Raw genomic sequence first — 1,153,433 nt, 5'->3', positions numbered from 1 at the left:
CAGCTTTGAACTCCATGCTTAGAAGCCTTGCCTTGGTACAAGTTCCTCTAGCAAAGAAGAAACCACTGTCCTTGGAGTTGGAGAACACTGGTCAGATCTAGAGAGGCTGTGAGCCTGAGGGTGAGTGGGCTTGCCCCAGACTATCAAAGTGGGGAACCCACCATCTATCCTTATTGCACCCCATTTTCTTTCTTATTTTTCCCTCCAGTATTTCCAAACAAGCTGCACACCAGAATCAGTGAAGGCACTTTTTAAAAACACAGATTCCTGACCCTACTCCACTCTTGATGAATTAAATCCTTGGATTTAATTAATTGCTGAACCCAATCCTTGGATTGGGTAGAATTTGCTTTTTAAACAAATCTCTCAAAAAAAAAATTTATGTCAAATTAGAGAACTTTTGGGTAGTAGAAAGAGCATAGGCCGATAAAACAAACAAACAAAAAATTATGTCAAGTTAGAGAACTATTGGATAGTAGAAAGAGCACAGGCCAATAAACCAAGATCTGAAATTCAGTACTGCCACTTAATTAACATAATGAACCCTGAGGGACCTGGGTTAATTTCTTCTTTATGACCCAGTTTCCTGACCAGTAAAATGGAACAATTCCCGGTGTTGTTATAGACTTGGAATACAGTATGCAAAATACCCAGCACTAAGCCACTACCATAATCTTTTTCCACTTCCATTAAAAGATGGCTCCCAGGAAAACATCTTATATTTTATAATCTGCTTCAAATTTAAGTTGAATTTCTCCAGGACAGTTGTTTTATGGGTATCTCTCTAGCTGCAGAAAGAAGAGCTTTGTTCACTAATTTTAAAACTTCAAGAATCATGTTGTAATTATGAAAGACACATTTTAGCCAAGGGGATGAACCTATGAGACCCCTTCCCTGGAGAGACAAAGTCAATAACAACCTCAATTACTAGAGGCAAGAGAGAGAAATCTGGTAAAAAGAATGAGAAAGATCCTACTACACTGACTTGTGTGTTCCACATCTTTTCAAAGTACAAAATATTCAATTAACAGTCACACAAATGAAGCAAGAAGGTTCCGTTAGGCATCAGAGCACTGAAGAGCAAGGAAGACCTTCCTGGGAGGGGAGCGCTCAGGAAGCACAGGTCTCAAATAGCTCACAGGAGTCTGATCTTAGACAGTGTTTACCATGAGTTTGCCAACCCTTGACCACCTTAGCATTCAGAGTTGCCTTCAGCCCAGGTTCTCGCGTAAAAGAGAGGTCGGCTGAATATCCACATGCCACCTGTCCCTAGATGTTCCACTGGCAGGATGCAACCAGAAAACACTTGAACCCAAACTTGGATAGAAAGGAGTTCTATCCAAGACAAAAGGTGACATCAACCCATTTTAGTTTCCAAGAACATCCTCAGGGAATGAGAAACCACCCAAGAGGGCCAAGTGAGTACTAGCAGCAGCACAACTACAGCCACCAGTGGCCTAGCAGAGGCTCAGATACACCTCTCCCTGACAAGGGACCATGATTTTGGCAGCAGGTTACCCTGTAGTTGAAGTGACCCTGCTCATGCACAACATGATAGGAACTATTAACAGGATGTTTTGGGAAAGAAGGCAGGAATCAAGCCAGAAAAACCAAAAGAACATTCTACTTCCGTAATAATGTATCAAAGTGTTACTCACTCAATCATGTTCAACTCTTTGCAACCCCATGGACAGTAGCCCACCAGGCTCCTCTGTCCATGGGATTCTCCAGCAAGAATACTGGAATGGATAGCCACTCCCTTCTCCAGGAGATCTTCCCAACCCAGATGAACCCACGTTTCCCACATTGTGGGCAGATTCCTTGCTGAGCCACCAGGGAAGCCCCATAAGAATATACGGGCCCTGGCATAACCTTCCTTAACATTGCCTTCTCTACACTTTCTAATGTATCTGCCTTTCCTCGTATCTTCCCTTCTTCCTCTCCTCTCTTAGAGGATGAGATGTCACCTAACCTGAGAGTTTTGCATCGTTCCACTCTGATGCCTCCTGTCTCCTGGATGACCACATAGCACTCTGTTCCGGATGACCACATGCCATCCTCTTCTGGAAGATGTTAGCCGATCCTCTGCTGGGCAACCACATACCACACTCTCCTGAATGACCATACCACCCTGTCCTAAATGATGGCAGAAAAACTGACTCTTATTTTTGCACCTTCCTTATTAGCTTGTCTTCCTCTATATTCCCCTTAAATGTTGGTTTCTCGGAATCCAGCGTGTGCCCTTTAACCTCTTTATTGCACCTTCTCTCCTTGGACAATCTCATCCACACCCAAGGGCCTCCATCACCACCTTCATGTCACAACCTGACAGATCAATATAAGAGTTTCCAAATTTAGTTTAAGGTCCTGACTCAGATCTCAACTGTCCCCTGGTCTCTCATTTAGGACTGAAAGAAAATGACCTGAGCTACAAGAAGGAGCTTACAGTAGGATGTTCCTCAGAAGACCTTTTACCTAGGAAGTCATTCTGAGCACACTTCCTGTTTTCCTATTCAAACCACTCCCCCTTCCCAATTTCATGGCTGCTGAAGCAATACAGGATGTGGTACAAAGGAATCTGGCACCTAGATTTGAATCCCATTTCCACATGTATCTAATCTCTCCAACTCTTAGTTTCATATCTGTGTTGAGGGATTCATAATAATAGTCACATCATCAGGAACATAAATGAGATGATGCCTATAAAGTGTTAGCACAGTGCCCAGCATTTAGAAAGAGCTCAGTTAGCTATTAGTATATGTCTGTGGTTATTATGCAAAAGTGGTTGTTCCCATTCTTCTATCTCAAGATGGGGAAAAAAATGTTTTTAATGCTTTCTAAGTCCTTTAACCCTTTCCTGCCCCACAGCTACAGATAATCCAAATGGTAGATGTCATGTCATGAGGCTGCTGGTGGAAAAGCCTCTTTGAAGAAAATGGGCTTTTTTTCTCTCTCTCTCTCGAGTTCCCTGGTCTTTTCTGGTGGCTCAGACAGTAAAGAATCTGCCTGTAATGCAGAACACCTGGGTTCGATCCCTGGGTCAGCAAAATCCCCTGGAGAAGGAAATGGCAAACCACTCCAGTATTCTTGCCTGGAAAATCCCATGGGCAGAGGAGCCTGGCAGGCTACAGTCCATGGGACCACAAAGAGTCAGAAACGACTGAGCAACTAACATCTTCATCTAAGTGTAAGATCATCCTATCGACCAGGTTGAGTTCATTTATGCTGAGCACCCTCCAATCCAGGGAAAAGCTGAGAGAGAAGATGCATGTCTGATTTCAAACCACAAGGAATAAAAGAGATGAACATCAAGCAGTCAGGAAAACAGGATGCCAAGTACAGGAAGCATTTTTTTTTAACATAAGAATTAATTTTGTCAAATTTGCTCTGCTTTCAAATTCCATCTTTTGCCCTGTAATTAAAATTCTTCTGGTCTCACTCCCGTTCAAAAATGGTGAGAAAGAGCATGCTTGAGATCCTATGAGAGACGAGAGACTGAAGAGACAAATTCTTGACCAATTAAAACAATTCTGTTGCTTATATCCCTTTCCCTTGAAAAAAATTCTAAAAAATCTTCCTGCAGCTTTATTCTATGTGGTTTCCTTGGTGTTGTGTGTTTGTTCTCATTACCATTGGGCATATACTTTCCTCCCTGCTGAAATCCCAGCTCTAATTTTTCTTTAGAAAGCAACACTTAGTTCACTGGAGCCCACTGTTTATGAGGGTGCACAGACCCAGATGAATCACAGAAGCAGGCAGATTGCACAAATATAAATCCTCTGCACTGTGTCCACACCCACACCAACCTTCTCACATGGCCTCTCTTCCCAGAATCCCTTCCTGGATTACCTCATCCATACCCAAAGTATAATTACTGCATTCAGGCACTAGAGACAGTTAACAATGCAAGGAGGAGTGTAGCAAACAACCTTCTGATTCCTAGAATCTAGACCCAACACAAAGGCAAAAGAAATTTTCTAGAATGTAAAGGTATCTATGGGCTTCCCAGGTGGCACAGTGGTAAAGAATCCACCTGTCAATGCAGGAGACACGGGAGATGCAAGTTCGATCTCTGGGTCAGGAAGATCCCCTGTAGTAGGAAATGGCAACCCATTCCAGTATTCTTTCCTGGAAAATCCCATGGACAGAGGAGCCTGGCGGGCTACAATCCATGGGGTTGCAAAGAAGGACATGACTGAGCAACTAACACACACTGCATGGCCACCCCGGGTCCAGCCGTACCACTGATAAGAGCCTTTGTTTGGACTGCACTGCCCTTCAACATCTCCTTCTGCCCAGCACCATTCTCATCACTTCTAATGATAAACAGCCTGAGTGCAAAGCTCCATCTCAGTATCTGTTTGCCATGGAGCATGATTTAAAATGATAGTTCAGACAGGCTAACATTTCAAAGCGCAGTGAGTCCAGTATTCCAGAAACTTCACCAAGACTTGAAGCCTTTCTTAAGAGCCGTGGAAATATCATGGAGCAGTCTATGGTATTCCACAGCCAGCTTGTCTCTTGGCTCCACAATAAGATGGATATGCAAGTAGGGCTCTGGGGAATGAAAAGAGCTGGGATTGGAGCCAACACATCTTGGGCTCAGTTCCAGTTCTTCTTCTGTGTACCCTTAAGCAGGTTTTTAGAGCAGTGCTTCTCAAATGAGCAGCGGTGAAAGACCTTTTTCATTTTCAATCTATCACAAACCAACTATATTTTTTATATCACACTCTATATATTTCATATATATCACAAACTATGTTTTTATAAAGCACAATAAAATAAATTACAACTCTCCACTCCCTAAGTGTCGGCTGCCCATAGTGACTTCCTTCAAAAGAGTACATGGAAGGGGATGTGGGAAGACGCTTCACAGTAGAGAACACTGACAGTCACCACCTCAGCCACATGACCAAGCTCAACATAAACAGTAATAAGTCACGTTGATCATATATAGCCTTGATATGATGTGATGAAAATGCCGTTCACCTCTCTGGTATACCTCCCTAAAACCCACACGCTCAGTTGAATCATGAGAACGTATCAGAGAAATCCCAATCAAAGGACACTCCACGAAATTTCTGACCACTACTCCTCAAAGCTGGCAAAGTCACCAAAACCAACAAATGTCTGAGAAAACTGTCACAACCAAGAGGAGCTTAAGGAGACATGACAACAAAAGGTAATGTGGGATCTTAGATGGGATCCTGGGATAGAAAAGGGATATTAGGTTTAAAACTGAGGAAGTATAAATAAAATATGAACTTTAGTTAATTATGTGTCAATATGAGTTTGTTAATTGTAATGAATGTACCATACTAATGTAATATATTAAACATATGGGAAATTTGGACAGAGGATATGAAAACCCTCTGTACTATCTTCTCAATATTTCTGTAAGTTTAAAATTGTTATAAAAATAACCTTATCATAAAAAATAAAATGAATTAAATATACATGAATTTTTAAAGAGATATACATAATATAAGCCTAGTTTTTTAAATTATCAGTCTCAATCGACTTAAAATTCTTCTGTCAAATTATTATAAAAGTTTCTAAATGCTTCTTTTTTCCATTTTTCTTTATTTTTGAGGTATGGTCAACTTATAATTTAAATTAATATCAGCTGTACAATGTAACCCAAAATTTTTATAGATTATACTCCATATGTAAAGTTTAAAAAAAAAAAACAACAGAGTGGGAGAATTATGCAAAAAAAAAAATAAATAAAGTTATTATAAAATATCGGCTATACTGCTGTACAATATATCCTTTTACCTTATGTATTTTAACAAAATGCTTCTTACTTTCGCTTCTGTACCCATAGTAACACCAACCAGTAGTAAGTGGTTCTCAGATGGGCACCAGTATGCCCATTTATTCTTATCAGTAAAATGAGGGTGTGAGATCAGAAGATCCAATTTCCCATCCATGGTCCTTCTGTAGATAGCCCCTGCAATGCTATGATAAGTCATCACCTTCTGCCAAAAACAGCAGATTCACAGAACCAGATGCCCAGAACCAAGCCCTTTCTCCATGACAATGGCACAAGGTACTCATTGTCCAGTTTTGCAAACAACTGTTCTCTCCCAGATTCCCTCATGGTTCAGATGGTAAAGCGTCTGCCTACAATGCAGGAGACCAGGGTTCAATCCCTGGGTCAGGAAGATCCCCTAGAGAAGGAAATGGCAACCCACTTCAGTACTCTTGCCTGAAAAATCCCATGGACAGAGGAGCCTGGTAGGCTACAGTCCATAGGGTCACAAAGAGTTGGACATGACTGAGCAACTTGTCAATGTCAATGTTCTCTCCCAAAGCCTCCCAAATGCAAGCAGAACAAAGGGTACTGTCTCCAGGCTTCTTTTTTTCCTAATCCAGAACTAGAAAAGGAAGAAATAAAACATATTAAGTAATATTAAATTAAATAATAATAACATACTAAATAATAAAAGTAATGCCACATGTTCAGGCTGCCACAGATGGTCCTCAAGCCAGGGTAAGAAGGTGTTCCTTTTCTTTCCTCTCATTCAGAAGCCCTAAGAAATGGAGAGAAGCCTCTTGTGCCAGGGGATTAATGGAGTCATGAACCAGCTGTAATTGGCCAGGAACCAGAAGACTGTCAGCAGACCATGAATTGTCATAGTTCAGACAGGACACAGTATGAAAGAAGACACAGCACAGATGTGGAAGTCGGTAAAGTGAGTGCAAGTCAGACCTTCCAATGAGCAAGAAGGAGGGGGTAAAAATGGCAGTTGAAAAACAGATGGTAGCAACCTGTCCCTTTAAATAGGTTTCTGAGATGTGAATGGAAGATTTTAAAACAACCGAGGAAGATAATTAATGCATCTTAGAGGGCCATAAATGACTCAGTTACTAGTGAGTCTTGGAATACCTAGAGTTGATGCCCATGAGGGAAGCCCCAGGAAACAGGGAGCATACACAGCAAAAGCCAATAGGGTTTCGTGTCCGTGGCTTAACGCAGCCAAAGTGGTTCACTGTAGCTCAGCAGTGAGACCACGGCTTCCGGTGTTTTTCAGAAATCAGGCTCCTCCCAACGTAATGGCTCTAGCACCTTAAACACATACTAGTTCATGGCAATAGGGAGACTGGAGATAGAAAAAGCCGACCCATTCCTGCTTGCCTTGGCCTAGAAGTGACAACACCAGTGTTGCTGAAATCTCATGGGCAAGAACTAGTCACATGACCTCGATAGATACAGGAGGACCAGGAAACACAATCTGACCATGTGCCCAGGACAAAGAAACAGGTTTGGCGAGCATGGGGCCAGTTGCCAAGAGTAATCACATGAAGAACTCACAGAAAGCTGCCCAAACATGTTGGTCTTCAATAGTTTTACATGTCTCAGATAATAACATCCTAGAAAACAGGGGCAGTGTCTGGACAACCTTCTTATTAGCACTTGAGTCAGTGCCTCATCTGTTAAAACTTATTCATAGGATTAAAAATGTGCAGAATTTGATTGCCTTTATTCAAAGCCAGATTCTGTTACTTGCCTCCTATGCAAGGTTATATATCCTCTTGGAACCTCAGTTTCCTCACTTGTAAAATAAGACTATTGGTACTTGTCTCACAGGACTATGAAGTTTAAATGAGATAATTCTTATAAAACATCCAGCATAGAGCCCAGCACAAGATTTCTTGACCTTTGTTAAATAATTCCTATATTCCAGGGAATACAGGGGCTTTCCATTAATAAACTAACAATGCTCACAGCAACACTAGGCAGGAACTTTCTCCACTGTATATACTGATAAACAGTCCAGAGTTGACCCATCCAAAGTCATACAACTAATAAGTGGAAAAGCTAGAATTGGCACTTTAGGCATTCTGGCTCCAGAACTCAATCTCTCCACTATCACCTCCCGCCTCTCAATAAATATTCCCTATTGTTATTGTTATCTTAACATGTTTGCGGGTGTATAATTGAGCTACTGCACATATTTCAGATGTACAATATGATAAGTTATGACATATTATACACCTGTGAAACTGTCCCCACAACCAAGGAATGGACATATCCATCACCCCCAAGAGCTTCCTGAAGCCCCTTGGTAATCCTTTCCTCCCATCACTACTTCCCATGTTTCTGGGTAACTACCTATCTGCTTTCTGTGACTATGGATCAGTCTGAGTTTTCCAGATTTTTATACAAATAGAATTATACAGTATGGATTCATTTTTATCTGTTACTTCAAATTTCATTCATGACGTTGCATGTATCAATAGTTCATTCCTTTCTATTGCTAAGCATTCCCATTGTATAGTAGATACACCATAATTTGTCCATTCATCTACTGATGGACATTTCAGTTGACTTTTGTGTTTTACTCTTATAATAAAGCTGCTATGATTAATCATGTACAAGTATTTATATAGACAAATACTTTCATTTCTCTTCAGTAAATTTCCAGGAGTAAAATGGCTGGTCATATGGTAGGTATATCTTAGCTTTTAAACAAACTGCCAAACTATTTTTCAAAATGGTTGTACAATTTACATATTCACCATCAGTGTAAGAAGGCTCCCAGTTGCTCCACATCCTCAACTTGCCATGGTCAGTCTTTATTCTATTAATAATTGGTGTGTAACAGTATCTCATGACGGTTTTAGTTTGCTCAGAACAAATCTTGGTATTGAGCATTTTTAGTATATGCATTTGCCATCTGTATGTTTTCTCTGGTAAAGTGTCAGTTCAAACCTTTTGCTTATTTTTAATTGGACTGCTTTTTCTCTTACTACTTTATGTATTGTTTGCAAATCTTTTATGAGATATGTGATTTGTAAATATTTTCTTCCAATAGCTAAACTTTTTATTCTCCTCACAGTCTTTTTATAAAGAGTAGAGGTTCTTAATTTTGGTGAAGTCCAATTTTTATGTTTTTATTTTATGGATCATGCTTTTGATATGAAATTTAAGAAGTTTTTGCCTACTATCAGATCACTATGGTTTTCTTTTATGTTTCCTTCTAGAAATTCTATTCTTTTAGATTTTACATTTAAGTCTATGATCCTTTTTTGGTCGGTATGTGTTGCAAGATTCAGATCAAAGATTTTTTTTTCTTTTTTTGCACATGGATATCCAATTGTTCCAGCAGCAATTGTTGAAAAGGCTACCCTTTTTCTACCGAATCCTGTGCATCTTTATCAAAAATCAATGGACCATATACACGTGGATTTGTTTTTCCACTATATCCTTTGACACATTTGTCCATCTTGACACCATTACCACTCTATCCAGATCATAGTAGCTTTATAGTAAGTCTTGGAATTAGATAATGTGAGTCCTCCAACTTTGTTCTTTTGCAAAGTTGTTTGACTATTCTGAGTCTCTTGCATTTCTATATGAATTTTAGAATCAGCTTCTTTAATTTATGCTTAAAATAAGTCTGCTTTGAATATATAGATAAATTTTGGGAAAATTAACAACTTAAAAATACTGAGTCTCCCATTCCAGGAATTCAATATATATATCCACATTTTCTTAGGTCCTCCCTAATTTCTCTTAGCAAGATTTAGTTGTTTATAGTATATAAATATTGCTATTAGTAAAAACTTCTCTTATACCCATATTATTTCTCTATCTAGATTATATCTAAGAGAATCACATTTCTCTTGAGTCTTCACTGAACTTCCACTTCCTCATCTGCAAAGAGGGAATTTTTAAAAGTCTACTTCACAGTTGGACATAAAATCACATCTGTAAATCACCCAGTATCTGTGCCTGCTGCTGAATCCTACTGGTCTGATTATAGAGTTGTTAACTTTTATTTAATAACAGGATAAAGAGGAAATTAGAAGAGTTGTCAGGATGAGGCCACAAAGTGTGGATGCAAAGCAAAAGACATCTAAACTGATAAGATAGAGACTAAAGAAAGAGCCAAAGACCACAGTAGGTGCTACACACGAATTACCCCAAGACTCAGATAACTAAATGAGGTGCTGTTATGACAGCATTAACACTCATGGCTACCCAGAAAACGCATAGTAAGAAATCTGCTGTGTGCACATACATTAAGAGATTAACTGGTGATGTTCCAGTTAAGGAATAGAACTTAGAAGGGATTAGATAGTCGGCCAGAGAAGAACCCTGAGTGTTTAGCACTGTACATTCTCTGCATATCTGGGCAGGTTATAACCTTCACCAAGCCCTGGTAAGAACTGAACAAAGCTGGACCTGGCATGCTTTTAAAATATCTGAACCTCTATCTGGGCAAGAAAGGCCACACCACAACCACAGGAAAGAGGGTTCCACCTACCCAGAGTGGGCACTCGATAGTGGAACACCTGCCATAATGCTAAGTGCATGTAACCGCAAATACAGTTTTGACTGACCAATCTTTTTCTGAGAATAAACACATTTACAATTAGGGTCCTAAAATGTTGACTGATTGGTGGGTGTGGAGAGAGTATATTTCTTAATCAAGGTAATTAGCACTTGCACTCACAACAAATAAACCAGAATCTTAGAAGCTTAGCACAATAAAGGTTGCGTTGATATGTATTGGTAGGCCTCTTTCAACTAATTGCTGCACAGTCTCTAGCATGTGGCCTCCAAAGTTGCCACACCAAGGCGAGAGCACCATGGAGGAGATACACTGGCTCTTAACTGCTTCACCTCAGAAGATCCACCCACAGTCCATGGAGCAGAACTAATCACACAGCCCAGTCACATGGCCCATGACTAACTGCAAAGATGACTGGGCAATACAGGGGAGCAAGCAATGTAGTGAACATTTACTATATTCATGCACATAAAGCCAGTTCTTTCTCCCACTCCACTCCCTTTCTCCCCTCCAGAACTGGTAGGGAAGTAGGTAGATAAACTATTTAAGCAAGGGGTCTGTTTTGAGGTGTGTTAAGTGGCAGCATGAAAAAAGAGATGGAAATCAGGTCATAGTGATGAGGAAGATGGATCAGTATCTATGGAAGGGATTTCAAAGTAGAATTCTCAATGACAATATTCCTTACCCAAATATCCACAACCAAAAAGCTCTGAAATGTTTCTGTGTTCCAAATGTGTAACAAAGGGGTGAAATCAGAGAGACCCCATTTGATATCACTGCAAATGTCCTTCCCTTCCCCAAAATTCTGGGCTCTGAGAGTTGAAGGTTTCAGCCCTTGAAGAGTACATTCATGTCAGGAGACAAATAGCAGGAGTCCCACTGAACTAACAGTTCTGACTACTGAAAGGCACTGTGGCCTCCGAGAGCCCAGCAGCGCAAAGGAAGACAGTAGTCAGCATATTGTCTTATTATTATATCTCCACGGGATCTGCAGTTACATTCTCTTTTTCATTCCTGATATTGGTAATTTGTGTTCTTTTTTTCTTAATCACTCTAGCTATGGGTCTATCTATTTTCTTTATCTTTTCAAAAGTTAACTTTAATCTGTCTTTAAAGTGCGTCTCTTTATGCACTTTATGAAACCAACATAGCTTCATCGATTGCTTAATCAGTTCCATCTTTTTACTGAATGGGGATTTAATTTGCTCTATCTTTCTAAATTTCTAAGGTACCTTGTACTAAATCACTTCAATCATGTCTGACTCTTTGTAACCCTATGGACTATAGCCTTCTAGGCTTCTCGGTCCAGGGGGATTCTCCAGACAAGAATACTGGAGTGGGTTGCCATTTCCTCCTCCAGGGGATTTTCCCAACCCAGGGATCGAACCAGAGTCTCTTACATCTCCTGCATTGGCAGGCAGGTTCTTTACAACTAGTGCCACCTGCTGCTGCTGCTGCTGAGTCGCTTCAGTCGTGTCCGACTCTGTTCGACCCCATAGACGGCAGCCCACCAGGCTCCCCCATCCCTGGGATTCTCCAGGCAAGAATACTGGAGTGGGTTGCCATTTCCTTCTCCAGTGCATGAAGGTGAAAAGTGAAAGTGAAGTCACTCAGTCCTGTCTGACTCTGAGCGACCCCATGGACTGCAGCCTACCGGGCTCCTCCGTCCGTGGGATTTTCTAGGCAAGAGAACTGGAGTGGGGTGCCATCGCCTTCTCCATATCCTAGATCATTAATTTATAAGTTTCTTCTTTTCTAATACAGGCCCTTATAGATATAAAATTTCCCCGAGTTATTGTTAGAACAGCTGCTTTAAAATCTATGTCTGATAATTCTAATATCTGAGTTGCCTCAGGATTGATCTATATTGATTATATTTTCTCAATATATTAGAGAATAGGTCAAGAACTTCATTTTTGTTCTTTGTGTGTCAAGTAACTTTGGATGGCTGGAGAAGAAAGTGGCAACCCACTCTAGTATTCTTGCCTGGAAAATCCCATGGACAGAGGAGACTGGCGGGCTATAGTCCAAGGGGTCACAAAGAGACGCACACGACTGAGCGACTAAGCACAGCACAACTTTGGACAGGATCCTGGGCACTGTGGATAACTGCTCATGAGAACTCTGAATTCTATTATACATCTCCCAAAGAGTATGATATCTTTCTTTCAGCAGTACTGCCAAAAAAAAAGTATCCTGTTTCTTGGGCAATATCTCATATCTTGAGTTTAGTTCATTGACCTTTTCTGAGCTGCTTGTAGTCTGACACATACATTCATGGTTCAAGGATCAGCCAGGAATTGGGGAAGTTTTTACACAAAATTGGGGGCTCTCCTCTCTGACTCTCCTTTTGGAGATTCCCCCCTCACTTTTCAATGTCTGTAGCTGCTCTCAACACTTTTTCCTAGTTCTTTAGGTCAGAAAACCTATGGACATTGTCCACAGACAATTCTTAAGCTAAAAAAAAAAAAATGATAAGGGAAGGAATTCCTTGTTTTGTCCTTTCATCGAATGTCAACCACCCTTCATAATCTCCTTGCATTAGTTCACGTTCCAGGGCCTTCAGGTAGTTCTTTGCATTTTTCATCTGAGGTCAGTCTGGTAGCAACTTAGCTATCCCAGGAGTCAAAATCAGCATGTATTTTAACAAACAACAATTAGGCATAAGACACCTAAGTGTGGGAATTAACTTCTGGTGTTAATTTTTTCACAAGAAGATCTAGAGGAATGAAAGAACACGAGACAGCTTGGAAGTGAAGAGTAAACATTTCTAAATGCGGAGAAAATACAGAAGGGGAGGCAGACAACATAATTTTTGCATCACCATTGATTCAACCACACCTGACCAAAGGGATAGAGGTTATTGGTTAACATGTTTGGAAAACCGTGAGGCCGTGCTCCATACCTTCTGCTTACCCAGATCCACTTTCCACTCTTCTCCACCTGCTCTCTGCCCTGGGGGCCGACCTCTTTGGACCACATTAAGAGCTCCCTTCCCTTCCGGCTTCCATTTGGATTCTGCCAGTGTGAGTCCCTGCAAGAGATCAAAGCAAGGGAAAAATGTGAGGTCAGGAAATCTTTTTCCCAGGATCTCTCCCTGGTAGGTTTCTGTGGCTTGACTGCATCCCTCCACCAAAGGCTGCAGTTCTTGCCAGGTGGCTTTCTCCAAAATCTCCAGGCTCTGATAAACACTCCCTCTGCTTGCCTCTTCAAACCTAGCATAGGTAATGGCGCCCCACTGGGGTACCGAGAGGTCCCTTGTCCCTTGGTACTTTTTCTAAATCCAGCACACACCTTTGTAAACAGTTCTTTTATTAAACTCTTCCCAGCATGAATGCACCATCTGTTTCCTGCCAAGCTCCTGACGAATAGAGCACTCCCAGAAAAAAATGACTTTAACAGGTCTTAGAAACAGACGATGGTAAAGTACCAGCCTACAAGTTGTCAAACAGGGAAGGAGACCTTCACTACATCTAAAATAAGTAACCCATAAATTTTACTCACATGCATTGTCTAATTTAATGCTAACAACACTCTGATTTCAAAGGTATTGACATCATTTCCATTAAAAGTGAGAATACTAAGACTCTAAAGAAATGGGGTCACTGGATTCCCTGATTTTCTTTAGACTATAATTCCTATCATCTTCCCCTTACACCCTGACCCTTACCATTCAGATAACACATACACACCAGCAATGCTGAAATTCAGAGTTCTCTAATTTTGAGGGCAGGGAGGACATTTTTAAAGTCCTTGAAGTCCAGGGAAAGGAGGTGGAGAAATAGCACATAACAATTTCAGGTAGTTTGGAGTTTATCAGTTTGTTAGTTTAGTAGTCAGAGACTCCTCTTTCATTTATTTAAAAGAAATTATGATTTAATATTGGAGCTGCAATGTATACAGCACCCTTAAATATGTCTTAAACATTGTCCCATGGCTCCCCAAGAGTTCCCAAATTTCAGCTGTGAAAGTCATGATATAGACTAAGAGTTAGAAGAATAGATTGAGATCTCGGGCTCTGGGGACAGTCAGATCCGAGTTTCCAGTACAATTCTTCCTAGTAGCTGTGTCCTAGGCAAGTTGCTTAACTTTTCTGATTCCCAGTTTTCTCATCTGTAAAAGGCAAGTAATAATGGTACCCACATCATAATGTTAAATTAATTAAATAAGCTAAGGCACTGTAGTATTTAATACAGGGCCTGGCTCACTATAATCATTTAATAAAACATGGCTAATAATACCCAGATTCAAATTCACAATAAAGATTTATTTTGCCACAACATGGCATATAAATATTAAAGGTTAAAAACAAACTTAGACACATACTAACACTCCCTAATTAGAAACTCAAAAAGAAAATGAAAAAATAAGCCTTAAGTGTATCTAACATTGTTCCCACTTACATTTCAATAAAAAAAGAGAGAGAAAGAGAGAGACTCTAGAAGTCGCCGGACTTCTAAATAAGCCTGTCATTTCCTAAAGTAAATGCAATGTACCACTGGGTATAAAATGTAACAGAAAGCTGTGTGTTCAATTTATTTTATAGTTTCTTACTTATTGTTTTCCATTTCCTGTTTCAAAAGCTATAAACTTCCCTTAAGCTTCAGCTATTAATAAAATTATTATTGTCATTGAATTACCTGACTTCATACTATAGAGTCTGGACTGGAGGCTACTCCTTCCCACAGCAAACTGCAAACTGGGGCTGTGCAGTTTGCTCCATTTTTTTTTTCTTCTTTTATTATCCAATTGTACTTTTTTCTCTTTTACTATCTAATTGTCAAGTGCATTTTACTTTTTAATTAATTTTATTGGAATATAGTTGCTTTACAATGTTGTGTTAGTTTCTGCTATACAGCAAAGTGAATACATTATACATATACATGCATGCACAGTCACTCAGTTGGATCCAACTGTTTGTGATCCCATGGACAGTAGCCTGCCAAACTCCTTTGTCCATGGGATTTTTCAGCCAAGAATACTGGAGTGGGTTGCCATTTCCTCCTCCAGGGTATCTTCTTGACCCAGGGATTGAACCTGAGTCTCTTGCATCTCCCGCATTGGCAGGCGAATTTCGTCACTTGGGAAACCCCTATGCATATATAGATAACCAGTCTTTTTTATATTTCTTTCCCATTTAGGTCACCACAGAGCACCGTGTTCCCTGTGCTATGTATATATGTCAGTCCCAATCTCCTACCTCATCCCACCCTTACTCCCTCCCTCTTGGTAATCACAAGCTTGTTTCCTACATCTGTGGCAGCCTGCTTGTGTATATGGTTACGACCTTGCCATGTGACATAGATGAGTTCTTTCTGTAGATAAAATTGTTCTAATGAGCAATTCTGGATCCAGATTTTGATCATGGAAGGCCTGTTATATATTTGGGGGGATTGATTAACTTACCAGAAACGGGAATATTTTAATATGGATTTGGTCATCTTCCACAGAAAGACCAGAAATTCCTCCCTTATAAAGGCTTTTTAACCTTTTAAATATTTTATCCCAAAATTCTATAAAGTGTTCAGGAGAAGGGCATGAGCAAGGTCAGGATCACTGAGCCTGATCTCCAAGCTCTGCCCATGGAGAGTTTCAGAAAAACCTACCCTGAGTTGTTGGCTGTCAAGAGTCAAGGCACAAGCAAACCTTCCTGGGGGACATCATCTTGCAGAGTTGAGTTCAAAGCCAAAGACTTGTCTGTTCCACAGTTAGGACCTAGTTAATGTGTGCGAGAGTCAGATATAACTGAGTGACTTTCACACATCACTCACAATGTCTCACACACTTTCATTGACATGATCACAAAATTAATATTTTAATCAAATATCTGGTTGGACCAACTGGACCATTTGGTGCACTCTCTTGGGATGGCCTCCTGGGTCCATGAAATGAGTGGGTGTGGGGGGCTGCAGCGATGCAGAGATGGGTTGAATCTAGACATCTTCCTCTTGCACCCTGAGAGGCACAAAATGCCAGGCACAAGAACCATTCTGTCAACAAGAAAGACAGGGACTGCCAGGCTATAGGGGAAATGCCCCCACACAGAGCTGGCAAGGGGATTACATTGGAACAATGCCAGTGGCCTTGGGAGCTATAAATGGGTCCCACCAGGAAGAGACCCTTTACTCTGGAGTGAGCTCTGCCTACCAGGCAGTAGAGGCAAATGCTCAAAATACTATTAAAGTACTGAAATGGAAAATATATACATACATATATCTGGTTGGGTTTTTTGTTTGGTTGGTTTTCTGAGTTGATTTTTTTCTTTCTTTCCTCCATTTTTTTCCCTTCGCCTTCTTCATAATCAATTTCTGTTCTGAAAAATCAAAAAGTAGGTACTTTTGTGTATTGGGGTATAGTGTGCAATATGGCTGAAACCCTTCAATTTATCTATCCTAATCCAAACCCCCCACTTCCCTCCCCTTGGGTGCCCCAGACAAGCACAAACTTCTGATTTATGCTACGGCCTTTCAGACAGACAGCAAGATCCCACAACTCAAGATTCTGTACACTTGTGACTGTTTGTTTGTGTCCATCATAAACAGGTATCATCTAAACGGCAATGACTTCTGGCATCCCCGAACTGGGACCAAAAAAGTTTATACATCTCTGGGTAAGAAAGTATTGGGTTTCTAACTTAAAATGTTATAAGAACTCAGTGACTCTGAAGACAGATATTTAATCTTTCCTTGCAGTACAACTAACTGGCTGATTAGATGGACAAGACTCCTCACATTACTGATATAAAAGTCACTAAATTGTCTGTCTTCAGCTAAAAAGGAAAAAAAAAATGAATTTCAGTTTTCAGTAACCCAAAATAGCACATCACTGTGGCTACTATTATCTTAGGTATTTCAACCACTGGTTAGGGTATCATTAAAAATTGGAAGCTACTGAACTCAGAGGTGCTGCCTCAGGCTCTGTGAACCATCAACCTTCCTGCCAGGAAGTCTGGATATCATGCAAAGTAGCTGGAAAGCAGGCTACCTGTTGCAAGGTGGTGAGTCAATTGCGTCACTCGCCTTCGCCCCACCCACCACAATCTGCATATCAGCAGATGGAATGAACACAGTGCCAGCTGCCACTGCTGAAATGGCTACAAATGTCTCCATCATCAGACACGTCCCTGGCCCTGGCTGCCGGAAGATGGTCAGGAGAGGCCAGGTGGGACTGCTTCCATCCTGAGGCAGTATCCTTCAGTTCTCCAAACACAGGAGGCTCTTTCAGCTTCGGCTTTCATTTGCCTGGAAAACCACCACTGGAGACTGGAAAAATCAAAAGTTCGCAGCAATGATAAGCGCACTGAGAAGCAGCCGACTTCCTGAGCCTTGAAAGGAAAGGTCACTGGAAGATATTTTTTCTCACCGCTGTCTGTGTTTTCTTAGGCCCAGCTGTAATTCAAAGCCAGTCTCTCCCCGTCTTAGGTACTCAGGCCTTTTGGTGACGGAGAGCAGGCAGCTGCAGAAAATGTGCGGCTGTGGGAAAAGGATACGAAACCCTCAGGAAGGTGTGTAATATTTTTGTTGAATCAATCATGATTTTGCAAGGGGAAAAAAGGACACACATAAAAGTCCGTTTAATGTTGGGCAAAAAAGGGAGGAAAAAAAAAAAAAGAGCTTTCTGTGTTTAATGCAAACTCACTTCAAGGGAGCTGTAGATCAAATTACCAGCCTGTGACATGTGGAGATGGGCTGGGCAGACTAACAGTAACTCAAATACCAGCGCTTCTAGACCATTCCTGAGCCCATAAACTATACAGAAAATGATGCTAGTTGCTGAATTATTTTCAGTTGTAACAGCTGCTATAACAACTCAGAGAATTTTAATATGCATATACAGGCCTAGTGAGTAACCACTTCAAATATTCTGTGATGGGGAGTCTATCTTTCCTTTCAGTCCTTTTAGCTATGGGTAGTAGTAGAGCTGCTTTGAGGGATCCAAAAGAACAAGGGAGCATGTTCAAGGGGCTGACACAAGGAATAGAATCAGAACCAGAATTCTAAGTGGAGGATTCACAGGAGGGGAAAATGTATCTTTGAACAATAAACATATACCCTTGCATTACTTTTATAATTTTAAAATATACAAACAGTTCATGAAGTTCAGTATCAAAAAACAATTGAATCAAAAAATGGGCAGAATATCTAGATAGATATTTCCCCAGAGAAGACATACAGATGGCCAAAAAGCACATGAAAAGATGCTCAACATCATTAACTATTAGAGAACTGCAAATCAAAATTACAATGAGGTATCACCTCATACCAATCAGCATGGTCATCATCAAAAAGTCTACAAACAATAAATGCTGAAATGAGTATGGAGAAAAGGAAATCCTCCTACTTTGCTGGTGGGAATGTAAGTTGGTACAGCTACTACGGAAAACAGTATGGAGATTCCTCAGAAAACTAAAAATAGAATTAACATATGATCCAGCAATCCCACTCCTGAGAATATACAGACAAAACGATAATTCAAAAAGATACATGCACCCCTATGTTCACAGCAGCACTGTTCACAATAACCAAGACATGGAAATGACCTACATGTCCATCAACAGATGAATGAACAAGATCAGATCAGATCAGATCAGATCAGTCGCTCAGTTGTGTCCGACTCTTTGCAACCCCATGAATCACAGCATGCCAGGCCTCCCTGTCCATCACCAACTCCCAGAGTTCACTCAGACTCATGTCCATCGAGTCAGTGATGCCATCCAGCCATCTCATCTTCTGTCATCCCCTTCTCCTATTGCCCCCAATCCCTCCCAGCATCAGGGTCTTTTCCAATGAGTCAGCTCTTCGCATGGCCAAAGTACTGGAGTTTCAGCTTTAGCATCATTCCTTCCAAAGAACACCCAGGACTGATCTCCTTTAGAATGGACTGGTTGGATCTCCTTGCAGTCCAAGGGACTCTCAAGAGTCTTCTCCAACACCACAGTTCAAAAGCATCAATTCTTCAGTGCTCAGCCTTCTTCACAGTCCAACTCTCACATCCATACATGACCACTGGAAAAACCATAGCCTTGACTAGACAGACCTTTGTTGGCAAAGTAATGTCTCTGCTTTTGAATATGCTATCTAGGTTGGTCATAACTTTCCTTCCAAGGAGTAAGCGTCTTTTAATTTCATGGCTGCAGTCACCATCTGCAGTGATTTTGGAGCCCAGAAAAATAAAGTCTGACACTATTTCCACTGTTTCCCCATCTATTTCCCATGAAGCGATGGGACCGGATGCCATGATCTTCATTTTCTGAATGTTGAGCTTTAAGCCAACTTTTTCACTCTCCACTTTCACCTTCATCAAGAGGCTTTTTAGTTCCTCTTCACTTTCTGCCATAAGGGTGGTGTCATCTGCATATCTGAGGTTATTGATATTTCTCCCGGCAATCTTGATTCCAGCTTGTGTTTCTTCCAGTCCAGCGTTTCTCATGATGTACTCTGCATATAAGTTAAATAAAGAGGGTGACAATATACAGCCTTGACGTACTCCTTTTCCTATTTGGAACCAGTCTGTTGTTCCATGTCCAGTTCTAACTGTTGCTTCCTGACCTGCATACAAATTTCTCAAGAGGCAGATCAGGTGGTCTGGTATTCCCATCTCTTTCAGAATTTTCCACAGTTTATTGTGATCCACACAGTCAAAGGCTTTGGCATAGTCAATAAAGCAGAAATAGAACAAGAAGATACAGCAGTTATATACAATGGAGTATTACTCTGTTATCTGTCAGTTCAGTTCAGTCACTCAGTCATGTCCAACTCTTTGCGACCCCATGGACTGCAGTACACTAGGCTTCCCTGTCCACCACTAACTCCCAGAGTTTACTCAAATTCATGTCTATTGAGTTGGTGATGCCATCCAACCATCTCATCCTCTGTTGACCCCTTCTCCTCCCGCCTTCAATCTTTCCCAGCATCAGGGTCTTTTCCAATGAGTCAGTTCTTTGCATCAGGTGGCCAAAGTATTAGTTTCAGCTCCAGCATCAGTCCTTCCAAAGAATATTCAGGACTGATCTCCTTTAGGATGGACTGGCTGGATCTCCTTGCAGGCCAAGGGACTCTCAAGAGTCTTCTCCAACACCACAGTTCAAAAGCATCAATTCTTCTGTGCTCAGCTTTCTTTATAGTCCAGCTCTCACATCCATACATGACTACTGGAAAAACCACAGCTTTGACTAGACACACCTTTGTTGGCAGAGAAATGTCTCTACCTTTTATATGCTATCTAGGTTGGTCATAGCTTTTCTTCCAAGGAACAAGCATCTTTTAATTTCATGGTTGTAGTCACCATCTTCAGTGATTTTGGAGCCCAAAAAGACAAAGTCTGTCACTATTTCCACTGTTTCCCCATATATTTGCCATGAAGTGATGGGACCAGATGCAATAATCTTAGCTTTCTGAATGTTGAGTTTTAAGCCAGCTTTTTCACTTTCCTCTCTCACTTTCATCAAGAGGCTCTTTAGTTCTTCTTCACTTTCTGCCATAAGGGTAGTGTCATCTGCACATCTGAGGTTATTTATATTTCTCCTGGAAATGTTGATTCCAGCTTGTGCTTAATCCAGCCCAGCATTTCTCATGATGTACTCTGCATAGAAGTTAAATAAGCAGGGTGACAATGTACAGCCTTGACGTACTCCTTTCCCTATTTGGAACCAGTCTGTTGTTCCATGTCCAGTTCTAACTGTTGCTTCCTGACCTGCATACAAATTTCTCAGGAGGCAGGTCAGGTGATCTGGTATTCCCATCTCTTTCAGAATTTTCCACAGTTTGTTGTGATCCACACAGTCAAAGGCTTTGGTGTAGTCAATAAAGAAGAAGTAGATGTTTTTCTGGAACTCTCTCACTTTTTCAATGATCCAGCAGATGTTGGCAATTTGATCTCTGGTTCCTCTGCCTTTTCTAAATCCAGCTTGAACATATGGAAGTTCATGGTTCATGTACTGTGGAACCCTGGCTTGGAGAATTTTGAACATTACTTTACAATTGTGTGGTAGTTTGAGCATTTTTTGGCATTGCCTTTCTTTGGGATTAGAATGAAAACTGACTTTTTCCAGCCACTGCTGAGTTTTCCAAATTTGCTGGCATATTAAGTGCAGCACTTTCACAGAATCATCTTTTAGGATTTGAAAAAGCTCAACTGAAATTCCATCACCTCCACTAGCTTTGTTCGTAGTAATGCTTCCTAAGACCCACTTGACTTCGCATTCCAGGATGTCTGGCTCTAGGTGAGTGATCATACCATCATGATTATCTGGGTCATGCAGATCTTTTTTGTACAGTTCTTCTGTGTATTCTTGCCACCTCTTCTTAATATCTTCTGCTTCTGTTAGGTCCATAGCATTTCTGTCCTTTATTGTGCCCATCTTTGCATGAAATGTTCCCTTGGTATCTCTAATTTTCTTGAGAAAGAATAAAATAATGCCATTTGCAGTACCATGGATGCAACTAGAAATTATCATACTAAGTGAAGTCAGTCAGAGAAAGACAAATATGATACAACTTATATGTGGAATCTAAAATATCACACCAATGAACCTATCTACAAGACAGAAACAGACTCATAGATGTAGAGAACAGACTTGTGGCCGTTCTGAAGGAGAGAGAGGGATTGACTTGGAGTTTAGAGTTGGCAGACACAAGCCATTACATTTACAACGGATAAACAACAAGGTATAGCAAGGGCCGACCCCTGGGTCAGGAAGGTCCCCTGGGGAAGGAAATGGCAATTCACTCCACTATTCTTGCCTGGGAAATCCCATGGAGAGAGGAGCCTGGTGGGCTACAGTCCATGGGGTCGCAAACAGTTGGACAGGACTTAGTGACTAAACAATAACAACAATGTAGAGCACAGGGAACTATACATAATACCCTGTGACAAACCATAATGGGAAATAAGATAAAAAAGAATGTCTGTATGTGTATAACTGAGTCACTTTGTTGTACATCAGAGACTGGCACAACACTGTAAATCAACCATAATTTTAAAAAAAAAAAAGAGAGAATAAAACAAAAAAGAGAGAGAAAAAATAAGGGAGTGTGGCCCCAGTTAATGATATTTAAGATTAACCAATAAGTTTCCAGAAAAAATCTACTTCATGCCACAGTCTTATATTAGCTGTGTTTGGGGCAAATAAAGGAAAAGAGATGATACGCAGTATGGAGGAAGGCCACGCAAACATAAGAATGCTCCTCGTGAAGTAGGAGAGACCATGGAGCTAAGTGACAGCAAAGACATGGTTGCAGTATGAGTCCCCATGCTTCCATCCTCACAAAAAACCCTCTTGGGAATACTGGGTGAGGTTCTGATCTTTCTATCACATATGAGAGTAGGACTCTTGTCTTTTTACTTAATCAAAGAGCACTCTCTCCAACCCTTTTCTTCCTCAAGTCTTTTGCCCAAGGAAAGAGCGAGTGAATAAATAAATGTATGAAAAATGCAGTTTATTCTCAACGGCATGGACCGAGTTGGTCAGGGAGAACATACATAGCTAAAAATGGTAATCCACAAAAGCCAATGTACACATTTTAATAGGTAGCCTCAAACTTCTCAAAGTTTTCTTAAGTTCCTACAATAGAGACAAACAGGCAGGAAAAACAGCTATCCCTTCAGCCTGCCTTTGCCTTTGCCTGTAAGAACTGCCAAGAAACAGCAAAATTCCCCAAATGCCCTTTGCTGGGGTCCAGCCCTGGCTGATCCAGTGTAGTCGAAGGGGAGACAGCGTCAGCGACTTAATTTAAACATTCATTAAAGATATAAAGAGTAATAGAATGAGGATAGCTCAGCAGGAAAATTCAGTGGAGAAAAGAGGCTGAGTAGCTTGGTTTACGCGGGAAACCAATAAAATTTCAAGACAAGAAGCTTGCACCACTTACGTAGGCCGCAGGCGTCCTTCCATTCTCCCAAAGGAGAGGAGACATTGAGGCCTCCCCGGTCGGATTTTAGAAGCCCAGGCATAATTAGTAAGCATGGCGGGCTCCGCGCTCCAGACGGAGACTCAGCCAGAGTTTGAGAGAGAGAGAGAGATGGGGAGACCAGTATTTCGAGGAACTGATCCCAATTCTTTATTTTCCATGGTCTACTTTTATACACTGAGATGTTATGCAAAAGTCACGTGGGGTCAGCAGTCCTAACTTTTATCAAAGTCAGGTGCTTCATACAAATGTATACAGAGGTCTTAGGGGTGTTACATCATCTTCTGGCCAGGGGGGCCTTCTGACAATTTATGACCCTCTCCTTGTCACAGTGGTCAGTCAACCAGAACACTTATTTCTCCAGGGGTGATTATTTTTGAAACAGACGCCACCTTCCGAAGGTACCAGATACAGTTACATTCCTATAGGGTGAGGGTGTAGTGGGTTTTAATTAAGGAAGGAATTTACTTAGCCTAAGGTCTAATGTGATTAATATAAAAAGTTAATACTTATTTCTTCTATATATTCATTAATGTGTGTAAGGGCAGGGGATGTGGTGACTTAGCAGTAAGCATTGGCTCAACAAATGAAAAACCCTTCACCAATACAATTTCTAATCAGCCCATTATACTTATACTAATAATTTTCTAACTTCTCTAAAGAACCTGTTTTTAGAAGGTTTAAAGCATCTCGTGCCTCTCATGGTTGGGAGGCTGTGAGCAATCACATGTGGCTGGACAAGCCTGTCAGGCAGGCTAGAGAACCTTCAGAGGAGTTTGTAGGTTGAAACACTCCTATCACGCCCAGGAATTATTACTAACTGGAGCTCTAGGTTAACTCCTTCTCCGAAAGAGGTGGTGGGGGACAGCCCCCCATAAAGTCAGAGGTGTAGGTGAGAGCACAAAGTAGTAAAGTAGGCAGGCTCTGGTTATGGGGGTAGATGCTCGAGGATTTCCAGGGGGACTCCTGAGGCTCGATCCTGCCTTTGCGTATGTCGAGCCTCCTTCCTCATGACCTTTGCCACGGGCAGAGTGCCTCACGCTGGCCCCCAACAGCCCTTTTGATCACCAAGAGCACAGAAAGAGTCTCAGCCCATAAACAGGAGTCTCAGTCCCTGTTCCCCCAAAACACTTAAGATGAAAAGTTACAGAATAAAAAGCAGCACTGATGTTTCTATTCCCCTCTGTTACTGTCTCACGGAGTATTTGTCACAACCATCTTTGATTGTTGACTAGGGCCACAGGTGGTTGACCCTAGCTAGTATATCCCGGGGCTTCCCTGGTGACTATATTAGGAATGTAATCAGAGTTGTTATTGTCTTTAAACACACTTGAGCAATGAGAGATTATATGAACCATAAGCATCCGTGTAATACCAAGCAGCAAGTTGTGGGCATTCTTTGGGTTTATGCTCTTAATTTTCTTGCCACTAATGGGCTCCTTGAACTTCGTGGGTCTTTCATTTCCCAGTGGAAAGCAAATCTTGCAAGGCTTGAGTTTAATTTGCTGCTACTGCTGCCTCCCATAGGCTGGATAGGATGCAAACAAATAAACAAAAAACATATCGGGCTCATTTTTCTTCCCCTCTACTGCTCAATAGACAATTCAATCGAGGGAGATCCAAGGCAGAAAAAGAAAGGGGAGATTGAGGCAGTATTCTGACACAAAATGGCCAGGGCCAGCACTGACAAACTTAGGACAAGCAATTTTGAGGCAGAAGCAGTGAAAAACTCCCAGAGAGAAGCCACAGAAAAGAGAGACTGACTGTCAGAGACTGTTGGTTTGATATGCACAAATTTTCTGGAAGGTAATCTGTCCCTAAGAATCAAACTCCTCAAAAAGGTGCTTACACTTTGATCCAATAACTCCAGTTCTAAAACTTCACCTGAGAGATAATCACACATGTGTGCAAAAATTTAGCTACAAAGTTGTTTATCACAGAAGTACTTATAGTGGTGAAAAACGTAAGCAACCAAAATGTCCAACACTGGTGATTAATTATACACACAATAGAAATATAGTTTAATCATTAAATTTGTTGAGATAAAATGGGAAAGGTATTTACAACAATTAAGCAAAAATAACTCACAAAATTGCATAACAGGGTACTCCCACTTCTGTAAAAAGAGAGAGTGCTACATGGATATACATCAAAATTTAATAGTGATTATCCAAGTGGGGGGATTACCAGTAATTTTTATTTTCTGCTTTGTGCTTAATTGAGTTTTTAATTTTTCTATGCATCAATTTTGCTGGGAGAAATAAAACTATTTTTATAGGAAAAAAGTAGCCTTTGGAATAAAGCAGAAGAGCACATTGGACTTTTTTAGGATGGAAGGTGCAGAGTGGTCAGTTTACTTCAAATTAGGATGGAATTTCTTATGAGAATGCACTGGATAACGAGGAGGCTTACAAACAGTGGAAGTCACAGGAAACAGGTCCAGGACTATCTTGAGGAGCCCAGGAAAGGGCACATCCCAGTCTAGCCAAAGCAATTGAAAGGTCCCACGTTGCTGTAGGGGTGAGGTTACTCACCAAAAATAATTCAGTTAATTAAGATGCCTTTACATTCATCATAAATTACTTGGTTAATTAAGATCTTCATTAGAGGAATTACCATGAAAATATTTGACAAGCCTAGATTCATTTCTACCATAAAAATCAGGAGTATTTACAAATTAGTAAAATAAAAGAAGCTTTCAATTACTAAGGTTCTCTTCGTGTGGGTGGCCAGTCGCTCAGTCATGTCTGACTCTTTGGGATCCCATGGACTATAGCCGCCAGGCTCCTCTGTCCATGGAATTTTCCAGGCAAGAATACTGCAGTGGATTGCCATTTCCTCCTCCAGGGGATCTTCCCAACTCAGGGATTGAACCCACATCTACTGCATTGTAGGTGGATGTTTTTACCCATGAGCCACCAGGAGAAATTCTTAATCAAACAAATAAATAATCAACCTTGGAAATACACTTGTAAACATAATGTAATGCAATGCATGAGTTTGCTGACTCTTCTGCCCCCGTGGATGGTCCATAATATTATTTAAGATTGAGAGTGATTTGAGTGGCCGAGGTCTACAGTTAGAAAGGAATGCAAAGGAACAGACTCATGAACAGCAGGTCACTTTGGTACAATTCTGAAGTGGTTGGCAGCTGGCTGCTTTGTGCTGTAGGTTGTTTTTGTCTGTTTGTGTGTTCACACCAGCTCACCATGACTTTGGCCTGGACTCTGTGCTGCCCCAACTCAAATCCTTCTGACTCAGCTCAGTCCCAGGTTTCTCTGGAAACTATGGTCATCAGAGTCACTGTGGTTAGAACATTTACGGTGTGCTGAGAAAAAAGGGCATGGAAATCTAAGACAAGTAAAATGCCTGCTGCTTGCTTTACTATTTTTGTTTTGGTTTTTATATTCTTTAAGCAAAGCCCTTCTACCCTTATATAAGTAGATGAAGCTTAAAGAGCCTGTTTAGTAACTCAACCAAAGGTGACTGCTCACATCACTTTTTACGTGCAAGGATTTTAAGGTCGGGAGGGAAAGGTACAGAAAGGAAGGAAAGAAAAGAAATGGAGTAGTAATAGAGCCAAATCAATATCAACTCAAAGACTTCCAATGGTGACATAATATTATAATTAAAGTATCTGATTGTCTTTTACCTATAAAAACAAAAATTTCATACAACTCAATCTAATAATTAAAAATAGCCACTGTTACTGCATGCTTACTGTACCCTAGCACTATACACAGTTTATGCACAGTTTGCCCATTACAGCCTTTTATTTTTATTACACTTCATTTGTAGTTCATAAATTTAAAAGTTCTGAACACTCAAAGTGTTTTCTAAGTCCAGAGCAAACTGACTCAGCAGCAACAACTGACATAACCTAATGTGAGGCAGCTTATAGTCTTCAACCCATTTGGTACACATTGCATTACAGAAATATTAATGCATTTCATGAAAGAACAGCTCCCCAGACCCTCTCAGGGTCCATATACAAATGGTATGTTTACTTTGGGCTCCCCAGGTAGTACAGTGGTAAAGAACCCACCTGCCAATGCAGGAGACACAGGAGACGCAAGTTGGATCCTGGGTAGAGAAGATCCCCTGGAGGAAGAAATGGCAACCCATTCCAATATTCTTGTCTGGAAAATCCCATGGACAGAGGAGCCTGATGGACCACAGTCCATAGCATCACAAACAGTCAGACACGACTGAGCGACTGAGCATGCATGCCCGTTTATCCTATAACTTTTATAGAATATTAAATATACTAAACTCTGAAACTCATCTGGTTCCAAGAATTTTATATTTTTTCTCCCTGTTTTATGGATAAGGAAACTGAGATCTATTTGTCTTCGGGCAGTTATCCTGGTATTTCATTTGAGGTCTTTGAGACTTTGCTTTTTTGTTTACTTTTTTCTCTACCCTATTTCAGTTCATATCAATATATGCACTAATAAGAGTTTAGCAAGTTCTCCTACAGAAAAGTTTTTAAAGACATCTTTTTTCCCCTAAACGGAAAGTGCTGACATTCTCAGAAAATTTTTTGAACCCAGATGAACTTGTTTTTAATTCCCCCACCCTTCATTTTCAGATTACTCAGTGTATTTAATGCTACCCTTCCTCAATTCCACCCAAAGCTCACGTGGCGATGTTAAGGGCATTGGTTAAGGACCCGTCGAGGAGTCTGAGTGGGCCCGAGACGCTGCTGAGCACTCTGACATGTGTGGTTAGAGTGTCTACACGAAGATTACCCACACTGGGCTCCAGTGCTTCAATCGCAACCCCAGAATGAGTTCTTGGTCACTCTGTGGTCTAAACTCTGAAAAACGCGAGTATTTTATCCTACACTGCATTTCATAAACAATGATTTGATACATTGAAGAAACCATAAATATTATTTATCTTACCATAGGCCTCAGAATGTCCAAATACCACAGCTAATTAGGGCTCAATAATAGAGTCAATAAGCCAAAGCCTGTTTTTCTGGTTGATCATAACAAGCAGAGCAATAGCCATTACTTTCTAATTTGTAACTCCTGTGTTTGATGGTTCTGAGTGGGAAGGACGCAGCATCACTTGTCCTATAGGAGGCCTTGCCACCATCTAAAGTCAGCACTAAGCTACATCTGTTGTCATTTATGACACTTTTTCCATTTGTTGAAGCACAGTATTTGTTATAACCATAAGAGTACATTCAAATACAGATGGAGCTTTTGGTAGAAAATAGAAACGTACTTTTTTTCCTTCCAATCAGCAAAAAGAAAAAAAAAAAAAAAAGGATCTGGTTAAAAGAAACTAATGAGAATTTCTTGTTCAATTGTTCTCTGCCCAGCAGCTGGGCCTGTGAAGAACTTAGCTGATATGATGCATATAAAAATAGACACTTTAAAGTACTGGTAATACACACTAGACAGGGATCAAGACCATCCCCATGGAAAAGAAATGCAAAAAAGCAAAATGGCTGTTTGGGGAGGCCTTACAAATAGCTGTGAAAAGAAGAGAAGCAAAAAGCAAAGGAGAAAAGGAAAGATATAAGCATCTGAATGCAGAGTTCCAAAGAATAGCAAGGAGAGATAAGAAAGCCTTCCTCAGCGATCAATGCAAAGAAACAGGGGAAAACAACAGAATGGGAAAGACTAGAGATCTCGTCAAGAAAATTAGAGATACCAAGGGAACATTTCATGCAAAGACGGGATCGATAAAGGACAGAAATGGTATGGACCTAACAGAAACTGAAGATATTAAGAAGAGGTGGCAAGAATACACAGAAGACCTGTACAAAAAAGATCTTCACAACCAAGATAATCATGATGGTGTGATCACTCACCTAGAGCCAGACATCCTGGAATGTGAAGTCAAGTGGGCCTTAGAAAGCATCACTACGAACAAAGCTAGTGGAGGTGATGGAATTCCAGTTGAGCTATTTCAAATCCTGAAAGTTGATGCTGTGAAAGTGCCAGCAAATTTGGAAAAGGTCAATTTTCATTCCAATCCCAAAGAAAGGCAATGCCAAAGAATGCTCAAACTACTGCACAATTGCACTCATTTCACACGCTAGTAAAGTAATGCTCAAAATTCTCCAAGCCAGGCTTCAGCAATACGTGAACCGTGAACTTCCAGATGTTCAAGCTGGTTTTAGAAAAGGCAGAAGAACCAGAGATCAAATTGCCAACATCTGCTGGATCATCGAAAAAGCGAGAGAGTTCCAAAAAAACATCTATTTCTGCTTTATTGACTATGCCAAAGCCTTTGACTGTGTGGATCACAATAAACTGTGGAAAATTCTGAAAGAGATGGGAATACCAGACCACCTGATCTGCCGCTTGAGAAACCTATATGCAGGTCAGGAAGCAACAGTTAGAATTGGACATGGAACAACAGACTGGTTCCAAATAGGAAAAGGAGTACGTCAAGGCTGTATATTGTCACCCTGCTTATTTAACTTATATGCAGAGTACATCATGAGAAACTCTGGGCTGGAAGAAGCACAAGCTGGAATCAAGATTGCCGGGAGAAATACCAAAAACCTCAGATATGCAGATGACACCACCCTTACGGCAGAAAGTGAAGAGGAACTAAAAAGCCTCTTGATGAAAATGAAAGAGGAGGGTGAAAACGTTGGCTTAAAGCTCAACATTCAGAAAAGTAAGATCATGGCATCTGGTCCCATCACTTCATGGGAAATAGATGGGGAAACAGTGGAAACAGTTTCAGACTTTATTTTTCTGGGCTCCAAAATCACTGCAGATGGTGACTGCAGCCATGAAATTAAGAGATGCTTCCTCCTTGGAAGGAAAGTTATGACCAACCTAGATAGCATATTCAAAAGCAGAGACATTACTTTGCCAACAAAGGTCCATCTAGTCAAGGATATGGTTTTTCCAGTAATCATGTATGGATGTGAAAGTTGGACAGTGAAGAAAGCTGAGCGCTGAAGAATCGATGCTTTTGAACTGTGGTGTTGGAGAAGACTCTTTAGAGTCCCTTGGACTGCAAGGAGATCCAACCAGTCCATTCTAAAGGAGATCAGTCCTGGGTGTTCTTTGGAAGGAATGATGCTAAAGCTGAAACTCCAGTACTTTGGCCACCTCATGTGAAGAGTTGACTCATTGGAAAAGACTCTGATGCTGGGAGGGATTACGGGCAGGAGGAGAAGGGGACAACAGAGGATGAGATGGCTGGATAGCATCACCAACTCGATGGATGTGAGTTTGAGTGAACTCCGGGAGTTGGTGATGGACAGGGAGGCCTGGCATGCTGCAATTCATGGCATCGCCAAGAGTCGGACACAACTGAGTGACTGAACTGAACTGAATACACACTAGTATATTTCACCATTTCAGAGTAGCCCACTTGAAATCTTTTACTCAAAGCCCACTAAACCAAGGTTTCACAACCTCAGCACCATAAATTTTGGAGGGTAGATAATTCTTTGTTATGGGGGATGTCCTTGTGCATTGTAAGATGTTAGCAACATTCCTGGCTGATACCCATTAAATGCAGTAGCATCTCCTTTCCAGTCACAATAACCAAAAATGTCTCCAGATCCTGGGGAGGCAAAGTCATCCCCAGCTGAGAACCTTGACACTCTTCCATTCCTTGCATGTGACACATCTTATTATTTCCGAGGAGGTGAGTTTCTAACATTCAAAACCTTGCTCTAAAACAATTACATACAGATGTGTACACCCGTATTTTTTAATAAATAGGGCATTTGTTTTAAACTATAATATGTTATTTACACCATTCTAGTCTTCCATTTTTTACTTAATTACATAGCTTGGAGATCATTGCATAAAGGGCCACCTAATTATTTTTAATATTAGTTATAAATGATGATGTTATATTGTTAATTAATTACAAAGCTACGTTATAATATTAGCTGTTTAGTATTTCCTTGAATGGATGTGCCATAATTTCTTCAAAATCCCCTAGCAAACAACATTTAGTTTTTTTCCAATCTTCTGCTACTGAAACAGTGCTTCTTAAACTTGTGTAAATCACTAGACCATCCAGGCATTCTCCTGCCTTGAGGCCTTGACTCTGGCTGTTCCCATCTTCCTAAAATGCCCTTTCCTGAGATATACACATGGCTAACTCCCTCATCTCCTGAATTCATGATGGTTGGCTAGACTGCAATTACAAACAAACCTCAAAATCTCAGTGGTTTAAACACATAAAATTTCTATGTAGACTGTTCATAAAGATGGCATTCTTTCAAGTGGTAGCCAAAGAGTTGGGGCTGCTTCATCTTAGGGTTCTGCAATCATCATTTGAGCCTTCTGCAGTTGCCACAGCAGGGAATAAAAGAGGGTGTCATTTACCAACTCTCAAGTATTTCTGCCCAAATCATCCCCAGTCATCATCAACAGTCCATTGATCAAAATTAGTCCCAGGGCGCTGCCTAATTGCAGGGGGCTGGGAAACATAGGGAAGCACAATATTCTGTAGTCACTAAATATCTCTGCTGGATCTCCTTCAAGTTGTTGATCACAAGTCTCCTCAATGAAGCCAGCCCAAACCATACATTTGAAATTGCAACCCAAGAGTGGCCAATAATGCAGAATAGGAAGACCCAGAGGTTACCTCCTCCCATGGGCACACCAAAATTACAACCGTTTACAGAGAAACTATTAATGGAAAAAAACCACAAGACTAACAGCAAAGGACCAACCCTATCAACCAGTTGCAGGCAGCCTCCATACAAGGCAGGGCCTGGCAACCAACCAAGTGGAGCATCATCCACACCTACCAGACTGCCCACAGTAGGCAGCCTGCTACAACAGAAGGACCCATGCAGCCCACATGGAGTGCACCCCTATCATATACAGCTCTGGTGATGAGAGAGGGGTCCACCGCTGGGACACAGAAGACATCTCCTACAAAAGGCCACTTCTCCAAGGAAACACAGAAGACATCTACAAAAGGCCACTTCTCTCAGGAAACATAACTAACTTCCCAAATACACAGAAATAGAAATAGCAAATTAGGCCAAATGAGAGGACAAAGGAATATGTTCCAAACAGAAGAACTAAAAGAAGTGGAGACAGGCAATTTATCTGAGTTCTAGATAATGAATGTAAATATGTTTAAAGAACCGAGGAGAGGAATGAATGTACAGAGTAGGAAGTCAGAATTTTTTAACAAGCAAAAAATATAAAGAACAAAACAGAAGTGAAGAATACAATAACTGAAATAAAAAATAAACTAGAAGGGATCAACAGTAGATTACGTGATAAAGAGAAACAAATCAGCAAGCTGGAAGACTGAGTAGTGGAAATCACTGAAGCTGAAAATAAAAAAGAATAAAAAGAAATGAGAACCATTTAAGAACCTCTGAGACAACATAAAGCATAATAACATTCTCATTTTAGGGGGTCCCAGAAGGAGACGAGAGAGAGAGAAAGAGGGAGAGAACATATTGGAGACCATAATAGCTGAAAACTTCTTTAACCTTGAAAAGGAAACAGATATCAACAAGTTACATACAAGGGAACTCCTATAAGGATATCAGCTGATTTTTCAGCAGACACTCTGAAGGCCAGAAGGAAATGGCACAATACATTTAAAGTGATGAAAGGGAAGAGTGGGATTAACATATACACACTACTATAGTAAAATAGATAAGTAATAAGAACCTACTGTATAGCATAGGGAACTCAATACTCTGTAACAACCTATAAGGGAATAGAATTTAAAAAAGAACAGATATATGTGTATGTATAACTGATTCACTGGGCTGTACAACAGAAATTAACCCAGCATTGTAAATCAACTATACTCCAAAAAAATTAATTTAAAATAAATAAAGTAATGAAAAAGAAAAACCTACAACCAAGAATACTCTTCCCAGCAAGGCTTTCACTCAGATTTAATGGAGAGAACAAAAGTTTTACAGACAAGTAAAAGCGGAAAGAGTTCAGCACCACCAAACCAGTTTTACAAGAAATGTTAAAGGGACTTGTCTAAGTGAAAAAGAAAAGGACACAACTAGAAACATGAATATTATAAAAGGAAAAATTTCACTGGTAAAGACAAACACACAGTAAAGGTAGTGAAACAACCATGTATAAAGCTAGTAGGAAGGTTGAAAGGCAAAAGGAACAAAATCATCTATATCCACATTAGACAGTTGAGACATAAAACAAAAAGATGTAAAATATCATGTCAAGAACGGTAAAAATGCGAGGAGGGGAGTAAAAAGTCAGAGTCGTTAAAATGCATTTGGACTTAAGAGATCAGCAACTTAAAATAATCACGTATATATAGATTGCTATATATAAACCCCATGGTAACCACAGACCAAAAACCTATAATAAATACACACACACAAAAAGAGAAATGAATCCAAACATAGCACTAAAGATAGTCATCAAATCACAAGGGAAGACACTGAAAGAAGAAGGAACAAAAAAGAACTACACAAAAGAACCCAAAAACAACTTAAAAAATGGTAACAGTACACATCTATCAATAATCAATGTAAATGGACTAAATGCTCCAGTCAAAAGACACAGAGCAGCTGAATGGATACAAAAGACTTACACATATGCTGCCTATATATATATATACACACACACATATAAATATATATACACACATATGTATAAAGAATGAAATTTATACTCAGCAATAGGGAAAAATGAAATCTTGCCATTTGTTGGACTAGAGGATATTATGGACTACAGGGTATTATGTTAAGTGAAATAAGTCAGACAGAGAAAGACAAATATTGTATGATTTTACTTATATGTGGAATCTAAGAATATAAAACAAATGAACAAACTTAATGGAACAGAAACAGACTCAAGAGAAAAAAATGAGGTGGCTGTCAGAGGGGAGGAGGTCAGGAGAAGGAAAGGATTAGGCGAAAGAGACAAAGAGGCACAGACTTCCAGTTGCAAAATAAATGAGTCATGGGTATGAAATGTACAGTGTGAGGAAAAAGTCAACAACTATATAATAGCTTTGTGTGGTAACATATTGCAATTAGACTTGCAGTGAGCAATTTGAAATATATAGAAATATCAAATTACTATGTTGTATAACAGGAACTAACACAGTGTCATAGGACAATTATACTTCAAAAACAAACTCGTATAAAAAGACATTAGATATGTGGCTATCAGTTTGCTATGATCCACAGAGTCAAAGGCTTTAGGGTCATCACTGAAGCTAAGACAGGTGTTTGGAGGTGTTGGTGGGAGGGAAAACTGGATGAAGGCAATCAAAAGGCACAAAATTCCAATTATAAGATAAATAAGTGCTAGGCATGTAATGTACAACATGAGAAATATAATTAACACTGCTATTTGATATATATATGGATATATATACATGCTCGATGATATATGGATGATATATCAGTTCAGTCACTCAATCGTGTCCGACTCCTTGTGACCCCAAGGACGGCAGCACACCAGGTCTCCCTGTCCACCTCCAACTCCCGAAGTTTACTCAAACTCATGTCCATTGAGTTGGTGATGCCATCCAACCATTTCATCCTCTGTCAGCCTCTTTTCCTCCTGGCCTTCAATCTTTCCCAGCATCAGGCTCTTTTCCAATAAGTCAGTTCTTCACATCAGATGGCCAAAGTATTAAGAGCTTCAGCTCTAGCATCAGTCCTTCCAATGAATATTCAGGACTGATTTCCTCTAGGATTGACTGGTTGGATCTCCTCACTGTCCAAGGGACTCTCAAGAGTCTTCTCCAATACCACAGTTCAAAAGCATCAATTCTTTGGTGCTCAGCTTTCTTTATAGTCCAACTCTCACATCCATACATGATTACTGGAAAACCATAGCTTTGACTAGATGGACCTTTGTTGGCAAAGTAATGTTTCTGCTTTTTAATATGCTATCTAGGTTGGTCATTACTTTCCTTCCAACAAGCAAGCATCTTTTAATTTCATGGCTGCGGTCACCATCTGCAGTGATTCTGGAGCCCCAAAAGATAGTCTGTCACTGTTTCCCCATCTCTTTGCCAAGAAGTGATGGGACCAAATGCCATAATCTTAGTTTTCTGAATGTTGAATTTTAAGCCAATTTTTTCACTCTCCTCTTTCACTTTCATCAAGAGGCTCTTTAGTTCTTCTTCGCTTTCTGCCATAAGGGTGGTGTCATCTGCATATCTGAGGTTATTGATATTTCTCCCAGAAATCTTGATTACAGCTTGTGCTTCATCCAGCCCAGCATTTCTCATGATGTATTCTGCATATAAGTTAAATAAGCAGGATGACAATATACAGCTTTGACATACCCCTTTCCCGATTTGGAACCAGTCTGTTGTTCCATGTCCAGTTCTAACTGTTGCTTCCTGACCTGCATATAGGTTTCCCAAGAGGCAGGTCAGGTGGTCTGGTATTCCCATTTCTTTCAGAATTTTCCACAGTTTGTTGTGGTCCACACAGTCAAAGACTTTGGCATAGTCAATAAAGCGGAAGTAGATGTTTTTCTGGAACACTCTTGCTTTTTCGATGATGCAGCGGATGTTGGCAATTTGATCTCTGTTTCCTTTTCCTTTTCTAAATCCAGTTTGAACATCTGGAAGTTCACAGTTCACATACTGTTGAAGCCTGGCTTGGAGAATTTTGAGCATTACTTTGCTAGCGTGTGAGATGAGTACAATTATGCAGTAGTTTGAACATTCTTTGGCATGGCCTTTCTTTGGGATTGGAATGAAAACTGACCTTTTCCTGTCTATGGCCACTGCTAAGTTTTCCAAATTTGCTGGCATATTAAGTGCAGCACTTTCACAGAATCATCTTTTAGGATTTGAAAAAGCTCAACTGAAATTCCATCACCTCCACCAGCTTTGTTCATAGTGATGCTTCCTAAGGCCCACTTGACTTCACATTCCAGGATGTCTGGCTCTAGGTGAGTGATCATACCATCATGATTATCTGGGTCATGAAGATCTTTTTTGTACAGTTCTTCTGTGTATTCTTGCCACCTCTTCTTAATATCTTCTGCTTCTGTTAGGTCCATAGCATTTCTGTCCTTTATTGTGCCCATCTTTGAATGAAATGTTCCCTTGGTATCTCTAATTTTCTTGAAGAAATCTCTAGGCTTTCCCATTCTACTGTTTTCCTCTGTTTCTTTGCATTGATCACTGAGGAAGACTTTCTTATCTCTCCTTGCTATACTTATATGCTGATATATATATATATACACACTCTATGATATACACAATGGAAACAGTGACAGACTATTTTCTTGGGCTCCAAAATCACTGCAGCTGGTGACTTCAGCCATGAAATTAAAAGAAACTTGCTCCTTGAAAGAAAAGCTATGACGAACCTAGACAGCATATTAAGAAGCAGAGACATTACTTTGCCAACAAAGATCCATCTAGTCAAAGCTATGGTTTTTCCAGTGGTCATGTACAGATGTGAGAGTTGGACCATAAAGAAGGCTGAGCACTGAAGAATTGATGCTTTTGAACTATGGTGTTGGAGAAGACTCTTGAGAGTACCTTGGACCTCAAGGAGATCAAACCAGTCAATCCTACAGGGAATCAATCCTTAATATTCATTGGAAGGACTGATGCTGAAGCTGAAGCTCCAATACTTTGGCCACCTAATGTGAAAAGCTGACTCATTAGAAAAGACCCTGATGCTGGGAAAGTTTGAAGACGGGAGGAGAAGGGGACTACAGAGGATGAAATGGTTGGATGGCATCACCGACTCAATGGTCCTGAGTTTGAGCAAGCTCCAGGAGATGGTGAAGGACAGGAAAGCCTTGTGTGCTGCAGTCCATGGGCTCGCAGAGAATCAGACACAACTGAGTGACTGAACAACAACAATGATATATATGAAAGCTGTTAAGGGAGTAAATCCTAAGGGTTTTCATCACAAAGAAAAAAAAAGTTTCTTGCTATTTCTTTTGTATCTATATGAGATGATGTGCGTTCCCTAAACTTACTGTGATAATCACTTCATGATGCATGTAGGTTAAATCAGGTACACCTAAAACTTACACAATGCTAAATGGCAGTTATACCTCAACAAAACTGGAAGAAAAAAAATAAATTGCAACCCATACCCACCTCCAGCACACGAAATCTCCTTTATCTTGCTCTTTGTCCAAAACACCTATCATTTTCTATGTATTTTATCATGTATTTATTTTGTCTACTATAGATTGTCTTTCTCCCCTTATTAGAATATAATTTCCACTAGGGCAGGGATCTTTGTTTTATGCATAGTGTATCCCAAGCAGCCAGAACAGACACTAGCACATAAATTACTTATTAAGTGAATTAACAAATGTCACACATATATATCTATTGAAAAGTTTCCTAAAGTTAGAATTGCTGAGTCAAAGAGCATTGGCATTAAAATTTTCCACAGATATTGTTAAGTTGTTCTTCAGGTGGCTTTATTAACTTACATCCCCATCAACAATGTACAAAGCTATCTGTTTCCTCAAACACCAAATATGTTGTCAGACTTTTTGTTCTTGGCAAATTGGGTACGTGAAAAAATGATACTATCATAATTTTATTTTTTATATTTCACAGTATCAGTAAAGTTAAGTGTATCTTCATGTTACAGAGCCATTTGTTCTTATTTTTCTGTGAACTACCTATTCGTGTTCTTTGCCAATTCCTTGGGGCTGCTAACCCTTTAATTATTGATATATACATATATTTACATATACTATATGTCTATATAAAATAATATAAGCACCCTGGAAACGTTTGTCAGTTTCTTATAAAAGTAAACATGTTTTGCCATATAATCCAGCAATTGCGCTCCTGGACAGCCAGGCTTATGTTCGCATAAAATCCGCACATTAATTGTTTGTAACAGCTTTATTTGTAATCACCAAAAATGAAAACAACCTAGATGTCTTTCCATGGGTGAATGATTTTCACCCTAAAAACTACGGCACATCTATACCATGGACTACTACTCAGGAATGAAAAGGAACACACTGTTGCTACATGCAACAGCCTGAATGAACAAATCTCGGGAGAACCGAGTGAGTAAAAGAAGCCAAACCCAAAAGGTGACAGTATGATTCCATGTAAGGGACATTCACTAAATGACAACGTGAGAGAAATGAAGAACAGATTAGTGGTTACCTGGGCTCTGAGTTGGGAAAAGTGGGGCAAGAGGGAGGTAGATGTGAGTATGAAACAATAACATGAGAGTCCCTTGTGGTGCTGAGATTGCTCTGTGTCTTGATCCTGGTCGTATATACACAAAACACAAAATGTGTGGTAATACTCTATGTTAGTAAACACACACACAATACAAACTCGTAAGATATTTAAAAATAAGACAGAACAAAATTAAAACCCTGGCGATTTTAGACACATAGGTACCTTGTACTACCATGTAAGATCAAAGTAGTAATGCCTCCTCTACATCTTACATTGCAAATACATTTGCCAGCTTGCTGTTTGTCTTATAACTTTGTGGTGTTTTAATGACAAAAAAGTTATTTTTGTCTGCTTATTTTATTAATCTTTCCTTGAGCAGCTTTAGATGTTTCTGCCAGGCTTAGAAAGGCCTTTCTGTGTTAAATTGTTTTAAAATATTACCATGTTTTCCTGTAGCACTTTTATGACATCAGTTGTCATATATTTAAATCTTGAATGCATCTGATGCACAAAATGAAGCAGGGTTGTGACTGTACGCAGTGTGTGTATACGTATGTGTGTGTATATGTGTTAACAAATGGCTACTCAATTATCTTATTGTTATTTATACAATAAACAACCATTGCCCATCAGATATAATGTACATCTTTATAATATACTACATTCTTACCACATAAGTATCAAACATTTCCAGACTTACTCTCTGTTCTGTATCACTAATTTATTTATTCATAGAACCAACATCCTAATGTCTAAATTATTATAATTTTATGTAATGCTTTAATGTTTAATAGCTCTCTTCCCTTCTCTTTGTACTTCTTTTTCAGAATTTTCAGAATATTTTAATATGAACTTTAAAATCTAGTCCTTGCCACTAAAAAAAAATTTTTCAAGAAAGGGAGAGGACAATCAGCAGCATCAATTTATACTATTTTCATAATTAATAATCCCAGGATTTACTGAGATCATGTTAAATTTAGAGAATACCTGCTCTACTACCTACCAGCTTAGGCAAATTACTTACTCTGCTGGGTAGTCTCAGTTTCTTTATCAGTAAAAATGAAGACAATGATAGTGACCATCACAGGGCTTTGGGATAATACATTACAGAGCACTGAGCACTGTGTCTGGCATAAAAGTGTTCAGTGGGTGTTTGTGGTTATTAGTCCTCCTTGTTTCCAGGGGCTTTTGTAAATCTCTTCACCTGAAAACCTTCCCGCACAAATTGTTGCTTGCCTATTTGGCTGTGAACACACAAGGACAGGAACCACGTTTCATTCCCCTTTCACACTGTTTAGAATGTAGTCCCTGCTGTGTTCCCTCATGGACTCTCACCTCTCCATCACAGCTCTTTTCAATCTCTGCTCCTTCCCAGTGGCTTCATATCTATCCTGATGTTCCATGTTGCCCTCTCACTGTTCAGACCCCCTCTCTTGCCTGCATCTGACCTGCTTAAATTGGTCTTTGAAGCTCACAGCTTCAAAAACCCTTCCATCCCCTCATCCTACTCCCTCCTTCTCTGCCCAATCAAGTCTATTCCCTGAGTTGAGGATCCCAGTTGACTTTCCTGGCTACATAGTCACAAATGATGTGATGGTGCTTAGGTCCAATGCTGTAATCCACAAGCAGCTTAAATCAAATGTATTTCTGATTGATAAAATGTACCTACCAATCTTCTGAAGTCATCTTATTTTTTCTATTAGAATATAATTGCTTCACAATATTTTATTAGTTTCTACTACACAATGAAACAGAGAAGGCAATGGCACCCCACTCCAGTACTCTTGCCTGGAAAATCCCATGGACGGAGGAGCTGGTAGTCTGCAGTCCATGAGGTCACTAAGAGTCGGACACGACTGAACGACTTCACTTTCACTTTTCACTTTCATGCATTGGAGAAGGAAATGGCAACCCAATCCATTGTTCTTGCCTGGAGAATCCCAGGGACGGGGGAGCCCGGTGGGCTGCCGTCTATGGGGTCGCACAGAGTCGGACACGACTGAAGTGACTTAGCAGCAGCACACAATGAAATCAATCAGTGATATGTATATATTTAGCTAAAACTCTTGTAGCTAAAATTCTTGAGCTCCAACTGACCTGCCACCCAACCCACCTACTAATTCCTTTTTACTCCTCATCCTCTTTAAGTACTTTTTCTGGAAGTTGAAATGCATTCCGTCATATATCTTTCTCTTCCTCTTTTCAAGGAGATCGTTACCACTTGCCTGAAGGGTTTTTGATGAGCACTCCAATTAAAACTATAGAAGGGAAACTCTTCAACTCTTAGGGAGCTGTATGCTTAAAGTCCAGTTCTAACAAAAAGATAAGCTTGGGTTTTGCAGGTTAAGACACTTCCCCGGGTTCCTGATATCCAGATATAGCTTCTAAAGTGGGACAGCATTCAGAGGCTTCCGGAATTGTTAATATTTTTCCGGATCCAAGCCAGAGTCCAAAGTTGAGATGCCTACCTCTGTCCTCAAATACTGCAGCCCCCACAGTAATTCCTGCTGACAGAGCTACTCCTGTGGAGGACCCAGCTCTATTCTGCAAGCCATCTTCACAAATTTTATTTTCCAACTCCCTTGTTGTGTCATAAGAGAGGAATTTCAGGGAGGGGAGTGACAGCAGTGTCAGTGTCTTAAGCTCACACCTTACCTCACTTCCTGGTCACATCTGAATAACTCACTGCAGGAAAGAAATGCCTTGGCTCTCAGGAGTACGATATGGAGTTCCTTACTCTCCATCCCCCAGTTCTCCTTCTCATGGGTGAGCCTCTCTCCAACATCATGTCCTCCACGCTCCTCACCTCACACCTCAGTTCCTAGAACAGCCTCCTCACTGCCTTTCCGCCGTCCTTCCCACGTGACTCCATCCCACACACAGCTGTCAGAATCATCTTCCAAGAAACCCAATTACATCATAAAACGAACTGAATTACTCCTGCTCCTCTCTCCCTCCCAACACTCCAGGCTCAGTCTGAGTTCCATCTCCTCCCTGAAATGGTGGCCTCATCCCTTGCTCTTCAAAGCTCCCATAACCAGGACTGATATTCCTGGTCACAGGCTGTTCACTCCTAGAGTATGCTCTGATTGGGTCCCATCCCTTCTCAGCCCTTCTGATACCTGTGCAGTAGCATTCGTGTCTATAGCATTTATTGCTTCTATCATTCAGCTGGATACTTTATCATAAACTGTATACTGTTATTATTTAACTATTCACAATGGGCATACATTTTGACTGTTTTACTAGATTATGTACTCCCTGAGGGGAATCACTCTTTCTAGCTCAATCACCATGAACTAGCCCAGAGGCACATGCAAAAGTGGCCCTTAGAGAACACTTGCTGAAGGAGTCAGTGGATGAGGTAAATAATTAACAGTAAAAACACTGCCCCTATCCATCATCATGTCGCCTAGCAGTTTTAGATCCCCTTGCCCTGCCGAAGGGGCTTCCTAGGTGGCTCAGATGGTAAAGTATCTGCCTGCAATGTGGTAGACTTGGGTTCAATCCATGGGTCAGTAAGATCCCCTGGAGAAGGGAATGGCAACCCACTCCAGTATTCTTGCCTGGAGAATCCCATGACAGAGGAGCCTGGCGGGCTACAGTCCATGGGGTCGCAAAGAGTCGGACACGATTGAGCAGCCTAGGGCTACCCAGCCTGCCAAGTCACTTCACCTCTGTTCCTATATAAAGTTTATAATCTTAACTGCTCTTAAGTGTACAGTGCAGTAGTATTAAGAGTATTTACATTGTGGTGCAACCAGCCATGCACAGAACTCATTTCATCTTCACCACCTGAAACTCTGTACCCACCACTCCCCTTTCTCTCTTCCCTCCATCCCCTGGCAACTACCATTCTACCTTCAGTCCCTGTGGATTTGACCACTCTAGACACCTCATATAAGGGGAATGATGAGTTTGAGTGAACTCTAGGAGTTGGTGATAGACAGGGAGCCCTGGTGTGCTGCAATTCATGAGGTCACAAAGAGTCGGACACAACTGAGTGACTGAACTGAACTGACTATGTCTTTCTGTGACTGGTCTATTTCACTTAGCATAATATCTTCAAGGTACATCCATGTTGTAGCTTGTGTCAGAATTTCCTTCCTTTTTTAAGCTAAATAGTATTCCATTGAATACATAGACTACATTTTGTTTATCCAGTCGTGCATCAATGGACAACACATGAGGTGCTTCTACCTTTGGGCTATTGTGACTAATGCTGCTATGAACATGGCTGCACAAATATCATTTTGAGATCCTTCTTTCAATTCTTTTGGGTACGTACCCAGAAGCAGAATTGCTGAATCATATGCTAATTGAAAAGATATGTATTTCCAGGTAATATATAAAAGGAAAACTCACACATGGGGAGTTTTTGGGGTGGTTAACACCAATGCTATGGTTATATGGTTATGGTTATATATGGTTAACACCAGGCTTTGGTCATTTGGGGCTTCCCTTGTGGCTCAGCTGGTAAAGAATCCACCTGCAATGCGGGAGACCTGGGTTTGATCCCTGGGTTGGGAAGATCCCCTGGAGAAAGGAAACGCTACCCACTCCAGTATTCTGGCCTAGAGAATTCCATGGACAGTATAGTCCATGGGTGGCAAAGAGTCGGACACGACTGAGCAACTTCCACAATTCAATATATATCTTTTCCATTTGTTTGCTTGTTTATCCATCTTCTCTACCAGAAATGTGAGCTCCAAGTGAGCAAGATCCTTATCTGTCTTGTTTACTCGAAGGCCCAGAACTAACTGAAGGCCCAGAACTAACACAATAAAGGCTTCAATAAATATTTTTGAGTGAACAAATTCTTCGTTACTGTTATTGATAGTTACTAATCACCTTCTATAAGCACTGCACTCACTACTGCCCATCCTGATATAAATATGACATACTTTCTTCTCTCACAGTTTAAGTGGGAGATGGTTTATAAGCAAATCATTAAATACGGTGTGAGTTGCAGAATAAATAAGTATGTAAAAATAATACATAGAAAGAAGTTATTCTAAGGTTTTGAAGGTTAACTGGAATTTCCCTAGAAGAAAAAGAAGGAAATGACATTGTATGTTTAGAGGATAGCAGGCTAATGCCACCAAGGCAGGACACATAAGGATGTACTGTGGAAACGACAATTAATTTTGTGAAGCTAGATGTAAATTAAAGGGAGAGGATGGCAGGAGAGGAGACTAGCGCAGGGACAGATCATAGAGGCTTATCAAAACATCTGGCTTCTATTTGATCCACAGGCAGTCAGAGCTACCAAAAGGCTGTACACAGAAAGGGACATGGGGAGATCATCATTTTAGAGAGTGGACATGGCTCTGGTGTAGTAGGAAGCTGGCCAGGAGAATCAGAGCTTCCTGGAGCCCCCAGCATGGGCATGGAACCAAGCAAGCTGCATTCACATTTACAAAGGCTGTAATGGGCTGCTAGACTGGCACTGGATCCAAATTTGCACTAATTCACACATTCAGAGTCTGAATCTCTGTTCTAGCACTTTAAAAGGAATTTCGTCAGGGTTCTAGTCATTCGGGTTTTAGAACAGCTACTTGGGTTAGGACAGTTATATTTGACGCAGAATAATTAGCCATTGGATTCTTGGTTTTCACATTCTACATCCCAAATTCCTTTTTATCTATGTCATTAGGCTACCCTATACTTTTGTTGGCCGACTCGTAATAAAGAGGGTGTCTATTAAGCTGGGGCTAGTTCATGTGATTCGAATGAGTATATTCTGTGTGGTTGGAGGAGAATTGGCCACTTGAGCCCAGATTGCAGACTGCCTTCTCTTGGGTCCAGACTGCATGTGTGTGTCTGTGCGTTCTGTCACTCAAGCACGTCCAAATCTGTGCGACCCCAGGGACTGCAGCACGCCAGACTCCCCTGTCCTTCACTGTCCCTCGTGTCCAGAATGCACAGGGGGAAAACAAAGTCACTTTAAATAGTTTGAGGATTCACATGATGACACCCTGAAATCAGCTTAAAATTTGCCTCCTCTAGTAACTCAGTCTCCACGGGGCCTCTGTCCTTCCGACACGTCATCCTTACTCTACATAGATCCACCATCAGGTCCCATGTTGCCTAAGAACACAACGTATTCTACACTGTAGCAGTTTCTTAGGGCAGCTGGAACAAAGTGCCACAAACCAAGTGACTTAAAACAACAGAAATGTACTGTCTACAGTTCTGGAGGCTGACCCCAAAGTGTCACCAGGGCCACATTACTGAAAAATGTGGTTTTTCACATTACTGCTGAAACCTGCAGGTAAGAAATTTTGTTTGTGTCTCTCCTGGCTTCTGGTGGTTTTCGGGCAATTGTTGGCAGTTTGGCTTGTTGTTGCTGTTGTTGTTTAGTCGCTCAGTTGTGTCAACGTCTTTGCGACCCCATGGACTGCAGCCCACGAGGCTCCTCTCTCTGTCCATGGAATTTCCCAGGCAAGAATCCTGGAGCAGGTTGCCATTTTCCTCCTCTGGGGTTGGTGGCGGGGGGCAGTCTTCCCAACCAGGGATCGAACTCACATCTCCACATCTCCAAAACTGAAGGCAGATTCTTTACCGCTGAGCCACAGGCAACTGTGTAACTCCAACCTCTGCCTCCATTGTTACGTGGCATCCTCCATGTGTATCTCTGTTTTCATGCAGCCAGAAAGGCACAGTCACATTGGATTTGGAGGTTACTCTACTCCAGTGTCACTCCATCTTAACTAATTAATCTGCAGTGACCTTATTTCCAAATAAGATCACATTCTGAGGTACTGGGGGATAGGATTCCAAAATATCTTTGGGGGGAGAGGAGGGGACACAATTCACTTCTAACACTGCCTCTTCCCTTGGCTGCTGACCTACAGTGTTTAGTCCAGAGCTGAGAATGTGACAGTGAACGCTATTTACCAATGTGAATTAAGTCACCAGGACATCTGCCCATCTGCAAAATAGCACGGTAGCACTGTGACTACTTTGTGCCAACACACCAAACAGCTTTGCTTTCAAGATGACTAAGGAAAATGCTGAGTGGGATTTGATCAAAGTTGTGGTCATCCTGACTGTTTAAAAAAATTGCAGTGAGAATGTTTCAGGGTCACTTCTGACATGAATGCAACATTGAACCTTAACAAAATATAGATTTGTGGGGATGTCCTTACGTGAGTCTGTGCTGCCATGTCATTTTAGGCCATTCAAAAGCAGAGTATGACTTTCAATCATGGCATCACCATAATTAGTCATGGCAACATTTCCTTCAAGTTGCCCTTGAGGGCTGTAGAATCTCAGGCTGCCACCACTGCAATTAGACTAACAGCTGGCAAAAGAGCCAAATGAGGGAGGTGGGGGAGAATTATACTACCAAATCAAATATGGGTTTGTTTTGAATTAAGCATTCAAACTTCTGGTAGAGAAATCTGCTCTGATTACACCCTGCCATTTTTATAAGTAAAATATGTTAAAAGACAAATATATATTGAAGACCCTTTCAGCCTTTAACAGATGTCAGAATTCTTTCTCAATAAATAGGGTCTTTCCGTGGGATCCATTGGACTCAATGATTGAGGGTGCTGACTTTGTGACAGAGAAGGGTCCCTGAGAGCAACCAGGAAGACAAGGTTTGTGTGCCCCTCATTTCATTCCGTCCAAGCAAACAGTTGGCAAAAGGAGACATTTCCTATTGCCTGGGCAACGTTTTAATCACTGTTTAAATATTTGCCATCCTGTCTTTGTTTTGGTTAGAATTGCAGAGTTAATGCAATACAGATTTGTACCTTCTGCTGAGTGAAATATAGATTTCATCTTATGAACTAGAGCTATGTTCATTGGAAATAGCTTCCCCCGCCCTACCTCCGCTACCTGTCTTTCATTTTATGCATCAGATTAATCATTTTATATCTGCACAACGCCTTCAGGTTAGCAACAAATTGCCACATTAAGTCTCAGCAAACCTGGCCCTACGTATGACTCGTTGCAAAATGTAAGGACCTCAAGTCAATCTCTCTGAGTACCAGCCCAGAAAAATATGAGTCCCAGGCAAGAGCCACACCATCTGATGGACATTCTGGGATCAAGGTAAAATGAGTTTCTGGCCTCAGGATAGTTTCTGATGGACAATTGGTTTGTGCCAAGGACTCTTTTTACTAACGAAGCGCCATAAAGTTTCAGCTGGCTCCAGGCTAACCTGGCCCCCGTGTAACTTGATTTCTTCAAACCTCACTAGCCAGGGTGTTCTTAAAGGGGCAAATTAACAGTAATAACTCAAATTTCACTGGTTCCTGCTCCCAGCTGCTGATGGAGGGCCCCTGGCTCCATTTTTATTTTTGGCAGAATATCGAGTAAAAGTACCCTTTCTGTTTTAACATACAGTCAACTCTCTCTAGGCAACTCTTTATAAATCCAGTGGGAGCTGGACAAAAAGGGGTATGAATGACTGACATCATACTCACCCCTCCTCTTCTTTGATAACCTAGATTCAGTTCTTGGGTGAAATTCATTTGTCTGGCTCCTTCTCCCTTCAGGATCAGCACCCTCTCAAATGTCTCCTCAATCCTAACCAGAGAAGAGGCTCTTCCACAAGAACTGTCAGACATGCTGGATTCCCAGCTTTGAATCTCACTCAGACTCTACCTGGGACCCCACCAGACCAGAATAACCACTTACTTCTCTGGGAAAAACTTGATGGAAATTGAAAGGTTTGGGGTTTCTTATTCCAACAGTTGCAGACAGTAATTACTACCAAATCTTTTGCAAAAGAATACTAGAAAAATTAGATTAAAAGTATAAAAAAAATATGTTTGATGGCATTAGGAAGTTAAAATGATGGCAATTAATTATCAGGACAGAACCCAGGAGAAAGCACAAGATAGAAGATGAAAGAGGAGAGCCCTACAACAGTGCCAGTTTACTGCCATGGCATGGTTTCCAGGCCCTGACAGAAGAAGCAGGATGTAGTCTAACAGACTCCCTATGGTGAAGAGATGCAGCTAAGAGTTTCCAAAGACCAACATGGCTAAAGTTGGCTGGCTAGTAGGAGAAGAAAGAGCTGCAGGGCAAGAAAACTGGACATCCACAGCGAGTCCCCCTTGAGGATTCAGCAGAATACTAATCAGTGCGTACATGGGAAGAAACTAGCAGAGGCCAGAGAATCACAAAGAACAGTTCCTGGAGCTCATGAAAGGACAGGAAAAGTAGTCCCCCCACCAGACTGAAAAACCTCATAATTCACAGAGAACTGAATAATCAGAAAGTTCTTGCTTCAGTGTGTGTTAGTTGCTCAGTTGTGTCCGACTCTTTGTGACCCCAAGGACTGTAGCCCGCCAGACTCCTCTGTCCATGAAATTCTCCAGGCAAGAATACTGGAGTGGGCAGCCATTCCCTTCTCCAGGGGATCTTCCCGACCCAGGGATCGAGCCCAGGTCTCCTGCATTGCAGGCAGATTCTTTACCATCTGAGCCTTCAGGGAAGCCCTTCTTGCCGCAGTAGTGGGAAACAATAGCCCCCAGACTAAGCAGTTTTTCACTCCCACCTCACAAATATTAAAGGTAAGATTTCAAAGGATCAAACAATTCTTAAGTAACTTAACTACATCTAAGCCTGGAACAGAGTTCAAGATATTTATAAGAATAAAAATAACCAGAACTCAACAGATGAGTTCTACATGAATATGTAGAATTTATAAAGCTGTCACTCTATCAAAAATTACTGGACATGCAAAGAAACAGGAAAATATTGAGAGAAAAAATCAACCAATCAAAACCAACCCAAAACACACAGATGTTAAAATTAACAGACAAGAGCATTTTAAAAGATATTTTAATTGTATTCCATATATTCAGAATGTTGAGAGGGGGTAAAATATTACCAAAAAAAAAAAAAAGACTCAAACCAAACTTCTAGAGATGAAAACACCACTGTAGGGAAGAAACAGCAGAAAAGACATTGCAGGACAAAAAAAAATCACTAAAATAAGTAAAACACAAAGAGGAAAAAGACTAAAACACAATTAACAGAGTGTTAGCTATAGTACAACTTCAAACAGTCTAATATACCTGTACAATATAAAATTGGAGTCCCCACTACATTCAGAGATTTCAAACCCTCTCTTAATAATTGATTGAATAATTATAGAGAAAATCAGTAAGGATATAGAAATTTGAAAAATACTATCAACCATCTTGATCTAACTGATATTTATGGAACACTCCATTCAATAACAGAAAATACACTTTTTCTTCAGCCTCACACTGACCATTACCAAGATAAACCATATTCCTGGCTATAAAAGAAGTCTCACACTGATGTATAGAACAGTCTTATGGACTCTGTTGGAGAGGGAGAAGGTGGGAAGATTTGGGAGAACGGCATTGAAACTTGTATAATATCTTGTATGAAACGAGTTGCCAGTCCAGGTTTGATGCACGATACTGGATGCTTGGGGCTGGTGCACTGGGACGACCCAGAGGGATGGTATGGGGAGGGAGGAGGGAGGAGGGTTCAGGATGGGGAACACATGTATACCTGTGGCGGATTCATTTCGATATTTGGCAAAACTAATACAATATTGTAAAGTTTAAAAACAAAATAAAATAAAAATATCAAAAAAAAAAAAAAAACAGAAGTCTCAATACATTTAAAAAGATGCAGGTCATACAAAATATGTTCTTTGACCACCATGGAATTAAATTAGAAATCAATAGAAGAATTCTCTCTGGAAAAATCTCCAAAATATTTAGAAACTAAATAAAGTGCTTTTAAATAACCCATAAATCAAAACATAATCAAAAGGGAAATTAGAAGGTACACTAAATGAATGAAAATGAATATGAATATGCAATATATCAAAATCTGTGAGACACTCCTAAAGCAACAATTTAAAGGAAAATATATAGTTCTAATGCCTACATTAAAAAGGGAACCAAATCAATAGCATAAAGCTTCCAATTAAAGAAACTAGCAAAGTAAACAAGTAAAAAAAAAAAAAATCAGAGGAGAAATCAATGAAATAGTAAAAAGAAAAATATAGAGAAAATTAATGAAACCAAAAGAAGGCAAAAAATTGTCATGAAATTGACAAACCTCTACCAAGATTAGTAAGAAAAAAAGAGAAGATTCTTTTTATGATTATCATCAAGGAGAGAAGCAAAATCATTATTGATTCTACAGATATTAAAAGGAAAAGAACAAAATATTGTTAAAAACCTTATGACAATAAATCTGATAACTTAAGTGAAATGGAAAAATCCCTTGAAAGACACAAATTACCACAACTCACACAAAATAAATAGGTTACTTAGTCCTTTATTTCTAAAAATGTTAAATTCATAGTTAAAACTCTTCCTACAAAGACAATTCCAGACCCAAAGACTTCAGCAGTGAAAGTGAAAGTCACTCGGTAATGTCCAGCTCTTTGTGACCCCATGGACTATACAGTCAATGGAATTCTCCAGGCCAGAATATTGCATTGGGTAGCCTTTCCTTTCTCCAGGGGATCTTCCCAATCCAGGGATCAAACCCAGGTCTCCCGCATTGCAGGCAGATTCTTTACCAACTGAGCCACAAGGGAAGCCCAAGAATACTGACAGGGTAGCCTATGCCTTCTCCAGAGGATCTTCCCAACCCAGGAATCCAATCAGGGTCTTCTGCATTGCTGGCAAATTCTTTACCAACTGAGCTATGAGAGAACTAAACATATAAGGGAGAAACAATACAATTTTTACACAAACTCTTCCAGAAGATTAAAGAGGAGGAACTATTTTCCAATTCATTCTGCAAGGCTATCATTACACTAGTAACAAAAAAACTAAAGACACTACAAGAAAAGAAAACTACAGTCCAATATTTCTCATAAATATATATGCAAAAATTCAAAACACAATTTTAGCAAATCAGATTCAACAATATATAAAAATGATAAGACATCATAACCAAGTGCAATTTGTCCCAGGGATGCAAGGCTGATTTAACCTTCAAAAATCAATCAACTTAATTCACAATATTAACAAACAAAAAGAAAAGCCATTTGTCACTTCAATATATGTATAAAAAGGATATGCCAAAATCCAACCTACATTCTGATTTAAAAAAAAAAAAAAAAAACTTAGCAAACTAGGAATAGAAGGGAACTTCTTCAAATGGACAAAGGATATCTACAAAAAAAAAAAACCTAGAGTCAACATCACACTTCCTCTAACATCAAGAACAAGACAAAAATGTCTATTTTTACTGCTTTTATTCAACACTATAATGAAGGATATAACCAGTACAATAAGGTAAGAAATAAAAATTAGATATATAAATATTAGAAAGTAAGAAGTAAAAGGAAGAAGATGACATGATTATCTGTGTGGAAAATCTGATGGAATATACAAAGAAGCTACTAAAAAGAACTAAAAAGTGAGCTAACACAGCAAGGTTGTGGCATTATAATACAATGTACAAAAAATAATTGTATTTCTACATACAAGCAATAAACAATCAATATAAATTTAAAAAAAACACCATGCATAACAACATCAAAAAATACAGAATACTTAGGAAAATAAGAAAATATTACTGACAGAATTTAAGATCAAAATAAATGAAGAGCTGTATCTTGTTCATGGATTGGATGAGAATATTAAAGGGAGAAAAAAAATCATCTGAGAAGCCAGCTCTATGGAACATACCTCCCTGAATTCCTTAACAGAAAAGTTAAACAGCAGACCAACAAACTGCTAGATTACGATCCCCCATTTTGGAGAAAACCGCAAATCCCCATCCTTAGATTTAACCTTTTTTGGAAGCCCACTCCATGACCACACTATTAAAATATGTCAAATGGAAGAAAAGTAGGTGGATTTGTAAACATATATCAAGATCAGATCAGATCAGATCAGTTCAGTCGCTCAGTCGTGTCCAACTCTTTGCGACCCCATGAATCGCAGCACGCCAGGCCTCCCTGTCCATCACCAACTCCCGGAGGTCACTCAGACTCACGTCCATCGAGTCAGTGATGCCATCCAGCCATCTCATCCTCTGTCGTCCCCTTCTCCTCTTGCCCCCAATCCCTCCTAGCATCAGAGTCTTTTCCAGTGAGTCAACTCTTCGCATGAGGTGGCCAAAGTATTGGAGTTTCAGCTTTAGCATCTTTCCTTCCAAAGAAATCCCAGGGCTGATCTCCTTCAGAATGAACTGGTTGGATCTCCTTGCAGTCCAAGGGACTCTCAAGAGTCTTCTCCAATACCACAGTTCAAAAGCATCAATTCTTCGGCGCTCAGCCTTCTTCACAGTCCAACTCTCACATCCATACATGACCACAGGAAAAACCATAGCCTTGACTAGACGAACCTTTGTTGGCAAAGTAATGTCTCTGCTTTTGAATATGCTATCTAGGTTGGTCATAACTTTCCTTCCAAGGAGTAAGCGTCTTTTAATTTCATGGCTGCAGTCACCATTTGTAGTGATTTTGGAGCCCAGAAAAATAAAGTCTGACACTGTTTCCACTGTTTCCCCATCTATTTCCCATGAGGTGATGGGACCGGATGCCATGATCTTCGTTTTCTGAATGTTGAGCTTTAAGCCAACTTTTTCACTTTCCACTTTTACTTTCATCAAGAGGCTTTTGAGTTCCTCTTCACTTTCTGCCATAAGGGTGGTGTCATCTGCACATCTGAGGTTATTGATATTTTTCCCGGCAATCTTGATTCCAGCTTGTGCTTCCTCCAGTCCAGTGTTTCTCATGATGTACTCTGCATATAAGTTAAATAAACAGGGTGACAATATACAGCCTTGACGTACTCCTTTTCCTATTTGGAACCAGTCTGTTGTTCCATGTCCAGTTCTAACTGTTGCTTCCTGAACTACATGTTTTGTACACTTTGGATCACTGAAACTTAATGTTTTATCTATAGATTGCTTTTGTGTTCACGGTTTATTTCAGTCAGCAAATTTTTTATTGATTTCAACAGATCAACTCATCAAGCAGTTCCCCAGTGCCTGTGCATGCCAGACTCTGCTCTAGACACAGGAAACAAAGATGAAGGTGTCATATTGAGACATGAGTGCCCCAGCATTCACGGAGCCAAACCCTGTGGTGACAACTGTGGCTAAATGAGGACCTCCTGAGGTGGTCCTGGTGGGAACTTCTCATCAGATCACAAACTCAAAGGAACTTGTCGGGGGCGGGGGGCGGGGCAGGTCAGTAAATGCACGTGCACACGTTGTCAGAAGTCCCTCAGCTGGCTTCTAGACAGGGTGCATGTACTAGGTGTGCTCAGTTGCCAGTCATGTCCGACTCCTTGCAACCCCATGGCCCGCCAGGCTCCTCTGTCTATGGGATTTCCCAGGCAAGAATACTGGAGTGGGATGCCATTTCCTTCTCCAGGAGACCTTCCCAGCCCAGGGATCGAACCCACATATCCTGCTTTGCAGGGGGATTCTTAACCCTGAGCCACTGGAGAAAGTCAAAGTGAAAGTGAAGTCCCTCAGTTGTGTCCGACTCTTTGCGACCCCATGGACGGTTGCCTACTAGGCTTCTCCGTCCATGCGATTTTCCACGCAAGAGTACTGGAGTGGGTTGCCATTTCCTTCTCCAGAGTATCTTCCCCACCCAGGGATTGAACCCAGGTCTCCCGCATTGTAGGCAAATGCTTTACCGTCTGAGCCACTGGAGAAGCCCCAAAAAAACCAATACCTATCATCAGCTATATATGTGTTTATAATCCTGCAGGCTGCAGGCACTGATAGCTCCAGCAGGAACTTCTTCCCTTCTGAACCAGAGTCCCAGGACTAATGATAAATATGGGGCTACAGTTCTCTCTCAGGGTCAGACCGAGAGGAGATGGCAGAGTTTCAGTGAAAAATCTGCTGATGTGAGTGTGCCGATCACACACTTTGATGGATGTGCACGTGCACATCAGCCTTTTAGGGATAGGTTCCCTCTCTTCTATACCTCCAGCTACCAGCATCATCCCAAGTCTGCATCAAACTGATGGTGGTGCTGCTGCAGAGCATGGCATGAACCTAATCCAAGCAAAATACTCCAAGAGGGAGGTAGGGAGTGGAAGGCTTTCCCCCTGGGGTGCAGGAGTTAATGAAACAGTGGAGTCAAACGCTATGCAGTCAACCTCTGATCCCAGACTGGGAGGAAGTATGCCCCTGTAGTGACTCAGCAATCCCATCCTGAGGACAAGTACTCAGCACACAGACGGCAGGGCGTGCTCATCAATGAGACCACTAGTTTGCAGGATTGGTGGTTTATGTCATCACCAGAGTAATGACACTATGAGAAAACTACCTAGGTTGATACTGTCAGCCTTTCCTCTCCAACTGCAAAAGCAGACATCTCTCAATCTCCTCAGAAACAGAAAGAAAGCATCCCCGCCCCAAGAACACCCAGTAGTGCATATGGGAATGATACAAGGCTCAGCTTCTCCAGGGCTCTTCATTACACCCCGCCCATGCCCTCCCACCTGAATAGGCAAACACCTACCTCTACTTTCATCCCCAAATTAGACTACAGCCCAATCGCCCATGTGAAGCATCTCACTGCTAGGAAAGTAGAGTTCCTGCAGTTCTCTCAGGCTTTACCTTCTTATTCTCCAGAAGCTTGCAGGGAGCAGGAAACTGGGAGAGCTCAATACCTCGGGAGTACTTACTTGCAGGGAAGGGAGCGAACATGGGCACGTATAAAGCATACGCACATATAAACTGTGTGCCTGTAAAACCGTCATGCTGTTAGAAGAGACCAAGTCAGAATTTGGGCACAAAACACGAATTTTTAAACCTCACTTATTTTCATTAGGTTTCTGGGCTTTTCTTTATTCCTTTTTTCTCTATTTTCTTCTCTAAATGAACCAAGAAAGAATGGCATTGAAAATGTGTTTGTAAAGAGGCTTCTCTAATATTTGCACCTCCTTGGAGATGAAGCAGGAGAAGGAAGGAAGTTGGCTTACTTCATACCAGACCTTTAAAAAGTCCAATATCTTCGTACGTCATGAGCAGATGTGAACGGTAATGGTGCCAGCATCCTGGACTAAGATACCACAAGTTTCCTCTGATGCAGTCAATCTCCCACCCCACCCCCACCCTCAACTAAAACAGACCTGAAACTCAGAAAGCCTAATTATCCCTGCGTTTAAAATTTTATTGGCAAGTCATCCAGGGGCTTTATTTCCTTCCTCAAAAAAAAAAAAAAAAAAAAGCCTCTGATTTTATTTTGTGAAAAAATAAAGTATCTTTTCAGCATCCCTGTAGTCTGTAGATGACTCCCAAACCAAATTGAGGCAGTCATTACCATTGGAAAACAGCACTGTGACGCCTGTAAGGGTGAATTCACGTCTTTCTTTCCCTTCAATATGAAATGAAGATAAATAGTGGCAGTGGCATTGTATTGGCTTGTTTAAACACTAGGCTCTCCTCTTAAAAATACTATGTTACTATGAAATATTTCTGACGTGATTTTAAACCCCAGTGCATACCCTGCTAGCTCTGAACACCAGAAGGTACTGTTGACTGCCAAGAGCCATTAATCAGAAGAAGAAATGGATGCACAGGGCTGAAAATGCTGTGGGGATTCTGCTTCTCTGCAGACAGGCTCCCCTCCTCTGCCTCATTTCAGTCCAGGTCCCATCTGAGGACACAGAACCCCAAACAGAACACATTAACTTCCCTGCGATGGTGGGAGCCATGGGGAAATAGCAGGGCTCAGGGAGACCCTGTAGCATTCTGAATCCACACTGACATAACTGCGTGTCACCACAGCCTGCGGCTAACAGTGGAAGGGCAGAAAGGGGCATAACCTGCGCTTACACTGGTCTAAGACTGGGCAAGCTCCGGGGACGCTCCCAGGCTGTGTGCCGTGGCTCAGAGGCATCGTGTCCCTCTCAGCACTTGGGGCACGTGCACAGCCACACCACTGTGGTTGAGGTAGACACCCACCCAACAAGCCCAGGCTGCTTTCCTGACAACTCTTTATTCTTTCATGACATCTGAAAGGCAGAGCAAAGGAAATGGTCTTAGAAGGTAAACAGGCTACTTTCATTTACAGGCTTGACACTTTAGAACAGTCTGAATTATTTCAAGGTCTTAGATTTAATTTGTGCCATCAGTAACCAAACATATTCAAGAGTTAGTGGGTGTAATGAACTGAAAACTAAGACAAACACACTATCAGCATTCAGACCACTTAGAGGGTGCAGAAGAGAGAGCAGTTAGAAAAATAACCAACCGGAATACAGTCAGACCATCCTTCCAACCTTTGCATTTTATACCTGGGGTAGGGCACGGGGAGAGGTGATGTTGGCTTTCGGTTTTTTGCTTGCAAAAGCACATTTCAGTTTTCGAGCCAGGCTGTGCCAGTTAGTGACATAATGTCCACACGGTAATATGATATGGTAAGCACAAACACGGCGCACAGACCAGACTGCGGCCTGGGAAAGACAGGCTCTGTCCATATATCAACGGGAATGGCCTGGAACTCAGGGAGTGAGCATTTTGAAGCAATCGCACATGAATTCACCTTCAGGAGATTAGAGGCTGATGTCACCAGGAGAGTGAAGTCATCAGAAATGACCTAAACTGATGGGACGTTGCCAGAACAAAGCCGCACTGTGCAGACACACAGCTTAACTCCTTCTAGGCTTAAGAGTTCCCCTCCAAAGAGGTGGGTTTTTTTGTTGTTTTTTTGGTGAATGCGAGGAGCTTTCAACAGAGACACATAGCCAGTATGACTTTCACTCTCTTTAGCATTAGCTGGTGTTACTTGATGAAAGAGGTTTGAAAATAAATAGGTCCCACTAACCAAATGTCCTAGAGGTAAGCCTCCATCTTTTCATCCCAGAGTTCTACCGTTTATGTATAGATCCCCAGGGGAAGAGGACTAGCAGGCTCTCAATAAATAGCAACTGAATTGGAGGGAGTAGATTGCTAGCAATAGCAGGATCCCAGAGTGGAATAGTTGGGCCCCCAGAATGGTAGTTTGACAACACTACAACAAAACCATCCCTCTAAAAAACAGCTGGCTGCTTGAGTTTGTAGTTCTCAGAGGAGTCCTCCATTAACCAGTGAGTAATGAGCTGCTGGGCCATCCCTGCCTACCTGGAGTTGCCTAGCATCCAGACGCCATCCTCTTCCGCTTGTGACCTTCATGCTTGAAACCCAGTGCCACGTGCTTATTTCACTCCCTTCTGATATCACCTCTTGGTTACTAGAGATGTCATAAGCCCAATTATACCTTAAGTAATAGCAACATAACTTTAAAAGTTAAGAGTTAATCAGACATAGGAAATAAGGTTACACAAATGAATCGCCTCCTAGGCAGTGGTTATATTAACAATGAATCATCAAAACAGGCTAGAGAATATCCTGCCGGAGGACTCAGAGGCAGGAAGTTGAACCTGGCCTTCACTTGGGGATGAGCCTAGCTTTTAGAATCTAGAATCCATAATAAAATGGGATGGAGTGGACAAAAGCACCTTACAGGCATAAAGGTACTCACTAAAGGATATTTTGATTTCATGATGGTCCTCTACAAAGCAGGGATAAAGAAGCAAAATCAAAAGGTATGCCCTGAATGAGTAGGCAAACTGGGAGGCTGGCTACCCACATGGAGTGGTGGAAGTTACGCACAGAAAGCCTCCTGTCCCTAACCCTCCCTCTCCTTCCTAATGCCTGCCATATGCCTAAAAACCAAACAGCCTGCCTTAAGTCTGTGCGTTTCACATTCTTCTCATTACTACCCACATAAAGAATACAAATTTTATAGCACTTTTCAGTACTGTCTCCTACATGAACAATTGAAACAAAAATTTTGCAAAACCAATACTTTCCCTGTTGCCTAAGAAGTGCTCTAATATCTTCTACTCTGTTTAATTCTACTTCTTTTTTCAGTTCTGGTTTGATTCATGAATTTAACTTCAACAACCACTAATGGGTCAAAGTTCACAATTTGAATAATACTGAAATTTAAAGCCATTTGGGGACGTAACAGATAAATATGAATTAAGGTGTTCAAGGTGAAAAATAGGATCCTTAGGAAGGAAACCCCACAATGCTTTAAGGCAAAGTAGAAGGCTGGGATCACTACATGAATTATCTTGGGCTCCCAGTGGACACCCTCATCAGAGCCTATCAATCTTCTGATTACATACCTCCTCTATCAGTCAGTCAGTTCAGTCGCTCAGTTGTGTCCCACTCTTTGAGACCCCATGGACTGCAGCATGCCAGGCCTCCCTGTCCATCACCAACTCCCAGAGTCCACCCAAATCCATATCCATCGAATCAGTGATGCCATCCAACTATCTCATCTTCTGTCGTCCCCTTCTCCTCCTGCCATCAATCTTTTCCAGCATCAGGGTCTTTTCAAATGAGTCAGCTCTTTGCATCAGGTGGCCAAAGTACTGGAGTTTCAGCTTCAGCATCAGTCCTTCCAATGAATATTCAGGACTGATCTCCTTTAGGATGGACTGGTTGGATCTCCTTGCAGTCCAAGGGACTCTCAAGAGTCTTCTCCAACACCACAGTTCAAAAGCATCAATTCTCTGGCACTCAGGTTTCTTTATAGTCCAACTCTAACATACATACATGACTACTGGAAAAACCATAGCTTTGACTAGACAGACCTTTGTTGTCTCTAATTTTTAATATGCTGTCTAGGTTGGTCATAACTTTTCTTCCAAGGAACAAGCATCTTTTAATTTCACGACTGCAGTCACCATCTGCAGTGATTTTTGAGCCCCAAAAAACAAAGTCTGTCACTGTTTCCACTGTTTCCCCATCTATTTTCCATAAAGTGATGGGACCAGATGCCATGATCCTCATTTTCTGAATGTTGAGTTTTAAGCCAACTTTTTCACTCTCCTTTTTCACTTTCATCAGGAGGCTCTTTAGTTCTTCACTTTCTGCCATAAGGGTGGTGTCATCTGCAAATCTGAGGTTATTGACATCGCTCCCAGCAATCTTGATTCCAGCTTGTGCTTCATCCAGCCCAGCATTTCACAAGAAGTATTCTGCATATAAGTTAAATAAGCAAGGTTACAATATACAGCCTTGATATATTCCTTTCCTGATTTGGAACCAGTCTGTTGTTCCATGTCCAGTTTTAACTATTGGTTCTTGAACTTCAGCATTTCTCAGGAGGTAGGTCAGGTGGTCTGGTATTCCCATCTTCCATCTCTTTCAGAATTTTCCACATTTGTTGTGATCCACACAGTCAAAGGCTTTGGCATAGTCAATAAAGCAAAAGTAGATGTTTTTCTGGAATTCTCTTGCTTTTTCAATTATCCAACTCCTCTTTCACCCATTCCCAAACTTATCCACAATCACAGAAAGATAACACACCCTCCTGGATAGAACCTATCGGAAATCATTGGGCATTATTTAGCTTAAACCACTTCAAACCAGTGAACTAAAGATCAAAGAGATAATGGCAAATGAATGGACTGAAACCATTATGAAGCTGAGACTGAAGTGGGCCCCAGTTTTCTGGATATGAGTCAAATAACACAGAGGTGAGGACATTCTTGCATCTACTTGATAGTAAATGGAAAAATTAGTTCTACTTTTTCACTTTAAAGTATCTTTGACCAGTCATCAGCACAGTTGGCTTTGGAAGCTAGAGTTGGCTTTCAAGGCCATTGAAACAGGTGGAAGCACCATGAAATTTACGCTGACTCAGTTTTGGACTATTGTAAACACTAATGCAACCAAACATTTTAGACACTGGGTCAATTTTTAAAATACAGTAAATATTTACTGAGCTCTTACTAAGCTGGACAGTATGAAAAATCTGGGGAGTCTTTAACCTGGTTGAATAATCTAGGTGTTTGAACTAACAGAACTGAGTGCTGTGATCGTGCTTATTGTCATAGCTCTGAACCTGAACAATGGTCAAGACAGCACCATTTGTGGGTTTCTTAAATACTGTTCAACATTCACTGCACTGCAACCAAATGTTACTATACATCCTTTAGATGTCCTTTACTAAAATATCAATAACTTTCAAACATTCAAATCAATGTCAGAATAATGCATTCTGCCAAAGGAAGCAATTCAGGTATCTTTAAAAGGGGACCCAAATTGGTCAGTTTCACTTTCTGCTTCCACTGAGACTACTTTCCTATGTAATTGCCTTAAAACCTAAAATTAGTGATAAATTTAACCTAGTTTTAAAATTAAAACCCAGGTTTGTTTGCCTTTTTTTTTTTTTTTCTGAAGTATTGCACCAGCCAGCAGGAGAGGTAGTATGCAGGCCCATCCCTAACAGTGTTAGATCCCAGCAAGAACACACATGGAGACCAGGTCCGGGGCACCCTTTTCTTTGCTCTGAGCTGCACCTGAGGAACTCTGATCACATGCATGTGCAGGCTCTGACCCCTCTCATTCCACCTTCAAATGTAGCCATTCTTCAGAACGAAGTATGTGCACACCAGGCTAGACATAGAAGTCTAGGTGCTGGTCTAGAAGTGGGTTGTCAGGGTAAGAGTGAGGGGTTGGTCAGAGGTGGATAGAACAGGCCTGGAGTCCAGGGAAGGAGCCCTGGGTGCTCAACACCTAAGGGAGGAAGGAGGAGCAATCACTGTGCTAATATTAATACATTCAAATTAACACATTCACTGTGCTACTAACTGCACATGCGACATCCATGGCCAGTTAATGAAACTCCATCATGACATCAACAGAGCAAGCATGAAGGTATACCTAGCCCTAACTCAGAAACCAAATTCTAGTGTATTCACTCTTAGAAAACAAATAAAAGTAAAACCAGATCTGTTTTTACCCAACTAGCATTTTTACTTTTTGTTTAAAAAAAGCTAATATTTCTCATATACTCATTTTTTTTAAACAAGACATTTCAGTTTGGAACCCATTTTAATCTAAGCCTGCTTTGAGCAAGTTCATAATCTTCACCTGACATTCTCTTTTGCTGCCGAGGTATCCTGCCCGTCTGCAGGGGGCAGGGCACGGGGAAATGCAGAGAAAGCATATATTTTTCAGCAGGTCCATATGTGAGATGAGCACGGGAAGAAGTCAGGCACTATTTAAGCTCATGTCTCCCGATGTCAGCTGGTATATCATAATAGCTTGTCTGTTAAGAGTGTCAAGTAACCCGTAGGAAAGAAAACATTTCTCCAACACCTGTAAGTCCACTCCAGGGGGCAGATATGGCATCCTCTCCCACCAGGGGCCACTGCAAAGTTAAAGTCAACAATTAAGAACAGCTGCAGCCTTGCAACCAGCTGCCCTTGCTAACCCCCTTGGAGGGAGGAGAGGGAAAGTTCTAAGAGTGGTAATCAGCAGAGGAGACTGAAATTACTCTTTCTTTGCATTACTTTCTCTTGTAAAATGTGTTGAAACTGCCCCTGTATACTGAAGGGAGTCGCAAGGCTGCTTTTCAATTTACCAAATGCCCTGTAGTATTTCCAAGCCTTATAGACTCTGGTGATATCTAAGAATCCATTTCACAGAGTTGGAGCTCACAGCTTCAAATTGCTGCAGGAGAAGATTCAAATATGCAAGGAAATTCTTTTGCATTTGAATAAGTTCCTTTGGGAAGAAATCACAAAAAAGTGCCATTCAGTCACAAGCTGTGGGACCTCTCAAGAGCTAAGAAGGGCCCAACAGTAAGGGTCCAATATAATTGATAAAATTATATGTTTGGTAAATTCTCTCAAAGGATTCGACTTGCCCACAAGGCAGAAAAGAAGAGCCATAACCAGGTGATGGGAAGGTTAAAAGGATGAATAGTGGTTCACAGGTATCTTGGGAGAATGAATGAAAGGACAAAAAGAACTTCAGAATTATTCTAGATTAATGCAACTAAAAAATCATCAGAGAAAATGAAAACCATCTGAGAAAACTGTTTGATACTGATGGCTTTTTCTTGAGGACTAGCTCCCTGAGGAAACGGCAAGAAAACTATCAGCTAGACCACTTACAGTAAAGAGGGAGAAAAGAATCAGAAAAACAGGTTATTTAGAACATTCTCCTCTTCTTCTAGGTCTTCCCGGCTGCAAAATGGTGAACCAAGACTATTTCATGTGCTTTCTCATCTCTCAGTCTTGACCAGAGTGAAAACCTGTTTCAGGCTGCATGTCTCCCACCCTCTGCCTGTAGTCTTTCTGCTAATGGGGATGTTCAACACATAAACCCAGGATCTGCTCAATTTTTATTGAGCTTCTCCATTTCACTTTTAAGTAAATTAGGTCATCTTATCAGCACAAATTGTGATTTAGAGAGAAGACAGAAGAATAAATCAGGTTTGAAAGTCCTTTTGCTGTGGATATCACATGCCTGTCTGGGCAATGTTTTGGTGAGCTTAGTGTTTGGTGCTTTCTTATGCTTGCCCACGCTAGGGCTTGATAGTGTAAAAAAATCAAAATAAAACTACTACAAAAAGTTGATTCTGAGATGTCTGATATCTTGCTTGTCTGATGCCCAGATTGTCTGTTTTTCACACAAAAGTGTTCTCATCTGTAAATCTATCAACAAGTCAGAGGACACCTGTCCTCTTTGTTTCGCTCTGTCGCTGCATTCCACATGTCTGGTACAGATGATTCTGCACCTGAGAAGTCAACCTATTCGAAAAGTTTTTGTTCAAATTTTTAAGAAAGCTAATGGCACCTAATCAAGAAGACTCAGTCGAACTTAAGAAAATAATTCAGGAATCACTCAGTTCTAATATTATAGACTTCTGAAGACTTCCAATATACTTTATCCCTTCTCTTTTGATTCACCATTACTTCACTTTTTTCCTAAAGTAATTCATGGCAACAGATGTCAACCAGTTTGGATTTCTATATTTCACAAAAGTAGGCGGCATCCAGCACTCTCTTTAATTTCCAGCAAAAGCTTATTAAGGTTTTGAGAGTGCCAGGAGACTGTGCCTTGCAGATCTCCAACCATAGGAATATCATAACCAAGGTCCCTATCTGCTGCACCCTGATACGGACTGTAACCTCTGTACCAAGGCCACACTTGCCACAGGCTGCTCCCAGCCAATCACAGGGTATGGCAGGCAGTCCTGTTCTGGGGAAACAGGCTCCTCTGGTAGCCAACGCTGGCTCAAGGATTCCACAGTGGCTCTGCTGAACCTTTATTAGGCTGCACGATGGTCAAGGTCACTTCTACCCAACCTTCCTTCCTTCTCTCTTTCATCTGTGGTTAGACTTGCATCATAGTCTGATGGCTCTGCCAGCTCCCGCTCCATTTTCTCTCATACAGGCATTCCCCCTAATCAAAGCCTTGCACAAATTCCCCTAATAAAAATCCTTGCACCATCCCGGTATCTGCTTCTCAGAGAAACCAGACTAATGCAGCTTGATTTTTCATTCTCAGTCCCTTTCAACAAATATAGGAAAGCTAGGGTCTTAGTATACAAACGGAGGCTCCTTCATCTCTGTACAGTCTAGAAGAAATAGATAAAAGTATGGTACTCAAGAGCAGAAGATCTCACTAGAAGAGTTGCTAGGCTCTTCACTCCTGTTCAGTCTAGTTCAATCTAACAGACAAGGGAATAATAGGAACCAGCAATTCCCCGAGTTGTGGCAATGTGATTCCAGCTGGGACAGCAAAAGCCATGGAACTCTGTTCATTTGATAATTGGAGAAGGTATCACTTCCTCTCTTCTTTCTTCATCTCCAATAATTTTGGAAGAATTAGCAACTAAGAATTTGCTAGCTGCCTATACAATGTCCATTCTCTCCTTTTTTCTTATGAGGAAAATCTCAATTTTATTCAGAGTACAGTATGTCCATATACATTTTCCAGTCACTCTTGCTGCTAGAGATGGTTATATGATGTAGTTCTAGCTAATGAGATGTAAAGAGAAGTCACTAGTTGGCTCTTACAGGAAACTTCTTTAAAAGAAAGTCAACTGGGACTTGCCTGGTAGCGCAGTGGATAAGAATCTGCCTGCCAATACAGGAGATATGGGTTTGATCCCTGGTCCTGGAAGATTCCACACGCTTCAGACAACTAGGCCCCTGTGCCACAACTACTAAGCCCGCACTCTAGAGCCCACGAGCCACAATTACTCAGCCTGCGTGCTTCAACTAGTGAAGCCCACGGGCCTAGAGGCTGTGCTATGAGACAAGAGAAGTCACTGCAAAGAGAAGAGCCAGCACGGCCAAAAATAAAAATAAATAAATAAAAAGTCAACTAAAGGGTTTTGCATATGGAAGATGATAAATTGATTCTAAAATGTAGATAGCTTCTCCAACAAACTCACAGCTAACATCATACTCAATGGTGAAAGATTTGAAAGCTTTCCCTCTAAAATCAGGAACAAGACAAGGGTGCCCACTCTCACTATTATTCAACATATTAATATTACTGGAAATGCTAGCTTTAAAATTAGGCAAGACAAAGAAATAAAAGGCATCTAAATCAGAAAGGAAGAAGTAAAATGGTCATAATTTGCAGATGATATAATCTTATATATAAAAAATCCTAAAGACTCAACCAAAAAACTGTTAGAACTAACGAATAAATTCAATAAACTTATAGTATATAAAATCAACATACAGAAATAAGTCAGTGCATTTTCTATGCACTAACAACAAAACATCTTAAAAAATACAGAAAACTATCCCATTCACAATAGCACCAAAACAATAAAATACTTAGGAATAAATTTAATCAAGGAAGTGAAAGATCATACAAAGAAAACTATAAGACTCTAATGAAAGAAATTAAAGCAGACACAAACAAATGAAAGATATTCTATGTTCATGGATTTGAAGAATTAATTGTTAAAATGTCCATACTTACCCAAAAGAGGAGACTTCCCAGCTGGAGCTACTGGTGAAACCCACCTGACAATGCAGGAGACATAAGAGACAAGAGTTCAATCCCAGGCTTGGGAAGATCCCCTGGAGGAGGAAATGGCAACCCACTCTAGTATTCTTGCCTGGAGAATCCCACAGACAGAGGAGCCTGGAAGGCTACAGTCCATGGGGTCACAAAGAGTCAGACATGACTGAAGCAACTTAGCATGCACACCCAAAGCAACCTATAGATTCTATGTAAGTTCTATCAAAATTCCAATGGCAATTTTCACAGAAGTGGAAAAAACAATCCTAAAATGTGTACAGAAACACAAAAGATCCTGAAGAGCCAAAGCAACTCTGAGAAAGAAGAACAAAGCTGGAAGCTGAAACAGGCAAAGAGTTCAGACATCAGTATAATACTATAAATGTATATGAATCATGCAAAGAAAATAAGTAACTTAGGGTTTCCCAAGTGGCGTTAGTAGTAAAGAACCTGCCTGCCAATGCAGGAGACATAAGAGATGTGGGTTCGATCCCTGGGTTGGGAAGATCCCCTGGAGGAGGGCACAGCAACCCACTCCAGTATTCTTGCCTGGAGAATTCCATGGAGAGAGGAGCCTGACCCAGTCCATAGGGTCGCGCAGAGGCAGACACAACTGAAGTGACTTAGCACACACATGCATGCACACGTGAGTCTGCCTACTAGCAGTGGGGTGTATAGCTGAAATGCTGTAATACAAATCCAAATGACCAATGGCTTATATATGGTAAGGACCCAACCCCACTTACGTTGCTGCTCCACCATCCCCAGGATGCTGCCTTAATCGGCATGGTCCAGGATGGCTCGCCATTACTACTCTGCATTCAAGCAGCAGGGTGGAGGGATGACGGCAAAAGGACACATCTCTCCCTTTAAAAGCACAACCAGGGGTTGTACATGTCACTTCTGATCACATCCAATTTGCCAGAACTTGGTCAAGAACATTAGCAAGAAATGTTAGTAGTGGTTAGCTGAGTAGCCGTGATCTCACTTAAAAATGCAATTGCTATAAAAGAAGAGGAAAAGTGGAAACGGGAGAGATCGTGACTAGCAGTCCTGCTGCTACATGGAGTAAATACATTTCTACATCCATTTCATCTACCAAGAATCTACATACTACAAGAAGCAAATTTCTTATTTTGTCAAAACAGATTTCTTATAAGTAAGTATAATTTGAAAAACAACTTAATTTTTTTAATGTTAAACTAATTCTGGCCTCACCATATTTTCCAATTCTCAAAGAATTCTGTTCAAAGTTCACCTTTCCTGCTAAGCTCCCCAGATGAAAATACACCTGGTTCCAATTGCTCTAATTACTTCCCCAATTTCACCAACAGCACATATCTGTCTGTGTGCAGCACTAAGTGACTATGCATATGTGTAGACATTTTTTATTGAGCTTGAATGTATTTTTCTGTGATGAGGTAGAAATAATATGGCTTTTGAAGTCTGGCACTCATTGACTCAAATCCCAACTCTGTGGCTAAGTGGCTACATGACCTTGCTACAAACCCCCCACACATACTGATACCTTTGGTCTCAAAAGAGGAGTCTGCTCTGGTTCAACCTGTTTCTTGACCCCATCCCTCCCACTTACTCCAACAATTATCCTCCCTGTGCCTTCAGTCTCTCTTTCCCCACTAACTTCTTCCCTTTATCATATATACAAGCTCCTCTCCCGCTAATTTTTTCAAAACTCGCTCTCATCACTGTATCCTCTTCTAGATAACCCTTCTCTGTCACTTCACCACATGGTTTCTTAAAAGTCTATGTCCCATTCCTTGCCTGCTGGCCGTCCCTATGCTGATTTCATTCCTAAGAACAAAACGACTCTGTCATTACAAACAGCCCTGTGGTTGCTGGTGCTGCTCCTAAGTCATTTCAGTCGTGTCCGACTCTGTGCGACCCCATACACGGCAGCCCACCAGGCTCCCCCGTCCCTGGGATTCTCCAGGCAAGAATACTGGAGTGGGTTGCCGTTTCCTTCTCCAATGCATGAAAGTGAAAAGGGAAAGTGAAGTCACTCAGTCATGTCCGACGCCTAGCAACCCCATGGACTGCAGCCTACCAGGCTCCTCCATCCATGGGATTTGCCAAGCAAGAGTACTGGAGTGGGGTGCCATTGCCTTCTCCAACAAACAGCCCTGACTACTTCCAAAAGCCAATCTAATCGTCCGTTTTCTGCAGTCTTCAACACAGTTGACTATTTCTTCATTAACAGAATTTTTCCCCCGTTGGTTTTCACAACCTCATCCCCTCAGATCTCTGCCTCTCTAGGCTTTCCTTCTGAGCTCCTTCATGAATTCCTCTTCCTCTATTATTTGTCAAAGGTTGGTTTCCTCAGGAGCTATCTTTGGTCACCTTTTCTTCTCACTCTCCACTTTCCCTATGGATGCTTATTCATGCATTTGGCTTTTGTAAATTCCACACCATTTTTTCTAGCCCAGACTCTACTGATCTTTAGGCCATTCCAGTTTCCTTGGGTCTGAAGGATTTCTTGAGACTTGGGACTTTAAGATTGAGAAAGTCTCAGGCAAACCACAATGAGTCAGTTGGCCTAGAAACTCAAAGCACCTACCAGACATTTCTACTTTAATGTCCTACAGGCACCACAAATTGAATATGTTCATTCCTGATAGCACTGTCACATCCCACCCAAACCCACTCACCTTTCTGTTTTAACCTTTTGAAATCAGACTTTTTAATGGATTTTTTTTTTTTACTGAATGAAAGATTTCTTAAATTCTATAGTGCTTTACAACTTCCAAAGTTTCACACACATGATTTCATATAATACCAAAATAACTCTTTTTTATCCTCCCCTGGTATTGCCCCTCCTCCCTCCCCTCTGGTAACCGTTATTTTGTTCTCTATATCTGTAAGTCTGCTTCTTTTTTGTTTTATTCATTAGTTTGTTGTTGTTTTTTTTTTTTGCTTCTACATATAAGTAATATTATATAGTACTTATCTTTCTCTGACTTAACTTCACTGAGCAGAATGCCTTCCAGATCCATCCATGTTGCTGCAAATGGCAAAATGTCATTCTTTTGTATGGCTGACTTATCTACCATATCTTCCTTATTCATTCATCTCAAACCTGCTCACCTTTTATTCACTTCCTTGGTGAATGATGCCTAAATACAAACAGCTCCCTCAGCCACTGTGTCCACTAGTCACTAAAACCTGAACAGAACTGCAATGTACCTTTGTTGCCTCTGCCTTTCTCAGCTCTTACTTGAACTATCATTACTACATCCTAACCTCCCTACTCCCAGCCTTGTACACCAATCTATGTAGGCATCAAAGTGATTTTTCTAGAGTCAAAATTCAACCAAGTTACTCCCCTGCTTTGCTGAAGGCTCCCATAAGTTCACCCTCCTTTCAGAGGACTCCTACTAGTTCCACACGATCTAACCCCCACCTGTGTCTCCAAAAATTCTTCTTCTGATCCCTGCTCCCACCCCTTGTAATATCCCTACATCAGATACTGCCTCTTTGCACTTTCCTGAGAAAAGGAGTGCTGTTTCTCATACCCATGACTTTGCTCATGCTGTCTTCTCCACTTGAAGTGTCCCTTCCTGCTACCCACCCAGCTCTTACTGATCCTTCCAAGCTTGTCTCATGTGTCTTCCTCCATGAGAAGCCATCCCTGTATCTAGAATTTACCTCTATCATACCTCTTAACACATGAAAATGCAATTACAGTTGTATTTAGATCTGTTTTACTTGCGAGGCTGAGTATAAAATTCTTGAGAGCAGGAACTGTGTATATTCATTTTGAATTCAGTGTTTGGAACACAATCAGAACTAAAATATATTTTTAGTTGACTGACAACTCTCTGGGTCTAGATCCCCATTTCTAAGAGCTCAGATGTTATACTTCTTTTGAAGGGTATATTGTGGGGATTAACACACAGGAAAGTACCTATCACTCTTCCCTCATGTTTCTCTTCCCCTTTTCTGTTAAACTGAGACCTGTATTTTCTATATGCTTTATGTCCATGGGTAAAACCTAGACAGCATATTAAAAAGCAGAGACATTACTTTGCCAACAAAGGTCTGTCTAGTCAAAGCTATAGTTTTTCCAGTGGTCATGTATGGATGTGACACTTGGACTATAAAGCTGAGTGCCGAAGAATTGATGCTTTGGAACTGTGGTGTTGGAGAAGACTCTTGAGAGTGCCTTGGACTGCAAGGGGGTTCAACCAGTCAATCCTAAAGGAAATCAGTCCTGAATATTCATTGGAAGGACTGATGCTGAAGCTGAAGCTCCAATACTTTGACACCTGATGTGAAGAACTGACTCATTGGAAAAGACCCTGATGCTGGGAAAGATCGAAGACAGGAGGAAAAGGGGACAACAAAGGATGAGATGGTTGGATGGCATCACCAACTCAATGGACATGAGTTTGAGTAAGGTCTGGGAGTTGGTGATGGACAGGGAATCCTGGTGTGCTGCAGTCCATGGGGTCTCAAAGAGTCAGACAGGAATGAGTGACTGAACTGAACTGAAAGCCTGGTAGATATTTCTAGGTGACTGACACGCTGGTTTGGATCTGGGAGTGAGGTAAAGGCTTTATTCCTCCTTGGATTATTTCAAGAAGTCAATTTAGGGGTTAATCAATATTTATATCAGTATTGATTCCCAGCAACAATAGGTCATCTCTACATAAAGTTAGCAAGTATATATGATGTCATGCTGTTCAACCAGGTTTACATTCATGGAAGAACAATCTTGTTTTAAAATAATTCTTGATAGGGATTGCATTGAATCTATAAATTGCTTTGGGTAGCATACTCATTTTCACTATATTGATTCTTCCAATCCATGAACATGGTATATTTCTCCATCTATTAGTGTCCTCTTTGATTTCTTTCACCAGTGTTTTATAGTTTTCTGTATATAGGTCTTTAGTTTCTTTAGGTAGATATATTCCTAAGTATTTTATTCTTTTCGTTGCAATGGTGAATGGAATTGTTTCCTTAATTTCTCTATTTTCTCATTATTAGTGTATAGGAATGCAAGGGATTTCTGTGTGTTGATCTTATATCCTGCAATTTTACTATATTCATTGATTAGTTCTAGTAATTTTCTGGTGGAGTCTTTAAGGTTTTCTATGTACAGGATCATGTCATCTTCAAACAGTGAGAACATTATACAGAGTGAAGCCAGAAAGAAAAACACCAATACAGTGTACTAACACATATATGTGGAATTTAGAAAGATGGTAACAATAACCCTGTATAAGAGACAGCAAAAGAGACACTGATGTATAGAACAGTCTTTTGGACTCTGTGGGAGAGGGAGAGGGTGGGATGATTTGGGAGAATGGCATTGAAACATGAATAATATATATGAAACGAGTCACGAGTCCAGGTTCGATGCACGATACTGGATGCTTGGGGCTGGTGCACTGGGACGACCCAGAGGGATGGTACGGGGAGGGAGGAGGGAGGAGGGTTCAGGATGGGGAACATGTGTATACGGGTGGCAGATCCATGTTGATATATGGCAAAACCAATACAATATTTTAAAGTTAAAAAAATAAAATATAAAATTTAAAAAAAATAAAATAATTCTCATTGGTGCACCATATACATTGCAATTATTACCATCGAATGTTCAATAAAGATAACTGAGATTAAGTATTTGAAAAGAGAGTGTTAGACCATTTCACACCCACCAGATGTCCCCATCAGGGGGCAAAATTTTTCAATGGGATTGCCAGATGTCAGCAAAGATGTGACCTGATGGAGGTGTTCATGCCCTGCCAGTGGAAGCACAACTTGGGAGAGCACAATTTTAGAAAATAATTGAACACTACCTAGAAACTTGCAAACACCCTGTAATCAAATAACTCCACTGTATGTAGATACTGTGTACAAACTCCTGCATGTGTGTACCAGGAAACGTGCACAAAAGTTCGGAACAGCAGAGTGTGTAGAAGAAAGAAAGAGAGAGGGAGAAAGGTACGGGAGGGAGAGGAAAGAAAGGAGGAAGGAATAAAGGAAGGAAGGGAATAAAGGAGGAAACCCAAGGCCCATAAATGGGAGTGAAACACTTTTACGATGATGGAAATGGATTAACTATAGTGATGTGCTTAACATAAATTAATCCCAAAACTTAAAGTCTGGAGGAAAAAATAAATCAGTGAAATTTCACCTACATAAAGTTTAAAAATCACACCAAAACTAAACAATACCTTGTTTAGAGATCTACACATATGATAAAGAAAAGCAAAGGAATAATGTAAACAAATTTTCAGTTCAAGATAGAGTGAAGGAGCACCCAAGAGGGGCACTGAAGGCTTTCAAATGTTGGAGTAATGTTGAGTCTCTTAGATTGTATGGGTAGTATGTGGCTTCTTATTCTATTTTCGTGTTACTATTATATATTATTGTTCTTCAAACTGGACATGTAAGCTATACTCTTTTCTGTATGTAAGATTTACTTTGAATTTTTTAAGTACTTTTTTAAGGAGAGACTAAGAAACTTTTTCATGATCATGCTAAGAACAAATGGAGCCACAACTGGAACCCAAGTCTGTCTGACCATAAATTTTGTGGTGTTTCTACCACCTCACATACATACTGGCTCCCAAAATGGTGCATTCATATACAAGTTGCACATCCTTAGCTCGAATGTCTATGGAAGGATAATTGGATAAACAAAGTGTAATCTAGCCTTAAGAGGGAAGAAAATTCTATCACATTCTGCAACCTTGAGGACATTATGCCAAGTAAAATAAGCCAGTTACAAAAAGACAAACACTACATGACTCCACTTATACAAGGTACCTAGAGTAGTCAAGTCTATACAGACAGAAAGTAGAATGGTGGTTGCCAGGGACTAGAAGAAGGCAGAATGGGTTTTTTTTTTTTTAATCATTATTGTTTAATGGTATAGTTTCAGTTTTACAAGGATGAAAAGAGTTCTCAGGATGAATGATGATAATGATGATGTAAGTGTGAATGTACTTAATGCCACAAAACTGTACAGTTAAAAATTATTAAAAGGGTAATTCTGTGTTACATGCATTTTAACCACATTTAAAAAAAAAAGTTGTCTGTTCTTCTCTGAATATTAATCAAGGCGAGTAGAATTTAGTGGCAGGGCACAGAAAAAAAGTGATTTTCTAAATCTCAAGACATGGCCTAATCATGCACTGTTGACCTGTTATCCCGGCTGCACCATCGCCTGAGTTTCTGGGCCATGGACTCCTGGAAAGTTGGTCTATCCACGAAGGCAACTGCCATTTCAGGTTTGCCCCTGGCTTCATCCCCTTGGTGATGGAATGGAAGGTAGAGTGGCTGCCAAATGGCAGATGAATGAAAGGGCAAGATCTGAGGTCGAGAGAAACAAGAAATAAAGGAGGAGTAGGTGCCGCTGAAGCAAGCCTGGAGCTCAGGGATCTGTGGGCCTCATCACTCCAGCCCATCAGCCTCCAGCCACAGGATAAGAGGCATAAGAACAGAAAGATATGAGGCATCAGAGGAGGAAATGAGAAACAGAAATCAGCACCTGCAACACTCGAGCAAGAGAACCAGCGTTTGCCACAAAGCTAAGCTGTGAGCCTGAACACATCTCTAGAAAGAATGATTCGGCTCACTTAAAATTTGGCAACTCACACTGGACAGAAACACAACACAATGCACAAGCAGACATACACAGACATATTCCAAAACGGGATGTTGAGAGACACAGTTTCATCATCTGGATAATCTGTCTACACAATATCAAGAAGCCAGAATCTAGATGACTGACTCAGTGCTTTGTGTCTGACTTTTTGCATCTGCTGGCCCAGCCTCAGAAGTCCAAGTACAGGCTAAACTCTTATTCCATGGCATGAAATCGACCACATATTTATCTTAAGAATTATCACAGCCAGTAGACAGCATATATATTAAACTAACATTTAGAGATGAAACATCACTGGGCTAACAATGCTCTTAAGCACTCATGAAGCATCTGATGAGTGAGGATGCTTAGGATCCCATCTTCTGTTAATCCTCTAGGAGAAAGGGAGCTATTAAATGATCTCTTGTCCATGAGGAGAAACTGAGGCACAAAGAGGTGCAGGGACTGGTCAGGACACCATGCAAAAGTCTCATTGCAGAGCTATGATGAAGTCTCCTGCTGCCCCAAGCTCGGGGATGGGCTTGGTTGGTTAGGTTGAGGGACCTCTCTGAGCCAGTCACAGAAGACCCACAGAACTCTGGCTCCTGACCTTCCCCACTCAGGTGTAATCTGAAATACCCAGTACATGTTTCACAGGCATCTTCAAAGGTCCTTTGCACACCAGCTCCCCCTAGTCTAAACGTCCCCCAAATGACCAGATCCTCTAAGCCTCATTCAAAGAGGTATATTAACCTACTTCCAAGTGGTCTGGACTATGCTGACTCCTATTTCCACTCCAGCACAGACCAAAAACACCAGATTCAGCCTCAGAAAAAAAAAATCAGCCTTACAAGAGTCCCAGGATGCAGTTTCATGTCTTCTACTAACTCCAAATTCACCTTATCATTCCCATCTCTCAACTCATGTACCTTCAGATTCCAGAGTTAGTACAGGAGAGTACACACCTAGACAGCCTGTATTTTCAAGTGACACACTCAGGGCTGTGTTGAAAGGGAACTGGTCCATGTGAGCGTGTGTAAATGGGGAAAACAGGAGTTAGTAATAGTCATTAGTCCTGCTATTTTTTCTGTTTACCACGTTAGCTCCTCTTGGGTAGTTCTCAGTTGTGAGTGTTTGGCAAAGGCCCAATGCCGAATCTTTACCGTCAGTCATATCAGGATGAAACTTCCTCCATAGGCAATCTCCTCACTGAATATCTATGCTTTGGAGAAAACCTCAAAGAACAACAGAAAGTGACAGAAAACTTCAGGTGATGCTAAGCATCTCTAAAACATATTAGTGTGCCAGATCCATACAGATCATTAGTTAACCAGTCCTTCAAATCCACAACAAGGAGTCATAGATGTTCTCAATATCCAGCTTGCAACTGCTATCCTGAAAAGGTCTCTAAAATTAAAGAAAACAATTTTAAACATAAAATGTCAAGAAAAACAGGAATGGAATGCCACATGGCTGTCCAGGTGCCAGCAGCCCCACCATGTACTGGGGTTACTGGTATTCTGACTATGGTTTTCATCACGCTTCTCACAGTCCTGTGCATTCCCTTAATTGTTTACCAACATGGCTACATCCCAGCTGTATAAGGCTGCATGCACCAGAACTGTATCTCCAGAAAGCTGAGGGCTGCCTTGTTTCCATCACCACAGAGAAGTGACTCAAAGAGGAAGCTATTTAGCTGTGTGGTCCTCCTATCCAGGATAGCACTGGACACCTTCTTAATAATAGCCCAAAGCATGAATCACTAAAAGCAAATTCTCTTGATCAAAGGCCACAAATCTCAGGTTTGCAAGAACGCCATTCTGCTTTTCCATCTCAAACTCCAGTTCACAAATGGCAGAACACATAATCTAGTCAATTCCAGATAAATAAAACCTTCAGGGTTTTCTCAGTCATTGCAAGTTTTGTTAAGTCAGCTCCAGATTTCCTCCTCTACTCTCCTTCTCCCCTGGACTGACCTCAGTTCTAGGGTGTTTACAGAATGTCTTTGTGCCAGTGTTGGGGATAGAGGTGTTTTGGGTGTGGGATTCTCCTCTCTCCTCCCCGGGATACCTGAGTTGGTTAGTCGCATCTGGTTTCCGTGTGTGAACATCTTCCCAGGCTGGGACTATGAACTGTCTATATCCCCACATTGTCCTTGACTGCAGGACCAGTACTACCTTCAGCTGCAAAGACCTCTAGGCAGAATCCTAAGACCCATTCAGTGCCACTGGCCCTCCTGCTTTCTGGTGCTATTTAGTTTCTTCCTTCCTCTTTCCCTCAGCCAACTTCCACACCTTCCATGGAACATGGGAAAACTCAGTTCTTCTGAGAGTAAGAGAAAACCACATGGGCAGCTGTGGCCTCCTCTCTGACGGTACCCAGTGAAGCCATCGTGACTCTCACTCCCACTCCCGGCAGCATGGGGAACCTGTAGGAGGAAGCCTCCTCCCAGCTTTCAAGGAGAATGAGGCACACGCTGTCCTCTTGCACATGAACTTCTCCATGTGTTGTATTCTACAGAGAGAGACGGCGGGGCAAGACACACAGTCCATTCTCAGAAACCCCACCACTGCTGCTGCTAAGTCGCTTCAGTCATGTCTGACTCTGTGCAACCCCATAGACGGCAGCCCACCAGGCTCCCCCGTCCTTGGGATTCTCCAGGCAAGAACACTGGAGTGGGTTGCCATTTCCTTCTCCAGGGGATTTTCCCAACCCGGGGATCAAACTCATGTCTCCTGCATTGGCAGGTGGATTCTTTACCGCTGAGCCACCAGGGATGCCCATATCATAAATTTTACCTCCCTAACTTATTATAATTCCATAGATTGATACTTTAATTCCCATTTTGTATGTGAAGATGTCTAGATTGTTAAAAAGGGCTCCGTGTGATACTAGGTAATTTACTTACCTTCTATATGCCCCAGTTACCTCATCTGTAAATTAGGATAAACCTAGGACTATAATAATTAGGTCACTACTTATAAGCAACTACAGAGTTCCGGGGACAACAGTGAAGTAGAAAGAGCAGTGCTGAACAGGACATTAGGCAAACTGGCCACTAATTCTCTGTAAACCATGAACACATCACCTTAGCTCTCTTTAGCAGAATGGGCTTCCATTCTGCCATTTGTAAAACAAGCATGTTGAACTTGTCATTGTTTTTGTCTAGTCGCTAAGTTGTGTCCGACTCTTCTGTGACCCCATGGACTGTAGCCCACCAGGTTCCTTCTGTTCATGGGATTTCCCAGATGAGAATACTGGAGTGGGTTGTCATTTCCTTCTCCACGGGATCTTCCTGACCCAGAGATCCAACCCACATCTTCTGCATTGGCAGGCAGGTTCTTTACTACTGAGCAACCAGGGAAGCCCATCTCACGATACACTATCTCACAAATTTCACATCCCTAATTTCTTATCATTCCATAGACTGATATTTTAATTCCCATTTTGAACTAGATGATTGCTAAACAATCTTCTGTCTCAGAAATTCATCATTCCTGAGTTCATCCTATATATCAACTCCATGCCAGATTCCATGCGATGGGACAGTTACCAAGATGCCTAATTTCCCTTGCTGTCTCAGTTCTCAAATGGGGCCTAGTCTCTCTGCTCATCAGAATAACAATTTGATAGGATACGTTAAGCAGTGAAGCATGAAGTAGGGATGCTACCTAGACAGCACCCCCATGATCATTTTCACCAGAAAAAGCAGGACAGCACAATCAGAATGGCGTGAGTCAAACAATAAAGCCCCCAGGAAAGAGATGACAGGCAACGGGGCAGGGGATGATCTCCAATGAGAAGCTTTCACAGGGGGCAGACCCTGGAGGTTCACCATGAGTTTGCACCATTTAAGATTTGCTTTAGTTTGCAGGTTCTATTTTTGCCAACATCACCATGTCATACTGAAGGAGTTACAACTATTAAAGTCACAAGTTGACTCTGAGATCTGGAAAGAAGAAAAGGGAGAGATGAAACTGTCTTCACTCTGCAGAGCTTCCCAGTGGCAGTAATAGACAACGGATGGATGAGTTTGGGGGGAGAGAGACAGGTCAGAGCCTAGGAGAGACAGTCAAGAAGGAAGTGCCCAGCGAGCCGAGCTGTTCACTTGGGAATGCTCTATCCTCACTGCACTCTGCTCCCAGCTCCCAGCCGTGGGCAGTTCCGAAAATGGAGCGCGAGTGACGCCCCCCCTTGTGCTCCCACAGCACTTAGCACATACCTTTACTGCACCACTTCAAATGCTAGCTGACCACAGTCTGCCTCCTGCACCAGCCTCCTGAGGGTCCCCAGTGCCTGCCCTGTGCCTCAAGCCCAGCAGGTCCTCAGTAATGTTTATTTTACCAATGAAGGCAGCAATTAATTCCAGCAGAGAGGGAGGAGGACTGGGTAAAGTTCCACAGAGCTTTTAGTCTATGAACAGGATCTTTTTTTTTTTTTAATAAAGATTTTTCCAAATGAGAAAGCAGGCACACTGGTGCTGAAAACAGAGAAAAATTAAAAGAGAGAGAGGATAAGGCTAGTGTGAAGAAAGATAGGTCTTCTCAGGAGGGTCAGGGGCAGTTGGTAACCAAGACAGAGAACACAGTTAGGACAAGGGAAGTTTGAGGAGCTCCTGGACACCCAGGAGAAGATATCCCAAAGGGGGCTGGCTGTGTGGGTGTGGGACTGAAGGCAGGAATGTGGATAACCCACAGACAACATGTGGAGGAAGAAAGGATAAGAGCCAAGGAGATGGCTCTGAAGACAGCTACATTTTAGGAACTGGGGAAAGTCAGCATTAAGGGAATAAGAAAGCACATACACAGAGAGAAGGTAAAATAGATGGGCTTACTGGCAAAGCCATGAGGGAAGAGAGTTTCCAGAAGTCAAAGAACATGGGCAGCTGAACTGTGGTTTCAGATTTAGCCCAAGCACTTCAGCAAGTGGCTCTTACTTCAAATCCCAGAAGCAGCTCTGCTTCAGTGGTTCCAGGCCATCAGGGTCCCACCTCGCCCCTGACAGTTTTCATGGAGACTGAGCAAATCCACTTTAACACCAATGAATGGCCTTGTGTTCCAGACTTATCGCAAAAGACTTGAAGTTCTCAGAACTGGTGTCTTCGGGGGGGAAAGGGTGGGGAAGTGAGGCCTCTTCTAATGCATGATAAAGGAAATGCAGGAGAATGTTCCCAGTGTTGGCCTGAGGTGAGGGGTAGTTATTTTCCCATCTGTAAACCTCTGTGAAACAATCCGGGACTGTCCTTCCTTAAAGAGCTGAGCCTGCTGGCAGTGGTCGCCACCGAGGAGCACAGGTGTGGTTGAAAAGCGATACTGACAGGCCTTGCCGTGCATGCATGTGCAGAGGCTGGGTGTTTGTTTAAACACTGCAGCTGCTGCTCACCGATCCTGAAGCTGTTTCTAGCTATTAGAATCCTGGATTTTTTTTTTTTTTGGTAATGTCTTTAGCTCCACAAGACCCATCCCAATTCTGTTTGCTACATAATGCGTATTTGTGTTTCACAAAAGTGCTTGAATTTTGCAAATGTTTTGCATGGCTCCAAGGATTAAGTTGGTCTGCCCCAATACTTTCTCAGAAACTCACCCAGAGGTGTCACCTAAGTTTGTACCTTAAATGATTCCTTAGATCCATCCAGAATTCAGACTGGAGAGTTGACACAAGCCCCTGTCTGCCAACTAGTGCCTGAAAATCCTAAGTACAAATTCTTTGAGTTGGAGCTCTGTTCTCTGGGACAAAGAAATGCCCTTGGGCTTCTGGCTTAGAAACTAGAGACCATTCAAAAAACCTTCCACCAAAATCGCTTACGTGAACAAAGAAAATATGAAATAAGAAAAACTGTCCATGCAGTAATGTGGAACCTTAGAAATTACAGCACTCTGGATTCCAATGCAAAATTAAACAATCCTCCTTAATACACAGCAGGCGACCAGCATCTGTGTTTATTTCACTTCAGTGCTTCAGGCTCTGGAGTGGGTCTTAGGTCCCGTGCTACCTGAGACCACTTTGCTTCCACATTGCCACGGAAAACATTTGTACTGACTTCCTTCTACCTATGTGTTTGCCTCTGCCTGCTCCCAGCTGATCCAGTTTGTTTGTGGGTCCAGGAAGCGGTCATTTGTTGACTAGGGGCAAACCAGTGAGTCTTTTCTTCTAGGAGCCACTGCACTTTGTGTCAGGGGGACTCAGTTTTCCATGAAATGAAATCTCAGAGTGGGAGCCACTTTTTCCAGCAACACCAACATTTGGTTGTCAATTCAGTACCTTTAGTCTTTTTATCTAATCCCAAAAAGGATCTTTTGTATCTTACTTAAGTGAGGCTATGCACTACTGGGTAGCTTCCATGTCTTGAACATTGGTCCTTCATAGTATAAGTAAAGAGAAATAAACCTGGACATATGAAAATATTCTAAAGCATACAGATGAGAAGAAAGACCAGTGTTCAAAGTTTGGGGTTATAAATAATTATTTCATTCTTGTGATAAGACAGCTTTTTTGGGGTTAAGTTTTGTTTCTTTAAGGTATCTTTCAATAGAATGAAAAAAACAGAATGTTTACATTTGGAGTAAAATGCAAAGCAAATGGTATATACAGCATAAGTCAGAATAAAAGGGAAATATAGAAACAAAAAGTATAAATCAAACCACCCAAAAGAAAATTTAGTTTAAAAGATATGGGAACAAATGTAAATGGATCAAATGGCTGTACAAAAAAAACGCTTTCAGACTAGATAAATAACAACAAGCTATCTATAAGAGAGTTCACATCTTATTTTTTAAGATTGGCAAGGTAAGCAAATGCAAGATGGAATTCAAAACAAATTACATTAAATTTTAAAGGAAGCAAAAATTGTAAAGGGATAATAATAATATTATGGATAATATCTTGCAGTAGAAATCTTTTATATATCAAAGAATAAAACACCAATATATACAGCTAATTCTAAATTCAGAGATACCAGTACCAGCCAGTACCAGACACCAGTACACCACAGAATAACCCTGGGATATTGACATCATTGATGGCCTCATTTTATAGGTAAGGAAATAGACTTAGGAAAGTTAAATGATTTTCTCAAGGTCATACAAAATAATAAGTAGAGGAGTTCAGAACCCATTATCAGATCTTCTGACCAGAAATCCCACTTACTATACCACCAGTTTCATGTCATCCACTAACACTTTGTGCTTTTGTGTTTTCGCCTGTCCAGTCAGTGTGGCGGGCGTTAGCGGAGTTCAAAAAATGGTGGCTCTCTCCTTTCGGACACAATTTGCACACCTGCACACTGGATTGAGTGTGGCTGTGTGTAGCCAGCGACGTTCCAGACGATGACTACAACAAAGGCACAGAGCAAGATCCCCATCTCCCCAGGAAGGACTGGCAGTTTGAGAGAAAAGCCAACCTTTATTACTTTTGGCCACTAAGCTTGGAGGGTTGTTTGTTATTTCAGCATGGATTAAAGCCCATCCCAACTAATTCATCATTAATAAAATTTTTCTCTACGATGGTGTCAAGGACAAAGACTAGCAGCATTCCACAGCGAAGCATTTCAGAGGCCAAAAGCCACTGATCAGTAATTTCTGGCTTCAGCCATTTAACCAATTACTAATCTACCTTACTGTATAATACAATCACGTAGACCACAAGGCTATCAAAAGAAACCTCCCATCAAAGATTTACTGAAATCCAAAGATACGACATCTGCTGCATCGTCATTATTTGTCAGAGGAACAATAACGCAAAAATAAAAAAGGATGATGGGACTTCCCTGGTGGTCCAGGAGTTAAGAATCCACCTGCCAATGCAAGGGACATGAATTTGATCCCTGATCCAGGAAGATCCCAGATCTTTAGTTGCTGCAGAGCAACTAAACCCATGAGCCACAACTACTGAGCCCAAGTGCTGCAATTACCGAAGTTCACGTGCCTAGAGCCCATGCACAAGAGAAGCCACCACAATGAGAAGCCCCCTGCCCGGTGACTGGAGAGTAGCCCCCACTAGCCACAACTGGAAAAAGCCTGCTCGCAGCAACGAAGACCCAGCACAGCCAAAAATGAAAAAAAAATTTTTTTTGTTTTAAGGAAAAATGTTTTTAAAAAGAAAATATGGTTTTTAAAAGAAAATGATATTCATGTGGAATGACTTCTTTATCAAAATCCACACAGGTTACCGGTAACCCCTGCTTCCTTTCCTAAATGTTCACAACCTCTTCTTTTTTTTTTTTTCTCAAAAACCTGTCCTATGAGCTTGAGGAAGGTAACATTTGATCTGAATGTTAAAACACAAATACAATTTTTACAGTCAGAAATTAAGAGGAAAGGACATTTCAGGTTGGACGACAGAAAGAACAAAATTGAGGGCTAACCAAAGTGCACACTGACAGTTAACCATCCCTTTGCTTCTATTTCAGACCAGGAAGCAGAGGTAGAAAAAGTGACTTCACAATAAATACAGATTTTCATTCTGTGCAGAGTTTCAGAAACAAAAAGTGACAGGACTGAGAAAATTTCGTATTTAAGCCTTCGGCAACCTGAAACAACTAACATAAACTTTGTCATTTTAAATTTACCTAGAAGAATTTTAAATTCATTAAGAATTAGATATTAACCTACATCTTAAGACTGCTTCTTAAAAATAACTCATAAATTTTCAGTAACAACAGCTAAAACTCCTTAAGATTGCTTGCATGCTAAGTCGCTTTAGTCATGTCCGACTCTTTGTGACGCTATGGACTGTAGCCTACCAGGCTCCTCTGTCCATGGGATTCTCCAGGCAAGAATACTGGAGTGGGTTGCCATGCCCTCCTCCAGGGAGGAGGAATCCCAACCCAGGGGTCAAACCTGTGTCTCTTACGTCTCCTGCATTGGCAGGCGGGTTCTTTAACACTAGCACACCTGGGAAGCACAGGGAGATAAATAACAGGCTTTTAAAAGCTTTCCATTTGAGGAATGAATTCTCTCTGCTCAATATTTTTTCCTAAAGTAAATTCATTTCCCATGCACTTGGTGACTCTACTCAGAAACTTCATGACAAAAAATAATAGAAAGCATCTGCAGAGCAATTACAGGCTCTCGTTGACTCACAAGGAGCCACCACACCTCCCCTTCATGCTGTTATCCCTGAGATCAGAGGTCTCCTGTCTAATACATAAAGCTGGAAATTTCCAAATAATCTAAGAAAACACTAAAACTGCTTCAGACAGTTTTTTTTTCATTATTTATGATGCAATCCATGATAAGATGGGAATTTTCTTAGGGTCGCATGATAAGCTTCATGTAAGCAAGACGCAGCTAATGGCTTGAGGAGTGGAATTCCGGTGCTTCCTGAAGAGGAATCTTAAGTACAATCTCCCCTTGACAGGGTTAAGCTGCTTATAGATTCCTTTGATAAGACCGGAAAGCAGAAAGTAGAATGTAGATCCAATTCTTCAGCTATGGTTTTTCCAGTCATTATGTATGGATGTGAGAGTTGGACCATAAAGAAGGCTGAGTGCCAAAGATTGATGCTTTTGACCTGTGGTGTTAGAGAAGACTCTTGAGAGTCCCTTAGACTGCAAGGAGATCCAATCAGTCACTCTTAAAGAAAATCAACCCAGAATATTCACTGGAAGGACTGATGCTGAAGCTAAAGCTGAAGCTCCAATACTTTGGCCACAGGATGCAAAGAGCAGACTCATTAGAAAAGACCCTGATGCTGGGAAAGAGTGAAGGCAGGAGAAGAAGGGGAAGACAAAGGATCAGATGGTTGGATGGCATCACTGACTCAGTGGACATGAGTTTGAGCAAGCTCCGGGAGATGGTGAAGGACAGGGAAGTCTGGTTTTCTGCAGTCCCTGGGGTCACAAAGAGTCAGACACAACTGAGCTACTGAACAACAACAGACCCAATTCTAATGCTTCAAGACAAAAATGACAGAAAATAGTAAATTAAATAACAAAGAGCAAGGCTCTCCCAAAATGCAAGGCATCCTTCAGTTTGTCTGCCCCCAGTGAAGACTAAAATGACAGAAAGCTAAACTGTTTCAGTATGTAATTAGCCACAGAGCTAGGCAAGCATTTTCAAACTGACTGAACCAAACCCCAAATTTTACCAAAATTGCCAACGAATTTGAACCACAGTTTTTAGTTTTTTGTTTTTTTTTAATTTCTGATAGCTGTATTTAGTTTACTACATGGCCATCATTTCTGAGCATGTCTTCATTTTGGTTTTTGGTCACAAGACAGCAGGATGTAATGATGATGCCAACGATAAGACACACTGAAGAAGTAAGAGGGCTTGCTTCTGCTGTCAGTTAAACAAGCCTCACCTTTCGCATCAGAAACCTATTCCATTCTGCTGACCAAGCAGCAGGCAGGAGCTCCATTCTGACATTTCTTAAGTCCCCTCTAGCTCGAATTTTATTGGAGAAGGCAATGGCACCCCACTCCAGTACTCTTGCCTGGAAAATCCCATGGATGGAGGAGTCTGATAGGCTGCAGTCCATGGGGTAGCTAAGAGTTGGACATGACTGAGCGACTTCACTTTCACTTTTCACTTTCATGCATTGGAGAAGGAAATGGCAACCCACTCCAGTGTTCTTGCCTGGAGAATCCCAGGGATGGCGGAGCCTGGTGGGCTGCCATCTATGGGGTTGCACAGAGTCAGACACGACTAAAGCGACTTAGCAGCAGCAGCAGCAGCAACAGCTCAAATTTTATAACAGGAAGTAAAAATCCTAGAAAAGTACAAGTTCCTGTTTTCACATTTCTCAGGCTACTTTGGAGTTTTGAAACACTAAGCTGATGTTCAAGCGGGTTTTAGAAAAGGGAGAGGAACTAGAGATCAAATTGCCAACATCTGCTGAATCATCAAAAAAGCAAGAGAGTTCCAGAAGAACATCTATTTCTGCTTTATTGACTATGCCAAAGCCTTTGACTGTGGGAATCACAACAAACTCTGGAAAATTCTTCAAGAGATGGGAATACCAGATCACCTGACCTGCCTCTTGAAAAACCTATAGGGAGGTCAGGAAGCAACAGTTAGAACTGGACATGGAACACTAGACTGGTTCCAAATAGGAAAAGGAGTATGTCAAGGCTGTATATTGTCACCCTGCTTATTTAATTTATATGCAGAGTACATCACGAGAAATGCTGGGCTGGATGAAGCAAAAGCTGGAGTCAAGATTGCTGGGAAAAATATCAATAACCTCAGATATGCAGATAACACCACCCTTATGGCAGAAAGTGAACAAGAACTAAAGAGCCTCTTGATGAAAGTGAAAGAGGAGAGTGAAAAAGTTGGCTTAAAATTCAACATTCAGAAAACTAAGATCATGGCATCTGGTCCCATCACTTCATGGGAAATAGATGAGGAAACAGTGGCTGACTTTATTTGGGGGGCTCCAAAATCACTGCAGATGGTGACTGCAGCCATGAAATTAAGAGACTCCTACTCCTTGGAAGGAAAGTTATGAGCAACCTAAACAGCATATTGAAAAGCAGAGACATTACTTTGCCAATAAAGGTCCATCTAGTCAAGGCTATGGTTTTTCCAGTAGTCATGTATAGATGTGAGAGATGGACTATAAAGAAAGCTGAGTGCCAAAGAATTGATGCTTTTGAACTGTAGTGTTGGAGAAGACTCTTGAGAGTCCCTTGGCCTGCAAGGAGATCCAACCAGTCCATCCTATAGGAGATCAGTCCTGGGTGTTCACTGAAAGGACTGATGTTGAAGCTGAAACTCCAATACTTTGGCCACCTGATGTGAAGAGCTAACTCATTGGAAAAGACCCTGATGCTGGGAAAGATTGAAGCCAGGAGGAGAAGGGGACAACAACAGAGGATGAGATGGTTGGATGGCATCTCCAACTCAATGGACATGAGTTTGGATAAACTCCAGGAGTTGGTGATGGACAGGGAGGACTGGCATGCTGTGGTCCATGGGGTCACAAAGAGTTGGACATGACTGAACAACTGAACTGAAGCTGATACCTAAAGCTATGAGAATAGAGAATTTTTAAAGCTGTAAGAGACTTTAAAAATTATCTAGTCCACCTTAATAGGCAAAAGAGCTGTACTCTGAAATCTATAAGAAACACTGATGAAAGAAATCAAAGATGGCACAAAGTGATAGAAAGATACACTGTGTTCTTAGATTGAAATAATCAATATTGTCACAATGATTACACTGCCCAAGGCAATTTACAGATTCAATGTGATCTCTATCAAATTGGCATTTTTCACAGATCTAAAACAAAAAAAATTTTTTTAATTTGTATGGAATCACAAAAGACCCTGAATAGCTAAAGCAATCTTGAGAAAGAAAAACAGAGCTGGAGGAATCAGGCTGTCTGACTTCAGACTATAATTAAAAACTACAATAATCAAAACAGTATAGTACTGGCACAAAAACAGAAATATAGATCAATGGAACAAGATAGAAAGTCCAGAAAGTACAGAAAGTACAGAAAGTCCAGAAAGTACAGAAAGCACTTATAATGATAAAGAAGTAGAAACTCTCAGAGGAAAACTAACTATTAAAGACGGCAATGCTGGTGTCAGAGCCAAGGTCCTCATTCCCAAACTGGAAAGTATTTCCTCTATGCTGTACTGCCATTTTTGTCCACAATTAAAACCCATAAAAGCCCAGAGGTGGAGTGGACAAATCTTACCATTTAAATATTTCTTGACTCTCTCTGATGCTGGAAGGGATTGGGGGCAGAAGGAGAAGGGGACGACAGAGGATGAGATGTCTGGATAGCATCACTGACTCGATGGACGTGAGTCTGGGTGAACTCCGGGAGTCGGTGATGGACAGAGAGGCCTGGCCTGCTGCGATTCATGGGGTCGCAAAGAGTTGGACACGACTGAGCGACTGAACTGAACTGAACTGAACTGAACTGACTCTCTCTAGCCCAAACAACACTACCGTCCCCATTTCTTAAATATCATTGATAAAGGTAACATTTTCTTTCCTAAGGTTGTCCAGATTCAAATCTTATCCTCCCAATCCTCTTCTCTGCTGTTTAGAGTAAACAGAATAATTTACCTGAATTTCTCATTGTCAGTTTATTCAGTGTTCCTGTCATGCTTAAAACCTGGTGATTATTTTCCATCTTTTATCATCCTTCTCCCTGTTGTTTGACTGGGTAATACTTCCTCCTCTTTCAAGAGGTGGCTTGACTAATGTCTACTGAGATCAAACTATTAGCCAAACATGAAGTAAACAAACCTTATATTCAGAAGTGCCATGTTAGGCACTGCATGAGTTTGCTGAAATATCTTATGAGCCCCACAATGAAAATTCACCAAGATCAAAAACACATAGACAAAATGGTATCTGATTAATAAGATAAGACTTTCCAAGCATAAAAGCAATAGAAACCATGAAGAAAAAATAAGTAAATCTAACTACCTGAAAATTAGAAAACTTCTGTAAGCAAAACAACTTGAAAAATTTTCCACAGGACAAAAGATTGGTATCCTTAATAAATAAAAAACTCTTACCAAGCAATAAGAAAAACACTAAAAACCACAGTAAAGGAATGAATAAAGAACATGAACCAAGATTCATAAAAGATGTATAGATGGCTAAAAAACAGTTCTAAAAATTAACCCCATTGCTGCTGCGGCTGCTGCTAAGTCGCTTCAGTCGTGTCCAACTCTGTGCGACCCCATAGATGGCAGCCCACCAGGCTCCGCCATCCCTGCGATTCTCCAGGCAAGAACACTGGAGTGGGTTGCCATTTCCTTCTCCAATGCATGAAAGTAAAAAGTGAAAGTGAAGTCGCTCAGTCGTGCCCGACCCTCAGCGACCCCATGGACTGCAGCCTTCCAGGCTCCTCCGTCCATGGGATTTTCCAGGCAAGAGTACTGGAGTGGGGTGCCATTGCCTTCTCCTAACCCCATTAGTAGGCTAAAATAGCAAATTAAAATAAAATATTTTTCAACTATTTATAACAATGATCATATTCAGTGATGATAAGTGTAATTAGTAATAATAATCACTCTCGTATTTTGCTAATGGAACTAGATTTATATTATCTATCTGTAAAGCATCACAGACCTTATAATTTAACTCTTTTGACTGTGGTTTGCTTTCTGTCTCAAAATCTAGCCTGAGAAAACCATCATAAATTACAGAGAACTGTACTTCATAGTATTATTTATGGTAGCAAAATGAGATATATTATTGTGTACAATAAAGAAATAAAAAAATAAATTATGATATAAACATAGGACACAATGCAGTAAATAAATGGCATGAGAAATGCTTACAATTCAATGAAAAATCTCTTTTAAATTGAACTGAAAAAAATTTTTGCAATATGATCCAAATTATATTTTAAACATATGTATGTCTAGAAAAAGGACTATAAAGATACATATCAAAATGTTGGACCTCCCTGATGGTACAGTGGATAAAAATCTGCCCGCCAATGCACAGGACAGAGGTTCAATCCCTGGTTCAGGAAGATTCCACATGCTGCAGAGCAATTAAGCCCGCGCACCACAACTACTGAGAACTGCACTGCCTAGGGCCCATGAGCCACGGCTACTAAGCCTGCGTGCTGCAGTCATGGAGCCCGTGCACCTACAGCCTGTGCTCCACGGCAAGAGAGGCCTCTGCAAAAAGAAACCCATGCACCACACCTAGAGAGTAGCCTCTGCTCTCCACAGCTAGCGAAAGCCCACGCACAGAAATGAAGAACCAGTGCGACCAAAAATAAAATAAATAGATAAATTATTTTTTTAAGTGTTAACACTGATTATTTCCGGGGAATTTTTATTTTTCTCTTTGTACTTTTTATGATTTTCCAAAGACTCTTTGACAACTTTACACTGCTTTTATAATCAAGGAAAAGAAAGTGAAAGTGACTCAGTCGTGTCTGACTCTTTGCCACCCCATGGACTATACAGTGCACGGAATTCTCCAGGCCAGAATACTGGAGTGGATAGCCTTTCGCTTCTCCAGAGGATCTTCCCAACCCAGGGTTTGAACCCAGGTCTCCTGCATTGCAAGCAGATTCTTTACCAGCTGAACCACAGGGAAGCCCAAGCATACTAGAGTGGATAGTCTATGCCTTCTCCAGCATATCTTCCCCACCTAGGAATCGAACCGGGGTCTCCTGCATTGCAGGCAGATTCTTTACCAACTGAGCTATGAGGGAAGCCCCTAATCAGGGAAAGATACTAGTTTAAAAAAAAAATTAAATGTATATAAAATTTACATATATATATACACACACACACACGCAGAGATATATTTTTTCTGTGTGTTTGTGTTTAAAACTAGTTCAGTGCAGTAGTCCATTTACAAACTATATAATTAATCATTTTTTTAGCCAGGATATTCCTTTTAATTCCTCATAAAAGTATCTAGGCTTCCTGACATTTGTAAGAAAATAGGGTACAGCAATCCCACCACTGGTTAATCCTTCAAACAAAAAATTAAGTCTTCTCTAACAGCACCATAAACGTCTTCAGTCACTCAGTTCAGTCACTCAGTTGTCTCCGACTCTTTGTGACCCCATGGACTGCAGCACGCCAGGCTTCCCTGTCCTTCAGTCACAGTTTCACAATATTTTGTGTAGTTATTTGATTAAAATCCATCTTCCCTACTAGACTAGAGAATTCCAGGAGAGCAAGGGCTACCTACGTTCTTAATCACTAGCATGTGATCTGAGGTGGTATGCCTGGCTACATATGAGGTACTCAATAATTGGTTTTTAATTGATTATGAAAGACACAGGGGGAATAAAATCAAGGCTATCAAAGGCCATGGAGTCTCTAAAAGAATGTGACACTTGCCAGGAAAGCTCTTAGTTCTCTCACATCCAACTTCCATGTTGTCACAGTCACCACCCAGAAGGAAATCCTAGGAAATATGGAAATCCAATTTGTCTTCTCTTTTTCTCAAATTTATTCTCAGTGAAAGTCCTTTTCACAAAGACAGATTCCTTCTAGATATTCTACCTAATTAGAGCCATGGACAGATAACCATCATTGACACTTGGCAAGATGCCTCCAGGAGGCTTCTGAACCCATAAATAGGCTCTTACTCTCTTAGAATGAAATCCTAGTTGACAAAATGATGAGTTAGGGAAGGTCTTTGTGGGCCATGTGCATGCCAAGTCGCTTCAGTCATGTCCAGCTCTTTGCAACTCTGTGGACTGTATAGCCTGCTAGGCTCCTCTGTCCATGAGATTCTCCAAGCAAGAATACCAGAGCGGTTGCCATGCCCTCCTCCAGGGGATCTTCCCAACCCAGGGATCAAACCTGCATTGCTTATGTCTCTCTGCCATAGGCCTTCTGACAACCCTCGGGCTATATTTCTCACAGCCAGCAAGACCTGCTCTGATCGTCTTAAGTGAGAAAAAGTAAGAGACTAAAATAAAGAGACACGCCAGTGCTTATTAGTCAGTCTCCCATCCCAACCCATCCTCTCCTAGAGGTCCTCATCTCTGAAATTTCACTTTATTTCTGCTTCTATTTAACTATGGTGATGATGGCACTCAATTCATTTAATTTGTCCAAGTCTTAATTTCTCAACTTCAAAATATGGGTCTGGGTAAATGCAGCCACTGATAGCTAAAAGAGTATCGCAAATTGGGCCACTGGAAATGAGAAAAGAGAATGCGTTGGGAGGTTCATCTGGGTTTCTCAATTCAACAGTTCCCTCAGGGCAAGTGAACAATTAGACCAAGAGAATAGTAAAGAAAAAAGATGTTGTTTTACTGTTTCTGAGACTTACAAGCAAAGACTGAACTGATAAACAAACATTTCTGCTTGTTTATAAGGATTGCATGATGAGAATAAATTCTATACAAAGAATGAGTGAATAAAGAGAAAAATGAAGATTTTTCCAATGCACCAAATGATGGCTAACTTCCCGTGAGCCTCCAAAGTGTGAGACTTATTGATACTATCTGAAGTTTATATTCAAGACAAAAAAATATTATCTAAAGTTTTATGAATCCTCTCTTGCTCTCAATTTGCAAAACACAAAACAACCACCACAAAACATTCACTGTTGCATAATAGTCTTTGCAAGTAGAAGGGGTGCTGACTCAGCCTTCAAAGAAATCTGGTTTTCAATCTGGCTCAGACACTAGACAGTGATGTGACATTGGCCAAGTCTCTGCCATCTCTCGAAAGGAGAATGATGGCAGCCACCTCAAAAGAGACACACAGTAAATTATCCTGAACACCAGACACACAATAAATGGTCAGTATGCAGATCTAAGCAAGAATAAAGCCATATAACACAACATTTATTAATAGAGACTGACTGCATTATACATAGGGCTTCCCTGGGGGCTCAGATGGTAAAGAATCTGCCTGCAATGTGGGAGACCCGGGTTCAACCTGGGTCAAGAAGATCCCCTGGAGAAGGGCATGGCAACCCCCTCCAGTGTTCCTGCCTGGAGAATCCTGCGGACAGAGAAGCCTAGTGGGCTACAGTCCATGGGGTCTCAAAGAGTGGGACACGACTAAGAGACTAACACTTTCTTTTCACGAAGTATGTATAGACCTTAATTTAGATCATTTCCTTTTCTTGAATCTGAATTTTAGTGAATCTCCTTGCTTGCAGCAACATCTTCTCATTTCACTTCACATCATGACTGAGAAGTAGCAAAGGAATACATTTTGAAGTTGAGAAATTAAAATTTAGACAAATCAAATGAATCATCTGTCATCATCACCATAGCTAGAAAGAACCAGAAATAAAGTGAAATTCCATGAGTTCAGAGTATTTTAAGTACTTTACTCTTTCCCCCAAGTAGCATGGTTTCTAGATAAATAAATCTGAGCTACCCACTGGACAAACACAGTCAACTAAACAATTAACTTTAGGAAAGGTTCTCAAAACAGATGATAGAGACATAAAAGCCATGTGCAACAGGATGTCTAGCAAGAGCACCCCTGCTGTTTGTAGTAAAGGAAATATGTATTGGAAAGCCAGCCAGCTCAGCAAAGAGCAACAGATAGTAAGATCATAAGTGAGGTGGGAGAGCAGTACATGGAACTTCCAGATAGAGGAATTACTTCATTTATAACCAAAAAGGATGTTGTAAGAATATATGTGTCAAAAAGGACAAAGATGCTCCAGTGACTCTAAAATAATATTTTAAGTTGAAATAACATTTTTAGATTAATGCCACATCTGATACAACTCAGTGAAGCAAGATGAGGAATTGCTCATCAGTAATTTCTAAATGCTTTGAAAACCAAAAGTTTATTTCCTAAGTTTGGCACAAAAACCTCATATGGTGAGCTAACATGAGGTTCCACATCAGATTAGCAGTATTACCCTAGACCCTGACTGCGGAACTATGTAATATAGCCAGCATATTATCTCTATAATATCTACAAAAGTTTTAATTCTTTTTAAAAAAATTTTATTGGGGTAACTGATTTATAACATGTAAGATTCACATGTACAACATTATATTTCTACTTCTGTATACCCTACAACATGCTCACCACCAAAAATTTTTTTCCATGCACCATCCATCATAAGTTGAATTCTTAAATATATGTGGCTCCAAAAGTTTCAGACAAGAACTTGAAGACCTGTGTTATTATCTTCATTTTAAAACTGGGAAGTGGTTCAATCTCAAATTAACTTTTATGCTGCTTTGTGTGTAATAATAATCTCTAAGTAAGAACACTCAAAATTATTTAGTAGAGAATCCTGCTAAGCAGAGAATCCATATGACTGTCATTTTAAAAAATCCTCATGTACCTGAAAAGAAACCCAGGATATGTCTATAAAACAAGAGCAATTAGTTCAAAAAGGAACTAAATCATGCATAGAGTTCCCAAGGTTACATCTTAATGACTGTAACATGACTGCTAAAGAAAATGTTTTTATCAAACTGTGTTGTTAAAACCATTGAGTTCTGATGTAAGAGGAAGATTTCAGCCAAGTCATCTGAGTGGTGTTCATAAAGACATCCCAGACCATTTGCCTCTATTTTCATCTCTGTCGTGATGTGTGTCCTGGGACAGGCCAAGGACTTCAGACCTCTCCTCTCTTGGATAACTGCCTGGAGACCAGGCTTGAGAAGAAAACAGAAGAGTTACATCCTGAAAACAGCAACATAAAAAGATCAAACAAAGCCACAAAATTCCTCTGTTTGAGGAAGATTTTTTAAAAGAGTTATGAGGCTTCTGGGTGGGGCTTGGGTGAGTTCAGAGTTTGTGTGTCTGAATTGTTTGGGGTTGTCACAGAGAGGTGGAGAAGGGGCAGGCTCCTGGGGGTCTGCTGAAAGTCATCTGCTTCAGATCAAATGACTGGCTCAGAACTAATCCCTAAGAGGACCAAACCTGAAAGCACAACGTATGAGTGCATTTAGGGGGCAGGGAGGCGAGAGGAGACAAGGAAGGGATGGAGAAAGCATTACACCCTGAGCCCGCCTCTCCAGAGTTTCCCTGCTTCTTCATAAGCTAAAGATAAGCCCTGCCGGGAATCCTTCCTGCTTTCTACCTCCCAGTAACGAACCCTCCCTAAGACACCAAAAACAATATTGCCTCTGCCTGGAACATCTTCCCTCCTCTTCATCACTCAGCTCGACTCATCCTCCTGGCCTCAGTCAACAGTCTCTCTCTGTAGGAAGCCATCCTTAACATACCCTCCGACATGCCCCTGCACTATACTAGATCTTCTCCTCTATAATCCACAGCTCCTTATATCCTCCATCAGAGTACTTTGCTTTGTTATAATTGCTTTTTCTCCTCTGCCATCCCTGTTAGATAGAACCTCCTTGAGGGCAGGGGCTGCATTTATCTTGTCACTATGATATTTACAGCACCTACTATAATGGTCAGTCCACAGTATGCGTTCCATAAATGCCTATTAAATAAATGAATGAATCAATTAATAAATTGGGGTTTGGTGTGCATTTAACAAAGCTCCAAAACTGCAAAAGTTGAACCAGTTGGAGTCTCTCAGGTACTGGTAAGATAGAATGGACTATATAATACATGGCACCTAGAACTTCAAGAATCAGAGTGCTTCTTCCACTGCAAATGAGGAAGAAACACGGAGGAGCAGCAGGAATATGCCTGGTGTGTTCCAGAGCAATGATGAACCTAACTTACCTTCAACAGAAGGTCTGTGTGAAGGAGTAAAAGGAGGAAATGCTGGCATGAAAGTAAGGCTCAGTCCCAGAGCATGGTAGTTATGAAGCGAAGATGTCTGAACTTTGTCCCATGGTTAGTAGAGAACCGAGAAGTGTATTTGACCTGGTAATAAAATGTAGAGATGAACTACAGGGGGACTGATGGGCAGAATGAGGGCTAATTAGGAGACAGTTTAGTCATAAGACAATGAGACCATGAGAATCTGGACTGCAAAGATGAGAATGAAAAAAAGAAAATATTAAGAAGTATCCAGAACTTCTCTGGTGATCCAGTGGTAAAGAATCATCTGGGGGCCTTGTTCACTGAAACTTGGTCTCCCCATGTCGCTCTCTCTCTCAAATTCTGGCTGAGTCTCCATCTGGAGCGCGGAATCCGCCATGCTTCCTAATTTTGCCTGGGCTTCTAAAATCCGACCAGGGAGGCCTTAGTAAAAAAAAAAAAAAAAAGAATCATCTGCCAATGCAGGGAGCAGGGGTTCGATCCCTGGTCCAGGAGGGTTCCACATACCAGGGGGCAGTTAAGCCCATGCACCACCACTACTGAAGCTTCAGTGCTCTAGAGCCTCTGATCCACAACAAGAGAAGCCACCTCAATGAGAAGCCTCCACACTGCATGGAAGAGCAGCCCCTGCTCACTGCAACTAGAAAAAGCCTGCACATAGCAACGAAGACCCAGGGCAGACATAAATAAGTGCCATTAAAGAAGCATCCAGACTGAGTGATTAACTGAGTATGCCTAAGAAAAACAGCACAGTCTAATCAGGAAGTTAGTTTGAAAAAAAGATTACAAGGAATAATAATGATTTCAGCTCTCACTTGCTGAGTGTGTACCACATGCCAAGGGCCTTATATTTAACTTTCACAATAACTCTCTTGGGTAATATTCTGTGTTGTACCCATGAAAAAATTTTAAGTATTTTTTAAAGCCTGTTGCAATCACATAGGCTAGTAGTTTTCAAACCATAACATCTTCTAGTACTGCCTCACTGGGCTAAGGGGGGTTGCTCCAAGATCCCTTCCCTCACCTTCAGTCAAAGAAGCTCCTCTTCACTTGCCTTACCTAACAATTCTCTATGTAGGAGTTCATCTCTATAAGCTTTCTCTAAAAAAAGAAGTTTGGTAACTACAAAGCTAGGCAATAGCAGTTGTGCATGCTAAGTCACTTCAGTCGTGTCTGACTCTGAAACCCCATGGACTGCAGCCCACCAGGCTCCTCTGTCCACGGGATTCTCCAGGCAAGAATACTGGAGTGGGTTACCATGCCCTTCTCCAGGGGATCTCCTTGACCCAGGGACTGAACCCACATCTCTTATGTCTCCTGCATTGGCAAGTGGGTTCTTTGCCACCTGGGAAGCCCACAACAGCAGTTAGGAACATATAAATCAGAGGGAGAGACATTTCACTTGCATCAATTGAATTTGGTATTACTGAAAGAGGAAGAAAGGGGTGGAGGATGATCTTATGTCTTGGGCTTAGAACCTCCCAACTGGGCAGTAGGGAACTTTACTGAGAGCAAGTAACAGGAGAAAAACATTTAGGAAAGAGAATCCCTTTGGTTTGAATTGGGCTGATTTTAAGAGACCTCTTGGAAAACTCCTGGAGTAGGAAAAGGCAACCCACTTCAATATTTTTGCCTGGAAAATTCCATGTACAGAAAAGCCTGGCAGGCTACAGTCCACAGGGTTGCAAAAGAGTCAGACGTGACTGAGCTACTGAGCACGCAGAGGATAATTCCATGAAGATAATCAATTGGAAACACAGGTCTGGATCAGCATATTGATGATAGTGAAGCCATGGAGTTGGATAAGATCACCAAGGAAAAGAGGGAAGGAGAAAAAGAGAAAGGACCAATAATAGAACCCTAAGGAAAACTAACATTTCATTCATTCCTCCAACAAGTATTTATTATCTACAATGAATTTGTAAATAGAAAGAGAGAAAAGATAGTAAAAGATACAAAAAAGAGAGAAGAGTAATAAGAGAAACAGTGAGTAAGTCACAAAGAAACAAAGAAATAATTTCCATGATAGTGTGGTAAGCAGAGCCAAATATGACAGAGTTCAAACAGGACAAGATTAGAAAAAGAGGGGGTGACAATTTGAAAGTCACAAGTGACCCCTGAGATAAGAAATGCCACTTCTCTTTAACGAGTATTTTCTGAACATCTCTGAAGTGCCAGACACTGGGTCAGCCTCTGGCATTTAATGACGAGCACAATCACACAGGTTCCCGCCTTCATGGAGTTTATATATTAGTGAGGGAGAAAAGACATTAATCAAACAATGACACAAACTATATGTAAAATGGAAATTATGATAAGAGCCAAGGAAAAGACACATGGCAGGCCTTAGAAGTCTACAGCAGAAGAATTGGATCTTGCCTGGGAAGGTTTCCCTACTGAAATGATGCTTGTCAGGAAAGGTTTCCATATAGAAGTAAACTAAGATGGCAGAGATGAGGAAAGAGGAAAGAGCTCATGTAAGGCCGTTTACTAGAAGGAAGCACAAGATGTGTTTAAGGGGTTGAAACTCCAGCGTGTCTACAGTATAGAGAGAAAGAGCAAGCAAGAGGCAAGAAGGCAGAGGCATGCAGAAGCCAGGCTGTGTAGGGCTTGGAGGCCACATTGAACAGTTTTTTCCTTACGATATCCTAAGAGGAATAGTTAAGAGCCAACTCATTGGAAAGGACCCTGATGCTGGGCAAGATTAAAGGCAAAAGGAGAAGGGGATGGCAGAGAAGGAGGTGGTTAGGTAGTACCACCAATTGTATTTGAGCAAACTCTGGGAGATACTGAAGGACAGGGAAGCCTGGTGTGCTGCAGTCCATGGGGTCGCAAAGAGTCGGACATGACTTAGCGACTGAACACCAACAACAAAGAGTAACAGTGGCCCCTGAAGTGTTTACGCACTGGGGGACAGGGAGGAAGGCATGGCAGGGTCGATCCAGGTAGAGTGATTGCAGATGTAACAGAAGCACGAGAGCCAAACAAATTTCGGAGTGATGCAAGAGGATCAGCCAGAATAAGAGTAAGGGGCAAGGATAATTTTGGAAAGGATGCCTCGTCCTGAGAGATAGGAAGGCAGAGCTTAAGATGTGAGGAAATGACCTTACTTCAAAGTAAAGAGGACATTTTGTTGAAAAGCTGAAATTTTTATTTCTCTGCTAAGAATGAATAAAACATGAAAATAAGGTGGGGGTACAGTGTCTGCTACAGAGAAGACTGCAGTCAAAATTTATTGGATGTTAATGAACGTAAAGGTTTGGAACAGCTGCTGTGGCAAAGCCAAAAGGGATCCAGCCAGAATGACTCTAAGGATTGCCTAGCAACCCACGGCCCCACTTCGCTAGCTCTGCTTAGCGTGCACCATCCATGCCTAGAGGGTAAAATGTGCAGGCTTCAAAATACCATAAACTTGGAAGCACTGTGGACACCTGCACTAAGAAAATCTGAATCGTGGCATCATATTGCTTTTAAAATGCTCAAAATTAGGGGGAAGGTCTTTAACGTGCTTGATTACCACCTCACAAGGGAAACGCAGGTCATCCTGAGATTGGTGTGATTAGTCATAGGTGGTCTGAATATTTTGGAAGTAATTATTGCTGCTGGCATTTTCTAAAGAAGCATAAATTATGACTAAATCGCTCCTGTTTATATGCATTGCCGCTTCTTCCCACAGCTTTCATCAACAAATAGCAATCAGAGCAATATGGCTAAGAAGTAGTAGCTGAGCCTTGTTTCTAACATTAGCCAAGCCAGGCTTCCAACTGCTGTCTTATCTCGTCTCTCCCCCAAGTTACAGAGGCTAAGAGGTAAATGGCTGCTCCCCTGGAGACCAAATTTGGAAATAACAGTACACGATACAGTTTTGATCACTGAGAGGAACAGGTGCGATGTTTTAATCTTTTGTAGCACCGTAGAGATCAGCAGTCCTGAATATTCATTGGAAGGACTGATGTTGAAGCTGAAGCTCCAATACTTTGGCCACCTGATGTGAAGAACTGACTCCTTGGAAAAGACCCTGATGCTGGAAAAGACTGAAGGCAGGAGGAGAAGGGGACGACAGAGGATGAGATGGTTGGATGGCATCACCCACTCGATGGACATGAGTTTGAGCAAGCTCCGGGAGTTGGTGATGGACAGGGAAGCCTGGCGTGCTGCAGTCCACGGGGTCGCAGAGTCAGACACGACTAAGTAAGTCACTGAACTGAACTGAGAGGTAGGGATTTTACCAGTGTTTTAAACAGGGAGCATCATTCCCGATACTGATGCATTGAGGCATGGGAAAAAAATATTAGAACTTGATTTTTAATTTATTTTTTAACACAAAGAATTAAGCTTTACTGGTGTTAAATTTACTATACAAATCAACACTAGTATTTACTTAGTCTGAACTATCAGATGCCGCATGTTGCCCCAAGGAAGGGGAGGAGTTGGGAGAGTTTGGCTGTGGTGTTGTCTTTCATTGTGCCTAATTAAGTAGATGGGTGAGCAACCTCAGAAGATGCGATTTTGTTAGCCTGTCCGGTCTCTCCTAATTGACTTACTGATTCAGTGCAATTTAAATCAAAATTCAATTTTTTAAATAGCTGGTAGCCAACTTTTCTGAAGAATCTAATTCTTAAATTCATATGGAAAATGCAAAGTATTTCAACCAGCTAAAGCAACTTTGAAAAAGAAGTGTTGGAGGAATTCCATTCTTTAGTTTCAAGATTTATTATAAAGTCACAGTTATCAACACAGTGTGGTATCAACATAAAGACATGCAGATAAATCAATGAACAGATAAATCACTGGAGAGTCTAGAAATAGACCCACACATACATAAACAATTATGAACAAAAACTATAAAAGTAAATTAGTGGAGTAATAATGATAGTCTCTTCCCACAAATGATCCTATACAATTTGATATCCAAATACAAAAACATAAATTTTATCTATACTTTGCATCATATACAAAAATTAACTCAAAATGAAACACAAACCTAAAATAAAAATGTAAAACCTAAAACATTTCTACTAGAAATCAGTGGAAAAAACCTTTGTGACACTAGGTTAGGCAAAGATTTTTTAAATATAACAAAAAATGCACAATCCATAAAGAAAAAAAAATTACAAAACATTAAAGTTTTAAAACTTCTGCTCTTGAAAGACTCTGAAATGGATGAAAAGATAAACTATAAACTGAAAGAGAATATTTATAAATCACATCTGATAAATAATATATAAAGAACTCTATAATAAAAAAACAAAAATCCCAATTTAAAAATGGGCAGGGACTTCCCTAGTGGTCCAGTGGTTAAGACTCAGGCCTCCACTGTAGGGGCGCAGGTTCGATCCCTGGTCAGGGAACTAAGATTCCACATGCCATATGGTGCATCGCAGCATGGCCACAAAAATAATGGGCAAAAGATTTGAACAAACACTTCACAAAATAAGATATACAATTAGCAAATAGGCATATGTAAAGATGTTCAGCAACTTGAGTCTTTGGCAAAATGCAAATTAAAGCTGCACTCTGTCACACTTATTAGAATGGCTAAAATTTTAAAAAACTGACCATACCCAGGGTTGGCAAGGAAGTGAAGCTACCAGAACTGTCATAAACTGTTGGTGTGAATGTAAAATAGTGCAATCACTCTATAAAACAGTTTGGCAATTTCTTAAAAGTTAAACACACCCTTACATAAACATATCCAACAATTCTACTCATAGGTATTTGCCCAGAGTGGGAAAAAAGTATATGTCCACACAGTGTTGCTGTTGTTGTTTGGTTGGTAAGTCCTGTCCGACTCTTTGCGACCCCACGGAGAGTAGCATGCCAGGCTTCCCTGTCCTTCACTATCTCCCAGAGTTTGCTCAGATTCATGTCCATTGAGTCAGTGATGCTCTCTAACTATCTTATTCTCTGTCACCCCCTTCTCCTTTTGCCTTCAATATTTCCCAGCATCAGGTCTTTTCTTCGCATCAAGTGGCCAAAGTACTGGAGCTTTAGCTTCAGCATCAGTCCTTCCAATGAGTATTCAGAGTTGATTTCCTTTAGAATTTGCTGGTTTGATCTCTTCGCAGTCCAAGGGACTCTCAAGAGTCTTCTCCAACACCACAGTTCCAAAGCATCAATTCTTTGGTGCTCAGCTTTCTTTATAGTCCAACTCTCACACCCATATATGACTACTGGAAAAACTATAGCCTTGACTAGATGGACCTTTGTCAGCAAAGTAATGTCTCTGCTTTTTAATATGCTGTCTAGGTTGGTCATAACTTTTCTTCCAAGGAACAAGTGTCTTTTAATTTCATGACTGCAGTCACCATCTACAGAAAACAAAGTTTCTCACTGTTTCCACTGTTTCCCCATCCATTTGCCATGAAGTCATGGGACCGGATGCCATGATTAGTTCTCTGAATGCTGAGTTTTAAGCCAACTTTGGCATGCACCTCTTTCACTTTCATCAAAAGGCTCTTTAGTTCTTCACTTTCTGCCATAATGGTGGTGTCATCTGCATATCTGAGGTTATTGATATTTCTCCCAGCAATCTTGACTCCAGCTTTTGCTTCATCCAGTCTGGCATTTCGCATGATGTATTCTGCATATAAGTTAAATAAGCAGGGTGACAATATACAGCCTTTTCCTATTTAGAACCAGTCTGTTGTTCCATGTCCAGTTCTAACTATTGCTTCCTGACCTGCATACAGATTTTTCAGGAGGCAGGTCAGGTGGTCTGGTATTCCTATCTCTTGAAGAATTTTCTACAGTTTGTTGTGATCCACACAGTCAAAGGCTTTGGCATAGTCAATAAAGCAGAAGTAGATGATTTTCTGGAACTCTCTTGCTTTTTTGATGACCCAGTGGATGTTGGCAATTTGATCTCTGGTTCCTCTGCCTTTTCTAAATCCAGCTTGAATGTCTGGAAATTCACGGTTCACATACTGTTGAATCCCTGAACAACCATCGACAGGAGAATGTTGGATCCCACCAAGGGCCAAGGAGAAGTCCCAGCAAGATGGTAGGAGGGGTGAAATTGCGTTTAGAATCAAACCCCATACCCAGCCAGAGACGCTCAGAAGGCTTAAATAAAACATTATGCATACCAAGAGATGCCACAGAGACTGAGCCAGACCTGCCTTTGAGTGTCTGAGTGTCTGCTGCAGAGGTACAGGTCAGCAGTGGCCTGCCGCAGGGGTAGGGGCTCTAGGTGCAGCAGACCTAGGTATGTAAGCCCTCTTGGAGGACGTTGCCATTAACCCCACTATAGAGCCACCAGAACTTACACCGGACTGGGGAAACAGACTCCTGGAGGGCACAAACAAAACCTTGTGCAAACCAGGACCCAGGAGAAAGGAGCAGTGCCCCGACAAGAGACCCACCCAGACTTGCCCAGAGTGTCCAGGAGTCTCCGGCAGAGGTGTGGGTCGGCGGTGGCCTGCTGCAGGGTAGGGGCCACTGAGTACAACAGTGGGTGCACTGGACCTTTTGAAGGAGGTCGCCATTATCTTCACTACCTCCACCATAGTTTGGACTCAGGTCAAACAACAGGAAGGGAACACAGCCCCACCCATTAAAAGAAAATTGGATTAAAGATTTATGAAGCATGGCCTCACCTATCAGAACAAGACCCAGTTTCCCCCAGGTCAACCTCTGCAATCAGGAAGCTTCCATAAACCTCTTATCCTTATCCATCAGAGGGCAGATAGAATGAAAACCACAATCAAAGAAAATGAATCAAACTGATCACATGGACCACAGCCTTGTCTAACTCAATGAAACTATGAGCCATGCCATGTAGCACCATCCAAGGCGGATGGGTCATGATGGAGAGTTCTGACAAAACATGGTCCACTGGAGAAGGGAATGGCAAACCACTTCAGTATTCTTGCCTAGAGAATCCCATAAACAGTATGAAAAACATACACTATAGCTATGTGCAATTTATTGTATGTTATTTATATTTCAAAAAAGATGTTAAAAGAAATTATATCCTGTCCAACAAAAAATTATCTGTAGATTCAATAAAATGTCATGAATGCTACCTCACCCACTACAGTACTTAGACAGGTATGAGGGATCATCTAGTAACCTTGCAAAGATTCCAGTTATATATGTAAAATGAAAATAACACCTCACTGAAGAATGATGAAAATTATTAACTAGTATTGACTGGGATCACTGGAAGTGCTAACTGTCCTGCAAACTGCTTCATTTTTAGTTATAAAATATGGCAGTTACTTTAGGTCATTAGATCTAACTAAGCATCACTGACTCGATGGACGTGAGTCTGAGTGAACTCCAGGAGTTGGTGATGGACAGGGAGGCCTGGCGTGCTGCTATTCATGGGGTCGCAAAGAGTCGGACACGACTGAGCGACTGAACTGAACTGAAGCATTAATTATCCATTTAATTCCAGGTATAGAATTGTTTATTCATAGTTTAAATTTCTTATCCTTTCACAATAGAGACCTCATCTGCAGAATGTTTTTCCCATTTTATCTATTTTTTATTGCTCAAATACCCTGCCCTTAACAAACAAGTTAAATGCTACTATTTCTGAACAGTCATTTTTGTACATAAAAACACGTCTTAGACATTTTACACATCCCACCCTTATCCTATGAATGTGTACTCACAGAAAGTTTTGGAATAAAAATGAGACTATTCAGAGGTTTGCTTTGGTTTTAAAAACTAATATTAAATGTGTTAAATTTATTAACATTACCAACCAAATAAACACTAGGCATGGACTAATGATGAGGATGTGTTGTGAGCCAGGGATTCCAGTTGACCCAATTCTGAGTACCTGATATTCATTTGATTAAAAAAAAATACATAAACCTCATTGTTCCCTAAACTTTTAAGTTTAGTTTACAAATATTTCTATATTTGGAACTCTAACAAATTCTAGCAGTCACTTTTAAGAACTTTTAGGTGATACTGACTCTAATGTTCAAATGTTTTAATATACCCAATTTACTTTTTAAAGTACTTCAATTATATTTAGCCAACAAATTATCCCATGAACTTTAAATAATTCTTATATCTTGATAAATTAAATTTATGAATATAGTGAACCTTCAGTTCAGTTCAGTTGCTCAGTCATGTCCGACTCTTTGCAACCCCATGGACTGCGGCAGGCCAGGCTTCCCTGGCCATCACCAACTCCCGGAGCTTGCTCAAACTCATGTCCATTGCATCAGTGATGCCATCCAACCATCTCATCCTCTGTCATCCCCTTCTCCTCCCTTCTTCAATCTTTCCCAACATCAGGGTCTTTTCCAGGGAGTCAGTTCTTCGTATCAGATGGCCAAAGAATTTGAGTTTCAGCTTCAGCATCAGTCCTTCCAGTGAATATTCAGGACTGATTTCCTTTAGGATGGACTGGTTTGATCTTCTTGCTGTCCAAGGGATTCTCAAGAGTCTTCTCTAACACCATAGTTCAAAAGCATCAATTCTTGGGTACTCAGTTTAGTGAACTTTATCACTCAGAAATAATGAACCTTAATTTCTCTTAAATATTCTAATAGTATAAAGTAAAAATTTCATATTAAAAATCACAGCTCAAAATCAGCTATTCAAAGATGTAAGATCTGTGTCTTGGGTCACTTTTTTTAACATATGAACTTGTGATTGTTCAGCACCATTTGTTGAAAAGGTAATAGCTTTTATCCTCTGAATTGCCTTAACTCCTTTGTCAGAGAGCAGTTGACTATATTTGTGAGGGCCTGTTCTGAGTTCCCTACTTTGTTCTGTATCTATCCTTTTGCCAGTATCATGATGTCTTGTCTTGACTATTGCAACAGTACAATAAACCTTGAAATCAGATAGTGTAAGTCATCCAATTTTGTTCTTCTTCAGTAGTATGCTTACTATGCTTAGTTTTTTGCCTTTCCAAATAAATTTTAGAATCAATTTGTTGATGCCCACAAAACAGCTTGCTGAGAATTTTTGCTTACATTTTGTTGAGGACTTTTACATCTAAGTTCATCAGAAATATTGGTATGTAGTTTTCTTTTCTTGTAATGTCATCACCTGGATTTAGTATCAGGGTAATGCTGCTTTCATAAAATGAATTAGGAAGTGTTTCCTATGCTTCTATCTTTCTAGAAAAGATTATGGAGAATTGGTATCATTTCTTCCCTAAATATTTGGTAGAATTCACTAGGTCTGGTTGCTTTCTTTTTTGGAAGGTTATTAATTACTAATTCAATTTTTTAGTAAATATAGGACTATTTAGGTTATCTGTCTCTCCTTTCGTGAGTCCGGATAGTATCTTTCAAATAACTGGTTTTCATTTCTTCTGAGGTATCAAATTTGTAGGTATACTGTTGTTCATAGTATTCCTTTATTATCCTTTTAATGTCCAAGAGATGGCCATGTATGATAGATAAACATATTTTTCATTTAAAGAACCTTGAAGCACTCCTATATACTTTTCATATGTTTCCTATATCTTAGGACCATATAACTTGAACAGATGTTAAAATGATACCCCTTTGAAGTCTAGATATATCTCATTGATCTGTCCGCCTTGTTCAATTCCCAAGGTCATTTCCCCAAAAGAGTTAGGAGGTGTCTGAGTAGTCTTATAGTTTGTTTAAGCAATTTTGGCCTAAACAAGCAATAGGTCAGCCTTGTTATTCCAACTAAAAATTGTTAATTGAGTAACTGAGAAAGACTTGTGATTTGTAAAGATAAATCTTACTCTAATTACGTATACTATAGAATATTTAAGAGTACTTAGGAATCAGCATATTTAGAAGTTCTTTTATAGATTTATAAACATTACTTAAATCTTCAGAAAAGTTTTGTTGTCAGACAACTAATGTACTTATAAAACTCAAAATATTTAATTTTAAAAATAAATAAAGTGAATTTAAGTTTGCAAATTAAAACCTTATTCAAGGCATCTTATGAGTAATTATTAAAATTTATTGAAAAAGAGTGATAAGATCTATAAGCTAAAAAAGGGAGCCCTCTGACACTGTTGGTGAGAATGCAAACTAATACAGCCACTATGGAGACAGTATGGAGATTCCTTAAAAAGCTGGAACTAGAACTGCCATATGACCCAGCAATGCCACTGCTGGGCATACGCACCGAGGAAACCAGAATTGAAAGAGACATATGTACCCCACTGTTCATCACAGGACTGTTTACAATAGCCAGGACATGGAAGCAACCTAGATGTCCATCAGCAGACAAACGGATAAGAAAGCTGTGGTACAGTGGAATATTACTCAGCTATTAAAAAGAAGGCATTTGAATCAGTTCTAATGAGGTGGATGAAACTGGAGCCTATTAAACAGAGTGAAGTAAGTCAGAAAGAAAAACACCAATACAGTATATTAATGCATATATATGCAATTTAGAAAGATGGTAACGATGACCCTATATGCGAGACAGCAAAAGAGACACAGATATAAAGAACAGACTTTTGGACTCTGAGGGAGAAGGCAAGGGTGGGATGATTTGAGAGAGTAGCATTGAGACATGTATATTACCATATGTGAAATAGATCACTAGTCCAAGTTCAATCCATGAAACAGGGCACTCAAAGCTGGTGCACTGGGACAACCCTGAGGGACAGGATGGGGAGGGAGGTGAGAGGGGGGTTCAGGATGAGGGACACATGTACACCCATGGCTGATTCATGTTAATGTAAGGCAAAAACCACTACAATATTATAAAGTAATTAGCCTCCAAATAAAATAATTCTGTAAAAACGCTAAATTTTAAAAGTAAACCAAGAACCAGGTTTTCAAATGAAACTTTAAAAATTAAATATTAGTTTTAAAACCAAAGTCAGTCCCTTTAATTGCCTTTTATGGGAAACAACCACCTTGGAGGTGACCAAAACTCACATCTCGTGGATCTAGCATTTTGGGGTCAGAGAGTTTGCAAGTAGAAAAAGTCAAGGCAGTACAGAAGAGTATGTTTCACAAGTGCTTGATGGGAGTTGATTCTTGTCAAAGTGCCATCCCTGAAGATAACCTATAACCAAGAGTTAAAGTAGCTTAGTGCTCAAAAAGACAAGCCAACTCTATACTCCATGCTTTTACTCTTCAAAGGCTGAAAATGAATGAGGAGGAGGAAATGCAATATGGGTTCAGAAGAGAGTGGCCCTGTTTCTTAATTGTGTGCTTTAAAATGCCTGAAGGAATACTGTACTTGTTAGCACAGGAAGCTGAAGGTGTGCACTTTCAGCAAGATCAGAAACATATTTGGGGGCTTTAAAATAGAACCTAAGACATTTCAACAGCTTAACAGACCATTAACCAGTGCCTCCAAGTGTGTCTAACAATCATAGTAGCAGCTAGAGATGCCAGCAGGCACAAAGCTCAACCACAGACTCATTCTCCAGAGAGCCAAAAATGGGCTCTTCCCTTTTAGACCTCATATGACTGATATTTGTCAAGCTCTTTAACCTTTTGGATGAAAAGTACCACACAGGGACAGACTACTTTCTCATGATCCCAGACAGTTCTTTATAAATAACATAGTTACATTTACTAGCAGTAAACAAAATGCACAAGGAAGAGAACCAACATTTGTCAAGCACATGTTATGCGCCAGGTATTATTTCAGCCAATCCCTGTGAGGTAAATAGTATTAGCCCCATTTAACTGGATACTGGAAACTGAAGCTTAGAAATTTTTAATAATTTATCCAAGGTCATGAGGCAGAAAGTGTGTCAAGACTTGAATTTCCTATGTGCCTGTTCTAATCGATACTTCAACACCATCCAACAGAAATACAGTGCAAGCCACAAATGTGAGCCACACGTATACTTTTAAATTTCCTTGTAGCCACATTTAAAAAGTAAGAGGTAAGATGAAACAGATGAAATTAATTATAATCACATATTTTAGTTATCCCAGTAGACCCAAAATACAATTTGAGATATAAATCAATGTAAAAACTACTAATGAGATAGTTCACATTCCTTTTTTCATACTAAGTCCCCAAAACCCAATGGGCTCTTCTAGCTCATCTCAATTTGGACTAGCCGCACGTCAAGAACTAACAGCCCATGTGGCTAGTGGCTACCATATTGCACAACACAGATCTATAACCTCTAGGTCACCCTACCATAGTGTTGTACATCACTGGATTAGAACCAGCTGTCCTACACCTGCAATAAAACTGAAAAGAAAAATGCTACAGATTAAAAGTCAAATTACTAGAAAACTACACATCTTTCTGGTCAAAGGACAAATAAAAAAGGAAGTCATTCATCAGCTGCAATCCTCTGTACAACAATCATAAATGCACCAACTGCACTGAGCTATTTACTTCAGTGGGACTGGAAACAAATGATCTAAAACTCATAAATCCACACATTCAGAAAGTGTAGACTGCCAGAGAGGATAGTAAACCCAAATGAGTCCTATATGAATTCTAGGCTGTTCTTTTTTAATCGGTTTTAGAGGAATCCCCCACAAATTATACAGTCCTACAGGAATTTCATGCGTCCTCCCACCATCCACTCTAAAGAAACTCCCTCAAGGGGCTTAGTCCGGGTTAAGGAATTTCCTTTATTTATTTTCCATTTCCTTCTTGTTGTAACTGTAGTTTTATCCATCCTGCTTCCACCACCCCACCCCACCCCACCCCACCCCACCCCCACTTCCTTTCCTCTCTTTTCTAGTTGGTCTCCCAGATTCTTAAACCTGCACTAGGTTTTTTGTTCTATTTTGCTTTGTGTTTTAACCTGAATCATATTGTTTTGCTGCTGCTTTTCACTGATTGCCTGTCATGTGCATCATGTTCCCCCCCAGCCTGGAGGGAAAAGAGAAAACCTTTCCAGCAACCATCACCAGGGCTGCTCCGGCCGCCACCTGAAAGGAGCAAGGGATGGAGGGATGGTGGAGACTTCCGCAGCACGCAGTCCCTGGTGGGGGACAGGAGTCAGGTGGGATGTGTCCAGCTGCCAGTGCAGGCCTTCAATGAAATAAAAGAAATCTTAATTGTAAAACTCATTTACTTTGGTTGTTCTGGATTGTGTTTATAAAACAAAACCAGCTTAATTTTTTCAGAAATAATACAAAAAAGTAAAAAGAAGAAAGTAAAAAGGCACCTGAGATTCCACCAGCAGAAAGAACCACTGCTGGCATTTTCTTTTTTAAAAATCTCCACTTCGTTTTTAACCCACAGAAAGTTAGTCAGCTGCCTCCTACCCCCACCCTAGGGTGAGAGGGGGAAGAAAGTAGTTCTGACTTAGGTGTGAAATGATATAACTAATGTTTGTCTGAAATGAGTACAAAACTTGAATGAGCTATACCTCACTCAAGTTGCTAGCAATCTTTGTCTGAATATTTGTCCTTCTGAACCTAGTTATGGGATAATAATAACACCCATCATTTACTGAAAACTAGCCATGTAACAGGCATTAAACTGCATGCTGGCCATACGTTTTCCCATTTTAGTTTGTGCCACAGCTCCATGAGTTATGAAGTACTTTTCTCCACTACACAGGTGGGGAAACTGAGACTCAGAGAGGTTAGGCCAGCTACTAAGTGACAAGAGTTAGGGTTTGAACTTAATCCTGCCTGGTTCTAAAGGCTGTTCTTTTTGCGATAGCCAAGTGCCAGAGTTAAGGTCATCATAAAACCATGCCATCCCAAGTTGAGTGTTTATTGTTTGTAAAGAAAAAGTAATTTATTAAATTTTCCTTTACCAATTTTAGAAACTCAAATTTGGGCCTAAGAACTTGAAGTCCAGTAATGAGGTAATTTACTTCAGGCAGAAAGATTCCTAAAATTTCCACCATACAATTCTCCAGCAGAAGGGTTTCCTCACTGCAGGAACCCCACAGTCTAGTAACTTTGAAATGGAAGCACATACCCACCAGCCAATTGCCATCCCTTTCAGGGCCAGGAAAACTCTGAATTCCAGTTGCCAGGCATTTTCTACAAAAATCAAGAGGAGTCTCAAAAAAAAAAAAAAAAAAAAAAAAACCCAGCTAGTGGGAGAAACATTTTGTTTTTGATCAACAATTATCTGTCACTGTAATGGCCATGTGGCTTAAGCTATTTTTCCAAGGGCAGAATTGAGGATGGAGTGAATTAAGAAATTCACATTTGCTATCCACGATCTCTATCTCCATGCACCCTAACAACTACTTTGATTTACAAAAACTTTAGAGCAAAATCTGTTCATAACATAAAGAAAAGACATAAGGAACTCTTGGCAAGGAGTTAAGCTGAGGGATTCAGACACTAGCCAGCCCCCTGAAAACTTGATGACAAGACAGGTAGTCAATGACTAATGTGACACGCTCTTCTTTAAAATCACTGTTTCCCAACATTGTCATGTTATGGCGCTCGGAGAAAATGGCACAATGGTGAAACTGCAGGAGACCTGAAGGGAAATCCTTTCAGTTTCCTTATATTATGTATTTATGACTTTAAAATAAAGTAAAAGTATTCGGGAAGATAGTAAGTATTAAAATACTTAAAATTTCCAAATAAGATCTTTGCAGATTTTTAATACAAAATCTGTTTGCTCCTTTGAATGTAACTTTTTCATATAAGATTTTATTAATAAGTTAACTATATGTGCTTTCTGACACAGGCTTTTTAAACCATGATATCTTCAGAATTCTTGGTCACCGTCAAAGAGAAACTGCACCATCAGGTGATTAAATTTTTTAACATTTTATAATCATTCAAAAATGTATAAGCACTAAAGCTATTTCAGTGAACCTAAGCTCTTCCTCTTATTTTAAATTAAAAGGTCTGCTTAGTATGTGTTTCAAAACCAACAAAACTTGTTCATATCAAGAATTTCAAAATGATGATGAAATTCTAATTTTCAGAAAGTACCTAACCTGTTGGTGCAGTTCTTCTGAGGATAGTACAAATGCCACCAAAAGCACATAAACAGGTCTACTGACAGCTCTAGGCAGATTTACGGTGGCCATCCGGAGCTATACCTTCTACCAAGGGGACTAAACCAGACCAACAATTCCTTACTTTAATCCATTCACACCACAACCACTGGTAACTTCTATCCTAGGTGAAGATTACATACCCACACAGACCTATTTTCCAAAGTTCATTCTCTGTTTTTCTTCACTATACATGTTATATTGGCCTGACCAGAAAGTTAGTTTGGGTTTCCATAAGCTGTTATGGAAAACTTGAATGAACTCTTTGCCAACCCAATAGTTCCTATAGTCAAAACAGCCTTTCTCTCTTTGCTTACCTGGTACCATCCCTTAACTCTCACTGCCTGGATGTTCCATTTCACTGAGCTCTATTTACAGAGGGCACACTTAAATTTGCCTTCATACCTCACAAGAATCACAAAGAGATTTCAAAATGAAACTCCCCTAAAGGATTTCAAACACTAATTTAAAATAGTCTCAATTAAATGCAACTTTTTTAAAGCTTTTATACTTTACTTTTTAAGAGTTTTTAATAGTCCTATGGGGACTTTCACTTACATCATCTTCATATCCATAGGATGATGCTTTAAAGAGACCGCGTATTACTTTTCCCATTTACACGAGAAACTGATACAGAGAGACTTAAGAAACTGGCCCACAATCACTGTACTTGTAAACAGTGAACTAGGAACTCCTGACTCATAAGCCATTGCTCTTCTTTGTCACATAACTTATCTACTTGAAGTTAACTACTCACGCCCTGCAGGCTCCCAAGAAGCAGAAGGTTATAGTATAAACCAGCAGTCCCCAACCTTTCTGGCACCAGAGACCAATTAGGCAGAAGACAATTTTTCTATGGACAGAGTTGGGGGAGGATGGTTTGGGGATAATTCAAGAACATTTCATTTATTGTTCACTTTATTTCTATTATTTCTACATGAGGTCTACCTCAGATCAACAGGCATTAGATCCCAGAGGCTGGCAACCTCTGGTATAAAGAGTAGCTGTTACCTTTGTGTCTGCAGGGTCAGGGTCTGAAGTCACTGGCCCAAACCAGACAGACTTCAAGGGTGCTCAGGACTGTCTAGGAGGGATCCTGCTAAAAAAAGGTCTGGATCCAGGGCAGAGTGAAAAAAAATCATCCCCTTCCATTTCCTCAGCTCTTTTCCAGCTCCTGTTTCTCCACTCCTCAGCCTTATCACAATCCTGCATTTTCCTTTGTCCCGTGAGTATGAAATTAAAATAAACTTGATCGAAAGCAACTGCATAGACAAAAGGAAACCACAAAGGACAAGAGTCTACATGTGAGGGAAACCAGGACAATCCATCTATGCCTCCAGAAGGTTAAAAAAGAGAGAGAGAGTGTGGTTTCCATGCCGCTGAGCCAGAGCCTTTAATTTGCTGACAGGGCTACCTCCTTTACCCTAACTTCCTCCAGCATCTGTTACTTGATGGACCTCCATCATGGACAGTGCTGTACTCCAGGGATGACTATGCTGCCGGCTTTCTCTGTATGGCCAAAATGGCTCTGCATGCTCAGGAGGTGTTAAACTCTTAGTATGGGGAGCCAAGCACTCTCATAATTTGGATGGATGCAACAGCTATGCGACCATATGATTCTAGTATAGCGTTTCCTATGCATCATTGAAAATATGGCAAAATGTCAGCATAAAGACTACAGGCTAAAGCTTAGTTCATTCCCAGCTGTCTCTTAGCAGACATAACCTGCTTCTCAGAAAGGACAGCACTGTATAATCATCCAGTTAGAATCTGTCTCTCTAAATGGTTAATTGCCATTGCCTCACATTCCTCTATAATTTTTGCTTTAGTAAATTTCTTTGGCAATTTTTGCCTCCATGAATTTTTTTCCTCATGTGGATATCCTCCTTCTGTGAGGTAAGAAAGGAAAGAAACGCCCTATTGAGTAGCCTCTTGCCTTCAGCTGCCTTCTCAGCTCTAGCTCTTGCCAATCTCTCTTTATGCCCTTCGCACCCTGAACTTCTAGCTGAACCCCTCAAGAACTTATAAATCAAGACTGCTGTCAAAGTTGTTTATACTGCATTACTATTTAAATCCTTCTATATACAAATCAAAATGAAATTACACTACTATTTCAATTTAACATTTCCTAATGAAGGGTTGATGGTTGTTACTTCACATGAAAACCCAACTCTGTAAGCCATTTATAATTAATTCAAGTAACTCAATTGTTGCAAGAGTTTGCCTTGGTTTTTCCATTTTGGCAATATAAGAATGCTTCACAACTTCATCATATGGGTCAGCTGCAAATCTCAGAGATCCTTTAGCCATGAACATTAAAGATGGTAGTAAAAATCTTTTTACAAAAATATGTAATGTTTTACAACAAAAATTTCTGGAGCAATAAAGATGGTGACTATCTAAGAGGTAAAAGGTAATGATGTGGTTTGATACCTCTGACCCAGCGATATGTCAAAATAGTCTAAGTGAGTCTTTTCATTTTTTTAGTCCTTTAAACTTCTTTTTAATGAGTTGTTTTCAGTTTTGTACTTCTTAAACTGAGAAACCTATTAACTCAGGAATAAGTCAGGCAAAATGTGTTAAATGTTAGCAAGTTTTTGCATGGCTATTTTTTCTGATTCCAAAGTCAAATTCCCATAGTCCTTGAACAGTACTTTATACTCAACTCAGCTTTCAGTAGGATTAGGAGAAGGAAATGGCAACCCACTCCAGTGTTCTTGCCTGGAGAATCCCAGGGATGGCGGAGCCTAGTGGGCTGCCGTCTATGGGGTTGCACAGAGTCGGACACGACTGAAGCAACTTAGCAGCAGCAGCAGCAGCAGGCATAGGTGACCTTTCCTTCCCCTCTGAAGCACTTTTCTCTCTTGACTTCTCTGACCATACATTCCCCTGGATATCTTTCAACCCCATTCGATGTTTCTTCTCAGCTTCCTTTGCTGGCTCCACCTCATTTTTTCCCACCTTGAAATTATTGGTGTTACTCAGAGCTCAATCCTAGAATTTCTTTATCTCATGCATTCCTAAGGTAAACACATCCACTCCTGAGACCTTTAGGCTATTTCCTACTTGAAATCCAATACTGTATCTCTGGCTTAGACATCTTCTCTAACTCAACGTCTGCACTTGGATATGTTACAGAAAGCTTAATGTAACATGAGAGATATAAAAAAGCTAAAATTCAAGTGTTAAGTTTAGACTCAAGAACTGTCTAGAAGGGCGACATATTTCTATTTATCCTTTGCTATAATATCTCTCCAAGAGCTTTTTAAAAAAAATCCACTGAGGTCTATTGAAATACAATAAACCACACATAGTTACTGTGTATAAACTGATTAGTGTTGACAAATACACCATAAAGCAATCACTGCAAAGATAATATTTTATCACCCTAGAAGTTTTACCCCGTCTTTTGTAATCCCTCCCTCTCTCCACTCTTTTTCCAGGCAACCATTGATTTACTTTCTGTCACTATAAATTATTTACATTTCCCAGAATTCTATATAAATGAACTCATACAGAATACACTCTTCTGTGCTTAGATTCTTTCACTCACCATAATGGTTTTTTATTGACATATAGTTTATTTACAATATTATATCAGTTTCAGGTGTACAGCATAGTGATTCAGTATTTTTATAGACTATACTCCAGTTAAAGTTACTATAAAAATGGCTGTATTTCCCTGTGCTATTCAACATAAACTTTTGCTTATTTGTTTTATACACAGCAGTTTCTATTTCTTAATGCCCTACCCCAACCTTGCCTCTCTCTCTTTCCTTCTCCCCACTGATAACCGCAAGTTTGTTTTCTATGTGCCATGCTGTGCCAAGTCACTTCAGTCATGTTTGACTCCTTGTGACCCTATGGACTGTAGCCTGCCAGGCTCCTCTGTCCATGGGATTCTCTAAGCAAGAATACTGGAGTGGGTTGTCATGCCCTCCTCCAGGAGATCTTCCCGACCCAGGGATCGAAGCCACATCTTCTGCGATGGCAGGCAGATTCTGTACCACTAGTGCCACCTGAAAAGCTCTTGTTCCCTATATTTTCATCATAATGATTTTGAAATTCATCCATGTTGCTGTGTGTATTCACAGTTCATTCCTTTTTATTGCTGAGTAGTATTCCCTGGTAGCTCAGCTGGTAAAGAATCCACCTGCAATGCAGGGGACCCTGGTTTGATTCCTGGGTGAGGAATATCCCCTGGAGAAGGGATAGGCTACCAACTCCAGTATTCTTGGGCTTCCCTGGTGAGAAGAATCCACCTGCAATGCAGGAGACTGGGTTCAATTCCTGGGTTGGGAAGATCCCTGGAGGAGGGTATGGCAACCTACTCCAGTATTCTTGCCTGGAGAATCCCCATGGACAGAGGAGTCTGGTGGGTTACAGTCCATGGAATCGCAAAGAACTGGACACAATTGAGCAACTAAGCACATCATACAGTATTCCCCTGTACTATATATACCACAGTTTCTTTTTCCATTCTCCTGTTGTGTTCATTTGGGTTGTTTTTATTTTTGTTTGTTATGTATAAAGCTGCTATGATCATTTATGTATAAATCTTTGTACAGACTTAAGCTGCTACTTTTTTTTCTCTTGAGTAAACACCAAGATTGGAATGACCAGATCATACAGTAGTCATATACCTACAATCTTTAAGAAACTGCTGGTTCCAATTCCAGATGGCAACATAAGAGGTTCCTGAACTCACCTCCTCCCATGGACACAATGAATCTATAGTCAAATAGGGAAGAATAATCTCTGAAAGAAATTCAGAAACAGGCTGAGGGACTCCTACACATTGGGTGGGCAAGAAAAACCGCATAATGAAATGAGTAGGAGAAGCTGATACACAATCTTGCCATAAACCCCAATCCTGACAGGGCATCACACAACTGAGAGGGAACTCACAACTCCCACTTTCTTCCTGAGGCATGAAGAGCTTGGACTCCCGTATCTGGAGCCCCAGCTTTTAAGACTTCCTGAGAGAAGGACATTCAAAACATTTCGCTTTGAAAGTCAACAACTTGCATCCATTAGACACATAAGACTATTAGCAAATTCAGTGACCGTTCTTAAAGGGCTCACACAGACTCACCATGGCTATCCCCGCAGGACCCAACACAGAGGCAGCACACAAAGCCTCACACGGTCTTTTTGTAAAAGAGGTCTATTTGCTTATCTTAAAAGCTATAACCTTGGACTGACCTGATGGTCCAGTAATTGAAGATCTGCCTGCCAATGCCAGGGACACAAGTTTGATCCCTGGTCTAGGATGATCCACATGCCACGGGGCAACAAATCCTGTGTGCCACAGCTACTAAATCCGCTCTCTGGAGCCTCTGCTCGGCAACAAAAGAAGTCACAACAGTGAGAGGCCTGCATAACACAACTAGAGAAAGCCCACACCGCAATGAAGACCTAGTGCAGCCAAAAATTAAAAAAAAAAAATTTTTTTCTAATTTTTAAGAAAGTTGTAGCCTTGTGATTAAAATTATGTCTAAGGACCCTGACTGCAATAATCTCCAAAGACCACAGAGGACAGCAGGCATCATCTTCCCATTCTCACTCTGCCTCACTCCAGGTCACTGATATCTCCTGGAAAAGAGCTGGTGTGCAGGACTTGGAGTTCTAGGAGTTTTATGGTTTCAGGTCTTACATTTAAGTCTCCATGCTAGAGTTTTCCCTCAGTCTCCAGCCCCCAAGGGTTCCTTTTCCTGACTTCTCTAGCTAGAAGGACTGGTTTTTCATTAAGATTTTATCTGCCCCTAGTGCCATAACAGTACCCACCACTGGTATAAAGCTGTAAGAAAGAAGGGGGGAGGGGACTCTCACCACCACTCGGTGACTAATCCAAGTGTCCCCCTCCCCCAACAATCTGTCGGCTGAGATTTAGTTTTCGGAGTCCTCAAACAGAGTGGGGTTTTTTGCCTTTTTTTTTTTTTTGGTTTTGGTTCATTTGTTTGTATTTTGTTCAGTGTTTACAGTTGTATGTAATGAGTCAGGAAGATGGCTGTACTGAGAGATGACTTACTACATGCTGGAACCAAATTCCTTGGTTTAGCTTAATAGGCTGAAAACTGGGGCCATTTCTCTGCCATCCCAGTTATTTAAATTGAAAAATTCCAACAGGGACTTGGGCACGTACATGTGCTTGCATGTATATGTGTGTGTGCATGTGTGATAAGCACTTGATCTGCATATGCACTAGTATAAATTCTTATCTCATAGTATATATTCTTATCTCTAATTTCAAGGCTTAAATAAGATAATGGCAATAAAGTGCCCAGTACAGTGTCTAGTAAATTGCAAACATAGGTAAATATTAGGTCCTTTTACTGCTACTGACTATAAAGTACACTGAACTGCAATGACCAGTGTTTTCAAACAAAAATAACTATCATGGAAAGTTAGGTTACTTAGACATGTAATTGGCATCTAATGATTACAGACACTGTTTCTCTTTCTGTTCTTTATCATATGCTACCTTGTCATTCTCTTTTGTTTACTCTTTCTCTTTGTTGACAATAATCAGTTATGTCATTGGGCTGACAATGAAGTCATGCACACCTATAGTATCAACTAAAGAAGAGCCTGTTTCCACAGTTCTGGCCCATCCTAAAGACTCAAGTCAGTCCTCTGCCTGCTTTGCATCATTATCACATACAATGGAATTGCCTGAAAGGAAAACACAAAGAAAACAACTAACTTCTAGATCCAAACTCACTTCAAAGTGAAGAAGTTCTCCACATGTAGCTGTGAATACCAAGGTGCAGCCCCTGAGTGGCACACAATATTCCATGACAATTAAGAAAAGATTACTGCAACACAGTCTCCAAAAAGGGGACCCGAAGGAAATGGAAGAGAGATGGAATGGGGGAAAAGTAAAGAAAGACTGAGTGAGAGAAAGAGAGAAACTAAAGCTTCCCTGTTTCCTAAAAGTGTAGGAAGAATACTAGTCAAAATATAATCATTCAAATCCTTTTTAGTCTTGCAGCTGTAACAATATGACCCAGTCCCACAGAAGTCAAAGCCATTTGCCATAAATAGAGGTGTCCCATCACCCCCAGGTCATGCACAGAACAGCTTTTCTGAGGCCCCTATTTCTGGTACTCCGCAAGCAAAAAAATAAAGAGCGTTTTTAAATGGAGAGTTGAAATGCAGTCTGCACAGAATTTAAACCCCTCTGATTACCCTCTAAATATAACCATATCCACCAGCTTTTCTAGTGGCCTGGGTTAGACAAGTATGGACCCCATAACCTACCCTCCTCAGCCTATTTCATCCATTTTTTCAATAAAAGCAATTCGAAAACACTGACCAGGGGAAAATCTGTTTCCATAGATAGCTCTGCTCCGTTCTAAAGCTCTAAGCCAGCTCACTGCCTGCTTTGCATCATGGTCACACATAAGGAAACAGCCTGAATGGAAACCATGAGAAAAACAATAACCTTCTAAATCCAATCTCACTTCAAAATGAAGAAGTTCCCCATATGCAACCAACTACAGAGCTGACATCTTTTCATGCAGCTCAGTTTTCCAATTGGGCCAAATGTTTGGAGCTTCCAGACTATGGGCCCATAGGGGCAGACCTCTAAAAGAATCATTTTGCAGATAACAAGGTCTATTTTTGGTCTGTAATCAATCAGAAACTGGAGGAAAGCAGGCCTATGTGATTACTGATTGCCAAGTGTCATAGAGCAGGTCCACACCAACTGTGAGTCCATATAAATGTGATCCTCACTCTGATGTCATAAAGGTCAAATGTAACTAAAGACAGAATAGAGGAGGATGTTCAGAGCACATATGCAAGTATTTTTTAAAAAGAAGTGAATTACACTATTGAAGCATTTTGTTGGCTTCTTTATTTCATTTTGTTGCAAGTCAGTAATAGAAAAAGAAAATTTAAGAACGTTTAAAAAAACACCTTCTTGGAAATTTTTATTATTCCTGGATAGCGTTATAGAAAAATCATGCTTGGGATATCACATTTAGTCACTGCTCTGCTCAAGCACTCTGCCAAGTATGTTTATAGTAACTTCTTTCAGTTTCACAAACACTGTGAAGTTAATCTCCATTTTAGAGATGAGAAAACTGAGAATCAGAGATAGTAAGTGACTTGATCAAAGTCACAAAGCAAATAAGTAGTAGAACTGGGATTCTAACTGGATCTCTCTGACTGCAAACGTCCTTACATTTCTACTGTGGCTAATGTAGAAGCAGCTGAGTGCTGGCCCTGGTTATTCATTCACTAACTCACTGAGTGACCATGGACAAGTTCCCCTATTTCTCTGGGACTTGTTTTCCTCATATGAAAATGGTGGCTCCCAAGGCTCCCTTCTGTACTACCTCATATGCCCCCACTGCACGGGACTTCCCAACCCTTCCACTACCAAGGACCTTCTCATCTTTCTTACATTTTTCCTCTTGGAAGACATCTTTAGAATGATGAGTCTACCCAAATTTGTATCTCTTAAGGAATAACGGATTTATTTTTCCCACTGTTATTAACAAATTTTTTTAAAATTTTAAAAATTAAAAAATTTTTTTAAACTATGTATTAGTTAGGGTCCAGTGAGGAAAATAGAAAACACGAGGTATTCTAAAACAGAGAAGATCCGACAGGAGGCATTTATTGCACAGATGATAGGAGAGCTGAAGGAGAATCCAGGAAATGGTTCTCAGAACACAGAAAGAGCAGGAAGTCACTGCCATTCTATGGTTGATGAAACAATGAGAGGGGATGTTGTTGTTAAAACAGTCCAAAGCTGTGACCATCTAGCAGCAACCAGAACCACAGTGGAGGCTGCCTAGTGAGATGGAACTATAGACAGAGGGACTATCCAGTGGAAGCTAGAGCCACTGAGAAAACACAACCCATGAAGGAGACAGCGCCCAAGGCAGAGCAGAAAGGAAAGATCCCTTTCTGTTTCGGGATCTTTCAGGTTTCACCCCCTCTTCCACCCTCCAGACTTTCTTTGATGTCTACCATTGGCTGAACCTAGGGGCTTCCCTGGTAGCTCAGTTGGTAAAGAATCTGCCTGCAATGCAGGAGACCCTGGTTCAATCCCTGGGTTGGGAAGATCCCGTGGAGAAGGGAAAGGCTACCCACTCTAGTATTCTGGCCTGGAGAATTCCATGGACTGTATAGTCCATGGGGTCGCAAAGAGTTGGACACCACTGCGTGACTTTCACCTTCACTTTACTCATAAAGTAAGTTTGCAAGTAAACCTGGGAACTATAATTCCCTTTGATACAGAGCAGAGCAAGGAAAAGTGGACAATGAATTTGAATGAAAGCAGGTAAATGATCCACATTACCCCCCATTTAACTGGTAATCAGAGCTTCTGATCAGTATTTAACAACAAAGTAACCCAAGGGACTAGATAGAACTCTGGCCAAAAGCAAAGGAACTTTACATCTTATTTAGCCCACGATGTGTTGCCTCAGATTAAATGTACACTCTCCATTTGGCTCCCTAAAATAGTTTTGATATCTCTTGGAACCTTCACATGACCAGGGACACCAGTTTGGGAATCATAATTTACATTTCACCAGAATGTGATTCTTATAAAATGGTGAGATCTAGACTCAAAAAACAGTGAGAGGGGAAACTGCTTCCTATATCTAACTCTGCCTGAAGTGACTTCCTTTTCTTTGCATCTCAAATTTTCAGTTCACAAATGAGTAGTCAAAAATTACTACTAATCTCTAGAATTAAAAATCATTATGAAATCATTACTGATCTCCAGAGTTACTAAATGAAATTATGTAGCAGAGCTCTAAATTTACTCACACCACACCCAGAAAATGTACCATATTTCTGAGTCTAAAATGTACTTTTTATGCATTTTAACATCCTAAAATTGAGATATGCCATTCCATAACCTTCCATGGGCTTTCCTGGTGGCTCAGACACTAAAGAATCAGCCTGTAATGAAGGAGACCCAGGTTTGAACCCTGGGTCAGGAAGATCCACTGGAAAAGGAAATCAGTTCAGTGCTCATGTCCGACTCTTTGTGACCCCATGGACTGCAGCACGCCGTGGACTGCAGCATGGAAAAGGAAATGGTTACCCACTATTCTTGCCTGGGGAATTCCATGGACAGAGAAGACTGGCGGGCTACAGTCTGTGGGGTCACAAAGAGTCAGACATGACTGAGCAACTAACGTTTTCACTTTTTCATAGTGAAAAAGTGACCTGCCACGGTAGCTGTGATGGTCAGTTTTATGTATCAACTTGGCTAGGCTACAACCATCAGGCATTCATTCAAACACTAATCTAGGTGTTACTATAAGGTATTTTATAGATGTGATTAAATAATCAGTTGACGTTTTTGTAAACTTTTTAAAAAATAAATTCATTTGTATCTTTTTTAACTTTTTATTTTATATTGGAATATAGTTGATTAACAATGCTGTTAGTTTCAGGTACATAATCAAATGCTTCAGTTATATATATAGGTATCTAGATATATATAGGTGTATATATATATATAGGTATATAGATATACATACATGTATCTATTCTTTTTCAAATTCCTTGCTGAAACTCCAATACTTTGGCCACCTGATGCGAAGAGCTGACTCATTTGAAAAGACATTGATGCTGGGAAGGATTGAGGGCAGGAGGAGAAGGGGACGACAGAGGATGAGATGGTTGGATGGCATCACCGACTCAATGGACATGAGTTTGAGTGGACTCCGGGAGTTGGTGATGCACAGGGAGGCCTGGTGTGCTGAGGTTCATGGGGTCACAAAGAGTTGGACACGACTGAGCGACTGAACTGAACTGAACTGAACCTGTGCTCTACAGCAGGTCCTTGTTGGTTATCCAATTTTAATATAGCAGTGTGTACGTGTCAATTCCAAACTCTCTATCTCTTCCCCCAACCCTTCTCCCTGATAACCATAAGTTCGTTCTCTAAGACTGTGAACCAGTTTCTGTTTTGTAAAAATAAAATTAGAATATTATTTAACACCTTAAACAAAAAATAAGCTCAAAATGAATTGAAGACCTAAATGTGAGGCTACATATCATAAAACTCATAGAGGAAAACATAGGGAGAACACTCTTTGACATAAATCATGGCAGTATCTTTTTTGATCCGTCTCCCAGAGTAATGGAAAAAATAAACAAATGGGACCTAATTAAACTCAAAAGCTTTTACACAGCAAAGGAAACCATAATCAAAACGAAAAGACAACCTACAGCATGAAAGAAAACATTTGCAAACGATGTGACTGAAAAGGGATTAGTCTCCAAAATTTACAAACAGCTCATGTGGCTCAATATTATCAAAACAAACAACCCAATCAAAAAATGGGCAGGTCTAAATAGACACTTCTCCAAAGAAGACATACAGATGGCCAAGAGGCACATGAAAAGATGTTCAACATCGCTAATTATTAAAGAAATGCAAATCAAAACTACATTGAGATATCACCTCACACCAGTCAGAATGGCTGTCATCAAAAAAATCCATTAACAATAAATTCAGAAGAGCATGTGGAGAGAAGGGAACCCTCCTATACTGTTGGTGGGACTGTAAATTGGTTCAGCCACTATGGAAAACATCATGAAGATTTCTTAGAAAACTAAAAATAGAGCTACCATATGACCCTGCAATCTCACACTGTTTACAATAGCCAAGACATGAAGGCAACCTGAATGTCCAACAACAGAGGAATGGATAAAAAAGATTTTATATATATATATATATATATATATATATATATACAAACATAATGGAATATTATTTGGGCATTAAAAAAGAATGAAATAATGCCATTTGCAGCAACATAGATGGATGTAGAGATGGTCATATGAGTGAAGTAAGACAGAGAAAGTGAAATATTGTATGATATCACTTATTTGTGGAATCTAAAGAAATGATACAAATGAACTTATTTATAAAATCAGTTGACTTTAAGTAAAGATTATCCTAGATAATCTGGGTGGGACTGATTCAATCTCTTAACAATATCTCCTACTAGTTCTGTTTCTCCAGTTGAATGCTTACTGACATAATAGTTTTATTTTTTTATAATTCATAAAATAATGGTTCTTCTATTAATCAATAGCTTTGATAAAATATAGGAATTCCTACTTTCTTTCCATAACCCATATGATCATCCTCATAAGCCCCTAAACTCTAAGCCTGGGGAAAAAATTAAAGGACTTTCCAACTGGCAAACGATCTGATGCAACAATTACTGCAGTTCCTTTAATAAGTGCTTAATCTATTTGGGTAGAATCTCCTCTCCTTCCTTATTCTCCAACCCAAGATGATGGCTGGTTCATATATGATGATGTGATAGAGAAGGAGAGGGGATCCTCAGTGCCATATGGGGTCATCTGGATTCTAAAGAGTGGCTGGACTAAGCTTCTCCATGAACTGGTGACCACAGAAGTACAAAAGAGTCTGCCTGGTCATGTGAGGTCACATGCTGGCACTCACTGCTGGAGCCCATGGTTTACGGTATTTATCCTCTTCTTTAAGTTCCCATCAAATATGAACCCCTGTCCCATATTAGGGCCTCTGTTAGTTCACCAGGACCCTCAGCATCTCTACCTCCTCTCCCTGGGCATAAAGTAACTTAAAAGGCCCAGGGTATCCAGAATAAAGGCTTAGTTCTCAACACCACTTGGGTTTACTCATATGCCACACTGGCCACGGTACCAACCCCACACCTGCAACTTTCCTGCAGGGCTCAGCCTTCAGTATACTAGTCCAAAAGAGCAAAGGTTTCTTTGGATCCCTTATTCCAATATGAATGACACTTTCTAAAGCCCCTCCGCTTCCCTATCCTGTGTTGGACCCTTAAAGAAGAAAAACAAAGACCCTGACAACTGACTTTAAGCCTCCCAGTCTGGAAGAGCAAACTTTGTGTGTTGTTCTCTACTTCATATCTTCCTTCTACTCAAGGACAGCAAGGTCCCTGGATCAACCTACAGAGATAGCACAGGAATCTTCTAAACACTTCAGGAAGAAACTAAATGATCTGAGTACTCCAAATCATATTCTTGATAAGCTCCAGATATTTAGAAAAGCCTCTTTCACTGGTCAACTGAGTTTATCTCAATAAGTAGTGATGTGTGTGTGTTAGGTCACTGCAGAAAGAAAGTGAAAGTCGCTCAGTCATGTTCGACTCTTTGAGACCCCATGGACTGTACAGGGGGACAGATTCTCCAGGGCAGAATACTGGAGTACTGGGTAGCCATTCTCTTCTCCAGGGGATCTTCCCAACCCAGGTCTCCTGCACTGCAGGTGGATTCTTTACCAGCTGAGCTACAAGGCAAGCCCAGGTCACTGTAGGAAACCCCCCAAATATCAAGATTTATAAAAGATGGAAATACACCTGGAAAAAATTTTAGTATATCATCTACATTACAAATGCTTTTGTCACCATTAGGATCAAGAGTCTACATGCCACAGATGAACACAATACCCATAAATCCATTAAACAAATCCATTAAATCAGAAAGACTTGGATTGACTGAGTGAGTTTTACTGAGTCAGTAATGGGTAACACACAGAGCAGCAAATCCAGGTCTTGCCACTTAAACATCTGAGCCCTGCCACCTCCTCTGCAAAACCCTTTACTGCAATGTGAAAATGCTTTATAAATTTCACAGTGCTATGTGCATACAAGGTATTAGTATTACTCTTTTTGAAAGCATTAAAATCCTTGTTTCACTAGTTTTTAAAATGATATTACTCAGATTAAGTTCTTAAGTACTACTGGTCTATAGCCAGTTTTCCCAACTAAAGAAACCCATGGTCTCATTATGCTGTAACATAAGGTATTAGAGCAGCACTACTGTTATTGTTCGTAGAGTCAAAGCTATGGTTTTTCCAGTAGTCATGTATGGATGTGAGAGCTAGACCATAAAGAAGGCTGAGTGCTGAAGAACTGATGCTCTCAACTATAGTGTTGTAGAAAATTCTTGAGAATCCCTTGGACAGCAAGGAGATCAAACCAGTCAATCCTAAAAGAAATCAACCCTGAATGTTCATGGGAAGGGCTGATGCTAAAGCTGAAACTCCAATACTTTGGCCACGTGATGCAAAGAGTCAACTCACTGGAAAAGACCCTGATGCTGGGAAAGATTGAGGGCAGGAAAAGAATGGAGGCGACAGAGGACTAGATGGTTGGATGGCATCACTGACTCAATGAACATGAGTTTGAGCAAACTCTGGGAGACAATGAAGGACAGGGAAGCCTGGTGTGCTGTAGTGCATGGGGTCACAGAGTCAGACAGGACAGAGCAACTGAACAACAATATTGTTATTGTTACTATTAGTACTAGTATCTAAATGAAATATGTTTCTTGTTTCAGCTAGGCATCTTGATATTTCTTCTTCCTTTTTCTGTTTATTTCCTAATAATCTGAGAAGGATTGAACATATTTTTTAACCAAATTTTATGCAGTGTCACAGGACAATAATTCTATCTAATTTGTTCAGTTTGCCATTTGAATTAAAACGTGTATTGCCTCATTTTTCAAATACTGCCGATATTCTATGGTTTTCAAGAATTTCAGCAAAATCTGGTAAATACAAAGAAATTACAGAAATTCAGATTGTCCTGAATGTTGACTGTAGGTTACAGGACACCTAGTGGCTTGTAGTATTAGGAGAAGTCACATACTTCCTGAACTTGATGATGCTGACAAAGCCCAGAAGAGTTAGCTGATAAGAGCAAAAGCTGCCTCCAGTCAAACAAAGTGGTGCCTGTGTCACTGCAACTCTTAAGAGCAAACAAATCCTAGACTCCAAATTAAATTCATTTGTCTGCATTCTCTGAACAACCATCACCAGCTACACTTAACGTGTGCTTTTAAAAAATGTTTGCTTTGTAATGTTAGCTCACACCACACCCACAAGGGCTGGGAGCTGCCTTTCTGAATCTAAGACAGGACCCTTTGCTACGACTGCTAAGGACTGTGGTTGTGAAATGCTCAGGCCTGTCTAACACCAGCTTTCATCTGAGTTTGCATCCAGGGTGGTTACTGTAACTGTAACAGTGGCTTGGAGCACCCCCTACCCCACCCCCCACCAAGACAACCCCCCCACCCCACCCCTGGCTCATCACAGCAGGTGGGTTTAATTACTTTTCTGACCAACTAGATAAGAGAAATACTTCATTTGGGTTCTCTATAGAGTGCTTTATTTGGTAATTGGTCTTAGAATAGAGGAGGAAAAAAATATTTTTTGGCAGGAGCTAGGACCTCCAGACAAAATTTCTAGGAGTCCTGTGTTTAAATAAAGAGGGTGCCAGCAAGGCCTTGATGCAGCCTATTTTGACCATTCTAGCAGTCAGTGGCTCCAGGGGCCTGCATGGGGACGCTTGTCAGTCTGTTAAATTGTCATCTTTGAGGACAGCTGATTTTTGGAGATGAAAAAAGGTCACATGGAGCCAAGTCCACTAAACTAGAACTTTGGGGTTAAAAAAAAGCTCCACTGAAAATAGAACATTCTCCTGTGTGGTTCGCTCACTGGATTTAAAAACCATTCAAAGGTAGAAGTTTAAAAATGTATCCCGGCACTAAACTCAGAGTAGGCAACCAAAAAATATTTTATTGTCCTAGCAACTCAAAAAATGAGACATCATCAGACTAAGTACGTAATCTTTCAAGGTTATTGATTTAAAGAGCAATACTGATTTGAATAGATAAATTCTGGAAATCTTAGTTTTTAAAAAAGTTTGATGATTTTACAATCTCATTGTCTCCATGCCCAGAGGAAAATAAAAACTCTTAGAAAGTACTTTCTAGACCTTCAGACATGGGCACTGTCTCATCCTGCTTTTGGTCTACACATACTATCAATAGTTGGTCACCTGGGGAGCATCATTCAGAAGACCAGATCATAAAAAGACTTAGCAACCATATGGGAAGGACAATCCTAAAGGATTTCATTACCAACTTTGGATTACCATTATTAAAGGAGTACCATTATCAACTTTGACTGAAAGTTCCATAGGTGTCGACAAAGTGTCACGGTTACCAAAAAAGTCAATGCAGTCTCAGGCTTCAGGAATCAAAATACAGTGTTTAGCTTAATGTTTGCCAGGGGCCTGCTCAAATTTGTACTGCTAAGGGAGACTGGAGTGATCTGATCACTTCCAGAAAAACTGAAGAACAACAGAATAAAGCGACAGGCATGAAGAGGGGACATAGAATCCTAAAAAAATGAAGAACAACTGCCAGGTTTAAGGAAACTTCACCTGGAAAGGAGAAGTGCTGTGGGACTCGATGATCCACCTACATCTACAAAGACTTATTGCATCTTCCTCTTCATCAAGAGGAGGAATTAGGACCGTAGACAGGAGTTATAGGAAAGTAGATGTGGATTAGTATAGAACTTTATGAAAATTAAAATGGTCCCAAAATGAAATGAGCTGCTGCCTAATGAGATAAAAAGGGGCCATTATCAAGAGGTGTTTAGGTAGAAAAGACATGACTATTTGTCAAAAATATTATAAAAGGATTTTTGCACCACAAATGAACAGATGATTGTCCGGGAAGACATCTGAGCAAGTTTACCAATTCTCATAGCTCTTAATTCTAAATATTATCTGTGATCCTTACTGCATATGCTATATGTATGTACATACTTTACATGGGCAGTGGATTTCTCTACACTCATTAAAAATACTGTGACCTTACCACTGAGAGGAAAAAATAATGTTACTCATTTCCTGACATAACTGCTATTAACCACTTATCATTATGAAACTTTCTTGCATTTTTTCAGTTCAATCTTACTACTAGCTAGGAAGTCTAACTGAAATACTTGCTAACTTGAGTGCTTAATATTCATAAGTGGCCAGCAAACACTTACTTAGCACATTTACGTGTATGGCATTGCATTCAACACCTGCAAGAATGATAAGGCACAGTCTCTTCCCATATGGTTTCTACAGTCTAAAAGATCAAATTACGTCTGAACAAAAAATTTAATATATTCAGTAGTGAGCAAGAAGCCACAGAACCTATAGAAGGAGCCGATGGTTTAAGGGAAGACTTTCTGGAGAGAATGATGGCTTGTCCAGTAAAAGTGAGCCAAGCAGATGAAAATGGGAAGGGTATGCCAGAGAGAAGGTTTGTCGTGAAATGCAAAGCAGCACAACGAGAAAGGATCACAAGTGCGTGAAAGGTCAAGTGTAAAGCAGGGCAGGGCAGGACATCAGGCTGTGGAGACAAAGAGAAGGAATGCACAAAGGGTTCATATCCTATTACTTAGGAGCTTGGAGACCAGCCACAGCAGGACCATAACCATGGCGGCAACGAGTTGAGATCTGCATGTGAGGCAGAACAGCCGTGGGGTCGCTGAGAGTCGGACACGACTGAGGGACTTCACTTTCACTTTTCACTTTCATGCATTGGAGAAGGAAATGGCAACCCACTCCAGTGTTCTTGCCTGGAGAATCCCAGGGACAGGGGAGCCTGGTGGGCTGCCGTCTATGGGGTCGCACAGAGTCGGACACAACTGAAGCGACTTAGCAGCAGCAGCAGCAGTCCAGCTATAATGACAAAGAAAGCAAACTTAAAATGTGTAAATGAGAAAACTCATTTGAAAGATGATTTATTCACACATAGTGTTGAAGGTTTAATTTTGAAATCCCACTAGATTAAATCCTAGGTTAAATATAGTTAACACCCTAGGTTAAACCCACACAAAAGCACAGATACAACACAATGGTGGTAAAAGCAACTGCTCACATGGCTCTTTCTATGATCCACCTCTCCCTCTACTTCCCACTCCCAGGAACAGGAGAGTCAACCAAACATAGCTCTTTCTTATTCAGCTTTTTCAGAAATACATCTGGAAACCACCATTCATCATCATCTTTGTCCTAATAAGCTGAAAAGCAGAAATATAAACCTGCCCTTGAAGAAATAAATGGGGGAGATCTTTCCTTTTTATTACTGATGAAAAGTCACCTTTAGCTTTTTTTCATATCACCATGGACTGGTGTAAAGGAGAAACCTAAAATCCAAGTTACATTCAGAGATGACTGTTCTCACCACTGATCATTCTTTTGAGGCCAGAATGAGAAAATGATGATCTTTACAAACCTTAAAGTTCATCTCTGGGAGTCTCTGAGAGCAACCTGGCTTTACCTGGTGAGGTGCCCCACCTGAGATGGGACAAATAACATTCCTGATCTGCTCTTATTTCTTCAAAATGAAAATCTCCTGTTCAGTGTATACACCACAACTCTTTTATCCTCCTGTCTCCATACTTGAACACCCAGTATTGGTGACAGAGAGTCCCTTTTCCAGCACCTCTTCTAACACAGGTGTAATCTCCCATAAAAGTAAAGGAATGTTAACAGTAACATTCTAACAGTTTGGTTTAGAGTAGCTCAGTCTCACCATCCACACTGCATTTTTCAAATGTGTGCATGTGTGAAAAAAACTATTTCTTTTTTCAAAAGCAAAAACTAACTTCTACTTCCTTATAATTATAAAACAAAGCCACAAAAAAAACTAAACAGGAAAAAAAATTCAGCAGCTTGGAGTGCTGGAGTTTTGCAACAATTTGCAAATGCTTCATGCATCTTACCAAAGACGTCTCACAGTCAAAAGTGGTCAAGAAGAAAACCATTATATGGCCATCAGGTAAAGAAAGATGCTTCTTCCTTTTTTTAATCTCTAATCCCCAAATTCTGTTATTTTCCACAGAAAAGTTTAATAACATGGAGCTATGAGAAGTCCTAAAATTTTGCTACTCTATTTATCCAACCTAAAGAAGGGAAGGAACAGGGGTTCTGAAATGGAGAAGCTGGGGAAAAGGTTAGCTCAAAACAGTGCAGGAAAAACCAGTGGACATGGTAAGTGATCCTTTCTGGGTGAATGACCCCAGTGAATCTAGCATCCCTCATGGCCCCCGATTGTGTACAGCTGCTGTTGGCAATGCCTGGGTTTCTATGATTTGTGCTTTTACTTACCTTTCCTTGGTTCTGCCCTGCCTTCTCCAGAAAATTGCAACGGTGGGTTTTGTAACTTCAACTTCTTCTGAAACTACAAACAACTAATAAAGTGCTCGCCACATATGGGGCACATGAACAAGGCCAACTGTCTTGACGACAAAGTGAACTAAAGCGGAACTTGCCACTAAACGTGGAAATTCCCTGGAGGAGAACCAGTCTGAGGCTCCATCCACGGAGTTCAAGTCTGATGCCTTCTGAAGACATGTATACTTTCACTGCAAATGAATACCATCCCCCTGTGAACAATGGATTTCACAGTTCACTGAAACAGTGAACAATGTTTGAGTTACAGCTAACATTTTAAAACTTTACCAAAACTTGAAACTTACATGGTAAGTCATTTAGGTCTCAATACAAAAGTCACTTCCTCAGAGAGGCCTGTTCAAACTACCAAGCTAAAGCCACGTTTAATGACTCTACCTTATAATCCAATTTTTAACCTTCTGCTTAGTACTTATCTGTACCTGAAATTATCACACTTACTTATGGTTTACTAGCTTAACACATATTCATTTATCAGCTTACTGTCTATCTCCACTCACTAGAGTGTACAAGATCAGGAATGCTGTCCTTCTCTGCTTTATCCCCAGCCTCTAGAACAGGGTCCCACATATAGTATGTACTGATTAATCTTTGTTGAATCTCAAATATTGGTTACACCTCTTCCTGTTTGGTGTATAGGCTTGCTCTGGATGGGTTTTTTTAAACTTAGAGAACACATAGACATTAAAATTAAATACAGATTGGAGACCACTTGGGACATGAGCATAGTAAAACAAATAGTTCCATTAGATGAATGCTTGGGTGAAACCGTTTTCTCAGAAAATATCCATTAATCATTTAAAAGATAGTTTATTGGAAAATACGCAGCTAAAAAATAAATGTGAAGTAGTTTTTTGAGAGCTGCTGGCATGGATAACAGATTCCTAGGCTATAGGAAACAGGTACATCATGCAGCAGGACACTTAACCCTTGACTGGGACTAGTTACATGATCTGTGGTGCCCAGTGCAGAATAAAAATCCAGAGTGACACGTTCAAAAAGAAATAAGAACTTAAACATGGCAACAGCAGAGCTGTAAAACAAATTCAGGGCCCTTCCGAATGTGGGGCCCTGTGTCCCCTGCCCATGAACTGGACCTGCTCCTTCTTCATCCACAGTAATAAAATGGGCCAAGCAGGGTGGTAGAGACGCTAATCAGAACGGCAGCTTTCTGAAGTTGTATGTAACCGGAGACCAGAGACTTCTTGGCTCATCATTCACGTATGTGTGGATGTGTGGGGGTGTGAGAGACAGAGAGAGAGAGAGAGCTGCACTCATGCAAGAGCAAACTGCCATTCCATTACCTAGTAGTAAGCAACTGTCACCAGAGAGTGAGAATCTGGTCAGGAAGAAGGACTCGCGGAGAATACGATGTGTCTATGCACAGAGGAGGGGAGACTGGGAGAAACCAGGGAAACCAACCAACCTCCAGGAGCAAAAAGATGTGTCATGGAAAAAGGGGAAGTTGCCCCAAACTGGAATAAAGTAATTATGGTCTACTTTCTAATTTTCCCAAAAGCCACTTTTGCTCACTTCCAACCTCGTAAGAGCCAATATATTTATTTCCCTTGAGATTTATTTTTTAATTGGAGGACAACTGCTTCACGACGTTGTGCTGGTTTGTCATACAACATGAATCAGCGTAAGTATACATATATACCTCCCTCTTGAGCCTTCCTCCCGCCCCTCAGCCCACTCTGCTAGTTCATCACAGAGCACCGAGCTGAGATCCCTGTGTTATACAGCAGCTTCCCACGAGCGATCTATTTCACACGTGGTAGTGGATATATTCCAACATTACTCTCTCAGTTCGCCCCACCCTCTCCTTTCCCTGCTTGGTCCACAAGTTCATTCTCTATGTCTGTGTCTCTATTTCTGCTCTGAAAATAGGTTCATAAGTACCATTTTTCTAGATCTGAGTTTTATTTATGCTATAAAACGTACCAAGTGATGGTTAAAGGGGACATCAGGCCCAGTAGTGTGATGCTGGTAGATGCTTTTTTAAGAAAAGAACATTGTCCTTCACCTCCCCCACTCCAGTTCCCCCTGCTCATGGCCCACAGATCTCATCTGGAAAACTGAAGTGAGTCTGTGAGGGTCTCCAGCTAGGGTCCTGCTGCAGGTGGGTGGCAGGGGTTGGGGACACTTCTCCTGGCTCCCACCTGCTGGTCAGGGCCTTGAAGAATTTGCCTTGCCTTGAGTTCCACCACGACCTATTCAGTGCTCAGATTCTGCTCTGAGCATGTGTAAAGGGGAGAAGTCAACCCTTCCAGATCTTTCTCTCAAGTTATTTTATCATGGACTAGTGTGTGCTCTTAAAAAAAAAAGAAAGAAAGAAAAAAAAAAAGGATCTTTCCTACCAGGAAAAATAATTATAGTTCAGAACGAGATAGCTGAGCTTTTCAAGGGCCTGCTGCTACTGCTGCTGCTGCTGGTAATTCACTTCAGTCATGTCCGACTCTGTGTGACCCCATAGACAGCAGCCCACCAGGCTCCCCTGTCCCTGGGATTCTCCAGGCAAGAACGCTGGAGTGGGTTGCCATTTCCTTCTCCAATGCATGAAAGTGAAAAGTGAAAGTGAAGTCACTCAGTCATGTCCAACCCTCAGTGACCCCATGGACTGCAGCCTTCCAGGCCTACACATACCAATTTTAAGATCCATCTCTGACCAAGCAGCTTCAACCTTGCAGAACCTCTCCTAGGGCAAGGAGGGGCTCCAGGGCCCCCTTAGGAGTTTTGGTTGATCCTATGCTGGGGGATCAAAGAATGTTCAAACTGCATTCATTTCATATGCTAGTAATGCTCAAAATTCTCCAAGCCAGGCTTCAACAGTACATGAACTGTGAACTTCCAGATGTTCAAGATGGATTTAGAAAAGGAAGAGGAACCAGAGATCAAATTGCCAACATCCGCTGGATCATAGAAAAAGCAAGAGTTCCAGAAAAACATCTACTTCTGCTTTATTAACTATGCCAAAGCCTTTGACTGTGTGGATCACAACAAACTGTGGAAAATTCTTCAAGAGATGGGAATATCAGACCATCTGACCTGCCTTCTGAGAAATCTGTATACAGGTCAAGAAGCAACAGTTAGAACTGGACATGGAGCAACACACTGGTTCCAAATCTGGAAAGGAGTATATCAAGGCTGTATATTGTCACCCTGCTTATTTAACTTATATGCAGAGAACATCATGAGAAATGCCAGACTGGATGAAGCACAAGCTGGAATCAAGATTGCCAGAAATATCAATAACTTCAGCTATGCAGATAACACCACCCTTATGGCAGAAAGCAAAGAAGAACTAAAGAGCCTCTTGATGAAAGTGAAAGAGGAGAGTGAAAAAGTTGGCTTAAAATTCAACATTCAGAAAACTGAATCATGGCATCTGGTCCCATCACTTCTTGGCAAATAAATGGGGAAACAGTGGAAACAGTGAGAGACTTTATTTTGGGGGGCTCCAAAATCACTGTAGATGGTAACTGCAGCCATGAAATTAAAAGACGCTTACTCCTTGGAAGAAAAGTTATGACCAACCTAAACAACATATTAAAAAGCAGAGACATTACTTTGCCAACAAAGGTCAGTCTAGTCAAAGCTATGGTTTTTCCAGTAGTCATGTATGGATGTGAAAGTTGGACTATAAAGAAAGCTGAATGCCAAATAATTGATGCTTTTGAACTGTGGTGTTGGAGAAGACTCTTGAGAATCCCCTGGATTGCAAGGAGATCCAACCAGTCCATCCTAAAGGAGATCAGTCCTGAATATTCATTCATTGGAAGGACTGATGCTGAAGCTGAAACTCTAATACTTTGGCCATCTGATGCAAAGAACTGACTCATTTGAAAAGACCCTGATGCCAGAAAGATTGAGGGCGGGAGGAGAAGGGGACGACAGAGGATGAGATGGTTGGATGGCATCACCGACTCAACGTACACGAGTTTGAGCAAGCTCCAGGAGCTGGTGATGGACAAGGAAGCCTGGCGTGCTTCAGTCCATAGGGTCTCAAAGAGTCAGACACGACTGAGCGACTGAACTGAGCTGAACTGAACTGATGCTGGGGGGGTTGGGGGAAGAAGCACAGTTTTGGTCTTTCAGGTCATAGAAATCAAAATCACCCCAACCTAATGAGTACACAGAAATTTTAGGGCCAGGGAGGAAGTGGAATATCTATAAGCATATAATTGAATGATACAGTTCAGTAGAATAGATTCACAGCTAGTTATAAACAAGCATAATCCAAGTGTTAATTAATTACTTGTTATCAACCTGGAAGAATGTCTCTAACAGAGTACTACAGGCCTCTGTCTTTAAATCTGTTCTTTAATTTACAGGAAAAGTTAGCAGCCCATTTATCAGATCTACAGATGACCCAGAAATGAGCAGAATAACTAATATGTTAAAATACAGAATCAATATTCAATTGTATCACAACTAGTGAAATGTTAAGCTAAAACAAACTTAAGAATTACTGTAAAGACCCTTTCAGTTCCTAAAAAGTAAATTTCAAAATTGAAGAGTATTACCAGAAGTTCAGTTTGAATAATCTAAAAATTCTAGCTAACCAGAAGTTTTTTAAAATGCAGTTAATATGACGTGCCTACCCTAAAAGAGTAGGGGTGGGGAGATTCTGAGACTGCATTAATAAATAAATTCACAAAAGCCCAGATCACAAGATAAAATAATCCTACTTTGTCTTCATTGAGCATATCCTCAAGCGGGTTGCAATACTTATTTTGTGCAATATTATGATTTTAAAGAATGTAACAACACTTGCATATGGCCCACCACTACAAGGCTTATAGTGCAAAGCCAGAACTAAGACCCAGCTATACCTAGACCACCAATTTTCCCCACCATATTATACCTCTTGCAAGCCATATTTGGTGCCTCAGTGGTAAAGAACCTACCTGCCGACGCAGGAGTACCAGAGACACAGGTTCGGTTCCTGGGTTGGGAAGATCCCCTGGAGAAGGAAATGGCAACCTATTCCATATTCTTGCCTGGGAAATTTCATGGACAGAGAAGCCTGGCAGGCTATAGTCCATGGGGTCACAAAAGAGTCAGGCATGACTGAAGCAAATGAGTTGTTGTTGTATCTAGGATTAGAATGTGTTCAAGAACATAATTTGTATTCACAAATTTTCTCCAGCAATTTGACCCATATAGAAAAGAATGGCTTTGGAGAATCCAAATAGGATTTAAGAATGCAGTAAATGGCAACCCACTCCAGTATTCTTGCCTGGAAAATCCCATGGACAGAGGATTATGATAGGCTACAGTCCATGGGGTCCCAAAGAGCCGGACACGACTGAGCAACTTCACTTTCACTTTCAACTTATGCAATACTCATATAATCAGTTTGCAAGGCATTTATGGAATTCATACCAGGTGCTTGGCATCGTGGGGTGGGGGATGGGGGTGCTGACACTACTTAATAAGACCATTCCTCCCGCTCTTGTCATTCACAGTTCGATGGAGGAGACAACAGTGTTGATAACTGAATTCTTATTATCCGTCATAATATATCAATAGTTGTAACTAGAAGGTACCTACTATGGTCTGAATGTCTGTGTTCCCACCCCCAAAATTCATATGTTGACAACCTAATAACCATGGTGACAGTATTAGGAGGTGAGACCTTGGGGAGGTGATTGCATTGGGCATAGGGGTTAGCAGGGAGACCTCACAACTGGGATTAGCACCCTTTAAAAGAGGCCCCAGAGACCTAGCTCACCCCCTCCCCTATGTGAAGACACAAAATTTCTGTAACCTGGGCCCTCACTCAGCCATGTTACCATCATGATTTCAGACTTTTAGCCTCCAGAACCATGAGAAATTTTCGTCGTTTATAAGCCAAGCGATTTGTGATATTTTGTTATAGCAGCCTGAACAGACGAAGAAGCAGTAAAATGACAGCAGGTATCGAGACTAAGAGAGCCAAAGAGGCTTCAGAGAAGAAGGGATATCCTACTTATCTTTATATCAGACCCCGGAGGGGGTCCTGTGTTATGTCAGCAAACTAGCTCTGCACTTCTGTGGAAAGAACGTGAAAAGGAGGCAAGCCTTGCTGAGGTGCACTTACAACATGACTCAAGTCGTTACCAAACAGGATACAAAGAGGGTAGAACCATATGTAAGAATGACAGAATCATTTAAAATAAATCTCACATAACAAAGGGATAAAGTAAAGAGTCAACTTCAGCATCCACCCTACAAAGTTCTTCAAACATGAAGACTCCAGAAATGCACTGACAACACCGCATACTAGGGAAAGAAATGTGAGGAAAAGCGTACCTTTCGCTTTCATTTTCGTTCTTTCTCTCAAAAACCGTCTGGTTATGCCTCCAGGCACTGTCTCCACCAGAATAAACTCCCCTCAAACTGGCTGGCTTTGGTCCATTGTTGTCTTATTCTTTTTCAGATACAAATGTCACCGGGGTACCTTACCCACTGAGGTCCCCGGGGAAAAAATAAGATAGAATTAACTTCCACTTGCCTATAGGGTACTGAGTGTAGAGGTCTTGTACCCAGCACTTCAGACCAGAGTTACTAGTGCAAGATGGCTGTGCCCACACCTCAGCTGGGCCGTTGCAAGCTGCACAGGACCCCACGATTCAAGATGGCGGCAGCGGCCATGTACAGAGATGGTGACTGCGTCACTCAAAGTGGCGGTGGCAGCCGTGTACAGACTCGGTGACTGGACCTGGAGCGGCAGCAGCACAGCTGCACAGCTGCACCCAGTCCCACAAAAAGTTTGCTTCCTCCGCTGCTGACGAGACCCTATAAGGCAGTCCTGTCCGTGGGAAGAGCGTGTGCTCTGGAGTGCAAGCTCGCACCTCTCCATTCTTTGACCAAATAAGCTTTTCTTGCTTCTGAGCAGAATACTGTCTCATTCAATTGCCTCGAGTCACACCGAATAGAAGGACTTTTGTTGGGGCCAAACTCAGAAAGATAGGTAACACTGAAGCAGTAGTTTTTATCTTTTAAACAGACTATGGGCTGCATGCTTGCTAAGTCTTTTCAGTCGTGTCCGTCTCTTTGTGATGCTATGGACTGTATGTAGCCCACCAGGCTCCTCTGTCTCTCCAGGCAAGAATACTGGAGTAGGTTGCCATGCCCTCCTCCAGGGGATCATCCTGACCCAGGTATCGAACCCACGTCTGTTATGCCTCCTGCCCTGGTGGCATGTTCCTTACCATTGAGCTATCTGGGAAGACCAAACAAACTACATCTTGCTGAAATTTTCCCTGTGCTGTCAAAATGACTCCCACTATATTTCAAAAGGAATATTACGTGAAGCACACTGTTTGTTCTAGGGTATTTTCTCTTACAGGGCTTCCCAGGTGGTACTAGTGGTAAAGAATCCGTCTGCCAATACAGGAGACACAAGAGACAGGGGTTCGATTCTGGGTCGGGAAGACCCCTGGAGAAGGTAATGGCAACCTACTCCAGTATTCTTGCCTCGGTAAATTCCACGGACAGAGGAGCCTGATGGCTACAGTCCATGGGGTCACAAAGAGTCAGACATGAGTGACTGAGCACATTCCTTCTCTCTTATGTGTGAGGAACGGTGAAGTACCCATGTTTAACTTCTTGAGAGTATCATCGGGAGGCTCTTGCTTGGAAGGTACTGATTACTGCTGGTTAGGAAGAGGGTTTTGTATTTTGGAGGCTCTTGTTTTCTTGCGTAGGGTCTGAGATGTGGAGGTAAGAGAGGGCTACACGTTGACAGTAACCAGATAACTTCAGAATACTCAGTGTTTGACCTGCAAGTTCAGCCTAGTTCAGCCCCTCTGGTGCCTCCTGCCTGGGCATGAGAGAGGCAATCACATTGAGAGTCTCTCCCCTCACTTCCCTTGTGGCTGGGCTTCCCTTGTAGCTCACCTGGTAAAGAATCCACCTGCAGTGCAGGACACCTGGGTTCGATCCCTGGGTTGGGAAAATTCCCTGGAGAAGGGAAAGGCTACCCACTCCAGTATTCTGGCCTGGAGAATTCCATGGACTGTATAGTCCATGGGGTCACAAAGAGTTGGACACGACTGAGCAACTTTCACTTCACTTTCACCCCTCACTTCTTTTCCTATTATAGTATTAGTATCCTTCCTCTTCTTCTGTGAAATGTTCCTCAAACCCTGCTCTGAAACTAGTTTTTCTTTCTGTCAAGTTCCCATTTCACTCAGCTATTACAGCCCTTATCTCATTCATTTGTCTATTACAGTTAAATGTTTCTACATCTGTCTCCACCACTTCTTAGGAGTAAGAACTGTTATAATTCATCTCTGATTTTTTTCTGTGTTGGCATGGAACACAGTGCTTTACAGTTAGTAACTCTTTGGTAGGTTGAATTCTATTAACTTCCATCTTTGCATGAAACAGACAATCTGATCAATTTATTTTCAGCAACATGTAAACAGACTGCTTTAACTTTCCACTAAACTTCATCCTTAAGTTTTCAGTGTCATGCCCTAAGTTCTTGTATATGTGCTATCAATCTAAGAAGATTACAGGGTGACTAAAAGTGTAGCCCACACATTAGTGCAGCTCACACTTCTGTCCTAGGTCGTCCCAGACAGTTTCTTTTCTCATTTTTCCCTCAGTGATCTTACATATGTCCACAACATCAACTACCACTCAGAGACCAGTGACTCCCAAATCTCACACCTCTGGCCCTCAAGCTTCAAAACTATACCTCTAATTATCCATCCACATATTCATCTGAATGTCTCACAGATAACTCAAATTCAACATGACAACCATTCCCTTAAAAAATCACACCAGTTTCTTGGGGCCAGCAGATGATAACTACCATGTGTGGTCTGAAGGATGCTAAAAGCCTCTACACTTCGCCTAACATTTCTACTATAAGAGCTATTCCTTTGGATCAAGGTATGAGATTCTCATAGCTCTCCACTGAAAGCAATGTAGTATATAAATTAATGCGATCATTTTGCTATGACTCCCCTTATTTGTGATGCAAGAAAAGAACAAATTCTCATGACCTTATTTTACCTTCTAATGAGATAAGACTGATGGCAAGCTATAAAAGAGAAAACAACATGTGTTTGGTCCCATATTTTGTTTAAACCTAGAGAGGGCCCATTTTATTTCCTTGGTAAATTTATAATTGATGCTTTTGAACTGTGATGTTGGAGAAGACTCTTGAAAGTCCCTTGGACTGCAAGGAGATCAAACCAGTCCATCCTAAAGGAAATCAGTCCTGAATATTCATTGGAAGGACTGATGCTGAAGCTGAAACTCCAATACTTTGGCCACCTGATGTGCAGAACTGACTCACTGGAAAAGACCCTGATGTTGGTAAATATTGAAGGCAGGAGGAGAAGGGGACGTCAGGGGATAAGATGGTTGGATGGCATCACCAACACGATGAATATGAGTTTGAGCAAGCTTTGGAAGTTGGTGATGGGCAGGGAAGCCTGGTATGCTGCAGTCCATGGAGTCACAAAGAGTCAGACACAACGGAGAAACTGAACTGAACTGAAATTTATAAGATGGACTTTCCCAATGACACAAGCAGTAAAGAATCCATCTGCAATGCAGGAGGTGCAGGTTCAGTCCCTGGGTGGGGAAGATCCCCTGAAAGAGGAAATGGCAACCCACTCTAGTATTCTTGCCTAGAAAATCCCATGGACAGAGAAACCTGGGGGGCTACAGTTCATAGGGTCACCAAGAGTCAGACACAATTGAAGTGACTTCGCACACACACACACGTGATCTAAGACCTTTGTGCATGTGGGGTGTGGTCTTACCTCCCAGCCTGTGGTTTCACCATGGATCCCCAGGAGTTTTCCCTGGAGGCTTGAGGTAGGCAGGTGTCTGACCAGGACACACTGAGTGCTCAGGGTTAATGTGTCCTCAGGCCAGCTCCCAGCTATAGCCTCATGAAAGAACTATAGAAGGGTATTCCAGGCTGACAGTGGTGTCCAAGCCTTTGCTGGTCAAGTTCCCTCCTAGTTTGAGTGGAGAGAAAACCCTCACACAAGTGGCAGCTTTGATCTTCCAGATCCCAGAAGGTCATTTCTTCTTTCCACTTTTCCCTACCCTGGTTGGGACTGAATAATATATGCAGACGTGTAACTCAAAGCTACTGGAGAAAAAGTCAATGTCTATAAATAAAACCATATTTATCCTTGATTTTCATGAAGTTATACTCTCATAAAATAAACATTTTGTACCTAAAGACATATAGTTAAATAATATGACAAACCATTTGAAACTGTATATTTAAACAAAACATCTTGACAAAACATGAATAATGATAAAAAAAAAAAAAACTGGCACCATTCAAATGTATCAAACCATTCTTAGATAAAGTCCACAGAACAGACAGTGAATATTGGTTAATAACCTTTTAATGTCAGTTTTCATCTCATCCTAACAAAAACAGGCCCATTTCAAGCTCTAAACATAGCTGTCACTGTTCCTTCTGGGGAATGTTTGATTTATACAATAGGTAGATCTAAATTGTGTGTTTCATAGCTCATGTTAGGGCTCTTACAGTTCTCCATGTGTTTATTTAGCAACTTTTGTCCATTTTTCATGGAGAAATTTGTACCATTGTGCACACAACTTAAATAGTTATTGCCTTGTCTTAATTATGACTAAGAATGAGAAGGGCAAAACTTTTCCCAGAACGAGATTTTTTTTTAATGTGAGATCATTCAGGCTGTCCTAATTTTGTAATATCTTTCAGCAGCTGTAATTTTTTTTTTTTTTTCAGTTTTAAACCATTCGGTGGAAAACACTAATTGCTAACGTATTTTCAATCCACGACTGCCTGTGCTTACAGTCCTCTTTTGCAACTGTTGTTCATGACCAAGCCTCACACCTCAGGGCCTCCTACCCACCTCTGCTAATAAATAAAGCAAATTTTTTATAATTTAATAAGAAACAAATTGAAAAAAGAACTATTAGGAAGCTTTCATTGTTTATTTCAAACCCTGGTTATAATCGAAAGGTTAACTTAAATTCTCAGGCCACAAGCTGATGGGAAAATAAAGGCGATGAAAGGCATGTGTTTTATGTACTGTCATTTGGAATGTTTAAAGCCTGAGAGCTCTAAATGGGGAATTCGGTACTCATCTGCCCATCAGGACTGAGGATCCAGTCTTGAGGCATTAATCAGGGAAGGCTGTGGAAGTGAACCTTATTACCTTACTCAAATAGAAATCCCTTTGAAGGCAATGAAGACATGCCAGGCAGAGAATCTTTACAGAAGTGTGGGCTACAGAAGCATCTGGGAACCAAACAATTGCACCTCTCTCCAGATGTGCCAAATAACCATTTTCTTTAGAAAAAGAAATTTCTAATCTCATTGCTTTTCTTCCACCACTGTGCCCACTTCCAAGATAAAATGCCTACCGAGCTTCCTCTGCTAAAACTTGAGGACAAAAGTGGGAGTCATCTGGATTGATAAACTATCAGGCTTAAATCGCTTTCAGAGAAAATCTTACTCCTTTGCTCTAGGGGGACCCTTATCTAGACTTTTCAGGAATTCATTCTGATTAAAGGGTGATTGAAGCAAGATAAATCTTGGGAGGCTGCATAGTTTTCTATCACCACAAAGATAATGGTGAAAAAATATCTGAGCATGTTATAAATCAACTAGAATAAATTAATGGTTCCTCTGACATGCTCAAAAGAAACGTGTGCTTGTCATAAATGTAATTAAATAATTCAGTGGAAAAGTTAAATGCTGAAACAATTACCCACATGGTTTAAAGCATTATGAAAATATTATGGAAAAGAGAAATGGGAACTGTTATTAATAGAACATGGGGATTTTTGTGTCTTTGGCCTTTTTTCCTGCTCCTTCTCTCTTAATGAAAGGAAAGAGACAATACTATTTATGCAGTACTTCATATGTGCCACTAAGTATATTCATGCTCATCATCTCTCTTGATTATGATAACAGCCTTGCAAGTTCATCCGACAGATAAGGTAAAGTAACTGAAGCTTGAAGATTACAGGTAACTTGCCCCAAACCACATAGACAACCAGCAGGTGAGTTAGCACTCCAGTTAAAGTTCGTGCAACCACAAAATACCAAACTCTTTCACTTCTATCACTCAGGGTCTCACCCCAGCCCTCTGTGCCACACTGTCTCTTTGCAGAAGCCAAAGACTTCAACCCTCACCACTTCCATGCTGCTCTGTCCACTGCTCAGCCTACAGCAAGTCAGGACAAGTAGATTCCTCTTCCTGGCCCAGTGACTATACCCTTGACTTTTATTAAATGTGTCATCTGTAGGCAGAACATATGAAAAGTAATAATTAAAAGAAAACAAGAGGCAACTAATGCATTTGGGGCTCTCTCTCAGAGCCTACAGAAATCTGCCTATTAATATAAGTCCCTAGTGGTGAGAAGGTACTGGGAGGGCAGCCAACAGTAAGTGGGAGTGGGTGTGGGAAAAATGCAAAAGAAAGAAGGAAAGTTGCTAAAAATGACTGGCCATATGTAGCGAATTATAAATTCTCTGGCTGCAAAAATAATTTCTGCAAGTCCAGGGCCTCTTAAGGGAGCACACCTCGGATACACGGCAAGAGCCAGTGAGTAGAAGTCAGTGGATGTCCAGACAGAGCCACCCAACTATACTAAGATATGCACCTTCCCAATGACCCATGTGGCTGAGAACAGCGGAGGATCTGGAGACTGACAGCCTGGTGTTAACAGAGATAATAAAGACACTGTCTCAGGGCCATCCCAATCCCAGCTCAGCTTCAGCCTATGAAAAAGCCGACACCCTAACATAATTCAGACTTTGGAGGTTTCTGAAAATGTACAAAAAGATTTCATTAACCTTTCACTCAGCATTACGGTCATCAAGGAGCACAGACTTAGTGAAGGGAATTTCTGCGTTCTGAGTAATAAGGAGCAACTTATGCAAGAGCATGCACCGTTGGTACCTCTCCCCTAAGAATGCTTTCTGCAAAGTAAAAGCCAAGGATGGTTTGGGTGGCTTGAAAATCGCTTATCCACAAACTACTTCCTCCATTCTCCTAAACAGCCTGAAATTCCCATATCACATTCTCCTTTGGAATAAAACTCTCAAAAGATCCCTTTGAAGATGTAAATGTTATCTTGGAAAAGTAAACCAAAGAACTAGTGCCATCGATAAACACCACAAGTCAAAAAGTTTTATTAGAATGGCTCACATACTAAGCAGGGGAGAGACACAGGAATGAGAGTAAAAGACACCACCACGACCCCAAGAGCAAATCAAGTTGGGTTGGTTTAGTGGCTAAGTCATGTCCGACTCTTTGTGACCCTGTGGACTGTAGCCTGCCAGACTCCTCTGTCCGTGGAATTCTCTTGGTTAAGACTACTGGTGTGGGTTGTCATTTCCTTCTCCAGGGGATCTTCCTGATCCAGGGATCAAACCCAGTCTCCTGCATTGCAGGCAGATTCTTTACTGACTGAGCTCCAGGGGACCTAGTGCAGCCCTGTTGTCGTGTATGTGTTGTCTTGGTACCAGTTTTATTGAGATATAATTCACATACCATACAAGTCAGTCATCTAAATTGTACAATTCAATGATTTTTAACATATTCACAAAGTTGTGCAACCAACCAAACCACAACCAGTTTTAGAATATTTTCATCACCAAAAAAAAAAAAAAAAACACATGTACCTTTCAACTATCACACTCTTATTCTCCCATTCCCTCCCCAGCCATAAGCAACCAGTAATCTACTTTCTGTCTCTATAAATTAGAAAATTCTGGATATTTCATACAAATGGAACCATACAATATGTGGTCTTTTGTATCTGGCTTCTTTCACTTAACACAATGTTTTCAAGATTCATCTATGTTGTAGCATGTGTCAGTACTTCATATGTTTTTTCTTTTTCTTTTTCATTGAAGTATAATTGACATGATATTTTATCCCTCAGCTTTTTTCTGTATTTATCTATTTTAGATTTTTTGTCTGTGGCTTGAGGTTCATATATAACATATCAGTTCAGTTCAGTTCAGTCGCTCAGTCGTGTCTGACTCTTTGCGACCCCATGAATTGCAGCACGCCAGGCCTCCCTGTCCATCACCAATTCCCAGAGTTCACTCAGACTCACGTCCATCAAGTCAGTGATGCCATCAGCCATCTCATCCTCTGTCGTCCCCTTCTCCTCCTGCCCCCAATCCCTCCCAGCATCAGAGTCTTTTCCAATGAGTCAGTTCTTTGAATGAGGTGGCCAAAGTACTGGAGTTTCAGCTTTAGCATCATTCCTTCCAATAACACCCAGGACTGATCTCCTTTAGAATGGACTCGTTGGATCTCCTTGCAGTCCAAGGGACTCTCAACAGTCTTCTCCAACACCACAGTTCAAAAGCATCAATTCTTCGGTGCTCAGCCTTCTTCACAGTCCAACTCTCACATCCATACGTGACTACTGGAAAAACCATAGCTTTGACTAGACGGACCTTTGTTGGCAAAGTAATGTCTCTGCTTTTCAATATGCTATCTAGGTTGGTCATAACTTTTCTTTCAAGGAGTAAGCGTCTTTTAATTTCATGGCTGCAGTCACCATCTGCAGTGGTTTTGGAGCCCAGAAAAATAAAGTCTGCCACTGTGTCCACTGTTTCCCCATCCATTTCCCATGAAGTGATGGGACCAGATGCCATGATCTTACTTTTCTGAATGTTGAGCTTTAAGCCAACTTTTTCACTCTCCTCTTTCACTTTCATCAAGAGGCTTTTGAGTTCCTCTTCACTTCCTGCCATAAGGGTGGTGTCATCTGCATATTTTGGTATTTCTCCCGGCAATCTTGATTCCAGCTTGTGCTTCGTCCAGCCCAGCGTTTCTCATGATGTACTCTGCATAGAAGTTAAATAAGCAGGGTGACAATATACAGCCTTGATGTACTCCTTTTCCTATTTGGAACCAGTCTGGTGTTCCATGTCCAGTTCTAACTGTTGCTTCCTGACCTGCATATAGGTTTCTCAAGAGGCAGGTCAGGTGGTCTGGTATTCCCATCTCTCCAAGAATTTTCCACAGTTTATTGTGATCCACACAGTCAAAGGCTTTGGCATAGTCAATAAAGCAGAAATAGATGTTTTTCTAGAACTCTTGCTTTTTCTATGATCCAGCAGATGTTGGCAATTTGATCTCTGGTTCCTCTGCCTTTTCTAAAACCAGCTTGAACATCTGGAAGTTCATGGTTCACGTATTACTGAAGCCTGGCTTGGAGAATTTTGAGCATTACTTTACTAGCGTGTGAGATGAGTGCAATTGTGCAGTAGTTTGAGCATTCTTTGTCATTGCTTTCTTTGGGATTGGAATGAAAACTGACCTTTTCCAGTCCTGTGGCCACTGCTGAGTTTTCCAAATTTGCTGGCATATTGAGTGCAGCATTTTCACAGCATCATCTTTCAGGATTTGAAATAGCTCAACTGGAATTCCATCACCTCCACTAGCTTTGTTCATAGTGATGCTTTCTAAGGCCCACTTGACTTCACATTCCAGGATGTCTGGCTCTAGGTCAGTGATCACACCATCATGATTATCTTGGTCATGAAGATCTTTTTTATACAGTTCTTCCGTGTATTCTTGCCACCTCTTCTTAATATCATCTGCTTCTGTTAGGTCCATACCATTTCTGTCCTTTATCGAGCCCATCTTTGCATGAAATGTTCCCTTGGTATCTCTAATTTTCTTGAAGAGATCTCTAGTCTTTCCCATTCTGTTGTTTTCCTCTATTTCTTTGCATTGATCGCTGAGGAAGGCTTTCTTATCTCTTCTTGCTATTCTTTGGAACTCTGCATTCAGATGTTTATATCTTTCCTTGTCGCCTTTGTTTTTCGCTTCTCTTCTTTTCACAGCTATTTGTAAGGCCATGTTTACATATTATATGTATAATTATAAAATTATTTTAAATTGATAATCTCTTAAATCTGAGTGATTTTAATAATCCTGCATTTTTATGCACTCCCTCCATGTTTACTATGTTTAACATCATAATTTACATATTTTTGCTTTATGTATCTCTTAACTATTTACTATTGATAAAGATGATTTTACTACTTCTGTTTTTTAATCCTTCTATTAGCTTTATAAGTGGGTGATCTACTATCTTTATTGTATGTTTGCCTTTACCAGTGATATTTTTTCTTTTGTACTTTTCATATTTCTAGTTATGGTGTTTTTTGCTTAGAGAAGTCCCTTTAACATTTGTTGTAAATCAGGTTTAGGGTACTGAACTCTTTTAGCTTTTGCTTGTCTGTAAAACTCTTTATATCTCCTTCAAATATGAACAACAGCCTTGACTAGTAGAATATTTTTGGTTGTAGGGTTTTGGTTTTGCTTTTATCACTTTAAACCTTCTGGCCCATAAGCTATCTGCTGAAAAGTCACCTGATAGCCTTATGGGAGTTCCTTGTATGTAATTAGTTGCTTTTCTCTTCCTGTTTTTAAGACTCTTTAATTTTTGCCATTTTAATCATAATGTGTCTTGGTGTGATCCTCCTCAGGTTCTTCTTGTTTGGAACTGTCTCTGCTTCCTGGACCTGGATGTCTGTTTTCTTTCCCAGTTAGGGAAGTTCTCAGTTACTTTTTCTTCAAATCAGTTCTCTGCCCCTTTCTCTTTCTCTTCTCCTTCTGGGACCCCTATAATGCAAGTGTTAGTATACCTGCTGTTAATGAGGTCTCTTAAACTATCCTCATTTTTAAAAATTCTGTCTTTTTTTCTGTTCAGCTTCAGTGATTTCCTCAACCCTGTTTTCCAGTTTGCAAAGAAGCTCCTCTACATCATCTACTCTACTGCTGATTCCCTCTAGTATATTGAGTTATTGTATTTTTGAGCTTTGTTTGGCCCTTCCCTATATTTTCTAACTCTTTGTTAAACTTCTTACTGTGTTCATTCATTCTTTTCCCAAGTACATTGAACATCTTTACAAACACTTTGAATTCTTTATCAGATAGATCACTTATCTCCACTTCACTTAGTTGTTCTTCTTCGTTCTTCTTTTGTTTCTTTATTTGAAACATTATCTTTGCTCCTCGTTTTGCTCAGTTCCCTGTTTATTTCTGTGTATTAGGTAGGTATGTGTCAGGTAGGTTGGTTGCATTTCTCATCTGGAGAAGTAGCCTTCTGTAGAAGATATCCTCTGGGACCCAGTAGCATACTCTCTTCTGGTCAACAGAGCCATATTCTCTGAGACTGAGCTGTATGGGGCCCTCTGTTGCGGTGCAGCTGATGACTATGAGCGTGTTGGTAGGTAGGACTGACCCTCAGACAATTAGCTGCCCAGCCCTGCTACCCCTGGTGTCTGCCAGCCTCTTGGCAGGTGAGACTGTGTCCTGGGGTGGCTGACTGCATGGCCTGAGGGGTCCCAGGCTGGTGCTGTCCCACTGGTGGGCAGAACTAGGTCCTGAAGTGGCTGCCAACCATATATCTCTACATGCAAACATGCTACCTACTATGTAGCATAGTGGAAAGCACACTGGGATGGGAGGTGGGGGCTCTGGGTCCTAGTGGTGACCTGTCCCTACTGGCAGAGCTCTGAGGCCCTCAGGGCCTGTGCAGTGAAGGATGCTGAGTGGGGCGCTCTCTGAGGACCACTCCAGATACCTGGGTCTACATCTGGAAGGATTTACTAAAGGGCATTTTGTCATCTTTCTCCTTCCTCTCCAGAAATCTTTTTCACCTAAAGTATATGTCTACTGACATATGTAAACTAGATAGCCAATGGGAATTTGCTGTATGACTCAGGGAACTCAAACCAGGGCTCTGTGACAACCTAGAGGGGTGGGATGGGGTGGGAGGGAGGTTCAAGAGGGAGGGGACATATGTATACCTATGGCTGATCCATGTTGATGTATGGCAGAGACCAACACAATATTGTGATTATCCTTCAATTAAAATTTTTAAGATTTTAAATAAATAAAAAATAAAGCATGTGTCTAAAATGCAGAGCAGAGACAAGAGGTGATGATACATTTTGCATCGGGAAATACTGTGAAAAGAGAGCTGAACAGACGTTGGGGGCATCATAAAATGTGGAGCCACTTTCTGACTTGAAATCATTCACAAACAGATCTGTCTGACCACAATAAAAGGTCTCATCTCTTTGAACCTACAACTATCTCCTTTCCTTCCCCTCTTTGTAATTATCAGCCCAAGTATAAGTTGATTGCGGTTGTACTGCTGCATGGGAATGTGGTTGATAAGCCTGTCAATGAATGAGCTTGGGTATCTTTTCCCACACCAGGCAAGATGTTGAAAATGCTGAACAGCCAGAACAGGCTCACAGTTAACATCACAGACACAGGCTGGCCTGCCTCGCAGGTGTGTCCCAGCTGGGTGTCAGCTGTGCCCTGCTTCCACTCATAGCCCTGTTCAGAAGGAGGGGTACCCAGCGATGCAGTCAGGTGGTACTGGGCCTGTCATTCTTGGCCCTGGTGACCCCAGCACTTCCTAGTGACAGGATCCACTTGTAAAGTGCTATAATCAGCAAGATGGGCGACTTGAATAGGAGACCAAAGCCTCTTTTTAAATATATGGCCTGCGGGGACTTCCCTGGTAGTCTAGTGCCTGAGACGCTACACTCCCAACACAGAGGGCTCAGGTTCAACCTCGGTCAGAGAACTAGATCCTACATGCCGCAACTAACAGTTTGCATGTCATAACTAAGACCTGGTGCAGCCAAATAAGCAATTTTTTAAAAAAAGATCCTTTAAAATAATGGCCTATACCTATCTATCTATTTACCTATCCATTCATCCATCCTCTCTCTAGTACTAAAAGATTATTATTTTAAATTATTAAAATAATAATAAGTGCCCACAAAACAAACAAAAGCTAGATTCATTAACAATATTCTGTAACTACACAGGTTCCCATTCATCCCACTGTCTTCACCCACCTGAAATAACTATCATTCTTAGTTCCATATTCAATACTCCCTTGTTTTCCTTTCATGTAGTTGCATTGCTTTATACTCTTCACAAAAAATCATATTTCTATTTTGGTTACTTTGGATACTATTATAAACACATCATGTTATTTGTTCTCTTTTGAAACTTTTCTAGCTAAACATTACAATGCTAAGCTTCACCATATTGTTTTACTGAAGGCTATTTTTAAAGTGACCTCCATCTTATAATAAAAATTAACTCATTTGGGGAAAAAAAATTCAAGAAAGAAAGTAAAACATATCATAACCCTGTATTTCTTTTGGTTTTTGCCTTTCCTATGTACATATATTTTTCCTCACAAAATAGGGATCGTGTTGCATAAACAGTAGACAATCAAGTAAATGGGTAAGTACAAATTTTGGGAAGTGCTGCTGCTACTGCTAAGTCACTTCAGTCGTGTCCGACTCTGTGTGACCCCATAGACGGCAGCCCACCAGGCTCCCCCGTCCCTGGGATCCTCCAGGCAAGAACACTGGAGTGGGTTGCCATTTCCTTCTCCAATGCATCAAAGTGAAAGGTGAAAGTGAAGTCGCTCAGTCGTGTCCGACTCTTCGTGACCCCATGGACTGCAGCCTACTAGGCTCCTCCGTCCATGGGATTTTCCAGGCAAGAGTACTGGAATGAGTTGCCATTGCCTTCTCCTTGTAAGTGCAATAAAGGAAAAAAACAGAGTATACTTTTTTTTTTTTCCAAGTGTTAGTCACTCAGTCGTGTCCGACTGTCTGTGACCCCATGGACTGTAGGCCACCAGGCTCCTCTGTCCATGGAATTCTCCAGGCAAGAATACTGGAGTGGGTTGCCATTTCCTTCTCCATTTCACTTCAAAGCAGTATTTTATTAAGTAAGACGTGTATGAAAGCCCACTGGGAATGCAACTACACCGAGGTTGGCACCAACATAAAAAAGAATGAGAAGAAGAGAGGCTCCCATCGCCAAACCAACTGGCGGCAGGAACCAGGTGAGTGGCGACTTCCTGCAGGCTTGCACACTCACCCTTGTTATTTTTTGTTGGAGGACTTTAAGCTGCCAGCCGGACACCCAGAGAATACTTTTTTCTGTGTAATAATAATGGGATATAAACCACTGAATTGTATACTTTTACAGGTGAATTTTATAACATGTATTATATCTGAACAAAGTTATCTTTCTATAATAAAGTCAAAGGACAGATGAGCAAACTAAGGTAGATAAGAAAATGTTCTAGTATACACTGTGCAGAAAGAGAGGTTGGAAAATAATTTGGCAAGTCAATTTAATACTTGAAATATATGTGATTTGTTGGTATACACACTGTTCAGAGACCTTAACAACTTGCTTTAACAACATGTTATGTTATACCATTTGTTCTTGGCATTATTTTAAAAACTGTCTTCTTTAAATATTTTAAAAATTGCCACACCAGAAGTCTAGAATACCATCTAGCAACATTTCATAAATAAATCATATTTGTAACCCAAGCAAACAGAAGAATAAACTATGTGAATTTTTCTCAGATTTTATCCTGAAAAACCAATTTTGATAAATCATTTTAGAATCAGATAAAGTTTGAGAAACTTATATTTTGATCAACTAAGAAATTAACAGGCGTCTTATAATGACAGTAAAATCACTTTTGCTACTATGTGGTGGTGGTTTAGTTACTAAATCATGTCCAACTCTTGAGACCCCATGGACTGTAGCCTGCCAAGCTCCTCTGCCCATGATATTTCCCAGGCAAGAATACTGGAGTGGGTGGCTACTTTCTTCTCCAGGGGATCTTCCCAATCCAGGGATCGAAGCCATGTCTCCAGCACTGCAGGCAAATTCTTTACTGACTGAGCCACCAGGAAAGCCCCTTTGTACTATACTTAAATATAACCAGGAGCCCTAAAGGGTTTATGTGAAGTACTCACCCCAGGATGTCTATGAAGTGAGTAATTTCATCATCATTTTACAGGTAAGGGCCCTAAGCCCTAGGAGGCAAACAGTTTGCAACAGTAAATCATTCGCAGCTAGAATGTCAGTACATTACTGCTGGTTTATAGGTGTCCACACAGTACAAGCTACAGATTTAGTAAGTATCAAGTTCAATGAATCAATACACACAGCCCAGTTGGATAATTCAAGTTTATCACCATCTGTAACCTGACCAAATGTATGCAGTTTGGCAGAAAAAGTACAGTTGGTGGAGGTCAGTACAATTATATTAGTCAAGGCTCTTTCCACTGCAGGTATAAAATACCATTAAACCAGCACTTTTAAAAGGAAACTATATTGGAATCCCATAATTAGAAAGTCCAGGGGCAATCAGACCAGATCAGTCACTCAGTCGTGTCCAACTCTTTGCGACCCCATGAATCGCAGCACGCCAGGCCTCCCTGTCCATCACCAACTCCTGGAGTTCACTCAGACTCACGTCCATCGAGTCAGTGATGCCATCCAGCCATTTCATCCTCTGTCGTCCCCTTCTCCTCCTGCCCCCAATCCCTCCCAGCATCAGAGTCTTTTCCAGTGAGTCAGCTCTTCGCATGAGGTGGCCAAAGTACTGGAGTTTCAGCTTCAGCATCATTCCTTCCAAAGAAATCCCAGGGCTGATCTCCTTCAGAATGGGCTGGTTGGATCTCCTTGCAGTCCAGGGGACTCTTAAGAGTCTTCTCCAACACCACAGTTCAAAAGCATCAATTCTTCGGCGCTCAGCCTTCTTCACAGTCCAACTCTCACATCCATACATGACCACAGGAAAAACCATAGTCTTGACTAGACGAAACTTTGTTGGCAAAGTAATGTCTCTGCTTTTGAATATGCTATCTAGGTTGGTCATAACTTTCCTTCCAAGGAGTAAGCGTCTTTTAATTTCATGGCTGCAGTCACCATCTGCAGTGATTTTGTAACCCAGAAAAATAAAGTCTGACTGTTTCCACTGTTTCCCCATCTATTTCCCACGAAGTGGTGGGACCGGATGCCATGATCTTTGTTTTCTGAATGTTGAGCTTTAAGCCAACTTTTTCACTCTCCACTTTCACTTTCATCAAGAGGCTTTTTAGTTCCTCTTCACTTTCTGCCATAAGGGTGGTGTCATCTGTGTATCTGAGGTTATTGATATTTCTCCTGGCAATCTTGATTCCAGCTTGTGTTTCTTCCAGTCCAGTGTTTCTCATGATGTACTCTGCATATAAGTTAAATAAACAGGGTGACAATATACAGCCTTGACGAACTCCTTTTCCTATTTGGAACCAGTCTGTTGTTCCATGTCCAGTTCTAACTGTTGCTTCCTGACCTGCATACAAATTTCTCAAGAGGCAGATCAGGTGGTCTGGTATTCCCATCTCTTTCAGAACACAATACTAAGATACAAATAATATCACTGGGAATCTGCCTCTATTCCTCCATCCCTTAGCCCTGCTTCTTTTGTGTTGACTCTCAATCTGTCTCTTCCTAGGAGTAGCAAAGAGGACCATTTGGCAGCCCCCCAGAAAGACTGTACCTCTTCCTAGCCAGCTCTAGCAAGAGCTCCAGAACAAACTCAGACAGGGGGACTGACTCAGTCCCTCTGAGCCATTACTACAGCCAGGTGAATGGAGTTCTTTGATGGCCCAGGCCTGGGTCGTGGGCCCACTTCTGGATCCAGAGGTTGGAGTCAGCCCCATCAGAACCTCAAAGCCCACGAATCATGAAGGAATGGTGACCACAGAGATATTAGGCAGACAAACAGCTTGCTGACCACAGTGACTACACCCCATGGTTTACTACTCTGGCAATAAAGACTGCAGCCTCAGGCCTGGGAAATGTATCAAGTGCCACGCTTCTACAATATGGACAGTGCTATTCATCTGAGATTTAAGATGGTTAGTCTCGAGTCATAGCCAGAGGGCAAGTTTAGGGAAAGCCTGCAGGGGCCACCTAGGCTTTAAATTTAGATGAGAAAAGTCTGGGGTGGGATACATCTGAGTGCTACAGTCTTGACTCCTCATTTAGCATCTGTGTCAGCATATGCATGTGCTGGCATTCTGCGCCGGGTATCAGCACAACTCTGCTACAGCTTCCTGACATGGGATGCAAAGCTGTGAAATTCAATGAAACAGACTAACATCTTGGAAGCATTCATATTCTTTTGATGTACATGTGAAAACATTAAGATGAAACATCTCTGGATATCTTTTTGGTAACAATGTCATATGAAGGACCAAGATTTATGCAGGCTTAAGAACTAGTTGATAGTCTTAACATTTTATATAGATTTCTCTGGGTTTTATATTATTTGTTTTCTTATTATATCACCAGCAATCTAAAGCCAAAAAAATAAAATTCATGTCAACAATTATGTTTCTTTGAAAATACAGTTCAGAAAATAACTGTGTTTATTTATTTTTTTTTTTTAATTTTTTATTCCTTTATTTCTCATGTGTTCCCCATCCTGAACCCTCCTCCCTCCTCCCTCCCCATACCATCCCTCTGGGTCGTCCCAGTGCACCAGCCCCAAGCATCCAGCATCGTGCATTGAACCTGGACTGGCATCTCGTTTCATACATGACATTTCACATGTTTCAATGCCATTCTCCCAAATCTTCCCACCCTCTCCCTCTCCCACAGAGTTGTAGCATATAATCCAGTATTTCGTGTAATACCCCTGTTATAAACAAGGTACCTTTGGAAATAAATATTCTAGAAAATCAGAATATCTCTGGCTAGCACATGCAATACCCATGCGGTGCCTCCATAGCTAGAATTTTCATGCTCACACAAGGAAAAATGTACTGCTATTCATCAGTGAACAGTGTAATACCATGACAGATTTGAATACCTAACCCCTCTAGTGGGAGAGAAGGCTATGATGAGGGAGAGGGGTTTCACTTTGAGCCTAAGCTGTTTCTATGGCTAGAATTCAGGGTGGGGGTCTTGTCTGAAGAGTAAGTGGAACAACTCAACTAGAAGGCATCAATTTAAGGAACTGATATGAGCAATCAGTAGAAAATAACTCACTCTGAAGTGGAAACATTTGCATGAGCTTGGCCTTACATTAGTGCTCCATCTTAGGCCCCAACCCACATCCCCACCCCAACTCCAGTCTTAGCAGGCACAGCATGGTGTCAGCCTAGCAATAAAAAGCTGGGAGGGAGAAACACAAATAAAATCTCTGTAAAAGGGTTTCTGTTTAAAATGATAGACTGGTTCAAGAGGAAGGGGACATATGTATTCCTATGCTTGATTCATGTTGATGTATGGCAGAAACCATCACAATATTGTAAAGCAATTATCCTCTAATTAAAATTTAATTAATTAATTAAAAAATAATGATGGGCTGGACTCCCGCTGTTCCATCCCCAAACTTTACCAAAATATCCATTAAAAGGCATAAGCCCTTAAAGATAGGTGTGAAGATGGGAGAGGTGATAACAGCAGCAAAATCTGGAAGCTATAAAGCTGATGAAAAAAATGGTAATGACATCACAGAACAAAGACAGCTGAATTCTAAACTGGCAATTTGGAGAAAGCCAGAAGCAACACAATTTATACCTCCAAATCCCCAAAAGGCTTGGGCATCTCTGGAAATAGGGACAAAGGACAGGCTAAAAGTAGGTTTCTTTAAAAGTCTTCAGATCCCCCAGGGTCCCTCAAGAGGACAAAGGTTTATTCTCTAGAAAGAGTCAAACAAGTCTCTGGATTTCGAGGCAACAGGCACCAGTGAGGGTGGGTGTGCTGTACTGACACAGGAAGATGAAGTAAAAGCAGGAAGATGCTGAGATTCCCAGGCTCTTCTCTCATTCAACTCCCTTAACACTAGCAGTGAGGTTTATACCCTCTGACAGGAGCTTGGAGCTGGAGGGCATAAGCCGGCCCAAGAGAAAAATACCTAAAGTTATTCACATCAGAAATTCACCCTATAAACAGCCCAGCCAGATCGCCTTCAAGTGAGGCGCACGCATACACACACACACACACACACACACACACACACACACACGGGTTTCCAATCTGTTGCTGGTGCCCCATTTTTGCATATAAGTAGGCAATTAAACGGAGAAGGCAATCTGCAGCATCCCACTCCAGTACTCTTGCCTGGAAAATCCCATGGACGGAGGAGCCTGGTAGGCTGCAGTACATGGGGTCGCTAAGAGTCGGACACGACTGAGCGACTTCACTTTCTCTTTTCACTTTCACGCATTGGAGAAGGAAATGGCAACCCACTCCAGTGTTCTTGCCTGGAGAATCCCAGGAACGGGGAAGCCTGGTGGGCTGCCATCTATGGGGTCACACAGAGTCGGACATGACTGAAGTGACTTAGCATAGGCAATTAAAGAGATGAAATATTAGAGGAGAACTTCCATTATGAAAGACAAATACAAAACAAACAGAAAGAAAAGCATACTCTGGGGGAAACAGAACATGGAGGGAAAAGAAAGCTTAAAAAAATTATCAGTAATAACTTAAGAGAGATACAAGAGACGACTGCACTTATTTTAATTATTTAATTATTTTAAAAACTTGAATTTTAATGTAGTCAAAGAACAAAATAAAGCCTTAGAAATTTTTAAAAATGTGATAGCAGACATGAAAAACTCACTAAAAGGGCTAGAAGTTAAACTTCAAGAAATTTCTTGGAAAGTACAACTGAAAAACAAAGATGAAAAATAGGAAAGGGAACATATGAAAAGGTATTTATAAATATAGCAATACATATAAATATTTAAATACTTCAGTATATAAAATACCAAATATATCACTGAACACATATGTAAATATACATATGAAACATCTCTTCTGACTCCACACACCAAGAAATGTGTGGGATGTGTATGCATATATATATGTCGCTCAGTCGCTCAGTCGTGTCCGACTCTTTGCGACCCCATGAATCGCAGCACGCCAGGCCTTCCTGTCCATCACAAACTCCCGGAGTTCACTCAGACTCACGTCCATCGAGTCAGTGATGCCATCCAGCCATCTCATCCTCTGTTGTCCCCTTCTCCTCCTGCCCCCAATCCCTCCCAGCATCAGAGTCTTTTCCAATGAGTCAGCTCTTCGCATGAGGTGGCCAAAGTACTGGAGTTTCAGCTTCAGCATCATTCCTTCCAAAGAAATCCCAGGGCTGATCTCCTTCAGAATGGGCTGGTTGGATCTCCTTGCAGTCCAGGGGACTCTTAAGAGTCTTCTCCAACACCACAGTTCAAAAGCATCAATTCTTCGGCGCTCAGCCTTCTTCACAGTCCAACTCTCACATCCATACATGACCACAGGAAAAACCATAGCCTTGACTAGACAAACCTTTGTTGGCAAAGTAATGTCTCTGCTTTTTAATATGCTATCTAGGTTGGTCATAACTTTCCTTCCAAGGAGTAAGCGTCTTTTAATTTCATGGCTGCAGTCACCATCTGCAGTGATTTTGGAGCCCAGAAAAATAAAGTCTGACTGTTTCCACTGTTTCCCCATCTGTTTCCCATGAAGTGGTGGGACCGGATGCCATGATCTTTGTTTTCTGAATGTTGAGCTTTAAGCCAACTTTTTCACTCTCCACTTTCACTTTCATCAAGAGGCTTTTGAGTTCCTCTTCACTTTCTGCCATAAGGGTGGTGTCATCTGCATATCTGAGGTTATTGATATTTCTCTCGGCAATCTTATACAGATATATAAATATGTATGTGAATATATATATGCATATATATATATATAGATATGTATACAGATCTCCCTCAAATTATGATGGGGTTGTTCAGTCACTAAATCGTATCCAACTCTTTGCAATCCCATGAACTGCATGATGGGGTTACATCCTAATAAACCTACCATACGGTGAAAATATCATAAGTCAAATGGATTTAATATACCTAACCCACCAACGGACATGACTGAGCCACTGAACTGAACTGAACCCACCAAACATCTAAGCTTAGCTGTGCTGTGCTTAGTTGGTCAGTCGTGTCCAACTCTTTGCAACCCCATGGACTGTAACCCACCAGGCTTCTCTGTTCATGGGGATTCTCCAGGCAAGAATACTGGAGTGGGTTGCCATTTCCAAGGGCTTCCCTGGTGGCTCAGATGGTAACGCGTCTGCCTGTAATGTGGAAGACAAGTGTTCAATCCCTGGGTCAGGAAGATCCCCTGGAGAAGGAAGTGGCAACCCACTCCAGTAATCTTGCCTGGAAAATTCCATGGACAGAGGAGCCTGGTAGGCTACAGTCTATGAGGTTGCAAAGAGTCGGACACGACTGAGCAACTTCACTTTCTTTCTTTCTTTGCCATTTCCTTCTCCGGGGGATTTTCCCAACCCAGGGATCGAAACCAGGTCTCCCACATTGCAGACAGATTCTTTACCAGCTGAGCTACCAGGGAAGCCCCCAAGCTTAGCTAGCCTACGTTAGATGTGCTCAGAGCACTTATGTTAGCCTAGAGCTGGGCAAAATCATCTTATACAAAGCCTGTATTATAATAAAGTGTTGAATACTTCATGTAATTTATTGGATACTGTACTGAAAGTAAAAAACAGAATGATTGTTCGGTTACAGGATGGCTGTATGTGTATAGGTTGTTTGCCCTCATGATCACGTGAGGACTGGGGGCTGTGGCTCACTGCCCCTGCCCAGCATCATGAGAGGATACCATACCACATATCAATAGCCAGGGAAAAAATCAAAATTCAAAAATTTCTACTGAATGCATATCAATTTCACACCCTTAATAACATCAAAAAATCATATGTTGACCCATTTCAAGTCAGGTACCATAGATCAAATCATCTACATATTGCTCTGTTCGTGGGGATTCTCCAGGTAAGAATACTGGAATGGGTTGCCATGTCCTCCTCCAGGGGATCTTCCCAACCCAGGGATCGAACCCAGGTCTCCTGCATTGCAGGCAGATTCTTCACCAGCTGAGCTACCCAGGGGGCCCTTAGATACTGCAAGCGCCACAGAAAATCATACAATTTCTTCCTCTAAACAGCTAACCAAACACGCTGCACCAAATGGACACGGTAGAGAGGGAAAAGAGAGGTACTACAAAGGATGTGAAGGTGGAAGCAACTGCCACCTAAGGACTGTCATCGAATCCTCTGGAAATCTTGACGGTGATGGCAGAGAAACTGAAGAATCAACAAAAATGGCTGAAGTAATCCTCTATTTGGTGACCACCCTGGGTCACAGTTTAGGGGTTGACTATGAACTTCAGGAGGGCAAGAATGCTGCCTACTTGGGAGTCTTTACTGAGAGCATTTCCAGCCCCTGTGTCAAGGAAGCTGAAACTGCACCAGGCCACTCAGAAGATAAAAACATATAGTGAGGAGGTGGTTCCCCTCCACTCACACAGGGGTCAGGTGTTAATGATAGCACATAGCTTGAAGAGTTGAGAAATGTGTATCAGTATTATTCTCTAGCACAGTTCCAGGGAATTCTGCAGGAGGCACAGACCAGAATACGAGAGCAATCAAGGAAGGATAGCTCCTGGGTCTGCAGTGGTGAACCCCAACCTGAAGGATCAAAGTTCAAGGCACAGGCCAGGTGAGCCTTCCACCCACTCATTCCTACCAGCACCACAGCAGGCATTTACACCCTGCAAGTGTGGTTTAAATGAACATCAAGGACAGACACAACATATATCTCTATAAGGTTTATAAGACAATCCATCCTTGTATCTGAATCCCAGTGCATGTAACCAAAAATAATTTCAAGATAATGCAAAATCATGAATGACATCCTTAGAACCCATTTATACTTCACCTCCTTCCTTCTCCATTTTCTTCACATATTAAACTGCTTCCAAGCTTCTCTCCCCAATACATAACCCCAAATGCTCTTTTGGCACCTTGTCCACAGGTGCTCCTTGGACAGTTCACCTTCCTTCCCCCAGGCCTACTCAGGAAGGGAGACAAGTTTAAAAACTACAAGTGTTCTTCAGAGGGGGGCAGGAGAGGGTGGGACAATTGGAGAGAGATGCATGGAAACACACACACTACCATATGTAAAATAGATAGCCAGTGGGAATACGCTATGTGATTCCGGGATCTCAAACGGTTACTCTGTGACAACCTAGAAGAGGGAGACGGGTGGGAGATAGGAGCGAGGTTCTGAGGTTCCAGAGGGAGGGGACACACGTATTCCTACCATTGATTCATGCTGATGTATGGCAGAAACCAACACAATATTGTAAAACCATTATCCTTCAATTAAAAAAATAATTTTTTAAAAAACTACAAGTGTTCTTATATTAATAATCTTTATTCTATCATGTCCTAAGAAGGAAACATGAAAGACATTAGCTAAAGTGTTCTTCTAAATGTGTATGTGTGTGTGTGTGTGTGTGTGTGTGTGTGTGTGTAATACAAGAGAGATTCAAACGAACCTGAAGATAGGTGATGTTGTTGGGTATACCTGTACTCTATAAACTGGACTGAGGAAGAGAAATTGTGAAGAATGAATAGTGTGTAATTCATAACCTGGTCAAGTCTACTCACACAGACAGCTACAATACTGCTGTCAGCACAAAGAATAAATATATTCAACATCAATAAATTGAAGCTGAAGTTAAAAGGGAACTTGCAAAATCAAAAATCCTGTCATTTGGGATACATTTCCTCCAGGAATTGAAAGCCAACTTTGGGGACAGCCCACAGAGGGAACAGATGGCTAGAGATATGACCACAGGCTCATACTGGCTACTTCAAGCTTGCCATGAAAAACTTAGAGAAGAAAAACCATAATAAAAAGGACTGGGTTTATTACATTTCACTTGTAGTTCTTTTGTTTTGGTGACGTTTTCCTTCCTTTAACTTGACCACACAAATAACATGTGGTTTTGTTTATCGTGTTGTGAAAGGAAAGAAAACTGGAGCAGAGGTGCAAAGCAGAGAGGGCAGTGGTGTGAGATACTGCTGCCCTGCATCAGCATGAAGTCAGCCCCCAGGAATACATGCAGCCCATTAAAGACACAGCCTCCATGAAAGGGACACTCTCCACTTGTTATTAAATGGTCTTTTCCAAGTTGTCTGCAATACTCAAGTGTCACTTTTAAAATCACTTTTTTCCTTCCTCTTTCTTTTTTATATTTTAAATTATGAAAGCATAATAACACATTGACAGGAGGCTTGGAAAATACAGAACAAAGTTACATAGAATTCCACTATATATTACAATTTTTTTAAGTAGATAAAGATTTTTAGTTGGAGTTTAAATATCATCACTTCCAATTTTTTTAAATATTGAATGGGCCCTCCTTCTTTGCTTCTTGAACTTCTCAACATTGTATGTATGCAACACTGCTTAAAAATCCCTTGTTTCAAACGTGCAGGTCAGTGAATTCCCTGATGACAAAATCAGCATTTGAAAGACTTTAAATGGTTGTGTGACACTGTTTAGAGGTATCATTGGGTACCTGGGTTCAGCTGACTGACAGCACGCCTGTCACTGACTTAGCAGACTAAGGCTTCGTGCCCAGAAACTCTTGCAATACTTGACATCTGACCATTCAAAGAGAGAATACAAGAGCAGCAGGTGGTAAAAGTGGTAGTGAGAAGAATAAGAGTCCATCATGCTGGTGGTTGTGGTATTTTCTTTGAAAGGATACTACTTCGCTCTTGAGAGATTTTCACTCCAAAAATAAAGAATGCAAATAGGAACACACAGTCCAGAATGATGGAAATGTTCAGGGACTGAAAACTAAATATAGGTTGACTTTTATTCTATTGGGCCTATTGTCAAAGCACTCCTCAAGATAAGACTGATCTCTCTCTCTCATTAGCTTCCCAGTTGCTCTCAAAGAGTCAGAAAGGGGCCCGACCCCAAAGCTTTTCTAAACAATAATTTGTTGCAAACTGAGGGTGAGCTAACCGGCAGGACTGCCTCCAGTGAGCCTATAGGTGAAATAAAAGATTCTGTTGGGTCTTCCCTGGTCTTCCAATGGCTAAGACTCTGCAGGAGGCCCAGGTTCGATCCCTGGTCAGGGAACTAAATTCCACATGCTGCAACTGAAAGATCCCCATGCTGCAACAAAGATCAAAGATCCTGTGTGCCACAACTAAGACTCAGCACAGTCAAATAAATAAATACTAAAAAGAAAATAAGATTCTGTTGACTCTTACTCTCCTTTTGAACAACAAAACAATAGCCTCCTTAGCTTGAACTTTTTATGTCACATTACCATGTTTATATATTCTTTATTTTTCCAGGTCGTCAGTTCTTTGTGTGTGCAGAGTTATATTAGAAGAGGGAATATATGTTCACTCTTTGATATGGTTTGGCTGTACTCAGTGGTGAATATACTGAGTTCACAAGTTTTGTGTGAATGAGAGTAACATTCAGGGTCACAGCTATGCTAGTCCGGTTCAGTGTGTGCTCTGCTGCTGCTGCTGCTGCTAACTCGCTTCAGTCGTGTCCGACTCTGCGTGACCCCAGAGACGGCAGCTCACCAGGCTCCTCCATCTATGGGATTTCCCAGGCTCTTTGAGACCCCATGGACTGCAGCCCACCAGGCTCCTCCATCCATGGGATTTCCCAGGCTCTTTGAGACCCCATGGACTGTAGCCCACCAGGCTCCTCTGTCCATGGGATTCTCCAGGCAAGAATACTGGAGCAGGTTGCCATTTCTTCCTCCAAGGGATCTTCCCGACCCAGGGATTGAGCCCGTGTCTCCTGTGTCTCCTGCACTGCAGGCATATTTTTTACCCACTGAGTCATCAGGGAAGTCGATACTATAGCAATGCTGTATAAGGTTAACACATGTTAGAGCTGGCAGATACATGCATTATGAAGAAGCCAGTGATTAGCGCCAGGCTGCCTGCTTGAAAAAGCTGTGGCTAGCATATTTTCCTCCAGTGAATTACATCACAACATGCACTGAATTTTGACAACTGGCTATCTCAAGACTACTCAAGATATCTCAAGACTATCTCAATGGTTTGAACAGCAAAACCATTTTTTTCTATAAGAGGTTCTTTCATTTCTTGGGAAATGTCTCTGAAAATGGACTTTAAAGACCCTTTACTGAATCTGCATAAATCTTAATTCTTGGGGCTCTGTCTAAAGAGCATTCTGGAGGGCAGCTCCACGCTGTACTTCAGAGAACAGATCCTTGGTCAGAGGCCATACATACAAACCTGGAGAACAAGAGAAAGAGGGGGCCTGCCAGTCCCAATAACTGTGTCCTAAAGCCTCTGAGGGTTTCCCAGGTGGCTCAGTGGTAAAGAATCCACCTGCCAATGTGGGAGATGTGGATTTGATCCCTGGGTCAGGAAGATCCCCTGAAGAAGGAAATAGCAACCCAATTCAGTATTCTTGCTTGGGAAATGGACAGAGGAGCCTGGTGGGTTTACAGTCCATGGGATTGCAAAGAGTTGGACATGACTGAACAACTGAGCACACACACACAAAGCCACTGAGCTCTCTAGACTCTTCCATCTAACTAATTTCCACATAGAGAACAATGCTTCTACATGTGTTTCTTTTGAAGAGGCTGAGAAACATCATAAGCTGCAAGTGATCAGAAGATAGATACCCCTTCAAAGGGCAATGGATAGACTGGGCAAGAGTGGTCGGATATATTTAAACAAAAGAGTTTAAGGAATATGCTCCTTACATCAGGGAGGACCTTCCAAAAGTCGTGTGTGGTCTGCACCATGTTTTCCCAATTTATTAGTAATGCTCAAATATAACAGTAGAATCAACTCAGTGTGTGTGCTGGAAATTCCAGCCCCTTTTCCAAAAACACTCACTTGTCGTCACCTCAGACACTGCCATTGCAATCAGTGTCGTGCTCCAGACGATAAAACGGCAGAGGACGAGGAAGAAGAAAAACTACTGCTCAGAAACCTAACCACTACCAACACCAACATCTCCAAATTAGGGTTCTTGCAAAGTTACCCAGCTCCCTCTGGGGTGAATCACTCCAGTTTGGGACTCATCTGCATGTCTGGGTGAGGACATTTTTCAAATGTCATGTCATAGGACACATCAGCTGTCTACGTTTCTTCACCTCCCACTCACTCCCCCAATTCATTCCAGTCTGGCCTTACTACCCCACCAAAACAGCTTTCACAAAGGCCACCGAGACCTGAGATGACCATGTGTCCACTCCTCATCTCACTAGGCTTCTCAGCAGCGTCTGACCTTAGTGACCACTCCTCCCTTGAAGGCTTCTCTTCCTTTGGTTTCTCTGACATCACTCTCTGGATTTTCGTCTCAGTTCTTTGCTGCTCCTTTCTCTCCCTCTCACTCTCTCTCTCTCTCTCTCTCTCTCTCTCTCTCTCTCTCTCTCTCGATAGCTCCTCCTTCTCTGCCTGGCCTTTAAATTTTGAAGTAATTCAATATTTGATCCTCAAAGCTAAACTTCCTTCTCGCTCCATATTCCCTCAATAGGTCATCCATGGCCATCATGGTGCACAATTCCAGGAGACACTAGGCACACCACTGTCTGTGTAACTGGCTCACCCTCAATCTGTACAATGCATGGCTTGTGTGGCCAAAAGGGCAGTTTCTATCCACTCCTGTGGCTTTAATTACCATATACATTAGACCTTTACCTGGGGCTTCCCTGGTGGCTCAGCTGATGAAGAACCTGCCTGCAATGCAGGAGACCTGGGTTCAATCCCTGAGTTGGGAAGATGCCCTAGAGAAGGAAATGGCTCCATTCCAGTATTCTTGCCTGGAGAATTTCATGGACAGAGGAGCCTGGCAGGCTACAGTCCTTAGGGTTGCAAAGAGTCAAACATGACTGGCTCCCATCAAGTTGTACAGTATATGGCTTGTGTGGACGTAAGAGCAGTTCTATCCCCTCCTGTGACTTTAATTACCATATGTACATTACAGACTGCAAAATGTTTATCTCAGACCTGGCAACACTGAAACTTAAACCCACATATACAACTGACTACTTGAAACCCACTTGTTTATCTCACAAGCACTTCACATAGCGTATCAGAAACGAACCCATGCTCTTCCTGGACAAGTCTGTTCCTCCCTCAGCGTTCCTTGTCTTGGTGAATGGGCCCAGCATCCACCCAGTTGCCCATTCTAGAGCCCAGAGGGCATCTTGTCACTTCCCTCTCTGGCACCATAAACAAATGATCTATTTGCATGTGTGTTTGTGATCTGTCTCCCTCCACTACAATGTAAGTCCTGTGAAAGTTGAGATCTCTTTCATTCACCATTATGCTTCCAGAGCTAGAGGTATGTCTGGAATAAATATTTGTCTAGTGAAATAATAAAGTCCTATTGACTTTACCTGCTGTCTGTTTAAAGTCATCTCCATAACTACCAAGTAGTCTTGCCCAGGTTGCTCCCTAAAGCACCCCTTCTTTTATTTTAGTTAATGCCTGTTTATCTTTCAGATCTCAACTCAATATCACTTCCTCAGGGAACTTCCTCTGATGTACCAGCCTGGGCCAGACCCCCTTTAGATTCTGTCATAGCTTTTCTTACTTAACACTTCTTTCCCTCTCTTTTCTCCATGACATTTTTATCTTTTGTACAATCTCTATCAAAGGCATTCTTCACTTTTCCATTCCCTGAAAACTGTTCCTTAATTCACCGCCCCGCAAAAAAGTGCCAAATCCCAGGTATTAAGCTGGGTGCTGAAAATACTAACAGAGGAAGTCTGAATAAGCAGTTCAGAAAAGGGTAAGAGATGAAGACATACAAAAAAAAAAAAAAATATATATATATATATATATATAAAATACATTATGTGGGGCTTCCTAGGAGGCATAGTGGTAAAGAATCCACTGCCAGTGCAGGAGACATCAGAGATGTGGGTTCAATCCCTGAGTCAGGAAGATCCCCTGGAGGAGGAAATGGCAACCAGCTCCAGTATTTTTGCCAGGAAAATCCCATGGACAGAGGAGCCTGGCAGGCTACAATCCCTAGGGTTGCAAAGAGTTGGACACAACTGAGTGGCTTAGCACACAATACATTATGTAATATCTGCAAATACAGAGATATATACAAAGTAGAGAAAAAAATGGTGATTAATCCTATACAGGTGAGGGTGGCCAGAGACACCTCATTGAGAAGGTTCCGCAAAGATCTTTCACCCTACTTCCTCAAAGACTATTCCTATATTTACAGGATTCATGCATACTGCTTAAGTTTTCAACATTTTCTCTTAACCCAGCTCTCAGGGTCAGCTCCAGGCATTTCCCTGGACTCTGCTTCCCCTCTCTTCATGCTTGGCGAACTCATCTCCTTCATTCAGCCTCAGATTGAACCCTTCTTCGTCTTCTGACTCTCACTGTGGCCTGCGCCTCCCCTTTCAGAATACTTATACACGTGTAACTATTTCATAATGGTATGCCTTGTTTTATGTGGATCCCCCAGGGCTTCACATCATGCCTAATACATAGAAGGTCCTCAAAGCCAGTATTTATTGAATCAAATTGCTATTAATATATCTGTGCCCTCCACATACTTCTGTTGCTACAACCATCACATATATTGTAAGTAATTTGTTTTCATGTCTGTCTGCTTCCTTTTATAGTAAGTCTCTTCCAGGAAATCATGAAGTATTAAATTTTTAATTCCTAGAGACTAGCACATTTCCATGGCCCTCAATAAATATGGAAAGAAGTGAGGGAGGGAGGGAAATCAAACTGGTTGTCATTTATACAATTCCAGTAAAGTCTTAATAATAACAAACCTTTATGTCTGTAGGGAATCACAACAAACACTGTAAAAGCGAGGGGTCAAGCTCTCAGTGTTTGAAGACTCAAAGACTTCAGAAATAACTCCCAATTTTCTGAAAGGGTTGTGAGTCAGCATGTTTGCCAGTACCAACAGCATTCGGATTGCCCTCCTTGCAAAGAAGAAAAGGAAGACCTACTGAGCACCTCCTATGTGCCAGAGCTTTGCATACAGCATAGGTGATTCAGCAACAGCCTAGCTGACTATTAAGTTGCTATTAGGTACCATGCATGGGACCTGGCAATCAGAGATTTGTTATTATCCACTTAAAAAATTTGACTTCTATATACTCAGTATATTGTAGTAACCTATAATGGAAAGGAATCTTAAAAAGAAATACATATAGTTGATTTACAATGCTGTTATATACATATATAGATGATATGATACAATCACCTTGCTGTACACCTAAAAGTAACACAACATTGTAAATCAACTATATTTCAATTTAAAAAAATTTTTAAATATGACTCCTAGAACTGAGCACAATATTTCTGTTGTGTTCTGACCAATTCAGCTTAGGATACTCTATCTCTATTACTTCAGCCTGGGGTTCCACTAGAGCATTTCACAGCTACAGCCTTTGGGTTACCTATAATAGTGCTTGTGGTTACTTAACTCATCTCTAAGGTCTTTCCAACTGAAATAACCTCAAGTCAGGTTTTCCACAGCTTGGATTGAGTCAGTTGATTTCAAAATCTAAATTTGGTACTTTACACTTTTTGCTTTACATTAATTTCACCATCTCTCGAGTCTACCAAAAATGTTTAATTCTTGGGGAGGATGGGATGAATTGAGAGACTAACATGGAAACATATACATTACCATGTATAAAATAGACAGCCAGTGGAAATTTGCTCAGTTTGAGCTCAGGGAGCCCAGGGAGCTCAAACTGGTACTCTGTGACAACCTAGAGGGGTGAGTTGGGGTGGGAGGTGGAAGGAAGGTTCAAGAGGGAGGGGCCAAAAGTATACCTATGGATGATTCATGTTGATGTATGGCAGAAACCAACACAATATTGTAAAGCAATTATCCTCCAATTTAAAATAAATAATTTTTTAATGCTTTTTTTTTTTTTTTAATGCTTAATTCTTGATTCTGTCATCAAACATATACGAGTGGCAGCCTGAGATCACATCACAAAGCAAACTCCAATAGATAGCTTACCTTCTCTAAATGGGGCTGCAAAGTTGAACAATTCCAGAAACCTCATTCATATCACAGTCTACATGAGTGGTATCATCTGAAGCCATTCAGTGGCCCAAGCTCAGGATCTGCCTTTGTGCCTCTGTAAAATCAATGGGTTCGGCCAAAACTTCCTTCTATGCTTTGGGCTTACTTACATTTTTGATAAACGTTTCTTCTCTGCTTTAATTCTATTTAATGATAAAATGACCGCCTAGAAGCAAAATGCCGAGGAACATGTATGTACCCAGGTCTCATTTTGCATTCTTGGGAGGTTAAGCTAAGTAGGTCAACAGTCATCCCTCACTTCCTTTACAGCACCATAGGCCTTCAAGAGTGTGGAAGAGAGCAAATTGCCACTTCCTTGTCACACTGAGCAAAGACCTCATGAGCTACAACATGAAACATATATTCTGAAAATCCCTTAAAGAAAAACACTGACAATCTTATTAACCAAGAGAAAAAAATAATCGATCTGAAAGTTACTGATATTTGGGATTGTGATCTATTATGGGCCTTTCTCTTTTGGTTCTGCTAGGCAAACACCCATAATCATGAAACACGAATGGATGTTCCTGGAAAGACAGGGAATTGCCATGCACCAGAATGCTGGTAGAAGATGAAACCAATAGTGCTCTATTTCTCTAAGTTACTAATTATGTTTCCTGAAAATATTGGTAGTAAATTAGTAAATGGCTCAATAAAAGGAAATAAGATAAATGTGCTGTTATATATAAAAGTCAAAAAGCAGCATGTAAAAAAGTTCTACCTGCAATGGGAAAGGGCCTAGTGAGTTCAAGGACTAAAGGAAACCAAAGTGGGAGGACCACAGAAGTCAAGCAGAAGAGCTACGGGAGTTAAACCAAGACGGACCAGATCTCACATGTTTATAGCCCATGTTAAGGATCTTGGGCTTTATCACAAGTGTGACTGAATACCTTTGTCCAACAGTAGAAAATCGGGCTAGTAAATTATGTTATAGCAACACCACAAAATGGGGCTTCCCTGGTGGCTCAGCAGTAAAGAATCCGCCTGCCAATGCAGGAAGATCCTCTGGAAAAGGAAATAGCAACCCACTCCAGTATTCTTGCCTGTAGAATCCCACGGATAGAGGCGCCTGGAGGGCTACAGTCCATGGAGTCACAGAGTCAGATACGACTGAGCACTAAACAACAACACAGAATACGACCCATCGTTGATTTCCAAAGTGTGTTCCAAACACTTATTTGTGGAACAGACATTTATTTTATTGTGTATTTTTTTAAGTTTTCATGTTAAAATTAACATGAAGAAAATGTGCCATATTATCCTTTTTTTTTTTATTAAAGCCTCTGACAATATTATAGCCTTTGGGAAATCCTACAGTAAAAGAATGTGTTTACTTTTACAACTTACCAAACTTATTGGCTCTCAGAGATATTTTCTTTTCCCCAAGTTACATCATTGAGAATCTAGAGATTTTAGCTAGTTAAAGTTTTCTAGCTAAAGAAAATAGCATTTGTAAAAATATCTCTTGGTAAATATTGCTATATATCCATTTTAAATGTCCAGATATAGACAATCTTCAGACAAACAAAAAACATCCCACAATTGCAACTGCCTGAAAATAAGAATGTATGTGAAGGTAACATGAAACAATTAAAATATCTGTTGCTTACAATGACAGATATTACAGTGATCTTATTTCTCTACTATGTTTTTCTTTAATTTGGATACTAAATCATTTTTTCAATTAAAAATTGAAAAGTAGTAAAAAATTAATGACAGCCATATTTTTTACTGTATTTGAAGCTTTGCCAACTCAATCAATTCACAGACTGCTGCACAAATTTCACTTCATTAGTGTGTCTAGAGACTATGCAAGCTGCATTTTATGATGGAGAAAAATCAATCATCATAATAACAGTTATATTCCCCTTGCTAGTAGGTTAATATAATTAACATCTCTTAGTTGGATGCATTAATTTAAATAAAAGCAAAACTTGATTCATGCCATGTTTAACTACAGACATCCTTCATAGGATTCATAAAATCCTCTCAACTTACCTTTCAATCCTGTGACTACCCAGAAAGCCATTTGAAAAAGTACTTCATATACACAAATCAGGATCGTTTTGTAACTTTGGTTTTGGGGCCAGAAATGAAATCCTATGTATTCATTCCTTCCTTCATTCATTCAACAAACATTTATGGAAAGCATTAGGCTATGCCTAAGAATATAAAACTTGAAAAGACAAGTCCTTATCTACAATGAATTCTCAATAAGTGATACAGTCATGCAAAAAACTGTCAGTCCAGTTCAGTTCAGTCACTCAGCCATGTTCAGCTCTTTGAGACCCCATGGACTGCAGCACGCCAGGCTTCCCTGTCCATCACCAACTCCTGGAGCCTACTCAAACTCCTGTCCATTGAATCGGTGATGCCATCCAACTATCTCATCCTCTGTTGTCCCCTTCTCCTCCCACCCTCAATCATTCCCAGCATCAGGGCCTTTTCAAATGAGTTAGTTCTTCACATCAGGTGGTCCAAGTATTGGAGTTTTGGCTTCCATATCAGTCCTTCCAATGAATATTCAGGACTGATTTCCTTTAGGATGGACGAGTTGGATCTCCTTGCAGTCCAAGGGACTTTCAAGAGTCTTCTCCAACACCACAGTTCAAAAGCATCAATTCTTCTGCATTCAGCTTTCTTTATAGTCCAACTCTCACATCCATACATGACTACTGGAAAAACCATAGCTTTGACTTGATGGACCTTTGTTGGCAAAGTAATGTCTCTGCTTTTGAATATGCTGTCTAGGTTGGTCATAACTTTCCTTCCAAGGAGTAAGTGTCTTCTAATTTCATGGCTGCAGTCACCATCTGCAGTGATTTTGGAGCCCAAAAAAATAAAGTCTGACACTGTTTCCACTGTTTCCCCATCTATTTGCCAAGAATTGATGGGACCAGATGCCATGATCTTAGTTTTCTGAATGCTGAATTTTAAGCCAACTTTTTCACTCTCCTCTTTCACTTTTTTTTTTTTTTTCTCTTTCACTTTCATCAAGAGGCTCTTTAGTTCTTCGATTTCTACCAAAAGGGTGGTGTCATCTGCATATCTGAGGTTATCGATACTTCTCCTGGCAATTTTGATTCCTGCTTGTGCTTCATCCAGTCCAGCATTTCTCATGATGTACTCTGCATATAAGTTAAAAAAGCAGGGTGAAAATATACAGCCTTGACATACTCCTTTCCCGATTTGGAACCAGTCTATTGTTCCATAGAGAATAAAGACTGTAATTTTGGTATGTATTGGCATAATGCTAATATAAAGGAGAGAAAACTAGTTCTTCCCAGAATAGGGAGAGAAGGTCAGAAAGGCTTCAAAGAGGATGAGATGTTTAAGCCACATCTTCAAAGGTGTGAGCATGAGTTTGCCAGGCAGGTTGGGCTGGGAACATTCTAGGCAAAGAAGCGAGTATACAAAGCATGGATGTGGGATTCAGTGCAAGAACGAAGTAGGACATAGTAAGAGGGCAAGGGAAGCCTGTCCTGGATCCATCAAATAAGATACAGACTAACAAATGACTGCGGGCTTGGCGTTTAGATGGCAGCACCTACTTCAAAGCAAGAGGGGGAACCTAGGGGTAGCGAATTAAGAAGCACAGACTATTATGTATCAAATAAGCTACAAGGATATATTGTACAACACAGGGAATATTGTCAATATTTTATGATAATTATAAATGGAGTATAACCTTTAATATTTGTGAATCACTATATTCTACACCTATAACTTATATAGTACTGTATTAACTATACTTCAATAAAAACTAAAAATTAAACATTGAAAAAAAAAAGCAAGAGCAGGTTCAGAGAACCAAGGAGAAGGGTCCAAACTGCAATCAATTGAAGAGTGAAAAAAGGTGTCAAGAAGCACACTCAGCAGATCCACTTAAACGTGGGGTAACTTATCTCATGTAGTAACCAGGTGCTTCTGGTGGGATTATGTAGTGCATTAAAAATTTTAAGATGTATTTGTAACTCCAGACTTCTAACATGTGGCACTGACAGAATCTAATGTATAGATGACCCTCAAGAATTCAAGCAGTTCATCCCCTTACTTCTTTATAAACAATAACACTTCATGACAGATTGTAGAGAAACATTGATACCCTCCAATGAAAATGCTATGTAAATATAAAGGGTGATTTGGTAAATCCACTTCAAGTACAGAGACTCCTAAAGCGCATGGCAGAGAAATGTGTGATTGGAGATCTTTGATGAAACAAAGAGACGAGTGGTGCTATTCACAGGGATCCTACACTTCGAATGTTTTCAGCACTTGGTTAAAGGTTGCAGAACACCTTGCAAGTATGTTTACTCTCGTATGAAGAGAATAATCTGTGCTCACATTCAAAGAAAGATAAATAGGTGACATGATAAAATGCAAGAACTGCAAGGGACCTTAAGCATCATCCAGGCATCATCTTCATTCTATGGAAGAAGAAACAGAGTCAGGAGGTTAAGTAGGTTGCCCACAGTTCACACAGTGAGTCAGAGTTGAAACCAAGACTGCAACCCAAGATCCCCGCGCTAGCAGTCAGGTGCATTTGTTTTTACTGTGCCCTCCTGGCCCGTGCCAAAGGCCAAAACTAACTCAGAAACAGAACTAAGCGAGTTAAAAGTTAAGAGTCAACAATAAAGTGATCCTACTACCCCTGGGCCTATAACTGAGCCTGCATTTTAGAGTGAACAGGGGAAGGGAGAGTCTCTGTGAACTCCTGCTACATGCCAGTCACTTTGCTGACCACTTGCATACACACAAAACACAAGATGCAGAAGTATTTTCTCATCATTCCATAGTCAGTGAGTCAAGAAATATTTCCTGCAGGCTTTTTGTGCCAAGGACAGTCCCAGGCCCTAGAGATCACATCACTGAACACGACAGTGTCCCTTCCTTCCTATTATTACATTCTAGTTGGAGGAGACAGAAAATAAACAGTCAACTAATGACTACACTAGAAAGTATTAAGTGCTAGACAGAGAAATGAAAATGAAATGATGCAAAAAAGAAGGGAAGTGGAAGAGTGGGTACTACCTTACCTAATCAGGTCTTTTCCTTCCTGGATGATAAGAAGGACTTGAAACCAGCAGTCAGGCATGAACCTTCACACAAGAAGATGTAAAGATGGCCTAGAACCTAATGTCTAGGGATAAAATCAAGTCAGAAGTCAGGGCGGGGCAGATGGACGTAGAGATTATCGAACTGAGTGAAGTGAGACAGACAGAGGAGAAATATCAAATGACATTCCTTCTGTGTGGAATCTAAGAAGAAATGATACAAATGAACTTACAAAACAGACTCACAGACTTAGAGAAGGAATTTAAGTTTGGTAGGTAGAAGGATGGGGGGAAGGGAGAGTTAGGGAGTTTGGAATGGACATGTGCACACTGCTGTATTTAGAATGGGTAACCAATAAGGACCTACTGTATAGCACAGGGGAATCTGCTCAATGTTATGTGGCAATCAGGATGGGAGGGGAGTCTGGGGGAGAATGGATACATATATATGTATGGCTAAGTCCCTTCCCTGTTCACCTGAAACTATCACAACATTGTTAGTGGGGTATACCCCAATACACAATAAAAAGTTTATTAAAAAATCACATCAGGGCGGGACATGTGTGTGGAGGCACATGTCTGTTCAAATACAGCAACAGTAGTAGAAGAGAATGGGCTGAGGACAGCTCAAAAGAATTTTCTGTAACAGTTCATTGCTGTTTCCTGTGACTTTTACTGGGCTGAGCAACTTAATATGCAATGGTATTCATCCTATGGCCTCCCTTCCTCAAGACTTTTAATATCTAATGCCCCCCTTTCTCTCCATAATACTCCTTTCCTCTTTTAACTGGATAAAACTGTTTCATAACTGATGGGTTGAAGGTGACAGAGAATGACTATCAAGATCCCCATCTCCAAGACCAGAGAGAGAGAGAGTGGTGGAAATGCAAGTCTAATGAGCACTGCAGTAAGCATAAGCAGATTGAACCCTAAGTCAGTGCAATACCTTCAGGATTTCTTAAGGGAAAACAGCAATGAGATGTTGGGACTAACTGGAAGCCTCTGACACTGACAGAGCTGGAAGCAACACGAAGCTCAAAAAGTCAATCTGCTTTGGGAATGTTAAAAGGAAACACTTGCTTGGAAAGAATTTTTAAGTGTGAAAAAGGAAGACTATTTTCGGTGGAATTTGTGAGCAGTGAGCCTGACCACACACTGAGGGCTGAGAGAAGACGTATCACTGAGGGAACCATGGTCCAGCTCCCAGCAGTTGTCGTGCCCAGCACCCCACTGAGGAATCATGTGCTGTGATTAACGTGTGCAGCGTGCCAAGTGACTCCACTGGGAGTGAACTGGACTCTCGAATCCAACCTCTGCCTTATTTCCATGCTTCCTTCTCCTCACCCCAACATCCTCTGTGTTTCTTCATTCTGTGCTGTGTACCCTGTAAGAACCACACACCTAAGATTTAACTGTTTCATAAATCACTTCCTCATTCTCCACTGTGTAAAAACAAGTTCACACAGAACATTCCACTCCAGTGAGAGGGTTCCAATTGAGTCCACTAGACCATACTTCCTGTAACACATGCCTAAGACCAAATTAAACTCCACAAAGCTAAAGGACTTCACACCTCGAGTGAGCCTACCTCCTCCATGTCTGGGCCAGTTGGGGTGTGTTTTATGACATCTGTCCCTACTCTTAGTGTCTGGATGGACACTCAATCTTTAATTTGCCTTGTTAGTGTGATATTCAGGAACATTTTGGATCCCAGGAGTAAAAGAGTATCATTGTTCTGATTTATCTTCCTGGATAGCTTTTTTTTTCTACCACTGCCTCAAGCACCAGTGGATCCTAAAAAGTACCTTCCTCACAATCAACATGCATTAAAAAATGTCCAGTCATCCCCCAAATTCCATCATCAAGCTACATTCGTGAAGATGAGGTAACAGTGGTATAAGCACCCTACAACTGAGGTACAAGAGGCTGACTCCCAAGACCGGGGAAGCAAAAACACACCCACTAGCTGCTTAGAGTTAGAAAGCCTTCCTAGTCTGAAACCTCCATTTTTCTATCTCCTGATTTGCTAATCCAGAAAGCCAAAATTCTCCTCTGCTTCTCAGTGAAAGGTCCTAATATATTGCATATGACCATGACCCTTGGAATGGGTCATTTTCTACTTAAAGCTACTTTAGTAGCAGCTTTCCCGTCATAATATCTCAAATGTGAAGCTTCTCTGTCCTTCAAAGATACTAGAGACGTAAATTTAGAAATGATTTTTACAGAGTGATAATAACAATAGATATCTCCTACTGATAATTCCTCACCAGGGTGAAGGACAAAAACTTTCAGATTAGACTTACAGTGTTTAATACAAACTACTATGTATAAAATAAGTAAGCTACAAGTATGTATTTTTAAATGCAGGAAATATAGCCAATATTTTATAATAATTCTAAATAAAGTATAATTTATGAAAATACTGAATCACTATGTTGCACCTGAAATTAATATAATATTGTAAACCAACTATAATTTAAAATAGATGTTAATATATTCTTTAGGTATAAACATGATATTTCAGGTAATCACTGAAAATTGTCTCAGTTCAACCTTTTCCACTGCAATAAAGGAAATTTTAAGCTAGTGAGCTATACAGAAGACAAAATATGACATAATATAATATAATAACCACCTAAAATATATATAAATATATAAATAATATCTATAGCCTAAAGGTTTAAAGCTTAAGATATCATATAAATCTTTAAAAATTTTTTTAGCTCACCTTATAATCTAATTTTCTCATTCCAGATCTCCTGGATCAAAGATATGGAATGAAGAACCATGATTTTACATGACTACATATAATATTTTGTAACACACATGTAATAAATTGCATGTTTTGTTTTATTAAATATAATGACCTACTGCACAAACTTCATGGATATACAGTCAATCCTCATCTCTCACGGATTCCATATTTGCAAATTCTTCTACTTGCTAAACTTTCTTTGTAAGCCCAAAAGCAATACAGCACGTTCATAGTTGTCTGAAGACACGAGAAGCAGTGAAAATTTTGTATTGCCTGACGCACACATTCCCAGCGGGGGTCAAACAAGGTCACGCCCTGCTTTCTTGTTTCAGTTCTTATGGTATAAACGAGTGCCCTTTTCAAGGTCAGCTAAGTGCCAGGTTTTCACATCGTTGTGCTTTTTATTGGTAATTTTGCTGTGTAACATGGCCCCAAACATAGAGCTGAAGTCCCCTCTAGTGTTTCTAAGTGCAGGAAGGCTGTGATGCAGCTCCCAGGCGACAGATCTGTGTTAGATAAGTTGTTCACACCTCAGTTATAGTGCTGATGGCTGTGAGTTCAATGCTAATGAATATAGTAAATAAGGCCTCTAAACACAAACACAGCTAAAACAAGATTTTGTATTGATTGATGACAAAAATGTTGTGACCACAGACAGGTAGGAACCAAACCCCATGTTTCCCCTAAAAGCAATGGTTTAGTATTCACTAATTCAGCATTCAAAGTGACTTTACAGAACAGAACTCCCATGAATAACAAGGATCAACTGTATTGCATTTAAAATAAGTCCGTGTGTTACCAAAAATGCTCTCCAAAGTTTCCATGCTTCCCACCTTGAAAACTCAAGGATGGTGACTATGGAGTTCTCTTTCCACAGACCCTATCTAAGAACTATTAAAATGGGTCTCTTTACACTGCTATGATAATGCTTCCCAAGGGGCAAGAGGCTAGGAGGAAAATCCTGACCAATAACCCTGGGGGCCTGAACAAAGTTTCCTACAAAGGGAAGTCCTCTCAACAGAGCTATCACAAGGAACCATGGGCAGCTCCCAGAGGCCGTATCCCACGTAAAGTCACGTGAGCACTCAGGTGTATGTTCCATGGCCAGGTTATTACACCTGAATGGGGCAAAACGAGAAGGGACAGCCAAGAGAACTGACAGGGCTGGGGCGTGATCTGGGCAGAGGTCCAAAGGGAAGACTTCGTCAGGGCCAGGAGTCTCCTGAGACCTTAGAGGAGGGGATGGTGACCTCTGGCCTGAAGAAAAGGGAGCTGCTAAAGTGCTGAAACAGGGAGTGGACAACGCAGACAGATACCTGAGTAACCTCCAAGGGAGGCAGACGAATCACCTCCAAGGTCCCTTTCAGCCCCTCGGGTGTATGATGACAGGGTAATGATAAGAAAGAACTGTGCCAGCTGACAGATCAGCTCTGTCAATTTTTATCTAAATTCTTGCTTGCCATCAGAATCCTTAAAAGAGAAACAAATGTCCTTTGGGGAACACAGTTTCCCCAGTCTCTAGTAGTACTGTAGCATATATTAAAAACGTTGCATATGTTTTAAAGTATAAAATGTCTTTTTTACTTTCTTAAGCTGTAACAAAAAAAAAAAAAAGTTTTTTTAATGCCTGGTTCTGTCCAATTATTACACCAGTCTAGTCTCTTTTTTCAAATTACTTCCCTGGTGGCTCAGACAGTAAAGAATTTGCCTTCAGTGTGGGAGATCCAGGTTCGATCTCTGGGTCAGGAAGATGTCCTGGAGAATTTCATGGACAGAGGAGCCTGGCGGGGTCGCAAAGAGTCAACTAACACTTTCACTTTCAGTCTCTTTTTTTACATTTTATTATAAACTCAATCAAACAAAAAGTAGAGAGGCTCATCTAATAGATCCTTGTGTACCCATCACCTAGCTTCAATTATTTTCAACATTTTAGCCCAGCTTTTTAATCTTATTTGACTAACAGAGCTTTCATATATTTTCTCACTCAGCAAGTATTTACTGAGCAGCTGCCATGTCAGGCACTTTTCAGGTCCTGGAGCTACATGAGTGAAAAGAAGAAAACAGGCAAAAAGTACCTGCTGTGTCAAGAGCTTACATCCTAGTCAGACGAATAGTAGCAGCTAATTTTACTGAGAGTGACAGGCCATCACTGTTTTGGACATTTTTCAAGTATTTCATTTAATCCCCACAGGAATCCAATGACATAGGTGCTTTTGTTATCCTCTTTTGCTGAGGAGGAAACTGTAGCATAAAAGGTTAGGTAATTTGCCCAAGGTCACACAGGCACCAAACATAGCTGGGGCTGAGATCGGCTCTAGAGTCTGTGCTCTTAACCACCACGCCTACAGCTTCTCCATGCCTCAGCAGGCCCTGCTCTTCCAAAGGTCACTTCTCCGTAGAATCCTGGGCTTCTCTGACGTCTTCAGTATAACGAAAACTACAAGAACAACGCAGATGTGTGCTTCATAACCTTTTTTCCTCATTCATGTTGACTTGGTGGAATCTTTGGATTAACAAAACTGTGGCCATCTGTCCTTTGTTCATTCTGCTTCCTCTTAAAAGAGATGTCTTTTGTAGATTCCAATTCAAATATTATAGCAAGCTAAAATACTTTATTTTCTATATTTTCTATCCTAATATTAAGAATAACTAACATTTATTGAGTCTTTGTGAGAGCCAGGCATTGGGCTGAGTTCCTTAGGTCCCTTCATATGGCCCTCATAACAACTCTACAAGATAAATATCATTATCCTTATGCTACAGGTGAAGAAATGGAGGCACAAACAGATTGTATAACCTACCCGAGTTCTCATGACTAGAAAGAGGCAGAACCAGAACGTGACTTTAGCCCACATTCTTAAATACACTACTCCACCTCTACCTTAGAGGAATTCTCTATACTATAAAATCTGAACTCTTCTGATGGTTCAGCAAAATATTTTACATGTATCATATAATACTATTCTTCAAAACAAAAATTTTCAGCTTTTTATTGTACCACCCTACATTTCAAATTGCATTTAAAACTCTAGTTAGTTCTCCAAAGGGTCCTGGGAGTATTAATATTCTGATTAATTAGCTCATTCTATTTTATCATTCAAGACTGGGGTAAACCAACAGAACAGGGTTTTATGACTAAGCCAAGCTCTCATATTAAAGGTATCTGTAGAGATAGCAAAGAGACCCAGAAATAGGATAGAAATCACATATGAAGGAAAATATTCAATAAGGCGGGCCCTATTTCAAGCCATAAATCACCAAATAAAAAACAGTAGAATAGTTGCTGTGCTCAGTTGTGTCCAACTCTTTACGACCCCATGGACCATAGCCTGCCAGTCTCCTCTATCCGTGGAATTTTCCTGGGAAGAATACTGGAGTGGGTTGTCATTTCCTTCTCCAGGGGATCTTCCCAACCCAGGGTTTGAACCCAAGTCTCTTGCGTCTCCTGCATTGCAGATGGATTCTTTACCACTGAGCCACTGGGGAAGCCCAGAGTGCTTGTTGACTTTGGTTCAATTCATTAGTTTTTAAGTCATGTGCAAATAAATCAGACTCTGCTTTTAAAAAGTAGTCCTGAAATCCAACAGCAAGCTATTTGTTACTAGCAAGGTGGAGTTGCTTAAAATGTTTCACTGAGTAACAGAAACCTCCCTAACCTCCACTAAGATTAAATGCATCTATTGGATGCTCTTATACTTCTCTACATGTCTAGCGGATCTATACACATCTTGCTGCTGCTGCTGCTAAGTCGCTTCAGTCGTGTCCGACTCTGTGCGACCCCACAGACAGCAGCCCATGAGGCTCCCCCATCCTTGGGATTCTCTAGGCAAGAACACTGGAGTGGGTTGCCATTTCCTCCTCCAATGCATGAAAGTGAAAAGTGAAAGTGAAGTCACTCAGTCGTGTCCGACTCTTAGCGACCCCATGGACTGCAGCCTACCAGGCTCCTCAGTCCATGGGATTTTCCAGGCAAGAGTACTGGAGTGGGGTGCCACTGTCTTCTCCGATACACATCTTATCATATAGTAATAATTTGTCTACATGCTTTCCCAAGAAAACTATAAGATCCATGAAGATAACTATTTCTGGATCGTGTTCACTGTCATATTTCTAATGCATAGCATGGAGCCACAGTAATGAAAGATAGATAAAAAATTTCATTGAAAAGAGTGAATGAGGGAGGGAGGGAGGGAGTGAGTGAGTGAGTGAATGAATCAAACAGGCACTCTCGTACTAGAGAGGAAATGAGGGCTATCTAATTCATTCTGGCACCAGCTTTTCTCAGGCCACAAGGAAATTCAAGTACACACTTGTTCTATACACTCAATCAGAATTTCCCACACCCAGGAGTTCTCACTAATGTTCTATGATCCTCTCCTTTTTCCTTTCTTCTTTCTAGTTTTTGTCTTGAGTTCATCTGCTTTAGTTTTAAAATATCTGTTTTATCTATACCACCTTAATTCTTCTTTATAAGTTAGTCGCTCAGTCAGGCCTGACTCTCTGCAACCCTATGGACTATAGCCTGCCAGGCTCCTCCGTCCATGGGATTCTCCAGGCAAGACTACTGGAGTAGGTTGCCATTCCCTTCTCCAGGGGATCTTCCGAACCCCAGGGATTGAACTCAGGTCTCCCGCACTACAGGCAGATTCTTTACTGTCTGAGCTAACAGGGAAGCCCTAAGTTAATAAATAGACTATAAATACTGCACATTAACTTATGATTTGCCTACTAGAGAATTCCTATGCATAAAGAAATGTTCCAAATTCTTATTTCTGGCTAAATACCAGTGTATTATTTTTACTTTCCCAGAAAATTACCTTTAAGCTATAGAATTTTTCACATATGCTTAGATGATTTGCACACTGATGACTTGGGAATTACACTGACTCTCAGTTAACTATTTTCTACCTAAAATTAAATTTTGCAGCTACCCCAAAATGTTTGGAAATTCAATGCTCCCAAGGACTTTGCAATTCAAGTCATAACACAAAGGTTTAACATTTATAGAGTCTCTCTCTAATTTTCCAGACCCACTTTTTATAAATGGAGTGAAAAAAGAGGAAAGGAAGAGAAAAGCTGATGGAATGCTGTCAGAATCACACTTTCCTGACATTTCTCGACGTTACCGGCAACTCCTTTTCATTCCTTTCAGCGTAGTCATGGGATTCTGAAGTTCAGTTGTAGCAAAGCTGTAGAGAGGGCTCTGGGCTGGAGTCACATCTCCCCCGTCAGTGACTCTGCCTGGCCCAGGTTCAGGTAGAAACCTCCCTCACAGCCAGGAAATGAAAACTCACCTGGCTCAGGTGCTATTACTCCAGCCATCTCTAGCTGACACTGGTCCTTTGGACCATGAATCTATAATATCTGTCATTCCTGCTATTTTGCAGGTTGCCAGCAATAGGCTCATCAACTGGGGCCCAGGTCTGAACACAAACCTATGAACAAGGTCATTTGACTCTGAGGATGTCACACAGTGAATGGGTGATGTGCTCAGAATCTGAGACTGGGGTCCTAATCCCAGTTTTACCACTAACTTGTTGTATGACAAAAGGTGCGTTCCTTTACCCCTCAGGACTCTGGTTTCCTCCCTTGTAGGGAAAGAATACCTACCCTGCCAACTTTGCCCATACATTGTGAAAACACGTCAGCAGATGACTTGGTGCTCTGAAAAGTTAGAGAACCTTAAAAATGAGCACATTAGAATGTGGTACCCTCCAACATCATCTCTCTTCACCTCATTTGGGATTTCTCTTGCTGATCCCCCAAAACCAACCCCAAAGAAGCCGTCTTAGACCATGAAGGACAAAGCCTTTCTCTTCAGCACCAATTCTGTGACCTCCCAGGGTGTAAATGGGAAGGAGAAAAATCCCCTACTATGTTAGTGGCCTATTCCTCCTCCTTTTCCTCCCTGCCAACAAAAAGAAAAATAGTAATAACTACAACTGTTACTATTTAGCCTTACACCACGCATTTGGCTCGCATTGTCTCATTTGATAGCCACAAAACCCACTTTAATAAGAGTCAGTAGCCCCATTTTAAGTACTAGTATCATTTCACCAATTACTGATCATTTATCAGTAACTATCAGCAGCCCCATTTCAGTGATGAGACAGAAAATGAGCTTAAATAACTAGCCCCACTGAAATATCTTCAGGACTTCCCAATCCCAGTGTTGGGGAAGAAGAAATCCCTTCAGGTCAGAACTTCAGGAGTTGTGGCACACCGATCAGAAAGATCATCTTTGTTTGAGGACTGGAAGATTAGTATTTCTGAATCATACTTTCAGCCTCCCTTCAGGGAACATCTATGAAAATAAGGTAGCTCCAGAGTTCTCCCAAGTCACTCTCAGAGTAGAGAGCCCTGGATTCCAAAACAAAAGGACCTGGTGCGATTGAAAATGAGAAGGGGCACAGGAGAAAGACGCCCGTCCCAGGGAGCGCAAACAAGCTTTCCCTCCACCACCAGGCACATTTACAAGTGACCACGAAAATTGTGATTTAACGGTCCAGCATGTGGTATAAAATGTCAGCAACTTTCACAGTTTTGAAAACTGGTGCAAATAGAGAAGCAGAGAAAGAAGTCTGCTCTTTACACCCACACAAGTACTGTACACTTGATTTGAGCGCCCCAAAAATTCCCCTAAGCATTTTTATCGTTACGTATCATTTGTATCACTCCACAGTTTAGTCAGCCAAACCATATCCTTTTCCAGCTTTAGATAAATTGCCTTTTGACAAACTGCACACAGACAAAATATCACGAAGTCCCCAAGTTGTAATCTTTACCCTGTTTTTCTACCGAGATGAGTAAGATTTTCCTATTTAGTTTAAGTACATAAGCACCAGATGCATATAACAGGCGAGCATCATCCTTAGCATGTTTACTCACGCTTCTCTGCTGTGTATCTGAGTTTTATCACTACTCTTCCCAGATTATGGTACCTGCGAAATGTAATATAGAAAATTACTGTACAAGGATATATTGGTTTGAAAAAAGAAGTGGTCACTCGACTTTCCTAACTCTCCATTATGATGGATAAAGCTTTAGCTGTATTTGGGGGGAAAAAGTGGAAATTATCAAAAAGTGCAAGATGCTTTGTCACTTTCACCAAATTTATCATCAATATCTAAATAAACCTCTTAATATACTATAGAGAAGCCAAACTTTATAAGCCACTACAAAATGTTTAAGCATAATTCATCTTTGCCAGAGTCAAATAAAAGCTCACCTTGCAGCTGCTGTAACAAGGCTATGTTTATTTTGAAGAGAATACAGTAACTAATACTTTATTCATCCAGCTAACATTAAACTTACGTTCAATGGCCATCCAAGAAAATACTTTAGATTAGATAAAGAAAAAATGCACACAGTTCCCAGTGGCACTAAGCCTTTTAAGATCATTAACACATCAAAAAGGCCTTTGTCTATAAATACGTGGATGCAGCACTTTGCCAGGCTAATGAAACTGTTGTGCTATTCAACACACACACCACACACAAATATACATACTTGGAAAGACTAGCAACCATTAGTCGAATTAACCAGTGATTACTCCAAGAAGAGCAGTAGAAACATAATTCTGATACCTGGTGTACATGGCAAGATCTCAGTATTTATGGTCACGGATACTGATGGGTATATAGGCTTCTCCTGTGGCTCAAATGGTAAAGAATCCACCTGTAATGCAGGAGACCTGGGTTTGATTCCTAGGTTGGGAAGATCCCCTGGAGAAGGGAATGGCTACCCACTCCAGTGTTCTTGCCTGGAGAATCACATGGACAGAGGAGCTGGGCAGGCTACAGTCCATGGGGTGGCCACGAGTCAGACACGACTGAGTGACTAATACAACTGATGGGTATTTAACCCTCATGTAAATTTCTTACATGAGAATTGTAAAAATATTGGGCTCTGAAAATAAGTTAGAGGCAACACTGTTGAACATTTTTAACATCTCAGTTTTGTTTTGATGTTTTTTTCCTAAATGTCCTACTTGAAATTAATATACTACACCTTGAAATTAGTGTTACACAAGTTGGCGCATTTATATTCACATTCTAAAGTATACGAGTTTTACTTTCAGTTTTTACCTAATGAAACGTGTTTCTTCATCAGTACACATTAATTCACACAATCCTCTACAAAGCTAAGTGCTTTCAAGATGATTGTACTCTATATTTGTAGAGCACCTCAGAGTTTTCGATCACTTTCATGCACTTTATCTCATTTAACAGCGAATAACTACCACAGGAGAGATGCACAGCTTCACTGGCCCGTCTTTACCAAGGAAACAAGCTCAGAGCAGTCAGTGTCTGCGCCGATATCACAGAACTAGCTAGTGACACAACTAGAACTGGAATCCAGGCCGCCTGGGTTTTCCTTCGACATGCCACCCACACATAGCACAACAAAATTACAACCATAAAACTCATCATGCAGAAACTATTTCCACTATGCCTTCGTTCGTTCAACAGAATCTATTTACTACCTACATGTGCCAGACACTGAACTAGAAAGATAGATAAAAGCTCAACACCACTGCAAGCTTTTCCAGAAGTTTTGTCTGACTCTTTTCCTTCTTCTTCTTGCCAGGGTAGCCTGGGTTTTCCCCCCTTAAACTGTCCAAAATAAACATGGCAATGGCTAAAAGCCACAGCATGCAATTGTGGGCACTGTGATAAAGGCATCTACAAGTCCATGTGAGGGAGCGTTTCTGAGACCTTTCTCGAATTTTCAGTCTCCTGAACACTTTGGGGTAAAGCAGGGAGCCATGACTCTGTGCTGCTTGAAAACTATGATTCTGTGCCAGAGGAACATGCTATGTTTAAGGTCCCACTGATTTTTGTCCCCATCATATCTATGGCGCGATCACCGAGGTGAGTTGGTAACCTCCTTCTAGCGACTATCTACCACTCTAGCTGCATGTGGTTCACTGAATCCCCCACCCACTCACCTCGGTCTGCACATCTAACCAGGATTCTTTAGGGAGGTGCTTTCTGGAGACCTGAGAGAACCATAATTTCTTCTACAAAATTTCTCCTTCTTGTAATGCTATCATTCAAGTTTTATTCTTTTTCATTAAACATGCTTCTCACCATTCAGTCTGTTTTTCAAATGTGAGTGCTGCCAGAAGAATGACTGCGGGAAGTTTCTATAGCCTTAATGTGAATTTGATGACTATGAGCTTTCTAGAAAGGTGGGAGGAACTGGCAATCACACGTAACTGGGGTCCTGAGAAAGGAGCTGCATAGAACATTTAGAGGCAGGGAGGAGAAAAACAAGGGAAGGACACAGCTCCCCACCAGTTGTGCCAAAAGGAGCTCTGAAATAAGAGGTGTATCACTGGCTCCTGAAGACATTAGAGCCATAGGGCAGTTTTTCTGCCTTTGGTCTTTTTTTAATAAAAATTAATTTTTAATGTAAAAATAGAACTCTGGTTTCTAAGGAGAAAATGGATAAATTATTTTGAGTATGAAATTTTCCAGCTGCCTCCAAAAATTTCTACTCAAGCACATCACCAAATCATCAAATAAATCATCATCCCCCAAAACCTCCCCAAACACTTCCTGATAAATGGTCAGTTTTTCTACAAATCCACCATTTATTCTAAGATAGTGGGAACCTCTTTGATACACTCTGTCTTTTTACCCATATCTAATCTATCACTGAATGCTGACCCATGTCTCTCTCCAAACGAAGCAATTTGTTTTATCCCGTTGACTCCATTCCTTCCCATTGCACCCCTGGATTACAGCAGTGACCTGGGGACTGGATTACCTGCCTGGAGTCCAGTGGTTCTCTACTTTGGTTTAAGCCTAGAGAAAGGTTTAAAATACAAAGCCTGAGGTTCACTCACAGAGATTCTGATGTGATTGGTCTGTGGTAAACCTGGGCATTAGAGGGTTTTGTTTGTTTTTCTTTATTGTGATAAAATAAACTTAATATAAAATTTACTATTTTAATTACTTGTAAGTGTATAGTTCAATAATGTTAAGTATATTTAGACTGTGCAACCAATCTTCAGAATTCTTTTCATCTTACAAAACTAAAATTCACTACCTTATTAAACCATAACTCCCCATTCTCCCCTCTTCTAGCCTGTGGCAATCACCATTCTACTTTCAATGTACCTCATATAAAAGGAATCACACAGTATTTATCTTTTTGTGACTGGCTTGTTTCATTCAGCAAGATGTCCTTGAGGTTCATCAAGCTGTAAGCTGACTAATGTTCTAGGATATGCTCCTCTGTCCACGGGATTTCCCAGGCAAAAACACTGCAGTGGGTTGCCATTTCCTCCTCCCGGGGATCTTCCCGACACACGTCTCTTACATCTTCTGCCTTCGCAGGCAGGTTCTTTACCACTAGCACCACATGGGAAGCCCATGTCTAGCCTATCTTTTGGTAATCCACTCATCCATTGATGGACACTTAGATTTGTCTCCCACTCTTGGCTATTATGACTAATGCTGCTAACTGTGCAAATCTGTCACTGGCAAAGCCCATTAACCATTCCCAGAAAATAAAAAGAGAATCTGGGTGACTAATAAAGTCGAACCTTTCTTTCCTTTGTGCTTAGTCTAGTTTCACTTGCTCGTAGGTCGCCACGTGCAGAGGACTTAAACTTGCCAGTTCAGAAGAGAGTTCCTAAGGCAAAATGGCTGCACCCACACCTCAGCTGGGCGGGCCCGCGCAGAAACGACTCAGGACAGTGCAATCCAAGATGGCGGTGGTGTGCCGTGTGCAGAGATGCTGCCCCCGGCACTGGATCCAGAGCCCAGAGCAGCGCCTGCCTCGCGAGAAGTCCCACCCTTCCCCACCGACGAGACTCGATAAAGCAGCCTGGCCCACAGTCTGGCAGGGAAAGCATGTTCTCTAGAGTACAAACTTGTACCCCTCCATTCTTGGCTCAGAGAATCAAGCTTTCCTTTGCTTCTGAATCATATGCAAATGCTATACCATTTTATATGAGGGACTTGAACACATGAGGATTTAATACCCTCAGGGGTCCTGGACCAATGCACAGTACTGAGACACACATACACAGAGACATGCGTGTGTGTGTGTGTGTGTGTGTGTGTGTGTGTGTGTGTATCAACTATTACACATATATCAAATTCTAAAATTTTTCCAAGACATTGTCTTCTTATTTGAGGGGTCTCCTTGCCAGGACCCATAGCCATGTTGACCGTGTCATCTGGGTCACTCAACACTGTCCATCCGTCTGGCAAAGACTAGGATTGGGTCCAGAGCCAACTCAAATAAAAGCCTGTGTCACATTTCCTGCCCCCGCCCACGCCAACATACCCAGCAGGGTCTGAGAGCAGGACATTACAATCCAGTCCGAATGCTTTACACCATTTAGTGACAGTACATCACTAGATCCCATGGGGCGGAGGCACTGTGCTCTCACGTATTTATAGACAAGGGAGCTGAAACCCAGTCTAAAGTCACACGACAAGCCAGTGTTTCAGCCTTCTGTCCTTCCTGAGACAACTGCTCTTATCCACGGCTCTCCTAGCATGCATCCCCCCAGCTCTTGCTCTCTTGGTAATCTAAGCCCTAAAGGAAATGGGAGCCCCAAACCCTCTTCCCAGGACACTTGTCATCCAGAGAAGAAGAAAGGATGCACATAATGAAAACAGACAGGAACACAAATTGTTTTAAATATGTAACCATATACAAAACCAGCTGCAGCTGGTGCACAGGGCTGTGGGCGGCTGATGGAGGAAGGGGTGGAGCTGCTCAGGAAGAGGTGGGCTCTGAGCAGAAGAGGGTGAAGGGACAGGGAGAGAGGGCCGTTGCAAGAAAAATGGCTGTCATGTAGGAAAGTTCCAAAGTTTGAGAACATGGAGAAAAAAGGTCTGGGAGTCAGAAGGGGCCATCTTACCAGAAAACATGATAATACAGGAAAATACAGGCAATTGACAAATTTACAAATCTATGAATGAACTTGTAGGTTTGTTTTTTTGTGTTTTTTTTTTTTTTTTCTAGAGGCAACCAGATGCCAAGGACACAGCAGCTTCCCTCGGGAGTGTACTGGGCCTCAGTTCCCCTATGAGCTCTGCACACCCACCCTCACTACCTCATTTTCTCCTAGAATAACCTGTAGTGAGGCCATAATTTGAAGAAATGCTTCAGTGTAGTAAAGAATAGGGTAATGATAGGAAGGATCTGAAAACTGCCAGAACAACCTTACATGAAAGAGAATTTTGATTGATTCAAATATCTTAATAGGGCAAGAAAGCAGGTCACTTCAAAGGCATCATTACCTCTCTTGTAACTCTCCACTAACATTCTGAAAGACCAGATGAAGTTCTCAACAGGACCCTGCACCTCCCCTTCCTAAAATTCTTCCCATTTGTAGCTGTTTGTTTTCTGACTATCTTGCTACTAGATAGTAAGTTCTTCCAGGGTAAGAACCACATCTGTCTTCTTCTCATTCAAATCCCCAGGAGGTTCCACAAAACTGGCTTATCATAAGTGCTCCATAAATATTTGTTAATTGTCTTCCTGGGGAACTGTGGAAATCTGAGTAAGTTACACCCCCTCTTTGAGCCTCAGTTTCCTCATTTATCAACTCACAGGTTTAAATTAGCTCTACAGTAAAAAAAAAAAAAAAAAAAAAATCTAACCATGCTTGTGGTTGGCATTTCCCAAAAGGAAATGGGCTGCGATGAGGCATACCCAATGCAGGGCAGAACCAGAGGTCCTATCTCAACCTCCACTGTGTATCCCTGGTCCCCAACACTGATCTCAAGGGGCAACCTAAGGTGGGAGCTGGAGAAAAGGCTGAGGATGTGTAAGGGGGCAAGATTCGATGGGAAATGACTGGCCTGGAGTTTCAAAGACCTGGTTCTAGTCTCACTTGTGACTCAGAGAAAGTCACTGTGGGCTTCCCATTTGCTAATCCGTAAAATAACTGGGTAGGCACCAAGGAAAGTTCCCTTCAAATCAAAAATCTTTTTTTTTTCCTCTTCAAAGCCAAAGGTTGCTCAGCCAGAGCTGGGCTCACCAACATTATTGCTTATATTCCCCTGATCTGTGGTCCTTCAGATCTGCACAGTTTCTTAGGTGTATGGATGGGAGACTGAATCAACAAAAAGGAAAGAGATTCAGTTTCCCCTAACCTAAGCCATATCAGGCTACTGGGGGGGAAAAAATGTAAAGGCTATCGGTAGGAAAATTTGGAGCATCAGTGTAATCCCTCCCCAAGTTAGAATAACTGCATTTTTTTCAGTTTCTGCATCTGTGCTGTCACTGGGGAGTTAGCTGGCTGTGTCTGTGTTTTAACATCTGTCAGCTAAATCAGAGACTTAACTGCAAAAATCGTGGGGCTCAGAAGCACCATGTGGTTTGACACTCCCTGGATGACACAAGGTCAAGAAAGCAATAAATGAATTGCCATGAGACCCAATATAACATTTTCATCAGTAACACAGCCCTTGTTCCAAAAAGCCTTTGCTCCAAAAAGAAAGCACTTGTACCCATTTTCCCCAGAACCATATTTGGACATTTCAAAGGAGCAAACCATAACAAACTAGAAGCATCTGGGGCAAACAACTGGCTTTCTATTTAAAGAGTGTCGTGTCTCTCAACATAACAGGACTGACATTGCCCATCAGAACCTACTCCAGGTATGAATAGTATCGCCTTGAAGCAAGATAGTGATACATGTGCTTTGCCATCTGCTAAACAAAATCCGAGCCGTGTGGGCATCTATTCATGTAGAACTGCTTCCTAAGTTCTATCGCTTTAACCAAAGGTTTCTCTTTGAACATCCTTTGTTTTGCAGATAAAGAAACTGATCCAGGTGGTAGTGAAGTGATAGGCAAGCTCAAACAGCCTGATTTATACTAACACCAGAATTCGAAATTACAGAATTCTCAAGATTTCATAGAAAAATTGAGTTACCAAATCACTCTGTCCTGCACAAAGCACAGTGTGGTATCAGTGTTTCAGAAGACCAGGTAGCCCACCAGCACGTCCACAGAACGTGTCTTTCACTGGGGCTGGGGAGCATCTCCTCCCCTAAAGGGGTCCAAATTTTTAGTACCTACTAATTCCAAGCAAGATTTCTCAACTACAGTTGTGGTCATTGAAGCCCTGTGGAAAGAACAGTCCATGAATTTCTATACTGCCTTTCCACTTAGCTTTTTTTTCAAATTAATGTTTGCTTAAATGAGAGTTTCTGAGCCCCTTTGCTTTTCACAAGTTTTGAACTCCACACCCAACAGCCACATGCAGCGGAAGGCCTCATCTGAACCCTTGTCTGTACTAACCAGATGCATGAATGCTTTCTTGCGCTTCCCTTAGACAGCAGCTGAAGCTCATTTGATATGTAACTGTTAAGATTTAGTTCTTACTACGGTACATCCACCATTGTAAGTTCTTTACATGAAATACCTCATTTAATCCTCAAAACAACCTTTTGAATTAAGTACCATTTTGTCATCCCATTTTACAAATATGGAAACCAGAGGCACAGAGAAGTTCACTCATTATTGACTAGGGGATTTTGGCAGAAACTAATGCCTCTGTCCATGGGATTCTCCAGGCAAGAATACTGGAGTGGGTTGCCATGCCCTCCTCCAGGGGATCTTCCTGACCCAGGGATTGAACCTGCGTCTCTTATGACTCCTGCATTGGCAGGCAGGCTCTTTACCACTAGCACCACCTGGGAAACCCACAACTTAGCACACACTTGCAACACCTGTGGCCAGCGATTTTTCTCTTGGCCAGCCAAAAACAATTCTGTTATTTCACTAACACTTTGCAGATTATTACATTCAATAACTAATCCTGAAATACCTGAAAAATCTTCTGATTTTCATGAAACATTGTCTTCAGTCCACTCTTCTGTAGAAGCAAAGGAGCATGCTTCAGCATCGTGAATTTCATTTTCACTTTCCATATCAGAATGCATCACTAACGTTTTTTGTCTTTTTCGTGGTCTAATATTCACATTGTCTGAATAAGAACTATATTCTGAAAACCTATCATCTTCTGAGCTACTCGTATATATGTCACTCAAGCAGTCAGAGAAAGTATCTGCTTAAAATTCACCCAAAAATTCTTCTCCACTCAAAATTTCATGATGCATCATTTTTGAAAATTTTATGTCTATAATATATGCAAGGTTGGAACCAAAACCTAATGGAGCAAACTGTGAATGATAATGACAATCATTAACTGTATATGGAACTTTTGACCAATTTTAAGCACTGCACAGTCATTTTAACTGTATCACTCCCTAGAAACACAGATTCATCTCCAGTCAATAATTACCAGATAACAAATGACACACTAATACATCCCCAGTCAATAATGTGTTAGTCAAAGCTAAGTAACCCAACAAGCTAATAACTGATGGAGTCAGGATTTGAACTCAGGCTTTTCTCTGCACTAGTAAGCAAGCTTCATGAGAACAGAGACTCTGCTTTATTCACTGCTATAGTCTCAGCCATCTCCATAGTACTTGGGATATAGCATATGCTCAATAAATATTTATTGAATGACTACACCAAACATCCTCCACAAACCAAGAGAATGACCCAGCATCACAAGCACCAGCTTGAACCAAGAGAAATTTGCTTAGAGCAGCATTTTGGACAAAAATTCTTCATGCAACCCCTGGGCTTTGTGTAAAGAATGCAAAGCCCATTGTGAGTGTCTGAGAAAATCTGGGAGAAAGCCATCTGACCTATTTTGTTCAAGCTGCTCTCCAAGCCCCCCTTCTCCTCGGCCACCCTGATTTGGTCACTGCTGAAACTGGGTCAGTGTCGAAACACCACAGTCAGCTTACGACGCTTTCACCATTAAAGTTTACTCTATCATCTGCACATTAAAGAAAAAAACTACCACACCAAATCACAATGCCAGAACCTCCTTTAGGTCTGGCTACAGACTCGTGTTAAGACACAGACTTAGAGTTTGCCTCTAGTGTATCACAAAATAACCCTTCCAGAAACGGATGGAAGCCTGCGAGGCCTCCAACTCCTCCACTCCCCAGCCCTCATCGGAGGGCCACCTAGCTCCTGTCCTCTGCTGTTCTCCCAGGCTCCTTCCTAAATTAAAATTTTGGATTACCCGGACTCTAATGCCTATTTAAAATAAAACCTAAATTACTACCTTATGTTTGGGGCAAGTCAACACTCTGTCTGGCATCTCTCATTTCTGTGTGAGATTCAAACAAACCCACCAGCACAAGTGGAAAATTGGTCTTGCATCACATACACTGTTGGGATCACCACATTTGGAATTCTAGGTTTATTCTCCCACAGAGTCAAATTTAGCCGAACCCTCGAGAACAGCTCCGTGCACTCTGACATTAAAAGTAATATTTGCTAAAAAGCGTGGGGGGTTTGCAGGCAACTTGAGCTGCAGCAAGAGGCATGTTATTACTGACTTAACTCCTACATGGCTTCCATCTTAGTCATCAGGCACATGGCTGGGTTTCACAACCTCCCCCTTTGTTTCACTCCAACCTCAGAGGACCCAGGTAGGTTTTATGCAGTTGGTGTTTTGTTTTGTGACAGCCAAAGAGTAAGCCATAACAGTTATAGTATTTTTAAAAGGAAATCTCACCAAAGGAAAGACATAACATATATACGCAAGTATGCTTTGAATGAATGGAAGTGATGGTGGTTGCCCCAGAGTAACCTGGACTGAACAAGGAAGTAGCCATCTTTAAAATATTATGTGATTTAAAACCAAATTTTAAAGCTAAATTTGGTTCCCAGTGGGAATTATTTATCCCTCATGCTGCTAGTTTTCACTGTTCAACCAGACAGGCAGATGTCATTGTGAAAGATAATCTCTCTTCTAAAGACTGAACCACATTCAGATGGCCTCAAGGAAAACTTAGACTCATTTTAAAGATAAATGAGCTATGACTTCCCTGGTGGTCCAGTGGCTAAGACTTCACACTCCCAATGCAAGGGACCTGGTTCGATCCCTGGTCAGGGAACTAAATCTCACATGCCCCAGCTAAGAGTTCCCATGCTTATCCTAAAGACTGAAGAATCTGAGAGCTGCCACTAAGACCCAGCACATCCAAATAAATACATATAATAATAACTAAATAAATTATGAAAAATAAAAATAAATTTCTAAAAACCCAGGACATTTTTGGAAATTGTACACTCTCTAGCAACTTTGTGGGAATTTTTATACAAGCAGTGTTTTATGAGTTATATAAAATGTTATAAAATAGAAAAAAAAATTGTTTCCTATCTTTGATATTACTCTGATTTTTAACCCTCCCTCATGTTTCTTTCTAATGGAGATATAATTGACACACAATCCATCCTCTCTTGTTTTTAAAAATCAAACTGGACAAACTGGGCAAAAACTTTAGATGGTAAATGTGATCATAATTGGAAAAACTCTGAGAGACTTTGATTCATGTGGAATAATGGATGAACTCTCAGCTCTATCAGAAAGCTATCTGTCAGGGAACATCATTATTCCCCTTCAAATTATCCCAACCCAAATTATTCAGTTCTTATCACCAAGAACCAAAAAAAAAAAAAGGATGCACACAATTTGAAGGAAAATCAATAAACATCGGTTTCTGTCACCATCGCTGCTTTTCACAAGCAGCACTTGCCCCTTGTAGCTCATCGGTGCTCGGAAGAGAGTTAAAACCAACCACTGGCGATTCTATTCTAGTTTTTGCATGCCACTTCTCGACACTCTGCCCAGTCTTTCTTTGATATTAAGAACAATGTTTACAATGTGATAACAACACAGTCCCTGTGCAAATGGAACCAACAGCCATAAAAGCCACCACCCAGGACCGTCTCTGTCTAATGTGCTTTACAGTGAGCGTCCCCCTGGGATAAAGGCGCCCGGTGCTTGGGGAGGGAACTATGGTGCAAGTGTCCACTGACCTGCAGCTGAACTTACCACTTGCTGTCTTTCTCTTATAATCTAAATCTGGAAATGCCCTGTCTGGTCAGCAGTGCACTACAAGTCATTCAGCAAAATGCTCCAGCTGCCATAAAAGCGTGCCTGTGTGTTAGAAAACGAACTTGTAAAATATAGTCTAAGGATTGTGTGAAGGCCGTTATTTCAGACAGCCAAAATGCTTCTGCCAAGACACCTTTGTAATGCAACCCGGCGGCAGCTGTGGGTATTGTAGACGCTGTGGGTGTGAGTCTGTCTGCAGTCACAGCTGACCCTGCCCCGGGGCCTGTCTTGTCACTGAACACCCTCGCTGGGACCGGGTCCCCAAGCTGTCTCACTGGGCGCTGACCCCATCGGCTGGGCCAGGCCTGCCTCAGCAAGTTCCTTTCACATCAGCACTCTCTTCAGTCTAACTTCGTAAGACACATCACGACTCCCCAAACCACTGGCAAAGTGGAAAACAGACACAAATCATATGTGACAAATTTCATAATTTGATAAGGAACAAGCCAACTTTTTGAAAAACACTGTTGTGTCTATTTTGAAAGAATAATTGTGCCTTAAAAAAAAAAAAACAAGCATTTCATTATTCTATCTGGACTTCTGGTTTTTCAGATCAGAACAGTGGTTTTCCTTTTTCCTTGTGTTGTTAGTCTGTTGCTTTGTCTTTTGCTTTTTAACAAACACGTGGTGTTGATATCTTTTAGTAAAACTGTATTTGTGTTTTTTGTATGTATAAATTATGTTCTTTATCACTGCATAATCTTCTCGTTGATTCCACCTCCCAGTTTTTTCTCAGCTTGATTCACTGTTCCTGACCACAGTCTCCCTCTCTGAGCCCCTGTATTAGCCTCCTCCCCAGCCTACCCACTCCACTGTTGCTCCCCCATCCATTCTGTGCACTGCAAAGAGAATTATTTTTTGAATCCACTTCTGACCAAAACACCTCCAGGCTTAAAAACTTTCAGTGACTTCCTAATGGCCCCTTCCTACTTCTCCAGCTTAATCGTACATCAATCTTCTCCCTCCACCCTGGCACCTGCGCCCACACCTCAGGATTACAGAGGTCTTCTTTCAGTTCCTCCCAAGTCCTGTGCCCTTCAGACACCTGCCAATGCCATTCCCTCTGCCAGAAATGCCCCTCCCACCTCTTCACCCCCAAGGACTCCCCCTGATCCCTCCTTGCAGCTAAGATGCACTCCCTCTATATTTGTCAACGGGGTGAGATCCTGCTACCTGCTCTCAAAGCACCCTGTCCATCATGCTTATAATCACAATGTACGTAATTACCATGTGCAACTAGCTTCTAATATGTGGTTTTGTGCCTGTGTTCACTTTGGTCTCCCCCAGATGCCTGAAATAATACCTCAGCAAATACCTGCCATATGGTGAGTGCATCACCTTTACACGCTATGATAGCAGCTCATAAGAACAACTAGAGTCACTTCCCTAGTGGCTCAGTGGTAAAGAATTTGCCTGCAATGCAGAAGACATGGGTTCAATCCCTGGGTTGAGAAGATCCCCTAGAGAAGGGAATGGCAATCCACTCCAGTATTCTTGCCTGATAATCCCATGGACAGAGGAGCCTGGCAGGGTACAGCCCATGGAGTCCCAAGAGGTAGACACAACCCAGCAAGGAAACCACCACCACCACGAAAGTTGCACAGAAGGCAGGGGAGGGGCGGCTCTGAGAAGGTGGCTTTCCACTGATGGGAACAGTCTTCCCTCGGTGTTTCTGTCTCCCTGGAAGTCTGGAAGTTCTGTCTCCCTGGAGTCTGCGAACAGATGATTAATTCAAGTCTGGCTGAGAAGGTGGCTGGTGAAACTTATAGCCCAAAATTCAGTTGGCCAAACTGCACAGGAAATCACATTTCTAAATTTAGAAGGACCTCCAGATTTTATTTATCTCTAGGAGTTAATGTCTAATAATCCAATAGGCTCTGAATTACATTTTTCTCCTATTACTTACTTTTTTCCTTGACTTACTTTTTATTTTCAAATACTTTAGATTATTGTGACATTAATACAGTGAATTTTCATACACCCCACACCCAGTTTCTTCTATTACTAGCATCTTCTCTACAATGGGATATTTTTCACAATTAATGAGCCAACATTGATATATTATTATTAACAAAGACCACACTTCCACTCAAACTTCCTCAGTTTTCCTGTTATGTCCTTTGTCTAACTCTAAACACATTATATTTAGTAGCAGATATCCTTAGACTCTTATTGCTATGACAGTTTCTCAGCCTTGTTTTTGATGACCTTGACAATTTTGAGGATTACTGAACAGTATTTTGTATTCTGTTCTTCAAATTGCATTTTCTTAAATTGAGATATAATTCACAAACTATAAAATCCATGCTTTCAAAGAGTACAATTCAGTGGTTTTAGTACATTCACAAAGTTGTACAACCATCACCACTATCTAAATCCAAAACATTTTCACCACCCTAAAAAAAAAAATCTATCACTCATTAGACATTATCTCTAATTTTCCCTCCCCCTCCCCCACAGTCACAGCCAACCACTAATCCAGCTTCTGTCTCTATGGATTTGCTGTTCTGGACATTTCTTCATACCGTGTACCGTGCTGAAATTTTTCTTTACTTTCTCTGAAAGTCTCTGAACAACACTTTACTGAGGCTGAACCTCATCCTGATTTCCAAAAAGATTTTCAGAAAAAGAATTTACCAGTCTCCCATTGCTCTAAAATAAAGTGGACTCTTTGTAACTGGACTATGTTTCATTTTAGAACAAAAATACCTGGATTCATGGCCTAGGACAGAGTTCATGCCATTATTCTGTTAATAGATATGAACTCCTAGTTACTCAAATAGACTCTCTAATCTCACAACACTTTCTATGTCTCTTAACATGTTACACTCATGTTAAACTGAAAAAATCCTTACATGGACAAGAGAGGCTGTTCCGACAGACACCCACTTCATATGGCATTGATTAATAGTTTGGCTCTATCTAGAGCACATGCGGAGAAGGCAATGGCACCCCACTCCAGTACTCTCCCAGGGACGGGGTAGCCTGGTGGGCTGCCGTCTATGTGGTCGCACAGAGTCGGACACGACTGAAGCAACTTAGCAGCAGCAGTAGAGCACATTCGGATCTCCAGGGTATTTGAATACTCCATTACCTGTGGTGCTCAGTGACAAAAGAGGAGCCAAAATGTTTGCTCCTCATTCCTGAAAGAAGTTCTCCCTGGTGGCTCAGATGGTAAAGAATCTGCCTGCAATGCAGGAGGCTTGGGTTCAGTCCCTGGGTCAGGAAGATCCCCTGAAGAAGAGAATGTCTACCCACTCCAGTTTTTGTGCCTGGAGAATCCCATGGACAGAGGAGCCTGGTGGAATACTGTCCGTGGGGTAGCAAAGAGTCAGACACGACTGAGTAACTAACATTTTCTCAACAGAGGCCTGATGAATCACATACCACACCACTGAGAGATGCAATATGGCTTAAGCTATAATCAACTCCCAGGAAAAGCAATTCCATGTTTCCCATAGAGGAGATAAGGACACAGGAATCGGACCGTTTCTTCCAAGGGGCCTTGAAAGAGCTACTGCTTCGGAGCTCCGGCAGTATTCAGAGGCTGGAGTACAGCTGGCCTTAGTCACCATTCAGAGCCAAACAAGAGGAAATGAGTCTAAACCTCATCAAAAGAAATCTAGGTTAGACAAAAGGAAAAATCTGTGAAGACTGTTAGCAGGATACAATGCCCAAGTGTCCAGCATTTTTTAAATTAGTCAACTGTCCTCACCAGTGGCTGTGACTAATTAAAAATCGTGTCACCACATTCAGAAATGCAAACTGGCTGTAGCAACAATCAACTACAAGAATACAACACTATGCCTCATGAACTGATATAAAAATCTTGTTCAACCCAGAAAGTGTTCCTGGGATATTTCTATATGATGTGAGAATTCAAGAATTTAGTTTTAAGTGACTACTGAAATAAACTCTGTGACATAAGCTACATGAAGATAAATAAACTGGGGGGGGGGGGGGGCGGGGAGGGGAGGAAGGGGGGAAGGGGCTGCGGGGGGGGGGGGGGGTAAGTGTGTTTATTCAAAATTGGAGAAAAGCTACATAATTCACTATATATCAAGCCTGAACTTGGAAAGATCCATCATATACCAATCATGTGGTAACCAGTTTTTGCAAAACACTGGCTAACTTCCAATCAGTAATAAGGAATCTTTGAATTCAAAAGTGCACATTGTTCCTTGGCTAAAAATAGTAAAAAATCTCAGTCCTTATCATCTCTAATTTAATGCACTTCCTGCCACCAACAAAAACTTACTGAATACCTATTATGTGTCTAGTTTTTGATAAACATCAAACTGAAAATTTTAATATGAACAAAAAGATGTTTTAAACCGTTTAAAAAAAAACCGTTTAGCATGTTTGGAAAATCACATTATACATTTTTGACAAGATGTAATTTAGTCTGTATTTTTTTTCCTTCTCACACGTAGTAGCTATATTTCCTCAAATCTCTGAGACCTCTATAGAATTTATTTTCAAGTGCTAAAGATTTTAAGCACAGATTTCAGAACTGTGAGACAAGTTTACAGAAACAAACCCAGGAATACCACAGCAATTGTGCTCCTTGCCCCCGACGCCCTCTGAGTTCACAGCCCCCACCACCACCACCCCTCTCCACCCCCGCCCCTGGGGACGTCTGGAGCTCCAGTCTGGGAAAGCAATGCGCCTCCTGCACATCCTCTCCCAGGGTCTCTGCCTAGGCCCGCGTCCACGAGCAGAAATGCTGACTCATAGCCTCGGCGGCCGGCTAGCAGCTCTCACTTCCCCAGCCCTGCTAGGCGGGACCAGGGAGCGCAGCGCAGCGAGCGGTGGGTGTGGAGGCGTGGAGGGCTGTGGGAAGAGTGTCTGGCGGGCGCTGGGAGCTACAGCCAAGACCTGGAGTCCCGGGATCAGAATGCTGGGCTGATCCAGGGAATCGCAGAAAAGGAAGAAGAAAAAAAGAAAGGAAATAAAAGGTCAAGAGGACAGAGAAGGCCAAGGCAGAAAATGAGGAGAAAAAAAATAGAAGTGCCTAGGGTCAAGCGGTCGAGAATGGGCTGCCCACCCTTTTCCTGGGTTCGCTCTTCTTCCCCTGGCCCTCCCCCCAGCTGGGGGCCTCGAGGCAGGATGTGTCCTTGTCCCTGGGGGCAGCCAGCCAGCAGAATGTCTCCGTGCTTTGAGCTGACTTAACAAATAATCTTTGGCCAGACACCTATTTGGGTGTATTTGATTGCTCACTAGGCTCCCTTCCAAAAGGGCCACAAGGAGAAATTTTAATGGAAGCTATTTGCTCCAAAAGGGGATTCCCAGCTGGCTCGGTGGTAAAGAATCCGCCTGCCAATGTAGAAGACATCAGTTCAGTCCCTGGGAGGGAAGATCCCCTGAAGAAAGGAATGGCAATCCACTCCAATATGACAACCCACTTGCCTGGGAAATCCCAAGGACAGAGGATCCTGGTGGACTACAGTACGTGGGATTTCAAAGAGTTGGACAACTGAGCGACTGAGCACCCACTCTCGCACTTGCCCAAGAAGATAGTCCAAGCTCTCTCTTGTCCACCATATTCAGTGGTAAACTACTGCTCTGCACTGGATAATACCTCACTGATGATAATCTATGATTTTGTGTACTTTAGGACCCTGAAGGCCATATGTCATCACCCCAGAAACTTAATTAGTGCTAACAATAAAAGAAACACTCTTTTTTATTCCCAAAAGCAGTTGTATAATTCTAGTTGTAAGTTCTAGAATAGGCAAAACCAATCTATGATAGGAAAAAATCAGGACCATTGTTGCCTTAGGGATTTGGGCATGGGGATGGACTGGGGAGGAGCATGGAAGGAACTTTCTGGAATGATAATGTTCTATATTTTAGTAGTGATCTGGATTACACAGCTATATGCATTTATCAAAACTTTTCCAGTGGGTATGTACAGTTTATTGCAAAAAGGAAAAAAATCATAGAAAATATTTAACTCTAGCTGAAGACATGTATGCTAAAGTGCATACGTGTCTTCAACTGGACATGAAGGACAACAAAAGAGAGTGATTAAAAAGTCATCATATGAATTAACAAACAGTAACAAATAGCTTTTATTTTATCACATGCACAAGCTAACTTTTGTTAATGCAAAATAAACTTTATCAGCTGATACATGGGAAAAGCACGCACAGAAGTATTTAGGGCATCAACCTATGGATAAATATTCTCGGGAACTGCTAGGAAATGTTCTTCATAGGGTGATAGAAAAGCTCCCCTACAGTTCTTGTTGTGTGTATCTCTGTGCGATATATCCACATTACCAATCCCTTTAGATGATAAGAACCAGCAATTTTAAAACTAACTTGAAGTAGACAGATGGAAAGGTACATGTTGAGTGGGCTGAGAAACTCTTGTTGAACATCAACAATATGGTCTTTATTTATGACTGGCTTCCCTTCTCAAGATTTTGAGGTGTTTCCAATAAAAATGCATGTGATCATTGATAAAACTAAATAAAAAGAAGAGCATAAGGACTAAACACAAGTAGTGGTTTTAGACCAACAAAAAGAAAAACACAAATGCACAACATAGGAGCCTAGGATAATAGCTACAGCAGAGCTTCATATTTGTCTCTGAGCCACCAAGAAAAGTAAGGATCGGTTATATTTTTATCTTCTAATCCAACATTCAGCACAATGCTCTAAAGCGATTCTGTCATCTGAGACTCTTCCAGGTGGTGCGGTGATGTCCCCGACAGTCAGCTCAACACCACTCCCACCCCAAATGTACTAAGTGATTTTCTACACCTAGTTATTGTAGTCAGCTCAACACCACTCCCACCCCAAATGTACTAAGTGATTTTCTACACCTAGTTATTGTCGTATTCTTACATTTTATTATTTTTTATAATAAAAATAGTGCTGTAAAGTGTAAATATTATTATACACTGCACGGCTTGCAGGATTTTAGTTCCTCGACCAGGGACTGAACCCCTGACCTTAGCAATGATAGCACTGAGTCCTAACCACTGACCACCAGGAAATTCCCACATTCTTCAGTTTTAAAAATCTGCAACATAAGAAAATAGTTATTCCCAAAGGAAGGACTTCTTTCTAGTAAAGGGAATTCCAGGTAATAAAGTATATATCACCTCCAAAGGTGATGGAATAGATAGAAGTAGATAAGACAGAAGTAAATAAAATAAGGTTTTATGTCATAGTCTATGCCCTATATGAGCACCAAAGAATTGATGCTTTTGAGCTGTGGTGTTGGAGAAGACTCTTGAGAGTCCCTTGGACTGCAAAGAGATCCAACCAGTCCATCCTAAAGGAGATCAGTCCTGGGTGTTCATTGGAAGGACTGATGCTGAAGCTGAAACTCCAATACTTTGGCTACCTGATGCGAAGAACTGAGTCCTTGGAAAAGACCCTGATTCTGGGAAAGATTGAAGGCGGGAGGAGAAGGGGATGACAGAGGATGAGATGGTTGGATGGCATCACCAACTCAATTAGTCACACCCTCTCCTTCCCACACTATGTGAACAAGTCTGTTCTCTATGTCTGTGTCAGCCCTGGAGGAATTCTTTCAGAGAGTTCTGTGAGACAACAGCACTGTATCCTTTTGGTAAACTTCCTATTTTTCTAGGATAATATTTAATGAATATAATTTTATAAGAAGCTTAGAAAATACATTCCAAGAATGGAAATTTCCATTGGTTTGGCTTGATTCAAGCACAGAATTTGTAGCATCTAGAGGAAAAGATGAATTCTAAACAATCTCCCATAAATACCACTTTTCTCAGCCAAGCTTTGATGAAGGTGATGAACAGCAGACAATTTGAGTTGGCATGCTCTTGCAGGGTCTGGAATGCTCTTCTCTGAGTTGATCCATATGCTTCAGAAACCTCACAAGCAGATGGTGAGGTGTTGATGTTTTTGAAAATGGGGTAGACTTTTCTCTGGGCTCATCCAGATGAGCTCAGACTCATGAGGTTAATCAAGGTCAGCAAACTAGGGAAGATCAGAGCTCATCAGGTAGAATGGGTTTTAAATAGTTTTAGTAGCAATAAGCAGTCATTGAGCTTTGATCAAATATAAGGCTTTTGATCAAAAGTGTGAAGGTTTATAATATCAGAATCTAAAGGAGGCCAGTTGTGCAAGAACTATGGAGTTGGGAAAAGCAAAACTTTCAGATGTTAAGTGACCATCCTGAGCATCCAAAGGCAGTTTTCATAGTTTTCATATTAATTCATTGTTATTTAAGTATGTACTGTTGTTGTTGTTATTGTTTAGTCACTAAGTCATGTCCAACTGTTCTGTGACCCCATGGACTGTAGCCCGCCAGGCTCCTCTGTCCATGTAATTTCCTAGGCAAGAATACTGGAATGGGTTACCATTGCCTTCTCCAGGGGACCTTCCTGACCAAGGGATTGAATCCACATCTCCTGCATTGCAGGCAGAGTCTTTACCTCTGAGCCACCAGAGAAGCCCAAAGTATGCATACTTATTGCAAAAAATTCAGAAAATATAGAATAGTATTTTAATAGAAGGTAATTAATAACTTGGGCTTCCCTGGTGGCTCAGTGGTTAAGAACCTGCCTGCCAATTCAGGAGACACCGGTTTGATCTCTGGGATAGAAAGATCCCCTGGAGAAAGAAATGGCAACCCACTCCAATATTCTTGCCTGGGAAATCCCATGGACAGAGGAACCTGGCGGGCTACAGTCCATGGGGTTGCAAAAGAGTCAGACACAACTTAGTGACGAAACAACAACAATTAATAACTCAATCTCTCAGGATAATCACTATTAATATTTTGCTATATATCCTTCTATACGTTTAACTAGGCTTAAGAAAAAATCTCTCAACTATATATTATAAATATGTATCAATGCCAATAGATTCTACCTCATCTCTTCAACTACGTAATATTCCAGTAAATGGACAGACCACCATAATGTATTCAATTGGTCTCCTACTCATGCATGTATGTGTGCATGTTAAGTCATATCTGACCCTTTTGTGACCCCCACGGACTGTAACCCACCAGGCTCCTCTATCCATGGGATTTTCCAGGCAAGAATCTTGGAGTGGGTTGCCGTTTCCTTCTCCAGGGGATCTTCCTGACACAGGAATCGAACCCATGTCTCCTTTATCTCCTGCATTGTCAGGCAGATTTTTTTACCACTAAGCCAACCTCAGTTTAGTTCAGTTCAGTTGCTGACTCTTTGAGACCCCATGGACTGCAGCATGCCAGGCTTCCCTGTCCATCACCAGCTGGGAAGTGACAATAAAATCATGTTGTTCTAAACCACCCAGTCTGTGGCACTTTGTTATAGCAGCTCTAGAAAACTAATAAACCTCTCTACCCACCTTTAACACCAGAAAGCATAAAGTGTGAAACACTAAAAAATAAAAGGATTTGATTTCTCAAATCCTGCTCCTCTTCGGTGATATAAAATAGTAATAAACCACAAAAATTAAGTTGTAACATCAGATACTTGATTAGGGTCCCAGAAAGAAACACTGCCCCACCCCCTGCCCACCCATTAGAGAATTAAATAACTTACTCTCAGAGCTAGTAAGTGAAAGATCTGAGGTCTGACCCAGGCCTGTTCTAAAATAGTCATTCCATCCTGTACAGTCCTGGGCAAGCTCTCATCTCTCTTCTGAACCCTAATCCATCTCCTTGTTACCTCTCTTTGGCCCTCAGATACCCAAGGCCCACATGCCACCTCTGGTCCCAGCCCCCACTGCACTCAACCCAAACCACCCCTCCTCTAGGGAACTGTATTCCAAAATGCACCTTCTTTGCTCCCCCTCACTCCCCAAATAAAACTCCTAGGCCTTCAGAATCAGACCTCCGCTAGATTTTCAGAAAAAAAGCCGTCTGAATATCTAAAGCAATTTATAAAGCATGTACTTAAAGTGTACACCTGCCTGAGGAGTCTGTAAACCAAAGAATCTCTATTTGGCAGAAAGAGTGGGGCAAATAACTTCCAGAAGGTGCATTTTGGGTTTTACATGATGACTCTGGGCAACTTCTCTTACTCCTCCCAAACCCCCTTCTCAAACTGTCTGAATGCTGGTCAGGGATATAGAAAGTATTAACCAGTCTCCCAGAGTCCTTCCTCAATTCCATTCATCTGTTTATACTTTGTTAAAATGCACAGGTCCCTGAGAAATGTACAGCTCAGGGCAGCTGGCCTCTCCTGAGAGCCGCTGAGGATTGCGGGGAACCAGAGTGGCAATATCCCAGGTCAGAAACAACAAAATTCTGTAAAGCAATTATCCTTCAATTAAAACATAAATAAATTTAAAAACTTATTCCAGGTCACAGATGGGGGAGAGATGCCTGCCCCGCCATCTTGCCCACACAGAAATAAACACTTCCTAAGAGCTTTGCCCCTAAAGTGCCTTTGAGATGTCATGGAAACAGCGTCTTTACTAAGCACTTTCGCTAGCCGTTTCACTACCCTCAGCACTTTTTAGGCATTAACTCATTTTGTCTTTACAACAATCCTAAGAAGTGAGTGCCTCTACCCTTCTTTCATAAATAAAAAACCAGGGGCACCAAAATGCAAAAAGAAAGTGAAAGTGACACAGCTTAGTCACTAAGTCGTGTCCAACTCCTTATTGACCCCGTGGACTGTAGCCCACTGGGCTCCTCTGTCCATGGGACTCTCCAGGCAAGAACACTGGAGTGGGTTGCCACTTCCTTCTCCACCAAAATGCAAAACTAGTATCCAAACCGAGGCAGGCTGACCCCACAGGCTCCTGCTCTAACCACTGTTCTACACAGAGAAATCATGTATGTGATGTGGATTATTATTATTTCAGCAGAAATGAATAGTAGTAAATTTAAAAATCTGCCAGGCCATTTGAGATCCAGCAAATGTTCCCACTTAAGATGCTCAAATCAGACATCAACAGCTCTAATGGGCCAGCCTTGCAGAGCCACCTGAGGATCCCACAGGTCCTGTTTGAATGATGCCTGGGAATGACAACCAAAGGCCTGCCCCGGGAACCAAGTTGAAGTAACTAAGCAAGTCTGAAAGCATGTCTCTGGCCTGAGGACTCAGGCTATTCCTTGCGGGTCAGTTTCCAACGGCGCCTTCTGAATGTATTTCGCTGGAGACGGCTGAGCGGAGACCCCAGCACAGCCACCCCTTCATCATGGAACTGAGAGGCCTCTCTCCTGCCTGCCCACCTCTGGAGCATTCCACAGCGGCAGTCCAAACAGCTTGTCCAGACTGTCACACTAAGGGAATTTATTTTCAAACAGAACAGAAAAAAAGAAGAGGAGATCCCAAAAGTCTGCTCTCCTTCCAAGATTTAAAAGGCCTGATGCAAGAAAGTAAAGATAACAAATTTCGAAGTGTGGGATTCTAGTGAGTATAATGCCTCCAGTAGTTCATTTTACCATCAATTCTTTTTTTATTTATTTTTAATTGAAGGATAATTGCTTTACAGTGCTGTGTTGGTTTCTGCCGTACATCAACATGAATCAACCATAGTATACATAAGTCCCCTCCCTCTTGAAGCTCCCTCCCACCTCCCACCCCATCCCATCCCTCTAGGCTTTCACAGAGACTCAGTTTGAGTTCACAGAGTCATACAGCAAGTTCCCACTGGCTATCTGTTTTACATGTGGTAGTGTATACATAAATTCTTAATCTGCCTTGTCTTTTCACTGCGATAAGGAAGAAGTATGGGTTTCCCAGCGGGTGCTTGGGGTAAAGAACCCACCTGCCAATGCAGGAGATGTAAGAGACGCGGGTTCAACCCCTGGATTGGGAAGGTCCCCTGGAGCAGGAAGTGGCAACCCATTCCAGTATTCTTGCTTGGAGAATCCCATAGACAGAGGAGGCTGGTGGGCTAGAGTCATAGGGTGGAACAGGATCAGACACGACTGAAGAGACTTAGCACGCGTGCAAAGAGAGAAGTATAGTGTATCAGTGCCTGACTGTAACAAAACTGTAGCCAAATCAAAGGATGGCTCTATCAAACTGGTTTGGATTTCAGAATATCAATCTGAGCTTGTGATGGCTTTCAATTTCAATTTTATGGGCAGCTCTAAGAATTTCACACACACGTGCGCGTGTGCACACATGCTTCTCTTACAGAGTGATCCTAGCGATGAGAAACAACACACGGCATGCACAGTGAAGTGAATGCCAGGACAGGGTCTGCTCAGCTTTTGAGGGAGCGTCTGAGAGCTGCCCTAGTTCTCGAAGTTGTGCTCAGCCAAGCCCACCGAATCCCAAGGGAGAAGGGACTGATGGGTTGCCCACTTCTAGAGCCCACAAGCCTCCTGCAGACAAAAAGACCCAGGTCTACCCCTCCCCCAGGAAGGAAGTATCTGCCAACAAGCTGATGAGCTGAAGTGTGTAACATACAAAAAGGGATGAGGGGGTGGTCCAGTGGTTAAGACTCCATGCTTCCACTGCATGGGGCATAGGTTCCATCCCTGGGGAGGAAGCTAAAAACCCATATGCTGGTGCAGACTGAAAAAAAAAAGGAGGAGAGTGAGGTAGCAGACTCTCCTCCTCCAGAGGATGGGAGGAGGAGGAGGATCCAGTGGGAGCAAGAAAGGAGAGCAGGAAGGAGGGACGCTGCATTCAAGACGAGCGGTGTGTGTTCTCCAAAAAAAAAACAACATTCGTGGGGAATGACATAATGAGTATGTTGGATCAAGTCACAGCCTTTGCCTCTTTTTCTATATTGAGCAGGTAAATCAACCTATCAAATCCATAATTGTCCTGGGTGGATTCTGCCTGAGGAAGGTGGTCCTAGAGAAAGTGGGTAGTGGTCACCGTGTCGTCATTCAGGGTCCTTCATCCATGGCAAAGACTGACCTGACTCCTCCTGTGAAGGAGAGCTGGAGACCTGCCTCCTAGCTGCAGGGGCAGGCAGTGGGGGAAACTTTAGTCCTGCAGGAGCCAAGATACCCCACACCCAGGAGTAAGAGGCAGCAAGACTGCACTTGTGGATGTTCACCATCTACAAGAGTTTGAAAATGAACAACCCAGAGAGAGAAGGGTGGGGCCCCTGCCACCGGGAGTTACACTGCTAACTCCTACGTTTGTTCTCTTGCCTCTCTGTCTGCTCCTCTGCAGCAAAGAGCTCTGAAGTCCTTAAAACAAAAATGGTATTGGCCAATTCACAGAGACGGAAAGTAGGGTGGTGGTGGCCAAGGACTGGGAGAATGGGGAATGAGAAAGTTTTTAATGGGTATAGAGTCTCAGTTTTGCAAGATGAAAAGAGTTCTGGAGATGATGGTAGGTGATGGTAACACAACAGTGTGAATATGCTTCATACCCTGGGACTAGACACATAAACATGGCTGAGATGCTGAATTTTAAAGACATCCCTGATGGTCCAGAGGTTAAGAATCTGCCTTGCAAGGCAGAGGATGAGGTTGGGGAACTAAGATCCCACATTCTACAGGTCAACTAAGCCCTCTCGCTGCAACGAAAGATCCTGCATGATGCAACTGAAACCTGATGCAACAAAATAAACATATTTTTTTAACTGAATTTTTTAAATGGTAAATTTTATGTTATGTGTGTTTTACCACAAGTTTTAAAAATTAATATTATTTGCTGAGCTTCAGGGACTTCCCCTGTGGCTCAGTGGTAAAGAAACCGCTTGCAATACAGGAGACACAGGAGACGTGGGTTTGATCCTAGTCAGGAAGATTCCCTAGAGAAGGAAATGGCAACCCATTCCAGTATTCTTGCCTGGGAAATCCCATGGATGGAGGAGACTGGCCGATTACAGTCCATGGGGCCACAAAGAGTCGGCCACAACTGAAGTGACTGAGCATTTATTGTTTGTAGATTTTCTTCATGATAGCCATTCTGACTGGTGTGAGGTGATACCTCATTGTAGTTTTGATTTGCCTTTCTCTATTAATGAGGGATGTTGAGCATCTTTTCACGTATTTGTTGGCTGTCTGTATGTCTTCTTCAGAGAAATTTCTATTTAGGTCTTCTGCCCATTTTTTGATTGGGTTGTTTGTTTTTTTGATATTGCACTTCATGAGCTGTTTGTATATTTTAGAGATTAGTCCCATGTCAGTTGCTTCGTTTGCAAATATTTTCTCCCATTCTGAGGGTTGTCTTTTCATCTTATTTATAGTTTTCTTTGCTGTGCAAAAGCTTTTAAGTTTCATTAGGTCCCATTTGTTTATTTTTGTTTTTATTTTTGTTATTCCAGGAGGTGGATGAAAAAAGATGTTGCTGTGATTTATGTCAAAGAGTTTTCTTCCTAGGTTTTCCTCCAGGACCTTTATAGTGTCCAGTCTTACATTTAGGTCTTTCATCTATTTTGAGTTTATTCTTGTGTATGGTTGTTAGGGAGTGCTCTAATTTCATTCTTTTACATGTAGCTGTCCAGTTTTCCCAGCACCACTTATGGAAGGGCCTTGTCTTTTCCAAACCACTGCTGTTCTATCTTTCCTCAAGGCACTCTTCCTTTGAAGCATGTGCTATCCATCGTGTAATGCCATCTTTTTCCACCCACTCCCCCAGTGGGCCTGAAGGTCTTGGCATCTGGCTCCAAGTCTTTCTCGCCTCTGGACCCCTGCCAGCATCCGAGTAACTTCAGTGTTCTCCTTGATGACTCGGCCAATCCGACTTCCCAGATAGTGAGTGGGAATTACTCTACCAGTAATTTCACATCGTTATCTATAACTCTCACAGCAAACCAAAAGCTCAGCTATAGCACCCTTATTTGGAGACAGCAGGGGCTGGGATTCTAAACCATGCTGGTCAGACTCCCAAGTTCACGCTCACCTCTGCATCAGATCAAGAGACGTCATACTACCCTGCATCAGAATGCACCTAAAATGTAAGCCTAAAAACCCTGCTCCCTGCTGTACACTCTTCCCTCACCCCCTCTCCCACTAAATCTCTTTCTCCGCCTCACCAGACACCCAGCCCCTCAACCCTTCCTTGGCTCCCAGTTAATCAGCCCTGCCTGACACCTCTCCCTCCATCCCTGTGGCCAGAGAAAACGCCAGGAACACCCCTCGTGAGCCTGTTTCTTTGGCCCAGTGCCCATGTTATAAGCCCTCTCCCTTTGATCACCAGACTACTGATTAAATTAGCAAAATCCGCTAGGCCTACAATTGTAAGCAATGTTATGGTGGTGATATAAGTGCCAGTTTGAACTTTCAAAAAGTGTGCTAGATTGGTTGGGACCAAGTAGAGAGAAAACAGCTGATGGCAGGTGGCAACTGATAAGAACCATGGCTACTGCCAGCTAGCCCCATAAACCAAAGGGCCTGTGGTTCTGCCTGGGGCTCTTGGCCTAGCAAGAGCACTGTCACCATGAAGTCACTCCTGGCATCTACTAAAAGACATGATATCTCCGTCCATCCTTGAGACAGTGACTCAGCACTCTACGGGTCCCACGGGCGGCTGGAAGAGATCCTCACTTCCCTTACCACCCGTCAACATATACCCACCACTATTGACTCAGATGGCAAAGAACCTGCCTGCAATGCAGGAGACCCAAGTTCAATCCCTGGGTCAGGAAGACCCCCTGGAGAAGGGAATGGCAACCCACTCCAGTATCCTTGCCTGGAGAATTCCATGGACAGAAGAGCCTAGCAAGCTACAGTCCATGGGGTCTCGAAGAGCTAGACGCAACTTAGCTAGTGACACACACAGAATGATAAAACGTACTCTTGAGTAAACACCTCCCTTCCATCTTCTCCGGGACCAAATTTTGTAGGGAAAGGTGAGAAGTGAATTAAGTGGACTTTGGTTGTTTAATGTGAAAACATATTTATGCCTGTGTATTCTTTGTCTTTAAGCATATCAAAAATGCAAAGTGGGCTTCCCTGGTGGCTCAGTGGTAAAGAATCCACTTGTCAGTGTAGGAGACACGGGTTCAATCTCTGATCCGGGAGGATCCCACATGCCGAGGAGCAACTGGGCTGCTCTGCCAAAACTACTGAGCCTGTACTTTAGAGTCCACGCTCGGCATCAAGAGAAGACACCACAATGACAAACCTGCACACATCAATTAGAGAGTTGTCTAGTTGTCTAGTTGTCCTGTCTTGCTGCAACCAGAGAAAAGCCCGTGCAGCACCGAAGACCCAGCACAGCCAAAAATAAAATTAATTAGTTAATTAATTTTAAAAAATTTAATGTAAAAGTATATGAGACATATCCATGACAAGTCCTGAACTCTTGGTCATCAATAATACAGACAGTAATACTTGGCAATCACATCAACAATGTCCTCATCAACATTTCTGTTCTCTTGCCCTGTTATCCTGACCTGTTTCCTCTCGATGACAGTCCCCTTAGAACTGATTTCCAGTTCTAAGTTTTTTGGTACTACTAGAGAGAATCTCAAAACCCTGTTGATTACCTAAGGTATAAATTCAAGAGCTCAGCTCTCCCCTAAATATATCCCTCTATTGTCTTTCCCTATAGCAGCACTTCCAAACCCTTCCAGGTTCTTTGAGCCCCTATCCTAACCCTAGCCAGTAACTTCCAAATGAAAGAGTCATCCAAAACGTCCATGCATTTCACCTTTCCAGTTTTATTTCCACTCATCTTCCCCACTTCTTTCTTGTCCAAAAAGAAAAGTACCCTACTCCTTTCTACACCCAATGACTCCTGCATTTTTATTCCATCCTCATTTTCCTCTTCTAGGATGCTTCATCAGTTACTGAGTTTTTTCCACCCAACCCATCAATCAATAACACCAGGCTTCCCTCTATTCCACCTACCCCTCAAACCACTACCCTGCGTGTCCTTTCATTCACCACCAAGTCTATTTGTGGTCCGCGGGCCCTCAGCTGCCTCAACTCCCATTCATTTCATACTTCCTGTAATTTAGTTCCCAGTCCTACTTCTATATTGAAGTTTCTCTAGCAAAAGTAAAAAAATTCCTATTTGTCAAACCCAGTCTTCAGTTCTCATCCAGCTCTCCTTTCTGGAGTTACAGCACGGCTGTGAGGCAATACCACGTGGAATTAATAGCAGGAATCCTGGAGTCAGTGGTCTGGGTGTGGCCAGTTTCCACGTGGTTACAACTTGAGTTGAAGTATTCAACTTATTTGCACATCAATTTCCTCATCCCTAAAATGGAGAATGTGCTAATAGTAGCTCCTAGCATTTAAGGCTTATTAGCTAGCTTAGTCAATGAGGAGGTGCAATCTGAGATAGTGAAAAGCCAGATTGGGAATCAGGGGAACAGGGATTTGATCCCAACTCTAGAATCTTTGTAATAACAAGATCTCTGGGTCTCATTTTTTAAATAAACTGGGTGATCGTGAAAGTGCTTTCTGGCCCTAAACATTTCTATGAGACATTAAACAGTTTGGCAATAATTTGAGAAAATGTACAAATGAGTACTAAATGAACAACACATGTAATAAGGGGTTCAGGGAAAGGGAAGAATACTGTGAGCAGGATAGTTGAACGTTAAATGGGCAAACTTCAGTGGACCCCAAGAGACAGGGAGGGTTTTGATCGATGTGAAAGAGGAGGGAAGGTTCTGAGTTTGAGAAGCAAAACAAAGGTATGCAGTGATTTTAGGCACACCAAGAAGACCGCCCTGTCAAAACTAACTTCCCCATGACTTGTCTATGTGTCTGTGTGTTCAATTGCCCAGTCATATCCAACTCTTCGATAAGTTCTGGATGTTAATGGTTAATGGTCTGAAGTTATTGTTAAACCACAAATAAACTGTTGTTTATAACTGGTAAAAATGAAAGTGACCTATATCCTGGAGCCACTTAAGGCAACTTGTAGAAGAATAATTAATTAGGGATGTACACCAAGATAGGCTTCCCAGGTAGCACTAGTGGTAAACCCACCTGCCAATGCAAGAGACATAGAAGAGCGGGTTCGATCCCTGGGTTGGGAAGATCCCCTGGAGGAGGGCATGGCGACCCACTCCAGCATTCTTGCCTATTCTGGTCCATGAGAGAATCCCATGGAAAGCAGAGCCTGACGTGTTACAGTCCATGGGGTTGCACAGAGTCAGACTGACTGAAGCGACTTAACACACACATACACCAAGGTATTAGTTGTGGTTGTCTCTAGACAGTGGTTGCAAGTGACTTTTATTATGCTTATCTGTGTTTTCTAAAATGCACATGAGGGACCACCCTGGTGACACAGTGGCTAAGAATCTGTGCTCCCCATGCAGGGTTAGATCCCTGGTCAGGGAACCAGATCCCACGTGCCACAGCTAAAGCTCCTGCACGTGCTTTGTTGCTCAGTCATGTCTGACTCTTTGGCACCCATGGACTGCAGCCTGCCAGACTCGTCTGTCCAAGGGGATTCTCCGGGCAAGAATACTGGCATGGGTTGCCATTTCCTTCTCCATAAAGATCCTGCACGCTGCAGCTAAAAGATCCCACATGCTTCAACAAAGATTGAATATTCTGCATGCTGAAACTAAGACCTAAGGCAGGCAAATAAATAAATTCTTTAAAAGGAACGTGAATTGTCGTTTATAACCAATATGAACAAGAGCACATTTAAGTTTTTAAATGCAATTAAGGAGGTTGTGACATCTTAAACCAAATTAGCAAAGGAAGTGACTGCTTGACAGATGACTGGGACTCAGTTGAAGTCACAGAGATGCCGGGGCACTGAAAGAATTGTTGCAAGTGGGGACAGTGAAGCACTGGCAACAGTCATTGCCTAGAGCCTAATTTGTCCCTGCAACAGTATATTGCAACCTCTTAAAGCCCATTTTATTTTTGTTACACCCACTTTTATTTCTGATACCCAAAAATATTCAACAATTTTATTAATTACAACAGATCTCTGGGAATTCCCTGGTGGTCCAGGGTTAGGACTCTGCACTTCCAGTGCAGGGGCCCAGGGTTCAATTCCTGGTCAGGGAACTAAGATCTTACAGGCTGTGCAACACAGCCAAAAAAAAAAAATCTCTTTTCAAGTAGTGATACACAAAGGGTAATACAGCTACTCAGCATTTTTCGGTGCTTTTTCAGTGACAAATGCCTGTCAGGTATTCCTCACCTCAGTCCTTATTCTCAGATTTGTGATTACCTTAGAGAAGTTAACAGAGAAGGCAATCGCACCCCACTCCAGTACTCTTGCCTGGAAAATCCCATGGATGGAGGAGTCTGGCGGCCTGCAGACCATGGGGTCGTGAAGAGTCAGACACGACTGAGCGACTTCACTTTCACCTTTCACTTTCATGCATTGGAGAAGGAAATGGCAACCCACTCCACTGTTCTTGCCTGGAGAATCCCAGGGACAGGGGAGCCTGGTGGGCTGCTGTCTATGAGGTCGCACAAACTCGGACATGACTGAAGCAACTTAGCAGCAGCAGCAGCAGAGAAGTTAATGGAGTTCTGAAGAGTAAAGTTTTGGGCAAGACAACTCATAAGAATAAGCATGATGAGGATCATTTTTTATATATTAAGTTGTTGTATTTTTAGTTCATTCTCTCCTATAAATCAGATTTTCTGCAGCCTTTCCACCATTATGCCCTCAGAGAAGGGGAAAAAGCAACTCCACAGAAAGGAGGGAATGACTTAGAAATATTTCCTCCCAGTCAACAGGGGAAATTAAACTTTCCAGTAAATCGTGACTTCAAAATAAGAGACATAAGCAGAGAAACAAGTGTGGCCTGGTTCCTTTGCCTTGGGCCCACATCTCAAAGTAAGAGGTCGTTAGGTAAAAGCTGAGGGAAAAGTCCAAAGTTGAGGGGTTCCTGCCCCCACTTCCTACTGGGGCTCCAAGAAACCTCATCCCAGAATAATTTCCTTATCAGTATAGAGGAGTCTCAATGGGGAGCTGGGAGGGGAAATGGTATGATTAGAAAGAGATCTGTGGGAATTCCCTGGCAGTCCAATGGTTAGGACTCTGCACTTCCATTGCAGGGGGCTCAGGTTCAATCCCTGGGTGGGGGGCTAAGATCCCACATGCCACGTGGCATGGCCAAAAGTAGAAAGAGAAAAAGAAGACAAAGGTCTGAGGTAGCACCCCAAAGTCTTCCTCAGCTCCCTTATGAATAGAAAGGATCCAGAAATTCCCATGTTACCCATGGAGGGCTTCCTGATGAATTTCCATGGAGGTTGCCAGGATAGCAGTAGAAAGATCCTGTGACCAAGGACCGCAGAACAAACCACCCAGTGTGGGAATAAATAAGAATCCCAACAGACCTCAGGAGCATGTGTGGTGTCAGCAAGACATTAGGTGAGTCAGGTGATCTAAAGAACAACCATGAAGGCCGGACCAGACTTCGGGAGAGGCCCAGGCTCATCAGAAGCTGATACCAGCAGATAGTCAGTGACCCACAGAGGTGACACTGACGTACGGAAAGGAGGCAACACAAAGGCCTAAGCCTCAGCACAGACCTGGAGGCCACTTACCACCAGTGATGCTCTAATACATTAAATATTTACAACAGACTCTCCAGAGAGGAAAAGCCCTGGTTTGTGGTATTTAGAGATATCCTTGGTGTAAAGACTGCCACCAAAGAAGATTTCATCTTTGCACCATCGAACATAGAGTTGGGAAGAGATGAGGTTCATAGAAGCATACAATTTTATAGTATTTCCACTTACAGATACAATTCATAGAACTTCAATAGCATAGATAACAGTAAAATATAGTCAAAAATTAGGAAGTGGTGAATTCTGAGTATTACTTTTCTTGTCAGTATTATTTCTTTCACGGTAACTTTGTGCAACTTAGCTATTATTGAATATTGTATTTAAAAACTGACTTGCAAAATTCCCCAAAATTAATCAGTTCTGGTAAGCTGATGCAAGCCAGCTAGAGCATGCCTCTGCTTAAGAAACCCTACCCATTTTTTTCCAGATTTCATCTTGGAGAGCCATACAGGTAGAGGAAGAAAAATCAAACCACTGGGTCATCTACCCCAAATAAATTAAATTATCATTAATTAATAAGTGTCAGTATCTACTATCACCTCCACCACCATCATTTCCAACCTGAAAGCTGGGGAAGAAGATGAAATCAGTTATAAAAAATTAAATAAACTATATTTTCTTTTCATATCTCCATTTAAGTGTGTGTCAATTAAAAATTTTGTACCCATTGAAAAGATGCTCAACATCACTCATTGTCAGAGAAATGCAAATCAAAACCATAATGAGGTACCATCTCACACCGGTCAGAATGGCTGCCATCCAAAAGTCTACAAGCAATAAATGCTGGAGAGGGTGTGGAGAAAAGAGAACCCTCTTACACTGTTGGTGGGAACACAAACTAGTACAGCCATATGGAGAAGAGTATGGAGAAAGCCACTACAATATTATAAAGTAATTAGCCTCCAATTAACATAAATAAATTTGTATTAAAACATTTTTTTAAATAAAAATAAGTGGATCCAGAGGATCTTCCTGACCCAGGGATGGAACCCTGGTCTCCCGCATTGTGAGGAGACACTTCACCGTCTGAGCCACCAGGGAAGCCCATAGTGCAAACTTAAAAAAAAAGTCTACAAACAATAAATGCTGGAGAGGGTGAGGAGAAAAGGGAGCCCTCTTACACCGTTGGTGGGAATGCAAACTTGTACTGCCTCTATGGAGAACAGTGTGGCTGCTGAGGCTGCTAAGTCGCTTCAGTCGTGTCCGACTCTGTGCGACCCCATAGACGGCAGCCCACTAGGCTCCTCTGTCCCTGGGATTCTCCAGGCAAGAATACTGGAGTGGGTTGCCATTTCCTTCTCCAATGCATGAAAGTGAAAAGTGAAAGTGAAAAGTGAAAGTGAAAAGTGAAAGTGAAGTCGCTCCGTCATGTCCGACTCCTAGTAACCTCATGGACTGCAGCCTACCAGGCTCCTCCATCCATGGGATTTTCCAGGCAAGAGTACTGGAGTGGGGTGCCATTGCCTTCTCCGAAACAGTGTGGAGATTCCTTAAAAAACTGGAAATAGGACTGCCATATGACCCAGCAATCTCACTGCTGGGCATACACACTGAGGAAACCAGAATTGAAAGAGACATGTGTACCCCAATGTTCATCACAGCACTGTTTACAATAGCCAGGACATGGAAGCAACCCAGATGTCCATCAGCAAACCAATGGATAAGAAAGCTGTGGTACATATACACAATGGAATATTACTCAGCCATTAAAAAGAAGGCATTTGAATCAGTTCTAATGAGGTGGATGAACTGGAGCCTATTATACAGAGTGAAGTAAGCCGGAAAGAAAAACACCAATACAGTATACTAATGCATATATATGGAATTTAGAAAGATGGTAACAATAACCCTGTATGCGAGACAGCAAAAAGAGACACAGATGTATAGAACAGTCTTTTGGACTCTGTGGGAGAAGGCGAGGGTGGGATGATTTGAGAGAATAGCATTGAAATATGTATATTATCATATGTGAAACAGATCGCCAGTCCAGGTTCGATGCATGAGACAGAGTGCTCAGGGCTGGTGCACTGGGATGACCCTGAGGGATGGGCTGGGGACGGAGGTGGGAGGGGGGTTCAGGATGGGGACACATGGACACCCATGGCTGATTCATGTCAATGTATGGCAAAACCACTACAATATTGTAAAGTAATTAGCCTCCAATTAAAATACATTAATTAATTTTTAAAAAATTTTGTACCCAGTAATGGAAGGCAATGACAGTAGCTTCTGTGGGTGTAGGTTTATCATTCTCACATAACAGAGTCGGGCCTGCTTGTACTCCATGGTCACAGAATAGCTGCACCAGCCCCATGCAATACACTTCCAGTCAAGTCCAGATAAAGGGGAAAAAAGCCCAGCAATTTCTGTATGCTTTTATCAGGAGCACAAAAACGTTCCCCAGAATCTGCCTTCTCTTGCCCCTCCCCACTCACTTCCTCTCAGTGGACTTCTGTTACTTGAGTCTTGCTGTTCTGAACTAGGTTACTCAGCCACCTCTACTGCACAAGGAGACTGGGAAAGATACCTTAATTAGCCGAGACCAGTCAGGATCCACTGCCCGGGGTTGGGCATGCTGCTGTCAATAAGGAAAAAAATCAGGGTTCTGTTAGTAAGGAAAAAGGGGGTAATGTAGAACAGGCCAGCTGAAAGCAAGTAGGGCATAACATTAGTCAGTATTTCTAACCCCGATATACACAGCAAAGTGGAAGAACAATTTTAAAGGGGAAGGAGCCAAGATTTGGCATTTTTTCCCCAGAGTTTAAGATGGAAATGCAGGAAGAGCCTGGCAGTATTAGTATCTAATCAGAGACTGTGAAACGTGAAAGTAATAATCACTCAGTTGTGTCCGACTCTTTGTGACCCAGGCTCCTCTGTCCATGGAATTCTCCAGTCAAGAACACTGGAGTGGGTTGCCATTTCCTTCTCCAGGGGATCTTCACGACCCAGGGATCAAACCTGGGTCTCCTGCATTGCAGGCAGATTCTTAACTATCTGAACCACCAGGTAATCAGAGGTTATTAGGGGTGCAAACAGAAGGGAGGCTTGGAGGGTTTAGCCACCCAAGTACTGGTCCCCCTCAGATTCCTAAAGGAAAACCACTTCCTTTTAGCAGGAAATGGGGTAAAGACACTGAAGTTCAATGTTAAAGAGGCTTCCCCATCAGGGAGAAGTAGGAATAATAGACTCTTGTTGCTTAATAGTTTAGGATGCTCAGAGCTTTTACCAAGCAGTGCCTTCCACGGACCTGAGTCCCACTTGTTCTCTGCTGAGTACAGACTTCAGGTGTCACTCACAAAGCCAGGGAGAGCAGCAGGGCTGAGAAGGAAAGTGAAAAGATCCTTTCTCCCCTGCTTCTGATGAACCTCTAGACTCACAAAGGTTAATTGCTCAAAGGGTTGGGGCTTATTCCTTGGGAAAGGAGCTAAATGACTAAATATCTGTGGGTGCTGAGTCACACAGCCCATCAGCAAATGGAGCCTGCCCTACTGTGACTGGCTGCATGACCATCGCTGGCCAACTGCAGGAATCACACTAGATCCAGGAAAAAAGCAAGTCACAGATGCGCAGGACAGGATCTAGAGTAGGTGAAAGATTAACTCCTATGTTAAATTAAAAGTTCCACATTTTCTGATACAAAATGTAGGCCCTTTAGTTGAACAAACTGAATAAATGCAACAAATTTCAAGCAAAAAACATCTGAGACTCATCGGGCCACACTCCAAAAATTACACATGTGCATTAAGTTCCTTCTTCTAGTGTAGCATAGCCAATGCTTTCCCCTCTCATATAGTATTAACTTGTTTAAAGAACACGTATACAACAGCATTTTTAATTTTCCGTGTTTCTCAATCATAGTTCCCTCCCTGAAATCTTTATTTGTGGGAAGGAAAAAAAAAAGTTTCTGCCTCTTTAAACAAGTACTCAGACCTGAAAATGCTAGCTAATTTCATTTTCTTGATACAGTGTGTCTGTGATCAGAACTGAGTCATACCAAAAATACTTCAACAAGATTTGACCTTTTACTTAAACCCCACATTGAGATAATCTACTTAAAATCGTTATCAATAAGACCTTTGTTTTTAAAAGCACATTTAAAATAAATCACTTTTTTAAAGGAGAAAACTGTTTTCAATTAAGTTCTTTACAGGCAAACAGCTTGAAAGTTATGTTTGCTCTTTTATTTTCTTTATATATAAATTATGCCCAAGAGTGCCATGATAATAGTACTACACAAACTATGCTTTACCTTTGTATTTACTTCTTGTCAAAATAAACTCTACAGATTAATTTGTTTTTAGAGTGCTTTATGACCAGCAAGCCCCAGGGTAAAAACAATGCAAGCCACCACCATTTTTTACTATGAATGAGCAAAACCAAGTCCAGTTATATGAGCATAATTAATTTTTAATTCCTTCTGACAAACAGTTTTCTTGCAGTAGAAAAATTTTATTCAACTATAACAATGTTTCATTATTTAGAAAACTTTGGAAGACAGACTTTTTTGCTTGAGTGCCTGAGCAAAGTAATATTGTGATACCTAAATAAGGCTAATTACTAGGATTGGTTTCCTGTATGTTTTAGTCACCTAATTCTTTTGTCATCAAACTCCTGTTGCTCCTCAAAATGCTGGGAACTTACTAGAGAGATACACACCCTAAAAATTATCCATTCCAAAATAGATATTTCTCAAATTTCCTAATTTTCTCCCTTTGGCTTCGACCTCTACTCCATCCATGTTTAAAGGCTGCTTATTAGTGGCAGATTTTACATTTCCCTTAGTGATTTACTATTAACGTTCTACAGGAGTAAAATTATGACCTGAGCAAGCACAAGTCTGGAAAAGAAAATAATCTAGGAATGAAATAATTATATTTACTTATTTTACATATAAATTTAATCCAAATCTGTGTGTGTGTGTGTGTGTGTGTGTGTACACGCAGTCAAGTTCAACTCTTTGCGATCCCAGGTACTGTATTCCACTAGGCTCCTCTGCCCATGGAATTTTCCAGGCAAGCACACTGGAGTGGGTTGCCGTTTTTTTCTCCAGGGGGTCTTTCTGACCCAGGGATTGAACCTGTGTCGGCTGCATTGGCAGGCAGATTCTTCTACACGCCACCTGGGAAGCTCCTTAAAAACAAAAAAGCACTCTAAAAACAAATTAATTTGTACAGTTTATTTTGACAAGATGTAAATACAAAGTGAATATAATGCTCCCACTCCAGTATTCTTGCCTGGAGAATTCCAAGGGCAGAGGAGCCTGGCGGGATACAGCCTATGGGGTCGCAAAGAGTTGGACATCACTGAGCGACTAACACTGTCGATCCAAATCACTATAAAATGATTCTGCTTCTAAAGTTACTTCTTAAGTTAGCTATGGGGTTAAGCGCAGGATTTTTTGAAAATTGGACATCATCAGGTATTTCTTGGATTTCTCCTCTTTTACCCCTCCCACCATGGCCTAGGTAAGGAAGCACAGGGTGAGGCCCCAGAGTCCAGAGTGTAGCTGGAAGAGGTGTTTATTTCAAGGATTTAGAAATGAGGAGAATTAGAGAATAGTCAAGAAGAGAAAGAAGCTGAAAATCTCATCAACCAAAAGGGGCAAGCACAGAGCTAGAAATGAAAGACAATGGTCAAGTTTGAGACTCTGAATGAGTACAAAGAACAGCCCAGGAGAAGATCTGGAGCAATAAGCTGCACTTGTACCAGCCACAAACCACCACGAGGAAGGGACATGGTGAGAAAGGGATTGGGTGTGACCAAGAAGTCTGGTTGGAAGACACAAAGGGCAGCAATAAGAATGAACACAGACTCTAGTAAAGCCAACAGTTCTCATGAGTCTTTCTTTTGGGCCAGGTGAAAGTGAAAGTCTCTCAGTCAGGTCCAACTCTTTGTGACCCCCATGGACTATACGGTCCATGGAATTCTCCAGGCCAGAATACTGGAGCGGGTGGCCATTCCCTTCTCTAGAGGCTCTTCCCAACCCAGGGATCAAACCCAGGTCTCCCACATTGCAGGCAGATTCTTTACCAGCTGAGCCACCAGGAAAGCCCACTGGTCCAAAGATCTCTGAGATTTACCACAAAGATAACAACATTACAGCATATTTTGCCTCCCAGTTAATTGGACTAAGAAAGTTAGGAGCTATATTTCCACCCCTCTTTTGAAGCCACCTCTGAAAGAAAGAGCCCCATACCCAGAAAGCCTGTCCTACCCGAAAGGTATTTCCCTGCACTGTGGCCCGAATAACTCCACCAGTCTGTTGACAGACTTGTCTCTCAGAAAAATTCTCAGATGAAGAAAGCTGACAATACAAAACCCAAAAGGCATCATACTGAGGTGAGTCAGCTTAAGCAGGTTTCTCTGAGACAACACAAGTTAGATGAATCAAATGGGGAAAAAAACCACAGGCTTTCTTTAAGCTATCATTCAGGCAGAAACTCGGGTCTAACTATTCCTTTTGAGGTGGGTAAACCATTTAGAGACTTTATGGAGTGGATATAGCACCTTCTATGGTGAAAAAGAACATCATCTTTTCATAGAACAGAGAAAGAACTATCATTTTCTGATGTCAAGGACAGCAATATATGTACCCTAAATTGTTACATGGAGTGGAAGAAAAGATATCTCTGGATCAATACAACCCTTTGAGAAAAACACATGAGATAAATAATTTTATTACAACTTTCCCATGCCTTTCCTTTTACTGAACTCTAAAAACATGATCATATCCATCAAGGGGGGTTTCCCTTGTAGTTCAGTTGGTAAAGAATCTGCCTACAGTGCAGAGACCCAGGTTCGATCCCTGGGTTGGGAAGATCCCCTGGAGAAGGAAATGGCAACCCACTCCAGTATCCTTGCCTGGAAAATCTCATGGACACAGGAGCCTGGTGGGCTGCAGTCCATGGGGTCTCTAAGAGTCAGGCACGACTGAGCGACTAACACTTACTTACTTACTTATCCATCAAGGGATACCCATACATGAAAGTGTGAAAGTTGCTCAATTGTGCCCAGCTCTTTGCAACCCTATGGACTGCGGCCTGCCAGGCTCCTCTGTTGTATGGAATTCTCTAGGCAAGAATACTGGATTGCATTGTCATGCTCTTCTCCAGGGGATATTCATGACCCAGGGACCAAAACTGGGTCTCTGCATTGTAGGCATATCCTTTACCATCTGAGCCCCATGCATGTACATGAATGGAAATTGAATTGTAAATTATATACTCCTACAGTCTTGTAAATACTATTATGGATAAATTTATATGTCAACTTGACTCAGCTCCAGAGTACCCAGATATTTGATCAAACATTATTCTGAGTGTGTTTGTAAAGGTGTTTGTGGATGAGATTAACCTTTGAACGGATAGCCCGAGTAAAGCAGATTGCACTCACTACTGTGGGTGGGCCCCCATCCAATCAGTTGAAGGCCAGGATAGAACAAAAGGGATGAGTAGGAGAGAATTTCCTCTGCCTGACTGCCTACAAGCTGAGATATCAATTTTCTCCTCTCTCCAGACTTGAACTGAGACATCATCACAAGCCTGCCAGCCTTCAAACTAAAACTACATTATCAGCTCTCCTGGGTCTTCAGTTTGCACACCCATCCTGAAGATCTTGGAATTTGTAAGCCTCTACAGTCACCTGAGCCAAATACATACATATATATATATATATATATATATATATATATATATATCACATCCTGTTTCTTTGGAGAACCCTAATACAGATGCTTCTATAAATTTTATAGCAAACTTGTATAAAAAATAAAGATATATCAAGTAGCCTTAGCTGTTTTCCTCTCCCCTGGACCCATAGCCATATATTCTGTTCTGGCTCAAAGAATGGGAGTAGAAGTCACACCCAGACCTAAAAGGCACTAGCCACTGCCCCCACCACCACCATCGTATTTAGAGCTGCCACATTCAGTCTAAACCTACCACTTCATGGGCTTCCCTGGTGGAACAGTGGTAAAGTATCCTCCTGCAATGCAGGAGACACAGGCGATGCAGCTTCAGTCCCTGGGTCAGGAAGATCCCCTGGAGGAGGGCATGACAACCTACTCCAGTATTCTTGCCTGGAGAATCCCATGGACAGAGGAGCCTAGAGGGCTACAGTCCATGGGGTCGCAGAGTCAGACATACTGAAGCAACTGAGCACGCACACATGCTACCACTTCATATGACTTTTGGGAGGCAGGCCGTTTTAAACAACATAATTTCTAAAGACAGAACAAGAAAGGAAGTGAGGAGTGCTGCTTCGAGCCCACTGTCTGGTATATACTGTAACTAGAACTGTACACCTCCCCTTGTAGTGGCCCCACTGATTTAATGAAAGAGTGAAGGCAGGTTGATCTGGTTTGCAGGGTCTTAGAAGACTTGACTGAACACATTATATCAACTTAAGAACAAGCAATGTGTCTCAAGCCAAGGTCAAAGAGTAAATGAGAGCAAAACATTCAAAATGATATGAAATTTTCATTCACCAGAATTCTGGGGCAAGGGTAGCTTATGTTCACAAGGAAACCCACCAGAGCTAGAGAGTACACATTCTAGAGGAAATGAGTGTGTGGTGTGGGAGAGCACACCCAAAAGTGCACTCCGCATGGAACAAGAGAGATTTTCACCATTGTCTTGAGTGAGAAGCTGGTGGAAGGAAAAAGGTGCAAAAGGAAATTTTAGGAAGCTTTCTGTATGATTTCACTATGTGAAACTGCTATATTGATATATTTTAAAAATAAACCTTAAGGTAAATATTTACATTATTGTTCAAGGTTTCTTGAGTTACCTTTTGTTGAAGGTTGTACTTACAAGAGATTAGAGCTATGCAAGGAAGCCTGGCTTTATGTGAGTTTCATTTAGACAAAGCCCATCTTCAGATTTCAACGTATTTCCCAAGCCCCTGTCAGGGAAGACCTTTCCTTTTATTATAACAACTGATGATCCATGATAAAGAGAACATGAAAAGATAGAACTCTGGTGAGATCTTAGCTTATTTTTAAGACTTTTAGTGTCTTGTGGCATAAGCATTCATCAATCAACTCTAAAAAAGCAACGTGGAGCTTGTCCGATATTTTAACTCGGGGCATGGCTCTAAGTTTCCTCCATAATGTACCAGATCAACAGTAAGGTTCTATAGACTCTATACAGCACATGTAGAGAAGGCAACAAATACCAGCTCCAACTATATTCTCATCACCTAGGAAGACTAGAAAATATTTTACATTAAAAAGGGAACACAGGGGCTTCCCTGGTAGCTCAGTGGTAAAGAATCTGCCTGCCAATGCAGGAGACACAGGTTTGATCCCTGATTTGGCAAGATCCCATGTGCCATGGAGCAACTAAGACCAAGTACCACAACTACTGAAGCTGCACTCCAGAGCCCAGGAGCCACAGCTGCTGAGCCCTTGTGCTGCAGCTACATGGCACAAGGAACCTCTAGGAAGCTTGCAGCCCTAGAGCTCATGCTCCTCAACGAGAGAAGCCACCGCACTGAGAAGCCCACTCACCGCAACAAGAGAGTAGCCCCTGCTCACCACAACTACAGAAAGGCCTGTGCACAGCCAAAAGATAAATACACAAAAATTATTTAGAAAAAAAGAAAAGGAATACAGCATGTTACCAGCCTGAATTATATCACAAAAGGCACCAGAAAGAGAAACCAGACGTTACTATAGTGTAATATCTTAGGGGACAGATTCTAAAATCAGCTGCTGCTGCTAAGTCGCTTCAGTCGTGTCCGACTCTGTGCAACCCCATAGATGACAGCCCACCAGGCTCCCCCATCCCTGGGATTCTCCAGGCAAGAACACAGGAGTGGGTTGCCATTTCCTTCTCCAATGTATGAAAGTGAAAAGTGAAAGTGAAGTCGCTCAGTCGTGTCCAACTCTAAAATCAGCACTTAGGGTTAAAATTACATAGGATCAGAATGACCCTAGAAAATCCCTAAGGAGGGCACCATGTAAGGAACACACAGTCCCTCAGTTCAGGCCAACACACCCGGATTTTCCTCCAAAGGTAAAACAGATGACCACGGTTTTGGTTAAAATCAGAGACCCGGCTTCTGTTTAGAGACTATATGGTAACAACAATATGTTATATCAATCAATATCAAAACCCCACTCAACAGGAGGAAAAATTCATAGCACGAGCAGCACACGGGAACTAAGACAACTGAGGGAAGGGCAGGCTGTCTTCAGTCATCTCCTGCATGTCCCAAGGCAAGCACTCACTGCGTGGAGGAGGGAGCAAAATTTTCTAAGTATAATTCTATTTGTTTAAACTAAACATACAGTTGATATGATTCCAATCTATTCAGAAGAGAAAACATAGTGGGAAAGAAGACACATCAAAGTGGACTTGACCCTAATTAAAGCACTGAATTTGACCCGACAGCTGAAGACTCAGCGTCACTCACACTAAGTTTGCATGAATGTTTAGTCTCGCCAGCAAATACACTTTTTTGAAATCCAAAAGATACCGAAGTTTCTTTGAATTCTCAGAATTATCCTGAAGGTGGAGAAAAGAGAAACCACCTCCAGAGTAGACCCTGGCCCAGAAGAGTTTAAGAGAAGTCACGCTCTGTTTTCCACTAACTTAACAGAGTTGTGGCCCCATGAAAACCAGCCATGACGCAACATGACAGACACAAAGCATGTTCTAAAAAGCTGAGAAGCAAGAGAAGAACACTTCCCAGTCCCAGAGTCACCGGCATGCGAGTTATCCAAAGATCGCCGGAATAAGATGTACTGTGAACACAGCTGATTTTAAACCCCCTGGGTTACAAAGCATGAGAAGCCCATCTCGGATATTCTATGAAAGCCCTGTGGCCACTGATGACCATCCCACCTACCCAAGCATCTGGACAGGAAAGGCTAAGCTACAGCCAGTTGTCTATGTCTGCATTTGAGAGAAGCTGCATAGGGATCTGATTCTTTTTTAAGTTATGTTAATAGTTTAATCATCATCATCATCGTTATTACAATTACCACTAATTATCTCTTTATTCCCACTGTCCACCACAAAGCCCAGTATGCAGTAGACTCAATCAAATAGAACTGTGGTTAACATATTAACTATGATTCGTCCAGAACTCTGCTGTCCAATACAATAGCCACTGGCTATATGTGGCTATTGAGCACTTAAGACTGTGTCTAGTCAAAATTAAAATGTTCTGTAAGTTTAAAATACACATCTGAGGTTGAAGACTTAGTATAGAAAACAGAAAGCAAAATATCTTATAAATAATATTTTATATTGATTACGTGTTTAAATGATATTATTTTGAATCTTTCAGGATAAATAAAATGAATTCTTTTTTTTTTTTTAACTTTACAATATTGTATTGGTTTTGCCAAATATCGAAATGAATCCGCCACAGGTATACATGTGTTCCCCATCCTGAACCCTCCTCCCTCCTCCCTCCCCCTACCATCCCTCTGGGTCGTCCCAGTGCACTAGCCCCAAGCATCCAGTATCGTGCATCGAACCTGGACTGGTGACTCGTTTCATGCATGATAGTATACATGTTTCAATGCCATAAAATGAATTCTTAAAAACAATTTTGCCTGTTTATTTTCACTTTTCAAAATGAGATTGCAGTAGAACTACCATATAATCCAGAAATTCCACCTCTGGGTATTTACCTTAAGAAAACAAAAACACTAATTGAGAAAGATATAGGAATTTCCTGGCTGTCCAGTGGTTAGGACTTGTGTTTTCACTGCCAAGGGCCCAGATTCAATCCTAGCAGATCTGATTCTGAAGTACCCTCATTTTTGTGTCCTTTAATTACCATCAGTCAAGTCCAGCCTAAGAATTCGATTCCCAAACCAGTCCTTGTCTCTTCCCCTGGGATAGAGAAGAAAAGGCAGGGCAACGATGGGACCAGCAGTGATGAGGGCGCAAGGGATGAAGAATTAGGGTCTGAGAAGATAAACAGAAGTGGAGGCTGCCACTAGAGAGGCTGAGCCAGCAGTAGCATGACTGCTGCCCTCGGCTGCCCCAAGCTATCCATTCAGCAAACACTGGTTGAGCGTCTATTGTGTGCACAGTACCCTGCCATGCATTTCTCATGTTTGACTGTCTTAAGAGGGGATTGTTTTCAGTGTCTTTTTTATTGACGCCTCCAGTTTACTGGCTAAGTAAGCAATGACCTTCCCTTTCCTTACGGCAGGCCACAGTTCTCACCCCACCTTTATGCAGTCAGGCTCCTGACCCCAGAGGCAATGAAAAGAGGCCAGACACAGCTGTAAGCCAGGGGAATTGCCTCCAATATGGTTGGAGCTTCGAAATCAAAGCAGGGACTGGGTTCACGAAGTGTTCAGTGGTAAAACAACGCTTCATTTTCACTGCAGATCCCTGGAGGAACATATTTAGCACAGAAATTTGAGAACACTTGGATTATTCACTAGAGCTCAAAAAGGGAAGCCAATGAGGGTAATTTACAGTATTACAAGAGATTTTCAAGTTCAGAGATCAAGGATGGAGTCTATAAGATTGCAACACAAGTTAACATAAAGCAAGGGTTGTATGCGGTGAGGCTGACAGAGGATCCACTTCATCTTCTGAGGGAAGAAAGATGCCTGCAATCCAGTTGCCATTTCTCAAAAAGACCGTTTCCTGCCTGCAGTTCAGGAATTGAAGAAACCGTTGTTCCTAAGCCACAGAATTCATCTTTTCCTTGATCTAGCATAAATGTGCCCATCTGTGACAATGCACTTTTGGGCAATTAGAAAACAAGATCAAAGACAAGGAAATCCCAGTCACTGTCTTCTGAAAGCTCTCCTCAAGACTGAGACCATGGTCTTTGCTCTCCTTGACACTGTTTATTGATTTTTCTTTCTTTTCTGTTAAAAACTATAATTATTAAAAGAAAAATAAAGTAACCATGAGCATTGATAAGCTATTGTCCCGATGTACTTGTACCTGCATGAGACAAAGCTGAAAGCAGATAATTTAAAATACATTATTGACTAGAGATGAATTAATATGTCTTTTGCTACCTGAACATTTTTGACCAGAGATGTATCAATATGTTTTTAGAGAGTGATATAATTAACATCACCATGAGCAGTTGTTAGAGTTTAAAATTGATCAAAGATTCATTATACAATTCATTATTGTCGTTATCATTTACATTTTGCTCCATTAGGTTTTTATTCCAACCTTGCATATATTATAAACATAAGATTTTCAAAAATGACGCACCACAAAATTTTGAGTAAAGAAGACTTTTTCAGTGAATTTTATGCAGATACTTTCTCTGCTTGACATATATACTAGTATCTCAGAAGATGACAGTTCTTCAAAATATAGTTCTGATTCAGACAATATGAATACTAGGCCAACAAAAAGATAAAAAACCTTAGCGACTGATTCTGATACACGAGGTGAAAATGAAACTCACAGTGTTGGAGGATGCTCCTTTGCTTTTATAGACGAGTGGATTGAGGACAATATTTCACAAAAGTTAGGAAACTTGACAGGTATGTCAGGTGTAACTATGGTATGTAATAACCCTCAAAGTGTTGGGCTCCCAGGTGGCACTAGTGGTAAAGAACCCGCCTGCTAACGCAGGCGACGTAAGAGACATGGGTTTGATCCCTGGATCAGGAAGATCCCCTGGAGGACGGCATGACAACCCACTCCAGTATTCTTGCCTGGAGAGGAGGACAGAGGAAACTGGGGGGGGGGCGGCTACAATTCATAGGGTCGCAAAGAGCTGGACACAACTGAAGCAACTTAGCACACATGCACACAACTCGTAAAGTGTTAGTGAAATAATAGAATTAATTTCTGGCCAGCCAACATAAAAATCACTGGCCACAGGCATTAGTGTCTGCAAAAATCCCCCAGTCAGTAATGAGTTAAAAGCTTCTAGACAGGGACTGCAAGAAAGGGAGAATAGAAAGCAGAATCCAACTCCTTTCTTACCTCAGTAAATGTTTTGGTCCAAAACCATCCCTCTCAGTTAGTCTGGTTATTTATCTCATTAAATGAAGCAATAAGCCACAGTAAAACCATCAAGCACAGCATAAAATAACTTATCAGTATTATTACTCCCTGGCCTTGAATCTAAAGAGGAAGAATAACTTAACGGTGCTAATACTGAGAAACAAAGAACTGCCAGCTGTCTAACTAGAACCTATAGTTTATTTACCATCCGATTACAGCAGAGGAAAAAGACATCGTAAGCCCAGTCCAAAAGCCTAAAACAGAGAGTTTGAGGTAAAGAGAAAAGGAGCTTTGGGATAAGAGATGAGAGGATTCCAACCCCTTAAATATGGATTTCCGTGGAAAAGACAAAGGAAATATAAAAACAGAGCAGCCGGTATCAGAGTGGGAAGGACGGGGAAGTAGGGAGGAAGCGTCCACTGTGAGAACTGCTGAGGAATGTCTGAGGGACACACGTCCAAGGTGCCAGATCTGCACCCTAACTCCCATGCCGGCACACAACTCCTTCCACACACACATCCAGAAGTAAGCAGAGGCGACCCTGGCGGAACACCATGAGCACATCCTTTGAGGAGGGCCAGGGCAGCCAGAGGGCAGGCAGACACATGAAGCGAGTCTGCCTCAGAGGGGGCCGGGGTGCTTGGTGGAGGAGCGCAGGTCCTGGCAGACATGGTCGGTATGAAAAAATTTCCTCTGCCCAGAGATAACGTGGCCAGTTGTGACAGCCTAAGACCCTGCCTCTTTGTCACCCTCCACGCTTGGATGCTGGGTCTCTGTGTAAATTTACATCCAACAAAGGTTTCCTGTTCCTATTATTTGAACAGGAAGGATTTGTGCATCTGAACCAGAAGGAAATTCACCAATTCTGTACAGTTCTACTGTACACAAATTCTACCAATTTCTGACAGATCCCTCCTCAGCTCTTACTTTATTATAAGCTAGTAAGGTGGCTCAGACGGTAAAGCATCTGCCTACAATGCGGGAGACCCGGGTTCCATCCCTGGGTCGGGAAGATCCCCTGGAGAAGGAAATGGCAATCCCCTCCAGTATTCTTGCCTGGAGAATCCCATGGATAGAGGAGCCTGGTGGGCTGCAGTCCACCAGACATGACTGAGCGAATACTCTTTAAGCACACACACACCATTGTCTACGTGTGTGTTAGTTGCTCAGTTGTGTCCGACTCTTTTGCAGCCCCATGGACTACAGCCTGCCAGGCTCTGTCCATGGAATTCTTCAGGCAAGAATACTGGAGTGGATTGCCATTCCCTTCTCCACACCATTGTCTATAAGAATAAACAAATAGGGACTTCCCTGGCAGTCCAGTGGTTATGACCTCTCCTTTCAGTGCAGGGGGTACAGGTTCAATCCCTGGTAGGGGAGCTAAGGCCCCACATGCCTCAAGGTCAGAAAACCAAAACATATAACAGAAGCAGTAGTATAACAATTTCAATGAATTTGTTAAAAATGGTCCACATTAAAAAAAATAAGGGAGAAGGCAATGGCAACCCACTCCAGTACTCTTGCCTGGCAAATCCCATGGACGGAGGAGCAAAAAAATAATAACAGAATAAACACAGTAAAAGTCCTTCTAGCCAACCTGCCCTAAAGACTATATATTTAACAGGCATGAAAGTCCTATACATACAAAAGACATAGAGCTCTACGTCCTCGGGAAAACATACAGGCGGACACCACAGCATCTTTAGTTCTCACAAGCCTGCAGGTTTCTTCTCCTACCAATTTCATGGTAGGCTTTCCAAGTATCAATTGGTAGTGAAGTTGTGCCATTTGTACTTACTATGATGATATAATTCAATTAAATATTGTATGAGCTGGTGAAATATGAGTAGAGAGTTACATCTGAAAAAGCAAATCAAGTTACTTTAAATAATCAATAAAGATGAGTTTCTAAGAAAATCTGCTCTTAAATTGGCTGTGAGTGATACAACTATCAATGGCAGAGAAGTAGCATAAAAGTACACAAGGACTCTGCACTCATCACATCACAAGTATCTTCAAGTTCTTGCTCCTATTTAAAGAAACTGAAATCAGAAATCATAAGTAATTCATTTTGAGTATGATTTATGTAAGAGAGATGATATGAATAATTAGCAGGCCCATTTTCAAAGAAAATGCCTTGACCTTATACTAAAAGGTTGGCTAACTGAATGTATAGGGCTATATTTTAGTTTAAAAGATGCGTCTGCATCATTTTCTGAAGTCAGTTCCATGAGGAGAGACACCAGGTCTATTTTGTTTACTGTTGCATTGACAGCACTTATCTCAGGGGCCAACATATATCAAACATTCAAAAAATATTTGCTTCATAAATAAGTGTTGAAGATGAATATTCTACGTCTAATATTCTATCTATAGGTCAGGACCCAGGTAGGGGAGAGCAGTGGATATAGGCTGTGAAAACTGCACCTGATTCTGTCTGTAAGAAGGAATTCATCGAAGACGTCTGAGCAGTTGAGTAACATGACTGAAGTAAGGAGTAGGAAGATTAACCTGTCTGCAATTAGTAGGATATGTTAAAACAATCTAAATGTCCTGTCCGTTGATGGATGAATGGATAAACAAAATGTAGTTATATACATAAAATCTGTGTGCATGTGTTCAGTCATGTCCAACTGTTTGCCACCCAAGACTATAGTCCACCAGGCTCTTCTGTCCATGGAATTTTCCAGGCAAGAATACTGGAGTGGGTTGCCATTTCCTTCTCCAATATACATACAATGGAATATTACTAAACCTTTATAAAGAAGGAAATTCTGACACATGCTACAACATAGATGAACCTTGAAAACATTATATAAGTCAAACAAGCCAGGCACAAAAGGAGAATGGATATACTAGGAGTTTGCATTTTTCCACATGACTGGAGCAAAACATTTGACATGTACAAGATTAGAGTTAGAGTGGTTACCAGACAGAATATGATGAGGAGACATGGCAACTCTGATAAAGAGTTGGGACTTGGCACTAGTGTTTGAATGAGTCTAACTAAAATGTTCACAGTCATTCATGGAGTTAAAAAAAAAAAGAGGAGAAACTGATGACAAGATGATCCAAGAGGCTGATTTATAAACAAAGGGTTTAACAAAAAGAAAACGTCAAAGTTTTCAGCCTGGGACTGGAAAGATGATGGTACCATTAAGAGAAAAGATAGGACCAACAGAAAGAAGTAGTTTAGAAGTTAAAATGATTTCCCTCTTTACACACAAAGTTGGAGGTGAGAAAAGAAAAAAAGCAAGATGGGAAAGTCCAGTAAATAGTTAGAGATTTCAGTAAGAGATTTAAGTAAGTGATACAAAAAAAAGACAGCTAGTTCAGTCTACCAAAGGATGCTGAGGACATCGCCCTCACTACGTAGTGGCTGGTGAATTAATAATGACCTCCAGGTAAAAGACCCATATGGGTACAGCGAACATACTGCCTCCTTTGCCAAAGACTGATCACTACCACAGAAACAAGCTATTGAAAGGTTATGAAAAAACAACAATGCATACATCCCCTGGTCTAAAATCAAGCACATTCTATTTAGATTATAATATGCTGAAATAATTTTTTGAAGGAATTGCTGTGCTGTGCAAGCCGTGTCCAGCTCTTTGAAGGAAATAGCTATTTTATTTAGTTTCCTTTCTCTATCAATTTTGGCAGGGAATCTTTGCATTAAGCTTCTGGCATAGCAGAAAGAGAGGAATCCTTGTAGTCAGACTGACCTGGGTTCAGTATCTCTGCCATGTACTGTCAGTGAGAAGCTAAAGTAAATGACCACCCCATATCACCCCATCCAAATTCAGGTTCTCATCTGGATGTCCTGTCAGGGTTGGGGGTACTGTGGGTAAAATGTGTAGCACGTACTATTTAAACAGTTCATAGTTATTTTAATGAAATATCCCCATTGTCTATACATCTTCTAGAATAAAGAAGATGAGGGTCTGAGTTTGAATGTGCCAATGCCAAAAAAACTTTGGGTAGTGGAACATGAACTTGGCATCCTCTGGGCCAAGGAGATGTTCAGATTTGATGTTTATTTGGTTCTTCTTGTGATTGTTTTGGGAGGTTTGGGGAAAATGGGTGTCAAAAACATGAGAAGGTGTTTGAGAAATAATTTTTGAGACAGATTTCCTTGGGTGGACTAATAGAACCAAAGGAAAAACTTTAGAATCTATACTCTCAACTTTTCAATCCAGTTTTCTGAATTACTCATCTGAGATTTCTTAGTCTAACAGCAACATACATTCTAGCACCATAATGTATGAAGGATTGTCAGTATCCTATTCTTTGGCATTATTATTATTCACCTAGCCATTCAACAAACAGGTACTGATACAGAATTAGAGTAGCAGGAATGCAAAGAGGAATGCCACGTTTCCCGTGCCTTGGAAGAACCCAGAGTCTAGAGCGGAAAAATAGAACAGATGAAGCATTGCTCCTGTCCAGACATTAATACTCTTACCAAGGCTCCTGGTGTAAGTCTCCTGATAAAAAAGCCCACTTGTAGAGTCTACCGTAGCTTTTAGAAAAATTTGGTCTTATTATCAGTTGATAATAGCAAACTATTACAACCAATTACTATATCCTTGGTTAACCGATGCATATGTAATAATTATAATTATCACTTTCAGTGTATGGAGAAAGATGGGTGGTAGCAGTTAGCAAGAAAGGAAAGAATGAGGAATGAGCCGTCAAGTTACCAAATAATTCTGAAGCTCCGCTCTACTTAAACATGTATTCTTCAAACAGAATTCTTTGAAGAACCGAGAATCGACAATACTACACAGCCGCTCCAGCAGGAATTGTTGCGACTTTTACTATCTATGCATTTCAATCGACATGTTAAAAAGGACCAACTCATTCTGCTCACTATTATTTCATAACTATACCCTTTTTTCCCCAGATATCATGCCAGCTCCTTAAGGATAAGAATTATGTCTTACTTTCCCTTTGAGACTCCTATGAGCCTAGAGTAGGTTTGAATAAATGCTTGCTTAACCTAATTAAAATAAATTATGTATGTGCCTTGAAATCCTGTGTCGGTTTCATTATATTGTAGAACACTGCCAAATTAGTAATTAAACATGCCACCCTTGGTTAGTACCAGATGATTTCTCTTCGTTGTTTTTGAATATCCAAAGTGCTCCTTTTCTCTCTTATAGCCAGTTCCTACAACTTTGGAATTTACAGTATTTTCATATTTCCATAATGACACCTGCTGGTAGGAGAAGAACGGATGAACTGCAGGAATTTTATTCAACTAGCTGTAGCCAGTCATGCTGCAGTCTGAAGTAACTAACATTCCTGAACATACAAAGAGTAGAGCTCAGTGACTTCAAATACTCAAGCACTAAAAATTTGACAATATAAGGTAAGTACTATTTCTTTTCCAACCAGAATTAAAACTTATCCCAGTAACCTCAGCTCAAAGCAAAACTGCTGCAATCGAGAGTAGTTATTATTAAGGGCCTTAAAATTATCAATTAACTTCTGTTCCATAGTCAAAATTTAAAATATGGCTGTCTGAAACAATCATTCTTTTAAATTTTTCTGTTGTTTTATATGAGTAATTAATAGATCAAGGTTTAAGTGGCCCAGAAGACAACGAATGGGGCATTTGTCTCTGGTAACCTGCATGTCTTGTCAGTTGACAGAGCAAACCCAGCAACCTCTGGACACACTGCTGGAAGCTTAGCATTAGCCCCAGGTCTCCTACAAAACCCAATAAAGAGATATGGCTGCATGGTCCTATCTTCTGATCAGGGCCACGGTGATGTCTGCTCACGCCCGCAGTCCTCCGCACACCCTTGCCACAAGGTGTACATGGATAAATATTCTTAAACAAGTGTGTGTCTGTCTGTGTGTGTTTAGCAGCCAAATAGACTAGATCCCAGGTAGATCTCACCCAGACACCATGTCAACCAGATTAAGTGGGTTGACTTTGACAACCTGAGTGAGTTTATTTCACTCAGTAGTTCAGAAAACAGGAAAATTAACCAAGATTGTCTCAAACAAATTTGGATAAGCTATATGCACCCAGCTTTCTTTAATATGCAGAGGGTAAACAAATAATCCATTAGAACATATATTACATAGACTCTTTCTTACTTGACCAACAATTCCTCTTCATTAGAAATCAGTCATGTATGACAGTTACAGGGGGACAGAGGTAATCTCAAAAAACAAGTTTCCTTTCTAACTGCCAGCAGGTTAGAGTCCATACTGCTTTTCACTCAGCTGAGAGTCTACTTGTGATTTTTTGGTCTTTACAAGTATGCTAATTTCTCAGACGACCCTGGACTTGCTTATGTAAGAAAAGATGGTTTCTTTTACACCAAGAAGGAAGAGCTTATCAGCAAAATGTGTAAAGTAGACCAATTTTGATTTCCCATTTGAAAAATATTCCCCTTCTTCAAAAATATCATGCCAAGAGACATAATATTCATGCTTATTAATCAAAAGCTGCAGTTTTTTTTATTTTTTCAAAAAGGGAAACCCTTTGGGCACTTTAAAAGTCTTTGTTTTTAATTCTACTGTATATAGATTATAAATCGATCCGATAGATACTATGAACAGCTACTATGTTAGCCCTGGTAGGAACTGCAAAAAAAAAAAAAGGTATTCTTGGATCTTGCCCTTGAAGAAAACAGTTCATGGTCCAGCATGACAGACATTAGTCAGTCTGCTCTGCGGGCTGACCGGTACCCTGACAGCAAGTCAGGATTCAGCAAACTTTGTGTTTCCACTTCTCACTCCCACCACCCAGAGACTGTCTGCATGTATGTGGCTGAAGCAAACCTATCAGGAGGGTTGTGCTGTTTGTTCCAGGGCACACCCCAGAAAAAAGCTATTTGATCATGAGGACACCCCGCAAACTGCAAATCCCAGTTCCCAGATTCGTATATCTCACGAGAACCTAACACATGGTTTGGGGCTTCGCTTATCAATATTTTTTGATTGACAGATGAAGTTTTTAAGAAAAACTTCAGTGATTCAGAATCATTTAATCCTTGAGCCATATCAAACAAATATGAGAAAGAGTGTGTGAGTGTGCAAGAGTGTGGTATGTGTGTGTATGGTGTGTGTATGTGTGTGTGTCAGACACACTGAATTGGAACTTTCAGCCCAATACTCTTCACAACTGATGAAAGCACTTCATTCTTTGCTTATACTCAGAGAAAATATTGTTGTGATTCATTTTGTCTCAGGCTTGTTAAAGACAGGAATCACAGGGGAAACCCCAGAACTCTTTTTAATATCCTTATATCAAAATTCATTTTGAAAAGACAAAATATTTCCTCCCCTGAGTCCCTGACCTCAGATAAACCCATGAACCATTCCAGAGAGAGAGAGGGAAAAAGGGGAAATGAGATTTATTGAGTGCTGATCACATGCCCCACACTGTGTTAAGTATTCTTTGAAGTCTTACAACCATCTTGTGAAGAAGGATCATCCAAACATTACAGCTGAGGAAACTGAAGTTCAGAGAGGCTAAGAAACTTGCTGAAGCCACGAGCTTGTAGGTGGTAGAATCAAAGTTTCTCCTTCTATTTCAGCATGGAGCCCCCCGCCACCCCCACCCCCGCGCCACACACACACACACACACACGTACTCCCAGATCCCACTGAACACACACACATAGGAGTGAAGGGATGGAGCAGAGTGGATCCAGGCTCTACAGGGCCTAAAGCTCATACGAACGTTGTGATCCTGTCAACTCCAAACTGACACTTGCCATCTACCTCAACAAGGGGTAAACCATGCTGCTGCAGCTGCAGATCCACAACACCCCCTGCAAGGAGTTCAGGGTGCAGAGAAGAAATGAGGCATTCTGTCCTCAGGGAAGGGGGAGGAGGGACTGGCAGGACAGGTCTTCAGATAGTCGGATATTTTCCGGAGCTGATTTTATGAGCTCAGTTCTTGTGTCTCCTCCCAGAAAAACACTAAAATCCTTCATGGTGATGACTGCTCCCTCATGACTAGCAGAAACCTTCTGAAAAAAAAAAAATGTGTCTGATTTCATGGGCTCCCCCTTCACCAAAATCACATATATACTGACCGTCTCCCCTGCCTCTTTGTAGCAGTTTCTCAGAGCCATCTGAGGTGCTGTCTCCTAGGCTGCAGTCCTTCTTTTGCCCCAAATAAAACTTAACTCTCACATTGTGCATTTTTTAAGTTGACACCCTCTTTAAGGAAAATAAAATACAAGATTCAATACAAAAATGAATTATGGAGAATGAGTAATTACACGTTACAATTTTTTAAGCTTTTTTTTTCCACATGGACCATTTTTAAGTCTGTATTGAATTTGTTACAATATTGCTTCTGTTTTATGTTTTATTTTTTTGGCCACAAGGCAAATGGAATCTTAACTCCCCAACCAGGGATCCAACCCACACCCCCTGTGCTGGAAGGCAAAGTGCCAACCACCAGTCATCCCACCAGGGAAGTCCCTACAATTCTTTTAAACAATGACAAGTACCACAAATAATTTCTTTCAATTTCCACTTTTGGATTTCAAGACACATACATCTTTCTGGTCACATCTGAATTTTTGTATGAACAATAATACTGGCAAAAAATACAAAACTAATCTGAAATTAAGACAGACACAAGAACAATTCTAACGTTTCTACATCGCATTGAGTTATGTAACAGAAAAATTGAATTCCTCTTATGCCACGTACTGTGGCTTGTGTGTGAGATGTGTGCGATGAATGTGTGTGAGAGTTTTGTCACCTGAACACTAGTTTCTCAGAGTGTTTCTCTTGCTTTGGTGGCAGTTTTGTGCATCTTTCCCCACAGAAACCAAGTTTTGTTGGGACAAGATGCAATAGATACAAGAAGATGAGACCCAGAGTAGGATGCAGGAAACATGCACCTTCTCCCACAGACATTCTTGCTGTACTGCCTACAGCCTGCGCCCTACAAGCACAAGTGTTCTAACAAAATCTATTCCACACTATTCATACACACAGTGAGTTCATAACTGGATACTCAACATAATCAACTATTTTCCAGACAAGAGAACATCAATCTTCTTCTCACAACTTTTTGTCTGCTGAAGGTAAGAATTTTCCGCAACTGAACTCAAACCTTGCTTCCAACCTTCTTTTCCCTCCACGTGCCCCTGTACTTCCTGTGATGACTGCTGGAGGACTGGCTCATAGCCTTAGGACCTCTGGTGCTCACCTTGGCTCCCCATCCATGCTGGTGAGCATCCAAGGTGGTAGGAGTATTCATAGAAGCCTTTCCTCACCTAAAGTAAAATAAAGTGAGATCACTCAGTCGTGACCTTTGCGACCCCATGGACTGTAGCTTATCAGGCTCCTCCACCCATGGGATTTTCCAGGCAAGAGTACTGGAATGGGCTGCCATTTCCTTCTCTAGAGGATCTTCCCGACCCAGGGATCGAACCTGGGTCTCCTGCATTGTAGGCAGATGCTTTCCCTGAGCCACCAGGGAAGTCCCATCTAGTTCCTCACCTAGTTGGTTATAAAAGGGACTGAAAACTACATAAAACTATCCCACTAAATGATCAATACTTGGATCCCCAATTCAACTTCCTCTTAGCCAGATCCAAAATACACCCATCACTCAGATGGCAGCTGACAAATGGTGACAGAGAGGAAGTCAGAGTGGAAAGAGAAGGTGATCTTGAGTAACTGCATTTAAAACATCTTGCTTTGCAGGCTTCGCTGGTGGCTCAGTGGTAGAGAATCTGCCTGTCAATACAAGCAGGAGACGTGGGCTCAATCCCTGGTCCGAGAAGATCTCACATGCCACAGAGCAACTAAGCCCGTGCATCACAACCACTGAGGCTATACTCTACAGCCCGGGAGCTGCAATACTGAACCATCATGTCACAAATACTCACGCCTTAGAGCCCATTCTCTGCAACAGGAGATGCCACTGAAACAAGAAGCCCACACACCACAACCAGAGAGTAGCCCAAGCAGCAACGAAGACCCAGCACAGCCAAAAAGAAATAAATACTTTTTTTTTAATCTTGCTTTTGCAAAACTTAGAAACACACATAATCCTGTGGACACACTGGTAGCAGCTTTTACAGAGCTTTCATTATTTGATTGCTGGAGCCTGGCCGCTGGTATGAAATAGACCGTATTGTAGAAAAACAGAGTTGGAAGAGAAGCAATCCAAAGATAGGACATTGATGAGTCTAACAAAGCCTCTGGGTGTCTCTATACACCTGTAAGACTTGGTTCAAAGTAGACGACAAGTAAGGAAAGAAGAGTAAAGGTCCAGCAATCGTCCATGCTTCAGTGATTTTAACTCATCATTGACCAGAGAAATGTTTGCAAAAAGTAATGCCTGTGGTTGGCAATTTTTATTTTGGTCAGTCAAAAATTAATTATGTTATTTCTCTAACACTTTGTGGGTTATTCCATTCAATAGTACTTGTACACCTGACACACCTCTAAAGCCTTCTAACCTTTCTGAAATGTCGTCTTCCATCCACTCTTCTGTAGAAGCAAGGAAGCATTCTCCAGCACATGCATTTCACTTTCACTTCTGTATCAGAATCCATCACTGGGGTTTTTTATCTTTTTGTTGGTCTAATAGTCACATCATCTGAATCAGAACAATATTCTGAAGAACTATCATCTTCTGAGACATTCTGACACATGTCACTTGGACAATCAGAGAAAGTATTTGCATAAAATTCACCGAATTCTTCACTCAAAATTTTGCAATGTGTTATCTTTGAAACCTTTTATGTTTATAATACACACAGAGTTGGAACAAAAACCTAACGAAGCCAAATGTGAATGATAATGACAATCACACATTGTATAATGAACTCTTGACCAATTTTAAGCTCTAACAACTTCTCATGGTGGTATTAATTGTATCACTCTCTAAAAACACATTGACACAATGGAATATTACTCAGCCATTAAAAAGAATACATTTGAATCAGTTCTAATGAGGTGGATGAAACTGGAGCCTATTATACAGAGTGAAGTAAGCCAGAAAGAAAAACACCAATACAGTATACTAACGCATATATATGGAATTTAGAAAGATGGTAACGATAACCCTGTATGCGAGACAGCAAAAGAGACACAGATGTATAGAACAGTCTTTTGGACTCTGTGGGAGAAGGCGAGGGTGGGATGGTTTGGGAGAATGGCATTGAAACATGTATAATATCATATGTGAAACGAAACGCCAGTCCAGGTTCAATGCATGATACAGAATGCTTGGGGCTGGTGCACTGGGATGACCCAGAAGGATGGGATGGGGAGGGAGGTGGGAGGGGGGTTCAGGATGGGGAACACGTGTACACCCGTGGCGGATCCATGTTGATATATGGCAAAACCAATACAATATTGTAAAGTAATTAGCCTCCAATTAAAATAAATAAATTTATATTTAAAAAATTATAAAATAAAAACATATTGATACATCTCTGGTCAATAATGGAAGCATAGTCAGCCAGTGAGATTGAGAATCCTCCCTAAATGTTGCCTCCACACTCCACTTTTAAAAAACTTCAGGCCAATATGGTACAGTTCAATAATTAAGATTACCTTTTTGGCCTTTTTTTCTCCCAGAGTGGTAGTTTCTTATCTTCCTCACATGCGTGTAAGGATCACTTTGTAGAAACCTTAGCAGGACTATTGTCTCACACATTATTTTTAAGAGTCTGCTAGAGGACTTCCCTGGTGGTCCAGAGGTTAATAATCCACCTACCAACACAGAAAACATGGGTTCGATCCCTGGTCCAGGAAGATCCCACATGCTGTGGAACATCTAAGCCTGTGTGCCACAACTACTGAGCCCCTGCTCTAGAGCCTGGGAGCCACAACGAGAGAAGCCACCGAAATGAGAAGCCCAGGCACTGGTAGGTACACCCCAGTGAAGACCAGCCCCTGCTCGCAGCAACTAGAGAAAGCCCGTGCGTAGCTATGAAGAGCCAGTGCAGCCCCAAATAAACAATTCATTAAATTGCTCACAAATGTGTATACATATACATATATATATGTATAAATATATATAGAGAGAAAGACAGAGAGTCTGCTACAGACTGAAAGTTTGTGGTTGTTGTCTTTTTCCCCCTCTTGTCAGCTTATCAAAGCTTACATGTCTAGTTTCAGGGGAGGCAAATCGGTTTCCATCAGATTGGAAAAAACAAACATGATCCCTCACAAAAAGTGTCAAGTCCTTTTATTCCATTTGGTATTGTGTGAAGAGCTGATCCTTCAAAGGGAAATATCCATTAATTCCAGCTCCTAATGACACACAAAACTGACCCCACAGGACTTGAGGGCTTCATTTGTATGTCTTATATAAACAATGCCTCCCTCCCCTCCTGTTGCTACCTGAATTTGGTGTGATGGCCTACGGAGCTTGGGAATGCCTCTCTTCCCACAGATATTCTGCACGCAAATCTCACAGTCTTGCAGACTTCTCCTAACCGCCATAACCCAAACGCCTAATGCAAGCTTTTCTCACAGTTGTGAAATTGAAAAAAAAACAAAACAACAACAACTTGCCATGCTTGCTTAGGACTCTACAACAGAATCACATCACACTTCCTCTTGCCATAATGCTGGTTCACAAAAGAAAGGGAACACAAAATGTAGTTCCTGTCTACTGTCAACCAGAAACACACATACATGCTTCATGCATACCCTTTTGAGGAAATACTGTTATCCATATTTTTTAGATAAGGAAACTGAGGCTCAGAGAGATTAGAACATTTTCTCCAAGATCTTGTAGCTGTGAAGCAGCTGCGGGAGTATTCAAACAAAAGCTATCTGACATCTTTTTCTCTTAATTTTTTGTTTATTTTTGGCTGCACTGGGTCTTTGACACTGCCCAGTCTTCCTTCAGTTGTGACAAATGGGGGCTACTCTTCATTGCAGGGTGTGAGCTTTAGTAGTTGTGGCACATGAGCTTGGTTGCTCTGTGTCATGCGGGATCCTCCCAGGCCAGGGATCAAACCTGTGTCTCCTGCGTCAGCAGGCAGATTCTCAACCACTGGACCACTAGGGAAGTCCAGCATCTGACATCTTGTGAAGTGGTACCTACAGCGTGGGGAGACCATGGGCTCTGGGCTTAGCTCATGGCTCTGCACAGAACAGCAGTGTGACCTGCTGTCTCAGTGAGACAGAGACGGTGCCTCTTTGCTTGTCATAAAATAGGGGTAAGAATAGCACCCACCCAGGTTGAATGGTGGAGGATGGAAAAGGCCAGCACTTCAAAGATATCCAGTAACTTTGCTACTTTCTCTCCTCAACTTTCTTGGAAGCAGAGGCAACACCTTTTTTTCTTATCTTGCATGCACCCAGCCCTTAGTAATTACGTGTGAAAATGACTCCTGTCACGTCTAGTGCTTTTTGGCATTTTCCAAGGCCACGCTGGTATCCCCATGCTCCAAATATTAAAACTCTCATTTTAATAGACTGATTGGATGAAACACCTCACGTGACAATGCGAATAAAGTATGAAATGGATGTGAGAAGCATTTTGCAATTTATTGAACTATCAGTTCCAAAATCTTTTTAATTTTTTTAAAAAATTTACTTGTATTTTTACTTTTTGGCCACCATCATGCAGTAGGGATGAACCTGAGCCCCCTGTAGTGGAAACGCAGAGTCTTAATCACTGAACTGCTAGGGAAGTTCCCAGCATCTCTTTCTCGTTAAAAAATATATTTTAACCCAGAGGAATGTAATAATCAAGTTGTCACACATTCTGAGCAGCATCAGGCCCCTACAATAGGCATGAATGGCTAGTAAGTGAGAATTACATCCAATCCAGTGCTGCCCAGCTTCTATGGTTTTAAATCAGCTAGCTGCTCAGACACTAACCTAAGAACATGAATGCTGAAGCTAGCCTCTAGCCATAAATAAAGGCTGCACCAGTGTGAGAAATAGGATTGGGCCTGCAAAGACACATTTTGGCAAGAATTGGTCCACTTCTCCCCATTTCTACTCCAAATAGCCTAGTCTAAGCTACCATTATCGTTAGCCTGGAATTCTGTAATAGCTTCTCAGAGGAGCTTCTCCTCATCCTGCCCTTTCATCGATTCTCATACTGCAGCCGTAACTTTTAAATACCAAATCAGACTCTGTCAGTCTCCAAGTCTCCCACAGTTCTTAGAATCAAAACTAAACCCTTTTGTTAGTTTGGAGAACAGTATGGAGGTTCCTTTAAAAACTAAAAATAGAGCTACCATATGACCCTGTAATCCCACTCTGGGCATATATCTAGGGGGGAAAAAAAAAAATCATGATCCAAAAAGATACATGCACCCCAGTGTTCACTGCAGCACTATTTACAACAGCCAAGATACGGAAGCAACCTAAGTGTCCATCACAGAGGAGTGGATAAAGAAGACGTGGTACATACATGCAATGGAGCATTACTCTGCCATTAAAAAGGATGAAATACTGACATTTGTAACAACATGGATGGACCTAGAGATTGTCATACTGAGTGACATAAGTCAGACAGAGGAGAAATATTGAATGACATCCCTCATATGCGGAATCTAAAAAGAAATGAAAGAAAACTAAATCCTTCATTATGACCTATAAGGCCTAATGAGATCTGGCTTCTACTTATCTTTTTATTCAGTGAATGAAAGAATGTGTAAGATATAGCAATGCACCATTTATCTAGCACGAAGTTCAGAATGTCTTGTATATGATAGGTGACTTCATTGCTCTCAATTAAACTTGATGGAAGCGGGGCACTTCCCTGGTACCTCAGACGGTAAAGCGTCTGCCTGCAATGCGGGAGACCCGGGTTCGATCCCTGGGTCAGGACAATCTCCTGGAGAAGGAAATGGCAACCCACTCCAGTATTCATGCCTGGAAAGTCTTATGGACAGAGGAGGTTGTTGGGCTACAGTCCATGTGACCATAAAGAGTTGGACACGACTGAGCGACTTCACTTTCACTTTCAAACTTTATGGAAGTCCATTGTTCCATGTCTGATTCTAAATGTTGCTTCCGGCTTAGACAGAGAAAATGGCATGTAGAGAGCCATGAAGAGTTGGGAAAGAGAAACTAGGAATCTAGGGAAAAGTAGATACAACCACTAGGAGGAAGAGAGAAAAAGAAATCAGTGAAATGATAAAGAATGGGGCAGGGAGGTGAGAGAAGGGAGGAAGTAAGGGGGAAGCCATATGTGGCTCTTGTCTCTCCCTGCCTGAAACAGCTGCTTAACTGGAAAAAACAGAAATTAAAGTAAGTCCCTGTGACCTCAGACAGACCTGTGCATCCAGGAATGATCTGCAGTACCTAGAAGAGCATATATGTGTACTCAGTTCTCTGGGCTGGTGGACAGAAAGAAAGAGCTACTGTTGGTTAATATTCCACCATCACTACCTTCATCTGCATTTCTGAAAATGATTTTCCTGTCACTCCCCAAATTTCCATAGACATTGACTCACAAGAGCAACAGTGCATGAGCAAAGAAGTAAGAGATGAGCAAGCCTTCTTCCATTCTTCTCATCCCCTCTCTCATAGGGCTTGAGTCACTAAATGAGAGGAACAGACTATAGGTATATTAGCTATTTAAATAATCCCACTGTTCCTTTCTCTAAACTACTAAATCATTAGGAATATATGTATTACATGTTGTTGTTGTTTAGTTGCTCAGTCATGTCCAACTCTTTTGCTACTCCATGGACTGTAAGCCGCCACTCTCCTCTGTCCATGAGATTTCCCAGGCAAGAATACTGGAGTGGGTTGCTATTTCCTTCTCCAGGGGATCTTCCTAACCCAAGGATCAAATCTGCATCTCCTGCATTGGCAGGCAGATTCTTTACCACTGAGCCAACCTGGGTTTCCCCATATGTATCATATACTATCTTATTATTTCCCTGATTCAAGGATGCCTTGTCTCTAATACCAAATGGTCTTACCCAAATGTGGAATCTAAGGAAAACAGAAAAAAAAAAAACAAAAAAAAACAAGCTTACAGATTTAGAGAACAAATTAGTGGTAGCCAGAGGTGGAGTATGGTGGAGTGAATGAAATAGATGAGGAGGATAAAAAATACAAACTTGCAGTTATAAAATAAATGTCATTAGAATATAATAAATAGCATTGAGACTATAATTAATAACACTGTGTCACATATTTGAAAGCTGCAAAGAGCATAAAAGTTTTCAATATAAGAAAAAACAATTTTGTAACTACATATGGTAACAGAGGGGCTTCCTTGATGGCTCAGCAGTAAAGAATTCGCCTGCAGTGCAGGAGATGCAGGTTCGATCCCTGGGTCTGGAAGATCCCCAGAAGAGAGCATGGCAACTCACTCCAGTACTACTACTGGGAAAAATCCCATGGACAGAAGAGCCTGATAGGCTACCATCCATGGGGTTGTAAAGAGTTGGACATGACTGAAAAGTGACTGAGCACGATGGTGACAGATGTTGACGAGAATTACTGTGATGATCATTTGCAATAAATACAAAATAAATACAAATATATAATCATTATGTTGTACACCTGAAACTAACATAATGTTGTTTGTCAATTGTACCTCAATGCTCTTAAATAATAAAAATAAAACAACCCATCTTTTGAAAAAGTGGGCAAAAATTTTGAATAGACACATTACAAAAAAAATAAATAAAAGATACCTTTTCTCTCAATAAATTATAAGTTCCTTGAGGTATTCTCTTCATTTCTATGGTATTCACCATAGCACTCAGCACACAGTGTCAGAAACACAGCAAACATTCAAGAAAAAATCATTGCACTAAAATGTCATTTAGTGTTCTGTTGTCTTTAAAAATCTTCTCTCAAGAACATAAGAATTTACAGTCTGACATTTGAGAAAAAAAATTAAGAATTACAGCTAAAATGTCAACAGTAATTCCAATAAATCAATGCACTCAACTTTTCTGGAAAAAAAAAAAAAATCAAAAAACAATCTGTATAGCTGGTCTACCACAGCAAAATACATTCTGATACCCCATTATGTGAGCAGTACTAATAATAGCTCATCCCGTTGCCATGTAAACACTGAAGAGCTAGCCCATCAATAAATGTGCTGGAAATGCTGATCCAAGTCTAAAAATATCACTTCCTTTTCTCTTCAAGAAGCAATTTTCCAGGTTTATACAAATACCCAAGGAGGATACTTAGGGCATTCCGTGCTCCTGTAGAGTCATAAACTCTTGTAGATTCATTAACGACATCTCCCAAGCTCTTCTCACTCTTGTCAGGACTGGACTGGGTTGTCACTGTCACTGCTGATCTACTTAATTCTCAAAAATGCAGCAGAATCTATGGCTGCAATGACTGACCGCTTGTTCCCCTTGGACCTGTGGCAGAAATCATTAAATGATGGAATGCCTTCCCCTGAGTCTGGACTTGGCTTCAGAACTTCTCCTTGAGCCAGCACCCCAACCCAAGCAACCTCAATCAAGCAGAGTAAAGACTTGAGATGCCTTTTCCCACACACAGGCAAAGGTCTTCTAATCTCCCATGAAGAGCTATTGTAAAGACCAAATTCCAAAAACATATAGTAAAAATGGAAAATAGAGTTTAAAAAGAGATTTTTAAAAAAACAAAGAAAAACAAAAATAAAAGCATAAAAAACAAACTTTAAAAATTGAAAGAATAATAGTAAAAAGAGCAACAGAAAAAGAAACAAAAAATAATAGTAATAACATTAATAATGTCTTCCTGATGTTCAGCTATCAATGTCCTTGCCCCCACAGTGAGTCATAGCCAATCCCTGCGAAGTGGCGATGGCATGAATGGGGATATTGGGATTGACATATATACACTATTCAGTTCAGTTCAGTTGCTCAGTCATGTCTGCCTCTTTGCAACCCCATGAGCTGCAGCACCCCAGGCCTCCCTGTCCAACACCAACTCCCGGAGCCTACGCAAACTCATGTCCATTGAGTAGGCTATGCCATCCAACCATCTCATCCTCTGTTGTCCCTTTCTCCTCCTGCCCTCAATCTTTCCCAGCATCAGGGTCTTTGCAAATGAGTCAGCTCTTCGCATCAGGTGGCCAAAGTACTAGAGTTTCAGCTTCAACATCAGACCATCCAGTGAACACCCAGGACTGATCTCCTTTAGGATGGACTGGTTGGATCTCCTTTCAGTCCAAGGGACTTTCAAGAGTCTTATCCAACACCACAGTTCAAAAGCATCAATTCTTCCGTGCTCAGCCTTCTTCACAGTCCAACTCTCACATCCATACATGACTACTGGAAAAACCATAGCCTTGACTAGACAGACCTTTGTCGGCAAAGTAATGTCTCTTCTTTTTAATATGCTGTCTAGGTTGGTCATAACTTTCCTTCCAAGGAGTAAGTGTCTTCTAATTTCATGGCTGCAATCACCATCTGCAGTGATTTTGGAGCCCAAAAAAATAAAGTCTGACACTGTTTCCACTGTTTCCCCACCTATTTCCCATGAAGTGATGGGACCGGATGCCATGATCTTAGTTTTCTGAATGTTGAGCTTTAAGCCACATCTATAAGTAAATAAGTGAAAGTCACTCAGTTGTATCTGACTCTGCAACCCCACGGACTGTACAGTCCATGGAATTCTCCAGACCAGAATACTGCAGTGGGTAACCTTTCCCTTCTCCAAGGGATGTTCCCAACCCAGGGATCGAACCCAGGTCTCCCACATTGCAGGCAGATTCTTTACCAGCTGAGCCACAAAGGAAGCCCAAGAATTCTGGAGTGGGTAGCATATCCCTTCTCCAGCAGATCTTCCTGACTGACCCAGGAATCGAACCGGGGTCTCTTGCATTGCAGGAAAATTTTTTACCAACTGAGCTCTCAGGGAAGCTCAATTATCTATAAGTTGATAACTAATGAGAACCTACTGTATAGCACAGGGACCTCTACATAATGTTCTGTGATGACCTAAATGGGAAGGAAATTCAAAAAAGAGAATGCATATGTATATACATATAGCTGATTCACTTCGTTGTACAGCAAGAAACTAATGCATTGTAAAGCAACCTCAATTAGAAAAAAAGATTTTCTTTTCTGGAAAAATTAAAAAACAAACAAAAAGACCAAACTTCAATTCAGGTTGTAAAATAGGTTGCATTTGTCTTCAGGGATCTTTAACCTCCTTATCAGATTTACTCCATTGTTTCTGTCATCCTCTACCCCAACAAAGCCCCCACATCTAGCACGTGTATGCTAAATCAAGCTGCCAAATTTCCGTGCTTTGTGCTTACCCCTGGCCTCCCTTCCACAAACGTTATTATATTCTCAGGACCTTTATTCCTCCAACTTCTTTTCTATTAACACCTGGATATCTATCATCCTACTCCTCCCGGACCTTTCTTTCTTAGTTCCATAGATAACTGCTTAGTTAGTCAGACAAAATCACCTCAGTTAGTGTGCTAACACTACAAAGGGTTAGTTTGAGTTTTAGCAGGGTTCTTCTTGGAAATAATGCCCTGGGATGGGGTATTTTTAGAGCTTGGTGTTAACTAATGGGGCAGGTTTTAGAGCTTAGTGTTAACTGGCTGGAAGAGAAATTTGGGGGCCTGCTCCCTCTCATTCCTCTTTGATTTTCTGAGTGCACTCAAGAACCGTTTGTCAATCAGTCACTGCCCTTGGTCTTTTCTAGATCTATTTCAGCAAGTCAACTTAACCACTGCATAAGTACATAGCCCATGATAGGATATATAATACTAGGTAGCTATTAAAAATCATGCTCTAGCACTGAATTTGTTTAAACAGTAAACATTTGTTAAATTACTAATGTGCCAGCTATTGTGTGAGACTGTAGGAATAAAAAAGTGGATACAATACACTGCTCTCCAAGGAGGCAATCACTCATGAAAAGAAACTACAATGAAACAGTATTGATTATGATCCATGTTCTAACTAGTTATAATTTTGGCACAGAGGAGAAACTGATTCAGGGAGGGTGGTATGTCAGGGAGGTCTGAGCAGAAGTGATGATTCTTACAGGTACATATGTGCATGCTAAGTCACTTCAGTAGTGTCCAACTCTTTGCGCCCCTATGAACTGTAGTCTGCCAGACTCCTCTGTCCATATGATTCTCCAGGCAAGAATACTAGAGTGGGTTGCCATGCCCTCCTCCAGGGGATCTCCCCCATCCAAGGATCAAACCTGAGTCTCTTGTGTCTCCTGCATTGGCAGGCGAATTCTTACCACTAGTGCCACCTGGGAAGCCCCAGGTCTTACCTGTAACTCTACTCTATCCTCTGTAATGACCTATATGGGAAAAGAATCTAAAAAAGAGTGGTCTTATGTATATGTATAACTGATTCACTTTGCTATACAGTAGGAATATAACACTGTAAATTAACTATACTCCAATAAAAAACAAATTTTTAAGAACCCAACCCAGGAAACATGTAAAAATTCCTAAGAAAACTTTAAGTGATTGGAAATTTTAAAAAGCACTTGATTTCTGTGGGCCTTTGGGCATGCGCTACCTAGAAGACTGCTAGCACCTTCCCCCATCCTCTCAAATTTTAAATCCTGTCTCTATAAGCATCAACCTGCCAGAAGCTGAATAAATTAGCTATCCAATACCACTTAGAGTAAGTGGCTTAATGTTTTCACCAGATCTGAACAGGCCTAGACAACAAGGAGTGGGTAAGGATGAGCATGTATTTTCATTTCTTTCATAAGCCTTATTCTCTGTGGACTGGTTGTTTCTAAAACTACACAGAGAAAGCTTTAACTGCATGAGTAATTTTTGTTTTGTGGTATATTATTCTTCACTTTCAATCATGCGACTCAAAACTGACTTACAGGATTACAAGAGAGTAGTATAAAGTTTCTAATAGAATTCAATGGCTCTTAAGGAAAAACATGAACACCATCAACTGCCGTTATCCTGTGCAATGGCAGAAAACTGTCAAGCCCAATTATGTGAAAACGCCAGAGAACTGTTCAGACAAGCTCCTCACCAAGCCTTGCCATTGCTCATACGATGCAGGATGCTTAAGATCAAAACTTTAATGATGTTACATTGGTTTTCTGAATATAAAACAGCTTTTCAAGTCAGTTCAAGGTAGCATTCTCTGCCCTGGTACATGTATTAGGATAAACATTCTAATAGTTACTCCTAGAAGGAAGATCATAGAAGCTACTTTCCAATCAAGATCTGTACATTTCAGGTGAAGCTGGAGAAAATTTTTGAGGTAAATTCACTAACAAAGAGTGATTTGAAAATGCAAAATATTTGAGACACACACGTGTATCCCCAGCTATCCATCCTGTTTTATTAAATGTAAATCCATTTCTTTGTATACTTGTTCAATTGAAATTTAGGAAAACTATTAGATTAATATTTGGCACATAGTAAATGCATCAAAAAATGTTTGATAAATGAATGACTTTTTACACATTCTAAAGAGTTCCAATAGATGTAGAAAATTCACACATGGAACCATATCTCATTTTCCTCAAAAATGTTATTACTACTCTTCCGTGTTAATTACTCTCCTTAAGGAAGTTTCTCTTTTTGAAGTGTTTTAAGGCATTTATCTTCCCAGAAATGAATTAAATATTAGTTAAGCATCTGCACACTTATAGTATTTAGGTATAGCATCTATTTTTTCCCTATTTTACAGGTTTCCTAAAATGTAGCCTGCCAGTGTTAAATCATTAGCAGACAAGGATAAAAACTCACAAGTTTTGTGCTTTAGTTTATCTCATAGTCTGCTTCACAGCCCAACCAGGTCTCATAATGAAAACCCCCCTCAGCCAGTGCCTCCAGCACTTAACTTTTCAAATACAAATGATTTGGCCAATATCACTATGATTTAGAAATGTTTTCCTCCCTGTTGGTCTCAGCCATGATCTCCTCTGGATATAGTTCAATTAGATGCCTTTTCACTTTTTTCACAAGCAGCCTGTTTTTGTAAAAGTTTGAAAAACTTTGAAAAAGTACTATAAAACGTTTTCACTGTCAATAGGAAAAAAAAAAATGGATTGCTGGAGGCAGACACAGCTCCCCGTAGAGCTAACCTTTTGATCCTGGAATCCTTTCATGCACTTAAGTCTTCTCTAGAGTCAATGGGAGTGTTGTGTATGCAAGGGCTGCAGGATCAAGTTCAGTCTCTTCTTTAGTACTCTGTAGCCAAGTGGGGTAGCCAGCTGAATCTGGTTTAGTTAAAAAAAAAAAGAAACTTTCCTGATGCTTTGAAGTTTTTTGGGCGGTGTAATAATATCAGGATTTGTAGGAGGTTATTTTGCATAATCCTTAATAAGATATTCTTATGGCTTCAAAAAGTTAGTGGGATAAGAGATGCAAGATGAAGTATTTTTTTTTTAAGTTTTCTGTAGAAATGACCCAAATGCATTTCAGGAAGATGTATAAAGTATAAGACTGTCCAACTGTGTGTCTAGGCAGGAATGCACCTAAAACCATTCCTGAAAAGATGGATTTCTACCCTCTTTTTAAAAGAAAGAGATATAATATCCCTCAAAAAGTCTCCATGAAGTAGAATGGTGGTTGCCAGGAGTCAGGGGAAAGGGAGAATGGGAAGTTTTTGTTTAGTGGGTACAGGGTTTCAATTTTACGAGATGAAAAGAGTTCTGGAGATGGATGGTGGTGACAACCACACAACAATGTGAATGTATTTAATGCCACTGACTTAACGCACTTAAAATAGTTAAAATAGTAAATTGTATGTTATGCATATTTTAATGACAATTTTAAAATATATTTAAAATTTAAAACTGACTCAATGGACACGATTTTGAGCAAACTCTGGAAGATAGTGAAGGACAGGGAAGCCTGGCCTGCTGCAGTTCATGGGGTCCCAAAGAGTCGGAACACCACTTAGCAACTGAACAACAGCAAACACTTATACAATTTAGAATCAGGAAAATTGGAACTCTGTTAACTGGACAGTTCCTCCATAGTTTGCATTCACTTGTTCATTTTTTTCCTTTTAACTAAGTGCAAAATACTCTGATGAGCAAAAGCAGTTTGCTGGAGGATTCTACTATGTGTAATGGATTAAGTATCCCTGTGACTAATGCAGTTATTTGAATTGAAACAAAGCACTCTTTCCTTTAATCCTTATCACCCTAAACCCACAAGTACTCACTGATGAGGATGTTTTTCCAAGCAAGGCGAGAGGGCTGAGCAAGGTGTGCCAAGTGGAAAAGGGAGCTGAAGAAGAGGGAAGTACAGGGGCACGTCCCAAGCTGCAAAATCTCTCTGCTGGAAGTGAGTTCACTCTATTATTACCAAGAAACCGAGCTTCATTTTCTGGCATGTTGGTCTGGAAAATTAAGAAATTAAACTAACCCCACTGGACATAACCTACCTACTGTTTTTAAAAACAAGCACTTTATCATCACTCTGTGGAAGGGTACTAAAACCCTTGTGATTTATTCATATTGGGAATTCAGCAGCAACTTCAGTCTGAAAAAAAAAAATAGCCTCACTCAAAAAGTGATTGTCTCAACACTATATATGAAATTAGGAGGGAGTTTCTCTCTAATTAAATACACACACACACACATTACAGAACCCTGATGATAAAGCTGAAAAAAACAAACAGAAGAAAAGTAAATTTTTTTCAGCAGTTGGAAATAAAGTGTTATTTTAATATGCATAAATAAGAAACTGATTTTTCCCCACTTTTTTGGAACCCAGATATTAAACAACATAATCTTTGCTCCAGATGACTACTGTCTCTTTAATAAATTCTTAAAACTTCAATTGTGGTCCTCAAAAAGACACTACATTAAGAAGTAAAATCTCCAAATTCTCTTCTTTGCTATCTCTGACAAATGAGGACTATGGGTCTATATGTTCACTTACCAGTATACCTGACTAAAGAAAGTATTTTGTCACCTGTTTGGGATACAGTTTAGGATTATAAAATTAGATGACTTCAGCAGAATAAAACAGGTCTCTCTCTTTCAAGAAAAACCACTGGACAAAGAACACACAATGAATAATGGCCAATAATTATGCAAAGACATATTCATATTCAGTTTTGCTTGTGATGTAAGCTGTGCAAATAAATCCAGTAGAGCAATTTTTCTATCAAGACGGCAAATTTTAAAAGACTGACAATCAGAGCATAGGGGAGAATGTGTGAAAACAGATACCTTTGTGTACTATTGATGATGGTATCAGTTCAGGTCAGTTCAGTCGCTCAGTCGTGTCCGACTCTTTGTGACCCCATGAATCACAGCACGCCAGGCCTCCCTGTCCATCACCAACTTGAACAACTTGAGCATAAATTTAGTGACTCAGCAAGTTTATCACTATCAAACTGTAAAATATTTCCATCTTTTGACCCAGCAATTCTAAGCAATTTGACCCGCTTCTAAGAAGTTTCTTTAAACAGATCATTGTACATGGGAACAAAGATGATACAAAAAGATATTCATTGCAGTGTAATTTACTATAGTGAAAAATTGGAAATAAACCATGTCTATTAACAGGAGATTGGTTAGGACTGCTCTGGCGATCCAGTGGTTAAGACTCTGTACTTCCAATGCAGGGGGCATGGGTTCAGTCCCTAGCTGGGGAAAACTAAGATTTCATGTGCTGAGTGGCATGGCCAAAATAATAATAATAATAAAAATTAAAATTAAAAAACAGGAGATTGGTTAAATAAATTATTGTTCATCCATTCAACAACTATTGGTTAAGGGCCTATTGAATGCCAGGCAGCATTCTATACACATTATATACATAAGACATCCAGTAAAATAATGATGAGATCTGTAGTTATTAGTATAGGAAAAGATTACAAAGCAGTTTTTTGGTATTATTTCATTTATGTAAAAGGGCATGTAAAAGTACATATTTATATGTGAACATAAGTATATTGAGAAACATCTGTAAGGATGATCACGAATGTGTTACCATACTACCAGCATTATCTCGGGGTCTTTTTTGTTGTTAACCTCCATACTTTCCTATACTGTTTGAATATTTTCTAACAAAGCTACTTTATTTTTATAATCTAAAAATATTAGGAGTATATTCATTTTGAAAGGATCAAAAGAGAACCACCGGTACAATTTAATCATATTAATATGCAGAAGAAAATACCAGACAGCCACAGAATTCCAGAATCCAGCTGCAGTCCTAAGAAGTAAGATGAAAAAGCAGATGCTTGCCCACAAGGATGAGGTAAATAGGGATGAAGCACAAGGGGTCCATAGAACTCAAATGCACAATGCAGCTGAATGTACTCTACTAAACTAGAAATCCAGGCCAGCAAAGTCCCCAAAGACTATAAAGCCTAAAAACTAGTAACAATAAACATATCATACACAGGGCTTTTATATAACTTGCATGTTATTTGTGTTGAAACGATGGTCCTTTAGCAGTTTATAATACTGCTTTTTAACTTGATATATCATTCTTTTTTCCTTTAAAAGTGATCTCTCATGAACCCTCCCCTTCCCTTTAATCCTCCAAAACAGTGTTTAGGCTGGGCAGGTAGGAAATATATATCTTAATTAAAAAGCTAAAATATTCTTGCCTTTACCTGCCTTTTCAGTATCTTAGACAAAGTATCAATGTATATCAACAATGCAGCCATATTCCAAAATAATTCCTTTTTACCTTCATGAGCAGAATCAACAGGATGTGAATCATAAAAACAGATAGAGAAACCATAACACAGAATAATATACCAGAACTCCTGCTAGAAATTCTCCCATGAATCTACTGCATCTGAATATATGAATAGCAGGCCATATGAATAAAAGGACAGGAACATATGAGCCCGTCAGATCTATTAACTGTTAGGGACCAACATTCACAGATATCTCATGTTATATGCATATTGCAGTTACTTAAAAGTCTGGGCTTCTCTTGTGAGGTGTTCTAAGTATTCAACTTGGGATTTTTTTGTTATTGTTATGTTGCTTTTTACTCTTACTGGGTTACTTTGCATTTTTATACCTTGTACTACACATGCATCATAAAACACCAGCTTTCTGAAACCTGTATAAAACTTCTGCTCCAGGTCTTTAAGATGGAATCAAATCCCAACAGTAAGCAAATACCTTGCCTTCACAGTTTTTACGATAAAAATTGAAAACGAAACTTGAAGACGTTTAGTTCAAACAAAACAAACAAGCAAGTACTATAGTCTGGTGTTCTGGGCCAACTCTGAGTTCTGAACAGCAAGCTTTCTTGACCACAAAGAAGTCTTAAGAATAAGTGTATGTGTGCACAGGTGTCAAATGCTACCATGAACCCAGAAGATGTATCTAACAGTCTAGCTCTGCTCAAAAACTGTATCAAGATAACCCACCAGCAAGTTTTGAAGAACTGAAAAAGTATTCTGTAACATATGACCTTTCCAATTAGAGAGAGGGCACATACGGACTACTGACCAAACCCAAGCTTCTGGCTGTCGCTGTTAGCAAAGCTGAAAGACTTGCCGACTTAACTAAGTTACCTGGGCTGGAGGCATCAAGCTTTCTCTGACTTCTTGCCCTTACTTCCTCATTTGTTATATTCTTTAGATGAAAAAAATCCAACTTTAAGCAGCCTGCTGGTGTTCCTGAATAAATCAGGTTTTATAGACCTAAATCGGAGAAGGCGATGGCACTCCACTCCAGTACTCTTGCCTGGAAAATCCCATGGACAGAGGAGCCTGGTGGGCTGCAGTCCATGGGATTGCTAAGAGTTGGACACAACTGTTCGACTTCACTTTCATTTTTCACTTTCATGCATTGGAGAAGGAAATGGCAACCCACTCCAGTGTTCTTGCCTGGAGAATCCCAGGGACGGGGGAGCCTGGTGGGCTGCCGTCTATGGGGTAGCACAAAGTTGGACACGACTGAAGTGACTTAGCAGCAGCATAGACCTAAATATCTTGCAAGAACAAAGAAAATTCAGCAAGCCCTAAGACTATTAGGCTGACCGATTAAATTTTTTTGGATGCTGACCATGTTAATATGAATAGGTCTGGTTACCCTTATCGGGGAGAGAAAGGAAAGAGTTCAGGTTTCTGGACTTTATATTGACAGTTCCAAGCTAGGCAGTGGGGTGGGAAATTGAGCACAAGTCCCGCCTTGCCTGCCAAAGCATGTCCATCTGCAGTTGCTTCTTTATGAATCTTTGTGAATGGGGCATTAAAGGCAATGACTAAAAGAGAAAGAATAGTTCGTGTTCATTAGTCTGATGCTGCACGGTAAAATGTTACTTTCATTTTCTTTAAAGACATTTTTGTAAAATGATGTCAGAAGGAAAGTTTAAAACACAGTTTTAATCTCAAAACTTCTTAAAACAGTTGAAAGAGAGAAATCTCTAGGCTAAAAATGCAGTGGTATAATCTTTCATCTGAAGTGTTCAGTTTACATTTGATTGTGTATGTGTGCACGTGTGTGTGGTCGTAATCAGTTATTAGTATTGATTCAATCTCTTATTGTAATTCTATAGCAATAACTGTGTTTGAAGCAACCAAGAATATTTTATTAGCCAGTATACAAAATTTTAGTACTTAAAACTGAATAAATATTGTCAAATCTCTTAAGTTGTGTCTAAATGATAAAATAAATTTTTAAAAATAGAAAAATTCAATTCAGTAAAAGTATCATCCTAGCAGTTTGGTTAAAAATAGCACACTGAGTTATTTTGGCTAATGTGATTTTACTTAAATTCTTATGGTAATATGTGTAGTATTTACTACTGTCATGGCAATGCAATTTAGGGATTATTAATAAGCTTAGAAAAACTCTTCCACAGTTTTAAATGAGATAGCCACTCCAAGATTTCAAGCAAGCCTACAAATCTAAAATTCTAATAAGTTTATTAACAAGAACTACATGGAACGCTTCTTTGGAGACACACACATATTTCTGTATTTCAAAAATTTTAAGAAAGAAGCAGTTTTAATGAACACACAGAAATTATATTGCAGAGGAAAAAATAGTATTTGAGGCAAAGAAAGAGAGAAGAAAGGAAGGAAAGAAAAAAAGAAGTTACAAGGGTCCCTCACACTTCATAGACTTTTCCCTTATTCACTCAGAATTCTTTGAAGGGGGCTAATGTATATTTTTGCCTGTGACAAGGCAGCATTCTTTACCTCCTTCCACTCCTGGCCCAATCACTACTTCCCACCAAGTAATAATTAGATACCAAGAAAATCAAGCCTGTGGCAGTGTGAACACTGGCTCAGCATCCGCTAAAACAGTTGAAGGCAAGAGCTAACCTGGCACTCTTCCATACCTTGTCAGACTGAGGTCCAGCTGGCTTGGTGTAGGGACCAGCAAGGGGCAGATCATCTGGTTGATTCTCCAGGGCCCTAGGCAAAACTCCACCTCTTTAAACCATTCCTCCCACACCAGTTTCTGACTTATTTGCAAACATCTCCAGAAAGAGATTTCACGGTAATCCATTCCAATGCTTAGCAAACCTCACTTTAGGGAAATGCTTCCCTGTGTTCAACCTAGCTCCCCTCTGCTGAAGTTAGAGACCTTTTCCTTTTGTTCTCCTCTTAGCAGCAAAGAGAACAGCTGGTCACCAGTTTCCATACAATAACCCTTCATATGCCCGAAAAGTTTTATTAAGCCACCCACAAGTTTTTCTCTTCTAAGCAAAAATAATCCTGGCTCCTTTAACCCTCATATAGTCCTATTTTGTCAAACTTTTGATTAATTTCTTCTTTCATCTGTATTCTCTTCCTTCTATAACTTATACAATAAATTCCTAGAAAACAGAAAGTGAAATCTGATAACATATACATACTGTGTGTGCTGTGCTTAGTCGCTCAGTCGTGTCTGACTCTTTGCAACCCCATGGACTGTAGCCCACCAGGCTCCTCTGTCCATGGGGATTCTCCAGGCAAGAACACTGGAGTGGGTTGCCATTTCCTTCTTCAATGCATGAAAGTGAAAAGTGAAAGTGAAGTCGCTCAGTCGTGTCCTACTCTTAGCGACCCCATGGACTGCAGCCTACCAGGCTCCTCCGTCCATGGGGTTTTCCAGGCAAGAGTACTGGAGTGGGGTGCCATTGCCTTCTCCAGAGTTACACACTACTATATATAAAAGATTGAAGACAGAAGGAGAAGGGGGCAACAGAGGATGAGATGGTTGGATGGCATCATCGACTCAATGGACATGAGTTTAAGCAAATTCCAGGAGATAATAAAGGACAGGGAAGCCTGGTGTGCCACAGTCCATGTGGTCACAAAGAGTCACACACGACTGAATGACTGAACAGCAACAAATATATAAAAGTTAATTAATAAGAACCTACTGTATAACCCAAGGAATTCTATTCAGTGCTCTATCTATAATGATCTCTATGGGAAAAGAATCTAAAAAAGAATTGAGATATATATATATATGTGTGTGTATATATATATATGTATGTGTATATATATGTATGTATAACTGATTCACTTTGCTGCACAGCAAAAACTAACACAACATTGTAAATAAATAGTACTTCAACAAAAAAGTAATTAAAAAGTAAATAAGAAATAAAAATGAAATCTGAAAAGTTGAGTCCATTAAAGTGGACTGAGGAGTGAGTTTGAGGATTGTAAAACAAGGTGTGGGGATGGTCAGAAGGGGTGACAGACAGAAAACTGGAGAAAGATACTGAAATGTAATTCCTAAAGCCAAGATAGTCTTAGAAATGTCTTAGTCATTCTAAATTTTCCACCAATATTTTTTAAATAAACATATAAATGTTCCACAATTGCTTATAGAGTCACTGCACTTTCAAGACTAGCATTGGATAACTTTTCATTCATGTTGCAAGTTTTGTGAATGTCAGTCTTGGCCAACACTTGGAAAACATGCTGTCTGAGGCACCCTTCCACACCATGCTAGACTGCAATTAAACAGCTAGATAATATCGGCTGTCCAAAAGAATGCCAATCTCCAGTAACTCATCAGCTAGTAAATGCTGAATGCAAATGTTAAATCACACACTGAAATGCATGGTTTGACTCTATCCCAATCTTTCATCAAGACAGATAGCATGATTGATGCCTGACATGATCATTCCTTGTCCTAAGGTGGTCGATGTGCCTTGCAATTTTGATCTAAATCCCAGATGGCAGAAAATGTGAAACTGTTTCTTAGAGCACCCTGGGTGTGTCTCAGAGAACGTGCCATACTTAGTACCCCGAGAGTTCTCTTTACAAGTCTTTTTCTCAATTTTTATTAAATAAGAATACAGTAAATGCATTCAAGTATACAAAGTTAACCTTTTTATTCTTGATTATGACAGGATACTTAAAAAAAGAAAAGCAGTTTTTGAAAAATTGAAAATGAAACCTGCCTTACTTTGTGGCCTCAATAAAGTGAAATAAGGAGCTTCCCTGATGGCTCAGTGGTAGAGTCTGCCTGCCAGTGCAGGGGACATGGGTTTGAGCCCTGATCCAGGAAGATCCCACATGCCGTGGAGCAATTAAATCTGTGCACCACAACCACTGAGCCTGTGCTCTAGAGCCTGGGAGCCACAACTATGGAGCCCACGCACTGCAACTACTGGAGCCTGTGTGCCTCGAGCCCCGTCCTCAGCAATAAGAAAACCCACTGCAATGAGAAGCTCACTCACTGCAGCTAGAGAGTAGCCCCCGCTCTCCACAACTAGAGAAAAGCCCTCTCAGCAACAAAGACCCAGAATAGCCAGAAATAAAAATAAATAAAATTATTAAAAAAAAATAAAGTGAAATACAGATTATGTACACTTTGTCAAGATGCTGCTTCTATCATGCCAGTTTTGACAAAGTGTGGTGTTCTGCACGTTCTTGTTTCTCAAATATCACATTTCTGCCTCAGAACTGTTTTTTTCTTAAGGTGTAATTTTTCCCAAAATAAACGTGGTTCCATTTGTATTCCCCAACTGTAAATCCAATTCTGTTCTCAAGAATCAGTAAGGCAGGGCACTTTAATAGTTGTATGCACACTCCTGCATCCATCAGTGAATTGTGTATGTGAAAGTGTTTTTGGAATGTGTCTTTAATTTACCATACTGTTGTGTGGACACGTTGGTCGGTCACTGGTTGAGAAGGTATTGAGCTACTCCTCAAAAACAAATTGTTGCCATCTGTAAAATAAGTGACTAAAGATATTAGTTCAACAATGAAATTCAGGAATTCAAAATCTTTGAGGCAGAGATACTTTTAATATGCAAATTTGGCTTTTTCCCCCCTCCCCGCTTCCAATCTCAGCATGCTGAAGAAGGATCAAACAGCAATAACTGCAAAGATGAGTTCATACCTCCCTCGGGGAAGCCAGCGGTGAAGTTCTCAAGAGGCCAGCGCATCTGCAAGGCATGCAGAGCCCAGGGGTGCCAGAAGTAGGGTGGGCTCCTTCAACGTGTGCCTTCCGGTCAGACCCCCCTGACTCCCACCGCTGTGAGTTTAAGGGAGTAGCACAGGAGCTGACACATAGTCAGAGTCAAGAAATCTGCACATGTATACCTGTGATGGATTCATTTTGATATTTGGCAAAACTAATACAATTATGTAAAGTTTAAAAATAAAATAAAATTAAAAAAAAAAAAGAAATCTTTGCTGAATAAATGAATGAAAAAATAAAGTCACAGATTCTAAGCTATATCTCACTGGTACCAATATTTTACTATAGTGGAGAAACTCAGGCAAAGAAGAAGAAAAGGCCTGTCTGTATGGGCAAAACTGAACTTGGTGGTTAGGGGTTTTCTTTTCCCACTTGTATTTTGACCACCGAAATTAGTGAAGATACCATGGAGTGTTAGGACCCTAAACTGAATTGCTCATTCACATGTTATTTATTAGCTGCCTATCCTGTTATGGGGGCTTCCCTGGTAGCTCAGCTGGTAAAGAATCCGCCTGCAATGCAGGAGACCCAGGTTCAATTCGCGGGTTGGAAGATCCCCTGGAGAAGGGATAGGCTACCCACTCCAGTCTTCTTGGGCTTCACTGGTGGCTCAGACAGTAAAGAAACCACCTGCGATGCGGGAGACCTGGATTCGATCCCTGGGTTGGGAAGATCCCCTGGAGAAGGGAACAGCTACCCACTCCAGTATTCTTGACTGAAGAATCCCCATGGACAGAGGTGCCTGGCAGGCACAGTGCATTGGGTGGAAAACAGTTGTACACAACTGAGCAACTAAGCACAGCACAGCGCAGCACGTCCTGTCATGAGCTACGTTACCTGTCCAGAGTTATGCGGGTTATTTAATTCCTCCAGGGCCAGGAGTCAAACACAAGTATCCTGGCTTAGGGTTGAACCTGCTCCCCATTACACCACGACCTCAATTCCTTTGTGACTAGTTACTGCATTCCATTGTCATAAACAGAACCCCCATGGAAGAGTGCTATATTAAAATGTTGGCTGTGTTTCAAAACATTGCCCATTTGGGAGCTCTCTTTTCTAGGAAAAAGGCATAGCAATAACTCCAGTGTATCTCCAGTCACAAAATCTAAAGACCAGGAAAATATTCAACTAAAATGTAATGCATTTTTTTAAAGACTGAATGAAATTGTGGTTTGCAACTAATGGTTACAGCTTGCTAAAACTTAAGTGCTAACGTGTGTTGTTTAATGCAAATAAAATATGGTTACCTTTACTGTTAATATTTTTAAAAGGCTTTGGATCTTGGTAATTTTTAACTCCAATGTATTTAAATTGCTATTCATTACACCGGCTCTCCATTGGTCCCCTGGCCCTCCAACAATGACCCTTCCTCTAGGATAAAGTGCCCTGTCCTCCAGTCTTGGACTCTCTTTCCCTTCTACTGACAAAGATTTTTAGAAGCTCAATCAAACCAGAATCTAGTTCTAAAATATGAATGACAATGTCCTTTAACAGGTTTCATTTCCAAAGGACTTTATATTTTAATAGAAGAGGAAACCTAAGCCAGCCAATTTCAAAATTTAAAAGAAGAAATATATAAATTATTAATCTATGAGTCCTTCATACTAAATAAAAATAGAAATATAGCATAGTAAAACTTAAAATTCCCAAGCGTCTTTTACAAAGTCTCAACAGAAGAATCAAAGATGATCAAGACACCAGAGATTTTGAATTGCTTTTTTTTTTCCTATACTTTTTGTTAACTGACACTTTTTATTTTATTTGGCTGCACCACAAGGCATACGGGATCTTAGTACCCCGACCAGGGATCGAACCAGCATCCCCTGCATTGGAAGCACAGTCTCAACAGCTGGACCGCCAGGGACGTCCCTTTTTTTCTTTTACTTTGAAAAGAATGTCCTGAACTAAAATTGAGGTAAAAAATGGCATAGTGATGATGAAATATTTGCTTTAAATTTTGACAGGTTCTGAATTGGAAATGGACAAAGCTTCTCATATATGGTTTTCAGGAATATAAACCAAAATGATCTTTCTGTAGGAAAACTGTCAACAAGTGCCAAAAATCACAGGGCCTTCCTGGTGGCTCAGACATTAAAGACTCTGCCTGCAATGTGGGAGACCCAGGTTCAATCCCTGGGTTGGGAAGATTCCCTGGAGAAGGGAATGGAACCCACTCCAATACTCTTGCCTAAAGAATCCCATGATTAGAGGAGCCTGGCAAGCTACAGTCCATGCGGTGGCAAAGAGTCAGATACACTGAGTGACTAACACAAATCAAAATGACCTTTCTGTAGGAAAACTGTCAATAAGTACCAAAAATCACATTTGACCCAGTCATTTTACATCTAGGAATTCATTCTAGGGAAATAATCAAAGATGACCCCAAAATTTGGGTATAAGATATTTATGCAACACTTTTAAAAGCAAGATAAAATAATTTAAAATCAACCACAATGTCCATCAATAGGAGACTGATTAAATAAAATTGGTCAACCCCATGGATGGAATCACTGTGAAGTCACTGTGGTAGGGTAATTCTGGCTATACATACTCTAGAAAATATCCACCCCGTTGACCATTTTGAAATGTATAGAAATACTGAATCACTATGTTGCATACAGGAATTAGCATAGTGTTGGAGATCAATTATATTCCAAAAACAAACAAACTCACAGAAAAAAAGAGACCAGATTTGTGGTTACCAGAGGCGAGCATAAGGGGAAGAGAGCCTGGATGAAAGTGATCCAAGGGCACAAACCCTAGTCATAAATATACACTAGGATGTAGTATACAACATGATAATTAACACTGCTTATGTTACATACAAAAGTGATTAATAGAGTAAATCCTGAGAGTTCTCATATCTCAAGGAAATCTTTCCTATTCCTTTACTTTTGCATCTATATGAGATGATAGCTATGCACTAAACTTACTGTGAAGATCATTTCACAATGCATGTAAGTCAAATCATTATGCTGTATACCTTAAACTTTTACAGTGCTGTGTGTCAATTATACTTCAATAAAGCTGGAAGAAAAAAATAAAGAAACCATGCACCCATGATGCTGCCAGAAAACTCACAAAGTGTAAAGTGGCTTGAGTGAAATGACCTTATTCAGAAAAAACTCACATACACATACATTTATATACTTACATTTTTTAATGACCATAAGAATATACCCCAAGCTTTAAATAGAGTTACCTCCAGGGAATATGATGGAGACAAAGTGAGACGGCAGTGTGTGAAGAGAGTTTAATTTTCTGCTTTATGAAACTAGTTATTGCTTAAATCTTTATATCTGGCAAATATCTGTTTTATAGTTCAAACATGAAAATAAACAGATTTCAAAAATTATGTTTCAGAATAAGGACATGGGAAGCAACTCACAATGTTTTCTCAAGTGAAAAAAACACAAAACAGCATAACCAATGTAAAAATACTTTATAAACTTTGTAAAAATAAATCATATATGGCATAGAATGTAAGAGAAATAAAAAGAGCCGAAGGAATGAAAATATATCAAAATATTATTGGTTAGTTCTGAGTAGTGATATTAAGATTCTTTTTTTTTATTTTTCTGAATTTCATAAATGTTCTGCAATGAACACAGCATAACAGAAAAAAGTAAATGTTATTCTTAATACATTAAAATTTTTTTCAAACTGTCAGTTCAATAAGTTAATGGTATTTGCTTTTCTAATGCTAAGATGTATACACTCTGCCAACACTGACACTCACTTTAAAAGCTAAAGCAGTGCTATTCTGAAGCTTGAGATGTCAAATTTCTACAGATAAGCATCCTTGTAGCTCACTACAATGTGCTTGTTCTAATAAAGACATAAAATATTAGACAAAAGAAGTGACCTTACGTGGCTGACCGACATGCAGCTAGCGTAGCTGAGGTCCAAAGAGTTAAAGTGGTTTTCCAAAAGCTCAAATCTTTTTGTTTAATGGAAGGACTGAGACGAGAATTGATTCTCCCAGTCCAGTGTTTTTCCATGACATGAGACTGCTATGTTTTTGGATGAGAATCACTAAAACCACAACAAAAATAGCACTTTAAGAAATATACAGCAAAAGGGCAAATGTGTACGTAGTTTCAGGGAGAACTGTTAAATCCAGCAAAACTCCACGTTCCATTCTCAAAATGCCATTGGCCTTTCTGAGAATTCTATCTAGGAAAAAAAAAAAAAAAAAGATTAGATCGGACCTAGAAGAATACTTAAAGGAAACTTGATTTTTATTTTAATAGTAACACAAGTCAAAGCTTAAATGAAAACATCTGGTTTCACTTTCTTTACTGATTATGATAGCTAGAGATTCTGAGACATCAAGCATGACTCTGTCATTTATTTGATATGCAAATAAAGTTCTTGGCTTGAGTGTAAATCTCATACTTTCAGTTGTGCCCCTTGTAGCTAATTATTTTTTATATCCCCCCTTGGGTCCAAAAAAGTTAGAGGTAGAGTTAGTCATTAAGAAATGCATCCTTCCCACAAAATGCCTACAGGCACTATTCCCCCCTACCAAAAAAAAAGTAGACTTTAATTAATTAGAATCCAGATCACTGGGATAACTGCCAATTCTACTTTTTTCCCACCCTTCCACAAAGGTTGTGACCCAGATCTCAGGAGGAAAGGCCAAATTTGGGGGCAGAGGGTAGAGACAGGGAAGAGGCAACCACATGCCAGAGGCATCAGATTATACCACAGCGAGGAAACAAGTCACTCGTTAGGAGCCGAGTACCGTGCTAAATGAGGGTCAAAGATTACCAGGTTCAGATGAGAAACTTGGGGTTGTTCCCAAAGGGATCAGACCCCCGGAACTGTTCTCACACTGCCTGGCTCTCACCAAACACCCTCTACACATACACACACAAGAGAACAAACAAAAACATCCAAAACTATCAGCCCTCTCATTAACCAGATAGGTTTGGGCACTTTCACCCGGCTAGTGAAAACCTTGCTTTGGTTCTGTGTATCACAACACAAAATGAGTAATTCTGGATCTCAGTGATGAACTACTACTTTTGGGACTTGTTGCAACACATCCTCATACTTCGAGAGCCTTAGGCCTATCTTTTTCTCCTAGTTGGGATCTGTGCCTATATTCACTGACAGTCACAGGGTACAAGAGTATGACTGTGCATTCATTCACATCAGGCAACATGACATTTCAGAAAATGGGGGCCTAGAAGGGCCCTCTTCCTCAGTTTCTATTTCACCAGACCTAGATATAAAATGGATAATTCCATCTGAACCAGAAAGAGACACTGAGAAGAAAACCCAGATAATAGAGTACAAATACCTTTCCATAGTCAGTCACAGTCTCACTTCACAATACTCCTCAATTTAGTGTAAAGGAGGAAATGGCCAAAATATTCCTTTATTTATTTAAGCAAACAGATACTAAAACAATGGGGGGAAAGAAATGACCCACAAATCACAATTATTATTTAACTTTTAAAAAATAAACTAACCAGTTCATGTAGCTAGAATTTTAAAAAATATGTCCTTCAACCTCCTTTTATGAGATAAGGGCAAATGAATAGTATTTCAACTGGCAACAGGATATTATAATAGGCAACTGCCAGCTTATACCAACTAAATTTGTATGTATTAAGCCCAGTCCCCACATTTCCATGTCTGATGCTGCACAATAGCAACTGTTGCTTATAACCCATTGAAATTCACAGTAATAACTGTGATGTGCTAAAATGGCTACTAAATAAATCAACTAGATTAAATCCTATTAGTATCATCATGCTGCTTGAGAGAACCCATATTTTTTCTCAGATTTTAATTGATCATAAACTGGCAAGCCACATACGATAACAAAGTCCTATTAGTTTAAAATAGCCCCGTCCTGAACATTTAAAACCACACTGACTTAACCTACTACGAATATGACAAGTAAAACAGAAAAGAGACCAAACCACACTGACAAACCAGGAAGCTCTATTCACTGCACTGTCTCATCATCTAATATTACACGCTGAAATATTTAAGAATGTCCCGACTTTTACATCTGTCCAGATCTCATATCCGTAAATAGACATAAACTATTTTCCAAGTGCAGAAATCAAGCTAGTTTCCTTTATTCTAGCTTCCTGAGAATTCTGACCACTACTCCCCACCTCCCTCGACTACTCATACATTTTCACCACTTGAGACATTGCAGGGTGAGGGAAAGAGAAAGAAAGAGAAGTCTCATGACTTCTGAAATTGGAAAGAGGAATTAAGTTCTAAAAAGGAGAAAGAGAGTGGCAGTTTTGCTTAATTCAAGGATTGAGTAGAATATTGTTGTTTAATTATTTTTCAAAAGATACACTCCAGTGTAACAGATAACTGAAATAATTACTTTTTTATTTCAATGACAGTACTTTTCATTTCTAAGATTTATAATCAATTCTATTTTGTATTTACCTATTTTTTTTCATTTTTGTCTGGTGTCGATTAATAATTTGTTGGTGTTTAAAAATGGGGAAAACAAGATACACTCTTTTTGGCCATCTCTTTATTTGATTTATAAGAAATGAAACTGTAATGTAATGAAACTTGACCACACAAAAATCACTTTGCTTCACATACCTGACAACATCCTACCCCCCTTACCCCCCAAATCATAGCTCGAGTGATAGAACCTCCTTTGTACTCCTAAGTATGAAGCAAACTAAATGTTAAAATGAAGAGTCTAACACGGTGGAACTGGGAAAAACACAAAGTGGAAATCTATCCCGCTTGCAAAACTAAGTAAAGTATATGTTAAGGAAATGGGTAATTCAGGGAACCAGAGTATTTAAATAAATTCCCAGATGTTTGTGCTACTGTCTGAACATTTTAAAAAGGAAAGAGCTTTTCATGACTTCACGACTCCTCTCATTCTGAAGATGATTTCAAAGGCCCCAGCATTCAGCAGAGAAAGTCTGTTCTCAGAGCCGTCAGGTTCCTGCTGCGTCTCGGGAACCACGAAGTTTCCAAGAACCCACAGAGAAAGCTCAGGCCTGAAAAATGTCTAATTTTGACCTCCCAATCCCCAGGTCTGTGTTTATATAATTCACGATTAAGGTGGATTTATGAAGCTCAGATAAAGTCACATTTCATATTTCCCCAATCGATATTTCAAAACAAAACAGTACTTTTAACATTACCTGCATGGACAGGACAGTCATAAATCCTCACACCTTCCCCTGCACCTCACATGCCTCCACTGGGAAGCTTTAACTACCTCTGGCATGCCAATGGATGTGGTTAAAAATCAAGCAGAAAACGCCCAAGTGTGCACACTCAGCTACATGATGTTCACTGTCTAAGACTGAAAAAATTTTTTCTCAAACAATTTTCACCCAATTGAGCTTGCCTTTCTTGCCTGTAAATTGCAATACTGCCAAGTTACAAGTTAAAGGTTCTGCCAATTTTTCAGTTTTGCAAGCAAAAAAAAGAAAGTCAGTGTACTTTCCCTAAATGGGTAATGTGTGTATATTGAGTTAACACTTGGTTATAGCAGTATACCACAACTACATATGGAAATCTTGTTCAAATTTTCCAAAATAACACACACACACACACCACTTTTGTGTACAGATCATTAAAAAAAAGTCAAACCCAGACTGAACTGAGAGGACTGGGAAAGATATTGTTTGTAAGCTGTAAGTGATAATATCCACTGCCATCATTGATGCAATTTAGGCAGAACAATTTACCACCCTCCTAGAGCTTTATTCTAATGTGACTCATATCACACATGTGGTCAAATGACTAGTTTCAACCTCCACACAAACAAATTTAACTTCTAGAGAAGTCCCCAAAGCAAATTCACAGCCAAAGACAGACTCAGTTCAGAAGTGGTGGTGGTCATGGTGGAAGAAGTTCTTCTGGGGTAATGTCCCATTTAAGCCCAAGCATGAAGCTCTGAAATCAAGATGAAAACACTCAGAACACCCTGCAGGCATGAGGCAGCAGCCAGAGCCAGGTAATCAGCCTTCCTCAGACAATGCTGCATTTTAAGAAAAAGCAAAATATTGAGATAGATTTTTAACTGTAAATATCTGAAAAATATCTATACTACATCCAGAGCTTTAATACCCTCCCTTTCTTCCCAAAGTTAGGAGAGTGGTGTGCTCACTATCAAATAACCAGTACAGACCATAAATAGCCAGACTGTCATTATAGGGTGAGTAGCAAGAACTTGCATCCATTGTCAGCAGGAGTCCAACCATTCCGGGGGGTCAAAAGCCTTATAAAATATGCATTCCTTAAATACTGAGACACAGACACACAAAGATTAAAGGATACTCAGTGTCACGCTCTTCAGACTAGTGAAAAAATGGAAAGCAATCCAAATGTTCAACAATAAGAAATTAGTTTGATAAAATGTGATACTTTCTTCCATAGATTATAATGTAGAAATTTTAAAATGATGTTATAGAAGAATACTTAATGACATAGGAAAATATTCATGTACATTATTTAATGATAAAAGCAAGTTTAAGATACATTAGGATGTGATCCTAATTTAAGAAAAAAGACTACTGTATAGGGCTTCCCTGGTGGCTCAGTGGTAAAGGGTCAGCTGCCAATGGAGGAGACATGGGTTTGAATCCTGGTCCAAGAAGACCCCACATGCTGTGGAGCGGTCAAGTCCGTGCGTCACAACTACTAAACCTGTTCTCTAGAGCCCATGAGCCCCAAGTACTGAGCCCATGGGCCCCAACTACTGCAACCCAGGCACCCTAGAGCCCCTGCTCAGCAACAAGAGAAGCCACTGCAATGAGAAGACTGTGCACCACAACTAGAGAAAAGCCCACACAGCAACAAAGACCCAGCAGGGTCAAAAATAAATTAATTTAAAAAAATGTTTAAAGACTACTGTATAAAGATACGCTTAGAATGATAGATACCAATAATAGCATTATCTCTGGGTAATGACAGGAAAAAGTGATTTTTTATTTCCTTCTTTGTGCTTTACTGTATTTTCCAAACTTTTTACAGTGAAAATATATTATTTTCATCATCAGATAAAAAACAAATTTTATTTTTAAACTTAATCACGTGAGATTCTTACAGAGAAACGGTCTCCTTTTCCTTTCTGTCCTGCTACTGCCACCGTTGTATACAAAGCAGCCTGCATTCGGCCAGGTTTCCTGACTTCACCTGGTTCTTTTCATGACTAAGTCAAGTGGGAACAGTCCTAGAGGAAATTAGACTGTAAAAACCAAATGCTTCATAAATTCATGTTCAAAGAAGGCAAGCGGGACCATTACGTGGCCAAAAGAATTTTGCAGATGAAAATGAGCCACTACATGGATTATTTACTTTAGTCTTTACTGATTAAAAAAAAAAAAAATTAGCAAGATTTGCATTTCTCAATTACATTTTGAAACAGAAATGATGACATTTTACTCATTTATTCACTCAGTCATTGTCTTAGTCCATTTGGGACTGACACAGCAGCATACCAAATGCTGGGTAATTATAAACACAAGAAATGTATTTCTCACTGTTTTGGAGACTGGGAAGTTCAAGGTCTTGGTGCCAGCAGAGTCAGTGTCTGGTGTAGGTCAGCTTTTTGGCTCATAGACAGAAGTCTTTTGACTGTAGCCTTGCCTGATGGAAGGAGCAAGGAAACTCTCTGGGGTCTCTTTTACAAGGGTACTAACCCCATTCATGAGGGCTCCACCCTCATAATATCATCTCCTAAAGACCCCATCTCCAAAATACCCATACATTGGTGTGGGGTTAGGTTTCAACAGAGGAATATGACAGAGAGGATACATTTAGTCCATAGGAGTCATCAAACACTGTGCACTTATGTGCCCACACAGTGCCAGGGCTTGGAACACAAGCCCAGTCCTTGGCTTATGTCCCTCACAAGCTGCTGAATTCACAGCTGCACTTGCGGTTTTCAGAGAACCCACCTCTTCCTCACCCATCCTTTTCTTCAACCACAGCAGTTCTTTATACGTCAGCCTCCCATTACAGTTTCATTGGAATAAAAAGATTCCTTGACCTAAAAAAAAATAAAAGAGCATTTGGAACTCTCTACTCTTATTTAATCAACTAGATGGAGTTGAGTGGCATCCACTCACAAATTTTAAATGAACTCACGGGTAAAACTATCAGCCAAAATGTTCCCCAATATAATGTGTTATAATTGTATGTCATCATCATCATCTGTTTTGAAAATTTCCTGTCAAACTTTCCTATGCTTTAGCACACTGAATTCCCTAAGTGGGTTTGAATTCTTAACTTTTGATGGTAAGGTATAACCACATCCCAGTTAGGCACTGGGGGACTATTTTCCTTTAGGGCACTTTGACTGTAATCAAGTGGTCTAGTTATTTTCTCCAAATTCTGGTCTAGAACTAGAATAAGAGCTATTGGAGAATTTGTTTAAAATGAAGCGTCAGGCCCCACTTCCAGAAAATCTGGTTCTACAAAAGTGAGTGGGATTTTATGTTTTTAATGAGCCATTTCAGTATTCTTGCCTAGAGAATTCCATGGACAGAGGAGCCTGGTGGGCTACAGTGCATGGAGTCACAGAGTAGCACATGACTGAGCAACTAACACTTTCACTTTCACTTTTCAATTAGCGGCCCAGGTGTCTTCTAGATTGACAAACACTTTGGGGAGACAAAGGTTCTAGCCTTGGTGAGGGAGGTGCAGAATATTGTTAGATCTCAAGAGACCTTGGGCCTCTCTTCTAGCACATTTTCATAATCTACTGCTTATATATTCTCTCTCACCCACTAGATTTGAAGCCCCTTTCTGAAAAGTAACTTGCCGCAGTTTCTGTGTCTACAGGCTCAAGGCAATTGTCTATGTCCAATAAATGTTTGGCATTACAGTAATTAATAAAACAAAGAACAGCAATAATTCATCAGATTCTGATCCTATTAGGCTAGAAGCTTTTTTTTCCCATCAATAGACTATTAATAATAAACTTGCTATTAGAGTTTCTATTTTTCTCTTGTGAGAGTCAATTAAGCTTAACAATTAGGATTAGCTTTAAGAAAAAAAAAAAAATTCTTACAGTGCTTTTGAGTTTTAAGAGTACTCCATGAAGTAAACAGGATAAGAATAGTTATCCAGCTGTTTTAGTTGAGGACACAGGCCAAGGAGGGATAAAATGACTAGCAAGTACTCACAATTTTTAGTATTTGCACAGTCAAAAATGCAGTGTGTTTTAGTGAAAATACATACTCTTCATTGCTGTGTTTGAACTGGAGCTCTGCCATTCACTAGCTGTGTAATCCTGAACAAATTATTTAAATTTTCTGAGCCTCTATTTTTTGTGCAGATACACTACACACAGGGGCAAAGAGCAGGCTTGTCTGAAGGAGTAACTATGTCTAGGAGAGTGCTGGGCGCATCAACCCAGGGAGAGTGACCTAGAAACTACTAACTGGGGAACAAAAAGAGAGTTTCCATTTAAATACAAGATAGAAGACTATACATATGTGTTTCTCTGTATAATAAAACAAAGTTAATACATCAGCATCTCTTTATTCTGAAATTTTTCCAGCAAACAAAGATGGTAAAAACAAATTAATCACATGTGTGAATTCAATCTGTATGAAACATTCCTACATATTGTAATCTCCTTAATTTTTATATTGGCAACCCTGTAATAATTAATAGATACTATAAGTTCACCCAACCCTATTTTTTTCCACAGGGATTGAAAGCCCTCAGATGTGAATTCTCTTAATATGATTTTCTTTTCAAGGCTCATCACCTTCCGGGTTGGAAAAAGACCTCATGAGAAGAGTAAACAGAACACAGACTTGAAGTTAGGTAGCTCTGCAACTTACTTGCCAAGTGACCTTGCATAATAAACTCACTAGGCCTCAGTTTCCTAATCTATATAATGGAAATATAAACACCTACTTCATGGAGTTGTTATGTGGGTTAGAAAAGGCAATGTATGTGACGTGCCTATGAAACACAGTAGGCACTCAAAAAGACCGTGATGCTGGGAAAGATTGAGGGCAGGAGAAGGTGACGACAGAGGATGAGATGGTTGGATGGCATCACCGACTCAATGGACATGAGTTTGGGTAAACTCTGGGAGTTGGTGATGGACAGGGAGGTCTGGCATGCTGAAGTCTATGGGGTTGCAAAGAGTCGGACACGACTGAGCAACTGAACTGAACTGAACCTGCCCCTGCCAAAATGCTATGAAAGGATTCAGTAGCTCCAATTAAAGGTACAACATCTAGGTATTTTCATAATTAAGCACGGGAACATTAATGTAACATTTCTTAAACTCTAGTTAGTTGCAAGACTTTTCCTTTGTCCCTCTAGAGCAGAGTCATTAGCTTCGAGCGGTCCTGAGACTCCCAAATGTCAGGAAGGCGCCAACATTTTCTGAGAGGAAAAGGACTGTGTCAATCCATGAAAGCTTTCTCTTTCCTATGAATATTATCCAAATTTCTCCATGGGACTTCTCTGAACTACTCCAAGCTAACTGCCCCCACTCCATGATCTGGTTTCTGAGAGTTTAAAGCCTGCCCTGTCTGCTGCCCTTTATATATCAGAGATGCAGAACAGCTTGTATTTATTTCTCTGTATCTTCCATTGGATTGAAAATTCATGTGGTTAGAACAGTGTCTTCCTCACTATTTTAGGGTTCACCTCAAATATAAATTTTCTAACTGCAATATTGTCACAAAATTTTATATTAGATGAGTTCTCTTAAAATCAGTTTTTAAGGGGAATTCCTTGGAGGTCCAGTGGTTAAAACTCAAAGGCCCAGGTTCAATCTTTGGTCGGGTAACTAAGATCTCACAAGCTTCAAGGCATGATCAAAAACAATTTTTAAAAAATTTTAGTTTTAGGGGCTTTTTCTTTTCAAGGTCTGAAATATTAACTATGCGGCAGAATAGGCATAGATATGTTTTATTTATCTATATATGCACTTATATTGGGCTTCCCTGAAGGCTCAGATGGTAAAGAATCTGCCTGCAATGCAAGAGACCCAGGTTCAATCCCTGAGTGGGGAAGATCCCCTGGAGGAGGAAATGGCAACACACTCCAGTATTCTTGCCTGTAGAATCCCATGGACTGAGGAGCCTGGCAGGCTATGGTCCATGGGACCACAAAGACTTGGCCGTGACCCAGCAATTAACAGTTGCACTTTCACTTGCCTCAGCAGATGGTAGCACAGAATACCAGGCCCCTTAATAAAATAGAAGTGAATCTTTCAAATCTTAACACCAGAAGGGAAATGTAGAGGGCATCTGATCTAAAGCAGCACCAAGGCCTCCGAAGCATCATTTCCTGTGCCACCACCAGGAGGGCCCAATGATGCACTGCTCTCCCTTTAAACTCCTCTCTTGGGTCCAGGCTAATCACCCACCCAGTCCTCTTCTCTCTATGTTCCAGAAATGTTGAATTTCTTGTTGCTGTTGTTCAGTCACTCAGTTGTGTTAGACTCTTTTGTGACCCAATGGACAGTGAAGCCTGTCAGGCTCCTCTGTCCATGGGATTTTCCAGGCAAGAATACTGGAGTGGGTTGCCATTTCTTTTTTCTGAATTTCTTACAAACAGCCCTAAATCGTCCTGCTCCCTTCATCATATATGCGCCCACGTGTCCCTTTTCACAGCATATTTTAATTGCCTATTTTTTCTCTATATAGAGAAAATTGGATGGTAAGCCCTGTGAGGACAGGAACTGTCCTATTCATTATCCCATTCCTGCTCCAGGCATATAGTAGGCTCTCAATAACTATCTGTTTAAACGAATGACATCCTTTTGGCAAGATTTTCAGAAACACTTGACTAAAGAGTAAACAGAAAACAAATGGGAAGGGATTAAAATACAAGAAACAGCAGGAAAACAGAGATTTGCCATCCTGGTTTGGTCTCTGGGATCTGGGGCCTCGCCCCACCCACCTTTAGACTGGGCATATCCACCTTGTCTTCCTAGTCCAAGCAGCAAAGCTCCACAGGCCTCTTTTTCTCTGGGAGGAGGCTGCCCTTACCACCCCCAGCCCTCCACACACAGCTCAGGCCCTCCCCCTCCTCGCCCTGCCTCCCTGCTGTCTTCCAGGTAGGCCTCTCACTCGCATCAGACATCTGGCAGAGAAGCCCACTCCCCGCACAGTGCCAGTACCGGACCTCCCCAGCAGGCCCAGCAGCGTGTGGGACACACAAGGCCCCAAGAAGGAGGCACAGACCTAACGGGGCGAAGCGTGAACAGGCCTGTGGCCAGCTCACGTGTGGTTAAAGAGGAACAGCTCAAAATCACTTCTACAGGCAAAAAAACTTAGAGGATCCTAAGAAATCAGTCGGCCTGGAGTTCACCGCAGATCTGGGAAACTTGTGTCATTCTTTTTTGGTGGAAGCAGAAACCTGACTCTAAACTAACCCCTGCCCAGCGGCCACTGGGGCCTGGAAATACCCCTGTGAATTCTCCGCGTCTAGGCCGGGGCTTGGGGGTTCCCTGCCATCCGGCCATCTGCAGGGGCCTCCCTGAGAACCAGGTCGGCCGCGACTGGACGACCTGCGGCCAGACTGCGGCCCGCACCCCGAAAGCAGAGGCCGCCGCGTCGCCCGGGCTGGGAGCGCCTCGGGGTCGCTCGGGCCATGCCCGGCGTGGCCGCTGCAAACCCTGACGCTCCTGCGACCCTCACCCAGAACGCCTCCGCTTACCCTCCGGACCCGTGGGAACAGAGAGCGCCTCTCCGCCCCTCTTTCTCCTCCCCTCCAGACTGGCCTGCGCCTCGAAGTTCGAGAAGCGGTTCCCCCTGCGCGCCTCTCACTCCAGGCCGAGCTAGGAAGCGCCTCCGACTTTGCCGCGGCGCCGGAGCCCGCGTGGGCTGCCCTCGGCCGCCGCTGCTCTGTGACCCCGGCTCCGCGCGCGACGCCGTCCCCGCTGCCCCGCGCCCCTCAGTGCGAGGCCCGGCCGGGACCCCGGGGGTCCTGGGAGCCCTGGCCCGCCCGACCCCATGACCCTCCAAACCAGAGAGCCCTGGAGTTATTCCGGGCCGCGGGGGTGGTGGAGCATGAGGGCTCCATTCACGTCTCGGTTTGCAACAGTAAGGACCTGTCCACCCCAGCGAAGGCCAGCCAGTGACCCCGCCGGCCCTTCAGGCGCGGCGTCCAGTTTGCGCGAAGTCCAGTAACCATCAACTGCTACGTTCTGGGAAGGATTTTGAGTAGGTGCGGGGCTGAGCCCCAGACAGCAGCTCCGGGCCGGACTACAAATCTTTTTTATCCGATCTGACCTGGATCCGTGGCTCTGAACTTAACGTGACCTCGGCGGCTCGCCTTGGGCTCTGCACGAGCGGGAACCCCGGTGCAAGGGAGGGGCTTGCAGACCACTGGAGGACAAGTAGGGGAGTATTTGTATGGTGGGCTTCCGTACGGGGTATTTTTCTAGAACGAGATGTATAGATCTCAAAAGTAAAGACCTGGTCCCGAAGCACGACCGCGCTCCTAGGTCTCTCCACAAATCGCCCCTAGCGCTCGTCAGAAGAGGAGACTGGTGCCCCAAGTTTTCCTCCAGCGCGGCGCGTTGAACTTGGGCGCAGCGCTGCAGAAGCGCACGCTGTGCCCACGCGCTCACCTCGGCGCGAGCCACGGACCAATTCGGCGCCCAGGTTCTCCGGCTCCGCCGACGGGGCAGCCCGGCTCCAGGAGGCTGAGACCTGCCACAGACATCAAGGTCACCCGTCGTGACCCCCCTCGTCGTCATGTAGGAGAAAGGGCCAAAGAGCTGCTCGGGACACTTTTTAAAAATACTTAACAATTTGAAAGATGAGCCTGAAAGCGGTGACTAACGTGCGGGAATTCTCTGTTGTTTAAAGAGCAGTGCAAACTTGCTAGGAAACTCACTACGACGTGACTGTTTACTCCGGGCGAATGGGCCCCAAAGGAAATATGCCCGGACCAGATGACCGGGCGAGATCCCCAACGCCAGCCGCTCCCGGCGACTCTCCTCCCGAGAGTCAGACACCCGGGAGGGACGTGCGGGCAGGTGGGTTTCCTTCGCCCGTGAGTGCTACAGCCTTCTTTTCTATTTTCTCATTTTATTTTTTTAAATTAAAAAGAGAGAGAGAGCGCACAAGTCTTAAAAGTGGATAGCCGAGCAGCGTCCGGTAAAATTTGCGCTATGAAAAATATGAGGTCTAGATAGATTAGTGTGTGGGTGAAGGCTGCTCTAGCAGAAACGCGAGAAATGAGCAGGAGCCCACAATTTTCGTTTTTACTGTAGAAATCGGTAAACGAAATCGAATGGTAATGGTTTGCCTATTACGGCCACTGAGAAAGTTCGAAATAATTTAATGTTTCGGATTTATACGTATGTAATCACTATACTTTTTATTTTGTCTAGCTATTTCCATTAAGTTTTAATAAGCTGTTAAAGTTCCCTGGGTAAATTTTGTGAGGGTTTTTTTTTTTTTTTTTTTTTTTTGAGTGAGTGGAGATTTCATGAACCAGAAGCGAAGTTTGAGCATAATTTCCTTAGCCACTGGGAAGTCTGTATCTCCTGCCAAAATTTCCAAGGATGTGGAGAAGAAAAGAAGACGAAATACTCATTGAGTACCTACTATGCGCAGACACCCTGGTAGAACTGGCTTTACAAATTTTATTTCATAGTAATAATTGTTGATCACTAGGTGCTCTTTTCAAAAAGACCAAACCCTTTCTTCTGCATCCAAGACCTCAAGTGGACAGCTACCATAATTTTATTTTATTCGCAAGAATTTCGTTTTTATTACTTCCTTCTTCGAAGTGACATTATTGCCAAGGTTAATGGAGAGATCCATGTTTAATGATATTAAAAGTCTGTTGGTTTAACTGATTACAGCGTTTAGTGCTAATCCTGTGGGGGAGGGGGGAGTAAAGGTGAGTCAGCACTCACCGAATTTCTCCTAACTCTTTAGGTCCGTGTAAAAATAAAGAAATCTTTATTATGTTTGGCAGGAGAGGGAACTTGTAACTAGGAAGAGAGCGCCGTCACTGAAAGCAATGGGAGGTGGCGAGGGAAACATGCAAACCAACATTTTTCCGTCTCTGTGGATCAAAGGAACCGAAAACATGACTCGTTTTGTAAGGACGACGCAAACACTGTGGCTTATACTGACCATTGACAGAGGCTGAGTTAGACTAGAGGCTTCGTGTGTTACAAAGGATATGATGAAGTTGAGTATCAGGAGCTTTAAAAAAGAGAGAGAGAGAGAGAGAACCGAGTTGACAACCAGATGAAGTGGGAAAGAAGGGGAGGAGAATACACCCAGGAGCCTGAGCAGGCAGGTAAATCATCAAAAATTCAGTTCCTGCAACTAATGAAAAAACCAATCTCACTGTACTCCAGGGGAAATGGTTCGCTGACGCAAGGCTCGATGGTGAGTCTATTTGTCGTGCTTCTTTTCCGGACTATCAAAAAAAGTTATTTCGAGATTCAGCCAAATGTTTTGACTGGGAGACTGAAAACGGGACGAGGAGTTTCCTGCCGTTACGTCCGAGCCCGCAGCTGGGCCCAGCGCCGAGCGCGCCCCGAGCCGCGCGCCTGCCGCCCCGGGCGGGTCAGAAAGGGCACTCCCCGCTGCCCTAGGAAGAAGCGAGCCCGAAGTCAGCCGGCGGGGGCTGCTCGGTTTCCCCGCGGACCTAAACTGCAGCCTTCCTCCGGAGGAACGCTCCTCTAGTTTTGTTCTGGAAGGGGAAATGGGCTCAGCTCTTGGAGAGCTCTCAGGATTCCTTGTCGCTGGACAAACCTGGAAACTTTGGGAAGTACTATACTGAGCTTCTCCGGTTCCTGAGTCCCTTTCTATCTTCGTTTCCAGGGCTAAAGGGCCGCTTGCGGAGGAGGGGTGCTTCTTTAGTTTTATTTTTTTTTCCACGTAGACTGGAGAAGCGCCGCCGCCCGCTCCGAAGGCGACTTGCCGACCTCAGCGCCCTGGGCTCGCGCGGCGCACCGCCCGCCCCTCCGCGCCCGCCCGGCCCCGCTCGCGGAGTGCGCGCGAGGGGGAGTATCGTCTCCTCGGGCTGGAGCTCGGTGCCAGGACGCTTTCCTGACATAACCCTGCCCCAGGGCGGGCCAAGACGGGCACTAACCATTGCTTAGCTTCCCTACTGCCGCTCAGGTCCCCACTACGACCGGCAACTGCCTTGAAACCCACCCCCAGTGGCAGACACTCTGGCCTCACACCTCCCCTTGGTCCCCGCTTTCCCGGCCCTTTCCGGGGATCCCACACCCTCACCCCATTTCTCCCGCCCGTCGGGGGCGAACACTGGCACCTCTCCTCGCGCGCATTCCGCCGCGCCATTTTAACCCCTTCGACGTTTCCGCTGCGGAGGGGGCGGAAACGGAGGAAACCCATCCTCCCCACCTCACCCCACCCCGCCCCACCCGCGCGGGCCCTCGCCTAAGGCAGCCCGGAGGGGATTGTGAAACAACCCGGTGGCGGGCGGGGGTGGGGGACACGCTACCTCCGGGCTCTCCAAATTTTGGCAAAATCTCGGGAACACTGGTGCTCCCCCAGGACAGTTTTCTTCGCTTCGCGGCAAGCGCGAGGTATCCGAGTTTCTCGGCACCAACGGCGAAGAGCCTCTCCCTTTCCCCAGCCCCTTTAAGGACATCTGATCTTCAGTCTCTTAACTTTCTCCTCGGGTCTAACAGCTTCGTCAGCCGCGGAGAGCGACCCCAGGCGAAGCCGGAAAGGGAGAAAGCCAGGGTGTGGGGCTCATCCAAACCCGGGCGCCCCGAGGTTGGCTGAGGCCCTGCGGGCCGAGGCCCCGCGGGCTCTTGAGCAGGAGGAAGCCCCGGGGGATCTGCGCGGGGCACGTTGCCGCGCCTGAAACAGGCGTTCCCTTTTCCAGATCATATTCCCCATAAAATCTAAAGCCAGATGCATCGCTTGGGCAAGTTCCCATTTCACCGCGAAAAGCACGGATTTGTTTCCAAACTGGACTCCAAATCGAGGTTTCTGGTGCGGGTTCCAGTGGCCTGCGCAAGGTTGGGGTTTCGATGCCTCAAGGGACTGCCCGGGCGAATAACGTTTTAGATACTCTACCCCAGGCAAAGCATCATTTGCGAATGCGGCGATTTAATTTTAAAAAAAGGCGGGTGGGGGTGGTGCGAAGTAAACACAACTACGGGCTTTCAAAGCCGTGTGTGTACTTTTTAAGTGAGGTGGAGTATATAAAAGATCAATTTCATCTATAGACGCCCAGTTTAGCAAGATAACCTGATGGAATCTCTGTTTCACAGAAATAAGTTACAAGGGGGGAAACTTGCAAGAAAGTGAGAACAGTGGCCACATATGAAACCAAAGGGCGAGCATGGTGAAAGCAGGCATTTTAATCACCCTGTTGAGTCAAAAAATAGCTTTTGCTGAGTTGGCTTTTTTTTTTTTTTTTTTTTTTTTAAGAAATAGACTCCTTCCCAAAGTAATAGCCTACGGGTCTATTTCACCTGCAAGTTTCCTCTCATTGTATAAAGAAATTCGGGTGGAGTGGGCCATGTTTTTCACAGAACTTTCTGGTATTTGCAGTTGTGGTGAACAGGAAAGGAATAAAAACGAACATAATTAGTCTGGGATTGACTACTGCCTATTACCGGCATAACATCAGCAGGAAATTAAGACTGCCTTCCCGAGGTTCGCTTATAATAATTCAATTTTGCATCTTTTAAAAGTATAGCCGTTTTTTAGTCCTTTGGTGAAATGAATAACCAGCGATGCAGGACCTAAACAATGCACACAAGCACACAATTCCAAGTCTACTTATTTAAGGAGTGAAAAGGTGCGGCGCGAAATTGCCCCTGCACGGGTTGAGGTGTCACGGCTGTGGGCTGCGCCGTGTATTAGGTGCCAGTGAGAGAAAGCACAGACCCAAACTACTCACACAGAAAACTGTTTCCACGTTTGACTCATTTAGGATCAAATGGTATTTTTAACACTTGCCAAAACCCACAGCTATTGCGACAAGAAAGGTGCCAGGCAAGAATGAAGTTAGTTGTTTATTAGGGCAAGGTGGGGCTTTTCGCGCTTTTGGCTACATAAGTGTACCCGAGTGACAGGGTGAGCATCTTGCAGGCCACTGTCCCCGTGTTGGTTCATTGCAAGGGAAGGTAGGGGGAACGGGACGCCTTTTAGCAGATCAGACTCTGGCTGTCACCCGTGAGGGGTGGTGGTGGGGGGTGGGGGGTGGTTAACTTCACTTCGTAAAGATACTCATCCTCTTCTTAACTGAAGAAGTCTGAGGCCGCGAAGGCCGCCCACAGAGGCCGCGCCTTGTCCAAATCTGCTCAGGCCGCCTTTGTCCCCGCAGTGACTACCGAGAGGGAGGGGGGCGGGCGCGGAGGTTGTCACCAAAGTTTCCTCAAGTCTTTATACGGCCGAGAACTCTGGGTTTTGCGGGTAAGCAAGCTGCCTATCCAATCTGAATGGAGCGACAATTCCGTGGGCCTCCGGTCCCCGGAGGCCTCCGCGCGCCCTCGCCCGCCCCGGCCTCTCCCCTGGATCAATCGCCAGGGGCCAAAGCTCGCCCCCGCGCCACACTCCTGGGCCTCTGGGTCCCCTCCGCTCGGTCCCAATAAGTCTCGAATTTCAACCCAAGACCCAGGCCAAACTTTCCCTTCGGGGCTGGTATATTCTCACACGCGGACGCCTTTCCCAGGGGGAGGAGGAGCGATGGCGCTCCGGGCAGCTCCCGGGGACCCTGCGGGGACCACCCGCCACCCGGTTTCCACGCAGCCCCCGTGCCCACCCTTGCCTCCCGACCCCAGACCTTGACCTCCCACGGCCGTGCTCAGGGAAGCCGCCGCGACTGATGCGCCCCGGGTGCTTTCGTTTTGCTTTCACTCCCTTCTCTCCGCAGCTGGGACGACTGCGGAAGAACAAAATGGGGGTGGAAAACTCGTGTCCTGACAAAAGTGATGGGGACACCGCTGTTCCGTCCCAGGCTGGGCGGGGAGAGGGGAAGGTTCAGGCTGAGGCCTGGGTACCCGTGTCCCTTGCATGGGCGAAAAGGGCCAGGAGGCCCTGGCTTGTTTTTTTCGTGTAAAGAAACGTGATTTGTAGATACTGAAGCAACAAAGTTGGCGCGGAAACGAATTCGCCTGCTTAGGAGGACTGTGTCTTGCAGATACAGACGAATAGGCAGGGTAGAAAGGCCGGAAGAGGGGCGGCCGGAGCCTTTCACTAAATTGGAAGGAAACCGAGAGAGAAGGTTCGAGAGCCGGGATCCGGCTCCCACCCCAAGCTCTGAGTACCATCAGGTGTGAGGGGGCACTAACGCCCCGTCCCATTTGCTGCTCGTCCACTCAGCTCTGCGCTTTGGAAAAACCCAGCAACCACTGCACAGGCTCGCTTCACTTTATCTCGCCTCTCTCTTTATGGTGAGCAAAGCACATGTATCCTGAACTGATTAACTCATGGCCTAAGGTCTCCCGCTTTAAAAAAAAAAAAAAAAGCCAAACCTGGAAAGATTTCTCAAATAGAGACAAACTTGTTGCTGCCCCGAGTGGCCCGTGCGAAAGCTCTCCTAGGTTTGCACGCGCCCAGCGCAGGGCCGGGAAGTGCCGCTGCCGGGCGAGGGCCGGGGCAGAGTCCCGCCCTCCTCCCCCGGCGGCCTGCACTTGAGCCGGAACGAGGGTGAGTGCGAGGGAACAGTCTCTCCAAACTCCTTAGAAAAGAACTCTTGCAGACTGTTTACCACACTGTCCAGCTGCCCGGAAAGGTCCGACGCGTTTCCTGCACTCGTCCCAGCTCAGTTCGAACTTTTCTCCACCCGTGATCTGAAGGCTAAATTATTTTTATTCCGACTCTGAAAAGTTAAACTAAGATCTAAATAAATCACTAAGGGAAATGACCGGAAGCTGCGAAGGTAAATTACACTCAAACCAGCTACTTGCACTTGTTTTTTTTTTTTTTTTAAATAAGGCCTTCCTCTAGTATTGACCGCCCTCCTTGTTTACATCTAGTTCAGGAACAGAAGCTTTAGGCCAGCAAGGGAGCTCAGTTTCATTTCGGGGCGTATGGCGGGGCCTATCACTTCGTCATGAGGTTTGAGAAGAAAGTTCGAATGTTTTTTGTCACAGATCTAACTTCCAGTAACTCCTCAGAAACTCCAGTACCCTCACGGCGGCTCAGATCTGCAAAACTCCTCGGTCCGCAGATGTCCGGGAGGCAGTTAACTTGAGCTCGCGCGACGCCCTGCTGCACCTGCGGAGGAGGCAGGGCGTCTCCGCGCGTCTCGGAACGGCCGCACCGTACTTCCCGCGCTCCGCCCGCCAGCCTTCGGGCGGCCGCCAGCCACCCCGGCTTCCCTCGGTCACCCGCCCGCAGCCGATCGTGCGGGGGAGAAAAAGGGAAAGGGGGACTGGCATCCCCTCGTCTGGGGAAGCGGCAGCGCGAGGGCCCAGTCAGGCCCCCGGCTCGCAGCGAGGCCCGAACGCGCGCACACTCGGCGACCAGGGCGGTGGCGCTCCAGAGAACGGGCGGGGTGGTGGTGGCGGGGAGGTTTGAGGAGGGCGGAAGCGCCGATGGCTGGCGAGCACTCTTGAGAGTCGCGGACCCCGGGTTTCCCCGGGTGACTAGGGTGCGGGTGCCCACGCTGTGCGCGACGCCTGGGTCACTGGCTGGAGCCCACGAGCCAGGCGCACAGCTGAGCTAGGCGGCCGCCGCCACGGAGCCTGGTGGGCGGCGCGGAGCCCCGGGGAGCTGGTTTTCCCGGGCGGGCACGTGACGGGGTTGGCAGCGCTCTGGCCCGGGCAGGGAGGAGGGGGAGGCGGCGAGCGGGAGGCCGGGGGCGGGCGGGCGGCTGGCGCGCTGTGTACTTAGGTCGTGTGCTGGGGCTTTTCTCTCCCAGGAGCCGGCTGGAGGAGGGGAGGGGGGAGGGGCCACCGCTCCGCCTTCTCCTTTTCGCAATGTTGACGCAATCTATAAATAGTGGAACAAAAGGACCAACTTCCTCGGAGCTTTGCTGAAACTGCACAAAAAAATCGAGCTGGGGGGTTCCCTGATCCCTGGCGATGGGGCGGGGAGCGCGGCGCCCGGGGGAGGGGGCGGGCGCGGCAGCGCGGGCCCGGCCGAGGGGGGACACCTGGCTGAGGCATTGCCGCCGCCGCCGCCGCCGCCTCTCCGCGCGAACCCAGGGCTCCGGTCCCTGCGCGGGCTCGAGAGCTCGCCCGGATCGGGGGGTCTTCCTCCTCCGCCGTTGACAGGTCAGTCCGCACCGCCCCTTTCTACACTGGGTTTTCTCTTCCCTCCCCCAAGCCTCTACTTTTAGAAGGGAATAAAGGGGGAAAAAATTAGAGCGAGGCGCAGCAGTGACAGCCACCCAATCTGGAAGCCCAGCAGTGCACGGCGGGGTGGCCGAGGGGCTCCGGAGACAGTCAGCGCCTGGCCCCCCTAGTCGTACAGCCGGTGGCCGCGCCGCGGCCGGAGACGAAGCCAGGACTAGCTTGCGCCGCCCAGGCGGCGAGGAGTGGAGGCGGGAGCGCCGCGGGGGCGCGGGCGGGCGAGCGAGCGAGCGATCGACGGCGGGCTCCCTGCTGCAGCTCCTGCCTGGGATACCGAACCCCCAGGGACGACGGGCCAAGACCAGGGGGCTCTGAGCCCAGCTCGCCCCCTCGGACCTCGGACCTAGCGTCCCCACCTCGTCCCGCGCAGCTGCCATGGGAGGGCTGAGCGGAGAAGCGCTGTCGCCGCACGCCACCGCACACCCCTGGCTCCGGTGCCCACGCGACCCGCCGCGCCGGCGATTGAGGGGAGGGGGGGCGAGGTGAGGACAGAAGGCAACGCTTTCCTCCGGGGCGCCCGGACCCGAGCGCGAGCGCCCGCCGCGCCGCCGTGGCGGTTACACTGGGCGCGGGGGAGGGGGCGGAGCTGGCGCTGTTGACAGCCGCGCTGGAGCGGGGAGGGCGAAAGCTGGGGAGAAGCGAGTGGGGGAGGGAGCGCGCGGTCGCGCGCGCGGGGTTCGGCTGGGATTGGGGGGGTCACGTGATGGGCAGACGCCCCCGCTACAGGCTGACAGTAGGGGTGACGTCACCATCCCCTGACTGCAGGGGGTGGCACTTCCGTTCCCCCCCACCAGCCCCCGAAGCGGCGGCTGCAGCCATTTCGAAGTGTGGGAGTGGGCGGGCGGGAGACGGGCGGAGGGGGTTTTCGTTGCCACCCCAGCTCCTGACTGCGTCCCCAGCTGCCCGGAGCCCCCGGCCCGGGCCCAGAGCGGTGGCTGAGGCCGCCCTCCCCCGACGCGCCCCATTGTGTGAGCGGGCGGGCCGGCACCGCGCGGAGGCTGGTGCCGGCCCCCTGCGGCTCCCAGCTCCGGAGGGGGCGGGGACGGCCCCGGACGGTCAAGGCCAAGTCTTGCCGCGTCCCGAGAGCGCCCGGCGCGCTCCTGAGGTCCGACTCTGAACTCCAGGCTGGGACATAGGCTGCCGTGCCCGCGTTCTCCGACAGCCAGGTGTTTGGGGACCCCGCTCAGCGGCGCAAGCCTAGCGTCCAGCCTTGCGGGTGTGTGACAGGCGTTTGTCACCGTTCTGGAGGACTCGATTCCAGCAGTCGTTATAAAGCTATTTGGGGAAACTCCGGGTTTTGGTGACTCAGCGCGGTAAGCGCTATTTATAAGTTGATGCGTTAGTAGCAGGGAAATACACTTCGCTCAGATCCGTCCACCCGAGGAGGGAAAAGAGCTCTTGTTTCGAGGCAGCAATTAAGGCTTTACTTTTTCTGAACGAGTAAAAGGGTTGACTTTGAAAAGCCTGTGCTGTGAGAGAAAGCAGACCTCACAAGTACACAGTGTATCTCAAAAAGTAGGAGCGTCTTCCTGGGTAGATGGAGAATTTTAAGGACACTTCACGATGTGTTAGACCTTTTGGGGGGGCGGTGATGTTGCGTGAACCAAGGAGAAACAATTCAGATAAATGACCCAGCAATCCTAGTAGATGGCAGAATATCAGAACTGTTTATTAATTTCAGTATTTGTTAAATACACCATTTGTGGCTGGGCATAAGATAAAGGAAAATGGGATGATGCTGAAAATTCCTGTAGGAAATTCTCTTAACAGGAAGGTGTCTGTTGTATTTATCATCAAAACTCTGGGACAAATATAAATTACATGTTTGCTACCCAATCTCTCTCTCCTAAGAAAGCACTACAAAAGTGTATACTACAGCCTGGAATGATTGTTCAGTGTAAGTGCTGCACAAACAATTTTATTAGTCACTGCTTGTTTTACAGGTTTTACTTCACGGTTTTATTTTCTTCCCACCTTCACCCCAGTTTGGAAATCCAAGAGGTAGATGCTAAGAGAAAGAGCAGTTGCTAGCCTGGCTTCAGGAAGGCAGGAATTCACACCCAGCTTGCTTGGCCTGAATAGCTTTCTGTAGGTAGCTGACCTGAGGTGCTTCTTAAAAGAAAGAAGACAGTTTCCTGGATGGGCAGAAGTTAGACCAGCTAAGGAAAGAGTTTTCCCAAGCTGAATAAGCAAAGTAGCAGGTACAAAGGCCTGTAGTGAACAACTACAGCCAAGTAAGAATGGGTGGGCTGTGAAAAGGGAGAGAAGGGAGGCTGGACGAAAGGCCAGGTCACACAAGACTTTGTAGTCCAAGCTGGGGAGTTTGGAATGTAGCTTGAGACTTACAAGTTTTTAGCTTTTGGGGGCACGCATACCCTTTTGATGGAAAAGGCAATGGCACCCTACTCCAGCACTCTTGCCTGGAAAATCTCATGGACTGAGGAGACTGGTGGGCCGCAGTCCATGGGGTCGCTAAGAGTCCGACACGACTGAGCGACTTCACTTTCACTTTTCACTTTCATGCATTGGAGAGGAAATGGCAACCCACTCCAGTGTTCTTGCCTGGAGAATCCCAGGGATGGGGGAGCTTTGTGGGCTGCCGTCTATGGGGTCGCACAGAGTGGGATACGACTGAAGCGACTTAGCAGCAGCAGCAGCAGCAGCAGCAGCATACCCTTTTGAGAACCTAGGGAAAGCAATCTGGTCTCTCTCCAGAGTAAAAAGCACCTACAGACCTCAACTACAATTCAGCATACAATCTCAAGTGTTTACTCTGTGTGTAAATGATTGGGCCTCAGGATTTAAACCTACAGAAAAGGGAAAACCATAAAAGGATTTTGTTTTTTTAATGGAGATGCATGGTCAGGTATGAAAAGAATACAGGTCCTTGAAAAAAATTACACCAGTTGGGGTCCTGGAGACAGGAAGATGGAAAACAAAATAGCCTGTGATCTAAGAATCAACTAGGACCACTGCTGTATACCCAGTGGCAGTGGGGATAGGAGAGGCGTTCAAGAAAGCTAATTTGAAAGAGTTGGTGGAATGGGAAAGTGACTGACAGATCAAGGGATCCCCATTCTGGTTTGGGCTGTGGACTGGGAGAAATGGGCCTCTGGTGCAGGAGGAAGAACTCTGTTTTGCTTCCTTGAAAAGGAATGAAAAGCTGTGGCTGAAAATCCACTGAAAAGGCTGTGTACCCTTCCAGCGAAAAAGCACCTTCCCAAAGATTTGAATTCAGAAGGGACATGAGGGCAGGAGAGGATAAAATCTTGCTTTCCTCTCTTTTTAAAAACTGTGGATAGCCAGAGAAGAAGAAAAGGAGAGATAGATGGAATCAAGCTTTGTTTTTGCCCTGCTCAACCACTAGACCTTCAAAGAAAGAGACATGAGCTAGAATGAATTCCCATAAGGGTGGTATTTGTTTCTCATGGCCCTTCGAAACCACACTTAATCATACACAGTGAGTACCCAGAAGTGCTTAAGATCTCAGTCTGGCTAGGGAAACAACAAAAAGTGAGGGGGAAGGTTTCCCAGTTGTCACAGCTAACCTGAGCTAGAGATTTAATGGAAGCAGGAACTCAGATACAAAACAAACCACCCCCAGAACGTAATGGTTTTAAAAACAACACTTGCTCATGAATATGCAGTTACGGGTAGGGCTCTGTAAGACAGCTTGTTTCTAGTCCACAGGGAGTCAGCTGGGGCAGCTCATAGGCTAAAGGCTTGCATCATCTGAAGGCGTGTTCACTTTCCCATCTAGCAATCCCTGGTCACAGATGGCTAGGATCTTAGCTAGGGCTTTCAGCCAGAACACCTGCACATGGCCACTCCCTGTGGTCTGGGCTTCCTCACAGCATGGCTCTGGGCTCCAAGGGTCCCAAGTCAGAGCCAAGTGAAGCTGTAGAACCTAATCCTAGAAGTGCTATCCATCACATTCTGTTCATCTGAGGCGTAGCACTTAAGCCATACAGATTCTAGGAGAATCAGACTCTGCCTTTTACTGGGAAGAGCGTCAAAGAATTTGCCATGTGTTTAAAATCACCACACATTTTAACTTCAGATAAACAGATTTAAACAATACGTTGAATATAAAAACTCTTTAAACATATCAAATAAATATCCTTTTTTGATATTAGAATGGAATATAAAAATCCAAGTATTTCATCATTACAGCAAAGCTAACTGAGAGCCAGTCTGAGTGGGCAATCTCATAATCTTCCCCCCTTTTTCTCCTGCATGACCATTCCCCTCCCCTCCAGGTCAGGCCTCCATATACAGACTCCTGTCTCTGCAAAGCTAGGTAGGACACTCCCAGTGGCTGCACTTTTCAAAGAGATGATCAGGTCCTAAAAGTTTTCCACTGCCTCCTTAAACTGTCCCTGACTGGACATTACTGGCTCATTGGCAAGACCATCAGTGACTTCTCAAAGTTTAAAAGCAAAATGCTATGGAGATTATTCCATTAAGTAATTTTATAATAAATTCATGTTATATAATTAAGACAGAATGACAGTTCTTAAAAAGGGTTATACATTTTTAGATATCAAGATCTTTTTTACTTGGGCTTGTTGATTCATAAAACTCAGTATAATTCTAAAGCGATGGTTGAGGTTTTAGGTATAAGAATCTGCATGTTTCCTTGAAGTGACAGAAAACTTGATTATGACCATACAAAATTGGAATAGCTCCTTTCACTTTTACAATGCCTACTGCCTGAACTGCATGACATACTGTTATTTGGTTGGTAAAGGAGCTTAAGAGTTCTCTAAGGAACTGAAAATACCTTTCTCTATTTGATCAAGATAAAATAGTCTTTTCTTATAACCTGGTATCTTTTTAAATTCTCCCAAAGCTGATATTATTACAGTTTATATACCTTTGATGTTCTCATAGAAAACCTCATGACTTAGAGAAGGAATAGTGCTTAGGCTGTTTTAATAATTCATACTCTCCTAAGGGGTGTGCTCTATACATTTAGGTAATTTTGCATAATTATTTATAGTTCTATTGGGTCAAAATCACACTGTGAATTCATGATGTACAGATTTTAAAATAAGCACATTTAGGTAATGAGCAAATATACATTTATGATTGCTTTGTGTTATATTTCATAATTTTTGAAGTAGCAAGCACTTTTAAAAAGTAAAATAATCAATATCTTTGTTTTTAAACTTCCTTATATGGCAATGATAAAAAAAAAATTGACAGTGTTCACATTAAACTAATAGACTTTGTTATCAGGCTCCAAACTGTTCCTAATTCTCAGTGACTTCATAGCTACCATGGAGGCAGCCCAAAGGAGCTTAAGTAAACACTTTAAAATTACGTAATGCAGTTCCGAAGGAGGAACAACCCCAGCCAAACTGTGCCATATAGTTTTACAGATGCAATTTTGCTGTTTGCCAGAATGCTTATTAACCTATCTACAGAATGACTTCATAGCAAAGATAACAAGTAAGGAAGCTGGAAGTGAGCCAGTCTGTTTCTAGGCCTCTTGAATGAAGGCAGGGTTGTGGAAATTATTTCAAAGTAGTTATCCAGAGAATGTTTTTCTTAACCGTATAGACTAAGTATTTCGAAGCATTCTGAAAAGTTCTATAGTAAAAATGGCACCTTAAGCAATAAATTCAATATGATTTCCATAAATAAAATACAAGTTTTTATTTTACAACATAATACAAGATGTTGCTGGTTGATAGTAATATTGCTCTACTACTACATTAAGAATTGAAGACTACATGTGTCTCTTCCCTCTTGGACCTCCCTCCACTCTACCCCTACCTCCAATCCCAGCCATCTAGGTCATCACAGAGCATTGTTTTGTGGTCAGAATATGGCCTGTACAATTTCTCCTTTCTTGTACTGTGTTGAACTTCCTTTATGCCCAAGAAATAATTAATTGCATATATATTTAATGGAAATGTAAAAAGAAGCAGTATTCTCCATTTCTATAATGGAAAATCAATTTATATACCTATTAAGCTTCTTAAATGATCATAATAAAACTTTCCTGTTTCTAAAAAAAAAAAAATACAATCTTTTTATTAAGTAAAATAATTTGGATCCTTTTTTATGTTCTTTTTTCCTCACCTTTCTGTGTGTTCAAAATATAATTTATCTTAAATGCTGCCAAAGCCAATAACAAAATATATTTTCTTCAATATCTTGGCAAGGCTCTATAAAGAACTGTAAGTCCCTAAAATGGTAAAGTTATTAATATGAGTGTATGAGCAAAATGCAACTTTATCTAAATTACAGAAAGAGTCTTTCCATCAGATTGGCAGAGACTGAAAATAAGTGCTAATAACTGTTACTAAGAATGTAATTTACACACCCATCTATTACTATATTACCTTTCTGGAGTCAAAAATGTCTAAATCTTTGATACAGTAGTTTCACTTACAGGAACCAATCCTGAAAAAACAAAAAATCATATGAAATCGAAGATTTATATATGCTTATGACAGTATCTCTAGATGGGAGACCATCTGAATATTCAATAGTAAAGGAGTGATAAACCAAGGTACATCAATCTAATGGCATTTTTGTAACCACTAAAATACTGAATACCACAGAAAAATGCTAATGTTTAATTTAATGTACAGATAAATCTTTTAGGTTATAAAACTATTTCTCCTCAAGGGTTGGGGGAAAATATACCAAAGTATAGTATGTAATTATGGTAATTTTTACCATTTTTTTTTTGCATTTTCTAAAATGAGCATATATTTTAACCATCAGAAAAAAATCATTAAAAGATTTCTTCCCAAATACATAAATCAAATGACACATATTTACATTCTTATAACACGAAGATATTTAATAGTCATACAACAGTTACTTTTTACATGCATCTTTTTATTTTGCATATATATAACAACATCTGCCAGTGAATGATCTCTGTTTCTAAAACTATATCAGATAAGATATAAGCAAATAGTATTATTTGAAGCGTATAACTTGAGGAGTAATGTTTGGTGGAAAAGTTTATTTGGGGAGAACTTTGGATAGTCAAAATCCATCTGGAAAGCCATAATGGCTGGACCAATTTTATATCATAACTTTTATAACAATATTTTTTATTTTCAATTGTGGTAAAAAAATACAGTTAAACACATAACGTAAAATTTACCATCTTAACAATTTAAAAATGTACAGTTCAGTAGTATTAAGTGTATTTGCAGTGTTGTATATAATAGTATTTTAAGGATAGTGTTTCTATTGGTTTCATAAAAACAATACATGTTCTTTTATAAATAATTCAAACAATACAGAAAGTTACAGGAAGATTTTTAAATCTCTTCAGATCCCAGACTTTACCATCAGTATTAAGTGATCATCATGGCAGGCATATTTCTATGCACTTATACAAATAAATAATCTTATTTAAGATGAGAATGTGTACACTTTTAAAATATTTTAAATATTAAATTTAAACTTATTTGAATATGGTAGTACTATGATAAACTGAAGGAACTGCTGAACTTCCAGAAAATTTGTTTCTTTGCAACAAGAGATCTTATTTCCTAAAATATCCAGTTTAAAAAATTAAGAGTTTGGAGACTTTTTTATCTGTATGTTTTCAATTTAGAGACACAAGTTGACTGCTGTGAAAAAATGTATTATTTTGGTCATTATTTTAAGTGAAGGTTTTAATGTTTCTGTTTTGTAACTTTAACTTCCTTTGGTCATTTGGTCATGACCTCTATTTTAAAATCCAGTGGTCACAACACACCTCAATTCTTATTTCCTACTTACTAATTTTGATTCATCACTTATCTGCTCTTCAATAAGTAGTTTTGTTCTTTTTCCTACCAGGGATTCATGGATGCTGTATTTGCCTTTCTCAGTCGATTTCCGAATGACACTTATTTAGATATCATAGTTTGGGGTCTTGCTGGCTTTGCCTTAAAACTGCAAACATTTTTGCTTTGAATATTGCTTAGAGGAAGTCTAAGGCCAGCATGATTTCCTCCCTCTTACATGTTACTTAGTTTTCTAGCCTAGAGGTCTGAAGTTCTTCCTTCATTCTTCATTGTTAATAGCTTAACCAGTATATATCTTGATAACGAATATTTATGTCCCTTTTTCTTTGAATATGTTATTCTGCATATTCAGTTCTTTCATAATTTTGTGGAAATTCTCTTCTGTTAATCTTTAAGTGGTTTTTCTGATTCACTTGTTGCATTATGTACTCAGGGAGTGGAATCCAGCCATATTGTGTTGTCTTTGTCTCAGTTGCATACTATCTTCTTTGCAATTACCTTGGTCCACTTTTCTTCTGCATTTTCACTGCAATTCACTATTAAATTCATTTGTCAACTGGAATGTATTGAGTGCCAGCACCAGTGGTAAATGAGATCACATCCCATCCTTAGTATGAAGCAATGGAGCTTTTACTTGAGAATAGGGAAGGGAGAAATAAATATAACAAAATCAGGTAATGATCATAATAAGAAACCCAAGTAAGGAAAGGGAGGGTTGTGGGCAGGAATCATGCATTTTAGATAATGCAGTGAGAGCAGGTCTCTCTGAGATGACACTTGAGAATAAACGTGAATGAAGCAAGGCAGTGAGCTAGGCAAAGACCTGGGCAATGCAGAGGCAGAGAAGAGCAAGTGCAAAGGCCCCATGGAAATGCAGAGTGTTCAAGACAGAATGATAAGAGCCAGATGAGAAATCAGAAACTGGTGAGAGATCAGAGAATCACACTAGGTCACAAAAGAGGCCGGAGGCCTGAGAGAGGAGGCTGAATTTTGTTCTGTGACAAGGAGAGGGGGACCATATGTGCTTTAGAGCAGGCATCCCAAACCTCTGGGATCTAATGCCTGATGATCTGAGGTGGAGTTGATGTAGTAATAATAGAAATAAAGTGCACAGTAAATGTAATAAACTTGAATCATCCCCAAACCACCCCTCACCCCTGGTCTGTGGAAAAATCATCTTCCACAAAACTGGTCCCTGACGCAAAAAAAGTTGGGGATCACTGCTTTAGAGGAGGCACTCTGGCCTTTTGCTAAGTATTTCAACAACAGTAAATTGAGCATAAAAAATTGATCAAGTGTTGTCTAACCGAAAAAGGAAAAGGGGAGCACTAAGATAAGAGAGTAATAACTTCAGGAAGTCATCTAGTCCTGGATTAACCGAGGAAGACCTGAAGTTACTAGAACCCAGCTTCCCAGTTGGTGCTAAGGTAAAGAACCCACCTGTCTACACAAGAGACGTTAGAGATGCGGATTTGATCCCTAGGTCGGGAAAAGCCCATGGAGAAGGACATGGAAACTCAATCCAGTATTCTTGCCTGGAGAATCCCCATGGACAGAGGAGGCTGGAGGGGGAACAGTCCATAGGGTCGCACAGAGTCAGCCACGACTAAAGCGACTTAGCTCGAGCATGAATGCACAGGAACCAGAAGCAGGGACTCACAGAGCTGGAACCCTGGCCTGGGGTAGGAGGTGTTGCCCACTTACTAGTAGCTCTGAGAGGCTACGCTGAGGCTGCTTCCAGGAGAGTGGAAGATGGTTGAAATTTGGGGCTAACTGCTGCTGTCAGGTGAAGGTCTACAGTGGGCAATGCCGGCAGGTATGGAGAGTCAACGAGGAGGAGCACATTCTTTTTCTGTCTTCTTACTTTTAGTCTTTTATCTAATGCCTCTTACAGACTATAGCAAGAATTCAGCTGAAAAAAGTAAAAATGTAGCTTGCAGAGGCCCAGCCACAGCAGCACAAAGCAGAGTAGGGAAGGGTTTATTGCTAAAAGTTAACAGTCTAATAACTGGAACAGAGAGAAATTCAGGATGACCTCTAGGTTTCTGTCTTGAGCAACTGGATGAAAATAACGCCATTTATTGACATGGGGAAAACTCAGGGAGAAGTAAACTGAGAGGAAAAAGAAAATCAATGTTTGGGTATGTTATTGCCAATTTACTATGTAAATACAAACGAATGCAAAATTTATCATTTTCCCCAAATCTATTTCCTTTAGCCAGACTATTCAGATCTCTCATTCATTAATCTTTGTATTCCTTTGCTTTTGTTTTTTAATTTCTTCAGTTTTTGACTGGAGGATAATTGCTTTACAATGTTATGTTGGTTTCTGCTGTATAACAACATGAATCAGCTGTTAAGTATACATACATCCCCTCCCTCTTGAGCCTCCCTCCCACCCCCACCCCCATACCCTCCACCCCCACGCACCCCTCATCACAGAGCACCAAGCTGATATTTCCCACAAGCTACCTATTCTACACATGGTAGTTATATATGTCAAGGCTACTCTCAATTCATCCCACCCTCTCCTTCCCCACCCCGTGTCCACAAGCCCATTCTCTACTTCTAACATGTTTGTTTTGAATGAATTAATTTTGAGGTCCTTATTAGATATATGAGTGGAGTTCCTGGGAAGGGAGTTGGATATGAGTTTGGAGCTCAACAAAGGTATTAAGGATAGAATACAAATTTAAGGAGTCCTAAAAACACAGACAAACAACATTTTAAAACCAGAAAAACTGAATAAGATGACTCAGGGAGGGGCAGGGAATGAAAATTGATAAAGAAAAAAAGAGGGGTGAGGAATATGCATGCCTGGGAGTCCCAAACATTTGGGAAGAAGAACATGATCTGGCAAGAAGGTGATTGGTGATCTCAACAAGAGCAGTTTAGGTGGAGCTATGGACACAATAATCTAATTAGAATGGATTGAAGAGATTATATACAGTGAGGAAGTGGAAACTGCAAGTACAAACAACCTTTTAAAAGTCTACTATAAGGCACAGCAGAAAAAAATGGGCTCCTACTCACCATGAAAGCAGAGGGGGATATGAGATCTAGGGTGATAGTATTTTTAGAAGGGGAAGTAGTATAGTATGTTTGGAAGTGGTGGTTTAGTCGCTAAATTGTGTCTGACTCTTGGACCCGCCAGGCTCCTCTGTCCATGGGATTTCCCAGGCAGGAATACTGGAATGCGTTGCCATTTCCTTCTCCAGGGCATCTTCCTGACAAGGATCGAACCTGTGTCTCCTGCATTGCAGGTGGATTCTTTACCGCGGAGCCACCAGGGAAGTACTGATTGGAATAATCAAATAGAGAGAGAGAAACTGAGGATGCAGAAAATGGAGGGGATAGTCACGGGACACAATCCTTGACTGTGTAAGAACGGGTGGGCTTCAGGACACTAGTGGAGGGGCTTGCCTTACTTAAGAGCAGGGCTCGCTAACCCTTTACAGAAGACAGTTTATTTGAGTACAGATGAAGGCAGGTCGATAGGTACAGTGTGGGAAAGATGAGTTTATCTTGTGAGAGCGTCTATTTATCAATAAAATCAGAGTTTGAAGTGAGGAGCAGGGAAATGTGGGAGACGTAGGAGAGAGGAGAGGAGGCACCATCATCTTGATGAACTGACTAGAGGATGTGCTCCAGCTGCCAGTCTGTTTTTGGTGATTCTGATTTCCAACCATGCTTATTTCATTTCTTGCTGTTCCAAATTTATTTATTTTGAAATGACAGTATTACTTTGGCCTTCATTGGCTTAGGTAGCAGACATTTTCTTTTTCTTGCTACTTCTGGTAATGCTTTTAAAGGAGTTTTTATTGTTCTTTCTTTTGCACAAACTGTTTTGTCAGGTATTTGGGGAGGAAGATTTTGTGATCTGCCTTCACTCCCCCATCTTTATCCGAAAGTCTAGAATGTTTTTAAGTAGACTGCACTTCATGTTTTTTCAATTCACCCTATATATAGTAATGTGACATAAGAAATCATAGTAATATTATATATTGTATTATTATAATAGCCACTGTTTACTGAATGCCTGTGTGCCCTGTACTATACTGGGCATTTACATACATGATTTCTAAACCATAACAACCCTACAAGGTAGGTATTGTCGCCAGTTATTTCCACAAGAAACCTTTTTTACTGGTGGTGTCAGATCACAGAATCTTACTTAAAACTCATAGCTAGCCAGTATAAACAAGGTAAGAACCAATTTTTCTCCCTTTGTGTCTGTAAAAAATTAGCACTTAAGAGGCTGTTCTTTTTGAAGTACAAAATAATACTTTGCAAAAGCGCACCACACAAACTAAGGGAGATTTTATGGACAGCTTTTTGACACCAGACTATATCATTAATCTCTTGGTGGGAGAGTTGCTAACTGACAGATTCAAGGAACTTGGTAAATCAATTGAGGTGTCCCTTCTCTAACCATATCATCAGCAAACATACTGAGAGCCTGCTATGTTGAAATAACTAGTAAATTATACTAAACCACTATAATTTTACAAGTTATAGGATATGTATCAGTGTTTGTTTTGGAAACTCCATTATTTGGATTTAAGTAATATCAAACTTTTCTTCTGGCAACAATATTTATACTCATGTGATGATACTGAAAACATATCACTGGGACATAAACATATCTATGCCAAGTAATAGGTTTCTTTTTCTGATTATAAAAGTAGTACAAGTAAATAAAAATTTGAAATTATGTTTAAAGAAAAAATATTTTTCTTTATTTTAGGAAAATATAGATAAAATAACCAATAATTCCTTTATTTAAAGGTAACTGACTTACAGTTGACATATTTCCATGAAGTTTTTTAAGCATATGAAGTTTAAACTTTTTTCCTCAGTCGCTGACTTTTTTCATAAAAATTTATCAGAAATGCTTCCTCAAGTCATTTAAAACTCTTAAAATTTTCAATGGCTGCATAAAGATCCTTATGTGGAGTAGGGTTTCGTTAGGTGGTCACTTACACTATTTTCCTTACTTATAAACAATGTTGCTGTGAACTTTTTATGCATAAATATATTTTAGCATTTCAGATTATATCTTAAATTAAGATCAATTCTTAGAAATAGACTACATGGCCAACATTTTTAGGCTTCTTCATCTATAAAAATTTTGCTGTTAAAAAAAAATCTCTTAATTCTCTACATACATATATATTGAAAATAAGCCTGAGGGAAAAATGTATGAGGCCTACCTTTTAAAATCGAGATTAATATTTAAATTTAGGCTCAGTGTTTTTGTTTTGCTTTGTTTTTAATATCTTACCTTTAAGGAAAAATCCACTCTTCAAAATATTATTTACTTCTTTTCATCAGGTTTAAAATTTACACAATTTGAGATAGGAGTTTAAATATTTACTTTTTTCAGCCTAATGCTTCTATTTTTCAAGGTATTACCGTTTCTTTTTTCCTATTTCCAAATATGTTCTCCCAGCAGTGTTGCCTCCAGACTCATCAGTTCAGTCTCACATTTGACATTGACATTGACATTGACAAGTTGCTCAGTCATGTCCGACTCTTTGCGACCCTATTGACTATAGCCTACCAGGCTCCTCTGTCCATGGGATTCTCCAGGCAAGAACACTGGAGTGGGTTGCCATTTCCTTCTCCAGGGGATCTTCCTGACCCAGGGATTGAACCAGGGTCTCCTGCATGTACACCACTAATTCATGGTATAAGTGTACACATGCATCTGTAGATAAAAACCTAAATAAAATTACAGATCATGGTCATTCTCAAATCTAGCAAATTTGGCACAAGAGTTTAAGAGTACCAAAATTAATATTATAAAACAGTTCAAAGGTATTAGACTGAAATGCAGAGCTATAAATGGGGCACATTCACCCAATTCTAAAATTAATTTACAGTGGTGAAGGAATCACAAAATTTGGAAAAACCTCCAGAAGAAATCAAAGTAAATAAGGAGTACTACTTTTTAGTACTACCATTTATTAATTCACTTGACTAATTAAAGATGTTCAATACTTACTGAACATCTTTTATATGTCAAACAGTTGCTAGGAGGGAGCAAAAAGATACAGGCCTGCCTTCCTGGAAGATATATCCTAGTGGAAGAGACAGGCAAAAGCAAATGAACAAATAAGTAAAGGTCGTAAGTTGTAATCTAGTCGCTTCTGTTTCTCAGTATTATTCCTGTAAGACAAAGAAGTGATCTGAGTTTCTACCCCCCAAAATTTTTAAAGCAGTACTAAGTTAAAAAATTGAAGATTTAGAATTATTAAGAAATGGATCTCTACAGATATTTTATGACTCTTGTTTATGATTCATCTTATTTAAAATATTTTAGATATTTTATGACTCATTCCCTTGTACCCTACACACTCCCTTGCCAAAAGTATCTAGTCTGACTCTACCTCAGTTGTAGCATATTACAGTAGAAGGTGTGTGTATGTGCTCAGTCACTTAGTTGTGTCTGACTCTTTGTGACCCCATGGACTGTAGCCTGCAAGGTTTCTCTGTCCATGGAATTTTCTAGGCAAGAATACTGGAGTGGGCTGCCATTTCCTTCTCCAGGGGAATATTCCCAACTCAGGGATCAAACCCACGTCTCCTGCATCGGCAGGTGGATTCTTTACCACTGAGCCACCTTTAAAAATGTGCCAAATTTGGGGAGCAAGGAAACCCAGGTTTTAGCAAGTAGCAATGCTGATACTGAGATCTTTGGTAAGATGTTTAATTTTCTGGTGTCAGTTTCCTTTGCAAAATGATGAATTTTGACTAAATGATGGCTAAAATCCCTTTTGACTTTAAAATTCATTGTCTATGCATCTGTCCTTAAAACCTTTCTTCTGTTATGCTCCTATTTATACTGGGGATGGGGGAGGAAATAGCATGAAGAATACAGAGGTTGGAAAGAATAAGATTGATTCCTGTTTGATAGCAATAAAGAATCTATCTATAGTTTATAATGATCATTTCCCCATGTTATTTAATTTTTTAAAAACATGTTTATAACATCTGCACGACATTCCAACAAATGGATATACCAAAATTTATTTATGTATGCCTTCGTTTTAAAAATTGTTTTCCTAATTTCTGCAATTATCTAAAGATATTTAAAATCCATACTTTACTGGTACTCAAGAGTATGGCCAGCTCTCACTCTGTCTTGTTCCTTTTGCAGAAAATAAAGTTACTGTGATTCCTTCTCATCTACTCCAGCCTATACATGGCTTTCTCTTAACATAAAAACTCCACTTCAGACAACGATCTACAGCCTGTCCTTTCTCCTTTCTAAAACAGCATCACCCCTGAGTGAAGGCCGTATTTCTGCAGCTCTCCCAAAGAAAAAGAATGTGAATTAAAGCCAATTCTGTGCCTGCATCAAGTCTGGATAATGTGTATTTTTAGTTTTAATGAAAGCTTAGATCCATGAGATTAAAATCCCTACCAGCAGACAAACAGGTAAAGATTCATTTTTGTCAGCTATAACAAAAACATGATTTAGCACTAAGTCACATATGACTTAGTTAACTCTGGCAAAAGTTAACTGTGACTTGGGTGATTGGCCATAATCCTGAACTTGTTAAAGCATTAATTGTTATGTTGAAACATTAGAATGTAAGTATACAATTTGAAGTAAAACTTAAATTTTTAGCTGCTAAATTCAGCAAACAACTGCACAATCTGCTATTTAGGGTTGCTTTTTTTTTATAATATGGTATATATTATTTCAATAAATGTCAAATTCTGCACTGCTTTGATACTTCATCCACAGAGTAAAGGAATCAGAGAGGTGACAGAGTGCTTTATAATTACTCCAAAAAATATCCTGAGTGAGTTAAAAATCTTTCCAATTTAATAGTTTTTGTTTGGGAAAAGAGTAGAACCTCTGTTGTACCTCTTGGATTGTGAATTGCCACAAGTTAAACACCTTTTTTATAATTTTAAGTTACTTTTAAGCACCTATATAGTATCAGTTTGGAATCTGAAAGAATACTCACATTAACAATTATTTCTACCAATAGCTATGGACATTGTAGTTACAGATAGTAGAATTTTAGTGAAGGGATCTTTGGGGTCATATAATCCAGCTCTCATCTTACAGATAAGGAAAATGAAGCCCAGAAAAGTTTTTATAATTCGTAACAGTAAGCTTGGCGAGCAGAGGGAAAGAAGGCTCCTAACACACTCTTTTGGCCTAATGCATGCCAGAGGGTAACAGGTTATAAGAAAGTCTGTAGTTAGCTACAGTTGAACAACTCTAGGAAAAAGACCTGCTTTGGTTCCTAAATACACATTTTCCCCTTAAGATTCTTACTGGATGATCCATTCCACCTTAATTTATTACCACAAACACAAAAGGGAAGTGTCTTTACACAAATTAATGCGCCTACAAAATAAAACCCAAGAGAGAAGCTGGAGTTAGTTTGGCAGAGCTACCGGGTTACACAATGTCTGGGGAGGACCTTTATACATATCCATATGTATACATACTGTAGCCTCTTAATTGTGCTTAAGGAAATGGCACTGACATACATTGTGGGTGTCAACGTTGCCCGCAAGAGTTGTACATCACACATGGACACTGCAAATATAAGTTTTGTATATTGAATTAATTAAGGAAGGCTAATTGCCAAAACAGATCATCAACACCAAAATATATCATGGCTCAAGGACATTTCTTGCTAAAATAAACAAGCACTACAGTAATTACTTTTCAAGGTCTTTCCATACCGTCGCTTTCAGAATCAAAGTTCCAAGGTCACCCTAAGGGTCTTTTCTCTTTCAGCCTGTAGGAAAGTGAGTTTTTTAGGGGAGAGTCTTCCCAGGTGACACCAGTGGTAAAGAATCTGCCTGCCAGTGCAGGAGATACAGGAGACGTGCGTTCAATCCCTGGGTCGGGAAGATCCCCTGGAGTAGGAGGTGGCAACCCACTCTAGTATTCTTGCCTGGAAAATTCCATGGACAAGGAGCCTGGAAGGCTACAGTACATGGGGTTGCAAAGAGTTGGACCATGACTAAAGCACACATGCGTGCGCAAGCACACACACACACTCCAAGTAGACCATGACTAAAGCACACATGCGTGCACAAGCACGCACCCGCACACACACACACACACACACACACACACACACACTCCAAGTAGTACATGTTAACTTCCATTCTCATTCTATTGGCTGTAACTTAAGTCACATGTCCACAGCTAACTGCAAGGGAGGCTGGAGATAGACTTATGTGTATGGCCCAGAAGTGAGAGCATGGATTTTGATACTAGTTAACAGTCACTGCCCACTTGGGTGCTCACTCTCTCCACATATATACATACACAAATTCTAAAGTCGTCACCAAAATTAAATTAACTCATATAATTATGCTTCAAATAGAATAAGTTAGTAGTGGAAGAAAAGGCCTTCTACTTAAGAATTAGATTCATCTCTACCCTTTCCCTCCTTCAGTTCAGTTCAGTCGCTCAGTTGTGTCCAACTCTTTGCGACCCCATAGACTGCAGTACGCCAGGCCTCCCTGTCCATCACCAACTCCTGGAGTTCACTCAAACTCATGTCAGTGATGCCATCCAACCATCTCATCCTCTGACATCCCCTTCTCCTCCGGCCTTCAATCTTTCCTAGCATCAGGGTCTTTTCCAATGAGTCAGTACTTCCCATCAGGTAGCCAAAGTATTGAAGTTTCAGCTTCAATATCAGTCCTTCCAAAGAATATTCAGGACTGATTTCCTTTAGGATGGACTGGTTGAATCTCCTTGCTGTCCAAGGGACTCTCAAGAGTCTTCTCCAACACCACAGTTCAAAAGCATCAATTCTTCAGCGCTCAGCTTTCTTCACAGTCCAACTCTCACATCCATACATGACCACTGGAAAAACCATAGCCTTGACTAGACAGGCCTTGGTTGGCAAAGTAATGCCTCTGCTTTTGAATATGCTATCTAGGTTGGTCATAACTTTCCTTCCAAGGAGCAAGCGTCTTTTCATTTCATGGCTGCAGTCACCATCTGCAGTGATTTTGGAGCCCCCAAAAATAAAGTCTGTCACTGTTTGCACTGTTTCCCCATCTGTTTGCCATGAAGTGATGGGACCAGATGCCATGATCTTAGTTTTCTGAATATTGAGTATTAAGTCAACTTTTTCACTCTCCTCTTTCAGTTTCATCAAGAGGCTCTTTAGTTTTTCTTCACTTTCTGCCATAAGGGTGGTGTCATTTGCATATCTGAGGTTATTGATGTTTCTCCCAGCAATCTTGATTCCAGCTTGTGCTTCATCCAGCCAGCATTTCTCATGATGTACTCTGCATAGAAGTTAAATAAGCAGGGTGACAATATACAGCTTTGATGTACTCCTTTTCCTATTTGGGACCAGTCTGTTGTTCCATGTCCAGTTCTAACTGTTGCTTCCTGACCTGCATACAGGTTTCTCAAGAGGCAGGTCCCTCCTTCAGGCAGAACTAATTGTTAATTAATGCATAACAACAGTCAACTGAAATCTCAAAATGAGGGAAAAAAGCAAATGTTTGCAAGAATTACCTTTTTTATACATCTATATGTATCAAGACATATATATGTATGAGATATAGAAGGAGGTTGGCTTGGTTTCGTTATCCCATCACCTACTCAAATTCAGGACTAAGACTTACAACTGGGCTGTTTGTTTTAAAGGCACAAAGCCATCAAGTTCCCTTTTAATTATGAATAAATGATGTCTGAAGATATTCAGCTTTTTTTACACAACACAGATAGTAATTCTATAAATAGTAAATTTAGTGTGTGTTTTTTTTTTTTTTTTGAGTAAGTTGCCATTTTAATCCTCAAAACTGTTCCCAGTTAGTTTTTCACAGAAGCACTGCCTGGCTGCACTTCTGAAATCATAAACAGGAAGTATGATATGTAAATGTCAGTAAAACTAAAACTCAATCCTATGGTTTGATATTTTTCTTCCTTTCATATTACCACGTTAATGTCTGATTTTATGTGTATTGTACTTAGACCAATTACATGAAGGCAAACAGTAATTCATTACCTGATCAGTTTTATTTGGCAACCTAACTGTTTTGGGGGGCATGGAAAAAACACGTGGAATAACCTAAATGTTGTTCATTTTCATGGAGGAGGGAATGGAAATGACCGGAAAACTGCTGTTGATTTTGCATTGTTAGAAACTGCTTTCATGCATAGGTTGCACAACTTTATTGTTGCCAGAAGACAGTGTAGATGCAGGAGGAGGCCAGAGAGTGAATGAGTCTTTAAATACTTGAAAACCTATTACAGAAAGCATTTTTACAGTGTGCACCATCTTATTCCGATCTTCAGTAACTCCTTGAATGTGTTTCCCTACATTAATTCTGTTGTGACACAACTAAGGAGTTGTTTAAGTAGTGCAAAAATTCAGGATATTATCTCTGACTTCCCTATGAAGAAACTATGGTTCTTTCTATAGTTAGTATTTTCTCTGTAACACTATTTCAGTGTGTCTGCTACCTGAACTTTTCTATGGAAATTCCAAGAAAAAGATTAAAATTGACCAGTCCAGTTTGTGTATTACCTTAAATATTTCTGGAGAAATGTTACCAACATATAAATGCTGCTGTAAGTCTAAAATGTTTTTCTTTAGGAAACCATTCCTGACCTTGTTCTTAAACCGAATACTGAAGGAATGAATTTACTCAAAGTCACACAATATATGAGAGAGAAAAAAAAAAAAACCAGAACCTATGTATCTAAACTTCCTTTCAAGGCAGATCACACAGACCTAGAGAATATGTTTCACAAGGAGGCAGCCTGCCTACCTACTGAGGGTCTACCTTTCTGCAGCACACGAGGCCCTGCTGAATTGCACATATGGTATTTGACACTTGAGGCATTATCTTCTAGTTGAAAATACAACATACATAGAATAGATACAGGAATATGTGAAATGTAACATAATAAGAATACACTAATCAAGTACAAGCTACAAATAATTGCTATGGGGATGTGGAAAAAGAAGTAACTTAAAACTAGATGGCTAATGGACAGAAGTTTAGTGGAATCAGAAAATCTTACATAGATGTTTTGAAAGTGCTGATGGGTTTGGATTCCCAGAGAGAAAAAATAACCATTCATTTACTCATCAAATACCATATTTACAAAGTGCTTCCTGTATGTTATATGCTAGGCACTGTTCAAGGCACTAGAGATGCAACACTACACAAAACTGCTACAGAGCAGGACCAGGCAGGTCATCTCACAGACATGATGGGAACAAGAACACAAATATGAGAGTAGCGAGAAATTAAATACTGGGTCTGAAATACTCAAGTAAAAAGTGTTAGTCACTCAGTCATATCCGACTCTTTGCAACTCCATGGATTATAGCTGGCCAGGCTCCTCTGTCCATGAAATTTTCCGTGTAAGTATACTGGAATGGGTTGCCATGCCCTTCTCCAGGGGATCTCCCCAACCCAGGGATCAAACTCAGTCTCCGGCACTGCAGGCAGATTCTTTACCATCTGAGCCACCTATGTGCTTAAAGTCTCCAGCACTGCAGGCAGATTCTTTACCATCTGAGCCACCTATGTGCTTAAAAAAAGTGAAGTTGCTCAGTAGTGTCCGACTCTGTGACCTCATGGACTGTAGCCTACTAGGCTCCTCCGTCCATGGAATTTTCCAGGCAAGAATACTGGAGTGGGTTGCCATTTTCTTCTCCAGGGGATCTTCCCGACCCAGGGATTGAACCCAGGTCTCCCGCATTGCTGGCACACGCTTTACCATCTGCGCCACCTGGGAAGCCCAAGTATTTATGTGCTTAAATACTAGGATGTTTCTAAATGGGAGAAAGATGTTTGGTGCGCCTTGAACTCCTTTTGTCATTATGGTCAGAACGAACTGCTTTCCCTTCTCAGTTGGTCAGCTCTCTTAGCCTCTTAGATATAACTTTATTACAACCAGAATAACACAAGTCAAATAACTACTACCTACATAAAGATTCCCAGCTGAAGTGTGCAGACAGCAAAAAGGGAAAGAATGGCTAGTGGAAGTTCAATTTTATGGCTCCTTTTATCTTTCCAGTGGTTACTATCATATATTATCAGTCTCTTGCCAGAAACATCTCCCACTTGGTGTTTGTCTGAGTTGTGATTCAATTCCTGAAGGTTCTGCTCTCCTCCTTTCAGGTAGAAACGCTGAAAGGAGACTCCATGTAAATTCCTTTTTGCTACTGATACTTAAACAGGTTTTCTTTATTCATCCAGCAATACTTCTTTACAGACTGTTTGATGGAAAGTATTCTGTGTTTTATGTAAGCTAGTGGGGAAGAGGATAAGATGGGATGGGGGACTAGGGAGACTACAAGAGGCTGCAATACAAGAGGCTACAATATAAATGACAATTAAGAGCTTGGATTAAATGGGCAATTTTCAAAATGCAAAGGAACGTATTAAGTACCAATGTAGAGAAGTACTAGAAGAACTAACAAGTGTAGCAACTGTTTACCTATGGGAAGTAAAGAAAGAAAGACAAGGGTGCCCACTTTCACCATTACTATTCAACATAGTTTTGGAAGTTTTGGCCACAGCAATCAGAGCAGAAAAAGAAATAAAAGGAATCCAAATTGGAAAAGAAGAAGTAAAACTCTCACTATTTGCAGATGACATGATCCTCTACATAGAAAACCCTAAAGATTCCACCAGAAAATTACTAGAAATAATCAATGACTATAGTAAAGTTGCAGGATATAAAATCAACACACAGAAATCCCTTGCATTCCTATACACTAATAATGAGAAAACAGAAAGAGAAATGAAGGAAACAATTCCATTCACCATTGCAACGGAAAGAATAAAATACTTAGGAATATATCTACCTAAAGAAACTAAAGACCTATATATAGAAAACTATAAAACACTGGTGAAAGAAATCAAAGAGGACACTAATAGATGGAGAAATATACCATGTTCATGGATTGGAAGAATCAATATAGTGAAAATGAGTATACTACCCAAAGCAATTTATAGATTCAACACAATCCCTATCAAGCTACCAACAGTATTCTTCACAGAGCTAGAACAAATAATTTCACAATTTGTATGGAAAAACAAAAAACCTTGAATAGCCAAAGCGATCTTGAGAAAGAAGAATGGAACTGGAGGAATCAACCTACCTGACTTCAGGCTCTACTACAAAGCCACAGTTATCAAGACAGTATGGTACTGGCACAAAGACAGAAATACAGATCAATGGAATAAAATAGAAAGCCCAGAGATAAATCCACGCACATATGGACACCTTATCTTTGACAAAGGAGGCAAGAATATACAATGGATTAAAGACAATCTCTTTAACAAGTGGTGCTGGGAAATCTGGTCAACCACTTGTAAAAGGATGAAACTAGACCACTTTCTAACACCATACACAAAAATAAATTCAAAATGGATTAAAGATCTAAATGTAAGACCAGAAACTATAAAACTCCTAGAGGAGAACATAGGCAAAACACTCTCTGACATACATCACAGCAGGATCCTCTATGACCCACCTCCCAGAATATCGGAAATAAAAGCAAAAATAAACAAATGGGACCTAATTAACCTTAAAAGCTTCTGCACATCAAAGGAAACTATTAGCAAGGTGAAAAGACAGCCTTCAGAATGGGAGAAAATAATAGCAAATGAAGCAACTGACAAACAACTAATCTCAAAAATATACAAGTTACTCCTATAGCTCAACTCCAGAAAAATAAATGACCCAATCAAAAAATGGGCCAAAGAACTAAATAGACACTTCTCCAAAGAAGACATACAGATGGCTAACAAACACATGAAAAGATGCTCAACATCACTCATTATCAGAGAAATGCAAATCAAAACCACTATGAGGTACCATTTCACACCAGTCAGAATGGCTGCGATCCAAAAGTCTACAAATAATAAATGCTGGAGAGGGTGTGGAGAAAAGGGAACCCTCTTACACTGTTGGTGGGAATGCAAACTAGTACAGCCACTATGGAGAACAGTGTGGAGATTCCTTAAAAAACTGGAAATAGAACTGCCTTGTGATCCAGCAATCCCACTGCTGGGCATACACACTGAGGAAACCAGAAGGGAGAGACACATGTACCCCAATGTTCATCACAGCACTGTTTATAATAGCCAGGACATGGAAGCAACCTAGATGTCCATCAGCAGATGAATGGATAAGAAAGCTGTGGTACATATACACAATGGAGTATTACTCAGCCATTAAAAAGAATACATTTGAATCAGTTCTAATGAGGTGGATGAAACTGGAGCCTATTATACAGAGTGAAGTAAGCCAGAAGGTAAAACATAAATACAGTATACTAACGCATATATATGGAATTTAGAAAGATGGTAACAATAACCTGGTGTACGGGACAGCAAAAGAGACACTGATGTATAGAACAGTCTTATGGACTCTGTGGGAGAGGGAGAGGGTGGGAAGATTTGGAAGAGTGACATTGAAACATGTAGAATATCATGTAAGAAACGAGTTGCCAGTCCAGGTTCGATGCACGATACTGGATGCTTGGGGCTGGTGCACTGGGACGACCCAGAGGGATGGTGTGGGGAGGGAGGAGGGAGGAGGGTTCAGGATGGGGAACACATGTATGCCTGTGGCGGATTCATTTTGATATTTGGCAAAACTAATACAATTATGTAAAGTTTAAAAATAAAATAAAATTTAAAAAAAATTTAAAAATAAAAAAAAAAAAGAAAGAAAGACATAACCTAAGATCGCAAGTTTGAAGGTTCCAAAATATGTGTTATCACCAACAATAGCCAAGAAATTTGGAAAAAATAGCTTGAAGGAAAAAATGAAACTAATGTCAGATCTAAGCAGGATATCACTAGAAGACAGAGGACTCAAGCTTTCCTGATAACCTATTGGGCCTGTTGATGTACATGTGAAAATCAGTATTATATAAAAAACAGATTGAAACCCTATGGGCTAAAAAGGGAATGCAATAAACAACATCAAATGGCTGTGTATGATGAGGTAGCAATTTCAAAAGAAGTAACCCGGCTTTGGAATCTTTCCTTCAGGTCAAAGATGCCCTTTACCAAACATTCTCTCCTTTTTAGCAGACCCCTTAGTGAGTGAGAATAATAAACTTAATGAATAAAATTAAAAGACTTTGTTTCCCTGGATTATCTGTAGATAGTAAGTAGGCAGAGCTAGGATTTAAGTCCAGATCTGTTTGATTCCAATGCTACTTTTCTTAACTAATAATCTACTTTGCCTCCAAAAGTTATCTAAAAACAATACATAAACAAACAAATAAAAATTGTTTGGCTATCCTAGATCTTTTGCATTTCTATATGAATTAATTTTAGAATAAGCTTAACTTTTAAGCCTACTAGAATTTTGATTTGAATTGTATTGAACCTTTAGATCAATTTGAGAACAGACATATTAATATAAACCAATGAGTCAGGTAAATCTCTCCAGTTACTTAAGTCATCTTTAATTCTTCTTAGCGCTGTTTGCTCTTTTCAGTTTTTAGGACTTTAGTGCTTTTTTTCAGATTTATTCATAAGAACTTATTTTTTATGCTACTGTAAATGCTGTGTATTTTTCACATTTCCATTTTCAATTGTTTGGTGCTAGAATGTGGAAATATAAATGATTATTATATACTGATTTTATATCCCACTGTCTTGCTAAACTCAAGTTATCCTAGTAGCTCTTCATCAGTTCCACCAAGTGGAAGAGATGCATGATTTATTGTTGTTTAGTTGCTCAGTCTGACTCTTTGTGACCCTATGGACTGCAGCCTGTCACGCTCCTCTGGCCATGGGATTTCCCAGGCAAGAATACTGGAGAAGGTTGCCATTCCCTTCTCCAGATCTTCCCAACTGAAGGATCAAACCCGCATCTCCTGCATTGCAGGCAGATTCTTTACCACTGAACCACCTGGGAATCCTCCTAGATGGATGATTATATCAGTTTTATTTCCTCTTTTCCAATCTAATTTTTTTTTTCCTTCCTGATTATACTGGTCAGAACTTCCAATACTGAGTAAAAGTGGTAAGGGCAGAAGTCCTTGTATTGTTCCTGATCTCAGGGAGAAAGCATGCCATCTTTCGTCAGTAGATATAAGGTTATTTCACGTTTTGTGTAGATACCTTTTATCTGACTGAAGAAATATCCTTGCATTCCAAGTTTGCTGAGTTTTTAAAAATCAGGAATGAATACTGGGTTTTGTCACACGTTTTTTCTGCATCTATTAAGATGATCAGTTTTTCTTTTTTAGTTTAAAATGGTGAATTATACTCATTGATTTTTGAATGTTAAAACCAATCCTACATTCTTGAGATAAACCCAATAATAATACTATCCTTCTTATATATGGTTGGATTTTATTTGATGAAATTTTGTATAGGATTTTTCAATTTATGTGTATGAGGAAGACTGGCCTGAGTTTTCTTGTTATGTCTTCATAGTGTTTGAGTATCAGGGTAATGCTGGCCTCCAAGAACAAGTTTGGAAGTATTCTCTCCTCTTCACTTTTCTGTAAGAGTTTATGTGTAACTGGTATTATTTTTCTTTTCCTAAATGTTTTGGAAGGATTTGTCAGTGAAGCCCTATGCACCAGTTTTCTTTGTAGGAATGTATATATATAAAGTGAAAAGTGAGTAAAGTGAAGTCGCTCAGTCGTGTCCAACTCTTTGCGACTCTGTGGACTATAGCCCCCAGGCTCCTCCATCCATGGAATTTTCTAGGCAAGAGTACTGGAGTGGGTTGCCATTTCCTTCTCCAGTATATAAATTATTTATTTATTTGGCTGCATCAGGTTCAGTAGTTGTGGTGTGGGCTTAGTTGCTCTGAGGCGTGCGGGATCTGACTTCCCCACTAGGGACTGGACCTCTGTCCTCTGCATTGCAAGTGGATTCTACCACTGGACTACCAGGGGAGTCCCTGTAGGAATATTTTAAACTAATAATTCAACAGAAAAATTACAATTCAGGTTATCTATTTCTTCTATTATATCTATTTCTTCTTGAGTAAGCTTGGTAATTTGTAATCTTTCAAGGACTTTGGCCATTTCATCTAAATTGCTATTGTTGTTTGCCTAAAGTTGTTCATAATATTCCCTTATTATCCTTTAAGTACCTGTAGAATTTGTAATGATGTCACCTCTCTTATTCCCAATTACCAATCTTCCTGATATGTGTCTTATCTTTTTTTTTTTTCCCCGACCAGTCTGGCTAAAGGTTTATCAGTTTTACTGACCTCAACGAACCAAGCTTTCATCACACAGATATTCTCAATTGATTTTTGTTTTCCATTTCATTGATTTCCACTTCAATCTAATTTATTTCGTGATTTTTTTTTTTTTGCTTCTTTGTGTTTAATTTGCTCTTCTTAAGTTGAGGTCATTGCTTTGAGGGTTTCTTTTTTTGGTATACTCTAATACAGGCATTTCATTTATTCAGAATTCGATAATGTATTTTTATTCTCCTTCAGTTCAAAACACTTTCTGATTTCACTTTTGAGTCCTTTAATCAATAGATTATATTTGTTTCAAAATATTAGGGATTTTCCAGTTAGCTTTCTGTTACTGATTTCTTATTTAATTCCTTTGTGGCCATAATATACTTTGCATGATTTGGCTACTTTAAAATATACTGGGACATATTTTATGACCTAAAACAGAGATCAGAAAACTTTTTCTGTAAAGGGTCAGGAAGTAAATATTCTAACCTTTGCAGGCCAAAAACTCTGTCAAAATTTTTTTGTTTTTCCAAGAAACCTTTCAAAATATGAAAACCATTCTTAGTTCACAGGGCAATATAAAACCAAGCTAGATTTGGCAGTACGGCTGATAGTTTGCTGACCCCGGGCCTAGAATATGCTCACTCTGGGTAAACGTTTCATGTATACTTGAAAGGGAACGTGTATTCTGCTATTTTAAGTGGAATGTTCTAGGAAGTCAATTAGGTAATATTGCTGGATAGTGTTATTTAAGTTTATTACATCCTTGTTAGGCTTCAACTTTTTCAAGCAATTATTAAAAGAGGCATACTGAAATCTCTGACTATAATCGTAGATTTTTCTTTTTCTCCTTGCAGTTCTATCAGTTTTTGCTTCATATATTGTGAACCAACTGTTATTTAGGGAATAAACATTTAGGATTGTTATGTATTCCTGATTAACTGGCCCATTTATTATCATGAAATGACACTCATTATCTCTTGTAATATTTTTCACTTTGAAATCTTACTTCTTTTGCTATGTTAATCTGGCCACACCAGTTTTCTTTTGACTAATGTCAGCATCAGCATGGTATTTTCCATCCTTTCATTCTTAACATTGTTTTGTATATAAAGTGTTTTGCTTTTATCCAATCTGATAATCTTTGCCTTTTAATGAGGATTTTTAGATCACTTACATTTAATGTGATGATTGATATGCTTAGATTTAAGTCTATCATCTTGCTGTTTTCTGTTTGTTCTATTTACCCTATGTTCCATTTGTTTATTGTTCCTTTTTTCCTTTTTCTGCCTTTTTTCAGATTGAATTCTTATGGTTCCATTTTTTCTCATTTGTTGGCTTACTATCTAATATTGTTTTATTATTCTACTGGTTGTTTTAGGGTTTATAGTCTGTATATATAACTTATCAGTCTACTTCCAAGTGATATTACACTACTATATGTACAGCAAATATCATACTTTTATTTTTCCCTTCCTGGACTTTATGCTATTATTGTTTTCATATATTTCACTTGTGCATGTTGTAACCCCCATAATGTATTATTTTTTTTAAAACAATTGATTATCTTAAAAGAGAAGTAAATAGAAAAAAATCTTACGTAGTTACCTTTTCCAGTGCTCATCATCCCTTTGTGTAAATCTGTATTTTCACCTGGTATCATTTCTCTTCTGTCTGAAGGACTTCTTTAACATTTCTTGTAGTGTAGTCTGTTGAAATTTCACTCTGTGAATTTTCAGTTTCTGTAACACTCTCAGTTTCAATGTGGGTAAACATTAATTAATCGATTCCCTGCCATATACTACTATAAATAGCCTTGGCTAAACTGTAGGAGAAAGAACTGAAAACGAATGTATTGTACAACCATGAAATAGCCTAGAACCTTGCCTGTACAAGTCCAGCTTTGGGCAATTGGAACTTTAAGTATTCCAGGGTTTTAAAAGTTGAATAAACTTGGATCATCTTCTAAAATATCTATTTTACTCAGAGATTTTGAAAAAAATTATAAGCATTATATTTATATTAACCATAGGACTATTATGGTATATAATGTACTTTCATTTTAAATTTAAGACACAGTGCAAAACTAAAGAAAATTTAAAAAAAAAAAAAAGAAAATTCTATCTTGGGACCCAGATTTTGGGGCAGGTATTCACTCTTCTCTGCTATTAACCAAACTTTTGTGGAAAAGTCTGAGGAGCAGTGACTTTGATATTATTCGTGATTTTTTAAAACCTTTCCTAAAACTGGATGCTGTCAACAAATGTAGGTTATTCATAGAGATTTTTATTTAATTTGAATATGTATTTCTAAATTGACCACTATATCCTGTTATTCAGCTCATGAATCATTTCTTATTGTACTCATAAAAAGTATACTTGATTCCAAGTTTTTAAAACACCCATCACTATTCCCATGAAGGAGAACTTTTACTTACCAGTTCTCACTTTGGCTGGTCAGTGTGCCTGCATCAATCAGAACCTGCAACATTGTCCAATTTTCTGATTCCAGTCCAGGATAGAGTAAGAATGCACATAAACAAGCCTGTTAGAAATAGGCCTAAAATAAAGATAGAAAAAGTGTTAGTCGCTCAGTCACGTCTGACTCTTTGAGACCCCATGGACTGTAGCCCACCAGGCTCCTCAGTCCATGAAATTCTCCAAGCAAGAATACTGGAGTGGATAATCATTCCCATCTCCAGGGGATCTTCCCAATTCAGGGATCAAACCCTGGTCTCCTGTATTGCAGGCAGATTCTTTACCATCTGAGCCACCAGGGAAGCCCAAAAATAAAAAGGCTCATTATGAAGACCTACCAGAAAATCCAATTCTAAGATTGCATTCTAAGTAAATAAGTCAAAAATTTAATTATTTTATTGTTCCTTTTAGCAGTAGAGAAAAATTCGCAGGAATCAATAAAGACTCCCAAATAAGAAACTGCTTATTTTACAACCTAATATTCTATAACAGAATACTTATTCAGTCATTAAAGTATATTATAGTTGAATACCTTTTCCTCAGAAATACATATGAACAAAAAACAGGTGTGAAAATTTATTCACTCCAGGTACTCCCTTAACACCTGCTTTTTACCTTTTATAATCTCAATTCTCAACTATTCCATTTTCCTTCAAACCACAATCTTTCACGTACCTTCACATCATTTCCTATCCAGCCTAGATTCCCAGGCTCATCAATCTCTCCTGCTTATAACCTTGCTCCCTCTCCCATTCTTTATAGCATGTATTATATTTTTACTCAAGCTCACCTATGTGTTTATCTTTTTTGTATCCTTTATCAAAAAAAAAAAAAAAATCAAAAGTATCAGCCATGAATCTCCATTTCAGTCCCACAATTTAAGTTACACATGTAACCATCTTTGCCTCCTCTCTAATCTCAGAGGAAGAAGTATTCTTCCTTTTCTTTTCCAGCTCAGTTCCTCTACTTACACCCTTGATCCCGTTTCAGTATTGAATATTTCCTCATCTCTTAAGGTCTTGCTTTACCTTTATCCCTCCTATTTTTTTTAATCCCTTCTCTTTTTAATCTCTCCTCTCTGCTGTCTCTTCCTCACATTTTATAAATATGTTAAACTCTTTTCACTGTAGAATCTCCTCCATCTTTTAACTTCCTCCCTACAACTATCATTCTTTAATTCTATTCTGAATAAGAGATGAAAAGTTTTGGAAATTCCCTGGCAGTCCAGTGGTTAAGACTCAGCGCTTTCACTGCTGGGTCCCTGGGTTTGATCGCTGCTCAAGGAACTAAGATTCCTCAAGCTGCATGGCGTGACCAAAAAAAAAAGAGAGAGAGAGAGCTGAGGAGACTTGGAATAATATAAATTTAATATAACCTCTCTCAATTTTAATATACTTTTAAACTCAACACAAACAGAATTCTGCCTCCATCAGTACACTGAATGTGCACTGCAAACATTCTGGCAAACAATACTAATAACAAAACTGCCGTCTTGTTTTTCAGTTTATTCCACTCGTGTTTACTGTCTGACCCTCCTGACTTCTTTCCTTCTGAATCTGCTCGCCCATCGGCTTCACAAGCACAGCTCAGTTGGTGCTCCCTTCCCTTCCTCTGCTATTTCTTATCGGTTCTTTATCTTCCTCCTCTTAATTTGTCCATTTATAATGCTGGTTCTCATTTCCTCTCCATAAATTCCATCTCTGTGAGCAATGGCATCCCCTGATTTTAACTATCACCTATTTAATGATATCTGCCTTCAGCCAGGCCTTTCTCCTCAGCCTGAGACACACAGATGCCGAGCTCCCTAGTGAACTTCTCTAAGTGGATACCCCACTGGCATTTAATCTTCCATATTCAGTATGTCTTCACTGAGTTTCTCATCTCCCTCCCCTTTCCTAGTTTTCCATTTCACACTTTTACATATATACACATACATAGAAGCCCCATTCCTCCTCCATTTGTCTCTATTCCAGTAAAACTGTACTGTACAAACAAGTTGGGGACTAGGGAGTCGTTCAAGACTCTTATATCTATTCCAGGCATAACATCCCAGCACAAAATCTCATTATTTCCCTCCATGGCTATAAAACTACACAAAAATACTTCCATTTATTTAAAAAATAAAATAAAAGCACATTTTCTAACACTCCCTCTAGTATTTACACTATGGAACAACAATCATGTTATCTTAGTAGCAAACCATGAAGGTTTTATGTTGTTATTTAGTCACTAAGCCATATCCTTATCCTGGTGGGCTGCCGTCTATGGGGTCGCACAGAGTCAGACACGACTGAAGTGACTTAGCAGCAGTAGCAGCAGCAAGCCATATCCAACTCTTTGTGACCCCATGGACTGTAGCCCACCAGGCTTCTCTGTCCATGGGATTTCCCAGGCAAGAACAATGGAGTAGGTTGCAATTTCCTTCTCCAGGGGATCTTCCCAACCCAGGAATCAAACCCAGGTCTCCGACATTGGCAGGCAGATTCTTTACCACTGAGCCATCAGGGAAGCTCTATGAATGTTTATATAGAAATATATATAGCTGGCACTACTTCCAGAAAGCCTTGTTAATACCCCTGTACCTAATGGTAGTTAGCACACAGCAGTTATTGCTTAACTCTCTGTTCATTTTTGAATAAAGTAAATGTGACATATTTGAAGTTATCTATAGTAATGATTAAGCTGCATTTTACACAGTTCAATAAATGACAGGACTCATATACTATTTTATAATTAGGGAGGAAATGTTCAAAAGTAAGTTCCCAGATCCAGTTTTAAGGGCAAATAAAAGTTATACATAAAGTATCTTTACATCAAGTAATTTAGAAGAAGCTTTGAACTTTATTATAATTAACAAAGCAAAGAAGAACTAAAAAGCCTCTTGATGAAAATGAAAGAGGAGATTGAAAAAGCGGGCTTAAAACTCAACATTCAGAAAACTAAGATCATGGCATCCGGTCCCATCACTTCATGGCAAATAGATGGGGAAACAGTGGGAACAGTGACAGACTTTATTTTGGGGGGCTCCAAAATCACTGCAGATGGTGACTGCAGCCATGAAATTAAAAGACACTTGCTCCTTGGAAGAAAAGCTATGACCAACCTAGACAGCATATTGAAAAGGAGAGACATTACTTTGCCAACAAAGGTCCGTCTAGTTAAAGCTATGGTTTTTCCAGTAGTCATGTATGGATGTGAGAGTTGGACTATAAAGAAAACTGAGCACCAAAGAATTGATGCTTTTGAACTGTGGTGTTGGAGAAGACTCTTGAGAGTCCCTTGGACTGCAAAGAGATCCAAGCAGTCCATCCTAAAGGCAATCAGTCCTGAATATTCATTGGAAAGACTGATGCTGAAGCTAAAGCTCCAATTCTTTGGCCACCTGATATGAAGAACTGGCTCATTGGAAAAGACCCTGATGCTGGGAAAGATTGAAGGCAGGAGGAAAAGGGGACAAGAGAGGGTGAGATGGCTGGATGGCATCACCAACTCGATGGACATGAGTTTGAGCAAGCTCCGGGAGTTGGTGATGGACGGGGAGGCCTGGTGTGCTGCGATTCATGGGGTCACAAAGAGTCAGGCACGACTGAGTGACTGAACTGAAACTGATATGTGCTAACATTTTTCACATCTAAGGATTAAACTTTAGGAATCTCAATTTTATATAATAGGAAAGGAAACTGAGTATAAGTAGAGATAGATGAAAGGACCGTTAGATTTAGCTACATGCTATAAGAATTTCTTGTCAGGAAAAGGTTTCCTATCTACTATACTCTATCAGTGGTTTTGCAGTTTATCAGAAGTACTGCAGTTAAGTCACACCAGTTTGGGGTTGTTTTGCCAACAGCATAAACATCTAATTGTAAAAACCTCGTGTTTATAAAAATACATTTTCCAAAAGGGGAAAAAAGTTCTTTGGTTAAGTATATGTGTACTACTTCTCTACATGGAACACTGACATGAATTTAATCTTCTGTTTCACTTCAAACATTATTTTTCTTTAAGGGTTTCTTTAAAATTAGCTATGTGGTCTGTATATACCATCCAAGTTCACTGGGTCAAAAGTTAACAGTATGGGGTCATCAAGTAAATTAAATGTTAACAGCAAAAATTAAAGGACTTAAATTAAAAACATAGGGCCTAATCCTATGATGAAGAAAAGTAAGGAAAAAGTGTTCCCATAAGAGCCATAAACTGTTCACCTATTTAAAATAAATTACTTCTTCAGAGCTGCCTTAAAAAGTTAATTTGTTTAAAACACGTAAGCATTTCTTTGCCAAAAGAGAACATGAGGCATTTTATTCTCCTTATTTCCCTATATATTTCTTCTATAAGAAATAATTTTTTACATATTAATAATAGAAATGTAGTATGAAGCCGAACTGGTCACATGGCCTCAGTCATATCTCCTAGAGCTCAGAGAGTTCTAATTTGACTTCTGTTTACTAGAAATGAGTAAGAAATGAATGTCAATAGATTCTTGTCCCCCTCAACTTCTAGGAAAAGGTTCTTCCCAAGTCAAGAAAGCCTCTGAGAAAGCCATGAAATTTTTTTACTCATCGTAAAGTTTACTTATCGTGTGTGCCTACTCAGTCGTGTCTGACTCTTTGCGACCCCATGGACTGTAGCCCACCAGGTTCCTCTGTCCATGGGATTTTCCAGACAAAAATACTGAAATAGGTTGCTGTTTCCTCCTCCAGGGAATCTTCCTGATCCAGGGATTAAACCCACATCTCCTGTGTCTCCTGCAGTTTCTTTACCACTTCACTCAATGTGAAGTTTATTTATTAAATCTCTTCAATTTTTCTTTGACACAGAGTCAAGAATATACCCATTTTTATTATTTACCAGTCCTTTGTATTATTTAAACTGTTCCTCAAATACACACATTTTAATGGCTAGACAAAAAGTTTACCAACCCCTGTATATTTCAGGCCATATATGGTATAAGATCTACCATTTGGGGTGTCACTTTTTAAGATGGGCTCTGTTAAACTGGAGAATAACCAGAAAAGGAAACCAAGAGTATGAAGTGTTTAAAATCATAAGCCACTAAAGAAACTAAGGATGTTTGGAGAGTAGAGGTTCAGTTGTCCTCATGGTTGAAAACACTAATGGTCGTACTTAAGGGGTTATCACATATAGATGGGAGTGAATTTGTTCTCAGCAGCTCCAGGGGGCAATTACAAATAGGTGTGCTTTAACTAATAAAAGTCTATGATTCCAAACATGAATAGGCTAACTTTCCTTTACTATGAAAATTTAAATTATTTTAAAACAATATTTCAGAACACTATATTTAATATATCATCTGAGGTCAACACTTTCACACTAATTATTTAGAAGGTAGATAACTGAAACAAATGGGTTTATCCCTTTCCAAGTATCCTTATTGTAATGGGTTGGGAGCAGGGTAATTCATACTTCTTTAATAAATATTACCACTAATGACTGTCAGTTCAGTTGCTTAGTCGTGTCCGACTCTTTGCGACCCCATGAATTGCAGCATGCCAGCCCTTCCTGTCCATCACCAACTCCCGGAGTTTACTCAAACTCATGTCCATCGAGTCAGTGATGCCATCCAGCCATCTCATCCTCTGTCGTCCCCTTCTCCTCCTGCCCCCAATCCCTCCCAGCATCAGGGTCTTGTCCAATGAGTCAACTCTTCACATGAGGTGGCCAAAGTATTGGAGTTTCAGCTTTAGCATCATTCCTTCAATGAACACCCAGGACTGATCTCCTTTAGAATGGACTGGTTGGATCTCCTTGCAGTCCAAGGGACTCTCAAGAGTCTTCTCCAACACCACAGTTCAAAAGCATCAATTCTTCGGCGCTCAACTTTCTTCACAGTCCAACTCTCATATCCGTACATGACCACTGGAAAAACCATAGCCTTGACTAGACAGACCTTTGTTAGAAAAGTAATGTCTCTGCTTTTGAATATGCTGTCTAAGTTGGTCATAATTTTCCTTCCAAGGAGTAAGCGTCTTTTAATTTCATGGCTTCAGTCACCATCTGCAGTGACTTTGGAGCCCAAAAAAATAAAGTCTGAAACTGTTTCTACTGTTTCCCCATCTATTTCCCATAAAGTGATGGGACCAGATGCCATGATCTTCGTTTTCTGAATGTTGAGCTTTAAGCCAACTTTTTCACTCTCCTCTTTCACTTTCATCAAGAGGCTCTTTATTTCTTCTTCACTTTCTGCCATAAGGGTGGTGTCATCTGCATATCTGAGGTTATCGATATTTCTCCAGGCAATCTTGATTCCAGCTTGTGCTTCATCCAGCCAGCATTTCTCATGATGTACTCTGCATATAAGTTAAATAGCAGGGTGACAATATACAGCCTTGACATACTCCTTTTCCTATTTGGAACCAGTCTGTTGTTCCATGTCCAGTTCTAACTATTGCTTTCTGACCTGCATATAGGTTTCTCAAGAGGCAGGTCAGGTGGTCTAGTATTCCCATCTCTCCAAGAATTTTCCACAGTTTATTGTGATCCACACAGTCAAAGGCTTTGAATAGTCAATAAAGCAGAAATAGATGTTTTTCTGGAATTCTCTTGCTTTTTCAATGATCCAGTGGATGTTGGCAATTTGATCTTTGGTTCCTCTGCCTTTTCTAAAACCAGCTTGAACATCTGGAAGTTCACAGTTCATGTACTGCTGAAGCCTGGCTTGGAGAATTTTAAGCATTACTTTACTAGCGTGTGAGATGAGTCCAAGTGTGTGGTAGTTTGAGCATTCTTTGGCATTGCCTTTCTTTGGGATTAGAATGAAAACTGACCTTTTCCAGTCCTGTGGCCACTGCTGAGTTTTCCAAATTTGCTGGCATATTGAGTCCAGCACTTTCACAGCATCGTCTTTCAGGATTTGAAATAGCTCAACTGGGATTCCATCACCTTCACTAGCTTTGTTCGTAGTGATGCTTTCTAAGGCCCACTTGACTTCACATTCCAGGATGTCTGGCTCTAGGTGAGTGATCACACCATAGTGATTATCTGGGTCATGAAGATCCTTTTTGTACAGTTCTTCCATGTATTCTTGCCACCTCTTCTTAATATCTTCTGCTTCTGTTAGATCCATACCACTTCTGTATGGACATGCCATTCCTTTATCGAGCCCATCTTTGCATGAAATGTTCCCTTGGTATCTCTAATTTTCTTGAATGAATTTTAATTCAGTCCTACAATCTGCGGCCAAGAATACAGAAGCAAAACAATTTCTCATGTAGGGAAAAATCCTAACAGAATCAGAGTTGAAAATATGTATGCATCTGTCCTAAGCCACTTTCAGAAACTAGGGCTCAAAACCATGCAAAGCAAATTTCCCCAAACAGAAGTATATCTCCTGATCCATGTGTAAATTTTCTCCCATATAACTAACATGGATATACTCTAAAAAGAAACTACTCTAAAAGTAGTTTCTGTTTTTTTTTTTTTTTTTTGCCTTTGATGACTTTTAAAGGGTCCTCCCCAAATATTTATGTATAATAAAGTACTTATAAACTGATACCTAATTAACTAAAGCATATACTTATGAACCATTTAAGTACCTTCTGAGGAGGACTGTATCATTGTTTAATCAATTTAGTTACAGGGAAAGACTATCAAAGTTACTTCACAGAACAAAAATATTATCAATATCTGAAATAAAAAACATACTTGCATTTTAAAAAGGGAATGTAAATGGGTGAATATGTGGGAAGAACTCATCACATTGCCAACAAATTTCAGTGAATGTTGTACAGGTTTATGACTGGAGAACTAGATGCTATATCTAATGAAACAGCTGTTGTCCATTTTGAGGTCTGACACTTCACAGACCTAAAAAAAAGACAAACAGTACTTTCAATGAATTCGTTAAAAAAGTACAGAAAATTACCTAGATTTGGTATTTTTACCAATATATACAGTATTTTTATCAATGTATGTATATATACAAATATATATACACTCATCTGATTAGAGGCTTAATTTAAAATTTCCAGGTAAATATTAAATTTGAAAAATTAAAAGCTAATAGTAGAAACTAAATAGCCATGGATAGATATATGACACAGATAAGAAACATTTTCAAAGTAGCCATTATTGTTAAGCCTTATTCTCTTTTCTTTTTTTTATGAACTTTTTATTTTGTATTGAAGTATAGCCAGTTAACAGTGCTGTGACAGTTTTAAGTCAACAGTGAAAGGACTCAGCCATACAGATACATTTATCCATTCTCCCCCACCGCACCCCATCCAGGCTGCCACATAACATTGAGCCGAGTTCCATGTGCTATACAATAAACCTTATTCTTTTTGCCTTATTATAATTCTTCTAGTTTACTAGTTATAATATTCCTAACATTTTTTAGGGAAAAATTCCTAAGCATAGCTATTTTTAGCATGTTTTAAATATATGATAATCATCAAGTACAAAACAGTCTTAGAACACTTTGTCCATAAGAGTTACTCAAAAAACATCAATTTATTTCAATTAGAAAACAGACTTCAGGATGGACATGTGCACACTACTATATTTAAAATGGATAACCAACGACAACCCACTGTATAGCACAGGGAACTCTACTCAACTCTGCTATGTTTATGGCAGCATAGATGGGAGGGGAGTTTGGGGAAGGATGGATCGTGTATGGCTGAGTCCCTTCACTGTTCACCTGAACTATCACAGCACTGTTAATTGGCTATACCCCAATACAAAATAAAAGGTTAAAAATAAAAATAAATTTAAAATAGAGCTTTTACAATCAATATAGAACAAATATTTAATATTTTATATCCTTACCATTTTAACTCACAGATTAGAAGAAGACACAGAACATAAGAGAGTAAAAAAAAAAGGTAATTCTCAATTTGTTCAGGTGGCAGAATAATTGGTGCTAAGTACCATTCATTCCCACTAATCTTTATTAGGAGACACAAGAGACCTGGGTTCAATCCCTGGATCAGGAAGATCCCCTGGAGTTGGAAATAGCAACCCACTCCAGTATTCCTGCCTGAAAGAAATCCATGGACAGAGGAGCCTGGCGGGCCACCATCCATGGGTTTGCAGAGTTGGACACGACTGAGTGAGTAAGCAGAACTGTGCTGCAGACACAGACAAGGACATGGTCTAGGCTGTCACGAAATTCTCAGAACCAGGAACTACATCTCCACGTGTGCATACTCACTACCACAGCCACATATCAACACACGCAAAGTCACTGTTTACATATAGCATTCAATATTTTCCTATTTGCTGCTTTAACAATTACCATAAATTTAGTGGCTTAAAACAACAGAAATGTATTATTTTTACAGTTTCAGAAGTCAGAAGTCCCAAATGGGTCTCAGTGGGCTAAAATCAAGGTGTAGATAGAGCCTCTAAGGAAGAAATTTGGAGCCTCTCTGGAGCCTCTAAGGAAGAATCTGTTTTCTTGGCTTTTCCAGCTTCTAGAGGTTGCCTTCATCCCTTGGCTTGTGGCCTGCTGCTATCTTCAAAGCCAGCAATGGCTGCTTGAGTCTCTCCCATCTTACCACTCTGACACTGACTATTCTGCTTCCCTCTTCCACATCTAGAAAAACTGTGGAATTATATTGGGTCTACTCAGATAATTCAGGATAATCTATTTTTAGGTCATGTGAGTAGCAACCTTAATTCTGTCTGCAACTTGAATACCCCTTGCCACATAACAACATATTCACAGATTCTAGGGATTAAGATGTGGACTTCTTTTGGAGAACTAGTATCCTGCCAACCATATAAATGAACCATTTTCCTCTGCTTTTCTTCAGGAACTCCATCGACCATCATCTAACTCTAATAAAATTACATGCAAACAGTTCACACGTGCACACAATTCCAGAGACGGGGGGCCCTGCAATTATAAACATATTCTGAACGTTTAAGAATCACTGGACTAGCTCATAGAATATCCATGTTCCAGAGAAGGATCGTTTGATAGTATCAAAATGCCAAATTTTAGACTGGCATTTTAACGTGTATATTTTTAACTTTGATCAGAAAACCTTGATATGGGTTGAAAGTTTTTTCTTGTATTTCCCCTCTATGTATTTTTTAAAAGTAGTTCTAATCATCCTAACTACACCTCTACATCTTGCACTTATAAACAGTTTTCCAGTTGGTATGCATCATTTTGTGATGATGCTAATAGTAAATCCAGTCATTTCCCCACAATTTACTTAATAATCTTACTACTATTGGACATTCCAACCCAATCCTCCCTTTCTGCTACTTAGTACTATATTTAATATTCTTGGCATCTTCCTATATAGATCTTTTCCCATAGTTCAGATTTATTTCATCTAGATTCCTGAAATTCGAATTTCTGGCAGGAAGATGAATATTTCTATCACCCTTTTTATTATTGCTAAATTACTTTTCAAAAGGCCTGCTTTAACTTACATTGCCACCAGCCTTTCCTCACTCATACCATCAATATGAGGGGTTTTTTAAATGGCTTTTGTGCACTGAAAAGAATATTCAGAGGTCATTTAAATTCTTATCAAAGTTATGAATTAAAAAACTTAGTTCTTCCTTGACTTTTAAATTCAACTTGAAGCTCTGGTTAGTCTTTGTAAATTTTACCAGCAATCACTTTCAAGGAGGCTTTTAAAGGTCTCTTAAATATTTAGCTTTTAGAATTTTATAACTTCTATAACTTCTGCTTTCCTTAAGTACTTAAAGCTGGATTAATAAACAAAACCTCTCCAAGAACTTATTTAAAAAAGAAAAACAAGAAAAACCTGTATTTATTTTTCTTCTTTCGCTGTGTATTTGTTAACCGTTCTGTTTTTCTTTAGACCTCTTATTAACCCTTTATCTGCTTTATATGTTAAAAAATATTTTTTGATTTGTCATGTGTCTTTACCATTTATAGCAAAATTTTTCCTGTGTATATACATTTTTTGTGTAGCTAACAATGTTCTCCAAGATTCTGTGTTGAACCTTTCTATCATTCTACATACCTCCTGCAGTGATCTCATTCAATCCCACAGTTTAAACTACCATCTACAACTACAATTAGTCAAGTTGTAGTAAATAGATAAAATACTAGTAAATCTACAGATAAGAGCGCACACCAGAACTTCCCCTAAAGTTCCAGACTTCCAAATCAAAACACCAATCCTAATATCCAGTTATCTCTCCAGAGGATGAGAGGATTGTACTTAACCCAGAGGCATATAAAAATCAACATTTCACACGTCAAAATCCATCAAACCTGTTCTGTTTTTTCCTATCTCAGGAAATGGTACACCAGAAACCAAGAAGCCCTACTACCATGCTTCCTTCTCTCTCCTCCATATACAAAGGCTCCTAAACCTCTCGAGTCTTAGCTTCAACTTTCTCCATCCTAGCTTACTCTGCTTTACCATATGGGCATTGAATTTACTGGTCCTTTTGGCACAGGACATTAACATATGCTCCTTTTTTTCCAATTTTTTGGCCTACCTAATTCCTAAGTCTCAGTTTAACTGTCCCTCCTTTGAAAGTGTTAGTTGCTCAGTTGTGTCTGACTCTTTGAAACCCCATGGACTGTAGCCCACCAGGCTTCTCTGTCCATGGGATTCTCCAGGCAAGAATACTGGAGTGGGTTGCCATTCCCTTCTCCAGGGGATCTTCCTGACCCAGGGATCAAACCCCAGTCTCCTGCATTGCAGGCAGATTCTTAACCATCTGAGCCACCAGGGAAGCCCCCCCCCCCACCCTGCCCACTTAGAAAGGCCTTATAACTCCAGTGTTAAGTCCCCATTGTGTATGCTTTCATAGCATCCTATATTTTTCATGGCATCCTGTACTTATCACAATGGTAATTTGTGTGATTATTAACGTAATCCTCTTTTCTCTTAGTAGACTACACCACAGAGAGAGGAACTGTGGCTGTTTTTCTCACCCCTAGATGCTCAGGACCTTAAATAATACATAACACAGTGTTAAGTCGCTCAGTCGTGTCTGACTCTTTGTGACCCCATGGACTATTGCCCACCAGGCTCCTCTATTCATGGAATTCTCCAGGCAAGAACACTGGAGTGGGTGGCCATTCCCTTCTCCAGGGCATCTTCACGACACAGGGTCAAACCCGGGTCTCCTGCACTACAGGTGGATTCTTTCCTGACTGAGCCACCAGGAAAGCCCTACATAACAAGAATAGATGCTAAACACTTACCTGTAAATAGTTACACATTAAAACTGGAGAAGTAAATCCAGTTTTGTTTATACTTCATTTCACCATCATTTCTAATCTGTGCTTCAAGTACTTTTTATCTCTTGCCTGGATACTACTGATACCATAGCCTCTGTAGGACTTTCTATCACTGCTCTTGCACTTTCTAATCTGTTCTCCAGTACCCTTGTTAAAGTGAATTTCTAAAATATAAATGTGATATTACCTATTGGTTTCAGATTTTTCAGTTGCATCAATATAAAAGTGACATGTAAGGAATGGTGCTGCTGCTGCTAAGTCGCTTCAGTCGTGTCCGACTCTGTGCGACCCCAGAGATGGCAGCCCACCAGGTTCCCCCGTCCCTGGGATTCTCCAGGCAAGAACACAGGAGTGGGTTGCGATTTCCTTCTCCAATGCATGAAAGGGAAAAGTGAAAGTGAAGTCGCTCAGTCGTGTCCGTCTCTAGCAACCCCATGGACTGCAGCCCACCAGGCTCCTCCTTCCATGGGATTTTCCAAGCAAGAGTACTGGAGTGGGGTACCATTGCCTTCTCCGGTAAGGAATGGTAGAATCTACTAAATGATAATGTAGCAGAGAAATTCAGAATGAGACTGTAAAACTAACATAGTAACTCAGATGCTTCTTACATGTTAAGTGGAAAAAGACAAAACTATTTCACATTGTGACCTTATAAAATTATATTTATAGACATTTATTAAGGGAACATGAAAATTGCATGTGAATTGTGATTTGACTTTATTCAGAACTTTATAAATTGCTATATCTTCTCAGTTATAATAAATTTAAAATTAAGCCCATGTTATTAACAGATACATATATTAGTATATGCATATTTTAATGTGCATATACACATATATATTTCCTAACTCTGTCTCCTAAAAGGTCCAAGAAGCAGCAATGAACCTAACCTTGGTCTCTAAGACCATCTTCACTTAGAGGAAACAGGGTTATTTAGAGAAAAAGCTAACTCCAGGGTTATGGCAGGAGCTAGAATTGAAACATCTTACTATACCGGAAAGCAAGTAAGTATTCCCAGAAAATGATGTAGGCACACCACAAAGGCATGCTGCTGCTGCTGCTGCTAAGTCATTTCAGTCGCGTCTGACTCTGTGTGACCCCAGAGACGGCAGCCCACCAGGCTCCCCCGTCCCTGGGATTCTCCAGGCAAGAACACTGGAGTGGGTTGCCATTTCCTTCTCCAATGCATGAAAGGGAAAAGTGAAAGTGAAGTCGCTCAGTAGTGTCCAACCCTCAGTGACCCCATGGATTGCAGCCTACCAGGTTCCTCTGTCCATGGGATTCTCTAGGCAGGAATACTGGAGTGGGGTGCCATTGCCTTCTCCGCCACAAAGGCATAGGACCCAGAATAAAGGTGCTCCCACTAGCTGAATCTAGGACAATTCAAACACCAAAACTAATTAAATACAGACTTTAAAATAGAGGTGAAAGGTCATGATGTGTGTGACTTACCTTGAAATGGTTCAGAAAAAAATGTACAAAATATACACATACAAATATAGATAGAACACAAGGAAACAAAATACAGAAGTGGAAAAACACAGGAATTCATAAGTTAATTGCAGATAATAAACAGAGGAGAAGAAAGGGCCCTCTGTTTGCAGTAGAATGCTGTGGACTGACTGGTCAATATCAAAGGACTTAACAGATTTGTTGAATCATCTTACAACCATCATTGTAAAACTATATTGGCAGTAACATATCCTAAATTTAAATGGGAACTTTGATGAGTAAGATGTATCTTCAAGTATTTTCCGACAGATTGCTTATTTGCCAGGAAGAAAAAAAAAAAACCCAATAAACCAAACATTGGAAAATTCTAGCCACATAAAGACCAGATAATCAAAATAAACATCATCAGTGAGGGACATATGGCTATCACATGCTTCCAGAAGTGGTACTCAGAAGGACGCAATATCACCTGTGCCATAGTCTAGTTAAGAATGCAAAACCTCAATTTAACTTAATGAGGATGCATCAGACAAAAACAAAATAAGGAATGTTCTCTCTAAAAGGAGGGTGGAGGGAGAAACTATATTCTTTAAGAATGTCAAAGTCATAAAAGATAAAGAAAGGCTGTGAGAGTGTTCCAGTAAAAGAAGCTAGAATCAAGACCCACTAAATGTAGTACCTGACCTCAGATTGGCTCCTATATTGAAGGCGGAAGTGCTACAAGGACCAACCTACAAAATGCCTGTATCAATGGTAGATTGAAGTATTTTTTCAATGTAAATTTATGAAGTTGATAGGAAACACAAGTATTTAGGGATCAAGGGCCAAGATGTACGTAACTTAACCTCAAATGGTTCAGAAAAAAATTGCATATAAAGAAACATATATATTTGGAGAGAGACAGAGAATTTGCAAAAGAGAAGTAAATGATACCAGTGTTCTCTGAACTATTTCTATTTTTGCAACTTTTTGTAAATTTGAAATCATTTCCAAGTAAAAAAAGTTTTTTTAAAAAAATTAAGTCCACCTCAGAAAAACAAGACCAACAGGAAAATAAAAGCTATTTATGTAGCTTTTACATCTGTGCAATTTGCATCTATGCAAATTGTTTTTAAAACACCACCAGAGTATACTGAGTTTTCAGTTTACTGTTCACAGTGTTTTAAGAGGCTTCATTCTTCCTTAAAAGATGAACAGACCTGTAACTTTCACAGTTTATCTAAATAAGCTAATATGTTGAAGCCAACATTCCATCAGTTGCAGCTTAGGCTTAAGAAACAGCAGGAGAGAAAAAAAAAAAAAGCATTGAAATTACAAGACCTCTGCTCTCCACACTACCCATATTTACCATTCATTTGCTGGTGATTGCATGGCAGTTTCCAAAGTAAAACCTCAAATTTTAAATTATGACTTCAGTTTTATGACAAGTCAACAAGAGTACGCAGAGAAACAAACTAGGTGGGTGAAAAGGGGTGGGCGTAGGTTGGCTAACTCTTCACTGTATTGAAGATGAAAGAAAGCTGCAAACTTCCGCCCCAATTGAGTCCCTAAATAATTGAGTCCATTCTTCTCATCAAGTGTATCACTGTGTGAAGTATTAAAGTTCAAGGAAGGTGTTCTTAACTAGTTTTTTACCTGTGAATCTGAAGATCTGAAGTAAAAGTGCTTTTTTTTTGCTTTCAAGTTCAGTTCGGGAATTTGCACCCCCTTGTGGTCAAACATAAAATTATTCATTTTCAAAACCATTTTTTTTTTTCCCCGTTTGGTTTTTTTTTGTTCAGGCGTAAGAACCAAGTTACTTGATTTTGTTTTCTCCCATGTTAGTGAATCAAGAAACTTTAATGAAGGATTTTAAAATCCTTTTTTGTTAAATAGGATCTGAAACAAACAGGACTTAATTCTTCTAAAAGTGACCTCTATATAAACTTTAGTCTGTGCAAAATGGAGACAATAATTACACCTACCTCATGAGTTACTATGAAGATTCAAGGAGAAAATGGATATACATGCTTAGCTGACAAACAGTACCTAGTAGGTACTCAATAAATGTTGTTATTTATTAATATCAGCACTTTAGAATTCTCCTGACAGAATAAATCTTAAAAGTGGATGGACTGGATAAAAATTGTACCAATTCATGATGTTCTAGTACAGTCTTGCAAATGAGTTCCCCCAAATATACCACGTATCCAGACTGCAGCTAGTTGATTCTCTCCACAGGTATATTGTTAAATTACAAACAATATGTATTTATCTCTAGATGATATAAATTTGGATGGTTTTTATAGAGTGGCCTGATTTTTCCCCTTTTCTCCCTTTAATAATTAGAGCAGTAAAACTATTCCATTTTCATAGGTTACTCTTATGGAATGGCAAAACAAATTAACATCTTTATTCATCTGACAGAAATTATCACTCCATTTGGCAAAAATAATTTGCCTGGCTGATTTATCATTTTAAGAGGCTCTTGAACACAAATGCTAATTCCTAATGGCCCTAACTGTAATCTGGTCTTTGAAACACCTCTAAAGAAACCATCTTCAAAGATTAGTGTTAAAGACTGACCCACAACAATAGCTAACATTTACTAATATACCATGCACTGTTCAAATACCTTTAATATATTAGCTCATTCACATCCTTAAAACAACTGGATGAAGTATTAGCATTAATCCTTTTACAAAAGATCAAATGGAGAAAAAAGTAACTCTTGTAGGGTCACAAACCTAGTAAATAACAGATGAACTCCAACCCAAGCAGTTTGGTTCCAGAGTTCATTCACTTAACCAGTGCACAAAAAGTACCATAGAGATGTAAGTCACATACTATGCAGCCATGATACTACTTGATGATGTCAAATTATTAAATTATTAAAATCCATTTCTCTTCTGATTGTACCTCAGTAACGCAAACCATGCTACCTTCTCCCATTTCCTTCCTTCTTAGTACTTGAGGCATTTTCACACTCGTCTAATTTTAACTCTCACAATGATGTATGTCTTTGTATACTCAAAACATTTATGATTCATCACAAGTTGTTTTACAATAAAAACTAGGAAAAGGTGTAACAATGCCCCAGATTTTTAACTGTTGGATTCTTTAGAGAATTCATAATAACTTGGGATCAGGAAAAAAGCAACCAGTTTTAAAATAATCTTAAAATGTAATCATTTAAGATCAAAGGGAGTCTTTTTTTTTAATCTTAACTAGCCTGGCAACAGGTGAAATAATTCTCTCAAGCAAATGAATAGTTAAAAGGTTTTTAAAGAAGGTATTTAATATTGACAGCTTATCATCTTTTACCGTCCTACCACAGTGCCCAGTTTTTTTGACATTGGATAGATCTGCCGAGGTCTTGTGCTTCTGTTTAGTAGTTTTAAGACTTTGAGGAGAGTTTCTTAATCTGAATCTCAGGTATCCTCTTGTGTAAAATAAAGATAATGCCTACTTCACAGAGCTGTTGTGGGCAATAAACATGATCATTCCGTAAAGCGTTTAGTTAGCACCATGGCAGCCCAGAGTAGTCAATACAATGTATCTAGTTGTTATTACTTTACCAATGCGTGGCACAATAGAAACCCATCTTTGCTAGATTAAGCTCTCTTACCAACCTTTGAAAAAAAAAATCCCACTAAGTGATCCCCAAAACTGCCCATAACCCATTCACCTTTCCAAACTCCGGCAGAATGCTTAAGAACGAGAAGACAGTCAGAGACTAGATTCAATCAAATGTTGCACAGCAAGGTAGAGAATGACCCGGCCTCCAGAATCTGACAGATGCGGGCGGACTCGTTCACGTGCTTGCTACCTGTGCTACCTTAGGGAAATTACTTAAACTCTTTGGGCCTTGGTTTCCTGGTCTGCAAACGGAAAATAATAACAGTACCTACCTCACAAAGTTGTTTTGAGGCTTAAGTGCGATAGCTCCCGTAAAGCGATGACTTACAGCAAGAGCTCTGCAAACAGGCGGGGCTGCTCTAAAGTACACGTGTATCCATACACACGCTCCCAGACACATTCCGTTGTTAGGAGTTTAGACCCTGGCAATAAGCTGTTTCTCTTTTCACCTAAGCTGTACCCCTGTTTGTTTTCGTCGAACAGTAGAATAAATGTCTACCGACTGATAATGTCACCTATGGACCCTCAGGCCCACAGTCCCCACGGCCCCTCCAGCCCCGCGGCTGAGCACAGGAGCTGCACGCACGCGCAGGAAAAGAGGTAGGACTACCGCGGCTGAGGAAGCGAAGGGAGATCGGCGAACACGCGAGGATTCTGCGCATGTTCAAGGCGAGCGGGTAGGAGTAGGAGTTTGCGCATGAGCAGAAGTGTCGGGAAAGCTAGCGTAGTGGGGGTTAGGAGGCGGTATTGACAGCTGTGGAAGTAGCCCGCGTTCCCGGCATGCCCCGGGGCGGCGGGGTTGGCTCTAACGAATTTGAATGAGGAGCCTCAGCGCTTTCGGCGCCATTTTCGAGTGATGCCTGATCTCATCAATCTAGCGGGAGAGACGGAGTAACCTGTCCGAGACTACAGCGCCTTTAAGACTCGGCCGAAAAATCACTAAAAAAATCCCAAAAATTTACTTAGAGCAAAGGGCACTTGGCGGAGCCTCGTCAGGGTTGGCGCAGCGGGTAAGAGCCTGTAGAAGTAGCAGAGCGGGACTCGGGAGGTGGCAGTGGTGGGACCGGCAGGCGGTGGGGGGTGCAGGGAGTGGGGCAGTGGGTCCCCTTCATTTTAATCGCAAAAAAAAAAAGTGCAAGGAGATAGGGTTGGGGGGTAATTGGGTTGTCTGAGTGGGCGGCGGCGGGCGGGATGTGGCGGGAGCGCGGAGAGTCGCGGGCGTGGGGGGAGGGGAGCTGCAGTTTGAGCGGGACGCGGACGCGCTGCGGCTCAGCGGCCGCCGCCCAGCGGATCTGTCAGCGGGACCCCCCGCCCGGGGCCGGGGCCGCGGCGCGGTGGGGCTCGGCCGGCCGCGGCTCCTTGACAGGCGGAGGGGGACGGGCGCCCCCTCCCCCGCCGTGGGCGAACCGAGCCGTCTTTTATCGCAGTTTCCCCGGCCCGCGGCGGCCGTCTTCCCGTGACAAGAAACTTGAGGTCGGGGGAAAATTGAGGACCCGGCGTAGCGGGTGCCTCCGGTCCGACACGCGGACAGTCCTCCCCGCGGGACCCAGCCGTGTGTATTGTCGTCTCTGACGCCAAAGCGGGAGATGCCCTCGCGATGTGAGTCTGTCTACGCCGCCCTCCGGCTCCGCGCCCCTGGGTCCCGGCAGAGGTAGCACTGACCCGGGTCTGGCTTTTCCAATTTGGGCAAGATGGGGCGGGGGCAGGCTTTTGAGGTTTTAGCGGGCTCCTAGGAAAGATGCTGGACTTTCGCTTTTTGCTCGGGATTTTGGTCGTTTGCTCTCACGGTGTCGTCCTTTCTTGGGGGGCGGGGGGGGGCGGGGGAGTGTTCTTGGGTGAGATGAAAGATGGGGCTTCGACCTTGCGATTTCCTTCTCCCAGCCGCACGTTTCTTAGAAGACTTTTTCCTTCTCCAGCCTTTGAAACATGTCGCAAGGGGAAAAAGGCAATCTTTGAAACTGTTGATGTTTTCCTCCCGAAAAGTCTTTCCCCGGAGAACTTAACGGTAATTTTGCAATCCCCACCTTTTCTTGGGAGCGCTCTTGACTTCGAGGCGGAGGGGAAAGGGCTGTTATTTGCCTTTCCCTTTAGTGATTTTTTCCTCCTCGTAGTTTCTACCAATTTTTGCTCGACTGCACTTGAATGATTTGAGCCAGTGACGGCTTTAACTTTAATACTTTATAGGTAGATAATGGCCTTTGTAAAATTCCTCATTAAAAATGTACTGGATCTTAAATCCTTTTCTGCGCTGAAGGCACCCTAGATTAACCCTTTGCTGGTGTGATGTATTGCGTATGGGGCGCGCGACTCTGGGTTGCGAATATGCAGGAGTTGATTTTTGCAGCAGCTATTCAATTGTTCGAAAAAGAGGAATAACGCTTTCAGTCACACACTTCTTAGGACTGCCTGCCTAAAGTTTACCTCCCCCACCCCGCCCCTGGAATTGATGTAACGATTGATTGAGTTCTTATTTCTGTGAAGATTGGGGGACCCGCCCTCACTTAGAATCTTTCCCCGAAGAGAATAGGAGAGCGCAATGTGATGTTTTTCAAATGGTGTCTAACGGAGCTCCCAAAACACCGAACTTGTTACCCCCTGATTGGCTGGAAGGAAGCGGGACTGGGGGGTTTGAATGTTGAACACTAGATTATAATTCTTGACTTTCCAAAAAATTACACTTTTAGAAAACCACGTAATGAAACGTTAAGACGAGGAATTCAAAAGCTGGTGTGTAGTATTTTTTTCGTCCATAAAGGATTTTCGAGTGATTTTTAAATGTATATTAAAAGTAAAACCTAGAGAAGACAATTTTCGCAAAATTGTAATTCTGCTGGCTGAGATTACAGGACTTTTATATATTTGCCCCTGTTCTCTATTGGTTAAAAACTGAGTTTGGGTGTTTTTTTTGTTCCTCTGACAGAAAATTTTCATCTTAAGCTACATGTATTTGTCAGATGCAGATTACGGAAGAATTGTTTCTTTTATTTCCATGAAAAGAAACTTTAATTTTCTTAATGTTAAGAACAAGCTTTTCCACATTTCCCACAGAAATTGAATACATTTTTTAAACGTTTCACAGATAATTTTAAATATATAGGTTTTGCTAATTTAGCCATTGCAATTGACTTAAAACCTTATTTACAAGAAATATATGTTGCTTAATTTAGGCAATACAACAGGTAAGTAGCACAGGTGCAGTGTGTATGATTTCATTCGTAAATTCATTATGAAGAAATGTATAGCATACAACACTGTGGATGTGTTGTATTTGATTTTCAGTTGATTTTTATTTGATGTTGCTTGAGACAACCGTCAGTGTATTTCTACTTATTACAAAGCTTGTCATTCCGTTTAATTGTATCTTGATAAAAGGCGGGTGTGGTTTACAAAGAAAATCAGTTAACTCACTGATAAACAAGATAGCCATAGATGGGTTTTGAAATATTTTTTAATAGAAATTTATACTTTTTATGAATAGTAATTGAAATTTTGAAACTTAAAGAGTTTGTATTCTCACATTAGGTCAAATATACATTGTTAGAAAATATTCAGATGAAAAGATCCTAGGACTTTTTTTATAAGTCTCTGTAAATCTATAAATATAATTTATGTTAATAAGTGGAATAGCTGAATTTATAAATCATACTATTTTATATTGCCTTCAACACAGGGATTAGAACGACACAACCTATGTTCATTACTTTTTTTCAGAGCTGTTTATTTTGAATCATCTGTTGAAAATTTCATGAGATGCTAATTATCCTCTCTAAAATTTGCTTTAATGAAATTGTATGAAACTCTATTTCTATTTTTAATGTAATTTTACCTAAAATACCAGAGTCAGTAGGTTTTGCTGTTTTAGGTTTTGAGCTTTAATTTTCATTCAAATTGTTACGTGACTTGTAGAGTTTTGAGGGTGGGGTGGGGAAAGACTTTATAAATTCCGCCAGGCTGGTTAAATTTAACCATACTGTTTTGGTTTATGGGGTTTTTTGTTTGTTTTAGGAGGTGATAGGTGCGGGATTGTTACATTTAATACATCTTGAAAAGAAGTGAAGAGATTCCTTTATTGTAAATACTACACTGAAGCTTGAGAACACACTAGCACCTAAATAAAATCCACAGCATTCACAGTATTTTCCCATTTACGTGGTGCTAGTAAGAGGAAGATTTTGGTTTTAGGCTTGTGGGCATGTAGATAGTAGTTTCAACAGATGTATATTAAGTATATTAACTATATTTCTCTGCAAAAATGGACAGTTCTAATTTATTTTTTACTGTAAGGACTAGAAAAGTCTTACATTACCACAGGAAAACAATGGTGAGGAAAAGTGTTGATATGTCATTCAGCTCTTTTTAAAGCTATGTTTGCATGTTTTGGGGCAGAGGGAACTAGAGAAGGCAAGGTCTTCCTGGTAGCATTGATCTTCATTTGTTTGCCCTTCATTCTGTTTTATAAAAGTCCAGTTTTAGACTTTGTGTTAATGCTGATAAGTTGTCTTAGTTGTACATTTACAAAATGTAGCCTCAGGTGTTTGTGTAACACAGCTTTTTTCCTAATCAAATTAATAACCACTTTTAATGTTCATCTAGAGCTAAGGATGAAAATTTCAAAATAGCTTTCATATTCTGGAGCCCTTCTTTCATCATGCTTTGTATACTGCGTTTTTGTTTGTTTTTGGTTTTGTGGAGACATACATATTTTTATCTTTATGTAAAGCAATATGTAGTAACTGTTCAGAATGTCACAAAATAACTTCAATCAGAAATACTAGTCAGTTGATTTGGTTTACAAAAAGAAAAAGAATGCCCAGTGACTATATTAGATATTTCTTCTACATGATACATAAGCTTTCTCCAGTTAAAAATATCAGTATAAACTTACACACGATTTTGAAATTTTAGTCTATAAAAAATTTGTCTACTCTAAAATACTGGCCTAAAATTGACTGTCCTTTTTTTTTCCTTTTGTTAAATGAAGCTTGAGTAATCGTCACTGATTTCTCTTTAACCCTTTTTTAGAAGAAACAGAGTATGTGTCTGATTATAACTAGAAAACACCATCTTAGAAAGAATTGTCAGAGTATTACTATACATGTAGTTTTACTTTGTTTTAATTCAGCAAACTTAGAAACACTATGTGCCAGGCAACAATTTTGGCATGTTGTTAAAATTCAGACTATGACTTTCTGAGATTTGGTAGCCTCAAATCCCTTAAGACCAAAGGAAATCAATAATTAACTACCACTTTTCTTTCAAATAAGTGTCAAAATGAGATTAAGCCACTTTTGCATTTTTTACAAGTGACAGTACTAGAACTTTAAAATCATTATTAATATTAACAGAAGTAAATCAGTTGTAGAGTATCACATTACTAATATGTGTTTATGGATTTTTCTTATTAATTGCATGAACAAATGACTCTAGAACCTTCCTAAGAACACTGCTTTCTGGTAGGGAAATGATTTTCTCTTGCCTTTTTTTTTCTTTGCCTGTTTTAAAGATACTTTAAAGCATCTTTCTTTTAGAAGGATAAGTTTAAAGTAGTAGAATTGATATTAAATAGATATGTGAATTTTAGTCAATATTTTTAATCAAATTCTGAGACATTAAATACACTTTTGTTTAATCCTGTCCCATTTCACTAAAGAGTCTTTGTACTGGAAAGACTTGCAGGTTCAAAGTGTAAAAAGCTGTGTTTTGTAATAGATTTGAATTTTACTATTTCAAGATTTTTTAACATCTTTTTTATCATAAACATTTGGTTTAATATTTGTCTTCTGTCTGAACCTCTTTGTACTTTATTATTTAGTATTTTTTCTTTCCCTGCTATTTAAAATCTTAACATTTGGCATGGAATACATATTGGCTTCTTCTATTATTCTGTGATTTTTAAAATTAAGATAGCTTCATTTTCTATATATTCATATATAGAAAACTGTATCTTTTGAGGAACACTATGTAGAAATTATTCTAGTATTTTTAAATGTCATGGTTTCAGGATTAGTGTTTGCAAGTTATATATGTGTGTTTTTTGTCATTAAACAATCAGATATTTGGCTTCAGAGGATTAAAGGATTGTTTTATTTTAAATAAAAGTGGAAAACTCAGTGTTGTGGTTCACATATATGTATTATAAGCCTTTAGTAATTAACTAATATTTTTATACAGTTGATCATCACTAAGTTATTAAGATTCAGGTAAAACAAATGAAAACACCCTTACATACATATAGTTACACCACCTCTACTTAGACACATTAAACAAAACAGTAGCTCAGCATTCATCTACTTATTACTTACAAATATTTTAATATGTCTTAAAAGTAAATGCTAAATTTTCTTCTGTTAGATTGTAACATCTTAAAACATTTGGAAATAGCAGTGTTATTATTCAGTCAGGCTTGACAAAAGACTAAAGTTAAAAATAGTGGTAATTTCTGTCATTAAAACATAATTTGGGAAGAAAAGTAGTTAAAATTTTGTCTCTATCACTTGAAAACTTTTTAAACTGTGTGGATTTTATGAGTTTAAGAAGCATAGACAAACTGTATTTCTATTTTCTTTATGGAGTCTTCTTGACCAGTCCCCTAACAACTACCTACATAAATACACACACTCATCTACACTGCTTTCAAAATGAATGCCCTAAAGAGAAATGAAAGCAGAAACATATTAATCTGATTTGTTTGAAGAGGCTTCGGATGATAAAGCATATCACAGGTGTTTCTAATCAAGATATTTCTATTTTTAAAACGTTATTGTCAAGTTAGGGTTTCTTTGAACATAGGCAAAATTGGGGTTGTTTTGAAGATCTTACCTCTGTGTTCAGGGATCAACTGTGAAACTGCAGGAGGCGGAAATCTGTTGAGTGTCTTCATGCTATAATACATGACATTTTTATTGCAGGTTTTGACCTTTAGGAGAGAGCCAGTTCTGGAGAACAAGCTAACTTCTTTGATTGAACATATAATGCATTGGAACATAATAGGAGATTAAGGTACACTAATGAATTTTAAAAGCATACAATTTTATATTCAATATAATTGAGCTAGACAGTTTGTAAAGCTAGAACTTTTTGCTAAGCTAAAATCAATAAAGATTTATTAATAGATAGAAATCATCCAGTGAAGTGGCCACAGTTGAGTTCTCTTGATTTATTAAAACTTCAGGTTTTTTTAATGTATATATAATTAATGTTCTTATCATTTGGTCTTTAGTCCAACTCCAAGTGAATTTACTTATTCTAAAAATGAATGTATATATATTTTTTCTTTTTTCTTCCTAAGGTTATTATGACATTGTTATATGTAAAAGACTTAAATAGTGGATTTTTCATATTATAAAATGGTAGATTTAAATCAGATGGAATTTGGTGCTTTGCTTTGCTCTTTGACAGGTATAGTAGTAGATGGAGCTGCAAAATCAGATAATGAGAATATTTTAAGAGATTTGAAGTATTCCAAGTACTGTCCTAACCAAAAGTGGCAATTTGGTTGAAACTGAAAAACCCACTTTCCTAAGCAGAAACTAGCCTCTTACTCATAGGACTCTGAGTAAAATACTTAAATTGTTCATATCAAAAGTTGCAAACGGTTTAAAAATAAACTGTAGGATTCCAAAACTTCCAGTGACTTCTTGTCTTTACCTCCAAAATACTTTATCACAGATAAAATGATTTATACTTTTCTAGCATGTTTATTTGCTTTGAAAGAAGATTTATTTTATAGTTTTAACTGAAATTTTCAGATACTTAGCTAATAAAATTTTGGCTGTCTTCTGAATTGTAGTCTGGTGTAGTGATAACTCATTGAACAGTATTACAGTGTATTCTTTGGTTAATTTTTGAGTAGTAAAGTATTACATGAAAAATTATTAGCCATAATGTTTTTTAAAATGCTATTTGCTAAATAAAGTGAGGTTTACTAAAAAAAAATTACACACTAATTTTTTTTTTAATTTTTTCACCTAAAAAATGCTTGCTTTATGTATTTAAGATACAGGAAATTACAAAGTAAGAAAAGTGTAATTTAGTCTTAAGAGTGAAGTGTATTTATCATATGGTCCTAGAACTGTTTTTATCTTTAAAAAGTGTTTTTTAAAAAATGTTTTAAGTATATTATCAGATGTGTGTTTTAAAATGTTTGAACATTGAGATACATATCAAAATAAAAAATCAGATATTTCTGTTTCATTTGATAATCCAGGAATGTGAATCTGTTAACAGTTATCTTTAAGTAAAATGTTAAAATTTGATAGAAATCAGTTTGATATAAAAGTGAAGTTCAGATATTGGTGTCATTGTACTGTAAAGTGGTTGCTTGAGATAAATACAAGATGCAGAAAGTCTTTATAACTTTACTTTGAGAATGTGAATTTTTAAAAAGCAGCTTAATTTGGATAGAATGAAAATGACTACAGTTTTTTCCCCTTTAACTTAACCAGTGTATTCTAGGTGAGAGAATATGAAAATGAAAAGTAAAAAATACAATTTCTGGGGAAGAGTGAAAAAATATAATTATCTAAGAGGGAAAAAAAATCCAAGTTCAGCTTATCACCTTCAATCAAGATATCTTTATACACAGCCTTAAAGGGGGGAAGAGAGACAGCTTTTGAGTTTATATTGTGAAAAAGATGTAAATCCACACAGTTATTCCTAATTTAGAGAATTTATGATTTGTGATCTCTGAAATTGTCAAAACTTACTGTTTGGATACAAGTATTCAGAATTAGAAAACTGTCCCATCTATATAGCTTATAAACTTCCAAATTTTTAGCTTAGTTAAGAATATCTAAAAGAATTGTGCAGATATTAACCGTTTTATTTGGTCAGTTCTTCAGAGTAAGAAACTTTAACATAATTAGTAGTGTGTGTTACTTTAGGAGACAGGTTAATAAGGGCTTTTACTGCTGTATGTGATTGGCTATCCCTTAACTACCCCTGAAAGGACATTTTGTAAGAATTTTGGCTGTTTTAAATTTACAAACCTGGTTATCTATCTAAACCTTAACATGTAGTTCTTTATAACAAGATAAGATGAAAAGGATTTATCCTGTTATATTTTTTCAGTGATTTGTCTTATTTGTGAAATATTTATATTTTTGGTTAAATGCATTTTCAGGATTAAATAACGTTTATTTTAAGGAAAATCCTTAGCTTTTCATAAAATACAGTTATACTGTCAGTGTTCTAGTTTTATTGAAAGAGTTATCCTTAGGGGAAAAGAATATTTGGATAAACTAGAATAGAGGCAATTTAACGTATCTACATATGAAGGGACTTGAAATTATTCATTATTTGTTACTGATGTATAATGCTGGTATATAAGGATAACTTATATTTTAAAAAGTTTGTCAGCTGTAACCATTTTCTTTGAGGTCTACCATGTTGCCAAGGATTCATTAAAGAGTAGATAGAATTTCTTAATGAAAAAATTTTTAATGTTTATTTGAAGTAGTTTTTGTACATGTGTGTATGTTTTCTTTTTTGACTAGTAAATAGATCCTTAATCTGTTTATTTTCTTCATATAGACCTAATGTATCAGAATTGTATTTTCTGATGAGTATTTTCAAAAAGCACTGTTTAATTAATGTCTGGACTTAATTTTTTTTTAATAGCATTTTGAAGTAAAATTTCAGTTCTCAGCACCACAAACCACTTTTTATATTTCATTAACATATGTGATTTGGCTTAGTTTTACTTTCCTATTTTCATGGTTAGAGTCACTTGGAAGAGAAAAATGCAGCCTGATTCAAATGTAGTTACTAAGACTGATTGGGTAATAGTTTTTTTAATTTATTACTGTTTCTAAATGTCTTAATTTTTAAAAATTGTTAATATTGCTGTTATTCTTTTTTATTGAAAGCTTTCATACTAAACAAATATATTTAATAATTTTGTTATCCTGTGATCCTCAGAATTTTTTAAAATTAATTTTGTTATTAATATTGAGCTGCTGCTAAGTGGAAAAATTACTTTTTCTCTTTTGATAAAAATTAAGATTGAGGTTTTTAATAAAGTATCCAAATTGTAACTATTACTTTATCTTATACTTTTATTTTAATCTCACACCTAGCCTTCTTGACTAGCTATTTAAACTTACCAGCCCATTCTTGCATCTAAAAAATTTACAAATGTCCTAATTTTTCTGACTTAAGTATTTTTCAGAATCAGAAATACTTAAGATGTTAAAGAATAAAATTTTTTTTTAAATTTAAAATTATGAGTCCGTAAATAGAATCACATTTAAGTTTAAAGATAATTTGACAGAACAAATATTTCTGTTAGTCATCAATTGATATTATGTACTTACTAAGTTTTTAGCTTTGTATTACACATTCAAAGGTTAATTACATGTGGAAAGTTTTTTTAATAATTGGAGTTTTTGTAAAAGCTTCTGGGGTAAAATCTTACTTGCTAATAGTATCTGATGTCAAACATATGATGCTGATTAGATATGTGGAACCTGGGAGACTGGAGCTCTTTATAGGCATAATATAATTTCATCTCTTGATTAAAGTTTAGATACTTTCTTATATTCTAGAATAACGGGTAGGGGAGATATTCTTTATGAATTCACCCTGAAGCTTGTTCACACTCTTCTGAGAATTTTGATAATTAAGCAGTTAAATCTAAACTAGGAACTGAAGTGTCATTAAGGAAAAAAATTAATGATGTATGTAGATACATTACAGGTTCCCTTTCTAATCAAAACACCGATTTTGTCTTTAATTCTCTCTCCATCCCACTTTTTAAAGAAAAAATTGCTTCTTACTAATATTATCATGTAGTGATACAGGCAGACCTGCTAGATAGGTTGAGCTGAACCAGTTTTTCCTTCTGTGTGCTAAGTTGCATGTGCTTTTCTCAGCTTGCTGCTTCAGTAGCAGCAACAGTGAATAAGTATCACCAACAGCCCTTGTTCTTGCTCTTCACAGTTTGGAGCAGGGACTGGGAGATTGCTGCTGCTTGTCAGCTGTTGTACAGAATAGCATCAATATGTAATAATGGTGGCCAATGGAGCCTGCACCCACCAGCTTTTACAGACGATGTGGGAAGGGCCCAACTATCAGTGAAACCCATATATAGTAAAATGAATACATTCTTTGACAAAAAGGTATTTTCTTCCCAAAACAACTTAAATAGAACAGTTAGAGGCTTATAGTTCTCAAGACATTGTATTTTACTATTTACTCTGGTTTTATTTTATTTTATTCAGTTATTTACATGTGTTTGAATGGAAAACTGTCTTGATTCTGAAAGTATTTATGGTATGTTTCATGCTTTTCACTTTTAAGCTGGTAAGCTAGAATAAATTATTAATGGTTGTTGATAACCCAAGTTAGGTAATACACTGAGGAAAGAAAAGTTGACTGTGGTGTCATAGGAGTGTTTATTTCACTCTGGGACCATATTCTAAGCCCATAATGCCTATATTTTATAGCCCAGTCTAAACAAGGCCAATTTTTTTTTTTATTTCACTGTAACTAAAAAGAACAACAAACTGTACTGCTTGGGCATTGTGTATACAGACAAGGTGGGCTACAGGTGGAAGCCCATAAATCTTTACTTTTTTGTATTAGTAAAATAATGTCTTATATCTGAAATTAGTATTTGGGAAGTTAAGATAATTCTCAATCTTTTGGAAATAAGACTGTAATTTCAAGTAGTATAGAAGAGTTGTTTTTACTTTTAATTATTTGAATTTGCAAATGTACATAATCTAAATGCTGTGTATATATTTTTCTCTTTTGTTTCCAAATTCCAGTAGGTTGTAGCTAAAGGGAAGTGAATATTGGATTTCTATTAAAGTTCAGATTTCACTTGTAACATTCTTGGAAAACTTATAAATGAAGGTTTTAGCATATAAGCCTAGTGCCCCAGTTCTTAAAGTCCAACATTTACATAGCATTCATTCTTTTGAAAAGATAATCATGGGGTGTCTTTTTGTTTGGTTGGTTGATTTTTGTTTTTTTTTTCCCCCTAATACTACAGTGTTTCATTAATATGCTGATGTAATTTAACAGATAACATTAATTACTGTTACCTATCCTTAACCAAAAAAGTGTGTTACATAATGTTTTATATTGGAAACATCTTGTTATTACTGCTAATTACTGTGTAAAGTGTCTGTGGACTACCTATACCAGAATAACCTAGAATAAAGCATTTTTCCAGATGTGTTGAACCAGAATCTGTGGAGCTGGACTTAGGGATCTGTGTTTTTTTTCAAGTGCTAAGTGAGATGTTTTGTCGGGGTTTTTGTTTTGTTTTGTTTTCAGAAGTATCACATGTGAGAACACTGCCCAAAATTATTTAGGGGAGGATTCTTCACACCAATGAGCCATTTACATTATCTGCTTTTTTTTTTTCCCTCTAAGCTCAAAAACTAATTAATGAATCTTATCATTTCTTACACAGTAGCTCTAAATCAAGTCTTGGTATTTCTTCCATTGTTAGATTATTCTTTCATATCATGAAAACTTTATTTTTGTTCAAGTACCTTGGGCCAAATTTTAAGTTTGTTTGTTGGTATATTTAGTATACTTCTATTTAACCCGTACTTGATGAAAACAGAAGGAATTGATCACTTGAATTTTTTAAATTTCCATTTAGGTAGTACCTGTTTATCTTAAATGTACTTCTAAATATGTATTGGAGAAAATTCAGAAAGGGAACCTTTCATATGCTGCTTGTGGGAGCATTTGGCAACACCCTGCTAAAGGATGAAAATATACATAGGTTTTAGCTCAACACTTTCATTGCTACATGTTTTATATAAACTCAGACATTTGTAGTAAAGGCTTATTTATTTTTACTTTTAATAGGAAAAAATTGAAAGCAATGTAAATGTTAAGCAACAGAGAATGGCAAATTGTGACATAGTCATGTGATGAAAAATGTTTGTTATCCAGCTATTAAAATGAGAGCCATGTGGATCACCACAGATGAATGTCTTCTAATACTTGAATTTGTAGTAATAGTGTAAAAGGATGCATAGGAATTAAATACCAAATTCAGGATTATGATTATGTCTTAGAGAGGGAATGGGATCCAAGGTATGGGACAAAAGGGACTCAGCTATATGTAAAGTCTTTTATTAAAAAAAATAAAAGCAAAGTAAGCGTGACCAAATATTAGAATTCAATACAGCTTCATTGGAAGGCCAAGGGTGGGATATGGGGATTCATTTTACTATTCTGCTGACTTTTCTGTGGATTTGAAGTATTTATTTTTCAGATAAGTTTTTACTATGTACAGTCATGTTTGGTGAAGATTCTCTATAGTAAGATGTACAATTGGAATTCTGCATTAAGAACATGGATTTGGGTTTATTGTATTCTGTGTCTTGTAAGTGTTTAACAGTTGGTGTATAAACTACAACTTATAACCATGGCCCACAGAAATCAAACATTCTAACCAACTTAAGCTGCTAGGATATTTTAAAATTCTTTTATTTTTAAAGATGAGCTCTACTGTTTCCTTTCTTTGCCTGCTGGCATTTAATCTTCCTACTCTTATAACTAAAGGACGACCATGGAAACAGTTTCTCTTTTTTTATCACTACTCTTTCATTTACTCTTTAATTCAAGCAATTTCATGACTCTGTTTTCTTTGGTTTTGACCATAGATCATAGCAGACTGTTTTCAGAAATTTCTTCATGCATCTTAAGCTCCAACTTAAGCTTAGTATTTATAGTGTATTACAGTAGAATTCTTGGAATTGGGTAATATATGGATTTGTACTTTTCATGTGTATGTGTGTGAGAAAAAGAGATTGTTAAGTGTGGAGGTATGGTACTGAATTTATCTTAAAATATCTGCAATTATATGATGTCCTCCAGAAGCCTCAGTGTATTCCAAGTTAGACATTAAAGTATGAGTTTTAGTTACATTTACAGATTCAACTTTTAAACTTCAAGAGGGTAATAGTAATAGAGAAATGAATTTTAAAAATTAGTGATAGTACTCTGAAATGAAATACTAATATATAAATGCTGCTAGGTATTTCTAACCTGTATTTGTCCTGTGCTACATAAGGACTGAAAAACGATGATTGTCAACTTGCTGAAAATTTTCTAACTTACATAATATGATCAAAGTTTTTTGAGGCTTTCTTGGTTTTTTTTTCCTAGGTTATTAATAAAATGAAGACCATAGTATAACAAGCCCCCTACTTAGCCCTGCAGTTCTTACCTTGTAAGTATTAACTGACTGCCCTCCTACCATTGCTATAAAAAAGTTACTGTTTGGCATTATGCTTTGGTTTATTTCTGAATTTTTTCCTACTGTCCTAGAATGATAACTTTCTAACTTTTTCTGGCCCCCAACATGTTGAAGTTTGATACTAACTTTCTCCATTTTAGAGCACAAATAATGCCATTGCCTTGGGTAAGTTTTCTGTCTTGGAAAGGATTTTACAGCTCGGCCCTCCCATCTCTATATCTGAGAATCATAATTTTAAACCCTTTTCCTTCAAAGGAACTTACAAATAAGTAGTAGTTTACTTATTGTCATCATTATTCAGGTTTACTAACAGTTATTTTGTGGTTTTAGAAATTGGAATGTCCTCTCCACCTGAGAGTTATTTTCATTTATCTTACATTTCACTAGATTATACTTCTGACTTCTTGTGACGTGCTTAAAATTTAGCTGTTAAACTTCAAGAGGTGGGAAAAACAGGAAGGCAATCCCTTTTCCTTCCTTTTATATATACACATGTGCACCTCCTTCTTAGAATAAGAAACATTTTTACCTTGATTCATTTTACTTTTGGGAAACTTACAAATGCTAAGGGAATAATTCTAATAGATTAGCTAAAATTAATATCATATCCCTAGAAAAACTGTTGAAAACAAGGTTATGATAAATGCCCAATATACTTATTTCCTTAAATTTGAGACACTGAAATCAGTTACCAAAAAGGTTAGTTATCATGTATTCCTTCAGTTAATTTTACATTTGTAAACAAAAAATTCAAGTGCTCCTGGTTTTTTTTTTCTTGATATTGAGGGATGGCCCTATTTAAATGAAAACTAGTGCTTCAGATGCTTCTCTTACATTACCTCATACCATTGCATTAATGACCCAGTAAATAACGTGTATGTGTCAAGGAGTGACTTTTTATCATAGATCAGGCATTGAACTCAGTAAGTAGTTTTAGGGTGGGAATGAATTAAATATTGAAAATATAATAATAAGCCAGTTTGAAGAGTAGTAGCCAAATGCCATAGATCACTTCTTTTTCTAATTTTTTCCTTTTATATTTTTGTTTCTGGAAAACTAGAATGGAAACCGTTGCAAATCCCCAAAGAATCCTATATAATCCAGGCTTGGGTTTCATAATTGGTCCCTTGGAAGCCAGCTCAGCTTTTTCTTCAACTTAACTCTTAGGAAAAGAAATCTTTTCAATTGGTATTGCACTCTTACTGTAGACTGGAGGGCAGTACACTTTTCAAAAGGCAGTAGATAGCATTTAATTTCCAGTAGATTTGTAAGTACTGATGATGTCACATTCTTAAGCTCATTTCATCTGTTTTATTTATTTCTAAGCAAGCAGCTTTTCTTGGATACTCTCCAGCCTCTTTTAAAACACAGGTCATTTGCTATATTTCATAGTTGGAATGCTTTCTCTTGTTTCTTTAGGTAATATGCCTGGAGTTCCCTTTAGTCTTAGATACTAAAATAGTGATGTTTCCAATTAAGCTATACCCAGAAAAATAGGCCCATAGTGACAGTGGTCATTGATTCTTCATGGTGGTGTGTGTATTCCTTCTCTCTCTCATGTTTATTTTAATGCCATTGTTTCTTTAAGATATTTTTTTTAACTATTTACTTGTGGAACATAGATGTTCCAGAAGTTATGGAATAGTATTGTTTCATATGTTTGATACTGTAAAAAATGATAGTGTTTTGGATTCATTTCTACAAGTTGAGTAGAGATTAAATATTTTTCAAGTTTGGTTTTCAGTTTTAAACTCTTAAACTTCTGTTGCTTAACATAAAATATTCAGAAATAGTCACACTTCGTCCTACTTTTTTCCTTTCTTGAGCTATGTTTTTGATTTTTATATATTTCTGTTTTGTGAATTTAAAATAATATATCATTTGGTGCAAAATAAAATAGCATCTTTAGGTTCATTGTCAGCAGTTAATATTATTGCTTCTGTCTCTTTAATCTACCACAAAAAATTTTGACCTTGACTTCGTAAATTAGGAAGATCTCCTGGAGTAGGAAATGGCAACCCACTCCAGTAATCTTGCCTGAAGAAATCCCATGGACAGAGTAGCCTGGCAGACTACAGTCCACGGGGTCACAAAAGAGTCGGACACAACTTAGCAACTAAACAACAACAAATACCACTCATGAGGAAATTTTAATTATCTTGAATAATTTTGCAATGTGAATATTTCTGGGAGATGTGTGCCAAAAGAGGAAAAAAACAAATTGCTCTTTTGGCACTTGGATTAGTAAAGGATATTATAATCTGAAGCAGAAAATGTTATAGGGTGCTAGGTACTGTCAGAATTTGGTGGTGAAGAAAGATTTGCAAACTTAATAATATCATCAACTGATATTTAGTAAACATCAAATCTAAACTTTTAAAGCTATATATATTGTTTTATAATTTGTGAACAGAGATAGTTCATGATATGTAACAGCCATTTTCCAGCATTGTTCAAATAACTTTTTGAGAAGCAGACAATGCTTAACCAAATACCAGGTGTTCCTGTTCTCAAATTTTGTTTATTTGACATATATATGTTTAAGAGAATGGGTTAAATTTGAGCTTTAATGACTAAGGCAATGCTGTGTTTTTTATCTCGCTAGAATTATAGCTAAAATTTGAATTTTAACGCCAAAACTATAGAAAGGGAGTAAATACATTGTTCTCCCACCCTGAACAACTTCTCAGCTCAAGATGGATGACTCAAAGAAGAATAATAGAAAACATACTATTTATGAACTGACTTTGGATGTTTTCTTAGGAAATGAAGGCAAGGCCGAATTTAATAGCACCAGCCTTGATTTAAGTAAGAAATAAGTACACAAATCTAATGAACTCTATTAGTATAATAGCTAAAATATTAGCATAATAGGGATTTCAAGTTCTAAGCATAAATATAGTAGGTAACATCCCAGACTGTTCTCTGCAGTTTTACCATTTGCCTATTTGTCTGAAATTTGAGTCTACAAAATTACCTCTCTGTAAAAATAGGAATAAGTTGAATGCAGATTGACATAATCGTATATCCAGTTGTCTGCAATCACACCTGACTTTTTGCCTAGACTGTCAGTTGTACTCTTCCTGTTACTTCCGATAAATTTATTAAAATTGCTTTCAGTTTTATTTTCCTTAATTTGGTTCTACAAGTTGTTTCTTATGCCTCTGGAGTTTGGTGCTCTATAGTCAGAACTTAAAATTGGCAGTTTGTCCTCCAAATCCTTAATAAGACAGGTTAGTAAAATGCAGTGAATTTTTTTATAAGTCAGTTTTTAAATTGATCTGTATTCATCTTACTTTAGCCCTCAGAATATTAGAATTAGAACCATAATAAATAGACTTCTTCCTTAGTGTTATAAATTGTATTTATATCTGTAATAACTCTGTGATAATAGAAAATAAAAGTCTTGTAAGGGAGCAGGTTTCAGTTTAGCATATAACTTAATTTGGGGCCCTGATTTGTCTTCTAAAAATAGTTTTTGTATTTTGAGCTAAACATTCCCACGTCCTTACACTGGTTCTCACAATATGAATTCTGATCTGCCACATTTGGGCAGTATTTCTTTAAAAATACTGTCTATAGAACTGAACCCAGCATACTCAGTGTGGTTTGAGGTACAAAATACAGTATGTGTCTTATGAATAGGATACTTAAATTATGTATCCTGATTCCACTTTCTGTTTGTCACAGTACTGTTGGTTCATGTTGAATTGTAGGCCACTAAATCCCTAAGTCTGCCAGAAGTGTATTTCAAATCCTACTGTAAATTTGGATTCAGCAGGTTTTTGTTGAATACTTGTTCACTTCTCGATGTGCTCATTAAAGTTTAAGATTTTAGAGTCTTAACACCAGGTTCATGAAGTAGCCATTAATAGGTCCGTTTTACAAAGAGGAAACTGAGGCTTTGTGTACTAAAATATTTTATCCAAGATCTTGACTTATAAGGGACAGAGCCAGAGTTCCATTTTGAGTCTTCTGGCTCCACATTGACCGTTCTATTTAGTTGCTGCCTCAGTAAATTACTTCTAACTTTATCAATGAAATTGCTCATTTCATTGATAAAGTTAGAAATGTAGAAATTGACCAGTGACTTCTACTGCAGGATGATTTAAGAGTTTAGGAGATATGTTTAGAACTTTTTAATATCTTTGTTAAATACAATAATGCTTTATGTAAAAACTATATGAATTGAATTTAGAGCAGTGTCAGAAAGTAAATGTACCTAAGCAAAAATATTAATGAAAACAAAATATGAGAGGTGAGGGGGGAAAAATCATTAACTTATGTTAAAATACATAATTTTTGTTCTTTTGAAATTCTTGTTGTCTGTTATCTAATATTAAAAGAAAGCTAATTTAAGTTATGTAAATATTTCCATTTACTCAGATTCATTTTCAGATTGACTTAAGCGAGACATTTATTTTACCTCACCTTTCAAAATGACTTTTTTTTCTTAGAAGATCGTAAGAATGAAAAGTTGATACCTCAAAAGCCAGTAGAGATACTTAAGAGCCTGCAGGCCAGAATACAAACAACCAGACTTGGAACTGAGAACTATTGTGTAAAGATTAAAGGACAAGAACTGACTGGTTCTGTTTCCTGAATTTTTTAGATTTTTTTTGGTTCTAAGTTTAGTCATCAGAGTTCCTTTCGTAACTGCTTGGTGAGGATGTAGGCACTATGATGTTTCCAATGGCCTGGGATATAGGAGTGGAGGAATGGCATGGTTTGTACCAGCAAGCATTGCCACATAGCTAGTCTTAATTTGCAAGGAGGATAAGTATGAAATAATGAAACCAGTTATCTGCTCAGCACAGTATTCAGTCCTGGGAGTAATTGTCTGGATTTAAAACTTATTATAAATGGATAGTTCAGTTCTTCAGAGAGGCTGAAGAATCCACTAGAGAAGATAGACTTAAGTTGTCCTTAAATGTATGAATAAATGGAAGGGGGTTTAATAAGTATTTTAGCCTCCGTTAGTAGGTTTGATGAAGATTCAAAGAGCAGGTAGGAATATTCTCCTTAGTGGGAGAAAGAACTGGAAAATAATTTATTACAAGCATCTGAGTTCTCCCGGGAGCCTTCACATAGTGGGAAAGGATAGTCACTACTCAGATGATGAGTAATTGTGTTTTTTCCACTTTCTACTCAACTGGTGACCACAGTAGCATCAGGCTTGATTGGTCTTTTGTCTACTCAAATAGTTTGTATGCTTCTCTACTTATAGGGACCCCTTTCCCCTAAGTATATAGGCACCATACCTAGAACACACTAACAAAATTATTAATAACCTCTTACTGTAATGATACCTAGCTTAAAATTTCTGGTTATTTCAAAAATATCCACATAAGGCATTTGGTTGTCACGGCTCTTAAAAGAAATGTTTTAACTTGAATTGTGGAGTGTTTTCATTGGTGAAAAATAGGAAACACTGGAGAGGGCCTGGTTATACATTGACACTAGGCAGAAAAATGGGAGAAGGCAGTGGCACCCCACTCCAGTACTGTTTCCTGGAAAATCCCATGGATGGAGGAGCCTGGTAGGCTGCAGTCCATGGGATCACTAAGAGTTGGACACGACTGAGCGACTTCACTTTCACTTTCCACTTTCATGCATTGGAGAAGGAAATGGCAACCCACTCCAGTGTTCTTGCCTGGAGAATCCCATGGACGGAGAAGCCTGGTAGGCTGCAGTCCATGGGGTTGCACAGAGTTGGACATGACTTTGGCAGCAGCAGCAGGCAGAAAAGTACACACTCCACTTGGGAAACCACAGATACATTCTTGAATGTATGAGTTTTAAGAAGTTGTGTTAGGTAACCAAAGACAGAAAGTCAGGCTGAAATACAGTTGTAGATATCTTGTACCTAGACCTCATTTTAAGGTATGAAATTATGAATGGCAAAGAAATTGATGAACTATAATCTCAAAGAAAGAGCCAGTTAGTTTTATTGACCAACTGAATAGATTGACAGAGGATAAAAAAAAAGAATAGTAATGGGTAAATATTCATAATTTGAATGTAAAAGAGTAATGAAAGAAAGTTAAGATAAACAGCATATTTATTTGTGTTCTCATCAAACTTTTTATATTGCATTCTTTGGCTGACATGGTATATTTATAATTCATATCTAGGGAGTAGAGAGAAGTCAATCAAAAATTAAAAACTATTTAAGAAACTAAGGATATATAAGTATATAAGGATACTATTGTTAGTATAATGATAAAAATGATAATATTTTGAGAATACTATATATATGGGGCTTCCCAGGTAGTGCTAGTGGTAAAGAACCTGCCTGCCAGTGCAGGAGACATAAGAGACACAGGTTCAATCCCTGGATCAGGAAGATCTGAAGGAGAGCATGGCAACCCACCCCAGGATTCTTGTCTGGAGAATTCCATGGACAGAGAAGCCTGCAGGGCTACAGTCCATAGGGTTGCAAAGAGTCGGACATGACTGAAGCGATTTAGCGTGCATGCACTATATGTATATATGTGTACTTATATATATATATAGTTCTTGTATAAATACGTATATCTCCTGACTTTTTTGGAATAAATTATTTAGATTGAAATCCACTTCATACACAGTTTGTAGGTAATCATTAATTTCTTCATCGGAAAAAGGTGGCAACAGTACAACTTTATATTCACTTAAACTGAGTTTTCTTTGGATTATAAAACAGGCTTTCTGGATTATATTGAAGCAATATCTAAATATTGCTTCATTTCAAACCTGTTCTCAACACTGAATTTTAAATGTATCTTATCTAGTTAATAAAATCTTTGTTTTTAAGCATTTGTATCCAAAAAAAACAAGAAAAGCAAATTTTAATCTGTTGTCTGTGAATTTTATTTTCTCCAGGTATAATCTATATATCATACCACTTGTGTAGTATTCCACTGTCCTGAGCAGGAGAGTCAGTCTGTGCCCCAGGGGCTAAGTATCACCAGCTCCTTAGAGGTTTATATGCATAATCTGAAGCATACTTGAAGTAATTACTATTATAAATTGTGTTAATGCCAGATTAAAAGTAGAACTATTTGAAAAATCTGAAGTATTTTAGTGACACATAAAGAATATATATAAACAACAAAGTAATATAAATATTTCCATGACACGTATTAGCATCTGAATGTCCCTAACATGTGACAATAGAACCCAAAAGTAGGCAATTATTATAAATGGAAAGGAAAAAATCAGAGCTTATCAGCCTAAGAGATTATTGTTGCTGTTGAACACAAGTAAAGAGAAATGTACCTTCCCCTGCTGGAATTGCTTCACTGGAATCTTTCACTTTATTAATATGTTTAAATAAAGGATTTCCATCTTTTTCTGGCATGTGGAAAGAAATGTTTTCTAATATTTTAAGTTTTTCAGGCTTTCAAATAGAAAGCTGTGGTTTTTAATTATCTCAGAATTAAAAATAGATAGGAAAAGATCGTGTTTATTAAAACATCAGTGATAAAATTGCAGTATTTTCACAGAAAAGTAGTAATGTTAAGAGGTGAAATTGAGAGAAATTGCAGAGTTGGTTTGCTGATAGGAATGATCCAATAGAGAAAAAAATTAAAGATGTAAGGGAAAGTGCTACAGGAATATCTTTAAGTTATCAACAGAGGATAAAATCTATGAAAGGGGCAGGATTGGTTGTATGAACAGTGATTGTTCATCCATAATACAAACAAGAAAGAGTTACATGGGCACAGGCACATATATGTGTATTGCTGTGGTGGAAATTGGCAGAAATTCTCTTCTGATAGTTCCTGTTTTCTGAATGAAAGTGAGGATGAAAGGGAGATGTTGGAGGTTTGAAGGGAGAGACAAGACACCTGTCTGATGTTTTTTTAGAAGAACGAAAGGACCAAGATTACCAGATATCTGTGAACCAATTTTAGGTATAAAGAATTTAGAAAGTAAAATTATTTCTGTTCACAGATGACATGATATATGTAGAAAAACCTTGATCCTAACACACACACACACACACACACACACACGCACACAAACCTGTTGTAATAAGCAAAATCAGCATTCAAAAATCAGTTGCATTGCTATGCACTAACAATGAATAATCCAGAAAGGAAATTAAGAAAACAGTTCCATTTACAATAACATCAAAAAGAATAAAATGCTTAGGAATAAAATTAACCCCGATGATGAAAGATTGGTATACTGAGAACTATATAACATTGCTAAAAGAAATTTAAAAGATACAAATAAATGAAAAGATATCCCATATTCATATATTGGGAGTCTTAATTTTGTTAAGATGAAATACTATCCAAAGTGATCTACAGATTCAGTGCCATGTGTATCAAAATCTCAATGACATTCTTTGCAGAAGGGGAATAGCCAAAATTTTGGAAAAAAAGAACAATGTTGACGCTCTCAGAGTTCCTGATTTCAAAACTTGATATAAAGCTATGGTAACCAAGCAGTATGGTACTGCTGTAAAGTCAGACATACAGACCAGTTGGAATAAACTAGAGAAACCCCTAAAAGTAAACTAGAGGCCCCAGACTCCTTGTACATATATGTTCAGGTGATTTTCAACAAATGTGCTGAGACCTTGTGGAAAAGGGCAGTCTTTTCAACAAATGGTTTTGGCAAAACTGGATACCCAAAAGAAAAATTAGATACCTCACATTATATACAAAAATTAACTTAAAATGGGTCAAAGACTAAATGTTATTAGAACTAAAACAATAAAACTCTTAGAAGAAAACGGGGAAAGCTTCATGACATTGGACCTGTATTTCTTGGATGTGACACCAAAAGCACAGGTCTTATGCAAAAGCTAAATTGGGCTTTCATCAAAATTTAGAACTTCTGTGTGTTAAAAGATACTGTCTATAGAGTGAAAAGGCAACTGACAAAATAGAAAATATTTGCAAGTCATGTGGCTGATAAGGGTTAAATATCCAGAATATATCAAGAGCTTCTGCAACCAAAAAGATAAACAAAAACCTCAGTTAAAAAATGAACAACAGACGTGAAGAGACATGTGTTGGCAAAGATGTAGAGAAATTGGAACTTTTGTACAGTGCTGATGAAAGTGTAAAATGGTACAGCACTATGGAAGACAGTATGGCAGGTCCTTAAAAAATAAGAATTGCTATATGATCCAGTAATATATAATGGGGTATACACCCAACAGAATTGAAATCAGAACTCAGATATTTATATACCATGTTCATAGCAGCATTTATCGTAATAACCAGAAGATAAAGCAAATATCCATAGATTCAGTTCAGTTCAGTCACTCAGTCGTGTCCGACTCTTTGTGACCCCATAAATCGCAGCACGCCAGGCCTCCCTGTCCATCACCAACTCCCACAGTTCACTCAGATTCACGTCCATCGAGTCGGTGATGCCATCCAGCCATCTCATCCTCTGTCGTCCCCTTCTCCTCCTGCCCCCAGTCCCTCCCAGCATCAAAGTCTCTTCCAACGAGTCAACTCTTCTCATGAGGTGGCCAAAGTACTGGAGTTTCAGCTTCAGCATCATTCCCTCCAAAGAAATCCCAGGGCTGATCTCCTTCAGAATGGACTGGTTGGATCTCCTTGCAGTCCAAGGGACTCTCAAGAGTCTTCTCCAACACCACAGTTCAAAAGCATCAATTCTTCAGTGCTCAGCTTTCTTCACAGTCCAACTCTCACATCCATACATGACTACTGGAAAAACCATAGCCTTGACTAGACAGACTTATATTGGCAAAGTAATGTCTCTGCTTTTGAATATGCTATCTAGGTTGGTCACAACTTTCCTTCCAAGGAGTAAGTGTCTTAATTTCATGGCTTCAGTCAGCATCTGCAGTGATTTTGGAGCCCAGAAAAATAAAGTCTGACACTGTTTCCACTGTTGCCCCATCTATTTCCCAGATTAGTGGATAAATAAACTGTAGCATTTACCCAATTGAATCTACTCAGCCATAAGAAGGACATAAAGTCCTTATAAAGGACATATGCAATATGGATGAACCTTGTCAGACAGTAAAGGACAAATACTGTATGATTCCTTTTATACAGAGTACCTAGAATAGGCAAATTCAGAGAGACAAAAAGCAGTGGTAGTTTCCAGGGGCTGAGGTAATAGAGAAGTGAGCAGTCTTCAGTGGGTACAGTTTCAATTGGTTCTGGATGAAAAGGTTCTGGAGATGGATGATGTGATGGTTGCACAACAAAGTATTGTATTGTACTTAATGCCACAGAAGTAAAATGGTAGAATTTATATTTAAAAGTAATTTTTAAAAATGATAAGTGAAGACATTGTAACTTAAGTTTTTTAAAAGGTTCATAAAACTGTTTACAATTTGCAGTATTCACACTTACATTTTTCAAGTTTGGCACACCTGGCTTAGTTTCAAATACATAGTTTTAGGGGAATTCCCTGGCAGTCTAGGGGTTAGGACTCTGTGCTGTCACTGCTGAGGCCCCAGGTTCACTCCCTGAACTAAGATCTCATAAGCCATGTGCAGGCCAGAAAGAAGAAATTAGCTACATATACTTTTAATGGGAAAAGATTCACAAAAAATGTGAAATATGTGATGGTTATGCTTTGTATATACAATTATATATTATTGGGGAGGGGCACATTTCAAGTGCATATCACCTGTCCAGAATAGATGTAGTATGGCTTTAGCATAGACATTTTAGTGATTAGAAAACTGGAATAAAAGAAGTTGCCAGACCTTGAGCTAGAGTTTTGGTAGTTTTATGATATCTTTCTGAGAGAAGTAATTTCATATGTATGTGGAAACTGTTTAGGAGTATACTTCCTTATCTGGTGAAGAGTGAGAACCAGAGAATAGGAAAATCAACAACCACAGGTTTCCTGTTTTATTTCTCATCTCTGGATACAAAATGAACTTGTTTTTCCAAGACTTCATTTATTAAAGTTATTTCCTATATAAAATGTTATCCAGCTCTAACAGGATAACTAATAGATAAATATTCAAGGTAAAATAATATTTGAGTTTTTTAAAACAAATTGAAAGAAAGTTAGTTTTAGGCCTCCTATGTATTTTTACTGTATTTATTACTAAAATATTTCACATGATCTCCTTTTTTCTCTTTAAAAGTATATTTGCATTTGACTAGCTTAAGTTTATTGAAGCTTAGCTTTTGTGTGTCATTTCTTATTTTTCCTTTGACATGAAATCTTACCTACTTGATGAAGATGTCGTTTGAGAGGTGTACTGCAAGGAGTTAAATGCTGTTTGTAAATAATGCTTTTACAAAGGTAAAGACCAAATTTTATGAATTCGCTTCTGTTTATAAAAGAAAAATATAACTTCATATATTTTAATGCATTCAAAAATTTGACTATTTAACTGTATTGACTTATTAGTAAGTTGACACAGGAAAAAAAATGATTTTCTGTTTCTCAATTATACATCTTTGTGTTCCTAACTTACAGCAGTGTTCTTCGCATGTATTTGGCTTTCCTTAAATATTCAGTGTAGGAATAAGTTTTATTATGCTGCTCAAAAGCGTCCAAGAAATAACTATTTATATCTGCTATGTTAATATTAGAATCTTTAAACATGGCTTTTTCAATGTATTTATCCTCTTTTTCTGAAAGAAAAATTTTTTCGTATCTTTAGGTGCTCATGTGTTTAAAAAAAACAAAACCTTGGAGTAAAGTAGCAGCACATAATGGTTTGTGGATTTTGAAAAGGTGCAGGCCATATTGTGCTGCCTCAAAAATACAAGGATCTGATCTTCTGAAGAAAATATATTTCTTTTTATTCATAGCTTTTATGATAGCAATGTCAGCAGTGCCTTAGCAGCACGTAAATATTGGTGTTAAGATTCTAAAATTATCTCCAGTATTAACTGTGCTGCTGAAGTAAGGTTGGCCATACTCTACAGTCATATTTCAGCATATATTAATATTACCAATGTATTTTCAGCTTTATTGATAATTAATTTTCAGTATTATAGTCTTGTTATATTTCATATGATTGAATAAAAATAAGTTAGTACTTTTAGATGTGTATTAAAAGTGTTGTGTAATTTAATAATTGTGTTGAATGCCATCAAGAGTTTATTGAAAGCTCATACAGATTCAAATAAATTTGTTTTAATGTATATTTATATTCAGTTTAAATATTTTTATATTTAAATATTTTTACTTCAGAACAGAAATACTACTTTTCCCTTTCTCTACTTAAGTGAAATTAAGACATTTGCTTATCTCACAGATAAATATATATTGTAAAAAACACATTTTGAACAGAACTTAGAGGATAATTTTTAGTAATATATATTCTGTTATAAGGGAAAGGGGAAAGTATCCAAATATGTGAATTAAATTCCTGAAATCCTATGTTTCAAAGATGCACTTAATCATAACTTTAAAGGTAGGAAAGACCTTACAAATGACCAGTATATTTGTTGGATAGCTCAAGAAACGGAAACTCAAGTAATTTGCTACACTTGCAGATTAAGATATTAAACCTGTGTCTTCTGACTTTATACTGTCATATTGGTTTTTTCTTGTTTTTACTAAAAAATTTTGTTTATCCTTAACCACAGATTCTTATTTGTAAGTAAAATAAAAAACATGAAGGCCTTGTTTGGTCTTTTAATATCTAGTATTTAACTTTAGCATAAGACCTACAAAAATTATTATAGTTACTAATTTTATAGATGCAAACAATCAAAATTTTAATTAAGATTTGAAGGAAAATGTTTTCTTTACCTTGTTCCTTATTTGTTGATGTTTAATAAGTCATTAAACTAAAAACTGATGTTCAGGATAAGAAGAGTGTGTTTGTGTAGGTACCATACTCCTGGTCTTATTTTCTACAAAGAAATATCTCACTCCTTTAAATTGTAACCCAGCAGAAAATCTATAAAATACAAGCAGTTCTTAGAAAATCATTTCAATTTTAATTGTCTATTTTGGAAACCCTTAAAGTATTTCAGATGTAACTTAAGGAATTGTGTTTGAGCATCTTCTGTTTAAATTGTAATTTCAAGGTAAAGAAAATTACTTATTATAAGAGTTCTCATTTTTAAGAAAAGTCTCACTTTTTCTCAGCAAAAATTTCCCCCAGAATAAAGAAGTAATACACTACATTGGCTAGAATCAAATGCCAGCTTTTACATGAAGTAATACTGCCTTAGGGCTTTTAAAAATCATTCACCAAGCTTTTAACCTGTTTCCTTTATTTCATCTCAGCCATTTCATGAAAGACTGTTACAAATATACAATTTTTGGTTCCATTAAAAATATTTCAGGAACTAATATGTAGATACTTAGAAATATTTATTGAATGAGTTGCAGAGTTGTTCTGTAACCCCTGGAATTAGATTTCTATTTTGATTTTATTTTCCTTAATGTATTTGAAGTCAGATTTTAGAAAATTGTATTTTGTCTAATCTGCCTTCTAAATGCATTTTACTTTTACTAAGTAAACCTTTATATCTAGGTGCTCAAGATGTGAAAAAGGATCATTTGGGGCTAAATAAAAACTTGAATCCTGAGAATGGATTAAAGAAAAAATTGAAATATTGGGAGAGTAAGAAAGTATAGAAAAACTGTTGCATTGAAATTTATTATAACAGTATGCAGCTCCTTTCCAGTCTCTTAATAGAGAACAGGAAATAGCCTGTCGATACCTAATGAAACACTCATTTAGGTAACTCAACAGGACTTAAAGTCTTATTTATAAGGGTTAATATACTTCCATCTTTGTGTAATTTTGAAATACGAAGAGCAAATGGTAAAATGAAAGTTATACCCTTTCATGTTAGTCTTAATATGGCCATTTATTTTGCAGAGAAGAAATAGTTATATATGGGTGTATATTAAGATTTCATTTTTTCTGTCTTCTTTGGGAAAAAATTCTAATCTTTTTTATTCAAGTTTAAGTTGATGCCAAATAATTCCAGTATTGAGCATCTTAAATCTGTTACTTGGATTATGGATTGAGTTTGGCGCTAACTCAGAGGACTACAGGCAAGTATTCAGGAGATAGCCAGAGGGATATTTTAGTAGGTGAACAATTTATTTCACATACTGTGTTCAAATTCAGGTATCTTAAAATCACATATATGTAACATAGAATTGAAAATTTGATCATAGACTAAATATCATATTTAACAGTAAAGATTTTCTTCAATTAGTTGTGTGTCCTTTTAATTGTTAGAATTAGAAGTGTTTTTAAACCACCAAGTATCATTAGTGGTATCCTTGGTTAGTCATAACTGGATTAAAAGGATTATACTTTAATAAACTTTGACCTCTAAGTGTTTTTATGTATTTAGAAGTTGACATTCTAAATCATTTTTTTTTTCCTTTTGCAGGTGGATATTACTAGCCCTTATTCATGGAAAAAGTTTTATGCTAAGTGTTGTTTTTCATTGAGTATTAGCAAAAAGGAGAAAAATTAATATCCTAATCTTTTGAGATTAGATTTGGCTGTAGTAAGTAATATTTAGACCAATTATTGGGTTGGCCAGAAAGTTCGTTCGGTTTTTTCCATACGCTGCCTCTAGTAGCACTTAGTTGTCTTTAAACTTCATTTGAAACAACTTCCCTAGATTGTATTGTATACAATTGTCATATCAGAGTGCATTTGAAAAGAAACTTAATCAAAATTGGCAAATTTTTGTGTAGCTATTTTAATATTGAAGATGGAAGAAAACATTTTCAGCATATTGTGCTTATTTCAAAAAAGGTAAAAATGCAACTGAAACACAAAGATTTGTGCAGTGTGTGGAGAAAGTGCTGAGGCTGATTGAATGTGTTAAAAGTTTGTGAAGTGTCATGCTGTAGATTTTCTCACTGGATGATGCTCCATGTTCAGGTAGACCAGTTAAAGTTGATAGTGATCAAATTGGGAACAATCAGTGTTATACCACGCAGGAGATAGCCAACATCCTGAAAATATCCAAATCAAGCGTTGAAAATCATTAGCACCAGCTTGGTTATGCTAATCATTTTGATGTTTGAGTTCCACATAAGTTGAGAGAAAAATCTGCTTGACTGTATTTCGACATGTGCGATTCTCTACTGAAACATAACGAAAACTGTTTTTAAAACAAATTGTGATGAGTGATTAAAAAGTGAATACCATACAATAATGTGGAATGTAAGAGATCGTGGGACAAGTGAAATGAACCATCACCAACCACACCAAAGGCCAGTCTTCATCCAGAGGTGATGTGTATATGGTGGGATTGGATGGGAGTCCTCTATTATGAGCTCCTTCCAGAAAACCAAACAGTTAATTCAAGATACTGTTGCTAGTTAAACCAACCGAAAGCAGCACTCAACGAAAAATGTCCAGAATTAGTCAACAGAAAATGCATAATTTTTCATGAGGATACTGCAAGACTGCATGTTTCTTTGATGACCAGGCAAAAACTGTTGCAGTTTGGCTGGAAGGTTTTGATTTATCTGCTGTGTTCACCAGACATTGCACCTTTTTGTTTTCCATTTAAAGTTTTTACAAAATTCTCTTAATAAAATTTCAGTTCCCTGAAAGGCTATGAAAGACAGCTGGAACAGATCTTTGCTGAAAAAGATAAAAAAAACTGGGGAAGAGGAAATTATGAAGTTGCCTGAAAAATGGCAGAAGGTAGTGGAACAAAATGAGGAATACATTGTTCAGTAAAGTTCTTGGAGAAATGAAAGATGAGTCGTTTTACTTTGAAACCAAAGGAACTTTTTTGGCCAACCCAAACACTTGCATGTCTGGAAGACCATCATCAGTACATTTCCAGCTAAACATTTTTATTTTCTTACCTCTTATCAGGGATTTCTTATTTTTGTTTGAGCTCCTTTAATGGAGAATTAATTTCTCCAGTAGAATTTAAGAATTTATGTTCTTACCTGGTTTATTTATAAAATGTATCCCAGAGATTTCTGATATCTTTTTTTTTTTTTAGGCTATTTGCAGTGAAAAAAATGTTGGCAAAATAAATAAGTTTAAACTTGCTATGTTAAAATTACTGTGCAGTGTGATAAATTAGTTGATGAGTTTTTGTTTGTATTATACTGAAACTAAATTCAACATTTATAACTTCTATATGGGTCTGTTTCTTGATTATTAATACATGGGATTCATATAAAAATACTTGAATAATACATTTATATTAGCATATTGATGAGTATAGGTTCCCCTTAATTCTGTTTAACTTCAATAATCTGATACTATATTCTTATTATAAGAATATATTACTTATTAATAAGAATTATATTATTATATTCTTATGATTACGTTCATGTTTTGCAAAAATGTAAACTGCCTAGAGAACCTTGTTTATGCTATAGGGTTAGATTTTGAGACACTAAATGTTCTTCAATTTAATTAACTTGTTACTAAAGTTATTCTGTATATCATTTTATAATTTAACCGCTTAGCATTAATTAATCTTTAGGAAGTAGTAGAAATTTTAAAATCACTCCAAAGTTTTCTTATTTCCACATCTCATTATTTTATAATCTTTAGAAATGCTTATATTTATGAAAGTAATATTTTCAGAGATAGTAATTCTTACAGCACCACTAAAACTTTTTTTTTCCCTTTGGACTTTAATACATATGCTAGTAAACTATAGGATAATTTTTTGGTTTTGTTTTTGTTTTTTAAGTTTTCATGTGATCACTTAAATGCCATTTTAGCGTGAAACAACAAAGCGTTGCCCTATAGTTAGAAGTAGAGAAAGAGTAGGTACATCGTTTCTTAAGATAATTTGTACATTTTCACATAGTCTGTGCAGATTTTTATATTGTATTTCCATAAATGTCTTCTGTCTTATGTTTAACAAAGAGCATTAAATAGATTTGAAGCATTTATATAGAGAGGACTACAAATTTTATTACAGGCACTGAGGATCAGCACTGAACAAAGCAGATAAATTCCAGCCCTTATAGAGCTTACAATTTGGGGAGTGAGGCATGAGTGATAGAATACATAAAAAACTGATAGGTGCTAATATGTGGTATGTCAGGTGGTGGTAAGTTCTATGAAGAAAAATAAAGCAAGGGGAGTGGGAGGAATGGGTTAAACAGGTTTGGAAGGCAGGAAGGCAGATGTGTTTTTCAATAGTGTGGTCAGAAAATTCCTCACAAAGATAACATTTGAATGAAGACCTAAAAACTAAAGGAGCAAACCTCTAGGTTTCTGGGAGAAGAGCCTTTCAAGCAGATGAAATAACACCTACAGAGACCTTGAGGCCGAAACGTTTTTGGTGTTTACTAAAAAGAGCGGCAAGAAGGTTTGGATGGCTATGATCAACTATACAAGAGAGAATAATAGCTCATAAATTAAAGTTTCTAGGAGCCAAATTTTACGGCTATTTAAGCTCTTAGCTTAACATACAGATTTAATTTTCCTTCCTTCTTTAAAACTACCTTGAGGGTTATGTGAGCCTCAGCCTATTTGACCTTCGTAGATAAGAGTATTTTCTTTAGATCTGACTCAGAACCTCCATCTGAGACCATTTAGAATGTAAAATGTTTAAATGGTTGGTTAATAGGTATACGTGTGATGATCAGGTTTTTATGAACTGTGTTTTTTGTTTTTACTTGCTCAGTTTAGCCTAGTCAAAGCTTAGCTAAATGAGTAAATGACATATTTGTAATTTACTTAAACGAACCAAAATTGATTCCTCCATTCTAGTAATTGCCCCCATTCTTCTCACTTATTCCAATTCTGTTAGCATTTTAGCTAAGGACTTACTTGCCTGAAAGTGTTCATCCCCTATGGTATGTCCCACTAATTTAATCTTCCTAATGCACTGCTTTTGCATATAGGATAAAATTCAGACTTATTGTACCTCATAATCTTGCCCTAACCTTCTTGAAGTTTTTCCCTTTTTTTCAAGCAAACTAGTCCTGCTCCATCTGTTTTTCTGTCTCTAATTTCAGTGCTCTTATTTATGCCGTTTCACCACCCCAATTCTTCCCCAATTTATTCCTGTACAGTTTTTAAATGCACTATGCTGAATGTTCCATGAGTTTAATAGTTTGGCATTATCCCTCCTTCCCATGTTACAAAAAATTTATCCCTGTAGCTCTTAACCTTTTTCTCTCACTTAACAAAGAAATACAGCATTTCTATCATTAATTTCACCTCATTTATTCATGTATATATACCTTTTATAAATGTACTGACAATATGAAGAAAAATATTTAAACTTAAGAAACAAAGTGAAAAAAATTTAAACTTAAAAAGCAGGTAGACTAAGACATCCAGAATTTCAGAACACCCAAAGTTCAAATATTAATTTTATGCTGACAAATGATACAGCTGATTTTTTTCTCAGTTATATGAAAATATATATACTACATACAGTGTGGACTAGTCATATTTCTAGGATTTTAGCACACTAAAAGAATTCTTAAAAGTATGGATTCTCTATTTCACTTTGCTAATATGGTAAGCGCTGTTGATAGAGCCATTTAAGAAGTAGTCCATGTGTTTGTTGTAGTATTGTTTATAATATTAGAGGATTGGAAGAGTTTTTAAAGTGTCCAGTAATAAACTGATTAACATGCTGAGTGGAATACTGTGCAGCTATTTAAAATAATGTAATGAGTATTTAATGAGCTAGAAACTTCCTGGTTATGTGAAAAACGTTACCACATAGTATGAATCATTAGAAGAATACATATGCTAAAATGTTACTACTGGTGTATTATGGTGTGAGGTAAATCTTGTTTTTTTATATTATAAATAAACATGTATGATTTGGGGGGTGGTATTGGGAAAAGATTCTTGAAAAATCAAAATACTTGAAGCAGCCTTACCACTTAATCACCTGCTTTGGAAGTCCATAAATGGAAAACCTAAGTTCTTATGGGTTCAGGAACTTAAGAAGTGATAATGAAGAATTAACTATTTGGGGAAGAACTAAACAGGTAATTTCAAATATCAAATAAGTTTAAAATCTGCCTCGGGGGAGCAGTCTACTCTGTTTCTTGAAAAGCTTTGCTGTCATTTCTCCCGTCTTCAAGCCCCCAAAACCTGAAAAGGTAAGTATAAGAAAAGGAGTGGCTTTTAATTTTGGAACTATATTAATAAACTAAAGAAAAACAAATCTGGTTTATAGAGATTTAATAGCACAGCGAAACTGACTCTGATCTTAAAAGGATTTTGTCTTTTAAAAAGTTTTTAGCTTTTTCCCACCATAGAACTAATGTATAGGCATAGAAACCTCAAAAAAGGCAAAAAATTCTGTTTAAAAATTATATTTTTATCATCCAGTGAGAATTACTATTATTAACAGTATGTTATTTCCTTCTAAATGTATAGTTGGATTAGCAAATTTATTTCCTAATTTGTAACTATGCCAGGAGCTGGAAAGAACATCACGCTCTAGAAGAGAGACGAGATAATGCTGCTGGCTCAGAAAGTTTTTCTTGACGTTTATCTAAAATACAGTTGACCCCCAAACAATGTGGGTTTGAACTGTGGGAGTCTTTATTTTTCTCAATAAATACATGCTACAGTATTGCACGATCTACAGTTGTTCTTATCTGAGGATGCAGAACATAGGTGTAGAGGCCAACTAGAGTTACGCAAGTGGCACTAGTGGTGGAGAACCTGCCTGCCGGTGCCGGAGGCGTGAGAGACGTGGGTTTGATCCCTGAGTCAGGAAGGTCTCCTGGAGAGGGGCATGGCAACAACACTCCAGTATTCTTGCTTGGAAAATCCCACGGACTGAGAGGGGAGCTTGGTGGGCTACAGTCCATGGGGTTGCAAAGAGTCAGACACGACGAGTGGCTTAGCACACGAGCACGTACATGGATTTTCAGCTACAAGGTGGGTCAGCTTCCCTAACCCCCTTGTTGATCAAGAGTCAACTATATAGGTAAAAACCACCAATCTTATCATCTCTTCCATAATATTTTACTGTAAAAATGCTTAAGTTTTTGAACTTCCTCAAGATACTTGAGGAGAAAATGCATCTTGTTTGCCATCTGGCTTCCTCTTCCACACCTGCCTGTCATCCCCAGTACCTTTCCATTGTTTGAGAGCCTTTCTGAGACAGGGGAGGTCATTGAAGGATTTTAATTGGGAGAGAGAAATAATTACTGAAAATTGTACTGTTCAAGATTTGCTGAAGAAAGTCTAAGACCAGTATAGTAATTAAATCCTGTGCTGTTTATACCCCAATTATTACATCAAATTTACCAAAAAGCTGAGCTGGTGTTCTAAAATTATGGGATTCACATTCAGTATTCAAAAAACACTTAAGAAATTTGGATTGAAACATGACTGGTTATCAGAATGTAAACATGACACGATATAAATTCATAATGTATGACCTGTTACAGCAACCCGTTTAGAGAGCAAAAATTGTCTCAGTCTGTTTTTCTCACATTTCAGTATTTTATAATTTAAAACTCTTAAAAGTAGTTTAGATTTAGAATATGACAATTTAGCTAATCAATTAAACTTGGAAGTTTAAAATCTGACTGAGAGGAGGGGTGTTTGTCTCCAGAACTCACCTGCTACAGGTGTCAAGTTAGACCCTCTGTTGTGCTAGTTTTGTCACCGCTTTAGTTGGCATTGTATCCTTGAAAAAAGGGAAAGCACCCAAAAATGCTCAAGTTCATCATAAGCCCTCAGGCCAGTTTTTAAAATACAACTCTTTAGGTGTATTTAGTTATAAAACTCAAGGAATTTGGATTTTTAAAAAGTTGACTAAATTTCCACGTAGTTATACTCTTCAGAAAACATTCGTGATGAGTTTACTTCTCTATTTCTCAAGATATTAAATTCTTAAGACAGTAATAAAGGGAATTGCAGACGTTTTGGGGGGTAACCAAATTAGTATGATTTGGAATTTAGGTAAAAGTCCAACAAGTTTCAAAACTAGCATGAAAATTCATTTATTTAGGCTTATAATTTATTGCTATATGCTAATAAACATTTGTTCCCCCAAACCACTGTTGATTTAAAGTCTTGGTGCGTGTGGCTTGCGTAGGCCTCATGCAGAGGTAGCAAATGTCCTAAGGGGTTTTTGAAGGTATTGAGAAGCTTGCTTGAAGAAGAACAATATTGAGACCTTTTTATTCTGTATTGCAAAATACAGAAGGGCAAAACTGAGGAGATGGAGTTTCAAGGGGGTGCAAATGTAAGCTCCTAAGTAAGGATTTTCTACCAACTATTGAAGTGTACATTATGGAAATGGACTGCTTTACCAGAGACCCCAAGAGGGATGAAATTGGAGGGAGGAGTAGGATTTCAACATAACATTTGAGATGAAGAAAACCAGTACATCAGCTTGAACAAACGTGCCTTTAAGAGCACATGTGCTGACTATCTTTGACTAAAGGACCCTAGGGAAATTTCTGGATTCTTTTTAGGACAGTTTTTACTGAAAACCGTTATCTTAACTGAGTATATAAGAAAAGTTGAAGATCAAGGTTTAGAGAAATGTGTCTCACTTGTCTTAAAACTATGAAAATGTTAACAATGAGCTACTAAAGTTGGAATATAAATTTTAAATACTAAAAACAAGTTGGCATTTGTTTTCAAGAAATACTTTATCAAGGCTGTTGAATAAATCCAATATAGAACTGGATCATTAAGTTTTCATTTTCCTCTTAAAACTTCAAAGGAGAATAAAGTTGAAGACGTTGGATAAACAAGAAGGGGCCAATTCTAGAGAAATTCTTAAATCACAGTTTTGAGAGGGCAGTTAACTCATAGTGTCAATGGAACATTCTTTGATGTTTATTTTCTAGGGTGCTTGGATTTTTCATAAGACTGCAGAGCCATAACTTGGGCTTAGAATCACTGCTTTTGGAATTCTTTATATGTAGCTTAAACTGGAGATTTTACAACCTTACCAGACACATAGGTGCTCAGTTATTAAGTGGAGTGTTCCTAGGAAGATCAGTCTCACTCTGAAATCGGCACTGGATTCAGTTGTCATCTGTCATCAAACATACAGGAAACAATTCTGTAGTATAGTTGCTAGTCTTTTGAGCCCACATCATAGTTGAGGCTTGAGTAAATAGTGCTATGAATTGGCTGAGATGATTTTTACAACATCTTTTAATGCTGGCTTCTTAGTTTTTACAATTCAATTAGCTTTCAGACTACTATGGTTCTCTTCCAAATTTATAGAGAGATTCTTCATAGAGAGTTAATACAATAAGTAACATCAGCCCGTGCACACTTGTTAATGCTTATTTGTCCCTCTGGGAAATAGGCCAGTAAATTTTTATCTTGAGTGGTTATTTTAGTAAAAGTAATCCAAATCAAATCAAAACATTGAAATATCTATCCCCTTGGGTTGTAGATATGATTTCTTTTTAACTGCATATGGAAACCACTCAAGCTTTAGGTGCTAATAGTGACAGAAATTACTGACACATTGTTTTTATCCTTTGCCAGAAACTTTTACATTTAAAAATCCTTTCAATTCTCATACACCACCTAATGGAGGAGATATATTGTTTCTCCCATGCTGTAAGGAAGCTGAGTCACAGGGAAATAGATTGCCTGCTGCTGCTAAGTCGCTTTAGTCATGTCCGACTTTGTGCAACCCCATAGACGGCAGCCCACCAGGCCCCACCGTCCCTGGGATTCTCCAGGCAAGAACACGAGTGGGTTGCCATTTCCTTCTCCAATGCATGAAAGTGAAAAGGGAAAGTGAAGTTGCTCAGTTGTGTACAACTCCTAGCAACCCCATGGACTGCAGCCTACCAGGCTCTGTCCATGGGATTTGCCAGGCAAGAGTACTGGAGTGGGGTCCCACTGCCTTCTCCAAGTAGATTGCCTACTGTCACAGAACTAGTTAAAGGGGGAGTCAGAATTGAAGTTCTGTTTGATTGCAGAGCTCATACTTAATGAACTACAACCTCTGTCCTATAGTTAACAAGAGATAGAGGAGACAAAGTGGAAGTTAAGCCCTAAAAGGCTCAAAATGACAGTTACACTTTCTGAAGAATGTTAAGATAGATTTGTATGTGGAAGTACTATACTAAGCACAAATTAACTTCTAAAGTACTCCATGATACTGCTACTATCACACTGCAAGGACACATTCTCTGAGAGTGGTGTTCTGGTAACCCTGGACCTGGGTTTTTGTGTGTCAGCCCTTAATAGCAGTGTCCAGCTCTGAGAAAACTGCCCCACCTAACTGTCCACAGCAAGTCTGCAAATCTATAGGTCATATTTGGTTGTACTGCTATTAAGGCATCCTAGCATCAAACAGCATTGTTATCTCACTTCATGTGTCTCTTGAGAAGCTAATCAAAATCTAAGAGAAAATAGAACTTTTGTAACTAGAAGGCTGCAGAAAAATTATACATTTAAATTGTAAACTTATTTTGCAGATTACCCTAAGCTGTGAAACATACCATTTTCTTTGTATTTCATGTCAATTTAAAGGGCTTCTGGCCGGCTTTATCATCATTAACTTCATTCTGTCCTATAGAGCAATTCTAGGCAGTATCACAGGTTCTCACTGAGCCTTCGGAAATACTCTGGGGTATTGTCTCTGAAGGGCGACCTCCTTCCACCCTCTTCACATACACACACACAAAATTAACAACTCCCTTTTCTATTGTCATCCCTATAGCCATTTCATTATTGCTTATGTTACATCATATTGTGATTATTTCCCTTATTTCTCTGATTAGCCTATAAGCCTAATAGGCTTGAGCCCAGACTATCTTAGCCCATTTAGTGAGCCCATAATCTCATGGAGCACTCAATATCATGTTAATTCCCTTCATAATTGTTGAATGCATTGATAGCAATAATGCATTGATACCAATATTAGGATGACTACTCAAAACAACTGGCTTGTTAGATAGCCAGAAGTTAGATCCTTTCAGTAGAATTTTCCTAAGATCAATTAGATCAAATGTATTTCCAGATCACCAGTATCACAGTTTCATTGAAGGATCACAGAGAAAGAGAAATGAGAAACATGAAATAGTTCTTCCCAGCTAATAAGTTTTATATTTTATACATAAAGTAAGTCTGTGAAGGCTCTTTATCTCTTACTGAGATGATGCATTAGTTAAGGCATAAAGAATTTCACAGAGTGTGTTTTGTCTTCTAGGTAATAAACTTTGACAGTATACCTGATGTAAGTCTTAGGAAAACTGTGTGGTAGGTTGAAGTGGCTTCTGAGATATTCTTCCTGAAGTGTTAAAGCATTATGGAGGTCAGGAATTCCAGTTAGCTCTGTTTCCATCTCAAGATTTGGGGTTTTATAAAATATTAAGTAATTTTAAAAGTATTAAAATTATTTGATGGCTATTTTCCCCACTTTATCATTCACCTGACTGACCCTACGCTCCATTGCTTAAGACAGCCAAATCCAAATCAACCTTGCTTACACCAATGAAGTTATATTAGCTTGTATGTAAGAATTCAACCATAACAACTATTTATGACTGTCTCTGTTTCTCATCAAGAAACAGTTTTCACTTTCATCTTTGCCACTGAGGTCATAGGGTGTGACCTTTTTTCCTAGCACTGTCTTCGTGTTCTTTTCTTGCTGATCTCCCAGACTCTAACTTTAACCAGCTTCCTGAACACACAGTACTCAGCCTCTAAATGCTGCCTGCCTAAATTCATGGCATTCAGCTGCTTGACCCTGAATTGGGAAATCATCTGACTTCTGGACTCTACTTTCATTTGGAGGACCCAAATATATTCCCAAATTAACTGAAGTTCTAGCCTTATAATACTCTGCTTGCTCTCAGATTGATTTTGCATAATGGTCTCTCACTCTTCATGGTTAAAATGCCTTCCAAACTAGGCATGACCTACCAAATATTTGGGTGTTTTATAATTAACAGACCTGTTCATCGATAATATTCCTGATAGGTCTGCACTCTGAGATTTATTTTTAAGATTTTTCTAAAATTAATTGCTCACTGCCAATAATACCCTCATTTTTAAATAAGGAAAAAGCCTAAGATACTGTTGCATTAGTTTAGGATTTTGACATCAAGATTCTAAATACAACACATGGCAACCGTCAGTTACCTTTAAATAGATAACTGCTCAATGGGATTTATCCAGAGACCTGCGAAAGGAAGCATGGAAATGATGAAATCAGCATATAACCTTGTCTTCAATCTAGTATGAAAATTCCTTATTTTGGCAAAGTTTGCTTTTCATCTTGTTTCATTTCCTGTCTTAGTATGATAACCTTTTTATATGAAACTGCTATTTTAAATTTTTGTAGTTTTCATTTGTTCATGTGTAGAAATGTGTAATTTTATTATTTGTGATATCTGATGAATTTCAAGTAACAATTTCCTTATGCATATAAGAACTTTAAAATTAAACTGAAAACATACCTGACATGGAGTAGATTTCCCATAAACATTTAAATTAATATTGAATCAATCTGATTTGTTTAACATGGTGGTAAGTCAGAATTTTTAGAATTCTGTTATCAACAGTCTTACAACTTTACAACCTCTGTTTTCGAAATGTTTACTTTTAATATTCAGTAGTTTTGTATTTAATTTCTCATAGTTGAAAATATGAAACTTCTAGAAACAAAATTTTTCTAGAGTAAATCTTTTTAGACTATGTGTTTGGTTCTGTTACTGGCTCCTAAGGAAAAGAAATTGCAATAATCTAAGTCTTTCTAAAAAGAAATAATTCAGGATTAGGATTCCTATAAGAATTAAGAATAAAAAAAAAAAGAATTAAGAATAATGTAGAAAATCAAGAAATAAGTTAGGGGTGAAAATGTCCATTAGATTAATTTGATGATTCTAGACATGAGAATCTGTAAGTTATTTTCTCTCATTTTGTCCTCATTTTTAAGTCTCAAACAATGAAACTTCTATCACTTGAATCTCATTCAGTAATGTATGTAGCGCTATTTATTCATTCAAGTTATTTTGTTCAGAGGCATTTGCCTCTGATACTAGTCTCTTCAGTATCATCAAAATGAATTTGATTTAGATGATAATTAAGCATGTAGGAGAAACATAAGTTTTCCCACTGATTTGAAGATCATGAAATGAAGCAGAACAAAAAGTTATAATTTAGTATAATAAAGTTCCTATTTGTGAATGTTGTCCTAAAGAAGTGTTTAGTATCGCTTGGTTATTTTGCCAGGGGAATGACAATGTAAACAGAAGCTTAAACTGTCCTATCCTAGAGAAGTTAAATGTGGTCATATTCAAATACTTAAAAATTGGCTTGGCTTAAAGTTGTGTGACCTTAAGTAAATTGCTCTCTTCAAGTCTCACTGTAAATTTTAAGTAAAAGGTCTGTCTTGTCCTAAATTTTTATAATCCTAGGACAGAGTCAGTCTACAATGTATTTATTTTATAAATAATTCTGTACACTGACATGTTACTCATTAATCTTGCAGACTTAGGTAGAAACCTCAGTTATCACCTTAGAATTTTGGATATTATATATTTACCTTTTCCATTCTAGAAAAAATTTTAGATTTTTTCCCCCACACTTTTGTCAGATTGTATCCTTGACTATATGAAACATAGCCAACAGAAAGAAAAACAGCTCCATGGAAACTTGGAGAAGGAGAGGCACACACTCATTCTTATTTTTAAAAAATAAGAAAAAATTTTAATGTTTATCAGATATAGCATTTAATTGAATTAATGGGACAATATGAAAGTACTGGATATTTATTCAACTGGCGTTTACAATGACCTTAAACCTTGTTTGAATATTTTGTAAAGCAGTAATAAAAATTATAAAATTTCAGTATATTTTGTCTTAAGCAATATGCTGAATGTTAAATTTTATGTAAGGATCAAGTCATATAAAATATTATAATAGGTATAGAAGTTTCAAGAGTAGTATTTAATGTGTTTTAAGCCATAATGTCCAAAGGGTGTTTGGTTATAATTTTTCTTAAAGTTGACTTTTTTCTTGAAGTAGAGTTCAAGAGACAAATTCAGGTGGATTCAATTTGAAGAATTCCAGTTTCCTTTAAGCAAAATTTCACTTTATTTCAAACTAAAAATTACATTGTATTTGTAATTTGACAACACACTTGAAATGTGTACAGTCTAAAGGATTCAAATTTCAAACCTTTCGATTTAATCTATTGGCTGTAAGCAAGGCCACAACCAAGTATTAATACTTGTAAATCTCCTATTGCAAGAAATTGTATCAGAAGGAATTGGATTATCAAGAATGGCTGCTATGTTTTGTTTTGTTCTGGGCTGTGTGGCATGAAGGATCTTATTTCCCCAATCAGGGAACCCATGGATCGAACCCGTGCCGCCTTGCAGTGGAAGCGCAGAGTCAAAAGCACTGGACCACCAGGGAAATCCCAAGAATGGCGACTGGTTTTGATCATGGTTATGTACATAATATGTGTATGTATGTTATATACCTTACCAAAGTAGAGCAGGACAGTTTTATTCATATGCAAATCTATTTTTGAATAGTGTAAAAATCTGACGTGATAATTTGAGGTCTATGCTGCTGCTGCTGTTAAGTCGCTTCAGTCGTGTCCGACTCTGCGACCCCATAGACAGCAGCCCACCAGGCTCCCCTGTCCTTGGGATTCTGCAGGCAAGAACACTGGCGTGGGTTGCCATTTCCTTCTCCAGTGCAGGAAAGTAAAAAGTGAAAATGAAGTCACTCAGGTGCTCAACTCATAGCGACCCCATGGACTGCAGCCTACCAGGCTCCTCCGTCCATGGGATTTTGCAGGCAAGAGTACTGGAGTGGTCTGCCATTGCCTTCTCCGTGAGGTCTATAAATAAGAGTGAATATAATTTCATCCCATCAAAAAGCTATTAAAATAATTCTTAAAATGCCTTAAAAGTTTTCTGTTTACATTTTTCAAGTGAGATGATCTTTTATTATTAAAGACCTATTCTATGCCCAGTACTTCACAATAGTCTAAAAAAGATGGTCACTGTCTGCAAAGAACTTTTAGCCTAGCTGGTAATATTGTACTGACTTACAGGAAACAACTAGAGAAGAGTGGAGTGTAAAGTCTGTCTTACGAACTTGAAGTGCGCAGTAGAACCTCAAAGAAAATGTGGATCTAGACAACGGAAAAGACTTCTTAGAGGAGGTGGAAAATAAGCTCCTATCTATTGAAAAATAGATAGGATTAACTCAATGAAATGAAAGAATTGGAGACTTAGTGCAGAAAACATGAAGAAAGTCATGATCAGGTAAGGAAGAGTAGTTGCAGTTTTAAAACAGATTGGTTCTTGGGGAGATGGTAGGGAAATAAGTGTACATGTTTGAGATTGTTTTCCTTCCTCTGCATAATGTGCCCTAATTTCTAATTGAAGAAAAAGAGAGTATTCAGATTGCCTGCAGTCTCTTGAAAAATAAAAATGTGATCTGAAGGAAAATAAAACATGAGTTGTAAGAAATATTAGAAGGAAGCCTAGGCTTAAGTTAGATCGGATTACCCTAAACATTGGGCAGTCTAGGCCTTTAACTCAGCAAATCAAATGAGAAATCTTGAGAGGAAGAGGTTGCATGGCCAAAAGCCTACTGTCAGGGATACTTTTTGCCCAGTTGAGATTGACCTTACCACTACAGAAATGATTATGAGTTAATACTGTAGTACTGTTGTTAAGCCAAATAAAAACATTACTCCTTTTCCAAACCTCTAATTTTCATCCACCCTTAGCTCAAATTATTTACTCTTAGGATGTGCTTTCCCTCATCTTTCGCTATCTAAATATTTTTAGGGTATCTAGCCCCTGCATGAAATTTTCCCAGTTCACTTTTCTCCTCATACAGAAATATTGTTTCTCTCTTTTTTGCTCCTATACCTGCCCTAGAACAATTAATACATCCTTCTTTATGGGTAGAGGGTTTTATTTTTTTTTAAACACATTAGCACAGATTAGTTTATTTGGCACCTCTCCCAGGTAACATCCTAACCCAGTTAAAATGCCTAAGAAGTGATTCTAATGAAATCTGATCATGGGACGGTCCATCTATTTTATTTTTCATTATATACTCTGCAAGATGCTTGATAAATGCCAATTGATTGCTGAAAATCAGTAGTAATTTGGAGACAGTATGTTCTGGAAAGGCTGAATACCAGCTACATAAATATAAAAATGCCCAGGCTCTTACCTGGTAATTTAGAAGTTCTCCATCTTTAATTGTTTCACATATCAGAGCTCCTCTGTTCTATGCTGCCTATTAACATTCAAGCATTAATTAACTACCTTGAAGAAATTTCCTTTTAAAATTTTAAAGCCAGAAACCTATGCATAGGGGAATGAATAGTTGGAAAGCCTATGAAACTTTGAGGCTATTAGTGATCTAGCTGATCATCTAAAACTTTCCAAGAAAGTATAATTTAACCGTATCCTATTGGCTTTTATTTGTTGTCTCTGAGGAGATGGACTTCCCTGGTGGCTCAGCTGGTAAAGAATCCTCCTGCAATGCAGGAGACCTGGGTTCCATCCCTGGGTTGGGAAGATCCCCTGAAGAAGGGAACAGCTACCCACTCCAGTATTCTGGCCTGGAGAATTCCAGGGACTAGTCCATGGGGTTGCAAAGAGTCAGACACGACTGAGCGGCTTTCACTTCACTGAGGAGATGAGGCTCTCCCAGTGGCTCAGCAGTAAAGAATCCTCCTGTAATGCATGAGATGCGAGTTTGATCCCTGGGTCAGGAAGACCCCCTGGAGACGGAAATGGCAACCCACTCCAGTATTCTTGCCTGGGAAATCCCATGGACAGAGAAGCCTGGCGAACTACAGTCCGTGGGGCCTTAAAAGAGTAGGACACAAAACTGAGCCACTAAGCACACGTGCACACCCTGAGGAGACGGGAGATGCAAGTAGAATGAAAAGTCCTTACGTTAAAAGATACTTCTCAGAAAAAAAAATTCCGAGAGCCAGCATTACTATAATCACAAAAATAACTATTGAACATCTGCTACAATGCTTTAAAGTGATTAGAGTTAATGGTATGCTTCTGAATCCCTCTGCTTACTAGAGCTACTTTATTGACTGAAATGGGTTTTCTTATAAACTTTCTTGGACAATTTTATAAAAGACTATCCAAGTCACTTGAAAAAAGCTTTCAGAAATAAAATAAAAAATTGTGGATCAAATATGGAACTTGTTTGTTTTCTGCTAGGACATTTAAGTTATAATGTGATAAGGATTTATTTTTATGTACCCTTAGAGCTTTTATATAAAACCTATAGGACATTTTTGTCTGATTTCCAAAACCTATATATAAATTACATTTTTTTTGAAAAGTCTAATGTTGCTTTTGGGTTTGATTTGGCTTTGAGGGAGGTTGACATATTTACCAGACATATTTAGCCAGCAGTCAGGAATTCAACCAGCAATTAAATAATGATTCCCATGGTGAAGCAGTTTCCCCTTTATACTGATTTGCATTATGACCTGTTTTCTAGGCACTTATTTTGACATCACCACTGCCCCCATCAAAAAAAAAAAAAAAAATCGTATCTTGTGTACCTAGACCATGTGGAGAAAGGACTGAGACCAGAAGCAGAAAACAGACATTGTCCATACAGAGCAAAGTGCCAGACAACAGCTCGTTCTAGTAAAAGGCAATAAAGGCCACATGTGATGATCTCCTCAGTTCAAAACTGTAAGTAACTAGGGAATTGCAGGGGCATTAGACAGATGTCTCTGCTGACTCAGTAAAAAATGTCTTCATTTTGTAATTTGTGGCCTGTACGCTTGTAAATTAAGATGCTTTGAGTTGTCAAGTACTGGACTTTTCTGGTTTGTGGGTAAGATCCTAAGCCAAAATAGAATGCAGTATTCCCCCAAAAGTAACTTGGGACCTTTGCCTTAACACCCAAGGCAAAGGTCACATGAATTTAGATAACTAGGTTAGAACTAAGTCATTGGGCCTTGGCCTAGATATTAGGCAAATTAGGGGACTTTAGTCTTGATAGAGCAAGGAATAGGGAGATGTTATGGCCTCTTGAAACCAAAATAATAAAAACATAAAATAATGGAATTTTTAGAAATTAAATCCAGCTCTACTGTATACAGAAGGATTCTAAGAAAGTCTGTTGGCAACAAAACTGGGCATGTGACTACTGTGGTGATCTAGGAGTGAAGAAAACCTGAACAGAATACTGACAATGAAAATGGAGATAAGAGAATAAATTTAAGATATTTCAAAAGAAAAAAATTGCACAACATCGTAATGAGTTGAATAAAAGTGGGTGTCAAAAGTAACGTTTTCTGTCCTGGAAGACAACGATAGTATCACTGAAAGAAGAGAGTTAAGAAAAATTAATTTGAGAAGGAAAGACGTTGAGTCCCATTTTTGTAATATTGAATTTAAAATGATATCCAGGCATTCTTTTGGAATTGCTTTGATTAAAAGTCACTGAATATACAGAACTAGAATTCTGTGTAAAAGTCTGGCTGGAGAGGCAGTGTCAGTTACCCATTCAAAGCTGATACGGGTAGACAAGCTAACTAAAGATCTTTATTAAAGACAATATATCCCTTTCTTTTAAAAAGAAATACATAAACACCTACATTTATGTAAAAAAAATATTTGGGTATGTAGTCTTAAATAAACATTTCCAAAATGAAATTAAAACCTTTTTTTTCTTCGAGTGTCATATCTCAAGCTTCTGCCTTTAGGAAAATTCCTACACTTGTATCAGTTATGAAAGTCAATAACTAAAATGTGTTCATATTCTTGAACCTTCCCTTTGCTTCTATTTACTAAACAAAATCTTTCCCACTGTTACACTGAAGGAATGAAATTGAGAGCTTAAAGTGTAAACAATTCAGTCAGTTAAAACTGTAAAATTGACATAACTTTAATTTCTCAAATGGAAAAGCATGTAATTAAATTGTGGGAAATGTGCTGGTCTCCAATTTCAAGAAACAGTGCAGCACAAAGGCCTGGCATTCTGGCTGAAGAATTGTAATAATAAACAGAAATTTGAAAACCAGGAAGACGAGTTTTCCAAGACAGCAACTGTGGCATTTCAAAAGAGATATAACAAGAAATTCCAGAAGATGGTCAAAATAGGTTTAGATAATTGAGATTCCTTATTTAAATACTTGTTTTTGATGGAGAAAAACAGTTAAGAGGAGATTAAGCTAAGAGGTCGAAAACATTTTCTCCTTTCACCCTAAATTGGGTTTGCTTCTGAAGAAAAGCGTTAGCCAAAATAATCAAATAGAGATTCAATACTGCTTAAATTGTACCCAGAAATTTAAAAAGTGACCAAGCAAAAAAATTTTTTTAATTAACTGAAAGTAGTAATCTGGTTTTCTAGAAGTTAGACCTTGCTTTATAGGATTCCTATTTAGAAAGTCAAAGTGTCTTGATTGGTTTCCCAAGTAATTACATGCCCATCATGAGACAGAAATATATTACTCTACATTTTAAATTTCTAATATATTCTACTTTAATGATATGTAAGGAAACCTAAAGTATTAACATGTGCTTCCAAAATAGCCTTTTAAAAACTCAGTAATATGTCTTCTGAATATACTAGAATCTTTTAGACCCTTTTACCTAAATCTTTGAACCATTTGATTAATCCAAATTCAATGAACCTATGTCTTCAAGTCAAGTTATCCAGAACTGGGAACATTTGTTTCTATGTTTCCATCCTAGTTACATCTGACTTACATGCCAGGTCTGATGACTTCTACTATCTTTTCATGACTTCTAAATTATGGAGGTAAGTCAAGATTTAATATTGACTGTAGTCATGTAACATTCATTCTGAACTTGTATTCCTTTAATATTTATTTAATTACTAAGCATTCTTGTAGCATTACACTTTCATTAGCATATTATGGTATATCCTAGTTTGGCTTGGCTATTTTAAATGCATAATTTTGCATAACTTTCAACTACTTAGTATTTCTATATACATCTATATATATCTATATACATCTCGATTTTTGTGTGGTTACCCATATAAACTTCTCATAGACAAATACCATGGGTTTCTTTCTGTAGTCTTTAACTTGAATCAACTCATTCAGACTCTTCATGTAAAATATCACTTGTCTTTGAATCTACGGTAATTCTTGTTTTTCCAAGTGAATGTTTACTGAGACTATAGTGTTCCAAATTTTTCACTTGAGTTCAGTAAGAGTGTTAGATGTCTATCACTGCTGTTCAGTTGCCAAGTCGTGTACAAGTCTTTGCAACCCCATGGACTTTTGTTAGATGCCTCCTGTACAGTATTACAAACCTCTGTCCATTGTTCTTCAGGGACTCTGTTCACTGGATCTAATCCCCTGAATCTATCCATCACCTCCACTGTATATTCACCTCCACTGTTTGGCACTGTGGGGGAACATAAAGACCAGTATGAAGCACAATCCCAGTCCTCATCTTAAAAGAATTCATGGAACTGCAGACATTGCAACCAGACTTTCTTGGGGCGTTTTTACAAGAAGGGTAAGATAAACCTCTCCTATTTGGCTTCCAACTTGGGAACCCAAAGATACTCACATTCTTACCAGAGTGTGAAATGAGAAAAGTAACATGAAATACAAACACTTGGTAGTTGGTGTGTTTTACTCAACTGGCAGAGTAAAAAAAAGCCACTTTAAAACAATGATTTCTGGATTTGAGGTGTTGGTGTGAAACCTGAAGGTACAGAAAACTCTGTGATTAAGTCTTAGGCATATTTCAGTTTGGGGAATTAAGTCCTATTTATTCTGCTGTATTTTGTTGCTTATTTATTGTGTGTCATGCTTAATACTCATTTCCCATTCACCATGTAAGGGGTTAGCTTTTTATCTATTAAAATATTTGAGGGGTTGGATTGACCTCATTGCTTAGATAAATATTAAGGCATTTTCTAAGCTTAATAATTTTGAGATGATGAGTCTTTTGGTGAAATTTGTACAAAACTTTTTATCTCTAATAGATCCAATAGAAGACCTAACAATTCAAAAAGTGTAGTTCAGGGACAGAGCTGGTGAGCAATTATGTTTTTATGATATTGTTGATATTCCAGAAATTAAGTAACTTATAGTAATATATTTTCATCTCATCTCTTTACTTCTTAAACTTTTGCTTAAAACACTAAGTTTGATGTTACACTGGTGTTTTCCATGGGTTCAATAGCTCCAGGAAGGTAATAAAATTTCCCAAATTTCCTTTTAAAAATTTCCTCTTACTGCCTTCTGCATTGCTTAATGTGCTGTTACAGAGTAAACTTCCCCAACACAGAAGAAAAATAACAGTAGAATATGGGATATTTAAAAGTCTTAGCAAGTCTTTTATTATTTCACCAAGGTCTCTGGTAATGTGACCATTTCTGTTGTTCATGATAGAAAACCAATACAAAGATGTATATAACTGAGCTGATATTTGTTAGATATAAACAGCATACAAGACAAATTAGAAACAGCTTACAATTCCCTAAGTCATATATTTCTCAAACTGCTTTCCCTTGACCACTTATATTACTTCAGACTCCTGATTTCAGGTATATTTTGAAGTGAAAGTCACTCAGTCATATCCAACTCTTTGTGATGCCATGGACTTTACAGTCCATAGAATTCTCCAGGCCAGAATACTAGAGTGGGTAGCGTATCGCTTCTCCAAGGGATCTTCCCAACCCAGGGATTGAACCCAAGTCTCCCACATTGCAGGCAGATTCTTTACCAACTGAGCCACAAGGGAAGCCCAAGAATACTGGAGTGGGTAGCTTACCCCTTCTCCAGTGGATCTTCCCAACCCAGGAATCGAAGCAGGGTCTCCTGCATTGCGGGTGGATTCTTTACCAACTGAGCTATTAGGGAAGCAGTTCAAATTAAGTTTGACTTTAACATAACTCAGAATTCTTTGCAATTATGACTTGTATGTTAAATTCAAGAATAAAATTCAACACTAGAGCTCCTTTTCAGAAAATCTTTTTAGGAAGAACTTCCAGCCACTTAAAAGTTTACATTGTTGAGATTCAAGAATAAGCTAAAATCCTTAGTGCCTTATCAGAAACGAAACTTTAGGTGATAGAAAGAGGCTGAAACAAACGTAAGTGGGAGAATGAGGGAAGCCCAACTAGATGGACAAACCATGCTTGGTGATGATTCTTCCCTATGTATCTGAGATGGACGATTACGAGTCTGTGATTTGATCACCAGAGTTTTCAGTTTGGTTGACCAACACAAACTTCTGCCATTATTTTCTTATAATTTCTTATGATTTTCTTATGATCAGTTCAGTCAAGAAGTTAAGTGATACCCATATGAATAAGTTAAAGTCTTCTATTTCCCCTAAATCAGGCAAGAGTTTGAATTTGTGGTGCATCTAACACATCCCTGTTTGCTTCCAACCGTGTGCCTGCCCCCCTTTCTAAAACAAGACCCAGTTTTTTGTGCATGTTGATGTCTTACTCATCATGCCCCACTCTTTGTTGGAGTGAAGACAAGAGACTTACTGAGATAATCTTGACAGACATGGCTCCAGATATCATCTTTAAAATATTTACTAAAATAAACTCAATCCACTCTGAAAGTACACTTTTCCTAGTCAATAATATATAATTTTTAAATTTTGATAATTTATCTCATTCTAAAAACCGCCGGATTGTGAACCCATGTCTTTTGAGGAACTATTTAATTAAAAGCCTAAGTTAATTTAAACTCATCGTCAATGTTATGACTTGTACTTGTAGTAAGCTCTAGAAGGGAAGACCTTGTTTTGCTCCTTGCAGTATCCTCAGTGTCTGGAAGAGTATTTAGCATACAATGTCAATAAATATTTTCTGACTGAATTAATTAAATATATGTATATTACATGTTTCCATGGGTAATGTTTCTGTTCAGTTCAGTTCAGTAGCTCAATCGTGTCCAACTCGTTGCGACCCCATGAATTGCAGCACGCCAGGCCTCCCTGTCCATCACCAACTCCCGGAGTTCACTCAGACTCACGTCCATCGAGTCGGTGATGCTATCCAGCCATCTCATCCTCTGTTGTCCCCTTCTCCTGCTGCCCCCAATCCCTCCCAGCATCAGAGTCTTTTCCAGTGAGTCAACTCTTCGCATCAAGTGGCCAAAGTTTGGAATTTCAGCTAAAGAGAACATTTTATTTCTCATCTCAAGCTAGTTTCTACAAGTTTAATGACTAAGAACACATTAATAGCAATTTAAACATTTCCTGTCTTATTCTTTGCCAATCTGTAGTCACAGTATTTTTGCTTCACTATTCTTTTAACCAGTTATCAGTCTTTAATAATCTTCTCAGCAAAGCACTATAGAAAATTAAACAGTGTTACATATATAGCCATGCCAACTTTACTCAGCTAGTTAAATCACACACTCCCCAAAACTTAGCAGAATGGAAATATTGTACTCTAGAATATGCTAGTGAGAAAACCAGACCAGACATATCCCCAAAACTAAGATGGCAGACTAAAACAACTAAGTTGACTTTTCTGCGGTAAAGAGAAGAATACTACCAAAAACAAAACACTCATTCATAAGGCTTTTTTTTTTTCTTATTTGGGTCATTATTTTCAGTTGCTAACTTTAACATTACTGGTCTTGAAGTATTTTTCTCTTTTCCATTATACATAACCTCTTGAGGTACTACTAGGAGACTTCTGAAAAGATCTTTCTTCCCTATAGTTTAGTACACAAATCTATAAATAATTACTAGAAATTTCTGGAATGTAATTCCTTTGCTAAGTGTAAGGATTTCACAGGAAAGATGGTAGGGTAAAATTTGGATCAGTATGAGATAATAGGCCATCCTATGCCAAAGCAGTCCCCTAACCCTGGTATCTACACATAATCTTTCAGGCATGGCTTTTCTTCCCTTTTTAAAAAAGACCTACCTGATCTGGTGAAAAGTAAGTCTTCCTCCTACATTTAAACCACATTCACTTAGTTCTTTCTCCACAGGTGACCATATCTTTGCTGAAAATTCCTGAATATATATATATATGTATATTTTTCTACAAATGGAAACTACATACTGTACATAAAGTAGAAATATATTTTTTTACTTTATACATTGTCTTACACCTTGATTTTCAACTTATAAATGTTTGATAATCCTTCCTTCTTAGTTTATAAATTGCTGTCTCATTCATTTTAAAGGCTGCACAGTATTTCACTGTGGCCCATAATTTATCCATTGTCTATTGATGAACTCTGAGTTTATTTCTGATTTTTGCTGTTATGATGATACAGTTTCTCACTTGAATATAAGTTCATTAAGAATAAGGATTTTTGTTTTACCCTTGTTTTAAATCTGAAAACTTAGTGTCCAGCAAATGTTTAACAGATGTTTTTGAATGAATGAGTTTGTACTTTTTAAAATGGTGCTCAACTTCCACTCAACATTTTTTAACCCTTTTATGTGCAAAGTACTTGGTGCTCTATTTTTTATTATTTTTTTTTTTAGTGTTTAAATTATGAAAGTATGACACATTTACAGGAGACTTAGAAAAAGAACAAGTTACATATCAGTTCAGTTCAGTTCAGTTGCTCAGTCGTGTCCTACTCTCTGCAACCCCATGAACTGCAGCACGCCAGACTTCCCTGTCCTTCACCAACTCCCAGAGCTTGCTCAAGCTCATGTCCATTGAGTCGGTGATGCCATCCAACTATCTCACCCTCTGTCGTCCCCATCTCCTTCTGCCTTCAATCTTTCCCAGCATCAGGGTCTATTCCAATGAGTTAGTTCTTCGCATCAGGTGGCCAAAGTATTGGAGTTTCAGCTTCAGCATCAGTCATTCCAATGAATATTCAGGACTGAATTCCTTTAGCATGGACTGGTTGGATCTCCTTGCAGTCCAAGGGACTCTCAAGAGTCTTCTCCAACACCACAGTTCAAAAGCATCAGTTCTTCAGTGCTTAGCTTTCTTTATAGTCCAACTCTCACATCCATACATGACTACTGGAAAAACCATAGCTTGGACTAGATGGACCTTTGTTGGTAAAGTAATGTCTCTGCTTTTTAATATGCTGTCTAGGTTGGTCATAGCTTTTCTTCCAATGAGCAAGCATCTTTTAATTTCATGGCTGCAATCACCATCTGAGTGAAAAAGTCTGTCACTGTTTCCATTGTTTCCCTCTATTTGCCATGAAGTGATAGGACTGGATGCCATGATTTCAGTTTTCTGAATGTTGAGTTTTAAGCCAGCTTTTTCACTCTCCTCTTTCACTTTCATCAAGAGGCTCTTTAGTTCTTTGCTTTCTGCTGTAAGAGTGGTGTCATCTGCGTATCTGAGGTTATTGATATTTCTCCCAGCAGTCTTGATTCCAGCTTGTGCTTCATCCAGCCTGGCATTTCACATGATGTACTCTGCATAGAAGTTAAATAAGCAGGGTGACAATATACAGCCTTGACGTACTCCTTTCCCGATTTGGAACTGCCTCTGTTGTTCCATGTCCAGTTCTAACTGTTGCTTCTTGACCTGCATGAAGATTTTTCAGGAGGCAGGTAAAGTGGTCTGGTGTCCCATCTCTTTAAGAATTTTCCAAAGTTACATATAGTTCCACTATATGTTATAATTATTCTTTTAAGTAGATAATTAAGATTTTTAGTTGGAGCTTCAGTATCAAACTCTCAAAAATTAATAGAATGAACAGACAGAAAAGTAGAAGGATATAGTAGACCTGAGAAATACTATGAACCAATTCAACATAATTAAGATTTATACAATTTTCACACAACAGCAGGATACAAATTCTATTCAAGTTCCCATAGACTATAAACCAGGAGACACTGGAACATATTCAGGGACATAAAACAAGGTACAAAAATTTAATGGTCTAAAAGTATTGAAATCATACAGAGTCTGTTCTCTTACCACTGAAGAATTATGTTAGAAATCTATATCAAGGGGGGTTCCATGGTGTAATGGTGAGCACTCTGGACTCTGAATCTAGTGATCCGAGTTCAAAAAATCTCAGTGGGACCTTTCCGCCTCGTTAGAAATCTATATCAAAAGATATTTGAAAATAACCCTCATATTTTCAAGTGTAATGTAACAATTACCGAGAGATCTTTGACTTAGCCATTGAAAGCCTCAATAAAGTTAAAAGACTGAAAAAACACAGAAGGTGATTGCACAGAAGAAAGCATTTAAATGAGAAATTAATAGCAAAATGAGTAACTAATATCAAAGATACTTTGATAACTCCATGTGTTTGGAAAATAAATGTCCACTTTTAAAGGATGAGTGTATCTAAGAAGCCATAACAAGGAAAATTGGAAAATATGTGTGACAGAATAAAAATGAAAAGAGAATTTGTTGCATGCAACTGAAGCTGCTCAATGCAACTAAATACAATGTGGAATCTTGAATAAGGAATGAAAACAAATAATGAACATTAGCATAAAATTGTGAAATTTAAACAAAATCTGTACTTTAGTTAATAATACTGTATCACATGTTAATTTCCTGGGTGTTTTATACAACATAGTATTTCTCTATATTCTCAGAATTGAATTAGAAGTTTCAAGCCTCATTCAAAAAAATTTCTTAAAGCACTAACATAGTAAGCTTTCTAGGCTTTTAGCAGTAGTACTAGATGCCACAATAAATGGAACTATCTAACCTTTGAGTGAATATAAATTAGGAACCTAGCATTCTATTCATACTTATTCAAACAATTGGAACCAATATGTCATAAACTTTTTAGCCAGGCAAAAATTCCTAAGTTTTCTAAAATATGTATATTATATATATTATATAATGTATGTATATTTTATATATATATATACAAAAGAGCTTTTCTACTATACTTGATAAAGGCTTGAGAAAGAATAAGAGATGGAGAAGTTAGAAAACATGAACTAAATTATATGGGAGCACTGAAATAGAAAAAGTGAAACACACTAGATAAAAGATCATATAGTTGTTTTTAAACATGGCTGCTCATTAGAATCACATCTAGAGCTTTAGGGGAAAAAAAACAATACCTGGGCATTTGTATTTTTTTTTTTAATTCCAAGATAATTCTAATGTGCATCTGGATTTTAAAAAATGATTACAGGTTTTTCTATTAGATGGTAGTTTTAGTGAGATAGAATTCTACTATTTCCTGTTGACCAATCATGATACAGTGGTATTAAGATGAGTAATAGTTACATAATCACAATAGTAAAAGATGTTTATCAGTTTTCAATCAATAACCAGACAAAAAATTAAAATAATTGCAATTGGAAGCCATAATGGAAGCATGATAAACCTAACAATATAAAATAATTACAAACAATTTAGCGAGTAAGTAGAGTGATGTGATAACTGAAGGTGCATACATGCACCTGTTTTCATCCACCCAGCCAGTCTGTGTCTTTTGGTTGGTACATTTATTCCATTTACATTAAGGTAATTATATATATGGATGATTTTATTACCATTTTCTTAATTGTTATGTTTATTTTTTGTAGGTCTTTCCCTTCTCTTGTGTTTCCTGCCTACAGAAGTTCCTTTAGCATTTGTTGTAAAGCTGGTTCGGTGGTGCTGAATTTTCTTAACTTTTGAATGTCTGGAAAGCTTTTGATTTCTCCATCAAATCTGAATAAGAATCTTGATGGGTAGAGTATTCTTGGTTGTAGGTTCTTCCTTTTCATCACTTTAAATATATCATGCCATTTCCTTCTGTCTTGTAGAGTTTCTTTCAAGAAATCAGCTTATAACCTTATAAACTTCCCTTGTATATTATCATTTTTCCTTTGTTGCTTTTAATATTTTATCTTAGTCTTTAATTGTTTTCAGTTTGATTATTACGTGTCTCATTGTGTTTCTCTTTGGGTTTATCCTGCCTAGGACTCTCTGTGCTTCTTGGACTTGGTTGACTATTTCCTTTCCCATGTTAGGGACATTTTCAGCTATTATTTCTTCAAATATTTTATCAAGTCCTTTCTCTCTCTCTTCTATTTCTGGGACTCCTACAGTGTGAATGTTGGTACATTTTATGTGGTCCCAGAGGACTGTTAGACTGTCTTCAGTTTTTTTTCATTCTGTTTTCTATATTCTGTTTTGCGGCAGTGATTTCCACCATTCTGTCTTCCAGGTCACTTGTCTGTTGTGCTGCCTCAGTTATTCTGCTCTTGATTCCTTCTAGTATATTGTTCATCTCTGTTTGTTTTTTAGTTCCTCTACGAACTAAAAAAGTTCCTCTAGGTCTTTGGTAATGGAGAAGGAAATGGCAACCCACTCCAGTGTTCTTGCCTGGAGAATCCCATGGACGGGGGAGCCTGGTGGGCTGCTATCTATGGGGTCACACAGAGTCGGACACAACTGAAGCGACTTAGCAGCAGCAGGTCTTTGGTAAACATTCTTGCATCTTCTCCATTCTATTTTTGAGATCCTGGATCATCTTCACCATCATCATTCTGAATTCTTTTTCTGGAAGGTTGTCTATCTCTACTTCATTTAGTTGTTTTTCTGGGGTTTTATCTTGTGTCTTCATCTGGGACATAACCCTCTGCCTTTTCATTTTGATTAACCCTCTGTGATATGATTTTTGTTTTGGCTGGCTGCAGGATTATAGTTCTTCCTACTTCTTTTGTCTGACCTCCAGAGGATTAGGCTAACAGGCTCGTGTAAGCTTCCTGATGGGAGGGACTAGCAGTGGGAAAAACTAGGTCTTGCTCTGGTGGGCAGGGTGTGCTCAGTAAAACTGTAATCTGATTGTCTGCTGGGTCTGTGCTCCCTCCCTATTAGTTGTTTAGTCTGAGGAGACCCAGCCCTGGAGTCTACAGGCTCTATTGTAGAGTTAATGGTGACCTCCAAGAGGGCTCAGGCCAGGGGCAGCACTTCCAAGGACTGCTGCTGCCAGTGCCCCAGTCCCTGTGGTGAGCCACTGCCAACCCACACCTCCACAGGAGACCCTCCAACACTAGCAGGTAGGTCTGCTCGGTCTCCTGTGGGGTCACTGCTCCTTTCTCCGTGGGCCCCGGTGCATGCAAGATTTTGTGCATGTCCTCCAAGAGTGGAGTCTCTGTTTCCACAGTCCTGTGGAAATCTTGTGACCAAATCCCACTGGCCTGCAAAGTCAGATTCCATGGGGATTCCTAGGCATTTCGCTGGATCCCCAGGCTGGGAAGCTTGATGTAGGGTTCAGAACCTTCACAACAGTGGGAGAGCTTATTTGGTATTATTGTTACCCACTTTGTGAGTTGCCCACTCAGAGGACTATGGGATTTGATTTGATTTTGATTGCATCCCTCCTGTCTCATTGTGGCTTCTCCTTTGTCTTTGGATGGGGGCTATGTGTTTTGGTGGGTTCCAGTGTCCTCCTGTTGATGGCTGTTCAACAGCTAGTTACAATTTTAGTGCTCTTATAGGAGGAGATAAGTGCACATTCTTCTACTCTGCCATCTTAAATCAATCCCCTCTCTTTATTCTCTTTCATTTAATGATTTCCTTTCTAGATGTTTATCCTAATATTTTAAATGACATATATATATGAGGATTCCTACAAAAGGACTCATTAAATCAAAGTAATATATGAACATTGAATGTTAGTATTAATAGAAGTTATATTCAAAAGCTTTCCACCAGAGTAGGTGGTAATTGTTAACAAAGGTATTTCTTTGTTTAGCACCAAGTGTTTAGCACAATGCTTTTACACATAGTAGAATTAAAACTGAGTGGATCAAGCTCACATTCAAGTGAGAAAAATTTGTTTTTATGATGGCATGTAAGTCTATACAGAGAAAAGGGCTGCTTTCTACACCTAGGAAAAGAGGAAAACAGGCCTCCAAGAAGAGGTGCAATTGAAAGTGGGTCACCCATCTTCCATCATTATCATCACTGATAGTTATAGAGTGACTTCCATGTGCCAGGTAATGTGCTGAGTATTTTACATTATCTCCTTTAATTTTCACATATCCTGTAAGGGAGATATTATCCTATCAGTTCAGTTCAGTTCAGTTCAGTTCAGTCGCTCAGTCATGTCCAACTCTTTGCGACACCATGAATCGTAGCATGCCAGGCTTCCCTGTCCATCACCAATTCCCGAAGTTCACCCACACTCACGTCAATCAAGTCGGTGATGCCATCCAGCCATCTCATCCTCTGTCATCCCCTTTTCCTCCTGCCCTTAATCCCTCCCAGTATCAGAGTCTTTTCCAATGAGTCAACTCTTCGCATGAGGTAGCCAAAGTACTGGAGTTTCAGCTTTAGCATCATTCCTTCCAAAGAAATCCCAGGGCTGATCTCCTTCAGAATGGACTGGTTGGATCTCCTTGCAGTCCAAGGGACTCTCAAGAGTCTTCTCCAACACCACACTTCAAAAGCATCAATTCTTCGGCGCTCAGCTTTCTTCACAGTCGAACTCTCACATCCATACATGACCACTGGAAAAACCATAGCCTTGACTAGACAAACCTTTGTTGGCAAAGTAATGTCTCTGCTTTTGAATATGCTGTCTAAGTTGGTCATAATTTTCCTTCCAAGGAGTAAGCATCTTTTAATTTCATGGCTGCAGTCACCATCTGCAGTGATTTTGGAGCCCAAAAAAATAAAGTCTGACACTGTTTGCACTGTTTCCCCATCTATTTCCCATGAAGTGATGGGACCGGATGCCATGATCTTCGTTTTCTGAATGTTGAGCTTTAAGCCAACCTTTTCACTCTTCTCTTTCACTTTCATCAAGAGGCTTTTTAGTTCCTCTTCACTTTCTGCCATAAAGGTGGTATCATCTGCATATCTGAGGCTATTGATATTTCTCCCAGCAATCTTGATTCCAGCTTGTGCTTCTTCCAGCCCAGCGTTTCTCATGATGTACTCTGCATATAAGTTAAATAAGCAGGGTGACAGTATACAGCCTTGATGTACTCCTTTTCCTATTTGGAACCAGTATGTTGTTCCATGTCCAGTTCTAACTGTTGCTTCTTGACCTGCATATAGGTTTCTCAAGAGGCAGGTCAGGTGGTCTGGTATTCCCATCTCTTTCAGAATTTTCCACAGTTTATTGTGATCCACACAGTCAAAGGCTTTGGCATAACAGAAATCAATGTTTTTCTGGAATTCTCTTGCTTTTTCTATGATCTAACGGATGTTGGCAATTTGATCTCTGGTTCCTCTCCCTTTTCTAAAACCAAGGATATTTATTTATTATCCTCATTTGATAGATAAAAAAAAGCTGAGGCACAGAGAGTGACTTGCCCAAGCCATGTAGCTAGTAAGTGACTTAGTTGGGATTAGACATCAAGCAGTCTAGTCCAGCGTTCTGGTCTGTTCCCACCCAGCCATCTGCCCCAGACTCAGCGCCTCCATGCCCATGTGCCCCAAGTGTGACATGGAGGTATACTTTGGTGAGTGGGTGACCTCCCTGGGGAAGGACTGGCATCAGCCTTGCCTGAAGTGTGAGAATGTGGAAAGACACTGACCTTGGGGGAGTCATGCAGAACATGAAGGCAAGCCCTTTGGCAACCACCCCTGCTACACAACCATGTTTGGACCCAAAGGCTTTAGGCACAGTGGAGCTAAGAGCCACTCTTTCAAGTAGACCCAGGTTTTGAAGATCGTATCTTCAACTGCCTGCTGGGCTGGTGCCCTCCAGGCTGATAGCAGGCCTTCCCCACAGGCACCTGGGGCTCCCCTGCAGACCCTCATCCCCTCAGTAAACCCAGATATTTGGGAGGGGGGAAAGACATCAAGCAGTCTGATTCCATAGCCCCATTTTTTTTTTTTTTTGCTACATTGGGTCTTCATTGGTGCACATGGGCTTTCTCTAGTTGCAGTGAGTGTGGGCTACTCTCTACTTGTGGTGTACAGGCTTCCCATTATGGAACGTAGGCTCTGTAGTTGTGCTGCGTGGGCTTAGTTGCTCTATGACATATGGGATCTTCCGGAACCAGGGATCAAACCCATGTCCCCTGCATTGGCAGGCGAATTCTTAACCACTGGACCACCAGGGAAGTCCCTCAATAGCCCCTTCTTGAATGCTTTATGTGTTCATGAAGAAGAGAAAGGGAAAAGAGGCACTGACGGTAGAAAGAACATACACCAGAGCACCAACTGCACCGTGTTGTTTAGAGAGGAGCAGGTAGTCAGTGTGGCTTGAGCATTAAGGTACGCTTGCCCAAAGATGGCATGGTGGAAGGCCAGAAAGATAGACTGAGCACATATTTGACTAACATATGTTCCCTATATATGGAATTTCCAAACAGGAAGATGGCTATTGCTCTGGCATGAGGGTAGTCTCTGATTTCAGTGTTTTGTTCATGGCAAGAGCATCAGGCTTTTTTATCCTTTCGAAACTATAGCATTCAGTTCTGTCTTCAGAGGATACTGTTCTGGTGCCGACCAGATGGAAGCCTTCCATCAGTAAAGTGTCAATCAGTAAGCCAAGAACATTAGTTCCGTTGGCCAGTTTTCGGTTATCAGGTTTTATGGAGATATACCTAGGACACACAAAAATGTTCAGTTACGAAATATCCCTTTAATAACTAGCAAAACTAAATATATAAGTTTGATTTATAACTTCAAATAAAGGCATAATACCACTTTTATCAGGTTTTTTTAAAGACTTCATTTATAAATCTAAGCCAGTAATTTCAGGCTACTGAAAACAGAGACCCTACTGTAATCTCCAAAGTCATTTTAATTCCACATTTAGGAATATAGCTAACACTGATGAAGTCTCACTACGCAATTATTTCCTGGAGCAAACAATTACATCAAACAATTAAATTAGCTTTTGATTGTTATATAATTTAACTATTTCCAGTTTTTCTTTTTGACTTGCTAAATATTGTTTAGTTTAATTAATTGATTCAATCATTTTGATGAATACTTGATCCTTTTACAGTTTCCCCCTAGATTTAATTTTACTCATTATCAGCACTGACATTACAAATTTTCTCCTGTGACTTTCTGTTATCGAAAGCATTTTTTCAGGTGAGGTTTTGCAGATATTAAATGTCAAGATTTTATTGTCAATTTTTCTTAATAACTATCCATAGTTGAAGAGCAAAACAAAGGATCTAAAAGGACTCTAAAGTGACAAAACTTCCTATTTCCTAGAAAATTCAATAAAATCAATACACATAAATCAAGAAAAAATATATACCTTAACTTTCAGATTGTGCTGTGCTTAGTTGCTCAGTCATGTCTGACTCATTGTGACCCCATGGACTATAGCCTGCCAGGCTCCTCTGTCCATGGGGATTCTCCAGGCAAGAATTCTGGAGTGGGTTGCCATGACCTCCTCCAGGGAATCGTCCCAACCCAGGAATCAAACTGGGTCTCGTGCACTGCAGGCAGATTCTTTAGCATCTAAGCCACCAGGGAAGATTTCTTTAATAATGTCAACATAATAATACGTTGCTTTAATAATGTCAACATAACATATCCACAAAGATACAGCTATATTGCCCCTTATCTACCGTCCAGGATGTTTTTTATGTCTTTGTGTCCTCCCACATGACATGAGTCTGAACAAGCTCCAGGAGTTGGTGATGGACAGGGAAGCCTGGCATGCTGCAGTCCATGGGTTCACAAAGAGTAGGACACGACTGAGCAACTGAACTGTCCTCCCACCATTTGTTTATGAAATGTGGGGGGGAAAAAAAAGGCTAACTTAAATTAGTTCCAGGCTGCCACCTAAACTGTCTGTGGTTTTATGGGATAAAAAGAGCCTTGGGGACACCGCTAGCCTCCTTTTAATTATGATTGATAGACTGGTTACTGTAGTTCACATTTAGAAACTCGTTCTAGACAAAGAAAAGAATTCAATAATAAAACGTAAGAATTATGAAACTACAAAGTACATACCCAAAAAATGTTTATGTTTAATACAGCAAATTTTTAACATTAGTAAATGATTTCATCTACCCACAAGCCCCAGATCTTGATTGTAGAGCCTAGAAACATTTGTCAAAGAAAAAATGTTACAGAACATCTGACAAAATTAAGATGCAAGTAGTATTGTTGTTCAGTTTCTAAGTTGTGCCCAACTCTTTTGCAACCCCATGGACTGTAGCCCTCCAGGCTCCTCAGTCCATGGGATTTTCCAAACAAGAATACTGGAGTGGGTTGCCATTTCCTTCTCCAGGGGATCTTCCTGACCCAGGGATCGAACTCACGTCCCCTGAATTGGTAGGCGGGTTTATCACTGAGCCAAGTGGAATGTACTTGCAAGAAATCACTGGGCCTAAATATCAGATTCCCTAAGATGCCAAGTTGAGAAATGGAAGATTTCAAGGCACAAGAAAAAGAGAAAAGAAACTAATGAGAAATGGAAAATCAAAACTTCTTTTAAAAACTTAAAAGGCAACTACGCGTCTCCATTTGAGCTAGTTTAAAAAGGAAAAGACAGACAGAATATGCTACCAAAACTCTAGAGTCCTGTGACCATAACTTGAGCTTGATAATGTGGTATCATGAATGGCCCTCTGCAAGATGCATGCCAAATATTTTTAGTACTATGAACTTAAGAGATAATAACTGAGCAACTTGCTAGGTTACCAAGACCTCAAAGTGATAAATCATATTAGTAGAACATAACTGAACAGCTGGATGATATATCAGGCTCTGAGGAGCCATTCAGGCTTACTTCTCCACTTTTCACCTTCAAAAAGAACGTCTGAATGGACATATTCAGACCAAGGAGTGAGCAGGAAATAAAAATGATTGCCAGCTAAGTGGGATATACCTAAGGTGGGCCTCTTAAGACCAAGAATTTTCATCCGATGACGTAAACTCCCAATAATGTCACCAGATTTGGGTTATCTCGGTTCGGTTCGGTTCAGTTCAGTTCAGTCAGTTGTGTCCAACTCTTTGCGACCCCATGGACTGCAGCACTGCAGCCAGGGGTCCCCGTCCATCACCAACGGCTGGAGCTTGCTCAAACTCATGTGCGAGTCAGTGATGCCATTTAACCATCTCATCCTCTGTTGTCCCCTTCTCCTCCTGCCTTCAATCCTGGGTTATCTACCTCTACTTTGAAATTGTAGTTACAGAAAAAAAAATCACAAACTACTTATCAGCTGAAAAAATTCTAAACTTCAAACACTGAAAAGAATACCAAATATGGTGATGCATTTAAAAATCTAATTTTAAAAATCGCTTCTAGTTTTAGAGTTATCTATTTTGGAATTTAAGTATAATGCCATTCTCTTATTAAGATGAAAAAAATCTGATTTGTAAAACAAACACTAAACGAGAAGGGAAACTACTGTCACTGTACACACACAAATATCCCAACTTGAGTTTGTTTTTCAAGATTACAAAAAGATTACATTTCAAGATTACATTTTCTCCAAATGTGTAGTTTTTAAAGATCATTTAGTATTTCCAGCATATCTTCTTACTTTGCATGTTTCTTCTTGAAATCAATTATACCATTTTTCCTTATGTTTTTAACTTTTTAGAAAGGGATCCCCAAAGATCTTAATCACACAAATTTTTAAATAAAAACTGGTAATTCCCCTTTTGTTTATTTTAGTGTCCTACCAATTGTGCACAGAGCTATCTTAAAACATTTTGAGGTGAAGATAGCGTCTTAGGTTTTCTCCACAATCAGCATGTTAATTTAACTGGATCCCTTTCCCCAAAATGACATTTCATGAAAAATAGATTATAAAGTGTGAAAACTTAAGAACTGTCATACTGCCCAGGGTTTTTAAGCTGGTATGCAGGACCCTGGGGTATGTTGTGGGAGAGGTAAACGTTCATTCCTGGTGTCTACTGCAAAAGTTAATATCCCAAAATATCTACCTTTACCCCCAAAAAAGTATATTTTATTTAAATACTATCAGTAAAGAACATATACAGACTTTTTCCCCCTCCTGAAAATTCAAGCCAGCTTTCACAGTTAGTAAAATAATAGTGGGACCACATTAAGACATTTTTAAGGGGGAAAAGACGTGTCCGTGACAGTAGAGTGAAAATCAGCCTGAGGGTCCAGCCAAGAATAACAGGGGGAGAAAGTGAATAACTGACTCAGAAGCAACTATCCTTAATATACTGACAGCCTATCCCAATATTTTGAGTTGTGCAAGAGTGCCAATGATGTAACAGGAGACCAGATTTGCCATGGGATATATCTGCCTTAATGGTGTTTAAGAAATAAAGTGAAATGGAGAAAAATTAGTAGCCAAATCAGAACGGCTGAAAGAACAAATATACATAGAGTGTAAGGAAATCAAGACAAACTGTTGAGCCTTTACTATACGCCAGCAACCAAAAGAAACCCGTAGGATAGAAAAAGGCATCTCATTCCATGGGGGTGGAACATAATCTATGAAAATTATTTCCTCCTACAACTTGAATGACCATAGACCCAGTTTTCCCTGAACTACTTTGATTTATTCCTGTTGTCCCATGTAATAACAATTCTTTCTTTCACTCTGAAAAGTACCCCAATCTGGACAATAATTATCTGGTCATTCCACCCAACTCTACTGATTCCCTCCCCCACTCCAAAAAAAATTATTTTCAGTCATCATTTTTTCTAAGAAAATTCAGGCATGAGAAAATTTCAGTTTTGAGGAGAAACATTAGGAACTGCTATAGAACAGAGGCTTCAAAGTACAAAATACCTGATTCTTGTTTGGTTGTCAGTAGTGCTGTCAGAGCCGCATTGGAAAACCAGGTCATGGTAAGATGGTCTTTGTGGAGGCAGTGGAAGTAAGGTCATCTGAGGGAAAGAGTTACTACTTGAGGCTGGTGCGGAAGGTTGTTCTATAAACACTGTAATCCTCCCAGTTAGCATCTCAATTGTTTTGCTGCAAGAGCCAAACACCCTGAAGAAAGCCTGAGTATTTCGGCTTAGGAAATGTACCTCCACAAGAGCAGGTCTTGGCTGTAACTTGTGTTCTTGGTTTAAGAGGTCCACCAGAGGATTGAGTTCATAGAATAGAGCCTCTCTCTGAAGTCTAAGATGGTCTGAAAAGTCAGTGGGTAGTAGAAGTTGCTGAGTTCTCAAAAAATCTAAGATGAAACTAAATAAAACACCATCTCTGTCCACAAAAATCTGGCCATCAACCATCTTGAATTCTTTGTCTCTGCCATCTAACATTCTCATCAACCGAGAGCCAGGAAACTGCTGTAAGGTGGAAGACCGTGTGGTGAATACCTTCCCTCCCACGTTCAAAGTGACCAGTTCCTGACCACTCATTCTTCTCTTGCTTCCAAGTGAAGGCCACAAACCATCAGACACAGCCTTAGGAACCTGTAAATCAACCTTAACCACAATGTTAGTTATATATGATTAAGAAATCCAGGGGAGGGGAAAATAACAGAAACAGAGACCTAAATTTCCAGGTAACTACTGTTAAAGCAAATAGTGTGTCCATAGCCGTGTTTACAAATTTGAGAGTTGCTTGGGAACCTGCAGTATACAAAGTGAAAAAGCAACAGATGAGAAACTGGATAGTTCAAGGAAACTGCCAATAGGCCTGAGAACAGGGGACAGTTACAGTATCCCATCTAAAAAGAAAAATCCTTCATAAAAACCTCTTATAAATATGTATTCAAATATATTCTGGAACCAGAAAACCATTCAGCCTCTCCACACCGCGTATCTACTCGAGTCCTCATGGCAGAGACACTTTCTAGAGAAACATCTTAATTTCTTACGACCCCTGTAGAAATTTAGTGGCTAAATTCTAGATTGACCGTTGGGGATGAGGCAGTCATTACCTCAATCAGCAGCTGAAGGTGACTCCTCTTCTCATAACTGCAAAGATTCTTCTGTACTTGAAATTTAGTTGCCACCTTTTTTGCCCATCCCTGCTTGTATTACCTCCTCTTAACCAAATTAATGTACTGGGGTGAACACCCTCTGGGCTGTCAAGGAATGTCTTGCCCCTTGACAGAAATAAGTTTGACTGAAAGAGGTTCTAAGTCACTTCCTGTTTTCATCTGAAGCCTAAACAAGGTGAGAAAAATTACGTATTTTTCTTCTGTGGGAGATAGGGCATCTTTACCTCATGTGAGCAGCCAGGGTAGTACTAGTGTTGAGCTGGTTTACTTTGTACTTTGTAATAGCTGATAGACTGCTTCATCTACTGTCAAGTGAGTCTCACTGAAGTTCTTTAAACAAGTGGACTGGTTGGTTGTACAGTTGCCATTATATTTTGGAACAACACTTAGTTGCCAGTAAAAAGGAGGTCTTCCCACTTCCTGCTTTTGCCATGTGTTCTTTTTAACCCATGCCTTGTCTTACACAGTCACTAACACTTCTGTAGTTTACCACCAAATTCCTTTGGTGATAAATTTACAAAACCTAAAAGCAGATAAAAGGCAAACTGAAATAAATCTCCACCCTCCTAAAAATGTCAGCTTAGCATAAGAAAATGCCAGTTTTTGTTTACATGAGATTTACATTGTATTGAAAAAGGAAATCAACCATCTGCAGAAAAAGCTGCAAATTCAATCCATCTTATCTTATTCCTTTTTTAAAGAATGTTCACTCTCAAAAAACAAAAAAGAGTTGTTTTACAAGAGCAGTCTTTATTACATGCTTAAAAACAATCATTACACTACCTCATCAATACAGTATTAAATCATGTACTCTCTTACCCCCTCCTTTCATAGCACAAACATAACCGATACTGGGGATAGGATGCTAATTTCAAAAGCACCTTAAAAAGGAAGGAGGGCTGGAGACTAAACTATTAAATTTCACTTTTATCTTTATGCTACCTAATTTCAACATGTATAAGACATTATTTTTGAAAGGAATATTTTTAGAGGGCGATATCTGACTGGAATTTTAACCAAATCTGAACTACCACTCTATTCTAACAAATCTCTAACAAAAGACACAGAACTATGTACTTGAAACAGATTTTATAATAGTTTATATTTGCACACAAATTCTGCCACATTGTTCAGCACCACCAAAGTAAAACTCTTCAATCTTTCACTGAAAATGAAAAGCCCATCTGTCAACTGTTCCCAGTAAAAAACTGATTGTTCTACAAAATCAGCTGATCTAGTCAGGTAGGAGCTAAAGTTTGAAAGATTATCTTTCCAAGTTGCGATTTCATCAAATAGAGACCATTCTAAGAACATGGTGGGACTGAAGAAAATGAGAAGGCCAAGCAGAATGACCACCACAAATAACGGATAAAGTCTCCAGGGAATCTTGCTAATGAACGTGCCAGTATCTTGAGGCAAGGAAAGTTTATCCACGTCCACTAGTTTTATGTCTTCCCACTGACTGGTATCAAAGTTCTTCATCAAAGGGCTTGAGGGCAAATTTGAGGGAGGCAAAGGAGTTTCCTTGATGACTTTTATTTTCTCCCTGAACTCCTGCATCTGCTGCAGAAATATGATGGGTTCTGACACATCTTTGAAAGCCTCAGCAATGTTAAAGGCCATTCGCTGTTCCTGCAAGATGGTGTTGAGTTTGTTGATCTCTGGGTCATAGGCCTGCATCACTGCAAGTTTCATGGTCTCAAAGTCAGACAGGATTTCATTCTTCTTCTGATCTAACGTGTATTGTAACTTCTCAAAAAACTCCTTCACTTTATCCGAATCTTTAGTCAGCAACTGTAGAGACTTCCTTTTGCTAGTTTCCAAGGTATCCAAGCGAGAAAGGGCATCTCCCCGACGCCAGGTCTCAAAGCTCTGGAAGAGGGACTCAAAGGCGTCCCTTTCCTGAGCGTAGGCATCTTCGATAGAACAGAAGACGTGCTTGGTGTGCTCACCCCGAGTCGCACAGATGCCACAGATCAGCTGCATGTCAGTCAGGCAGAAAATGTTGAGAGGCTGTCCCAAGTGTCCTTTGCACACTGGCATTTTGGGAGAGACCTTAATCTTGTTATACTTTTCCACAATACCCTTCAGGGAGTAATTAACCTGCAGGCTGTTGACTCCCGTCGCTGAAGTTTCCTTCCGGCACGTGGGGCACTTAAATGGAGAGGATCTCCACAGGGAATTCCGCACATTCCCCTCTAAGATCCCTTCTAAGCACTTTTTGCAAAAGTTGTGTGAGCAAGGCAAAACTCGGGGATCATCAAACAGACTGCAACAGATTGGGCACGTGAGGTCTTCTTCAAGCAGCTCCATCACATCTCCTACCAGAGAGAGAGAAACATTTTATTTTACGCTGGGAATCCCCTCCATTTGGACTATGAAATAATTAGAAGAAACTATCTTCACAGCCATTAAAAAATGCTCCTGTCACAGAAATAACTGGTCAAGCAAAGAAAATAAGAGAAATTTGGGACGGGAATGCACACCAAAGCAGATTTCATCTGCTGGGACTAGAACACACTCCTTATCAGTGGGGCTCCCTGCACACAAGGCCTTTGTGTGGGCTTTCCAACAACAGGCATTGGCTGAGACAGGGCGAGGACTGGGACAACTGCAAGTTGAGCCAGCAGGGCCCAAATGCTTGTTTTAAAACAGAGCTGACTACTAGCTGTCAGAAACAAAGCCACTCAGTGTCTGAGCAGAATGAGCTCTTTAGTCTGGGCCCACAATTATAAAATGGTATGCTATTTAAAGAAAGAAGCAGAGATATAAATCCAAGCATGTTCTCTCACAGAGACTTTTATTAAAAACTGGCACATTTTCCTATTTCAAAGGCAAGATTACAATTATTAAAATCAGGGGTAAAAACATAAAATGAGAGAGCTGCAATTCATTCTTCCCTAGAGAACTAAATGGATATTTTTTAAAACCACTGGGACAGTAATCAAAGCTGTCTGCACTGTCTGGAGCAATCAGTTCTCAAGGTGCAGTGGGGAGAAACCTGGGCGACCCTAAGGCTCTTCCAGGGCACCTGTGAGGACAATACTATTTTTATAGTAATACTGAGATGCTATTTACCTTTGGCACAGTGTTGACACTGCACTGTTAAAAAAGCAACGGTAAGCAGACACAGCTGTGGCCTTAGCAAGAACCAAACAAGACCACAGGTAGCCCCAAACTGGATTCCTAATGTATTCTTCACCACCACACACCCACAGCTGGGGCAAAGGTGAGGGCAGCCAGTTTCAGTTTAGAATGTTCTTGATGAAACGGTAAAAATTATGCATTGTACTAAATCTTAATTCTTCTGTACATGTCTTTGTAAATCTTTCATGTAACAAAATATGAAGTAACCACAAAGTATTTCTATTGCATACCAGCAGATACTGTCTGAAGCAAAAGCAATTAGGCAATTTAGCCACAAGCTAATCAGCTGCTTTTTCCAGGGAACGCCATTTTTATACTTGAAACAATGAATGACAAACTGTGGTGTGGAGACTATCTGGCAGACATTTTTCTGAAAACAAACAAAATGAGCCCATCACTTCAAGGGAAACAAATGACAGTTTCTCGCCAATGATAAAAAGTTGAATTTTTAAGTGAAAACTGGATTTTGGCAAACATAGTTGCCACTTAAGAGCTTGACAGTTTACCATTAATTAAAGACTTTTCCAATGAAACAAGTGGTAATATTAACATGCGTATTGTTTTACGACAGAGATCTTTGTATAATGAAATATGTCACTGTTTGGAGATCTACTGGAGAAGGAAACGGCAACCCACTCCACTGTTCTTGCCTAGAGAATCCTGTGGATGGAGGAGCCTGGTGGGCTGCTGTCCATAGGGTCGCACAGAGTCAACACAACTGAAGCTACTTAGCGTGCGTGCGTGCATTGGAGATCTACATTACACAGCGAATTAACTGGTTCAAATCACCAATGCATGTTACAGGTCATGCCTGGGTAAAAGATCAAAAGACCAATATGTTAAAAAAAATATGATTTCAGATTTCATACTTCAACCAACTATTAACAAACTACCACTTGTTGAGTTTTGGTATAGTATCAAAGAAGAGTGATAGTTTTCCGAAAAGGGCATTAAAATATTCCTCCTTTCACCAACTACGTATCTGTCCCAAGCCAAATTGGATTTTCTTTGTATATTTCAACCAAAATAACTGATTGTAATAGATGTAATGCAGAGATACAGAAAAGATTCCTGTTGTTGTCTACTAAATGGCGATTCTTGACAGAGATCTCTAAATATGTAAACCAAGGCCACCCTTCTCACAATTGTTCTGAAAAGTTATTTTTCACAAATTACTTATGTTAACATGTGATAGGCTTATCGTCATTTTAAATGAATTACCTTAAATTTTTTTCTCAGTTTTAATTTCAAATACACATGTAAATAAAAGTTCTTGGGAGCCTCAGCTTTCAAGTGTAAAGGGGTCCTGAGACCAAAATATTTGAGACCTTTGAACTAGAGAATACTAATTCTCATTTCAAGTTTATTCTTTTAAAATGTATATTTTAAAACTTTTATCCCTAAAGTTTTAGAAACAAAAATAGCACTAAATATGTCCCCATTCAGTTCACTAAGATAAATATATCCTTCAGTATTTATCACATTACCACCAAAGTAATATACAATTTATGAATAATAAATAAATAAAATAGGGTCTACTAATTTCTATGTCAAGGAACCAGAGATCAAATTGCCAACATCCACTGGATCATGGAAAAAGCAAGAGTTACAGAAAAACATTTATTTCTGCTTTATTGACTATGCCAAAGCCTTTGACTGTGTGGATCACAATAAACTGTGGAAAATTCTGAAAGAGATGGGAATACCAGACCACCTGATCTGCCTCTTGAGAAATCTGTATGCAGGTCAGGAAGCAACAGTTAGAACTGGACATGGAACAACAGACTGGTTCCAGATAGGAAAAGGAGTACGTCAAGGCTGTATATTGTCACCCTGTTTATTTAACTTATATGCAGAGTACATCATGAGAAACGCTGGACTGGAAGAAACACAAGCTGGAATCAAGACTGCTGGGAGAAATATCAATAACCTCAGATATGCAGATGACACCACCCTTATGGCAGAAAGTGAAGAGGAACTAAAAAGCCTCTTGATGAAGGTGAAAGTGGAAAGTGAAAAAGTTGGCTTAAAGCTCAACGTTCAGAAAACGAAGATCATGGCATCCGGTCCCATCACTTCATGGGAAATAGATGGGGAAACAGTGCAAACAGTGTCAGACTTTATTTTTTTGGGCTCCAAAATCACAGCAGATGGTGATTGCAGCCATAAAATTAAAAGACGCTTACTCCTTGGAAGGAAAGTTATGACCAACCTAGACAGCATATTCAAAAGCAGAGACATTACTTTGCCAACAAAGGTTCGTCTAGTCAAGGCTATGGTTTTTCCAGTGGTCATGTATGGATGTGACAGTTGGACTGTGAAGAAGGCTGAGCACTGAAGAATTGATGCTTTTGAACTGTGGTGTTGGAGAAGACTCTTGAGAGTCCCTTGGACTGCAAGGAGATCCAACCAGTCCATTCTAAAGGAGATCAGCCCTGGGATTTTTTTGGAAGGAATGATGCTAAAGCTGAAACTCCAGTACTTTGGCCACCTCATGCGAAGAGTTGACTCATTGGAAAAGACTCTGATGCTGGGAGGGATTGGGGGCAGGAGGAGAAGGGGATGACAGAGGATGAGATAAGCATCACTGACTCCATGGACTTGAGTCTGGGTGAACTCCAGGAGTTGGTGATGGACAGGGAGGCCTGGCGTGCTGCGATTCATGGGGTCGCAAAGAGTCGGACACGACTGAGCGGCTGATCTGATCTGATCTGATCTGATTCTCTATGTCATCTTATAACCAAAAGTAAGTAAACACTTTTGACAGTAATTTTAAGAATCACAATTGGACCTACAATGTAGAAGACTTAAAAGATAAGCTGAACTTGCAGGACTAATTGGTTTATGGTCTTCGGTTATAAGAGATATTTGTATAATACATATATATGTGGAACTGGGGCTTCCTTGGTGGCTCAATGGTTTGATCTCGGTCGGGAAGATCCCCTGGAGAAGGAAATGGCAACCCACTCCAGTATTCTTGCCTGTGAAATCCAATGGATAGAGGTGCCTGGTGGGCTACAGTCCATGGGGTCGCAGAGTCAGACACGACTTAGCAACTAAACAACAATGTAGAACTAAAGTAGAGTATTCTGTCAAAATGTAGTGTTACATGGCAAAAATGGTGATGAGCTTATTTTTCTGAAAAATCTTTTGTGACATGACAAATCAAATAATCTTCGAAAAGCACTGGAAAGAGAATGGCTTCAGAGACTGAGGTCAGTGTGCTAAAAGGTTATCAAGCAGTTATAAAACACTCTCTTTAGAGCAAAGAAAGAAAACTTTTCATGACCCTCCACCACTAGTCCTGGTTCCATCACCTCCCCTGCTCTCTAACATGTTTCACCTAGAATTATATTTTGGAGTACGCAGTAGAAACAGGAAAGTAGCGGCGGCAGCATTCAATAAAGTAAACCTAATTTACTCTTCCTTGCCAGGTTAATATTTCCAGAGAATCCTATCTAAGCATGTTAAATAACTAAAAGGAAGAACAAAGGATACCAAGTTTTGTCATGAGAAGGAGAAAAAGGGACCCAAGACAAAGAAACTTCCAAGTATGATCAAAAAGAAAAAAGGAAAATGTCACACAAAGGAAAATTTAGAAATAATAGTCATCCCAAAGCCATAATCAATTTACAGCTCTTAAAATGAACCAGAGAAAAACGTTATTTGGAAAGTCCCTTTTCTAAAAAAATTGCATCAAAACCATAGTAGAACCTGTTATTTCACTTTTAGTGATACAACTTATAAATTTTAGTTCATAATTTAAAGATTTTCATTTTAATCCACATTAAAACAATTTTATTTTCTTAGCTTTATACTCAAAACCTTATGTCAAAACTCTGTGAGCAATTCCCTAGCTGACTTTTAGAGGAAACTGAGATATATTAGCCTAACAACCCAAGAAACCATGGCAAGTTTGTTGCCTTTAAAGTTTTAAAGGAAAACAATAAGGTTTTTAGCCTAACTAAGAGAAGGGTATGCTTCACAGTAAAGGAACTTACAGCTTCTTTTCTTAAAAGTGTGCTAACACATAAAAATCTAAATAAATCACCTGAGCTTACTTCTTTGACAAAACTAAAATATACATCCCCTTTTTAGGGGGACAAATATAGATGTTAAGAAACTTTATTATGTGAACAAAATTTTTGTTCACCAGTCATAAAATTTCAACTTAACCAATCTCAAACTAAGTATATAAAGGCAAACAAGTTTTCCAAGATTCATTTCTTCTTTTGAATTAAAAACTTCCCAAGTTGTTTATTTTGGCTGCTCCACACAGCTTGTGGGATCTTAGTTCCCTGACTAGGAATTGAACCTGGGCCTGTAGTAAGGAAATCGCAGAGTCCTAATCATCACACTGCCAAGGAATTCCTAAAAATCTCCCAAGTTCTATACCAACAAAGAAAGTAGCTGAGTATATAACTAGTTACCTACCACCTCCTCTGGTTTTCAACTTCATTTGTCTACTATATTTATACTTTAAAATATATTTTTTAATTTATGGAGAATAAAACTCCTTTTTGTACATAATTCTTTGAGTTTTGACAAATGCAGTTGTATAACACCACCACAGATTTATTTTTAAGCAAACTTTCAAAATATCCACTCAAGGAAGACTATAAAAACTGTTTGATCAATACTACCTTGAGTAGGTATACATTAATAGCAACAAGAGTCTTTAATACACCAACCAGAATACTTTTAAAAGATAGAAAAGCTAACAGTTACAAGCTTCCCTGATGGCTCAGACAGTAAAGAATTTGCCTGCAATGTAGGAAACCCAGGTTCGATCCCTGGGTTGGGAAGATCCCCTGGAGAAGGGAATGGGTACCCACTCCAGCACTCTTGCCTGGAGAATCCCATGGACAGAGGAGCCTGGCAGCTACAGTCCATGAGGTCGCAGAGTCGGACACGGCTTTAGACTAACACAACCCAAGGGAAAGGAGTCATAAAACACAATTAAAGTTGACTTCTCCCTCCTGGAAGCCTTTTTGTTTTTATATGCTCAACTCAAAATGATTATAAATGAAGAGGTGTTCATTTTATTCACTCTTAAAAGGTAATTTTAATAAAACCTTTTAATTAAAAGAACCTTTCCTATTAAATCTTGGCACTTCATTAGTTGACAACAATATAAAGTTCAAAATAATAGCCATGATTTTTTCCCCAAATCCCATTAGAGAATAAAAAGATTATAACTTGTATCTTAGAAATTTAAACCTGATTTCCATCCTGCTTTGATCTTTGAATTCAGAGATTTCAAAGCAGTATCTAAATACCTAACAAGTAACTAGATAGAAAATACTGAAACTCACTTCACAGACAAAACTAAATTATGTGAACTCTACTAAACAGCCAATCATCAATCAACCTTATTTTGGAACAAAGTATAGAATAAAAGAGCTCACCTTTTAAAAACTTATGTCCTCTAATCCCACTAGTTAATTTTATTTTCAAATAGTATACTGATAATTTAGTAAGAGATCCACTAAATGGTTTCTTGAAACTTACTGAAGATGTATTAACAATAATTGAGTCTAGGTGGAGGATGTAAGGATATCTATTGTAGTGTACTTTTAATTTTCAGTATATTTGAAAATTTTCACAAAAGTTGGAAAAAAAAACTCAACAGTGAGACCAGTTATAAGAAAATCATATTGTGCTAAAAAGGTAAAACTTTAGAAATACTAGCTGACTATGATAAGCCTCATAAAGAGCTTAATCTGCTGTAATATTTTTTTATCTTTTATAAAATTAAAAGTATCTTATTGGAAATCTCTGGATCCAGGCCTATGAGTAGACTGACATACTCATTTTTGCTCTCAATCTATGACCCTGGACAAACCACTTACACATGTTAAACTGTGTAAAACCTCATTGAAAAACTGTTTTGAAAGTTATCTAATATATGAAAACTATTTACCAAGTTGTTTTTTTTTTAAGTACTCTTTCAGTATGTTATTAACACTTCATTCTGGCTTTTAGAGACTGTGCCAAAACATGATCCAAACAGGATAATGTGAGATTAAGAAAAAAACAAAATTTCTGATAACTTAAAAAAGGAATATGAAAATTAATATACCAAGTATAGTATCTAAAATAGCTTATCTAATTGTTACATGGCCCTTGCAAACACCGTATAATTTACCTTTGTGTCCATATAAGACATACCTTTTCTGGCACTGTCCTAGAACAAGTGGCAGTAATAAGTAAATAAGTAATAATAAGTAAAATTTCCCCCACAGTATTTCTAATAGGATTCCTGATTAGAGCAAAATAAACCTAGTACAGAAAGTCTAGCAGCTTAGAAGCCCTGCCTACTCACAATGTTCACAAGTTTTTGGACTAAGATGACATCTCAAAACCCAAAAACTAGGTCATTACCTTCATAGTCCAGACAAATTTGGAAAAAATTAGTTTTTTCCTTTCCTTCATTCTCTTCTCTATGCCACTCTTTTTCCTTGACTCCTTTGTTTATTCTTCTTTTATCTCATCTTCCCCATTCTACTTCAAGGAACATAATCTTTTTGATTTCCTCTTATTCCCTCCTTATCTCACACCTTCTCTCTCTTATGTGATAGTCACCCAAGGTATTATTCTGTAATCCTGTTAATCAGTAACATTAAATCAATAGTTCTAGGACTATGAGCTAGATCAGGTATCACTATCCTATTTATAAACAACTATTTAGAAATCTATGAGGCCATCTAATGGTATGGAATCCCAGTCTCTCCCACCCAGATGAAATCAATTAGAATAAAATGAGGGTCTGAATTTCAAGGAAACATAATATATGGCCTAAATTATTCTCCTAGTCTGGTACCAACCAGATTCAGATTATTTATCTTTACCTGTTAAGAGTTAAAATTAACTTAAATTGGACTACCAACAAAGGTTTTATGAACCAGATGTGTCTGGTTTCTTTTCTCCCAAATAAATGTAAAGAGGTTTAAATGAAGGTGAAAAAATTTTAGAACAAATCTTTCGCAACAACAAACTTGGCAATCACTAGCCTAAATTATTATCCCCACCTGATTGGTATCTACTAAAAGTTTTCATTATCTAGCCCTGCATTTGAGGTTAATGCCAGCTTTCAGAAAAGTACTGTCAACTCAGTACACAGCAAGCTAGATCTGGTAAGTGAAATCACGTAGTGTTTAATACTGCGCCAAGAGAAAAAGGTTATTTTGTGGCTAACTGATCAGTACTACCTACCAATAAAATTGGTCTGAACCAAGTTCCCTTTGTTCAGTGTAGAATTACATACACATTTTATTCTAAGTAAAACTCATCTAGAAAATATTTCAAATAGAAAGCTGATTATGCTAAACTTTAAGCAATTTCCAGGTTGGCTATATTCTATCCACTATGCTGACACTCCGCCCTCCTATTCAGTATATGCACATATTCAGGGGAAAAAAGAAAGAGCTCCTCTGGGAATTTTAAAGGGTTGGCCAGGCTATTGCCAAATAGGATACACTTGTGCTTATTCCACAGGAAAGACAATGATTTAAACTACTGGCAAAAATTTTCAGTTCCACTCTTCCTTAGAAATGTATCTACACCTATAATGCAAATGAATTAGAAAGCATCCACATTAAGGGAATCTGCTTGGATTCCCTCAAGGGCTTAACTGGAGTGTAACTATTCTCTATGTCAAAGGACACCTATTTTTGGTTAACTGTTAGGGGTGCTATTCCTCTAGTACCTAAGAGTTTCAAGGCAAGGTAATGACAGTAGCAGTGTCTTTCATGAATACAAAAATGGATAATCCAACGATCTAATGCTGTTTTAAAAGATGAAATATTAAGTAAAAAATCAGTTCCTGCCCTAAATTCCAAAATATAGCACATTTACAGAGGTATTATCATACAAGATGTGATAAATGCCTTACAAAAGGACATAGAAAGCTGACACCATACTAATGTTGGAGAGGTTATCCATACAAGTGGATTTTGTTTTTCTAAAATTGTAATTTGTGATTACAGAAAATTCAGGAAATATAGGAAAAAAATTACCCATGGTCATATTGCCAAGAAATAACCATTATTATTATTTTGGTGTATTTCGTCTAACATTATTTTGGCATATTTCTTCCAATCTTGTGTGTGTATGCACACCATATTTTAACAGAACTGGTAGCATAACACAACTTTGTGTCCACTTTTTCCACTTATTTTATTACCTGCATTTCCCCTATTGTTCCCCTATTCTTTTAAAAGATGATCATCTATCTTATGGATATGCTATTTCCTACTGTTTAATTTGGGGGGATTATAACATTTTAATGAACAATGTAGCAAAGTCTTAGTCCAACACTCTAATTATTTCCTTAGATGGTTCCTTTAAGTGTATTGTCAGGTGAGTCAAAGAGTAGAAACATTCTCAAGGCTCCTGAAAAAACTGCCAAGTTTCCCTCTAGAAAAGAGTACACCACTTTCTGCACTCTGACCAATGATGTATGATGGTGCTCCACCTCTCCAAGTAGTTCCTGACCTTACAACAGAACCATACTTTTATAGAACTTAGTTAAAAAAAAAAACAAAAACAAAAAGAAGAAAAAGGCATACTTTACCATACCTACCTAAGTTTAAAGTATAAAACAGTTTATGGCAGTTAATATTAGTATGTGTCTGCATATCACCAATACATAGTATACAGTGCTAAAAGTTATGGGATAAGAATAAAACAAATACTGGGCTTAAAAACATCTTGGCAGTCATTTAGCTAAACACCTAACTTTACAAGTGAAAACAGAGCCCCACCCAACCCTGCAACTGTACACAGCAAGCAAGGCATAGGACCTGAGTTGCCCAATTATGAGACGTTAGCACTATCCGAAAAGTGGGTCAAGAATTCAGGATCCTCACTCATTAAATGGAGACATCTAATCATGAGTTCTCTAAATCCCTTCTAAAATGCTATAATTTTTACAAAGTAGATTGTAACAGATTCTCCAGTGAAGAAGGGTAAAGAGCACTGAAACTGCATCTAACTACCTAGTTTTCCAAGCACTAGTTCTCCCCTTCATGGAATCAGGATTTTTACAATACCTACCTCATGTTCTTGGAAAGATTAAGTAACGTGTGACAATCTTGTAAACTATTGACCTACATCAGTGTAAGGTGATTTAATTAACATATGTGTGTATAGATACTGTAAAAACTATAACTACACATTTAGTGTTATGTTAGAGCATGAGTGTATTAACCAAGAAAAGTCTAAGACAGTTGGACTCTTTTGAACTATAATTTTAAGGGAGGGCAAAGTGTTACATAGCATAGTAGGTGCAAAGCACCGTTGATGGAGATGGGCATACCTGTGGGCATAGCTGAACAGCTGTGGCAGAAGTTAGGGCCAGGTAACCAATACATGTAGAGAATAAAAATAACCTGGTGTTACAGAAAGACTTGCCAGAGAGGCTTAGTATGTCAGCTGGTGCAAAAAAAAAAAAAGACTATTTTTAGGGAAAGACAGGAGAGTATGAAGAAATAGATCTTCTTACTGTTCAAGACATAAGTATAACCAATTAATCAACAACTCCATCAAGTTCTACCAGAGGGACTGGCTATGTAAAAAAAATTCTGCTTTTAAAATACCTATTATATAAAGGTCTCTAGGGTCAGAAAACTCAAGCCCTATCGTACAAACCCAAGCAGTGACACAGGAAGTGGAAAAAAAAAAAAAAACAACCCTATTTAAAAGCAAAAGTGGTTGTAGCCTCTTTTCCTTTACAATACAAATCTTTGAATTATGTTTCAAATAACTGTCATATAAAGTGTCTAAGTATTTAATCTATTTTTCTGGGTTTTGACAAAATATGAAAAGAACAAAGACCATTTATGAGGATGGGAACACATACACTCAACAGAGTTCGATTTTGAAAGGTTCTGGGCCTGAAGACATTGGGTGCTTTTCTGCTTAATGTAGGGAAAAGTATTGTAGTTTACCTCTGTCAATGCAAGCCAGGAGTATTGGTCAGGTTACTGTTTCCCAAGGCAAAGCAATCAGGTTTTGGTTTGTTTTTTCTTCAGATCGTGACTGGTAATCAAAACGAGGCTACTGCAGAGAAAGAACAAAGAAAGAAGAGTGTTATGCATTTATCTGCACAGGATCCTTAGTCTTGACCCTCACTTTTTTTTTCAATCATCCCCAACAAATAAAGCCAGCCGGCAAGGACCTGGTGAAAAAGCCATGAGCCTGGGATAGCCTGGCGATCTTTTGTGCTAAGGAGCTTCACGGCTAGGGCGCCCTCCCCCGGCACCAGGCAGCCTCCCCACGTTCAGTGCCAGAGGGTGGTGGTCGCGCGCTCCGACTCTGGTTCATGGTCGCCTCTTCTTTTGTAGGCGATCCCGAGGAGCCTGCGGTGAAGCCAGGAGCGCTTGGTAGCGGAGCAGGTTTCCTGGAGTCCGGCCACACTGGCCCGGCCCCCGGCCGCCCACCCGCACGCCGTTCCCCCCACCTCCGGTAACCGGGCCCGGCTGCTCTCCGCGAAGACCAGAGCGCAGACCGAGCTCTCCGCCAGCCCCCACGCACGCAGGTGCCCGCCCAGCCAGGGCAAGTCCCCACCCCGCTTCCCCAGGAGAAGCCGGCCAGCGCGTACTTATCTCGGACCTCCGGGGCCGGTGGAGGGGAGCCTCCGGGAGCCGCGCAGTGGCCAGTCCTCCGGCCGCGGGTACCGCGCGTTTACGAGGCGGGAACGGCTGCAAAATGGACTCGCGGCGCCGACGGGCCCCGCCCCGACGCCCTCCTTCCCCAGGCACTTCGGTCCGCCTCCCCCGCCGAGCCGCGCCTTTGTTCCGCCTTCCGCGGCTCGCTTTTCCCCCGGGGAGGGAGGCCGCGGGTGAGGGCAGGCGGGAGCCCTTCCGGTATCTCCAACCGCCGCCTGCAACCGCCTCCGCGTGCGGCGCGGGGCCGAGGGGCGGGCTCCCGGCGGCGCGCTCCTCTCGCTTCATCAGGGCTGCGCGCGCCCGCGGAGCGCCGTGCCCAGGGCGCCGGGCCGGGGACGCGGAGCGCGCGGACCCGCGGGCTGGGCCCGGGCCGAGCGCGGGCGACGGGAGGCGGCGTGGTCCCCGGTGGAGCCGCCTGGGAAGGAAGCCGGCGCACAACGAGAAGGTTGGGTTTGGATTGTTGTACTTTTTTTTTTGTTCGTTGCATTTTTAGGAACAAAAAAAAAAGCCCAACCCTTCACACCGCTTCATCTGCATCTCTCACGACCAGAAGCTCGCCTCAGCGGCTTGGGGGAAACTGAGACGGCTGTCCGCCTGCACCCCACATCCCGGGGTGGGTGGGACGGGCACTTGCGCTGAGACCAAAGCCAGGGCTGTAGCCAAGGGCTCCAGCCAGAGCACAGTCAAAATACTTAACTATTGCCGCCCCCGTCCTCCCCATCTATTTCTTTGCAGGCTTTAGGCTGAACACGAGGGACCCAATTCAAGGTTTCTTTTTAGAGAAAACACCACTGTCCTTTCTTTCCTTTGGAGAGAAAGAACTTAAATACAATTAGCCGCTAGTCTGACTCAGTATTCTGACGTCCAGCCCCCTGTATAGGGACATTGTCTAATAGCAAAGGCGTTAAGCACTTTCAAACGATCAATTACAAGATTACAAATGTGAAAGAATGGCTTCTCCCAAACTCGCAGCCTTGAGGGATGTAAAAGCATGGACAAAAAAAATCACAGAATATCCCCTGGGGTTGAGTTTGTCTGTGCACTGGAAGTCTGTGCTTTGGAAGTAGAATTCCTGGAGAAAAGGGTTGGTGCTTGGGCCCAGTAACTAACACTGCTTACTTAGCTCAATCGCTATAAAAAGCTCCTCCCCACTCCAAAATGTCCAGTTCCTGACCATGCTTAGGTCCCATAAAACCCAGTTTTGTGTGTATCTGTTAAACCCAATTTTGCCTTTGAAGAATATGTTGCCGTCAAATATAGTCACAATCTGAAAGTTGAGAAATATGATTTATTCAGTGGGAATTTTTAGGACTTCAAGCCTGGGAGACAGCATCTCAAGTGACCCTGAAAGAACTGCTGGGGGTGGGGGAGGGTAGGGAGGTCAAGTTATAGAAATTTGCAACAAGGGGCAGGTAGTCTGAACATCAGAAGAATTGTTGTGAATTAAAGAAAACCAAGGAATTTAGTGTTTTCTACATACCAAAAGATGCAAGCGTCTGGGCTCACTGAAATCATTCTTTTCATATGCATCTCAGCTATCTGGGGCCATATCCTGTTTTTTCTCAGTGCTCACCATAGGGAACAGCTGCAGCCCAATGACTGCCCTGCAGCAGGTATTATTTTCCTTCCTGGTTGCCCTGGATGGCTGGAATCACTGATAACTGTGACATCCTTGTTTATTGATATGGCAGGAAATACTCCATTTCTCAAAGAGTTCCTATATTTATGGCATTTTGTCTTCATAAGAACACTGTGGAATGGCTATTGTGATCTGCAACCTATAGATGAGGAAGCAGATGAAGTGATAATTCCAAGACAAAAAACAGGCAGAATTGAGTCTCTGAAGTCATATTCCAGGTACACAGTCTTTCTATAGCAAGGTAACTGTCAGTACGAAAACTGCATCCCAGTCTCCTACTAAATAAGTGTTATTTTAAAAACCCCTGTTTCTATAAACATTTTCAATTACCCTAATATTAAAATGATAAAAGAGTGAAAAGTTATTAATTCATAAATCAGAAATGATCCTTATGTAATTATATGATACTCATGTGTATCTGGTTGGTGGTGGTGATTTAGTCGTTAAGTCATCTCTGACTCTTGCGACCCCATGGACTGTAGCCCACCAAGCTCCTCTGTCCTTGGGATTCTCCAGGCAAGAATATTAGAGTGGGTTGCCATTTCCTTCTCCAGGGGATCTTTCCCACCCAGGAATCGAACCTGGATCTCCTGATTGCAAGCAGATTCTTTACCAACTGAGCTGTGAGGTAATCTCTCTGGTTAGTGGTAGATATTAATAAATAAACTTCTGGCCAAGTAAATGAACACATTGGTTAAATCTGTGTAGAAATGCTTGATTGTCTTAAAAATTAACTACTATGAAAGCATTGTGTATTAAACTCTCAAGTGTAGAAAAATAGGGAAGGAAGAATAACCTATTTTCCCTCCCATGGTCCTAATTTTGTAAAATAGACAGGCAATCACTACATGTAGTACTACTAGAAAAAGAGAATTACTGTTGGATTAAAACCTGCATACACAGCACCATCTTTCCTGGAAGAGTACAATGTAACTAGATCCCACTGGAGATAGCACTAAGGGATTGTCAAAATGCTTGTCACACTGGAATTTCCTTCTATTGACTGTTTTTCAAATAATAGACTAAGCTTAAGATTGGAATTCTTATGTTAGCATAGCAGTAAGATAGAGTCTTATGTAGGTTGATCTTTCATGAAGAAAAAGTATTTTTACAGGTAGAATTCCTTTCTGGGTTTTTTTTTTAGTATTTTTATTTATATTTACTTTTTGGATTTTCGTTGCTGCATGGGCTTTCTCTCGTTGCAGTTGAGTGGGAGCTACTCTCTAGTTGCGGTGTGCAGGCCTGCAGTGGCTTCTCTTGCTGTGGAGCTGGGGCTGTAGGCACACGGGCTCGGTAGTTGTGGTGCATGGGACTGGGTGCCCTGCAGCACGTGCAGTCTTCCCAGACCAGGGCTCAAACCCATGTCTCCTGCATTGGCACGTGGATTCTTAACCGCTGGACCACCGGAGAAGTCCCTAGAGTTTCTAATGTTATATATTTGAAATATATAAATAGTCTTATTTTTTGTGATTTATTTCATGCTGTTGCTTTTGTCCTGAGCCTTGGCGAAGTTAAAATTCACCAGCATTCCTTACACCTTTCAAGACATGTGATCAGATGTTAGATAACAAAAGGGACAGCACCAAATTTGGTGTACACGAAAGTGTAAACTGTCAAGAGCTGGGAACATCTAACAGTTAAGACTGGAGCAGTTATGTGCAGGCGAGGGGCGCTGGTGAGCCTCCTTGGATATACTGGAACATTTCATTACTATTCTATCCTTCCCTTCCCAACAGCCACCGAAGTCATGAATGCAAGCCCCAACATTCCCCAGCAAGAATTCCTGGCAATACAAGGCACTGACATTGCAAGGTGTAGCAAAAAGAGCAGTGACTTTGGAATCAGTTCTGCATCCAAACTCGAGCTCTGCCATATACAAGTTATTCAAATTACTAAGCATCTCTAAGCCTCAGTTTTCTCTTCTGTAAAATGGGGGTCACATTTCACTTGATTGGGAAAATTAGACAATGTACAAAGCAACCAGCATGGTATCTGACATATAAGAGGTGCTTAATAAACAGCTGCTACTGCCATATGGAAGAAGAAAACCATGCCAGTTTTGAATAACAGTTACTTTGGATTTGTGAGCGTCAAGCACAGCAATCTTAAACAGAGGTAAACTACCTATACAGTAGAGGAAAGTAAAGCATTAGTTGCTCAGTCGTGTCCGACTCTGAGGAAGCTGGCACCATAATTTCTGCTTTTTTACACCCAGTCCAGGATGGCCTTTTAAAGGCACAGATCTTTCTACTGTATCTTCTTCCTTGTGCTTAGGGAAAGGAGAAGAAAAAGAAAAAAAAATACCACTTAATGAAAGGAAGACTTTGCAGTGTTTTTTAAAGCTTTACAATTTCAGTGAAATTGTTGGAACATCCAAAACATTCCATTAAAAGGAAAAAAAAATCTACCTGTAAACATACATTTATCACCAGAGACAGAAACTTACCTAAGACTTGGGTGAAATTAAAGGAATTAGTCCTTGGTTGGAAGAGAATTCCAGGCTCCATGTATTTCAATTGCACAGTGAAGATGGTTTATTAAATGGAGCAAACACCAAGACCAGTTAGCTTTGGGAGAGAATGAGAGATACTTAAGCAACAGTAAACTTAGCTTGTAGTTGTGCCATTTCTTTAGATGGAAAGATAATTTATAAGAATAAAGTAAAATGTCAGAGGTAATTAAGATGATATTAACATTTATGGGCTTCCCTGGTAGCTCAATTGGTCAAGAATCTGCCTGCAATACAGGAGACCCCGGTTTGATTCCTGGGTCGGGAAGATCCACTGCAGAGGGGATAAGCTACCCACTCCAATATTCTTCGGCTTCCCTGGTGACTCAGCTAGTAAAAAACCTGCCCGCAATGTGGGAGACCTGGGTTCGATCCCTGGTCAGGAAGACCCTGGAGAAAGGAAAGGCTACCCACTCCAGTATTCTGGCCTAGAGAATTCCATGGACTGTATAGTCCATGGGGTTGTAAAGAGTCAGAAAGTGAGCAACTTTCACTTTATAATTTTATACTCAGGACTGTGCTGGGCACCAAAGGCAATAAATGAGGAATTTCCCGTTGGTTGAAGACACAAGTCTTAAAAGCATGAACTAGTATAGTAATAGTGGCTGCTTAGGAGCCGATGTAAGTGGTGAAAACAAGATCAGAGGAAGGCCTGGAAGCATCATAAAGATTTCAGAGGGGAGGTGGGAGTCCAACAGAACCTTTAAAGATCACAGGATTTGAAGATGAGAAAGAGGAAGAGCATTAGAGGTAAGGAACACTTCAGGGTGGGAATGAACTTCACTGATACTAAGTCAGTGAGGGGCATGGCTTAGTTTGGGGGAAAAAAAAATTCTGAGGCCAAATTGTGGAATCTTCTGATGTCAGAGTTGAACTTCATTCTGTAGGAAACGGGAAGCCGCTGGATAATAGTATATGGCACTAACAAGATGAAAACAGAATTGTAGGAAGACCCATCTGATAACAGGAGCCAAGACCTAAGGTAGAAGAAGTTTCCTTTATTTTAATACTTTTGAGGTTATTGAAAATTATAGATTTTTTAAAAATGCAGTTAGGTACAACTGAGTGACTAAACAACAATAACAATGTATATGAAAGTACAACATATGTTAAAAAAAAAAAAGGCAAGTACAACATGTGTGCCTAGGTTAAATCCCATTGAACCATTTAATTTCAAATATATTGCTTATTAAAGTTCTCAACTTGTAAATAAAATGGAAGAAGAATTAACCATGACAAATATCCTCCTAAAGTCCTCTGAGGGGAAATTATATGTGTATATATATATATATATATTTATATGTCAATTCTATATAATTTATCTTACTGTAATGACCTTAACTATATTGTATGACTAATGTTAGTATATTGTAAATATTAATTACACTTTAGAGTATTCCACATTAGAGCTTTAAAAATCATTACTTTGAAGCATAATGCTCTATTTTGATATTTTAATAATGATTACATTCAATTATGTTAATTTTTTATAAATTTAATTCCCATACATGTAGAATTTTTTTCTTGATAAAGAGTTATTTTAGGGGGGCCTTAAGAAATGATTCATTCAGGTAAATATTTGCAGTTTTTAAGAGAACTTGATTTGCAGAAACTGTTCAGTTTGGAATTTTTGTGTTGAGTTCATTAATCATCATGTGCTCTAGTTTTCTCTTGAAAATGTCAGTTATAATAAGAAATAGGAAACTACTCTCACTCTGTTCTATGAGACATTTTTAGAATATGTCTTCCACAAATAAGGGTACAATAGCTTTATATTATAGTTTTAAATAACTGGTAGATTTCTATAGTTCCAACACACTTTCTTTATCTCAAGTAAAGGCAGTAGTACATCTCACAGAACTTTGGCTCTGAAGATCTAAATTTATCAGGTACCTACCTATATAGCACTGCATGAGAAATACATGCTTCTGTTTTTTAATGAGTCCAGTTGAGTCTCTCTGATATCAAAGCATGTAGTAATAAATGCCTTGTCAAAAATGTATTTATCTTATTGGTTTCCCTAGTGGCTCAGTGGTAAAGAATCCACCTGTCAATGCAGGAGACAGGGGCTCGAGCCCTGAATCGGAAAGATCCCACATGCCATGGAACAACTAAGCCCGTGTGCCACAACTACTGAGCCTGTGCTCTGGAGCCCGGGAGCCACAGCTGCTGAAGCCCACGTGCTCTAGAGCCTGTGCTCTGCCGCAAGAGAAGCCACCGTAACAAGAAGCCCGTGCACCACAGCTAGAGAGAAGCCCACGCAGCAACGAAGACCCAGCATGGCCAAAAATAAACAAATAAAATCATTAAAAAATATATATATACACATATTTATCTTATAATGGTCTTGTTGTTTACAACACTATCCTGGTTGTGGCTAGAATGTGGCCAGGTCTCCAGGAGCTTGCGCTGGATCTAAAGCAGCCCACACTCCTCCCAGTCACGGCAAAAGACACAGACAGTCCAGAAGACGCATGAGACTTGTCAAACAGTAGGAGCCCAGGGTGGGCATTTGGGGAAGGTCACTGACCTCTGGGTTGTGAAATTGAACGGACAGTTTTTTCAGTTCTCATTTGCTTTGGTCTCTTGGCAGTTCTCACTGACTCTTCCTTAAAAAGCCCTCTTTCCCTGGCCTTTAGTAACATCATGTTCACACCCAGTTTTTCTTTTTCCAACTCCTGCTGGGTTGTCCTTTTGTATCCAGAATGTAAGTTCTAGAATCCTTTGAACATTCAGGTTCAGGACACTCTCCAGACTTCAGCTATCACCTAATGACTCTCACGTTCCCTGCCAAGCAGAGATCACAAACCGATAACCCTCAGTCTCATCTTCTTAAGTTTATATACACTTTAGGGAGGTGTGGCCCTTTTTCCTCTTCCACAGTCCTCCTCTCTGCAAGCGTTTGAGTTAGCCCTTGTGTTGCTCAAGGTTCCTTCTGTTCTTCCAGATTCACAGTTCCCACTCCCCCAGTTCCTTGTCTCCCTAACAAATGCCCCTCGCTGGGCCCCACATTCCTCCTCCTTGTCCTCATCCTTCAAGCACAGCACAATTGACACATCCCAGGTTAGGTCTCCAAGATTTTCCAGGCCAATGTCAGATCCCTCTTTTTTTTTAATCAAATTAACTTATTTTTGGCTGCACGGGGTCTTCATTGGGGCACATGGGCTTTCTCTTAGTTGCAGCAAGCAAGCGTTACTCTCCATTGCAGAATGGGGGTTCCTTCACAAGAAAAGCCACCGCGATGAGAACCCCAGCACCGCAACTAGAGAGTAGCCCTCGCAGCAACGAAGACCCAGCATAGCCAACATTTTTAAAAACAAAAATTTTTTAAGTTGTATCACAATATACAAGGATGCATATTTTTAAATATAACATGTCAATCATAGAAATACATGCTGTCAACTGCTAGTTGGGGATGAAACTTTCCAATCTGTCTTCCTCCTTTCCCCAGGAAGGGGTTATGATGAGGGGTGAGAGCTGAGACACTTGAGAGGCCTTGCCTGGCCTGGAATCCAGAATCTTCTAATCACCAGCAGTGGCACATTTAACAAATCACTTATTCTGGTCTTCAATTTCCTCATATGTAAGACAGAGGTAATCACAGTCCCTATTTCATAAAGTCATTTGAGTGTAAATTAAGGCCATGCCTGGGAAGCACTTGGCTAGTATGGAGAAGCACAGTGCCCAGATGTGTTCAGTTAGCGTTTATCATCATTGTTGTCATCTTTATTATTGCAGATATGAATCTAGACATCTCTGTCTCTTCCTATAATGAAAGTGTTACATATAACCAGGGCCACCTCAGAGTAGGGGAGGCTGACGGGTTTTCTGCACTCTCCCATTGGTGTGCCGATGAACAGTTAACATTCAGCTTTGGGCAAGGATAGGGGGTGGAGAGCCATACTTTATACTCTCTGCCATCTTCCATGTTGTAAATTCTCCCACCATGGCTGATTTCAAGCTGTCAATGTGAGTTCAGTGAACTCACATTGGGAAGAGTTATCAGAATTGGGAAGAGTTATCAGAAGAGTTGGGGAGAGTTATCAGAATCAGTTCTCAAGTCCTATGAGCCTGCTTCAATACACCCAACAGAGAATTTATCATCTTTTCTGCTGCCTCTTCGTTCACTGCTGAAACTAGGATCTGATCCATCTCAGGCAGAGGACTAGACATACCTATCTGATGGGCTCCTGCAGAGGTAAGAATTTATTTATGCCTGGAAGATAGAGGAAGTCTTCAGATCTGAAACCCAAGCAGGGCTCAGACCCAGCTTACCAGGGTGCTCATAGCAAATGACACTTTCTCATTTGTGATGTTCCCTTTGTCCCTGGGAGATCTTGCGTGTGAGTGTGGGTGTGGCCACAGTCTAGGGTAATATACTGTTGTCTTTGGTCATGTGGCCATAATGCCTTCTTAAGAGCATCAGCACCTTACTTATTTTTTTTCTTTATTATTTACTTTTATTTTTAGCTGTGCTAGGTCTTCATTGTTGCTAGCGGGCTTTTGCTAGTTGTGGCAAGTGGGGGCTATTCTCTAGTAGTGCTGTGTGGGCTTCTCATTGCAGTGGCTTCTCTTCTTGCAGAGCATGGCTCTAGAGTGCAGGCTCAGAAAAGTTTAGTTGCCCCAAAGCATATGGGATCTTCCCAGACCAGGGATTAAACCCATGTCCTCTGCATGACAGGTGCATTCTTAACCACTGGATCACCAAGAAGTCCCACCTTACCTATTTTTAAGTTGTAGTATTTTGCATTGCACTCTTTCTATTGATACTTAAGATGTTCAGGTAATCATTTTATCATCTTTCCACAGTTTTATAGATACCTTCTGATGGCTGCATAATTCCATTAATACACCTAACTGTTGAGTTTATGAAAGGAAAAAGAACCAGGAGGCAAAAACCAAGAAAAGGAACATAGATGGAAGAAAAAAAAAAAAGAATCTCAAGAACTGAGTATATTCATAACTCTTGACAAGAAAAGTAAGTTGAGCTCTGGAAAATAACCGTCAAATCTTACAATTAGGTTTCTAATGCTTTCAGGAAAAGAAGGTTCACCTCTGGATGAGGGGCAGAGGTGGGTAGGAAGAGAGTAAAGTGCCTTACCTTGTGTAGAAGGCGCAGTGGAGAAACCGAGGCTGGAGTGGTTCACTGACCTGCTGAGGGCCACACAGAGCAGATCGCCCAGCCAGGCTTCACCCCACCATATTCTGGAGTGAATGACAATTAAGGAAGTACATACAGGAGGTATGAACGATTCTTTCTGGAAGCAGGATGGGGAAAGAAGAGAAAGAGCAATAACTAAATAGAGTATAGGGACACGGAATCACTGCTTTTTAATAATAAATGTAGGGCTCACTGGGGCTTCCCAGGTGGCGCTAGTGGTAAAGAACCTGCCTGCCAATTCTGGAGATATAAGAGACATGGGTTTGATTCCTGGGTTGGGAAGATCCCTTGGAGGAGGGCATGGCAACCCATTTCAGTATTCTAGCCTGGAAAATTACATGGATGGAGGAGCCTGGCAGGCTACAGTCCGTAGGGTCACACAGAATCAGAGACCACTGAAGTGACTTAGCACACACAGCATGCATAGTGCTCACTTCCTCCTAAGTTGCATTGAAAAAGATCCCAGTGAGGGCAGGGCCAGAAGCAGACAGACCACAGAACCCTAAACCCTGTCCTGGAGATGTGTCTATATTGGAAGTCTCACCCTGATTGTCTTTGCTCCATCAGAGCCTCCTCAGATTCATCCCTCCTTTGATAGCTGAGGCCCAGACGTGAGATGACAAAAGGCATTTCTTAATATCTCGTGGCACAACCAAGTCAAAGCCAGAAAGCTTAAATGGCTTTTCTCAAGGCAAGAGCAATGTTTCCTGACCTTGCCGGTCACAGAAACTGTCCCAGACTCTCATTTAAATATACAGAATGTCAAGAGATTTGGATTCGGGTCTATGTTGGTGGAGGATGGGAGCGGGAGCTGAAAGTAAAGTCAGTTATCCTTAAATTCGGCAGTTTTGGGTATCACTGTACTGGCAAGTAACAAAGAGAAATAAACACAGTGGCATAAATCCCCATGGTTCGGCTCACAAGAAAAGGCTTACTCATAACCATGCTGGGGGTCCTCACCCTGTCTCTGTGGTCTGATGCTACCTTGGCACATGCTGGCTTAATCTCCAGCCCAATCTGGGCACAACAGGGAGGTTCGTTGCCAAAATTATAAAGTGGCAGGAGAGGAGGGAAATGGGGCTTCTTCTGTTCCTAATCTTTCGAACTGACTATTCGTTCCTAACCAGCACACCAATCCAGACAAGGCCCGTCCTTACCTACCTTGGGTCTCCCTGGTTGCTCAGCAGGTGAAGAATCTGCCTGCAGAGCAGAAGACCCGGGTTCCATCCCTGGGTTGGGAAGATCCCCTGGAGAAGGAAATGGCAACCCACTCCAGTATTCTTGCCTGGAGAATACCTTGGACAGAGGAGCCCAGAAGGCTACAGGACATGGGGTGATAAAGAGTTGGACATGACTGGGCAACTAATATCGCCTACCTCATCCCCTTCTTCTCTGTCCCTCCAGCAGGCACTGGTGGTGGCAGCCATCCCCTCCTACAGGCTTCTCAGTCTTCGGGAGGGTGACCTGGGAGAGTCCCAACCTACTCCTAAGAGCCCAGAGTTCTCTCAGGTTTGGTGTCCGCTTTTATATTCAAAAGGGCCCCAGTGTGGATGATAAATTCCTTGTTCATGCTGCCTGTGAACAGAGCAAGAACAAAAACACAAGTGCATGAAAGCAAGAAGGAGTCTGCTAACAGTTTACAATGACTTCCATTTATCAAGCAAATCACTCAGTCATCTCAATTAATCTTCACAGCCACCCCATGAGGGAGCTCTGGGCACAGGGGTTTTTGCAGATGAGGAAAGTAACAGGGTTAAATGACTTGACCGGGGTCACCCAACTAGGAAGAGCAGAACTGGATTCAAACATCTATCTGTGCGACCCCAGCTTATGCTCTAAAAGGGGACTGCCTGCCTCCTCAGGCCATGTGGACACCAACCCACCGATTTCTGAATGTGTTAAGAAACAGAACTTTACCCAGAAAGTTGGTCGGTTGGTTTCAACATTAAAGGAGCTCTCTCAAGTTTCCTATTTTTCATCTTACATTTGCAAGTAGAAATCTATTTCTGCAGCTGTGTGTATAATTCAGCTCTTGTTTCTGTAACCTAATTTGAGAGAACACGTCCAAAAGCAGCAATGACATCTACCAAAGCACAGTTTGACTCAAGTGGATCCAACCAATTTGCAAATGGAAAATAACACTGAAGAATAAGTTTTACATCACAAATGTGGCTGCTTCAAGTCATCCTTCGTGAAACTAAAGATGTAAGTGTAACCCAGAAAATGATTCAAAATCTTTGCTTTACATATGCATAGTTTAGTCTTCTAAACCAGTTGCTCTCCCAGAAAAGACAACTTAAAGTTGCACCCTTTGCTTTCACCACCAGATTGTCTGCAGTCTCCCTTTCTTTTTTCCTTTTAAAAAAATGGGTATTTTTTTCATTTTTAATTCCAAAGCACTGCCTTTTAAAATATACACGTATATATGTATTTTTTGCCTGCACCAGGTCAGAGTTGTGGCATATGGGATCTTGTTCCCAGACCAAGGATCAAACCCAGGCCCCCTGCATGGGGAGCTCCAAGTCTTAGCCACTGAGCCACCAGGGAAGTCCCAGCAAAAGCATTGCTTTAATGCATTTTCTTTGAAAAAAACAGACAAACTTCGATCAATACCCCAATTTCAGACCTGTACATTGTACATTGTTACTGGCTTGTTTTAGTCCTTCTGTTTTTCTATCCACTATCTGCTAGCCTACATATTTATTTTTTTCTTTTAATTGAAGTTTGGTTGAGTTACAATATTATGTTAGCTTTAGGTGTACAGCACAGTGTTTCGGTATTTTTGCAGATTATGCTCCGTATAGGTTATTACAAGATAATGCTTATCGTCCTACATATTTCCTTGATTATTGCAAGCTCTGGACAGAAACAATTCGCCCAGCATTTAGAATAGTGCCTGGCACGTACGTAGTGAGTGCCAAGTCTCTTCAGTCACGTCTGACTCTTTGTGACACTATGGACGGTAACCCGCTAGACTCCTCTGTCCAAGGGATTCTCCAGGCAAGAATACTGGAGTGGTTTGCTATGCCCCTCTACAGGTGATCTTCCTGACTCAGGGATCGAACCCATGTCTCTTGTGCCTCCTGCATTGCAGCCTGATTCCTTACTGTTGAGCAACCAGGGAAGCCCTCAATAATTCTTTGTTAAATGAATGAAGGCTTTGCTCATGGCAACCAGGAACCAGATCATGTAGGGCCTTGTAAGTCCTCCACTTTATCTTAAATGTGAAGGAAAGTCGTTGGAGAGTATGTGGTCTGACTTACAGTTTTAAAAAATTACTCTAGGACTTCCCTGGCGGTCCAATGGTTAAGACTTTGAGCTTCCAATGCAGAGGGCATGGGTTAGTCCCTGGTTGGGGAGCTGGAGAACTAAGATCCCGAATGCCATGGGCTGTGGCCAAAAAATAAAAATAAAATTAATTAATTAAAAAGACCATGCTGGCTGTAGTGTGGAAGAAAGATTATATCAGGGGTAAGAGTGACCTGGGGGCAGTTAGAGGCTAATGCAACATCCAAGCAAGAAAGATAATGAGGACTTGAGTTAGGGTGAAAAAAAGGTCAGATTTTTAGATATATTTTGGTGTTACAGATGGCAGAACTTGTTAATAATGAGCGTCTGGGAGAGGGAAGAGGAATTGAGGATAACATCTACGTTTTTGGTCTCAATACTTATTCTTCTTGAGCCTGTTTCCTCTTCGGTAGTATGAGGATAATTAGAGCATCTCTCTGTTGGGATTATTGTGAGAAAGAATAGAGGACCTTGATGGCTCACACAGCACATGGTAAACCCTCAGTAAATGTTAGCTCTTCTGTTGCCTTAAAGATAAGCATTTCCTAGGATTGCAAAAATATGCACCCCACAGAGACTGAGGGAAAACAAAATTGTTTTGTAGAGTGTACCCGCCCCTCCCAAGGGACAGATATTTATTTAACAGAATACTTAGCATCAGTATTGGAATGGTTTACTTGTGCACAGATTCCTAGAAGAATTCCTCACATCTCAAACGGCTCACAATTCTCCTTTAAGTAGTGCTGTCCATTTAACATTTAGCAGAAAGAGTAAATAAAAGGTGAAATTACAAACCTCTGCTGATTAAAAAATCAATCAAAATATAACAAAAAGTACATCTGAAATAATAGTGATTAAAAAAAAACAAACTATTTGCTGCATTTTAATACATCAGAAACTAAAATACCACACTGTCCGGTTCAGCACAGGACGCCTGGCAACCCTCTTTGTCAGTTGTAACTTTCTGCAAAGCCAACAACCAACTCTTTTTGGCTGCATTGGCCTGTCCTTATTTCCCCCTGGAAAACTGTTTTAAACTTAGCACAGATAACATTTTGCCTCTATTACAATTAGCAGCTTCTCTCAACGGGTCACCTGGCTTGGCAAGTGCTTGTGTGGGGTGACCCAGTATCTTCTTTCAAAGCCTCCCAGTGGTGGCTTCCAGGTAACATGTGAAGAGATATCTGTGGGGAATTTAGGGGTTCCTTCATGCTCCTCAGGGACTTTCCTGCTGGCATCTTCTTCTGCCTCAGCAGATCTCCCTGATTATTGGTTATCTGAGCCCTCCACCCAACTAGAGACCAGCCTTTCTTCTTCGCAGACAGCCTCTCAGCCCTGCCCCCTCACAGCCAAGGCCTTTCAGGGACCCTTTTCTCTTCCTGAAGACCTCCACTCAGTCCTCTCCTCAGGTGAGACCCTAGGACATTTCTTCCATGTTTTCCTGCTTTATTGACTACTATTTATTTATTGGCGTACCAAAGCCTTTAACTGTGTTGATCACAACAAACTGTGGCAAATTTTTAAAGAGATGGAAATACCAGACCACCTTATCTGCCTCCTGAGAAACCTGTATGCAGGTCAGGAAGCAAGAGTTAGAACTGGACATGGAACAACACACTGGTTCCAAATCGGGAAAGGAGGACGTCAAGGCTGTATATTGTCACCCTGCTTATTTAACTTATATGCACAGTACATCATGCGAAATGCCGGTCTGGATGAAGCACAAGCTGGAATCAAGACTGCTGGGAGAAATATCAATAACCTCAGATATGCAAATGATACCACCCTTATGGCAGAAAACGAAGAGGAATTAAAGAGCCTCTTGTTGAAGGTGAAAGAGGAGACTGAAAAAGGTGGCTTAAAACTCAGCATTCAGAAAACTAAGATCATGGCATCCAGTCCTATCACTTCCTGGCAAACAGATGGGGAAACAATGGAAACAGTGACAGACTTTATTTTTTTGGGTTCCAAAATCACTGCAGATGGTGACTGCAGCCATGAAATTAAAAGATGCTTGCTCCTTGGAAGGAAAGTTATGACCATTCTCGACAGTATATTAAAAAGCAGAGACATTACTTTGCCAACAAAGGTCCATCTAGTCCAAGCTATGGTTTTTCCAGTAGTCGTGTATGGATGTGAGAGTCAGGCTATAAAGAAAGCTGAGCGCTAAAGAATTGATGCTTTTGAACTGTGGTGTTGGAGAAGACTCTTGAGAGTCCCTTGGACTGCAAGGAGATCCAAGCAGTCCATCCTAAAGGAAATCAGTCCTGAATATTCACTGGAAGGACTGATGCTGAAGCTGAAACTCCAATACTTTGGTCACCTGATGTGAAAACTGATTCATTGGAAAAGACCGTGATGCTGGGGAAGATTGAAGGCAGGAGAAGGGGTGACAGAGGATGAGATGGTTGGATGTCATCACCGACTTGATGGACATGGGTTTGAGCAAGCTCCGGGAGTTGGTGATGGACAGGGAAACCTGGCATGCTGCGGTCCGTGGGGTCACAAAGTCAGACACGACTGAGCAACTGAACTGAACTGTTTTCTTGCTATCCTTCTACCCAAGTAGGGGGAGCTGCCTCTTCTGCACTCTTGGAGCTGCTTTGATCTGTCCAGCGACAGCCCCTGAGAGCTGGGCCTGACTGCCCCAACTTGGGCTTCAGCTGGATCCTAGTGGCCTCTCACGGGGCAGGGACCCCCCTACTTCTACTGGCTGACCCTGGAGTCCAGATGTCCCACGTGGCCTGGACAGACTATCCTTGATCATCTTTCCTGCCAGCCACTCCCTGCAGCCCCCACAGACAAGCCGAATACAACAGTGGCTGGCTCAGATAGAGACACTCAGGAACAGGGGAGGAAGCTGATGAAGAATCAGCTCCAGAAAGAAAGTTGTGGTTCCTCTGAAACAGCAGACTACAAGGGGGCAGTTACATTTAAAGTCCTCCAAGCACATGATTCTCCGAAGATCTGGGCATTTGAATTTGGGGTTTCTGTTTTGGGGTTTTTTTGTTGTTTGTTTGCTTTTTTAGCCGCGGCACACGGCATGTGGAATTTTAGTTTACCTGACCAGGGATGGAACCTGCGCCCCTGACAGTGGAAGCCCGAAGTCCTAACCACTGAACCACCAGGGAATTCCTGGGGTTGTTTTTTAATTTTCCAAAATGAGAAAAAAAAGATTGTCAGATGACTTTTCTGCACCCTGGAAACCAGAGCCTCACCTGGAATCATAATGTAAAGCTTCAGACTCAATCTGGTGGACAGGTTCATGATAGATTTCCCCTAAAAAAGATATTATTAAAGGCCAACTTCAAACCTTTTAAAAAGTACCTATGAAATGTGATCTACATTCATGATTAAGATAGTGTTTTCAAAATTTTATGAATTTTATTTAACAATTATTATAGTACTTTTTTATGTACCAAGTATGATCCTAAGAGCTTTACAAAATTAACCTATTTAATCCTTAAACTAATGAAACATTTACTATTATTAACCTCATTTATAGGTGAGAAAATTAAGTCACAAAGAGGTTAAGTAACTTGCACAAGGTCATACAGCTAATAAGTGACAGAACCAAGAATTCAAACCCAGTGACCCTGTATGCTGAGGTCACTAGGCTATGCTGCCTCTATTAAGGGCCTGAAAAATAGATAGATAGGAAGATGTGCTGTGCTGTGCTGTGCTTAGTCACTCAGTCACGTCTGACTCTTTGTGACCCCGTGAACTGTAGCCTGCTAGGCTCCTCTGTCCAGGGGATGTCCCAAGAAAGAACACTGGAGTGGGTTACCCTGTCCTCCTCCAGGGGACTGAACCCAGGTCTCCTGCATTGCAGGCAGAGATGGATAGGTTTTTAATATATATTTATCATATATAAAATATATACTGTGTGCTCAGTAGCTCAGTCGTGTCCGACTCTTTGCAACCCCATGGACTGTAACCCACCAGGCTACTCTGTTCATGGAAGTTTCCAATGGAATGGGTTGCCATTTCCTACTCCAGGGGATCTTCCTGACCCAGGGATCGAACGCACATCTGCATTGGCAGGCAGATTCTTTACCACTGAGACACCTGGGAAGCCCCATAAAATATATACTATATGAATATATTTTTGTGTATAAATGTTATATTTTATATAGGTACATGTGTGTGTGTGTGTGTGTATGTGTGTGTGTATGAGAGAGAGCAGGATTGTAAGTGCAGTTTTCCAAATGGCCCTCTTTTGGGGTGTTTTCAAAGCATGGCTAAAACCCAGAAAACTTCTATATAATTTTTCTGTAGCTACATCCTCTTGAGGAGACTAGGGGACTGGATTCGTAAACGTTGGCTTCTCCTCTGACAAATGAGGTGGCTAAATCAGAAGAACTAGTTCGTCAAGTGAGTGTAAGAAGCGTCCAAATGCAAAATTATTCAAATTTCCTAGAAGGCTGACCAGGTAATTTTCCTCTTTAGATCTGACTCTGGGAGGTGTCCTGACTCAGTATTTCGGTAAGCTAACTCTGGACACACTTCCAGATGACACCACCCTTATGGCAGAAAGTGAAGAGGAACTAAAAAGCCTCTTGATGAAAGTGAAAGAGGAGAGTGAAAAAGTTGGCTTAAAGCTCAACATTCAGAAAAGTAAGATCATGGCATCTGGTCCCATCACTTCGTGGGAAATAGATAGGGAAACAGTGGAAACAGTGTCAGACTTTATTTTGGGGGGCTCCAAAATCACTGCTGATGGTGATTGCAGCCATGAAATTATAAGACGCTTACTCCTTGGAAGGAAAGTTATGACCAACCTAGATAGCATATTCAAAAGCAGAGACATTACTTTGCCAACCAAGGTCCATCTAGTCAAGGCTATGGTTTTTCCAGTGGTCATGTATGGATGTGAGAGTTGGACTGTGAAGAAGGCTGAGCGCTGAAGAATTGATGCTTTTGAACTGTGGTGTTGGAGAAGACTCTTGACAAGAGTCCCTTGGACTGCAAGGAGATCCAACCAGTCCATTCTGAAGGAGATCAGCCCTGGGATTTCTTTGGAAGGAATGATGCTAAAGCTGAAACTCCAGTACTTTGGCCACCTCATGTGAAGAGTTGACTCACTGAAAAGATTCTGATGCTGGGAGGGATTGGGGGCAGGAGGAGAAGGGGACGACAGAGGATGAGACGCCTGGATGGCATCACCGACTTGATGGACGTGAGTTTGAGTGAACTCTGGGAGTTCGTGATGGACAGGGAGGCCTGGTGTGCTGCAATTCATGGGGTTGCAAAGAGTCGGACACGACTGAGCGACTGAACTGAACTGAACTCCGGACTATTCTTGTGCCTTTTGGACTAAATATAATGCGAGTTTGTTCTGCTCAATAGTTCATATTCTAATACTTATGTGCAGGTTTAAGTTTAAATTTCTAGGGTCTCACGCCTCCGGATTCACCAAAAAGGTAACGCTCGAGTAAACAAGTGGGGCGTTCTAGCTACTGGTGCAACTGCGCCCCCTGCCGGCACTGGGCCGGCAAGCCGGCCTCATCAGGCGGCCTCTCCCGCTTCCCCCAGCACAGCGCATACTTTAGCCGTTCCCCTCTTTTGCAGCTTTCCAACCAAGCCAAACTGGCTTAGCGCTGCCCCGAGCTAAGCACAAGTGCACTTAGCGCTGAGCATCTAAGGTAAATCAAAGCCTCGCAGCCTTAAAGTATCACGGTCTATCGGGGCACACCCGAAGCAGCCCATTAGAATGCAGCTGCAGCCAGCCTCCTGCCCCATACGATCGCAACCACAAGTGGCACGCCAGAGCCTGAACCAAACAGCATAGTACAATGCCCTTTTGTTAGAAAGGAGGACTATGACTCACCCCATCATTTTCTGTGTGCGCAGAAACCACGGCCTGCACAGGAGCGACCAGGCCGATTGGTCGGTGCTTCGCTGAAGCCCCAGGTTACCTGGAAGCTGTCCCATAGCGAGCTCTCTAGGGTGGGCGCCAGAGGGACTGCACAGAAAACTCACGATTAAGGTTAACAGGGGCCAGGAGGAGATCTATGCATTCGGATATTAAATTAATAAGTAACAAGTGCATTAAAAATATGTGACCAAGACTTCTGATGCATTAATAACAAGATGCTAGCTTAGCTTCCCAACTAGACTTTGTTGGATTTTTTAAAAACAGAATTTTATCTGTTTGTGTTTTTCAAACTAGGCCAAGAGGCCTCCTCAATTTCTAAAACACAAAAATTCTTTCTGTTCCTCTTCTAAAACCAAATCAGACTCTGGACACACCCAGGAGCTCACTGTGTCTTTTAGTTAACTCTCTGTCGCCTTTCACTTGAGAGAAAGTTCTGCCGGTAACAAAACCTGCTATACTAGCCAAGAGGGAAAAGGACTTGAAGGAAGAGGAAGAACATGTTTTTAATAATTGTTCTCAAATCATATGAGGATAAAAAGTAAAAGAAGTCGAGAAATATGCCACTCCATGCAGGAGTCACTCTGGACAAGTGTTTCCAAGCTATGGCCTATAGGTCAGCCATCATGGCAACCAAAGGAGAATGTAATTACAAATGAGGACCTGTGAGGAGTGTCTAAGACGGTTCCCACAAAGGGTACAGTGGAGAAAAAAAAATCTGTGCAAACGAAGAAAGGCAACACTGGAAACTCATGAGAGCAGAGAAGAAGAAAAAGGTGAGAAGGGAGAGAGAATGAGGTGGGAAGCAGAGAGAAGGTGTGAGTGTGGGTAGCCACGGGCAGGGTGCATCAGGGTGAACATCTCACATTTATAATTTAATGTAAGTAATGCGTGGCTTTGTAAAACAGCAGGCAAGAAAAGAAGAACTTCAGTGTTCTCATACACATAGAGTAAATATGTGAAAATGCAGACAGTGCAGAAGAGTATAATGTAGAAGTGAAAGTCTCTCCCCCACCAACAAACAGCTGTTAATGGTGGAGCAGAGGTGCAAGGGGTGGGGACAGGCAGGAGGCCAGGCAGCCCTGAGACAGCAGCTAGAGGCCAGCTCTGGACATTGTGGTTTAAACCGAAGGTTTTCAGCTAATGGCTTCACAGGAAGCCCTTACACAGGATTCCCCCACCCCTAAAAATCCTCGCCTATTTCTCAGCAAATGTGAGAACTGTGGCCAAAAACAACAGCCACCTCCCTATTTGATTTAATCAGAAAAAAACCAAACACAACACCTCTATTTTTATGCATGCCTGAAACGTTAAGAATGTACCTGTAGCAAATTTGAACAGAGAGCATTAAGCTTTGTTATGTACTTAAACTGAGAGAAGGTGTGTATGCCGCTAAGTCACTTCAGTCGTGTCCGACTCTGTGCGACCCCATAGACGGCGGCCCACCAGGCTTCCCCGTCCCTGGGATTCTCCAGGCAAGAAAACTGGAGTGGGCTGCCATTTCCTTCTCCAATGCATGAAAGGGAAAAGTGAAAGTGAAGTCGCTCAGTCGTGTCCGACTCTTAGCGACCCCATGGACTGCAGCCTACCAGGCTCCTCCGTCCATGGGATTTTCCAGGCAAGAGTACTGGAGTGGGGTGCCATTGCCTTCTCCAGAAGGTGTGTATGACAAATATACAAATGTCACTCTCAGGACCTGGGTCAGGTGGTGTGTGGTAGTTAAAAGCTGACCAATTATGTCATATTTATATCTCTGTCCTCTGTCCTAGTTCATAGGAGGTGACAGTGGGAATGAAGATGAGGCTGGAGAGGAGGAGGTGGTGGAGCCATGTCTTATGCCTGGTGATAAATGAAAATGCTGAATTTCCACAGGTATGTTAGGATTTCACACATCCCATAGAGAGGTTAAGATAGCATTTTCTCATATAGTGTTAACATAAAATAGTTAATCCTGAAGAACAATTAACATATTACCTATTAAATAATAATAATGCTATTTATGTAATAAATAATGAATAATATTATATTATTATTATATGTATATTATATATATGTACATATATAATATATATATACATATACATATATGTATATTATATTATATATATACATATATATAATATGTAATAAATCATGAATAATAGATATTTATCAGAAACAGTCTCCTTTATACAGCTATAACTAGTTGTTATTTTAATAATAATCCTTTATATAATAATTCTTTATGAATTATTAAAGTACCAGTTTGACCTTTACCTGGAATATCTAGCAAAGTTAGGACTTGAATAGTCCTCACTGTATTGTACATACTGTATCTCTATATAGTTTCTGGGGCTTCCCCGATGGCTCCCCCAATTGTAGGCGGATGGTAAAGAATCTTCTACAGTGCAGGAGACATAGGAGACACGAGTTAGATAAGAAGATCCCCTGGCGGAGGAAATGGCATCCCACTCCTGTGTTCCTTGCCTGAGTAATCCCACGGACAGAGGAACCTGGTGGGCTACAGTCAATGGAGTCACAGAGAGTCAGGCCCAACTGAGCACATGGCACATAGTTTGTTAGTTGGTTGATTTATAACCTGCTTTGTTGAACAGGAGATTTAAGATTGCCCAGTGCCTTTCACATCAGACATGCTAAAGAGTCTCCAACTGCACGCTGTTAGGCTGTATAGAACTATATATATCACCAATGCAATGAACACTAACTTGGGCAAACTCCGGGAAATGGTGAGGAACAGGGAAGCCTGGCACGCTGCAGTCCATGGGGTTGCAAAGAGTCGGACATGACTGGGTGACTGAACAACCACAAGTATATACAAAAAATATATGCCAATTAGAGTGATCATAATGTTAGATGACTATATTTGAATACTATTAAATACTAAAACACATGGTAACTGAAATGGTTTCTCTCTCTCTATCACACACACACACACACACACACACACACACACACACATTGTTTTTAACCCCATAGCTTTTCTGAACAAAAACAGAAGAAAAATGCAGAAAATATAAAGCCAAGCTGGAGTAGGTCCTATGCAGTGAGCTCTTTGGGGTCCCTAGCAGAGACATACATCCCAGTCTGTTCACAGTCATCCAGAGTAAGACAGCTCAACAGGGACGTGAAGACTTGAGAAGATTTAGTCTTCTCAGCGTCGTCCTTTCAAAGAGCTATCATCAGACTCCTTTTGATTCTAAAGAGAAAAGGATAATAACACTGTTCTTCTTAGGGAGCTAATTCTCTCTGACTGAAGTAGTCAAACCACATAGCTCTTTCTGTTTATTTACAGTGTTGTAATTGTATAACAGGATAGAAGTACCAATGCATTCAATAGATAGAATACTCTTTATTTAAAATAGGGAAGGATTTCCTAGAGGAAGCATAAAATTAAGAATGTTATGATAATTTTGTAAACTATCCAGGTGTAATTACCATCCAATAAAAATAAAATATTTCATAATACTCTTAGTTTTCACTAGATATTGGTTTATAAGTCATGGTTCTATTGTTTACCTTGTCACAATAAAGTCCTTAAAACCAATATTCTTTATTTGTTGATATGTACTAAGTGGAAATCTTTATAATCCTGGGATTTTATGTGCAAAAAGCTGCCCAGGTAGGCCCCAGCTCCGGGTGTGCAGTACGTACAGGCTGCAGGAGCATCCTTGTGATCCAGGGGCCTATGTTGGCTGGACCTTTCTCAAGGGACCCAGAAATAACACAGCTAAAAGTGGAGAAACAGAAGCTAAGATCTCAGCTGATATGGGCCTTGCATGAGGTCAGAGGACAAGTAGTCATCAGTAAGAGAACAGTAGTGATTAGAACTGGAAGTTGAGAAAAAGAACAAGGCTTTATGAGGGCTAAATCAGCTAAAACAGTTCAAAACTAAGGCTCTGAAGGACAAAGAGTGTAAGAATATTCCCCATCCCCTGTTTTTAGTCACTGGTTTAGGGGATGATTTAGGGGGTTCCCAGGTGGTGCTAGTGGTGAAGAACCTGCCTGCCAATGCAGGAGACATGAGAGATTCGAGTTCAATTCCTGGGTCGGAAATATCCCTGGAGAAGGGCAGGGCAACCCACTCCAGTATTCTTGCCGGGAGAATCCCACGGACAGAGAAGCCTGAGGGGCTAGAGTCCATAGGGTTGCAAAGAGTAAGACATGACTAAAGTGACTTAGTGCACATGCAAGCATTACTGATTTAAATTTACACTGAGAAATTCATGGCCACAAGCAACCAAAATGATGGTGATGATGGTGGTGGCGGCATGATTGGTGTATTTTCTCCCTGTGTTCCAGACGTGTGATGCAACAGCTCTTCATCAAGAGTTGGTTGCTTGTCCGGTTTGATTGAGAAATCACTGTCACAAGCATCAGAAAAACTCAAATAGTGCATTCTTTCCACGGCCTACATGGGAAGTAGAAGGTAGCCCGATGCACAAGGAATCCAGTGGCATAAGATGATGACAGTTTAAGGGTCCACCTCTCTGTTGGAGTATCTTACTCCCCTACAGCATCTGCTTTAGAGCTGGATTTGCCACTGGGACCAGAAATGCTGGCTGTTAGTCCTTTGGGATCTAAAGCTGAAAAAGGGAGAATCAAGGGGACTAGGAATTGTTTCTGCATTCTAGGGAATGTGGAAGATTTTGCAGTTTCTTTTTTGTAAATTGGAGATACGACACCACCACCACCATCACCCGGCCCTCCCCCCTCCCCCCACCAAAAACAAAAACAGAAACTCCTAGGCTCTAGGAGTGGAGTCTTGTAGCACTCAATGGATAATGTGGTCCTGTCAGTTTTAGCCTCAGCCAGAGATGAAGGAACTAGCATTTCTGATAGAATTAAGAGATCGAAGATACTGTTTACTGAAAATAAGCCATGGATGGAGGATTCAGGGAAACAGGGACAAAACTGTATCCTCTACCTAACAGGGCCGGGTTCACAGAAGGTGAAGATAAGCATTTGAAAACGAATAAACAAATAGATAAACCAGAAAATCAAAATACAGGTAACTAATTTTAAGTAATAAAAACCCTGAGAGATCAGAATCCAGGAAATTAGATTCCGTCTAAAAGGCTATCGAGCCCGGAAATCAGAATACAGGTCTAATCATTACAGTGGCTTCTTTTGTGTTTCCTGCTGAACTAGGATGGCATGAAATTTATAGATTTTTTTCCCCAAAACATTTTATTATGAAAATTCACAAATTTACAGCAAAGTTGAGAGAATTTTATAGTGAATACTGTGTAATTACCACCTGGATTCTACCATTAATATTTTACTATACATGGGTTTTTTCAGTTCAGTTCAGTCACTGAGTCATGTCTGACTTCTACCCCAGGGACTACAGCACACAGGCCTCCCTGTCCATCACCAACTCCCGGAGTTTACTCAAACTCATGTCCATTGAGTCGGTGATGCCATCCAGCCATCTAATCCTCTGTCGTCCTCTTCTGCCTCCAGTTTTTCCCAGCATCAGGGTCTTTTCAGTTCAGTCAGTTCTTCGCGTCAGGTGGCCAAAGTATTGGAATTTCAGCTTCAGCATCAGTCCTTCCAATGAATATTCAGGACTGAATTCCTTTAGCATGGACTGGTTGGATCTCCTTGCAGTCCAAGAGACTCTCAAGAGTCATCTCCAACACCACAGTTCAAAAGCATCAATTCTTCAGTGCTCAGCTTTCTTCATAGTCCAACTCTCACATGACTACTGGAAAAACCATAACTTGGACTAGATGGACCTTTGTTAGCAAAGTAATGTCTCTGCTTTTCAATATGCTGTCTAGGTTGGTCATAACTTTCCTTCCAAGGAGCAAGCGTCTTTTCATTTCATGGCTGCAGTCACCATCTGCAGTGATTTTGGAGCCCAAAAAATAAAGTCTGTCATTGTTTCCACTGTTTCCCTATGTATTTGCCATGAAGTGATGGGACCAGATGCCATGATCTTAGTTTTCTGAATGTTAAGTTTTAAGCCAACTTTTTCACTCTCCTCTTTCACTTTCATCAAGAGGCTCTTTAGGTCTTCTTCACTTTTAAAATTTTTATTCATTCATTTATGTATTTTTGGTTGTGCTGGATCTTCATTGCTGTGCACAGGCTTTTCTCTAGTTGTTGAAAGTGCTCTCTAGTTGAGGTGCTTGGGCTTCTCACTGCAGTGGCTTCCCTTGTTGCAGGGCTTGGGCTCTAGGGCTTGGGCTTAGTAGTTGTGGTGCACTGTTTACTTGCCCCTTGGCATGTGGAATCTTCTCAGACCAGGGATTGAACTATGTCCCTCACGTTCACAGACAGATTCTTAACCACTGGACCACCAGGGAAGTCCTGCATGCGGTTTGCATGCATGCTAAGTCACTATAGTTGTGTCCAACTCTGTGCAACCCTAAGGACTGTAGCCCACCAGGCTCCTCTGTCCATGAGATTTCCCAGGCAAGAATACTGGAGTGGGCTGCCATTTCCTTCTCCAGAGGATCTTCCTGACTCAGGGATCAAACCCGTGTATCTTTATATGCATTGGCAGGTGGGTTCTTTACCACTAGTGCCACCTGGGAAGCCCAATATAATCTCTGCTGCTGCTGCTGCTGCTAAGTCATGGCAGTCGTGTCCGACTCTGTGCGACCCCATAGACGGCAGCCCACCAGGCTTCCCGTCCCTGGGATTCTCCAGGCAAGAACACTAGAGTGGGTTGCCATTTCCTTCTCCAATGCATGAAAGGGAAAAGTGAAAGTGAAGTTGCTCAGTCGTTTCTGACTCTACGTGACCCCATGGACTGCAGCCTACCAGGCTTCTCCGTCCATGGGATTTTCCAGGCATGAGTGCTGGAGTGGGGTGCCATTGCCTTCTCCGAATATAATCTCTATATACCCTCAAATGCTGAAAGATAACACTGGAAGAACACCTGCTTTAGAAGCAAATAGTCCTAATATCTAGTTCTAGCACTTACTAGTTATGCTTTTGCTTAAGTTACTTAATCTTTCTGAACCTCCATTTCCAGATCTTATAAATGCAGATCATAATTTTTACAGTGATGTTATGAGGCTTAAAAACAGATGAGAAACATTGGTGTCTTGGTGATTAGTATTAACTCACATCCAATTGCATTAACCAGAATAGTTTACATTTTTTATTTTCATGTGAATTTCTTAGATGAACATCATATATGCATATGTATAGTAAATATATTCATATATGAAAAATCTTAGTTGGCTATTATTTCAAAATGGCTAATATATAAAAGATATGGTAATATTCAGTTGATTATTTGAAGTTGTGTTCCTAACTTTGCTCACAAATAAAATACCCATTGTGCCAATATGCCTTTCTAGTGAAGCAAAAAAACCATCACGTACATTTTACAGGAAATATTGATAAAGTTAGCAAATTATATAATATTTCTAATATTTAAAGGAATGTTGTTATAAAGCCATCATACTCTGATTGGAATTAGAATAAATCTTCTAATTAAAAGGACAAAAGTCTTGTTGTCCTTTATAGAATGGCACAATCACAAAATGTGATTGTTTGAGCCACATAATGTTGGAGAAGAATTTATTTCTTTATCATTGCTTATTTCATTAAGCAATGATACAGTTTTGATATAAACCATTAAGGTAGTAAGAGATGTCAAAAATCACCTTTGTGATGAATTATAGTAAATATATTATAAGCAATATAGTCAATATATTATGGCAATATATTATTATTACATAATAATATGTACATAATTACATAATGTATGTATAATAATATACACATAAAATATGTATATATGTACACAATATACATCTATCACATAATTATTACATATATTACATATATAATACAATTATATATGTAATTATATAATAAATACAATTATTACATATATTACATAATATACATATATTACATAATAATATATTGACTATATTATATAATATATTAATATATTATTATAAGGGGCTTCTCTAGTAGCTCAGATGGTAAAGCATCTTCCTTCAATGCAGGAGACCTGGGTTTGATCCCTGGGTTGGGAAGATCCGTGAAGAAAGAAACAGCAACCCACTCCAGTATTCTTGCCTGGAGAATCCCATGAACAGAGGGGCCTGGGAAGCTACAGTCCATGGAGTCCCAAAGAGTTAGACACGACAGACTGACTAACACTTCACTTTACTTCACTATATTATAAGCATATGAAAGTAACCTATGTGATTATGAAGTTTTACTGACTATATATAGAAAAAGAAATGTCATTTAAAAATTATTAACAATAGATATATAGGGATTATCAAATGGTGGAACCCTTAAAAATCATTTCATAGAAAAAGTATATCCTTTTGCAATGTTATTGTGTATGCAGCATATAACATACTAAGCTACTTTGATCAGCAATCAAAGCAGAATTTATAGCTAACCTAAAATGTAACACTGGCTCCTTCAAGTAATTCATTCCAGTGTTTATCAACAAAGCTTATTAGCCAAAAATCCCAGTGAAAGAGTCCATAAATCAATGAATGTGGCCGTCAATGCTGAGAGATTTCTTGAACAGATACAAAAGACACTCACCGAAAAGGAAAAAATTGATAAATTGGATCTAATTATAATTAAGAACTTCATCAAAAGACACCACTAAAAAACGAAAAAAGAAAAAAAGCCGCAGACTGGAAGATGTTACTGATGCAAGTTCACAAGTGGTGTGCCCAGTGCACAGCGAGGCCAAACAAACCCAAAATGTTAGAGTTTGGAGCAGAGAAAGTTTTATTGCAGGGCCATGCAAGAAAAACACGTGGCTCGTGCTTATAACCCCCCAGACTCCCCTGGTTTGGGGGGAGAAGCTTACATGGGCAAAACTTGGGGTGAGGGCTGCTGGGTATGAGACTTTCTTCTGATTGGTTGGTGATGAGGTAACAGGGTGGTGCTCTAGTAATCTGGTACTCTCCCTGAAGTTGCCAACCTCCACTGGGTGGGGATTTTGGTTCGGGTAGAACTCAAAGATATTGTTACCTATACCTCTTGAGGAGGCACCAGGGTCTTGCACTATAATTTTCCAATTGTTCCTCCTTTGTTTCTACATCCCCTTACTTCCCTGATTAGCAACTGTTTGAATCTGCTCTTTGGTATTCAGGAAGGTCTAGGAGACAGAAGCCCTTTTCCTGCAAATAAGAAAACAGGGGACATAGAAAGGCTTTTGTGCGCAGGAGGGCCCCACAAGGGTCCTGCTTGCTTTCAAGATACTCATAATATCTTATATCTGACAGAAGACTTTTATCCAGAATATATTTAAAAACTCTTACAAATTAATAATGAATAAAAAACAATTCAGTTGTTTAAAAAAGGCAGACTTAAATAGGCACTTCATGCTCAAGACAACCTGCTTTATCTTCCACAGAAGAGAAGGGGATTAAGGTACACATCTTCTAGGTTGAAAAAAAAGTAAAAGTGTTAATTGCTCAGTCATTTCTAACTCATAGTGACCCCATGGACTGTAGCCTGCCAGGCTCCTCTATCCATGGGATTCTCCAGGCAAGAATACCGGAGTGAATTGCCATTCGCTTCTCCAGGGGATCTTCCCAATCCAGGGATTGAACCCTGGTCTCCTGCATCGCAGGCAGGTTCTTTACCATTTGAGCCACCAGGGAATCCAGGTTGAAAGATTTTGGTAAATCACATTTTTTTTATTCCCTGGCATCTTATTTATATAGCACATGCTATTGTTGTTTTTTTTTTCCTTCCTTTTTAATATTAAAAAATTGTTCTGCTTTATCCCCTAGTATTCATATTTTCCTGTACTTTTATGAAATACTTTTTTTTTTCTTTTTTATAAGTCTGAAATTATTTCAAAATAATAAGTTTTTAAGGAATGGCCTGGTTGGACTTTTTTTTTACCTAATTTAAATTATTTTTCAATTAGTTTTTCAATTAGTTGCTTGCTCAAAATGAAATACCTTTATTTTACCCCATTTTATTTTCCCTTCCTATGTCAGATCTCTTATATTTCCCATCTGCATCCTGGCTTAAGTGTCTTAGAAATTTAAAGTACTAAATGTCCTTTTCTTTGGGCCATTTAGAGACATCCTATGAAGGACACTGCTGGAAAATATTCAGTGGTGCTGCTGACAGCAAAGCTGCAAGATGACTAGTGTCCGTGTGTTGCAAGTGAAAGTTTCTCCGTGTTATTTGTCTTGTTTTTGGTTGTTGGATATAGGTAATACACCTTATAATTCAGCAAACCCAGATGGGACGAGTGCAACTAATGCCAGGTTCATTTAAACATCAACTTCTGAGGTAAGGAAGAGAAGGAAGTAAATGAAAACAGGGTATTGACTCTTAAATGTGACACCCTAGGGAGGCTGTTTGCATAGTGGTTAAGAACACAGACCAGATTTGCCTGCATTTGAATCTAACTTCCTTTATTGACTATGTGACTCTGGGCACATTTCTTATCTTTTCTTTGCCTCAGTTTTCTCATCTTTAAAGTTGGAGGACAGTTTGACCTCATGGGGTTATTACAAGGATTAATTTAGTTTATTAAAAGTACTTAGAACATTGCCTGGCAATAGTAAACACCACATAAATGTCAGTTACTATCACTCAAAATTATAATAATGAATAGATGAAGGCTCCAGAAACATTTTTAGTTTTTAGAAGTCTGAGGTTTTTTTTTTTTTGTAGTGTTTTTGATTTTTAAAAGATCACCAATGGGGCTTGGATTACTCCAAGAAAAAAAAAGTATGGCTTAATACACTGATAAATGAGTTTTTAAGAGAGAAACCATTTTGTATGACCCAGTACAAGGAGTAAAGTTGACTCACAGGAGATGTCTGGCTGGCATGAAAACCATTAAAGAAAATCCTGAGCACGATGTTGACCTCAACTCAGAAACACATGCTTTACATTATCATCCTATCACTTCTTGAGCTCCTGGCATGTGTCGCTGAAACAGACAGACTTGTTTTTGTAATTTTTTTCAAGTAGTCATTCTCTGTTATTGCTTTTGATTTAGATAAACGACCTTCTAACTAACTATTGGGAAACCTTTTGTAGACTTTATTTGTGATGGTTATGTAAAGTGATAGCTGCGAAAGACTGTCAAAATCTCTCCTAACAGTGTGCTTTTCCAAAAGAAAGGCCAATTTCTTTGAAAGTAATAATGAAAGGATAATAGAATCCCAGATATAAGAAGGAATAAGGTCTGTGAGCTCATGGATGGCATTCATCTCCCAAGACAGGAAAGTCTGTCTCAGGAGCTAACCGGTTTTGCTTGCTTCATACCACTGAGTACACTTGAGTAGCTACAACGGGAGCAAAGTACACTGGGCAGTGCCCCAGCAAATGACTTTTCTTGCCAGGAAAGACTAGGGCAATTCTGCCTCTACAGTAAAGGCTGATTCACAGCTGTATAAGAGTCTGGCTTTTCACTGAAGATGTGACTACCTTGAATGGCCTGAATGTTCATTATATGTTCAGTATATGTACTACTTTTAATAGGGCTTCCCCGGTGGTTCAGCAGTACAGAATTGGCCTGCAATGCTAGAGACACAGGAGACGTGGGTTCCATGCCCTGGGCTGGGAAGATCCCCTGGAGGAGGGCATGGCTACCCGCTCCAGTATTCTTGCCTGGAGGATCCCATGGACAGAGGAGCCTGGTGAACTACAGTCCACAGCATCGCAAAGAGCTGGAGATGACTGAGCACGCATGCACGCACGCACTACTTTTAATAATATTTCTGAATATTTTACCTTATAACAACTCATTTTATTTTATTGTCTAAACACATGAGTTATGGCTGCTTATGGCCAATTCAGAGATTAATGAAACATACAAAAATAAAGTGCACACCTGCCTTTCGAACTGAGAGCACATTTTAGAGGATTGTAGCCTTAATTGCAAGAGTCAGAACTTCAGAATTTGAAGCAGCATGATCTGGTGGAGCAAATACAGGCTTAGGAGTCAAACTGATGGGCTTTGAATCCCACCTTATTTATTTCCTAGTCATCTGTGTCTACCCAAATTATTTAACTCCTCCAAGCCTATTGCTTCATCTGGAAAGTAGAGGCAATATTCACTCTCAAAGGTTTCAATAATTCAATTAGATATACATGTGAAAGAGTGCCTGCCTCACACAGAGACAGAAAATTTTTGTCTCTGCAACATTCTTTTCAACTCCCCACTCCTTCCCAATGGGAAAAAACTAGAACACTAACACTTCTCAGAATATTGGTCAAAGTTTTCAGTAAAAGAAAATTTCACATGTAAAGTGACTACCAAGAAAATAGTTTATAGGCAGTGAGGGGTTCAATCATCATCTTGATTATTAATCCTACCATAATAAATCTCCAAGTACAAAGTGCTCAGTTGCTTCAGTTGTGTCTGACTCTTTTCGACTGTGTGGACTCTGGCCCTTCAGGCTCCTCTGTCCACAGGATTCTCCAGGCAAGAATACTGGAGTGGTTTGCAATGCCCTTCATAAGTGTTATAATGAAAACACCATTTGTATAAACATCAGAGACACAGGCCCCTGAAAATTTTCTCCATTAAGGATATTTGTACTCAGGTCACCAAAATGTTGTGTAGAGGAACCCATTACATTGTAAGAGGGTATTCTGCGTCGGAGTTTCCAGGACTTGAAGCCTAGGGAAGCCTTCAGGAAGGAAACCTTGTTTGGGAACAGAGGTTTGAGCCAGATTAATTTCAGGTTAATTCTAGATAGTCATCCCACACCATCTCCAGACGCCAAGTGGGATCTGAAGATGGAAAATAGATCGGGGCAGGTGATCTACGTAAGCACGAAGATGACGGGTAATCACCAAGGGAGATTCCTGTGTGGAAACAGGAAAGAACAAGCGGTAGAAACTGAGTACTTCCCTCGGAGGCCCCGCATTCTTCCCACTACCTCCAGGTTCCCATCACACTCATCAGAACCCCATGCCCACGAGGAGGATGAGCTTGGAAGAGGCAGGTCAAGGATCGCCCTCCCACCCTGCCCAAGGGGTCCCTCCCAGAGTAGCCTCCTGAGCGACTGCGACCGCGCGGCACCCGAAAGTCACGACGAAAAGCTCATCTCTGTACCTAAAATGCAGCAGGACCAACGACTCAGAGCGCAGGATGTATATTCACAATGCAATCATTAACAGCCATTAATCCTGGGCCCTGTGCATCGGTTTAGGATTTGAGAACACTCTTCAGAAACCAGTCACGGTATGGAGGGTGGGGGTGGGGGCGCGTCAGAGGCTCTCGGGTGGAGGCATAGTTTTCTCAGTCCTGGGTGCGCGGGGACAAGCTTGGGGCTCTTCTAAATCGGCTCCCGTTCCCCAGCCAGATTTGCCTCTGTCAGCTCATCTCTAAAGATAATGTTTAAGGTGAGGAGAGCACAATTTTAAAGATACAGCACCCCAGGACCCCTTAGCGTACAGTGAAATCGGCCAAGCTCACGCATCCCTCAGTTATCAGGACACACAAGCTGGCTTTGCAAAGGAAAAAAATCCTACGCGCCAGCGCGCGCAGTCCCGCTGTCCTCCGCCAGGCCGCCACCCGCTTCGCCACGCCACGCTACGCCACGCCCCTAGCCCCGCCCCCGCCGTAGCCCCGCCCCCAGAGCTCCGCCCCGCCCCGCACGCTGGTCTTCCGTATCTTCCGCCCAGGCAGGCTTCCTTTCATCCTGCGCTGCGCCCGCCCGGCCTGGGGCGTCGCGGTACCCGCCTCCGCGCTGCGCACACACCTCCCCCATCCCCGCCGCACCTACTCCGGCGCTCGGGCGCGGGCGGGAGGCGGAGCGGAGGGGTCGGGGGCGGTGTCGCCTCAGCCCAGGAGCTGCAGGCAGCGGCAGCGGCGCCGGAGGTCCCCGAGATATGGCCGCCTCGGTGTTTTGCTGCCTGCGGTGCTGCAGAGATGGCGGGACGGGCCACATCCCTCTGAAGGAGATGCCGGCCGTGCAGCTGGACACGCAGCACATGGGTAAGGGCCCTCCCTTCCCCAGACCCAACGGCCCACCCCTGGTCGGGCGCGGCGGGTCGGGGGCAGCCGGGGGCGTCTCGAGGAGCCCCGCACGCGGCCGGGCCCCTGCGGGCTCCGGGCGTCGTCCCCTGCCCCTCGCCCTGCGACGCTGCCGAAGACCCGGGTCGGCGTCGCGGATCTCCTCCGGACTCCGGCCGACCGCACCTTGGCCTGGTGTATTCAAGCAGCCCGGTCCGCTCCTGTCTTGAGGAGATACGGGCGTCTGGACCTTACCGTTCCCACAGGAATCTCTGGGGCGCCTCCTCCCGAGACTCGTCAGACGTCCCCGGCGTGGGGCGCGGGGGCGACTCGGTTCTCCTATCCCGCCGTCGAGCTTCAGTCAAATACGCACATGTTGAGAACACTTAGCTGTCCTGGCTCCTTCCTCTGCCCTGACAGCTTTCTATTCGCTCGTCAATTATCGGTTGTTTGCTCTCACCTCCTAAAGTCAAGACGAGGCAAGTTGCAAAAGCCTAAAGTCACAGCTTAGCTCAGGACATGTCATTTCAACAAAAACCTCCCCTGTGCGGCTCCTCCTGAGTCATGCTTAGAGGTGGTGTAATTTCACCTGGCTGGCTTCTTCCTAGCAGGTCAGGCTATTGCAGAAATAGCGTGTTGCTTCTTCCCATCTATGGTTTTTCCTTTGAATTTCAAATGAGCCTATAGCTTCTCCTTCTATAACATTCTCCTCTTCCCCTCTATAGCCTCTCGCCACCTTATTATTTCTTTTTTAGACTTGTCCCATGTAGTTCCATGCTTCTGGAGTGTGTTTCTAGGGGATGACATTTCCCACTGTAATTATTTCAAAGTACTGTCTTTTTGCCGAATTATTCTCTTCTAAATATACATCTGCACTTTTAGTTTTCCCCATATCTCTCTTTGACTAAAGGACAGTGCATTGAAATAACAAAGGGAATTCTTAAATATTTGTAGCAAAACCCTCTCCTGCCCAGATTCTTTATACTCTGAAAATACTCTGCTCATTATATTTTTCTTTTTTTCACTTTCTATAGCATGTACTAAATAACAAATGTGATAATTGTTTACCACTTTGTATGTGGGTTTTTACTTTTCATTCTTAGATCTCCCAAGTGTAATATAGAACCCCAATACATAACTATGTATGTAGGTGTATGTATATCTCCTTGAATTATTTCTTATTCATCATCACTTATAGACAGAGGTCCAAATTCTGTGATTTCTCTCAGGAAATGTTTCCATTTCATGTATTCATTCACTCAACTGATATTTATTGAGTGACTGTCAGATGCAGGCATTGTTTTATATGCTGCTGCTGCTGCTGCTAAGTCGCTTCAGTCGTGTCCGACTCTGTGCGACCCCAGAGACGGCAGCCCACCAGGCTCCCCCGTCCCTGGGATTCTCCAGGCAAGAACACTGGAGTGGGTTGCGTTTCGTTCTCCAATGCATGAAAGTGAAAAGTGAAAGTGAAGTCACTCAGTCATGTCCGACTCTTAGCGACCCCATGGACTGCAGCCTACCAGGCTCCTCCGTCCATGGGATTCTCCAGGCAAGAGTACCGGAGTTGGGTGCCATTGCCTTCTCCGGCAATGTGCTAGGAACACAGTAAAGAAAAATCACACATAGTTTCTTTCGGGAGGTTATGATCAGCTTTAGTTCTTTCTGTCTCTTCTTCCAAACTCCTGAATTACTACAATCTACTCTTTAAAGTATGACTTCCCTGGTGGCTCAGTTGGTAAAGAATCTGCCTACAATTCGGGAGACCCGGGTTCCATCCCTGGGTCGGGAAAATCCCCTGGAGAAGGAAATGGCAACCCACTCCGTATTCTTGCCTGGAGAATCCCATGGATAGAGGAGCCTGGTGGGCTGCAGTTCATGGGGTCACAAAGAGTCGGACACAACTGAGCGAATACTCTTTTAAGTATTTGTTTTCTCTGGTCTCTTCTCCACAGAGAGCTGGTCACTGGTACTCGTTCCACTATGTTCTCCTTTTTCCAAAGCTGCCCCGCATCTTTCAGTAGAGTAATATCATCCCCTAATTTTCTTCCTGCGTGGAAACTTTTTCTTAACCTGTCTTCCAAAAACTTCAAATTCTTCAATCACAGAAAAAGCCTGATTTTAGAAAACAAATAAGAGGAGAGGCTTATCAAGTTAGGAGTAGGTTTCAAGCATGAATTGATCTTAAGTTGAAATATGAGAAGCCCACTGAGTGAATATGCATGTATTTGGATATGTGAAAGGTTAATATGATTGCTTTTTTTTTTTTAAGTCTCTGTGTTTCATATGCAAATAAGTGTTGTCTCTTTCAAAGTTGTCACTTATATTGGTAATGCTACATCACCTAAAGTGATTTGAAATTCCTCTTGGAATTTTCTGTGATGTAGTTTTTATAAATATCTTCTTTTTTACCACAGCCTCCATATTTAATTGTGATTTGGTTTTTTAGAAATACAGAACTTCCCTGGTGGCTTGGGTGATAAAGAATCTGCCTGCAATGTGGGAGACCCGTGTTTGATCCCTGGGTCAGGAAGATCCCCTGGAGAAGGAAATGGCAGCCCACTCCAGTATTCTGGCCCCGAGAATCCTATGGACACAGGAGCATTGTGGGCTACAGTCTGTGGGGTTACAAAGAGTTGGACATGACTGAGTGACTAATACTTTTTAGAAATGAATGTCTTCCAAGGTAGCTTCCTTGAAAGGGATGTTATTCATTTAGAAATGTCTAATGCTTTTTAAAAAATACTCTTTGGCTATGTTTATATATTTTCTGACTGTACTCATTTTCCTTGACTCTCTAAACAGTCTTGATAATAAAACTGTACAAATCACACAGATCCAAATATAGGATATCTTTGTACTTAAAAAAGAGAAATAGAATAGGCCTGAAATAATTCCCTAATGATTCACAAGCACTGTAGAATGTTCTCTGAATATATCCATCTTTATGTATAGAACATCTCAGTACCTAGCAGAATGCCTTGGAGATAAGAAATGATATTGAAGTAAGAACATAATAGCGTATTCAGATTTGGTTGTTTGGGTTCAACTCAGAGTTATATGTAAGAACCATAAAGTATTGCTGGGTTTAAAAAAATACCATGTATTTTCATAATTCTTGAAGTGTTTTTTCACTTAGGGTGCTTTCAGTTACAAGCAGTAAAACCTACAACTCAAAAATTGTTGAAAAATGAAGGCAATTCATCGGTTTGTGTAAATTTAAAAAGTAAAACGCAGCACTAGCTTCAGAAAAGACTCAGTGCTGCCAAGGACTGGACTCCTTTTATCTCTTTCCCCCATCAGCTGTTGCTTATTCGTGAAGGCTGGCGTCCATGACAACTTGCAGCCTCTCCCTGTACTATCGGCTTCCTCATGCGAATCCAGCAAAAGCGATAAAATCTTTATCCCTTCATTCTCTCTGCAAGTCTTGAGACTATCTCTGATGGTAGTGCTTAGGTCACATAACCGTTTTTCACTCAGTCACTGTGGCCAAGAAATGTGGAATGCACTGATTGACTTACCCCAGGTCAAAGCTGTAGCCCTGAAGCCAGAGATTGAGTCAGCTTCCTTGGAACTGTTTTGATCTCCAGAGAGAAGTTCGTTGGGAAAGAGAAAACAGATGCTACATGTCCCCGACAAGTACTTAGCAGAGCATATTCATTCATTTCCGTATCAGTTATTTGTCGAGCGTCTGCTGGATGCCAAGCACTCCATGGTCTTTGCTATTAAGGAGGAGCTGGGCCCTGGTTGCTCACCAGCAACTGCTGGAGATCTGTGAGGCAGCTAGATGTAAATTATGTATAAAGACACTGTCCCAGAATTTGCAGTTTAGCATTTTGTAATTAGGGAAAAAAAAGGATGCTAATGAATTTTTAATAATCATATAATAGGATCTTGTGGACTTCCCCAATGGCTCCGTGGGTAAAGAATCCAATTACAATGCAGGAAACCCAGGACAAGCAAGTTCAATCCCTGGGTCGGGAAGATCCCCTGGAGGTGGAAGTAGCCACCCATTCCATTATTGTTGTTCCATATATAGAAAATTATATAGACAGAGGAATCTGATGGGCTACAGTCCCTGGGACTGAGCATGGACATAGTGCAATACAAAGGATCTTCGTTTTACCTTCTATAAGAGTGTCTTTAATCAGCCCATTTAGAATTGTGGTAAAGTCTTGAAAATGTGGTATTTCTCATGTGTATTTGTCCCAAATAATTTTTTGTTCAAGTATCAATTCAACGGTGAGTTGAGGGACCTGCCTCTCTGTTAGTACATTTGTTACTATTTTCTAGTTTTATTTTACCCCCTCTGGAAAGAGGAGTTCCCTACAGTTCCCCTAACCAGATCTGCTTGGTTTGTAAACTTATTAGCAGAAGAGTTATACTGATTACAGATCTTGGGAGTCTGTCATGGGATAGTTATGGGATATTTCTTACAGATAAGCATTTTGTTAAATTTCTTCATATTCTCTGATATGCTTTCCTAAATCAGTGTTTGGAAAAGAATTGGTATTGGAGTCACATGATCAAGAGATTGTTTTTCTCACTCTCATCTATCAAATGTTATCTGAACTAAACTAAGATTTTCCATGAGAATAAAATGCATTTAATGATGTTGAAACCTTGTTTACGTCTTTTCAATGTGATTAACAGCAACTATTTTACAGATATTTTTAAGATCCTAAAATTGGCATTTTTCCATGTCAGCTATTTCAAAAACATAGATGTATGTTTCTTTCCATGGTTCATTACTCTTCAGTTCTTACTTGACCAATGCACTTGCATAAGACCTTGTACATACATTCATTCAGCTTTTATCAGGTTGTTTTTTTTTGGATTGAACTGAAAATTGTACTGATTGCCCAGCTTCTTTTAAGTGTTTCTGTTTTTATTTAAATCAAGAAATTTATGCCGTCATCAAATTGATTCACTGGCTAAAATGGAAGAAAGTCTACTTCAGGGAGTTCCCTGGTGGCCTAGTGGTTAGGACTGTGGGCTTTCACTGAGGTGGACCCAGGGTTCAGGGAACTGAGATCCTACAAGCCGCACAGCACAGCCAAAAACAAAAACAAAGTCTATTTCTACCTTAAAAGTGTTTAAAATATTCAGTATGTATATAAAAAAAATTCAGTATAATACAAAATTACTGTTTATTTGAAACTAATTAAACAAAATTTATAGCCACAAATTAATATTAAATATAAATGTTCTCCCAGAAAAAAGTGAATTAAATATTTTAAATAATTTATCATTATTTCATATTTCAAAGTATATATAGCCTTCCTATTTTTTGGAGACTAAGAGTTAAAAGTGAAACAGAAATTAACCTTGAGGGACTTCCTTAGTAGTCCAGGGGTTAGGAGCCTACCCTGCAACGCAGGGGACACAGGTTCCATCCCTGGTCAGGGAACTAAGATCCCACACGCCATGGAGCAACTAAGCCCGTGGGCTGCAACTAGAGAGTCTGGGCTGCAGTGAAACATCCCACATGACGCAATGAAGATCTGTTGTGCCACAGCCGAGACTCAATACAGCCAAATAAGTAAACAGTAAATCAATAAATATCTTTTAAAACTTAACCTTGATTGTTGGGTAAGAGAATACAAAACTTTACACAGTGTCTGTATTTTTTGTTTAGGAACTGATGTTGTCATTGTAAAAAATGGAAGACGAATATGTGGAACGGGAGGTTGTTTAGCCAGTGCACCTTTACATCAAAACAAAAGCTACTTCGAATTCAAAATCCAATCCACAGGTTGGTATAATGGTACTTGACTGTTAATACTCTGAATGTGAGGAGGAATCTTCAATATACGGAAAAGATTAATGAGGTCATTAAAAAAAAACAACTCTTACTTAAAGCCATTTTCACTCACATCTTCTTGTGAGATCCTGGTTTCATTAGTTAATTTAGTTATATTAAGTTCAGTTTTCTCATCTATAAAATGGATTACAGGAGCTGCCCTTCCTGCTTCATAGGAGCTGTATGCATGAAAGTGTCTTAACAGCAGTATGTACTGGTTCCATTTAACACACAAGCATTATTACTAATATGGTTAATTAGCGGGAGCTAGATGAACCATTTCATTTGGTCAAGCATGTAAGGTGTAGACTTTTGCTGTTTTATCTTAGGATAAAATTAATCTTATGATCCTAAGTTTTTCTCTTAACTCTTGTTAAGATTCCCTGATTCAGTGTCTTCTGAAGCGATTGGCCGATTTAGAATTTTGGTAGAAGTCTAAAGTCTCTTTAAAATTTTTTAAATACGTACACCTGAAGCTAACACAATACTGTAAATCAACTATGCTTCAATTAAAATTTAAAAAAAAATTTAAATTATGAAGTTTCTTGTATGGCAGTTCTACGTGAGTATTATAATAGTTATTATTAGTTAACTTGTGGCAGTTTTGAATATGGGGAAATTTTTTAAGGCTTTATTAGAAAGAAACCTGTAGTAAAATATGGCATGAGTAATATAGGTACAGAACAGTGAAACTAGAGTGGAGTAAATTAATTCTGCTCTTAAATGAAAAAACATAAAATATTCCTCTGGGACTTGTTTTTTAAATTGTTTTAAATACTGATTTTTCTTAAGTGTGTAAAATAAATATAAATCTGTCCTCCATTCCATTCTTTTGTAAGTTAACTCACTGGCTGCAAAATGTCTCTGGTTACCGTAATTTTCTCAAGTATAACATACCTTTTCTCAAGAGAAGTGAATATTTCCTTGAGCCTTAAATGTAATACAGATTTCTTTGTGGATTTTCTGTAAAGGATGCTATCCTCAAAGATATTTCTACAATAGTGTGTTGGAGTTTGAGGCTTTGATCCCTCAAGGAAAGCTTCAGGCAGTGTGCCACAGGGTGTCATCATGCACAGTTCCTCAGGAGGAAGAGGACACTGTAACCCTGTCTAGAGCTGTTGTCACGTGAAATTAGTATCATCCCCTACTGGCACTCTTGTCTCACCTTGGAGGATAAATTATAGAATCAGATTATTTAGGAGGCCAGGACAGTGAAGTCCAGACATGCAGCTTTCTGATGGCCTCACTCAATCCAGGAAAATGGATTGACAACATGGTCTTCAAGCATTCTTTAGAATTTCCCCTGATTTTGATAAAAACCAAGAAGGAAACAGTTTGAGATGTAATCAGGAGTTTACATATTCTGTTAGACTGAAAAGAAGAGAGCTGGTCTCTTTAAAAGTCAACTTAGACCAAACGGTTTTAAACTCATGGACTTAAGGTATTGGATAAGAAAATGATTTTACATTTTATCATTAATTTTCTCTTCTCCATAGTATTGACCAGGTCATATACATTATTGGTCACGTATTACAGATGCAAAAACTAAAGAAGTAATTTCCTGCTTCTCAGAGGTGGTGCTTGAAATAGAAGCCGAGGCTATTTAAATTCAATGTGTGGCTTTTTAGTAATATTTTGGGGGAATAATAATAATAGTCATGACAATAGCTAGCATCTTTTTAAAAAATACTTCCTCTGTGCTTTACTTATCCATTAAAAAAAAATACAGTGTTCCAGTTATTTTACTTGGATGATCTTGCTGTATCTTCTGATAACTTTAAGAGGCAAGTACTATTAGACTCGGAGAAGGCAATGGCACCCCACTCCAGTACTCTTGCCTGGAAAATCCCATGGGCGGAGGAGCCTGGTGGGCTGCAGTCCATGGGGTCGCCAAGAGTCGGACATGACTGAGTGACTTCACTTTCACTTTTCACTTTCATGCATTGGAGAAGGAAATGGCAACCCACTCCAGTGTTCTTGCCTGGAGAATCCCAGGGACAGCGGAGCCTGGTGGGCTGCCGTCTGTGGGGTCTCACAGAGTTGGACACGACTGAAGCGACTTAGCAGCAGCAGCAGCAGCACTGTTAGACTCCATAGTTTGCAGGTGAGGAAACAGAGGTTACGTAACTTGCCCAAGATGACATAGCACAAGCAGGATTTAAACCAGGCAGTACAACTCCAGAGCCCACTTTTATCTCCCAGGCTGTACTACATCTGAAGAGATGTAGTACATCATTTGCAAACTACTTGAAGAAAAAATTTTTTTAAGATTAACAAAAAATAATTTAGTGATCATATGCCACTTTCTTTATAAACAATTTACACTGTCTTTTAAAACAACAACTTTCATATTTGTATTCTTCAGATTTGGGGAGCATTTAAATTATTATATTTTTCAGGAATCTGGGGTATTGGCGTTGCAACTCAGAAAGTTAACTTGAATCAGATCCCCCTTGGCCGAGATGTACACAGTCTGGTGATGAGAAATGATGGAGCCCTATACCACAACAATGAGGAGAAAAACAGACTGCCAGCAAACAGCCTTCCACAGGAGGGAGACGTGGTGGTGAGTTTCCTCGTGGACTTGTTTTCCACCGTGAATTATTCAACCTGAACTGCTTTTAGTATTTCTAGTTTCGCCTGGGAGTTTGTGGTCCAAATTCCAGAGCACGGGGATTGGATCTAATGAGGTAGTTCATTTTCCAAAGAGCCCTTGATGTCAATGCTGCTGTCTTACATAACTGCCTTCTTTCTAGAGCTGCACTGGCCAGGAAAATCACCACCAACCCTTATTTCCATTTAGGAGAGTTTATGACTGGTTGGCTGCCAGTCAACATCTCCTGCCACTCTCACATAAAAGAAACCTTGGCCCACAATTTTAAAAGAACGCTGACCCTTACGTTAGAAAAGATTAGGTATTTTTGCAGCTGGAGATCTCTTAGAGAAGACATTTATTACTTAATTTGTTAGGAACTTCTGTTAAAGAATTACCGCATTTTTATCAGGAGTGTTGGTCCTTGTTAAACTTAACCTGGTTAAACTTCCTTCACTTTCAGAACTCTTTCAAGAACTGGCTCAAAATCCTAAGGGTTGATTGTGGAAAAGTTTTTTTTTTGGAAAGCAGGGGATAGAAGGAGTTACATAGTATGAAGGCTTCTCGGTTTTTATTCCCAACTAGATATATTCAAGTCTTTGCCAAAGCCATCCTATTGAAAATGTAATCCAGAGATCCCTTTCTGTCTTTTTCAGATACTTCTCACAGTGTTTTCCAAGAACCTTATACATTGAATTCAGGCCATTAGCTGTTGAGAACAGAGTTCTTGGGTCTCCTTTAGCAAGAGTGTCCTTATACACAGAGCCTTGGGTTCCTTGCTCTTATACCAAGTTGAAAGGAATCTAAAGAATGAGAGTTTCTAATACTTGATAACAGACAAGGTAAATCCAGGTTACTGAATTAAAGAAGTATACACTATTTGGAAGAAGATGAAAAATAATGAGGAAATGAAAGCTTTTGACTATGATCTTTCTTCTCTTCAGTTTAAAAAAAAAATTGTGAAGAACAGTTTTTAAATAGGTAAATTATAGAAAGTGTTTTTTTCCCCCCCAAATTAACTAAAGAAAACAAGGAAACCAAAGACATCAACCGTTTTTAAAATCTGCTTTTCCTCGTTCTTCCTTTTAAATAGTTGGTTCTGCATATATAGATCATTGCCAGATGCCCGTAATGTGGAACACCCTATTCAAGGGGTTATTTCATGAAAGAGAATCTTGAAGTCAGGTTGATGCTGTCAGCCTGCTTATACTAAAAAATGAAATTCAAACATAAAGGATAATCCGGGTAACTCCCTGGTGGGTAGGACTGTGCTTCCACTGCAGAGGCCCCGGGTTCCGTCCTTGGTCAGGGAACTGAGATCCCGTGTACTGCATGGTGAGACCAAAAAAAGAAGAAAGGATAATCAGTAACAAAAGGTTTTCTTTGTTGATGTACTGACTTGTACTGTGTGTTGTTATTTCCTTCCTATCTCGTTCCTTAAGATGATTGGCACTTCATATCGACAGACTTAAGAATGTCATTTTTAGTCTGTCAGCATTATTAAATTAGACTTTGAGTTTTTATGCCCATTCTGATAAAAGGAGGGCTCAAAAAGATGAAAGATGAGCAGAATCCTGAAAAGTAAAGCAGTATCCCACGCTAATGGCTGTATCTTCCTAGTTTAAACACTTGCAAACAAATTTCACCAAATTGCTGACAATAGCGTAGGAAAGCTGGAATGAATTATGACAGTAAAAACATTCTCATATGTGTAGAATTTCAATCATATACCATTCTCTGAGGAAAAATCAAGAAAAATAAGCTTTCAACATCCAACCAAATGATGATGTTTCTGTAATAACCATACAGGATCAGCAGGGCCTACTGCAGCACCAAGGAGGCACACCTGAGACAGCCTATGCTCATTTTTACCTTTTGTATATAGTTTTGAAAAGTACAGATTACATTTTTAAGTTGCAGTTTTCAGTTTAATTTCAGAGAAGGCGAAATAGGTGGTACTATTGTTATCATTTTACAGACCAGAAGTTAAGTAATTGCTTATTCAGAGTGACCCCAGGATTACAGTCTAATTTCAGAGTCTGTTCACCAAACCTGCAAATACTGATAAATCCTTAGAACACATCGGGTTTTTGGTATCATTATGAGAGAATCAAACCTAACATCTAGAACAGATAAAAGGGCAGATTAAGGGAATTCCCTGACAGTCCCGTGGTTAGTACTCTGTGCTTCCGCTGCAGGGGGCACTGGTTCAGCCCTGGTCAGAGAACTAACATCCCGCGGTGTGGTTTCTCACATCCTTCCTCACGTCTTTCTTTGGTATTGTCTAGTTGGTTTGGTCTAGTCGCTCAGTCGTGTCCAGTTCTTTGTGACCCCGTGGGCTATAGCCTGCCAGGCTCCTGTGTCCATGGGATTTTCCAGGCAAGAAGACTGGAGCAGGTTTCGATCTCCTTCTCCAGGGGATCTTTGATACTGGGTATTGGGTATTGTCCCCTGGAGAAGGGAAAGGCTACTCACTCCAGGATTCTGGCCTGGAGAATTCCATGGACTGTATAGTCCATTTGGGGTCGCAAAGGGTCGCACACGACGGAGCGACGTTCACTCACTCACTCACTCATGGGGTATTGATGCTGGAGGGTGGGGTTGAGAACTTGCAATAGGTTATGCTGCCACCAGGTGGGGAAGGTGCCCAGATCATAACCTGTTAGTCTGAGCTGCTGGATTTCCAGTAAAGAGGGTAACATGCTGCTTTTTATGTAATCAGGTTTTTAAAATGAAAACAGGTTTCTTCACTAAAAAGCGAATCCTGGCGATCACTTTATTATTTAAAGTATTTAAAGTATTATTTAAGGTATTTATTATTTAAAGTATTATTTACATATTTATATTTAAATACATACACTGAAATAAAGCAAAAGCAGTTTTATTTATCTTTCTCAGTGTTTAGTCTAACCCTGGCTTTGCTAAGATTTGAGGAGAATCTTTTATAGCACTTAACCTGTTGACTTATCTGGGCCTTTGCTGTCTTAACTGGAAAGTGAAGGATTTAAGACTAGATCATCTGTAAGGTCTTTTTCTATCTATAAAAGCTTTTAGGTTCATATAATTTATCCACAGTCAGAAATCCTTCAAGTGGTTGCTTCTTGATCTATGATGATTTCTCTATTGAAAGGTCTCTGTTGTCATTCTTGAAAGGAAAGCTCTCCGTCTTCAGCTAGTAAATACTGTACAGAGTTTTAAAGAGAGTTTTAAAAGTGTAAAAGTCTTAAAAGCTTTGAATTGCATGGCAATTAAGAATAAGTTTTCCAAAGCCATACTGCATCAGTTTAAATTCCAGCTCTGCCACTTCCTAACTGTGCAACCTTAAATAAGTTATTTAACTTCTCCTATGCTTTAGCTTGGAGAAGACAATGGCACCCCACTCCAGAACTCTTGCCTAGAAAATCCCATGGACGGAGGAGCCTGGTGGGCTGCAGTCCATGGGGTCCTGAAGAGTTGGACACGACTGAGCGACTTCACTTTCACTTTTCACTTTCATGCATTGGAGAAGGAAATGGCAACCCACTCCAGTGTTCTTCCCTGGAGAATCCCAAGGATGGGGGAGCCTGGTGGGCTGCCGTCTATGGGGCTGCACAGAGTCGGACATGACTGAAGCGACTTAGCAGCATGCTTTAGCTGCTGTAAAGTGGAGATAATAAAAATACCTAGGATTAAATGAGTAAATATGAAGTGTCTAGGGTTTGGTACATAATACAGGTTGTTTTCCAGAATGTCAATAATAATAATTGTAATTTTGTACCATTAATAATATACAAAGTAATATATTTTTATTTTGCTGTCTTTTTAAAGTCTTTTGAGCTGTTTTTCTGTTTTCCACTTGATACTAATTATCAGTTACATGCAGTTGTAAATACCCACCTTACCTTAGTAATACATTTTACATATTTGAAACCAAGGTAAAGAGATAGAGAAATATATTATTTCTTTTTGAAAATAAATTGTATAAAGACAGTTCATCACAACTGAAAACAATGATAGGTAATAATCCCTAATGGTGAAAACTTCACTGTTTCCCCCCTTTGTTATCAAATTCTACATAAAGCAGTGTTTTCTATGTGAGTTTAAAAGGTCTCTCTGTTTACAGTATATAGTACTTATATCATCTTAATATTCAGAATATAAAACCCAGATTATCTGAATAAAATACTAGGATTTAGTTTGACCCCTCGAATGTGGACTCATGGGATTTTACTTTCCCCTCCCCCCACATAATCACCATTACTGTTTTTTTCTAGCTCAATTCAAATAGATTTCTACCAGATTGTAAACCCTTAATAAAATCTGTTATGGGAAAAAAAATCTGTTGTGATCTTTTGCTTAGTTTTTTGTTTCCATGCTCCCCAGTTAGTGCCTTCTGACTGTTCAGGTTTTTATGGAACATACATATTTTTCCTCTTTTTAATATTTACTTTGCTTTCTAGGGTATTACATATGACCATGTAGAATTAAATGTATATTTGAATGGAAAAAACATGCATTGTCCAGCATCAGGTATACGAGGGACAGTGTATCCAGTTGTTTATGGTAAGTGAAAATATTTCTAAACATTATTAAATGTATGTTAACTTTTGCTTGGCATTTAACTTTGTAACTATCATTCAGAAGGCTGGACAAATTAATAAGGACCTTTGTATATGGAGTATACTCAGTAGGTTATCACAATCCCTCTTTGCAGGACTAAGGAAAGTTTTTACTTCCTTTGTATTAAAAAAATCAACTTGCTAAATACAATGATTATTCTTAAATATGCAATAGCCATATTCCCTTTTAGATCATTTAATCTTATATTCCAGAAAGTTTTAAAAACTTTACAGAATTTTCAAAAAGGTATTCCTGCTAATTGTTAGAAAGCGTTAGATGAACAGAAAATGTAATTGTAAAGAATATTTTGAAAGTAGAGATGGGAATTCCGTGTAGATTGAACATTGGTTACCTTTACAAAATCGCCTAAATGTTAAAACTCTCCTACTTTCAAAAGAAGTAAAAAATGAAGAAGAGAGTGATAAAGGCACTGTACTTATGTATGTTTCCTATAAAGAGAGACACCTTATTTTTTAGGGATACATATAAAATATTTTAGAATAAAATGATATAATGTCTGGCATATGCCTCAAAACAATATAAGGAGGGGAGGTGAAGAACAGAGGACTGACTGTAGGGAGGAGATGAAACCTGTCTGGCTATTAGCCGACAATTGTTTGAAGTTAAGTAATGGATACATGAGGGTTCATTATTCTGTTCTGGTTACTTCCACATGTTTGGAATTTTCTGTAATAAAGGTAACTGAGTAGAGTCATCTCTAAGTAACCCTGTTCTTGGAGGTATACTTGTACAGAAACTATACTTACACATACATGGCTTAGTTCAGTTCAGTTCAGTTGCTCAGTCATGTCCGACTCTTTGCAACCCCATGAATCACAGCATGCCAGGCCTCCCTGTCCATCACCAACTCCCGGAGTTCACTCAGACTCATGTCCATCGAGTCAGTGATGCCATCCAGCCATCTCATCCTCTGTCGTCCCCTTCTCCTCCTGCCCCCAATCCCTCCCAGCATCAGAGTCTTTTCCAATGAGTCATCTCTTCGCATGAGGTGGCCAAAGTACTGGAGTTTCAGCTTTAGCATCATTCCTTCCAAAGAAATCCCAGGGCTGATCTCCTTCAGAATGGACTAGTTGGATCTCCTTGCAGTCCAAGGGACTCTCAAGAGTCTTCGTTACTCCATTACTTAACTTCAAACAATTGTCAGCTAATAGCCAGACAGGTTTCCTCTCCTCCCTACAGTCAGTCCTGTTTTTCACCTCCCCTCCTTATATTGTTTTGAGGCAAATGCCAGACATTATACCATTTTATTCTAAAATATTTTATATGTATCCCTAAAAAATAAGATGTCTCTCTTTATAGGAAACGTACATAAGTACAGTGCCTTTATCACTCTCTTCTTCATTTTTTATGTTATCAACTTTAAATCAACAAGTGTATGATTTTTCTGCCTGTGGTATTAGTGGATTGTAAACCATTTTCTCATTTAAATTACTTTAAATAATTAAGAATTTGAGCCATAAGAAAAACTAATGGTTAACTTTTTTATAGTAACTTACCAGAAAAGTAACAGACTTTGTTCAGAGTGGCAGAAAAGTATACAGTAGCAAATATAAATATTTAATAATTTGATATAACAACCAAAGCCTGTGCTTTAAAGTTTTCATTTATCTTCTTTTTCCCTAAATACTACTTTTCAGTCCTTCTAACTTCTTTATCTTTGCATGAAAGGTGAATTTTTAAACTTGATATAAGTTAGTTTGCTTGCAATAATTGATAACCCTAAAAGTAATGTCTTTATTTACTTAAATGGAAATGGTAGCTTAATATTTGAAACAGTTTAGTCTGAGAAATAAATATCAGTAAAATTTTAGACTGAGTTACACAAATGAAGATAGCAAATGAGATTTTTATTCTAAATTGTTTCTTTGATTTGGCATTATTTTTAATGCAGTGAAGTTTATGTAGTAATATATTTTATAAATTGAAATTGATAGCCAGATACTATCAAAGATAAAAATAAAATTCAAATTCCCTTGAGTGAGTGAATGAAGTCACTCAGTCGTGTCCAACTCTTTGGGACCCGATAGACTGTAGCCTACCAGGGTCCTCCATCCATGGGATTTTCCAGGCAATAGTACTGGAATGGGTTGCCATTTCTTTCTCCAGGGGATCTTCCTGACCCAGGGATCGAACCTGGGTCTCCTGCACTGCAGACAGACGCTTTACCCTCTGAGCCATCAGAGAAGTCCCAAATTCCCTTACCCTTTGCCTTCTATCCTATACTGAATCCTAATTCTTTCCACTTGTTCATACTGTCAGTCCTTATATTCAACCTGTGGAGAGACAAAACTGAGTAACAGTGAAGAAAAGTTTGTTCATAGTTAGGACTTCCAGCTTCATCTAAGTTCTCTGTGTTTTTTACATCTCTGCACCTTCTAGACTTTCATCGTTCTTGAGTTCCCTGTTCATTTTCTGTAGATCCCTCTTCCACTTTATAGAGAAACAGTCCATCATGGTGAACTCCAGCTTCCCTCCCCCACCTCTTAAAGGTTTTCTCTTCCCATCTTGTCTCCTTCCCATACCATTTTAGAGGAAGTGGTGCCCTTCATGTTTAAAAAACTCAGTCTAGATTTCAAACTTCCCAATTCTGGGACTTTATTGTCAGTTATTTTGTCTGTATCTCATGTCATCAACCTCGTTCTTCAATGCCTGTGAGCATTCTAAATCATTCTTATTCCAATATACTCTCCCTTAAACTTGTACCCCTCACCAGGCCTGCGTTTACCCTTCTCCATATGCCTGCATTTCCTGTAAAAGAGCTTTTGTCTCTGTTTATATTGTATCGTCAACTACTGTGGCTGCCTTACACCACTTCACTGAAACCACCTCTGTTAAAAATTACTAGTGATGTCATGAATGTCGCATCTAGTGCTTAACTTTTTTCCTGCATTGATAATGAAATATAAATTATTTAGTAATGTGTGTTAAACATATATACGCAACTTAACAAATAACTGTAAAGTGAAACCCACATCATCACTATACTCAAGATAATGAACATACTTGTCACCCCTAAGTTTCCTCCTGCCCCCTTGCCATGCATTCTGCTCCCCTCTCCCCACCCTACCCCCTTGTAGTCACTGTCTGCTTTCTGTCACTACAGATTATCTTACGTTTTTAGAGTATTGTATAAATCATACAATTTGTATTTTTTTAATCTAGCTTCTTTTACTCAGTGTAATTAAGACTCATCCATGTTGTAACATGTACCAAGAATTCATTGATTTTTATTACCAAGTAGTATAGTTCATTGTGTGGATACATCAGAATTGATTTTTCCCTTCTCCTATTATTGGATATTTAAGTTGTTTCTAGTTTTTGGCCATTACAAATAAAGCTGCTGTGAATATTCATGTATAAGCCTTTGTGTAGATATATGCATTCATTTCTCTTGGATAAGTACTGATTTAAAAAAAGGAAAACAAAAAAACATATAGAAGCTGAATAAGGCCTGCAGGCTAATTAACAGTATTGTGTCAGTGTTAGTTTCCTGGTTTGGACATTGTACTGTAGTTGTGTGAGATGTTACCACTAGGGGAAGCTGGACGAAGGTTACCCAGGAATTTTTGTATTGTTTTTGCTACTCTTTGTGAATCTATCCTTTTTTAATAAAATATTTTTTAAGAAGTAAATTATCTTAATGTATAAAATTGAGAAAATACAGGTAGGTAAATAAGGAAAAACTCAAATTACCTATATTTATATCATCTAGAAATAATCATCGGAGAAGGCACTGGCACCCCACTCCAGTACTTTTGCCTGGAAAATCTCATGGATAGAGGAGCCTGGAAGGCTGCAGTCCATGGGGTCGCTAAGAGTTGGACACGACTGAAGCGACTTCACTTTCACTTTTCCCTTTCATGCATTGGAGAAGGAAATGGCAACCCACTCCAGTGTTCTTGCCTGGAGAATCCCGGGGACGGGGGAGCCTGATTGGCTGCCGTCTATGGGGGTCGCACAGAGTCGGACACGACTGAAGCGACTTAGCAGTAGCAGCAGCAGAAATAATCATAATAATATTTTGATGTATTTCCGTTCAGTGTTCTTGACAGATTTTATTCTTCACTGTGGCTGTTTTTAACCAGTAAGATCATGTTTTGTAACCTGGATAGCAGATGTGTTTCTTCTTCTTGTGTGTTAATTTTATGGCATTATGGAAACAGTTTATAAGTATTACTCATTCAGTTTAAGGTGTTTGCTTCTAATTTATTTTCTTTCTTTTTCTGTCTCTAGTTGATGACAGTGCAATTTTGGATTGCCAGTTCAGTGAATTTTATCATACTCCTCCACCTGGTTTTGAAAAGATATTATTTGAACAGCAGATCTTCTGAATGTATTTGTTTTTGAAACTTGTATTTCTGCACTGTTAAAAGTGTTTACCATTTAATAAAGCTTTACCTGACGTATAAATGAAAATATATTCTTAAAAATATGCTTGTTAATATTGTCTAAGGAACCAGTGTATACACTATACCACCCTGAAGTTGTGATTTAAAATACTTAGGTTTTGTGATATGAAATCAGCATTTGGGGTGGTTTATTTAACTCTTATTTAAATAAATATAACTTTGGGTTTAATTAACAATATTAAATGGAAATATGTGTATAGATATTTAAAAGGGAGTCTTTCTTAGTGTAAAATATTTGTATTGATAGAGACCAGTTGGGTGGGTTTTGTGGTCATTCTGATGTTCAGACCTTATTAACTGTTTTAAGTCTGCAGTCCAATAATTTTGTGTCTCAGTGTCTTTTTTATATAGAGTATAACAAAGTGACAAATTTATATTTATATTATTGGCAACTTCAGTTTTGGCAATTTATTTACTGTAAAATGTACCACTTTAAAAATGTTAATTGCTTGTTTTGTTTGTATGCCGTTGTTTTTAATTTCCTTTGTGAAAGGAGATAAATGTGGTAGTAATTATTGGAGCATTTTGTTGAAGACCATCATGCTGTGTTACTTCAATACCTGCGTAAGTGGTGGTTGACTGGTGACCGTGTACACAGCAGACGTTTAGAATAGTATGATGCCTTCAATTTAAATGGAAATGAGGTTATTCTTTTAAGGATTTTAATTTAAATGTGCATTTTTCTGTAAGGAATAATAAAATAATAGTAATTAAGGACTATTCAGTACTATATTAAATACATGTTCTTCCTGTTTTGTTTAATTATACTGTAAATTCACTTTGCCCTTGATTATTCAGAAGTTCAGAAGTAAGTGAATCCTCTCCATGACCCTAACTGAGCCTTTGCTTAGTTTTCAGGAAGAATTGCTATCCTTTAAATACTACCCTACAAAACTGAACAAATCACTGTCCATATCTTTGGGACAGTCTCCTTTCCAGATAGGCCAGGACAAGGATACATACATTTCACTCATTTATCACATGAAGCAGTATGTCATACCAGAAAAACATGGCTTAAGAATCAAAGGAGACCTGAATTGTAGTTTTGCCACCGGGTCCCATTATCTCTTCAGGCAATTTCCTCAGTTTCTCTGGATGCAGATTCCGCATTTATAAAAGGGATAGTCAGACCCTATTGGTAAGATTCTGTAACTGGTTAAAATTCATATGCCAAACACCCTCGTCATCATCTGCACGTGATGAGGCAGCGTCTTTGTTGACTGCACTCAGTGGTTTTCACAGTGGGGCCCTTAGACCAGCAGCGTCAGCCTTACCTGACAACTTGGTAGACGTGCACACTCAGGCCCCCCCAAACCCATGGAATCAGAAACTGCTGGGGACGCACGAAGGAATCTGTTGGAACAAGCCCTTGAGGTGATTCTGATCCACGCTAAAGATTGAGAACCACTGCTCAGGAGAGAATTCTTCGAGAATGATTGCCTACTATAAATTTTCTAAGGATTTAAGACTATTGTTGACACATAGACAAGAGAGTCCTGCATGATATTTATTTATTGTTTATTTGATAGATAAAAGTAGAACAATTGTTTTTAAAACATAGATATATTTGAGTAACATATTTACATAAATCCCAGATTTAACTCTGTAGATACACAGAATTGAACTAACTTTATTATTTATGTATTTTTGGCTTTCTGACCTTGTAATTTTAATTAGTAAAGAACATGGTTATTTCAGAAAGAGATTTAATATAACTACTGCTTGCTTTCTTTATAATGTTACCTACCTCCGAATTATTTTTTTAAGAGCTAACCTTTTTTTTTTTAATGATCGTGTTCTTTTCTCAAGACTATCTTTGCTACCTCTAATCACACTGAATAGATAACAGTACTAAAATCAGTATATGAATTACATCCATGACAACAGTTTGATGAAGTCTAGATGTGCTTTTAACCTCTAGCTATCTAATTTCTCATAGGAAAATTACCTGTAACCTCAGTCTTACCTTGAGAAAAACATCAGATTCCTAAAGGGGCATCCTACAAAATATTTGAGCAGTAGTCCGCACTGTCATGGTCATCAAAATCAAGGGAAAAATAAAGTCAATGTAATGTGCACACCAGGAACAGAAAAGGATGTTAGGTAAAAACTAAGGAAATCTAAATACATCATGCACTTTAGTTAATAATGTATCACTATGTTTATTGTAATAGATGAACCATAAAAATGTAAGATGTTATTAACGGGGGAAATTGGAAGAGGGGACATATGGGAACTCTGTACTATTGTCTCAATTTTTCTGTGAATATAAACTGTTCCAAAAAATAAAGTGTATTTAAAAACCTACATTCAGCTAGAAGAAAATTAAAGGCTTTCTTGAAGACAATAGAACATTAGTATGGTATATACTTACAGCACAAGTATTCAGTGATAGCTAAATATACACATAGATGGGACATAAAACATCCTTGTATTTTAACACACAAAAAAACCTGCATTTGTTCCTGGCTGAAGAAGCTGTCCATTGTCTTGATTCTGTTTTTCACAGAAATCCACTTGTTCACACTGATGTAGCTTTTTATACTCACATTGAAAATTAGTCAGTGATTTATTATCCATGTTATTTTTTCAGTGATTTAAACATTGCAAGGGACTTGTAATGGCATATATGTGAAACAATGAACATCTCATAAATAAGTTTACAGTATTAAAAACCAGAAAAAGATACTGGCTTTTAACTGCTGTCAGCTCACTGGTTGAGATTATTTGAATATATTTCCCACTTGGATTACAAGCTATTATCATTTAAGAATGATACAAAATATACTTTAAGGCTTTTAAAAATCATTAACAAAATCAGAAACATGTATGATAGTGTTGCTCACGTCTTTATTTTTTCTTTTAACTGCATATTTACTTAATGTCAGTCTAGGTATGGACCAGCAAAAGCATAGCTGAAAATGTGAGTGCAGTCTTACACTATTCTTGATAAGCTACATTAAATTAATAATTTCTTCTGATAATGTAAAAACACTAGATACTGTAAGAAGAAAATTTATAATCAAAACTGTGGGAACTTTCCTGTACATAGTACTCATAGTGAAAGTGAAAGTCGCTCAGTCATGTCCCACTCTTTGCAACCCCTGGAGAATCACATGGATGGAGGAGCCTGGTGGGCTGCAGTCCAGGGGGTCGAGAAGAGTCGGACATGACTGAGCGACTTCGCTTTCACTTTTCACTTTCATGCATTGGAGAAGGCAATGGCAACCCACTCCAGTGTTCTTGCCTGGAGAATCCCAGGGACGGGGGAGCCTGGTGGGCTCACTTCACGACTGAAGTGACTTAGCAGCAGCAGCAGCAGACTCTACAGTCCATGGAATTTTCCAGGCCAGAATACTGGACTGGGTAGCCTTTCCCTTCTCCAGGGGATTTTCCCAACCCAGGGATCGAACCCAGGTCTTCTGCATTGCAGGAAGATTCTTTACCAGCTGAGCCATAAGGGAGGCATAGTACTCATAAGTGGAATGTAATTAACTACCACTTATATTAATTTGCAATATTTATGCAATCTGATAGAGAAATACTTTGGAGCTAAATGGGCTGTTCTCATGAATGAGTGGAAATAGAATCAATTAATTGTCATCCAGTAGGATATGAATAGGAGAAGGCAATGGCACCCCACTCCAGTACTCTTGCCTGGAAAATCCCATGGACGGAGGAGCCTGGTAGGCTGCAGTCCATGGGGTCGCTAAGAGTCGGACGCGACTGAGCAACTTCGCTTTCACTTTTCAGTTTCATGCATTGGAGAAGGAAATGGCAACCCACTCCAGTGTTCTTGCCTGGAGAATCCCAGGGACGTCAGAGCCTGGTGGGCTGCCGTCTGGGGGGTCGCACAGAGTCAGACACGACTGAAGCGACTTAGCAGCAGCCAGCAGCAGCAGGATATGAATATCCTTCAACTTGTTCTTTTAAAAAAACCAGGACCAAATTATTGAAATAATCAATATAAACAGCAATGTTAGATATAATTAGCAATATAAATGAATCACATACCATCCAAGATTTCTATAGAAATTTGAAGGAAAAACTGTCCCAGTATTGGCTGAAATGCATCATCTGTAAGTCCATAGGAATCATTACAATGTAGTCATTCAAATTGAATCATTTATGTGTTGTGTTTCATAAATACTCAAAGGCAATATTCTGTGCCCTCAAGGAACTCTGCTAATTGTAATTCATTCATAAGTATGGCTCTACAATACCCAAGATGTACTAGTAAAATTTTTCCCGTAGAGCCATACTGATGAATGAATCATTTCTTGTATCATATTTATGAATGAATTACAATTGTATGTATAATATGATCCACAGTCCAGTAGGTGGGACCTCGCTCTTTCACTGCTGGGGCCTGGGGTTCAATCCTGTCAGGGAACAAAAATACATTCCTCAAGTGTGGCATCGCCAAAAAACAAAACCCCAAAGGCTTATGCATAGGAAAAAATATATACTATACACCAAAATGGGAATAAGATTACAGGGAACTAAGTCTTTCACTGCAAATTTATCTGATAATTTTTTTTTTTTTTACAATTAACATACTATTTGGGAAAAAAAATAATTTTAAATAAGAGAAAAGTGACTCTGGAGGAAGCTCTGTGCACTAGAGAACAGGGGATTTTACATTCACACTGAAAAAATCTAAAAGGCTACAGTAAAATCACAACTCAAGTACAGGATATAATGTGTTTCATGACAGTTCATCTTAAAAGATGCAGAAAGTCTAGTTGATGCCATGCCTGGCACCACTATAGACCGGGTCCCCAGGCCCATGGAAATAAGTGAGCAGGGAGCCACATGCGGCGTAGACCAGTTCCAGCAGACACTGCACTTGAAATCAAGGACAGGGAGAAGCCAGTGAAGGCCACCGGACTGCTGAGCGGCTGCTTAATTAATCCATGCATCCATGAATGAATGGTCATTGAGGATGTTGGTAATGTTGGAAGACTATATTTAATCCACTGAGCTATTGAAACCAAAATGACTTGTGAAATAGTAGTCATTTGAAGGAGACTAGAAATAAAGCCCCCCAAAATCTAGAGTCACATGTGTCATTCTCACACATGTATTTCAGCAGACAATCATAGATGTGTTTCAGATATCTGATGGTTCATCTCTTTAAATAATGGGTAAATTTGTTTTCTGTTGTCCTGCAGGCAGAGTTATTAGAAGGTAGAGGGAAGCAAATTTCCATTTAAGATGGAAAAGAACTTGCCTATTTAGTTGACTATTGAAACTGCTGCCTTGCAAAGAAATGAACTTCTGGTCCCCGGAATTGTTTTAACCGGTGTTTTTAAGATGTAAGTTTTGTCTTTATTCAGGTATGGTGAGCAGGGGACTACTGCCAGTGAAAAAAAGATAGTTTGTTACTGTTCCGAAGAGGAGAGGGCACGCCATGCCACACAGGGACCCACAGGTAGGCAGAAGGAGCATGGGGAGGTGTGGGCATCAGCCCGTGTGGTTCCCATGGGCAAGGCAGGGTAAGCACACTCAGGATTGTGTGCTGTGTGTGCTCAGTCGCTCAGTTGTGTCCAACTCTGTGTGACTCTCCAGGCTCCTCTGTCCATGGGATTCTCCAAGCAAGAGTACTGGAGTGGGTTGCCAATTTCCTTCTCCAGAGAATCTTCCTGACCCAGGGATCGAACCTGCATCTCCTGTGTCTCTTGCATTGCAGGTGGATTCTTTACCCACTGAGCCATCGGGGATTGGCTAGTGTGAAGAATTTCAGCAGGCTCTAGGGTATAGGGGCTGTCCCAGCTGTCTGGTACCTGGCCCTGGGGTGAGTAGGACAAGGGAATATTGATTGACATGAATGTAAGAACCAGTTGGGAAAGTGGGGCTCTGGACTGGTTGGCTTGCAAATGAAAGGCAGACTCCTGGGGTGAGTTGTTTGCTGTCTCCAGGAATTAACTAACCCTGGGTGAAGCAGTCCCTCCTCTGACAGTAAGGCTCCAGGAAAGAATCAGGAATACAGAAATAAGAAAATATAATTAATACAGAGGCTAGAGGATTATCCCAGAGACCTCATAAATATGGCTCCTCCTGGGTTAGAGACCAAATGAAATGCTTTCTAAAACTCTGTGATTCTGATTCACTCAGACTATTGCTGAGTCTCCAGACAAGTTAAACTGAAAGCAAGAAAATAGGAGATGTGGAATCTCCAGGGATCATGTAAGGATTCGTCACATTAAAATTTATGTTAATTCTGGAAAGCGGTGCTGCTGTGTGCTCAGTTGCTCAGTCAGTCATGTCCAACTGTGACTCCCATAGACTATAACCCTCCACTCTCCTGTGTCCATGGAATTCTCCAGGCAAGAATACTGGAGTGGGTTGCCATTTCCAACTCCAGGAGCTCTTCCTGACCCAGAGATCAAACCTGCGTCTCCTGCGTCTACTGCATTGGCAGGCAGGTATCTTACCACTGAGCCACCTGGGAAGCCCACCCCTAACAGTAGAGGCATCCTGTTTGTCTTGGATGATTAAGTGCTTCCATTACTTCGGCCACTCTGAGATCCAGTATCCTCAATAGAATCGGAGAGACTGTATCAGTGGTGGTATCTTTTACTGACTTACCAAGGGGAGCAACCACAGAGCTCTCCTTTGAGAGAACTGGCAGGGGCTCCACTCATGAAAGCATTCATTCAATGCTTTCGAGAAGCAGATGCGCTCTGGGCCTTGTCATGGAGCAGGACTGAACAGCAATGTGATGAGAACAGTGAAGAAATATTTTGTACCATCTTCTGGGCTCTGTTGACAGTTGAGTAACTTTTCCCTAATATTATGGGCTGTTTAGATGTTGTAGACTTTTTAGAGCATGGCAGAAGATTACAGAAAGATATTAGGATATTTCTTGAATCAAAGCCTCAGGAGGGCCAGATCTTCAGCTGCCTTTATCCATGTCTTTTCTTTTTAAGATTCTGTCATCATTATGCCATGTTTCCCATCCTCAGTCTTGGGTCTCCCCATTCACATTCTAGAAAAACAAGCCAGTTTCTCTTCTGTTTTATCAGTTTTCCTGGAGCCTCCACTGACCAAAGCCAAATTCAGTTTCAGATTCAAAGGCATGCTTTTAACTGGCCTGCTTAGCAAGTATTTTGAAGAGCAAAGAACTTTCACATCAGTTTCCACAAATACATCCAACATCATGCAATAAGCTGGGAACAGTGCTTGGGGAATTACCCAGTGGTATGTATAAACCTGAACAGGCTGTACTCACAAGGAAAAATATGTGATTTATCTAAGCATAGTAAATACTTCAGAGCTTAGATATCAGAAAAGGAATGTCTCATGTAAACAGTAGCAGTGGCTATCCCTATAGCAAAATTTCTAAGCATGAGAATACATCAGATTTTTCTAAAGAACATTTGCTTAGTCATAGAAGAGGGAAAAATTTTGAAAAACATATTGCCCTTTTTTTTCTCATGTCCTTTTCTTTACCATAAAATTACTGTGCACTGAATTTCAAGACCAAGGCCATATCATTAAAGCTGTCGAATTTTGCAAATTCATACCATGACAGTTTGGTGTTCCTCTCCTGGCAGACTTCTCTCTGGCCAGGGATGGAACCCAGGAACGCTGCACTGGCGCCCTTAGCCACTGGACCACCACGGAAGTCCCAGCCACGCCTTTAGAGGAAAAATGTAGTCTTCCATGCAGTCAGGTGAAACAGAAATGTGCTCTGTTAACTCCGTCTTCACTTTTGCCTACAGAATGTGGGGCACTTGAAGTGCCTGGCACATATCGTTTTTAAACCAGCTCCGTCATTTCAAAAGCAGACGGTAGGAATATTTGCCGAGAAGCACATACCTGAAACATTGCGTTTTGATCCCTGAGCGGTGAAGATTCCGTTTGCCTGCTCTCTTCCACTTGGATTTGGGGCCTTATCCCTGTTGTACCCCCTGATTAATACTTGTTTTCTCAGGGTTGTGGTTTCATGGCTTTTGGATGTCACTTCTTCCCAAGTGACTTGCTCTCCCTGCATCTCTAAGAGGATCCCAGCAACTTATGCCCTTCCTTTTTCCTTTTCCCATCTACTAAGTGGCTCAGACGGTAAAGAATCTACCTGCAACGCAGGAGACCCAGGTTCGATCCCTTGGTCCCGAAGATTCCCTGGAGAAGGAAATAGCAACCCACTCCAGTATTCCTGCCTGGAGAATTTCATAGAGGAGCCTGGTGGGCCACAGTCCTTGGAATTGCAAAGAGTCGGACACGACTGAACAACTGTGACTTAAGTTAACTGCGCTTTAACTCGTTGGTCTTTCAGTCCCTGGATTCCTTGGTTTCAGTCAGTGGAGCTTCCAACCAAATTGGCACACTAACTCCCAAGCAAGCCAACCTGCATGCTAGTCATAGAGTTAACTTGGAAATACTGTTCTAACTTCCAGACCTTTATGAAAATGAAAGTGAGTTAGACACTCCTGTAGATAAACCATCTTTATTTTGATTAGTATTTTGCTGGTATATCCTTTTGCATTCATTTACATATAGCCTTTGCATTTTCCTTATGCTTTAGGTTCATCTGTTGTTAACAGCACATACTTGGATTTTTTAAAAAATCCAATGGTCAGTCAGTCTTTTTCTTAAACTGATTAATTTAGTTCATGTACATTTGCTGTAATTATTTATATATTTGGACCTGCTTCTGTGATCTTAGTATTTTATTTCAGTCTGACTCACTTTTTCTGTACTTCCTGTTAACCCTTTCTTTAATAAGTATATATTCCCCCTGGTGACTCAGATGGTAGAGAATCTGCCTGCCATGTAGGAGACCCAGGATCCATCTCTGGATCAGGAAAATCCCCTGGAGAAGGGAATGGCAACCCATTCCAGAATTCTTGCCTACAGAATCCCATGGACAGAGGATCCTGGCGGGCTACAGTCCACGGGAATGCAAAGAGTTGGACACAACTGAGCGACTAACACTTTCACACCCCTAATAAAAGCAAGGCTTTACTATACACTCATATCTCTTCATCTCTAACCCCAGACCTATATTACGTTGCTCTGTGTGTGCATGCTAATTTGCTTCAGTTGTGTTGGACTCTTTTGTGACCTCGTGGACTGTAGCCCACCAGGCTCCTCTGTCCATGGGATTTCCCAGGCAAGAATATTGGAGTGAGTTGCCATTTCCTTCTCCAGGGGATCTTCCCCACCCAGGGACCGAACTCGTGTCTCCTGCAGGTTACACTGGTACATTGGCAGGAGGGTTCTTTACCACTAGCACCACCTGGGAAATCTACATAGTGTTACTACCTACACTTTAATGCCAGTTTATGGGAAATATATATTCTTTTTTTCGGAGAAGGCAATGGCACCCCACTCCAGTACTCTTGCCTGGAAAATCCCATGGATGGAGGAGCCTGGTGGGCTGCAGTCCATGGGGTCGTGAAGAGTCAGACACGACTGAGTGACTTCACTTTCACTTTTCACTTTCATGCATTGGAGAAGGAAATGGCAACCCACTCCAGCGTTCTTGCCTGGAGAATCCCAGGGACGGTAGAGCCTGGTGGGCTGCTGTCTCTGGGGTTGCACAGAGTCGGACATGACTGAAGCAACTTAGCAGCAGCAGCAGCAGCAGCTATTCTTTTAAGTCAAACAAATTTTACCTGTATCTCTTGCAGCACCTACAAGATTTTCTCCCCACTTATTTTAAGCTCTTTGTCCAAAACAGTTTCCAGTGTAGTCTTTTTGTGAAAGAGGCTGGTTCTAATTTCTGTCCCCTCAATATTTTGAAAATACCACTCCACTATTTTCTCTCTCTCTTTCTCTCTCTCTCTTTTTTTGGGGGGGGCATGTGGGACTTTTCCCTGACCAGGGATTGAAACCATGCCCCCTGCAGTGGAAGCTCAGAGTCCTCACCACTGGACTACCAGGGAATTCCCTCCACTATTTTCTTAATCAGTTGTTGCTATTGAAAAATTTGATGCCATCTGACTTCTCTTTTTGAGATATTCTCTTTCCCTCTGCCGTACTTTAGAATTTTCTCTGCTTCTTTGAAATTCTTAATTTTACTGTAAAATATCCTGGTGTGGAATTTTTTCATTATTTCTCCTCTATAACTCTTTCAATCTTTCATCATTTATAAGTTACAAAAAATTATCTCAATTTCTCCTCGAACACTTCTTCCTCTTCATTTTATTTTTCCTCTCTTTCTAGGACTCTTCTCAGTCACATGATAGTATTCAATACTTCTACTTCTATCTTCCAAATAACCTAGCTTTTAAAAAATATTTTATATCTCTTTGTAAAATAAAATTTAAAATATTTTATATCTCTTTCCTCCTTCCTTCTGAAAGATTTCCTTCACCTGGTCTTCCAAGTTGCTAATTTGTTCTGCAGCCCTATCCATTCTGTTATTCATCCACCTGATGTGTTCTTTTCAACTATTATTGATATATTTTTCACATCTAAGATTTCTTATGTTTGTTTTCTTGTTTTTGTTTATATTGCCATATATTCTTTTATCTTTTTTGAAGGACAGTTTTGCTGGATATGGCTTCCCCAGTAGCTCAGATGGTGAAGAATCTGCCTGCGATGCAAAAGACCCATGTTTGATCCCTGGGTCGGGAAGATCCTCTGGAGAATGAAATGAAAACCCACTCTAGTATTCTTGCCTGGAGAATTCCATGGACAGAGGAGCTTGGCGGGCTACAGGCCATGGGGATCCAAAGAGTCAGACATGATTGATAGACTAACACTACAACTACTACTAATCCAATATGACTGGTGTTTTTAAAAAAGAGGAAATTGGGGGACAGACATGCATACTGAATGAAGACAGTCATCTACAAGCCAAAGAGAAAGGCCTGGAAAAGATCCCTCCCTCAGGGCCCTCTCAGGAAGAACCAACTCCATCTTATTTCAGACTTCTGTCCTCCAGAATTGTGAGATGATACATTTCTGTTGTTTAAACCACCCAGTCTGGGGTTTTTTGTTATAGGAGTCTTAACAAATGGCCTCCCTGGTGGCTCAGTGGTAAAGAATCCACCTGCCAATGCAGGAGACACGTTCGATCCCTGGGAAGATCCCCTGGAGGAGGAAATGGCAACCCACTCCAGTATTCTTGTTTGGGGAATGCCATGGACAGAGAAGCCTGGTAGGCTACTGTCCATGGTTTCATAAACAGTTGGACATGACTGAGTGACTCAACAACAACAACAGATTAACACAAATCTCAACTTCGGCATGTTTCAACTGTGCAAATACCTTCTTTTAGGGTGCTTCAATTGCCTCACCCGAAAAACAGAGGATAAACCTTCCCTCGCAGGGCTGCTGAGAAGTTTAAACAAGATAAGGCTAAGTGAAGAGCACCCAGTTCCCACACTGGAACAGAGTAAATGCTCGGTAAATATTACTTGAGTCTTTCCTTCTTGAACAAACCAAGTATTTCTTTCAGTTTACCCGACTGTGGTCAGCTCAGCAGCCGGGGGATGCAGCCTGGTACCATCGAAAGAATCCGCTCGAAGCCCTTGGAAAACACAGAAAAAGGCTTTGACAGCTTTGGGCGGCCCCTCTTCACCCTGTGCCTTTGGCCAGGGGTGCCCCTAAGGTTTCTATTTCGCCCTGTGCAGGAAGAAACCTGTTCCGGAGGACGGCCTCTAGGGGGCGCGCTGTCTTCAGAGCTCGAGCCTGGACTGGCCCCTCGAGCGAGGCAAGGTGGCTCTGAGGCCTCGCGGAAGGCGCGTCCCCCTTCCTCCCCGCGCAGTTTGCTCTCAGTAACTCCGGGAACCGGAAACCCCCTCACTTTCCAGCCCTTCGATGAGCGCGCACTGATGCCCCGTGTGCTATATCCCTTACTCTGGACAAACCTGTCTTACAGCTAAGTTAATGCTCAGAGAGGTTAAGTAACTGGCCGAAAGTCACGCAGCCAGCGGACTAGAACCCATCTCTTCCCGACTCCAAAAGCAGCAAAACATCTTTGTGGCCCAAGAAGCGCCAAGTGTTCAGTTCTCCAAAGGGAGCCAGGTGAGTTGCAGACCTAATCATGGACCCACCAAAAGACCCCAGGGACAAGAGAACCAAAACAGCCTTTATTAACACTGTCCTTTTCTCCTTGGAGCTTGCTGTTGCTTCTGAAGCCCTGTGTCTCTGCCTCTCTCTCTACCTCTCCAGTGGTGATTTTTTTTTTTTTAAGCTGCCCTGACTCATTCTGAAAGTGAAGTCATTGGAGGTTAATTCCTTTTCCTTCTTTTCTCCTCAGATGGTTGATTTTCACAGCCACTCCAAACGAGTGTTCAGGACAGTGTAGGAGCAAATGTTTTAACTGTTTATTGCCTCCACTGAAGGAGTCAGGACACATTAAAAAACAGCAGTAGTGACTGCATGTAATTGATGGCTGATGTCTACACTGCTGGGCAACAGCAGGGTTTTTCCTCTGAGACATAGTCTCCCGTGCCAGAAAAAATAACCAGTGTAACATGATGTTCCTTGACACTGAATTTGTACTCCGAGTCTGTCCAGGTGATATTCTCCAGCTCCTTCGGGCAATTGTTCGTTCACCCACCCACCCATCCATCCTGCCAACAGTTGGGAGCCCAAAGCACGCACACCACGGAGCCCTGAACCTTGACTGTATCTGCCTACAGGACCATTGTGATCCAGCAGAGCAGCGCTCACGGGAGAACTGACACCAAGCCCATATTCAGAAAACACTCTTTAATGAAGGCCATGCTCATGCAAAAGATGTCAGTTCTTTCTGGACTTTTTGTTGTCTGGTCTTGTGTCAGTTCTTTTTTTAAGAGTATAGGAGTGGGACTTCCCCGGTGGTTCGGTGGTTAAGAATCGGCCTTGCAGTGCAGGGGACGGAGATTCAATCCCTGGTTGTGGAACTAAGATCCCACGTCCCATGTGCCTTGGGAGCAACTAAGCCCGTGCACCGTAACTAGAGAGTCTGTGGGCTGCAAAGAAAGATCTATCATGAAGCAAGGAAGATCCCGAGTGATCCAACTAAGACCCAATACAGTCAAATAAATAAACAAATTTTTTTTTTTTTTTTTTAAAGTATAGGAATGAAGAGAGGAGCAGCTGGGAGGCTGGAATTCTGTTTCTCTCTGTTACACTCACCAGTCCCAATGTGGTCTTGTGGACAAAGCCCTGGCTTTTTGTGTTTGTAAAGCAAGGAACACAGGCTCCTTTCTAACTCTGCTAGACTCTCATGTCACAGACTGGCATCATCAACTGCCGCAGCCTCCAAACAACTTTAGTATCTCTTCTGCCCACAGCAGAGTTCACAAGCCTAATGCTCTCTGTGTGCAAGAGGTACTGCATCTCAGTGAACCCCTGGAAAACAGACTCCTGGGCCAAGACAGCCTGCCTGCCCCCCATCCTTTACTATGCATTTATTCTGTAGGTTAGTGGACTCAGGGAGGCCAACCTGCCTCGGAGGCCCTCCCCAGGCTCTTGTTCAAACATGCCACCATCAATATCTAAGTAAAAGTGATTGGGTGTCATGGAGAGCAAAGACACTTAGAAGGTGCTTGAAGGTCATAACAGAAGAGCAGAAAGTCTTCAGAACAATCCTGGTGCCTTGGAATCTTGACACATAGATACCAAAATGTCAATTGAAGGGAGGTAGAGGCTGGAGCTCACAGAGGTGAGGTAACTTGCTGAAAAGTGACTAGAACCCAGGGACCTAACTCCTCTGGATTCCAAACTCAGTGCTGTCTCTATCAGGCCACCAACTATGAGTGTGAAATACTGACACTTAGCCAGACCGTTGGAGCTTCCCTGGTGGCTCAGCAGTAAAGAATCTCCTGCAATGCAGGAGACCCCAGTTTGATCCCTGGGTCAGAAAGATCTCCTGGAGGAGGGCATGGCAACCCACCCTAGTATTCTTGCCTGGAGAACCCCCATGGACAGAGGAGCATGGCGGGTTGCAGTCCAGGGAGTCACAAAGAGTTGGACATGACTGAAGCAACCAAGCAGCTGCAGCAGCAGCAGCCAGACTGTTAGAGAGCCACGGATGACACGTCACATGACTCCCGTCCCATGGGGCCCTGTGCAGCAATCCTGCATGAAGGCATCTCCAACTTCCTGCTGAGAACTACTGTGGTTTTTACCCACAACTTTACTTCCCACCAAAACCTCCCCAGAACACATTTGCCCTGTGTCACGGCCAGACCTGAACTTTTGATCTCACCAGCAAATTGGCTTCTCCACCCTTGCCTTTCTTGTGCAGAAGACTCCAGCTATGCTTTCCTTTCTCCCAGAAACCTGCCCCCTCAAACACACATCCCATACTCTGTCCTGGTCCTTCCTCTACCAAAATACGGCTCCATCCTCTCTCTCTCCACTGCCCTAATCAAATCACCATGTTCTTTAGTCTGATTTCAACTGACATCTAATCACTGGGAGAGTTTACATTAAAACTCAGGTTGCAGGGCTCCCAACCCTAGAGTTTCTGATTCAGGGGCCCAAGAATGTGCATTTTCATAAGTTTTTGGTGAAGCTGAAGCTCCTGGAGTCCACTCTTTGACAAACTGAGCCTCCTTCCAGTCTTCTCTGTATAGCAGTCCGAGAAGTCTTTGTGTGAAAATCACTCAGTCGTGTCCGACTCTTTGAGACCCCATGGAGTATACTGTCCATGGTATTCTCCAGGCCAGAATACTGGAGCGTGTAGCCTTTCCATTCTCCAGGGGATCTTCCCACAACCCAGGGATCGAACCCAGGTCTCCCACATTGTGGGCAGATTCTTTACCAGCTGAGTCACAAGGAAAACCCAAGAATACTGGAGTGGGTAGCCTATCCCTTCTCCAGTGGATCTTCCCGACCCAGGAATCGAACTGGGGTCTCCTGCATTGCAGGTGGATTCTTTAAAAACTGAGCTATGCAAAATCTCATTTGGATCATGTCACTTTCTTTGCTCTGTTAGTCTGGTCAGGCCACTGTAACAAAATACCATAGACTGGGTCACTTATAAACAAAAAAATTATTTCTGACAGTTCTCAAGACTGAGAAATTCAAGAACAAGGTGCCTAGACACAGATTCTGTGTCTAGTAAAGGCCCACTCCCTTTTCTCTTACCCTCTGTCTTTTCTCTTACTCTCATGTGTGGAAAGGCCAAGGGAGCTCTTTTATAAGGGCTCCAATCCCGTTTAGGATGTTTCAGATGACTCAGTGGTAAAGAACCTGCCTGCCGATGCAGGAAATTCGGGTTCGATACCTGGGTCAGGAAGATCCCGTGGAGAATGGAATGGCGACCCATTCCAGTATTCTTGCCTGGGAAATCTCATGGACAGAGGAATCTGGCGGGCTACAGTCCATGGGATCACAAAAAGTCGGACACGACTTGGCAACTAAACAACAACAATCCCATTCATGAGAGTGAAGCCTCATCACCTTCTGAGGGCCCCAGCCCTGAATACTGCCACATTAAGGGTTAGGATTTCCACATATGAATCTAGGGGGGACACAAACATTTGGTCTATATAGCACTTGAAACTCCAGTACTTTGGCTGCCTGATGTGAAGAGCTGACTCAATGTAAAAGACCTTGATGCTGGGAAAGATTGAGGGCAGGAGGAGAAGGGGGCAACAGAGGATGAGAGAGTTGGATGGCATCACTGACTCGATGGACACGAGTTTGAGCAAACTCTGGGAGATAGTGAAGGACAGAAAGCCTGGTACACTGCAGCCTATGGGGTCACAAAGAGTCAAACACAAGTTGGCCACTAAACAACAACAAACTGGTCTAAAATCCTTCATGGTTTTCATCACGCTTAGGAGAGGGAATTATGTCTGTATTGTGTCCCTGGCCAGCTGCTGGCACAAGTTCCTTCAGAGTCCATGCCACCAGACTAAACCCCTGGCGCCCTCCAGTTGCCTTCACGTTCAGCCCCCTTGTTCCTTAAGAACTTGAGTACTGAACTCACCATCTTCATCTTCACCAACCCCTTCCGTCACTATTTAGGGAACTTTGGCCTCTATGTTCCTGACCTCCTTACCTCGAGTGGTCTATAACTTTCCACCCTGGTGGACCTTGTCGTCAAATGTAAGTCTCGATTTGAAGCCCCCGCTTCTTGAGCACCTTTTCCTCTCCTTCTCGCTTATTAGTTCTAATGCTCCCATCCCAGCGATTCTCTGACGTCATCAAGGCCCCTGACACTGGCCTTACCATTTTTTCATCCCCATCATAGCTTAGTTTTTCATGTCCTTCCTGACTCAGCTTTGGGTAAATGGCGTATTTTTTAAGAGCACTTCCTCATAAATACCACTAATGCTCGGCTATCCCCTGCTCTATCCCTGTAGCCAAGCAGCCAGAAGAGAACACTAGCTGGGGTGAGTGTTCTCACTTTAATTCCTGGCCACAGACCCCATCACACTGCCCACAAGTCCGATCTATTTCCCTTCCTGGATCAACAGCACAGACATCACTTTTGCACATGCAGAAGCTCAGGCCCCACCCAGACCTCCTGAATTAGGATGATCTAAACTTTAACAGGAGAAGGCAATGGCACCCCACTCCAGTACTCTTGCCTGGAAAATCCCACAGACGGAGGAGCCTGGTAGGCTGCAGTCCATGGGGTCGCTGGGAGTCGGACACGACTGAGCGACTTCACCTTTCACTTTTCAGTTTCATGCATTGGAGAAGGAAATGGCACCCCACTCCAGTGTTCTTGCCTGGAGAATCCCAGGGACAGGGGAGCCTGGTGGGCTGCCGTCTATGGGGTCGCACAGGGTCGGACACGACTGAATCGACTTAGCAGCAGCAGCAGCACTTTAACAATGTCCCCAGGTGATTCATTTCTGCATCAAATGTTCAGAAGCACTGCCCTGGTGGTTTGTTTTCTGAAATTCATTCATCATCTTTCTCTTTCTCCTCAAACCTCCTGAACCCCAGTGGCCCATCACTCAGCTCACAGTCCACTGAGAATGCTGGACGCAGTCGTATGAATTCAGCTGTCCATCACATCCTCAACCTGCTTCCATCTGTAGGGTCCCAGCTCTGTAGGGGGACTTCCCTGGTGGTTCAGATGGTAAAGCATCTGTCTACAAAGCGGGAGACCGGGTTCAATTGCTGGGTCGGGTGGCCTCCAGATTTCATCCCTTTCGCTCCCGTATCCCTGAATCATGAGATGCGTGTGCTATGTCACTTCAGTCGTGTCCGTGGACTGAAGCGACCCCGTGGACTGTAGCCCGCCAGGCTCCTCTGTCCATGGAATTCTCCAGGCAAGAATACTGGAGTGGGTTGCCATTTCCTCCTCCAGGGGATCTTCCCGACCCAGGGATGGAACCTGCATCTCTTACATCTCCTGCTTTGGCAGGCAGGCTCTAGTGCCACCCAGGAAGCCCGCTCCTTGGCTACTGGACATGTTCTCATCCTGTGGTCCCACATCCTGCTCCTACCGCCCACCTCTTAGCTTCCCAGCAAATCTCTCAGATTCCCTTTCCTGCTACGTTCTCATGGCTCACTCGTTCTCTTCACTTAGGTCTTTGCTCAGCCACCCTTTATAAAATCTCTCTCTCACACACATTTTAATTATTTTTATAATGTTTATCTCCGCTGGCTGTGTTCTCTGTTTCTTTACTGTCTGTCTCCCCATACTGGAATCTCAGCTCCAGGGCATGGGGTCTTTTTCTGTTTTGTCTGTGGCCGCATCCCAGGACCTGACAGTCACTTGTATTGCATAAATGAGTAGGAGCTAGGCTGGAGTGTCGCACACCAGAAAGAGACAGGCTACCAAGAAGGGCCCTGGAAGCCCAAGACCTCAGGGACCCCTTCATTTGACAAGAGGTGATGGGACAAATAATATGTCATTTTCCGCTCTTCATTGCTTTCTTAGGACTGATTTGTTGCAAGGATATAGAAATGTACTTGTCATCTCCAGTGAAAAGGAGGGAGACAGATGTTATAAGATAAGCAGAGTCTCACTGAATCCCAGAGGAGAATTCAGAGGGGCCTCAACTGGTGGAAGGTCAGCAGGTGGTCCCAGTAAGTCTCCCCTCCCTATATTCCCGTCCTGGTGCACGGTCCTCCTACACCAACCAGGCCTGACGTGTAAGGAACGAACAGGATCGTGGAAACAGCGGTCTATGTGTGTGGCTTCTGAAGTTAGATCATAAAAGACACTGTTTTAGGTCACTCGCCCCAGGGGAAGCCAGCTGCTGTCTCCCGAGGACACTCAGGAGTTCCCGGGGAGTGGGGGCTGGAGGGTCAGTCCACACGAGGAACCTAGGCCACAGCTGGTGCTACTCAACAACCTCCAGAGCAGCCCTTGGAAGCGAACCCTCCAGTCCTCCCCGAGCCTCTGTCTCTGCCACTCCCTTCTCTGCTGTCTCGCTTTCTGTGGGTAAATGCCCACAGAAATGTTTAAACCAGTCTCCCTCTTATCTCTGCAGGTGAGCCTTCTTCCTGCTTACCTTGTGACATACAAATGGCAAAAAAAAAAAATAGTTGCCAGTTGTTGGTCTACTCCATGAATAGGCCAGCTTTTACTCTAAAGGGCCAGGTGGTTAAATAATCAGACTTTGCAGATCCTGTTGCTTCTGTTACAACTATTTAACTCAACTCCACATCTGTAGCGCAGAAGCAACCATGGACAATACCTAAGTGAATGTGTGTGGCCATGTGCTGATAAATTTTATTTACAAAGTCAGGGGCAGTGAGCTGGATTTGACTGGAGAGTTGTGGTCTGCCAACTTCCAGTCTTCAGGACATCACCGTTCCAGGGCCCAATACCATCTGATGGGCTAAGCCTGAGGCTGGTATCCCCTGTGTGTGAATCAGTTTTGGCCGAATGGCAACAGTGAGACCAGATGAGTTAAGGGAGGAACAGATTTTCTAAGAAAGAAATGGTGCTGATCAGCAAATAATGTGCATCTTTTAGCACAATCACATTCAGTCAGTTCATTAACTGACCATCTGCATCGTGCTGAGCACCTTTGATTGGATATGGGAATATGAGTGACACATGCCCCACAATAGGAGCTATTATGTATCTCATGCTTCAAAGCGCCAGGCTGGCCATTAAGTACTTTATACATGTTGTCTCATATAACCCTCAAAGCAAAAATGTGAGGAAGTTAAAGCTCAGAGACATTAAGTAACTTATTTAAGGCCATACAGTAACAAGGGAGCCAAGCTGCCCTTGACTGTAGAAGCCAGAGCTCTTAACCATTATGACTTGGGCTGTTCAATGCTGCCTCTCAAGTTCCTTGAATTCTTGCCCTCTGAGAAGAGCTCGTAGTTGCCTTGGACTTTTTCTTCTTTTTTGGTAAATTCTCTATTTTTTTGCAAATTAGTTTTGAATCCTTTGGGCTGTTAATAAAACCAATTATGTAATCATGCCCTCAATTGTTAATAGAGTGACTCTACAATTAAAAGTGACGTAGAAGGGGGCCCTGTTAGTTGGGCAGAGCCTGCACCTGGCCAACTTCCTGGCATGTGGGATTTGTGGGTCACTTGCAGACTGGCAGTCCTTGTGGCCTGCAGCTGCCGTGGCGTCTCACAAAGGCCCGTTTAGGAGCTTTGTTGAGGAGGCTGGGGATCCCGCCCCAGTTCATTTCTCATTGTCTCCCTAAACTCTCAAAAATTGCAACATGAATAGACATTCTAATAGTTCACTTGCATTATTTTTCAGCGAATTAGAAAGCAAATTGCAGTGAACTAAATATGTAATTTCCCAGAAGAGGCTCCCTTATTCTTTCAATCATGGAACATTTACATTTTTTTTTTTAGCTGCTTTTTCAAGGAGCCAGTTAGCCATATTAGAATTAAAATCTTAGAGATTTACATCGTTGTTTTCCTATTTAAGTTCCAAATCCTCATTAATAATATCTACTAAGAAAAAATATCCCAGAACACTGTTATATTTGTAATAATAGCATTTTTGTTTCATAATTCTGAAGTTACAGATCAACGTGTGTGTGTCAGTCGTGTCCAACTCTTTGCAACCCCATGAACTGTAGCCTACCAGACTCCTTTGTCCATGGGATTCTCCAGGCAAGAATACTGGAGTGGGTTGCATATCTTCCTCCAGGGGATCTTCCCAACCCAGAGATCGAACCTGAATCGCCTGAATTACAGATGGACTGTTTACTGCTTGAGCCATCAGGGAAACCCCTGCAAATCAATAAAGAATTATACTATATCATTTAACTTTTTTTTTTAAGATTTGACCGTGTAATTGTGGTTCTGTTTCAAAAACTAGAGGTTTTGTCTTGTAGACACTGGTAGATTGAAAAACCTGGTGGGGCTTCCCCAGTGGTCCTGTGCACTTCCACTGCGGGGGGCACAAGGTTGATCCCTGGTTGGGTAAATAAGATCCCACATGCTGCATGGTGAGGCCAAAAACCAAAAAGCGCCAAAACACCAAGTCTTCTCTGGAGTAAGAACATTCCCCCAGAGCCTTAAAAGTTATCTCTCCTTGTATAAACGAGGTCCTAAACTCAATAAAATAATAATAATTGGGGAAAAAAGTGCTATGCTAAGTTGCTTCAGTCGTGTCCAACTCTGTGCGACCCCATGGACTGTAGCCCACCAGGCTCCTCTGTCCATGGGACTCTCAAGGCAAGAATACTTGAATGCTTTGCCATGCCCTCCTCCTGGGGATCTTCCCCAACCCAGGGATCGAACCCATGTCTCTTAAGTCTCTGGCATTAGCAGGCAGGTTCTTTAGCAGTAGCGGCACCTGGAAACCTCCCCCACCTTACACCCTCTTAAAATGCTGCCATTGCCACAGAAGGAAGCCAAAGTTTTGAAAGGTAAGCGGTTACATGGAGAGAGAATCCCAGCTGACAGCCAGCACCAAGTCCCCTGACAGTGAGGCATCTTAGGTTAGACCTGCCCACCACACTCAAGCTACTTGATGCCCTTGGCTGTATGAATCACTTGGGGGAAACAGAAGAATCACACAGCTGAGCTCAGCCTAAATTGCAAAAGTAAGAGCAAATAAATTGTTGTTGTAAGCGACTATGTTTTGGGGTAGCTTGTTATAAATGGATACAAGCAAACGTGTGTGTGTGTGTGTGTGTTAAGTTGCTGCAGTCGTATCTGACTCTTTGTGACCCTATGGACTGTAGCCCTTGGAATTTCTCCCTCCATGGGATTCTCCAGGCGGTACTGGAGTGGGTTACCATGCCCTTCTCCAGGGGATCTTCCTGCCCCAGGGATTGAATCCACATCTTTTAGGTTTCCTGCATTGGCAGGTGAGTTCTTTACCCCTAGCACCATAGCAGACACACTGAAATATTTATGGATAAAATGACATATCATCTTGGATTGACTTAAAAATAATCTGGTGGTAGAGAGAAGTTGGTGAAGGTATAGTTGAAGACTAGCTGTGAATTAATAATTGTTGAAGCTAGATAATAGATGTTTAGGGGAATTCACTGCTTTATTCTCTCTCCCTTTAAAATTTAGAAAATATTTGGATATGTTTGAAATTTCCCTGATAAAAATTTTTTTAAAGTAAGTCAGTTTTTAATACTTCAAACCAAATAGAAAATTACCTATGTAGTACATTATAACTTAAACTAATTTATTTTAAGTCTTGGGCTCACCTGCATTGGGAACGTGGAGTCTTAACCACTGGACTGCCAGGGAGGTTCCCTAAACTTAAACTTTAATGTTGAATATTAGAAGACTTCATGTCAGATTTCATAAAAAAAAAAAAAGTAGGATCAAAACCAAAGAAATTAGGCTAAGAGGAATATAAGGTGCAAAGAAAGGGCAGGAAACTTAAGCTGTCGGTTCTTGTCATCAGAGGCTGAATGGGCGCTGTAAATGTGCATGGCTGCCATGTTTTTTAAGCCTTTATTGAATTTGTTAGGGCTTCCCAGGTAGCTCAAATGGTAAAGAACCTGCCTGCAGTGTGGGAGACCTGGGTTCAGTTGCTGGGCTGGGAAGATCCTCTGGAGAAGGACATGGCAACCCACTCCAGTATTCTTGCCTGGAGAATCTGATAGACAGAGGAGCCTGGCAGACTACAGTCCATGGGGTCTCAAAGAGTTGGACAGGACTGAGTGACTAATGCTTCACTTGAATTTGTTACAATATTGCTTCTGTCTTATGTTTTGGTTTTTGGGCCCATGTGTGATCTTAGTTCCAGACCAGGGATCAAACCTGCACCCCCTGCCTCAGAAGGCGAAGTCCCAACCACTGGACCACCAGGGGAGTCATGGCTTCCAAGTTTTACAAGTAAATGTTAAGAAAGAAGCATTGATGCAAACTATTTTGCAGTCACCTGTGTGTCACACTCTATGCTGAGAACTGGAGTTGTATCAGAGGGCTCACCCCAACCTTCCTTATCTGCCCTTGGACACACTGTAATTTCTTTTTGTGAGAAACTCAGTGCCCAGGGTCTAGTCAGGTGCACACACAAGTGAGGTGGCTACAAGGCGAGGGCTGTGGAAAAGCGGACTTTCTTCAGTCTTCTTTACTTTCACTATTTATCTTCTCTATGCCTTATATGCCCCTCATTTTCTGCATTGCTGTTTTCTTTGGTATTTAGTTGTTTCTTAAACGGAAACATTTAAACTCCTTTCTCATTTCATTTGTGTATATTTTTCAGCTATTTGCTTTATAGTTGCCATGGCGATTACATTTGACATCCTGAAGTTATAACACTTTAATTTGAATTTATGCCAGTTTAACTCCAACAACATTTAAAAAAACTCTGCTGCTTTCCATCTTCATCCCACCGCCTTTTGGTTGTTGATGTCACAGAATTTATACATTGTGGTGGTGGTGTTCATTCACTCAGTCTCATGTCTGACTCTCTGCCACCCCATGAACTGCAGGACACCAGGTTTCCCTGTACCCCAGAGTTTGTTCAAACTCATGATCGTTGAGTCAGTGATGGCATCCAACCATCTCATCCTCTGTCACCCCCTTCCCCCTCTTGTTTTCAATCTTTCCCAGCATCAGGGTCTTTTCCAATGAGTCGGTTCTTTGCGTCAGGTGGTCAAAGTATTGGAGCTTCATCTTCAGCATCAGTCCTCCCAGTGAATATTCAGGGTTGATTTCCTTTAGGATTGGCTGGTTTGATCTCCTTGCTGTCCAGGGGACTCTTCATTCTGTAGCTGACCATGATGTAATTATTTAATATTTCTGGTTATTTAATATAACATTCATGTCATAGTCAGAGTTTAATTTTAACAATTCTCCTCTAAGGACTGTTGGCTTGTAATCTTGAAACCATGCATATTTACTGCATTTGTTAAGATATTTGTGGTAAAGAATGTGCTTCACTTAAAATTATCAACACCATGGTTTCTCTAGAAGGTTGAATTTGTTTACCAGCTTCGTCATGAATATCTGCTGAGTAGTCCTTACTGATTTAGTTCCAGTGTAAGTTCAACAGAAAGCTTTTGTAATTAGATAGGCGAAGTATCTCAGAGTATCCTTCTTGTCTGCAAAGGGAATTTTGCAGCAGCAAAAGTAAAGTAAGTCAGTGGTTCTAATAGTTATTGTTAAAGCACAAATCAAACTCAGATCCATCTACATCAGTGTAGATAGTTTGTGTGAGATTGCTCAAGAAGGGTGAAGAATGAGAGGAAAAGAAGGCCTTGAGCAGAGCATGAGGAACAGAACCTGCGAAAAATCTATTAGAGACCTCTGTGCCTGCCTCAAATCCTCGTGGCCCATCCTTTCTTATAAAATTCAGTCATTTCTGCGGCAAACAGTCAGGCACATAGGTCCCAACAGCCCCTCCCCTCGGCTGCCAGTTGAATCTTTGGATTTCTATGGGGATGGAGGTGAGGACTGCCACCACCCATGGCATGCCTGTGGGTACCCACTGAGCCAACCAGATCTGTGTGAAAACTTGGAGGTACAAGGAGTTACCCATCTTTAGGCAAACTTGGAGCCTCTGGAGGCAGCCTGACAGTTCTGAGGTCCATTCTCCCTAGCAAGTCGGCCTCCCCAGCGGGGCCAACTCCCAGTTGTCTACAGCAGTGACTGGCTTGACAGCCACTCTCTCCCAAACCCCACTCTCATTCCTTGGGGCCACTTTATTTTTTTAAGAATTTATTTATATATATATATATTTATTTTTATCTTTGGCTGTGCTGGGTCTTTCCTGCTGTGCCCTGGCTTTCTCTAGTTGCAGCAGATGGCGGCTACTCTCTAGGTGAGGCGCTTGGGCTTCTCATTGCGATGGCTTCTTTTGCCATGGAACACAGGATCGAGGGCACGCCGGCTTCAGTACTTGTGAGGCATGGGCTTAGTTGCGCCCATGGCATGTGGAATTTTCCTGGACCAGAGATTGAACCAGTGTCCCCTGCATCGCAAGACAGATTCTTAACCACTGGACCACCAGCAAAGGGAAGCCCCCTCCTTGGGGCCACTTTACAAAAAAAAATTACATGTGTATCTGTCTCAGGGTCCAAATAGGTTAAGTAGAAAGCACCGTGTATTCTATTCTAATGCATATTTATTTATTTTGATGGCACCACAGGGCATGTGGGATCTTAGTTCCCCAAACAGGGATAGAATCCGTGCCCCCTGCAGTGGAAGTCTTAACCACTGGACTGCCAGAGACGTCCCACTACTGTGTTTTTTAAACAGAAAAAATTTATTCAGAGAAATGGTTTCATGCATGATAGAAGAAGCTGAGAAGCCCACAGGGGTCGAGGAGAGGGCAACAGAGAGACTGCAGTCTGAAGACATTGACACCTCTGGGCAGGAGACACAAAGTACTGAGATGATGGCAGCGGGGTCTAGAAGACAGAGCATCACAATGGGCCTGTCCAGCAGGAGCTGGGGCCCTAGAGGATGTACCTTTGCTGCCAGAGGTGCTGCCCTCCACTTGCAGCAGGCAGAAGCTGGCTGAGCTAGGAGCCAAGGAAATGCAGCCTTCAGGGGTCAGCTCACTGCAGCAGAGAGAAGAGCAGGGGTAGGCAAAAAGGGGAGGCAGGACAGACCGATTTGGACTGCCACAAAGGAACTGGCAAGGAAAGTCAGCAAAAGAGCCTGAGACTGAATGGCCAGGGAAGCCTAAATTGCTCCAGTTTCTTTTTTTTTTTAATGTGCTTTGTAAGATTAAAAGAATCTTCCCATATGTTTCTTGCTGCCAGCTGAGGAGGCCTGGGAGCCACAACAGTCCAGTGATGGTGAGCATATCGAGTGCCTAGGTCTTGGTCTATAGTATGTATGTAGCATTCTTCAATAAGAAGTAGGGCTCCTCAGAGAAATGGCTGATTCTTGGACTCAAGCAAGAGCTATACAAGGTGAACCTGGAGCATGTTGTAGGGCTGGAAAGTAAAGTGTCAAAACAAACCTGGGACTTCACTGGTGGTCCAGTGGTTAAGACTTTGGGCTTGCAACACAGGGGGCCCATGTTCAGTCCCTGGCCAGAGAACTGAGATCCCGCAGGCCATGTGGCATTGCCGAAAGATTAAAAAGAAAACAACACACACACACACACAACAAAATAAAACAAACTGCATGATGGTGTGGGTATGTGAAAGGGACAAAGGAGTCAAATGAAAGAGCCTCTAGGGACTTCCCAGGCGGTCCAGTGGCTAAACATCTGTCTTTTAATGCAGGGACACAGGTTGAATCCCTTATCAGGGAACTAAGATCCCACGTGCTGCAGGCGACTCAGCGTATGGACCACCACAACTACTAAGTCTGCGTGTCACAACTAAGACCCCGTGTGGCCAAATAAATAAATAGATCCTTTCTTAAAAAGTAGACTTCCCTGGAGGCTCAGACGGGAAAAGCATCTGCCTACAATGCCGGAGACCCGGGTTCGATCCCTGGGTTGGGAAGATCCTCTGGAAAAGGAAATGGCAACCCACTCCAGTATTCTTGCCTGGAAAATCCCATGGATGGAGGAGCCTAGCAGGCTACAGTCCATGGGGTTGCAAAGAGTCAGACAGGACTGAGCGACTTCACTCACTAATGGCCAAAGTTGGAGCATTTGAGCAACAAAATAAAGTGGCACTGGATTATAACCCAAAGTATAAAATAAATATCCAGGAGTCTGTACTGATGTAAATATGTGATTGAGTAAATAGACACGGGAGTGGAGAGACACATCTCCCATGCGGAGAATTCCCCCAAAATTAAGTAGATACTCAGCCCTCCAGGAGGTGGAGCTTAACTCCCACTCCTTCAAAGTGTGCTCAACTCTGACTTTCTTCCAAAGGGTGCAGTGTGAGAAGGGTAGGGGCTGGGGGGATGAGCACCTTTAGAATGGAGAAACCTGGCAAACACTGCCTTCACCAGGTGATCAAGGTCAACATCAACGGGGATAAATCCCATTGAGAGTCTGTATGCTTGGTATGGCGTGATGAGAAGGACACTTGATCTCTCAGTCTTCTTCCCCAAAACCCATAACTCCTGTCTAATCAGAAAAAAAAAAAAAAATTCGATGAATCACAATTGAGGGACATCCTACACAAGAGCTGACCAGCACTGCTTAACAGTCAAGGTCATTCAGGTCAAAGAAAGTATGGGAAACTGTCACAGCCAAAAGAAGCCCAGAGAAATGTGGCAACTACGTGTAATGTCAGATCTTGGAATAGAAGAAAGGACATAAGGTAAAAACAAAGGAAAATTGGAATGCCGTATGGACTTTAGTTAATGATAATGAATCAGTATTGGTTCATTAGTTGTGATAAAATGCCATATTAATGTTAGATGTGAATAGTCAGGAACACTAAGCACAGGTCATGTGGGAGCTCTTTGTACTATTTTTAGATATTTCTGTAAATCGAAACAGTTCCAAAATTTAAAAATTAAAAATAAGGCCCGCCTAAGTGTAAAACTGTGTATCAGTTGGTTCTGCAGGTGTTAATTGAATGCCTTGTCTCGGCAGACCAGGGCTGTAGGATCTGATAACATAACAGATTCCTTCCCTCAGTAAACACACAGTCTGGTATGATGCAGGTTAGGCTAAGTCCTGTCTTTGCAACCCCATGGACTGCAGCACACCAGGCTTCCTGGTCCTTCACCATCTCCCGGAGTTTGCTCAAGCTCATGTCCATTGAGTCAGTGATGCCATCCAACCATCTCATCCTCTGTTGCCCCCTTCTCCTCCTACCCTCAGTCTTTCTGAGCATTTCTCAATCTTTCCCTATGCATTTCTCAAGTCTTATTTGGGTAACAATTTTTTCTTCTTCTGATTCAATCTCTCCTTCCTCTAAATTGTTTTATATTTCTATTATTTTATGCCTTCTATGTATTTCTGTATTGTTTTATGCCTTCTATGTATTTCTATTATTATTTGATACATACCAAATTTAATATATATGAAATTTGATATATATATATATATATATATAAATTTTGGTATATTCCAAACAACATATATATATTATTTGGTATATACCAAACAATATATCTATTTTTTGGTATATTGTATATATTGGTATATATCCCAAATCATCTGTCTATTATTTGGTGCATATGTGTGAGCTCAGTCGATTCAGTTGTGTCTGACTTTTTACTGCCCCATGGACTGTAGCCTGTCAGCCTCCTCTGTCTGTGGGATTCTCCAGGCAGGAATACTGGACTGGATTGCCATGCCTACCTCCAAGGGGATCTTTGCCACCCAGGGATCGAATCCTAGTCTCCTGCATGGCAGGCAGATTGTTTACCACTGAGCCATCTGGAATTCCCTATTATTTGGTATATATGTATTATTGGTATACACCAATATTTATCTATTATTATTTGGTATATACCAAATTTGATATATAAACTCCAGAGAGAGACTTTCCAAGCATGAGGAAACTCCCCACAGTATAGGAAGGGAGCAGGAAGGAACACAAAGAAGCAGAGGCAACCCAAAACAGAAACAATAGGAAACTCAGTTATGCCAACTGCTGCCAAGGAGAAAAAAATCAGGGATTAGTGGATATAATTTGGACAGATTGCAAAAGAACCCAAGACTGGGAGGCAGAGGCTTTAATGATTTGAGTGAGGACTTATTCTCCTGAACACTAAGTTCAAATAATGATGATGGTGAAATCGATGATATAAGACTTAGCTTATTGGGTTACATCTATTTGAATCACCATCTTTATTTTTCTCCTCATTAGTTTTCAGTTTAGATTATTGGAAACTCACTTTACTTTGAAAAGTGTCCCTTTTGCAGGGGGGGAGATACCCAAAAAGCGACAGAATATGAAGCCCCATGAGGCTTGGCATATCTTTGTATCTGCAGTGCCTGGCTTAATACTCAGCTGTCTTGGTTCAACCCTAATCCTTTTGACCCTTTTTCCTCAATCATATTTTGCTGCCTGCTCTTCCATCTACTAAGTTAGGAGTCAGAATTGATGGAAGAGATACACAGAAATGTGGGAAAATCTGTACAACACTCCGGTAATATATTTGAAAATGTAGAGGAAATTCATGACTTCCTAGTAAAATATAAGTTACCAAAATTGATCCAAAAAAAGAAGAAAATCTAAACCAGTCAATACTCACAGAAGAGAGTAAAAGAGTGATTTCAATCTAACCTTTGAAAAAGCAGTGGGCTCAGGAGATCTGGGTCCTATCTACCCTTTAATACAGAGTTATTGCCAAGTAGCCAGTGATGTTACTGGCCTGCAGTTACTGGAACCAGTTACTGGAATGTTACTGAAAGAGTCTTCTGAGGATACCCAGGGATGACTATTTCACAGAGAAAAAAGCTAAAAGTCTCAAACATTTTATGAATTGATCATAATCTTAAAATACAATCAAGATACCCACCCCTCCCTCCTGAAAAAAATAAAAAGAAGAAAGGAAGAGGAGAATTCTCGGTGCAAGAGACCCAGCAGGGAACATGGCAGAGACGGTATAGTAGACTGTGTTCTAGAAGAGGGGGACTGACTGTAGCATACAAGCAAAGCACTGACAGACACTGAGAAGTTTAACTGGAGCAACGCGGTGGAGAGTTCCAGGGGTGAGGGCGAATCTGCTTCAACTGCTATTAATGTATATTTTTTTAATCCTCTGCAAATCTGCACCCTTTTCCCCCCAATCAACCCACAGTTTAGCACTTCCTTCTCAGATTGTCTCTGAAGCCCTTTTGTTACCAGAAAGTTGGGTTTACCTCTTGATGGATATTGAGCCGATAGACACAACCAAGCCAAAGAGTGGGAGAAGGAAGGACTTATGGTTACCTGCAGCAAATAAGGCTTCCCGGTGGTACTAGTGGTAAAGAACCTGCCTGCCAATGCAGGAGACAGAAGAGATTTGGGTTTGATCCCTGGGTCGGGAAGATCCCCTGGAATTAGAAATGGCAACCCGCTCTAGTATTCTTGCCTGGAGAATCCCTGGACAGAGCCTGGCAGGCTCCACCCCGTAAGGCTGCAAAGAGTCAGACATGACTGAAGTGACTTAGCAAATAAGAACCCTTTCCCAAAGCAATGTCTCCCCAACAGCAACACTGAGGAGGTTTTAAACTAAGGGTATATGCATATTCATAAGTGGGCTTGAGCAAAGGACTTCACCTGGTGGCTCAGATGGTAAGGAATCCGCCTGCCAATGCAGGAGACCTGGGTTCGATCCATGGGTTAGGAAGAGCCCCTGGAGAAGGAAATGGCAACCCACTCCAGTATTCTTGCCTGGAGAATCCCATGGACAGAGGAGCCTTTGTGTCCATGGAATTGCAAAGAGTAGGACATGACTGAGTGACTAAGCAGGCAGGCAGACACATGCATATTCGTCATGCGGATTGAGCAAAGAAGAATTCAGCACAGAATTGGAGCAAAAAGGTTGACAGAGTCTACGCGTGAGTTGATTGAAGTCCAAAGGGTCAACATCATCATTCTGTCCTCCATCTGGGTTCAGTTCAGTCCATCTGGGTGGGGGGCCTTAAATCCGGCAGAATTTAAAGGTATATTGTTATGCATATTCCTTGAGGAACAGGACACTGCCCCAGGGCTGCCCGATTGTTTCTTGACTGCTTCTCCCTTCTTTGTACCTCCCCTCTCCTAAGATGATTAATTACTGAGACCTGTTCAAGGGCAAGCTTTGTGGCCAGGCTTAGATCCCAAAATGGCTTTATGTCAAGAAAGCCATTCCTGGTTCTCTTTCTTCAAGGATCCTCTCATCTATCTCTTACACTAGAGCACAAGACTGCTTTAGCCCTCTTCCTATCACATGATAATTGCACAAAAATGGCTAAGTTCCACAAAGGCTCTCATCTGACCCTAACTATAGCACTGAAGTAGCCGTTAGTGTTTCCTGTTACCAAGGAAGACACCGGTTCAATTTGCCCAGGGCCGTTGAACTAAATAATGGTGGAGATGAGATGCTAACCTGGGTCTTTCCTACTCAGTAACTCCAGGTCCCTAGAAACGCTGTTGATAGGAGGGGTAAAGTGAAGAACAAGCCATGAGCCACCAGTGATTTGGCTTCAGCTAGTACCTTTCCCGCCTTTTCTCTTGATCTTTCTCCATTCAAAGCTCATGGCCATTTTGGTTTTAACACGATTAAAGCAATTCTAGAATGAACTACCAGAAAGTAGCAACTGAGAGAGGTTGCTTTCCAGAGTAAGATTTTATTAGGATTAAATCCCAAATTCAGGCAGACCTGACACTGTGGTTTATTCATTTCGCAGAGAAGGGAGCAAGCTCCTCTCTGTTTCCTGCTCCTCACCAAGAAGGCAAGAATTGGAAACGAGATGTTGCAGAGGTGGGGACCCAAAGCCTCCAGCCCCTCACTTTGCTGGGCTCTGATCCCCTGTGCCATCTCCCCAGCCCTCTCAAGAAGACAGGCAACCTTTGTTGAAGATTTGCATGGTGATGCCACAGCCCTCCAAGACTGCAGCGGAGACTCCTTGGACCGCCTCCAGAACTGGAGGTAAGTGCCCTGGGCATTCTAAACCAGCACATTCTCACTTCCATAATGGTGTCACAGCTAGGATGTAATTCCTAAGTGTCAGGGAACTTAAGTACTTCACAAATTCTTTCAAGCGCGATTGTCTCTAGGTGTCTATTGACACTTTTTCCAGTCTCTTTCTCCCAAGCCCGCCCCTGGCTTTAAAACCTTCCCTAGATCAATGTATCCCTCTGAAAGCCTTCCTACCTTCGATTCTCATCTGCAAGTCCTCCCGGGAAGGCCAAGATCAATCAATCAATTGGATAGCATTGATTTTCTAAGTGCTTTCTTTAGTTTTTTTTTTTTTAATTAATTTTTGAATAGATGATTCATGTACATTCCAATAACTGCAAAACAACAATAAGGTATGTAGGGAAATGCATGTTTCTTTTCTCTCTCTGTACCAATCTGTCACAGATTCAGAAACGTTCTGTGCCCTTCTTTTTCTTTCTTTTTTTTCCTGTTGTTGTTCAGTTGCTCAGACGTGTCCCTTGCCACCAGGCAAGGCTTCCCTGTCCTCCACCACCTCCTGGAGCTTGCTCAAACTCCTGCCCGTCGAGTCAGTGATGCCATCCAACCATCTCATCCTCTGTCGTCTCCTTCTCCATCCTTCCAGCATCAGGGTCTTTTCCAACGAGTAGGCTCTTCCCATCAGGTGACCAAAGTATTGGAGCTTCAGCTTCAGCATCAGTCCTTTCAATGAATATTCAGGGCTGATTTCCTTTAGGATTGAAGTGGTAACATAATGAATACTCTGTTTTTCACCTCAAATGCCTAGGGGACAGGTCCAAATCCATTCAGGTAGATTTGTCTAAAGGAATTTGTGGCTGGAAAACATTGTATTTTATGGATGAACTTGTTACCAAACAAAGTTCATGTGCCCAGGATACAGTGAGGTCAAACAGACTGAATTATGAGAGTTTGGAGAAAGGTTTATTGCAGGGCTAAGCAAGGAGAACAAGTGGCTCATGCTCAAAAACCTTGAACTCCCTGATGGTTTTCGGGGAAAGGTTTTTATCAGCAGATTTTGGGGTGAGGGCTGCAGGGTGTGTGGCTTTGTTCTAATTGGCTAGTGGTGACGTAAGAGGGCGGTGCACATTTTTGATGGTAAGAGGCTCAAGGAGATAGCTCTGGTGAAGGGACAGGCTGTCCTTTATTTGACATGAAACTTCATTAGGCTTGAAAGCAGAGACATTACTTTGCCAACAAAGGTCTGTCTAGTCAAAGCTATGGTTTTTCCAGTAGTCATGTATGGATGTGAGAGTTGGACTATAAAGAAAGCTGAGCGCTAAAGAATTGATGCTTTTGAACTGTGGTGTTGGAAAAGACTCTTGAGAGTCCCTTGGACTGCAAGAAGATCCAACCAGTCCATCCTAAAGGAAATCAGTCCTGAATATTCATTGGAAGGACTGATGCTGAAGCTGAAATTCCAATACTTTGGCCACGTGATGTGAAGAACTGACTCATTGGTAAAGACCCTGATGCTGGGAAAGATTGAAGGTGGGAGAAGAAGGGGACGACAGAGAATGAGATGGTTGGATGGTGTTACCGACTCAATGGACATGAGTTTAAGTAAACTCAGGGAGTTGGTGATGGACAGGGAGGCCTGGCCTGCTGCAGTCCATGGGATCTCAAAGAGTCAGACACATCTGAGCGACTGAACAAAACTGAACCGAATGGTCCCCTTGCCCACCTCTTTATTTCTGGAGCCTACAGGCACTTAGGCCCAAGAAAACAGGCCAGGTGGGGAACTGGAGGTGTTCCACTAAAGGAGAGATTTGTCTCAATCTTTCCCTTATTGCTCAGTTGGTAAACAATCTGCCTGCAATTCAGGAGATCCTGGTTTGATTCCTGGGTTGGCAAGATCCCCTGGAGAGGGATAGGCTACCCACTCCAGTATTCTGGCCTAAAGAATTCCATGGACTGTATAGTCCATGGGGTCGCAAAGAGTCGGACACAACTGAGCAACTTTCACCCTCACCCTAACCTGTATTAAAGTGATCATTGTTTTCAATTATTATGAATTCACTTTAATTGACCTTTTTGTGCCCCGAGGAGAAGCTGAGGCAGTCAAAGTTGGGGAAAAGTGGGGTCGAATGAAGATGCGAGGGGGAAGTCTCCTAGGTAGGAAGGCTGACGGTTCTGACATGAAGGACAATAAGAAAGTGGGGAGAAGTGGATATGAGGTAGATTCCACCTAGAATGACTAGGGCCCCAGCCCCACAGTTACTGCCACACCCCCACTTTAAGGCAGCCCATTCCCCTGCACCTGTCAGCTCTGAAGCCACCCTTCTTGCCCTTGACACCCAAGTGAGGGGGCTGCCCTGGAGTGATATTTCCTAGGAATGAAAAACACTTCCCTAACCCTGCCTAAGGGAATGCTCTGGTTTCCATGCTGAGATGGCCTGAGTGTTGCCCTGAAGATCAGAGACACAAAGCTGCATGCCCCGCATTCCGGCCCAAGGAATATTGGGGCCATATTGTTTGCCCCTCATCCAGTAAATTGCACCTGGAGAAACCTTTATTGTTTATGATTTACTTCAAGATAAATCTCCCTGGGGACTGGTGTGTGTGTGTGTGTGTGTGTGTGTGTGTGTGGTGGTTTTGATTTCTCCTCTAGGCATGGCTAGTTACTCTCTTTAATCCACTGGTCATCCTACTTGGAGCTTTCTCAGTGGCTCAGTGGTAATGAATCCACCCGCAATGCAGGAGACACGGATTCAATCCCTGGGTCGGGAAGATCCCCTGGAGTAGGAAATGGCAACCACTCCAGCACTCTTGCCTGGAAAATCCCATGGACAGAGGAGCCTGGTAGGCTATAGTCTATGGGGTCGCAAAGAATCAGACACGACTGAACGACTTCACTCACTCCAGTATTCTTGCCTGGAGATCCCATGGACAGAGGAGCCTGGCGAGCTACAGTCCATGGAGTCGCAGAGTCAGCCATGACTGACGTGACTGAGCACACATCCTACTGGACCTATCCTACTTCCTTTTAAGGCAGTTGCTCACCCTGTCCTCCTTGAAACACTTTCTTTTCTGTTTTTAATGTACTGAAGGAAATCCACATTATGTTTGGAGCTCTTTCCTTTATAATTGTACTTATCTAGTTGTTTCTGGCTGTGTTGGGCCTTCATTGCTACTCCGGGCTTTTCTCTAGTTGCGGCAGGCGGGGAGCTGCTCTGTGGTTGTGGCGCTCTCAGGCTTCTCGCTGTGGTGGCTTCTCTTATTGCAGAGCACAGGCTCTAGGGTGCATGGGCTTCAGTAGTTGCGGCTCCCGGGCTCTAGAGCACTGGCTTAATAGATGTGGTGCACGAGCTTGGTTGCTCCACAGCTTGTGGGATCTTCCCAGAGCAGGGATCAAACTCCTGTCGTCCTGCATTGGCAGGTAGATTCTTTACTACTGAGCCACTAGAGAAGCCTGGAACACTTTCAGGACCACACATTCTCTGCAGTTTCTGGCCGTCTGCCAGGGCACTCCTGGACCTTAAAGCACCGAAGGATCATTCCTCAACCTTCATCCCCCATCTGCCTCATCTCTTCGTGTTGTCTCAGGGCTTTAAGTACCGTCTCTGTACCGAGGACTCCCACATTTATCTATCCAAGCAGGACCTCTCCTCTGAACTTGAAACCCTTCTATCTAATTGCCCACTTGACAGCTCCAGTATCTTATTGGCTGTCAACACCAACAGGATTTGTCCCTCAAAGCTTGCTTCTCTGGTTTTCTCCCCTATTTTAGTAAATGGCAATGCCACTCTGAAAGTTTTGGTTTGTACCAAAAAAAAAACCCCAAACAAAACCAAAAATGATACAACCCTGGAGAGTCATCCTTGACTCCTGTCTTTCGTATAACCTGTCTCACTCAGCTTATAAACCACAGTCCTTCCAGTGGCCCATGAGTCTGACAAGTGTGTGACTAAATTAGTCCTGTTTCCAGGGCTATTTGATTGGAAAATAATGGGGTAGGGTGAGCTTATATTCCCCACAAAAATCTAATTTTTGGAGTCTACAGATGTTTTCCAGAGGCATCCAATAATTGAAAGACTAGATGGCTTAGGTCGGTCACAATAGGCTTATTTCCCCTCAGTTCATTTCTTCAACAACTATTTACTAAGCAGCTACTCACAGCCAGACCCTGCTCTAGATGCCACCGATACATCTCTGAACAAAACAGAACTCTGTTTCTCGATAAAGGACAGAAATGGTATGGACCTAACAGAAGCAGAAGATATTAAGAAGAGGTGGCAAAAATACACAGAAGAACTGTACAAAATGATCTTCACGACCCAGATAATCACGATAGTGTGATCACCAACCTAGAGCCAGACATCCTGGAATGTGAAGTCAAGTGGGCCTTAGAAAGCATCACTACGAACAAAGCTAGTGGAGGTGATGGAATTCCAGTTGAGCTATTCCAAATCCTGAAAGATGATGCTGTGAAAGTGCTGCACTCAATATGCCAGCAAATTTGGAAAACTCAGCAGTGGCCACAGGACTGGAAAAGGTCAGTTTTAATTCCAATCCCAAAGAAAGGCAATGCCAAAGAATGCTCAAACTACTGCACAATTGCACTCATCTCACATGCTAGTAAAGTAATGCTCAAAATTCTCCAAGCCAGGCTTCAGCAATACGTGAACCGTGAACTTCCAGATGTTCAAGCTGGTTTTAGAAAAGGCAGAGGAACCAGAGATCAAATTGCCAACATCCGCTGGATCATCGAAAAAGACAGAGAGAGAGTTCTAGAAAAACATCTATTTCTGCTTTATTGACTATGCCAAAGCCTTTGACTGTGTGGATCACAATAAACTGTGGAAAATTCTGAAAGAGATGGGAATACCAGACTACCTGACCTGCCTCTTGAGAAACCTATATGTAGGTCAGGAAGCAACAGTTAGAACTGGACATGAAACAACAGACGGGTTCCAAATAGGAAAAGGAGTACGCCAAGGCTGTATATTGTCACCCTGCTTATTTAACTTCTATGCAGAGTACATCATGAGAAACGCTGGACTGGAAGAAACACAGGCTGGAATCAAGATTGCCAGGAGAAATATCAATAACCTCAGATATGCAGATGACACCACCCTTATGGCAGAAAGTGAAGAGGAACTAAAGAGCCCCTTGATGAAAGTGAAAGAGGAGAGTGAAAAAGTTGGCTTAAAAGCTCAACATTCGGAAAACGAAGATCATGGCATCTGGTCCCATCACGTCATGGGAAATAGATGGGGAAACAGTGGAAACAGTGTCAGACTTTATTTTTCTGGGCTCCAAAATCACTGCAGATGGTGACTGCAGCCATGAAATTAAAAGATGCTTACTCCTTCGAAGGAAAGTTATGTCCAATCTAGACAGCATATTCAAAAGCAGAGACATTACTTTGCCAACAAAGGTCCATCTAGTCAAGCCTATGGTTTTTCCTGTGGTCATGTATGGATGTGAGAGTTGGACTGTGAAGAAGGCTGAGCGCCAAAGAATTGATGCTTTTGAACTGTGGTATTGAAGACTCTTGAGAGTCCCTTGGACTGCAAGGAGATCCAACCAGTCCATTCTGAAAGAGATCAGCCCTGGGATTTCTTTGGAAGGAATGATGCTAAAGCTGAAACTCCAGTACTTTGGCCACCTCATGTGAAGAGTTGACTCATTGGAAAAGAGTCTGATGCTGGGAGGGATTGGGGGCAGGAGGAGAAGGGGACGACAGAGGATGAGATGGCTGGATGGCATCACTGACTTGATGGACGTGAGTCTGGGTGAACTCCGGGAGTTGGTGATGGACAGGGAGGCCTGGCGTGCTGCGATTCATGGGGTCGCAAAGAGTCGGACACGACTGAGCGACTGAACTGAACTGAACTGATGTATAAAATAGTTAACTAATGCGAACCTACAAAAAACAGACAAAAGTCTCTGCCCTCTTGAAACATGCATTCTAGTGAGTAAACAGACAGCAGATAAAATATCAACTAAATTACATAGAATTAGTCAGCACGTCCTGGGAGAAAACTCAGGCAGGGAGAAATGTGGAGAATACTGGGGAGGGCAGGGGTTCCGTGTCCCATGTTGGATGAGGTGTTCAGAGATGGCCTCACCGAGTAGGTGACATTTGAATAAAGGCCTGATGGACATGAGGAGTGAGCAGCGGTGTTTGGAAGAGTGAGTGACAAGCGTGGGAAACACCGAAGGCAAAGAAAGGGCCCTCGGCAGGAGGTTCTCTGTTCTTTTTAGCGGAGGCAGGTGTGCCAGGAGTGAAGTGAACCGGGGCAGTAGGAGGAGATGAGAGCAGAAGCGGGGCCTGTCTGGCTCTGGCCATGGAAAGACCCACTCATACGGCAATCCCAGGAGCAGGAAACACTCCATCACCTGGCATGTGGCCACTCAACTGTGGTCACTAAAGGGAAGCAGGGCTTCTGTGGGTCATCACTGATTCCAGATCTGGGGCAAGAAATGAGCATTTTGTCCTTCTAGAAAGCAAGGAGGCTTTCAGAGATGACAGTTTGTTGTTCTTCAGTCTCTCAGTCATGCCCGGCTCTTTGGACCCTGTGGCACGGCAGGCTCCTCCGTCTATGTGATTCTCCTGGCAAGAATACTGGAGTGCGTTGCCATTTCCCTTTCCAGGGGGTCTTCCCAAACCCAGGGATTGAACCCTGAATCTCCTGCATTGCAGATAGATGCTTTACTGCTGAGCCACTGGGGAAGCCCTTAGAGATGACTGGGTTGTATCCAAAAGACTCAGGTCAGGAGCCAGTGAAGTTAAAGAGACTCTCAGCATTCAAAGATGGAATAATTTGAGCATCTCCAATGGATTGAGATTCATCAAATATATTAAAATTTGTGAGTTTATAATTATACCAGGAGAAAAAAAAACCTCCTCATAGGTCACCTTTACAGGTTGCTAAGGAACCGACTCATCACTCTGAACGCCGGTTTAAAAAGGGAAAGCTGAGCATTTGCCTAGTTTTTTCTATATGAACTATATCTCAGGATAGCTGAATTGTTGTTGAGGAAAAGTTCTTGTTTCAGAAGCTTTCCAGCTAGTAGATGAAGGAGGAATGCTGGGATTAGAATACCGTACGTCCCTAATCGCCAATGAGATAACAGATGTAAGCAATGATCATCAGTGCCTGTTAAAAACTCGCAGGGGAAAAGCTTATGGGGCACTTTTAAATGGACGGATCAAGCTGGCAGTGCCTGGATTCACTCGCCAATCCTAGTATCACAAAAGATGAGACAAGCAGACACCACGTGATGCTGATGCGACGCAGTCGGAGGTTCACAGCACCAGCTATAGAGTATCCTTGTCAAAAAATGGACCCTGAGATAGTTATGGACTTTGGGAAGGTCATGTACACACTGCCATATTTAAAATGTGTAACCAGCAAGGACCTACTGTGTAGCACAGGGAACTCTGCTCAGTGTTGTGTGCCAGTGGGAATGGGAGGGGGCTCTAGGGGAGAAAGCATACCTGTGTATGTATGGCTGAGTCTCTTCACTGTTCCTGTGAAACTACCACAGCGTTATTAATCGGCTCTACCCCAGTACAAAATAAACAGTTTAAAGTTTGGGGGAAAAAGAAAGGGACCCTGATCTAGTCACGATGTAACCAATACTTTTCAGGAAATGCAGGGCTTAGGGAAACACGTTGAATGTTGCCACAGGGATGCAGTCAGCAAAATGCAGAATGTAGGTAACTGCAAAGTATCCCAGTTTTCCCAACAAATAAAAGGAAAGAAGAAAAGAAGGCAGGACAGTTTATTTAAGTGACAAGAGACGTAGAGGATTTTTTTTTTTTGATCTTTTTTTTTTTTAATTTCTATTTACTGCTATTTCATTGAAATGCTTTTTTTTTCAAGTAAGCTGTTTTTTTTTTTTTTTTCCATGTGCGCTTAAGAAAAAGGTGAAATTCATTGTTTTGGGATGAAATGTCCTATAGCTATCAATTAGGTCTAACTGGTCTATTGTATCGTATAAAGTTTGTGTTTCTTTGTTAATTTTCTGTTTAGTTGATCTATCCATAGGTGTGAGTGGGGTATTAAAGTCTCCCACTTTTATTATGTTATTGTTAATTTCTCCTTTCATACTTGTTAGCATTTGTCTTACATACTGCGGTGCTCCCATGTTGGGTGCATATATATTTATAATTGTTATATCTTCTTCTTGGATTGATCCTTTGATCATTATGTAGTGACCTTCTTTGTCTCTTTTCACAGCCTTTGTTTTAAAGTCTAATTTATCTGATACGAGTATTGTGACTCCTGCTTTCTTTTGGTCCCTATTTGCATGGAAAATCTTTTTCCAGCCCTTCACTTTCAGTCTGTATGTGTCCCCTGTTTTGAGGTGGGTCTCTTGTAGACAACATATGTAGGGGTCTTGTTTTTGTATCCATTCAGCCAGTCTTTGTCTTTTGGTTGGGGCATTCAACCCATTTACGTTTAAGGTAATTACTGATAAGTATGTTCCCGTTGCCATTTACTTTATTGTTTTGGGTTCGAGTTTATACACCATTTTTGTGTTTCCTGTCTAGAGAATATCCTTTAGTATTTGTTGGAGAGCTGGTTTGGTGGTGCAGAATTCTCTCAGCTTTTGCTTGTCTGAAAAGCTTTTGATTTCTCCTTCATAGTTAAATGAGATCCTTGCTGGGTACAATAATCTGGGCTGTAGGTTATTTTCTTTCATCATTTTAAGTATGTCTTGCCACTCCCTCCTAGCTTGAAGAGTTTCTATTGAAAGATCAGCTGTTATCCTTATGGGAATTCCCTTGTGTGTTATTTGTTGTTTTTCCCTTGCTGCTTTTAATATTTGTTCTTTGTGTTTGATCTTTGTTAATTTGATTAATATGTGTCTTGGGGTGTTTCTCCTTGGGTTTATCCTGTTTGGGACTCTCTGGGTTTCTTGGACTTGGGTGATTATTTCCTTCCCCATTTTAGGGAAGTTTTCAACTATTATCTCCTCAAGTATTTTCTCATGGTCTTTCTTTTTGTCTTCTTCTTCTGGAACCCCTATGATTCGAATGTTGTAGCGTTTAATATTGTCCTGGAGGTCTCTGAGATTGTCCCGTAGAGGATATTTAAACTGACTGCAATGTATGGACCATAAAATACTAATTTTAAAAAGCTGTTAAAAAATAATGAGAAATTTCGAGTATCTGAACACTGATTGAATATTTGATAACATTAAGGCTTTTTAAGGTATGATGATGACATTATGGTTATGATTTTTTTAACATTTACGTGTTTATTTGGCCGCACCAGGTCCTAGTTCTGTCTTCACTGTGGTAGGCGGGATCTTTAACGGCAGCATGTGAGGTCTAGTTCCCCGACCAGGGATCAAACCCCGGCCGCTTGCATTGGGAGTGTGGAGTCTTAGCCATTGGACCACCGAGAAAATCCCAACGGTTATGATTTTTTCTGAGTCCTTATCTTTTAGAGACACACTACTAAAATATGTGTGGATAATATGATGTGAAATCTGGGACTAATTTCAAAATAATCCAGTTAGATATAGGAAAGTAGGATTTCCACATGTAAATAATTGTTGAGGCTTGGCAGTGATCCATTACATTATTTTCTCGGTTTTGTATTGTTTGAAAATGTTCCATAATACAAAGTAGAAAAGGAAGGGGGGATCATGTACAGAGGAGTCATAAAGAAAGACTTTCCATGACACATGGGGATAATAATCCCTATTTTCTAACTGCAGTGCCAGCACGTAAGTCATCCTCCAGAATTTATTATTGTTTAGTCGCTCAATTGTGTCTGACTCTTTGCAACCCCGTGGACTGTTGCCCACCAGGCTCCTCTGTCCATGGGATTCTCCAGGCAAGAATACTGGAGTGGGTTGCCATTTCCTACTCCAGGGAATCTTCCCAACCCAGGGATGGAACCATGTATCTTACGTCTCCTGCATTGGCAGGCAGGTTCTTTACCACTATCACCACCTGGGAAGCACAATTGAGCTTTAGTAAACGTTAAGTAATATTAAAAGCAAATGAACAACAACAACAACAAAAACCAAACAGCATTACTTTTCTCCTGGAATTAAAAAAAAAAAAAAGTTTTGACCAAACCTCCAGAAATGTTCCTTAAGCAAAATATTTTAGTTTTCCCACCCTGTATGTGTGCTTTCATGCTGAGTCGCCTTAATCCTATCTGACTCTGTACACCCCTGTGGACTGTCGCCCACCAGGCTCCTCTCTCCGTGGGGTTTCCCAGGCAAGAATGGAGTGGGTTTCCATTTCCTCCTCCAGGGGATCTTCCCAACCCAGGGATCGAACCCTCATCTCTTACATCTCCTGCATTGGCAGGCGTGTTCTTTACCATTAGAGCCACCTGGGAAGCCCCCCTGAGTATGTCAATAATAGCATTTATAATCAGCTGCAGTATATATCTTTAATGCTTTTATTTTACACCCCTGCTTCCAGATATTTGTCTTGAATAAATCCTGCAGCATAATGAAGTGCCTCAAAATCACAGATTATTTTTCATTCCTTTGCAATTCTCTACACTGTTGAAATGCTACTGGCTCAAGCACGGCCACTGATTAAGGCTGGTGTCGTCAGGTTCTGTTGTATTTGACTCCACTCATGTTAAACCACTGGCTGTGCTGTGCTGTGCTTAGTTGCTCAGTCATGTCCAACTCTTTGCTAGTCCTGGTATTAAAAATAGCCCAGATTTATCTTTCAGGATTATCACCTAACTTTGACATGTCTACTGTGCTTCACAGAAAGAGCTTCACATAAAGAAAAGTGAGGCAGGTTTGGGACAAGAATTGTGTTATTTTGCGGCTATCATTTATCATAGGTAAAGTATGGTGATTTAATGAAGATACTCTCTCTAATAGGGCTTCCCAGGTGGCGTGGTGGTAAAGAATCCCCCTGCCAATGCAGGAGATGCTAGAGATGAGGGTTCAATCACTGGGTCGAGAAGATCCCCTGGAGGAGGAAATGACAACTCTCTCCAGTTTTCTTGCCTGGGGAATTCCATGGACATAGGAGCCTGGTGGCCTACAGTCCCTGGGGTCCCAAAGAGTCGGGCACAGCTTACCAGCATGCAGCCATGCCTTCTCTCCAATTCTAGCTTAAATTTCGTCTGGAAGAGCCCAGTAGGTTCTGTCTGCAGGAAAAGGGCTCTCTGCTTCTGCTTCTGCAGCGGCCCCTACTGGTGCTCTAGTGCAGAGTGGCTGAGACTTCTTTTCCTTGCCCTGGGAAAGAAAGGATGTTCTGTTTTGTAAAGTACTGAGGGACCTAGATGGGTCAACACTTCTCTATTAATATAAAATGAGATTATTCACCAGCTGTTGTTTCACTTCTTTCATCAGAGCCATTGAAATGTTTGCAAAATAGCAGAGGGTTTCTGATGGGAGGAATCATTGTTCAAAAGCCAGACCACCCAGAGGGCACTTCATGTAGTAGGCTTTGCACCCAACCTTTGCAGAAATTCAGTAATGTATTAAAGAGTTTTTTATGATGGGTCTGTGCCATGGGGAAACCACAGCTCCCTCCTTTTTCTTCCCACTGACTTCTTTTTCCCTGTTATTTCCCCCTTTTTTCTAGTATGACCATGTGTGTGCATGCGTGGTAAGTCACTTTAGGCATGTCCAACTCTGTGAGACCCTATGGACTATAGCCTGCTGGTTTCTCTGTCCATGGGATTCTCCAGGCAAGAATACTGGAGTGAGTTGCCATGCTGTCCTCCAGAGGATCTTCCCGATCCAGGGATCAAACTCACGTCTCTTGCAACTCCTATATTGGCAGGCATGTTCATTACCACTAGTGCCACCTAGGAAGCTCTGTGTTGCCTGCTGCCGCTGCTGCTAAGTCGCTTCAGTCGTGTCCGTCTCTGTGCGACCCCATAGACGGCAGCCCAACAGGCTCCCCCGCCCCTGGGATTCTCCAGGCAAGAACACTGGAGTGGGTTGCCATTTCCTTCTCCAATGCATGAAAGTGAAAAGGGAAAGTGAAGTCGCTCAGTCGTGTCTGACTCAACGACCCCATGGACTGCAGCCCACCAGGCTCCTCCATCCATGGGATTTTCCAGGCAAGAGTGCTGGAGTGGGGTGCCATTGCCTTCTCTGTTCCTTCTCCATAGGTCTCCCTAAAAATCTATGGAAAGGAGTTACTAGATAAAGTAAAAACAAGTCCAGTTAAAGAGATAGTAAATGTTTGGATATAAACTTTGTCTTTTTGAGTCCATCTCATGACCTACTGTGTTCTTGATTTTCATAGACTCATAGAATGTTATCCAGGATGGGAGGGAGGAGACCAGAGAAAGAGATACACAAGGAGAAGCATGCTCCTCAGGCTCCATGTGCACTCGAACCATGTGGGCATCCTGGCTTCCCTGGCGGCTCAGTCGGTAACGAATCCACCTGCAAGGTAGGAAACTGGGGTTCAATCCTTGGGCTGGGAAGATCCCCTGGAGAAGGAAATGGCAACCCATTCCAGTATTCCTGCCTGGAAAATCCCATGGACTGAGGAGCCTGGCGGGCTACAGTCCATGGGGTTGCCAGGAGTTGGACACAACTTAGCAACTAAACCACCAACCACCTACCAGGTCTGGAGAGGGGCCTGAGAACCTGCATTTCTGAAAAGCAGTCAAGGGGATAGACAACTCTTTGAACACAAGGGTCTGAGTTCAGTGGTGTTCCCGTTTACATTTTTCAGTATGTCTGTAAATTTGCCCAAGATTTAGAAAATACAGCCCAAACAGATAGTCAGAGTGGCAAAACTATTCTCCCTAAAACTAAATTCCTTAATAAATACTTTGTTGTAAAAATACGTGTGAGAATAGAGCATCATTCAGTATCCATTAAAAAAAAATGGTTCTCCTCTCCTTTCTACTGATGGATCATTCAACCTCGATGGCCATTTCTGTTGCTTTTCTGTTGAAGTGTAAATACAGGAAGCCTATTCTCTACTTGGATCCAGTGTGCTAACCTATAACTACCTTTCCCGTGAAATAATACTTTCCAAGAATGAGTTTCCTAGACACATCTTGATCACGTACGTGACAGGGAAGGTCAGGATCTGGGTCTGTTAATTAGGAGCTGAATGACCTTGGACAAATTGCTTAACCTCTCTGATCCTTAGTTCCTGCACCTAAAACAAGAAAGGAGAGTGGAGGAATTAAAAATTAAAAAGAACATTTTTTTTGAGTGGAAAAATAGGACTACCTATCTCACAGGATTATTGTAAGCTTTAAACAAGATTATGTATGCAAATTACTTGCTACATTATTCGAAGTAAGTACATGAGCCACGTGAAGTGTTCCATAAGCCGAGTTTCAAGACAAATGAAACCCTGAAATTTACATTTAGAATTGCTAAAATGTTTTCCTGTAAACCATTTGGAAGGAAATCTTTCCAAAACATTTCCCACCCCGCTACCTTGTGTTACGGACTTCCCCTGGGGCTCAGTGGTGAAGACTTCTTTACCTGCAATGCAGGAGCCGCAGGAGATTTGGGTTCGATCCCTGGGTTGGGAAGATCCCCTGGAGGAGGTCATGACAACCCACTCCAGTGTTCTTGCCTGGAGAATCCCTATGGACAGAGGAGCCTGGTGGGCTACAGTCCATGGGGTCGCCAAGAGTCGGAGATGACTGAAGTGACGTAGCGTGCACGCACGCACCTTGTGTAACGGTGTATTCCGAATCCAGTTTAGCTCTTCCCTCGTGACTCAGGGTCCTGGTTTTGAAAGTGAGTGACCGCCCTGTCCCGGAACACAGGCATGGCCTCAGCCGGGGCGATGACGATCTTGGCCCTTCTCACAGCCACCCTCCTGGCCCTTTCCCCTGCTAGCACTCCCGCGCCTTCTGTTCATTCTTCCACAATAGCTCTTACCACATGGAGACCAAAATATCTGTCTATTCAGGTTTTTGGCCTCAGACCCTGTTGCTCGGGGCCAGGGCCAGGCCTTCAGTAAGTGTTTGCTGTTGAACGAAGAGCTCCCTAGGCCCCACTTACAGGGTTGGATGTCAGGAACTCAGAAGCATGGCTTGTGTTCATTTATTCAGACACTTTAAAACGCCTCCATGTCCTCAGCCAAGAGCTGAAAGCGCTGCTCTATTTTATCTTTTAAAGATAGCCAGGGAGGGACAGAAATTGTATTCCTCCTTAAAACCTTGTGATGGTTTTTAATTATTGCAGGGCCAAGAAGTTATTTATCCTTCTGGTAAATTTTAAACCGATTCTGTTTTTTTGGTTCTTTGAAGATGCTTCCCTGGTCATTCAGCAGTGAAGAATCTGCCTGCCAAGGAAGAGACGTGGGTTTGTTCCCTGGGTCAGGAATTTTTCCTGGAGAAGGAAACGGACAAGCCACACCAGTATTCTTGCCTGAGAAATCCCATAGTCAGAGGACCTGCTGGGCTGTAGTCCATGGGGTTTCCAAGAGTCGAACACGATTGGGTGACTGAGCACTCTGCACGAGGCTGCTGCTTTCATTGGCAGCAAGGCCACTGAAGCCAGGCAGCCCGGGATTCGAACACTGATCTGCAGTTTGACTCCTGTTTGAAGCCTGTTTGACTCCAGGCTTTGATGCTGAATTTCCATATCTGTACGAGGTTATAAAAGTTTGCTGAATGGCTACGTGTGTGGAGATGGCAGTAAAGATATTTCCAGAAGTCCTCTTAGGGAGGAGTTTTAACATTTTCTGCTTTGAAAATCCCACTAGGGTTAGGGGCAGGAGTAGGCCTCTAAAGAGCCTCCCTGCGTAATACTAGACTGCTGTGAACTAGAGTTGCAGGGAGCTTCATCTTTTAAACAGTCGGGCATTTTACTTTGCAGAGCACAGAAATGAGCAGGATACCGAGCTGCTTCGTATGGACAAGACTGGTGGTTAATTTCTCAACAACAACTCTCCCTCCCCTTTGTCCTTACTGCCAGAACCGTCTTTCCAACTCTAGAGGCTAAAAACACCAGTATTAGTTACTACAAGCCTGTGACTCAACCCTGGTGGATGAGTTTAAAGATAAATCTTCTGAGATATTTCTGGGAAACGTTTTCTCTTCTGATTTAGGGTGGGAGGCAGGGGATGTGGTGAGAAATGCCACTTTTTCTGCGTGTACGTGTAGTTATGTGCAGGTAGAATTCCTCCAGCCATGGCAGCCATCTTGTGACCACGGGCAACAACTCTGAGGATGAAAACTTACATTCTGTGAATGGCAAAGGAAAACGGCAGGAAGCCCCTGGGCTGGTGCTTGATGACATCGTTGTGCTTCTGAATTAACCAAAGCTAGAAATGATATTTCCAGTGATAATAAACTTTATTGTTTAAGCCATGTTTATATTGCATATTCTGTTACCTGTTACTTATTCAGTATAAAATTGAGGCAGCTAAACCTTGGAGATGGGAGAAGAAGAAGGAGACTTGACGGTAGCACAGCAGGAAAGGACATCAGAGAAAAGCCACTTCTGTTGAGAATTTTGACTTCTATTGGATGTGCAGTGTAGAACTCTGTTTCATGTCTTTGGGGAGGCATCAGCAAATTTATATTGCTTGCGAATAGTTTTGGTGCTAATGGATTGTTATGGGGGACTTGAAGAAGGGTTGAAATCTACATCAAGAATGGTGCGTGATGGTAAATTCCCTGGTGATCCAGTGGTTAGGACTAGATGCTTTGAAGGAACTAGGTCTGGGAACTAGGATCCCACAAGCCCAGTGATGTGGCCAAAAAAAGAAAAAAAGAGTGGTGCTTAATGAAAACAAAGACCTGGGAGTAGCCTTCATACCTTACATAACTTCTGGGTTGTGTAGGGATTAGAGATCCATCTGTCAAGCATCTAGAATGATGCCTAGAACTTGGACATATATAATAAATTATATCTATAAATTATAGATAAATTATAGATATAATAAATTTATTAAATTATAATAAATTATGGACATATATAATAAATAACATATATAATAAATTATAGATGTTATTATTACCTTGTATTTTTAGTTTTAATTTTACTTTTTGACTGAGCCACGCAGTTCATGGGATCTTAGTTCCCCTACTAAGGACTGAACCCGGGGCCCTTGGCAGTGGTTACAGAGGTCTAACCACTGGTTTGTCATTGTTGTTTAGTTGCTAAGTCGTGTCTGACTCTTTTGAGACCCCATGGACTGTAGCCTGCTAGACTCCTTTGTTCATGGGATTACCTAGACAAGAATACTGACATGAGTTGCCATTTCCTTCTCCAGGGGATCTTCCCTACCCAAGGATCAAACCTACGTCTCCTGTTTGGCAGGCAGATTCCTTACCATTGAGTCGCCTGGGAAGCCCCTTGTGTGTAACTGCTGGACTGCCAGGGAATTCCCACTAGTGTTATTATCTCAGCTCCTATATATGTATCCAGAAAGGAGGCAGAAATCTGATGCTCTTGGGTGGGGCTGTACTGGAGGGCAGACCACGTGGTCGGCTTTGAGAAGAAGGTCTGTGAAAACAACAAGGAGCTGAGCGTCCCTGGCAGGAGCCCTGGCAGGTGCGCAGGGAAATCCCACAGCAGAGCTACTGTGACCCTACAGGTGGGGCAAAAGGCTGAATGCAGAGGCTAGAGGTAGAGGCAGATGGGGCGTTATTACTCAATGGGTGTAAAGTTTCAGTTATGAGAGATGAAGACGTTTGGGAGATCTGAACACAGCAAGTGCACCTAACACTATTCTGCTGCACACTTGAAAACGGCTAAGATGGTAAATTTCGTGTTATGTGTTTCTTACTACAGTTTAAAAAAAAAGGAGGGGAGGACCCCAGTTACTAGAACTAAAGCCTACAATCAGAACAGGCTCAACAGAAGCCTGACAATTGTTTGGAGAGAAGCTTCCTGGATTTCCCCTGATTAGTAAAGGACGGGTTCCAGAGCTTACCCTCAAGCTGCCATGTAGAAGTCAAGTTTCCTCAAGAGTGGAATAATACTTTAAGACTCTCTGTTTCTACTCCAGGGGATCTGGGTTCCATCCTGGTCCAGGAACTAAGGTCCCGCATGCTGTGTGGCATGGCCAAAAAAATAAAAATTAAAAATAAAGGGTGGTATAATACTGTGTGGGCTTCCCAGATGGTGCTAGTGGTAAAGAACGTACCTGGCAGTGCAGGAGACACAAGCAACGTGAGTTCGGTTTGTGGGTCAGGAAGATCCCCTGGAGGAGGGCATGGCAACCCACTCCAGTAACCTTGCCTGGAGAATCCCATGGACAGAGGAGCCTCGTGGGCTACAGTCCACAGGGTTGCAAAGAGTTGGATACAACTGAAGTGACTTAGCAAGCAAGAAAGGATAATACTGTGCATGTGTGTGTGTGTGTGTGTATCTATACATATAATATCTCTTTCTCTCTGTGCTTTTGTGTGCGTGCATGTATGTATCTCCTTACCTTATTTAACCTCTCAAAAGGGCCTTGGGTGTCAACCTAATTTATCTGGACAGCTATGGGGAGCCTTCAAAGCTAGGGACTTGCTTTGGTCATTGTGTTCTGAAAGGACGTAGCATAAACACCACTCGAACTGAGGCTCTAAAGGTTATTGTGGACGTTTGCACCTACTTTCTTGCTCTTCTGTTCTGGCACAGGACTGGCACGTCTCACATAGGAGCTACTCCTGCAACCTTGGTCCCAGATTGTGAAAAGACACGGAGCAGAAGCAGAGCCTTTACCAACGTGGCGGCAGACATGATACCAGAGTAAGGAACACTGGTTGTTACAAGCCACTGGGAGTCAGGGAGTCCTTTGTTACTATGGTAAAGCTGACTGATACATCTGGACAATCACCTTTTGCGAACACACAGGATGGAGAAAAATAATGAATTGTTGTTTTAAGCCACTACATTTCAGGGTCGTTGTAAGGCAAAAATAGATAATCGAAGCATTCTATAGAGAAGGAAGGCTAACTTGATCCTAGGCAGGGTAGAAAGAGAGAAGATAAATTTGAGGAATATTAAAAGAGTGTGTTTGAACTCTTTTGATCACTAATGATAAAACTTGAGCAAAAAGAAGAATCTTATTGGCTAGAGTTACTGAAAAGGAGTGAGGATCAAATGATGTCACGGGGTTGTTTCTCTCCATATCTTGACTACCTTTCCTTGGTTGGATGGGTACCCTGGACTCTCAACAGCGGATTCCAGCAACTCTGAGTACAGCTTCCGCAGCCTCATGTCTTCCAAGGTTCAAGTTCAGTTTTCTACCGACCTTCTTGTCTGATCCTGCCCACAAAGGTCCTGAGATTCACTCTGAATAGACTGACTGAGGTCAGAGCCCACCCCTGAGACGTTCCCTATGACAGTGGCTGCAGAAAAGGATGTATTTGTTATGGGTCTTTCTGTTGAAACTCAACCAGGTTTTTTTGAAAGGAGAATTTATTCAATGATATAACTTAAAAAAAAAGAGAGAAAATTTCATGAATGATTCCAATTTCAGGTGCAGTTTGAATTAGATCCAAAAGAATGTGTCCAGGATTTATTTCTTGACTTTTAAAAATTATGGCCAGCTGAGATACTCATCCTATAGAGGATTTTGAAAACCAAGGAGAAGTGGGTTTGATGACAGTAAGAGGCTACCATCAGGTGTTTGTTTTTTTATTTTTTGGTCACACTTTAGGGGTGTGCAGGTTCACCAGGGATTGAACCCACACCCCCTGCAGTGGAAGCAGGCAGTCCTAACCACTGGACCACCTGGTAAGTCCCTTGGAGTTCTTCTTCCTAATTGATTTCTACAAACAACCATAGCTGTATTAGTCTTGCTGTATGATCACAGGTTTGTGTATAGTAAGGAATTGTTTAAGTTCATTCGTGTTCCAACTGCCCCCAGAGGCAAGATTGTAAAATGAATCCAGATTGCCTGAGCTTAGATCCTGGCTCTCACACTGAGTAACTGTATGACCTAAGGAGAGTCTCTACTCTGTGCCTCAGCTGATCTGTCTGTAAAATGGGATCAACCAAAATCAACCCTGAATATTCATTGGAAGGACTGATGCTGAAGCTGAAGCTCCAACACTTTGGCCACCTGATGCGAAGAGCCAATTCACTGGAAAAGACCCTGATGCTAGGAAAGATTGAGTACAGGAGGAGAAGTGGACAACAGAGAATGAGATATTTGGATGGCATCACCGACTCAATGGACATGAGTTTGAGCAAACTCCAGGAGACGGTGAGGGACAGGGAAGCCTGGCGGGCTGCAGTCCTTGGGGTCACAAAGAGTCAGACATGACTGAGCAAATGAACAATAAAAATGGAAAATGGTACTATCTACTTACCTTGTACGCTTGTCAGTTATAAATGTAAATCACTTAGGACAGTGCTTAGAACGTGTTAAATGTAAATGTTAGTTGCTCAGTCGTGTCTGACTCTTTTGAGACCCCCATGGACCATAGCCCACCAGTCTCCTCTGTCCATGGGATTCTCCAGGCAAGAATACCGAAATGGATAGCCATTTCCTTCTCCAGAGGATCTTCCTGACCAAGGGATTGAACCCAGGTATCCTACATTGCAGGCAGATTCTTTACTTATTCTCATTTCCATAGTAAACAAATGAAGTAAACTAATGACGACAGGTCTTCAGAATTATGGCTATTTCAAATGGCAGGGCTTGGCTCGGTTCAGATTTTCCTTTGGTAGTAAGAGACTGGAATTATATCTGCTCATACTGTGGGTCAGAAGACATTCTTATGGTATTTTTCTACGTATTTTTAATGTATTCATCTGTCCCATCCCTTTTCCCATTAGTTGGGTTGTCTAATGTTACGAGAGAAACAACTCATTAGACTTCCCCGGTAGTCCAATAGGTAGAAGCCCGCATACCAACCTAGGGGGCGCAGGTTTGATCCTTGCTCCAGGAAGATCCCAGGTGCTGCAGGGCAACTGAGTCAGTGCACTACAACTACTGAAGTCGTCCGTGCTTTAGAGTCCGTGCTCTGCGAGGAGAAGCCCATGCACCCCAGTGAAGAGTAGAACCTGCTCACTGCAACTAGAGAAAGCTTGCTCGAAGCAATGAGGACCCGGCACAGCCATAGGTAAATAAACAAATTTTTTTAAAAAGAGAGAAATAACTCATTTTATTGTGCTCCTTTAATATGAAAGAAAACCTAAGCAAAGCTCTACTGAAGTCTAAAGAGAAACAAACTAAAGATTTAATTAGAATATTTTTCAGTCTAGCTTTGAACAATAAGGACCAGTTATTGTCCCCTATCTTTTTATCTTCTCATTGCATAATCTCACTTCTCCTTTTTCTTTTTTACTTTGAGAAGCTTAGAAAAACCGGAATTTCCAAATGAGTGTGACGTTAGCAATTCATATCATGATGAGTTGTAAGTTACTCATAGCTTCTCCTGGTTATTTTTGTTTGGGTTGGTCTGTGTAGTTGTGGTTGATAGAACAATTGTTCTGTGAGTCTGGAATTATCTTGGCTCTAGCAGCTCGCATTCCTATCTGTAATGTGTCCCTCTGTGAGAGTGGCAGGGATTAAGTTCTATGGGGACATTATCCACAGCTCTCGGTTTTGGAGGCTGTTATAGCAGGCTCCATATTGATCTGAAAGTAGGGCAAGTGGATGGGGCTGGAGAGAGGCTTAGATAAGTTGAAGTACTTTCAAAAGTCCTAGAGTGTGCAATTTGCATGGGTTTTATCCCCAAGCTAAAGGGTGGTGGGGAGAGGGAAGTGTGAATTTTGTCTCATTGCTCTGGAAGGCAGACTTGGATCACCAAGAGGATTCTGTTCAAATGCGAACATCTGCTGAACCTGTTCCTGAATTAAATTTTAGGGATGGTTTGGGAATCAGAAATCTCCTGGGTCAACTTATGGGTTTAAATAGCTACCCACATCTTAGGTTTCTCCAGGGCAATTCAACTTGTTTTCTCTTACAAAAGTTGGATGTCATAAATGAAGAAACAAAAATATGTGTCTGAGGACTTCCCTGGAGGTCCAGTGGTTATGACTGCGCTTTTACTGTAGGAGACGTGAGTTTGACCCCTGGTCAGGGAACTAAGATCCTGAATGCCTTGTAGCACAGCCAAAAATTAAAAAGAAAGAAAGTGTGTACTGTGATGTTTTTAATTTTTAAAATCTTTTAAAAAATGTATTTAAAATTGGAGAATAATTGCTTTACAATGGTCGTGTTGGTTTCTGCTGTAGAGCATGAATCAGCTCTAAGTATACATATATTCTTTCCCTCTTATTTTCAAAAATCTTTTTGAATAGCCAGCAAGATTTATTGAATATTCTTGGCCTGAAGAAAATATTTGTTGGTGTTGAATTAGAGTCTCAAAAAACTTGTATTTTTGATCCCTATACACTAATACTTTTTTAAAGCAATTAAAATGTGCTGGGCATTAACTGACTATGGGTGTAGGTACTAATATTTCTTGCTCTATAATGTAAATAGCTGAAGCTTTGGAAGTTTAAGAACTTTCTTGCGATCACAAGTCTAGTAAAAGATGGGAATTGAACATGTTTGCTGCGTGGTGCTAAGCCGGTTCACTCACGTCCGTCTCTTTGGAACCCTACAGGCTCCTCTGTCTATGAGATTCTTTAGGGAAGAATACTGGAGTGGACCCACCAGGGTCCTCTGTCCATGGGATTTCCCAGGCAAGAATGCTGGAGTGGGTTGCCATCTTCTTCTCCAGGGATCTTCAGGGATCGAGCCAGAGTTCCCTGTGGCAGCAAGCGGGTTCTTTACCACTAGCGCCACCTCAGAATTGCGAACAAAAGTCTGTCTGTTGCTAAGTCTACGTCCTGGAATTTTCTGGGGTAATGTTCTATGTCTCTGTGTTCCAGTCTGGTACCCACAGTATTGGTGGCTTTTGAGGACTCGAAATGACATTTGTGTGACTGAGGAAATCAGTTGTTTTTTTAAAATATTTCTTCATGTATGGCTGTGCTGGATCTTTGTTGCTGCACCTTCTCTAGCTGTGGCAAGCAGGGGCTGCTCCCTAGTTGCGGGCTGTGGGCTTCTCTCTGCAGGGGCTCATCTTGTTGCAGAGCGTTGCCTCTAGGTTGTGTGGGGTCAGTGGTTGTGGCGCACGCCCTTAGCTCCCAAGCAACTTGTGGAATCATGGGATCGAACCCTTGTTCCTTATTTTGGCAGTCAGAGTCTTAACCACTGAGTCACTAGGGAAGTCCAGAAATCAGTTTCTAATTTTATTTAATTTTAATCAAACAATTAAATTTGAATTTAATAGCCACCTGTGTCTAGTGGCTACACATAGCTGTAGGACATCACATTGTTTGGTCTATAAACACAGGCTACTGTGGACTCATGCATAGTAGATATGGACATCGAAGACAGCAAGTGAGCAAGTAGTTGGAGAAAAAAAATAACCTTTTATGCAAATCAAAGTCATTTAAATTGCAGATTTTAAAGGAAGGTAGACCTCAAAGTTAAAAAACTCACAAAATATAAGTAGGGAAAACTTCTTTTGGAAAGCTTTGATAGTATATTTTATTTTGTTGTTGTTTAGTTGCTAAGTCGTGTCTGACTCTTTGCGACCTCTTGGACTGTAGCCCTCTAGGCTCCTCTGTCTATGGGATTTCCCAGGCAAGACTACTGGAGTGGGTTGCTGTTGCCTTCTCCAAGGATCTTCCTGACCTAGGAATGGAACCTGCATCTCCTGTATTGGCAGGCAGATTCTTTACTGCTGAACCAACGGTTATTAATATATTGGCAGTGTTGATTACAAGGGATATCAGTTCAGCTCAGTTGCTCAGTCGTGTCCGACTCTTTGCGATCCCATGGACTGCAGCATGCCAGGTCTCCCTGTCTATCACCAATGCCTAGAGTTTACTCAGACTCATGTCCATTGAATTGGAGATGCTATCCAGCCATCTCATCCTCTGTTGTCCCGTTCTCCTTCTGCCTTCAATGTTTCCCAGTATCAGACTTTTTTCAAATGAGTCAGTTCTTCCCATCAGGTGGCCAAAGTATTGGAGTTTCAGCTTCAGCATCAGTCCTTCCAATGAATATTCCATCTGATGGAAGGACTGATTTCCTTTATGATGGACTGGTTGGATCTCCTTGCAGTCCAAGGGACTCTTCAAGAGTCTCCTCCAACGCCAACTTGGAAACAGGGAAGAAGTTCTGCCTAGAACTGTATTCATACTGCAAGATTCAGTCCTCTAGGTGTTTTCATTTAGGGAATCATGAATAACCCAAATATCATAGTAAGGACAGAGGAGTATGTTTACAGTCAAACAATTTAACCAAGCTTTTTTGACTTTTACTTTCAGGCTTCTCCTACCTCCAATTATCCTGTTTTCCATGAATGGTTTTAGAGCTGAATATTTACAAATTGGAGCCTTTGCTGCTCAATATTAACAAATAGACTAGGTCTCCTACAAAGAGTGATATACAAACAAAACATAGATGCCTACTTAGTGAAAGTCTACGTGATAGCCCCTTTTCTATCTGACCCCTGGATTTATGGTTGTTACGAAAACCTTGGCTTCTTTGTACACTAGTGCTGAGTCAAATCCCGGAGGCAGACTTTTGGGTGAAGTAGAAAAGGATATCTTTATTGCTTTGCCAGGCAATAAAGTTTTTTTGATTACTTAATTAATTTGGGTGCACCTGGGATTTGTGGCAGTGGGATCTGGCTCCCCTTCCAGGGTTGGAACTCCAGGCCCCTGTCCCCTGCACTGGGAGTGCAGAGTCTTTGCCATGCACCATTAGGTAAGTACCACGTGAGTTCCTTCTTGGATTTGTTGTGTTTGTGTTGCCCTTTGGATATTGTCACCTGACTGTCCGCTGGGAAGGCAGGCAGTGGGTCAGAGGAAGAAGGAGAGTGTGATCGACTCTCCAGGCAGAGCGCCTTTCCCTCCTGTCTCTGCTCTGCTCCCTACTCCCCTGTCCATTAATGCAAGTACCTGATGAAGACACTGTATGGGAGGTGGTGGACATTCAAAGTATGTTTGGAACAGAAATCCATTTGAAAGAAGAATTGTCAAAAAAAAAAAGTTGTCAGAAGTTTTAGGACAAAGAGGAAGAGTAGAATGGGGGAAAAAAGGAGACGGTGGCTGACAGAGAGACGCCCCAAATTTGAGTCACTGGTGACAGTCATTTCCCAGAGAGTAAGGACTTCAGTGAAAGGACCTCTTGATGAAAGTGAAAGAGGAGAGTGAAAAAGCTGGCTTAAAACTCAACATTAGAAAAACTAAATCAATGCATCCAGTCTCTATCACATCATGGCAAATAGATGGGGAAACAATGGAAACAGTGACAGACTTTATTTTCTTGGGCCCCAAAATCACCTCAGTTGGTGACTGCAGCCATGAAATTTAAAAATGCTTGCTCCTTGGAAGAAAAGCTATGACCAACCTAGACAGCATATTAAAAAGCAAAGACATTGCCAACAAAGGTCCGTCTAGTCAAAGCTATGGTTTTTCCAGTAGTCATGTGTGGATATGAGAGTTGGACCATAAAGAAAGCTGAGTACTGAAGAACTGATGCTTTTGAACTGTGGTGTTGGAGAAGACTCTTGAGAGTCCCTTGGACTGCAAGGAGATCCAACCAGTCCATCCTAAAGGAGATCAGTCCTGGGTGTTCACTGGAAGGTCTGATGTTGAAGCTGAAACTCCAATACTTTGGCCACCTGATGGGAACAACTGACTCATTTGAAAAGACCCTGATGCTGGGAAAGATTGAAGGTGGGAGGAGAAGGACAGAGGATGAGATGGTTGGATGGCATCACTGACTCGAGGGACAGGAGTTTGAGCAAGCTCCGGGAGTTGGTGATGGACAGGTGTGCTGCTATTCATGGGGTCGCAAAGGGTCGGACACGACTGAGTGACTGAATTGAACTTGTTCTCAAGGTCTGTTCCAGTGTGGGGTAGAGCCAGGACAGGGAAAAGAAGGGAGACAAAAAGTGGGCGAGGGTCTGGCTACCATGCTTCTTTACACAGACACATTCTGAAGCAGAAGTCCAAAAAGGCAGGAAATTTAAATTCAGACTCAGACTTCCAGGTTGTAATGGAAGCACATTTGTCAAAGTTTAGAATATATTTTAAGCTTGGAAGCTGGATTTTTAACTTTAAAATTGTAGACATGTGATATATAGATTTCTGTTTGGGATCTTGTCCTTGTGTATTAGGAATCAGCAGCTTATAAGGGTCTTCCTGCTGTGAGCCTTGACACCCATCACACATTTGGGGGATAACTTTTTTTATTGTCTGTCTACTCTGATAGCTCTGAAGTTATGTGAAGGCAGGATACCAGGCTGTCTTATTTACAAATATATCCCAGTGTTAGTGCAATGACTAACACATGGTAAGTACTCACTAAATATGCCTAAAACTCTAAAATGATGACTTACATGGTTGGTGATAGCAAGTAGGGTGAAGAGAAGAGGCAGAAATGGGCAGAGTAATTGGAAAAGAGAAGTTTTTTCGTGCTGCGATTCACAGGGTCGCAAAGAGTTGGACACGACTGAGCGACTGAACTGAACTGAACTGAACAGAGCTTGAACAACAGTGTGCAAGTTTCCCTTCAGTCAGAGGAGTGGCAAACGTGCAACATCTACTGCCTTAAGAACTAGAGTAGCAGTAATCTATTTATTCATTCTAAGCTTTTGGTGTTTTTTTTTTTCCTCCCCATCAAATGCGTGTTTGGAGCATTTGGCCCACAATGTGAGGGCCTGGAGTTTTTAAGTGACTTATTCCCTAAAGTGCATTAAAAAACATGAATCTACATTTTAAAACAAAGGAAAAAAGAACCCAGCTTTTTGGTTTCCCTTGAAAAATTGGACCTTTGGCAAGCCTGACCCACAGTCCAATATGGCAAGAATGGTCTGAAGCCTTTAAATAAACCTGTGTTTATCAACAGGCCAATATCCACCATTTACAAAAATGGCCCAGACATAGCCAGGCCAACAAAGGCCTCTGAATTCATGACCTCTGAACCTCAGGTTCTCTGCTGCTGCTGCTGCTAAGTCGCTTCAGTCTTGTCCGACTCTGTGCAACCCCATAGATGGCAGCCCACCAGGCTCCCCCGTCCCTGGGATTCTCCAGGCAAGAACACTGGAGTGGGTTGCCATTTCCTTCTCCAGTGCATGAAAGTGAAAAGTGAAAGTGAAGTCGCTCAGTCATGTCTGACTCTTAGCAACCCCATGGACTGCAGCCTACCAGGCTCCTCCATGGGATTTTCCAGGCAAGAGTACTGGAGTGGGGTGCCATTGCCTTCTCTGCTCAGGTTCTCTAAGTCTCCTTTATTTTGAAAGAGTATCTTCTTCAATCTTTGCATGGTTATATTTCTCCAAAGCTTTGAATGACCTCAGTGTCAAATGTTGCTTGTATCTGCCAGAGATTCTGAAACTAAATTATTTCACATACATTCAAAGAAGGGCACCTGCTCCAGAAAGCAACTATTAGTGTTATGGATTCAAATTTCCCTTAATCAATTCCTATGATGACTCTAAAGGGAGATGCTAGACTAGAGAGTCTATGGATCAGGGCTCAACTACTTCTTGAATGCTGATATTATGTATGGTGGTGAAGCAGAGGTATTCAGTTCAGTTCAGTCGCTCAGTCGTGTCCAACTCTTTGTGACCCCATGAATTGCAGCACACCAGGCCTCCCTGTCCATCACTAACTCCTGGAGTTCACTCAAACTCACGTCCATCGAGTTGGTGATGCCATCCAACCATCTCATCCTCTGTCGTCCCCTTCTCCTCCTGTCCCCAATCTCTCCCAGCATCAGAGTCTTTTCCAATGAGTCAACTCTTCGCATGAGGTGGCCAAAGTACTGGAGTTTCAGCTTTAGCATCGTTCCTTCCAGAAAAATATCTATTTCTGCTTTATTGACTATGCCAAAGCCTTTGACTGTGTGGATCACAATAAACTGTGGAAAATTCTGAAAGAGATGGGAATACCAGACCACCTGACCCTCCTCTTGAGAAACCTGTATGCAGGTCAGGAAGCAACAGTTAGAACTGGACATGGAACAACAGACTGGTTCCAAATAGGAAAAGGAGTACGTCAAGGCTGTATATTGTCATCCTGCTTATTTAACTTCTATGCAGAGTACATCATGAGAAATGCTTGGCTGGAAGAAGCACAAGCTGGAATCAAGATTGCCAGGAGAAATATCAATAGCCTCAGATATGCAGATGACACTACCCTTATGGCAGAAAGTGAAGAGGAATTAAAAAGCCTCTTGATGAAAGGGAAAGAGGAGAGTGAAAAAGTTGGCTTAAAACTCAACATTCATGGCATCTGGTCCCATCACTTCATGGGAAATAGATGGGGAAACAGTGGAAACAGTGTCAGACTTTATTTTTTGGGCTCCAAAACCACTGCAGATGGTGATTGCAGCCATGAAATTAAAAGACGCTTACTCCTTGGAAGGAAAGTTATGAGATACTGGGGATACATAAATACAGGAACTGCCAGGGTGGAGGCTGCAGAACGGGGCCTGGGACGATGGTGAAAAAACAGACGCTAGAGGGCTAATCAGTTCAAGTAATTATTGGTTATTCATGACGTGCCAGGCACTGTATTAACAGACGGCTTCAGCAGTAGACCCACCACTGTCGCTACTTTTATTGCGCTAATTCCGATGCGGCAAACCAGGTAACACACACACATAAACACACATATAACATACATATGTATGTGTAATATGGAGATAAATGCTAATTATAAAACCAAAGCAGAGCAAGGGAACAGCAAGTGAAGGTGGGTGCTGTCGTAAGTGACCCCGGCCAAACAAGCAAAGGAGCAAAGCAGGAACCGTGGATCCGTTTCTAATTTTCTTGGAAGCCTCCTTCGAAGCCCCGCCCCCTCCCTCCCAATAAGCCAAGAGCAGTCTCCGGGGAAGCTCCTCCCACGCTCCCGCCCAGAGGCGGTCTTGGGGGCGGAGCCCCGCGCCCAGGCTCTCCAAGCGCCCCGCGCAGAAAGCCGCGCGCTTAGGGTTCCCGGCATTCTCTGGGTGCTTTTGCAGGCTTAGAAAATTACCGCCGCCGAAGAATGGCATGCTGGGAACTGTAGTTTCCGGCCGCAGCCTCGCGTCTGAACGGGCAGTAAAAAGCCGCCAAGTGTGGCTCCATTCGTGGCACAGGACTGGCAGCTCCGAAGGGTTGTAGGAAGGGCTCTCTGGAGGGTGAAAGAGTGGGAGGGGAGATCACCCCGAGAACCGTCAGGCAAGTCCAGCTGGCTGAGCATCCAGGCCGGAGGCCGTCACGTGACTCCAGCCCCCTCCGGCGCCCGCGGCTCCCTTCAGCGCCGTTCCCGCCCCGCCCCGCCCCTCGCGTCCATCGGCCCGAGCTTCCCCCGGCGCTGCTGCCACCTCGCGCTCGGAGGCGTCACGGAACGTGCTCGCCTCTCCCCCTCCCCCGCCCTTCCCCACTCCCGCCCTCCCCCACCTACCCCTCCCTCGCCAAGACTCGCCGCCGCCGCCGCCGCAGCCGCAGGAGTAGCCGCCGCCAGAGCCGCGCGCAGCCATGGCCGAGAACCCCGGCTTGGAGAACCACCGCATCAAGAGCTTCAAGAATAAGGGCCGAGATGTGGAGGTGAGTGTGCTTCCGCGGCGGGGGGGTCCGCCCGGCTCGCCCGCCCGGTCGCGCCGGCCCTGAGGCGGCGGGGAGGGGCGGGGGGCCGGCGCGACCGGGCTGGTTCTCGCCGGCCCGCGGTGTGTCGGAGTTGGCCGCCGCCTCCCGTCCCTGCGGCCGAGGGGCCGGGCGGCGGGAGGCGGGCCGGGCTGCAGCCGCCACTGGCGGCTGCCCGGTGCGGAGACCGGGAAATGCCGGGGTTTTCGGCCCCGTCACGCGGGCGCGGCCTGCTGTCGGCGAGGAAGAGGTGTGGAGCTGAGGCGGGGTCTGCGGGCCGGGGCCTCGCGCGCCGGGGATGCTGCGGCCGCGGTCTTTCGACCGCCGCTCTGAGGGGGCGGCGCGGCTCTCGCCCGGCTCGCGGTGCAGTCTCCCGCCCGGCACGGCCCCCTCAGAGCCTCCGGCGCTGCCGCACATGGAGCCTCGGCTCCGCCGGTCCCCGCGCCTACCTTCGGCGAGCCGGGCCCAGGCGGGCGGTGGCGGCCCGCAGAGGGGGGTGGGGACCAGCTGGGTAACCGACTTGTTTGAGGGTGGCGGGTGGGGGAGGGTAGGATGCGCCAGGACCATTTTCTTAAAACCCGGTGCGGTTCCCCGGAGCAATCGTGCTGAGCTTCTTCCAGTTCGTACTCTCGTTAACCGCTGGCATTTGGAGCATGCCGAAGGTGGACAATAGTTTCCCGTCTATTGTGTGGAGGGCTTTGGAAGAGACGTTGTTCCGACCTCCGATCCCAGGACCTGTTTTCTTAGCCTTTTCTTGTAGCGGAGGGGGTGTGCATAGAAGGATCATTCCTTTGATACGTTGTACTGAAATAAAGAGGCTTGGAGGGCCTCTTGCTGTAAGCTGGTAGAATGTCCAAGTGGTTGCAAAACTGTAAACATTCATCGCGGTCACTCAGTTCGTTGCTACTCAGCATGTTGCCATTGTCTCATTAAGGTGACATTAGCAGGTACTGTTTGCAAACTCGGCTTCTGCAGGCAGCGCTAGAGGTCTCTCTGCAGCTACTGAACGCTGTGTAGTGTGGTGCACAAACTTCCCTGGGACTCTGACCTCTGGATTTGCTAGGGGGAAGGTGTTTCAGGTCCACAGCCTCCTTTTCTAATACCAGGTGACACAATTTGTAGTTTTGTCATTCTTGCTCAGAGGCCAGAGTGACTTAAGAAAGTGTGCATTTTATCCTGTCTTAAAGAGAGAAGGTGGTGGTGGTGGGGATACGCCATTCAACGTTCTGTTTTGTAGAAAAACAGAAAACTCAGGCTATTTTTCGGAGCTGCCAAATTAAATACTAATTAGGAAATACCGTGAAATTCCCATTTGACTGAGACAAATAAAGGTCATCTATGTCTGTCGTGGTCATGATTAAGCTTCTTTTATGAGAAATACTTTTAAGCAAAAGTGAAAGTTAGGAATAGCAACAAGGAATTTGGGGACTGCCTCTGATTTTTGGTCCACTTGATGATAGGAGTTAATTTTGAACTTTTCCCATTAGTATTTGTTCTTGAAGCTTACACCAGTTATAGAGCAAAGCTTAATGTAGTTTGAAACATTCCGGTATTGTTTGGTATTGTTTGTATCGAAGTAATTAACAATCTTTCCGCTTTTGGGTGTTGGTGCAGGTTTTTGTCTTTTTTTTTTTTTGCCTCTGTTGTGTTCTGGGAACTCAGTGATAACCTAGAAAGGACTCCTGCACATAACAGGCACACGGTAAATGGCTGCTGATGATCAGACTGTGACCACTAACTTCTCAATTCGTGAAAAAGATGCCTGGTTGCTAACTAAGCCTTCCAGCCTGAAAGTATTGATCACAGCATTACGATTCCCAGGATACAGGAAGGAAGCTAAGGCATGAAGTAGCAGACATTGAAAGGGTAGTTCCACATGGCAGGCACTTTACTAAGAGCTTCATTGATAACCGCTTTTAGTTCTTAGGACAACTTTGTGAGCAAGGTGTAGCATTATCCCCACTTCACAGAAGGAAAGTACTTAAGATGACGAAGCTCAAGACTGCTTGTGCAGGCTGCACAAGGTCATGGAGTGGGTATGAGCGTTCATTCATTGTCTGTTGGGTATATAAGGTTGCTTAGTCTGTACCTCAAGGAGTTTACTTTGACAGTTCAGCAGGAGTGTAGGGAAGTAAACCGATCACTACAGTGCAGTAACATCAGTAAGTGTATGCTGAGAACGCGTGAGGAGATCCTGACTTGGAGCTGAGCAGTCAAGGGAGATGTTCTGTTGATTCCTAGTGGATGGATGGGAGTGAGTAGATCCTGAAGGATGCAGGAAAGTTGGCCTGGGAGAGGGAGAGGGCAAGGAAGGGGCGTTTTCAGACGTCAGGGAGCAGTAACTGAAGAGTCCCAAGAATGTAGGGCTCTTCAGTTACCATTGTAGCTGGACTGCTAAGAGAGAGGGATGCTAGAAATGTGACTAAAGGGTGATCTGGGGTCAGATCTGCTCAAGTGCCTTTATTGTGGAATTTGGTACAACTGACACTAGACACCTTATCTAGTTTAGTCTTATCCTTTTTAGAAACTATTACCCTAGAAACTTAGGTTGCAACTTAGCTCTGTGACTAAATAGTAGTGATTATCAGTCTGTTTAAAAAACAGTGAAATATACTTTGATGAGCTATTAATCATTCCTATCTTTTCTCCTACAGAATAGATAAAAGATAAAACATTATAGATTATATAGCCAGCCAATACACAAGTTAAGATGCTAGGTGCAAGAATAAAACACATATTTTCTTTAAAAAAAAAAAAAGTGTGGAGTTATGCCAGGGAATTGTGACTAGGGAGGAGGTTGAAGAACGCAGTTTCATAGTCATTCAATTGGGAATGGCTTCATAGACGAAAGATTGGGGAATTTTATAGAATGGATGTGCTAAACTTGCACTGGACACACAAGGAATTAGTGAATAAAGATCTGGGTGAAAAAAAGAAAAGTTAGATAAAGGAGGGAAGAGATGGGACTTTAAGGTTGCCTGTCGGAGCAGGCAATGGCACCCCACTCCAGTACTCTTGCCTGGAAAATCCCATGGACGGAGGAGCCTGGTAGGCTGCAGTCCATGGGGTCGCTAAGAGTCGGACATGACTGAGCGACTTCCCTTTCACTTTTCACTTTCACACATTGGAGAAGGAAATGGCAACCCACTCCAGTGTTCTTGCCTGGAGAATCCCAGGGATGGGGGAGCCTGGTGGGCTGCCGTCTATGGGGTTGCACAGAGTCGGACACGACTGAAGCGACTTAGAAGTAGCAGTAGTGGTTTGAGAATATTTTTGTGGCAAAAAGTTGTTGATACGAAACTTCTTGATAAGGAAATCTGAAGAAATTTCAGAGTAGGGTTAGGAGGTGTAACATGATAACAGCCTGGAAAAAGGGCAGAGATAACTAGAATAAATTTTGGAGGAAAGGTACTGTTACCCATATGTATGGAGGAATTTGCCAAAAAATTAAGATCGGGGATGGTCCTAACATGGAATGAAGATTTGAACCTCCTCCCCTTCCTTTCTCTTCTTTGTAAAGCTCGGTGGAGAGAGAGGAGATAAAGGTTATCCTGAGCTTTATAGATGGAAGTCGGGGAGGGAAGGTCAGCAGTTCAAGGCTTGAGTGGGGGGAATGGATTTTGTATCTAAAACTAGGAAATACATAATGAATTCCATTTAGTGAATACTTATAAATCAGACTTGCAGGTAATTGCCACCTGGGTCAAATGTTCACTTCAAGGATGTGATATTTTAATCTGTGACAGAAACGAATGATTATTTAAAAATTCTTAACATTTATTGAATGCTTACAGTGTACCTGTTCAGTTCAGTTCAGTTGCTCAGTCGTGTCCGACTCTTTGCAACCCCATGAATCGCAGCACAACAGGCCTCCCTGTCCATCACCAACTCCCGGAGTTCACCCAGACTCACATCCATCGAGTCAGTGATGCCATCCAGCCATCTCATCCTCTGTCGTCCCCTTCTCCTCCTGCCCCCAATCCCTCCCAGCATCAGAGTCTTTTCCAATGCGTCAACTCTTCGCCTGAGGTGGCCAAAGTACTGGAGTTTCAGCTTTAGCATCATTCCTTCCAGTGAACACCCAGGGCTGATCTCCTTCAGAATGGACTGGTTGGATCTCCTTTCAGTCCAAGGGACTCTCAAGAGTCTTCTCCAACACCACAGTTCAAAAGCATCAATTCTTCGGCACTCAGCTTTCTTCACAGTCCAACTCTCACATCCATACGTGACCACTGGAAAAACCATAGCCTTGACTAGACGGACCTTGGTTGGCAAAGTAATGTCTCTGCTTTTGAATATGCTATGTAGGTTGGTCATAACTTTCTTTCCAAGGAGTACCTGTACCAAGTATCAATTCTTTATATGCATTATTTAGTCTTATGAAGTATGTATGTATTATTATCCAAGGAAGCTTGAGGCTTAACAGTTCTCAAGTAGTTAGCCCCAGGGCCTTGGATGGTTTATGTAACTGTGTGCAACTCTTTGTGACCCCATGGACTGTAGCCCACCAGGCTACTCTGTCCATGGGCTTTTCCAGGCAGGAATACTGGAGTGGCTTGCCATTTTCTTCTCCGGGGACAGTCCCAATCCAGGGACCACTGCGCTTCAGGCAGAACCTAAACTTATAATGAAGCCATGTGACACTAAAGCCATAACTCTTGCTTACCGTGCTTTACTGTCTCTTCACTGAGTAGAACCTAAGACATGACTTGTATGATGCACATCTGAAGGTTAATAAATGGGGAAAATAATTAGGAAATCTTAACTATACCAGAGAAATCCCTGTTCTTCCCAACCCAGGGATCAAACCCAGGCCTCCCACATTGCAGGCTGAGTCTTTACCAGCTCCAGCTTTACCAGAGCCACAAAGGAAGCCCGAGAATACTGGAGTGGGTAGCCTATCCCTTCTCCAGGGGATCTTCCTGACCCGGGAATCAAACCAGGTTCTCCTGCATTGCAGCAGATATTTACCAGCTGATCTATCAGGGAAGTCCTTTTCATTATTTTAAAACCTTGCTAATAAATTTTTTTGACATTCAATTTATCATTTTGATTTATTTACCTTTTATTTTTTTTAACTCTTGCAAAGTTTGCCTATAGTAAGAAGCCAGTTTGTTGGTTTCACTGAAAAATAGTAACTCATGTTCTTGGCCTTACCACTTAAACTTTAGGCTTCTGTTTCTTTTGTTTGTTTTAAAATAATTTTTTAATTGGAGGATAATCACTCTAAAATGTTGTATTGGTTTCTGCCATACATCACCATGAATCAGCCATAGGCATACATGTGTCCCTTCCCTCTTGAACCTCCCTCTCACCCCATCCCATCCTTCTAAGTTGTCACAGAGCACCAGGTTTGAGCTCCCTGCATCATACAGCAAATTCCTTCCTGCTATCTGTTTTACGTCTCATAACGTATATATTTCAATGCTGCTGTTGGTTTGTCCCCCCTCTCCTTCCCACACTGGGTCCACAAATCTGTCTCTGTGTCTGCGTCTCCGTGGCTGCCCTGCAGATAGGTTCATCAGTACCATCTTTCTAGATCCCACATATATGTATCTGTGATATTTGTTTTTCTCTTTCTGATTTCACTCTGTATAATAGGCTGTAGGTTCAGCCGCCTCAATAGAATTTACTCAAATGTGTTCCTTTTTATGGCTGAGCAATAGTCCATTGTATATATGTACCACAACTTCTTTATCCATTTATTTGTTGATGGACATCAATCTAGGCTGCTTCCATGTCCTAGCTATTGTAAATAGTACTGCAGTGAACATTGGGGTACATGTGTCTTTTTCAGTTATGGTTTCCTCAGGGAATATACCAGTAGTGGGATTGTTAGGTCTTATGGTAGTTTTATTCCTGTTTTTTTTTTTTTTTTTTCAGGAATCCCCATACTGTTCTCCATAGTCGCTGTATCAATTTACATTCCCACCAACAGTGCAAGAGGGTTCCCTTTCCTCCACACCGTCTCCAGCATTTATTGTTTGTAGATTTTTTGATGATGGCCATTCTGATTGGTGTGAGGTGATACCACATTATAGTTTTGATTTATATTTCTTTAATAATGAGTGATGTGGAGCATCTTTTCATTTGTTTATTAGCCATCTGTATGTCTTCTTTGGAGAAATGTCTGTTTAGGTCTTCTACCCACTTTTTAATTGGGTTGTTTGTTTTTCTGGTATTGAGCTGCATAAGCTGCTTATACCTTTTAGAAATTAATCCTTTGTTAGTTGTTTCATTTGCTGCTGTTTTCTCCCGTTTTGAGGGTTGTCTTTTCACCTTGTTTAGTTCCTTTGCTGTGCAAAAGCTTTTAAGTTTAACTAGGTCCTATTTGTTTATTTTTGTTTTTATTTCCATTATTCTAGGAGGTGGGTTATACAGAATCTTGCTGTGGTTTATATCAAGGAGCGTACTGCATATGTTTCCTCTAGAGTTTGATAGTTTGTTTATTTAACCGGAGAATAATTGCTTTACAATGTTGCGTTGGTTTCTGTCACACAACAGTGTTAATCAGCTATAAATATACATGTATCCTTTCCTTCTTGACCCTCCTTCCTTGGCTTCAGTTTTTAATATTAGGGCTAAATAAATATTTTCTTATCCTCAAATTTAACTAGCACTAATAAACTTGTTTCTTTCCTTGAAACCTCTATTGGCAAGAGACATACCTGCCTAACTGTTCAAGCTTAAAATCCTTATCCTCAACTTTGATTCCCTTCTTCCTTGCCTTCACTTATCTGTTAGTCGTCTGACGAGCCCTCATATTTTTGTCTTTGTTTTCAGTCTTAACACTCTGCCCTAGTGTCGGCCGCTGTCGTCGTCACCTACACAGCTGTGGCAGTGCCCAGGTTCCCCTGGGTCTTCCCTCCCCGGTGTAGCTTATGGATTGATCTTTCTGAAGTCTTTCTGTAGCACTTTTCTGGCAATTCATCCCATTGCATTCAGGATAAAATTTAAAGTCCTTAGTATGCTACACTTAATTTTACAAAAAATCGTGCCTTTTCTACCTTACCTACCACTTCTTATACTTCCTATACATTTTGTACATTTGTATACATTGCTGTATACTTGCTTTTGCTGTCTGTTTAGTGGGGCTCACTCTGACCAACTCTTTCTTCACTCAGACTCCTCCATACTGTGATACACCAAGATTGCAGTTCCTCCAGATATCATTATAGTTCAAAAAAAACCCTTCAGCAAGTCTCCACAGGGTCTTTCTTGACCAGTAATATACTTAGTACTATTATTCTCTATTTTTTTCCTTCGCTCTAGTGCTTTTCTCTGAGTTTTCCTTTACGTCTTTAGTATAGACTGCTGTGACGTACAACAAATTCTCTTGTGTGTATAACAGCTGTTAAAGTGGTGTCTGTCAAGAAGCCCACTGAGTCTAGGGACCTTGGGTTATGACTGGTCATTTATTGACTAGCATGGACAATTTATTTAATAAGCACTCTTTAAGAAAGATTAGATAATATAGTTGGGAGTGAAAAGTACAGTCTAAGATATTAATAATTTCTTTTATTATTGACTTTATGGCATTAATACTGTTGTCTGACCCTCCATTGACAGTCTGTTCTACTATATTTCTGTAATGTAAACTAGTTCATATTTGAATGTTAAAGAGGAATGATGTTAGTTCATGCAAAATTCATGTAGGCTAATACTTGATTTTTACCAGCACATGAACAGTTTAGCCCTCCCAAATAACAGGAGTTGAACACAAGTAGTTGAAGTACAGAAACAGTTGAACATAGCAAGCCCAGGAGTATGCCTGTTGGCTCCCATGAAATGTGTGTTCTGTCTTAAAGGTGCTTATTGTTCTAACTGTCTTGGTGTATTTCCCTCTTTCTTCCTAATTTTGCAGAACATGAAGTTTTTCAGAACTCTATATGTCCTATAGCAGATACACTATAATACACTATAATTATCTTTTCTTGAATTCACTCTCTGGACATATAACCTCTCCTGGTCCTTCTGCCTCATTGATTATTCTTTTCGGGTCATCTTTGCCAACTCTTCTTTCTACCCAGGGTATATGCATGTCTTGAAGTTCTGTCCATAACTCGCTTCTCTATGGACTTTTTCTTGTCCACATCAGAAGTTGCCTTAGTTTTAACCACCATTTCATTGTGGGGAGTTTAAATCTGTTTTAATAATCTACTGGAAATTAATCATATGAGCATCACATCAGCTTCTTAAGCTCAAAGTGTTTAAAGCCTTTGCTTTTTTCTTTTTTCTGTTTATGGCATCATCACTCTCACCGTGACCTGAACTTGAAATTTGAGAGCTTTCCTGGACTCCTTCCTCATCTTCTACGTTCAGTCAGATGCCAGTCATGTAGCTTGATTCTCTGCTGTCTCAGGATTTGGGCCCTGCCTCTATTCCCCTGCCTCCAGCCTACTTTCAGCCTTGTTACTTCGCATCTAGCAGTTTAAAAGTTGCTTACAAAGTGGGGTTCTTGCTTCAATTCACGAGGCTTTTCAGTGAGCCTGACACCTGATTATTTCTCCAGGTTCTGTGTCCGTTCCTCACCCCCCCAGCCCCACGCCTTTAAGCTCTGGCAGCACTGAGCTGCTTATGCGTAATCTGGACTCCTGCCCTCCCCTGCTTGCCCTGCTATTTCTATTCTAAGGGCTAGCCTGCTGACTGGAGTCTCCTTCCCTGCCTCCTGTTGCCTGGCTAATTCCCACCCCTCCTAAATACTCATCTCTTCTGAGAGGTCTTTCTGAATCTCCCTCCATCCTCCAAGGTTGTTAGCAACCTTTCTTCCCTCACTGTGCTTGGAAAATTTTTTTTTTGTTTTTACTTTTTTAATGTTTTTATTATGTTTTATTTGTTTCACCTCTGTGTACCTCCATTGCATTGGTTGGAACAAAATAAACATTAAAATGTCTCCTGAATGAGAACATTCATTGTAATTTTCCTAAAGTATGTTTTCTTTTTTTTAACTGAAGCGTTCAATCTTACTTCCCCACAAAAGCCCAAACTTTTCATTTGATAGGTTAACTCCAATACTGTGGCCACCTGATGTGAAGAACCAACTCACTGGAAAAGACCCTGATGCTGGGAAAGATTGAAGGAGGGAGGAGAGGGGGACGACGGAGGATGAGATGGTTGGATGGCATTACTGACGCGATGGAAATGAGTTTGAGCAGGCTTCAGGAGTTGATGATGGACAGGGAGGCCTGGCGTGCTGCAGTCCCTGGGGTCGCAAAGAGTCAGACATGACTGAGCGACTGATCTGATGTGAAAAAATATTGAGAGATTAAGACACATGCATAGTAGAATTTTCTTATACATCAGACATGATAATTTATAATTTATTCCCAAAGACTTTGGCTACTTCTCTAAAAGATAATGCATTCTTAAATAAATAGCACATCACCCTGACACAGTTAATCATTTCCTGATAATGGCTAATGTAATCCGCATTTAAATTTCCCCAGTTGTCCTTTAATTTTTAAAAAAAAACATTTGGTTGTTAGAACCATGATTATACAAGATCTGATCACATTTGGTTATGTCTCTTAAGTCTCTTTTAATCTAGAACAGGCATCTCCCACTGTGCTTTTCATACATAATATAAAATTTACCATTAATATATATACACATAAATATAAAATTTATTGTTTATATATACATAATATAAAGTTAACCAATTTAGTGTACCTTCTGTGGCATTAGGTACATGTACATTGTTGTATAACCTTTCCCACTGTCCATCTCCAGGACTTTTCATCTTCCTCAACTGGAACTCTGTCTCCGTTAAACAGTAACTGAAATTTCCCCTCTCTCCACTCTCTGGCAACATCTCTTCTGTCTTTATGAATTTGACTGTTTTAGGAACCTCGTATAAGTAGAATCATATAACATTTCTCCTTTTGTGACTAGCTTATTTCACTTGGCATAATGTCTTCAGGTTGATCCATGTTGCAGCATGTGTCAAAATATCCTTCCTTTTTATGACTGATTAGTATTCCATTATATGGACACACCACATTTTGCAACGTTTATCCACTGATGGATTCTTGGATTGCGTTTATTTTTCCGCTGTTTTTCCCCACCATTAAAAAAAAAAATGGCTTTAATTTGGTGAAGGAAGAAAATCAGATCCATTTTCTTATATTTAGTCAAACCACATGAAATTGCCATTTTTACAGTTTGAAGCTGCCAAGTATCATCAAATTCCTATGGTTCAGCTTATTAGGCTGTCCTAATTACTGGCCACAGTGGGCCCCTCCCACAAGCTACAACTGTCTAGGAGCAACTTTAGTGAGGCCATTCAGCCAACCTTCAGCGGAGTGGTGGTCATCAGGCAGAGAGTAAGGCACATATATTTAGGCTTGGAGAAGCTGTGAGAATAAGTCAAGTTCACACAGTTAGTGGAGAAACTGGAACATGAACACACAGCGTTTGGTTCCATGATATCTGAACCATGGTATACATGTGTCTCTAGCCAGTCACATGTATCTAGCCGTGAAGATACCCCATGTCCAAGGTAAGAGAAACCCAAGTAAGACGGTGGGTGTTGTGAGAGGGCATCAGAGGGTGGATACACTGAAACCATAATCAAAGAAAACTAGTCAGTCTAATAACACGGACCACAGCCTTGTCTAACTCAGTGAAACAGCCATGCCCATGGGGCCGCCCAAGATGGGCGGGTCATGGTGGAGAGGTCTGGCAGAATGTGGTCCACTGGAAAAGGGAATGGCAAACCACTTCAGTATTCTTGCTTTGAGAACCCCATGAACAGTATGAAAAGGCAAAATGATAGGATACTGAAAGAGGAACTCCCCAGGTCAGTAGGTGCCCAATATGCTACTGGAGATCAGTGGAGAAATAACTCCAGAAAGAATGAAGAGACGGAGCCAAAGCAAAAACAGTACCCAGCTGTGGATGTGACTGGTGATAGAAGCAAGGTCCGATGCTGTAAAGAGCAATATTGCATAGGAACCTGGAATGTTAGGTCCATCAATCAAGGCAAATTGGAAGTGGTCAAACAGGAGATGGCAAGAGTGAACGTCGACATTCTAGAAATCAGCGAACTAAAATGGACTGGAATGGGTGAATTTAACTCAGATGACCATTACATCTACTACTGCGGGCAGGAATCCCTTAGAAGAAATAGAGTAGCCATCATGGTCAGCAAAAGAGTCCGAAATGCAGTACTTGGATGCAATCTCAAAAACGACAGAATGATCTCTCTTCGTTTCCAAGGCAAACCATTCACTATCACAATAATCCAAGTCTATGCCCCAACCAGTAACGCTGAAAAAGCTGAAGTTGAACGGTTCTATGAAGACCTACAAGACTTCCTTTTAGAACTAACACCCAAAAAAGATGTCCTTTTCATTATAGGGGACTGGAATGCAAAGGTAGGAGGTCAAGAAACACCTGGAGTAACAGGCAAATTTGGCCTTGGAATACGGAATGAAGCAGGGCAAAGGCTAATAGAGTTTTGCCAAGAGAATGCACTGGTCATAGCAAACACCCTTCCAACAACAGAAGAGAAGACTCTGCATGTGGATATCACCAGATGGTCAATACCGAAATCAGATTGATTATATTCTTTGCAGCCAAAGATGGAGAAGCTCTATACAGTCAGCAAAAACAAGACTGGGAGCTGACTGTGGCTCAGATCATGAACTCCTTATTGCCAAATTCAGACTTAAATTGAAGAAAGTAGGGAAAACTACTAGACCATTCAGGTATGACCTAAATCAAATCCCTTATGATTTATACAGTGGAAGTGAGAAATAGATTTAAGGGACTAGATCTGATAGAGTACCCAATGAACTATGGATGGAGGTTCGTGACTTTGTAGAGGAGACAGGGATCAAGACATCCCCGTGGAAAAGAAATGCAGAAAAGCAAAATGGCTGTCTGGGGAGGCCTTACAAATAGCTGTGAAAATAAGAGAAGCGAAAAGCAAAGGAGAAAAGGAAAGATATAAGCATCTGAATGCAGAGTTACAAAGAATAGCAAGGAGAGGTAAGAAAGCCTTCCTCAGCCATCAATGCAAAGAAATAGAGGAAAACAACAGAATGGGAAAGACTAGAGATCTCTTCAAGAAAATTAGAGATACCAAGGGAACATTTCATGCAAAGATGGGCTCGATAAAGGACAGAAATGGTATGGACCTAACAGAAGCAGAAGATATTAAGAAGAGGTGGCAAGAATACACAGAAGAACTGTACAAAAAAGATCTTCACAACCCAGATAATCATGATGGTGTGATCACTCACCTAGAGCCAGACACCCTGGAATGTGAAGTCAGGTGGGCCTTAGGAAGCATCACTACGAACAAAGCTAGTGGAGGTGATGGAATTCCAGTTGAGCTATTTCAAACCCTGAAAGATGATGCTGTGAAAGTGCTGCACTCAATATGCCAGCAAATTTTGGAAAACTCAGCAGTGGCCACAGGACTGGAAAAGGTCAGTTTTCATTCCAATCCCAAAGAAAGGCAATGCCAAAGAATGCTCAAACTACCACACGATTGCTCTCATCTCACACGCTAGTGAAATAATGCTCAAAATTCTCAAAGCCAGGCTTCAGCAATACGTGAACTGTGAACTTCCAGATGTTCAAGCTGGTTTTAGAAAAGACAGAGGAACCAGAGATCAAATTGCCAACATCTGCTGGATCATAGTAAAAGGAAGAGAGTTCCAGGAAAACATCTATTTCTGCTTTATTGACTATGCCAAAGCCTTTGTGTGGATCACAGTAAACTGGAAAATTGTGAAAGAGATGGGAATACCAGACCACCTGACCTGCCTCTTGAGAAACCTGTATGCAGGTCAGGAGGCAACAGTTAGAACTGGACATGGAACAACAGACTGGTTCCAAATAGGAAAAGGAGTACGTCAAGGCTGTATATTGTCACCCTGCTTATTTAACTTCTCTGCAGAGTACATCATGAGAAACGCTGGACTGGAAGAAGCACAAGCTGGAATCAAGATTACCGGAAGAAATATCAATAACCTCAGATATGCAGATGACACCACCCTTATGGCAGAAAGTGAAGAGGAACTAAAGAGCCTCTTGATGAAAGAGGAGAGTGAAAAAGTTGGCTTAAAGCTTAACATTCAGAAAAGTAAGATCATGGCATCTGGTCCCATCACTTCATGGGAAATAGATGGGGAAACAGTGTCAGACTTTATTTTTGGGGGCTCCAGAATCACTGCAGATGGTGATTGCAGTCATGAAATTAAAAGATGCTTACTCCTTGGAAGGAAAGTTATGACCAGCTTAGCATATTAAAAAGCAGAGACATTACTTTGCCAACCAAGGTCCGTCTAGTCAAGGCTATGGTTTTTCCAGTAGTCATGTATGGATGTGAGAGTTGGACTGTGAAGAAAGCTGAGCACCGAAGAATTGATGCTTTTGAACTGTGGTGTTGGAGAAGACTCTTGAGAGTCCCTTGGACTGCAAGGAGATCCAACCAGTCCATCCTAAAGGAGATCAGCCCTGGGTGTTCTTTGGAAGGAATGATGTTGAAGCTGAAACTCCAGTACTTTGGCCACCTCTTATGAAGAGTTAACTCATTGAAAAAGACCCTGATGCTGGGAGGGATTGGGAGCAGGAGGAGAAGGGGACGACAGAGGATGAGATGGCTGGATGGCATCACTGACTTGATGGATGTGAGTCTCAGTGAACTCCGGGAGTTGGTGATGGACAGGGAGGCCTGGCGTGGCTGTGATTCATGGGGTTGCAAGGAGTCGGACACGACTGAGCGACTGAACTGAACTACTGAGTATGTCTTTCTTTGTGGTGTTGATTAACTTGTTTTTCTTATTTCTTACTACCCTCTGAGTTTTCTGGAAACTGGAGGTTAGTTTTAAAGGCTTAATTATCTTTAAGCATTCTTGATTTTAAAAAACTCGTCAGTTGGTGATGCTGCGTTATATATCCCAATAGTGATGTTAGACTGATCAGGTAGTTCGGATGATAATGAGTAGTTTTATGTTATTATGTCAGAGTTACCATAATTGGCGAGAAGAATTTTAGTTGTTTGGGTGAAATATGATAAAGACTTGAATGTCATTTGAAATGAAAACGTCTCCTGACTTTTTGGGTAGTAAAGGAGTTAGAAAATGTATCTAGAGAATCTCACTTCAAGGTCAGTGATATTCTTTTTCCATGATGACAGCACTCCTACATTCACTTTTTTTTTTTCTTCTTAATATAAGGTTTGGCTGTATTCTCATTTCCAAGTCTCTGTTCCTTTACTTTGAAAGTAAAACAGTATTAAATAGTTAAGGACAATGTAGCTATCCTTTGTGGTAGTTTTGCCATTAAGAAAAAAATTGTCACAGCTTAGGATACCAACATAAACAATTAAAACATGGTAGAATAAATCATGACTCTATTTACTTGGAATTAATCATTCCAAACTGTTGAGTTTTAGGGGTTATGAGTTTTTTTTTTTTTTTCTTAGAAAAGTTTTTTTTGGCTGTATTGAGTGGACGTAGGATCTTAGTTCCCTGACCAGAAATTGAACCCCGTGCCCCCTTCATTGGAAACTCTTGAGTCTTAACCACTGGAGCGCCAGGAAAGTCCGAATTCTATTTCTTTACATGCCAGGTTTTTTGTTTTTTTTTTTTTTAAATACTGGTGTTTCTAAAAATGTTCTATGCATGAAATTCTAGGCAAGTTCGGTTTGGTAGGAGAGACTGGCATCTAAGTATATATATACCTAGTGTGCAGTGTAAGTTCTGTGATACAGGTACAAAATTTGCAAAGTACTATGAGAGCATGGAGAAAGGGAATGACTTTATCTGGGGAAATTGAGTAAGGTTACGCAGAAGATCACTCTTGAGCTAAGTCTTGGAGGAGGAATTTGCCAAGACGTAAAGAAAAATAACATGAATAACAGTGATTACATCATAAAGTGTTAAAAGCATGGCACGTTCAAGCATCAGTTGGTTTGGTGATCTTACATCTATTCCCCCTTCTTCTGGAAACAACATTCTGATTTCACCTTTGAAGCTACTCTTCTTTCATTGGATACCTCTTGGTGGAAGTTTTAATCGAAAGCTCCTGCTTCCTTTGGTTAATTAAAGTGTTTCACTCTTTCTGGATAACACAAAATTAGCCAATCATATGCTATCCCCTGGCATGTCTGGTACTGGAACCTAAGTGATTTATCCTAGTGAAAGTATTGTGAAGAAATCTTCCATTAATTCCTGCCACCTACATCTTTGGAGGTGGTTTCATCCTGATTTGTTCATAGATCTCATTCTTTAGCTTTTCCTTTGGTTCTTTGAATTTTTCTATATTTTTCCAGTAACTTCTCTTCTGTCTTTTTGCTTCTCTTTTATATCTTAAATTAACTGAAGTTGTTTTTTTTTTTTTATTGTTCGTAACATATCTGATTTAAGGCGATGACTGTCCTGGTTTGGTTAGGACTGAGAGAGTTCTCAGGACACGGGACTTTCAGCGTTGAGACCAGGAAAGTCCTGGGCAAACCGTAACAGATTGGGTACTCTAACTGAAACAGTTTAGGAGTAGGGATAAGGAGTTTCGGGAGTCAAACATTGTTCAGATGGAAATAGTCAGTATGTAGTTGAGAATCACCTGTGCAGAACTAGCTTGCTTCACTTATTTCAGTCAGCAGTTATCTGAATTCTGAACTGTGAGGGATAAAACGATGAAAATATTGATCATGAAGTATTGTTGAGCATTTACTGTGTACAGGGGACTCTGCTTGTAAGAATAATCGTAAATAACCCTCACAAGATTGCCATTATACAGATGAAGAAAACGAGTTAAGTCATTCATTTAAGAAGATACAACTAGGATGAGGCAGAGCTTGCGTTCAGTTTTAGATTTCCTAACTGAAAATCCTGTGCCCCTTAATGACCATTCTCCTACTTTGCCTCAGGGTCCCTGCTCAAGGAGACTAGAACGGAAACTGTAAAAGCAAACAAATGATTAAAATGAAGTTAAATGGAGAATACACTGGGCACACAGGGGACGAGTGTGCGTGAGTCAGAAGAGGCTTCATGGAGATGGCTGCTTAAGCTGAAGCTAGAAACGTGTGTAGTTATTTGGTAGTAAATCTTGGGTGGTCCTGAAAGTAATAGACAGCATCATATGCTCTGGGGAACTAAACTCATTTAGTATTTCTTACAGGTGGAGTGATTAGAAAGCTGGAAAAGATAGGCTGGGGCCAGATTGTGAAAAAGGCTTCCCTGGTGACTCAGTGGTACAATCCGCCTGCTAGTGCCAAAGACCCAGGTTTATCCCTGGGTGGGGAAGATCCCCTGGAGAAGCAACCCACTCCAGTATTCTTGCCTGGGAAATTCCATGGACAGAGGAGCTTGGTGGGCTACAGTCCGTGGGGTCGCAAGAGTTGGTCGTGGCTTAGGGACTAACAACAGCAAGATTGTGAGAAGGCTTTATTGTGGGGAAAATTTTACATGGGGTGGTGAGTTTTGTGCATTGAGAAGGATTGCTTTATTTGTACCATAGGAGATGGATTGGTGAGAATGAGAAGAGAGCTTGGAAGGAATAGGTAGAGAACTCTCAGGGGTCTCAGAGAAGGATTGTCTGACTGATAGCACTGGCATTGGGTGGCAAAGGCAGGAAGTTGTCAGGACTATTTACCTTCTAGAAGAGAGGTTAGTAAACTTTTTCTGTGAAGGGCCATAATGTTGTTAAAAGCCTAAATACTTTGGGCTTTGAGTGCCGTGATGTTTATGTCACAAGTGTTCAACTCTGCTGTGAGCATGGAAGCAGCCATAGACGATAGGGAAACAAAGCTTATTTACAAAATCGAGTGGAGGGCTGATTTGGCTCACAGGCCCTAGTTTGCCTACCCTCTATTCTAGGACGATGTGGCAAAAATTTGGAAAATAATTCAAATGGTGATTAGAGTGTTTAAGATAATGTATTAATATATATGGGCTCATAGGGATAAGAAGAAAAGAGGACTTGAAGCCAAGAACCCCAGGAACCACATCATTTTAGAGTACTAGTGAAATTGCCACTGAAGAATGAGTCTGCAAGAGACTTCCAGCAAAGTGTGGCATCAGAACTTTAGGGGACAGGAGTCTCCTGAAGGAAGGATATCAGTTGCAGTATTAAATGCTGCAGAGGACAGGTATGATGAGGACCTGAAATAAGCTGTTCATTGTCACTGGAGACTAGTTACTAAGTGGAAAACTCCGAGAGTGGTGGAGGCTGGGAGCTGAATTATAATAGGGTGAGAAGTGAGTTAGAGATGCAGTAGTTAAAATCAGTCAGTAGAAACTCAATTTAAGAAGCTTGGTGCTCATGGGAAGGAGGGACCACAGGTCATCTTGAGGAGTCAGTATGGGAAAAGAATTATTTTTGTTGTTTCTCAGTTTTTGAGAAGTGTGGGATTGGCTACTGTTTGTAGGCTAAATGGAAGAAACCAGAGCAAAAGAGATTTAGGGACCTAACTAGCTAGAAAAGGAATAAATGATTGAGTCTGGCATACTGGGGAGCTATTAGGAGGTGAAGTAATAGATACAAACTGTGGTTAGGTTTGGAAGGGCTCTCAGTTGGAAAGGACTTGGAGAACTAGAGCTAGAAGTGAGCATGGGCTGCAGTAGGGCGGAACAGATTATGGCTGATGGCCTGTGTTTTCTTTGACAAAGTTACCTCCAGAGAATAGAGTCTAAGAGAGGTAATACTTGAGGTTAAAGATTTTGGGGGAGTGCAGACTACCTGGCAATGCAGGCCTAGCTGAGATAAGTACAGTCATCCCTTGGTATTGCAGGGAATTGGTTCTAGGAGCTCCCTGAGACACCCAAATCCGTGAATACTCAAGTCCCTTTGTAAAATGGCGAACGTAGTGTAATGAGTACATTTGGCCCTTAGAATCCAGGCAGACTGATGGTACTAGAGTGTATTTTGGTAACAGTTGTGAAGGGTTTTCAGTTGATTGTGTCAGATTTAGCTACGAAAGCATCCTGAGTTATAGTTAGAATTGTTAGTTAAGCCAAATATAAAGTGTAGAAATCATACTCACTTGAATCATTAAAAAACTGAACTAACAAGATGCAGAAATTGAGTCTGAACCATTTTTCCCACAGATATGGAAGCTGGGGGTGTAGAGAAGTAAGGAATGTTGTTCACTCACCTAGCTGATAACCAGGTTTTCTGATTCCAGTACTTGGGTAACACAACATGCTTAAAAACAAAATCTGTAGTTTAGAAAACTTGAAAACATACAATAGTAGAATAGTTTATGGAACTCCTGTATACCACCTTAAAACAGTTAATAATTTTTGGCCAGTCGTGTTTCATTTATATTCTTACCCACTTTTACCCTTCCCTGGAATATTTTGAAGCAAATTCCAGATATCCTGTTTTGTTTATCAGTACTTGACATGATCATGAACTCCTTATTGGAGAATTCAGGCTTAAATTGAAGAAAGTAGGGAAAATCACTAGGCCATTCAGCTATGACCTAAATCAAATCCCTTATGATTATATAGTAGAGGTGATGAATAGATTCAAGGGATTAGATCTGTTAGAGTGCTTGAAGAACTATGGGAGTTGATAACATTGTACAGGAGGCAGTGACCAGAACCATCCCAAAGAAAAAGAAATGCAAGAAGCAAAGTGGTTGTCTGAGGAGGCCTTACAATTAGCTGAGAAAAGAAGAGAAGCGAAAGGCTAAGGAGAAAGGGAAAGACATACCTATCTGAATGCAGAGTTCCAGAGAACAGCAAGGTGAGATAAGAAAGCCTTCTTAAGTGAACAATGTAAAGAAACAGAGGAAAGCAATAGAATGGGAAGGACTAGAGATCTCTTCAAGAAAATTGGAGCTACTAAGGGAAAATTTCATGCAGAGATGGGCTCAATAAAGGACAGAAATGACACGGACCTAACAGAAGCAGAAGAGATTAAGAATAGGTGGCAAGAATACACAGAAGAACTATACAAAAAGATCTTAATGACCCAGATAACTGCGATGGTGTGATCACTCACCTAGAGCCAGACATCCTGGAATGTGAAGTCAACTGGGCCTTAGAAAGCATCACTACAAACAGAGCTAGTGGAGGTGATGGAATTCCCATTGAGCTATTTCAAATCCTAAAAGATGCAGCACTGTGAAAGTGCTGCACTCAGTATGCCAGCAAATTTGGAAAACTCAGCAGTGGCCACAGGACTGGAAAAGGTCAATTTTCATTCCAATCCCAAAGAAAGGCAATGCCAAAGAGTGCTCAAACTACCGCACAATTGCACTCATCTCACACGCTAGCAAAATAATGCTCAAAATTCTCCGAGCCAGGCTTCAACAGTACATGAACCGTGAACTTCAAGCTGGGTTTAGAAAAGGCAGAGGAACCAGAGATCAATTCTCCCCTACCAGCTGGGTGTCCTAGAGTTCAACAAAGTTCTGATGTCACCTATCTGGAGATAGCCTCAGATTCAATAGGCTTCCCTGGTGGCTCAGAGGTAAGGAATCTGCCTGCAATGCAGGAGACCTGGGTTTGACCCCTGGGTTGGGAAGATCCTCTGGAGAATGGCTACCCACTCCCATGTTCTTGTCTGAAGAATTCCATGGATAGGGGAGCCTGGTGGGCTACAGTCCATGAAGTTGCAAAGAGTCTGGCACAACTGAGTAACACTTTTACTTCACTTTCACTTCCAGTTTCCACAGGTCATTGATTTAGTACAAGACTGCTCCCCACCCTCATCCCTGCCTGTTTTCTAATCACCTGGCCACAAAACTTGTGTTGGAATACTTTGGCATACAGAACCCAGAAAAACATTTTACTTACTAGATTATTGGTTTCGTATGAAAAGATATAACTCAGGAACAGCCAGAGGTAAGAGATGCATTGGGAAGGTCTGGGGGAAGGAGCAGACCTTCCATGGTCTCTTCTGAGAGACCCCAGCTCCCCATGTGTTCACCAGCCTGGAAGCGGTCCAGACCCTGGCTTTATATGAGAACATGATTGATTAAATCATGGACCATTGATGATGGTACTGGATCTCCAGCCTCTCTACCCGCCTCTGGAATTTGGGGGGTGGGGCTAAAAGTTCCAACCCTCTAATCATCCGTCTGGCATCCAGCCCTCAACCTTAGGTTACCTGTACCTCATTAATATGACTAAAGACACCTTTACTGCTCTCTTCAGTCTTCATTTGTGTCCAGCTCTTTGTGATGCTATGGACTGTAGCCCTCCAGGCTCCTCTGTCCATGGGATTCTCCAGACAAGAACACTAGAGTGGGTTGCCATGCCCTTCTCCAGGGAATCTTCTGACCCAGGGATCGAACCCCCATGTCTTTTGTCTCCTGCATTGGCAAGCAGGTTCTTTACCAGTAGTGCCACCTGGGAAGCCCACTTAATGCTCTCTTTATTTAGGAAATTCTAAGAGTTAGGAACTCTATACCAGGAACAGTAGGTAAAGACCAACTATGTATTTCATATTATAAAATCACCATATCATAGTCAGATATATTATTATACTTAAAGAGCCCAGAATAATAATTATATACTCAGTTAAAAACACACTTTTGATATGAAATTTCAAAGTAAAAATACCCAGTATTATACCACAGATTTATAGACCAAAAGGAACCTTCTTGGTCAGTTGTTTGGGGTTGGGATGTGACAGGAAATTAATAATATTTTTAATAATTTTTTTTCCTCTTTTCAACTAAAAAGTAAAGTAGAGGAATAATCCTATCTGTCTCAAAATAGGTTGATAATAGCAGGTGTTACGGAGAAGGCAATGGCACCCCACTCTAGTACTCTTGCCTGAAAATCCCATGGACGGAGGAGCCTGGTGGGCTACAGTCCATGGGGTCGCTAAGAGTCGGACATGACTGAGCAACTTCACTCTGACTTTTCACTTTCATGCATTGGAGAAGGAAATGGCAACCCACTCCAGTGTTCTTGCCTGGAGAATCCCAGGGACGGGGGAGCCTGGTGGGCTGCCGTCTATGGGGTTGCACAGAGTCGGACATGACTGAATCGACTTAGCAGCAGTAGCATCAGCAGCAGGTGTTAACTTTTAGCTTCCAAAAATGGTATATAGATTATTATGGAATGAGGAAACTTTATGGAAAGAAAGCCTTTTTCATATTTTCAGTATTTTAATAGTGAATATTTTTTTAAAATGAAAATGACTCCAATGCATCTATACATCATATGAAAGATGTTGAAACACTTTGTGTCTCTGAAATAGCCTTTGATGTATTCTGATTTATTATTCCTTGACTGCAAACACACACACACATATTCTTATTAAATATAGAAGCATTAAATCACAGAGTCAAGTGGGACAGCGGTGAACTTGGGTTATGGCCCCTTTCTTTGTTGGAATAGTGTATGCTCGCTCTTTGCATTCCCTATCTCAGAATTGCAGAGGGAAAGATTCAGTATTCCAAACATCTTTGCAGTGTTTCCAGAGGATATTCGGGTTGACACTGTTGTCATTTTTCTTTAGTTAGGATAGCAGCAGAGAGACCGAGATAGAAAGCTGAACAGAGTATGGAGGAAGGTAGCTGGACAGGCATTGAAATAATTAGGTTCCTCTATAAGTTCCTCTCAAAAATTCAGATGTGCAGGAGAAAAGTAGGTAGCCTGAAAAGGATGGTCATGTTGGCTAAGTGCTGGTCTGTACATAGACAGTACAGATGCATTCGTAGATGGGAAACAGCCTAGATGTAGATACTGCATGATGTGTGTAGCAGAGAGCCATGGACTGTGCTGTACATGGACTGTGGTATCTTCTTGGAAATTGAACTAATTTTGTTAACTTGAATCTAGTTCCATGAGTGTCATGTGTATGTATATCTTAGTTTTGGAATAATGTATAATTAGGAGTATTTATTGAGACCTTTTTTCTTTTTAAACTTTGCAAAAATAAATTTTTAATAACTAGCAACTGGTGTTTTAAAACATAAGTAGAATATTTTGGGAATGGTGCTGTGTGATATTAATTTGTGTACTAATTTGTATTAGTAGTTAATTATTCACTTGTTAGTAAGTATATTCTACTTACTATTAAAAATTAAATACATTTTAAAGGAGAAGATGAAACCTAAATCATGATTCTAAATATTAAGGCTCTCATACTATTTAATAATAAAATGAAAATTCATTCTTGTATGAGAATAAATTCTCACTGCCCAAAATCCTTTGGTATGAGTGACAATTTAAAATGCTTCCTAATCTCCACACACAATTTAAAGTTACTGTTATGGTCTGTGGCTGGTAGCAGCAGTATTTTCAGTATTGTGCTGAATTCTGGGAACATTGTTTTTGATTGGAATTAAAGAGTTGATACTTGGATGTTAAGAGTTCTATAGTAAATGGGCATTTTCTTCTGTTTTCTAAGTTTTATGATTGTAGGGCTCATGCAAACTAACATTTTTGTGTACCCTTTGAAACTTTGGGAAAGTGGGATAATTGAGTGTTGAGCTAAATTAATCAAATTTTGGAATACAGAAGGAGAAAGTACCTGGAGCATACACTGATTATGGTAGTGCAAACAACATTGTCAGTGAATATGACTCAACACAAGTTCAAATTTAATGTTAGTTATTCAAAGTGAAGTGAAGTGAAAGTCACTCAGTCCTTGGAATTCTCCGGGCCAGAATACTGGAGTGGGTAGCCTTTCCCTTCTCCAGGGGATGGTTATTCAAACTACCTTTTAAAAGCAGTTCTAAGAAAGATTTATTTATTTATGGCTGTACTCAGGCTTTCTCTAGTTTTGGCAAGCAGGGCCTACTCCCCAGTTGCTGCCCAGGGCTTCCTGTCACAGAACATCGGCTTTAGGGCACCAGCTCAGTCATTACGATGCACAGGCTTAGTTGCTTCTAGGCATGTGGGATCTTCCTGGACCAGGGATCTAACCCGTGTCTCCTGCATTGGTAGGTGGATTCTTAACCACTGGACCACCATGGAAGCCATGCTTTTTTTTTGGTATTATGGAGTAGAGGGAAGTAAAACTGGATGAAACAAGTTCTCTGCCTTCAAGGGCAATTTAATCTAAGAAATAAATACAGCTGTTGGTAACTATAAGATTTTGATTGTTTAATAAAAGTGAAGGTGGTTTGGGTACACAGGAGGGACAGGTGAACGCTGGCCTTAAAAGATTTGACAGAACTTCATAGTGGAGATGACATGAATGTTTCCTGGTTTGCACAAGATGTGTAGGTTAGATATATGTTTAGCAGAAAGAGTTTTTTTTTTTTAATTAAGCTGATTTCTTGATGACAGTGTACCTGTGACCCTCCCTGTAGTTTGTTGCAGTGGCCCCGAGTGTCAGCATGGTGGTCTGTTCTCTCAGTGTTTCTGGTCTGTTGTGTTGTCCTAGGGGTGCCAGCTAGGGGTCTGGGTGGTGGAGCCCTTGTGGCTTGTCCCTTAATCTCACTGCTTCACAAATATGTTTTGTGTGTGTGCGTGCACGTGCGCGGGGGTGTACGTGCCATTATGTGAAGGAGGCTGGGAAGCACTGTTTTAGATTACTTACTATTCCTCTTCTGGTAAAGAGTTCTCTGGTATATAGTTTTGCTTTTGTGAAAACAGCTAGAATAGTTTCGTAATAAGAACACATTCTAGATAAATGATATTAGGTACCAGTGCAGACAGAATCTTCTAGTAAACCAGATATTAGTTCCATGCAGTGATTAGGGGGCCCTAATTCTCAGCTTTGTATTTATGAACATGATGGCATTAAGTGAAGATTTGATGTTTGTGGGCATGGCCACACTTTAAATAAATGTGACCAAATTACAGTATACCTCCATGTGCTTTTCTTCTGGTAAACATAGTAGGTATTGGACCTATTTCTGAGAAAACTATACTCCTCTCAGCAGGACAGGTACTTCTCAGGAAGGGAAGTTGGGCAGATTTGCTTATGGTAGGGACAGCCTTGAGAGGAAGTCCAGAGCTCCTTTCTAGTAAGAGGCAGAAAAGGGAGAAGGAAGCAGAAGGGAAAATTCTGAACTTACAGCCTGGAAGAAAGCAGGCATCTGGACACCCAGTCCTAGGTGTTACGCCCTAGTTGTGACTGCCTGGAGCTGTTGCATTCAGGATAGAAGTGTAGATTTTGGGGGCTAGTGTGACTTGAAATACACCCCCCTTATTAAAGAGGAGAAATTGGGGTCCCAACTTTCTTATCAGTGAAAGGGACTAAGATATGGTAGCAAAGGGATAGTTTTGGTGCTGCAAACTTTCAGAGTACAGTTACTTGTTGCTTGTTTTGTTTCTTGATAGTGAAGTAGAAGATACCTGGTGTCTGGAGGGTAGTTTAGGGATCTTGAGAAAGATTCGCCACCTTCCCAGTCTTCTTACTCAGTTCCTCCGCCTGCTGCTGCTAAGTTGCTTCAGTCGTGTCCGATTCTGTGCGAGCCTATAGACGGCAGCCCACCAGGCTCCTCCGTCCCTGGGATTCTCCAGGCAAGAACACTGGAGTGGGTTGCCATGTCCTTCTCCGCCTAGTAAACTTCAATAATGTGTCTTTGGCTATATAACAGTACTGGTTAGCCATTTAAAGAATAAGAAAAGATTAAAGAACAGACCATACCAGCACTCTTTTAAGCTGGACTATTGTCTTTTGGTGGGATAAAATATATATCAGAATTTATGGTTTCTCTGCAGCTAGGGAGCCAGCCTATATTCAGCCTGGAAGTTGTTCTTTTCCAGCATACATGTAAGGAGCTATTAATGGCCTTTCACCATGAAGATAATTTTATGTGCTGGTATTTAAATTCTAAGTAGTTTGTTTTTAATTACTATTATAGAAAGATGAAATATTTCCAATTTTGAGCACTCCCTCTAGACAGGAAAGAAACAGGGAAGTCCTTTTATTCCAAAATTGGGATGAGGAAATAAATCTATTACTGGTAATGTGCAGATACCAAAAATAGTCTTAAATCTCCTAAGAAATTCAGTAATAGAGGTATCAGAGAAAGACTATAAAATAAATATTTTTAAATGAATGAATCATATAAGAAAGAATCAGAAGCATTAGGGAAAAAAACCCAAGATATTACCAGAGTAGATCAGGCATACTTGAAAAGGACTTAATGTAGCTAGAAATGAAAGAGGAAAAAAAGAATCAGTGACATTAGGTACTCAGTGGACAGAAGTGACAGGATTTAAAATTGGAAATGCTTATTACAACCTATAGAAAAGGGAAAGAGGACATACATGACTGCTTGCTTAGTGATACAAACTGTGCCAGGTTCTTCTGTTAATGTTTATCTCATTTAATTCTCAGAACCACTTTTTGAAGTAGTTTTAATATCCCACTTTTAAAAGAGTACTGTCGTTTACAGATAAGGTAAAAACAGTAGATGAAGCAAGATCAGTGAGCAAAATGATGAACTCTGCTCTGAATATGCTAAGGAATTTGTGGGGTGTTTGCTGAAGTGATCCAGAAAGACGCTCAGCTCAGGAGAGAGATCTGGAATTAAAGTTTTAAGCTGCTTCATTTCCCAGGGTTATTGGACTTGCAGAATATACCAAAATCTGTTTATTTCCTAACACAATTGTTTATTTAAAGGATGATGGCTAACGGGAACTATAGTTGAAGGAATTACTCAAGTCTGACATCGAAATTTACTGTCTGTTGGCCACCTTTCCTTCTGTGAAAATAAGCCTCCTTTCAGGTATTCCCTCCCTGCCCCCGTCGTACATTTTATTCATTTCTCATGGGTAGCTGCTTAAAAAAAATTTAGTTGTGCATATAAACTGTCATCAGATGATGAGAATAGTTTTTAATGTTATTTTAAACTAATCTGATGTTTTCTCGGGGGATTATGCTTGAAATGAGGTCTTCACATATGATTAGTAGTACTGTTTTAACAGTTGATCAATCAGAGTACTGGTTCATTAATTAAGACTGTGGTACTGGTATAAGGAAAAACATACAGATCAATGGAATATAATTTAGACTCCAGCAATAAACTTACATTTACAGTAAATGGGTTTTCAACAAGGGTGCCAGTGCTGTTCAACAGGGGGAAATGGTCTTTTCAACAAAAAATATTGGGACAGCTGAGCTGGATATCCTCAAATCAAGGAATGAAGTTAGGCCTCTGCCTCACACTCTTAGGTGGATCAAAGACCTTTATGTAAGAACTAACATATTAAAAAAACTTCAGGAGAAAAAAGGTAGGTGTAAATCTTTGTGATCTTAGATTGGGCATTAGTTTCTTGATGACAACATCAAAAGAACAAGCAACCACATAAAAAATAAACTGAACTTCATTAAAATTAAATATTTATGCTTTAAGGGAGATCATCAAGAATGAAAACAAGCCCACAGAAGGAAAGAAAGTATTTGCAAATCCTCTCTGATAAGGGACTTATATCAAGAATATATAAAGCACTCTTAAAACTCAATAATAAAAGACCAGCCCAATTCAAAAGTAGACAATAGACTGGAATAGACATTTCTCCAAAGGAAGTGTGGCCAGTAAGTAAAAAGATGCTAAACATCATTGGTCACAGTGAGATGCCACTTCATGAAACCCACTAGGATGTCTAAAATAATAAAAGCAGATTATAACAAATGTAGTTGAGAATGTGGTGAAATGGAAACCCTCATCACTGTTGGGATTGCAAATTGGGCTTCCCTGGTGGCTCAGATGATAAAGAATCTGCCTGTAATGCAGGAGATGAGGGTTCAAACCTTGTTTAAGGAAGATCCTCTGGTGAAGGGAATGGCTACGTACTCCAGTATTCTTGCTTGGAAAAGTCCATGGACAGAGGAGCCTGGCGGGCTACAGTCCATGTGGTCACAAAGAGTTGGACATGACTGAGTGACTAACACTGTCTCTTATAACTGCCGTAGAAAACAGTTTGGCAGCCTCTAAAGGTTGAACCGGAGAAGGCAATGGCACCCCACTCCAGTACTTTTGCCTGGAAAATCCCATGGACGGAGGAGCCTGGTAGGCTGCAGTCCATGGGGTCGCTAAGAGTCGGACACGACTGAGCGACTTCACTTTGACTTTTCACTTTCATGCATCGGAGAAGGAAATGGCAACCCACTCCAGTGTTCTTGCCTGGAGAATCCCAGGGACGGGGAAGCCTGGTGGGCTGCCGTCTATGGGGTTGCACAGAGTTGGACACGACTGAAACGACTTAGCAGCAGCAGCAGCAAAGGTTGAACATTGAGTTACAGTATGATCCGGCAAGTCCATTCCTAGTTTTATACTTCAAAGAAATAAAGACATGTTTCTCCACAAAACTTACCTGTAATAGTAAAAAAGTAGTGACTGTGAAACTCGTTCAGTTGTGTCCGACTCTTTGCAATCCCATGGACTGTACAGTCCATGGAATTCTCCAGGCCAGAATACTGGAGGGGGTAGAAATAATCCAAGTGTCTCATCAGCTGGTGAGTGGATAAATAAAATATGGAATATATCCTTATAGTGGAATGTTATTCAGCAACAAAAGGAAAGAAGTACTGATAAAGGGAAACAACATAAATAAACCTTGAAAACATGCCAACTGGAGAAACGACCCACCAGAAAAAAAGCATATACTGTATAATTCCCTTTATATGACCATTTATATTCCAGAAGAGACAAATCTTTAGAGGCAGAAATAGGTTAATGTTGCAAAGGACTGAGGTGAGAGTTGTGTAGAATCAGGAGGTGACTGCTAAAGGAAATAAGGTTTCTTTTTGTAATGATGAGAATATTCTAGGGACTTCCCTGGTGGTCCATTAATTAAAACTCTGTGCTTCCACTACAGAGGGCCTGGGTTTGATCCCTGATCAGGTACCTAAGGTCCTGCAGGCCATGTGGTGTGGCAAAATTTTTTTTAAACAAGAAAATGCTCTAAATTTGATTTTGGTGATGGTTGCACAACTCTGATTGTACTAAAAACTGTTGAATTTGTACACTTTAAATGGCTCAGTTATGGGCGTGTGAATGATATCTCAATGTTGTTGTAACCACCACCACCAGAGGAACAGTGGTTCCACTGTGGAACCTAGACTGTATGCAGGCAGGCAGAACAATATACTGTGCTGTCTTAAACACCGGACAAAAACACTTTCCCAAAAAGATTAACTGGATGTTTCCTAATACAAATGTTCATAACCTTGCTGAAAAGTTACACACCATACATGCTTCAGAGTTCATCAATAAACAAACCCAGATGATTCAGAGTTAATAATATAAAGTTGGTAATTGAAGCCATGGAATATAATATTCTAGAAGGGGTTTGTAGAGGAAGTAGATGGATGGCCTGCAAGGTTGTAGACAGAGCCTACAGGGAGAACTCCGTAGAGGGACAAGGGGAGGAGGCCGTGGAGGAGGATGGCACGGAAGTCGAGGGAGTAGGAATGGATGGGTAACAGTGTGCTCCTGCAGAGGCGCCACAGACGGATTTGTTTCACGAATAGAAGATTGCTGATGATGTTCGCAAAAGCAGTGTTAGTGAAATTTTTTTGGAAGCTGGCTAAGTGAATGGAGTGAAGAAGTGGAAAACACTGTATACTGTTCCTTCAAGAATTTTGGCTAAAGAAAGACAGTTGTCAAAAGAAAATGTAGATTCAGGAAGAGCTTTTTTTTTTTTTTTTCAAATAAGATGAGAGAGACTTGAACAAACTCATGATGATGAGAAATAGAGCTTGGAAAAATGGACAAGGGGGTAACTGATGAAGAAAGACACTGTGGTTGTGATAGGATGAAAGAAGAATGTTCAAGGATGCAGTTGATTGGGGATGGAATTGAGATTTGGAGGTGCAGTGCATGATAGGAAGTTGAGAGAATTGCTACCATCTCATGGTTCCTGTTTTCTTAATAAATAGAGAGCCTGGTTTTCTTCAGAGAGGAAGGAGAATATGGAAAAGGGGTCTTGTGGATAGTAGCTTTTTTGTGCAAAACTACCTAAGGAAGGCTGGAAAACTATCCAAACAGCAAGCGTTGGGAGTTTAACTGAGATTAGAGACCTGGAATTGATAATGCCCATATTGGAGGCTGAGGTTTTTTGTTTTTTTTTTCTCTTTCAGCGCTTACTAGCCTGGCTTTTGGAGTAAGACTTGAAGTGAATCAAAGTTAGCTTTTTAGCGGGGCAAGAGGATAGAAATTCAGGGGGCAGAAGTGTTGAAGAATGAGGACTGTGTAAGAAGGAAGCAAAACAGGAAGGGGTTAATAAAGTGGGGGGAAAATCAAGGGCTGAGGGTCTAAGTAATTTTTGTGGATCTAGGTCAGTCTGTCCAGTGACTAATTAACGGGAAGTTGTCTAGTACCTTAATTGGATCTGTGGAGTGTTTTGCTGCCAGGGTCAGAGATTCTTCAAATTAGAGGTCAGTGTACATAGTGTTTAAGGGGAAGTCTACCCATTTCATATTAAAATGTTGAATATTCCAGAGTTTATGAATGAAGTGTAAAGCATCCAAAATTTATCCTAATTTGACTGGCAGATCTGTGGTTGGTTCTTGATGAAAGGATTGCTGGAAACGTAGGAAAAAGAAGAACTGGTGAGCCCCAGGAACAGGCTGTTAGAAGGGTTGTTGAAGATACCAGGAATGTGGTCAGGACTTGGTTTGGAGAGGAACACTAAACCAGCTTCTCGTCTTTGCTGATTATAAGGGCACTGGTGACATGAAAATGGACACAGAGTGGCGTGGTACATGGTGTAAGTTCTTCTCCACAGCTCCGCGGAAGCAGTGGTCTTGAAGTGTGTGCAGGTAGATGAGACTGACTGACACATGTGGGACATGGGGACATCGTTAATAATGACGGTAGCTAATGTCCTTGCGGGCTCTCTGTGCCAGGCACTGTCCCCATTATGCAAACTTTTAACATGAACTTATTTGTCGATGTAATCCTATGAGGCACTGTTATCATCATTTTATAGATAAAGAAGCTAAGATGGAGAGGCCAGTAACATTTCGAAAATATCATCCAGTTTGCATGGGGGAGCCTGAATTTAAACCTGGACCACTGACTCCAGAGCAGGTGTTTCTAACACTGTGCTGTGCAGTTATAGGGTAGTGCTCCAATGTCATTTGTATAATATGTATTCAGTGTGTGTTGAATAACTTACATGAAACCTTAGAGGAAAATTGTTTGGTATGATATGGATGCTTTCTAATTTAGTGATAATTTTGTTCGTTATTTTCTGAGAGAATTAAGCAAGAGCAGTGGTTAAGAGTGTGGTTCCAGCAGCATCAGCATCAGTATCATCTGGGATCTTGTTGGAAACAAATCCCTAACCCTTACCCAGCCCTGCTGCTTGAGAAACCTGGGAGCAGAGCCCAGCAGTGTGTTGGTGTTTGTTTCTGGCCTCACTGAGTCCTCATTGTGGCGCTCAGGGCGGTGAGCGGGGGCTGCTGTCTAGTTGCCATGTGGAGGCTTCTGATTGCGGAGGCTTCTCTGTTGCAGAGCACGGGCTCCGGGGCCTGAGGGCTCAGGAGTTGTGGTGCAGGGGCTTAGTTACCCCAAGGCATGTGGGATCTTCCCAGAGCAGGATCGAACCCCTGTCTCCTGCATAGGCAGGCAGATTCCCAACCACTGGACCACCAAGGAAGTCCCAGTTTGTGTTTTAACAAAGCTAGTTTATTTTACTGGAGGCTAAAAATTTGAGAGCTGCTAACCCAGAGCAGAGCATCGTATCAGAAGGTAAATTAGAATTTGAATTAGCCTTAAATGATACTGAGATTGTCAGTGTTTTCTGGATCACATTCTGAGGATTGAAATCTGATGCGGATTTATTAGCATTAGATAGTCCCTGGTGGCTTAGACGGTAAAGCATCTGGCTACAATATGGGAGACCTGGGTTCAATCCCTGGGTCAGGAAGATCCGCTGGAGAAGGAAATGGCAACCCACTCCAGAACTCTTGCCTGAAAAATCCCATGGACAGAGGAGCCTGGTAGGCTACAGTCCATGGGGTTGCAAAGAGTCGGACGTGACTGAGTGACTTTACTTTCACTTTTCACTTTCATGCTCTGTGATTGCAGTTTGATATGTTGATTCTACTGGTCACAAGTGAAATGGAAGCAAAATGTCCGTGGATCACAGCTGTTGACAGCTCACAATGCTTGGTTGTATATCATTAGTGCTATTTTCTTTCCTTTAAACATTTTAAAAAATTGTGTAACATTTGATATACAAAAATAGATAATGTAGATATGTTTTGAAGAAATAATAAAACAAATATCTGTGAATCCAATACTAAGTTTAAGAACTGGAAACAGAAGCTATCTCTCTGATCACATCCCTAGCTTTCTATCAGAAGTAAATCCACAGTCTAAGCAGTGACATTCTTGTCTAATTCTTCTGTCGCTGTACTGCCCGTGACTGGGCTGAGGGACTTGTACCCTAGACTTTGGGCCTCTGTGTTGTAATGAAAGTGCATGTGTGACTCCAGAGCCAGAGCATGTATTTCATTCCGTATATATACACACATATACAAACATATATAAAAAGTAATCCACTGTCATAAATGTGTGTAATTCATTACTTTGCTTTTCCTGATTATCATACATGTCTGTATCCTGAAATAACATAGTATTTACTTTTGCTTGTTTTTTTTATAATATGAAATATTCATACTGTATAATGTGGAAAATAAAAAATTTTTAGTTGTTTTGTTCATGTAACGTTAACAGTTCTAGATTCATTTGTGTAGCTGTAGTTCATTCATCCTCATTGCTGAGTAATGATTGCCTCACAATTCATTTATTTTCCTTTTAATGAACATTTGAGTTGCATTCAGTATTTTTGTTTCTTGCTATTATTATAAACCAATGATACCAGAAACCACTTACATTTATCTCATGATGAGTATATGCAAGAGCTTCTGTAGGATTTATACCTTGAAATAGAATTGTTGTGTACTTTAGTATTTTCATCTTTACCATATTTTAAAAATGCCAAATTTTCTCCCCAAAATGATTGTACCAACTCACCAGTTGCTCTACATCTTCATGAACACTTGGTGATATAATACCTACTAATGTTTTGGCCACCTCATGCGAAGAGTTGACTCATTGGAAAAGACCCTGATGCTGGGAGGGATTGGGGGCAGGAGGAGAAGGGGACGACAGAGGATGAGATGGCTGGATGGCATCACTGACTCGATGGACGTGAGTCTGGGTGAACTCTGGGAGTTGGTGATGGACAGGGAGGCCTGGCATGCTGCGATTCATGGGGTCGCAAAGAGTTGGACACGACTGAGCAACTGATCTGATCTGATCTGATCTGATTCATGCTCCAGGTTTCTTTCCAGCTTGGCTTCTCTTTGCACTTTCTGTGTGACATCTTTCAAAGACCAGAAATACTAAATTTTAATGGAGTTATTCTTTTGATTTTAACATTTTTGTGTTCTACTTAAACTTTTCTCCACCCAGGGACTGTAAAGGTATTTTTCTTTAAAAACTTAAAGTGTTGATTTTATAAATTTTCAAACCATCTGGAATTGATTTTTCTGTATGGTGATATAGTAGGTATCCAGTTTCTTTTTTTTCCCTCACATGGATAATTATTTGGCTCAGGACCATTTATTAAATGGCCTGTCTTTTTTTTTACTAGTAGTCTGCAATACCATCTCTATCATATCAAAGTCTCCATGTATGTTTGGGTTTATTTGAGGGATCTCTTCTTTTGGTGAATTTATTTTCTGCTTTAATCTGTATATACTTTTATATCTTGAAAAGTTAAAATACTGTAAAATTACAGCTAAACATCATTAATAGAAGTAGCTTGGTGTAAATGTCCAGTGTTCACACGTCCCCAGCGGTATTTTATGTGGCATACAGGCACACATTCTAGTGTGTGTAGTGTTGTTGTTCAGTTGCTAAGTCGTGTCTGACTCTCTGTTAGCTCAGGGACTGCCGCTCTCCAGGCTTCCCTGTTCTTCACTATCTCCCTGAGTTCGCTCAAACTCATGTCCATTGAGTCAGTAATGCCATCCAACCATCTCATCCTCTGTTGCCTGCTTCTGCTCCTATCCTCAATCTTTCCCAGCATCAACGTCTTTTCCAGCGGGTTGGCTGTTTGCATCAGGTGGTCAAAGTATTGGAGCTTCAGCTTCAGCATCAGTCCTTCCAATGAATATTCAAGGTTGATTTCCTTTAAGATTGACCATTTTGATCTACTTACTGTCCACGGGACTGTCAAGAGTCTTCTCCAGCACCACAGTTTGAAAGTATCAGTTCTTCAGCACTCAAGCCTTCTTTATAGTCCAACTTTCTCACATCTGTACATGACTACATTATAGTTTGTTTGGATCAGTATTCATATAAGTTCTATGTTCTGTGATTGGTTGACATGTCTCTTAAATCTCCAATCTGTAGGTTCCTGCTCCATTTCTCAAGCCACCACCCCTCCCCCTTTGCCTTGTTGTTGTTTGAGAAATGGAGTTGTTTATCCTGAATTTTGCTTGTTGCAACTTCTTTTTTTTTTTTTATTGAAACTTAAGTTTTATCATGATATTTTATATACATGGTGGGAAAATGGGAGACACATATCAAGTACATATCAGGAAAAACTATTTTAATAGTGTTGTTATATAGTGTATTGGCTAGTTCCAGTGGATCTTCATCTCTTACTGCTGACTTTATCTCCAGTATTTGAATTATGTGGCAGGGTTCATTTCTGTCTTTCAAACAGTGCCCGTTTTCCCACTTCTTTTTGGTAGGAAATGAAGTTTTTATATATTTTGATCCAGCATGTGTACTTTTGACTCCACACCAAGGTGCATCAGTCTCAATCATTAATTTTTCACTAGGTATTGATTTATAACTTCCAAATCAGCCTCAGTTTTCAGTGAGCAACCATTAAACCCTATATAGAGACCCAAGTCCATCAAAGCAGCTGCTGCTTCCTTGGTACCTTCAAATGAATGCACCACTCCACCTACACACCGATCTCTGTTTCTTCTCATTATATCCAAAAATTCAGCATGTGAGTTCCGACAATGGAGAAACATGGGTAATTTCGTTTGTTCTGACAGTTCAAACTGTTTTTCAAAATACTTGAGCTGAGTATCTTTGGAACAAAACTGTAGTCGGTCAAAATCAAGTCCACATTCCCCTATGGCTACAACTTTCCCTGTTGCTTTCAGCAAGATTCAGCAACTCCATCAGGTAATGATCAGGGTCATTCTTTTCGAATTCATCACATCTTGTAGGATGACACCCAACGGTGCCGAAAAACATATCATTTGTTTATGCCAAATGCAGTGCATCTTTACTGTCTTATAGATTTCCACCTGTAATCATAAACTTTTTAACACCAATCTGAACAGCTCTCTCTTTTCCGTCCTTTAAGTCATCTTGATGCTTTTGAACCACCCTATAAATTCCTCTGAACGTAGGATCTGTCAAGTTGATACCAATATCCACAAATTTGAAATGACTCATGACTGCAGCCCCAGGTTCTCCTCGACATGGTTGCAACTTCTTGATGTTTAGTATGTCCTTCTGTTCTTTTCATTTCCTGTAAATTGGTTGTTAAATGTAAAGGCTTGGTATGTTTTATTTATTAATTAATCTCTTTGCAAAGATTGATTTGTATGTGGTATTATATACTGCAAAAGAAAGATCTTGAGATAAAATTCACATACATTTTCACATCTGCTCAGTGGCTTTTAGCATATTCGTACTAAAAGTTGTACAGCCATCTCCATACCCAATTTCAGAATATTTTCATTACCACAGAAAGAAATAATATGACCTTTAGGAGTCTTTCTCCATTCTCCACCCCCCTTCAACGAATCCGCTTTCCATCTCCATAGATTTGCCTATTCAGGACATTTATATAAATGGAATCATATAGTATGTGGTCTTTTGTGACTGACTTATTTCATTCAGCATAATGTTTTCAAGGTTCATTCATGTTTTTAGTATATGTTAGTAATTCATTCCTTTTTATTGCTGAATGATTTTCCATTGTATGGGTATACCACATTATATGTATCCATTTGGTGGGGCGTCTAAGTGACTTCCACATTGTGGCTATTGTGGATTGAGTTGCTGTGAACATTCTGGTACAAGTTTTTGTGCAGGCTCTGTTTCCATATCTCTTGGGTATATACTAGGAGTACAGTTGCTAAATCATGTGGTGATTCAGTATTTAAATTTTTGAGGAACTCCCAGACTGTTTTTCAGACTATTGTGCAATCCCACCAGCAGAATGCCAGAGTTCTGATTTCTCCACATTCTCACCAGTACTTATCTGTCTTCTTTATTTTATCCATTTTAATGAGTATCTCGTGATTTTGTTTTCTATTTCTCTGATAGCTAATTATGTTGAACATCTTTTCCTGTGCTTATTGGCCATTTGTTTATCTTCTTTGGAGAACTGTTTATTCAGATTCTTTGCTTACTTTAAAATTGTGTTGTTTTATTATTGAATTGTATGGGCCTATTCTGGGCTTCCCTTGTAGCTCAGTCGGTAAAGAATCTGCCTGAGTGCAGGAAACCCGGTTTCAATCCCTGGGTTGGGAAGATCCCCTGGAGAAGGAAATGGCAACCCACTCCAGTGTCCTTGCCTGGAAAATCATGGACAGAGGAGCCTGGAGGGCTACATTCCATGGGGTCCCAAAGAGTCGGGCACAACTGAGCGACTAACACTTACTTATTTTTTCTAGATACATGTCCCTTATCAGATATATAATTTGCAAATCTTCTGTCTCATTCCACGGGTTGGCTTTTCACTTTCTTGGATAATACATAATTTTTATTGTTGTTGTTCTTTAGTTACTAAGTCATGTCCAACCCCATGGACTGCAGCCCGCCAGGCTCCTCTGTCCTTGGGATTTCCCAGGAAGAACACTGGAGTGGGTTGCTATTTCTTCCTCCAGTGCATCTTGCTGACCCAGGGATTAAACCTGCTTCTCCTGCACTGGCAGGTGGGTTCTTTACCACTGAGCCACCAGGTGGTGGTGGTGGTGGTTTATTCGCTTAGTCTTGTTGGACTCTTGCAACCCTGTGGACTGCAGCACTCCAGGCTCCTCCGTCCATGGGATTTTCCAGGCAGGAATACTGGAGTGGGTGGTCATTTCCTTCTCCACTGGATCTTCCCAACCTAGGAATCGAACCCAGGTCTCTTGCACTGCAGGCACATTCTTTACCGACTGAGCTACCTTTTTCCTGCAGGGAAGCTCATAATTTTTATTAGGTGATGCATAGTGAAGGGCAGGAAAGCCTGGTGTGCTGCATTCCATGGGGTCACAAAAGTGTTGAACCCGAGTTAGCGACTGAACCACAAACAACAGTGCTGGATTATTTCATTTCCTGATATTAGCAACCGTTGATGATCACTGCCTAGATCCATTAATTTGTTAATTGTAAAGTGGTGTATTTGAATTCTATAGTTCCTTCTTTGTAAGAATTCTGAGATTGAAGTTAATGTTCCTTCAGCTCATTGAAGATACTAATTTCACCGCTCTGGGGCTTCTATTGCTTTTCAGAAGTCAGCTTTGTCATGAATACCTTGAAACATGGATGACTCAGTTGGTGGCAAATTTAGTTATTATTGTCCCAGAGCTATTTTTTTCTAGTTTTATCACTACTTGACAGGTCAATTTTATATCGTTACGTAGTCCCCTACCTCCTCCCCAAATAAAATTTATACATTTGCTTCAATTACTGTATTTAGAAGGAGCAAGTATATAAATACCTGTATTGCAGAGGATTTTAAAAACAGGTTTATGTTAGTATGGTTTATATCCAGTATAATTTACTTACTGTTAGTATAAAGTTTGATTTTTAGTAAATTGTTCAGTTGTGCAGCCATCACAAAAATCTAGTTTTATTTATTTTTTTTTTTAATTTTTTTTTTTATATAGGTCTTTAGTTTCTTTAGGTAGATATATTCCTAAGTATTTTATTCTTTCCATTGCAATGGTGAATGGAATTGTTTCCTTAATTTCTCTTTCTGTTTTCTCGTTATTAGTGTATAGGAATGCAAGGGATTTCTGTGTGTTGATTTTATATCCTGCAACTTTACTATAATCATTGATTAGTTCTAGTAATTTTCTGGTGGAGTCTTTAGGGTTTTCTATGTAGAGGATCATGTCATCTGCAAATAGTGAGAGTTTTACTTCTTCTTTTCCAATTTGGATTCCTTTTATTTCTTTTTCTGCTCTGATTGCTGTGGCCAAAACTTCCAAAACTATGTTGAATAGTAATGGTGAAAGTGGGCACCCTTGTCTTGTTCCTGACTTTAGAGGAAATGCTTTCAATTTTTCACCATTGAGGATAATGTTCGCTGTGGGTTTGTCATATATAGCTTTTATTATGTTGAGGTATGTTCCTTCTATTCCTGCTTTCTGGAGAGTTTTTATCATAAATGGATGTTGAATTTTGTCAAAGGCTTTCTCTGCATCTATTGAGATAATCATATGGTTTTTATTTTTCAATTTGTTAATGTGGTGTATTACATTGATTGATTTGCGGATATTGAAGAATCCTTGCATCCCTGGGATAAAGCCCACTTGGTCATGGTGTATGATCTTTTTAATGTGTTGTTGGATTCTGATTGCTAGAATTTTGTTTAGGATTTTTGCATCTATGTTCATCAGTGATATTGGCCTGTAGTTTTCTTTTTTTGTGGGATCTTTGTCAGGTTTTGGTATTAGGGTGATGGTGGCCTCATAGAATGAGTTTGGAAGTTTACCTTCCTCTGCAATTTTCTGGAAGAGTTTGAGCAGGATAGGTGTTAGCTCTTCTCTAAATTTTTGGTAGAATTCAGCTGTGAAGCCGTCTGGACCTGGGCTTTTGTTTGCTGGAAGATTTTTGATTATAGTTTCAATTTCCGTGCTTGTGATGGGTCTGTTAAGGTTTTCTATTTCTTCCTGGTCGAGTTTTGGAAAGTTGTACTTTTCTAAGAATTTGTCCATTTCTTCCTCGTTGTCCGTTTTATTGGCATATAATTGTTGATAATAGTCTCTGATGATCCTTTGTATTTCTGTGTTGTCTGTTGTGATCTCTCCATTTTTGTTTCTAATTTTATTGATTTGATTTTTCTCCCTTTGTTTCTTGATGAGTCTGGCTAATGGTTTGTCAATTTTATTTATCCTTTCAAAGAACCAGCTTTTGGCTTTGTTGATTTTTGCTATGGTCTCTTTTGTTTCTTTTGCATTTATTTCTGCTCTAATTTTTAAGATTTCTTTCCTTCTACTAACCCTGGGGTTCTTCATTTCTTCCTTTTCTAGTTGCTTTAGGTGTAGAGTTAGGTTATTTATTTGACTTTTTTCTTGTTTCTTGAGGTGTGCCTGTATTGCTATGAACTTTCCCCTTAGGACTGCTTTTACTGTGTCCCACAGGTTTTGGGTTGTTGTGTTTTCATTTTCATTCGTTTCTATGCAAATTTTGATTTCTTTTTTGATTTCTTCTGTGATTTGTTGGTTATTCAGCAGCGTGTTGTTCAGCCTCCATATGTTGGAATTTTTAATAGTTTTTCTCCTGTAATTGAGATCTAATCTTACTGCATTATGGTCAGAAAAGATGCTTGGAATGATTTCTATTTTTTTGAATTTACCAAGGCTAGCTTTATGGCCCAGGATGTGATCTATCCTGGAGAAGGTTCCATGTGCGCTTGAGAAAAAGGTGAAATTCATTGTTTTGGGATGAAATGTCCTATAGATATCAATTAGGTCTAACTGGTCTATTGTATCGTTTAAAGTTTGTGTTTCCTTGTTAATTTTCTGTTTAGTTGATCTATCCATAGGTGTGAGTGGGGTATTAAAGTCTCCCACTATTATTGTGTTATTGTTAATTTCTCCTTTCATACCTGTTAGCATTTGTCTTACATACTGCGGTGCTCCTGTGTTGGGTGCATATATATTTATAATTGTTATATCTTCTTCTTGGATTGATCCTTTGATCATTATGTAGTGACCTTCTTTGTCTCTTTTCACAACCTTTGTTTTAAAGTCTATTTTATCTGATATGAGTATTGCTACTCCTGCTTTCTTTTGGTCCCTATTTGCATGGAAAATCTTTTTCCAGCCCTTCACTTTCAGTCTGTATGTGTCCCCTGTTTTGAGGTGGGTCTCCTGTAGACAACATATGTAGGGGTCTTGTTTTTGTATCCATTCAGCCAGTCTTTGTCTTTTGGTTGGGGCATTCAACCCATTTACGTTTAAGGTAATTACTGATAAGTATGATCCCGTTGCCATTTACTTTATTGTTTTGGGTTCGAATTTATACACCATTTTTGTGTTTCCTGTCTAGAGAATATCCTTTAGTATTTGTTGGAGAGCTGGTTTGGTGGTGCAGAATTCTCTCAGCTTTTGCTTGTCTGAAAAGCTTTTGATTTCTCCTTCATACTTGAATGAGATCCTTGCTGGGTACAATAATCTGGGCTGTAGGTTATTTTCTTTCATCATTTTAAGTATGTCTTGCCATTCCCTCCTAGCTTGAAGAGTTTCTATTGAAAGATCAGCTGTTATCCTTACGGGAATTCCCTTGTGTGTTATTTGTTGTTTTTCCCTTGCTGCTTTTAATATTTGTTCTTTGTGTTTGATCTTTGTTAATTTGATTAATATGTGTCTTGGGGTGTTTCGCCTTGGGTTTATCCTGTTTGGGACTCTCTGGGTTTCTTGGACTTGGGTGATTATTTCCTTCCCCAGTTTAGGGAAGTTTTCAACTATAATCTCTTCAAGTATTTTCTCATGGTCTTTCTTTTTGTCTTCTTCTTCTGGAACCCCTATGATTTGAATGTTGTAGCGTTTAATATTGTCCTGGAGGTCTCTGAGAAAAATCTAGTTTTAGTCTACTTCCATTAACCCCCAAATTCCCTTCCTGTCCTTTTCTGAAATTATCTACTTTTATTGTAGAGATTCGTAACCTGGAGTTTATAGAGGCTTCCTGATGGCTCTAAAACCACATGAAATTATATGCAAGCCATATGTCATATAGGGCCTGTGTTTTTAAAAAGGCAAAATTTTAGTAAAGTATTAATTATACGAGTACATTTTAGAGTTGTCTGGGGATATACAAATTACTGTGTTGAAGGTTACAAGAGAGTGTATGACTGTGCCACTAACTGGATGCACATTTAGCTTCATGATTTTTTTTTTTTATTACTTGAAGTTTCATTTTGTCATACACATATATAATTCATTTTCATACATTCTGAAGTCATATGTAGCCTAATTTCCTTGAGCTCTCTACCTTATTTCTTCCCTGTTCCCATATATTTATGTGTGAAATAGTCCTAGGTGATTCTTTCTGTATACTTTTTGATATTTTATAGGTTTGTATTTTTGTTATGGTGGCTAGTTAGCTTTATTTGGTTTCTTCTCTTTTAGTTATTATCTATTGATTCCCTGTTATGTACAGTTCAGAAATTGATTATGACTTCTCCCCCTCCTCCTCCTCAGCATCTGATGTAAAATATATCTTTTTATTTTTTAGTTTTTCTTTGTCTATCTATTGATCTTTTTTCTTTTTTGGTAGTTTGTGGCTGTACCGCATAGCTTATACGATCTTAGTTCCTGGACCAGGAGTCTAACTCACGCCCTCAGCAGTGTAAGCATGGAGTCTTAACCACTGGACCACGAGGGAGTTTCCTTTAAAGGTTTAAAAAAATTGACCTTTATTTTGAGATAATTGTAACATCATATGCAAATGTAGAACGTAATACGGAGAGACCGTTTATTCAGTTTCCTCCAATGGTAACATATTGTAAAATATTGATATATATACAGTCAAGAGCTTCTCCATCTTCAGCTTCAAAAATTGTAATCAACCTGATTTCGGTATTGACCATCTAGTGATGTCCATATGTAGAGCCGAAGATGGAGAAGCTCTATACAGTCAGCAAAGACAAAACTGGGAGCCGACTGTGACTCAGATCATGATCTCCCTATTGCCAAATTAAGACTTAAATTGAAGAAAGTAGGGAACACCACTAGGCCATACAGGTATGACCTAAAGGAAATCCCTTACAATTATACAATGGAAGTGATAAATAGATTCAAGGGATTAGATCTGATAGGTGCCTGAAGAACTATGGACGGAGGTTTGTAACATGGTACAAGAGGCTGTGATCAAAACCATCTCCAAGAAAAAGTAATGCAAAAAGGTAAAATGCTTGTCTGAGGAGCCCCTACAAATAGCTGAGAAAAGAAGAGAAGTGAAAGGCAAAGAAGAAAAGGAAAGATAGCCATCTGAATGCAGAATTCCAAAGAAAAGCAAGGAGTGATAAGAAGACCTTCCTCAGTGATCCATGCAAAGAAAGAGGAAAACAATAGAATGGGAAAGACCAGAGATCTCTTCAAGACAATTAGGGATACCAAGGGAGCATTTCATGCAAAGATGGGCACAATAAAGGACAGAAACGGTATGGACCTAACAGAAGGAGAAGACAGTAAGAAGAGGTGACAAGAATACACAGAAGAACTATACAAAAAAGATCTTAATGACCCAGATAACCACAGTGGTGTGATCACACCTAGAACCAGACACCCTGGAGTGTGAAGTCAAGTGGGCCTTAGGAAGCATCACTATGAACAAAGCTAGTGGATGTGATGGAATTCCACTTGAGCTATTTCAAATCCTAAAAGATGATGCTGCAAAAGTTCTGCACTCAAACTTCCAGCAAATTTGGAAAACTCGGTAGTGACCACAGGACTGGAAAAGGTCAGTTCTCATTCCAATCCCAAAGAAAGGCAATGCCAAAAAATGTTCAAACTACCACATAATTGCACTCATTTCATATGCTAGCAAAGTAATGCTCAAAGTTCTTCAAGCCAGGCTTCAACAGAACGTGAATCCTAGAGATTCATCCAGGCTGTTGCTTGTATCAATAGTTCATTCATTTTTAAAAAATGTGTTTATTTTGGCCACACCACGTGGAGTGCAGGATCTTAGTTCCCTAACTAGGGATCAAACCCAAACCCCCTGCAGTGATAGCGTGGAGTCTTAACCGCTGGACTGCCAGAAAAGTCCCTCATTTCTTTTTATTGTTGGGTAGCATTTTGTGGTATGGATGTACCAAAATTTCCTTTAAACTACAAAGGATGTCTAGGTTCCAGGTTTGGGCTGTCATGAATGAATAAAGCTGCTACCAACATTTATGTACATTTATGAAATATAAGTTTTCATTTCTTTGGGATGAATGTTTAGTAGTTGCTAAGTCCAGTGTATTTGCATGTTTAATTAAAAAAAAAAATGATTTTCCAGATACTGCTTTACATTCCACCAGCAGTGCCTGAGTTTCTCTACATCTTCCTCAGCGTGGTATTGTCTCAGTTGTTTAATTTAGCTGTTCTGGTAGGTGTGTAATAATATTTCATTTGGTTTTAATTTGTATTTCCCTAATGGTTAATAATATTGAACATCTTTTCATGGATTTATTTGCCATCTGTATATCCTCTTTGATGTAATATCTCTTCATTTCTTTTGCCTATTTTCTAATTTAATTGTTCTAATATGCTAAGAGTTCTGTATAATAATGTCATTGACAATATTTAATTTTCAGTTTCTACATGGAAGCTTTTCATCCTTTCCACATGGAAGCTTTCTAAGAGTAAAATTTTAAAATTTTGATAAAGTTCCATTTATTGGTTTTTCCTTTTATGGATCATGCTTTTAGGGAAAAGTCTAAGAATTCTTTGCCTAGTTCCAGATCCTAGTTTTAAATTTCAACATGATCAGTTTGTATGAGGTATGAGTCTTCAAGTTGAGGTTCATATACTTGTCTGTTAACATCTACCTCAATATCATCATCTGTTGAAGAGTCTAGCTTTCCTCTGTTGAATTATTTTCATGCCTTTGTCAAAAGGCGATTCAGCATGTTTGTGCAGGTCTGTGTGGTTGGTGTTCTCTGTTCTGTTCCTTTGATCAGTGTATGGATCTCTCCACCTGTATCATGCAGTGTTTATTACTGTAGCTATATAATAAATCTGGAAGTTAGATAGACTAATTCCTCCCACTTTTTTTCCCACGAAGTTGTTAGCTATTCTAATTACTTTGGCTTTCTACATAAGCTTAGAACCGTATTATCGGTATTTGAAAGGAATTGTGCTAAATCTGTATATCATTATGAGAAGAATTGACATCAACTTGAGTCTACCAGTCCATGAACACAGTATGTCTTTACATTTTTAAGATTCTTAAATTCCTTCATCAGTGTTGTTTCATTTTAACATCTGTATCCTGTACATGTATTGTTAGGATCATACCTAAGTATTTTTTTTGGAGAAATTATTAATGATATTCTTTGTATTTTTCATTTTGATGCCCATGTGTGCATTGTTAGTTTATTGCTGGAGGAATGAGGCTCCCTGACTTCAGACTCTACTACAAAGCTGAAGTAATCAAAGCAGTACGATACTGGCACAAAAACAGAATATAAATCAGTGGAATGGGATAGAAAGTCCAGAAGTAACCCCACACACCTGTGGTCAATTAATCTATGACAAAGGAGACGGGAATATACCATGGAGAAAAGACAGTCTCTTCAGTAAGTGGTGCTGGGAAAACTGGACAGCTGTGTGTAAAAGAATGAAATTGGAACATTCTCTGAGGTAGTTTTGATGCCCATGTGTGTAGACATACAAACTGACTTCTGTGTTTTTATCTTGTATTCTGTGACCTTGTTGAGCTCATTTATTAGACCTACCCTACATAGAGATGTCCAGAGGCATTTTTCTTTTCTTTTTTTGAAATCCATTAGTCTTTCTAATGTATCTTGGTATTGGTTTTTCTGGATTGATTTCCCAGTACTTTGTGTGCTTTTTCAGTATTTTATTTCAGGTCTTTTAGTTTTAGAATTTTTCTTTTTTAATTATTGTCTTGTTATTTCTAATAATTTTCACCTTCATTTCTTTTTTATTAAAATTTTATTTCCTTGCACATTCTGTATCTCTTGAGCATTATCTGTTGTGTGATTGTTCGTGGCCAGGTTTTCTTTCTGAAATTTTCAAAATTTTCAAATTCTTTCATTTCTGTTACCTCATTTTTTAGTTTTTCTGAATAATAATGTTCTTCCACGTTTTCTGTCGTTCTCTAGGATATAATTTTTACCTGTTGTTTTTACCTGTTGTAATGGGTCATTCTGTTCCTTGTGTCTTATGACATACAATTTGACCCCAGTCCTTTCATGTTGTTCATTTTATGATACGTTTTCCTGAGCTTTTCGGAGTGAGGGAGGGGTCAGGGTAGATTTTCTAGCCATGCTACTCTAGACCCCCTTCTTTTTTTAAAAATGGTTTTATAAATATATATATATATATATATATATATATATTTCTATTTTCTGAGATCTGGCTCTTTTTCACTCACCCACTTTCATCTGGATCCTCTCTCTGTTTTGCCCTAGTTGTGCCTGTGTTAATCACTTGGAATTCTTCTCCCAGAAATTTCGTTTCGGTTACAGGGCTTTTCCCAGGAAGGAGGACTTCAGCCTCTTGTTTGAGTCTGCTCTCATCATTTCTTAGACTGTTTCGTCCCTTTCATTTGCAGCTATCCTCAAACTGCCTTTCTAAATTCTAGAGATTCGTGACTTGGGGTTCTCCTCCTTCAGTTACCCAGTTACTTCTGCCCATTTCCTTCAGCAGATATGCTAAGAGCATGTCAGTCCTATAGTTGGTGATTTAACCAGATTTAACCTTCTTGTATTTGAGAATTCATGGGTGTGCCTTATCACCCATTGTTGTAGATTTTGTCTGTTGGGTTTTGGTTTGACTGTCCTGGTAACTTTTTTTTTTTTTTTTGGTGAAGTGAAAGATTCTAGATTAAAAAAATTCATTGAAAGATTTTATTCAAGAGAATTGCAACACAGGTTTGCATTAAAAAAAGAATGCTCTGGCTACATTATGGAAAACTGGTTCAGTGCATAGGAGACTAGTTAGGAGACTAGTAATGATCCAGTTGACATGATGGTGGCTTAGTAGTCTAGGATGGTGGCGGTAAGGCTGGAAGGTTTGAATCCTATTTTGTTGACCTTGTTGGATGTCAGAGAATTGCAGAGTGAGTAGACATGGACGATCTACCAGGATTGGGGCTCTTGAACTGTTTGGGTGGTTGCACTGTTTCCTGGTACTGGGGATATTCATGGAAGCGTAGGTGGTGGGTTTTTCTGTGGGGGAAGATCAGGGAGCAGATGTGGTATTTATAAGCGCTGAGTTTGAGGCCTTGCAGTAATCTGTCCCCTATCCCTAAATTTACACATAGGCACACATATTTTAATTCTTCATTGAGCCCTTTCCTGACCCTCTCATCATGTCTCTTTCTGATATAGAACTTTATTATTTATTTTCCTATCTTAACAGTTAACACATTTGTATTACTGCGTGTTATTACCATCTTTTCCCTAGACCAGCTGCTGGCAAACTTTTCTTAAAAGGACAGGTAGTAAATATTACAGGCTTTGAGGGGCCGAGAGACAAAAATAAAGGTATCATATAGACATTTACTATCCTTTATACTGTAATCACTTAAAAATGTACAAACTATTCCTGTGGGGCCCTGCAAAAGTAGACAGCTTGCCAGAATTGGCCCACAGGCTACGGTTTGCTGACCACTGTACTAGACTATTGGAGAAGGCAATGGCACCCCACTCCAGTACTCTTGCCTGGAAAATCCCATGGACGGAGGAGCCTGGTAGGCTGCAGTCCATGGGGTCGCTAAGAGTCGGACACGACTGAGCAACTTCACTTTCACTTTTCACTTTCATGTATTGGAGAAGGAAATGGCAACCCACTCCAGTGTTCTTGCCTGGAGAATCCCAGGGACGGGGGAGCCTGGTGGGCTGCCGTCTATGGGGTCGCACAGAGTCAGACATGACTGAAGCGACTTAGCAGCAGCAGCAGCAACAGCAGCAGCAGCAGCACTAGACTATAATTGCTATATTTGCCTCCTAGTTGCAGGCATGTTGTGTGGAGCATTTAGGTTGGATTTAGTAAATTTCTGAAGAAAGAGTGAATATTGTACTTACAGATTTGAAGCCCAGGCGAGAGAGCAGAATAGATACTTGGGAGTGGTCTTCAAATTGTAATTGAAGACGTAAGAGTAGATGAGATCACTTGGTAAGAATGTAAGGAAGGAGAGGCCCTAAGATGAAGCCTTTTTCTATAACTTAAACAGAGTGGAGAGTAAATGATGACTAATTCAAAGGTACTTGTGCCATAGATGATAGTACCTATTGCTGACTGACCTAAGCCATTTGGCCGTTTACACCCATAGGTTCTTTTGGATGAATAGAAGGCCTTTAACTGTATAAATAGGTGAGGGTAATAGGCGATTTTCCTTAGAAATTTTACTACCAGTGAGTTATACTATTATTATTATTGTTGTTTTTGGCCATGCTGTATGACTTGTGGGATCTTAGTTCCCCAATCAGGGATTGAACCCAGGTCTTCAGTGAAAGTGCTGAGTCCTAACCATTGAACTGCCAGGGAATTCCCAGTGAGTTATAATAAAATAAGCCTTAGACAGAATTTGCTGTTAATTCTTACACAAGTGTGTCTTGGCGAGCAGTCACAAGAAGTCATGGAGCTTGTTTTATGAGGTTAGCTCTTTTAGATCCTGAACTACCACCTAGCAATAAAACTTAACCCTGAAGGAGACCCGGGTTCGATCCCTGGGTTGGGAAGATCCCCTGGAGAAGGAAATGGCAACCCACTCCAGTATCCTTTCCTGGAAAATCTTATGGACAGAGGAGCCTGGTGAACTGCAGTCTATGGGGTCGCAAAGAGTCGGGCACGACTGAGCGACTAACACTAAGACACCAGGAAGATCTGACTAGAATTAGGGAACAAAATCTTTCAAGATGAGGTGGGCCACAGAATCACTTAGACTCAAAAACTTCTCTGTAGGGCTTGTCAGATTCTTAAACTGCAAACAGGTAAGACTCAAGGCACTTGTACAGTATACCTAGTTAATCCATATGTCTTGAACAAATCCAATTCAGCAATAAAAAATCATTTCCAACATCTCTTACGTTAATTAACAAACAAGTGTCTAAATTCAGAAGTTGATATTCGAAGCCCTTACTAATTGGGAATTAACTCCTGATTTGGGCACTTCACATGCTAACTAACCTCCTCTGAAGTGTAGATTCCTCATTTATTTAGAGTACTTTAGAAGTTAACCCACCACTTCTAGCCTTGTTGAAGTAGTATTTTGATGGAAATTACAGTGTGGCAGTAACTTGATCATATTTTCGAAGAGATAGGCTGCTTGAAGCTTTTTTGTTGTCTACTATCTTGTTTTTTTAATTAATTAATTAATTTATTTATTTTTGACTGCGCTGGATCTTCTTGCTGCCTTCAGGCTTTCTCTGCTTGTAGAGAGCGGTGGCTACTCTCCAGTTGCCGTTCATGGGCATCTCTTTGCGGCGGCTTCTCTTGCTGCAGAGCACGTGCTCCCGGGCTTCAGTAGTTGCAGCACATGGGCTTAGTTGCTCCGCTCCAGGTGGGATCTTCCTGGACCAGGGATCGAACATGTCCCCTGTGTTGGCAGGCGTATTCTTAACCACTGGACCACCAGGGAAGTCCTTGTGTACTCTCTTTAAACAGTTTGTAAACAATTGAGTGTAGTAGTTATTACAATCAGAATACCTTTCTCTTCCAGTTTTAGTTAACGGTTGGATTAGGCAAACAGTTTATACAGGCAGATTTTGACTATTGGTAGTTTTTCAGGTGAATAAAGACAGCTTTCTTTATAGAGTGATCAGATAACACTTCATTAATATTTGTATTTGCTCAACATTTATTATAATTTGTATGATTAGTCAATACATAAAGCATTCTCTGTATTAATAGTGTTGAAGCCTAAACCCAGAAACATTAAATATAGAATTATATTCAGGGCTCTTTCTTTTTAGTGTTGAACCTTATTAGAAGTAATAGTTTTAGCAGTTTCTCTTTCCATCACATCAAATAAATGTTACTAATTTGAATTTTGTTTGGCAGTTTCCTTTACATTAAATATATATCTGTCTTTAAGCATGAGTTTATATCTAGATTAATATTTCAGTGTATTTAACAAAGTTTATAATTTGGGTTCCATGGGATTCTTTTTCCTACAAAGAGATTAATTTATCACTGCAGTTTAAGAAAACTTGACAGAGGCACAATAACAAAAGATCATTAAATGGAATAATATTAATAACATATTGCATCTAGCAGTATATTAAAATAATAATACACCATGACATGTGGCCTTTAATCGAAAAATGTAAACATTTACTGTATTTGTATATGTAATCAAATAATCCATTATATCACTGTGTTAAGGGGAGAAGGGATATATGTGCTGTCCTTAGTCGCTCATTCATATCCGACTCTGCAAAACCATAGACTGCAACACACCAGGCTCCTCTGTCCATGGGGATTCTGCAGGCAAGAATACTGGAGTGGGTTGCCATGCCCTCCTCCAGGGGATCTTCCCAACCCAGGGATTGAACCTAGGTCTCCTGTGTTGCAGGCGGATTCTTTACCAGCTGAACTACCAGAGATATCTAGTTATTTTAATAATTGCTATTAAGACATTTATGAGAGAGCCTCTTAGTAAACTTAGAAGGATACTTCTTTATCTTTTGATACAAAATACCTGTCTAAAGTTTATTTTCATTTTTATGTGATTTTTAAGGTCATAACAATGACTAATTTACTTTTTTGAAACATTAATTGTTTGAGATAGACTACATTAGTTGCAGGCTTAAAAAATTGGTTCTGGCTGACTTAAAAGCAAAATCATATTGGAAGACTATGAGGTAGTTCATCGACTGAGTAGAGACACCAGGTAACTAGGAATATAGCAAGTTCAGAAATAGGCATGGCTCACTGCCTTGTCCAGATACTTCCTTTGGTAATTAACATGCTTTTTAAAAAAATTTCCCCCTTTCTATTTTGCTCTGAGTTCAGAGTTACAGGGAAGAGTTCTGTTGGCAGAGTTGGAGCTCATGCTGTTGATGCTAGGAGAGAGTGAGATGATTTTCTTTTTTCTTTTTTTGGAGATGCTTTAATAGATGGTCCATCAAGACTACACAGTGGAGAGTATATAATTCCCCATAGAAACCTGGGTGCAGTTAGGACAGGGGCATGGGTCTTAGGCAGCTGAGCTCTGTCTCCCACTCCGCACAGAACTAAGCAACAGGTATCCAGTAAAATAGATAGGAGTTTTGACTTTTTAGCTTCCTATAGTTCATCATTTAAAGTCTAAAACTGATTAATCCTTAATCTTTAAGAACAAAATCTAAAAAAAATAAATGCCAGAGACCTTAATTTATACTAGCAGTATCAATATTTAGATAATGAAATTTTTGTTTTTCTTACAGACAATGCGAAGACACAGAAATGAAGTGACAGTTGAATTGCGAAAGGTAAGAGTGATTTGTGTTTAATTAAAAAATAGATTTTTTTCTGATGTTAAAACTTTGTATAACTTTAATAATGAAAATACTATGGCAGATTAGTGGGCATCCCTAAAACTATACAGCATAGAAACATATGGTTAAATAATTTATGATGGTATACATTTTTAGTACCTTCCATTTATTGAGGTGTTAGGTACTGTGTGAAGTACTGTCCCACTGTCATTGAAATTCTCATAACATCTGGTAAAGTTAGATACTGTTTGTTAAAGACATTTAGAGAAATAAATAACAATAGAATAACCTTATATTCTACCAGTTGGATGCAACTGCTGTTAAAAATTTGTTTTGTTTTCTTCCATTACTTTTGAATTGCCCTTGATTAGATTGTGTTTTTATGCAAGCACATTTTATTTTTTTAAGCACATTTTATTTTAAGCAAATTTTAATTATCAATTAAGTAAGTACACATAATAAATTCTGTCTATATACCCACGTACATTTAAAAAATAGATTTGAAACTTCTAAATCTGTGTGTTTGTCTTAGGTTAGATTTTCTTCATCTGATTCACTCCTAAAACTCACATATTATCTTAAATCTTTCCAGTTTCAGAGAAAGACTATCTTGATTCAGAGAGTACACACTCTCTTAGTGAGTCACTAAAATTAAATGGACTTCCCTGGTGGCTCAGACGTTAAAGCATCTGTCTACAATGCGGGAGACCTGGGTTCAGACCCTGGGTTGGGAAGATCCCCTGGAGAAGGAAATGGCAATCCACTCCAGTACTATTGCCTGGAAAATCCCATGGACGGAGGAGCCTGGTAGGCTACAGTTTATGGGGTCGCAAAGAGTCGGACACAACTGAGCGACTTCACTTCACTTAGTACATTTATTTACTCAGTAAGTCTTTAATACCCACTTTGTGTCATGAATTTTTACTCAGCATTGATATTATGCTACTTGGTATAGTATATAGTTCCTGAGATCCATTCTTCCATACCCCTTCTGACCCATTTTTTATTAAATTTGAAAAATACTTGCTAATCTCAGTTCTTTCGACTCCTTAGCTTCATGGATACTCAGAGATTAACCTCAGTGATTTGTCAGTTTTCAGATCGTTGGGTCATTTGGACCAGAGAACTGAACTAAGCCTTAGCTTTTAATAAAGTGAGTGAGGTGAGCTCCTTGCCAATCTTAAACACTTTGGACTTAGCTTCTTTTTCGTTTTAACTTTTTATTAGCACATACATACAAAATATCAACACAACTTAAGTGTACAGCTTGATGAATTTTCACAAAGTGAACACATCTGTATCCTAAGGCCCCTTCACAGTTAGTGCTATGCCCCAAGGTAACCATTACCCTGATTTCTAATGTTATAGGTTATTTTGCAGATTTTGAACTTTATATAAATGGAATAGTATGTGTCCTTTTGTATTTGGTTTTTCATTCATCTTGTGAAGATCATTCTCTGTAGGAGAGCCACTAGGAATAAAATTGAAATTAAATAATTATTCATTTTTTGTTAGCTCTTCATATTACATCAACTCTCTCCCCAGATATAAGCCTTCATTTTCCCTTAACTTTTCATGCTTGGAATACAATTCTGAGACTTTTGTATTGGTCTTGGTATTATTCAGAATTCGCTCCTGTTTTAAGCTTTTTAGCTCTTCTGATACGCTTATAAATCTAAGCTCTTATATTTGCTTGGTGATTTGTTTCTCTTATATTAATAGTTGTGCTCCCTCTGTATTTAATTTATAGAATTAAAGTTTCTTCCTTGCCAGAGTACATCTTTTCTTAATATCCACCTTGGTTTCTTTGGAGATCACTTTTTTTTTTAAACTTTTATTTTATATTGGAGTATAATTGATTAACAATGTTGTGTTTGTTTCAGCTGTACAACAGAGTTATTCACTTAAACATATACTTGTATCTGTTCTTTATCAAATTCTTTTCCATTCAGGTTTTTAAGAATACTGAGCGAGTTCCCTGTGATACACAGTAGGTCCTTGTTGGTTGTGTGCTCAGTGGCTTTAGTCCTGTCCAACTCTTTGCAACCTTGTGGACTGTAGCCCACCAGGCTTCTCTGTTCTTGGGATTTTCCCAGCAAGAATACTGGAGTGGGTTGCCATGCCCTTCTTTAGGGGATCTTCCTGACCCAGGGATCAAATCCGTGTGGTGGTTGTGGTGGTGGTTTAGTCTAGAGACCTCTTTCTTAGCTCTTCATTTTTTCCCTTCTGGATAACATTATTTCCTTTCTAATTACTCTGATTAATTCCTGAAAAAAATGCTTGTAGGATGATCAAAATAAAATTAACTGAAGAAATTTCAGGCAGTTCCTTATTTCACATTTCCGAATTCCTTGAGTAAGCAGCAGAAAGTGACCCCTTCCTGAAACAAAGCATAGACTTCAAAGCTTAATTGATTTTGATGTACTTCTTCAGAGGTGTGAAGAGCCCTTCAAAAGAAGATTCTTCCACTGTTTAAGGACAAAGTGTCTGTCTTTGATTTCAGCCTTGTTATCTCTATTGCTCCATTGAGGAGAAAATCACAGCATTGTTATTACTGACACTGAGATTGTTGAAAATACAAGGGAGCTAGTTCCCAGAGTTTCTTAGATTAGCTCTACACGTTTCTACTAGATGGTCAGCTTTTAAATTGAATATGTTAACCACACTCCTCCCATCCAACCCCAGCTTCCCTCACCCCAGTACTCCTAGGTCTCTTCCCCAGCCCATCTCAAAATGCTTAGTCAGATTTTGGACATGTAGTTGAAAGTGTTAGTCACTTCATTGTGTCCACCTCTTTGCAACCCCATGGACTGTAGCTCCTGTGTCCGTAGAATTCTCCAGGCAAGAATACTGGAGTGGGTTGCCATTCCCTTCTTCAGAAGATCTTCCCAACCTAGGGACTGAAGCTGGGTCTCCTGCATTGCAGACAGATTTTTTTTTCTACCGTCTGAGCCACCAAGGAGGCCTGGCATGCTGCCATTCTTGGGGTCGCAAAGAGTCGGACACAACTGAGCGACTGAAATGAACTGAACTGAACTGAGCCACCAAGGAATCGCAGACATGTAGTTGGTAAATGAAAGTGAAAGTCACTCAGTCATGTCCAACTCTTTGCAACCCCATGGACTATGCAGTCCATTCTCTAGGCCAGGATACTGGAGTGGGTAGCCTTTCCCTTCTCCAGGGAATCTTCCCAACCCAGGAATTGAACCCAGGTCTCCTGCATTGCAGGTGAATTCCGTACCAGCTAAGCCACAAGGGAAGCCCAGGAATACTGGAGTGGGTAGCCTGTCCCTTCTCCAGTGGATCTTCCTGACCCAGGAATCAAACCGGGGTCTGGAATTGTGATATCTTAAATTTTTACTTAAATTTACATCGCTTATTGAAATTTTACGAAAAACACTTTAGTTATAGAGTAGTGCTATTCAGAAGACCTGATCTGTGACAAGTCAGGGAGCTTGTCTCAAAATAATAAACAAATCTAAAGCAGAGGAATGGATCAGTGAGCTGGAAGATAAAATGGTGAAATTAACTTCTGAAGAGCAGAATAAAGTAAAAAGAATGGAAAGAACTGAGGATAGTTTCAGAGACCGCTGGGATAATATCAAACACACCAACATTCGAGTTATAGGGATCCCAGAAGAAGAGAAAAAGAAAGGATATGAGAAAATTTTCAAAGAGATTATAGTTGAAAATTTCCCCAGCATGGAAAAGGAAATAGTGAATCAAGTCTAAGAGGCACAAAGAGCCCCATACTGGATAAACCCAAGGAGAAATATGCCAAGACACATACTAATCAAACTAACAAAGACTAAACACAAAGAAAAAATATTAAAAGCAGCCAGGGAAAAGCAACAAGTAACATACAAGGGAAGCACCATATGTTTAACAGTTGATCTTCCAACAGAAACTCTGCAGGCTAGAAGGGAATGGAAGGATGTATTTAAAGTACTAAAAGGGAAAAATCTACAACCAAGATTGCTGTACCCAGCAAGGATCTTATTCAGAATTGATGGAGAAATAAAAAGCTTTACAGACAAGCAAAAGTTAAGAGAATTCAGTACCACCAAACCAGCTTTACAGCAAATGTTAAAGGGACTTATATAGTCAAGAAATACAAAAGAAGAAAAAAGATCTACAAAATCGACCTCAAACAATTTAAAAATGGCAATAGGAACATATATATATCAATAATTACTTCAAATGTAAATGGATTAAATGCTCCAACCAAAAGACACAGACTAGCTGAATGGATCCAAAAACAAGATCCATATATACGCTGTCTTCAAGAAATGCACTTCAGACCTAAAGACACATATAGACTGAAAGTGACAGGATGAAAAAATATATTCCATGCAGATGGGAAGCAAAAGAAAGCTGGAGTAGCAATCCTCATGTCACACAAAATAGACCTTAAAATAAAGAATATTGCAAGAGATAAGGAAGGACACTACATAATGATCAAGGGATCAGTCCAAGAGGAAGACATAGCAATTGTAAATATCTGTGCACCCAACATAGGAGCACCTCCATACACAAGACAAGCACTAACAGACATAGAGGAGAAATTGACAGTAACACAATAATAGTAGGAGACTTTAACACCCCACTCACACCAATGGACAGATCATCAAAACAAAATTAATAAGGAAACACAAGTCTTAAATGACACAGTAGATGAGACAGATCTCACTGATATCTTTAGGACATTCCATCCAAATGCAGAAGAATACAAGTGCACATGGAACATCTCCAGGATAGACCACATCTTAGGTCACAAATCAAACCTCAGTAAATTTAAGAAAATTAAAATCATATCAAGTATCTTCTCCGACCACAATGCTATGAGACTAGATATCAATTAACAAGAAAAAGCTATAAGAAACACAGGGGAGATTAGACAATGCGTTTCTAAATAACCAGCAGGTTACTGAAGAAGTCAAAAGGGAAATTAAAAAAATTTCTAGAAACAAATGACAAAACACGACAAAACCTATGGGATGCAACAAAAGCAGTTAAGAGGGAAGTTTATAGCAATACAATCCTACCTCAAGAAACAAGAAAAACATCGAATAGACAACCTAACTTTACACCTAAAACAACTGGAAAAAGAACAAAAAACCGCCAAAGTTAGTAGATGGAAAGAAATCAGAAAGATCCAAGCAGAAATAAATGAAAAAGAAATGAAAGAATAAAGATTAATACAACTAAAAGCTGGTTCTTTGAGAAGATAAACAAAATTGACAAATCCTTAGCCAGACTCATCAAGAAAAAAAGAAGAATCAAATCAACAAAATTAGGAATGAAAAAGGAGAGGTTACAACAGACAATGCAGAAATACAGAGGATTATAAGAGACTATTATGAACAACAATATGGCAATAAAATGGATATCCTGGAAGAGATGGACAGATTCTTAGAAAAGTTCAATCTTCCAGGACTGAACCAGGAAGAAACAGAAATTATGAACAACCCAATTACAAGCACTGGAATTGAAGCTGTGATCAAAAATCTCCCAAAGAACAAAAGCCCAGGACCAGATGGCTTCACAAGAAAATTCTCTCAAACATTTAGAGAAGAGCTAATGCCTATCCTTCTAAATCCTTCAAGAAACTGCAGAGGAAGGAATACCTCCAAACTCATTCTACAAGGCCACCATCACCCTAATACCAAAACCAGACGAAAACAACACAAGAAAACTACAGGCCACTATCACTGATGAACATAGATACAAAAATCCTCAACAAAATTTTAGCAAACAGAATTCAGCAACACATCAAAAAGCTCATACACCATGATCAAGTTGGGTTTATTCCAGGAATGCAAGGATTCTTCAATATACACAAATCAATCAATGTGGTACACCATATTAACAAATTGAAAGACAAAAACCATAATGTAATCTAAATAGATGCAGAAAAAGCCTTTGACAAAATTCAGCACCTATTTATGATTAAAACTCTTCAAAAAATGGGCATAGAAGGTACCAACCTCAACATAGTAAAGGCAATATATGATAAGCCTGTAGCAAACAGAATTCTCAATGGTGAAAAACTGAAAGCATTCCCCCTAAGATCAGGAACAAGACAAGGGTGTCCACTTTCACCATTATTCAACATAGTTCTGGATGTCCTAGCTACAACAATCAGAGAAGAAAACTAAAAGGAATCCAGGTCAGAAAAGAAGTAAAGCTCTCACTGTTTACAGATGACATGATACTATACATAGAAAACCCTGAAGATAGTATCAGAAAATACTAGAGCTAATCAGTGAATTTAGCAAAGTTGCAGGATACAAAATCAATACACAGAAATCACTTGCATTTCTATATACTAACAATGAAAAATCAGAAGGAGAAATTAAGGAATCAATCCCATTCACCATTGCAACAGAAATAATTAAATATCTAGGAATAAACTTACCTAAGCAGACAAAAGAACTGTTCACAGAAAATTGTAAGACACTAATGAAAGAAATCAAAGACAACATAAACAGATGGAGAGATACTCCATGTTCCTGGGTACGAAGAATCAATATTGTGAAAATGACTATACTACCAAACGCAATCTACAGATTCAATGCGATCCCTATCATTACCATTGACATTTTTCACAGAACTGGAACAAAACAATCTCACAATTCATATAGAAACAAAAAGACCCTGAATAGCCAAAGCAGTCTTGAGAAAGAAGAATGGAGCTGGAGGAATCAACCTTCTTGACTTCAGATTATACTACAAAGCTATAGTCATCAAGACAGTATAGTACTGGCACAAAAACAGAAATACAGACCAACGGAACAAGGTAGAAAGCCCAGAAGTAAACCCATGCACTTATGGGTACCTTATTTTTGACAGAGGAGGCAAGAATATACAATGGAGCAGAGATAGCCTCTTCAATAAATGGTTCTGGGAAAAGTGGACAGCTACATGTAAAAGAATGAAATTTGAATACTTCCTAATACCATACACAAAGATAAACTCAAAATGGTTTAAAGACCAGAAACTATAAAACTCTTAAAGGAAAACATAGGAAGAACACTCAGTGACATAAATCAAAGCAAGATCCTCTTTGACCCACCTCCTCAGTTCAGTTCAGTTCAGTTGCTCAGTCGTGTCCGACTCTTTGCGACGCCATGAATTGCAGCACACCAGGCCTCCCTGTCCATCACCAACTCCCGGAGTTCACTCAGACTCACGTCCATCAAGTCAGTGATGCCATCCAGCCATCTCATCCTCTGTCATCCCCTTCTCCTCCTGCCCCCAATCCCTCCCAGCATCAGAGTCTTTTCCAGTGAGTCAACTCTTCACATGACCCACCTCCCTAGAGTAATGGAAATAAAAACAAAAGTAAACTAGTGGGACCTGATTCAACTTAAAAGCTTTTGCACAGCAAAGGAAAGTATAAGTAAAGTGAAACCCTAACCCTCAGAATGGGAGAAAATCATAGCAAATGAAGCAACTGACAAAGGATTAATTTCTAAAATATACAAGCAGCTCACACAACTCAATGCCAGAAAAACAACGCAGTCAAAAAGTGGGGAAAAGACCTAAACAGACATTTCTCCAAAGAAGTCATACAGATGGCTAACAAACACATGAAAAGATGCTGAACATCGCTCATTATTCAGTTCAGTCGCTCAGTCGTGTCTGACTTTTTGGGACCTCATGAATTGCAGCACACCAGGCCTCCCTGTCCATCACCAATTCCTGTAGTGCACCCAAACTCATATCCATCAAGTCGGTGATACCATCCAACCATCTCATCCTCTGTCGTCCCCTTCTCCTCCTGCCCCCAATCCCTCCCAGCATCAGTCTTTTCCAGTGAGTCAACTCTTCACATGAGGTGGCCAAAGTATTGGAGTTTCAGCTTTAGCATCATTCCTTCCAAAGAACACGCTGGACTGATCTCCTTTAGAATGGACTGCTTGGATCTCCTTGCAGTCCAAAGGACTCTCAAGAGTCTTCTCCAACACCACAGTTCAAAAGCATCAATTCTTCGGCACTCAGCTTTCTTCACAGTCCAACTCTCACATCCGTACATGACCACTGGAAAAACCATAGCCTTGACTAGACGGACCTTTGTTGGCAAAGTAATGTCTCTGCTTTTCAATATGCTCTCTAGGTTGGTCATAACTTTCCTTCCAAGGAGTAAGCGTCTTTTCATTTCATGGCTGCAGTCACCATCTGCAGTGATTTTGGAGCCCCAAAAAATAAAGTCTTACACTGTTTTCACTGTTACCCCATCTATTTCCCATGAAGTGATGGAACCAGATGCCATGATCTGGTTTTCTGAGTGTTGAGCTTTAACACGCTAATTATTAGATAAATGCAAATTAAAACTACAATGAGATATCAGATATCACCTCGCACCAGTTAGAATGGCCATCATCAAAAAGTTTACAAACAATAAATGCTGGAGAGGGTGTGGAGAAGAGGGAATGCTCTTGCACTGTTGGTGTGAATGTAAATTGATACAGCCACTATGGAAGATGGTATGGAGATTCCTTTAAAAACTAGGAATAAAACCACCATGTGATCCAGCAATCCCACTCCTAGGGATATACCCTGAGGAAACCAAAATTGAGAAAGACACATGTATCCCATTGTTCACTGCAGCACTATTGGCAGTAGCTAGAATCTGGAAGCAACCTGGATGTCCATCAACAGATGAATGGATAAAGAAGTTGTGGTACATATACACAATGGAATATTACTCAGCCATAAAAGAACACATTTGAGTCAGTTCCAATCTGATGGATGGACCTAGAACCTACTATAGAGAATGAAATATTCAGAAAGAGAGACATAAATATCATATTCTAATGCATATATACGGAATCTAGAAAAATGGTACTAAAGAATTTATTTACAGGGCAGCAGTGGAGAAACAGACATAGAGAATAGACTTATGGACTTGAGGAGAGGGGAGGAGAGGGTGAAATGTATGGAAAGAGTAACCAGGAAACTTACATTACCATATGTAAAACAGATCAGTTCAGTTCAGTCACTCAGTTGTGTCCGACTCTCTTGTGACCCCATGAACCACAGCATGCCAGGCCTCCCTGTCCATCACCAACTTCCGGAGTCCACCCAAACCCGTGTCCATCAAGTTGGTGATGCCATCCAACCATCTCATCCTCTGTTGTCCCCTTCTCCTGCCCTCAATCTTTCCCAGCATCAGGGTCTTTTCAAATGAGTCAGCTCTTTGCATCAGGTGGCCAAAGTATTGGAGTTTCAGCTTCAACATCAGTCCTTCCAATGAACACCCAGGACTAATCTCCTTTAGGATGGACTGGTTGGATCTCCTTCCAGTCCAAGGGACTCTCAAGAGTCTTCTCCAACACCACAGTTCAAAAGCATCAATTCTTCAGCGCTCAGCTTTCTTCACATTCCAACTCTCACATCCATACATGACCACTGGAAAAACCATAGCCTTGACTAGACGGACCTTTGTTGGTAAAGTAATGTCTCTGCTTTTGAATATGCTATCTAGGTTGGTCATAGCTTTCCTTCCAAGGAGTAAGCATCTTTTAACTTCATTGCTGCAATCACCATCTGCAGTGATTTTGGAGCCCAGAAAAATAAAGTCGGCCACTGTTTCCACTGTTTCCCCATCTATTTTCCATGAAGTGATGGGACCAGATGCCATGATCTTTGTTTTCTGAATGTTGAGCTTTAAGCCAATTTTTTCACTCTCCTCTTTCACTTTCATCAAGAAGGTCTTTAGTTCTTCTTCACTTTCTGCCATAAGGGTGGTGTCATCTGCATATCTGAGGTTATTGATATTTCTCCCAGCAATCTTGATTCCAGCTTGTGCTTCCTCCAGCCCAGCGTTTCTCATGATGTACTCTGCATATAAGTTAAATAAGCAGGGTAACAATATACAGCCTTGACGTACTCCTTTTCCTATTTGGAACCAGTCTGTTGTTCCATGTCCAGTTCTAACTGTTGGTTCCTGACCTGCATACAGATTTCTCAAGAGGCAGGTCAGGTGGTCTGGTATTCTAATCCCTTCAGAATTTTCCACAGTTTGTTGTGATCCACACAGTCAAAGGCTTTGGTGTAGTCAATAAAGCAAAAGTAGATGTTTTTCTGGAACCCTCTGTCTTTTTCGATGATCCAGTGGATGTTGGCAATTTGAGCTCTGGTTCCTCTGCCTTTTCTAAATCCAGCTTGAACATCTGCAAATTCATGGTTCACGTACTGTTGAAGCCTGGCTTGGAGGGTTTTGAGCATCACTTTACTAGTGTGTGAGATGAGTGCATTTGTGTGGTAGTTTGAGCATTCTTTGGCATTGCCTTTCTTTGGGATTGGAATGAGAACTGACCTTTTCCAGTCCTATGACCACTGCTGAGTTTTCCAAATTTGCTGGCATATTGAGTGCAGCACTTTCACAGCACCATCTTTTAGGATTTGAAATAGCTCAAGTGGAATTCCATCACCTCCACTAGCTTTGTTCATAGTGATTCTTCCTAAGACCCACTTGACTTCACATTCCAGGATGTCTGGCTCTAGGTGAATAATGACACCATTGTTGTTATCTGGGTCACGAAGATCTTTTTTGTATAGTTTTTCTGTGTTTTCTTGCCACCTCTTCTTCCTGTCTTCGCCTTCTGTTAAGTCCATACTGTTTCTGTCCTTTATTGTGCCCATCTTTGTGTGAAATGTTCCCCTAATATGTCGAATATTCTTGAAGAGATCTCTAGTCTTTCCCATTCTATTGTTTTCCTCTACTTCTTTCCATTGGTCACTGAGGAAAGCTTTCTTTTCTCTCCTTGCTATTCTTTAGAACTCTGCTTTCAAATTTGTCTTTTTTCCTTTTCTCCTTTGTCTTTCGTTTTTCTTCTTTTTTCAGCTAATTTGTAAGGCCTCCTTAGACAACCATTTTGCCTTTTTGGATTTCTTTTTCTTCGAGATGGTCTTGATCACTGCCTCCTGTACAGTGTCCGAAACCTCCGTCCATAGTTCTTCAGGCACTCTTGTCTATTAGATCTAATCCCTTGAATCTATTTGTGACTTCCATATATTTGTAAGAGATTTCATTTAGGTCATTCCTGAATGGTCTAGTGGTTTTCCCTACTTTCTTCAGTTTAAGTCTGACTTGGGGCTTCCCTCATAGCTCAGTCAGTAAAGAATCTGCCTTCAGTGCAGGAGCCGTGGGTTCGACTCCTGGGTTGGGAAGATCACCTGGAGAAGGAAATGACAACCCACTCCACTATTCTTACCTGGAGAATTCCATGGACGACGCAGAGTCGGACACAACTGAGCAACTAACACTTTCATTTTCATTTTGCAATAAGGGGTTCATGATGTGGGCCACAGTCAGCTCCCAGTGTTGTTTTTGCTGACTGTATAGAGCTTCTCTTATCTTTGGCTGCAAAGAATATAATCAGTCTGATTTTGGTATTGATTATCTGGTGATCCCCATACGTAGAGTCTTCTCTTTTGTTGTTGGAAGAGGGTGTTTGCTGTGACCAGTGCATTCTCTTGGCAAAACTCTGTTAGCCTTTGCCCTGTTTCATTTTCTAGTCGAAGGCCAAATTTGCCTGTTACTCCAGGTATCTCTTGACTTCCTACTTTTGCATTCCAGTCCCTTATAATGAACATCTTTTTTGGGTGTTAGTTCTAGAAGGTCTTGTAGGTCTTCATCAAACCATTCAACTTCAGCTTCTTCAGCATTACTAGTTGGGGCATAGACCTGGATTACTGTGATATTGGGCTGCCCTTATAGCTCAGTTGATTTATCATCTGCCTGCAATGCAGGAGTCCCGGTTCAATTCCTGGATTGGGAAGATCCCCTGGAGAAGGAAATGGCAACCCACTCCAGTATTCCTGCCTGGAGAATCCCATGGACAGTAGATCCTGGTAGGATGGCGAAAGTTGGACACAACTTAGCGACTAAACCACCACCATCACTACCACTGTGATACTGAATGATCTGCCTTGAAAACGAACAAAGATCATTCTGTTGTTTTTGAGATTGCATCCAAGTACTACATTTTGGACTCTTTTGTTGCCTTTGAGGGCTACTCCATTTCTTCTAAGGGATTTTTGCCCACAGTAATAGATACAATGGTCATCGGAGTTAAATTCACCCACTACAGTCCATTTTAGTTCACTGGTTCGTAAAATGTCAATGTTCACTCTTGCCATCTCCTGTTTGACCACTTCTAATTTACTTTGATTCATGGACCTAACATTCCAGGTTCCTATGCAGTATTGCTCTTTACAGCATTGGACTTTCCTTCCATCACCAGTCACATCCACAACTGGGCGTTATTTTTTCTTTGTCTCTGTCTCTTCATTCTTTCTGGAGTTATTTCTCCACTGATTTCCAGTAGCATATTGGGCACCTACCGACCTGGGGAGTTCATCTTTCAATGTCATATCTTTTTGCCTTTACATATTGCTTATGGGCTTCTCAAGGCAAGACTACTGAAGTGATTTGCCATTCCCTTCTCCGGTGGACCACATCCGACCGTCTTGGGTGACCTACACAGCATGGCTCATAGTTTCATTGAGTTAGACAAGGCTGTGGTCCATGTGATCAGATTAATTAGTTTTCTGTGATTGTGGTTTTCATTCTTTCTGCCCTCTGCTGGATACAGATAAGAGACTTCCTGATAGGAGAGACTGACTGAGGGGGAAACTGGGTCTTATTCAGATGTGTGAGGCCGTGCTCAGTAAATCTTTAATCCGGTTTTTTGTTGATGGGTGGGGCTGTGTTTCCTCCCTGTTTTTTGACCTGAGGCCAAACTATGGTGGAAGTAATGGAGATAATGGGTGACCTCCTTCCAAACATCCCCTGCAGTCAGTGCCCACCCTGCAGCAGGCCACCGCTGACCCACGCCTCCGCTGGAGACTCCTGGACACTCTCGGGCAAGTCTGGGGCAGTCTCTAGCTGAAAAATGGCAGATCTGAGTTTTTAAGCATTGTGCTATAATGCCTCTTAATGTAAATATTTAAGTTTTTTGATGTACTAAGTGGCCGTTCCATGTGGTTCAAACAGTTGTCAGAAAACAGAAGATCTAAGAAGTATGAAGTACATATATGAGGCAACAGATTAATAATGGATTTCTAAAGGAACTTTAAAATGGATCTAGTCTGTGTGTATGTGTTTGGAGATAAAGTAGGTATTGCAACTAGGCCAGTTTCCATATCCTCTGAGCTCCCCTCCCACTTGATTAAAGAAAAAGATACCTTTTATAGATGCTGAACTTACTATAGCACAGTCTCTAAGAGGGTAAAGATCTCTAAGTGACAAGCAAAAGGACAGTTGAAGTTGCTGGTTTTGGTGATTAATCACATCACCAGCAATCTGCCCATGGATTGATCATCTTAACTTTGGTTGTACATATTTTTTGTTAAGAGTAAAGTATAATTTCATGCCCTAGGATGCCCAAAATGAACTTTGTTAAGGTGATTTTAATTTGGCAATGAAGGTTGTTACTTAATTCTTGATAAAAGAAGCAACTTACTAAGAAGCTGTTGTTCAGTCACTAAGTTGTGTCCGACTCTTTGTGACCCCATGGACTGCAGTACCCCAGACCTCTGTATCCCTTAGTTGTTATAACTGAGAAGCTTGGGTATGCCCAGAAACTTGGGTATGCCCAGATATTAATAAATGTAAGCCAGAATTGACACAATCACAAGGAGAAGTTTGTCCATTGTTGGAGAACTTTTAAATACACCAGTTAATAAGAGATAGGTAAATAACTTAATTTGAAGTATTAGATATCTAATATACACATATGAAGCACATGCATATTTGAATATTGCTTTTGTGAATAGTATGTAGCCTTAGTTGCTGCACTGTGCCGTGAGGTACCATGGAACTCTAGTGAATCAGAGGAATACCTTTGGATATTCTAAATTTTTATGAGAAACACAGTGACACTTAACATTTCAGATACCACAGAATCATTCATTACCACAGAACTGAAATAGTTCATAATTTGACCACTAGATTGCACTGTGTTTTTTTCAATTACATATTTTGTCTAAGTGAAATAAAGATATTTTCTTTAAACTTATGTGTGCCTTGGCACACCTCCCCTCCCAAATTACTATTAACTTGTTTGGATCTAACTATTTGATAAAGAAAACTGTTGGGTATTGCTTTTGGCTTATGCTATGTACTGAAAAGGTTTTGGAAACTGTGTTATAAAGCAAATGTCAGCTAATTTCAGTGTTGTACAGACTTTGTTCTCTGATCATGAAACAATTAAATGAGAAATCAGTGAATGAGAAAGTTACCAAAATCTCATAATTGTTGGGGAAAAGTAAGCACTTCTCAATACCTTGAGCATCAAGAAATCCTAATGGAAGTTAACTAACACCAATATATGACCAATAGGAAGATGTTACATGTCAGAACCTGTGGAATTGAAGAGTTACCTTTATAGGAGAAATTTATAGCAGGTAGAGGGGAATGAACAGAATTTAAAAGACATGTTAATTCATATGTAGCATTATTTTTTAAAAATATTAGTACATTACTTCCCTGCATAGTATAGATCCCCTGGAGAAGGGAATGGCTACCCACTCCTGTATTCTTGCCTGGAGAATTATATGGATAGAGGAGACTGGCGGGCTACAGTCCATGGGGTTGCAAAGAATTGGACACGACTGAGCAACTAACACTTTCACTTTCACATCACTTAGTTTTTACTGCATGACAATACTCTTGAGAGTCCATTGGCTAGCAAGGAGATCAAACCAGTCAATCCTAAAGGAAATCAACCCTGAATATTCATTGGAAAGATTAATGCTGAAGCTCCAGTACTTTGGCCACGTGATGTGAAGAGCCAGCTCATTGGAGAGGACACTGATGCTGGGAAAGATTGAGGGCAGGAGAAGAAGGGGGCGACAGAGGATGAGATGGTTGGATGGCATCACCAATTCAATGGACATTAGTTTGACCAAACACTGGGACATAGTGAAGGACAGGGAAGCCTGACATGCTTCTTCTATCCATGGGGTTTCAGAGTCGGACATGACTTAATGACCGAACAACAATGAACCACTCCGAAGCCTAGTGGCTTATTAACAAAATAGCCATTTTATTCCACTGACAATTCTTTGGGTTGGCAGAGTGGTTCTTCTGGTCTGGGCCAGTTCACCTGATCTCTGCTTGGGCTCCTTCACTCAGCTCTGGTCAGCTGGTGGGTTAGCTAGTGACTGGATGATCTAAGATGGTCTCATAGAAGTTTCTTACTATTGACTGAGACCTTAGTTGTCTTCCACATAGCCTCATCCTGCAACAGGCAAGCTCACAGTTGTTCACCTGGTGGCTCTAGAATTACATAAGCAGCAAGAGAGGACATGCTTGGATGTGGAGAAGCTTTTCAAGTTCATTTACTAAACTCAAGTCCATTGCCAGAGCAAGTTACATGGTCATACCTGGAATAAATACAGGACCAGATTATCCAGAGTCATGGATATGGGAAGGGGAATGATAATCATTTTCTAAAACAACCACAATTTGAATATGAACAATTTTATGCCAGTAAATTTGGAAACTTAGGTGAAACAAACAATTTCTCAGTGGGGAAATTTAAAATAATTTACCCAGCTTACTTAAGAAGAAATTTAAAAATCTGAATAGATTTTAAAACAATTAATTAAATCAGTAACTAAAAGTGTAACCTCTCTTATCGCCCTGAATAGAAAAAGTACTCACAGAGAGAACTCCAGCAAACATTCAAGGGACTGACAATTTCAGCCTTAATGATTTCAGAGAAGGTAGAGGGAACATTTCTCAACTCATTTTATAAGGTTAACAAACCATAACACCAAGTACCAGGCAAAGACAGCATGAGAAAAGATGTATATAAGCCAGTTTCACTTATGAACATAGGTGGGAAAAAATCCCTCATAAAGTATTATTAAATTGAATCCAGTAATGAATATACATACATATTTAAATTCCAAGACAGGTTTATCCCAGGTTATAAGTTGAACATTAAAAAGTTCTGAGTTTAACATTAAAAACTCACAATTTACCACATTTATAGATGAAAGGAGAAAATTATGTGGCCATTTCAATCGATTTTTTTAAAAAGCACAGTTTAATAAAATTGAGCACCTATGTGTGTCTGAAAAAGAAAAAGAAAATTTAGCAGATTAGAATTAGAAAGGAGCTTCCTTACAGCAGACATAATATGTAACGGTAAGATGCTGTCCTGGATCGGGATCTGTGTACAGAGGAGGGTTTAGTCGTGCTTATGCTTTTGTATTCCTTTTGTGCCTGAAATACCTGGGAGAGCAGGAGGAATAGGGGGAGGAAGATCCCTGAAAGGCCTTCGGAAGCTTAATTATTCAGACTCTGGTGAAGTTAGAGAAAACAGAGGATGAAAATAGAACCAGGGTTAGAATAATTTTTGTTTTGTTTATCTGTCAAATCAGTCAACTTTATTGAAACTTTTTAAATGGCTTAAATTCCAAGAAGTGTTAAAAATTACCATATAATAGATGTTGTTGTGAGCTACACAGTCAAAGGCTTTCTTGTAGTCAGTGAAGCACAAGTAGATGTTTTTCTGGAATTCCCTTGCTTTCTCTATGATCCAACGAATATTGGCAATTTGATGTCAATTTTTTGGGCTCCAAAATCACTGCAGATGATGACTACAGCCATGAAATTAGAAGACACTTACTTCTTGGAAAGAAAGCTATGACAAACCTAGACACTATATTAAAAAACAGAGACATTGCTTTCCCAACAAAGGTCCATATAGTCAAAAAAGCTATGGTTTTCCCAGTAGTCAGGTACAGATGTGAGAGTTGAACCATAAAAATAACTTGAATGTCAGAGAATTGATGGTTTAGAATTGTAGTGCTGGAGAAGACCCTTGGAGTCCTTTGGACAGCAGGGAGATCATACCAGTCAGTCCTAAATATCTGATGAATATTCATTGGAAGGACTGATGCTTGAAGCTGAAGCTCCAATACTTTGGCCACATGATGCCGAGAGCCAACTCATTGGTAAAGATCCTAATGCTGGGGAAGATTGGAAGCAAAAGGAGAAGAGGGCAGCAAAGGATGAGATGGTTAGATGGCATCACTCACTCCATGGACATGAACTTAAACTCCAGAAGATAGTGGAAGACAGGGAAGCCTGGTGTGCTGCAGTCCATGGGGTCGCCGAGAGACAGACACAACTTAGTGACTGAATAACAAACAATAATGGATTTTAGGGTTAACTGTGTTGTAAGTCACAAAGTGAAAAGCGTACGTTTTTAATTTGGAAAAAATTTCATACTTGCAGTTTGAAATTCAGAGTTTCAAGAATAGTACCAAAAACATACAGCACTCAGCACCCAGCTTCCTTGATTCTTGGCATTTTCCCATATTTGCCTTATTCTTACTTTCTCCCTGATAAATAAATATATATATTTATATAACCCCCCCAACCAGTTAAGTTGTGGCATGGTGCCCCCTTACACCCTTAGTACATTATTTTCATATATCTTCCAGTGTAACCACAGTTCTTTTTTCAAGTTCACATAAATTTTTATCTAATCCATAGACTGTCACTCATACTTTGCTAGCTTTTTCCAGTAATATTCTTTTATAAATCCAAGATCCAGTCTAGGATTAGACATTGCAATTAGTTATATCGTCTTTTAAGTCTCCTTTGATCCAGTAGTTCTTCAGTCTGTATCTTTCGTGACAGTGTATTTGAATATATAGACTGATTTTTTAATAGAATGGCCAATTTAGGTTTGTCTGACTTTTCTCAGATGGTTGTTATTACTACTATTATTTTGCCCAGGAGTACCACCAAGATGATACTGTTTTTCAGTACATCGATGAGAAGGCATACTGTGTTGATTTTCATTTACTCTTTTTTCCTTTTAAACTGTATTTGAAATTAAAAAAAATTTCTTTTTCTTGGCCTGCAAGGAGATCAAACCTGTCAATCCTAAAGGAAATCAGTCCTGAATATTCACTAGAGGACTGATGCTGAATCTGAAGCTCCAATGCTTTGGCCACCTGATGCGAAGAACTGGCTCATTGGAAAAGACCCTGATGCTGGGAAAGATTGAAGGCAGGAGGAGAAGCAACTGATAGCTGATTCACTTTGCTGTATACCTGAAACTAACACAACATTGTAAATCAACTATCAGTTCAGTTCAGTCTCTCAGTCGTGTCAGACACTGCAACCCCATTGACTGCAGCACGCCTGACTTCCCTGTGCTTGCTCAAACTCATGTCCATCGAGTCAGTCATGCCATCCAACCATCTCATCCTCTGTTGTCCCCTTCTCCTCCCGCCTTCAATCTTTCCCAGCATCAGGGTCTTTTCCAGTGAGCCAGTTCTTCATATCAGGTGGCCAAAGTATTGGAGCTTAAGATTCAGTATCAGTCCTTCCAATCAGTGTTCAGGACTGATTTCCTTTAGGATGGACTGGTTGGATCTCCTTGCAGTCCAAGGGACTCTCAAGAGTCTTCCCCAACATCACAGTTCAAAAGCATCAATTCTTCGGCACTTAGCTTTCTTTATAGTTCAACTCTTACATCTGTACGTGACCACTGGAAAAACCATAGCTTTGACTAGACGGACCTTTGTTGGCAAAGTAATATCTCTGCTTTTGAATATGCTGTCTAGGTTGGTCATAGCTTTTCTTCCACGGAGCAAGCGTCTCTTGATTTCATGGCTGCAGTCACCATCTGCAGTGATTTTGGAGCCCCCCCCAAATAAAGTCTGTCACTGTTTCCATTGTTTCCCCATCTATTTGCCATGAAGTGATGGGATCAGATGCCATAATCTTAGTTTTCTGAATGTTGAGTTTTAAGCCAACTTTTGCACTCTCCTCTTTCACTTTCATCAAGAGGCTCTTTAGTTCCTCTTCATTTTCTGCCACATGGGTCATGTCATCTGCATATCTGAGGTTGTTGATATTTTCCCCGGCAGTCTTGATTCCAGCTTGTGCTCCATCCAGCCTGGCATTTTGCATGATACACTCTGCGTATGAGTTAAATAAGCATGATAACAATATACAGCCTTGACACACTCCTTTCCCGATTTGGAACCAGTCTGTTGTTCCATGTCCAGTTCTAACTGTTGGTTCTTGACCTGTGTAGGGATTTCTCAGGAGGCAGGTCAGGTGGTCTGGTATTCCCATCTCTTTCAGAATTTTCCACAGTTTGTTGTGATCTGCATAGTCAAAGACTTTGGCATAGTCAATAAAGCAGAAATAGATGTTTTTCTAGAACTCTCTCTCTGTCTTTTTCAATGATCCAGTGGATGTTGGCAATTTGACCTCTGGTTCCTCTGCCTTTTCTAAATCCAACTTGAACATCTGGAAGTTCACAGTTCACGTACTTTTGAAGCCTGGCTTGGGGAATTTTGAGCATTACTTTACTAGTGTGTGAGATGAGTGCAGTTGTGCAGTAGTTTAATCATTCTTTGGCATTGCCTTTCTTTGGGATTGGAATGAAAACTGACCTTTTCCAGTCCTGTGGCCACTGCTGAGTTTTCCAAATTTGCTGGCATATTGAGTGCAGCACTTTCACAGCATCATCTTTTAGGATTTGAAATAGCTCAAGTGGAATTCCATCACCTTCACTAGCTTTGTTCATAGTGAAGCTTCCTAAGGCCCACTTGACTTCACATTCCAGGATGTCTGTCTCTAGATGAGTGATCACACCATTGTTGTTATCTGGGTCATGAAGATCTTTTTTGTATAGTTCTTCTGTGTTTTCTTGCCACCTCTTCTTCCTGTCTTCACCTTCTGTTAAGTCCATTAGGTTTCTGTCCTTTATTGTGCCCATCTTTTCATGAAATGTTCCCTTGGTATCACTAATTTTCTTGAAGAGATACATTTGCTGTTTAAGATTTTATTTTCCCCCATATAGGCCATTACAGAATTTTGAGTAGAATTCCCTGAGTTATACATATTTTTCCTTTACTCGATTATAATCTTTGCCGTTTGATCAGGACATTTATCTGCCCAGTTTTCTCTCTGTAAATCAGTAAGTATTCTGTGGGGAGCCACTTGAGACTATAAAATATCAGTGCATTATTTTCATATTTGTGAGATGCATCAATTTGAAAATAATGTAGAATTAATTATTTGAGTACATACTAAAATGTGCTGTGATATAATTTGAAGTTGGTAATCTCTTAAGCATTAACATACATGTAAATATCTAGTTTAAACATTGTTACTTATACATAGCGCAAAAGTAAATATCATGCATATAACCCAGTAAGCCTCATCTGTCTCTAGTTTTTCTAATTGATCTGAGTTTTAGCATCAGTATTAATACATCTTCAGTACCTTTCTGTTGTAATCAAACACTTGTGTAAATATTGAAGACCAGAAGGTAAAGCCTTGAAAGTTTTAAATTGAAAAGAATCTTAGATATCATAGTCTTTTTATCTATTTTTACTTAATTCTGTAGACAAACTAAAAAAAAGAAAAATTGTCATTTACCCAGTTATATATTAGGTAAAATGGCACACTGCCATTACAAAGAGTTCAAATCCCATAAAATGTAGAAATAAGAGTTTAAAACTGAGGTAATAGCAAGTAGATGACATTTTTGCTAGTGAGTTCCCATTCCTGCACTCCCAATAAGTGGGATACATACAAATCTTAACATTTGAGCAATAAACCCTCATTAAGCTGGCTTCTTAAAAAATGCATTGCTTCAGGCAACCATTAGCAGTAAGTTGATGAAAGCTAGTATACTGGTTGAAATATATTTGCTAGACCTTTATAATAAGAGAAGGAAATCGCAACCTACTCCAGTATTCTTGCCTGGAGAATCCCAGGGACACAGGAGCCTGGTGGGCTGCCGTCTGTGGGGTCGCACAGAGTCGGACACAGCTGATGCAACTTAGCAGCAGCAGCATAATAATTTAAAATTTGAATCTTTATTACAAATTAGGAAGCACAGTATTGGTGAAAACAGTTGCTGCCTAATAAATTGTGTCTGTGTAAGAGTGCTGGCCTTTAAACCAGTTAATTTTGTTACCAAATCCAGAATGTGGCCTGTCATTGATTTGTAATCAGTTCAGTTCAGTTCAGTTCAGTCGCTCAGTCATGTCCAACTCTTTGCGACCCCATGAATCGCAGCACACCAGGCCTCCCTGTCCATCACCAACTCCCGGAGTTTACTCAGACTCACGTCCATCGAGTCCGTGATGCCATCCAGCCATCTAATCCTCTGTCGTCCCCTTCTCCTCCTGCCCCCAATCCCTCCCAGCATCAGAGTCTTTTCCAATGAGTCAACTCTTCGCATGAGGTGGCCAGAGTACTGGAGTTTCAGCTTCAGCATCATTCCCTCCAGAGAAATCCCAGGGCTGATCTCCTTCAGAATGGACTGGTTGGATCTCCTTGCAGTCCAAGGGACTCTCAAGAGTCTTCTCCAACACCACAGTTCAAAAGCATCAATTCTTTGGCGCTCAGCCTTCTTCACAGTCCAGCTGTCACATCCATACATGACCACAGGAAAAACCATAGGCTTGACTAGATGGACCTTTGTTGGCAAAGTAATGTCTCTGCTTTTGAATATGCTATCTAGGTTGGTCATAACTTTCCTTCCAAGGAGTATAAGTGTCTTTTAATTTCATGGCTGCAGTCACCATCTGCAGTGATTTTGGAGCCCCAAAAAATAAAGTCTGACACTGTTTGCACTGTTTCCCCATCTATCTCCCATGAAGTGATGGGACCGGATGCCATGATCTTTGTTTTCTGAATGTTGAGCTTTAAGCCAACTTTTTCACTCTCCACTTGCACTTTCATCAAGAGGCTTTTGAGTTCCTCTTCATTTTCTGCCATAAGGGTGGTGTCATCTGCATATCTGAGGTTATTGATATTTCTCCCAGCAATCTTGATTCCAGCTTGTGCTTCTTCCAGTCCAGCGTTTCTCATGATGTACTCTGCATATAAGTTAAATAAGCAGGGTGACAGTATATAGCCTTGACGTACTCTTTTTCCTATTTGGAACCAGTCTGTTGTTCCATGTCCAGTTCTAACTGTTGCTTCCTGACCTGCATACAGGTTTCTCAAGAGGCAGGTCATGTGGTCTGGTATTCCCATCTCTTTCAGAATTTTCCACAGTGTATTGTGATCCACACAGTCAAAGGCCTTGGCATAGTCAATAAAGCAGAAATAGATGTTTTTCTGGAACTCTCTTGCTTTTTTGATGATCCAGCAGATGTTGGCAATTTGATCTGTGGTTCCTCTACCTTTTCTAAAACCAGCTTGAACACGGAAGTTCACGGTTCAAGTATTGCTGAAGCCTGGCTTGGAGGATTTTGAGCATTACTTTACTAGCGTGTGAGATGAGTGCAATTGTGCGGTAGTTTGAGCATTCTTTGGCATTGCCTTTCTTTGGGATTGGAATGAAAACTGACCTTTTCCAGTCCTGTGGCCACTGCTGAGTTTTCCAAATTTGCTGGCATATTGAATGCAGCACTTTCACTGCATCATCTTTAAGGATTTGAAATAGCTCAACTGGAATTCATCCATATTATCCTTATAAAGAGATTTAGTGTTTATTTCACAGTTGGCTGATAAAGTTGAAACAATTTTAATGATGTTTTCATTAGCAGCAGCCTTTAGAACTTAACTATTTTATTGGTTGTCTTTCAGAACAAAAGAGATGAACACTTACTGAAAAAAAGAAATGTTCCCCAAGAGGAAAGTTTAGAAGATTCAGATGTTGATGCTGATTTTAAAGCAGTAAGTTAACGTTGCTTATAAGGTGTTGTAAAAGTAATTTTTATAATAACTAGAGAACTTTATTCTCAATCTTAAGACTAATTTTACAATGAAAATTAGGGTATATTGACTGTTTAACTTCAGTAAATACATTAGTTAATGTAATTTTGCTATTAAACTCTGTGCTGAACTATCTTTTTTTCTTTTTAAGCAAAATGTAACACTAGAAGCTATATTGCAGGTATGTTATTATTTTAATATTCTCTTTTTGAAGTATTTTGAAATTGATTTTTTTTTTAAATTTCTGAAATTTACACTTGGTGTTGCAGAATGCCACAAGTGATAACCCAGTGGTCCAGTTGAGTGCTGTCCAGGCTGCAAGGTGAGGATGAATTTGTCCAGAGAGAGAATTATGTCACACCTGGTCTACAAGTAGTACATTGTTACTTTTGTTCATAGTTTGAAAGTTATAGCAGTTAATTTCTCATACTTCTTTTTCTAGAAAGCTTTTATCCAGTGACAGAAATCCACCAATTGATGACCTAATAAAATCTGGGATTTTACCAATTCTAGTGAAATGTCTAGAAAGGGATGATAAGTAAGTATGGATTTGACTCCCTGTTCACTTTTTTCAGCCAACTGAAAATTTGGGATTACTAAACTAATGGGTTCCATTGGGTTTTGCCTTATCACATTTTTCATTTGTCATGTATTTTAATGTAATTTTCTAAATACTGTGATAATACTCTGCAGACCTAAGTGCTTTTCTTTTTAGTTTATGAAGTATGTGTGTGTATTTTCTAGGAAAATTTTAACGTCTGTTTATTGTCTGTTCTAAATTGTCTCAAACATTTATAGTCTTCCTTTGTTAGTTGGCTTTTTCGTCAGTAATGTTTTAAAACAACCCAAATAGTGTTTGAGTCATTCTTTGCTTATGAGTCTATATATAGATTAACCTCATGACTTGAGTCAACATGAATGGTTTCCAGAACCGAGTAGCTCTTTCTTTCCCTGGGAATATTCCAGCTGATCCACTGATACTCTGTGAAGTCTTTAACAGAACTCCAGCCATGATTAGTTGTCTATCATCATGGTTTTTATTTGTGGTAAATTAAAAATAAGAGGGCAGATTATAATTTCCCAAAATAGAAAGAGAAAAACACCACTTGGTGTGTTTTGAGGTACTGGCCCCATTTCTACTAGTGTTTGGAGAGATCTTGGTGTGCTAGATCTTAAACCTCATCAGTTTGAGTTAACTGGGTAGAATGTAAGTCTGAACCCCAAAATACATTGAAACAGAGGCTCATTTTTCTTTTAAGGAGCATTTAGACTAAAACTTGGGGGTATTTTGCTAAATATTGTCTATGAGATTTTCAGGTGACTAGATTAAAATAGTAGCATTATAAATGTTTCCACTAAGAGTTTTTATTATTTTAAAATAGTTCATTCTTTTTCTATTACGTGCCACAACCATCTCTCCAAAAGCCCTTAACACTTTTTAAATACTATCATATATATTTTCTATAAGATTTATTTAAGCAAAAATAAGTTTTATTTTAGTTATAAAAAAAAAATTGCCTCTACCTTTAGGGCCCCCTTTCTTTTTGGCTCGAGCTGCTTTTCTTTTTTCTTCTTTTCTTTTCCATTTATTTATTTATTTTGCATTTTTGTCTTTGTCATGGGCTCATTTGTATGGGTGTGTCTGTGAAATGTAGCTTGTATATATAACAGAAGAGTATGCTGAAATATATACAGACATGTGTAACTACCACTGAAGGTAAAAATAGAAAATTTTCAATGGTTTCAGTCTGACTTAATCGATTTGTTATGGGAAATTGTGTCATAATATAAAAGACCGAGACTGGAGCCGAATAGACCTTGGTTTAAATCTAGGGTTTGCGGCTGACCTAAACCCAAATAGCATTTGATGCTTAGGTACCTAATCTATAAAATGTAGGTGGTTGCAAGGAATGAAAATAATATATACAAAATACCACATAATACCAAGCATATAATAAATGTTTTTTATTGTTTACTTACTGCGCTCATTTTATTACTTATTTTCTCTATCTTATCTCTCTCTTTTTAAATTATATCTTAGAAGACTTCCCCTAGCTTTGTAATTGTATTTTCTACATCTTTCTGTTTTCTCATTTCAGGCCCTCATTGTCAGTATTTTGCCAAATCATCTGTCCTAGTTTAATAACTCTTTCTCCTTCCAGTCTGAAACAACATAAACTATCTCATCATCTTTGATCTTATCATTCCTTTATTTCTCCTCAACTTTGATACCCTCTTATTTCTTGCCTTTTGCCAAAGTTCATCATGTATTGATAGTTCTTGTCTGCTACTTCATTGTCTGGTCTGTTCCATCTTTTTAACCTCACTGCTTGCTATTATCACTGACATTTTTTCTTCTTAAAACCTTTTCCTTCTCTGATCTCTCTAATCTTTTGATATTAACAACCTCACTCTGTTTCTTTGATATTTATAGAGTTTCTTCTAAGTTCCTAACCTTTGGCTTTCCTTGGTTTTTGCCCATTCCCACCTCCTCCCACCTCCTCCCACCTTGGCATTCTGTTTGAAAAGAAATGATGTTTTTCAGCTATCTACCCTAACTTAACATAGATAATTTCTTCTTAACAGATTTTTCCTCCATCAGCCTTTGACCGTTTTTATCTCTTCTTCATGGACTTCAACATTGTTTTCTTTACTTCACTTTTCAGTAGCACTCTACGCTTGGTATGTCTGTAGAATGAATTCTAAGTCCTGAAGCCTGAGATTTGAGTCCCGCTCCACACACACCACATTGTGACTTGCCCTTGCAGTTCTACCCCGTGTCACAGCGTTGCGTACCTTCTTGGCTTCAGCTCTCGTGGTCTCTATGTTGTCACCTGCACGCATCATGATCATCCCAGCCATGGTGGTTTTATTTGTATTTCCAGTTGTCAGTGCCTTTCTTTCTTTATCACTCTTGGAAAACCTAGTTCAGTTTTCACTTTCTTTGTGAAGTCTTCCATCACCATTCCGGGTTATAATGATCTTATCCTTTCAGCAAAATTATGTAGCCTTGTAATATCACTGGTATGTGAAGCAGGTGATGTAGTGGAGTCAGAGCTTTAAGACCTGTCTAGAGGTTGTGGCAGTGATTCAAATGAGATGATGAGGGCTTCAGCTACCACAGTGATATTTTGGATGTCACTATAAATATAAAAAATATTTAAGAGGTAAAATTGATATGACATATTGGTTAGATATCTGTGGGAGAGAAAGGGGTCAAGGAAAAGAATGACTGGCTAAATGTTGCAATACCAATGAACCTGAAGAAGTGAGTTTATATTGACTGACTTTGAGAGCAAATGAGACATTCAAGTGGAAGATATTCAACAGGCAGTTGGACGTAATGAGGCGAAATTCAAGGACAAGGTAAAGGAGATAACCATGTAATCTGTGGGTTTTAAATGGTAGTTATGTGTCTAAAGATTTTTTTTTGTTGTTTTTTACAGTCCTTCATTACAGTTTGAAGCTGCATGGGCATTAACTAATATAGCATCAGGAACCTCTGCACAGACTCAAGCTGTTGTACAGTCTAGTAAGTAAATTAATTTATTTACTTGCTGGACCTTCTGTCATTTGTATGAAATGTGCTGAACAGGAAAATCTGTAGAGACAGAGAACAGAGTAAATGGTTGCCTAGGGCTGGGGGAGAAGGTAAGAGGATTTTCTGGGTATGGGATTTCTTTTGGGGGCAGTAGAAATGTTGTCAAATTAGATTGTGGTGATGACTACACAACTCTGTATAAACTCTTAAGAACCTTTGAATTATACACTTAAACAGATAAATTATATCTCAGTAAAGCTGTTAAAAGTTTGAGTCAATTTTAATTTAAACATTCAATAATACAGGTCGTGCAGAGATACAGCTAAAAATCCTAGAGGTAGTATACAACATACTGAAATTTTAGGAAAAAGTGATCTGCCTTATACTTAGTTCTCACCTGAAATGAATATGATACCAGTCTTTTGGAATTTGAGTTAGTTCATAAATTATGTGTAGAGTAAGAAGTATAATGATAAATTATCTTGAAATATAAGGTAGGCTTGATATGGGTATAATCAGTTCTTTAATCCCATATCAACAATTGGAATCATATTGACTAAAGTATTCTAAGGTAGAAACCTTTTTTTAATGAATTGCAGGAAAAGCATCATGCTGTTGTTTTCATTTAATATAATCGCAGTTCTAGGTACTGTCAATAAGTCTGTTGCTTGAGACTAGGGGAAACAGTAAAATGTAACATATTTAGGGTAAAGGTATTTGGTACATTTATTCATTCACTGAACTATAATTGAGCAACTCTAGTGTACCAAACTCTGTGTATATTTCATCAACTTATTTAGGCTGAAACCTGTGAACTCTTCAACATTTTGCAGTATAAATGTTAGTTTTTCTTTCTTATAGATGCCGTACCTCTTTTTCTAAGACTTCTCCATTCACCACATCAGAATGTTTGTGAACAAGCAGTATGGGCTTTGGGAAACATTATAGGTAAGTTGAAATTAGGTTTGAAAACACTCCAATTAAGTATCTTAATTAACTTTTTTCCTACATTGGCCATTACATACTATGTTTCCTCTAATTGTAATGTGGGTTGACTATCTTCTTGCTTCATAAATATTAACTTAAGATTGTACCTCTTTAGATGGATATGCAATTTGTTATCCAGGACTGGTAGGTTAAATTTGTGTTCCCCAAATCAAAATCTGGAGAATTAGCAACAGTTGATGCCCTTGACTGATGGTGAGGAAACATAGAACATCAGTGTCCCAACATGAGCCATTGCATACATTTCAGACTTTCTCATCCTGAATGTAATTTTTTTTTAAATACAATTTTCATTTCTGTAGGTGATGGTCCTCAATGTAGAGATTATGTCATATCACTGGGAGTTGTCAAACCTCTTCTGTCCTTCATCAATCCCTCCATTCCCATCACCTTCCTTCGGAACGTCACATGGGTCATTGTCAATCTCTGCAGGAATAAGGACCCCCCACCGCCTATGGAGACAGTTCAGGAGGTAAATGAAGAATTGCAAAGGCCAGATGGTATATTTTCCCTATGTTTATGCTTTAGGTTTTCATGTACAGGGAATGAAATAACGCATATACTGATTTCATTGCAGGTATGAGATATTTAAGTAATGTATCATAACTTAATTTTTGACTTCTGTGAGACTTGTGGCACCTGACCAAATACAGTCCACCTTAATTTAAGAAACCATAAATTCAAGCAGAAAACTACAAAAGAGAAAATAAAATCTCAGTTTTATTACTACATTGAGTTGTTGATTTAACACTAAAAAATAAGGGATGGCTGCTGATAAAACTAGTGTACTTATATGCAAATGTTCTAGAGTTAAATTGCTGTGTTAAATCTGCTAATTAAAGCAGAGTAAAATCTTTGCTCTTTACATCTGATTTGTAAATGGATCTGAGTATTTTAAGTTTTATAAAATCCTATGTAACCTTTAATCACTTGACTGTATAGAGAAATGTTGACTGTGAATCTGTAATCCTTATGATTAGCATCATTCACCATCTTCTGCCTCCTCTTGCCCGTATGGAAAGGGTACTTAGTAATTCCCCCCACTCCCTCACAGATTTAAAGAAGAGATTTGAAATGTCTGCATTCAACAGACTTTATACTGGGCATACTTTTCTTGACTAAATCTGAGGTCAAAAACTTCAATTTGACTCAAGTAGTTCATTAAATAAAATCTTAGTTTTAAGCAGGTAAGTGGGACAGTGAGATCAGTTTTAAGAATGGCTTTTTAAAAATAACTATATACTCGCATCTCCACTGTTTCCAGTAGACATATGTCATAAAGAATGTTATTGAAAACAAATGTTTTTCCTTTAAGGCACATTAGTCTCTGTCAGACTTAACTTGATTACTTTAATTAAACATTTGAAATATTTTTTGGTGTTTCAGGTTGAATTTATTGTATTTTAGTTTTCCTAATAGAGATTCAAAAAACTTAATGTTGTTTTTCTTGCCCTCAAATAGTATTTACTGCTTTTTAAAAAAGTCAACAGTTACTTGTTTTTGCAAAGACGTTTTCGTCCACCCTAGAGTTACTTATCATTTGTTTTCTTTCCTCAGATTTTACCAGCTTTATGTGTCCTTATATACCATACAGATATAAATGTAAGTAAAGCAGAACCTTAGTTTTGGAATTTGGTTCTTAATGAGACTTAAAGGGTTATTTATTCTTATGTTTTTAATAAGTGTCACCATATATCCTAATAATTTGTCAAGCTTCCACAGTGTATGTGGAAGAAATGTATGTTCTGTTTTCAGAAATAGGATTAAGGTTAAACTGAGTTTATATCTTAAATCATTCAGATAACAAAAATACTAACATTGGAGAAATTATCACATATGTAGTTAATTTAGTTATTTATATCATAATAGTATTTTTAAGTATCAATATTTATAAAGTGGTAAAAGCTTTATAAAGCTCCTTCATACTTAAAAAATTTTTTTATTTGATTTTTGTAATTGGTAGTCTAGATATTATTATCCCCATTTTTAAAGAATAAGAAACAGCCTCAGGGAAAGGTTAAGTGACTTATTCAAAGTTGCGGAGCTTATAAGGGTCAGTGTCGATATTTAAAACTGAGATCTTCTGATGACAGATCTTGTTTACTTCCTATGAAACCATACTAAATCCTAGGCTATAACCTTTTGAGCTACAGTATTGAAGAATATCAAGTATCGCTTTAAATGCAAAGGTATCTTTAGATTATTTGTTCATTATATGAGGTTTAGTTAAGCACTTACTGTATATATTCTGGCATAGTTTGTTTCAGGCAGTCTGAGAATTCTCCTGATTGTAGCAAGGCTGAATGTCAATTCTTCCACAAAGTAAAACAATGGATAAATTTTAGAGAATTCAGAACTGACTCTAATGTTCATCCAGCGTGAATTTGGCTTCTAATATTTCAGTTAAGATCTCTTCCCATTTGTATGTTTGTGTTTTTGTGTATCCTTGTTTACACATAATATTTATGTGTGTGGGTGTCAGAATTATGTGTGATTTATCATTGAGATGAAGAAAATACATCTTTGTTAACATTTCTCAAGAAGCAATATATAGTTCCTATATACGTACTGAACCACACATTTCCCTAGTTAATTTTAGGACTTTAAGTTCTTAGGAAGGAATCTTTTTTTTTTTTTTAGGAAGGAATCTTTTAAAGGTAACTGAAGTAACTTTTTATTTGTGAAGTGTTAGCCTGAACTGTCATAACAATTAAGTGAATCCTGTTTAGTTATATACTGTCCTGATTTCAAAATGGATATAAAAGTGACTTAGCAATAGACATAAGATAATAAATACCTTAGAAGAAAGGAGGAGGAGGTAAAATTATTTTTAAAAGTGTATTTGTTGTTACTGAATGCTAAACTTAGTCCTAAGCTTTCTGAAAGCCAAAATTAAAAGGAAAATAAGCAAGATACCTGATGTTTCCACCAAGACTTCCCCTCCAGGACATTGGGGAATTGATTGTAGGTGAATAAAAGCTTCCACCACCTATTGGTCTTGTTTATTTGAAAGCTAGAGGTATTAAAGTAATGAAGTTCTCTAGTTTTAAGTATATTTATCGAGTTTAACAAAATAGATTGTCTCACTTAGGCAGAATTGTGCAAAGAATTGTAGGCACAAAAATGAAGAAGACATAGAGACTCTGCCCTCTAAGATGTCAGCATTAGCAGCAGGTAAAAAGAGTGAACGAAATGGGCTTTTGTCAGTTGCTTGCTGTACTAAATCTATTTCTGTAATCTCCTTTGATCTTACCAGCACCTTATGAGATAAATTTTGTTCTCTTATTTTACTAGTAAGGAACTAGTAAGGAAATTGAAACTCAGTAAAGTAAAATAACGTAAGGGTCATACGATGAATAAAAGCCATGGCTGAGAATTAAAGCCGAGTCAAGGCCTATGCTGTTTTGTACCATGATCACATAAGGATACAATATGTGTGCAAACAAACAAGAAAAGAAAACAGAGAAATCACCAAAATGAATTATCAAAGCACATGTTCTTTCTGGCAACCGGAAAGCTTCACTGAGAAAGTAACTTTTGAAATAAGCATTATAAGGAGAAGGATGGTGGTAGAAGTGTTGTTAGAGGTGAAAAAAGATAGCATTTATTAAGGGTTTTAAGTGTGCCAGGCACTGTTTTTTAGCACTTTTTCATATATTAATTTATTCCTTAGAAAAATCGTGATTGGTTACTAAAATTGTCTTCATGTTACAAATACGGTTAAAAAAAAAAAAAGGCTAACTAATTTGTGTGTAGTCGTACAACTAGGATGAGAAGGATTTTGTCAAGTTGAAAAAGTTGTTTCAGGTACCAGAGGAACTATATTAAGAATTAAAGAGAATACATGAGGATGTGGAGAATCCAGGTGGTTAATAAACCGAAACATTTGCTTAAATTACAGAGTTTCGTATCTTGTGTTAGGGAGTTTGGACTTCTCTTGTAATCAGTGCAGAGTAAGTAAGATTTTCAAATAGAGGAGTGATACGTTCGTGTCTGTTATAGTCAGACACTTTGAAAGCGATAAGGAGGATGTGGAATAGGGCAGGTTTGAACATAACCTGGCCTATTTTGCTATCATGGTAGGTTTGAGGGACTTGATGAAGATAAGAACCCAAAGTGGTAATGGGTAGGAAAGATAAAGTGAGTAGAACTTCAAGAGGAAAGAATCAAAGAGGAGAAGTGAAAAAGTAAAAGAATAGCATTAAAATAAAGACTTCATTTGTGAGACTGTCATTTGTGAGACTGCTGGAGAAGCTGTGTTGGGGTGTAGGGAGAACTAGGTGGCTTATGGACATTAATATGCTTATATGACATTAGAAGAACTACGTACTGACTCTGAGAACTAAAGAAGAAATCTGGACTGATTCAGGTCAATCTGTGTTCATTTTCTTTCTAGTTATTGTTCTTCTTAAAGTCAGCGTGCAGTTGCAGTGATTCTGCAGCATTTGGTTTTCAAAAAGCATTGTCCTTTTTGAAGTTACTCATCCATGGTTTGATATGTCCAGACAATTTTGAGTGTTACCTAACATTTGATACAGATCTACCTTGCTTTGCTGCTGGTACAAATGAAGTCAGTCAGTTGTGGCAGATTGGTTATATGCTGAGACATGATGGGTAGTGACACCTGATCATATGTCAGGGGTCCCTGAGACCACCTTCAAGTTCAGTGATTTGCTAGAAGGAATCATTGAAAAGCTTTTACACTCATGCTTATAATTTATAGCAAAAGAATACAGATTTGTTTAGGGAAAACTGTCCTTTCCCTCCTGTGTAGGAAAAAACCCCAGCTCTTCCCTGTGGGTCTGTCTCCTATGTCTCTCCTTTACTGCAACACAGAACACTTCACTTCTCATACTTCTGGTCGCCAGATGTGTTGCAGTAGGGATTTGGGGGGAGATTCCCCACAACACCAAGTGAGTATCTGCAATCCACTGGATATCCTACAATTTAATTCAGTTCCAGCACTAACCAGAGATAGTGTCAGATCTCACAGGTCAAGGACTCAGTCCCACGTGGTGGCCACCTCTTCCCCTAACCCACAGGCACACTTCAGTTGCCAGTCACAAAGTCAGACCGGTGCTTCTGACCAGCCAGCTTTAAATTGGAGGTTTAATGAATAGAACCAAGACCCCCTCCTTGGGTTCTATTAATTTGCTAGAGCAGTTCAAAGAACTTAGGTAAACAGTTATATTTACTAGTTTATTAAAGGGTGAAGCTCTGTACAGTCATCAAAAACAAGACCAGAAGCTGACTGTGGCTTAGATCATTAGCTCCTTATTGCAAAATTCAGACTTAATTTGAAGAAAGTAGGGAAAAACCACTATACCATTCAGGCATGGCCTAAATCAGACCCCTTATGATTATACAGTGGAAGTGACAAATAGATATAAGGGATTAGATCTGATAGAGTGCCTGAAGAACTGTGGACAGAGGTTCATAACATTGTACAGGAGGTGGTGATCAAAACCATTTCCAAGAAAAAGAAATGCAACAAAGCAAAATGGTCATCTGAGGAGGCCTTACAAATAGCTGAGAAAAGAAGAGAAGCAAAAGGCAAAGGAGAAGGGGCAAGATATACCCCGCTGAATGCAGAGTTCCAAAGACTAGCAAGGAGGGATAAGAAAGCTTTCTGAAGTGAACAAAGCAAAGAAATGGAGGAAAACAATAGAATGGGAAAGACTAGAGATATCTTCAAGAAAACTGGAGATACCAAGGGAACATTTCATGCAAAGATAGGAATGATAATGGACAGAAACAGCAAGGACCTAATAGAAGCAGAAGAGATTAAAAAGAGGTGGCAAGTATACATAGAACTGTACAAAAAAGGTCTTTAAAAGTAATTAAAATACCTCAGGAATGCTGAAGACTTCATTGACACATGATTAATCTGATTACTAGCTGAAAGGAAAAGAGTATAGTCATTGACTGTTAGTGACTGTAAAAGCCAGGCATTTAACCATAGAAATCTAGAAAATGGGCAGGTGGCGGGGGGGAGAATATTAGATGGAGGAGTTGTAGAATAGCAGAAGCAGTTCAGATGGGAAAAGGCAATGAAAGTTACAATTACAAATATTAAAGCAGCTGTTAGTCTACTTACGTAGGTAAGGAAAGCAAACTGCTGAGAACAAAGAAATTTGAATAGTCTGATAATCATGTGCTGTGAATTCAAATTTTTAAAGCATTTTAAAAATGAGATTTTCATTGAAGGTCCAATATATTATCAAAAAGAAAAATTAAAGGGTGACTAGAAGAGTCTGCAGTTTCAGGGGACCTGAGACCTAGCCGTAGCTTACTTTCTCCCACTAGCCTCTGAATGTTGTCATGAGATCCCACCAAAAACCTTGAATTGATTTCAGCTTAGAAAACTTAAATATTTCATTTTTCTAAGCTACTGTGTATTAGGTAAAAAAACGATTTTCTGCTAATAGAAGGGAGCTATAATGGAGGGAGCAAAGTTAGATTTCCTTTAGCAACCTCCTAAAACATCACAGGCCAAGGCAACCAGTATTTTTATGCACAGTATTCCATTTTGTGGCTAAGGTTAATTCAAATATCCTACTTGGGGTAGGCAATTAGTCCATTTCTTGAATTTTGCAAATATGAATAATGTAGCAGGGATTAATCTTATGTATTTTCATGTTGCTGGAGGTGTATTTCAGGGTAAATTCCTAGAAGCAGGATAGCTAGATGAGAGAGTGAATGCACTGTAATTTTTGTTATGCACTACCAAATACCCTGCACAAGGCGGTGCCATTTGCATTCTCAGCAGAAATACATAAAAGTGACTTTCTCCTTAGCCTTGCCCATAGAATGTACTGTCACATTTTAAATTTTTGTCAATCTGTGAGAAACGGTATTTCATTTTTAGTATGTGTTTCACTTTCTATAAGTGAGGTTGAACTTGATTTTGTTGAAGAGCCATTTTTGCATCTTTTCAAATAGCCTGTTTATCTTTTATTGCTCATTTTTAATCAAATTTTTCGCCTCTTTTTCTTAGCGTATAAGAGCTCTTTATGTTTTAAGGACGTTAGCTCTTTACTTTTGATATATATTTCAAATATTTTCCTAATTTGTCCTTTGTCTTTGATATATTTTGCCATGCAGATTTTTTCTTTTTATATAGTCAAATTTATCAGCCATTCCTTTTGTTGATTTAGATTTTTATTCCTCGGTTACAATGTTTTATCATGTTAAGGAAATGTCCGTAAAATCCCATTTTGAGTGTTGACCTCAGAAATGAGTGTTGGAATTTTTCAGTGTCTATGGAGATGATTATATGATTTTCTGTTTATATCTATTAATACGACATAGATAGATGTTCCTAAAATTGAATCATCCTTGCTTTCCTTGAATAATTCCACTTGATTATCATATATTATTTTCTTAAGGTAGTATGAGCTTCTGTTCACTAATATTTTATTCAGAATTTTTATATCACTATTTACCTGAATGATATTGGTCCACAGCTTTTTTAATGGTGTCTTCATTATTATATTTTTACCACATTTAAAAAACATTATTCTTCATTTATTTTCTGTGCTCAGCCTAGGGTCTGTCTGATCTTTGCAGACTTGGTAGCTTTTCCTGTTGAAGCCTTTTGGGTCTGGATACTTTGTGGGATTAGTTCCTTGATAATTTTCTCTCGCTATTGAAATTGGTTTAAGTTCTCTTGTCTCTGCTGTGGTCAGTTTTTTGTAAGCTGTTGTCCTAGGAAATTATTCATTTCTTCTCAGTTTTCAACTCTGCTTGTATGTAAGTATGCAGAATAATTGTAAGATTTTTTTGAGGGGTTTAATTTACTGTTTCAGGGTTATTTTCTTCATCATTTCTTATTTTGTACATTTGTGCTCCCTCCACCACTTTCTCTAATTAAGTTAACAAGGACTTTTCAAAGTTTTGTCAAAGAATCAGGATTCCAGTGTTTTAATTAGATCTGTGGTTTTTCCTGTTCTTTACTTCATTTCTTTCTACTATTGTTTTTGTTGTTTCTTTTTGCTTTCTTTTGGTTTACTCTCTTCTTTTTCTAGCTTTTTGAAATCAATTTTCATTCTTTTTAAGTTCTGTCATATACATTTTTAAGGCTGTGAACTTGCCTTTGAACACTGCTTTACATAAATCCCGTAGCTTCTGATATATGGTATTTTCATTATAATATTCTAGAAAATTTTTTTGTATTTTTTAATCCAAGAGTAAGACTCTTAAATTTCCATACAGTATTTCATATTTATTAATATCTAATTTTATTGCCTTGTAATAATCTTATAGTATTTCTGCTTTATGTAATTGATGTTTACTTTGAACCTGATTTTTTTGTGCCCTGTCTGCATGTTATATTATCTATTATCAAGGTTTGAATTTCAGTATATATTTATAAAATCTGTATCCTCATTTTTTTGTCTACTTGACCTCATACTGACAACAGTGTAAGGTCTTTCATCAGTATATTTTTATTTTTTCTTGCATCTTTTTAGTTTCACCTTTATAGTGATATTTATAGGGTTATTTGGTAAATAGATGTCTTTAACAGTTATATCTTCATTGTAAATGGTGGGATTTTTAGCTTTATAAAGTAGCCTTTTTTATTCTTTGTAATGATTTGTAGAATGAATTATACTGGTCAGCTAATAGGCTTGTAGTCTCAGCTTTCTTATAATTTACTTGGTGTGCCTTTGCTTGTCCCTTTATTTTTAGCCTTTCTGAATGACTTAGGTGTGTCTCTTGTATACAGTATAGAATTGGGTTTTGTTTAGGATCCAGTTTGAAAATCTTTTTCTTGTTGCAGGTGAGTTAAGCCTGTTGATGTTTGGTTTCAACTCTGTCCTGTTAAACTTTGAGTTATAATTTCTGTGTTTTATTTTCTACTTAGTGTTCTTCTCTCTTTTAAAAATTTCTTTTGGTATTTAGGAAAGTTTGTTTTTCTCGCAATGTTACCTTTATACTTAAACCTTTTATAAGTCCCCCCCCCCTTTTTTTTTTTTTTTACTATCTGGTTTGACAAGTTTCAGTGGTATTTTTTGACTCCTGTCTTTACCCATAGAATAAGTGACTGGCTTATTCTACTTTCACTTTTCTCTCACCTCATTCTCCCATTTTTGAATCTGGGTTTGTGGCTTTTGCCCAGTTTGGGAAGTTTTCTGTCATTATTTCTTCAGATACTTTTTCACCTCTTTCTGAAACTCTACGTCTTTTGTTAATCATCCTACATGTTCCTAAAGCTCTCTTCATTCTTTGCCATCTTCCCCTTCCCCCCATGGATGATTTATATTGATCTGTCTTTGAGTTAGTTGATTTTTTTTTTATCTTTCTCTTCTACTTCCAATGAGTTTTAAATTTTGATTATTGAGTTTGTTAATTTTAAAATCCATTTGGTTCTTCCTTATGTCTCCTTTTTATTTGCTGAGATTTTCTATACTTAATGTGTTCACAATTGCTTGGTAAAGAATTTTTATGACAGTTACTTTGAAATTCTTGTCAGATAGTTCCAACATCTGCGTCATCTCAGTATTGGCATCTGTTGACCACCTTTTCCCTTTGCAGTTTAAATGATCCTGGTTCTTGGTATGATGAGTTATTTTCAGCTGGAGCCCACATTTTGGGTGTTGTTATGAGACTCTGATTTCTATTTAAATCTTGCTACCTATTAATGCCAGACTGAGGAGTAGACAAGCTCTGCTCCACACAGCATCTTTTCATACCCTCCAGTAAGGAGGTCTTCCTTGTGGGGGTAGGATGGTAGATGGATACAACTCTCAGGCATACCTTCTGTCCTCTCATTTTTGAAGTTGCAATATTTCTATTTTTCTGAAACATATATCATTTAAAAAGTATTCTTCCACTCTTATCTTCCCATTTGTGTTCATCTTTGATCTACAGTGAAATATTTCTTCACTTATTTCTTAGTTGAAAGAAGCTCATCCTCTGGTAAGGGTGTCAGCAGATTTTTCTGTAAAGAACTGGTAGTAAATATTGTAGGCTTTTTTGAGCCACATGGTCTCTGTCCCACTAATGTGGAGTAGCAAAGGATATGTTACTGTAAACTCTTCACTCCCCTCTCCTCTTCTCTGAAGTCTCACATAAGCTTAAGACGGGAGGTCCAGACAAAGGACAGAATTCATTTTTTTCTCTTCTTACAGGTAATTTGACATTTGTAGCATTCTCAGACTCCTAGTAATGTTGAAGGTGTGGGCTATGTGTGGTTTTACATGCCCTTATTAAATAGTATATTTTTTTGAAGGATGCATGGAGAGATTTGAATTGAGACGGCAGTATTTATTTTAGAGCAACAAATGTCTTATAATAGGAAACATCTCTGGATTTCACATGAGATCAGACCTGTGCTTACATTCCTCTGTCAAGACACCAAGGAAAACTACTTATAAGCTCTCTGACTTTGAATGAGTCAACAAACCTGAGCCTGGTTTTTGTTTATTATTTGCAAACTTAGATGAGTGTAGTGTATGGTTTATACTGTGTGCTCTTCTGCTGGGACATTTTTCAAGAGATTTGCAAATAATTAACTTTTTTCCCCTAAAGTTAAAATGCCAAGTCATTTATCTGTTTAATAGTCTGAAAAATTACATTGTTAAACGTGTTTGAAAACTACTAACACGGATAAATGATCTTTGGGGGCTCTTCTAGACTTGAAGCAGCATGGCATACTGGTTTCATTCTGTATATGAAGTATTTCCTTATGATTATTGGGTATTCAGTTTGTGGGAGCAGGAAGAATTCCTTTTCTGCCTATTTTTATCTACTTAATATATAGATGTGGAAGTTGGGGTAGAAGTTGGCCCGGACTTCTGTGCCTCATTTTTGTGAAGAGTGACCTGAGGTAGCCATTGAGAAAGTTTTACCTTGTATCAGCTTAGCAGATATTTTTGCTACCAAGCTAAAACAAAATTTAATTACTTTTTATGTCACCGTCTCCTAAGTGTGTTATGTATCTTAAGTATTCAAACAAATACATTAAGTGGCCATTCTTTTTTATTTCCTGCAGATTCTCGTGGACACTGTTTGGGCACTGTCTTACCTGACAGATGGAGGTAATGAACAGATACAGATGGTTATTGATTCAGGGGTTGTGCCGTTCCTCGTGCCCCTTCTGAGCCACCAGGAAGTGAAAGTTCAAGTAAGTGTTAAGTATTTTTCTTACTTGTATAAAATTTGTACTTTCTGTAACCAGTTAACTTATACAGTCAGGCTTCAGTTCTATCTGTATGCACATTTCTTCAGTATTTCTTCTGCTATTTTACTGAATCTGATTTTGTTGATTTCTAAATCTTTATCTCATCCAGATTCTTTGCTGAGTTTCAGACTCATATAGCCAATTGTCTTTGAGTCCTTAGACATAACTGCCAAGAACCTCCTTCAGTAATATTGTTATTATTTCAAGCAGGCAAAAATGAACATACCGTCTTCTCCCACAAACCCACTCCTCTTCATATATCCCCTATTAATGGACAGCATAGTCCAAGCTAGGAACCTTGGTATTCTTCCTCTTGTCTCCGCTCCATTTCAAAACCTGTCAGTCCTTACTATATAGCTTTCACATCTGGCTTCTCCTTATATCTAGAGCCACTCATTTAGTTCAAGGTTTATTTTCTTTTCTCTGGATAACTGCATTTCTTTCCCTTTCTCTCTCTTTCTAATTTCTCATCACATCACTGATAGATCTGTTCATCCCACTTCTGCCAAAATGACTTTAGATAGAAATCTGTACCCATTCCAGGCCTTTATTAAAATCTTTCTGTGGTGCCAGTTTACTAATAGATAAAAATAGCTATGAAAAAAATGGACCTTTACATTTTTTTATTTTAATCTTTTCTCCAACAATTTTTCACATAATTTTTCCTATATAATTCCAGTTTTCACAAAACTGTTGTTTAAAATTCAGAATTGCTTCTCAGTTCTATAAAATGCTTTGTGTAAGTATGCAGTAAGTTTTAATCATTCACCGCTTGCATTTTTACATTTTCTCAGGATTATAAAAAACATAGAATCAGTTTCATCATAAACAAATTTATGGAAAATATTTTATCCCCACCCAGACAGCAGCACTCAGAGCGGTTGGCAACATAGTGACAGGTACAGACGAACAGACCCAGGTTGTTCTCAACTGCGATGTCCTCTCACACTTCCCAAACCTCTTATCACACCCAAAAGAGAAGATAAATAAGGTAAGGCATAGAACAGCCCCATCAATGCATTTCTTTCTCTTCGTATATCTCATTTTTAACTACCTTCTTGTTTCGATTGCTTTTCATTTGTGATTCTCTTCAAACCACTCTGGTTAATTTCACATCACCTCTGCAGTTATTTTCTTTCAGTTCTTAATTGCCTGCTGTAAGTGCTGCCATGATCATCACAGAATAAAATTATTTTCATTTTAACCAGTGTTTTTATTTCAGTATATTGAGCAGTAGCAATGATCAACAAATTAGTAGCCACTAGGTGGAAAGAACATATGAAATTTTCCATTGGGTGGCTATTATCTTTTTCTTTTGCTGGTGTTTTTTATAAACAAATAGATCATAATTTAATTTCCCTACAAAATTAGACTGAATGTAAAACTACAGTGCCTAAATTAAAGGATCATTAAAATTGTTTTCTGTTTGGTTTTTGTTTTTTTAAGATTTTAAGCTTACGATATAAACTTACTGTTAAACATGTGCTGAAGTACTTCAGTCTTCTTGTCTAGCTTATTTCACATTGCATGTTTTCAACATTCATCCATGTTGGAGCTTGTATCAAAACTTCATTCCTTTTTATTGCTGAATAGATACTGCATTGTACCTATATACCGTATTTTGTTTATACATTCATTTGTGGATGTACACTTTTGGATTGTTTCTACCTTTTGGCTCTTGTGAATAATAATACTGCTGTGAACATTGGTTTGAGTCCTTGCTTTCAGTTCCTTTGCGTGTATATCTTTATGAGTAGAATTGTCCAGTCATATGGTAATTGCATGTTTAGCTTGTTGAAGAGCCGTCAAGCTTCTTTCCATAGCAGTTGCACCATTTTACATTCCTGTAAGCAGTGTTATGAAGGTTCTAGTCTTGTTTTATATATATATAGTTTATTTATTTATTTGACTATGCCAGGTCTTAGTTGCAGCAGGTGGGATCTTCAGTCTTCATTAGAGCATGCGGGATTGTTCATTGTGGCATGTGAAATCTAGTTCCCTGACCAGGGGTCAAATCCAGGCCCCCTGCATTGGGAGGGCAGGGAATCTTAGCCCCTGGACCATGAGGAAAATCCCTCCAATTCCTTTTTTTAATTATTATTGTAGCCATCCTGCTTGTTTTGATTTACATGTAGTATCTGCCTGAAATGCCACCATTCCTCAGACTAACAAAACTTCTATTTGTATAGTTCCTTAACTAAAATTTGATAGTTGAATTTTTATAGAAAAGTGTGTAGTCAGAAATCACATTTTGTAGGTGCTTTTGTTCCAATGAGCTTCCCTGGTGGCTAAGGTGATAAAGAGTCTGTCTGCAATACTGAAGACCTGGGTTTGATCCCTGGGTCGGGAAGATCCCCTGAAGAAGGGATCTTCTGAAGAATGGCTACCCATTCCAGGATTCTTGCCTGGAGAATCCCATGGACAGAGGAGCCTGGTGGGCTACAGTCGATGGGATCGCAGAGTCGGACACGACTGAGTAACTAACACTTTCACTTTCAACTTGTTCCAATGAAGGGAAAGAAGCCAGAGTCTTTTAGACTCCAGGCAAATATACGTGATTTTTACAGCTGAATGTATTAGTATTCTGTAATGGGAAGCAAGGCTGAGAAGTGAGGAAACTGGACAGGAGTAGGTAGAGAGGTTCTGGCCTGGGATCTGATATACTCTGAGTGAAGGTATCATAGGGGAAAGGAAAAGGGTTTCTATAGATAGATATCTCCTCAGCTTCAGCAAGGAGGTAGTTGTTGCAGAAGTTTTCCACCTTGAGTGTTTGTGTTATTTGCGTGTTGGTTACATCATAGTTCTTTGGAGGTGTAAGTTAACAACTTGGTTTTTTTTCCCCCTCAACCTTTTAGTTTGAAAATTTTCAAATGTGCAAGAAATTTGCAAAAATAGTGTAGTGAAACACCCTTGTACTCTAAAACACCAGTTAACCAGTTATTGATATCTCACCACAATTGGATGGCAAAAAAGTGTACAGTCTTTTTCTTTATTTATTATTTAGGCCATGTGCCAGGGCTTGTGGGATCTGAGTTCCCTGACCAGGGATTGAACCAGGCTGTGGTGATGAAAGTGCTTAATTGTAATTACTAGGCCCGTGGGGGCTCTCCTATAATCTTTCAGTTGTAGAGGAAGAAGAAGATAGTACTTTAACACTAAACTTAGAAATAAACCTGTTTGTTCATGACATAAAGCTCTAAGGTTACAATAAAATTTGTCATATAGATCATTCTTAGACTAGTTAGAGACTTAAGTTCTAATATATTTTGCAAATAAGTGTTTTTACAATAAAGCAATTCGTCTTTCTTAGAAGTAGTTTTAACAAAGTATGAGGAAATTCTATCTTCTATTTATTTCTGTCATTTGTCTTTTAGAGCAGGGATCCCCAGCCTCTGAGCCAAGGACTAGTACCAGTCCCTGGCCTGTTTGAAATTGGGGCTGCATAGCAGGAGGTGAGCAGTGGGCAAGCGAGCAAAGCTTCATCTGTATTTACAGCTGCTCCCCATTGCTTTCCTTACCGTCTGAGCTCCACCTCCTATCAGAAGAGTAGTGGCCTTAGATTCTTGGAGCTTGTACCCAGCTGTGAACTGTGCATGCGAGAGATCTAGGATGTGAACTCCTTATGAGAATTTATTGCCTCTTGATCTGAGGTGGTGGTGCTCAATAAATACAATGCCCCTGAATCATCCCAGTTGCCACCCCTGTCTGTGGGAAAGTTGTGTTCTACAAAACTGGTCCCTGGTGCCAAAAAAGTTGGGGATCACTATTGAGAGGGAGCTCATGAAGCAAAAATGTGAGGTCCTTGCGTAAAGATTTATTGTCTGTTTTATTCACTGCCATGTCACCACTGCCTGAAACAGTGCTTAGGGTATAGTCCTAAGCATCTGTATTATTGAAGGTTATGCTAGGTAAATGGGCCAAGGTATTCTGCTTAAAAGTTTCCTAATAGGTTTAAAATGGAAGATACTGTATTGCCTAATCACCTTTAGATGCATTTGCCTTATTGTAACTGAGATGGTTTTGTTATTGTGTATGTAAACCACATTAAAGTAAGAGCATAAGCACATTAAAGATACAGTTTTTCAAATAAAGGTGCCTTGTATTTTATTTAATTATAGGAAGCAGTGTGGTTCCTTTCCAACATTACAGCAGGCAACCAGCAACAAGTTCAAGCTGTAATAGATGCTGGATTAATTCCTATGATTATTCATCAGCTTGCCAAGGTCAGTCATTGTTATGAGTTCATTATGTCTGTTAATATGTTATAACCAAGACTTTTTGAGCAAAAAATTCATTTCAGCATTTCTTTTTAAATCTTTAGGGGGACTTTGGAACACAAAAGGAAGCTGCTTGGGCTATTAGCAACTTGACGATAAGTGGCAGAAAAGATCAAGTGAGTCTGGAAAAAAAAATCTTATGATTGTTAATACTGGGAAGTGCACTACTCTCTTGTGTTCAGGAGTTTCTGATTGTTTATAAGCCCTGTCCTGTATTCCTTTGGAGGAAGAGGTAATTATATAAATAAGAGTATCTCTTCTCTTTTGTTGTCTAGGTTGAATACCTTGTACAACAGAATGTAATACCACCATTCTGTAATTTATTGTCAGTAAAAGATTCTCAAGTTGTTCAGGTGGTCCTAGATGGTCTGAAAAACATTCTGATAATGGCTGGTGATGAAGCAAGCACAATAGCTGAAATAATAGAAGAATGTGGAGGTAAGAGGGTTGATTAAAGAAAAACAGTTGAGCTGTGCAACTCTGAAACATTAGTTCCTTTAAAGACAGTTAATTTGAAAGAAAAGTGCTAGGATACATTGCTATTAATATCGTCTGAGGATGTTGCTGTTCTTTATTTGCTATGTTAGTAATCCAGGAAGATTTTCCAGAACACAGCTGATTGTGAAAGTCACTCCATAACCTTCTTAGAGTTTTACAGTGCTTTTTAGGAAACACAGTTACTCCTCTTGAAGTCATGTTGCATAAGATTAAGTGAAAACAAATGTGATAGCATCACTGAATATTCAGACAGAAAGTGTTTTCTTAATAACAAGAAGAAAATATCCTAGAGATGTTAAGGAGTCTTGTCCATGGTCAGAGAAGTAGTTTGTGGTAGGAGCATAGTTAAAAGCCAGATCTTCATACTGTACTACTATTAATTCACTTTTCATTTTGTTTTTAAGATGTCTTATTAATGCATATATATAGAATTTAGAAAGCTGGTAATGACGATGCTATATGCAAGGCAGCAAAAGAGACACAGATGTAAAGAACAGACTTGGACTATGTGGGAGAAGGCGAGGGTGGGATTATTTGAGAGACAGTATTGAAACATGTATATTACCATATGTGAAACAGATGACCAGTGCAAGTTCAATGCATGAAACAGGACACTCAAAGCCGGTGCCCTGGGAGAACTCAGAGGGGTGGTGTGGGGAGGGAGGTGGGAAGGGGGCTTCAGGATGGGGGCGGGGGTGGGGCACATGTACCCATGGCTGATTCATTTCAATGTATGGCAGAAACCACCACAGTATTGTAATTATCCTCCAGTTAAATAAATTAAATTTTTTTAATTAATTCAAAATTAAAATAGGAATAAATAAAATTAATGGAACTAATTTTTTTTTAAAGATGTTTTACTTTTTAAATAATTTGAAACAAGCATTGTAGTCTGATTCAGAACAATTTAACCCAGAAAGTTTGAGCTATAAAATTGTTACTCCAGCTTTTTATCAGTATAGTTGCTTCTGTCTATGAGATAAATACTTATAATTAGGGTACATAGTTACTTAGCATTTTATGATTTTATAAAGCACTCTATATACATTATCTTTGATACCCATTTTCCCATTTTTCTGGTTTGGATGTTACTATAGAAAAAAGTTAAATTTTTTTATATAGTAACTTAGGTTTGTTACTATATTATATAAAAAATTTTAAAAAGCAGTTATTTTGAAACTACTTCAAAATAACTTAGCTAAAAAGACATTAAAGGAAGAATAGTATTGAGGATTTAATGGAGTTGCATCTGATATATGGAGTAAATATTTTGGGAATATAAATAAAGGCATTCTACAGTTAACTATTCTGAAAAAATATTCCCAAATTGATGTGGCTATATAGGAGATAAGCACCCTATTTCTTTTTTTTCCCCCAAGAAATCACTTCTGAATTTAAAGTTTTGTCTTCTATTTATGTCAATCTTTGAGTAACATTTGGAAAACAAAAAGATAAAAAAATTATTGTATGCAGCAGTATGATTATACTAAAGGAATCTTAGGCTGGGGGAGATCTTGATTCTAGTCCTGTCACTCACTCGCCATGTAACCTGAAACAAACCCCTTTGTATCTGTGCCACACTCCCATATCTGTCAAATGGAGAGTTTAGGTGATTTTTAAACTGCCGGCCTCAGGGAACAGGGTACCTCAAGGGCTTCTAAAGAGGCAGAAATTAGTGGGGTGCTGGTTCTCTAACCAGAGCAACTCAGGATTTTATCTGTTTTTTAGATGAACGATCATCTTTGGAGGGTGGTAGGGAGGGTGTTTTTAGTTCTTTAAGATGTTTCATGATTAAATGATTTAAGCACAGTTTCTTTATTAGTATGTATTTAATTATTTTAATTATTATCAGGTTTGGAGAAAATTGAAGTTTTACAGCAACATGAAAATGAAGACATATATAAATTAGCATTTGAAATCATAGATCAGTATTTCTCTGGTGATGATGTAAGTATATATTAAAGTATAGTGTGTCTACATGTACATTAAAATCTGTACGTAAAGTAAGTTTACTAAGAATTAATTTTCCGTGACTAAGTTGATACTGTATTTCTGTCACCTTTGCTTTTGTAATTTGTTAAATGGGAAGAAGTAGTAATTATAGAAATGATGTATGTTCAAATAGGCAAAATAAATCTACAGATACAGGAACTTAAGAATGGGGCAGTTTTTCAATGTTCAGTTTTAAATTGTTGAATCTCTTGTTATTCTTGTCTGTGCTGGGTCTTTGTTGCTGTGCAGGCTACTCCCTAGTGGTGGTGCACGGCTTCTCATTGCGGTGGCTTCTCTTGTTGCACAGCACAGGGCTGTGGGGCACGTGGGCTTCAGTGGTTGTGGCTCCTGGTCTCTAAAGCACAGGCTCGGTAGTTGTGGCACACGGGCTTAGTTGCTGCACAGAGATGGGATATTCCCACATCAGGGATAGAACCCATGTCCCCTGCATTGGCGGGCAGTTGGTGTCTTTACCTTTGAGCCAGCAGTGAGGCCCTAAGTTGTTAAATTTCTTAATAGCATTGTTGGTTTTCTTAAAATATTTTTAGGTAATAAAAACATACACACAGAATTCTTCCCTGAGAAGTAAATCAACTCTGCTTACACTGTAATGTATAGTATCTTAACATAATGAAAATTCTTTTTCTTGATTCTTGTAGATTGATGAAGATCCTAGCCTCATTCCTGAAGCAACCCAAGGAGGTACCTACAACTTTGACCCAACGGCCAACCTTCAAACAAAAGAATTCAATTTTTAAATTCAGTTGAGTGCAGCATCTATCCCACATTGAATACGAAGCACCACCAGATGGCCACCAAAATGACAAGAGCAACAGCAACCGAAGGCTCCAAAACATACATGCCTCTTTGTTTTGATGCTTCTGAAGCAAGCCATGTCTCAGTCACTTTGCAGTTGCCGAAAGTCACTATCCACATGGACTGTAAATGCATATGCATGATTTCCTAAACTATTTTAGAATTCTCCTTAACAATCTTGACTACCCTATTTTCCCCCGTTCCCTGGTGCCACACGCTGACATCTGCAATCTCCATTTTAGAATATTCCATAGTGGTGGCATGTCAGCTGCCCACTTGATACTCCTTTGGAAAATGGTGCGCTGTGGATCAAGACACTTTGGTATGACACATACACGCGTTGGAAGACTTTAAAGAGGTGCAGTCTGATCTGAGCCTCCATCATTGTCCTCCACAAACATATTTTCATACTCTTTATGTGGAAGAATAGATTTTAAAAGTACAAGCCAAATGATTTTCATTGGTGGAACTGACACAAACAAAAAGTAACTTAAAAAAAAAGAAACTTGGTTATTGATTAAACAGATAAGTTTTAAAAAACTGTGCTTCATCTACCAGTAATTGATGTGTTTATTATCTGCCTCAGAAGCCAGGGTTGGAGGAAGGACTTTAGCTATGGATGGTAACGCTTTCGCCATTATACCTAATTTTTGAGAACAGCAAGCCCTATTTGACCACTCACTTCAGCCTGTGTGTTCCTGCTGTTTTGAAGTAATCAAATGCTGTGCATGGTATTTTACCTGAGCTGCAACCTGTTACGGACTTGAACTTCTGTTTAAGTTGAAAGCAAGAATCCCTGACCATAAAGAAAAAATAAATAAATGAAACCAAAAACCACAAAGGTCTAAAGTACCCATTGGTGATATTTAAAAAGAAAATCTTGCTTTCAGCTTTCAGGAGTTAACATTTTTCATTTTAAATTGATAATTGGATATGGTTGATTTATATTGGGTTTAAACTGTGGAGCTTTCATGTTTACTGTAATTTAGTCTTAAAATATTTTTTACTTAGTAACCAGTGCTTTTGATAATGTGGTTGGCAACAAACCAGCAACTATTAGAAGTGTCATAAAACTTCATTCTTTGAGTATTGGAAAGTTTACTCAGATCCTACTCTAAAAGCATATTCACATATAAAAAGATGCAGACAAGGATCTGCCTAGAGGAGTAATCTGCAGTTATTTAGCATAAACCTGATTTGCAGTGATCTTCAAGTAATTCTGAAAAATCTGGTATTACTGTGTAAAGTCATTGCTTTTGGTAAATTGTCCGACCCAGTTATTAACGAAAGAATATGGATTTGAAAATTTTTAAACTGAACAGTTTGTGCTGTCACAGGAATGGTTTTGTTGCTATTGTTTACTGGGTATAATTTCCCAACGCGTTGATGTGAAGGGATAGGAAATCTAAACTAATTTAGTTGTCCGATGGGAGGGGGGTGTATTTACTGTGATGAAGATGAGACACGTGCCATCAGAGCTTTGTGAATCAGCGGGGTGTTTTCACTGGTAAACAACACATAGCAGGTGTGCATTCATTACAAATATATGTATCTGCCAAGGTAGAGCCACTTTAAAGAGTGAGTTTTGTCTTGTATCTAAAGTGGATACAAGCGTATGTTTAAAATGCAAGATTTTTACTTGCTAGAGAATCTGTTTTAATATAGTGGTTTGGCCTCTGATTATTTATAGGTTTTATAAATTTTAGAATCAATTTCTCTTTAAGGTGGCTCAGACTTTTCAACTCTTGTGCACATAAAATTGAGTTGAAGTTCATTGTGCCTTTTTTTCTTTATCCAAATTTTGAGTTAAAGCTTCATATGGTAACTGCATCCTGTTCAGACACCATGGGCTAAATTTTTGAAACTGTGTGGTGTTCACTAAAAGTAGGAGTAATAAAGTCAAAGCTAATTAAGGTCACAAACTTCGGTGAAACCCTTAAAGTCCAAATCTTCTTGATATTGTGAATTATACCCCTTCCAGTTTACTTCCTTGGACTCCCCATAGTTACTGACAGTTACCTTTTAAATTTTGCACACATTGAGACTGAATTGGGCCTCTACTGTGTCGACTCCTATTTCCTCTTGTGTTTTAAGTGCAAACTAACATAAGTGAACATTAGCATCAAGTAGTGCAGACGTCCGTGTGCATTGGCTTGATCCAGTTTGTTGTGACCTCTCAGTTTGGAATTGGAATTGCACCATTTCATAGACAAAGGAAACTAAGTATATTGCTGCACTTTTACGTTTTCAAAACAGTGTTGAAAATTTGCATTGTTTTTATTTTTTTTAAACTCAGTTAAAAAAGACTAAAACGTTCTTTCAAAAGAGGCATCTAAATGTGTTCCTAATTTTGTATATGGGCTTAGGTTTTGTAACCAATAAAAAAGCTGCTATCAAATATGATAAAACATCGAAGAACTTATTTTTGAAAGTATCTGAATTTCCTAGTTTTGTTTTCTATGTGGTTAAATTTAAATTTGGAATTATTTTCCAAATATTAGCCCCAGTGGAGGTGAATCATGAATTACTCTTTCACTGTATTTTAATATCTCCTTTCCACTAGAGCAAACTAGGTTGACCAGCAACAATGCTAGATTTAAGAATATTGTGTAACATAAGAAGTACCAAAATCTACACTGATTTCCAAAGCTGCTGTAGACAGTGACAGAAACAATAGAAACTTCTTGTTGCACAGGCTTGAGGCCAGAAGTCAGGGTGGTGGCTGGGGCTTTCTGTCTCGAGGGAAGGATCTTCATCTCTTCCTGCTTTCGGTGGTCCTCAGCTGGTAGCTGCCTCTCTCTAGTCTCTGCTCTCGTCGGCACAGGGTGTTCTCTGTGCGTCTCTGGTTTAAATGCCGTAACTCACAGAAAGCCATTTCAGATGATTGTGTAATTGTGACTTTCATGAAACAAAAGCTGAAACTTAAGGCTTGTCTAATCTTTGAAAACCAGAACTTTGCAAGATAGTAATTGAAGTAAACCTAACAGTTTTAACCTGTTAGAGGTTGTGGCTCTAAATGAAATCTTGGATTATTTAAAAGAACAAAGGATCAGCCAAACTTTACTTTTGTATAATGACACTCCAGATTATTTTTGAACAAACTCAGTGTATGAGAAAATAAATTACACTACTCCTATTTAATCTTGCCATCATGTACTTCACAAGGGTTGTCCTTTTGAGAAGATTATTGCTGGTAAAAATTTATGGATGTCAGTTGTCTAACAATGATGGTTATGAATCTTCTTAACCCTAGTTGACCTGGGGGTTTAAATCTATTTGGAGAAGGGGAGTATAATTTCTGTACGTTTTAAGGCATATATAGGCCAAGGAGTGCTGTCTTTAATCTACCACTCATTTGTCCAAAGTGTAAAAGGAGCTCTTCACATAAATGATGTATTTTGTTAAATAAATGAAAAACACTGGTAGAATGATTCCCAAAAGCACAGCATATGGATGAGGCTCTATCTATACATACTTGTATACGACTGACCCTGGAACAACATGGGTTTGAACTGTGTGGGTCCACACATATGTGGGGTTTTTTCAATAGTAGGTACTGTAGTACTGCACGATCTGCTGTTGGTTGAATCCTTGGATGTGGAGCCACTTACACAGAGGAACTGCTGTATGGAGAAACTCTGTATATGGAGGGCTGACTATAAATTCTAGGCAGATTTTCAAATATTCAGAGGGTCAGCACCCCTAACCCGTGTTGTTCAAGGGTCAGTTATATAGATGGACTCAGTACTTAAGACAAAGTGTTTAGGAATAGGAGTATTCACATCCTTCATCTTGTTCAGTCCCTAAGTCGTGTCCGACTCTTTGCAACCCCATGGACTATAGTGTGCTAGGCTCTTCTGTCCTTCACTATCTCCCAGAGTCTGCTCAAATTCCTGTTTATTGAGTTGGTGATACTAGCTAACCATCTCATCCTCCGTTGTCCTTTTCTCTTCCTGCCCTCAGTCTTTCCCAGCATCAGCACTGTGCTGTGCTTAGTCACTTCTGTCATGTCCAACTCTTTGCAACCCCATGGACTGTAGCCTGCCATGCTGCTCTCTCCATTGGGATTCTTCAAGCGAGAACACTGGAATGGGTTGCCATGCCCTCCTCCAGGGAATCTTCCCAGCCCAGGTCTCCTGCATTGCAGTCAGATTCTTTACCATCTGAGCCACCAGGGAAGCCCAAGAATTCTGGAGTGGGTAGGCTATCCCTTCTCCAGGGGATCTTCCCGACCCAGGAATCATTTGGGTCTCCTGCATTGCAGGCGAATTCTTTACCATCTGAGCCATCAGGGAAGCTTCCCTGGTAGCTCGGGTGGTAAAGAATCCCTCTGTTACTCCCCAGTAAACTCAATTTTGCTGGCTGATGGCATAACCTTTAACTCTGTGTTCATTAATGGGTTGACTCGGGATTTTTTTTCAAACTTTCTCAGCATCAGAGTCTTTTCCAATGAGTCAGCTCTTTGCATCAGGTGGCCAGAGTATTGGAGTTTCAGCTTCAGCATCTGTCCTTCCGATGAATATTCAGGATTGATTTCCTTTATTGACTGACTGGTTTGATCTCCTTGCAGTCCAAGGGACTCAAGAGTCTTCTCCAGCACCACAGTTCAAAAGCATCAATTCTTCGGTGCTCAGCCTCAGCCTTCTTTATGGTCTAACTCTCACATCCATACGTGACTACTAGAAAAACCATAGCTTTGACTATATGGACCTTTGTAGGCAAAGTAACATCTCTGCTTTTTAATACACTGCCTTTTTCTTCTAAGGAACAAGCATCTTTTAATTTCATGGCTTCAGTCACTGTCTGCAGTGATTTTGGAGCCTAGGAAAAAGTCTCACTGCTTCCACTTTTTCCCCATCTGTTTGCCATGAAGTGATAGGAATGGATGCCATGATCTTAGTTTTTTGAATGTTGAGTTTCAAGCCAGCTTTTTCACTGTCCTCTCTGACTCTTATCAAGGGGCTCTTTAGCTCCTCTTCGCTTTATGCCATAGAGTGGTATCATCTGCATATCTGAGGTTGTTGATATTTCTCCCAACAGTTGTGATTCCAGCTGGTGACTCATCCAGCCTGGCATCTCGTGTGATGCACTCTATTTACCCATGAGATCCCTCAGCTAACTTTAACGTATATCAGGGTTTCTCAGACCCTTCAGTACTGACATTTTAGGGAATTCCCTGGTGGTCCAGTGGTTAGGACTCTGCACTTCCACTGCCGAGGGACCAGGTGCGATCCCTGGTCAGGAAACTACGATCCTGCAGGCCTTGAGGTGTGGCCAAAAAAAAGAGAAAAATGGACATTATAGGCTGGGTAGTTTTTGATTGTGGGAGGCTGTCCTGTGTATTGTAGGGTGTTTAGTTGCATCGTTAGGCCCTGCCCACTAGACATTGTAGCACTCTGCGCTTCCCATTCTGGACAGTGAAAAATGTCTCAAGACACAGCCACGTGTTTCCTGGGGGCCAAAACTGCTTGTTGTGTGAACGATTGGCCTAAATCAATTTAGCTAGGAAACTTCACTCAAATGAGAGCCTAAATCATGCCTTCTGTTCTATGAACAGTGCCAGGTCTTTCCCCCACCCCCCACCCCCAGAAACAGAAGATAAAAAGCGGAAACCCCCTCCCCACCCCCACCAAAAAAAAAAAAATGTGCCTTTTCTTCAATCTCAGTTTTAGGAGAAATCAGCACATTTCCCAGATCCCACATGAGAAGTCCTGGCAGTCCTGAGCCTATCTACTGCAAAGGGCTTAGGAGGATGGGAATGTGGAGTAGTTACTCTCTTGCATGCATCCTGTGGCTAAAAGAAGTTGTGAATGTGTGCGCACACCACTAGGGAAGCCCAGTTCGACCAGTTGCATCCAATTCTTTGCCATACTGTGGACTGCAGGCCACCAGGCTCCTTTGCCCATGGAATTTCCCAAGCAAGAATACTGGAGTGGGTTGCCATTTTCTCCTCCAGGGGATCTTCCCAAGCTAGGGATCGAAACAGCATGCCCTGTGTCTCCTGCATTGAAGGTGGATTCTTTACCACTGAGCTACAAGGGGAGCCTTAAAAGTTGTGTGAAACAACCAAATGTGTGGATTGCCCTTTGTTTTTTCAACACTTCCCTGTAGCAATGTGTTTGAAACATTCTTAGTTGAAGAGCTTGAAGTTTTCTGGGAAAGCTGGGGTTGGAGCAGAGAAACCCCTAGCATAGTTTGTAAAACACCGCTTTGAAGCATTGTGAGAGATTGGCCTCATCAGGATACTTCACAGGTTTATTAAAAATGATTAAAAGCAGGGGATCTATGGCTGTTGTATAAAGTATGTGCTCCCTGCAGGGCCTTCTGCAACATCCGTTTTCCCAGCCCTGAAGAACTGCCTACCATCTGCCTTCTTGAGTAATTCTTCTTTAAAACTGTGGTTCCCGGAGATAAATGGGGCCTTGTGCCAAATGATGTGTGAAGCCTCAAGGGAAACCAGGCATCTTCACAGCGCAATGGTTTTACTTGATGTAAGAAAGACAGTTTTATGGTACTACAAACCTAGGTGTTAGTAAAGGACACATTTTGCATAATGTTTTAAAGACAAAATCAGGTTTTGTTTTTGAGAAAGACCATTTTGTGGACACATTTCTGCAGGCTAGGAGTCAGAAGAGTTGGAGAAGCAAAGGCACTCCCAAGTAGATCTACTTACGGACTAGCTTTCATTGTGACTGTCTTAATATTGAATAGAAGTCCCCACTCTTAAAGAACCATCATTATAAATGAACTGTTCTTGATTTTGAGTATAGACTTTAATTATTCCTGTATAGCAGACGAGACAGATCTCTTTTTATTAATTTCCTTTCTCAACCTGAACACTCCATGCATTTCAGCCATCCTGCTTTAAAGTCCTTCCTGGACCTGGTTCCTCTTGGCTTCGTGCATACCAAGGACCCCGTGTATAAAGTGTGCTTTGGCTAGTTTCTGGGTACAATGGAATGGGAACATTCCATTATCTGGCCATTTAATTCTGTTAACATGGAGGAGACTGTTTCAGTTACTTTACCAGCTTCATCATCATTAGATTTGTGATCAGGTAACAGCCTCAGTTCCCTTTGTTTTCAGCTCTTTTCAATCCAGTAGTTTGGTGTTTACAGTTTTCAAACCTTAATAGAATTTATAAATTTCACTTTATTTGATTTCAGCTCAGTTTTCTTCATAATAAGAACAGATTCCATATCTGTATGCATCCTTTCCATGGCTTCAGTCATTTTTTTTTATAAATAAGAGTTTTGAAACTAAGCCTTTAAGAACATTCAAATACTTCTTGAGCATCCTATCCCCTGCCAGGTCCCGTGCTAGGGTGCAAGGTCCACACACACAAATAAAAGTAAAAGCTGGGACAAATGTTATACAATGATACGTAATAGAGGGAATTGGCCTGGTTAGGAAGGTGATAATCAGGCTGGCAGTGAGTTGTCAGTAAATGCCAGCCTCTGGCATGAGTGCTTAAGAAGTACCAACTCGGCCCTCAACATGTCTGTGATGAAGATTCTTATTATCAGGCAGACAGAAGTTAAAGTCTCCAAAAATTACACAGCTGATAGTGGTGAAGGAAAAGCAGGAGTTAATTGGGCAGATTCACTGGAAGAGCTTTTGTGGCAGACGGAACAGTACAAAGTAGGAAGAAGCATGGGAGTCCAGGTAGCGAAAGGAAGTACAGCTGGAGCCAAAATGATAGTGAAGGGGAGGGCTGCCAGGGCCAGGGGAGGGCTGAAGAGATAGGCAGGTGCCAGACCCCCACCTGTAAGGCATACGAAGAAGTTTTGATATTCTACAAGCAACGGTAAATCATCTTCATTAAATAAGAGTGATGATAGAAGTATTGTGTTTAATAACAATCATTGGCTGGTAGGGCAAGCACAGGAAATGTACTTTGAGTTTAGTAATGTGTACAGGTTGAAATAGTGAGTGTGAAGCCCTGAAGCAAGAGGTGGTGAACAGGTTGGTCCATGAAGTGGTTGAAAGAAAGTGTCCAACTCTTCGTGACCCCATGGAGTGTAGCCAGGCTCCTCTGTCTGTGGGATTTCCCAGGCAAGAATACTGGAGTGGGTTGCTATGCCCTTCTGCAGGGGATCTTTCCAACCCAGGGATCGAACACGGGTCTCTGGCATTGTGGGCAGATTCTTTACCATCTGAGCCACCAGATGGAATCCAGAGATACTGGCAACTGAAACAGGAGCAAGCGAAGCTTAGATCAGGAACTGGAGGAGAGGAAGATATCAAGGATGATTTCTGTGTTTCTGGGTTGCTATAACTGATGAATATTAAGTGGCATAAAAGATAATAAGCAACACTGAGGGGGAGTTCCCTGATTCATTGGTTAGGACTTGGCGCTTTCACTGCTGTGGCTGAGGATCAATCTCTGGTCGAGGAACAAAGAACATGAAACCCTCACAGTGCAGTCAGAAGAAAAAGGAAAAAGCAACAGGAGAGAGTCAGACGCATGCAGTAGAGGGTGATGAGTTCAGTTCGGGTTGAGTGGAGTGGAGACACGCAAATGATGGTCAACGCTGTAAATACTGGTCTGGGCTCAGAGGAGAGGGCCAGCGCTAGAGATCTGAATCCTTGTTTTGGGGATTATTAAAACAGGAAGTGCAGGTCATCCCTGGGTATCCATGGGGCAATGGTTCCAGAAGCCCCTGTGTGTACCAGAATCCATGGATATTCAAGTCCCATTAGTTTGCCCTTCCTATCTGGATTCAAGGGCTGACTGTTCAGTTCAGTTGCTCAGTTGTGTCCGACTCTTTTCGACCCCATGGACTGCAGCATGCCAGGCCTCTCTGTCCATCACCAACTTCCAGAGCCTACTCAAACTCATGTTCATCACGTCGGTGATGCCATCCAACCATCTCATCCTCTGTCGTCCACTTCTGCCTTCAATCTTTCCCAGCATCAGGGTCTTTTCCAATGAGTCAGTTCTTCGCATCAGGTGGCCAAAGTACTGGAGTTTCAGCTTCAGCATCAGTCCTTCTAATGTACATTCAGGAGTGATTTCCTTTAGGATTGATTGATTGGCTCTCCTTGCAGTCCAAGGGACTCTCAAGAGTCTTCTCCAACACCACAGTTCAAAAGCATCAATTCTTCAGCTCTCAGCTTTCTTCATAGTCCAACTCTCACATCCATACATGACTACTGGGAAAACCATAGCCTTGACTAGATGGACCTTTGTTGGCAAAGTAATGTCTCTGCTTTTTAATATGCTGTCTAGGTTGGTCATAGCCTTTCTTCCAAGGAGCAAGCATCTTCCAGTTTCATGGCTGCTGTCACCGTCTGCAGTGACTTTGGAGCCCAGAAAGATAGTTTGTCACTGTTTCCATTGTTTCCCCATCTATTTGCCATGAAGTGATGGGACTGGATGCCATGATCTTAGTTTTCTGAATGTTGAGTTTTAAGCCAACTTTTTCACTCTCCTCTTTCACTTTCAAGAGGCTCTTTAGTTCTTCTTTGCTTTCTGCTGTAAAGGGTGGTGTCATTTGCATATCTGAGGTTATTGATATTTCTCCCAGCAATCCTGATTCCAGCTTGTGGCTTCATCCAACCCGGCTGACTGTAGTTGTCTGTTAAGCATCTACTCAAGGGTCAAAAAGCAAAGGCCTTGGGGACACTTCACTCGTGGGTTCTGGCCTCGGCCCAGTCACTGAGAGTCCTTAGACAAGTTATTTAAATCTTATTTGAGCCTGTTTCCACATTTGTAAAATAGGAGGACACACACAGGGTCCAAGGGTTGTAAAGAAACATAAAATACCACATGAGCTGGCTCAGCTGTAAAGAATCTGCCTGCCAATGCAGGAGACAGGTTCCATCCCTGGGTCAGGAAGATTCCTCTGGAGAAAAAAGGCAACCCACTCCAGTAGAACAGAGAAGCTTGGTGGGCTACAGTCTCTGGAGTGGCAAAGACTCGGACACGACTGAGCAACTAAACAGCAACACAGTAAGTACAACATAAAACACCGCAGGTAAACTATCTGGTACCAAACTGCTGTGACCTACTGCTCCTCTCGCCCATACTTATGGTGATTTTGGATCTTTAAGGATAGTGTTAGAGTAAGCCATAATGTCTACTGATGGTTGCTTGCAAGGGCTTAATTAGAATATTTTGTCCCTAAAATTCTACCCGCCCCCCCTACTTCCTCCCTTCCCCCACTGCAGGCTATTGGCAAAATTTCCAACAGCTAGCCTTCACTTCTTGGCTTAAGGCTTTGAACCCTGTTAACAATCACACTGCATCAAAAGGTGTGGCCCTATCGCCAGCCTTTTGGGCGTGGTCTGGGAATAGGTGGCTTACGTTTACTCCTTGGAAGGAAAATTATGACCAACCTAGACAGCATATTAAAAAGCAGAGACATTACTTTGCCAACAAAGGTCGGTCTAGTCAAGGCTATGGTTTTTCCAGTGATCATGCGAGAGTTGGACTGTAAAGAAAGCTGAGCGCCGAAGAATTGATGCTTTTGAACTGTGGTACTGGAGAAGACTCTTGCGAGTCCCTTGGACTGCAAGGAGATCCAACCAGTCCATCCTAAAGGAGATCAGTCCTGGGTGTTCATTGGAAGGACTGATGTTGAAGCTGAAACTCCAATGCTTTGGCCACCTCATGCGAAGAGTTGACTCATTTGAAAAGACCCTGATGCTGGGAAAGATTGCAGGCTGAGAAGAAGGGGAGGACAGAGGATGAGATGCTGCATGGCATCACTGACTCGATGGACCTGAATCTCATTAAGCTCTGGGAGTTGGTGATGGACAGGGAGGCCTGGCGTGCTGCAGTCCATGGGGTAACAAAGAGTCGGACACGAGTGAGTGAACAGAACTGGGGATAGGTCTGGTTTCGGCAGTTAAGAAAATTGGTGAGCTTGTACCTGAGTTGAGAAAACGTCTGGCTCTGCTGTCTAGGTACTCCGCGGGGCAGCGGGGCGGGAGGCGGAAGCCTTCTTCCGCCCCACCCCCTCGCCGCGCAGCCCCGCCTCCTCGCCGCGCAGCCCGGCCTCCTCGCCGCGCAGGCCCGTTTTCCCGCTCCCTGCTCGCGGGGCGATCCCAGTCCAGGTGCGGACAGTCTGCGCTGGGAGTAGGAAGCATGCACGCGGGCGGGGAGCTGGGCGCCGCGGCGGGCGGCTCGCTGCTGCTGTGCGCCTCGCTGCTGGCGGTGGGCTGCGCGCTGGGCCTGCGCCTGGGCCGGGGTCGGGGGGCGGCGGACCGCGGGCTGCTCGCCTGGCTCTGCTTCAACGCCCTGGTGCATTTCGCGCTGGTAAGTGAGTGTCCTCGCCTGGGCCCCGAAAACGCGGGTGGACGCCGCCTCTCTTGAGACCGTTCCCTCTAGTTTCCAGGAAAGAACGCGGACGCCAGGGACGCCTTGGCCGCCCCGGGCCCTATGGCGGGAGACCCGGGAATCACCTGGAGGCCGTGGTGCCCGTGGCCTTTGGCCAGATACTGCACCTCTCCGAGGTCCCAAGGCCGTAGCGCAGCTTCCTTGGTGGTGCCAGTTTCTCTACCAAATTAAAACTAAACCAGGAAAAGCCGAACGTTGTTATCCCTCTATGGTGCTCTTAGTCGGATTGTAAGCTGTCGAAAGGCCTTGGCTTGCTTGACTTCGTAACCTGCACATAGATGTTTAAGATAATTGAGAGTTTTTGAATGACCCAGAGGCAGCAGGGAGGGGTGACGAGGTACGCTGGGGCCTGAACCAAAACCCCAAACCCTCTCCCAAATACTAATCACCGTTTATTGGGTAACTACTGTATGCAGGCCCAGTACTGTGTTTAAAATTTCTGACCTGCGAAAACCCCATAAGTCACTTATTAATGTCCCCATTTTACAGAGAAACAAGCCCTGCAAAGTTAGATGACTTCACAGTGCCACACAGCTGGCGTGATTTTCGGAATAACTTTTATTAATTAGTCTGACTCCAAAGCTTGCACTTTATTTCATGCCAGGCTTTAGGAAACTTGTCCTTAAAACTTCAACTCACTTTTTGTTTTTAAGGGAGTCTATTGAAAATGCCCCACTTCCCATGCACACACTCTTCTTAAAGCCTTTTGTTAAACTAGGCAAAATATCTTTTTCCTTTTTTTGCCAATTTGACCTTGGTTAAATCTAGGCAAACCCAAAGCTAATGTGAAGCCAGGGTCTCTACAATCGGTTCTCCTCCCTATCTGGTGGTTTCAATCAACGGAGGATAGAAAATACAAGAAAAAAAAAATTCCAGAAATTTCCAAGATGAAATTGCCCCCCTCTGCAACTCCCCCTCCTCACCCACAACTAGTTACATGGTATTTACCTTGTATTTACAGCTACTTATGTAGCATTTACATAGTGTTGGGTATTAAAGGTGAGCTAGAGATGATTTAAAGCCTAGGGGCTGCTGTCCGGTTATATGCAAATACTACACCATTTTTACAGAAGTGACTTGAGCATTTGTGGGTTTTGGCATGCGTGGGAAACAGTCCTTGTCTGAGGGAGGACTGGAATATAGAGAAAGAGCAGAGTTTTGGATAACCACCTAGGGCTGCAGATGTTGATCAGTTGGATATGTGCACGTATCAGATACTGCTGGAGGGAATGACGAAATTCCTTCTTTCCTAATAGTCAACTTGTGGAGGTTGTAGACAGTAAATAGTTCCCTCAACTCCTTTATTTATAGAATTGATTTTTTTTTTGCTGAGCGGGGTCTTAGTTGCAGCACATGGGGTCTTCGGTCTTCGTTGCAGCATGCAGGATCTTTAGTTGCGGTATGCGGGATCTAGTTTCCCGACCAGGAATCAAACCGTGGCCCCCTGCAATGGACCACCAGGGGAGTCTCTAAAGAATTTGTAAGCCGTTGCTGAACACAAGGTGTCCAAGGAACAGGGGCAATAAAACAGGTTACAAGGCCCACTTAAAGTGTATTATATTTTAGACACACAAAAAGGGTATTAAAACACTAAAACATACACCCACATGTTCACCACCTGGTTTAAAATTAAAGTCTGCTTTACAAGCACCGACTGCCAGGAAACACTGGATACATCTCCACTTGGCACCTTGAGGTGTAGCCCCATGTATGCCCCACTCTCCTCCTTTATTCTGAAGGAAATTCTTCCCCCCACCACCACCCATGGACCCATCTTGTGCTGTTTACCTGTCTCAGCTGCAAAACATCCCACTGTTTGAGTGTACCATACCATACATACCTTGAAGTGAAAGTGTTAGTTGCTCGGTTGTGTCTGACTCTTTGTGACCCCTTGGTCTATAGCCTGCCAAACTTCTCTGTTCTTATAATTCTCCAGACAAGAGTACTGGAGTGGGTTGCCCTTCCCTTCTCCAATGGATCTTGCCAACCCAGAGATCAAACCCTTGTCTCCTGCATCTCCTAATTGTAGGCAGATTCTTTGCCATCTGAGCCACTGGGGACCTGAATACATACCTTGAATACATACAATAATCCCTTAATTCTAAAAGGCACTTTTTTTTTTTGATATGTTACAACAATCAGTGGCATAACTACTGTGGGTTATTTTATTGATGTATTAAAATATATATTTTAAATTTATATATATATATTTAAGCTTCCTTATGGCTCAGTCAGTAAAGAATCTGCCTGGAATGCAGGAGACCCAGATTCGATCCCTAGGTCAAGAATATCCCCTGGAGAAGGAAATGGCAACCCACTCCAGTATTCTTGCCTGGGAAATCCCAAGGATAGAGGAGCCTGGTGGGCTGCAGTCCATGGGGTTTCAAGAGTCCGACACGATTTAGCCACAAAACCACCACTAAAAAATATTTATTCATTTGTTTGAATGCACCAACTCTTAGGGGCAGCACCCGGAGTCTTTTACTTGTGGGATTTGAACTATTTGAGCAGCATGTGGGATCTAGTTCCCTGACCAGGGATCAAACCTGGGCCCCTTGCATGGAGAGTGCAGAATCACAGCCACTGGATCACCAGGGAAGTCCCTGATATTTTATGTCTCTGGAATTAGGTTGTATCTTTCAGTTGATAATGAAATATGATAAAAGCACACCCATTAATAATGTCTGGTTAAGTTGACTATTTACACACAATGCTTCAACCAGCGTCTTGGTACACATATCTTAGAGACTGTGAGAAGGGCTCTTAAGTGGTTGAGGCCTACCAGGCAAATGCATGTCCATATTATCTTTGAGATGATTGGGAGTTTGTTGTGAGAATACCCAGAAATGTGGGTGGAGCTAAGATTTGAATAGAAAGACTGAAGGAGGTCTGAAACCCCAGCTCACTTCTTCCCACTGGAACCTGAGCTGTCTCTCCTCACCCCTTTTGACTTGACTTCTCAAGTTGAGGCGCTGTCTGGGTCTGTTGGCCAGCATAAAATGCCGAGCTCCCCTGTTGCACAGAGATTCAACCAAGCATTGCCAGAGATGGTTCAGCTCCCTGATGTCCAATCAGACACTGGTTACCTGGGGCTGCAGCTTGGACCTTCAGTTCATTGGTTATGGCCGGGATGGAGGGCTGGTTGGTTTCCTGTCTGATGGGAGCCACGGTGACATCCATGAAGAAATCAGTGGTTTGGCTCACCATTGCTCAAAAGGTGCTATGGGTGTTTCTTGCCCTGGTGCTTCATGGGTTTTCCCTCATCTGTGATCTAAGTATAGCATTCTAGGCATGGCCAGGGGGCTTCCCAGGTGGCACTCATGGGAAAGAATCTGTCTGCCAATGCGGGAGACACAGATCCAGGTTCAGTCCCTGTGTCAGGAAGATCCCCTGGAATAGGAAATGGCAACCTGCTCCCATATTCTTCCCTGGAGAATCTCATGGACAGAGGAGCCTGGTGGGCTACAGTCTATGAGGTCGCAAAAAGCTGAAAACAACTGAGTGACTGAGCACAGGCGTGGCCAAAGCTGGAGGCAGGGTGTGTATGCCTGTTTGGGGAACATGTGGAAGTCCAGATTGATTAGAATGGAAGATTTACATAGGGTAAGACTCGAGCAACACGTGTCCAGCTGATATCTGCAGACCTAGCTGATTATCATCGGCTTTGATTTCTCTTTCTTTGTCATGACTATAGTCCTCTGTCAGTATTTATGGTGGATTGCTTCCATTACCCCCTGGGATACTCAGATCCACAAATTCTTAAGTCCCTTAGAAGGGGGACAAACTGGAAAGAGAACTTGAATTACAGATAAGGCTTAGAGTTTTATTCTGTGGAAGGAAGCCATGAAGTGTTTCAATCAAGGAAGTAAGGTGGCCAAAGCGGATCTTTCAAAACATAATTTGGTGGTGGTGTATCACGTCACAGGGTAAGGGGGCTGAGATTTTACCTTTTCGGGTGAAGTTAGCCTTGTTGATTGCCCAAGCTCCACAGGGCAAGGCAGTGAGGGCCAGATGGTACTTGCACAGGCTGGGGGCACATTACAGAGAGGAACACCCCCCAGTTAGGTTCCCATCTTCTGTGGAGCTGCTGGTGACCTGCTCCTACTTCTCTCTAGAGAAAGACCTTATCTTTACTCAGGAATGTAAACAGATCCTCTCTGAGGAAGAGGAGGTGAGGGCTTTATCTTCACTACCCTGAAACATCTCAGGAAGGAGAGGTCTCTAAGCCCTACTACTCTGGAATGTCTCCTTACGTGCATATTCTTTTTTTTTTTTTTATAGATTGTTTTTTTAATATGTTAGTTTTTCTTTTTAGAATAACTTTATTTATTTTTGGCTGTGCTGGGTCTTTGTTGCTTTGCAGGCTTTTTCTCTAGTTGCAGTGTTAGTTGCTCAGTCATGTCCAGCTCTCTGGACAGTCCGACCCCATGGACTGTAGCCTACCAGGCTCCTCTGTCCACGGGATTCTCCAGGCAAGTATACTGGAGTGGGTTGCCATTACGTTCTCCAGGGGATCTTCCTGACCCAAGGATCTTGGTTGTGGCGCGTGAACTCTGGTTGTGGCATGTGGGCGCCAGAGCCCGTGGGATTTAGTAGTAGTTTAGTGCTTAGGCTCAGAAGTTGTGGCACTGGGCTTAATTAATCCACACCATGTGGGTTCTTAGTTCCCTGACCAGGGATCAGACCCACATCCTCTGCACTGCAAGGCAGATTCTTAACCATGAGACCACCAGGAATATTCTTAAATTAGTGTGAATGCCTGTGCTTAGACACCCCAGCCAGACATTGCAAGAATAGGAGATCTTTATGGAAAATTGTCTCCTAACAGATGCAGAGTAGATTGGAAAGGATAGTTCAGGGCAAGAAGATCAGCTAAAACCGATTGCAGTATTTTAGGAATGAGAAGAAAGCTGAGCTTGGGTGGTGATAAAAGTTAAAATGAGGAGAAAAGCGAAATACAAGAGACTTTGCAGGGAAGAATTTTATGAGTCAGAGTAACCAGTTATATATACATCGGGAGTAGAGATGATCTTGGGGTTTAGAATTTGGCTGGCTTGGATAATGTTGATAATGTTAACAAGGACAAGAAAGTCTGATTTTAGAACTGTGAATCTGGGACTCCAGGGTGTAATTGAGGGGAAATGGTTGGAAGGCGCTGAAAATGTAAGACCCGTTGGAGAGGCAGAGTCAGGGTGGAACAGAGAGTTGGAAGTTCCTCACTGGACTGGAGGAGCGTAGGAAGCCCTGGGGAGAGTGACTTCCGAGTAAGAGAAAACAGAACGGTGAAAAGCCTGGGGATGACAGCAGAGTCTTTTGATATTGCTATTGAACAATCAGGAAGAGGAAGATCCAGGAAGAATCTTGGGGGCAAGGCCAAGAACAAGATATAGTGCTGGGTCCTGGGAGCTAAAGAAGGGAATTTCAGCATCACCGTGAAATGTGCAGCACTGTTACAAAAATAAAAAGTTCAAAAAAGGTGAAGGCTGAGCCTTCTGGGACCAGCCGTCAGGAAGTGGATGTAGATGGCATTGCTTGAATGGGGACACCAGCAGCCAGGGGCAAGGGCTTAGCAGGTGGGGCAGAGGGGAAGTATATGCCAGACTTGCAGGAGATTTGGTGGTGGAAGGAAGGACAGTGCAGAAATGTGCCGACTTGAAGAAAAATGGACAGACTTAAGAGCTGTGAGTGTAAGTTGCTTTTTTAAAAAATTTGTTTAATATATAGAGGTATTTTTTTTAGCTGCACTGGGTCTTTGTTGCTGCGTGGGCTTTCTCTAGTTGCAGAGAGCGGGGCCACTCTCTAGCTGCCGTGTGCAGGCTTCTCTTACTGGGGAGCTCGGGCTCTAAGCTTGTGGGCTTAGTTGCCCCACAGCACACGGCGTCTTCCCCGACCAGGGATCGAACCCATGTCCCCCGCATTGACGGATGAATTCTTAACTGCGGGACCGCCAGGGAAGTCTGTGAGTCTAAGTTTTAATTCAGGGACCTTACTGAGGACTGTGAGTGGCCCAGGAGACAGTCTCTCAGGAGCTCACAAGAAGCTGCCCCCAAAAGATAGGGGAAAAGAAAGAAGAAAGAAAGTTAGTCACTCAGTCGTGTCCGACTCTTTGTGACCCACCAGGCTCCTCTGTCCATGGAATTCTCCAGGCAGGAATACTGGAGTGGGTTGCCACGAAAGAGCTTATATATGGGTTTTGGCTAGGGAAGACATGCAGTCAAGCACACGTCCTCGATAAAAAAAATCACTGCTGGTCACAAAAAACAAGATAGCTCAAGGTAACAGTATCAGTGCTTGTCCAACCATACATGTGAAGATGCTTGAATCTGGGTTCATGAGAATTCCTCCTGAGACGTGCATCCTACAATCTCTGGGGCCTGTTTTTCTGAAGCACAGTGTGTCTCATGCTGCATTTCACCCCGAGTTCTTCTCAGGGAGCGCGGTCCGTCAGCAACTGCAGCGGCTGTTGACTTCATCCTCACAGAGCTGGGTGCTGATCAACACCCTTTATTCTTCCTTGTTTACAAAGAAAAGTTCAAAAGATGCGGCAAGAGCCAGGGACTTGGGGTTTAAGGTGGGAAGGTCTGAGCACATGTGTGAGCAGGAGCCTGGTGCAAGGGAGGGTGGACGGCAGAGCTGTGTGCGGGCCCACGTGATGTCTGGCGTTGCCCGGCCGCATGAACTGAGGGGAATCGGATGGGCCTGACTCTGCCACTGGTCCTCTGCTCAGACCCCTAGGCTAGCCATTCCCACCCTCTCATGACTGTGGAGCAGCACTTGGGCTTGTCCATCAGGACGCAGGACGGTTGTCACGGAACATCTGGGCTCTGTAGTCTCTCCATTCATTCTGCCTTAACGCCCAAGCGTCGTCTTTCTTCAAGAAATCCTGAGGCTGCTTACCTCCCTATTAATGGTGTATTTTGGACATTACCCTTTTCTGTTTCACGTTGCCATCTGTTCTTTGCCTTCATGGCAGTAACTTCAGCTTCTGATCTTGGGACTTTCTAAAATTGTCTTCCTCCCACTACTTTGTCATGAGGTCTGAAGTTGCCTTTTAATTCGCCGTCTGTTGCTGGCTCCTGTTTTCCTTTCCATTTTTGGCATCATTATCTTCATCAGTTTCGCTCTAAGATAGATATCCTCTCTGGTAAATGAATTCATAGTCCTGTGCGGTTTGGTAAGCCTGGTGAATCACAGTGGGTTTAACTGTGTATTAAGAGTAATGGTTCACTGGTTAATTTTGTGTGTCACCTTGACTGGGCCATGGGGTGCCCAGATATTTTGACAAACGTTATTCTGGGTGTTCCTGTGAAGGTGTTTTGGATGAAGTTAATATTTACATCGGTAAAGCAGATTGCCCTCCGTAACACGAGTGGGCCTCATCCGATCAACTGAAGGCCTGTTGTTGTCCAGTCGCTCTGTCGTCCCGACTCTGCGACCCCATGGACTGCAGCATGCCAGGCTTCCCTGTCCTTCACCATCTCCTAGAGTTTGCTCAACTCATTCCACTGATTCAGTGATGCCATCCAGTGATGGCATCCAGTGATGGCATCTCATCCTCTGTCGTCCCCTTCTCCTTCTGCCCTCAATCTTTTCCAGTATCAGAGTCTTTTCCAGTGAGTCAGCTCTTCATATCAGGTGGCCAAAGTATTGGAGCTTCAGCTTCAACATCAGTCCTTCCAATGAATATTCAGGATTGATTTCCTTTAGGATTGACTGGTTGGATCTCCTTGGTGTCCTGACTGGAACAAAAACCTGGTCTTCCCTCTAGTCAGAAAGAAAGCCTCCTACCTGGGAGACATTCACACTGGGACATTGGCTTTTTACTGCCTTTTGACTCAAACTGAAACAAGGGCTTTTCCTGAATCCCAAGCCTGCTGGCCTTTGGACTAGATCTGTACCATTGGTTCCACCTCTTCTCAGGCCTCTGCTTGGGTTAGAGCTCCATTGGCTTTCTTGGGTCTCCAGCTTGCTGACTCAACCTCAGGTCGTGGGACTTGTCAGCCTTCGACAATTGCTTAAGCCAGTTCCTTATGATAAATCTAGGTAGATATATAGACATACATACACATAACTTTAGGTACAGATATAATCTCCTGGTGGTTCTGTTTATGGTGTCAAAGCCTAAAGAATAGCGCCCAGAATGAGCCACTATCCATTATTTAGGGTGGTAGACAGTCCTCGAACTTCTACAGATCAGGATTCAGTCTGTTTTCTGACATGATGAAGAATGTTCCTTAGCAATTGGGATGGCTGTCCATGTAGCCACATCTCAGAATGACGTATTGTTCCTCCTTTCCACAAAATCTGAGTGCCTGCTGGGGAACCTGTGTCTAGATACAAACAAAATAGATGACCCTTGTCCTCTCAGAGTTTATGGATTAGCAGATTTTTTCTTATTATTTCATGTGGAAAATAATATTTGTTAATATAAATATTAATAATATTTATTAATGTCACTCGATATGAGAAATTTCTCATATGAGAAATTTCCTTTGCAGATAAAGGCTAGGAGAAGCTTAGTTTCTTTTTAAAAAATTGATCTCTTTCTCTCTGATGGCAAGAACAAAATAAATGTTTCTCCTTTTCACTTTGGCTGCTTGGATGCTCAGAACCATATTTAAGCTCTATAATAACAAAAGATAGTCTACATATAGATGTTTTTATTGTCCCTGATCCAAATTCTTATGTATATTTTACCATTTAGTGGAATGTTTTTTGTTGTAATTAACCTAAAATCTTTTGTAAAAGGAGAAAGCCTGTAAATATTTCAAAAAATTTTAATGCAACTAAACTTACTTCCTTTGAAATAAAAATATTCCAGGGAAATATCTTTTTTCTTTTATAACACTAAACACAATTTGTAACTGTTTTGACTTCTTCTATCTCGAGAACCTGGCCTGGTGCCTGGTTTGTAGGAGCTATTCTGGAATATTTGTTAATACTGAATGAATGGAAGAGTGATTCTTTGCATTTAATTTTTAGCAGCATCTACCATTTGCATTTTAAGCCTCTGATTGCTCAGATATCTAAAATGTCAGTTCTTGGACTTCCTTCGTGGTCCAGTGGTTAAGACTGTGCCCTCCCAGTGCAGGGGTCATGGGTTCGATCCCTGCTCAGGGAACTAAGATTCCATATGCTGCTAAGTCACTTCAGTTGTGTCCAACTCTGTGCGACCCCATAGACGGCAGCCCACTAGGCTCCCTGTCCCTGGGATTCTCTAGGCAAGAACACTGGAGTGGGTTGCCATTTCCTTTTCCAATGCATGAACGTGAAAAGTGAAAGTGAAGTCGCTCAGTCATGTCCGACCCTTAGCATGGACTGCAGCCTTCCAGGCTTCTCCTCAAGAGTACTGGAGTAGGGTGCCATCGCCTTCTCCGAAGATTCCATATGCCACAAGGCAAAAAAAAAGTGGTTAAAATGTCAGTTTTTTTTCTATGTCAGACAGTCTTTTAAAACAAAATTTCTTTAAATTATTTATTTCCATAATAATTGTAAAAAAATAACATATCTACAAGGAAGAAAAGTTAAAATTACCTAGAGATAATTATTGTTAGTATTCTTAAAAATAGTCTTCCAGAATTTATATGAATATATATATCCATACAAATATTTGTCAGAATCCTTTTTGAAAAAATGGGATCATATTATTCATTCTTTGTTGCTTTTTTTCCATTTAGCTGTGTTCAGTGGCCATCTGTATGAGTCTGTTGAACTATTAATACCTCATAAATTTAAATAACTGCTTAGGATTCCATTATACTTCATGTATAATCTTTTTCACCAATCCTAAATTGTTGGACTTACAGGCTTTTCCCAGTTGCTGGCAATTACATAGAATGTTCTCTGTATATTTTTATGCACTTGTCTTAAGTGTTTACCCAGGATGAATCCTGAAAAGTATAGTTGCTTGCTTTAAGGGAAGCTAAGAGCTTCCCTGGTGGCTCAGTTGGTAAAGAATCTGCCTGCAATGCAGGAGACCCGGGTTTGATCTCTGGGTTGGGAAGATCCCCTGGAGAAGGAAATGGTCACCCACTCCAGTATGCTTGCCTGGGAAATGCCGTGGACAGAGGAGCCTGGCGGGGTGCAGTCCATGGAGTCACAAGAGTCGGACATGACTGAGTGACTAAACCAAGGGAAGCCAGTGTTTGAAGATCTCAGAAACATGATCCCCATTTGTAGTTCCATCAGCTGCTTTCCCCTAGTCGTCCAGTAGGAGATAGCAAGATTGTGTATCAGGTACCTCTCAGATCTTCTTTGCTTCGTCTGATCCTTGACCGTTTGCTCTGCTTCTGCCACCATGACGGCAACCAACTCCAGCTTCACTGGGTCCCATCCAGGCACCTTCTGCTTCCAGCCCCTGCCCCAGGCCCCTCACATGCCACTTAGGTGTGGGGTCCTGGGGTCCTACTCGGCTCCCACATCCCTACCCACGGGCTGAACCTTTGACAATGATTTTTGGGAACCACAGGATAAATTCTTCCTTCTCACCCAAGAGGAACTCCCCAAAGAAGCAATAGTTCATACAGTCTTTGGACAAGTATAAGATTGAGACATCAGTTAGCTTGTTACTAAGCAGCTTTACTAAGTTGCTAAACCCACTAAGGTAGCCTCCTACCTGATTCATGCCTCTCCTTGGTCCCATTTCCCATTTGTCCTCCTCTGCCTCCTTGGGATAGTGATCCCCGTAAAAGTAGAACACAGTATAATACTTCCTCGCTTAAAGTGAGGTCATGAGCATGGACTTTCTCCCAATAATGACTGGTTCCTTATAAAGGAGGGAATTTGGACACAGGGAGAGAACGCCACGTGAACTTGAAGGCATCGATCAGAGTGAGGCTCCTTCATGCCAAGGCACACCAAAGAGTACCGTCAAACCCCTGGAAGGTATAGGGGAGAGGGGCAGGAGACAGAATCCCCCTGCAGCCCTGGGAAGAAACGGCCCTGCTGACAGGTTGATCCTGCACACCAGCCTCCAGATGAGGCACAGTTCAGTGCTTGCGGTTTTAAGCCACCCAATCTGTGGTACTTTTCTGTGGCAGCCCAATCCAACGACTGCACCATGCTTCCTGGCAGCTTGACTTTATTCAGAGTGTCGACTTGTTCTGGGCCTCTCCTGACCTCTCCTACGTATTCATTGTCAGAATCAGATTGGCTTCACGCCCTCTTTCTGAATTGGTGCTCTCGGAGAATAAGAATGTTGTCACGGGCCCAGCTCGGGTCTGTTCAGGTTGTGATGTTTTGCAAGGGCTGCTTCGTAGGCCAGCCGCCAGCCCGTGCGCTGACTGCCTCCTTGTCACTCCCGATCCTTGGATCCGGGCACCCGCAGCCGAAGGAGCGGCTGTCGCGGTGCAGACCCTGGCCCAGTCCGTGGCAGGCACAGGGTGCGTTGTGCCCCACACATCCAGAGGAACGCCCGGTACCGCGTGTGGAAAGTGAGAACGTTGCCATAGTCTGGGAGTGGCGTTCAGGAGCCAAGTAGCCCAGTCTCCTCCTGAAATAGGACTTCTCTCATAGTCCAGACAGATGTCCTTGGGTCAGCCACCTGTGCTTGAGAACGTTCAGTGGGTGCCATCTTTCCCAAATAGAATAGCTCTAGTTACAAGAAAATGTTGCCTTATGTTGAGCTGAGACTAGCCCCCTTGAGATTTCTTTGGGTCCTACTTGTGCCATCTTCTGTAGCCCAAAGGGAGGCTGAGCCGCAGCTCCGCCGTTTCCCACGGCGTGGTTTCCTGGCTCTTTTCCGCCCTGTCACTCACCTTCACTCACACCACAGGCTGCCTTTCTTTTTTTTTTTTTTTTTTTGAGAGTGATCCGTTTTATTTATTTATTTATTTATTTTAAATTTTATTTTATTTTTAAACTTTACATAATTGTATTAGTTTTGCCAAACATCAAAATGAATCCACCACAGGTATACATGTGTTCCCCATCCTGAACCCTCCTCCCTCCTCCCTCCCCATACCATCCCTCTGGGTCGTCCCAGTGCACTAGCCCCAAGCATCCAGTATCGTGCATCGAACCTGGACTGGCAACTCGTTTCTTACATGATATTTTACATGTTACAATGCCATTCTCCCAAATCTTCCCACCCTCTCCCTCTCCCACAGAGTCCATAAGACTGTTCTATACATCAGTGTCTCTTTTGCTGTCTCGTACACAGGGTTATTGTTACCATCTTTCTAAATTCCATATATATGCGTTAGAATACTGTATTTATGTTTTTCCTTCTGGCTTACTTCACTCTGTATAATAGGCTCCAGTTTCATCCACCTCATTAGAACTGCCTTTCAAGTGCTGGTTACTTGGCGCTGTTCCAGAGGAGCTCTGACTCAAGAAGCCTGGGGCAGAGTGGGAAGGCGGGGGGAGCACGGGCTTTGGGGTCCGACAGGTGTGCTGGTGCGGCCGGCTCTGTCTTTTCCCACCTGTGAAATCCTGGGCAGCGCCCCTTTTCCCGCTGGAAATCCTTTCTGTGATGCAGAAGGGAAGGAAGAAAGATATGTGCGTTATGAAATAATCGTGGTGCTTTAGTGACTCAGTTGTGTCCGACCCTTCGTGACTCCATGGACTGGAGCCTGCCAGGCTCCTCTGTCCATCAAATTTTCCAGGCAAATTTGGAAACTGGAGCAGGTTGCTGTTCCCTTTTCCAGGGGATCTTCCCAACCCAGGGATCAAACCCAGGTCTCCTGCATTGCAGGCGGATTCTTTACTGACTGAACCACCAGAGTATGTGCATTAAATATGTGTGAGACATACACGCTGAGGAGGCTTTGCAGAGCATATACAGAAAAACCAGAATTCTCACTATAGTGATTTCCCCTCTTTACTGCTGCTGCTAAGTCACTTCAGTCGTGTCCGACTCTCTGCGACTCCATAGACTGTAGCCTGCCAGGCTCCTCTGTCCATGGGATTTCCCAGCCAAGAATACTAGAGTGGGTTGTCATGCCCTCCTCCAGGGGATCTTGCCAACCCAGGGATCAAACCTGAGTCTCCTGCAGCTCCTGTATGAAAGGCAGATTCTTTACTGCTGAGCACTGGGGAAATTATTTCATTGTTTACTCATACTTGTATTTTGCATTAAACTCTTTTGGCAGCAAAGAGAAATAAAAAGCAAAATAATGTTTGTTTTTTTTAAGGGAGGGAGGGAGAAAGGAAACTTTCTTTCTGGGTTTCCTTATTGTGTTAGTCTCTTTAGGCTGCTGCAACAAAATGCCACACACGGGGTGGCTTATAAACAACAGAAATTTCTTTCTCACAGTTTTGGAGCCTGAAAGTCTGAGATCAGGACCCAAATTTGAGATATCTACCCCAAATTTGTAGACATAAAGTATGGAACTAATATTTTCTTCGAATGCTTGTTGAAAGAATTAAATAAACTTGGTAATTTAGGGCAGGTCTCCTCAAACTTGACTGTGCCCAGGAATCTCCATAAGTCTGGGCTAGGGTCTGATAGTCCACACCAGCTCCCAGCTGGTGCCCGGGCTGTGGTCCGTGGACCATATATGAATAGCAAGGATGAAGGGCACTGGGCACAGTGCCCAGAGCTTAGCAGAGTTCAGTAAATGTTCATCCTTCCTCTGTCCCTTTTGTGACCCCTCCTCACCATCCTTCTTACTTGGATTAAGTTTTAATTTTCATCCAATCCCTAAGTAATCATGTGATAATACACATGTCCAATAAAGATGAGCCTTGGAAGGTTTCAAATCTAAGAAGTAACTGCCTCAGCAAAGGAGGGTATATTCTTTAAAGGGGAGAAGTGGTTTTTAAGTCCTAAAGCAAACACTGAGCTGCCATGTTGTAGGAACAATGAACTTGTGTGGCTGTGTGGTACCCCAACTTCTGAAAGGGCCAGCATGGCCCATTGTTAATGTCGGGCAACAGCCCGCCTGCTAGGACCGAATGGAATGGTTCCATCGAATGGAAGTCGTCGCCTCATTAAGCGGATGACAGCTGGGCAGCATATATTTATGAAGTCAATAAAGCCTTGTCATTGAGGGGCTGTAGGAGGCTGAAGCAGCTGATCCTTCCAGAAACAATGATGTGTGCTGTTGCCATGACATGGAAAAATCAAGTCCGATTAGGCTGAGGTTTTATGAGTCAGATCAGTAAATGCTAATACATTTTGACAGGATTTACGTATTGATTCTATTCTTACTCCACTTTATTCTCCCACTCTTAATGCATTGCAGTTTTTCTGGCTCTTCGTTCACACACTTTTTTTTTTTTAAACCTTGCAAATATATTTAACTATAAATTCAGGCTTTACAAATACAAACACAAATTACAAGAAGAAAATGTATGTTCTCTTTTATTTCTATAACGCCTATAAAGGCTTATAAAATTTTTTCTTTAAGGGTGAAATGAGTAAATTGAGCATTCTTTACCAATTGGTCATTGAGTTATAAATAGCAGAAACTTGCCCAGCTCAAGCATGTTTTTAAAATCTGAGCTTTGACTTGTAGCTGTCTGAAAGTCTATAAAATGCATTGTTAGAACTACATGTCTGGAACACATTAAGTGAAAAATGAGACCAGCCTTTTTTTTCCCCCCACTTCAAGGCACGTGAGATCTTAGTTCCCTGACCAGGAATTGAACATTGGAAATACAGAGTATTAACCACTGAACCGCCGGGCGAGTCTTGCCTTTGTTTCTTAATTTATTTGCCATGATTCATTTTAGCTTTTAAGTTGATTTTGTTAGCAGCTCAATTAGACAGTATAGTCCAGTCCCATTTTAGAGCATTTAATATGAATTAAATGGTTTTTAAACCAAAATTCCTGATACATTGAACTTAAAATCTTTTAAGTCAATAAACATTGTGGAATTGTCCTCATCACCCTCTAGGTTGATAGTAGGAAAACTAATGGCAGGGAGAAAGTATTTTAAATATTTGTAGCTATGTCATAACATATACATGAAGAATTTCCTGAAGGCTACTGTGGAACTCAAGCAGTGATGTCTCTGGGGGTGAGATTGGGGATTGGGAAAGAAAGAGACTTTTACCTTTTACCTTATAGCTTTTTGTAAATTTTTTTTAACTTACAGCACATATCACTTCAATAATTTTTAATTGTTAAAATGGTAAAACAGCAGCCCACATTACCAGAAAGGATGTCGGAAGAGTAAAGAAAAGTGTGACGGAAAGTCAGCATGCTGTGGGGGTTGGGAGCACCGATGTGGGGCAAGGACAGGTGAGTTGTAACAGGAAAAGAGCCCTTATCAGGGTGAGCCCTGGCAGTAAAGACCTGGCCTGCCAGTACAGGAGATGCAAGAGACGCGGGTTTGATCCCAGGGTCGGGAAGATCCCCTGGAGGAAGGCATGGCAATCCACTGCAGTATTCTTGCCTGGGAAATCCCACAGACAGAGAAGCCTGGTGGGCTACAGTCCATGGAGTCACAGAATCGGATGCAACTGAAGCGACTTAGCATGCACACACACAGTGAGCAGAAGCCCACTCTGCAGCTTCTCTGCAGACTTAACTGGACAACACGGAGAATTCACTCAGCGTGTCACCTGGAGCCAGGAGGACAGGGGGCTAGCATGTCGATGGCTGTTCGTTCACCAGAAGGGCACAGGTAATTTGAAAAGGGTGTGCAAACACCATGACCATTTTCCCTTTCTTTTTGCAATCATGGCCATTGGCTCTCCTTGCTTTTTATCCTTGGGGTGTGTGTGTGTGTCCGTGTGTGTGTAGGACACGTTGAGGCTGGTGAGAAGTGTGAGGGCAGAGGACCTCTGGGACCATGGGGTCCTGAGTCAGGAACCCAGAAACGCAAGGGACAGCGGTTCATTTTTGACAAAGTGCTGTATGTTGTTGTTGTTCAGTCAGTCGTGTCCAACTCTTTGCAACCCCATGGACTGCAGCATGCTAGGCTTCCCTGTCCTTCACCATCTCCGGGAGTTTGCTCAAATTCATGTCCAATGAGTCAGTGATGCTGTCTAACCATGAACAGTATGAAAAGGTGCTATATATATATTTTTTAAGTATTTATTTATTTTATATATTTGGTTGTACCAGGTCTTAGCTGTGGCACATGAGCTCTAGTTCCCTGCCGCTGCTGCTGCTAAGTCGCTTCAGTCGTGTCCGACTCTGTGCGACCACAGAGACAGCAGCCCACCAGGCTCCCCCGTCCCTGGGGTTCTCCAGGCAAGACCACTGGAGTGGGTTGCCATTTCCTTCTCCAATGCATGAAAGTGAAAAGTGAAAGTGAAGCTGCTCAGTCGTGTCCGACTCTTAGCGACCCCATGGACTGCAGCCCACCAGGCTCCTCTGTCCATGGGATTTTCCAGGCAAGAACACTGGAGTCGGTTGCCATTGCCTTCTCCGCTAGTTCCCTGACCAGGGAGCAAATCTGGGCCCCCTGAGTTGGGAGCGTGCAGAGTCCTAGCCCCTGGGCCACCAGGCAAGTCCCATGTATCTTTTTTTAAATTAAGCCCTACTGTGAAAAATTTTAAGCAGGCACAGATGTAGAGAGACTAGTGTAATGAGCAGGTTTGGTGTTTTCAAATTTTGCTGCACTTGCTTCATTTGTCACTTTTTTCTTTTTCTCCCTCCCTCCCTTCCCCTGCCCTTCCTTTTTCTTTCATTATTGCTGAAGTATTTTCAAGGGAACCCAGACCTCCTGTCCTGTTGCCCCTACATCCTGAGTGAGTTTCTCTGTAAAAATTCAGGCTGTGCTCCTTAGGGGACAGGTGTCTGCCTCTCAGACAGTGGTAGGAATAATTGCACTCACTCCGAAATTCTTGACGACAGCCTCAAGCCCAGTCAGTCAGTCAGGGAGTCTGCCCTGGGGGCTGCCACGAGCTTGGCCTTCCCATGACTGATGGCCGGTGGCAGGTGAGGGACGCACAGCCCACTCCTACTTGAAAGGCTGGGGCTTAAAAGGCTCTGACCCCACAACCCTCCATGGGGCCCCCTTCCTCCACGCCTGGCCCTCCACTGACGGCAGTCCGCCCGGGCCACCGCTCAGTGAGGTCAGTGGACCAAGTGCCGCACTCAGGGCTTCCAGTCAGTAAGAGACACTCTGCGAAATGTGAAGATCTAGCCTAATTCTGCTCATGACTCTCTCATTCGTTCAGTTCTTCATTCATCAAACATCTGTTGAGAGCTTTACTCTGTTGCTTTCTATTGATGAGGGAGTTGAAACTCAGAGAGGTCAAGGTAGCAGGGAATATAAGAAATAAAATCTGCTGTGTTTTTTTTTTTTTGCTCACTCACCCAGATCTCCAGCCTGCAGCACAGGGCGCTTACCCCTCCATCTCTTCAGGCCCTTCTTCCCAGTTAAGCAACACCCTACTGATGGCCTTTGCTGCTTACCAAGCACCTTTCATCTGGTCCTTAAAATCTCCAGGTAGCTGTTGAGCTCAAACATGAATTTTAGTTCTGGCTGGCTAGTTCTTCACCATATAGTATGATTAAAGACTTTTGGAGCTGATAACCTTCCAAGTTTATTCTGCAAGTTAGTATAAATTTCATCTTCCAGAGCCTGGAAATAATTTTAACAGGGAAGAAAAAGCGCTTTGTGGTTCATTTGATATAAAATATGAATTCATGGGAGGAAGTAAGTCTGTTTCCATTCTCTAAAATTCTACAGGTAATTTTCGCTCTTGGCAAATAGTAACTAGTGTTTCCAGTGACTTTGATCTTGATCTTAGATCCAGGTCCCCATCCTGCATTTACCCACAGAATTCCTCCTGAGGAAAGAGCCAGACAGGATGTCAGGGTCCCGGTTTGCAGATGGCTCCAGTTGAAGAGGTTGCTCGTGGAAGGCATGAGATCAACAGTCTAATTTTGGGAAGTCCTTTATCTCACAGATAGGTGGACTGAGCCCCACAGAGAGTCATATTCAGCTCAGCCTCATTGCCCCTACTGGCCAGTCCAGCAGATGTATTTTTGTCTAGAAAGTTCCCCAGTCATGCCAGGGAAGAGATGTGGACTTCCTACGGCTCTGCTAAAAATAAAAAAATCAGCTGGTGAGAATAAGGAGCTACAAAGTAGACAGGGAGTACTTCTTGTTTAAAAACATTATCTCGTGTAATTTTTTTTATCTCCTTTAAGGACTAGGATTTTCATATATGCTCTGAAATAAACCACACTTACCTATTAGGTAACTTACAGAATGTTAAGAAAAGGGAAAATATAGAGCTTCCCTGGTGGCTCAGTGGAGAAGAATCTGCCTGCCAATTCAGGGACACCGGTTCGGTCCCTGATCCAAGAAGATTCCACTTTGCCGTGGAACAACTAAGCCTGTGTGCCATGGGTGCTGAGTCCATGCACTGCAGCTACTGAGGCCTGTATGCCTAGAGCCTGTGCCCAGCAACAAGAGAAACCGCTGCAGTGAGAAGCCCTCACACCTCAAGAAAGAGTAGCCCCCGCTCGCCGGCAACTGGAGAAAGCCCGAGCACAGCAATGATGACCCTGCACAGCCATAAATAAATACATAAATAAATCTTTTAAAGGAAGAAAAGAGAAACCAGCTTCAAGCCTCTGTTCAGCAAAGAATGGAATGGACAAGAAGCTGTAAGATTATGTTAATGAGATGGGGAGAAAGTAGGGTTTCTTCTCTCAATTAGAGAAAAAGAAAGGCAATTACAAACTGTGGCATAAACCAAAATATAAGAAAGTCCTGGCCCAAAGTTGAAGGAAACTAAAATGTAGCATGATTTTGAGAGATGTATGAAGGTAAGAAAGAATATTCCATTTGCCACATTCTTCTTAAGTGACAGAAATACTGATTTGTAGAGTAGGAAGTTGTGGCCTCTTCCAATGAACACTGTTTATATAATAGCCATATTGTCAGTAGAGCATTGATTGACTTTTCAGCTTTGAGAATCTACTTACAGATAAAATGAGGAAGACAAATACATTTACAGAACAAGAATGGAAATACGATCAATCTCAGCAGTGTACAAAGTGAACAGAGGCTGAGAGAAGTGGGGAGGAGTGGGAGAGAGCTTGCTGGGGGTTCTCATACTCGCCTGATATCACAGAAGTCCATATACTGCACAGCACTGATGAAGGAGTCAGGTGAGGTTTGAAGCTTATTCCTGAAGTTACAAATTCGGGATAACTAACCGAAGAATTAAAGAGAACTCGGCTACAGTCCATGGGGTTGCTAAAAGTCGGACACGACTGAGCACCTTCACTTTCACTTTTCACTTTCATGCGTTGGAGAAGGAAATGGCAACCCACTCCAGTGTTCTTGCCTGGAGAATCCCAGGGACGGGGGAGCCTGGTGGGCTGCCGTCTATGGAGTCGCACAGAGTCGGACATGACTGAAGCGACTTAGCAGCAGCAGCATGTAGCTGTTAAAAGAGTTCAGAACACGCCACTCCAAATTATTGCCACTTTTGCATGTTGAGGATTTTGAACAGAAGGCAATTGAGAACAATAGATGCGGAAGGTCACTCTGATCTCCCCGCTTTCTAGCTCAAATCAGGTCTTTGAATTTCCCTTGAGAAAGGTGCTCTCCCTTTACCAGGAGGAAAAGAACATTCATTTCACTAGACTGGGAGTCAGTGCTGAAATGGTATTGTGTAAGTAGCCCGACTCAAATAACCCTTGTCTTCTGTTAGTTTCTCCCCATGTATTTCCTGGGGACAGTACTCCTCAGCCCAAGCCCCCTGGTCTCTTCACATCCCTGCAGTTACTGGTCTTTGGGTAAAAAGGCGTATGAGTTTTGGGGCCTGACAGCTTATTCAGGTCATTTTCCTTTTGAAGATTCCCATGTACATGTCAACATAGTAAATCAAATGTGTATGCTTTTCTTTTTAATCCATTTATGTCAATTAATTCTTAAACCAGCTTATAGAACCTAAGAGGGGAGGAAGAAGTTTTTCCTCCCCTACATTATCAAAAATTGGATGGAGGGAAGGGAAGGGGAAACAGTATAATTTATATCGTAATTTTTCAGGATGGGCAGTTAATAGTGGGCCTTCCCCAGTAGCTCAGCTAGTAAATAATCCACCTGCAATGCAGGAGACCCCATTTAGATTCCTGAGTCGGGAAGATCCCCTGGAGAAAGGGTAGGCTACCCACTCTAGTATTCTTGGGCTTCCCTGGTGGCTCAGACTGTAAAGAATCCACCTGCAGTGTGGGAGACTGGGTTCGATCCCTGGGTTGGGAAGATCCCTTGGAGGAGGGCATGGCCACCCACTCCAGTATTCTTGCCTGGAGAATCCCCAGGGACAGAGAAGCCTGATGGGCTTCAGTCCATGGGGTCGCGAGTCGGACATGACTGATCGACTAAGCACAAAAAAATAGAAATAGTAATATAAGTATAAAGATAGTTGCCAGAACTACAGTTAGAAGTGGTTAAAACTGGTAGCCTCTGGGAAGTTTTGTACTAGAAGTGAGCTTAGGGTTTAGGCAGAGACACTGTTCTGATGTCATATAAGTGATTGTTTTGGTAAAAAGAAACCAAAAAAAAGTTATATTGACCAGCAACAAAATTTTTTTAAAGGAACAACATAATCAGATATCTTAGAGAATCCTAGTTAATCCAGTTTTTGAAATCTTAGGCAAAGGAACATTTCTCTGATGAAATGCTAAATATAATTGCAGAGATTTCCTTACCCAAAATTTTAAATATAGCCTGTAAGCATTTTTAATTTTCCTGAATTTGCCCTTATGCAAGAGGAAAGATCTAGTTCCTGCTCTGATAGTGATACTTAAATACCATGTTTGTTAAGAGAGATCTTGGGGTTTTTTTGGAGGTGAGATGCAATGAAGTACTCTGAAGTACTTCTGGATTAATCCAGAATTCAGCTTATTTACTATAACATTTAGACTCTTGGACAAAATTTTCAGCTTATTTTTTTTCCCCATCTGAACACACCTCTGGTTTTAGAATGCCAGTCACTGAAAACTAGCACTTACTATATGAACATTCACTTCGGATGGATTCATTTCCAAGCTCAGCCTTCACCTGCCCCTGCCCATAAACACTGGGATTGCGCGGTGCGGGGCTGAGGGTGCTGGCCGGGACGTGTGCTCCTGCACGCTGGGCAAGGGGTGCTGCCCGCACAGGGGTGTGCCTCCGGTGCCATCCTGTGGGTGTGATGCTGAATTAGAGCATGTTTTCCTTTTCTTCTCTCTAGGAAGGCCCTTATGTCTACTTGTCTATGGTGGGAAACATCACACACTCAGATGCCTTGATCGCTTCATTGTGTGAGTAGTGTAAAATGCTGGCACTGCCACATGTGGGGGGTCAATTCCAAGTACGGCTGTCCATTAAATGAGTACCTATATCCCACGTTGTATGATTCTGTTTGCATGAAATGTCTGGAAGAGACAGATCTATGGAGAGAGATGACAGATTAGTGGGTGCGTGGGGGTGCAGGAAGGGAGTGGGATTTGGCCAGAAATGGGGAATGACTAACAGTGGGTATAGGTTTCTTTTGAGAAGTAGAAACTAACGTAAAGTGAGGTTGTGGTGATTCAAATCTGGGAAAGTACTAAAACTTGTTGAATTATACACTTTAAACAGATTTAAGAAAAAGCAGACCTGGCACATGGATTATATCTCAATAAAGCTGTATTTTAAAATGTTTGCAGTGAGTACAGATTGAGGAGTCTGCAGTATTTAAACTGGGTGTTTTCCATACTTTTAACATTTATTTGTATATAAATGTATATATATTGTACGGGCTTCCCAGGTGGCTCAGATGGTAAAGAATCTGCCTGTAATGCGGGATACCTGGGTTCCATCCCTGGGTCAGGAAGATCCCCTGGAGAAGGGCATGACAACCCACTCCAGTATTCTTGCCTGGAGCATTCCATGGACAGAGGAGCCTGGTGGGCTACAGTTACATGTATGTATTCTAGTAGATAATTTCCAGAACTCTTCCTGCTCTACAGAGACATTAACTAGTTTTCCTTAATGATCCAGTGGTCAAGAATCCACCTTCCAATGCAGGGGACACAGGTCCGATGCCTGGTTGGGGAACTAAGATCCCATATGCCTCAGAGCAACTGAGTCCATGTGCTGCAACACAGACCCAGCACAGCTGAACAGAAGGACACAGATTGCTTGGGGTTCTTGTTAAAATGCAGATTCTGATTCAGAGGGTCTGGGGTAAGGCCTCCTGGATAGTGATCTGTGGGCTGTCCTTTGATTTTGGTTCACCAGGATGTAGAACTTGTTAAAGATGGTAAGGAAGACTTTATTCCACAGAGACCACAGCAGTGGGAAAGAGATTGGCTCAACCCTTAATACAGGGACGTGTGTTCATGTTCAGTCACTCCGTTGTGCCCGACTCTTTGCAACCCCATGGAGTATAGCCCGCCAGGTTCCTCTGTCCATGGGATGCTCCAGGTCAGAATACTGGAGAGGGTGGCCATGCCCTCCTCCAGGGGATATTCCCAACCCAGGGATCAAATTCACGTGTCTTACATCTCCTGCATCGGCAGGCAGGTTCTGTCCCACTGGTTCCACCAGGGAAGCCCCAAAATGGAATTCTCCTGGGCAAGAATAATGGCGTGGGTTGCCATTTTCTTCTCCAGCGGATCTTCCCAACCCAGGGATGGAACCCAGGTCTCCTGCATTGCAGGCGGATTCTCTACTATCTGAGCCACCAGGGAAGCCCTAAATACAGGGATAGGTGGGGATTTATAGGCTGGGAACAGGGTCGGAGTCAGTGGATGGAAAATTATTAAGAAGAAACATCAAGGCTTGGGGACTGATGATAGACTCAACAGGATCCTTGCTAAAGGCAGGCCAGGGTATTGATATAAAGGGTGGGGGATGAGGAATTAGATTTCATATCAGGAGTGATTGGTAATCTACACTCCCTGTTTATAGCAGCAGTATCTATTATACAGCAGCCAAGACATGAAACAACCTGAGTGTCCACTCACAGATGAGTGGATAAACAACCTGCATTGTATTTATCTGACTCTTCAACCCCATGGACTGTAGCCCGCCAGGCTCCTCTGTCAATGGAATTCTCCAGGCAAGAATACTGGAGTGGGTTGCCATTCTCTTCTCCAGGGGATCTTCCCTTCCCATGGATCGAACCTGGGTCTCCTGCATTGCAGGTGGATTCTTTACCACCTGAGCCACCAGGGAAGCAGAATATTATTCAGCCATAAAAAGAAGGAAATCCTGCAGTTTGTGATGACAGACTTTGAAGAACATTATGCCAAGTGATAGAAGCTAGACAGAAAAAAATGAAAACGACAATATCTCATTTTTATGTGGAATTTGAAAAACCGAAACTCATTTTAGAGAAGGATCAGATTTGTGGTTACCAGAGGCAGGGGCTGGGGAGAGGTGGAATTAGATGAAGATGTTCAAAAGGTACAGACTTCTAATTATACAATAAATTCTTACTAGGGATGTAACGTATGACAGAGTCAATACAATTAACACTGCAGTGTGGCATTTATAAAGCTGTTGAGAGGATAAATCACTAAGGTTACTCAGCAGGATTCTTGGGCTGAGCCCAGAACCCAAGGTGCTGGGGCCTTTTGGAGAAAGGGTTTCGGAGGAGGCTGACCTGAGTTTGGTTAAGAAAAAGAATCGCCGCCCCTCGCGTCCTCGTCTCTGCCCTGTGGCAAAGGCCGCAGCGTGGCTTTGCTCCTGGGTGCCTCCTCCAGCTCTGCCTGTGTGTCTTTCTCTAAACCTCTGCCCGGGCCTGGCGGTCAGTCACAGGAAAAAGGACGAGGATCACATTAGGTTTGTTAATGCTCTGCTTGTCCTTTCCCTCCCTTTATAGGCGTTGAACCTGCAAAGAGATGGTCAAAGTTAAGCGGTAGATGAGAGGCCAGAGGTCTGGTCCACTGGGGCGGGCAGATAGCAGGGCCTGCCGCTCCCCCCGGCCCCCACTTTCACATGCACGCACGCACGCACGCGCGTGCACACATATCCTGTCTCCTTCAACTTGCTGAATTACCTCTAGTTTCAGACACACCAAGCGCGCTCAGCCCCAGGCTTTTGCTCAAACTTTTCCCCTGAAACACCTCTCCCTCCCCTATTCAGGGCTCGCCTCCTATGATTTAAGACCTGAGATTTTTTGTTTGTTTCTCCATTAAATGCACTTTATTTCTGTAATTCAAATTATTTCTTAGCACAAGTTCCATAAGAGGCCGTTTGATTTAGGGAGTGAGAGCTGTGTTTCAGTTCATACACACTTCCGCAAGGTGGGGGCAACTGACGCACCACTCGAGGGTCTATGTGGGGCTCGTGTTAAGTGACCCCCTCCTCTAACTGGCCCTTGAGACTGGACCGGGAACCTTTTGGGACAGAAACGAATGGTGGGCTGGCCACTGATCTGTGGGGTGCTTATCCTCACTTCATCGCCTTGATTGCTGGCGGTTGGACGGCATCCTCGACTCGATGGACACGAGTGTGAGCAAACTCCGGGAGGTGGTGAAGGACAGGGAAGCCTGGCATCCTGCAGCCCGTAGGGTCACAAAGAGTCAAATGCAACTGAGCAACTGAACACCAACAGTGGGAGGTCTGGGAGTAAGAGAAGAGCCTGAGATTAAGATCCAGGGTTGCGTGTGCCTTGACTCCTGGTAAAATCCAGAGGCCCTCAAACACCCTCAGCACACAGCCCCTCCCCACCCTGCTTGCCCGTATAATGGAAGTCTAGACAAGCAGCCCCCAACCCCACACCCTTCCGGCTTGCAGACCAGCACGGCGCCTGTGTGTCCCTAAGGAGCCAGCTTCAGTGCCCTGCCAGCGCTCAGAACTACTCCAGCAGGCCAGCCACGTGGCCCGTGGGAGCAGGGCTCACCCACCCTTAGTGCACAGCCCGCCTCCCATGGCCCCCCCCCCACCCCATTCCCTCTGTGTCCTAGTACGGCCCCCCTGTGGCCCCCCGTGGCCCGTGTCCTCCTCTCCGAGCCTGCGAGTCTCACATCACCGAGGAGCCGCCGTCAGCCTCATCCGTCCAGTGTCGCCCGCCTGTTGTGTGCTGAGCCGCCCCATGAGCCCAGGGTGGACTCTCTCCCTCCCCTGTAGGGTGAGGAGGAGGTGATCCGAACCCCTCATCTCCTGGTCTGTGCAGTGCCTCCCTGGCCCCATTCTCTGCCCCCGTCACTTACTGCATGAGCCACCAGCAGGCAGACTTTGTGTTCTGTGCTAGGCATTCTTGAGGTCTAGCACAGAGGCGTCTATATGCTACTTCCTGGTGGTCCAGTGGCTAAGACGCCCCACTCCTGATGCCCCGGGTTCAATCCCTGGTCAGGGAACTAGATCCACATACTGCAATTAAGAGTTCCCGTGCTGCTCCTAAAGATCCCGAGTGCTGCAACAGAGACTGAAGATCCCTTGTGCCACAGCTAAGACCCAGCGCAGCCAAATAAATTTTTTTTTTTTTAATGAATGAATAGGGTTATTTTTGTGAATGTCTGAATACCCACTAATCTCTTCGCTCCTAAAGCACTGACCTTGCACTTGTGATATTTTCTTAGATTTTGGGTACGCTAGGAGCTGTATCCCACCTGTTGTATCTGTGTTTAAAGGGAAAACTTTTACTTTCACTGTTAGCTGTTTTCCGGTGAGGTCACGGCTGGCAGTCAGCTCAGGACAGGCTGGACGCCTCTGCCAGTTGCGTCTGCCTCTCAGACTCTCCACTCAGCGTGTCTCTCTGTGTTATCTCATTTAATAGCTCACTCTGTTTACTGGCCTGTCCTTTCCCTGAGGACAGCCTTTCATCAGAAACCTCTGTCCCCAGCCCCGGAGGGACCCTAACTCTAACCATTAAGAGACTGTTGTTTTGTGCTGTTCAGACCAATCAATCAGATCATGTAGCTAATTTGGGACCATTCATAGCTTTCCTAAGTTATGTGAGAACCGTAGTTGAAGCAAAGAGGTGGGGGCTTTGGGGTGTTTTTTTCCCCCACTGGTTATGTGAGATCTTAGGACCAGCATGTATTACTTTGGCAAACAGAAAAAGAAAGAGATAAAGACAGAGAAAAAGAGGAGGGAGAGGAGGAGGAAGGAAAGAAGAGAGAAGGAGGGAAGGAAATATGACTTCATGCAAGGCCCGCGGTCCAGGCCTTGCATGAAGACTCTCTGACCTCATGGTGCTTTCTAGAAGAAACCATCCTGATAATGGGGTCTGAAAAGATTTCTTAGTGCACACCTACCCCCGGGTCAGCACAACTGGGGCTTTTGTGGTGGCTGTTGTTAGTGAATACTGTGTCTGTAGCAGACTGAAATGCCCTCTTTGTCCATTTCAGATTCATTCTGTAGTCCAGGCTGTGTTGCTCCCCTCCCCTCCTTGCTGGCCCCTCAACACTCAATTCCTCTTCAGTTATTAATAAATGTGTTTTTATAAACATTTCCTGAACAGTAATTTTCCCACGTCTGACTAATACAAACTTTATATTGAAATTTTAAAGTTAGGAATTATAATGCATCTACCAAGATAATTATTAAAGATTACTTTGCAAAGTCTGACTGTGTCGAATTGGTTTAGAATTCTGCTGCTTATGATGGAAAAGGAGGAGGTGAAGAAGCCACACCTGTGAAAGCACTTTGGAAAATGCAAATCATTTTACAAATGTAACGTGATGTTGTTATCATCACTTGTGTCCGGTGGTAATGGGTTTTTGTCTCAGGACCCCTCTTTCCTTCCACTAAGGCATCATGAAGACTGTAGAGAGAATGGCAGTTCAGTTATTCTTTTTACCTCCTCCAAATGTGGTGGGGGGAGGTCATTTCCACCAACTGTCCTAAAAATAGTTGCCAGATGAGTAACAAAGTGTTTTGTTTTTAGGGAAAGAATATGGCAAAGCTGATGCAAGATGGCTTTATTTTGATCCAACCATCGTGTCTGTGGAAATTCTGACGGTCGTCCTGGGTGGATCTCTGGCCCTGGTCCTCGTTTATGCCATCGTCAAAGAGAAACATTATCGGTAAGTGCTCTTCCCTATCCGGCTGGAAAGAGGAGAAACACCAGCTGTCCCGATGCCAAAGTGACATGTGGAGTGGATGACGACCACCGTTCTTTGTTAGACGAAAAGTGGAGTAGAAAATCATCTGATATAGCTTAATTTCGGATCGGTCAAAATAAAAAACACTAGAAATATGATGGTAGTGACAACCTCGATCCTGTATAGACAAGCACAGTGTTAGCAGCTTTGAGTGATTGGCCACCAATATTGTGGAAAATCAAAGAGTAGTTATTTTCATCCTCTGCCCCCAAATCATTCTAGAAACTTCTCTTCCACCTGTCACAAAGAGAAGTCTCTTATGTAATTCTGAGCTGGACATACAAGATAGCAGCTTATAGAAGGTATGAGGAAGGCAGAAGAGTGGGGAGATGGAGGAGAAAGACGGCAGATTAGCCATCCATCAGTCAGGCCCTGAAACTGTGGGCTCCGCCCCCTCCCTCCATTTCCTTCCTCTCCTCCTTAGGGACAGGGTGACCTAGGACGAACAGATTGCTTTCCCGGGAATGAGTCCCAGGGAATGGTTTTAGACTCCTGTCAGCTGGGCACAGTAGCATTCCATTTCCACCATCTTGTATCAAAGAAGCCTGTGTAAAACTTTGTCATGAAATTTCAGACTTGAAAGAAACCTCAAAAGTCATTTAATGCACTTGCCCCCACCCAATTTTACCTAGAGAGTTGGCAGGAAAAATTTCCTTCTGGGTGCCTTGTAGTTGTTCAGTCGCTCAGCTGTGTCCGACTCTTTGTGACCCTGCGAACTGCAGCGTGCCAGGCTTCCCTGTCCCTCACATCTCCTGGAGCTTGCTTCTGGGTGCCTTACATGTCCACGATCGTGGCTGTGGGTCTGCCACGTTTACCCATGCGTTTGTTATTTCAAACACTTTCACACATATGCATGGCTGAATATGCACCAGGCGCAGTGCTTTATCTGCACATCTCATTTAATCTCCACAATATTATTCGAGGTGGTTGTCGTTTAGTCGCTACGTCATGTCCGACGCTACAGACCCCATGGACTGTAGCCCGCCAGGCCTCCTCTGTCTGTGGGATTTTCCAGGCCACAGGATTGGAGCGAGTTGCCATTCCCTCCTCCAGAGGATCTTCCCGACCCGGGGATCGAACCCCAGTCCCCTGCATTGTCAGGCGAATTTTTTACCACCGAGCCACCAGCGAAGCATTATTCAAGGAGGGGACTATTATTAGCCCTTTTCCAACAGGGGAGATTGGAGCTCATAGGTTCACATCCAGGTCTCTCTTTCGTGACTTCACTAAACTTTCCAAGATACCCACGAGACCTTCTTTAACTCCGAGCATAATCTAGAGAGGGCGCTGTTGCTTCTCCAAGGAAAGTGTTTCTTCGTCGTGTCCGACTCTTTGTGGCCCCATGGGCTGTAGCCCGCCAATTCCTCTGCCCGTGGGATTCTCCAGGCAAGAATACTGGAGTGGGTTGCCATTTTCTTCTCCAAAGGAAAGCATGGGTCTTCACCAGTGATCAACTTGCCCCATCAAGGGAGCTCCGTGCGAAACCTGAGTTCCCACTTCAGGGAGGTGTTCTGCTGTGGGAGATGATGTTGGTACAGCTGGCAGTTTCATCACTGTCTCTTTCTCTCTAACAGGCATTTCGTACAGATCACCCTGTGCGTGTGTGAATTGTATGGCGGGTGGATGACCTTCTGCCCAGACTGGCTTATGGGAAGCCCCAACCTCAACACCAACAGTTGGCTCTACTTTTGGGTCTATCTGGTATTTTTCAATGGTGTTTGGGTTCTGATCCCAGGACTGTTACTGTGGCAGTCATGGGTAGAACTCAAGAAAATGCATCACAAAGGATCTAATTCACGCAAAAAGTTTCAGTGAATTTTCAAAGTCATAAACACTGTCAGTTTGCTTTATGAGATTGAATCCTTTTTTTGTTGGGCCAAAATGTAACGCATTCCAGTCTGTGCTTTTCTTTTTCTGTTGTCATTTTGGAACAACCTAATTGATTTCAGTGGAATCAATTTCAAATGGACTGTAAGCTTGATGAGTTTTTGCTGCTGTTGTTTTTTCCAGTTAAATGGCAATACAGGGAACAGAATAAGTTTTAAACAGAATAAAACACATTTAATTATATCCTTTTATGGCTAACATTAATTGTTCTACATTAATAAAGCCAATTATCGTGAAATGCCATAGAGCATGTTATATTAATTTTTTATTTCAAAGAACTTGTTGTTGCTTCCACTTCTGATCTTCCCACCAGTCTTTTGGTTACTAAAGTGAAACCAGAAATGAAATGAATGCTTCTGTTTTGTGTTTGTACTGTATCAAATTTGTGAAGCCAACAAAAAAATGACAGTAGAAGGAGTTTATGAGTGGGTTAACTCCTCATGGGTGAACACTGGGGTTTCACTAACAGCTGATTAATTTATATCTGTTCTCTTGCAAGGAGGAAGATTTGAAATAGCTTACAAAAATACGATAAAAAGTAAATCAGGAAATAGGAACATAGGGAAAGTAAGAGTGAGAAATAAGATGAAGGTCAAGTTAATATGCAGAAAGGCATGCCATGACGCCGTGTGTCATTGACACAAGTGACACACGGATTTGACATTTACCTTCAGTACCAGGAGGGAAACACTACCGCAGGCTGTTGCAGGAAACACTTTTTTGGCAAATGTAGCAGTTCTGTCGGAGGTGGAGGGCGGGTACTCACCTTAACTCGTTCAGCACCTGCTTTTCTTAGAGCCTCATAGCTCACGGATGTGTTCTCTGCCTAGGAGGCTTGCCTGGCACATATGTACGCCGGGCACTGGCTCGGCCATTGTGGATGCTGTCACTCAGCTCAGCCTTCGTTCCGCCTCTGCCTAGGTTTCCCCTTATTGTGCAGAGAGCTGCAGTTATGGTCCTGGAGGCCAAATTGGTTTCACCTTTGGAGGTATTTGTGAGAGGTTTGAAGGGTGAAACATGGAGACCATTTTCAACTGTTCCTTTTCGTTGTTGTTTTTCTGTTTTCCGGTGACAGGGAATGTCCATGGAATTCTCCTGCTTAAAATACCTAGAGTAATCGCTGTTTTCTAGGCTTATATCTTGAATGATACTTGACTACGATATTTGTTGAATACTGAATGAATATGGGCAAGTATGCTTGAGGAATATTATATTAGCACATTAAAGACTTTAGAAGTTCTGCAGTAAAGAAGCGAGATTAATTTGTTAAGCCCAACTTTCCCCAACATATATCAGACCACTTTAACAAGTGGGATGGTGGTTTCATGGAACATCACGTAGGGGGAAGCTCTGAGTAACAGAGTCCAATTTTCGTGGGATTAAAAACAAACCAGTAAATAATTAAAGTACCATTTAAAAAAATGTCATTTGGTATAGCATTCTAATATTTAGAGGAAAACAGAAAGATATTCAAGTCTTACACAGAAAACAAAGACAACTATAAAACACTGAGAGAAGTTAAATAAGACCTAAATAAGCAAGAGAGATATGCCATGTTCATGGATTGGAAGGCTTAATATTGTAAAGAAGTCAGTTCTCCCCAAATTGATCTATAGATTTCCATGTAATCCCAATTAAAATCCCGACAGATTTATCTGTTTGCCATTTGTTAAATAAGTTGATTTTAAGATATTTTATGGCACTGCAAAGGGCCAAGAAGGCTAAGACAATGTTGTGAGAGCTCAGAGCCGGAGGACTCACTCTACTAGACATTAAGTCTTAGTATAAAGCTGCAGTAATTACGGCAATGTGGTGTTGGTACCGGAAAACCAGTGAGTAGACAGACCCATGAAGCAGACTAGAGAGACCAGAGACAGACCTTCCTGAATGGACTCTGGATTTAGGACGAAGGTACCACTGTAGAGCGATGGGGAAAGGATACTCTTTTCAGTAAATGGTGCCGGGTCAGTTGCATATCCATGTGGGGAATATGAATTTTGATCCTTACCTCACACCATGCATAATATCAACTCCAGGTGAATTGTTGATTTTAATATGAAAGGCAAATAATAAAGCTTCAAGAAGAAAAAATAGGAGAATATATCCTTTAAAAAGATCCAAAACCAGTGGTAAGTTTGACTACTTTAAAGTCAAGTGTTGATACTTTGGATTATCAAAATCCACCATTAAGAGAAAAAAAGGAAGCCAGAAGGTGGAAGACATTTGTAGTACATATAGCTGACAGAAGACCCATCCCAACAAGTAAATCAATTAGACAAAGACATGCAATTTAATAGAGAAAAGTTGATGAGATAATCTGACTAAATACTTCACAAAAGAGAAGGGATTTGGGGGAATGATAATTAAGGCCACAGGATGTTGCTGTGTGCTGCTGTGGTTGGTCACTCAGTCATGTCTGACTCTTTTCAGCCCCATGGACTGTAGGCCACCAGGCTCCTCTGTCCATGGGGATTCTCCAGGCCAGGATACTGGAATGGGTTGCCATGCCCTCCTCCAGGGGATCTTCCCAACCCAGGGATCAAACCCAGGTCTCCCACATTACAGGCACATTCTTTACCTACTGAGCTACCAGAGACCTGTTAAAATGGCTAAAAATGAAAAGACTGACAATGATGAGTGTTGGTGAAGACGCAGAACCACTGGACTTCTCATACCCTGCTGGTGGAATGTAAAGTGGAAAACTGTTTTGAAGTGAAACTGAACGTGTGCATGCCCTAAAACCCAGCTTAGGTATGCTTCACAGAAGTGCTTACTCTGTGCACCAGAACGGCAGCATCATTCATTATAACCCTAACCAGAACCAACCTAAATGAATAAACTGTGGTATATACATATAATGGACTGTAGGTACATACAGTGAAAATTCCAGTATGAAAACTTAACAACCTACTTCTCATAATAACATGGATGCATTGCACAAAAATAGTTATAAGTAAAAGAAGCCAGAGCAAGAGGGTACATATTGTATGATTCAATTTCTGTAAGCTTCAAAAGCAGATAAGTAGGGGAATTCCCTGGCGGTCCAGTTGGTTAGGATGCCTTGCTTTCACCGCTGAGCTGGAGGGTTCAGTTCCTGGTCAGGAACTAAGATCTCACAAACCACACAAGGAAAAAAGTATTAAGAAAAAAGTGTAAAAAAAAAAAGAAAAAAGTGTATACATGTCAATTCCCATCTCTATGTATAAAAGAAATAACTAATGAGAACAAAGAACTCTATCTACATAGAAGGAAATCCCAAAAAAGAGGGGATATATGTATGTATATAGCAGATTCACTCTGCTGTACAGCAAAAACTAACATTGTAAAGCAACTATATCCCAATAAAAATTAATTTTTAAAAAAATGGATAAAACTGTGGTGTTGGAAATCAGGACAGAGGTTGCCTCTGGGGAAGAGGGTGGAGATAGTGATGGGGAGAAGTCACGAAGGGGCTTCTCAGATGCTGGTAATGTTTTATATTTTTCATTTGAGTGGTTGTTATAATTTGTGATAGTTCATTCAGCTGTACCTGTATGAATGGTGTACTTTTCTCTATGTATGTTACACTTCAACTTAAAAAGTTTATTTGTTGAGATTACTGGTATAAAGACCTGAAAAATGTCTCTCCCAGGTCCTCGTGAAGAGAATGCTGTGTCCTTTACAGCAGTTTGAGAACGACTAGGGCTGTTCTAACAGTGTCCCCAACATGGCTGAAGGCAGGATGCCAGAGAGAGTCTGGATCAGCCTTTCTATGAGGGATTACTAGTTGTTTCCAGTACTTTGCTCTCTGCTGATCTGGCTCAAGCCACGGGTAAACAGAATAGAGAAAGATGGACGGGCTTACATATCATGCAGGCAGTCCTAAAAATACTGAGCTTTTGCTGAGTATTGGATGGGAGAGAAATGGAGGTTATAGACTCTGACAGGACCTTGGGGGACAGATACATTTTACTGCCAAGTAAGGACCTGAATCTTTCAGCCCTTCGGTGAATGGGAAGGATTGGTGTATCCCTATGAAGTCTGAACAGGTCACTGTGACAGGGAGCGAGGGGCAAGGTGACACAGGTAATACTGTATTTCATTAACTCTAAGATAGATATTTTCCACCCACATTTTAGAAATGAGAATGCATTTTACAGCTCATGTGTCATAATTGAGTTGGCCGTGTTTTTTGTTTCAAAAATATAATCATCTATAATTGATTGCATCTTGAAAGTGAAAGTCGCTCAGTCATGTCCGACTCTTTGCGACCCCATGGACTGTCCAGTCCATGGACTTCTCCAGGGCAGAATACTGGAGTGGGTAGCCATTCCCTTCTCCAGGGGATCTTCTCAACCCAGGGATCGAACCCAGGTCTCCCACATTGCAGGTGGATTCTTTATCAGCTGAGCCACCAGGGAAGCCTTATGGCATCTTAAAGTCAAATAAGTCACTACCTTCAAATTGTTCCTCTCTTCAAGTGTGAATATGTCCAACTACTTGGATTCAAATATGTCTTAAGTCTAAATTTGACTTCGGACCTTAGGAATCATTTACTCCAATATCTGCCCCACCCCGCAGCCCCGTTCCATCACATTTGTTCCCTAGGAGCTGGCCACAGAAGGCATATTTTGATGATTTGTCTATCAAATGATTTGCAATGAGTTATGAATTGCTTATATTAAAGGCAGCTAGATTCCTGCAAACCCTAACCCTAACCCTTTCTCAGTGTTTACACCATAAATTTCCTCTGCGCACTCTTCCTTTCCAAGTAATGCTGAGGCAAATATCAGCATAATCCATCCAAAATCAGAGTCTAAATGATGATGTTTTCTTGTATTTAATTATGTCAGTTCTACAATCCTAAAGTGCTAGCACTGAGGCTTTAGGAAAAGTCTACAGGCTGCAGCATTGTTCAGTCGCTGAATCATGTTCGACTCTTTGCAACCCCACGGACTGTAGCCCGCCAGGCTCCTCTGTCATCCACCATCTCTGAGATTGCTCACGTCCACGTCCATTGTGTCGGCGATGCTATGTCAGTTCAGTTCAGTTACTCAGTTGTGTCCGACTATTTGCAGCCCCATGGACTGCAGCACCCCATGGGGTCGCAGAGAGGCTATCTAACCATTTCATAAAACTTTGTCCAAAAAAGGCTTGACGGAAACCAAAATGCACAAAGTTTGGAGAAGAATCCTTTGTTTTCTTTCTTTTCAAAGTATTCTTAAAATCCATGTACCGTTGTTCATTATGAAAGCTTGGATCTAAAAATAATTTATAATGAGAATAATTGGATAAAGCTTTGAATGAGAAAGGTTAACTGTTGCTGTCCTTACTCTTGTAAAACTCCCTCAAGGTCAATAAACACCCTGGCAGGCCTCCTCTACTCACTGTCCTTTTAGAAACTCTACATCTTTCCCTTTCCACTGCCTTGACAGTCTGGCTGACCCAACATAACAAAACCACTGCTTCACTGTAGGATGCCGATTACATCCATTAATTCATATTAAGGTGCTGGTGACTGATAGTGGTTGGATGTATCATCCTTCCCAGATGTTTTTGCATTAAAAAAAATACAATTGATCCATGCCTGTTGATAAAAATGGCAAATCCAGATAAGCAAAAAGAAAAATAACCCCCAGTATCATCAGACAGAATCGCTATTACAAATTTAGTTTCCATTTCTCAAGCTGTTGCCTGTGCATGTATTAACATAGGTGGGAGAGGATACTTTTAACATGTGAAGAAGGGTTTTAACCTCCCCGCTCCCTTCCTCTCTCTCTCTTGCCCCAGATTTATCATCCAGGAACTAGCAGTATACTATACTTGTCCACACAGAACCAACTGGATAGAATTACAGAACATGCCCCCATCCGTGAGAAATTCATGCGCTCACAGAGGCTGATAGGTAGCAGTTATCATTTATTTTTGGAAACCAGTTTCCTTAGATGTTTATGTCCACACAGATCAAGTTGACATCTTAAAATATTGGATTGGCCACCTCCCAACTCTTCAAGGGAGGGATCAAGTGTGCTGAGCGTGCTGCAGTGCTGGGTTTTAGGTGTTTAATCCCTTCCCCTTTGGAAGCCTCTCTCAGTCCCCCAGTCAGAAGAGGAGGACTCTGCATACTTGTAGCCCTTGTCTGTGTCACTTAAGTGGCCTCGTATTGTTTTGTTATTTTTGATATCCACCTTCCCAGCTGCACATGGGCCCTTCAAGGCCACGCTTAGAATCTTAGAATCATATATTGTTTAAAGGGGCCTTGAGCGGGGAGTAGGGGAGGATGAATTGGGCGATTGGGATTGACATTTATACTCTTCTATATATAAAATAGATGACTGATGAGAACCTACTATGTGGCATGGGCAACTCTACTCAATGTTCTGTGGTCACCAAATGGGAAGGAAATCTAAAAAATGGATGTGTGTATATATGTGTGTGTGTGTGTGTGTATAACTGAATCACTTTGTTGTACAGCAGAATCTAACACAACATTGTAAAGCAACTATACTCCAATAAAAATGTTTTAAAAGGGGGGTGGGGCCTGGGTAGGTTCAGTTCACACACAAGGAAACTAAGGCTCAGAGAGGTTGGATAACCTGCCCAAGTCCACATAGCTTTTTAGTGAACTAGAACCTAGGTCACTTAAAAGTACTTTTAGGGACTTCCCTGGGAGTCCATTGGTTAAGTCTTCACCTTCTGATGCAGTGGGTGCAGGTTTTATCCTGGGCCTGGAGCTAAGATTCCATGGGCCTCCTAGAAAACATAAAATGAAGCAATTTTGTAACAAGTTCAACAAAGACTTAAAAGATGCTCCACATCAAATAAGTACTTTTTCAAGTCCAACCTGTTAGACATGTTGCTGGAAGCCTGCAAGCTATGAAAACCGTTTAGCTGTGTGGATTTTTTTTTTTAAACATTTCCAAATTTTAGTCCCAGTTTTTTTTTTTAATTTAATTTTATTTTTTAACTTTACAATATTGTATTGGTTTTGCCATACAAAACCAAATGAATCTGCCACAGGTATACACGTGTTCCCCATCTTGAACCTTCCTCCCTCCTCCCTCCCCATACCATCCCTCTGGGTCGTCCCAGTGCACCAGCCCCAAGCATCCAGTATCGTGCATCGAACCTGGACTGGTGACTCGTTTCATATATGATATACATATTTCAGTGCCTTTCTCCCAAATCATCCCACCCTCTGGATTTTTTAATGGTCAAAAAAATTCAACCTCAGTACATTTTTGATCATCTGGGTCTATTCCTTATACTTGAGGAGCCTCTCAATTTCATTGTTCTGTGTTTTTAGTTAAAAAAATAAGTATTTTGTCTTGGCCTCTCGTTTTCTGATTTGCTGTTTTGTGCTGAAAGGAACCATGCACAGATTTTTGGCATTTCTTGGTTACATTCTGGGAGTCGGACTGCTTTTGGTCCCAGGGCTGCTGGAGGTGGGGTTGGTGCGATCTAATCACTAAGAACTGGAAGCAGGGTCTCACTCAATTGGGTCGCAGGAATTGGGTGGGTCTCATGTGCGTCTGAGCGCCCACAATTTGAACTGTCTTGGTAAAGTCATTGCCTGTAGGGAGACGGGACTGCAAGTTCATGCTCCCTGCAACAGCGACATCTGGCGGCCGTGGGGTAATTTGAGAGGCTGATGCGTGGGTTCTGACGGGATGCCCTGATTGTATTTATTAATAGTAAAGCAATTGTCACTGTGGAAGCCACTGCCCTTTCCCAGGGAACCCCGTTTCCTCCCATGACACGCCCACCTCTAACCACCCCACACCCAGGACGCACCTGCAGCAGCTTCCTGCCTCCGGGGCCCCTCTCCTCCTAGCCCCACTGACTGCCTGGGTGCGAAGAAGTGGACCTGGGCCATCTGGCAAGGGTCAGCCGCCTGCGGCCATGGTAGGCCAGGCCTGGCCTGCATTCTGGAGCTTGAAGGCCAGTGATTTACTGCCCGCTTGGGCATCAGGTGGCTGGGGTATTTTTAGTGTCCCACTCTGGAAAGTGTCAGTAGTTCACTGGCCCGAAGTTCTGTGTAGAAAGGGTTCCGTGATCATGATTGAAATCTGTACACTCTAATCCTGCCTGCCTTCTTTTGTTGTCGTTCAGTCGCTCAGTCGTGTCCGACTCTGCGACCCCATGCACTGCAGCACGCCAGGCTTCCCTGTCCTTCACCATCTCCCGGAGCCTGCTCAAGCTCATGTCCATTGAGTCGGTGATGCCGTCCAACCATCTCATCCTCTGTCGTCCCCTTCTCCTGCCCTCAATCTTTCCCAGCATCAGGGTCTTTTCCAATGAGTTGGCTCTTCGCATCAGGTGGCCAAAGTATTGGAGCTTCAGCATCAGTCCTTCCAATGAATATTCAGGGTTGATTTCCTTAAGGATGGACTGGTTTGATTTCCGTGCAATCCAAGGGACTCTCAAGAGTCTTCTCCAACACCACAGTTCTTGCTTTAGAGCCTGGCTATTCCTGTCATCATATTAAGGGCTTTGAGATGTCCTGCAGTGGAGAAACTGTGTAATTCCATTAAACCTAGCACCTCCCAAGCTTGTTGGACCATGGAACCCTCTTTTCAGGCCAACAGCTCTTCACAGCCTTCAGAACTGGTGGTTTACAGATCCCAGCTTGGGGAGCGCTGGCCCACATGCCACAGCCACGTCGTGAGAGCTGTCAGCTGCCTTGACTCGTGGCTGCATCCGCACCCCAGATGGCATCTCCTTGGACGCCAGTTGCTCCCAAAAGTGAACCTGAGCTCATCGTGAGTCAGCCCCGCCTGGACCATTGCCCCAGTCCTAATCCCGCTCCGCCCTAGCTCTCCACCACCTCCCAGCCTGCCTGGTAGCTGAACCATTGGGAGGCAGCAGGGGAGAGAGGGGCCCCCCACGCCTCCACATCTGTTGCAGTCCTCTTCCTCGTGTCCCCCTCCCCGCCCCCGCCCCAGAGCAGCACCCAGAGGGCGCTGCTTGCTTTGAGGCCAGAGCTCCTTAGACAGCAGTCTTGCTTTTTCTTGCTTTCTGCCTTCCGAGTCCTCATCCTGTGTTCCCCAACATCTGCTGGGAACGCCCTGGGCCTGGGAAAGAAAGTGAAAGTGTTAGTTGCTCAGTCACAGCTGACTCTTTGTGACCCCATGGACTGTAGCCCGCCAGGCTCCTCTGTCCATGGGGATTTTCCAGGCAGGAATACTGGAGTGGGTTGCCATTCCCTTCTCCAGGGGATCTTCCCCACCCAGGGATCAAACCTGGTTCTCCTGTACTGTGGGCAGATTCTTTACTGTCTGAGCCACCAGGGGAGCCCCTGGGCCTGTGAGGAGCCTTTTATTAAGTGACTCAGTCCCACAGTCCTGACTTGGAAGACTTCAGCCCTGGCCACCCTGGCTGGCCATTCTGAGAATGTATTACCCCCCCCTTTTTTTTTTCCATTAAATCCAAGCAAGATGTGAACCACAGCCTTTGAATCTGTGAACTGGTCCTTTATCCCTGGTTTCCCTCCTCTTTACATCCCCAGACCCCCACGTTTTTGGTTGAGTCCCTCCCATTGGCAGTCCCATTCCAAGCAGAGATGGTTCTTCAGGAAGAGCGAAGGTGGTCTGAGTGTGGTTAAATCCCAGGGGTCCTGCCAGCTGAGGTGCATGCCCCCTCTGCTGCGTGCTGTCTTCCTCCTCTCTGATTTGATCAACATTGTATACGAATCTCTGTTTTAAGTCCGTTCTGGGATCTCTGGCTTCCAGAACCCATCGCCTGCTCTCCATTCTTAACTAAAACCTATTCTCAGCATAGTATCTAATCTGTATGTTCACATTAAGTTAGAATCAACTGAACACCCACAAGATGGAAGAGAGTTTTATGGCCAGGCACTCCTCCTGGGAGCACCAAGGAATCTTAAGAATTCCAAAAAGCAGTTTCACACAAAACTGAGAAGTAGCCATTATCACTGCATCTTCCCTCTCAACATCCATATGCCCTGGGCGTGACCACGTTTATGTCAGACTGTCCTCTGTAAAAATGTCAAAGCACATGCCAAGTTTGTAGGACATTTGTCATCCACCACCCCTGTCTGAGGTTAGTTCTTTTCTTAGCTCGTAAATGATTCAAGACTCAAGCTCTTTTTATGATTTGACCTTGGGATACTACCCTTGAGCATTATTTTATAAACCAGTGAAATCATGGTATAAAACTATAGATAGGTGGTTTCCAACATTTAGTGCCTGTATTAGTCACCCAGCACCTCGGGGCAAAAACACACAGCAATCTTCTTAGTGGCATGCAGTGGTAAGCGTTTGTCTTCGGAGCCCTGTGGGGGACCAGGATCTGGCTGATCCCGACTGGCCTCAGCTGGCCGTCTCTGCTTGGGCTGCAGTGGCTTCAGGTCTCTGGACTACTTAGTAGGTTTTTGTTTGTTTCAAAATTATTTTATCTTTGGCTGTGCTGGGTCTTTGTTGCTATGCTTAGGCTTTTTGCCAGTTGCAGTGAGCAAGGGGTACTTTCTGGCTGTGGTGCGAGAGTTTTCTCATTGCGGTGGCTTCTCTTGATGCAGAGCATGGGCTTAGGAGGGCGCAGGCTTAGGAGTTGTGGTCCATGGGCTTAGTTGCCCCTTGTCATGTGGGATCCTCCCAGAGCAGGGATCGAAGCCACGTCCCCTGCGTTGGCAGGTGGACTCTTAACCACCAGGGAAGTCCTTGGCGGTTTTGCTCTCCATGCCTCTCCTCCTCTCCTCCTCGGACAGCAGGCTAGCTGAAGCTTGTTCTTCTGATGGCAGAGTCAGCAGAGGGAAACCCCCACGTGCAAACACTATTCAAACCCCTGCTTGTGTCTATCTGCTGACAGCCCATTGGCCAAAGAAAGTCACATGGCCAACCCCAGTGTCGACAAAGGACACTCCATCCACGATGAAGCCATAGCAAACGTGTGGATGGAGAAAGGAGTGAAGAGTCGGGGCCAAAAATACCACCATGCTCACCGCTGGCACACAAGAAAACGATTAAGGGCTTCTTCGGCCAGTTGCTGCTAGCAGCATTTTGTTGCAAAGGTGCTTCAAGGAGCCCAGCCAGTCCTGAGAAACTTCTGGAGGTTAAACAGCTCACAGGCTCCCTGTGGTCAGAGAACCAGGTGACCACCCTGCTTAATCCAAGTCAGCTTCTGGTGGGAGAGGGCAGCCCCGGAGGGCAGATGAGGAGGGAGCGGTCAGCAGAGGTGTAGAGAACAGAGCAGACAACCAAAGAACTCTTCCATAGCTCAAGGGTGTGAACCTGAATGCTCTGAGGCATTGAAAAGCAGAGGAAAGCAGAGGGCAGAGCCTTTGGGCCAGCCAGGTGAAGGTCAGCGCTAGCTGAAATCTGGACAAGAAGGAATACCAAATAGGCAGGGTTAAGACCCTTACTCGAGCCCTACAGTTAGTTGGGTTTAGATGCTTAAATTAAGTGGCTGACTTCATTTTTGGGGGCTCCAAAATCACTGCAGATGGTGATTGCAGCCATGAAACTAAAAGACACTTACTCCTTGGAAGGAAAGTTATGACCAACCTAGAGAGCATATTCAAAAGCAGAGACATTACTTTGTCAACAAAGGTCCATCTAGTCAAGACTATGGTTTTTCCAGTAGTCATGTATGGATGTGAGAGTTGGACTACAAAGAAAGCTGAGTGCCGAAGAATTGATGCTTTTGAACTGTGGTGTTGGAGGAGACTCTTGAGAGTCCCTTGGACTGCAAGGAGATCCAACCAGTCCATTCTGAAGGAGATCAGCCCTGGGATTTCTTTGGAAGGAATGATGCTAAAGCTGAAACTCCAATACTTTGGCCACCTCATGCGAAGAGTTAACTCATTGGAAAAGACCCTGATGCTGGGAGGGATTGGGGGCAGGAGGAGAAGGGGACGGCAGAGGATGAGATGGCTGGATGGCATCACTGACTCGATGGACATGAGTTTAAGTAAACTCCGGGAGTTGGTGATTGACAGGGAAGCCTGGCGTGCTGCAGTCCATGGGGTCGCAAAGAGTTGGACATGACTGAGCGACTGAACTGAACTGAAACAAAGTTATCCGTGATGTTCTGGTTGCTCTTGCCTTATTTAGTATTTAAAATTTAGTTTTCATTTTTATAAAAATCATACAGGTGTCTAATTTAAGAAGTGAAATAAAACCCAGAGGCCTATAATGGAAAACAGCAGTCTCCTGCTTGGGGCTTCCCTAGTGGCTCAGACAGTAAAGAATCTGCCTGCAATGCAGGAGACCGGGGTTCGATACCTGGGTTGGGAAGCTCCCCTAGAAGAGGGCATGGCAACCCACTCCAGTATTCTTGCCTGGAGAATCCCATGGACAGAGGAGCCTGGCGGGCTGCCGTCCATGGGGTTGCAGATAGTCGCACATGACTGAGCCTCTAACACACACAGTCTCCCAACCAAGTCTTAATTACTTCTCCCCAGAAGCAGCTGTTTTAGCTGTGTCTTGTCATATTTTCTCTCTATTTTCCCCCAAATTTATGTTGCTGTTCCTTGATTTTTCAACCTTACACATCATCTGTTTTCCTACCTTGGAAGAGAATTATTTAACCCTCTCACACTCTCCCCCATGCTCCACCCACACACATATTTTCCTTCCTCCATCCTCCCAGTAGAGCCATTTTGGTTAAATGAACATTTTAGTACTTATATTATTATGACTTCCGTTGAGTATACTATATTTCCTTATGGTGCAACTTTTGTTTCCCCCAGAGGTTTTTTTTTTTTTTTTTGGTCTGTTTGCTTGGTTTTCTCTTGATAAATGCTTATCAATAATACAGCCCTAAACTGTCAGAGCTGCAGATTTCACTGATGCGATCGAATAGATAAGAGGAGGCCGTTGGGTTTTTTGGTAGGTTTATCTGCAACATCCTTCTGGGAACCACGCATTCTCTTGTTTCCCTCTATACTAATTGCTCTGGAGGCGGGCACAGAGCTGGTCTCTCAAAACTCCTCTGCTTCCCTCTGGTGGTGAATCTCACAGTGCCTGCATCCCTGATCTTCATTCAGGTTATTCTCTTGAAGGAGCGTGACAACCAGTACCCTTCCAATAAAAGACGCACGCATTCTCGTTTTTCTGAAAATGACATTCTGTCCTCATAAGTGATTGATAGCTTGATTGGGTGTAAAATTCTAGGGGGAGATAATTTTCCCTCAGAATGTTTTAACTTTCCATTTTGAAATAATTTTCAACTTAACAGTAAATTGCGTAAACATTACAGAGTTCTAGCTAACGCCTTTACCCAGCTTCCCCTGATTCTAAGATCTTACACAGCCAGGATGCACGCAGAAGTCTACATCAAAAGAAAAAAGAGGCAACTAAGCAATTAACTTCAGTCCACTATGGTAACAAAGTGGCAGACTGTGGATCTCACCAGTTTTTCCAATAATGTCGTTTTATTTTCCAGGATCCAATCTAGGACCTCACGTTATACTGAGTTGCTACATCTTCTTAGTCTCCTCCATCTGAACCAGTCCTCAGTCTGTCTCTTTCATGATCTTAACAATTTTGAAGAATACTGGTCAATTATTTTATAAAATGTCCCTCGGTTTGGATTTTTCTGATGTTTTATCATGATTCGGTTGAGCTTATGGACTTTGGGCTGAGAATGCCACCGAGACGACGTGCCTGTCTTCCTGCCTCATGTCAGGGCTCTGTGCTGATGCTATACTCACTACTCAGGATGCCCACCTTCATCACTTGGCTAAGTAGTTCATGCTAGGCTTCTCATTCTCATTATTATTTTTCCTTTTATAGTTAGTAAAAATATTGGTAGACATTCTCGAAGATAACACAAATATCCTGCTTGTCCTCAAAGTTTCACTTATCAAATTTTAGCACCCACTGGTGAATCTTACCTATAAATAGTTATTAATATAATGTACTTAATAGTAGTTTTCTATTTGCCTCATTCCTCTTACAGTCATTAATGAAATTCTGTTGTAAGATGAAGCTGTTCCTTCTCCTCCATGCATTTAGTCATTCATTCAGTTATCTGTCTCAGCATGCACTCAACAATATTTCTTTGATCCTGGGGGTTATCATACCACTTTATTGTTCAAATTGCCCTCTGAATATTGAAGGCTTTGTTCCATTATCCTTCCGGTTTCAGTATTGCTGTTAAGTTTAATGCTATTCTGGTTCTTGACCTTTAGAATGTGGCCTGTCTTTTTTAGGATGTTCTGAAATTGAACAGTATTGTGCTCATGTTTATAGCAAGCATTTGTATCGGGCAACTCCTTAGACTTTTTCAAGCTGGAAACTCATGTGTTCTGAAAAATGTTCTTGTTTTATTTATCTGATAATTCACCCCTCTGCTTTCTCATTCTCTCTGAGTTTTCTGGGACATCATTATCCCGATGCTAAACTTTGAGACTAATCCCCTAGTTTTCTTATGTTTTATTTCCCAATTTTTCCTCCTTTATCTTTTTGTTCTACTTTTTAGGAGATTTCTACTTCTACTCTGTCTTCCAACTTTGTATTGGATTTTCAGTGTAGATTTCCAAGAGCGCTTTCTTGGTTTCTAAATTTTTATTTATAGCCATCTTGCTTCATGGATGTGAGATCTTCTCATATTTCTAAGGAGATTTATCATTTGGGGGAAGTTTTCTTTTACTTCCTGCAATGATCTCTCTCTCCTCTTTCCTCTGAGTTTTTTCCTTTCTCTCTCTCATACTGGAGACTTTTTCTCAGATGTCCTGTCGTCCTTTATTATCTGTTCTATTTGAGTAAGGCATTATCACTTCTTCCCACTGGAGCGATCCATCACTCACTGCCTTCAGCAAGAGATGGAGCTTTGCTTCCCCAGTAGTGAGATAATCAAATGCTGTCCCCTGATGAGATGCAGCATGAAGTAGAGAATGTCACCTCCCTGTGTCACCAAAAACATCTGATCTGAATCTCATCGCACCTTTAGACCTGACTTCACCTGACAGCATTTACAAGTGATACGGGGACCAATTAAATGATACACGACACAGTCAGACACATCAGCTCTGAGACGCTTCTTTAATGAATGACCTGGTCCCTTCAAAATATCACCATCGTGGGGCAAACAAATGGAAGGAGGGCTGTTCTAGGAAGGAGAATAAAGAGACATAATAACCAGATGCAATGATATTCTAGGGACAGTGTGGGAAATTTGAATATGGATTGAATATCAGAATGTATTTGGGAACTATTTGAAATTTTCTCAGGTGTGATAATGCATGTGGGTTAGAGCTGATGAGATCCTTATTCTTTGAATAGAGATACTGAAATACATATAGGTGAAATACAATGTCTGCAGTCATTTTCAAATGGTTCAGAAATATACTATATGTACATACCTTTATCTAAAGATGAAGCAAATATGCCAAGGTGTTAGCAATTGTAGTACTTAAGAGGTGGGCATATGGGTGTTCATTATAGTATTTTTTTTTCAGCTTTTCTGTATGTTTACATTTTCCATAATAAAAATGTAGGTGGAGGAAAGAGAAAGATACCAGAAAGCTTCCAGAAGCTCGTGTGAGTCCTGGCTCATGGGAGGCAGGGCTGATCAACTGGTGAGCCAGCTGGTTCATCCGGGGACCTTCAGATGCCAGTGCTGTATCTTCTCTCCAGCCAGCCAGTTCCGAGAGAGGGGCTCCCAGTTCCCACCTCCCTGTGTAAACCTCGCTGCCAGCCCCTGGGAGCTGGAAGCGGGAGGGTCCAGGCAGCCTCACTGGTCCATTCACACACTTTCAAGGAATTTTTGAATAGATGTCTCATCTCATCCTCAACTGGTAACACCTCCAGAGAATAAACTGAAAGCATCCAGTTGTCCAGACTGAATAAAATAGCAAAGGAGGCTGAGGATATGTCTCTCCATACAGACTTTCCACAAATTATGTTTCCTTTGTTGCTTCATGAGAGCCCAAGTCCTGAGATGTCCTGGGGTTTGTGTCAGAAGGACTTGCTTGTGTGAGGCTGTGTAGACCAAGGTTTCTGGGCCACACTTCTGCAGAGGTTCAACTTCTGCTGTGTGACCTGGGACAAGTTGTTTAACCTCTCTGTGCCTCATCCCCCAAATCAGGCTGGAAACTCTCACATTGTTGGGGGATTATGTAGGTTAATACACCTTCAACACTTAGACCAGGGCAGTACAGAGTGAGTCCTTCTACTGAACACACACATACACATATGTACATACATCCCAACCCCCAGCAACTTATATTTCCACTTTCTTTGGTCTGTGAATCACTTTCTATCTTCTGTAATCTTAGTGCTACCTCAAGCCTGCCAGATTTGCTTCTGCTTTCTTTGTCCCTGTGGGCTTTGGCGTTTAAAAGAAAAATCCCTTTATTTTCCCTCCTGTCAGGTATGGGGAGACGGTAGAGTCACGTGTCTATGCATTTCACAGCGTGGAACCACAAGTCTCAACAGCTTGCTTGCTTTCTCTGTCTCTCCTGAAGCAGCGCCCCCAGGTAGTACATTCGTCATAGTCTGGCCTGAGCTCAGAGTGTAGCAGGCAGAGCCGGGGGAGCAAATGCCAGGCTTCTTACTCAGGTGTCGATCCAGCTCCTAAAGTTCTGTCTCGAAAACGCTGAGAAGCGCCTCGGGATGAACCTGCTGGTTGCATGTCCCATGAGCTCCTTTCTGAAATCCCCTGAGTCACCAACACTGACTGAGGGGAAGGAAGGGTGTGTGATGGGTCCACCCCGGAGCTTGTGTAAAAACCTCGTGACCCGTGGCTGTGACAGAACCTGACAGCCAGCCAGCTGCTCCGCTCCACCGCCCAGAGCTCCTGATTCCTGGGGATCACCTGATCGACCCAGAGAACTCAATCTTGTCTTCAAAGTGGTAGAAAGGGGCACCTCTGCACATGACTTCCTTGAAGAGTTTGGAATGCTGGTTTAATAGAATTTCTCCCCAGGCAGGATAGTTGTTGTTAAGTCACTAAGTCATATCCGACTCTTTGCAACCCCATGGACTGCAGCACGCCAGGCTTCCCTGTCCTTCACTGTCTCCCAGAGTTTGTGCAAACTCGTGTCCATTGAGTCGGTGATGTTAACTAACCATCTCATCCTCTGTCACCCCCTTCTTCTCCTGCCTTTAATCTTTCCCAGCCTCGGACTTTTCAAATGAGTTTGCTCTTCTCATCAGGTGGCCAAAGGATTAGGCCCACAGAATTTTGATCTTTTTCTGCTTGGGTCATGACGTTGTCCTTTTACACACAGAAGCCCTGCTCAAAGTGTACGATGTGCTAAGTTGCTTCAGTCATGTCCAACTCTTTGCAACCCTCTGAACTGTAGCCCACCAGGCTCCTCTGTCCTTGGGATTCTCCAGGCAAGAGCACTGGAATGGGTTGCCATGCCCTCCTCCAGGGGGTCTCCCTCCCACTCACTCAGGGACTCTCCCATCTTGGCTCAGCCTCTGCCACGAGAGGCGTGGCCTGAACAGTCTCATCATTCCTGCTGTCTGACTTGCATTTGTCTGTCTGCGGGGGCGGGGGCTTCTGTGTGGGGCCCCACTGGTCTTGAGTTGCATCAGGTGGGCTCTGAAGCAAGACAAGTCTTTATAGAAGTAACTGCACCGCATGACCTGAGGTTGCAGCTGGGACGCTGCGGGTAATGGAGGATGAGAAGGAAGGCAAGATCCCGGCTCACCCATGTGCTCAGAAGGGGGGCCTGGCCCACTTTAGAGGACACAGCTGCCCCAAGCCCCCACAGGAGGAGGTGAGTGCAGAGATCCTTGAGGATGGACAGCCCCAACCTTAAAACTCAGCAGAACCAAACCAAAACCCAACTCCCATGGTTTGTAACTTTCACTGAAGGATCGCTTCTGTCCAAGAGGGGAGGCAGAAACATCTTCAGAATCTGAGTCAGAGGGGCTCCCCTGACGACTCATTGGTAAAGAATCCACCTGTCAGTGCAGGAGACATGGGTTCGATCCCTGGCCTGGGAAGATCCCTCCTGTCTCGGAGCAACGAAGCCACAACTGTTGAGCCTGTGCTCTAGAGCCCACGATCCATAACTAGAGAAGCCACTGCAATGAGAAGCCCGTGCACCGCAACCAGAGAGTAACCCCTGCTCACCACAACTGGAGAGAAGCCTGCGCAGCAAGGAAGACCCAGCACAGCCTAAATAAACGTAAAAATCAGTGAGTCAGAGAGGGAGAAGCTCAACCCATATTCAAAGAGGTAATCGGCTCTCCAACGTGAAATAAATCTCACTGTATACAGTGTTTGCAGAAAGAAAAAGTTCATTTTATATAAGAAGGCAATAGACATGTGCTTTTCAGCCACATCAGCTCCTGCACCTCCTTACTCCTGCTCATGGGTTAATGGAAGGCAGGTGGATCTTAAAGGTGTGGGTGATTTGAAACACGCAAAATACCTCTCCCATAAGGAGAATACCTTTTAAACAACAAAATAAAACAGAAGGTACAATTTGTTTTTTCCTAAGGTTCCCTGTGTTGTAGCTCTGTGGTGTAAGTACATGTATATACCCATATGTGTATCTGAGCAGAAGAGCAGGAGGGAAGCCCCTCTGTCTGCCCTCTCCACGTCCCTGGTGGGCTCCGGCCTGACTTGGGAGGGGAGCCAAAGGCTGAGGCCATCCGACTGGCCACACTGCCCCACCTTCCAGTTGCCAGCAGCCAGGAGAGTAGAATTCCCAGTCCTACCGGCAAGATTCTAAAGGAAGAGGGGGTTCCACCCTCCCTCCAGACCCGCCATGGTTGGAATGGAAGCAGGGGGAAAGATGGGAAACCTGGAGAAGGCAAAGCCAGCCACCACCTGTGTGCCTTAGGCCATCCTGCTCTCCTCTCAGCCTTTTCTGGGACCCTGGCAGGTGCCTAACAACATGGCAGATGTTTTCCACTATGGAGTCATAAGTGTTGAGTAAACTGTAGTCAGAAAAAATGTTTTAATGTAGCCTATCATTGAACATTAAAAAAAGAGAGAGAGAAATCCAGGTGGTAGAAGTGAAGGGGAAAAACCATAGCCAAAGCAGTTAAGTGAAGCCTGGAGTCCAAGAGCATCTTAGAGAAGCCAAACCGAGATTCTAGGGACTGGGCTGCAGTCGTAGCATCTGCATGGGGATGGGAGATGTGGCCTCACTCTTGTTTGGAGGGGAGAAAATTTTGCTCTGAGATCAACAGAAAAGCAAGAGCATTAAAGTGGCACCCCCCTCTTAAAAGGGGATTAGAAAAGTCTGCTCACCAGCTCAGCCAGGCATGTGAAAGCAGATGGTCTTATCTTGGGATATGAATGCAAAGAAAAACAGTCGTCTGTCAGAAACTTCATCTCTGGGGCCTGGCTTATGAATTAGTAGAGTTCAGATTTCTACTGCCTGGGAGGTCTGTGAGCCCCAAGCGGAGAAACTAACATAATATCTGGTCTCAAACAATCAAAAGCCCCAGCATCTAGTAGACAGCTGATGGGAAACCCCTCTGTGTAGAAACCCTGTCACAACCCAGAGCACAAGGCAGTCACACGGGAAAAGCACACCCTGCTGAAGATGAGCTCACCATGAAAAAGGACAAATCACGTGAGGAGATGAGCTTCCATGAACAGAAACCAGCAGATACCTCCAGGGGGTCCTGGGTGTCCCAGGGTCTGCAGATAATAACAGTGTGAACAGAGCTATAAACACATTCAGACCCAGCAGAGCCCAGCGGTTCTGACCCCTTCACAACCTGCTCCTCCCGTGTCCACCTTCTCAGTTCATTTCAATCCCACCTGCCACATAGGCTCAAAACCTTGAATGTCTTCGAGTTCTTCCTCTCTCAGCCTTTTCTCTTAAAAGTGGCTCTCAGTGTTCTTGTCTTCCTCTCCTCTCCTCTGTGACTGTGACAGGCACCCACCGGGTTTCCCTGCCTCTCCATTCCCAGTGTTCCCACTTCTCTTTGTTTCACCCCTACACTGCCACTAAATTAGCCTCTTAAATGGAAGCCGGACAGTTTCACTTCTCTGAGACCAACTCCTGATGATGAAAGTCTAAGCCTTCTCATGTGTGTGTGTTAGTCACTCAGTCATGTCCAGCTCTTGGCGACTCCCTGGACTGTAGCCCATCAGGCTCCTCTGTCCATGGAATTCTCCAGGCAAGAATACTGGAGTGGGTTGCCATTTCCTTCTCCAGGGGATTTTCCCGACCCAGGGATGGAACCTGGCTCTCCCACATTGCAGGTAGATTCTTTACCATCTGAACCACCAGAGAAGCCTTCTCAACTTGGATCTGAAATTTCTCTCCATTAAAAAAACAATAATAACATGTATTCATTTATTTGGCTGTGCCAGGTCATCGTTTCAGCATGTGGGATCTAGTTCCCTGACCAGGGATCGAACCTGGGCCCCCTGCATTGGGAGTGTGGAGACTTGGCCACTGGACCACCAGGGAAGTCCCTCCTTTTGGTTTTGTTTCCTTTTATAATACATACCACCTCTCACCCCCAACCTCCTGTTTCTGTTTTGTTTTGGGTTTTTTTTGGCTTATTCCTCATGCCTCCAAACAATCTCTTTCCTCTGATTAGACTGCTCCCCCATCTCATCTGCTAATCAAATGTCAACCTTGGCTTAAACCTCCTAGAAGCACAATGTCATGGAAGAACGCAGGCATCATCAAGGGCTGGAACATCTGGTTCAAATTCCAAAAGTGTCACTTAAGAGCCGTGCCTCAAGCAAGTCACAACCTCTCCGAGCCTCAGTGTCTAATTCTATAAAATGGGAAGGATACCTACTTGGCAGAATTGGGAGAGTTAGAGATCATCTCTTGTAAGGGACTGAGCACAGAACTGGCCCCAGCACATGCACAGTAAACTCCCATCCTCACCTTTTCATGGGAATCATGTCCTCTGCTTCCCCACCCAGAGCTCCCTGAGCCTGGAGACCTTGTTCCCTTTCTCTTTGCATCTTTGTACTTTCCTGTGTCCAACACAGGAAGTCTTGAAACACATCAACTGGCAAGAGGTAGAAAAAGCCAGGCACATCTAAGCTGCTGTTAGAAGGGGAGACTTTGGGTAGAGAGGCCTCTCAGACATCAGAGGGGTGTCGAGGGCCAGTTGTCACATGTCATTCCACAGAGGGCAGAGCCACCGTCAGGAGCTCTTAGGAGGCTGATGGAACCCAAGAGGGAAAGAATATCCAACATTTAGAGCTGTTTAACATGAGAGCCGGTACCAAATGGAAGCAGCTTGCTATTAAAAAACTCAGATTATAGGAAGTATTCCTGGGTTGGATGAAGGATAAGACCAGATTGGTGCTTCTTACCTTAGGGAGTCACAGGTGCCTTTGAAAATCTAATGAAAGTTTCTGATCTTTTTGGAAATAATTTCAGGAGCTTCATGGATCCTAGGTAAAGATCACCCCCCCGAGGACCCTTCTAGGATGCTATGTTCAACTTCCTCTTTCCCTGTAAATAGGGAGAGGTACACTGCTGCTCTTCATATCTTCAGAATTCACGCCTCCCATCTGGAGACCCTGCTTCATATCTAAAACTCATTGCCTTTTGCCACTAATTCCATGCTCGACATATTTTTGATTAAGTGAATGAATAAATGGATGAATGAAACTGATTAATCTGATCTTTAAGGGAATCTATACATGACAAGGAGAAGAAAGAGAAGGAAAACAGAAGGAAAACAACGAAGGGTTCTGGAAAAAGACCAGCACAGGATAACAAAAAGGTGGAGAAGGGCTGTGCATCCATGCATTCACGTTCAGTCGCTTCAGTCATGTCTGACTCTTTGCGACCCTATGGACTGTAGCCCGTCGGGCTCCTCTGTCCATGGGATTCTCCAGGCAAGAATACTTGAGTGGGTTGTCACGCCCTCCTCCAGAGAATGACTAGTCAAGGTCAGAGAAGGTGATTGATCTTGGAAGGTCTGAACTCCCAGCCTCTGTCCAGGGCTGAGTGCCCCAGCCAGCTTCTAACCCGAGGTCCTTTGGAAGCAGGCTTGACTCTGCTGGCCCTGACTGCTTGCGATTTAGGGGCTACTAAGGACAATCACTCATAAGATCGTGAACATGTCCAAGTCTGATATTCTGATCTGATTTTGAAATCTCTTTCCCTCTGTGAATTTAGGTCTTAATTATTCGGCAGCCACTGGTTCTGTTATTATAGTTTCTCAGTTCACACGTGGTAATGATGAGTTACTAAACGAATTATGTTGAGGTTTTTTTTTTTTTTTTTCTTTGTTGTCGTTTAGTCGGTAAGTCATGTCCGATTCTCTTGTGAGCCCATGGACTGTAGCCCGCCAGGCTCCTCTGTCCACAGGATTCTCCAGGCAAGAATACTGGAGTGGGTTGCCACTCCCTTCTCCAGGGGATCTTCACGACCCAGGGATCAAACCCATGTCTCCTGCGTTGCAGGCAGATTCTTTGCTGCTGAACCACCTGGAACACTTAGAGTATCATTATTCCAAGAGTAGCTGATTCGCAACATAAACACCGGTGACAATAAGTCCCAAGACTTAAATATTGTGTCTGAGCCTAGGAGGGTTCCTTGTTTGATAAACAGAACTTGAGGTTCTCTCCAGGATTAGCTGGTGTTCCAGTCTGTAAGAGCAGAGAAGACAGGCTGCTCTGCCCGGATCGAGGCTCTCAGGTCTCCCGACGGCCGCCCCCTGCACTCACCTGGAGACTCCGGGGGCTGCGGTAGCTCAGGAGACGCCTCAGGCTCCCCAGGGCCTCGGGCAGCCCCTCGCCGGTGAGGGCACTGCAGGCCCGCAGCTGCCAGCAGAGTCCCGGGAACCTCTGCAGGCCTAGCCTGTTTCGGATCTCGGGCAGCGGCAGGGCGTGGGGTGCCTCGTGCTTGTTGGCCAGCACCAGGAGAGGGACGCCGTCCAGGTGGGGGTCCTCCAGGACCTCCGTGAGCTCAGCCACTGCCTCGGGCAAGCGGGCCTCGTCTGTGCTGTCCAGCACAAACACGAGGACGGCCGTGCCCTCCAGGTAGTCCTTCCAGCTGGCCCTGAGTGGGCTCTGCCCCCCGACATCCCAGAGGGTGAGGCATGCCTGCCCGGGGGCCTCGAGGGGCTCCACGTTGAAACCCACGGTGGGCAGGGTGTCCACCAGCTGGTGGCCCTTCAGTTTGTACAGGAGCGTGGTCTTGCCGGCCGAGTCCAGGCCCATCATCACCACCTGGGCTTCCACCCTGTGGCTTCGGGAACTCACAGACCCCATGGGGGCCACTGCCAGACCCTAGGGGCGAAAGGCCAGGTGCAGTCGTCAGAAGGAACACAAATCCGTGTGGGCCATGGGAGAAGGGCTTCTACACCCAAGGTAATGTCCACAGTGTCATCTTTCAAACCCAGGGAAGTAGGGCTGTGTGAGTCAGCATCAGCTGACCTATCTCTGGGGATCGGGGGGAGGGGTACCTGCTGCAGAGAAGAGACCAGGGTCTCCCCCTGAAGACATGGAACGTCAGCTCCCATTCCTATGTAGTTAAGGCAAGGAGGCACAACCCACTTCTGTTAGACAAACCTGGTTGAGTAGAAGTGACTGAAGGATGTCTTCGATTCTTGCTGGTCCGTGGCTTCGAGCCTCTGGTGTCCACCTGGAAGCCTAAACCCCAAGGGGAAGTTATCTCGGGGCCAGTGCACTGAGAAAAGTGGGCAGGGGGCTGGTGGTGACTTCTGCAGCCTTTGGAACCACTGCGCCCCCGCCCCACCCAGGACCAGGCTGCCACCCCATTAAAAGTGCCTATTTATAAATCCTGCTGACTGCAGGCAAAGGAACCGGTCAGAGCAAAGTGGTTTCCTCCAGTGGCTTACCCACATAAATTACCTACAGAACATTACACACGTTTTTGAAGAATCTCAAGTGTTAAGACCAAGACCTGTCCCCACCTTAAGTCCCAGGAAACCTTGGCTGGAACAGGGGAAGGGACATCTCAGGCCCAGGAATAGATTTCAGCTGCCCCGTGGAGGAAAATGAGATGACCTCAGTTCAATCCCCAGGCCAGGGGTAGAAGCGTTAAAATGACAATTACCTCAGAGTTACTAGGCTGCCCCTCTGTGTGGTCCTCCCAGGGCAGCTGCTTTCAGTCCTGAGAGGCTAGTATAGTGTGAGAGGATGGGCCGGTTCCCCTTTTTCTTCTTCCTTCCCCTGGGGGGCGGGGGCGGGGCCGGCTCTGAGCCCCTCCCCCGACGCCGGGGCTCCCAGGAGCTTGGCACCCTGGGCGCCGCCAGGATGCCCTCTGCCCTTCAGCTCTGCCCTAGGAGCCCCGGCGCAGCTCCCGGGTCTCTGCAGCTCAGACTCCGTAGGCAGGAGGGCGGGCGCCTGGCTTGGAACCGGGTCGTGTTCAGCTGCTTCTCTCCTGCTCCTCCTCTCAGGATCTCAGATCCCCTCCAAGCAGAAAGCTGAGAACTGGACCTTTTCTTTCAGCTCATGCCTCCCTGTGCTTCTGGTGCCTGGAGATTCTTTCGTTTGCTTGGAACCATATGTGCTGAAGAACTGCCTAAATAGTATTAAAACGGTCTTAAAAAATAGGTCTAAATTCCATATATATGCGTTAGTATACTGTATTGGTGTTTTTCTTTCTGGCTTACTTCACTCTGTATAATAGGCTCCAGTTTCATCCACCTCACGAGACAGCAAAAGAGACACTGATGTATAGAACAGTCTTTTGGACTCTGTGGGAGAGGGAGAGGGTGCGATGATTTGGGAGAATGGCATTGAAATATGTATAATATCATATATGAAACGAGTCGCCAGTCCAGGTTCGATCCACGATACTGGATGCTTGGGGCTGGTGCACTGGGATGACCCAGAGGGATGGTATGGGGAGGGAGGAGGGAGGAGGGTTCAGGATGGGGAACACATTTATACCTGTGGCAGATTCATTTTGATATATGGCAAAACCAATACAATATTGTAAAGTTAAAATAAAATTTAAAAAATAACTTAATTAAAAAAATAGGTCTAAAGTGTTGAAAGTAAACCTATATATATATATAATATATATATTTAAATATATAAAATATAAAATTATATACCTATAATTTATATAATTATTATAGATATATAATTTTATGGTTTACCTTATATGTGAAAGTGTTTAGTCACTTAGTTGTGGCTGACTCTTTGCAACCCCATGGACTGTAGCCCACCAGGCTCCTCTGTCCATGGAATTCTCCAGGCAAGGATCCTGGAGTGGGTTGCCATTCCCTTCTCCAGGTTTAAACCAGGGGTTAAACCCGAGTCTCCTGCATTAGGGGCAGATTCTTTACTATCTGGGCCACCATATATGTATGCATATATATATATAAATGAGTTTGAGCAAGCTTCAGGGGTTGGTGACGGACAGGGAAGCCTGGTGTGCTGCAGTCCATAGGGTTGCAAAGAGTTAGACATGACTCAGTTACTGAACTACTACTACTATATTAAAGTTAGAAGTTTAAAATTTTATTTAAAAATTATAAAGTCAAAATTAAGGACGATTAAGCAGCTTTGGAGAAGGTGATGGCACCCCACTCCAGTACTCTTGCCTGGAAAATCCCATGGACGGAGGAGCTGGTAGGCTGCAGTCCATGGGGTCGTGAAGAGTCAGACATGACTGAGCGACTTCACTTTCACTTTTCACTTTCATGCATTGGAAAAGGAAATGGCAACCCACTCCAGTATTCTTGCCTGGAGAATCCCAGGGACAGGGGAGCCTGGTGGGCTGCTGTCTATGGGGTCGCACAGAGTTGGACACGACTGAAGCGACTTAGCAGCAGCAGCAAGCAGCTTTCTTTTTTTCCTGAACAGTGTCACTATATTTTTCCCAGTAGAAATGATGCCCCCAGAAAATAGAATTTTCAAAACACTGGCCGGTCAGAAGCCCTTGCTTCTGTAGCAGATCCTGATTTGGATCTGGAGCATCAGTGATTTGGCTCTCATAATGGGTGACAACTCTGCTTTCCGGCACATTCTTTCATTAAAATGTCAGGAACCAAGCTGGGGGTTGTGATTCTCTCATCTTACCAATGAAGAAACAGGCTCAGACGGGATAAATAATTCGCTCATGATCTTGCTGAGGTTTATAATTCATCTCTTTCTTTTTTATCACATCGTGTTACTCACCAAGGAAGTGCTTTGTAAATGGCAAGCATCTTATTGTGATGACTGATATCTTCAGGCTGCTATATTTAATAGGAGGAAGCAACTGGGAAAAATCAGAAAGCTAGGCAGCACTGTGTTGTTGAGGTTACTGTTGTTTTGTTCGTTTGTGAGTCTGTGGTGTGGCTACCGTGGTCTTGCATGGGCTGTGTGTGTGTGGTAAGGGGTACCACACCTTCCTTGTATCAGGAAGGAAATACTCCCCCAAAGCCTCCCAGTCAGTTCTAACATCTCATTGTCCGAGAGGATGAAATGACTTGGTTTGGCCAGGCAGGGTTCACCTCTGAACACACTGTCTCTGTTTCTCAATAGCTGAATAAAGTTGCACTAGTCTAAGCAAGAAGGAAGTGAGAATAGTGTTCAGTGAGCAGCAGTGTCTGCTGTATTTCCCCAGCATTCCATGGTAGAAGGTTGTCTTCTTACAGCACATGCTTTGTTCCAAGATTGTCTTTAACGAGAATTATCAGTGTGTGTGTACGGGGGTGGGGGGAGGGCATGTCCCAGGTGCTCATACTTGGTTGCTTAGATAGCTCGGTCGTCAAGTCCAAAGAAAAGAAATCAAAGGAAATGCTGCAGTAATTCCTGCTTGCTGTCTAGCAAATGAGAGACAGCAGAAGAGTGAGCCTGGAATCGTGAGGCACCATCATATAGTAGGAAGAAGGCAGATTGACGAACTAGAGATCTGAATTCGAGGCCCAGATCTGCTACTTCTATCTATGTTGCCTTGGGTCAGTTATTTAATCTTTCTGAACCCCATTTTCTAATCTGTAAAGCAAAAAGGTAGGACTAGGTCATCTCTAAATTTCATTCTGCTCTAATATTCTATAAATACAATGCGATTTTTTGAACTTTTTTACATTGGCGTGTAGGTGGTTAACAATGTTGTGACATTTTCAGGTGGACGGCAAAGGAACTCAGCCATATATACACATGTATCCATTCTCCCCCAAATTCCTCTCCCATCCCGGCTGCCACAGAACAGATTCAATGCAACACTTTATTGAGCAGCTATGAGCAGTGCTCTGTATACTCTATCAGGTTTTTTTTGTTGTTGTTTTTTTGACTGTACTGTTCAGCATGTGGAATCTTGGTTTCCTGACCAGGGATCAAATCCAGGCCCTTGGGAGTGAAAGCATCCTAACCACTGGACTGCCAGAGAATTCCCCAATTAAAAAAAGTAAATCTTTCAAAATGCATCTGCATGCTTTATGAATGGGAGAGGTCAACGTTACTCATGCTTATGGAGACTAGGATATCATGTAATAGAATTAGATACAGAGTATAATATTGTAGACTCTTTAAGTGTCTGTATTTAGCATCACAAAGTGTACTTTGAGTTATTATCACTTTGGCTGACTTGTGTTTTACATTTACAGCACAGCTCATCTTCCAGACCTTTTCCATGTTTCTAGTTTCCATTTTACTGAAAACACCATCTCTCCACCATGGTGGAGCTGGGGGAAATTTTTGTGCCTGTCTCTCTTTGCTCTCTCTCGCTGGCTCTGAACAGAAATAGTATCTTGGCAGTGGATCTTTGTCACTTAAAAAACACACAGGAAAAGGAAACAGCAGTGGGTGATCTGCTCTTTGAAACTGAGAAAGATCTGAAGAATGTTAGCTTCGCACTCAAGCTCCTTCAGCTTCTGCTTTTACAATATTTGCAGGAAGTTTCCTGACACCGTGGCCAGAGGCTGTCTTGTGAAAATACACAGGAAGGCTAATGTGGAGGCCAAGAGAGACGTGTGTGATGAGCTTCAGCCTTGGTCCAAACAGGAACTGATGGCAGGGAGGTTTTGCTACTTTTCTTCTAAGGTTGTTTTAATATGCAAAGTAGGCCGTTGGCAGCAGCTGCTATTCAATCAGCCACATTTCCTGAACTGGAGAGTGTATTTTTAGTTGGCAAGAAAAAAATCACTTGATTAGGAAGGAGTGTGAAAGGTCACTTCTCAGAAACTCCAATCAGCACTTGAGACTTTTCTCCATTTCCCAGATGACTTCCTGTCACTCTGGGCAGCAAGCAGCAAAGTGTTTACTTCGATTTTCTTCTTTTTATTAAAAAGCATTACATAAGTGATGATGAATATATTCTTCTGTATGAGAGTCAAACAATATAAAAGTCTACAAGGTGTAGCTCCTAAGTTCAACCCCCAAATCACTACTCCCCTTCTCAGAGATCATTAGAATCCACAGTTCAATGTACATTTTTGCAGTTATCCTTCTATGATAGGCTTATGTATTTTGGAGCACATGTCTATTTTATTACTTATTTTTGTTTGGTTGGGCCTTTTGTTAAATGTAATTGTGATGTCTGCAACTTATTTATTTCATCTAACAGTGTGTCTGTGATTTCTTCATGTTGGTACATGTACCTAATTATCTGCTAGTTAGTCCATATACCTAGTTGTCTACCTAATTATCTTCTGTTATTATTTTAAATAAGAATTTGTTAAATAATGAGAAGGCTGTAAGAAGTATAAGACTAAAATGCAGGAGAAATTATGTGACTCTGAGATTTGCTTGTCAAAGGAGAATAAGTGGCTTGGAATATAAATATAACAAGATTGGCCATAAATTGGAAATTGTGAAGCTAGGTAGATCAGGGGTATATGGTATTAGTCTTTGCATTTTACATACATTTGAACTTCTCCATAGTAAAATATTAAAAAAATAGAAGAGGTATAAATTATATATAAAATTATATAAGAGATATAAAACCTCTGATTCTGCCATAGCTCAGAAGCTTCTGGGACCTTGTCCGTCTCACAGTTTTTTTCTGCAAGAATTTGAAAGTTGCCCTCTCTGGAAGCCTCTGTTACCTGGGCAGATGCACATTGCCCTTGCTTTTCCCTCATTGTGCTTTGTATGTACAACCCTGAACACACACAGCATAGTCACTCATATACTCACACCTCAAAGGAAACATCGTCCTAAACTGAAGTTTTTTTAAAAAAGAGGTATCACTGATTAAGCCCCTCACCTGTATCATACATGACATCTACATTAGTTTATGAAACAAGCGCAGATCTCACTAAGAAGGAACATAGATGAGGGCTCCCAGGGAAAGATGAGCCATGGAGTTTCTGAACCTGACTTTAGCTCCCTTGGGAGTTTTGTAAGAGCCCCTTCTGGGGCAGCTGGTGGGCACGGCCCTTCTTGGGAAGCATACAGCTCACTGTGGTTGGGGTAGCTGGCAGGCCTTAAGTGTGGGTCAGTACTGGTTATCCGTGGTCACTGGGAATGGACTGCTCTGTAGTTTTAGTTCTCAGGAGCTGGCGAATCAGAATACCTCTTGGGGTGCGTCCTCAGGGAGTGTCCTCAGCTGATCCTGGCTTCGGGGCGTAGAGAGAAGAGGGAGAGACTTCATCAGCACACATTCAAGGCCTAGCAGCTAGAGACGCGAATCTGAGCCAGGGTGGCCTGGGAGCGTTTTCCTCCAGGTAAAGAGAGTGTGATGACTGCAGAGAGCTTGATGGAAACAGCCCTCACTGAGCCTCTAAGAAACGCCACCTCGGTTGAAACTGGTCACTCTCCACATGGTCCGCACATCCTCTGTGAGATCCCCTTGAACTCACTCCCGTGTTCGTCCTCTGCTTTGGATTCCAGGTTTTCCCCTTTCTTGGGTCAAGTCACTCTGTTGTCTTGATGGAGCATGTTTTCTTGGATGTGTGGGAGGTACCATTTTATGAGACCTTGAATCTCTGAAACTATTTTACTCTAGCAACCAATTTGACAGTGTCGATGGGTATGAAAGTCTAGGATGGAATTATTTCCTCTCAGGACTTTTTGTTTTGTTTTGGTTTTGGCCACATTGTATGGCATGTGGAATCTTAGTTCCCTGACCAGGGATCAAACCTGCGCCCCTTGCATTGGAAGCACAGAGTCTTAACCACTGGACCACCAGGGAAGTCCCCCTCTTGAAGGCGTTGCTTCTTTATGTTCCAGCATCCACTGTCACTATTGAGAATCTGAAACCAGACTGACTCTTGATCCATTAAGTGTGACCAAGATCCATTAAATGTGACTTTTTTTTCTCTCTGGAGATTCATAAAATCTTCTCTTTGTTCCAGGAATTCTAAGATTTCATAATCACGTGTGTTGATATGAGTCTCTTTTCATCCATTACACTGGAAACTTAGCAGGTCCTTCACTCCGCTACCTACTCCTAGAAGTGAGTTACTCTCAGTTCTGGGACGTCTTCTTGATTCTCCTCTCCAGTTTTTATGTCTCTTGCTGGAAATCCTATTATTTAGTTGTTGAGCTCTGACTTATTCTCTAATTAAAAAACATATTTCCTTTTCCACACCTTTGCTCTTTTTTTGGCCATACCACGTGGCATTGGGAATCTTAGTTCCCTGACCAGGGATGGAACCCGTGCTCCCTGAAGGGGAAGCTCGGAGTCTTAACCACTGGGCCACCAGGACAGTCCCTTACACCATTGCCTTTCCGTTCTACTTCCAGGAAGATTTCTTCAACATTATCTTTTAACCCTTCTGTTATATTTTCTGGTTTTATCTATGATTTTTTTTGTTTTTGTTTTTTTTTTATGAGTGACTTCACTTTCACTTTTCACTTTCATGCATTGGAGAAGGAAATGGCAACCCACTCCAGTGTTCTTGCCTGGAGAATCCCAGGGACGGGGGAGCCTATTGGGCTGCCGTCTATGGGGTCGCATAGAGTCGGACACGACTGAGGCGACTTAGCAGCAGCAGGAGGTTAGAGATATGCCTTGGGGAAAAGGATCAGATAGGGGGTTGGGGGCGTGGGGGAACAAGTTTCTAGATTCTGAGGGAGGGTGATCCCGGGTCCTGGAATCTTTGGTCCTAGGGAAGAAAGGATCATGGGGGGGTGGCGGTGGGGGGTAGATTCCTGGGTCTTCTCAAGGCACTGACTTGCATCCAGTTCCGCATGTGGCTCTCCCAGACTCATGGGGATGTGAAACCCGGCCTGGTCTTCCTCCAGCATATGAAGCAGCTCATCCTCAGTCAAGTCAGCTGGTGGAGGGATGGAGGGAGAGTGACAGATGTTGATGAAAACCTTCCCTTCAGCTGAGTTGGTCTTGATGCAGAAACCAGGTTGAGGCTGTATCTGTGTGGATTCCGGTCTGCTTGTCTGGGCTTGCTGGAGCTCCTTGGAGGCCTGCAGCAGCAGCTTCTCAAAACACCATGTCTCAGCGCCCATCGTCTCTGCATCGTTCAGCTCCGGCACCAGCATCTTCGAGTCGGCCATGGCCCTGCAACAGACCTAGGCGTCCTCAGCAACCCTGAAGTGGGGGAACCTTCACCGGGAACCGAACTCTGAGGCCTGCTTCCCGGCCCTCAACCGACTCCTGACACCCACAATTCTGTATGAAGATCTGCGAACCTGGCCTGAGACTAATTTCACTCAGACCAGATACTGCGTCAAACCTCTCGGGAGCCAGTATCTCTAGACTAAGTCTTTATCTGTGATTTTTAAAAATATTTTCAAGGGCTCATTTTTGTTCTCTGAATTTTTGAAAATAGCGTGCTCATTTTGCATCATCTCTCTGAGTTTCCATGGAACCAAGCAGAATGAAAACAGGAGACCCTGAATCAGAAGACAAATGGGGTAACAAGCAGAGGGGTCATGTTCTTATTTTTTGAGTTGGGGTCTGATTCCTTTAAGGGAGCATGCAGTCTGTTTCCTAGCAGGGAGCCTGCTTCTACCTGGATCCTATTTGCCACTTTGGAGCAGAATGCTGTCTTGTCAGTATGCACAATAATTGCATGGGGACCAAGTGAAGGAGCACAGAGCGCTCACCAACGTAGCCTGTACGGTGGGCTATTAGAAAAGTCTCAATAATTATAAAAGAACTGGGGGCTTCACTGGAGGTCCAGTGGTTAGGAGTCTGCACTTTCACTGCCGAGGGCCTGGGTTCAATCCCTGCTCTGGGAACTAAGATCCCACAAGTTGTGCCTTGTGGCCAAGAAAAAGATGATAAAAGAATTGAAATCACACTGAGTATACTCCTTAGTGTGACCACAGGGGAAATAAGGTAGCATTCCAGGTGGCTTAGTGGTAAAGAATCCACCAGCCATCGTTCGATCCCTGGGTCGGGAAGATCCCCTGGAGAATGAAATGGTAACCCACCCCGGTACTCTTGCCTGGGAAACCCCATGGACAGAGGAGCCTGTCAGGGCTACAGTCCACGGGGTCACAGAAGAGTTGGACACAACATAGTGATTGAACAACAATAAGAAAGTAATGGACTGATACGTAGAAAAGCGCCCCCCGCCCCGACATTTTTGGAAATTAAATAACACACTTCTGGGACTTTCCTGGTAGTGCAGTGGCTAGGAATCAGCTTGCCAGTGCAGGAGACACGAGTCTGCTCCCAGATCTAGGAAGTTCCCACATGCCGAGGAGTAACTAAGCCCCAGCACCACTACTTCTGGGCCTGTGCTTGTGAGCCTGCAAGCCGCAACTACAGAAGGCCACGAGCCCCAGTCTGCTCAGCAACAAGAGAAGCCACCGAAATGAGAAGCCCACGCACTACAACGAAGAGTAGCCCCTGCTTGCTGCAACTAGAGAAAAGTCCGCGCAGCAGTGAAGACCCAGTGCAGCCAAAAATCAGTAAATGATTTTTTAAATGGAAAATAAATAAATAACATACTTCTAAAACACCCATGGACCACCTAAGAAATTGCAAAAGAAATTAAAAAATATCTTGAGCCAAATGAAATACAGTATATCAGGATTTGTGGGTTACTGCAAAAGCCTTGGAAAACTCTTACACTTAAATGCTTATATGAGAAAAGAAAGAAAGATGTACAAATCAGTGATCTGAGTGCCAATCTCGAGAGAAAAAAATAAAAGCAAGCTAAATACAAAATAAGTAGGAGGAATAATAAAATAGAATGGAAATCAATTAAATGGAAAAAACAAAATTGAGAAAGTTGAAAAGATTAATAAAGTCAATAAATTGCCGATAAGACTGATGAAGAAAAACAAAATTATGAGGAACGAAAAAAGAGACATCACTGTAGATTTTAGACATTAAGAGAAATGATGAGAATTTTTTCTAACTTATTTTTAATTGAAGGATAATCCCTTGGACTGAAAGGAGATCCAACCAGTCCATTCTGAAGGAGATCAGCTCTGGGATTTCTTTGGAAGGAATGATGCTGAAGCTGAAACTCCAGTACTTTGGCCACCTCATGCGAAGAGTTGACTCATTGGAAAAGACTCTGATGCTGGGAGGGATTGAGGGCAGGAGGAGAAGGGGATGACAGAGGATGAGATGGCTGGATGGCATCACTGACTTGATGGACGTGAGTCTGAGTGAACTCCGGGAGTTGGTGATGGACAGGGAGGCCTGGCGTGCTACGATTCATGGGGTCGCAAAGAGTCGGACACAACTGAGCGACTGAACTGAACTGAATTGCTTTACAATGTTGCGTTGGTTTCTGCCACACATCAACATGAATCGGCCATTGGTATACATATGTCCCTTCCCTCTTGAAGCTCCCTCCCACCCCATCCCACCCCTCTAGATTGTTACAGAGCCCTGGTTTGAGTTCCCTGAGTCATAGAGCAAATTCCCACTGGCTGTCTATTTACACGTGGTACTGTATATGTTTCCACGCTTCTTTCTCCACTCGTCTCACTCTCTCCTTCCCTGCCGTGTCCACAAGTCTGTTTTCTATGTCTGCATCTCCATTGCTGCCCTGCAAATGGGTTCATCAGTACTGTCTTTCTAGATTCCATAGATCTGTGTTAATATACGATATTTGTCTTTCTCTTCTGACTTACTTCACCCTGTATAATAGGCTCTTGGTGCGTCCACCTCATTAGAACGGACTCAAATGTTTTGATGAGGAGAATATTATGGACAACCTTATGCCGATAAAACCAACAACTTAGATGAGTTGAATAAATACTATTTAATGAATAAGCTCTCTTTTTTTTCCTGGCTAACTTAAGTATCACCTTTGCTGCTGCTGCTGCTGCTAACTCACTTCAGTTGTGTCCGACTCTGTGCGACCCCAGAGACGGCAGCCCGCCAGGCTCCTCCGTCCATGGGATTTTCCAGGCAAGAGTACTGGAGTGGGTTGCCATTGCCTTCTCCGAAAGTCTCTATCGTATTCTAATTCATATATTGACATGGAAACCTGGGTTTGAATGTTTCTGCCTTCTGTATTCCATTCCATCATTTGATTTCTTCCAAGAGCCAGAGTTCCAGGGAACAAGTAGGCAGCTGTATCACCCTTTCTAACCCAGCCTGAGAAGTCACACTAGGCCACTTCTGCTTTTTATTGGTTACAAGCAAATCATAAGCCTACCCAGTTTCCAAGTGAGGATACACAAACTCCATCTGTCCATAGGAGAGGTGCAAAAACATTTGTAGCTTTTTTTTAAAATCCATGCTATCTTTAGTGGTAATACATCTAATGTTTTCATTCAGTATAATATTTGCTGTCAGTTTTGCACAAATATCCTTTTAGTAAAAAATGGAGGACCTCTCAGATTAGATTATGGTCAAATATATACATAAAAATGGTTATCATTTGTTTTTCTCATAGAGAAGTTAGCGTAATTCACAGAGAATAGGTTTTTTTAACCATCTTATTTATTTATTTATTTATTTTTGGCTGTGCTGGGTCTTTCCTTAGCTGTGGCACATGGGGGCTACTTGCCAACTCTGGTGCTCAGGCTTCTCGTTTTGGTGGCTTCTTTTGTTGCGGAACACATGCTCTAGGTACACAGGCTTCCGAAGTCGCAGCTCGTGGGCTCAGTGGTTGGCGCTCCCTGGCTCCAGAGCATGCAGGCTTCAGTATTTGTGATATATGGGCTTAGTTGCTCCGAGGCATGTGGATCTTCCCAGAGTGAGTGAAGTCGCTCAGTCGTGTCCGACTCCTTGTGACCCCATGGACACCAGGCTTCTCTGTCCATGGGATTTTCTAGGCAAGAGTACTGGAGTGGGTTGCCATTTCCTTCTCCAGGGAATCTTCCCGACCCAGGGATCGAACCCAGGTCTCTCACATTGTAGACAGACGCTTTACCGTCTGAGCCATGAGGATCTTCCCAGACCCTGGATCAAACCCAGTTCTTACCCACTCTACCACCAAGAAAGTCCTAAACAACTTTAGGACTTTTTTTAGATATCACTTTTATTTTGATAAATGCAGGGACAGGGCAGGGAAATGTCTGCTTGGCGAGTTACAACATATAAAGCTTGTATATTGCTAAAACTCTAGGAAATGGTGAACTCTGTCTAAATTCTGGCATTCCTTCTTCCTAGGGATGTGTTATCCATATTCAAAGAGTCTTTAGAAATCCCCATTGCATGATCGGGAATTCTGTCTTCTAATCTGGCTCATCGATTCACTTCTGAGTTGTTGTTGTTCCCTTGCTAAATCGTGTCTGACTCTTTGCGACCCCATGGACTGTAGCACACCTGGCTTCCCTGTCCTTCACCATCTCCCAGAGTTTGCTCAAACCCAAGTCCATAGAGTTGGTGATGCCATCCAACCATCTCATCCTCTTGTCATCCATCCCCTTCTCCTCCTGCCTTCACTGTTTCCCAGCATCAGTGTCTTTTCCAATGAGCTGGCTCTTTGCCTCAGATGGAGTAGACTGAGATTAATCTTCCTAGTTGTTAAATTTGTTTCTTTGTTTGTGAACACCAAAGTAAGTAATCCTCTTGTGAGAATGCCTAGGCCACGTTTTAAAAGTTGGTCACCCCTGTAGTAGGATCAGAAATATTGCAGTGGTTTTTAGAATTGGGTGAAGAAATGTATCCTGAAATTAAAAAGTACTTAAACCTATAGCATTGACAGAGCTGAGTGTGAATTTCTTATCAAAAGCATCATCAAATCTAGGTTGGTTAAATAAACTAGAAGCAAACACAGTAAATGGGAATAAAGCATTTAACAAACGTTGAGTTTTGGCCCATGCCACACGGTGGCAGGCTTACTCTGTGTTATGCTTCCTGTTCATGAAGCAAATCTCAGTGTTTGGATTTAAGTCCAGGAAACCACATCTTCCGGAGAAGGCAATGGCACCCTACTCCAGTACTTTTGCCTAGAAAATCCCATGGACGGAGGAGCCTGGTAGGCTGCAGTCCATGGGGTCGCTAGAGTCGGACACGACTGAGCGACTTCACTTTCACTTTTCACTTTCATGCATTGAAGAAGGAAATGGCAACTCACTCCAGCGTTCTTGCCTGGAGAATCCCAGGGAAGGGGGAGCCTGGTGGGCTGCTGTCTATGGGGTCACACAGAGTCAGACACGACTGAAGCGACGCAGCAGCGTAGCAACCACATCTTCTAGAAAGTTAACTTTTAGAAAGAATGGCATAAGTTATTGATTTGTCAAGACTATGTTTTCTTATAAAATGTTCTTTACACCTTCCACCTCTAGAGGACATTCCGCCTCTAGACCTCAGTTTCTTCATCACTAAAAGTATGGGTTTGGATTACTTACAGTTCTAAAATCATCCTTTTCTTTTCTTTTTAAGTCTTCGTTGGATTTATTCAATATGGCTTCTGTTTAATGTTTTCGGGGCTTTTTTGGCCACTAGGCATGTAGAATCTTAGCTCCCTGACCAGGGATCCAACCTGCACACCCTTGGAAGGCAAAGTCTTAACTGCAGGACCACTAGGGAGGTTCTAATCAATTGCCTTTTAAACAAATTTAGATACCTTTTTTATTTTGATAAATGCAGGGAGAGGGCAGGGAAATGTCTGCCCTTTTATAACCTCTCTTAAAACTAAAAATAGCCTAAACATTCTTAATTTCATCCATACTGCAGTTAACTTGATAAGGAATATAGCTTTTCAGTTAGATTGCCTAGATTTGGATTTGAGTTTGTCATTTATACTGTTCATGGGGTTCTCAAGGCAAGAATACTGAAGTAGTTTGCCATTCTGGAAACAGTGACAGACTTTCTTTTCTTCGGCTCCAAATCACTGCAGATGGTGACTGTAGCCATGAAGTTAAAAGATGCTTGCTCCTTGGAAGAAAAGCTGTGACCATTTTAGACAGCATATTAAAAAGCAGAGACATTACTTTGCCAACAAAGGTCCATCTAGTCAAAGCTATGGTTTTTCCAGTAGTCATGTATGGATGTGAGAGTTGGACTATAAAGAAAGCTGAGCACTGAAGAATTGATGCTTTTCAACTGTGGTGTTGGAGAAAACTCTTGAGAGTCCCTTGAACTACAAGGAGATCAAACCTGTCACTGCTAAAGGAAATCAGTCCTGAATATTCATTGGAAGGACTGATGCTGAAGCTGAAGCTCCAAACTTTCACCACCTGACACAGAGAACTGACTCATTGGAAAAGACCCTGATCTGGGAAAGACTAAGGTGAGAGCAGAAGGGGACGACAGATGGTTGGATGGTATCACCGACTTGATGGACATGAGTTTGAGCAAACTCCGGAGTTGGTTATGGACAGGGAGGCCTGGGGTGCTGCAGTCCATGGGGTCGCAAAGAGTCGGACACGACTGAGTGACTGAACTGACTGAACTATGTCATTTATTAACTGTGAGATAAGGGACCTGGCCTATCAAATTCCAGCTTCCTCATCTTTAAAGGACTATAAATTATACTCCTTTCGGGTGGATTTGTTAGGATTATATGGGGGGAAATGTATGTATGGCAGAGACTGGGCAAACTATTCATTAAATCATTCTTTTTGTTCCTGGGCAACCAGCTAAACCACATTTCACATCATCACCTGCAGTTAATTGTGGTTGTATGACCACATTCTGGCTAATGGAATGTAAGAGGAAGAGGTTCCTGCTACTTCTAGGCTCAGCTCACAAAACCTCCCATTGTGATCTTCACTGTTCTTTCAACTTCTGCAGTTTCCAGGAAGCTACTTCTTAGATGGCAGAGCCATCACCTTTAGGAAACGGAAGGGAACTTGGTCCTGAAATGGCGTGGAGGAGCGCTTCATGCCTATTACCAACACTCATTAAGGACTTTACGTGACTGAGAAATAAACCTCGATTTTGCTCAGCCACTGATATTTCTCTAATCTGGCAGCTGTCATTAACTAAAATAGCACTTAAAGCACTTATCACAATACACCTGCTTAATTAATATTCAGTTCAGTTCAGTCACTCAGTCGTGTCCGACTCTTTGCAACCCCATGAACCACAGCATGCCAGGCCTCCTGTCCATCACCAACTCCCAGAGTCCACCCAAACCCATGTCCATCGAGTCGGTGATGCCATCCAACCATCTCATCCTCTGTTGTCCCCTTCTCCTCCTGCCCTCAATCTTTCCCAGCATCAGGGTCTTTTCCAATGAGTCAGCTCTTTGCATCAGGTGGCCAAAGTATTGGAGTTTCAGCTTCAACATCAGTCCTTCCAGTGAACACCTAGGACTGATCTCCTTTAGGATGGACTGGTTGGATCTCCTTGCACTCTAAGGGACTCTCAAGACTCTTCTCCAACACCACAGTTCAAAAGCATCAATTCTTCGGCAGTCAGCTTTCTTTATGGTCCAACTCTCACATCCATACATGACCACTGGAAAAACCATAGCCTTGACTAGACAGACCTTTGTTGGCAAAGTAATGCCTCTGCTTTTTAATATGCTGTCTAGGTTGGTTATAACTTTCCTTCCAAGGAGTAAGCGTCATTTAATTTCCTGGCTGCAGTCACCATCTGCAGTGATTTTGGAGCCCAAAAAAATAAAGTCTCACACTGTTTCCACTGTTTCCCCATCTATTTCCCATGAAGTGATGGGACCAGATGCAATGATCTTCGTTTTCTGAATGTTGAGCTTTAAGCCAACTTTTTCACTCTCCTTTTTCACCTTCATCAAGAGGCTCTTTAGTTCTTCTCTTTCTGCCATAAGGGTGGTGTCATCTGCATATCTGAGGTTATTGATATTTCTCCTGGCAATACTGATTTCAGCTTGTGCTTCTTCCAGCCCATCGTTTCTCATGATGTACTCTGCATATAACTTAAGCAGGGTGACAATATACAGCCTTGACATACTCCTTTTCCTATTTGGAACCAGTCTGTTGTTCCATGTCCAGTTCTAACTGTTGCTTCCTGACCTGCATATAGGTTTCTCAAGAGGCAGGTCAGGTGGTCTGGTATTCCCATCTCTTTCAGAATTTTCCACAGTTTATTGTGATTCACACATTCAAAGTCTTTGGCATAGTCAATAAAGCAGAAATAGATGTTTTTCTGGAACTCTCTTGCTCTTTCGATGATGCAGTGGATGTTAGCAATTTGATCTCTGGTTCCTCTGCCTTTTCTAAAACCAGCTTGAACATCTGGAAGTTCACGGTTCATGTATTGCTGAAGCCTGGCTTGGAGAATTTTAAGCATTACTTTATTAGCGTGTGAGATGAGTGCAATTGTGCAGTAGTTTGAGCATTCTTTGGCATTGCCTTTCTTTGGGATTGGAATAAAAACTCATCTTTTTCCAGTCCTGTGGCCACTGCTGAGTTTTCTAAATTTGCTGGCATATTGAATGCAGCACTTTCACAGCATCATCTTTCAGGGTTTGAAATAGCTCAACTGGAATTCCATCACGTCCACTAGCTTTGTTCCTAAGGCCACTTGACTTCACATTCCAGAATGTCTTGCTCTAGGTGAGTGATCACACCATCGTGATTATCTGGGTCATGAAGATCTTTTTTGTAGAGCTCTTCTGTGTATTCTTGCCACCTCTTCTTAATATCTTCTGCTTCTGTTAGGTCCATACCATTTCTGTCCTTTATTGAGCCCATCTTTGCATGAAATGTTCCCTTGGTATCTCTCATTTTCTTGAATAGATCTCTAGTCTTTCCCATTCTATTGTTTTCCTCTTTGTCTTTGCATTGATCTCTGAGGAAGGCTTTCTTATCTCTCCTTACTATTCTTTGGAACTCTGCATTCAAATGGGTAGCTTTTCACAGCTATTTGTAAGGCCTCCTCAGACAGCCATTTTGCTTTTTTGCATTTCTTTTTCTTGGGAATGGTCTTGATCCCTGTCTCCTGTACAATGTCACTTACCTCCATCCATAGTTCATCAGGCACTCTATCAGATCTAGTCCCTTAAATCTATTTCTCACTTCCACTGTATAATCATAAGGGATTTGATTTAGGTCATACCTGAATGGTCTAGTGGTTTTCCCTACTTTCTTCAATTTAAGTCTGAATTTGGCAATAAGGAGTTCATGATCCGAGCCACAGTCAGCTCCCGGTCTTGTTTTCGCTGACTGTATAGAGCTTTTCCATCTTTGGCTGCAAAGAATATAATCAATCTGATTTCTGTGTCGACCATCTGGTGATGTCCATGTGTAGAGTCTTCTCTTGTGTTGTTGGAAGAGGGTGTTTGCTATGACCAGTGCGTTCTCTTGGCAGAACTCTATTAGCCTTTGCCCTGCTTCCTTCTGTACTCCAAGGCCAAATCTGCCTGTTACTCCAGGTGTTTCTTGACTTCCTACTTTTATTAATTAATTTTATTATTTTTAATTTATTTTATTAATTAATATTAGATATTATTAATATCATGACTCTTAATAATCGACCAGGTGGATTCAAGGGAGGAAGGGGAAGGTTCTTCTGGGAAAATGTCTTTTCTTGGCTCCAACACTTTGTGATATTTTAATGCTTTTGCTCATGCCTATTCCCAGTTTTCTCTAATGAAATGCTATCTATCTTAAAGTCCAGATTAAATGTTGCATATTCAGTCAAAGACTTCCAAGGCATACTCGTTGGAAATGATCCTAGTTACACTGAACTGTAACATTTATACAATACAAGCCTCTTCACCTTTGCTGTCTTCTACAGTAGGATGGCATCACCGACTTGATGGACGTGAGTTTGAGTAAACCCTGGGAGTTGGTGATGGACAGGGAGGCCTGGCATGCTGCAGTTCATTGGGTCGCAAAGAGTCAGACACGACTGAGCGACTGAACTGAACAGTAGGGTTTGGCATCCCTGGTGGCCCAGTCAGTAAAGAATCCACCTGCCAATGCTGGAAACATGGGTTCCATCCCTGGGTCAGGAGATGCCCTGGAGAAGGAAATGGCAACCCACTCCAGCATTCTTGCCTGGGAAATCCCATGGACAGAGAATCCTGGCAGGCTACAATCCATGGGGTCGTACAAAGTCAGACACGATGTACTCACTGAACCTCTACCACCACAGTAGAGTTTATTTTCAGGTGGATTTATATAGCTTCAGTTCAGTTCAGTTCAGTCGCTCAGTCGTGTCTGACTCTTTGCGACCCGATGAATCGCAGCACACCACGCCTCCCTGTCCAACACCAACTCCCGGAGTTCACTCAGACTTACATCCATCGAGTCAGTGATGCCATCCAGCCATCTCATCCTCTGTCGTCCTCTTCTCCTCCTGCCCCCAATCCCTCCCAGCATCAGAGTCTTTTCCAATGAGTCAACTCTTCACATGAGGTGGCCAAAGTACTGGAGTTTCAGCTTCAGCATCATTCCTTCCAAAGAAATCCCAGGGCTGATCTCCTTCAGAATGGACTGGTTAGATCTCCTTGGAGTCCAAAGGACTCTCAGGAGTCTTCTCCAACACCACAGTTCAAAGGCATCAATTCTTCGGCACTCAGCTTTCTTCACAGTCCAACTCTCACATACATACATGACCCCTGGAAAAACCATAGCCTTGACTAGACAGACCTTTGTTGGCAAAGTAATGTCTCTGCTCTTCAATATGCTTTCTAGGTTGGTCATAACTTTTCTTCCAAGGAGTAAGCGTCTTTTAATTTCATGGCTGCAGTCACCATCTGCAGTGATTTTGGAGCCCCCCAAAATAAAGTCTGACACTGTTTCCACTGTTTCCCCATCTATTTCCCATGAAGTGATGGGACCAGATGCCATGATCTTCGTTTTCTGAATGTTGAGCTTTAAGCCAACTTTTTCACTCTCCTCTTTCACCTTCATTAAGAGGCTTTTTAGTTCCTCTTCACTTTCTGCCATAAGGGTGGTGTCATCTGCATATCTGAGGTTACTGATATTTCTCCCGGCAATCTTGATTCCAGCTTGTGCTTCTTCCAGCCCAGTGTTTCTCATGATGTACTCTGCATAGAAGTTAAATAAGCAGGGTGACAATATACAGCCTTGACGCACTCCTTTTCTTATTTGGAACAAGTCTGTTGTTCCATGTCCAGTTCTAACTGCTTGCTTCTCCCTAATTAGACTATAAACTACCTGGTAAGAGAGACTGTGTTTTTCTTTTTTCTTTTTTTTTTATTTTGTATTTCCACCAGGAAAGAGTAGAGTATTGTGCAAATAATTATTGATACTTGACTCATTGGTGGAAAAAAAAAAGCCCCAAGTAGTAAATGAGATTCCTTCTAGCATTTTTTTTTCTTTTGGCCACTGTGCAGCATGTGGGATCTTAGTTCCTGGACCAGGGATGGAACCTGTGCCCCCTGCATTGGGAGCATGGAGTCTTAACCAGGACCACTAGGGAAGCACCCCTCCCCAACATGTTGGTATATATCTTTCATGGAGTTTTATAAGAATGAAGAACAACAACTGAGCACTAATTCATTGTTGAGGGACAAGAGTGGCAGATGTGGGTATTTTATGGTCAGTGGTTTTGATTAGAGGAAATTTATAAAGAATAAATTAGTACCTGATTTTCCATTTTGAAACAAGGATGATTTTATATATACTACTAGTTAAACTTATTTTGGTTATTTGTGGGGGTTTTTTGGTCATTTTTTCTTTTTTTCATATTCGCTTAAGATGTTTTCCTTAAAATTTTTTTAAGTTATAGGTGAAATTAACATTGTATATGCATCATAAGGAACTTAGAATATTTAATTCTGAATCCGCCTTTCATCTTCAATTTGATTGCTGTGTAATATTCTAGTTTCACCCTGTGCTTTATCCTCTAAAAATTAGTAATTTTCTTTAAGTATTGTTTACTTAGATTTACCAATGTAATCTACTAATTTCTTTACTCATTATTGATTCTTGTATTCGAATCCTTCCTCCTTGATTTATTTTTCTTCTTTTTGCAAGGGTCTGTGAGTGGAAAATTTGCTTAGTCTTAATTTGAACGCGTCTGTAGTTTTTTATCTTTATTATCTCCCTCCTCACTGTCAATTATCACCTGTGATGGTTTAGGTGACTTACCCAGTGGAGGGACTCAGACTCTCAAAACTCATGAGTTCCCGTTACTGTTTATCACGCCCTTCTCAGAATGTACCCACTGCTCTTGTCCATTTGTCGTCAGAATTTCCCAGGACAGTAGTAAGAGAGGTTCAAGTTGATTATCTGGGTGCCCCAGTACAGGCTTCCCTGGTGGCTCAGACAGTTAAGAATCCGCCTGCAACGTGAGACAGCTGGGTTCGATCTCTGGGTTGGGAAGATCTCCTGGAGAAGGGAATGGCAACCCACTCCAGTATTCTTGCCTGGGAAAACCCACGGACAGAGAAGCCTGGCGGGCTACAGACCATGAGTCGTAAAGAGCGACTGAGCAACTAAGCACAGCACAGCACATTGTGTAACAGCAGAACATAGCTGCACTGCCTCTTGGTGATTAGTTACCCTCACCAGGACCTTACTCTTGCCTGCTGGTCCCTGACACAGGGGCCCAAAGTGCCTGAGCGGTGGTGTAGCTTAAAGATCAATGAAGACTCTTGCTGTGTTCCCTGGTAGAAATGTTCCCCCTCTGGGAACCAAGACCTGGGAACCAAGCCTGTAGTTACAGTTGTGAGGATGAGAAAGCAGAAATTCCCCACATGGGTCACCAGAATCAATGGTAAATAGGGCCACTCCCTATTGGATCTCATTGGATCTCATTTCCAGGTTTCCTATTGAGGATAACAGCACCACATAATGGTGATCGATTTAGAGCATTTTACATCCTGGAGGGGGTAGCACCCTGTCCTCATAGGGTATCATCTCCAAGATGGCAATTCAGCCAAGCTTTTGGCCGGCTGTTCTGTTGTTGACCAGGCCAGTCGCTTCAGGGTGCTATACCATGGGATAGGTCCACTGGATTCCATGCCCTTGTGCCCACTGGCCCGCCTCCTTGGCTATAAAGTGGTTCCTGGATTGGATTTCATATTTAAGAAGCTCTTTCATCTGACTAGGGACAAGGAAGCAATTCTAAACAGTGTGTTGGGTCACTTGTATACGCAAAGGTGATCTTGTGTGGGAGTGGTGTTGACACCACGAGAGCAGCAGTCTCACGCCTGGTCTCATGGCTGGTCCAGGGAGCGAAGCAGGTTTTATCTTTTTATGCCACCTGTTCAGCAAAGCATCTGCTTCAGCGCAGGGGAAGATATGAATCAGGGGAGCCATCTCCTTCAGCCAGGGCTAAGGTGCTTGTTTATTTAACGTGTTTGCGTGAGGGTCACAGGGAATTCGTCTGGTTCCTGGGGTGAGGGTGAAAGGGAATTAGAATTAAAATTCTTTTCCAGGTCTCCATTACCACTTCTTTCAAGCTTTTCTCCCCATTGTTTGCCATGTTTTTTCATCCCAACTGTAAGAGCAGAAATTATCCCCAAGGTAGTTTGATAATAAGGACTAAGGTTGTAGAGCTTGTTGTCACTGATCACATTCACCTGCTTGGTTAAGCTCATTGAAGAATCTCCCTCTAGATAAATTCTACCTTTTATTACATTTGCACAATCCTAGAAATTATGTCATCTCAAGTCTCAAAAACAATGATGTTGTTTTGAGAATGCCAGACAGATTTTCTGACTGTGTATTATATAAACAGGTAAGCAATCTTATATAGTGATCTAAATGTTCCCTAGTTAACCTTTATAAGAGTTGGTGGTTCTCTGGTTTATTTCTCTGAATCTTGACTAACCATGAGAAGAGAGAGGCAGAGAAGAAAAGGTGGAGACTATCTGAGTGCTCCCAGCTGTTTTCATTCTCTCAGGAGAAATAATATTCAAGTATTTAAGGAAGTAAGTGAAATCCCTTTTAATTTTGCTTGCTGAATATCAAGAACTTCCCAGTGACCTGTGAAAGACACGCGTCCACCTAGGGAACCTTTAGAAGACTTCCTTGGCCAAGAAAATTGTGTAAGAGGTGCATTTAGTCATGCATTAGATAGCCCAGCTGAAGGAAGTGGGGCTGGTTTGGCTGACCCACGCCTGACCCAAATGACACTTGGAGTAGAGGAGCACAGTGGAGGGGGAGGGGGTAAACAAAAGATGGTGTTCGGAGTTTGCATTTACCGAGAGATTAACTTTTGAAACGAAATTCTGCAGCCTCCGAGAGTGCTTAGAATGGCTCTCCTACGTCCCATCCCACCTTAACCTTACATTAACTATATTTCATTAGTTTACTGACAGACACTTCTTATCAGCATAGTCCTATATTAGCACAAACACCGGGATGGGGTATTCCCCGCTGCCCCCACCTCTGGAGATAAGTGCCCAGTTTCTTCCTTAAAGAACTACTGGTAAATGGAGTTCTTTTGCCCTGCAGGCAAATTTAGAGGGCCCTAAGATAATTTCTTTTGGAACAAGTAATTTTGCTGTTTTTAGGTAACAGTTACAGAGAGCTTTTGGAGCTGGAAAAAAAGAAATCACCCAGCAACAGGGCACAGGCTAATTTTAGGTGAAAAGACTATAATTTGTCTGATGGTAACTTACTCAATCCAATAAATAGTCCTAATAAATATCTGATTCTTTCAAGTACCTTAACGTTAACTTAATTAGGTGTCCTTTGTTCCGGGTGTAAACAAGGTCATCGAGTCCAGCTATGCAGGGTGACTCCCTTTTCTTAAATAAATAACACAGTTTCAGGCCTCCCTATCTTTGAACACATTGCTCTCTCTTCTGGAAGGGCTTTCCTTCCCTTCTTCATCTAACTACTTCCTGTCCACCTGAATTTGGTCAAACTTTTTTCTTAACCCCCTGTCTAATTCTTGGTGCCTCATTTGTGTTCATTTAGCATTCCGTATCACACTTTCATCTTGGACTGGAATAACCAAACTACACCTTCTTTGAGATCCACAAGCGGTCTTACTAAACTTTTCATTCTCTCCACAAGCGGTCTTACTAAACTTTTCATTCTCCAAGATTCTGCAAACACAGCATCTGGCCCATGATAAGCAGTGAGTGCTCAGGAAATATTGATAACCCAAACCCCAAACTCCCATTTTTTTCTCAAACACGTTTTACAGAGAAACTGACTTCAGGGTCTTTGAGGAAAGTAGACCTCTTTTAGAATACTCAATGAGTGGCTGCTACCTTGGGGTCAAGCCACTTCATTCAGTGCAGATTGAGGGTCTTTATATAAACCTTCACTCCGTGGTATTGAGGAGCTACCACACTGATCATCACTCAGGGGATACTGAGGGCATCAAAGTAAGCCCAGAAGTCTTGTTTTAAAAGAGTTTATAATCTAGGAAAGAAGACAGGGATAATTTACTTCTTACCAGAATTGAATGGAACCTTCCTGAGCAATGTGAGATTTACGTATCAGAATAGGTACACTGTCCTAGAAACTACAGCTGACACCTCTGCGTGAACTTCAGTTGCTGCTTCATCAGGGGGAGGATGCAGGGTAGGAAGACAAGAGTGGGTTTTGACCTGGATTTTGAAAGATGAGTAGGAGACTGATACATACTGATACGGGTTGTTAAAGATAACAAGAACTGGACGGTGGTTAAGGAAGTAAGAACAATAGTTTATTCAGCAACTACTGCAAAGCGGAAAACAAACCTCACTATAGAACTGGACTCAATTCCCTTGTGGCAATAGCTTGTGATCAAAATCTGTTTTTACTTCTTTAACTACTGCTGGGCTCTGGTTTTCTTTATGGGAGAAGAGGGCATTCAGGGAATCTCAGACTGAGGCCAAAGAATGAACAAAGAGGAGTAAAGCAACTTGGGGAAAACAGTAAGTAATCCAAAGAAAATTGAGCAGTCAAGGGAAGCAGGAATTCTCTGCAGCCAGAGCATCGAGTCGTGTTGAGTTAGCTCTGGAAGATGAGGAAAAGTAGGCATCTTTTAGTAGATTAGCTGAGCTGTTTGGTGATGCTTAAAAAATGGTATGTTTTCCTATTTAAACGGGAAAAGTAAGTTTGAACAAAATTGCTTGGAAAGTTATGTTGTGCCAAGAAGTTGGGACTTTATATTGTGGAGCCAGAGAGTTTCCCCAGAGCTGCGCAGTACTTTATAAAGGTGACTGCAGTCTCCATGCCTTTCCAGGTGGCTCGGTGGTAAAGAATCCGCCTGCCAATGTAGGAGATACGAGTTTCGGATACCTGGGTGGGGAAGATTCCCTGGAGAAGGAAATGGCAACCCACTCCAGTATTCTTGCCTGGAAAATTCCATGGACGTGGCAGGGGTGGGGTGGGGGCTACAGTCCAGGGGGTCACAAAGAGTTGGACAGTCTGGACTACTGAGCATGCACGCGCGCACACAAACCACAGACCTGGTCACAACGGATGACAGACTGGATGGAGCAGCAGATCGCATACTCACTTTCGGCCTCAGTTTTTTTTTTTTCATTTATAACAAAAATAAACAAAGAGACTTTTGCCATCTTAGGTCCCTTCCCATCCTGACAGCCTGCATCCGAGGTACCTCTGCCTTCCTTCCATTACCCGGGCCCTGTACCTCCTCCCTCCCTGCTTCCTTCTGATCTTGGTGCAGGGGCTACTTTCTCTATTCCTGGGCCTTAGGTGCTTGTCCACCGGTAGATTAAATGAGAGACGGATGTTCGGGTTTGGGGGGGGCGGGGGATAGACTTCTCTGGCCTTTTGCCCCTGGCAGCACCCCTAAGTAATGCCCCCGTGGGCAGACGCGCTTTGGGGCCGGGAGAAGGGTTTCCAGCCGAATATGCCCTTCCTAGGTCCCTTTCGGGTGGCTGGACGGCCCCCTCCCCACGGCCAATATCCAGAGCGAGGGCGGCGGGAGCAGAAAGGCAGGACAAAGCCGCTGACAGTGCCGGCAGTCCCCGAGCGCGACAGGGACTCTCCGCAGAGCCTGGGGGCCCCACTCGGCTTCTCGGGGAGCCCCCTGCCCGCTGGCCCGGGCCGAGAGCCTCGGGGCTCCCGGCCCGCCCGGATCGCGGATTTGCCCGAGGCCGGCGGGCGGCGACGTCACGTGAGGCGGCCCGGGCCGCGTGACCCGGCGGCCCGGCCCCCGGCGCCCCCTCCAGCTCCGCCCCTTCGCCCGCCACTCGGTAGAGGTTCTCGGGCCCCGACGTCTCCGAGGTCCTGGCGGCTGGGCCTGGTGGGACGGCGCGCGGCCGCGGCTGGCTTCCCAGGTACCCCGGCGTGGCGGGGAGGCTGGGCGCGGGCCCGAGCGCACGGAGGCCCCTTCTCCTCGCTTCGCCTTCCCCGAGGGCCCGGCCGGCGCGCCCCGTTCCTCCTGCGCGCTCCCCCCGGCCCGGGTCCCCAGGCCCCCGGTCCATCCGGCGCTGCGGCCAGGCGGGTGATGGGGCGGCCGGCTCCGCGCCGTTAGCGCCTCTGCTAGCGTTTCATCCGAGGAGGAGGAGGGACGGGGTGGGGGAGAAGCTCTGGAAAGTTTTCCCGGGTCCCTCTCTTTCGGGAGCTGCGGAGACGACGTTTTGCTCGGAGCTGAAGTCTGGCACTGCTCTGGGCGCTGGTCTGCGCGCAGGAGACCTCCCCTCTGACTCTCCCGGTCCTCCCTCGGCCCTTGCCAAGATCTTCGCATCTGCTTCTAAGCCTCAGTAGGTCGCCATACTCTGCACCGTCTCCCTTTCCTCCGCAACACGGAGTCCACCAAAGGGGTTTTATTTAATAGGGACTTTGGTCCAGCAGTGCGATGAACTGAGTGAAAAGACATTTCTCTAGTCCTGCCTCGGTTAAGCTGCCTGCTTTATTTAAGATGACCGTCTAGGCACTCTCTATTCTGCTCTTGTAAGTGACTTTTTATGTTTATTTGCACGTGAGACACTCCGAAATCATCTGCTGCAGAACTCTGCATCTGAGGATTACAGTTTTATAAAGCAGTTTCATAACACTTAAGAAAACCCAGATTCATAGTCTTATTTGGTTTGGGCTTATTCTTTTTGGAGGGAGGATTATAGCTCTCGGAGGCAAAAACTGAGTTTCTGAAGCTGGTGTGTGTTGTAGACTAGAACATGAAGGTATCGAGGTGTATAATGCTGAAAGGAATGGGGAAAATGATTTGAACCTGACAACAGTGTGTGATGTGCTTTAAATTTTAGCAAGTATCTATTTGTAGTGAGCACAGGTGAATTTCATCTCTTTGGACTGCCTTCAGGGTTGAATAGGTATATTTAGAGTCTGTTAATATGGCAGTTAATCTGTGGAATGGATATCTTTTAATCCATTGTGCAAATACCAGTCCATTTATTAATACTTCTAGACTAGTCCTTTTTTCCTACCCTCCCTCCTTTCTGTTGAAGAGGAAGGGTATTCATCTTTAAAGAGATTTCTTCTGCAGTGATTTTTATGTGATCCAAACCATCAAGTTCTGAGAACTTCAGAAAGCAGGTAGCTATAAAAATCAGTGCTATCAAGTTTGCGGCTTAAAAAAAAATTCTTTAAAATTGTTTAAAGAGTTGCCTCTGTGTTCTATGTCCAACAAAAGCTTGGCTTCATTTTAATAATCAGCAGTTCAAGCTGGGAAGTCCAAGACAGTGTCCTCTTTTATCTGAAAGTCAGAGTGGGGAAAATGAAACAAGGGAAGTGAAAGACCTTCATTATCATGATTACGCTGCTCGTTCTGTGTGTACTGCATTAAACAGTAAGACAGGCAGGGAAAACAGGGTTTGGACCCTCAAGGAATGTCGAGTGCAGACAGACATTGAAGAAGAATGTACATCACCTGTAATTCATATCATCTAAAGAGAACAAGTTAATATTTGGGGTGTAAGTCCTTTTAAAAAAAAAACTTTTTTTGAAGTCTAGTTGCTTTATAATGTGGTGTTAGTTTCTACCATACAGCAAAGTGAATCAGCTATATGTGTACATATATACCCTTGTAAGTTCTTCTTACAAAAGAGGTATACTGGATTGCTCTGTTCAGATAGTGAGATTTCATATTGTAAAAGGTACTGTGATACTCAAATTGAGTCCATTCCTGAGCCTAGAAGAGCCAGTAGCAAAGTTGAGTAGCCAAATCTATTTGATTCTTAAGTTTGGATAGAAAGAGTTAAAATAGCTGAGGTGATCTCTCTTCATATATATATATATATTTAGTATAGATATGTTTTTAAAAAATGAGATTGTACCCATGCATACGTAATATATTGTAAGTTGTGAAATGACTTCAGAAAATGATGAATCCCATCCAGGGAAGGTTATACTCAGACCATTCCTGAAGTCTGATGGTCTGTCTCCATCCCACAGTCCCAGAAGAGAAGATTCCATGGCTTTTGTGAGCTTAGCATCCCAACGGGGAGAAAAGAATATTTTTGCCCCAATATTCTTTTTGATGCTTAAGACAAAGTTTGAGTTTTGGAAATAAATAAAGTCTGTACCCTGTCTGGTGCTTCAATCCTGAATTCAAGTGGTATCTTGAAAACATTCAGAAATACTGTCTACAGCTGTGGAAGAGTGTTGCAGAGGTGACTGCCAGCAATTTCTCCCATCCCTCCACTACTGTCCCTCCTCCCCTCAAGAGATGGAGTCTGTTTCTGCTCCCTCTGAACCTAGGCTTTCCATGTCACTTGCTTTGACCAGTAAATGTGGTAGAAGTGCTGTGAGTCAGTTCTGGACCTAGTCCTTAAGAGCCTGGCAGCTTGAGCATTCTCTTGGGGGCCAACAGCTGGTATAGAGGCTTGAACTAGACTGGGTGGAGAAAGACCACCTGAGGAGGTTTATGTGAACGAGGCCTGGCCTGTTTCAACCCTGGTTAAGTGCCCAGTGCCTGCAATCCCAGCTCAGCCCACTTAAAACACAGAATTGAGTGAAATAACAAATGGCTGTTGTTTTAAGTCACCGAGTTTTGGGATGGCACGTTACTCAGCAACAGATAACTGAAACAGCGTAGCACCTCGTGCAGTGAAACCCTGGGTATGGATCCGGTTCACGTGTAAGGCCGTCCCAAGATGGGATCCACGAGCACACTATTGTGGTCAACATACGCAGTGGCATGCTTTAAAGATAAGTCTCTCAGTTAATTACATCTTTATTTCATATTACATAGGGATGCACTAGTTGAATTAAGTACAGTTTAATGAAGACTGTGGCTATGTCTGGTTGCTCAGCTGGTAAAGAATCTGCCTGCAGTACAGGAGACCTGGTTCAATTCCTTGGTTGGGAAGATCCCCTGGAGAAGGGATAGGCTACCCACTCCAGTATTCTTGCCTGGAGAATTCCACAGACAGAGGAGCCTGGTGGGCCACAGTCCATGGGGTCGAAAAGAGTCGGACACGACTGAGCCACAAAGCACAGCACGGCACCTGGCTGGCTATGTCTTGTACTCTCCTAGATGATGGTTAAGTCAAAAGACAGTTTCTTTTGTGTAATTGGTTGTTATTTGTATATATGATTGTTATTATCAGTCTTAACACTTGGTGATAGCAGTGTCTGACATGTTTCAGAGGAACTGCCCATTGCTGAGATGTCGGATGTGTGGTGTTCCTTGAAGTTTGCCACTTGATGAATGTAGCATCATCATCATGATTGTAGTCCTAAGTGCAGATGTAAGATCTGCCGCAGTGAACACAAATCTGGAAAGTGTTTTGCTTTCAAGGGTCAAGGAGAGTGAATTGTATGCAAGCTGTCATTTCTAATGAATATGATATAGGACTTCAAAAAAGCACTGATGGATTTTACAGGGGCAGTTCTTACTGCCTTTTAAAAAAATTATTTATTTATTTGGCTATGCAAGTTCGTAGTCTTGGCATACAGGGTCTTAGCTGTGGCACATGGAATCTGTTAATAGTCCCCTGACCAAGGATGGAACCCCAGCCCTCTGCACTGGGATTGGGAAGTCTTAGCCACTGGACCACCAGGGAAATCCCATTATTGTCTTAAAAAAAAATCATCTGAGCAGCTTTTCATTCCAATTCTGATTCAGTTAAAAACAAAAAAAATCCGAAAAACCCTCTTTGCTGGAGAAGAAAATCTCATTGGAGATCAGATGAGTGCTTTTATAGACTTATAGCCTCCACCTCCACTGGACTCTGTATAGCATCTTTTTAGGTTTCCCTGGGCAGTGTTCTTTTCCATCCTCCCCCCCTCCCCTGCCCCTTTTTAAAACATTTTTTTAATTTTTTTGATGTAGACCTTTTTTCAGAGAAGGCAGTGGCACCCCACTCCAGTACTCTTGCATGGAAAATCCTATGAATGGAGGAGCCTGGTGGGCTGCAGTCCATGGGATTGCTAAGAGTTGGATACAACTGAGTGACTTCACTTTCACTTTTCACTTTCATGCATTGGAGAAGGAAATGGCAACCCACTCCAGTGTTCTTGCCTGGAGAATCCCAGGGACGGGGGAGCCTGGTGGGCTGCCGTCTCTGGGGTTGCACAGAGTTGGACACATCTGAAGCAACTTAGCAGTAGACCTTTTTTTTCCCCTTAAGTCTTTATTGAATTTGTTACAATATTGATTCTGTTTTATGTTTTGGTTTTTTGGCGATGAGGCATGTGGGTCCCTGGCCAAGGATCAAATCTGCACTCCCTGCATTGGAAGGTGGGGTCTTAAGCACTGGACCTCCAGGGAGGTCCTACCCTTATTTTTTATAGGTTTGCTCCATCTTCTGTTGCTACCTCCCCTCTTACTTTCAACAGAAAGCCTTCCCTCTTCGTTCACAGGGAGAATTTATGAAAGAGAATGCGCTTAGATAAATATCAAACCCACAATGAGATACCACCTCACACCCACTAGGGTGATTATGATGACAAAGACAGACAATAAGATGGAGAAACTGGAACCCCCTACATTGCTGGTGGAACTGGAAAATGTAGACTCTCAGTAGCCAAGAGAGAACAGTAAAGAAGGAAATTACCTCCAACTTTTTAAATTCCTTTTCATCAGATCTGTCCTTCACTTTTCACATGCTCTCAAACCGTTGCAGCCTGGCCTTATTCACTCACGGCCTCCCTGAGGCTTCTTCTTCTTAGAGTTGCCACTAATTTTTGGTAAATGGAACAGACGTTTCTCAGTCCTCACCTTGTTTGGCCTCGCAGCAGCATTTGACCCAGACACTGCCTCCGTTGTGTTCCTAGGCTCCTGTGCCTCTTCCTGTGGTTTTCCTCCTGCTCTGCCTCTTCCTCCCGCCTCTGTCACGAAACCCTGCTTCTCCCTTTGCTTTTGGAGTTCCTTTGAGTTCTGTCCAAGACGCTCTTCTCTTCTCACTCCACACGCTTTTTCCTGAGTGATCTCGTGCCAGATTTCCAAGTCTCCAATCCAGATCTCTTGCTTTTTAAAATTATTATTGTTATTTTTTGAAGTAGAGTTGATCTGCAGTGTTAGTTTCAGGTGTACAGCAAAGTGATGTGGTTATACATTTGTGTACCTGTCTATACAGCTCTCTTTCTTGATCTTTAGATTTATGAATCTGTCTATTCTACATACCCACTTTGATATCCCACAGGTAGCTTAAATGCCCAGAGTAGAATTCCTCATCTCCCCCTGAAACTTGCTGTGTTCTCTCCCATCGTGAGTGGTTGTTAAGGATCCCTCACTGCCTGAGCCGAGTGCCAGAGTGTGAGCCTTGGCTCCACCTTTCCCTGATGTAGCTTCCTCCTCCCATTCAGTCAGTTGCAGAATGCTTTTGAATCTGTCTCTGGGTTGTTTTCTCCACTTCTGTTTACCTGGCATAGACTTCCATTCTTTCTTCCCTGGTTACCGCAGCCACCTTAGGCCCTGGGTGTGTCTCCTCCGTCATCCCCATCTAGTCTCTGCATTCTGTCGAAATTTCCTTCACAGACACACATCTAATCATGCCACTTCCATGCTTAAGTTCCTTTGGTGGTTACTTGTTGCTCTTTGGATGGACTAAGCTTTTTGGACACACTATACGAAGAGCCGACTCATTGGAAAAGACACTGATGCCTGGAAAGATTGAGGGCAGGAGGAGAAAGGGATGACAGAGGATGAGATGGTTGGATGGCATCACCAACTTGATGGATATGAGTTCAAGCAAGCTCTGGGAGATGGTGAAGGACAGGGAAGCCTGGCCTGCTGCAGTCCATGGGGTCGCAAAGAGTTGGACACGACTGAGTGACTCAGTAGCAACAAGCTTTTTGCAGCAAGCATGGCCACGCTGTGGTTAGCATCTATTTCTGTGCCTTGAAACCACCCCCCGCCGCCCTGATTCCATGAAGTTCTGCTGGGGGCGAGATTGGCTCTGTGTCTTGTTTACCTAGAGGACATCCAGTAAACACTTACAGAGTGAATATAGTGTGCTTCTGCCCATCCATTGCTGGGATTGTAGTTTGGCTTTAGGCCATCACAGGGCACAGGGATACTCTTCACGCAGTGGAGAGTAGTAGGTGAAATCATTTTAGAGATGTCCCCGGAGGAGGGGTTCATGACACCAGAAATAGATTTGAACTTGGGCCCATCCATTTTTTTTAACTATTCACTTGTCTATTTTTATGCAGCCTATTTTGCTAAGTCTGCATGCTTGGTGCAACAAAGAATAGAAGCATAGAAAAAAATTATTTGTAGTCATGGAGATTTCTGGTTTCCTTTTGAAAATAAAAGTATGTCATAAAAGCAGCATAACTTCAGAACCCTAAAGTTATCCTCTTTTGTTGCTAGTGCTGTGTCCACTTGGGTGGTTTGCTTTGCTAACCTGAGTATGTGGCTTCTGTAAAATGATTTCTTCACTTACAATGAAGGGGCTGTCAGATTGCCAGGTGTCCTAGAAATGCCTCAAGCTTCTGTGCAATAACATGATTGCAGCCTCTTGGAGGATGAAGCTTAAGAATCGCTTCCTGAGGCCATTATTGCACATTGAACTTCAAATCAGGTAACCTGTTGGTGGGTGAGAAGTAACAGTTGTCTTCTTCAATGAGTAATGGACTTGAATGAAGCTGATGAGGCCAAAAGGAATCGCAGTAAGTGTTAGGAAATTATAAGAGAGCAGTCATGCGGCCTTTCAGTGAAGGTAGGAGGGTTACCGTGTCACCTGCACAGAGGCGTCTTGATGAGGGCTGGCAGAAACCCCTTTGGAGAACACTGCATTCTTAGGGTCCCATAGTCTTTGTGGAATTTGTCAAGTATTTGGGGCATTCTTTCTTACTCTCAGTCTTGAGTGAGTGAGAGTCATTCAGTTGTGTCCGACTCTTTCAGACGCCATGGACTGTAACCCACCAGGCTCCTCTGTCCATGGGCTTTCCCAGCCAAGGATACTGGAGTAGGTTGCCATTTCTGTCTCCAATTTTCATTCTTGCCACACAGCAATACTGCAGAGAAGAGAAGGAACGACAGTTGTTCCAGCTGTTTCAGTATCAGTGTCTCAGCCAGTCTCTGAAACTTTGCTGTTTTGCAAGACTTATGTCAGAGAATAGACGAAATAGTTTTAAAGTGTATTTTTTAAAGGGTGAAGTAGTGAAAAGAATACCAATTTATCATTCTATAATTGTTTTTAATTTCTTATTAATTTGACTTGAATTTTTTAGCCAGTGCCCTTTCTTTCCCAGGATCAAGGCACCTGGGAAAGGTAATTATTAGTGTTTCTTATGTGTATTATTTTGTTGTATAAGAGTTTTGTGTGCAAATAAATTTGTGAAAGTGTGGGTTAAATGATTTTAAGTAACTTTTTTTTCACAGAAGTAAAAGATACTTACCAGTTTTCATCAATTAATAGCCAGACAAAAAAATAAAAGGTAATTACAATTGCAAGCCATGATGGAAACATGATTAACCTAACAGTATAAAATAATTACATAACAAAAGTGTTTTTTTATTTAAAAGATTTTTGAGCTCATTCTCTGGAGGCTTGTCTGGACCTGGGAAATACGTTTGGTGTCGAGATCAGTGTTGTAGCATCTGCTGGGTCTCAAAAAGCTCATCAGAATAAGTGCAGAAGAGAACAGTAAGAGTATCATGTGGCTCTTCTGTAACTTCAGAGGTTTTTTGAATTGCTTGTGTTGTAGCATAGCTACAAGACACAACAAGTTACAATAAAATTGTGCTTCAGAAAACTTTACCCCAAGCCCTAGAATTCCTCTGTTGGAAAGTCTTCCTAGAGTTGAAATACAATGTACTCCAAAATGGGGAAAGATGGCCACGCCCTAAATCTTCTGTGTTCAAATGGGAACTTACACCGATGACAAAAGGAGGCTATAAAAAAACACTTGTTCCTGCAGGAAACCTGGATGAGCTTCACTGAGGAAATGCTTTCATGTTGTCATATGCTGGAGAGAATTTGACTTTTGGAACTTCATATAACTGGTTTCTCGGAGATGTAATTTTTATATAGTTGTAACTGTTGTGCGCATAATTTTTTTCCATTTACAGGTATCACCTGGCCTGTGTGTTGGCATGTTTGTCTCATTGCTTACTTACTTCTTCCACTTATATTTGCATTTTAGTTTTCCACTTACTAGGATTGACTTTCCGTTAGTCCTAGAGTTTCTCAGAGGCAGGGGTCATAATTGTATTGCTTTATGATTTTCCCCAGAATTATTGGTATGTGGGGTCAGAAGAATGAATATATATTATCATTTTGTTGACATTATCAAATGGTAGTGCTTTTTTGTAAGACATCGTGGACTTTATCAATATCTCATTAACTATAAATAAAACCCTATTTTAAGATGGCCTAACAGCTAAACTTGGAGAAGGAAATGGCAACCCACTCCAGTGTTCTTGCCTGGAAAATCCCAGGGATGGTGGAGCCTAGTGGGCTGCCATCTCTAGGGTCACACAGAGTTGGACACGACTGAAGTGACTTAGCAGCAGCAGCAGCTAAACTGATAATTAAAATCATTACCCATCCAGTTTATGAAAATAGAGAAACCTTTACTTGGGATCTTCAGTTTGTATTATAAGTGCTCTAAAGTTTTTTCAATTAAAAAATCATTTTTCATATTTGCCATGACTGTTTCTGGATGTCGTCTAAACCTGGCTATGGCTGGTATGCTGAGGAACACATAGGGCATTTTAGATGGATTGTTCCAACACTCAGAGTCCTTCCTGTTTCCTGTGAGGATATCAGCTTCCGTGATAAAGAGTGATACAGTCTCACTTCATGCCCCGAGGATGACACCAGCCAGAGGAGTCAGAGTCTGGGAGCTAACCAGTTCTGCTGGGTGTCTCACTCTGTTATAATCTCTTTTCCTTAGCAAGCTTTCGGGTGAGCAGAAGACAGGTTGCGGGGGTGAAGTCCCATCTGTGACATCAGTCTCTTTTGTGCCAAATACATCTGGGTAGAGTTCGGGGGGTGAGGTCTTTGTGGACGCCGAGGGCTGGCTTACAAGGCGACCCTAAATTTCTGGTATCGTTTAGTATTGAGACCATTATTTGATCAGCAACTTTCAGTATGAAAGTTTTCCTGTATTATTTTCCTCCATTTCCTGTTTTTTAAAAAAACTCTAAACATTTTCAAATATATTTTTGCTAGATCAGTAAAACAGTGCCTTCCCCGTACCTTCCCTTAACACTCGGTTCTTAGGGGGATCAGAAGATTGGCTGCTGCATACTCCTCAGTCTCCAGGTCTAATGCAGGTTTCTATAATTGGAAGGTCTGTGTCTCTCCTCTTGATTGAATTTGCTTTCAGAGAGTGCAATGAAACAACCTTTTCTTCCCCATGCCACCAACTCTGAGGGACAGTGCCAGTTGCTAGGAGAAGCCAGCCCAGGGAATGTGATACAGGTCTGTGGTCCTAGTGCATACAGAGTCAGTCTGTGGCAACACAGGATGTATATTCGTGTTTTTTTAGGATGTATTTTCTAGTGGCAGAGATAATACAGAGATCTGAGTGGGTTGGCATTTTATCCTTTGAGAGTGTGAAAGTCGCTCAGTCGTGTCCGATTCTTTGCGACCCTAGGGACTGTACAGTCCTTGGAATTCTCCAGGCCAGAATACTGGAGTGGGCAGCCTTTCCCTTCTCCAGGGGATCTTCCCAACCCAGGGATCAAACCCAGGTGTTCCGCATTGCCGGCAGATTCTTTACCAGCTGAACCATAGAGGAAGCCCTTGAGAGGGTTAAACTCTTTAATAATCTCTGTTTCCATTTGTCTTTTTTGTTCTTTCATGTTTATTTTATATCCATATAGCCAAAAAAAAAACACAAAACATTGATTCACCTATTAATGTACAATGAATGATAATTCATGCTGAACATATCAGTGCTATTTATGAGAAAGTATTTCCTAAAGAAAATAATGGCTAAAAATAATGTTGCAAAAAAAAAATCACTATCTTGTTGAACTTCACGAGTAACTATTTAGCGTAAAGGGCATGCTAATTACAACTCATTCTTTATGATTATCAGTCAAGTCCTGGAAGGACCCGTTCATCATAGCATTTAGTTTGGTCTAGTTTGAATTGCTGTAAGTACTGGAAAGTTCTAAGGTTATATTTCTTTTATGAGTAGAAATGTTCCATTCACAATTTCCCTAACCTGAGCTTGCTTTCCCGAGACAGAATTATGACTATACTTTTCCTAAATTATTTTTTAGTTCTGAAACTCTTCTACATTTAACTTTTAAAAATAACATGCTTGAGTTTATTAATACAGGCTTGGTAGAAGCCCGTGGGACCTTTCTTTGATTTTTGAAAATTGTGGTTAAAATATGCATGACATTAAATTTAGCATTTTAAAACCATTTCTGAGTATACAGTTGAATGACATTAAGGCCATTCACGTGGTCATGCCAGTGTCACCACTCTCAGTCTCCAGAAGTTTCTCGTCATCTCTCCTGAAATTCTGTATCCTATTTACTAACACCCCATACCCACCTCCGCCAGGCCCTGGCAACCTCTTTCTACTTTCTGTCTCTGTCAATTTGAGTACTCTAGGTATCTCATGTAAGTGGACACATACAGTATTTATCCTTTTGTGTCTAGCATATTTTACTCAGCATAATGTCTTAAGGGTTCATCCTTATTGTGTGTTAGTATTTCATTCCGAGGCTGCATAACATCCCACTGTATACATGTTTATTCATTCCAGTGGGAACATATTTTGTCTGTCCGTTCATCTGTTGATAGACATTTGAATTTTCTATCTTTTGGTTGTTGTGAATAATGTTGCTTTGAACATTAGTGTACAGCTGCCTGCGACCCTGCTTTCAAATCTTTGGGGTATACCCTAGAAGTGGGGTTGCTAAATCATATGGTAATTCTGTGTTTGATTTTTTGAGAAACTTCCATAATGTTTTCCATGTTGGCTGTTTAGTTCAGTCGCTCATTTGTGTCCGACTCTGCGACCCCATGGCCTGCAGCACGCCAGGCCTCCCTGTCCACCACCAACTCCTGGAGCCTATTCAAACTCACGTTGGCTGTAGCATTTCATATTCACACCTTCTACACTTAAGTTTATATTAAAAATTCATTTTACAGATTTGCCAGAAGCATTCTGTCCCCCTAGGTAGTGAATTGAAGGTACAAATACCTCTTAAAACTTGTAACAGATTAGGATAAACATAGTTAAGATAACTAAATTTTTATTTTCATTTAAAATGCTTGTTTATTTTTTATCACAAAATATGTATTACAGAAATTTGGAATATAGTTAAGCAAAAAAAAAAAATCACCTCTATCTTTCTAGAGAAGTACATTATACATGATACTTAAAAAATTGTATTCTTGTTCTATATACATTATACTTAAAATTGTATTCACATAGTACATATTGTTTTATTATAGAAGTCTTCCAGAGTACTTCTGGGTTTTGTGGGTCTCTTGGTTTGTTTTTGTTTTTCTCTTGGAAATAAGCACATAATGTAGCTTTTGGTCAGCATCTTGCCTTGTAGTGCCCACTAACGTAGGATGGAAAAGCACTGGACTGTCGGCCTTAAGACACCTGGTTGTCACGGTTGTTCAGTCGCTGAGTTGTGTCCAACTCTTCTGAGACCTCCTGGACTGCAGCACACCAGGCTCCTCCGCTGTCCCAGAGTTTGCTCAGATTCATGTCCACTGAGTCAGTGATGCTATCTAACCATCTCATCCTGTCATCCCCTTCTCCTTTTGTCTTCAGTCTTTCCCAGCATCAGGGTCTTTTCCAATGAGTCGGTTCTTCGCGCATCAGGTGGCCAAAGTGTTGGCACTGCAGCGTCAGTCCTTCCAATGAATATTCATGGTTGATTTCCTTTAGGATTGACTGGTTTGCTGTCCTTGCAGTCCAAGGGACTCAAGAGTCTTCTCCAGCACCACAGTTCGAAAGCATCAGTTCTTCAGTGCTCAGCCTTCTTTATGGTCCAGCTGTCACATCTGTACATGATTACTGAAAAAAACGATAGCTTTGACTAGACGGACCTTTGTCAGCAAAGTGATATTTCTGATTTTTAATATGCTGTCTAGGTTTGTCATAGACAAGGAGGAGGTAATGGCAACCCACTCCAATATTCTTGCCTGGAGAATCCCATGGACAGTATGAAAAGGCAAAAAGGACAGCCTGGCTAATCACCGCTGAATACTTTACTAAGGTACATACTATCCAGGGTGGCTTAGGTTGAGTGGACCTAGTGAACCTAATGTGTGTGAAAATTCTTCCCTGTTAGTGTCACATCTTCAGTACATTCATTGGTAGAATAACTTCACAAGTTGCTATTTGAAGCATTTAATTTGTTTTTGAAAACTCCAGAGTGATGATTTAAATGAAACATAGTTAAACTGTTTATGTTCCTCTACAGTGACATCCATACAGTTAGATGAAAACTGTTAGTACCTCTGCTTCACATTTAGGCACAGTTAGTAGATGTCATAGGACATCAGCATTGTCCTAACTAATGCCGCTTTTCCTGTGATGGATCCTTGTATTTCCCAGTCATTGAAAGTCACAGGGTTCTTCATTCTGGTAAGTGCATGGGTGCTAAGTTGCTTCAGTGATGTCTGACTCTTTGTGACCCTATGGATTGTAGCCCATCAGGCTCCTCTGTCCATGGGATTCTACAGGCAAGAATACTGGCGTGGGTTGCCTTGCCCTCCTCCAGGGGGTCTTCTGACCCAGGGATCGAACCCGTGTCTCTTAGTCTCCTGCATTGACAGGCAGGTTCTTTACCACTAGCGCCATCTGGTATGTCTGATACAGATTTCATAAAAAGTTAAGTGGTTAATTTTTAGTGATTCTGCCTGCTTTGGCTTTTTTGATTAACACTTTATAGTTTTGTGATAGAGGGTGGAATGTTAAGTCTTTGAAGTTGATAGAATTATGCTTCTTAGTATGATTTTCTTAATAACCAGTGAAGATACCACTGCCCCCAGGAAGAAGAGTAATTAAATGTCTCACCACAGTAATCTAACTAATGATGACGATGGTCATTCTGAGCTAATCAGAAAATTCTAGTGGTATTTATATTTGCATTGCACTGCCTCACTAAAGACACACCTCGAGCCCAAGCTCAGGACTGATTTGTGTCATGGGCAGCACAGGACAAGTGCTGGGTTTTGATAGCTCCACAGAGCTCTTAGAAAACCTTGTTTCGGTTCTGAAGATTCCCTGTTCATGTTATCAGTTGGCCAGGTTGAGTCTAGTCTGATGAAGACCCACTCCGTGCCTTGGTCCACAACCCAAGGGTATTCTTTGTGTCACATGCTCTTATGACCTCTCTGAGGATGAAGGACACATGTAGTCTTCAGGGCCTGCCTTCTCAGTGGTTTTTGGGGGAATGAAGGTTCCAGTGACATTCCCAAGGTTTAACCAGGTAAATCCAGACAGAGGCATTTTGGGGAGTTGGGGGATGGATTTTTATTTTTATTTTTTTGGAGGTAAATTTCTTTTATATTTGAGGCATTTTGAAAAGATGCTGGTGTACATGTCTGAGACAAGGTAGTCAGAAGGAAGCCGTGTTGGGAGCAGTTCAGCCTTTGAAGGACTGATTGATGTTCTCTGTAAGAAGAGTCTCAGGAGTGGGTGTTGAATCCTGACTGCCCCGTAACCTGGGGAAGTCATTTCACCTTTGAACCTCTTTCATTACCTGGTGAGCGTGGATTATGGTCTCTTCCTTGTGAGGATATTGTGAAGATTAAATGAAATAATGCCTGTGAAGCTACCTAGCACAGAGCAGGTCCTTGATCCTTATTAGTTTCTGACTCCCTGCTCTTGCTGGTTTCGTTACCAGGAGTAAATTGCTTGCTTGGCTAGTGTCACTGCCTTTGTTTTCTCATGTGTTCAGAAATCCCTGGAGCTTATTCTTTGCATCTTGAACTGTAGATTTTTACAGAGCAGCTTTTTGGAAAACCCAGGCTTAGGAAGGTTATCACATCCCATGGATTGATTAAAAGTAAACCTGGGACTAGAACCCAGGCCTCAGGGCTCCAGTCCTTTGCACCAGGCCAGGGTTATTGGTAATGCTTTCTGCTTTTCTGAGGAGTGTGGGCATGGAAGATATATGCTTTGACTTTTTTATTGACTCTCAAGTTACCAGCATTTGGAGCAGTATCTCATAAAGCTTCAAGTCATTTAGCATGCATAAACTCAGTTCGTATAATGAGCTATCATTATGCACGTTAGCTTGATTTTTTTTTTTTTTTTTTAGCAGATCACCAAACCCTTAGGGCAGAGCTGCCTGTAAACTGATTAATGACTTCAGAATAATTGCACTGCTGTCAGGAAATTGTATGACTTTGAATGGTAATATCCTTTTGTGTTATAATTTTAAAGGTGGTGAATCATATTTTTGGCTGATATAATTCCCCATTTAAAATGTAATTGTATGTTACCATAAAGTATTAAATTTTGACACAGTTTGATATAGGTTTTGATTTAGTTCATATTCTAGAAGAATGGTGTTCGGATTTTCTTGGAATTTATGTACCTGCTTGTAGATATCCCCACTGTTTCATTTCTTGTGTTTTTCTCCCCTTATTTTGTAAGAGGCACAAGGCAGACCATTTGGGGGGGCATCCTTCTGTTACTTCTAAAAGCCTTTAAGACTGTCTTCTTAACATGCAAAGAACACTTCTAAATCAGGAACTAAGAAAAGAATGACAGTCCAGTGGAAAAAATAGTGACTTTATGTAATAGGATGACACCTGGTCTCTTAATCATATGAGACCGAGAGGTGAAGGGTGCACACGCTGGCTCCAGGTGGCATGATTTCAGGTCCTGAATCTTCCACTTACTAGTTTGAGCAAACTCTTAAAATCCCTTTGTCTCCATTTCCTCGTCTGTCAAGTGAGGATTAAATGAATTAATAAATGTAAAATAACTTGGGACAGTATTTGGCACACAATACTCAAGAAGTGTTAGCTGTTGCTATGATTGTGATTATTTAAAAAAAAATTATCCCAACCTCACTCATCCTATGAGAAATTCAAGTTTAAACAAAGCTGAGACACGTGAAAACACACTGTGAGCAAGGGTGCAGGTGAAGGGTGGTGCCGTACGTGGATGATTCTTTTATATTAATATATTGGTAGTGCTTTCAGTTCAGTCGCTCAGTCGTGTCCGACTCTTTGCAACCCCATGAATTGCAGCACGCCAGGCCTCCCTGTCTATCACCAACTCCTGGAGTTCACTCAAACTCACGTCCATCGAGTTGGTGACGCCATCCAGCCATCTCATCCTCTGTCGTCCCCTTCTCCTCCTGCCCCCAATCCCTCCCAGCATCAGAGTCTTTTCCAATGAGTCAACTCTTCGCCTGAGGTGGCCAAAGTACTGGAGTTTCAGCTTTAGCATCATTCCTTCCAAAGAAATCCCAGGGCTGATCTCCTTCAGAATGGACTGGTTGGATCTCCTTGCAGTCCAAGGGACTCTCAAGAATCTTCTCCAACACCGCAGTTCAGAAGCATCAATTCTTTGGCGCTCAGCTTTCTTCACAGTCCAACTCTCACATCCATACATGACTACTGGAAAAACCATAGCCTTGACTAGACGGACATTTGTTGGCAAAGTAATGTCTCTGCTTTTGAATATGCTATCTAGGTTGGTCATAACTTTCCTTCCAAGGAGTAAGCAAGCGTCTTTTAATTTCATGGCTGCAGTCACCATCTGCAGTGATTTTGGAGCCTAAAAAAATAAAGTCTGACACTGTTTCCACTGTTTCCCCATCTATTTCCCATGAAGTGATGAGACCTGATGCCATGATCTTCGTTTTCTGAATGTTGAGCTTTTAAGCCAACTTTTTCACTCTCCACTTTCACTTTCATCAAGAGGCTTTTGAGTTCCCCTTCACTTTCTGCCATAAGGGTGGTGTCATCTGCATATCTGAGGTTATTGATATTTCTCCTGGCAGTCTTGATTCCAGCTTGTGCTTCTTCCAGCCCAGCGTTTCTCATGATGTACTCTGCATAGAAGTTAAATAAGCAGGGTGACAACATACAGCCTTGATGTACTCCTTTTCCTATTTGGAACCACCATATCTACTACTGCGGGCAGGAATCCCTCAGAAGAAATGGAGTAGCCATCATGGTCAACAAAAGAGTCCGAATTGCAGTACTTGGATGCAATCTCAAAAACGACAGAATGATCTCTGTTCGTTTCCAAGGCAAACCATTCAATATCATGGTAATTCAAGTCTATGCCCCAATCAGTAATGCTGAAGAAGCTGAACGGTTCTATGAAGACCTACAAGACCTTTTAGAACTAACACCCAGAAAAGATGTCCTTTTCATTATAGGGGACTGGAATGCAAAAGTAGGAAATCAAGAAACACCTGGAGTAACAGGCAAATTTGGCCTTGGAATACGGAATGAAGCAGGGCAAAGGCTAATAGAGTTTTGCCAAGAGAACACACTGGTCATAGCAAACACCCTCTTCCAACAACACAAGAGAAGACTCTACACATGGACATCACCAGATGGTCTACATTGAAATCAGATTGATTATATTCTTTGCAGCCAAAGATGGAGAAGCTATATACAGTCAACAAAAACAAGAATGGGAGCTGACTGTGGCTCAGATCATGAACTCCTTATTGCCAAATTCAGACTTAAATTGAAGAAAGTAGGGAAAACCACTGGACCATTCAGGTATGACCTAAATCAAATCCCTTATGATTATACAGTGGAAGTGAGAAATAGATTCAAGGGACTAGATCTGATAGATAGAGTGCCTGATGAACTATCGATGGAAGTTCGTGACAGCGTACAGGAGACAGGGATCAAGACCATCCCCATGGAAAAGAAATGCAAAAAAGCAAAAATGGCTGTCTGGGGAGGGCTTACAAATAGCTGTGAAAAGGAAGAGAAGCGAAAAGCAAAGGAGAAAGGGAAAGATATAAGCATCTGAATGCAGAGTTCCAAAGAATAGCAAGAAGAGATAAGAAAGCCTTCCTCATCTATCAATGCAAAGGAACAGAGGTACTGGTTTAGCAGAGGACGATTTAAAATAGCTGTTAAAGGTAAAAGAGCTATTAGATTTTGACCCTGCTGTTCCACTTTTAGGAATTTATCTTAGAAACATACATTAAAAAGACATGTATGTATGCAAGCAGTAGTTTTCAGTGTTGTTTATGTTAGCAACAGACTGGTAGTGACTTATTTCTGGTGGGAGACATTTAAATTGTTAAATTCATATAATGAAATGTGCTTTTGGAACCACTGAAGAGAGATGACGTACATGTGTTAATGATTCCAAAGATGTACTCTTAAGGGGAAGGGGGAAGCTTTTACCCCCACACCCCCACACCTGCCATGTAAGTCTGCACTGTCTCTGGAAGGAATTAGAATCAACTGTGGTAGCAGTTGCCTTTGAAGAGAGGGTCAGGGAGGGGTGGTAGGGAGATTGACTTTCCTGTATCCTTTGGTACCATCTGGAACAGAAAAATGTTAACATGCCTAAGTGTTAGTTTTTCCCCTCTCTGAAGTCCTTTATGTGCTCCCACCAACACACACACACACACACACACACACACACACGCACACACGTGTGTGTGTGTGCATGTATATATACCCTCATGCACACTTTTCAGAACAAATGTTAGTCCAGGGGTCCGACTGTGCAGTGATAAAAACCAGCCTGTGCTGGTGGTGGTTAATGCTTACTGAATATGCACTGTGATCCTTGGGGCATTGCAAGCATCTTACTCTTCTCATCCAAGCAGGTGCTGATGAGAAAAACCTCCCTGGGTGGTGGAAACTGAGGCCCTGGCTAAGTAAGCCCAAGACCCAGGGCTCTCCTATAGTTGCTCGCAGAGGTGCTGGTGCCAAAAAGACCTTGACTCATGAATCTGTTTTTAGAGATCTAAGAGAGTGAGTTGGAAGGACCATCAAGAGTTCTGAAAACTCATTAGAAAACCCTGGATGTGTCTGTCAACTCTTTGATTCTATTTCAGTTTCCAGAGGTGAGAGCCAGAATGGAAACTCACCTGGCTTGATAGATTTTTGTGCTTCGTGCAGCCCCCTGGAATCTCTAGAAATACTTTTGAACCCTCAGAGAATTGGAGCTATGACCAAGATTCTTTGTGTGAAACTTCTTGAACAGATCAAATGTGTTTTACGGAAATTGGTAGATATCTCTACCTTGTATAGGATGCTCTTTAAGCTGATTGCTACTTGCCTGAAGGCTGTAGTTATCAACTCTGACACCATGATGAGGGTGAATTGGCTTATCCTTGTGCGTATAACATTTCTCAGTGTGAAATGCAATGTGGTCTGTATATATGTAGAAAAGGTAGTCATATAAATTATGCATCGAATATGGTACTTTTCTTTTATGGTTTCATCCAGTAAATCTTAGGCTACTGCTTCTTCATATTTTTGCCACTCCAGGCTGTTGAGGGATGTTCCATTTCTATCAGTAAACAGTGCCTCATTGGGGCAGTGGTTTTTCTACAAGGGACCCAGGGGTCTTTTAGGGTATGCTGGGGGCAGTAGTGGAGAGTGGGAAGGTAGAGATAAATGATCCTGATTTTTATAACACACACACACACACACTCTCACACTCTCCTAGTTGAGGTGAGAATTAACTCTCTTAGATGAATATTGTAAGCTTTAACTTTATCTCATCACCCTGGAGGCAGAAATCCCTGATGAGACCTTGATTTCGCTGGTTGGCATGTCTTCTCTTCGTTTATCTGCTGTCAGATTGCACGTAAAACATGCCCGTGACCAGTGAGCCCTGACTTGTAAGCAGACACGACAGACAGCCGGTTCTAGCCCGTGGTTCTTCTCGTTTCAGGAAAAGGCACAGCTTCGAAGGTGGAGGAAGGATTGGACACGGTGCTGGGGAACGTGAGCCGTCCACTTAACCGAAAGTAGGTGGTTTATTCCGAAATCAGCTTCTGTTTCCTCTTTATCAACGTGGTCTTTTTCTGTTTCAGTGAGTGGCTGTTTAATCTCTTCTGGAACCCTCTTTGTTTGTTACAGCAGAGATGTCGGCTCCTTTGTAGGAATTACTTGAAGCCAGAGTCATGGTGGACGTGGGAAAGTGGCCCATCTTCACTCTGCTGTCGCCTCATGAGATCGCGTCCATCCGGAAAGCTTGTGTCTTCGGCACCTCAGCCAACGAAGCGCTGTACGTCACTGACAGCGATGAGGTGGGCCTCTCCCAAACCCCAGAGCTTCCTTCTAGGGCTTTCCGGGAGGTTGAGTCTGCCATGTGCAGACTGAGAAAAGGAGGGCAGAAGGAGAACCTGAAATCCAAAAAGATGCTGTGTCTTTGATGTAATTTGTGTTTTCCTTCAGTTTCTTGATTTAATACCCCTCATCCCTGCTGCCCTTCGAGTTTCATTGCTTGTTGTTGCCCAGTAGCTTAGTCACGTCTGACCCCCTGACTGCCACATGCCAGGCTTCCCTGTCCTTCACCATCTCCCAGAGTTTGCTCATACTCATCTCTATTGAGTCAGTGATGCCAACCAACCATTGAGTTTCACGGTACAGCCAAATATTATAAAACTTAAGTAGGCAGCAGCAGTTGCATTTTAACAGCCGTATCAGTCTCTACCTATCTGCTGAGCGGTCAAGCTGAGCTGAAGCGCGTCTTATGTTCAGGGTGGAGAAGGGACCCTTTGTGTAGCTGAAGGCCAAGTGACTCAGACAGAACTGTTTGTCTCCCAGGTCTTTGTATTTGGACTGAACTACAGTAGCTGTTTAGGAACTGGAGATAACCACAGTACACTTGTACCCAAAAAGCTGGAAGCCTTATGTGGAAAGAAGATTAAGAGTCTTAGTTATGGGAGTGGACCCCATGTTCTTCTCAGCACCGAAGGTAAGTGGCAACAAGTTCAGCTTCTTCTGTTTGTGGGAAATCGAGTGGTTAATTCTAACCTAAGAGGAGGTAGGGCTGTGCCACATACTGAGTTTCGAATGCTTTGTTTCTTAATTTCTGAGAGGAGGTACATAAAACACGTGAAAGTTATTAAACACTTCAGGCTCCCCCTTGGAACAGCCGTCGGATGACTTTGATTTTAAGCAAACATCTGAGGTTTTAGACGACTTCTGTAAAGTTGTGGAAGATGACCCGCAGCAGACGAAGTGGTCCGTCAGCCCAGTTTTTCAGTGAGTTTTATTGTAGCATGGCAACGTCCAGGTTTTACTTGGTACGTTTTTAAAAACACAGGTGATACTGGTTTTACTTTACTAGTGTCATTTCCGTATCTTGAATTCAAGAAGCCTCAGTTCATTTCCTGGCATTCATGTGGCCGCCATATAGAAAAAAGCTGGGGTAGATTCTTCCTGCCTCCCTGAGACCACCAGAGAGGCCTCTGTGTTCTTCCCAGGCTGTTGATCTGCACCGTGGGTGCCCGGAACTCCCTGAGTCTGTCATGCATAACCCAGCTTCTTCCCTTCACGTTTTAGGCGCATGAGTTCCTGCTCTCTAGCTTTTTGTTGGGTAAACTAGGGTGCACGCGGGTGCGTTTGCGTCTCTGCCTTTCTGTCTCTAGCCTGGGGAATCACGGCTTCCTTGGGTGTAACCACCGGTCTTAGTATTGAGCTTTTTAGTTGCCTTTGACTGCCGTTGGAATCCAGCCGGGTTCTCGGCATCTTCCTCAGGCTGTGAGGTCCAGATGTGAGCATGACTAGTAAGAGTGTAACTGGCGTGGAGCATAATGAGGTGATTATTCCGCCTCTGAGTTGTGTGATCCTGCCTTCTGGCATCACGTGGGCCCTTTCAAGCAGCTGCTGCTTTGCTGGCTGGCTCAGCTTGTCATCCATTGTGACCTAATGGTTTAATGTTTTCCTAACGCATTAATTTTTTAACACGGCAGTTGACTTCCTACCATAAAGTACTGAAGCTTTTTTTTTTTTTTTTTTCCCCAAGAGCAAGCATATTAAAACATATGCATGACCTTGGGAGACTTAACTTTTGGAATTATTTTTAGAGTTCAGATCCTGCAGTTTTAAATATCTTGAATGTTATAATTAAGATATAAATAAGCAGAAAGCACAAATATAAGTAACTGATTTTCTTGTGGGAGTAGTCTTCTTTTTGTTTTTAATTCAGTTTTGATTGTTGTAATACATTGTACGTATATATGATACATGATATATAGCATGTCTAATGTATGTATAATATATACATTTGTGTGTATTTTGTATCTATTTCAAGTAGTCATATAGTTCAAAAACAATTTAACACTTTAAACCATCAAACGTTGTATGACTTTTAGTAAAAACCAGCACGCAGCTTCATCCATCCTTACTCTTAAAAACCACTCCTTTTTAACTCCTTCAGGTGTGTTTTTCTGACTTTTAATCTCATGTTTTTAAGTTAATATGCTTATGCTGTTGGTTTTGAATGTTCATTTTAGGCCTTCTCCTGTGACTTTTTGTAGCAGCAGAAGGAATTGGCACTCTCTCTGATGAGCCTGATTAGCCTTCCGTCTGCTTTCCCTGTCAGTATAGTGATGTCACCACGTGTCCACGTTCAGTTTTCATATTCCCAGGACTCGAACAGTGTTATTTACAGCTGAGCCATTCTCCTTTCTTCCACAGCTGTCTGCTTTCCTGGGCTTACTTTTCTCCCCATCTGTCATTAGCACGAGCTGGAAGTCCGCTGTGTCGCCGCATTGCTTCTGGGCACCTCTGAGCCCGTCAGGCCACTCTAGGTCACCCCGTCCCCCGGCTCCAGCCTGGACTGGTCACTCTAAGCTGCTGCACACCTTTCGTCCTAGATCTTCATTTCACCATCATCCTTGGAAGTCTCTTCACCTTTGTCCTTACTGAATCGCTACGTTTTGTTTACCATGTCTTCCTCCTCAGATTATACCCTCATGTGGGTGAGACACATTTTCTCGTAGCTTCCCAGAAAGGGATATGAGAGAAGTCTTTGAGACACCGTCTTAAAATGCCTTTATCTTCCCCAGGCAATTGATCCCTGACTTGTCTGCACAAAAAAGACAAAACAACAACAAAACAGCATTTTCCATGCCAATCCTTTAATAGTGTTTTGAGCATTTGCCTTTACTACCTGGTAGGCAGAGCTCAGTCCAGAGTAAAGGGTCTCTTCCTGGTAGGACCCATTTATAGCCCCCGAGGCTGCTGGCATTGTTCCAGTGTAATCCCCTTGCCAGCTCTGTTCGGGGGAATTTTCCCCATAGCCTTGTAGTCTCTCTTGTTGACAGAATGGTTCTTGTGCCTGCATTTTGTGGCTCTCAGGTGCAAGAGGAAGATGTCTAGATTCAACCTGTCTCTTCATCTCTGCAGGCCCCAACACCCATTCAGTTCATGGCCCCAGGAGGCCATTCCAAGAGAGTGCACCAGACGGTCCCTTGGTGGTTCCCATCACCTTCTCGTGATGGGCGTGGACACGTCCTACTGTAATGTGCCTCTTTAATTCCCAGAGTGATCGCATAGGGCCATGCCCCACGTGGGCATCCCTTTTCCAGTCCAGTTTCCATTGCCCATCCACCTGACCACACAGCCAGGCCATTGGTTGCAGCCGGTGAGTTGGTAAAGACCCAACCACAGGGGCTTTTCCGATTGCTCAGTTTTTGCATCACTGCTGGGAAAACAGCCTGCAGTTCAGCCACTGAGCTGATTGTTCTTGCCTCCTTCAGTCAGTCTTGCCATCCACTGGTTTTAATGTGGCCACTTTCCAAATGGGAGAGTGTCCATTTGCCTTGGAACTGCGTCTGTAAGGCCAGCAGCTCTTGGTTGCTTGGTTAGAGCTTCACAGGGCACGTCCATAAGGTAGTGGGTTCTAGCAGCTTCTCAGCCGGCTCCAGAGTTGGTCCTCGATGAACAGAGGCTGCCTGCTTCATGATACAGCAGGCACCTCCCCACCTTACCCCAGCAGTATGCCCCCTCCGGGTAAAACATTTCTGTAACCCTCTGGGCGCTGCCTTCCTTACTAGAGTGCTTCTCCAACGCCACCCAAGATGATGTGGGTATCTCAAGTTTCATGATTATTTTATGTCCTTCAGTCATTGAGGAATCTCAGTTACCACCCAGGCAACTGATTTCCTCTCAAATGGTGAGCAGCATCTGGGAAATTTCTGGTCTGAAATCCCAGTGGTCACTGCTGGGAGGTGCTCCAGGTTGGCTGTAAGCTCCTGGTGCAGAGTGCAGGTGGCAGATACTCTCAAGGTCATGTCTGAGTCAGTGCCTTTCCACCTTTCAGCAATGGGAGAGCTGCCACCCTCTGCTAACTCAGACATACCTGCTCTCATGCAGGACCCCACTTGGATCCAGCTGTCTTTTGGGCAGTCTTACAGATGGGGCTTCCCTGCTGGCTTAGTAGCGAAGAATCCACCTGCCAAGCAGGAGATGCAGGTTCAGTCCCTGGGTCGGGAAGATCCCGTGGAGAAGAGAATGGCAACCCACTCCAATATTCTTGCCTTGGAAATCCCATGGACTGAGGATCCTGGTGGGCTACAGTCCATGAGGTTGCATAGCATCGTACACGACCGAAGTGATTTTAAAAAGCCTGCTGTTAGTCCCCAGAAACCATCTGCCTTTCCCGCAGGCCACTGGGCAATCTTCAGTCGTTCAGCGAGTACATTGGTCCCAGCGCCCCAGCTTGAATTACAGTGGTGAGCTCTTCTTGTCCACCGTGTGTTCTCTCTTTAAACACCTGTTTGGGCTCAGGCAGTTCTAGGGGTTCCCAGCCAGTGCCCAGTTAAAACTGGCCTGAGGGTGGATTTCCACACCTCATGTTTTAGGTAGGGGAAGCAGTCCCCAGTCAGAACTAATATCCATCCAGTAATACCTTCAGGTAAGAGAGACAGGACCACCTCACTCGGAGTCTGTTCCAAAACCCCACTTTCCATCCAGACTGTCACTTGACTCCTGTCCGCTGTTGCCCGTCCGCATCCTCCCATTCTGAGCTTGGCTGTTAAGACTTTACCCGCAGGCTGTGGAAGCACAGTGCGCTGGTCCTCTCTCCCCCTGGCTGTTTCACCCACACAGGGGCTTATGCCTTTGGGTGCCTGGCCAGCGGTGGGGCCAGAAGATCCTGGCCTTTAGGTCAGTTTTTATCGTGATCATCTTTCTTATCCTCGCCCCAGGGCATTCCGGATCAATTTTCTTATCTTAATCATTACCTTCTAGCTTTTTGAAAAGTGAAAAGTTGCTCAGTCGTGTCTGACTCTTTGTGACCCCATGGACTGTAGCTCACCAGGCTCCTCTGTCCATGGGATTCTCCAGGCAAGAATACTGGAGTGGGTTGCCATTTCCTTCTCCAGGGGATCTTTCCGACCCAGGCATTGAGCCCATTGGGATTGAATACAGGTGTCTCCTGTATTATGGACAGATTCTTTACCATCTGAGCCACCAGGGAAGCCCTTCTAGCTTTTTAAATGCCTTTAAAACTGGGATAAATAGAGTCGACTTGTTTGGGGCCCTTCGGTGTTAGAGACCAACATGGGGTCCCTTTGGTCTACCAGACTGTGACAGTGCCATGGGCATCCCTTGGCTTCAGTTCCATCAACATCCCTCGTCTGGCACGGCTTAGGCTCAGCCCAGGAGAGCACGACCACACCACATCGATCAGTTGAGCCAAGGTGGAGCAGGGGGGAGGCACGGCGAGGACAGTCACCAGAGGGGCCGATTTAAGCCTCACCGGCAACCTCTGCCCCCCACCTCGCCTCAGGCGAGAGCGGCCCATGACCCCAGGAGGAGAACGCCTGACACGTGGAACGGAGCCCACAGGGCGGGGGTCGCGTCTCAGCCTTCACTGGGTGCCTGCAGCGGGGAGCGCACAGGGTAGAAGACGCATGGCGCCTCGCCCCGCCGCCCTCGGGTCGCCCGGAAACTGGAAGTGGCACCACAAGTCGGGTCAGCCAGACACACCACACAGGAGCTGGCACACAGGCCCAGGCGGGTGGCTCCAGTGGCAAGGGCCGAACCGGGCACCAGCTGGCGGCCCGAAGGCCCAGAGCCCCGCGTACATCCAGAGACCCAAAGTCCTTGGCGGCGGACACCGAAGGAGACCGTGTCAGCAAATGCCTTTAAAACTGGGATAAATAGAGTCGACTTGTTTGGGGCCCTTCGGTGTTAGAGACCAACATGGGGTCCCTTTGGTCCACCAGACTGTGACAGTGCCATGGGCATCCCTTGGCTTCAGTTCCATCAACATCCCTTTTATTGATCCCACTCGGTAATTGAAGACTTTTATTCTGCTGGGTTGGGTCCCTTGTTGCTCTCCCTTTGTCTTTCTCCATTTTCATAATTCCTTTCATGTTCTCTGTAAGATCCATATGAGGAAGTTGAGATAGCATATTGGATAAGGCATCTCAAACAATTTGATTTTGTATTCAGAGGTGAATACCCCAGGTATCGTAAAGCCAGTCCCACACGGCTTGCATATCAGCTGCTTCATCTGGGATGTTCCATTTGCCATTAGTAGGGGAGTTGGGAAATCCGTCTTCTCAGGATAAACACACTACTGTGGCTTTTATCCAGTCCACCACCCTGGCAGTCTCCTTGGGAATAACCTCCTGGGTCACGCACAGCCACGTGTGATGGTTCAGTAGAGAGCAGTGGGTCCTGCCTCAACCCACACATGCTCCTCCAGCCTGCAGCCTTGAAAACCACAGACACAGCCCTTATGTCAGTTGCACACACAGCCTGTGTCAGTAAAGGTTCCTCAGGAAGCCCATGACATCAGCCCTCAGAATGAGCCAGTTCCTGCACGCTGTACCCCCTGCCTTCGGTTGTTTCTTGGTTTCCCCTTCCCCTGCTGCTGCTGCTAAGTCGCTTCAGTCGTATCCGACTCTGTGCGACCCCATAGACGGCAGCCCACCAGGCTCCCCCGTCCCTGGGATTCTCCAGGTAAGAACACTGGAGTGGGTTGCCATTTCCTTCTCCAATGCATGAAAGTGAAAAGTGAAAGTGAAGTCGCTCAGTTGTGTCCGACTCTTCACGACCCCATGGACTGCAGCCTACCAGGCTTCTCCGTCCATGGGATTTTCCAGGCAAGAGTACTGGAGTGGGGTGCCATCGCCTTCTCCACCGCTTCCCCTACGTTAACTATTTTCTCAGTTGACTCAGAGGTAGTAGAAGTAGTTTCTGTTAATCCTACATAATTTTCTCGGCAGCTTTGAGGCAAATGGCTGAAGCTCAGATTGACCCAAATCTGAGTTTGAACCAACATCAGGGGCCCAACCCAGCACTTACTTTTATTTTCATTTTGGCTGTTATATATGAAATAAGCAGGGAATTGTTCATTTAGCGTGCTGCTTATTTTGCATTTCCTTATGTATCTGTTGAGCCAGTTCCTTAGGAGTTGGCTCTACTCCCATTTCTAAATTGCGTTGGTAACTTTGACCTTTAGTAACTGATCACAGCATGGCTGCAGTTTCATACCATGGTGACTAGGTAGCTCTCCGGGAGTCAGAGTTTCCTCATTCTTTGCTCTTTAATCTCTTTGTCTTCAAAAAGCAAATGTCTGTGAGCCATTTGCAGGCTATCCCATTCCTGATATCAACTAAATAGAGAGTTCTTGGTTGCAGTGTGTGTGTGTGAGAGAGAGACAGAGAGAGAGAGAGAGACAGAAGGTGTTAATTAATTCCTAGACCCAATCTGTGTGTACATGTATGTATATAGGCATTCCCACACCAAGAAGTTCAGTTCAGTTCAGTTCAGTTCAGTCGCTCAGTCGTGTCCGACTCTTTGCGACCCCATGAATCGCAGCACACCAGGCCTCCCTGTCCATCACCAACTCCTGGAGTTCACCCAAACTCGTGTGCATCGAGTCGGTGGTGCCATCCAGCCATCTCATCCTCTGTCGTCCCCTTCTCCTCCTGCCCCCAATCCCTCCCAGCATCAGAGTCTTTTCCAATGAGTCAACTCTTTGCATGAGGTGGCTAAAGTACTGGAGTTTCAGCTTCAGCATCATTCCTTCCAAAGAAATCCCAGGGCTGATCTCCTTCAGAATGGACTGGTTGGATCTCCTTGCAGTCCAAGGGACTCTCAAGACTCTTCTCCAACACCACAATTCAAAAGCATCAATTCTTCAGCGCTCAGCCTTCTTCACAGTCCAACTCTCACATCCATACATGACCACTGGAAAAACCATAGCCTTGACTAGACGGACCTTTGTTGGCAAAGTAATGTCTCTGCTTTTGAATATGCTATCTAGGTTGGTCATAACTTTCCTTCCAAGGAGTAAGCATCTTTTAATTTCATGGCTGCAGTCACCATCTGCAGTGATTTTGGAGCCCAAAAAAATAAAGTCTGACACTGTTTCCCCATCTATTTCCCGTGAAGTGATGGGACCGGATGCCATGATCTTTGTTTTCTGAATGTTGAGCTTTAAGCCAACTTTTTCACTCTCCACTTGGACTTTCATCAAGAGGCTTTTTAGTTCCTCTTCACTTTCTGCCATAAGGGTGGTGTCATCTGCATATCTGAGGTTATTGATATTTCTCCCGGCAATCTTGATTCCAGCTTGTGTTTTTTCCAGTCCAGTGTTTCTCATGATGTACTCTGCATATAAGTTAAATAAGCAGGGTGATAATATACAGCCTTGACGTACTCCTTTTCCTATTTGGAACACCAAGAAGTAGTGCTTGGATATTATCAGGGTGTCTAGGAATTGCACACAATTCTGATGCTATCTACGCAGAGATAGAATCAGATTGCACAGGTAAGAGGCTCAGTCCCACAACACCACCCTCCACATGAGATGCTGGTCTTGAGCCCAGGTTGTTACCTGTGCTTCTGATTAACCTGCTGCAAATCCCAGGTTCCCTCCATCTCTCCTCGGGCTTTGTGGGTTTTTGTTTTTGTTTTTGTTCTCCACCATGCCATGTAGCATGTGGGATCTTAGTCCCCGACCCAGGGGTCAAACTCAGGTCCCCTGCAGTGGAAGCGCAGATTCCCAACCACTGGACCACCGGGGAATTCGTGCTTTGGATTGGATTAATTTGCCGGAATGACTCAAGGAACTCCAGAAAATCGATTTACTCACTAGATGACTGATTATTATAAAAGGATATGAATCAACAGCGTGAATAAAGGAGCCTCCATCCTTGTAAGGCTTGGTGTCTAACACAGTGGCATGTGTAAGTGTTCTGGTTCTCCAACATGGAAACCCTCTGAAAAGGGGCCAGACAACTGTCCCCTGAGGTTCTTACGGAGGCTTCCTTATATAGTCATGATGGCTAAGCCATCGGCATTGGCAGTTGATTCAGCCTCCAGCCCTCTCCCCTCCGACCCACTTACCTGGTGGTTGGTTCTCCTGGCAACAGAGATGCCAGGAGATAATGTTCTTGTTATCAAAAGACACCCTCATCATTGTCAGCTCTAAGGAGATTCCTCCGGTTTGGGGAGCTGTGAGCCAGGGACTGTGGATGATGACCAAGTATACAAGAGCAATGTATTTTTGTAATCTGGATGACCAAATACATATTTCTTACAAATCACAATGTCACTAAAAGAAGTAAAGGTTAACACGAGTTGTACAGAGTCTGGGAGGAAAGTTCCGGGTCGGCTGTCTCTTCTCTGAGCTGACTGTGTGTGTGTGGCCCTCCTTGTGTAGATGGAGTCGTGTATGCCTGGGGCCACAATGGCTACAGCCAGCTTGGGAATGGGACGACCAACCAAGGCCTGGCACCCATCCAGGTCTGCACCAACCTCTTGATCAAGCAAGTGGTTGAAGTAGCTTGTGGCTCGCATCATTCAATGGCTCTGGCAGCTGATGGAGAGGTAAGTGCCCTGCTCTTATGCTTTATTGTTACTTTTATTTATTTTTAATTTTGGGGGGCCATTCCTCAAGGTGTGGGAGATCTTAGTTCCCTGACTGGGTATCATGCTCCCTGTAATGGAGGTGCGAAGTCTCAGCCACTGGACTGCCAGGGGAGTCCCTCATTCACTTCCCTGTAGCTCGAAGGGTAAAGAATCTGCCTGCAATGCAGGAGACTTGGGTTTGATTCCTGTATTGGGAAGATTCTCTGGAGAAGGAAATGGCAACCCATTCCAGTATCCTTGCCTGGAGAATCCATAGACAGAGGAGCATGGTGAGCTACAGTCCATGGGGTTGCAGAAAGTTGGACATGACTGAGCAACTAACACACACAAAAGACATATAAAAGTTACCGTCTTAACCATTTTTAAGTGTTCAGTTCAGTGACATGATGTATACTCACGTTGTTTTGCAGCCATCACCACCATCCATCCACAGCACTTTCATCTTGCAGAACTGACCTCTGTGCCCATTAAACATGAACTCTCTCCTTTTAGTTCCAGCCCCTGGCAACCCCCATTCTGCTTTCTAAGAATTTAACCCCTCTAGGTACCTCATATGAGTGGAATCACACAGTACTTGTTCACTGTGACCGCCTTATCTCACCTAATATCCTCAAGGTTCATCCATGTGGCTGCATGTGGTGGATTTTCATCCCTTTTTAAGGCTGACACTGTTTCATTGTTTATCTGTTTTGTTTATCCATTTGTCTGTTGATGAACATTTGGATCATTTGTACCTTTGGCCATGTGAAAGTGCCTTGCCTTTTTTTTTTTTTTTAAAGACCATATTTGTACTTGAACTGAATATCATGTGAACATAGCTGCCCTGGATACATAGCTAAAACCACCGTGAGAACAAGCTCCTTCTCTAACACAGCCTACGTTGTGTGGTCTGGAGCACTCTTTTGAAGACAGTAGACTGAATTCTTAAGGCAGTTAAGTCTCTTGCTTTTTGCTCAGATTACAAATCAGATGTGTATGACAGTGTTCTATACTGTCGTTTTTTTAATGACCTCTCCCCGCACCCTACCCCCAGGTCTATTTTGTTTTTCAGTAAATGTAGTGATGTCATAGCATCACTACCAACATTCCAGTAGGTTCTGTACAGCTTGATTTCCTGTCCCCCCCCAGCCAAGTTCCATGCATATCTTAAATGTCACTCATCCCGCTGGTTCTATCGTCTGGTGTCTTGTGTCATTTCGTTCCTCTCCATCTCTATCACCTTAGGTCAGGCTTGGCCATCTCCTGGACTGTTGCCATGGGCTCTTCTGTTTCATAGCTTTTTTTTTCTTTTTTAAAATATTTACTTATTTATTTGGCTGTGCCGGATCTTAGTTGCAGCATGCAAGGACTTTAGCTGTGGGATGTGGGATCTAGTTCCCTGACCAGGGATCAAAGTCAGGCCCCCTGCACTGGGAGTGCAGAGTCTTAGCCACTGGCCCCCCAGGGCAGTCCCGATCCCATAGCTTTTACATTGGTGTACACTGTGCAGTATAACTTCTCTGTCCACTGTGTCTTCGGAAATAAAAGTCAGATTCTGTTGTTCCCTGTTTAGTCCTTCAGAGACTTTAGAGTGATTTCACTAAGTGGGGTGAGCAGCTCGGTGAGATAAAGGTTTCGTGGCTGTGATGTGCTGGAGCCAGGCCTTGCACACAGCCCTGCTGCATGGAATCTACTGTTCCCAACCTGTTTCTTGGTCAGTGGAACCCCAGTCCCCATTTTTTTAAAAAACAAACGGCAACTGCATTGGTAGAGAACTTGGGCTATTTGAAAAGAAGTGCAAAAGAATGACGGTTGAAATTAGAACTTGCTAATTGTGCAGCGTGCATTCCTGGTTTATTGTAACCTTAAGCATATGCTACTCTGGGAAACTGGTAAATATAAATATTTACACTAGCTAGTCCTGTGAATCCAGTTAGTGAAGTGAAGTGAAGTCGCTCAGTCGTGTCCGACTCTTTGCGACTCCATGGGCTGTAGCTTATCAGGCTCCTCCGTCCATGGGATTTTCCAAGCAAGAGTGCTGCAGTGGATTGCCATTTCCTTTTCCAGGGGATCTTCCCGACCCAGGAATTGAACCCAGGTTTCCCGCATTGCAGGCAGACGCTTTACCGTCTGAGCCACCAGGGAAGCCACTTAACAGGAAGTAATTACTTTGAGGGTTTTTTCTTTCTGTGCCTGTGAAATGAACCTGTGCCACATGTACTTTTTAAGATATCAGTGTGAGTTTCAAGACAGTCCATGGGCAGCCTCAGACATGTGATCTTAGGTAGAAAATGCTGACAGAGGAGAGAGAACAGAGACTCATGGAAGCCAGAACTCAGGATGTGTGAGGACCGCTTGCCACAGGCAAGTGATGGGGTGAGAGGGGTCCTCACAGATCTTCCTAGTGATGGAGGAAGTTATCTCCTCTGCTGCCAGCATCTGCCCTTGGCTCATTCTCTCTGGCCACACTCTTGTTTGACAGGCTCAGTTAATAATTAACTTGAAGGGATTTTTCATTTTGTTTTTCATCTTTAGCTTAGAGATCCATTTGTGTCTCTCTCCATTAGAAATATGGTTTTCAGGCTGTGGCTGATCACAGGCAAAAAGTAAACAGGATGCAGTTGAGGAGGGGAGCTGCTTGGAGATGACAGCCAGTGAGGACTCAGAAAACATTATCAAGCACAACTCAACATTCTAGAGCAGCAGTTCTACAGTTAAAAATAATTAAAAAAAAAAAAAAAAAAGAATTTCTTAACAACCCCATGTCATTCCTGTAGGGACAGGCATCTCCTTAATACTCGTGAGTGTGACTGTGTTAGGAAGTGGAACTGTGATTAATAATTGTAATGATGGTGGGCTTGTGTCATCAGGAAGGGTCTATAGTATCGCCCACTGGTGATTAATGAGATAGAGGAAAGTAAGTATTGTTTGAAGGATTTCCATGGGGAAAAAAAAAAAGACTACACCCAAAGAGTTAGGCTGATTTTTGTTCATATCACTGATACTTACGTGGCACATACCTCATTTCCTTTGGATGCCAGATTTAAAAACCATAAAGAGCTACTAAAATTGTAGTGGCTGTGTAACAGTGTGGAGAGCGCCGCTAGACTGCTTGGGTTCATATTAGTAGTAAATCGTATTTACTAGCTGTGGAATCTCAAGCAAGTCACTTGACCTCTCTGTGTTCCCGTCTACACGTATACAATGGGGATGATAATAGTATTAATACCGACCCCAGGGTCATCTTTCAGGCTTCCTGTGAGGGTTCCTGTGTGTGAAGCACTTAGGACCATTGGCACGCTGTAAGGACTCATTCAGTGGGTTTGTTTTGTTTTATGATGATTATCGTGTGTTAGAATTTTCACCCTTACTCTTCTTTCTTCCTCTTTTATCCTTCTCTTGTGTAGGTATTTGCTTGGGGCTATAACAACTGCGGCCAGGTGGGGTCAGGGTCCACCGCAAACCAGCCAACTCCTCGGAAAGTGACAAACTGTTTACATATTAAGAGGGTGGTGGGCATCGCCTGTGGTCAGACCTCGTCCATGGCTGTTCTGGACAATGGTGAGGTGAGCGGTCTTCGCACCCCCCTTTCTCCTGTCCTTTTCTTTATGAGGTACGGGCTTAGATCATGGAAGGAAGAGTGCTCTGATTTGATGGCTCCATGGATAGTTAACTGATAGAGGTGCAACCACAGGCTGTTCACTCCTCATTATGAATTTTTAAGTTCCAAGGTTTATCTGCAAGTAGAAGTTGAATGTGTTTTTGCCAGATTCACATAGCCCGATGCTTACAGGCATTTGTTTGTGATTTAATGTAGTAGATGAAAGAAGTTGACGTTACCGCTTTCTTCTAATGAAAGAGGACTCTTTTTTTTTTTTTTTAAGTGAAAGCTGGTTTATTTAGAGAGATAGACATTCCATAGACAGAATACAGCCTGTCTCATCGAAACACTCTGCAGACCGAGTGCGGGCCACCTCAGAAGGTGAGAGGCCCTGTGCGCTCTTTAAAGTTAGCTGACGGTGTTTATAAACACTGATGCTAATGGGCATGAAGGCTCTGTGCCTGCTGGTGTCTGCAATGCTTGCCCCTAGGAAGAAGCAACTTGCAAATGCAGAATTTTTCATCCTGATGGTTATTAGCTACTTTTAAAAAACCCACCTTTCAGTGATCCTTGACCACAGTCACCTTTGAGCTGATGGTTATTTCTATAAAATTGTTCTGGTTGCAGCTTCTACTTAAATGGACCTTTTACCACTTGTATGTGTCCCAGTGCACAAACTTTACTCCAGGATACTTCTCTGAACGCGAATGTACGGCATCCTGCATTGGGGTGTGAGGGTGCTATAGAGTTTACTGAGTGCTCAGCTCTGTTAGCTGACTTTCTGAATCAAGCCTGATATTATGCTGGATGACTTCTGAATTCCTTGGGATAGTCATCTAACATCCTCCATCCCAGTATTTTCCACTTCTTTCTTTATTTATTTTTTGAAAAACTTTTTTAATTTTTAAAAGTAAATTTAATTTAAAAATTATTATGTGATTAATTCAACAAAGGAAAACAAATAAGACATATGAAATAAAAAGTGAATGCCTTTCCCTCAGTTTTTTAATGGCTTGATGTATATCCTTTTGGACCTTTCTCTATAAATAGTTACATATGGGTGAGTATAATTACCTACCGCTTTTCTCTGCCAGTCTGCACCTTTTCTGCTTTAACAGCATAGATGTTTTACCTGGATCCATTGGCAGACCATTTATAGTTGCTTCCATTATAACCATTATAACAGTTGCTTAATTTTCTTTGTATGGATGTTGGTTTTCCATGACCCATATCCAGAACTCTTCTGATGGGCATTTCAACTTTTTTTTTTTTTTTTCATATTTGGCTATTAAAAACACTGTTGCACTGATTTTCTCTGTTACTGTTTGTGTGTATATCTTTGTACACACAAGTATTTCTATAGAATAATTTTCCAGAAATAGGGTACATTTTTTGATAGCTCTTGCCAAATTTCTCCCCAGAAGGTTCAAACCTGTTAGACTTCCGACACTAAACGTGCTTTTGGCAATATCTTGCTAGCACCCTGAACTCCTTGTCTCCTTTTCCCCTTGTCACAGGGATGTGGAAGGCCCTCACCCACGCCCATTTGCCCTGCGTTGCCCTGGGGTGTGTTGCCACCACACCTCGTGTTTCTGATCTGAGCCAGGCCTTCTGTCTGTTCCTGGCCAGGACTTCACCCTTTGCACACTGGCTGTTCTCAGCCTTCAACAGTCACTGTCAGACCTGTGCCCGGCTCTGCTGCTTTGAGCAGAGTGAGGGAGAGGCAGGTTCAGGAGATAAGCAGGTGGGCTGGCTGGACCCACCTTGGGTGGTGGTGGGGAAAAGACCAGAAGGAAAAGTAAAGGCCAAGGGATGAAGGGCCCAAACACAGACCAAGGAACGTGAAATGCATCCATGGATCTGCCACTGAAATATTCCAAAGCAGAGATTTGAGCAGCGTGACCCCTCTTGCTGCAGGCGTCTGAGGGGTCCCCACATCCTCCTGTGTCCCCTCCTTACACCTCTTTCCTCTGTCCCCTCTCCTGTGCTCCTGCCGTCACTGCCTTTGCTGGACCCCCATCAGAGCTCACTATCTGCCAACGGGAGATGAGTTTATGTCTTTGAGGTCTTTCTGCCTCTGGTCTTGCTCACCACAGTCACCCTTCATGTTGCTGCCTGCAAGATAGCTCCAGAATACAACTTTAATCATGTTTATCTCTGCTTTGGAATATTTCAGTGGCAAATCCATGGATGCATTTCACGTTCCTTGGTCTATGTTTGGGCACTTCTTCCCTTGGCCTTTACTTTTCCTTCTGGTCTTTTCCCCACCACCACCCAAGGTGGGACCAGCCAGCCCACCTGCTTATCTCCTGAACCTGCCTCTCCCTGGGATGAAGGTATACCTTCATCCGCATCTACCCTTTAGCCAGATCTGAGCATCTACCCTGCTCAGATTTCTGCTATCTAAAAAAATCTTTGCTTAACTTTCTTCCTATGGCTAAGTCCTTTCTCCTCTCTACCTGTAGTGCCTTGATTATATCTCTACCCCAGCACTTGCTGTCTGGCTGCAGAAGAATTGCGTATGTCCATCTCCCCTGTTCACCTGCTTCCAAAGACTTAATTCCTAGTACTTCTCAAAAAATCCTGAAATACAGTCAGTGGTTAATAGTTGTTAATGAGCCTTAGGTTCCTCTTATGGCAAGCAAGAATTAATGACTCGCCCAAGGCTATCCAGCTAGTAAGCTCTGGAGTAGAAGCTGCCGGATTCTGTCATCCCCATGCCTGAAACATCTGTTTGGAGATCAGTTGTAGGACCTCATTCACTAGAATAAGAGTGTTGGAAGTGAAAGAAATCTCTCATTTGTTTAGACGGATTTCATTTTTATCTCTTTCCTCCTACCAGCAGTTTTAAAACCCTCTTCTCCCCCTTTCTCTAAGGTGTATGGCTGGGGCTACAACGGCAATGGTCAGCTCGGCTTGGGAAACAATGGCAATCAGCTGACCCCCGTGAGAGTGGCAGCTTTGCACAGTGTGTGTGTCAACCAGGTATGTGTGGTGGGCTCCTAGCTGCTGCTCCCCGTCTGTCTTCCCTGCTCTGACTTGGAACATTGTGAGAATTTAGATCCCGGACCAGGGATTGAACTTGTTCCTCCTGTAATAGAAGCATGGAGTCCCAATCATTGGACCAATAGGGAAGTCCCAGAGATTCACTCTTTTAACCAGACTTGTTGAACAGTACCCTGTGCCTTCATCTGCCACATTTATATTCTCCCTAAATTCCCATGATGAGAAGCAAGACCATGGTGCTGGCACATTGGTCTTGATAATTTGAAAAGCTACTGGGAAAAAGCCAGTAGTCTCAGGTATAGGCTTTTCGAATGCTTTTTTAATGTTCCAGAGAATGTCAGTCCACATCTGATGATGAATTGGCATTCTGCAGGAGCTGGCTGTAATCTTTAAGTAGATGTTTCCCCTGCCCTTCCTGTTCTCCTGTTGATGGTAACCATGTAAATTTACTTGCAGATTGTCTGCGGCTATGCACATACTCTAGCACTAACCGATGAGGGCTTGCTCTATGCCTGGGGAGCTAACACGTATGGGCAGCTGGGAACTGGCAATAAAAATAACCTGCTAAGCCCAGCACACATCATGGTGGAGAAAGAAAGGTAACTTGGCGGTACCATGTCTTGGGATTGTGTGTGCATGGGGACTTGGGCCTGTGTGCTGGAGCGCTGGTGTTTGGCTTTGTAGCTCTTCCGTTCGTTAACGTTCTCATTGTGAACGAGAGTGCTGTACCAGTCAGCGTGAAGGTGAAGTTGACATGATTCTCTTGCAGCTTTCTCAGATGACCACCCGACATAACCACCGAAAGGCATTCATGCATTTTGGTGTATTGCCTGCAGACTTCCCAGTAGGGTCTGTCACCATGTTGAAATTTAAAACCTATTATTTTCCCTTTGAGCCAACTAAACTTTTAAATAAAAAAAATCTGCCCTTGAAAGGCCATTATCTGTTTTAATATTGATTTGATTTAATGTGTGTTACTGGAATAGATGCTTAAGTGTTTGTTGAGCCATATTGTGAGTTCTTGCCCACTAAAGCTTTAGGATGTTGACTTCTAATTCTGGGACGCCACTTAAGAAGCATGCAGAGAAATGTAGTAAGTTTGGCTTGATGTCCCTTTGGATTGGGATATTCAGAGTCCATGACCCCTGGACCACTGCTTAGTCAGCCTAATGAGCGTTCTGAGCCCCGATTGGGGGAAAGAGAGAAAGTTGTATGTGTAAGGAAATGGTTTATTGAATACAGGATTTTTTGCTACTGGGTAAGCCCCCAGAACTGCCAGGACATTTTTTTCAGTGTCTACTTTCCTCATTTACTGTGGTTGCTAGTCCGTTTTCCCAGGTTTTCCTCAACAGTATGCATTACTTGTCCTAACTCAGAATGAGCTTTGGGTGAGAATGGGGCACCAGGATGAGTGTAACCCAGAGCTGTTGCTCCAGTCTTTTGGTTTTGTCCGTATGACCTGACAGCTAACTTTCCTGGATCCTGGGCTCTTTGAGATGTTCGGAGCACAAAACTTTTACTTACCCTGTGTGGTGCGCTTGGGCTTCTGCAAAGCAAACATAACGTGCGTTTTTCTTAAAACTCTCCAGGGTGATAGAGATCGCGGCCTGCCACTCAGCGCACACGTCGGCCGCCAAGACGCAGGGCGGCCATGTGTACATGTGGGGCCAGTGCCGCGGCCAGTCGGTGACCCTGCCGCACCTCACGCACTTATCCTCCACCGACGACGTGTTCGCCTGCTTTGCCACGCCCGCCGTCACGTGGCGCCTCCTGTCTGTGGGTGAGAGAGAGCTCCGGCTGCCCGCCCGGACGAAGGGCACCGTCAGCGGAGCGCTGTGCCTGTGCGTCTGCTGGCTGTGGGCTCCGTCCGCTTCAGAATGCTTTATCCTCCTTTAGCTTTAAAACCCTTCCCCAAATTAGACTTGCATGATACTGTTTATTAAAATGCTATGGAATATTATATGAATTTATTATTTCCTCCTCTTGGGTGTTTTCAGTTTGAGGTGAAATTCACATACAAAAATGAACCATTTTTAAAGTATACAATTCAGAGGCATTTACTGCCTTCACCATGTTGCTGAGCCAGCATTTCCATCAAGCTCTGCAGCATTTCATCACCTTAGAAGAAACCCCTATACCCATTACGCAGTCACTCCCCATTCTTTCTCCCCCCCAACCACTGGCAGCTACCAATTTGTTTGTTTTGTTTTGTTTCTATCTATGGATTTACCGGTTCTGGATGTTTGCCTTAGGTGGAATCTTACCATGTACAACCTTTTGTGTCTGACTTCTTTCACTCAGTGCTTTTGAGACCCATCCAGGTTGTAACATAATACGTGTCAGTGCTTCTTTTTATGACTGAGTAGGAGAAGGACATGGCAACCCACTCCAGTGTTCTTGCCTGGAGAATCCCAGGGACGGCGGAGCCTGGTGGGCTGCCGTCTATGGGGTCGCACAGAGTCGGACACGACTGAAGCGACTCAGCAGCAGCAGCAGCAGTGTTGTGTTATATATATAGACCACAGTTTGTCATCTATCTGTTGATGGACATTTGGATGGTTTCCACTTTTTGGCTATTGTGAATACTGTTGTCTTGAACATTCATGTACAGATATTTGAGTGTGTACAAATGTTCTTAAGTGCTTTTGTAATACTGAATTTATCATATAATTTAACGTGAACTTAAAAAAAAATGAAGAACTTGTTAACTTTGTGGAGTTAATTCCACTTTTTTTTCTCCTTTTTTCCTTTCAACCAACCTCAAACTTTTTTTTTCCTTGGAGGAGAGCTAAGGAGAGATATTATGAAGGATAATGGGGGACTTACCTGGTAGTTAAAGACTCTGTGCTCCCACTGCAGGGGGCCCAGGTTCGATCCCTAGTCAAGGAACTAAGATTCCACCTGCTGCACAGTGTGGCCTGAAAAAGAATAAAAGGATAGTGGAATTCAGGGTGATCTTTGGTTACGTCAGCTGTCCCTTTTCTGAATACTGTCTTCCTTCATGGGCCTGTTGTTGATCGAAAATGTGAAGCTGTCATCAAGCTGAGTAGCCATTAGCAGGATAATCTTGGTCTCTTTTTATTTCTTTTTTGTACCTTTTAGCCAGTGTATTTCTTTTTTTTTTTTTTTAGTGTATTCTAAATGTATTTTTTCTAAATTGTTCTTTTGTTTATAATGCAGAGGGAATAAAGTGAGCCAGGAAACCCTGTGCTTGAAAATTAATACAGCTGTGACAGCATGGGGTTTGGTTGCTCAGCAGTTGATACTGAAGGTCTTGTAAGACACGTCCAGCTCAGGTGCGTCAGGCAGCTGGGGCTGTCCCATCAACAGGTGACCAGTCTTTGTGGTCATGGGGAAAGATGTTTAGGAAAAGTAAAGCTGCTGCTCAACTTAAAGAAATGGAACCTTTCCAGATTCTCTAACTGTAATTCAGTGATTGTTTGCAGTGAATGTTGTGATTAGAGAAAATTTAGTTCATAGGACGGGACTCCTTGGCCATACTCACACATATGTATAGACCTGTACACATTTTCAGAGTCTCATATACCTGCCTAACCTGGACCTGTTTATGAAAGGGTTCTTGCATCTTAAAATCCTCATCTTGAAAAGACATTCTTTTCAGACCAAATGTCCTACCATTTTCTATTAAGTTTGGAAAAAGTACAGTCACTAAGTATATCTCCAGGTGACCTCTTTTCCTGTCCACCCTCTAAACGTCAGAAGTGTTTGCTTACTCACAGTTTCTGATCTCAGCAGAGTGCTGGGAAGAAAGTCAGAGGATGAATGGGTACCTCTGAAGAACAGTTTCTTCTCTGGAGGGTGATACTAGTTGCCAGAAACCAAGGTGGTCCAGCCCTTAGGACGAGATGCAGGAGTTGAGGCTCTGAGAAGAACTGTGTTCTGGGTGGGGAGGGAGGGTAACAATCTAGGCTCTTGGACTCTTTGCCCATCTTAGTTATTTCCCATCTTTTCATTCACTGGGGATTCAGATTACAGGGTCAGGTTTTTGAAAGAATATCCATCTTTCCTCCACAGCCAAGAGAGCTCTGCGTCGTCAGGATCGGAGGGGAGGCTGTAGGTTAGAGTAACAGGGCTTAGGCACATGGTATTTCCTTAGGAGAGTCTGATAACAGAGCTCATGGAAAGCTCGTTGTTAGGTTTCAGCCTAGCTTTTAGCAGTTGCCCCTCTGTAAGAGTTGCCCTGGTGACAGCAGCTGCTGCGTCCTGGGGGAAGTCCTCATTTTGGGGAATTGGAAATGGGTCTCCTGCCTCAGTAGTACCTTCATTCAGCAGTGCCAGTGAAGGTCTCTGGAATTTTTAAGTTTCCCTGTTAGCCAGCTGCTTCTCCTCTTTTCCTTTGTTCACACATGTAAAGCACAAGAAAGTGTTGCATGAGTTTGTACACACGCCTTTAGTTTTCATGATAACACAGTTCTACTTACATGTAAGAATTAAATGTCCTTGCACCTTTTTATCAGGCAGTGTGACCACGGTTTAGTAAAGCCACTCCTCTTTTTTTTTTTTTTTTTGCCACTCCTCTTAAGTACACATTCCTACTAAGTAAATTTGCTCTGCTTTCAGATAGTGTGTGAGGATTATTGTTTGTGCTGCATTGATTTTTAATGTTAAGAACGATGTTTAGATGCCAGGTAGGGAGGGAAAAGGGTCACCCTGGGAAGGAACACTGCTCTAGCGTGACCACTCAAGTGAGGAATGTGTTTCTTAGGACTCCTTGAATTGAATTTACCAACTCCTTGAAACTACCCTAAAAGCAGAGCAGAGGTGTCCAAAAGTGCTTCAGTGAAGGAAAACTGATCAATTCTCACCCTTAGATGAACACTACTCAAACTTTCGAGAGAAGAGTTTAGGTAAAATGACAATCTATAACCTTTTCTTTTCAAAAAGATTTTTTTTTTATGTGGACCATGTTTTTAAAGTCTTGATTGAATTTGTTACAACAGTGTTTCAGTTTTATGTTTTGTTTTGTTTTTTGATTTTAGTTTCCTGACTAGGGATCAGACCCACACCCCCTGAGCTAGAAGGTGAAGTCTTAACTTCTGGACCAGGGAAGTCCGCAGAATACACATTTTTAATGTCTAGCTTAGTTTGGAAGACCGGTTTTTGGCCTTTCCAAATATACTTTTTTTTTAAATTAATTTATTTTTTTTATTGAAGGATAATTGCTTTACAGAATCCAAATATACATTTTTTTTCTTATAGTTTAGAAGGCAATGGCACCCCACTCCAGTACTCTTGCCTGGAAAATCCCATGGACGGAGGACCCTGGTGGGCTACAGTCCATGGGGTCGCTTAGAGTCGGATACAACTGAGCGACTTCACTTTGACTTTTCACTTTCATGCATTGGAGAAGGAAATGGCAACCCACTCCAGTGTTCTTGCCTGGAGAATCCCAGGGACAGGGGAGCCTGGTGGGCTGCCGTCTATGGGGTCGCACAGAGTCGGACACGACTGAAGCGACTTAGCAGCAGCAGCAGCAGCATACACTTAGCGACATTTGGGTATCACCAGCTGCTGAGACCTTCTCATCTTGGGGACATCAAGAGCTATCTCCTGTGTCTGCAGTACCTTCATTCAGTGCTGACGACGGCCCCTGGAATTTTTTGTCTCCCTGTTAGCCTATGAAATTTAATTTAATTTCTATGACATTGATTTTAATACTGGAAAGTTGATTTGTCGAGTAAGGGGTGAACTCTTCTGAGAAAAATCTAATGGAATTATCCATCGTGCTAGTCAGTATCTTTGTGAAGTCTTTCAAAGCTTGAGCACCTGTGTTAATGTGCTTGCTTCCTTCAGAGCATGAAGACTTTCTAACAGTTGCAGAGTCACTGAAGAAAGAATTTGACAGTCCAGAAACTGCCGATCTGAAGTTTCGAATTGATGGGAAATACATCCATGTCCATAAAGCTGTTTTGAAAATCAGGTATTTTCTCTTAGTTTAGAGTCATCAGTAACCGTACTCTTTTGCAGTCTCCATTTCCTTGTTATCCCACACAATGGAGACTAATAAGAACTAATCTTGGGAGTAGAGTGAAACAGCACACTTAATAATTTTGCATGTAGTATCAGTCCACTCGTTATTGAAAAGTTTTGCGTGTATGTTTGTGTGTGTGTGTGTGCGCACGTGTACACTCATGCGCCTTTTAGAAAAAGCATAATGTGGGAGTATTTTTCTGTATTGTTTGTTAAATGAAGTAGCTCATACATAATTATTTCCATCAAAAAAATTGTATATAGCTTTAAGAAAATACAAAGGCCCATCAGTGAAAAGTGTATATGTCTTCTTTTAGTTAAAACTTCCAGAGAAGGCAGTGGCACCCCACTCCAGCACTCTTGCCTGGAAAATCCCATGCACAGAGGAGCCTGGTGGGCTACAGTCCATGGGGTCACAGAGTCAGACATGACTGAGCGACTTCACTCTCACTTTTCACTTTCATACATTGGAGAAGGAAATGGCAATCCACTCCAGTGTTCTTGCCTGGAGAATCCCAAGGACAGGGGAGCCTGGTGGGCTGCCGTCTTATGTGGTCGCACAGAGTCAGACACGACTGAAGCAACTTAGCAGCAGCAGCAGCAGTTAAAACTTCATTTTCCACAAGCAGAAAACTTAGGAATACTGGACTTTCTGGTCCTGAGAGACAACTAATTCCCAGTTGAAGAAATGTTCTCTAAATATGGTACATGGCAGGAGTTCTTTGTATAAATGTGAGGGAACTTTGTATTAATTAATAACTGGATGATTGCTCACTGAGGCTGCCATTCGAGAGAGAGGCACATAAAATCTGACCATTGAGAGTTAAACTGGCCATTTACGAGTCTTTTTTCAAAATTTAGTTTAACATCTATTTACAAAATAACATGTTTTTAGGGAACTAAAATGCTATGTCATTCATTGCTTTAAAGGAGTAAGTGTCTACACCAAAGTAGTAATTGAAAAGGTGAAGGGGAATTGTTTCTGTCTGAAGACCTGTGGTCAGCCCGTCGGATTTTCCTGCATAGTGTTCTGACTGAGTTCATCTATTAACCCTTGCCTGCTGCTGCTAAGTCACTTCAGTCGTGTCTGACTCTGTGCGACCCCATAGACAGCAGCCCACCAGGCTCCCCCGTCCCTGGGATTCTCCAGGCAAGAACACTGGAGTGGGTTGCCATTTCCTTCTCCAAAGCATGAAAGTGAAAAGTGAAAGTGAAGTCGCTCAGTCGTGTCCGACTTTGGCGACTGCATGGACTGCAGCCTACCAGGCCCCTCCATCCATGGGATTTTCCAGGCAAGAGTACTGGAGTGGGGTGCCATTGCCTTCTCCAGAACCCTTGCCTAGACAACTGTAACTTTTTCCCTCCCAGATGAGGTAATTTCCTTTGTAAGTGGAGCCATTCTTTCAGTATTCTGAATGGATATTGAACATATATTTGTGTTTTTCTACTGTAACTCATTTTAAAAAGGATTTGAAAAGATGATTTAAAAAAAAATCATGAAGTATGTTATACTTTAAGAAAATCAAATATTCAGAAATCAGTTCCTCATTTAGGTGTATCTGTACATGTAAATACAATACAAAAAGACCTGTTTAGTTTTTCTTCAAATATGTGACTATCCTAGTGAGTGTCACAAATAAATTGGTAACAGGCTTGGAAGAAGAAGGGGAGCAGATGAAAGAAAAGGAACAAAGTTGGGATGGTGGCTGTTTTGAGGATGAGTCAGAAAAGAAGGAAAGTTGTCATGTACAGTAATGGAATAAAAATCCTTTTGAACATAATCCAGTTAACTTTTAAAACCATTTTAAGAATGTGCCGATTACAAAAATGGTGATTGCAAGAATGTGCTGGTAACATACAAACACTGAATCATTTGAGTGGTATTGATACATATCACGGAGAAGGCAATGGCAACCCAGTCCAGTACTCTTGCCTGGAAAATCCCACAGGCAGAGGAGCCTGGTAGGCTGCAGTCCATGGGGTCATGAAGAGTTGGACATGACTGAGTGACTTCACTTTCACTTTTGACTTTGATGCATTGGAGAAGGAAATGGCAACCCACTCCAGTGTTCTTGCCTAGAGAATCCCAGGGACGGGGGAGCCTGGTGGGCTGCCGTCTATGGGGTTGCACAGAGTCGGACACGACTGAAGCGACTTAGCAGCAGTTAGCAGCAGCAGATACATATCAAAAGTTTGAACAGTCACTTTTGAATTTCTTTTGAATTTCATTGTTTGAAATGCCCTTCTGTATAACATCTTTTAAACAAAACAGGTAAGCAAAAGCCTTATCTGAATGAGGTCTGTCAGATGCAAACAGTGGTACTTGTTGAAGCGCTGGCTACTTTGAGGCTATGTATAGTTCTTACTGTTTTACTAGGCAATACCTTAAAGAATGAAAGTGAGTGTATGTAAAAGGTGAATATAAAAACCCTTGCATGTGGAATATATTTTGGTTTTTGTACGTGGAATGAATGTACTACTCAAATAGAGTAACCATCCCTGTAATACTTGTTCATGCTTGCTCCCAGCGCCTTAAGCAGGTGAGTTTTGCTGTTGTGTTTCAGGTGTGAGCACTTCCGATCCATGTTCCAGTCTTACTGGAATGAGGACATGAAGGAGGTGATAGAGATAGACCAGTTCTCCTACGCCGTATACCGTGCCTTTCTCCAGTACCTCTACACGGACGCAGTGGACCTGCCCCCGGAGGACGCCATAGGTACCAGCCGCGCTGGGACTGGCCACGGCACAGGGTCAAAAACATGTCTCCCAACTCTTACTGGGCTCACCTTGTGACTCAGCTGGTAAAGAATCGGCCTGCAATGTGGGAGACCTGGGTTCGATTCCTGGGTTGGGAAGATCCTCTGGAGACGGGAAAGGCTACCCACTTCGGTATTCTGGCCTGGAGAACTTCATGGACTGTATAGTCCATGGGGTCGCAAAGAGTCAGACACAACTGAGCCACCTTCCCATACTCTTATAGTTCAATTAGTTGCTCAGTCATGTCCGACTCTTTGCCATCCCATGGACTGCAGCACACCAGGCCTCCCTGTCCATCACCAACTCCCGGAGTTTACTCAAACTCATGTCCATCGAGTCGGTGATGCCATCCAACTATCTAATCCTCTATTGTCCCCTTCTCCTCCTGCCTTCAATCTTTCCCAGCATCAGGGTCTTTTCCAGTGAATCAGTTCTTCGTGTCAGGTGGCCAAAGTATTGGAGCTTCAGATTCAGCATCAGTCCTTCCAATGAATATTCAGGACTGATTTCCTTTAGGATGGACTGGTTGGATCTCCTTGCAGTCCAAGGGACTCTCAAGAGTCACCTCCAACACCACAGTTCAAAAGCATCAGTTCTTTGGTACTCAGCTCTCTTTATAGTCCAACTCTCACATCCGTATGTGACTCCTGGAAAAGCTATAGCTTTGACTAGATGGACCTTTGTTGACAAAGGAATGTCTCTGCTTTTTAATATGTTGTCTAGGTTGATCATAACTTTTCTTCCAAGGAGCAAATGTCTTTTAATTTCATGGCTGCAATCACCATCTGCAGTGATTTTGGAGCCCAGAAAAATAAAGTCTGACACTGTTTCCACTGTTTCCCCATCTATTTCCCATTAAGTGATGGGACCGGATGCCATGATCGTGGTTTTCTGAATGTTGAGCTTTAAGCTAACTTTTTCACTCTCCACTTTCACTTTCATCAAGAGGCTTTTGAGTTCCTCTTCACTTTCTGCCATAAGGGTGGTGTCATCTGCATATCTGAGGTTATTGATATTTCTCCTGGCAGTCTTGATTCCAGCTTGTGCTTCTTCCAGCCCAGCGTTTCTCATGATGTACTCTGCATATAAGTTAAATAAACAGGGTGACAATACACAGCCTTGACGAACTCCTTTTCCTATTTGGAACCAGTCTGTTGTTCCATGTCCAGTTCTAACTGTTGCTTCCTGACCTGCATACAGATTTCTCAAGAGGCAGATCAGGTGATCTGGTATTCCCATCTCTTTCAGAATTTTCCACAATTTATTGTGATCCCCACAGTCAAAGGCTTTGGCATAGTCAACAAAGCAGAAATAGATGCTTTTCTGAAACTCTCTTGCTTGTTCCATGATCCAGCAGATGTTGGCAATTTGATCTCTGGTTCCTCTGCCTTTTCTAAAACCAGCTTGAACATCTGGAAGTTCACAATTCACATATTGCTGAAGCCTGGCTTGGAGAATTTTGAGCATTACTTTACTAGCGTGTGAGATGAGTGCAATTGTGTGGTAGTTTGAGCATTCTTTGGCATTGCCTTTCTTTGGGATTGGAATGAAAACTGACTTTTTCCAGTCCTGTGGCCACTGCTGAGTTTTCCAAATTTGCTGGCATATTGAGTGCAGCACTTTCACAGCATCATCTTTCAGGATTTGAAATAGCTCAACTGGAATTCCATCACCTCCACTAGCTTTGTTCGTAGTGATGCTTCCTAAGGCCCACTTGACTTCACATTCCAGGATGTCTGGCTCTAGGTTGGTGATCACACCATCGTGATTATCTGGGTCGTGAAGATCTTTTTTGTACAGTTCTTCTGTGTATTCTTGTCATCTCTTCTTAGTATCTTCTGCTTCTGTTAGGTCCATACCATTTCTGTCCTTTATTGAGCCCATCTTTGCATAACATATTCCTTTGGTATCTGTGATTTTCTTGAAGAGATCCCTAGTGTTTCCCATTCTGTTGTTTTCCTCTATTTCTTTGCATTGATCGCTGAAGAAGGCTTTCTTATCTCTCCTTGGTATTCTTTGTAACTCTGCATTCAGATGCTTATATCTTTCCTTTTCTCCTTTGCTTTTCGCTTCTCTTCTTTTCACAGCTATTTGTAAGGCCTCCCCAGACAGCCATTTTGCTTTTTTGCATTTCTTTTTTCTTGGGAATGGTCTTGATCCCTGTCTCCTGTACAATGTCACGAACCTCATTCCATAGCTCATCAGGCACTCTATCTATCAGATCTAGTCCCTTAAATCTATTTCTCACTTCCACTGTATAATCATAAGGGATTTGATTTAGGTCATACCTGAATGGTCTAGTGGTTTTCCCTACTTTCTTCAATTTAAGTCTGAATTTGGTAATAAGGAGTTCATGATCTGAGCCACAGTCAGCTCCCATTCTTGTTTTTGCTGACTGTATAGAGCTTCTCCATCTTTGGCTGCAAAGAATATAATCAATCTGATTTCAGTGTTGACCATCTGGTGATGTCCATGTATAGAGTCTTCTCTTGTGTTGTTGGAAGAGGGTGTTTGCTATGACCAGTGTGTTCTCTTGGCAAAACTCTATTAGTCTTTGCCCTGCTTCATTCCGTATTCCAAGGCCAAATTTGCCTGTTACTCCAGGTGTTTCTTGACTTCCCAGTTTTGCATTCCAGTCCCCTATAATGAAAAGGACATCTTTTCTGGGTGTTAGTTCTAAAAGGTCTTGTAGGTCTTCATAGAACCGTTCAACTTCAGCTTCTTCAGCATTACTGGTTGGGGCATAGACTTGGATTACTGTGATATTGAATGGTTTGCCTTGGAAACGAACAGAGATCATTCTGTCGTTTTTGAGATTGCATCCAAGTACTGCATTTTGGACTCTCTTGTTGACCATGATGGCTACTCCATTTCTTCTGAGGGATTCCTGCCCGCAGTAGTTGATATAATGGTCATCTGAGTTAAATTCACCCATTCCAGTCCATTTCAGTTCGCTGATTCCTAGAATGTCGACATTCACTCTTGCCATCTCCTGTTTAACCACTTCCAATTTGCCTTGATTCATGGACCTGACATTCCAGGTTCCTGTGCCATATTGCTTTTTACAGCATCGGACCTTGCTTCTATCACCAGTCATATCCACAGCTGGGTATTCTTTTTGCTTTGGCTCCATCCCTTCACTCTTTCTGGAGTTGTTTCTCCACTGATCTCCAGTAGCATATTGGGCACCTACTGACCTGGGGAGTTCCTCTTTCAGTATCCTATCATTTTGCCTTTTCATACTGTTTATGGGGTTCTCAAGGCAAGAATACTGAAGTGGTTTGCCATTACATACAGGATGGATAAACAACATCCTACTGTATAGCATGCGGAACCATATTCAATGTCCTGGGATAAATCATAATGGAAAAGAATGTAAAAGAAAATATGTTGTTCAGTCAGCAAGTCGTGTCAGATTGTTTACAACCCCATGGACTGCAGCATGCCAAGCTTCCCTGTCCCTCACAGGGAATATGCATTTGTCTCATGATATGCTCCGGGAGATGGTGAAGGACAGGGAAGCCTGGCATGCTGCAGTCCATGAGGTCGTGAAGAGTCAGACACAACTGAGCAACTGAGAAACAGCATGGTAGAGTATATAAGTGGATAACGGAGTCGCTTTGCTGTGCAGCAGAAATTAGCACAACATTGTAAATCAACTGTACTTCAATTAAAAAAAAATTCAGGAAGTATATATAGATATCACAGTTAATAATTATGGACACAGTTAATTTATGACTGTGGTCTTATTTTACTCTTTTAATCTTGAAGTGTAAGTTGCTAATGAATTAAGCGTATCATTTTGGAAACACAGGACAGTTCGATTTTTTCCTCTTCCTTTGTACTATAGAAGAAATTGTATAAATGGAGTATAGGAGAGGTGTGTTTGGGAGGTGGGGAAGGCTCGAACTTAGAGAATTTATTTAGTAAGATTGAGAGTACTGTTCCCTAAGAAGCTCCTGCTGACTTATCTGTATAACTGTCTTCACCAAAATGAAATGTCTGTAGATGGTTGGAAACTATTATGAGCTCCAGTAAGCATCCCATACTTTACTTTCAGGTCTTCTGGACTTGGCGACATCCTACTGCGAAAACAGGCTGAAGAAACTTTGTCAGCATATCATCAAGCGAGGAATCACCGTGGAGAACGCCTTCTCGCTGTTCTCCGCTGCGGTCAGATACGACGCAGAGGTAACGTAAACCAGCGCGCGCAAACACGCCGCCCATAACTCCCCGGGGGCACCTTCCCCCCTTTTTTTCTCATGGGACAAGGAACATGATGAGTGACTTCACTTCTGTTTAGGGAATCACTGAATGGACTGACCCCTACAAAAATGAAATCTGGCTTGCTTTATTCTCTGTTCACAGCTTCAAAAATGGTTGTTTCTCCTGTTTCTACCTAAGATAGGAAACTGGAGTCCCAGCAGCCCCACTGCAGGTTGGAATATAAAGAGCCACATCTCATGGGACTAGCAGACGGCATGTGATATTTCAAGTATTTCTCCAGGCGAGCGTAATACATTTTTTCTCAGGACCCACTGTGCTTTTGCCCCACTGTTGCCCTGTCATAAGCTAGGGCTGCCCTGTGATTTATCCCTGTGTTTGCTCTGAAGTTCTGTCATCATCTAATTGTCACTCACGGTTATTCATGGATGAAGAGCCTGCTCTGGACTCCTTTTTGTTCGGTGGTTTTTTATACGGGATTGATTCATGGATCTCTGGAGAGTCCCTCAGTGAATGGGCTTTGGGAGCCTGCAGTTCTTTGTGTGCATTTTCTGGAAGTGAAGAGCCATAGTACCATCAGAATGTCAGCTCCCTCTGCGTAGGAGCTGTATCCCGTTCATCTGTGTGCCTTGTGCCCAGCACATGGGTGGCCAGTTTTTGAACTGAGTGAACACGGAAAGGATGCATTAAGGATAATTAGGGAACTGAAGGCTGAGATGGTTGGTTTCATGTCTTCATGGAGAATAAAAGTCAAAGAGCAATAGCTTTGGTTGAGGTGTCTAGCTAAGGTTTGCACCCAAAATGACACAGTCAGTCTTTCATTTTATCATCATGTGACCAGCGAGATCACCTGGTGTCAGAGAATTTACCAGACTCATGCAAAGATCTGCAGCCGCGGCCTTGGAGATGTGTTGGAGGACAGACTGCATCTTTGCTGCATTTGGGGATCAAAATGGACCATTATGTCTTGGGTTTTCAAAATGCATCCTATTTTTATTTCAGATTATATTATGATTATAAATATTTGATGAGGTCAGATATAGCTGATTTTCTCTGTGGCCTTTTCAACAGATGGGATGATGATCAAAGTAAATCATTTCTAATAGGAAATGGATGTCTAGTTTTTTTCCTACCCTTTCTTTGTCATCATGAACATCTCTATTAGCAATGCTGTTTCTTCAGATTTTATTTCCTCCCAGTGATACAATTTTAAATTGGTCCATGACTTTTCACTTCATTTGGCAATTGACTTTGAACCTTCTGTGTCTCTCCATACTCCTTCTCAGTGCTCATGAGGTCTGTGTTCTTGGGATAAGGAGCTTGCTGACCAAAACCAGTCAGGACCACCTGTACTGTGCTGCGTTGCTTCTGTTGTGTCCGATTCTGTGCGACGCCATGGACTGTAGCCCCAGGCTCCTCTGTCCATGGGATTCTCCAGGCAAGAATACTGGAGTGGGTTGCCATGCCCTCCTCCAGGGGATCTTCCCCACCCAAGGATCCAACCCGAGTATCTTTTGTCTAACCTGCATTGGCAGGCAGGTTCTTTACCACTAGCGCCACCTGGGAGCCAGGACCACTGGGGCAGCAACTCGACTCTCATTGCTGGAAAGTTCTTTCTGACCTTCAGCTAAAATCTACCCCAGAAAGTTTATGGAAGATGCCGTATGCCTACCCAGGCCAGGTCATTTCCTTCAGTAGTTTTCACTTTTCTGATATAAAGTACATTAGAAGCTGTCCCTTGTTTGAGACCACAAACATGCTTCACCAGAGTCTGTCCCATTGGGGGCGTGTAGTTGGCACTCAGAAGTACATGCTGAGTTAAGTGAACGAATGAATGTATTTGAAACATGTCACCATAAAGTTGTACTTTAAAAAAAATTGTTAAACAATAACTCATAATCCTGTAAATTTTATGTATTCAATGTAGAGAAATTAGAAAATAGAAGGCAAAAAGCCTTCTTTTTAGGTTGAATTATTTTTTATTCTGTTGGGAGTTATATAATTGACTAATGTACCTTTACGTTTTATTACCTTAATACTGTAGAATGTAGAAATACATACATTTAGAATATAAAAATGAAGCCCACTTACTATATCTGTTAGTTGATTGGAAGCTGCTGCTAAGGCAGATTGGAAATTAGCTGCAAAATCTGTTATTTTCAGTGATTCAGCTTAGGGACCCTATGTGACTTTTCTTTCATTCTGTGAAAATGGGAGGGTGGAGACTCCCTGCCTCTCATATTTCTTCTTTTTTCTATAAAAATTACTGTGGTTCCTCCAGGCTTCCTTTTGACAAGAGAATTTTGAAGCAAATGTACATATGTTAAAAAAACAAAAATATATTGACTCAATAGTTGTGAAGACTTTTTAAAGTAAGCTAATTGTTGTGGAACCCTTATATTATAGATGCATTGTCAAATTTTCTGCAAATTTTTAAAAAGTAAAGAAGGACTTAGAGAAAGAAGACTTAAATATTCCTATAGTACAAACCTGAATGAGTGTTGATATCAGGGGAGAAAATGTGTATAAAACATTGTCTCGAGATAGTCCTGATCATGTTTTAGGTATAAACATTTTGAAATGCTTCTATTTATACTGTTTCTTTTTAGGAAATTTTTGTTTTCTGTGTCTGGTTGAACATTAGAAGAAACAGTTGGGGAGTTTTTTGTTTTGTTTGTTTAATCAGATTAGAGAACTTTCCAGAAAATACTACTTTCTGAGCAGCTATGTCTTAAAATTTTGCTTTTGGTGGGTAGAAATAAATATGAGCCAAGAATCTAATTACAGAATTGATTTGGGGACATGATTTTTTTAAAACTTAGTGCTAATGCCAGATGATCAGCATTTACTTCTTTTCTTAGGAGGTTAATTAAACATTTTTTGTGATCAGTAGACTACAGAATATTTTTTGAGTGTATGTTCAGTCACTCAATCATGTCCGATTCTTTGTGACCTCATGGACTGCAGCTTGCCAGCCTTCCCTGTCCTTCACTATCTCTCAGACTTCGCTCAAACTCTTGTCCATCGAGTTGGTGATGCCATCCAGCCATCTCATCCTCTGTCGTCCCCTTCTCCTCCTGCCCTCAGTCTTTCCGAGCATCAGGGTCTCCTCCAATGAGTTGGCTCTTGGCATCAGATGCCCAAAGTATTGGAGCTTCAGCATCAGTCCTTCCAGTGAATATTCAGAGTTGATTTTCTTTAGGATTGACCGGTTTGATCTCCTTGCAGTCCAAGAGACTCTCAAGAGTCTTCTCCAACACCACAGTTCCAAAGCATCAATTCTTCAGCCCTCAGCCTTCTTTATGGTCCAACTTGCACATCCATACATGACTACTGGCAAAACCGTAGCTTTGACTCTACAGACCTTTGTCAGCAAAGTGATGTCTCTGCTTTTTAAAAATGTTTTCCAATATGGTGAGACACTGAAATACTTTCTAAAAAAGAAAATCAAAACCCACTTTGATATGGAATGTTTTTGTACTTGATGTACAGTTGATCCTTGAACAGTGCAGGGGTTAAAGGTGTATAATTTACAGTCAACCCTCCGTGTATGTGGTTTGTCCAAATCCCTGGAGTCAGTCAACCTTGGATCCTGTAGTGCAGTTAGTATGTGCTGTTGAAAAATATCACCCTGGCCGAGTAGTCCTTCTGCAAAATGTCTTAGCACTCATGTATTTTAGCCTTGGGCTGTTAACACTGGATAAGAACTCCACTGAAAGCTGCAACATCATTTTAAAATGTGGGTTTTAAGACTGTCGATCTTCCATGTTTTGTTACTAAAGAAAATCTGTGGAAAGAAAAACCAAGTTATTTTCAGAGTGTGTACAGTGACTGGAATAATGCGATGTTTAAAGACTGAGAATTAATTTATAAATGTAGATCTTCCTTCCTAATTAGAACAAATCTGCTATTTGATCTGCTTCAGAATCGCTTTATAATAATTCCACCACAGACAGTCATAAACATGGACTTTGCTTTCTGAAACACCAAGACTACCCATATTATGAGATTCCTTGAATTTACACCCTTGCCCACTTTCATATTCCGTAGGCTTGAGAAGGTGCTTAGGAACTTTTCTTACCTCCTGGCCAAATACTCCTTGTCCTTCTTAGAATTTTTTTTTTTTTTTAAGTCCAGCAGTCCTATTATAGTTGACTTATTAGTTGGGTAAGAGTTGCATTTTTTCCCCTAGGTAATTGAAGATCTGATCATTTGCATATTGAGCTGAACAAATCATGTAGGTTCTTATACTATTTAAGAGTTCTCAGAAGGGCATTTTTCTAATTCACATATCACCATCAGCAGCACATGGGCTCAGGTTGCTGATTGAATCTGCTTGACTGTGCAGCTCTCTGGTTCATGGAAGTGAACGTGCAGATTTTAATTTCTCTCTTCAAGTGCGTTCAGCGCTTCCTTTTCCGAAGATCTGCCTTAACCACAGTTTAATTAGTTATTTAGACAACTCAGATTTAGATTACTTTCAGTATTCTTTGGAGAAGGCAATGGCACCCCACTCCAGTACTCTTGCCTGGAAAATCCCATGGACGGAGGAACCTGGTGGGCTGCAGTCCATGGGGTCGCTAGGAGTCAGACACGACTGAGCGACTTCACTTTCACTTTTCACTTTCATGCATTGGAGAAGGAAATGGCAACCCACTCCATTGTTCTTGCCTGAAGAATCCCAGGGATGGGGAAGCCTGGTGGGCTGCCGTCTATGGGGTCGCACAGAGTCGGACATGATTGAAGCGACTTAGCAGCAGCGGCTGTATTCTTTAGTTAGCCTTTCGGTGTTTGAAACTATTAAACATTTGTTGAATTCGGTTGACCCTTGATCAACGTGGGTTTGAACTGCATGGGTCTACTTATACGTGGATATTTTTCAATAGTAAATACTACAGTACTGTTAGATCTGTGGTTGGCTGAATCTGCAAATATGGAGGGCCAACTATAAATTATACTTGGGTTAACCCCCATGTCGTTCAAGGATCAACTGCACTGAGAAATCTCACCAAACTAAATGGAGGGGAAGACAAAGCAATTTGATAAAACTATTTTCATAGAGTTGTGAACTGACAATTTAGAAGCCCCATTTGTATACCTGGGGCTTCCCTGGTGGCTCAGATGGTAAAGAATGCCTGCATTGTGGGGGACCCAGGTTTGATCCCTGGGTCTGGAAGATCCCTTGGAGAAGGGATTGGCTACCCACTCCAGTATTCTGGCCTGGAGAATTCCATGCACAGAGGAGCCTGGTGGGCTACAGTTCATGAGGTTGCAAAGAGCTAGACATAACTGAGCAACTAACACTTTTCACTTTGTATGCCTGTGCTATATAAAAAAGTTCTTAACAGTTTATACCCCAGGTAATCTATACAATTAATAAACTGAATAAACTGGCTTTTTCATTATACTACAAATATCTTTAATTCCAAATTAGCAGATACAGGAGTGGTTAAGTTTTTTTTTTTTTTTTTTTTTTTGACTTTTTATTTTGTATGGGGTAATAGTAGAAGGGAGTGGCAGAGGATGACATGGTTAGATGGCATCACCGACTCAGTGGATGTGAATTTGAGCAAACTCCAGGAGATATGAAGAACAGAATAGCCTAGCGTGCTGCAGTTCATGGGGTTGCAGAGAGTTGGACACAATTTAGTGACTGAACAGCAACAACAAGTAGCCGAGTAACAAGAGATGCTGTGATGGTTTCAGGAGGACAGTGACGGGACTCAGCCATACGTGCACACGTATCCATCTCCCCCAAACTCCCCTCCATCCAGGCTGAGAAGTGGTACGGTTTTGCAGTGCCAGAATTTAATTTCACCTTTGAACTTGAAATTGTATAATTAAAATTTAAATACCTAAAGATCCATATCTGATACATGACATGGTTTGAAGGACTTTTTATGCTGTGACTGGGTCCTTCTTTCTCAGATATATGTAGATAATAAACTAGTTATGTATTTTTGATAAATTAAAATGTGACTTTCATCTTTCTATGGGATGTAATGTAGTCCCTAGAGCTGTTTATTAACCATTGAGTTATAATACCAGGAGTAGTGCTTTTTCCTGAATAACAATGTGAGAGAGAGTGTTTTATGTTGTAGGGCATTCAGCTGTCCATTTAGCTCACCAGGAATCTCTTACTTCAAAACAAAACAAAACAAAGCCATGGATCCAGAGACTGCGCTAACAATCTAAATGTGTTTTCAATTATCTGAGAATAGAACTCTGGCAGCAGCTGGCTGAGAGACTTCAGATGTGGTTTCTCTCTTCCTGGTTATATGACTGGAGAGGGTGCTTCTTTCAGCAAGGGACAGAGAGACTCATAGAATGAGGAAGCATTTGTTTGCAGGGGTCTGAAAGGGGCATTTCTGTGTGGAAAGCAGCCCTTCCCCACCCTGCCTGATATTCTCATTTGGTGGGAGCTGGGATGCAGGAAGCCAAGACCCTACAGTTTAACTGTTGTTGGGATCCTGGTCTGGTAGAACCCTGAATATTGACCTTCAGTATTGCTGGCCAGGTTACAGAAAGCGAGCTGTCGGACTTCACCTTTGTGCACGTTCCAGGTTACCTAGTTGATGTAATAAAAGTATGTTCCAACGTTTGAAGGAACAAGGTCACAGTAGCATTTTGCTGGGGTGAAAGCATGTCTTAGCACAGGCACAAGTCGGCTCTTAAACTCTCGGTTTGCCACTTGTGTGTGAGACTTCCGCTGTGAATGTTGGTAGCTGGTGACCCTTCTCCTCTGATTGACCATCTGAGAAATGAGTGTGGTGGGAATTATAGTGTATTACTCCTTGTGGCTTTAAAAATGAAGACATTTTTATATAGGAGAGCATGAAAGTGATTTTAAGGTCTTGGAATTTTTATTTAAAAATTTTTTAATTGTTTTTTTAGAATTTTTATTTTTAATGTGTCACTTTAGGTTGATCATTTCATCATTTTTCTGTTCTGAAAAGTCTTTTCTTCCCTTGAACCAAATGACCCACATCTTAATGCTTTTCCCTGATGCTTGAATGTAGTAAAACATATTATATGGACTTAAGTTGCTTTCAACTTTTTAAAACCATGTCTTCAAGTGACTGGATTATGTGGTAATTGTGAAGAAACTGCACCCCTACATCCCACAACTCTGTGTGTGTTTTGAAGAGTCAGACCTGAGTAAGGGAACCATTGCTTTTACTGTGTGATGAGAAAATAGTTGGTATTTTTTCTGCCTTGTACCTGTGGTCATGTGTTTGCCTAGTTTGAGGTTTCTGGCCTCAAATCTCTTCTAGGGGAGGGTGAGAGCTTTGGGGTGAGGGATCTGGAGAGAAGGAATTCAATCAAAGTTAATTAAAAAAAGGCCTCTTCTTGTTTTTATTTTTGTTGTGTGTGTCCAGGATTTAGAAGAATTCTGCTTTAAGTTTTGCATCAATCATTTGACAGAAGTCACACAGACTGCAGCATTTTGGCAAATGGATGGCCCTCTCCTAAAGGAATTCATTGCTAAAGCCAGTAAATGTGGAGCCTTTAAGAACTGAAGCCCAAGACTGCTGGGTTTTGTGTGAGTGCTCTGGGGCTGGTGAAGGCGTGTCGTTTGTGCTCTATGAGGGATGTAATTCTGCAGGTAAAAAATAACAAACCATCACATGTCTTGCTCACATTGGGATACAGCTCTCTGTGTAGGGATATGTGAAGAGTGCACAGCTCTTCCTGAACCCATTTTAAACTATTTCCAGATGTGTGTATTTTGAATGTGACCTTAACATTTGGCTGGGACATTGTAAAGGGGTGAAAGTTTTGCTAGTTGGTTGTTTTTTTGTTTTTGTTTGTTTTTGATTAGAGGAACTTCTAAAGTTGGAAGCGGACGTTTGTGGCAACTCTCCTGGCTCATGTATCGGCAGCCCTTTTGCTCCCAGGAGTTGGGATAGTGCACGAATTGTGAGAGGCGTAGAGGCCCCCCCGCCCTCCCCCGCCAGAATGAAAGGTGCTGACTTGGGACTTGGCTGAGAGCTGCATTAGTTGCCAGGTCTGTAGCCTCACTTTGAAGGGATAGTTAAGATCGTTTGAGGTTTTGTTTGTGTTTTTGCATCATTGATGACTTTTTTTAACTTCAAAATGATATTCAATTTAATATAAACCTATTGAAATGGTAATTACACAAAGACGAATTTCTCAGTTAGTCAGGGTTTCTCTTAAGGCTTAAGTACATGCAAGAGTAGTAATGTAGAACTATCTATGAAAAATTAATAATGGAAGAAACTTCACTTGGGTGAAGGTGAATATTTTATAAATCAGAGTCTCCACTTCTAACAGTGTTTTATTAAGGTTAAATTTGAGAACCCAAATTTAAATGCCCCCACCTTTTCCCCTATAAATGCTAATCATGTAAGAGGATAATAGTGATATATTCCTCATTCTCTTGCTTCCTAAATCATGGTTGCTGAATCATCAGATTTGCTATGTCTGACTCAAATAAGTAGTTCTTAAACCCAAGTTTCTTACAGGACTTAACAGAGTTTGTTTTGATTGGTTTTTATCTGTGCCAAATACCACCATACATTTTGCTTATTTGAAATTTCACCAGCTTTCACATTTGACTTTCCTTTTGGTCGTGTTAGGTATAATATTTAGCACAACTTGACTTTGAAGAAGGATCTGAATTAGGGGCGGGTGGTCTGGTTATGAAACGTGGCTCTGGGAGTAAGAGTGTTCAGTGTGTGTCTTTGCAGCTTGCTTCACGTGTCTGTGGAGCTTGCTTGGAGAGCAAGGCTTTGTTTTTCTCTCTGGCCAACAGACTCATTTCTCTCTGTGGAAGCTCCCCTGGTGAACTGTTTGCTGTTTGGAAGGTCTCCCATCTGAATTGAGACTAGATACATTTTCAGACTCAAATGAACAAGAGGGTGAAGAGATGCTGCAGCTACTGTTTTTAGCAAAGTTTCTGTGTGTGTTGGCGGGGGAGGGCCCAAAGATGGGAATTCATTGATGGGGGCAATAAACACAAGCCCAGAAATCCCAGCCCCCTTTCCTTGACCGTGTTGCAAGTGATCAAAGCCCAGTGAGTTACTACATTAGGATTATTACTGCAGCATGATAGAATTTTCTTACTAGGTTGAGAAATGTACATTAATTTGATTATTAGCCATGATGGGTAGTATTTATAACAGTCACTCTCATAGGTTATCCGGGCAAAGCAAGAACTTCAGTGTGTTTACTATTGCTCTTACTTGAAAAAAAACACTTTAACAAAAGCACAAATTAACGTAGTATATCCATTTCCATAGATAGTTCATTCATTCAACAAATATTTGCCGAGTTCCTAATAGGTGAAGAACCACTTCTCAGATTACTGAGTTATTTGTATGAGTATGTATTCAGTGAAGAGAACAGGAAAAAGTCCTTCAGAAAGTACTTGTGTGTATGTGTTTTTTTTTTAATTATGCTCTCTTATTTTTCTACCTGGTTTTGTTAATCACGTCAGGAGATAAAAACTATTCTTTGAGTTGTTTTCTTCATCAGACATAATTATGAAAGCCGAAATATTTGTATTTCTTAAAATAGCCCTAAAATATACTCTTGAACTTCTTACTGGAACATTTGATACTCTAGTTATACAGGTTGTATTTATGCAGTGTTTAGAGTGACATGTTAATAAATAAAGCAGTCTGTTAAAATGGGCATCTAGAGTTATCTTTTCCCTCTCAAAAATCAATAATATGCAGCCTTAAAAAGGAAAGAAATTCTGACACATGCTGCCACTTGGATGAACTTTGAGGGTGTTATGCTCAGTGAAATAAGCCAGTCACAAAATGACAAGCCCTTTATGATCCCACTTACATGAGATCCCTCGAGCAGTCAAGGTAGATGGTTGTTGCCAGGGGCTGGGGGAAGGGGTCCGAGGGGTGATTACATAATAGGTTCAGAGTTTCAGTTTCGTAAGATAAAAAGTGTCCTGTGCGCAGACGGTACACAACAATGTGAATGACTTAATGCTGCTGAACTTAACCATGGTTAATACGCTAATGTGTATTTTGCAATGAAAAATTTTAAAAAAAGCAGTACTCTGATTCTTGGATATTAGGCTAAAAGCAGGTACCACTGTGAGCATTTCCCTGGTGGCTCAAAGGGTAAAGCATCTGCCTGCAGTGCGGGAGACCCGGGTTCGATCCCTGGGTCAGGAACATCCCCTGGAGAAGGAAATGGCAACCCACTCCAGTATTCTTGCCTGGAGAATCCCCATGGACAGAGGAATCTGGTCGGGCTACAGTCCCTGGGGTCGCAAAGAGTCGGACACGACTGAGTGACTTTCAACTTCACCACGAGCATGCTGTGTCTCAGCTATGCCCCAACCCCAGAAAATAGGCTCTAGCTTTATTCCTGCTGAAAGACACTACAGTTGAGCCATCACAGCGAAAAAATATTAATATATCCGGATCCTTTGGGGGACTAATAAATGAGGGGTGAGACATAGTCCCTGTCCTCAAGGAATGTGAAAATTGTTAGGAGAGAAGAGCGAGATTTAGGAGTAAACACCGTAACATTTAGAAACAGCTTCTCGTAAGTCATTGAGAAGAAACCCCGTCAGGTTGGTGTGAGAAGTACTCGTTCTGAAGGCCCTGTTGGTGCGGCACGGGGGCACACACGCTGTCCTTTTAGCCCATTTCCAAAACAGGTGAGCGGCCCAAGCAACGGCTTAGAGGTGGGGGCTAACACGCCTTTCAGAACGTTACCGTAAGCAAGCTCGTTTGGTCAGAATGGAAAAAATAATCCAGGGCTCCTCAGGCAGCAGTGTTGGCAAGGGGAGGCCGTGTGGACACGTGTGGTGTTTGTGTGTGTGTGACGTGGATGAGAACAGTTATTTCCCACGATGCCAGGCCCTGTGCTTCACAAATATTTTGGTTTTGTTTTCTGGCTGCGCTGAATCTTCGTTGCTGTTCGCGGGCTTTCTCTAGTTGCGGCACTCGGGAGCCTGTTACTCTTAGGTGCGGTTGCACGGGCTCTCATCGCAGTGGCGTCTCTTGTTGCAGAGCCCGGGCTCCAGGTGTGCGGGCTTAGCAGTTGGGACACTGGCTTAGCCTGGCGTGTGGAATCTTCCCTGGCCAGGGATCGAACCTGTGTCCCCTGAACTGGCTGCTGCTGCTGCTGCTAAGTCGCTTCAGTTGTGTCCGACTCCGTGCGACCCCATAGACGGCAGCCCACCAGGCTCCCCCGTCCCTGGGATTCTCCAGGCAAGAACACTGGAGTGGGTTGCCATTTCCTCCTCCAATGTGTGAAAGTGAAAAGTGAAAGTGAAGTCACTCAGTCGTGTCCGACTCTTAGCGACCCCATGGACTGCAGCCTACTAGGCTCCTCCATCCATGGGATTTTCCAGGCAAGAGTACTGGAGTGGGGTGCCATTGCCTTACAGCAGGCAGATTCTTATCCAACGCACTACCAGAGAAGGCCCCTATGTTTTCTTTTTTAATGCCCACATTTTTGTACCATAGACTAGGCAGAATTAGGCTCAGATTAAATAATTTTTTCAGCAGTAAGCGACTGCAGAAGTACAAACCCAGGTTCTGTTTTCACTTGTCCAACATTTGCCACCTGATGGCTGCCTCGTTCTTGTTGCTCTGTTGTGCTGAGTTACCACTGTGAGTGACCAGTGAAATCTGAAAGTAAAGTGGAGGCCAGAGGGTTTTTTAGAAATAAACGTCATGACATGAGAACTGTTCCTCAGATAAGCTTTGCTGTAGGATGTAAGATCGGGGAGGCAAGCTGAAGTTACAGCAGCATCTAGACGGGGGCAAATCTTTCTTCAGCAGGTCTAAGGTGGAGCCTTGGCTTTTTTATTCAGGTATAGTTGATTTTAGTTGATTTATTTATTTATTTATTTTTTCCAGTTTCAATGGATTTTTTTTTTTCCAGTTTCAATGGATTTTTTTTTTCCAGTTTCAATGGATTTTTTTTTTTCCAGTTTCAATGGATTTTTTTTTTTCCAGTAGTTGATTTATAAGATTAGTTTTAGATATACAGCATATTGATTCAACATTTTTATAGCTTATACTCCATTTATAGCTATTATAAAATCTTGGCTATATTGTGGTACAGTGTATCCTAATAGCTTATTCATTATAAAACATAATAGTTTGTAGCCCTTAATCCCCTAATGCTGTGTTGTGTCCAGCCCCTTCCCTCACCCAACTTGTAATCTCTAGTTTGTTCTCTGTACTTCTGAGTCTCTTTTCCGTTATAGTCACTAGTTTGTTTTAATTTTTAGGTCTCACATGTAACTGAAAACATACAGCATCCGTCTTTTTCTCTGACTGATCTCACTTAGCGTAATACCCCCCAAGTCCATCCACGTTGTTGCAAATGTCAGAATTTCCTTCTTTTTGATGGCTGACTAGGACACACCCACACCCCACATCTTCATCTGTTCATCTGTTGATGAACACTTAGGTTTCCTCCATATCGTGGCTAGTGTAAATAATGCTGCTGTGAATACTGGGGCATTGAACCCGGGCCACGGCAGTGAAAGCCCAAGTCCTAAGCACTGGATCACCAGGGAACTCCCCTACTTATGGTCTTTTTGAGGATAGCCATTCTGACAGGTGTGAGGTGATACCTCATGATACTTTTTGCATTTCCCTGATGAGTTAGCAGTGTTGAGCATCTTTTCATGCGCCTGTTGACCATCTATCTCTATGTCCTTTTTAAAGAAATGTCCCTTTTGGTCTTCTATTTCAATCAAGTTGGGTTTTTTTTTTATGTTGAATTATATGCGTCATTTACATGTTTTGTATATTAACCCTTTATCACTCATATCATTTGTAAATATTTTCTCCCATTCAGTAGGTTCTTTTTGTTCTGTAGATGGTTAATGTGTCTAGACTGCTGTGTCTAGATCAGTGTTTCCTTATAGATTTCCTGTCTGGATAATCTGTCCATTGATGTAATTGGGCTGTTAAAGTTCTCCACTATTATTGAGTTGCTGTCAATTTTTCCCTTTATGTCTGTTAATATTTGCTTTATAAATTTAGGTGGTCCCGTGTTGGGTGTCTGTATATTTCCATTGTTATATCTTCTTTGATCCCATGATTGTTACGTAATGTCCTTCTTTACCTCTTTAACAATCTTTGTTTTAAAATCTATTTTGTCTGGTACAGTATTGTTTTCTTTTGATTTCCACTTGCATGGAATGCCTCTCCTTCTTTTAACTTTGTCTCCGTGTGTCTTTAGATCTGAAGTGACTCTCTTGTAGGAAGCATGTTTTTATATCCATTCAGCTAGTCTCTGTCTTTTGATGAGAGCATTTAATCCATTTACATTTGTAATTATTGGTATGTTTGCAATTATTGCCGTTCATTAATTGTTTTGTAGTTCTATTTGTAGACTGTTTTTGTATTTATTTATTTATTTTTTCCCTTCTTTTGTTCTCTTTCCCTTGTGATTTGATGATTATTTTTAGTTTATGTTTGAATTTCTTTCTCTGTTACTGTTTTTTGGGGTTTTCGTTTATGGGTACCATGAGGTTTTTGTATAGCTGCTGCTGCTGCTAAGTCGCTTCAGTTGTGTCTGACTCTGTACAACCCCATAGATGGCAGCTCGCCGAGCTCCCCGTCCCTGGGATTCTCTAGGCAAGAACACTGGAGTGGGTTGCCATTTCCTTCTCCAATGCATGAAAGTGAAAAGTGAAAGGGAAGTTGCTCAGTCGTGCCCAACTCTTAGCGACCCCATGGACTGCAGCCCACCAGGCTCCTCCACCCATGGGATTTTCCAGGCAAGAGTACTGGAGTGGGGTGCCATCGCCTTCTCCTTTTCTATAAGCAGTCTATGTATATGTATATGTGATTATTTTAAATTGTTGATCTCTTAATTTCAGATGCATTTTAACAGCCCTACAGTTGTACTCTCCTCCCCTCATGATGACTGTTTTTGACATATATTTTGAATCTGTTTGTCTTGTCTGTCCCTTCTTTTTGTAGGCATAAATGATTTTTACTGTTACTTTTGTCTTTTCTGGAGAAGGGCATGGCAACCCACTCCAGTATTCCTGCCTGGAGAATCCCAGGGACAGAGGAGCCCGGCGGGCTACAGTCCACGTGATCACAAAGAGACAGGACTGAGCAGCTAACACTAACGCTTTCACTTTTTGTCTTTTATCCTTCCTGCTAACTTTGTTCATGAATGATTTACTGTCTTTGCTGTATGTTTGCCGTTATCAGTGAGTTTTTTCCTTTTATAATGTTCGTGTTTCTAGTTGTGTGGCCTTTTCTTTTCCACTAAAAAGTTTCCTCCAGCATTTGTCGTAAAGTTGGTTTGGTGGCACTGAACATTTTTAGCTTTTGCTAGTCTGTGAGACTTTGGATTTTCATCAGATCTGAACGAGAGCCATGTCAAGAGGAGTATTCTTGGTTGTAGGCTTTTCCCTCTCATCTCTTTAAATACGATCATGCTACTCCCTTCTGGTCTGCGGAGTTTCTGCTGAAAAGTCAGCTGATGTCCTTACGGGAGTTTCCTTATAAGTAACTTGTTGTTCCCTGTTGCTTTTAATATTCTTTCTTTATCTTCTGTTTTTGCCATTGTAATTACAGTATGTGTGGTCCTCTTTGGGGTGATCCTGTTTGGGACTCTGTGCTTCCTGGACTTGGGTGACTGTTTTCTTTTCCAGGTTAGGCAAGTCTTTAGCTTCTGTGTCTTCAGGTGTATTCTCGGGCCCTTTCTCTCTTCTCCTTCTGGATTCTCTATAATATGAATGTTAGTATGATTGTTACTGTCTCAGTGATCTCAACTGCCCTCTTTCCATTCTTCTTTTCTGTTCAGTGGCAGTGATTCATTCCCACTACTGTCTTCAGCCCATGGACCTGTCCATCTGTTTCATCTTAGCCTGCCATTGATTCCTTCTAGTGTGTTTTCATTTCAGTTATTGTATTCGTCATCTTTTGGTGGTTCTTTATCTTTTCTCTTTTTTAAGAACTTCTGATTTCTCACTCTGTTCATTTATTCTTATTCTCAGTTCTTTAGTCATCTTTATGATCATGACTTGGAACTCTGCCTCTGCTTCACTCTAGGATTGTATCTTTCATCTGGGATGAAGTGTTCCTCTGTCACCTCATTTTATTTAACTTACTGTGTTTATTGCTGTGTATTGGGGAGGTTGGTTATGTCTCCTGACTTTGGAGAAGTGGCTTTTGGTAGGGGGTGCCCTTCTGTGTGGGTCTTTCTGCTGTGGCAGGCTGACCACTGAGGGCTGTCTGGAAGGTGTGGCTGGCCTCTGGTCTGATGGGTTGCCAGGCCCTGCCTTGTACAGAGGCAGCTGACCACTGGTTGGCAGGTGGATCACGAGGCTGTGGAACTCTGCGAGGCTCGCCCAGGGGCTGGTGCTGGCTCATTGGAACCAGGAATTGGGTCCAGGAGATTCTGGAGCTGGTCCTGCCCCCTGGTGGCTGAAGCCAGGTCCTGGAATCTTGCTTCAGGGCCCTGGGGTCCCAGAACTGGTGTCAGACCCCTGGTGCGTATGGTCAGTTCCTGACACAGCTGGCTACAGGGTCTGGGGTGTTTTTTTTTTTTTTTTTTAAACCTGTGCTGGGTCTTAGTTGCGGCATGAAGGATCTTAGTTGTGGCATGCGAACTCTTAATTGTACCATGCAAACTCTACTTCTCTGACCAGGGATTGAATCCAGGTCCCCTGTATTCGGAGTGTGGAGTCTTAGCCACTGGACCACCTGGGAAGTCCTGGGTCGGGGTGTCTTGAAATTGGGTTTATCTCCTGGTGGGCGGGGCTTGGGCCCATCTGGTCCCGGGACTGGTACTGGCCTGCTGGGGGGTGGGCTGTGGTTGTCCTGAGGCGGGTGAGGCTGGTCCCCAGGCTGGAGCAGGCTCACTGGTGAGTGGGCTGGGGCTCCGGGGAGTCTGGGGCTGATGTCTGCCCACTGGTGGACAGAGCTGGGTCCCAGTGTGATCAGGTCTGCTGTCTCTGCGCCGGGACCTGGCCCTGTGGCAGGCAGGGCTGTGTCTGGGGTGGCTCTGGGCTCGGGGGTCTTAAGGCGGCAGGTCTGCTGGTGTGTGGGGCTCTGTCTGAGGTATACCAGTTGTTCTGCCTGAGGTATACCAGTTGCTGCTGCTGTTGAGTCGCTGTGTCCAACTCTTGCAACTCCATGGATTATAGCCCGCCAGGCTCCTCTGACTGTGGAGTTCTCGAGGCAAGAATACTGGTGTGGGTTGCCATGCCCTCCTCCAGGGAATCCTCTCGACCCAAGGATTAAACCCACATCTCCTGCATTGGCAGGTGGATTCTTCACCACTACGCCACCTGGGAAGGCCAAGGTCTCCCAGTACTGGTACCTGTAGGCTAGTGAGCAGGGGCACGGCTCTTACTGAGGCTAAAGCTAGAGGATTCCAGAATGGTGTTGGCCACTGGTCTACCAGCAGTGTCCACGTGGTAGAATGAGCTCCCAGAAACGCCGGTTCTGTGTTCCAGGTGAGCTCCAGTCGCCTCCCAGCTCTCAGGGAGACACTTCACGATGAGCAGGCAGGTCTGTCCCAGGCTCTTTTCAAATTCCTGCTTGTGCCCTGGAGCATGAGTTCCTGTGTGCAGCCTTTAAGAGTGAAGTCTCCGTTTCCCCCTGCCCCCTGGGACTCCCAAAGGCAAGCCCCACTGACCTCCAAAGCCGAATGTCCCGGAGGCTCAGACCCATTGTTCCTTGGGGAGAACCTCTCTGTGGGTCACTCACCCCCAAGTCTTGGTCTTGACTATATTGTGTGTTTGCACCACCACGTATCTGGTCATGGTTCTTTTTATCTTTAGTTGTAGAAAAGACCGTTAGGTACCTTCGGTCTCTTTGATCCATAGCAGTACATAGTTGTGTGTGTGTGCGTGTGTTCACTCAGTCTCTCTGATCCATAGTAGTTCTTGGTGTGTGTGTGCACACATGCTCAGTCGTGTCCGATTCTTTGTGACCCCAGGGATTGTGCCCTCCAGGCTCCTCTGTCCATGGAATTTCCCAGGCAAGAATACTGGAGTGGATTGCGACTTCCTTCTCCAGGGGGTCTTCCAATCCAGGGATCCAACCCACATCTCTCGTTTCTCCACCATTGGCAGGCAGATTCTTTACCACTGACTGTACCAGCTGGGCAGCAAGTTGTAATTTTGGTATGCCTGTGAGGTGAGGTGAGCTCAAGAGTCTTTCTACTCTGCCACCTTGTAATCTAAAGTATATATACATACATATATATTTTTTTGGCTTCTGTAGTTTGTCCTCTGATGATTCTGATGTGTAGCCAAATTTGGCAACCACTAAGATTTTGCCCCCGGTTATTAGTGACTTGGGCTGGGGTTGCCTCTACAGCAGGGATGGACATGTTCTTCATTTACGTCCTGCTCTTCAACAGGTATTTTTTGAGTGTGTTATGTGCCAGATACCATGCTGGGGACTCAGATCAAACTCATGCTGAAATGTAGCCCTGCTGGGGATCAGATAGTATGGCAAAAAGGTAGAAACGTGAATGTGAAGTTTTCAGAGGTCAGACATAGAGGACATAACATCTGAACTGTATATTGTTAGGTTGAGAAAAACCTCCAGAGAGGCCGGTTTTAAATGTTTATTTTGAAGATGATATTGTACTCACGTGGTGACTGTGGATGAAGAGAAATTTCAAAAGCAGACAGGTTTGGTAATGTATAATATAAAAATTTATTATATCAAAGAGGCATTATGGACTGGAACTAGTCTCAAAAGATAAAAACAGTTTATCCATTTAACGTTTACTGAGCATGCTAGCTGCTGGAAACGTGACAGGGAGAAAAACAGGAATGGGAGTTTCTGCCCACAGGCTGCTTACACTCCAGTGGTCGAGGTGCGATACAGTGGCTTACACCGAGAAGAGACGTGAGCAGAAAGGACGATCTCGGTGAAGACCTCACAGCAGAGCGTGCAGAGGCCCTGGCGCAGGAGGACCTGGTGTCCACTTGGCTCACCGGAGTGGGGGAGGGGAGGAGGCCACTAAAAGATTTTTAAGAGCCATGGGAAGCATGGTCTAATTTACTCAAGTAGGCTCTGAGGAATATCTTACTAGTGGGAGAGAGGTAGAAGATGACAGTAAGGAGGGGGAGGCAGATGTACCCATCAGCAAGAACAGGTAAGAGCGGGCAGGGACCAGAGACTCCCTGGGGGCCTGGTGCTGAAGGTGTGTGGCTTTCACAGGCCGGTCTCCAGCTTTCACCCTGTTTGCAACTGTGCTCGATTCCTGGCTTAGGAAATGGTGCTTCTTAAGAAGACAGGGAAGAATCTGAAGTGGAACTTGACTGAAGCCCAGAGCACAAGGTTTGTTTTAAGTCCTGGAGTAGCTCAATCTCTTCCTTCAGCTGCCGTCGCCTCTCTTCAGATTGATGAATTTGATTCTCTATCGCTGTGAGAAGGAAGGTATTCAGGTTACTCAGTGCTTCTGCACATCATGTACTGCTTCTGGCCGCTTCTGAAAGTGCTCAGTGCACAGCCCTGTGCCCCAGTGAAAAGGGCCCAGTGTCTTGTGAGTTTTCACGCCTTTGCTTCCTCTTCTAGTTCAGGATCGAATTCTAGTATTTATCACACTTAAGGCGGGTCCAGAACTCTTTAAAATTTTGTATACAATTAGAAAAGGTAGCTTCTGTGTATCTCTGAGGACTTGAAAGCAGCAACTGTATAACCTTCATGCTGCACATTATCCATTTATTGGGAGAGGATGTGGTTAGACTACCGAAGGTAAGGCAGATCTTTCAGACAAATGCATCCTAGTTTTAATGTTACATAAAAGCTTCTGGCTTTATTTAGAAATAGGAGTGCTTTTATTGTGACAACTTAGAAGCTACTTTAGTTAGGCTTTATGAATTTATAATAGTACTCAATGGCAATGTCATTTTTTAAAAACGTGAAAATGGAAGAATATTAAAATATATACATACATAATCTTTTCTTAGAGTATCTGTATATCTGTAGTTAACTTTCTGGAACATTGGAAAGGCTGAATTAAGCATGAGAGTTACCCCTTGGAGCGTCAGAAGTTAAATCTTCTAAGTTGGTTCTCATGCAATTCCAAATAGTGTCTCCTCCTAACAGTGTCTCTTCCTGGTGCTCACACCCTGCAAACAATACACTGTACTGCTCCCAACTGACTCACCTGGGTGCTGACATGTGCTAAACATGTCAGTTTAATACGAAAGAAAAATAAACACAAACGAAAGTCAAAATACAAAATAAAGCAGTGCTTTCAAAAAAAAAAAAACGTACTCCCATTAGAAGTATGCAGACAGTCTCAAGAGACTGGTAAAAAAACCCAAAAAACACCATTGTTGGTAAATTAAAAACAACATTTTCCTGCCGATTATAAATGTAACACAAAATTCAAACAGAAATGTGTATTATGAAAACAAAAATGAGAAAGGCTTGTGCATACTGAGAGAGGAGTATGAACTAATATTTTCTTCACAGGGAAAGTATTTTAATATGTTTGCTGAAAAGACAAATACATCTCCGGAAAAGAACAGAGTGTAGGCCATTGTTTGTTTTCAACTTCAGGGGGAGCCCTCTGCCCCAAACCCTGTGCCCTCCGCGCCTGCCTGGGATGTGCAGGGCACAGCCTGGCCAGCTGTGTGTGGCAGCCTTGGTGGGGAAGTCAGGCAAGACCCATCAGTGTGGAAACTTAGCCTCTTTCAAAGGCATCTGAAACAGTGGTGAAAGGACCACTGCTCAGTGTTTTATGGGAAAATTATGTCTCTGTTTCCAGCAGGTTTTTTCAAAAATTTCTTGGCGGTTCTTTTCTGATGATGAACTTTAGAATTGATCACAACTTTCCCTCTCCCCCATTAGATTTGAAGATTAATATTGGCAGAATTGAAATGTATACACATCACACCAAGTGAGAGGGAGACGGTGGCCTCATGATTGATATCACAGCCTCACCCACTCCTGCTGGTGTTCAAACATGGTGCCCAAATACTTCATTCTGCGGTCAATTTTTTTTTGTTGTTTCTACTTTTTTAAATGAGTTTTTTTCTGATTAGGAAAGTATTTTGTGTCTGTATTAAATGTGGAAAGTACAGTGAGCACTAAGACAAAAGAAGTTACTGTAATCCAGCCACTTACGGGTACCTGCTGTTTCCATCATGTGCGGTTCTTCTGTGCACGTGTCTCTGTGTATATGTGTGTTCCTTCTGGGTGAGGGCTCATGTTTGTAATGGGCTTTTTAATTGAATGAAACTGAATTGAACATTCTTCCAGAATAGGACTTTGATCACCTGACTAGTGTTATATTATTTTCAGTATGGAAGTATTTATGAACTCTGCTGCTCAGTTATAACTCACATACCTGCTTGAAAGTTTACAAGTGTGTCTTCAAACAATCTACAGTCAAAAAGTGAAGTCCCGATTTCTTCATAGTCTGGAGGGAGAAAAACATTTTCAGTTTTATATAGACAGAAACACCTCACAGAGTAACCCCAAATAAGGAGCAGCACACAGAGCAGGCACCCCCTGCAGCCTGCAGCAGCAGCCGCCCCAGGGAACTTGCTGGAAATGCAAACTCCTAGCACCTTCACTGGATCAAAAAGGAGCCACCGTGTTAACAAGCCCCCCAGGTGGTCCTAAGGGGCATGCTCAAGTTCACATGTGCTTGATCTAGAGACAAGAATAAGCAAACAGAAGAATTTAGTGCGTGATCTTTGGCAAATGTTTGCTTATAACTTCACTTTTTGGTTTTGTCCTATGGAAAAAAAATCCCTTTCAAATAATCATATATTTTACATTGTTCCCTAAAATACAGTCAGGCTTTTCCTTTTAAGACAGCTATGCTGCTGACCACCTGTGCCGTCAAAAATCCAGGCTAAACTTTATAGCCAGCCCCCCAAATATGCAGTTCCTCGATCTGTGGTTTTGCATCCACAGATTGGGTAGTATTTTATTGTGTAGTATTTACTGAAAAAAAAATCAGGTGTAAGTGGGCCTGTAAAGTTCAAACCTGTTATTTAAGTGTCAGCTTTATTTACTCACTCACTCCTTTAGGCTTTCCCTGATGGTGGATGAGCGTTACTAGATCATACATGCACAGCACTTTGGGCCTCCCTGGTAGCTAACTGGTGAAGAATCTGCCTGCAATCTGAGAGACCTGGGTTGGGAAAATCCCCTGGAGAAGGGCATGGCAATTCAGTCCAGTATCCTTGCCTTTAAGCTCCTAACACAGCTTAGAAGAAGGGTACGTGGCTATATACCTGCGTGTACAGATGGAACTTAAGCCGCCAAAAGAGCTGTTTCGGAAAGGCATCTTTAAACCCAAATCAACAAAAACATTAAAATCTCTTTATGTTTTATAGTTTAAAAAAAAAGGCAACTAGCTTTTTAATGAACAGAATCTGAGTCAAATCAAAACTAACATAATGAATGCCGTTCTCAGATCTTAGTAGTGAACATGCTCAGTTGCGGGGAGGGGGCAAGTGTGTGAATGAATCTAGTTATGAACCTCTGGGAAAAAACATTAAAACTTCCAGGGCACCAGGCTATTTTTTTTTCTTTTACTACATTAATGAGTTTGTGAATTACTTACATCCTGTTGACTTACAGAGATCTGGATGAATAAACTTTATTAAAGAATGAGATAAAGAAGGAAAAGAAGAAACAGCATAGAAAATGTGTACTTCAGGGGGGTGTTTGTTTTGTTCACGATGTAGGTCTGTGAGACATCTCTGTATGTAGAAAATTTGTTATTTCAGTACCTGATTCTGCAGTGGTCTCATCCATGAGTCTTTCCTGAATCAAATGAAGTTTGTCTAATATTTCTTCAAATAAAGCGTCAAGAAGCCCTGCTTCTTTACATTTCTTGAGAAAAGCAGCTTTCACAATTGCATCTAAGAATAAGAAAAGAACTTTAGAAGGACATGGTGCGTCTCAGGGTAGCCATCCCACACACACTCACTCCTTCAGGCTTTCCCTGATGGTGGATGAGCGTTGTTAGGTAATACATACACAGCACTTTGGGCCTCCCTGGTAGCTAACTGGTGAAGAATCTGCCTGCAATCTGAGAGACCTGGGTTCGATCCCTGGGTTGGGAAAATCCCCTGGAGAAGGGCATGGCAATTCAGTCCAGAGGGGCCTGGCGGGCTACAGTCCATGGGGTCACAAAGAGTTGGACATGACTGAGTGACTAAGCACAGCACAGCACCTTTATCTTTTCTTCTAATTTCACCATAGCTCTTTTTTTTTCAAGCTGAAACAATGAAATGTTATAAAAAGGGAAAACAACTTCTCTGCTTAGAATAATGATGTAAATAGAATTTTCTAAAATTTAGCTTCAAATCTTTGAGATAATAGTCTCATTTTTTTTCTGTCACAATTGACTGTTGGTCATTATGGAATATCTATTTCCTTAACTGGATACTGGAGTGGGCAGCCTTTCCCTTCTCCAGGAGATCTTCCTAACTCAGGGATCAAACCCAGGCCTCCCGCATTGCAGGTGGATTCTTTACCAGCTGAGCTGTAAGGGAAGTCCATTTCCTTAACAGAAAGGTAAAATTACTGGCTCAGCCTCCTGGGGTGCAGGGAGGGGATTACAGGGTGAGGGGCGGCGTGTCACTGGATGAACTCGGGCAACCCTGGGTTCTGTATCCTTTCCTAATCCTGAAGAGCTGTGGACCATCCCACCCTGTTACCTTGATCTGTTGAGATTTTGATGGAGTGGATAGTCATGACAGAAGATTTCTACTCTCACAGTTCACTACTACAAGTCCAGAAGAATAAAGTAGGATACCAACTCTAAAATTCACGGTAATAAGTACTGTAAGCCATATTTGTTACTGAAAACTTATAGCAAACCTGTGTGTCTGCCGTCCTTTTCCTTCTTCAATGCCATTCTCTCAGGTGGCTAGGAGAGAAGAATCAAAACTACTTTACACTGATTTTTTACTGTTGATACTTAATACAGTAAGTCCTCTACATATGAACAAGTTCCAGTCTGAGAGCGCATTTGGAAGTCCAATTTGTTTGTGATTCCAACAGTTAACCTAGGTACCCAACTAACACAATCAGCTATACGGTACTGTAATAGGTGTAGAATACTTTTCACAAAAATAATAAAAACATTTTTAGTGTTACAGTACCTTGAAAAGTACAGTAGTACAGTATAACAGCTGGCACACAGGGGCTGGCTGAGTGGAAGGAGGAGCTACTGACTGGAGAAGGGAGAGGAGGTGGGAGATGGTCTAGAGCTGAAGGGTCGGCAGTGGTAGGAGGTGGAGGGCAAGCCGCAGCTTCACTCACGCCTGAGGTTGAGGGCACAGGTTCTGGTTCCTTGCTGGATTCAATTCTATCTACCCTCTTGAAAAAGCGATCCAGTGTTGTCTGGATGGGAGCTCTCTTTTTCTCGTCACAGGTGACGGGGCAGCACGGGACTGCGTTCTGAACGGCTGCTGCAGCCTTCGCGTGCCGTTCTACGTTCGGGTCCTGTGCTTGAAATAAAGATACTGTACTACTGTAGTCTCTGTACTGTAAAGTGCACAGCAGAACCACCCCCTGTAGAGGGTGCACACAGGTGACAGTGTACGCCAGACAAGTAACCGGCTTATGTGACTGGACGTGCCAACACACGTCCTCGTCTTTGAAAGGGTGCAACCTGAAGGTTCATATGGAGGGGACTTACTGTATTGCATAAAATGAGAAGTTTTATCAAATTCAGTGATATGCCTACGGTGAAAGTCACGTCTATAGGCATAAACATCAAATGTATTTTTGTGTTGTCTAACAAAACCTTAAGAGGTGTAATAAGCCCCTCTTGTATAAAGGGTGAGAGGTGAAGGCTACTGGCTGATATTAATTTAGCTTATATGAGCTACTGCAAATCCCCAAAACATTTTCATATGCTTTACCCATAACAGGAATCCAGAAAATTATGAGTCACGTATTAGGGCAAATATGGATCCTGTAGCTGGGAAATACTTGGCTAGGTAAGGATGTTCCATGTACCATGTGCGCTCAGATCCTCACTGATTTGGTACCAGGGCACGTATTACAGGAGCCACGGGATGGTCACCTGGAGGTTATGTGCTTGCACACCCAAGACACATCCGACTTCTCTTTTGTATTCATCTTACCATCTATCATTGTGTCACCCAAAATTCAGAATGGTTTAAAAGACTGTATGGAGAAAATTAAAGCTGTAATAAAATGAAGTCAAATTACCTGTACATGATGACGTTTACTTCTTCCTCTTTTTCTTTTCACTCCTGAAAAGCAGGCTGAAAAACAAATTATGTAGACACTGGAATTCGTAAAGGAAAAGACTAATGCTTGACTGCATAAAGTGTACAAAGTCAAACTTGGATATGTCAGACTTAAGACTAAATGTCTGCAAAACAAATGACAAAAGGGCAAATTTTTAAATATAAAAAGACCATGTGAATCAATATGAAAAAGGGCAGTGTGGGCAGAAAAGTGGGCAAATGGGGGGCTCTGGAGAGGAGGGTTCATTAAACAGAAAAACAACTTGGGTCACAGGACTGATCAGAAGACAGAGAAACACACTCAATTTCACCCAAAGTAAAGATATTCAGAGGAAGACAATTTTTCACTGGACAGATTAAGATGAAGATGTTTAATATATAAAGTTTGCAAGGATTTGGGTCATCGTGTGTACTGCTGGTGTGGCCTCTAGAAGATAACTAGCCAACAGTTAACCCAGAGTTTCACTCTGCATACGCTTTGACCCAGCTATCTACTTACAGGAAGTCAAACAGTATGGTTACATACCTGCACAAGGATGATTCCAGAAGAATACTACAGTATTTAATGTGATAGAAAAAGCTGGAAACAAGTGGTTCAGCTATACAACTGAGTAAGATACACAGTGGAAGACTATGAAGCCTATTTTAAAAAATGAGGTAAGATCTACTCACAGCCACTGACAGGGAAGAATCTCTAAGATACATGAAGTGAAAAAAGCAAAGGACAGTAGTAGATATGTTTGTATACACAGAACACTTTTGGAAGAATTAAAAAAAAAAAAAAAGGTTTCATCCAGGGAAAGGATTCATTACAAATGGTATTACAATTTGCTTTTGGAAACACATTATGGTCATCTTTTCCTGTCAGTAAACATTGATAGTATTTTTTATAGTATATCTGATAAGTTGAAAGGCTAATGGTTGAAGAATGAGGGTAACTCATAGGTTTAGAGAGCATTGTTTAACACCGCACAATGCAGCTGGCAGGACAGGGAACTAAGCCTTTACCCAAGGGCTGACTCCCATGAACAGACAGCATTCCGGTTAAGTGTCGGCAAGACGGCTGTTCCAGCAGAACACAAAGGCTACCTAACTCTAAGCAGCCAGGACCCACTGTCCTCAGAACAGAAATGCTAATCATGCATTCTTAGGAAAATCGCATTCAGGGAACATACAGCAATTGATACTCATTTTAGAAGACGAATAGTCACAAAAGCCACAGCTTTTTACCATGTCTTGGTTTGGTCTGCTCACTGTAGTGAGAATGGAAGACACCAGACAAAGGCTTCACCGATGGTAGATCTAGTTACAGAGAGAAATTTAGTCCATTATATACTGCACAGGGACCAACAGCTTAATTTTAAAAGTATTAAACATGTTAACTCAAAAACTTGTATTTTAACTTACTGAGGCCAGTACATCAGATTATTCCATGTCTTACCTAAATGTTTACCTTTTTTAAACCCACAACACTGAATTTTAGATACTTACCATTTTGAGGGTCAGCATGTTGTTGGCAAAACACTCTGAAAACATGAAATTTCAGAGAGTCAGATATTTTGATTTATATTTTTAAAGTATTACGCCTATTGCTTTGTAACTTAAAAGGGAACTAACCTGTTTTTCATGAGGGCTTAACCCTAAGTATTTATTTTAAAAACAAAATTGCTGGGCTTCCCTGGTGACTCGGTGGTAAAGAATCTGCCTGCCAATCCAGGAGACACAGGTTTGATTCCTGATCCAGGAGGATCCCACGTGGCCTTGGAACAACTAAGCCTGTGTGCGCCACAACTACTAAGCCTGTGCTGTAGAGCCTGGGAGCCGCAGTTACTGAGGCCATGTGCCCCAACTGCTGCAGCCTGCTTACCCTACAGCCTGTGCTCTGCAACAAGAGAAGCCATCACAGTGAGAAGCCCCCGCTTGCCACAACTGGAGAAAAGCCTTTGCGGCAAAGACGACGCAGCACAGCCATAAATAAATAAAATCATTAAAAACAAAACTGCTGGGATTTCCCTGGGTTGTTGAGTGGTTAGGACTCTGTGCTCCCAATGCAGGAGGTGAGGGTTTGATCCCTGGTCAGGAAACTCAGATTCCACATGCTACATTAGCATGGCCAAGGGAAAAAACCCCAAAACAAACAAAAAATCGCTGCTCAAGCCTGCATTCGTGATTGACACACATCAAGTGCAGATGGAGCCCATACCAGCGTCCCTGGTGCTCTTGAACCACGTGGACCATCAACATGGTCTCTGCAGGGGTGAGTGCTGATGACATATTTTAAACAATATGTTTATTACATAGGGGTCAGTGGGATTTTACTGTATAAAGATCCTGAGCAATCCAACAGCTAAGGCACAAATTTTCATCAGACTATACAAAGTTGCTTTTCCACAATAAGCACAAAATTGGACTTCCCTGGTGGTCCAGTGTTTAAGAACCCACCTGCCATAGTAGGGGACACGGGTTATTAATTCCTGGTCCAGGAAGATCCCACGTGCCACAGGACATCTAAGCCAGCATGCCACAACTACTGATCCTGTGCTACCCCAGCCCACGTGCTCCAACTGCTGAGCCCATGCGCCCAGAGCCCGTGCTCTGCAACAAGAGGAGTCACCGCGATGAGAAGCCCGTGCACCGCAATGAAGAGCGGCCCCTGCTCTCCACAACCAGAGAAAAGCCTATGCAGCAACAAAGGCCAGGCGCAGCCAAAAAGAAACAAGAAACTGAAACTGCAAGTTGCATGCATTAATCTGCGGGGCGAGTAGTTCTCTAACTCCACAGACATCGCCCCCAGATCTTTGATCTTCACAAGCCTGGAACTGATCAGCCATAGAAGAGAAGGAAGAAGTGCAGCTGCAGCAGAGGGGTGCTCTGAGTGAAGGAGCTGCCCTGGCCCCGGTTTTTTCTGCAGCCTCTGTTCCTCCTCTGCCCCCAGATCTTTAAGGTGCTGACCCCCAGATGCAGAGTCCCCCGCGCCTAGGAGAATGTATGAATTCTTCCCATCTTATACCAGTGCCCGCCTCCTCCATGCAGTTCTCCCAGCAAACCACCCCCCATCCCCAATCAATATTAATCTCCTCATCCTTCGGATTCTGGTATCTCTGAGCACTTTTGTTTGCCAGGTATACTTAATTTTTTATGGAAAATTTCAAACAGAGAGAAGTGGAGATGTGATGAACTCCCATGCCCCCACCCATTTTCAACAATTATCAACTGAAGGCCAAGCCAGCTTCACGCAAGTCCCCTCCTGCTCCCATCCTGCCACAGGCTGATAGTTCTGACCTTCTGGTTCTCCCATGAGGTAATGGGTTTAGTCCACATCTTGTTCCTCTTTATATCACAGCACATAACAACGGGTCTTGTGCGTGACAGGCACTCTGAATGTTTCAATTCAATAAAAAATCAATGAAAGTTCACCTGGTACTTGATAGTGTCAGTCGCTCAGTCGTGTCCGACTCTTTGCGACCCCAGGGACCATAGCCCGCCAGGCTCCTCTGTCCATGGGATTCTCCAGGCAAGAGTACTGGAGCAGGTAGCCATTCCGTTCTCCAGGGGATCTTACTGACCCAGGGATCAGACCTGGGTCTCCTGCATTGCAGGCAGATTCTTTACTGTCTGAGCCACCAGGGAAGCCTGATACTTGATAAAAACTATGACAAAAAAGGATTATTTTATGGAGTCTCTCTTCAGTGGTTCTAATATATGATCAGTATTTTTTCAGACTTTAAGGTATAGCAGGAACTTCTTTTTGTTTGACCTTGTAGCTCTGCTAATAATAGTCTTTCACAGTGGGTGTTTCAGGACTTTGGAGAAGTCATAATAAAACAAGCTCTTTGGGAAGGTAAGTAATAAAAGTGAAAGAATATTACAACCCATGGGTTTCTCTGTAAATCAAATATAAAAAATATAAAATTAACATATTCATACATTTCCTGTCTAGTCTCAAGCAAGAAAATACCTATGGAACTTGTAAAATCAGAAGTCAAATTATTTTATAAATTACTTTAGACTTTTTGGAATGTTAGGTTTGCCCATATTTTGGCATATATGGCCCCTAAGCTTAAAGAGGATGTGGTGGCAAAGAGCAAAGCCTCTGGAGCCCTTTAGCCCAGCTCTGCTACTTACCAAAAGTGTGGCCTGGGTACAAATCACTGTCCCTCAGGGCCTCAGTCTCCTCATAATAGTATGGGAATAACAGTATCTACCTTACTGGGCTATTATATGAGTTTTAAATGAATTAATCTTTGCAAAGTACTTTGAAGTATTCCTGGCATAAAGTAAGTGGGTTATAAAGTTAGTGTTGGAAGATTTTGATAAAATTGGGGGGGGGGGGGAGTCTACCCTCCATATGGAATTTTAAAATATCATTTAGGAATGTAATAGATCTTAAAAAATCGTATTAAAAGTAACCCTCTGGGAGGGATAAATTAGGAGTTTGGGATTAGCATATATATACTACTATATATACAACAGATAGCCATCAGGACCTACTGTAGAGCTCAGGGAACCCTGCTTAGTATTCTGTAACAACCTGTAATGGAAAAGAGTCTGAGAAAGCCTGAGGTGAATCACTTCTGTACACCTCACACTAACACAACACTGTAAATCAGCTATACTCCCAACTATAAAATAATAATCCTCTTAACACTGATCCTATTATTCAGATACTGTGACTGAAAAAAATGTATATATTTCACTGAACTTTAAAATGTCCAGGACTTCCTTGGTGGTCCAGTGGTAAAGAATTCACCCGCCAGTGCAGGGAACACAGGTTCGATCCCTGGTCTGGGAAGAGTCCGCATGCTGAGGGGCAGCTAAGCCTATATGCCACGACTACTGAGCCTGTGCCCTAGAGCCCGTGTACCCGGGGCCCGAGCTCTGCAACGAGAGAGGCCACCGCAAAGAGCAGCTGTCTCAGCAACTCGAGAGTGGCCCCCCATCGTCACAGCTAGAGAACACCCGTGCGCAGCAACGAAGACCCAGCACAGCGAAAATAAATAAAATGTCCGATTCAATCAGAATCTATTCACATGCCCCCGAAGAAGTGACAGGTGTCTCCCTGGCTTGTCCACGCTAGACCACCAGTCTCTGTTTTACTCCATCTCATAACATTAAAAAGGTCAAAACTGTTAAGACCATTATATAACTTTCTTCACCTTTATATAACATATTCTACACTGCATCTATATATGAAAGAGTTCACTTACAATGACCTGAATCAATTAACAACTGGCTTACTGATTTCCTCTGACTAAACTGTATAATGACTTAACTGACATCTTTCATCAGAAGGAAGATCAAGTTTCTCCGGGTAAAACAAATACACTTGTAGTAGATTTGAAATACACCTCACTGTGTAAAAATTAACACGACAGAATAACTGAAAGACAAGGAGCAGGATCTCAAAGCCAAAACAAGTTTTTCTTCAAGGACTTGATGTCTGATAACTGTACTTGCTGCCTAGTTTGTCATTTTCAGAGGCTATAGTGAAGAGGGTGGTGACATTAGTGGGAAAATGCATCCATTTGGAGACAAGATGGTATAGTGGGGACCTGTGACTAAGAAGGCTCCTTCCTGTTTGCAGACAAGAGCGAGTGTGGACTGGTTCCCAGCCTTGTGGCCACCTGTTAGGTCACTTGCGCCCCTATGACAAGCAGCACTTTCTACCAGGAAAGACACGGTGCAGGAAGAGCAAACTCCAGACAAAACCAACCCTGCTTTCCTTCTTACAACTATTGTTACTGTTTAGTCGCTAAGTTGTGTTCAGCTCTTGGTGACTCTGTGGACTGTAGCCCGCCAGGCCCTCTTGTCTGTGGGATTCTTTCTCCAGGCAAGAATACTGGAGTGGCTGCCCTGCCCTCCTTCGGGATCTTTCTGACCCAGAGACTGAACCCACTTTCACGCACTGGCAGGTGGGTTCTTTACCACTGAGCCACCTGGGAAGCCAGGGATGGTCTTTTGAAGTCAGGTTCCTAACCGGGAATCTCCCAAACCACATTCCTACTTGGAAAGAATTTGTATAAAACTAGCTTTAAAAAGTCTTCTCTTAATCTAACCATTCCATATTCCAATCCACCCCTCCCCCAAATGTGGCTTTACAACAGTTTTATTAAATACTTATAAATTCCTGTACGTCCATCAGCTTGCAGAACTGCGTGGTCATTCTTGGCACAGAAAAAGTGGTAATTCTTGAAACAGGATTTTAAGTCACATCCCACGGTGGCTCCTTTTTTCCCGCAAAACGTGCATTTCTACAGAAGAGGAGATTTACTGAGTAAGCACCTGCTTTTTCAGAGTTTTTGTTGAAAATTAAAAGGCAAGAGGTCATCAAGTGCTATTTTTAAGCTGGCTGCCCTCATGTCCTCAGTTACAAACACTGGGTCCTGACATCTGGCTGCTCGTTTTGGAATTTCAGCACAACCTCAGCTAACTGGAATGTTTTATAATGATCTGATCCTGTCCCCTCTCTTTAAGAGATTTCTAAAAAGCAGGGCTAGCAACACTGCCTGGCTCTAGGCAAGAGGTTCTGTAGGTGACACTGAGCCTGTGGCCAAGGGCAGCTCCAGGGGGTGCCCAAACAGCTGTGCCATCTCGAGCAGGCTCCTTCCCCTCTCCTGGACCTGCATTCTTCCCTGGGGATAACAGCGCGTGTCTTATAGACGCTTGACTGAGGAGACATGAGAGAAAGGAAGGGAAACCTCTTTGGCATCTATGCAGAAAGGCCAAAAATGTAAAAAAAACAAACATAAAAAACCTTCTGAAGAGTAAGTTTTTTCCTTACTTCAATTCATTTGATCTCTTGCCTCTGTATTAGTCTATTGGCCTGATAGGAAGGTGGGGTAGAGATGGCTAGAAGGACAGAAACCTAACCGTTTGGGGGAATCTGAGACATGACCAAGGCTGGTTTATATCACGCTCTGGCTGCACGAAGTACAAGCGCAAGGTAACCACCTAGCAAAACAGGAGAAAGCTCACACAGTATCCCAAGAGCAGCACAAACAACTCTAAATAAACAAAATGCAAATATGGGAGAGCAATTAGATTGTGCGGAAGGCAGGATATGAAGTCAGAGTACAAAGAATGATCGTTTAACGTTGGGGGGGCATCTAACTAGATGCACAGAAAAGAAGTAAGAGTAAGATCCCTACCTCACAATATATTTCTCAATAAATTTCATGTGGAATAAGGCTTTATATAAAAAATAGGTTATTTTTAAAAACCTACTGAAATCTGGAAAATATGAGAAAAGAAAAAAAGTATAGTACTGAAGTGAGGAAGGCTGTCTAAGCAAGGCAGGAAACTCAGAAGCCACAAAGAAAAAGACTGATCTGACTACATAAGAAAATGTAAGCGCCACCTTTAAGGTAATAAGATACCATAAAAAGAAAAAAGGAAGACTGTTTGCTGCATAGTTGAAAATGGGTTAAGAATCTACCAACCCACAGAAAAATGGGAAGAGGCAAATCACACCAGAAATACAAACAGCTAATAAACATCAAATCAGAAGACGCTTGCTCCTTGGAAGGAAAGCTATGACAAACCTAGACAGCGTTTTAGAAAGCAGAGACATCACTTTGCCGACAGAGGTCCACACAGTCAAAACCATGGTTTTTTCCAGTAGTCATGTACAGATGTGACCGCTGGACCAAAAAGAAGGCTGAGTGCTGAAGAACTGATGATTTCTAATTGTGGTGCTGGAGAGGATTCTTGAGGGTCCCTGGGACAGCAAGGAGATCAAACCAGTCAATCCTAAAGGAAATCAACCCTGAATATTCATTGGAAGGACTAATGCTGAAGCGCCAATACTTTGGCCACCTGATGCGAAGAGTTGACTCATTGGAAACGACCCTGATGCTGGGAAAGATTGAGGCCAGGAGAAGGGGGCGACAGAGGATGAGGTGGTTGGATGGCATCATCAACTTAATGGACATGAGCAAACTCCAGGAGATAGTGGAGGACAGAGGAGCCTGGTGTGCAATTCATGGGGTCACAGAGTCAGACACATCTTAGCAACTGAACAATAAACACTGCCTCACCGAAAGACCACGGAGTCCCTGTTGACCTGGCAGGCTCTCTTCTAGGACAAGGGAAACAGGAGTGGATAAGGTACCTGCCATTATGAAGTAAACTTTGTGGTGGAGACAGACAATGATCAAATAAAGCCAACTTTAAAACAATGACATATGCTTTGTAGAGAATTAAGGCCAAGTGATAGAGTGTCTCTGGTTCCCTATTTCAAACTGGGTGGTCAGTGATACACAGGGCCTCCCTAAAGGGGTGACATTATAAGGGCTCCTAGTCTACATCAAAGCAGAGGTAAGGACATCGTCAGCAGAAGGCCTGTGTTCTTGTGACAGAAATGAGCTTCCGTACTGGCCAGCTTACAAGAGGGACGGGTAGTGTTGCTGGAACAGAGGGGACGCAAGGGGGAGAGTCTGAGCTAAGATCCAGGGGGCAACTGAGGGCTTGGACGTATGGGCCTTATGAACCACAGTGATGAGCTGCAGTTTTATCTTCGTGCAAGGGGAGCATAAACACGCGTAAAGACGCTGTTCTGGCAGCTGTATGGAGGATGGGCTGGGAGGGGTGGGTGGGAGAGAAAAGCGGGACAGGGATCCACAGTGTTCAACAACCATCTGAGAGAGTGGGGTCAGACCCCACCCTGGTGGATAGGTGGTGGTGAGAGAGAAGAGGAGGGCGCAAGATCTATAGGGTGATGCTAATGGGCTTGATGCTGGGCTGGGGCTGTGGAGCAGATGATGGCGGACAAGCGATATGCTATTTGCAGAGGAGAAGCAGACAGCTGTGGATGGACCGTGTGCAGGTATGTGCAGGGGATGGAACTAGTTTTTTTCTGGGCCAGTTTAACGGGAGATGCAATTAGACATCCAGGTTAAGTATGTCAGGCTGGTCTTCAGGGCTGGAGATAAAAAGCGTCCAGGGATAAGAGTGGTCCTGAAGCCACGGGAACTGGATGAGGTCATGGAGGAAGGCCGTTCAGATTGATGAAGGAACCCAGCACAGGGCCTTGGGCACTCCAAACCTCACAGAGGGTGAGCAGAGGAGGAAAAACAGCCCAGGCACCTGGGAAGCAGCCTGAAAGGTAAGACATCCCAGCAGAGTATGTCCGGGACGTGAGAAGAAGGAAGTGCTGCAAGATGCAGGGCAGGGACCGGTGTGAGGGTCCTGCCGGAAGGTCACCTAAGTCAGACAAGTGACCCTGTAACTGACCAGCTTTTGGTGTATGAGGGAGGATTTTTTTTTAAAAGAAGACATGATCAGTTGATCATGTTTATATGCTGATGGGAATAATCAAGTAGAAAGAGGGGATATGAAGGGATATGAAGGGACAGGGGAGGAAAATGCAAGAGCCTAGTCCTCAGGGAGCGGGTGGGGGGCAGCGGCTCCAAAGCCCAGGTGCAGGGTTAGCTTTGACAGGCTGGAGGTCTGGGGACAGCGGGGTGGAGTATTTGGGAGGAGTTCTTGACTAATCGCTTCCACCTTCTCGGTAAGAATCAGGCAAAGAAATGTATACCACCAGGAGGGTACCCTAACTTCAGTGATGGCCTCCAGGTGTTTCTGATGTATCAGTGTTGTTCATCAGTTGTAACAAATGTCCCCTCTCGAGGTGGGTGGTGTTGATAAAGGGTGGGGCGGGATATGGGAACTCTCTGTACTGTCCCCTCAGGTTTTTTTGTGAACCTAAAACTAAAGTCTTATCAAAAAGAAAAACAGAACCAGGACTTCCCTGGTGGTCCAGTGGCTAAGACTCCAAGCTCCCAAAGCAGGGGGCCCTAGTTTGATCTCTGGCTGGGGAACTAGATCCCACATGCTCTAACAGTTCACACGGTGCAAATAAGACCCGGTGCAGCCAAATAAATAAATAATAAATATTAAAAAAAAAAAAAAAAAAAACACCAAAACCCAACAGGCAGAGTCATCACCTTGGGAATGAGAAGTTGGGGTGGGGCAAGACTTAAAAGACAGATGAGAGGACATGAATCAGTTCGTGCGGAGGGTGAAGTGCTGACGGTCTGTTTGAAGTTTATGGCTGTGAATCTAAGATCAGTGAGAACGTCTGTGGGTTTTCTCGGGTTAACTGCTGGGCTGCCAGCACTACTGAGCTCCTGCAGACATCATACAGACGTGCTTCCCCAGGGAGGGGTTCTGCTCCGTGAGCACGGAGGGCGCCCGGTGGGGCGGGGAGGGCCGCAGGGGAGTGATGGCTGTGCTGGACTGTGGCCAGAGATCACGGAAGAGCCGCTGCAGCTGGGCTAGCCGGGAGGCCAGGACAATGACTTAGGAGGGGAAATGGTCAACTTCTCCAGGGGTCGGGGAAACGCAATGTAGAACTTGGTGAGACTGGCAAAAATCAACAAGGTCTGTGACACTCATTTTTGTCTAGGGCTGGGAGAAGCGCTCTTTCATCCACGAAGAACAGATGTATAAAGTGGTATAGTCTTCCTGGAGGTCATTTTGTCAGAACGTTTCAAAGATTTTAAAGGGAATTCTCTCTGACTCAGCTGTTTCTGGGACTGTGCCGCACAGTACCGCTCACACCAGCACATAAGGGTAATGCACAAAGACGTTTACTGAGGCTTTGCTGTTCCAGTGGAAACCGGAGTCAACTCACCATCTAAGGGCAAGGGAGTGGCCTCACACCTTCTATTACATCTATATAATTCTGTGAGGTCAGTAAAGAGAATGCCAGGGAGAGTCCTATGCTTGTGGTTCTATGAACACACCGCATCTTCTTTCCGGCCTTCCATAAGCTTTTGCACGCCCTGTCCCCTCTCTCTGGAATTCCCCGTCTTCATTTTCACCCCCACCCCCAGCGCAGAAGGCTTCCTGAGCCCCAGCTGTGCTGAGCTGCCTGCTTACTGAGCGCCCAGAACAGGCACATCTCAAAGTGCATCGGGTGCTGCGGAAACTGCCCCCGTATATGCTGACATCGCACAAGGACTCAAAGAATGTTTTCTGGATCACTAACCTGACTGTGGGTTGTGGTGGTGCTGAGCGTGTCAGTGCTTATGCTTACTGTACTGCTGTCTAAGCTGTGAAGGGTGCTGTCACTGGGGGAGTCTCCTGCAGCAGCCCCGGGAGGGTAACTGCCCGGGGTGCTTCCTTCCCAGGGAGCTGACCCCAGCTCCAAGGGTAGATCCTGTTACGAACGGTCGCCTCTAGCAATTGGTGCAGAAAGAGAAATGCGGCCTAACTCAGCTTTCAGGAGGGCTCTTAGGCCATGCTTGGGGAAGAACTTTTTATAGACAGGAAGACGAAAGCCTGATGCTTCAGCAGCTGCCTGTGGCCACCCTAAGATCACAAAGGGACCAGCTGATGCTGTGGACAGCAGGGTGAAAAGGATGATGGGCCCTTGATGACATCATTGAGCCCCTGAATCAACCAACGGTGAAGCCAATTTTTCCTCTGGCTAAGTGAGAAAATGAGCCTTCTTTTTTTAAAAGCCAGTCTCAGCTAGAGTTCCTTCTACTTGTAGCCAAAGCATTCTGACTTGTTATCTATTGATACTTTGCTGATGAAATACATTGTAGCTTATTTTAAAATATTAATATATTCAATTGAATGTAAGTTTCCAATACAGATCCTACTTCTTTCAGCTTTCCAAGATACATCTGTATCCCTGGTTTATTAATCAAATAGACTTTCTTTTGAAGGCATCCCCAAGGGTTTGTTCATCTTTCTAAGAAAATCATTCATACTTACCAACTTCCTTCCTCTCTTGATTTCTTTCTTTACTGATTCCACATCAAAATTTCTATCATTATTAGATGGATCATAGTCCTCACATTCCACAAGTGCCGAGGAATACAGCTGCAGATTGGGAAAAGAAAAACAATCCAGATTATGTACAAAGAAATGTTGAGAGCTACAAGTCAGAAAATGGTACCAAAAAAGTGTTCGCCAGGAATGGAAGCTGACAAACTTTCGGGGTGTGAGAGCAGACCTCAAGCCACCCAGCTTTTCTCTGGGAAAAGTCCTGATCCCCGGGCATGTTTCACACTGCCTAACCCTGACCCTCAGTGGCTAACTGGATTTGGTCAAGGCCCAGATCCCAAGCTGGGCCAACCAAAGTTCCTATTCTAGGAAAGTTAAATAGGCTCTGAGGCACACAGTCAGAGAAGAGAAAGCCAGTCTACTGAGAGAGGGAAAACAAAAAATGAGGGCTAGACAGGACACCCCAGGTTCCTAAGGGCTTCTCAGCTCCTGTTTCTTGGCCCTGCCTCTGGAGCTGCCTTTAGGAGCCGCAGAGTGGCTCTGCAACTCATCACAAAGCCTCTTATGTATTCAGGTTGGCTTGAGTTTCTAAGAGCTTTTGGATCCAAAAGAATTCAAACTACTTCCTAATGAAAGACCAACATTACAGTATTTAATTTATAAAGCGCATGAAAAACATAAGAAAAACATTCTGACCTGACATAGGCAAAGATTTCTAATAAAAGCAGAAACTATAAAAAAGTTGTCAAGCTGGTCGGGACTTCCCTGGTGGTCCAGTGGTTAAGAATCCACCTTCCAATGCAGAGGACATGAGTTTGATCCCTGGTCAGGGAACTAAGATACCACATGCCATGGAGCAACTAAGCCCATGCGCTGCAAAAAGAGACTCCACATGTTGCAACCAAGACTCAACACAGCCAAATAAATAGATAAATATTTTTAAAAGTTAAAAAGTTGGAATTCATCAAAATTAAAAGTTTTTGCTCTTTGAAAGACATTGCTAAGAAAAAAGAAAGGCAAGCCAGAAATTGGGAGAAAATATTTGCAATTCATATACCTGACAAAAAACGTATATCTAGGGTATAGGAAAAACTGTTGCCACTCAATAAGACAATACAATTAAAAATGGCCAAAAGATCTGGACAGACACTTCAGAGAAGAAGAGTTACAAATGGTGAATAAGCACATGGAAAGATGCTCAAAATCGGTAACCCGCAGCCACAGCCACAATGAGATACCAGTACACACTCACCAGATCGGTTAGAATTAAAAAGACTGAAAAATAACCAAGTGTCAATGCCGGTATGGAGCAAATGAAATGCTTACACATTGTTGGTAGAAGTATAAAATAATGCAGTCACCTTTAAAGTTAAACATACACTTACTTTATGACCTAGCATTCCTCTTCTAGGTATTCACTCAAGAAATAAAAGTGTATGTCCACATTTAAAGAAGGCAAGAATATACAATGGAGAAAAGACAGTCTCTTCAATAAGCAGTGATGGGAAAATTGGACAGCAACATGTTAAAAAATGAAATTTGAACATCTTCTCATCATACACAAAAATAAATTCAAAATGGATTAAAGACCTAAGTGTAAGATGGGGCACCATAAAACTCCTAGAAGAAAACACAGGCAGGACACTCTTTGACAAAAAGCAATATTCTTTTTTATCTCCAAATGCAAGGAAAATATAAGCAAAAATAAACAAATGGGACCTAATTAAACTTAAAAGCTTTTGCATCAACAAACCATCAATAAGACAGAAAGACAACCTATTGAGTGGGAGAAAATATTTGCATATGATATGACCAGTAAGGGGTTAAAATACAAACAGCTCATAAAACTGAAGATCAAAAAACAACCTGATTAAAAGATGGGCAGAAGATCTGAATGGATATTTTTCCAAAGAAGACATGCAGATGGCCGAAAGGCACATGAAAAGATGCTCAGTATCACTGATCATCAGAGAAGGGCAAATGAAAACCTGAAAGAGATGTCACCTCACACCTGTCAGAATGGCTGTCATCAAGAAGACTGCACATAAATGGTGGTGAGGATGTTGAGAAAAGGGAACCCTGTGCATGGATGGTGGGAATGTAAGTTGGTACAGCTGCTATGGAAAACAATATGGAGGTTCCTCAAAAAAAACTAAAAACAGAACTATCATATGATCCAGCAATTCCACTCCTGGGTATGCATCCAAGGAAAATGAAAACACAAATTCAAGAAGATGCACATACCACAATGTTCATAACAGTGTTATTTACAATAGCCAAAGTGTGGAAGCAGACTAAGTGTCCATCAACAGATGGACGGAAAATAAAGATGTGCGGTGTGTGACTCTTTGTGACCCCGTGGACTGTAGCCCGCCAGGCTTCTCTGTCCGGGAATTCTCCAAGCAAGAATACTGGAGTGGGTAGCCACTTCAGAAGATTCCTTCTCCAGGGGATCTTCCAGATCCATGGATCAAACTCGAGTCTCTCTCACTGCAGGCAGATTCTTTACTATCTGAGCCACTAGGGAAGCTCCTATATGTATATATAATATATACACACACACATATCTATGTATGTATGTATGTGTATATTTAGTATGCACACACACAAACGCACAATGGAATACTCTTCAGCCATAAAAAAGAATGAAATTTTGCCATCTGCAACAACATGGATGGATGTGGAAGGTATTATGCTTAGTGAAAGAAGTCAAAGACAGTACTTGTCATCACTTATATGTGGAATCTAAAAAAATAAACTAGTGATATAATACACAAAAAACACACCTACATGAAGACACACAGTCAGATGTGCACAGCAGAGTTATCTTAAAATTCCCAGGTGGTGCTGGTGGTAAAGGACCCACCCTAATGAAGGAGACACAAGAGAAGCAGGTACCATCCCTGGGTTGGTAAGATTCCCTGAGGAGGGCATGGCAACCCACTCCAGTATGCTTGCCTGGAGAATCCCATGGACAGAGGAGCCTGGCGGGCCACAGTCCATAGAGTTGCAAAGAGATGGACACGACTGAACCAACTGAGCACAGCACACAGCATAGCCCCACAATGAAAATAATACATATGTCTATCAACAGACGAATGAATAAACAGATTAGGACAGATCCATACAATGGAATACTATGCAGAACTAAAAAGGAACAAAATACAGATACAAGAAACACCATGGAAGAATCTCCAAAGACTGTTAATGAGCAAAAGATGCCAGACACAAAGCATACATACTGGTTCCTTTCATATGAGATGAGAAAGACAGGTTCAACCTAGAGGTGCTGCGGCTGGAGGGGAAGTGGTTACAAGGAGGCATGAGAGAACCTTCTTGGGTAACGGAAATGTTCTACATCTTGATGGTGGTAGCGGTTACATTGGCAAATACGTGAATTCATACTCTCTGAACTGTACACTTAAAATGAGTGCTTTTTAATGTAAATTGTACCAACAGGGTTAACTGAACATACAAAATGAACATTAAGAGTATATTAGGATAAACATCACAATCAAATAGTGTTATTCTCAGAATGGCTTAACAGCAGAAAATAAACAAGCACATATCTTATAGTAACAAATTAAAAGGAGAAAACTTGAGACATGAAAACCAAACATATCAGAATCTTCTGCTATAAAGAAAGTTATTGGGACACTTGAACCTGAAACCTGAGTGGTCTGAGGATCAGGTGATAGTAATATATTAATGCTGAATCCCTGATTTTGATGGTTACATTGTGATTATGTAAATATCCTTGTTTGTAAAAAAGACACACTAAGTGTTCAGGAAAGATAATATATCGTGTCTCAATTTCCAATGGTTCTGTCAATGAAAATAATCAACGAACAATCTATAATAAGAATGGATTTGAGCCAAATGAAGGCCTAGCCCGGAAGTCCATTTCCCAGATTACTCTAAGAAACTGCTCCGCAGAAACACTGTTTCTAGTACAGTTTTATACCTTGTTAGAACAAAGAACATTAAACAAGTCAGCGTTACATTTCTTCAAAATTATTTTTAAAAAAAAGAAGAAGAAAAAGAACAGACCAGCACATACGCAGTGAGTCAGTATGACCTTGGTACCTGGGAAGGGAGGTTTATCATCAACGAAGGACCTGTGTTGGCATGCCAGGAAGAGAGGCATTTAATCTTTATTTTTAACATGGACTTTTTTTACTTCTGGTCAATGTCCCCTTATCTCTAACAAATAAAGCAGATGTACAATGTATATTTGATAGGCCACAGAAAGACTATTTTAGTTAGCATAAAATTCAAGTTAACTCATGTATAAGCCAGAATGACTTTCCTGTATCTCAATATGTGAATAGTTCTTTGATCAGTTCCAACAAAAAAGATTCTTTGTACTGTATGTGCAACTTTTCTGTAAGTTTGAGATTTAAGAAAGTCAAAGTATGTATATAAAAAAAGAAAGCATCTAGCATTGTGCATGCCCAGAGAAAGAGAGGGAAAGAACCCAGAAGATCATTACAATAGATGCAGAAAAAAGCGCTTCATAATATTCAATACTTTAACTTGTAGAAAACTAAAAATAAAAGGGAGCTATCTAATTTTAATAAATTGGAAGTATTAAAAACTTAAATACAAATTTAATGATAAAACCTAGAAGCATCCCAGTAATATAAGAACAATCAAGGCTCACTAAAATGCTTCTAATCACCAGTATAACAAATGTTCTAGAAAAATGTGGTAAAATAAGAAAAAGAAATTAAGAGGCCCAGAAATTTATAGGAAAAAAAAGTCTTCATTTATAGATGAGGACTGCCCAAATAAAATATCCAAGTAAATCTGATTTTTAGATGCAAGAACTTGGCAAGATTTTTGGATGAGTTAAAAAAAAATCAATAGTGTTTGTGTATATCAATTATGTTGTCTAGTTGCTAAGTCACATCCGACTCTTGCAACCCTGTGGACTATAGTCTCCTCTGTTCATGGGATTCTCCAAGCAAGCATACACTGCAGCAGGCTGTCATTTCCTCTCCAGGAGATCTTTCTGATCCCCAGATTGAATCTGCATCTCCTGTATTGGCACGTGGGTTCTTTACCACTGAGCCACCAGGGAAGCCAGTATACCAATAATAGTCCATTTTAAAAATGTATTAACAAAAACAAAACAAAAACCAACGCAGGAATAGACCTGACCCAAAGTTCTGACAAAAATTGTTGGGCATTTTTGAAATTCATAAAAGATGTGGCTAATTGGAGAGACAGCCCTGTTAATGGAAAGACATATTGTGAGGGTGTCTATTTTTCCCAAATTTATCTATAAATTCCATAGAATTCCAGTTAAAATTCCAATAGAAATTTCTGTGAAACCTGATAAGCTGATCTCAAATTCAAAGTGCAAAAAAAATAACTAAGGCTTATCGTAAAATCATAGTAATTAAGAGCATTGTACCAGCTCAGGGATACATAAGTGACCAATGGAACAGAATGGACAGCCAAGAAAGATATCTGTGCCCATATGAGAATACTGTTAAGAGCAACAGGTAAGGATGAAGGTTCAAGAACTAGACATCTAGGTGAGAGTCCTGGCTCAGTCACTTACAGCCCTGCGACCTTGGGCAAGTCACTTAATCTCTCTGTGCCTCAGTTGTTCCACCTTTAGTTTGGGCGTAATTACAAAACCTCCGTCTTAGAGTAGTGGTGAGGGTGAATAGTTAAGCACAGGTAAGCTCCCAGAGTATTACCTTACACACAGTGGACACCAAATCGTAATAACAATAACCATTATTATCACTACAGATCAGTAAGGAAAGGATAGTTTGTTTTTTAATAACAGTGCAGGAAAGTGAAAGTGTTAGTTGCTCAGTTGTGTCCGATTCTTTGCCATCCCATGGACTGTAGCCCACCAGGCTCCTCTGTCCATGGGATTCTCCAGCGAAGACTGGAGTGGGTAGCCATTTCCTTCTCCAGGGGACCTTCCCAACCCAGGGATCAAACCTGGGTCTCCCACACTTCAGGCGAGATAGAGCTGGGGGAAGTAGTTAATCACATAGAAAAAAACAAAAAAAGTGAGAGAGTCAATTCCTAGGTAGGTTGATAAGAAGTCCAGGTTACTCAAGGAGGAGAGAGGGGGCTGGAGTGCCCAAAGAGGAGAAAAGGACAAATGTTTTTTTCTACACTGCTTTGTCTTAGTCAATATAACAATGAATCTTGCTCAAAGACATGTTTCTCCTTAACAAGAACCTTCTGACTAATCTTGTTATCTTAAGATGTATGTTGTGGGAGTGCATCTGTAAGACCCTTTATTATAATAAGGTATATAGTGCCCTTGCAAAGACCAGTGAGCGGGGTACTCTCCACCCCCCTTCTGATGTCTGTGTCAGAAGCTTTCTCTGTCCCTTTTTCATTTTAATAAAACTGCTACACAAAAGCTCTTGAGTGATCAAGCCTGGCTCCTGGTCCCAAAGCTAAACCATCTTCAGATACCAAGAATCTGGCATTGTTCACCATAAGCTGTCAAAAGTAGATCCCTGTTTTATATGGTAATCCAGATAAATTCAGTTGCATCAAAAATATCACTTCCCTTAATTATTTCAATCTTTCCTTTAGCTTTCTAATTTGTTGTTGTTTAGTAGCTAAGTTGTATCCAACTCGTTTGTGACCCACAGACTCTAACCCAACAGGCTCCTCAGTCCATGGGGTTTCCCAGGCAAAAGAGGGAGTTGCCATTTCCTTCTCCAGGGGATCTTCTCAACTAGGGATCAAACCCACATCTCCTGCATTGTCAGATGGATTCTTTACCAGTGAGCCACCTGGGAAGCCCATAGCTTTCTAATTTACCTCAGTCCTAAATGAGCTGTTTCTAAATCCAAAGGCATTCTTATTATCAACAATAAACTGATTAGCATAATTTTAAAAAGAAACTAAATGAGAACAACACAATTTTTAAACTTTTTGGGAAACAGAACCTTAATATGGAAAAGAAATTTTTAGGGTGAAAATCCTACAAATTATAAAGGAAAATGATGAATGTTAATTACATTACAAGCTTCCATGCAACAGGAAGCACCATAAATAAAATCAAAAGCCAAATATATGATAAAGCATTGAATGTATTTTTATGTAAATAAACATATGTAAGTGAAATTAAGATCTCAAAAATAAAATGTAGTCTCTGAACAGAAGTCACAGAATCAACAAACAGAACTGCAAAAAGAAAGCAAATAGAACCACATAGAAGAAGCACAGCAAGGGAGGTGCAAGCCCACTATGTCATCCAGGAACTGCAAATACAAACAAGAGACTATCTCACACCCATCTGAAAGGAAAACATTAAATTTCATAGCATCATGACAGACACCAAACCACAGACCCAAGGAGGAACTGTGAAGAGAAAGAAAAGAAAAGCTACAGGCTGGGAGAAAATACATAAAATATATCTGTCAAAGGACTTCTATCCAAAATACAAAGAGCTCTTAAAACTTAACAACAACAAGCTAATTAAAAACTGGACAAAAGATCTGAACAGACAACACCAAAGAAGATACACAGATGGCAAATAAATACATGAAAAGATGTTCAAAATCTCGTGTCATCAGGCCACTAATGATTCAGATACAAACAACATGAGCTCACTCATTTCGGGTGGGGATGTAAAGTGGCACAGCCACCGTGGAGGACAGTTCGGCAATTTTGTACACAATTACGCACACTTTTACCAGATCTAAATAAATAAATAGATCACACAGCACTAAGTGTTGACAAAGAACAGTGGAAGTCAAACTTGGCGCAATCCCTTTGGAGAGCAGTTTGGCACATTTCTTGAGGCGCAGAATGCACTCTTCCTGAGCCCAGCAGTTCTGCTTTTTGCTAAGTGCTCCCCAGATCAGAGGAAAGCTCCCATGAATTAGGAGACCTATCCAGGGATATTCATGGCAGCTGGTCAGTCACATAAAAAACTGGAAAACCCCAAATGATCATTCACTTTAATAGTGATTATACGGACTTCCCTGGGGGTCCAGTGACTAAGAATGTGCCTGCCGATGCAGGGGACTTGGGCTCGATCCCTGATCCGGGAAGATCCCACACGTCTTGCAACTAAGCCTGTGCATCACAACGGCTGAGCCTGCGCCCTGCGGAGCCTCTGCTCTGCAACAAGAGAAGCCCCAGCGCTGAGAAGCCCACGTACCGCCAACTAGAGAGCAGCCCCTGCTTGCTGCAACTAGAGAAAGCCCAGGCGCAGCAACGGAGACCCAGCACAGGCAAAAGATAAGTAAATACTAAAGAAAAACACGATCATTTTAAAAAGACTAATTACAGTCATAAAATGGAATACTGTAACATTTAAAATTAAAGATTAGAGCTACTATCAACATGGATAAGTCTCACTAATCCACAGAATTTGATAGAAATTCTGTAAAGTCCAAGAACATATAAAACAATATCATATTATTGTTTAGAAATACTTAAATATGTGGTGGAAGCATAAAATTAAAAACACAACATAATAATAAGTACCAAATTTGTGTTGGTGAAGGAATGCCACGAATGGGACAGAGAAGGGAGAGTCCTTAACTATCTACGTTGTTTTTCCTTAAAAAAAATAAAAGCTGAAGTGAGTATCATATAATATCATTTAATAAGTCTGGGGTAGACATTTTATAAATGTCTATGGGTATCTGTTACATTTGAAATATTTAAAATATCTTTAAAGAAGCTTCTTCACCATAATTCCTTATGTTTGATCAGTTATAAATAAAACCAAAAGTAATCAAAAAATATTACTATCTGAAACTTTAAAATGAGAAAAATATGCTCCCCAAATCCCCACTTAAAAGCCCAAACCATGGGCAGCCAATGTGTTGTTCTTTGTTGTATTCAAAGTACATTTATCTATTTCAGGATGTCCTTCCCTGAAGGACTCGTGTGTTCAAACTTACCAAACAGTTTTCATGAGCAGCTATATTCTCTGACTGTGCAAAGTACAGGACACTACACTCGAGGTCTTTGGGGCAGAGCGCGCATATCCTTTTTTGCAACCTTTCTGCAACCTGGAAGACACCTACAAAGTAACATCCCTCATGAGAAATGGAAAAGTGGAATTCCTTGGTCTGTAACTCCTCCACCCATCTGAAAGGAGAGGGCTGGGCACTTGTTTTTAGAAGAGAGTCTTAGCTCCCAGGGAAAGAAAATTCGGGACCCAAGTAGAAAAGCACCTTTGCAATTATTTAAATTTTACTTTTGCATTTTTTTAATGGCTTAATGAAAAAAAAAAAAAAGAAAATATTTTATTTAAAATGTCCAGGGACTTTCTAAAAACTAAATAAATAAAAGATCTAAACATGAGGGACAATGGGGTTCCCAGATGGCGCTAGTGGTAAAGAACCCGCCTGCCAATGCAGGAGATATAAGAGACGCGGTTTGACTCCTGGGTCAGAAAGATTCCCATGGAGGAGGGAATGACAACCCACTCCAGTCTTCCTGCCAGGAGAATCCCATAGACAGAGAAGCCTGGTGAGCTAACAGTCCACAGGGTTACAAAGAGTCAGATACGACTGGAGACACTGAGCACACACAGACATGAGGAAACCCTTTGCCTAACAAACTTTAGTAGGAATTTAAATACAAAGTTCTCACATCACTTTCCTGCCCATAGGAAGTTCTCAATTATAATCATTGACATTATAAATCAATTGTATTCAAGAAATAATGCTCTAACCACCTATAAAAAAGAATTTAGATTCTTATATTCAAAAATTTGGGGTGAATTAAAGAAGTAAATGAACAATGTACTTAAATGTGATGTAATCTAGCATTATAATAAATTAGGAGAGAAAGATACATGATAGGAAGCAGATTTTTTTTTAAGAGAAGAATGAAGAAGGGAAAGAAACAGAGAGCTAGGAAGAACAGTGAAGAGTCAGAGATGGAGAAAAAAGCCAGCTGTTCCCAACAGCCCACTTGGACGTACCAGTGGGAGACAACCTTTACTCTCTAATCTATTAGTTTGCTGTTAATTTGGCCACAAGCATCCATGTAGTATTTCTTCGCCCTTTCCAATGCTCATCCTCTTTATTCATCTGGTTTTCCATAGCAGAAAGCACTTTCAATTTTACCTTCAAATTTTAGTTCTGAAACAAAACTTCATTTAACGGTGAAAGGGTTTAATTTAGATGAGGTTAAACTGCTTAAGCACTTCTTAAAAGTCTTTTTGGTTACTCCAAAGTGGAAGATCTCGCGGCACCTCTCTTAAATCAGACTTGGCATCTCACACTGTCCAAAGACCTCACTTTGGAGCTAGCATTTGTTTCACGTTCAGATGAGTTTCTTCTTTAATTATCATGTTTCCTGGATTGGAGTTCTGCTTAGTGGGGCTACAGATGAGTGATCCTCCTGCTCCTATCAACCAAGAAAACAGGAGTGGGCGAGACCGAGAGAAAATGCCTCAGATGAAACGCAACCAGCGAACTGCTGCTTTTCATTCCTCTCCAACTACCACCGGGTTGGGAGCACCTCTTTGTACAAGAGTCACTGTGTTGAGGGCTCTAGACCAGCGCTGACTGTAGAAACACCATGTGAGCCACAGGTGCAAATGAAGAATTTCTAGAAGCCTCATTTAAAAAAGCAAAGGAGGGACTTCCCTGGAGGTCCCATGGTTAACACTCTGTGCTCTCCATGCAGGGGCATGGGTTTGATCCCATTGGGGATCTAAGATTCCACATGCTACATGGCAGGTCCCCCTCAAGAGGAAGTTGGTGAAATTAATTTTAATAGGCTTTATTCCATCAAATATATCCAAAATACTACCCTTTCGACATTTAATCAATAAAACAATTAATTCATCCTTTGTACCGAGTTTTGAAGTCCAGTGTGTTTAGTGCTTACTGCACGTCTCAACTGGACAACCCACATTTTCAATGCTCAAGAGGCAGAGGCAGACGGTGGCTACTATATGGAAGATATGGTACAGATGGAAGAAGGTACAGCAGAGAATATAAAAGAAACATAAGACAGAACTGTTGCCTGCAAGAAGCTTACAAGGTAAACAAGGAGACGCAGTAGCAACTAGGAAAGTAAAAAAGAAAGAATACCTGGCACAGAGTAAAGTAGCTGTTGAGTAGGAAAGAGCTCACTTTGGAGCTAGCATAAAATACGTGCTATGGTAAGAGGAGGAAATGCTCCCTATAGGATGGGGTGCTGGCAAGGACACGGATTTGAGCCGGTACAACCTGGAGATGAAAAGGGGAGTCAAGGTGGGAGGGACGTTGCAGACAGAAGCACAGACGGGGGAAGAGGCCAAGAGGTCTGACTGGGAGACAGCCGATCAGCGGGACTGAAGAGGAGAGTTCGTGCAAAGGAAGCTGGAAAAGAATTTGAGGAACAGATGGTGAAAGGCTGCCAGGAAGGATTTTTGAGGAAGGGAATAACATGATGAAAGAGTTGTCTTAAGCTCCATTTCAGTACAAGGAGAGAAATACAGTGCACCTGGACAGAAGGCTGGATGTCATAATGCTGTCTGTTCTATCTCAAGTAAGGGCAAACAAAAACATGCTGCCTGCCATCAAGCCATCAGCCACTGCAGCAATACCCCCCCCCCCAAAAATGGGGTGCCCTCAGGGGAATTCAGGATGGTGAAACCAGAATACTTGCTCTAAATACCTACAATGCATTTCTAAGGAATAATTTCCATGAGCCCAGATTCTTGCCTCTTCCCATACTTAGAAAAGCTCTAAAATCATTAACTTGAGATTTTGTTATTAGCAGTAGTCTTCTGATGTTCAACCACATGTTTGTTTTCAGCAAAATCTACATATCCTGGCTCCTCCCTCACCTCTTCAAAGCAGTTCCTGACTCTGGCTCCCAGGCTACAGTCCTGAGTAAGGTCCCCACATGAAACAAAACTTGCAATTTTTAGGCTGTGTTTTTCTTTGGTTGGCATAAGTTTTAGATTTAATACCATTTCAAGTTAAATCTCAAGAAGGTTATTTTAAAGAGGTTTAAAAATGTATTATTTGGAAGAATAAATGATTATGGGCAGTGAACAAAACTTAGGGAAAAATGAGAGAGTGTCTGTCTGATTTTAAGACATACTATAAAGGTACAGCTGGGACAGAAAGTTAGATGACTGAGTCAAAAAAGAATACAAAGTGCAGAGAGAGATGAATCATCATCTCTAATTATGAATATAGGATATCACAAGGTGGCATTTGCGTTTCTTCTCTGGCACTGACATCCTTAGCCCATTCTTCTACTGGGTTAGTCACTATTTCCTTCCTCTTTCCTGACTTATAAGAGCTGTACTGTCTCCTGGTTTATCCAGGCTCACCATCACACATAGGAATGACTCCCAGCAGACATGTTTGTACTATGTGACTCTTTCCCTATGCAGCTGACAGTCCTAGAGGACCTACCTGCCCGTCCCAGATATACAGAATTCAGAATAGAAGATTTTAGTTCAGACTGGGCTGGCTTCTTGAAGAAGGAGATGTAAAAAACTGAGAAGCTGTGAGTGTGGCCATCTTCTATCCCATTAGCAGGAAAACTGGACCAAAGAAAGAGAAGAACAAAGCAGATATGCTGAGTGCTGTCAAAGTTTATGAAGACTTTTCAGGCCCTGGTTCCTGGCTCTTTCTGGAAAACACAACAGCATCCATGCTCCTGGGATGAGTCTGGTCTCCCTGCTTTCCAGTTATAAGCATCCCTTTTGCTTAAATGGTATCAGGTTGATTTTGCACTATTTGTAGCCAGCAGGCCCTAGTGAACACTGCCACTACCATGGCCTGATCTGTGTGTGCAGGCACATGTGCACCTGAGAGTGAGCTCTGGCAGCAGTGTGGAAAAGTGGACTGCCTTGCCCTCACTGTCTTTTATCTGGTCCATTCTGATAAGCTCATGTCCCTCCTCCTGCTTTCCCTTGTCACACCTCCACTTCCTTCTTCACATTGCTGCCAGAGAGGGCTATCTACAATGTCCACTGTCCATGTTTCTTTCTTGCTAAAAACCCTTCTCTATCACCTGGAGAATAGAAACCAAGCTCTTTACATGCAGACTCACTGGCTTCTTCAGTACGTGATGAGCACCTATTATGCATCCTTTTAGGCACTAGAAATAAAGCAGGGAATAAGATGTGAATTTCAACACTCATGAAACTTACATCCTAGTAGTAGAGACAGACCCTCAAACACATTATTTTCAGGTAGTAGTAAGTGCTATGAAGAAAAGCCGAGCAAGGGAAGGAGGGTGAGATTGATGAGGGACGGGGGACGGCTCTTCTAAACAGGGTGGGCAGGCAAGGCTGTCTGTGGAGGTCACCGCTGAGCAGAGATTTGAATATGGTGGGGGTTTAGAGGACTCACAAGGCAGAGAGGGGTGGCAGGCATCAAGATGGGTAGGGACGGGATCAGATCAGGACACGGGGTACACGGTAGCCACAGTAAGATTATTCTGGAAGCAATGAGACTACTGGAGGGCTTTGAGCAGGAGAATCATATTTGCTTTTTGTTTTATAAGGTCCTTTTGGCTACCGTGCAGTCCTGTCTGTACGAGAGGCTAGAGTGGAAGCCAGGAAACCCACAGTCTAGGCCTGAGATGATGGTGGCTTGGATGGTAGTGAGAGAAGTGGCAAGAAGAGGTCAAGCTTGAGATACATTTTGTTGACAGAACTGACTGGTCTGCCTAACACGTGAGGTGGGAGGCAAGGAGGAAAGAGCGGCACTGAGTGTGGCACTAGGGTCTTGGTCTGAGCACCTGGGTGAACGGAAGGGGGAAGGCTGCTAGTGGTTGAGTAGGTCTGGAGAATGTGGGTGTGTGCAGGCAAACAGGAGTTTGAGATCACTCCAGGCATTGATTAAATTGGTTATAGGAGTCTGGAGTTTGGGGGAAAGGTCGAGAAACAACCTCATCTCCAGTAACTCATCTTGCATTCTGTATGATCACTAGTGCTAGTGTTAAGTCACTCAGCTGTGTCCAACTCTTTGCGACCTCATGGACTGTATGTAGCCCACCAAGCTCCTCTGTCTATGGGATTCTCCAGGCAAGAATACTGGAGTGGGCAGCCATTCTCTTCTCCAGGGGATCTTCCCGACCAGGGATCAAACCCAGGTCTCCTGCATTGCTGAAAGAGTCTTTACCGTTTGAGCCACCAGGGAAGCCCACTAGCTAAATGCTCGCTGGCTAAAATGAAATAGTCAACATGTTGCTTCACTTGTGGCTGCCACACTTGATGTTTTGTGGCTGGCGCCTTTATTCGAGTCTTCATCTCTGGACTGCCCTTTCACCCTTTCTACCCCTGGGTGACTGACTCTTGCCTTTTAAAACGAAGACAGGGTGTCCCCTGAACACCAGGCTGAGCTGAAGGAGCCCCTCATTTGCGCCTCTGTGGTTCTCAGCAGCTCACACACGAGTTGCCTATTAGATTCTCTAGGGCAGGGTCTGCCTAGCTCATCACTGTATTCCTGGCACCTGGTCCTGAGCCTGCACTGGGAAGAAGGTCTACACGGGTTAGAAGACCCACACCTGTTGAACTGCAAGAAAGCTGCCCCCTCAAGAGGCTGCTGTCTCACTTAAAGACAGGGCCACAGACTTGAACTACTAAATGGAAAGGAGGGCATGGTTCCAAAACATTACATTCTCTGTGAAGTTTCCAAACTGCTTCCTGAAACCCAGCCAGCCCCACCCCCTCTCCCCGCCCGGCTTCTCCGGTGGCTCAGCGGTTTAAAAATAAATAAATAAATCCGCCTGCCAATGATCCGCCTGCCAAGATACCCTGGAGGAGGGCATGGCTACCTACTCCAGTATTCCTGCCTGGGGAATCCCTTAGACAGAGGAGCCTGGCGGGCTACAGTCCATGGGATCACAAAGAGTCGGACGCGATTTAGCGACTAAACAACTGATCCTGAGACCCAACTGACCAGTCCCTTCAAAAGGGGTCCACCTCCAACCTAGCTCCCCCTTCCCCCGGGCACTTCTCCGACCGCATTGTTTTAAAAGCGGGTGGAGCCGCGCTGGGAAAGGAAACCCACAGGCTTTTCTTTCGCTTTTCCCAGCTGGCTGCATTCCTAGCGCTGTAGGACCGCAGTAATGGGCTGTCCCATCTGCAGTGGGGGAGGCAAGGCACACGGTAAACGGAGGCAAACGATCGCCCCTCCGAGAGGCCCCGGGTAGTGGTCTGGGCGCGGGGCCGCCGGCGGTGGACGCCCGGGGGCCGCGGGGCAAAGACTTCAGCGCGGTCTCGGAGTGGGGGCTGGCGACTCCCGTAAGGCGGCGACCGGAGAGCTGCCCTGGGCCCCCACCTAGCCCCATCCGACCGCCCTCGGCGCCGTACTCACCGGTCGGGAGCGGGACTATGTCCCGCGCGGCCTGGGCCTCGGACCAGCTGGCGCCGCGGGTCGACTCGGGCGCGGAAGGCCCCGCCGTGTCCATGTCTGCGCGCTGCGTCCCCGCCGCCGGAAGTCCGCTTTGGCGAAATCAAGCTGATGGATTTCCCCTGCCGGGGAAGCGCACCGAGGCTTTGCAGACGGCTTCTCTACCTCCGAGTCTGAATTCGAACTGCTTTAAAAAAAAAAACGAATCACGCCAGGCGCTCCCCACCCTGTGCCCACTTATCCGATGGTCGGAGGAAAGGTGGCCGAAGCCCCTGGACTCAGCTGGAGAACTGATGGGTCTTCCTGAGGGATTACCCGTTATTTTCAAAAAGCCGTTATCACGTGGGGCTTCCCTGGCGGTCCAGTGATTGAGACTCCACACTTCCACTGCAGGGGGCCCGGATTCAATCCCTGATTGGGGAACTAAAATCCCACATGCCATGCGGCACAATCAAAACTAACACTCCCCCCCCTCCTCCCCCCCCCCCCAAATATTAACAGTGCAATGCCAGTTTCCAGTGGTCAGCCATTATTTCACTCACACACACCCCAAGTTTGGGCTGAATAGGTCTATCATAAGCGGAGGCAGAATTAACAGTACAATGCCAGTTTCCAGTGGTAAGCCTTTATTTAGCACCCATAATGTACACAGCACCATACAAGATGAGGTTTCTGGCGCATGGAACAAATACACAAAAGAACATAGACGCGGGTAATTAAATCGCAGTTACAAAATAAGTTGCTCTGTAAAAAAGAAACATGTAATAGCTGGTGGTTTGCTGAGGCAATCAAAGGAAAAACTTCTTGAAGTCTTGTTTTTTTGAGCAGGTTTTGAAGAGAGGAAAGGAGGCAAATTGGGGATAGAAAAGAGAAAGTGTTAAAAAGGATAACTTAGTCTTGACCAACACACATGAATTACAGAAGCAGGTGTGTGCAGCAGCAAAACGAGAGAAAAGGGCAGGCTCTGGCAGCAGTGCTTTGCCTTCAAGCGGTAAGACTGACTCATTGCCAGGCCAAAAAGTCCTAAAGAGACTGAAAAAGAGATTGAATAGCTCAGCTGGGCCAAGTGAAGCAGGTGAAGGGCCCCTTCCCCCATTCTCAGATCATAATCTCAGCTTTTCAGTGTTCCACTCTTGAGGAGGAGCAGACTGCCAAGATCACTAAGGAGAGCCTAAAACCTGAAAGACAAAGACCAAAGGAAACAGAAAAACAGAAACCTTGCAGGTCACAGAATATTCAGGAAGAAAATATAGGCATGAATGCCTGTGTGTGATGTACTATATAAATAGTATTTTCCAAGAGATAAGATACTGCAACCATGAACCAAAAATAGGATACTATTGAAAAACAAAATGTTCAGAGAGCTCTAGAAATAAAAAAATGAGACCCCCCCCCCCTTCAAATAAACTAAGAAACCAAAAAACCCACCACAATAGACAAATTGGAAGATTACGTTGAGGAAATCTCCCAGAAAGTAGAGCAAGAAGACAAAGCTGGAAATTAACAGAGAAGGTAAGAAAATCAGAGAACCAATCCTGGAGGTCTACTGTCTGGGTAACAGGAATTCTAGAAAGAGAGAACAGATAAGTTGTCATTAAAGAAACACTTCAAAAAAAGGACCCTAAGAACAAAGTTTTCAGATTGAAAGATCCCACCAAGCACCTAGTATCAGGTATAATAATAGACCTTTACTGGGAACAGAACGCTGGGTCAGAGAGATTGCTGTAAGGTTCGAGAGAAAGACTGGTCACAAATATAAGAGAGAAAGAATGGCCTCTGACTTCCAACAGTCACTCTGAAGGCCAGAGGTGAGAACATTTTCAGATTTCAAAGCAGCAACACTGGAATGTAGTAGGTATGTTCAAAATTGGGTATGAAAGCTACTCACGAACTCTCTGCCCTGCCAAAACAGCAATCAAGTGTAAGGGCAAAAGAACATGTTGAAACATATAGTCTCATTTTTTCCCTTTCAAAAGGTATTGGACGATGTGCTTCACCCATAAAGTGAGAGTCATTCAGTTGTGTCCAACTCTTTGTGACCCCATGCCCATATGTGGCAGTAAATTAATGAAAGGAGAAATAAGGGGATTTAACTAGAAATAGACCTGACGTTGGAAAGACAAAGGGAATCTCTAGGATGCTGACGGGAGATGACAACTGGGAACCAGTACAGATGAAGGAGATCAAGATGTCAGATCTCTGTACAAATCTCCCATACTTTTCAAGTGTCATTTCATTTCAGTGCGTTGCCTAAAATTCGTGTATCTTTACTGTGACTAAATTAACTTCTCAGCTTTCCCCATTTGTCTATGGCTGTCGGGTTACAATTTCTTGCTCACTTTCCTAGCTCTTTGGTTTTCCACTCTCTAAACTACCTTCAAGTTAAATTTTTATTTATTTCAATATTTTTAAGAAATTAAATCTGGTACAAACTTAGATTCTTGTTTGAAAGGTGCTGCTGCTGCTAAGTCACATCAGTCGTGTCCGACTCTGTGCAACCCCACAGATGGCAGCCCACCAGGCTCCTCTATCCCTGGGATTCTCCAGGCAAGAATACTGGAGTGGGTTGCCATTTCCTTCTCCATTGTCTGAAAGGTAACCAAAGGTAATTAAACCCAGAAGCAAGCTGAGAAAAAAGAAAAAAACAAACCCTAAAAAACCCAGAACTACTTCAATTACTCCTTTTTGAGCTAGTATTCCTATGCTGGTTCCAAGGGTGGGGAGAACTTCCTGACAGCCAAATGTACATCTTTGTTATAGATAAAGTTAGTTTTAACTCTTGGAGGCTCTCACCCCCTTTTCACTAGATGATCATGGTCAGGAAACCTACAGCAGAGTAAATCTTTCCCTTTTTCTCTAGGAAAATAATTTGCACATTATGCCCAGGAAACTCCAACGGTCTGTTTCAGACTTTTTCAACAGAATTGTTTACAACAATTCTTACCCAGCACCATCTCTTCTGGCAATAAATAAGCCACATCTGACTATTCTCTCAAGTTTCCTTTTCTTACGGTTCTACTCTGTTTAGAACAAAAATATTTCAGCTCCTCCAAGTTTGTATTCCCTCTTTTCCTGTGTTTGTATAGAAGGAGTGAAGAGAATCTGTGGAAAAGAGGTTTCATTTCAAAAAATGTGCCAAAACTTTCCCCTAGGAGAGTTTTCTCTTCTTTCTCACTCAAGTGGACTGACGGGACATTATTTCATGGAGCTTATCCAATTAATTTAAAATACTTGGAAGTAATTTGCATAATATTAATATTCTTCAGGCTCTGATGCCCAGCTTATGGCTCACAATGGTAAATTATTTGCCAGGAATTAAACATAAATTTTGCAGGTAAAGAGGTGAAATTTGGCCCTGTGGGGCCCTGAAAGTCAAAGATAATAATTACAAAAGCAGTAAGAAGTGCTGAAATTAACTATGACATTTGTTCTTTTGAATACATAATTTACAAATAAGTTACAAATTATATAGTGGTATTTCATATAAAATATATACATCCATTCTACTCATGTATAGTTGAAGAGCAGTAAGAATAAAGAGATAGACTATGCGTATGAAAATGTCCCTATTTTGTTCCAAGCATTTCTAAGTAATGAAAATAAACTCTCCCAATAAGGGTAAACTGAGAGGAATTCTCTTGACAGATCGTAATGTAAATTAATTCCACTGACCACAGGGGGTTCTTTTGCATGGCCCTAGGTTCAGCTTGATCAGCTGATTTCATGAGCAGGTATTAACTACAGATTTATAATATTTTTCTTCTGCATTTATTAACCCCACATTGGCAGAGGATTTCTTTCTCAGGCATAGTCCCAGCTTCATAACCATAATCCCATGTTAGTTCTGTTCTTGCTTTCACATACCTAGAAAGTAGAAATTTTAAAAATAATCATAAATTATCCTGAATGAACTACATTTGATTATAATCAATTTTCATATTAACATCATTAACCCTCCTCAACAATATGGTTTTCTCTCTCCAACATCCACTACTTAGGAATGCTCTTTTTATTTGAGTTTTATTTCAAATCTACTAAAATCCCAAATAAGAAGAAACTTGTCAATATCCACAAGGGAGGAAGTGTGTTTTTAAAAAGAGTGGGCCCCAGCAATGCACTGAGGCCCGGGGAAGTAATCGGGGGTAGTTTTGACTTAAAAGATGTAGCATTCTGCATCATTTATTCTCTGAACTGAACTGGCTGAGACCTGCCATTTTTAGCCTTTTTGGACATTAATTCTAAGAGGAAATAAGAATTAAAATTTCAACTATTTAAAATTTTATCGCCTCTAAACAGTTTGGGATGACTGAGTATTCTAGGGTACCAGAGAGTTGGGGCTATAGCATATATCTTCTTTTAATATTTTTGTACTGTTATTTTTATAGTCACAATTTCAAAATTAATCATATTAAAAAAATTTTCAAACCTGTTGGTGAAGAACGCCACCAAGGGAAAATTTCTGTCATGTGTTTCTACAAAAACATTCTGTACCAAAAGATTTGGGCAACAACTATGCTGTCAACAAAAATAGACAAATACATGTTAGATATAGCATAAAGCCTGATACATTGTTCTTTGAAGCATTAGAATACCATTCTGTTTCCAACACATCTTTTTTTTTTTTTTTCTGACTAGTATGCGAAATATCATAGCTCATTACAATTTTGATGGTAGGAATTCATTCAGAAAGCCGTTTTGACATTCTTACATCTTGCCAGTAGAAATGCAAAATAGTAAAAACTCCTATTTATCATTATTATAAATGCATTTATCTTTTGATTCAACAATCCAGTATCTGGGAGTGTATTCAACAGATATATCTGCATATGTATCCACATAAGATAATTTACTGAACATTGTTTTCAACAGTAGAGGTTTTGAAGCAATGCAAATGTTTATCTAAAGAGGATTATTTAAACTTCTGGATAGCCACACATTGGAATCATATGCGCCTATAAGCAAAAAAAAACGAGGAGCTCTGTGTACTCATACAGAAAGATCTCCAGGGTATATTGTTAACTTAAAACACAAGGTGTAGGACACTGAATGTAATATGCTCTTTTAGGTAAGGGGTAGGAATAAGAACACATCCTTACATTTACTTGTATTTGCATAAAGAAAAACTATAAGAATATACCAAAAAGTAATAAAAAATGATTTTACTATAGAGGGTGAACAAGGGCAGAGTACATTATTTTTAAAACAAAACAAAAAGTTTAATATGAAGAATATGTTATGACCTGAATTTTACATCAAACAGATCCTTTGGAAAGGGTATCTATGTAAGTAATTGATTTCTCTGCTGAACACAACCATTATTTATTGTTTTTCCAAGGCTTCTAACATGGTGATAACTATCTCCTATCACCACCATTTCAGTGTTATTTTGCTGCACATGAGCTGTTATTGCTACACAGTCATCTATCACCAGATTCATAAAAGGATCGAATCCCAGGAATATTCCTCAGACACATTGACCACTGTTAGATTTCAATGGTAACTTCCCATCATCCATACATTTTTTTTCAGTTTGAGCCTGGTAAGCTTTACTCAGGGTACCTACTTGGCAGCGTCAGAGCTGCTGTGAAACAATTCTGTTTGTATTTTCTAAGGTGTTTTATTTAAGTTTTTAAATCATGAGAATGGATTATCTATGTAGAAAATTAAATTTAAAAAGACAGAAAAGCCTTTTTTTCTCCTCCTATAAACAAGGGGGGATCCAGCTCGTGAGACCAACCATATCATTCCAGTGCAGCCACTATTCAAAGTAACTGACTGAAAAGAAAGCCACCACCAGTCCTTTGCTAGGGATCATTCTTTACTCATCTCCTGGCTCTCCTGGCATGTTTAGTAGCTTCCAGCATGTTTGGCAATAGTGTAGAAGTAGTGAAAGTGCAGGAGACCCAGGTTCGATCCCTAGGTCAGGAAGATACCATGGAGAAGGGAATGGCAACCCACTCCAGTATTCAGAGAGGATTCTCTTGTTAACCAAGTGTCCTTCTAACTGGGAGAGAGAAAAAGAAAAAGGCCAAACAGATTTCTCTAGCAAGGAAAAAAAGTTCTTTGGTTTCAAAGATTTTCTAACTTGAGAGTACTTTTTCTTCTGATGGCACATGAATTACATGTAAGATTATCATGAAACATCAAACCATTCAAATGTTACATTTTAAAGAGGTGTTGAGGGAATTCCCTGGTGGTTCAGTTCTTATGTCTCTACTTTCACTGAGAGGGCACAGGTTTGATCCCTGGTCAGTGAACTAAGATCCTGTGAGCCAAGTAGTACAGCCACAAATAAATAAATAGGTCTTGGGTTTAGCAAAGGAAATACATAAAGGAATCTTGGGCTATGCATGCTTCCCATTATTTTAAGGGAAAAGTCAAAGCTGCCCATCCCACTAACTGAACCCCACAGAGAGTAAGAAGAGCTCTGATACAGAGCAAAGAGAAAAATTAAGGCCATATCCAGAGATCAGTGAACCTGAATGGACCTTTCCAAAGGATATGCGGAGGCTATCATAAAGTTCTCATCCTGCTTCCACGACTCCTTGTCACCCTCCTGGGTAGGATAAGTCAGAACAAAGTGGAGCCCAGAGAGGAGGAGGAATGCAGGTGGCTTCTGCACGGTCCAGCTGGCCAAAGACAGGACAGTCTATACAGACACTGAGACTAGTGGTGAAGGTATTTTTCTTTTTTCCCCTGGAAAATTTCTGGGACTATACATTCTTTGAAAAGCATGTATGATGGTAGGAGGCAGGAGAGATGAGACTGGCAGTCTGATGGGAAAATCTAACTCCAATTCCACCCTACACAGTAGTTATGGCCAATAATACAAAGTTTCCCTCTCATCATGAAGATGCCAGGAGTCTTAAGTGTCAATGAACCTTGTGAAGTGAAAGTTGCTCAGTCGTGTCCGACTCTTTGTGACCTCACTGACTATACAGTTCATGGAATTCTCCAGGCCAGAATACTTAGAGTGGGTAGCCTTTCCCTTCTCCAGGGGGATCTTCCCCACCCAGGGATCGAACCCAGGTCTCCCGCATTGCAGGCAGATTCTTTATCAGCTGGGCCACAAGGGAAGCCCAAGAATGCTCAAGTGGGTAGCCTATCCCTTCTCCAGCAGATCTTCTCGACCCAGGAATAGAACCGGGGTTTCCTGCACTGCAGGCAGATTTTTTTCCAACTGAGCTATCAGGGAAACCCAATGAACCTTAAATCAGAGAAATCATAAATATTCCTCTATATAAATGAAAATAAGTCTCATTACATATATCCCAAACATATACAGAAACAGCAAATGACTATGGCTTAGGAATAAAAAAAGAGTAAGATAGTAAAATGCAATATTCTGATAAATAGTTTTCTGTACTAAGCCACTGCTGCTGCTGCTAAGTCGCTTCAGTCGTGTCTGACTCTGTGCGACCCCAGAGACGGCAGCCCACCAGGCTCCTCCGTCCCTGGGATTCTCCAGGCAAGAACACTGGAGTGGGTTGCCATTTCCTTCTCCAATGCATGAAAGTGAAAAGTGAAAGTGAAGTCGCTCAGTCGCGTGCGACTCCTAGCGACCCCATGGACTGCAGCCCACCAGGCTCCTCCGTCCATGGGATTTTCCAGGCAAGAGTACCGGAGTGGGTTGCCATTGCATTCTCCAGTACTAAGCCACTAAATCAATCAAAATTTAGTGAGAGCAGTAAAACATAAGAGCTCCCAACTAAATTTTTTTAATAGAGGCATTTCTGAATAAGACATTCTATTATATGACACAAAAGAAAAACTTATTCTATGTGCCCCATTGTTTTTTTTTTTTTGAAGGAATGCATCTTAAAAGCCTTTCAATAAATATATATATATTCTTACTTATAATTTCTTACAGTTTCTTTAAGCAAATGTTTACTGTGTGCTAGATACCGTTTAAGCACTTTATATATAATACATTTAATCTTCACAACACTCTAGACAGTTATTAACTCCATATTATTGAAATGGGAAATACAGCCTGGAGAGGGCAAGTAAGACGTCCAAGGCCATGTAAGTAGAGGCGTGGGATTCTAATCCAGGTAGTGTGGCTTTGGAACCCGTCAGTCACATTTTCCTCATGATTTTGTGAAGAAGCCTAGGGAAAAAATGTGTTTAGATATAGGAATCTCAGCCCACATACTCACATTAAGGAAGCGGCCCACATTTCCTTCTTTTGTGGCATCCAATAGAAACACATTCCCTTTATTGAACTTCTCTAGAGAATCAGATGAAGCATCCTTGGTTTCATTCGGTAACTCTTTACCACAAAAGACCTGATGGTTTTGACATGCTGGAGATTTTTCCTCTTGGGGCTTTTGTATTTGAACCTCATTCTTGTTATCCAGTGTGACTGCTTGGTGACATGTGTCCCCTGGCGGAGTGTCTTCTCTACACTTGGTTATATCTATCACATCGGAATCAATCACAGGGCTGTCTTTACAATCTTCAACTTGGTTTGAGCTTGAGTCCTCTAATAAACATTTTGGAAGAATTGTCAGGGAATACAAATGGCTGAGCAATACTGCTGAGAGTAACAATACTAATTAAGTGCAAGTTGTGTTAATTATTGCTAATCCATACAATGTATTAAGGTACACAGTACTTCAATTTTACAAATGAAAACTCTGAGCTTCTGAAGGCTTAAGGGATTCACTCAACTAACTAGCAATAATAATGAGAATCAGAAATATCTGATTCTGAAGTCTACCTTCTTTCTACTACCTAACAGTATCTTTTTATGAATCTGTATACATGTTGCTTCCTGTTACTATAGTTAAGCTCTACTCCTTACAAATTGACTTCTCTTCAACTTTGGACTCTGCATTTAAATATATATATATTTTTTAAATATATTCTAAACAGCTGTAACAGAGAGGGTTTAGGGAGCATTTTAGGCCTTTATGATACCAATGAAAGGCTGGGGAGACCCTGATTAAGAGTCAGCCGCTCTAAGGCCCAGTAGCAACAACTACTGCTATGGGTTTTGTATATGTGTTTTTGCTAGATGATCATTCAGTAATTACACTTTTACAAACAACAATACTTTAGAAGATGAACTGCTTATTTTTCTTATCCAGTAATGCAAATAATTTTCCAAAATATTCAAAAGTATGAATGCCTGTCAAATGGAATAAGTAAAATTATTTATTGTTAAAAAGTCATTTGTGCCTCCCAATTCAGTGGCAGAAAGAAATTATACTTTTCTAAAATTAATGTTTTTGATGTAATCATCACTGTTTCTGGCTGCTTTTTCCTATCATAGGTTACTTGCAGTAATATTAATAACTGATTTTTTAGTGCCTGCTATATGTACTATAGTGGTCAATGAAAACAACAAAAGAACCAAGAGCAATAGTTCTCAGATGACTTTCATACATTAATGGTGATATATGAGACTGTTGTCCCAAAATACACATCTTTGACATAAGAACTATTTTGAGCTAAGGGCAATTTGAGCTAAGCAGTAATACAGGGAAAGCTCTCAGTCCTCTCCTCTCTCTGCCTAAAAACAGGATATAAATTTACAAAGGTGTCCCTCTTTCTGTTAATACTAGGAAGGTGGGGAGTTGGGGGTGTATATGCCAAGGAAGCCCAAAGGGAGAAGAGGCCACGGTCAGTCAGTTCTTCACAAAGGGCCATGTCTCAGCAACATCTCCCCACTGAGGGGTATACTGAGATGTAAATGAACTCAAGTCCAGTTTTGTCAGGTTTTAATATTAAATTGGCTTCCCTTGTGGCTCAGCTGGTAAAGAATCTGCCTGCAGTGCGGGAGACCTGAGTTTGATCCCTGGGTTGGGAGGATCCTTGGAGAAGGGAAAGGCTACCCACTCCAGTATTCTGGCCTGGAGAATTCCATGGACTGTATAGTCTATACCATGGCAAGACTGGTAACACTGAAAGATGAGCACTCAGGGTAGCAATATTTTCACTTTTTGCTAAGCATCCTCTGGGGCAGCACTGGCTGGAATATTGCAGGAGAATGTCATGTCTTTATTTTTAAAGGAGCCTAAACAAAGAGTCAGGAAATGGCTGCGCTGGGCAGGGCTTCCACAGCCAGAGATGGCCTGTGAGTTGTCCACGCTATTCTCCTGCCCAGCATCAGGTCACGGTTGGCATCTAGACCAGGGGTCAGCAAACGTCTTCTGTAAGGGGCCAAACAGTAAACACTGTGGGCCACCATCTCTGTGTGAGTATTCAGCTCTGCCACCATAGTGCGAAAGCAGAGACAATACTAAATCAAGAGTGTGGCTATCTTCCGATACATTTAGCAACACTGAAAATATAATTTCCTGTAAGTTTCGAGTGTCACAAAGTATTATTTATCTTCTCATCTCTTCTCAGTTATTTTAAAAGGTAAAAATTATCTTAGCTTACAGGCCATACATAAACTGGTGGTGAGCTGGATGTGGCCCATAGATCACGGTTTGTCGACCTCTGATCTAGACGTAGAGAAAGCCCTGTGATGAATGCAGCATTTTTGTAATAGTGTCTGAAAAAATGAGCTATGAGTATTGAGCATGAGAGACAAAAAGCAGAAGAGGCAGACAACCACAGAATGAAACAAAGCCTACTTCTCATTTCCTTGGCTTTAGAGTTCAGATGTACTTGAGCTGGATTAAGTTCCCCATTATCTTCTGAGGTGACAGACTCTGAGGAAGTAAATCCCTTAAAAGAAAACAAGGAAGATGTCTTTACTTTCTAGGTTAGGAAAAAGAATTTAAGTTAGCAGTAAGGCCTCTTTCATCAAGTATCAATCTTCATAGGCTGCAGCAATTAGATTAGTTTTCAAAGACTCAAAGCTGATACCCTGAGGAATCTCTGACAGGATGGAGCCCTTTTAGCTGTGTTCTACTCCCAGGCACTTTCATGAGCCACAGCTACGACAATTATAAGGACTGTCAAGACATTCTTGAGGCATTATAAATTCAAAATAAAATACAAATATATCCGTCGGTATACCTCAATTCTGATACCAGATGATAAATTTGGCTTCCACTATAAGATGTGCAAAGATTAAAAACACTCTTTGGGTAGTTACTTGAAAGAAAAGGCTAAAGGAGCTGCCTATCTCCATGAGTTGAGGACACTGCAATCACTTTATATGGTAATGATAACTTTCAAAAAGGGGTATTAGGTTTAGCACAATGCTTGGCACGGAACACATTTGACCATTATTATTCTTTTCCATGGACTTCAACGTTCAACATGTGTTGAGCACTTAGCTGGGTGTCAAGCATTGTGCTACACTACGTTTCTGACATTATCTCATTTAACCCTCTTAATTCTGACATAGAAATTATTATTCTAATTTTTCAGAAAAAGAATTGTAGACAGAAGACGTTAACCAGCTAGTTAAGGTGCAGTGTTGGAGGGCAAACCAGGTCTATGTGATCTCCTGGCCCAATCTTCGCATAATGATGTGGTATTAAGGAGTTATCTTCTGTATGTTACTAGGCAGAGGGCAAGTATTTGTGTACCACCTACGTTAGAATTTTTTTTTCACCAACAAGCCATGAACTACCATTTTGTCTGCCTGTTCTGTTTCTTGCATCATTCTCTTAAGTTATAGTCTCTGACTAGCTATTCTTCTCAGGACAGACTGCAAAGTGTATCTTCACAAGCTATCATGTAAAGTGCTGCTTTCTGGATGACTCTCTCATTAGACTGCTTCTGTTCTTTCTCCTACATCTCACAACCATATCTCAACCTAAATTACTCCATCCTTCTTTCTTATGTAACACTATCACTTTAGCTTCTTCCATGAATTCTTACACTGTATAGCTCTAAGTCTCAGTAGAATACACTGTCAGATCATGATCAACATTCTCCTTCTGTATCTAAGTTGGGAACATGCCAACCGTTACTTAGGATACAAAGTCATTAAAAAATATAGTCCTAACACTTCAACAGCACCACATTACAAAATAATAAAAGAAATCCTACACATCATTAACTAACACAAACAATTTGAATTAAGTAGTAATGTTCTCAGAAGGGCACCATCTATGTTTTACAGTTTTTACCATATTTTTCCCATTGTGTTGAATAATGACGGTCTTGGTTTTAGGACTTCTTATGACAGAATGATATCGAATTCTTGAAATGCTGTTATATTTCATTCCTCTGAAAAGGAAAACAAAGTTATTCTGTAAATCACTAAAAATGCTCTTTATTGTGCCCTGAAATATAGATAGCATCAGTTATGTAAATATTCATTAGAAATTAATCTAAGTTATAACACCTATGCCTACTCCTCACTAGAATAGTCATATTTTAAAGCCAATCATTCTGGAAGTATATTTAAAAAACGAAGAAAACCTTTGCAAATAAAATGGTTATAGAAAATAAAAAGAACTGCCAAAGTCATGACATCCATAAACAATCTGATTAAAGTCAAAGTTTTTAAAGATGAAGTTCCACAGATGGAAACTGAGAAAATACAGTATGTTGGTTAGATTTTTAAATTTAAGTGCCCTAGATTTCTCAGTGTGAAACTTACAACTGGGAAGCAAACTGATATACAGGAGATACAGAAGTTGGAGTGGAAAACAAGAAAGAAGAAAAAGAACTACTCTTAATTGGTATTAAACAGTATAGGTCAATCTTGACTGGGTTCCTATGATCTCACTCACGTAATAGGCTCTTTGGTATTATTATGGAGCTTAGGTGGATACTCCTGAGTCTCCATACTTCTAGGACGTGCTTCCAGTTCTATTGGGATAACTTCAACCTCACAATCTGCAACTTCTATTTTCCTCTTTCTGGAAAACATATTTTTCATAATATTCTCTTCTTTTCCATTTTCATCAATAGCATCAGGTTTCTCAGTGTCAGATCTGCTTAGTAATCTTCCTAAAAGAAAAAGTAAAAGAGCTAAATATGACAAAAAGTAATACAGTTACTAAGCAACAAAAGGGCATCTCTTCTGCTCTATTAGAACCGTGTATGGAACCTCATTTCTAGAATGAAGAGAAACATTAATTCATCCAAGAAAACTACTGTGAGAAATAATAAAAGACCAAGAAGAGACTTCGTATCTTCCAGTACATGAAAAAACGTAGGAACAAGTATTTGTCTGAAGTGGAGTATCACAGAAGACAAGAGATTCAGCTACAATATAAAACAATACAGATCAGAAAGCACTCTAGAAAATTAGAGAGGTGAACTCTAGTCTTACAATTATAGCTTTTGTGTCTAGTTATGAATGCTTTTTCATTTAAAAACTTTATTTATAAAGTGATGTATTTAAATCTGTGGTGATATGTGCCTGTTCTCTTCTTAAGCCTTAATGTAATCAAAATGTTAGTCTGAAGTTTATGCATTTTCTTTCAAGGAACTTACAGTTAATAAGTCAAAATTAACAGCTAGATTAGAGAGATACCCTTAGGTGCATTTTCTAGCAATGCAGATAAAGTCAGTAAATGATACTTCCTGGACACCATCTGGCATTTTATGGTAAGCTAACTTTTATCAAAGAGTTATTTTGAGAAACATGAGAGACAAATGTCCAGGCAAGTTGTGCAGTATTTGTGTCTGTAAGTGGGATGTGGCAGGGATCCAGCCGTGACCGTTCTGAACTCTGAGGATTCTTGCCCTCACTAAAGTGAACCTGGAATTCCAGATGAGGAGGACTGCTCTGGTCCCTGCTGCCTGGCACATCTCCTTCAGACTGCCTTGACAGCCACATTTCACCAACCTTTCTCACTTCGTGGTACACACACAAAGTGAGGACTTTTGCCTAACACTCTGGGGTAAAAGGAAAAGACTACTAGAGATGGACCTGTCTGGGCTGTGGGCTATAGCCTGAAAGAATCAGTAATTTGCATAACCGTTAACACACAGAGAATTGATGCTTTTGAACTGTGGTGTTGGAGAAGACTCTTGAGAGTCCCTTGGACTGCAAGGAGATCCAACCAGTCCATTCTGAAGGAGATCAGTCCTGGGTGTTCTTTGGAAGAAATGATGCTAAAGCTGAAACTCCAGTACTTTGGCCACCTCATGTAAAGAGCTGACTCACTGGAAAAGACTCTGATGCTGGGAGGGATTGAAGGCAGGAGGAGAAGGGGATGACAGAGGATGAGATGGCTAGATGGCATCTCCGACTCGATGGACCTGAGTTTGAGTGAACTCCGGGTGTTGGTGATGGACAGGGAGGCCTGGCGTGCTGCGATTCATGGGGTCGCAGAGTCAGACACAACTGAGCGACCGAACTGAACTGAACTGAACACATGGTGGGGAGGCTTTGCTCAGAACATGGGCAACTCTCTATAGAATCCCTGAAATGGAGTGAACTGCCTTGACTGATTTGGAGAAGGCAGTGGGGTAACCCACTCCAATACTCTTGCTTGGAAAATCCCAGGGACAGAGGAGCCTGGTGGGCTGCCGTCTATAGGATCGCACAAAGTCGGACACGACTGAAGCGACTTGGTAGCAGCAGCAGCAGCAGCCTTGACTGAATCATCACCTAAAGGTATTCATTATAACATTAACTTTTGTTAAATTCTAATAGCTCAAGATGTTGACGAAGACAGTCTCTGACCAATAATCTTTACCTTAGTAAATCATTTATTTTTCTATTTAAAAGTTTTCTTACTTTACCCCGAAGCATCTGCAGCCACAGAGACCAAAAACACATCTCATGCAGTAACCCAAGTTTTATCCTTTAGCCTTTCTTTTCTGGAACACCTGGTACCTCTTAACGCATGTCATCCCTTCAGTGCTCAATTTCCCAGTCACTTGCCTTCCTCTGATACTCCTCCTATATTGTTGCTCTTATCCTTGCTATAAGATCTCAGTAGCCTTGACTAGTAAAATGGAGATTCAGAAATGTAGATCTTACCACAGCGTAATGTGAAAGTAAACCTTTGCTTTACCTGAATAAATGCAAACAAACGTCCCTCTGTCAATGTCATCTAGACAGCGCACTCCCCATCCCTTCTTCTCAGTTTTGAACACTTGTAGCCTCACTTGAGGTCCATGCTGGACAACTCGGTTTTGACATATTCGTCGATCACACTTGCATAATAGGCTGCATTCATAAATGCTTGTCAATAAAATATACAAGAGAAAATCAATTAGACAAATTAAAAGCAAAAGCACTTTCTATTGCTACCTCGCTAATAATCACTGAGGGAAAGAGACTAAGTGTGAAGGCTCCCAGGGCTAGACTGCCTAGTTCCCATCACAGCTCCAGCACTCACTAGCTGTGTGCCCATGGATTTAATCTCTTTGTGCTTCAATCTTCCATTTTTAAAATGGGGATTATATGGTACTACCATACAATATGGATTATATGGCATAAGGTGGTTTTGTGAAGATTAAATGAATTGGGTAAGTCAGACAGAGAAAGACAAGTATCACCTGATATTGTTTACATGTGGAATCGAAGAAAATGGTATAAATGAACTTATTTACAAAGTAGAAATAGAGTCAGAGATGTAGAAAACAGACTTAAGGTTACCACAGGGGAAATTTGAGGGGGGAAGGGGATAAATCGTTAATCAGGGTTGACATATACACACTGCTATATATAAAATAGACAACTAATAAGGACCTATTGTATAGCACGGGAACTCTACTCAGTACTCTATAATGGCCTATATGGGAATAGAATCTAAAAACAAGTGGATAGATGTATAACTGAATCACATTGCTGTATAGCCACAACTAACACAACATGGAAATCAACTACATTTCAATAAAATTTAATTTTAAAAAAAGATTAAATAAGTCAGTATTTACAAGGTGCTTGAGACAATGCCTGGCACAGAATAAGGGTTAGCTCTTTTAAAATGTCTCCCAATGTCTAAGAAGGGAAAATCTAGTAAGAATACTTTTCTGTTTGTCTTTTAGCAATAACCACCTTGAAAAGACGAAAATTCCCAATTCTCAGATGACCTCTGCACAGTGTATGTCTTAATGGGGAAATGTCTACCCAAAGTAAGCTAACCCAACAGGGGTAAGAGTCAGAGGAAAAGCAGATGAGTGTCAAGTACAGTCTGCATGTTACATGTGTGCACTCTGACTTCCATTTCCAAAAATGATATACAGGCTTTAAAAAAAATTCTTTAATTTAGATTTTTGGTATAAGAAATTAATTCCAGCTGAACTATTTAAAATCCTAAAAGATGATGCTGTTAAAGTGCTGCACTTAATATGTCAGCAAATTTGGAAACTTGCCAGTGCCACAGGACTAGAAAAGGTCCGCTTTCATTCCAATCCCAAAGAAGGCCAATACGAAAGAATGTTCAAACTACTGTACAAATGTACTCGTTTCACATGCTAGTAAGGTAACGCTCAAAATCCTTCAAGTCAGGCTTCAGCAGTACAGGAACCAAGAACTTTCAGATGTATAAGCTGGATTTAGAAAAGGCAGAGGAACCAGAGATCAAATTGCCAACATCTGTTGTCGGAAAGCAAGAGAATTCCAGAAAAACATCTACTTCTGCTTCACTGACTGTACCAAAGCCTTTGACTGTGTGGATCACGACAAACTGTGGAAAATTCTTAAAGAGATGCGAATACCAGATCACCTAACCTGTCTCCTGAGAAACCTGTATGCAGATCAAGAAGCAACAGTTAGAACCAGATATGGAACAATGGACTGGTTTCAAATTGGGAAAGGAATACATCAAGGCTGTATATTTTCACCCTGCTTATTTAACTTATATGCGAAGTATATCATGAGAAGTGTCAGGCTGGATGAGTCACCAGCAGGAATTAAGAATGCCAGGTGAAATACCAACCACCTCAGATATGCAGATGATACAACTTTAAAAGCAGAAAGCAAAGAGGAATTAAAGAGCCTCCTGATGAGGGTGAAAGAGGAGAGTAAAAAAAGCTCTCTTGAAACTCAAAACCCAACAAAGATCATGGCATCTAGTCCCATCACTTCATGACAAACAGATGAGGAAAAAGTGGCAACACTGACAGGCTTTATTTTTTTGGGCTCCAAAACCACTGTGGACAGTGACTGCAGTCATGAAATTAAAAGATACTTTCTCCCTCAAAGGAAAGCTGTGAAAAACCTAGACAGTGTATCAAAAAGCAGACATCACTCTGCCGACGAAGTCTGTATAGTCAAAGCTATGGTTTTTCCAGTAGTCATGAATGGATGTGAGAGGTGGACCATAAAGAAGGCTGAGGGCTGAAGAACCGATGCTTTTGAACTGTGGCAAAGAATTGATGCCTTTGAATTGTGGTGTTGGAGAAGACTTGAGAGTCCTTCGGACTGCAAGGAGATCAAACCAGTCAAATCCTAAAGGAAATCAACCCTCAATATTCAATGGGAGGACTGATGCTGAAGTTGAAGCTCCAATACTTTGGCCACCTAATGCAAAGAGCCAACTCAATGGAAAAGATCCTGACGCTGAGAAAGACTGAAAGCAAAAGGAGAAGGGGGCAGCAGAGGTTGAGATGGTTGGATGGCATCACCGACTCAATGGATATGAATTTGAGCAAACTCAGGGAGACAGTGAAGGACAGGGGAGCCTAGTGTGCTGCAGTCCATGGAGTTGCAGAGTCGGGAACAACTTAGCAACTGAACAAGAACAACAAATAAGAAATTAAGCATTCAGTTCAGTTCAGTCGCTCAGTCATGTCCGACTTTTTGCGACCCTATGAATCGCAGCACGCCAGGCCTCCCTGTCCATCACCAACTCCCGGAGTTCACCCAAACCCATGTCCATCGAGTTGGTGATGTCATCCAACCATCTCATCCTCTGTAGTCTCCTTCTTCTCCTGCCCTCAATCTTTCCCAGCATCAGGGTCTTTTCAAATGAGTCAGCGCTTCGCATCAGGTAGCCAAAGTATTGGAGTTTCAGCTTCAACATCAGTCCTTCCAATGAACACCCAGGACTGATCTCATTTAGGATGGACTGGTTGGATCTCCTTGCAGTCCAAGGGACTCTCAAGAGTCTTCTTCAGCACCACAGTTCAAAAGCATCAATTCTTCGGCAGTCAACTTTCTTTATAGTCCAACTCTCACATCAACAATATTTATAAGACTAAATAGGCCACAATGATAAAGCACCCTCCTTCAAAGATATAAACACCCTGCAACAAATCCACAGCGTATCTTACCCAGTAGGTATCTGTCTCTCTAGTCTTTTATATTTATATCCAGTGGTTATTTTATTATTTGACAAGGGGCAAGTCTTGGCATTCCTTGCTGTCAGTTGAAGACATGCACATTTTGTTCTAGGAGGAAGACAATGTATGGAGAAGTCAGAATAAAAAAGCATCAAGTTAAGAGACTCTCTTGACAAAAGTATAAAGACTATAATTGTATTTAAAACAGTTGTTTGGCGCATGGACAGTCGAGACTTCTTCCCTAAATAAAATACACCTCTTTGAAAGACAACATTTACCAGAAGTTCATAAATAATTATAAACTGCCCTGTACCTCGACTTGCTCATGAAATAGTTAACTATGAGTTTTAACATTTCAAAATGAATTCCTTTCATTTCCTATTCAGCAGAAGCTTCATTGTGAGAATTTTCCCAGGTCTGCCCTCCTACAATGGATAAACTTAAACATGTCAAGCTCAGAAGAACTTACATAGTTTTGTGTATGTTTTATATTATCTCTGTCTCCAATGACATAAAAATAGATTGAGGAGACTGATGCCATGCATCCGGCTATTTTTCATAGCACTGCTAAGCAGTAAACATGAAAACCTAAAAACAAATTTCCTCTCTAACTACTGAGATGACTATCTAACATGACAGGGACTTAACACTCTATAGGCGTAAAGAACCTGGGCGTCTCAGTTACAAACCTGATGTGTGACTACTGGTTAAAAATCTCTGACTCTCATCTCCTGTGTTAAACGGCAAGTGACTTAGATTGTTTCGTCTATGATTCATTTCAGTATTTTTCTGTATATATACAATACATGTCAGAGTGGTAACTACCGTTTGCAACAGAAAAAATAAGCAATATATTGACTGACTTGAATTCTATTTACAGATGTAGAAATCTATTGTTGCTTTTTCAATATAAGTTTGTTTGCAAAGTTTACAAAGTACAGACAACACAAACAATAACAAACACTCATTTTGACCAGACAGAATCAGCTGTCATCGTTTTGTCTAGTCCTTTCTCCGATGTATATACAGCTGACCCTTGATCAGCACGGGTTTGAACTACACAGGTCCACTTATATGTGGATATTTTTCAATAGTAAATAACACAGTACTACCTCATCTACAGTTGGATGAAAACTTGGATGTGGAATTATGGATGCGGAACCACTTATGTGAAGGGCCAATTATGTTACATGTTGTGTTTTCGAGGGCTGGCACCCCTAACCCCTGCATTGTTCAAAGGTCAACTATAATTTACAACATATATACTGTATAAATGATCTTCTTTAAAAAAAAAAAAAAGATAAAACTAAGCTCTTAAGAGGTTTGGTGAGGCATCCTTTATACTTTTGCATATATATTTACCCACAAACAATACAATGTATTGTTTTAAAAAATTACCATAGCTATTATCCTACAACTTGTCTTTTCATTCAATATAATGCTTTTGAGATCTACCTTCTTAACTTTTCCACAGCATTTAGAATCACAATTAAACTGCTTCTAGTTTTCAATACAACAATGCTGCAACATCCTTATTCTTATGTCCCTGTCTAAGCATCTTTTGGGTAGCAGCTTTCAAATATTTTTGACTATGACTCATAGCAAGAAATGTCTTACATTTCTAAGAAAAGATCCTACAAGAGGCATGCATATTTATATGTGTGTATATGTAAAGTAAGAAATAGCAGTCACATATAAGTACCTTATCACTGTACTTCCTGTACACATGGTACTTCCTGTACAATTTAATTTTTAAGATTCTAGTTACAGCCCTTTAAGTGATTTTACATCCTACTAAACTTAGAGCTTAATGATGCTAAAGCTGAAACTCCAGTACTTTGGCCACCTCATGCGAAGAGTTGACTCACTGGAAAAGACTGATGCTGGGAGGGATTGGGGGCAGGAGGAGAAGGGGACAACAGAGGATGAGATGGCTGAATGGCATCACTGACTCGATGGATGTGAGTCTGAGTGAACTCTGGGAGTTGGTGATGGACAGGGAGGCCTGGCGTGCCGCGTGCTGGGGTCGCAACGAGTTGGACACGACTGAGCGACTGAACTGAACTGAACTGAAACTTAGAGCTTGGAAAACAATGCTCTAGGTAGAAAAATACTATTGCTGAAAAACAGGAGTGCATATCTTCAACTGCTGTGTAATTGTTTGAACACCCTCTTAACACCCCCACCCCCTACCATATAACTGGCTTGTTACAGAATTCTAGTTTTATATTTATTTTCCTTCAGCATTTTAAGCTAATATGCCTTTTTGTCTTCTATTTTTGATAAAAACTGCCCTGTCAATGTATTTTTTCTCTTTTCCATCTGCTAGCATATTTATTCTTTGCCCTAGATACTTGCAAAGTTGCATCATGATATATTTAAATGTAAGTTATCTTATTTTCCCTTCCTAGTACACAGTAGGCTTTTTCACTCTGAGGACTCCTATCTTTCTTCAGTTCTGGAAAATTCTCAGCTATTGTCTCTTTGAATGATGCTCTCTTCTCAGAGGTATGTTGGAATTTCTCATTGACCTTTCATATTTTTTAACCTCTAAGTTTTTTTTCCTCATATTTTTATCTCTTTGCATTCTGGGAGAACTCTTCAGTTTTGCTTTGCTATTCACTGATTGTTTCTCCAGCTATACCAATGCTACCACTTAGTCCCTCTACTTAGTTTTTTATTTCCATAACCATATGCTTTATTTCCCGTATTTCTAAATGGCTCTTTTACTTATACAGTATAGTTAAAAATAATCACCTCCTCATTCCATGGATATTAATATTTTATCTCTTTGGACATTTTAAACATACCTATTTTAAAGTCTCCTTCAGTCACATTCTACATTATCTCTGATTCCTCAGGTGTGAACTCTGCCATTTGTTGGAACTTAGGCTGCCTTCATGATCCTAAATGCCTCTGTGTGCTCTGACTATGCGAGATTACACTTCTGTACAGGTTACTCCTGGGTGTTCCTCTACACTGGCTGCTCTGGATCCGACCTATGGGTTTCACAGCTCTAAGCCTGGTTGTTATCAATACAATTATACAATTGCAGGCCCTGTTATTAGCCAACCTCCTAGCCTTGGGTAGGTCCCTGTTTCTGCCCCCTTTCCCTGAGAGCTCGGTGCCCACTCTCCACCATGCATGAGACACGTTTAATTCCCATTCCCGTCAGGATTAGAATCCCTGGCCACAGTGCTTGTGTCCAATTCCAGATTCCCGTGAGCCTCAGCTTTTGCTTATTTTGTGACTTCTCTTGTAATTTGTGACCAAAAAAACGAACATATGTATGCTGGTGGTGCACGTTACATGGGGATTAGTTTCTATGGTCTAAGGCAAAAATCACACACCATCAAAATTATTCTTGAAAAACACCTTGTTAAACTAACCATAAAGTTCAGTAAACACTGTCCAACCCAACAGTTAGTTTTTTCCTTTACACTGAAGGAGACTGGGCTTGGCCAGATGTAGACAGGTTAGAGGCAACGCTTAAAAACAACCTGTATTTAAACAGAATAAAACTTGGCACAGTGAGAGGTTTCCTCTATGACAAAACCTAAAGCAACTGAGCCAAACTGTATTTATGTACCTCATCTCACACTCCTAACTGACAGGATGGTTAAAAACTACTATCTATACAATTTAAATTAATTCTGTTTATCTCTCTCATGCATTTTCTTTTTCCCAGTATAGGCAGCTACATTTGCATTAAGTTAAATGTACATATTGCCTAGGAAATCCCATGGACGGAGGAGCCTGGTAGGCTACAGTCCATGGGGCTGCTAAGAGTCAGCACGACTGAGCGACTTCACTTTCACTTTTCACTTTCATGCATTGGAGAAGGAAATGGCAACCCACTCCGGTGTTCTTGCCTAGAGAATCCCAGGGACAGAAGAGCCTGGTGGGCTTCCGTCTGTGGGGTGGCACAGAGTCGGGCACGACTGACTCGACTTAGCAGCAGCAGCAGCAAATGTACATATAATGCAACTCTGTTCTACCGATGCAAACCTACAAATACCAGTAAATTATACACCTTTAAAACAAAATGGTTTTCAAAGTCTTGATATATTAGAACATGTTTTCATTTTTTTATGGAATGTCAATTTTAGGATCAGGACAGGCACCATTAACTGTCTAAAAAAGGAGCAAGGAAAAGATATGTGAAAAGTAAAACATGACATATAACAGTTAAGAGCATAGGAGAAGGAAATGGCAACCCACTCCAGTATTCTTGCCTAGAGAATCCTGTGGCCAGAGGAGCCTGGTGAGCTGTTGTCCACAGGGTAGCATAGAGTCGGACACGACTGAAGCGACTTAGCATGCATGCTTGCACTGGAGAAGGCAATGGCAACCCACTCCAGTGTTCTTGCCTGGATAATCCCAGGGACGGGGGAGCCTGGTGGGCTGCCGTCTGTGGGGTCGCACAGAGTCGGACATGACTCAAGTGACTTAGCAGCAGCAGCAGCAAGCAGCATAGGTTCAAATCCTAGTGCTTAAATTTGTTGACCTTACATTTGGTTTCTCAACTTCCTCATTTGTAACATGGAAATAATATTAACTACTCCATAAGACTTTGTGAGGACTAAACAAGAAAATAGAGGGAAAGCACTTGTCACAATGTCTGGCACAGTTACACAGCATTAGCTCTAATTATTGCTATTAAGAGTTACAGTAACAGATTAAGGGAAAAACTTATCTCTGCAAGAAATAATTCCCAAATAAATAAAATAACAGGTGAAGAGTTTCCTTCCTATTGCTAAAGAGAGAGTGCATCTATTTTCAATTCTTGATGAACTGGTTTTAGATAAGACAGACAAACAAACTGATACACAGCAGCATTTCTTGACAAGTGCCCCTACATTCAGAAGATTTTTTTGAAATGCCATGTTCTTCTACTCACATGTCTATGCAGCCCTCAGAACAGTCACATGAATCAGTAAACATGTTGGAAAAGCTGTTTAGATAATATGCTCGTGGCCACATAGTCTTTCTGTACTTAAACTGTGGAAGTTTTCTATTGTCAATTTCATTACAGAAAGAAATGGGCACCGATTCCACGCCATTGCTAATATCCACATCAGAAACAATTTCTTCTTCCTTTGGGTAATTCCGAGTCAACTGAGCATAGGTATTGAAAGAAAAGTTATCTGTAAATAGAAAGTTACACTCTGTCTCAAGCAGGTAACGAAAAACTTCCTCCATGTTTCGCAGACTCCTTCCACAAGGGGTTTTATAACTCACGTGGAGTGCTGAAGAATGAGAGTTTGTCTTCGCGTGTCGTCTTTGGAAATGGCATTTGATTGGTAGCTGCAGAGGGTTTTCCCCCTTGAAGGTAAATGGCATTTTCATCAGACAGGAGCCAGAGCACTGATGCTTTTGGTAAGATAAATTTAAAGAAGATTCTTTTTCTCTAAAGTCTGCAACTTTATTTTCCATAGGGGGAATTTCCTGGTTTTCTGTAGATCTGTTTAAAATTAATTATTTATTAGAACCTCAAATTTATAGCACAATTCCCCATATTCAAAAAAAAACCACTAAGATGATATTTAATTCCTATATTAGTTTCTTCTCAGACAACATGAAAATAAGCCAGACCCTGAAATAAAACATCTATGTTTTGCAGTTATAGAAAGTTATGTAAGTGTTTTTTTTTAATCTTCTTCTGAGCACCTAATACATGGTATTTTTTTTCTAGCACCACTTCTTCAATGAGTGTCCAATAATTCAGTTCAATTCTGGCATTATCTACCTGGAGTCAGCATCAGATTCCACAAATTAAAGGGTTCAGTCCCATAAAACTGCCCCCAATCCAGATGCGAAATGCAATTTCCAGGTCACCACACTTCTGACCAATCCATGAGTTCCCACAAACTCCTCCTCTTTGTTAATGGGCTGGAAAGACTCACAGACTTCAGGAAAGCACTTTAACTACTATTACCAGTTTATAATAAAAGATGCACTCAGGAACAGCCAAATGGGAGAGAGGCATGGGGCAACGTAGGTAAGAAAGGGCATGGAGTTCCCATATGCCCGCTCCAAATGCACCCCCCTCCCAGCACCTCAAAGTATCTGCCAACCAGGAACCTCCAAGAGCCCTGTTGCTTTTTATACTGGTTTAACTGCTTAAGCATGAAAGATTACATCACTTGCTACTGGTGATTATCTCCACCTGCAGCCTTTCTCCCCTCCCTGGACGCTGGGAGGTAGGGCTGCAAGGGCATCAAAGATTTCTTGAATGCCTGCTACGTGCCAGGTGCTATGAAAACAAAGATGAGAGCTCTGTGATCAAGGAACTTACATTCGTGGCAGAGAATTAAGTATTTATAATAAAGTATAAATGATTTTATGAATAATGCCATGTTAAATAATGTTATGGAAAGACATCTAATCTTTTATTTTTCTGATTTTAAGGTTTCTAATTTTATAATTAATTTTTTAGGTTTGAGAGTTCAATTTCATCTGGAGTTTATATTGATGTAACATGAATATCTAACTTAAATTCTCCAAATGATATCCAATTGTTCTAGAGTCTTTTACTGAATACTGTAAAGAGTCCTTTCACCTAACTTTGACTTACCAGCTTAATATCTTTAAGTTTTTATAAATACACAAAAATGTTCTCTTATTTTCTAGACTCATTCTGCCTTTCGATTGAATTCTTTTTTTTTCTTTTGGCCATGCTGTATGGAGTGTAGATCTCAGTTCCCCGATCAGGGAAAGAACCCATGTCCCCTGTACTGGGAACATGGAGTCTTAATCACTGGACAATCAGGGAATTCCCTAAGTAACAAATTTTTAAATGAAAAACATGTATTTTCATTTTCTAGTTGCTGGAACCATCCTGAAGCCTAGTTTAGATATTGTGATTTCCTTCACTAGAGCTATGAGCAGCAGCACAGTGGCCCTAACTCTATCATCTTAGCTTGAAACTCTTAACATTTTCTAAAAAAACACTATAACGTATGGATAATCCAGAAAATATTTCTATAGTGTTCATTAAAATCATTGGTTTTCTGGTAATGGCTTCTTTTTAAGAACACTATTCATCATTCTCTTCTTTTTCTCAACCATTTGCCCTTTTCTTCTACATTTTGGGTAATCTTATAGACTCCAGACTAAACCTTTGGGTTCCTTAATAGCAACTTTCACAATGAATACTTTCTTAAAAGAAAGTTTGGGGTAAAACTGATCACTGTACTACTATTTACATTAGGTAATATTTAGAATGATCTATCCATCCTTAAAGGAATGAATAAATAAAATGTATTTTCACATTATGGAAATCCAAACAACAGTTAAAGGGAATGAAACAGATCTATAACACAGCAAGCAACATGATTAGATCTCAAAACTAATGCTGAGTAAAGTAAGAAGGTACATATATGAATATTTATGTAAAATTTAACAACTATAAGTAATAGCACTAAATATTACTTATGGCTATGTAAATATTAAAAAAATGAACTAGAGAAATAACTGATGACAGTGACTGCTCATAAAGGCAGAGAGGAGAACAGAACTTTGTCAGGGTGAGAAGTCAGGTATGGCTCAAAGAGACTACAGTGTTTTGTTTTCTTTTAAAAAAAGACACTGGAAGCAAATACAATGAAATGTTAATAGCTGTTAGTTCTGGCTGGTGTTAGTATAGTTTTTGCTATACTCTTTTATATGTTCTCAATCTTAAAAATTCTCAGAAAGATAGTAAAAAATATTGAATGAGAATGCAGCTAAAAGATCAATGCAAATCTATCATATCCATGGACTACAATGCAATAGCACCTAATACATTAAAAATGAGGGAAGAAACAAAAAAAAAAGAGGTAAGGTTATGATTTTCCTTAAATAACTTCAATCTATCTTAGTAGTTTTTAAATAATACTGGGGGTACATTCCATAGTAAAAATATAGTCTATTATCCATTTTTTGCTTTGTTCTTCCATTTTGCTTTGTTTTTCCATTTAACTTCTATCTTCTTAGCCTAGTCCATTTTAATAAGTTTTTGATTTCTTTATTTACTTTGGTATTCAGTATTTCCTTCTTTTTTAAAGACTGTGCCTGGAATTACTCTTTCCTTATTATTAAGTGCCAAGTTCCTTTCTACCACTTTTTCTTATAAAGCATTATAGTATATTCTGAGCTAGGAGCACTACTATTTGTCTACCTGGGATATATATACCTTTGGCTTTATTCCGTACTTACTGAAATAAATTCTCTTAAGCTCTCATAGCTTTGTTCTTTGTTTTGTTCTAGACTAATTTACTCTTGAGTGATTTACATAGCTACGGTGTGGCTCAGAGGGTATAGTGTCTGTCTGCAATGTAGGAGACCTGGATTTGATTCCTGGGTCAGGAAGATCCCCTAGAGAAGGAAACAGCAACCCACTCTAGTACTCTTGCCTGGAAAACTCCATGGATGGAGGAGCCTGGTAGGCTACAGTCTGTGGGGCTGCAAAGAGTCGGACACAACTGAGCAATTCCACTAGGGTTGTATAACCAGTAAACTAAGTGTTTCATTTCCCTTTTCAACTTGATTTTGAACTTTAAAACAAATAAATTATGTTTCAAGCTGGGTTCTGTGGCATTCTTTTCAACAAAATGTCATCAATTTATTTCTCCTATTTTTGGGGAAGGGGAATATGAAATACTGATGATTCAAGAAGTTCTTTGTTATGAAGGGATTAACTCAGCATATTTTCAAGAGAAAAAATTGTATCTGGGGTATCCTTAGTTCTAAAGTTTATTAAAAGATTTTATTACTTACAGATTTAACAAATAACCTATGTAGAGAATTATGAACCTACATAAAATACACAACTTTTAAAACTTTTCCAGAAGGGTAGGGGAAATGGATGGTTAGAGAGTTTGGGATGGACAGGTATACACTGCTATATTTAAAATAGATAACCAACAAGGACCTATTGTAAAGCACAGGGAACTCTGCTTAATGTTATATGGAAGCCTGGATGGCAGGGAGTTTGGGGGAGAATGGATACATATATATGTATGGCTGAGTACCTTTGCCGTCCACCTGAAACTTTCACAGCATTGTTAATCGGCTATACTCCAATACAAAATAAAGAAGATTTTTTAAAAAAAACTTTTCATGGGAAAGAATCCTTTTTTAATATATTTTCCCCTGGTGGCTCAGACAGTAAAGCATCTTGCTTACAATTCGGGAGACGTGGGTTCGATCCCTGGGTCAGGAAGATCCTCTGGAGAAGGTAATGGCAACCCACTCCAGTACTATTGCCTGGAAAATCCCACGGACAGAGGAGCATGGTAGGCTACAGTCCGCAAAGAGTCAGACACGACTGAGCAACTTCACTTTATCTACTCTTAGGTCAAATGATTAGCAACAGTAAATCGCTTTCTGGGAGCAAAAGCACTAACAACATAAATAAATTTAACTTCTATACATACAGAGAGGTGCAGTCTTTTGGAAAGAAGTCTTCATATGATGTCGAGGGCAATGAACTTGACTTGTTTTCTTCTGCGTTCTTGGTCACAGATCTATGATCTACATGAAAAAATTACGAACAAGTTAAAAATGAGTCACTGTAATATCTAACTAATAACTCTATTAACTAGAGATATAAGGAGCCCTTAAATCTGAAACCATTAAGGTTTCAAAATTGAGGCAAAAATTAGGTATCAACATTTTCAAAAATACTAAGAAAATAAGATAGGATAAAATAAGACATAGAAGAAATTTCTACTGCAGAAATTCTAATTTGGCCCAAACTTTATCTGAATTTTAATCATCCTTTAAAGCAAACATCAAGTATCCCTATTTCTGCTTGTATTTTACAGAAAAAATAGTGTAACTCTCAGAGACTCTATTAAGGTCGCAAAATAGGAAGCCTTTACGTTTCTCTTGCTCTCTCATTATTCTATTACTTTCTATTTTTGTAGAAGAGGGAAAAGTATTTGGGCTGCTCTTTTTGTCTTTTCATTTGTTCATTCATAGTTCTCTTAGTCTCCCCTGTATCTTTCTGCACTTAATTTCATCTTGAGCCAGGATGTCCCTGGTTCGTTCTTGTCGCTGTGTTTTCCAACTTCACCTATTCTTACTCTCTAACATGACTTCACTACACAAATAAGCTATGCAGTTAATGAAAAAAAGTCATAGATTTCCTGCTCTTATTTTGGGAAAAAAAAAAAAATGAATATGCAGAACAGTCTATGTTTGTTTTTTAAAAAATTGTTTTTAATCATGCTTTTTCCTATGCAGTGGTAGACCTTAATAAAAAAGTGATTCTCTTCCTGCCTTATTATTAACTTGCACTGGTCCTTCAGTGTAGACCAGTCTTATTAAACAGAAAAAAAAAAGTTTAAGAAAATAAAAGAATAGTTTAAGTTATAATCCAGGGTCATGTGTGTAGATGCATGTGTCGCTTCAGTCATGTCCAGCTTTTTGTGACCTTAGGCCACCAGGCTCCTCTGTCCATGGCATTCTCCAGGCAAGAATACTGGAGATGAATACAAGAATATTTGCCATGCTCCACTCCAGGGGATATTCCTGACCCAGGGATCGAACCTGCGTCTCATGCTTCCTGCACTGGGAAGCAGGTTCTTTACCACTAGTGCCACATGGGAAGCCCTAATCCAAGGTCATCCTTGGCTAACTGGAAAGCAAATATCCCTCTTTAGTTACTGAGGTAAAGAAAGAAGATTTAAAATCTGATAGATGAAGAGAGCTACAATAACTGATTAATAAATAAGTTTCGGCCAGTGGCTAAGACTCTGTGCTCCCAATGTAGTAGGGGGCAAAAGTTCAATCCCCGCTTGGGGAAGTAATAACCCAATGCCACATGGCACAGCCTTTAAAAAAAAAAGTAAGTTTTTCAAATTAAGAATTTCTGATTTTTCCCAGGAAATTTCTTTGAATGAGCCATATAATGCCATACTAACAGATAACAAATATAACAAAGGTATATAAGCATAGTCAGAAACAACATTTACCAAAAAACATGGAGATTTTATATTAACCATTAGATAAGAGGAGAAAGGAGAAATAATTTCTTTCAAAAAAACAGTATCCAGTTCTTTGTATAGGGATCAGATCAAATCAGATCAGATCAGTCGCTCAGTCGTGTCCAACTCTTTGCGACCCCATGAATCGCAGCACGCCAGGCCTCCCTGTCCATCATCAACTCCTGGAGTTCACCCAGACTCACATCCATCGAGTCAGTCTCATCCTCTGTCGTCCCCTTCTCCTCTTGCCCCCAATCCCTCCCAGCATCAGTCTTTTCCAATGACTCTGTATAGGGTCATTGTATAGGGACACAGCAAATATTTATAGAATTATACACAAGCAAAGAAAAATCAAACGTAAATTAGTGGTTTGGGGAGTTCAGGCTGGATCTGGGATGGCTTGTTTTGACCTCAACACCAAGTCCTTTTGTTTCTCCCAGTCTTAGTATTCCTTTTAAAATAAATACTAATATGAAACCTAAAGTTTAATAAAGTTACTATGAAGTGTTTAACCCCTACATTTGCTAGTAATGTCACTACATAATTCCCTGATTACTTTAAAAACATTTGCTAGCTCTACCACTAGCAAACATATACTTCTATTTTGATAAATTTATTATACTTCAGATGAACATATAAAAATATGAAACCAGAATACTCTGCATTTCTACTAATGAAATCATTACTTTAAAAGAACCAAGACAAAAACCCAACTTACTTTCTTTTACTGGGGAAGATTATTTAGAAAGAAAAAAGCTGTTTAGAATTATTTCTTCTTACCACCTCTTGCACTTATAGGGTTCTCTCTTAGAAAACTAATCTAACCCCTTAAGGGTATGTTGATTCTAAGTACTACTGTAGGCCACTGGGAGAAAGACTGTTTTCTTGAAAGAATGTACTCTCTTCTGAAACTTTACATTAGCGACTGAAACTGAAAACATTTCTGAATAACAAAACCTTTCTTTAAAATAAACTGATGCATATACACAATGGAGTATTACTCAGCCATTAAAAAGAATAATTTGAATCAGTTCTAATAAGGTGGATGAAACTGGAGCCTATTATACAGAGTGAAGTAAGCCAAAAAGAAAAACACCAATACAGTACCGCATATATATGGAATTTAGAAAGATGGGAACGATAACCCTATATGAGAGACAGCAAAAGAGACCAGTCTTTTGGACTCTGTGGGAGAGGGCGAGGGTGGGCTGATTTGGGAGAATGGCATTGAAACATGTGTAATATCATATGTGAAACAAATTGCCAGTCCAGGCTCGATGCATGATACAGGATACTCGGGGCTGGTGTACTGGGAAGACCCAGAGGGATGGTATGGGGAGGGAGGTGAGAGGGGGGTTCAGGATGGGGAATATGTGTACACCTGTGGCAGATTCACGTTGATGTATGGCAAAACCAAAACAATATTGTAAAGTAATTAGCCTCCAATTAAAATAAATATATATTTTAAAAAATAAAAAATAAACTGATGATGTTAAACCATATTTTCAGAGATTTAAAACTCTAAGGCTCCAAATTATGACAGTTAAAATGATTACAATCTGTTGAAAATATTTAGCAGTATTAAAATTTAGAAAATGTACTTCCTCAACGCTTTAGCAAATTAGTGATAGTCTAAGATTTATAAGCTAGTGATTCTGATAACTTTTTAATTAAAGTTTTTAAATTGAAGGATAATTGATAGACAGTGTTGTGTTTGTTATATAGCAATGTGACTCAGTTATACACACACACACACACACACACACACACACACGTATGTTCTTCTTCATATTCTTCTCCAATATGGACTATTATAGCATATTGAACGCAGATCCCTGTACTACACAGTAGGACCTTGTTTTTTACCTACAATAGCTTCTCAATTTTTCTTTTTCTAATCCTAGTACATCATCTTTGTTCAATTCCTTTAAAGTTGATACACTGATGTTCTAATAATAATCTAGAAATGAAAAAAGTTTCCATCAATTTATCTATACCAAAATATATCTTTCTAGCATTGTTCTTTACACAAAGCAGGTTTACAATGGTTTGGAGTCTTGGATTCTGTTTGTGCTTCTTATAGGAGAAGCTTTTTTGAAGAAGAGATACATTTGCTCTTCCTGAGAGGTTTAATAGAGTGTGCATTTCCTATCTCTGGATGGGCAGGACTTTTCATTGACTAGGAACACATGATTTCCATAACTTACCTATATGGATCCTGCAGTTTTATCTTAAACTGTCTTTGCTTAATGCAACATAATTAAGGCTGGCTTGCTTCAAAGCAAGAAAACAGCAGAGAATATTGTAGGTTAGGATTAGAAATGTACATACCCTTTATCAATGTTGAATTGTGGTTTATAATTGCATCTTTTACTAGAATCATTGCTTGGATGTATTCTGTTAAGGAAGGGAAAAAAGAATGAAAACAATCAGCAGCAGCATCACCTTTATTCAAGATGTCAGCTCCTGTGCTATGCAATTCACTGACACATACTTTATCTCATTCAATCTTTGGAACTCCTCTGAGAGGTTTTTATGAGTATCTACTTTAAAGACAAAGAAATTTAAAAAAAAGAAATTAAAAAAAAAATAAATAAAGACAAAGAAATTGAAGCTTAGAGGTTAGTAGCTTACTGTTTACTTCAGGTCAATCAGATAGGAAGAGGTAGAAGTGAATTCAAACCTAGATATATTAGATTCATGAAGGAATGAGAATATTAAAATGAAAGACAGTATTAATTTTGTAGACAAACACACAACAGATTAATGTCATAGAATATCCAAAAAGAATTAAGAACATCCTGGGGAAAACAAAGAATAGGAGGGGGGAAATTTTGCTTGAAAATCATGTATTCTGATGGAATGAAGGAAGTTTCCATATAATAGTCTATATTCTACAACTACCTGGGCTGAAGACAAACAGAAAAAATAAAAACCTGGATGACTGAACTGACTGCCTACGTAAAATACAAGGTTTGCTCTCTGAAGACTACTAACGCAAATGCTGTTTAAAGCAGGCAAAACATATCCATATATGTCTAAGCTGTCTCTGAAAGATTGGGTGATGGATAATCTGTTGTATTTTTCTGTATGTACCAAATGTTCTACAAGGAGCACATAGTAGTTTTGTAATACACCCCTTCCACCCCCGCATAAAGATAAAGTGAGGAAGAGAAAAGTAGCCTGAAATAAAGAGAGATTTATTTATCTATTCATAATTTATTATTCAAAATAATCATCTTCATCCACTTTTACAAGTGTTCATGCTATGCTATGCTAAGTCACTTCAGTCGTGTCCGACTCTGTGTGACTCCACAGACGGCAGCCCACCAGCCTCCCTCATCCGTGGGATCCTCCAGGCAAGAACACTGGAGTGGGTTGCCATATCCTTCTCCAATGCATGAAAGTGAAAAGTGAAAGTGAAGTCGCTCAGTCGTGTCCAACTCTTAGCGATCCCATGGACTGCAGCCTACCAGGCTCCTCCGTCCATGGGATTTTCCAGGCAAGAGTACTGGAGTGGGGTGCCATTGCCTTCTCCGACAAGTGTTCATAGTATAAAAATGAGTTTTTATAGAAACAGAGCATATACACAAAAAAAGCAAACAGAACTGATGTTAGGTTCTTAGAAAACAAAAGAAAATATTTTGACTTTTAAAAACAAATAGCAATACTGGAATTAGAACTAAACTGTATTACCAGTGGGTAATATTTAGCATTAAATGTGTTGAAAGTTTTTATTGCTTCATACCTTTATTTGTGGCAGACCCATCTTTGATCTTTTGTTTCAGTGACTGCAGCACATTTTGCACTTGTTCAAATATGAAATCCACTTTCCCATCATCTTCCAGCTCCATCCAGAAACTTTTTGCATCACCTAAAGAAAAAACAGGTGAATAGCCTAAGAGCTCAACAGACATAGACTGTAAATTTTCTAAGGCACATGCTATTAAAAATCCACCTGGTTTCTAAATAAAATCAAGATTTAATTGGGCTATTACTTTCCTTCAGGAAAAAGATTTTCGTCACTGTTTCTTCTTTTCTCTTTTGGCCACACGATCTTAGTTCCCTGACCAGGGACGGGACCCGGGTCCTTGGCAGTGGAAGTGTGGAGGCCTAACCACTGGAGTCCTTGGTCACTATCTCTTTAGAAAGAATGAAAAACAAAGAAGATGACCTAGGCATCTCCCTTATTTCTGCTAATGAAAAAAAAAAAAGTGTTGAAAACGTTAGTGAAACTATTTCTTGACTGGAAAACAGAAGGAATGATTTCATTCTGGGGTGGAAGCGGGCGTACTTATGGACAACTATACATTTAAATTTTTTCAAGGATGTAACCTCCAATAAGTATGCGAGTGGATGGTTTCAGAATGAAACATCTCAACAAGTGTTGAAATAATGAAATATCTAACACTGATGCTTTTAAAAATATCTTGGCTATCAACTTTTTAATAGTTATGTTGACTGAAGAAAAACAATCTAAAAGCTGCAAATTATGTTTTATTTGGGGAACTACTGAGGACTACAGTCTGGGAGACAGCCTCTGAGATAGCTCTGAGAAACGGCTCCCAAGAGGTAAGGGAAGAGTCAGAATAAACAGTTTTTGCTGAGAGGTAAAAATAAAACATGCAATTAAAGACTGAATGATTACTGCCAATCACAAAGAACAGACGTCTCAATTTAACGATGTTAGTGCTTTTTTACGTCTAGGGAGATACAAGAGGCTGGGCTCACTGAAATTATTCTTCAGATATGCATCTTAACTATCTACGTCAGTATCTAGTTTTTCTACCTTCTGAATTCTCCTCAGGGAGTGCCACTAGGGCTGCATGTAGATGTTGGCTTGATGGCAGGCAGCACTCATTATCTTCTGAAGTGGCAGGCAATATTTTTTGTTCACAGTGACATGAGGCAAAATAATGTTTAAAGCTTTTATAAAGTTATATAGATAAACCAACATTTCAGATGCTCAGCAAACTAACACTGTAATTAAAAATTTCCATCCTTTCACAGCTGAAAACAGAAATGTGAGAAATGCGATGAAAATAAACTGACAAAAGTCAAATCTCACACCATGTTTAAAAGTAATAAAAATACCCAAAATGTTAAACACAAATTATTTCTAAAATAGATAACATTAATGTATAAAATGCTTAAAATGAATTGGACCTTAAGCAAAGGAGGAAATGCACTGTAGACAGGTCACTTGAGAAGCCACTGGGAGGATTAATGAGCCGACAGCACAGTAAGTTGACCAAAAAATACATTTTCCTTCATAAAATTTAAACCCAGAACCTCCCAGTTAGTAACGGTGGGGAATTCTTCAAAAGAGGCTTAGACTTCAAAGTCCCAACTCTCCCTGGCAGTCATCTTACCCAAAGGGGACCTCTGGTTAATGAGGGCCGCTGCTCTCCAGCAGCCTCAGGAGGAGCACTGCTTCCCTGTTAACTCTCTGGCCTATTGTGTACTACACAAGACTAAGCCTACTTTTAATTCCCCAAAGCACAGTTCAGACAAAGGTTTCAACACTTAAAAAAAGAAACACAATGTGAAAAGGCAAAAGGGATGAGAAATGATGTTTTAGAGAAAGGTAGGGGCTGTTACAAGGAGGGCCTTGTGTGCCATACTAAGCAACCTTATTTTTACATGGAAGGCAATGGGGAGCCACTTAAGAGGCTTAAGCATCTTATCATTATGTCATTAATTTGTTTTTAAAAATCTCACTCACGGGGCAGTGGGAAAAGGGAGTCAAGATTGATTTCTCTGTTTCTGATTTGGTCAACCATATGTATAATACTGGTATTATTTGCAATAGTGAATAAAGGTAGAGCAACAAGTGAGAAATTCAAGCAGCGTAGGTAAAGTGGATATGTAGGTTCCAGAGTAAGATCTGGTCCAGCTATACAAATTAATTTTGGAGTCAATAATACAAAAATTCTTGATTGAAGCCACAAAGGAGATGTGATTAGAGAGAATGCGTAGAACGAGAAGGGTTTTCTGTAAAACATCAACATGTAAGTGATGAGAATAAGAAAAAGGAATCATGGAGACTGAGAAGAAATATAGGAGCAGATACTTGAGTTGAAACTCAAATCAGCAAACTAATACTGCTGCTACTCGCCTCTAGAAATGAAGAATATCATCTTACAACTCCACTGTCTATCCAAGCTTGCTCCATTATTCAGCTAGATATTAAGATTTATTGCAAGAACATAATCATGAAGAGGTATGCACCACTGCAAAGAAGGAAGACAAGCAAACTATACAGTTATACTGTATGTCTTCTAATCTCACATGAGCTAGAAAGTCTTTGTAAATAGGCAACACTTATGAATCACATTGACCTGAGCTCATTTAAGCAGATGAATATTTATGAACTGCTTACTAAACACATTGATAATGACCTAGGTACATGTATATGTATGTATTTATATTTCTCCATCCATTCCTTGAAGAGCTTCAGGGCAGTGGTCCAGAGAATCTCTAAGACACCTTCGAGCCTGTTATTAGCAAAGTATAGTTTATGAATTCTTGGATATTGGGGCTTCCTTGGTGGCTCAGATGGTAAAGAATCCACCTGTGATGTGGGACACCTGGGTTTGATCCCTGGGTGGGGAAGATCCCTTGGAGAAGGGAATGGCAACCCACTCCAGTATTCTTGCCTAGAGAATCCCCATGAATAGAGAAGCCTGGCAGACTATAGTCCATGGGTCAAAAGAGTCGGGACATGACTGAGCGACTAAGCACAGCATAGCACAAATCCTTTCAGACAATACACTAGGTCAAACTATTTTAATAGTAATACATTATTTGCCTTTTTCTTCCCTATACTGACATTAGCTGATGGTTCAAAAGCTCTGGTGAATAAAAGTGCTGGAGCCTTAGTGTGAATCAAGGCAGTTGCACCAAACTACCAGTAAGCCATTGTATTGTTTACCACCAACTTCACTCAGGGTCCTTGATCAGATCAGATCAGATCAGATCAGTCACTCAGTCGTGTCCGACTCTTTGCGACCCCATGAATCGCAGCACGCAGGGCCTCCCTGTCCATCACCAACTCCCAGAGTTCACCCAAACCCATGTCCGTTGAGTCAGTGATGCCATCCAACCATCTCATCCTCTGTTGTCCCCTTCTCCTCCTGCCCTCAATCTTTCCCAGCATCAGGGTCTTTTCAAATGAGTCAGCTCTTCACATCAGGTGGCCAAAGTATTGGAGTTTCAGCTTCAACATCAGTCCTTCCAAGGAACACCCAGGACTGATCTCATTTAGGATGGACTGGTTGGATCTCCTTGCAGTCCAAGGGACTCTCAAGAGTCTTCTCCAACACCACAGTTCAAAAGCATCAATTCTTCGGTGCTCAGCTTTCTTTATAGTCCAACTCTCACATCCATACATGACCACTGGAAAAACCATAGCCTTGACTAGGTGGACCTTTGTTGGCAAAGTAATGTCTCTGCTTTTTAATATGCTGTCTAGGTTGGTCATAACTTTCCTTCCAAGGAGCAAGTGTCTTTTAATTTTATGGCTGCAATCATCATCTGCAGTGATTTTGGAGCCCAGAAAAGCAAAGTCAGCCACTGATTCCCCATCTATTTGCCATGAAGTGATGGGACCAGATGCCATGATCTTCGTTTTCTGAATGTTGAGCTTTAAGCCAACTTTTTCACTCTCTTCTTTCACTTTCATCAATAGGCTCTTTAGTTCTTCACTTTCTGCCATAAGGGTGGTGTCATCTGCAGATCTGAGGTTATTGATATTTCTCCCGGCAATCTTGATTCCAGCTTGTGCTTCCTCCAGCCCAGCATTTCTCATGACCATGGAAAACCATTTTTACTTAAAAGAAACACTAATAAAAATTATGGTTTTCTGACTGGGTGTTTGGTACACATTTTCTCAAACTTGAAGTACAAAAGTAATGGCAGTCATTGCTAATGATAAAATTCAAGCTACCAAATTAAAATTGAAAATTTAGAAAACTTGTATCTGCCATAAGTTTGAAAGGTTCTCACTGATTCATCAATTTTTGATGATTGATAGCAATATTAAGAAATGTAATTTTAAAATATTGTGATTAAATGTGTCAACATTTGGAAAAATCTGCATAATTCATTGCACCAATGCTTTCCAAGTGGCTAATGCATGATGTTATAAAATCATACATGTGTAAGAGACCCATTCAAAGTGCAAGACAAATCCATGGATTTTAGTGTAACAGTGTAAAGAAAGCTCACTGATAGGAATTCAGATTCCACACTATAACTAACCTTGAAGGAATGACTACTTGTTGAGTTTTGTAGTTGTATCAAATAAAAATTTCCATCATCATCTGAGAGGCTATTAAAAACTTGTCTGTGTGAAGCTTCATTTTCTTTATATATTTACCCCAAAGCCTCATATCACAACAGACTGAAGGCAGAAGCAGATATGAGAATCTCTCTTCTATTAAGCCAACTATCAAAGAGATTTGTAAAAATAAAAAACAGTGGTTTTCTCACTGATTTTTTTGTTTCAGAAAATAGTTCTCTCTCACGTAATTTATATTAACATGTTGGGTTTATTATTTTAAAAACATAGGTCAATTACCATTTTTGAAGCTTCTCAATTTCTTAATATAGTAAATATGAACAGATATGAACCACATAAACAAAAGCTACTGAGGGTTTTAAATACTTTTAAGAGTATAAAGTAGTCCTGAAACCAAAAGAAGGCTTGAAACCACTGGTCTAAATAACTGTCCAGTGAATTAGGTACTACAATCTTTGTAACAATTCACCTATTACACACATGTTAAAGGGTAGTGAAACCATTCTGTACGCTACTGTAACGGTGTATACATGACATTATGCATTCATCAAAACCCACAGTACTTGAAAGCACAACGAGGGAAGCTTAATGTATGCAATATCATTTAAGAGGTCAGGGATCCCAGGAAGGCATGTATACACAACTCTGCTGAAGGGCTGGGTGGAAAAGATGCTGATTGAAACAACTTTGGAAATAAGTGGACTCTGTAAAACTACCGGCAAAAGGAACTTGCACAAGCACTGAGGTTTCCGACCTCGGAATCAGTATATACTTCTGATACTGCTATACATATATATGGGAATTAAGCAAATAAACAAGTGGATAACAGATAATGGGAATTTACGGATAAGCAAGGAGACTAGGTTAGCATACCCATGTGGTAATGGATTAGAGCCAGAAACATCAGTATAAACTCATGTTTAACTTAGTATAGTTAGAGATGGTTACATACAGAAATATTTATAGATACGTGCAAATACAATTTATATATATCTTGCTCTGTCAGTTGAGAGGGCCTATAATCAAGATACCCCAAGAGCAACAAACACACCTACTGCCCAGATCTTGGTTTGTAATACCATCCTCCAATAAAAGGAACCAGGTAGGCTCATTCAAGAAACGGCTCATTCTAGGAAGATGGCAGGAAATATATGAGATCAACTTGGAGCATCTTTTAGTACCAGAAAATAAGAAAGTGCTAAAAACCAAAAACAAAGAACAAAACAAAAACCAACTGCACTGATGGGGTATGTCAAAGGGGGAGGAGCCTGACTGAAAGAGCTCCAATGCCCAATCCTGGGATAATCTGAATAACAAAATAAAAAAGTACTGGATTATAACCCCAAATATAAAATATGTATCCAAGAATCTATACTGATATAAATACATGACTGAATAAATACATAAATTGGGGAGAGGAGACCAATCTCTCTTGCAGAAGAATTTTGAATAATAGTGTGAGTATCCTGCTCTCAAAGAGGAGGAGTATGACTTTCCACTCCTTAAGTATGGGCTGTACATAGTGATTTCCTGTCAAAAAGTAAGTAGGGAAATGGAAGGAAAAAGAGAGCAGTAATTTACAGTGGAGAAATCACTGAACATGATGTCAGCCAGGCTCAATATCAACAGGCGAGAAATCATGTTGATAACATGCACCCTTGACATTATGTGGTAAAAAATGACACTTTACCTCTATGGTCTTTCTCCCCCAAATAAAACAACCCCAGGTCTAATCATGAGAAAAAGAAATATCACTCAATAATTCTGATAGAGGGGCATCTTATAAAACACTTGGATACAAAATCTTACAAAAACAGTATGTCTGAGAAACTGTTGTATCCAAGAGGACCCTAAGGAAACATGACAAGTAAATGTAATGTGGTATCCTGAATGGGACCCTGGAATAGAAATAGACATCATGTAAGGAAATAAGAATAAACTATGAACTTTAGTTAACAATAATGTGTCAGTAACAATAACTGTAACAAATGTTATCAGCCAAATGTTAGATTTTAATCATAGGCAGAACTGGGTGCAGGGAACTCTGTACCAGCCTTTCAATTTTTCTGTAAAGTTTAAAGTTTTCTGAAAAAATAAAGTATAGTTTTTAAAGTACATTAAAGTACTGACTAAGCATTACAGATACATAATTAATTATAAAGTCCAAACTGTTGTTCCACGAGAATAAATCCTTAATTGTAATTCAGGAAAGTCACGTGCAATGAAAAAACTTGAAAATTCGACAATTCAACTTCATTAAGTAGTCTATATACTTTTAAACATAGTTTAACAATGGTTTTTCAACCTACCATTTTTTTCTCCCATCTTTTGGCGCTGCTAACAAACATCAAATTCTTTGAAATTAACTTTATCAAAGAACTGAATCACTTTGATTGTAGAATATAACTGGAATCCAACTGTGGTCTCTGAAATTTGCAGTACTCAAAGAAAATATATTATACTGTTTTAAGCCGAATATTCTTTGACACCTGAATTTTAAACAGTGCTTGAAGAAACTTTCAGAAATGATTACTAGTCCAACTTAATGATCACTCCATGAATCCTTATCAAGTGAATACATACAGTTGTATCAGATCATCAACAGTATCTTTTTAAAAACAAAAATCAACTCCATCTTTTGGTCCATGAATACATGAAACATTCTGTAAGGAAACAATAAGGAATGGTAAATGGCATATTTGAAAATAATAAAATATATCAGAAAAAAAGGGCTGTTGTAACAATAGCTCTATCTTTTAAAATAGCATGAATCATGAAAAAAGAATACATATTAACTGGAAAAACATGCAAAATATCAACATTACAAATATTATAGAAAAATTCAAAACTACCTATTTAAAATATATGTTAATTAACATAAACTATCTCCATTTCATAAACCTTTAAAAACTTTTAAACGGGGCTAATAATGTTAATTACTTCAAAAGACTGTTGTGAGGCTGACTTAATCCCTTAGAATAATACCTGGCACATTACAAAGGACTCAATAAATGCTAACAGTTATTATTATTCTTTCCGTATATATACTTTAAAAACAAAATTTGAATTTTAGTATATATAAATTTTTATAATTTTCATTGATAATATATCTTGCACTTTCTCTCATCATTAATGTTTTCCTATAATATGACCTTTTAAGTGATTGTACAATATACTTTGGTCAATAATCCATTAAGTTAAATTATACTAAAGAATTTTAATAATTAAAATGTAGTAAGTTATTAAGTAAACTTCTATATCAGACATTTAGATTATTTCTATTTTTCCAATACAGTAAATAATGATGGAATATACTTTATGGCTATCCCTGATTATTTCCTTAAGATACACACTTAGAGGCAGAACTAAAGGTCAAAAAGAGGTCAGCACTTTTAGTCTCAGGATGTTAGTCAACACATGGTAAATTCTTCTCCTACTCCCACACCGAATTCACAGAAATCTTAATTTTTTAATTAAAAATATAGAATCATGCTGAAAATAAAAAGGAAATTATCTATAGACTGAGTCTGTGGGACCTCTCTGTGGAAAGGAAACAGATGGGAAGTTGCAAAGATAATGCCAACCACAAACGTACCATGGCAAAATAAAGAGCAGATTCTCTCACAGGAGATGAGTATATACAACCAAGAGTCATCAAACATCTGAAAAAAGTTACACCATGGAAGAGACTTAACAAGCCCACCAAACTGATGAATTGAATTGAATTAAAGAGAATTAACGGAGCATCCTGAAAATAATTTTAAAACAAATATTATTGTATTTAATATAAAAGAGCTAAAGAAATAACATACAATTCCGAAAAATAATTAACTGGATATCTTGGATATAAAAGTAGTTGTTAAATAAACTCAATAATTAACAGTCACAGTAACAGATTCAGATGAAGAGCCAGTTAGTAAGCTAGGAGACAAAGTTGAGTAACTCACTCAGAATACAGAGCAAAGAACTGGCAAAAAAAAAAGGGGGGGGGGGTAAGTAGAAAGAAGACAAGGCAATAATGATCAAAAAATTCTTATAACTGGAAAACACATAGGCCACTAATGGTCCACTGAGTAACAAAATAAACTTATCAATACAAACCACTAGACAAACCATGGGTAAACTTCAGAACATCAAGAATAAAGACAAAGCCTCAGAAACTTTCAGAAAATCTAGATGATTTAAAATGAACGTTTATCAAACTGGTAATCAGACTTCTCATCAGAAATGTCGATGCAAAATGTTAAGGGAAAATAAGTCTGAATCCAGAATACTATTCCAGCCACCTTATGTTTCAATAGCAAGAGTTTAAAAACAAAAAAAGACTCTTACAGACACTCAAAGAGCCATTCAGAGACTCTGAAAGAAATGAAGAAGTACTTCATTAATAAAAACTAACCTAGAAGTACTGAAGTAAAAGAAACAAAAGTGAGCAAATACGTAAATAAAACACATTAATGCTAGATTAAAAACAGATTTAAAGTGGGTTTTAATGACAAATGAAATAATGCTAGAAAATAAAACCACAGGAAACGGTTTTTTTTGGAGGAGGGACGGAAGGGGATTGTAAGATTACAGAAAGTAAAGTAAATCATACTAAGTTCTTTGTAGAGAGGATATCAATACGAACTAAATGTATGAATTGCATTAAAAATATAAAGGTGACACATTGTAAAGCAACTATCCTCCAATAAAAATTTTAAAAAATGTAAAAGTACAGTATGAAAAAGAAAACAGAACAAAGAAAACTTGGGGCTAACCTCATTTAAAAAGAAAAATGGAAAAATACAAAATACAAAAGATAGGAATAGAAACATCGTAAAAAAAAGAGGATGTGAAAAAGGCCAATTATGTTAGTAATCACAAAAAAGGTTTTCTTCAGTAAATCTGCAGAATATTGTAAAGCATAGAGAAGAAAATTTAAATCTTTCATAATCTCATCATCCAGAGACTACCAATTTAACTTTAGATTGTAACAGTATTTAAAAATTTGTTCATATTTTCCCTTCTTTTTCATTTTGGCAGGAAAATAGTGTTTCGCTTCGATTTATGGTTCGTTTTCACCAATAGGCTTTTGTGAAACTGTGACCATTTCTTCTGTTATGTTTTAACAGTGATGACAGTAATGAACATTTATTGAGTATAAACCATGTGTCAGGCAGGCCTCTAAACACTTCCCGTGTTCTTACTAACCTGCGTAACAATCACGAGGGACAAACTGCAGCATGCCTGGTTTTTCTCACAAAGAGGCTAAAGCATGTTACACTGTACATGGCAAAGACAAACTAAGGAACCAAGCGGCCTGGTTTCTGAGCCCGTTTTTGATCCTTTTAATCTACCGCCTCATTCTTAACTCACTGCAGGATTTCACTTGCTGATGAGCACAATTACGTATTGTTTATTTTATTTCCTACCTATTGGGGATAACTACCTATTGGGTTGTGGTTAATGAGAGGAGCTCTGAGCATCTGCTCTCAACTCCGTGATCTTGGGGAAACGATTTTATTTATTCAGCGTTTCTGTAGTCTTACCTGTGAAATGGGTCAGTGGTTAAACCACCAAGTTCTGCTTCTGGATTTTGGGCTGCAGTTCATTTTCCGCAGCCCCCATTACAGCTTCAGGTTCCCAGCTGCTTTAGAAATCACCTCTCAAGAATGTGTGCAACCGGATGACAAGAGACTGAAATGCGGGGGTGAGAACTCAGGGCGCCCGCGGTCCCCCTCTTCAGCTCGGGACTGAACACGCGTCAAAGGGAGAAGGGGGGTCCCAAGGGCTGGGATCCAGGCGGCAGAGAGTTCCGCCGCGTTCCCTGGTCCTGGACCGAAAGAGCCTTCGGGAGGGCCACCCACGGCAGTTACATTAGCTCAGCTAACGCTTTCCACGCAGCCCGCGACAGTCGAAAGCTGCGCTCCGCCCGCCACGCTGGCGAGGCTGAGTTCCCCGCGCGTCGGACTCCTCTCCCACTCCACGCCGCCGAGAACCCGCGGCCTCAGGTGCCCCCTGGCCGGGAAGTACTTCACCGTTTACTAGACCTCACCTCAGCCAACAGTCCCGCCTCGCCTCAGCTGGGTATGGAGGACCGCCCATATTTCTAAGGTCCTTGAACCCGAAATGGGAGGAGTAGGACATCGACCGCTCCCACTTCCCAGCCCCTAGCTCATTGGCTGCACACCCCCACCGGATTCCGAGCGCGTACAGCCTGCAACGCCTTAGAGGTTCCGAGCACGTACAGCCTGCAACGCGGCGGCGCTTCAGCGCGCCGCCTTCCGATTGGCTGTCAGAGTTCTCGGGTTGTCTCGCGCTCTCCGACTGGACCAATGCGGATATCCACAGTCGAGAGGCCGGCATCGCTGGAGTGGTGGTGTCTGTTTCCTCTGGTAGGTGTTTGGCTGCCATCTTGTGTGTGGCTGGGATTGGGCTGCTGGGCCTTTGGAACCTTCCTCAGCGGTTCAAGCTGTAGAGCTGTCCTGAAGAAGCAGTGGAGGAAAGTAGGGGCCTTAGGAAACAGACCTGGAAGCTTCTTACCTCCCTGAAAGGGAAAGGTTTTCCTGGTCTGAGTCTCAGCCTTGACTGGAAAGAGAGATAAATGATGGAGGTGATTAGGATCACAGGCTTTGGTTTGTTATTGTCAGGGCTTGGCGTGGACTCTGATGCTTTAGCAGTGATCCCTTGGGTTCCAGGGAACTATTCTAGTAATCGTTGTCTGCGAAACATTCTGACAGTCAACCCTCTATACTGACAAGGAAGGTTGTCTGATGGACTGCCTGATTGAGAAAGGAACAAGACTGGTGATGGAAGAGGAGAGAGGGAGATACGACTATCTTTACGAGTCGAAAGAGACGTCTTCGTTTGATGTCGTTTGCGAGGGAGTGTTTTGCTCCCTCTAAACAACTCATGTGTTTTGCTTAACCTCTAAGGCCATCCTTTGGAAGCCGTGAGCCCCAGCTTCTGCGTTAGGGCAGTTTTATTCATTAGTGTACAGCCGGCACTCCTGCAGTGGTTGTTTTTTTTAAAGCTAGAATGTGGATGGCCTTTGCAGAAACAGAAAGCGAAGGAAGAATTTTGTCAAATCTTGGTTTTCCTGATTACGATCTGCTGAAGATTTGGGAATCTCAGGGTTAGCTTTGGCATGCTTGGTGGCTTCGTCCTGGGTAGGTAGAGGTTTGTGTAAAAGAAAGCATTTTTAACTCCCAAGCTCTATGAGATGGGAGGACAGAGGCAGGAATTACCTCCTTCTCCTCTTTATTATTTTTAAAAATCAAAGTAGAAAGCTTGCTTGGTTATTCATTTGAGGGGGAAATTATCTCAGATCCGAAAACCTAAAAGGCTAGTATTTTATTATTAACGTTAGCAGTTTTGATACTGAGAAGAAGCGAAGATACTGCCTTGAGTTTAGAAATCATTTATCAAGGCTAACTGGTAACCCAATCAAGTCAACAGTGCCTTGTATTTTGTGGCAGGAGTATCAAGGAGAACAGCAGTAAAATGTAAAATAAACAATTGAAAATTAATTTTCTTTAAAAATTTTACTTTTTATCCATGAATCTTAAAAACTTAAGTTATAAGAGTTCAAGTATCAGTAATTTATTATGGAGTTGATGGCTTAGGTACTAGGTGCCTAAGGAATTTTGGTATCTGTGGGGAGTTTTGGAACCAGTCCTTGGCTCTGGAGAACTATATAGGCTATCAAAGGGACTAGTGGCTAACAAACACCAGTAACAAAGTAGATGCTCAGTAAATGTTTGTGAAAGCCTTTGGATAATGATAACATGGTAATAGTTCTTGGCATATATTCAAAAATTGTTGAATGAATGAATTAAAAAATACAGCAATTGGGAGGTATGGATATACTTTTTTTTTTCAGTTCAGTTCAGTCACTCAGTCGTGTCTGACTGTGTGACCCCATGGACTGCAGCACGTCAGACCTCCCTGTCCATCACCAACTCCCAGAGTTCACTCAAACTCATGTCCATTGAGTTTACTCAAACTCCTGTCCATTTTCTTTTCTTTAGCCTAACTAAAAAATAACTTTTTAGTCTGCTTTCCAGAAAACTTGACCTTCAGTTTGTTTTTCTTTTCCAATTTATACGTTAGAATAATACTAAGGACAGGTTCATAATCCTTTTTTTCTGAGGTCTGTTTTTGAGATCCTACAGTAGAGATAATGAAAATGAACCTTTTAAGTAATAATGCTCTATTTGCCATTTTTTTCTTGAAAGTATCCAGTCTCAGTAAATGATGCCAAACTTATTGCTTTCAGTCTCTTCTGCTGAAGAAAATTTATTACTCTTCTATTTTTCTTTTTAACACAACTTAAAGTCAAAATACTGTGTTTACATTTACTATAGTGCATAAATATGTTCTGTATATAAGTAATTTTAAAATAACAAATTTGGTGAGTATCTGCAGACTTTTGTTTGAAGAATATACTTCTCTAGATTTCATAATATATAATCTGAAGATCCATAGAAATGTTTTAAAATAACACTTTTGCGTGAACAATGTCAAGTGATGTTAAGTAAAAGTGATTTAACTTTGATGTTAGAGGTTATTTTTTAACGCAGTCCCATATATACAAATGAGAAGGCAATGGCAACCCACTCCAATACTCTTGCCTGGAAAATCCCATGGACGGAAGAGCCTGGTAGGCTGCAGTTCATGGGATTGCTAAGAGTGGGACACGACTGAGTGACTTCACTTTCATGCATTGGAGAAGGAAATGGCAACCCACTCCAGTGTTCTTGCCTGGAGAATCTCAGGGACGGGGGAGCCTGGTGGGCTGTGTCTATGGGGTCGCACAGAGTCGGACACGACTGAAACCACTTATCAGTAGCAGTAGCAGCAGCATATATACAAATTTAGATTTTTTCCCATTATCAAGTGATACATAGTTTATAAAAGAAAATTTGATGACACCTTTTAAATATGTTTTGTGACTGAATGTGGATTAGAATCTAACACGGCATTTTAAAAAGTCAATAAAAATTGTTTTCAGAACCTGTTTGGAATTCTTGCATTTGGTACTTAAAAATGCCAGAAGGTTTTATGTGTGAAGGTTTTAGAGTGATGATAAGCATTTCTTTTATATTATTATTAGAGTTGACTTAAATATTATATAGTTGCAGGTGTTTGTTGCAATTCAATATTTTTATATATAATACTTAATACAAAGTTAATATAAAATATTGACTATATCTTTTACTGAACCAAACGTGAGTCTGCTCACCTGCCATACAGCAAAGCCAGTTTATTGACAGTGCCTATGGTAAAGAACAGAGAAGGCAATGGCACCCCACTCCAGTACTCTTGCCTGGAAAATCCCATGGACAGAGGAGCCTGGTGGGCTGTAGTCCGTGGGGTCGCTAAGAGTCAGACACGACTGAGCGACTTCACTTTCACTTTTCCCTTTCATGCACTGGAGAAGGAAATGGCAACCCACTCCAATGCTCTTGCCTGGAGAATCCCAGGGATGGGGGAGCCTGGTGAGCTGCTGTCTATGGGGTTGTACAGAGTTGGACACGACTGAAGTGACTTAGCAGCAGCAGCAGCATGGTAAAGAAAAGTGCAGCGATTATTGCAGGCCCTAATAAGAAGTATGGGCAGCTCATGTTAAAAAGAGCCAGACTTCTGGGTGGTTTTCAGGGGATCGGTTTTAAAAACAGCATTTCAAGGTGAGGGCTGCAGAATTCATGACTTTCTTCTGATTGGTTGGTAGTGAGGTAACAGAGTGATGCTTCAGAAGTCTCCATCGTCAGCCTTCCGGCCCTAGCTCATCTGGGGTCTAGTGCTTGAGGATGTAGTCACCATCCTCCACCTGCGTGGGGAGTTGGGCGGGGGGCTTAGTTCCCTGTAAAGATAGCCGTCAGCTTGTTATGTCTGTCCCTTGAGGAGGAACTAAGACTCTGCTTTATCACTGATTTATTGTCATTACTTTTCTAGTTTAACTGCTTTTCCTTTGTTTCTGCATTCCCTCATTTTCATAATTAGTAACTGCCTGTGCCTGCTCTTTGGAACTCAGGGAAAGCCTGGAAGACTAAAGCCTTTTTCTACAAACACAGAAATGGGGAACACAGAGGGGGGCTTTTGTACCAAGGAGGGCCCCCAGGAACCTGCTTTGTTTCAGTACCTCCTTTTCTTTGATACTGCTTAATCTTGAGGGGAACAGGTGGGGACAAGAAAGGAAATAAAGTTCTGGTTGGAGAGGTTAATCATAAACTCAGCAGAGGAACTCAGTTTTAGGGGGACTCAGTTTCATATTCTGTATGCTATGCATTACGTTCTTGTAACTTTTTAGTTTTATACTTAGCAGTTTGTACCTCTCAATCCCCTTCACCTGTTTTGCCGCTTACCCATACCTCTCCTCTTTGGTAACCACTAGTTTGTTCTTTGTATATTATCTGTGAGTCTCTTTCTGCCTTGTTACATTTGTTTTATTTTTCGGATTCCATATATAAGTGAAAATACAAGCACTTTTTTATTTTAAAAAAAAGCATTAAAATGTGATAGGTTTTCCTCTCTGTAACTAAATTGCATATAATCATCCTTTTAAAATTTATTTTGAAGTACCAGAAATACTTTGATGGGCTTTGGAATTAGTTTTGACCATGTAGATGTCACTTTAGGGGGAACATTTTGAAATTTTCAGAAATATTTCTGTATTCTTCATTAATTTGATGTGTTTTACCATTATTTTTCTGATATTCAATAAGGTCCATTATGGGAATAAAACAATGTGACTAAAAATAAAAAATTATTTAAAACTTATAAAGATCATTCTATTGTATAGCTCAAAGAGCTATATTCAATATCCTGATATAAACTGTATTGGAAAAGAATATAAAAAATGTATACACATATAGCTGAATCAATTTTCTGTATGACAGAAAAAGACACATCATTGTAAATTAAATATTTCAATTTAAAAAAAGAAAAAAGAAAACCTGTATAAAAATCAAAATGACTACCGCAGTTTGTGCTTTTCAGCTAATCAATGGAACTGATTGGATGTCTGAATCATGAGAATGTCCATTAACTACTGAAAGTGCTTCTGAGGTAAACACATGGTACATTTATATTTCACTTAAACGAAATGTTTAAATTATTATATATTTAGGGTTTTTTTAAAAGCATAGGGGAATTGAAATACTACTTCTTCCTTTGAAATCTCACTTGTTCCTGCTGTTCATTTTTGTGTAAATGAGCCCTATCTCTTAAGCACTTAACACACATGTCTCACAGCCTTTTGACAATTAGATCTATTCAATTTATGTACTACTCACCCTCTTTCATGTTCCTATCTTGATTAATGGCTTTTCAGTGGCTCAGATGTAGAACAGTATTCTTTTTTTTTTTTTTTTATGTCTGAGAGTCCAGACTTCTTTAGAAAAAGTGCAGCTTCACTCGCCCCAACTCGCCCTGTGTATGCTGGGTCTACCTGCTTGTAGTAAGACTCATATAATGGATTTCCAGCGGGAATCTGCTCGGAAAGGGGGATGAGCGGGGCCGCCATCTTCCCGCGGACTCGGGCTCCGAGCGCCGGCGGGGAATGGGGCGGGGCCGCGCGCGCGCACTGGTGCGAGGGGCGGTGCGCGCGCAGCCGAGCCCTAGAACAATATTCTTATGTCTCCCTTGTGCCCAATTTTATAATCTGTAACTTCAGCCTCCAAATGGCTTTCTTCATTTTCTACTATCACTGCCACTGTCCTGATTTATTTTAGGTCTTTTCTTTTTCTTAACATTTCATATGCCATGGTAGTATTGCTGCTGCTGCTGCTAAGTCGCTTCAGTCGTGTCCGACTCTGTGCGACCCCATAGACGGCAGCCCACCAGGCGCCCCCGTCCCTGGGATTCTCCAGGCAAGAACACTGGAGTGGGCTGCCATTTCCTTCTCCAATGCATGAAAGTGAAAAGTGAAAGGGAAGTCACTCAGTCATATCTGACTATTCGCGAGCCCATGGACTGCAGCCTACCAGGCTCCTCCATCCATGGGATTTTCCAGGCAAGAGTACTGGAGTGGGGTGCCATCGCCTTCTCCGATGGTAGTATTGACAAAGCCCATACTTCTTAACCTTAAATTTGTATTAGTTAAGACATAAGTTTGAGTTCCATGACTGCACGCATGGAGAAAAGACCAAGTAAACTTGGAAAGAAAATCAGATAGGATTAGATTTTTTAGCAGTGACATTTTATGCCAGATGTTAACAAAGCATGGTGGTAGCTCAATGGTAAAGAATCCTCCTACCAATGCAGGAGATGCAGGTTCGATCCCTGGATTGGGAAGATCTCCTGGAAAAGGAAATGGCGACCCACTCCAGTATTCTTGCCTGGGAAGTCCCATTGACAAAGGAGCCTGGCGGGCTGCAGTTCACGGGGTTGCAAAAGAGTTGGACACAACTTAGCTACTAAACAATAATAGCCCAACATGTTTTTAAAATTCAAGGAAATAAATATTCCATTTCTCACCAAACTATTAAGAATTCAGGACATCAACAAGCATTTATAAACATGAAACAACTCAAGGAATGTTGTTCCTAGGATCGCTTCTTGAAGAATATCCTGGAGAATTTCATACATAATAGTGATTGGAATCATAATATAGTGATAGGATGTTATGTAAATGTTATATAATCTGATGTTAAAATACTACAACCTACAGAAAAAGGGAGGAGGAGGTGAGTGGAATTGCAAAGTAGAATAGTGGTCACTTGCTTCAAAGGAATGAGCTGTAAGGAAAAGGATAATGCTTGACACTGACCGATGGGCAGAAACATGTTATAAATAAGTATACGTACTTAGATGTGAAGCACTCATAAAAGTGTTACAATACCAAGTGCAGAAGAGGAAGTTACTAATTTTATTACTGCTAATAGCAGGGAACCAAGGGTGTCTTAAAAAGGGCGAGGGAAAATGAAGAGTATTGTATAAAGCTATTACTATAGAGTTAACCCCTGATAACAAAATACACAACACTCCCCTAAATGTTAAAAGAAATACCTACCCTAAAAAGAGCAAAGAGAACAGACCATATAATGATGTGAACACATATTCTATGTATTTTTATCTGTACACACACAAAATGAATAGAAGGCGAAGCATTATCTCACCGCAAAATATATCAGATGTATTAATAAATGTATATGGCTCAACTTAATGATTGTTGTATATGAAAGATACAGTTGTAAAAATCATAAATAAAGGGAGTTAGTAAATGAATAATTTAAAAATAATAAGAGTGTAAGACATCAAATAAATGCAAATTTTTTAGAAAGCAGGGTTCATCATCTTAGTATTAAGGCAGAATTTAATTGAAAAAGTATTAAGGTGAAGGATATTATAAAATAGCCGTTATAAAGCTAAGGGCTATATTTACAATAAAGATTTTTAAAAATATCTATTTACCAAATGACACATCAATAGATATAAAGTAGAAACTGCTAGAGATGTAAGAAGGAACAGAAGCCTGCTAATAATAGAAGACTTTAACACGTGTCTCGACGTAAGTCAGGTTAAGTGGACCAGAAAAATCCTTAAGGTAGCTCTTACAGATTTGTATCAAAGTCTGAATCCATTAATAGAGAATATATCTTCTCAAGTGCACAGAGGACAGTTATAAAAATCTATATTAGACCACAAAGAATATCTTGGTTCCAGAATACAAAAAGTCAAAATTTTGATCACACATAGTAAGTCAAGAAAATAATTCAAAAATTAAAAAAAGAAAACCTGGCTCAAGGTTTTTGTAGGATACTGGTAACTTTCTAAATCCAAATCTCTCCATATATCCTTTTAGAAAACCACACAGATCTATAAGGATCGAAAAGTAAATTACCACCACCCTTGCCTAACTATGCTATGCTATGCTAAGTCACTTTAGTCAAGTCCGACTCTGTGCGACCCCATGGATTGCAGCCTAACAGGCTCCTCCGTCCATGGGATTTTCCAAGCAAGAGTACTGGAGTGAGGTGCCATTGCCTTCTCCGGAAGAGTCTATAGATTAATCTATAAGTAGAAGGGATGGTGCCAATGATGGAGAGATTTCTCTATAACTTGTTTGTATAGTTTTGATCTTAGAATCATGTATGTTTACATATTCAAAAATAAAGAGGTAGAAAGAGAAATCTAAAAAGGAAATAAATTTACATAACTATAAAGATTTTTGATGACGTAGCCACTCAAGAAAAGGAACAATTTTAGTAACTTTTTCTTTTAAATTTATTTATGGCTGCACTGGGTCTTCATTGCTGCTCAAAGGCTTTCTCTAGTTGCGGTGCTCAAGCTTCTCATTGTAGTGGCTTCTCTTGATGCAGAGATGAGCTCTAGGGTGTGCAAGCTGAGTAGTTGCAGCTCATGGGATTAGTTGTCCCACAGCATGTGGGATCTTCCCAGACTGGGGATTGAACCGATATCCCCTGCATTAGCAGGCAGATGCTTAACCACTGGACCACCAGGGAAGCCCTAATTTTAGTGACTTTAGAACATAAATTCTGAACTGTACCTTGGCCCTCTGCATCTGCAGTGTCAACCAACCACAGATCGAGCATGTTCCGGGAAAAAAAAAATTCGAGAAAGTTCCAAAAAGCAAAACTTGAATTTGCCCCAATTTATAGAGCATGTACATTGTTAAATAATATAGAGATGATTTAAATTATATGTGTAATGTGCATATGATATATGCAAACACTATACCATTTTATATAAGGGATCTAAGCATCCATGGATTTTGTTGTCCATGAGGAGATTGGGCTGGAACCAGTCCCCCATGGATAACAAGAGATGACTGTACCTTAGTGGAATATATTCAGTAGTATAATTGTTGTTGCATTGCTATTTTTGAAGTATTTTATGTCTCTTGTTGGGTAAAATAAGTGTTGCAAAATAAGTGTTGCTGCTGCTGCTGCTAAGTCATGGCAGTCGTGTCCAACTCTGTGTGACCCCATAGACAGCAGCCCACCAGGCTCCCCCGTCCCTGGGATTCTCCAGGCAAGAACACTGGACTGGGTTGCCATTTCCTTCTCCAATGCATGAAAGTGAAAAGTGAAAGTGAAGTTGCTCAGTCATGTCCGACTCTTAGCGACCCCATGGACTGCAGCCCAGCAGGCTCCTCTGTCCATGGGATTTTCCAGGCAAGAGTACTGGAGTGGTGTTAACAGAATATTAATTCTTGAACAGAGCCACAGTAGTTTATCAGGGCTGTGACTTAGAAAATTTAGCTTGGAAAGTCCTTTGCTATATTGAGCAAAGTGGAAATGAAGTACAAAATTACACAGAAAGACAGCTAACATAACAGAGTGCAGGTCACAAGGCAGGCTTTGTGCTAGGCACTATATATATATATATATATATATATTTGACTCTTAACAGGTGTCCTTTGAGATTTGTGATACTATTTTCATAAGAGGATCAGAGATGTTGAGATTTAAACCCAGATCTATGTGATTCCAAAGCCTGTGTTTTTTCTACTACATTATTGCAGGATATATGCATCAACTATTGAGAAGAAAGAATATCAAGAGCTAAATGTTCTATTTAAACAGTAGTTGCTGCTCAGAAAATAAAGATGCCGACCCAGAGTCAGTGGTTTATACGTTCTTCATGCAAGAGCATTATACTAAAGGAGAGAGTGTAAGTTTTCTCTTATTTCTAATGGGAAAATGTAAACATACACACATGTACACGTGTACACCATCATATGGATATTGAGAGAAAAATTGTATAAAAGTTGCCATTGATGACTGAAATTAGTGGAAGATATGAACTAAAGCTATGGCAAAGCAGAAAAGAAAAAAGAATCTAGTAGTCATGGGTTTTCATGGTGCTTTTATCAGCAAAAAACCTTTCAAAGCTTCCCTTTGTGGTATTTCAGAGCTCTTCTAAGCTTTGCACAACCTTTTTGTACATATTGAAGATGTGTAGTTTAGAAAATACTAGTTTAGATAAGGTGGTTTCCTCCTGTGTAAGGTGAAGGCTGATAGGGATTTCAGCCATATTAGAGTTCCTCTCATCCATACCACCCTTTCACATTTCTACTTATTTCCCCCAATGTTGAAATATTTTTATTTGGTTCAATACTACTTTTTAAAATGTCTACCAGTTAATCGGGGTAGGCTATTTTGATTTGATTTATTTCTATTGATCTATGGTGATGATGAAAATTCAATTTATAATTCTATGTACCTAATAACAATAAGAAAAAACTGTTAAAATTTCTATAAAGATTTTTTAAATTAAGTTTTTAGCTTTTCTTTTTGTCAGAACCTGTGTTGATCAGTGACTGTGGTGAAGGCTGAGAAAGTTGAAGCAAAGCTGCAGGTGATACAAACTACTAAGGTAAGCTAACATACTAGATTGGCCAAAAAGTTCATTTGGGTTTCTCCATATCATCTAACAGAAAAGCCTGAATGAACTCTTTGGCCAACCCAATAATAACTCAGTCAAGATTATAGGTGCCCTTGACAGACTTGTAGACTATCCTAACACACTAAAACAAGATTTATCAGGAATAATTATATATCCCAATTTAAATTGTACAAAGCAATTGCAGAAGTATTAAATAGATTTCCATTTCTGAGAATATGATAGAGAAAAGAAAGTGAAGTTGCTTAGTCGTGTCCGACTCTTTGTGACCCCATGGACTGTATGCAGCCTGCCAGGCTCCTCTGCCCATGGGATTTTCCAGGCAAGAATACTGGAGTGGGTTGCCATTTCCTTCTCCAGGGGAATCTTCCCGACCCAGGGATCAAACCCAGGTCTCCTGAATTGCAGGCAGACTCTTTACTGTCTGAGCCACCAGGGAAGATCATGATAGAGAAGACGTCCATAAAATATGTAAAAGAGTAGATTCCATATTAAAAAATCCTTTAAAATAAATGGATGAACCTATAAGAAAACAAAGGAAACTTTCTGGGGCTAGAAACCAAGCAAGTCTATTCTGTGAGGTAAACAAGCGATGAAATCACTGAATACTTTGGCGGCATCCATCAATTTCTGTTGGCATAGAAACTTGTACGTGGAGAAAAATGGAGACTTGGGGAAAATGCCTTGCATTCTGCAAAGTGTAGGGGGCCTGTCAGAGACCATCCTGGAGAAGCATACAACTCTAGGTGGAGTTGAAATCTCCCTGAGCAATTCATGGTTGCTGCTGCTAAGTCACTTCAGTCGTGTCTGACTCTGTGTGACTCCATAGACAGCAGCCCACCAGGCTCTGCTGTCCCTGGGATTCTCCAGGCAAGAGTAGTGGAGTCGGGTGCCATCGCCTTCTCCGGAGCAATTCCTGGTTACCAGCTCACATTTACTTGGATTTGAGGCCTTATTTTATACTATTTTCATGGTCTCTTAAACTCTACAAGTAGAGAGTTTTAATTTATAATAGACTTGGGTCTGTGACAGTTTTCAGAAACTGTCACAAATCCTCCATAGCGAGGATTATCAACCTAGTTATCAAATAATCATAGTTAAAATTCTAAAAAATAAGCTCATACACATTTTTTTTTAAATCACAAAACACAACGAGAGAGAAAAAATAAAAATACTTTGAGCTAGAGTCAGCAGAAACCAGAACTAAAACTTACCTACAGATATTTCAGCTATTAGAAGTATCCAATATATAAGATAAATATATTTAATAAAGAAAAGAGGGATTCTAAAATATAAAAAGTAACAGACTATAAAAATGGCCAGGCACACTAAAATAAGAACAAATTAGGATATCAGAAATGATAAACCCCATAATAAAACTAAGAAGTAAAGGTGTTAAACCCAGCATATAAGGCACAGTTAGAAAGAAACTATAGTTGACCTTGTGAATTTTTTTCAAAAAGTACCTACTAGAGTACTACATGATCTGTGGTTGGCTGAACCCACAAATGTGGTTACTGCAAGTACAGAAAGCTAATTGTAAAGTTAAACATAGATTTTTGACTGCATGGTGGTTAGTACCCCTAACCCTCCATTTGTTCCAGGGTCAACTGTGCATAGAAGGCCATACACAAAGAAAAAAGATACAGAAAAAAATAAAAGAAATTGTGAGATGAGTTAATAGAATAACAGGATATAATTTGTGCAAGAAAGTTAATACTAAAGTAGAAAAGATGAACTTCTCTACAGAGAAAGCATCATCCCCTTTGTAAGGAGATAAAAAAAAAAAAGAACTAATTTCATTTAGTAAGTTCCCCAGCTCATCACATAAAAGTCAGCACTTCCTCCTTGTCTTACTTGTTGATTCAAGACAAAGAACATAGTAGAACAGGAAAGTGATTCGTAATTTAAAAAAAACCAGTTGTAGATTTATTCACAAATATTTGCTGAGAATAAAGCAGGATAAAGCAGTGAACAAAACACACAAATTCCCTCCCTTTAGATTAACTTATGTTCTAGTGTCCTTAAAGTCAGTCAGGAAGTGAACATCAAGACAACAGCATGCTTTTTCCTTTCCTTTTCATTCATAACTTTCCTCAGCATGGGATTATAATGGAAATCCAGGAGTCTGCAGACTGTATCATATTCAGAGGATACAATAGTGTAGAGTGTGTACATTATGTGTATCAGAGCCTACATTTTTTTTAATGCCTATTTAAAGAGAAATATAGCTGCTACTTTTTAAAAAATGAAACTTCCTATTTACAAATGCTATGGTAGAAAGCTCAGTGTTTTTCTTTTTAAACTAGAACATTTATTGAGCAACTAATTATCGAAACCCTTAAGACCAACTGGATGCTGCCACAGCTCCTCTTTTGGGATTCAGTTCAGTTCAGTTCAGTCGCTCAGTCGCGTCCGACTCTTTGCGACCCCATAAATCGCAGCACACCAGGCCTCCTTGTCCGTCGCCAACTCCCAGAGTTCACTCAAACTCAGGTCCATCGAGTCGGTGATGCCATCCAGCCATCTCATCCTCTGTCGTCCCCTTTTCCTCCTGCCCCCAATCCCTCCAAGCATCAGTCTTTTCCAATGAGTCAACTCTTCACAAGAGGTGGCCAAAGTACTGGAGTTTCAGCTTTAGCATCATTCCTTCTAAAGAACACCCGGGACTGATCTCCTTTAGAATTAGGTGATGTTATTCAGGAATTCAAGCCTGAATCTGCTGTATACAACTTTTAGGTACCTTATTTAACTAGTGCCAGTGGCATTTCTTTTAGCCTTGGCACTCCAGTTATATTTTCTCTTGCACTTGGCAGGGTAGTCACATTTGCCACAGATCGATTTATGTCAGTAATAGGACTTAGAGCTATGACAGCGGTACAACATGTGTCTTACTGTGACATTTTCCGAACGACGTTCCCTTCCTCATCTCGCTTCTGATTATTACAGAAAAGAAGAGAGAAAAAAAAAAGTAATCCTAAAAACAAAGAAGATTACTCTAAAATTTTCACTGTATTTCCTTCTGATTTTGTCTGCATAAAAATTATATGTGTATGCTGCTGCTTGGACATGCAGATGGCTGTGTATATTGTGGTTGTTATTGTTCAGTCACTAAGTTGTGTCCAATTCTTTGCGACCCCATGGACTGCAGCCCACCAGGCTCCTCTGTCCGTGGAGTTCTCCAAGTAAGACTGTTGGAGTCAGTTACCATTTCCTTCTCCAGGTTGTATGTATATATGTAATTAAAAGTGAATTTGATGTATGTATATGGGTTTCCCTGGTAGCGCAATCAGTAAAGAAACTGCCTGCAGTGCAGGAGTCCCAGGTTCAATTCCTGGGTCTGGAAGACCCCCTGGAGAAGGAAATGGCAACCCACTCCAGTATTCTTGCCTGGAGAACCCCATGCACAGAGGAGCCTGGCAGGCTCTAGCCCATGGGGTCGCAAGAGTCAGACACAACTTAGTGACTAAACCACCACCACCACCATACTATATGACAGCTGATTCCCTTCATTGTGCAGCAGAAACTAATACCATATTGTCAAACAGTTGTATTCCAATAAAAAATGAATTTGAAATACTCATGTATTTTATCATTTAATTTTTATTTAGCATATTTTTCTTATATGAATATATGAGCCTTTCAAATGTTTTCACATTTGAAAATGTCGAATGTCATTTGTCAAATATCAAATGTCATGTCAAATGTCATATCAATTTGTCATGTCAAATGTCAAATATTTTGACATTCTATTAAATTCTGTAATAAAATGGTATCATAGCAGAATTTATTCAACCATTTCTTTTTTGTAGCTATTCCAGGCTTTCCTATCATAAATAACATTGTATTACATCACTGAATATCTGGTCATATTTCTGATTACTTTCTCAGACTAGCTTTCTGTTAGTAGAAATGGTGTGTTAAAGAGCATAAACATTCTGAAAAATTGCTTCCTAGAAATATTCTTAGGGATTTTATTTTGCACAGCAGCGTATGAGACTTTGTCTCACCGCATGGCGGTAGTCTATGTTTTAAAAAATCTTTCTTCTATTTCTTAGGAAGATTCTGTTTCTTATAACAGTTATGCTTCTTTTACTAAGGTGAAAACTTTCATCTACATTTTTGATTCTGTGTTGAAATGGAGAAATTGTCCATCTTTTAGTAGTTGGCACAAGAATTAGTTCACATTTTCTTTGTAAAGCAAGAGACCGTTGTGTGTTTATATTTAGTACAGATTTTTTTTCCATGTGGTCAGTAGTTATTAATAGATTGTAATTATTTCTCCTGTTCTAGATCATGTTTTAGAGGTCTTTAGATTTATGGTAAAATGTGTTTTATAAAGAAAATGGAATCCAACTATAGTTACTGAACCAATTCCATAGAGATTTTTCCATTCAGCATGAATGTTTTCTTATAAGTTCTATGTATTTGTTTGCTGTCAATGGATTTGTTGGAATCTGAAAATTAAATATCTTGTTTAAAAGGACTTTCCATTATCAACAAGCTTCAAAACATAGAAAGGGACACTTTGAGACAAGTTTCCCTTGACATTTTAAACTGAGTAATTTATAACGGAAGGTTTTCTTTCTCTTCATTCAGCCTTATCTTTCTTTGTCCTTTCTGTGTTCTTTTTAAATCCTGTTTTCTCCTTGAATCCTGTTTTCTCCTTGGCTCTAGAGCACCAGCTTACAAATTGTACTTTTAAAGATTTATAATAGAAATAATATGATTTTCCAACATAGAATTTTTCATGTAGCTCTGATTTCAATAATTTGTAGCAAAGTGAAAGTTTGTAAAAACTTGGAAAATTAGAAGATGACATACTTTATAAAAAGAGCAAACATGGGCTGAGAGTTGTTTAAAAGCTATATTGTGTTCGTAACTGACTCAAGAACTTTTCATTGAAGTATCAACTGTGGAAAAAGTAGAAAATGGCTCCAGCACAGAAGGGCAGAGAAATACGAGACTCATCACCATCTGACCCTAGTTTTATAGCACTCAGCCCATCTTTGTCGGTTATGATGCTATTGTACATTATACCTGAGGGTTCCATGACTTCTTTCTTACGTCATTCTCTGTTAGTCCTTAAACTGGAAGCTGGGAGAACACCACAGCATGTTTCTTGCCTAGATGGTTTTTGTGGTGCAGTTTTAAGTGAAGTGGTAACCATTGCACGTATAATTGGATGTATGTGAATTACAGCCTTTAAGCTTTTCTTCTTACTACATTTATGTGTTTTTGTAACCTCACTTTTCACTCTGCTCCAGTGCACATTCTGTGGCTTCACTCTTACTCTCCTGAGATGATTTTGAGTCCTTCTGAGAAAATGGAAGCAGTCATGTGCTTTGTAACTTCATTCCTCTTTACCTGGACAGTTTCTTTACTCACTTTCTCTTCCTTTTTCATTTTAGAAAGATATATATAATTCTTTGTGGGGGTTAAACTTTCCATTTACAGTCTTGATTCCATCTTCTGTTGTGGGCTTAAGACTCTTGCCTCATTAATTGTCCTCTTCTTATCTTGCATCTTCCTCCTATCTGTTCCACCCACTCAGTCTACTGAGAGTTCAAAGTTAACAACAAAAAAGCAACAAAAATCCCTTCAAGCTCTCCTTCTGTTCCTTATCAAATGCTTGGAAACAGTGTTATATGCTAGTGCCTTCATCAGCTCATCCTTAACCTCTTGCAGTCCTACTTTTGCCCTGGACTTGTTGTTGTGTGTCAGGAACTGCGAAGACTCTGACTTTTCGTTCAGTGTTCTGGGTGAGGCAGCTGAGCCATGCTACCTAGATCTGAAGCACTATTACCAGTTTCCCAGAAGGACTGGCTAGGAGTCCTCTTCCTGCTTTATGCTTTGCTATAGTGCCCATATGAGGCTTCCCAGGTGACTAGTGGTAAAGAACCTGCCTGCAAGTGCAGGAGACCAAGGAGATGAAGGTTCAAGCCCTAGGTGGTGAGGATCCCCTGGAGGAAGACATGGCAACCCACTCCAGTATTCTTGCTTGGAGAATCCCATGGACTGAGGAGCCTGGCAGGCTACAGTCCATGGACTCGCAGAGTCTGATACGACTGAAGCGACTTAGCACGCATGGTGCCATATGATCTGGTGATCACAACCTGGCTTTGACCTCTCTATCAAGAAAAACACAAAAAGGCAAAATGGTTGTCCGAGGAGGCCTTACAAATAGCTGAGAAAAGAAGAGAAGCTAAAGGCAAAATAGAAAAGGAAAGATATACCGATTTGAATGCAGAGTTCCAAAGAACAGCAAGGAGAGATAAGAAAGCCTTCCTCAGTGATCATGGCAAAGAAATAGAGGAAAACAATAGACTGGGGAACTCTAGAGATCTCTTCAAGAAAATTAGAGATACCAAGATTGCCAGGAGAAATACCAATAACTTCAGATACACAGATGACACCACCCTTATGGCAGAAAGTGAAGAGGAACTAAAAAGCCTCTTGATGAAAGTGAAAGTGGAGAGTGAAAAAGTTGGCTTAAAGCTAAACCTTCAGAAAAGGAAGATCATGGCATCTGGTCCCATCACTTCATGGCAAATAAATGGGGAAACAGTGGAAACAGTGTCAGACTTTATTTTTTTGGGCTCCAAAATCACTGCAGATGGTGACTGCAGCCATGAAATTAAAAGATGCTTACTCCTTGGAAGGAAAGTTATAGTTATGACCAACCTAGATAGCAAATTCAAAAGCAGAGACATTACTTTGCCAACAAAGGTCCGTCTAGTCAAGGCTATGGTTTTTCCAGTAGTCATGTATGGATGTGAGAGTTGGACTGTAAGGAAAGCTGAATGCCGAAGAATTGATGCTTTTGAACTGTGGTGTTGGAGAAGACTCTTGAGACCCCCCTAGGACTACAAGGAGATCCAACCAGTCTATTCTGAAGGAGATCAGCCCTGGGATTTCTTTGGAAGGAATGATGCTAAAGCTGAAATTCCAGTACTTTGGCCACCTCATGCGGAGAGTTGACTCATTGGAAAAGACTCTGATGCTGGGAGGGATTGAGGGCAGGAGGAGAAGGGGATGACAGAGGATGAGATGGCTGGATGGCGTCACTGACTCAATGGACATGAGTCTGAGTGAACTCCGGGAGTTGGTGATAGACAGGGAGGCCTGGTGTGCTGCGATTCATGGGGTCGCAAAGAGTCAGACATGACTGAGCGACTGAACTGAACTGAACTGAAGGGAACATTTCATGCAAAGATTGGCACAATAAAGGACAGAAATGATAAGGACCTAGCAGAAGATATTAAGGAGAGGTGGCAAGAATACACAGAAGAACTATACAAAAAAGATCTTCATGACCCAGATAACCATGATGTTGTGATCCGATACCTAGACCAGACATCCTGGAATGTGAAGTCAAGTGGGCCTTAGGAAGCATCACTACAAACAAAGCTAGTGGACATGATGGCATTCCAGTTGAGTTATTTCAAATCCTAAAAGATGATGCTGTTAAAGTGTTGCACTTAATATGCCAGCAAATTTGGAAAGCTCAGCAGTGGCCACAGGACTGGAAAAGGTCAGTTTTCATACCAATCCCTAAGAAAGAAAATGCCAAAGAATGCTCAAACTACCACACAGTTGCACTCATCTCAACGCTAGTAAAGGAATGCTCAAAATTCTCCAAACCAGGCTTCAAAAGTATGTGAACCATGAACTTCCAGATGTTCAAGCTGGATTTAGAAAAAGCAGAAGAACCAGAGATCAAATTGCCAACATCCGCTGGATTATAGAAAAGCAAGGGAGTTCCAGAAAAACATCTACTTCTGCTTTATTGACTATGCCAAAGCCTTTGACTGTGTGGATCACAATAAACTGTGGAAGATTCTTAAACAGATGGAATACCAGACCACCTGACCTGCTTCTTGAGAAATCTGTATGCAGGTCAGGAAGTAACAGTTAGAACTGGACATGGAACAACAGACTGGTTCCAAATAGGGAAAGGAGTACGTCAGGGCTTTATATTGTCACCCTAGTTGTTTAACTTATATACAGAGTACATCATGCAAAATACTGGGCTGGATGAAGCACAGGCTGGAATCAAGATTTCTGGGAGAAATATCAATAATCTCAGATACACAGATGACACCACCCTTATGGCAGAAAGCAAAGAAGAGCTAAAAAGCCTCTTGATGAAAGTGAAAGAGGAGAGTGAAAAAGTTGGCTTAAAACTCAACATTCAGAAAACGAAAATCATGGCATCCGGTCCCATCACTTCATGGGAAATAGATGGGGAAACAGTGGAAACAGTATCAGACTTTATTTTTGGGGGGCTCCAAAATCACTGCATATGGTGACTGCAGCCATGAAATTAAAAGATGCTTACTCCTTGGAAGGAAAGTTATGATCAACCTAGATAGCATATTCAAAAGCAGAGACATTACTTTGCCAACAAAGGTCCGTCTAGTCAAGGCTATGGTTTTTCCAGTAGTCATGTATGGATGTGAGAGTTGGACTGTGAAGAAGGCTGAGCGCCAAAGAATTGATGCTTTTGAACTGTGGTGTTGGAGAAGACTCTTGAGAGCCCCTAGGACTGCAAGGAGATCCAACCAGTCAATCATAAAGGAAATCAGTCCTGAATATTCATTGGAAGGACTGATGCTAAAGCTGAAACTCCAATACTTTGTCTATCTGATAGGAAGTACTGACTCCTTTGAAAAGACCCTGATGCTCAGAAAGATTGAAGGCAGGAGGAGAAGGGGACGACAGAGGATGAGATGGCTGGATGGCATCACTGACTCAATGGACATGAGTTTGAGCAAGCTCTGGGAGTTGGTGATGGACAGGGAGGCCTGGCATGCTGCAGTCCATAGGATTGCAAAGAGTCAGACATGACAGAGCGACTGAACTGAACTGAACTGATCAGCCTATATTTCAGGATTTTAGGGGAATATGAATACTTAAAAGCCCCCTTCCTTGTCCTACTTCTTTGGATATCACTATTTCCCCTAATACTTTTGGTTTGTAAGAATTGAAAGCGAGCCTTGACAATTAGATTACAGGTGTATGCAGGGTGCTCCTCACTGCTCTACAGTGTTCAATACTGTTATTGCACACTTCATATTCTTGATGCTCTGATTTTTGGTCATAGTGATAGTATACTCTTCTGGTTCTCCTTTCCTTCCCTGACTATGATTTCTTTAGTCACTGTTTTTCTCTACCACCACCTGTAGGTGTTCTTTAAAGGTTTGTTCTTGTCTTTCTTGTTGGTCTTTCATATTGCATTGACTTCCCAGGTGGCACAGTGGTAAAGAATCTGCCTGCCAATGAAGGAGACATAGGAAATGAGGGTTCGATCCCTGAGTCAGAAAGATCCCTTGGAGTAGAAAATGGCAACCCATTCCAGTATTCTTTGCTGGAAAATTCCATGAACCGAGGACCCTAGCTGCTAGCAGTCTATGGTGTTGCAAAGAATTGGACAAGAGTGAGCAGTTGATGAGCACACATTGCATAAGCAGCATGGGCGACCCCCGATGTATATCTCTGGCTCTATTTTCTCTCCTAGTTCTGTGTGTTCAACTGCCTCTGTAAACATCTATATCCAGAAGTCTTGCTGGCATCTCAAACTTGTTACATAAAAGCAAGTTGTTATTGTGTAAAGATTTGTTTTTTCTTCTTTGGCCCTTATTTACTTTGAAGATATTACCCATCTGCTCTCACATAGGCATGAAAACTCATCATCTTGTTTGTTCTCTCCATTACCACCTACATTTATTCAGGTGCCAAATCTATTGTCTCTGACACTCACACAGTCCTTTCCTTCCCACTGTGTAGTTAGTTTCATTGTCATCCTGCTGCTGCTGCTGCTCCTGCTGCTGCTAAGTCGCTTCAGTTGTGGCCGACTCTGTTCGACCCCATGGGCTACAGCCTACCAGGCTCCTCCGCCCATGGGATTCTCCAGGCAAGAGTACTGGAGTGGGGTGCCATTGCCTTCTCCACATTGTCATCCTGCTGCTGCTGCTGCTGCTAAGTCGCTTCAGTCATGTCCGACTCTGTGCGACCCCATAGACGGCAGCCCACCAGGCTCCCCCGTCCCTGGGATTCTCCAGGCAAGAACACTGGAGTGTGTTGCCATTTCCTTCTCCAATGCATGAAAGTGAAAAATGAAAGTGAAGTTGCTCAGTCGTGTCTGACTCTTAGCGACCCCATGGACTGCAGCCTACCAGGCTCCTCCACCCATGGGATTTTCCAGGCAAGAGTACTGGAGTGGGGTGCCATTGCCTTCTCCATGTTGTCATCCTAGACTAGTGCAATTGCCTTTCATTTCATCTCCACCTATTTCTCTACCTTTTTGATTCTTTTTTACTCTTCTAAATTCATATTCATGAAAGAGTTTGATTACCTCATGGCTCTCCTTTGCCCACAAATTAACAGTTAAACTCATTAGCCTCGTATTACAAACTCTTCATAATCTGGTCCCAATCTGTTTTTCTTTTTACTGTCATTCACATAGCATTTGCTTCTGATAAACTAAATTATTGTTTGTTATTTACATCTTGTACTTCCTAAATCCTCTGTTCCTATCTCCATGTGACCAAATGGTACCCATCGTTCAGAACTGGGGTCAGTGCACCTTTTCTCTGAAACCTTCTGTGATTCCTCAAGATATAAGTATGGTTTGGCTCTCCTGAATGTTTTGGCATTTCATTAGTCTTTTCATTTGTGATTCATAACTTTTTGCCTTACACTGTAGTGATTTTTGGTACATGTATTATACCCCCTAAGAGAATGTGAATTCCTTATTTCACTCTGTATCCCCAAAGAGCATATTTTCCTCAGATGGTTGGATGAATGAATCCTATATATGGACATGATAAGAAAGTTGTAACAGGGCCTTGCGATTGTGTTCAGGGCCATTGCATATTAGTTGTATGGTTTGTCCACTGCTCAAAACTCCTGGCTAGGGAAGTGAGTAGGGCCTGGAATCCAGCTCTCATTCCCCCTTCCCTCCAATCAGACTACGTGCCAGGCTGGTGCAGGGGTGCATCTGCCTGAAGAAAAGAATACTTGTTCTTTGCATGATGATGCTATAGTCTGGTTAGTCTGTGCACCTGCTTGATGCAGCTGTCCCTTTTTCTGACTCTTACCAAAGTAAGCTAGTAGCAACCCTGAAAGTACCGACAGTATTGATTGAAGTTCATTATGGGGACTACTTTGGGGACTCCCCTGGTGGTCCAGTGGCTAAGGCTCCCCGCTCCTGGTGCTGGGGGCCCAGGGTCAATCCCTGGTTCAGGAACTACATCCCACATGTGGAAACAAAGAGGAAAGATCCCACGTGTGGCAACTAAGACCTGGTGCAGCCAAATACATAAATAAATAGAAAAAAACCTCTGCTTTGTGTCACATAGAAAGTACCCCAGATTTGTTTGTTGAAATGAAAGATGTGGATTAATCAAGTGTAAAATAAAGCATTGTTATAGACAGTCTCCTTGATAATTTGCAATTACTCTCAAATTCATAAATATTCTGGAACCCCTGTGATAGTTCTAGAACCTTTGAGATTTCTTGTACTATTTTACTTAGATCAATTGGCTAATATCCTGTTTCCCTTTCCCCCACCTCAGCTCTATCTTTTGGTTAGAGTAAATTATACTGGACTCCAGAGTGTCTGTACTCCTGTCTTGTGCTTTTTTAAAATGCTGCATCCAGGGAATTTCTTGGTGGTCCAGTGATTAGGAATCCATGCTTTTAATGCCAAGGGCAGGTTCAGTTCCTGATGGGGGAACTAAGATCCCACAGGCCATGTGGTGTGGCAAAAAACAAAAAACTGCATCCAGAATTCTTTTTTTTTTTTTTTTTAATTTTAATTGGAGGCTAATTACTGTACAATATTATAGTTGTTTTTGCCATACATTGACAGTAATCAGCCATGGGTGTACATGTGTTCCCCATCTGGAACCCCCCTCCCACCTCCCTCCCCATCCCATCCCTTAGGGTCATCCCAGTGCACCAGCCCTGAGCACCCTGTCTCATGCATCAAACCTGGACTGGCGAGCTACTTCAGAATTCTTTTAATTGAATTATTTTGGCCTGGTTGGTGTATAAGCCTTTTTTTTTTTTTTTTTCTTTTTTGGACTGTGCTATGGCAAACTCAATGGACATGAGTTTGAGAAAACTGCAGGAGATAGTGAAACACAGGGAAGCCTTAGGGTGCTGCAGTTCATCAGGTCACGAAGAGTTGGACCGATCCGAGTGACTGAATAACAAAAGTGTCATACAGGATCTTAGAACCTCAACCCAGGGTCAGACCCACCCTTCCTGCAGTGGAAGCACAGAGTCTTAACCACTGGACCACCAGGGAAGTCTCAAGACAAATTTAAAAGTCCTTAAACACAGAGTTAATGACTTGGTGTGTGGGTTATGTGTATCTCAGGGGCTCTTACTGTAGCACTTTGCATCTACTAAGTATTTCATGAATGAGGTTGACTACAAACTACCTGTGACCCCCTCCAAAGGACCTGCCTCATCTGAGAGTAGTCACAGAGAAACTTCAAGTTGGATGATGTACTTTTAGAATATAAGAGTTTTGTTTTTTTTCTTAATTTTGTGAGTGGATCGGTGTCTAACAGTTAACAGTTAACTAGATGCCAGGCATGTATGTATATTATATTTCACTTGATCCTCATAACTAGTGCTGGAGTGTATACAGTTGTATCCAACTTAAAGATAATATTGCTTATATACAATCTGTTTTCATTCAAGTCCGGGTCAGCCTAATTCCAAAGATTCTGTGGCCTATGAAACTAGCCACTTGATATAAGAAGAATGTTCACAATAGTTTATCACATAAAGCCCTTCAGAGGCTATATAGCTATATTCATTTATTAGTGAATAGATGTATGTAGAGATATATTTTATCCTGGCATTAGGGAAACAAGGTGGTCCTTCCTTAGACTGGCATGGTAGAGCTCACTGCTGAGACCTAAGTATTTTAGCTGCCACTGCAGCGCTGTACCAGCAGGGGGCCAGAGTAGTGCTCCAAATTGAGAAAAGGTCTGATGTTCTCAACTTTGAAAGATTGCTCCAGCATTTAGGAAATACAGCCAGTGGGCAGGATTGTCACCTAAATTCTGTAATCCAAGCTTCCTCCTTCCTAAAAAAAGCAGGAAGAGATGGAAGCAGAATTAGCATGAGAACAAAAACAGACTAATGAAGCTTTGTTATCTTGCTGAAAATCTTTTAAAGCTTTCCAAATTTAGCCAAGGATTAGCAATTAATGGATAATTGGAAATGTGTTTTCATTCTATCAATTAACCCCCATTTCACTGCAGCTTGAACACCTGTAAAGCATTTATCATCTAGCATTTCCTCTATATTCTGCTTTTATGAAAACAATTTGAATATCTTTAAGCAAGTTCCAGGGAATTATGAAAAGAACTTGAGGTATCTGTGGTACGTGGATAGCATGACAAACTCCTAAGGTAGTAAATAGATTCTTTGCTTTGGGGCTTTCTTTTTGGCTTAAAACCATTGAAGAATGTTATTCCTAGGCTACGTGAATGTGTAGCTGTGGTATTAATATTTTGTATCTACACTGTAATCTTTAAGAAGAGAGAAAAATAGAGAAACAAAAGCATAAATGAGAAGCGAGGGGGGGAAACAGAGAGAAGTAAATACCACTTAAAAAAATCTTTAGTTCTCCAAATTAGCAAAATAATAGCAATAAGTTCACAATACTTGTTAGCATATTCAAATATATATATATATATATATATTTTATGGTGGTGAAAGTAACAGTCATTTCTGCTTTAACACGTTTTGAAAACACAGATTTGTTCCAATATGATTGATGTATTAGGAAACATTTGAACATAATGCAGATTTCTCATTTGCTTTTGTACAGTTTCATGAATGCAAAAAGCCACCCAGCTGAACCAAGCCATGGAGAAATACACAAAACACAGACATGCACACATCTCAAACACATACCAGCCATCTCTGTATACCTCATATTATGTGAGTCACATTCATCCACCTTTGGTGTTATAACTTTTCAGCTGATAACAGACAATCCTCCCATCAAGTACTAACCAGGCCCAACCCTGCTTAGCTTCCAAGATGAGATGAGATCAGGTGCATTCAGGGTGGTATGGCTATCAACAAGATACATCCTATTTCCACTTTTGACATAATTCACAAGCTGTAAGTCTAACATCCACCTCCACAAGCAAATATCAGGTCTTTTTCAAGGAAAAATGCCATATTTATTGTGGTCTTTATTTTATGTATTTGTTTATGCCATATTTATTTTATGTATTTCTTAAACCACTTGCTGTAAAAAAATGTGTTATTTTTATTAGGTTTCTACTTTAAGAGAAATAAGTATGTTTCTGATTACATTATTGAGTATTGAGCTCCAACCCAATTTCCCCCACAGTTTCTGTGGTTCTTACTGCATGATACAGAGCTGTGTAACGTGTTGATTTTTAGGAACACTTACCTTGTTTTGTAGTGAAACTGATTGTACATGTTAATTATAGAATATTTGGAAAACACTGGAATATATGAATGTAATCACCAGTGTTCTAGGACTTCCCTGGTAGTCCAGTGATTAAGACTCCATACTCCAAACGCAGGGGGCCCAAGTTCCATCCCTGGTCAGGGAACTAGATTCCACCTGCTGCAACTGAAAAATCAAAATTCCCACATGCCACAGCTAAAGATCACACATGTGGCAACTAAGACCCGGCACAGCCAAGTTAATATGCAAATAAGTAAATAAAAAGAAATATTAAAAGAAAATTTTTAATATTTTTTAAAAAATTACCAGTGTTCCAACTAACGTTAACATTTGGTATTATTTCCATATCCATATAAAAAGAAATGTTTGTGGAAAAATTAGAACAAAAATTGGGAGCTCATATTCTTTATTAAGCTTAGGATCTTGGATTTTTTAACTTGATATTATACAATAAATATATCCCCATTTCTTTAAATATTCTTAAGCAGTTTGACGATGATATTCTGTATGGATGAATGAACTCCACTCAGTATTCAGCAGGTATGCTGAATGGCCTGGGACTATGCTAATTGTTTGTACACTTGCTTCGATTGATCAATGCCCATGCTACATGGAATCCAATGATTAAATATAGTCAATCACGTAGTTTTGGACTTTCTGGGGAGGGTGTTTGCTATACGTAGTAGTGGTGGCTCAGTGGTAAAGAATCCACCTGCAATGCAGGAGGTGCGGGTTTGAGCCCGGGGTCAGGAAGATCCCCTGGAGGAGGGCATGGCACCCCAGGCCAGTATTCTTGCCTGAGAAATCCAGTTTACAGAGGAGTCTGGCAGGCTGTGTGTCCATGGGGTCACAAAGAGTTGGACACGACTGAAGCAACTGAGCACACACGGTGTAATAAATATCTCTGCATATGCTTCCTTGCATATTTGTTATTCTTAGAATGAATTTGTAGACATTGAATTAGTAAATGAAAGGAATATGAATATTTTAAGCCTTTTACAACTTATTGTTAATATCCCTACAGGGAAAAGTTACGTTAGTTTACACTCTGTGTTGAAGTACTAGAGTTCTTCTTTTATTTTACCATCACCAACCTTAGAAGTATAATTAAAGCAAACACAAAATAAACTTTCTTATCTGTTTAGGTAACTACAGTGTTATTGATCAGGAGGGAAGATTGTGAGGAAAATAGAGGCTGACCCCTTTCCATAGAGAGTTAAATACAGAAAGATGTGGACCATGGGAAATGGAGTGATGTACAGAACTAATAAATAGGAATTTAATTAAGTAATAAGAAGTCTTTTAAAAAAATGCATACAAGATAAGGTGAAAGGAGGCTGTAAAATTTATGCCTTCTTGCAGTAAAACTTGTTGGCTGACCCAATGATATAAATAAAGTAGAAAAAAAGAGAAAATCTTATTTAAGACCTTCCAGATATCACTTCCAATTGCCAGATTTTAAGCCACCCTCCTCATGATATTGTAAATAAGCAAAGTTGCAGATAAATGAAATGATCATTATCACTGAAGTGGAGTAATATGTGATTTCACAGAGTTCTACCTGGGTAGAATTTGAGTCACAGGATTTTGAGTAATAGATAATGAACTCATATGAGAAATATGAGCAATTGTTTTGTGTGTGTGTGTGTGTGTTTAAATTTTTGGCCACACGGAGTGACATACAGGTTTTTAGTTCCCTGACCAGGAATCGAAACTGTGCCCCCTGCAGTAGAAGTGAGGAGTCTTAATCACTGGACTTCTGAAGAAGTCCCTGAACAATTGTTTTAGATTTGTCTTATATGTTGTTACAGGGCTTCCCAGGTGGCTCAGTGGTAAAAAAAAATCTGCCTGCCAAGGCAGGAAACATGGTCCCTGGATTGGGAAGATCCCCCCGAGAAGGAAATGTCAACCCACTCCAGTATTCTTGCCTGGGAAATCCCCCAGACAGAAGAGCCTGGCAGGCTACAGTCCATGGGGTCACAAAAGAGTCTGACACAACTGAGCAACTAAACAACAACATATACCATTGCAGATCCTCTGGGACTTGCTTGTCTCATTTCAGCTCCGTGCAAACCCTCATGCAGGTACAATCTCACAGCTTCATCTCTCGTCCTTCTGCAAGCCCTCTGCTACCTGCCCCAAGGCTTCCCTGTGGCCACTGCTATGAGGTCTCCTCAAGGTCCAGACCCACACTTGTGCAACCCAGAAGAACAGAGCAGTTAAACTCAAGGGTAGGGGATTTAATGCCCTTTGGGGAAAGCCTTTGATCAAGAAAAGATGAGAGCCATAGGTAAATTCTTCCTCTTCCTTTTCCACCCTCCCACCCCCAAGCCCTAGGGGTGATCCTGAAATGCACTTTATATGGCTTCTAAGAGGCTCAGTCTGATAGATTTAACAGGTGGCCAGCTTGGTGAGGCGTTGTCACATTGGCTGTCCTTTGCTTTATTTCCCTATTCCCTCACTCCTGCTCACTGTGATTGGATTTCTTATTAAAACAATTTGCATGAGCTTTTTGCTTCAGACCATGCTTTTGGTGGGGGCAAAAACACAGGCTACATGGATAGCAGCCAAAAGAATAGTGCCTGTAATTGACTGAAGCATATTGAATATATGAAAATTTGTGAACCTAATAGCCATAGTCAAAAGAAGAGAAGGAATTCCCCTACCAAAAAAACCCAGTCTCTCATTTGCAACCATTGAAAGTGAATATTAGGAGCCTCCTTCTCTCAAAATTGATGATCAGGACTTTCCTGGTGGTCCAGTATTTAAGACTCCATGCTTCCACTCCAGGGTGTGATCCATAGTCAAGGAACTAGGATCCCACATGCCACACAGCATAGCCAAAAAAAAGATAGTTTGCTCTATAATTATACATGTGTAATAATGAAAAAATGTTTTTTGTAACCTTTAGCTTTTAAAATTCTCACTGAAGGGGTGTTACATATCCTGACCGATAGTGCTTGTTTGTGATGAAGCGGGGAGGGATGGGGAGCATTTGGTTTGCACATTAACGGTATAAACCATTTTGTGTTTGGTGTTGTTTCTCTATGTTCTATGTAATTTCCTTTGTATAACTAATATTGATGCTAAATTTCAAAATATGCCATATTTTAAAAAAATTTTTCACAAAATTACATTGAAATTATGAATACTCATTCTAACACCTCCCTTGCTTTTTAAAGAATCTTCTGAACTATAGTTAGATGCATTATTCATTGCATCACTGACCCCCTATCTCCCTTGCTTTTTAAATCTCAAGATTAAATTGCTAATATTGGTGTATTTACTTCCTACACTTTCTTATTATGACTGAAAATAGCATCTGCCCAGAGGAACTAGCATATTGGCAGATAAATCTGTTATTACTATCAACATGCCTTTGTTATTTACATTTTGAAACAAGATGGTCAGGGCAATTTAATCTTGTTGACAAAACCCCATGCAAGTATAGGACTCAGAGGGGAAAATATGTGATGAGAAAAAAATTTTGTTTATCCCTAGACTTTTTTTTTTTTTCTTGGCCAAGAATTAAATTTGCCTGAACTTAATTGCTTTACGCACATTCTTGTGACATTGCATGATTGGGAGGGAGGGAGAAAAAGATGGAGCTGTGACTGTGTGGTATGTGTCTAAAAGCGTGCATTAGAGGAGAAAGCACAAGCAAGCTGGTTTGACCAGAAACAGAACTGCCTGAGACAGATTAAGAGACAAGCAAGGCTGGGAATCTGAGAGCAAGTAAAGAGAGTGGAAATTTACAGCTGCCCGGTGTGAGTGTTCAGTGAGCATTTTCTGCTAACGTTTTCCGGTGGTAACTGTTACTCTTCAAAGAGAGAGACAGAAAGTCAAGACAGATCGTGGAAAGTCTTTTCTCTGCCATGCTTTGGTAATAGGAGGCACCCTCTGTTAAATGGAAGATAAAGGCTGCTTCATCTAAAGTGCTTTGAGCCCCAGAGAGAGCTGTCTTCAGCACCTCACCATGGGTCTACTTTTCGCTGCTTAGACAAGCCTGGACTTTTCTATAACATTGGGTGAGTTATCAACCAGGTTGCTTATCCTGGTTCACAGAAATGGAATTAATATGATAAACTTTCGTTTAGTTGAGGTTTTACAGTTACTGCTTATAAATTTGTTTTATAAACCAAGCTGTTACCTCGTTTCTTTGTGTATGATGAACTGCTGTTACTAGGAGAGGTTTAAAAAAACAACAACAACTACAAAACAATACTTCTCTGTTGCCTAAGGCACTTGAATCATTACCAACTATTCTGTGTCCATGGAATATCTTATTTTGGAAATGGGTTTTTATTTACAGAGTGTTTCCAAAAATAAAACAGTGGCAGGATACCATTTTTCATGTTTCTCTTTCAACTGAATGAAAATTCCAAAGTTACCTCTATCTGTTTATTGTCAGTAAATTTAATATGATCATTGTGATGTTTGATAGTGTCAATTATTATAAATTGCAGCATTCCCTCATAATTCAATTAGGAATGTTAATGATGCCATTAATTAAAGGGATATGAAATTTGAATGTTGAATGCTTCAGTTAGACTCAAAGTTCTATAGTGAAAACAAAAATTAGATAATTTACATCTCACACTTACCATTTGATACAAAATGAATGTACCTTTCAAATTAAGGAATAAGGAATAAGAACAGTTATTTTGTTCTCATAGATGGTACCAAACTCTCATAAAATATTGTTGTTCTGGTAAAGAACTGTTTTAATCAGTTGCATTTATGTATGTAAGCAGTAGAGCAGAGAAAAAAAGAGGAAACTCTTGAAATATGTATTCACATTCCAATAAACTTCATTTTACAATCTTAACAGAGGAGATTGTATACTAATTTTACACGTCTTTTTAAAGGCATCCATGGAAGGCATGTAATCGTTCTTCTGTGGGAAGAAGGAAGTATATATTGTTAGCTGCTAAAGTGAGTCATCGATTAAAGATGCATCTTTCTAAGCAAAGTTTCTAATCTACTCTGCCAGCCTCAAAAAAGATGTCCTTAGTTACTGATTCAAGTGAGTCCTTTAAGGCAGAACAACTTAGCAGAAGTGAAAACTTAAGCAGAATGTCAGTGAACAATTAAAAGGGTTTGTACTCGAGGTATAATGTAAACTGGCTGTACTTTCTCTAATAGTTCCTGTATGTGTTCAGAAGCCTGTAGAACAGGTTTTGTTTCATGGGTTTGTGTGTGTGTGTGTGTGTGTGTGTGTGTGTGTGTGTGTGTGTGTTTAAACCTGTTGACCTGTGTGTAAGAAAAAACTTAGCTGGTCTGTGGAAACCTTTTCCGAACTAGTATCTTGTTCTTGAAGTCAAAAGTAAATCCAAAGCAATTATATTTATATCACAAACCAAGTTTTACTTCTTTACAGAATTCCCCACACTCAGTGCTTAGACTGATAGAATTGCACATAGCTTCACAATCTTCAGAATAAGCTTTTATTTTAAACTAGTATTTCATTGATATTATCTTAGTAGTGGCACCATTTCTTAAGCCTATAGGATTGTAAATATATAGAAATAGAGAATAAGTCATCCTCAGATTCCAAGTGTTTTGTACCTTAGAAATTTATTTGTGAGTGGGTTGTTGGGAATTTAGGAACCATCTTCCCTGGGAAATGATTTAACAAATGATTGCTTGATTTTATTATAGTCTAAGATTATATTTTATTCACACTATAGAAAAACCATTGCCACCCTGAAAAATATTAGAAAATCAGTTATTGCAAATATTTGGACATGACTTAGCAACTGAACAAAAACAGCAAAAAATGATGAAACTAAATCTAAAAACAATTCAGGGTTGAATAAGACATTTTTGTTTTTCCTAAATATTAATACTTGAAGAAAAGCAATATGTTTATAAATAGCATTTCTGTGTACTTTTAAGAGCTTCTATTAACTGCACTGTTTATGAGACCTAATCTTTCATTAAAATCCGTGATTTTTCTTTTCCTTGTTACAGAAATATTTCTAGTCATTGCTTTTATACTTACCAGCCATTTCTAAGATCTAGCCCAGTATCTGGCACATAAGTAGGTAGCTAATAAATATTTACCACATGGGGACTGAACTCTTTCTTTGGTTCACAAAAATGGAACTGAGCAGTTTTTCCAACGTACCCCAAAAAGGAAAGGGGTTTAGGGGCACACAGTTTTCATTATGAGAAAGAGATGGCCCGTCAAGAATTGAATTTTAAGAAGCAGACAAAGCAATAGTAGTACAGAATAGGCCTAACTGTTAAAAGAGGAAGAAAAGACCATGGTGTCACTTAGTGACAACCCTGAATAAGTAGGGATGGTGATGAGGGGGGTAATTTACAAGCTTGGTGTCTTGAATACATGGGACATTCTGAAGTAAGGTGTCAACTTCAGACATATTACTTATTACATAAGTATTATATATCACTCTTACTTCAGCTCAGCAGATAATGGCATAATAACAATAATGGTGTGCTTTGTAATTTATTATATCTGGGAAGGCAATTCCAAGTTATGATTTTGCAGCAGGGAGAGGCCTATTTGGGGTATAACAAATAACAGTAGAACTTTTGTGTGAACTTTTTTAGTTTAAAATTTATATTTATTCAAATGTACCCATTTTAAGAGAATGTTTCACTGAATGTTGAGAAATATATATATACTCCTGTAATCTCCATCCCACTGATTTTTTTAAAAAATATTTATTTATTTATTTTTGGCTACATCCGGGTCTTACTTGCTATGCGTGGGATCTTCTCTGTGGCAAGCGAGATCTTTCAATTTGGTCAGGTTTAGTTGCCCCAAGACATGTGACATCTTAGTTTCCTGACCAAGGACCAAACCCATGTCCCCTGCCTTTGAAGGCATATTCTAAACCACTCGACTGCCAGGAAAGTACCCATCCCATTGATTTTTAAAAATGAAACTTATTGGCCCAATTATTTTCCCCCATAGATGTACTTTTTCATTGCATTATTTCTGTCTGTGAGTTGTATATGGAATAAAAGATAAAAGAATGGGAATTTCTGAACTTTCCTGAAATTTTCTTTAATGTGGTTAATTTTTTTTTTAGTTGAGAGAAGGTAACTGTGACTTAAGTTTAAATTAGCAAGCTCTATGGAAGACTTTTGGAAATGTTCCCCTTTTAACTTATCGCTGATTATAAAAGAAACCTATATGAAAGAAAAAAGGCTCATTTTTTTTTTTTAATTACTTTTAACTGGAGGATAATTGCTTTACAGTGCTATGTTGGGTTCTGCTGTACAACAAATTGAATCAGCTATATACTTTTATATATCTATCTATCCCCTCCCTCTTGCGCGTCCCTCCCACACAGCCCCACCCCACCCCTGCATGTCGTCACGGAGCGCCAGGCTGAACCCCTGTGCTGTGCAGCAGCCTCCCACTAGCTGTCTAGTTTACACATGGTGGTGTCTGTCTATACGTCAGTGCTACTCTCTCAGTTCACCCCACCCTCTCCTTCCCCTGCCGTGTCCACAAGTCCACTCTCTACATCTGTGTCTCTATTCCTGCCCTGCAAATAGGTTCATCAGTACCGTTTTTCTTGATTCCATATATATGCATTGATATGTGATCTTCATTTTTATGACTTATTTCACCCTGTATGACAGACTCTGTGTTCATCCACCTTACTACAACTGAATCAGTTTCATTCCTTTTTGCATCTGAGTAGTATTCCACTGTATATAGGTACCACAACTTCATTTTTCATTCATCAGTTGATGGACAAAAGATATGGTTTTACCCATGGAAATCCTGAGACTTTTCTTTAGAGATAAATTTCCCACTCCCTTAAGATTTTGTGGAAAACCTTTGAAGTTAGAACTGTTATTGAACAGTACAGTTGGAGATTAGACATAAAGGCCTAGAAATTCTCATTAGCTATTTCAGTTCAGTTCAGTCGTGTCCGACTCTTTGCGACCCCATGGACTGTAGCACGTCAGGCTTCCCTGTCCATCACCAACTCCCGAAGCTTGCTGAAACTCATGTCCATTGAGTCTGTGATGCCATCCAACCATCTCATCCTCTGCCAGCCTCTTCTCTTCCCACCTTCAGTCTTACCTGGTGTCAGGGTCTTTTCCAATAAGTCAGTTCCTCACATCAGGTGGCCAAAGTATTGGAGCTTCAGTTTCATCATCAGTCCTTTAAATGAACACCCAGGACTGATCTCCTTTAGGATTCACTGGTTTGATCTCCTTGCAGTCCAAGGGACTCTCAAGAGTCTTCTCTAATACCACAGTTCAAAAGCATTAATTCTTCAGCGCTCAACTTTCTTTAATGGTCCAACTCTCACAACCATACATGACTACTGGAAAAACTATAGCTTTGACTAGACAGGCATTAGCCATTTATTCCCCTTTAAAATACTTTAAAGGATACCATGAGGGCATTTAAGGCCCCAAATGACCTTTCTCCTAGCTTCTCCTTCCCCCTTTAAATGCAGTCCTCCCCACTTATATCATAAACATGTTTAGATGAGTCATTGGAGTGACTGACATTGGGTCATCTGTAGAGGTGCACACACGTAAGTTAGGAATATGAAATATTTCACTGTGTCTTAGGCAAAGGAATGCTGCCAAAATCTACTAAAAGTCTACAGGGCCTGAGTTGCCTGGGAGCAGAGCTGAATAATTTTTTTGGCTTTCTGTCCAGGATCTAAGCCAAGTACAACTCTTTAATGAAATTTCATAGCCAGAGTAACAGAAATCATTTGTTTGACTAATGCTTTGAAAAGACATGATGATCAAATATTCCACAGTTTGAACTTTAAAAAACGGTTATTTAGTCATTAAAATTTTCATTTATGAGAAGGTGTTTCCATTGTAAATGCATTTGCATGATCTATTAAACAAAGTTTGAAGAAAAAAAGAGAGAATTTTAAGGAAGAAGAAAATTAAATATTCATAATCCAGCTACCCAGAGGCAGTCACTGTTAACTTTTTAAAATTATTTCTTTCTGCATAAGTGTTGTGTATTTGTGGTTTTGCTTGCTTTTATGTAGTTGTCATTATACTCTGTATTATGGGATGGTGCTTTTAGCAGCCTGTACATTTTATTTCACATTCTTTGTAAATATTTTCATAGCCATATACTGTATTCCATCAAATCTAAGAAGTCATTGGTTGTAAGGCATACACTTTATGTACCACTAAGAAAGAAAACAAACAAATGAACAAAAATACCCTGCTAGTTAGTATAAGGTTCCATCAATTATTAAGAGACATGCACATTTTAGAGATGTTGAAATGTGAAAAAAAAAAAAGAGTTGTAAAGATAACCATTATTAGTTTATTTTCTTAAGACAAACTGATAGAAACAGAATTACTGAGTCAGAGGTTATGATATTTAAAGGCTCTAGATCCATGTTGCCAAATCCCACCAATAAGAAAAGAGAGCCTGTTGCATCTCACCATCAATAGATAGAATATTCTCAAACCAACAAAGACACTATGTTGCATCATGAGCAAAATAGTCCTTCATTTTTAACTTTGTGTGTTCCCATTATAGAAAATAAACATTTACTATGTGTTTAACTATATTTCCTCCTTTGTGGTTTTCTAATATGTATACATTATTTCTTCATGATTTTCTTATTTGTTTTAGATCTCCTTTTATAATGATTTTAGCCCTCTTTCATAGTCATGTCACAGAATTCACTTATTTGTTGTTTGCCTGTAATGTTATTATTATTATATTCATAAAAATTCAAAAAGTTTTAATTAAATTTGTAGCATATTCATATTAACTGATTTGTCAGTCTTTTTTTTTTTTTTTTTTTTTTTTGAGATTTACTTCATCACTTGTAAAATTAGAGAAATTATTTTATATCCAGAAGTTTGAAAGTCACTTACAGTCACTTCTGTATCTGGCCTGTTTTGTTCCATTGGTCTGTTTTTCTTGTCTTACTATTTTACTTATAGCACTTTATAACACTTTTAATTTCATTCCCCCGTAAGAAATCTTCCATTGTAAAATTTGTTATCCTTGTTCTTTTATATTCTTTTTTTTTTTTCTTTTATATTCTTGACTGAATTTATTTACTAAAAACTTTCTTGGATTTGTGACTGGAGTTGTATCAAATTATGGACTTTAGGAGTAATTGACATTTTAATGATATTTAAATATTTAATATTTGATTTTTCTGTTCAAAAACAAAATGAGTTTTTCTATTCAGTTCCTTGCTTAGTTAGATGGATTTTTTCCCTCAAAAATCTGTTTATTGTTTCAGAAAAGAAGAAATATGCTCATTATAGGTAATACAGAAAAACATCAAGATGACAAATCTCATTTGGATAATATGAATTAACGTTAATTAAGCCACATTCCGGAAATGATTCTGTGGTTGTATACAGTTAAAAAGGTGGCTTGCTGAAGGATTGACTAGATAAATAGACATACCTTGTACATCTTTAAGTATATCTTTCATTTGTTAGTTTTCTGCCTCAGGAACAGTAACTATCCTTATGTTGGATTATTGCTGTCAATTTTCCATAGTGATAGATTCTTTACTTTTTATTTTGAGATAACTGTAGATAAGAAACGATACCAAGACACCCTGTGTACCTTTCATGTAGTTTCATCCATAGTGACATCTTGCATGCTAATTAGCAGTTAGTGAAAGTGAAGTAAAAGTCGCTCAGTCATGTCCGACTCTGCCACTGCATGGACTGGAGTCCGTCAGGCTCCTCTGTTCATGGAATTCTCCAGGCCAGAATACTGGAGTAGGTTGCTGTTCCCTTCTCCAGGGGATCTTCCCAACCCAGGGATCGAACCCAGGTCTCCCACATTGCAGGCAGATTCTTTACCATCTGAGCCACCAAGGAAGCCCAACTAGCAGGTAGTGAATTAATTTAATGGATAATGATCAGGACTCTTTTTTTTTTTTTAATGATGTAGGATAGAACAGATAGAATGGAAACTATCCAGAGTTCAGGTATTGTTTCATGAGACAATTATACAACCATTTATATACTCCTTTGCTCTGAGTCACAATATAAAGTGCATTTTTTACTATATGTCACTATTTTAAAAGGTGAGGGAGTTTCCTGGTGATCCAGTGGCCAAAATTCCTTGCTCCCAAGACAGGGGCCCGGGTTCAATCCCTGGTTGGTAAACTAGATCCCACATGCCGCAGCTAAACATCCCCCAGGCCTCATCTAAGACCTGGAGCAGCCAAGTAAATAGATAAAAATTTTAAAAAATAAACAATTGAAAAAAAAATAAACAATTGAAAACAATTAGAACTCAGAGAGTGAGTGAAATTCGCTCAGTTGTGTGTGACTCTTTGCGACCCCATAGTCCAGGGAATTCTCTAGGCCAGAATACTGGAGTGGGTAGCTGTTCCCTTCTCTGGGGGATCTTCCCAACCAAGGGATGGAACCCAGATCTCCCACATTGCAGACAGATTCTTTACCAACTGAGCCACCAGGGAAACCCAAATTGTGATATAGTCATAAGTGCATGCTAAGTCACTTCAGTTGTGTCCAGCTCTTTGTGACCCTATGAACTGCCAGGCTCCTCTGTCCATGGGATTCTCCAGGCAAGAATAATAGAGTGGGTTGCCATGCCCTTCTCAAGGGGATCTTACTGACCCAGGGATCAAACCTGCATCTCTTGCATCTCCTACACTGGGAGACAGGTTTTTTTTTTTTTTTTTTACCACTAGCGCCACCTGGGAAGCCAATGGGATGCTCTGTAGCATGTAAGATAAATGTGAGATTTGTATCAATACACAAATCTCATAAACATAATGTTGGTGGGGGAAAGAAACTGACTTGTAGTACCATTTCTATAATGCTTCAAAGCACACGCAACAATATCACATATTATCTGTAATATTAGTAAAAGTGTGAAAGTATGTATAGCTAGGGTACATGATAAATAGATACAGTACGAGCCAGAGGTGAATGGGATCGGAGAACTGAAGCTACCAAGGTTGTAGCTTGGGTTGTTTTAATTTTTGAGCTGGGTGGTAAATACACAGGAACTTGTTACATTGTTCTCTATTTCTTCTTCTAGATGCCCCAAATATTTTATTTAAACTAAATTAAAACACCGAGGGGGAAAAGCCGAGTTGAAGCATATTTTGATTAGCTTGGTGGTGTCTCAATCCGTTTGTGAGCCAACTGCTAGAGCCAGGGCAGTGGAAGAGATACTCGGCCCTGCCTGGGTCATGTTCTCACCCTCTTGCTAGAGTAGGTGGGGTGGTGTGTGTGAGGTGGGGTGGGAAGGAGAGCAGAAAGGTCTATTACCAGAAAAAAACAGGTACCCAAAGTACCAGAGATTTTCTTTTCCTTTTCTGATTCAGTTATTTCTAATTTCATTGTTATTTCCATTCTTCTTTTTCTTTGAGATTTTTGAGGCAATTTCCTTTTTGACTTATTTCTTTTTATTCCCACATGAATGAATTGTAGATTCTCACCCTCCCACACCAAGGCTCCCTTTCAAGAACTATTTCTGGTTTTGTTGAGCTTTGTGGGTTTGACTCCATCTCAACTTTTGGTAAAAATTTTACAAAGTGTACACAGCCTATTTGCACATAAATATGTTGGCCAGAGATTTAATTATGTGGTTATAGACTTTCCTTTCAGGACTCTAGATTCTCTCCGTGGCTTCATGACATGTAATTTTATGAAAGTCCAAAGACAATTTAATTTTGATCCTTTTTGTTGTTAGTCATTTTGTAGGAATGAGCTTTAAGAGAAAAGTGTTGGTTTCTTCTGAAAGCCACACTGAGTTTTGTTGATGTTCAGTCACTCAGTCATGTCCGACTCTTTGCAACCCCATGGTCGGCAGCACACTGCAGCACAGTGAGTTTGGGGTCTCATTATTAGTCTCAGCTAGAAAAATCCTTTCAGTGATCACATTTAGATCTCTTTTCTACTTAAGCTGTTCTATCTTTGTTGCTTCTACTCCATGTTTCAGTTCCTTTTGCACTTGTTGGCTTCCTCTGCCTCTTTTCATTGTCATAATACGTGTTTTTATGGGATATAACACTGTATCTTCTCCATATTTCTATAATACTGGGTTGGCCAAAATGTTCATTCAGGTTTTTCCAATGCAGGATACACTACACACACACACACGAGTACCTTATCTCCATCATTTTAGTTTGAGCTTTTCTGGTGTTCTGGCCAAACCCTTCTGTGTGGCTGTTTCCCACTACATCGAGAACACTCTGAGGCTTACTAACTCTTGCATTTAGTAGTGCAAGGCCTCGAACCTTACAGGAACTCAGTAAATATCTTTTGACTAAATAAATATGGACTAATTGTGTACCTTTCAGTTGTCCTCAGTTGAGTTCTGTGGCGTCACTCCTGCCCTGCGCAGATCTGGATTGCCGTGCTACGTCTGGGGGTGTCTCCACATGTGTGTGTGTGTATTATGTGTTGCTCTTTTATCTTGACCAGTTCTCCTCTCTTTCTGTCTAGGTCCTTTCCGTTCCTACCTCCCCAGCCCCAGTTATCTCTGTTCTGTCTCCTACAGAGAATGAATTCTGGAAGTAATCTTTCCAGTTGGAGTCCACAGGACACTTATCCCCTTTTCTTGTACTGCTTTAAAAAAAAAAAAAATAGAACCTGTGTTATTTGTTGTTTATTCTGTTTACTTACTTTGTAAATGGGAAAAGTACAGCAGGGCCCGTGTCGGTCATCTGGCATTTGTGTTGCTGCGTGGCTCAGTGTCACCACTAACCTGGAGGGCAAGTTGATTTTCAGTGCCCCAGACGGGGGCATTCGTCTGGGCAGTGTCGGTCTGTTGGACCTAACATGGCATCTTCTCTTGCTCCTGCTTCTTGTGTTGCTGAAATATAATGCATGTTCTAGAAACTCTGAGGTAGAATTTATGGAAAAATTACTAGTACCACGTTATCCCAGGGAGGCACCATTTTCAGAACTCCCCCTTACACCCTTTATCTTTGGCCTTGATAGATACTAAGAATTATACTCAGAATGGGTGTGGGCCAGTGATGAATAAGCAAGAGCTCACTGTATTTGGCCTATCTAATTTGAAAATATGATGCTCTATCTTTCTTTATGAATCAACCTTACAATATAAAGGTTCCTCAAAAAATTAAAAATAGACTGACCATATGGTATAGCAATTCAACTTCTGGGTACTTATCTGAAGAAAATGGAAACACCAATTCATAAAGAACTGTGCATCTTTATTGCAACATTATTTACAATAGCCAAGATAATGGAGACAACCTCAGTGCCCATCTATGGATGAATGGATAAAGACATGCTCTGTGTGTGTGAGGTGTGTGTGTGTATAGAACAGTATTATTCAGCCATAAAAGAATGAAATCTTGCCATTTGTGACAACAAGGATGGAACTTTGAGGGTATTATGCTAAGTGAAGTAAATCAGAAAAAGACAAATACCATATGATCTCACTTATATGTGGAATCTAAAAAACTAAGAAACAGAAGCCAAGCTTATAGATACACAGAATGGATTGGTGGTTGCCAGAGGCAGAGGGTGGGGTGTGGATGAAATGGTGGAAGGAGGTCAAAAGGTACCAACTTTCAGTCATAAACTAAGGAAGTCATGCTGCTGCTGCTAAGTCGCTTCAGTCGTGTCCGACTCTGTGCGACCCCACAGACGGCAGCCCACCAGGCTCCCCCGTCCCTGGGATTCTCCAGGCAAGAACACTGGAGTGGGTTGCCATTTCCTTCTCCAGTGCATGAAAGTGAAAAGTGAAAGTGAAGTCGCTCAGTTGTGTCCGACTCTTAGTGACCCCATGGACTGCAGCCCACCAGGCTCCTCCGTCCATGGGATTTTCCAGGCAAGAGTACTGGAGTGGGGTGCCATTGCCTTCTCTGAAGTAAGTCATGGGGATGTATTAAAAAATAAAATAAGGTAACTTACTTGGTACTAACAATATGTATGTGGGCTTTCTCAGAGCCTTTGGCAACATTTGTCCTGATATCTTTGTGAGTGAGATAGAAAAAATATGAGTTAAATGTTATGACAAGGTGAATTCACAGTTAGTTTAAAAAAACACTTATTAAAAACTTAAATGACATGTAAACAAGCATGATAACTTCTGAATCATAGTGGATCAGTTCAAGTCAGAACTAGATTAGGATTTAAATACTTCATGTTTGTTTAGCAGATACGTTGAATGCCAGCGTTATAATTCTTGATCACAAACAACAAATACTGAAGAAAATTTTTGGAAGGATTCAGGTAACTCAGAGATTTGACAGAAATCCTAGGGAAGCAGATTTGGGAAGTAGGAATCTAGGGGGTGTAGTGTTTAGAACCATAACCAAGGTTATGCTGGATCCGTAACTGGTTAGAGTATTGCTATCAGTTGCTGTTATATATTTGTGTGTAATATTCTTCATTGATTAATTGCATTATTGTTAATAAGAAAAATATGAGGAAAAATGGAGTTAACCCAGAAGTCTTTCTATAGAGGTATTGGTAAAATAAAATTTAATAAGAAATTACCAAATACTCCTAGTAATTGTATGTCTGTATAATGGATGTTGTTGTTGTTCAGTCGCTCAGTTGTGTCGGACTCTTTGTGACCCATGGACTGCAGCACGCCAGGCTTTCCTGTCCTTCACTATCTCCTGAGTTTGCTCAAATTCATGTCCTCTGAGTTGGTGATGCCATCCAACCATCTCATCCTCTGTTGTCCTCTTCTCCTCCTTCCCTCAATCTTGCCCAGCATCAGGGTCTTTTCCAGTGAGTTGGCTCTTCGCATCAGGTGGCCAAAGTATTGGAGCTTCAGTTTCAGCATCTGTCTTTCCAATGAATATTCAAGGCTGATTTCCTATAGGATTGACTGGTTTGATTTCCTTGCAGTCCAAGGGACTCTCAAGAGTTTTCTCCAACACTAGAGTTCAAAAGCATCATTCTTTGGTGCTCAGCCTTCTTTATGGTCCAGCTGTCACATCCATACATGACTACTGGAAAACCATAGCTTTGACTAGACAGACCTTTGTCAGCAACGTGGTAACTCTGCTTTTTAATATACTGTCTAGATTTGTCATAGCTTTTCTTCCAAGGAGCAAGCATCTTTTAATTTCATGGCTGCAGTCACCGTCTGCGGTGATTTTGGAGCCCAGGAAAATAATGTCTGTCACTGTTTCCATTGCTTCCCCATCTATTTGCCATGAGGTGATAGGCCCAGATGCCGTGATCTTAGTTTTTTGAATGTTGAGTTTTAAGCCAACATTTTCAGTCTCCTCTTTCACCAAGAGGTTCTTTAGTTTCTCTTTGCTTTCTTCCATTAGGGAAAGCCTAAAAAAATACTATAGCCCGAAAAATACTGTTTTTAGTACTCTTATATTTTGGTTTTAAAAATATATTTTTAGATATAGAGAGAAAAGTTAAGGAGGAGTATGTATAAAAGCTGGTAACAGTTGTTACCTCTGGATCACTGGTTAATGGCAGCTTTTGATTAATTACATCATATTTCTGTAATGTTTGACATATTTTTGTTAATTCATGTAGAGCAAATGAATATGTTTCTCTTAACTGGAGCCTTTAATTTAGATCTTTTTCCCTAGCACATTTTTAGTATAAACAGGGTGATAATAGCTATATTTGGCTTTTTCTGCTCTATGCAAATAAATGTTCTCAAAAAGAAGAACTGATTTTTCTTTTCCCCTCCTCCTCACCTCCCCACTCCCAGCCATCATGGTAATCCTCATTTCATCAGTGAGTATGGCCAGCTGAATATTTGAAGAGTAAAAAAAATAAAAATAAACAGATTCTAAATAATTTTACATTGTAATTTTGTTATTGCTATTGAGTGGAATGTTTTAAAATATTGCTTTACCAGAGCTTGTTTATCTTAGTCTGACTTTTGTTTTACATGTTCTATTTTATCATCATTAATATCACCATATTCCTCACTCTCTTTAGTCAAAATATCTAGTTTTAAGTATCAGCTTATTCTCTAAGAATACTCCTTTTCCTATTCTTGCATAAATCTTTAATTTCTCTTATAAGAAAAATATTAAACTCTGAGTAAAAACTTTTAGGTAAACCTTTAAAAATATCTTTCTTGAAATATTTTACACTAACTTAAATTTGGCATGAAACTTAAAAATTGTTTTAGTTTGATCGATTTTAATGTTCCATATTACTGAATTTGTTGGAAATATGACATTTTGGTATAACAATTTAATCATATTAAGAATTAAAATCATAATTTTTGTTGTTTACTTGTTTTTAGTGTTCTATATTGCATGAAGAGATTTCTATAGATGAAAAAATGCCTCTGTTTAGTAAATCACACAAAAATCCAGCAGAAATCGTGAAAATTCTGAGAGACAACTTGGCCATTTTGGAAAAGCAAGACAAAAAGACAGATAAGGTATGAGCTAAAACAATAATGTTATTATTAAAATACATGAATAGACCACAAGCCAATGTACAAGCTTAATGAAGAATCCTAAACATGGTCTGCGATGCACTCTCAGGGTCTTTGTGAATACATTTAAATTGGTTTCAGGTCTTATGCCATTGATAATTATTGAATATGTTGTCTTGAACTCTTCATTCATTTTCTAGAGCCTCAGACCAACCTTGGATCCTCTAGAGTTAAGGAGTAACAGAATATTACTCAGTCATAAAAAGGAAAGGACATCTTGCCATTTGCAACAACTTGAATAGACCTAGAGGTTCACTATGCTAAGTGAAATAAGTCAGAGAAAGACAAACACTGTGCAGTTTCACTTATATGTGGAATCTAAAAAACAAAACAATATTAAGGAGAAACAGTTATTGTCAGAGGGGAGGTGGGGTTGGGGTTGGGGCAAGGAACTGGTGAGGGAGATTAAGAGGTACAGACTTCCAGTTTCGTGGGTAGGAGAGTGTCGAGAATGTAGTCAGTAACCAAGTAGTGTCTCTGTATGGCCACAGATCGTAACTAGACTTACATATTTTAGAAATGTATAGAAATGTAGAATCACTATGTTGTGTAACAGAAACTGACATAGTGTTACAGGTCAATTATACTTCAAAAATATATGAACAAACAAACTCAGAAAAAGAGATCAGATTTGTGGTTACCAGAGGCAGGGGTGTTGGGCAGAAGGAATTAGATGTAGTCAATCTTCCGGTTGAAAGGTAAGAAAGTACTAGAAATATAAGGTGCAGCATGATAAATGTGATTAACACTGCTGTATGTTATATATGGAAGTTGTTAAGAGAATCCTGAGTTCTCATCACAAGGAAAAAAATTTTTTTCTCCTCTATTTCTTTAATTTTGTATCTGTATGCAGTGATGGAAAAACTTATTGTGATAAACATTTCATGATATATGTAAGTCAAATCATTATGCTGTACACCTGAAACTTACAGGACTTTATGTCAATTATATTTCAATAAAACTAGAAGGAAAAAATTCAGAATGAAAAAAAAAAAAACATCTAAAGGGTTTTACAGTTAAACATCTAACGGGTTATACTGTTAATACTTACACTGTGTATAATGTTATACATGAAGAGTAAAAAGTTTGTGTTTAAAGATCATCTGACAGTTTCTACTACGATGCTGCCTTTTTTCTCTTTTCCACACCACAGCGTCATGTGGAATCTTAGTTCCCCAACCAGGGATTGAACCTTGCACTGGAAGCATGGAGTGATAACCACTGGACTGCCAGGAATACCCAGTGCAGCCTCCTTTTAATATTGTTTTAAAGTCCTACTGGGCAGCACTTCCTCATAGGAAGGTCTTTTTAGTATCTTAGATATTCCCTCAAAGGGACATTGAGTCCAACATATTCAGTTTGTCTCTAAAGTGACTGGGGCTTCCCTGGGGTCTCATCGGTAAAGAATCCACCTGCAATGCAAGAGACACAGGAGATGCAGTTTGACCTCTGGGTGGGGAAGATCCTCTGGAGGAGGAAATGGCAACCAACTCCAGCATTCTTCCCTGGAAGATCCCCATGGACAGAGGAGCCTGGCGGGCTGCAGTCTATGGTGTCGCAAAGAGTCGGACACGATTGATCACACCTGCACCCCCGCACCGACTGCATGCATGCTCTAAAACCCTTCGGTTCCCTCCTAGTGTAAACTCTAGAGATGTTCTTGCACATGTGCACCAGGATGCGTTGTCAAGATTGTTCCTAGCATTGTTGTTCATAGTAACCCATCAGTGGAAACACCTCGATGTCCATCAACAGTGAAACTGAGAAGTTGCAGTCCAGCTATCAATAGAATACTATACAACAGTGAATTTAAAGAAGTGCTGCGACATACAGCAGGAAGAACGAGCCTTACAAATACAGTGTTGAGTGAAAGAAACAAATCATAAGAGGGTACAGGTGCTATTCCAAGTCAGCAGAACTCAGCTATGTGGTTTTGGGAAACAAACATAGATTTTAAAATAACCTGTAAAGAAAAGTAAATAAGTGATTGTCATCAAAGACATAGAAGGATTTACTTCTAGACTGAAAAGAGGGCATTCCAGGTGGCTTCTGGGATGCTAAGAATGTTCTCTTTTTTGACCTCTGTTTTGGCCACACAAGTGTTTGCTTTATAATTATTCTAAACTCTATATATGTTTAAAGTAATCTTCTATAGGTATATATCACAATTTAAGAAAACTTCTTACCTTTAATAAATTAAGGATTTCTTCAGTCATATCATGAAATGTATCTGGAAATTAATTTTTTAATTAACAATTACTATGAGGTAGTTTTTTTTATTATTTTTGCCTTATTCTATTTCCTTCTTTAATTATAATGATTAGAGTACAATACTTGAAAGTACTAAAACTATACCTACTTTAAAATATTCAGCAAAGTGTTAACTAATTTGCCTGTTTGTTTTGCTTACCTGTTTTTTAAATTTTTTTGCTATAATTTCTTAGTATAATTAAGATACTACACAATCTACCATTTTAAAGTGTGCACTTCAGTGGTTATTAGTTTATTCAGAAGGTTGTGTACCCATCACCACCATCTAATTTCAGAATATGTTCAGCACCTCATTCTCCCCTCCCCAGGCCCTACTCACTGATATACTTTCTTCTCTGTAGGTTCTCCTATTCTTCTTCTAATTAATTAGTTTGGCTGCACTGAATCTTAGTTGCAGCACATGGAGTTTTTAGTTGTGGCAAGTGAACTCAGTTTCAGCATGTGGGAGGGCCCCCTGCATTGGAGGGTGGAGTACTAGCCACTGGACCACCAGGGAAGTCCCTCTCGTATTTTTCTTTATAATGTAGTGAGATTTTTTGCTTTTTTTTTTAAGTTTCATAGATAACAAAGTGATAATGGTTATGTGTGAGGGATCAGTGGATTGACAAAGGTTATGGGTTTTGACAATATATGATTTTGTACCTATTCCATTTAAAAAATAAGAATCATAGGGATTTGTTGAAAATCATTAACAAAAGCTTTAAATAAGACTACTTGCTACTGATAAGTCTTCAACATGGATTGAATTTAATTTTCAAGAGTTAAATTTATAATTTATTACTAGCAGAGTTCACTATGAATATGATTTAAAGAAAGATCATTTCAATTATATTAACCAAGTAGAAATACTAAAGATCTCTCTTTTATAAATTAATTTCAGTAATATTTTCAAAAAAAACAAAAACAGTGCCTACTACATGGCTTTTGTTTGTTTGTAACTGTATTGAGTTCTTTAATCACAAATAAGCAGAAAATAGGTAACCAGTGGGAAGCTGCTGTATCGCACAGGGGGCTCAGCTGAGTGCTCTGTGATGCCCTGGAGGGCAGTGAGGCAATGGGGTTGGCGGGGTGTTGGCGGGTAGAAGGGAGGTTCAGGAGGGAGGGGATATATTGTACAGAAGAGCTCACGCAACACTGTAAAACAGTTATCATTCAGTCAATAAAAAATAATAATTATACAGAATTTTAAAAGTAAATAAGCAGGGCTCAAGAAGTGGTTTTTGTTTATTTGTAGCCTGAAATTTTTTTTTTTCACTCTTAACTATTAGCGTATATTTTGGTCCCTAGGCTTCAGAAGAAGTGTCAAAATCACTGCAAGCAATGAAAGAAATTCTGTGTGGGACGAGTGACAAGGAGCCCCCAGTGGAAGCTGTGGCCCAGCTCTCACAGGAGCTCTACAACACCGGGCTGCTGGTGACACTCATAGCCGACCTACAGCTGATAGACTTTGAGGTACACCATCTGCCAAAGGATGACAGTTGTGCTTTTCAATTTTTATACACATGACTACCAATATTTGACTGTCATTTTTTGTTACTGTTGTTGTTGTTCAGTTGCTAAGTTGTGTCCGACTCTTTATGACCCCATGGACTACAGCATCCCAGGCCTCCCTGGCCCTCACTTTCTGCTGGAGTTTGCCCAAGTTCACATCCACAGACTTGGCGATGCCATCCAACCATCCCATCCTGCTGCCCTCTTTTCCTTTTGCCTTCAGTCTTTCAGGGTCTTTTCCAATGAGTTGGCTGTTTGCATCACATGGCCAAATTATTACTATTTATATATTATTTAAAATCCCATTTTCTCCACTAAAACTTCTAAAATCACCTTAATCTTTTTTTTAAAAAAAAGCAAAAGGTATACCATAGTTAAGTTTTATGCAGCTAAGTAGTGAAGTTAATGGTCAATAATAATAAAAGATAACTTGAGTGCTTACTGAATGTTGTACAGTTTTTAAGCTCTCTTCTAGCTTAATTCTTTTCTTTTTAAGTTTTAAAAAATATTTATTTATTTGGCTTTCCAGGTTTAATTAGGGCATGTGGGATCTAGTTCCCTGACCAGGGATCAAACCCTGACCAGGTATTGAACCCAGACCCCCTGCATTGGGAACATGGAGTCTTAGCCACTGACCACGAGGGAAGTCTCTCATTTTATTCTTAAAGCAACCTGTATATGATCAGTACTATATTATTAGCCTTGATTTATAGATGAAGACTCTAAAGTTTAAAGATATTAATTTCCCCAAAGTCACTCGGTCACTAAGCGCCTAAGCTGAGATTCAAATGTAGTATCTCCCAGGCCTGTTTCTTTAATTAAAACATTTATACCAACGATTTAAGAATTTTTTAAAATGCTACTAATATAGGATATTTCTCTCATTTTTTGAAAGCAGTTATACCTAATTACTGAAATAATATGTAAAACAATAATCTAGAAACATAAGGGGTGAATGTGTGTAAGCATTTTGTTATCTATGGTATGTCTAACTTAGAACAGTGGTTTCTCAATGAAATGTGTGGTTGTAAGACACATTTCATGATGGAAATCTTGGTTTTGATTTGATTGTTGTTTTGCTACTACTATCAGGCTTTAGATACTGTCAGGTAAGCGCTTGGATCTCTATTAATTCTCAGAGATAGAAGAGAATGGAGATTTCTGAAGTAAATTGCTTTAGTTTTGTCACCGAGGAAGTAAAAGGAGACTCATTACAGTGATGGACCAAGATAAGGTCGGGGCTCTGGGGATGTGTGGAAATACTAGCTCACGGTTCTCTGGATGGCTTAGATGGAAGACAGTTTTGGCCAACTAGAGCTGAGGAGCGGAGAAGGCAATGGCACCCCACTCCAGTACTCTTGCCTGGAAAATCCCATGGATGGAGCAGCCTGGTAGACTGCAGTCCATGGGGTCGCTAAGAGTCGGACACGACTGAGCGACTTCACTTTGACTTTTCACTTTCATGCATTGGAGAAATGGCAACCCACTCCAGTGTTCTTGCCTGGAGAATCCCAGGGACGTGGGAGCCGCCGTCTATGGGGTCGCACAGAGTCGGACACAACTGAAGCGACTTAGCAGCAGCAGCAGCAGAGCTGAGGAGGAGGAATGCAGGGCAAGACTGCTCTGTGTGTTTGACTAGAAACAAGATTGTCTGAGGGCCCCCCAGGGCCCAGATTTCAATTCAGCCTCCCTTTTAGAAACCTCTGTCTTGTCTATGGCCATACCACTCTGAACGTGCCCAATCTTGTCTGATCTCCAAAGCTAAGCAGGGTTGGGCCTGGTTAATACTTGGATGAGAGAAACGTGTCTTTTTCTTCCTTCCCTGCCTTATCTGTTTCTCTAACTTTGACATTTTCTGCTCAGTTATCTCCTTTCTTAGTTTTCCCTCTAGCTTGTCTTGTCTTTCTTCCTCCCCATCTTACTCCCTATTTCCCTTTTTAAAAATATTTTGTTTGGTTATTTATTTTGGCTGCACTGGGTCTTAGTTGCAGCATGTGGGATCTAGTTCCCTGACCAGGGATCAAACAAGGGCCCTGTGCATTGGGAGTGTGGAGTTTTAGCCACTAGACCGCCTAGGAAGCCCCTCCTCATTTCCTTTTTTAAACCAGACTTAATGGAATTAAAGTGTAGTTTTATCTTTGTGTTTATATACTTTCATGTTTCCTTAATTTAGTTTAAAATGAGGTATTATGGACATTTGTAGGAGCTGTGCATAGTGGGAAAACCCTTGACTTAGATTTAGAATTGTTTATGTATGGAGTCCCTGCTCTGCCATTTGGTAGTTAGCAACATAACCTCTTTGAGACTAAACTTTACCATCTATAAAATAGGAATAATATCAACTTACAGCATTGTTTTTAAATATTAAACTAAGTAAAATATATATACATATATGTGTTACGGAAGAACACTTAAATATATATGCAAATATATAGATGCCAAATAGTATATTCTCATCTTCTCTCCTTCTTAAACTTAAGTTAAATATAATCTGGTTTATTTTTGTTATAACCCTTGATGTCTGTTTCTTTGTTTGTTATTTTAGTTTTAAACTTGGTTGGTGAGTGACCGTAAATGGGAAACTCCCCTGCTCTTGGAAGATGGTGTTAGATTTCTGTAAATCTATTGTTTTGTGTGTTTCCCTGAAAGCAGCAGTGTATTAAGCTACTATCATCATTAATTTAGCTTGAGTTAGTGTATGAGATTAACCTAATCTGCAGTGGGATGCTGGAAGGACTATGACCAAGGTTGGTTATGTTTTGAAGACTGAGTCAAGGGTGAAATATTGTCGGGTCCGGTGACCTTGTGAAGCCTTGAGCAACCACAGAATAGATAGGCTCAAAGCGCTGGCCAAGAATTGAGGAGATGGGAGTACACCAAAGAAAAACTTTGTATGTTTCACATCTTTGTGTTGCATTGACTTAGGTAACAAAAGAGGAACAGTAAGAAAATTTACTTCAAAATTATTTGGGAATTAAGTCATTAAGTTGCCTAAAAATGGACTTCTACATTATCAAGTAGAGTAAAATTTTACTCTCCAAAATCCTTGGGGAAAAATATTTATCTTTCTGAATATTTGAATTTTCCATGTAGCTGAAGATTAAGTTAACTCTTCAAATGGAGAGAGATAAGTAGATAAGTAGTATTTTTGTGGCTTACTTTACATTTTCTTTATAAAATGCATTGTAGAGGTGCCTGTCCTCCAAAATGATGTACTAGATGTAATAATTTTCCCTGGTGACTCAATACTATCATTACAAAGGCTTGCTATAGTGATAATTGCAGGCAGTTTTTTTTTTTCCCCCAGCATTATTGAGGTGTAGTTAACCAGACAGCTCTTGACTTTGTTCATTCAGTTGTCACCTAGAACATAGTTATAAATGAATGTGATATTCAGTAGGTGAAGCCGTCCTCCTCAATCAAGCCCACAGAAAATAAATACTTATAAATGCTTCTTGGTTGAATGAATGAATGAAAAGCAGTTAAAGTTGGAAACAGTTTAGTTTTAAGCCTTCCACCGATTACATACAGTATTTTCAGAAAGAATGCACCATTACGAGCATTATTAGACTACTTGCAGAAATGTACTATCCATTTCTATGGACTAGAAGTGTTAAAGATCAGCCTGCAGGCAGCAACTTTTCTTCTCATGCTTAAAGTATCCATATTAAAAAGTGCGTTTTGCATGTTAAGTCACTTCAATCATGTCTTACTCTGTGCGACCCCATGGACTGTAGCCTCCTCTGTCCATGGGATTCTCCAGGCAAGAATACTGGGGTGGGTCGCCATGCCCTTCTCCAGGGAATCTTCCCACCCAGGGATCGAACCTGCATCTCTTTGACTGTAAAATCTTTGGTGTATTTTTATAACAGGAAAGGAAAATTATTTCTTTAGGGATGGGCTGCAGCTTTTGCCAGATAGCCTAAAAAGATGGAGAATTGCTTACAGAGAAAAACAGACCTTTTGTTTAGAAGACACCTACATGGGCTTTTTTATTCACTGTGAAAAGTGAGGTCTCCAGGCAGTGTTTGAAAGGAAAAGACTGAAAGAAAAGAGCTTAGATTCCTTTTGCAGAGTAAAATAACAGAAATTTGAGAAATGTCCTCTCATTGGCTAACTTTGATAGTAGAAGGAAATAGGAGATAGGAAAAGGGTATAGAGTAAGGGCAATTGAAGGCTCCAGAACCATGACAGAGGAAGGGGCTTAAGTAAAAAGATAATCAGAAATGCTGAGGAATCTTTAATAATAGTGATATGTGGGGTTCAATTGGAAGTTGTTTCTGCAGTGCGCTGTAATTACCCTTAAACCCTTGATAAAGGAAGTATGTACTAATAATATGTTGAATGAAGGAGAAGAGGCGGTTTTCTACACTTGGGATAAACCATATATAAAACAGCTAGTTGAGGAAATAACTGGTTGTAGAAGGCAAGACAATGGACAAGGGTTGAGAGGAGCTAGGAGCAGGGGTTTGAAATCCAGAGCTGACCGCAGTGCTGGTGGCCCGAGGCGTTGGTTTAGATTGAGCTGCTGCTGCTGCTAAGTCGTTTCGGTTGTGTCCGACTCTGTGCGACCCCATGGACTGCAGCCCACCAGGCTCTTCTGTCCATGGGGTTTTCCAGGCAAGAGTACTGGAGTGGGGTGCCATAGCAGAGACTAACTCAGCAATCTGTGTGACAAACCCACTTCCTTCTTCAGAAACCAGGAGGAAAGTAGTGCAATGGGCTGAGCAAAGTACTGGAAGACCCTGCTGTGATGTGAATAAGGGCTCATTAGAAGACAGACCTTTGGGTTACAGTTGTTTAAAAAGAAAACTCATTACTTTATAACCATAAATTTTTGTCTAATCCTTTAAGCCTTAAAGATGCTGACAGAAAAAAAAATTACTTCAGCATATTCTTATGAGTTCCAAAAAAAAAAAAAGAGTTATGGCTGAGATTGCAAGCTTTCTGCTTTATGGGCTCAGGATCAAACTCAGAGCTATGGTTTTTGAGGTTTAGCCAGTATTCAAGACACAGCCCTAGACTCTTTGATGTTTTGAAACACAGTGTGATAAGAGATCAAAGGATGAAAACGTGTTGTATGTTAAGAGTCCATGCATTCATTTTAAAGGCAGGTGTGCCTTGCAGAAATAGGGTGGATACAGTCAACTGTTCGGGTTGAATTAGAAGGCAGCTCCAAAATGCAGAAAACTTCCTACTGTGATATTAATCACTAATGATTATTTCTTGCTACATTAAAAAACTAAAAGCAAAAAAAGCCCTCTAGAATCAGCTTCTCAATAAGCCAGTTTATGGTCCTAAGTTTTTGAAACTTTCTATCCCCTTAAGACCTTTTTATGTTCCCCAACCCTAATTAAAAAGTGGTCCTTAATCTTTGATTTTATTACTGTAAAAATAGAGATCATAAAGCCTTTAGACACAAGCTTTGACTGTACTTCATGCATTTAATGATTTGAAATGCTTACTATGTGTGTAGGGCATTGATTTTATTTGGACTTGACTCTGGTTGTTTGTTTATTTTTGTACCCATCTTTAGACAGATGAAGTCAAAGAATGCACAGGTGGGCAAATATCATATTAAATGGACTGAGTATGTTTGTATATAAACAGCTTTTGAAATAATGTACATGCCATACAATTCACCCATTTAAAATATACAACTTAATGGTTGTTTCTTTAACAGGGAAAAAAGGATGTGACCCAGATATTTAACAACATCCTGAGAAGACAGATAGGCACTCGGATTCCTACCGTGGAGTACATTAGTGCTCATCCTCACATCCTGTTTATGCTCCTCAAAGGGTAGGTGGATGCTTTCCTTTAAAGTAGGTTTGAGTCTGGAAAAGTTGTTAAAAGTAGATAGCGTTAGCATCATTTCAGATATGATCAATTCCCTTTTGGATTCATATTTGCTATGCTTGAAGTCAGCCCTCCAAATCTATGTCTCTGTGATTGTTCAGGCTGCAACAAAATGCTTTCTAAGTAAAATTCCTTCCACCTACTGCCCCTCTTTCCTCCACTTTCCTGTCTTCTCTACCTGTTACATTATAGCTTACACTTCCCAATCTGCCCTCTTTCTGGCTGCCCACTTACCCTCTTTGCTTCACTAGTGGCTCAGATGGTAAAGAATCTTCCTACGAGAGACCCAGCTTCAGTCCCCAGGTTGGGAAGATCCCCTGGAGAAGGGAATGGCTACCCACTCCAGTATTCTTGTCTGGAGAATTCCATGGACAGAAAAACCTGGTGGGATACAGTCCACTGGGTTGCAAAGAGTTGAACACAATTGAGCAGCTAACACTTTCACATTCACACTTTACCCTCTTTACATAAAATTGAATCCCCTCATTACACAAATATACACAGACACGGACGCATACATACAATATCCTTCAATGGTTAGCTTCCATTCAGGTGACATGCTTTCATGTGGGGATAGAATAAATATCACTGTACATATATGGCACCACAGGGCAGCCAAAAACCTAAAGTCTAGTCAGGTAATAAAATCCCCGATTATGACTTTTTTATGTTTGCTCATTTACAAAGGTTTCTTGGGCATTGTGAGGCTACTGTAACTCCTAGGATCAGAAATATGGATGCAGCAAGGCTTGGGGATAGTAGCCTTTTGTCTTTTGTCTCCCCTTCTCTGTCTTTCTACTTTACCATTTTGAACTTCACATGCTATTCCATACCTAGTCCATCTCATCTGTTTTCAGTTCCCAAGTCCTTGTGCATTTTAAAATATTTAATTGTATCAAAATAATACATGCCACATAGTTTAAAAACCAGATATAGGGACTTCCTTGGTGATCTGGTGGCTAAGACTCCGCCTTCCCAATGCAGGGGGCCCAGATTCAATCCTTGGTCAGGGAGCTAGATCCCACATGCTGCAGCTAAGACCCGGTACAGCCAAATAAATAACCAGACTCAACAAACAGCAGCTCTTTGCTTTTTCCTTCTCCATCCCTCAGTCCCATTTACCAAAGACAACCACTTTGATCTTTTTTATTTGTTCATCTGGTATTTACCTCTATATTATGAATTAGGAGCTTTTACTAAGTTTTGATTTGTCCATTTGAAAAATATATCTGTTAAATTTCTCATGGACTAGGTGACAATTTTGTTTTTCCACCACCATCACTACTCCATTTTCCTTCCCCTCACCCTCCCAATACCCTTTATCACAATTTTTTATTTCATTAAAAAGGCACATTTATATTATTATAGCTATGTAGTGTACTATTACTTTGTTTTTCCGTACAAAATATTGTTTTTACTGGAGAATTAAGTCTTTAAATTCTGGAAAGGGCAATATACTTGTATCATGTATTAGGGTAGTTTAAAAGTATAAGAAACCTTAAGCTTTATAAGAAATAGACCCCACAATGTAGTGGCCCCACTACAAGATAAATGTATTTTCACATAATCAAGAAGAACAGATGCTCTAGGTCAGCAGGGGTTCCTTCAAAGAGTGCTTCCTAAGATCACTTTGTTGATTGCCAGGTCAGCCCACAGGAAGGCAAATATACTTGGGAGAATCTATGAGCCAGGCCTGGAAATGGCTTGTATTACTCCCACTCACATTCCATTTGAGAGCACTTAGTCACTTGGCCTCTTAATTCTTAAGGGAACCTGAGAAATGTAGTTAGCGCCCAGGAAGAAGAGGAGAAAGGATTCTGCAGACAGCCTACAGTCTCTGCCCCTTAGTGTTTCTTTGAAAATGTATTCCCTTCCATATTCTCTGTCCTTACTTTCTAGACCTCCTGTTAGTCAAAGCAAAATCTCTGAGGTTGATTTCTTAATTCTTCTCTTTTCTGTTTGTCTTTTTGTCTCACTAGTCAGAAGATATTCTTAATTGTATCTTCCATTGAAGATAAACTCAACTGAACTTTCCTTTCAACTACCCTATTTTTAATTTATAAGAACTCTTTTTTGTTCTCTGATTATTCCTTTTTCTGGTCTCTTGCACTTATCTCTGTGACCTTGGGCAAGCCTCTGCAGCTTTCTACCAAGTCTCAGTTTCCTTATCTGTAAAGTAAGAGTAAAATTTATAATATTACCTTTGCACAAAATAATGTTACATTATATGCATTGTCAGAGAGATTTTCGTGTCCAGACAGGGTTCTGCTATTTACTTGCTAAGACTTTGGGCAAGTTACCTAACTTCCTTAAGTCTTGATTTCCTCACTGCAATCTGAAGACAATAATAATACCTACTTCAGTAGGTCATTATGAGTCTTTTAGTGAGGTAGTTTCTGCAGAGTTTAGCACTGAGCACATGGTACTGTACTTGGTAACTGCTAGTCTAAAAAATTATTATTACTATCCCTCTTAAGAGCTGTAGTTCACACTGAGTAAAATTTTGAACAAATATAATTAAGACCATACATAAGTGTCAGAATAATACTGTAAAGGGAAGTGTTCGTTTTCAGTTCAGGTAGATCTTCAAGATTTAATGGGATATGATCTGCATACCTGGTCATTGGTGGAAAAGGCTGAAATGATCAGTTTGTACCCCCATCTGGAGATTCTAAAATGTTAACCTAAAGCATTTGACATTATCCTATAGGAAACGGGAAGCCATTGGATTGTTTTGGGAGAAAAATATCAGATTTGTGTTTCAGCAAGTGAAGACAAATTAATAGTCATTTGAAGTTGGTTTATAGGACTTCCCTGGTGGTCGAGTGGTTAAATTAATCTCTGGATTAAATTAAATCCAGAGATTAAATTAACTGCCAGTACAGGCAGGAATCTGTCTGCCAGTGCAGGGATCCCTCCGTGTTCGATCCCTGGCCCAGAAAGATTCCACATGCCATGGAGCGACTAAGTCCATGCGGCACAGCTGCTGAGCCCGCACGCCCTAGAGCCTGTGCTCCACAGCAGGAGAAGCCACCGCAACGTGAAGCCTGAGCGCTGCAGAGAGTAGCCCGTGCTTGGCGCAGCTAGAGAACACCCAGGCACAGCAAGGAAGACCCAGTGCAGCCAAAAATAAATAAATTATTTTAAGTTCATCTCCTTTGAAAAAATAAAATGGAGTTAGCTTGTAAATAAGTGATCCCCTGACAATGCTGAAATATGTTGTCCTCCTAAGATATGTTGGAGAGCACATCAGCTGATGTGGAAGAGAAGTGGTGTGGATGGTTTAAAACGGTATCTTCCGCAGTGAGGTCATTATGTGAAAGGAGACATGCAGCTCCACGAACTGCATTCTCGGAGTGGGAATTATTTGCCTGGAGGATCTCCTTTCTGTAGTTGCTGTCACTGAATAGCAGTCAGATGATGGCAACTGTCTCTATTATAATGATTCTTCCTTTATTTTGTAACCCAAAGTTTAAACTCATTCCTTCACGTCCTGCTTTATAGACACCACTTATTGAATGTTTGCTATGTGCCAGGTACTACATTCAGTGTCTTTACTTATGCTGTTTCATTTAATCCTTCTATCAATACTCTGAGGACTAGGTATTATCCTCACCATTTTACAGATGAGGAAATTTAAACTTAGAGTAAGGCTATTGCTCAAGGTTATATATACAACTGAGTGACAGTCAATTTTTCAGTCCAGGTCTGATTCTAAATTCCATCTTAACCATTAATACATCCTTTAAAAGACTTGAAGCCCTTCAAATAGGAAGGAAGAGGGAATTATAGAAGACCCTGAGGACAGAGTAGACAAAAGGAAGCCTCAAATGGAATCACTGCACCTGAATCAACTTTCCCCATCACCATTTTCTAGGTTAGCTTGAAATGCCTGCAGTTTAGCTAGCCGTTTGGTATAAAGGTCAGCATTTTTACTGAATTATGTCTTGCAAAGTTGCTCAAAAACTTAGAACATAACTTTACTGGTGCACTCATATATCAAATAATGATGTTATTTAGGGATATGGTAGTAACATGCTATATTGGACCTAAGTTGAACCATAAAGAATGTAAGACAGAAAGAAGTTGATTCTTGTCTATCAAGGAGAATCATTTGGATATGGGATACAAAACTTGGTAAAAGGATTTGGAGCCCAAAGTTTATGAAAAGATTATTTAAAAGGACTTTCTCACTTTAGACAGACTTTTCTCCTGCCCCATGCAAATGACATTCCAGGATATTGAGAGAATTTTGAGAATGAGGTTGCTAAACTGCTCTTGGTGATCCATAAGGAACCACTGCCAGTGGAAGATGTTTCAAGTCCAATATTAAAATAATAAATTTCTCCTAATAATCTTATTTTTAAAAATTTTATTGCAAAACTTTTTTCAACCATATACAAAAGACAGAAGAAAGAAATCCCATGTTCCAACCTTCATAACCATTGATATTTTGCTGTGTTTTTTTTCCTCTATCTTCCCAACACCCCTCCCTTATTTTTTTTTTTTTTGTAGTATCATTATGAACTAGTGGACTTAGTATGTTTTCATACATCTTATATAATTGTACTTTTAGTCAAGCATCAATTTTTAAGTATATATAAGATGTATAAAAAACAGTAGGAAAAGTTTTATAAAGTATCTTTCAGCAAACACTTGGCCTCCTCAATATAATCAAGAAGTTTTGCTTCTAATCTAGAAACATTTGTTAACTTTAAAAATAACAAGCTAACACTGTCCACTGAAAAGGCCTAGAAGCAGTAACAACCCAATGTTAATGAGTATCCCTAGCATTCAGATTGTAGTTTCTAAGAACCATTTCTAACTAAAAGGAGCCAGAGTCCTTTGTTCAGTTCAGTTCAGTTCAGTCTCTCAGTCGTGTCCGACTCTTTGCGACCCCATGAATCGCAGCACGCCAGGCCTCCCTGTCCATCACCAACTCCCGGAGTTCACCCAAACCCATGTCCATTGAGTCAGTGATGCCATCCAATCATTTCATCCTCTGTCATCCCCTTCTCCTCCTGCCCCCAATCCCTCCCAGCATCAGAGTCTTTTCCAATGAGTCAGCTCTTCGCATGAGGTGGCCAAAGTACTGGAGTTTCAGCCTCAGTATCAGTCCTTCCAATGAACACCCAGGACTGGTCTCCTTTAGGATGGACTGGTTGGATCTCCTTGCAGTCCAAGGGACTCTCAAGAGTCTTCTCCAACACCACAGTTCAAAAGCATCAATTCTTCTGCACTCAGCTTTCTTCACAGTCCAACTCTCATATCCATTCATGACCACAGGAAAAACCATAGCCTTGACTAGACAGACCTTTGTTGGCAAAGTAATGTCTCTGCTTTTCAATATGCTGTCTAGGTTGGTCATAACTTTCCTTCCAAGGAGTAAGTGTCTTTTAATTTCCTGGCTGCAATCACCATCTGCAGTGATTTTGGAGCCCCCCAAAATAAAGTCTGACACTGTTTTCCTCTTTTTCCCCATCAATTTCCCGGGAGAAATATCAATAACCTCAGATATGCAGATGACACCACCCTTATGGCAGAAAGTGAAGAGAAACTAAAAAGCCTCTTGATGAAAATGAAAGAGGAGTGTGAAAAAGTTGGCTTAAAGCTCAACATTCAGAAAACTAAGAGTCCTTTGTAGAAACGGCTAATGCCAGGTCTGTGTTAGGAAATGTACAGGATGGCCAGAGAGCGAGGAAATGTTCACAAACTAGTGGGAGCGATATCAAACGGACAGGGGTCATCTGGAAAAGGCCACTTTTGCTTTTGATGCTTTTCCTAGCGCTGGCTGCCCTTGTTTCTTCTATCAGGAGCAACAAAAGTCATTTTTCTCCTTACACAATATAATCTGCATTCTTAAACTGAGATATTCTTGCACAAGATCTTTGTTCAAATCATTTTATGTGTAATATTAATTTTGCTCACCACCAGATAAGTGTTCTTACACTTTGGCTTTTATTAAATTTGAAACAGATCTTCTGTGCTATTATTTGAATAAGCATGCATATAAAATAGTGTGCCTTCTCCACACTGACACAGTTAACTATACGGTCCAGACTTCCCGTGTGGTTTCCCAGATAGCTCAGTGGTAAAGAACCTGCCTGCCAATGCAGGAGATGCAGGAGACTTGAGTTCAATCCCTGGGTCAGGAAGATCCCCTGGAGTAGGAAATGGCAACCCATTCCAGTATTCTTGCCTGGAAAATTCCATGGAGAGAGGAGCCTGGTGGGCTACAGTCCATGGGGTTGCAAAGAATTGGATATGTCTGAGCTACTGAGCATGCGTGTGTGCATATGATCTAAACAGCAAATCAGAAGGAGGATATGGTTCAGTTCTATAAAATAATGGTTTACATTCATTGGAATAACTTCTATCAGCAACCTGCCACTAGTTAGTTGTTGTGGAGAACATAGTGATTTGTCATGGTCCTTGTCCTTGAGACCCTTATCCACAAGTAGAATAAAATAGATGAGGTAAATATTGATTCTTTAACCAAACCTAAGGATATTAATGTTCTTGGGATTTGAAACTTAAGGTACTTAACTTATGGAGCACTTCTTTATAGAGCAATCAATAAACTATCAAAAGTCAGTATCCTGGAGGATAGTCAGGTTGAAACATGTGAATTACAAGTTCCTTAAAGGGTACTGAGGAGAATTGGAAATTTCTTTATATATCCCAGTATATTCCTAACTGTAAGAAGTTGTCAGCTCAGAGGAATGACCGTTCCACTCTTGGGCACAAACCACTAGGATGGAATGACCACTGTTCTGACCCAGAGTAGCATTTTGAAAAATACCCTCTGGGTTCTCAAGAATAAATAGTCTCTGCATCACAGATGGTTCCGATAAACTTCACCTAATGAAACAGGGGGAAAAAAAGGAACTAATTATACACGAAAGTTGCGAGTAGAAACTTTTTTTCTATAGTTTCCATTTGATTAGTTAAGAAATGAGAATGGCTAGAGATCATACAGTTTTTTCTGTAAGCCAAAGTTTGTGTCTCATTAGAGACCTAGTATTAAGAAGTTTAATCAGAGTTTGAAGTTTACTAAGTTCTTTATACACCTTTGAGAAAGACATTATGCTAAGCACTCTCTGGAGACTAGGGTAAGGACAGAGGCAGGTACCAGTAAGACACAGATACCCCATGGAGATTCGCACAGAGGAGGAGAGAAAGTAACACAATGAGTAAAGCGTATCCTTAGCAATTGAGCTGTTTGTGATGAGGTAAAGAAAACAAACGTATAACCATTTATTGCAATGGGCCATACTAAAGAATGAGAAACGTGTTAAAGTGGAATTACTGACAAGCTATTTAGGAGTCTGAAGGCGGGGAGGGTGACTCTGAATGGTAGGTGATTGGAAACACTTCAAGGAGGAGGTGGCATTTGAACTAAGTTTTGAAAAATGAGAGAGAATCTTAGAGGTGAAAACTTATGGAGCAGGGCATTCTAGGTTGAGAGAAGGCCATACCCCAGAGAATTAAGGGAGGTGATGGGAGATGAAATTGAAAGGTTAAGTTTAAAGCAAAATTATGAATGTCCATAAATATCTTACTAATAAGTCATTTTAGGATTTTAATTTTGTGCCCCTTACGTTTTTTTCTTTAGGTCAACAGTCTTTTTTTTTTTTTTAATCACTTCTTCAGTGCTCTATTAGTAAATGACTGTTCTTCTCCTTCACATTTCAGAAAATGTACCCCTCTTTATGAAGGGGTACATCTTTAATAAAACCCACCTTATAACTCTTCCATGCATGCCAATAGGCTGATTTTCAAATTCTTCTGATAAGAGAAATTGCTAATACTATAATTTGGCATTTTTTAATATTCTACAAAGAATTGTACCTATCTGAATATATTAGCGTTTAATGTTAACATGAGTTTTTCAGGGAATATTCAGATGATATTTGTGAATATTATTCCACATAAAAATGGGACAAAATGAATAAACACCGCCCTGGTTTAATGACTTCTCTCAGAGACCTTTCTTTGCTGTTTTCCCTACTATAATTATAAATTTGAAGTTGCCAAGTAGCCTGTTGCCTAAATTGTGGGAAAGAGGTTTTATTCTCAAATCTGAAGTTCATGTAAATATTCTTTTGTTATTCTTGAATCCTCAATTTCCCTCAGCCCAAATTTATTCCTCAACCTACCCCAATATCTACAAGCTCTGTTGACTCTTCCTCTGAACAATATCCATGACCTACCCACAGTCCTCTATTCTACTACCAGTGCCCAACCCAAGCCCCCATCGTCTCTAGCTGGGCTGCTGTTCCTCCTCAGTAGCTAGTCTCCCTGATTGTCCTTTAGCTCTGCAGCCCATTCTTTCCTGTTTTACAGAATTCTCCACAGGGAGCCAGAATGATCATTTTTAAAGTATCTGATCAGCTGTGTTAATTGCGTACGTTAAACTCTGCAAAGGCTTCCTCCCACATTGACCTTGGCTTACAAAGCTGCTGGTTCTTTCCTTGGACCCTTGCACTTTCAGTTCCTTCTCCTGGAATGCTCTTCTCCTTCCAGGACCACTTAGTCTAAAGTAAAACAAATTAAGGGGTCACACTGTCTAGCGTACCTATTTTATTTTCTTCAGTTTCATAGCCCTGAAGTATATGAAATTATCTGGTCATTGTTTATAGTCTGCTTCCTCTCCCACCAGACGCATTTTCACTAAATTGTGAATGCTAGGAAGGCAGTGACCTTGTCTGCTGACTGTTGTATCCCCAACAAAAGATACTGTTGTATCTTTTCTAATCGATTCCAAGATTTCTTTAAGTATGTCGAACTGTGAACATTTGATATCGCTTCAGATGCCTTTGCTACTTTTAAGGTATCCCCAGCATCTGAAATAGTGCCAGGCACAGTGTAGATATATAGTGGGTATTCAGTGAGTGGTTTTTGAATGGACTGTGACAGATGGTACCTATGCTTCCATTAACAGCAGTATTGAAATGGTTCTTTTAATACATAGTTCTCTCTCTCTCTTGTTTGTGCTTTAGCTATGAAGTCCCACAGATCGCCTTACGTTGTGGTATTATGCTGAGAGAATGTATTCGACATGAACCACTTGCCAAAATCATCCTCTTTTCTAATCAATTCCAAGATTTCTTTAAGTATGTCGAACTGTCAACATTTGATATCGCTTCAGATGCCTTTGCTACTTTTAAGGTAATTCCCTGTCCACCTCCCCGCCAACCCCTGCCAGAATCAGCAGGGTTATTTAGTTTCAGTACCTAAGTCACTTGGCTCTAAGAGGCAGTTTAATTTTAAAAACCAGAAAATTGTGTTTCTTAGACCTGAGCATAGCCAACCGTGTATGATATGGATCGTAAGAGAATTCAGTAAACAGAATACAATCTACTAGACCCGTCTGTCACATGGTGGAAAGAGCAACTCAACATGCTTGTCATGGGGCTTCCCTGGTGGTCTAGTGAGTAACAACCCACCTTGCAATGCTGGGGACTCTGGTTCAACCCCTGTTTGGGGAAGATCCCACATGACATGAGGCACCTGGGCACATAAAAAGTCTCACCTGGCCAAACAACAGTTGTGCAGTGGCTACAGATGAAGCCCTCAAGAGTCTATCCTAGAACACGTGGTAAGAGGGGCCTTGGTGCGACAAATATGAAGAAGGACATTTAACACAAAGGACCGTTCCATTTCTTTCTAGCAAATATTTGTGCTGAAATAATTAAGAAGGTGTTCTCTATTAGTAAATCCTGTAGTGCCTTTTTTTTTTTTTTCCCCTTTTCTATCTGATGACCCTTCACCATCATGGAAACAAGTTAGTTCCTTTTTTGAAAAACCATCGATAAGACTTCACAAATAGCTGTACACCTACAGCAGCTCTAATGAAGGGGAGAAAAGCAAATTCAATTCAGCATTTATTTCTGAAAATTTCCCAAAAGATTTTTCAACATTTAATAGAATAAACAAATGTGATAATAATGTCTTGACATCATATGATCAACCCAATTTAACTTTCAGCACAATATTGAAACACAAAGATAAATTATGACAGTTTGTACTTGAGCGTATTTTTTGTTGAACTTAAGTCCCTGATAATCTAAATAACCTTAAAAAAAAAAAAACTCCTAGTATGCTACTGATATTGAAAATGCTAATTTTCTACATTTTACCAAAATGCTGTGTTCAATATAATGTAATGAACACAAGTCCCTTTTTAAAAATCAATTAATTAATTTATTTTTGGCTGCACTGTGTCTTCATTGCTGTGTGTGCAGGCTTTCTGTAGTTGCAGCTAGCGGGGACTATTCTTCCTTGCAGCGTGAGGGCTTCTCATTGGAGTGGCTTCTCTTGTTGAGGAACACAGTTTCTAGAGCAGGGGCTCAGTAGTTGTGGCACATGGGCTTAGTTACTCTGAGGCATGTGGGATCTTCCTGGACCAGGGGTCGAACCCGTGTCCCCTGCATTGGCAGGCAGATTCTTATCCACTAGGCCACTAGGGAAGTCCCACTTTTTTTTTTTAAGTAACTGCTTTCAAAGGGATTTGTTTACTTGATTGGTTGGCTGGTTTGGGCTTTTGTTTTTAACTTCTTAGGCTTAGCCTCTTTTTTTGACCTGTAGGATGACTGTTCTTCAGTTTAATTATTGACATTTTACCATTACTGGATTATATTTCCTCATGGCTTTGTCTGCAAATTTTCCATTCCCCAAAAAGATTCCTTACAAACACAGTCTCTTCCATGCTCCCCCTCTAAGAATTGACATGGTAAAAAGTGGTTTGAATTCCATCTCTGTCTGCACCTGATTTGCTGTACATCTTTGAGCAAGTTAGTTAACCAACCCTTGGGCCTCATTTTCTTCATCTGTGAGATGAGGAACATAATCGCCTTTTTGCAGAGTTGTGCAGATTAGAAATAACCTATGTAAAGTGCGAAGCACACTCCCCAGCACACAGTAAATGCAGCTGCTGCGAGCTGCTGTGATCTTGGGTCCCTGCCATGGAACGTGTGTCTCTGTCATTTCACCCCGAGTTCTTCCAGGCTGTGCAGAATTCACTAAAATACCAACATCGATAATTTTTAGCATAAGACTTAGACCGTGCAGAAGCTAGTCCTGCCAAACAGAATTCTTAGGAGGTGGGAAGAAAGAATACACTATTCTGAATACTTTTAAAATTTTTTTTAATTTTTTAAAATTTGAATTTTAGTTTTCTTGGCAATTTCCTGGCTTTTTCCTTTTTTGGGGGGATCCTAGCTATTTTTTTCCCCACTCAGTTCTTTGATCTTTAATAATGCAACAACTGTATTTGTCTATTGTGTATATATACATGTGTGTGTGTGTATATATATACACACAGACACACATATATAAGATATTATAGGAAAATCCAAGTGGACGTTGTGGCCCACCCCATATATATATATATGGGGGCTTCCCAGGTGGTGCTAGTGGTAAAGTACCCACCTGCCAATGCAGGAGGTGTAAGAGACACAGGTCTGATCCCTGGGTTGGGAAGATCCCCTGGAGGAGGGCATGGCAACCCACTCCAGTATTCTTGCCTGGAGAATCCCATGGACAGAGGAGCCAGGCAGCCTGCATACAGTCCATGGGGTCACACGGAGTTGGCCACAACCAGTGACTTAGTGCACATATGTATATATGGGGCTTCCTTGGTGGCTCAGATGGTAAAGAATCTGCCTGCTACGCAGGAGACCCGGGTTCAATCCCTAGGGTGGGAAGATGCCCTGGATATGGTACAGTCCCTCCAGTTTTGTGCATGCATTATTATGTGTATAAATATACATAGAGGGTATATCTATGTATATATAATGTGTACACACTCACTTATTGTCTCTATCCACACATATATGTGCTGGAGGAATTTTTCCCTACCCTATTATATATTCTATTGTTGGAGTTTAAAGTTATTTTTTCCCTTAGATTTGAAGGAGCCGCTGCTCACAGAACCCCTCCTTATTTAATCTCTTTCTTTGGTATAACACTAATGGAGGGTGAATGGAAAACCTTCGCAGGCAGCACTTATCTGCCTGGTACTCTTTCCAGTGTCACCGTCGTTGCAGGCGTAGGGCCCGAGGCCACGGCAGATTGTGAGCCTCGTACTCAAGGCTACTGGCATCATAGGTACAGATGGCATCGTAGGTGCAGATGGCATCGTAGGTGCAGAGCTCCATGGGTGCAGCCATCCAGAGTGCCTGCTGCAGCCCATGCAGAGACCTTTCTAACCTGAGGCAGCTCAGAAAGCCACTAGTAATGCTCAGGTGATTGGAGATGTGAAAACTGGGCATTCCAAATATTCACTTAGAAAAAGACTAAGGACTCCAAAAGTATGCTGTGGAACTAAGGGGTCCCTGATGTAGCAACTAGTTTGAACTTTGACTGGGATGAATTCCTTAGAGGGTTTTCCCATTTTAAAATCCCAGTTCCAGAACTGTACTGTTACATTCTCCTGGGGAAACAAGTACACGTCTCCATTGATAGGTCCAGTGGTCAAACAAGTTGTGATGATAAGTAATAGGAAATGAAGTTAATAGACAGTTTCATTATTTTGGGGCTTGAAAATTATAGTGCAAGCTGATGAGGACCTACCGTATATCACAGGGAACTCTACTCAGTACTCTAGTGACCTATGTGGGAAAAGAATCAGAGAGTGGATATATGTGTACATATATAACTGATTCACTCTGATGTACAGCAGAACCTGACACAGCATTGTAAATCAATTATATGCCAATAAAAATTTTAAAAAAGAAAAAAGAAAACTGTAGTGCAAAGTACTTTAAATATTTAACCTTTTATTGAAATAAAAATAAGTGAGTTTCACAGCCCAGGACTCAGTGGCAACCTGGAGGGGTGGGATGGGATGGGAAAATGGGAGGGAGGTTCAGGAGAGAGGGGACATATGTATACTTGTGACTGATTCATGTTGATGTATGGCAGAAACCAGCACAATATTGTAAAGCCATTATCCTCCAATTTAAAAAATTGTTTTAAAAAGGAGTGAGTTTTACCGTTGTGGCTGCCTTCCTTTTCTCTGTGAGGTTATGTTGTGTATCTTGTATATACTGTTAATTAAATTAGAAGTTTTAATTAAATATGTATTAAAGCATAAGAATTTATTTTGGAAAACTTGAAAATTCATGTTGTTTTTAATTAAATTCTGCATAGTACCTAGGCAAGGCATTTAACCTTTAAGCACATTAAGAGGATTAGCTGAGGCTTGTTTTCTTTTGACATCAAGGTGACTTAAGGTTATAATTTAGGTGTGAATTTCCAATCAAACGTTCCTTTATGCTTTTGTTCAGTTTCCTGGGAGTTACGTCTATAATTAGATCAGGCTGCTTGTCCTCAACTTTGAAAGGGTGCGTTGTGCTGCTTAGTAACTGCACAACACTTCACAGCCCACTAACCCAACAGCAGGACTAGGACAGTGCTGAGATAAATGTCACTCTTGTGGGACTTCCCTGGCGGTCCAGTGGCTGAGACTCCATGCTTCCGATGCAGGGGCCCAGATTCCATCCCTGGTCAGGGAAATAGATCCCACATGCCATAACTAAGGGTTTGAATGCTGCAACTAGAGATCCCACGTGCCACAACTAAGACCCAGTACAGCCAAATAAATATGTAAAATAAATATAGTTTTTTAAATGTCGTTCTTGTGCTTCTGAGAATCCTAGGCACCTCCATTTCAAAAGTGATTAAGAAGAAAACTAAAGGTCAATCATTGAAAATCTGTTACCTTGTGAGATACGGTTTTAGTCCATTCAGAGTTTTTTGCTTTTAATAGTTATTAATGACATTTTAAAAGATCATCATAAGCTTTATTTGAATATTTATTGTATCATATTTACAATGTATAATTATGGGCTTGAAGAAATATAATGTAAGCTTGTCTCTTTGGTGGCGTTTGTTTCGCTAGTTAAATTATTTCTGTAATCTAACAATGATACGAATTTAAAGCACTCTGTTGTTTTTACCATGAAACAAATTGTATTTCACACCTTAAACTAAGAAATGGAAATAATTCTGGGATGTAAATGAAACTATTCTGAAATTGTTGTGCTTCAAATTAATTGACTTAGAAAATCTTAGAAGAAAAGAATAGATTTGTAAAATTTATTACCTATAATAATTTTGTTTCATTGACTGCTCTTTTTCTAGGATTTACTAACCAGACATAAAGTGTTGGTAGCAGACTTCTTAGAACAAAATTATGACACTGTAAGTAGAAGTCATTTTTAAGTCTCTGTCTCATTCTTCCTTTCTCTGTCTACTCCTTAGATCTCTTAGCACTTACTTCTATTTATGAGAGAAGTTGAAACCAACCATCCACCCACTTGGTTTATTACCCAGAAGTCAGATCATTAAGAAACTATGAAAAATAGAGGATAGCAGGAGATCAGGGCGTCCTTGTTTTTCTTATCTCTTCCTGTTGTGCTCTGGAGCTCCAGAAAACAACCAGCACCAGCTCACTTTGACCTTGACTTAAGAGCATCCTCGTTGCCCTTAAGAGGCAGTGTATATGCACGTGCTAAGTCCCTTCAGTCGTGTCCGACTCTTTGCGACCCCATGGACTGTAGCCCACCAGGCTCCTCTCTCCATGGGATTCTCCAGGCAGGAATACTGGAGTGGGTTGCCATGCCCTTCTCCAGGGGATCTTCCCACTCAGGGATCGAACCCATGTCTCGTACATCTCCTGCATTGGCAGGCGGGTTCTTTACCACTCATGCCACCAGGGAAGACCCAGAATACTGGAGTGGGTTGCCATTCACTTCCCCAGGGGAATCTTCCTGACCCAGGGATCAAACCTAGGTCTCCTGCATTGCACCAGATGCTTTACCATCTAAGCCATATAGGGTACCCCACTGTTAATAAAATGAATCCTTTTACATGGTTGATAACTAGTTTCCCTGACTAGTAGAAATACCAAAATATACATCTGTCTTCCAGCTTCCTTCTCTAAGGGTGAATCCATCTCATCCTTTTGATAATCAGCCATCATTGTTACTGAACCAAACTTACCCGGCATTCAGCAAAGCCAGTCTGCTGACACCGGTTTGTGGTGAAGGAAAGTCCAGCATTTACTGCAAGGCAATAAATGCTCAAAAGACTCAAATCCTGAATAGTTTTCCAAGAAAGGGTGAGGGTTGTGAGTGGACCGTCTTCTGACTGGTTGGTAGTAAGGTGACAAGGTGGAATATCAGGGGTTAACCTCATCAACCCCTTTGTTTCAACCAGTATGAGGTCTCCGTACTTGTGGTCAGTATACAGTTAACTTCTTCCACCTGGTGGGGATTTCAGTCTCTCTTAAACAACTCAAGGATATGACTCAGGATATTATCTATAGATTTTATGGAGGAACTAAAGATCCCTGACTTTATTTTTGGCTAAACTATTACTGTTTTGTCTTGCTTGACTGTTGTCCTTTGTTTCTGCATTTTCTCACTTCTCTGATTAAATTTGCTCTTTGGAACCTGGGCCTTGGAGGGTAAACCTTTCCTAGAAACAAGATGTACTCGGGAGGGTACATCCCTGGGATTGCCCTCAGGGTCCTGCTTGGTTTCATTATGTGACTCTTCTAGGAAGCTTTCCCTAACATACACCCTAACCCCCTCACCCCCAAACACACACACACACTCTCTCTCCCTCCCATTCTTCTTCTTTCTCACACGTTTTCCACATTGTATAATATTATTATGGTGTGTCTTTATATCTTTTTGTCTGGTTCATAAGCTCCCTGGGAGGCAGGAACCTTATCTGTCAAACACAGGGGTTCAGAATGCAGTACAGATTTATGTCTAGTTGCTTTGCTTCAGAATCCTGCTGAATCTCTTACTAATTATGATTCTGAACAAGTTACTGTGCCTACTAAAAAATGAGGATATTAATAATAGCTACTTCACAGGGTTGTTGTAGGAATTTGACAAGATTTAAGGTTTTGGGGATAGCACCATGGATTAATTTTTATCATGATTACTTACATCCCTAATACCTAACTCAGTACCATATATTTGGTGGTGTTAAATGAACATTAAATAAACAGACCCAACCAAGAGCTGCTATGCTTTTGCTAAGTGTATCAGCAATAGAAACAGCATTCAGTTCAGTTCAGTTCAGTCTCTCAGTCGTGTCCGACTCTTTGCGACCCCATGAACCGCAGCACTCCAGGCCTCCCTGTCCATCCCCAACTGCTGGAGTCTACCCAAACCCATGTCCATCGAGTCAGTGATGTCATCCAGCCATCTCATCCTCTGTCGTCCCCTTCTCCTCCTGCCCTCAATCTTTCCCAGCATCGGGGTCTTTTCCACTGAGTCAGCTCTTCGCATCAGGTGGCCAAAGTATTGGAGTTTCAGCTTCAACATCAGTCCTTCCAGTGAACACCCCAGACTGATCTCCTTTGGGATGGGACTGGTTGGATCTCCTTGCAGTTCAAGGGACTCTCAAGAGTCTTCTCCAACACCACAGTTCAAAAGCATCATTTCTTCGGTGCTCAGCTCTCTTTATAGTCCAACTCTCACATCCATACATGACCACTGGAAAAACCATAGCCTTGACTAGATGGACCTTGTTGGCAAAGTAACGTCTCTGCTTTTGAATATGCTGCCTAGGTTGGTCATAACTTCCTTCCAAGGAGTAAGCATCTTTTAATTTCATGGCTGTAGTCACCATCTGCTGTGATTGTGGAGCCGAGAAAAATAAAGTCAGCCACTGTTTCCACTGTTTCCCCATCTATTTGCCATGAATTAAAGTAAAACATAGCACAGGCTTAGAGACAAAACTTTACATGATTTGTTGCAGTGTTAGTTTAGCTGCTCTAGACCAGTACTGTCCAGTTGAAACATAATGCAAGCCACTGTGTAATTTAAAATTTTGTAGTTAGCCACACAAAAAGATAAAAGGAAACAGATAACTCTGGGAAGTTATGGAATACCCTACCCATATCCTGTGTTTTCACATATCCAAATCATAGAAATTAAACTATGGCTTTCTTCTTCATAAATTGTTTGCTGCTCTTCCTTTGAGATTAAGAATTATCAATGTAATCATGAAATCAAAAGTGATTTTCATACCCTAAAATTATCAAGAGAAAATCCATGGAATCAATTAGAGATCTTTGATCAAAGTATAAAATATGAAGGGAGAAAAAGATTACTGCCAGATGTATCCAAAAGCTTCAAGACCAGAAGAGACTCATATATTTTTGAATTTAGGGAACAAACTATTATAGTTTGTTAAGTATTAGGGAACAAACTATTATAGTTTGTTCAGAATTTAGGGAACAAGCTATTATAGTTTGTTCAGTAACTGTAGATGCTGGATGGAGTGTTAAAGACTCATTGTTGTTCAGTCACTAAGTAATGTCCAACTCTTTGTGACCCCATAGAGTGCAGCACACCAGGCTTCCCTGTCCTTCACTATGGAGATAGTGCATAGTTTTCTCAAATTCATTAGATGTAATATTTATAATAAATGAAAATAAGAGGACAAAGATAGCTTATGACAAAACCTGTGTATCAACTATTCATTTTTTGTATAGAATGAGTGGAATAATGTGCTGTGCAATTTGCACTCAAGGATAACAAGCAACAATTTGAGAGACTGTAAGCTCATTCTCTTTGACCCTTGTTTACCTAAATTTGTCTTCATAGTCACCTCTTGTGTAATTTAGTAGTCTCACAGATACTGAGCCTATTGCACCGACCTGAGCATTGGCTTCAAGAACTCATGCTCCTTAAACATTTCCTACTTGTTGAGTTTCTTATTTCTTTAGTAGTAAACCTGAAGCTGGAGAACATGATATATGACCTAAAATAATGAAACTGGTAGCCTACTACTGCTAAGTCGCTTCAGTCGTGTCCGACTCTGTACGACCCCATAGATGGCAGCCCACCAGGCTCCCCCGTCCCTGGAATTCTCCAGGCAAGAACACGGGAGTGGGTTGCCATTTCCTTCTCCAATGCATGAAAGTGAAAAGTGAAAGTGAAGTCACTCAGTCGCATCCAACTCCTAGCGACCCCATGGGTCGCAGCCTACCAGGCTCCTCCGTCCATGGGATTTTCCAGACAAGAGTACTAGAGTGGGGCCAAGGGAGTCGATAATACCTTATATGCATGTATTTACATTTTATGGTTACAAGTAACATTTACCACGATGTTTGTCTGATACATTTAGTGACCCACAAAGTCCTTGTGTTCCATGACAATCAGAATAAATAATAAATCCTTCAAGTAAAAGAAAAAAAAATTACTGTGACTTTAATGTGAGCTCCATGATTTTGTTTTCTCAGTTTCTGAATTCCTCTTGGGCATTCTCATCAGTGTGCACAGCTTGTCCTCATCACTCATACCTGGCATTTGGTCTTCCAAGGACCCTTTGCTACCCTCCCCAGCCCCTAAACTCTCTTGCCTTCAGTTCTCTGCCAGGCTTGCCCTCCCACCCAAGTGGCCTCTGAGTGTGCCTGTGCGTGACCAGAGGCTGACACTGGACTTTCCCAGCTGCCGGAACTCTGTGTTCAACCAAAGGGCCTAGATTGTGTTTGATGACCAATCACACTAGGAAACGGGCCCCCGTCACCAGCGTCCCCCAGCTTCTGGGGAGAGTGGAAGTGCTCCCGAGAGGCCAGTTGGGATTCACATGGCCATCATGTGGCAGAGTGGCCCTGTTCCTCTACCTGTTCATGCTGTGAGTTTGCCAGTTTGATTCTTTATGAGTTGCTAAGTGTCTTCAATCTTTTCTCAAATTATCCAAAGACTAATAGCTACCAGCAAGACTGCATAAATGCATTTCTTTAAAATGGCATAAAATGAGTTATCCTACAGCTCATTAGATGAGTTAATAGATGCTTTCTTCAGGACTTCCCTGGAGTTCTAGAGTTAAGAATCTGCCTGCCCACGCAGGCAGTATGGGTTCCGTCCCTGGTCTGGGAAGATCCCACATCTGAGGGGCAATCAAGCCCCTGCACCAACACTACTGAGCCCATGCACTGCAACTAGAGAAAGCCCATGCACTGCAACTAGAGAAAGCCCATGCACAGCAACGGAGACCCCAAACAGCTAAAAATAAAATAGATGTTTTAGTCAAAGTGATTTATTGGGAGGACTCAATTACTCCATTTTCCTACTCAATTTCTAATTTGCAGAACTAAAATAAAACAGAGGGAAGCATGTCTCTGGTGTCACCCGCCTCCTCATCCCCCAGTATCTCTATGAGTAAGTGAGGATGGAGAAACGGGGAAGCCTCCCCATGGACAAAGGCAATCCGCCCAGAGATACACAGCACAACTGCTGGGCTGGGCTGAAGGACTGGGGATTCACTTCTGAAGTAAACAGACTTAATGCAGAGAAATCACTGCTGGGTTTACATTCTTAATATTTCTTTTTTTTTATTAGATTTTTGAAGACTATGAGAAACTGCTTCAGTCGGAGAATTATGTGACTAAGAGACAATCTTTGAAGGTAATGTCAAATTTCTTTAGGTTAGAGTCTCCAGAAGTTGACATTCTTGTTCCTAAACGACTGGTTTAGTAGTGGACAAGTAGAACTTCCCCGGTGGTCCAGTGGTTAGGACTCTGAGCTTCCACTGCAGGGTGAGGTGTTTGATCTCTGGTCAGGGAGCTAAGATCCCTCAAGCCATTCGGCACCACCAAAAAACAAACCAAAAAATAGTGGGCAAGTAAATACAGAAAAAGTATTCTCTTTTTTTGTAACTTGAGAAGTATTTTCTATGTTATGACCGCATATATTAGTCACTCAGTCGTGTCCACCTCTTTGTGACCCCATGTAGCCCGCCAGGCTCCTCTGTCCATGGAATTCTCCAGGCAAGAATACTGGAGTGGGCTGCCATTTCTTTCTCCATGGGATCTTCATTCAGAGATGGAACCCAGGTCTCCTGTATTGCAGGTGGATTCTTTACCATCTGAGCCACCAGCGAAGCATATGTTATGACAGTTCAGTTCAGTCGCTCAGTCATGTCTGACTCCTTGCGACCCCGTGACTCGCAGCACGCCAGGCCTCCCTGTCCATCACTAACTCCCGGAGTTCACTCAGACTCACATCCATCGAGACGGTGATGCCATCCAGCCATCTCATCCTCTGTCGTCCCCTTCTCCTCCTGCCCCCAATCCCTCCCAGCATCAGAGTCTTTTCCAATGAGTCAACTCTTCGCATGAGGTGGCCAAAGTACTGGAGTTTCAACTTTAGCATCATTCCTTCCAAAGAAATCCCAGGGCAGTACTTTGTAGCAAAACAAGCTAAGTGCCCTGCTTCAAATACTGTTTGAAAGTAACAGTAAAAGTATTAAGTACAGGGTAAGCAGAGGATGAGGAGTGTGTGTTTGTATGTAACCAAACATCATTTGTGATATGAGATTCTGTCTCCAATGAATTGCCTGTAGAAATGCCTGTCCCTCATCAGACAGGGACCCGGCAGAGTGGAGCCACATCCATCCATGAGGGACCTCCCCTTCCTCAGTGGAGAGGTGCCTGGAGGCAGCCATTTTGCCCACATGAGGAGGGGCAGCTCCTGAGGGGGTGGGCATTGGCTGCAGCTGCATCTCTGCCCTTGAGATCCTACTCAGAGCTTCAAAAGAAGGTTTTTGGCAGATAATAATTTGATGTCTTTTGTCAAGCTGTTTATATGATGCTTGAACTTACTAAATATTATTTTATATTATTACATATTATTATTTTATTATTTCTAAAATATATTATTTTTACATGTTGACATTATAGAACAGTGCATTTGTTTCTAAATGTTGGATACAGTTTTAAGCTCAACAGATAAATCTATATATTATTACATATTCATATTCTATATATTATTTCTAAAATATATTATTTTTACATACTGACATTATAGAACAGTACACTTGTTTCTAAATATTGGATGCAGTTTTAAGCTAAAGCAATAAATTAAATCTGTCTCGTAGCACACATTTGTCAGTTCACTGTCCCTGTGACTGTGTCGGCCTTGATCGTGCTCCCCTGTACCTGCGCCCTCGCTGCTCCAGCTTTACCCGTTGAGGGGGAGATCAGTGGACTATTTCCAGCCAGTCATTCAGCACTCTTTACTAACTTTCTCCTTGTGGAGAAACCCATACGGCGTGATCCACATAGGAAAAACATACCATGGGTATGCTGCTCTCTGTACTGGAGGTGAAGTAATGAGACGGAACCTCAGGCAAAGGCCATCAATGCTGTGTTCTCCCATGTCCAGAAAGCTTGTTAAAAGCAGTTGAAGGGGCTTCCCCGGCAGGTCCAGTGGTTAAGAATCCACCTCGAAGTTCAGGGGACATGGGTTCAATCCCTGGTCAGGGAACTAAGATCCCACATGCCGTGGAGCAACTAAGCCTGCACACCGCAAGTACTGAGCCCACACTCCATGCCTAGAGTCAGTGTGCCACAGTGAAAGATCTTGCATGACATAACTAAGACCCTATGCAGCAAATAAATAAACTAATTAAAAGTATTTTTTTAAAAAGAAGCAGTCAAAGGTGAGAGTACATCCTGTTGGGACAGCCGTGTACTGAAAGAGTCAAGCCAGGAAAACTGCATTACAGAGGCAGAGGACTTTGGAACAGGAAACAGAGGTGACAGTGCTCTAAAGGGCCAACGTATAGCTAATCGCTCAGGAATCTTCCAAGTCCTTCCTCTTTTCAGTGGGCATCTGTCAGATACTGGACCAAAGTAGAGAGGTTGATGTGAACTAAGATGCTTGAACAGATTTGGATCAAGAAAGCTGGGGTCATGGGCTTAGAGTTGATCCTCGCACCATTTCCCACAGTGATGAGAATTTGCGGCAGATTTTTCTGAGATTGACAGTCTCTAGGGCCTTCAGATCAGATCAGTGGCTCAGTCGTGTCCGACTCTTTGCGACCCCATGAATCGCAGCACGCCAGGCCTCCCTGTCCATCACCAACTCCCAGAGGTCACTCAGACTCACGTCCATCGAGTCAGTGATGCCATCCAGCCATCTCGTCCTCTGTCGTCCCCTTCTCCTCTTGCCCCCAATCCCTCCCAGCATCAGTCTTTTCCAATGAGTCAGCTCTTCGCATGAGCTGGCCAAAGTACTGGAGTTTCAGCTTTAGCATCATTCCTTCCAAAGAAATCCCAGGGCTGATCTCCTTCAGAATGGACTGGTTGGATCTCCTTGCAGTCCAAGGGACTCTCAAGAGTCTTCTCCAACACCACAGTTCAAAAGCATCAATTCTTCGGTGCTCAGCCTTCTTCACAGTCCAACTCTCACATCCATACATGACCACAGGAAAAATCATAGCCTTGACTAGACGAACCTTTGTTGGCAAAGTAATGTCTCTGCTTTTGAATATGCTATCTAGGTTGGTCATAACTTTCCTTCCAAGGAGTAAGCGTCTTTTAATTTCATGGCTGCAGTCACCATCTGCAGTGATTTTGGAGCCCCAAAAAATAAAGTCTGACACTGTTTCCACTGTTTCCCCATCTATTTCCCATAAAGTGATGGGACCGTATGCCATGATCTTCGTTTTCTGAATGTTGAGTTTTAAGCCAACTTTTTCACTCTCCACTTTCACTTTCATCAAGAGGATTTTTAGTTCCTCTTCACTTTCTGCCATTAGGGTGGTGTCATCTGCATATCTGAGGTTATTGATATTAGGCAAAGTTATAAAGCTGACATTTTTTTTACCCAGATATCTCCCTTCTTGGACTTTTTCCTGCTTTTCTTTCCCACTGTCCTGTCATCCTGTCCTACGCATGTGCCCTCATTCTCTTCTCAAGATGTTTTCAACCCCACCTGGTCCTGTTCCCTTGTTAATATTTGTAAAAATGGCTAGAGCAGAACCCATCAAATGGTAAGGACTGGATATATTTGCTAAAGAAAATTGAAGTAAATTTCATTAATAAATATTCTTCATCATTGTCCCCAGAGTTCAGTCTCTGGAAGGCACTGATCTACTCTAAATAAATAATTGGGACTAGAGTATGAGTTAGAGGGCTTCCCAGGTGGCTCAGTGGCAAAGACTCTGCCTGCCACAGCAGGATATGCACAAACAAAGCTAATGGAGGTGATGAAATTTCAGTTGAGCTGTTTCAACTCCTAAAAGATGATGCTGTGAAAGTGGTACACTCCATATGCCAGCAAATTTGGAAAGCTCAGCAGTGGCCACAGGACTGGAAAGGTCAGTTTTCATTCCAGTTCCAAAGAAGGGCAATGCCAAAGAATGTTCCAAGTACCACACAATTGCACTCATCTCACAAGCTAGCAAAGTAATGCTCAAAATTCTCCAAGCCAGGCTTCAACAGTATGTGAACCGTGAACTTCCAGATATTCAAGCTGGAGTTAGAAAAGGCAGAGGAACCAGAGATCAAACTGCCAACATCCATTGGGTCATCGAAAAAGCAAGAGAGTTCCAGAAAAACATCTATTTCTGCTTTGTTGACTATGCCAAAGCCTTTGACTGTGTGGATCACAACAAACTCTGGAAAATTCTTAAAGAGATGGGAATACCAGACCACTTACCTGCCTCCTGAGAAATCTGTATGCAAGTCAAGAAGCAACAGTTGGAACTGGACATGGAACAACAGACTGGTTCCAAGTTGGAAAAGGAGTATGTCAAGGCTGTATATTGTCACCCTGCTTATTTCACAAGTTGGAATCAAGATTTCCAGGAGAAATATCAATAACCTCAAATATACAGATGACCCCACCCTTACGGCAGAAAGCAAAGAAGAACTAAAGAGCCTCTTGATGAAAGTGAAAGAGGAGAGTGAAAAAGTTGGCTTGAAACTCAACATTCAGAAAACAAAAATCATGGCATCCAGTCCCATCACTTCATGGCAAATAGATGGGGAAACAGTGAGAGACTTTATTTTGCGGGGGAGGGGGGGGCCTCCAAAATCATTGCAGATTACATTGAAAGAAGCTTGCTCCTTGGAAGAAAAGCTATGACTAACCTAGACAGCATTTTAAAAAGCAGAAACATTACTTTGCCAACAAAGGTCCATCTAGTCAAGGCTATGATTTTTCCAGTGGTCATGTATGGATGTGAGAGTTGGACTATAAAGAAAGCTGAGTGCCAAAGAATTGATGCTTTTGAACTGTGGGGTGGGAGAAGACTCTTGAGAGCCCCTTGGACTGCAAGGAGATCAAAGCAATCAATCCTAAAGGAAATCAGTCCTGAATATTCACTGGAAGGACTGATGCTGAAGCTGAAACTCCAATACTTTGGCCACATGATGCGAAGAACTGACTCCTTGGAAAAGACCCTGATGCTGGAAAAGATTGAAGGCAGGAGGAGAAGGGGATGATAGAGGATGAGATGGTTGGATGGTGTCACCGACTCAATGGACATGAGTTTGAGCAAGCTGCATGAGTTGGTGATGGACAGGGAGGCCTGGCGTGCTGCAGTCCATGGGGATGCAAACAGTCGGACATGACTGAGCGACTGGATTTGATCCCTGGGTCAGAAAGATCCCCTGGAGAAGGAAATGGCAACCCACTCCAGTGTTCTTGCCTGGGAAATCCCATGGACAGAGGACCCTGGTGGGCTATACTCTGTGGGGCTGCAAAGAGTTGGACACGACTGAGTGACTGATCATACACACGCTCATGTATGAGTTAGACTTTTTCCTACCAGGATGCATTTACATTTACAAATCCAAGCCTCTTTACCCAGTAGATGTATGATTAGTACAACCCGTAATACACATTTGGTGGGTAGCAAAGGTGAGAAAGACACATTTTTCACCATCCTGCTCCCCATCATCCAGCTTCTCTTCCTCTTTTTACCTGGTTCTGCAGCTGAAGACCTCAGCACTGTTCCCAGTGACACTCGCAAAGAGCATCTGACTTTGTACAGTATCTGGTATAGAAAGTCTCCTTTAAACTCTCCCCTTCTCGGGACTTCCCTTGCTGTCCAGTGGTTAAGACTTTGCCTTTTAATGCAGGTGGTGCAGGGTCGATCCCTGGGTCAGAGAACTAGTTCCCACATGCTGCAACCAAATACCCCGCATGCTGCACAGAAAGACCTGGCACAGCAAAGAAAGGCATTAAAAAAAAAGCTCTTCCCTTTCAAAATGATTGTTACCTGCTCATTTACAGATGCCCCAGCCCACTCGTAAGGTCTCTTTCTTGTTCATTATTAATCCACCCACACAAACTGCATGAGCCACGATTCCTGCCTAAAATCCTTTACAGTTGACTATCTCACCAATATTTGACTTACAACGTGGTAAAACCAAGCATTGGTCAGACATTGAAAGGCACTAGTAAAAGGCAGAGAGGGCATATCAAGAATGCACGAATTGTTCAAATCATTATTGAAGATGTCCTTTTTGAATGCTAGATTCTAGGCAGAGGTATTGCTTAGATGGTCTTGTATCACTCTATTCAAGGAATGAACTCCTTAAATATTGCTTGCTCTTTTCTTCAACCGAAGAACATGGTTCTGGAGAATTCCCCCATCTGCTGGTGGGTTTTCCTTTGGGAAATTAGATCTGTGGTAGCAGTGTGTCCTGTTTTGATGTAAAAATGTTTATATCAGTGTTTATATTCTGTAGTATTTTGCACATCGATATTTTATGATTTTAGAAAACAAGAGAGGTTATATTATTGTAAGTGTATTTACTCACAGTACTGTGTAAGTAATGGACTGAAAACTAGGCTATTTTCTGATTCCAAAGTATTTGCTACCTGCTGCTTATTGTTAATCATATTCTAAATTTTTTGAACTATCTTGAGGTGCTTAGATTCCCGGTGTCAATAAAAAGTAATTAATAGAGAAATTCCTTTCACTCAGGTGACACAGCTCAGGAATCTATTTCTTATCTTCTTCAGAGGCCTGGTATTTAATTACTAGCAGGAAAGATTATAATTCAAAAGAAGCTTGGTGGAATTTTGGATTTGGGGATGGCTCTGATCAATTTTATTAAAATATAAAGTTTTTATTTTTAAAGCTCTCATTATTTCTACATATGGTACATGGTTTCACTGTGTGCTATTAAGCCTGTAACATGAAATTTAAAGAAACAGAAATATGAATCTTTTGCCATTTACTTAGTACAGTATTTCTTTATAATGCTTTGTATTATTATGAAATGCAACACTTTTACTATCAGTAGTAATGAATAGACTAATATCTAATGACTAAAAGACTCAGTGTTTTTGGCCAAGTGGTCTAACACAATTGCTTCCTTCTGAAAAGCAGTGAAATTATAGATTGATAGAATTTATATGTAGGCATCCCCATGTAATAAAAATTGAAGTGACTTTATCTGAACTTAACTCAAAATATCACTGCAATAAATATTTATTGAATGTGTGTGTGCAAAAATTTTAAATTTTTAAATGAAATTTCTCTGTGGTCAAAAGACCTTTTGATATGTGTAGGAGTATATGATGCTGCTGCTGCTGCTGCTGCTGAGTCACTTCTCGTGTCCGACTGTGTGCGACCCCATAGACAGCAGCCCACCAGGCTCCTCTGTCCCTGGGATTCTCCAGGCAAGAACACTGGAGTGGGTTGCCATTTCCTTCTCCAATGCGTGAAAGTGAAGTCGCTCAGTCATGCCCGACTCTTAGCGACCCCATGGACTGCAGCCTACCAGGCTCTTCCATCCATGGGATTTTCCAGGCAAGAGTACTGGAGTGGGGTGCCATTGCCTTCTCCGGAGTATATTATATATGTGTATATGTTATACATATTATATTAAAAAAATATGTATCTACATAGAATTTATAGTTACACAGAAGCTATATATACATAAGTGTGTGTGTGTGTGTGTGTGTGTGTGTGTCTGTGTGTGTGTGCGCTCAGTGGCTTCAGTTGTGTCTGACTCTTTGCGACCCCATAGACCGTAGCCCGCCAGGCTCCTCTGTCCATGGAATTTTCCAGCAAGAATACTGGAGTGGGTTGCCATTCCCTCTCCAGAGTATCTTCCCAACCCAGGGATGGAACCTGCATCTCCTGCACTGCAGGCAGATTCTTCACCACTGAGACACCAGGGAAACCCATATGTGTGGGTATATATGCAGATAAATATATATGTATGTATCTGTATGTATATCTTCAGAAGCTTCTTGCCAGTTTTACAACCTAGCATAATTTTTTTGAGAGTCTGGGAGCCATCCCCCTGGAATGTGAACATCTAGGAAGATAGCACTCCTGCCTCTCCATCACCGGAGAATTTAACCTTGGTCCTGCTCTTCAAGCTGTAACCATTTGCTTGTCAGAGCGATTAGAAAAGATTTATTATCCTCTTCATTAGTTGGATAAAAGCAGCTAGGTAAAACAAATGGCTACTTCCATGGCCGGGTGAATTCAGAGTGGACTAGGAAAGAGTGCTGTCAAGCCTTCTTATAGGGGAAAGAAAGGAAAGTGAAGTTGCTCAGTCGTGTCTGACTCTTTGCGACCCTGTGGACTGTATGTAGCCCACCATGCTCCTCTGTCCATGGGATTTTCCAGGCAAGAATACTGGAGCGGGCTGCCATTTCCTACTCCAGGAGAATCTTCCCAACCCAAGGATCGAACTCAGATCTTCTAAATTGCAGGCAGACTCTTTACTGTCTGAGCCACCAGGGAAGGTCTCTTATAGGGGAGTGACCAGTTATCTTTCGTCTTGAGAGTTTATGTATGTACTGGATTATAACAGTTTGCCTGTATAAATGAGACAGGATTGTATGTCTTTTAATGTCTTCTGTGTAGAGTGCCTATAGCGTCATGCTCTGGATACACATATTCAGTGATGAAACTGCTTTCTTTCTTTTCTACACTTTGTGGAGAGGATTCTGTGTTGTTTGGACTTTATTTCCCCAACAGTATCCACACACCTCACACAGGTTGCCAAGGCTACTAACGTGAGCAGGATTTGACACATGCCCTTGTGAAGCTTGTATTCTAGATAAGTTTACCAGTAACTCTGTTCTGCAAAGCCGAGTAAGTACAACTAGGAAAAAGCAAAGAGCACAAAGGCAGGAGAGGAGATTCAGCTGAGGAGAAAAGTTGAGGTTGAGCTATAGAAATAGCAGGTAGAATGGTGGTTATAAGGTGAGGGGCAGGGGGATGGGAGATGTGGGGCAAAGGGTACACGCTCTGGTTATAAGATGGATGAATTCTGAAGATCTAATGTACAGCATGATGGCTGTAGTTATTAATACTGTATTGTAGGACTTCCCTTGTGGTCCAGTGGTTAGGACCCCAAGTTTTCAATGCAAGGGGTGCAGGTTCCATCCCTGGCGAGTAACTGTGATCTCACATGCCACGCTTGCAGCCAAAAAAAAAAAAAAAAAATCATAGTAATATTGTAGTGTATGCTTGAAAGTTGCTGAGAGTGGATCTTAACTAGTCTCACCACAAAAAGAGGAAAGGGTAACTACATGAGGTGATGGATGTGTTAACTCAATTGATTGTGGAAAATATTTCACAGTATGTACTCGTATCAAATCTTCATGATGTACACTTTAAATGTATACAGTTTTGTCAATTACACCTTGCTAAAGCTGGGGGGAAATTGGAGCAAGGGGAGTTATGCCACAGAAGCAGAAGAATGAAAAAAAATAAGTGAGGTGGTAGAGGGAGGGATGCAGTAGCAATGAGTCCAGTCACAGTGGGGTTTGTTTTGGATTTTTAAAAAATATTTTTGTTTATTTGGCTGCACTGAGTCTTAGTTTTGCTGTCCCTATGGTGAAAATAAAAGTTCAGCTATTTCCTGCCAGAGGGTCTTCAACTGTTCTCGCTTTTGGCATTTGTTTTGAAGTATCTCAGTCTATTTGGAGAAGGCAGTGGCTCTCCACTCCAGTGCTATTGCCTGGAAAATCCCATGGACGGGGGAGCCTGGTAGGCTGTAGTCCATGGGGTCGCTAAGAGTTAGACACAACTGAGCGACTTCACTTTCACTTTTCACTTTCATGCATTGGAGAAGGAAATGGCAACCCACTCCAGTGCTCTTGCCTGGAGAATCCCAGGGATGGGGCAGCCTGGTGGGCTGCCGTCTATGGGGTCGCAGAGTTGGACACAACTGAAGCGACTTAGCAGCAGCAGCAGCAGTCTATTTGGGCTGCTGTAACAAAAAATACCATAGACTGGGTGACTTAATGCACATTTATTTCTCACAGTGTGGATGCTAGGAAGTCTGAGATCAAGGGGCCAGCAGCAAGAAAGCTCCCGGGGTCTCTTGTGCAGGAGCACCAAACCCATGCATGGCGGCTCTACCTCATGTCCTGTTGGCCTGCCCAAGGCCCCACCTCCTAATACCATTGCACTGGGGATTATGATTCCAACATACAGATTTACAGGGACAAAAACCTGCAGTTCATAACACGGAGTAGTGCTGCATTTTAGGAATTATTGTCCCCAGAAAATGTTCTGTTTTGCTTTTTGATAAAAACTTGCTATACGTATTAAATTTCATACGGACTCAGGGTCAATGAATTTTTTTTTTCTGGCTCTATATCAGGTTTTGTCATAAGATTTAGGGAGAAGGTAAGAGTCACTTAATATAGTCTGTTTTTCCAGTAAACTACCAAAGTATATTTATTGAGATAAGGGAGGTATCATTGTTGAGTCAGTTTTATTATTCTTTCCTATCTCAGTGCCTAAGGAGCAATACATTAGTGAGAATCACATTAAAGCAAGGGATAAAAATTATAAACTGATTTCTGGCTAAGTCTTGATGAAAGCTGCAGAGAGCGCTTTTGTTTGTCTGCACTGGGTCTTCGTTGCTGTGTTTCTCTAGCTGTGGCGAGTGGGAGCTGCTCTCTAGTTGGGTAGGCGGCCTTCTCATTGCGGTGTCTTCTCTTGATGCAGAGCACAGGCTCTAAGCTGTGAGGACGTAGTTGCCCCTGCGCATGTGGGATCTTCCCCGACCACGGATGGACCTGGTGTCCCCTGCTTTGCAAGGTGGATCCTTAACCACTGGACCACTAGGGAAGCCTGAAAGAGCTTTTTTTTTAAGCTGCAACAATGAATGGCATTAAAGAAAAACAAAAGACTCAGAAATGCATTAAGCACTAACTTTAGCAGGACAGTATGAAAAGTTTAAAAATAACAAGGATAACTACAGCCTCCATGCCTGTGCTTTAAGATGCACTTTAGGACTCTGATTTTTTTTTTTCTCATCAACATTCATAACTTACATTTTCTTTTCTGGTGAGAAAGGAGTGGGATGTATTTTGAATAAAAGGACTCTCAGATTCTACTTTGATTTTGTGTTTTTCTGTAGCTGCTAGGTGAACTGATCCTGGACCGGCACAACTTTGCCATCATGACCAAGTACATCAGCAAGCCAGAGAACCTCAAACTGACGATGAACCTCCTCCGGGATAAAAGCCCCAACATCCAGTTTGAAGCCTTTCACGTCTTTAAGGTAAACAGCACCCTGCAGAAATAATGTGGACATTCCTTTTCCAGTTTCAAATGGCAAAATCCCTATTTTGGATCTTCCTTTTGACTCAAGAGAACATGAACTAAGCAGTCTGTAGGTTTTGCGTGACTTTAGGTGAAATTGTAGAGTTATTTGAGTGGATGCCTATTTGTTTCAAAAAGATTTGCTGACGAATCTGTATCTCGAAATACTTGCATCTTTTTCAGTAAGAAAATAGGTGGATACTGTTTCCCAGGAGTTACTAAGATAATTAGTGATTGAGCTAAAACGCAAACCCTGAGTGTCAGAATTTGAATGTTTCATTTCCGCCTTAAATGTTCCTTTGAACTTTAAATGAAACCGAAAGAAACACAGTGTACTACTCATTCCTTGCTTAGAAATATTTTAATGCATTTTAAAAGAACACTAGTCTATATAATACCTGCTTTTTCGAATATTTTTTCTGTGGTGTAAGAGTAATAAAATCATCTCCTAGAAACTTTAAGCAGTAGTTTTGTTTAAAAGTAGAGTAGGAGCTTCCCTGGTGGTCCAGTGGTTAAGAATCCACCTGCCAATGCAGGGGCCGTGGGTTCAATCCCAGGTCGGGAAGATCTCACATGCCGTGGAGCAGCTAAGCCTGTGCGCCAGCCAAGATGCCCTAGAGCTCGCGCTCCACAAAAGGAGAAGCCCCTGCAGTGAGAAGGCCGTGCACCGCAGCTAGAGAGTAGCCCCAGCTCACTGCGACTTGCGAAAGCCCATGCGCAGCAGTGAAGACCCAGCACACCCCAAAATAAATAAATAAAATCTTTTTAAAAGAGTGAAAAGAAAGTGACGTCACTCAGTCATGTCCGACTCTTTGTGACCCCATGGACTGTATGTAACCTACCAGGCTCCTCCGTCCATGGGATTCTCCAAGGGAGAGTACTGGAGTGGGTTGCCATTTCCTTTTCCAGAAGATCTTCCCAACCCAGGGATTGAACCTGGATCTCCCGCATTGTAGGCAGATGCTTTACCATCTGAGTCACCAGGGAAGTCAAATCTTTTTAAAAATAAAGTAAAAAAAAATAAAAGTAGGGTAGGTGAGAGAAATCTAATCTATAATGCACTAACCGTGACTTAACTCTTGTAAAGATTTTAGTAACTTTTATTTTCCTGTGCACGTATGTAAACGTTTTTTTCTGCAGCTGAATTCACATTCTACACAGTATTGATACACTAATTTTATCACTTAATACTATACCGTATGTGAACACTAATTCATTGTTGTTATATATAGCTTTTTAAAAGAGTCAGTAGTTTTACTGGTATCATAGTTTTTCACTGAGTATATGTAGTTTACTTAAATATTCCCATGTTTATAGTTAGGCTATTTTCAATTTGAGGCTACAATGAGCATTTTATGTTTCGAGCTAATTTGTTTCCAATTTAAGGATTATTTTCTTAGGATCAGTATCTAGAATAGAATTAAGGGTTGAGAGAGTTTCAACCTCTTTTTCTTTTTAAAATCTTTGTAAGGTATATTCTGTGATTGAATTTATATATATAAGTCAGAGACACAGCAATTTTTAAGGTGTGTAATTGTTGCTTTGAAAAGTAAAAAAAAAATTTTAGTTCATTTTTCAAGCCACCAGATCTTTATTGTGCAAAAAACCACTAGAGCCATTCAAATACCATATTAATTTGTAAATTCTATTTAATTGCATTCAGAATCCTAGCAAGTCTTTTTCTGGAACTTGACTAGCTGATTCTAAAATTTGTATGATAGAGCAATGGCCTGGGATGATCTGTGACAATTTTCAAAGAAAACAAGGTAGAGAAATCCATCCTACTATATATTAAGACTTCCTCTGGATTTATCATAAATGGAAATAATACTGTATTGGCATGGAGACAGATAAATAGAGCAACAAAACAGAGTAAACCCCAGAAGTGAACCTGTGCAAATATGAAAATTTGATATTTGGTAGTGGAGAAATTATAAATCATTAAAGAAAGGGTTACTGTTTCTTAGTTCAGTTCAGTCGCTCAGTCATGTTGACTCTTTGTGACCCCACGGACTGCAGCACGCCAGGCTTCCCTGTCCATCACCAACTCCTAGAGCTTACTCAAACTCATGTCTATTGAGTCAGTGATGCCATCCAACCATCTCATCTTCTGTCGTCCCCTTCTCCTGTCTTCAGTCTTTCCCAGAATCAGGGTTTTTTCAAACGAGTCAGTTCTTCACATCAGGTGGCCAAAGTATTGGAGTTTTAGCTTGAGCATCAGTCCTTCCAGTGAATATTCAGGACTGATTTCCTTTTTTTTTTTTTTTTTTAATTTAATTTTATTTTGATTTCCTTTATGATTGACTGGGTTGATCTTTTTTCAGTCCAAGGGACTCTCAAGAGTCTTTTCCAACACCAAGTTCAAAAGCATAAATTCTTCGGTGCTCAGCTTTCTTTATAGTCCAACTCTTAGATCCATACATGACTACTGGAAAAACCAGAGCTTTGATTAGATGGACCTTTGTTGGCAGAGTAATATCTCTGCTTTTTAATATGCTGTCTAGGTTGGTCATAGCTTTTCTTCCAAGGAACAAGCGTCTTTTAATGTCATGGCTGCACTCACCATCTGCAGTGATTTTGGAGCCCCCCAAAAATAGTCTGTCACTGTTGCCATTGTTTCCCCATGAACTGATGGGACCAGATGCCATGATCTTAGTTTTCTGAATGTTGAGTTTTAAGCCTACTTTTTCACTCTCCTCTTTCACTTTCATCAAAAGGCTCTTTAGTTCTTCTTTGCTTTCTGCCATAAGGATGGTATAATTTGCATATCTGAGGTTATTGATATTTCTCCCAGCAATCTTGATCCCAACTTGTGCTTCATCCAGCCCAGCATTTCGCATGATGAACTCTGCATCTAAGTTAAATAAGCAGGGTGACAAGATGCAGCCTTGACGTACTCCTTTCCCAATTTGGAACCAGTCTGTTGTTCCATGTCCAGCTCTAACTGTTGCTTCTTAACCTGTATACAGATTTCTCAGGTCTTAACCTGTATACAGATTTCTCAGGAGGCAGGTTAAGTTGTCTGGTATTCCCATCTCTTTCAGAATTTTCCACAGTTTGTTGTGATCCACACAGTCAAAGGCTTTGGCATAGTCAATAAAGCAGAAGTAGGTGTTTTTCTGGAACTCCTTTGCTTTTATGATGATCCAGTGGATGTTGGCAATTTGATCTCTGGTTCCTCTGCCTTTTGTAAATCCAGCTTGAACATCTGGAAGTTCACAGTTCATGTACTGCTGAAGCCTGGCTTGGAGAATTGAGCATCACTTTACTAGTGTGTGAGATGAGTGCATCTGTGCTGTAGTTTGAACATTCTTTGGCATTGCCCTTCTTTGGGATTGGAATGAAAACTGACCTTTTCCAGTCTTGTGGCCACTGCTGAGTTTTCCAAATTTGCTGGCATATTAAGTGCAGCACTTTCACAGCATCATCTTTTAGGAGTTGAATCAGCTCAACTGGAATTCTATCACATCCACTAGCTTTGTTCATAGTGATGCTTCCTAAGGCCCACTTGACTTCACACTCCAGGATATCGCGCTCTAGGTGAGTGATCACACTATCGTGGTTATCTGAGTCATGAAGACCTTTTTTTTATAGTTCTTCTGTGTATGGTTCTTAGGATAAGGGATTATTAATATAGAAATTCCCATCCACTATATTCAGAAATAAATTATCAGTAGAGAGCTACACTTGAAAAGCAAAACATCTTTTAACTTTTAAAAGAAAAAATAAACCTTTTATGATGTTGGGGAAGGAAGAATTTTTAAAAAGAATTTGAAATCACAAAGCATAAAAGGAAATAATATTTGACATTTAAATTTAACACCTATTTGAAAAGACATCATAAACAAAATGAGAGAACAGGACAGAATGTGACACATAGAGTTGACAAATCATTTAGAAAAAAGCAAACAGTTAAATAGAAAAATGGGCAAAGGATACAAGTTGGTAACTTACAAATGAGGAAACCTGTTTTTGTTGTTTGTTGTTTAGTCAATCAGTCGTGTTCGACACTGTGATCCCATGGCCCGTAGCCTGCCAGGCTCCTCTGTTCGTGGGATTTCCCAGGGAAGAACACTGGAGTGGGTTGCCCTTTCCTTCTCCAGGGGAAACCTGATTGGCCAACAAATAAACGGGAAACCTGATTGGCCACCAAATAAGTAAAGATGCTCATCTCAGTGGCAATCATGGAAATGGCCATTAAAATATCAATGAGATGTCACGTTACATTTTTCATATTGCCAAAAATGTTTAGGTCTGACAATATCAAACTGTGGTAAGGCTGGGGGAACAGTAGGTCTGTACACTGTAAATTAGTGTTAATACAAGCACTTGGGAGAGCAGTTTAGCAAAATAAAGTACTGAAAGTGTCCATACTCTTCATTCCTAAAATCTCATTTCCTGGACAGTCTTGCTCACAGGCATAAGGAATTCTGTACCAAAATGTTTATTGCACATTGTTTAGCATGAAAATGAAAAAAAAATGGGTATCTGCAGAAATTTAGGACAATAAATTGTGATATATTTATATAATAGCATATAGAATGGGTTAAAATTAATAGAGTTATATGGGATCAATGTAGATAAGTCTCAGAAACATTGAGTGGAATTAAGAAAGTATTAAAAGGATTTTATTTATTTAAAGTTTAAAAACATGAAAAACTATACTATGTATAGATTCATACATATGTAGTTAGTGTCTAAAAACCTGTATGGAAATGATAAATACCAAATTCAGGATAGCAGTCACCTCACCGGAGGGAGAATGACATCAAGAAAGAGAATGACATCAAGAAGTGTCTAATGGCCTGGAATTTTATCTGTAATGTTTTATTTTATTCAGATTCTGAAGGCACATATGGCAAAAATGATAGAGCTGACGGTGGGAACTTGAAATCTGCAGTGTTACTGCTGTGCTCTTCTCTGTGTTTGTATTATTTCATAAGGAATAAGCACAGATTGGATGGAATAAAAATAGGCTCTTGTAGGACAGGAAAACGCCTGCACAGTATAAAATGACAGACCCTCTTAAGATCCTTCCTTTCTGACTGAGCAATTACAGAGGCTTGCCGTTGTTCTGTCATCCCAGCTCCCACAGAGTTTTACTATGCCATTGTAGGTGAAAACATGCTTCATATAATTTTGTTCCAAAATGCAGTATTATAGAAGTATTCAGTGGGTGGCAAAATAGAAATAACCTACTTCCATCCTGTGAGATCAGAATTTGGATCGTCTCATTATTGGACAGAGTAGGCATATTTAAAAATAGTCGGCCACTTGTTTACTTGCATGCGTATAAACTGGACGTGCCCCAGACCCTGACTTTCCTCCTCCCACTGAAGTGCACACTGAATTGTTTACTTGCCAAAAATAATATTTTGTTATTTAGAAGAAGAAAGTTATTTTTCAGTTTTTTTGCAGTTCTTTATTAATAGTCTCTTTCCCCAAGTACCTCCCATAAGATACAGAAAATGTGGTCTAAAAATGTCTTCACCAGATTATTAATGGCCAGTTTTTACTAGCTTGCTTGAATCGTCCAAGGACTCGAATGAGATGCCATTTCACGTTTTCTCTGCTATTGACGAACAAGGTTGTATGATGGGAAAGGACTGGCCGGAACACAAGAGACCTGGGTGTTTGTTGTGGCCCAGTTGCCATCAGTGACTTTGGGCAAATCCATTCGGATCTGTTTCTTCACTTGCAAAATGTTAAATTAAAAAAGCTGAAGTTGGGGACTTGCCTCGTGGTCCAGGGGCTCAGACTGCAGGTTCCCAGTGCCCTGGGCCTGGGTTCGATCCCTGGTTGGGGAACTAGATCCCATATGCTGCAACCAAGAGTTCACACGCCACAACTCAAGAACTAAAGGTCCCACGTGCCACAACAAAAATCAAAGATACCACACGCGGCAACTAAGACCCAGCACAACCAAATAAATAAATAAAAATTTAAAAATGTTTAAAAGTTACAGTTAGATTAAAATGAAAAAACTCTGGGAAAGGTGGAAGGGAGGCTCAAGAGTGTGTGGATGGATGGATATATTTATACATAGAGCTGATTCATGAACAGCAGAAATAACAAAATATTGTAAAACAATTATACTCCAAGAAAAAATAAATAAACATGCATTTTTTTTTTAAGTGTAATTCCAGGATATTAGGTTCAGGAGAAGGCAATGGCATCCCACTCCAGTACTCTTGCCTGGAAAATCCCATGCGCGGAGGAGCCTGGAAGGCTGCAGTCCATGGGGTCGCTGAGGGTCGGACACAACTGAGTGACTTCACTTTCATTTTTCACTTTCATGCATTGGAGAAGGAAATGGCAACCCACTCCAGTGTTCTTGCCTGGAGAATCCCAGGGATGGGGGAGCCTGGTGGGCTGCCGTCTATGGGCTTGCACAGAGTCGGACACGACTGAAGCGACTTAGCAGCAGGTTCAGGAGACCTTTGTCTCTATGATCCTGCCTCTTCCAGACATGCATCCAATATGAATTTAGGAATCCACTATGAGCTGGTATCTCTTTCCTTTCCCTGTTAGCTTCCTTAATAGCAAAGGACCAGACTGCCACTTTCTACTAAGCCATGTAAAGGAAGCGGGTGGTCAGTGCCTATCGGCTCACCACTCTCAGAGCTGCTGGAATTTGAGCATATGTGGTGCGTGAGTGAGAAGTCGCTTCAGTCGTGTCCGACTCTTCGCAACCCTATGGACTGTAGTCCCAGGCTCCTCTGTCCATGGGATTCTCCAGGCAAGAATACAGGGGATCTTGTGGACCCAGGGATTGAACCCCTGTCTCCTGCTTTCCTGCATTGGCAGGTGGGTTCCTTACCAGTAGCACCAGCTGGGAAGCCCAGTTTTGTCTCAATTATTGCATCTAGCCATACGCACAGAAAAAATGGGCTTCCCGGGTGGCTCAGCAGTAGAGAATCTGCCTGTCAATACAGGGGACATGGGTTCGATCCCTGTGTTGGGGAGATACTCTGGAGGAATAAGTGGCAACCCACTCCAGTATTCTTGCTTGGAGAATCCCGTGGACAGAAGAGCCTGGTGGGCTACAGTCCGTGGAGTCACAAAGAGCTGGACACGACTGAGCAACTGAGCACACAGCAAGCACTAGTCTCGTTGCGGTTTCCATTTGTGTTTCCTAGTGACCTAATGATGTTGAACTTTTTTTTCACATGCATATTGATAATTTATATATTTTCTTTGGGGAAATGTCCACTCAAGTCCTTTGCCCCTTTTTAAAAAACTTTGTGTGTATTTTTGTTGTTGCATTGGAAGAATTCTTTATATATTCTGGATAATAGACACTGGTCATATATACGATTTGTAAATATTTTCTAACATTCTTTACATTGTCTTTTCACTTTCTTGATGTATCCTTTGATGCACAAATGTTTTAAATTTTAATGAAGTTCGCTTTACCCATTTTTTTCTTTTCTTGCTCCTGCTTTTGATGTAGCTATGAAACCACTGTTAAATCCAAGGTCATGAAGATGTACCCATGTATTTTCCTCTAAAAGTTTTATTAGCTCTTATATTTAGGTTTTTGATAAATTTTGAGTTAATTTTTGTTTATGGTGTGAAATAAGGGTCCAACTTAATTTTTTTTTTTTTTTTTTTGGCATGTGGATTTCCAGCTGTCCCATGTTGAGTGTTTGCTTTTTTTAAATTATTATGAAAAGATGTTGGAGTTTGTCAAATACTTTTTCTGGATGAGTTAAAATGATCATATGGTTTTCTTTCAGTGTAATCATGTGTCATATTGACTTCCTAGAGCTGCTTTAACGAAGTACCATAGGCTAAGTGTCCTAAAACAACAGAAAGTCATTGTCTCTGCATTCTGTCGACTAAAAGTCCAAAATCAAGGTGTCAACAAGCTTGTTTCCTTTGGGAGCTTTCAGGGAAAATCTGTGCCTCTCTCCGAGCTTCTGGTGGTTGCCAGAAGTCCTTGGCACTCCTTGCCTTAGGATGCATAACCCCAGTCTCTGTCTCCATCTTTTTTGTTTTTCTTTTTAATGAAAGTTTATTCATTGTGTCTGAAGTAAAGCTGATTTTGCAGCATTTCTGCCTCCATCTTCACATGGCATTTTCCTCTGCATCTGTGTGTTTCTGTGTCCAAAATTTCCTCTTCCTCTAAGAATACTGGTATTAATAGTGGGGTTCAGGCCCAGCCTAGCCCAGTATGAACTCATCTTAATTTGATTACATCTCTGCTTCCAAATAAGGTCACATTCACAGGTACCAAGGGTTGGGGCTTGAACATTCGTCTTTTGAGAGGATGCAGGTCAGTCCAGTACATGTGGTGGATTACATTGATTGATTTCATTACATTGAGCCATGCTTGTATTTCTGGGATAAATCCCACTTGGTTATAGTGTATAATCCTTTTAATATTATTCTGGACTTCATTTGCTTGTCTTTTGTTGAGGAATTTTGTATCTTCATTCATAAAAGAGACTGGTCTGTAGTTTTCTAGTGGTAGTTTTGTCTGGCTTTGGTAACAGAGTAATGCTAACCTCATATAACGAGTTAGGAATTATTCCCTTCTCTTTTATTTTCTGGAACAATTTGAAGTAGATTGGTGTCGATTTTTCTTTTAAAATGTGTAGAATTTACTGTGAAATCATCTGGTTCTGTCTGGACTTTTGTTGAGAGGTTTTTGGTTCCTGATTCAACCTCCTTATAAAAATAAAAGATCATAAGAGAATACTACAAATAATTGTACATCAATAAATGAGGTGACCTAGATGAAATGGACGAAGTCCAAGGAACATACAATCCACCAAAGAAGAAAGAGAAAATCTGATTCGTGGACTCTCATGTCACCTACACTGTGTTTTCTTCTAAAAGGGAGTAAAATCGTGGGCTTTCTGTGTTCAATAAACCAAGTAACAAATGAGACGCGGGAGGGACCCGAGTTCCCAGGTGTGTGTCCCTTGACCTAGGTGTGTTTCTTGTGTCTCAGGTATTTGTGGCCAGTCCTCACAAAACACAGCCTATTGTGGAGATTCTTCTGAAAAACCAACCCAAACTCATCGAGTTTCTGAGCAACTTCCAAAAAGAAAGGACCGACGACGAGCAGTTCACCGATGAGAAGAACTACCTGATTAAACAGATTCGTGACCTGAAGAAGGTGGCCCCTTGAAGTCCCACCAAGTTTCCTGCCACCGTCACCGCCTCGTTTATTCAGTTCATGTGACAAGTGTCATTCCAAAAAGTAGCCATTCTTGGGAAGGCTATGGAGGTGCCTGTTTTTCCTCAATCTGTCATTCAGGGTAGGTGGAATATAATCATTTGGATGAAAAAAAATTAATTTAGAATAATATATTCATTTTAACCTGTGATTATTTATATGAAATCAGAGCCATCGTGTTGGGAAATTGATGAAAGCAACTTTAACCCTTTCTTAGTGAAAGGCAGCAAGGCTGTGGGCTTGCAGATGAGCCCTCAGTCACCACAAGCCACCAAGTACTGGGAACTCAAAGGGTGGATGTCACCCAGTCCTCCAAGAGGATTAAATTCTCAGAGGAGAACTGGGAGTTGGGGCAAGATGCACAAAACTGTTTTGCCCATCTGCAGTTGGACCCACAAATTTCTTAAGGCACTAAGAAAATAAGATCCAGTATTTTCAGCCATTCCACATTCTATTCCCTGCCCACATCTTTTAATCATAATCATTCATTCTTTACTTCCTAGGAAACTGATACCCTCCTTTATGCTTATGACCTCACATTCCATCTCAGTGAATCTCCTCTGCACACCTGACTCATGGTACACACACACACAGACACACACACACGCTACTCTGACCAGGTTAGTATGGAACCAACTAGGTATAGGCAGGATGGTCTAACAAGGATCACAGGCATGGAGGACCCACCAGGCAGGACCTGCTCACTTAAAACTTGTAACAGACGGTTAAGAACCGCAGCTCTAGCAGAAGTAATTGCTGTTTCACAGACTTCTATAGGGTTAGTGAATATTTGGAATATTTCATTCATACTTCTTTTTTTTTTTTCCATACTTCTTAATTTGGGAAAGAAGTTTTATGGTGAAAGTGTTTTTCAGAGTAAGAATCATTGCATCGAGATGCCTACTGTGTGTAAAACCACAGGTCCAGAGGGTCACACAGGGCTTTAGACCACTTATACATAAGGGAACACTGCAGTTGGAAGGACAAATGATTACATGCATGAAACATCCTCAAAGGACTAAAAAAAAATTTCACTCTAATTTCTGATCTGTCATTGTCATTTCACATCAGATTCTTCACTGAAAAGGTTTCTGTAAAAATGTTGGTCTCAAATACTCTCTTGCATACTAGGATGATTTAGGAATTAATTTGTGTTTTTTTAAAATAAAGGTCACGGTTTGTTTTCAGACATCAGGTGGACAAAATGGAATTTTAAAGCTATATTTACAAGACATTAAAAGTATAATTGTTAGTCTGTATTTTTTTTTTAATGATTCTGTTTCCAGATCATGAATTAGTGCCTTCCATAGGAATCTTCACTTTTTACAATGTAGGGTACTGTGTTCTTGAACCAGATATTTCTCCAGCCAGAGAGGGGAAGATCCCGCTCCAGGATCCATGCTCTTGTAGATTTAGCATCTGAAGCATCACCTGGCATGGTTTGATCCTTCTTGGCTACGTTTATCCCCGCCCCCAGCCCCAGCGTTGAATTCTGAGGCAGATGCTCTTGGGTCTGCGGGAGCTTCTTGTAGCAGTACTGACGAGTGCTGGGCCATCTGATGGCCTTCCGTCTTGCATCGCTGAGGTCAGATTATTTTTATAACATTCCCTGACAGTCCAGAGTCTCTTCGAATCTGACTTTTCTGGTTTTGTTTGTTTAAAAGAGATGAGTGTAAATATTAAAAAAAAAAAAAAAGAAAGAAGGCCCAGCACTATTGGAAATGTATTTCTTTGCTTAAATACTGTCCCACACATCATGGGACATGTACTTTCAAGTGGAAAGCAAAGCCGTGTTAGAATTCTTTTTTTGATAAGTAAAACATATTGTATTTCCTCTGAGCTTGAATTAGCTCTTTCCTAGCAAACCCCTATAATAAATGAAGTAGCTGGGGTTTTGCTGTGATACAAATTTGTAAATTATTAACGTGAGAAAGAGGGAGCCAAAAACTCACGGTTAAAGTACGTTTGCATAAAAGTCACTAAATATTGTGAGATTTGAGTTTCGAAAAGGTCATGTTTAATAAGCCATTTCAAAAGCACACATTTAAATAAAGACTGACTAAATGAAAAGGTGCCACATGCTCCTTGGTCGGTTTCATCTCTCTCTGCGTGTCCCGCCCCTGTGTTCTTGTCGCCGCTCCAAACAAGGAAAGCACCAGGCTGCCCGGAGGCCCCACGTCCCCAGCTGTCCCATTCCCCGCTGTCCCGCCCCGTGAGGCTCTCTGCCCTTGACCGAGGGCTGCCTGTCAGGCAGCAGGCATTTCACAGCTGCTCCACTACAGCCAGAGTCATCCCCATTTTACATTTGAGGAAACCAGGCGCTGAGGAGTTTATCCCAGACAATGAGGACCAGAGCTGGGGAACAGAGCCACGGTGGCCAGAGGCCAAACTCCTGCTCTTACTCTTACCAGGGCTGTGAACGAAGGGTGGTCCTGGGAGTCTGCACTCATGCTATGCCCTCCCCGACTGCTGCCGGGTAGGCTTCCAGGGGTGAAGGTTCTAGAATGAAGCCAGGATGGATTGAGATCATATTGTGTTTGGATGGGGCTCTGGCTCAAGCCAGGCGTTTGCCCAAATGTTAGGATTATTATCGTGGGAGGAAAGGCCAAGAGGCACGCGGTCCTTGAGCAACCGTTCTGACTGCCAGCCTCTGTGGCTGCCCGTCTTTGGAGGGCTCTGGGGAGCAGTACCTACTGGAGGCGGGTGGGCAGCGAGCTTCCCAGTGCCTCTGTCAGCAACCGCACTAGCTGGTCCGTGTGACACACAGCTGCTCTGAGCCACGGTGCGATCTGGAAACAACATACAACCTGAAAGTGACTGGAATCATGTGAAGGAAAATAAAGTTCAAAAATCACTAGGATTTTTAAAATATGAAATGATAGTTATTTTAAAATAACTTGACGGGTCTTTCTAGTCTTAGAGGCACTTAAGATCTATATCTTTTACTTGTTTTTTTCTGTGTTATCCAAAAGAATATTGTATGTATGGATGAATCACCACCATCTTTTCATGCCTGTTCTTTCAGGAACGTTTTGGCTGTTTTAATGAGGGCCCATAATGGAGAAGGCAATGGCACCCCACTCCAGTACTCTGGCCTGGAAAACCCCATGGACAGAGGAGCCTGGTGGGCTGCAGTCCATGGGGTCGCTAAGAGTCGGACACAACTGAGTGACTTCACTTTCACTTTTCACTTTCATGCATTGGAGAAGGAAATGGCAACCCACTCCAGTGTTCTTGCCTGGAGAATCCCAGGGACAGGGGAGCCTGGTGGGCTGCCATCTATGGGGTCGCACAGAGTTGGACACGACTGAAGCAACTTAGCAGCAGCATACTTAGATAAAGCCCGAAACAAAGAGAGACCTGGAAAAGCTAGACTTAGTCTTCCTAAGAAGACTGAAAAGACAGAAGAGGGCTGTGAACAAGGATGTGATTGTGTATTTTGGGTGGTTTTTTTTTTTAAATAATTTTATATATTTTTGGCTGTTCTGCGTCTTCATCGCTGGCGAGCAGGCTTTCCCTAGTTGCCGCGAGCGGGGGCTACTCTAGATGCAGTGCGTGGGCTTCTCACTGCCGTGGCTTCCCTTGTGGACTACCACAGGCTCAACAGTTGGGGCACTCGGCCTAGTTGGTCTGTGGCATGTGGGATCTTCCCAGACCAGGGATCAACTGCATTGGCAGGCTGATTCTTTACCACCCTGAGCCACTAGGGAAGCTCGTGATTTTATTTTTGACGTACAGAAAGTGCTGTTATGGGGCTTCCTTGGCAGTCCAGTAGTTAAGACTGTGCTTCAGTGCAGGGGGCGTGATTTTGACCCCTGGTTGGGGAACTAAGATCCCATATGCCATTTGGGGTGGCCAAAAAATTAAAAAATAAAAATACTAAAAAAATTTATTTTAAAAAGAAAGTGTTATTATATGACTACCTAATTAAAGCAAAGTACAGCAAAATGAGCAGCCTAGCCGGCGCTAAGCCTCTTCAGACACTCCTTTGTATCAGTCCCAGAGTTGACGGAGGAAAGCACTGACTCACAGAAAGGGTGAGTAACTTCACCCGATCAAACGGCTGCAACAGAGCCAGGATTGAGGGCCAGGTCTGACCCCAGAGTCTAGGCTGCACGCCTGGGCCGCCTCCCTCCAAGCCTGCTCTTCAGCTCCACCCCCAGGACAGACACATCCTTCATCATGGCCCCCAGGGAAAAGAGGAAATCCTGCTGAAGGAGAACTCAGCAGGAAGATTTCAAAAGCTAGCTTCATTTCAGGGGGTAGCTTTGTTCCACGTGGTTGTCTGATGTTGGAAGAAGACATTAGACCTACATGTGGGACAAGAGATTCCATCTTGAACTTCTGGATCCTTTTGAGCAATCTCTTGACTCTGAAAAACGAAAGTGAAAGTGTCAGTTGCTCAGTCGTGTCTGACTCTTTGCGACCCACCAGGCTCCTCTGTCCATGGGATTCTCCAGGCAAGAATACTGGCATAGGTTGCCATGCCCTCCTCCAGGGGATCTTCCGACCCAGAGATCAAACCCGTGTCTCCTGTGTTGGGAGGTGGGTTCTTTACCACTGGCACCACCTGGAAGCCTGTGGTCAACTGCAGGATGGCGCAATTCACTGTAGAGCTCCCCTGGCGGAGCCCAGATTTGGAGCAGCTGAAGGAGAGGGTGCCCGGCTGGGGTTGGACCCTGATGACAGGCCCAGCCAGGAAGCCTGAGCTGTCATGGCTCCACCTGCCCAGTGAAAGGGTGGCTGCCACCTCACTTCCATTTGCAACACTGCCAACTTTCTTTTGAGCCCAACCAGGCAGGAGAGGAGACCCTGGAAGCCTGTTGCACTCAGTTAAATGGACATGTTCCAGACTCCCCGTGTAGGTGCTGTACTGGGGGCTGTGTTCTCACATCCTCTTAGCATCTTAACCCCTTGAGGACCTCTGGCTGGTTTTGCCTCTTAAATGACACAACAGGGTTGTGTGGAGTTGCTGGAACAGACAGCAGGGACAACCACACCTGGACGGTATCCCAGCTCCACAACAAGGATTCGATCTTGGGAATCACTCACCTTCATTTTCCTACCCGTAACACGGAGGGGAAAGAGCAGCTGCTTCACAGAGAGTCAGCGAGATTAAATCTGTGATGTGCCAATCCAGGGTCACTCCCATGTTGACCCGCAGCTAGCCCTCGGGTTCACGGCCAGTGGGAGAGGGAGTCACGCTCCAGTGTGGAGTCCGGGTGGAAGGGGCCACGGGCAGGAAACACATGTGGCCAGAGATGACAGGTGTGTGCCCTGAGCACTGAGCGTGTGGACACGGGGAGGGATCTCGGAGGGGAGCCTTCAGTGGTGCCTCAAGGGTTTAGGGCCATCATGGAGGCAGCTGGCGTTTCAGCAGGAAGTGACCTGCATCCTGCCTGTCAGAGCAGTGTCGGTCTGGAGGGCAGTGGCCTGGCCTGGGGAGTGCTGAGCGAAGGGGTGCAAGACAAGGAGGAGCCTCTAAGAGCAACTATGGCCGATCTGAGCCTTCTCTGGGTTGACCTGATTCCAGGTGCTTCACAGATACTAAACTCAAACCTTAGAACTTCCTGTGAGGCAAGAGCTCTTATGATCCAGACTTTACAAATGCGGGAACCAAGGCTGAGAGAGCGTGGGTCACTTGCCGGGCCTTGTCCGGTAAGCACGTGGTGGGGCAAGGTTCAAACCCAGGGGCCAGAGGCAGGAGCCTTGGAACCTGTGAGATAACTTAGGACTTGACATTGACTGGGCTTAGTTCCACATCCCTTCTCAAAGATCAGGGCATTAAGAGCACGTGAAACTTGGCTAAAAGGATTCCTGGGAGGTGGCCTCTCAGGGGACAAATAAGAGACTGCTGTTTGAGGTGACAGCGAAGAGGAGATTCAACTTGCTAGTCCAGGTCCAGGTGCTTCTTTCCAGAAAAATATCTCCTCTAAAAAGTCACAGTCACCTGGCCCAGTGTGCCCAGTGCATAGAGATGCCATGTGAAGGACCCCACGACGCCCAGGTCAACTGGCAAACTGCAGCTTTTATGGAAGATGACAAATGACCATCTAGCATCATACGCCTTCAGGTTGGTTGGTTTGCGCTTTGGGACATGCCCACGTGACACAGAACACTTGGATAAACATATAAAAAAACTCCCCGTGAACCAGAGACGCAGGTGTTCAATGTCAAGAAGACAACACGGTCGGATGACTGGCAGCTTCTCTTTCTTCCTGCTTCTCATCCAGTCAGTTCAGTTCAGTCGCTCAGTCGTGTCTGACTCTTTGCGACCCCATGGACTGCAGCACGCCAGGCCTCCCCGTCCATCTCCAACTCTCGGAGCTTGCTCAAGCTCATGTCCATTGAGTCCAGATGCCATCCAACTATCTCATCTGCTTCTCATCCAAGGACCTGCTGTATTTAAACCGCACTTACCTTGCTTCAGTGCCCTTCCCCGCCCCCCACCAGCTCACTGGTTTCTATAAAAATAAAAGGAGATCTGGACTCACTGATCATCTGCTGAGAATCACATCAAGTTACATCAGCTCTGATTCGATGACTTGACTCAGTAAAACTTAACAAAGACCACAGAGCATTCAGAGTCAGTGCCTCTGGCTGAACAACGGTGGACCATTTCATACCAAAGGAATGTATCTACCAGGCCTTCTCAGGCCCATTAGACAATATAAAGGATGGGAAAGAGGAGAATTCCAGTCATGAGCCCACTATTAAACACGGTTCTGCTGCTAACATTACAGAAAAGCTGCCAGCACTTGAATCCAATTATCCATTTGCTTCTGTTACTGTTACCCTGATAGCTCAGTTTCTCTGCTAGCTCAGCTGGTAAAAAATCTGCCTCCTAATGCGGGAGACCTCAGTTCGATTCCTGGGTCAGGAAGATCCACTGGCGAAGAATAGGCTACCCACTCCAAGGCCCTTCCTTGGGTTTCCCCGGGGGTGGTGTTTGCCCCCAGGAAACCTGAAAGCAAGGCATAGTCACAAACTTTCAGGAACTGTATCATTTTAAAATATTTTTTCGATGTGCGGCATTTATTGAGTTTGTTACAAGATTGCTTCTGTTGTATGTTTTGATTTTTGGGCTTCCAGGCATGTGGGATATTAGCTTGGTGACCGGGGTCAAATCTACACGCCTGCATTGGAAGGCAAAATGTTAACCACTGAATTGCCAGGGAAGCCCCATGAACTGTAACTTCTAAATGCTCTTGGCTGGGATAGAGACTCTTTGGTGACAGTAAAGCCACCACATCTTAGTTCGTCCTGCTTACCTGTTGCTTTTCCTTATCATAAACACACACACATGCACACACATGTAAAAAAGGGGGTTCCAGAGCAGGTCAGGCTTATCTTTAGAAAGCCATCATCACTAGAAATACAGGCCAAGGCTTAAAAGAGACCCTCATATTAAAAAAATAATAATAAAGGTTTCTTCATTTTTGATGACTACAAAAGTCATTAAAACAGGTCAGGGCTCAGAATCTAAGAAAGATGTTACTATTTGCAGCCTGGTTTAGTGCAGTGGTTCTCATTTCTAATACAGTAAATATTTTTATTTCTTACACAGTAAACATTGATAGGTGGCTCAGACAGTAAAAGAATCCGCCTGCAATGCAGGAGACCTGGGTTCGATTCCTGGGTTGGGAAGATTCCCTGGAGGAGGGCATGGCAACCCACTCCAGTACTCCTGCCTGGAGAATCCCATGGACAGAGGAGCCTGGTGGGCTACAGTCCACGGGGTCGCAAAGAGTCGGACATGACCGAGCCACTAAGCAGCAAACATTAATAGATTTAACCCAAATAAATGAATCATTTGGGTCTTTAGTAACTTTTAAAATGGTTTTATTTATTTATTGGCTGTGTTCTGGGTCTTCGTTCCTGCATGGGCTGTTCTCTAGTTGCAGTGCTCAGGCTTCTCATCGCCGAGGCTTCCATTGTTGCAGAGCACAGGCTCAAGGGTTGAGGCGCACGGACTTAGTTGCTCTGTGGCATGTGGGATCTTCCTGGATCAGAGATCGAACCTGTGTCTCCTGCACTGGCAGGCAGATTCTTTACCACTGAGTCACCAGGGAAGCCCGGGTCTTTAATAATTTTTGAGAGCGTAAAGAGGTCTTGAGACCAAAAATTCGAGAACCTCTGGTTTGGCTGAAAAACGGTACATTTTGGAGTAAAATGATTTTTTAAGTTTGTTTTATCTCCCACTAGCTAGGTAACCTTAGAAATTTAACCTCAGTGGCCTTCCACTAATAGCCCTTGCAATTATATCTGCTCAAGCATGTTTCCCTGATTATGTCTGTAGGGTTGGTTCCACAACCCCAGAACCTAGCACAGCATGATGCATGATACAGGACAGGGCCTCAGTAAATAACTATGAATTGATCGGTTGATCGGTGGGGCAGATATGAGGATTACATGGGGCCATATGTGCAAAGTGCTGCTGAGGCACCTGCCTGTGGGCACGCTAAGTCGTGTCTGACTCTCTGTGACCCCATGGACCATAGTCCACCAGGTTCCTCTATCCATGGGATTCTCCAGGCAGGAGTACTGGAGTGGGTTGCCATTTCCTCCTCCAGGGGATCTTCCCCAGCCAGGGATCGAACCCAGGTCTTCTGCATTGCAGGCAGATTCCTTACCATCTGAACCACCAGGGAAGCCCCAAGGTCCCCGGCACAAAGCAAGGGTCATAGGTATTCAGTAAATGTCAGATCTCTTTCCTCTTCACAAAGCTGCCCTCCGTTAATGCGCAGTTCACCTAAATAAAGTGAATATATAAAGCACTGGGTCTCAAAGTGTGGTTCCTAAACTAGCAACAGCAGCAGCACCTGAGAAATTGTCAGAGATACAAATTATTTGACTCTTAACACTAGACTCATCCAGTCAGAAACCCTGGAGGTGGGGGCCCATGGATCTACATTAAATATTGTTGGAAAGTATTGTAAAGGAGGAAGGTAGTTAGGCGGCTGAGAGGTGGAGTCCCCCTGCAGCAGGCCCTGGGACCGCACAGAGCCTCGCCTCTCCCACAAGACGTGGGGGCCAAAGTTCTCCTAGACTAAGACGCTGCCCCCAGCTCTTCATAAAGAGGAAGGCGAGGCAATTGGGGCGGGAGAGTCAGAAGAAGTGAACTGAAGTGAAAGTCGCTCAGTCGTGTCCGACTCTTTGTGACCCCATGGACTTATACAGTCCATGGAATTCTTCAGGCCAGAAGTGTCTGGTAACCAACTCCGCCTCTTTGGGGAGAGGTTCCACCAACCCCATCCCTGAACCTAGAGGTCTGAAACCGCCGGTGCTCTGGCGCCCTCTAGCGACCCATCGCTGTGGGGTCAGCTCTCGCCCTCCCTCCTGCCTCGGTCCTCAGCCCGGGGCCTGCTAGGGGCTTTGAGCACCTGCCAGGCTGATGCTGTTCCTCCTCTCCCTCTAAGTGCAAACAAGCGTCCTCCGGAGGTTTAGGATCTCTTGGAAAAGGAAGCTCTTTTGGTCAATACGCGTCAACCCTGAGAAGGTGGATTTCTAGAATGAACCTGCAATACTGTGTTTTCCTCCCGGTGTTTGCAAGAAGAAACAGCCCAGAGTGCAGTGTGCTTGATGGCCCCTCGCTGACAGCAGCCTCTGGAGATCAGGGGCCCAGGAAAGGCCCGTCCCCTCTCTCACGGCAGTGCCCTGGCTTGTTAGGCAGGGAGGCTCCCAGCCACAAGACCTGGGCCTCTCCGAGGGACCCTGACGCATGGGATCACCATGGCGCCTGGGAAGGTGGAGAGAGTGAGGGCTGGGCACCTGGCCTGAATCAGCTGTGTGACCTGGAATCATTTGCTGACCACTCGGTGCCTAGCTTTCCAAGCAGGACACAGAGGAGGCCCTGAACCAGAGGGAAGAGTTAGTCTCCCCAAAGAACTCCTTTCCCACGGGCCCCAAGCCAAGCACAGGTGCCACAGGTCATGAGCTGATGTGCAACAAGCCAGGGAACGCAGTCCAGCACCCCGGCCCCCGGCCCTGCCTGAGGGACCCCCCTTTCCCTCTTCCGTGACAGCAACTCAGAGCCGGTCCCAGCATCCCGGGATGTCTAAACTGCGCTGGTGTGGCCTGCTCCACACAGCTCGGTTTCCAGGTCATTCCGACAGGGAACAAGAGCACCTGCCCCGTGTTACAGCTGCAAGGTCCCCACTTTACAAACTGCCCCATGACTTTTACAGTTGGGAGAAGTGAACATCAAAGCCCAAGACCAGCAATCTTATGCATTGATGATGCAAGTAGAAACTGGGGTAACCTCTTTGAGGGTACTTGATAATATTCAAATTTCCTCAGAATTTTAACTTCTGGATATTATTCCACAGATATCCCTGTGAAATTATTTTGACACACAAGATACTTGTGCAGACAGCGAAGGTACAAGACTGGAAATGACTCACATTTCCATCAACAGAGACTGATTCAGTGAATTATGACAGGGCCATAAATTCAAATACACGGTTGTATTACATATGTGTATGTGTAAAATATAAACATATATATATATTTTAGTTTTGCACCATGTGAATGTACTACAGATTCTAGATATTAGTTTTCAAAGTACAAAGCATCACATCTACCCTTTTAGAATGGAAATTCTAAAACTGAGGAAAAAGAGATAAATTATCTGCTAGTCTTAAATAGTAGGATATGTGCACAGAACTCAAAAACTGTGTGTGTGTGTGTGTGTGAACCTGCCTAAATAGAACTGCTCTTGGGAACACTTCCTGGTACTTTCCTGTGAAATGAAAACTGTTATCTTGCTGATTGAGCTCATGGGGATCATGGGATTTAAGATGGCTGATTTAATCAAAAGGGTCACTTTGATTTAAGGGGGCTGATTGATCGAACGAATTTTGTGAAGAAAAATTGCTCATGCGCAGTTTTAGCTTTTTCTTTCAAATGTCACAGCTGAATCAACCAAGTCCACAGAGAAATTGCATATATTTACATTTCAAAGGATCTATAGGGGAATCTTTTATTCTATCTTCAATGAAAGATCCATTCAAAAGGAACAAACTTTCTAAAGTGTTAATTTTACAGTCCTGGCTCAGAACATCAAAAATACATTATAACTTTGTATTTTTAACTGTGCATTTATTTGGCTCTATTGGGTTGCGGCACGGGGCCTCCTCACTGGGTAATGTGGGAATCTCTCATAGCTGCCCAGAACTCTCTAGTGGCACGCAGGCTCAGTAGTCCCGTGGCATGAAGGATCTTAAATCCCCGACCAGAGAGCAAACCTTCATCTCTTGCATTGCAAGGCGGATTCTTAACCACTGGACAACCAGGGACGTCCCTAACTTTATATTTCTTATAACTTGGAAAAGTAGAGCTCTTTCTCCTTGGAAATACATGGAGAAAAATAATATTCCAGGCTCATGCTTGAAACCACCTTCGCAGGGTAAAGGTGTATTGACAAAAAAAGCTTCCTTCTCCAAGAGATCCTACACGTCTGTAGGGCACTTCACGGCGCTTAGAGGGAGCGGAGGAGCGCAATCAGGCTGGCAGACGCCCAAGTGCTGGGGATGGAAGGCAGGAGGAACGGCCGAGCGTCGGCTTTAGAGAGGACGGCCTCTAGAGGGCGCAGGGCACCAGCGGAGCCCACCTGCTTCTCCTCAGCCAGACCTCCAGGCTGCGAGATGCGGCTGGTGGAAGCCCAAGGATGTGCCCAGAGAGCAGAGGTTGGTTCCCGGGCGCCTCTGACTCTCCGGCCCAAACTGCTTGGCCTCACAGAGGCCCCTTCGGCATCCGATGGGTCACTTCCCCTCTGATCGGGTGGCTCAGGGCCTAGACGGGCTGACGGGCTGTTTCTGAAGAGGCAGGGCGCTGGACCCAGAACTACCTGGCTTGACTCTGGGACTTGCGGCTTGCCGGCGTGGGTGTTGGCATTTGAAAAAGGGGGGATGGGGGGTGGCGGTCCTGAACGGGCAGCCTGTAAAGGCGGCGGTATTTTGGCGGGTAGGCTGTGCTCATCCCTGCGCCCTTTCTCTCGAGAGATCCCCCCCAAACTTCTTTCTTTTCCATCTGAGCCTCTTTCCTGTCCCCACACCCCTTCTTCCCTCAGCAGAAGGGTCTCATGTATCCATCTGTTGCCCAATCACTGATCCTAGACTTGGCGTCAAAAGCTATGTGAGGTGCTGGGATCAAGGAAGAGTTCCCAACTTTTGAAGTTGCAGGCTTAAGGGGCAGACGGAGCGGTGGAGCTGGGTTAGGTGACTAAAAGCCTCCCACCTGCCCTCCATCCCGGACACCTGGCGTTTAGCGCCCGGGGCGGGGCGGGGCCTGACAGCAGACCCTGCAAGTGACTGGGGGCCCAGCGCCCCGCCGCCCGGAGTGGAGCTGGGGGTCACTGCGGAGCCCGAACTCCTCGAGCCGCGACTCTGCCATCCGCCCCCGCTGAAGCCCAGACCACACCTGGGGCCGCCCTCCAGGTGCGCTGGCCGGGACCCTGCACGGCGTGGGTCGGGGTGGGGGTGGGGGGCGCGAGGCCGACTTTTGAGGCGCAGGGGGTTCGCTCCGAGCTGCGGCTGCTCCTTCGGAAGAGCGGCCCCGCAGCACCTTCCGTTCAGTTCAGTTCAGGCACTCAGTAGTGTCCGACACCTTGCGACCCCGTGGACCGCAGCACGCCAAGCTTCCCTGTCCATCACCAACTCCCGGAGTTTACTCAAACTTGTGTCCATTGAATCGGTGATGCCATCCCACCAACTCATCCTGTGTCGTCCCCTTCTCCTCCAGCACCTTAGTCCAGGGGAATGTGGGTCTCTCTTTTCGCCCCTTTGCCCTCTGCCCGACTGGCTCGGCCCCGCGTGGAATCGGGGAGCGGGCGGGACAGAGTCCCGGCTGGAGTCAAAGAGCCCCTCCTCCTGTGGGCCGGGAGTGTGTGCGGGTGGGTGCGGGGGTCCTGGGTCTGCACCCCCGGGGGCGGGATTCAGCCTCCTAACCTGCCCCCACCTTACAGTGGAATTTCCAGTAATACTTAATTGCCTCTCGAGTTCTCGGGCTTAAAATTGATCCATAGATTCTCAAGTCCCTTGATTTAGCCAAGTGGCTCTGTGCTCCTTCCGCTGTTAGATCAAGTACCAGCGGGGAGGGGCCAGCGGATGCGACTGGAGGAGCCCCCGAAGCCCTGGGCTCAGCAGACTAAGGGCCGAGCCGCGCGGTCACAGAGGGCCTAGGGGTGGTCGAGGATGATAGTTAATTGTAAATGGAATTATTTTATTTCTTCCTAATATTTGGTCACTATTGTACTGTGATGCTGGGCAAGATTGAGGGCAGAAGGAGAAAGGGGCGACAGAGGATGAGATGGTTGGATGGCATCATCCACTCTGGACCTGAGTTTGAGCCAACTCCAGGAGATGGTGAAGGACAAGGAAGCCTGGCGTGCTGCAGTCCATGGGGTCGCAGAGAGTCAGACACCACTTAGCGACTGAATGATAAAAGATTGTATTAATATGTAATGCAGCTGACTTTTGTATGTTGATTCTGACCCTACAACCTTATTGTACTTACTACTACTATTAATACCATTGGGGGCGGGGAGCCATATATAAGGTCACGTTTTCTGAAAACAGAAGAAGAAGCTTTACTTTTTCCTCTCCATTTTGGATGCCTTTCTATTTCTTATTTTCTGTCAGATTCCTCTGCTTAGGACTTCAGTACTGTCTGTAATAAGAGTCGTGAGTGTGGATAGCCTTATCTTGTTCCTGATTTTACAGGAAAAGCTCTAAATTTTTCACTTGGGCTGGAACCCGGGTCTCTTCCATCTCCTCCGGTTGGCAGGCAGATTCTTTACCACTGCACGACCTGGGAAGCCCATATATCTGTTAGGTTTACTTTTCTAAGGCTTCCCTGATGGTTCAGTTGGTAAGGAGTCTGCCTGCAAGGTGGGAGACCCGGGTTCGATCCCTGGTTGGGGAAGATCCGTGGGAGAAGGAAATGGCTAACCCACTCCAGTATTCTTGCCTGGAGAATCCCATGGACCGAGGGGTCACAAAGAGTTGGACATGACTGAGTGACTAACACTTTTTACTTTTCGAAAGAGTTATGCAGGTCAGTGTTTTTCATTAACTTTCTGCCTGGAGATCTATCCGTGTTTACAGATGGGATATTGAAGTACCTTGCTGTTCATTACTGCTCCTTTGTAGGTAGTTTTGTTCATATTTGCTCTAAGTATCTACATGTTCCTGTGCTGGGTGCACATATATTTGTAATAGTCTCTTGATAATTTGACCCCTTTCTCACTGTAGGGAAACATTCTTTGCTTCTTGTGACTGATTTGGATGGAAAACATGTACTAAGTACAGTTATTCCCGCTGTCTTTTGGACTGCTATATGCATGGAATATATTTTCACATCCTCTCACTTTAATCTATATATGTCCTTATGTTGAATTAAGTCTCTTGTAAACAGCATATTGCACGTTCTTTTTAAAATTACTGTTTTATTTTGGACATGCCGCTTGGCCTGCAGGATCCTTGTTCCCCAACCAGGGATAGTACCCAGGTTCCCATCAGTGAAAGTACAGGAACTTAACCTCTAGATCTCCGGGGAATTCCCTGTAGGTTCCTTTCTTAAATTAATTCAGTCACTTTGTGTCATTTAATTGGAGAATTCCATCCATTAATGTTTAAGCTGTTGATAAGGATTTTCATTGTTTTCTGTTTGTTGTTGTTGTTCTGAAGGAGGAAACAACAGGCTCTGTCTTGAAAGCAGTCCACCTAGGGCCGGACTGTGGACTTTGAGCTATATGCACAGTATCTATGGAAACGACATACCAACTGGAAAACCAGGCCCCCAGAAGGAAGCACCCCAGGGCTCTCCATTGCCTAAAAGAATACCCTAATTATCTGTGTAACCAAAGAGAATCATACATTCTAATATGCTTACTGGGGTATGACCACAGGCCTACTGATAATTGTCTACTGTTAACTACCTAGGCTTAAGGCATATGAATCACGGGTTAACTTTGATTTTATCTTTCTTTTTCCTTTGTTCAGACTAGTTTCAGGGAATTTGGGGTATATAAAGTTTTCACAAAAACTGGTCGGGGTCTTTGCCTAAGAGGAGACTCTGCCTTGGGCCTGCAGGTGTAATAAACTGCACTCTACTATCTGCATTGTCCTGAGTGAGTTTGTTTTCCGGAAAGCTGGCTACAACAGTTCCTTTAGGGTTTTTTTTTTTTTTTGGATATGGTATGAATTAATTCTTTGTCTTTTGTGTAGCTATAGTAGATTTTTCCTTTGTAGTTTCCATGAAATGTATGTAAAGTATCTTGTATGTAAAATATATTTAAGTTAATAACTAACCTTTAATTTCATAAAATATTTCATGTAAACCGTAAATTATCCTCAGAAAAATACTTATATATGTGTTTGTATATATATACACACACACAGACATACACAAATATCCATTACACATTTGGATATTGGTATATTTTTCTTTACATGTAAGATTTCTTATTATATTTAAGGAAGTTGTTTTTTCCTTTTCTTCAGTTATTTTTTCCTGTTTTATCTATATGAGGAGTTCATGATAATTTTATTCATATGAGCACTTTCCACATGTGCTTTAGATTTATTTTTATTTTCTTTTATACCTTTAAAATTGCAGCCTCCCTTTTAATATACCTTTTAACTGATGTGTCTATGTGAACTGTGTACGAAATACTTATGCTATAGTCTTTAAAATATTTTGTCTTATTTTCTGTAATGAATTTCCATCTGTTATTCGGACTTATTAGATATAGATCCACATGCTCTACAAATGGAGATGACTTTAATTCTTCTTTTCCAGTAGTAATTCCTTTACTACTCAAACTGTTGTTAGGGGTTCCTGTCTACTAGTAATCTTTCTGACAATTACAGGAAATTAATGTATAGGTGAACTCGTGGGTATTGGAGATTTCTTTGGGTACATAAGCGTTAATATCTTTTTTATTTTTATAATTGTTCCCTGTAATATTCTACCATGCTACTTTGTGTCTATCAAGTTGATCACATGCTTTTCCTAAATTTATAAGTCAATTAGTTATATTAATATATTTCCTAACAACCGAAACATTGGATTCTTTGGTGTTAGACTCACTTAATCTTGGTATAAAGTTTTTTCCTAAGTTAGCTTTGAAAGTGAATGTCAAAGTCACTCACTAGTGTCCAACTCTTCGTGACCTCCATGGACTGTAGCCCACCAGGCTCCTCTGTCCATGGGATTCTCCAGGCAACAATACTGGAGTGGGTTGCCATGCCCTTCTCTGGGGAATCTTTCCAACCCAGGGATCGAAGCCTCCCTTATTGCAGGCAGATGCTTTACCATTTGAGCTACCCGGGAAGCCAAAAGTTAGCTTTATTAAGGCATTATTCATTTCTTCAAGTCTAATTGAGATATCAGCATACCACATTGTGTAAGTTTAAGGTCTACAACACAGAAGAACTGTACAAAAAAGATCTTAATGACCCAGATAATCACGATGGTGTGATCACTCACCTAGAGCCAGACATCCTGGAATGTGAAGTCAAGTGGGCCTTAGGAAGCATCACTACAAACAAAGCTAGTGGAAGTGATGGAATTCCAGTTGAGCTATTTCAAATCCTGAAAGATGATGCTGTGAAAATGCTGCACTCAAATGCCAGCAAATTTGGAAAATTCAGCAGTGGCCACAGGACTGGAAAAGGTCAGTTTTCATTCCAATCCCAAAGAAGGGCAATGTCAAAGAATGCTCAAACTACCACACAATTGCACTCATCTCACATGCTAGTAAAGTAATGCTCAAAATTCTCCAAGCCAGGTTTCAGCAACAAGTGAACCGTGAACTTCCAGATGTTCAAGCTGGTTTTAGAAAAGGCAGAGGAACCAGAGATCAAATTGCCAACATCCGCTGGATCATGGAAAAAGCAAGAGAGTTCCAGAAAAACATCTACTTCTGCTTCATTGACCATGCCAAAGCCTTTGACTGTGTGGATCACAATAAACTGTGGAAAATTCTGAAAAAGATGGGCATACCAGACCACCTGATCGGCCTCTTGAGAAACCTGTATGCAGGTCAGGAAGCAACAGTTAGAACTGGACATGGAACAACAGACTGGTTCTAAATAGGAAAAGGAGTATGTCAAGGCTATATATTGTCACCCTAGTTATTTAACTTATATGCAGAGTACATCATGAGAAACGTTGGGCTGGACGAAGCACAAGCTGGAATCAAGATTCCCGGGAGAAATATCAATAACCTCAGATATGCGGATGACACCACCCTTATGGCAGAAAGTGAGGAAGAACTAAAGAGCCTCTTGATGAAAGTGAAAGAGGAGAGTGAAAAAGTTGGCTTAAAGCTCAACATTCAGAAAACGAAGATCATGGCATCGGGTCCCATCACTTCATTGCAAATAGATGGGGAAACAGTGTCAGACTTTATTTTTGGGGGCTCCAAAATCACTGCAGATGGTGACTGCAGCCATGAAATTAAAAGACGCTTACTCCTTGGAAGGAAAGTTATGACCAACCTAGACAGCATATTAAAAAGCAGAGACGTTACTTTGCCAACAAAGGTCCGTCTAGTCAAGGCTATGTATGGATGTGAGAGTTGGACTATAAAGAAAGTTGAGCATCGAAGAATTGAACTGTGGTGTTGGAGAAGACTTTTGAGAGTCCCTTGGACTGCAAGGAGATCCAACCAGTCCATCCTAAAGGAGATCAGTCCTGGGTGTTCATTGGAAGGACTGATGTTGAAGCTGAAACTCCAGTATTTTGGCCACCCGATGCGAAGAGCTGACTCATTAGAAAAGACCCTGATGCTGGGAAAGATTGAGAGCAGGAGGAGAAGGGGACGACAGAGGATGAGATGGCTGGATGGCATCACTGACTCGATGGACATGGGTCTGGGTGGACTCCGGGAGTTGGTGATGGACAGGGAGGCCTGGCGTGCTGTGGTTCATGGGATCGCAAAGAGTCAGACCCGATTGAGTGACTGAACTGAACTGAACTGAAGGTTGACAGCATAATGATTTGATGAACATATATCAGGATTATCCCAATCAGTTTAGTGAACATTCAATACCTCATATAGGTATAAAATTCAAGAAATAGCAAAAAAATTTTGAGATAACTCTTATGTACTCTCTTAACAACTTTCATGTATAACATAAAGGGGTGTTAATTATATTTAGTCATGTTGTACCTTAAATCCCTAGCACTTATTAATTTTATAACTGGAAGCTTGTAACTTTGGCTGCATTCATCCAGTTCCTTCTCCACCCATACATTGCATCAGTCAGTCAGTTCGGTCACTCAGTCATGTCTGACTTGGCGACCCCATGGACCGCAGCATGCCAGGCCTCCCTGTCCATCACCAACTCCCAGTTTACTCAAACTCATCCATTGAGTCGGTGATAACCATCCAACTATCTCATCCTCTGTTGTCCCCTTCTCCTCCTGCCTTCAATCTTTCCCAGCATCAGCGTCTTTTCCAATGATTCAGTTCTTTGCATCAGGTGGCCAAAGTGTTGGAGTATCAGCTTCAGTATCAGTCCTTCCAATGAATATTCAGGACTGATTTCCTTTAGGATGGACTGGCTGGATCTCCTTGCACTCCAAGGGACTCTCAAGAGTCTTCTCCTACACCACAGCTCAAAAGCATCAATTCCTCGGCACTCAGCTTTCTTTATAGTCCAACTCTCATATCCATACATAACTGGTGGAAAAACCATAGCTTTGACTACATGGACCTTTTTGGCAAAATAATGTCTCTTCTTTTTAATATGCTGTCTAGGTTGGTCATAACTTTTCTTCCAAGGAGTAAGCATCTTTTAATTTCATGGCTGCAGTCACCATCTGCAGTGATTTTGGAGCCCCCCAAAATAAAGTCTGTCACTGTTTCCACTGTTTCCCCATGTAATTGCCATGAAGAGATGGGACCAGATGCCATGATATTAGTTTTCTGACTGTTGCATTTTAAGCCAACTTTTTCACTGTCCTCTTTCACTTTCATCAAGAGGCTCTTTAGTTCTTCACTTTCTGCCATAACGGTGGTGTCATCTGCATATCTGAGGTTATTGATATTTCTCCCGGCAATCTTAATTCCAGTAGTTTGAACATTCTTTGAGATTGGAATGAAAACTGACCTTTTCCAGTCCTGTAGCCACTGCTGACTTTTCCAAATTTGCTGGCATATTGAGTGCAGCACTTTCACAGCATCATCTTTCAGGATTTGAAATAACTCAGCTGGAATTCCATCACCTCCTCTAGCTTTGTTCGTAGTGATGCTTTCTAAGGCCCACTTGACTTCACATTCCAGAATGTCTGGCTCTAGGTGAGTGATCATACCATTATGATTATCTGTGTTGTGAATATCTTTTCTGTACAGTTTTCTATGTATTCTTGCCGTCTCTTCTTAATACCTTCTGCTTCTGTTAGGTCCATATTATTTCTGTTCTTTATATGCTCATCTTTGCATGAAATGTTCCCTTGGTATCTCTAATTTTCTTGAAGAGATCTCTAGTCTTTCCCATTCTATTGTTTTCTTCTATTTCTTTGCATTGATCGCTGAGGAAGCCTTTCTTATCTCTACTTGCTATTCTTTGGAATCTGCATTCAAATGGATATATCTTTCCTTTTCTCCTTTGCTTTTTGCTTCTCTTCTTTTCACAGCTATTTGTAAGGCCTCCTCAGACAGCCATTTTGGTTTTTTGCATTTCTTTTTCTTGGGGATGGTCTTGATTCCTGTCTCCTGTACAATGTCATGAACCCCTGTCCATAGTTCATCTGGCACTCTATCAGATAATTCCTTGATTCTATTGCTCACTTCTGTATAATTGTAAGAGATTTAATTTAGGTCATACCTGAATGGTCCAGTGGTTTTCCCTACTTTCTTCAATTTAAGTCTGAATTTGGCAATAAGGAGTTCATGATCTGAGCCACAGTCAGCTCCTAGTCTTGTTTTTGCTGACTGTGTAGAGCTTCTCCATCTTTGCTGCAAAGAATATAATCAATCTGATTTCGGTGTCAACCATCTGGTGATGTCCATGTGTAGAGTCTTCTCTTGTGTTACTGGAAGAGGGTGTTTGCTGTGACCAGCGCATTCTCTTGGCAAAATTCTGTTAGCCTTTTCCCTGCTGCATTCTGTACTCCAAGGCCAAATTTGCCTGTAACCTGGAGTACACTGCGTCTGGTAACCACAAGTTTCTCTTACTCTGAGTTCGTTTGTTGAACTATAATTGACCTATGACACTGGTAGTTCTGGTTGCCCAACGTAGCAGTTAGATATTTCTGGACATTTCAAAATGATCAAGTAAAAGTCTGTGTATGTCATCTTATATAGGTAAGTATTCCGTAACTATTAACTACATTTCTCAAGTCTCATACCCAAGACTGTTGATTTGTTTGCAAGTCTGTACCTCCTGATCTCCCTCACCTGTTTCTTCCCTCCTCCCACTCCCCTCCCTGGTGACTACCTACTTTTTCCTCTGTATTTACAAATCTGTTTAGTTTTGTTATCTGTTCATTTGCTTTGTTTTTTAGATTACACCAATAATTGAAGTCATACAATAATTGTTTTTCTAAGTCCTATTCACTTAGCATAGTACCCTCTAGGTCTATTCACGCTGTCTCAACTAGCAAGATTTCATTCTTTTCTATGGCTGAGTAATATCCTGTTGTGTATATGTATGTATGTATAATATTTATCCATTAATGGGCTCTTGGCTTGGCTATTATAAATAATGCTGCTGTGATTGTAGAGGTGCATATATATTTTCTTATAATTGTTTTGATTCTTTTCAGATAAATAACCAGAACTGGAATTCCTAAAATATATGGTAGATCTATTTTTAATTTCTTCTGAGAAATAGCCATACTTTTTTTCCAATTTTTTCCACAGTGACTATACCAATTTCCTTCCCACCAAGAGTGAACAATGGTTACCTTTTCTCTGTTGTCATCTGTCATTGTGTTTTTGATAACAAAATATTCTGACAGCTGTGAGATGGTATCTTCTTGTGATTTTGATTTGCATTTCTCTGATGAGTGATGCTGAGCATCTTTTCATGTGCCCGTTGATCATCTGTATATTTTCTTTGGAAAATTTGTCTCTTCAGATCCCCTGCTCATTTTTTTAAACTGGGTGCTTTGTTCTATTAAAGTTGACTTTTATGAGTTCTTTGTATATTTGAGGCATCAACTCTATCAGATAATATACTGTGCAAGTAAACTTGAGCCTGAAGCCACCTAGTGGACCAATTCCAGCAGACATTTAATATGAACCAAAATACATGTGTTTTCTGTTTTCAAGCCTTTTTAAATATATAATCAGAAATAACAAATAGAAAGACACCCAAATGCTATAGTGATGTTGAATAGATTTTAATTCTTTATCCCCAAAGATTGTGTTTTAGAAAATCTGTATTTCTCAGGTATGCCTTCCTCACCTTCATCATCTAAAAAATAGCCCTCAGCAGAAGAACACATACTCCTCTGACACAATATCTTTGGGGCTTATCCCCAGGGGAAAGATACATAATATTAGGGGGTGGCTATTTGTACTAAATGGGCTTCCCCGGTGGTTCAGCAATAAAGAATCTGCCTGCAATGCAGGACACATGGGTTCGATCCCTGGGTTGGGAAGGTCCACTGGACAAGGGCATGGCAACCCACTCCCATGGAGAGAGGAACTTGAAGAATCCCATGGACAGAGGAGCCTGGCAGGCTACAGTCCATAGGGTCGCAAAGAGTCAGACACGACTCAAGCAACTGAGCCCATTTATACTAAATACATTAATTTTTTTAAATGACTGCAGGAATTTCATGCTTAAGGCCAAAACATTACAGAAAATATGAAAGCAGAGAAGTGAACAAACATATTAATTTACCTCTGTTTATGCCCCCGAAATCATAACATGAGAGTGAAGTTTTGGCTTTCTCTGTTTTAAACATAAGCTCAGGACAGACAGAACAGAGGACTCAGTGAGGACAGTCAGAGGCTCTGCCCGGGAACGCGCTGTGTTGCACGAGGCTGTGCTCTGCTCTATACTGTCCTGAAAGACGTTGCCCAGCAGCCCTCGTTGAATCTCGTGAGTCTGATTGACAGCCCAAACCTTGAAACTCATTCCAGTAGTGTAACCAGGATCATGAAACAAGGCCTTCAGAATTGTGAGGTGGGGTGCGGGGCCGGGCGGGGGTGGTGCTTATTCCCAATCTAGAATTCTACACCCAACAAACTATCTAAATTGAGGGCAGAATAAAGACATTCACAGATACTCACAGCATTGAAACTGTTCCCCAGCAACGTCTGTTCTGACAGTCATCTCACCATCATGTACCTTTTCTCAGGGACCTTCTGAAAGATATGCCCGCCCAACTGAGAAAAATCTGGATTCTGGGGGTTCCAGTTCAAGAAGGTGGAGGATGCCTCCGTCCCTGCCTTCCCCCACCCCACGAGCGCTGCGGAGGGAGAACCCGGGAAGACAGCGGTGCGGAAGCTCCAGTGACTGATCAGCCAGGTGGGAGGCGGTCAGAGGCTCTGGGAGGCACTTCTTCAACAAGAAAAGCTTTTTAGGACACCCAGTGTGCTTGAGTAGGGAGAGAAGGTTACACAGCTGGGAGAAGGGTTTGGTTACAGGTTAGCAATAAAATATACAAAATCAAGGTCCCTGCAGCCCCACACAGAAAAAACAAACTTGAAATGCACGAAAATACATTTTATACAGAAAGTCATCACAGTACATAACGTGATAAAGCTGTGCGTAGCACTTAGAGTCATAATACCAAACAATGAATACTGATGCAACCAAATTGAAAGAATATTAGGAGGATGGAGAGATGGGAAGTGTGTGCTGAGGAGAGGGAGGTGAAAGAAAGCCCTTCCATGATGGAAATTCAAAAGAAAATACCTAAAACTGAAACACTATTAAGAAACATGTGATTTGGAGACAAATACAAAGTCAATCAGCTAAAATCCTTGAGCCTGGTGGCCTCTGGGGAGGGGTGATACAGAAGACAGAGTGGGTCTTACTGTTTCAAAGAAAGGTTCATAGATCTGTTTTGCTCATTTTAAATTTGTAGGTGTAATTTTACTTAAAAAATGACTTAATTTACAACGATAGAAGTCTTTTATTACTGTCACATACATGTTAAAATCAGCTAATACGTCAACAGGTACAGGGCAAATAAGCACGGACATTAAAAACAAAACTGAAAATGTAAAGAGAGAAAAAAACCAAAGCTGATATGATTTCAGGCCCTTGTGACATCCTGAGCTAGACTTTAAGAAATCATTCACCTTCTGGACTCTTGTGCTTCCAGTTCTGCAGAGGAGTATTCTAAATAGATGAGATCTAAGTTCCTTTGAAATCTGAGTCTGTTTAAGTGCAGTAGTTGAATAGGGTAAACACATTTTATGGACGCATTTCTAAAGGGTATTCCATTTAAACAGGCCTTGTTTTCAACTGGTACTGATTATTAGGGCTTTTCACTTTTCTTATATGTAAAAAATATGTAATAATTTTAAATGATCACAGAAAAACCCCTTAATATAACACATGAAATGGAGGTTCTAAACTGTTCCTTGACTTAATAAGCAGTAGTAACAGCCGCAGCTCAATGCTAAGCGGCCACTCTTGGCAATACCAGAACTTCAAAACATAGCTCTAAAGTGGGTTAAAAGCAGACTGCTGTGGTAGATCTGAAAGCTCAACTGTTCGTGCATAAACCGAGGAAGATTTATGAGAAGGTATATTCTCAAACTCATTAAGTAACTGAGGAAGAGAAACCCATGGAAAAGCCGAATAAAAGAAAAAGCGCTGGCAGTGATTAGATACAGGTAAATCCTCACATACCCCACCTAACAGCCGAGCGCCGAGCCAGGCCTGCGCTCATCCTACCTCCAGTCGGCAAAGCTGCTGTCCTTGGCAGTAAACAAATGTAGAGCTCTTTTTCAAATTATACATTTACTACGTCTTCCCAATCTTTGAAATTAATGGTGATGTATTTTTAAGGGCAAGTTCCGATTTCTCAGCCTGAGGGGTGACCCCTGTTGACTGTGGGTGACTAGATTTTAGGCTGCACTGTTGCTGCCCCAGGGGGCTCCTGGTGCAGGTTAGCAATCTCTGCATGAGTTCCCAATCGCTTCCCTTTCCTACTTCCCGGGGTGACCACCCATCTTCATTACTTTCTCAGATGTTCATCTCACCCCCACTGTTTGCCGGCCCACTCCCTGCAGCCCCTTCAGGGCCTCCACTTCTACGCGGCCTCCACTTCTACGCGGCCTCCACTCCTACAGGCCCTGCTTCCGTGACTCACCCAAGTGTCTGCCTGTCCTCCTATGTGTTCCTTCCACCACTGTTCCTTCAGTTACATCCACAGGGCAGTTCTCAACCTTGAAGGTCGTCAGTCACCTTCAGGGAATGCTGGCCGCAGCCCCGGAGTTTGATTCAACAGGTCTGGGTTAGGGCTTAACAATGTGCACTTCTAACAAGTCCCCAGATGAGGCTAACGCTGTTGGTCCAGGGACCCCACTCTGAGAAGCACTATTATTAATACGTGACTTTACGCTTACATCTGTCACTAGACTGCAAGTTTCTTGAGGTCAGGGAGCATTTCTTACACGTCTCATCTCCAGGGTCTAGACAGTGTCCAGCAGTCATTCAGTCAACAAATATTTATTGAATGCCTGTCACATGCCAGACACTGTTGCAGGCACTAGATTCAGCAGTTAAAAAAAAAAAAATTTACACACACAACAGAGGCTAAGCGAGCTGCTGTCCAAACAGGGGCACCGGCCCACGTGCAGGGTGGCCTGTGCACTCTCCTGAGACTGGTAGGAGGCCCTGTGAGGATACGAGAGGCCCCGGGGAGAAAGTGGGCGACAGCCCAGGTGAAGCTGACTCCCCACACAGAGCCCGTCACACCCCAGGGCTGCCTGCGGGCCACTGGCCAAGTGGCTCCCTCCCTATCTCCAGGAAAGTACAAAGCCTGTGCCTTCATCTTTGGGCTAATTTTCTGAAAGTTTCCTCAACAAATAAAAAATGAGAGGACTCATGAAGAACCATCTGGAAAATAACTGAATTGACCATCATGTTCACTGTCAAGGCTTTCAGTATTCTTAAGGTTTGCAAATGTTTTTATAAGGCCTTCCATTCAGAGCCCTGAAACGCTCTCTGCTAATTATATGGAGGGGATAATGGGCAGCATTTATGAATGAATTCCAGACTAAAATATTTCTTCTCTTGTTAGTGGTTTCAAGAGTCAGTGAGATCAGAGAATAATATTGTCCGAGAATAATGCTATCTTCCTATTGCTGCCCTGAATCAGTCCAACAAGTGATCATGATTTTTACACACTGAAAGACTGAAAAAAAAAAAGAATAACCTTGTTAGGAACACACTTTTATAATGGAGAGCAGGTCCACCAAATTCATTTTTATGACTCCAGGCTAATCAAGTAAATTCTGATTACCAGAAAGCTTTGGGTATAAATGGGGCCTTTTGGTGAATCACACATTGACTTAAAAATGGTCAGGTTGCTGTTTATTTCCCTGGAGTAGATTACTAATTATCACCTTCATAATCCAAAGGGATTAATATTTCTGAAAAGGTGTGTACTTCTCTGCTGAGATGTGACCTCCAATGAACCAGCCCCTTTGACTGGATCCCCTAAAGCTAAGACCAGGAGAAATCAATCCCTGTAGCCGACTGAATGGTCTCTTGAAATGACTGACACCTGCTTCAGTGTAAGAAAAGAACACATCACTATACTCTGGAAAACATACAAATAAATCTAAATAAAAATATTCTCCTTAGTATCATTCATATGCTAATAATAAATTAGCTTCCTTTAAAAATTTTTTTCAACTATTTACAAAATCCATTCTTATTTTATGAGTTAACAAGGCTGGATTTTAAAAGTGCAATAAAAATTCTCGAGGCCTTCACTCCTTGTTCAGACACGACTTCTTAGTGGTTTGCAAGACGCAGCTTCTTGTTCTGGTGTGGTTCTTCATCCAGGGCTACGGATCCCAGCACGCCATCTGATGGTCAAGAATAACAGCGTCAGGAAAATGTCACTTCAAAGAAACGAGCATTTGTTAAAGTCAGAAGCTGTAAGATCAAAACAATGCTTAAGCTAAAGAGGAATATTTAAAAAATAAAAATGAAAAAGGGCATACTGATTTTATCTTTAAAATTCTCAACTGTTAAAGAATAGATTCTAGATAAGTCACTCACAGCTGACACAATGTACCTGACCTTTTACAAACTGGATTCATCGACAGTGTATAGACAACAATTCACAAAACTTTTTGGGAGGCAAAGTTATTACTGTTAGGCTGGAGGAGACAAAATGACCCGTCTGTTGTCCAAGGAGAGAAGGGAGTCGTCTGTGGGGCAGTGAGGTGTGAGCGGACACACCCCCCGCCGGAAGGCAAGTGGACTCATCACCTTGGTCATGTGGGAGACGGGCCTGGCTTCCACCTCGCCCCATGACCTGATTTCCCTGGCTTTCCTGGGACCACACTGTGTGCGTGTAAAGTGCACAATGTGATGGGTTTCAACACAAGCACACATCTGAGAAACCACCACCACCCTTAAGATGGTAAGTATACCCACCACCTCTGAGAGTCTCCTTTTATCCTGCTGCTTTCTGTCTTTCCAGGGATCTGCCTGCCCTCCAAGCCTCTGTGCTCACCTCGCTCTTCCTAGTCTTAAGGACACCTGCATCAGGGTGCAGGGAGAATAGATCTGGAAAGCTTTCTCTCTTATTATGTAATATTGGAAACATTAAAAAAAGGAAGACTGTGTGTGATACAGATGGGAGTCCTAAAGCCTAATAATAAATTAACACTCAAGAACCTACTTTGTTGGTGTTCAGTCGCTAAGCCGTGTCCAACTCTTTCACCCCATGCTCCTCTGTCCTCCACTCTTTCCCAGAGTTTGCTCAAGAACCTACTACCCAACCCCAAAACTAGAATGTTACCACCTCTCGGGTGCCCCCCAGTCTAATCCCATCCCTCTATCCCCCTTATTCAGAGGTAACCCCTGCGCTGAATCGTTGATCATTCCATTGCTTCTTAAAAATAATTTTGCCACATGTACTAACCAATACACTGCCTTCCTGTTGAACTTTACATAGAAGTTGCCTTATAATGTATTTAGTCTTCTGAAACTTGATTTTTTCATTCAGCATTATATTTCTAAGATCCACCCATGTTTAAGAATGTAGCTGTAGTTCATTTTACTTTCACTGCTTTATAATATTCCACTGTAATATTTTAATTTCCAGAGATAAATTTTTGTGCTAGTTCCAGTTTTTGCTTTTAAGAACAATGTTGCAATGAATTATCTATCTCTGTCTTTTCTACGAAACATGTAAGAATTTTCCTAGGGCATATGCTTAGAGGTCAGATTGCTGGGTCATGGAATAGACACATCTTCAGTTTTACAAAGATGACATTAAACTGCTTTCCCAAGGTGGCTGTATGCATTTTCAGTCCAACCAGCAATATACAAGTTTCTAAGGATCCACCTCCTCACGAGCACTCGGTGTCCTCAACTTGAATTCCGCAACTCTAGTAGGTACAGCAGTAGGAGTGTAAACGTTGCGGTGATTTTAATTTGCATTTCCATGACTGCTAATGAGCTTGAGCACTTTTTCATGTGCCTATTAGATGTCTGTGTTTCTTCTGTTGTGAAATACCTGAAACTATCCCGTACCCATTCTCAAATGAACTCAACCACTAATCAACCGTATATAACTGACAACCATGGACTACCTCAGCCAACAGTAGAATCCACATTATGCTTAACTCACATGGAGTGTTCACCAAGAGACCACATGCTGGGCCATAAAACACACCCTAATAAATTCAAAAGAATAGAAAGCATACAGTGTCTGCTCTCGGACCACAATATAATTAAACTAGAAATGACTAGTAGAAACATAACTGGAAAATCCCAAAATATATGTGGAAGTTAAATAATACATTGCTAAATAACAAATGAGTAAAAAAAAAAAAAAAAAAACTGAAGATAAATTTTTAAATATTTTGAAATTTTGAACTAAATAAAACACGACTTATCAAAATTTGTAGCATTCAGTGGAAGAAATGCTAGAGAGAAATATACAGCAGTGAATGTATATATGAAAAAAGAGGAATGATCTAAAATCAATGGCCAGAATATATGAATCCAAATAACCAAAGTAGATTCGTGGTAGCCTGGGGCTGGAGGTAGGAGGAAACAGGGATGACTAATAAACGGGTAAGAGGAGTCTTTTTGAGCTGATGGAAAATTCTGAAATTAGGCAGTGGTGATGGTTACACAACTCTGAATCTACCAAAACCCACCCAATTCAGTACTTTAAAAGGGTAAATTTATGGTATATAGATTATACCTCAATCAAGCTCTTATGAAATTGAAAAACAGATAAGGATATTATTTACTGATATAAAAATACACACAAAAATACATTATATATTAACAAATTTTTTTAACAAATATGTATTTGTTAAAAAATACATACAGAACACAAACCTGCAGTTCAGTGGACAGTCATAAAGCAAACACATTTAACCATCACCCAGGTCAAGAAATAAAGCACTCCCAGCAAAATGAAAGCTCTCCTCTCACCCCCTCACCACCACGACCCCTCCTCATCTCAGGACACCCCCCAACAGCATGTCTCCCCTTCCTTAGTGATCTAGGGACAGGGAATCCTGGCTACAAGACTCTTGATTGTAAGTGGCAAAAATCTCCTCTTTCGTGGCTTGCCTTTGTACTCTTTTAATGCTATCTTTTGACAAACAGATGTTCTTTATTTTAACACAGATAAATGAATTCATTTTTTATGTTTAATGCTTTTTTGTGTCTTCTCCCTAACAACAGGGAATTATTAACTCACCCCCCTCGAACACTATTATTGAATACATATTCTTTAATCAGATCCGTATTTTTTCATTTCCTTTTATCTTTAACCACTTTTTTCCCCCTGATAAATTTTTAAAAAGAAAGATGGAGTGGATATGTACTTTTTTTCCTGACTGCAAATTAAAATTTCACTACTTAAATAAAATAAAGCTAAGTTAGAACACAGAAAATCAGGATATTCACATAGACATTATTTTCATAAAGACTTTTATATTTACTGATTTTTCAGAGTAATCAAATCATTGTTATTATCAAGAAAATTTTACTTATTATATTGAATTTCTACTTACCTTGAATCCAAACAGAAAGATAACTAATATTTTAAAATAATATTGTACAGTAATAATTAATATTCAAAATAATATGCATGAAGAATTGCAAGGTCTCCTAAAGACTATATTGCATTAAAAATATGTGTTAATATATAAACAGTAAAACTCTGAAGACTAGTAATTCATTTATGGTAACTGTGATGACTCTTAATTAGATTATTAAAATAACCAGGATATTTCCATTCTCTGGCCAATCTGAGCTAATGTGGCTTTACTCTAACAAGAATGTACATAGCCTCATAATTTGGCCCTGGTTCTATCTGTATTAATTAGATGTATTTTTTCTTTCTAACTGCCCAAAAGGCTTTTGTTTTGGTATAGAAGAGCACTGTTGCCTATAGTCTCATATAAATTTAATTTATAAATTCAATTTGTGCATGATTATTTGTATTAAACTGCAGAGTCCATAGGACTACTCATTCATCAGCACTTCCCATGACATCTAGCATATAGTCGATACACAAGTGTTTGTGCACAAACTGAATGGCAAAAATCTAATCTGCAAAAAGAATATGCTCCACCTCCAACCACAGCAATTTCCAACACCTGATCATTATAAGTCACTATTTTTCTTTTCTTAGCAACAAAGTCAACCTCAATAAAGGACTTGTAGATACTTACTCTCTCTGCTTTCAGGCTCATTTTGCTCAAGAACACCAGTTCTTGATGGATTCAGTTGCCACTATAAAAGGACACAAACATTTTATGTATATGTTTAAGAAGGTTTTAATAAGTAGCATTTCAGCATTGTGCTTTCAAATATCAAAACAGCTTAAAACAGCAAGAAAAGTTAGTGTGTCACACCACCCAAGCCCTAATAACAACTCTGGACGACCCTGAATGATATGACTGCTGGATAAAGGATCAATATTCTTAGAGAATCTTATATATATGGTTTAGTGAGTATTTTTTAGGTGCTTTATATATTCCAGGCACTCTGGACACAAACAGAAAAGTCAAGTTGAAATCTATAAACAGTACTATTATATCTTTTGTACTTACTGCAAACTATAGCATATAAAAGTTATATTAAGTGCCAGAATTATCATTAAAAAGTAACACATGATTCTGGACAGGATCCTTTTGCTATAAAGAACTTTATTGGGACAACTGGTAGACCCTGACTGAACTCTGTGGATTAAATGGTAGCAACATATCAATGAAAATTTCCTGAGTTCTGTGGTTGTATTGTGGTTATGTAGGATAATCTACTATTTCAGGAAATACACAAGAAAGTATTTAAGAGTGACTTGGCATCATGGCAACAACTTAACTCTCAAGTATTTCTGGAAAAAAATTCTTCGTAGTATTTTTGTAACTTTTCTGCATGCTTGAGATTATTTCTAAAAAGAGAAAGGTTTTTAGGAACCAGAGTAGTTAAAAATAACCATGAGGAATTAAAGTTCTGAGTTTTCCACAAAACAATTACCACCTCAGCAGTTCTTTGGAAATATCAAATACTAGGCTAGGCTAAGTCACTTCAGTCGTGTCCGACTCTGTGAGACCCCATAGACGGCAGCCTACCAGGCTCCCCCGTCCCTGGGATTCTCCAGGCAAGAACACTGGAGTGGGTTGCCATTTCCTTCTCCAATGCGTGAAAGTGAAAAGTGAAAGTGAAGTCGCTCAAATCGCTTCTAATTTTTTCCTGATTTTTCTCATGAGAAATGCATGTGTATGTGTGTGCGCACGCACGTGTGTATGTGCCCCCTTCTTTTGTGTAATCTTAAACTATGTTCACCTCTATCTACTACTATCTACTACTGAATTTAAGTTGGCTTAAAGCTCAACATTCAGAAAACTAAGATCATGGCATCTGGCCCCATCACTTCATGGCAAGTAGATGGGGAAACAGTGGAAACAGTGGCAGACTTTATTTTGGGGGGCTCCAAAATCACTGTAGATGGTGACTACAGCCATGAAACTAAAAGACACTTACTCCTTGGAAGAAAAGTTATGATCAATCTAGACAGCATATTAAAAAGCAGAGACATTACTTTGCCAACAAAGGTCCATCTAGACAAGGCTATGGTTTTTCCAGTAGTCATGTACAGATGTGAGAGTTGGACTACAAAGAAAGCTGAGTGCCAAAGAATTGATGCTTTTGAACTGTGGTGTTGGAGAAGACTCTTGAGAGTCCCTTGGACTGCAAGGAGATCCAACCAGTCCATCCTAAAGGAAATCAGTCTTGAATATTCATTGGAAGGACTGACACTAAAGCTGAAACTCCAATACTTTGGCTACCTGATGCCAAGAACTGACTCATTTGAAAAGACCTTGATGCTGGGAAAGACTGAAGGTGGGACAAGGGGACGGACGACAGAGGATGAGATGGTTGGATGGCATCACCGGCTCAATGGACATGAGTTTGAGTAAACTCTGGGAGTTGGTGATGGATAGGGAGGCCTGGCGTGCTGCAGTCCACAGCGTCGCAGAGAGTCAGACACAACTGAGCGACTGAACTGAACTACTGAATTTTAAAAAAAGGCTGCAGGAAGAGGTGGGTCAGGTACTTTCTTTTGTTAGCCACCAGATGGCACTATAGAACCAACTAATTCAAGGTCTGTAAGGTCAAGTTCTTCCCTGGTAGCTCAGCTGGTAAAGAATCCACCTGCAATGTGAGACTTGGGTTGGATCCCTGGATTGGGAAGATCTCCTGGAGGAGGGCATGGCAACCCACTCTAGTATTCTTGCCTGGAGAATCCCCATGGACAGAAGAGCCTGGCACAGTACAGCACAAGGTCAAGGTAAAATTCTCTCTTTAGAGATATATATTCATAAGGCAAATCCCAAGCTGAACATCTGTGACTAGGCAAGTGCTTGCACATAAAAATAAACTCAATGATAATATTTTGTTGAAACTCTTTAAAAGGGCAAGAATCACTAATTTAAAATATGCAGCAGAGTAACTTAACAACATGGGCTTCCCAGGTGGCTCAGTGGTAAAGAGTTTGCCTGCCAATGCAGGAAACACGGGTTCGATCCCTTGGTCGAGAAGATTCCCTGGAGGAGGAAATGACAACCTACTCCAGTATTCTTGCCTAGAAAATCCCATGGACAGAGGAGCCTGGTGGGCTACAGCCCATGGGGTCACAAAACAGTCGGATATGACTTAGCGACTAAACAACAGCTATCAACATAATACAAAGTATATTTGAAAAAAATGTGTATCTACTTACTGTAAATTTGCTGACACCTTCAACTTCCCCAAATCTCATGTAAGAGATGTCTGCCTTCTTTTTTCCAACATCTACATCCCCTGCATAGATTTGTTTTATGCCTGCACCTTTAATTAAAGGTACACATTCATCACAAGGGCACTTGGTCACAAAAATCATACTTCTTTCTTCTGGCTTTATTTCTTGACACCTACAAAAATATATATACATATGAAAAAATTAGGAAGGTAGTTTCTAAAAGGGTAAGTTATGTTTTAGAAAAATCTTTGAACATTAAAATTGAGCCGTTTTGGAAAGATTTACAACATTATACACAATAATGATCAAGCCTTATTCTTGCTGAATTAGTCAATGCCAAGATTTTCAGTATTTAGACAACAAAGGAAATGAAAACAGAGGGAATAATGCTTTCTAAGTAGGAAACTCTTTATAAAGCCAGAATTACGGGCCAGAACTAACGCCTTCCCTGAGAATGTGCCACATGTGATGAGACATTAAGTCATCGTGGTAGCCCGAAGGTCTATCTCTCATCTGGTGCCTGAGAGATATTTAATAAATGCTTACTAAATGGATTAATGTTAGAGTTCTGTTTTGAGTTATAGTTCCCTTACTGCTTTTACCTCACGTAGGGTAATTTAACAAACACTTGGATTTGACAAAATGAAGCAAGTAAATCTGTAATGAAGAGTTCAAGGGAAAAAAACCTGTGTAGTGAAATTTTGCACGCCGGGGTAGTTTAGGACCTAGGATAGACGAGTTGTACTTCCGGGTTCTGTGGTTTACAAAGCTCTCGTTTGTATGCTCCCCAACCAGCCTTCCGCACCCATGTCCTCAGTTTAGAGTCTCATTCTCTTCCCCTGGACCAGGGAAGCAGAATTGTATGCATCTAGCCTGTTCAAACCGTACACCTGCAACCTAAGTAATCATTACTGTAGCTCTGTCAGTGTCTTTCCATTTGTCCACTACTTCCAAAGGAAGACTAAACTCCAAGTCTCCCTTGTCAGTCCCACGCTGGCCCGCGGTCCAGCCTAACTGGAACATCTATGTTGCTAAACACTCAAGCACTTTCTGTCTTCTAGCCCACTGCTATGCCTCAGGCAAGAATGGTTTCCCTTCAAGTAAGCATCTTCAATTGCCACAATCCTACCAAAGCTTTAAAGCTCAGCTCAAATGCCAGTTTCTCCATAAAGGTTTTCCCTCACACTCCCTCTCCATTTATTGCAGCCCCTGAATTTCCACCCACTTTGTGTTGGCCTTCCCACACAACTGACCATGTTGAGTACAGTCTTATATCCCACACTGGACTATAAACTCCTCAGGACAGAAACCATGACTCATACAGATTTGAATCTCCCAAGAGCACCCACTAAACGGTAAATGCTGAGGAATATTTGTGGAAATTATCTAAATTAACATTAGAAGGAGGTAATGCCAGCAATAAGCTCTAACAAAAACTATGTTAAAGCAATTTGGTTCATAATAAAATCTATATATTCATAAATATATGCTCAGAATTTAGAAAACAAAGGTGATCTTATAATGCAGAAATATGCAAGACCCTATGGACACACTTGAAGCAGTTTTATCCTGGAGAGAGAAGGAAGAAAGGAAAAAAGATTTGCTCTGAAGGCCTGGAGGATCCCTGACAATGGCCTCTGTCATGTAGCAAAAACCAAGTACAACCAGAGGTATACTTCTGAAAAGAATATTTCTTGGAATTTTTTAAAAGGCAATAAATTACAGCAAAATGAAAGCTAATTTCAACTAACCCTTGCTACATTTTATACAAAATACAGGCAAACGGATTTCATACCTAAATGTTAAGGCATTCTGTTCAGCATGTACGATGTATCTGAATTTCCTTATTTCTCTGTCTTTCTGTTTGTCATCCATGTGCGGAAAGTCAGCATACTCGGATCCAACAGGAAAAGCGTTATAACCGCATCCTATGAAGTACATGGCGCCTGTGCCATCACAACTTCTCTATGGAAAGTGAGCAAACCAACAAAGCTGTGTTCAACATTCTGAAAAGGCATCTTACATTGTATCTTTAAAGCCTAGCATCACACTTTGTAGAATGGATTCACTTTTCCATAATACACAATAAAGTTATGGCAAACCTAGACAGCGTATTAAAAAGCAGAGACCTGGCTGACAAAGGTCCATATAGTCAAAGCTATGGATTTTCCAGTAGTCATGTATGGATGTGAGAGTTGGACCATAAAGAAGGCTGAGTGCTGAAGAACTGATGCTTTCAAACTGTGGTGCTGGAGAAGACTCTCGAGAGTCCCGTGGACAGCAAGGAGCTCAAACCAGTCAATCCTATAGGAAATCAATCTTGAATATTCATTGGAAGGACTGAAGCTGAAGTGCCAATACTGTGGCCACCTGATGCAAAGAGCCGATTCATTTGAAAAGACCCTCATGCTGGGAAGAGTTGAGGGCAGGAGAAGGGGACGACAGAGGATGAGATGGCTGGGTGGCATCACTGACTTGATGGACGTGGGTTTGAGCAAACTCTGGGAGACAGGGAAGGGCAGGGAAGCCTGGAGTGCTATAGTCTGTGGGGTTGCAAAGAGTCGGACACGACTTAGTGACTCAACAATGAACAACAGTGATAAACTGAGCCATCAGAAAAATATAGTATTGGATTTTCCTTCAGCAGGGTGATCTTGTCAAAGTTAAATTTCAAGCAGGCTGATCATCTCTAGTATATAATATCAAGACAGTCCTTCATTTTAGCAGTTAGTGAAATACCAGCTTAATTCACAAACTGTTTCACTTGACTCAGACATCCCTCCCTGATTGGTTATAAGACCCTAGAGAACAGAAACTATGTTTTATACCGTCTTTCTGGCCCTTAAAGCATACCTATTATAGTGGTCCATACAGAGCAGGTACTCTATATTATTATAAATTATTGTTAAGTTATTATATGCTCTGTGCTGTGCTAGTTGTTAGCAAATCAGAAATTCCAAAAATATTTTGAACAATTTCTGTTTGGGGTTAAAAATGTACTATTATATATATAGTTGGAAAATCTATAATGTATTTTCCTTTCATCTTTATGTTTACTGAGCCTCTATTGTGTATATATGTGTGTGTGTATATATGTGTGTGTGTGTGTATAAATAATAGAACTTCCTACATTAAGTGGCATTTTTCTTTATTCTGGTCAGTGGCATATTAGGTGTTAATATGAATGCTTTATCAACTCTAAGAGTAAAATATTTAATAAACCAAACCTGTTTATAATAGTTTGGAAAATGCTATAAACCTCACTAAAATTTCAATATATTAATATTATAATTACTCATATGATAGTATCAACAGTATCATATTTACTGTCTCCTAGCTCCATTCCTTCTCAACACATCCCCATAATTTCAAGTCCTCATCATCTTTTTTCTTAATCTCCCTACTTCCTGTCTAGCTCCACTTTATTTTTAAAATGCAAACCTGATCATTTTCCCACTTAAGATGTTCTTAGACTGCACTGTCCAATACAGTGGCCATTGGGCACACGTGCTCAGTGCAAACTGAGAGCGGCCAGAAGATGCCCCTGAGAAGGAAACAGCAACTCACTCCAGGGTTCCTGCCTGGGAGACTCACGGACAGAGGGGCCTGGGGGCCACGGTCCATGGGGTCGCAGAAGAGCCTGACACAACTGAAGTGACTGCTACTGCTGCTGCTGCTAAGTCGAGGCAGTCGTGTCCGACTCTGTGTGACCCCAGAGATGGCAGCCCACCAGGCGCCCCCGTCCCTGGGATTCTCCAGGCTAGAACACTGGAGTGGGCTGCCATTTCCTTCTCCAATGCATGAAAGTGAAAAGTGAAAAGTTAAAGGGAAGTCGCTCAGTCGTGTCCGACTCTTAGCGACCCCATGGACTGCAGCCCACCAGGCTCTGTCCATGGGATTTTCCAGGCAAGAGTATGGGAGTGGGGTGCCACTGCCTTCTCCAACTGAAGTGACTAAACAACAGCAAATAAGTATAAAACACACACAGAATTATAAAGACTCAATACTCCTCTCAAATGCAAAATATTTTATTAAAAATATTAACCAATATTTTTATATTGGTTACATGCTGAAATGGTAATATTTCTCAACAGGTGATTAAGTATATTCCTAAAATTAATTCACCTGTTCCTTATTTTTTTTAATGTGGCTCCTAAGAACTTTTAAATCATGTATGTGGCTTGCTTTTTATTTCTGCTGGTTAGTGCGATGCTAGGGCATCCCCACTGTCTAAAAGATAAAGTCTAAACTCTCCATGGTATATGAAGTTCTTCACGGTGCAGCCTAATGTTTTTGCTATTCTACTAGACATAGGACTCTGGACTCCAATGTGCCAAATCACTTGCATTTCCCCATATTCCTACGCACTACCTCTGCGTGTTGCCCTCCGAGTCCCACTAACTTGCTGTGCTGATGAACTCCTCCTCATTATTCAAGACTAATAGCAGCTGACCTCCTCCAAGAATGCTTTACTTATTTCTCCAAGCAGAGTAAGAGGCCTCCTCTGTGCTCTCACGGCGTCATGTTATGATTACAGCTATATGCCCGTCTCCTTTTCACCTCCGTCTCCATCACTAGACTGTAAGGCCATGAAGTGTGGGATATGTGGCCTGTAACTCCCCACTGTTCACGGGGGCACAGGGTCTACCCTGTCCTGTGGAAGTTGAATAAAGGTTTATTAAATGAATGTATCTATCTAGAAAACTGCTGAAAGAAAGCGCAAATGTTTTTAGAACTTAATAAATAAATACCCTAATAAATATTAATCCCCATGGGGCAACAAAATGTCATGCACTTAAGATCAAAATATGTTAAACAAAATCAAGTTTAAATGATTATAAAGAATTAATTTCACACTTACAGATTTTCCTTCCGCCCAGATGACTGCCCCGACTCCTGTTTTATGATCCTCTGAAAGATACATGGCATGTGACTCAGTGAAAACCAATATCTGTTAGTTTCAGAAACAGATTGTTTTTCCAAAAATAATAAATATGTATTTATTGAAATACACTTCATAAATGTAGCAGCAATCCTTGACAACCTCACTAATTATGGAAAAGTATGAGAATACTGTCAAGCATAGACTATGGGAGCTAGGGATGAACTAATTAAAGACAGTGTCACTGCCAACCCAGTCATAGACGATGTGTGTGCAGAGATCACTGCAGTAGCAGTGCCCACACTCGGGTGACTTCAAAGCTGTAACCAGACTTTAGGGTAACTTTACTCAATCTCCACCAAGTCAGGTTTTAAATACCTATTTCTAATAGATGATGAAAGTAAGACAGAAGTTCCTGAACTAATGGATTTGGTGTAATAAACCATTCACAACAATCAAATCTGTCTTCTCCTAGTATTTTTTGCACTCTATCAAGGAAAACACATTTCATGGATGTGTTCTTACTATGAAAAAAGTTCAAACTCATAAACATATACCCTTATGGGCCTTCACATATATATATATATATTGCTGGTAGGTACATGAAAGGAATTTTAATTTACACAAAATGATGTCCTTTCCCTGACCTTCAGAGTTTACCATGTGGGGAGAAGAATGCCAAGTTGTTGACGTGATGCTCGTTTCTAAATCAAGTGGTAGAAGTTATAAATATTAGATTAAAATTTCCCTGCAGAACCAATTTAATTACTCTGCAACAAGCAAAGCTGTATTTCTTTAAACTATTAACCTTAAACAGAAAATACAAAACCAAAATAGAAATTCTACATATTCAAAGTAAGTGATTAAGATTTAGGTCTCTTCACCCAACCTGCTTGCCTTCCTCTGACATGAAGAATTTCGTAACCAAGACTTCCGTTCCCTGCATACCTGAGTCCCTACACTCATGAAGCTCATGTCTGGTGTGGGAGGAAGGTGGTAACAAGAGTCTAAAAGCAAAGGCAGTGTGCTGGGCTATAAAGGAAAGGAGTGTGATGCCGAGGAAGAGGGTGGCAGGAATGCAATTTAGAGGTGGAGACTGTCAGCAAAGGGATTTGGGGATAAACAAAGTCTTGTGCCTTCCAAGATCTTCAGAATATAACATGGTGAGAAAAGAACATAATTATGGCTTTATGCTCATTTCTAAGGCAAGTTGCAGAAGCTAAAAATGAAAACCTCTAAGTAAAACTGTACTTAATACATGCATAAATCTGGAACAAAAAATGAAAAACTCATAGAAATTCTTCAAATCCCAAGTTTTTAATTTCAAAAGTTAAAAATATTAACTTTATCTAGAGAGCTCAGGGCAGTGACTAACATATGGTAAAAGCTCAAAAAGGGTTTGCTGAATGAAAAAAACAGAGTAATATGATTTTAATGAAATAAGAATATCTATTTGCTGCGGGGGGCGGGGTAGAAATTCTTCATATCAAGTCTACTTTTCCTACCACTGACACTAAGCATTCTTCATATTATTATTTTTTAGTCCAGGAGCCACCTTTTCTGTTTCAGTCTAAGGACAGACTAAATCTTGTCAAGAGGGGGAAAAAATGTGATTAAAAATTTTTTTTTCTTCTTCTTCTTTTTTTTTTTTTAGAATTTTATTTATGGCTGTGCTGGGTCTTTGTTGCTGTCCAAGCTTTTCTCTAACTGCGGTGAGCGGGGGCTATTCTCTAGTTGCTGTGCGAGAGCTTCTCATTGAGGTGGCTTCTCGTTGCAGAGCATGGGCTCTCCTCTTGGCCGCCCAGGCTTCAGCAGCTGGGGCACACGGGCTCAGCAGCTGCAGCTCCCGGGCTCTACAGCACAGGTTCAATAGTTGTAGCATATGGGCTTAGTTGTCCCAAGGCATGTGGATCTTCCTGGATCAGGGATTGAAGTCGTGTCTCCTGCATTGGCAGGCAGGTTCTTTCCACTGAGCCACTAGGGAAGCCTCCCAAAACATGATCTTTAAACTAAGCTCCACTGTTTAGCTAAGGATAGTTTCACCAAGAGAATATACTTTACTACATGTCTTTTGAAATCGGAATAAAATTTCATCCATATACAATGGAGTAGGTTTCACCCAGCCCTCAAGGTTGGATGACAGATGAGGTAATTTCTCAAAAATCTTTTCACATCTGTAATTTTTATGTAAAACTTCTTTAAAAAAATTCTTCCATGTCTATAAATTGCTACCCAGGATCTGCTCATTCACAGGGTTTTCTCTGTATACCCTTGAAGGAAAGGTCAACTTGTAATCACTGAGCCAAACTCCTCGGACCCTTTGATCACCGAAAGTCAGAGGACTCTATGCTATTATTCTGGAACACAAGTGTGGTTATTTTCACTCCCAATACTGTGGTCACATCAGGGTTTGTCCAAGTGTGGTCCACAGACCAACTGCATCAGAACCATTGGATGCTTGTTCAAAAAGCAGACTCCTGACTCCCATGGAAACTCCCTGAATTAACCTCTCCAAGGGAGGCAGCAGAGTTGGGAACGTAGACTTCTCATGTGCATCGCCTCAACTGAAAGTTGAGAACCGCTGAGTTATGATTTGAAACAGTTAAGCCTTCTTGGCCATGTCACCCTACTTTCATCATCAACATTGTGTGGTTCAGGAGGAAGGCATGATTGTCAGCTTTGGAAAACACCTAGTCTAACGGAAAACAGGACATAAAAAGAAATCAAAACTCACACTTAAACCAGATAGTTAAGATTAGACCCTTCAGTTGTTTGGCATCATACAGTTTGTGCCTGTAGCAGAATCAAATTCTTTTAAGGTGATGATTAACCCTGTTGAATGTTGGAATCCCTTGCAGAATTTTAAAAATTCACAGGCCTAGGACACACCCACAGGGACCAGGCTTAGTGTGTCTGGGTTAGAATTTGAGCATTTGTACTGAGAACTTCCCTGGTGGCTCAGATGGTAAAGCATCTGCCTACAATGTGGGAGACCTGGCTTCAACCCCTGAGTCAGGAAGATCCTCTGGAGAAGGAAATGGCAACCCACTCTAGTATTCTTGCCTGGAAAATCCCATGGGCAGAGGAGCCTGGTGGGCTACAGTCTATGGGGTCGCAAAGAGTCGAACACGACTGTGACTAAACTTTCACTTTAAGTTTCTATGGTGACCCTGACAAGCTGCCTTTTGCAAACCTCCATTTTACTGAAATTACTTCAACCCGTGGTCTCTGTTGAGCATGTACTGCAGACCAGTGCATCTGTATGGACTTTTTCTGAAGATTTTCTCTATCCTCCTTCTCTTCTTGGAATAAATTTTAAAATTCCTACTATAGCCCACTCACCAGGCATTCCTCTGCTGCTCCTTCTGCCGGAATTTTCTTTTCCCTATTCCAAAGTCGCATTTTAAAAAGTGATCATCATTCTACTTTCAAAAATGTTATGTCTGGTAAGATGTAAAAACACTATTCTGTAACTGGAAATATAGATACCACCCTTTATCATGGTAAGGTAAAATTCCCAAGTAATATTTTCCTTCTTCACATACATACTCATGTACAACTTAATAAAGTTAAAAATGTTTGATTTCTCCCCTTGCTGTTTGAAAACATATCAGAAATTGGAAGAATCTGCCAATTTTCTTCGATTCTACTGGTTATTTGAAATTCATATTTTAAAGATTTTTCTAAGTTTTTACTAAATATTGAATAGATAAGGAATATTGAGTAGTTAAAAAAAGAGGAATAATTCTGGTTCTCTCTCTTTTTGTCCTTTCTCTAGTGGAGGGCTCATTCAACTGGGAAATGATAAAAGCAAGCAGCAGAAAGGGCTGAATTAGATCCTGATTTATAAATGCAGCATCCAATATAGGCCACAAGAAATCCTAAAACTGCTCTAAGAAAGAGTTGTCTACTCAAGGGTCTCACTAACTTCTCTATATTAGTATGAGCAGCAACACTTTAGTATCTAAGAGTCAATAAACGCTACCAGAAGTGAAATGAACACTTTATGTCTGACACAAATACGACCCCATCAACCCCGATTTAGGAACTAAGCGTGTAACTCACCAGTTCGATATGCCAGTAACCTGGCCTGAATCATGCAGTGCCTTGCAATTTCTTGTGGCAAACTTTGATTGTGAATTTCATTACTGTGTTCGGTGTTGCCACAATAAAATCCGTAGTGTTTAAAGTTGGGCACGCTGGAAGCTACTGCGGCCAGAAGAAGGACAAGGTCTTTCATGTTCTGCCTTAGATTGCTAAAGTACGGATTCTCACACAAGTTCTCCAAACCTATAGTCATCAGTATTTGCTTATGCATTTCTTCATTGGAAACCAAAAATATCATTTCATATTCTTTTATTCTCTCTTGTTTACATTCAGAATAAAAATCAAAGTTAGTGTCTGGCAATGTTTTGGAAATTTTTTGAATAAAGTCACATTTGTAAGAGGTCTCTTCTACAAACTGCACCATGTAACAGACCAAAGGCTGAAGTAAGACACACACGTGGGCCCGACTGTTTGACTTCAGTCTTTCCACTGCTTTGGCATCTAACTTTGCATCTTCGAAACCAGAAGCCTCAGTGAGCAAACTTATTTCTGGGTCAGCAGGCCAATATGAAATTCGATTAACTCCAGCTGAAATAAAAAATATGAAAGTTAGTTAGCAGATGCCTGCCGAAATTAAGGGTTTTCTTGATAAATCCATCATATCATTGCAGTTGATCCTGAGGTCCCAGTGTAATAAATGTCTACTACCAAATCACCAGTAATATAGCCTGAGTGTTGGCAAACTGTGGCCACAGGCCAAATCTGTCCCGTTGCCTACTTTTGTACAGCTTGCGGGTCAAGAATGGCTTTCACAGTTTTTAAATAGTTGAGGAAAAAAAATACTTGTAACACAATGAAAATTATATAAAATTCAATTTTCAGTGCCCGTAAAGATTAGTGGGAACACAGACATACCTAATCACTGACATATTCTCATTGTTTCTGTACTACAATGGATTAGCTGAGAGCTGAATAGCTGTATGAATACGATACAGCCTGCAAAGCCTAAAATACTCACTATGTGGCCCTTTATAGGAAATGTTTGCTGACAACAAAGCCCGTGGGAAGCATCTATGCAATCAATGGTTTTGCTAAGTGTGGTCCCAAAGCCCAGAGCTAGGAAGATGTACCAGAGTCCTCCAAGTAATGAAATGGCTGCTTCCAGAAATAGTACAGCACAACTGATATTGACTAGAGTTTTGAACCTAAAATAAACAATTCATCCATGCATGAAAAATGTACTGGTACTTTAAACTCTTTCTCTGGGAAGCTCGTCTAAGAAAATATTTGAAGTAAAGACAAAAAATAAAAATTCATGTACGTATATGTTTAGTGCAGCATTGTTTAAAACCGTAAAACTAGAAAAAATCTAAATGGCCAAAACAGGGGAACAGTAACACATGACAGTCCTCCTCATAATAAAATATACAGTTATCCAAAACATCCACAAAGAATTTATAACGTGACGGGAGCAGGGAAGCAGGGGGAGAGGAAGAAGTGTGAACTGCTTTTACGAATACAAAATTAAAGACAAAACAACAAACTAGAAGGAACATTGTTCAGTCAACGTAGCAGAGGAATAGTTAGTCATTTTAACATGGGCTGCTGTGCTTAGTGGCTCAGTCATGTCTGACACTTTGCGATCTGATGGGCTGTAGCCCGCCAGGCTCCTCTGTCCATGGGATTCTCCAGGCAAGAATACTGGAGGGGGTTGCCATGCCCTCTTCCAGGGGGATCTTTCTGACCCGCATCACACCCAGAAGCAGGATCAAACCCAGCAGTACTACAGGTGGATTCTTTACCACTGAGCCACCAAGGAGTCCCATCTTTAACATACAGAGATCGAAATTCTTGAGAGCACATGTGAATTGACAAGAGAGAAAGTAAATTTACAAAAGAGAAAGCAAAACTGAATAACAAACATGAAAACAGTTTTAAATTTGTGTTTGGAACTGAACAACAAGATGCCAGATACAGAAACACATAAACGTTCATCAATTAATTAGTATTTAAAACAAAGAAACCCCTTTGCTCATGTCTCATATAATTTCCATTAGAAAAGGCATTTATTTTTTTATCATTGTGCCCAGAGGTGAATAGCCAGATGGCCCACAGGTTTTCTATATTCAAAATAATAAACATCTGAGTTGAACAAATGCACATTTCTATCTACTCCTTGCTACTACAGACTCTTACTGTGGCTTGGGCTGGAAGGTAACTGTGAAGGCCTCCTTTGAAGGAGGCTCTAGCATGTGACCACTTCTTCTGGAAGTGCCTATAGCTCAAGGGAACTCCCCTTACCACCAATCTGATCTTTACTCTCCTGCACTGGCAGGCAGATTCCTTACCACTAGCCACTTGGGAAGCCCATGTAAAAGATGCACCATTTTTTAAATAGGTAAATGGTCTGGATACATACCTAGGTGCAAAACAGAATCATAAACACAAAGATTAGAGAGGAGCCCAGTGTGTATAGATAGCTATACATTAATTCTTTGTGCTCCTCCTTCCAAGGGGTAGAGTAGTCACTGGAAGGCAGCCACCCAGCCAGGAATACAGTTCCCACAATGCACGCGAACAAAAATGATGTCTGTGACTTCCAGGCCAGGGTTTTTAAAAAACAGGTATGCTTTCTCTTGCTTTCCCTAGTGGCTCGATGGTAAAGAATACGCCTGCCAACACAGGAGACTCGGGTTTGATCCCTGAGGTGGGAAGATTCCCTGGAGAAGTAAATGGCAACCCACTCCAGTATTCATGCCTGGGAAATCCCATGGACAGAGGAGCCTGGTGGGCTACAGTCCCACGAGGTCGCAAAAGAAGCAGACAAGACTTAGAGGCTAAACAACAATAACAAAGCAACATTTTTTAAACATTCAAAGAGTCGGACACTACTTAATGACTAAACAAAAACATGCCTGCTCTCCTCTGTCTCTAGATACAGGAGAGGCCAGTAGGGATTCCAGGAGCTTACGACAGAAGATGCTGAGGCCCACACATCAACCACAGAATAGCTGGCTGATGTTTGATAACACCTGCACTGGACTATTACATGCATGATGAGTGTCTAATATATTAAGCCACTGAAATGTTGTTGGTGTTTGTTAAAGTAGCTAGTATTAGTCTACCAGTACACTGAGGGTCACCTAACTAGTGACACAGCTGAGACCAGAATACATCTTTTCCGATTCTTCTTCTTACAGTATATCAAACTGTCTTCAGATACATATGTATATTTTAAAATTATATTAGGCAATTTGACTTGTTCTCAGATAAATGCTATTAATCCCCAACAAAGCCTTATCTACACTTACCATTTACAATCATTTTCAAACAAGCAGAACATGGCTTTCTGGAAAAATAGAGATCACAGTTTTTCAGCTTTGACCCATGTTTTATCAGAGCAATTTTCCCAGCATGTAAATCTTCACTTGAACAGTGGAGACCAACAATTTTCATATTTTTCACCACCACAAGACCAGTTCTCTTCACCTATATTAAGATATAAAATAGTAATTTATTTTATAATATCTAATGATCATCTCATGGATTATACTTGATGTATGAATAAAATGAAAGTTTAATTCTTCATCTGAACATAGTTTGAACAAATACACATTTCTCATTAGGTCCAAAAAATTTTCTGAAGGTTTAAAATGTTGACTTTACACCAGAAGTCTTCTAAATCTAGGCTTTCTTAACCAAACAAGCATTGAATTATCACAAATTTATCCTAGTAAAAAATGAATTACTTTTTACCCTAGTAAAGGGCAATAATGAAGTTGATTTGACTTGTTTCTTATAACATCTAGCCTAAGACTACTTAGTATTAAGGTTCTAGATAGTAAGAAGGAAAATTTTGGCAAACCTGTGATTTTACACATGGGTAAGTGAAGCCCAGAAAATTTACATGACTTTCTGAAAGACTCACAGACGGTAAAAGCCAGAACTAAATCAGAGGTCATCTTAAATTAAAAAAAATTTTTTTAATTGAAATATAGTTGATTTACAATGCTGTATTAGTTACTGCTGTAAAGCAAAGTGATTCAGTTATACATATATACATTCATTTTTTTATATACACTCTTTTCCATTATGGTTTACAATAGGATACTGAATATAGTTTTCTATGCCAATTAATAGGACCTTGCTGTTTATCCATTCTATATAGATAAAAGTTTACATCTACTAACTAAAAAATTTTTAACTTATCATATTTTACTTTTTATTCTTATTTATTTACTTATTTGGCTTCGGCATGTGGGATTTTAGTTCCCTGACCGGCGGCTGAACCTGTGCCCTCTGCATTGGGAGCACAGTGTCTTAACCACTGGACCATGAGGGCAGTCCCTAAAATATTTTAAATGCTGACTAAAATAAGATAATTCTCAACTTCTTTCTAACAAATGATTCTACTAATTTTTAAGACTATGGCAGTCTAGACTAACGTGGTTAGGATTCACCTTCCACAAAAATATAGGTTATTTATAATTTTTAAAATGTTTAAAAACATATATTCAAGCTCAAGGAAAGGAAGACATAACCTCGGGTGTTAGAAAGGAGAGAGAACTCAAAGCGAGAGCAGTCAGCCACAGCCGTCTCAGCAGTCTCCCGCCCACAGTAAGGGCTGGGCTGACTTTTATTTTTCAGTCCCAAAAGCTGGGCATGGGCTGGAGGGCTAAAGAGTGGTTCCTTTAAACCTAAGGTGACCTAATTTATACAGATACTAATCAAAAAGGCAGCTGTAACAATATTACATCAGATAAAACACATTAAGGTTAAAAATTAGTTCTGCGTGTGCCACAAAATAGCTGTTTTCACAGCAAAAGATTCTGAAGGAAGGGACATAAAACTAATCCTTGGGTTCATAAGGGATTTCACAATATGAGGGGGACTTGGGCTGAGAACACAGTGTCCATTATTCCCTATTCCCTTTCAAAAGATTTTACTCTAAAGTTATTCCCAAGAGGACACGTTTGAACTCACTTTCAAGACGAGACCAAACTAAAAGAGCCAAGTTTCGGTTTCAGTTATGAGTATAAATTTCTGTAACAGTGGAAAATGAGACTCAGTGGAATATCTAAAAATCATTCTTAAAAAATGAAGCATTACTCATCACTTAATTTTTTTATTGGAACAATCTTTCAGGCCACATTTATCACTTTTTTGTTGAGAGTACTTTTTACTTTCGAAAATATCTTTTTTTCTTCCCATTTTGTTTCTAGCCAGGGCCAAAACCTCAAGTTTGAGACCAGGATTCTTCCATCCCAAATTTAAAGCCAATAAAGGCCTCTGTTGCATTCCATTCTGGGACTTCTGCTTACTCCAACTCCCAGAACTAAATCTTTGCAGTGAGTCACTGTTCTGGATCCTGATTTTGCTTCACTTCTCTAACATCTTGACAAGTCATCTATGTAAACCTAATCACAGAGTTTTACAGTAAAACAGAAGTGAAAGAGGACAGTCTGTTTTGTATACATTCACTACTTTTTTCCTTTTTTCTTTCTTATAACTAAAAACATCTACATATTCTAAAACAAATAATTTCTATATTCTTGTTGGGCATTTTCGAGACTCACTCTCAGAAATAACCAGAAGTCTCCAGGAATGTACATCAAGGTAACTTTTTTGAACAACCCAAATGTACAACAAGGTAACTTTTTTCAAAATGTGAATGTTTTGTCTCTACTCCACACCCGATGAATCACAGAGTCTCTCTGGAAAACCCAAAAGATTAAGATGGCAAGGAAATACTAGGCATATTAAAAAGAACGAGGCTCATCTGGTCAGGTCTGGGCTTTGATGTTACTCTACTTATAAGCCAGTAAGTTGGCCTGGTGCTGTCCCATAGATGCTAGCAGAAGACATCCTATGTCAGAAATGATGACTATGGTTCATGTACAGCAAGCAGGGCGAGCCGCATGTCTGCAACGGTCCCCTTGCCCACAAGGGGTCATGCGGACAGGCCTATATGGATTTCTAGACACAGAGTGAGCTAGCTGCGTCACAGGACAGGAATACTGCGCTCGGGAATTCTGCTGTGTTTTATTGAGAATAGTGCAAACCTGTTCTATGTCCCAGAGAGAGACATTACTTCAACCCTCAAGGTTACCTGCTGCAAACTCAACTCCTGAGAAATGGCCTGGGCAAAGCGAGCGAGGGCCTTGCATTCTTGCCAAGACCAGCAGGATGTGTTGGAGTTTGAGAGAATATGGAAGAGTGTTTCTCAACACATTCTATATGAACTCACATGGGAAGGTGACGAGAGTGAAATTTGAAAATGTTAAAAAAAAAAAAAAAAGAGCAAGATATAGGAACAGATTATAGATTATATAATCCTATCTGGTCTCACCTCCCCACCCCCAGCCTTTGGAGAAACATACATAGTCTTGTAAATGTATGATTTTTAGAAAGATACACAAAAACTCTCCTGGAAATGGGAATGGGGAACTTGAATATAAAAGAAACTTTTATTCTACTTTGTATCATCCCTTTTGCTTTGTTATTATGAACATGTCTTTTTTTTTAAATCATAAAAATGCACCTGTTTTTTGTCAGCAGATACTCTGGCCATCTCTTCATTGTCTCCTAAGGGTCCATGCTTTCCTTCCTCCTTTTCCTAATTAAAAGCAGATTAAGGGGCGGGGGAAGGATTAGTACATAAAATGTGATTAATTCAATATTTCCTATGTAAAGAACAGGAAGTGGAGGAAGCAGTGATGTTGGTAATGAAATGATGGAGGTGTGGGGGGCGGTAGTGGTAATGCTGACTGTACGTACGACGATAATAATAATACCTAACAGTTACCATGTATCTGGTCCTAAATCACCTTCTTTAATTTTCCCAGCTTTTACAAAGTAGCTATGATTATTCTCATTTTCCAGATGAAGAAACTGTGGATAGAGATAAAATATCTCAACCATGGTCACAGAGCTAATAAATGGGTAAGCAGGGATCCGAGCCCCTAATCCATTGTCTTCATCATTATGCTACATTACTTCTGTCCTGGAAAGGTATGTGAGGTCTTTCAGCATAAAGATAAGGTCCCAGAGGACACCATGGGAACAGGTGGGAGAGAAAGACAATACATGATATATACAGAAACATGAGGGAACAATGCAGTTATTCTAAAGTCTTAATGAAGTAATATTCAGGAAATTTTAGATAAGTCTTACTTAACTGAAATTTAAAACTATGAACCAGTAGGAGAGATAACTATTTTTAAATGACAGCCATGTTCAATAGTATTCTATTTCTATTCCAAATTTTTTTTTTCAAATTTATTTAATTGGAGGCTAATTACTTTATAATACTGTGGTGGTTTTTGCCATACATTGACATGAATCCGCCCCGGGTGTACATGTGTCCCCCATCCTGAACCCCCCTCACCTCCCTCCCCAGCCCATCCCTCTGGGTCATCCCAGTGCACCAGCCCTGAGCACCCTGTCTCATGCATCGAACCTGGACTGGCAATCTGTTTCACATATGGTAATATACATGTTTCAATGCCATTCTCCCAAATCATCCCACCCTCGCCCTCTCCCACAGAGTCCAAAAGACTGTTCTTTACATCTGTGTCTCTTTTGCTGTCTCACATACAGGGTCATTGTTGCCATCTTTCTAAATTCCATATATATGTGTTAGTATACTGTATTGGTGTTTTTCTTTCTGGCTTACTTCATTCTGTATAATAGGCTCCAGCTTCATCCACCTCATTAGAACTGATTCAGATATATTCTTTTTAATGGCTGAGTAATACTCCATTGTGTATTATTCTAAAAGTTTTAAGTACTTATGGTGTTTTTTTATTTTTTTCCTCCGAAGTCCCACTCATTTATCTAGTTTTAGACTGGATAACTAAAAATTCTTACTCTTTATACTATGTATACTTTGCTGAACAAACCTCAAGACACATTCATACAGTGTAAATATTTGACAACACAGAAAACTCAGATAACAGTTATATTCAGAAATGGTTGTAGTTAATAATTCCCTAAGGTTGGCAAAAATTATAATTTAAATGTCCAATAATAAGGAAATAGACATGTTACACTGATAGAATGGATTGTTATGCAATCATTAAGATGACAATAAAATGATAAAAACCTCGAAGAAAACAGGTGGTAAGCTTCTTGACATAGGTTTTGGTAATTTTTTGAATCTGACACCAAAAGCAAAAGAGCAAAAGCAAAAATAAACAACTGGAAATACAACAAACTAAAAAGCCTGTTGAGTTGGAGAAAATATTTGCAAATCACATATCTGACAAAAGGCTAATATTCAAAATATATAAAGAACTCACACAACTCAACAGCAAAAAAAAAAAAAAAAATCAACAAATCCAATTAAAAATGGGCAGAAGCTGAATAGACATTTTTCCAAAGATATACAGATGGTCAACAGGTAAACAAAAAGATACTCTACATCGTTAATTATCAGAGAAGTGCAAATCAAAACCACAATGAGATATCACCTCACACCTGTTAGAATGGCTGTCGTCAAAGAAGCTAGAATTGACAAGTGTTAGGGAGGGTGTGGGAAAAGGGAACTCTCATCCACCATTGCTGAGAGTGTAAATTGGTTCAGGCACTATGGAAAATAGTATGGCGCTTCTTCTAAAAATTAAAAATAGAACTATAACATGAACCAGCAATTTCACTTCTGGGTATTTATCGAGAGAAGATGAAAACACTAACTTGAAGAGATATATACACTCCCGTGTTCACTGCAGCATTATTTACTTACAGTAGCCCAAATATGAAGACAACCTCACCGTCCATCAACAGATGAATGGAGAAGAAACATTGTGTGAGTATTCAATACACACAATGGAATATTATTTAGCCATAGAACAGAATGGAATCTTGCCATCTACAACATAAAGGGATCTCAAGGGCAATATGCTAACTGAAGTGAGTCAGACAGAGAAAGACAAAGACCATAAGACCTCTCTTATATGGGATCACAAAAGAAACAAACAAAAATCCCCAAGTTTTCAGAGACACAGAGAATAGGATGATGGTTGGCAAAGATAGGGGTGAGGGCGGGAGAAATTGCTGAACCACTGGCTACTCTGAAAGCATCAGACTAAGTCGCCACTCCAGTGCTTATAACAGTATTATAACATGAGCATTTTCAATATTGTTAAGTCAAAAGGGCAGCATCCAGAATTAAATGATATCCAAGTAATAAAGGAAATAGAGCAAAAATATTGTGAAACAGCACAAAAATGTTAGTAGTCTCCAAGTGGTGCAATTATGAGGCATATTTTCCCTTCTATTTTGTAAATAATAAACATGTATTATTTTTGTAACACATAAAAATATTTTATTTTTAAAAAGACAAAGATTTTTAGAGTGTCAAAAGCAGTGTTTCCAATACAAGTACATATGAAATTGCATCTTAGAGTTTCTGTGGCTTACTATCTATAGCAAAAGCAAGATAAAGAATTTAATAAGTGAAACAACTTTATTACTTTAGCTTAGAGAACATTTTTCTTAATAGGAAAAAGATCTTATCAACTTTGTGAACATCGTGCAATTAATAGTGGAATTATTTATATAAATTAATGTGCCTGTCTGATGAAAAAGAACAAGATATATTTTGGGGTGTGTGTGTGTGTGTGTGTGGTGTGGTGTGTATGAATGAATTAAAATGATACCAAATCTTTATATTAAAAAAGGTTCTTCAAAATTATTACTCAATTTGTAAAAAGCCCCACTTTTAATTAATGTTTAACTGAAATACATTTGACATATAACATTGTAGAAAATTAAGGTGTGCATTAATTGGATACATTTGTATATTATAATATGACTGCCATTATAGCAATAACTAGCACCTCAATCATGTTACACAACTATTCACTTCTTTCTAGTACTTGGAATAATTAAGTCCTAGTCTCTTAGAATGTTTGATGATTATAAAATAGTATTGTTTTCTGCATTCCCTGCGACTGTGCACTAGATCTCCAGGGCGTATTTACTACTCATAAGCCCGTACCCTTAAACAACATCTCTCCTGTCCCCTCAGCCCCCAGTAGCCACCATTCTACTGTCTCCGAGCCTGGCCGAGCCTGGCCGTACAGGACTTGTCTTTCTGTCTGACTTCCTCATTTTGTATAATGTGCTCAAGGTCCATTTACTGTGCTGCAAATAGGAGGACGTCCTTCCTTCTCACAGCTGAATAACACGGCAAAGTAAAGTCCAGCTTTTAAACGCACTTTAAAAGGCTTAAATCTTAAACATTTGCTTCTGTCTTTTTAAGACAAATTTCATCAGCAAAAAAACCCCAAAACCAAAAAAACCAACAGCTTGGCAATCTTCTATTTTTATAAAATAATACTAAGCTATTAACAACTAGGAAGAATAAAGGACTTCAAAATCCATGAAGAAAATGAAGAACTTTCTCAAAGCCAATAATAGTAAGTGGTTGAAAAATAGGAAATAAAAATGCACAACATCTTAAATAATGTTTTATTTATAAAACATTTCACATAGGTATTGGGAGAAAACCACTCCGAGAACTATCATTTTATCATAAAAATTCCCTATCTACACATAGACCTTACACTCTTCACAAAAACTAACTTAAAATGAGTCACAGACCAAAACTATAACACTCCTAGAAAATAACCATGGGAGAAAACCTAGATCATTTTGAGTGTGGCAATGACTTTTTAAATACAACACCAAAGGCATGATGCCTGAAAGAAATCAATGGTAAGTTGGACTTCATTAAAATTAAAAACCGCTCTGCAAAAGACAATGTCTCAAGAGAATGAGAAGACAAGTCGCAGTCTAGGAGAAAATATTTATAATAGACACATCTGATAAAAGACTGCTCTCCAAAATATACAAAGAACTCTTAAAACTCAACAATAAGAAAACAGACAACCTGATTAAAACGTGGGCCAAAGACCTTGACAGCCAGCTGACCAAAGAAAACACAGATGGCAGTTTGAGAGGGTAACTGTTAATATTCTATTTTTAGTCTGGAAAGCGAAACCATCACAGCTATGAACTACAAGCATCACACTAAACCATGAGAGTGTTTTGCAATTTGAAGGCTTGGTGAGTTTGTTTTTAAGTGTGAAGGAAACTAGAGCAATAAAATCAGATTTCAGACCACTGCTTGTCTACAGGTTGAAAAACCATCTATGAAAAAAATTATACCTGAGATTTCTGTCTTTGGGTTTTCACTGCTGGGAAGAGTTCCATCCAGAGACTGAGCAGAGTGAAAAGGTTGACTTTAGAAAGCCTTGGTATTTCACCTACAAAAATAGAGGGCAAACACTTAAAACTTTTACTGATGATGAAAATAAGAACTAAGCTCACTGCCACCTGGGTGCTGCAGCCTGGGCTTCGCTGTTTTAGCAAGAGGCAGAGAAAAAGGCAATGGCACCCCACTCCAGTACTCTTGCCTGGAAAATCCCCTGGACGGAGGAGCCTGGTAGGCTGCAGTCCATGGGGTCGCTAAGGGTCGGACACGACTGAGCGACTTCACTTTCGCTTTTCACTTTCCTGCATTGGAGAAGGAAATGGCAACTCACTCCAGTGTTCTCGCCAGGAGAATCCCAGGGACGGGGGAGCCTGGTGGGCTACCGTCTATGGGGTTGCACAGAGTCGGACACGACTGAAGCAACTTAGCAGCAGTAGCAGCAGAGAAAAAGGATTCGTGTGCAAAAGAATCAAAGCACTTTCTTATCAGAAAGTTTCAGCCTCAGCACCTTCCGAAGTTGGGCCCTCTTTCAACCCAGCAGAAAAAAAAAAAAGTACAAGTGATGCACGTAGCTATGGGAATTATATATATATATATATATATATATATATATATATATATATATAAAGTTATGAAAAATCCTTGCATCAGAGATCACGGTGGAGCAACCTTTACTCTGAACTGTGATGAGGCGCTGCAACAAGGGCAGGGATTAGAACATAGAACTAAAAATACGGTGACCTTAAAAGGTAAGGGAGCTGAAATACAGGAAAGCGCTGCGTGCGGTTAATTTTGGAATCAAATTTTAAAAACAAAACAAAACAAAACACGGTTTAGGGAATTTTCAGGCTCGCCGATCCCCAGAAATCCCAGCTCCAGGTCCTGAGAGGAAAAAGTAAAGGGGAGTGAGGAGTGACCTCAACTTCAGAAGCCAGTGCAGCCGGGCCAGGAGATCCCGGTGACGGAGGGGGTGACGCGCCCCGGGCAGGGATGGGACACCCAGGAGCAGAAACGCAGAAGAGCAAGCAGGAAACCCGGAGTGAAACGGCAGGAGACGCGCAGAGCCAAGCGAGAGGCTGACGGCGGGAGCAGGATTCTGGGCACTCACCGGTCATACTGCCCGTCTGGGTGCTGACTGACCGTCCGGCCCCCGCGCTCTCCAGATTTTGCATCTGCCCCGCTTCTCTCATCCCCAGCCTAGCGGCCTCTGCTGCCCAGGAAACCTCTCACAGTCCTGCATGATCTTTGCCCCAACAACCCCACCTCTCGCCTCCTCCCAGCAACAGACAGGACGGTGACGGCTATCTCGGCGCGGTCAGATGACGCACGGGTTCGGCTGGCATTTCCGGGCGCCCTGTGTGACGTCACGGCGAGGCGCGGCAGCCGTGGCTTAGGGGCTATTCCTCCCTCGGCAACCCGGCGAGTAGAAGGGACACGGGGCCGTGAATCATTTGACGCTCGTGTTTGAGTTCTTAGGGCTTGCTGAATGAAGTTTGGTCGCTTGAGGATGTCTTGGCTCGAAGTCCCAAGTTGCGCACACTCGGCGAGGGCGATGAGGGTTTCGCATACATGAGGGTAGGCCCGAGAGTGAAGGAGAATTGAAGTGGAAGTCAGTGTTAATCACTCAGTCGTCTCCCACTCTTTGCGACCCCATGGACTGTAGCCCGCCAGGTTGCTCTGTCCGCGGGATTCTCCAGGCAGGAATACTGGAGTGGGTTGCCACTTCCTCCTCCAGGAGATCTTCCCGACCGAGCGATCGAACCCAGGTCTCCTGCATTACAGGCAGATTCTTAACTGCCTCAGCCATTAAGATGGAAACTAGCCCCTATACAGTTAGTGGTCAGGGTCTCAGAGAGTTTGAGAGGCGAATGAGGTGGGAGCTGGGCGGTCCCAGGTGGTTATCCTCTAAGATTGGCCAGTCTGGGGCAACTTAGTACCAGGGACCGCCACAAGAACATTCTGCTGCTTCTTAAACACATGAAGACATTGAGGGTAGAACTGTCCTCAGGAAATTGATGGAGGAAGTGGCCCTTGGAAAATCTGAGAGGTATCAGACATTGTGGATTTGTGCTCAGTGCAATTTAGTTGTATTGTTTTATGTGTCCTAGGCATGACTCAGAATGAAGCTCCTCCCTCCCCCCAGTGACTCAGCCCATTTTCCGTCACCAACCTAAGCTGTTATCATAATTTGAAATACTTAAAAAATAGGCACAAAACCCGCTCCAAGACTATGAAAGCAAAAGCCAGCGTTATGAAAGTACATTGTTTTGTAAAAGGCCGAAGAGAATTTTCAGTGTTGATGGATATGACGGTGGTTCATTGATTGTCACTGTTGTATAGTATTTCATTGTAGCTATATACCACAATTTATTTATCCATATTTGAGTCAAGAGACGTTTGCTCTATCTCCAGCTTTTTGCTATTGCAAGCAATGCTGCTTTAAACTTCTTTGTGTATATTTTCTTATGTTCATATGGATGCACTTCTTTAGAGACTACACTTAGGAGTAGAATTATTCTTGAGTTGTCAAGTTTTCCAGATACTGCTGAAAAGTTTTCCGGAGAGATTGGACCAATTTACATAGCTCTGTATCCCCACTAATTTTGGGGTATTGTCAAACTTTTAATGTTTACCAATCTGGTTGGCATAAAATGATATCCTGTGGTTATGATTTTCCCTGATTTCTACTTAGGTGCATTGGCCATACATGTGTCCTCTCTATGAAATCCCTGTTAACCATTTTTCTATTTGGTAGTTATTTCGTATTCATTTGTAAGCATTCTTTATACATCCTTGATACTCATTCTTGGGTGGGAATGTGTATGGTAAATATCTTCTCCCCATTTGTCACTTGCTTTTTCACTCAATTATTTTTTCAGTGCATAGTTCTTTATTTTAATGTGCCAAATATATGAATAATTTTCTTAGGTGGGTTTTGTATCTTTTCAAAAAGCATTTTTATACATTTATAAAGATATCTTTTATTTCTCTGTCAATTATATCTCAGTTTTTTAACAGTAACTTTTATATTTCCTCTAAAAACCATAAGTTTTTCCTTTCATGTTTATATCATCATTCATCTAGAATTTAGTTCAGTGTATGATGTTAGGTCGGGATCCACTTTCTTTTCCACTTGGATAATCAGTTAGCCCAGCATTATCTCCTTACTGATCTGCAGTGTCACCTCTGACATGTATCAAGTTTCCATATATACGTGTTTCTGGGTTCTATATTGTATATTATTGGTTTATTATACCTCTGCCCCTTAACTCCCCCCACCCCCCCAAAAAAAAGCCACCTTATTTTCTTCAGGAGTATCTTGGTTAATCTTGACCCTTTAATCTTCCATGTAAGTTTTACTTATTTGTAAAATATTTATATATTTCTTTGGCTGTGCCGGGTCTTAGTTGTGGCATGTGGGATCTTCAGTTACACATACAAAATATTAGTTGTGGCAAGTGGGATCTTAGCTTCCCGACCAGGGATCAAACCACACCCCCTGCATTGGAAGGGCGGAGTCTTAACCACTGGGCCGCCAGGGAAGTCCTGGCAAATGACTTTTTGGCCAACTTATTCAGAGAATGGGGAGAGAAGGAGGGAGAGACAGATGGAGGGGATGGAGGAAGGGAGGGAGGGTTATTATGTTTATCACAAATTTTCTTAAAAACTCAATGATCCCAGGTAGTGCGGTGCCTGTAAAGAATAGGTGCTCAACATCACTAATGAGTATCCTTCCCTGCTTTGTGTTTCATTTACTTATTCTTTGTAGATAACCCGGATCTCTTCCTTTTATTCTAGGTCCTGTTGATTGGGAACATTGGTCCCAGCAGTGTGTGTATTTGGATAGAATCCTCTTACAATAAAACATGCTGAGGTGTCTGTGCTGGATTTGTTGGTACTGGTGAAGTTTGGCAGAGACTGAATACCTGGCTTGTAGAAGAAAACCTACCTCACCCTCGGTCTTGCTCTGGTATGTGGAAGGCATACCATGACCAAGGACCATGCCTCCTGCACGCCTGGAGATAAGGTCACCGCAGGACTGACAGGGACCCTTGCTGGCCAGTGTGCCCTTGTACAGAGGATCGGCCCTCATGTGGTCATTTTAGGCAAGGATGTAACCATAAGCACCACCCTGAATCCAGAAATTGAGGTTTCCTAAAGAGTTCTTGGAAGGCAATTCCTGGCAGCACTTCAACCTCAAAGAAGCAAAGAGAAGCCAAAACAAAGTCCAGACGCCCTTCATGGCACATTTGCTTTGTTATGAAGGGCAGAGCTGCCAGAGGGAAATCACTTCTCAAGTTTTCCATATGTTGTCCCTACTGGTGTCCTCAGAAAAGTAAACTTGGTGCCACGTAGATCAATGTGCTACAAAGTAAGACTGTCCAGGGACCCTGAGGACGTTTGTGCCTCGAGAGGTGGACAGGACCGGCAGGCGTGCCTCACGAGGTGGGAAGGACCGGCAGGCCCGCCCCCTGTGATGTCCACGACCATGCTTCATGAAGGTCCCCAAGTGTGCAGCACCGTCTGGACTGGGTTTGGGCGTTTCTGAATCAGCAGCTGAAGAGGTTCTCTGATGATTCATGTTAGAAGTCCAAGGACTGGAGGGAGGGGTAGGAAGGAGAGGACAGGTAAGGCAGGGAATAGGGAACTAATGCTGGGGGAATAGCTACTTGAATCAACTGTATAACAGTGACAGTGGTAATAATAATGGTATCTTACAGTACAGAGCGTTTTCTACGTTCCAGACTGTTGAAGCCACTTTGCATGTGTTCAGTGCTCAGTCGCTCAGTCATGTCCAACTCTTTTGCGACCCCATGGACTGTAGCCCGCCAGGCTCCTCTGTCCATGGATTTCCCAGGCAAGGATACTGGGAATGGGTTGCCATTTCCTTCTCCAGGGGATCTTCCTGATCCAGAGATTGAACCCACGTCTACTTCGTTGGCAGGCAGGTTCTTTACCACTGAGCCAATTGGGAAGCCCAGTCCCTTTTACACATTCATTCACTCCTTCCAACAACCGTATGAAGTATGTATTTTTATTTTTATCCCTACTGATAGGAACTGAGACATTGAGTACCTTGATCAAGCAGACTCAGCTTGAGGGGTGGGAGAAAGATATAAATGCTCATCACTTCATTTAATACAACATCTATGATGCAGATTTTCATCATCTCCATTTTACAGGCAAGGAAGCTAAGGCCCTTGGACCAGCAACATCAGCATCATTTAGGAGCTTATTAGGAATGCAGAACCTTGGGCCCTACTTCAGACCTACCAAAGCAGAATCTGTACAGAACCACCTTTTTTTTCTTTTAAATCACCTGAAATTCTGCAGGCCTTTCTGATGTCAGTGCTTTTATTGGCCTGTGAGCTGAATCTGTGGTTCAGATGTATGACTGTAGATGATACAGTCATAAATTTCAAGGCCAAAAAGGCCATTCAAAAGTCGAGATGATTTCAACCCCATAACATGAACTAATGTTTCTAGAGTATTTTGTCATATACTTTGCTCAGTGAGTATTTGTGGAGTCAATTAATGAAACACAAACCCTTCCCCAAGGTTGGTGCCTCACTTGAAAAAAGCTGGGGGGCTCAAAGAGAGCTCTTTCTGGGGTCAGCGAGAGTTCCCAGTCAGGGCATCCAGGACACCATCTGCAGGGTAGAGGGAGGCCCAGGACTGAAATCGCAGCCACCCATCGCTCTCCAGTGACCCTTGACTTGAGACCTGTGAGGCCACTCCTCACGTCTTCCCATGATGCCTCTCCCTTTTACAGCTAGTGGTCAACTCAAGAGGACACTTTCTGCTGTGCTAGAGAACACTTTGGGGGTTCCCAGGTGGTGCTAGTAGTAAAGAATCCACCTGCCAATGCAGGGGACATGGGTTTGATCTCTGGGTCAGGAAGATCCCCTTGAAGAAGGAGATAGCAACCCACTCCAGGATTCTTGCCTGGAAAATCCCATGGACAGAGGATTTGATGGGCTACAATCCATGGGGTTGCAAAAGGTTAGACATGACTGCTGCTGCTGCTAAGTTGCTTCAGTCGTGTCCGACTCTGCGACCCCATAGATAGCAGCCCACCAGGCTCCCCTGTCCCTGGGATTCTCCAGGCAAGAACACTGGAGTGGATTGCCATTTCCCTCTCCAATGCATGAAAGTGAAAAGTGAAAGTGAAGTCGCTCAGTCATGTCTGACTCTTAGCGACCCTGTGGACAGCAGCCCTCCTCCATCCATGGGATTTTCCAGGCAAGAGTACTGGAGTGGGGTGTCAGTGCCTTCTCTGTAGACATGACTAAACACAGAACAATTTTAGACCTTAGAACAACTTTTCAAATATTTTTGACTATGACCCACAATGAGAATACATTTTATGAATCATGAAAGATACCAACCGATATATAATTGCAAAAAAACTTTCACAACATAACAGTTGGCCTTACTACACATGATACACTGATTATTCTATTCACATTCCAATAAACGTGTCAGACTGCACTTATCTCACAATCCGCCAATGGATGAGGTGGGCAGTTTGAGAGCAGGTGCCCAGCCATCCACAGGAGTGATGGAGTTCAGAGACTCCATCTCAGGGACCCAGTGCTAAGGAAGGATGATGCTCCTTGTGACACCTGGAAACACACGTCTGTCACAGGAAAGTGTGATGCAGATCCCTCTTTTCTAGAATCTGAACAAGAAAGCTCAAAGGAGAGCTCTTTGCTCCTAAACTTTATACCATAAATAAAACATTATAAATAAAAACATAAAAGCATTATACTGTAAATTTTCCACAGGGAAGAAGCCACTTCTGACTGCCCCAGAGAGGAACTCCCATGAGAAGAAAGACTGTGTGGTTGCAGCTCCAGCACATGTCCACTTAGTGCCACCAAACAAACGAGGGGCAGAGGCACAAGGCTGCACCGAGAGCACGGTGAGCTCCCCCAAGCAGTGTCCCCAGCAATAACTCAGAGCCTCCGACATGAACTTTTGTGATGTGTGACTCTTGGGGAGGTGGGTACAGCATGCAGTGTTTTTCTATCATAGCTGACCACAGAATCCTTTTTTCAAATGCTCTCTGAAAATCCGCAGAACACAGTTTAGGGACTGCTGCCCCAAGTGACCAGTATGCCTCCTCCACTAGTTGGATGAAACACAATGTAGACAGGAGGCTTCCTCACTGCTGCATGAGGGCAGGGCCAGGGCATTAGGACGCTTCAAGAGGACTTGAAGGCATCACGTATATAGCTAATCACATGAAAAAGCATGAAAAAGGACCTGGTCAGCATGTGGAGCAGACCCTTGTTTATGGAGTCACCATTTGTAGCTCACAGCTGAGATAGTTGTATCCTGCCTACCTCCAGGGGCCACCATTCACAAGACCCTGGCAGTGGCTGAGGCCCTTTGGAGTTCCCAGAGGCAGCAGCAGCCCTCTAAAAACAGGTTTATGTTTCAAACTGTAAAAAACGTTACACAGTTGTTGGCCAGAATATCCAGTACAGTCTCACCCTGACTGCATCCATTGTTGTTGTTCAGTCACCCAGTCGAGTCCGACTCTTTGCGACCCCGTGGACTGCAGCACACCAGGTTCCTCTGTCCTTCACTGTCTCCTGGAGCTTGCTCAAACTCCTGCCCGTTGAGTCTGTGAAGCCATCCAACCATCTCATCCTCTGTCGCCCCCTATCTTTCCCTTGACTTATGTTTTTCTGTAAGTGTAGCTTCTCAGGGTGGGAGTGGGTAAGGCTCTTAAGAGATCAGACTCAGACCTGAGACTTGAATCCATCACTACTTATCCCACCAAGCCAAGGCCAATAAGGCATATTAAAGCTCTAATCAATGTGATCAGCAGTCTCTGTGGAAGCCAAGTCCTGCTGCAGCTCCCTGCCCTCAGGCTTCAGTGACTAGGTTCTGAACAGAGGGTACTGTGCCTACAGTAAATGATTTTCTCCGAGCCTGAGAGAGGTGAGACCCCTGATCACTCGACTCTACCCAGAATTCCTTTCACTTGTTTCTAAACATTTTTGCTGCCATATGTAAACATTAAGTAATTTCTTGAATCAAAACCTCATTATCCTGGATTCCTTGTAGATGCACCATCACATTTATCTAAACATAAAACAAAAACAACACATAACACATATATCTAAAACAAAATACACCTCTGACCTCACAGGTGACAGTTTTTATGGCAGCGTCTGTCTGGATTACTTGTTAACTGGAAAATGAGTGTCATATCCCGAGAATAGGAGAGTGAGGACTTAGAAAACCTCCCCAGAGCACATTTTGTGATGTGGGATTTTAGGAGGATGAAATGAACTTCCCCAAGGAGGTACATGAAAAGAAAGCCAGAGAGATTGGTACAGATACATCCCATACCTTTGCTTAAAAAAAAAAAAAATCATGCTAAGTTGCTGACAAACAACCATTCTTTCTTGTTGTTTAGTTGCTAAGTTGTGTCCAACTCTTTGCAGCCCCATGGACTGCAGCATGCCAGGCTTCCTGTCCTTTACCATCTCCTGGAGCTTGCTCAAACTCATGTCCACTGAGTCAATGATGCCATCCAACCATCTCATCCTCTGTGGCCCCCGTCTCGTCCTTTCCCCAATCTTGCCCAGCATCAGGATCTTTAACAGTGAGTCGGCTCTTCCCATCAGGTGGCCAAAGTATTGGAGCGTCAGCTTCAACATCAGTCTTTCTAATGAGTATTTAGGGTTGATTTCCTTATATTGCAAAATGTCAGCTACTCTTTCCAGTTCTCCCTAACAGCGTCCGTTCCCCCCTCCCGATTCTTTTCTCCCTACAGACCTGTTTTCCCTTAAGTCCCAGAGCCATGGGACAGGGCGCCGGGTTTGGCAGTGCTGGTTGCTGACGTCTGCACGTTGGCGCTGTTCTCCGTGCAGCCAGCCCTGTCTCCGGCGGGGTTCCCTTCAGCCTCCCTGCTTCTGCAGAAACCTCTCTGTCTGGACCGTCTGGCCAGCAGCAGTTTCCAGGCCGCTGCTCTATACTTCTTGGAAATGAGGTTGTAGAGGATGGGGTTGATGGAGGCGCTCAGATAGAAAAGTTGCAGAGCAACGATGTTAAAGTACTGAGAGAAGTACATCATCTGGGAATCTTTGGTATTTATGTAAATGATTCTGCCAACGTGGAAAGGCAACCAGCACACTATAAACGCCAGAACCACCACCACTGCAAAACAAAACACAGGCACCAGAATTAGCTAAAACATCCGAAAACAAGAGTTCCCACTAAAGCAGTAATTAACAGCGAAATAAATAAAACTCTTGCCTAGCCAGATCCCCACCCCAGAAAAACTACCAGGTTACAGACAGCATCGATGTTTGCTTTGTAATTGAATATTCGAGAACAACCAACAACAACTGAATATTCGCCTCATACATGCACTAGCAAGGCCGGACATAAACTAGAGTGATTTCTACTAACAAGTAGAAATCGTTTCTTTCCACAAACCTATTTCAGAAACATGTTCTCTATTTTCCGTTGAAAAGAAGTATGCAATGTCTGCACGATCTTTTTTTTTTTTTTTGATACGGGCACGATTCACTTTAGTCTTCAGAATAACATGATATTTAGTAAAGAAACTTTATCTTAACGTGAGGTATCCCGTCTTCTCCAGGGTTCTGTGAATAATTCCACATTTGTGGCATCTAAAGGACACAGGCAGTGGGCTTAAGAGCCTGCAATCATTCATCTTGGATCAGTCTAGCTCTCTGCTCACAGAAGCTTTGGAAAATAATAGTTATTTACCAGACCTGGCTATCCCATCGTCACAGGGCTCCCTGGGTGACACAGAGCTCCTAGAAGACGGGAGATGGTTTTCTACGGAGACTGGAGGGACAAGCAGGTGGAGGCTGGGGTCGAACCACAAAAGGAAGCGTGGCCACAAGGGGCGCCGAGGGCTGGGAGATCCAGGGAAGGGGCACCGAGCGGTTGGGGTGTTTGGAGCAGAGGCGGCGCCACTTACGCAGGACTCGGACCGTCTGCCGGTGGCCCCTCTCCCGGCCGGAGGTGGCCGGGCCTCGCAGCTGCCCGCGGCTCCTCCACAGCTCGCGCCCGATGAGCCCGTAGAGGACGCTGAGGCATAGGAAGGGCAGGAAGAAGTAGGCGGTGGTGACCCACAGCATTACGCGCAGCGCGCCCAGCTGCGCCGGGCTCGGCCGGCACTCCCGGCTGAACAGCGCGGCGGCGTCTGCTTCGGGCCCCGACGGCGGGGATCGCGGGGAAGCCAGAGAGGACCCCAGGAAGGGCGGCGGCAAGGCGGAGGGCTGCGCAGTGCAGTTTAGGTCCCGGAGCGCATCGTGGCCGGCGTCCTGCTCGACGCCCACCAGAAAGAAGAAGGGCCCGGCGGAGAGCAGCGCCACGGCCCAGAGCGCAGCGATGAGCGCGCGGACGCGGCGTCGGGTGACCAGGACGCGCGCCCGGAGCGGGCGGCAGACGGCCAGGTAGCGCTCCACGGCGAGCGCCGTCATGTGCAGCAGCGTGGCATAGGTGCAGCCCTCGCCCACGTAGAGTGAGAGGCGGCAGAGAAGCTGCCCAAACACCCAGGGCCGCGAGCGCCACAGGCGGTACAAGTCGAAGGGAAGCCCGAGCAGGATGAGCAGGTCGGACACGGCCATGCTGCCCAGGTATAAGTTGGTGGTGGTCCGCATGTCCCGGTAGCGCCCGATCAGCAGCACAGTCACCACGTTGCCGCTCACTCCGACGGCGAACAGCCCCAGGCACACGGCGGTCACGGGCACCAGCGCCCCCAGGGGGAAGGGCGAGCAGCGGCGCTCGTCGCACGGCAGCAGGGCGGCCCACGGCGGCTCCCCGGAGCCACGCGAAGCGTGGCTGCGGTTCCCGGGGCTGCTCATGGGCGCGGCGCGCGGGGCGGACGCACGGACGCGCGCGGTGTCCCCGGGGCAGGGCCGGGTGCCTAGCGCCTGGCCCCGCTGCGAAAGCGCTTCCTTCGGCGGTCGGGGCGCGAAGTGCGCGCGGAGCTCCCGCCGCCGGAACGGCTCGAGCTCCGCTGCACCGCGCGCCGGAACGCGACTCCGCGGGGTCCGCTTTGAAGGCTGAAGAGCGGGTGGCGCGCAGTCCCCGCCCCCGGCCGCCGCCCGGCCCGCCCCGGCCCCGCGGGCGCTCCCTCTCCCTGGCCCGTCGTGTTCCAGGCTCTTCCCTCCCCAACTGAACGCGGGAGGCGGCCACCCCGGACGACGCCTGCCCCGACGGGGGAAAGCGATTTCTGAGCCCCCAACCACGTAGGTTACTGCACCCAGCGGAGTGCGGGCGCTTTTTGGGGGTTGGGTTCTGAGAGGGACCTTCTGAGGGACCTCGGCTGGTGGCTGCGTCTTGACGGCTCGGGAGGGAGCCGCAGGACTAATAGCGGGAGGGGAGCTTAGACCAGAATCTAGAGCCCCTCCTGGGTTCTGGTAGTGGCTCGACAGCCGAGTCATCTCAGGTCAGCCCCAGCCTGAGGGGGCAACAGCCAGTTCTCCTCATCTGAAAATTTTCAAATGGTGATGGAGTTGACCAAGTAATTTGAACGATCTCTTATGACTGAAATGTATGGACATGACTATGTCTGGTCATTTTAAGGGGCTTCCCTGGTGGCTTAGACGGTTAAGAATCCGCCTGCAATGCGGGACCCCTGGGTTTCATCCCTGGGTCCGAAAGATCCCCTGCAGAAGGGAATGACAACCCACTCCGGTATTCTTGCCTGGGGAATTCCATGGACAGAGGAGCCTGGCGGGCTGCAGTCTATGGGGTTGCAAAGAGTCGGACCCCACTGAGCGACGGTCACACAGGAAGAACTAAAATCCTGGGGGAAAGACTGAAAACAGTCATGAGTCCATTCATTGTGGTCTTGATGACAGTAGCTGACTCTGAGAGCTCAGGATGTGTCCGGTGCTGTGCTTTCCATTTAATTTTCAAGTCATTGAAACTGAGTTCTTTGTGGATGGACACCGTCTAGCGATTTTTTCCATCCATCCTACCGTGGTTTAAATGCTCAACTTCTTTTCCCGAGTTCCCTTCCTCTTCCTGGAACTGAAAGCAGGCTTTGCTCTAGCCTGGCTCACCCTGCTCCGCTCAGCCCTTCAGAGGAGGGGTACCAGTCACCGCCCTCATCATCACTGTCCTCGTTGTCCTAAGCCTATCTTTAAATCTAACCTCCTCACACTGTGCCCTCTCCAGCCCCTCCCCTCATTCATCCTCATTCTTGAGAATTTTGGTGCCAAACCTTCATTTTCTCAAGAGCTCCTGATATTAATAAAATACACACCCCTACACAATTCCTCTGCCTCTGCTTTCTATCTGTCGTCTTGTCCTCCACCTGGCCTCAGGCAGTGGCCCCTGTGAACACATCCCTTACGCCTTATCATTCCCAGGACCTGGGGGCTTGCCTTCATCTCAGTTTCAGCCACCCCAGATTCTGACCTCCACCCCCTGTCTTTCTAGTTCACTTTCTCTGATAACTTCTGCAGTCCTCCAACTGCAGGAGTTCAGTGGGACCTCCATTCAGTCTCTCCTCCACCCTATCCCTCACGAGCCTCAAGTCCACACTTACCAACTGTAACGAATTTAAACTCCAAGAGCAATATTAATGGCTTCCAGGAAAACACTCTCAATGCCTGTGTTCTTTTATTTCTGGTCTCCTTGGCCAGAGTAACCCTGGTGAAGCTGAACCCTCTGCTTACTTTGTGCAGGCTTCCAAGTATCTTGAGTAGAGTGGCATGTCTTGAAATTCACAACCTTTAGCTGGGGGCTTAGTTTTCTCCCACCATCCTCATCCTTATCCTATTTCATTTGCTTTTCCCACCCTCCAGACCACTCTGTACATCCTCCTCTCTTCTTGATCCTCAAGACTTCCTTCCCATCCTCACGCTCAGGTGGTGACCTTGTACTTTAATTCCTGGGAAGAATATAAACAGTTGGAATAGAACTACATGCTCCCATCACCACAGCCACCATCCCCCCAATCCCCAGACAGATGAATGAGTGGATGTTGTTGTTCAGTCACCCAGTCTGCCTCTTTGACACCCAATGGACTGCAGCACGCCAGGCCTCCCTGTCCCTCACTATCTCCCAAAGTTTGCCCAAGTTCTCTTCCAATGCATCGGTGATGCCATCCGGCCGTCTCATCCTCTAATGCCCTCTTCTCCTTCTGCCCTCAATCTTTCCCAGTATCAGGGACTTTTCCAGTGAGTCAGCTGTTCACATCAGGTGACCAAAATACTTGAGCTTCAGCTTCAGCATCAGTCCTTCCAATGAGTATTCAGGATTGATTTCCCTTAAGACTGACTGGTTTGATCTCCTTGCTGTCCAAAGGACTCTCAGGAGTGTTCTCCAACATTACCGTTTGAAGGCATCAATTCTTTGACACTCTGCCTTCTTTATGGTTCAGCTCTCATAACGGTATGTGACCACTGGGAAGACCATAGCCTTGACTGTACGGACCTTTGTTGGCAGAGTAATGTCTCTGCTTTTCAATCTGTCCACTCCCTGGACAGATGAATGACCTGAACTGAACTCTGCCCCTCGGCACTTCATTCACCTCCTCGAAATCCTAGAAATCACTCTGGAAGTTCTCTCTCACATGCATCATCAGATTTTCCTCCCTCTTCTGGATTGTTTCCATGTTTTCAGCAAAACTCAAAAGAGTTTCTGCATCCACTGTCTGCCCTTTTCCTCCCTTCCCCCTCCCTCTCTGCCTAAGCAGCAGAAATGTAATTTCTCCATCTCTAGTTGATCTGAACTCTCCCTACTCCCTCGGGTAGCAAGAAACAATTATCTAGCCTGCATAAAGCATTGTCTGGTTGAATGAATTAGACAGCTCCTCTCAGCAGTGCTCGGCCCTCTTCTCTCTGATGGCTTCCTCCTTCTGCCCCGTCTTTCCCTAAGACGGTCCAGGTGGGCGGGAAGCGAAGGTCAGGTGGCTTAAAGGGCCTTAGGAAACCAGGAGGGAGGGGGGTGCCTAGCTTTGTGTTGGTTCCTGGAGGACTGGCACTTGCTGGACTCCAGCTCAGGGTCCTCGTCCCCCTTGGTCACCAGGTGCTCTGCTGACCTGAAGGCAGAGGTCTGTGGCTCATGAACCTGTGGTCTTTTTCTTCGACTCCTGTGATGCTCCCAGGAACATGTAGGTACCAGCTGGTAGGTACCAGCTGTCGGCTGTCACAGGTTGCAGCCCCCACAAGTCTCTTTCCTTGGGTCCTTTCTGCTCCTTAGCCTCGTGGTCTGCCCACGTCTGCTGAAAGGCTCCCTCACCCATCTCCGCCACATGACAACTCTGAGAAAGACCCACTGGGGCTCAGAGCGTGTGTGCACATCAGGCTCACAAAAGCCAACTCCATCTCGTCTGTACTGCACACCTCCGTTCAGACCCTCCCTTGCCTGCTGTATTTTCTCTATGGAGCTTATGACCAACTGACCTGCTATTGAATCTACTTAGCTGTTTGTTATCTGGCCCCCTCCATCTCCCGACATCACATGCTCCGGAAGACAGGATTTCATCTTTCCCTAGTGCCCAGTACCAAGTGAGAATTCAATAAATATTTCTTAATCTCAGAGCATGAATAAGCCTCTCCAGAACAGGGCACCAGCTATTTTCTTTACAATTCCCTGCAGTTGAGAACAGTGCTCTGATTACAGGGGCTGTTCAGCAAGCACTCCTTGATAATCTGGTTGGAGATAGAATACTGATACGGAGAATTTGATTCATGGACAGGTTTTTATTATGTTTTGGCTCAAGTATGACTTGGCCCCTGGGGCAGATCTGAACCCTATTATGATGGCTTGGCCTTCCATGTTTTAGGAAGAAATGGGGCCAGATATCTGAAGAATAACTAAACCCTCTTTCTGCTTTGTATTTCTAAGTCATCCACCAGCTCATGACGTTGTATTGCATTGGAGGAGAGGGAGAATTTTCAGTAGTCCAGGTGTCTGGCTCGGAGAAGGCAATGGCACCCCACTCCAGTACTCTTGCCTGGAAAATCCCATGGATGGAGGAGCCTGGTGGGCTGCAGTCCATGGGGTCTCGAAGAGTCGGACACAACTGAGCAACTTCCCTTTCACTTTTCACTTTCATGCATTGGAGAAGGAAATGGCAACCCACTCCAGTGTTCTTGCCTGGAGAATCCCAGGGACCAGGGAGCCTGGTGGGCTGCCGTCTATGGGGTCACATAGAGTCAGACACGACTGAAGCCACTTAGCAGCAGCAGCAGCAGCAGCAGGTGTCTGGCTACCCTCCTCTACCAAATGTGAAGTATCCACCTTCACATTTGCTGCTTGTTGTGGTGGGGCGGGGGGTGGGGGGCAAAACTGAGCCTAGGTCTGACCCAGATCTCCCCTTGCTTCCCTGGAACCAAGGGCTGATGTCCTTAATAGGCATTTCACCCCTGGCTGGAAGCCTCATAGGCTGGAATATTCTGGAAAAAAAAAAAATAGGGCGCATTTTCAAGTACCTGCACATGGTAACTCATTGCGTCTTTAACCACAGCCTTTTGAGCGGGTGCTTTCAGTATGTCCATTTTATAGATGAGGAGACCAAGGCACAGAGAAGCTGCCTTAGGTCACGCAGCGGGTGAGTATCAGCTTCCCAAGGCCGGAGGCACGACCTCTGTGCCAGGGCCTCTCGCTTGGTAGGCCATAGCACAACCAGTCTTAGGAATGGTTCGTGTGATCAGCTTCTGCTCAGAACGTATCTTTTAGTTCGTATTCTATAAACCAGATTTTTGTGGACAAATGGAAACAGAAGTTTTTTTTTCAGTTGAAGTATAGTTGATTTGGGGTTTCCCTGGTGGTTCAGCACTAAAAAATCTGCAATGCAAAAGACTTGAGTTCGATCTCTGGACGGGGACAATCCCCTGGAGAAGGAAATGGCAACCCGCTTCAGCATTCTTGCCTGGGAAATCCCATGGACAGAGGAGCCTGGCAGGCTATAGTGCAGGGGGTCACAAGAGTCGAACATGACTCAGGACTAAACAACCACCGTAGCTGATTTACCATGCTGTGTTAGTCTCATATTTACAGTGCCATCTCCCATGCTCCTGGAGCCCTTGTAGGGTTGAGTCATCACTGAGCAGGCTCCTGCCACTCAGCTTCACCTCACTCGGGAGCTGCCCTTGGGCTGCAGCCTCTCCCATCTGCACAGGTACCTGGAGACTGGGCCACAGGAACCCAGCCTGGTCCTCAGGCAGAGTGAGGGGTCAGTGTGGAGGTTCTCCGCCCAGCTGTAACAGAGTAGAACCTTTGTATTCTATTACAGGTTAATCACTAAAGAGATGTTGCCTGTAAACATAAATAGCCCACCTCTAAGGAGCCCTGCCTCCCAGGTAATGAGCATTAAGCTAAAACACCTTTGGGTAGCTGAACCATCCTGACCAGGCCCACCTGTGAATCACTGCAGGGAGGAAGAAGTGAACACATCCCCTTTGGAGGCTGACCTGGAACCGGATGTGTTTGTCTTTACTTCCTACGCTTTTAGCAAAAGAGAAGCCTGAATTCTGACTCGGGCAAGATGGCTCCCCAGCTTCTTGGTCAGCTGGCTTCTTGAATAAAGTTGCTTGATTGATTTGGCCTGTCGTGTGGCGAGTGGTACCAGCTTGGATTTGATAACAAATTTTGGTGCAGTCAGCCAGGAGCCTTGCTACTCATGGCTAGCTGGTCCCCTTTGGGGAATTTTCGGGTAAGGCCCTAGCAACTGCTGGGACCACTTGTCTTGAAAAATGTTCCCCAGAATGGCTCTGGCTGCCCCAGCGCTTGGCAGTTGGAGCAAGGAATCAGCATTTGGAGGCTGACAGGCTCCATATGGTAGGGTAAGTTGCTCTGGTGTGTACAGCCAGAAAATTTATTTCCTCTCCATTTGGGGCTTTTCTCCAGAATAAGCCAGTTTGTTTTGTATTTGAGTGGGGAACGCTGTTGGAGAAAGGAAAGAGCTGTTGGGCTTTTACCTGATTCGTGAGCCCGTTCGTTTGTTTCTTTGGGTGCTAGTGTTCATAAGTGCCGTTTGTGCTTTGTCTTTTTTTAAAAAAGTTACTCACCTTTTAATTGAAGGATAATTGCTTTACAGAATGCTTTGTTTGTCTTGAATTTCTGTCTTTCAAAACGGAGAAATGTTTCAACTATCCCCGAAGAAAGTCCTCTGCAGTGCATTTTGGATCAGTGATCTGATTACAGCTGTGAACCCATGAGTGACAGGAAGATATTTTACTGAAACAAGGTGTGGCCACAGTGCCTGTTAGGATCTCCAGGAGGGGTTGAGGCAGGGTTATCTGGGGACCCTGGGCGCCTTGTACTGCTATCCTTGTGTTAATTAGGTCATTTAGGGTCTCCTACGTCATTGGCATATGTAAAGCCCCCAAGACCAAAATTGAGGGTTTATTTAGATTTTCTGATTGTCCTTTGGGTTTTTTCTTTTAATTTTGCTTGATACTCTTTCCCCATTTATAGCCAGCCCGCTTTTGTGATATTTAAAATTTTTTTACTGATGTCAAGTGGAGGTAAGGAAAAGGAAAAAAAAAGCAAAGAGAAAACAAAGTCTTTTTTTTGTCCAAGAGTGGGATATTCCCAGGAAGAAGAGAAATCTTCCACTTGGTTCCTAAAATTACCGAAAGCTACAAATAGACATAGATGTGTCTTTTCCATGAATATTAGTAAGGAGTTTTGCCATCTAGACTGCTGCTGCTGCTGCTAAGTCGCTTCAGTTGTGTCTGACTCTGTGCAACCCCATAGACGGCGGCCCACCAGGCTCCCCCGTCCCTGGGATTCTCCAGGCAAGAACACTGGAGTGGGTTGCCATTTCCTTCTCCAATGCATGAAAGTAAAAAGTGAAAGTGAAGTCGCTCAGTCGTGTCCGACTCTTTGCAACCCCATGGACTGCAGCCTACCAGGCTCCTCCGTCCATGGGATTTTCCAGGCAAGAGTACTGGAGTGGGGTGCCATTGCCTTCTCAGGATTTGTTCTGACAGAAACCCAATTTGTATCCAGTCTCTTTTGTAACTGATGGGTTATACAATGTTATACCTGATTCATGACTGAAATTTTGGAATGGGAGCTGTGTTTGTTTGTCCATGTTACAGATGTCTGGCATTGCCAGAATTAATTTGTAAAAGAATTTAATTGACCCAAAGGAATTTAGGCTTCCCTGGTAGCTCAGCTGGTAAAGAATCCATCTGCAATGCGAGAGGCCCTGATTCGATTCCTGGGTCAGAAAGATCCCCTGGAGAAGGGATAGGCTACCCACCCCAGTATTCTTGGGCTTCCGTGATGGCTCAGAAGGTAAAGAATTTGCAATGTGGGAGACCTGAGTTTGATCCCTTCATTGGGAAGATCCCCTGGAGAAGGGAATGGCTACCCACTCCAGTATTCTGGCCTGGAGAATCCCCAGGGACAGAGGAGCCTGGTGAGCTACAATCCATGGGGTCGCAAAGAGTCAGACATGATTGAGTGACTTTCTCTTTCAAAGGAATTTAAGTGCTTAAATAAATACTCAAATATTTTTTAAAACACTGGCCAGAAGGAATTTCAGGTTCATGTGACCTAGGAAATATTCAGTATTGAATTAATGTCTGGTATTAAAGTTAGCTTCAGCTTGTTGGTTTGATTAATACAGACATGTTTTAGGTCATCAACATCAAGTATAATACTTTCATAGTGCCTAGGTTTGCTAGAAATCAAATACTGTAAGACCTTATTATTCCTATTACAGCAAGAAAAATAACAATATGACAAAGCTTTTAAGTAAATAGAGATAAATGAGGTAAGAGTTTTAGGTAAACACTGTAGAAATAGCTGGGGCTTCCCTGGTGGCTCAGCTGGGAATCAGCCGGCCAATGCAGGAGACATAGGTTCTATCCCTGGGTTGGGAAGATCCACTGGAGAAAGAACTGGTAAACCGCTCCAGTATTCTTGCCTGGGAAATCCCATAGACAGGAGCATGGAGGGACTGCAGTCCATAGGGTCCCAAGAGTCAGACATGACTTAGTCCCCAAACAACAAATAGAAATAATTATGTTTTGGGAATATCTATCTCAAGTAGTTTCTCTAGATTTATGTAACTTGAAATTCAACAAAGTTCAATGAGGAGGATCCATTGAATATCTGGGTCATTTCAAATGGGATAAAATATTAGGACATTAATTGCTGGGCATGTCTAAGTTTACCTCCCTTTGCCTTCTCAGGAGAGGAAGACTAAAGCTCAAGTTTGTCAGTTAGGAAATGCGGTATGACAGTTTCCAATTCCTTGCTTCTTGGTTTTTCACTAGAGGTGAAGGTTTTAAGGTTCAGAATTGCAAGCTAACATTTCAGCATGAGAAGATACAGGACATGTGTTTTCAGCAAAGAAGGTATGAGTAATGAAAATGCATTTTACTAAAGCAAAAAAGGTGGTTTTGTCTTAGAGATGACTGTTTCTTTTTAATACATAAGTTTATTTTTAAAATTTTGGCTGCACTGGGCCTTCATTGTAGCATGTGGGTATCTCTTGTTACAGAGTGTGGGTTTAGTTGCCATGTGGCACTGACCAGGGATCGAACCTACCTCCCTTGCATTTGAAGGTGGATTCTTAACCACTGGACCATAGGAAAGTCCTGAGCTGATTGTGTCTGAATGGAAAAGAAAGTGAGGGATAGATTAATACAGATACAGAAATTGTAGAAGGTTCTTAGAGCAGGAGCACTGAAATAGTTTTGTGCGTGGTCAGGACTGGCTAAGATAACACTGAACTGAGTTAAGAAAATGAATTTTAAAATTAATGTACAATACCTGAATTTCGTTCTCTAAAGAGAACAAGATTTTCTTAACATATTGAACTGCTTTTGATAATTGTGCGTTTCCTTAAGTGTTCTGTATTTGTCATTGAGATACTTTTTCATCACTGGTTAAAACTTTTGATATTTCTGACAAACTGCCCAAAGATCAAATTCTAAATCAAGTTCATGTGACCTCAAGCTAAGTTTGAGGCTTTCCAAAGGGTCCCTGGAATACCTCAAATTATTGTCTCCACCTCAGAGGAATGTCAAGCTAATTAGGCTTGTTTGGTATGTTAAACTACATAAGAAGCATTGTCAAATAAATGGTGATGAAATAGATTGTATCATAGAACTTCTTAGATTGTATGTATCGGTAAATGTTAATATACACATTTTAGAAAGTATGTGAGATTCCTAAAATTCTGATATATCCTGGTAAATTATAATGTTATAATTTTAGTAATTATTTTAAATTGTATGTCACAGAAGTAGCCAAGTGTCTTTTCATCCGCTTTGTAATCCTAATTGGTTGATGCCAAAGCAAAAAAGCATCTTTTTAATAGTTCAGTTCAGTTCAGTCGCTCAGTTGTGTCCGACTCTTTGTGACCCCATGAATTGCAGCACACCAGGCCTCCCTGGCCATCACCAACTCCCGGAGTTCACTCAGACTCACGTCCATCGAGTCAGTGATGCCATCCAGCCATCTCATCCTCTGTCGTTCCCTTCTCCTCCTGCCCCCAATCCCTCCCAGCATCAAAGTCTTTTCCAATGAGTCAACTCTTCGCATGAGGTGGCCAAAGTACTGGAGTTTCAGCTTTAGCATCATTCCTTTCAAAGAAATCCCAGGGCTGATCTCCTTCAGAATGGACTGGTTGGATCTCCTTGCAGTCCAACGGACTCTCAAGAATCTTCTCCAACACCACAGTTCAAAAGCGTCAATTCTTTGGCGCTCAGCCTTCTTCACAGTCCAACTCTCACATCCATACATGACCACAGGAAAAACCATAGCCTTGACTAGATGGACCTTTGTTGGCAAAGTAATGTAATAGTTAGAGATGAGCAGTTGCTATTTATGGCTTTACAGTGGCTTTTGAATGACTCTGTAGCTATACTGGGGCTTCCCTGATAGCTAGCTAGTAAAGAATCCGCCTGCAATGCAGGAGACCCCGGTTTGATTCCTGGGTCAGGCAGATCCCCTGGAGAAGGGGTAGGCTACCCACTCCAGTATTCTTGGGCTTCCCTGGTGACTCAGTCATTAAAGAATCTGCCTGCAATGCAGAGACCTGGGTTTGATCCCTGGGTTGGGAAGATCCCCCAGAGGAGGGCACGGCAACCCAATCCAGTATTCTTGCCTGGAGAATCCCCATGGACAGAGGAGCCTGGAGGGAACATACAGTCCATGGGGGTCGCAAAGAGTTGGACATGACTGAGTGACTAAGCACAGCACACATACCTATTTTGTGAAGAAGCAGGATTTCATCAGATTCAAATAGTTGTAGATAAAAAAAAAGAACTGATTAGAGATTCTAAGAATATCCATCACCTCCATTCAGTAATAAGTAGCCTGAACCATCTTCATCCTTTTTCCCACAAGATTCTGGAACTGACATTGACACTGGGGAATTGTAATAGGGAAGAACCTTTTTATTCTATTACAAATTAATCACTAAAGGGATGTTGCCTATAGGCTTAAATTATACATAAATGGCTCATTTCTGGGAACCCTGCCTCCCAGCTAATGAGTATTGAGGTAAATACCTTTGTTCAGCTCACAGGAAACATCCTGACCAGGCCCACCTGTGAATGAATGCAGGCAGGAAGTAAGAAACACGTTCTCTCCAGCAGCTGGCCGGAACCAGGCAAGGTTTGACTTTATTCCCTTCCCTTTTAGTATAAGAGAAGCCTGAATCCCAACTCAGGCAAGATGGTTCTTTGGGACCCTAATCTACTATCTTCTCGGTCTGCTGGCTTTCCAACTAAAGTCGCCGTTACTTGGCCCAACAACTGGTCTCTCAGTTTACTGACCTGTCGTGCAGCAAGCCCTGCGAGCTTGCACTCGGTAACACAATCAACAGGCTGACACCCAAAGGCTGGGAGATACCTGGGGAATGGCATCGCGGAAAGCTCATTCTCTCATTGTCTGGCCTGGATCCAGGAAATTTGAGGACAAGGGCACCTGACCGGAGTGCCTGCATCATTCTGCACTTTGTCGTTTAGCTTAACGACTTATCTTGGCGCTCTTTCCAGATCAGTCAATGGGAGGCTACCTTAGCTTCTTTTGCTATAGCTGCATATGGTATTCCATTGCGTTGGGTGTACAGTGTATTTAACTAGTCTCGCATGTTGCTCATTTAGGTCATTTCTGGTCTTTTGCTGGTACAGACGGGTCTGCAATGAATGGTGCTGTCCAGTGTGTCATGTCTGTAGATAAATATTTGTTAGTGGACGGCCTGCTCAAAGACTGTAAACAAAAATTTAATTTCCCTTCATATGGAGTGTATAGCTTAAGCTCCACCAGCACGATCTTGTTTTTCTGCAGTTATCAATGAATGGTGTGTAATCAAAGCTTTGCATTTTTGCCAGTGAGAATGAAAATGGTTTTTCTGGGTTTTTATTTTATGTTTCTTATTTCATTTCCATATTTCAGAACTTACATTTTCCTTATTAGAAAGATGATTAGCCCTTTTCTGGGATATTAGTGCAGATATTTCCTGGTTGGCTATTTGCTATAAATATTTTTGTTTACTGCTATACAGAAGTCTTTATTTTTATGGCATTAAAATGATCAGTTTTTGTGACTTCTATGTCTTGAGGCACAATTTGAAAGGCCACCACAACTCCAAGATTATAAAGGAATTCTCCCATATCTTCTCATTTATTTAGTTTCATCATTTATATTTATAATCATTTGGAATTCATCCTGGTATAAGGTGTGAGATATGGCTCCAACTTTAATTTCTAGGTGGCTACCCAGTTTTACCAATATCATTTGTTTTGGTGGTTTAGTCGCTAAGCTGTGTCTGACTCCTTGGGACCCCGTGGACTGTAGCCTGCCAGGCTTCTCTGTCCATAGAATTCTCCAGTCAAGACTACTGGAGTGGATTGCCATTTCTTCCTCCAGGGAGGAGTTGGATCTTCCCAACCCAGGGATTGAACCCATGTTTTCTGCTTGGCAGGCAGATTCTTTACCCATCATTTGTTGACTTGTTCATTTTTACTCTACTGATTTGAGGTGCCAGCTTTATTAAGCACTAAATTCTTCTATGTACTTGGGTCTGTGGGCTTTCCAGTCAGTTCCAAACAAATCTTTTCTGCTGGTATTACTAAGGCTTTATAATTTAGTGCAGCTAGTCCCCTCTCAGTGCTCTTTTTCAGCATTTTTCTATTTTTGTTTTCCCAAATGAATGACAGTGTACTTATTTACAGTAGATTTATACTATCTTTTAAAATTTGGTGTCCCTTTAAAATGTTATTGATGACAGTCATAACTGTGTGTGTTCTTTCTAGAATAATGTGTACTCCCTGGATCCTTTGTAGTTTTATACTTGTCACCCCTCGGAGGTAATTTTTAAAAAATTTTTTGGTTAATTCATTAGACTGCTTCACATCTCAGTTGCGGTACTCTGATCTTCATTGTCAAGTGGGCTCTAAAGTTGTGGCATGCGGGCTGTGACTCCTTGGCATGTGGAATCCTAGCTCCCCGACCAGGGATTGAACCCGTGTCCCCTGCATTGCAAGGTGGATTCTCAACCACTGGATCACCGTGGAAGTCCCCCTCTGAGGTCATTTTGAGCCAGATTTACAATGATTGGAATCCACGTTGTTCATAGCATGACTGGATACTAGATTTCATGCTGGTTTTAAAGGTCTGAATCACATTTAGAAAATCATAAATTAATTCTATGAGTATTAGTACTTGAAAAAAGTGGAAGTCGCTCAGTCATGTCTGACTCTTTATGACCCCATGGACTGTAGCCTACCAGGTTCCTCTGTCCATGGAATTCTCCAGGCCAGAATACTGGAGTGGGTAGCCGTTCCCTTCTCCAGGAGATCTTCCCAACCCAGGGATCGAACCTGGGTCTCCTGCATTGCAGGCAGGTTCTTCACCATCTGAGCCACCAGGGAAGCATTAATGCATGAATTTTCCTCACGATTTTTAGGTTGCTTTTCAGAATACAGGCTGTAAGGAAAAAGGTCTTATGCTACCCTATATGAACTTCTTACCGCACAGCTACTGTCATCGGTAAACTGAAACTGTAAAATGTAACTTCCTCTCCAACATCATGGGGTCATCCTAGAAACGGAGCTGGTAACTAGTGGGCAGGCCAAATCATTTAATAGCTATTAATGACATCCATAAAAGACTCCATTTTGCCAGGTACAACCCACCAACTAGAGGGGATGGGAACACCCAAGGACATCATAGAAGTTGGAAAAGGAAGTGAGAAGTTGGTCTCTGTTCTTAAAAACGTGGACTTAATGACTAGGTCAAGTTATTTTATTGACTCAATGTCCAGGATTCTCTAGTCATGTGCTATCTGTATATCAGTCTTTAGGAATGTCTTATAGTCCTTTCTAGAAATTGAGGTTAAAAAAGTCACTGAAAATGAACCATCTTAAAGTGAGCATTTCAGGGGTTTTTATTTATTTGACTGTGCCGGGTCTCAGTTGCAGCATGTGGGATCTAGTTCCCTGACCAGGGATCGAACCCAGGCCCCCTGCAATGGGGGCATGGAGTTTTAGCCACTGGACTGCCAGGGACTTTTAGCATAGTCACAATGCTGCACAACACCCACCTACTTCTGTCAAGTTCCAAACATTTCCCCAGTAAAACATCATACACGTTAAGCAGTTACTCTCCATCTCCTCCTTCCAGCTCCTGGCAACCACTCATCTTTCTATCTATATGGATTTATGTAGTCTTGATGTTTCCAATGAATAGAATCACACACGTGATCTGCTGTGTCTAGTTTCTTTCACTCAGCCTGTTTTCAAGTTTCACCCACGTTGTACTGAGTTGATCAAAAAGTTCGTTTTTCTGTTGGCACGGAGAAACCCAGATGAACTTTTTGGCCAACCCGATAGCTATATTTCCTTTTTGAACAAGTGAGCTTGTCTCACCTGTGGATGAATGAGTGTTTAAGAGAATGAGTTAAACCTAGGGCAGAGTGGGGGCTCAAAATGGGAATCAGTGTATCCAAGGATGAAATTTTGGAGGAAAGAAATTAGAGCTTTATGTTTGGTCTGAAATGCCTGTACCAGATTCTCTATGTACTTGGGACTACGGGCTTTCTATTCTTTTCTGTGTATGTGTGTGCTGGTATTATAAGTTCTTAAGGCTTTATAATTTAGTGCAGCTAATCCCCTCTCATTGCTCTTTTTCAGGGTTTTTCTGTTTTTGTTTTGTACCAGATTCTCCTAGTCTAATTTCCTTCTGTTCAGTTTTAAGAGGACTGTGAGCTGCTTTGGATGTGGTGAGGTGTTCAGCTTGACATTCAAGAAGTACTCAATAAATGCTATCATAAATGCAATTCAGTTCAGTTCAGTTGCTCAGTCGTGTCCGACTCTGTGACCCCATGAATCGCAGCACACCAGGCCTCCCTGTCCATCACCAACTCCCGGAGTTCACTCAGACTCATGTCCATTGAGTCAGTGATGCCATCCAGCCATCTCATCCTCTGTCGTCCCCTTCTCCTCCTGCCCCCAATCCCTCCCAGCATCAGAGTCTTTTCCAGTGAGTCAACTCTTCACATGAGGTGGCCAAAGTACTGGAGTTTCAGCTTTAGCATCATTCCTTCCAAAGAACACCCAGGGTTGATCTCCTTTAGAATGGACTGGTTGGATCTCCTTGCAGTCCAAGGGATTCTCAAGAGTCTTCTCCAACACCACAGTTCAAAAGCATCAATTCTTTGGCGCTCGGCCTTCTTCACAGTCCAACTCTCACATCCATACATGACCACAGGAGAAACCATAGCCTTGACTGGACGGACCTTTGTTGGCAAAGTAATGTCTCTGCTTTTGAATATGCTATCTAGGTTGGTCGTAACTTTCCCTCCAAGGAGTAAGCATCTTTTAATTTCTTGGCTGCAATCACCATCTGAAGTGATTTTGGAGCCCCCCAAAATAAAGTCTGACACTGTTTCCCCATCTACTTCCCATGAAGTGATGGGACTAGATGCCATGATCTTTGTTTTCTGAATGTTGAGCTTTAAGCCAACTTTTTCACTCTCCTCTTTCACTTTCATCAAGAGGCTTTATAGTTCCTCTTCACTTTCTGCCATAAGGGTGGTGTCATCTGCATAGCTGAGGTTATTGATATTTCTCCCGGTAATCTTGATTCCAGCTTGTGCTTCCTCCAGCCCAGCGTTTCTCATGATGTACTCTGCATATAAGTTAAATAAGCAGGGTGACAATATACAGCCTTGACGGACTCCTTTTCCTATTTGGAACCAGTCTGTTATTCCATGTCCAGTTCTAACTGTTGCTTCCTGACCTGCATATAGGTTTCTCAAGAGGCAGGTCAGGTGGTCAGGTATTCCCATCTCTTTCAGAATTTTTTAATTAAAGTCAATTATTATCTTGATTTCCTTGAGTTTAGGGCTTCTCTGGGAGACAGCAGAGGATAGTGGTCAAGTTTGGGGGCGCTAGACCAGTCACACGGATTCAAATATCTAATCTCGGGTTTCTCACTTATTAGCCATGTGCTCTTTAGCGGATAATGCTCTGTGCCTGTTTATTATACTTAATGGAGCAATTAAGAGGACTGTGAAATAACTAAGGTAAAACACTGAATACAACATCTTTAACACACTAAGTGGTCAATAGATGCTATTATGATTTCAATGGGTCATGTGGCTTTAAACTGTTTTTGAAACTTTCCTCTTGGCAAATTTCCCACAGCATCCTGTTATATATAGGATGAAAAATAGTCCTTATAACATCTAAACATCTGAAGGCACCACTGCAGACACTGAAGGTCTGCTGACCCCAACTATTAAAATCTTAGTTCTTCTTTCAACTTCTCCTTTAAGAGAGTCAGGGAGAAAACAAATGAGTAGAGGGACACGTACAGATTATTCTCAACCTGTAGTATTTAAAGCCTTTCCTGGTGGCTCAGACAATAAAGAATCTACCTGCAATGTGGGAGACCCAGGCGTTTAAAAAACACAAAGCACTACCTATGGTCACCTATGTTGATGGTAGGTGTTTAGATTCTAGGATGACAAGTGTTGGGTTTAGGAGACCCATTTCCTTTTTGCAGTCTGTCTGCGTAACTGAGCCACCATAGACATGGGATCTTCCTGCAGAGAATCTGTTGATGATGTTAAGGTAGATACACGTGTTGGAAACCAACCCACAAAATGCTTAAGCACAACATGCAACATTCCTATTTCCAATCTATAGGGGGGAAAAAAAAAGCGAGGTGCCGTGGAACCGTGAATCCAGCATCCTATTCTTCTCAAGGGTGGATTCCAACTCAGTGGCTTCCATGCAGCAATGCCCCTACGTCGTTTCTCCTCTTCCCCAGCCTAACATTTTAAACTTTCTCATGGTGCCTACCATTGCAGCAATTATAGATCCTCTTGGATTTTAAAAAGCCATGTATCCCTGGATGAGGTCTGTGGGATGGAAATTTTGAGATAAATGAGAAGGGATGTTGAATGTCCTGGTACCTGTGAGAACTTTATAGTATTAAGTAGGAGGGAATGTTGAACCTTCTGGTGGCAAGCAGACCTAGTTCTGGGCCCCTGTAGGTGGGAAAGAAGGCAAAGAATGCAGGATAGGTGAGGAGAGGTCCGACTTTCTTTCCAATGGGAAGTTTACCTCAGACCCATCTTTATTCATTAGATATCTTGTTTTCTTTATATATAGATATATAATGAATTGCACAAAATCAGCTCACTAGGATAAAACTTGACCTTCTTGAATACGGATCCTCTCCTGTTGAAGATTTAATTATTTTGGGAAAACTGTTGTAAGCCAATTGCAAGAAGGGAGACCTTAACATTTCATTCTCCAAAAGAGGCAGCAAATAATGTTTATGAATACAATAAACATATCTCAAAAAAAAGAATGATACAACTTTTATTTTCCATGGATTTTAAAGATATTTTTGCTACATAGTTTATGTATTTTTATGAGATTATATTTTTTCATCTGTATGAAGTTCATCCTTACACAATTTTAAGGTGATATGTTTGGTAGTGTATCTATAATCTTTAAAAAGTTTAGAGTTTTTGGAATGTACAGTATATGAGGTAAAATCAAGATTACATTAAAAATTGTTTCTCCTCTGCACTCATTTTACAGTGAGGCTCAAATGGCAAGTACACTATTAAATGACATTTACTATCAAAAATAGGAGTTCATTTGAGATACTATGAAAAACATAAGCCACTGTAACTGCCACAGTGGCACATTTTACCATTTTAGACATTCAACTATATAGAAATCTCTGGGCTATTACACTCAGACTCATTTGTACTGCCACATGTGGCACTTTTAAGAAGTTTCTAGAAAACAATCACTGTTTCGGGGGACGTTATCAGCCTACATATAAGAGATTAAATTTAAATAAAATGTAAACATACAGTATTTTATAGTGACAGATCATTCTTACCACTTGGGAAGGCCAAGTTTATCCATTTCTTTTTTGAACAAAAGTTAATGTTTTTTTTCTACAGCACAGATCATTTGACATAAAACAATTACAATACATGCCCATTCTAATAGAAGAAATTCTTCAGAGATCTTCAAAGCACAAGACATACGTCCTTTTTTTCAAAGACTGACAGAAGTGCTTAGTAATCACTAAAATGCTAACCTCAGCAACTAAAAATTAGTGATTCACTATCCTAAAATTCAAATAATAAATTAAAAAGGCTAGTTACAAGTGTTTTACAGATAACAGATGTGATAAAACAAGAATTTTAGATAGTTTCATTACAAACTGTATTATTACTGGCAGTCATGGACATCTATGCAAGATGTACAATGTGATACTTGACAAGATTCAATCTGATCATCCAATAACTCACAAATGCAAGCTCACAAAACATTAATGAATTATGTAACTGCAAAGTGCTCTAATGCAACATTAACCACATGCAATCAACAACTGGAACAGTATCCAAACAGACATTACATTAAACATTAGTTTTTCAAGAAAGAAAGCAGCTTGAAGTTTACTGGTGCAAATTAATTTTGTCTTCAGATTTGGTGCCCCAAACAAAAAGGTTAGGTTTGATTATGAATTCTGATGGTGATGGCAGTAGTTATGGGAGAAGCAGCAAAACTTACGGGAGTTCTTCAAAATTAGCCTCTACCAGATAGATGGAGTGAGAGTGTATGTGTGTGTATGTATATATTATATATATATATTTCTACACTTGGTATATATAAAGCCATATGTACGTGCATGTCCTTATACACACACGTATAGTTCAAAGGCTCAAAAATAAGTCTGAAATTCAGGATTGATTATGAATTACTTTTAAAAAGTTAACTATCTAAAAGCCCTCTGTTCTTTTCCATGTTTTCAAGACCTGAAGATGTGTTTCTGAGTAAACGTTAAAATATTTTTAGGCCAAGTAAACTGTCTGTGCTTTCTTCAAGTGACTTATCTGTGAATTCATGAATATATACTTGTAATGAAGAACTCCACATTTATCAAACAAGAAGCTTTTTTCCATGCATATTCTTTCATCCAGTTTTTGTCTGCTAAGCCCCTCCAGTTATTCATCATAATCCCACTTACCAAATTAAGACAAATGAGGAGGTAGAAATATAGCACTAGATTGCTTTCACAGCATCATCATACTTTAACATTTTTATATAGCATGTTAGTGTGAATTTTAACCATTCTGAATTTTTCACTAGGTAATAATCTTTAGAACAAACAGATCAGGATGTCACTGTTACACTCATGCCGACTGGTCAAAATATCAATTATATATTGTATTGTTGCCTCTCAGAAATTTTGTTTCACAAGAAGGCATGTCAAAAAAAAAAAGAAAACAAGAAAGAAAGAAAAAAAAAAAAGAGCCCCAACCAAACAAAAAGCCAAAAATTGCTATTTCTGTGGCTTGCATTCTAATAAGGTGCCAGCCTCTACGTAGCAATATAAAGCATTAAAAATGGCCAAAATGATGTACTAGAGTCTCAATGCCAGTGCTTAATGCCACTGTTTTTGTAAAAGCAATACAGAAATAATTTTAGTACATGACAAAATAAAAGGTAATATTAAAAATAAAGTTATATTTTCACTTGATTACAAAGTACTGAATGATAAAGGCAATCAAAATGGAAAAGAACGCGAAGAGCACAAGAATGACGGCTGCGCACTGCTCGTCGCTGAGCGCCCGCCCGGGGCTCGTGCTTTCCACAGTGTCTCTGCTGGCGCTGGCTGGTGGTTCAGTCCTCTGAGAGATGAAGAGCACTGTCGTGCTGTAGGGACCGACGAGGTCCTGATGCCCTGCGGGGTCTTGGCACTGGCGAATGGCACACACGCGGAAACGATATTCACAGTTCAGCTGAAGGCTTGAATACCGGAATGCAGAGTCAGGACCTCTGTAAATCTGATAGCAAGGCATGAGGAAAAGAAGAACTGTATGTGAAGGCTGGGTAGAAAATCTGTGTTAAAACTGGCTAGGTTTAGAGTTATTTTTGACATGGAAGCTTGTGCGAGCCACTGCCTGGCTCTTTTAAACGAGATTTTAAAATACCTACATATTAAAGAACTCAGCTGTTTGCTGTATAATGGCAGGGGAAATCTGAAGAGTCAGGGTGTGCTGTCTGCCCTCGCAGAGCTTACAGACCAGCTGAGAGGGAAGCTGTGCCCCCAGAGTAGCTACAGAATAAGCACAGTCAGTCCACAGCATTTCTCTGGTTTCACCAGATGTAAGAAGTCAAACTTGTGTGAAACCATTCCATGAAAAGAGGAAGTGTCTGATCTTCCTCTCCCATGGTATCTTGGTAAAACTGGTTTTCTGTAATGTTTCCATCAGATGTGATGAATGAAACAATAAATGAAAAAGGAGAGCTCCCTACAGGTGTCTGTGGCAAATCATTTTCTTTAAAGTGAGAGACCACTTAGAACCAAAGAATTAGATCTTAAAACCCAAATCCTCTGCTCAATCCCCCAGAAGGGCAATAAGAAGAATGGAATTCCACAGATTTTCAAGGCAGAGTGCCAGGGGCTGCAGGGACTGGGCTCCGAGCTCTGCTCTACCCTGCACACGCCGTGATGGTGTGACAGCAGTCACCCTGTAATTACGAGAATGAGGTCAACTAACATGTTACAGCATAGTGCCCAGCATATAGCGAGTGCTCAGTATACAGAAGCTCTCACTTCCATTACTGAATCCCTTCACTCATTCGCTAAATGAAAAGACCAAGACTCAGTGCTTTCCCAGTTGAGATTCCCCAGCTAGTTGGTGGGTTACAAGTAAGGTCAAGCAATTTTAGCTGCCTTGTTTGTATCTGTGTTATAAATCTAAATTTTTACATACTGGTTTGCTCCCAAAGGAGCAAGGTACGATCTTTCCCTCAATTTTGTGCCTCTAGCATATAATAGGTACTTATTAATAAAAGGCCACTATAATAGTACTGACTATGTATATATCAAATGTATATTGGTAGACACTAAAAAGATATATAAATGAATTTTTATTGAAAAATGAATCTTTAAAAAATGCTGAATATGCCTTAGTCCTGAAGATGCAGATGAGCATTTCAGGGAGTGGGAACATAGAAATGATTTATGTCTCAGTGATGGTAAAAGGATGAAGTTAAGTAAATCAGAACACTGTATTAGAAAGCAGTGTGAAACAATATACATACAGTGGGTCAATTTAGTAAAAGTTAAAAAATATGTATTTGTCCTATAGGTACAATGAATGATACTCATTTTTGCTTTTGAAGTTTTCTTTACTTTCCATTTGTCTCCAAATGATCACGGTAAAATGATTTGGGAAAAAGCCTCAACAAATGGCATGAGGGTGACAGGTGAGGCGATTTGACACCGGGAAGAGGACCACGTTAAGACACTAACTGGAAACTTAGGGCCACTTTACTGTGTGTATTTAAACAGTGTTTAAGGAATCCTGATCATAAGGCTGAGTGAGGGATTGAGGGAACTGGGCATGACAGGGGCTCTTGGTGATAAAAGCACAAGCTTTCAAGTGAAAGTGTTAGTTGCTCAGTTGTGTCTGACTCTGCGACCCCATGGACTGTAACCTGCCAGGCTCCTCTGCCCATAGAATTCTCCAGGCAAGACTACTGGAGTGGGCAGCCATTCCCTTGTCCAGGGGATCTTCCCGACCCAGGAATTGAACCAGGGTCTCCTGCATTGCGGGCGGATTCTGTACCAGCTATCAGGGAAGTGTTTACGGATACCGAAGAGTTTATGATAGTGATCAATTAGGAGGAAGCTGGAGAGAAGAGACTGGGAAGGAAGATGATAAGATCGTTTTGTTTTAGATGTTGGGAAGATGTCTAAACAGGGAGACATCCTATAGGTAACTGCAGATACAGGACTTCGCTGAATGTGAATAAGCAAGAGTTCCCCGTGGCAGGCAATGACCACTGAGAGAAACTATGTCCCTGATGACTGCATTAAGCTCCTGGATCAACCTGTCTACCTACAGGGTTCTCTGTAAGAGGATTTATACTTTATACGCCAATTTGAATTAATTTTCCTGGTACTTGTAACATTAATGAGCTTGGACACAAGAACTGTCTCAGGTATAGACTCCCAAATGGGAATTATCTACTTTGAAGGTGGTTCTACTGTCCCCCAATATTTTTACTTCACCCTGTTATGCCACTTGAAATGCTGCTTTGGTTAAAAAGCACTTGCTTTAAAAAATGTATACACTGCTGGGAGGATCAAAGAGCCAGCAGACACTTGACTTTTGATATGAATTTTCCCAAGCAAAAAGTTTTTCTCCTAATGCCCATAAGGTCAGTTATACTGTGGAGATGAGAGTTACAATATATGTGAGGGAGGAAGGCAAGAGTCAGGGCAAGAGTGTAATTTTAGAGAACTAGGCCAAGCCTTGGTGAGGTGCTACCGAGTGGGAAGTCTGGTCAAAGCCAATGACTGACCAAACAGGGCAGAAAAGGAAGAAGATAAACAACTCTAAGTGCAGTCTAGGGTCAGAAGTACTAGTTGCTGCCACACTAATTTGCTTTCAGACCCCTCAAACCAGCAACATTACAGGTTAAATAGGTTTTTATAGGCTCGCCTAGAAAGTCAACCACCAACTTTTAAAAAAATAATCCCCTTCTTAAAAACATCAACAGTTCCTACTGCTGTAGAATAAAGACCCACCAAGACCTGGCCTCCTCCACTCCACACTCCATTCTTGAGCCTTATTCAACTCACACTTGAGAGGTAACCAGCCCCCTCAAGAGTCCCTTCAGTGATAATCCTTTTGGAAAACATTCTAAAGTCCCGGGGTGGGGGGCGGGGAAATCATTCCTTTTTATAAAGTTATGTTTTATCTTTATTATGACCTTTTATTTGTTTGCTTACACAAAATGTCAATTATAGTATTTCTGCTTGCTTGCTAATGTGTAATAAATGGAAAATAAGAACAGTAATATTAATAATGTAGCCTCCTCAATTTCTTCATATGTAGTATTTAATACATATGTGTTGAAAATCAAGTAAATTTTAAGTAAAGTATTAAATTCCATGAATGAGATCAAACTCTTAAAAAATGACCTTCAAACTTTTGGTATTTGTCAGTAAATTATAAAATTATATAAACATTTAAAAGATTTAGATGAGCATATGTACATGCATATATATGATGAAGTTCTAAGGAAATCAGTTTTACAGTATGCTTACAATCTAAAGAGTGTTGATGGGGATAATTTAGCTTTTAAATTAGAATTAGCACTGCTGTTTCATGTAGTGATGTGTTCACATACTACTCAATATGGGATCCCTATTTCCTTTAAACATGTAGTGCAATTACATTTTCTTTAGTATTAATTTGATTTCTTCCTTGGAAGGAAACCTGCTTATCTGTAAATTATATTCAAATCCAATTATCATGTCAATTTGCAGATGACTTAATAAAGAAAACAACCACATTCCAAATTTAATCTGACCCTTTGGGGCCTTCTGTAATTTTGGTTAAGAAATTATGCTTCCATATTTAGCAAAACTTGAAAGGAAAAAATTATACCTATATTGAGAAGTAATCTATTATTAATAATTATAACAGCACAAGAATGAAATAAAATAGATGAATGACTGGTTTTTCTCCTGGGAAAAGAAAATACAAGGTAAGATACTAAATTGAAAACAACCCAGTTTAAAAGCCCTCAAAAATCACGAAGTTTGACAGCAAAAAGGGAGAAGCAGATGAAATGCCTAAAAGAAATAAGGCCTTTGAGCTGCATAAAGACTTCTTTTATAAGTTATAATGAACACTGACAGCTCCTCACTTCATCGGCTATTCACTCTCTACCAGGAATCCGTCTTTGAAATTTCTTGGCTGGGAAGGGGACAGTTCCTCTAGGCTTCCAAACGGCAACTCTGCACTCTAACTATGACTATTACCAACACTGTCCAAGCCTCCTCAGTGGTGTCTCTGCATCTGTCCTCATCCTACTCTAGTCACACTGACTTTGTGTCTGATCGTGTAACTATTCTGGTCACAACCCTCCACTGGCTTCTCATTTCACGTGGAGTAAATGCAGAAGCGTGGCCTGTAACACCCTGCATGACCTCCATGCCACTCACAGACCCTCTCTGATTAACTCCCTGACCTCATCTATTATTCCTCCCTTTGGTCACACTGCCCCAGCCACAGTGACTTTCTTCTTGTCCATTAAATGTAACAAGCATGCTCCTACCTCAGGGCCTTTGCACCTACTGTTCCTGCTTTTTGGAACACTCTTCTCCCCATATTCACTTCCTTTGAGTCTCTGTTCAAATGTTACCTGCTGTCCTGTATGAAACAGCACTAGCTGTCCCTTACCCTAGTTCTCCCTACTCCTTTTATCCCGTTTTTTTTTCTCCATTGTGCTCATCACTATCTAACACTGATACAGTGATGTGTTTATCTGCTTTTAGTATCTCTTTTTTTCTGCTAGAAAGTAAGCTGCATGAAGGCAAGGACTTTCTGTTCCGTGCATGTCCTGAGTGCCTGGCACAGAGTTCAATAAAGCCTATCAAATGAATGAATACTCTGTTTAAGTTCAGCTCATACCTAAAAGATTTTGCATCCTGATATACTGTGTAGTTACTAATCTTTGGAACACAGTAAGCACTGAACAAATGTCTTTGAATTAGGAAGATAAAGGTTAGTCAAATCTTGTACTGAAAACACGTTAAACTGAAAAACGGTAAAAACATGTATCTATCGAATTATATTTTGACACATACCTGTTTGAACTCTGAATCTTTTCCCACCATAACCTGGAGACTGTAAATAACTGGATCACCTTTCATTGGCTGTAAACACTCCCATGTAATATCACAAATGTGATCATTTACTTTCTCTATTTTGGGGGCTGTAGAGAAGAAATATAAATAAAATCTGCTTGACTTTTCACTTGGCATGTCACACAGACATTTGTTTTAGTCAAAATAAACAGACTTTAAAACCTAGTTATAAACTTGAAGTAAGCATCAGTGAATGTTTGAAATTTGCCGAGAAATGGTCAATGGCTAACTCTTACTATCCTCCAGGCCACGCAATCTATAAGCATTACAATGCAGACTGATTAAAAGATCTGTCAAGAGAAGTACTGTTTTCACTGAGCTAAAAAGCTAGAGGTAGTTCTACAACATCTTTCATGGTACTTCAAAGAGCATAACTAGAACATGAAATTTTATAATTTAAGAAATTTCCTAAGAGAATGAGTTGAAAAACACCCCCAAATTCTTGACCACACATATGACTACCTCACTCAGTAGTAGGGTAGGTGGTGTTAAAACCAGCAATCTTCTTAAGGTTAAGAGACAACTAAACCAGATGAAGGAACGGAAAAATAACTTTGTGAAATCCATCAACATTATTAGAAGGCGTATTCAAGATCAATCTTGCTATTATGGGTCCAGTTAACAGATGGTGCTTTCAAGTATATGATCCAGGACACTGTACTAGAAGTGTTTGTGATTTGTCCTCAGAGGGAAAGGAATTTTAGTTTTTTCTTGGCTAAATGCACAAAGTACAATACTTGTCAGGGTCATTTTAAAATAAGAACTCTGCTGAAATTAATCTTAAATATATAATACATGCACAAATGTGTGAATGTGTATGTAAATTTGACTTAAAAATTCAAATTAACTGAGTATTAGGTTTTACTAAAACAGATGACCTCTCCCCCTGAAATTCAAATGAATGAAATAGCAATGACTCAAAACAACAAGAATTGTGATTTTTTAAAAATAATAATAGTGAAAATGGTAAATGGCCCTATTAGAAAACCAGCCTATCTATTCAATTTAGTACTTATGTTTATTTAAAAGATGAGTGACAAAAAACAGCACTCATTATTACTATGCCAGATAAAATAGCTTTTATTATTAAGTGAAGCTCCAAGTAAGTAGGCTTGTCTAGCTCATTTCCTTTTTATAATTTAAATTTAGACACATACTAGATGATAAATTTTAATTGTACAAAAAGTACATTATGAAAGAGCATTTAAAATTAATTTACTATTAAAAGAAAGTAACTTGAGGATGGAGAACTTACCTTTCAGGGCAGCTGGGACAGATTTTGGAGTAGTGAAAATATATTCTTGGGAAAGAGGACCTTCCCCTGCTTCATTACAAGCTTGAATACAGAATTTATAGGACGTCGACTCGTTAAGTCTTTGTACTTTGTATGTATGACATGGACCTCTGTATAAGGATACAAACCTAAAATGGAAATGACTTATGAAAAATAAACCTTGACTACCTTATGAAAAATGTTTAAAAACCACTAAAGAAGAACAGTCCGGACACTATTTAGCAGCAGTAAGTTACCCCTAGAATTTAACGCCACAGTGTTTTGCCACTCAATAAATCCTTATTTTTCATCAGATGGAAATCACAGAATTAGTTAATTTCCCAATTTGCCATAGTTTCCTGAAAATTTATTGCAAAATTTCATATCCAATCACAGTAACTGTTTCTTTTTAGGCTTCTGGTATCGCTTTGCTTCTGACTGCTGTTTTTTAATGTATACATCTTAAAAGATACTCAGAACATCACAATTTTCATTATCAATTATTTCTAACTAGAGTTATAGGCATACAGTTTGTCACATAAAAAAGGTAATTCCCTTTCCTAGGCATAATTTTAATTGATTTAGTGAGGTTTTCTTAATATTTACCTAACAGTATGAGATAATATTGTATATAATTTCCCATAAATTATCCACTTGAACTATTCAATGCAAAGCTTAGTGTCATATATGACATACATATGCTGAATGTTCTCCAAAATTTTAATTGGCTGTTTTAAAAATTTTTGGAAATTGAGGAATGAGTTCTACATTAGAACTTACGTAGTTCTAATAGTCTGAAAATTGTAGTTAGTTTAAAATGAAGGAATACTTAATGATCGTTAGTAACACTGTTTCCAAGAATTGGATAAGCCTTGCCTTTTGAATCTCCATTTTTTTTTTTTTTAAACTGAGAGGATTAAAAAACCAGTGGCAAAGCCACTGTTGTAAAAAGCTGAACCACAATAAAAAACCTGTGGTCAGGGCACAGATGAGGTAGCATTCTGACACAATCCCACACAAATGTGAAGAGCTGTGAAAAATCAAAGGAAAGTAACTAAAGAAAGATATTAAATTGATTTATGAAACCTATGTGGTAAATTTACAATATCATAAAACACTTTAATTTCTTTATTTTCCACGAAGACCATAAAGCCATACCCCACACCCTGCAACAGTTCTCTAGATGCCAGCTAAACATTAATCATGCTTAAAGTTCTACAATATAGAATAATATCTACAATAATATCTACAATATAGACTAATATCATCTATACTTCATAGAATCTTTGTTCTATTATTTTTCAACCAAATACCAATTAAATCTGTTTCTAGTAAATCTTGCACAACCCTAAATATGAATTAATTAATTCACCTAACAATAACAACATATATTAAAGATAAATGGCTATACCAAAAACGTGCAGCAAGGCAAAAATCTTCCTTCCAGATATAAGGTTACAAAGAGTACACAAATTCTGCCAGGAGCAAAGGCTAACATTCAGAGAGGCACAGATTTCAGGAAATAAATGATCAATACTATTTGCTCTGTGTAATGCTCTTATGATTGATACAGGATGTTTAATTCTGTACGCTATTTTAAATGTATAATTATTTCTGATAGGGAGTACTGATATACAAGTACCCTGAGTATTCCATTATTGAATATTTGGCTGACATACAAACCCAATGCAAAAAAACAAAATAACCTAGGGAAAAATTGTCATTAGTACTCTGAATCTATCAGACATACAAATTTATTTCTAACAAATTGAGTGAAACATAAAAAACAAAAACAAAACAGAATTCTTAAAAGATTAAAGTATCAACTGAGGAAGATATATGGCATTGTTTATTTTGGATTTAATATCAATATACTGCCCTGGATTGGATTTTGAATAATTTACACTAATTACTTTGAGTAACACTATAATTCAAATGCATGATTTAGTGGAATAAAACAGCACGCATTTAATGAGATGGCAAAGGACAGAACAGAGAAGAACCTGAGTAGCCAGGGGACTGGACTATTTATCAGAGGGTCTAAGATCTGATGGTGAGGAAGTGAACTGCATTCACATGGTGTTCACGCCGTGAGTGTGTGGAGGGTGAGACATAACCCTCAAGGATTTAAAAAATCTTATGCCAATCAACTGTTTATTGTAAAAACTACCTCTTGCTGGAAATCAGCATTGACGAACTTATTTTGCAGTAAAGATCGCTCCTTTCACTAGCCTGAAGACAGTGAATGGGTTAGAGAGCCAAAGAACAGATCCCCTATTTTCTTTCTTCACTATGTCTTCTGATGTTTCAAAAATGGCATACTTAAAAATTATTTATGAGAATTGTTTTTGAAAACAATTTATTTCTAGTGTTAAAAAAATTTATATACTTGAGACCTAAGAAACAATATAAAGAAGCAATTAGAAACACCCACCTTCCATTCTTATCCTCCATCTGAAGGTGGTACTGAACCGAATCTGTCGACAATGTCTTTGGGGTTCCTTCTCCCCACTTCAGTTTAAGGTTTTGGTGGCTGAAGGCAACGCATTCCAGACGAGGTGGGTCAGGAGGGAAGGGTTTTGTTTTTAATTTTATCATGTGGCTGAAAGGACCAGCTCCAAGGCTATTCAAGGCTTGAATTCGTATTCTAAGTGCCATGTTAAAAAAAAAAAAGGTTTAGTTTATGATTATTCTATTTAAAGTGTCTCTCTGGTCTAGGCAAAAATTAAGATAGTTTTTACTGTGTACCTGTATGTTGTATCTGGCTGCAGATTGTCTAGAATGTAGTTTGTAACCTTTCCCACTGTCAAGGGCTGTTTATCTCCAAAGTCTATGCTGTAGGCAAGGATTTCTGAACCATGATCACAAGGCTTTTCCCAGCTTATTGCAAGGCATGTAGATGGTGAATAATTGGGATTTTCTATATCATCATCACTTATTTCTTGAAGACAAGTCACAATAGCAGGAACTGATGGTGGAGTCATACAGGCTACTACTTCACTAAAAGGGCCTGCACCCACAATGCTCAGAGCCTACAAATTAATAGAGCCCCAAAGTTAAAGACATAATTATGCAAATGCTCACAAACCACAAAACTCTAGAGTGACAAAACCCTGACCACCTTTACCTGGACTCTGCAATAATAGGTGGTTGCTGGTGAAAGTCCTTTTAATTCGTAACTGAGACCGGGTCCGCAGTAACATATCTGCATACTTCCTTCAACTCCTCCCCATTCCAATCGATATTCAGTGACATCAGTTCCATTACTCAAAGGGACCTTTAAGTTAAGAAAAGGGGATAAAGTCTTTTGTCTTAAGTTCTGATAGTGATTACATAGTTTGGGGGCAAACATGTTATTTACCCAAGCACATAAAAAAGTGAACTGTTTTTGGATTTCTAAAAAAATGTTTAACAGAACATAAACTGTTTAATATTACATTTTTATTCATTAAGGCCACCTGAATTAAAGATCTGTCAAAAAATATAACTGTTTTCAATCAGACACAGAAATATGATTCAATCACTTTAAAGAGTATCTTAAGGTAAATACACTTTAAATAATTCTATTAAGTAATATAAATGTTAAATCATACAAGGATATTTTGTTAAATTTAAAGGAAACAGAAAATGTAATTATCATTATTGATTACTACTATATGCAGTAAGTATACTGGAGATAATAAACATGAGAGAAATAGTATACACTAATTCCTATGAATGTCTGTTCTGAACATTAAGTGCACCATGGGTAAATATCTCAGTACTGAGACGGGGCACCACCATGAACAAGAATCTAAACACTTGTAAACATATACCTTATTTAAATACTTCAAAGAGAGAAAAGACTTTACTTTTTACCAAGTGGATTTAACTAGGACTTTACTCTTTGTATAATCTATGGAGATGAAATGAATAGTATCTTCATTCTCTTTTTTAATCATTTAAAGCAAATATAAGTGAAGGAAATGACAATACCTCCCAATTCACTTGTGCACAAGTTGCAGATCTGCATGTCACTTGAGGGGGCTTACACTGATCTGGTGGTCCAGGGGCTGTAGTAATATCATGTTTTTCTGAAAATGGCCCAAACTAGAAAAACAAATATTAATATCAGTGTTTTCATTTTTCACCTACCAATTGCACAGCTCTCCATAAATATTCACAGATAATTAAAATCATCATCCCTTTCCTTTAAGACTAATTAGTCATAATAAAATTCTCCTAAAAGAAATCACAGAAAGTAAAGATTTAATTAATGATCATGGAAGTAAATATGTGAGGTATTTTAAAGTTTCCTTTACTATAGTTTCTTCTCTTGCCCCTTATTCTTTCATCAATTGGTTTTTTGTAAGAACGGAGGGGAATTTAGGAATTAGGTCGAATAAAAAGAAGAAATCATGTCAAGAGTGAAGAAATGAATACCAATTAAAAGCACGAGAGATTGCAGGCATAAATTATAACTTAAACTTAAGTAACAGCTTTAATAGGGTGTAAAAATGCATTCTGTGAAAATATAGGGAACAAATATTTACTTGAGATGATTCTGACAAGTTATCACAAACCTGAAAACACAGATTAAAGACACTAGTATTAAAGATGCTACCCCGTGTCCTACAGCCTTGAGGGGCTGCCAAGATCATCAGAGTTTACTGAAGTCTGAAGTAATGGGGAAAGACTTGTCAGTTTAATTTCATGAAATTTTAATTATATTGTAGTTTTAAGAAACACAGTGCTAACTCAAAGTCAGAAGTGACTGGTTGGTCCTCAGAGAACTTTTAATTCAGAGAGATGAGAGATGTCCCAGTTGAGCGGAAAGGGTTTTGGCTCCAGAGTTGGACAGAGTGACTGATGTCTCCCACTTTTTAGTGTGTGTGAGTGCTGGGGCAAGGAGTTTAGCTTTCCTGAGCCCCAGGTTCCTCAGCTGTAAAATGGAGATATCACCTATTCTGTCCATTTTATGGAGTTACACAGGTACAGAGATAATTAAAAACAAAAACAAAAAAATACACAAAACCAGAAATGCTTAGAATGTTAAGTTTTTTCCCTTTGGTAAAAAAAATGAATCACGAGTAGTTGTCAACTGGAAATAAACACTGCGTACAACCAGCCTCAAAACACTTACTTATTTCATCTTATGATCATGTTTCTCCTCTTCTTACTAAGTAAACTCTATTAGTACTGCCTGAAAGGCTCAGCTCAAGGTCAAAGTGTCACATATTAGTAATTGGAGTTTTAAAGTACTGCTATTCTGTAACTGTTAAGCTATGGTATATACTGAATTCTCATTTATCAACAGAGGCTTATTAAAAATTATAAAATTTGGAGTCACATGTTGAAAGCAAAATGGTCAAATAATGGGCACAATGACATGTTATATGAAATACCACTGGGATTTATAATTCAGTCAGCTCAGTTTTCCTACCCCCATTTTGTTAGCTGCACGTAGTCTGAAGCTGTAAGTCTTTCCAGGAAGAAGGTTGCTCACTGTACATTCTACTTCAGGACCTTGGTAAACTTCTCTGGGTTCATCTCTTTCTACAGGAGACATTTCCACCCCATAGCAAGAAATGGGTGATCCACCATTGACCTGAGGGGGTCCTAAAGGTGGAAAGATTCCCACAGTTAAACAAGAGGAATATATTTAGTACCAACTTAATTATAATTTATTACCAAAATGAAAATTACCCCATCGTAACTGTATTTCTTTTGCTTTGGGTCTACCCTGTAATCTGGGAGGGAGGCATGGGCCAGGAGGCACAGCTGGAGTCTGCACAAGTAAAGATTCAGATACCTGCCAAAACAAAAGCAAAAACAAAACAAAAATGCCCCAAGCCAAATAATCAGACTGCTTTGGTTAAAGGAAAATCAGACAAACACAAAGACTGCACCAATAATTTGCATCTGAGTATCAAAAGAAAAGGAACAAAGTTCTGAATAAAATCAAATCTAATCAAATCATTAAAACACAAATTTTATATAGGCAAGTAAAATAAGGACAAGTATTACGTGCCTACTGGATATAAAGTTACCAGAAAAAAAAAAAAAAACCCAACAAAGAACTCTTTTCTTCTTTTCATAATTAAAAAAAAAAAAACTTTCCTCATAACCTAATGGACATTATTTTTGGTGTCCAAATGGATCTACAAATCTCTTCTAAAGAATGTTCTAACATTCTATAAATGCTATTTGCTGTATTTTTAGGAGGTTTAGACTATTTTGACCACTTGACTGTATTTTTCAACCTAAACGCTAATTTAATATTAACAAAAAATTCTTTTCTTTCATCCTAAAAATAATTTAAAAATCAGATAAGTGTTCTCAAGTATTTAGCATCTTTCCAGGTATTTGGTATTACTTTTCATTTCTATGCTACTAAAAAAAACTTTTAGTTTTATTTTAAAAGACATTCTCTTAAAAGCACTGACACAAACTCAGTGCTATATTCATTATCTGCACAGTATTAAGGTTTATACTTAACATTTTATAAACAGTAAGGTTCACACTTAAGATTTCATATTAAAGAAAATGAAGCAATTGGATCCAAAGCCTGTTGCACAGGACTTGCAACTCAACTTCACTGTACTCCTATTTTCAACAAAATGCTCCTAATTCATTAAAAAAAATTACTTTCATTGCATTAAATCTCATTTGAAAAAAATAACAATTATGAATGCTCTAAGATACATTATTGGTTGGATTCATTAAAAATCACTCCTATTAAAAAACATTATACTTTTCCAGAACATTACAAATGTCTCATATATAATCAACGGCACATTTAAGTCCATTTCTGTCTCTAGTAAGAAATAAAATAATTGCCAAACTTTTCTGAAATAAGTATATATTTAGAATTTGTGTTTAAATAATGATTTTGTTTCTATTTCTCTTAGGTAGGGTTAATTGAGCATCATCCTAAAATTTATCTTTATAAAATTTTCTGCAATGTTTTTGTATACCTATTTTTTCCAAAGCTAAACAGCAACCAGACAACAGATATTCACTACAAGCTAAATACTACATTAGTCCAGTCTGGTCACTAAAAATTTAACCATCTGGGTTATACATTTTATGGATGTACTTCAATATTTGAGGTGGAATCTGATGATTTCATCTCATTTGACCAAACTTGAGAAAAGAGATCTACACTAAGTATTACCGCACTCTGTCCTCCATCACTGATGCAGTAAACTCGAAAACGATAGAAACAGCCTGGATTCAGTCGATCACAAAGATGTTCCCTAGTAGCGCCACTGTATATCATATCCCATTTGCTTCCTGTAAGATGGAAGAATTATGCTCCATCAGCGACAAGGTAATGTTTAACATTTTAGTATCAAGGACATGGCAGGTATCCTAGCTTCACTTCACTAAGTAAGCGTTTATGTAATTTGTCAGAAATGATTTAAGCCTGTTTTTTGAGTTTCCTGGAAATGATATAATTTTCTTTATGTGTATAGCTTCCTAGACAAATTTGCATGGCTTTGTTGAAGTGAAATCTCTCTGTAACTCTGTACAGACTCTGACTTAGATCGATAATTTGCTTTTAATTAAACATTTTAAATGTGCTTACTGGCCCAGTAATAACATTATAACACACAAAGAATAGAAAGAACCAATACCATAGGAAGTTTAGTCTTAATTAAAAGACATCTTAATTTTTTGCAAGGAAATAGGCCATTTGATATAAAGATAAAAATGTGTGATTCAAGAATAAAGATCACTAGACAGAGAACTTATTACTAAAACTATTATAAGTTAAATTTTAGAAGATTTTTCTGATACATCTGGGTATAAATCTGAGTGAGCTAACCTTCCGAAGACTTTAGGTATACTAGAATTGAGCAATGCAAACCAATGAGGAAAAAATAAGAAAATGTAATAATGTAAGTATACAGCAGTCTTACATTTGAGTCACTGTATATCTGGAGATTACAACTTAGAGTGGGTCATAACAGGCAAAATCTTATCTGCTACAAACAAAGGAAAAAAATCAAGAGGAAAGAAAAGACATCACGTAAAATTTAGAACCATGAAGACTGAAGTTTTAATAGTTATTCTTACCGTTAGAACCTTCTGCCATTTCCACTACATATTTATTGATGGCTGCCCCTCCATTGTCTTTTGGTGGGTCTATCCAAAGAAGCAAAAGTGGCATTAGGCAGAGTATATACAATTCAAAAAATGACATAAACTCATAATAAACGGAACACCAAACTCAGGATTGCTCTAAAAGAAAGAAGAATCACCTGTAATGACTTTTTAAAAATTAATACCAGCACCTTATTTACTCCTGTTTTTACAGAAGCAGATTCTCAATAAATTTTTGTTTTAAATGAGTAAGTGATTTTAATTTCTCATGAAAACCAGAATGAGCCATGAAAACTTTAGCTATGAATTCAATACTCTTTCATCTCACACAGGCGGCCCCTGTTCAGAGTTCTACAGGTGACCCCAAGTTCTTCCTCCATCAAACCTGAACTTAGTATGTATCAGTACAATGCTCTCCATAAAGCAGATCATCAAACAGTGAGTCTTACATTTCTCACTGAGCTAACAAATCTACTCAAGTATCTTTAAAATGATCTAAATATTCAAATCATTTAAATCAAATATAAAAGTAATGACATACAAATATGCATAATATCTTACCCCAAGTTATTTTAAAACTATGTGAATGTATCTTTCCTTTAACTGAAGGCTTTACAGGGACTCCGGGTTTATCAGGACAGGTCGTAAACTCTACGACTTCACTTGGACTACTTTTACCTTCTGAGTTATAAGCAATAACCTATGATGAGAACACAAAGACATAATTAATGTCTGATACTTAATGATACTGGCTTAATGAACAAAGTGATGGGAGACAAAAAGGGTGAATCAAATGATTTATGTGAGAACTGCTTGTCTGCAAAAGGAACTCAGCACATATGAAGAGAATTCAGGTATAATCCCCTTTCGGTCAGTCCTGAAAATACAAGTGAGTCTAACATTTTGACACTAAACAAGAGTCATCACTGGAACAAGCTATATAATCTGATGATACTTGGCGAGGCTTGATTTAACTTATTTTTTTAACAGTCTTCAGGGATTTAAAAAAATATCAGATTCTCTGAATTTCCTCTCTTTAAAAGATAAAGGTTAACTCCTCCTCCTTTTGAATTGTCCTTAATAACTTGCTTCTAACAAAGTGTGTAGCAGAAACGATGATGTATGTAGCTTCCCTATGGAGAAGCCCATGTGGTGAGGTTTTATAATTGTTAACTGAAGCAAAAATGCAATCCAACATCGTAAGAGGAAACTGGAATAAATGTACATCTTCCTTAGATACTTTGTAAATTGTGTCAACATAAAAACTGTATTTGAAAATTAAAATGATCCAGTGCTATCAGAAGTTTTGAAAATGAAGCTAGTATACAAAATAAGTATTGCAGGCATACTGCTTACTGTCTGAGCCACCAGGGAAGCCCCAAATAAAACATAACAGATATAATTATGCACTACATAAACAAATTTCCTGACATCACTAAAATTTTCTTTCTTAGGTTCTCAAGGAGTAATAAAACTTTTCTTTTTAATAGTGAAAACACTTTACAGTGGCTTCTATCATTTGGAATAATGTGTTTAAACAAACAATGGTAGGAAAATTCAAATGTTGAATTTGTCAACTAGTAAGCATCCTGTTACCTTTTTGGGAAAACCCCTGTACGAAAATGAAGGCTGGCTTATATTAAATTGTATATTAGCTAATTCAAGGCCCTGTCTGCCAAGCAATAGCAATGTGTATCACTGACCAAGTCAAAGATGGACTATATCCTAGAATGGATGCTTGGAAAGATTCAGGATTTCAGAAGAATCCTAAAGATTCTCACAGGAGAATTTTCAAAGCTTGCTATTGCTTCAAGTGAGCAAGAATGATATGTAGAGTCTCCAGGCCTCCAATGAGCAAGAATGACATATAGAGTATCTCTACTTTCCTAAAATAATTAAGTCTGAAGGCCATCAGATGGGATAGTGAGACAAGCACGTGTGCTGGGGGATGGACGAAGGCTGGGGAGAGGCAGCAGCATTCACCCTGCACAAACTCAAGTGCTCTGGATACGACTTTCGGGAAGGCTATGAGGGCAAGAGGGGTTTCATCCAGTAAGTAAAATACCGTGAACATAAATAGGGAAGAGTCTCTCACTGATGATGATGGGAGTTAGAAATAAGGAAAGTGAGAAAATCAGAATTAATCCGTGGCACTAGATCAAATGGAGGTATAGGGTGCAAACTCATGATTTTTAAAAACAGATATATATGTAGAAATACGTGTTCCTGCATGTAAAGGGTCTATGTGTGTCTACACACACACACACACACAAAACATACACATGTACATCTAGTTCTTGGCTTTGTCCACTGAGAGGAGGCCTAGGAGTGGCAAAAATCCTATAGCATTAAGTATACTTACTACCCAGATCCTGACTTCTAAACGCCACTGTCTGCTTAAAGGACCCAGGTGCTCTGAGAAATGGTCAATGTCAAATTTGAAGAAGAGAAAGTAAATGATGAGAATGTAGTATGTGCCAGAAAGGAGGGGCTCAAAGAATGATGGGGTGGGGACATGTCAAAAAAATCAGAAGTCAGCTTGACAAGGGCTCCCAAAATCTAAGACAATTTGAACCTCATAACTGATAAGTACAGTAACAAAATATAACCCACTCAGTAAACAGGAATCCATGAGTTCATACTAATATAAATGAGAAAGCTTTTCCTTTTAGTATAATGCCAACTAATCAATGTAGAAGAAATTTTAAAAACCACCACTTGGCAACCATTAATTATAGTTACTGAATGATTCAGGGCAAGAATAATCAATGGATGTTAAAACTAGTGGGTGAGACTTTGATGAGGAACAAGATATCTATACAGTATTTACAAAATACTTATTACAAAGGGAGAAATAACAACTTTAGAGCAAAGAAACATGGTAGATATCACCTTAAGTAGCTACTAGTAAGTGGACCACCACTTCAAAGAGCAGAACAGCATTACTTTTTTCTGATATACCTGCCAAAAAAGCATATTCTGACTATGTTCAATGACACCCACATTTTAAAAGATGTTTTGTTCACATTTTACAGAGTCTTGTTAAACATTAAGACTGCTTTGAATTTAAATACATAAAGTTTGAGAAGCATTATTATATAGTAAGAGAGTAAAACAATAAAGCTCACTAGAAAAGGCCAAAATATTTTAAGATTTAAAATTATGAGAATGAGGCATGTACTTGGTTTTAAAACAGAACAGTAAGAACAATAAACTTTTCAAGGGCTTTCAAAGCTTACCTTAAATTTATACTTTGTACTGCGTCGGAGATTTTTCACTGTGTAAGCAAGGTCTTCCCCATCATATTTAGGCTTAAAACCATATCCCTGGAAAGGGAAAAAAAGTCTTCATTAGATGGCTAACAGCAGAAATATGGGGAATAAGCAATATGTGAAAAGATTCAGGCCCTCTTCATCTTCTGCTGTGTGCAATGTGAGTAATGCCTGGTTGACTGTAATCTTCTCCTTGGTATTTCTATCTTGAGAAGACAGATCAAGAAATGCTGCCGACCATTTGTAGGAGGATGAAGACCAGCACTTATCCTCAGTAAATACAGTAACCAAGGGAAGATCTTTGTGTTGAGGGAAAATCAGAGGCAGTGGTAACATCACCATCGGTAAGCTTATCCCTAAAACTAAGGTGAATTTCCCAGATGGACGTTGCAAGAATTAAACAAAACTGTAACTATTTAACATATTTAACTCTCCCTGAACACACACTTGTGTTTCGGTGAAAGATGAGTGATTGGTTGGGCTGGCAGGTTGAGATGTTATTTAGATTTGGCATTATTATTTCTAGCCCTAGGGACAATGCTTCACTTCTTTCACAATGTTATTTTTAAAAGTTAAAAAAAAAAAACAAAAAACTGATATAATTCACAAACCATGAAATTCCCATTTTAAAGTATAAAAAACAATGGTTTACAGTATATTCATAAGCTTGTAAAACCATCATTTAATTCCTAGTTCCAGAATAAAGCCTAAATAAAGTACTTTGACTTTCTGGTTAGCAGTCACTTCCTCTCTTTTCTTATACACTAATATACTTTCTGTCTCTACGAATTTGCCAATACCTATATAAATGGAATCACATGATGTGTGGGTCTTTTGTGACTGTGCTCTTTTATTTAGCATGACGTTTTTAAGGCTCATTCATGTGTGGCATATGTCAGTACTCTATCCCTTTATATGGCTGAATGATATTCTACTACATGGATATAGTACATTTTGTTTATCCAATTATTAACATTAGTTGACGGATATTTCAGTTATTCCCACTTTTTGGTTATTATGATTAATGCTGCTATGAACAATGGGGTACAGAGTTTTGTACAAACATACTTTCAATTCTTCTGGGTATATATCTAGGATGGACCTTTTCAAAGTAACTCTGAAAAGCTGTGGAGCTATAGGTAACTAACAGAGGACAGTCTAACACTTGTTCAGCTCAGTGCTGTCTCACAGGAGATGAGACACTGTAACTGGGTAGTATCATGTGAGGCTCTTCAAAGTCTCTGTGGCACTCGGGGAGGCAGCGTTTGCACACAGTTGGAGAATGCAGACACGCTCTTTTCTTATCTTTTACAGTTGCTTGGTCTAAGGCTGTGATGATCTTGCCCTCTCTTTATTCTCCCTAAAACATATATACTTACATGGGGTCTGTGTTGTTCCCAGGCACAAAATGCATATATACATACACACATAAAAAACAAACCCCCCTCCAACATGTTGAGAAAGCAAAAGACTGAGCTGTTCCTCACTTCCAGTCCTTTCCAAACAGTAACCAACCAAGGTTTCAAAGGGTCCGGGGAAGGAGCTAGCTATTGTGGCAGTATTTACTGTATCAGGATTAATGTCACACTAAAATGTTCTAAATATCCCATTTAAAATACATATACTTACTGAAGTTTCTTCCTCCATCTCTAAAATGTAAGAAATTCCTTCATCTGATGGCGTTCCTGAGGGTTTACTCCATTGTAAGGATAACCAAGTAACCCCAGCTTTAGTTAATACAGGACTTGCTGGCATAGATGGGGCACAGCCTGAGGTGTAATATAAGACTTCTTCACTAAAACCGCTGTTGAAACAAATGGTTTTTAAGAAGGAATGAAGAAAAGTTAATTTTCTAAAGCCAAAGAACACAGTTTTGATAAATGACATTTTTGGTGAAAATGATAAATTTGATAATGAATTATAATCCAATAATGTATCTTTGATGTGATAATATCTTTATGGTAACTAGGTCAGATACCTAACGATGAATTATTCTTTTAAAACTGCCATTTACATAATTAATTTTCTCTTATAGCTTTTGCTAGGTTAGTAACACATCTTAACCGTATCAACAAAGTGATAATACACTAAGGCAGAATTTTTAGTGGTTAATTTGGACTGTAAATAATTTATACAAATGAACAGTCTAAAATACCTATATTAAAATGTATCTTACCTTGTACCATAGTCATTTTTGGCTGACAGTCTAAATTTACAACCCATTGCTGGTGACAGTTTAGTAATTTTAAATTGCTTCTGTAAGCCCATATAACACTGACAAAATTCTCCATTTCCTTTTCCCTAAAAGAAAGTTTTTATACATCACTGTACATTAATGTAAAAAGAAATCCACATTAATTCCTGACAGTAACATATTAGCTAGTATACATTTAAAGTCATCTTTGTTACATACATGTCATGAATCTCAAGAGAAGGTTGAGATAACACATCCTTTATACGATACTCATTGTTCATTAATGCAAATTAGAAAACCAAAGAGTAGGCATCTCTGTATAGCTTCTTGAACTAAACATACGATTTTAGAGCTGATGCTAAACCTCTGGCTTTTAATAAAAGAAACTCTTTCTGAGTATGGACCCCACAACTCTATGGGGTAGTGGCAGAAATTGGTTGATCTTCAATGTGAGTATCTGGCTGCTCTCCTTAACCTATGAAAAGTTTTATGCAAACAGTTTTAAAAAAGGTCCCTCCTGTGCATCTTCAAACCACCTGGATAGCTGCTAAACGTCCCTAAAGTAAACGCTGATGCTACTACTGATTAGATTTAACACTGAAAAAATATAAATAGATAGAAAAACTCCATTATATGTATTAAGATGGGAGAGAGAAAAGCTTGCAGTTCAGGACAAGTGAAGAGTTTCAGAAATTTAAGTGTTATATAAAATCGACAAATTTCTCATTTTCTACCCATTTCTCTTTATTGTGTGGTAGAGTGAAAGGATAGGGCTTCCCAGGTGGTGCTAGTGGTGAAGAACCCGCCTGCCAATGAAGGAGACATAAGAGACCCGAGTTCAATCCCTGGGTCGGGAAGGTCCCCTGGAGAAGGGCGTGGCAACCCTCTCCAGTATTCTTACCTGGACAGTCTCCTCAGAGGACCCCTGCGGGTGGGCTACAGTCCATAGGGTCACAAAAAGTCTGAAGTGACTTACACACACACACACACACACACACACACACACACACACACGTGAAGGGTGGTTACAGTGACCTCTGTCAGAGAAAATCTTTAGTCTGAATTTGGTTGCTTTAACTCTCATGTTAGTTTTAATAATGTTTATAGTTTATTCTATTGAGTTATCTAAACAGAAACTCATATCATCTCTAAACAATGATAATTTTGTCCCCCAGGCCAGCCACCATAGCTCTACCTCCTTTTTTTGATACTGTTTAGCTATAATTTCCTGAGTAATGTCAAATAAAGGTAGGAAAAACTGGTAACTTTGACTTATTTTTGTTTGGCTGGAAATGCTTTTATTGTTTACTGATAGTACTTCACTTAATACAAAACTATCAAATAAGGGATTACCCTTTTATTCCTAATTTGAGTTTTAAATGAAACTGGTAATAAATTTTATCAAATACTTGTCATAATTTATCAAGATGATATGGTTTTTCTTATCAAGTACTCTGATACTGCAATAGATTGCCTAATTCTGTATTCACTTAGAACTTCTGGAATAAAACTTCCTTGGGTTGCGCCTCATTACTGTTTTAATATATGGCTGGAATTTCTTCTACTCCCTCTGGCCCCTCCTCTTTGCTGCAGTGAAGCAGCAGGGCAAAAGAGAGCATGACAAATGACAGTAAAACAAAGTACTAAATAGCAAAGCCCAGGATGCTTGCTGTGGTAGGCCCCCAAAGATACCCAGATCCTGACCCCTGGGACCCATGAATATGACCTCAGATGGCAGCAGAGGATGTATAAATGTGGTGAAGGTCAGGCTCCTGAGACTGGAGAGATTATGCTGGGTCATCTGGGTGCATCCTCAATGGAATTACAAGTATCTTTTCTAGAGGAAGGCAGAGAAGGACCAGAAGATGGTCATGTGATAAGGGCAGTAGGGGGAGAAAAGGCAATCTGATGTGGCCATGAACCAAGTAATGAGGACGCCTCCAGGAGCTGGAAAAGGCAAGGCAATGGGTTCTCCTCTAGAGTCCCTGGAGTAAGCAGGGCTCAGGTGCCACCCTGATTCTGGCCCAGTGAAAGCCAGTTTGGATTTCTGATTTCCAGAATTATAAGAATAAAAGTGTTGTTCTGAGGCACCCAGTTTGTGGTAATTTGTTAAAGCAGTGACAGTAAACAAACATGCTTGCCTTTAAGGCTGATGTGAAAGAAAATATTCCATCAAGTTAATTAACCAAGTGATTGCTTTGCGGTTGGTTTAGTTGGAAAAAACTAAAACAACAGGAGGTCTGGTCAGTAACATTTTCTAAGAACACCATCAACTGACTCAAGCACCACATGAAATGAGGAAAAAATTATTAAACAGAAAGGTATTTCTGCCTGAAGGTATACATACATTTTAGGCTAATTTTAAAAGTTCAAATGTACTTACCTCATCCCATTCTAAAATAAAACTTTGGATTTTAGAGCCATTGTCACTAGGTGCCTAAAACAAACAACAAAAAAACCCCAAATGAGTACAAGTTAGTACGTTTATAAAAGGTATTGGTGATGATCTAATCTAAGGCATCTGTTGTGCTATAGATGTTCTCTGGGATTTAGCCCTGAAAAATCTGCACAGAGAATACAGATATAGATGTACATCCTATAATCCTTTTAACTGCCAGAAAAGAAAGCAAAGCAGGAGGCTACTCAGATTTCTCTCAACTCTGAACAATTTCTTTTATCAAGAACTATCTTTTATCAGAAGGTTTTTTATCATCTTTAAGCTTCTGGGACAGATCCTGTCATTTTCATTAAAACTCAACTTATCAATACAATCTGCAAGTGATACCATGTAATACACTAAAAAGTAAAAGAGCAAGAGGAACTTCAAGGGTGCATACTATCTGGATCTCCACTTCTGGGCTCCATGTGTTGATTGCCTAAGACTGTTAGTTAATTCATCAATCTGTTACATTTTCAATGGTGAAAATTTCAGTTCTAGTCTTTCTCCCAGGATTTGGTCACTCTAGAACTAAAGAAGTTCACCTTTCAGAACAATGAAAAATTTTATTTTTTTTTCCAGGACATTTTTTTTTGAGAGCCTATGATAATTTAAGTTTTTTCTATTTCTTTTTCCATCCTCTTTTTGGTAATTCCTTTAAATTTTATTTATTTTTAATTGGAGGATAATTGGTTTACAATATTGTGTTGGTTTCTTCCTCCAGGACTTTTGAATGTATTCCTGGATACCCATATAGATGAATACCTGTTTACAATTATTATAGCCTAGAACTTGATTCCATTTTCCAAGGTATCAGTGGTATAATTTTAACAGTGTATTCCCTTAAATGCAACTACTATGCAATCTGGGAAAGACTGTACTTAATTTTCGGAGAAGGCAATGGCAACCCACTCCAGGACTCTTGCCTGGAAAATCCCATGGATGGAGGGGCCTGGTAGGCTGCAGTCCATGGGGTCGCTAGGAGTCGGGTATGACTGAGCGACTTCACTTTCACTTTTCCCTTTCATGCATTGGAGAAGGAAATGGCAACCCACTCCAGTGTTCTTGCCTGGAGAATCCCAGGGACGGGGGAGCGCACAGAGTCGGACACGACTGAAGCGACTTAGCAGCAGCAGCAGTACTTAATTTTATTCAGAAATTTACCAAGACCTATGTTAGGATTTCAGAAAATCATGTCACCAATGACAACAATGCCTGTTGTATCTAGGATCCAATTCTATCTAGTGTCTATCCACTTTATTACATCTTCTTGTGTAATATTGGGTCCAAATATTTATACACTAAAAAAAATATAAAGAAACTGCCTGTTGATGCAGGAAATGTAAGAAATGTGGGTTTGATCCCTGGGTTGGTTAGATCCCCTGGAGGAGGGCATGGCAAACCACTCACTCCAGTATTCTTGCCTGGAGAATCCCATAGACAGTTCATGGGGTTGCAAAGAGTCAGACATGACTGAAATGACACAGCATGCATTCCATTAGAAATAATTTTATTCCTCCTTTATGGCATCATATTAATATTTGGGTTAAGTTATTATGAATCTCATTTTAGGATAAAATTCAGGATACAAAGGCGTTATTACAAAATATAGAAAGCAGTTAGTTTGAGAAACACACATTGCAGTGTCATCACACATTCAGTATAAGGACTGGTAATTATAAGCCAATCTTTTCTGTTATATTTATGTTACGTAAATGTTATATTTTTATGTTTCTGTTTATTTTTATGTTTCTGTTATACATGTTATATATAACATATATTTTATGTTTCTGTCATAAAAACGTGTCATAAATATTTATTTTTCATAAAAATATGTCATAAAAACATATTTTATGTTTCTGTTATATATATGTTACATATAACATATATATAATTTATAACAATGTTTCTGTTACATTTATGTTACGTTTATATTTGTGTTATATAAGAAAAACTGATAAGAGTGTTATTTTAGGATATAAGGAACAAATGCCTATTTAATATATGTGAAGAGCAAGAGCAAGTTAGCTTAAACCTCCTTTTGTCTCCGAAAACAAATGAAGTTTAATAGTAAAGGGAAAAAAAAAAGGGAAACAAATGTCCAGTTGGAAACACTCTAGTCTTACCTTCCACTGCAAAGTAAGTGAATTTTTGGTCCGGTTGGCTATCCTTGGTGGATTAGGTATGTCAGGTTCACAGCTCAAGGTGGTAAAGGTTTCAGCTGCGGAAGGAGTTCCCTTTACAGAATTGTATTCTGCCTGGACTCTGTGGTGATAAAATAAACTGTGGTTTTATCCTGCAGAATCACTGTATCCTACCATTCTATAACATCACCTTTAAGTATGTGCAAGTCAGTAAAGTGCCCTCTAAATGTTCTATCGAGAAATACGCATATCAGAAATAAAGGGTAACCTTTAAAAAAAAAAGAAAAATAGAATAAACAAGTGGCTTTCATATTTTTTCTAACTGCTCAAAGAAATACATTTTAAACTATGACTGTCTCTGCAATATGTATTTATACATACGCACACATATACATCATACACACACATACACAACAAAAGTAGTATTCTGAAACAATATCCTTAATTGGGTAATATACTGATATTTTCTACTCCATTTGATTATATTAAAACAATTCTGACTATAACCCACAAAATTAATTTCATGATTCAACAGTGGTTACAATCCACAGTTTGAAAAATATTAGGTTGGATAATACTTAGGGTTCCTCCACAGGGAGTATAATTGAAGACAGTTTAATAGGATAATCTCAAGTACAAGTGTTCTTTTTAAAAATAGGTGACTGAATAAACTGTTATACGAGTCCCAGCTGGGGAGGCCCTATAGTCTAAAAAATAATTTTGTGAAATCATAATAGAAGAACTGTGCAGAGTAAAACAGTAGTATCTAAGCTATCCCAATTAAATGTTACCAAATTCTAGGAGTTTTAATATTCCAAACTCTTACAAAATAGGATGGAATAAATATACATAAGTGGAAATTATTATTTATGATTTTGCTTTGTAAAAATTTCAAAAGCTGGCACAGTCTTCCAGTGCTAAATCAGGTATTACAGATATAGTATACATATTATCTGTCAGTTCAGTTCAGTTGCTCAGTCGTGTCCGACTCTTTGTGACACCATGGACTGCAGCATGCCAGGCCTCCCTGTCCATCACCAACTCCCTGAGTTTACTCAAACTCATGTCCATTGAGTCGGTGATATATATTCATTCTAATCCCTAAGTCGTACAAACCAGGCCATTTACCCTTCAATATAACATTTGAGATAAATGTTTTTTGGGGGAATGTGTTGATAATTATAGCAAAATAAAAATCAAAATCCACAAACTCCATGTTTTTAATCCAAAATTAATATTGAAATTATAGTCTAGACTTTTAAGGAAATCATTAAAAACAAACCCTATGCTACAATACATCACATAAAAGTAGCATATAGGAATTCCTTACTTTGCATGGTAATCTGTAGCTGGTTTGAGATCATTTAAAGTGACACTGGTTTCTTCTCCTCTGGGGGGAAAAAAGTAACATATCATTATTTGATAAATATAGCATTTTTAGAGAATGTGTTATGTATACTACAGTTTGTGGAATTTTATGAAATTATACTGCTTTTTACTTTCTTACTTGAAATTATACTTGCTTCTTACTTCGTGGTTCCCAACTGTAACCACATTCAGACTGTATCAATAAGCAATTTGCGTATTTAGGTTATATGCCACACTTAGGTATGTACCTGCATAACACTTGAAAACAAAAAAGTGTGCTAAGTAAATGGACTGTATAAGCAAGACTTTGTGTGTGTATGTGTGTGTGTGTAGTTAGGATAGCTATTCAGCTTAACTGAAGAAATAGAACCATTTTCAATTACTGGCATATAGTTAAAATACTAAGTAACACATGAAATCAAAACTGAAGTCAAAACTATCAATTTTTACAAGGAGTCTGCCACTATTGGATTTTATTTAAAATATAAGGTGGAACTTTATTTAAAATGTTAGAATTTAATGAGTAGGTTTCTAAAAAGTGAGTCACAATTTAAGGTAAAGCATTTTTCATAGCCATTATTACATTTTCAAATATAATAGCACATATTTTCCTAATTATCTGCTACAACTATTATTTGGGCATGTAGCCAACAAGTTAGCCTGTTTTCTCTTCCTTTTCTTTTAAATCACTGTGCTCTGTTTCATTTCCTTCAGTCAAGTTTCGCTCCTCTCCACTTAATGGACTTCTTCCTCCCGACCCCCTCCCACTTTCCTTCCAGGTATCCTGTTTCTCAAATCAAAGCCAGTGAACAGTATGAAAAAGGAAACATGTCTCACTGATGGAAGGACACCTTACTGAATCGGGGCAGTTGTAGTAGCAGCCTCAGAAAGAGACTTTAATTGGTGCAGGATAACGAGATGACTGAGGTTGACTAATGTCCCTCTTGTGTTCTCTGGTCAGGCTGCAAATGGAGATAAATTCTTTCCCTTAGGAAGCAGTCATATCAAACTAGAACAGCCATTAACACAAAAAAGAAACCTTTATGTTGATGGTCCTTTATTTAGCCCGTAGGTACGTTTGCTCTTTTAAGAAAATGAAACAAAATACACACAAGGGAGTCTCAACAAAGAGGAGGAGACCTTGTTACTAGATGGCAGTCACTGAAGCAGTTTCACTTTCCTTTCTTCCCCATACTAGCTTTTTTTTTTAAATACACCAAGAAGTTTGATTTATCCAGTGTTTTGTTAGTAACGATCATTCAAATGGCTAACCACGTCCTCCTTTACAATCTTCCTGGTGAAGTTATACAAGTTATCAATTTTACTCTTTTTCACCAGAATAAACAATTTCTATATGAACAAGAACAGAAAAATAATTTATTTTACAGCTGTCAATCAAAAAGTCACAATTTTAGCCACTGAGAGTTTCTAAGGTTTGTTGGAGTATAATACACTTTTGAACCAAGGAAAGAGAACTATGGCATTTTCAACACACAAATGAGGAACAAGGATACTAAATTCATTTCACAATAGGACATGAGGTTGTATATGTAGGAATGAAATCCAACTCCCTAGAGGAGCAACACTGCATGAGTTCACAATTTAAGAGTTCTCCATTTCTGGTCCTGGCTTCTACATACTACAATTTATATTTATGTCTCAGGAATATGTGGATAGTGAAATATCTATTAGGGAGCCTATTGAAAAATAAAAAAGCTGAATGTGGCCAATGAAAGTGAATTATTCCAAGGGAGTTGGAGACAGAAATGTGAACCAGCTGGCATGTGGACTATTTACATTGAAATGAGAATCACCGGTCAACTTATAGATTCAAAACAAAAGCATGAAGAGGGAAAACAGCACAGAATTAGTATTAAGCTCTTTGTGATAAACCATTAACTTATATAACAGGAAGGAGTAAAACAAAACAAATACCTACGCAAAAACACTTTTGTATTTCCCATCTTTTCCAGTGCTTGAGACCAGAATTTCATAACCAAAGAGCTCTGGTACAGTGGTCTCATCTGTTTCACCATTTATGAGGCTGGAAGGTGGTGACCAGGTAAGAACCACTGTCCTTGCCTGGATGTCTGAGGCCTGCAAAAACATAACATTTAAAAGCTCTCTGAAACAACTGTAATGTGCACAACAAACAGCACAAAATCTAATAGGGTTTCAAGATTAAATAAAATTTATCTGTAGTTACTTACATAAAATGACTCACCAATAGAAACCTGCCCATTTGTAAATGAGATACAATCTGCCATGAAAGGGTAGATGGGTTCAACAAAGTTCAAAGACCATTTTTTTGGCTGTTTAAAACGATTACTGTAAACATCATATACAGTTGAAAGAATGGCAGAAAAAAATCACTTGTAACATACTTGAAAGGATTCATTTCCTCACTTTAGAAAGTGTCTAACAATAAGAAAAAGATCAAAACCTTAAAAGAAAAATTAGCAAAAGACTGGGACTGTCCAAAGAAATATAATTGAATCGTATTTAAAAAACAAAAATGTATCTAACTACCTTCATAATTAAACACTCTGTACAGAGCATAACTTTCTCTTCTTTTCATTTGTGTAAGTTTTTTACTGAAAAATAAGACCTCATCATTTGAGAAAAGTTATTATATTTCTTTTAATTACTAGTGAAGAACACTTTGGGGTCTTAATGGGTCTAAAAATTTAGTTTGTATGAGCATTTTACTTAATATTAATCTTTTATCTGATGGAAATATTTTTCCTATCAGAATGATAGCCTTTATTTAGGCTATTTTAAAACACACAGAAGCTTTCCAGATGGCGCTAGTGATAAAGAACCCGCCTGCCAATGCAGGGATGCAGGTTCGACCCCTGGGCCAGGACGATCCCCTGGAGGAGGGCATGGCAACCCACTCCAGTATTCTTGCCTGGAGAATCCCATGGACAGAGAAGCCTGGTAGGCTATAGCCATAGGGTTGCAGAGTTGTACACGACTGAAGCAACTTAGCATGCATGCATGCAAAATACACAGAAAATTTTATGTAGCCAGTTTTGCTGTCATACATTTTTCTGACTTTTTCTATTACATCTGCACACAAATAGTATTGGGGACTATTAACTTTCCTCTATGGTTTGATTTTAACTCTTTTTGCAACTGGAGTTAATTGGATGTATTTTATATGGAAATAACAATTTTTTAAAAAAATGATAATCAGTTGTACCTACACTCTTCATTAGATCTTTGCCTGGTCCAGTGATTTTGAATGTCATTGAGCATGTACTAAAACCTTGTTTAAAAAATGAACTGCTGGTTGAGTATTCTGCCACACTGATTAACAGCTTCGCTCTCCTATGTCAGATCTGTATTGATCTATTATTACTGATCTCACATTCCTGACATATAGTTAAATTGTAAGTAAGCCCTGAACCTACCAAAATCCTTTGTGAATATACTAAATGTAAATGTCAAGAAAATACATGTGATACTTACCACTGGTTTGACAATGTTGGAAAGAAGTGCTTCAAAAGCTTTAGTTTCTTCATCTTTTTCTTAAAAAAAAAAAAAAAAATTTTTGGAATAATAAAAAAAAAAACTTAAATGCAATCATTCTGCTCCCTTCACAATATGTCTTCTAAAACATGTAACAAGAGGTTGGTATTTGAGAATTTTATTTTCTAGTTTTTACTCCTTTAGTTCATATTCAGCAGTTTGTGGCTTTTTATAGAGTTGTTCTGCCTCAGTTTCTATTTCCCTTTTAACCATAATAACTACTTATAGTACTACTATATATAATCCCTTTAAAAAAACAAAGTACTCTCTCTTAAAAGTCCTTATTTGCCAATCTCATACCTCTTAATGACAAGTTAACTAAGCACTTGTTTCATATATGCCTTAATTGTGGTTCCCAAATAGGAATATAATTGACTTGACCATAACTTAAAACCACCATTGAAGTATCTGAAACTTTAGCTTAACTCCTCTGAAACATCAGTGCTGAAAAGAATGATCAGAAGGTCTCAAAAATATGGGAGAACATTTTAATAAATGTTTATATTACAAGCCAAGAGGCTGTGAAAGCACTAAATTGATGGGAAATAGAAATTTTAAAGAAAAGAAGTAGTGCTCAGAGTCCGTATAGTGGAAGTCACAGGTTAGAGGAAGGATCTAAGGGAAACAGAAAAGAACTTTTGAACAAAGAAATGGACAAGACTCTATCCTAACTATAACATTTACAGAGTACATAAATGGATTGGTGAACTACATAACTAGTTGCTATCAGGGAGTTGTATAAGAAGCTGAGAAGAGTAAGAGTTTTGATTAAAAACCAGTTTAGCCTTATTTAGGTTCAGAAAGAAGGAATCTGGATGAACTCTGAGTTTTCCTATCAAACAGAAATTTCCCGTGGTTAGTAAAATTTATGATATAGGTGTAAGTGTTAATTGAGCTTTCCCAAAATGTAAAAAGAAATACCCTAGTAACAATTCAGGTTCTAAAACTTACCCCTCACATTTAGACCGTGTTATGCTATTAACCTACAGTTTATGTGAAGCATGATGAATGACTGAAAGGTCAGACTATATACTTTTAGTAGGTTAAATGATGATAAAAAGACAATTAGAACATATAAATAGTTACCTTCTATTTCTGTATCAACTTGTGCACCCCCTTTCCCCTTTCCTGACTTGTTCTTCACTGATCCTGTGTTCGTACCACTAGCATTCTGCCCTTTTGTAAGCCCATTATGTTCACTTATAGGAGAAGGGCATTTCTGGGGTGATGATGGTGGACTGCTCATCTTATCTTTCTGTGTTCCTTGGCGATCCTTTAATTTTTTCTGCAAACGTTCGTATGTTTTACTAGATCTTTCATCTCTAAAGTTGGACCTTCCATGTGAAGAGTGAGCATCTAAGAAGAAATAAAGTAAAAATCATTTAGAAAAGGTTGCTTTCTCCAAACACATTTATGGCAGGGGAAAAGAGTAGGAAATAAATCTGTCATTATATAAAACTTATAAAATACTTCAAAGAAAAATCTTGCACAACACAAAGCTATTTCTGTGTCTCCACTAACTGAAGAGAACCAAGCTTTATGACTTGATTAGAATTATAATCTTACAGATATTTATTTTCTTCTTCTTTTCTCAAGTATTAATCTCCATAGAAACAGCTTGGTCCTAAGCTATGACTGTCACAGGAGCGGAATAAGACCTGAACTGAGCTGTGTAGAGTTCTTTTATTCTACATTAATTTTAGCATCTCTTTCAACTTCAAACATCTCCTCTGACTAACAGTGGCTTTTAACAATGTAAAATAGTAGTATACTGTAATAGCTAAGATTTTTCTTATAATTTTCTCACATTAAAAAAAACTAGGTCAATAATTAGGAGTAAAAAAATTTAAAGAGACTCATTTGTAGTATAAACTCATGCTATCAGAAGTATGTTTACTGGGCTACCGCACGAGACTTATCTGGGAATTTGTTAGAAATGCAGAAAAACAAACCACACTCAAACCACACTCAGATCTACAGAATTAATACGCATTACTTGGGCAATAGAAATAAGTTTGAAAAAAAAAGTAATATATGACATAATATGTAATATATCTACTACTTACAGGGTGTGTTGCATAATTTAAAATTTGTATTTAGAGTTATTTCTTCTACAAATTTACTAAGCTTGAATGAACAAGTACTGATTAAGTGCAAGGAAAACAGTGATGAAAAAAACAGATATAGTTCTTCAGGGGTTTACAGTTACATAAGGGAAAAAGACTTCTAAATAAACAAAAATAATCAAGTTGTGTTCAGTTCTGTGAAAGAAACAGGTTTTAGAGATTGACAAGGAAAGGTTATGGGAAGATCTCTGAAAGCTAACATCTAAAGCAAAAAAAAAACAAAAAACAAAAAAACCCAAAGCAGCAGCAGCCTGCATGTAAAGGGGGGAAGAGCACTTCTGGGAGAGAGACCACCATGTGTACAGGCACTGAGGCAAGAAAGAGCTTGGTTCTGAAAAACCGAAGGTGGGGTGTGTGCATGGGAACAAGTAAGACAAGGCAGACTGAGGCCACAGAACAGGATCTTGTCCAAGGCAGTGGTTGGCAACCAGGCCCAAATGTGGCCCCCAGGAGTCATCTGGCAGTGTCTGGAGATACTTCTAGTTGTCACAGCTGAGTTGGAGGAGGGTGAGGGTGGAGTTGTGTGCTATTGGCATCTAGTGGGTAGAGGGCAGGGATCCTTCTAAACATCCTACAAAGCCAGTTCTGTCCTCCACAGTAAAGACTCATCCTTCTTCAAACAGTGCTGAAGTTGAGAAATTCTGGTCAAGGGGAAGGGTTTAGGATTTTTTTCTAAATGTAGTGGAAAGTCACTGAACTCTATTAACTAGAAGAATGGTCTGATTTATATTTTAAAATGATTACTCTGGCTGAGTGTGGATGGTTGCGGGCAGGAATGACAGCGGAAAACCCACGGGAAGGCTGTTGCTCCAGGCGTCCTGACCAGAGGTGACGGGGGACTAAGTCTGAGTAGCAGTGGAGAAAAGCAGTCACATCTGGGAATCTTCTGAAAGTAAGATATCAACTGATGTGGGGGTTGAAAGAGGAGGAATCAAATTTGGTCATCTGGTTTTTAACTGTGCAAACTGAGTGGACAGCGGTACCATTCATGGAGATGAAGATGACACAGAAAATCAAGTTCCATAACTATGTTTAAAAATACTATAACTGAGATGTATGAGACACTTCAGTGGAGTTATCAAGAAGGCAGTTAGAGGAGTAACCTGGTGGCCTAGTGGTTAGGATTCCAGAGTCCAGGCTTTTAATTCCATGGCCTGGATTTAATCCCTGGCTTGGGAATGCAGCACAGTCCAAAAAAAACACCACAGACAGAAATAAAAACCTGGGGCTCAGAGGAGAGGTTTTTGACTGAAGATACAAATTAAAAAAAAAAACTGTCAGTCTATGGATGGTATTTAAAGCCACAGGAAAGAGTAAGATGATTATTTTGTGTATATGTAGCTGTCTAGTCTTCCCAACAATTTATTAACTCCCTGAGGGCAGAGATTGTTTCGTTTTTTTCCCCCAGTATCTTATAGAACCTAGCAATGTTAGTTAGTGGCATCAGAGGCTTAAAAATTAAACAGCAGCATGATCACCCCTAACTAAAAAATTTCCTCAGAGAGCAGCAGGACAGACAAGTAGACCTCTTGTTTGAGTGTGTCCCCACTGAACGCTGCTGCACGATGTAAGTTACTTTCCCTTTCTGATTTTCTGTTTACTCACCTGCTTTGAAGGCTGGGCATGAAGATGACACATTTAACATGTTTTTTAAAGTTAATTTTTACTGGAGCATAGTTGATTTACAATGTTGTGTTAGTTTCTGCTGTATAACAAAGTGAATGGGTTACACATACACATATATCCACTCTTTTTTAGATTCTTTTCCCATATAGGTCATTACAGAGTACTGACTAGAATTCCCTTAACACAGTGTTTGAGTGACAGAAAATTATTGTGATAGTTACCATTTTTTGGTTTCTTTTATATAATGTGATAATAGCACCTATTACATCCAAGCAAAGACCAGCCAACTCCATAAAACAAGAATGCTTTCTAGATGTCTTACCTACATCTCCATATACTTGTGAAGACTGATACGGTGCCATATACTGCGTTGCCATGTCTCCGGCTCCAGTAACCGGTGAGTACATGTGGCGTGGTGGGGGGGGCATCATGGTTGGGACAGGAATGAAACCAGGTAGAGGAGGGTGTGGAGAGCGGTGGATGACTGTGTGACCACCAGGATGAAACTCTGGTGCCTGAGGAACCACAACAACTCTTCGAACACCATTGTCTTCAATAACCTATAAAATGAACAACAGATTAAAAGTTTCTTCCATAGAACGTAAGCAGTTTTTTCCAGATATGTGAGAGTAAAAATTATTACATCGATCAGAAGTTAATTAACAAATTTTACAGAACCAACATGAAAAGATTTTATTAAATACATTACATACACATGAATTAGCACCGAACAACATGAAGTAGTTTTTGTTATACAATGCAATATAAACCTTAAAACACTGACAAGATTGGCTAAATAATAATATACACAGTGAGTTAGGATATTTGGTATTTAGGTGTGACATGCATTTAGTGATACAGTTAAAATGTAGCAATGGGACCAAATGTCTCAAGGGACCTTCTGGTTTCAATATAACAGGGTCAGGAATTTCTTTCTTTTTGTGAGGTAGGGGAAAAATAAGATATGGAAAGAACAGAAATTGTGAAACAGCAATGGGGAAAAAAACTGGATCCAAACTCCCCAGATCAACTGTATATTGAATTTAGACATAAAACTCTTAGGACCACGACCAGAACAATTTTAACAGTTGAAGATCATGTCAAGGGAGGCAAAAACACTCCCAGTTAAGGAAAATCTCTGTGGCTCTAAGTCTTAGAAATTACACATTTCTACAAAGGGGTCACACTGTGGAAAAATATTTTTTAAAATGACAGATTTCCCTTTGAACCTCACTGGGACAAGAACAAACAGGAAGGACTAAAAAGATACAAGATTTTACCTCAAGATTAGAAATACTTCTACAAGAAGAGTTCTTTATCTTTTAGACTTAAAAAATTACTACCGAAGTATAACAAACAGCTAATAACAGAAAATGATTAAAATGTAAAGTAGTAACTTAAAGGCAAATCCTAATATTTTCGCATTTTACTATCGAAGAGTAAGTTTTACTACGCCTAAACGAATAGCAAATTTTGTTTATAAACAAATGTGCTTGGTAAGGATGTTAGAAAACACAGTTACTTGGATACAGATAAGCCTAACTTACAAATTAATTACTGCTTTAGGAAGAATATAGTTGCTATTAAATAGGTTATTAAACTTTCCCTGATGAAGTGTGAGATGACTTGTGAGATAACACGGAACCAGAAAAGCAAATGAGTCACTGTCTTGATACACTTGGTGAAGACTACAACGTTTGTTTCCAGCACAATGGAGACCTCATATCCCATGTCTCCCTATTTAACCCAGTTCTGGATTCAAGCCTGGACAACTGCCTATGACTGGTGGAAACAACGTCCTATCTGGAACCCTAGCTGAAGATAATCTGGAATCTGTTTACCATTTTTCAGCCTCTAACCTATAGGAAGGGACCTGAGAGGAAGTCTGAAATGGATTCTGAGTGAGCCAAACCACAATGTCTGCCATTAACATACCACTTTCACCTTTATCAACTGTCTGACTCACAAATCTTAAATGACCTCCACTGCTGACAGGACTGCATGGTACACACTCTTCAACCTAGCGTTCCATCTGGTTCCAACCTCTCATTATAGCTGTCATCTTTCTTCCACACCAAGCTCTGAACCCTTCATTCCAGCCAGGCTGGTTTACTAAAACACCTATCTTCATACTTACCTGCATATTTCTTTATCTTGTACCTTGGCTTATGCCATCTTCTCTTCATTTTACTTTCCCCCAGTCTGTACCTATGAGAGTCGCATCTATCCTTCCAAAGCTAGCACTAACCACCTCCATTCATTAAAACAAAATTTGTTTTTGAACAAGAAGATAGTGGTAAGTTAGGAGAGAAAAAACCAGTGACACGTTTGTGTGGGCACACACACTAACAGGGGCAGACGAACATGACAGCAAGTTAGTCATTTAGCACGCTGCACGGCAATAAACACGACGGGAAAAAACCACACACCAGGTGAGGGGGATCAGAAGTACCGCAAAAGGGGGACGGTCATAATAGAAAAGAACGATCAGGATAGGCCTTATTGGCAAAGTGAAATTTGAGCAGAGATGTGAAGGAATTGAAGGAATTAGCCAGGCAAAAATCTGAAAGACTGTTCTGGGAAGAGGGAACAGTCAGAACAAAGCCTTTAAAGTAGGACTGGTTAGGAGGAAGCCAGTGTGACTGGATCAGCGTAAAGGAGGAGAAAAGACAGAAGCAGATAAGATCAACAGATACAAAATGGTAGAGATGATGGCCATGTCAGGCAAGTTGTACTGTACAGGCTATTAAAGACTATATGTACTCAGTGAGGTGGAGGACCATCACAGAAACAAGTGGTTTTCATTGAGGGGTGATTTTACTCCCTAGAGCAACAGTCTCCAACTTTTAGGAGGACTGGTTTTACGGAAGACAGTTTTTCCATGGACTTAGGGTAAGGATGGGTTTGGAATGATTCAAGCGTATTACATTTATTGTGCACTTTATTTCTATTATTATTACATCAGCTCCACCTCAGATCATCAGGCATTAGATCCTGGAGGTTGGTGACCCTTGCTGTAAAGGACATTTGGCAGTATCTGGAGTCATTTTTAGGGCTTCCCAGGTGGTGCTAGTGGTAAAGAAGCTGCCTGCCAACGCAGGAGACATAAGAGACGCAGGTTCAATCCCTGAGTTGGGACGATCCCCTGGAAAAGGGTATGGCAACCCACTCCAGTATTCTCGCCTGGAGAATCCCCATGGACAGAGGAGCCTGGTGGGCTACAGTCCATAGAGTTGAGTGTGAATGAAGCGACTGAGCATGCTTGGAGTCTTTGGTTGTCACACCTGGAACTGGAGGTACTATTTAGTGAGTAGAGGTCAGGGATGGCGCTAAATGCCCTACAACACAGAGGACAACCCCCCCCCACCACCCCCCCCCATAACAAAAAAGTATTGGCTTACACTGTTTATTGTACCAAGATTGAGAAATCCTGATATATCTTTACATTTACTAGGGTTACTCTGGCTGCTGAGTTGAGGATAGATTGTAGGGCAAAGCCAAAAATGGGGAGATCATTCAGGAAGTCATTGTAGAAATCTAGGCAAGAGATGGTGGTGCAGGGTGCAAGGAGTGCAGGGAGTGAGAAGCTGCCCACAGTTAGCATATCTTTAAAGGCAGAACAACAAGCTCAGCTGATAATTCCACTGGAGAAGTGTGAAAAAGTTTTGGAATCATGGTATTTCACCAACAGTGAAAGGGAAAGCTATAGGTTAGAACAAGTTACTTCAGCAGAGTAGGGAGAAGATCTGGAGTTTTAGGTTTTGCATGTGTAAGTTTGGTAAGTCTGTAAGTGGAAATGTTGAGTAGGCAGTTAGATAATAGTGGCCTGCAGTTCCAGGAAGATAGGAAAGGACAAACGGGTAAGGGAGGAAGAAAACTTAAGAGTGTCGAGTTTGGTTATAGGTGGCTCCGTAGCGCAATGGATAGCGCATTGGACTTCTAGAGTTTGGTTAAGTATATCAGGGAGAATGGATCGATTTTGTTAAGTGTCGATGATAGGTTCAATAAGATGAAGACTAAGGACTGACCATTGGATTTAGCAATTTGGAAGTCATAGGGACCTTGATGAGAGCAGTTTTAGCATAATCATAGGGGCAAAGCCTGAGTGGAGCGGATTGAAGAGACAAAGTGGGGAGGAGAATTAGAGAGCTAAATTTTCTCACAATTTTAGAAAGTTTTCCTATAGAAGGGAATATGTAGGGTGGTAACTGACAGTAGAAGAGTCAAGCAGCTTAAAAAATCTGTTGCTGTTTTTAGTGGGAGCAATTACAACATGCTGATATACTAATGAGCATGATCCATCAGAGAGTAAGAAACTGTGATGTAGGGGAGAGAGAGAGAGCTAGAGTAATGTCCTTGAGCAGGCAAAAGGAGAGGACAGTCAGGACTCCAGCTGGGGCACAGGATTTAGATAGGAGCAGAAAAGTCTGATCTAGATGAAAGAGAAGTACAGACTGATGAGATGAGAAGGTAAAGAATGTAACTTCAGATGCTGAAAGAGATGTGGGGTTAGCAGTCTGTAGTTTCCTTGACTGCTCTCTGTGAACCCTTTCCTAGATACCAGAATCTCAGTGTTCTCTCTTTCCTATCACTTCTACTACATTTATTCTCTATCATCTGTTTGGTATCCCTAACACTGTAGTATTTGTTAATTTTCCAACATGTCTTACTCTATAATTTAACTGTAAGTTTCTCAAGGGACATGTGTTAACTATTTAATCCTCAAAACAATGCTAAAATAGGTAGCATTATTATTTCCATTTTTTTTAGACAGGGAAACTGAGGCATAGAGATGTTAAATAACTTGCAATGTCACACAGGCAGTAAGTGGGGGAACTAGTAACTGAGCTCAGATAAACTGACTTCAATTCCATGTTCTTATTCACTTAGTTAGCACAAAATCAACAAATACTTGCCTCCTAGTGCCTTTTTAAGTTTCACAAACACAAGTGAGATCTCATCAGTTAAAAAAGAAATGGCTAAATTGCTTATGAAATTAAAACCACTTTTCTGCTGAATAAGAACATTTCAAATATACAGATAAGCTGAGGGAAGGGAGACTGGGGAGTTAATTGTTTTAAAAGGTTGTGAAATGAGATTTCAACAAGAAACCTGACTTAAAATAGTCTGGAAGCCCTGAAGAGGGGAAACTCTCATGCACTACTGTTTGCTGTCCCTTGCAGACTCTAGCGGGAATCACATACCTTGCATTTCCCAACCGGAAGGAAGCTTACTTTACATACCCCAGCTGGAGGAAGGAAAAATTTTCTCCTTGCTTAGTATGGCCAATGAGAAACTACCACAACTAGCCTAATCAGAAGCAGCCATAACCCTCAACTCTCTTTCCTCCAATGGACTTTGCTCAAAAACCACCCCTTCCCAACTCCCCTCTTTTCGTTAAGAACGGTCCTCTTCTTTATTTTGGGAACTTGCCTATGGTCTGCCATAGTTTGCATGTCCTGCACTGCAATTTCTCTGCTATTCATGAATAACATCATTTTGCTGTTAACTATGTATTTTATTTTTAAGGTTGATAAGGTACAGAGTTCAGTTTTGCAAGAAGAGTTCTGGGGATGGATGGTAGTGCAACAGTGTGAATGTACTTAATACCACTGAACTGAACCTTTAAAACAGTTATATTTTTAATGTGTATTTTACAATTAAAAGAAAAAAAAAAAAAAAAACTAAGATACAGAGATTAAAAAAAAAAAGAGCCAGATCAGGATCAAGAGGGTGTGGAGAACTCCACCACTTCAAGAAATCATCTGAGCAGCCAGTAATGTCAGAGTGAAGCCGGAGACCTCAAACTATCCGCCTAGTCTCTAGCTGCCGAGAAATAGCCAAGACAATGAATTTTCCACCAACAGGGTACAATGATGGCAGAGGTTAAGATAAAATCAACAAGTTCTGAGAAGGAAAAAAAGGTAAAATATAATCCATAGTCTATGTTAAAAAAATTAAAGACGATGAGATAAATGGAAATATCAACACAGTTTGACCACCTAACCACATACACCATGCAATATCTAATTTTAGACAAAAGCCCTGTTTTGTTTCCTTCACTGAACACAGACGTAATTGAGAGGGGCTGCAGAGAAAGGAGGTTGTGTTTGCTATCTGATATTTTATATTGTGCTCCAGAATGGACATTCCATGACAGATCTGTTCTGTATCCTGTTTTCTCCCCAATAACTGGTACGGTACATGTAGTGTATGACAGATGCTCAAAAAATGTTTGATGACTAATATGACCGGAAATAAATGCTATTGGTTCTACTCAAATCTTCCACCCGCCTTAACAATAGCTAACTACTAGGGTTTTGTGACTTCTTCAATTCCTACAACCTTTGCTTCCCTGCTACTTCTAGCAACCTACTTCTATCGCATCATTCTGAACAACTCCAAATTTAAGCTATTGAACAGTATTACAGATATTTCTGGCCATTCATCTAACAGATTCATCCAACATCTAACCAAGCACACAGCAACGTAAGCGACTACAACCTTTCTGTCCAGCTCTTACTGTGTCTTTTCATCCTCATCTAAACCTCTAAATCCCCTTTCAGTCTCTTACACTGCTGTCCATCTGTTTTAGTTGTTCTTTCCAGGAGAGACAAAGACTGAGATGAGACTTGTTTGTACAATCTTTGAAAGATTTACTAACCTCATTGCTGTGTGCTGACATAAAGGCTCAGTGAAATACCAAGTCCAGCTCAAAGGAGTAATCTGAAACTTTTCATGACACTGACACAGGCCCTTTCCCCATATTATGAGATCTACAATCCCCTCCCTGTTAGGTACCCTCTCATCACCATAACAACCCACATTCCATAAAAAACAAGGAGCCATTACAGAAAGGCAGAAGGAAGGAACTTTTGGTATTACCTTTCAGGAGTCCCATTCAGGTTAAGTCTACATTATTTTCTTGATAATTCATTAACTTCATCACTAAAATATCAAGTGTTATTCTGAGCTGCAATGCCCTTAGGGACTACAAGTTGTTATTATTTGCCAGGAAACTAAGTTCCTTCTACACCTGTCACCATATGCTTTCTGTGTCATCATTTGTTTTCACTGTTTTTGTTTACTGTACTGTTTCTCCCTTTGGTGTCTGAGTTCAGCTGGCACATATTTCTGTCTCTATGCAGTATGTCAAATCACTCATAAATTTCCCTTTCTTATTTGTTAAACTGTAATAATCAAGTTCCTTAAGGTTATGTCTAAAATTATGTCTGTAATTAGAGAAAAGGCTAAGGGGAAACATACTAAATGTTTACAGAGAGTGTCTCTGGGTTATAACACTCAATGGAATTTTTCCCCTACCCTTTTACATGTTTTCCAAGTTTTCCATATAATAATGATCAGAAAATGTACAACTCTATTTGTTCTTTATCACTAAATACATTTCCCATTGGCTTGCTTGCAAAATTAATATTCCTTGACATTTAAGCTTCTGGTGAACAATTACATTTTCAGTTCAGTTCAGTCGCTGTCATGTCTGATTCTTTGTGACCCCATGAACTGCAGCACACCAGGCCTCCCTGTCCATCACCAACTCCTGGAGTCCACCCAAACCCATGTCGATCGAGTCAGTGATGCCATCCAACTATCTCATCCTCTGTCGTCCCCTTCTCCTCCTGCTCTCAATCTTTCCCAGCATCAGGGTCTTTTCCAATGAGTCAGCTCTTCACATCAGGTGGCCAAAGTATTGGAGTTTCAGCTTCAACATCAGTCCTTCCAATGAACACCCAGGACTACTTTATGCATAAAATTTTAATTAACTTTAGGCTTCCCCATCATATTGCAAGTACCTGATGGTTAATAAAAATTTTTTAAAAATGATGATCCATTTTTCTGATCCAATAACAAAAGATATGCAACTAAAAAATTAAGACTGACTATTTTCATTACAGCTACATAGAATGCTGAAGTATCAGAGAAATAAGGTACAAATATAAATTAACAATATTATAGAACTCTTAGATAAAAGAAGCAAAGAAAGTATAACAAAATTGGCAATTTTAACAGCAACTTTGGGCTTTGCAAATTGCAAATGAGAAAAACAAAACCAATGAATCCCCAAATTACCTAACATATAATACCCTGTCTGTTATTCTCAAAAATCAAGTTAAAATATATGTGAATTATTGATAAGTGCTTCTAAACTTGATGGCATTCATACAAACAAAAAATTTGAAGGTTGATTTATCCTGGGTAAATCATGATTTCTTCATTTCTACTTAAGTACTTTGTTAAATCTTGATCTTCATCTAAGATTATTATCTTTTGAATCTTTAATTTTTCGGCCTCAATATGCTCTTTGGTTTGTAGCATGATTACTTCCTCAGTGGTAGAGCTAGAGAGTCCCAACATTGGATTTCAATTTTTTAAAATTATTTATTTTTAATTGGAGGATAACTGCCTTACAACATTGTGTTAGTTTCTGCCATACTGGATTTTAGTTTTTGCAGTCCTTGCTTGTCTGACCAAATGTTTTAGGATATTTACATTTGCTGAATCCTGTTAGTGTATGTACTGAATTACATGATGGTATAGCAAAAAACATTGCTGGGAGAGATTGGGGGCAGGAGGAGAAGGGGACGACAGAGGATGAGATGGCTGGATGGCATCACTGACTCGATGGACGTGAGTCTGAGTGAACTCCGGGAGTTGGTGATGGACAGGGAGGCCTGGCGTGCTGCGATTCATGGGGTCGCAAAGAGTCGGACACGACTGAGCAACTGATCTGATCTGATAGCAAAAACATTACTTGACCCTCCTTCGACCACTGGCCTTCAGCAACAGATACACAGAAGGCAGGGATGGAGTTGATTAAACTGCTGCCCCAAGGGGAGAACAGTGTACAGAAGTCTAGAAAGAGACTGCAGATGACAGCTATTCCTGGATTTAGTGTGTGTGCTCCTTAGTTCCCACTGAGCCGAATACAACATGCACCTTATAACAGCCATCCATATGTCTTAATGTTTGGTTCAACTCCCAGCTTTATTTTTGCTAATATAATTATGTTTGCTTATGCATCAAATTTTGGACAATTACCAAGCTCTTAGCTGTGCCGAGAACTTGGCTCTTGGTAAGTATTTTCTAACATGAGAAATTGTGTATGTCAGGCAATAGGGGTTGTGCTTCAAAGGTGATGTCAAAATGTTAGAATTCATTCTTACACACTAGGTACTTAAATTATTTCAATAATGATGAGAATAGATTTTTGTCTTTGGATTACCACTGTGTGCTTAAAAATGGTACATTTCCTAGAGACAATGATTACTGTTAAAGTTCATTCACTTATTTGACAAATATTTATGAAATACATACTGTATTTGAGTTACTACAGAACAAAAATAATAAAAGGTACCTCCATACACTCAAGGAAATTAAAATCCCATTTAAGGAGAATATATAGACACACAATTATAGTATCAGGTACGTATATGTAACTAAAGAATGGTACAAATAACTTGATCTAGGTTCTCAAAGATGGGTAGAATTTCAAAAGGCAGAAATGAGGGAATGAATAACATTTCCCAGATAACAGCATTAAGAAAATCATGGAGAAAGAAGAACATCAAGTGAGCATATGAGTAGTCATGTTTGGCTGAAAAAATAGATAGGTGATTACATTTATCAAAAGAAGGGTACAGAGACAAACCAGAACAGAACCATGTTAAGGCCTTATGTGTCAAGAAATCTAGACCGCACTGAGTGGACAAGCCAACTAATGAGCACAGAAGTGAACAAATTCAAGAAGTTATATAGGAAGATTATTTTAGTGGCTCTTGCCCTAAAAATACAGCACTTCAGACTTCCCTGGTGGTCCAGGGGTTAACACTGTGCTTCCAATGCAGGGGGTGTAGGTTTAATCCCTGGTTGGAGAACCAAGATTCCACATGTTGTGTGGCATGGCAAAATAAATTTTAAAAAAGATACAGAATCTTAACTTGGATGACCATTTGATTGATTTACTAGTATTTATTGAGCCCTTAATACATGACAGGCACTGTACTCAGCACTGAGGAAATAAAGATGAATGAGAATTCTGTATGATCTAGTCTTACTATCTCTCTGACCTCATGTTTACTATAATTGTGCCTTAAGGACTCAGTCCAGCCGCAACGGCCCCCTTGTTCCCAAGCATGCTCTCATCTTAGGCCTTTTGCACCAGCTGTTTCTGTTCCCAGAATCCTCTTTCCCTGAATAAATGCATGGCTAACTCCCAAATGTCCTTCAGGACTTAGTTCAAAGGCATCTTTCCAATGATGCCTAGTCTGACAACCCTATCTTAAAATGTAACTAGCTCCGTTTTCTTTCTTTTCCCCCCATTTTACTCACCACCTAATACATTATACAATTTACCCATTTATTATGCTTATTGTTTCCTTTTTCCCACAGAATGTAAACTACAGAAGTACAGAGGTCCTTGCCTCTTTTTATTCAAGCACTGAGAGTCCCTAACATGTAAGAGCACTCAATGCATATCTGTTGACTACTGTTAAATACAGGAACTGTATGAATTCATAATCTTCTCTTCTCAGGAAAGAGAATTTATTAACTAAACAATGTGAAAAATTTGTTAAAAGAGGGATATACATAATGTGCTATGAGAACCCAAACAGAAAGGCATGTGAAAAGGTTCAAGGAAAGTTAATTCTAGAAGGTCATAACTGAGTGAATTGAGAAGAGTAGAAATTTGCCATAAAAATGAAAGGTACTGTTAGCTGAGAGAACAGCAGAATTCCTACAACTGCCTTTGAATAATGTCTTAATCATCTTTATGTCACTAGCACCCAATACAGAGCTTGGCACATGATGCCATTCAACATGTTTGTTAAACTGAGCTATGCTAGAGAGAAAAAACTATGTAATCCTCTTTAGGGAGATGGAGAAAGGTCTGAAAAGGAGTAAACAGAGAAGTAGGAAGAATCAGGATAGCATTACTTCAAGAAAATCTGGGGTAATCCGGGGTAAATCATATGAATGTTGTTTAGTTGCTAAGTAGTGTACAATTCCTTGTGACCCTACAGACTGTAGCCCGCCAGGCTCCTCTGTCCATGGGATTTCCCAGGCAAGAATATTGGAGTGGGTTGCCATTTCCTTCTCCAGGGGATCTTCCTGACCCAGGGATCAAACCCAAGGCTCTTGCATTGGCAGGCGTACTCTTTTACCACTGAGCCACCAGGGAAGAGTCAAATGTTCAGAGGTCAAAGAGGACTGTTGCTGTTCACTCACTCAGTCGTGTTGGACTCTTTGCAACCCCATGGACTGCAGCACACCAGGCCTCCCTATCCTTCACCATCTCCCAGAGCTTGCTCAAACTCGTGTCCATTGAGTTAGTGATGCCATCCAACCATCTCATCCTCTGTCGTCCCCTTCTCCTCCTGCCTTCAATCTTTCTCAGCATCAGGGTCTTTTCTAATGAGTCAGTTCTTCACATCAGGTGGCCAAAGTATTGGAGCTTCAGCATCAGTCCTTCCAATGAATATTCAGGATTGATTTCCTTTAGGATTGACTGGTTGGATCTCCTTGCAGTCCAAGGGACTTTCAAGAGTCTTCTTCAACAACACAGTTCAAAAGCATCAATTCTTGAGTGCTCAGTCTTCTTTTTGGTCCAACTCTCCCATCTATACATGACTATGTTTTCAACAAATGTTTAGAGGTCAAAGAGGATTATGCTGGAAGAAGGCTTTGGTGTAGTGTATACCAGAGAGTAGATTTAGTAGGATAAAAAAGGCAGGCAGGCTAAGGAGTCAGTGTGCTAAACAAAAGCAGAAATAATGAGCGGATTATTCTTCTGGAAAGCTTACAAAGTACTTTCAAATATGAAAGAAAGTGAAAGTATCAGTTACTCAGTTGTGCCTGACTCTGCGAACCCATGGACTGTAGACCGCCAGGCTCCTCTGTCCATGGGATTTTCCAGGCAAGAATACTGGAGTGAGCTGCCATTTCTTTCTTCACTTTCAACTATGTTATCTCATATATGTTATCATCTTATCTTACAGTGAGGACACTGAGGCTCAAGGAAGTTAATCTGTCCAAGGCCATGCAGCCAGCAAGGGTTTTAAACATGATATGGATCCAGCTTTTTGACTCTAATTCTCATACTATTTTCATTCTCCCCAGCATCATGGTCCTCTTTTGCTGTCATTCATATAGTGGGGTAGGCGTCACATAGTGGCCAGTGAAACTACCACAATAGCCCACCAGTATTTTGGCATAATCAGGGAGGATATAAGAGAGGAATTTTCTGAAGAAAAGTCCAAGTATAGGGGCTTCGCTGGTGGCTCAGTGGTTAAGAATCTGTCTTATTATATTAAGATATATCTTAATATAATTATTATATATTTAATATAATCATATATACATTAATTATATTTAATATATTAATATATTCTACTAAGATTCTGCCTTATTATAATGCAGGGAACATGGGTTCAATCCCTGGTCTGGGAAGATCCCACATGCTGCGGGACAGCGCATGCAGCCTGTGTGCTGCAACTACTGAAGCCTGTGCCCCTGGAGCCCGGGAGCGGCACCAGGAGAAGCCACTGCAAGGAGAAGCCCGCACATGGCAGCGAGCAGCAGCCCCACTCACCGCAACTCGAGAAAGCCTGCGTGCAGCAACGAGGACCCAGCACAGCCATAATTTAAATAAATAAATACATCTTAAAAAAATTTTCAAGTATAAATTCAGTGCTAGGATAAGAAACTGGCTATTTCCAAAAAGCTTTTGAAGCAATGAGTGCTGACTACGTAGGATCTCAGTAGCAGATATTGACATCTATAGACTTTACAGTTTTACTAAGTTTGCCTGTGCAAATAAGTAAGCTAAGTCAGAGCTTTTCAACTTGTATGTAAGAAAGAGCTACAGGTGTGTGGTAATACTGATCCCCTTAGCCCTTAGGGTTGTAGGTCTACAGGTCTAAATTCTCTTGTACAGACCAGAATGTGCCATGCAATGATCATGGGCACCTGTGAACAAGTGTAAAAAAGAAGTTGGACGCACTGGCTTGGATTACTTTTAAGTAAATGGTTAATTTTAAAATGTTAGCATGGGTGCCTTTAAACCTTATGATATTAATTATATTATTCATATATCCAAGGAGAAAAAACTCTAAAATTAATTCTTTATTATAATTCAACACCCAAAGACAAGGCCAAATGATGAGTGCTATTAACTTAATTTTTCCTCCTTTCCAAATAGCACTGAATGTGCTAAAATATTTGAAATAGATTTACCAAAGATATACTATACTGGGTAATAAGCTTTGGCACCTAAATTTTGTTTGCATTAAATAGTAACGTTACAATCACTCACACACACACATATAGACAAAAGTAACACAAAACATACCTGTGGGGCATAGCCAGGAGGCACGTAAATCGGAGGCACAGAACCATTTGGGGACATCATTGGAACCTGAGCAGGACCTGAACAGATCACAGAAATCATGTATTAATCCTGGGTTACTTAACAAGCAAAAATGGAAAGCAATTTGAATTACATTTTGAATTCTTCATTTTAAACTAAACCCTTAAACTAATAGTGTATAACCATGAAAGGAAATTCAGATGATTCGCCTGCTAAAATAGAAATGTTTATCTTGTAAAGGGCACTGACTGCTCTTTACCTACAGTTGTGTTTTTCAAACCTGCCTGGTGATCATAACAGTCACCTGGGGAGATTTTTAAAGCACACCTTCTCTGGCAGTCTAGTGGTTAGGACTCTGCACTTCCATTGCAGGGGCTGCGGGTTCAATCCCTGGTCAGGGAGCTAGAGATTCTTGTTTAGTATGCTTGCAGTGTGGATCTTGAATCAGTGTACTTACAAATGTCCCAGGTAATTCCTGTGCAAATTGTGCAAATTAAGAAACAATGACCCACTGGAAAATCAAACCAAACTTTGCATATAAAATCAATGAAAAATACAAAAGGCAAAATTTGAAAAAACAATACGAAAAATCAAGAAAAAGTCAAGAGGAAGCAGCAGTAAGAGGAAATAGTTAGAAATTTGGAACTTGTTTTCTTAGGGTTAAAAATCTCTTTTAACCCTGTAATGCGTTAAGTCATGCCTTTAGGGGCTTGAGAACGTTACAAAAATGGAATATACGAGTATTTACCCAAAGACACCTTTTTTGTTTCTTACACTGAAAAGTCCTTTTAAAAAAAAGAAAACTCAGCTTGTCTTATTCTACATTTCCTTTCATTTTTATAGTAATATCCTTTCCCAACAACTTTTTAAAAAGTTGTTTCATATCTAAGGATATATTTCTACTATGTATTTAGTAAACACTGAAGTATTATGTATTTTTTAGCAACTGATGTAATGAGCTTTAAGAAATATGCTCTGATGCTTCTAAGAACAAGTAAGGCCTTCTTTATTTTCATATCCTTGGAAAACAAAAACAAAATTTTTCTACATCTAAGTCAACATTACCTGTAAATTTACTAAACAATACTTGGGAAGTGCTTTACACCTCTAGGCAAGAGAGGCTTCATCCAAAACTCACCTTTCAACTTCTATATGCTGGACTCAAGAAATGACAGCAGTTTTAAAGTTATGCTAGTTTACTTCTGTTAGCTAATTTATACAAACTATAGCAAGCTAGCTTTCTGAATCCTGAGGTCTGGCTTAGAGATTATTCACAATGTGTGAAATTTAGCTGAGAACCAGAAACAGAATTCACTGAAAACTATTATCTATAATCTTAATAAAGGAAATTACTTTATTGTGTTTCTACTGTATGTGCCAGAGACTGGTTCCTTGCATATGTGGTCAAGTTTAATCCCTATTTCAAGTCATCAGAACAAGCTTTTGTTTTTTAGCCATCAGAGTAAAAAATAAATTATTACCAATTACATTTAAACTTATAAAACTACATAACTGCTTTGGGTTGCTCTTCTTTCACGAAAGATATGAATATATAAACACTAAGTAGTTGCAATTCAAACCATAATATACTTTGAAAGCTGCTAAGTGTTTATAATTTAGTAGTACAAAATTCTACTTTATTCTTTAATTATATCTAAGTGTGATTACTGAAGAGAGCTCAAAACAAACCTAATCTCAAATAAACCAGCAGTAAACCCATAACTAGTTGCAGTCCAGGAATAATCATTAACTCATATCCCTATGAAGTAATCTTTTCACTTTAGCAAGTGAATTTTCTAACCCTGAGGGAAAATGGTACAAGGTTATATTTTTTTCTTAAAAAAATAAAACAAAACACAACAAAAAACACACACACTTCATGTATAGCATTATTTAATATCTAAAATACTGGTGTGAAGTAACATGCAACACAACCTATAAAACTCCCATTGTATGAACAAAATAAATGCAGGTATTTATTTTGTTGCTTAGAACTACAATATTTACAGCACCATTTCTGTTGCTATTCCTGTCTATAGCAGCAAAACTTCAAAACCTACTTGATGATGCAGTTCCATCACCTCCTTAGTTCCAACAATACTTTTTAATTTAGGAGGTATGAAAAGATTAACTACAAACTCTTGATTAAGGGCAGTGACAGAGCTCCTGTCCCAGAGAAGCTAAGTCTGTTACAGACTGTACCATTAAACACACATCTGGCAGGAGAGTAGCTGTATCTGAACCACTGTAGATCCATCAAGGAACTCCTTAATAATATATACGATTTGAGCAAAATCTACCACAAATCATATACCTATTGATTTTTAAGGGCATATTTCCTTTTCTAAAATCTTGCATAAGAGTAAACAACTCTATTTACCAATTGCCTTAAGAAATTTGAGAAGCCTCAATTCCTTAAAAATTGCCATCAATGATTTAGTAAAGACGGTATTTCATCTAGTAAAATGTCAACTCTTTTAAAATTTTTTCTTTATTAGCAGACATTAGCAGACATTTGATTAAAAAACAAAACAAAACGACAGATCTGTCTGGGTTCAAATTCTTAACATGCAACGGGCTGCTGACGTGCCACACATTCTCTCACAAGCAAGCTTTCACAATGGCTTCCAAATAATCTGATGCCAATTTGCAGATTTTAGTTGTAAAAAGAAAATCCTAGTAAAGGCTCTGGAAAGGAATATTCTGTGGAATATAAAATCAACCCAGCTCTAAACAGAGTCTAATCTTTTTATAACTACATGGCCACAATGTAAAATTTTTACAGAGACAGATCTGGCATCTATTGAAAAAACACACGGCATGACTTCAGAGTAATACAATACTTGCTACGTTTTTAAATAAAAGCAGAAGGTTCAAAACCAGTAAATCTTACCACTCATTTTGTTTTTACAGTAGCAGCAGAGAACAAGAAAATCCAACAAGGAAACAGCGTAGTACACGTTAACAGCTTTAATTGGAGAACCGCGGCTGCTGCTTTTTTTTTTTTTTTTTGCAAAGCTACGAGGAAAAGATCCTTTGACCGAGTCACGTGACACTGACCACGTGACCTGCAGTGACCCGCGGAAAAGGAAGGGGGGGGGGAAGCAAGCGTTCCCTCTGGCAGTGTTTGGCATACAGTAAATGATTAAAAGATTTCTACTGATTCTGCCCCGAATTTGAAATTTTTCAGACTGCTTTATGAACCAACTCAAAAGCTCATCAAGATATTCATGGAAACATAGATATCTGATGTAAAATAATTCCCTTTGTTCTCAGTTTCCTCTTATAACTAATAGGCCTGTGTGCTAAGTCGCTTCTGCCATGTCCGACTCTGCGACCCTATGGATTGCAGCCTGTTCTGCTCCTCTGTCCATGGGATTCTACCGGCAAGAATACTGGAGTGGGTTGCCACGCCCTTCTCCCGGGGATCCTCCCAACCCAGGGATCGAACTAGCGTCTCATTAGTCTACCTGCATTGGCAGATGGGTTCTTTACCATTAGAGCCACCTGGAAAGCCCTACACACTATCTACTAATTCAAATTTTATTACCCCAGCCGGCTGCTTTTCATTTATAAATTTTAGGACACATATAACACTTATTTAGAAGATTCACTCCTAAATGTCCTTGTGTAACTTGATGCACTCTCCATACTCATCCCTTAAAATTCTTGTGTGTATTGTGGGCAACCCTTAAGGAAAGCCCACAGTACACAAAAGAATTATATACAGAATACAGGCTTGATCAACTTGTTCCTTAAGCATGGGATTTCTATTTCAGACTGGCATTTAACATCTCAAGTTAATAAACACTACCTTTTTTTTTTTTTTTATTACTGGTTTTACTTTCTTTTCTTCTGATTTTTTCTTGTTGTTTCTAAAGGTTTAACCTGGACACTAATACAGATACTTGGTAGATGGTATTCTCACTCATGCTCATGAAATCTGAAAAGACAGGTCATGATTGGGGCTTACTTTACTCAAGCATGTGTAGAGACCAGGAAGAAGACTAAATGTTCAGTTATAAGAGAGGGGAATAAGACTGTAAGAACTTTGGAGGGCTTTTCATTACTTTATGGTGCTGTGTAGTTAAGGAAATTTATTTATAGCTAATACAAATATACAGGTAATGATAATGAATGTGATTTGTAATAAATTGAACAGTGGAAAGAAAGTGGATTTTGGCATCAAAAGATGTAAGTTTTAGTAACAGCATCAATGTTTATTAGCAAGGCAATTTACTGCTCTTCTCTGAGACTCAGTTTCCTTCTATAAAATGGTTAAAACAATCAACTTCATAGCATTGTTGTGAGAATCAAACTAGATAAATTTAAAGTACCAAGTACACTGGCTGGCACCACTTAATAAATGATAGTTATTATTATAAGAATGGTCACTATGGGGCTTCCCAGGTGGCTCAGTGATAAAGAATCTGCCTGCTAATGCAGGAGACAAATGAGACATGGGTTCAATCCCTGGGTCAGGAAGACACCCTGAAGTAGGAAATGGCAACCTGCTCCAGTATTCTTGCCTGGAAAATTCCATAGACAGAGGAGCCTGGCGGGCTACAGTCCACAGGGTCGCAGTCAGACGTGACTGAACACACACACACACGTTTGAGAAAGTAATAATGGACAGGGTACTATTCAATGTTCTACATGTGTTAACTCAATCCTCACAATAATTGAAATAGGCATCACTTATAGGTAAGGGAATTGAAGCAGAATGCAATTAAGTAACTTGCCAAGAGCACACAATGAGGCAAAGCCACGATCATTTTAACAATAAGGCAATATTTTAAACATATATAAACCATGTTCAAAGACTCAGTCTTCCAAAAAGCTGGAAAAGAACTGGCAAGGGATAGCCTGGAGGTTTCAATAAATAGATGCCAGACATTTCAGAGGAGATAAGACACTGAAGTATCATTCTCACTAGTGGGGAAGGATAATTATTACCTTCTAAGTCTCACTAAAAGGCAAAGCTGCCCTGAAGAGCATAGCTTAATACCTAAAAGTCTTCTGGTCTCAACAGAATCTTCTCATAAATGTTGGATTCAGGCTCCCAGTAAATCCAACCATGCCTCTGATCTTTAGCCCCTAAACAAAAAGCAAGTCCCGGCAGCCCACTTCCTCATTTTGGCTCATGTTCTCACACAGCTGTGTTTCCGTTTCTTGACTCTTTCTTTAACGGATGATCTTCTCATTTCTTCCCATTGTGCTCACTGGAACATCTTCCTTGTTATAAATTCCCCTAGATCCTCAACCTTTTCACAGAACACCTGCTCATGGGCTTTCTTTAAATGAAACCCAGCTCGCCTCCAGGACAGCTTTTCCAGTAGCTGGTGGGAGCAGTGGCTTCTCATTCTCTCCTGAGGCAGGCTCCAGACACCCGGAGGGCTGCTTCCCAGCGCCACTGCTGTTACTGTTTCATGCTTCAGTTTCTTTTCCCTTGAGATCATGCCATAGTAATACAGGGTAACACACCACCCTCTGCCCCTTCTCACTGCTGTCATTTATTGAGAACTTCCGCACCATGTTCACAGTGTTTTTCCCAGCTCTTGCCCATGAGCAAGACGACTTCCGTGTCCAAGAAAACCTAACTTATACCTTTCTTGAACTCTTCTGTTTTGAGTAATGCATGTTCAATGATATATCTTAGAATTTATCACTTAGAGTTCCACTACAGGATCTCATCTTTGAAATGTTAAAACTTTCATGTTTCAGTCTCTGGTCACTGTATCTATCACCTCACAAGTTGTCTTTCTTCTACGACATCAGGTCTTCCTCATAGTGATCTCCTGTTTCTCCTGATCCACCTGTGTCTTCATGGCCTGATCTTTTTTCCCATCCATGTCTTCCTTTTACCTTGCCTTCACCAATTTTAATAAACCAGATTTAATTATTTTCTCATAGACCTGAACTGTAGAAATCAAATGTTATGTGGGCTGGCATGTTTATGAATTTAATTATATCCAACCTTAACTCAGCCATCAGCACTGCTCAGGAATCCTTTCATGAATTTATTCCTGGCTAATAAACTTATATGCTGTTTTCTACAGGGATTATCAGAGATCCCCACCACTCTTTAAGGATGTCCCCCAATTCAACCTCAACTACATACCTCAGCATAAAATTGAACTCTTTCAATGTTGTTTACAAACTCTTCTCACCTCTTCTATTTTCAGAAGAATCATTGTCCTTTCACACTGTATTAAAGCTATCTCCCCCCTTCTAGTCTTGATCTGATCTCCACTTCCTCCTCTACTGGGGTCTGCTTCAGTTCAGTTCAGTTCAGTCGCTGAGTCGTGTCCGACTCTTTGCGACCCCATGAACCGCAGCACACCAGGCCTCCCTGTCCATCACCAACTCCCAGAGTCCACCCAAACTCATGTCCATTGAGTCGGTGATGCCATCCAGCCATCTCATCCTCTGTCGTCCCCTTCTCCTCCTGCCCTCAATCTTTCCCAGCATCAGGGTCTTTTCAAATGAGTCAGTTTTTTGCATCAGGTGGCCAAAGTATTGGAGTTTCAGCTTCAACATCAGTCCTGCCAATGAACACCCAGGACTCGTCTCCTTTAGGATGGACTGGTTGGATCTCCTTGCAGTCCAAGGGACTCTCAAGAGTCTTCTCCAACACCACAGTTCAAAAGCATCAATTCTTCAGCGCTCAGCTTTCTTTATAGTCCAATTCTCACATCCATACATGACTATTGGAAAAACCACAGCCTTGACTAGATAGACCTTTGTTGACAAAGTAATGTCTCTGCTTTTTAATATGCTGTCTAGGCTGATCATAACTTTTCTTACAAGGAGTAAGCGTCTTTTAATTTCACGGCTGCAATCAAAATCTGCAGTGATTTTGGAGCCCCCCAAAATAAAGTCAGCCACTGTTTCCCCATCTATCTGCCATGAAGTGATGTGACCGGATTCCATGATCTTACTTTTCTGAATGTTGAGCTTTAAGTCAACTTTTTCATTCTCCTCTTTCACTTTCATCAAGAGGCTCTTTAGTTCTTCTTCACTTTCTGCTGTAAGGGTGGTGTTATCTGCATATCTGAGGTTACTGATATTTCTCCCAGCAATCTTGATTCTAGCTTGTGCTTCCTCCAGCCCAGCGTTTCTCATGATGTACTCTGCATGTAAGTTAAATAAGCAGGGTGACAATATGCAGCCTTGACGTACTTCTTTTCCTGTCTGGTTTACCACCAGCGCCACCTGGGAAGCATGAGGTCTGTCTTCAGTACCCTCCTAACAAGATTTGGCTCTATCCCCTCACTATCCTCAACTACAGGTGCAGTGGTGAATACATTTTTCATTTTCCCTTTTGTACCTGATTATATGACAATTTTAACAAACAAAAGGCTCATGGTTTTTATTTTCTCAACACTGCCTCAATGTTTGCAGAGGGTTACTGGAGGCCTGGTGACACCAAGTGGCCATCAGGGGCATGAGCAACACATACTGCTGTGGCCACCGGCAGGAGACTGGAAGGAGTTCTGTCCTTAGCCCTCCTTATCAAAGACCACTCTGCTCTACTACTAGGTACCTTAACTGCCATGCTTCACCTGCTTCTGACAGGGGTCACGAAAAGAAAAATGGTTTATTCTAGTTGCCTTTAAGTATAATCACAGGTTAAAGTAAAAACAAGAGATAGACAAGCTGCTTAGAGGAGATCATGGCAGAAACTGGCAACACAAAATGATGGCCGATCATATACATCAGAGCTTATTTTAATGCAACTATTAATTATACTCTGTTAAAAAATGAAAAGTCTGGAACAAATGTTAAACCAGTTAGACATCAAGATGAGAGGAATAAACTGGGATTGTCCTAGACAAAATGGGACATAAGGTCACCCTATTAATAAGCGATGCTTATTTGTTAAGGTTACAAAACACCTGATAATTTTTATTCACATGAGGCTGGCAATCAACACAAGCCTATACAGTCTTGGAACTGAACTGAGTTAGTCGACTGTAATTTGATTGTATGTGTTTTTTTAATCATATATTTTTCTTAGTGTAACTGAAAGGTCCTTGAAAGTATGGACTCTAACACTAATCCTGGGCATTAGAAGTGTGTGACAACTGTAATTTGGGAAAAGAATGAAGTAGGAGATTAAAGAAAAAAGATCAAGGTAATTATTATTCACTGCTTTAGGGGCCTTTCTTTTCCTTGAAAATTTATTATTCCTTTTTAAGGCTGGATGAAGTAGACTATTAAAATCAGGGGTCTAAGGATGATTCAGAATTACGGGTAATTTCATTTATCTGTGTACAGGTAACTAAAAATTTCTATAATCAGACTTGCTAAGCATTCAGATGTATCAGTGACAAGCATATCAAGTAGGAAAAGGATGAAGAATGACTATCATACTATAGTTAGAATCTATCTTTAGCACTAAATCAAGCTGTATATAGATAGAAAACAGTAGATATGTTTACCAAGCAAGCACCTGCTTCTAAACAAGAGTTATTTTTAGGGCTCTTGTTTAGAAAGCTACTAAGGCTCTGATATTAATGTGCGTGGATGCAGCAGGTTGTGAACATCACTATTTTTAGCACCAGTCCAATGTGAACAACCCTGAATCATTCTTTGTTATCCTAGTAGGAAACAGCGCTTGGGATTTACTACAGCACATGAGGTTAACTAGGTCTCACTAACTGCACACCCACATGCTGACATCACACAGGCAGTGATATGGATCAGTGACGCAAATCCTGTCAGGATCAAACATTAAGGCCACAGAGGTAAAAAAAAAATAGTGCCTGCATGGCAGGGCAGACCCGTCATCCAACATGTACAGACTGCATTAAATCAGGACTGCTGCCGATGAAGAGGCTTGTGTTAGTCCTTTTTACAACAGTTTAACTTTTTTATTTTAATTATAGATTTCCCACATATAGACTCTATATTTATCTTTAAGTTTCCTCACAGCTTCTGTGGTTTAAGGTCTGGACCTTTAAAACATATGTTAAGGCTCCGACAGCCACATGAGTTATCTGGAAAATGGCCTCCGTAGCCAGGCTCTTTAGACCAATCTTTTGAAGACTACACCACCACTAAGTATTTTATATAACGCATGCCTAACAAACAACACTCAGATTTAGATCTGAAGCACTACACCGTGGCCTCAGAGTTTGCTGCTCCCTCAGTCTTCTTCCCACCGTCACCTTCCTCTTTGAGCAGTTACTGTTTTCAGTTTTATTGGCATCAAAATATTAATTTCTTATAGTTACAGATAGATTGGAAAACATAGCTTATTAAGAATAACCATGTATCAGGTTTCAAAATACCTTCTCTTTGAATTATGCGTACCCACCTGGAATTAGAGATTTCATCTCCTGTAACAGGAACAGAACCTACCCCTGGAGATGTGCCACATTCCAACGTTCAGTTCTTCTGAAAAGGAACTTGGTCTCTACACGTAAAGCATCACCCTTCCTTCTCATTTCTCATGTTCTCCTCAAGGACTGTCACTTCCCAGGAGAACTGGTAGGCCGGAAGGAGATGAGAGCTGGAGGTGTTTCCTTCTATCACTGTTTGACATAATCAGGCTAACATGAAACCATGTCTTTCCCAAGCTTTCAGGCACCTGTTTTTATGTTGTTTCCTCAACTAATGGTGCTTTTTATGAGAACGTAAAAAAGGCTGGTGAGTTGTTGTTGTTGTTTTAGTGTTTGTTGGAGTATAACTGATTTACACTGTTGTGTTAGTTTTGCGTTTATTGCTGTATAGTTGATTAACCATGCTGTGTTAGTTTCGAGTGTATAAATCTTAATAGAGGTATTTAATGCATACAAAAGCAATTATGTGTCTACTCTTTTAAAAACACAAGTGACAGTACACTACACACATTGTTCTGCACCTTAATAATATAGTTTGCTCGGAAAGCTTTCCATGTGGGCATATGCACAGGCTGCTCCAGTCTCTTAATGGCTGCATAGTACTCCACCATAACAATGTCCCATAATTTAACTATTTCCCTACTGATACTCAACTTATTTTCAATATTTTGCTATTACAAACAATGGTGTAATGAACATCTCTGCACAAACATAATTAATAGATGTTTCAGTATGTCAACAGGATAAATTACTAGACGTGAAATAGCTATATCAAAGAGAATTTGTTTTTCAAGTTATCAAATCTCAGAGTTTGTATTTACATTCTTATCAACACACCCTTACCAACAGTTATCAAACTGGGACTTCCTGGAGAGCCCTAAGACACATTACAAACCTTTCTTATGAGAAAGAGCTATAAAACCAAAAAGCATTTTGAACCTAACATGCTCAATAATAAATTAATCATCCCTATCCTTCTACCCAAACCAATTTTTTTTCTCTTCCTTGTATATGTTGCAGCACAGTGAAAGACACTGTCATTTATCTTTATGCTCAACTGACTATGAAACCTGTAAATCATTCTAGTTTCTTCTTACCCTCCACACTGAGTGCCTAGGTCTTATCCTTATTACTTATTTGCTTTTGTTGTTGCTATTTTCCTGCTTAAAATGAATCCTTCAGTGGCTCTTTGTTCCTTTCAGGATAACACCTGAACTCTTTAGCATGCTATAAAGGTATTTGTAACACACCCTATGGGGCTTCCCAGGTGGCACATTGGTCAAGAATTCAGCTGCCAATGCAGGAAATGCAAGAGACGTGGGTTTGACTTCAGGTTGACTGAGCACCTATTCCATTTTTAGTCTCATTTTCAGATACTCCTTAGTGTATTCTGTTTTCCATGATATTTCTTTTTTTTTTTTTTCTTTTTCATGGTATTTCTTTATTCATACCTTTTCAGTCTCCTCTAATTTCTCTGTGCTATGCATTTGCACATGCTATTCCTTCTACTTCTAAGATATTTCTCAGTTATTTTTCCTCTTGGCTAAACAACTATTTCTTTAATCATCATCTTTTCCTGCACGTGCCTGTCTGTGTCCTCAGTCACTCAGTCGTGTCTGATTCTTTGTGGCCCTAAGGACTGTAGCCTGCCAGGCTCCCCTGTACATGGAATTATCCTGGCAAGAATACTGGAGCGGGTTGCCGTTTCCTCCTCCAGATCTTCCCTATCCAGGGATCAAACCCGCATCTCTTGCGTCTCCTACACTGGTAGGTAGATTCTTTACCATTGTGCCACCTGGGAAGCTTTTTCCTGCACATGTGTGTGCCCAGCCGCTCAGTCATGTCCGACTCCGTGCAACCCTTTGAACTGTACTCAACAAATATTCCTAGCTGGGTTAGGTATGTCTCCTCTGGCCTCCAATATGTATCTGAGGATACTGAATTCCATCATAGTACATATCACCCTCTCGGTTTTAACTGTAGATTACTTGCCTTTCTTCCCCACTATGCTGTGAGGCAGGGTCTAAGTCTTTCAAATGGCTGTCAAGAATGAGCTGTTCTTCAGAATAGTTAGAGATTTGGGCAAATTCTCTTTCCAGGAAGAGAGCATGCACACACTTTTAGGTATCATGTCTTCTGTATTCTGGCAACACCCAAGCATGGGAGACTGAGTACAGGATGGTGAGAAATTCCAACATATTAAGACTAAAAATTAAGTAAAATATTGAAATATGATCTTTCATTGTAATGATAAAGAGTTTTCCCCCCAAAATTGAGGGATTATATGATAAAATGAAGCAGAAGAGGATGTCAAAGACAAGAGAACTTTGCTGATCCATAAATAATGGGAACAGGATTTGACTAAAGTTCACCTTCTAAAAGTGAATCAACATCCTTAAATAATGTTACTGCACATATTTTGAGATCAGAGTCGTATGTTAAAATTATGACTCTGGCAGACAGTAACTTTGCCTCTGGAGCCTTAGAGAAACTAATACAGACTTGCAAGGAAAACTTCTCCCACCACCCTTATTATGTTGTTGCCTGACTCTTACGGTTAATGGCAGCATGTTTGGATGTGCCTTAATATAACACCATAACCACAGTCAGAGGCAAAGTCATACTTTTATAAATATAAGAAGGGTCTGTACTAGATATGAAATTATGCCTCGTGTTAGCTGCTGTGACACAGGAAAATGAGAATTGTGAAAGAATGATTTTATCCAGCCCTTTATTATCTAGGTAGGTACTAAAAATCACATTCAATATTGTTGCCATATAAAGAAAGGAACCAGAAAAGATCTTTTCTTTTTCCTGGGACAGTCTCTGCAATAGGTAAAAGGATATATAAATCAGATTATATAATTAATTCATGGTAGTCTCTTTATAACTTTATATAAATGTTCATTGAAGATTGTAGCCTTGTGTTGTCCCAGCTACGCTTTGGGGGCAAAAAAACAGAAATGTTTATGCCTAAGTTAGACTGCTTAATTAACACTTTCCTGAGTCCAAATTCATGGTTGCAGTCACTACAGGGCTAAAATAAGATAACTCTCTGTATCAGTTTGTATTCAGTTGCTCTTCTCACCAGGAGATCCTTCCAGTGATGCTAACTTTAGAGAGTCTGGTCTTTATTTTTAATAAGGAAAGTGATCTTTCTAGACATTCTGACATAAGGTTAAGAAAAAGAATGCAAAGCACAAAGTAGGTCTGTAGTAAATGCGTGTTCCTTTTCTAGCATCCCTTCACAGAATGATTTGGTTAAATAGAGGGGATCCAAACAAACACTTCTCCTTTCATAAATACGGACTAGCTTACTTATACTGGTACTTTTTTGGGGCTGACAAAAATCCTCAACATTTAATGGTTTTTGCCCTGGGTTCACATCTGTCCATTTGAATGTCAGAATTCTTTAAGCCAGTTCTAAATTATGGTATCAAATTTACACATTTCTTTTTTCCACCCCCTTGATTTCAAAAATTGTCAGACTATTACTAATATTATATACTTGTAAGCTTGGTATGTCCCATATTTTTAGCTTTCACTAGTTAAAAAATCACTTATCTGCACCAAAATGGTCCACCATTTTCCTTAATAAGCTCAGGGTCTCAGCTTAAAAAAAACCCAAACTCTAAATTTTATAAAATAAAATCAGGACTAAATTTTAAAAGAGTTACAACATTTATATGGTTATTTAAGCAATTAATATTCATCAAAATTATCAAGTTATACAGAAAACATAAACAAGGAAAGACATTCCTATAATCCTACCACAGAGGGGCAGGCACTTGAAGGAAATGTGCTCAAATTACTTTTGATGCATATGTACTTATTAAAAGTAATATTTTTCCTTATTACAAAAAAGCTAATTATGTTGACACCCTCAGTAATGTATAATCAATAAAGAGACTTCAAGATTCAAGTCCTGATTAAACAAAACTACTAATTAATAATCTTTTTAATCTTCCATTTTGGGGAAATAAAAAGCAAAACCAGAGCTTATCCTTGTGTGTCCCTCAGGAAGTCTTTCCTAGTCGCTGGGCTGGTTTGGATGTTCCTACCAGAGCTTCTATAGCACCCTTCCTGTTTTCCTCCACCACAGCCCTTGTCTCATGTTACTGACAATCTCCCTATGAGATCACAAACTTTGTGGAGGGCAGGGATAGGGTCTATCTTACTCACCAGTAAATCCCCAGAGTTTTGGAATAGTAACTGTTCATATTGAGTTCATAATAATTTGCTAAATAAAAGAATGGCTTTTAAATGAAACCTAATATCCTAATCTAGACTCAGCAATTTACTCAGCAACTAAATCTTCTAAATAATCTACGCTATACCACCATACAGTTTTAATGCTTATAATGATTTAGGGCACTGGAAGATTCTAAATTATTTTCAGTACATTCTGTTCACTAAGGCTAAATTTAAGTGTTTATTTTGTAAATATTTTCAGTTACATGATTTGGAAAAAGATTTTCTGGTTTTCAGTTAATCAGAAAGGTATTTTAACAAGAACACCTTGCCCCAGGTTAAAGTTTAAGGCATATACCTTACACCATACTAAGTTAGACTGCTTAATCAACACTCTAATAATATCATCTTTAGCAAAAATACTTAAATCCAACTGATGAAAATTTCTTCCCCAAAAGATGAGAAGGTAGAATTGAAAGATACAAATCTTCCTGTCAACCATCCCCATCATTTTAGGGTAATATAAATTAAGATCTTTCTCAAGTATAAATGAAAAAGAACCTTTTCAAATTCTAGTATTTAGAGAGTTTGAATTCGCTCAGTCGTGTCTGACTCTTTGCAACCCCATGGATTATAGCCCACCAAGCTCCTCCATTCATGGAATTTTCTAGGCAAGAGTACTGGAGTGGGTTGCCATTTCCTTCTCCAGGGGATCTTCCCAACCCAGGGATCAAACCTGGGTCTCCCTCATTATAGGCAGACACTTTACTGTCTGAGCCACCAGGGAATCCCAATATATAAAATACGGTACTATTTACTCCTTAAATTTCTTATGGTAGATTCTCTCCTCGAAGATCAATAAATGAAATGAAACATGCTTTCTCAGTGCTCTGAGGAAAAAATTATATCTTACAATGAAAAGTAAGAGGGTTTTTTCCCCCCTAGCATCATGTAGTACAACATACATAAAGCTATGTTGTACTTTTTGATAGGGTTGGTCTTAGGGTTCAGAGATGAATCTATAAAGTCCTTAGGGTATAGTAATTTGGTTTTGGATCTTTTGAAATAAGACACTCCCGTTTCTAGAATAGAATTTTGAATGACTTGTAGTAAATATATGAAAATATTTCGGAAAAAAGTATGTGGTTGAGAGAAGCTAACTATTGTTAAGTCATGAGTAGAGTGCCATCTCAGATACTTATGTTTGAGAAATGGCTGTAAAGTGTGGATTTTGCAGCCAGACTACCAGAGTTCAGGCCCCAGCTCAGCTGTTCAGTCACCCGAAACTGGCCAAGTTATTAACCTAGGTCTCAGTCTTCTTGTCCATAAAATGAAGGCAGTAATAGCTATCTCACAGGGGTGATAGGAGAATTAAATAGATTAATTACATTCAGAATGTTTACAAAAGTAACTGGTACAGTAATTGTTCAATAACCATTAGATAGTATCATACATGCTAATTAAATTATAAGTCACTTTCTGCCCTTTTAACCATTACTTGCAGTTCTATAGAGCATTGGTTTTGCAGTTAGAAATAAGTGCTGAAATAAAGACAACTTTGTTGCTTATTCCTAAAATAAGTCAAATAACATTTACAGTTTCTATAAATGCAAGGGACAGTTCCAGGTACTAACGGGGAAGGAAAGGAGATCTAGACATAATATGGTCTGTACCATAATCATTTGAGAAAGGCTAATGTGGGTCTAGACACCTGCATGTTTCAACTTCCCTGTTGAGTCTGATCCCTTGGTGAAGGGATGAAAATTTTAATCTTTACAGCCAGAAAGACCTTCCTTTGAGTCCCAGATCTTTCAGTAACTAGCTATGAGACTAACGAACCTCAAGTTTCTCACTCTGTTAAGGTTTAAGTAAGATTAATTGTACACACCACAATGCTGTCAGACAATGAGAACTCAATTACATGATTAGTGGTGGACTCTAAAACAGAAAAAAGACAAAAACCAGTAAGTGACATATAAATCAATAAAAGACATATGCCAAGTTAGAGATATAGGCCAGACAATGAATGGAAAAGGAAACTGAGGAGTACTTTTTAACCCTGGGGTGGTCAGAAAGAATCTCAAGAGATGGGGAACTAGTTTGTACTGCGTTTTGAAGAATTGCAAAAAATTCAGAAAGCTCTTGTGTGTACACATGTGAATGCACACTCTTATGTAATTTTCAATGAAGGGGCAATGTAAACAAAGGTATGAGAGGGGTCTCTGTAAGAAATATATGGAGACTGGTGCTGTGCTTAGTCGTTCAGTTGTGTCCAACTCTTTGCGACCCCATGGACTGAAGTCCACCAGGCTCCTCTGTCCATGGGGATTCTCCGAGCAAGAATACTGAAATGGGTGGCCATGCTCTTCTCCAGGGGTAGAAACTGGAGTATCTGCTAATTCTAGTATATCTGGAGTAGAAATTTCTGAAACTAAAACTAGAAAGAAAGACTGGAATGAGTTGGTGGAGTGCCTAGAAAATAAGGCTAAGAGTCCTATGCTGTATGAAATGAAAGAAGGCAAGGTTTTTTAGTTTGTTTTTAGCAGAGTAATAAAAAAAGTCATGCTTTAGGAAGGCCAAACTTGTAGTTACAGAAACAAATATGGAAAATAACATTTCTGTAAAGAAATTTGAATCCAAATCAATGTGGGACTAATGTGCTTATTAAAAGACCTCCCTTGTGGCTCTGCTGGTAAAGAATCTGCCTGCAATGCAGGAGACCTGGGTTTGATCCCTGGGTTGGGAAGATCCTCTGGAGAAGGGAAAGGCTACCCACTCCAGTATTCTGGCCTGGAGAATTCCATACACTCTATGGTCCATGGGGTTACAAAGAGTTGGACACGACTGAGCGACTTTCACAGTAACGTGCTCAAAAGGGCATGAAACTACTCAATTAGGTATGCTGCAGCTAAGTCGCTTCAGTCGTGTCTGACTCTGTGCGATCCCATAGACGGCAGCCCACGAGGCTCACCCGTCCCTGGGATTCTCCAGGCAAGAACACTGGAGTGGGTTGCCATTTCCTTCTCCAGTGCATGAAAGTGAAAAGTGAAAGTGAAGTCACTCAGTTGTGTCCAACTCTTCTCGACCCCATGGACTATAGCCCACCAGGCCCTCCGTCCATGGGATTTTCCAGGCAAGAGTGCTGGAGTGGGGTGCCATTGCCTTCTCCGTCAGTTAGGTATAATACATACTTAAACAGATTTCTGTGACAAGTTTTAATCAAATCCAGTTAGAAAGTATAGCTCTCTAATGTGGCTAATTGTGAAAATTTCTCCAGTTTTTCAAGGGCTTTCCTGGTGGCTCAGATAGTAAAGAATCTGCCTGCAATACAGGAGACCCGAGTTCGATCTCTGGGGGAGGAAGATCCTCTGGAAAGGGAATGGCAACCCCACTCCAGTATTCCTGCCTGGAGAATTCCACAGACAGATGAGCCTGGCGGTTACAGTCCACTTTGCAAAGTGTTGGACACAACTGAGCAACTAACATTTTCACTTTCCCCAATTTATACAGCTAGTCAGATTCATTTGATAAATTACAGTATCATCAGCCTTGGTTTCCTCATTTAGGAAGAAGCTGCTTCATACAAACAGTACTCAACTTATTAGAAAGTCAACTGGCAAAATAGGTATTTCAAATCCAGAATGTACTACTCCATGCTTTCAACTTTATAAATGGTAGTAAGGCTCTGCTATAATTAAAAACTCACAAAATAAGTACTGATATGGTCTAAAAAGTAGTTAAAATATTGTGCACGTGCGATGACAACAGAGTAGAATGACCTTTTTCTATTACTGTAAAATATATCAGAATGTATCAAATACTTAAAAATACCTTATATACTTAAGGTATATATATATATATATGTATATGCAGTGTATATACATATATATATATGTGTGTGTGTATATATATATTTGACATGGCCTCCACTGGGCTGAGGTCACTGACTAAACAAACTCCAAATGATGAAAATCTCAAGAGGGACAAGGAGGAACAGTGGAGAAATACTAATCACATTGGGACAGGTAAAATGTGGCTGAGGGAAGGTAGACAAGTATCTTTTGGGTAAAAATAAAGGGGGGCGGTTCTTATATACAATTCTTATATTTTACAAGATTCAAAAATGAAAAAGTATAAAAAAGAAGAGAAGAAAAACTTTCCCTTCATCCCTGTTCCCAATTTTATGCACCACCACTCCATAAGCAAACACTGTAATTATTTTTTGGAGGATCTTTGAAGATTTTCAATTATTATTATTATTTAAAATAGCCTGTGGCATCTATCAGTGTTTTCTGGTATTTGTTCTTCACTTCTTCCATAGTAATAATCTTCTGAGTGTTAGCTGGATCCATGGGCACCTCATCCAAAGGCAACTTTTAGTTTTCTTATTTAGTTAGACGTGAGCAGCTAAGCTATGGCCAGTAAGCATAAGTTACCTGTATAATCTCCAAAGTATGTCCTTAAAGAAAGAGGGCATATCTTTTATCTCTTCTTCTCTTCCTCTTTTCCATTCTGTCTGGGCCATGAACATTGGTGGTGAGCCACCATGGATCATGCAGACGAGTGTAATATTCTAGGGATGGCAGATCAAGATGGAAGTAACCTGAGTTCCTTCACTACCTATAGGGCAAAGAACTCCATACAAATACTAACAGACCTCTGAACATGACGCATGAGAGAAAAAATGTTCACATTATAATTGTCATAGTTTTCTATTGCTCTTTTAACATTAGCACAAACTTAGTGGTTTTAAGAAACACCCATTTATTAGCCCACAGTTCTGTAGTTCATAAATCCGTGTGTTGTATAAACTGGGTTTTCTACTCAGGGTCTCACAAAGTGAAAATCAAAGTACTGGCTAGGGTGTGTTCTCATTTAGAGGCTGGAGTCCTTTTCCAATCTCATGAGGCTGTGGTGGAATTGAGATTCTTATGGCTCTAGGACTAAGATTCTCATTTCCTTGCTAGCTATTTTACGCAATTATATTTCTAGGTCTTACATTCCTTTTGCCATCACCACTCATTAAAGTTTTTTTAATTGAAATTTTTATCACTTAAAAAAAAACAGAACTCACTGAACTGGTTGAGATTTCCTATTTTCAAGAGAACAACTTTAACAATAATATTTTATTCATTAGGAACATAAAGAATTGAAGACAACTTAATTTGCCTGAATTTTCCTTTTTTAGCATAAACATTGCAGTGTTCTCTTAACCAAGTCATATATAACACAGTTTCTCTTGAAAAGTAACATTTAATAGCATTTAGGGACAATTTGGGACTATTACACAAAGTACTCAGGATGAATCATTCACTTAACCTAAAATGGGCTGAATTTATGAATGGATGATCCATTATGTTTCATTTTAAAAAACAAGACTCATTAATATTTCAAAATGAGTCTTTTGAGCCTCTCTAGGCAATGGCACCCCACTCCAGCACTCTTGCCTGGAAAATCCCATGGACGGAGGAGCCTGGTGGGCCGCAGTCCATGGGGTCGCTAAGAGTCGGACACGACTGAGCGACTTCACTTTCACTTTCATGCATCGAAGGAAATGGCAACCCACTCCAATGTTCTTGCCTGGAGAATCCCAGGGATGGGGGAGCCTGGTGGGCTGCCGTCTATGGGGTCGCACAGAGTCAGACACGACTGAAGCGACAGTAGCAGCAGCAGCAGCAGCGAAACTGATATTTTCATTTTAGAAGGAAAAATGTAGAGGACAAATTTTTTAATAGTGGATTTCCACCACATAGTTACTTATACTTTTAGAGTATTTCCTAAGGGTAGTTAAGCTTTCCTAAGTAATGTATAAAAGATATAACTTCTCCATGATTTAGTTTGTTAAATTATGAAAAAAGTAAATAACAGCTAATCATATGGTAAAGAGACTACTACATATGGTTTGGACTTGAGTTAATTATAATTTCCATATACCTTAAAACTTCATGTAGTTCAGTCTTATTAGTAGTAAAAAAAAAAAAGCCCTTAGTCCAAAGATAATCAGTGGTCTTTTAAAAAATTCTTGGAATACTGATCTGAGTTTAGTTCAGTCGCTCAGTCGTGTTCGACTCTTTGCAACCCCATGAATCACAGCACGCCAGTCCCCCCTGTCCATCACCAACTCCCAGAGTTTACTCAAACTCATGTCCATTGAGTCAGTGACACCATCTAGCCATCTCATGCTCTGTTGTCTCCTTCTCCTCCTGCCTCCAATCCCTCCCAGCATCAGAGTCTTTTCCAATGAGTCAACTCTTCCCATGAGGTGGCCAAAGTATTGGAGTTTCAGCTTCAACATCAGTCCTTCCAATGAACACCCAGGCCTGATCTCCTTTAGAATGGACTGGTTGAATCTCCTTGCAGTCCAAGGGACTCTCAAGAGTCTTCTCCAACACCACAGTTCAAAAGCATCAATTCTTTGGCACTCAGCTTTCTTCACAGTCCAACTCTCATATCCATACATGACGGCTGGAAAAACCACAGCCTTGACTAGACGGACCTTTGTTGGCAAAGTAATGTCTCTGCTTTTGAATATGCTATCTAGGTTGGTCATAATTTTCCTTCGAAGGAGTGTCTTTTAATTTCATGGCTGCAATCACCAGCTGCAGTGATTGTGGAGGCCCCCAAAATAAAGTCTGACACTGTTTCCACTGTTTCCCCATCTATTTCCCATGAAGTGATGCCATGATCTTCATTTTCTGAATGTTGAGCTTTAAGCCAACTTTTTCACTCTCCATTTTCACTTTCATCAAGAGGCTTTTTAGTTCCTCTTCACTTTCTGCCATAAGGGTGGTATCATCTGCATAGCTGAGGTTAATGATATTTCTCCCGGCAATCTTGATTCCAGCTTGTGCTTCTTCCACTCCAGCGTTTCTCATGATGTAATCTGCATATAAGTTAAATAACTAGGGTGACAATATACAGCCTTGATATACTCCTTTTCCTATTTGGAACCAGTCTGTTGTTCCATGCCCAGTTCTAACTGTTGCTTCCTGACCTGCATACAGGTTTCTCAAGAGGCAGGTCAGGTAGTCTGGTATTCCCATCTCTTTCAGACTTTTCCACAGTTTATTGTGATCTACACAGTCAAAGGCTTTAGCATAGTCAATAAAGCAGAAATAGATGTTTTTCTGGAACTCTCTTGCTTTTCTGATGATCCAGTGGATGTTGGCAATTTGATCTCTGGTTCCTCTGCCTTTTCTAGAACCAGCTTGAACATCTGGAAGTTCACAGTTCATATATTGCTGAAGCCTGATCTACTTATTATTAAAATAAATTTAAGATATGGCATAAGATATTACCATAATTATGAATATCTAAAAAATTGAGAGCTGGTAGAAAAATTGTTGAATCTAATTCACACTAGTGCATCCTCATTTCACAGATGTGCAAAATAATGGGCAGAATTTAAGTAATCTACTGAAGGATATAGAATCAGAACATTTTAGACTTGTGAAGAACCTTTAAAGGCATTAACTCCAACCATCCACTGAAGAGAAATTAAACCTGCTAATGGCCCCAATTAAGTGAAGACTCAGTAGATGCATTACCACCTACAAAGGCAGATGGGAAACTGATTGCTCCTGAGTCTCTCTGACAGCTCTGTTTATTACAAAGTTGTTCCTCATATTAAGCTAAATCTGTTTTCCTTTAACTCCCACCCACTAGTCCCAGAACCCAGGCTGACCTACTCCCAGACTTGTACCTTGAAAAATACACCATTAAGTAATTCATCCATTTTGTTATTAATATTTCTTTAAAGTTTTATTGTGAATTTAGTAAGAAAAATTATATTTCATTCTGTGAGTTACAGTAATATAGCAAACAATATAGTGACCATGATATATAAAACAGACACTTAACTTCTAATAAATTTCAGGCATTTTTAATATCAAAGATCTGACAAATCTAACAAGATTCACAGGGCCTAAGGTGTAGTTTGTACACATGTCTCAGGGATTCTAGATTATCATAGCAGGTCACTAGGGGTCCTCCTTGGATGAAATCTTCCTCTCCCATCCCCAACAAACACATCCTGGGAGAAAACGGCCCTTATTTAAAACACGAATATTCGCAACCATTTAGTTTATGTTAGCCAAAATCTGGAAACAACTCAAAGGTCCCTCAACAAATGACTAAACAGACACAATATGTGGGTGTTCATGCAATGTAACACAACTCAGCAATAAAAATGAGCGAACTAATGATGCAAGAACAACATGGACGGACCTCAAACTTGTTATACTAAGTGAAAAGAAGCCAAAAGGAAAATTCTGTATATGCTTTCATTTATGAGCTACTACTAGCAAAGGTAAAACTATAAAGACAAAAGCATTCTGAACAGACCTAATGAGCACAAGGATTCAGACTAGAACACAGAGGCCAGAAGTGCCAACATCTGGAGTGCAGAGAACTCACTCTAGGGTAACAGAGTTGGGATAATTGGGATACAGAGCTTGTAAGTATTTAACAAAATGTTGTTTTACTAAGGACCTAAATGTCATGTGGCTCAGTTTAGGAGAGACTTACTAACAAAATGCTCTGCAAAGGAGATGGCAAATACGAAAGAGCTGACTACGTGTGTGCTTATCCTCACCATAATCCCAAAACACATGGAGAACAGAGTGGTACTTCCTGGTGGGGACAAACGTTCCCTAACATCAGAAGCCCCTATAAAGGCAGGAAGAGTCAAGATCAGGTGTATGAGGAGAGAATGTGAGAGCAGAAAAGCAGTAATCAAGAGCAGCAGCAGTAAAGGGAAGACAAACAGGAACAGCGGTGCTGACAATAACCGCCCCAGGAGCAACAGTGCGGGTCACTCTCTGAGTTAGATGCAGCAGAAGCACCAAGAGTCCAGTAACCTCCCACCGGCAGACTAGAAAGTGACACCAGCAGCAACAGTGGTGAAACACACATCAGTAACTACTGAGAAGCTGGTCAGAGCTACCTGGAAACGAAAAGGAAAGCAGGGAGATTTAGAGGCAGAGGTAGCATCAATGGCATACTAACTCTAGTGGGTGAAGGGGCGTGGAATCAACACACCGGGGAACTGTCGATTAGCTCCTGACTTCTTGAGGTAAGGTGCGCTACTGCTTTCAACAAACCTGAATTCACTTTAACAATTTTTTTTACACATGAGAGTCAAATCATAAAAAAATAGCCAGAAATCCAGGATTTGGCTAAATGATTAACATCTAGGCATTATTTATGGCTCACTACATTTATATTTTTACATTAAAATTTCCATATTACCATGCAATCTTAATTGGTGCTCATATTGAAAACTCTAAGGCACTAAAATATCTCTGAGTATAAAAATATATTTTCAGTACATAGTAGTTACCAAGGCAAACAAGCATACCAATATACTTAAAAATATTTTAGCAGTTAGTTTTAATAAATATCAACAGCACACCTACTAAGCAAAAGGCATTATTTTAGCACAGAGAATCAAAAGTAAAAATGACACAGTTTTTGTTGTTAAGAAATCAAAACAGAAGGAAGCGAATATTCCTTGAACATTTTTATTAAATAAGGTTTTATGTACCAAGCTAAAGACAGCATCATTATTTCTATAAATTTTGAAGTTTAGTGGAAGTTTCTCTTACAAGTGTTTATTTCATTAGGAATTTGAATTAGTAAATTAGCTAGTGGGCATCCTATTTATACAGGTCTATTAGGAGCAATAACTATTCACTAGCTCAATTACTCTTTGAAATGTGCCTCTGCACAGGTATATTTGTTAAATTTAGGACTCTCATTCAGAGTACTCACTTCCAAAATTAACTAAGATTTTAGTTTAATTAACAGGTTACTTTGGAATCAAGGACTCTTCAGTTAGAATGAATGCTGGAACTTACACAACCAAAATTCTTTTACTACACAAGAATTATGTAGTAATTCATCCAAGCAGTACATGAGTACACATAATGATGGGTCTTTATAAAAAAACCTTTTAAAGATAAGATCTGAGCTCAGTCTGGAAGCACTTGGATAGGCTGGAGGTAGTGGTGATATGGATAAACTGTAGATAAGAACAGTACAGAAAGTATTCAATATAAAAAGGGTTCAGAGAGAGCGGATAAGCCAACTTAGCAGGACTAAAGGAAAACAGTATTGAAAGGAAAGTGGGAAAAAAGCAAGCAAGGATGATGAAATGATCTTTCAAAAAGACTAAGGAAACTGAACTGGATTCACCAAAGATTTTTGAGCAGGGGAGTGACATGAAGACCATTACAGTATATTAACCAAGAAACCCTGGGAAAGAGACAAATTAGGATGCTACTACAATAGTTAAGCCATAAAGTCTGCAAAGTTCATGCCTTGGTGTGGTGGCAGTCAGAAAGAAAGGAAGAAACCACAAGCATATGACACTTTTATGTTATCATAAACTTTAGTCTTGTCTCAAAAGATAATAAATTACCATTCTTACCTGTAATGCACTGAAACTGTCCATCTTCTCTTCTTATTGTAAATGCTTCCCCTGGGTTAACTTGTACCAGAATAACCTTAAAATGAGGGGAAGAAGTATTAATTATAAGAACAGCAGATCAAATCTGCATATCAAGATATTAAACGTTGCAAGAGAGTAGATGTATGCTATTTAATAGGGAAGGAAAATGGGGACTACACATTTGCTGAAAAAATTAATTACTTCACTTTTCTGGAGATCAGACTTAAGCCAAAAGTAAGGGAATAAAAAAAGACACTGCACTGCTGACCTTCCAATTCCTAACCCCTTTAAAAAACCAGAGTTCGGATCTGACAGTTACACTACTCTCTGTCAAATTACCGAATAGGTTCCCTTCTCCACTCAGCTTCTTCCATTTCTTACATCCCCGTATCCATGCTGCCATTCTTGAGACTTCACTCAGTTCGCAGGACAGATCAGCCGGGCAGTTTTCTTTTGTCATTCTTTAGAGAAAATGCTTTTAATGCCTGGTTTCAGTTAATACTGTCAACAGGGGGTGAGTGGACAACTGATAAAAGTAACTGCCTGAATATTTGCCAATAGTTAACTTCTAGCTCTCTTACCATTTTGAACAGAGATACATACAGCTATTGAGCATTAAGTATTCTGAACTTAAATACTACTAATATTTATATTACTTCCTGAATAACAGATAAAACATAGGCTTGAAACATATGTTTTGGATAAGATGGCTACCACCAAAGGGCAGATTAAAGTTGACAATGACTGTAAATAATGCCATATCATGGAGACTTTACAAGTAGGCTATGACGATACATGGGCTTCCCCACATCTCCTGCATTGGCAAATCCATCTGCCAATGCAGGAGATGTGGGTTCAATTCCTGGGTTGGGAAGATCCCTGGAATAGGAAATGGCAACCTACTCCAGTATTCTTACCTGGGAAACCCCATGGACAGAGGAGCCTGGAGGGCTACAGTCCATGGGGTTGAAAAAGAGTCAGATACAACTTAGCGACTTAACAACAACATGATGATACATGCAAATACTAATACAAAATGGTACATAAATGTAACACAAAAAAGTGTAATGAAAATGTCCCTGATTAAAGTTATAACCATGCTTAGTATATACACTAATGAAGACCAGAAAAATCTAGAAAAATGTAATTAACATTGAACATTTCTTAAATTTCCTAATTAATAATAAAAAAAATACAGTGGCTTGGTGAAATTATGGAAGAAAACAGATAAAATTTAAGAGGATCAAATGTAAAATTATTTTCTTAAAGAAAGAAATAATTTTCAAAAAAAGCAAGACAGCAGAAAAAGACATCTCTGGAGTGAGAAAGAAAGAGAAGGACCAAGATGAATTGACAGATAACAGAAATCCGGAAGCCTGACATGAATACCTCTAAACAAACAGGGCATACAGCCTGGGGAAAGTCAGAGCTAAGGAAACCTGAGGTATCATTTAGTCCAACGCAGATTTATTTTTTTTTTAAGTAAAATAAGAGATTATTGTTGTTACTGAAAAGTTACTTCATCTTACAAGACCATTCAAACAAACTTTCTCTTAAGGTAAACTCCCAATGCAGTGGACTTAAAACTTATCAACTAACTACTTAAAGTGAGGCAATTTCAAATGGACATTTACCACCTTGGAATCTGAACTACTACATAAAAGTGCCAAACTGTATCCAAATGTCAGGGCACAGTCATTTATTAGTAATATCTACATGTATTTTAAAGGAAACACAATAATGAGTGAACAATTTTTTATTATTTTTATCAGCACAGATCTGTTGCTTTAAGGATATGCCCTCTAGCATAGGAGAAACGCACAAATTTACAGGACAGAGAAAGAACATACACTGGACACAATGTTTATAAGATTTCTCCTGAACTGATGCTGGACACCTGCCTGCCTCTTACTTTCCATATTTTCCTGTACTGACCGCCCTATAGCTTTTCAGCTATCCGTCTGCTCTATTCCGTTCAATCTAGTATTCCATAGTCAGAAGTTTCATCATCTTCATTTCCTGGCCTATGATTTATTTACTATTCTCCAGCACTATCTGATACACACTTGACTTCTGCTGACATTTTCCTATGAGGAACTACTTCCTTCTTTAGGAAACACTACTCTTCCTTCAACAAGTTGACACCCTAAAGCAGAGTTAGGTAATTCCTGTATTAGAGACATAGCACTTTGTATATCCCTCTATTAAAATACTTGGTACATGACTGTATTCACTTGTTTGCATGTTGTCAACTCTGCTACAATACACATGAGCCCTTTACTTCAGTCTACTTATTTTTATACGCAGAGACTACAGAAGATGAAGAAATGTTTGCTGAATTAACTACTGTTCAGTCTCTAAATAGCTCCTAAATCTTTTCTTCTGGCTTTGAGAACAGGGCTAGCTGATAAAACTTTCTGTGATGATGAAAGTATTCTATAATGGTGCTGTCTGATAATAGCCTGTAGCTATATTTGGCTATACATGGCCTGAAAATGTACACAAGCGCTACTGAGCATTTGGAATGTGACCAGTGAGAATGAAGAACTCATCTTCTTTAATCTTCTTCATTTTAATTAAATAGCCACATGTAGTTAATGGCTACTGAGTATAGCTCTAGATTCCCCAAACTCCAAAATTATATTTCCAACTAATTTCTGGATTTATTTACCTTGATAAAATGCAGATACCCAATCTTATTATGTCTAAATTTAAATTCATTATATGATTTTCCTACGAAATTAAGCCAGGAAATTGATTTCACAAACAAGTATGAACTACTTAAACATCAAAATGTTATTAAGCTGACTTCACTATTAAGAACTTTGAATCATGCTTTGTTCTTCACTGGATCCTGTCAATCTGTAGAGGGGCTGGCTGATGTAACACATTTCAGCTGAAGTCTACAAAGAGATTAATAACTGTAAATAAAAGGGCAGCTATCAAACTAATGAATTTGAGTTTAATTCTTAGTCCTATGAAGGACTTTTTAAACTCAGGTAAGAATACCAGCATATAGAGAAACAATTGAGATCTGTTAACCATTCACTCTTTTAACTGACAAGTAATTAATGAGCAAATACTAAACATTAGGCACGTTTTGCAGAGCTGAGAATATACAGATGAATCATTAAGGGAAATCAGTTACAGCCAATTACAATGCTAAGCTAGAATACAAGGTATGCAATATAATATGTGATAAACAGAAAATACTTTCTATTAGGGCCATCTGTCTTCACAATTGCTTTTTTAGAAATAAAGCACTATAATAGAAAAAATATGAATTTGGAATCAGACAATTCTATACTGAAATTCTGCTCTATTGCTTAATAAATGTGGTTTTTAGACAAATTATTTAAACTCCATGAACTTTAGTGTCCTCTTCTAAAATGTAGTGTTTTTGAAGGATTAACAGAAACACTGTATGTAAAATGCCAGCACAGTGCCTGACATACAGCAGACCCTCAAAAACAATTAACTTTTCCTTTAATTAGGGTTGTTTTGCATTTAATCTTTTATCTAGACTGTGGAATACTTCATTACAGTTTATGGCAGAATAACATTTCACTGTATCACATTTTGTTTATTCATTTGTTGATGGACATTTGGATTGTTACCACCTTTGGGCTATTAATAAAAAAGCTGTACAAATTTTTATATGGACATGTTTTCATTTCTCTTGAGTAAATACCTAGAAGAACTGCTGGGTCATAGCATAGCTGCATGTTTGATTGGGGAATTGCCATATTGTTTTCAAAGTGGATACACCAGTTTACATTCTCACCAGCAGGGTATGAATGTTCCAATTTTTCCAGGTTTTTGTTAACACTTGCTACTATTTGACTTTTATTCTAGCCATTTTACTGGGTATGGTTTCATTTGCATTTTTCTAAACATTAATGACATCATTAATTAAATTAACTGAACGTTAATGCCAACAAAGGTCCATCTAATCAAAGCTATGGTTTTCCACTAGTCATGCATGGATGTGAAAGCTGGACTATAAAGAAAGCTGAGCGCCGAAGAACTGATGCTTTTGAACTGTGGTGTTGGAGAAGACTCTTGAGAGTCCCTTGGACTGCAAGGAGATCCAACCAGTCCATTCTAAAGGCAATCAGTCCTGAATATTCATTGGAAGGAGGGATGCTGAAGCTGAAACTCCAATACTTTGGCCACCTGATGCAAAGAACTGACTGTTTTGAAGAGACCCTGATGCTGGGAAAGATTGAGGGCAGGAGGAGAAGGGGACGACAGAGGATGAGATGGTTGGATGGCATCACTGACTGAATGGACATGAGTTTGAGTAAGCTCCGGGAGTTGGTGATGGACAGGGAGGCTTGCCATGCTGCAGTCCATGGGGTCGCCAAGAGTCGGACACGACCGAGTGACTGAACTGAACATTAATGAAACATTACTGAAACATTAATGATGTTGAACAACTTTTAATGTACTTATTGGTCATGTACATACCTTCTTTGAAGAAATGAGCATTCAAAACCTTTGCCCAGTTTTTATTTGGGTTAATTGTCTTTTCATTGCTGAGTTCTAAGAGTTCTGTAAATATTCTGAATACAAGATCTGACAGATTTACAATGTTGCATCAGAAGCTCTTTTGAAAGAAGAAACGTGTTTATAGTTAATTTTTCCCTAAACTTGTGGTGTATCTTTTTCATTTTTGTTCAATATTCATGTTTGTATATATCTAATATTAGTACTGATACATAACTATTGATTTGTAAGGCTTTTTTTTTCCAGTTTATGTCAGCGGCATCATTATATTAATATAATGATCATATATAATATCCCTCCTCTAATTTGCTGTTTTATGCACCTTTTTACTTTTTAAGATTTATCCATAGTAGAGGCTCATACAATGGAATACTGGTAATCATATTCTAGCATTCCATTGTATGAGGGCTTCCCAGGTGGCACTAATGGTAAAGAACCCACATGCCAATGCGGGAGACATAAGAGACACATGTTTGATCCCTGGGTTGTGAAGATCCCTTGCAGGAGGGCACAGCAACCCAATCCAGTACTCTTGCCTGGCTAAACCCATGGACAGAGGAGCCTGGTGGGTTACAGTCCATGGGCTATCAAGAGTCAGACACGATTGAAGTGACAGCATGCACACAGGCATTCTATCATATGAATCCTCTAAATCCTATTCATTTCTCTGTTAGATATTTATATTACTTCTTGTTTTCTTGTTATTACAAAGCAATGAACAGGCACGCACATGTGCCCTTGTATACATGTATAAGATTTTCTGTAAGATAACTACCTAGAAGAATATTATATTAGGTCTGCACTTTTTCAGTTTTATTAAATATTGCCAGGCCACTTCCAAAAATAGTTGCGCCAGCAGTGTATGAAGGATTCCACTGCTCCACAGACTTACTATATTTCAGGTTTCTTAATATTTACATTATCACTAAGGTTTTAATTAGCATTTCCCTTCTTCAAAACAGTTCCAAACTCCTTTTTCTCCCAAAACCCTTAATTAGTCCAGTGAATCATCCCCAAGAAGATAGGGTACTTTGTTACATACAGGCACTTTGTTGCCAACTTTGCAGCTAACATGAAATTCTTTCCTTATACTCTAAGCACTCATTAATGTGCCAGTTAAGTTTACCAATGGTTTTAGTTTTAAAAGATGAGTTTTTATATTACATAGGCATGTGTTAAGTCGCTCAGTCGTGTCCAACTCTTTGTGACTGCATGGACCATAGCCCACCAGGCTTCTCTGTCCATGGGATTCTCCAGGAAAGAATACTAGAGTGGGATGCCATGCCCTTTTCCAGGGGATCTTCCCGACCCAGGGATCAAACCTGGTTCTCCTGCACTTCAGGCAGATTCTTTACCGACTGAGCCATTAGGGAAGCATACATAGGTACACAGACCAATACGCGGTCAATTATATGTTTACAGATCCTTAGGAGACACTGGAATTGATGTTTACTAATAATAGGTATTTTATTTAGATATTCCCCAAGTAGAGGCATATCTATTTTTGTTCACACAAGAGGCATGTGGATATTTCCTTTAAAATTCAAATAGTATATATATCTATCATGATAATAGATAAAATGAAACAGACAGACAATTCCAAATGTTGATCTGACTGCAGAGCAAATGCCAAAAACATGCTGCTTGTGGAACTGGTGCTGCCTCTTTGGAAACCTTTTTTTTTGCCAATAGCAGGACAGGAAAAAATAATCTTACCCTAGAGGGAAGCAGCAGCTATTTGGGGAAAATAATAGTACTCTACAATTAGGAAAAACTGAAGCAGTAATAAAAGCTTGGTGTTTGAGGGAATATGAGAGGAGTTCAATTGTATTTGAGGTATTGGGGATATATAAGTAGAAACAAACAAACAAAAAAAATAGCAGTTACTACTTGAACATGTATTAATATATTCCCTATGACCCATGCACTCCATTGCATACACATGTGCAGAAGTTGTGTACAGGAATGTTCTTGAAGAATCACTTGTGGTAAGCAAAAACTGGAAACAACCCAATTTTCCATCAACAATAAATTGAAGCAACTAAGGCATATTTATAGGATGGAATATTATACAGCAAATACTATATATAGCTATGAATGGTAACAGGAATGAATGTCATATGTTGACCAAAATAATGCATACTGTATAATTCTACTTATGTAAAATTCAAAGACAGGGAAAACTAATCTTTGGTTTGGGGAAGTAAAAAGGGATAGATATTCTTTGGGAGAGAGGGAATACTTCTAGGAAGGATTAAAAGCATAATCCTTCCCAAGAGACTTCTTGGGATTACCTTTCAAATCCTTCCCAAGAAGCCTCTTGGGGGTGCTGGTAAAGTTCTATTGCTTGACCTGAGGATGGTTACAGGGGTTATGCTCCTTTCAGTTTTTTTAATTGGCCTGTACAGAAATGATTTGTGCACTTCTCTGACTTATGTTGGTTTTAAATAAAGACATTCTTAACATCTTAAACAGTTCAGATAAAGCAAAATTTTAACCTCTTGCCAACAAGCTCCTCTTTCCTAAGAAGAACTACTGTTAATAAATGGATATATATGTGTACAGAGCTTTTCTTCCTGTGATATATGTGTATGTATACTTGGAACTGCATGGCTTTTTTCCTTTTTTAAATTGTTAGAACTTTTTTTTTAAGTTTAAAAAGTAATAAATCCACAAGATTAAAAAAATACTCAAACAGTACAAAATGTTGTATAAAATGTAAACTCTTTTTCTGGGGTCAGTCCCTGCTTATAATTTCTTGTATAATTTTCTGTCATGTGTTTATATATGTGTGCATATTTGTCTGATTTTCAAAATGTTCTTTTTTGAAATATCACATAAATGCATTTCAGGAATTTGACTCCTGGGCATTTTATCTGGCGGTTAAGTAGATATACAACAGTACTTGAATATAAAACAACCATAAGTATATTATTGAAAGGGAAACATTATGAGAACTGAAAAAGCAGAATTCAACTTCTAGTTCTACAAACATCTGTATAGTTTTTGACAAAAAAAATCTTGCTTTGTATTAAGCTAACGTAAGAACATACAAAAGATCATGGGAAAAACCATCTTTGTAAAAAGTCTTTTCGTTTAGTGTCTCTTATTACAGAAGTTTATAATCAGATTCACTTTAAAGAATTTTCAGTATCCCATGGATAAATTTCAGTTGAATGCATTTCCTTATTTATTTAGTGCTGCTTACCAGTTACTCTTTATTTCTTCCTCACTTCAGTCCAACTTACATTTCTTAAAAGTCAACAATTCTTACATGATTCTGGGGCACAGGAGCTGACTAAGTACAGAATTCCTTAACTAGAGAATTAGGAATTATTCTAACTGTATACTATCCAGGAGTTAATTTAATAGAATATCTATTGTTTTTAGATCAGAGTCCATCAAAATTCCATGACCATTATGCTTTATTTCACTAAGATGCTGTTCCCTTTAGATTTGATGATTCTGTCTTCCACAACAGGTTTAAGTGTGTGTATATACTCATAAATATTTCACTAAAATAATGTAAAAATTTTAATGTTTTAAGTTATAGAAACAGCTAAGTGTCAATACATTGCAGGGCTGCGGCAAGGTTTCCTAGGAGGTGGCATATGCTCTAAATTGGTGTCCAATATATGTTGCTGTTTCTCTCATAGCCAGTCCAAGTCCAAGAATCAAGGGATAAAAACGAGAGGGATACCACTCTCTTGCAATAAAAATATAATAAGAGATTATTATCCTGCAAGGTTGCTAGATATTAAAGCAATATACAAAAATAAGCTGTGTTTCTATTTACCAACAACAGAACATGAAATTTTATACACATGGATACAATTTATAACAGCTTAGATATACCAACTTGAACTTTAAGGACTGAAAAATTCAATACTGTAAAGATGTCAATTCTCTCCTAAGTTGATCTACAGATGCAAAGTAATCCAAATCCGAATCTCAGAAGGTTGTATCTGTGTATACTGAGAGGCTATTTCTAAAATTTGTATGTAACGCGAAGGCCAAGCATGTCAAAACACTCTCAAAGAACAACAAAGTGAGACAGTTTGCCCTACCAGATTTCAAGACGTTATTTAAAGTATCGGTGTGTTCTTGGCATAGGGATAATCAAAACAGATCAACAGAATAGAATTAATAAATCAGAAAAGATTCCACAGATTTATGGTAACTTAATTTATGGCATAAATATCACTGTGAAGCAACAGGAAAATGACAGTTGTTTCAATAAATGGTATGAGATAATTTGATATACCTATGGAAAAATAATCAGATTAACACAATTCACAGAAGAAAACTCCAGTGGATTTTTGAATAAAATGTTCAAAGTGAAACCATACTTTTTAGAAGATAATGTAGAAAAACATTTTTATTACCTCAGTGTAGGGAAGAATTTTTTAAACAAACAAAAAATACAAACTCTAGATAAAAGAACTGATAAATGTGACTACATTAAAATTAAGAATTGTTCATCAAGATACTGAAAAGTATGGTTATAAGGATAAGAGAAAATATTCACTACACTGCTGCTGCTAAGTCGCTTCAGTCATGTCTGACTCTGTGCGACCCCATAGACGGCAGCCCACCAGGCTCCCCCGTTCCTGGGATTCTCCAGGCAAGAACACTGGAGTGGGTTACCATTTCCTTCTCCAATGCATGAAAGTGAAAAGTGAAAGTGAAGTTGCTCAGTTGTGTCCAACTCTTAGCGACCCCATGGACTGCAGCCCACCAGGCTCCTCCATCCATGGGATTTTCCAGGCAAGAGTACTGGAGTTGGGTGCCATTGCCTTCTCCAATTCATTACACTGGTGCCTGATAAAAGGTTTATATCCAGAATATATACAAAGGGTTTTGACAAATCGAAAGAAAAAAACAGCAACAAACTAGGAACTGCCTAGATGTCCATTAAGAATAGAAGAGATAAATCAATATACTGTTGTAAATTCATACATGGAATCCTGTACAGCAAGGAAAAGAACACATTTCAGCAACATACAACAAAAAATGAATCACAATGTTGGATAAAACCAGGAAGACACAAAAGATCAGTTATAGTAAAGATTACTTTAAAGATCAAGAATAGGCAAATCTAAACCGTTATTGCTTAGTGATAGATATATACATAAAACTATAAAGAACAGTCTGGCAGTAATTCCCATAAAAGTAAAGGTAATGGTAACCTCCAAAAATGGGTATTGTGATGTAGAAGGAATACACAGGGGATTTCTAGGATGTTGGCAGTTAGTCTGGCTGGCAGTTATAAGAATTTATGTTTTATAGTCATGTGCTATATCTTTGTTTTATGTACTTTTCTATATATATAGGTTGTAACTTACAATTTAAACAGGTTTTGAAAAAAGTAAGCTGAGGGTATGTTCCCTGTTTTCTTAGATTCTCTTTCTGGCATCTGTTCATCACAGGACCAATTACTTTAACCATATTTTCTTATTTTCTGTGTTCTTGATGCTTTGGCATTTATGGTTGAGCTGGCTAGGGAAGAGACTGCCCATCCCAGGGCTAACCAATTCTTAGAAGTGGCAAAGGGCTCAGTCAGGAGCACACCCCTCACATGCAAACCAACCAATTACAAGTCTACAGATTCAACTAACCCCCTTACTGAACTCTTACAAGCCAGTATTTCTGCTGCTCTAAGTCACCCCAGGGCCAAGTAACAGGCAACTAAAGACCACCTGTATAGCCCCAAATCTGCCAGAATCATTTTTTTATTTTCTTGAGATTTAATTGACAAAACATTGTATTGGTAGTTTTAAGTGTACAGCATGATTTGATATGAATATATTACAAGATAATTACCACAGTAAGTTTAGTTAACATCTACCACCACACAGTTACAAGTTTTTTCTTGTGATGAGAACTTTTAAGATCTACTCCCTTAGCAACTTTAAAATATGGTGCTGCTAACTACAGTCATTCTGCTGAACATTACATTCCTAGGATTTATTTATCTTATAACTGGAAGTTTGTACATTTTGGCCATCTTTACCCTGTTTGCCCAGCACCCTAATTTCCCACTCTGCAATAACCAATCTGTTCTCTGTATCTACGAGCTCATTTAAAAATATATTCTATATAAATATTACTCAACTATTAGAAAGAATGCATTTACATCAGTTCTAATGAGGTGGATGAAACTGGAGCCTATTATACAGTGAAGTAAGTCAGAAAGAAAAACACCAACACAGTATATTAACGCATATATATGGAATGTAGAAAGATGGTAATGACAACCCTCCCAGTCCATCCTAAAGGAAATCAGTCCTGAATATTCATTTGAAGAACTGATGCTGAGGCTGAAACTCCAATACTTTGGCCACCTGATGTGAAGAACTGACTCATTTGAAAAGACTCTGATGCTGGGAAAGATTGAAAGCAGGAGGAGAAGGGGACGACAGAGGATGAGATGGTTGCATGGCATCACCAACTTGACAGACATAAGTTTGGGTAAACTCTGGGAGTTGGTGATGGACAGGGAGGCCTGGTGCGCTGCAGTCCATGGGGTTTCAAAGAGTCAGACACAACTGAGCAACTGAACTGAACTGAATGACCCTACACATGAGACAGCAAAAGAGACACAGATATAAATAACAGACTTTTGGGCTCAGTGGGAGAAGGTGAGGGTGGGATGATTTGAGAGAACAGCACTGAAACACGTATATTACCATATGTGAAATAGATGGCCAGTCCAAGTTCAATGTGTGAAACAGGGCACTCAAAGCCGGTGCACTGGGACCACCCAGAGGGATGGGATGGGGAGGGGAGTTCAGGATGGGGAACACATGTACACCCGAGGCTGATTCATGTCAATGTATGGCAAAAACAACCACAATACTGTAAAGTAATTACCCTCCAATTAAAATAAATTAATAAAAAAATGTATATTCCATATATAAGTGAGACCATACCATGTCTTCGCTATTGCAAACAATGCTGTAACAAACACAACACAAGGGTACATATATCTTCTTTGAGACATGATTTCACCTACTTCAGATAAATACCAGAAGTAAAATTGCAGGATCATGTGGTAGTTCTATTTTTAATTTTTTGAGGAATCTCCATATTGTTTTCCACAATGTCTGCAACAATTTACATTCCCATCAACAGTGAACAAGGGTGCCCTGTTCTCCACATCCTTGTCAATACTGATTTCTTCCCTGCCACAATTAATGAACAGCCAATCCAAAGCTGTTTACCCTGTTGTGTCTTTCCTGAGAAAACACTAATTAATGGCTTTGGTCTAGGCTTTCTGCCTGTTTCTGCTTCCGCTTCCAGACCAAAATCTGGTATTTTCCCTGTGGTCCAGAGTGGCATGGCATGCTCTCTTCTTTCAGGAAATGTAAGTAACACAAATTTAGTCTATGTCATTACTCAAGTCACCTCCATGAATTAAAATCCTGCAGGGACAAGTGAGATAAAATAGTAATGGAGATTTGTAAAATAACAATTAAAAAATTAATGAAATGGAGAAGATTCTGATAAAAACACTAGACAGGCACTGAGTTTTGAAAGACCTTAACCAAAAGTGTCAGTTTAGTTCAGTCATTCAGTCGCGTCCAACTCTTTGCGACCCCATGAACTGCAGCACGCCAGGCCTCCCAGGCCACCAACTCCCGGAGTCACCCAAACCCATGTCCATCGAGTTGGTGATGCCATCCAACCATCTCATCCTCTGTTGTCCCCCCTTCTCCTCCTGCCCTCAATCTTTCCCAGCATCAGGGTCTTTTCAAATGAGTCAGCTCTTCGCATCAGGTGGCGAAAGTATTGGAGTTTCAGCTTCAACATCAGTCCTTCCAATGAACATCCAGGACTGATCTCCTTTAGGATGGACTGCTTGGATCTCCTTGCAGTCCAAGGGACTCTCAAGAGTCTTCTCCAACACCACAGTTCAAAAGCATCAATTCTTCGGCCCTCAACTTTCTTTATAGTCCAACGCTTGTATCCATACATGACTAATGGAAAAACCATAGCCTTGACTAGACGGACCTTTGTTGACAAAGAAATGTCTCTGCTTTTTAATATGCTGTCTAGGTTGGTCATAAATTTCCTTCGAAGGAGTAAGCATGTTTTAATTTCATGGCTGCAATCACCATCTGCAGTGATTTTGGAGCCCCAAAAAATAAAGTCAGCCACTGTTTCCATTGTTTCCCCATCTATTTGCCATGAGGTGATGGGACCAGATGCCATGATCTCAGTTTTCTGAATGTTGAGCCTTAAGCCAACTTTTTCTCTCCTCTTTCACTTTCATCAAGAGGCTCTTTAGTTCTTCTTCACTTTCTGCCCTAAGGGTGGTGTCATCTGCATATCTAAGGTTATTGATATTTCTTCCGGCAATCTTGATTCCAGCTTGTGCTTCTTCCACTCCAGCGTTTCTCATGATGACTCTGCATATAAGTTAAATAAGCAGGGTGACAATATACAGCCTTGACGTACTCCTTTTCTTATTTGGAACCAGTCTGTTTTTCCATGTCCAGTTCTAACTGTTGCTTCCTGACCTGCATACAGGTTTCTCAAGAGGCAGGTCAGGTGGTCTGGTATTCCCATGTCTTTCAGAATTTTCCACAATGTATTGTGATCCACACAGTCAAAGGCTTTGGCATAGTCAATAAAGCAGAAATAGATGTTTTTCTGGAACTCTCTTGCTTTTTCGATGATCCAGTGGATGCTGGCAATTTGATCTCTGGTTCCTCTGCCTTTTCTAAATCCAGCTTGAACATGTGGAAGTTCACGGTTCACGTATTGCTGAAGCCTGGCTTTGAGAATTTTGAGCAGTACTTTACTAGCGTGTGAGATGAGTGCAATTGTGCGGTAGTTTGAGCATTCTTTGGCATTGCCTTTCTTTGGGATTGGAATGAAAACTGACCTTTTCCAGTCCTGTGGCCACTGCTGAGTTCTCCAAATTTGCCGGCATATTGAGTGCAGCACTTTCATAGCATCATCTTTCAGGATTTGAAATAGCTCAATGGAATTCCATCACCTCCCCTAGCTTTGTTCGTAGTGATGCTTTCTAAGGCCCACTTGACTTCACATTCCAGGATGTCTGGCTCTAGGTCAGTGATCACACCATCATGATTATCTGGGTCATGAAGATCTTTTTTGTACAGTTCTTCTGTGTATTCTTGCCACCTCTTCTTAATATCTTCTGTTTCTGTTAGGTCCATACCATTTCTGTCCTTTATTGAGCCCATCTTTGCATGAAATGTTCCCTTGGTATCTCTAATTTTCTTGAAGAGATCTCTAGTCTTTCCCATTCTATTGTTTTCCTCTATTTTATTGCATTGATCGCTGAGGAAGGCTTTCTTATCTCTCCTTGCTATGCTTTGGAACTCTGCATTCATATCTTTCCTTTCTCCTTTGCTTTTTGCTTCTCTTCTTTTCACAGCTATTTGTAAGGCCTCCTCAGACAGCCATTTTGCTTTTTTGCATTTCTTTTTCTTGGGGATGGTCTTGATTCCTGTCTCCTGTACAATGACATAAACCTCCGTCCATAGTTCATAAGGCACTCTGTCTATCAGATCTAGTCCCTTTAATCTATTTCTCACTTCCACTGTATAGTCATAAGGGATTTGATTTAGGTCATACCTGCATGGTCTAGGGAAATTTCTTCAATTTAAGTCTGAATTTGGCATAAGGAGCTCATGATCTGAGCCACAGTCAGCTCCTAGTCTTGTTTTTGCCATTGACGTTCACTCTTACCATCTCCTGTTTGACCACTTCCAATTTGCCTTGATTCATGGACCTAACATTCCATGTTCCTATGCAATATTGCTCTTCACAGCATCAGACCTTGCTTCTATCACCAGTCCCATCTACAACTGGGTGTTGTTTTTGCTTTAACTCCATCCCTCATTCTTTCTGGAGTTATTTCTCCACTGATCTCCAGCAGCATATTGGGCAGCTGCCGACCTGGGGAGTTCCTCTTTCAGTGTCCTATCATTTCGCCTTTTCATACTGTTCATGGGGTTCTCAAGGCAAGAATACTGAAGTGGTTTGCCATTCCCTTCTCCAGTGGACCACATTCTGTCAGATCTCTCCACCATGACTCGTCCGTCTTAGGTGGCCCCACACGGCATGGCTTAGTTTCATGGAGTTAGACAAGGCTGTGGTCCGTGTGATCAGATTACCAAAAGTTTACATGCATTCAATATTTTTGGAAGGTAAATGAACAGAAATTAGAGAAGGTAAAGTTAAAATAGGAAAGTGCTGAACCACACAAGAAACCAAAATATCTGAACTTTCCTTTTGTTGGTACCAATAGTGACTAGAACTAAGAGCATTTCATGTACTTTAAAGCTCAAATTCCCTAAAGCACACGTGGGGGTTCTAACAGGGTAGGAGGAACACTCATAAGGGCTTTACCAAGAAAAGATACAATCTCAGATCAAGCACGTGCCTGAAGATGTGAAATGACACGGCCACTCTGGAAAACAGCTTGTCAGTTTCTTATAAAGCTAAACACAGATCGAGCAATGATGTTCCTAGATATTTATCCAACTAGTTGAAAACTTATGTCTAACCAAAAACCTACATACAAATGTTTAAAGCACTTTTACTTATAATTGCCAGAAACTATTAACAACCAAGCTGTCCTTTAATAGGTAAATGAATAAAGCAGTACATTCATACAATGAAGTATCATTCATATAATGTATTATTCATACAATACAATCATATAATGAATGATACAACAGCATCATTCATACAATAAAGAGAAATGAGCTACTGAAACAGCCACAAAAAGAAATTTTCTAGATCATATTGCTAAGCGAAAGAAGTTGGTCTGAAAGGCTACATACTGCATGATTCAAACTATAAGATATTCCGGAAAAAGATAAAAACTATAGCGACAGTAAAAATACAGCTATTTGCCAAAGTTCCAAGGGGTGGGGAGTGAGGGAGGAATAATGGAGCGTTGGGGAGTTTTAAGGAAGTTAAACTGTTCTTTACAATACTATAATAATGATACATAGTATTACACATTTCTCAAAACCCACAGAATTGTACAATGCCAAAAATGGCACCCCACTCCAGTACTCCTGCCTGGAAAATCCCATGGATGGAGGAGCCTGGTAGGCTGCAGTCCATGGGGTCGGGAAGAGTCGGACACGACTGAGCATTCACTTTCACTTTTCCCTTTCATGCATTGGAGAAGGAAATGGCAACCCACTCCAGTGTTCTTGCCTGGAGAATCCCAGGGACGGGGGAGCCTGGTGGGCTGCCGTCTATGGGGTTGCACAGAGTCGGACACAACTGAAGCGACTTAGCAGCAAGAATGAACCCTATTGTAAACTGTGGAACTTAATAATGTATCAACATTGGTTTATTGATACAATAATGTATCAATATTGGTTTTTATTGGTTTATTTATTGGGCTTCCCCGGTGGCTCAGATGGAAAAGAATCTGCCTGCAATGTGGGAGACCTGGGTTTGACACCTGGATTGGGAAGATACTCTGGAGAAGGGAAAGGCTAACCACTCCAGTATTCTGGCCTGGAGAATCCCTGTGGACAGAGGAGCCTGGCAAGCTACAGTCCATGGGGTCACAAAGAGTCAGACACAACTGAGCAATTAAGCACATTGGTTTATTAATTGCAACAACTGTACCTATAAGATGTTAATAACAGGGGAAACTGTGGGTAAGATGTAAATGAGAAAACCTCTCAGCTCAACTTTTCTGTAAACCTAAAACACTCCAAGAATACAAAAAAGATGAATAAAATTTTTCAAACACAAAAAAACAGTAAAGGTGCTGCCAGTCAAAATTAAAGATAAATGTCTATCACAGCTTCCCTAAAAGCAACACTAGCAGTAATGATGTCAGGAGTGATTCCTTCCAGTTTAATTCATAAGCCAAAAGACCCACTATGTATGTGACATTGTATAAAATGCATTTGCTATAAAAAAGTGAGAAAATATTGATGAGTATTTTAGATAATCTGGATGGTCAACCATAAGAAAATTAATTTGATCTCAAGAGGTAGAACAGAAATCATCTCATATTCCCAAGAGGAAACAGAATGATATTCCCAAGACAGTAAAGACAAAGCACAACCTATCTGTTATCCTAAACTGTTAACATCATGCATGTACACGAGACTTCCTTCTGTCAGGAACTGTCTTCAGCTTGCCTCTTTACTCTGGGCACCAACCCAGTGGTGTCATATCACCAGAGGCAAGCTCTTAATTTGGCCATGCTTGGCACAGCAGTAAGTTCCTGAGTTAAGACAGAGGGGTGTGTTGTCAACTGTTACCTACTTATTGCTAGCTTCAGCTCCTTACAGTCTACCATAGCTATGGGCCTATTTTGTTACACCTATACTCAGCATCAGTTGTAATTATTTCTCAGCTTACTATATCTGTTGACTTAAGTCCTGACTGACATACCTATAGAGTTTCTTCAGTCTTTTAAGCATTCATCGAGTGCTTCAATTCAAATTCAGCAAATATTTACTGAAGCTCATTTCACCCTCAAAGGTACACCTACTGTAAGCAGTTATTATTACCTCTCTCTCAGAGAGAAGTGAAGTAATTTGTCTTAAGTCACCCAAATCAAATTTATCGACCAATCCTATGCTCGTTCCATTCACTGATATCTCTCCCCTAACTAGCAAAGAGTGCTAGTTAGAATTTAAGGCTTTATTCCACCTCTTGACACCTGACTTTTCAAAGCCTACATAAAAACCTGTCTTCTAGAACTACTGACTCCACCCGATCCTTCAAATCTTGCTCTAGTAAGCTCTTCTATTCCCAGCTCCTTTCTCTGTATCCGTCTACACAATCACTACTATATGCTAGCCATGGTGCTCGTAAGATCTCAAGAAAAATTCTGCCAAAAGAATCTCCTTTTGAAAGAAAAGAAAGAAATAAATCTTAAGAGGGCATTCTGGTCTTGATTCAGCCTTTTGTCTTCCCTTTAACAGACTATACACTATAGGAGCTACATCAGTGTACTGTAATTAACTGCTTCAGAGATTCTTTCTTGTATTACACTATAAACAACTTGAAGCCAGTGATTTGCCTAAGGCAACAATGATAAAAGGCACTCCCAGAGCCTTAAAGTAAACGAATATCTGCCACATCTATTATTTTTAAGGGAGAAAAAAACCTGTTTAACAGACTTGAATTTTATCATAAAAAGCAACTTTAGTGACATGAAGTTGCTGCTAAAAGCTATCAGAGCACATGTGAAAATAAAAACCAGTGTATACTTTTCATACCACGTTTATTCAAAACAGAAAAGCTCATCACTCAATTTTTCAATAGCAAAGTGAACAGAGTAGTTCGTTATCTGGTAAGCAAATAATTGCCCACTGTAGATACTAAGTTTATAAAGTAACAAAATACAATTATATTTCTCTTAGTTTCCCAAGGAAGCAATATGAATAATGGAGCAAAAAAGCTTTGTGTGATCTTGGGCCTTTCTGAAACTCATTTCGTTTCATCTGCAATAGGGACAGGATTGCTGAAAAAATTAAATAAGATCATAAAGTTCTTAGCACATGTTTTTTCCCATAGTGAGAACTCAAATTGTTCCTTCTCTTCTCTCATTATTATTTATTATGTCCTTAATCTTTGTTTCCTTACTCACAACATTAAAATCCAGACCATACAAGGTAGCCGTGAGAATTAAGTACATCGCTTGGCACATCACAGGTACTTATGAAAGCCCATCATTCTCATCCCTTTAGGACTGCTGAGGGAATGAGGCATCAACGAAATAACAGAACTTTATTTATAAAGCCCTGGGAAAAACACACCAGGAATTGTGTGTTTGCTTTTAGAGGGGAGGGGGATTCTGGTGAGAAGAAAAGATTTTAATATAATGCAGGCAGTCATTTAATCATATAATTAAATCATGATTTCATAGTGATTTGAAGTAATGATCTATAATAACCATTGAGGCACAAGGTTAAACTTAGTTAAAAAACGTTCAGGGACTAGTACACTGTTTGCCTAAAGTAAAATGTTAAAAACAAGTTCAGTGGCAACTAAATAGAAACACAAGAAATTGAACGATTAATTAGTGAGACATTTTAGAAGCAGCTTCAAAAACAGTCTCATTTCATTTTCCTATGAAACCAGAACAACAGTGTGAACTGGATTTTAAAATATTAACAGGAACCCATTGTTGTGATGCCTCATTCCGTTCTAAATTTTGCATTCTTCTGAAAGAAATACATGTGTACTAGACATCAGAAATAAACATTTCAGTTTCCTTACCTGTTGTGTTCCATCTGCACTTACAATAGGGGCAGACAGAAGAGAAATATCACTACTTAAAATCTGAGTTGTATCCAGTAGTGGTGGATGTTCTGCCATTATCAGTAAGACATTAATATACCGGATAACTCTCCAACTCTGAAAAACAAAAATATATAGCCATTTGTATGTACATCCTTAAAAATACACTAAAATACAACGCATTCAAGATAAAGAGATATTCTGACTCTTTTTTCTGTCAACAGATCATTTAAGGAAACACATTTCTTGTTTACCAAACATCTGTCAATGTAGACAGCAAATCAAGATACGTTATCAGGAGCTTCTATTTAAATGCCATGTCTGTCTTGTCTGTCTCTCTATTCCTTCCATCTCTACATACCATTTATTTAATTTAACTGCCACTACTTTAGCTAAACCCTGGAATAAGAATTAAAATGCATGACTGAGTGAGGCAACTCTATCACTGATTCTTTTTAATTTGAGCCGAGAAGGTGTTTATGAAGAAACAATTAACTCTCATCACCCTATCAGTCTCTAGGAACTACACAAGAACTACAATCTTTTATTGATTCCTCAGAGCAAAACGGTAGAAAAATTTCTTCAGGATTAGAAAAAGAAACTTCAAGTGTTAAGTTCTGGCTTTGGTCTTCTGTCATTCTGGTTTTATTGTTTCTTCCTAAGAACCTTATAATAAGCCAAATCATTTCAGTGATGAAAGCTCATACATTTAGAACACTTTAACTGTGTACACAGAATCACCTGTTATATATTTTAATAAAAAGTAAAAGATTTGAGGTAGTATCAATCTACCATGTATAACATCAACCAATGTCAGCAAATTACATGTCAAAATGAGCACAACTGAGGTCAATCATAAATTTTATCAAATCTATACTGAAAGGTAAAATAAACATTGTTGGATGCTTGTAGTAGTCTACAATTCAGTAGGGTCAAAATGTTTAGCTTTCTTAAATGGAATTTTGTTTTTACTTATCCATCACGGCTGTGCTGCACGTCATGTGGAATCTCAGTTCCATGACCGGTATCAAACCCTCGCCCCCTGCAGTTTTCTTGGATTGCTTTCTTGTATGGCCATATTCACACTACATGCAAAGCAGTTGGTTTTATTTCAGCTTGCAAACTGGAAACTTCAGTAATGCAACTAAAATGTTGCATTTGGAAACCTAAAAGTTCCTTTCATTCCTGCCCTGTCAGCTTCTTTCAATCAATTTCTTTTAATTTTGCTACTACTCAGTTCCTATGTTCTCATTTTGTGACCACAAATACCCATTTGTTTTAAATTATGCATCTATTTTCACTTGTTTTTTTTTTTAAATAAATTTGATATGTGAAAAAAAAGAGAAGTGATTTGTCACACTTGCTAATTTCTATGGAATGAATACACATTCCCCCACGGTCCATTCCAAGCCACCATGGTTTAAAAACTGACCTGAAAATGCCTGAATTTTTAATAATCACTTTTGTACATAAGTACAAGATGGCTCCAACATATCACTCTCTTTATCTATATGTCAATATTTGACCGTCTATGTGATAGTAATTTAATGTCTAGCAGTACTACTGCAAATTTTTTTTTCTAACTACTGTCAAATTAAACAATGTTTAAAAAATTGATGCCAGATACATTGCATATCTGAATGCAAAAGGTAAGACAAAAAGCTCCTAAAGGTAACACAAAAGAAAATCTCATAACTGTGAGACAGAGAAAGGTTTTTTAAACAGGGTATAAATTATGTTTCTTAAATCATAAAGTAAAAGAATGACATACTGAACTTCATTAAGTACTATGATTCATTAAAAAAAATCTTTAAGAGAATGAGAAAGCAAGCCACAGAATGAAAGATATTTACAACATATATAACTGTAAAAGAGCACATATTTAGCAAATTCAGGCCTCCTAACAAATTGAGTTTTTTAAAAAAAAAGAAAAATGAAATGAGACCTGAATACACTCTTCATAAAAATGGAAATTCAAGATACCAATAAACATATGAGAAGATTCTCAAGTTCATTATTGAGAAAAAGTTAATTAAAATCACAATGAAATGCCTACCACATACTAGGATGATAAAAATGGAAAAGACTGATGATATCAAGTATTAGTGAAGCTACAGAGCAACTGACACAATCATAAGGAATGTGAATGAAAACTCATAAAAATCACTCTGGAAACCAGTTTGATATTATCTACCAAAATTGAACATGAATATGAATATTCTATAACCTGGCTATGATTCAGCTATTAGACTCCTGCTGCTAAGTCACTTCAGTCGTGTCCGACTCTGTGCAACCCCATAGACGGCAGCCCACCAGGCTCCCCCGTCCCTAGGATTCTCCAGGCAAGAACACTGGAGTGGGTTGCCATTTCCTTCTCCAGTGCATGAAAGGGAAAAGTGAAAGTGAAGTCGCTCAGTCGTGTCCGACTCTTAGCGACCTCATGGACTGCAGCCTACCAGGCTCCTCCGTCCATGGGATTTTCCAGGCAAGAGTACTGGAGTGGGGTGCCATTGCCTTTTCCAATTAGACTCCTAGTATACACCAAAAAGAAATGCATGAGCATGTGTATCAAAAGATAAGTACATGAAGGTATATACAGCAGCATTCATCTTTAATAGCCCCAAACTGTAAATAATCTAAATGTCCCTCAACAGTAAATGGAACACTGTATCTGATTCATCCAACTCACTACTATACAGCAATAAAAATTTAATGGACTAGTGATACAGAGAACAACAAAAATGAATTTTACAAATACAATGTGAATGAAAAATAGACACAGAAGAGTACATACTGAACAATTTATACAAAGTTTAAAAACCAATTAAATTTGTCTGGTATTAAAAATCAGGTAGTGATTGCCTTTGGAAAGGAAGAAAGGATGGGGACCGGGAGGGGCAGGAAGGCAGTTTTGGGGGTGCTGCTACTGTTCTACATCTTGACCTGGGAGGCTGTTACATGGTAATTACTAGTGTGTTATAAGCTTCCCTGGTGGCTCAGAGGTTAAAGAATCTGCCTGCAATGTGGGAGACCTGGGTTCAATCTCTGGGTGGAGAACATATTCTTACCTGGAGAATACTCATGAACAGAGGAGCCTGGCGGGTTACAGTCGATGGGGTCACAAAGAGTAGGACGTGACTGAGCGACTTCACGTTCAGTGTATTATAAATTTAGCTGTATGCTATGTATGTACTTCTCTGCATATACTTCAATACAATTATTTTTTAAAGTTAAAATGAACACATGATCACCTCCATTGACGCAGAAAAAAAACACTTGATAAGATTCAACACACTTTCATGATAAAAATACTCAACAAACTAGGAACAGAAAGAAACTACTTCAACGTATTAAAGGCCATGTGTGAAAACCTCAGAGCTAACATTACACTCTGTGGTGAAAGGCTGAAAGCTTTCTTCTAGTCAGGAAAAAGGTTAGAATGCCCACTCTCACCACACCTATTCATAGTATTGGACACAGTACTAGAAGTCATAGGCAAAGCAACTGGGCATGAAAAAGAAATAAGAGACATACAAATTGGGGATAAATAAGTAAAACTATCTTTGTTCACAGATGACAGGATCTTACATGTAGAAAACCCTAAAGATTTTTTTAAAAAACTTAGAACAAATAAATTTGGTAAAAATACACAATGCAAAAATTAATGCACAAAGATCAGCTGCATTTCTATACACTAACTGAAACAATCTGATATGTTTCAGGTACTTTTAAAAAGACTAATTAGGAATAAATCTAACCAAGGAGAACAAAGATTTGTATTCTGAAACCATGAAATACTGCTAAAAGAAATTAAAGAAGACACAAATAAATGGAAAGATATCCTGTGTTCAGAGTTAGAAGGCTTAATATTGTTAAGATGTCCGTAATACCCAAAGCAATCTACAGACCAAATGTGAAAGTGAAAAGTGAAAGTGAAAGTGAAGTGGCTCAGTCGTGTCTGACTCTTTGCGACCCGTGGACTGTAGCCTACCAGGCTACTCCATCCATGGGATTCTCCAGCAAGAATACTGGAATGGGTTACCATTTCCTTCTTCAGGGGATCTTCCCCACCCAGGAATTGAACCTCGGTCTCCTGCATTGGAGGCAGACGCTTTAACCTCTGAGCCACCAGGGAAGATCACAGAGCAAATGTAATCTCTATCAAAATCTCAATGGCTTTTTTTTTTTCCCAGAAAAATTCATTCTAAAATTCCTATGGAATCTCAAGGAATCCAAAACAGAAAAATAATTTCGAAAAGTACAAAGTTGGATGACTCAAACTTTCTGATTTCAAAAAACATACTACAAAGCCATAGTAATCAAACAGTGTGATAATGGCATAAAGACAAATACACCAATGGAATAAAACAGAGAGCCCAGGAACAAACTGTCACGTATATGGTCAAATGATCTTTGACAACGATGCCAAGACCAGTCAACAAGGAAGGGCAGTCTCTTCAACAGTGATGGGAAAACTGCATATTCACATGCCAAAAAAAAAAAAAAAGTTAAACCCTTGTCTTGTACACCACATTCAAAAATTAACTCAAAATGAATTAAAGACCCAAATGTGAAACCCATAACTCTCCAAGAAGATAACAGGGGGAAAGCTTCAAGACACTGGACTTGGCAATTGTTTCTTAGATATAACACCAAGAGTAAAGGCTACAAAAACAAAAATAGACAAATAGGACATCAACCTCAAATACTTTTTGTGCATCAGAGGACACACTGAATAGAGAGAAAAGGCAACCTATGGAAATGGAAAAAAACACTTGCAAACTTAGCTCCAGTTGCTACAAAATACCACAGATCGGGAGGCTTGAACAACAGACATTTATTTCTCATAGTTCTAGAGGGTAGGAAGTCTAAGATCTGGATGCCAGCATGGTCAGGTTTTTGGTGAGGGCCCTTCCCCCAGCCTGCAAAAGGACTATCTTCTTTCTGTACCCTCACATGGCCGAGAGAGAGAAAGCTCTGGTCTCTCTTCCTCTTCCTGGATTTAAAGGGCACTAATCCCATCATAGGGGCTCCACCCTCATGAATCACCTACCTCACAAAGGCCCTACTCCTTAATATCAACACATAATGGTACAGGGTTATGACATATGAATTTTGGAAGGACACAAACATTTAGTCCATACTAAATTCTGCCCCTGGGCCCCCCATCCCCCCGGCTCTTTTCATGTAAATTTAAACACACACACACACACACACACAAACAACACATTCATTCCATCCCAATAGCCACAAAAGGCTTAACTCATTTCAACACAGAGTCTAAAATTGCACCTAAATCAGATTTGGGTGAGACCTGAGGTACAATTCATCCTGAGACAAAATTCCTCTCCCACTGTGAACCTGTGAAACCTGTTAAGTTTCATGCTTCCAAACTCCAACAGTAAAATAGGCCTAACATAGACAGTCTCATTACAAAAGGAAGAAATCAGAAGGAAAGGGTGACAGGTCCCGAGGAAGTTCAAAATCTAGCAAGGCAAATACCATTAGATTTTTCAGACCAGAGAATAAGAATATCTTTGGTTTCAGGCTCTGCCCTCTGGACCCTAAGGGGTGTGCTATCACTTCCAAAGACATTCCTTTCGCTTGGCAGAGTCTTGCCCATGTGGCTCTGCAAGGCAGAAGTTCCATTCTGTGAAATCAAAGTGGAGGTACCCTGCCCTTCAGGTCTGTGCACTCTGCCCTGATGACCCTGATCCTTTGGGATACTTCTCTATTCTTGAAGAGTAACACATGTTTAAAGCCTTCCTTCATTGCATTCTCCTTGCTTCCTTGAGTCTCACACCTGGCCCATTAGCCCCACCTGGCAGTGTTTTTAATGGTATAATTCCATCTCTTCCTAGCTTCTGTTGAGATGCTGATTAAGTCCTTGGCTCAGGTCCACACTAATATCCTTATTAAATGGTTGGTGAGCCACACTCTTGGTGTTTTCTTCTGAAGGTGCTTTCTCATTTTTGCAACCTGGATAGGCTGAGAATGTTCCAAATACTTTTTAACTTCTGGTTCTTTTCTGCTTCACAAACCCTTCTTCAATTCATTTCTCTCTTTTCACATTTTGCTATACAGTCTGAAGGAATCAAGCCACTCCTTCAACACTTTGGTTAGAAACCTCCTCAGTTAAATATCTAGTTTTATCACTCACAAGTTTCACTTTCTACAAAATGTTAGAACATGAACACAACACCGCCTAGTTCTCCACTCCTTTATAACAGGGATCACCATTTCTCCATTGTCCAATAACAAGTTCCTCATTCTCATCTGAGACCTCATGAGAATGGCCATTACAGTCTATATTTCTACCAACATTCTGTTCATGATCATTTATGAATTCTCTAAAATAATGGAGCTTTTCTCCTCCAGCTCTCCTCTCTTCTTTCTAAGCTTTCACTATTTGCCTTTAGCAGTCCCTTAATGACAATTCTGGGCTTCCCTGGTGGCTCAATCGGTAAAGAATTTGCCTGCAAAACTTAGGCAACGCTCCACGAACCTGGGAGTAACTAGTTAGTGCAGTAGCTCTCGGGGTGCTCAGACTCAGAGGCTACCTTCATATAATCACATGTTTTGAGATATCCCTTTCCTATTCTGAAATGAAATTCACAGGTAATGCAATCTAACTATACAGATAAAAAATAAATGTGAAATACCACCTGTCACATGAAAGAGAAATCTAAAGAATATAACCTGATATGTATGTCAACACGTACATGGTTAAACCGGCAGATAAATTCTACAGATTTCCAAAACACTTCATGGGGAGAACTAAGCTGGGTGAGACCACTTAGTGCTCTATTCTCGCCGGTGCTGGATGGTGCAACAAGTGATTGACAAGTAAGTTCTTTGTGACTTAGAGCAGGTTACTTTTTTCTCTGAGCTGGAGTGTCCTCATATTGAAATGAGAACACTGCTTATTTCACAGGAATGCTGCCTGTATCACTTACCATCACATACGAAGCACTTAGGACCACATCTAGCCCATAGTAGGATCTCAGTGAATGTTGATTCTCATCATTTCTTTCTTGGAGGGGTCAAAGTTACTGTGGGTCCATGGGTTATTTGTCCTCTTTGCAAGGTATACCTGATTGGGCTTAGTGTTCTCCTACTGGGGGAAATGAGAAGTGGGAGTAATTCAAAGACCAAAATGTTAAAGAAACAGTGACTTTTACTGCTCTCCACTGCTCCCGCCCCTTCTCCAAGTAGGTGAAATTAACATGGGTCAAATTGCCCTTCCTTCTCCCCAGCTCAGTCTTTTCATGTTAGGGACCTTAGTTCCATTCAGTTGCGTCCAACTTTTTGCAACCCCATGGACTGCAGCACAACTTTTTCTGGCACATACGTCAAAAGTTTGTCCAGCCTCTACCCATTCAGTTCAGTTGTTCAGTCGTGTCCGACTCTTTGCGACCCCATGAATTGTAGCACACCAGGCCTCCTTGTCCATCACCAACTCCTGGAGTTCACTCAAATTCACATCCATTGAGTCGGTGATGCCATCCAGCCATCTCATCCTCTGTTGTCCCCTTCTCCACCTGCCCCCAATCCCTCCCAGCATCAGTCTTTTCCAATGAGTCAACTCTTCGTATGAGGTGGCCAAACTCTACCCATTACCCAGTTCCAAAGCCACTTGTACATTTTTAGATAAATATGTTACCATTGCACTCTACTTATCATACCAATTACTGTCTTAGCTTGTGCTACTGGAACAAAATACCATAGACTGGGTGGCTTAAACACCACACATTTATTTCTCACAGTTCTTGGAGGCTGAGAGTCCAAGATTAGGTGCCAGCACAGATTCTTGGTGAGGGTCCTCTTCCTGGCCTGCGAATGGCTACTCTCTTGCTGTATCTTCACATGGCCGAGAGAGAGAAAGCTCTGCCCTCTTCTGTGTCTTATAAGAATTAGTGAATCCATCATGAGAGCTCCAGCTTCACGACCCCATCTAAGCTTAATAATCTCCCAAAGACTCCACCTCCAAAAACAATCACACTGAGGTTTAGGGCTTCAAGATATGAGTTTGTGTGGGTGGGTGGGGGGAGGAGATATTCAGTGACAACACTACTAGGTTTAGAAACAGTACTGTTTTCTCACTCAGTCCCTGTCATAATTCTGAAGCTGTACTAGTTTCCTTGTGCATACACTTTATTTCCTAACCTTATTAACAGCCATCCATTCGACATGAATTTGTTCTATTTTAATGATGCTGCTGTCATAATGATAACAGTCGAGACCTAGAAGCCAAGGTAGATAACTCATGGAAATAAGCTTGGCTGGGGGTTTGAAACTTCAGCTCTACTTGTTCAAAAAGTATGTGGGAAAATACAAAGAAAGATCCTACTTGGATTACAGCCAGAGTGTAACTGACAGACACATAGGAAAATTATGTACATTTATTAATATATTGAGAAATCCAATATGTTTTTTTGGTCTTTTGCCTTGTCTAAATCAATGAAACTAAAAATTATAGGATTCCAAGGCTACACATGAAATCACAAGACTTTTATACACTCCAAGGTAGATTTAGTACATTTAAATCTACATTTTAGGATTACTTGAAAATATACATATGAAAAAACATTAGGTAAAAGTATTAAAATTACAGTAGCAACTATATTAAGATAGTGGAATTACAGTATAACTGTTTTGTAATGTGGCTATGGTTATATCACTTTTATCAAAATTCTGATTTAAAAATGAACAGTCTCAAGAAGCCACAACTTCTCAAGGCAACTACAGAGTCACATCCAGCTGTAATAAACTATCTAAATACCCTTTCAGGGAAATTTCAAGAAATTCTGCTTGAACTTGGACTTTTATCCAAATTACTAATTCATCTGAACTGATATCCTAAAATGTTACTTTTCCAATTTAGATCCTATTTTTTTTCCAATGTCTGGACTTTTTACCTTCTAAACTTGACTGCTGCTGCTGCTGCTGCTGCTGCTGCTGCTGCTGCTGCTGCTAAGTTGCTTCAGTTGTGTCCGACTCTGTGCTACCTCATAGTACATTAGATTAAAAAAGAGGAGGGGGAGCATTTTAAAATTCCCCTGCAGTGAAACTTACCAAGATGAAAGTCACAGAAATCACTATGCAAAATCTTATTATTTCTTATCAGAACCCCAAAACAAACATTTCACAGATCTAACAATAAGTACATGATGTTAGATTATATTTTTCCTAAGACTAATTAACTAAATTACCCTGTTTGATGTTAATGGTACTCCAGAAAAATGACTCTAAAAAATATATGTAATTTGGGACTTCCCTGGTGGTCCAGTGGTTGAGAATCCACCTTGCAACACAGAGGATGCAGATTCAATCCCTGGTCAGGGAACTAAGATCCCACATATCGCAGGGCAACTGAGCCTACACATGGCAACAAGAGAGTCTGTGCACCACAAGTAAAGATCCTGCAAGATGCAACTAAGACCTGACACAGCCAGGGCTTCCCTGGTGCTCAGTGAATGCAGGAGACACAAGTTCGATCCCTGGTCTGGAAAGATACCACATGCCACGGAGCAGCTAAGCTCATGTTTCATAACTATCAGGGCTGTGGTTTAGAGCCTGGGAACGCAACCACTGAAGCCTGTGCACCAGTGTCTCCTGCTTGGCAAGCAGATTCTTTACTGCTGAACCACCTGGGAAGCCTGGATGAGGTTTAGGGGAGTGGTTTAAATATAACTGTACAGACTGGTAAGTGTCTTGCTTTTTCACGTAAAATGTCTTAAGAGTTTTCTAAAGAAGTGTATCTGTATCTACTCCATCCTTTTTCATGACTATCTAATATTCTACCAGGGGGTACGCTGTAATTTATTCCAGTGATGAGCACGACATGCTTTCATCTTTCTTCATGTATTTCCCTTTCTTCAAGGAAAAATCATGTAATAGTCTCTATGAACCTATGATATTATTTCTGTATTATAGATACACAGAAATGAAACTTTTGGTTTAGAAGTATACACTTTCAAAATTGATAGATACAACTAAACTTCTACCCTAAAAAGATAAAACTGTTCATACTCTGTTCAACAGTTTGAGTGGCTACTTTCCAATTTGATACTTAGCTAAGGTTTTCCAATTTTTGCCAATTAACAAAGATTTAAAAATATCTTATCTCATCGATGTTTTACATTTCTCTTATTATTGCTGTTTGAGTATCTCTTCAAAACTGTATAGGCTACATTTCTACTCCTATGAATTTCCTACTTACATCCTTTCTCATTTTCTACCAGGTTGATTTGTAGGCACACCTTGTATACCTTGACTATTAACTTTGTCTATTACATGTCAAATATTTTAGCCCAGGCCATCACTGCTTGTCTTTTTTAATGCCATTTAAGTTTGACATCTCATTTGAAATGGCTTTCACTGCCCTGAAATTTTTTTTAAATTCATGTCTTCCAAAATTTTTGCCATTTTATTTTTTACTTACTGAATGTATTTAGTCCAACTGGAACTTAGTTTTGAGAGTGCCACAAAGTGAGTACTTAATTATCTTTACCTCAACAGGATAGCCAATTGTCTAACATCATTTATAGACTAGCTCTTCCATTACTCACTTGTTTATCATATAATAAATTCTTCTGTAACCATGGAGCTCCTCCTGAATTCCTTATTCTGTTCCTTTGATCAACATGCTCATTCCTACTCCAAACTCTTAATAATTATAATTTTACAGTATGTTTTTTATCTTTTTTTAATTTTTTAATATAAATTTATTTATTTTAATTGGAGGTTAATTACTTTACACTATTGTATTGGTTTTGCCATACGTCAACATGAATCCGCCATGGGTATACACATGTTCCCCATCCTGAACCCTCCTCCCACCTCCCTCCCCATACCATCCCTCTGGGTCATCCCAGTGCACCAGCCCCAAGCATTCTGTATCATGCATCGAACCTGGACTGGTGATTCATTTCATATATGATATTATACATGTTTCAATGCCTGTTTTTCATCTTTGAAAACAAAAGGTAAATTCCCTTTTGTTATGCTTCATGTTGAAACTTAACTGTCCATTCTGGTGCACTTTCTTTCTCAAAACTTGAAACATCAGTTGGTCAAATCCCATTTTAAAAATTCTGTTGGATTTCTAATTAGGATTACACTGTCTTTACTGAATAATTTGGTAATTAAGTTCTCACATTCAGAAATATACTATTCTATCAATTTAAGATCTTCTTGTACTTTTTTTCTTCAGATACAACATATTTCTAAAAATTTCTTAAGTATTTTATAATTTAGGCTTCTACTTTTCTTACTGTTTTTCACAATTGGTTATTGCTGGTTTATAAGAAAGCTAATGAATCTAAGTTTATCCGATAGCAACTTGATTTACTGAAATCTCTTTTTGATTCAAATAATTTTCTGTTGCCTGTCTTATATTTTCTAAGTAGATAATCATATCAATTGCAAACCGTAACCATAATATATTCCACCTTACTCCTCTTCCCCGTTATTTAGAGGTTATTTTTCTTGTTTCTTAATGTACTAGCTACTTTGACCAATGTTCCTTTCTTTTAATGAAAGTACTCTAATAGTTCACTATGACATTTAATACAGGTTTCTGGTACTCTCTTTACAAGATTATTTTTGGTTGATAAAAAGTTGTCAGGGATAACTGAATTTTAGAAAATGATTTCTTTTTTTTAACATCAAAGAGAGAAACATACTTTCCCCCATTAACCTATTAATATAGTGAATTACATTAATATATTTCCTAATACTGAATCAATATTACACTCCTGGAATTCTACATATCAGAACTGGTGTGATTCAAAGCTAGGCTCTTGAGTCAGATGCTGGGTTCAAATCCCAAATCTTTCACTAACTAGTTATATGATTTTAAGCAAAAATGCTTATATGATTTAACTTCTTTGTGCTTCAGTTTCTTCATTTTAAAAATGATGACAATAATATCTACCTCAAAGAATCGTTTTAAGGATTAAGTAAACTAATATATATAAAGTTGTTTACAATAGTATACAGAATACAGAAATCATTTAATACATAAATAATTATTATCATTTACTGAGTGCCTTACATTTGCCAGCCAAAAGGTATGCCGCATTATAGGGGTCAGCAAACGAAGACCTGTGCACTGAATCTGGCCTCCTGCCAGCTTTTATTGGCATGCGGTTATATCTAATATTTACAATTTATCTCTGGCTATTTTTAAGGCTCCTAAACCACAGTTAAGTAGTTGCAACAAAGTTCATATGGCCACAAAGCCTAAAATACTTGCTATCTGCTCCTTTACAAGAAAAAAACAAAACAAAATTGCCAACCTGTGAAGTACGCTTCAAACTCACAGAGTTCAGTCTAACAGATGAGACAGGCAAGTTAAAATATATATATACATGCTACAGTATGTTACGTACACATTCATGATATTCTGAGCATACTGGGGAAGCATACAGCAGTTCAGTACTAAACTACAGAAAGGATTCACACAAGAAAAGAGAGATAAGAGAAGAGGTATTTTATTTACTTTTCATTTTAAAATATTTTTATATGCCTTTCCCTTTTATCCAAGTGTGTGAATTGCTACACAAAAGGAATACAACGTTGATTTCTGTGACATTCATATTCTAAGTATCCAAAACATTTAAACTTTTTAACAAATGATAGATATATAAGTAAATGGTGAAAACAAGAATTTGGATACCTAACAATGACTAGAAATGCCTATCAAAGGTCTAGATATATGTATCCCATGGCAAGTATTTTACTTGCCATGTTTAATAGGCTCTTTCTTTTTTAATCCCTATAACAGCTAATTCTAGGAGACAGATCCCTGTATTACCCCTCTTTAACATAAGAAACTAAGGTAAAGTAATATGTTCATGTTCATAACAGCCAGTAAGGTATAACAACCTATACCTGCCTAACATAAAACACAGGCTGTTTATACTACAAAGCTGGCAAGTGATGGGAAATAGATATAGTCAAAGAATTTGTTATTGTTTAGTTGCTAAGTCATGTCCGACTCTTTGAGACCTCATGGACTGTAACCGGCCAGGCTCCTCTGTTCATGGGATTTCCCAAGCAAGAATACTAGAGTGGGTGGCCATTTCCTTCTCCAGGAGATCTTCCCGACCCAGGGACCAAACCTGCATCTCCCGCACTGCAGGCAGATTCTTTACCACTGTACCACCCGGGAAGCCCAGCTACGGGATATCATCAGAGTACAAACTCTGAAGATAAAGACAGAATACATTATAATTGACACAGCAGGAAATGTAGTGTAGTTTAATTTCTAAAACTGAGCAATGATTTAAATAAATTTGTATTTTTGAAGGAACAGTCTGGAAGCAGCCTGAAGATGAACTAGGTAGAGGGACAGCTGCCCACACATTCTACCCAAACTCTACTCTGTCACACACATTAGACCAGTTTTGGCCAGGTTCAAGTAATCGATAAAAAAATATAATTCTAGGACACTATGGCATTTGAGGAATAATGATCTGAAGTATTGGAAAGAGCTAGTCCTAATACAGAAGAAACAAAGATATATTTCATAAACTACTAACTAAAATGTAAGGGAAAATACATATTGCAAATGAAAATATGACATAGAAAAAAATCAAGTCTAAGAATGAAACTGTGATTGAGAATGGCTGTCACAAAAAAGACTCACAGACTTAAGAGAATGAATTTATGGTTACTGAGGGGAAGGGTGGGAGGGAGAGATACAATGGAAGTTTGGGATTGACATGTATACACTGCTATATATAAAATAGATAACCACCGAGGACCTACTGTACAGCAAGGGAACACTGCTCAATACTCTGTAACAACCTAAATGAGAAAAGAATTTGAAAAAGAATAGATCCATGTATAATTGATCTCCGGAGAAGGCAATGGCACCCCACTCCAGTTCTTTTGCCTGGAAAACCCCATGGACGGAGGAGCCTGGTAGGCTGCAGTCCATGGGGTCGCTAGAGTCGGACACAACTGAGCGACTTCACTTTCACTTTTCACTTTCATGCAATGGAGAAGGAAATGGCAACCCACTCCAGTGTTCTTGCCTGGAGAATCCCAGGGACGGGAAGCCTGGTGCGTTGCCGTCTCTGGGGTTGCACAGAGTCGGACACGACTGAAGTGACTTAGCATAACATAGCATAGCATAGCATAATTGATCTCTCTGCTGTATACCCGAAACTAACAATGCATTGTCAATCAACTATACTCTAATAAAAAAAAAGAAATCTTTGGAAAACAAAAAAGAATGGCTATCACAAGCCAACCAAAAAATTTAGAGAATGAAAACATAATAAAAATCACAAAAAATTATGTCTTCACTTTTATTTTTATTTAAGCCAATCTTAAGACAAATGGATTTTGAAGTAAATGAAATCATTACTCCCTTCAAGCTAGATCTCAACAAAAGAACACAGTTGTATTTGACATCTATTCCTGCAAAGAAAGCATATAATTACTTTTTAAAGAAAAGTCTTAACTGTGCTTTAAAATGTACTTAAACATCTGTTTAGAACTGCCAGAGAAGTAGGCAGATTTTTTTTTCCTCCTCACTAGGGAATTGGATTTCACTAAGATATTACTTAAATTGTTCAAATTATTCTGTTCAAATACATGTTAAAATGTGGATTCTGAAGAAGAAAAGCAGAACACGGTGACTTTCAGACATTTTTGATAGAGGCTGATTAACAATCTGTCAAATTTAGAGATCTTTTACACCAAGGTTTATTTCAAAGCACATATCATACTTACTTTGTATTTCTAACAACTAGCACATAAGCAATCTCAAGAAGTGAGGCAGGAAGAGATGGAAGTCAATCAGAATAGTTTCATCTGTAAAATCAGAGTACCACCACATATCTGGCAGTCTATATAGGATTTTAAAAAATATAATCAACTTTCCAGTCAGAGTTCAAGTGGATCTTATTACTATACATACAGAAATAGTCATCTACTTGGAAAAAAAAAAAAAACATAAGGAATTCACTTTTGCATATTTCTATCCCACTGTGGAAAGACTAGCTGAATTTCCTTTGAGTAGATCAGTATTCTCCTGCAAAGAGGAACACAGGCGTTGGATAGGGACAATGAAAGATTAATAAGAATGGAAAGAAAGCTTTTAAAATGTGCACCGTCTATGCCAAGAAGGCAGTTAAAAGTTTTGAGTAAACCAAATGTTTACTGGAATACTATTATTTACAGAACTTTGGAGGATAAAGCTTGAACTCGTGATTTCTGGTCTTACTAAAAAAAGGTTGCACTGCTTCCAATGTAGTAGTATTAATGTAAAAACATATGGTACATTAATACCACCATGGTTTCCAACATCCCTTTGGATGCTCACAATATTTCTGTGGGGAAAACAGGATATATATTACTCTCCATTTTAAGAACTGGGAACCCGAGACTGAAAAAAAAAACACCTAATCTGAAATCATATGGCTAATAAGGGTAAGTTGGAACTAAAATCCAAAGTACTTTATCTCCTATCTAGGAAACGGAAACAGCTGGAATAATGAAGCTGTTTCAAATTCTGACAAAAGTGGGGTGGCAAAGTGAATTGTTAATTTCTCCTTAAAGTGAAATTTAAAAAGCTGAACTTTTATTATGTAGCAATTCACGAAGGCTTGAAATTTAGTTCAAAAGGTCTATAATGCCTTAAAACCGAAAACAGTACACACATACACAAAGCATGGAAAACGCTAGTACAAGTAAAAGGGCAAGAGTTAACTTCAGTTTGGGGGTTTTGTTGCTTTGTCTGCTTTTAATGTCTTTAAGAGGAAAAAAAGAAACTCTACTGATTTTACCCAGACAGCTCTCCATCTTATATATCTTTACTTTTCCCAACACCTAATGCTATCTCTGACATACAGAATGTACTGATTCAAAGAAACCTCTCATGCTATATTCTTACTTTCTTGATAAGACAAAATACAGAGTAACCCTAGCCAATTTTATTCATGCAACCATAACCTGAAGCACCACTATTTAGCTGGTAATGGTACATGAAACACAATGTGCTGAAGGAAACAGAACTGCCGAAACATACACCTATAAATTTAGAAACTTCAAAAGAGGTATTTCATGTAGAGGAATCTTCAAAATAACCGATACTTACCCTTTAAATCACTGTAACTTATCTCTAAACAATCATAATGAAAATATTTTAAAAGAGACGTCTAGGTCTTTTTTCTCTGCCTCAATCTACACGTGATACAATCTTTTCTTGATGACTCAAGCTCATCAATGTGAATGTCAATTATGTGACTCTTGGAGTTACTGAGGGATGTTGCAACTGCTCTACTCTTTACTAACTCCTCATCAACTACTTTTATAGACGCTGTTTCCTGCTGCCTGCTCCCCAATTGTCATTTGCAGGCCACCAGCATCCTAGCCAAGGCTTCTACAATGACAGCTGTAGTTTAAAATATGTACAACCTGAATAGGCAGTTGATATACTTAGTCTTATACAGATTCTAAATCAAGCCCTGGAGTAGCTATTTTCACTGCTCTAAGGACTAGCTCAAAGGCTTTTCTTCTTTCACTTCCTAGTTGTGAAACTCAGTCTAGGCAGTTGCTAGAAGTCTGGTCACAAAATAACAATTACAATAGAAGTTATTTCTGCATGTTCTCTTTATTTTTATCTTAACATGTGGAAAAAGATAAATGATACTCAAAACACAAAACAACCATGTAGACAAATGATGTAAGGCAGCTCACATTATGTGCTATATGGACAATTAACTAGCCAATTATTAGCCAACAATCAGCAAAGTAGGCCCGCTGGTCAAATTCTGCGATTGGAAGAAACAAATAAAAAAGGATATTCAATAGAGACTATAAGTGGCCCACAAGGCCTAAAGTATTAGCTATCTGGCACTCTACAGAAAGTCCGCTGATCCCTGATCTAAGCTATAAACACACACATATAAAATATATAAGCTATTCTTCAAACATAAAGCTTAAGTTATTAATATGTCAAAGTAGATGCAGCACTCTTCCAGTGATGGCTTCACAATGATACGGGCAAACTGTCCTGTCCAGCCCTGCCTGTTCCTTTCTTGACCATGTCTTGGCACTTGGCCAAAATCTTGTCTTTAACCTTCTTTTCATCTTCCTCCTGATACTTACCCTCTCAGACTGGTCTCCTTGAATGTCCTTCCTTTTGCTTGATCCCGAAATCCTTCCTAAGATTCAAGTCTGACTTCTTCTGAATGCCTTCCAGGATCATTCCTGCCTTCAGTAGCCTCACTTTCCTTTAAATTCCAGTCCTTACCACATAATTTAATAAGGCCATCTTGTATTTTTTGTTAAGGATTTCTTGTGTGTTAGTCTAGTATCCCCAACTAGTCTGTAAACTACTTGAAGGAAGGAAACACATCCCATTGCTTTTGTATCCCCACTCTAATAGCTCACCATCGTCTGAGCATGTCATCTCCCCAGAGATGACACATGCAACTCTCTATCTTGAGAAAAAAAAGCCTGAGGCCTGGTAATGGATGATAAGTGATTGGAAATATCAAAGGAAGACACATACAAAGGAACTTGATGTAAGACCATAGATTACACCACAAACTTATAAAGTATATGTGAAAGGTAAAGCAAAACTACCACAGTGGGAGGATGGAGATAAGATCAAGGGATAAGGAGGCCACAGCATAACACTCTGAAATAAAATGAGGCCAAAATATTAAGAAAATACTAAAAGCTCTCAAAACAGGTGAAAAAAAATTGTCTTTCACCATTATTGGTCATTCATTTCTTTCAAGCAAGCAGCTCTCGACACTGATATCCACAGGGGCCATTTTTCTTTTTCTTTTTGCAATGTGATAAACAGAAGCACTGAAAAAGACTCAGTGGAATTGCAGGCAGAGCATTCTAAACCTTTGGATTTACAATATTGTGAATTTATTTGAAATCTGCTAGAGACTGCTCGAGGGAAAAAAGCAATCATTTATCTTTTGATCACCTGGCTAATAAAACTGGAAATCATATGCATAGCCCTACATCATTCTCAAAGACATCATCTAGACTCATTTTCATAGAAAAATGCAACAAGAACATTAAAAAAAAAAAACCCTTAGATTACCTCATCAAACTGTACTTTAAAAATACAGGCAAAATAGAAGATGCACAAGCCTTGGGTATATACACATTAAAATATACAAATATTTTTTAAACAGACATAACTATTAACCATCAATCTAAACTAAAAACATAAATTAAATGCTCTTTACCCAAGTAAAGCTACTAAAGATGATGAGAATATTAATCATGCATCCCTGTTCTTTTCTGCGTTTTGTAGCCTCTCAATCCTGACCTCTGCCTGGCTGGTCAGAGAAGAGGAAGAAATTTTTTCTTAACCAGTAATAAAATATGCTCAATATTATACCATAGAACTTAAAAAATTAGAACATAATTATTAAATGCAGGAGAAAATAAATCAGCTTTCAGTTACTCATATAAAGGGGGAAAGTGATGACACAGATGACATCAAAAGATAATCCTAAATCTGTTTTTTTGAATGCATACCATTAATTTGGGAGAAGTAAATTACCCCTATGTTTGATTGAAACCAATGTTAACTAGCAGTTAATTTTTCCTAAACAGTCAATGATTTTTGAGGGTTCAGACAAAATGGAAAAAGAGGGAGTTCATTCAGAAGCATACAGGTGGTTAAAAGCAGCCAGCCTGAGATAAAAAAATTTTCAGTTAACCTACCCAAGAAAACTGAGACATGTTCTCTGAAAGGAAAAAAGAAAATTTCATAAAATTTACTATGATAGTGCTAAAATTCAGAAACAAAATTACTTATAAAAATTTTAACAAAAATTTTTTTTTCCTGTCAAGTCAGTACCCTCTCTTCCCACTAACTGGTATAAGTGGTGATGGCAAGAATTATCAGTGGGTTAAGAAGCTGAAAGCAAAATTTTAGGCACTACATTATAGAAGATGTGTTACAACCAATCCTTTTTATCACTGTTTTAAGTCCACCATCTGTCTCAGTGTGCACTTTTATCTCATTACTTGAGCAAAATCAAATCAACCGAGAAAATATCAAAAAGGCAGGAGATTCATTTCTCTGGACTATTTTTAGGTGATTTAAAAGCTTACACGATGGCAAGAACTACAGATTTAGCAAATACACAAAAACTAAATATTTATCCAAATACAAGATCATAGCCATAAGACTCAATTAGTTTCTGCCTAACATATGGCTCCAACTCCTGGGTGGCATATGTTTAGCACTAGTGCTGGTACTATCGTGGTGATAAAATATTATAGTAACAGTTCAACTTTTCATTCTTATAGTACAGAAAAAAACCAATTTTGCTTTCAAGAACTAAAAACACGGAAAGCAGCAAAATTGTTTTGCCGCTCAATTTCGAGTCCACAAATTACATGCACATGAGCTTTACAGAGTCAAAAAAAATCCTGTCAGCCTGGTATTCTTAGTTAATAGATGCTCAGACGCAAAGGTGTCCAAAGGAACTTACATGAAATTTCACAAAAGAAAATCCCGAATTTACGATTCCTAGCACCCCCACTATCCATTATCCACCCCCTACCCCTACAAAAGAAATCCCAAGGTTTTTTTTTTTTAACGCTAACAGTTTAATAAAAGAACGACTTACATTAATTAAAATAGCCCCTTTTCTGCCCGCGATTTTACGGCTAAATTATGAATTCATTTTCCTTTACCTAACACATGACGTCCTTCCACCGCCGTGTCAAAAGTTCAAAGATCCAGGTTGTTAAACAGGGCGAGGACTGCAGCCTGGAGTCCAACCCCCCCGCGACTGAACAGGTGGTTAACTCAGCCCACTGAAGGAACGGCCAGGTACCGGGACCAGCCAAACAAGATCAAACACACCGGGGCGGGTTTTCGAGGTTTGAACCCCAACAGGCGCGGGGGTCTCTTCAGAGGGGCGTTCAAGTTCGGCGGCCGCCGGGCGGCCACAAGCCCGGGAGCTGCGGACGCTCGGCGATCCTCTCCTGGAGGGCTCCGGCACTCGACCCCCGCGCCGCCAGGAGCGGCGCTGCTCGCCGCGGGCCGCCGGCCAGGGGGGGCGGAGGGCGGACCGCCCGCGCCCCCGCGCCGCCTCCGCGGGCTGGTGGCGGGGCCGTGGCCGCGCCCCCGCGAGCGCCTCCCGGAGAGACTGGGGCCCGGCAGGTGCCCGACAAGCGGATGCGTCCCGCCCGCGGCCCGCTCCCCCTGCTCGGCAGAGCGCGCGCCCCCAGGACGGGGTGGGCCGCGCCCCTCGACGGGCCCGAACCCCCTCTCGGCGCCCCGGCCCTTCACACTCAGCCTAACGGATTCCGTGACGCCTGCCCCGGGGCGCGACGCCCGCCTTTCCCGAAGGGAGCGCCCGCGCTCTCACCTCCGAGTCACGCCGCTCTGAGGCGGAGGAAGGCGGCTACCCCGGTGCCTCTTCTTCGGGTTCCTGATCGTCCTCGCTCCACCTCAGCGGCAGAGCCAGCTCTCGGGGCCGCCGCAGCCGCCGGCGCACTGACTGTTGGGGTGGTTTCCCGGCAGTGACGGCGCCGCCTCAGCCCCGCTCCTCGCTCCCTCTCCGCGTAGCTCCCGCTTTCTGTTTCACCCGAGGGACCGCGAACGCCGCCGCCGCCATGCTTACTACGGAGCCGGGAGGAGGAGCCCGGAGTCGGCTCGCCGAGTGCGGCTGCGCGAGCCCCGCCGACGGCGCCCCCGGTCGGCCCGGACCCCGCGTCCCCGCCCCGCGCCCGCCGCCCCGCGCGTCTTTCCCCGGAGCGCCGGGCGGCCGAGTAACCCCACCACGCCGCAAGCCCGGACGCCCACCGCCCTCCCGGGCTCCGGGCTCTTTCCCGAGGCCCGACTGCGCCCGAGTCGTCGTAGCCGCCGCGGCGGCCAGGCTGCTGGCGACACTAGGGAAATGAGGAGTTAATAATGGACGTTCCTGGGACCACTCACACAATTTCTCAGTCCAAACTCTAAAAGGCTCCCTGTGAGGCGCACCGGGTCTGCCTCTTTCCGAAAGCGCAAAACTTAATGCCGGCAGGTGCTTTTAAAGACACTCCCCCGAGAAACAGGAAGCCAACCGAAGTGGGCTTGGATGTTTTCAATTCCAAACGCTTTAGTGCCCGGGATCTCCTCAGCAAGCAAAAATACTTAGATATTTACTGCAGTTGAAAATGTGGGGGTTAGTTTTTTAGTCTCTTCCCCAATCAAATCGCGTGGAATCCCATTACCTTAATTTGTGCTCCAGCCCGAAGACCTGGAAGGGAACGCAGTCGAGATTTCCCTGAACCTCCAGCGACTGGGGGCGCTGCAATAATGCCTGAGGGCTGCCCTGGGCTGCTTCCTTTTGCGGGTTCTACTAGAAGACTTGGGATGGGGGTAGTCCTTGGGACGGGGAGTCTAACCCAGGAACTGTCCCTTCAGAAACAATGGTGATGTAACCAGGCTTCTTTGTCTGGCTTTATTTCGGTTTTTTAATTGTGCTGCCTTTCAAACATAGCAGTGCTTTTTTCTTCCACCTTTTAACAGGAATTCTCTGAAAATGTATTTATTCCCTACCTTCTTAAGGAATACAGTGGTTAATGAAATCCTTTGTTGATGACTGGCCATCAGATGCCATACCTTGGCCATAACCTAAAGTCCCAAAAGATTGCTGAGGTATATAGGGTCTCTACTTAGGTGATCTCTCTTTTTTTTTTTTTCTCTCTCTTTGGAATGTTCTCATCACCTTTTCTAATACCTGTTACTGCTGCTCCTCTTCTCATCTGCCTCTTGAACCACTCAGATCCTTCTTCTCATCCTTTCTACTTTACTGTTTATTTTTTACTCTTTTCTCCTTTCTTGTGTTCTTTATGGCGCCAGGTAATGATTGATGAGGTGTTTATATCCACAATCAGCCAATGAGAGATTTGGTTTCTTCCTCTTCTTCCCATTAGTAAATAGGACAGTGACTCTATATAAAATGGTATCTTGAGATATTTTCATTGTTGTTCACTCTCAAAAGTTCTTTTCCTGCAAGAGAGAGAGGTGTTTCCTTTTCTTAACTTCCAGATTTGGCCCTCTTCCAGACAATTGCTGGAAAGCTGATCTCTGAATAACTGAAGCATAACTCTATGTTTTAAAATAGGATTTATCAGAGTGTGGGTGAGTTGGGTGGCTTCTCCATATTGCTTCCCTAGCTCTATTTGGTCTGAGACTAAGCTACTGCTGCTGCTGCTGCTAAGTCGATTCAGTCATGCCCAACTCTGTGTGACCCCATAGACGGCAGCCCACCAGGCTCCCCCGTCCCTGGGATTCTCCAGGCAAGAACACTGGAGTGGGTTGCCATTTCCTCCTCCAGTGCATGAAAGTGAAAAGTGAAAATGAAGTCGCTCAGTTGTATAAGGCTGGTAGCGACCACGTGGACTGCAGCCTACCAGGCTCCTCCGTCCATGGGATTTTCCAGGCAAGAGTACTGGAGTGGGTGCCATTGCCTTCTCCCGAGACTAAGCTGCTGCTGCTACTGCTGCTGCTAAGTCGCTTCAGTCGTGTCCGACTCTGTGCGACCCCATAGATGGCAGTCCATGAGGCTCCGCCATCCCTGGGATTCTCCAGGCAAGAACACTGGAGTGGGTTGCCATTTCCTTCTCCAATGTGAAAGTGAAAAGTGAAAGTGAAAGTGAAAGTGAAGTCGCTCAGTCCTGTCAGACTGGTAGCAACCACATGGACTGCAGCCCACCAGGCTCCTCCATGCATGGGATTTTCCAGGCAAGAGTACTGGAGTGGGGTGCCATTGCCTTCTCTGCAAGACTAAGCTAGTGGTTTCCAAAGACAACTCTAAGTAATTTCCAAAGCTTCCTATTCAGGAGCTTTTTAAAAAGACAGAATCTTGTAATCTATCCCTCAAAATTTAATTCCTTTGGCATTGGGGTAGGGATGAGGGGGAAAAAAATGTCATTTAAAAAAACTATATTATTAAAAATTATATTTGGGGCATGCCTACATGTATAGGCACAACAAGAAAGAACAGCTATTTTGGAGGAGACTAAGACATAATTCAGAATACCATTGAAGTAGACATAGATTAGTCAACAATATGCGATGCTGTAAGGTTGAGTCAAGTGAGGACTGGGGAATTTATGTTCTGTGGAGAGAATGAATCACACACATAAATAACCCTAGCATGGCCACCAGTATGAATTCTTTGGGAATCCAGAGAGGGACACTAATTTACACTGACTTTGAACAAGTCACTTCTCAGTGCTTCATTTTCCTTATCAATAAAAGTTATTTAAAATTCTCATCTTTCTTGAGCTCTGAGTAATACCCAACACTTGGATCACTTATTTCCTCGAAGAGTTCTTCTTCCTTTGGCACTATACGCGCTTAGCTTTTCCAGATACCTTTCTGGGTATCGTTTCTCTAATTCCCTCACAGATTCCTTCTCCTCTCCCTAACTGTTAAATATAGGAGTACCTCACAATTTAGTCTGGGTTCTTTTCTGTTTTCGTTATAATCTCTTGGTCTGAACATCATCACCCACCCCAATTATTTTAGTTACCGTCAAAAGTTGATGATTACCAGGTATGTGTCTCTAGCCCTGACCCTTATCCTAAATTCCAAATCAACTGCTTCATTAACTTAGTCACTTGAAGTCTCAAAGTTACAAAGTTTAGACCAACTTAGTTGATAAACTCTTCTTGTTTTCCTTTCTCCTCATCTATGTGTGTGTATGCACATTTTAGTCGCTCAGTTGTCAGACTCTTTATGACCCCATGGTCTGTAGCCGGCCAGGCTCCTCTGTCCGTGGGATTCTCCAGGCAAGAATATTGGAGTGGGTAACCATTCCCTTCTCCAAGGATCTTCCCGACTCAGGGATTGAACCCAGATCTCCTGCATTGCAGGCAGATTGTTTATATTAGTGTTTATTATCTGAGCTATCAGGGAAGCCCTATCCTCATCTATCTAGTTGTTCAAATCAAACAGGCAGTAGTCACCCCCTGGCATCTCCCTCAGATTCATTGCAACACCAAGTTCTGGCATTTTTCTCTCCAAAATCTCTCAAATTGGCCTACTTCTTTCCTGTTGTCACCAATCTAATCTGGTCTCACTGCATATGATCTGAGCCCTTCCATCAGTTCTCTACTTTGCAGCTAAAACAGTTTTACTAAAAGCAAGTAAGACTATTCCTCTTCTCACATAAAACCCTTAAACAGCATCTCCCTGCTCTAAGATAAGACTAGCATTCTTAAGGTGGCCTAAGAGAGCATGTGAGGTCTTGCCTTTTCTAGTCTGATCTGATACCACTCTCCCCTGGCTTCCTGTGTTGAAGACTTCCCCACCACCTTTTATATTCTCAAACATGCTGCAGTCTCAACAGCACAGGCTCTGTGCACATGACCTTCTTCTCCATTTTAACTTGAGTATGGAAAAAGCATTTCTAACTTCCCAGACAAGTTCAAGACCCCTTGTTGATGAAGCCCTTCTACAACTAATGTACTTTTCCCTCTATGACTTACCTCAGTTTTTAGCATTTGGTTGGAGAAGGAAATGGCAACCCACTCCAGTATTCTTGCTGGGAAAATTTCATGGACAGATGAGCCTGACAGGCTACAGTCCATGGGGTTGCAAAGAGTCGGACACGACTGAGCACACATACGAAGCATTTGGTATGCGTATATACTGCAAATGTGTCTATTGTTCCCTTCAAGAGGAGAAGGACTGAACCTACTTTTGCTTACACAGTGCCTGGCATTTAATAGCTGCCCAATAAATATTTCTTAAATGAATGCTGTCCTCTGACGTTCCTTATGGCATTCTGGAAAGTTGTTGAATCATGCAATTAGGAGATCTGAGAGAGGAAACGTTGGTATGATTAGTGGAAAGAGATATGGTATACGTTGGCAGACAATTCTTCACAGAGCTGTCATGCTTCAGTAACATCTAGTAAGCAGAGACACCAGCGGTTTTTCTCTAGACTATCTTTTCCAGATGTTTGTATATCAGATTTAGAAGGTTGAGATTGTGTTTCCCACTGGAGCAGGAGGTGCACCTTGTTTACCATCCAATATGATAACTTCTCCTTCTGTAGTGAAGGTTGAATGGGTTTACCTGTTCAGTTCAATCGCTTAGTCATGTCTGACTCTTTTCAACCCCATGGACTGCAGCACACCAGGCTTCCCTGTCCATCACTGACTCCCAGAGCTTGTTCAAATTCATGTCCATCGAGTCAGTGATACCATCCAACCATCTCATCCTCTGTTGTCCCCTTCTCCTCCCGCCTTCAATCTTTCCCAGCAGCAGGGTCTTTTCCAATAAGTTAGTTCTTCACATTAGATGGCCAAAGATTGATTTTGAAATGAAGTGAAGTCGCTCAGTCGTGTCCCATGGACTATAGCCTACAACACTCCTCTGTCCGTGGGATTATCCAGGCAAGAGTACTGGATTGATTTTAGATATAAGTAAATGGACACAGGGAGAAAAAATAAGTGGAGAAGTAAACTGAAGGTAGGATGTCTTAACTCACACAAAGATAATGTAGTTACTGGAAGCAACAAGAAATTCCATCTTATTTAAAGGTTAAATATAAAGAGGGCACTTGAGTGAACAATCACTGTTCCTCCTTCCTAATGCCCTACCCTACCTATCCCCATTCTCTTAACTCAGGACCAGGCTTATTTGACACTTTGATCTAAGTGTAGTCATCTTTTATTTTCATATAGTCTATCTATGGGCTCCCCTGGTGGCTCAGTCAGTAAAGAATCTGCCTGCAATGCAGGTGAGGTAAGAGACCCTGGTTCAATCCCTGGATCAGGAAGATCCCCCCGGAGGAGGAAATGGCAACCCCCTCCAGTATTCTTGCCTGGGAAATCCTATGAACAGAGGAGCCTGGTGGGCTGCCGTCCATAGGGTCTCAAGAGTCAGACATGACTGAAGCAACTTAGCATGCGTGCCAGAGTTAATTAAAACAACTATCCAGATTCCTTATTCAACAGTTCCTTAATTTAGAGAAGTAGTTTTCAACCTCCATAATAGTTGTCTTAGCCTTCATAGACCTCCTTTTTTTTTAACTGCAAATATTGGAGCTTCAGCTTCAGCATCAGTCCTTCCAATGAATATTCAGGGCTGATTTCCTTTACGATTGACTCGTTTGATCTTCTTTTGGTCCAAGGAACTCTCAAGAGTCCTCCAACACCACAGTTCAAAAGCATCAATTCTTTGGTCTCAGCTTTCTTTATTGTCCAACTCTCACATCCAGTTGTGACTACTGGAAAAACCGTAGCTTTGACTAGACAGACCTTTGTTGGCAAAGTGATGTCTTTGCTTTTTGATATGCTGTCTAGGTTGGTTATAACGTTCCTTCCAAGGAGCAAGCATCTTTTAATTTCATGGCTGCAGTCACCATCTGCAGTGATTTTGGAGCCCCCCAAAAAATAAAGTCTCTCACTGTTGCCATTTTTCCCCCATCTATTTGCCATGAAGTGATGGGACCAGATGCCATGATCTTCGTTTTTTGAATGTTGAGTTTTAAGTGAAAAGCCAACTTTTTCACTCTCTCACTTTCATCAAGAGGCTCTTTAGTTCTTCTTTACTTTCTGCCATAAGGGTGATGTCATCTGTGTATCTGAGGTTATTGATATTTCTCATGGCAGTCTTGATTCCAGCTTGTGCTTCATCCAGCCCAGCAATTCACATGATGTACTCTACATATAAGTTACCTGTAGCTTATCGTAAAAGATGTAGGCTTCTTAAGCTTGAGGTTCTTCAGCTCTGATGCAAACCCACTGCATATGCAGCATCACCTGGGTTACTCCGTATTTCCCTGGCTGAGACCTGGGAGGCAAGGGAACTGTTATGAACAGGAAGCTGGTGCTCCTTGCTGTGAAAAAGTGAAAATCAAAGTCACTCAGTCATGTCCGACTCTTTGCAACCCCATGGACTGTACAGTCTATGGAATTCTCTAGGCCAGAATACTGGAGTGGGTAGCCTTTCCCTTCTCCAGGGGATGTTCCCAACCCAGGGATCGAACCCAAGTCTCCTGCATTATAGGCTGGTTCTCCAGTTGAACCATAAGGGAAGCCCATGCCATATGTATTACACTCCTTTCACCCAGAAGATTCAGATCTTCTGCTAGCATCCAAGAAACTGTAGCAGGCTTTTATTAGCTTGCAAGGAGTGTAAAATCTCAGACCCTTCACAGCTCTTAACAAGCTACAATGCGTTGAAGTGAAAGAAAGAGATGAAAAGGTCAAACAGCAGGTGGAGATTTGTCTTTTGGGAAATTTGGGGGGAAAGTCTCGTGAGGAAGAGAGCTGGGACAAGAGATTGAAGTGGGAGCATTTTGCTGGTCAAACCTGAGCAACCCTGGGAGTCATAACTCAGAACAGAGCCAGAGAGAACACTGATTGTCATTTGCTCCTCTTTGGATAGGGAACTGTTGCAAGTCAGGAAGAGGAAAGGGAGGTAAAAGCAGTTGATCTGGAGGCACACCAGTTAAAGCAGTCTGAAGTTTTTCATTTGTCTCTGAGGGGTGTGATGTAAATGTGGGGGAGGAGATAAAGGCTTGCGTGTGAGAGTGCTAAGTCAATTCAGTCATGTCCTACTCTTTGTGACCCTATGGACTGTAGCCCACCAGGCTCCTCTGTCCATGGGGGATTCTCCAAGCAAGAATACTGGAGTGGGTTGCCATGCCCTCCTCCAGGGGATCTTCCTGACCCAGGGATCAAACCCAGGTTTCTAATGTCTCCTGCATTGGCAGGTGGGTACTTTTACCACTGGCGCTACCTGGGAAGCCTGAGAAAGGCTTTGGAATCAGGTAAATCTGGGCTCAAATCTCAGCTCTATTTCTGACCGATTGATCGATCTTGGGCATGTTATCCTCCAGAGCCTCAATTCCTCACCTGTAATCTTAGGATAAAATATCTACTTTGCAGGAGTAAGTGGCATGATGCATGACAATGCCTGGTATATGCCTGGTGCTCAATAAATAAGTAATATTACTAACTGTATGATTAGGATGTCCTGGATAATTGTGTCCTGGTAAGGGTAGGAAAGTTCAGAACCTTCCTCAGTATTTCCAAAGACAGGAGTTGGTCAGAGTCAAATTTTGCTTCAAATTCTTGATCCTATTGCAATTTCCATGCTTCACTGCACTTTCCCACCCATGCTTTCCTGTGTGGATGAAATAGCTGCTTCCCTAAAAGCAAAGGAAACACGGAATAAAATAGAAAGCAACTTGACATTGAACGCTGGCCATTCTCATCACAGGAAATTTCTCACAGGCCATCATTCTCCTCAGATCCCACTCTGCCACTCTGTTGCCTCGGATCCTCACTCTGCTAAGAACCTCCCCCCTGATTTTTTAAATTTCTGGGACCCACCCCCCAAATCTGTCTTGGGACAATTTCCAAATTCTTGTTCAATTTATTACTCAGATATTTTGCTTTTTGTTTTCTGGTCCTCATTTGTATCCCAAATAGCTTCGGAAGCCTTATTTTCTTTTCAAAAAATAAAAAAGATCTATTCAGTGATTTTTGATAAAGAGTTAACTCTGTTTTACAGAAGTAGTTCTTAAAATTTGGCATGAATGAAAAACACCTGGAATGGCTTACTTAAAATACAGTGGTTCTACCATGTGTCCTCCACACAAAGATTTGGATTCATGAATTTATTTTATAAGCACTCCAAGAGCTTCTGAAAAAGGCAGTCCATGGGCCATACTTTGAACATCTTAGAACACCTCAAACAGCAGTCAGCTTTCACAAATGAGATGGTTTTTCTGTGACATGGAGTTAAACTAGGATTGACTTAGTTGTTCAAGAAAACTGATCGTCTATGGTTCAAGTCTTTCATGTTGTTTCTTTATAGAGAGACCAATTAGGAAAGACTAATTCCTAATGCCTTAATCACAAAATGATATCCTAATAGTCCAAATTTGTTAATGTTAGTGATATGATTTCAAAGCAATGCTACAGGAGACAGTCTTACTTCCAAAGAGGGAAAAGTCTTATCTGATTACTGGCCAGGGCTTATTGAATAGGTTCCTGATTTGAAGGGGCCGTACAATAATAGCCAGATTATAAGGATTTTCTCTAGGTTGAGAAAATAAGGTTTTTATATCTGTCTTTTAGACTGTCAACAGGTCTTTGATGTTTTGTACAGCTTTAGGAGGCAGTGATAGCAGCCCTGGAGTTGAACACACCACAATCATTATCCAGCATAATCAGATGACATATGAATCAGTTTTAAAGACAGAAGAAGGAGATAGCCATCTATAAGGATAATAACGCCAAAGATGACTTAGGATTCAAAAAAAACTATCTCCAAACTACCTACCTTTTGTTTCTCAAAAAATCAAATTTCAAAACCAGAGCAATACTTTATCAAGATAACAATGGGATGTTAATCTGGAAAAAATAAAAATAAAATTTAAAGAAGTTAAGAAATGAAAATTCAGATAATCTAAATGCAATTGTCACCAAAGTTCTTCCGCAAACTTCAGAAGTAAATATTTAAACTGAGTTGCATTTTCAAAGTAACAGGCAAATCAACTATTCGTGGTAAGTAGAGCAAATATCTTTATATAATGTTATCATTAATTTTTACATATACAAGTGAAACAGGCATCTTTTAAATATACAATGAGGTATAGTAATGGGAAAAACTGCTGCTGCTGCTGCTAAGTCGCTTCAGTCATGTCCGACTCTGTGCGACCCCAGAGACAGCAGCCCACTAGGTTCCCCCGTCCCTGGGATTCTCCAGGCAAGAACACTGGAGTGGGATGCCATTTCCTTCTCCAATGCATGAAAGTGAAAAGTGAAAGTGAAGTTGCCCAGTCATGTCCGACTCCTAGCAACCCCATGGACTGCAGCCCACCAGGCTCCTCTGTCCACGGGATTCTCCAGGTGAGAGTACTGGAGTGGATTGCCATTGCTTTCTCCGAATGGGAAAAACTAGGGAAATTGTTTATAAATTGAATACTTTCAATGAGGTAAATAAAATACTAATTTAATTTCAAATTTTCATGTATAAAGTTTTTAAAAATCAAGACACATTTGACCTTTGATCTTATTTTCTCTTTACAGTGTACATCCAAGATATAAATCTAGTACCATTCTATTGAAAAGACAAAAACTAAAATGAATTACTAGAAGTAATTACCATTATTAAAATAAAGTAAAATGAAGAGATTCACTTTAAAAATAATGAAAGATGACTTCACCAACTACATATTTAGATTCAAATTAGAGAAACTACTGACTTAAAACATTAGAAATTCAGATGTAGCCCATTTTCTCAAGTTACAGCAAAGTAAAATTAAAAACGGAGCTGTGGTAGAACTCGCAGAGTAGTCTCACCCTCTTCTCCCATCCACCTGCAAATTTTTTCCACAGGATTCTAACAATCCCCAGGGATTTGCACAGGTACAGTCCAAGAAATTAGCCCTCTGAGAAACCCCGTGGCGTTCACTGACTTCCTCCTTCCCTCCCCTGCTGTACTGAGGTATTTTCTCCTGTTATTTCCAAACCCAACAAAACTCCCCCGCTGCAGTTCTGTCTGTGCCAAAGGGGCCAACCCCTAACTTGAAGGGCGCTCATGTCTGTACCAAGATACAGTTTGCCATCGGCACTATTTCCCCTTGCTCTTGTCTTTAGCTCCCAAACTCCCATGTACGTTATTGCAAAACATATAATTATATAATTTATTTGTAGCTCTAGGACTTAGGCATGAGTTCATGGAATAGACAACATGTTCCACTAAGCCTTTTTCTCTAACACTGGGCTATTGACCTTAAAGCGAACTTTTCGTACTTCTCTTCACTTAGGGTGAGTTGCTTTTTCCCTTCCTCTGTAAATAGACTGCTCTACTGCTTTGCTAATGTGCCCAAACATGCTCAAATCCTAGACCAAAAAACAGCTTAGCTCAAACTGTGACCCCAGCTACAAGAACAACTTCTGAACAGGGTCTTGGATGTTTAAGAGATGATTTACTATATTAATATTCTTAATAACAGCTTCTATTGAACATTGGACTTCCCTGGTGGCTCAGACGGTAAAGAATCTGCCTATAATGCAGGAGCCCTGGGTTCCATCCTTGAGTTGGGATGATCCCCTGGAGAAGGGAAATGGCAACCCACTCCAGTATTCTTGCCTGGAGAATTCCACAGACAGAGGAGCCTGGTGGGCTACAGTCCATGGAGTCATAAAAAAGTCAGACATGACTGAGCAACTAACACTTCACTTTCATTAAACATCCATATTAGACTAGGCATCGTACTCAACATTGAAAAAGAACAACTACTTCCTCCTAAGAATTTAAACTGATAATCCAAATCTGCTTCAGAGAGAAGTCCATTGCAAAAAAGTGAAGTGAAAATCACGTCCAACTCTTTGCAACCCCGTGGACTATACAGTCCATGGAATTCTCCAGACCAGAATACTGGAGTAGGTAGCCTATCCCTTCTCCAGCACATCTTCCTGACCCAGGAATCGAAGCAGGGTCTCCTGCAGGTGGATTCTTTCCCCACTGAGCCATCCGGGAAGCTCTCCATTGCAAAGGAATCAATCAAGAAATATTTATAGAATGCCTTTTATATTAAAGGCTCTGTACAAAGAACAAATGCAAAACCTTAACAAATTTACTTTTTGTGCTGATTATTTATGTTGTGCTCTCAGCTCCATGCCCACCCTTTCATATTCTGCTCTGGGATGCTGGGTCTGGGTCTGGAAACTACATTTCCCAAACTCCCTTACCAGTTACCTTCATCTTAGGGTCACCTAGTGGAGGCTGTGGTAATTAAAGAGATATTGGAAGGGTGGTAAAGGGGAGACAGGGCTTGCTTTCTATTTGCAATTCCTGTCAAAATATAACAGCTCCAAAATGATTTCAATATCTTTGGGCATATTTAGACCAGCGATGCCACACCTCTCCAATGCTGCTAGGACTAGTGAACTTCTGCTTCCTTATTAGTGTAAACACCAGCCATACAACACCTCCCTCATCAGTTCGGTTCAGTCACTCAGTTGTGTCCAACTCTTTGTGACCCATGGGCTGCAGTGCACCAGGTTTCCCTGTCCATCACCAACTCCTGGAGCTTGCACAAACTCATGTCCATCGAGTCAGTGATGCCATCCAACCATCTTATCCTCTGTCGTCCTCATTTCCTCCTGCCTTCCATCTTTTCCAGCATCAGGGTTTTTTCCAATGAGTCAGTCCTTCCAATCAGGTGGCCAAAGTTATTGGAGCTTCAGCTTCAGCATCAGTCCTTCCAATGAATATTCAGGACTGATTTCCTTTATGATTGATTTGGCTGATCTCCTTTCAGTCCAAGGGACTTTCAAGAGTTTTCTCCAACACCACAGTTCAAAAGCATCAATTCTTCAGCTCTAAGCTTTCTTTATAGTCAACTCTCACATCCAAACATGACTACTGGAAAAACCATAGCTTTGACTAAATGGACCTTGTTGGTATGCTGTCTAGATAGGTCATAGCTTTTCTTCCAAGGAGCAAGTGTCTTTTAATTCCATGGCTGCAGTCACCATCTGCAGTGATTTTGGAGCCCCCCCCCCCCCCCCACCAAATAAAGTCTATCATGATTTCCATTGTTTCCCCATCTATTTGCCATGAAGTGATGAGACTGGATGCCATGGTCTTTGTTTTCTGAATGTTGAGCTTTAAGCCAACTTTTTCACTCTCCTCTTTCACTTTCATCAAGAGGCTCTTTAGTTCTTCTTTACTTTCTGCCGTAAGGGTGGTGTCATCTGCGTATCTGAGGTTATTGATATTGCTCATGGCAATCTTGATTCCAGCTTGTGCTTCATCCAGCCTGGCATTCTGCATGATGTATTCTGCATATAAATTAAATAAGCAGGTCGACAATATACAGCCTTGGCGTACTTTCCTCATAGACCCAGGTATTAACAATACGAAGACTCTTCTCTTCCCATAAGCAAGAAGTGTTTTCATTTAGTTCTCTGTCCTGCTCCAGCCCAACCCAGCAGTTTTTAGCTATTAATTCTTTCAGCATTACTGTTGCCCTTTCAGTTTTTCAATACCCCATGTGAGTGTGGTTTAGTCACTAAGTCATGTCTGATTCTTGCAACTCCATGGACTGTAACCCACCAGGCTCCTCTGCCCACAGAATTTTCCAGGCAAGAATACTGGAGTGGGTTGCTGTTTCCTTTTCCAGGGGATCTTCCTGAACCAGGGATTGAACCTGGGCCTCCTGTATTGCAGGTAGATTCTTTACCATTCCTGTTTCCCTTTCAGTTTTACAGTATCCACGTGACTAATTCCTTGAATTAAATTCCTCCATCTGAAATACCTAGCATGGTTTCTGATTTCCTGCCTAGACTCCTATTGGTAGATTTTAATCAGGTAGATTTAAAATACCTGGTCAAGGAGACAATATTTACTCATGCCAAAAAAAAAAAAAAAGAAACATTCAGAAAAATAACCTTTGAAATAAACTACTCTGATAAAATATCCTTCTGGGATTCAAAAAAGCAGCCAATCAGTTGCTCTGGGTTGATCAAACACAGGCATCATGCCTTTTCTTTCTTAAAAAATAATTTTCTTTATTTGTATGGCTGTGCCAGGTCTTAGTTGCAGCATGTGAGCTCTTAGTTTCAGCTTGTGGGATCTTAGTTCCCTGACCAGGGATCAAACCCAGGTCCCCTGTACTGGGAACGAGGAGTCTTAGCCACTAGACCACTGGGGAAGTCCCATGCTTTTTCAATTAATTTTTTTTGGATTTAATCTTCAACAGTGTGATCAAAGTACTATTAGTTCTCATTCTATAGATGAGAAATACTGGTTCTGAGAGGTTAAATATATGCTCACATACAGCTAAGATGGTAGCAAAGCTGAGATTCATACCTAGGTCTGTGTATGCATCCTTTCCATTATTCCATGTTAGTTCAGAAGGGGTGATACTTGAGGTGGATCTTGAAGAATAAGCTTCAAATAGAATGGTCAGAGGAGAGCATTTTAGTGGAAACGATAGCTAACAAAGGCATGAGATTGGGGAAATGCCAAGTATTCCTGGGGATAAGAAATAAAACTTGTGCAAAAGTTTGTGATGAAAGCCATCACACAGGGCAAAAAAAGTAGGTTGGGGCCAGATTAAGAAGGACCTTGGGTGGCACATGAGGAATTTAGAAACCACATATTTTAAATCAGGGATCCGAGAAGTGAAATGGCAGAAGTGAAAAGCTGTTTGGTATTGTTGATTAATGGACTTCATCTCTGTTATTTGTCAAGCCGATGTTGTTACCAAAGGCTTTTTAAAGAATCAACAAATAGAAACAAGACAAGAGAAAAACCTTTATGGATTAACCATCAAAACAAGTGATTAGAAAAGGAATTTTAACTTTGCATAGATTTCAGGGTTAGCAAAAAAGCAAACATCAAGCAAAAAAAAAAAAAAGAAAATCTTTTAGAGAACGAAACTGGTTTTTATCACAGAGGAAAAAGAAGAGTACTGTTTCTCCTTTGCTGTAAGGTAAGTCAAAGTCCTAAAATAATCTACATGGCCGTGAAAAATGTTAAGGACTTTCTGTAGAAAGGTATTATTATTTGACTAATACATTTTTCAGGGATAAAATGAAGAAATATTAAAATGACAAGTCCGCAACCCTAAATTGAGAGACACCAATAAAGTGGGCCACCCATCAACCTGTCAGTGGACTATTATGTTCTGTTACAAACCTCTCCTTGAAGCAATTGGATTCAGACGCATTATGGGTTAGATAGACTTTTGTGGGCTAGTCTGGAAATTCAACTGTCATTTATAACTTTGTTTCCATGGCAAAATGCCTTTACAAGTTCTAAACAGCAGACTTTCAAATTAACTTTTGGAATATAACCCATTTGCAACTTAGGGACTGCCTGTGCTTTGAATGTAGATTGTCTATTATAACACGGTTTTAACTCTACTGAATCTCAGAGGATTTCAAATTAGTATCTTTCTTTCAAATCCAATACCTTATTTGGGAAAACGGGATTTAAAATCGCAACCCACCTAGTGTGAAGAAAAGGCAAACCCAATGACTTTTTTTCCCATTAATGGTCTGATTATAAGGAAGCAAGCATTTTGTCTATAAGTAGAAAGAGTAAAATGATGAATTAAAAAAACACCTGAGCATTTATCTCATGAAGACAGTATTTGTTATCTTTTTGCATAGCTTTTCTCTATGATACAAAGGTAACTCAAAGAAAAGAACTGCATCCATTAATCTTAAAAAGCCTGCTTAAACTATGCTTAATGATGATCTTTGTATCCTGTAGGTGAAAATTTTCTAGACTAGAACTGTAGGGATTATTGCAGGAATTTTCCACTGAACACTACACCAAAAGATGTAGGCAAACACGTGTAAATGAAACCTGGTGTTAAATTTTTTCTTTGCCAGGGAATGAAATATTTGTTGTTCAGGAAAATGATATAAAACATTTGCCTGGATTTCCAGTTAATTTTACTCTTTCAAGTGATTTCTTTTTTCCTCTTTAGAAAGAATTGAAATAGATACAGCAAAATAAGAGATATTTCTCTTTTCTTTCAACTTGTACTTTATTGAAGACATTTATTTACTTAAATTTATTTTTAATTGGAGGATAATTGCTTTACAATGTTATGTTGGTGTCTGCCAAACAACCTGAATCAGCCATGTGTATGCCTATATCCCCTTCCTCTTGAGCGCCCCCATCCCACCCAGCTAGGTTGTCACAGAGCACCCATCCCACCCAGCTAGGTTGTCACAGAGCACGTGGCTGAGCTCCTTGTGTTATACAGCTGTTTCCCACGAGCGATCTGTTTCACACATGGTTGTGTACATATTTCAATGCTACTCTCTCAACTGGAGACTTCTTTAAGCTTTTTAAATTTATAGCTGATAGTTTGGGACAGTATATGATATGAAGTTCTGATTTGCCATCAGTTAAAATGGTTTCCATTATCATTCATAATGGTGGCTTATTTGTTTACCCCTGGAATTTTTGTTTGCTTCTTTTATAAACCAGGTTTCTTCCTGGTCTATTTATCATGTAGGTGGTAGGGATAATACCCTTTATGCTGCTGAGTCGCTTCAGTCGTGTCTGACTCTGTGCGACCCCATAGACGGCAGCCCACCAGGCTCCCCCGTCCCTGGGATTCTCCAGGCAAGAACACTGGAGTGGGTTGCCATTTCCTTCTCTTTATAGTGAGATCTTAATAAATATATCTTATATTTAAATCTTTATATATATTTATATATATCTTATATATAAAGATCTTATAAATACCCTTTATAGTGAGATCTTAAAAACATTTAAATTAAAATTTAAATTAAAAACATTTTTGTTTCATTAGATACCCTAAGTATCTTTTGAAGCCAGCCTGACAGTTTGAAAATTGTTATCTTTTTAATTTAGAGTTTACCTGGTCCTTTATTTTCATCTGTTGTTTTCAAAATTCTTCATTTTGTATTTTTCATAATAACACTTGAAAGCCACCAACCTGGGAGTCAAAAATTCTGGATACTAGTTTACTCTTTCAACAAGTACTTCCTGAGGGCCTTTTTGTGTAGTTCATCCATTGGCATTCAGTTCTACAAATGTTTTACTTCTTATTGTGATTTTCTCTATGATCCATAGAGTTATTTAGGAGTACTTTTTGTTCTTTCCAAACATTTTAAATTCATGTTTTATTCTTGAATTTTAATATTTTTTATCCTGGGCAGATAACATATTTTATACAATAGTTGATTCATTGAAGTGGTTGAACTCTCTTTGGTGATGTATATGTAGTCATTTTAAAAAAAATGTGCACTTGAAAAGAATGTATATTTTCTATTTGATGCAGAGATCTATTCATATCTATTGGCTTAAGCCTTTTAGTTTAGTTGTTCAACTCTTGAAAATTCTTATTAGTCATTTTGAGTTTGAGCTCTCCATTTAAAATCTCCCACTGAGATTATCAATTCATTCATGTCTCCTAGTAATTTAGTAAGATGTTGCTTTAGAAATTTTGGAGCTATGTTTTAAAGTACACATTGGTTTCCCTGTTGGCTCAGATGGTAAGGAATCCTCCTTCAATGCAGGAGACCCGGCTTCTATCCCTGGGTCAGGATAGAAGGATAGAAGATCCACGCTTCCCTTGGAGGAAGGCATGGCAATCCACTCCAGTATTCTTGCCTAGAGAATTTCATGGACAGAAGAGCCTGGTGGGCTACAATCCAGAGGGTCGTGACTGAAGTGACTAACACTTTCACACTACACGTTGAAGGTTGTTATATTTTCTTGGTGGATCATTCTTATTATTAAATGTCTCTTTTATCTTATTAATACCTTTGCCTTAAATTCTCTTTTGGCTCATTTTACTTTTGCTATTAAATGCTTTTCTATTTGTCTGATTTAGCATACATCATTTTTCTCTCTATTTTTTTGTCTTTCTGTGCAGTTGTTTTATTTGTGTCTTGTATAAACATCTAGAGCCTATATTTTTATACATTCTGATTATCTCTATCATTTTATAGGTGGATGTAATTTTTTAGTATTTATCGTGATTACTCATCTATTTAGACATATTTCTACACACTAGTTGTATTTTTTAAATTGTATTTTTCTTTGCTTTCTCCTTTTCTGCTCTCTAATGGGTTAAACAAAGTTTTTCATGTGCCCCATAATTTTCTCTGCTGGCTTGGAAATTGCAGATTATTTTTCTGTTCTTGAGTGGATTTATTTATTTGTTTCTGTTTCTGTCCTCTCGCTGAGCACAGTTCCCATTTTGGCAGACCTTGTGTGCGTGCTAAGTTGTTTCGGTTGTGTCCGACTCTTTGGGACCCTATGGACTGTAGGCTACCAGGCTCCTATGTCCATGGGAGTCTCTAGGCCAGAGTAATGAAGTGGGTTGTCATGCCCTCCCCCAGGGGATCTCTCCAACCCAGGAATTGAACCCGTGTCTCTTATGTCTCCTGCATTGGCAGGCTGTTCTTTACCATTAGTGCCACCTTGGCAAACTTTCAGTTCAGTTCAGTTCAGTTGCTCAGTCGTGTCCGACTCTTTGCGACCCCATGAATCGCAGCACACCAGGCCTCCCTGTCCATCACCAACCCCCAGAGTTCACTGAGACTCACGTCCATCGAGTCGGGGATGCCATCCAGCCATCTCATCCTCTGTCGTCCCCTTCTCCTCCTGCCCCCAATCCCTCCCAGCATCAGAGTCTTTTCCAATGAGTCAACTCTTCGCATGAGGTGGCCAAAGTACTGGAGTTTCAGCTTCAGCATCATTCCTTCCAAAGAAATCCCAGGGCTGATCTCCTTCAGAATGGACTGGTTGGATCTCCTACTCTTTAGTAAATACAACTCCTCTGCTTTCTCAGTGCTCCCATTTTGTTACTTTTTTTTTGGTTATATCTAAAGTTTTAGTGTATTTCTTAATTGAGCAAAATACATATTTGTGCATTAATTTATACTGTTATTCATATTTACTGGCATATTTTTAGCTATTTCTGTTCTCCATGTGACATCTCATATCCTAGAATTTCCCTGTAAGTTCATTTTTCTTCTAGTGGAATGAAGCATGTACTTTAATAGCTCTTTTGGTGAAAATTTTGGTCAGGATCAAATGATTCTTAACCATATCTGACCTAGATACATCTTTTTGTAATTAGTATTTTGTAGTGCCTTCTTTACTTCATGAAATAAAATACATAGATAATATAACAGCAATACATAAAAATTTTAAGCAATCAATATAATGTCACAACTGCTTAGTAAAAGGAAAGGAAATTATAAAAAATAATGTGCTTCCTTGGAGGTCTTCCTTGGTAGTTAAGAATCTGCCTGCCAATGCAGGGGACATGAGTTTAATCCCTGCTCTGGGAAGATCCCACAGGGTGCGGAGCAACAAAGCGCATGTGCCACAGCTACTGAGCCAGTGCCCTAGGGCAGAAGAGCCACAGCTACTGAGCCCACATGCCACAGCTATTGAATACCGGGTGCCTAGAGCCCGTGCTCAGCAGCAAAAGAAGCCACTACAGTGCGAAGCCCTAGAATCGCAAGGAAAAGCAGCACCGGATGGCCACAACTAGAGTAACCCTGTGCATAGCAACGAAGACCCAGTGCAGCAAAAATAAACGAATTCTTAAAAAGCACTATTTTTTTTAATGTAAATAAAAGTTTGAATACAACCACTAGAAGGCGTGATGAAGTAATCACATGCTTACATATACTTATCATGTTTAAGTTTGGATTTAAGGGAAGGAAAGCAATATTTAACTCAATATTATCAGTATTTTTATTTCACATTTTAATTTTACATTTTCTTTTTTATGTTATTTACTGCTTATTTTATATTTTACTTCATATTTGACATTTAAATAAAGAGGCTAAATATGTGTGCACATCCATACATAGAATCCTATGACTATGATAGCTACGGGGTGCAGATGTGTTGTTTATTGGGACTCAGATTTCTTCAATGGCCTTGCTATTGGTGACATAGTTTTCCAAAATAGTGAAAAATCTTTAGTACAAAATTTTAAATGACACAAATTACAATGGTCCCTCTCTGAATTTGCATCATAGTTGTTTTTCTGGGTAATTCAACATATATTATTTTTATGATGCTTTTGAATTGTGGTACTGGAGAAGATGGAGAAGGCAATGGCACCCCACTCCAGTACTCTGGCCTGGAAAATCCCATGGGTGGAGGAGCCTGGTAGGCTGCAGTCCATGGAGTTGCTAAGAGTCAGACACGACTGATCGACTTCACTTTGACTTTTCACTTTCATGCATTGGAGAAAGATATGGCAGCCCACTCCAGTGTTCTTGCTTGGAGAATCCCAGGGATTGGGGAGCCTGATGGGCTGCCGTCTATGGGGTTGCACAGAGTCGGACACGACTGAAGTGACTTAGCAGCAGCAGCAGCTGGAGAAGACTCTTGAGAGACCCTTGGACAGTAGGGAGATCAAACCAGTAGATCCTAAAGGAAATCAACCCTGAATATTCGTTGGAAGGACTGTTGCTGAAGCTGAAGTTCTAATTCTTTGGCCACCTAATTCAAAGAGATGACTCACTGGAAAAAAACCTGATGCTGGGAAAAATTGAAAGCAAAAGGTGAAGGGGGCAACAGAGGATGAGATGGTTAGATAGCATCACTAACTCAATGGACATGAATTTGAGCAAATCCCAGGAGATAGTAGGGAACAGAATAGCCTGGCATGCTGCAGTCCATTGGGTCACAAAGAGTCAGATATGACTTATCTTATGAACAATTTTTGTGTTCCTATGTAAAAATGGAGATAGGTCTTAGGTTCAGAAGATTATAGAGAGGATTTTCATCTCTATGTGTATATGGTAGAACATTAGAGAGTCATTCAGGACAGAACAGTATTTTGTTGAATGGGACTTCCTCAGCATAGAGCTGACCATCCAGCATTCTTGGCCCGCCTGTCTTCTAATGACCAATAGTATCTTCCCAATTACTGTGATAACTCAAATTGCCTCCTCACATTTCTCACATACATCATAAGGGCAGTACTGCCCTATTTGAGGCCAACTCAACTAGTTAATCTCCTGGATAGTGGTTCTTCATGTTGGGTCCACAGAAGCTCATGTGATTTCAGGAGATCTGTGGACTCCAAAAAAAAATACATAGACTTTCACACTTGATACAACATACTTTGTTGCTTTGTCAAAGACCACCATTAAAGCTCTGTTCAAGCCCAGCAACAATAACCTTCACATTGGTCTATAATGTGAGAACTTGTAGACCCCATCTATTTATCACTGTATAACCTATATAACTTATATCTCTCTGCATATAATTTATATGCATTTGCCTGTTATATAGAACATTAAGAAAAGTATATAATGGTAGGGCAAATTTACTTCCTTCTTTCAATATGTTGATAACTATTTTTCAACATAATTGATGTACTTTGTTTTATGTGTTTAATTTAATTTAATTTTATTTTATTTTAAAACATTATTTTTAGAAGTGAGTGCCGTATCTTCACTAGATTACCAAAGGGGTTTTTCACCCAAAAAGTGGATAAAATCTCAGACCCATGGCTTTAACATGTTCAAATTATTTTGCCTACATTGGCTCCATGGTAGGGGTTCAGAACCAAGACCTCAGTGAGGGAGTGTCCAAGAAGGAGTCAGAAGTCAACATAACTCAGAAATATAGTTAGACTGTACAAGATAGGAATACAAGAAGGTACTGATAAGATAATAGTCTCTTTGACCCAGTTTCTCTTCCATCAAGCTAGACCTAGGGTTCTCAAACTTTGGTGTGCCTAAGAATTCTGAAGAGTAAGTTCAGAAACACTGAGTTAGTAGAATCAGAATCACTAGGGGTTGGAGTATCATATTGGTGATATGGGTGATTCATAGACCAAACTCTGCGCAACCCGGGCTACACATGGGCTTCTTACACAATGTTTTAAAGGGACCAGTCGGAACCTGGTATACATTGCATTTTCCCACTCCATTGCCCTGAAAAGTCCTTCTCTTATTCCATCCCCTTGATGTACTTTTACTTATCTGTTAAGCCTACTGCACAGGGAGACCCTATCTTTATTCCTTTCCAAAGTTCTCCCACCCCTCACATATTCCTTTATACATTTCTCATGCAAAAGGGGTTTTTATATTAAATTATTTGAACACCTGTGTCACTAGGCTAAGATCCTTGAGGGCAGGAAAATATTTCTATCCATCATGGGTTTTTTCCTTCTCATATCTTAGATATTCGTTAACTTGAACTGAAAATGAAGAAATTCTCTTTTCATTGAAAATTCTCATAGACTTTATTCTAAAATCAATCTCAAACTTTCAGACTTCTCTATCTATACGAAAGTTTTATTCATTTTGGGGCACTTTGTGCTCCAGGAAAACTGGTGGAACAGGTCTTTAGATAGTTAGATATTTTCAGGAACTGATTTCATGATCCCAATCCTTGCATCTCCTCATATCTAGAAGAGCACTAAATCCCTTCATGGTGACATCAGCTGTTTGTGACTAGCAGAAAACCTTTGTAAGATAAGTGCTTAATTATGTGAACTCCTCCTTCACCAAAATCACATATATTGATCTCCCACTGCCTCCTAGGAGCCAGCTTCACAGAGCTGTCTGAGGTGCTGCCTCCAGGGCTGTAGTCCTCATTTTGCCCCAAATGAAACTTCACTGGCAAAAAAAAGTTTTATCCATTTCATCTTTTCCTTTCTTCGATCAAGTTTCTTGGGAATATGTACATATACATTCACCAACGTGTATTGAAAATACCACATATTAGTTATTGTGGCAGAGATAGTTGCCTTCCTAAAGTGAGAATGCCCCTTCTTACAAGCAAGCTGCCAAGACAAAACAAAAACTCATATTTCCCAATCTTCCTTGCAGAAGAGGACAATCCTGTTCCCAATGCTGAGATGGGAACATAAATTATTGAGCAAGACCTCCAGGAAAACCCTTAGAAGGAGGACAGGTTTAGCTGGTTTGAACATTTTTGCCCTTTCCCTTTAGACCTTCAGCTTCCTTCCATCAGGAACATGGACACATTGTTGGGAAGTGAAGTGGCCATCTTGGGAGCCCAAAGTGATGAGCAGAGAAGCATGGTTGAGTGAAGGATACAGGAACCTGGACACTGATTACATCATGGAACTGCTGACCAGCCCTAGAATTTCTATTTCTCGATTTCTTGCAGCTAGAGAAAAATAAAACCCCAATTTATTCAAGTTATTCTTCCCTTTCTCTCTTGTTTCCCCCCCTTCCTTCCTCCTCCCACCCCTCCTTCTTTTCCCCACCTTCCATTTTTTGGGGGGTTTCTGCAGTAAAATGCAAACATTTGGCTGATAGTTACCTAGCCTCATCAATGAGTAAGGTTGCATTCCTGTGAACCTATGTTAGCGCAGCAGGACACTGAAAGAACTTGTTATTCAGTTGAGTTCAGTTCAGTCGCTCAGTCGTGTCCGACTCTTCACAACCCCATGAATCGCAGCACGCCAGGCCTCCCTGTCCATCACCAACTCCCAGAGTTCACTCAAACTCACATCCATCAAGTTGGTGATGCCATCCAGCCATCTCATCCTCTGTCATCCCCTTCTCCTCCTGCCCCCAATCCTTCCCAGCATCATAGTCTTTTCAAATGAGTCAACTCTTTGCATGAGGTGGCCAAAGTACTGGAGTTTCAGCTTTAGCATCCTTCCTTCCAAAGAACACCCAGGACTGATCTCCTTTAGAATGGACTGGTTGGATCTCCTTGCTATTACTTGGTTGTTTATTTGACCACTATAGAGATCAAATGGAGAAGGCAATGGCACCCCACTCCAGTACTCCTGCCTGGGAAATCCCATGGACAGAGGAGCCTTGGCAGGCTGCAGTCCACGGGGTTGCTAAGAGTCGAGCACGACTGAGCGACTTCACTTTCACTTTTCACTTTCATGTATTGGAGAAGGAAATGGCAACCCACTCCAGTGTTCTTGCCTGGAGAATCCCAGGGACGGGGGAGCCTGGTAGGCTGCCGTCTATGGGGTCACACAGAGTCAGACACAACTGAAGCGACTTAGCAGCAGCAGCAGCAGAGATCAAATATATATTCCATCTGCTTTCTCCATGACTAATTTATAAAGTGGCATTTTTTCGGGGCTGGGTCTTTGCTGGCATGGTCAGGCTTTCTCCAGCTGCAGAGAGTAGGGGCTTCTCTCTAGTTGCGGTGCAGGGGCTTCTCAATGTAGTGGCTTCTCTTGTTGTGGCGCCCAGGCTGTAGGCCACAGGCTCAGTAGTTGTGGCCCTTGGGCTTAGTTGCCCCGTGGCATGTGGCATCTTCCTGGACCAGGGATCGAACCCATGTCCCCCTCATTGGCATGCAGATTCTTACCACTGGACTACCAGGGAAGTCCTAAAGTGGCATTTATAAAATCAATGTCATGTTTATAGTCATATATGGTGTGTGTATATTCAATAAGTATATATGTGTACAAATACGTACTATTTAGATGTTTACCAAAGCCCCCAATAATTGACAGTGGTGGGATTTTAGATTATGTTTATTTCATTTCTTGTAATTTTATATTTTTCTTGCATCTCTTACATGACTGTGGATGTATGAACTTTTAATACCAAAAATAATAACACAACTTTTAAAAAGTTAGATATAATAGTAAGAACATTCGTAGTCTTAAAAACAAAACATCTTTCCTAAGAGTATTAGTTAATTAAACAACAACTGTAGGGATGAAGCAAAGGACAAGCTTTTAAGTCATCAGAAAGGATTTGGGCTCTTGTACTTGGGCTCCAGGAGGACCCTGGGAGCCCTGAGCTGCCACTGAAAGTCTGGCTGGACCACTGTGATGGAAAGGCCACATATAGGTCCATGCCCTACTTGAGCCCAGGCTTCTAGCCATTGTCACCAAGGCACCAGGTGGTGATAGAAGTCATCTTGGACCCTATCAACTCCACATGGAAAAGAAGAATCACCTGGCTGATCCCTGACCTACAACATGGTGATAGATAATAAAATGATTTTTGTTAGAGAAAAAGAGAAGATCTTGAGCTCTCACTATTCTCTTCTCTTGGGATAGTGGTCTTACCTACCCCGGAATCCACTTCGAAGGCTGGAGACTTACTGTCTAAGGGTGACTCTCCTCTACAGTGTCCTGGCCCTGCTTGGGACTGAGGGCATTGTGCCAGGGTTACATTTTGTCCTGTCCCACCTGTTTTACAAGCAGCCGTCTTAAAATCTTTCTATAGTTAAACACAGGAAGCTACTAAGTGATCAGTATGTTTAAGAAGAAGAATGGGGACATTGGATAAAGTAGACAGGATTTAAAGTAGTTCTTTTTTTTTGTTTATTTAAAATTTTTTCATTGTTTATTTTTTGACTGTGCTGCATGGCATGTGGGATCTTAGTTCCCCAGCCAGGGATTGAACCTGTGCCCCCTGCAGTGGAAACAAGGAGTCCTAACCTCCGGACCACCAGGGAATTCGCTAGAGTAGTTCTAAAGAGAACATGTACTAGCATATACAATCATCACTGTGAAAATCTCCAGGGCTACAGTGTTGCAGCTTTTTAGGAATTTATGTAAACAGAATCTCCTGCAGTTACATAGCAACAGTGGTTTGGGAGGTACTCTGGGAAAATACAATGAAATGTAAGGGATACAGCTGTATGAGGCAGGGTTCTCCAGAGAAACAGAACCAACAGGATATATGTGGATGTATAGATATAAGAACAGATGTATTATAGGAATTGGCTCCCATGGTTAGAGAGGGCGAGAAGTTCCATGATCTGTGTCTGCAAGGAGAAGAACTGAAAGCCTGGGTGTCATTCAGGCCTGGTCTGAAGGTCTGAGAACCAGGGCAACTGATGGTGCGGCTCTTGGTCTGAATCAAAAAGTCCCAGAACCAGGAGCACCAGGTGTGTTAGGACAGGAGAAAACAGAAGTGCCAGCTTTAGCAAAGAGAGAACAAATTTGCCTGCAGGTGGCACAGTGGTAAAGAATCCGCCTGCCAATTGCAAGAGACACAAGAGACTCGGGTTCGATCCGTGGGTCTGGAAGACCCCCCCTGGAGTAGGAAATGGCAACCTACTCCATTATTCTTGCCTTTAAAATCCCATGGACAGAGGCGCCTGGCAGGCTACAGTCCATGGGGTTGCAAAGAGTCTAACGTGACTGAACGGCTTTCATCATTTCATCATCCACTCACATGGGTGACAGTGATCTTCCTTATTCAGTCTACTGATTCAAATGATGTTTGTGATGACCCAAGAACAAAAGAGCAGATAAAACCCAGGAGGGTCTTGGAATGCCAGGAACAGAAAAACCAGACTCTTATTGACCTTCCCTCCCATCCTCAATGATGTAACTATTAATGAATTTTAGGTCCTTCTGACCAGTATAACCTTCCCCACCCTTTCCTCATATAGGGAGAAGGTATTTGCCTTACTCTTCACCCCTCACCCAACATACCTACCTCATTGATTCAGCAAATGACCCATAAGACCCCTTTCCCACTCCTTACACCAGGGTATAAAAATGAATCAAGAACCCCTGTTCACTGTCGGCTCTCCCTGACTGTCAGGAAGCCAGCCTGCTGTGCTGGCAGTGACTCGCCCCTCCCCACTCTAATAAACTTTATTCTTCTTTCATTCTGCCTCATGTCTGGAAATTCTTTTCCAACTCATGCCTGGACCACGATGATAATGTCTTCCAGAGATACCTTCACAGACACACCCAGAAATAATGAGGTTTTTTTGGTTTGTTTTAGTAACATTAGCCATCACAACATTTCCTCCAAGGACTTATAATCCGGCTTGAGAGGGCAAATATATTCAAGCAGCAAGATAACCAATAAGATTTCTGTCTTATATGCATATCTTATGTACAACACACGTATAATAAGTGCCACAGAATTTCAAGGATAGAAGACAATCACATAGGCCAGCATGATCTAGAAAGTGCCTGGAAAGAGCATCATCCTGTTGGTCCTTGAAGGTAGGCAGGAAATCTTACAGGCACACAATAGAACACCTTCCCTATTCCAAAGGAGCTCATTGAACGAGAAGTTCTTTACTTAATAAGAGTTAAGTAAAATTTTTTTACCCTTAAAAAATTTCCTACCCTATAATTTATATAATGTTTCTCTTAGCAGTGAAATTCACATTCCATGAAGTGTTATATATGAAGCACTGTAGGTAGTTTCTCAACAGAGGACACAGGTCTATGTAGTTTAGATAAGGCTCAAGTATGTAGTTGGAGAAGGCAATGGCACCCCACTCCAGTACTCTTGCCTGGAAAGTCCCATGGACGGAGGAGCCTGGTGGGCTACAGTCCATGGGGTCGCTAAGAGCTGGACACGACTGAGCGACTTCACTTTCCCTTTTCCCTTTCATGCATTGGAGGAGGAAAGGGCAACCCACTCCAGTGTTCTTGCCTGGAGAATCCCAGGGATGGGGGAGCCTGGTGGGCTGCCGTCTATGGGGTCGCACAGAGCTGGACACAACTGAAGCGACTTAGCAGCAGCAGCAGCAAGTATGTAGTATGAAAAATAAATCCTTTAATCAGCCTGATCTAGAATCTGTTGTAAAATATTACATTTAAAACAAAACAAGAGAAATCCGAGACCTTTAAAGGTTTTTATTTTCTAAATACTTACTCAAATCTTTCTTTCTTATGTTAGTATTATTTACTTATAATGTTAAAAATTAGATGAATCCAATTCAGGGAACAAGAAGTCAGATTCTCAGTTTTTTCTTGGCTTAAATACCTTTTTCAGCTCCTGGCACAAGCTGTTCACACATGATAGTCTCAGTACTTAATTGCTGAATGAATAACTACATGAATAAAGCACAAGGAAGATTCAGAGGGGAAAAAAATTAGCAAAACCTGGTTAACACATTCCAGTAAATGTTTTGGCTGTTGAAATTGAAACCAAAGCATCTTGTTTAAGAATAGCTGGCTTAAAATTACATACAAAAAAAAAAAATCAAGTTGCTTGATTTAAATGTACCTTGCTCTTTCTCATTAATGTACATACTCATTGTTTTCTCTAGTTACACTGCAACTGCTGGTTTAAACCTTCAGTCTTTTATTGTGATTCATTGTATGCGTGTGTGTGTGTGTGTGTGTGTGTGTGTGTGTGTGCGTGCGTGCCTGTGTGTGCTCAGTCTCTCGGTTTTGTCTGACTCTGGATTGTAGCCTGCCAGGCTCCTCTGTCCATGGAATTTTCCAGGCCAGAATACTGGAGCAGGTTGCTATTTCCTACTCCAGGGGATCTTCCTGACCCAGGGATGGAACCCACATCTCTTGTGCCTCCTGCGTTGGCAGGCGGATTCTTTACCACTGAGTCACCTGGGAAGCCCATTTGCACTTTTTAAAAACAAAAAAGGGACAAAAAAGGGTCATGAGGCCAACCATCACAACATATAAAGTGAATTAGCAATTCACTAAGCTTTTTTTTCCCCTTGCTTGAGCTTCTTAAGTTTTTTGCAATAAGCACATGTTCTTTTGTAAAAAGAAAAAAAAAATCCTAAATGTTTATTTGAAAATACAGTAGGTTTGAAAGGATATAAAAGGGTTCAGGATTTTAACCAGTCACTCTATGATTTTATGGTATGGGGTGATTGTAGATCAATTATTTCCTACCTATTTCCCACTCTCACTGCACTTTAACAAGTGCCATTCAGCAGTTAGATGAGGTTGGAGGTAAGAGGCTCCCCTGGCCTGCTGGGTACAGATTCTAGCAGGTAGTTACTGTATTTAAAACTCTTTGAAGAAGAAAGGTATTATTTAGGTATTAAGCATTATTATGAACATCCTGTCTTTTAAGAGCTCAAAGGAAAAGACAAAAGGACCTGTCCTTATTAGTATTTCCAATTAAACTGGGAAGGATAAATTATTTCCAAACCATCTAATCTTTCCTAAGAGTCCCCACTACCCCCGCTGCTACATTTCAGTCAAATCTACACGTGGAGAGAGACAGGAATCTAACCTCTAATTTTCCTCTTAGCTCTAATAAACACAGTTTATTACAGGGCTTCCCTGCATGTTTGTTTGTATCTTCGAGAAGTCAGGTTGCTTCTGCTAATGAGGTTTAACAATATGCTCGTACGTGGTACTGCTTGCCCCTCTCCCCCCAGTTGAGTGAATAATACAAGAACATGCGGCTGTTTAGCTTGGGGTCTCATAAAGCATTGTGCAGGCCCTTTAACTGCAATATGGTGATGTAAATTTGTCTAGGTGTTCCTAAAAGAGTCATATACTTCTAGAGATTAGTTACTGGGAAGTTTTTACCCTTTTCAGGGAATTAACAATAGTCTTCATCTCAGTTCACTCACTCAGTCCGGTCTGACTCTTTGCAACCCCATGGACTGAAGCACACCAGGCCTCCCTGTCCATCACCAACTCCCAGAGCTCACTCAAAATCATGTCCATTGAGTCGGTGATGCCATGCAACCATCTCATCCTCTGTTGCCCCCTTCTCCTCCCGCCTTCAATCTTTCCCAGCAGCAGGGTCTTTTCAAATGAGTCAGCACTTCGTATCAGGTGGCTAAAGTATTGGAGTTTCAGCTTCAGCATCAGTCCTTCCAATGAATATTCAGGACTGAATTCCTTTAGCATGGACTGGTTGGATCTCCTTGCAGTCCAAGGGACTGTCAAGAGTCTTCTCCAACACCACAGTTCAAAAGCATCAGTGCTTCAGCGCTCAGCTTTCTTTATAGTCCAATTCTCACACCCATACATGACTACTAGAAAAACCATAGCTTTCTAGATGGACCTTTGTTGGCAAGTAATGTCTCTACTTTCTAATATGCTGTCTGGGTTGGTCATAACTTCCAAGGAGCAAGCGTCTTTCAATTTCATGGCTGCAATCACAATCTGTAGTGATTTTGGAGCCCCCCAAAATAAAGTCTATCACTGTTTCCATTGTTTCCCCTTCTATCTGCCATGAAGTGACGGGACCAGTTAGTTTTCTGAATGTTGAGTTTTAAGCCAACTTGTTCACTCTCCTGAAAGAGGAGTGAAAGACTTTCATCAAGAGGCTCTTCAGTTCCTCTTCACCTTCTGCTGTGAGGGTGGTGTCATCTGCATATCTGAGGTTATTGATATTTCTCCTGGCAATCTTGATTCCAGCTTGTGCTTCATCCAGTCCAGCATTTCTCATGATGTACTCTGCATATAAGTTAAATAAGCAGGGTGACAATATACGGCCTTGACGTACTCCTTTCCTGATTTGGAACCAGTCTGTTGTTCCATGTCCAGTTCTAACTGTTGCTTCTTGACCTGCAAACAGATTTCTCAGGAGGCAGGTCAGGTGGTCTGATATTCCCATCTCTTTCAGAATTTTCCACAGTTTATTGTGATCCACACAGTCAGAGGCTTTGGCATAGTCAATAAAGTAGAAACAGATGTTTTTCTGGAACTCTCTTGCTTGTTTGATGATCCAGTGGATGTTGGCAATTTGATCTCTGGTTCCTCTGTCTTTTCTAAATCGAGCTTGAACATCTGGAAGTTCATGGTTGATGTACTGTTGAAGTACTAAAACCGCAATCACAGAAAACTAACCAATCTGATCACATGGACCACAGCCCTGTCTAACTCAATGAAACTATGAGCCATGCCATGTAGGGTCACCCAAGACAGACTGGTCATGGTGGAGAGTTCTGACAAAACATAGTCCTCTGGAGGAGGGAATGGCAAACCACTTCAGTGTTCTTGCCTTGAGAATGTATGAACAGTACAGTATGAAAAGGCAAAAAGATAGGACACTGAAAGATGAACTCTCCAGGTCCGTAGGTGCCCAATATGCTACTGGAGATCAGTGATCAGTGAAGAAATAATTCCAGAAAGAATGAAGAGATGAAGCCAAAGCAAAAACAATACCCAGCTGTGGATGTAACTGGTGATGGAAGTAAAGTCCAATGCTTCAATAACAGCCTTAACTTGCCAGTTAAATTAATTGAATATCAGACCCTTTGTGTGAAGTCAGTTTTGACTTGGATGCTTACCCAGCAATCTCCCATAGCTTTCAACCTCTTGAGTTATAATTCCAAAGTCATCCAGCTTTAAACTGGCCAAAGAGCTCATGATTTGATAGAAATGATATTTCGAGGGATATAAATTGAATTTCAAAATGACGTTAAGGAGTTCCAAATAACAATCTGAATATCTGTCACAAGTACAATGATTCAGAAAAGGGTATGTCTAAACAGATTAGAGACTCAATAGAGAACATCATAAATTTAGACCAGATAATTAGAGGATATAATTTTTAGCCCAGAGGGATGTGTTTTGAATTCAACACCAGCTAGTTTTGGTAGAAGGTTGAGTCTGAATATTTCAAATGAAATGGCACCACATTAAATTATGTGTTCTAAAATAAGGAACTTTGTCCTCTTCATGAGAATCCCTGTTAGAAGTACAGTGTAATAAATTAAAATTTGAACTGCATACAAAATTGAAAGCATGAAATCCCATTTTTAATTACTTGAGAAATCTAGCGTTTGCAAAATCGTGGTATCTCAGAGGACTATTTTGCTTCCACATGTGTAAATGAATTGATTCCATAAAGACCCAGGAGGAGGAAATGGTGACCCATTCCAGCATTCTTGTCTGAAAAATTCCACTGATAGAGGAGTCAACTGGGCTACAGTCCATGGGGTTGCAAAGGAGTTGGACACTACTGAGCGACTGAGCACGTGTAGAGACCAAATTTCTTGCCCCATTGCAAAATAAAGAGTTTCAAAAATATAGCTTCTTTCTGTATGTATGAATTTAAAAGCCTGAATGCATTTGCTAGTAGTCAGGCAGTTGTTACAGCAGTCTAAAATGAAGAGCTCACTGCACCCTTCCAGAAGGATCATCAGGAACCTGATGACATCATTTAGACGAGGGTCTCTTGAACCATGTTCCTGTCACCTGGGAGCTCTATTAAGGTGATGGAGACAGTCATCATGAGTCATCAAACTTACTGATCACAAAATATATAAGGGAGTAATGTTAGCATTCACCCTGTTAATGTGGGAAACCTACTCTTAAAAATAATTTGGGAGCCAAGGGTTACCTAATACTAATAGATACTCTCCCAATCTTGCCCTCATACTTTGGTCTCCTATCAGATTCTCTCTTCAGGAATAATACTCTCATCCCCCTGCTGCTGAGCACACTGGCTGCT

General features: G+C 40.7%; 15 protein-coding genes, 6 long non-coding RNA genes, 6 other non-coding genes and 2 pseudogenes across 56 annotated transcripts; 16 read left to right on the top strand and 13 right to left on the bottom strand.

The window, feature by feature from the left end:
- Positions 1 to 257,975: 257,975 nt before the first annotated feature.
- Positions 257,976 to 266,039, bottom strand: LOC132346703 (uncharacterized). The gene is made up of 4 exons (XR_009496618.1): positions 264,858 to 266,039; positions 264,441 to 264,546; positions 264,005 to 264,145; positions 257,976 to 259,116 (listed from the first exon to the last, which is right to left on the bottom strand). It is a non-coding gene; the product is annotated as an uncharacterized lncRNA (long non-coding RNA).
- An 11,827-nt stretch (positions 266,040 to 277,866) lies between these two features.
- On the top strand, positions 277,867 to 383,054 carry LOC100847818 (cysteine-rich protein 1-like; annotated as a pseudogene). Its single transcript, XR_009496616.1, has 8 exons — positions 277,867 to 325,925; positions 330,829 to 330,919; positions 338,057 to 338,120; positions 349,329 to 349,391; positions 352,466 to 366,275; positions 368,503 to 368,702; positions 370,713 to 370,779; positions 371,322 to 383,054. The product of XR_009496616.1 is annotated as a cysteine-rich protein 1-like (transcript).
- Positions 349,783 to 349,865, top strand: MIR15A (microRNA mir-15a). Its single transcript, NR_030793.1, has one exon. It is a non-coding gene; the product is annotated as a microRNA mir-15a (primary transcript).
- Positions 349,923 to 350,011, top strand: MIR16A (microRNA mir-16a). The gene has a single exon (NR_031032.1). It is a non-coding gene; the product is annotated as a microRNA mir-16a (primary transcript).
- Positions 382,714 to 388,195, bottom strand: KCNRG (potassium channel regulator). Its single transcript, NM_205808.1, has 2 exons — positions 387,579 to 388,195; positions 382,714 to 383,438 (listed from the first exon to the last, which is right to left on the bottom strand). The coding sequence occupies exons 1-2, from the start codon at positions 388,154 to 388,156 to the stop codon at positions 383,213 to 383,215; spliced, it is 804 nt and encodes a 267-aa protein (NP_991377.1). The 5' UTR covers positions 388,157 to 388,195; the 3' UTR covers positions 382,714 to 383,212.
- A 1,278-nt stretch (positions 388,196 to 389,473) lies between these two features.
- TRIM13 (tripartite motif containing 13) lies at positions 389,474 to 402,783 on the bottom strand. Of its 4 annotated transcripts, XM_059892081.1 has the most exons (4): positions 402,494 to 402,580; positions 401,841 to 401,952; positions 392,121 to 392,260; positions 389,474 to 391,064 (listed from the first exon to the last, which is right to left on the bottom strand). In XM_059892081.1, the coding sequence occupies exon 4, from the start codon at positions 391,054 to 391,056 to the stop codon at positions 389,833 to 389,835; it is 1,224 nt and encodes a 407-aa protein (XP_059748064.1). In that variant the 5' UTR covers positions 391,057 to 391,064; positions 392,121 to 392,260; positions 401,841 to 401,952; positions 402,494 to 402,580; the 3' UTR covers positions 389,474 to 389,832.
- LOC132346795 (elongin BC and Polycomb repressive complex 2-associated protein) lies at positions 400,348 to 409,036 on the top strand. The gene is made up of 4 exons (XM_059892317.1): positions 400,348 to 400,374; positions 402,280 to 403,005; positions 407,596 to 407,690; positions 408,733 to 409,036. The coding sequence occupies exons 1-3, from the start codon at positions 400,348 to 400,350 to the stop codon at positions 407,653 to 407,655; spliced, it is 813 nt and encodes a 270-aa protein (XP_059748300.1). The 3' UTR covers positions 407,656 to 407,690; positions 408,733 to 409,036.
- Positions 403,005 to 403,090, top strand: MIR3613A (microRNA mir-3613a). Its single transcript, NR_130621.1, has one exon. It is a non-coding gene; the product is annotated as a microRNA mir-3613a (primary transcript).
- Positions 403,020 to 403,074, bottom strand: MIR3613B (microRNA mir-3613b). Its single transcript, NR_130623.1, has one exon. It is a non-coding gene; the product is annotated as a microRNA mir-3613b (primary transcript).
- Positions 409,037 to 419,275: 10,239 nt separating the features above from the next.
- Positions 419,276 to 426,922, top strand: LOC112449042 (uncharacterized). The gene is made up of 3 exons (XR_003037506.2): positions 419,276 to 421,808; positions 422,802 to 422,904; positions 426,496 to 426,922. It is a non-coding gene; the product is annotated as an uncharacterized lncRNA (long non-coding RNA).
- A 7,698-nt stretch (positions 426,923 to 434,620) lies between these two features.
- SPRYD7 (SPRY domain containing 7) lies at positions 434,621 to 452,403 on the top strand. The gene is given in 5 exon segments (NM_001038206.2): positions 434,621 to 434,956; positions 440,610 to 440,726; positions 443,174 to 443,340; positions 447,807 to 447,909; positions 452,221 to 452,403. Coding segments are annotated over 5 exon segments (591 nt in total). The 5' UTR covers positions 434,621 to 434,850; the 3' UTR covers positions 452,319 to 452,403.
- A 3,121-nt stretch (positions 452,404 to 455,524) lies between these two features.
- On the top strand, positions 455,525 to 495,877 carry LOC112449041 (uncharacterized). Of its 2 annotated transcripts, XR_003037498.2 has the most exons (4): positions 455,525 to 457,830; positions 462,890 to 464,378; positions 482,911 to 483,152; positions 495,385 to 495,877. It is a non-coding gene; the product is annotated as an uncharacterized lncRNA (long non-coding RNA). The 2 variants fall into 2 exon arrangements; XR_009496617.1 differs by lacking the exons at positions 482,911 to 483,152; positions 495,385 to 495,877 and having other exon boundaries at positions 462,890 to 465,392.
- A 15,646-nt stretch (positions 495,878 to 511,523) lies between these two features.
- KPNA3 (karyopherin subunit alpha 3) lies at positions 511,524 to 609,359 on the top strand. Of its 2 annotated transcripts, none has more exons than NM_001192773.3 (17): positions 511,524 to 511,615; positions 560,851 to 560,895; positions 583,505 to 583,594; positions 583,785 to 583,814; positions 583,903 to 583,955; positions 584,076 to 584,171; positions 587,080 to 587,165; positions 588,036 to 588,122; positions 588,482 to 588,651; positions 589,737 to 589,781; positions 599,176 to 599,307; positions 600,227 to 600,355; positions 603,483 to 603,587; positions 603,686 to 603,757; positions 603,917 to 604,079; positions 605,992 to 606,086; positions 606,791 to 609,359. In NM_001192773.3, the coding sequence occupies exons 1-17, from the start codon at positions 511,547 to 511,549 to the stop codon at positions 606,887 to 606,889; spliced, it is 1,566 nt and encodes a 521-aa protein (NP_001179702.3). In that variant the 5' UTR covers positions 511,524 to 511,546; the 3' UTR covers positions 606,890 to 609,359. The 2 variants fall into 2 exon arrangements, with proteins under 2 accessions (NP_001179702.3, XP_024855716.1); XM_024999948.2 differs by having other exon boundaries at positions 511,531 to 511,901; positions 606,791 to 609,355.
- Positions 545,028 to 545,998, bottom strand: LOC783060 (deoxyribonuclease TATDN1-like; annotated as a pseudogene).
- Positions 609,360 to 612,120: 2,761 nt separating the features above from the next.
- Positions 612,121 to 612,193, top strand: TRNAG-UCC (transfer RNA glycine (anticodon UCC)). Its single transcript has one exon. It is a non-coding gene; the product is annotated as a tRNA-Gly (tRNA).
- Positions 612,194 to 618,000: 5,807 nt separating this feature from the next.
- On the top strand, positions 618,001 to 647,469 carry EBPL (EBP like). The gene is given in 4 exon segments (NM_001205739.1): positions 618,001 to 618,210; positions 639,389 to 639,458; positions 645,020 to 645,158; positions 646,811 to 647,469. Coding segments are annotated over 4 exon segments (621 nt in total). The 5' UTR covers positions 618,001 to 618,039; the 3' UTR covers positions 647,052 to 647,469.
- Positions 647,470 to 653,007: 5,538 nt separating this feature from the next.
- ARL11 (ADP ribosylation factor like GTPase 11) lies at positions 653,008 to 671,123 on the bottom strand. Of its 3 annotated transcripts, XM_015473767.3 has the most exons (4): positions 671,047 to 671,123; positions 670,539 to 670,619; positions 669,693 to 670,256; positions 653,008 to 653,855 (listed from the first exon to the last, which is right to left on the bottom strand). In XM_015473767.3, exons 3-4 carry the CDS (start codon positions 670,236 to 670,238, stop codon positions 653,820 to 653,822), a joined length of 582 nt encoding a protein of 193 aa, XP_015329253.1. In that variant the 5' UTR covers positions 670,239 to 670,256; positions 670,539 to 670,619; positions 671,047 to 671,123; the 3' UTR covers positions 653,008 to 653,819. The 3 variants fall into 3 exon arrangements, with proteins under 3 accessions (XP_015329253.1, XP_059748009.1, NP_001179271.1); XM_059892026.1 differs by lacking the exon at positions 670,539 to 670,619; NM_001192342.1 differs by lacking the exon at positions 653,008 to 653,855 and having other exon boundaries at positions 669,254 to 670,256; positions 671,047 to 671,105.
- Positions 671,124 to 677,685: 6,562 nt separating this feature from the next.
- On the bottom strand, positions 677,686 to 678,593 carry LOC132346702 (PIH1 domain-containing protein 1-like). Its single transcript, XM_059892158.1, has 2 exons — positions 678,519 to 678,593; positions 677,686 to 678,387 (listed from the first exon to the last, which is right to left on the bottom strand). Exon 2 carries the CDS (start codon positions 678,381 to 678,383, stop codon positions 677,871 to 677,873), a length of 513 nt encoding a protein of 170 aa, XP_059748141.1. The 5' UTR covers positions 678,384 to 678,387; positions 678,519 to 678,593; the 3' UTR covers positions 677,686 to 677,870.
- Positions 678,594 to 695,258: 16,665 nt separating this feature from the next.
- RCBTB1 (RCC1 and BTB domain containing protein 1) lies at positions 695,259 to 753,428 on the top strand. 8 transcript variants are annotated; one of them, XM_005213685.4, is made up of 14 exons: positions 695,259 to 695,347; positions 714,261 to 714,336; positions 714,449 to 714,618; positions 715,139 to 715,289; positions 724,005 to 724,171; positions 727,600 to 727,758; positions 730,671 to 730,778; positions 731,256 to 731,398; positions 732,389 to 732,579; positions 736,614 to 736,740; positions 739,355 to 739,506; positions 743,608 to 743,738; positions 751,151 to 751,314; positions 751,594 to 753,428. In XM_005213685.4, exons 3-13 carry the CDS (start codon positions 714,493 to 714,495, stop codon positions 751,289 to 751,291), a joined length of 1,596 nt encoding a protein of 531 aa, XP_005213742.1. In that variant the 5' UTR covers positions 695,259 to 695,347; positions 714,261 to 714,336; positions 714,449 to 714,492; the 3' UTR covers positions 751,292 to 751,314; positions 751,594 to 753,428. The 8 variants fall into 8 exon arrangements, with proteins under 8 accessions (XP_005213742.1, XP_005213743.1, XP_005213740.1 ...); XM_005213686.5 differs by having other exon boundaries at positions 714,452 to 714,618; positions 751,151 to 753,428; XM_005213683.5 differs by having other exon boundaries at positions 695,259 to 695,773; positions 751,151 to 753,428.
- Positions 753,429 to 761,401: 7,973 nt separating this feature from the next.
- Positions 761,402 to 795,303, bottom strand: PHF11 (PHD finger protein 11). Its single transcript, NM_001046144.1, has 11 exons — positions 795,003 to 795,303; positions 788,616 to 788,737; positions 779,698 to 779,805; positions 774,091 to 774,224; positions 769,465 to 769,499; positions 769,204 to 769,275; positions 767,933 to 767,988; positions 766,571 to 766,619; positions 765,475 to 765,606; positions 764,076 to 764,147; positions 761,402 to 762,140 (listed from the first exon to the last, which is right to left on the bottom strand). Exons 1-11 carry the CDS (start codon positions 795,094 to 795,096, stop codon positions 762,001 to 762,003), a joined length of 1,014 nt encoding a protein of 337 aa, NP_001039609.1. The 5' UTR covers positions 795,097 to 795,303; the 3' UTR covers positions 761,402 to 762,000.
- A 3,469-nt stretch (positions 795,304 to 798,772) lies between these two features.
- On the bottom strand, positions 798,773 to 834,743 carry SETDB2 (SET domain bifurcated histone lysine methyltransferase 2). Its single transcript, NM_001143861.1, has 13 exons — positions 834,728 to 834,743; positions 827,865 to 827,990; positions 826,448 to 826,513; positions 822,563 to 822,659; positions 818,044 to 818,607; positions 813,135 to 813,251; positions 809,927 to 810,096; positions 807,686 to 807,905; positions 807,077 to 807,176; positions 805,625 to 805,718; positions 803,198 to 803,523; positions 799,465 to 799,553; positions 798,773 to 798,902 (listed from the first exon to the last, which is right to left on the bottom strand). Exons 1-13 carry the CDS (start codon positions 834,741 to 834,743, stop codon positions 798,785 to 798,787), a joined length of 2,103 nt encoding a protein of 700 aa, NP_001137333.1. The 3' UTR covers positions 798,773 to 798,784.
- Positions 834,744 to 838,747: 4,004 nt separating this feature from the next.
- Positions 838,748 to 931,893, top strand: CAB39L (calcium binding protein 39 like). 5 transcript variants are annotated; one of them, XM_059892156.1, is made up of 12 exons: positions 838,748 to 838,795; positions 847,891 to 848,039; positions 848,670 to 848,744; positions 867,138 to 867,275; positions 880,454 to 880,594; positions 884,210 to 884,374; positions 890,097 to 890,215; positions 899,275 to 899,443; positions 904,421 to 904,480; positions 909,649 to 909,714; positions 920,448 to 920,591; positions 929,592 to 931,893. In XM_059892156.1, exons 5-12 carry the CDS (start codon positions 880,493 to 880,495, stop codon positions 929,769 to 929,771), a joined length of 1,005 nt encoding a protein of 334 aa, XP_059748139.1. In that variant the 5' UTR covers positions 838,748 to 838,795; positions 847,891 to 848,039; positions 848,670 to 848,744; positions 867,138 to 867,275; positions 880,454 to 880,492; the 3' UTR covers positions 929,772 to 931,893. The 5 variants fall into 5 exon arrangements, with proteins under 5 accessions (XP_059748139.1, XP_024855809.1, XP_002691833.1 ...); XM_025000041.2 differs by lacking the exon at positions 867,138 to 867,275 and adding an exon at positions 843,402 to 843,470; XM_002691787.6 differs by lacking the exon at positions 867,138 to 867,275.
- Positions 931,894 to 947,631: 15,738 nt separating this feature from the next.
- LOC104970162 (uncharacterized) lies at positions 947,632 to 955,177 on the top strand. The gene is made up of 2 exons (XR_001501476.3): positions 947,632 to 951,883; positions 952,143 to 955,177. It is a non-coding gene; the product is annotated as an uncharacterized lncRNA (long non-coding RNA).
- CDADC1 (cytidine and dCMP deaminase domain containing 1) lies at positions 952,903 to 983,705 on the bottom strand. Of its 2 annotated transcripts, NM_001206518.1 has the most exons (10): positions 983,511 to 983,703; positions 982,357 to 982,454; positions 977,726 to 977,800; positions 974,496 to 974,673; positions 971,203 to 971,772; positions 967,117 to 967,166; positions 964,051 to 964,220; positions 962,238 to 962,427; positions 959,683 to 959,743; positions 955,317 to 955,836 (listed from the first exon to the last, which is right to left on the bottom strand). In NM_001206518.1, exons 1-10 carry the CDS (start codon positions 983,590 to 983,592, stop codon positions 955,763 to 955,765), a joined length of 1,548 nt encoding a protein of 515 aa, NP_001193447.1. In that variant the 5' UTR covers positions 983,593 to 983,703; the 3' UTR covers positions 955,317 to 955,762. The 2 variants fall into 2 exon arrangements, with proteins under 2 accessions (XP_010808999.1, NP_001193447.1); XM_010810697.4 differs by lacking the exon at positions 977,726 to 977,800 and having other exon boundaries at positions 952,903 to 955,836; positions 983,511 to 983,705.
- A 106-nt stretch (positions 983,706 to 983,811) lies between these two features.
- LOC101904090 (uncharacterized) lies at positions 983,812 to 990,553 on the top strand. The gene is made up of 3 exons (XR_001501475.3): positions 983,812 to 983,977; positions 986,201 to 986,372; positions 989,191 to 990,553. It is a non-coding gene; the product is annotated as an uncharacterized lncRNA (long non-coding RNA).
- A 14-nt stretch (positions 990,554 to 990,567) lies between these two features.
- Positions 990,568 to 993,354, bottom strand: MLNR (motilin receptor). The gene is made up of 2 exons (XM_002691834.6): positions 992,376 to 993,354; positions 990,568 to 991,579 (listed from the first exon to the last, which is right to left on the bottom strand). The coding sequence occupies exons 1-2, from the start codon at positions 993,262 to 993,264 to the stop codon at positions 991,209 to 991,211; spliced, it is 1,260 nt and encodes a 419-aa protein (XP_002691880.4). The 5' UTR covers positions 993,265 to 993,354; the 3' UTR covers positions 990,568 to 991,208.
- Positions 993,355 to 1,009,921: 16,567 nt separating this feature from the next.
- Positions 1,009,922 to 1,123,763, bottom strand: FNDC3A (fibronectin type III domain containing 3A). Of its 10 annotated transcripts, none has more exons than XM_024999821.2 (27): positions 1,121,511 to 1,122,448; positions 1,108,769 to 1,108,929; positions 1,101,792 to 1,101,929; positions 1,083,015 to 1,083,090; positions 1,059,030 to 1,059,106; positions 1,045,986 to 1,046,223; positions 1,042,998 to 1,043,267; positions 1,041,852 to 1,041,910; positions 1,040,317 to 1,040,474; positions 1,038,340 to 1,038,399; positions 1,036,992 to 1,037,130; positions 1,034,812 to 1,034,865; positions 1,032,411 to 1,032,535; positions 1,031,864 to 1,032,038; positions 1,030,202 to 1,030,288; positions 1,027,524 to 1,027,662; positions 1,026,936 to 1,027,004; positions 1,026,031 to 1,026,149; positions 1,024,560 to 1,024,665; positions 1,024,297 to 1,024,472; positions 1,022,850 to 1,022,963; positions 1,022,002 to 1,022,151; positions 1,021,623 to 1,021,906; positions 1,021,309 to 1,021,521; positions 1,018,857 to 1,019,023; positions 1,017,542 to 1,017,669; positions 1,010,200 to 1,012,715 (listed from the first exon to the last, which is right to left on the bottom strand). In XM_024999821.2, the coding sequence occupies exons 2-27, from the start codon at positions 1,108,769 to 1,108,771 to the stop codon at positions 1,012,401 to 1,012,403; spliced, it is 3,639 nt and encodes a 1,212-aa protein (XP_024855589.1). In that variant the 5' UTR covers positions 1,108,772 to 1,108,929; positions 1,121,511 to 1,122,448; the 3' UTR covers positions 1,010,200 to 1,012,400. The 10 variants fall into 10 exon arrangements, with proteins under 10 accessions (NP_001192575.1, XP_024855589.1, XP_024855591.1 ...); XM_024999823.2 differs by having other exon boundaries at positions 1,108,769 to 1,108,926; XM_005213588.5 differs by having other exon boundaries at positions 1,122,191 to 1,122,448.
- Positions 1,052,498 to 1,058,335, top strand: LOC132346701 (uncharacterized). The gene is made up of 3 exons (XR_009496615.1): positions 1,052,498 to 1,052,568; positions 1,056,071 to 1,056,136; positions 1,058,099 to 1,058,335. It is a non-coding gene; the product is annotated as an uncharacterized lncRNA (long non-coding RNA).
- Positions 1,105,876 to 1,105,947, bottom strand: TRNAW-CCA (transfer RNA tryptophan (anticodon CCA)). Its single transcript has one exon. It is a non-coding gene; the product is annotated as a tRNA-Trp (tRNA).
- Positions 1,123,764 to 1,153,433: the final 29,670 nt, after the last annotated feature.

This window comes from Bos taurus, chromosome 12, assembly GCF_002263795.3.
Source record: "Bos taurus isolate L1 Dominette 01449 registration number 42190680 breed Hereford chromosome 12, ARS-UCD2.0, whole genome shotgun sequence".
NCBI classification, from domain to species: Eukaryota; Metazoa; Chordata; class Mammalia; order Artiodactyla; family Bovidae; genus Bos; species Bos taurus.
Note: the sequence above shows the minus strand (reverse complement) of the source record. Positions and strands in the feature narration are given on the sequence as shown.

Excerpts from the sequence above, each read along its gene's own strand:
- ARL11 (XM_015473767.3), bottom strand. The coding sequence starts at position 670,238 with ATGGGGTCTGTGAGTTCCCGAAGCCACAGGGTGGAAGCCCAGGTGGTG. Across the intron at positions 653,856-669,692 it reads GCAGCCCCCGGAGTCTCCAG|GAGGCCCATGGAATCTTAGC; the intron begins GTGAGTGCAGGG and ends TATGTTTTCTAG.
- KCNRG (NM_205808.1), bottom strand. The coding sequence starts at position 388,156 with ATGAGTGGTCAGGAACTGGTCACTTTGAACGTGGGAGGGAAGGTATTC. Across the intron at positions 383,439-387,578 it reads GACAACCAAACAAGAATCAG|GTATATCTCCATAAAACCTG; the intron begins GTATTTTGTACT and ends TGTGTGTCCTAG.
- LOC132346702 (XM_059892158.1), bottom strand. The coding sequence starts at position 678,383 with ATGGCCGACTCGAAGATGCTGGTGCCGGAGCTGAACGATGCAGAGACG.
- CDADC1 (NM_001206518.1), bottom strand. The coding sequence starts at position 983,592 with ATGAGAGAAGCGGGGCAGATGCAAAATCTGGAGAGCGCGGGGGCCGGA. Across the intron at positions 971,773-974,495 it reads TTTGAAAATGATTGTAAATG|CTGGAGTTAATCGAATTTCA; the intron begins GTAAGTGTAGAT and ends TTTTTATTTCAG. Across the intron at positions 962,428-964,050 it reads CAGAATGCCTTAACATTTAG|GTGTCAAGAAATAAAGCCAG; the intron begins GTATGAAATCCG and ends ATATTTTTGTAG.
- PHF11 (NM_001046144.1), bottom strand. The coding sequence starts at position 795,096 with ATGGACACGGCGGGGCCTTCCGCGCCCGAGTCGACCCGCGGCGCCAGC. Across the intron at positions 774,225-779,697 it reads TCAAGAGAGGAAGGAAGTTG|AAATGCACGTTTTGCGGGAA; the intron begins GTAAGTATGAAT and ends CCTCTTCTGTAG. Across the intron at positions 769,500-774,090 it reads GGACGTACAGGAATTTATAA|AGTGTTTTGCCAACAACATG; the intron begins GTATTTAATAAA and ends TCATGTTTTCAG.
- SETDB2 (NM_001143861.1), bottom strand. Across the intron at positions 810,097-813,134 it reads GAGAGACAGATACCTACTGG|CATTTATGAATGCAGCCTAT; the intron begins GTAAGATACGCT and ends TTTATTGACAAG. Across the intron at positions 807,906-809,926 it reads GTTTGTTTGCATTTATTCAG|GAAGATTACTAAGCAGATCT; the intron begins GTAAAGCAAAGG and ends TTTTTCTTTTAG.
- FNDC3A (XM_024999821.2), bottom strand. Across the intron at positions 1,038,400-1,040,316 it reads AAATACAAAAGTGTTTTTGC|AGGAGAAGAAACCAGTGTCA; the intron begins GTAGGTATTTGT and ends TTTTCCCCCCAG. Across the intron at positions 1,021,907-1,022,001 it reads CCTATTATTGCAGAGTCCAG|GCTCTGAGCATTGTGGGTGC; the intron begins GTAAAGGTGGTC and ends ATTAATTTGTAG.
- MLNR (XM_002691834.6), bottom strand. The coding sequence starts at position 993,264 with ATGAGCAGCCCCGGGAACCGCAGCCACGCTTCGCGTGGCTCCGGGGAG. Across the intron at positions 991,580-992,375 it reads GCAGACGGTCCGAGTCCTGC|TGGTGGTGGTTCTGGCGTTT; the intron begins GTAAGTGGCGCC and ends TTTGTTTTGCAG.
- CAB39L (XM_002691787.6), top strand. The coding sequence starts at position 880,493 with ATGCCTCTGTTTAGTAAATCACACAAAAATCCAGCAGAAATCGTGAAA. Across the intron at positions 880,595-884,209 it reads AAGACAAAAAGACAGATAAG|GCTTCAGAAGAAGTGTCAAA; the intron begins GTATGAGCTAAA and ends TTTGGTCCCTAG. Across the intron at positions 909,715-920,447 it reads CTAAGAGACAATCTTTGAAG|CTGCTAGGTGAACTGATCCT; the intron begins GTAATGTCAAAT and ends GTTTTTCTGTAG.
- KPNA3 (NM_001192773.3), top strand. The coding sequence starts at position 511,547 with ATGGCCGAGAACCCCGGCTTGGAGAACCACCGCATCAAGAGCTTCAAG. Across the intron at positions 511,616-560,850 it reads ATAAGGGCCGAGATGTGGAG|ACAATGCGAAGACACAGAAA; the intron begins GTGAGTGTGCTT and ends TTTTTCTTACAG. Across the intron at positions 604,080-605,991 it reads AATAATAGAAGAATGTGGAG|GTTTGGAGAAAATTGAAGTT; the intron begins GTAAGAGGGTTG and ends AATTATTATCAG.
- RCBTB1 (XM_005213686.5), top strand. The coding sequence starts at position 714,493 with ATGGTGGACGTGGGAAAGTGGCCCATCTTCACTCTGCTGTCGCCTCAT. Across the intron at positions 715,290-724,004 it reads TGTTCTTCTCAGCACCGAAG|ATGGAGTCGTGTATGCCTGG; the intron begins GTAAGTGGCAAC and ends CTCCTTGTGTAG. Across the intron at positions 724,172-727,599 it reads CTCTGGCAGCTGATGGAGAG|GTATTTGCTTGGGGCTATAA; the intron begins GTAAGTGCCCTG and ends TCTCTTGTGTAG.
- TRIM13 (XM_005213658.4), bottom strand. The coding sequence starts at position 391,056 with ATGGAGCTGCTTGAAGAAGACCTCACGTGCCCAATCTGTTGCAGTCTG.
- LOC132346795 (XM_059892317.1), top strand. The coding sequence starts at position 400,348 with ATGTATGATGGTGCTCCACCTCTCCAA. Across the intron at positions 400,375-402,279 it reads ATGGTGCTCCACCTCTCCAA|CGGAGCAGGTTTCCTGGAGT; the intron begins GTAGTTCCTGAC and ends AGCGCTTGGTAG. Across the intron at positions 403,006-407,595 it reads AGCCGGCGCACAACGAGAAG|GAAACGGGAAGCCGCTGGAT; the intron begins GTTGGGTTTGGA and ends TTCATTCTGTAG.